This window comes from Chelonia mydas, chromosome 1 (assembly GCF_015237465.2).
Source record: "Chelonia mydas isolate rCheMyd1 chromosome 1, rCheMyd1.pri.v2, whole genome shotgun sequence".
Classification (NCBI taxonomy): domain Eukaryota; kingdom Metazoa; phylum Chordata; order Testudines; family Cheloniidae; genus Chelonia; species Chelonia mydas.
In genome coordinates, this window is record NC_057849.1 from 91,924,563 (window position 1) to 93,077,995 (window position 1,153,433).

At 41.6% G+C, this 1,153,433-nt stretch overlaps 1 protein-coding gene, 2 long non-coding RNA genes and 2 pseudogenes across 3 annotated transcripts; 3 read left to right on the forward strand and 2 right to left on the reverse strand.

The window, feature by feature from the left end:
* Positions 1-78,088: 78,088 nt before the first annotated feature.
* Positions 78,089-82,954, forward strand: LOC119565838. The gene is made up of 3 exons (XR_005224861.2): positions 78,089-78,256; positions 79,679-79,759; positions 81,036-82,954. It is a non-coding gene; the product is annotated as an uncharacterized LOC119565838 (long non-coding RNA).
* A 52,112-nt stretch (positions 82,955-135,066) lies between these two features.
* Positions 135,067-137,286, reverse strand: LOC102933811 (annotated as a pseudogene).
* Positions 137,287-145,295: 8,009 nt separating this feature from the next.
* Positions 145,296-690,808, forward strand: GPC5 (glypican 5). Its single transcript, XM_037913674.2, has 7 exons — positions 145,296-146,532; positions 187,081-187,242; positions 295,497-296,191; positions 338,087-338,217; positions 347,179-347,304; positions 492,681-492,801; positions 690,075-690,808. Exons 1-7 carry the CDS (start codon positions 146,379-146,381, stop codon positions 690,297-690,299), a joined length of 1,614 nt encoding a protein of 537 aa, XP_037769602.2. The 5' UTR covers positions 145,296-146,378; the 3' UTR covers positions 690,300-690,808.
* On the reverse strand, positions 574,082-574,188 carry LOC114020949 (annotated as a pseudogene).
* LOC122463640 lies at positions 621,615-641,717 on the forward strand. Its single transcript, XR_006287198.1, has 4 exons — positions 621,615-621,764; positions 635,695-635,701; positions 636,406-636,411; positions 641,703-641,717. It is a non-coding gene; the product is annotated as an uncharacterized LOC122463640 (long non-coding RNA).
* Positions 690,809-1,153,433: the final 462,625 nt, after the last annotated feature.

Below are 1,153,433 nucleotides of genomic sequence, written 5' to 3' on the forward strand. Positions count from 1 at the left end.
AGTTTGAAAATACTAGTTCTGTGATAGTCGCCATCATTGCAGAAATCAGTTTCTGACTGATCACAGATAGAGAGTTCCAAAAGGAAAATACCTATTATGTCAAACATTACGTATGGTGTCACATATGTTCTATTAAGGAATTCATAACTGGTCAGGTGAATTTCTCTGATTGTGAAAGCTTTTGAAATTTGAATCCCATAAACAATTTTAATTCATTACTGTGAACATTAATACTAAATCAGTTACATATATTCCCACCAGTTCATCCAGATATTGTCTGTTAGTCCAAATTAACCAATTGCATGAATTCAGTAGGCGTAACTAATCACTTTTACATCCAGGATAGAAAACCCCACAATCCATTTTGGAAAGTCTTTTTCACACTTATGCAGCTGACTGTGTTATAATCGTGGTCCCATATATTTGGCTAGTATTAGTAAATAGCTAGGAAATAAGAAAATTACTTGTAAATAAATTCTGAATTAGCTTGCTTTTAATTTCTCTATCCAACTTGTGGATATTAAATATTTCTCTGATTTGTAAATGATAATTCATTCTACACAACAGAGAATCTTACATAGGTTGTAAGAGATACATTAAAACTCGATCAACCAGTTTACATGACACAAAGAGTTCCAGCTCAGTCCCTGGTTTTCCCACTTGCTCCCTGTGGGGAAGAAATCTGTATCAGACATCCCTATACTCAGCTCAACTGTACTTGCTGGTGAATTGGGAGGGGTAGGGGGGAGGAAACAGAGAGGGTGGAATCAAAGCTCCATCTACTCCCTGCCCAATCCTTACATCTTTGCGGGGGAGTGAGGGAGAAGGGGTGTAACATGAAAACCTTTTAAAAACCTGAGTAAGCAACCACAGAGGCTGCTCTTCCCCCTTTGCTGTGACTAGTAACGCACCTTATCTTTGCACATGCATGTGAGGTGAGCCAGTCTTGCCCTAAATGATTTTACTCAAGGACAAAGCTCTTTTATGACTCATTGGGACAATAAGACTCAAAGTGACTATAGCCATTGACTGATAGAGGTCCCAGTTCTGCAAACACTTATGCAGGTGCTATGGGTTCAGTCCCAGTGAGGACAATAAAGACAATGGGACTACTAACATGTTAAATTAAGCATATGTAGGAAGCGTTTTTAGCATTGGCCCCAATAGTGAATTTCTTTAATACTCTGTGGTGATTTTAACCCCAGAAGTGTATTCATTTATTTTATTTGTATGCCTTTGATGCTCATCACAATAGTATGTAAATTAGGAGTCTGGAGTCTTTATATAGATTGCTTGTAGGGCCTGATGCAGAATCCAATAGAAGGGCTCTCCCTGACTTCAGGGGGTTTTGGATCAGGCCCTATGTTAACAATCCCTGCCAAGTTCGCTATCCCACATGAAAAATTATTTCCCTAAAAAGGATTCAGAACAATGAAACCCAGATGCGATTTTAAACAAAAATATTTCAAAAACACTAAAGGGTTTTTGTTTGTTTTTCCATAAGAGCAAATTTTTAAAAACTTAAAAGAACTTGTGTTGAAGAGCCCTTTCAGTTTTCCTCAGCTTAGCTAAAGCAGCAGATGGCAGCTATCTCTGCTCTTCTCCCAGGCCTGCTCTCTGTTTAGCTTCTCTCTGCTGTTCAAAGGAGCTCCACACTCTATACAAATTATTTCAGAAAAAAAAAGAATATTAAGGTGCTAGTTGAAAGAACTGCTTTCATGAAAAGCAGGAAGCTGCTCTGAGTTGTAAAAACAAGCTCTTTGTTGATTGAACAGGATAGGGGAGGGGGAAGAGCAGCGCTAGTTTTAGTGGCAACAGAATGTACCAGAATTTTAATAATATCACTATAGGCACTTACCAGTATTTCACAGTAAGCTTATACTGCAGTGTTATTGAAACACCAGAATCGTCAAAAACTATCAGAATTCTTTACTACATTCAGAACAGTAGGATCCCCTCACTTATTTGAGGAATAAAAAAATTCAGCTTGTTCATTTCTTATGCATAAATGGATATAAATTTTACCCTGGATATTTGTTTGATAAGAAAAAGAAATTCACTTCTCTCCTTTAGTATAAAGCTAATAAAGCTACTTATTTTTGAACATCCCATCAGAACTCAGCAAATAATATCATCTGCCCAAATTTGTGGCATTTCTTTTACAGAGTTTAAACTTTGGGTAGAGAGGTTTACTTGGTGAATTGAAATATTACCTCCTCAGGATCTCTTTCGTCAACTGGAATCAAAAGACATTTCTATGACTAGCTAACATTCATCTCACAAGCGTTATTTAACTTAGAATTTCCTTTCTTTTGTATTCATAAAAGTTCAACCATGAAGTTGTTTTTATGTATATTTTTATTTCACTCTCTTTTGTTGACGTACTTATACACTAGAGAAATTACTAAAGACAATGGGCCTGATTGTCCCTTACTTATTATTAATGTTTTTATTTCTGCTGTGTCTAAAAGCCCCAACCAAGATCAGAGCTCTGTTATGCTAGGCACTGTACATATCCATAACGAGAGGCAGTGCCTGCATCAAAGATCTTATGATCTAAATGGACAACCTGTGAGAAGGCAATGGAAGGGGAAACGTTTTTTCCATTGAAAAATTGAGTTTGATCAAAAATTAATTTTTTTCAAGGAAAAAAACTTTTCTGTAAAAATTTCAAAATGAAAAAATGTTGAAAAAAGTGATTTTTTTAAAAAAAATGTTGTTGTTTGTTTTGTTACAAAATAGTGTGGAGATTCCCATTTTCTTTCAAGGTTGTTTGTTTACTTTTTTTGAATGGGTAAAGTAGAGGAGAGGTTTAAAAAAAATAAAATTAAAGAAAGTGAGAAAATGAAAAATTCTCTCACTTATTTACTTTTTCCTACTGAAAAAAGAGATTTAGTGCATGGAAAACCAGGACATGACTCTGTAACACATTAGCTTGCTGCTCACTAACTGGCTTTGTGGACCCTGCTACCATACACTATTTTTAATGGCTTACATTTTAAAACTTTTTTCCACAAGAAAATTCTGGGGGACAAGGTGGGAGGGATTGGGGAAGGAATTTCTTTCTCATTATTTTTACTTTTTCCCCTTTTTATCCACTGGAAAGGTATTTTAAAATGTGTCAGACGAGCAAGTGTGTTTTTCTCCAGTTTCTCTAATTTTTTTTTAACTCCCCCCCCCCCTTTCTTCACTGGAAAAAAATGGAAGGAAATAAAGAATGAGAGAGGGAAGAAAAATCCTTAAAATCCTAAATAGAATATTTTGAAACCAAACAAAATCACATTGTTGCAAATTGTCAGAATTTTAATTTTGTTAATTTTTTCATCAAAATCCTCCCCCCCCCGCAAAAAAAAAAAAAAGGTAAAAGAGATAGGGATGCAGTACGTTCATCTGACTCACCATTCTGATTAAACCGGTCTTGTGTATTTGGTAACACTGATCACGGGGTACTTCTGATCAGACTGTATGAGCCAGAAGGAATCTAAGCAATTGCTTTACCATTCAATCACAGAAGTCAAAGATAGAAAACAACTTAATTATCACTCTCTCTGTATTTTCTCCATAAAATAATTGTTTAAAAGTGTTGAAACTTACAGGAAGGCTAAGACATGTCTGATAAGACATGTCTGAGCACCTGTGCATGGAGGTGTGATTCCCAGTGTGGGCTGACATCCACACGCTACCTTTGCGTGAGCCAGAGCCTGAAAACAGCAGTGTGATCTCTGCAGCACAGACAGTGGGGCAGGCTAGCTGCCTGAGTTCCATCCAAGCTGGCCCCCTGAGTATGTACCTGGGCAGTTAGCCTGAGCCAGGACCTGTGCTGACATGACCACACTTCTATTTTTAGGCACTAGCTCAAGCTGAGCCAGTGCATGTATGTCTACCCAAGCTGAGAATCACCTGTCCTCGCTGCTGTGGAGACATACCATTGGAAATAGTATACTTGGATGCCAGCACAGGTGTAGGAGCTGTAGAATGAGCAAAGGGCTAAGCTTCACAATACAAGGCCTCATCTTGACTAGAAAAGGAGGTTGTGACTGATATTGTGTTAGCTTATATATATATGTTACCACAGCTTCAATCCTAATTTTCCCCTAGTTTTAACATACATTAGCTGATCATGGTCAACCTTAGTGGGGAGCCTTGGGATGACAAAGACCTGCTAACATATTCAGAGCAGTTCAAAAGTATTAACCTCTTTCTACTTTAAGGTCAAAGTTCTGGTTAAAGTCATGGTAGCTAACCTGTGTTGGCTAACATACTGGCAACCATGATCTCTTTCCCAGTCAAGACCAGGCCTAAGAGATAGCCCTTTCCTGGAATGGGACATGGACTTGGCAGAGCAAAAAAACCCATCCATTTTCCATGACCTGAGTGAGAGAGAGTGAAAGGAAAAAACAAAAGTTGCTGACAAGGAATCTGACTGTAAGAATAATATTACAAAATTTTGATCTTTGTAACTAAGAGCACTGCTCCATTCCAGAGAACTTTATTAGTATTTTGTCTGGATGAGAATCAGTAAATGCTTTATTTTATATTATGTGCTCTTGTTTCTCCTCTCCCATTCTGTTTGAATACAACTGTAATTTGGATTTGTTTAGTAATCATGAAGAACAAAGAGTGCCCCAGAAAATGGCTATGCTCAGGGGAGGAAGGGAAAATAGATAGAATCCACCAATGGTTTTACACCAGCGATGTTAAACTCATGACCAGGGTCTCTGGAGGAGTTGCAGTATCTCCTCTTAGTTGGGCAACAGACAGCAGATGGAGTGGGGAGATGTGATGACATAAATTGAGTCCTCTAACCTTACTGGAGTTGGGTTATGGTGATCCACTGTTACAGACATGCAGTCTATGCCTGAGAAAGCAGCATTGTTTCGTATTGTACATCTACTAATCTTTTGCCCAGCCTAGTTTTAAATGTCCCAACATTTGAGTTTCCAATGCTTCCTTTGGGAGACTATTCCACAGTCTAATAAATTTCACTGTCAGGAATTTAAAGATTAATTTTGAGTATTTTCAGTTTAGAGTTTAATCTTTTGTACAGCTGTGCCTAAATTTGTATTCAACCTGCATTAGCTACTTGTTATCCAATGAGTGTGTTTCAGGGGTTTACTATGTTAGTATTTAAATCTTAAATAATAAATTACTATTCCATATAAAGGACCAACTGGGATTAGCAAGGCTGGAACTGCTGATTGTCTCTAAATACGGTATAATCTTGAACAAATGAAAGGAAACACATTTTCTCTCAAAGGCCTGTGTGACTCTCCCTCTCAGTATATGTCAGATTATATCTCTGATGTCCCTCTGGGTGAGTCTCAGTACTGTTTGCCTTCCTTTTGAGTTTTATGTGGTTTGGTGCAGGAGATGTTTTACTTGTTTTATCAAAGGATTGTGCATTTACACTACAGCTGGAATCTATTGTACTCTGCTGCCTTTCTTTTTTGTGGTTTATGTTTCATAATCCTATACCTGTCCAGAGTCCTTTAGAGATGAATGTCACACACCTACAAATTTGTCATTATTATTAAATTTACCATTTCTGCCCTTTCAATACCTTGATGACCAAAACTTTAAAATATACATAGTCTAAATGTGGCTTTCCTATTCCTTTAAATACATGGCTACAATAACTTCCTTCTTTTTATATTAGACACCTTTGTTCATCCACTCCAGGACTGAATGGTATTGCCCACTTTTTACTAACTGGCACCACCAGTACTGCCCACTTCCAGCCCCAATATTATATCAGGAAATTTCATCCCTATAGTGCATGATTATTTTCCAACACGTTGATACAAAGAGTAAACAAAATTTATTGTGTTATATGATTTTCCTGACAAATCAGAAAAGGAAGAGAAAGGAAAGTGAATGCCTTATGCCATTTGTTTTCTGCCCTGGCTTTGGACCCACTAGCCATTATAATCTGTAATGATAATAAAATTGGGGACTACAGAATTCAGGTAACTGATACAGAATCCATCATCACTTGTAGATCACTAGTTCAATTCTGATCCAAAGTCAATGAACAGATTCAAAACTGAGATGCACCCAAGCCATAAAACTAACATCTAGTTTGCCAGGGCTCAGAGCAAGACTTTCCATTCACCTTGTTTTAGAGATAAAGGCCAGCCACAAAGGCCAAATACAGATCCAAACTTCACTAAATTTAGGGGGAGTCAGTGAATCAGGGATTTGGTTCAGATCCATTTCTAGTCCAAATTTGGGGAATATAGGCTTATTAGGTGCCCTTGTTAAATATGTAACATCTGAGTGTTGTTCGTTAACAGTTTGATAGCCTGAGTAAAATGAATTTCTTAGTGTTAATCTACGTGTAGTTTAAACCAGCCTAAGAATGTCTTTTACCACGGTACCCTTGCTTAATTATTGTATCTATTTTGTGCATAATTAGAAGTTTAAATTTTCAGTGCTGTCAATCCAATCACTAAATTCATTCTAAAATACTAAACAGTCATAAAATTAGGAAAAAAAATCCTTAGAATCCATAACTCACATGATTTTAAATGCAGCAATTATTCTCTCATTACTGTCTTTTGCAACTAAATTGATTTTTTATCTTCTCCAAACGCTGCGTTTTGACTTTTTACTCGCTATTACATCTAAATGGAGTAAATCCAAAAATAGACTTTTGATAGGGAAATATCTCCCAGAATCCTTTGAGCTGTGAGAATTTAAATTGCTACCAATAGATGCTAATAAGTTTAACCACCTCAGGAATTACATTAAAGATATAACCAAAGACAATTTGGGTAAAGTCATTTAACAGGCAGCAGATGATATGCACAGATGGAATCTTCTGATTGTATCACACTGGGGACAGGTTAGATTTACCAAAAATAATTCAGACAGTTTTATATATCAGATGCTTCCATTAGCATTTCCCCTAAATGATACAAAGTCTGACAAGGTTTTTGTTTTGACATTTTTGATCAACATTTGTCCATCCAAGAAAAAAAAACTTTCCAATCAACTAAACATTTAATCTACCTTAATTAACACCTTCACTTTTGGACACTAATGCGTCACAGATAACTGGAGCAAACATATTGATTTAACTGTCCTCTCCCATTATTTTCTCAAGCATCTTCTCACCCCCACACCACATGCAAATAAACAGTGATTCTACCTTCAGTCAGTCTCAAATAAAATTAGCATTGGAAATTATGTAGCTTGAATATAACAGCAAAATAACTTTATTCGAAGTACAAGCTGCTACCCTTAGAGCACCTTAACATGAGCAGGCAAGGGGCTCCCTGGTATCTAGCAGTGATTCTCAGCTGGCCTGACCAGCTCAGTGAACCCAGCTCACTGTTGTCATAATCTGTATCAAAAAGGTGTCATGTAAGGGTTCAGATGCAAACTGGTATCATGCGGGTCATTATCAGTGTGTGGGCTATGTGCAGGTGATACATGAAAAATTATAAATATGTGCTGGAAATATGTTCTTAAAAGGTGTTTGCCAGGTAGGGGTTAAGGCAGCCCATCCTAGACAAAGGAATGTGGTTCTGCCTGCTTAAATGTGTCTCCAATGTGGATTGAGCAAGGAGAGACAATGGAAATACAGTAAAAGCTCTTTTATTTGGCACTTCACCAACCAGCAAGCTCTATAAACCAGCATTTCTGATCTGCACTGAAACTCCGGTGTATAGTACAGTTGGTGCGGGGTCAGCAGGGGGCTGGGGCATGGAAGGGGCTGTGGGGCATGAGTTCTGGGAAGGAGTTTGGGTCTGGGTGGGGGCTTGGGGCAGGAGGTTGGGCCGCAGAAGGGTCTCGGAGTGCCGGATGGGGGGGGTGCTCACCTCAGGCAGCTCCCCACAAGCAGCTCCCTGTTCCTGCTGTTGCTGGCGGAGGCGTGACCTGGTGGCTCTTCAGGCATGCTGCCTCCATCCTCCCTCCCCGAGCGCTGACTCTGTGGCTCCTAGCCCATTGGCCAGGAACTGTGGCCAATGGGAGCTGCAGGGAGTGGCACCTGCAGATGGAGTCAGCGTGCCCGGATGTTGCTCACCAGTGTTAACAGGCACAGGTTTATCCTGACCTTAATGATTGAGGAACTGAACCTGTATGTCATCATCTGAACTTGAATGGTCTCTTGCAACATGTCTTAACTCGTAATGCTCAACAATCTGTTCCACCTTTCATTTAGCTGTGACAGTCTGAGTACCTGAAGAAGACCTGAAGAAGAGCTCTGTATAAGCTTGAAAGCTTGTCTCTTTCACCAACAGAAGTTGGTCCAATAAAAGATATCTCCTCACCCACCTTGTCTCTCTAATATCCTGGGACCAATATGGCTACAACAACACTGCAAACATTGTCTGAACTGTCAGAGGAGTCCTGTTCCTGGAAAACTGGGGAATGTATCAATATTCATGCTTTTCTTGGTTTCTGCTTGTTGTTGGACTACCAATAAGCAAGTAATCGCAGGACATTTAGAGACTGTGATGTAATACCCTTGCTCTTCCCTGCTGATCCTCTGGAACTACTTTGCACACTGTATGATTCCCCATCTTCTTGGTAACAATGAGGATGTGCCTGTCCCAGTAGACTTTTAATTTTGTAACTCCTGCACAAACTGACAAATTCCAGACAGATACCCCATCTCCTCGGGAGAGAGTGGCACTGTGAGCTGTGTGATCATAGTAATCCTTGTTTCTGGCAGCTTGACTAAATCAAGAGCTTCTCTCATCTGTGCTTTCCACTTTTGCACATAATCACCATAGTTCTCCACTAATTCCTGATTTCCCATTAAATCCAGTACGTCAATTGGTAAGGAAAGGGCTCTTCCATACAAAAATGGAGAAAATCCTCATTTCGTTATGTATACAGTTATAAGCATATGTGATCTTGTTTAAGGACTCTTTCCAATGAGATTTCTGGTCTTCAGGGAGAGTTCTCAGTGTTTCTAGTAGAGTTCTACTAAATCGTTCAACTTGCCCATTTTCCTGGGGACGATATGGGGTTGTTCTCAACCCTGCAATCGGGCAGTACTACGGCAGCCTGTGGAACAGCTGGTTCTCAAATTTCTCATCTTGGTCATGATGAATTCATTTAGGGGATCCAAATTAAAAAAAAAATATTACAAATTTTGTCAGCTGCTGTTTTCTGAGATTTGGTTCTTGTGAGAGAAGCCTGTGCTTCTATAACAACCAGGTAAAGTGATCTATAACAACCAGGATATACTCATATTCCCACTGCTTTTCTCAAGATGAAGAAAATCAACTGACACTCGTTCAAACAGTTCTGTGGTACTGATAGCCTGTAACCAGGCTTTGGTATGTTGGTTTGGTCTCCTCTGTTTCAGGCATTGACAGACCTGAGTTACATAGTGCTCAATATCCTCCTTCATATGGGGCCAATAGAAATGGTCTCTAGCAAGGTGAATAATTCAGTCAGCACCTAAGAGGCCCACATTTTCATGGAATTCTGCATAGATTAGTCTGCAGTACTTTTCAGGTACTACCAACTGATTGTGAGTAGTGATTTTGCAATGAAGGACACCAACCTTATCAAAGTACCATTTTTTCCCACTCACACCACAAAGCAAACATCGGGTATAGACTCTGGCTTTTTCTTACTGGTGTCCTGGATCCTTTGTCTTTTGCTTCAAGAATTGCTTTTATTATCAGGTTATTTTACATAATTCTACCCAAGAGAGGGATCTAGGGGTTGAAGATGCACTTATTAGCTCATCTCCTTCCAACATGGCAGCATTCACAGTGATAGTTATCCAGAACACAAACCCTTCCTCAGGGGCCTGTGATGATTTTATTACAGCATTTACAACATCCATAGACATTTCCTCAGTACAGCCTTTCATAAATTTACCCATATAGAGAGAGGTATACTGGACAAAATATCAGCATCAACATTACATTTTCTAGGCCAGTATCTGACATTGAAATTAAAACTGGTCAACTCAGCTACCCAGTGGTGTCGAGTGGCATTCAGTCTGGCTGATGTAAGTACATATGTAAGTGGGTTATTATCTGCATAAACAATGAAGTATCACATGTAATATAAATAATCAACAAAATCGCTCTGTCATTTCCCATTTGAAAGCCAGAAACTCCAGTTTCCCAGAATGATAATTTATATCTTTTTTCTACATGAGAAAGGGTCGTAGCATCAGAGCGTATCACTCGTAACTTGCCCTCCTGCCAACACAGCTCCCAATCCATCAGAAGATGCAACTTTATGTAAAATGGATGGCAGGGAAGAATCCAGATAGGCTATCACGGGGGGAGTCCAAGCAACTTTTCTCATACTTTCTGATGGTCCTCAGGCCACATGACTGGCTGGCTAGCAGGCACTTGCCCTGCCCAATTCTTTTTCTGCTTTCTGCAAGACCCCTTTTCCCCCACTGTCAAGGTTCCTTCCCCACTCTGAACTCTAGGGTACAGATGTGGGGACCTGCATGAAAACCTCCTAAGCTTACTTTTACCGGCTTAGGTTAAAACTTCCCCAAGGTACAAATTAATTTTACCCTTTGCCCTTGGATTTCCACTGCCACCACCAAACTTTATCTGGGTTTACTGGGAAATGTAGTTTGGACACGTCTTTCCTCCAAAAATCCTCCCAACCCTTGCACCCCACTTCCTGGGGAAGGTTTGGTAAAAATCCTCACCAATTTGCATAGGTGACCACAGACCCAAACCCTTGGATCTTAGAACAATGAAAAAGCATTCAGTTTTCTTACAAGAAGACTTTTAATAAAAGTAAAGGAATCACCTCTGTAAAATCAGGATGGTAGATACCTTACAGGGTAATTAGGTTCAAAACATAGAGAATCCCTCTAGGCAAAACCTTAAGTTACAAAAAAGACACACAGACAGGAATAGTCATTCTGTTCAGCACAGTTCTTTTCTCAGCCATTTAAAGAAATCATAATCTAACACATACCTAGCTAGATTACTTACTAAAAGTTCTAAGACTCCATTCCTGTTCTGTCCCCGGCAAAAGCAGCATACAGACAGACATAGACCCTTTGTTTTTCTCCCTCCTCCCAGCTTTTGAAAGTATCTTGTCTCCTCATTGGTCATTTTGGTCAGGTGCCAGTGAGGTTACCTTTAGCTTCTTAACCCTTTACAGGTGAGAGGATTTTTCCTCTGGCCAGGAGGGATTTTAAAGGGGTTTACCCTTCCCTTTATATTTATGACACCCACACATGGCTTTACTAATGGCCTTATTGTTATGAGGTGGAAAGGATACCAGAAGTGGGTTTTGGATGCCCTGTTATGTCCTTAATGTACTCACAATAAAAATTTAGCAAGCCTAATACCTTCCACAGTTCACCCACATTGCAAGGCTTTTTCTCTTTCAATGCCTGTAGCAAAGATGTCAGCTGGGTCTATTTTATATACCCAGATATCACACATCCTCTTTCTAAGTCGCCCTTTTTAGCTTTTAGTTTGAAACCATATTTTTTTGAATTGCTGGAGGACTTCCTGACATGCTTGACATGTTCCAAGAAAGTTCTGCTACAGGCCAGGGTATCATCCAGACATGCGATACAATTCTTATCACTCACATCCTCAAGGCAGGAAGGTGGCAGGAGCATTCATAAGTCCAAAAAGATTATGAATCCATTCATACCAGGTTGTAATAAAGGTGACGAGAGGTCAACTCTCAGTGCCCATGAACCCTTGACAGGCCTTGCCCTGAGCTAGAACTGAGAATCATGATGTCTCATTCAAGCCATCTAACACATCCTGTAGACGAGGAAGAAGTTGATGATCTGGCATCCTCTTTTGATTCAGTCTCAGTAGTCAGGTCAGTTCAGTTGCATCCTTCTCTCAATAATAGGATCTCAAAATTCTCCTCAGCTTTGGTAATGTCATGGTACTGTTTCCTTCCACGTAGCTCTGAAGACTTGTTCCCAGACAAATTGCTTTAAAGCAATGGTGGGCAACTTGCAGCCCATTAGGGTAATCTGCCCACAGCTCCTAGTGGCTGCGGTTCACCGTTTCCAGCCAATGGGAGATGCGGGAAGCGGTGTCCAGCATGTCCCTGCAGCTTGCGCCACTTCCTGCAGCTCCCCATGGCCAGGAATGGCAAACCGCAGCCACTGGGAGCTGTGGGCGACCGTGCAAAGGTAAACAAACTGTCTGGTGGCCCGCCAGCAGATTACCCTGATGGACCACATACAGCCCGCAGACCGCAGGTTGCCCACCACTGATATAGAGGACATGCAAAGAGCAGACCAGGATAGACAGGGATGGCAAAGAATTGCTCATGCCCTAAGCATTGTCTAATAGCGCGGGAAGGGTTCAGAATCAGTGCCAGAGAGCCCAATTGTGGTAGATACCGTGTAAAATACACAAGAAGACACAAGACCTACCCCCAAAGAGTTTACAATTTAGGGTATGTCTACACTTCAAGCTGGAGGTGTAAATTCCAGCTTGAGGAGACATACCTACACTAGCTTGCTAAAAATAGAGTGTAATCACACTCTAGCAGCCCAAGTACATACCTATGGTCTTAGACAGGATCATATTCAGGGTGGCTAACCCCTCTCGCTGCTTGTTTCACCATGGCTTCACTCTATTTTTAGTGCACTACTTCAGTTAGAGCTAGTACAGGTGTATCTCCTCGAACTGGAATTTACACCTCCAGCTTGAAGTGTAGACATACCTTCAGGGTTTGTCTAGTCTACAAAAATTACCTGTGCCTGACAAAGGGTGTCAACTGCAAATGTAGACAGGGATAAAGTAGTTCAGTACCACTTCAGAAACCTGGTTAGAACATGTTTCAAGCAATTTTTCTTCAACTACACTCCAGTGCAACACTCCCTTTGTGAGCAACAGGTCTCTTTTTGTATAGTCAAACTCCAAATTTAAGATAAGACATGCCAAGATAAGGTGAGAAATAATGGGAAGGAATGGCAAATATAGCAGAAAAAGTGTGCAGAACTTGATGATTCCAAATAATGTTAAAGTACTGAGGTTTTGTTCTTTTTTTGTATTTCAGATTTAGTCAAATTATTTTTTGCCTATGATTTAGCCACAGGATTATATTATGTGAATGTGTGTGAACGTACAAAGTAAACTCGTAAGAATTAAAACTGCTTTATTATAATGTTGTATATTTCAATTCATAGAATCATTAGTTGACCTAAAAGTATTATTGTTATATATTAGACATGCAATTCTACAACATGAATTCATGTTCATTTTCACTCATTTTCTCACTTTTCCCATTGTACAGTATAATGGAAAAATATTCAGGCCCTGATTTACTACTGGATTTCTCCAGTTTTATGCCAATGTAACTTAATTCAAATAAATGAGCATCAACTGTAACTTAAAACTGCCCTCCCTTGGTAGAATCCCTTTTGTAAGTAACTACCCTACCTCAGAACGGCGTGAGGGCAAATTGAGTCCCATAAGTTTACATTTTTTCTGAATATTGAACGTTTTGCTATTTTTTGTTAGATATATTCATGCCTCTGTTCTTCTTTTCAGTCATTAACACAACACTATAGATACTTCAGAACTCTCAAGAATTTACATTACATTCCTTGCATTCTCATTTCACTTGCTTTGAGCCAGAGGCTTCCTTTTTAAAAGCCATAATATGCAGATTAGCATTCAGTTTAATGACTAAAACAGAAATCAATCACATTAAATGTTGGTGTGTGAAGAGTGTAATTGAAAGGTAATTTCTGTATACATGTCTTTTTATCACACTGAACAGTCTTCTGATTTCCTCTTTGCTTTATACCTAAAACATAGTAAGAGTTAAGTATGGGAAAAGAAAGGCTTGAGAATGATAATTAAACACAATGGAAAGACAATAAATTAGCAAATGCTCTCACTGTCTTTACCACACACAGAGAAAACATGTTTATTTGACTCAGGGCCTCATTCTATAGACCAAACAACTCTAGGAATATTCAGTAATCTTTTTGCTCAGTGTCACATAAACTGTCAAGAGGAATAGACAGTGCTGCACTGTGTCATTGCAGCTGGGTATGTGCTGGCTTTTTTAACCAAGTTTTTCTAACCAAGTTTCTTTGGGGATCTTTACATTTCAACTTAACTAAACTGAAGTACTGACATATTCCCGTTTATTCCATATTCCTTTCTGCTAATACAGTAGTTTTTACAATATCGTTATTATACTTTCCCTTGATAGCCACTAGTTTTCTTCACATTTAACTAATTGCTGTAACAATCAAATATGTTATGATCAAGTATTGTATTGGAAGACAGTGAAAATAGTATTATATTATTACATACTAGATTTCAAGAGAAGAGATGATGTTAGACATTTTCATTTAACATTTTCCCCCTCAGGTACTTCATAAAAATTTAACACACAGGCAAGTAAAAATAAAAAGTTGTTCCACACTTCAGTTTTCCCAGGAGACCTACAGGAAAACAACCTGATCTCAAATGAATGGTAAGGACATCCACTGGGGACAAGACTGTGCTACTTTTACTCAAACTGAATAGTAGTTTACGCTATAACTGGCTCCACTGTAGTGAGTGAAATTATTTGTGGAGTAAAACACTATTCAATGTGAGTAAGAGTATCTCAGTCTGGCCCTTATAAAGTTGTCAGATTATATAAGTGTCACACAGAAACAGTAGTGCACACAATGAAATATCAGAGTGGATGTGTGATAAACTCATTTTGTAGCATCAGAAAGGATAATCTGCAAAATTACTACATGGCTGCCTTTAAGGCACATTGTAACTGCCATTTACTTCAGTTGGGTCATATTTTATCATTGCATATTTTGCATTCTTTATTTTTGGAACTGCCTCTTCCTCTGCCTCCTCTGTTTCTCCTCATCTTTTTGACCAGTTGACCCCCCTTTTTGGTGGAGGTGTCTTGTTTTGAGTGCTATTGGGTTTCTTCATGTACCAGATTTATAGATTCTGTCGGCTTTTGTATTTTCGTTGGTTGTTTTTTTATTATGGATTTAGGGTCAAAGTTCAGAGTCTGGCCAAGTTGGCTTGGTGCAAGGCTTGGAGTGTGGGGGGTAAGGTTGTTTTGAGCCACTTTTTCACTGTATAGGGGCTCATTTATACATATGCTTTAAAATTGAGGTCTCTTTGTATCATTGTATTTAAAATAATACACACTGGAAGTTTGTATACTATATTCAATAAAGCACATGTACCAGGCTGGATTTCACTCCAGGGTCTGCACGGATTTCCACTTTCATATGCAGGAATAGCTCATGTAGAGGAATATGGGAGGGGGCCTATTTATGCAATTAAAGTGAAGTCTCAGTGATAGAAAAGCCAACAGCAGTCTTGTCTTCTCTCAGACTTTGTCTACATGGGGATGTTACATCACAGTAACTGTAGTTAGTTCACCTTAAGGTACCTTATGTCCAGAGCTGGTCTTACCATGAGGCGAATTGAGGAGACCTCAGGAGGTCATCTAGTCCAACCCCCTGCTCAAAGCAGGACCAATCCCCAACTAAATCATCCCAGCCAGGGCTTTCTCAAGCCTGACTTTAAAAAAATTTAAGGAAGGAGATTCCACCACCTCCCTAGGTAACCCCTTACAGTGTTTCACCACCCTCCTAGTGAAAAAGTTTTTCCTAATATCCAACCTAAACCTCCCCCACTGCAACTTGAGACCATTACTCCTCATTCTCTCATCTGCTACCACTGAGAACAATCTAGATCCACCCTCTTTGGAACCCCCTTTCAAGTAGTTGAAAGCAGCTGTCAGATCCCCCCTCATTCTTCTCTTCCGCAGACTAAACAATCCCAGTTCCCTCAGCCTCTCCTCATAAGTCATGTATTCAAGTCCCCTAATCGTTTTTGTTGCCCTCCGCTGGACGTTTTCCAATTTTTCCACATTCTTCTTGTGGTGTGGGACCCAAAACTGGACACAGTACTCCAGATGAGGCCTCACCAATGTTGAATAGAGGGGAACGATCACGTCCCTCGATCTGCTGGCAATGCCCCTACTTATACATCCCAAAATGCCATTGGCCTTCTTGGCAACAAGGGCACACTGTTGACTCATAGACGAAGTACCTAGCCCTAAAGGGCTCTGCTCTGATGACCTTTGGGGCTCATTCTTCTTGTCACCTGCCCAAACTCTGATCACAAAGCACTTTCAGTATACTGCCAGATCAATAATCCTATTAACAGAAGTAAAAAGAGTCAGCATCCATAGTCCAGAGCTGCAGAAAAGATTTCTTTGAAATAATTGGTTTCTTCCAGGAGATACGGTAGGTTCTTCAGGCCAGAATTTTTATGGAAATGAGGCAAGGGGCATAACTACCAGATGAAGCAGCAAAAGTTATTCTGTTTCAACATAGACAAGACAGACTCCTATATAACAGGATAGAATACCACACTCATCTTTGTTTACCTTAGTCCAAACTCCAACTGCTGAATCTCAATTCCTTGTCCCTCAGTATGCACACACTTGCTTCCAAAACCATGTTTCCATATCTTCATATACTGATGTATTCCCACCACTAAAACCCTGATTTTTGCCTCTAGCACTTCCTGGAATATGCAGTCAAGTCCTTCAATAGAATACTCGAAAAGGAGACAAACTAAAGAATGTATCAGGCTTAAAAATGCAAGGACAAGGAGGAAATACCAAGTTCTGAGCTTTCTTTTTTTCATTAGCACATTCCCCATAGCTCAGTTTCTAGATCAAGCTACTGTCCATGGGCAGAATATTATGAAAAATGTAACTTCATGTGTGCAAGATGGGATAGTTCTTTTCCTGGAAATATTTAATAAGAAATTCAGAGATACCACTCTCATGGTTCAGACTACAGACAAAAAGGAAAAAATTAGCACCCAAACTGAATGTGAAACAAAGCTTCAAGAGAAGTCCCACCAGCACAGACTAATCAGAAAGGTATTTTGATAGAAATGGACTGAGTTACAAGGTAAAAAGTCAGTGGGAAGTAAACAAGCAATCACAAAGGCCTTGAACCAGCAGTGAGTCTGTATGGGTGGACCCTTCACCTGCACGGAGCCCTGTTGATTATAATGGGGTTCAACATGGATACTGGGCTTATTGGCTTGTTGCCTTGTGTTCCCCCATCTATCCATCTGTCTGTCCACCTGTGGTCTCTTGTCTTGTACTTAGATTGTAAGTTCTTTAGGGCAGCCACCATCTTTTTGTTCTGTGTTTGTATAGAACTTTGCAAAATAGAATCTTAGTCTATGACAGAGGTGGGCAAACTACGGCCCGCAGAACATCCTGCCCGGCCTTGGAGCTCCCAGCCGGGGAGGCTAGCCCCCGGCCCCTCCCTTGCTGTTCCCCCTCCCCTGCAGCGACGCCGCTGCACTGTGACGCGACACCAGTGCTCTGGCCCACCACTCCTGCTGGCCAGCGTGGGTGGCGTGGCTGGCTCTGACAGGGCTGCGAGCTCCTGCTGCTCTGAGCAGCATGGTAAGGGGGCAGGGAGCAGGGGGTTGGATAAGGGGCAGAGGGTCCCGGGGGGCAGTCAGGGGACAGGGAGCAGGGGGCAGTTGGATGGGGCGGAGGTTCAGGGATGGGGAATGAGAGGGTTGGATAGGCATGGGAGTCCCAGGGGGCTTTCAGGGGGTGGGGGTGTGGATAGGGGTCGGGGCAGTCAGGGAGCAGGGGGGGTTGGATAGGGCGTGGGGTCCCAGGAGGTGGTTAGGGGTGGGGGGTCCCAGGAGGGGGCGGTCAGAGGGCGGAAAGTGGGAGGGGGCAGATAGAAAGCAGGGGCCAGGCTGTTTGGGGGGCACAGCCTTCCCCACCCGGTCCTCCATACAGTTTTGCAACCCCGATGTGGCCCTCAGGCCAAAAAGTTTGCCCGCCCCTGGTCTATGACTTCAACTGCTAGGATTACCACAAGACAAATAAATCATAATGATTAATCATAATATGCTGTACAGATAGGGTGACCACTTGTCCCTTTTTTCCTTGATTTATCCCTTAAGGTGACCACCCATCCCTTAAGATGTATTGAAATGTATTTAAAATTGTACTTATTGTCAGTTTTAACATTAAATTGATGCTTATGATATTGCATTGTATACCTGAGGGCAGTAGAAATGTATGCTTGAGAGAAAAATACATGATATGATAAGAGAAATGGTATTTCCCTAAAATGTCCCTTAAAATAAAACATTGTCCCTTATTTTTCCATGTGGGTTTCCCTTAATTTCCATCCAACAAAGTCGGTCACCCTACATACAGGCTCATTGCAGGAGCAGGGCCATAGAAAATGAACTATCTGAAATAAGACATTGTTAAATATTATGTATCATCTTCTGTAGAAGTATTAAACTGGTTGTTGGATTTTAACTGTTATAAAAAAGTATTTTTATATTATATTATATTTATTATGTACAGATTAGATTTAATGTTTCTACCTGATTAATTGTTATTATTCTTTACTTTGTGGTAGTTACATCTACCAACCCAAAGAACATTTTAAGAAAAAAACAAAAAAGGGTACACTTAAATACTTTCTGGAGACTGTCAAAAAATTGGTTGTTTGAAGGTTATTACAAAAAGACTCACAATATTTCTTGCAATATCATGCCATCTAGAGGAGAAAATGTGTGTTGCTTCAAAACAGAGAGCAAATATCTTACACGTTTTTAGTCATTATTTACAGTTACTGTTGGTTAAACTCTCAGAAAGATGCACCTGTGTTGCATACCTATCTGGGCATACAAACTCACAATGAACACAAACACAACACTAAAATGTGAAAACATACATGCACACATCCATGTATGTCTTAAGTAGTGCATGTAGCCCTTCTGCCGAAGGGAGCAGGAAAAAGGATTGGAGTGAAATATCTAGGGGTCCCTTTTGAAATTAACAACCACCACCAGCTCCAGCCTCTATCCAGAAACCTGAGTAAAACTACAAATCTTCCCTGGATGCCTTTCACAGACAGTACTTCCCCTCTCACAAGCAGTGAGGATGTATATGAAACAAGGAAAACTTTATTAAGGGGAAAGGGAATACAGAATTATTTTGGGAAAATGCTACAATTAACAATATATTTATTCCAAAAATAAGTAAAATACTGGCCCCCTGGAATTTTGAACAGAACTCCTTTGCCTCAATTTCCCCACCTGCCAGTGGGCACGTCCAATGAACAAATGTCTTTCCTCCCCTTTCCTTCCTGTTCACCCAACTCACAGTTCTCAGTGGTTAGTACCAGCCCATACTTTGGAATATACTCAGCCAGGTCCATTTTAGAAGTCTTGCCATATTTCCATGAAGAGATACCTTGCTGTAATCTCTGCACCACCTTTACCCATGCCTCTGCCTCTCACTGCGATGCTCACTGTGTGCTGTTGCCTCTGTGTCATCTCTCACCATAATGCTGTCTCTCAGCGTGCTGATGCCTGTAGCCACAATGCCAAGTCTGGATCCTCAAGTTCCTCACCTAGCTATAGTGATTACAACTCTAGCATGTGATCCAGGGTCAGCCATATGCATGTGCTATCAGGACTTTCAGACAATTGTATATGATATAGTGATATGTTTTCAAAAGGAAGAATCTTTTGCACACCCAAATATTGCAGTTGAATACCTAATTGAGTACATATAGTAATATTTTCAGAGGGTGGCACAAAGTAGTACTCAAATGACTGAATGTCTGAACAGACGCACAGAAATAAATGGGCAGTACCAGAGGCATGGCTATCCAGTTCTGCATACAATTAAATAAGGCAATAAACTGCATACATACATATAATCCAGGTACCTAAATGTGTGAATTATGAATTATTTACTCTGGCTGTGATCCAGAAAAGTATTTAAGCATGTGCTTCACTTTAAGCACTTTAGTAGTCCTGCTGAGTTCAATGGGGCTACTCAGGAGTTTAAAGTTAAACATGTGCTTAAGTGCTTTGCTGGATCAAAGCCTCTATTTGCAACCATTTTTCCTGACTCCTAGATAGAGTTACCTACAAGATATTTAGTTCTGAAATAATTTTGAAAGCATTTTCCTTTACTTGATTTACATTTCCCCTTTGTATTAAAGGTTTATAAGATTTTAAAAACAACCGCAAAAAGATACAACCAACTGCAACAGAATACTCCAGAAAACAGCAAATTACATGTAAAAGAAAAACAGTATGAGATCACTTTGAGCAACCTAACTCATTTCTAGCAAACCTAGTTACAATAAGTATTCTTTCCCTCAAATTATATCTTGCAGTCCAAGTAAATATAGGCTGACAAATCTGTGTATATAAGTCCTAGTTATCTCATGATCTTTTGTCACATATTGAAAAGTGAGAAAAGTGCTTTTACTAATTATACCAATATACAAAGAAAGGGTTCGAGTTGAGTTTAGGGTTGGGTTTTCAGGGAAACAAATATCTGAGTTATTGGTGTGGAAAAACAAACAACAAAGGAACTATCATGCTGAATAGAGTGATTGAGCATCCTGTTGCCTACAAAACATGCTTCAGAGGAAGGCACAAACACATATAGACTGAAACCATTGTGGGAAAATGAGGGCATCATGTACCTCCACAGCTTCTATTATCCTCACTGCCTCTCCCTCACTGAGGATACAGGACTCATTAATTTTCACTCCTGGTCCTTCTACCCAAAGTGCCTCACAAATTGTGCAGTTCTGTATCAGTGTGGCAGAGCGATACTACTATATAATTTTACTATTACTTAGAAAAGAGAGAAAAAACTTACATTCACAGATGGGTAAGGAGTGGGTCTGTATGGAGACTCAGCTGCTTCAAATGAACAAAAGCAGCAGTAGCCAAAACTCCTTCTGTGGAGCATTTCCTTGAAGTCTAGGTTATTGGACTTAAAAACCAGGACACCACACGAGTGTGGGTACGGGTCATTGGGCAGGACATTCAGAAAAAAACTGAATTCGGTAGCAGAAATACAGCCATGATTACAAACAAGAAAAACTCATTTTATTGTAAACATGACTGTGAGGTTCGGATGGTATCTAGAAACCTTGGCATTCCTAGTTTTCCAGGGCATCTGCTCACCTTAGGTACAGCAATTAATCTGTAAATAAGAAAAGGAGTACTTGTGGCACCTTAGAGACTAACCAATTTATTTGAGCATGAGCTTTCGTGAGCTACAGCTCACTTCATCGGATGCATACTGTGGAAGCTGCAGAAGACATTATATACACACAGAGACCATGAAACAATACCTCCTCCCACCCCACTCTCCTGCTGGTAATAGCTTATCTAAAGTGATCATCAAGTTGGGCCATTTCCAGCACAAATCCAGGTTTTCTCACCCTCCGCCCCCCCCCCCCACAAACTCACTCTCCTGCTGGTAATAGCCCATCCAAAGTGACCACTCTCTTCACAACGTGTATGATAATCAAGGTGGGCCATTTCCTGCACAAATCCAGGTTCTCTCACCCCCTCACCCCCCTCCAAAAACCACACACACAAACTCACTCTCCTGCTGGTAATAGCCTATGCAAAGTGACCACTCTCCCTACAATGTGCATGAAAATCAAGGTGGGCCATTTCCAGCACAAATCCAGGTTTTCTCACCACCACCCCCCCAAAACACACACAGAAACCCATTTCCAGCATAAATCCAAGTTTAACCAGAACGTCTGGGGGGGGGTAGGAAAAAACAAGGGGAAATAGGCTACCTTGCATAATGACTTAGCCACTCCCAGTCTCTATTTAAGCCTAAATTAATAGTATCCAATTTGCAAATGAATTCCAATTCAGCAGTTTCTCGCTGGACTCTGGATTTGAAGTTTTTTTGTTGTAAGATAGCGACCTTCATGTCTGTGATTGCGTGACCAGAGAGATTGAAGTGTTCTCCGACTGGTTTATGAGTGTTATAATTCTTGACATCTGATTTGTGTCCATTTATTCTTTTATGTAGAGACTGTCCAGTTTGACCAATGTACATGGCAGAGGGGCATTGCTGGCACATGATGGCATATATCACATTGGTGGATGTGCAGGTGAACGAGCCTCTGATAGTGTGGCTGATGTTATTAGGCCCTGTGATGGTGTCCTCTGAATAGATAAAATCCAGGAAAATTTCAACAAATAATTTATCAAAATCTCTAAATTTGTATAATTTCAAGCAGCTTTATTATTAATATTAGAGAAGGCAACAGAAGAAGGTAGGGGATCGATCTGCCCCCAGAAGGCATAGTAAGGGGTAGAAGATCAGAGCATGACATAAGGTACTGAAAGGTTGTTTTGGAGGCACAGTTTCTTGTGGGGTCTTACTGGGACTTTGTGATGTTGTGTATGAATGGAGAGCCTCCGGGATTGATGGAGGGCTCCATTCTTTGAAATAGTCATGGAAGTTATAGAACATTTTGAGGTTCCCCCAGTTGTTACAATTTGATGTATTTTTGCTCAGTTGGGGATAGCTTCCTACTTACTTTCATGTGCACTTATGTACTCAGATACTAGGCTAATGACAGTCATCTAAATACCCAGATGGATACACAAACAGAAACAGGCATTTTTGTTAATTCCTGGGGACAATTTATTATATGGTATACATATGTGTGGGCAATATTAAGAACTGGTTTTTAACATGCTTCAACATCAGTTTTGGAAATGCTGGAGTTCCCTAACTGCACAATTTTATGTATAATTTGGCAATCCAGTGGTTTATTAAATACTCTTAGACAGTGTATAGGCATGCTAAGTTGAGGACTTTTTGTCTTGTTTTTTATTCCCCTCACAGTCTTAGTAACAGGGAAGGAAGAATTATTTAAAGGGGGAAAGGACATAGTGGATCAGATCTTCAGCTGGTGTAGGTCAGTTAACAGCAGCTGAAGATCTACTCTTATTATTTTAACTTGATCATATCACTGGTAAGGAGGGGAAACATGGAAAAATGAATATTTATGTTGCTATAGGCTGTGAATTCAAGAGCAAAGATAGGGCTAGTTTAGGTTTTGAACTTCAGCATAACACAACTGATGTTTTGCCAAAACCAAATCACACTCATCTGAGCCTATCTGTAGCTAGTGTTTATAATCACTGCTTACAAAACATATAGTGAGACAAGGTCTCAGCCTCAAAGAGCTTAGACCAAGATTTTCAAAAGTACTTGTCAATTTTTAGGTATGTGATGGGGTGTACAGATGACAGTCGGGGCCAGAAGGGGTTAAAGGACAGTGCTGGATCCTAGGATCCTGGCCCCTTCAGCCCTGCAGAGTATGCTTCAACTGGAGAAAAGATTGAAAAATAACCCATCTCAGAAGGGGAGCGGGCAGCGAGAAGGACAGACGAAGGCTCCTGACAAGGGTGCTGGAGAAGCTTCCCTGAGTGAAAAAGACCATACGCTGAGCCTGGTTGGGGCTAACGGTTTGGTTGGTTTTTCTTTTTCTTTTCATCTTATATTGGATGAGAGGCTGGGGGGGAAAAACAGATGGTAGGAAGTGATCCAGGGTGGGTAACTCGGAGGGCATCTTAGGATGGAGCCTGGTGGAGTAGGCAGGCCTAGATTCTCCTATTACTGCCCCTACTACAAGAGAGACTCAAGCTGCCCACCCACCTCACTGCGCCTCTGATTAAAAGAGGCGCCTGGAGTACAAGACCTACTCACTGGGACCTGGAACTCAGTAAGCTAACTAGTAGGCCACCTAACTCAAACATATTCCCTGATCATGTAGATCATCATGTAATTTCCCTCTCCTTGTTCAAATCCCACTGTACTCCACAAACTCTGTCATAGGCTGGCTGCACCTTTAAGAAACGTGGGTTCAAAAGCCCTGATCCACAAAGGGACTTAGGTATTATAGAATGTAGGGTTAGAAGGGACTGCAAGGGTCAGATTAGGTGCCACACCCAGGTGTTATGATGTTGAGCATCACAATGCCTAACTTTTACGTGTCTAAAAAAAAAAATCACTGGGACAACACTGCAATCAACAAATCCTGAGTTAGGCACCTAAGCTACTTATAAAATGAATGGGGAGAGATAGGTACCTTAGAATACTATCCAGAAAGCCAGCATGCTAGGCAGGAAGCCACCTAAGCTAGCTAGGAGAAAGTGCCCTAAACCCTGCCCCTCACTCAGAGATAGGCACCTAAATCCAGGCTGCAGAGAAATACCTATCTCTGTTTACCAATCCATGAACAGTAACTCCTCTCTTGGAGTCAGGCAGCTTGGGCATCTAAGTTGTTTCATGCAGGAATGAGCTACATACTGGCCTCACTCGGCACAAAACAGCCAGAGGACACGGAAGTGGTTGTCGTACCATCCACCTCACAATTTTTAGCCAAGTGATTAGAGCATTCACCTGGGATGTGGGACATGCAAGGTCCAGTTTCCCTGCTCCAGTAGCTATTTGTCCACAGTGAAATAGCTTCAACAGAGGAACACCACCTCAGAATATCCCATAGCTAGTGAACAGAAGCCGCTAACACGAGAGTTTTACAAGGATGTTTAGAGGGGGACTGTTACGGGGGCTAGATACAAGTAACATTCTTTAAAACTTTTTTAAACTTAAAGCCTAAAACACACCCTGATAAAAACAAAACATCAACAAAGAAATGAGCTGCAGGAGTAAAAAGAGAATGCAGGCAGAAGTCCAGCAACAGAATGGGGGCTATCCAGGTTATTGCACTCAATGCCGCATGTATGATTACCTGCCCTATGGGGAGGTGGCATATGTGTGCATTCAGTGCAAGGAGCTCCTGGCTATCAGAGACCGTGGACAGGCTTTGAAGACCAGAGTGGCTGAGCTGGAGGAGCTAAGGGAGACAGAGAGGTACATAGATAAGACTTTCCGGGACACTGTAGAATGGTCAGACAGCTTCTGTACTGTTGAGGAGGATGAAAGTCTCAGGGAAGAAGAACATCCAACCTGAGCAGAGGGAAACGATCCGGTAATTGGGACCCTCCTTCCAGTTGATGTTGTGATATCCTCTCGCACTGAGGGGAGGGAACTCCAGGGGGAGGGAATTCCAGTTATTAGAAAGAGACAGGTATTAGTTATGGGCAATTTGATTATTAGAAATATAAATAGCTGGGTTTGCGATGACCCGGAGAATCGCATGGTGACTTGCCTGCCTGGTGTGAATGTTGAGGCTCTCTCGAGACATCTAGATAGACTTTTGTGTAGTACTGGGAGGGAGCCGGTGATAGTGGTACATGTAGGTACCAATAACATAGGGAAGGATAGGAGAGAGGTCCTGGAAGCCAAATTAGACTGCTAGGTAAGAGATTGAAGGCCAGGATTTCCATGGTAGCATTCTCTGAAATGCTTCCAGTTCGACACGCATGGTCTCAATGTGTGGATGAGACAATGGTATAGGAAGGAGGGGTATAGATTTATTAGGAACTGGAGAAACTTTTGGGAAAGAGGGAGCCTATACAGGAAGGATGGGCTGAGCCTTTCCCCACTTCCTACCCCACTGCCAGAGTCTTTCTTTGCTGTGGGGAAGGGCTCTAGCAATGGGGATCTGCTATAGCCTTTCTCCACTGCTGAAACCTTTCCCAGTTGCTGGAGTCTTTCACTCTGCAAGGGAAATACTCCATCAGAAGGGAGCTGCCCAAGGCTTTCCCCATTGCCTCCCCTTTGCCAGAGCCTTTCCCTGATGGGGGGGTCTTTTCTTGTGGTAAATACGTGTGTGGTACATAATCTTACACATACCCACGCCCTTCAGTGTCTTTACACTACTTACCTAAGATGTGCCTCACTGGCTATATTGCTTTTTATACCCGTGCTGGGGGGCTATGCAGGTATCTACTTCACATGCTTCTAAAAGAAGCATGCCGTGTAGACCTATCCTTAACTTGAAAACTTAGGCACTGAGTTTAGGCACCTACAGGGTTCAGTGGGAATTTTGTGGGTCACAGTGGAGCCTAAAACTGGGACTTAGGCACCTATTTCTGAGGTTCAGATGCTTATGTCCCTTTGTGGATTGGGACCAAAGAGCTTAAAGAGTTCAAGGAATCCCACTCCTGACTAAACAGGTGCCCAAGTTAGGCCTTATGAGGTGTGGGGAGACACCTGGAGTTTGAAAGATAAGAAGGCATGGTTTGTTAGTAGTACGGCTAAAGAGCCCTTGATTGGCCCTGGGAGGCAGCCTAGAGCCAGTGTTCCAGAAGAAGAAAGGAACTAAGCAAGCCTGGGTGAAGATCTTTCTTTGTCTTTTCTGTTGAATTTTTGGTAACTAAATCAGACCCTTTGAGAGAGATGGTTCTGTTAGACATATAGATATATACAGAAGTCTTGGTGCACTTGCTGTGTCTGAAGTAGGAGAAAGTGAGGCAGAGCTGCTGCATGGTCATCACGGATCACAAGAAGGTGCTCTGGAGTCAGTGACCCTTTAATACTCTCCAACAGTGACTCCTACTTCCACACCAATTTTCTAAATTAGTTATTTTAAACAACAACAACAGAATTAGCATGATGCATGTTGTGTAAAGTGAGCAAGCCCACAACTCCATCATCAAGGTTTTGGGTGTCTTGGGGTTCTAGACGTCTTTCTCCTCAATACTCTTAGACAAACTACACTCCATTGTCACCACTCCAGTACAGGCAGCTTCAAGGTCCCGATGATATTCCAGCCTTCTACTCCCACTAATTGAGGAGTAGAAGACTGCAACTGTGGCAAAGATCACCTTTTACCAGCTCCAGCTGTCATCTCCAGAAAGGACCCTGCTGCTATGATCTGTGTCTTTGTCACTTCAAGTGTCACTTAGAGTGAAACAGCCCCTAAGTAGGAGAGGCAAGTACATCATTCTGATATTCCAAACTGTCTGCTGACTCCTTCTTCACTCTCAAGTCAAAATTAAAGTCCTGTTACTAATCTACAAGATCCTAAATGAGTTAGGACCTTGTTTCCTGAAAACCACCTCATTTTTTACATAACTCCAAAAGATACAATGTAGTTGGATGGAAAAGCCCAGTTTTAGACTATTGGGCATTCAGAACAGGACATTTTCCATGCCAAGACATCAGTTGTTCAACTCCCTACCACAACAGGTAGCTTTATTATATCCATATAACAATGTGAAACCCACCCCCTGTCATTTTTTCAGTTTTTTAATTGGTTTCCTGTTAGTATTGCAGCAGGGTATTTTTGCTTCCATTTCATTTCAGGTTTTTCAGTAAAGAGCACCAGATACCTGCTAAGCTGTGGCTCTTGGTTTACAGTTGCATTGTAAACATTGGCTTTGAGCTACTTTCTTGACTGGCTGGAGAAAGATAACCAAAGCAGATGTCTTATTCCAAGGAGTGGAGGTCAGGACAGTATTTGTTCTACCTAAATACTCACCGTACAGTTTCCTGGTGTTCCAGGAATTTCTCATGGTAAATTGAGCCCTGGTCTACACCAGTGTGGGGGTCGACCTAAGATACGCAACTTCAGCTACGTGAATAGCATAGCTGAAGTCGGCGTATCTTAGGTCGACTTACCTGGCAATGAGGACGGCAGCGAATCGACTGCTGCCGCTCCTCCATCGACTCCACATCCGCCTCTCGCAAGCTGGAGTTCCAGAGTTGACGTTCAGGGATCGATTTATCATGTCTAGAGGAGATGCAATAAATCGATCCCCGATAGATCGATCACTACCCACCGATCCGGCAGGTAGTGAAGACCTGCCCTGAGATTGGACTGACTGGTAAACAGTCTACAATGAGATAACATCAAGACAGCATCTGCTTTAGATATCTCTCATTTGCTTTACTGCATATACAAATAAAAATCTGTTCCAAAATTGTTCAGATTATTATTAGTGTGAATTAAAGCCTCTTTCAGTTGATATTTTATCTTGCTGTAGTTCAGTAAGAATTTGGATAGGTTTGACAAAATGGCCGGTAACTATAGATGATTGCTGTCACTTTCAAAACATTTAGTTTCCATTTTTCCAAAACATAAAACAGCACATTTTCAAGCAAAAAAAAAATCACAAAGCATGCACATATCATCTTCTTAATATATAGTCTTACAAAAAATACAGACATAATTCCTACCAACTTTGCTTGTTTTTCCCCCAATGTGTCCCAGATATTTTCAAGTTCTTCTTATTTTAATTTAAGTCACCACGAGATTGGTGACTGCTCATATGGGGACTAATTTGGTATAAGGATTTAAGTATCTTACACTTTCACTTCATAAATGGAAATATGTTCATTCTAGCTGTGTGTCTGATTGTATATGTGTTTATATATAGATGAGAGATAGATATTCTTTTCACGTGAAGATACTTACACTGGAAAAACATTTCTGTTGTTCTCTTTGCCTTAACATTTTGTTTAGCTGTCATTAGGTACAAAGTAAATTATTTGGTATTTTCAAATAAGAAATTAAATGTAGAAGTAATTTGCTAGAATTACATACAAGAAAAAATCCTGGCTCATGACTGGCTGAAGATAGTCTTGGAGTGGAAAATTTCTACTAATTACCTCCTCAGTGGTCAGGAATGTGGAATTTTGGAGCAATAATAATGACACTATATAGGCAAAAGACTGCTGCATCATAGTTGGCTATAACTAACTGTAGTGAAACAAATTATTTGCCTCCTGTTTCCTTCTGGCTACCTAACTTTATCTCCTGTTTAAAGTGTTAGCCTAAAAGCAGGGCCGGCCCACAACATTTTGGCAGCTGAGGCGGGGAACTCAAAAGATGCCCCTACGCCCCCTCACTTGGGCCAAAACTTTGAAACGTCTCAATTCTGCCTTCTTCCTGTTCTACTCCTCTCATGATACTGTTCTGCTGCCTACCCCAATAAAGGAGAACAAACTTAAAATGCCTTGTTCAAAAATGTTAAGGAACACTTAGCTTTCAAACGCCTGAACAGCAAATGTAGCTTTTCTTGTCTGCATAGTAAACACTGGCATTTTTATCTGTTTGAATAATCAAAGTGGTGCTTTCCGTACCTTCCTGGTTGCAAAGATTTGAACTGCTTCCTGAAGGTCCACAGTCTGGGCCAGCTCATGCTCTATGGAGATGGTTGCAAGGCCGGTCAGCCTCTCCTGTGTCATTGTGGAGCATAGATGAGTTTTTATTAATTTCAGCTTGGAGAAGCTGCGTTCTCCACTGGCAACTGTTACAGGAAGTGTTAGAAGTATGCACAGAGCAATAAAAGCATTTGGAAAGAGGGTGGTCATCTTATTTGTGCACATATATTCCAGAACAGCCTTTGGAGTTGATCCTGCTGAAATGTATCTTGAAAGGGCTTTCAGTTCATCACCTAAATCACTCGCATCAATATCACACATGTCATCATGTGTCAACACTGTCTCTAGTGCACTGCATTGCTGGTGTAGGTCTTCTTCAGGTATAGTGAGAAGTTTTAGAATATCATACAACATCCCAAATATACTGCTGTGTTCCTTGAGCTGCATAAAACGTTCTTCAACTGACTGTATTGCACAATCTCGCACCTGGTTAAATAATTCAACTTTGAATTGTTGTTTGGGGTCTCTTATGGGATTATCCCGTGCCTTGTAATCAAAATGTCTTCTTCTTCAGTGACTCTTGTATTCTTGAATGGGTGGGTAAATAGCTTCAGTGTGAAGTTCCTCTGCCAACTTCTGTGCACTCTTCAGAACGTTTTGAAATCCCTCATCTGACCGGTAAGACTGTAGGTATGACTTTGCTTTGTCCAATTGTTCCATTACTTCAGGTATATCAAGGTCAACACCTTGGAGTCTCTTGCTTACAATATTTATTTCAAACAGTATGTCATGCCGCAACACTAAGCCACACAGAAATTTGAAGTTATGTATGTTTCTGGTGATTCCATTTCCCTCTGCCACTGTTCTCCCATGAACAGTTCCTGTCATAGCATTATCCTCCATAATGGCAACTATGGCATCATTTATCTTCCCAATTTGGTGTTTGACAGGCTTTATTGCTTCCACTCAACTTTACCATCGTGTGGTACTCAGTGGTTTCAGTGTCAGACAGGATGTTCCCAATGTTGCTTCAAAATTTGCCATCGATTTGTTGACTCAGAGAAAAATACATAGATACTTTGAATTACATTCAAAAATTCAGACGCCTCAATAGAAGCTGATGCTACATCACTGACCACCAAGTTCAATGAATGAGAACTGCCTGGGACAAAAAAAGCTCGGGGTTTAACTCTCGGATCCATGTCTGCACTCCTCTGTTCTTTCCTCTCATATTGGCACCATTATCGTAGCCCTGACCTCTCATGTCAGCTATTGCAATTCCCGTATCTATAAGAAGCACATTTGTCAGACCAGCTCCTGTAGTATCATCAGTATCAATAAATTCTAGAAAATGCTCTCTGACAGTCACCATTGCAGGGACATTTTCACTAGGTTCTGTTGTTTTTACAAAACACACCATTAAAGTCATTTGTTCCATATGGCTGATGTCAGGTGTGCAGTCCAAAATAACAGAGTAATATCTTGCTGACTTCAGATCTGCCACAATCTTCTGTTTGACTTTTGTTGCCAGTAACTGTATGATCTCATTTTGAATTGTTTTTTCAAGGTAGTGGTGTGTGTACATTTCTTGGGTGGTAACTCTTCTTAGATGCTCCTGGAGTACAGCATCAAACTCAGCCATCAGCTCCCTAATTTTAAGGAAGTTTCCATTGTTTGGCACATACAGCTGATCTGAAGTGCCACACAGTGCTAGGTTTTGGGTAGCAAGCATTCTCACAATGGTAACGAGCCTTTTCAGAACATTTTGCCAGTAAGGAGAGACTGATGCAATCTTCTCTTGAGGCTGATCCTCTGATCCTCTGATCAGCTGATCATCTGTGGTGGCCTTTAACCTTAGTCTCATCTCAAGCTCTTTCCACATATGGAATGCTCTCTGGTGATTTGCTGTCTTCTCATGGCATGCCAGATTTCTAGCCAGATTTTTCCAGTCCTTTGTTCCTGTAGAACCCAATGTGGCTGCAACATTAGACTGGAAGAGTGCCACAGAAACAGTATGCAGTATTCTGGGGTTTTGAGTACATAAGCCATGGCCTCTCCACTTTTGTCACCATTGGGGATTTCACACCAGTATTGTGTTGGATGGAAACTTCTATTTTCATTGTCTTTGGGGAACATGAAGTTTTTCACTTGCTGTGGCCCATGCAGTAGAAGGAAGTCCCTCAGGCTACTGCTCAAGTGGGTCCACAGTCCTGGATCATCTAGATTTAAGGAACTAAACTCAGCATCAGCTGTTTCCTGCGCCTCTACCACACTCTTCTCTGATCTACACTTTTCTGCAGGAATGTGCATGGTTACATCCATTTGAGATGGAGATATGGATGCTGTAGTAGCTGCCAGGTCACCTGCACTCTGACTAACTGGAAGATCAGGCATCTCCTCACCACTCACATCCTCACTGGGGCCAGAAGGCTCACCGTGAACATTTGTGTCTATGTATCTCAGGAGAGCTCCTTCCTGATTAGATAGAAAAGCTTCCTTTGCTTTCTTTCCTTTTCTGAATGCTGCCCCAGAGGGGCGTTTTCTTCTTTCACTCAGGACTACTGTTCTATGCCAGCTATAGTGGCTCTCAACACTCAGTTGAAGGGGATAAATAAGAAGGCTGGTATCAGGGCCTGAGTGAGGGAAGATATCAGCATCTTAAGGGCCTAACTGGCTCCTACTACTTCAGTTGACTGCCTGTTCTCCTCAAGTGGGTTCAGGGAAGCAGCAGGAAACTGGAAGCTCCCTGAGAAGCTGGTGTTAATCAGTCCAGGCTCCTGGGGGGGCTAGAGAGGTATAGAATCATAGAATATCAAGGTTGGAAGGGACCTCAGGAGGTCATCTAGTCCAACCCCCTGCTCAAAGCAGGACCAATCCCCAACTAAATCATCCCAGCCAGGGCTTTCTCAAGCCTGACCTTAAAAACCTCAAAGGAAGGAGATTCCACCACCTCCCTAGGTAATGCATTCCAGTGCTTCAGCACCCTCCTAGTGAAAAAGTTTTTCCTAATATCCAACCTAAACTTCCCCCACTGCAACTTGAGACCATTACTCCTTGTTCTGTCATCTGCTACCACAGAGAACAGTCTAGCTCCATCCTCTTTGAAACCCCCTTTCAGGTAGTTGAAAGCAGCTATCAAATCCCCTCTCATTCTTCTCTTCTACAGACTGAACAATCCCAGTTCCCTCAGCCTCTCCTCATAAGTCATGTGTTCCAGTCCGCTAATCGTTTTTGTTGCCCTCCGCTGGATACTTTTCAATTTTTCCACATCCAAAAGTGGGCACAGTACTCCAGATGAGGCCTCACCAATTTCGAATAGAAGGGAATGATCACATCCCTTGATCTGCTGGCAGTGTCCCTACTTATACAGCCCAAAATGCCATTAGCCTTCTTGGTAACAAGTGCACACTGTTGACTCATATCCAGCTTCTCATCCACTGTGGCCCTAGGTCTTTTTCTGCAGAACTGCTGCCTATCCATTCGGTCCCTAGTCGGTAGCAGTGCATGGGATTCTTCCGTCCTATGTGCAGGACTCTGCACTTGTTCTTGTTGAACCTCATCAGATTTCTGTTGGCCCAATCCTCTAATTTCTCTAGGTCCCTCTGTATCCTATCCCTACCCGCCAATGTATCTACCACTTCTCCCAGTTTAGTGTCATCTGCAAACTTGCTGAGGTTGCAGTCCACGCCATCCTCCAGATCATTAATGAAGATATTGAACAAAACTGGCCCTAGGACCAACTCTTGGAGCACTCCGCTTGATACCGGCTGCCAACTAGACATGGAGCCATTGATCACTACCCATTGAGCCCCACAATCTAGCCAGCTTTCTATCCACCTTATACATAAAAGATACATGAGACGCCTCCTCCTCTCTCTCCCTGCAGTTCCTGCTGCTTTCTGTTATTCCCTCTCACCTTTCTCCTGCCTGCCTGTTATGTCTCTTGTGCCCTCCTTCTTCCAGCACAGCACTCCACCATCTCTGTGCATCTAGAGCAGAGATATTACATATGCACCAGCAGCAGACACAATTTTGTACACTCTGGATCCTAGTGACACTCTCCCCATCCCCACAGCCTGACACCTGAGGCAGCTGCCTCAGTTCGCCTCATGGTAAGGCCAGCCCTGCCTAAAAGGGAAAATTGTTGCACTTTTGAGATTTCTTATCATAACAGAACAATGTAACTATCTATGGGTCTGCTCCTTTGAGCACTATTAGGCAACGTGCTTATTACCATGAATCCATGGAAGTCAAATCCAATAGAACTCTCATTCCTCACCATTTAACATTAGACTGGACTCCACAATATACTGTGGGAAGCAATCTTTTCCACTTCAAGTGTGCCTTATTTCATAAATTTGAACTTCAAATGTCACTCAGGTCCTATAATGAGACCTATTCTATTAACCATCTGTGTAATTGATATGTAAGTAGGTACATAGTGCATGGGAATCCAAATTTGATATTGATAGGAACAGTATAGAATTGAGAATACTGAACTATAAGAGGATTTAAACAGGCTGAAATCGTTCGCTAACAGGGTCACACCCATTGCCGACAGGCATTTGTCAGAATTGAAGGCACTATGCAAAACCTCTACCTGACAGTATGGATCTTCTAACAGTGGACAAATGGCACCATGAAAATTATGATCCCATTCTAGCAGAAACAGGCCTGGATACATGTTACTTAATGCCACCTAGTGGAATGGAGTTATTTAAGTGTTACCGTATCAAAGTATGAACTCACTACATCAAAACATGAAGCAGACATCTTATGCACAAAGCTTCACAGTCTCTGATTAAAACTAATGAGAAATTAGTTAATTAGTTTAAAAAAAGAAACTGAGCACTGTTGATCTTTTAAGGGCATGAGCAAGCCTACTATGTGGTCTCTATACTTACAAGCCCTGAAAAGGAGCTGTACCTGCCAGAGGCATCATCTAACTAGGCTGACAGCAAGACATGCTGGGAAAAGAGAAGCTAGATAAAAGGCACTCACTCAAGAGGAGGAAATGGCAGTAGCTTATGGGAAGGTTCTCCAGTGATCAGATAATGGAGAAGGACTGGTAGTGGTTCCCTGTGGGAAGGTAGCTGAGAGTGGAACCTGCAAGGGATTTGGCTGAAGAAGACCTGTGAGCAGGTAGATGTAAGAAGTGCACTACTGCCAACCCCAAGTGCTGAAAAAAATCATGAAAAATCGTGAATTGGGCTCTCCAAAATCATGTGATTGGCTCAAATAACATGAGATTTTAAAAAGCAATAAATGTTGGGTTCTCTTTATTTTCCTTCTGATGTTGACGTGTATGGGGTTCATATTTTCAAAATTTCCTCTGCAGCCGTAAGAGCTAGAAATTTCCTTTTTTGTTGTTGTTGTTTATTAATGAAAGCTGAGATTCTCAAATAATTTGATTCCAGAAGCTGAAACTGCAAGCTGCTCAAAGAATAAGGCCTTGTCTACACTAATGGGGTAAGTCAATATAAATTATGCTACTCCCGCTATGTGAATAACATAACTGGAGTCGACATAGCTTAAGTTGACTTACCCAGTGTCTTCACTGCGCTGTGTTGACAAGAGATGCTCTTCCGTCGACTTACCTTACTCTTCTCGGGGAGATGGAGTACTGGAGTTGACCACAGGTGCTCTGTTATCAATTTAGCAGGTCTTCATTAGACCATCTAAATCGACACCTGTTGATTGCAGCAGAGATGATCTCCCCGGGAGTGAAGACAAGCCCTTAGAGTAGCAGCTAGGGTTGCAAGGTGTCCAGGTTTTGACCGGAACGCTCAGTCAAAAAAAGACCCTGGTGGTGCTGACTGGGCCATTAAAAGTCCGGTCAGCGGTGCTGCAGGGCTAAGGCAGGCTAATCCCTACCTGTCCTGGGACCATACTGCACCCCAAAAGTGGCCAGCAGATCTGGCTTCTAGGCAGGAGGGCAACAGGGCTCCATGTGCTGCCCCTGCCCCCAGCACTGGCCCTGCACTCCCATTGCCTGGGAACTATGGCCAATGGAAGCTGGGGGCAGTGATGCCTGCAGGCAAGAGCTGCGAGCGGAGTCTCCTGGCCCCCCTGCCTAGGAGCCAGACCTGCTGGCCACTTCCGGGGCGCAGCACGGAGCCAGGACAGGTAAGGACTAGCCTGCCTTAGCCCCACTGTGATGCTGACTGGGAGCTGACTGAAGTAAGCCCATGCCCCAGCCCTGAGCCCCAACCCCTGCACCAGCCCTGATCCCACCCCGAAACTGGATCTCCCTCTTGTACCCCATGCTCCAGCCCAGTGAAAGTGAGTGAGGGTGGGGGAAATGTAGTGAGCAGGAAGCGAGGCCTTGGGAAAGGGGCGGGGCAGAGGGTAGGACATCAAGGAAGGGGCGGGGCTAGGATGTTTGGTTTTGTGTGATTAGAAAGTTGGCAACCCTAGTAGCAGCTCCAAGTAAAACAATAAATATTGTGAGACTTGTGAAAAAATTCTGACATTTGGCAACACTGAGTGACCTGGTAAAATGAACCAGTGCATTCTTGGATTTAGGGCACAATTCAGAGCCCAGGGCCAGGCTACAGTAGAGGGAGAGCCTGGGCTCTCTTAGATCATCCCCACCCCACCTTATCCTACCAGCTGCCACACAAAAGGGTAAGACATAGAAGAAAGCTGTGACCCTGGGCAAGTGAAGGTTGGCTTGAAGCCCTGGTAAATGGAGAAAGATCCCTGCAATCTTGGGCAAGCACTCTTGTGCTGTTGAGCCTGGGAGGAGTCAGACTGTTTAGCTGTGCATCAGTGGTGTAAGAGACGACCTAGTCTGGTTGATAAAGCAATGCTCTACAAGCTCATATTGTAACAACTTCTGTTGCATTTAGGGAACAAGGGAAAACAGGAAACCCCAAGATCTGTGTATACAGATGTAAGCAGAGTCAGGATGAGCTCCACCCTGACATCTGGTGGTGAGGTGTGGCAAGCTGTGGAAAAGAACTTCAGGGGCCGATCTCATTTGCATAGGCACACCCACCCCGCCTAGAATGAGGCCATAGCTGCCCAAATGGTCACTTTGGCTGCTGTGGGATCCCCAGTGTCTCTGTTATTGGGGCAGGAAGAATAAATTGTTATTACCCTGATTATGGGAACTGTTCTTGGAACTGTACTTGGCCTTTTGTTATGATGGAGGAACTCACGATCAACTAAGGAGCACTCGCTAGGCAAGGGTCATGGGTTCCAAAACTCTGTGAATTGAGAGAGGCTTAAGACAAGTATTAGTACCTGGTGGTGTGGGCCTCTTTGTGAGGGCCTGAAACACCAATTGCACCTCTGTCTCTCTCCACTGTGGAATGTCAGAGCTAATTTTTGGTCTATTAAGAGTCTTGCTACAGGTACTGTGCTGAATTCACTTTGGCCTTATGGTGCACCAGCCCTAAGGCTCCCACTACTATGAGCTGAGAGCTGAAATCACTGAGCACTGTGTCAAGTAGTGGGGAGCGGAAGATCTAGAGTGCAGTGGTGCTGTTCATGGATAGGCTGGCGGAGCGTTCGTGAGACGGCGAGCTGTGCAGAGTGGAGCTGTTCGTGAGACGGCGAGCTGTGCAGAGCGGAGTCGTTCGTGAGACGGCAGGGCGGAGCAGAGCCCTGTGGGGCAGTCAGCTTCAGGACAGGTAAGGTGCCCCTTACCTCTTTCCCCCCCACACAGGCACATTTTAGCCAGACTGGGGAGTAACACTCTGCATATGAACTTTTGAACTCTGGGGCTGGACTTTTTGGACTTTGGGTGATTTGTGGATTGCTGGACTCAAGAACCTGAGGGAAAGGATGTGGCCCAATTTGCTGGGGTGGGTCTTTGCTCATGGTTTGGTTAATGAACACCAGTTGTGGTGTTTCCCCAATTTAATGCTGATGTCGTTTACCTCATGTTATTAAAGATTCTCTGCTACACCAAGACTCTGTGCTTGCGAGAGGGGAAGTATTGCCTCTTTGAGGCGCCCAGGGGGTGTTAAGATTTTCCCAGGTCACTGGGTGGGGGCTCGAGCCAGTTTTGCATTTGCTTTGATGAGAGGGAACCCCTGTGTACTGAACCGGCCCTTGCTGCTATCAACTTGGCCTGGCAGAAGGGTTACACATAGAAATCAGACTCCATCTGAATCAGAATCACTTATTTTGTTTCTTCAATTCAGAAACTAGTTTTCTTCTAAATTTTATCCATACATTTCTACATAAAATAGGAGACATATCTTAGGTACTAGCATTAGGACAAGTTGGTGGCTTGCCAGTTGCCCCAGGAGTAAGGAGACATTCAACATTTATTTACCACCCTCTATCCATGTGTTTTTTGTGGGAAAGCAGCCTCTGCAGGGCCACTATTCCCCTTTCTGTGCAGGGGGTGGAGAGTGGGCAGGCAGAGGCAGGGTACAGGCAAAGCTTTGATTGCGTGCTGAAAAGTGAAGACAGACCAAATGGGACTGCAGTGTACGGTGAAGTCTGCTTAGTTGACTGAAAAAGAGAGCTTATAAAACTGTTGTATACAGAGAGTGATAGAGATGTTAGAAATGATTATTCCTTACAAGACAATTAGTAGATCCTTTGTTTACAGCTTCCATTTGTCAACTAGTCCAAAAGACAAACTTCTATTTTACAAAGGAACATACACGGTAGCAGTTATCTGTTTGCTGTCCAGGATCTTCAGAAAAGCGAAGAACTAGTGACAGCTGAAACAAAGTGAAGGAAGTGGAGAAAACTGCTCCTGTGAACTTCCTTAAAAAGCACTTCAGTGACACAACTGAATGGGAATTTTCTGTTACCATGTAGTATTTTATTCAACATGAGGCAGGATTTTAGGTAAACTGATTTCTGCCATTTGTTCTCAACTCTGATGTCACACTTTCTCCAGATTTCAAATGGGGGAAAGAAAACAAAACAAAAACTTGTAATGTGGAATTGATATACTGAATGTGCAAATATTTTTATAAAACCTTGATGTCTATTTACACTTTCACCTAAAAACACAGACTGAATATCAGCAATATGACAGAACTAAGGTAAGTACTGGAATTAGAAAGCATTTTACTAGCAGACCTAGAAAGCATACATCCACTCTGCAGTCTTACTGGAACACAAACTGCTTCCTCCTGCATCTGGTATTCATAAAAGCGCGGGACCTGGCAGCTCACTTTTATGTACAGAATTTTAAAGCAGCAGTACCCTATACACTATGTCCTCTGTTAAAGAAATTCAGGAGCCTTTTTTTGAAATAAATAAAACTCAGTCTTGCTCTTAACTTGGTTTTCGAACATTTAAAATGTAAAGTATTTCACTGCTGCAGATTTTTACTTAAAATATTTGTCTTTTAGATTATTGATTTCAGTGGAGTCATAGCAGCAAAAAATTTTGCCCATACTCTGATTTCAGTGGAGTCATGCCAGCACAAAATCTGGCATTATTACTAGTACTTAACTCATCAAGACAAATCCTTCATTGTTGGATCAATTAAAAAAAAAATCTTTGAATCTTAGATTCAGAAACTTTAACATCAGAAGGGACCATTGTGATCATCTAGTCTGACCTCCTGCACACAGGCCACAGAACCTCACCCACCCTCTCCTGTAACAGACTCCTAACCTCTGGCTGAGTTACTGAAGTCCTCAAATCAGGATTTAAAGACTTCAAGTTACAGAGAATCTACCATTTACATGAGTTTAAACCTGCAAGTGACCTGCATACCCCATGCTGCAGAAGAAGGCAAAAAAAAGGTGAAAATTCCCCCAGGTCTCTGCTATTCTGACCTGGGGGAAAATTCCTACCTGACCCCAAATATGGTGATCAATTAGACTCTGAGCATGTCAGGGAGACCCACAAGTCAGACACGTGGGAAAAAATTTACTGTAGTAACTCACTGCTCTCCCCATCTAATGTCCCGTCTCCCGCCTGCAGTCACAGATGGGCCACATGCCACTGAAGGCAGTATGATCAAACCATCTCCTCTATAAACTTAACAAGTTCTGTCTGAAGCCAGTTAGGTTTTTTGCCCCCACTGCTCCCCTTGGGAGGCTGTTCCAGAAATTCACTCCTCTGATGGATACAATACCTTTGTCCAATTTCAAGCCTAAACTTGATGATGGATTGTTTATATCCATTTGTTCTTGTGCCAACATTGGCCCTTAACTTAAAAAACTCCTCTCCCTCGTTAGTGTTTATCCCTCTGATGTATTGATAGAGAGCAATCATATCTCCCTTCAGCCTTGTTTGGGTAGGCTAAACAAGATAAGTATGGTAGGTATGGTAGGTTCTCCATTCCTCTGATCATCGTAGTAGCCCTTCTCTGCACCTGTTCCAGTTTGAATTCATCTTTCTTAAACATGGGAGATCAGAATTGCACACAGAGTCCAGATTGCACCAGTGCCTTGTACAAAGGTACTAACACTTCCCTATCTCTACTGGAAATATCTTTCCTGATGCATCCTAGGATTGCATTAGTCTTTTTCACAGCCACACCACATTGGCCTCTCATAGCCAACCTGTGATCAGCCAATACACTCAATCTTTATCCTCCTCTATCACTTCCAACTGATACATCCCCAGCTTATAGCACAAATTCATGTTATTAGTCCCTAAGTGTATGACCTTGCACTTTGCACTATTAAATTTCATCCCATTTCTATTACTCCAGTTTTCAAGGTCATCTGACTTTTCTTGTATGATATACTGATCCTCTTCTGTATTAGCAATTCTTCCCAACCTTGTGTCATCCGCAGATTTTATTAGCACGTTCCCACTTTTTGTGCAAAGGTCATTAATGAAAATGTTAAATAAGACCGGTTCCAAGATGGATCCCTCAGAAGTTCGATTAGTAACCTCTCTCGAGCCTGACAATTCACCTTTCAGCATGGCCCATTATAGTCCTCTGTCTAATCAATTCCTTATCCACCTTTCAATTCTCTTATTGATCCCCACATTCTCCAATTTAACTAATAATTTCCCATGTGGAACTGTGTCAAATGCCTCACTGAAATCCAGGTAGACTGGATCTACTGCATTTCCTTTGTCTAAAAAATCAGTTATCTTCTCAAAGAAAGAGATCAGGATGGTCTGCCATGATCTTCCTGTTTAAAAACCATCTTGTATTTTATCCCAATTTCTGTTTACCTTTATGTTTTTAACTACTTTCTATTTCAGAATTTGTACTAAAACCTAGTGTACTATTACTGGATCTGTAGTTTCACAGATCACTTTTTCTCCCTTTCTTAACAATAGCTACTATATTAACAATTTTCCAGTCATAGGATATGACTCTCAAGTTTACAGATTTATTAAAAATCCTTGCTATTGGGCTGGGCAATTTCATGTGCCAGTTCCTTTAATATTCTTGGATGGAGATTATCCAGGACTCTTAATTTGGTCTGTGAGAGGGCAAGAGCTCCCTGGATCCCCCCTCCCCTCCCACAGGTCCCACTTTCTGTTGTTTACCCTCACTTTTTCCCCAGTTGGCAGCATTTAGGGGAGCTATGAGGCAACCAACCATGGGAAGAGGGTTAGCTCCTCCTCTTCCCTTTCTCTTGCAAGGGAGGAGGATCTGGCTGGAAAGGGGGCCAGACTCTTCGACAGCCCCTGGGTATTTACCTCTATGAGCTTAGTCTCTCAGAGTTTATTGCCGTTTTGCAAGGTTTACCTTCTACCCCTGTTCCTCAAGCATATTGCTTTGTCAGTTAGGGTGGCTTCAGGAATGGCGTCTCTCACGGTTGTCTCCTCCTCAGCTGGCCTATCTCTATTACAAGCAGTCTCTGGGAGGAGGAGCCTTCTTCCTGTTCATCATCCCTTCCTGTTGCCCATGGTGACTGGGAACCGTCAGGAGCCAAGTTCCCAGCCACAGCAAGTGGTGAGATTGCCCCGCAATTCCCAGCCACTGCGGGCGGCAGGGGTGTCCTGCAGCTCCGGGCCGCCACAGGCAGCAGGGCCCCTGGGAGCGCCCAGCTGCTGCGGGCAGTGGGGGTGCCCCAGAGCTCAATGCCCCCATGAGCAGTGGGAGTGCCCCAAGCTCAGAGCCAGTGGGGAGGACCCCGCAGCTGCGAGCCAGGGCCCCCTGGGATGGTGTGGGGACGCTGCAGCTCCCCATTTTGTCCTGCATATTTTTAGTAAAAGTCACAGAGAGGTTACAGGCTTCAGTGAATTTTTCTTTATTGCCTGTCACCTGTCAGTGACTTTTACTAATAATATGCAGGACAAAATCTTAGTCATTTCTACTCCCATATCCTCATTTCCAATAGCTATCCTGCCACTACCCCTAAGCTCCTCATTACCCTTATAAAAAACTGAGGCAAAGTATTTGTTTAGGTGTTAGATCATGCCTACGTAATCTTATATCTCCATCCTATCCTCAGTGCTTAGCAGCCCCACTTCTTTCCTTGTTTCCTTTTTATTTATGTGGCTAAAGAATCTTTTACTATGGGTTTTAATTTCCTTTGCAAGGTCCAGCTCTGCTTGCCTTTTGACAGTTCTCACTTTTTCCCTACAATTTGTGACCTCCAAGAGGTAGCTTTCTTTGCTGAGCCATCCCATCTTCAGTTCCTTGTAGGCTTTCTGCTTCCCCTTAATAACCCTTTCGAGATGCTGTTGGTAAGTACCTGATACCCTCTTCTTTTAAAAGTGAAGCATCTGAAATCCATTTTTTGTTTGGGTCAGGAATAGGTCTGGCTCAGATATTTGTTCCTGTGTTGGTGCAAGGATCTGTTCTAGTACAAGTGAATGTTTTGTCTCAAACAGTTTTGTGGTCAGGCCTTAGGTTCCTTCTATTACAAGAACTTTCCACTTGGGAAAGCTGTGGTTTCTGTTTGATTAAGTGATGGAGGGGAAAACCAGAGCAAACCAAATTGCTGCTATCTTTCAAGCCTTGAAAAAACAGTAACTTCATTGGTTCACATTAACACAGTACATGCACAATAGAGAAACAAAGTGAGTGAGATAATATCTTTTATTGGAGCAACTATTGTTGGTGAAAGAGACAAGCTTTTGAGCTACATAAAGCTCTCCTTCAGCTCTCACAAGACTGTCCCTTTCACCAACAGAACTTGGTCCAATAAAAGATATTACTTCACCCACCTTGTCTCTCTAATATCGTGGGACCAATGCTGCTACTGTACAACCCTGCAATGCACAATAAAGATTAATTACTATGAGCTGCCACTGGGTGGCAGCATAAATGTGAAAGCACCATGCTATTGTAATGCTATATGCTGCAGTTTACTAGTATAGTCTAGGATCCTACATGCCCTCAATTCAAATGAAAGAAGGCTATTTGCAGGGCATTTTTCCCCGAGAAGACTTTCATTCCAGAATTTGCTTCCTCTTGGGTTTGCCAGAGCCCACATTTGTGAACCTTCCTGGCCCACTGAAAAGCCCATCTTTTTTCATAGCAATTTGCCAAAGATGCACATTCTCAGGAACTTGGGTTGCAGATCCTGGGGTTGGTTTAGTCAGAGTCTCAGGGTCTAGCAGGTCATATTTTCTTTTTTTCCCCTTTTCTTTTTTTGCTGGACAGTTGACAGTTGGATATTTAAAGAAAATTTTAAATGCTATACTAAGTGTGAGTTTTGTATGGTGTGTGGTGCCTAGAACCTGGAACAAGGACCTTGAAATAAATAAATAAAATATTTAGTATGAACTCAGATCTGAGCTTGTCACTCGTTGCACTTGTCATTGTACAGTTTCCATGTACACTGGCTCTCCTGACTGTAATACTCAGAGTGGTACATGCACATGAGCAGGGGCATGCACAAGAATTTAAATTAGACTGCTTTTGGAGGGGCACATTAAACACACACACATGTACACCCTATCAACACATGCACATACATATATCAAACCCTATCAACACATGCACATGCATCATATGCATAGAAATAAACAGCAGCACACTCACCATTTCAATGAAAATCCAAGCACTGTGGAGCCATCTGAATAAATGTATCCTCCGGCCCCGCTTCAGTGACAGGAAGAGAGAGTTCCTCTGGCCCTGGGGCCACTGCGGGGAGAAAAAGCAAGCTTGGGCCAGAGGAGTTCTGGGCCTCCGCCTATTATTGGGGGTGGGACCCTGCTTGTTCCCCTCCACCCCACATGGGAGGATAAACTTGTTATTAACATCCTCGCTTCTCAAAAGCGGAGCTGGTGAATGTTCTAGGCCTCTGAGTAGTGTGTTCCAGGCCCTACAATACTAACTATAGCTCAGTACCTGTTTTAGTGGTCTCCAACTGAATTGAAAGATATCCTGCGATATGGTTTCACACCCCAGACTGCACTACAGTTATGCATTTCTCTTCTCCTGTAAGTTACAGCGAGTTCCTGAGGAATAGTGAATTAGTTTTTGAGGAAATGACTGCACTTAGGTATTTGTCTGTCAAACAGAAAACATTTGCAAAATCAGCACTGTGCAGCACTTTCCATTTCCCCTTTTCTTAGCAAGTTAGATCCTCATGAGGTGCAAAAGTATTTTTATTAGATGCTTCATGGAGAAAAATCTGTTAAACCTGTCAAAATACACTCCTGTTGTTTGGTGTACACCAAATACTGACTTCATGATATTAACCTCTTAGGAACAAGGAACAATTACTTTCAAGAAATAATTATTAGAATGTTTTCCATCTATAAGAATACAAAACCAATTCAAACCAAAATCTTACATGTAAGGCCACTGATCACCCAAACTACCAAGAATGAATTGTATGTTTTTTCCTGTTTTACAGCTCTTTTTTTTTTTTTTTTTTTATAAAATTAAGATGATGGTGAGAAAGAAATCAAATACTTCCCTGAATTTATATAGTGTCTCTTGTCCTTGTGTATACTGTATGACGTACAAATTATGTAACACAACATTGTATTATATAACATAATTAACAGTGTTAATTACAAGCGCTTAATTTTTCATGGTTTCAGATTCCTGCACCAACAAGTCACCTGTGGCTGGGTGAATTAGGTATGTTTTCATTTGCTTTTCATGATGGGAAACAGTGTCAGCCTTTCCTTCATAAAGCTCTGTTTCCAAGATTTAAATGTTTACTTTGGATATATGTGATACCAGCCAGTGAACATTTCTGTCCCCAACTCTTTAAAAAATACACTAGTTGAACAGTTTCAATGCTTCGGGTTCTAAATTTTCCTTTGTAATGTTAATATTTCAAAAGAGCATATCTATGTAGAAATGTAGACCTGCAAACCCATAGTTGATAAGAAGTCCTTGGAGCTACTACTTGACTTACTCAGATGAGTAAGGGTTGCCAGGCCAGTCCTAAGTTTTTAATTTAATATTTGAATATATTTTCACATGGTTTAAAGTGGATTGATAACAGATTTTAAAAGATGATAAATCTTAATGATAAATTAGTTTTAGATCTGAAATTTAAAAAATCCCTACCTATAGTCAGTCAGTGATGTGTCATACTTACCAGCTATGGTGGCTGTGGTTTTGTGATGGTGTTGCAAGGGAAAAATCACACCCTGGCATACCTCAGGGAAATTTAACAAATATTCTGACACTGGTCAAAGTGAACGAGGATGCCTGGGGTGACAGCCTTGTTTTTGTCATGGCGTATTCACTGGTAGCAGGATCTTATATTGGCAATAAGTGGCATGTCTTACAAGGTGTATGCAGTACTTATGAGGAAGCGTACACAACGATTTTCTGTTGCCATGCAGCAACTTGTGTAGTTATTTATATGAGCCCAAAGTGGGTGTAAATCAACAAGGTTCAGAACAAAGGAAAACTGGGCCCAGTGGGTGTCAATTTACCTCAATATATCTTTTTTTAAAAGCTCTAAGGAATCAAAGGATTAACCAGCATACAGCACAACTCCAGGAGGTTAGATTTATTAGGAAAGGAACTGGGGAGGAAAAGGATTGGGTTAGTAAAGCCCATAATAAAACAACCATCAGATTATCAAGCAAATAATAAGACAGTTTGCACACTTCTCAAAACCACAGTCAGCCATCTGATAGTCATTTTGCAGCTTTTCCACTAACACTTCCAGTAATTACACATTTCTTGCTATGACAATTTACAAGAATTTGGCTTAAATAAGTGTGATCAACATGATGGGAATAGTCTTAATAGCAGAAATCATATCAGAGGGAGAAAGTAATAGCATGATGAAAGCTTCATAGAGGCAGATGTTTCACACAAATCATAAAACATACTAAAATCCTGAAATATGACTACCAGGTTATCGGCCTTCACTGAAACCTTTTCACAGCACTCTGAGTTTTTACCTGTTCATAAGGCTGAAGGCCCAAAAGATATAAGGACAGATCTATGATGGGACATGCTTCTGTCCCACTGGTGGAAAGCCTAACAAGCATTCCTGAACTCAAGCAGTCTCAATTAGACACACCTGCAGAACATGCTGCACCTGGAGAAGCAGAGCTTAAAATTGGAGACTGGCCAAAAATGTAGGGGGGGCGGGGCAGGGGAGCGTTTTTCCCAGGAGGAGGGAGACTGCCAGGCAGTGCCGGATTAATGCATAAGCTAACTAAGCTTCAGTTTAGGGCCTCACAATATGAGGGGCTTCTAAAAAAGAAAAAAAACTGTCTCCATTTCAAATTGTTTCAATGTTGTTGATAAATAAAGGAGATATGAGAAAAAGAAGATTCTCTCTAAATACAGACATTTTTGTTCAAATATAAAAAAAAAATAGACACATCTGGCTACACAAATACCCTTACCCTATCTTTACCCTTCACTAATTGTTCATTATTGACAGGTGGGAGGCCAGGGCTGAGGAAAAAAATGATAACTGTACTTGTAAAATTGGTATTTATATGAGTAAGTCTGCTATCCGTTGCCTAAGGCAGTGGTTCTCAAAGCTGGTCCGTCACTTGTTCAGGGAAAGCCCCTGGCACGCCGGACCGGTTTGTTTACCTGCCGCGTCTGCAGGTTCGGCCGATCGCAGCTCCCACTGGCCGTGGTTCGCCGCTCCAGGCCAATGTGGGCTGCGGGAAGCTGCGCAGGCCCAGGGATGTGCTGGCTGCCCTTCCCTCAGCCCCCACTGGCCTGGAGCGGCGAACCGCGGCAAGTGGAGCCGCGATCGGCCGAACCTGCGGACACGGCAGGTAAACAAACCGGTCCGGCGCGCCAGGGGCTTTCCCTGAACAAGCGGCGGACCAGCTTTGAGAACCACTGTCCTAAGGCAGTGTTTTGTTGTCCAGCTGCTACTGGTAAAATTCTGAGCATGCCTTCATAACTTATTTCAATAAATAAACTCACTGCCCATAAAATCGGGAAAAATGTGAGGTCGGAGATGGCAGTGTCGTGAAGCAATCTTGCCAAGCTCATACTCGTATGGGACTTGTCCTAGGAGTGACGTCATGTATAGCGTTCCCCTTCGCTGGTAATAGCTGGAAGGCCACCATCTTTTGTTTATGGTCCAGCACGCTCAGTCTTATAGTGCCTTCGCTCCCATTTTTCTTGGTTTTCTTAAGTGTTAGTGTGTTCTTTCTTCTTTTGATCTGTACATATGTACAATTGCGTATTTTAGTGCGCATGCCAATGTCTGCTTCATGCACTATCCATGCGTCACATGACTGAATTTGCCAGTGATTGTCTTATGGATTTGGGTTGAATGGATCTGGGGGAGGATAAATTTGTGTTGGCTTCCCTCCATCAGTTTGTTGTCACTCTGTTTGTCCAAGGTGTTTACTAGAGATTAATTAGTGTTCCTGGGGGAGACAGAGGATAGAGAAGCAAACGTGAAGAGAGACGTCCGCCTAGAAAAAAGACTGGGATTTTCTGTTTGGCAGGTTTGGAGCGCGCAAGATAATATTTTATTCTAGGTAGCATGCTATGTAAAAATTCTTATATAGACTTATAAATCACATATCTTATGCATATTACATTGTATTTTTATAGTATGGCAAAAAAAAATCCCAACAATTCATTGTTTCATAGTGAAATTAAATCAGAATAAACATTTGTAAATATATTTTACATATAGTCTAGATAAACTTTGTATTTCCCTAACAAAATTAATCAAACTTTTTTTTCATTTATTCATATGAAAAGGATAATTTTCCTTATTCATGGTGGTAAAAAAAAAATTATATGTCCTCTCTTGTTTTCCTGTGAGAACACAGACAAAATAGCACTAACTTTCACAGAAATATCCTGGTAAAATAACACAGGTTTCCGGCATATATATATTAATACAAATATTATTTGTTGTTATATAGATATATACATCTCAATATTTATAATATAAAATTAATTTTTTTTACTGTTTTTAAAGCGATTTTTCACCTTTTTTTTTAGTTTAATGGTAAACTGCTCAGGAGAAAGGTCATTTTTGCAACTGAAATATATCAAGAGGAACTGCGGACAACAATGCTGCTAGAAAAGCTATCTGCCCTAAGCATTCTGTGCATCAAAAGTGACAAACTCTGTAGCTTATCATTTGAGGACATCATCAATGACTTTGCTCTCCAAAAATCACGAATGGTATGGGGCCTCTTACACTTGACATAGTTTAGGGCCTCAGAATATCATAATCTGGCCCTGCTGCCAGAGACTGCTAGCAAACTGCAGTTGCAAGGGGAGTGCAGCCTATGGCAGTTGCTAACCCTTTCCTTTATCTCCCTGTTTGGGGCAGACTGGCAAGACAAGCTCAACGTGAGCGAAAGTTCTGAAGGGCTGCTTCATCCAGCAATCTCTGGGAAAGTGATGCTGGTGCCTAGATATAAAAGAACTGTAAATTGGGCTCTGAAAAGATTCCAGGAGTGAACTGAACTCCCACTGGGGACAGGAGGATTGCCCAGGAGTGGGGGATTCCCTGGGTGAACCAGGGACAAGAGACTCAAAGATACTAAGGCTGAGCCCAAGCTGAGAGTTGGCTGACTACAATGTGTTATACCTGTTACATTCTCCACATAAACATGATCCTGAAAGAATCTAGCACTAAGGAGAAAACTTTAAGTCAAGGAATTTGACTGACAAATATCTAGCTATACTGTACTTTCAATTTGGTCAAAAAAAGAAAAGAGGGACTCATGTAGTTTAAAAATAAAAGCTGCAGATGTAATTATGAACTGTTTCTTCTTATGGTTAGGAGTCTTTAAACACATAAAATAAAACCTTTGGAAAATGAGGAGTTCTGAAAATCAGAAGAATGCAAAAGAACAATGAAGAGGTTAGCAAATCATCGTAGACAAAAACTTCACTGTGTTTATACCACATCATTCAGAATAGAGTACTGTAATTAAAATACCTCAAAATAATTTGTTTTCCATACACAGAAGACAAAACATGCACTTTCAAGCTAGATTAATTGTATTTGTGCTCAATAAAAACAAAAGAACACATGATAATTTTCAGGAAGGGGAAAAACTTTGAGATTGGTTCTTAGACACCACAAGCAGAGGTACAAGCAGTATGCAATCTATACCAAACTCTACATCTCCTTTCAAACATACACAGCAACATCTCCCACTTTCTCAAAGCCTAAGCAAAATATAATTGTTGCTATATTCACTGGGAGGTCGGTAATATGACATCTAGTGGCCAATTGATGACATTGGTATGTTGGTTAATTAGCACAAAACACAGAGCCCAAAATCCACCAACACATAACAGAAGCACCACGTGAAGGTTGTCGTTTTGCTCCCTAAGCAAAATCAGCACCTGGAGGAAGAGAAGCTGGCTGAAGTGGAACCTAGGCAAGACTGAGTTGAGGTTTGTGGAAAGAGGGAAGTGCCTGGATGCCCAACTATACATCTTACATCAATGGCTAGCCAGAAGATAGCACCTCATTCTATCAGACACAGACCTAATCATGATAATACACATGTTCATGACCTCAGGCTTGCTTACTGCAACTCATTACTTCTAGGAATGAAATAACACACCCAAAGAAGTCTCCAACTAGTACAAAACACATAAACTACTGCAGCAGCTTGATACTTATGTGATACAGCATGGCCAGAGAGCAGCAGGAGAGTGTCAGAAGGCTTGATGCTTACGTGATACAGCATGGCCAGAGAGCAGCAGGAGAGTGTTAGAAGGGAGCCTTATTCCCTGTAGAGGGAAGAAAGTTTGCTATAAATTAATTAAAGCACCTGAAGCCAGTCACATGATAAAATGCCCCTGCTTCAATCAGACAAGAGGAGGAGTTGAAGCAGAGTGGATTGGTGTTGGAGCAGAGTGGATTGGCATTGGAGCAAAGAGCAGTTTGGAGGAGTTGAAACAGAGTGGATTGGTGTTGGAGGGAAGCAGAGGAGAGTTTGGAGAAGTGCTGTGGTGGGCTAAGAAGACCAAGGCCCTAGATAAAGGGACACCTGGTTTGTGCAGAGGGAAGGCAGGAAGCCCCACAAGCTGAAGGGCAGGAGAGGGAAGTAGCCCAGGGGAAGGAACCACTAGTTCTAGTGGTTTACTGCTATCCCTAGGGCCTCTGGGCTGGGACCCGGAGTAGAGGGCGGGCCCGGGTCCCTCCCTCTCCACTCCCCTCCTCTAGGACACTAGTGGGGCCGTTAATACCCCAGTTCAGGGGCAAGAAACAGTGCCCTGAAGCCCCCCCCACACCCAAGAACAGAAGGCGCAAGACCCATCATAGTAGTGCTGGCAGTTTGCCACACTTCCTTTGATGTTTTGTGCATCCCATTTAATAAGACACATTCTCTTTGATACTTGAATTTTTACAGTTGGAAGATCAATGCATGTGTTAGTTTGCTGATTTTGAGTTTGTTCCTCAGTGTGGTTTGATACTATATGTTCTCTCTAGCGAGAATGTCCCAGAGTTCAAGTAGAGTATTGATTTGTACTGAAAGCGGCTTTATAGTTATGGCCATGAGTGTACTCAGATGGTTTTTCACTACTGCAACATCACTGATTGCTTCTCATTCACAAATTCACATTATTCCTTGAGGCAATGACCTTGTACCTTTTCTGTGAGACACTGAGCACAACTTTGGGATTGTACCAATAAATAAATTATAATAGAGCTGTTTTCGGCACCGCGCCGCCTTGGTCACCACACTTGGACTCCTCAGCATCCAACTCTGAGGTGGACTCCTACGTTTCACTGAGGAGCCAGCACTGGGGGGCAGCGGCACGCTCAGAGACTGGACATGACGCAGACTTTTCCACCCATGCCATGGCCAGCTCAATGTCAGATGCCACCACAAATGCTGGCGCTATGGCCTTTCTGGACCCCACTGGCACCACGGCTGGCACCGAGTCGGGTGTGACAGAAGACAACCGGGACTGCTTTGATAAGCTGGATGGACAGGAGGGACCCACTCTAGCCCAGGCCTCCTCATCACCTTTGCCCAATGAGGCAGTGGCAGGAATCTCTTTGGGACCTCCCCCACCAGACAGCAGAGCCCACCTTGAACTCCTGAGGCGGGTGGCATAGAATCTGGGTATCCAGATGCATGAGGTCACCGAGGTGTCTGACCCGATGGTAGACATCTTATCACTGGTGGGCCTCAACAGGGTGGCACTTCCCCTGATTAAGACTATATAGGAAAATACTAAGGGTATGTTTTCACTACCCACCGGATCGGTGGGCAGGGATCGATTTATCGCGTCTCATCTAGACGTGATAACTGACCCCCGAGTGCTTTCCCATTGACTCCTGTATTCCAGCACTGCGAGAAGCACAGACAGAGTTGACGGGGGAGCAGCAGCAGTCGACTCACCGCGGTGGAGACACCACGGTAAGTCAATCTAAGTATGTCGACTTCAGCTATGTTATTCACGTAATTGAAGTTGCGTAACTTAGATAGATCCCCCCCCAGTGTAGACCAGGGCTAAGACCCTGTAGCAAACTCTGGCCTCCCTAACCCCCAGAGCGAAAGGGGTAGAGAGAAAATATTTCATGCCCTCCAAGGGTTACGAATTCCTTCTCATGTGCCCTACACCGGACTCGGTGGTGGCAGTGGTCAACAAGCGGGAGAGACAAGGGCAGCAGGGGCCCACCTCTCAGGCTAAGGACACGAAGAAGCTGGATCTCTTTGTGAGGAAGATATACTCCACCAGAGGGCTCCAGCTTCACATTGCAAATCAGCAGGCGATACTTAGCCGATACAAATTTTAAATCCTTGGACACAGTGTCCAAATTTACGGAGCTTGTCCCGGAGGACTCCAAGTCTGAATTCTTGGCCCTTGAGGGCAAGGCTGTGGCCAGGACACCGTTGCAGGCCGCGCTGGACCCGGCGGATGCAGCAACTCGCGCCATGCCCTCCGGAATTGTGATGTGCACTTGCTCCTGGCTGCAGGCCTCTGGCCTCCCCAGGGAGGTTCAACAAACTATACAGGACCACCCTTTGGAGGGATCCACTCTTCTCAGAGAAAATGGACTCGAAGCTGCATAGCTTAAGGGACGTCCGAGCCACTCTGAGATCTCTGGGGCTTCACACACCAGTCACCCAGTGTAGACATTTTAGGTCCCAGCCTACGCCCTGTTTGTATCAAGGTCAGCCTCGGCAGGACCATAATCGCAGAAGAGACAGGAACCAGAACCGGCGTCACCCCCCTAACAACCAGAGGTCAGGGTTGTCAAGTCAACCGCCAGGCCCTAGGCAGGCCTTTTGAAGATGCTCCTGGGGACGACAAACCAACCCAAGGACTGGATCTTTCTTTCCCCTTTTCGTCCCGTCTAGCCCATTTTTACTGGGTGTGGGCCCAAATTACCTTGGACTGTTGGGTTCTTCACATGGTAGAAATGGGATATGCCCTCCAATTCACTTTGACACCCCTCTACACCCTCCTTTCCCATTGCTCTTCAGGGACCCTTCTCATGAGCAGCTCCTTGTGCAAGAAGTACGGACCCTCCTGTTGGCAGGAGCTGTGAAGGAGGTTCCGCTGGAATTAAGAAACAAGGGATTTTACTCCCTGTATTTCCTAATACTGAAAGCAAAGGGGGACCTCAGACACATTATGGACCTGCGCAACCTCAACAGGTTCATGAAAAAACTAAAGTTTTGGATGGTGTCTTTGGCCGCCATTATCCCATCCCTAGATCCAGGAGATTGGTATGCCGCCCTCAAAAGATGCATACTTCCACATTTCCATAATCGCGCTCCACAGACGTTTTCTATGATTTCTAGTGAGTGGCACTCACTACCAATTCACAGTACTTCCATTTGGCACCTCGGGTATTCACCAAATGCATGTCAGTCATGGCCACCTTCCTGCAGAAAAGGCAAGTTCAGGTATTCCCATACCTTGACGACTGGTTAGTAAAGGGCCATTCCAGGACACAAGTGGAACAACAGATCAGCCTGATAAGATCCACATTCGACAGACTGGCTCTCCTGTTGGATGCACAAAAGTCAAGGCTTTCCCCCACTCAGAGAATAGAGTTCATAGGGGCAGTGTTAGACTCAAAGCAAGCCAGAGTTCCTACCTCAGTCCCGCTTTCAGGCTATGCACAACATTATACAAGATCTCAGAAGCTATCCCATGACTACGACAAGGAATTGCTTAAAACTCTTTGGGCATGTGGCACCTTGTGTGGTGCAACACGCGAGGTTCAGACTCAGACCTCTTCAGGCATGGCTAGCATCTGTTTATCCACCAAGCAGAGAGAGTCTGGACAAAGTGATCACGCTTCCACCCCAAGTTCTTGAGTCCCTTCAGTTGTGGCTCAGTCCCCAAAGGATGTGCGTAGGGGTTGCCTTCTCCAAACTGCGCCCCTCATTTTGTTTGGTCACCAATGCATCGGCAATGGGGTGGAGAGCACACCTCGGACAGCACAGAACTCAGGGCCTCTGGTCTCCAGCAGAGCTGCTGCTTCACATCAATGTCAGGGAGCTGAGAGCAGTTCGTCTGGCGTATCAGACCTTCTGGCCTCATCTGAAGGGCAGATGTGTTTATATAAAACATCAGTTTTATATAAAACAGACAGGGTGGAGAACCCTCCTCTCCCCTATGTCAGGAAGCCCTTAAGCTCTGGGATTTCTGCATAGCCCACTCGATACTCCTGGAGGCTTCCTAAATCCCCAGATCTCAGAACGAGCTAGCGGACCATCTCAGCAGATCTTTTCACAATCACAAGTGGTCCATTTGCCCAGACGTGGTAAACAACATCTTCCAATGGTGGGGAATTCCCCAGATCGACTCATTTGCCACAAGGAGCAACAGGAAGTGCCTACAATTCTTCTCTTTCCTGAATCACTGTCTGGACTCATTGGCAGACGCGTTTCTCCTTTCATGGAAGGACCACTGTCATAAATATAAAGGGAAGGGTAAACCCCTTTAAAATCCCTCCTGGCCAGAGGAAAAATCCTCTCACCTGTAAAGAGTTAAGAAGCTAAAGGTAACCTCGCTGGCACCTGACCAAAATGACCAATGAGGAGACAAGATACTTTCAAAAGCTGGGAGGAAGGAAAAAAACAAAGGGTCTGTGTCTGTCTGTATGCTGCTTTTGCCGGGGACAGAACAGGAATGGAGTCTTAGAATTTAGTAAGTAATCTAGCTAGGTATGTGTTAGATTATGATTTCTTTAAATGGCTGAGAAAATAGCTGTGCTGAATAGAATGAATATTCCTGTTTGTGTGTCTTTTTTGTAACTTAAGGTTTTGCCTAGAGGGATTCTCTGTTTTGAATCTAATTATCCTGTAAGGCATTTACCATCCTGATTTTACAGAGGTGATGCTGTTTTTTCTTCAATTAAAAGTCTTCTTGTAAGGAAACTGAATGCCTTTTCATTGTTCTAAGATCCAAGGGTTTGGGTCTGTGGACACCTATGCAAATTGGTGAGGATTTTTACCAAACCTTCCCCAGGAAGTGGGGTGCAAGGGTTGGGAGGATTTTGGGGGGAAAGACGTTTCCAAACTACGTTTTCTCAGGAACCCAGATAAAGTTTGGTGGTGGCAGTGGAAGTCCAAGGGCAAAGGGTAAAATAGTTTGTACCTTGGGGAAGTTTTAACCTAAGCTGGTAAAAGTAAGCTTAGGAGGTTTTCATGCAGGTCCCCACATCTATACCCTAGAGTTCAGAGTGGGGAAGGAACTTTGACAACCACCTCTTCTATGTCTTTCCTCCTATCCCGCTCGTTCACAAGGTCTTCCTCAAAATCCAGAGGGATGGAGCCTTGGTGATTCTGGTGGTACCAGCCTGGCCACGACAACATTGGTACACCATGCTGCTGGAGTTATCAGTGGATGCCCCAGTCACCCTGCTGTTGATTCCAGACCTGATCACTCAGAATCATGGCCAACTCCAGCATCCCAATCTCAAATCTCTCCACCTCACAGCTTGGAAACTGCATGGTTGAATCCACTAGAGCTCATATGCTTGGACCCCATTAGGGAGTGTTAGTATATAGATATTCAGGCCTGTCTGTAAAGGCCTATACTCTAAGAATTTAGGTGTATTCTTATCACTTGGCTAGTTATAGAGGTATAAAAGAAAGAATCAAAATCACTGTCTGCCGGTGTAAGGGCCTTCTCTTACTGTTACACTCTGAGGCCCTGTTCTTAGGCTAAGGCCTTTGGCTAAGCAGCAGAGGCAGCCATAAGCTGGGAAGAGAATTATCAGATCCTCACATTCCAGACTAGTCACATTGAAATAAGGTGCTATTGGGCTGTTAGGGATACAATCCTGTCCTGATAGTGCCTATTGCCTCCAGAGAAAGGGAAGTGCCTAGAAAATGTAAAAGGAAACTTAGTCTGATAGCATCCTGTCTGGCAAGAACTCACTTATCAATAGCTGGGATGTGAAATCCTCACTTCTGTATCGTTTTGTCATTATAGTTCCCACTCTGCTATTGTTTGTCTGTATAATCTCTGTCTGGTTCTGTGATTGTTTCTGTCTGCTGTATAATTAATTTTGCTGGACGTAAACTAATTAAGGTGGTGGGATATAATTGGTTAAATAATCATGTTACAATATGTTAGGAATGGTTAGTTAAATTTCAGTAAAATGATTGGTTAAGGTATAGCTAAGCAGAACTAAGCAGGAAGTGGGTATGTGTTGGGGGGGGGGGGAATGGGAACAGGGAATGGGGATGGGGAAATTGGAATCATGTTTAGCTAAGGGCAGGAATGGGAACAGGGCCACAGGTAAGGCTCTGTGGTGTCAGAGCTGGGAAGGGGGACACTAAGGAAGGAAACTGGAATCATGCTTGCTGGAAGTTCACCCCAATAAACATCGAATTGTTTGCACCTTTGGACCTCGGGTATTGTTGCTCTCTGTTCATGCGAGAAGGACCAGGGAAGTAAGTGGGTGAAGGAATAAGTCCCCGAACAGGGAGGTTCTTCTTGGCGGTTGAAAATCATTGACCAGGGCTACCTACTTAGCCAAGTGGAAGAGATTCTCGATTTGGTGCTCATAAAGCCATACCTCTTCGACACAATCTTCAATTCCCTTTATCTTGGACAACCTGCTAAAGTTGAAACAGCAGGGCTTGTCACTCTCGTTAATAAAGGTTCACCTGGCCACCATCTCGGTGCTTCACCGAGGAGAGGCAGGCTGCTCCATCTTCGCTAACCCAATGGTGCAGCATTTTCTTAAAGAACTAGACAAGCTATACCCTCAAGTTCATCAACTGACCCCAGCATGGGACCTTAATCTGGTAGTTTCAAGGCTGATGGGGTCTCTATTCGAGCCCTTAGTGACATGCTCACTGCTCTATTTGTCACGGAAAGTGGCATTTTTGGTCATGATAACTTCAGCTAGAAGGGTTTCTGAGCTCAAGGCCCTCACATCTGACCTTCCTTATACCATCTTTTACAAGGACAAGATGCAGCTTTGACCACACCTGGCATTCCTCCCAAAAATCGTCTCATACTTTCACGCGAATCAAGACATTTTTCTCCCAATCTTTTCCCCAAAGTCTCATGCTAACAGCCCGGAGCAAAGGCTCCACTTCCTGGATGTTCGGAGGGCATTGGGTTTTTATACTGAATGAACAAAGCTGTTTCACAAGTCGAACCAGCTCTTTATTGTGGTGGCAGACAGAATGGTCTCCTGGTGTCTTCCCAAAGGATATCATCGTGGATCACATCCTGTATCTGGGCATGCTATGACCTGGCGATGGTCCCTGCCCCTGTGCTGACGGCACATTCCACTAGTGCACAGGCTTCCTCAGCAGCCTTACTGGCCCAGGTCCAAATTCAGGAGATCTGTAGAGAGCAACCTGGTCCTCGGTCCACACATTCACTTCCCATTATGCTATTACCCAGCATGCCAAGGATGATGCAGCATTCAGCAAAACGGTGCTTCAATCAGTGATTCCATGAACTCCAACCTCGCCTCCTAGGTAAGACTTGCGAGTCACCTAATTGAAATCAACACGAGCAAGCACTCGAAGAAGAAAAATAGTTACATACCTCTCATAACTGTTGTTCTTCGAGATGAGTTGCTCTTATCCATTCCAAAACCACCCACCTTCCCCTCTGTCAGAGTAATCCAGCAAGAAGGCACTGGAGAGGCGGCAGGTCGGCAAGTCCCTATATATGGTGCCATGAAGGCGCGATTCCAGGGGGCGTCTGGGCTGGCCCAATAGGTACTGCTAGGGGAAAAACCTTCCAACGCCTGTGCACATGGTGTGCACACACCTAATTGGAATCAACATGAACACATCTCGAAGAACAACAGTTATGAGAGGCAGGGCTGTCCCTAGCTGTTCTAGAACCCTATGTAGCACACACCCCCAGCGGGGGGAGGGGGGATGTGTGGGGACCCAGGCCTCCGCGGGGGGGGAGGGGTCGGCCCTAGCCTCCGCGGGGGGTGGGGGGGGCAGGGCTAGCTTGGGAGACAGTGGGGAACCACCCCCTAGCACTCACCGGCGGTGCGGCTGGGTCACTGTACTTCCCGCCACCAGTGAGTACAGGCCAAGCCCTGCTGCACTCCTCAGGTACCCCAAATTTCCTGGTGCCCTACGCAGCTGCGTACTTTGCGTATGGGTAAGAATGGCCGTGATGAGAGGTAGGTAACCGTTTTTTTGGGCACAGTGATCCTGGAGGTTTGCAAGGCAATTAATACTGAGCTGTGCCCAGGCTTAAAACAATTGGAAATATTCCTGAAATAATTGAAGGGTTTGAATGGAAGGGCTTCCTAAACTGTACAGGTGTGACTTATGGGACAGACATGTACCTGTCCTATGCCCCGCATCTCAAGCGAGCAAATTATTTTAACAGGATCAGGCCATTGTTATGCAGGTCCTGGTGGACCTCCATGGCATATAGATGGACACTTATATTGGATACACTGGAAGGGTACATAATACCAGGGTGTTCCAAAATTCAGGTCTCTTTCAGTTTGGGCAAATGGTACGTTATTACCTTCCTCCTGTTAAAAAAAATAAAATAAAAATAAGCTTTTGGATCATTTTTATTTTTGTATGGGAGGGAGGCAATTATGCCTACTGTGATTTTAAGTGACTCAGGGAATCTTCTGCTGCACTGGTTGATGAAGGTCTAATCTGGACAAGAGGCAATTTAACTACACACTGAGCAAGTGCGGAAACGTTACAGCAAAGGCCATTTGTACATAAGACGTGCTTATTTGATCTGTATGGAGCACACACTGGGGCTGAATTGTGCATTTGAGCTGTTGTATAGTGCACTGAGGCGATTATCTAGTATTCAAAGGTAGTGCTTATGCATGTCCTGTCTTTTCACCTTTATTGAAATTCACTGACTAAAAGAGAGAGCAAGTAGATGCCCTAACTCAGCCCTGCTCTACACTAGGAGTTGAGATCGAATTTAGCAGCGTTAAATCGATTTAACCCTGCACCCGTCCACACACAAAGCCCTTTTTTCGACTTAAAGGGCTCTTAAAATCGATTTCCGTACTCCACCCCCGACAAGCAGATTAGCGCTGAAATCAGCCTTGCCGGGTCAAATTTGGGGTACTGTGGACGCAATTAGACAGTATTGGCCTCTGGGAGCTATCCCAGAGTGCTCCATTGTGACCGCTCTGGACAGTGCTCTTAACTCAGATGCACTGGCCAGGAAGACAGGAAAAGGCCCGCAAACTTTTGAATTTCAATTTCCTGTTTGGCCAGCAGGGCAAGCTGCAGGTGAGTGCAGAGGTGTCCATGCAGGAGTCCCAGAATTGCAAAAGAGCTCCAGCATGGACCGAACGGGAGGTACGGGATCTGATCGCTTTATGGGGAGACAAATCCGTGCTATCAGAACTCCGTTCCAGTTTTCAAAATGCCAAACCATTTGTCAAAACCTCCCAGGGCATGAAGGACACAGGTCATAACAGGGACCCGAAGCAGTGTCGCGTGAAACTGAAGGAGCTGAGGCAAGCCTAGCAGAAAACCAGAGAGGCAAATGGCCGCTCCAGGTCAGAGCCCCAAACATGCCACTTCTATGATGAACTGCATGCCGTTTTAGGGGATTCAGCCACCACTACCCCAACCCTGTGCTTTGACTCCTTCAATGGAGAGGGAGGCAACATGGAAGCAGGTTTGGGGAACGAGGAAGATGATGATGAAGAGGTTGTAGATAGTGCACAGCAAGCAAATGGAGAAACCGGTTTTCCCGACAGCCAGGAACTGTTTCTTACCCTGGACTTGGAGCCAGTACCCCCCGAACCCACTCAAGGATGCCTCCTGGACCCGCCAGGCAGACAAGGGACCTCCGGGGAGTGTACCTTTTTAAATAGTATACATGGTTTAAAAGCAAGCGTGTTTAATGATTAATTTGCCCTGGCATTCGCAGCCAGTACAGCTACTGGAAAAGTCTGTTAACATGTCTGGGGATGGAGCGGAAATCCTCCAGAGACATCTCCATAAAGCTCTCCTGGATGTACTCCCAAAGCCTTTGCAAAAGGTTTCTGGGGAGGGCAGCCTTATTCCATCCACCATGGTAGGACACTTTAGCATGCCAGGCCAGTAGCACATAGTCGGGAATCATTGCAGAACAAAGCATTGCAGCGTATGTTTGCTGGCATTCAAACAACATCCGTTCTTTATCTCTCTGCGTTATCCTGAGGAGAGGGATATCAATCATGGTCACCTGGTTGAAATAGGGTGCTTTTCTTAAGGGGACATTCAGAGGTGCCCATTCCTGCTGGGCTGTTTGCCTGAGGCCGAACAGAAATGTTCCCCGCTGTTAGCCACGGGGTGGGGGGAGGCAAAATGCGACCTTGTAATGAAAGCACATATGCTATGTATGTAATGTTAACAGCAAGGTTTACCGTGAAAGAGTGTACCCATTGTTTTATAAAAATGTGTCTTTTTAAATACCAGTGTTTCTTTTTTTTCCTCCACCAGCTGCATGGGTTTCAGGGATCACATCTTCTCCTTCCCAGAGACTAACAAAGATTAGACAGCAAAAAAAATGCACTCGCGATGAAATGTTCTCTGAGCTCATGCTGTCCTTCCACACTGACAGAGCACAGACAAATGCGTGGAGACAGACAATGTCAGAGTGCAAGAAAGCACAAAATGAACGCGAGGACAGGTGGCGGGCTGAAGAGAGGGCTGATGCTGATAGGTGGCGGCAGCATGACGAGAGGAAGCAGGATGCAATGCTGAGGCTGCTGGAGGATCAAACTAATATGCTCCAGCATATGGTTGAGCTGCAGGAAAGGCAGCAGGAGCACAGACCGCAGCTACAGCCTCTGTATAACTAACCGCCCTCCTCCAAGTTCTATAGCCTCCTCACCCAGCTGCCCAAGAACACAGTGGGTGGGCCTCTGGCCACCCAGCCACTCCACCCCAGAGGACTGCCCAAGCAACAGAAGGCTGGCATTCAATAAGTTTTAAACTTTTAAAGTGCTGTGTGGCCTTGTCCTTTCCTCCTCTTCCACCACTCCCGGGCTACCTTGGCAGTTATCCCCCTATTTGTATGATGAATTAATGAAGAATGCATGAATGTGAAGCAACAATGACTTTATTGCCTCTGCAAGTGATGATCGGAGGGGAGGGTGGTTACCCTACAGAGAAGTAGAGTGAACCGGGGGGAGGGTTCATCAAGGAGAAACAAATTGAACTTTCACACCGTAGCCTGGCCAGTCATGAAACTGGTTTTCAAAGCTTCTCTGATGCACACCGCGCCCTCCTGTGCTCTTCTAACCGCCCTGGTGTCTGGCTGCACGTAACCAGCGACCAGGCGATTTGCCTCAAGCTCCCACCCCGCCATAAACGTCTCCCCCTTACTCTCACAGATATTGTGGAGCGCACAGCAAGCAGTAATAACAGTGGGAATATTGGTTTCACTGAGGTCTAACCGAGTCAGTAAACTGCACCAACGACCCTTTAAACGTCCAAATGCACATTCTACCACCATTCTGCACTTGCTCAGCCTGTAGTTGAACAGCTCCTGACTACTGTCCAGGGTGCCTGTGTATGCCTTCATGAGCCATGGCATTACGGGGTAGGCTGGGTCCCCAAGGATAACTATAGGCATTTCAACATCCCCAACGGTTATTTTCTGGTCGGGGAATAAAGTCCCTTCCTGCAGCTTTTGAAACAGACCAGAGTTCCTGAAGACGCGAGCGTCATGTACCTTTCCCGGACATCCCACGTTGATGTTGGTGAAACGTCCCTTGTGATCCACCAGTGCTTGCAGCACTATTGAAAAGTATCCCTTGCAGTTTATGTACTCGCCGACTTGGTGCTCCGGTGCCAAGATAGGGATATGGGTTCCATCTATGGCCCCACCACAGTTAGGGAATCCCATTGCAGCAAAGCCATCCACTATGACCTGCACATTTCCCAGGGTCACTACCCTTGATATCAGTAGATCTTTGATTGCGTTGGCTACTTGCATCACAGCAGCCCCCACAGTAGATTTGCCCCCTCCAAATTGATTCCCAACTGACTGGTAGCTGTCTGGCGTTGCAAGCTTCCACAGGGCTATTGCCACTCGCTTCTCAACTGTGAGGGCTGCTCCCATCTTGGTATTCTTGTGCCTCAGGGCAGGGGAAAGCAAGTCACAAAGTTTCATGAAAGTGCCCTTACGCAGGCGAAAGTTTCACAGCCACTGAGAATCACCCCAGACCTGCAACACTATGCGGTCCCACCAGTCTGTGCTTGTTTCCCAGGCCCAGAATCGGCATTCCATGGCATGAACCTGCCCCATTAGCACCATGATGCCCACATTGCCAGGGCCCGTGCTTTGAGAGAAGTCTGTGTCCATGTCCTCATCATTCTTGTCACCATGCTGACGTCACCTACTCGCCCAGTTTCACTTTGCCAGGTTCTAGTGCTGCATATACAGCTGGATAATGTGCGTGGGTGTTTAATGTGCTCCTAATTGCCAAAATGATCTGAAGGGGCTCCATGCTTGCCGTGGTATGGCATCTGCACAGAAAAAAGACGTGGAACGATTGTCTGCCGTTGCTCTGACGGAGGGAGGTGCAACTGACTACATGGCTTACAGGGTTGGCTTACAGGGAATTAAAATCAACAAAGGGGGTGGCTTTACATCAAGGAGAAACAAAAACAACTGTCACACAGAATGGCCCCCTCAAGGATTGAACTCAAAACTGTGGGTTTAGTAGGCCAATGCTCAACCCAATGCTCAACCCACTGAGCTATCCCTCTCCCCGGTATTTCAGGCAGGACTGAATCTCCATTAAACTTTTCAAGGTGCCCCTGACAGAACTCACCAAAACGATTGTCGGCCGTTGATTTCACAGAGGGAGGGAGGGAGGGAGGGATGGGGAAACAAATGAATACAAAAAAAATCTGGTCTATTTCTTGTTTTGATCCACTCCATCTATCTTTTACATCTTTGGCTGACAGCAGACGATGCAGTAGGACTGCTAGCCATCCTCATCTCCTGGCTGCTCACCAGAAGACGGTGCAATAGGACTGCCGGCAGGACTAAAGAGAATGATTTGGTCGAGTCAGTCCTATTTCAGTCCTTGCACCCATGTCTGCCCAGGCACTCCTGACCGACCTTACTGAGGTGGCCAGGAGCACCTTGGACATGATGACGATGGTTATCAGGCCTATTGCACTGTCTGCTGCCACAAGGCAATGAGCTGCTGCTGTGTAGCAATGCAGTACCGCGTCTGCCAGCACCTAGGAGACGTAGGGTGACAGTGAGATGAGCGGGCTCCATGCTTGCCGTGGTATGGCGTCTGTACAGATAACTCAGGAAAAAGGGCACAAAACGATTGTCTGCCGTTGCTTTCATGGAGGGAGGGAGGGCCTGACGACATGTACCCAGAACGACCCACGACAATGTTTTTGCCCCGTTAGGCATTGGGATCTCAACCCAGAATTCCAATGGGCGGCGGAGACTGCGGGAACTGTGGGATAGCTACCCACAGTGCCATACTCCGGAAGTCGACGCTAGCCTCGGTACTGTGGAAGCACTCTGCCGAGTTAATACACTTAATGCACTTAGAGCATTTTGTGTGGGGACATACACAGTTGACTATATAAAAATGATTTCTAAAAAACCAACTTCTATTCAACCTAATCTCATAGTGTAGACATACCCTCAGTGAAAGTATGTGTAAACATAAGATAAAAACTTGTCACTTATCAGGACTGTACAAATCATTAGTGGATCTGATCTCTTTCTGGTGCATTAGATCAGATGTAGAGTTCAGCTGATAGTGATGCTTCATGGTTCATTGGCTGGCTCCTCCAGGAATCGTGCTGCCTACTTTGTAGCACATGGTAAATGGAGATGATTCCATGGGGTTCCTGGCTCTTCGGGATTCGCCCCATGGCACACAGTCTTGAATAGTTTCTCAAACACATCCATATAAAACTCCACATCTCACTCCCTCATCTCACAACCGTGGTGGAGATACTCTGAAAGCAGCTCCTCCTCAGTCTCCATCCTTTACATCTCCAGCTCTATGTGATTTTCTGATTGCTTGGAGCATGCCTTATGCACCTCTGTTATCAAGTCATCGCTGCTCCTCCGATGCTTTGTTGTCCAAATTCAGAATCCTGTCACCAACACTGACTGGTCTCCCAGTTGTCAGGCCATCCTTTGAGTCTTACACAGTTGCACTGGTTTCTGACAGACACACAGAAGGGAAAAAGTTGAGTGCCCTTGAATCAGAAAACCTTATTCTTGGTCTACGTAGCTGGAAGTAAAAAGAAAAAAAAAAACACATTTCAAAAGAATGCTATTACCTTTGCATTTTCATTTTGACTTCAAACTTCTGCCTGTTCAGAACTTTTCTAAAGGAGTTCTCCTAAAAGAAGAAATGGTGGCTTAATTTTACCTTCCAACTATCCAAAACAGTTTTTGGGAGGAGCTGGGGGTAGCCAGTTATTTGAAGACACAGCGGCAATGATGATGATGTTGCACCCTTTTCAGGATGCTGCAACCTTAAAAGGTGCTGTGCTGCTTCAAATACCAGAATGGAAGAAAGACCAGTTATTCTAGTCACAGGGGAAAAGAAATCTTTTCTTTAAGCCAAAGAGATCTTTCTGTGTCTTGTGACAGATGAACTGATTAGTGACTGGACAGGGATGGCAAGTTACAATGGTGGCAGAAGGAGGCTTGCCTACCAAGGAAGACTGCCTGGAATTTTTACTGAGTGAAAAATTCTATTTTAACTCTCCAGGTATAGACCAACATTAGATCAGTAAAAAACCAAATCTGCACTGGTGGCAGGGTGTCTTAACATATAGGTGGTCTGGGAGGGGAATGAGTGCCTTTAAGCATAGTTTTATTGCAATTTTATCTGGGATGTGGCCACAAACCTTTTTAATGGGGACTTGCTCACAGGAGGACCAACATGTCAGCGTACTGCATATACTGAAGGTCTGTAGAGGACCCATCCTACGAAGACTAAGTTCTGGAACCCTGTGATTCCCCATTTCCATGGAAGAATAGGAGTTGGTCCATAGCCTATCTGCCGTTAGGATTCTGTTCACCGATTTTTTAAAACTTTGTTACTACAAAACTAGAATCAATATTCTCTTTTTCATTTGTTTGTGGCAATTCAAGGTTTAGAGGAGGTGGAATTTGAACAGGAAGGTACTAAAACAAACAATCTACAAATCAATAATGTAGAGAGAATCAAAAAAGTTAAGTCCCAAACTGAAACACTATTGCAAACCCTAATTATTCAAAAATCTTGAATCAGTCCCAAAAGATCATGAGATTGACTCAAAATAAATGCTGGGTCCTGTTTATTTACCTTCTGCTATCAAGATTTGCAACCATGAGGGCTAAGACCTTACTTTTTTTTTTTTTTCCTTCAGTGAAAGCGGAGATTCTCACATAATCACAAGACTCCAGAGGCCATGTAAAAAAAACCCATCAAATATTGTCAGATTTGCAATAAAATCATGAGTTACCAACCCTGCATAAATTTCAAATTCCTTTTTTAAACTGTAATTCACAGTTTGAGAAATAGCTGATACATCAAATTCTAAACTGTATGCAAAACCCATACAGTTCCAGGAGGCAGAACTAAGACTATAAGAAGAAAATGCAAGAGTTAAGAAAATAAATTATGCAAATAATATGTTTTAGAAAATTAAGTGATGGAACAAAATATAGAAGACATGATAGAACTGAAGAGTTTCAGGATATCCATATAAACAGGATGAAGATGTCAGGAAAGGGGTCTTATCAATGTTAACAAAAAGGGCTTTGTTGACTAGGGGAAAGAGGACAAAGATAACAAGAAGATAACAAATAACAATTCAGTTTACAATATAGACTTTTAAGGTCACGATCTGTATTTAACTCCTGTGTTTGCAGAGAACTTAGCATTTATTTCTTCTGCAGACGATTTGATCTAAAACCATAGGAAAACAATTGCCACATCTTGGAATCAAGTGGAATAATCCAGAAGCGTGGGATAGTGGACTGTTTTCAGAGATCAAAATATTTGCATTAATGGAAAAAAATCTATAGTTTTTTAAATGTTAACTTCACTTACAGATATACTTATAGTTTGAGGAAGTTGACAAAAAATTACCCTCACATTCTAGGAAACAATTGTAACAAAAACGTAAGTGCAATATGAAATGTCTAGTATCTCTAAATCAAAACTTCGATATGCATATTAAATCAAACACAACTTCAACAACATTTATTTTGAGGATTTTGGTTTTCTGCATAATCACGGAGCAGATAGTTGAAAAAGTACTACCAACTTATCATCTCTGTTCTCAGAGAAGAATGGTTGAGCTGGACTTCCTTGCATGGGTAAAACTTTATAGTTTTTGCTACTTTTAATTGTGTAAAATATTATATTTCATAAAGGTCATGTGTAAAATACTAGAATTATTCACCATAGAAATTTGAACCTTGAGATCACCATTCAGTAGAAATAGAAACTTCTCAAGAAGTCTAATAAAATTTATAAAATCTTTATTATCTCTGAAGACACCACAACAGAACTTGTAAATTCAAAAAGCCATCTACACCAAGAACCACAATTCAAGCTCAAGTTACTTCTAAAGTACACTGCGTTTGTCAACATAGCTTGTAAACTGCATCAGATATATCAATCCAGTTGAAGAAATTCATAGGCTACTTTGGCAAAAACTTTTCAAAGGGTCTGCAGAGAATGTTTGGGTTTTTATGTCAAATTCTGCAAAGGAATGATTAGGTATCAATGAATATATGGAGAAATATTTGGACTTCCAAGCTCAGATACTGTATTACTTAACCACTTATATGAAATAGATACTTCACATGGTTTATCTAAAACAGGGGTTGGCAACCTTAGGCACGCAGCTCATCTGGGTAATCCACTAGCGGGCCACAAGACATTTTGTCTGGGTAATCCGCAGACACGGCCCTCCACAGCTCCCAGTGGGCACAGTTCACTGTTCCCGGCCAATGGGAGCTGATCTAAGTAGTTCTTTATATTTCCATCATGATATTTCACCAAAACTTGAAAAACTGAAGAGTTCCCAAACAAAATTTTTTGAAGTAGAGCAAAGTGTGTGTGTATAGTATTAAAAAAAAAATAAAGATTGTAAACTTTCTGGGGCAGAGACTGTCATTTTTACAGGTTGGTACAGTGCCTAACACAACAGGGACAGGACCTGATAGAAGATGAAGACTGTAGGCACTATAATAAAATACCTTAAACAAAAAGAACTCCTCTCAAACATTAGTTTGAAAAGCAAAGGCCAAATCTTCAGAGGTCTTGCACAATTCCCATTGAAATGAGGAGATTAGAAAGTTATGCTGGTTTAATTTAAGGTGTACATTTAAATTGATATAGTTATGTGCAAAATGCAGTGTAGATACACTTATTTCTGTTAAAGTATGGCTTGTTTATATTTGCTTAAGTCTTTGTATTAAGAACAATATTAAACAAAAATAAACAGCCTTTTTCCACTGTTTTAAGTATCCATTTTGAACCCTGTTTAACTTAACCCAGGGCAATTTCACTTCTTGTCAAGTCCTCCATTCCAGGTACTTGGCAAATGTTAAGCTCTCCTTAGGATTTGGTCAAAGGTATTTGAAGACTGGGAAATTCAGAATCAAGGTTCCACAAAATACCTTTACTCAGCTTCATCAATCCATTTCTGTATCCTGGACTATGATATAAACAAATTGATACAATTGATACAGATGTACCCAAAACCTATACCTCATACATTTGAGGTAGGAGCAAAAAAAGTCACCTATAAGGGGTGTGCACAACATATGCAATTGCCCAACAAAAATTCAGCAGCCACTCACAGACATTGGATAGCTGTATCCATTTCCCCCACTGAGCTGCTAACGTGGTCTCCAGCTGCAAAAGTACAATTCAGGTTAATATTAGGCAGGTAAGAAGCAGGTAGGAGCTTCAAGCAGTGATCCACATGTAATACAGCAGAGGTGGCCAACCTGAGCCTGAGAAGGAGCCAGAATTTACCAGAGAGCCACAGTAATACATCAGCTCCTCCCTCCCGCCCGCTCCCAGCAGCCCGACTGATCAGTGCCTTCCCCCTCCCTTCCTGCACCTCCCGATCAGCTGTTTTGTGGCATGCAGGAGGCTCTGGGGGAGGAGGGAGGAGGAGCGAGGGCACGGCAGGCTCAGGGGAGGGGGCAGGAAGGGTGGAGTGGGGGCAGGGTCTGTGGCAGAGCCAAGGGTTGAGCAGTGAGCACCCCCCGGCACATTGGAAAGTTGGCACCAGTAGCTCCAGCCCTGGGGTCGATGCCTATACAGGGAGCCACATATTAACTTCTGAAGAGCTGCATGTAGCTCCGGAGCCACAGGTTGGCCACCCCTGTAATACAGAGTCTAGCCCAGGCAACTAGACTCTAAATGTCATATGAGGTAAAACAGTGTGGGGTGGGTAAAAAAAAACGGATAACTTACTACAGTACCATTTTTAATTCATGATATGACCCTTCTCAGCAGCTCGGTCAGGAGTGACTATATGGTGTAAAAAAACACAAGTTTTCACATAGTATCCTCAGCATCTAATCAACCAACGTTCGTTTCTACCACAGCTCCACTACAAGTCACAAAACAATCTACCTCTGTGCTACAGACTAGAAACACCATTATTTCTCTCATTTTCGTCCTAGGGTTGGTCGAGGATTCATCACTCACCCACATCCAGATATCTAACTGGACACCATGCACTGTACAAATATAGGTCACAGACTACATAGCACTTGTTTCTGCAAAACAGGGTATACAAGTTATGCAATCTTCCTTGAGTCACACAGGAGAGAGTATAGGGTTGAGATGTGTAATTTTCGAAAGTGTCCTCTGATGTTCGATGCCTCTAAGTTTGGTTGCCCAACTGGAAATGCTTAGGGCCTGCTTTTTGATAGGCACTGAGCGCTTGCTCTGCTTCACACCTCTCAGGAGCCTATGGAATTATGGGAACTCAGTGCTTTGAAGGGCACCCAAAAAATTAAGTCACCCAAAAATCAGTGGACACAGCTAAATGTTTTAGCCATCATTGTGTGTTACTTTCTCATTGTTATCTTGAGAAAAGTAGTTGGAATATTTATCATAGACCTATATCCACACAGAGATGGATCACAACCTAGTGTATGTGGAAAGAGTTAAGGTGGTTTGTGAAAAGCTTCCTGTGAATACATCTAGATCAGTGGTTCCCAAACTAGGGGCGCCACTTGTTCAAGGAAAGCCCCTGGCAGGCTGGGCCAGTTTGTTTACCTGCCACATCCGCAGCTTTGGCCGATCGCGGCTCCCAGTGACCGTGGTTCACTGCTCTCAACCAATGGGAGCTGCAGGAAGCGGCACGGGCCAAGGGACATGCTGGCCACCACTTCCCGCAGCCCCCATTGGCCTGGAGCTGTGAACTGCGGCCAGTGGGAGCTGCGATCGGCCAAACCTGTGGACGCGGCAGGTAAACAAATAGGCCTGGCCCCCCAGGGGCTTTCCCGGAACAAGCGGCGCCCCTAGTTTGGGAACCACTGATCTAGAGAATCTGATGTTGGAGGGATGTCAGCAGAATTTTATGAGTGTTATGAAGATAAACTGAGGAAGTATAAATTTGAAACTCTTTTTTCATTCATACACTCTATCTCCTACAATGAAACAACATAACCATTTTGATTCCTAAACCCAGAAAATGTACATGATTTTCCATGGACAATTAGCTTTCCATCACACTCTAAAACAGAATACATTACTATTTTGCTTATCTTGCCAAACAGTTTGAGACAGAACATACTACAGAGAGCCTGCTCCTGCTGAGGTCAATAGGAATTTTACCACTGACTTCAATGGGAACAAGACAAGCCTAATTCATTTAAAAAAAAATCTTTATTAAAGGTATCTCTGATAATCAGAACTGATTGTGACTGGTGATTATAGTGATTTCTTAAAGGAGGATGAACTATTTTATTCCTTCCTCCTTATAAAAACGTTTTTTCCACCTATACAATTGTTTGGCTTTGGTCCTGTTTAAATAATAATATTATTTTCAAATAAAAGGACTTAAGTGTATTTGGGTTAATGAATATCCCTAATTTACTCTAATTTCTATGGAGGTTTTATGTTGTTTTTTTTAAAATACTCTTTAGTTATGTGATACTCTATTCTTAAAAATTAATGTATAGCAGCAAGTTTTCTTGTAAAAATGACTTTCAAACTGATGGTAGTTGTATTTAATTTTTTTTCTAAAGTTTCTGGGCCTCTCATTTGAAAAAAATGTGACCTGCTCTATGTAATCATTATTGGTTTTAACTTGTAATTTCCTAGTTAAGACCCAGGTAAAATATTTAAGGATAACAGTTAAAACAAACTTTATATGAAGCATAATTATTTTTTTTTTCTACCACAAATTAAACATCCTCAACTCTGGCTGAACTTTGTTAAATAAAATCAAAAATATATCTTTAGAATTACTTAATCAGCACTTCTTCAGCAATCTGTTCCATATACAATAGCCATAAATCAGTACACCTCTATTAAAGTGTAGTTTTACTTTGAATGGTGACTCTTGGGGGGGGGGGGTGTGGAGGGAAGAATCATAGAGTTACATGTTGTCAGTCAATGATGTTCATATCAGATTTGTTCAGTTTACAAGTTATTTTTATAAAAGTGACAGATTTGCAAACTTATCCTAGAATAATGGTTTCTGAAATTCACACTGTATTTTTGGTTCTTGCCTCATCATAAGTGAACGGATTTTGCAAATGGAATTTATTTAATAATTTTGTTGATGACTCTCCTGCAAAGTTCAAATCCCTTATGCACTTCAGACAGAGGGGATAACTTAACTCAGATTTTCCCCATCCCAGTTGAGTGCCCTAACCACAGATGTAAAGCTTATGAGGGTAGTGGCAGTGCCACTACCACCACCAGCCACTGTGAATGGCACCTTAATTCCGGGGGGAAATAAAATTTGGCTGAAGCTACTCAGCGAATTGTTGTGTTGAATTTACAAATAGTTCCAGTTCACCAAAAAATGCATATTTCAATGAATTTATTATTTGCCAAATAGTTGCCCAGCTCTCAGCAAGGCTGAATTAGGACACTTATGATTATTTGATACCATTCAAATAATACTGAAAATAAAAATTTTAAACTTATATGAGAAATTTAATACCATTAATTTTTTACCTTTGAATCAGTCAATTATATCAAAATAGTTAACAGTATGTTTAAAGAAGCAAAAGATTAAACATTGAATGGAGAGCCCAGTGCAGATCTTAAGTAGATACTCTTTCCTTTGTTAAATTTGTGAATGAAAATTGTGATTTGTTAGTTTTATTTTCAAACCATTTTATTTGTTGATTGCTTCAGAACAGTAATGGGTTGTGATTAAAACAATTCCAAAATCTGTATGTTCATTAATTCAGGAAACTCATATTTATAATCATTCCTGTCCTTTGCTACTTCCAGTTCAAATTAATGGACTGGGTTTTAGACAAAAATCACAAGGGTTTTATTCTATTCTGAAAAATCAATAGAATCCAGATTAAAACATCTACAAACTTAATTTTATGATAATTAGGCTGGGTTTCAAAAGTGATTTAGAGAGTGTCTGAATGACAGTAGAAACTGAAATTTGCTTTGCTTACATAGTAAGTTTACTGCTGAAGTTTAGTGGGACTCCCTTGCAGCACAGGTATTATGTCCTCTGGGCACGAATCTCTATTCAACAAGCAAGCTGCACTTGCTTCAGTTAAAGAAGTAGTCTTAAGAGGTAGCCCGATTAACGTGACCAGATGTCCCAATTTTATAGGGACAGTCCCGATTTTTGGATCTTTTTTCTTAATAGGCTCCTATTACCCACCCCCACCCCCGTCCTGATTTTTCACACTTGCTGTCTGGTCACCCTAAGCCCAATGTAGAGTGCATTATAGAAATCTAATCTAGAAATAACAAAGGGATGGAAAATTGGAGCAGGATCTGCATGTAAAAGAAATGGTGTCATTTGCCTCACCAAATAAAGACGGAAAATGTATTCTAAATTACTTACTTGCTTACATACTTCTAAATGACATTACCGTCTGTGACAAAAGGTAGTCATACTCGTTAATAAAAGGTGTTGACATTAGTAAATTCTTCTAGGTTTTCTCTGTTATCCACACATTATCTTGTTGAGCTTTAGCCAGAAAGTTCTTATGCAGACCCCAATCTCTAGCAGATATTGAATAATCCAGTATCCCAATGCTGCAAAATAGGTAGAGATGGAGACACAGAACTGGTTTCATCAGCATACTGAAGGCATCTAATCCAAAATATCCGTATTAACCCTCCCAGTGGCTTTGAATACACAGAGAAGGAAGAATAGGGGAGGAAGAGAGAAAACAGCCCCGACACAGACAAACAATTGTTCATCATAATTTGCTGTGAAGACACTCCAAAATTCTTCCACTTGCTCCTACTAAGGACTACAGGTATGTCAACAAGACCTCGTGAACAATGGTATCAAAGGTAGCTAACAAATATAATAAAACCTATATGGACAACTTATTCTCATCAGTTGCTAGGTGGGTATCAACAATCAGGGCCATGAAAATATTTTTAGAGCCATATCCAACTCTAAAACTGAGATCAAACAAATCAGAGGAGTCTGAAATTGCCAGAGTTCTTTTTGCCACCATCCCTTTCCAAGATTGGTATATATATTCAACACCACTTGGGTCCAAAAGTTGTCATGAGTTTCTGAGTCAGCCTAGAAGACTCTTCATTGAAGTCACCAAGAAATCTCAGCGTCAGTGATTCCAAAGACAGTGAAGAACCTGAAAAACGGAGACTTAAGATTCTCCAGTGAAGCATGGCACTTATCCCATCAAGGAGGGAAACTGCTTCCCATTGTTTTACATTAACTTTGGGGACTTACATATACACATATAATATAAACAGACTCTATAAAATGATGGGCAAAGTCACAACTGCACAGGGGTCTCCATTCCATAATTTGGCATAGTCATCATAAATTAAACAGTTTGAGCACTAGGAAGAGAGGACTTCTGTGTATCCCATACTGCAGCTGGCATGGCCACTCATGGTGAAATATGAACAGAGGGAACAAGCTGTCCTTTCTCAGGAAGAAATTTGTTAGGTTGGAAGTGGTAGGAGAGAACTGTAGAGCTCTCATGAACACATGAAAAGTGGAGGAAGTAACCAGATAGAGCACGACTCTCCCTTTGACTAACTCTATTCTGGGTCCAGCTGATGTAAAGTGAGTAGAAAACATTTGGGCAACATCCCTTTAGTAAGCAGAGGAATGGACTGTTGGATCAGAATTTGCCATTACAGTTAGTCTGAATAATGGAGAAGCAGTGGGACATGGGGGTCAGGGGGCAGCTGGGAGGCAGAGGTGCTTGGAGAGTATGAGCACCAACTGGAGGCCCCAGATCCCGGGAACAGGCAAGGCAGCGCATCAGCTTCTCCAGACTGGAACGGCAGAACCAAAGGGGAGTCTCACACTTGGGAACGAGGGGAGGGGAGGTTGGGAATGTGCAGCAAAGACGGCCACCTTCCGAAGCACAGCTGACACAGCGGGCCTGAGCAAAACGCCTCAGCCGTGTGCTCAGAGTGGCAAGAAGGCAAGTTAGTTATTTATTATTACATATCTGTCACCAGCAGAATCTTCCAACTCCTATGAGCCCATGCAGAAGCAACAGCGTGATGCCCGCCTACCTCTGCTCCAGGCAGCTGCCAGTGATTGGCCAAGGAAGGAGGCTGTAGTGTTGGCAGAGCTTCAAAAGGTATCAGCAGTGGCGGCACTGAGACCTTCAGCACATGAGCCACCAGGCGCATTGTGTCAAGTGCAATGTTTCATGCACTGACTGAAGATAGTCAGTGTCATTCTTGGCACAAAGGGCTCCACCTGAGTAGGGAGCTCAGACAGCTCGTGATACACAGCCTGAGATACACATCTAGGATTCATACTAGAGTTAGGGCATAGCCCCTGAGATTACCAGAAGGGATTTAGCTAGGACCTCAAACACACACTACCAGTTTATATACATAGATTTTATGCATATTATAAAATCCCTAAGTATGAACCCCATTCATTTACCCCCATGCAATACATCAGCCCTCCTCCAACTCCCTCAGCGTTCCTATTTCTCACACCAGTTCTTTTCTTTCTCTCCTTCATCTCTACAGTAAACTCCCTCTCCACCACCAATTCCCCCCCCCCATCTATTCATCATCCTTACCCCCAGTCTTTCAATTCATTCATTACCCACTCTTCCAATACATCAGTCCCAGTCCTTGCCACTTCTGGTACCAAACATTTATACTACGGTAGCAATCAAAGACCCCAAGACCATTGTGCTGGACACTGTACAAACCTTGCCAGAGGACAATCCCTGCCCTGAAGGGCTTACCATCTAAAAGCTCTCCTCCCTCCACCCCCTTAGTTCTTCTAGTCCTCCACCCAGCCTTTCTCCTACCCCTTAATCCCTTCCTACTTTTATCCTCCTCCTGCAGATCATTCTGTTTTCCTTCTCACCTCATCTCCTTGCTGAGAAGTCACAGTAGCTGTTGCCTCTCCTTCCTTTGCTTTCAGTGCTTCCTCCTCCAGTTGCTTCTAGACTGCTCATTAGATGGAGAGGAGCCGAGGGCAGAGAGAGTACTGACAAGCTGGCAGCCAAAGGTGGGGAGGGAGTTTCAGCCATCAACCGAACCAAGAAAGTAGATAAGGGTGGGTGCTCAAAAAAAAAGCTGGAGTTAGGCAACTATGGCTAGTGGTCACTCTGGTCAAAGCACCCTCCCTACTCCATGAAGCTGACCTCAAGTACCACCACCTGTGACAGCAGTAGCCTTCAAAAGTGCTTATAAAAATCCCAACCCCTTGAAAGCAACATTACTCATTCTTCCAACTCTCACTCTCCATTCTCCAAGAGCCTATATCATTAATAATTTCCTGCAGCTGCCTTTGACTCTATCAGCATTATTGAGGCAGCTGATTCTGGCAAGTGTGATGGGATAGGTAAAATGCTCATCATGCCCAGTTTCAGTAGTCGTTCCCCCCCGCCCCCCCGACCATCCTTTTCCTATATGTGACTTTCTACAGGGGAGCTACCTTGCACACCAGGGAAATGCTGCAGAAACAGCAGTCCCCACTTCTGAATGTCCCCTCCCTCCATCCACTTGCAGGCATCTGATAAATTTTCACCCGTTCTGCCCACAAAGGCTGAAAACAGAGGTGTAATCCTGGACTCAAAACTACCACACATCTAATTAAATTAACTAATATATCTGGGGTGAAGATTTCTACAGGCAGAAGTTAATGTGTACAGCCTATACAAACAGTGATTTCTAGAGAGGATTATGAATTTCATAACATTATAAATGATAGGAAATCAAATTAAGCATTGAAATGATAGTACTGAAAACTCCAAGAACAGTAATCAGATAGAGACACTCATCCTTCTGTGAGAGGTTCCTAAACCGCTTTATAGCTTATCTCCCTAAAGATTGCTTGTTCAATCGTAAAGTTAACATTTTTTAAATTATATTCAAATGTTCTTGAGTATGACACAAATATGAGGGAATTAAAGCCTTTATTGTAAAAATGGTATGACTGGGAAGTATATTTAAATCTCAGGCAGGGCATCCTCTTTACATATTTTTTCTCTTGTTGGTCAATTTTACTTTGTGCTCAGAAAACTAGAAGTACTCAATGAAATAATAATTAATAATCATTAAACTTTAAATAGCCAATACCATGTTCTGTTTTAGCCAAGCCCTCAGTAAATTTTTTTAAAATTTTATTTTAGCGGGAGCATGCAGCAACAACTAAAGCAGAGGTTGCCCAAGTGTTTCCATTCCAAAGGACCTTTTCCAGATCTTTCTCAAGCTTTCATCTTTCAAACCACAATGTCTTAGGTTTGTGGTCTCGCCCATGGGGTACAAATCTCTGAAGTTTGAACAAAAACTTTTTGGCCATTTTTGAGGGGGAAAACAGTGATTTTTCCCCCCTGAAGTTAGCATTATAGTAGCAACTAGAGGCTGCATCAGAAACCCCAGCGTGCTAGGCACTGTCTTTATTAAAAAGAAAAAAAACCTGACATCATTAAAAATGACATTGCTAACTCTTTTTGAACAATCCTCACACTGTTAGGAGAGGAACTTGAAATTTGATGAGGAGATAATGCCTCGACTGCCTGTGTCTTCTGGAGGTCCAATGATAATGTGTTTTGCTTTGGCTTACTTCATGGATGCTCATTAATTTTATTTTTTACTGATACCAACATCTGTATATCAACTACCTCTCAGTGCATGTGTTGTTGCATATGATATTGCATGAGGAATATGGAGTCCTCCTACATTCTGTATATTCTATTAAGTGTGCTTTTTCAGGTGATGGAGAGGACAGATGGTCCTCAGGTTAGGGTTCTAGCCTAGGTCTTAAGAGGCCTGCCTTCAGTTCCCTGCTCTGTAGCAGACTTCTTGTGTGACCATGTGCAACTCAATTAGACTCTCTATGCCTCAGTTCCTTATGTATAAAATAGAGATAATTCCTACTTCACGGGGGTGATTTGAGGATAAATATACTGAAGATTGTGGAAACACTCAGATATTATGGTAAAGGGGCTGCAAACATATCTAAAATAGGAAAGAGCTCCATAATACACAAAAAATATGCACCAGTACACAAATGCATACAAAAGAAGGCAATATTAACATTGCCTCCCTGTTTGTGCAGGACACAGCTGTCTAGCAAATAGTTCCACTTCAAAAAATGTCTTAGTTTTATCAGTATTTCTTCTAAAACATTAGGGGATTCCACTCAAAAACTACATTAGAAGGGTAAAGTGGTTCATTCAAGTCAGGAAATACCAAAAATAAGGTTACATGTGCCTGATCCAAATCCCATTGAATTAGGTGTGAATCAATCCACTGACTTCAGTAGGAATTGGCTCTGACCTCACTTGCATAACATCAGGCAAAACGGTTTTGCTCCCATATCAGGGACATATTTCTTCATGGATGGTGGCAAGGACACAAAAACCTACTTCCTAAATTCAAGATATGCTCTTTATTCCAAATGTCTTCTATTAGTTTTCAGTTATGTCCTGGGCTCTGTTTCCCAACCAGTGACTTAGCTATGGTGTGACTTTAATTTCCTTATTACTTAATGTAGCTCAGTTTTCAAGGAGATGATACTTATCTTTGTAAAAGTGATTTGAGATCTTTGGATGAAAGATGAGGGGTGAAATGCTGCTCCATTTAAAGCCAGGGGTGTTTGGAAACTGATTTTAGTGGGGCCAGAATTTCACTCACAGTATTAAGTGTATTAAGTATTTATAACTAACAAACATCCAAACATTCTAATACTGTGCCAGTTTCTCTTGGTATTATTATGGTTCTGATAAGTTGTTACAGTTTTCATTTTTAATAGCCACTTATCAGGTAAAACCTTCTAAAATAAGTTTGCATATTTGCCAGTAAATATATATTTAAGCAAAAAACCCCAACAACTATATAACACAGATGCTGGGAAATATTAACAAGCAACTTTTAGCATGGTGTAAAAATGCTAAAATTATTTCTTTGACTCTTTTTTTCCCCGAAGAGCTCAAACCTAGCAACACTATTTAAAATACATATACTTTTAAACAATTTAACAGCTAGTATACAAATACAGAACTGGACAAAGTATGCACAAACACACTTTTTTGCTATATGTCAAAGATGAATAAAATAACTAATAAACAAATATTATACTGCCAGCTAAATACATTATGGTAATATTGTATGATCATACAGAAAATGTAAGGTATTTTAGGTACAGAAATTGCACACTATATTTTGAGAAGGGAACATAAAGCTACTTTACCATATATTTCTGGTAGGTAGTAGAAGAATTTTCCTCTATAAAATATATTATTTTATAAAATACAAACTTCTACCCTATAAAATACACACTAAGAAATTGAAGCTCTTTTTTTCACCTTTTAGATCCAGAATATCCAGTTAAATAAAAGTATGTTAAATAAATACATATGTATGTCAATTTAACCATGTTTTGAGCACTGCCAATGATTTTCTAGGGTTTTTTAGTGCACAAGGATTATAAAAAAGCAAGAGAAATTATAAGAAAGCAATCCAAAAGTGTCATAGCAGGATTGCTAAACTTTTTTTAAAAAAATAATCATTAATATCTTCTTGGAGCTTTACTTTTACATAGCATCCTAGTTATAATCATGGTACTTTTTATCTCATCAACTTTTTGTTCCTGGAATCAAAAGTTGTCAAATTTCTATCATTCCTGGCCTTTGGTCCTACAAAGTGAGGAGGGAAAGTTTCCACTTAATGGTGGCTTCAGGAAGAAAAACATCTGTTAAATCAAAAGCATATTGTTATCAGAGTAGGGCAACAAGGGAGACTGTAGATTATCTGATAGGCTAACAGTCCCAATCAACTGTAATTTTTAGAAAGTTCCTAACAATTAAGCATGGGATTGAGAAGGGAGAGATTTCAGATGCTGATTTTAAAATGATCAAAATGCTAAAAGGAAAGGGATTAAATCTCCAGGGGTTTCCCACTCGGAGAATCACATCTTTTTTAAAAATCAAATGTTCAATATTTACTCCAAAATGAGTGTAAGGTGAAAGTTTAATAAAACAAGAGATTATTAATAACGTCTGCTCAGACACACGTTTTTCGACTATGTGTTTGTCGTATCTAATCATCGGCTTGTCCTGAATTATACGATAACGTAAATTAGCAAATGGTGCAAAACGGTTTGAGTGTCCAGCAGGGAGTAAACGGGGAATCAGCTAAATGACAGGAAAAATGAGACTAAGATGTTAGTACGGAGGGAGAGATGTATTTTGTTCGGGGGGAGAGATCCTTTCAATCACTTTATTTCTCGTGTATCCTCGTGTTTCGTATTTCGACAGCGTTGTATTTTAAAACTCCCACACTACTTAACTGCCTGACCCGGAGCAGACGGGATCCCCCCTTCCACAATGGGAGGAGAGCCATAGCAGGGAGCAGCCTCAGCCAGCGCACTAGCAAGCGGCAGCAGTTGTGCTGAGCCCTTGTGCGTGGACCATGTGCGGAGCTGGGGGGCAGGGCGGGACGGCACCCCTCGAGCAGTCCCCTAGCACTTAACAGCATCGCGCGAGCCCTCGGCGAACAAAAACCCGCCCAGGGCCCCTGCGGGGCGCGCACCGCCGCAAGCAGCCGCGGGAGGGGGGCACCGTGCACCGGCACCTCCCCCCGGCACCCACCGCCTGCACAGGCGGGATGCGCGGGGCGCAGCTCGGGCGGGCAGGGGGGATCCCGCGCCCCAGCGGGGAGCGCAGGGGGGAGGGGGGAGAAGAGAAAGTTTTTGTGGGCGGGGGGAGAGCGGGGCAGCCGGATCGTGGCGGGGGGGAGGGGGCGAGGCCGGTGATTGGGCGGCGCTCGGAAGCACTTTGTTTTTTATGCTAATGAGGGCGGAGCGGGGCTTGTGGATATTTACGTTGAGGCGGGAGCCGCCGCCCTTCATTCACCCACATGGTCCGCGAGCCCGGCCGCCAGCGGCGGACCTGCCTTCGCGCCGCTTCACCCCCCTCCCCCGCCCCTCGGCTGCGTCCCGCGCTGGGGGTGGGGGTGGCGGGACGCCCCGCGAGCGGAGCGGGGCGCCGAGCCCGGGGGAGGGGGAAGATGGTGGCGGCCGTTGACGGGTGAGTGGCGCGCCTGGCGCTGACGGGGAACCTGTTGTGCGCGGCGCCGGGGGGGGCAGCAGGGCGCATGGCAGCCGCGGCGCCGCCCGAGCTCTCGCACGGGGCGGGAGGGGCCGGGATGAGGGAGATTTGAAAAGCGAGTGCGCCGCGCTCGGCTGCCGCGCCTCCCCCAGCTCCCCGCCGCCGCCGCCCGCGCAGCCCCGAGCGGGCCGGGATCCAGCCGCGGAGGCCTGGCCGGGAAAGTTTGCGCTGCGGCCCGGCGGGCGCGGGGGAGAGCGGGCGGCCGGGGAACAAAGCAGCACGTGGGGCAGGGGCCGCCGCGGCCCTGCTCGCCGCCCACGCCGCGCCGGGACAGCGGGCCGAGCTGGGGAGGCCGCGGGTTGGGCGCGCTGGGCGCTCCCGGGCAGCAGGCAGCGCGGCGGGCTCCGAGCGCCTCCGGGCCGGGCCCCTCCGCATGGGCTTTTGTTCGCAGGAGGGGCGGGGGCGGCGGGCTCTGCTCCCCAGGCGGCCGCGGGGGGGAGGGGGCGGGGGCGACCGGCCCCCTCCTGCCCGGGTGGGACGCGGGCTCCGGGAGCCCCGCGCTGCAGCCGTTCCAGCCGCTCGCTCGGTTAATTACGAAATCGGCGGCAGCTGCGGGGCCTCGGCGGCGCCATGTTGCCGGGAAGGGAGGGGAGGCGGGCGGGGGACATGGCGGCGGCGGCTGCGTGCTGGGGCCGATTGTTCCCTGCTAGGCCCCGAGCCGCGTGTCGGGCAGCGGCGGCCCCACGAGCCGCGGGCTCCATCGCCCTCTGTCCCCCGCCCTCTCCGTCCTTCCCACTCCCCCCCGCGCGGCCCCAGAGAGCGGGCACCCGGGCCGTGTGGGTAGGCCGGGCCTGGAGCAGGCGGGGGCGTCCTGCCGTAGCCGAGCTGTGACCTCCCCGCGGCCGCCGACAGCGGCCCCTGGCGCCCACGCGGGGTACGGCCCGCCCTGTGTTCGCCGAGCACGTGCTGCGGGGTGCGGGCCCGGCCCGGGGGACTGCAGCACATGGCGCTGGGGCTCCGCGCCAGCCGGGCGCATCTGCCCTGGACCCCGGGATCTGCAGAGACACCCCGGGGCTGCGCGTGCTTCCCCACCGCCATTGCCCCGCGTGGAAAGGCCAGAACGGTGGTGGTCAGCTTGATGCAGCCTTACCCGATGTCTCCGGCGGTGGGAGCCGGACAAGAGCCCCCTTTTGCATTTAAACACATTGGGAACAGCCGGGGCGGTCATATACTGGGCTCGATGGCACAGGATCAAACCGCAGATGAATTTTAAAAAGAGAATGCTTATTATCTCTTTATCCTGGTAGAGATGGGCAGGAAAGCATTAATCGCTTAAGTTTTGTGGCTTTGTTTACAATTTCCACGAAAAGCAAACGCATTTTGATGTTCATATCTTTGCAGTATCAGGGCAGGCAACACTGAAAGGCTTTGGCTGTTGATTGATCCATGCAAGTTCTGCTGCAACATTTTTAGTTAAAAGGGGTAAGTTGTGAAATTGCATGCTACCTGTAGTTTGTAATATCTTTGAAATGTTTGTGACTAGTCTCACTTCGTTTAAGAGTATAATAAATTACACCATGAGCCAGAAGATGGATTTACAAGACATTACAATTCAGATGGTAGTGTTTGGAGTCCATTGTCTGATAAAAGGAAGAAAATTAGCTTAATTTCAAAGCTTTGGGTTTTTTATTTACTGTACTGCCTCCAGATTACATAAGAACTATTTATTGTGATGTTTTTCACCTGTTACTCTGCTGCTTGTTACTTGTCTAATGACAAAGTAAATCAGCCAACCTGAGGCTACTCCAATAATCCCTCTTCAATTTTTAACTGATGCTACTTCAGTGTTCTTCAGTTGAACAAGTAATAGAACTATTAAATTTTAGTTTCCATGCACAACTTCAAGAACAAAGTAGCCTACAGATATTAATTTGATAGGTGATGAGTATTCATACTGATATGAAGACTGTATTGTGACTTAATTATGATGTAGCATACTTTCTGACTTTAAATAGTTGAGTACCACTTTTATTGAATTGGAATAGTCTTTTAAAATCTGATCTTACTACTTCAGGAATGATTACCAGTTGAGACATGGCTGTGTTTGAGCAGTCTCTAGTACTGTACTGTTAACAGATTATAGTGGATATTTAGTTTTTATTTTTATTAGTAGCTCTGGCCATATAATAGATAATTCTCAGGTGTAATGCTGATTACTGTCTGTTGGCTAATCTCAAAGTCAAGATTTAAAACCACTAGGAAATCAATTCCTTTGAATTGAATGTCAGATAGTACATTGTAACTTCTTGTGCTTTGCATATTTGCTGTATTTACTGTTTCGGAGTACAGTTATAGCAGAGACATCCACTGAATTACTAAATTTGTTCTGTTTATGATTGCAGGCAAACATTTAATTTTCTCCTGTAAATTTAAACATTTAAAAATTAGACGGAACTTCATAATGTTTTTTTAAGTTCTTTGTATACATTTGATGGAATTGATAAAACTGGTGGTTGAGTTTGGAGAAGAGCAAAAATGTATTGATATTGCTTATACCCTGCCATCATCCCTCTCCTCCCCCCCCCCCCTCCTTGTTTGTTTTTTAACCCACTTGTTGGTCTGTAGTTTGGATTGATTTCTCTTTTTGTACTATGCTGAAGACTAATTCAATTGCTTTTAGGCTAGTTGGCACTGTCTTATTACGTATGACAATTATTCAGAATCTGATCAAAGCATTCATTTTGTTCTCCTCTTTCAGCAGGTGCAAATTAGACAACTTCTCTTGGGGAGCTACTGAACATCTGGTCATGTCAGGGTAATGTCAAAGTGCTTACAGTGCAGGTAGTGATATAAGAACCTACTGCAGTGAAGGCACTTGTAGCATTATATTGACAAGTGCCACGGGAGATCTTGCAGAACTGCAGTAATTTGCAAGGTACCATGTGGTATTAAGTGCTTTTTGTTCTAAGGTGCATCTAGTGCAGATAGTGAAGTAGATTAGCATCTACTGCCCTAAGTGCTCCTTCTGGCATAAGAAGTTATATCTTCATCCAGTCAATCAGGCTGATTAAGAATGTAGATGTTCCAGTAGCTGTCTGCTCTGCAGTCCTCTGTTAGTTTTGCATAGTTGCACTACAAGAAGAATGTAGTTGTGCAAATCTATGCAAAACTGATGGTGGCCTGTTACTGTCTACATCAAGAAAGCGAATTTTATTTACTGCTTATGTATTTTGGTGGTCTTGCTTTCATAGCAGTTCCTTCGGTTTAGTAAATATGACAGCTTCTGTAGTACTAAAGTGCTTATAGTGCAGGTAGTGTTCAGTAATCTACTGCATTATGAGCACTTAAAGTACTGCTAGCTGTAGAACTACAACTTCAGCATGCCTTCCTATCAGACTAACTTTTTTGTTTTGTTGAACACTGTTCTCTGGTTAGTTTTGCAGGTTTGCATCCAGCTGTATGATACTCTGCTGTGCAAATCCATGCAAAACTGACTGTGGCAGTGACAAGTCAGTGAATAAGTGAGGAAAGTTGTACCCCTTTCTACACAGGTTGGGATCAGTTGCAATGCTGTGTGTGTCTGTAGTATTGCACTTGTCCCGGCCTGTTGAGGTTGGTGGGGACAGAGGCTGCAACATCTTCAGTAGTTTGATTATTTTAGGAAGTGATACTGCATTTTTCCAGAAAATCCAAATACCTAATAACTTATTTTCTGAACTGTTCCATGTAAACTAATGTATGGCTGGACATCATATGCCACAGACATTTCTGTATTTGTAAATTCTTTGTGTATGTTTACTAAATTAATGTTCAATAACAGAGTCTCATTTTTCTTTTGTGGGTTCCTCCTGTTGTATTGAGTATTTGCTTACAGTTAATCCTCAGTAGCCATGCTAAAGGGAAATGGGTCAAAAAGCTTTTAGTTGTCAAAGATCTTTCATGCAAACTTTACTTAGCCTAGCCTGAGTCTGTAGCTGACACTAAAATTGCATAAAGAAGTCTGCATTTTGTCTTACGACAGGTTTTTAGTTCACTTCTAAAATTATTTTTAAGTCCTTAAAAACCTCTTTTCTAAATTGGCAATAGAATGAATATGTAATTCTAACTTAAAATTCCATGCAAAAATCTGTCAAAGGTTCCAGAATGACAAGTTTAAATCTGAAAGGCTAAATCTGTCCTTCAGTCATACTCTGGAATTTTTTGTTTGATCATACAACAAATGTCATGTATTATACACCTTTCTATAACCTTGCATTTGTGTGTCGTATCCCAGTTCTGTGATTGTGTTTCGGTCACATAAATACTAAGTAAACCATTAATACAGTACCTTTCATATGTAAAAGAATAACAAAAGTGCAGCATACCTAGGCCATCTAAAATACCATTATAATTAAATGCTTTATCCTTTTGAATTCTATCTAAGGAAGATGATTGGGTGAAAAAGTATATGGTAACTTGCTAATTGAAATAGACATATTATCTCTAAGGTAGGTAAGTCTCTCAATAGATTGACCCATTGCATGTTTCCCTAAACTTCACACAGTCCTGGTTGTGCAGTCCATCCTACCATTGCTCCAAGTTTGTTACTAATGTTTTTTTTTAAAGAAACAGCTTTAAAACAGTATTATCAAAGGCTTAAAGCTACAAGAATAAAGCCAATTTGTGTTCCAGTGTAAATACTTGTCATGTATGGCTATTTCAATTTGAAATTTTAGATCCTGGTTGTTCTGTTGAGGTCAAGAATCTGTAGGAAGTGGCTTTTTTCACTTTACCTTTGATCAAAAATAACAATTTACATTTTCACGCACTACCAATCCCTCCTCTTATCAAAAGATAAATAAAAAAACCTTCATGCACCCATCAAGCCTAGAAAATGACATACTCAAATATGAATATCTTGGATAGTGTTAAATGTAGTATTACTACAGCTATAATACACTTTGAAACTCAATGTAGTGTGTTTTTCCTACCATCTTCATAATTAACATTGCTATCAACCTCCTATCTCCTTACACAATTTACGAATTAAATATCTAACTGTTGTAGGCTGAATTAAAAGAAACCCCCAAAAACTGGAACTTCTTTGGCACATAAAAAACTTCGCAAATTCTTTAGTTATGTTGGAAATTAGGTAGTTTGAACTGGGCAGAAATATTGCAGGGAATGTTTATATGTAACTCAGTAGGGTCATTTAAAATGCCCATGTGTAACTTGCAAAAATGTGTTCTGTTTTTGAGTCTGAAGTGTGACTACAATTAGTATCTAAAGGAGCAAAACTTGTACCTGTGGAGTCTTAAATTGTTACCTGTTAGTGCATGTAGAATTTGTTGGGGAGCACCTGACCCTTAATTTGTTGGGGTAAAAGGAAATGCTCTGCTATTCTTATGTTTTCTGAAGTGTGTAGAATTGTAATTCAAGAATTAGTAGTTTAGATAGGTTTCAGAGTAGCAGCTGTGTTAGTCTGTATTCGCAAAAAGAAAAGGCGTACTTGTGGCACCTTAGAGACTAACCAATTTATTTGAGCATAAGCTTTCTTGAGCTACAGCTCATTTCATTGGATGCATTCGATGAAGTGAGCTGTAGCTCACGAAAGCTTATGCTCAAATAAATTGGTTAGTCTCTAAGGTGCCACAAGTACTCCTTTTCTTTTTAGTTTAGATAAGTAGACAAGACAACAATATTTTGTGATTCAGGAAGCAGCCACTTTACCTTGATAAACGTTGTCCCTCCCTTAAACCAGAGATTACTAGTTCTAACTGATGATCCCAAAATAGACTGTTCATGTAACTGGTGTGGAAATTAGAACCAATTCATTTGCTTTTTTTGCAGTAAAGCATAAAACATATTTGTGAGCCATAATTCAAATTATGGAGAAAATATGATTATAGCATATGTGTTCTCTTAAACACATGGGCAAATTGTGCCCTTAGTCACAGCGCAGTTTGTCTTAATTGTCTAATATAATTTTATTTCCAATACATTTTGAATTTGAGTTCTGTTTAATTATACAATTTACATCTACGTCAGATATTGTAATTTCATTCATGTTCTTCTTAAATGTGTTAATAATCAATAGTATTATTATGCCTACTGATACATGCTAAAAGGTTTGCATGGTTGCTGTACAATGACAATATTTGATTCATTGTCAGATGCAGGACTGCCTGTAATTTGTAGGCAATTTTAAAAGATTAGATTTCCAACTAACACCAAATGAAATAACTCCTTTGTTTTTCAAGACACATTTTGCAGTCTCAGAAATGTTTGGTCAGAAAAACAATTAAGTAGACAAGGTGTGTGAGGTAATATCTTTTATTGGACCACTTTGTGTTGGTGAGATGGACAAGCATTCAAGCTCTGTGTGGCTCAAACTTCTCTCACCCACACAAGTTGGTGCAGTAAAAGATAGTACCTCACACATCTTATCTCACTAATATCCTGGAACCAACATGGCTATAACTATGCTGCATACAACAATGTAAGATTAAGTCGTCAGTTGTAATCCTGCCTAATGCCCTTAACATGCTATAAAAATTTCGCAGCCCACCTGTGCCACAACTGTTTCTGCACATAAAAAACCAGGCTGGCATTAGGGGATAGCAAGCAGGGCAGTTGTCTGGAGCGCATGCCACAGGCATTCCCACATAGCTAAGCTGCTCAGACTTCGGCTTCAGGCCGATGTAGTGGGGCTCGAGGTGGGGCTTCGGCTTTCTGCCCTAGGCCTCAGTGAGTCTAGTGCTGGCCCTGCTTGGTGGACCCCCCTGAAACCTGGTCGCAGCCCACCAGAGGGCCTCGTACCCAAGAACTTCTGTCTGCTTGTGGTGAGGGAAGGTTGGGGTCTGAAGCAGGAGGTGGGTTCTGTTCAGCTGACGCCCAAAATCAGACCAGCTGAATTGGTCCTCAGTGCTTTCAGAGCAGAGGTTCAAAGGCCCAGAAAACTATCGGTTTTGTTTTTTAAATAAATTGACATCTTGGAGACATACCAAAACACAGCATAAGGTGCTTCTATTGATGCAATAAGTTCATGGGAGGACTTGTCCTCTGGCTGCTATGCATGCAACATAGGGCACAAACTTGATTCTTTTTTACAAAAAAGAATATTGCTAATTTGCTACAAAAACACTGGTACTTAACTTACTTAACTACCAGCTTTGGAAACTACCTTGCAAACTCAAACTATCATCTGAAAGTATGCTAGAAAGATTTTGCAGTTGGTTCTCACTAACACTGTGTGAATCTGAAAATCCAGCTCAGTTCTGTAGCTGTGGCTTTGCAGTGCTATCAGCCATAAAAAAGTACCAAAGCAACTTTCAAAAGGGTAAGTAGATATGATTGGTAGGTAGCAGGCTCATGAGTAAGAAAGTGCAACCTGCATAGGCAGTTAATGCTATAGAAACTTCCTCTATACAACATCTCAGAAGTCCTTTCTGTGCCTCTTACTATTGAAGTCGTCTTCCTGCCTCAAAATAAAGAAATACTCTCTAACTTGTTTTTCATAAAGGTCCAACTGTTCAGAATGGCTTGCTAGTTTGTGCTTTCTTTTTAGAACTCTTGTAATATATTTAATATATACTTTTCAGATATGAGAATAACGCTTCAGTTCTGAGGTTCCTGTTCAAAAATGGAAGTTGCTTCCTCCCCTCCCCCCCAAGTCATTTTATTGTTTCTGGTGGATTCAGAATAGATTGCTCATAGTTCCAGAACTTTTGTTACGTAGTACTTTAAACTGGATTCAGGCCATAGCTTAATGTATATCTGACACCAGTCACACAATGTGACATCTGCGTAAGCAATAATGCATAGTAGTCATATATAGTACTATATTGTCTGCTCCTAAATTTTTCAAGGATTTGGGTGAGAGCACAGCACTTAGGCAATGTCAATGGGATGCCTGAACAAAGATGAAGGCTATAATATGGCTATTACTGGACAACCTTACCACTTGTTTCTTCCTTCATCTTCCTCAACTTCTTCACTGCAGGAATTTCCAATTTCTTGTAGTGAGCTTGTCTCCAAATACCTTATCCTGTTGCCTCAATAAGATGATGAACAATGTCATAGTCAATACTGACCTCACTGTTCTCTAGGCATCAGAATCAATAGTGCAATGGGATGAAAGATGGGGTTGGAGTGTTTCTGCACCTTTGAGTGTCAGGCTGAAACATCACGTTGCTCACGGTTACCTCACACTTGGTGTCTTTAGCCTTGATGGCTCTCAGCTTTTAAAAAGAATTTAGATCTTTGTGCAAAATGAGACTGCATTGCAGGCCGAGTTTTAAGTCCTTCTGCTAAAGCATCTGGTACTTGCTACTGCCAATACTGGACTATAAGAACCAAACCAGTGGAACCATGATAGGGAACAGAAATCAAAAGATAATTGTCATTCAGGGTGCTCAGCATGTTGCAGGCTATGAGCATGTCACAGGAACAAGTTCCATAATATCTGTTGGGCTGTCGAGAGATTAAAAAAATTATTTGTGATTAATCATACTGTTAATAACAGATTACCATTTAAATATTTTAATGTTTTCTGCATTTTCAAATATATCGATTTCTATTACAATACAAAGTGTACGGTGCTCACTTTATTTTTATTACCAATATTTACACGTTAAAAAGCAAAAGTAGTATTTTTCAGTTCACCTAATAGAAGTACTGTAGTGCAGTCTCTTTATGTACAAAAAATAACTGCATTCAAAAATAAAACAATCTAAAATTTTAGAGCCTACAAGTCCACTCAGTCCTATTTGTTAAGCCAAACAAGTTTGTTTACATTTCCAAGAGATAATGCTGCCTGCTTCTTGTTCACAATGTTACCTGCAAGTGAGAACAGGCATTCATATGCCACTGATGTAGCTGGCATTGCAAGATATTTATATGCCAGATACGCTAAAGATTCATATGTCCCTTCATACTCCAACCACCATTCCAGAGGACAGGTTCTGCTCGATAACAATCCAAGGCAGTGTGGACTAATACATGTTCATTTTCATCATCTGAGTCAGATACCATCAGCAGAAGATTGATTTTCTTTTTGGGGGGGTTGGGTTCTGTAGTTTCTGCATCAGAGGGTTGCTCTTTATGACTTCTGAAAGCATGCTCCGCACCTCGTCCCTCTTAAATTTTGGAAGGCACTTCAGATTCTTAAACCTTGGGTTGAGTGCTGTAGCTATCTTTAGAAATTTCACATTGGTATCTTTGTGTTTTGTCAAATCTGTGAAAGTGTTCTTAAAATGCACATGTACTAGGTCATCATCTGTGACTGCTATAACATGAAATGCGGGTAAAACAGAACAGGAGCCATACAGTTCTCCCCCCCAAGGGGTTCGGTCACAAATTTAATTAATGCATTTTTTTTAATGAGTGTCATCCTCATGGAAGCATGTCCTCTGGAATGGTGACTGAAGCAAGAAGGGGCATATGACTATTTAGCACATTTGGCATGTAAATACCTTGCAGTGCTAGCTACAAAAGTCCCGGTCCTAGTGGCTTGAGTGCTGAGCACCCTTTTTTTTTTTTTTTTTTTTGTGCTTGAGCCCTGGTGCACCCATGGAGTTGGCACCTATGTTTGAAATGACTAGATGTCTATGTTGAATATGGTCCTTACCATCACATATTGACTCTCCTAACACATAACAATCTGTTTCTTAATGAAGCAACATAAACCAGCATTCTTTGAACTATTTCCTTTGTTAAACCATCAACTGAAAGAACAGATTCTATGGTTCATTGGGTACAAGGTTCTAGATAGGCACCCATCAGTCCCACCAAGAAGTTAAGAGAAGTACGGGACTCAGTGCTTGTGGTGTTCGGAGAATTATAGAGTTGTCATTTCCAGTTTCAGTAATTGGCTCTGCTAACATTAGAATTGTTCTGTTGCTGATGGTTTCCCCGATAGACTAGCACCATTGCTCTTTACATTTGTGCAGTGGGTTCTCTGGTCATCCTGTAGTGGGTACAGTTTTTTCCCTGAGTAAATACACTTTTGTCAAGAGCTGTCCAACAGTTCTTAATGCAGCTACTTCAAGCACTAAGGAAATTCTAAGACAGGTTAGTTCTTTGAGTGCTTGCTGATGTTGATTCCAAGTAGGCATGTGCATGCCGCATGCACAGTAGGTTTTTCCCCTAGTGGTATCCATCGTGTCACCTTAGGTGTCCCCTGGAGTCACGCCTCTTCAGTTCTTTCGTACTGCCAGTGACAGTTGTTGGAGCCAAGTGTGTCTCTTGCTTCAGCAAGTGTTTCCTCTAGTGATCGTAGTTTCTTCAACCGGTAAATAGTTTTTATTAGTTGTTGTAGTTAGTAGTTAGTTAGACTTGGGGGGGGGGGGTTCCCCCAGTTTCTCCCTCCCCCCAGCATTTGGGGTATGCCTTGATTCCTAGGTTTTAAACTGTGCAGGACGTGCCACAAGCCCATGCCAAAGGGCAATCCTCACGCCTGGTGCCTAAAGTGCCTGGGGGGGAGACATCTAACAGATCAGTGCAAAATCTGCAAACCGTTCTGTCTGAGAACTAAAAAGGAAAGGGACTTCAGGCTCAAACAACTCATAGAGGCAGTCTTCTGGCCTCAGGCCAGCAGGACTCAGCACCTAGCACCTCCATGTGGAGCACGCCAGCTTCCATTAGAAAAGAGACAGCACTGCGGAAGGACTCTATGCATAGAGTCCTTCAGCACCAGCATTCCCTGGCACAGAAACCCGGTGCGGCAACACAGCACCATTCGCACTCACTGGTGCCACCTGTATAAGAGGCATAAGAAGCACTGATACACCTACTGGTGGCTTGTGGGTGCTGAGCACCCTCTTTTTTCGGTGGCTGCTGAAGCCCTGAGCACTGGCTTGCTGTCACCTGCGGGGCTGAAGCCCCCAGTAGGGACGTCCCTCTACCTGTCTTATAATTTGGGCAGGCTTTCTAAGGAACACCAAAAGGTAAATCCATGACACACAGGCTATTCCTTGCACAGAGATTGCAAGATCCTGTGCCAAATAATGGGGAAACTAGAGCTTCTCAAAGAAAAGATTTGCCCCCCATCCCCCCAAAAAGAGCAAAATGACACATTTTCCCCTAACCTAATTCTCTGAAGTGGCTGAGCCATTTTGACTGAACATTTCCCTCTCTTTCACCATAAATTAATCAGCCTGAGGCAGACACCTGACATGGTAAACTTCAGTTCAGGGTTAGTTTGGCAATGTTATAAGCAACTAAACAGTCATGTAATGGCAAGCATTGAGCAGCCTCAGGAGGCAGTGCTACTAGCCCCACCGATTATATGTTACAGTAAACCTTTCTAAAGGTGGTTGTTGGAATGGTTTGGGGCATTAACATGAGGGAGTGAATTTAAGTAACAACTTTCTATCCAGTTATATAGCCATAAATTACAAGTACCTCTCAATCTATCTTTCCTTGATTCAAGGCAGTTTTTCATATCTTACTGAAAAGTTCAAGAATGCAACAACTCTGCAAGTGGGACTGTGGAGTTTAATACTTTAAAAGCTGTCCCACCAAAAAGCTGGGCTGAGTCTTCTGTTGGTAATGGCAACTTAAACTATCTAAAGTATGCATAAAGTTAAAAGATCCAAAGTTTACATTTAGAAAGAAATGAGTGCAGATTACTCTTCTGTTCCTCACCCTTAACATTATCTGTACGTTGATTACAAAAAATAAATTTGAACTAAACTAAATTTAAAAAGCATTGTTTATGAAACTTAATCACACTTCCCTTTACCCCAAATCTGTGTTTTGGGTGGGGCTTTTTTGGTTTGGTTTTTCCTACTCCAACAGTAACCTCTTTAGGGCCTTGACCCAGCAAAGCTCTTCAACAGTGTTTAACATTAAACGTAGAAGTAGTTGCACAGTAGTTTTGTAGGTTCTTGTGGGAAGATACAAGGCTCCGTGCATTTTCCACCATATGCTAGGTGAAGATGCAGATTCTGAAGCAAATACTTCGCTTTAAAAATAGTTATTGGGGATTTTTTTGTAATCAATATTCTTGAATTTTCTGTAATGTGATTAATTTAACACAAATATTAGATACACTATATCAGATCATGATACATAAAAAGGAAACTGCCCTTTGAACTGAATCTCTAACTAAAATAGGATGTTTCAAAAATTTCATTCTACATTGCAATTGCTGATTTTAGATTTCATTTCCCTAATTACTTTAATTCCAGTTTGCTTTTACTAGTCTTTGTATGTGTTAATGTGAGTTCATACTTTGTGTGTAAATATTTTGCGGTTACGTTCACTTTTGTTCTGTTATCTCAGAATTGCAGCTTGCTCTTCAATAAAATGCAGAATTGGCTTACTGGGTAAAAACAATTTAGTAAATGGACTTTTTTTGTAAGGAAGCTGCCTACCATACAGCTCTTTTGTTAGCCTTATGTTGCTGGGATCCATTTTAGTTGGAAAAATGGGAAGAGGAGAAACTAGAGTCCTGCTTAGTGGTAACATTTAACTCTTCTCCCATCCTTCCCTCCCCCCCAATTTTTTTTTTAAATTCAACTCAAATCTGAGAAGTTACAATAAAGACACATTGCTAAATTTACAACTAAAAAGCTGACTACCTATTTTTTTTTTTTCCCTTTAGCTATCAGATCTGAAAAATGCAACCTGGTATCTGAAAATTAAGCAGAGTATGAGGACTAATAAAAAAAAAAAAAAATACCCACCCCCAAGCAAAGTTGTGCTCTAATCTGCACCTGAGGAACCTCTTCTGTGGGGTTACACAAATGAAAAAGAGGGTAGAATTTGATCCAGTAGTTGTAATAGGTACAAGCCCAACAATAATCATTTCCTAGAGATATGTTTGCTTCTCGGGAATAAAAAGTAATACTTGTCACTAAAGCTCTCGGGTACTTTGAATACTCTTATTCCTATTTTTAGAGTAGAATACCACTTACCATAGGTGAGGAATTTTGTACCCTTCTCGCTAAAACTATTTTATCATTTAAACTACAGAACGTATTTTCCTTCCTGCAGGTACTTACTGTTCCTATGTTCTTTTTTTTCCCCCAATACAGAATTATTAATCTGAATATTTTTCAGCTCAGTCTAACTAATTTGAACAATCATACTCTCTAACATTGACTGTCAACTGGCAAATTAATCTCTGTTGGGATTCACTAAGGACCGGGACTCTTTCCCTTCAACTTCATATTTTACCCTAACTAAGGTCTAAAACGTGTTTACCCACAGGAGTGCATGTAAACCTACTGTGTTTCTCTAAGTCTGGTCGAAGGACCTGTATATGAGACAGAAAAAGTGTTGTGCGCTTCTAGAAGAGTACACCATTGAAATTCATAAAAGCCTGTTAAAATTGTACCTTTTTTCCAGAATCAGATAAAAATTGTGGAGGAGGGAAAGAGTGAGATTTGCATTATTGTTCTTTGAGTGATTTCTCATGTCCATTCCACAAAAGGTGTGCGTTCTCGCCACATGCACCAGTGCCAGAAATTTTTCCCCAACAGTACCCATAGGGGAGCACCCCTTGCGACCCATGGAGTGGCGCTGTCATGGTGCGTTCTCGCCACATGCACCAGTGCCGGAAATTTTTCCCCAACAGTACCCATAGGGGAGCACCCCTTGCGACCCATGGAGTGGCGCTGTCATGGTGCGTTCTAAGGAGCACTGCGCACTCCCCACACTCTCAGTTCCTTCTTGCCACCAATGAAGGTGCTTCGGAACTGCTGTGCTCCAGCTCTCTGCTGTAGCTTTCCCTGTTTGGACTGTTGTTTAGTTTGTAGTTAATTAGTACCGGTAGTTTAAAAAAAACAAAAATACCCAAAGTAGTATAGTTAGTATAGAAAAGTTAGCCCGGGTCGAGGCATGCTCTGGGCTTTAAGTCGTACAAAACTTATAAACTGCCTATGCCTGTAAGTGATCTGTGCACTGACTGTATATTCTGTCTGGGGGAAACCCACCTCAGCGACCCTCGCCTTCCTCTGCAGCTTGGGGCATGGGTCACTTGCTGGAGAATTCTCTGCACCTTGAAGTCTTTAAACCATGATGTGAGGACTTCAGTAGCTCAAACATAGGTGAGAAGTTTATTGTAGTAGTGGGTGGGTGAGATTCACTCCATGGCCTACATTGTGCAGGAGGTAAGGCTAGATGATCATAATGGTCCCTTCTGACCTTAATACCTATGAGTCTGAGACCGCTGCAAAATTTGCAGCACTTTTAAGCCTCTGACCAAGAAGGAGCGGGACATACAGCTCCGAGCCATATTGGTGGAGTCAGCCCTGACCCCAACACTGCTGCGCTGCTCCAAGTCTACACTGAGCACCACGGCATTGGTGTTCAGCGACCTGGCGGTGCTTTCCATCAGCTGGCACTGCTCCCCATCCATGAGACACTCTAAAAAGACGAAGAAGAGGTCTTCTCAGTCAAGGCACTGGGGCGAGACTATACCCGCATTGGGCAGCTCTCAATCCCCATCGACCTTGCAGCCTCCGACTCAAGTTGAACGGAGTAGCCCAGCCCACTCCAAGCCAGCCTCCCTGGACGCTGGTGGTCACATACAGGTCCGCTCCTGCGGGCGGCTTGAGACATAAAGTCTCTGCTGGTACTGGTTGCACCAACCCCAGCAGCTCCCTGGTCCAGAGGCAAGCTGGTGCTTGGACCGCCAGGGTCGCCGCCCGGACGGTACTGCTCACAGTCGAGGGAAGGTTCCTGACACCGTTCTCTGCACAGTGACCATCCCACTCGCAGCCCGCACCAGTCCCCGTCGATCCCCACCACGTTGTCTGGCTGGGTGCCGAGCAGCAGGGGATCCAGGCACCGCTCCATCTCAAGGGAGCACAGGCCTTGTGGTCTGCCAAGACTGGGACAGAAGGCACCGGAGATTGTTGACTCAGAGAACTCATCATAGCCCTTCGCGGTACCGACATAGACACCACTCACGCTCTCCGTCCCGGTCAAGGTCCCTGACACAGCACTGCTCCCGCAGCCACAGGCGTAGATTGCCAGCAACCGGCTGTTGTGGATCTGCCCGACACAGCCGTTCGCAGAGCAGCCATTACAGACGGTACTCCCACTCCTCCACACTGGGATCACGGTCTTGAGCTCAGCACCGCTTGCAAAGCCATCTCTTGTCCCCATCCAGGGATAGCGGTTGATCGTATGCCAGCCTGGTCTCTCTTTGGAGTTGACAGTCGGTGAGCCAGGTGAGTCTGGCGGGGCAGCCTGGTCCAACAGTGCCACAGCAGGTGCAGTGGCACCAGGCTCCCTGGCCAGTGTCCTTGTCCCAGTGGGTCCCATGGGCCCTGACGCAGCCCCTGGTGGAAGCTTGCTCAGTGGCTGGAGTCTCGGAAAGATTGTCTGCCTCCCTCTCTCAGCCCCCCAGGTAGGGGTCAGCAGAGTGCTCCTCCCCAGCCCCCGCACTCAGAAGGGAGCCAAGTGTTGGGATCTGTGGCCCCAGTGGGGACACAAGAGTACCACGCCCCCATCCTCATCATCCCCTGATGAGGCAATCACAGCACCTCCTCCTCCTGTCCCTCAGGAGGACACACAAGCCCCCCAAGAGCTTTTGAAAAGGGTGGCCTCAACCTACAGGCTTAGGACGTGGAGGAGCCTTCGGACTCCCTCTTTGATGTCCTCTTGGCTACAGTGCCGGCCAGGGTGGCTCTTCCCCTCCACGAAGGGGTGGTGAAGATCTCAAATGACCTGTGGCAGACCCCCAGCTTCCTTGCCCCCCATCTCTAAGTACGCCAAATGAAAGTATTTTGTGCCCTCCAAGGGGCATGAATATCTACCCACCCCGCCCCCAACTCCCTAGTGGTCAAGGGGGTCAGCTATAAGGAGCGTCAGGGCCAACCCACTCCTATCCCTAAGAATAAGGACTCGAGGAGGCTATACTTGTTCAGTATAGCCTCCTCGGGCTTCCAACTGAGGGTGGCAAACCATCAAGCCCTGCTGGGCAGATATCACTTTTATTTGTGGGGCTCAATGCTAAAGTTTGCAGAATCTCTCCAGGAGAGTGATAGGAGTATAAGGCCCTGGTAGAGGAGGGCACAGCTGCTGCCAGAGCAGCTCTTCAGGCAGCCTTGGACACTGCAGATATGGCTGCAAGAACTATGGCCTTGGTGGTGTCCATGAGAAGGGCATCGTGGCTCCTGCTGTCCGGGTTGTACAGCAAGGCACAGAGCTCCTTGCAGGACCTCCCCTTCGATGGCAAGGCCCTGTTCGCGGAACAAACACATGACGTTACACAGTCGTAAGGACTCTCGCATGACATTAAAGACTCTTGGTCTCTATATCCTGGCCTTGGCCAGGACCAAGTTCAAGCCACAGCAGGCCTGCAGCCAGGCCACCCACTGCAGATATGAGCCCCCTTATAAAAAATCAAGGGACTATAAGAAACGCCCATAGCAGCAGGCAGCCTGCATCCCAGCCTGGGCTCTCCAAAGGCAAGCAAGCTGGTAAGCACCAGATTTGATGGGACAACCAGGAGTGACTTACCAGTTTGTACCAGGAATCCACCCGACCTACCTTCTCCAACCGTATATGTTCTTTCCTCCCAGAGTGGTTGCTACTGATCTTGGACCAATGGGTCCTCAGCACCATCTCTTGGGGCTATACCCTCCAGTTTCTCTCTACCCCACTCTCCCTCCCCGTCCCTCTTCAGGAACCTTTCTCACGAGAACTTACTAGAGCAAGAGGTGAGGTGGCTCCTTTACTTAGGAGCAGTGGAGGTGGTGCCTGCAGAGTTCCAATACAAGGGATACTACTCCTGCTATTTCCTCATCCCAAATGCAAAACGGGGGCTCAGGCGCATCCTAGACCTACGAGGCCTGAACCAGTACATAGTAAAACTCAAGTTTCGTGTGGTTTCTCTAGCCTCCATCATCCCCTTCCTGGATCCAAAAGACTAGTATGCTGCCTTCGATCTCCAGGACGCATACTTCCACATTCACATATTCGAGGGCCACAGATGTTTCTTCCGCTTCATGGTAGGACAGAAACACTACCAGTTCACTGTCCTTCCGTTTGGCTTCTCAGTGGTATCCAGAGTTTTCACAAAGTATATGTCTGTGATAGCAGCCTACCTCAGACGTTGAGGTAGGGAAAAATCTGGACCCCGCCCCAACGACTGGCTAGTCAAAGGCAGCACTAGATCACAGGTACAGGACCACGTAATGCTTCTGTCCACGTGCGCCACACTGGGACTGCTGGTAAACAGCACCAAATCGACGTTGGTACTGGTGCAACAAATAGAGTTCATTGGCACAATTCTGGACGCGACACCAGCCAGAGCCTCCCTCCCACCAGACAGGCTTGAAATCTTGAGGGAGCTCATTGAGGTGGTTACGAGGTTTCCCGTGATGACCGCCAGGGTTTGCCTCCAACTCCTGGGTCATATGTCGGCATGCACGAATGTGGTTCGTCACGCCAGAGCAGGGTGCAGCCCCTTCAGCTCTGATTGGCCTCCATGTTCTCCCAGTCCAGGGACAGGCTGGACAAAGTCCTCACTGTGCCCAAACCCATGCTACCCTCCCTCTGTTGGTGGTCCACCCCAGGGAACATGCTCCAAGCGGTCCCATTCAGGAGCCACCCCCCGACTGTAGAGTTGGTGTCCTATGTGTCGGACATGGGTGGGGAGCCCATGTAGATCTCCAGACCCAAGGTCTGTGGTCCGCACCGGAACTAGCCCTGCACATAAATGTCAAGGAGCTTAGGGCGGTCTGTCTGGGCTGCGTGGCCTTTCGCTCGTGCCTTGCAGGCAGAATAGTGAGTGTTCTCACGGACAACACAGCCTCAATTTTCTCCATCAACAGCCAAGGCGGGGCTCGCTCCTCAGCCCTCTGCCAGGAAGCCCTCAGGCTGTGGGACTTTTGTATACCCCATGATATCAACTTGATATCAACATGATACCATCACTTATGGGGTGTCTGAAACTCTTAGGCATATTGGCTGAGTCGGGACTTCTCCTCTCAACATGAATGATCGCTGCACCTTGAGGTGGTGCACAGGATTTTCCAAACATGGGGCACTCCCCAAGTGGACCTCTTTGCGACCAGACAGAACCGCCAGTGCCCTCGGTTCTGCTCCAAGGGACACCTGGAGGGTGTCATTTCTGACATCTTTCTTCTGTCCTGGTCAGGTCAGCTTTTGTATGCCTTTCCCCCTGATTCCGCTGATCAGCAAGGTCCTGGACAAGATCAAGATGGACAGGGCTCGCATCCTTCTGATCACCTCGGCGTGGCCTAGATAGCACTGGTACAGGACTCTCATGAGCCTGTCAGTCACCCCCCGATGGCTGCTGCCAACCCACCCGGACCTTCTCTCTCAGGACCAAGGTCACCTCCTCCACCCCCAACCTAGCAGCACTCCACCTCACAGCGTGATTGCTCAATGGTTAGGCCAGGAGGAGAGGACATGCTCGGAGGGCGTCTAGTGTGTCCTCCTGGAGAGCAGGAAGCCCTCCACACGTCAGGCCTACCTGGCAAAATGATCTCAGTTTTCCTGGTGGGACACTGATCGGGGCGTCTCACCAGTGGCTACCCCAATCCATCTTATTCTGGATTACCTCCTTCATCTCAAAAAAAGAAAAGGAGTACTTGTGGCACCTTAGAGACTAACCAGTTTATTTGAGCATGAGCTTTCGTGAGCTACAGCTCACTTCATCGGATGCATAGCATATCGTGGAAACTGCAGAAGACCTACTTCTTCATCTCAGAACTCAAGGCCTAGCGCCTTCATCTGTCAAAGTGCATCTGGCAGCCATATTGGCCTTCCACCCACCAGTACAGGGCCACAGAGTATTTTCTCACGCCTGATTGGTCGATTCCTTCAGGGCTTGGATTGCCTCTTTCCTTATGTTAGGCCCCCTGGTCCCTCAGTGGGACCTGAACTTGGTTCTGGCCAAGCTGAGAGGACCTTTATTTGAGCTGCTTGCTACATGCTCTTGGTCCCACATCTCATGAAAAGTAGCCTTTCTTGTGGGGATCACATCCACTAGAAGGGTCTCGGCGCTCCAGGCCCTGACCTCCAAACCTCGGTACACAGTGTTTCATAAAGGTAAGGTTCAGCTCCACCTACACCTACACCCTTCGTTCCTCCCTAAGGTGGTCTCGCCTATCATATGGCCACTTAAGTCCACTGCTCTATTCTGAAAACAAATAAATTAGGTCTTCAATCTTGTGTTATGAGCTGAACATGTGTTTAACATTTCCCAGAGCAAGATTTTTTTCCATTACAAATAATTCCCCTGTCTGGGAAAAGTGCTTGCTGCTTCATTGAAGGGTCATCACAGAGCAATCTGGAGTCAGCATTATTGTCTCTCAACTGTTGACCCAGCCCCAGGGTACAACATTTTTTCCTACATGTAGGCATCAGCAAGGTTGGTGGATCTGCAGCTGTTCAAGCTTGGCACAGGGCTAAAGGAAGAGACTGTTGAAGAGGGGGTGCTTCTCTGAGAGCACAGGGGAAGACCATTGCCACATGTAAGCAGGTGCTGCAGGAGAGAGAGGGGTTGGAGGGACTCTGCCTTGTCTGAAATGCTGACATGCAGAAAAAGTGAGATCAGTCTAGGGGAGGGTGTATCACAGGACTCTTGTTGTTTTTCCAAATATCTCAACAAGTAAAGTGACTGTGGTTAAGAAATTCATTTACAAAGACTGTTCCTTGATTTCCTGTCAAAATAGAACTGGATGAATTCATGGAGGCTAAGTCCATTAATGGCTATTAGCCAGGATGGGTAAGGAATGGTGTCCCTAGCCTCTGTTTGTCAGTGGGTTGGAGGTGGATGACAGGAGAGAGATCATTGATCATTACCTGTTAGGTTCACTCCCTCTGGGGCACCTGGCATTGGCCACGATTGGTAGACAGGATACTGGGCTGGATAGACCTTTGGTCTGACCCAGTATGGTCATTCTTATGTTCTTACGTTATCTCTGAAGGGGTTAAATTAGAAACCAGCAAGGAATGATTTAGACAAGGTATCTTTGTCCAGGAATGTGCCCTAGAGACCCAAAGCTAGAAACAGTGACTAGACTCTACCAGAGCCAGTGGATTTAAAAATATTTGGAACTCAGTGATTTGGGTCCAAGTAGAAGAGACTGGTGTCTGGACAGTGTAGTACCAGCCCAGGTTGTAACAATGGCCATACAGCAGAAACATTATAGTAGTTTTGGCAAATATCCACACAGGACACCTAATAGAATTGTAGCTGTACAAGTGCATTCTGGGATTCCTGAAACATCTACTGCTTGTGTACAGCACTGTTACTGTAAGCAGATGCTTTGGGGTAACTTCTAAAGAGACTGTCCCACTGAAGAGAAGGTTATTGTGTTAAATATACAGCAAATAGTCCATAATTCCCCAGGGCCGGTCATTATTGCCAGCATAGATCACACCAAAGAACAGTAGTGTTTGCCTTTATTTGGGAACAGCAGACAGAACTGAAGAGAGAATATCTCAAGGATGGAGTTATGAAGAAGAGTAGACAGGATATTACCCTAAAACAATAACCTGTGGGCTGCCTGATTGGACATTAATGCTTATTGTAACAACTTTCTAGCTATGAGCTTTGCCCGATTAGAACCCTGGTTTTTGACAAAGCCTCAGTTTACTCAACGGTGGGATGTTACAGTACTGCCCTTTATCGCTTCAGGCAAAAATCACAAGGCACTACAAGGGTGCATCACAGACAGCTGAACGATACTACTTTCAAAAGCTCTGGCTCCAGGTGCATGGGCATAAACCTCAGTGTAATATAGATAGGGACCACACATCCTGAAAAACCTTCAGTTACAGGTAGGTAACCTCTCCTTTCTGGACATTTACATCAGCTGTCTGGCCAAAGTACATGGCTCTCAAGATATCTGATTAATATGTGAAGCAACAGAAAGGAGCACTATTTTCATAGAATGTTAGAAATTAACTGTGCCTATGGTGACTTCATCAATAGATGGACAAACTACTACTCTAGTCTATACAACCACCAGACAAATGGAGATCCTAGTGTCCTAGACAGCCCAGATTCAACAGGGGAGGATGACTTTCCAATACTGCATGAAGAAGTGGAGACAGCTGTCAAATCACTCAAGAACAAAGGCTACAGGTATTGCCAACATCCCAGCCCAGCTGATGAAATTTGGAGGAGAAATAGTAATAGATGTACTCACAAAGGTCTGCAACAAGATCTGGCAGACAGGTGAGTGGCCCTCCACGTGGACACAGTCACTAATCATTCTGCCAAAGAGACGCAACCTGAAGTTGTGTCAAAATTACCGGACCATAAGCCATCCCAGCAAAGTGATGTTGGAAGTCATATTGAACAGATCGAAGTCACAAAGGGAGAATATCCTCGCCGAAGAACAGGCTGGCTTTCATGCTGGAAGAAGTACCACAGAACAGATTTTCAACGTTCATGTTCTGTGTGAGAAGTACTTACAACACCAGCAGGACATCTACCATGTCTTTGTTGACTTCAAGAAGATGTTTGATGGAGTATGGCACAAAGCTCTGGGCAACCATGAAGTACAGTGTTGGTCATAAGCTTATTCTTATCATTAAGCAACTGTATGCCAAGGCCAGCAGTGCAGTTCTTGTCAATGGCACAATAAACAGTGGTTTTTGCACCACTGTTGGAGTCAGGCAAGGCTGCCTTCTTTCGCCCACACTGTTCAACATCTGCTTGGAGTGCATAATGACTGATGCCCTAGAAGATATATATGCACAATCAGTATTGGGGGGCGAAAAATCTCAAACCTTTGGTTCGCTGATGAAATTGACGGCCTGGCTGGCAACAAAGATGAACTTGCCAACCTTGTGAAACAATTGGATGGAACCTCCACAAAATACGGCATGGAAATCAGTGCAAAGAAAATCAAGTTGATGACAAACAAACATGACAGGATCAGGTCACACATCACTGTCAGTGGACAAGAGCAGGAGACAGTGAAATAGTTCAAGTATTTGGGGGCAGTCATCACTGATGAAGGATCCAAGGCAGAAATTCTGGCAAGAACTGCGCAAACAACAATTTGGAGGAATAAGAACATATCCCTGGAATCCAATCTGAAACTGCTGCATGCACGGGTCTTCTCCATTTTTCTGTATGCATGTGAGACATGGACCCTTATGGCAGAACTTGAACGGAAAATAGAGATAGTAGAGATAAAATACTTCCGTAAAATCCTGGGCATCTCCTATTTCGACCACATCACTAATGGAAAAGGTCTGTAACATCCTCACCCAATGCGCTGGGTCATATGAAGACCTCCTGATGACTGTGAAGATGCGCAAGCTGAAGTGGTAAGGCCATGTAACAAGATCTGGCCTATCCAAGATCATTTTCCAAGGGACAGTACAGGAGAAGAGGAGAGGTAGACAGAAAAAGAGATGTATTGACCACAGAAGAGTGAACTGGAATGGACTTCGGAGACTCAAGCACCGACACACAATCATCGGGGTGGAGGACAATTGGGTTTGATTCATCATCAGTAGTGGTGCCTCAGTGACCAATGCGGTTATGGGAATGATGATGGTGATCTTACTTATTCTTTGCGCTCTTCGCTACCTAAAATATAACCTTGTATACCTAACAAATATGTTGTTCCAACTCTATTTTGACAGGAGTTGAATGCTGGACAAATGAGTCTGGAATGCTGAAGGTGGAGTGAGAATGCCTTCCAAAGCAGAATGAAAATTATATTGATTACATCCTATGCTTTTTATGCGTGTTTTTGCGTGTCTTATCAAGCGAAGATTAAGGTTTTTCGCAAAAAGGAGAGGCAGAAAAAGCTATTGTATTTAATGCAGGAATCCGGCATCACTGCCATTGTCATGAAAGCTAATGAAACGCAAGGAATGCCCTCTGACAGTATTTTGTCATTGTGGCAGCACGGGGAGGAAAAACATTAACTGACATTGCTGCTGATATAGCCGCTGTAGGCAACAAATTAAGCAACATATTAATTGATTTTAGTCACCAACTTCCTAATAGGTTTCTTTATATTCTATTGTACTTGGATCTGGGGCAATGAGAGTGCTTTTATGACTACAAAGTAAGTTTTTGTATTTGCACTACAGCACTTCAAGTATGATGCAGTTTCCTCATCTCAACAATGAATGTTGTTAAGGAGCTGTGGTGTGTGCCTTGTTTTGCATTTTCAAACATCACGTGGTGGGGCAAGGATGCATCTCAAAAGCAACCAACACCACCTTTCAAGGTATTGGATACAGCATCTGTATCAGCGGGTGCTAGTTGGAAAATTGGGAAAAAATTACAATGAACTGTCTAAATGTTGCAAATGCAGACTGCAGCTGTTGAATATACAGTAGGCTTTCAATCCCATTGTCAAATACAGGCTCTAAAAATAATCATTAACAAAATACATTAATATAGAGGGTTGGTAATCACTGTATAGTTAAGGTTGTATTCAGCTTTGTAGTTAAAAGTAGAAGTAAGTTACTGTTTTCAGATTTTGTTTTCAAATTAGCTAACTCTTTGACTATAATAAATTGCCTCTTCTAAAAATTGGACCTTAACATTTTCAGATGCTATGAGTTTGTGCTCTATTTAATAACTATAGGCTGTGTCTAAACAAATCCTTATGTGTGTCTTCCACTATGATCTTTAAAGTATAGTTTTCAAAAAATTCTGCAGGATTAAAGAAAGCAGAAGAGAAGGGTAGTAAGAGTTCAGTTCTTTTTCAAGTGTCTATTATGTGTGTTTCAAATTAATTGCTACACTATTTCATATCTTAAATCAGGAAAGGGCCTTTTCCCTAACTGCTAATGCAACTGCCCCCATATTTTTACCTTGGAAAATGACTATTGAGGTGATCCAGGTACAGAGTCCTTACTGAGGAACACAAGGCCTAAAAGTAGAGAAGGAGTGGCTATAGAGCTGGTCAGCTCGTATATTAAATGAATTGCAAATAAACACAATGGATTACATTTTCTGTTGGCCAGAGAATTTAGCTTAGGGATTCTATTCTGCAGTCATTCTGGGGGTCACATTAGCTGTTACAAGTACTTAGACAGCCATTAGTTTATTCATGAAAATATTTGGTGAATTCTGGATGTAACAGAAGGATATGTCTGTATCAGTTTGAGCTCTGTTTTGTGTCTCCTAGTCTGTGTTAAACTGTCCATTTTGTATTGCGTTGAAATGCCATCTGGCCTTCACAAGGTCACTCTATTTTATACACTTCCCTGCTACAGAAGGATGCTTGATATTGCCCCCACATCCCTTGGCAGCCTGGTGTGGGGATCTGTCCCTGCCTCAATTTCCCCTATGGGCTATCAGTAAGTTTAAAGATTGCTTATATATAGTGAACAGTGTCCCATCCGGGATCTAGCTTGCTAGCTAACATTTAGTGTCCTAAATGGCAGGTTTGGGGGAAGAGTTCATACTAATCTGTCTTCCCCACGTGAGTCCATCCATCTTCTGTGTCCAGGGCTCTTAACCAGTAAGGCCGTCTTGACCTAGGACCGCCTCTGGGAAACGATATTCCTTCTCCGGACTCCGGATCCCTCAAGAGATCAACCCATTGCAGCTCTTTTTTGGAGCAGTGTGTAGTTCCTAATGACCTTAGACACCTCATTGAACTTGTTTGGTAAGGTCCTTTTGCTGGGACGGGGCTTCCTAGAGTTATACCACTTGTAGCCCTCTCAGAACCTGCTCCCTCCAGGAGCACCTATCCTCCTAGGTGAACTCTCTAACTAGCTCCCCAGGAGAAGTCCCTTTCCTCTTCTATACATTCTGGGGGCCTCCTGTAGGGGCCCTCATAGAACATATTAGACCAAGGTGTTCCTTAACTAATAGCTGCCTAGCCACCTAAGGTAATTAATACTTAGAGGTGGATCTGGCTGGCTTATTCTCTTTAGCAGAGCCAGTCACAGGTAGGGTGGTCCCTGACTCCCCTGAAAGGGCAGGCCACTGTGACACAGCATCAAACTTTGAATGACACTTAAAGACTGGCCCACCTCAGGAGAAAATGGTTTTCTTCATGAGGGACTTGCATAGATGAGAGTTGAAATTTTGCAGTCTGGGCACATGGCAAAGAGGGTCAGATACTGTATTTAAGGGGGGATGCTCCTATGACACTGCACCTCATATTCATAGTGATATGATTATGACATAATTATGATGCATTTTGTACAATGTATGTCGTGTCAGGTGTCGATGGGAAAGTTAAGTATCCTGTTTGCATTGTATCATTTTTAAGTATCTGAAATTATGAATATTGACTGTGTATCTGTATTGACATGTAGTCACACCTGTGTGATGCCCACTAGGCAAGATGCTTTCACACTAAATAGCTGGTTGTGAAGGGCCCATTCAGGGTAATGGACCATTAGGGGAAAACAATCAGCCTTAGGAGAAGCTTATCCCCGACCTGGTGAGCCTTCCTGAGAATGCTCCAAACAGCCTGTAAGTAATGGCTGCTATGACTCTGCAAGGGCATTGTGACCACATGACTATGGACTCCATTTTGGGTACCTGTGTTTTTACACAAGCTAGTTGGGGAACAGAATTTGGAACAAAGGGTTGCCGCCATATGCTAAAGCTATATAAGGCTGGGGGTGACGACATTGGTGGTTCACTCCCCACACAAGAGTTGCTCCTGGAAACACTGGGAAGAACAAAGACTGAACTGGGGGGAACTGCTGGACCTAGGCTAAAGGGATTTCTAGCTTGTGTATGAAAATCTAGGGACCCCAACCATGCAAAACAAGTGCAAACTTGTGCCTTGAGAAACTGCAAACCTGCTTCTATCATCAGTCAGGGTGAGAAACAGCTAATTCACATCAGTCTAATCTAGTAATGTTTAAGTTTAGTTTGTGGTTTTTTTGTTTGCTAGGTAGTCTGCCTTGATCTGTTTGCTGTCACTTAAAATCTACCTTTTGTATTTAATAAACTGGTTATATTTTTAAACCTAAACCTGTGTGTCTTTAAAGTGAAGTGTCTGGGGAAAAATCTCTGATTGGTTATCAGAAGTACATATTCCTCTCCACACTGAGGGAGGGGCAGACATATTAATGAGCTTACATTGTACATATCCCTGTGCAGTGCAAGACTATATAATTTTGGGTTTATATTCTAGAGGGGGGTATATTATTGCCAACCGCTGGCATGGGCTAAGAACTGATCTGCAAGATCTGACTAGAAACATACCTATTCCATAATGATATCCTGTTTACAGTTACACATTGAGACTGTTCAGTTAGCCAGCTTTTGATTCACTTAAGGGATGCTATGTCAATTTTATATCTTCTAGTTTTTTTAATCAAAATATTATGTGGGTATCAAGTCAAATTGCCTTACAGAAATCTATATATATTATACATCAACACTATTACCTTTATCAACCAACCTGTGTAGTCTCATCAAAAAAAAGATATGAAGTTAGTTTGACAGGATCTATTTTTCCATAACGCTATGTTGCTTTGTCATTAATTACATTACTCTCCTTTGTTACCTGAAAACAGACTCAGTTGGTCCAAGAGTAGCCCTTATCTGTTGCATTACTTGTGAGTTTTCCAAATGTTAGCCTTTAATCTGTTCCTGCAAGATGAAAGGAGGGGGAGAATTACCAGGGTTTAACCAAGGATCCTCCTATGCCCTTCAGTGAAACTCCCCAGAACAGACTAAAATCTGTTTACCCAGAGGAGACACAGATACAGCCTTCCCTCAAAGGTGACATCCAGGCTATACTTTAGTCTTTAGTTTAGTGTAACCAGTATGTCCTACTACAATTAATTTCTAAAACATAATTTAAAAAATAAATGTAGCTCCCTTAGCGCAGGTATACAAAATTAGAATACCTAAACCCTGTCATACAGTTTGAGAATGGCTTAAGTGAGTATGTTTCTGCACATGGTGATCATCATATGGAGGACACTGGAAGAGCAATCTTAATTGAAACCCTAAACTTTTATACATAATAGAAGCAGGTAACAATTCATTAACCAAACCACGCCTCTTGAACACAAAGCATACACATTCATTAACCCATATTTCTATACTATATTCTATACTAGTGGCTGACATGCTTACTCTCTTGTAGTTTTCTTTCCCTCTGCTCTGTCTTAAGGATCCTTCTGCTCTGTCTCAAGATCCTTTTCTGCTCTGTCCCAGCAGCCCACGGTTGCTGTCACTCTGCAGTTGCTTCTTCCTTCAGGTTTGTCTTCCTTGCTGCTTTTATGTTTCTTGGATCTTCTAACTTAACTGACTTATTTTTCAATCCTTATCATTAGCAATATGGTATCCTCCAATCAGAACAGGCCAAAAACTGTAAAAAAGGCTGTCAGGGTTCCCTCCCCACTCTGAACTCTAGGATACAGATGTGGGGACCCATCATGAAAGACCCCCTAAACTTATTTCTACCAGCTTAGGTTAAAACTTCCCCAAGGCACAAATCCTTCTTTGTCCTTGGATTGGGTACTGCTGCCACCACACAGTGATTTAGACAAGAATCAGGAAAGGACCACTTGGAATCCTATTACCCCCAAAATATCCCCTCATGCCCTACACCCCCTCCCTGGGAAGGCTTGAGAATAACCTACAACCAAATAGGTACACTAGATTCTTAAAAAAACAGAACTTTATTATAAAGAGAAAAAAAAACACCTCTGAAAAATCAGGGTGGAAGCTAACATTTACAGGGTAATCAGATTCAAAACACAGAGGATTCCCACTCTAGGTAAAACTTTAAAGTTACAAAAAAACAGGGATAAACCTCCCACTTAGCACAGGGAAAATTCACAAGTTGAAAACAAAAGGTAATCTAATGCACCCTGCCTTATTTACCTTAACTTTTGCATATTGAGACTCAGGTTAGAATGGTTTAAGTAGAAGGAGTTTTCCTGACCTGGTGCTTCTCTGCTTCCCAAAAGAATACCAAACAAAGCCCCCCCCGCCCCCCGATTTGAAAGTATCTTCTTTCCCCATTGGTCCTTTTGTCAGGTGCCAACCAGGTATTTGAGCTTCTTAACCCTTACAGGTGAGGAATTCTAGGCTACCATTAGCTGTATGGTTATGACAAAGGCAGAGCGCAAGCAGGCAAAAGTCAATCACCTTCAAACCTTCTCTGATTGGTCCATACTTATATAGACAAATCACAACTGCTAAATCTTGTCAATCCAAGCTGTTGCAGAATAAGTTTGAGTATTATAGGATGTTACTATTATGGTAAGGTGACCCTCACCTAGTTTTGGAGTGAGCATGCCTGACTGACCCCTCCCTGCAGTTTTGAAGTGACCTTTACCTGACTTCAGTCCACACCCTACCTACCAACACATCAGTCATAGGCTGAACTGCTTAGAACTGCCAAGTCACTGTCCTCTGTGTGCCAACATTGTACACACACTTACAATTACCAAGCTCTTAAACTATAACTAAAAGCACGTAATATTTCCTAGAAAAAGAAGTTGGATATATGTCAGTTTAGGATTCCAACTATTTCTTAAAGCGAGCATGTCCTGCCTCTTTCACATCGTTATTCTACCATCCTAGTGAAGTTAAGGGACATCATGCAACACAGTTCCTAAAATCCTGGTAGATACATTTGGTGTAGCCTCAGCGCACAACTAGCTTTGATCCGATAAATGCATTGGTTGGGGGAAGTGGCAGTTAAAAGATTTGCATTTCTGTTCCAGAGGACATTTTCCTAGGTTCTAGGGAACTTAGCTAGAATTGGTCATCATAGGGATGGAAATAAAATTCTAGTGGTGGTCATGTTGGTTTTTATATTATCATTGCATCAAAATAAACACTATGTTATTATCATTAAATGTGGGTCTGTATTGCCTATCTTACTATGGAAGGTACAAATGCTTATGGTTGTTTCCTGAAATTTGAAATAAAAAGGCATTTTTAAGAAAAAAAAAACTATAGAGTGACTACATTTTTAATGTGCTGGAATAATCTTTAAATATTTCAATTTCAAATGGGTTGCATGCCAGTTTTTTCGAGCGTTTTTACTTATGCACTTATTTTACAAATATTCCAAAAAATACATCAGTGAGAGTCACTTCAAAACCGCAGCTGAACATTTGAGATGTTTTTTCTGATAATTTTGTACTGTTTCAATATTAACCTTTTCTGGAACATAAATACACAAGGCCAACAACTAGCTGAATATAAAAGTGACCTTAGTTCCTTGTCCTTGTGGGGGCTGAGAAACTGATACAATAAACTACTGAATCTCTCTAGTTGCTTCAGACCTTTGGGAAATGTCATCTGTTTTCACAGCCGCACTTTATATCAATTGTTCTCCAATCACGGATTTAATGAAGCAGGATGTTATTACTAAAAATAAATAATTGTACCAGCTGTGAGTTGATGTTATAGCATGTCCTCACATGAGGTGTATAATGTTGGGCTAGTGCAGGAAGAGGTTAATAAAATGACCCAACAAGTATTAATCAGCTCTACTCTGTGACACCTTTCAGAAATGCTTTAGCAGGAAGGGAAAGATCAGGAGAGGAACATGAAATAAAAGGAAGGAAGCAGACAATAGACTCCCCCATGTGCCATGGTAAAGGGGTTCTTCCTTGTTTAGAAGGCCATGGATCCTAAGGGACTGAGTACAGAAGCTTGTCTATAAGAGAGTAGGAACAATGTGGCTTACCTTTTCTCATGAGACGGCTGAGCCTTCCTAAAGCAAGGGTAGACCTAGACATCAGCTGTGGACAACCCTTGTCTTCATAGACCTTAGACTTTAAGGTCAGAAGGGACCATTGTAATAGTCTAATCTGACCTCCTGCACAATGCAGGCCACAGAATCTCACCCACCTCTAACCTATCTCTGAGCTATTGAAGTCCGCAAATCATGGTTTAAAGACTTCAAGGTACAGAGAATCCTCCAGCAAGGGACCCGTGCCCCACGCTGCAGAGGAAGGTGAAAAACCCCCAGGGCCTCTGCCAATCTGCTCTGAAGGAAAATTCCTTTCCGATCCCAAATATGGTGATCAGCTAAACCCTGAGCATATGTGCAAGACTCACCAAGCCAGGACACCCAGGAAAGAATTCTCTGTAGTAACTCAGATCCCACCCCATCTAACATCCCATCACAGGCCATTTGGGTATATTTACCACTAATATTCAAAAGCTCAATTCATTGCCAAAATTAGGCTACCCCATCATACCATCCCCTCCATAAACTTATCAAACTTAGTCTTGAAGCCAGATATGTCTTTTGCCTCCACTGCTCCCCTTGGAAGGCTTTTCCAGAACTTCACTCCTCTAATGGTTAGAAACCTTCATCTAATTTCAAGTCTAAACTTCCTGATGGCCAGTTTATATCCATTTGTTCTTGTGTCCACATTAGCACTGAGATTAAATAATTCCTCTCCCTCCCTGGTATTTATCCCTCTGATATACTTATAGAGAGCAATCATATCTCCGCTCAGCCTTCTTTGGGTTAGGCTAAACAAGCCAAGCTCTTTGAATCTCCTTTCATAAAACAGGTTTTCCATTCCTCGGATCATCCTAGTAGCCCTTCTCTATACCTGTTCCAGTTTGAATTCATCCTTCTTAAACATGGGACACCAGAACTGCACGCAGTATTCCAGATGAGGTCTCACCAGTGCCTTGTATAATGGTACTCACATCTCCTTATCTCTACTGGAAATACCTCGCCTGATGCATCCCAAGACCACATTAGCTTTTTTCACAGCCATATCACATTGGCGGCTCATAGTCATCCTGTGATCAACCAATACTCCGAGGTCCTTCTCCTCCTCTGTTACTTCCAAGTAATGTGTCCCCAGTTTATAACAGAAATTCTTGTTACTAATCCCTAAATGCATGACCTTGCACTTTTCACTATTAAATTTCATCCTATTACTATTACTCTAGTTTACAAGGTCATCCAGATCTTCCTGTATGATATCCCGGTCCTTCTCTGTATTGGCAATACCTCCCAGCTTTGTGTCATCCGCAAACTTTATTAGCACACTCCCACTTTTTGTGCCAAGGTTAATAATAAAAAGATTAAATAAGATTGGTCCCAAAACCTATCCCTGAGGAACTCCACTGGTAACCTCCCTCCAGCCTGACAGTTCACCTTTCAGTATGACCCATTGTAGTCTCCCCTTTAACTAGTTCCTTATCCACCTTGCAGTTTTCATATTGATCCCCATCTTTTCCAATTTAACTAATAATTCCCTATGTGGAACCATATCAAATGCCTTACTGAAATCAAGGTAAACTAGATCAACTGCATTTCCTTTGTCTAAAAAATCTGTTATCTTCTCAAAGAAGAAGATCAGGTTTGTTTGGCATGATCGACCTTTTGTAAAACCATGTTGTATTTTGTCCCAATTACCATTGACCTCAAAGCCCTTAACTACTTTCTCCTTCAAATTTTTTTCCAAAACCTTGCATATTACAGATGTCAAACTAACAGGCCTGTAGTTACCCAGATCACTTTTTTTTCCCTTTTCTTGAAAATACGAACTATGTTAGCAATTCTCCAGTCATATGACAGGTTTCAGAGTAACAGCCATGTTAGTCTGTATTCGCAAAAAGAAAAGGAGTACTTGTGGCACCTTAGAGACTAACCAATTTATTTGAGCATGAGCTTTTGTGAGCTACAGCTCACTTCATCGGATGCATACTGTGGAAACTGCAGAAGACATTATATATACAGACACCATGAAACAATACCTCCTCCCACCCCACTCTCCTGCTGGTAATAGCTTATCTAAAGTGATCATCAAGTTGGGCCATTTCCAGCACAAATCCAGGTTTTCTCACCCTCCCCTCCCCCCCCACACACACAAACTCACTCTCTTGCTGGTAATAGCCCATCCAAAGTGACCACTCTCTTCACAATGTGTATGATAATCAAGGTGGGCCGTTTCCTGCAGAAATCCAGGTTTTCTCACCCCCTCACCCCCCTCCAAAAACCACACACACAAACTCACTCTCCTGCTGGTAATAGCCTATCCAAAGTGACCACTCTCCTTACAATGTGCATGAAAATCAAGGTGGGCCATTTCCAGCACAAATACGGGTTTTCTCACCCCCCCCTTCCCCCCCCCCCCCAAAAAAAAACACACACACACAAACTCACTCTCCTGCTGGTAATAGCTCATCCAAAGTGACCACTCTCCCTACAATGTGCATGATAATCAAGGTGGGCCATTTCCAGCACAAATCCAGGTTTTCTCACCCCCCCCCCCCCGACACAAACTCACTCTCCTGCTGGTAATAGCTCATCCAAACTGACCACTCTCCCCACAATGTGCATGACAATCAAGGTGGGCCATTTCCAGCATAAATCCAAGTTTAACCAGAACGTCTGGGGGGGGGGGGGAGGGGGGTAGGAAAACACAAGGGGAAATAGGCTACCTTGCATAATGACTTAGCCACTCCCAGTCTCTATTTAAGCCTAAATTAATAGTATCCAATTTGCAAATGAATTCCAATTCAGCAGTTTCTCGCTGGACTCTGGATTTGAAGTTTTTTTGTTGTAAGATAGCGACCTTCATGTCTCTGATTGCGTGATCAGAGAGACTGAAGTGTTCTCCGACTGGTTTATGAATGTTATAATTCTTGACATCTGATTTGTGTCCATTTATTCTTTTACGTAGAGACTGTCCAGTTTGACCAATGTACATGGCAGAGGGGCATTGCTGGCACATGATGGCATATATCACATTGGTGGATGTGCAGGTGAACGAGCCTCTGATAGTGTGGCTGATGTTATTAGGCCCTGTGATGGTGTCCCCTGAATAGATATGTGGGCACAGTTGGCAACGGGCTTTGTTGCAAGGATAGGTTCCTGGGTTAGTGGTTCTGTTGTGTGGTATGTGGTTGTTGGTGAGTATTCGCTTCAGGTTGGGGGGCTGTCTGTAGGCAAGGACTGGCCTGTCTCCCAAGATTTGTGAGAGTGTTGGGTCATCCTTCAGGATAGGTTGTAGATCCTTAATAATGCGTTGGAGGGGTTTTAGTTGGGGGCTGAAGGTGACGGCTAGTGGCGTTCTGTTATTTTCTTTGTTAGGCCTGTCCTGTAGTAGGTGACTTCTGGGAACTCTTCTGGCTCTATCAATCTGTTTCTTCACTTCCGCAGGTGGGTATTGTAGTTGTAAGAATGCTTGATAGAGATCCTGTAGGTGTTTGTCTCTGTCTGAGGGGTTGGAGCAAATGCGGTTGTATCGCATAGCTTGGCTGTAGACGATGGATCGTGTGGTGTGGTCAGGGTGAAAGCTGGAGGCATGTAGGTAGAAATAGCGGACAGTAGGTTTCCGGTATAGGGTGGTATTTATGTGACCATTGTTTACTAGCACTGTAGTGTCCAGGAAGTCCAGGAAGTGGATCTCTTGTGTGGACTGGACAAACTGGACAGTCTCTACCAGCAGGAGAGTGAGTTTGTGTGTGTGTGTTTTTCGGGGGGGAAAAAAAAGGGGAGGGGTGAGAAAACCCGTATTTGTGCCGGAAATGGCCCACCTTGATTTTCATGCACATTGTAAGGAGAGTGGTCACTTTGGATAGGCTATTACCAGCAGTGCAGGCCCTGGCCAGCTTCAGGTGCCGTCGACGCCCAAAGCCCTTCAAGCAGCTCAGGAAATTCTGACGCTCCTGGTGCCGCCCTCACCGGCTCTTGCGGTACCCTGGTCTCAGGGAAAATCCGCGTTGGGACCTATGCATATGTCCCTGCCTCAGCAGTACCATTCCCCACTGAGAGGAACGTCCTGCCAGCGTTTGCCCGCCGGCAGCTGTCACACCTCTGGATGGGAAAGGCAGGCTCGTTAGAGCACTCTTTGGTCCCCACACCAGGGGCACCGATCAAGGGACTCGAGGCATACCTCTCCACTAGATTGGTGCAGACCCTCTGAGGCATGCGCCACCTGGCAAGAACTCTGGGACTGGCCCTGACCATCTTCAAAGGCCTGGTACCGATCCCAGGACCAATCGGGCACCAGAGACCACCAATCGCCGGGCCGTCATTGCCTGTCTCCAAAAGGAAGGTAGTCTTACTCAGGACGATCCTCCCAGCAACTGGCTCCTAGTAACTCTCGGTCCCATTCGACATCCCAGTACTGGTCGAATAGCGCGAGGCATCGATCACAGGGTATCCGATACAGATCTGCTGAACGCCATTGGTGCCCGAGAACCCGACCAAGACAGTCTCGCTTGGACAAGTCGGCTTTGGGATGCAGTGAGTGGCACCGGTCGGACAAGAGCCACTGTTTAGCTGGATCCTGGTCACCCAGGACAGACCACTCCACTGGTACCTCCAGCTTGGAGTGAGGTTCCCTGACTGTGGGACAAGCCCCGATACTGATGGTGCTGACTACATCATCTGCACGGAAACCTGTTCCCTGGCCCAAAGTGCAGTGACTGGCGCCATGGTACCTGTGGAACCCTTGGGGGTTCACCTAGCCTTTGCAGGCTGCCTGATCGGTGTCGGGAGCCCCAGTATCCCATCCCCCTCCGGTACTGGAGACTTTGGGGGTAAGACCACGCAGGTCCAGGAGGACCCAGCGGAGCAAGCTGCTGGACCACCAATGGACATGGATGTTCCTGCGGCACCAGCATCAGCCTCCTCGTTGCCAGAGGAGGCTATCACAGGGCCCCCTCACTCAGTTCCTCAGAATGACATCAAAGTGCACCAGGAACTCTTGAAGAGGGTTGCTTCTAACCTGGGGCTTCAAGCAGAGGAATTGGAAGAGACCTTGGACTCTGTTTGACATCCCTTTCTCAGCTCCTGCCAGGATGGCTCTACACCTTCATGAAGGGGTTTCTAAGATCACTAATGCCCTGTGGCAGACCCCCTTTCTCTAAAAGGGCTGAATACAAGTACTTCGTGCCAACCAAAGGGCATGAGTACTTATACTCCCACCCATCCCCCAATTCTCTTGTGGTCGAGGCGGTTAACCACAAGGAGAGGCAGGGAGAACTCAGGGCCATCCCCAAAGATAAAGACTCAAGAAGGCTGGATCTTTTCAGACATAAGGTTTATTAATCTTCCAACCTTCAACTGAGAGTGGCCAACCACCAAGCCCTCCTTGGCTGATAGGACTTCAATATGTGGCAAGTCATGGCCAAGTTCAAAGGGTCGCTCCCCGAGGCTTCCAAGAAGGAGTTCCGAGCGATCCTCAATGAGGGCACAACCATTGCCAGGGCAGCTCTCCAGGTTGCATCAGACACTGCAGACTCTGCTGCCCGCACCTCTTGGCTGCTCCTCTTTGTGTCGTCCACTGAGGCTCAGCAGTCAATGCAGGACCTGCCCTTCGACGGTCAGGCCCTATTTGCGGTGCAAACAGACAGCAAATTGCATGACCTCAAGGACTCCTGCACCACCCTAAAAATCCTGGGTCTCTACGTTCCATCCCTGGCGCATAATGATTCAAACCGCAGCATCCACAGGGCCAGGGGAGTCAGCCTCGACAGACCCAGACTCATAAGTGAGCCAAGGGCTACAAGCACCACCCAAGCCACCCACCTCCACCCTCTGCCCGGTCAGGCTCAACATGTAATAAGCAGGGGTCCAAACAGTCGTTTTGAGGGTGCACCTGAGGGTGACTTACCAGACTATTCCCTGGATCCTTCCTCCCTTGTGTTCTCCAGTCGCCTTTCCCTCTTCCTCCTTGCCTGGATGGCTATAACCTCAGACCAATGGGGCCTCAGCATAGTGAAACAGGGTTATACCCTCCAGTTCCTTTCTACCCCCCACCCACCTGCCTTCCCCGTCCCTCTTCAGGGACCCCTCTCATGAGAGTCTCCTCACACAGAAGGTAAAGGGGTTACCCCAGCTGGGTGCAGTGGAAGAAATTCCTCTCAAGTACAGAAACAAGGGGTTCTATTCCAAGTACTTTTTAATCCCAAAGACTAAGGGTGGTCTATGGCCCATCCTAGACCTGAAAGACCTCAACAAGTAACTAAAGAAGTTAAGGCTCCACATGGTTTCCCTGGCTTCTATTATCCCTTCCCTGGATCTGGGAGACTGGTATGCTGCCCTCAGTTTGAAGGACGCATACATCCACATAGCTATCTTTCAAGGACACAGACGCTTCCTCCAGTTTATGGTGGGGCCCCACCACTACCAGTTTGTGGTCCTCCTGTTAGGCCTGGCGACAGCACAGAGAGTGTTTACCAAGTGCATGTTAGTGGTAGGGGCTTACCTTAGATGCTGGGGTATTCAAATCTACCCATACCTCGATGACTGGCTTGTCAAGGGCAGCTCCAGGTCTCAAGTCCAAAGGGATGTTGCGGTGCTTCAGGCCACGTGCCAGTCTCTGGGCCTACTGGTAAATGACAAAAAGTAGACATTAGTGCCAGCATAGAGGTCCTCAACTCAACCTGCGCAAGGGCATTCCTTCCATTGGAAAGGTTCCGCACATTGACTAACCTCATCGCAGAAGTCTGTGTTCCCTTTGACTACAGCCAGGGTCTGTCTGCGCCTCCTGGGTCACATGGCAGTGTGAAATTACGTGGTCCACCATGCCAGGCTCCGAATGTGACCCCTGAAAAAATGGCGGGGGACGGTCTATTCCCAGTCCAGAGACCCCCTTGAAAAGATAGTTACCATTCCCCAGGCGATACTTACCTCACTGCGATGGTGGTCTGACCGCAGGACAGTCCTGGAGGGCGTTCCATTCAACAACCCCCCTCACTCCATCGAGTTGGTGTCAGATGCCTCAGCCCTTGGCTGGGTTGTGCATCTCGGCAACCTCCACACACAAAGGATGTGGTCCCCAGAGAAGGTGAAGTTGCACATAAACGTCAAAGAGCTCAGAGCAGTCCGGCTGGTGTGCAGAGTCTTCCTGCCCCACCTGTCGGGCAAGGTGGCATGAGTCCTGACTGACAACACAGCCTCGATGTTCTACATCAATAGGCAAGGGGGGAGCGCGCTCGTTACTCTCTGTCAAGAGTCATTCCATCTATGGGACTTCTGCATGAGCCACAAGATCCACCTGGAAGCTTGTCACCTTCCTGGCGTCAGGAATATGCTGGCAGACCAACTCAGCAGGGACTTCTTCTCTCACCACGAGTGGTCACTCCATCTAGAGATCTGCATGATCTTCCAAAGGTCGGGAGCTCCCCAAGTGGACCTGTTTGCTACCAGACAAACAGGAAATGCCACTGGTTTTGCTCTTGGCAAGGTCTGAGCAAGGGCTCCCTCTCCATTGCCTTCCTCCTGTCATGGTCTGGGAGCCTGATGTACGCATTCCGCTCATCAGCAGGGTCCTGGCAAAGATCAAAAGAGACAAAGCGCAGGTTATTGTGATCACCCCAGCATGGCCTTGCCAACATTGGTTCGGCATGCTCATGAGCTTGTCAGTGGCCTCTCCCCGGCCCCTCCCCAACCGCCTGGACCTGCTGTCCCAGGATGACAGCTGGCTTCTACACTCCAACCTCAGGTCCCTCTAACTCTCGGTGTGGATGCTGCATGGCTGAACCCAGAGGAACGGACCTTTTTGGAGGGAGTCCAACAGGTCCTCCTGCGGAGAAGGAAGCCCTCAGCCAGACTGACTTACCTGGCCAAGTGGATGAGGTTTTCCCACTGGGCGTCCAAATGTGGCATCTCTCCCTCACGTTCTTCCATACAGGCTGTCCTGAACTACCTGCTCCATTTGAGGAACCAGGGCCTGGCCCACTCTTCCATTAGAGTGCTTCTAGCGGCCATCTCTGCTTTTCACTTGCCGATCCAAGGACAGGTGGTGTTTTCCCATGACATGACCGTCATATTCTTGAGTGGGTTCAAGAGACTCTTCCCTCAGGAAGGGACTCCTGTCCTGCAGTGGGATCTTAACTTGGTCCTCTCTAGGCTCACCAGCCCACCCTTTGAGCTGCTGGGTTCTTGCTCCCTCTCCCACCTGTCATGGATGGTAGTGTTCCTGGTGATGGTGATGTCAGCAAGACAGGTCTCTGAAATTAAAGCTCTGACCTCAGAACCTCCTTACACAGTCTTCTACAAAGATAGGTTCAGTTGTGGCCCCACTCAGCCTTCCTGCCAAAGGTGGTCTCCACCTTCCATATGAACCAGGACATCATCTTCCCGGTGTTCTGTCCCAAACTGCACAAGACCAGTGAGGGAAAGTATCTTCACGCCCTGGATGTACCAAGCCTTTCTGAAAATTGACTCAACTCTTCATTGCTACAGAGGATAGGATGAAGGGTCATCCTCAGTGTCCTCACAGAGGATTTCTAATTGGATTACCTCATGCTTAAGGACCTGTTATAACCTGGCGGGGGTTCCACTGCCACTGATTGTCAGAGCCCACTCAACGAGAACACGGGCATCTTCAGCAGCCTTCCTGGCACACATCCCTATCCAGGACATCTGTAGAGCCGCAATGTGGTCCTCTGTTCACACATTTACCGCTCATTATGCCATCACTTAGCAGGCCAGAGACAATGATGGGTTTGGCAGAGCTGTGTTGTAATCTACACATCTGTGAACTCCTACCCACCTCCAGGGGTACTGCTTTGGAGTCACCTAATATGGAATGGACATGAGCAAGCGCTTGAAGAAGAGACAGTTACCTTTTCTGTAACTGGTGTACTTCAAGATGTGTTGCTCTATGTCCATTCCACAACCCGCCCTCCTTCCCCACTGTTGGAGTTTCTGGCAAGGAAGAACTGAGGATGGGAAAGGGGAGGGGGCAGAAGCACCCCTTATACCACACCATGTGGATGCCACTCCAGAGGGTGCCAGAGCCGGTCCCCTATGGATACTTCTGAGGGAAAAACTTCCAGCACCGGTACATGTGGCAAGCACACACACCTAATATGGCATGGCCATGAGAAACATCTTGAAGAACACTAGTTATGGGAAGATAACTGTCTTTTATTTAAACCTGACATTTTTTGCAAACATTTTTTTTTACCAAATAGGTTTATTGAATAGGTAAATATTCTGGCTCTACAGAGCTTTGCTAAGCTGAATGGTTCTGCATAGTGGACAGCCACACATTGCCTTTATATGGCTACTGATGGAGTTTTGCCTATTGTGAAGCATTTGTAGCAGATTAATTTGCTTGAATCTGGACTAAGCTGGACAGCTTGCTAGATGTCTGCTGCTTACCAGTTTGACCTTCTGTTTGAGGGTGGGGAATGTGGCTGAAAGATCTGGCACAGGAACGCTGACAATATATGGAGCCATTTGGCTTTCTTGACTCCAGTCAATATTGCTTCAAGTCTGGTTATTGCAGCGAGACCACTTTAGTGAAATGGTTCCTCTCCTCCCAAGCAATAAATGAAGATAGTGGCTGAACTCATTTCTCTAGATATCTCAGCTGCTTTTGAGCATGATATGGTTGGCATAGCTGTGGCCTCTACCTGGAATAAGTGATGTGTAGAAAGAATAGTAAATATGGCAGGCGACCAGCTTGGCTTAACAGTGAAATCCTTGCTGCTCTTAAATACAAAAAGGAAGCTTACAAGAAGTGGAAGATTGGACAAATGACCAGGGAAGAGTATAAACGTATTGCTCAGGCTTGCAGGAGTGAAATCAGGAAGGCCAAATCACACCTGGAGTTGCAGCTAGCAAGAGATGTTAAGAGTAACAAGAAGGGTTTCTTCAGGTATGTTAGCAACAAGAAGAAAGTCAAGGAAAGTGTGGGCCCCTTACTGAATGAGGGAGGCAACCTAGTGACAGAGGATGTGGAAAAAGCTAATGTACTCAATGCTTTTTTTGCCTCTGTCTTCATGAACAAGGTCAGCTCCCAGACTACTGCACTGGGCAGCACAGCATGGGGAGGAGGTGACCAGCCCTCTGTGGAGAAAGAAGTGGTTCGGGACTATTTAGGAAAGCTGGACGAGCACAAGTCCGTGGGGCCGGATGCATTGCATCCGAGAGTGCTAAAGGAGTTGGTGGATGTGATTGCAGAGCCATTGGCCATTACCTTTGAAAACTCATGGCGATCGGGGGAGGTCCCAGACGACTGGAAAAAGGCTAATGTAGTGCCCGTCTTTAAAAAAGGGAAGAAGGAGGATCCTGGGACCTACAGGCCAGTCAGCCTCACCTCAGTCCCCAGAAAAATCATGGAGCAGGTCCTCAAGGAATCAATTCTGAAGCACTTAGAGGAGAGGAAAGTGATCAGGAACAGTCAGCATGGATTCACCAAGGGCAAGTCATGCCTGACTAATCTAATTGCCTTCTATGACGAGATAACTGGCTCTGTGGATGAAGGGAAAGCAGTGGATGTGTTGTTCCTTGACTTTAGCAAAGCTTTTGACATGGTCTCCCACAGTATTCTTGCCAGCAAGTTAAAGAACTATGGGCTGGATGAATGGACTATAAAGTGGATAGAAAGCTGGCTAGATTGTCGGGCTCAACGGTTAGTGATCAATGGCTCCATGTCTAATTGGCAGCCGGTATCAAGTGGAGTGCCCCAGAGGTCAGTCCTGGGGCTGGTTTTGTTCAATATCTTCATAAATGATCTGGAGGATGGTGTGGATTGCACCCTCAGCAAGTTTGCAGATAACACTACACTGGGAGGAGTGGTAGATACGCTGGAGGGTAGGGATAGGATACAGAGGGACCTAGACAAATTGGAGGATTGGGCCAAAAGAAATCTGATGAGGTTCAACAAGGACAAGTGCAGAGTCCTGCACTTAGGACAGAATAATCCAATGCACCGCTACAGACTAGGGACCGAATGGCTCGGCAGCAGTTCTGCAGAAAAGGACCTAGGGGTTACAGTGGACGAGAAGTTGGATATGAGTCAACAGTGTGCCCTTGTTGCCAAGAAGGCCAATGGCATTTTGGGCTGTATAAGTAGGGGCATTGCCAGCAGATCGAGGGACGTGATCGTTCCCCTCTATTTGACATTGGTGAGGCCTCATCTGGAGTACTGTGTCCAGTTTTGGGCCCCACACTACAAGAAGGATGTGGAAAAATTGGAAAGAGTCCAGCGGAGGGCAACAAAAATGATTAGGGGACTGGAACACATGACTTATGAGGAGAGGCTGAGGGAACTGGGATTGTTTAGTTTTCAGAAGAGAAGAATGAGGGGGGATTTGATAGCTGCTTTCAACTACCTGAAAGGGGGTTCCAAAGAGGATGGCTCTAGACTGTTCTCAGTGCTAGCAGATGACAGAACAAGGATTAATGGTCTCAAGTTGCAGTGGGGGAGATTTAGTTTGGATATTAGGAAAAACTTTTTCACTATGAGGGTGGTGAAACACTGGAATGCGTTACCTAGGGAGGTGGTGGAATCTCCTTCCCTAGAAGTTTTTAAGGACAGGCTTGACAAAGCCCTGGCTGGGATGACTTAGTTGGGGATTGGTCCTGCTTTGAGCAGGGGGTTGGACTAGATAACCTCTTGAGGTCCCTTCCAACGCTGATATTCTATGATTCTATATTCTATGTTGCTTTTGGGGTGGCTCCACTCCTTTGTTTGAGTGATCCACATGAGAATTTAAGGCAATTCCTTTTTGACCTGAAGGTTTTCTTGTGCAAGGTACTGGAGGCTGCTGTTCTTTTAGCCTCCTTGTTCAATATGACTATAAACCATTCGGGGATATGTGGGTGGTTGTTCAACGTAGAGAAGACAGAAGTGCTATTAGTAGCCAGACCTTGCTAGTTACCTGTAATTTACCTTTTTGTCTCTCAGTTGAGACTAGACTACTCCTAATGTGCTCTGCATACGTTTATTTCAGGTTCTAGATCCACAATAAGACTTAGGCACCTAAATCCCATAATAAGGCCTCACTGAGATTCTCAAAATCCCCACTCAACTGCTGCTGAACCATGTAGGTACCTAAATTTGCTTGCTGCCTAAATTTTTGCAGTATAAATTCCCTAGGTACCTATGTTTCTGCCTCCACACGTGCACGAGACAGCCCTGCACCAGGCAATTTCCCTAACTCCCTTGCAGAGCCTGATCCAGTAAGTACGCTCAGAACTCATCTACCAGATCAGATCTCTATAGGTGAGGACCACCTCTCTTCTAACTTTTAGCCCAGTGCTTAGAGTACTCACCTGGGCTGTAGGAGACCTGTGGTTCAAGTCCCCCCTCTGCCTGATCTGGAGAAGTAATTGAAGTGGGATCTGCCACATCTCAGGGGAGCGTTCTAGCCACTGGGCTATGGGATATTCAGAGGTGGGGTTCCTCAGTCTCGCCCCTTGAAGCTGTTGCACAGTGAATAAATAATTCTAAGAAGTCACTGGAGCAGGGAAATTGGATCCTGGTCTCCCACCTCCCGAGTACTCTAACCACTAGGCCACAGAATCATTCTTGCTCTTTTCTTTTCATCCTTCCCCCTTCCCCACCTCAGAATATCCCATAGCCCAGTGGCTAGAGCGCTCACCAAAATATGGCAGATTCCTCTTCAATTCCTTCTCCATGTCAGGCAAAGCAGGGACATGAACCAGGGCTCTCCCACATCCTAGATGAGTATGCTAACCACTAGGATAAAATTTAAGAGGAGCTCATCCTCCTCCATTCTCCCAATTATTTTGTGACAGGGTGTAGGCACCTAACACCGAGAGGATTTGCAACTGAAAATCCCAAACAGGGAGGTACCTATTCCTGAGAAAGGGGCAGGGCTTGGGATGCACCACTTGTCTTAGCACCTCCCATTGGCTATCTTAGGCAAGGAGCTGCTTAGTATGAAAGGAGCTGCTTCTGTGAATTCCATCTGAGGTGCCTCCCTCACTCCCTTCATTGTGTAGGGAGTCTAGGTGCCTAACTCAGGCTTTGTGAATCCCAGTGATTTTCTAAGTGTCTAAAAGTTAGGCATTTCCCTAGGTACCTATGTATGCTTAGAGTAACCACTACTATGTTCCTTTGTGAATTGAGCCCCAAGAGACTATTTGGAAATTGAAGCTAATACAAGATATGGTCACAGTGCTCAATAATCAGTGTGCCAATCAGAGTTCATGCTGTTTTGGTGCTCCATAAATTGCAATGATAACCCACCATCAACCTCAGCCTGGACCAGTCCACACAAGAGACCCACTTCCTAGACACTACAGTGCAAATAAGCGATGATCACGTAAACACCACCCTGTACCGGAAACCTACTGACTGCTATACTTACCTACATGCCTCCAGCTTTCATCCAGACCACATCACACAATCCATTGTCTACAGCCAAACTCTAAGATAAAACCATTTTTGCTCCAATCCTTCAGACAGAGAAACACTTACAGAGCCAGAAGGGTACCCAGAAGTCACCTACTACAGGACAGGCCCAACAAAAAAAGTAACAGAACGCCACTAGCCATCACCTATAGCCCCCAACTAAAACCTCTCCAGCGCATCATCAAGGATCTACAACCTATCCTGAAGGACGATCCCGCACTCACAGACCTTGGGAGACAGGCCAGCCCTCGCTTACAGACAGCCCCCAACCTGAAGCAAATACTCATCAGCAACTACACAGCACACAACAAAAACACTAACCCAGGAACCAATCCCTGAAACAGACCCCGTTGCAAACTCTGTCTGCATATCTATTCAAGGGACACCATCATAGGACCTGACCACATCAGCCACACCATCAGGGGCTCGTTCACCTGCACAATCACCAATGTGATATATGCCATCATGTACCAGCAATGCCCCTCAGCCGTCTACATTGGCCAAACTGGACAGTCTCTACGCAAAAGAATAAATGGACACAAATCAGATATCAAGAATTAGAACGTTCAAAAACAAGTAGGAGAACACTTCAGTCTCCATGGACACTCAATAGCAGACTTAAAAGTGACAATTCTTCAACCAAAAAAGAGAAATTGCAGAACTGGAATTAATTTGCAAACTGGACACCATCAAATTAGGCCTGAATAAAAACTAGGAGTGGATGAGTCACTACAAAAGCTAATTTCCCCCTGCTGATACTCACACCTTCTTGTCAACTGTTTGAAATGGGCCACCTTGATTACATTGGCCTCATTATCACCAAAAAAGTGATTTTTCCTCCCTTGGTATTCACCCCTCTTGTCAACTGATGAGAATAGTCCACTTCCACCTTAATTGAATTGGCTCGTTAGCACTGACCTCCCACTTGGTAAGCCAACTCCCATCTTTTCACGTACTGTGTATTTATACCTGCCTCTGTATTTTCCATTCCATGCATCTGATGAAGTGGGTTTTAGCCCATGAAAGCTTATGCCCAAATAAATTTGTTAGTCTAAGGTGCTGCAAGGACTCTGTTGTTTTCGTTACACTGTCTGTTGAAGCCAGACATGTCTGTTTCAACCTGCTGCATATATCCCAAAGGTGGGATTCAAAGGTATTTAGGCATCTAACTCCCATTAATTTCAGTGGGAGTTAGGTGCTTAAATACCTTTGTAAATCTCACCTGAAATAGGTAGAAAACTTTACTGCCTACCTCCAATTGGTACTACTCAGTTGAAATCAGTGAGAGCACTCAGATTCATAGCCCCTGTATATTTTAATTATGTAATGGTGACTAGAGCCATAGATAGGCACTGTGAGGAAATGGGGAAGGAAAAAAATGTGAAAGTAAAACATCTCATCATCATCTTGGATCTCAGAGACCCATTTGAAAAATTTCTAAACCTAAAAGAAGTCTGACTCCTTTAACAGAGGGAGAGTTAGAGAGAGCTGAATATAGAAAATATGTATTAATTAGTGTTCTTGTATCTGGAACATTTTCTTTAGACTGACCAATTTTCAATTGAATTTTATTCATACACATCAATAGCATTAATTACTTTCAAAAAATGTAAATACTTAGATTGTTCATAGAGTGGATCATGACGTGAAATATTCCATTACCCATGAATGGAGTACTGCAAATCAGTGAGGAATTTTCACCTTTAGGTTTGTAAGGGATATGCTGATATAAATAAGCAATCTAATAATTCATTATGAATTAATTGGTATTAAGGGGATACCGGTTTTGTACTACTATCAATAACTTCATATTTTCTGTTTTTCCATGTATCTAAATTGTGCATTCATTTTAGTTTAAATATAAGTGATAAATCAATTAATTTTGTCAACATAATCATTTGACTCTAATATACATGTATTTTTCAAATCTGAAAACTTGATTGTTTGATCATAAGAATAGATGTTAACATGGTCTCTAAACAACAAAGAGCAACAAACCCAGTGTTAACAGTTTATATGTATACTTTATTTGTCCCCTCAATACATTTTAGAATTTTGTTCGATATGTAATTTTTTTTTCTGTAAGTCATTATAGGATGGAAAAATTAGCTAGCTGTTGCCCAGTTTGAACAGTTGGTGGCTCCAGTGCTTTGCAGCTGGAACTGTGCATAATGCCAAAACACACAAGCTCAGTTTTATCTGTACTAGGTGTAGGGGGAAATTTGCACTTTGGAATTGCACAGGAGTTCATATCAAAAGCAAAACAAACATTTTAGAGCTGCATTTTTGAATTAACAAGTGTACTTTTAAAGCCAAGAACACACGTGCACATTTCACTAAGAAACTTGTGCAAAAAACAAACAAACAAACAAAAAAACACAACCAAAAAACAGCCCCACTACCTAAACTGCTTTTCAGAATTAAATATATTAATTTTCTAATTGCAAAACACAGGCTGTAGAACTGGTTCCTAACTTAGAAATTCATTTTAATTCAGCTATGACCCTGAGATGACATCTCTGCTTCCCTCTCTCCTTGCACAGATGGTTGGGGAAGGTCTAAGGTCTTGTCAACATTAGAAAGCTAATTTGGGATAAGATAGGGTGTGAAATTATAGTGTAATAGCTATTCCTGAATAACTGCATGTGTGGACACTCTTATTCTGGAATAAGAATGCTTTCTTTTAGTTTTCTATAATACATCAGAAAAAGGTGCTCTTATTCCAGAATAAGAGTGTCCATGCTGTAATATACTTGGACTCTGAAATTATGGGCTACAGCAAACAGAGCAAGAGAGACTTGAATTAAAAGTGTGAGATCAAACAGAAATGCTTGAGGAGAGACTGAGAACAGAAATGTTAATCTGTGGGACAAAAACGTAGCCCCTTACTCAGAGATGAGGAGATTGTTAGACCCTTGAATCCATAAGGCAGAACAACATAGAATTGTGAGAGTAAGGGAATCCCTGAGACAATAGCTGCTTAGGAATTTCATGTCGATGTTTTTTTGATGGAAAATGCAATTTCCACAATCACAATTCTCTGTGGGGAAAAGTTTTGGTTTTTTTTAAATGCCCAAACATTTCAGTTTTCTATTGAGAAAACTGAAACAAAATACTTTGGGTTGGATTGGGTTGACTCTAATCAAGACACTTCAGTTGAACAGAATTGAAAGGTTTTGAATCAGTCTGGTATTAACCTGATGTTTGCATTGTGCACCCCTTTTCCTCTATGGATTTTCTCCCTGGCTGCATCTTGCATGATGTGCTATATTCTCCTGTCTGGTTGAATTGCTGTGGTGCACATAGGAATCACATGGCCACAGTGCATTATAAGAAATGTAATCTGGCAGGGAGCCTAGCCTACAGAAGAGAGTGCGGAGCATGAGGTACTATGGCAGCTTAGGAGGACACAGATTATTGCCAAACTGACCTGAAAATAAATGTTTCAATTTGATCAAAAAGGTAGAAACAAAACATTTTGACTTTCTGTAACTGTAGTTATGCAAGACTCAGCCCTGCAGCACCTCCTGCTGGTCGTCCAGGGAATTAGCTCACCAGCCTCCAGAGCGCCCTCTGTCGGCTGGTGTATCGCCGGCCCCCGTGTCCCTCCTGGACCCCGGTGCTCCCTTCCCTTGGAGGCTCCCCCTGGCAGTACCCCCACAGTCTCCTGGTCTCCCCTCCCAGGGGAACCCCCAACCCCCACCTCACCTTACCATATGGCTACTGCCAGTCACCACTAGCCCCCATTCACTGGGGTGGACTGCAGTGTACAAGCCACTTATCACAGGCAAGGGGGGTTTGGACCTTCTGCCTCCACCTACCCTTGGGCTGCCCTGTTGCAATCCCAGTACCCTGTCTTGGGCCGTCTACCAGGCCTTCAGCCTGGGGCTTTTCCAGCCTGGAGCTTCCCAATTCCTCTGGCCTTCCCCAGCCCTGCTTCACTTCAGGTACCCTGGTACGCTTCCCAGCAGCCGGGCCCATCTCTCTCCACAGCTAGAGGAGACTCTGTCCAAGTGTCTGGCTCACAGCCCTTTTACAAGGACCAGCTGTGATCTGTTTGGGGTGTGGCCCCAGCTGTGCCTACTTCCCCAATCAGCCTGGGAGCTACCTGCCCCCAGCCACAGCCCTCTCCTGGGCTGTGTTAAGCCCCTCAAGGCCGGAGCAGGTGACCACACAGCTACAGTACACAACTGAGACTAAAACAAATTTGATATATCAGAATTTCCCATGAGACAATTTTTTTTTTTATAACCCTGCTCTACCTAAAAAATTCTCAGGCTGCTAGACAACTATCTTAATTAATATGCTGCCTTCTCTTCTCCCACCCATCTATTTTATTCAAATTACATGGATTAATGTCTTTATTGTATTTGTATTTAATGCAGAAGAATTTAGTACATGTGGATGCAATATATCTGGCATATTTCAACAGGCCAATATTCTTGAGGATGGTTTCAAACTGGTAATCTGGATTGTCTCCTAGTGCTATACTGGATTTCAACATATCCAAAGTGTACTTCCAATTAAAAATACACCTCTACCCTGATATAACGCGGTCCTCGGGAGCCCCCCAGGACTCCCACGCCCTATCCAACACCCCCGTTCCCTGTCCCCTGATCGCCCTACCACCAGAACCTCCGAACCATCCAACCCCCCCTGCTCCCTGTCCCCTGACTGCCCTCCCGCCCGAGTCCGTCAGCCCCTTATCCAACCCCTCTGCCCTGGCCCGGCACCCTTAATACGCCGCTCAGAGCAGCCTGCCAGAGCCAGACATGCTGACGCGCTGATCCATCGGAGCATACAGCCCCGCCCTCCAGAGCACTGCTTTACCGTGTTATAGCCGAATTCGTGTTATATTGGGTCGTGTTATATCGGGGTAGAAGTGTATAAAGATAAGTATCTCTGTTCAGTAGAAAAATATTTCGGAACAAATAATAATAGGCATTGCCGCTCTTTCATTTGCCCCAAACAGTGATTTGTTCATTTGGTGGATAACTTAAATATTTCCATTATGGTATAACTATTCCAAAATTTCATGCTTCAGGGCACTAAATTCCCTAATGATCAGGAAGGGACTATTGCTCTCTTTCCATGCTACCTCTTAACCCACTCAATGGACCACATTGCACAATTGGCCAACAAATATGTCCTGTAACTGATGCTTCATGTACAGTATGTGTACATTTTGAGCTGGTAAAAGCCCTGCTGCAACCACACTGACAATTTCTATGAAAAATGGACTTAGTAAATTCTTCTGCTAGATTTTACTAGCCAGCACGGGCCATGGCTCCAACTCATAGATAGGAGTTCCCACAGCATCACAGTTAAGCTTACTAAAATCCAGAAGATGTCTTTTGCTTCTCCTAATGTGGATCTCCTATCCTTAATTCAGCCAGCTGGACTGACCATGTTAATACCCTGCAATCGATTTTTTTTTTAAATAAAGTGAAGAAGTGGATATCTACCAACCAGAACAGTTTGTACCAGTCAGGCCATATAATTGAGGAGAGAAAACATTATTTACTTCCATCACAGCGATATAGTTCATCTTTTGACATAATTAGCTATATTTAGAGCATGACTATCACCACTGGCATTCTAACCTCCTCCTTCAAGCTTCACTGCTGCACAGCAGTTCTATACCAAAGTGACCACTGAGGCTGATATCAAGGAAGATGACACTTAGAATATGTTGTGACAGGGTCGGGCCAGATGGAGTAACAGAAGGCAGATATATTAGCCCCAGGCTATGTAGGTCCCTTTTCCCTGAGTAAGGTAACAGGGAAGGTTCCAGAACAGTCGGGAACCTTCTGGAGACAATTAAGACAGGCTGATTAGAACACCTGCAGCCAATCAAGAAGCTGCTAGAATCAATTAAGGCAGGCTAATCAGGGCACCTGGGTTTTAAAAAGGAGCTCACTTCAGTTTGTGGTGTGCGTGTGAGGAGCTGGGAGCAAGAGGTACTAGGAGCCGAGAGAGAGAACGCGGACTGAGGTGTACAAGCATTATCAGACACCAGGAGGAAGGTCCTATGGTGAGGATAAAGAAGGTGTTGGGAGGAGGCCATGGGGAAGTAGCCAATGGAGTTGTAGCTGTTGCACAGCTGTTCCGGGAGGCACTCTAGACAGCTGCATTTCACAGGACCCTGGGCTGGAACCTGGAGTAGAGGGGGGCCCAGATTCCCCCCAAATCCTCCCAACTCCTGGTCAGACACAGGAGGAGTCGACCTGGACTGTGGGTTCAGAAGCTGGATATGAGTCAACAGTGTGCCCTTGTTGCAAGAAGGCCAATGGCATTTTGGGGTGTGTAAGTAGGGGCATTGCCAGCAGATCGAGGGACGTGATCGTTCCCCTCTATTCAACACTGGTGAGGCCTCATCTGGAGTACTATGTCCAGTTTTGGGCCCCACACTACAAGAAGGATGTGGAAAAATTGGAGAGAGTCCAGCGAAGGGCAACAAAAATGATTAGGGGACTGGAACACATGACTTATGAGGAGAGGCTGAGGGAACTGGGATTGTTTAGTCTACGGAAGAGAAGAATGAGGGGGGATTTGATAGCTGCTTTTAACTGCCTGAAAGGTGGATCCAAAGAGGATGGATCTAGACTATTCTCAGTGCTAGCAGATGACAGGACAAGGAGTAATGGTCTCAAGTTGTAGTGGGGGAGATTTAGGTTGGATATTAGGAAAAACTTTTTCACTAGGAGGGTGGTGAAACACTGGAATGCGTCACCTAGGGAGGTGGTGGAATCCCCTTCCTTAGAAGTTTTTAAGGTCAGGATTGATTTAATTGGGATTGGTCCTGCTCTGGCAGGGGGTTGGACTAGATGGCCTCCAGAGGTCCCTTCCAACTCTGTTATTCTATGATTTTATGATTCTATGAAAAACGGCCAAGCTGAGGTCTGCCGTGAAGCTTCAAGGCAAGCAAATCCGCCAATAAGCGCAAGGTAGAGCAGGAACTTTGTCACAATGTTTACACTGTAAACAAACAAAAAAACCCAGAGCAACACATTTCAGAGCCCAGGTTGACTGAATCACCCGGACAATAAACCTTGGCAACCCTAACACCGGGCTGGAGAGGCTGTCTACTCAGCAAATTTGCTAGATTTGTACTCCACTGTTTACCTTAGGATTGCATAAAAGATAAATTTGCAATGATACAAGTTTGAAGTGAGGCACTTCCTACATTCACAACTAGAAAATTACCTTCCTGTCCTATTCCTGGTCAGGGAGCTTCCCCTCTTTGGATGTTTGTGTGAGAGAAATAGACAACCCCTCTGTCCCTGAAATTCAATACACATGAAAATGCTACAACTATACTAGTCACAGGCTAAAATAACTAGTTCACCTGGTTTACAGTGCAAGACATATGGTTCCTGTCTTACTGTGAAGATGGAAAGGTGTTCTTACATACTCTGTCTGCTAACTGTGGAACTTGAAATCTGGGCACACAGAAGTGTAATGCTGTAATACATACATCACTAACGTTCACTGAATCTATTGGGAGTAACAGGAGTACCAAATTTACATCAAAAGTTGTGAGCCATATTTACATATACAGCAAAAGCATGAATATACAGTACACACACACCCTAGCTACCTACTTAATACGCATTAGGACATCTGGGCTCCTTCTACTGGGAATGGCCACCTGCTGGATGATCTGGTACACTCACTACTATATTCACTAACAGAAAACTTATATTGGCATAGCTGTGTCTATCAGGGGTATGAAAAACTCACATCCCTGACCAATACAGAACCCCCAATGTAGATGAAGCTATGTCAACAGACGGGTGCTTCTGTCGACAAAGCTTACATTCGGGAGGTGATATACCTACACTAACAGAAAAACTCCTTCTATTAGCGTATGCTGTATCTACATTAGGAGGCTATGCCAGTATAGCTATGCCTGCAGAGGCTCTGTAGTGTAGACACAGCCCTAGTAGTGGTGAAACTTAAATCACCTCTAAATGAGTGAATTATTTTTCCACCTGTTTACAAAAGTAATCACTGAGATGGTGGGAATGGTGGTTTGTGTGTCTTTATGTGATCACTAGCTCTTATTTTTTGCCACCTATTTTCCAGAACATTTTTAAAAAAGTTATTTTAGACCCTTTCTTTTCTGTTTTTGGACAATGGTGCTGAGCCTGCTTACACCAGTCATGAATTTTGCCCATTATTCAAATCTCCTTCTCATTGAAACATCAACATCAGAGTTATTTCTGTGGCTTTTGGCGATGCTGAATTGAAACAGCAAAAGTGTTTTCTTGTTGCTTTCTGTATTTGTTTTCATCAGGTGTCAGAACCAGGATGAGGACTTAATTAGTTAATGAGAAACACATTTGCAGAAGATGGCAGTTTCTTTAATTATCTGTTCTAACTATAACATAGTTTTGTACAAATTAGAACTTATCTTGTCTTAGTCTCCTGTGTCAGTCACACCCTGTAAGGTAAAATACTTTAGATGTTCAATTTTGATAGTGTCTTAATCAAATAGGAATGAATTAAATGGCCTGGAAATGAGACACATGGTATACATCAAAAAGAAACAGGAATTATGAATGTTAACACCAGAATGTTGGAGGCTGTCTCCATGGAAACTGTATACCTGTTAAAGAAAAACACTTTTCAAAAAGTAAACATTTGATTTATTAGCCATGTTAACAACAAAATTGTTAAATTAATACATCCTTTCTGCAAATATTTATGTTAATATTACACATTACATTAATGTCTGAAATTATACAATTTTAGAACTCTTTTGAGGAATAAATCTCAGATTTTACAAGACCAGTGCAGAATGGGCTTTTAAAGATAATTTTTGTTAGAATAACAGCAGTGACCAGTGGGGATTCTCAAAGGCATAACTTTGAGCCACATGAACTCAGGGCTGGGGTGAAAAAGAAATCCCTTTCAGCTATGTGATCTCTTCAGGAAGGAATTTTCCTTCCAACCACATGAACTCTGATTGTGTATATGCTCAAATACTGAATCCTCCAGCCATATGTATTTCAACAAAAGACCCCACTGCACTTTATCAGGACTGGTTTTAACTTACAGGAAACTAACTAAAAATCTATGCAGATGCAAAATTTAGATTTGTGCTCATCCTAAAATCAAAACCAAAATAACCTAAAGGACAAAATTTACAATTTTGACTATTATAAGAACGGCCATACTGGGTCAGACCAAAGGTCCATCTAGCCCAGTGCCCTGTCTTCCAACAGTGGCCAATGCCAGGCGGCCCAGAGGGAATGAACAGAACAGGTAATCATTAAGAGATCCATCCCCTGTTGCCCATGCCCAGCTTCTGGCAAACAGAGGCTAGGGACACCATCCCTGCCCATCCTGGCTAATAGCCATTGATGGATCTATCCTCCATGAACTTATCTTTTTCTTTTTTGAACCCTGTTATAGTCTTGGCCTTCTCAACATCCTCTGGCAAAGAGTTCCACAGGTTGACTGTGTGTTGTGTGAAGAAATACTTCATTTTGTTTGTTTTAAACCTGCTGTCTATTAATTTCATTTGGTGACCCCTAGCTCGTGTGCTATGAGGAGTAAATAACACTTCCTTATTTATTTTCTCTATACCAGTCATGATTTTATAGACCTCAATCATATTCCTTCCTTAGTTGTCTCTTTTCCAAACTGAAAAATCTCAGTTTTAGTAATCTCTCCTCAGACAGAAGCTGTTCCATACCCCTAATCATTTTTGTTGCCCTTTTCCGAATCCTTTCCAATTCCAAAATATCTTTTTTGAGATGGGGTAACCACATCTGCATGCAGTATTCAAGATGTGGGCATACCATGAATTTATACAGAGGCAATATGATATTTTCTGTCTTATTATCTATCCCTTTCTTTATGATTCCCAACATTCTGTTCGCTTTTTTGACTGCTGCTGCACATTGAGTTGATGTTTTCAGAGAACTATCCACAATGATTCCAAGGTCTCTTTCTTGAGTGGTAACAGCTAATTTAGACCCCATCATTTTATGTGTATAGTTGGGATTATGTTTTCCAATGTGCATTCGTTTGCATTTATCAAGATTAAATTTCATCTGCCATTTTTGTGCCCAGTCACCCAGTTTTGAGAGATCCCTTTATAGCTCTTCACAATCTGCCTGGGATTTAACTATCTTGAGTAGTATTGTATCATCTGCAAATTTTGCCATCTCACTGTTTACCCCCTTTTCTGGATCATTTATGAATATGTTGAATAGGACTGGTCCCAGTACAGACCTCTGGGGGACACCACTATTTACCTCTCTCCATTCTGAAAACTGACCATTTATACCTACCCTTTGTTTTCTATCTTTTAACCAGTTACCAATCCATGAGAGGACTTTTCCTCTTATCCCATGGCATCTTACTTTGCTTAATAACTTCGGTGAGGGACCTTGTCAAAGGCTTTCTGAAAATCTAAGTACACTATATCCACTGGATTCCTCTTGTCCACATGCTTGTTGACCCCCTCAAAGAATTCCAGTAGATTGGTGAGGCATGATTTCCCTTTATAAAAACCATGTTGATTCTTCCCCAACAAATTATGTTCATCTATATGGCTGACAATATTGTTCTTTACGATAGTTTCAACCAGTGTGCCTGGTACTGAAGTCAGTCTTACCGGCCTGTAATTGCCGGGATCACCTCTGGAGCCCTTTTTAAAAATTGGCATCACATTAGCTATCGTCCAGTCATTTGGTACAGAAGCTGATTTAAATTTGAGTTCCTTCAGAACTCTTGGGTGAAAGCCATCTGGTTCTGGTGACTTATTACTGTTTAATTTATCAATTTCTTCCAAAACCGCCTCTAATTACACCTCAATCTGGGAGATTTCCTCAGATTTCTCAACTAAAAAGAATCGCTCAGGTTTGGGAATCTGCCTCACATCCTCCGCCGTGAAGTTCAATGCAAAGAATTCATTTAATTTCTCCGCAGTGGCCTTTTTCTTGAGTGCTTCTTTAGCATCTTGATCGTCCAGTGGCCCCACTGGTTGTTTAACAGGCTTCCTGCTTCTGCTGTACTTAGATTTTTTTTTTTTGCTATTACTTTGAGTCTTTGGCTAGCTGTTCTTCAAATTCTTTTTTGGCCATCTTAATTATATTTTTACACTTCATTTGCCAGGGTTTCTGTGCCTTTCCATTTTCCTCACTGGGATTTAACTTCCACTTTTTAAAGGATGCCTTTTTGCCTCTCACTGCTTCTTTTACTTTGTTGTTTAGCCACGGTGGCTCTTTTTCGGTTCTCTTATTATGTTTTTGAATTTGGGGTATACATTTAAGTTGAGCGTCTATTATGGTGTCTTTAAAAAGTTTCCATGAAACTTGCAGAGATTTCACTTTTGGAACTGTACCTTTTAATTTCTGTTTAACTAACCTCCTCATTTTTGTGAAGTTCCCCTTTCTGAAATTAAATGCTACAGTATTGGGCTTCTGTGGTGTTTCCCCCACCACAGGGATGGTAAATTTAATTATATTATGGTCACTATTACAAAGTGGTCCAGCTACCTCTTGGACCAGATCCTGTGCTCCACTTAGGACTAAATCAAGAATTGCCTCTCTTCTTGTGGGTTCCAGGACCAGCTGCTCCAAGAAGCAGTTATTTAAGGTGTCAAGAAACTTTATTTCTGCATCCTGTCCTCAGGTGACATGTACCCAGTCAATATGGGGATAATTGAAATCCCCCATTATTATTGAGGTTTTTTTTTATTTTAATAGCTTCTCTAATCTCCCTGAGCATTTCACAGTCACTATCACCATCCTGGTCAGCAATATATTCCTACTGCTATCTTCTTCTTGCTAGAGCATGGAATTACTATCCATACAGAATCTATGGTACAGTTTGGTTCATTTAAGATTTTTACTTCTTTTGATTCTACACTTTCTTTCACATATAGTGCACTCCCCCACCAGCATGACCTGTTCTGTCCTTCCGATATATTTTGTACCCTGGAATTACTGTGTCCCATTGATTATCCTCATTCTACCAAGTTTCTGTGATGCCTGTTATATCAATATTCTCATTTAATATGAGGCACTCTAGTTCACCCATCTTATTATTTAGACTTTTAGCATTAGTGTATAAGCTCTTTAAAAACTTACTTTTTAGCTGTCTGCCATTACATGATGCAATTGAATGGGACTCTTTTTCATTTGACTGTTTCTAATCAGATCCTACCTGTATTTTATCATTTTCCATCCTCTCCTCCTTACTAGGACATAGAGAATCTCCATTAATAGATCCTCCCCTTAGGGATGTCTCTGTCCGAATCACATACTCTTCTGCACCTGTCAGCTTTTCCCCGGCCCCTAGTTTAAAAGCTGCTCTACGACCTTTTAAAAGTTAAGTGCCAGCAATCTGGTTCCATTTTGGTTTAGGTGGAGCCCATCCTTCCTGAATAGGTTCCCTCTTTCCACAGTTCCTAATAAATCTAAACCCCTGCTCCCTACACCATTGTCTCATCCACTCATTGAGACCCTGCAGTTGTGCCTATCTACTTGACCCTGCATGTGGAACTGGAGCATCTCAGAGAATGCTACCATGGAGGTCTTGGACTTCAGAATTTACCTAGCAACCTAAATCTGGCATCCAGGATCTCTCTCCTATCCTTCCCTATGCAATAGGTACCTACATATACCACAACCAGCGGCTCCACCCCAGCACTACACATACATCTATCTAGATGTCTCGAGAGATCCACAACCTTCACACCAAGCAGGCAAGTCACCATGCAGTTCTCCTGGTCATCGCAAACCCAGCTGTCTATATTTCTAATGATCAAGTCCCCCATAATTATTACCTGTTTCTTCCTAATAACTGGAGTTCCCTCCCCCACAGAGGTATCCTGAGTGCGAGAGGATACTACAACATCATCTGGAAGGATGGTCCCTACTATGGGATCATTTCCCTCTGTTCCCATTGGATGTTCTCCTTCCCTGAGACTTTCATCCTCCTCAACAGCACAGAGGCTGTCAGACCGGGGTGGGACTGTTCTACGGTATCCCGGAAAGTCTCATCTATGTACCTCTCTGTCTCCCTTAGCTCCTCCAGTTCAGCCACTCTGGTCTCCAAAGCCCATACATGGTCTCTGAGGGCAAGGAGCTCCTTGCAGCGAATGCACATATACGCCACCCTCCCATAAGCATACATGCGGCACTGAGTGCAATAAACTGGGTAGCCCCCACTCAGTTGCTGGCCTTCCGCGTGCATTATCGTTTTACTCCTGAAGCTATTTCTTTTGTTGCTGTTTTGTTTTTATCAGGGTTTTTTTTTGGCTTTAAGTTTAAATAATGTTAAGTATATCTAATCCCGTTCCCCTCTCCCTTTAAACTCCTTCACAAAACTCCCCAGGCCACTAGGCTCAGCACAGTGATGAGCTGCCAAAATCTTAACAACCAGTTCCCTATAAAAATTTCTGATTTAAGGGATGTACCACAGTATGTATTTTTTGTACCTTTTTCCATAAGAAGTAGCAATGCATTGAGTCACTGGGAGTCATATTTAACAATAAAAAAATAAAAAAACATTTTAAATGTTTATTACAATAGAAACAAAGTACTGCTTTCTTAAATTAATTTAAAATACATTTGAAAAGAAGAAAATATAAAGGAGAAGTATGAGTAAGCAAACAATAATATTTAAGAATGAAATGCCTATTATTCTTGTATTTTAAAATATTACATGTGAACTACTTAAGTTATTAAAAATAAAAAGTGTAATATATTCATGTTGAAGTATACAATGCAACAAGCAATATTTTAAAGCATATTTAAGTACATTATTCATTACTAATTAGGTAGTAATTTCCAAATGGCTTCTTGATCTTCTCCATAATCTTTGGTGTTGGATACCTGAACTCTGGTATCTAATGTGGATCGATGACTTCTCATCCGTGCTTTAACATATGGTATTGGGTTCCAGGAACTTAGTGGTTTTCCCAACAAGTTGATGGTCATAAAGCTTGAGATATGTGTAATTGTTAAATTCGCCCTTTTATCACTACAAATAATATTCATCAACGAAAAAGCTCTTTCTGCTTCTGCAGAACTAATTGCAATTGTGTTCATAATTTGCTTTGCTTTCCTGATTGTTTCCGGATCAGGAAGATGTTTTGATTGAATGTTATTCTCTACATAGTCACGAAAATCATTTAAATCAACTACAAATTTTATGAATTTGTTTAATTCATGCTCTTTTTCTTCTTCTGATTTCCAAGGTAACCTGACTTCTTCAGTATTCCATGAAGTGGAATCCATAACATTGAATAATTCAACTATTTTAGGTGTATTACTAGAATGACCTAAATTATCTTCTTTATGTTTAATGTGATTTTCATTTAATAATCTTGCCTTCATTTTTTCAATAATGCATTCTATTACTTTGTCTCATGGCAGTGATTTAAACCTTACATTATCTTCAAACTCTATGCATTTAAAAGCATCACTTTCTATCATTTCATTAATTTTATTTGCATGTATACCAAAACTATCTTTTAATTGTATGAAAAAATCAATCATTCGTTTGATTAGCTTATCTGCCTTTGTTAAACTCAATTGTCTCGCTTGCAGTGCATTTGATAATAATGCAAGTTCATCCAAAATGTCAATCATTAATGCCAAGTCTTTTAAAAATTCTTTGTTTTTCAACCTTTTTTCCATGCCAGAAAATTTCTTATTTTTGGAAAAATAAATATAGAGAGCTGGATAAGCTCTCCAGACCGCTTTGACAGCTCTAAGGCTACAAGAAGCCCATTGTGGACCAAAAACACGGCCTATTTTGATGATTTCAATATATAGTTCTTCAGAAACTTGTTTAAGTTCAAACTGACTTTTATTTGACTGATGAAAAATTGCATAAATCTTGTCCAAAAAAATCTTGAAATGGGTTGTTTCATTGATATCATTTATAGCATCATCTAAAGCCAGTTGTAGCCGATGATTCAAACAATGCCAAATTATAATGTTTGGAAAATCGTGAATGAGTCTTGTAGCAACTCCAGATTTATGTCCAAGCATGGTGCTCGCGCCATCAGAACAAAATCCGATTTAAATTTCTCTTTAAATATTCTGTATCAAATCCTGTATCAGTTAACGAATGTCTCAAAACCATTATAAATATTTTCTGCTTTTTGTTTGATTCTAATTCCACTAAATCGAGAAAAATTGTTGGTGAAGAATCTTGTAAATTCTATGATTTTATAAGAATTACAAGCACAGTTTACTTGAAATTGTAGAAGCTTCATCAATAATAATACAAAATCTTTGCATTGTTTTCAATGATTTTACTAAAAAATTGTTTTCTTATTAATTCAGCAATATGCTCTACGATTCTGATGGCCGAAAATCGAGAATGTAGGTAGCCCCTAAATCGGTTTCATTCTTAATTTGTAGCTCTACTTCATCCTCCATATCTGACATTGGTTGGTTTCTTTTTACTAAGCTGTAAACTATGTTGAAAATTTTGCTGGTTATTGCAATATTTTTTTCAGTAACTTTTATCAATCACTGTAGTGAGAGGTTCTTTTTTAGATTCATTTAAAATATTTATAACTCTCAAATGAGAGCTTGATTCGAAATGTTCCCTCATTTTTTTTCTTAATCAAGCTTGCTGAACTTTTTTATCGGTTCCAGATGCTTTAATAGTACACTTCTGCCATTCTGAAGAAATGTGTAAAGATTTTCCTCAAGGACCCCAAAATGTGACATATTTGCACAATGGGAACAGCCAAGTTTTTTGCCTTCAATTATCAAGCCATTATATTTCTTTAAAAAATATTGTGCCTGCTCCGAAGTCCAACAATCGGGTACTACATTTGCACAGTCATGTAAATCTTCTTCCATTGCGGACACATTTTCAGATGATTCAACATTTAAGATATTTTCATCACCAAAATTATTGTCATTGGCGTTTTCAGTATTTAAATCATTATTTTCGCTACTAGAACTACAGACTGATGATTTTGTCATTTTAGTGGAAAACCAGTCACTAATGCTCTTCTGGCGTTTCATTATGAAGGGTAAATTATATTGAATAGAAAACTTTAATCTTCGAATAACAGTCCAGTTAGTATTACACACCGAAATATCACATGCAATTTACTAGAAACAAACAGACAGACTATGACTCACTGGTCATGTTGAATTGTATAGAAAACAGTTGAGCAAGTGCACGAATGAGGCAAGTGCAACCCCTGTTAATAAAATAATAAACGAGACGTTTGTCTCGCGTCAGGACAAACTTGGATGCGACCAAGTCGCAGCCTGCGACAACATTACATGCACACGCGCATAGCAACATAAATCTTGACCTATCCGTTGTAGAAACGGCTCTTTAATTGCTAGAATTCCATGTCCCTTTGCATTTGAAGTTTATTTTGTACACTGTATTACAAGTCTTCATTAATTTAAGGTTTCCCGTGCTAGTTATAAATTTTACATTTACATGAGCCCCCCACGGAACCCCAGAATGACAGCGGGCTAAGTGGGACCGATGGCTGGGACCCCATCTGGCAAGGGGCCAGCGGCCAGAACCCCAGTCTGGTGGTGGACTGAGTGGGGTGGTGGACAGAACCCCAGACTGGCAGCTGCTCACCCGCCGCCGGTCTGGGGTTCCGGCCGCTGCCTCCTATGAGCCGGGGTCCCAGCCGCCGGCCCTGCTCAGTTCCATTCACCCAGGCAGGCAGCGGGCTGAGTGGGGCAAATGGCTGGGACCCCAGCTGGCAAGGGGCCAGCAGCCAGAACTCCAGTCTGGCGGCAGGCTGAGCGGGGTGGCGGACAGAACCCCAGACCGGCAGCGGCTCACCCGGCGCGGGTCTGGGTTTCCGTCCCCCGGCTCCTGCCAGCTGGGGTCCTGGCCGCTGGCCCCGCTCAGTTCCGTTCACCCAGGCAGGCAGCGGGCTGAGTGGGGCCAGTGGACCCCGGCTGGCAGCAGCGTGCCAGTAAAAATCGGCTCGCCTGCCACCTTTGGCAGGTGTGCCGCAGGTTGCCGACCCCTCCCCTATTATTTTCTACACCATTTTATAAGATTAAGATTATTCATTTTAAGATCATTTTATAAATATTTGTTTTCCTAACAATTTTTAACATCCAGTTCTATAAACTGCTTCAAAAATTCAGCAACCGGTTCCCGGGAACCGGTGCGAACCGGCTCCAGCTCACCACTGGCTCAGCACACACATGGTCCCCCAAATAAACAGACCACGTGGTATATTTCAGTCTAGCAGCAAGCACACCACAAACACAGACACACACACTACTGACAACAAACTTAGCCTAAGGGTCACATAATCGCAATAATTGAACAAACAATGAAAATAGCCTGATTTTGAAATGTTTTATTCTAAATTTCCTCTTGGAGCATAAACTACCCTCAGGGTTGCCTATGAGGACCACATCTCTCCTAGGTTCCTTTCTCTCTAGTGAGTAACTCATATCTTCCTAATCCCTAGCTAGAGTTAATGAGCCACATCTGCCAAAAAACATTCATCAGATCTTCAGCAGCTTTATCTCTGATTTGAGTACCTTCTAATGGAGTGGATCAACATAGTAGACCTGCCATCCCTTTGCTCTGTTTACCTTGCAACTGCTTCCAGTAATCTGAACAAAATATAAATATTAAAGGAACATTCCCTTTCATTAAAAATCACACTTGTGTCTGAAAAACATTACCTACAATAGTTACAAGTAACAGGTTGATATTTTTTGGGTGGTGATGGTGGGGATTATTTTGTGCATTACAGAGCTTTGGCTATAGTCAGTAACCTTCTCTCTCTCCACGCCCACCAAAATCTCCAGTATCATCAGTAGTTCTGCTTCCCCTATCATTTTGTGAGTATTTCACTTGGCAACAGTTGAGACCTAAAGCATTATAAATAAGAAAATTGTTTTTGTAAAACCACAAAAAACAAAACAAAAAAATCCCAAAGGGATTCCAGGGTAGGGATAGGACCTGAAACTACTTTAAACCTTTTTTTTAAAACTGACTTATTTTTAAGTGGAGCATGTTCCTATTTTTTTGCTTTTAAAGGGCAAAGTAAACTTACATTTGAACTGTCTAGGTCCCATGTTTTCTCACTCTCTGAAGGTCTGTAGTCTTGTGTAACACTGTTATTCTGATGACCTAGATTTTTGATGGGATTCTGTACCAAGGAGAAAAAGCGAGGAACCAATATGTTTTATATCTCTTTGATTTAATTTTTGAGATGGTTTTTATTCTGCACAAGGAAGTGAGGGCAAATGTTTCTTTTTTGAAGTTTGTTTTTTAACTACATGACATAAACATTCATTTACTATTTACCGTTCTGTTTTCTTTTTAGTTATATAAGAAGTTATCAATATTTATTTCTTTTCTCATGTCTCAGTCCTGAATATAATCTATGGTATCTACAGAGTAACAGACCTTTGTAGTGCAGTGCCGCTCTTTCTTTTTTTCCTTAACATGAAGCAAGAATGAAGTGGAAAAGTATGAGTGAAGACTCAGTATACAAATGAAGAGTGCATTCTTAACAATTCTATAGTCAGATTTTAGTCTCCCTATTAAATTTTTCTCCCCATGTTCATTCTGACATAAACATGTGAGAATTCCCTCTTTTTATGTGTATAAATATACCATAATCTGCAAATAGGCACACAGCTTCTCCCTAATACTTTATTCACTTACAAAATTATCCTCTCACCCTGAAATCATGTGATGCACTGCTGTAAAATTGAGAGGAGAATTGGAACTAATATTTCAGTTGAGCCAAAATTAATAATTCTATCTCCAAGGCAAATTTATAAAGATGTTGTGGGGGATTTTAGATTAATTCAAAATCATTCTCAAATTCATATACTTAAACAATGGGTACTTGCAATACAATACATGTCACACATAAAACATGGTATTTTGTAGAAGTGATATCAGCACTTCTGATATCTCTGGGTTGCAGGAGATCTCTAAACTGTTGTATGGTAAAGATAGGTAAAAATAAAACAGAAGTTAAAAGCTAGTGAGCTATTCTGGGATTACTTACAAGCTTTTCTGTCAATGTCTACAAGTGGTGGTACAGCTAAAGTAGGATATAAACATCTGTATCCTCCCTCCTTCCCTCCCCTCCTCCCCAATTGCCACTTCATTGCCACAACTTCTTTTATCATTGTTCCCCTTTCTCAGTTGTCTGCCTTTTCACATGACTGGTGCAGCTGCTACACTTCTTAATTCCCCCTGGTACTTTTTTGTGGTGTCTGGCTATGCCTTTCTTGATTCCTAATATTTGCTACACCATCACTCCAGTTGCTGGCTAACACCTTACTTTTTCTGGCTTGGATGGAGAATCACTTTCCCCAAATGGTTTGCCTTAACGACATCCCTGTCTTCCAAAATGAGTTTCACTGATTTTAGAATGGATTTGCTCTACAGTTATGGCTTCCAGAGAGGGTATTACCAGATTTTTGGAGCAATTAAAGATGTTTTCGCTTCTGAACTAAAATGGTTTTTTGCTGTGCATAATTAAAACCTTTTACTCTAATACAGCGGTGCCCAAACATTTCTTCTCAGGCCACCCTTTATCAGTAGTGGAATGTGTCTGCACCCCCCTGCACTGGGAGCAGGGCCCGGGAGTAGGGACCAGTGGCTGAGAGCAGGGGCAGGGCCATGACCAGGAATAGAGTCAGGGGCTGGGGCCAGGGGTGAGGCTGGAGCTGAGCTGGATGGTGCTCCCACCCCTATGGGGGCTGGCCCAGCTCCCCCCACACCCCACTTGGACGTTCATCCATGCCCCCCTAGGGATGTGCATTCCACAGTTTGGGGACCACTGCTCTAATAGTTCACCCTTCTTTTCTTTATCCTCCTCCCCCTTTCTAATGGGTATAGACTTTTTACTTTGCTAATAGTCTTCTCTGTAAACTAAAGGAAGGGACAGAAGAGGTTTTTATATATTAAACTCAGTGCCCTGACTTAACCATAGTAGCAGAAGAAAGAGACATCCACTTCAACTGAAAGGCAACATTGTAAAAACTGATAAAAGGATATCCTTTTTAGATAATGCATGTAGAACTCACTGCCAGAAGACATCACTGAATCCAAGAATCTAGAAGATTCAAAAAAAGATTAGACATATATAGAGATGATGATGATATCCAGTGGTTAAGCCAGCCACTGACTGATAAGGGTTAGGAAGAAACATCATTTCTGGGTAGGTTATTGCATTTTGGCATTTCTTGCACCTTCCTGTGAAATATCTGTTACTGGCCACTATCAGACACAGGATACTAGACCAGATTGATCACTGATCTTGTTCAGTAAGCACCAATTGGATTAGAGGGGAAAGGAGTAGTGGTCTTCTTCCAAGCTACACTCACAAAATTATGTCACAAAATTGAGATGTTGGTCATAGGAGATTGTGCAGATGTTCAAAACGTGATCCTATGTGCTCTCAGGGTTGTGTTGGGCTCCTTGGTTGTGGCTTCTCGACTAGAGGGGTTTGAATACACCCATAGACTCTTCAGGCTTGTATTCCCTTCTGTAGGACTCATACCTGGTTGGATTCCTTGGGGCTGGATCCTTCTTGATTTAGGAGGGAAAAATATAAGAGGTGGTACTCTTCTAGGCCTGCCCATTCGTGGTGCCAAAATAAGTTGTCATTCACTAGATTGTGTAGATATTGATAATATAATACTGCGTCTTTCTTACGTGCAGTGAAATAACTAATAATACTGGCATTTTAATAGCATAACTGGTACCTGATGAATGGCACAGTTTGCATCTCTGAATTACTTTCACAGGTTCTACGAAGACTCAGGCAGAGAGTGCTGCCTCAGTTACACTCAGTTCACATTTCCAAGGCAGTCTTCACATCAACAATATCAAGATACTTAATTTTTGTTTTTAAATGAAAATTAAGATACTGGAATATAAGAAGGCAGTTTGGGAGAGGTGCTAGTATGCTGTACTATCATGTACTGTACCAGCAAAATTCAAGATCTGTTAGGAAGGCAATATGTATATTCCAACTGTGGGCCAAACTATACTCTTGGGAACTCTGAATGGAGGGAGACACAAACATGGAAGGGAGGCTAACCACCTATGTGGCAATGTGAATCCTTTCCTCTATGAAGAGCTTATCCTTAAACCTGAAGAGCAGTGAAACAGAAAGGAGGGGACAGGGTAGGGACCCAGGCAACCAGAAGAAGAAAGTTAAAACAACGCAAGGAGCTCCTCTGGTTCTACCAGCAGGTAATAGCTAGGGAGGCTATAGCAATGGACCTCCAAGGGAGTCATGCTGGCAGAGTGGAGAGGGTCCAGACTTTCTAAGGATGAGGTAATATCTAAAGCATTTGTACATCTTTGGAGTATGGGGAGAAATCCCTACTCCACCCAATGGAAGAACAGACAAAACTCTTTAAGGAGAAGGAACGTCACAAAGGCCCTCATTTGGGAATGTGATCAATACGTGCCTAACTGTAGGCATCTGAGTAGTTCCACTTAAATATGATTCCCCTCATGCTTAAAGTTAAGCACATGCTTTAAATACTGTGCTGAACTGAGGCTTCATCTCTACCTAGCCATGTAGTTCTTCAGTGTTGTCAAGGTTCCTTCCCCACTCTGAACACTAGGGTACAGATGTGGGGACCTGCATGAAAAACCTCCTAAGCTTATCTTTACCAGCTTAGGTCAAAACTTCCCCAAGGTACAAAATATTCCACCCTTTGTCCTTGGATTGGCCGCTACCACCACCAAACAAATACTGGTTACTGGGGAAGAGCTGTTTGGAAACGTCTTTCCCCCCAAAATACTTCCCAAAACCTTGCACCCCACTTCCTGGACAAGGTTTGGTAAAAAGCCTCACCAATTTGCCTAGGTGACTACAGACCCAGACCCTTGGATCTTAAGAACAATGAACAATCCTCCCAACACTTGCACCCCCCCTTTCCTGGGAAATGTTGGATAAAAAGCCTCACCAATTTGCATAGGTGACCACAGACCCAAACCCTTGGATCTGAGAACAATGAAAAAACATTCAGTTTTCTTACAAGAAGACTTTTAATAGAGATAGAAGTAAATAGAAGTAAAGAAATCACCTCTGTAAAAATCAGGATGGTAGATACTTTACAGGGTAATTAGATTCAAAACATAGAGAACCCCTCTAGGCAAAACCTTAAGTTACAAAAAAGATACACAGACAGAAATAGTTATTCTATTCAGCACAATTCTTTTCTCAGCCATTTAAAGAAATCATAATCTAACACATACCTAGCTAGATTACTTACTAAAAGTTCTAAGACTCCATTCCTGGTCTATCCCCGGCAAAAACAGCATATAGACAGACACACAAACCCTTTGTTTCTCTCCCTCCTCCCAGCTTTTGAAAGTATCTTGTCTCCTCATTGACCATTTTGGTCAGGTGCCAGCGAGGTTACCTTTAGCTTCTTAACCCTTTACAGGTGAGAGGAGTTTTTCCTCTGGCCAGGAGGGATTTTAAAGGGGTTTACCCTTCCCTTTATATTTATGACAAGTGTCCTGCAGCATGACATTATTTATCCTTAATGTAATGGATTATTCATTGTTTAAAGAGCAAAATATACTGTTTTTAGTGCATTTTATTTTTCCTCTCAATCTGACTCCAATTTACCACTTTCTTGCTTTTTTTCACTCATTCCTTTCTTCTACTTCTACTTCCAGCTTTTTATTTTACCCCATCTGTCTATTTTCCCTAAGAAATATCAAACATTTTTAGCTGACTGTAGTTCAAAACCAGAAAATTTATTCTGTGTACTCCTCCTTCATATATTTTCAGTTTTTTGATTAGGACAGAAATGTTTAGTAAATAGCTGTATCCCTAAAATTGCAGGCTTAGAATAAACTTTTCTCCTCTTCATTGCTGTGGTCGCTTTGTAAACAATGCATAACCTATTACATTTCTTATTCTGTAATCACAACAATATTGCAAGTTAAAATTGAGGTATTCTAGCCAAATCTTTGGGTAACCCTTGAACAATATCTCCCCATATTAGACTCTAATCAGTGCTATTAGTTCCTTGCTTTCATAAATACAAAATCTCTCTCAAAACTAGAGGTGCAGGGAAAGAAAAGCAATTGAAGACATGAAGGCTTTGAAAGAAATTCACCATTAAGGATGAAAGATGTCATACTGTAGGACACTGAAGAACTACATGGCTGAGTGCTGGCGGATATAAAGGAGGCTTCCCCTTTTTAAATATGAATTGTCTTATCTTTTTAACTTCCATTTTGATCTTATTTAGTGTCATAAAAATAAAGGGAAGTGTAACCACCTTTCTATATACTGTGCTATAAAATCCCTCCTGGCCAGAGGCAAAATCCTTTTACCTGTGAAGGGTTAAGAAGCACAGGTAACCTGGCTGGTACCTGACCCAAAATGACCAATGAGGGGACAAGAGACTTTCAAATCTGGAGGGGGGGGGGGAGGCTTTTGTCTGTCTGTGTGATACCTTTGCCAGGAACAGATGAAGGATGCAGGCCCTACACCTCCTTTAAAGTTGGTAAGTAATCTAGCTAGAAAATGTGTTAGGTTTTCTTTGTTTTGGCTTGTGAAATTCGCTGTGCTGGAGGAAATGTGTATTCCTGTTTTTGTGTCTTTTTGTAACTTAAGGTTTTGCCTAGAGGGATTCTCTGTGTTTTAAATCTGACTGCCTGTAAGATTATCTTCCATTCTGATCTTACAGAGTTGTTCTCTTATCTTTTTTTGTTCTTCTAATAAAGCTCTGTTTTTTTAATAATCTGATTGGGTTTTTTGGGTGTTAAAAATCCAAGGGTGGTTTGTGCTTATCTTGTTTATTTTCAAGCCTCCCCAGGAAAGGGGGTGTAAGGGCTTGGGGGGATATTTGGGGGAAAATAGGAACTCCAAGGGGTCCTTTCCCTGTTCTTTGTCTAAATCACTTTGTGGTGGCAGCATACTGTTCAAAGACAAGGCGAAATTTGTGCCTTGGGAAAGTTTTTAACCTAAGCTGGTAAAAATAAGCTTAGGGGGGTTTTCATGCCGGTCCCCACATCTGCACCCTAGAGTTCAGAGTGGGAAGGGAACCCTGTGAATCAGGGTTTAAAATAATGTATTTAATCATTCTCTGAACATTGAAATTTTGTGGGCATTTTCCTATTATCCCAGCTCCTGAGCAGAATCTGATTTTAAAAACGATCCTGTGTTCTATTTTAAACCAAAACCAACCATTTAAGCATATTTTTGTCTTTTTTGAACTGACTATAAATCTATGCTTACTACAAACAAGGAGGATAGAGGAAAATATTTTGTTTTTGTTTTTTTTTCAAATTCGTTTTCTTTGTGTATCTGACAGCATTGTGCTACACTGTCAACTCAGTGTAGGCAAACAGAAAAAAAAAAAAAAGACACCCCCCCCCTTTTTTTTTTTAAATAGAAAGTGCGATTTGTAAATCCATAGCAATTGTCAGGGATCTTGGAACTATTTTTTTTCTTTCTAAAGCCTTAGGAGATTTCAGGTTGAAGGTGTCCTGTGAAGGGTGCTCTACATCCCAGTCTATAGGCAAATCTTTTAATCCTGAAGCCCTGCAACGAACTCCAACTAATGAAGCTGCTTCCATCGCTACAGGTGCGGGTGGAAATTAGAGGGCAGGCTTAACTCCCAAAGCTACTCCGAGGTCTGTGAGGCGGCGTGGGAGTTGCACAGTACTGCAGCAATGAGGTTGTCTTGCTGGAGCAGGGCGTTTGGAGGGTGTTGCACCCTTATGCTGATGAGGTCAGTGGGGGGGCGGCGGTTTGCTGGGAAGGCGGGGCAGGCTGCAGTACTCTGGTTTCTTCTCTCTCCTGCAGCACAGAGGTGCCTGCTGTAGTAGCACCGGTCGGACCCGATGCGAAGTCGAACGTGCAGCCTGTCTGACAGAGGCAGGGACAGCGGGCGGTTCCCTCAGCATCCCCGCGGCGGCGGCGCCAGGTGAAAGTAGCTGTGAGAAATTCTCCCCACGCTTCCTGCTCCGGCTGCTGCGGGCAGCTGTGGCTGCAGGCTCCCGAGTGGCAGGTGTTGCTGCGTGGCAGGGGACGGGCGGCTGCGGGGCAGGGGGCTCTTGGGGCAGAGTTTGTACAGTTGGCTGGAGGCTGCTGCGCTGCCCGGAGATGGGAAGGCAGAGCCTGCGCTCGGGCATCCTCCTGTTGGCGGCCCTGGTGTCTCTAAAAGGCGAGAAGCTGCCAAGCTGCGAGGACGCTCGGAAAGTTTTCCAGCTGCTGCAGATCGGCCCAGCCAAGGGGCTTCCGGAGACCCCGCAGGCAGGTAAGAGCGGGCTCCTCTCCACAGGGCACCGCTGCAGGGCGTGCGCCGCCTTCCCCCGGGAGAGCCAGGGCTTGTGCACCCGGGGACGCAGCATTTCGGGGCAGTGTGAGGAGGGGCTGGCAGCGGGCGAGGGGTCTGAACTGCATGGGGCGGGGTATTGGGCTGGCCCCTTTTCGGCCCGAGTGGGCGACTCTGCCTTGGGTGGTGGGCGTCAGGCGCAGGCAGGGCTGTGCTCCGCGCCTAGCAGGGCGCTGGTTGATTGGAGAACGCAGAGTTAGCAAAGCCCAGACTCCCTCAAGCAACTTCCTGCGGGCGGGCGGGCTCCTTCCATAGCGCTGCTGTCCTTACCCCCAAGCCCGCCCGGCCGCTCTCTGGAGGTTTTCTTTCTGCACGGCGGCGTCTTGGCTGCGGGAGGCTGGGAACCGGAGGGCAAAGCCGTGCGGGCAGGAGCAATGGTACGGTAGCGGTCCTGGACGGATGGCTGGCTCCTCTCGTCCTTTCCTCGGGCAGGTGGCGCCACCTTCTTCTTGGGGAAATGCTGAGCGAGGGACTCCCATGCCCCAGCAAACCTGCTGCAGGTTTTGAAATGGTGTCACTACCTGTGGTTAGTCAGTGGGGCTAGTCTCAGGAGAAAACATGGGTGAACGGTAGCGGTCAGCCTTCCATATGGGCCCATTCCAGCCCAGGTTTGCCCAGCGTAACACTGCAGCGTGAATGGGGAGAGGGGTATGTAGGAGCTGACCCCTTGCTGCATCGGGGATGGAGAAAACAATGCCAAGGAGAAACTATAAACATGGAACTCCTGGGTTTGACACCAAATTAGGGTGACTGTATTTCCCAGACTGAAAACAGACCCCTTGTGGGGCTGGCCCATAGGGTGCCCCTTCTCTCCTCCTCCGCCGTATGTGGCTGGCCCTGTGGGGCACTGCCCCAGCGCTGCTCGCCTGACCTCCCCCCAACATTCCTCCATGCCTCCCTAGGGGGGCTGTGCCCGGAGATTTTTTTTGGGGCGGGGGACTGGGCATTTGTTCCCTTTGGAACAACTGATGATCAGGGACGTCCAGGACTAGACTTAAAAAGGGAACAAAATGGAACCAATAGTCACTCTGCACCAAATCCAAGTGAAGGGGCTTTTTCGTGGGAATGAGACTTTACAGGGCACCAGCAACTTGGAAGGAGGGGAAAGGAACAAGAGAACTCCTTACTCCCTGAAACATCCCTTACTGGGGATGGATGGTGAAATGCCGTGATTACATGGGGGATTTGGCCCAAATTCAGCCATCAGTAGCCAGCCACTGATATAACTGCACTACTGAATACACCCAGTGTAGACTGGGGAAAATCACTGTGAGCCATGACTTGAATCTGTGCAACTCAAGCAATTTCAGGGAGAATTAAGCTTTGTAAGTGCAAATAACAGGTAGTGGCTACCCAGCAATGGCTGTAGGTGGGGCAAATAAGTAAGGTGCTAGTTAACAGAGGTACCTGCAACTTTAAGTTAATATACTTGGTATTTGCATTACAAATGAAAATTCATGAGATTACTGTGATGAATTGAAATGACCCATCCTTGCAAATAAAAGTGGTGTGAGTATCTTTACTCAAGTGAATAGTTCCATTGATTTCAGTGGTACTACTCCCACAGGTAGAATTACTTACATATGCCAGTGTGTGCGGACTCAGGAACTTAGCCCTGGTCTACACTACGAGTTTAGGTCGAATTTAGCAGCATTAGGTAGATTTAACCCTGCACCCGTCCACATGACGAAGCTATTTTTGTCGACTTAAAGGGCTCTTAAAATAGATTTTGGTACTCCTCCCCAACAAGGGGATTAGCGCTAAAATTGACATTACTGAGTTGAATTTGGGGTAGTGTAGATGCAATTCAATGGTATTGGCCTCTGGGAGCTATCCCAGAGTGCTTCATTGTGACCACTCTGGACAGCACTGTCAAGGTTCCTCCCCCACTCTGAACTCTAGGGTACAGATGTGGGGACCTGCATGAAAACCTCCTAAGCTTACTTTTACCAGCTTAGGTTAAAACTTCCCCAAGGTACAAATTAATTTTATCCTTTGTCCTTGGAATATCCACTGCCACCACCAAACTCTAACTGGGTTTACTGGGAAACGTAGTTTGGACACGTCTTTCCCCGCAAAATCCTCCCAACCCTTGCACCCCACTTCCTGGGAATGGTTTGGTAAAAATCCTCACCAATTTGCATAGGTGACCACAGACCCAAACCCTTGGATCTGAGAACAATGAAAAAGCATTCAGTTTTCCTACAAGAAGACTTTTAATAGAAGTAGAAGTAAATAGATATAAAGGAATCACCTCTGTAAAATCAGGATGGTAGATACCTTACAGGGTAATTAGGTTCAAAACATAGAGAATCCCTCTAGGCAAAATCTTAAGTTACAAAAAAGACACACAGACAGGAATAGTCATTCTATTCAGCACAGTTCTTTTCTCAGCCATTTAAAGAAATCATAAGCTAACACATACCTAGCTAGATTACTTACTAAAAGTTCTAAGACTCCATTCCTGTTCTATCCCCGGCAAAGGCAGCATACAGACAGCCACAGACCCTTTGTTTCTCTCCCTCCTCCCAGCTTTTGAAAGAATCTTGTCTCCTCATTGGTCATTTTGGTCAGGTGCCAGCGAGGTTACCTTTAGCTTCTTAAACATTTACAGGTGAGAGGATTTTTCCTCTGGCCAGGAGGGATTTTAAAGGGGTTTACCCTTCCCTTTATATTTATGACAAGCACTTTCAACTCAGATGCACTAGTCAGGTACACAGGAAAAGCCTCGGGAGCTTTTGAATTTCATTTCCTGTTTGGCCAGCATGGCGAGCTCATCAGCACAGGTGACCATGCAGTCCCCCAAAAGTGGGGGGAACTGGATCTGATCGCTGTATGGGGAGATGAATCCGTGCTATCAGAACACCGTTCCAAAAGACGTAATGCCAATATATATGCCAAAATCTCCAAGGGCAGATGTGAGGTGTTTACAATGCTCACAACTGCAGCGGTGAGCGGAGCGGGCTCCCGCTTGCAGTGCTATGGCGTATGCGCGGGCAATCCAGGAAAAAGGGCGAGAAATGATTGTCTGCCATTGCTTTCACGGGGGGAGGGAGCAAGGGAATGGTCACTGACGACACGTACCCAAAACCACTGGCGGTTTCCTTGTCCATTATCTCAATTTTTTTTAATTAATAAAGAATGCATGGTTTCAAAACAATAGTTACTTGATTTTGAAGGGGGGAGGGTGGTTGGCTTACAGGAATTAAATCAACAAAGGGGGACGGGTTTGCATCAAGGAGAAACACACACAACTGTCACACCATAGCCTGGCCAGTCATGAAACTAGTTTTCAAAGTCTCTTGTGATACGCAGCGTGCCTTGCTGTGCTCTTCTAATCAGTGTCTGGCTGCTCAGAATCGGACGCCAGGCAATTTGCCTCAACCTCCCACCCCGCCATAAATGTCCCCCCCTTACTCTCTCAGATATTGTGGAGCACACAGCAAGCAGCAATAACAATGGGAATGTTGGTTGCGCTGGGGTCTGACCAACAATGCCAGCGAGCTTTTAAACGTCCAAAGGCACATTCTACCATCATTCTGCACTTGCTCAGCCTATAGTTGAACTGCTCCTTACTACTGTCCAGGCTTCATGAGCCATGGGAGCAAGGGGTAGGCTGGGGTAGGTGAAACTGCACGGTGCTGCCGGCTGGGAGAGCAGCCTGAGGCAGAAGCCTCCAGCTCGCAGGAGATCAGGATAGCAGAGTTGCAGCAGAAGCGGTGTGGACTTAGCAAAACGCCACTGATGAGGACGGCTAGCAGTCATACTGCACCATCTGCTGCAGAGTTGCAGCGGAAGCAGTGGAGCCGTTCACCATTGATGCGAAGGCGCCCAGGAGCTGCTGCTGTGTGGCCAAGGCAAAAGAGCAGGAGCCCTGGAGCTGTTTCATGTGGAATGTGCGCCTGCAAGACTTCTTCACCAGTGACAAAGGACAGGAATATGATACACCTAAAATCTAAAAAGACCTGCACATTTCCCAGAGTCACTACCCTTGATAACAGAATGTCAATGATTGCATTGGCTACTTGGATCACAGCAGCCCTCATAGTAGACTTGCCCACAACAGCAGTGGTGACGGTGAGCTGAGTGGGCTCCCGCCTGCAGTGCTATGGCATCTGTGCAGTTAACCTAGGAAAAAAGCCACGAAATGATTGTCTGCCGTTGCTTTCATGGAGGGAGGGAGAGAGGGAGGGGCGACTGACAACATGTACCCAAAACCACCCGCTGACAATGTTTTTGCCCCATCAGGCATTGGGAGCTCAACCCAGAATTCCAATGGGCAATGGAGACTGCGGGAACTGTGGGATAGCTACCCACAGTGCACTGCTTCGAAAGTCTACACTAGCCACGGTACTGTGGACGCACTCCGCCGATTTAATGCACTTAGTGGGGACGCGCGCAATCGACTGTATAAAACCGCTTCTGAAAAATCGACTTCTATAAAATCGACCTAATTTCATAGTGTAGACATACCCTTAGACATATGAAGATTGACCATCACGGGCACAGTCTCACAGGAAATGTTTTCTGTAAATGGGGAAGCTATGATTAAAAATTATCTTAAAACGGTGATAGTTTCTTCTTCTTCCCAGGCCTGGTCTACACCAGAAAGTTTTACCAGCATACTTATATCAGTTAAAGAGGAGTGTGTGTGGGAGGAATCACATCCTTAACTTACATTGCAATGCTGGCAAAAGCCCTACTGTAGTTATATTGGCAAAAAACTCTCCTTTTGCTGATGTAACTTATTCTGTTTGGGGAAGTAGTTTAAGACAGGGCCTAATAACATCAGCCACGCTATCAGAGCCTCGTTCACCTGCACATCCACCAATGTGATATATGCCATCATGTGCCAGCAATGCCCCTCTGCCATGTACATTGGTCAAAGTGGACAGTCTCTACGTAAAAGAATAAATGGACATAAATCAGATGTCAAGAATTATAACATTCATAAACCAGTCGGAGAACACTTCAATCTCTCTGGTCACGCAATCACAGACATGAAGGTCGCTATCTTACAACAAAAAAAACTTCAAATCCAGACTCCAGTGAGAAACTGCTGAATTGGAATTCATTTGCAAATTGGATACTATTAATTTAGGCTTAAATAGAGACTGGGAGTGGCTAAGTCATTATGCAAGGTAGCCTATTTCCCCTTGTTTTTTCCTACCCCCCCCCCCCCCCCCCGCCCCCCCAGACGTTCTGGTTAAACTTGGATTTATGCTGGAAATGGCCCACCTTGATTGTCATGCACGTTGTGGGGAGAGTGGTCAGTTTGGATGAGCTATTACCAGCAGGAGAGTGAGTTTGTGTGTGTGTGTGTGGGGGGGTTTGGAGGGGGGTGAGGGGGTGAGAGAACCTGGATTTGTGCTGGAAATGGCCCACCTTGATTATCATACACATTGTGAAGAGAGTGGTCACTTTGGATGGGCTATTACCAGCAGGAGAGTGAGTTTGTGTGTGGGGGGTCGGAGGGTGAGAAAACCTGGATTTGTGCTGGAAATGGCCCAACTTGACGATCACTTTAGATAAGCTATTACCAGCAGGAGAGTGGGGTGGGAGGAGGTACTGTTTCATGGTCTCTGTGTATATAATGTCTTCTGCAGTTTCCACAGTATGCATCCGATGAAGTGAGCTGTAGCTCACGAAAGCTCATGCTCAAATAAATTGGTTAGTCTCTAAGGTGCCACAAGTACTCCTTTTCTTTTTGCGAATACAGACTAACACGGCTGTTACTCTGAAACCAGTTTAAGATATAGTTATACTGTCAAAAGGACTCTCTTGCCTATGTTAACTGCATCTTTGCCAGGGGTATTTGCCAGTATAGTTCTTCAGGGGTATCTATATTGGCTAATGCTTTTAAGTGCAGGCAAGACCTAAGGGAACTTGTTTTCTCCTCCTTTACTGAGGAAATGAAGTTAGTGGTATGGTGTACCATAGACTTATGCCTAAAATCTCATTGTAATATTTAGTATTTTAATACTCAGATACAGATTGTTTGTAAACTATATTGATGGTAATATTAAGAATGGGCTAAGCCTGAAATATTTATGGAATTATAGTACTTTCATTTAAATCTTAGCTTCCTATGAAATGTGGAAACATAAGTCACATTCTTTAAATCTCATTAGACAGTAAAAATGTCCTTAGCTACAGATTGTATTGTCAGAATGTAATGATCAAAAAGTGGACAGATCATTTGGAAGGACGTATTAGAGATGGGCTTGAACCAAATCCTCAAAGCTGAACAACTCTCCCTCTGGGGGAATTTGGATCTAGATCCAAACCTTGTAGCTAGTGTGCATCTCTAGTGTTGCTTATTTAGTTAAATGTGAATAATGTCAGTTTTTTGAGATCTTATCAATTGTATTAAGTGATAGCTGTGGGTTGATATGTTGATAGGACAAAATGCCAAGAGAATAGAGACATAACTTTCACACTTTACACAGTGGGTTTTAGTCTTAATGTTGTAAGGTTCACTTTCTGGATAAGCAGTTAGGAATAGGCCTTTTGGTAAAGCTTTTCTGACAATATATAGAAATATGTTCAATATATATTGCTTATTAGCTGTGTATTTTACTGTTATTGAGAACATTTTGAAGCATGTTTCACTGGATATTCTAGTATTGCCAATAATAGCAGTTTACAAAGTTATGGTTCAGATAACCTTTTGGATTAAAAATATAATGTTGATTCTCAGACCAATGGAGAATATTTCTAGAGAGTGGGGAGGGATGCTTAAAGGACCCTGAGTTAAGGGGGGGAAATCTTTCAAACGTAATGCACTTGTCAAATGCTTTGTGTATTTGGGTAACTCGGATGAATTAATTTTAAAACTCCTAAGGTGCCTTAGGCATTGGGCCTAATCTTGCATATACTTAAGCATGTGTGCAATTTTACTCTTGCGAGAAATTCTCATTGGGGCCTAGTCTGTAATGAAAGACAGTGACATGTTTCAAAATAACGAAAGTAAGAATCTGACAACTGCATATTGGAGATTTATATACACACACATATTGGGACAATCTTGTATTGGGACAACTCATGTGAGTAGGGGTCATTTGCTGAGTAAGGATTGCAGAATTAGGCCTTGTATTTGGGGTGCCACACACTGAAAAAAATGCAGCTGTGCTCCTGCGGTACACTCAAAAACAATGTAATTCAGTAAGTGAGCCTCTTTCATCCCTGGTATAACTATGTTGTAGTCAGTGGAGTTACACCAAGGAAGAATTAGGGTCATTTTGTTCATTTCAGATCTGAGTGTGTGATCAGCGTGTTTTCCCCCTCTCTCCTTTTTAATAATATAAAAACCAAACAACCCTTCCATGAAAGAGAACTATACTGATGTAAATTTCACTAAGTTTACTTAGTCTCCTTAACTATGATTTGCTCAATGATGCATAAGTCTGTGTTCAATCATTGTGTATCATATAATAAAACACTTAAATACATATGTAAGGGGACTGTTGCCCCTTTACTAACAGTCAGTGGGGGTGTTTTGGTTGGCTAGCTCCCAGTACTAAAAGGGGAATGGTCTATAGGAAATCAGGACCCTGAGACTGACAGCCCCCAGGAACAATGGGGAGAGGCTAATGCTCCAGGTCAGCCTGAATGACAGGGCGGGCAGGCTAATCAGGGAGTCAGGAGGCCAGGGAGGTTCTGTCCTCCGTGTGAGCTGGATTTGCTTGGGTCAGACAGAGTGGAGCTGAGCTAAGGAGAAAGCAGGGGCCCAAGCTAAGCTGGGGAGCAGAGCTGGGCCAGATCCAGAGGGACCAGAAAAGCAGCCCAGAGAGAGCAGACCCTGGCCTGGGAGCAGAGCTGCAGCCCTAAGGCCAGAGGCACAGCCCAGAGAGAGCAGACTTGCCCTGGGAGGAGAGCTGCAACAACCAGAGGCAGAGGGGCCAGAGAAGCAGCCCAGGGAGCTGGAGGCAGAGCAGCAGCAGCAGTGCAGAGACAGAGTGGTGCAGCTGAGGCTGGAACAGTCTGGAGCTGGGTGTGGTGAGCAGCTGGGGAGAGCAAGGGGGACCCTGGGCAGCGGGCCCAGCACAGAGAGACGTCTTAGCCAAAGGGCTCTGCAGGCCAGGCTTGGATTGTAACCCTGACAGGGCGGGGGTGATACTGGGAAGAAGGGTCCAACCACTTAGAGCCAGAGAGCGTGTGGCTACCACCAGAGCAAGTGTCCAATCCACAGCATCCCTACAGCACAGCCAGGGCCTGAGAAGAAGGCCTGGGACTTACAAGGAACAGACTGTGAACTGCCCGGACATTCCAGAGACACTGTTTGTGATGTTCCCTGCCACAGAGCAGGTTGATGTGTTTCCTTTAACCTTTCCCATTTTTCCTTATTTTTTAAAATTTAATTATTGATTAAATAACTTGCATTTGCTTTAACTTGTATGTAATGGTCAGTGGGTCAGAGAAGTGCCCAGTGCAGAGAGAGTACCCTGGAGTGGGGACACCCTAGCCCCTGTCCCTAGGTGACCACAGCAGGGTGGGGGTCGAGCCCCCCAGAAATCCTGGGCCCAGCCTTGTTGGGGTTACGAGGACTCTGCCAGACAGGAGAGTGGAAGGGAAGTCCTCAAGGGCAGGGAGGCCACTGGGTAAAGGAAGTGGGAGCGAGGACTCAGATACTTTCGCTAGCCCACTTCACCGGGGTAGTGCAGAAGCCAGGAAAGTTCCCCACAAGAGTGGGACTATTCCCCTGCTTACACATAGCTCTCAGAACACTTCACATTTGCAGTCTGTGCTTGAACTCTTTGGCTATTTGCCTAATTTTCTTAATGGTAAAAGTGTTGTAATTGTATTATCTTATTTTTTCTGTAGTCTTAAAAGACCTTTCTTATGGTAGTTGAGGACTTCATACGATGATATACACTGAACTCAGTGTTAAGTGTAAAGAATAAGCACTCATTCCAGTTTCATACCAGCTGTCCCTGACCCCACCCACAAAATTTCCCCCAGCACTTCTTTATGTATTTTTAACAAAAATCACTTTTTAAATAGTTCAGTTACGAGTAACTGTAAACTAGATTCAACTCTGGTTCCCTGGTGCATGGTTCGAGGCTACAGTTGCAGAAGCATTTACTGTAATCCAGGTGCCTCCCTCTTGTGGAGAAAATGTTTCTGGTAGGGCAGGGAGACAGAAAACAAAATGGCAAATGCCTTCCAGGTTTAAAATGCTGAATTCTGTGGCATACTGAAAAGCTGCCATATTCCATGCTGCCATGGAATCACAAAGTCCAGGGAGTACTGACTGAGATGAATGGGGCAGTTCATATTTATTAGAGGTGTTGTTTCAAGCTCTCTGCAGAGTCACGCAGGAATCATTACATTGGTTATGCTCAGTTCACCTTCTGAAGGTTATCTGTGCAATCACAGATACAACTAAAAAAAGAGAGAACTGCTGAGATTGAACAATACAGTTATTCTGTGCCAAGTGGTGAATTCCATGGCAAACTCCTTTGCTACAGAACTGTGTAATATATGGGATGCTAATAGTAGACAAATGGATAAATGAGGCAGGCAATGTAAAGATATGTACTTGCAGTGATGCTGTTCAATCAGTAGAAGACTTTTTGTGGTATATGCAAAGCTCCAGAAAAGATGGAAGCCAGCTTGTTTTATGCCTATTGTGCAGGGTAGATTTTCATGATTTAAATCACTAGTCAAGAAGACTTGACTTAATCATGGATTTCTACATAGAAGTGCATTCTTGTTGATTGTGATAACCTTAATACATATTCTTCACAACTCAGATGTAAGTTTCATTTTTAGAAGGTACACACTAAACATTTTTAAAGTGATTTATTTTGAAAACTTTTCAGATTAGTTTTACAGCTCTATCAGAAAATGAATGATTGTTTGGTTATTTCATTTGCCAAAGGTAATTGAAGCAGATAGTTCACCTCCCAATGACTTCATAAATATCTCCAATTCAACAGGTTAATCATTAATATTTGGAGGATTTTCTTGACATGCTGTACTAGGAGGAGAACATCCAATGAAGTGACCTGTAGCTCACGAAAGCTTATGCTCAAATAAATGTGTTAGTCTCTAAGGTGCCACAAGTACTCCTTTTCTTATTACCAGACAGACATTTAAATTGTTTTATTTAACTAAAACAACAACATTATGTATTCTGGATTTTTTTCTTCAACAGCAAACATATAATATTTTAACAAAACAATGAATTATTGAATTTAGTTAAACATTCAAGTTTTTTAAATTCAGGTTTCTTTTTGTTAAAATTGTTTAACTAAAATAGTTTAAAAACCAAAACCAAAAATTAAATTGACTGTCAGCCAGGTCAACATTAGAAACTTAAAATATATTGGCTTCTGCAGCTAACTCAGTTGTTTTCACCTTCATTTTCCTGTTTGTTCATAATCTGGAAAAGAAAAACAAGCTTTCCTGCTTTTTCAGGTCCCAAATGATTTCTCAATTTGAAATGAATTAGTCCAAAGGAAGAAAATATTCTTTCTACATCGGCAGAAGAAGCTTCTGCTGTTAAAAGTGAGATTATTGCTTCAACAGTCTCTGAATCCAAGTGCTTAAGTTACTTCCACTAGTTCACTGGTGTGACTTTCTTTAAAACATCATCAGCAAACATATATTTCTTGAATGGTTCATCCTTAGCTCTGAGGTTTATTATAGTTGGCATTATGGAGGGATGGTTGCTGGATGTCCATGTCATAGCCAACTCCTCTTCTTCAGCAGTTAAGGTTTGACCTTGGTACCTAGTATTGAGAATGTTTGCAAGAAAATGAACTGGAGATAATGCTTGTCCCATTTGTTTTTTAATGCTTGTAATTTAACTCTGTCATTGCATATTTCTCTTTTTAAGATCTCACTCAGTTCCTTCCAAATTTCAACAGCATCACCAATAAAATAGCTATTTCCCTGCATTTTGTTCAAGGCTACAGGAATAGGCTTCAGGGTACTCAGCATGTGTTCAACATTGCTTTTAAGCCCAATGTTGAAAACTTTGACTGTGACAGTGCCATCTGTTTTTTTTTCACGATTTTGTTAAATAATTTCTTCTCATCTTGCATACATTTGCAGCATTGTTTGTGACCAAGCTGTGTACTAGACATTTGAATTTGTTTTACTGTTTGTTATAGCTTTTTCTGCTGCTACTTGTAAGTATTTTGCTGTGTGTGCATTTCCTGATGTATCAATTGTTTCTGTAAGGAAGACATTCCCTTCTTTTGTTGTCACACAAGCACGTACAACAGGATCATTGTGGACATTGCTCCATCCATCAAGACTCAGGTTAACAACTTTACCCTCTAGTAGTGCTCAATTTCTTTTGCACACTGCTCAATTTCTCTTTCACACACTTTATCCAGCAATTTGCCTGTGACATCTGCTCTGTTGGGTGGACTGTATTCTGGTCTTAATTTCTGAACCATGTTAATGAAGTGTGGGTTCTCAATTATGCAGAGAGGAGAATTTGTTGTATAAACAAGCCAGGCAATTTTTTCATCACCTCTTTTTCTAATCTGCTGGTTCTTATCACAAACTTATCTGTGGTTGTTTCTGGATGATGGAGATTTTTTTTCCTTTTTGCTATAGGTGATATAATACTGTGGCTATGTGACATACATGATGTGACTGAAACACTATCACTGGCAGATAACTCTGAAACTATAGAAAATGATGGTGACCTTGAAGGTGGATAGTCTTCGGAATCCTGTATGTTCAGGATGGATTCTCCTAAACAAAATAAGTCAATGCAGTTATTTAATTATTACCACCATATTGCTCATTTAGTATTACTCATTGCATTCTCTGACACTGAGTATTACTTTAAAGGTGAAACTGTTAAAGGAAGATCTTCCTATTTCAGCTATTTATTTTTTATCACAACTGCATCTAAAATGATAGTACCATAGAGTAACAACTATATTTTTTGCTCAAACATGAGAATTCAAGAATAGGTCAGAAGGAAGACAGGCAGTCCTTAAGAAAGAAGTATGAAATAAATAAAGTTTACTAACCTGAAGATCCTGCATGTTCAGACATGTTTCTTTCATCATCTTCAACACAGTTTCCTCCTGAGTAGGAATACTTCTCACGATGTTTTATTTGGGCAATCAGGCCTTGCATTTCTTTGTTGCACTGTTTGTATTTTGCACACTTGCCTGTTTTACCCACAGGTAGAGGAACTTCATTAATATATTCCCAAACTGGCTCTCTTTTACGGCCTGCTTCCATTATAGGTTTTCCCTTCTAGTGAGAGAATGGTATGGTAGATCTCAAATCAATGAAGGCTACACTCAGAAAGACCTGAAGACTTCTGGAATATGCTGCTCAAACAGTTTCACTTTTGTTTCTACTGCCTGTCCCTCCCTTCTCACATTTGTCTCCAGACTGCTTGTCCTTGTCCAGATCTATTCCGCCCCCAACAATCCTCTATTCACTGAACTTTTTGAAACTTTTATAGAGAGGTATGGGATTGACTCTGTGTACACAAATTTGCAGAGGGACGATAGGACTGAGGTCTGTTATTTCCCACCTCTAGATATTATTTTTGCTGTTAACAAGCGCGTTATCGCTGGAGACACAAATCCACAGTTTGAGAACTGCAAAACTAAGCATCTCTGATGGTATCTTCTAGACTGAGCACTGAGTCCCATATTGTAGATAGAAAGATTAACCTAAATAATCTATACAGAAGCCCCTGGAACCCCATAAAATTGGGTCCCTAATCCATGAACTATTGGAACTCATTTACAAAAGTTTTCTTAAACATTACATGAATCTATTGTCTCATACTATAGAATTAGAATTTATAATCCCTATTCAATGATGAGATATCTTTGAGCTGTAATGTATCTTAATTAAACTATCTTTAGGTTTTTTCCTTAAAAAGCATTTTATAAAAAAAAATTGATTTAAAAAAATTGATTTTTATCCACCCCTGCTATTGTATAAGGAGGACTGTTACTCCATATATAATGAAAAGTCTGAAGTAAACCTTTAAAAAGATGAGTTTGTTCCTTAATATAAAGAAATGATCCAGGGTGTTTCAGCTGTGATAGACCAGCAGAATGGCCTGTGTGGAAGCAACATTTGGCATATATTGTGGGGATTGCCACCAAGCTCAAAAAGGAGGAAGGTGGGTTTGATAGCAATGGAGCAGCTAGTGCTGAAGGGGAGTCTGTCCCTTTCTGGAAGCGAATAGTGCTCAGTGGAGTGGAGCTTAACCAGGCCAGGATGTTCTGAGCAGACTCTGTGGTCTCTGAATTTGGCTTAGAGGGACAAGTCACAAAGTAAGGTGAGCAGAATTTGGCCTCAGATATGCTATTTTCTCTTTCACTAATGGCTAAAGACCTGATTCTGCAAACTGTCAGATGAGTGGATCAAGTTATTGGGAATAAGGATTTGCAGGACTGAAGCCACGTATGAGAGTATGAATTCAACTCAAGGCCTTTAGTAAGTAAATACACCTAAAGCAAAAGAATAGTTAAAATTTCATTCTCAATAAAGCTGTGGCTCACTTAAGGCAACTTATTAATTAGCCCACTTTTACAGTGGGCTCATGTAGGTAGCTCTTCATTACGAAACTTATGGCAGGCCAAATTTGTGAATACTTCACACACAGGACCAGATTATTCCTCGTATTAGTGGTAGGACTTACCTAAAAAATCATTCTAAATGGGTTGCAGTCTAGAAGCCTTCAGAGCTCTGTATAAAAGAGATAGTGTTTTCCTTGGTTGTTACTGGAGCTAAAAAGTTTTTTCCACTATTCCATAATCAACATAATCTGCCACTGGTGTAAACCTCTTCTGGGGGAGAGAGGAGGCTCATATAAAAAATATGCAGACATTTTCTTGATATTGGTGAAACTGAAACAGAATGACCCTCTTTCTCTCTCTCTCTCACTGTCATGCACACACTTCTGCAATAAAACTGCTGTTAGTTCTACAGCCCTAGTTAAGAAACACATGTACAAATCCATGTAGTGGGTCTCAAACTATCACTCTATTCTTAGTCAATTGGGTTCTTTTGCATGTTGGATTCAGTTACTTTACTCCGGTCATTAAAAGCAGCTGTGTTTAATGAGCTGGAACAGAAATAGTCAATAAAATGAACTTTTATATGTATGTGATTAGCAGTCTTAAAGTAAAAACAATGTTCCCATAGGAGCTTGGAGTGATATCCATGTTAAAAAGATGCTATTTATTTTTTTAATGTTTAATATAAAAGTAAAGGAGTGATTGAAATGAGAATATCAGAGTCAGCTACAAACCACAGCCATAAACAAATACTTATTTTATTTTAGAACATTTCTGGGAGTTCTAATGATCTTTTTGTAATTGTAACATAAGGCTGGTCTATGTAAAATACCATGATTCCCTTCTCCCCCCCCTGGAAAAAGTGGAAGAAGGTTTCAAAACGTGAAGGTTTGACATTTATTTGAAATTATGCAGAATTATAACATGAATAGTTATAAGCTAGGGGTTCCCAAACTTGGTTTGTGGCTTGTTCAGGATAAGCCCCTGGCAGGCCGCGAGACACTCTATTTACCTGAGTGTCCACAGGTATGGCCGCTCGCAGCTCCCAGTGGCTGCGGTTCGCCGTTCCCGGCCAATGGGAGCTGCGGGAAGCAGTGGCTCGGCCCGGCCCGCTCTGCTTCCTGCAGCTCCCATTGGCCAGGAACAGCGAAATGCAGCCACTGGGAGCTGCGAGCAGCCATACCTGTGGACACTCAGGTAAATAGAGTGTCTCGCGGCCTGCCAGGGGCTTACCCTGAACAAGCCACAAACCAAGTTTGGGAACCCCTGTTAAAAGCTATTTCATTATGTACATATAATGTTTGTACCAATGATATATAATGCCTCCTGAACATGAAGCCTCAAAAGACAGGTATTTTACAGATAGGTACCTCATTTTACCTGATTTTATTTAAGAGGTGCTGAGTACCTGTTGAAATCAGTGGGTGCTGTAGGTGGTCAGTGCCTCTGAAAATCAGGCCACTATTGATATGACTAATGTCACATATCAAATCAGTGGCAGAGCTGGAAATAGAATCCATAGGTCCTAAGTTCTAGTCCCCTGATCTGACAACTGGACCACGCACTCCCAATCAAAAATTCTGATGCATTGCACAATAATTCCATTGAGTAAAATGGTGCTACTATGCAACACTTTCTTTCCCAAGTTACCTGACAACACTTTGTAGAGGTTCATCACTCTTGTGTTTTCAATTCCAAGCAGTGATAAAACCTTTAGATATAGATATACCTGTTGAGAACCGGAGACTAAGGAAGACAGTACTGAATACCAAGGAAGTGGTTTCCCAAGCAACAGAATCTTGGCAGAAGTTGTTACCTTATCAATCTGAATGTGTACGTGCTATGTTGGGATTTTACAGGTTTGTTTAATGTGTGCAGGGGAAACAGATAAAATATACTTCTTACTGGGCGTGTTAATGAAAATGATACTGTTTTTAGTGATGGGAATACTGGATACCAACTATATCAAATAATAAAATGTTGTTGCTTGCAGGTAAACAGGCCCTTTAGGGTACATCTACACCAACTCCAGCCTGAATAGTAATGTTAAAGCACCATCTGCACAATTATTTTTAACGCACTAACATGATCCCAACTAGCACATGTCTGTGGACCTGGGCTGGGGGGCTCACTCCCAGATGCAGTGAAGATACCCTGATGACTCAATATTTTTGTTAGACTTCTAAGGAAGCAGATAGAAAATTACTTTATTCAAAAATGTACAGTATATTTTTACAAGTTTTAGTGAATTTAGTGATTGGGAATGTCCCCAGTAGAAGGCCTCTGTAGAGAGAGGTCTGTTCCTTGTACTTTGCCTGTTTTAGGTGTAGGAATGCTGCCAATGCACTGGAGCAACCAACCAGTTCAGTCTTAAGTCATTGACCTGTATTGGGGGAAAAGCAACATATTTGCCAGTTCTGAGGATAATTTTTGACATGACACTTGATAATTAGGAACTGGACTGAAGCTGAATGTCAGATGTGCCTTTTGCTCATTACTGACTATATGGCTATATTTCAATGAGTGATGGTGGAATGGCTCTGTGTCCCTTTATTAATTCACAGAGCTATCTTATCTTACACATAAGTAAGAATGGACATACTATTGTGAGAAATTTAGGCAAACCTGCGGGCTGATTTCTTATCTCCCAGCATGAAGTTAAATGCTTTTCCAAGTTCACATTGGCTCAGAAAATATATTTTTGCACCCCTGGTAACCTCCCTTTCTCCCAAAAGAAAAAAGAAACTCAGGCCTTGAGTTTTCATCCCGTGTGTGTGTTCATAGCAGGCAATCTGCATCAAGTACAGGTGCCTCAGAAGCATTCTTATGTTGTTTTAAACTACCTGTTTAAGTTTGTCACTATCAGAGATCCAATTCAATGACTAATGGGAAAGCACTTAACTTGTGAATCTGTTATTCCCAATAGAGATCAAGATCAAAATTCCTTGGAATTGTTGGTATGTTGTGCTATTTTCCTCGCCCGTGCAACACAAGAACATTGCTATGTATAAGATGGCACTGACATTCCATCACCTCCTCTCACAGGACAAACTCCAGCCCTGTTAGATCAATCCAGCTAGCCACAAGTATCCATGAGATACTTTCAACAAATTTTAAAAAGAATACTGTTGTTATGACTTCATCTGCCTCTACGTTCATGTGTGTAGTCCTTAAGACTTTTTTTTTGTCCTTAACAGTGTAACTGGGTATTGTCTTTATCCAGGCTATGTCTGGGGTCTCCATAACAATGATTATACTGCTTCTTGACACTGCTTATACCTGGGTCACTTGTGATTCAGGTTATTCAAGATGCAAAATGTTCATCATGGAATTCCCTTCTCACGTTCTTTATCATCTGTCAAGTTTCCTTCCCCACTCTGAACTCTAGGGTACAGATGTGGGGACCTGCATGAAAACCTCCTACGCTTATTTTTACCAGCTTAGGTTAAAACTTCCCCAAGGTACAAACTATTTTACCTTTTGCCCTTGTACTTTATCGCTGCCACCACCAAGCGTCTAACAGATATATAACCGGGAAAGAGCTTGGAAATGTCTTTCCGCCAAAAAATCCTCCCCAAACCCTACAACCCCTTTCCTGGGGAAGGCTTGATAAAAATCCTCACTAATTTGCATAGGTGAACACAGACTCAAACCCTTGGATCTCAAGAACAATGAAAAAAGCGATCAGGCTCTTAAAAGAAGAATTTTAATTGAAGAAAAAGTAAAAAGAATCACCTCTGTAAAATCAGGATGGTAAATACCTTACAGGGTAATCAGATTCAAAACACAGAGAATCCCTCTAGGCAAAACCTTAAGTTACAAAAGGACACAAAAACAGGAATATCCATTCCATTCAGCACAGCTTATTTTCTCAGACATTTAAACAAATAGAATCTAACGCATATCTAGCTAGATTACTTACTAAGTTCTAAGACTCCATTCCTGTTCTGTTCCCAGCAAAAGCATCACACAGACAGAGAGAGCCTTTGTTTCTCCTCCCCTCCAGCTTTTGAAAGTATCTTGTCTCCTCATTGGTCATTTTGGTCAAGTGCCAGTGAGGTTATCCTAGCTTCTTAACCCTTTACAGGTGAGAGGATATTTCCTCTGGCCAGGAGGGATTTTAAAGGTGTTTACCCTTCCCTTTATATTTATGACACCATCTATGGTAGTATTTCCAGATGCTGGACTGGGATGTTCATCTTGTTCTTCCGCCTTCTTGAGATTTGTGGACTTTGCAGGAGAAGAAAGATCTAAATCAGAATTCTAGAGTTGAGAAGATAATTGTTCAGTCTCAAAGGCTTTCTTCCTTTGATTAAGACCAAAGATTCATCTGCTGAAGGGAGAGAGGATATCCATGTGCCTCCCTCCCAATGTCCAGGCAGATTCTTTGAAGAAAGTTTTCCTAAGATGGAAATGTATGTCTTAGGTCTCATTCTGGCATTACCTAACATGCAAAGGAAGTAAGTCCCAAGTAGGTCTCTCTACCCTCAAGGAGAACACCAGTTATCTCAGGTTTTGCTTCAGGATCAAACAAGATCCAATATCATTGGCAGACTCCCCTTTCTTGGAATGGAATCAGGAATTCCTCTACATGTTCCCTCTGATTATGTTGGTTTAGGAGATCTGTATACAGCCCCACCAGGATGGAGCCAAGATGTTGTTGTCTACAGACCTAACCAGATCTTGGCAGTTTTGTCTTCATCCTAGGTCTGATATTAGGACCACTTTGCAATTTAATGGATCTTTTGTCTTCAGACTGCGGTGAGAATATCCACCTTAGCCTGAATTTCCTTGAGTCAATACCCTGACTTCTGAATTGCTGAAGATGTTCTTCAAGAGTTTAGTGGGTAGGGCGACCAGATGACAAGAAAAAAATATCGGGACGCATGAGGGGGCATCCACAGGCTCAAACCCCCCTCATCCCCCCCCGCACCACCAGGTCCGGCTCTAGGTTTTTTGCTGCCCCAAGCGCAAAAAAAAAAAAAAAAGCCAGAGTGCCGCCGAAGCAAAATATCGGGACAAATGGTGTTCCGACTGTACATCAGTCGGGACGCGGGACAAACAACTAAATATGGGTCAGTACCGATTTTATCGGGACATCTGGCCACCCTATTAGTGGGTCCTACTGAAAAGCCAGAGCTTTTGACCAAAAAAACCTTTCTTGTATTTAACTTTGCTATTTATTATACTTTTGAACTTTAAGATCTGGTTTAAAGGTCTGCATGGGTTCTGATTTCAGAATCCACCCTCACATGTCCAGGTGCCAGTCCTCACTCACCTTACAAGACCCTAGTTTTTGGAAGGGTTGCTCAAGGTAATTAGTTTGCTTTGATGGCTGTGCCTATGAAAACTGCATTTCTTCTCAGGAATTCACTTGGTTTCGATGTGAGTATGACAGGGTGAAAATCTTGGTTTAGCTATCTCAGGGGTATGCCCTCTGGTGCATATCTCTCTCTCTCTCTCTCTGCTTTGGGGTTGAAGTATTGTTTGACAAAGCTCTTGGGACCTTGGACAAAGCTCTTGATATTGATCAGAGTATCATCTGTACTGTACACCTAAGAAGAAGACATTCCTTATAACCATAGCTACAGACTATGAATTTAATGAGATACAGGTCAAATGGCCACTTTCTCTATATATCCTAGTACATATCGGAAATGTGTCTCCATCTCCATTTCCTGTCTCAAGTAGCTCCATTTCCATCTTGTATAGGCCATTAGCCTATCTGTATTTCCCCAGTGCTTTTTTATGCTTTCGTTACAACTTGCCAGGTATTCATTCACCTGGAGATCTCAAAAGGTATTCAACTAATACAAGGCACTATTAGATGCCTTCATACTATTTTGCCATGTGAAAGTGAAAGCCAGTGCAACAAGTCTTTCTCTTAATTTCTTAATTCCATTCTTGTAAGGTTTTGGACAGATCAAGTGTGTCCTGCTGCAGCCATTACTGCTACTAAATGTAGCTTTTGTTGGTCAAATGTCTTATACATTTTAATTCTCTCTGTGTCCCTTTTTCTCTTATTCCTTATATGAATTTCAGTAGACATCCAGGATATTGTAAATAGTTTTGAAATATAAAAAATTCCCAAAGCACAAAAATGTGACTTAGCAGAGACAGGACTTTTATTATATTCTTACAGTTAAGATATTATTGACAAAATCCATACAAATTGGATACAACATAAAATTTATCTTCAGAAGAGGTCTGTGTAAGAAAATTATGAGAGGTATATTGTATTCACTTTGGTTTTTTTCATTAAGAAGTAGAGGGCAATATTGATAACGTGAGATTAGGTTGGGGAAAGGAAACGAACCAGCAAATTTCTTTAGAGGACTGAAAGCCACTACAAGAAGTACTAGTTATCCTTCATGAAGAGAATGAATATTCAGTGGAAACGTACATTAATATTTTTTACGACAGTCTTGTAAAATAAATTAGACATAAAATTCACAGTAAAATCCTGCAGGGAATGCCATAGAATCATCTTCCAGTCTTCTGGGATTGTCCCAAATTGAAAGGCTTCTGATCTGATGTTAGAAAATTAATACAATAATTATTTTAAGGCTATATTCTTGCCCCCACTCCCTTTTTATCACTGTGGTGTTCAAGGAATGTACTGACTTACTGAAATTAAATAAGATACCTGAGTAGAGCTCATGAGACTGCAGTTGCTAAAATGCATTTTATCCCTGTGGCTGTGAAAACAAATGCCATCTGTAAAAATGTGGTTGACTAGGATGAAATAATTAAGAAAAATTAAATGATTTAATACCTGTATTAGACTGACAACTGAACTATTTAATGAAACAAGAACCAAGTGTGATGAACTGATTTTTTTTTAAAAAAATCAATATTGTAAATATATATTAACCTTTTCCTGTGTTGCCTCAACTCTGCTGTATCTAATTTTCATATGTCTGACTAAAAAAAGTAATTTGTAGTGTCAATAACTGTTTCTTTAATAAAGAGGTAGTTATTAAAATTTTAGCTACTCCAGTTCAGCCATGCAAAGTGAGTGAGAGAGCTTTCCTTCAAGATGCTAGTAAAACACGTTGATTTATATTACACAGCAATGTGCGGTGTCAGTGAAACATGACCATATTTCATTTCTGATTGTGCCCTACACTAGTAATAGGGTTGAGTTAAAAGTAACTACCTTGCTTTGATATATTAAAATAGATATGTGCTCAGATGAAGGTCAAGGAAAGTGAAAATCAGGGTGGAAAGCCTGGTAGCTTGTTAAATATTCTGCAATGAAATCTAAAATGTTATACTTCAGGTCATATTGTGTACTTAGCTGTCAGTAACTTACACATTCTGGTGAATGCCGGAAGCTATTTAACTCTTTATAGCACAATAATATTTAAAACTTAGCACTTATGTTTTACAGATATGGATTAACTAAATCTCACAGCGACCCCTTGAAAAAATAAGTCTAATAGTCTCTGTTTAATAGATGATGGAAGGGGATGAAAGAGTCAGAGGCTTGCCCAATAGCCACACAGCAAGCGTTTATTCCTGTTCCCACTGAAGTCAGTGAGAAAACTATCATTCACTTCAGTGGAAGTAGTGTTAGGCTCTATATGTGGCACAATCAGGAGTAGAATTTAGGTGTTCCTTTTCCCTACTGATGTGCTCTGATAAGTAGGTGACACTGTCCCTTTACAACCAGGGACCAGGTCTTGAATGACCCCTAGTAAGGGTCATTTCACTAAAGTGGTGCTATACTGGATATCTATCAGTTACAAAGTCTTTCTAAACTTTGTGCTCTAATTCACCACAAGTTATTGGGTTTGATACAGGTATTACTACGTTTATGGCCTGCGTTATAAAAGAAGTCAGATTAGATCATAATGGTTCCGTCTGACCTTAAACTCTAAGAATAATTTGACAGCACAATAATTTATACACTTGAATAAGGGCTTATAGTATGGGTTAAAAGGAAAAGACTTAGCTGAATGCCTTTCAGGAGAGTATGTATGAGGACAGATATGCTCTAACACAATGGGTGGTTTAGGGTTCAGATTGCTGGTTCTGTGCCTTATAAAATAAAATGGGAGGGTCTAAACTCCAGTTATTGAAGGAGAAGAGACAAAGTTCAGTTAATTTTTATCCTAAAAACGGTCTATTTAAGTTCTTAATATTAACTCTTCAGACTCCTTCCTTGAATCATCTAAAGTAACTGCCTCTGAATAAGATGGGGTTGAAGTGTGTTCATCCCAATGTGCTCTGAAATCATTTTAGATTTAAAACCAATTCTAGCTCAAATCCTTTACAGTGGAAATGGCAAACATGGTATAGGTCTTAAATGGAAAAAAAAGCTACAAAGCTCATCCAGGACCATCTGCAAGTTAACAGTATACCTTGGTATATTTTTCTGTTTTAAAACTTTCTATATCATATTAGCTTAATTTTATTTCATATTAATATGCTAACTCATCTCCCCAGGTGCATCTCCTTTCATGAAGAAGAAAGTAGTTAAGGTCATTGAAGTCAATGGTAATTGGGACAAAATACAACATGGCTTTACAAAAGGTAGATCATGTCAAACCAACCTGATCTCCTTCTTTGAGAAGGTAACAGATTTTTTAGACAAAGGGAATGCAGTGGATCTAATTTACCTCAGTTTCAGTAAGGCATTTGATACGGTTCCACATGGAGGAGAATTAGCTAAATTGGAAAAGATTGGGGTCAATATGAAAATTGAAAGGTGGATAAGAACTGGTTAAAGGGGAGACTACAGCAGGTCACACTGAAAGGTGAACTGTCAGACTGGAAGGAGGTTACTAGTGGAGTTCCTCAGGGATCAGTTTTGGGACCAATCTTATTTAATCTTTTTTTTATTACTGACCTTGGCACAAAAAGCAGGAATGTGCTAATAAAGTTTGCTGATGACACAAAGCTGGGAGGTATTGTCAATACAGAGAAGGACTGGGATATCATAGAGGAAGATCTGGATGACCTTGTAAACTAGAGTAATAGTAATAGGATGAAATTTAATAGTGAAAAGTGCAAGGTCATGCATTTAGGGATTAGTAACAAATTCTGTTATAAACTGGGGATGCATTACTTGAAAGTAACAGAGGAGGAGAAGGACCTCGGAGAATTGGTTGATCACAGGATGACTATGAGCCGCCAATGAAAAAAGCGGTCTTGGGATGCATCAGGCGAGGTATTTCCAGTAGAGATAAGGAGGTGTGAGTACCATTATACAAGGCACTGGTGAGACCTCATCTGGAATACTGTGTGCAGTTCTGGTGTCCCATGTTTAAGAAGGATGAATTCAAACTGGAACAGGTACAGAGAAGGGCTACTAGGATGATCCGAGGAATGGAAAACCTGTTTTATGAAAGGAGATTCAAAGAGCTTGGCTTGTTTAGCCTCACCCAAAGAAGGCTGAGCGGAGATATGATTGCTCTCTATAAATATATCAGAGGGATAAATACTAGGGAGGGAGAGGAATTATTTAAGCTCAGTGCTAATGTGGACACAAGAACAAATGGATATAAACTAGCCAGCAGGAAGTTTAGACTTGAAATTAGATGAAGGTTTCTAACCATCAGAGGAGTGAAGTTTTGGAACAGCCTTCCAAGGGAAGCAGTGGGGGCAAAAGACATATCTGGCTTCAAGACAAAGCTTGATAAGTTTTTATGGAGGAGATGATATGAGGGGATAGCCTAATTTTGGCAATTAATTGATCTTCGACTATTAGCGGTAGATATGCCCAATGGCCTGTGAACTAGAATTTGGACAAGAATTACTTTTTGCTCCCCCTCTTTAGCACCTGGCATGTGCCTCTCCCTCTATCTCCCAAACAAGAGTATTATCACTGAGTGAACACCTGGCAAATCTCCAGAGAAAGAGGACAAGGGATAACATGGCTGCATCCCAGCAGAGGGAGAAAAAGTCAGAAGAGTAGAGGGAAGGTTTCTGTAAGCATGATGCAATAGAGACAGAAGGACAAGGAACTGTTTAGGGCCCTTAAGGCACAGCTGCTGGAGGTGATGGAAAGGAAGACAACCCGGTTGGAGAGCATACTGTAACTATATTATAGGATACCACGCCAATCTACCTATGTCCTACAGCTCTTTCCCTCTGGGAACTCTTCATACTGGGATATGCTCTTCACTTCACCAGCTCCAAGGGACAGGCCCTTTCCTCAACATTCCACACCACAAGACAAGGAGAACAGTGATGTGACACTACAGGCCATATTCTTCATAGAAATAGTGTTATGATATGAATATGGCATAACTAAGATATGTTTCATGCAAGATGGATCATGTGAGGTATCCTTGGAAAGGTTATGATGTACTATGATTATCCTATTTGTATGCATGCATAACTCTATACATGTGTTTAACTCTATTTCAAACATGTAGTATCTGTGTTGCTTTCTGCAAAGTTTTGAAGGGCTCTCTTAGAGGCTTAGTTTAAAAATTATTCTCAGATAAAAAGGGGGAAAAGGACAATTTATATTGGAACAATATTACCCTTATCAAAAATGTGAAATCAATGCATATTATAATAACAAACAGCTTTCAACATTTTCCGCTTTACCTATTCTCTGACATGAAATGAGATAATCTTATTTCTGCTTTTAATTTCTTCTGGCCATAGTGGACAACTCTAGAATGGTTTTTGTTTTTATCTTAATGTTTAATTTCAAAATATGGATAGTGTATTTTTTGTTAAAACAAGGTGAAATAAGACTGGGATTTTAACAGTTTAAAATTAACAGTGAAATATTCTTTGCCTTGCTGATAGCTCTTTTGTTATCTACCAGAAGGTATCTGGCTCATAGGTTGCACTGTAAATCTTTTTGAAAGTGTGAAGTTTTGACTTCATCCAATAGTGAACAGTTTATGTGTTTTGCATTAAAAACTTAGTGGCAAGGTACATTTCTGGAGGAAAGGAAAAAGCTGGTGCCAGCAAAAAAAATAAACCACATGATATGAGTTGATTAGAGTTGATTCTCAGTCTTAGTTATGTGAAATTGAATGTGGGTGAACACAATGAGAATGGATGCTGGGAATAGTCAGTAAAATAGCTTTGGAATTCATTGTGAGGGGTGGGATCCAAGGACTAATAGTGACATGCAGGGACCAGTTGGATACTCATCAGCTGAGTGACTTTTATTAGTAGTCAGATGCAGGTTTTTCTCCTATGGTATGAATGAAAAATAATGTGATTTTAAATGTGAGACCTTTGTTTTGCTTGAACAGTTTCAAACTGCCAGTTTAGGCAATTGCATGGCCGGCAGCATAAAATATCTAACAAATGAAGGTCAAATGAAACCCAGAGTTTCCATATTAAAATTCACAATTCATTTTAAACAGAGACTAGCAATTAAATAAAATATCTAATGAAACAGGACTTTCTCCCTCTTCAATATGGCCCCAATCCTCCACTGCGTTTTTGCTTTCCCCTGCGCTGCTGGTTCAAAGTGGTCCTAAACTGATGTAACTGGTCACGAGGCTCACCCCTTTATAAAGTCCCTGCACCCTGGCAATCTCTGGGTATTATAACAGTTCCTTGGAACCATTAGCAACTGGATTACTTTAGAGCAATATTCAAATTGTTATGACTTAGATCAGGCAGCCAGCCCAGATTTGGGGTTGGGGGGCTTAAAATCACATTTGCACACACCTCAGCCAAGCTGCCTCATATGTTACTTGGCCACATCTGAAAATCGGTGTCACTAAGTTTAAATCTAATATTATTTTCTGTGTTAGAAATCCTGGGTCCAGAAGTTAATGGCTGATTTGTTAAGTAATACCATGGGTTGATTTTTCCAGTGTTCCTTTCATCTCCCAAAGTACCTAGATTTGTACAGTAACTTTCTGAGACCTATGCTTCATGTCTGTTCCTCTGTGTTCCATATTGGAGTGGTGAGAGATATATCTGTGATGGGAAAGCAGGGAGGTACAAGATGCAGATAGAGTATAGAAAACTATTTTTGAGAGTAATGCAAGACAGAGTTACAGTAACTAGAGCATCTTCTAGAACAGAGTTTCTCAAACTGGGGTCCACGGACCCCTGAGGGGTCTTTGAGGGTACTCCAGGGGGTCTGTGAGTCATATCCGTTGCCGCTGGCCCCACTGATCAACTGCTCCCCCTCTCTCCCAATGCCTTCTGCACACCAGCTGTTCAGTGGCATGCAGGAGGTGCTGGGAGGGAGGGGGAGAAGTGGAGACGGGACGTGCTCAAGGGAGGGGGCAGAAAGAGGCAGGGAAGAAAAGGGGCAGGAGTAGAGTGGGGGCGGGAAAAGGTGGGGAAGGGGTGGGACCTTGGGGAAGGGGTGGAGTGGGGGTGGGTCCATGAAACATTTTAAATCAAAATGGGGGTCCTTGGGTTGCTAAAATTTGAGAGGTTTCAGAGTAGAAGCCGTGTTAGTCTGTATTCGCAAAAAGAAAAGGAGTACTTGTGGCACCGTAGAGATGAACAAATTTATTTGAGCATAAGCTTTCGTGAGCTACAGCTCACTTCATTGGATGCATTCAGTCCGATGAAGTGAGCTGTAGCTCACGAAAGCTTATGCTCAAATAAATTTGTTCGTCTCTAAAGTGCCACAAGAACTCCTTTTCTTTTTGTAAAATTTGAGAATCACTGTTCTAGAAATCTAGGAAGAAAATCTGCTGATTAATATTTATACCAAATTTGGAGTACACTAAACATTACAAAGTGGCATATTTCAAGTTTATCCTAATTAGCTTAATTGGTAAGGGAGTTGCTTAATTCTTTATAGGTGACCTGTTTCTCTTGGTGAGATGGGTTACCCAGTTTCCTACCGTAATGATTCAATCCCTGTCCACTAGGGGGTCTGTGTATTTAGTCTGTGTACTGTACTCAGTAGAACCTCAGAGTTATGAACACCTCGGGAATGGAGATTGTTCATAACTCTGAAATGTCCATAACGCTGAACAAAACATTATAGTTGTTCTTTCAAAAATGTACAGCTGAATATTGATTTAATACAGATTTGAAACTTTACTATGCAGAAGAAGAATGCTGCTTTTAACCGTCTTAATTTAAATTAAACAAGCACAGAAGCAGTTTTGTCAATTTTTTAAGAACTTTCCCTTTATTTTTTTAGTAGTTTACATTTAACATAATACTATACTGTATGTGCCTTTTTTGTGTGTCTCTGCCACTGCCTGAGTGCATACTTCCAGTTCCAAATGAGAGGCGTGGTTGACTGATCAGTTCATAACCCTGGTGTTCATAACTCTGAGGTTTTACTATATGTATAGAGCCTCTGCTAAGCCTTTCTGTGTGATTAATTCCTATTCAGAAAGAAAGATGGATCCTTTCTCTGAAGGAAAGGTTTAACTGTAATTTGCATATGGTGGGAGGCAATCCAGGATAAGGAGAATCCTTTGCCTGTGTGCACTTACCCTGTTCAGATTTTTATACAAGCCTTGCTGTGGCATTTGAACAACCTGCATGAAGTTAACCTGTGTACATTTGAGTTGGTTTCTCTTGATTTTGGAAAATATCAGCCAGGAAACATATGCAAAAGAAATTTTGTGTAAAAGATTTGTATTTTTTTTTTAAGAAAACACTGCTTTTGTAGGGTTCAGAGATTCCAAGGCCTAATCTGACCTCTTGTAAAACACAGGCCACAGAACTGCCCCAAAATAATTCCTAGAGCAGATCTTAGAAAAACATCCAATTTTGGTTTAAAAATTCTCAGTGATAGAAAATCCACAGTGACCCTTCATAAATTGTTCCAGTGTTCAGTTATCCTCACTGTTAAAAATTTACAGCTATATTTTGCCTGAATTTGCTTAGCTTCAATTTCTAACCATTGAGTCTTGTTATACTTTTCTCTGCTAGAATGAAGTCCATTATTAAATATTTGTTCCCCATTTAGATACTTATACTCACACCTTAGTCTAGTCACCCTTTTCCATCTCTTTTTTAAATTAAATAGATTGAGCTCTGTGAGATTATCACCATAAGGCATTTAATCATTCTCATGGCTCTTCTCTTAACCCTCTCCAATTTATCAACATTCTTCTTGAATTGTGGGCGCCAAAACTGGGTACAGTATTACAGCAGCAGTCGCAGCAGTGCCAAATACAGAGGTAAAATAACCTCTCTATTCCTATTCAAGATTCCGCTGCTTATGCATCCCAGGATTGCATTAACTCTTTTGGCCACAGCATCATATTGGGAGCTTGTGTTCAGCTGATTACCAACTACAAGTCTCAAATCTTTTTCAGAGTCACTGTTTCGTAGGATAGATTCCCCCATCCCGTAAGTTTGACCTAATTTACTGAATGCCTTCTGCCCCTGGGGTTGTCAAGAGGCCAAGTCATGAGATATTCATCTTGGAACTAATGACAGGCAAGAGATAAGTCTTCATGAGAGCAATACAAACTGCTTATGTAATGTATATTTATGTTATAAATATAACATTAAATACAAATGTTACAAAAATACATTAAAAGAACACTGCGATTCTTGCATATAAAACCCAACAGGGGACTTAACAGAAAAGTTTAACAAAATTGAAGAATTTTCTTTGAAGGGATCATTCCCAAACTTAATCTACCTTAAACATGATAAACTTGTCTTTAAATTTCCTTTTGCAGAATGAAAAATCCAGTAGCATCCCTCAAAAATGAAGGCTGCAATATTGCTAAAATCACAGGTTCTCTATGGAGTGATCCTCTGATAAATCTAGAGGACTGAGTTTGAATTTCATACATGAATGGATATTGTATCCCATCTCTTTACCTGCCTGCTCCATTCTTGACAATCGACATAGCACTGAAATTTACAAAAATCGTGGAAGGCAGGATTTGGGTATATTTCAGTAATTTGCTTGTTCACAAAAATTTGCAAGTAGGCAGAAAGAGGGGGCCATAAAATTGATATGTATTGTGATACAGCATGGCCAGAAGGCAGCAGGAGAGTGATATAGGAGAGATATGTAAGTCCCAGGATTAGGAGAAGCCTTATTCCCTGTAGAAGGAAGAAAGGTTTCTATAGATTAATTAAAAGCACCTGAAGCCAATTAGAGCACCTGAAGCTAGTCACCTGATAAAACCCCCTGCTTCAATCAGCCAGGGGAAGGAGTTGGAGCAGAGTGGTTTGGAGTTGGAGCAGAGAGCAGTTTGCCGCCGCCTATTTAGACGATATAGTCATCCATAGCCCTGACTGGGAAACGCACCTAGGGAAAGTAGAAGCGGTATTAGACACCCTGCGGAAAGCTGGCCTCACTGCCAACCCCCTCAAGTGTGTGATAGGACTAGCTGAGACCAGATACCTCGGGTATGTAGTAGGGAGAGGCTTGGTAAAACCCCAATGGAACAAAGTGGAGGCAATACAAGATTGTCCTCGGGCAGTCCGTAAAAAGCAAATCAGAGCATTTCTTGGGTTAGTAGGGTACTATCGGAGATTCATCCCTCATTTCACCACAAGAGCAGGGCCATTGACGGACCTGGTAAAGGCTCGGAGCCCCGAGATAGTAATATGGTCTGATGCAGCAGAGGAGCATTCGCAGATTTAAGGACAGCCCTTTGCTGCCATCCAGTACTCATAGCCCCAGACTTCAAGAAAGAATTTGTCCTACAAACTGATGCCTTGGAAGTAGGAATAGGAGCCATCCTTTCGCAGATGGTAGGGGAGGAGGAACCCCCGATCCTGTACCTCAGGCAGAAGCTCCTCCCCAGGGAACAAAAGTTCGCCGTTGTTGAAAAGGAATGTCTGGCGATAAAATGGGCCATGGAAACTCTCCGCTACTACCTACTGGGACGGCGATTTACCCTGGTGACAGACAACGCCCCGCTCCAGTGGATGCACAGAAACAAGGAGAAGAATGCAAGAGTGACTAGATGATTCCTATCTCTGCAACTCTTCCATTTCCGAGTACAGCATAGGCCAGAAACCAACATGGCAACGCAGATGGCTTGTCATGAAAGCGTTGCCTCTCATCCCAAGTAGCCCAACCCCATGGTGTTGAGCGGGGGCGGGGGGGGGGAGGATATGTGATACAGCATGGCCAGAAGGCAGCAGGAGAGTGATACAGGAGAGATATGTAAGTCCCAGGATGAGGAGAAGCCTTATTCCCTGTAGAGGGAAGAAAGGTTTCTATAGATTAATTAAAAGCACCTGAAGCCAATTAGAGCACCTGAAGCTAGTCACCTGATAAAACCCCCCTGCTTCAATCAGCCAGGGGAAGGAGTTGGAGCAGAGTGCAGTTTGGGGGAGTTGAAGGAGAGAAGAGTTTGGAGAAGTGCCATAGCTGGCTAGAAGACCAAGACCCTAGGTAAAGAGACACCCAGCTTGTGCAGAGAGAGAGAGGGCAGGAAGCTCCACAAGCTGAAGAGCAGGAGAGGGAAGTAGCCCAGCGGAAGGAAGCACTAGTTCAAGTGGTTTACCACTATCCCTAGGGCCCCTGGGCTGGGACACGGAGTAGAGGGCGGGCCCAGGTCCCTCCCTCTCCACTACCCTTCTCTGGGTTATTAGTGGGACAGTAGATACCCTAGTTCAGGGGCAGGACACCGCGCCCTGAAACCCCCCCCCCATAGAAGAGGAAGTTCAGGACCCAGTATGTTCACAATAGTAAATAAACTGTACTTGAAGTAGGTGTGCTGGTGATTGTTCACACAGCAGAGACACCCTTTTGTTGGATTTGTCAGCCATGAACGTGACTCTTAAAATACACAGAGAAAGGTTTCAGAGTAACCTTTACACCTTTCTCTGTAAAATACACAGAGAAAGGTGTGATCTCCAATGGCATTGTCACAACCCGGCCCAGTCCCCTTCTGAAACCCTATCTTGGGACAGGGCACTCTGTAGTCCAGTTACCCTAGCCCCTGAAAACTAATGTCTCAGACCTTCTGAGCCCCCTAGTTGCTCCCTGGGGATTCCACCTAGCTGTCTGTACTCTGGTTTCTTGTTGAAACCAATTTCATGGAAACATGGAATGAAAGCATGACACAGGCTTAGCAAAGAAATGTCTTAGACCTTGTCTACATTACAGGGAAAAGTCGATCTAAGCTACACAATTTGAGTTACTTGAATAGTGTAACTCAAGTTGACATAGCTTAGATCTACTTACCGCAGAGTCCACACTACGCGATGTCAATGGGAGACACTCTCCCATCGACTCCTCTTACTCTTCTTGATCCGGTGCAGTACAGGAGTCGATGGGAAAGCGGTCTATGGTTGATTTAGTGGGTCTTCACTAGACCCGCTAAATCGACCGCTGATGCATCGATTGCTGCACGTTGATCCCCCAGTAAGTGTAGACAAGCCCTTAACCAGAGTCACTTTACTCTTTAAAAGCATTAGACAGTTACAGATCTTTCTAAAATAACAGAAATCTTGAGATGCATCCTCCCCTAGACTGTGAGTCTTCTGTGAGTCTGAGGTCTGGTCCCTCCTGCCTTCTTTCTCTTCAGCCTGGTCTACTGGCATTTAGTGATGAATGGTCCTCCTTCTTAAAGAGCACCTCCCTTAAATACTGTGTCTTTCTCTTTTGTCACATGCCCAGGCTGATCAACGAACCATGCTGGAGTTCTTGTGTAAGACAATCAGTTTTTCTATGATGTTGGATCAGCAGTTGAAAGGCAATCTAAGTAGATGGCCCTAGATTGCTCTATGATGGTTTCTCAGTCATAGTCTTTCAACTAGTTGTCAAGAAACTTTTCTGGGTTGGGTAACTGTCTGGAATATATCATCATAATGACTTAGATGACGTTAGACTTAAGTTCAACATATAGCAGACAATGGAGTTCCTCAATCCAAATGGAGCTCACTATACAAAGTGAGGTCACAATTTGACCCAGACCTATCCTACTCTGTCACAGATGTAATAACCAGAGTCAAACTCATACCTAAACATTCAGCTGCTGGCTTCTTGGGTAGTCCATTTGCTGTCCTATTGGACCAAAATACTTCATTATGTCAGGTTTTTTGGGAAGAAGCACTCTTGCATTTCCTCATGTTACTTTTGGGAAAAAGTGCTGCACTAGGTTTAAAATCTTCCTCACTCTAGAGAGGTGACTTAGAAATGATTATGGCCTATATCCACACTGTAAATCTTTATGCTGAATTGTATACAGAACTATTTTATTAGTTTACACAAGTCATTCTGAATGTTATTGCCCTCTCCCTTTATACTGATTTCCCACTTCCTGATTTATGTCATTAGTATTTTAGTTTAAGACAGTTGGCCCTAATACTGAGAAGTGTGGAGTGACAGTGGTCAAGTCTTTCTATCCCAAACTGTTTCCACACTGTTTCAGATTCAGATACTCAAAAATTTATATTCCTCTAGTAGGATATTTCGTTTGTTCAAATAGGGCCCAATGCAACTCCCACTGAAGTCAATGGAAAGATTGCCATTGTTATAATGGCAATGTGATCAACAGTAGTGTCAAACCTTAGTATTTAAAAATCATGAGTCAGGTCCCCAGAAATCATGAGATTGGCTTAAGAAGGTTCTTTTTCTTTGCCTTCTGGCATTCGTGTCTTTGGGGTACACGCTGGTCGGGTTTTCAGGTTTTACTCTGCAACCGTGAAGGTTTGAAACTTTGGTCCAGATTCACAAAGATGTTTAGGTGCTAAGTATCAATGTTGGCTCCACTGTGATCCACAGAACTCCCACTGAACCCTATAGTTGCCTAAACTCTCTCACTGCCTATGTTTTCAGGGTAGAAGTTCCTTTGGTGCCTTTGTTTCTGCCTCTGGGCATGTGCGCTGCTGCCTAACTCTAGGTGTCCGGGCACCTACCTCCCACCTAAGATCCAGAGCCATGTACAAACTGGAGAAAGATAGGTATTGGCTGCCTAAGTCACGTGTAGGGCCTGGTCTGGCAGGCGTGCTTAGTGGCTGCATACCAGACCAGGTCCCATTCAAAATCTAGGAGGGGGAGGTGGTGCCCCCTTTATAACTTTTAGCCCAGTGGTTAGAGCACTCATCTGGGATCCTGGGAGATCCAGGTTCAATTCCCCCCATCTGATGGAGGGGGAGAAAAGATTTGAACAGGGTCGTCCCACCTCTCAGGAGAGTGCCCTAGCACGGAGCTTTGAGATATTTTGATATGAGGGTCTCTTAGTCTCACCTGTTGAAACTGTTCCACAGTGGATAAATAATGAACGAATGATTTGGAGCATGGGGACTAGACCCTGGGTCTCCCATCTCCTATGGAGTGCCCTAACCATTGGACTAGAGAGTCATTCTCTCTCCTTCCCACTCATGACTGTTCTACTGTGGATAAATACTTAAATAGTCATTGGGCCAAAGAGCAAGAGAGTAAGAATGACTGGCTAAAAGTTATAATGTGACATCACCTCCTTCTCTGGTTGTTTTGTGTGAAGTCTGGCAGGCCCCTAATTTATTCCCAAAAGCAACGCCTTAGTCACCTGAGTATAAATTAGCAGATTACCATTCCTGGGACACTAAGCAGAGATAGACACCTCCCTGCAGCCTGGACTTAGGTGCGTATCTTCAAGAGTGGGGTAGGGGGGCACACCCTTGTTGTCAACATTTCCCATTGGTTAGCTTAGATCGCTCCCTGACTAGCATGCTGGCTCTTGTGGCTCACATTCTTAGGGGGTCTGTCTTTTCCCATTCATTGTAGAAGGAGCCTCGGTGCTTAAAATCAGCTTTGTGGGTCGCAGTGCTGTTCCTGTGATTTTTTTCCTGAGGTCCCTAAAACGTGCCATGATGCTCACTGTAGCAAAGCCGAAGTCCCTTCTTGGATCCAACGTTAGACCAGGCCGATGAATTTTATCTTTTTGTTCTGTTTTATTGGGCATTACGCTGACAGGTCCAGGTATGGTGGTTGAGGTAAGAAATAAATATTGTCATGTCATCTTATTTTCCAAACATATAATCAACAGATTTCTTTAATTTTAAATTAAAAATTCTTTTTATTTAAAAAAAGACAAACTAACAAAGAGGAACAAATAACAAGAAAATACATTTTAAATAAATTTTGCATTGAATCTTGTCTTAATTACTCAAGCACAATGTTCCCACTTTTAGAAGGTCCCAGATCAGCATAATTATAAATGACTTATTAATTTGAATAATAAGCACAAGAACTTTGTTATTGTTAGATAAGATAATACTAACAAACTAACGTCCCATAGCAAAGAAAAATGGTAGTTAGGAGTGCAGTGGTGCAAACATTGTAAACATATTTTTCTCTTGTGTTTGTCAAGTACTTGACAGCTGGCATGCTGCAAACTAGGCCTCAACTCCTCTCCCATGGTGGTATTCGCTGAGTGATGTTTTTATTGAGAATTAAAAGAAAGAGAGTGAATGAAAACTATGCTCAGGATATGTGCATAAACCTGCCTGTTGTGATTAATTATTTTAAATTAGTGTAAATATTGCTGCAGGTCTGTTATTGCTCCAGTAATTTGTTTTTTGGTGGGTGGTATATTAGATAAGTTTGTTGCTTGCTATTTTAACAGTATGCTATTTTGTAAGGAATATTCTAAATTTTCAATCAGTTTAATTGTTAGCCACATGAAATGGTATTTATCACAACAGTATGTGTATGCAATGATAAGATTGAGGATTTAAAAGTGACAAAATTAAAAAAATTAGATTTCCATCAACAGTGTCAACTCGGAAATGCTCTGCATGAAGCATACTGTATGTAGAATTATGCCAAATGTATGTGTTTTAGATATGTTCACTGTAACAGAAATCATCCTTGGTGTGGGAATTGTAGCTTTTAAATGTCCTGATTTGAATGTTTTACAAACTTACTCCCAATCTAAACATTGCATTAGCATAGCTCTTAACATGGAATTTCTGGATTTAAAAGACTTGTGCATCCCTAATCCATCCTCCTGATCCATTCTACTTTTAGTCTGATCTCTCTTCCCAGCAACTTACTGATGCCCGCACCACTGTCGTGATATATGGAATCCCAATCCTTAAACAAGCGGCACTTATTTAAGAAACGAGTAACAACTACAGATATAAGCAAGCAGACTTCCACTTTGTTTGAGTTCCAACTTTGTCTTCCTTGTTTAATGTCCTAGGCAAGGTGGCCTGGGCTCAGGCGCTTGGGCTCAGGCGCTCATTCCCAGCCGCAGGCACCATAGGGCTTGGGAGAGGATGGTGTCAGGCCCACCCGTGGGTGGCACGGGCCGGGGGGGGGGGGGTCAGCTCTTGTGGGCAGCAGGGAGCTCGGGGATCAGCCCCATCCTCAGCCGTGGGGGACAGGATGTATGGGGCATAGAGGTGGGGGGAGGTCAACCTGGGCAGTGTGTGTGTGTGTGTGTGGCTCTGGCAAGCCCTGTGGGCAGCGGGGAGGGGTGCTCAGGCCCAGGTGAGCCCCAGCCGTCCTGTTTTTACTTTAGGAAATACAGTGCACAGAAACACTGAACACCCCTGCCCTGCCCTGACCCACCCCAATGCCCCGCCCCTTCTCTGAGGCCACACCCCCCACTTGCTCCATCTTCCCTCCCTTCCTCTGTTGCTCACTCTCCCCCACCCTCACTCACTTTCACTGGGCTGGGGCAGGGGGTTGGGGTGTGGGCTGGGGGTGCGGGCTCCGGGTTGGGCCAGAAATGAGGGGTTCAGGATGCGGGAGAGGGCTCCGGGCTGGGGCAGGAGGTTGGAGTGTGGGGATGGGGTGAGGATATTGGCTGGGGGTGTGGACTCTGAGGTAGGTCCAGGGATGAGGGGTCTGGGGCAAAGGAAGGGGTCTGGGGCAGGGAGTTGGCGTGTTGGGTGTGGGTGCGGGCTCCAGGAGGGAGTTTGGGGGCAGGAGGGGACTCCAGGCTCAGGGTGCGGGATCCCAGTGATGCTTACGATGGTTCCCGGGAAGCGGCCACCAGGTCCCTGCAGCCTGTAGATGAATGAGAAGCCAGGCCCCGCAGCTCTGATTGGTTGCAGTTCCTGGCCAGTTGAAGCTGTGGAGCCCTCCCTTGGGGCAGGGGCAGTGCATGGAGCCTCGCTGGCTGCTCATGGGTCTAGGGGCTGCTTTAGCCCTGGGCCCCAGCTGCATCACCAACTGGAGCCGACAGAGTCCCTTTTCAACCAAGCATTCCGGAGGCCTGGAAGCCTTATTACAAACACTACCAGAATTGTGACCTGCATAATGTAGTTTTGTTTTGGTTCTGTTGCTGACACCAGAGTGTCGGAGGGTGGGATGTTTTAAGTTTTCAGGTGGCAAGCAATCTAGGGAGGACCTGCTCAACAAAGTTATCAAACTTTGTATTCAGGGGTAGCAGAAATTGCATAGTTTAAAATAGATGACCTGAGTGAAGGGCCACCAAATCATCAGATGGTTTGAAGGCAAATATATCTTAAGCTGATGTCAGAAAATAATACTTGTAGGGTCTGAATACAGTAAGATTTTGGAAAAGATCAGCAATTCAGATTAACATTAGGAGACTAAAGGTTTGCTCTTCTGTTTGTGGGGAAAGGAAGGTTTTCAGCCTTTTGTAGATGTACTTGTCTGCATGTCTTAATCTTTCAGAAACCTGCTGCAAACATATTCTTTGGCATGTCACTTGCGTCAATCAGTTTTCAAAACCAAAAGTTACATTCTTCTCCTTTATGGTAATACACAAGAGAGTTTCAAAGTTGTGACTTCTGCATGCATCTGGGATGCTTATATCCTCTGGAACAGTGAGATGCACCTCTGCTTATGTCTGCAGGAGAGATTTAGTGTAGAACACATTTTATTGGTATGGCTCAATAGCTGGTTTTCTTTACATGGAGTCAGATGTTTCTCTTCATGGTGAAAATCTGAAAGACTGCACAGTATTACTGATTTCTGAAGGAAGTCCTCCAATGAACTGAATTAGTTCTGCCTAAAAACTGATGCCACTACAGTAGAACCTCAGAGTTATGAACTGACCAGTCAACTACAGACCTCATTTGTAACCGGAAGTACACAACTGGGCAGCGGCCGAGACAAAAAAAAAAAAAAAGGAAATACAGTACAGTACTGTGTTCTATGTAAACTACTAAAAAAAGAAAGGGAAAGCAGCATTTTTTTTCTGCATAGTAAAGTTTCAAAGCTGTATTAAGTCAATGTTCAGTTGTAAACTGTTGAAAGAACAACCATAATGTTTTGTTCAGAGTTATGAACATCTCTGAGTTACAACAACCTCCATTCCCAAGGTGTTCATAACTCTGAGGTTCTACTGTATATGATCCGAGGTGTGGAAAGGCTAAGATCCTGTTTAACCCCTCCTCCCCTCTACAATATTCAGTTTGTGAGTTAACATGTATCTTGTAAAAATGTTTATAACAACTGTAAGAGCCCATGCCATAAGGAAATGTGCAGTAAACTGTTCCAACCTCTCTGAGATCCATCCAGAATTTCCCCACACAATTTGCAGTAAACACAATAAAAAGCAAGGATAATTCTCCACAATATGTATTTGTCATGAGAATTAACAAATCACTCCCATCTGACAATGGATAAGCAAGTGGCAAGCTGTGACTTCTGTTAAACTGTTTTTGTTTTATTACCTCATCTTTCCAACCCGTCCCATTTGTCTTCTTCATCCAGCTGTTGCATCCTGTCCTTTATGTAGCTTGTGAGCTCTCTGGGGCAAGGATTGTCTCTTTTGTTATTTGTCTGAACATTACCTAGCACAGTGGGTCTCTGATCCTTGATTGGGGTTCCTATATGCAGCTATAATAATGATTCCCCTGGCGATGTCGGTACACTGGATCCATGCTGCTTGGGAATCCCCTTACCACAGCTACGGTCTCTGCTAAAGGTTGGGGGTTCCCCACTTTACAAGAAAAGTGACATAGGCTGTATTGTCTTTTTTGTGGGACTTCCATAGGAGTAGTTGGGGACAGAGTACAAGAGGCTTTATGGGGTTGCAGAGACAGCTGACTCTTTCCTTCTTCACAGAAGGGTTGAGATCCAGGCATGGAGGATGCCATCTGCAAATGTGAAGGCAAGAAGGCACATTGCATTGGGCCCAGAAATGACCAGACTGGCCCTGCAACAACCGCTTGAAAGGCTGTCTACTTGTGGCCAGTTTGGATAAAAAAAAAATAAAAAGGGGACAGTAGGCTCTTGCAAGTTGTTTCATGTTCTAAGTGACAGAAATTCTGAATGTGTGGCTTGAGGAAACCATGTATGCTTAGGCTCTAAAGTCTAAGGGCAACTGGAAAGGTGGCTGTTCTTGTTAGGAAATAATTGTTAATGGGGTCCAAGTGTACTTGATTAGTCTCTGAAGCAACAAGCAAAAAGATTTTTGTAGTTATAAGAGCTTCCCACCCCATCTTTACTGTTGGACTGTGTATCCCTGCCTCCATGAATCAAGTGATAGCACTGTTTATGCATGGCTGGAGTTCTAGACAATTTATGTATGCACTGGCCAATATCAGTGGTTGTGGGCACTTTTCTTTGTGAGGAGACTGAACCAGTTAAGATCATTGTTTTGTTTACCCTTTATCCAATGTAACATTAATTTGATTGGGGAAATGGGAACCAACTAAGCTGCATTTGGCTGTCTTCATTAATATTCTGGTACATAGTTTTAATATACATGCTTTAAAGCCTTTGTATAAAAATCTGCTGTTCCACTATGACTCCATGCACTTCAGCAGAGATATTCTTGATTTACACTGATGTAACTGAGAATAAATTTGACCTAGTGAAGTCATTCATTGCCCATCTTTCCAGAACACTCGGATATAATCCTCAATAGCTTAAATTGTTGTTAAATAGCTTTTTATGAAAAATACCATTTTAAACACCCTGATTTGAGACCTCTCATGAAATATTCATTGTATAAAGTGTATGCCTCCCTTCTCAAAATATTATTTACAGTATCTTGGATGGAATGATTTAACAGAGAGGATTAGAAATAGGATTTTAAAAGTAGCTAAAGGCATATAATATTATATAAATAAAATAAAGCTCTTGTAGATTCAATGCCAGGGGAATGAAAGGTGAATGAGAATGGGTAGCAGCGTGGTTAGAAGTCAAGAGTAAATGACATCAGGTTTTGTCAGTTTTATCCTGGGCAATTTCCCCATTTTCAGTCTTGCAGTCCTCATCCTATGGTTCTCTTCCATCTGTCACGAGGAGGCTCCAGCATGTAAACCTAGCAACAGAATTAGACTTTCAACCAGAGGGCAGATTTAAGAGGATTTCTCATGTAAATTCCTAAGAAATCTCTTGATACATATCAATAAAAGTTCTGTATTTGAGAACAGAATTTAACTCTTAGACAGACATTCTTAATAATGCTATGTTTAAAGTTATCACTTTTTTCTGGAAATGTTGATTTACCCATTTTTAGAAGAGAACATTTGGATACACTGCAGTTTTTTAATTATTAATTTCTTTCTTCTTAGATCTTTACACTTTTCATTGCTCTGTATTACTTTAGAAAGGGGAAAACATATAAGGTATTCAAATAAACAAGGTAAATAAAAATTCAACATGCATTTGTTTTTTGTGGAACAGGACCAGACATCTTTGAGAGCTTTGGGTAATGCTTTCACCTGTGTCAGGAGTGGCCAAACTTACTGACCCTCCGAACTGCATACAACAATCTTCAGAAATTTGATAGCCAGGGTGCACCTGCCAGGGCTTGGGGCTTCAGCCCCGTTCCTGCTGAAGCCCTGAGCTACAGCAGGCGTGATCCGTGGGGCTGAAGGCCCAAGACTCCCCCCTCCCCCTGTGCAGGGCAGAAGCCCCTACTCCGCCACCCTGCTTGGAAGGCAGAAGTCCCAAGCTCCCCACCACCAAGTTTGGTAGGTGAAGAATGGGGTGGAAGGGTTGGGGGTAGGGAGGGCTCTGAGAGCCGCACTTTAACTGTAAGAGAGACTTATGTGGCTTGTGAGCCACAGTTTGGCCACCCCTTACTTATGTCATGTTTGTTACAAAAGGGAAATTGACTAAGTGGCAGTTCTGCAGAAAAGGACCTGGGGATTACAGTGGACGAGAAACTGGATATGAATCAAGAGTGTACCCTTGTTGCCAAGAAGGCTAATGGCATTTTGGGCTGCATTAGTAGGAGCAGATTGAGGGAAGTGATTATTCCCCTCTATTTGGCACTGGTGAGGCCACCTCTGGAGTATTACCTCCAGTTTTGGGCCCCCCACTACAGAAAGGATGTGGACAAACTGGAGAGAGTCCAGTGGAGGGCAACAAAAATGATTAGGGGGCTGGGGTACGTAATTTATGAGGCAAGGCTGAGGGAACTGGGATTATTTCGTCTGCAGAAGAGAAGAGTGGGGGGAGGGGATTTGATAGCAGCCTTCAACTACCTGAAGGGGGGTTCCAAAGAGGATGAAGCTAGGCCAGTGGTAGGCAAATGGCCTGTTAGGGTAATCTGCTGGCAGGTCACGAGACAGTTTGTTTACATTGACCGTCTGCAAGCATGGCCACCCGCAGCTTTCAGTAGCCATGGTTCACCATTCCTGGCCAATGGGAGCTGCGGTAAGTGGCGGCCAGCCCATGCCACTTCCCGGAGCTCCCATTGTCCGGGAACGGTAAACCGTAGCCACTGGGAGCTGCAGGTGGCCGTGCCTGTGGACAATCAATGTAAACAAACTGTCTCATAACCTGCCAGTGGATTATCTTGACGGGCCGCAGGTTGCCCACCACTGAGCTAGGTTGTTCTCAGTGGTGGCAGATGACAGAACAAAGACCAATGGTCTCAAGTTGCAGTGGGGGAGGTCTAGGTTGGATATAAGGAAAAACTATTTCACTAGGAGGGTGGTGAAGCACTGGAATGGGTTACCTAGGGAGGTGGTGGAATCTCCGTCCTTAGAGGTTTTTAAGGCCTGGCTTGACAAAACCCTGGCTGGGATGATTTAATTGGGTTTGGTCCTGCTTTGAGCAGGGGCTTGGACTAGATGACCTCCTGAGGTGCCTTCCAACCCTGATCATCTTTGATTCTATGATCATGTATAGCACAATGCACTGTACACATAATGATAAATTTGGAAAATAAAAGTGTATTTCTTTCTCTAGGGGCTGATCTTCAAGTTTGTACATCCAAAAACCTAACGTGTTGTACCAAAAAGATGGAGGAGAGATACCAGATTGTAGTAAAGCAGGATATACAACAAGTGCTTCAGACATCAAGCTCTACTTTAAAGTTTTTAATATCTCATAATGCAGCTGCTTTTCAAGGTAAATCTTTCTACTGTACATTTTAAAGTTTATTCAAAAAGCATTTTCTTAACGTTATCATATGCTTAAACTGATCTGTGATAAGTTACCTATTTTAGTTCCTCTTAATACTTATTGTACTTTATCAAAAAGAGTATTTAATTGTGGAGGATGGGCTGTGTGTATTAATTGTGTGTGGCTGGTAACTAGTGACCTTTGAGAAAAATAAAGAAGTGGGTTTAATTAGGTGCTTTGTTTAGGACTTTACACCTTTGAATATCTAAAAAGTGTCATGATGAATTTCACTTTGATATGCATGCACACTGCAAAGCCCTCCCTCGGATCAATTAGTCCTTGGCAAGGTTGGTGGTATAGTAGCTTTTCAGCAGGTTCTCTCACCGCAACCCCTCCACACTGGTGAAGGGTCCTCTGCATAGGTTGATGTGGATGGCAGTTGGGGGCATGAAACTTAACTCACATTTAACTTGATTACAAGAATATGCCTATCTGCCCACACTGTATTCATGCTCCAGAACTATAAACCCTCACACCAAATTACCACTGTCATGGTTACGGGACTAGCTTCCCCTCTGTCCTTTTTCTGGTCTTTGAGTACATACCTCAGGTGTTAGGCCTCTTGTCCTCATCTGTTTTGGGGTGGTAATTGCTTTGCAAAAACCTTTGTTCGTCCAATGCTATGCTGTCTAAAGAGACAGGCAGCCATTTTGTGCTCCTTTCAGTGATGAATGTCACCAGAGGGGAGAAATGCACTGGGTGCTTTCTGATAGGACCTTTACTTTTGTCTCCTTTATTTTTCTTTTAATCAGAAATAAGTTATTCAAACTAAAAGTGTCTGTTTTCTCTTCGTGTATAGGAAAAAAACTCTTAAAATTGAATTAGCTGACTTGTAAGGAGCTTTTACTATTGAGGCTTTAAATAAACGATTAGTTGTATATTGAATTTCCTTTTTATAGAAGGAAGAATAGATTAATATATTCGAAGATCAGAAGGGACCATTGTGATCATCTAGTCTGACCTCCTGTATAACACAGGCCATAAAACTTCCCTAAAATGGTTCCTAGAATAAATCATTTAGAAAAAACATCCATTCTTGATTAGAAATTGTCAGTGACTGAGAATCCACCATGACTCTTGGTAAATTGTTCCATTGGTTAATTACTCTCACATTAAAAATGTATGCCTTATTGCCAGTCTGAGATTTTCTAGCTTCAACCTGCAGCCATTGAATTATTTTATACCTTTCTTTGCTAGATTGAAGAGACCATTATTAAATATTTGTTCCCCATGTAGATACTTACAGACTGTGATCAAGTCACACCTTACCTTTCTTTTTGTTAAGCTAAATAGATTGACCTCCATGAGTCTATCACTATAAGGCATGTTTTCTAATACTTCAATCATTCTCATGGCTCACTGTCTCCAGTTTATAAACATCTTTCTTGAATCGTGGGCACCAGAACTGGATGTTCCAGCAGCAGTCGCACCAGTGCCAAGTATAGAGGTAAAATAACCTCTCTACTCCTGCTCAAGATCCCCCTGTTTATGCATCCCAGGATCACATTAGCTTTTTTGATCACAGCGTCACACTGGCAGCTCATTTTCAGTTGATTATCCACCACAACCCCAAAATCTTTTTTCAGAGTCACCGCTTTCCAGGATACAGTCCCCATCCTGTATGTATGGCCTACATTCTTTGTTCCTAGATATATAAATTTATGTTTAGCCATATTAAAATGCTTATTGTTTGCTTGCGCCCAGTTTAACAAGCAATTGAGATTGCTCTGAATCAGTAACCTCTCTGCTTCATTATTTACCATTCTGCCAATTTTTGTGTCATCTGCCAATTTTATCAGTGATCATTTTATGTAAGTTTTCCCCAGGTCATTGATAAAAATGTTAAATAGCATAGGGCTAAGGAATGATCTTTGATGGATCCCACTGGAAACACACCCACTTGACTACTAAGTTTAGTAGCTTCTATTTAATATCCTCCAGCGATACTAGTGGAATAGAAAGATTGTTATCATCATGACCATATTATGAGACTATCTCATCTGTTATTTTTACCAAAGTACAAAACAGAAATGTTTATTGATCACTTCTGCCTTTTCTGCATTATTACTGAGAATTCTACCATTGTCATCTAGTAGTGGACAAAAATCATGGTCAGGATTCTTTTGGTTTCTACTATATTTAAAAACTCCTTAACTCTGCTCGCCAAAGAGTTCCTCCTTGTAGCCTTTTGCTTCCCTTACTTTTCTACAATTTTCTACAATTACTACCTTCTGATCGACATTCTTTATTATCAACTTTCCCTTTATTTTGTTTTTTGTTTTAAATTTATAGCACCTTCACTTCCCCTCAAACCCAGGTGAGAAGAAAATTCTGTAGCATGTGTAAGCTCTCAGCCAACTCTAGGTTTAAAACTTTATTTGACCTTAAAGAGATGACTTGTGGAAATGTGGGTGTTGAATGTACAATTGAGTTCAAAAGGAAAATCACCATCAGTGTTGCCCAAAATTTGAGGTGATTGCTAAATTCAAGTACGGTCATTACAGCCAGATATCCCGAAATAAACTTGTATGAATTCCAGATGTCCTAAAATGCTGTTCTTGATGTGTGTTTGGGTCTTTCAAGTCACAGAACACATAAGTGAATGCTGAAATATTCTCAAGGTCACGGTTTTCTCTTGCAATACCTGAAGTCAGTTCAGCTTTAGACCTTGGAGCAAGATTTTGGTGTATTACTTGCATCATCCCATACAAGAATTTTGAAATGTCCTTCTTAAAGATGTGATCATACATGTTGTATGATTATAATGTAGGTTCATTATGGGCAGCAGCAATGTAAACTTACCAGCACTATGCCACAGTGTGCTTCTTCCCTTGATGGGGCAGACCTCTCTTATTAGTGAGAAAGTAATTCAGGTTCTATGCCTATTCATTTCTTAGCTTTTCTGCTGAGACTATCCACAATAATTGCACTTAGTATCAATTGTAGCAGCTTTTTGTTTTAAAATACAAAACAACAAAGAGAGCCCCAGTTTTTCTATCACAGAAACAGGGAATGTTTGCTAGCAAACTGAGGGTTGCCCCTTATGCATTGTTTTAAACTTGCAAGTGGACAGACCCCAAACACTTTGATTTAATGTTTCCTCTGAACAATGGCAACCCTGATAGTCTCCCTAGTTCTGCACTTCAAAGTCAGCAGTGCATCTGTGTCCAAGTTTCTGGTGTTAATTTTTAAACTATGATCTTATTTTGAGCAAGTGCCACAAACCAAGTATTGTAATTTTTATTTTATTTAATAGGGTCACGTTGGCCCTGGTAGGGGTGCTTTCTCTGTGTGTCCCTGGGTGCCATGGTTATCCCAATGGAGGTTGGAGGAAAGTGGGCCCATGGCTTTGCTTGCCCCCACACCAACCCATGGAACCATTCAGATGCACTGGCAGGGAGTAGGGGCTTCACCACAGTAAAGGCTGTGGAGTTCTTGCACATCCGGGGTGGGGGTGGGAAGGTGGCATGATCCTTCCTCAAGCTTGCTCTGAAATGCTGCGCCAAGACTAGTATGGCCCTCGGTCTAACAGGTAAAATCTAGCCTATAATGTAGTTTTCAAGTGTTCGTTATTATAAAATCTCTGTATTTTAGAGAACAACATGTCACTTTAATTAGTACAAATTAGAACACTTGCATGCCTGCTCTTGGTAGAATGTTATAATTCCTTTCTTATGTGTAGTATGTTTCAGAATGTGTATTGTGACAAAACAAGCTATACATCTTAACCTCTTCTATTACCTCTAAGATAAGAATAAAATAATATTAACTAACATGGCAAGTGGGAAATGTTCAACAGGGAAGAAGAAATCACTTGTCCCTGAGGGAAAGTGATTGGAGAACTTAAGTTGTATGATAATGATTGGACTTCCACTTGTTCTACAAAATGGTTGATAACTTTGATTAATTACAAGTTATTTTCTTCAAATATAGCTAGTGCATGAATTTTCATGGAGATTTTAACTGTGAAGCAGTGCAGCAAACTGTTTTAGAGTTAGTGGGAATCGAAGAAATATAAGATGTAAATTTGAAACACAATCATTTTTATTGACTCAAAAACTGTTTTACTCTTTGCAAACACTTTCCTTTGTCTTCAGAGTAAACTGACAGTTTTCAGGCCAAATGAGTATTCCAAGCTAAAATTATGTGTAGTGGTTTGCGCTAAAATAGGACTTTATAAAAGAAGCTGACTGCCTCCTTAACTATGGTAAGGTCACCACTTGTCTATAATATCAGAAACAAGCAGTCTCAGAAATTAAGGTAATCCAGAGTTTTTCAGATAGCCAATTAAAATTAACATTGAAAGCATACATTAGTGGTACATGCTATGTCAGCACATCTGTTACAAAACTGCTGCGCGTGTGTGTGTAAAATTTGAACAGAAAGTGGCTTACCCACTTTTTTAAAATGAGAGTGAGAAAAGTGCTTCTCTCCCACACTTCTTGAAGGTATTTTTATAATAACTTGAACAGCTCTAGTGCTGAAAGGTTGGGCATAGAAAGTTGAAATACAGCATGTAAATAGTCTTTGAGGATAGTTGCCTTTTTAACTGTCATGATGAAAATTTATTTTGATTTCACCAGGTTAAGCCTCTGAAAAGTTCTTTGCACCTATGTGCTTGATTTGATTCAAGTTGTTAACAAATTAACTGATGTCCAAGTGCTAGTAGGCTGTACTGTGCATGTGCCTAGACCTCACTCAGTCTCCTTAGTTCCTCCAAAATGATTTCTAAATGATTCTGGGAACACTTGATGCTATTCTGTCACCAGCAGTATTCTTCCCCAGAAAGGCCTCTTGGCCTAAAGGAAAGAGAAGAATGGTTGGGTTCCAAGAGGTTCTGAATTCTACGCCCATATCTTTCACTACAGAATCTTTATTCTCAGCACTTCGGGCCCTCTTTTTAGTCAAATGAGGAAAATATTGTTTTCCTCATCCAGCTGTTTTATATATGGGTTAACTGAGGCCTATTGCAATATAATATAATATACATAAAAGAAAGACTGATTGAAGTTGCATGCTTGATATTGTATTGTATTATTTTAGAAATGTATATCATCATGTAATAAAATACTAGCATGATGCATATGCACAAGAGGGAAGAGTTAATATTGCAGACTTCATTCTGGTATTTCCTGACACATGCTCTTAACTAAGAAAATCTTAATGATCTTGTGATGCAATTTTTTTGAAAATATATTACACAGTATCATGATATTATGTTGCAAAATTATAATGACAAAATAGATCCAATGCCCACTTTAATCTAAGCAAGGAGGATTAAGTGGACTCACAGACATGTGCCATATTTGTTTGAGATTATAGTGCTATGAATGTGATGAAGTTGCAACCAAATAAATTAAATGAATTATGTGGACAAGAAAATATGTTGCAAACTTCTAAACTACTTTCTTTGGTAGCCTACTTGTACCATCAGGTACAACGAACATTTGTTCATTCCTGTTTAAAAAAAAAAAAAATCTGTGGTGGCAGTAATTCAAATGTTTTCAGTTTCAAAGATTTCTTAGAGGATGATTTGAAGACCAGAAAACTCTTTTCAGCAGGAGCTACCATTTCCTACTTCTGGTTTCAAGTGATACATTGCTTTATAGATAATTTGTAATATAGGGAGTCACTTCAAAGCAAAGGTTTATTTTTTTCCTTCTCTTTCTGGTCTGTAGTTCTTTATAGTGAAAACACAATAAAATATATACATAAATTAAATCCAAGCACTTGATGATTTCACATTTCCTTGACTACATGGATAAAATTATTCTGGTTCAGATTATAACAGCACAAAAACTAATGGGCTGATTCCCTGATCACCTTTAGGCTCCCCATCTTTTGGGGCTGTGCAGAGGACTTTCTGGCACCCAATTTTCTGCATGTTCCCTCTGGCGCTGGGAAGCAGAGAATAGCCATAGAATCATAGGATTAGAAGGGACTGCAAGGGTCATCTAGTCTAATCACCTGCCAAGATGCAGGATTTGTTGTGTCTATCCCATCTAAGACAGATGGCTATCCAGCCTCCTTTTGAAAACTTCCACTGAAAAGTTAAAAAGATGGAAGAGCAACCAAAATGATTCGTAGATGTGAAAATATTATTTAGAAAGAAGGATTAAGGGAATTAAAAGTGTTTAGCCTAAAGAAATCATGTTTTAAGTTTGACCTACAAATGCTACAAAAATGTTCATTTAATTGGGATAAAATAAAATTAAAATAGGGATAGTAAGATAGTGCTATACTGTGATAACATGGGACTGATATGACTCCTCTGATCTGGCTCCAGACTTCCATACTGCATCCACTTTTATAATCATAGATTCCAGTTTTGCAAACACCTGAGTATGTGCCTAATGTTATGCACATAAGAAATCCCATTGAAGTCAATGTGGGATTGTGGTCATAGAACATGGAGCTGCTAAAGCTGAATGTCATGACTTGGGAAAAACAAAGATAAGTAACAATGTGTGAAATTCATAATGACATGCAACAACATAGGTTTCAAATATTTTGTTACAGACATAAACAGGCTTATTTTTGCCCTAAATATTGCCCACGTTAAACATTTGCGAGCCAGTCAAATTTTCCAGCTCTAATGGAATTATATACGGCATTTTCAAGAGACAAGAGAACAGTTTGAGAAAGAAGTCTTCTTTCTATGCAAAATTGGACTTGAAATTGGCTGGTGCTTGTTGGGATTTTATTTTTCAGTGAAAACTATTTTCTTCTATCCAAAACATGCAAAAATCAACTTTTGTATGTGGAAGTTTTCAGTTAAAAAGTAGTCATTTTGACAAAACTTCAAATGAAGCAAAATTTAGAGGATCTGTAATTGTATGAAATAAAATGTAAACATTGCACAAAACTCCTTTGAGCAAAAATAATGAATTTTCCACTACTATAATTGACTTTGTGTGTGTTTAAAGTAAATAATTCAGAAGGAAGGAGGACTATATGTACTTAGTGGTGGTATAAAACAAAGAACAATGGGTGCAGAATAATAGAGGACAAATTCAGCTTGAAATTCTGGAAGTACCCTCTGATGGCAACCAGAAATGGTCAGCAAAGAGTCCACTTACCCTCCTTCTGTTCACATCTTTCCAGTTCACATGGAAAGTCACCAGCAGTACTGAATGAGACATAGTATTAGGGGCACATGATCAGTCCAAGTTGAATGGAAAGTTTGATATTTAAAACAGGGGCTAGTAGCAACTATTCCCCCAGGATTCATATCCCTTATGTCTTTTCCATGAATGAAGGGCTGTGAGGAAAGATGGGTCTTGTAGTATGACCAAAGTCAGCAAATCCGGGCTTTTGGAGAATTGTTGAAGGTAGTGACTTCCACAGTGATGATCCCATTGTTATTCCAGTTGACCATTAGCTCAGTCACTATAGCAGATTCCAGTCTGACGTGCTCTTTACTTTCATCATCTTGAATTCTCTCATTAAATCCAGGCTGTTGGGCCAGAATTTTCAAAAGAGGCCAATAACTTTTAGATACCTCAGGTTTTTTTTTTATTTCCCAATTTCAGCGATGTTAATCACACAGTTCCCAGTGACTTCTGAAAATCAGGTGCAATTGTCTCAAGCTGGGTATCCAAAAGTAATGGCTGCTTTTGAAAATTTGACCTTAGGAATCATACACTATGCTCTTGAGCACAGAACAACATTTGGTGGTAGTAAAGCCAGGAAGAGGACATTATATTTATGTGAGATTCTAAATTGTTCTGCCCTGTACATGTTGTTAGTTTTGTTTGTTTGTTTTAATTTGCTTGGCAAATTAAGTCCAGTATCCACTAGAGAATTTAAAAGGGAAGAACAGTATATTTGTAATGTGAAGGGTGTTAAGCCAGGTGTATATCATTAACACGTATTGTTTGAAACTTGCCTTTCTCATAAATTGAATTCTTCATTTACTTGCTCACCCTATGTACTTTTCCTGTCATAATTATAAAATTTATCTTACAGGTCTGACTTTCTTTTGACTCTTTGTTTTATTCCTGTGATGCTTTGTGTTTAATAGTAAACTAGTTCTCATACAATAGAGCAAAATAAATAATACTAGAGGGAAAGCTGTTCTATTCCTGTGTGATAAGCAAAGAAAGCATGATTTTATAACAGAATTTATATAGAGGCAATGTCTGTGACAGACATGGAGCTGATACATGTAATGTTATGAATTCTGCTGTGTAATAATTTTATGAACATTGTATGTTACCTGATTAGTGTCAGGGTTCCTTCCCCACTCTGAACTCTGGGGTACAGATGTGGGGACCCACATGAAAGACCCCCTAAACTTATTTCTACCAGCTTAGGTTAAAAATTTCCCCAGACACAAAATTCCTCGTATCTGGGATTCAGTATGTTGCCACCACCAAGCGATTTAACAAAGAATCAGGGAAGAGACCACGTGGAGATGCCTTCCCCCAAAATATCCCCCCATGCCCTACACCCCCTTTCCTGGGGAGGCTTGAGAATAACCAAGATGAGCACAGACCAGACTTGGGTTTTTTAGGACACTAAAAGCTCCAATCAGATTCTCAAAAAACAGAACATTATTAGAAGAACAAAAAAACCCCACAACTCTGTAAGATTAGAATGGAAGATAATCTCAGAGGTAGTCAGATTCAAAACATAGAAAATCCCTCTAGACAAAACCTTAAGTTACAAAAAGACACAAACAGGTATACACATTCCCTCCAGCACAGCAGATTTCACAAGTCAAAAACAAAAGAAAATCTAACACATATTCTAGCTAGATTACTTACTAACTCTATAGGAGTTGGATTGCTTGCTTTCTTGATCTGTCCCAGGCAGAGGTATCACACAGACAGAGAGACAAAGCCTCTCCCCCACACCCCTAGATTTGAAAGTATCTTGTCCCCTTATTGGTCATTTTGGTCAGGTGCCAGCCAGGTTACTTGAGCTTCTTAACCCTTTACAGGTAAGAGGATTATATAGCTCTGTATCAGAGCTTCTTAACACTTTCCCTTTATATTTATGACAGTTAGTGAGGGGGAAATGTTGTATATTGGGGTTAATGGAATATTTATTATATGCGTATAATGCTTGGATTCAATGGGCTCAGTATGGGAAGGTGAAACAATGGCTTTCCAGATTAGACCCAAGCAAGCACTTGAAAGACAAAGGCATCCTTCTAAATTCTAGGCAGAAGTGATGCAGCTGTTTTATCAGGCTGGAATGCTAGTGATCAAAAGGATTATAAATGTTAAAAAAGTCTTGATCCCTGCATAGGTGGGTGAGTCACCTGGGGCTATCCAGAGGGTGACTGGTAGGTGAAGGTAATATCTTTTATTGGACCAACTTCTGTTGGTGAGAGAAACTGTAGTCAAATCCAATAGCAAAACTACAGAAGTTATGATATTAGAGAAAGTTTTCTATATTCTGACTACTCAAGAAAATGTCAGTAAATCTAAAACTGGTTCCAACACAAAACATGATATCTAATGTCTCTGGTCCAGTGGTGGGCAGCCTGCGGCCCGCGGGCACTGGGAGCTGCGGGTGGCTGTGCAAATGTAAACAAACTGTCATGCAGCCCACCAGCGGATTACCCTGACGGGCCCCATGCAGGCCACAGGTTGCCCACCGCTGCTCTGGTCTGACCAACAGAAGTTGATTCAATAAAAGATGTTACCTCACCCACCTTGTCTCCCTAATATCCTGGTATTGACAGATACAACTACACTGCATATCCAGAGAGTGTCAGTGAACTCTTACAAGGAGACGTGCTGACAGAGAGAGGCTAGGCAGAAAAGTCTATAGGGAGCTAGTTCTACTAGGATCCCCACACAGGATAAGCACTTGATAAGCTAGACGTGTGTAATGCTTTTAATATATATTTTCTCTGAAATGTTTTTGTTCTAAACAAACAATACTTTCCTTTAAGAGGCGGGTTTGGTCACTGATTAGAGGCAATAGAACTTTAGGGTCTGAGCCTAAGTCAGACCCGCTGAGGAAATAGTAGTTAGTACCCGGGAACTACAACCCAGAACCCGGTTGAAGATTCACACGATTCCAACCTGAGCCATGTGATGGCTTGAGGCCCAAGATGTGGGAGGAGGTTGCACTCAACAAGACCAGAAGGGATGAGTGGTGCAGTTCACTGGGTAACTGTGATAAGTCTTTCATTAGATACCATGTTTAGGGTGAGAACTAGTTTTACATTTGCTGACACTTTCTTGAATAGTCAGAATATAGAAAACTTTCTCAAATATAATAACTTATGGAGTTTTATTATTGGATTTGACTGCAGTTTCTCTAATGTTTCCTTACATACTTTCTCTCTATTTTGGCTTTTCCATTAGCTTAAAATAGTACTATAAATCCAGTTCTCATTGTGTCCTCCACACACAAATCACCAAAGTTTTTCAAAATGTGGTGCACAGAGACATTGATTATGAATATATACTAGCTCAGAGGTGCTGACTTTCTAATGTGCCGGTGGGTGCTCGTCCCCACTCTGCCTCTTCCCACCCCTGCTCCCACCCTACCTCTTCCTGCCCCATTCTGCCCCCTTCCCTGAGTGCACCCCGCCCTCACTTCTCCCCTTCCCCCCCTCAGCACCTACTGCATGCCATGGTACAGCTCATTGCGTTGGGTGGGAGCGCTTGGGGGAGGGGGAGGAGCTGACTGGGGGGGCTGCTGGTGGGTACTGAACACCCACCATTTTTTTTCCATGAGTGCTCCAGCCTGGGAGCACACACACAGTCAGCACCTATGTACTAGCTTGCTCTGGTATCATATCACTGCTGTTCATGCTCCTCTCTATTAGCTCAGCTGGAGGGGTAGACATGACTGTATGGCATGATTGTAAAAGCCACCTTAGGATATTCTACCAAACCTTTCTATTTGACAAATCTTGCCCACCATATCCAGAATGTCACTCACAGTATCAATACCCTCCTACTCCCTTTTTAAAAAAGAAATAATTTAAAAATACCCACCCCAAGCAGAGCTTCTATAACCCAAAAGAGAAGAGCCAAAGATAACATAGTGTTTACTAGGGACTTTGCTGTTGCCAATCTATTTTATGTGGGCTGCATTGAGACACCATAGTGATAGGAGGCAGTACAAACCCCTAAAATAGACAGATATTACAGTCACTTAAATACTGTCTCCACTCCTGCCAGCCCAATTTCTTGTAAATATTTTAAAATATTTGTAGTGATGACATTTTTTATTTTATTTGGTGTCTCCATTCATCTCTGTGTTTTTTCTTATCTTCATGATTGTTAAAAATGAGCATGAATAAAATAAAAGCAGAGAGAAAACTGAAAAAAACCCAAACAAATATAATCACTATAAACTTCAAAAAATATTTTTTAAAATTAGGATTAATTATTCTAATATCTCCTTCTCTCTCTCTCTCTCTCCTTACTGCTAGTGCTAGTTAGGACTCTTTTGTGGTGAGAGCCACAAGAAAGACCTTGACCTTGCTGTGTGAAGCCCCATTGATTTCAGTGGACCTCTGCATAGGTAAACAGCTGCCTCTGTATGGATCATGGAGCAGGACTGGGACCTGAATTGAGGCTGGATTAGACATGTGATATGCAATGCTTCCATAAGGAAGTCATTACGTGCTCAACAACAAGACCTTCCAAAGCACTAGTAACATAGTTCAGTGATTATGGACTCAGGCTTTCCACTGTAATTCTTCTTGAGCTGAGACTGCTTTATCTCATTTCTTAAATTGATCTGATTGAAAGGGGACATGGCTTTGCAGCTGTAGGCTGTCCTAAAATGTTTTTAGAATCTAACATAAAAGCACACTTTTCCTTGGTATTTTTGGAGCTCTTTAAAGTGTATGCATTAACAGGTCTCTTTAGTCAATGAGAATTCCAGTCAAAACTAAACTGATCACACAGAATAGCTAATGGAGTGTTTAACTACATTTTCAGAAGGAAGCTTTGCTGCCAATGCAAAGGTTAAGTATCTGGTTTGCTTTCCAAACTTCTTACTAAGCTGTTACTCACCAAGAAAGCATTGTGGGAAATTGTCCTCCTCTCACAAGTGCCTTCCCTTCACACTTGTAGGTATATTAAAGTGAAAACTGAATTTTGATGGTATTTATTTTTGTTTAAAGTGTGTTCATGAAGAGCCAGTAAAGGTACTTTGCATTTAATAGCTTATAATTATGTTTTTGCTCTAATATTTCTTGTGGTTTGACAAAAATAAATGTCCTGAGAGCAGATTCTTAAAATGTTAAGAAAATATTTGCATTCAGTTTGTTTGCATATAATCACTTGAAAAATAGTATGAGGATAATCTAAAAGTCAGCACTTTGTCCTGCTATAGCTCTGAAATCTCTAAGCACAATAACTCAATAGGTCCTACATTATTATATTTTCTCCCATTAGAAAATGCAGGAGGAGATCTCAGAACATAGAGTGATTTTGTACAGGTTGCATGTGTCTCTTTTAAATATTCATAGATTCATAGGAAGGCTCAGTATTTTATCCAGTGCTTATGTTGGTACCGTGAAAAAGTGTAGCCTCTGAAATGTATAGACTTTATTCTTTGACTGTAATACTGGATGCTTAGATTTTTTTTTCTCTGACTGAGAGCATTTCATCCCACTCAACTCATACTTTGAGACTTAGTGTTCTTCTGGTGGTCTGCACGTGTTTCTGTCAAGGTCAAAAACAACTAACTAGCCAGGGGTATAACTAGGGCCTTGAAAACTGACTATTGCTTATTTATACCTCAGTCTAGCAAAGCTTTTAAGCATGCACATCACTTTAAGCACAGAAGTAGTCCAAGACAGTGAAACTTGCTTAAAGCAATGCATGTGTAAGCGGGGGAATAGTCCCGCTATTGTGGGGAACTTTCCTGGCTTCTGCACTACCCCGGTGAAGTGGGCTAGCGAAAGGATCTGAGTCCTCGCTTCCACTTCCTTTACCCAGTGGCCTCCCTGCCCTTGAGGACTTCCCTTCCACTCTCCTGTCTGGCAGAGTCCTCGTAACCCCAACAAGGCTGGGCCCAGGATTCCTGGGGGGCTCGACCCCCAACCCTGCTGTGGTCACCTAGGACAGGGGCTAGGGTGTCCCCACTCCGGGGTACTCTCTCTGCACTGGGCACTTCTCTGACCCACTGACCATTACATACAAGTTAAAGCAAAGGCAAGTTATTTAATCAACAATTAATTTTAAAAAGAATAAGGAAAAATGGGAAAGGTTAAGGAAACACATCAACCCGCTCTGTGGCAGGGAACATCACAAACGGTGTCTCTGGAATGTCAGGGCAGTTCACAGTCTGTTCCTTCTTCTCAGGCCCTGGCTGTGCTGTTGGGATGCTGTGGGTTGGACACTTGCTCTGGTGGTGGCCACATGCTCTCAGGCTCTAAGTGGTAGGACCCTTCTTCCCAGAGTTGCCCCCGCCCTGTCAGGGTTATGATCCAAGTTTGGCCTGCAGAGCCTGTTGGCTGAGGCGTCTCCCTGTGCTGAGCCCGCTGCCCAGGGTCCCCCTCGCTCTCCCCAGCTACTTACTGCACCCCGCTCTGGACTGCTCCAGCCCCAGCTGCACCACTCTGTCTCTGCTGCTCTGCCTCCAGCTCCCTGGTCTGCTTCTTTGGCCCCTCTGCCTCTGGTTGCTGCAGCTCTGCTCCCAGGGCAAGTCTGCTCTCTCTGGGCTGTGCCTCTGGCTTTGGGGCTGCAGCTCTGCTCCCAGGACAGGGTCTGCTCTCTCTGGGCTGCTTTTCTGGTCCCTCTGGATCTGGCCCAGCTCTGCTCCTCAGCTTAGCTTGGGCCTCTGCTTTCTCCTTAGCTCAGCCCCCTCTGTCTGACCCAGGCAAATCCAGCTCACATGGATGACGGGACCTCCCTGGCCTCCTGACGCTCTGATTAGCCTGCCCGCCTTGTCATTGAGACTGACCTGGAGCATTGCCCCCCCCACCCGCCATCGTTCCTGGGGACTATCAGTCTCAGGGTCCTGGTTTCCCATAGACCCTTCCCCTTTTAGTACTGGGAGCTAGCCAACCAAAACACCCCCACTGAATGTTAGTAAGGGGGCAACAGTCCCCTTACACATGTTTTAAGGCTTTAATATATTGGGGTTTTAACTAAGGAATATATATAATTGTATTATGAGTAAACTGCACTTGGAGCAGGTCAGGGCTGTCAATTTATTCATCTAAGAAAGCTGAGATATTTGTTGATATTTCTAAGCATGGGTTGCTTTATATGGTTGCAAAATGCTACAGAAAGCAGTATTTAATAGGAAGGAAAAGGAGATAAAGGACAAAAAGAGTTGGTCAATGCCCCATGTGGTAGGGAGGAAGAAAGGATGGCCCACTGTTTAGGGCACTAGCCTGGAATTTAGGAAACCCAGATTCAGTTCCCTGCTCTTCCACAGACTTTGTGTTTGACCTTGAGCAGGGTAATTACTCTCTTTGTGCTTCCGTTTCCCATCTGTAAAATGGGGATAATAGTACATCCTTACTACACAGGGGTGTTATAAGAATAAATAAAAAGAGTCAATTTACATTCAGTGAAGGAGAGAACTTGATGTGTTTTGCTGTTTCAAATGCTTTATGTGATTAACTTTAAAATGACTCTAATTTAATTGATGAAGTCATTTACCCATATTATAAATTAAAGATTTTGTAATAAAATGAAAGTAGGTTTAAAAAGCAGCATGTACAGTAATCGCATAATGACATATGGGTTAATTTGCATATTTATGGCACATGAAACTTTGTTTTATTGATTAAATATATACACTTTTATCAAGACAACAGACAGCAATGGTTTCAAAGAAATTATTATTTATGTTATCAATAATTCCTAAAATGAAACCTAAATAGTGGATTACGGTAAAATTTCTGAAATACACTCTAAAATTTCTGCTGAAGTACTTTTAAGGTGCATTAAAGCTGCATTGTGGTGAAACAAGATTTGACTGCTATGTAATTTAAAAATTTCTTGCAGCATTTAATGTCCCATTTGCACCCTAGGAGAACATAACACCTTAAAATTAAACACATACTTCAAATTAAAGATAATTTCTGGTTTAAATAAAGATAAAATACATATCCAGATTTAGGTGTGCTGAAGTCATTGCAGATTAGAGCCTCTGTTTGCCCACTCTCGCCTTAATTTATACCATTGAGTTTGTTTTACATAGTTTGTCACACTACAGCTGTCATGTGGGAATTGTGAGTCACAGACTCATTTAAACCAGGGACATGAAGGAAGGACATACATAAATCAAAAATCAGTGTGCCCCCCAGTTCCTTCTCTACAGCCTTTGGCCTGGAATGAAATCTGCAGCAGAGCCAGCTTCTCCCTTTTTCTCCATAGATAGGGCCTTATCTGTCAGTTTTAGTGTACTTTTAGTACTTTATTCTTCTTCTTTCCTCTATTTTTATATATATATATATAGAGAGAGAGAGAGAGAGAGAGAGAGAGAGAGAGAGAGTTTGTTTTTGCTATACCCTACACATTACTTCATAGCTTAAGTTTTCGTTTCCCTACTTCCTGACCTTCCCAATAGGGAAGCTTTTCCCCTCACTCTTATGCCTGAATCTCCTGGGTTTAAGAGGTGCTTCTCTTGCCGGGTCACCTTCTCAGTAATGGACGGACACCCAAAGTATATTCGCTATCTCGGAGCGGGACAAGTCCTACAAAAGTGTTCCCACTGCCATGACTTGACTGCCAGGGCTAGAAAAGACCCGGACATTTGGTTACAACTTCTCCTTATGGACAAATCACTGCATCCAGTATTGGACCCACGCCTGGGCTCTCCAGCTGTGCGGCTTTCACACTCTGCTAGGTCATTCGCTGATCCTCATTCCCTGTGGCCCTTTAAGAGAAAGTCATCTCTTTCCCATTCTGATGAGAAGAAATGGGCTCCCTCATCACTCTCTGAGGCACCGCCCGCCAGAATACATTCTCCTGTGAGGTCAGTCATCTCAACATCCTCGGACAGGGGACGTAGATCCAGGGCTCGTCCAAGTATCTCCAGTACTGGAACAAAACAATGATCTAAAGACCCTAACTGGGCAGACCTACAGTCCTCTGCACCATGTCTCAGCTCTAGAGACTGAGACAGACCAACTTCAGGTGTCATGGCGCTGACAAAACTATCGGCATCGGTGTCCTTTTCAGCACCGACGAAGCCGCTTTGTCTTTGTCAGTCCTCAATTTGGCATCCTCCACATACTGTAAACACAGGGCTGGGCTGGGTTGATGGATATTAAATGTTCTCAGTGTTGATTGAATCAGCTATTAGACCAGGGGTCTCAAACTCAAATGACCATGAGGACTAGTGCATTGGTCCGAGAGCCGCATCACTGACAAACCCCCCATCGCTGCCCCTGCCCCCACTCCACCCCTTCCATGAGCCCCGCCCCTGCCCCTCCTCTTTCCACTCCTTCCCTGCTCCCATTCCAACCACTTCCCTGAAGTCCTCACCCCAACTCCGCCCTCTCCCTTCCCCCAGGGGGTGCAGGAGGGGTGAGGGGTGTGGCAGGGGGCTCAGGGCAGGGTGTTGGGGTTTAGGGTGCAGGAAGGGTTCGGGGTGCAGCAGAGGGTCACAGTGCAGAGTGTGGCGGGGGCTCAAAGCATGGGGTTGGGGTGCAGGAGGGAGGTGCGGCAGGGGGCTCAGGGAAGGAAATTTGAAAGTGGACTGCACATCTATCTCGGGCAATTTGAATATAGAATTTAATAATTGTTATCTAAAATCCTCAATAAATTTTCACTTTATCTTATGCTGTCAGCTGTTGATGATTTGGCTAAACAACTAACCACAACAGATTAATGTTGAGCAGAATCAAAACCACTACAGAGAAAACTTTATTAAATAGAGAAATTATAAGACAACAGAAAGAACATCAATAACAACTATCAAGGAAAGCTAGACACGTACAAGAGAGACATTATATTACAAAGTTAATCATGTGTACTGTTGGTCTAATCTTGCCTTCAGCAGGCTGCCGCTTCCTGCAGCTCCCATTGGCCGGGAACGGCGAACTGCATCTGCTGGGAGCTGCGGGTGTCCGTGCAAATATAAAGAAACTGTCTGGCAGCTCACCAGCGCATTACCCTGATGGGCCGCGTGCAGCCCATGGGCCGCAGGTTGCCCACGACTGCTGTAGAACAAACTCATTAATCTCTCTCTCTAAGTGGTCTCAGTGCCACTAGATGGGACAGAGCACCACACCCAGGAGGTGTGTGGGTTACATTCACACAGTGGCATTTACTAATAGTTACAGATTTCTGAATGTACAACTTCTGGGTTGTGATCTTGACAGGTCTTGCAGGGCTGAGCTTTTACAGGGTTATTCTTCCCTTGCATAGGGATATTTTAGGAAAGTCCAGGTGCTGTAGGAAGTGGTGTTGGTGATTCATTTGCTGGCACCGTTCTCTCTGAGCTACTTTTGATCCACAGCCCCATTTATAATACTAGTATGTGACTCTAGACTCTGATTATCTGAAACCATATTCTGCATGGCCAGTTCATCCTCTTTGACATCACATTCGTACACCAGCCATGTACAGCTGGGACTTCATCACCAATAATAAATATATCCACGAGCTCATATATGAAATGGGTTAAAAAAGGAAATAGGAGTAAACATGTCCACTGGCCCTCGCAAATGAGTCATGTCCCTTCCTTGCAGTCTTTGGAGCAGCTAGAGCTGTAAATCAGGGACTGACTAGCCATAGATTCATAGAGATTAAGGTCTGAAGCGTCCATTAGATCATGTAGTCTGACCTGTATATCACAGGCAATAAAATTTCACAGAGTGACCCCTGTATTTGAACCCAATAACTTTGGTTTGACTAAAGCATGACTTGTTTTGGGCTAAAGCTTATGTTCCAAAAAGGGATCCAATCTTGATTTAAAGACATCAAGAGGTGGAGAATCCACTACTTCCTTGCGAAGTATGTTTCAGTGGTTAATCACCCTCTCTGTTAAAAATGTGTGCCTTATTTCTAGTTTGAAGTTGTCTGCTTTTAGCTTTCAGGCATTGGTTCTTGTTATGCCTTTCTCCAATCCAATTGTTTAAAGAGCCCTTTAGTAATCAGATTTTCTCCCTGTGAAAGTACTTACACATTGTAATCAAGTCATCTCACAATCTTCTTTTTGATAAGGTAAAACAGATTGACCTCTTCAAGTGTCTCACTGAAAGATATTTTCTCCAGCCCTCAAATAACTTTTCTTCACACTCTCTGATTTTTGCAACATCTGCTTAAAAATATGGACACCAGAACTGCACGCAGTATTCCAATATCAGTCTCACCAGTGCTTATACAGAACTAAAATCATCTCTTTTTTTCTACTCATTACTCCCCTGTTTATACATACAAGATTCATAATAGCCTTTTTGCCAGAGCATCGTGCTGGGAACTCATGTCGAGTTACTTGTCTAGTATGACCCTTAAGACCATTTTGGAGGCACTGCTTTCCAGGACACAGTCCCCCATTCTGTAGGTATGGCCTGCATTCCTTGTTCCTAGGCATACAACTTCGCTTTTGTTTATAACATATTTGGTTTGAATGTGCCCAGCTTATTAAGTGACCTAGATCACTCTGTATTTTATCTCTTATTGCCCTGCCCTCATCGCTATTTACTATTCCACCAATCCTTGTGTCATCCATAAATTTTAGCAGCAGTGATTTTATATGTACTTCTAGGTCATTAATGAGAATGTTGAACAGCTTTTGGCTTCATACTGGTCCCTGTGGAATCCCATTAGAAATACACCCATTTGATCATGATTCTCCACTGACGACTACTTTTTGAGATCTGTCAGTGAACCAGTTCTTAATCCATTGAATGAGTGCTTTAATGAAATTGTATAGAGCTTTTTTTTAATCAAAATGTCATGTAGTGCTAAGTCAAAGTATATTACATCAATACAGTTACCTTTATCAACCAACGTTGATCTCAAAGAATAAAATCAGGATTGTTTGACAAGACTTGTTTTTCATAAAATCATGTTGACTGGCATTAATTATATTCCTGTCCTTTAATTCTTTATCTGTTGAATCCCCTATCAGCTTTACCATTATTTTTCCTGGGATTGATGTCAGGTTAACTAGACTATACTTTCCCATGTCATCATATTTACCCTTTTTTGAATATTAACACAAAATTAACACTATTTCAGTCTTCTGGAATTTCCCTGATATTTTCCAGTTACAGGATGTTCATAGAAATTTGCTAACAGTCTGCCATTGAAGCTCAATGACCTTTGACACTTTGACCAACTCTTCAGCCTCCAGGGCCGATGACTTAATTAAAAACACCAAACATGAGGGCACAAAGGGGGTAAAGGTTCTTCTGCTGATTCTTTTGTCCCATCTTTTTTTAAAGGACCAAAGATCAATGAGGATTTGAGAGTAGAAGCTGTCCTCATAATTTTTGTTGGAGTGCCAGCAGGAAGTTAAATGTGTACAACAGGAAACATTGCTCCTTATATGTCTTCCACATTTCCGAGGATGACTTCCAAAGGCAAAAGCTCAGGTTTGACCCTGGATCCTGCCAGCCCTGGTGGTTCTAAACATTCAGTATAACTGCTGCTTGGAAACATCCCAGATAGGGGAAGGCTTTTCTACTTTCTACCAACCAAGGAGAAATCCACTGACAATAAACTGTCCTTGAGACCACAAAAAATAGTATATCATAGACCTGACAGACTCCAAGAAAACCATTTTATTAGGTCTGAACCACCAAAAATCTTCAGAAGTTAACTTGATTGCATAGAGCAGTGGAATATTTACTCCAAATTGTGAGGATTGAAGAGACTTCCCAACAAGAGTTTCTGTGGAGTGCACCTCATCTTCCATAAAGAAATCAAGAGGAATCATGGCAGTACGGGACATGAAGTCACTGAACAAAGCATAAAATAAGAGATTCAGGATGTGAATCCTGGTCTTGATCACCAAGAGGTTTAACTTTCCAAGACCTTATCTGGATGTACAAATGGGTGAATATTTTTCAGCAAATAGTAAATTCAGCAAAAAGTTAATTATGGGGGGCATCAAAACTATTCATGAATTCAGGTTGAATTTGGCAAATAGTTTAGATTAAAAAATAACTGGAAAAAATCAGAAATGTTGAAACTTTTCGGCATTTACTGTCAAAAATGGTTGTTTTGAATTGATATTTCACTTCAGTGAACAGAGAAAACAGAGAAAAAGCAGTTTGGTTTGAAATGAACCAGGTTTTTTTCAGATGTTTGTGTTCCACCATCAAACAGAAAAATAAATTATTTGCTCAGCTCTGCTTGGGTGCACTTGTGTAATTATAGGACTGTCACCGTGACATCGATCCCAGGCAAGATAATGAAGTGGCTGATACAGGACTTGATTAATGAAGAACTAAAGGAGGGTAATATAATTAATGCAATTCAACATGGGTTGATGGAAAATAGATCCTGTCAAACTAACTTCACATATACATAGATATTTAATGAGATTACAAGTTTGGTTGATAAAGGCAATAGTATACTTAGACTTAGACTTCTACAAAACTTTTGACTTGGCACTGCATGGCATTTTGATTAAAAACCTAGAATGATATAAAATTAACATGGCACACATCAAATTGAATTAAAAACTGGCTAACTAAATCTTAAATGTAAATGTAAATGGAGAATCGCCCTCAAGATTGTGCGTTTCCAATATGGTCCCCCAGGGAACCATTCTTGGCCCTATGCTATTTAACATTTTCTATCAATGACCTGGAAGAAAACATAACATCATCACTAATAAAGTCTGCAGCTGAGCGAAAAATCGGGGAAGTGATAAATGAAGAACATAGGTCACTGATTCAGAGCGATCCGAATCAGTTGTTAAACTGGTGCAAGCAAATAATGTGTTGTAATATAGCTAAACGTAAATGTATACATCTAGGAACAAAGAATGTAGGCCATACTTACCAGATGGGAGACACTTCATTCTCAGAAGCAGTGACTCTGAAACAGATTTTGGGGTCTAGGTGGATAATCAGCTGAACATGAGTTCCTAGTATGACACTGTGGCCAAAAGAGCTAATGTGATCCTGGGGTGTATAAACATGAGAATCTCAAGTAGGCCTAGAAAGATTATTTTACCTCTATATTTGGTATTGGTGTGACTGCTGCTGGAATACCAAGTCATTTCTGGTATCCCCAGTTCAAGAAGGATATTGATAAATTGGAGAGAGTTCAGAGAAGAGCCACAAAATAATTCAAGGGTTAGAAAACATGTCCTATAGTGCTAGACTCAAGGAGCTTAATCTGTTTAGTTTAACAAAAAGAAGGTTAAGGGATGACTTGATCACAGTCTGTAAGTACCTACATGTGGAACAAATATTTAATAATGGACTCTTCAATGTAGCAGAGAAATATATTATATGATCCAATGGCTGGAAGATGAAACTAGACTACTTCAACTGGAAATAAGGTGTACATTTTTAACAGTCAGAATAATTAACCATTGGAACAATTAACCAAACATCATGGTGGATTCTCCTTCACTGGCAATGTTTATATCAAGATTTGGATGTTTTTCTAAGAGATGTCCTCTTGGAATGAATTGGGGAAAGTTCTGTGGCCTGTGTTCTACAATGGTCCTTTCTGCCCTTGGTATCTATGAAAATCTGAACCTACTCATTCCAGCCCAGTTATTGAAGATCAGCCTTTGCTTCTCTGTACTACAATATGGAGCACTTTTTTTTCCAGTTCTCACCAGTTCCCAAACTATTTACAGAAATACTAATAAACTTCATAACCAAGCATTGCTCCCAGGAGATCAACTTGGCCAATGTACTAACCTGAGAGGCCTGCGGAGAGCCTTGAACTAAGAACTGTTAAGTTTTGAGGATCCATTGAGTAGATCTTGGGGGGACGATCGGGCAAAATGAACATGAGAAATTTATAAATAAATACTCTCCCTATTTGAAAATGTGCACTACTTTTATGGTTCTACAACTGGACCACATATTCTTTTGATGGAAGCAAATGGTTTTAAACAAGACATAAGTAGGACAAATTCTTTTACAGTATTGTATAAGGGGAAACGAAGGAAGAATGTGGTATGTTACTACATTATATTTAGCCAATATGTGCTATTTCTCTCTTCCCTCACCACAGAAGAGATCTTAAAGAAGTATTTTTGAAGGCAAACTGGATGATGGTTTTATTTATTACCATTTATTAGTGGTAAATAAAGTATTATGTTCACTTTCACTGTAGATGTATCTGTTTGGCTATGCTGTATGTGGCTTCACATGATGCTGCCTAGTATTTATTGTGTGTGATGTTTTACTGCAGCCAGAGTTCAGCTCCATTTAAAGAGAAACCTTTTACACTGAGGATACCTTTGAAAAAAAGGACAGTTCTATAGCCCAAGCAGCAGCTTCTCTTTCTGTAGTCCTTTAGCTTTTTCTTCATCTGTGTCTGGATAATTGACAGGTCATCCTCTGCTGTGGGAATCATTCAGTATGGAGAGAAGGAACCATAATCTTTCTCATGAATCTGCCTGTGACAGATACTTTGAGCCCTAGTATATTACTGTCTCACCTCCAAGACATAGCAGGGACTGACAGGAAAGCTCCAATTAGTCCTGTCAGTATTCTCAGGGGGTGTGATGGCGGACAACTGTACCTCTTCCTCCATAGTACTTACCTCTGACATCTCAGCCTTACAAGTCTCTCCCATTCTAACATTTTTGTGAAGCCGTTGGGAGAAACTGTGGTCCCAAATGTCTGTGGATGATACCCAGCTCTACATCTTCCTTATCTCAAATAGCACAGTATGCTTTCTAACCTGGATGAAAGGTTGATGCTGAATCCAGACACATTGGAGGTGATGCTGGTGAGAAGGCAGGGGTTGAAAGAGACTATATTGTAATATAACCCAACCCACTTCTTTCAAAATCTGAAAACACAATTATTATTGTTATTATTTCTTTTACAGTAAACCCAAGATGATTAATGAGTTTCCTCTTTCCCCCAGGCAGTCTTTGCCCAGCTGCCAAACCAAGGATCATATAGAAGTCAGGGATGTTGATGGTAGAGTTTGGGCATTTTGGGGAGGGGGAAGGTGAAGGAACATTGCCATCAGAGGTCACTGTGGTAATAGTTGTTGAGCAGATTCTTATCCTCCTTTCCTGAACTCTCCCTCATCAAGAGACTGAGCAGGGAGTCACAACAGGGACTGGGGAAAAGACAGAAAGACCCCTGTTGTATGCATTTCTTGTAGGCATTTCTTGTTTCCCCTTCCTTTGGCTTTCTCCCTTCAGATGGGATGCCCTGGATTGCCAAGATTACGTACTTCTCTGAAGGGAAAGGAGTATGCAAACCGGGCCCACAAAATTTTTCTTCAGATTGACAGGTGAGAAGGGAGACTTCCTACAGCTTTCTATACTCTGTCTTGGATGAAGCCAGAGGGGGAAGCAGAGGAGTGCGAGGTAAAGACCTCCTGCACACCTTGAAAGTGAAACTTGACATCCCTGTTCCCTGGATTTTCTCCTTATGGGGAGAGGGGAGGAAGAGAAGCACATCTTGGGTCCCACATCACATGGAGAAGTTGGGAAAAATAAATGCACCCACTATTTCCACCTCCATCCTATCAAGCATATTGAGAGAGATTGACTTGAAAGGGTAAAAGGTGGAGTTAAGAAGAAATATGGAACAGCGAGAAAGGGAGAACAATCATAAGAGGGGCCAAGTGGGGGAGAGGAAAGAGATGGAAAGAGAAGGTTCAGGGAAACTGGAGAGGAAGGCCAGCAACAAGAGAGACACCATTACTTACTGTGCCAGGACAGGCACTATAGCTTGAGGGGGCATGATTATTTACCGTTTATTGTAAAATGCAGTATGGAAGTTTCCCAAACTGCAAAGCAGATATTCTGGGATCAGCTGCAAAGACATGAAGACAGCATGGCCTGCAGTCAGCTAGCACCTGATGTCAGGATCTGCACATCTATTTAGTGTACATGCTATATTTTATTCACTTTTTCAAACTCCCATACTTTTTAATAAACTCTGGTTGTCTTCAGTGAGGGGAGGAGAGGGTCCATTATTTGTATGTATAAACAGGACGTCAACAAAAATATGATTATATTTTATATTGATAAATATTTCACTGCATTCAGCCTCACAGAGGTTTGAGTTGTTTCAGAGTCTGCATTCATGTTAAAATCCAGCTCTTTATTTCACTAATGTAGTGCAGAGGACTTGTTTGCATAATAATTAGTTTATTTAAAAACAAATTTCAATGCTCCCCCGCTTTGCCTCTTTGAGGTGAAACCAGGAGAACACTGCCACTGGGACCAGTTGCTTCTTGTAAAAAGAGAAATTATGTACCACTCGTTAAATATCCCCAGAGGGAGAGATTTAGCTAATAAAGTGCTTGAGCATGTAATTTATAAAGATGGGAGCTCTCTTGTTGAGTAACTATAGATTTAAAGGGTTTGTACAACATTTTTTGTAGTGTGGACTTTCATTAGATAAAACATGTTTCTCCTTCATGATACCAATTTATTACAGTCCGTTTTAGTTTCTGAATGGCTCTGTTTGCATTTGTTTGACTGATGACCTCCTCCCCTGCTTTCTCTCACAAACATACACTGCAGACAAAATAGTGGAGAAAGAAATAGGCTTTGCTTTTTATTTAATCTCAGATGATTCACCTGCCATAGGCTAGTTCTTGAAAATTCTAAAAAAGCAGAGCCAGCAATTGAACTACTGTTGTTGAGGACTTGGTAATTTATCTCACATATTGGTTCAAATCCTGAAAAGTTCTAGGAGTACTAACAACTCCCACCAATTTGTCAATGGGAGTAGTAGGTGCTGAGCACTTCTCAATATGTGACCCTTTGTAAATCTCATTTTAATGCAAATCTAGATATATCAGAATTGTATCCGTATACAGAATGTTAACTTCTTTAGCTACTTTATGTTGTTTTTATGTCACTATATTTTAGAGATTTATTTTTGTTTGCACTATTAACACATATTTTTTATGATCACGCAATCCAACAAGGTATCAGTATCAGCAGGAATTGACCCCAGATTACTTAATTTTTTGCAGCATTGTAAATGAGCATAAAACACATTTAAACAATTTGATACTGTACTTTCTAGACATTTCTATTTTTTTCCTCAGAAAAGATGGTGTAGAACATCATCTTATTTTTGTTCCGTAGATAGTAGCTCCAAGTCCACACCCAATACTAATGTGGGTATAGAGGATTGAGCAACAAAGGGAAAAATTTAGAAACCCTCAGCCATTTCTCAACACTTTAAATACAGAATAGGAAACTGAGTGTTGAAAAACACCTTAGAGTTGGGTAAATGTTTTCTTTCATTTCAGCCTGTTTGGGCTTGTACCATCTTAACTTAAATTTCCTCTTTTGGTTGAAAAAAGGAGAAGTCCAGCAAAATTCTGAATTTCACCTTATTTGCCTTCAGAATCATGTACAGCCATGAATTTCACATGACTTTCATGAAAAACCTAAATCAAAAAATTCATGAAGCTTAGTAAGGCTTTTGACAAACCTTGCCTATGTTTTGAGTTTGTAATACAACAATATGTGCATTGTGTGATTTCAGTTTTCATTGTGGTCTCTTCATATTTTCAATGCCAAATTAATGCAAACTTACACTGCTGTCTCCCTTATCGTACTGTTGTTACCAGCTTTGCCCATTACTTTGGGGTATGCTCATTTATTACGGTTACTCTTCTGGGGGTGAGGGGTTTCTCTTGTACTTCTATTAATGTATTACTTGAGCCACTTGTGTTCTCATATGGAGCTCTACTTCTCCCTGCTGCAAGTTCTCTCACAATGGAGCTATCCTGCAGGACATAGGTTCCCCAGGCCTGGGTTCTTCCAGCCCCAGAATCAGATGAACGAACACACACACATTAACAGAGCATGTCTGAGAGGATTGGGTTAATCGGCACTCCCAAGCTGACCCCTTATATATCCCTGGACTCAGTGGGCTGGGTCGAACAGCACCTCCAAGCTGTCACTCTCGTATGCCACGGGCACCACACCGGAATAGAGCACACCTGAGCAGACTGGGTCAAGCAGCACTTCCAAGCTGCCACCCTCATATGTCCCAGGTTTGGCACGTCTCTATCCCCACTTTCATGTTACAGTTGTTCTGGTAGAAACCCATTTGATGAGCAAACCCCACAGGATTTTTGGGTGCTGCAGGGATCTTTTAGCTTAGGTATGAGGAGCTTTGCTGCAGAGTGAATGAGGAAACCAAAAAAACACCCACGGGGGGGGGGGGGAGGGGGGAGAGAGAGAGAGAAGCAACCAGCTTAATCATTAGAGTTATTTATTGCCAGGTAATAACCATAGGGGAGCCAAACAAACAAAACAGTTATAATATTAAATCTAACTTAAACTCGATTATAAAAGTCAGGTTTTGAAAACTGTAACTGATCATACAAGTCAGGGTCACAAGGCTATACTTAGAGAGCAAGAGAGCTGGGTTCTCACCACTCCATGGAGCTTGAATTGATAGGGGGTCCAGGTGGTGGTAGTAGCTGAGGGTCCGGAGTGCTGGAGACAGGCAGAGCCCCGAGCACAATCAGTCAGGAGAAGATGAAGTCCCAATGGAACTTTGGATCCAGGCATCAGAACACTTACTTGAACATAGGTAGGGGTTTTTGTAGAGAAACAACAATGGTTCAAGGGAGAACACTAGATTTGTTTATGTGTAAACAAGGAAGTATACCAAAGTTGTTTTGTTCAGGCTAGACCAAGGGAGCTGATCATTCCTGGCTATGGGCAGTGTTCCTTGGAGGGAGCTCACAATGCAATTAGGGAGCGTCACTATTTTGGATACCAATAAAGGATTTGCAAAAAGAAAAGAAGTACTTGTGGCACCTTAGAGACTAACCAATTTATTTGAGTGTAAGCTTGCATCCGATGAAGTGCGCTGTAGCTCACGAAAGCTTATGCTCAAATAAATTGGTTAGTCTCTAAGTGCCACAAGTACTTCTTTTCTTTTTGCAAATACAGACTAACACGGCTGCTACTCTGAAATAAAGGATTTATTACTAAAGGATTTATCAGACTTGGTCTGATAACTACTGAGCTGTGTGTGTGTGCAGGCGTTGCGTTCATTAACATCTGGAGCAGAGATCCCAACTCATGCAGTGCTTCCCTGCTTTTCTAGTCCCAGAGTTCTGTGTGGTTCTTGCCTTGGAATCTCTGTTCTCTATTCTGTATGCTAATGGGGATGCCTCCTTGTCCCATCTTCAATGCAAATAAGGCTAGGGGAGTTTCCTTAATCCTGTCATCCTCATCCCAGGGGTTTAGGTGTGTCTTCCATGGCCTTTTCATTGCTTTTTGTAAGTCTTTCTTTGGTTGAAGCAGACACTGGGGGGGGGGGTAGGGGGGTGGAGGAGGGGAAGGGAAGGTCTTTTGTGAGTCAGATAAGCTGGGTACTGCACCCTGGTTTCCCAAGAACACAGAGTTGCTAGGTAACACTGTATGACCAAGTTACACCACTTTTTTGTTACAGCTGAATTTGACCGATTGCTCCCCTGCTGTTCTCTATTTGTGACAGGTGGTATTACAAATCTTTCTCTAAAGGTTTAGGGACAAATTCTCAAATGGCTTACCTTGGTGCAAATGATACACAACAAAGTTGGCTATGCAGACATCCATGGAAAAACAGGGTATGGAGGCATTCTGCATACACTCCACACCTGTGTAACTGCTTCTGTATGGCATGTCAGAGCAGTGTGTAAGCAAAGAATGGGGAAAGGAGGCTTGTTTTTTGAAAAAGGGACAAGATAATGAGGGAATAAGCAGTTTATAGATATTCTGAACTCCAGAAATGGTATAGAGGCCACATAGCTGGCCCATGTAACTTAATTTAGCTTTGCTGTACCCAAAAGGAGAAGAAGTAGTGTCACGGTCTCCAACATCAGTACATAGACCCAGGATGAGAATGTTTTTCATACTGTCAAGGTTCCCTCCCCACTCTGAACTCTGGGGTACAGATGTGGGGACCCGCATGAAAGACCCCCTAAGCTTATTTCTACCAGCTTAGGTTAAAACTTCCCCAAGACGGAAAATTCCTCGTATCTGGGATTCAGTATGCTGCCACCACTAAGCGATTTAACAAAGAATCAGGGAAGAGACCACTTGGAGACATCTTCCCCCAAAATATCCCCCCAAGTCTTACACCCCCCTTTCCTGGGGAGGCTTGAGAATAAGCAAGATGAGAACAGACCAGCCTTGGGTTTTTTAGGACATTAAAAAACTCAGATTCTCAAGAAACAGAACTTTATTAGAAGAACAGAAAACAAACAAAAAACAAACAAAAAAAACACCCGAACAACTCTATAAGATTAGAATGGAAGATAGTCTCACAGGCAGTCAGATTCAAAACATAAAGAATCCCACTAGGCAAAACCTTAAGTTACAAAAAGACAGAAAAACAGGGATACACATTTCCTCCAGCACAGCAAATTTCACAAGCCAAAAACAAAAGAAAATCTGACGCATTTTCTAGCTAGATTACTTACTAACTCTATAAGAGTTGGATTGCTTGCTTTCTTGATCTGTCCCCGGCAGATGCATCACACAGACAGAGAGACAAAGCCTTTCCTCCCCCCCACCCCCGATTTGAAAGTATCTTGTCCCCTTATTGGTCATTTTGGTCAGGTGCCAGCCAGGTTACTTGAGCTTCTTAACCCTTTACAGGTAAGAGGATTTTATAGCACTGTATCAGAGCGTCTTAACCCCTTCCCTTTATATTTATGACACATACCTATAGCCCCTAATAGTCAAGTTAGAGTATGTCTGCTCTGTGTGGGAATGGGGCAGAGATGCCCGTTAGACTGCACACACCCTTAAACAACACACATGGAAAGAGTACTTGCTCAGTTAAATACATCCACAAATTCATATCCCCATTGGTTCAGTGCTTTGTCAGTAGGAGCTGAGAAATGCCCACAGGTATGTAGGAATTGCCATAGTAAATCAGACCATCGGACCGTCTAGTCCACTGTCTTATTTCTGACAGTCGTTACAAGGTATTTCAGGGGAAGGTGCAAGAAACACAAGAGAACAGTTCTGGTACTAAAGCTTCGCTGTGGTTACGATGATAAACCTTCATTATGAGTGACCACATTATGGAGTGAGGCTGGAATGTACTGGCTTATTGCACGTGAGCATATCTTCCTGTAGGGGGGCTGCTCATGAGACTACAGAGCTCCCTGTTGTTTCACACCTAAAAGGGCTATCCTTTAGTTTAATTGGTTCCCTAAGATCCAGAGTTTGATCCCCACTGATGATAGTGGTATCTTTGTATACGCAGCTTCGCTTGTTCCGTTGCAAACTACTCACATCATCTTGGACAAGTTGCTTGTAGTTCAGTTTCCCCTTTTGTTCGATGAGTATGAACATACTTACCTACCTGATAGGCAGAGTGGAAATCATAGTTAGTTCATTGGTCAAATTCTACAGTCCTATTTTATTTCATTCGCGTTATTTCAGTTTTACACTAGTGTAATTGAGAACAGAATTTGACCCCACATTTATACTTTGAGTGTGTTCAGCACTGCTATTTATGCTCTTATATTATTATCTGAAATACTGTTCTTTCAGATTTGCTAATAGTATAACAAAAGCTGTGTTTTTGTTTTGTTGTAACGCTGCTAATCTCATGTGCTGGGATTTTCACCTACCACTACTCTGTTGTGTTCTGTTCATGGTGGTTGTTCATGGCTACCATTTGATTCACTGAGCCGCAACGGTCTGTTACACATCTTTTGCCACATTTGCTAGATTGCCCACTCTGGTTTGTAACTGTGTTTGTGAGGCCACTAGTGAATGGGATGCACCAGGAAACTGCTATGTCAGTTTTTTATGTCTTTTTTATTGGGCTAACATTTGTTGCTTATTATTCTGACATTTGCTGCCAGCTTTTAGATTTTATTGACAAATGAGTAATACTGACAATGTTGACTTCTCGGAGGCCAGTCAATTTGCAACAAGTTATACATAACCAGTCTATTTCTTTTATTTTGCATTTTCTTGGACACCTTTCTTAATGTTTGTACCATTGCCAGCTCTCTGATACTTTCCATCATCACATATGGCACACTGAATTCTGATTAAATCAGTGCCTTGAAGTTGTCTGCCTCTATTAGAACATTTGCACATCTACTAGTCTTGCATGGACATACACTGCTGAGAGCTACCTTTCTTGGAAGTCATTTAGCAAAGTTTCCACTGAGGAACATATTTTATGGCTCATTCCAACCCACTGACATCTTTTTTTCATATCTGAAATGAGAAGTTAGCCTTTACCCTTAGCTGTTACTCTTCTTGTCAAGTGTTTGGACACAAGACATTTATGTTTGCAAATAGCATGACAAAAGTAAGACACCCTTTTTTTGCCGGGGGGTGAGGGGGGGAGCGTTAATGCCTTGTCTTTGTTACTTCACAAAGCTATTCTAGCTCCTTGAGGGAAATTTAATCTTCTTTCTGTTACACCATTGCTAGATCATTTTCCTTTCTGACAGCTTAAATGCCCAAGCCTATAATGAGCTTACGTTGTCTGAAAAACACTCTGGTAGGCATTTCTTTCTGGGATTTCTAGTATGCCGTATTTATTTGTCAGATGAAAGATGGTTTAAAAACAAATCTGGTTGTAGGCTCACTGATGTCACTGATATTCTGATTATTCTTAAATGGCTTTTAAGTTTTTGGGTTATATCCAATACTCTAATTGCTTATACTTCCAGGAATCCCATTCATTTGGGGAATAATAGTTTTGTAAAGATCATAGATCAGGGGTGTGTGTGGGTGTGTATTTTGAATATCTGGGGAAAATTCTTTAAGATATTCAAAGTCATAGACCATTCATCTTTTAGAAAGGTTAATAAACACTTATTAATAACTTGCGCAGGCTTTCTCTAGAATTTACTGAAATATTATTATGCATGCCAGAAATGAGTAAACTGTGTAGTTTTGCTATTCATGAAGGCTCCTCTCATTCATGAATAAATGGAAACTCCAAAGAATAGCTAATAAAATGAATACATCAAAACAGAGGGGGGGAAATCTAGTCCTATATAAATAATGGACTAGGACACAGATAGTGTTGGCACAGAATGAAAGAGAGAGAGTGTGCTTACCATCATACATGCAAATCTTGACTCTTTTCCCCACACCTTGTTATGGGACAGGAATTTCAATGTGTTGGTGGACATGTAGGTATTGTGTTAATATATGTGTTTCAAAGAACCAGTAAAGACTAAATACAATGTATGTTCTAACACAAGTTTTCAATGTTAACAGGTCAAGAATTTTATTGCCATGCTTGGTCAAAGAGGTTATTTCCAAGACCTTTATTTTGTTTGAAAAATTCTCTGCCTGGGAGGGATACAGATGTATACACTGAATGAAATGAGTGATTGAGACATGGAACGAAAAGCTGAGAAGATCATTGGGAAGGGTGATTGTTACAAGATTTTGCTAGACACAGAAAGTTTGATTTGTTGTAGAAGAAAGGAACTCTCATTCAGATTGAAGACTGTTATTATTAGATTCCCCCTTTATAAGAGAAAACATAAGCCTAATTATGTGGTAGGTTTCTGAAGAGTCTACTGAATGAGGTGTGGCAGGGTCAAATTTTTATGGATATTGAAACTGTCTACCTGAGAATATAGCTTTCTGGAGCCAAATAGCTCCAAGTGGCAGAAATATAGGATTTTTGGAGCCAATGTTTTACATAAAACCTTTAATCCCAAATGATATTACTTATATGCAGCTATCACTAGGGTGCAAGGCAGCAGGAAAATGGTGTACAGTCCTTTAGACAATACCAGGGGAGGAAATGTTAGCTAAGGTGATAGGGTAAACTTTCACAAAAAGTGCCATGGAATCTTTAATGCTGGAGCAGAACAAACAGGACCTTGATTTTTTCATTAAGGTATGATGCTGTCTAATTAAAATATAATTATGCAAACCACTGCTATAGATGCTACCACTGCTATATAATTGCAGTAAATCTTATACAAAATATAACTCATGGCCAGAAAGGGTTAAGCAGCTTGCAGGCTGAATGACCCAGAGCCTACCTTTAAAGTCATGTTAGAAAGGTATGTGAATGGTAATTAGGGCCATTCATGGTAGATAGGCTAAAACTTTGAAATGCAAACCTATATTGTTAGAAGTTAGAAGTGATACTAATTGTTTGTATCTTTGATGCTAGCCATGTAAACAAACAGTTCCCGTCTGTCACTATAACTATAAATTCAGAGATCAAAAGGGAATATTAACATTTAGATGAATCTTGGGTGAAATAATGTCATTGTCTGTATGTCTCCTTGAAGTTTGTAATAGACTGCCTAATGGATAAATTGCCCTATGTTAATTTGTGTAACTAACTACTGGTGGTGTTTAGAAAGCAGAAGTTTACATCAAAACCTATTGTTTACCCAGGACTGTATGGTCAAGTGGCTGCTAGAAAACTGTATAAAATATTGTTGGGTCCTGATTCTGTCATCTCAGATCTGCTTGAGGTTTCATGCAGGGGAAGCCTAAACCACAAGGACTGAGATCCCAGTACTGACTGGACCGCCCTGAAATATAAACCTTGGACTATAACCTATGGACTATTTCTGAAAGAAGTCTTCGCAACTACAAAGCTCACCATCTTTGCTATGTATCTGAACCTCAAGAATTAAACTCATGTCTGTATGTATATTGATCTTTTAACCTTTTTAACTCTCTCTCTTTTCTTTTTAAATAAATTTTAGTTTAGTTAATAAGAATTGGCTGTAAGCGTGTATTTGGATATAATCTGGCATATTCATTAACCTGGGAGGTAGAGTCTGATCCTTTGGGATTGGTAAAACCTTTTCTTTTATATGATGAAATAAGATTTTCATATTTAACTTGGGTACCTGGATGGAGGTCTGAGGCTGGGTTACTTCAAGGGAACTGTGTTGTTGGCTTCTGGGCAACTAGTGAGGTAATAAAGAAGCTGTTTTATTCTGGCTTGGTAAATCTAAGTATTGAGAATATCCACCAGTTTTGGGGATTATCTGCCCCATTCTTTGCTGTTCACCCTAATTGAGTGACCTCATCTGGCCCCACTGGGATCCCAGTCACATAAGGTCTCATCAAATCCATATCACTGGACTTAAAGGTCTGTTGTTGTGAATAGTGAATAGCTCATTCAAGAACAACAGAGTTCTTGTGTCATTGTTTCTGCTCATAGTCTGCAGCACAATTGCCTTCTGTTGGAATTCATTCTGATATTATCAGACTGTTAAAACATATTCCTGTTTTTCAAAAGCTGACTGCTAATGTCTAGGTTGATGAGAATAATATACTTCACTGGGGAAATATATTTTGGACTACATAAAATAATATGTGAAAGATAATCGTCCTTGACTTTATACCAGACCAACTACCAGGATCTCCTGATAGAACCAAGAGCTGAGTCTATGAAATTTAAGTGAGGAACAAAGTACTTGTAATTTAATAATGACCCGGGACTTCTGAATGTAATACACTATATATTTATTGATTTGACCTTTCAAGTTCAGCCCTTGATAAAATGTCTTAAAAATGTAAACATTTTCTAAGGACATGGCTACACTAGAGAGTTTACAGCTGTAGTGTAGACATAACCTATGACTGTGTAAGTTAAATCTGGCCTAAGGCAACTCATTAACAAGAGCAATTTATATAGCCAACCTTGCATCACATGGCATCTGCTGTTATCTCTGCAATACAGAACACTTTCAGAAAACAAACACTTCACATCAAAGTGTAATGTGAACTTCTTCAATATTTTACATAGACACACTTATCAATCTACTGGAAAATGCTTCCCTTATCTGAATATTTTGTTTCTTTATGGTTTCCTTTGATCTCTCTTCTTTGTAGATGGATAAAACAATTGTCTTTGAATTAGATGTTTACCAAATGATTTATTCAATTGTATCAAGGAAAGGTCTAGGAACATGATGCTGACAGAGTGGGCTTTTGTTGTTGGGTGTTACCATAGCTCTTTCTAGAAGTTAGGGGCCCCATACAGGCTGACACTTGTCCAATAAGCCAGGCAAGGCCTGTGCCAATTCTCTAAGGCAGAGACTCAGAGGATGACCCTGGAATACTCACTGACATTTAGCTGAAATCCACATAATGTGTTTACAATATGCTTTAGTCATATTTATTTTTTGCATGTATCCCCCCAACACCTTTTTTTGTTTTTTGCCTCCCACAAATAAAATAACACTCTCTGTAACTTCGGGAGTAAGTGACCTCCTTCTAGACTATATTCCATGTACACCGTCAAAACCTGTGTTGTTTCAGCCTGTAATAGACTCAAGCACCTTATTCCTAGAGTGAGTGTGCCAGTTCAACAATGGTTCTAACTTCTGCTGGACTTAGGAATTAAAGTTCCAAATGAATTTCTTAAAAACATATGGACAACTACTCAGCCACTTGGACAGACACAAGCTAATTAAATTGACATTAGATCATAAAAGGTAGAAAGTATATAGATACTATAGAAGTAACCGTTAAAATGTCTTGAACTCCACCCAAAAAATAAAAGTGCTCATGGTCATATAACGCCATGAGAACTATACTGCTGCGTTCTGAAAACTGGCTGTGTATTTAAGTGTCTTCTTCAGCTAGTGAGGTCTTGACAGACATGATGATACTCAATGTGTAGTGTACCTCACCCAATGCAATAAATGCCCCAATAACAACCATGTGGGTGAAACTAGACAGTCACTACACTCTGGAATGAACTCACTAAGAAAAATTATAAAAGACAAAAATACCCTGTCACTTGTGGGTGAACTTTTTACAAAATGATCACTCCATATCCGATGTTTGAGTTCTCATTCATAAAGGACATACGCACAACACCCTCAAAAGATGAGCCTGGAAGCTTAAATTCGTAACTTTGCTAGACATTAAATATTATGGACTGAATAGGAACACTGGATTTATGGCTTATTATAACAATCTATATCCCACTAACAACCCTCCCCACTTTCCCGCCTATGAAGGGAGTGGTGTTAATGGGCCACTTCACTTTGAACCTTGTCCCTTGAAATATCTGTTAACTATGTATGCTAAACAATCTGTTCCATCTTGTATTTAGCTGTAACACTCTGAGTACCCTTTTCCCTGAAGAAGAGTTCTGTGTAAGCTTGAAAGCTTGTCTTTCACACCCACAGCAATTGGTCCAATAAAAGACATTAGCTCACCCACATTGTCTCATAAATATGACTGATATGTTCACAATAGGGCCCACATTTTCATGTCAAAAGGTGACATCTTCATATGTGTCGTTGCTCATAGAATGGTAGGAATGGAAAGAACCTCGAGAAGTCTTCTAGTCCAGTCCCCTGCACTCAAGGAAGGACTAAGTATTATCTAGACCATCCCTAACAGGTGTTTGTATAATCTGCTCTTAAAAATCCATGCTGACTGTTATTTATCACCTTATTATCCTCTAGGTGTTTACAAATTTATTGCTTAATTATTTGCTCCATTATCTTTCTGGGACTGAAGTTAAGATGATTGGTCTTTAATACCCTGGTTAGTCCTTATTCCCTCTTTTTATAGACTGACACTATATTTGCCCTTTTCCAGTCCTCTGGAATCTCTCTCATCTTCCATGGCTTTTCGAAGATAATTGCTGATGGCTCACATATCTCCTCTGTCAGCTCCTTGAGTATTCTAGGATGTAGTTCATCAGGTCCTAGGGATCTGAAGACATGTAATTTTTAACTTGTTCATGTTTAACTATAGGTTCGAGTCCAATCACTGTCTTAGTCAATGGGTCTCTTTCTCTTGACTTCAGTGGAAATGGAATCAGGCCCATATTATGAGGATGCCATAGTAGTTTCACACTTAAGACTCTGTTGAGATTTGTATTTTAATGCATGAATTAATGTCCTTTGCTATGAATGAATAATGTTGTGTAACCTCCCTACATTTATGGGACTCTCTTTTGGATTTTCTGAGAGTTTAGGAAATTTGTTAATTTGACTTATAATCATTTTATAAAGGACCCTTGAAGACTTTTTTAGTGTATACTACCTTATTTTTCTTTATACTCTTAAATTTTGAAATTAGAAAATTGGCTGTATGTTTTTTAGCAGAATTCATCGTATTTCAATACAAGCATTTCCAGATATGTTACACTGATCATTGAATGTTTTCATTGTTTTAATATTATTGTTACTACATGGATGGCACCAGAATCTCATCTTTAAAAAAAAAAGATTCTATCTTTCCCAGCTGTGATGAAAGCCTTGAAAATGTAAATAAGGTGGGTAAAATTCTGACCTCATTGACGTCAGCGTACCATTGATTTCAATGGTGCTGGGATTTTACCCAGTGTATCCAATGCAGTGTTATTTTTCTGGGTCCACAAAGATACTGAAACTAATAGCTTCAAAAGGTGTGAACTGCCTTATTCATCATAATTTGGTTGTAATCTAGATATCAGCACTAAATAGCAACACTGTCTAGATATCAGCACTAAATAGCAACACTGTCAGTTATTCCACTGCAGATCATTTTAGCAGACCTATTTTATTTTATTTTATTAATAGTGTAGGATTTTAATTTGGGTTTCCTGTTTTCCATTAGATATACAGCATCCCTGCAGAAATCTAATTCAGTCTAAATCCTTTCCCCCCTAAATGAATGTAAAAGAGATTTTCCTTTTAGGAAAGAGCTAGAAGGCTGCCATAAATCTGTAATGTTCTCCCTGTAAAAAACATTCTCTTTGCATTCTCTTTCAGAAAAGCTATTTTATCGATAGAAAGGATCATTTTTGTTAGCAGGGATCACATGCCAGATGTTGAATTTACAAAAATTGGAATGTAACAATTGCTCGGTGATCTGTGCAGTATCTGTTAATGCTCACAAAACTCTTGGCTTGGAAAAGCTTCACAAAACTCTTGGCTTGGAAAAGCTGAGATATTCTATTTGTTCTGTTTTCCCCCAGATCAATAACGAGTAAGAGAATTTCTGGAGGAATTTAGCTTTATTCTTTTACTCAGGTCTGCCAAGCAGCATACACCAGAGGATCTGCTGCTAAGCAGGCAGGATCTCATTTATTAGTATCTACTGGGAAAACACATAGTCTGTGGCTTCCAACAACATTTTTATATAAATGATTTAAGATGGAAAAAGCATTTTAGTAGCATATTTGAAAAAACAAAAATCAATTTTTCTGTTTTTATTAATAAATTAGGTATTCCATGAAACACCCTTGGTTATGGTAATGTAGAAAGTGTCTGAAGCCAACCAGGCTGTTATGAAATGGGAAAAAAAAAAGTAGAGATGCCATGACTGGTACTCTAAATTGAAGGGATTATTATTTTTTCTTTAAATTGCATACTTGGAAGAAGTGCATGGAAAAACGGTTATATCAATTTAATTAAATGTTAGTAATGTTTTCTATATACTATGTGGGAAATTTCAATGTCAATATAATGCAAAATTATACCTCTTGAGTAATGGGAGATAATCAGCTAAATTTATATTCACTCTTTTTCATATACATTTTTAAAGGACACTGCAGAAATATGGGACCAAATTTACTTACTTTAGCATTGTTAAAAATCTGATGAGGAATAAGATCAGGATTTTAAATGTAATCTGCATCAGATGGACACATGCCATAACTCACACTGTCAAAATATGGTCTCTCCCTGCTTTTCAGTGAAGATTTAATAGCAGAATGCTGTAGTGATATGCCATGCTACTAAGACTTCATTTATTTTACAAAACTTAGTATGGAATGTTTATTAGAACATTCTTCCTTATTAAATAAATAAAGCTAAGCTATACATGTCAAACAGTTGAACAAAGTACAATTGTGATGCATTATCCTTGATTTTCATTTGTTTACTTGCTAATCTGCAAAATTCTACTTATTCACATTAGGTTTTCTAGCCATTACTCTGAATTAGTGAGCTTCTATTGTATAACGTTAGTTGTCAAAGCTTGACTTCTCTGTCTATGTCAGAGGGCAATGGGTGCTGTGCAATGGTTTAAAAAAAAAAGCTGATAAATTAGGATGCAAATGGATTGCTCAGCTTGTGCCTTGACATGTTTTAGCATGTATATTTTTCATTATCCACTAAATAAATTGGTGCTTCACTTCACTGGCTATGTCCCATGTGCATACTCTATTTCAGTGGTTCCCAAACTTGTTCTGCCGCTTGTGCAGGGAAAGCCGCTGGGGGGCCGGGCCAGTTTGTTTACCTACTGCATCCGCAGGTTTGGCCGATCGCGGCTCCAGGTCAATGGGAGCTGCTGAAAGCGGTGACCAGTACTTCCCTTGGCCCGCGCCGCTTCCAGCAGCTCCCATTGGCCTGGAGCAGCGAACCACGGCCACTGGGAGCCGCGATTGGCCGAACCTGCGGACGTGGCAGGTAAACAAACCGGCCTGGCCCACCAGGGGCTTTCCCTGCACAAGTCGCGGAACAAGTCTGGGAACCACTGCTCTATTTGAATAACTAGTTTTGGTGTGTTGGGCAGATTTGTTTTATTTCGTGTTCCTCTGTTGTGCTTAATAATGGGCCACAACCTATTTATATACTGGGTGCCTCTCGATTATTTTCAGCATCAAGTCATGGTACTACAACTGAGCCTTAAGACTTCACTACAATATAGCCTAGAAAAATCATGCGTTATCTGCCAAGTGAGTGTTGTTTGGGCACCCATCATTTGTTCTTTTGTTTGCTTTCCCACTAAACCTTTCCTTTCCTCCCTGAGAAGCTAAGCTTAGAATTCCAAGATGTGGCCTTTTTACTTCCAGTTGAGGCATAGAGATTACTCCACAAGCATTAATAATTCTGCATAGGTGAAATTTACCCCTCAGCCTATGCTCCGCTTAAGTCCCAGTTAAACCCTATTTTAAGGACAAAGCCCTCTGTATAGGCAGAATGTGACTAGCTATGCCAGAAATCTTTTCAACATCAATCAGGTGGACTTTGTTTCCTCCAACTAGTATCTTGTTCACAGCCTGCCTGTAATAAAATGCTACCACACTTCATATACAATGAAAATTCTTGGAAAGCCTTACCATCAAAATTTGCATATTGTATTTTTCTTTAAAACTGTATTTTTAAACAGACAGGCTTAAGAAGTCATACTTTAATATTGCCCCGAAGTTTGTTGTTTCTTCCTCTGTGATGTATAAAATGCAAAACTTTCAAGTGGAATTTTTGATGAGCTGCATCTGATCAAAAGCTGTACTAGTGTGGCTGTTAGATCAGTTCTGTGTCTATTATGCTGATTTACTCTTCATCTCCTCCACATACTTGGCTCGCCAAATAAATGGTTGACCAGAATAGTGAAGTGCAAGATATTTTTTAATCTTCCTTGTGAGCATTGAACTATATGACTGATAAACAAGAGACCAACATGTTGCTTTTCTACATCTTCTAGATGTTGCAGAAGAATGTGTTTAGATGGCAGGGAAGGCTTATAAATCCAGCTAACTGCAAACTATTGAAGGTGGACAAGGAGTTGGGAGTGAGAATCACTGCTGAAGTAAAATACAACACGTGCATTCTATTTAATAAAAATATTTTCAGTGGGTGTAGTTTTAAAACCCAGACTAAATCAAAGTATAATCTGTATACAAGAAAGTAATAGAACATGCAAAAATGGTTTGTCACTTAATGCATGATGAACCCTAGCTCATAATTGCTGTAGCTTCACTGGCAGTAGAGATCTGTGTGGCTTGAAAGCTTGTCTCTTCATCACCTCAACAACCTTGTCGCTCCAACAATTACCTCTTTATTTTAAGAATTATGAAAAAATAATTGTGTGGCTCAATTATATTACATTTTTTAAATGAAAAATCAGCAGTGATTAAGAACAATTTGTGTCTGTTTGGAATTCCTTTTTAAAAAGTTCTTGAAGTCCAACATCCTCGTTCAGTGAGCTGTGGACTGGGAGATCCACTGGCATCTGAGAAAGTGGGAATTCATGTAGAGGAGAAGAGTTACTCTATCATTGCTACTGCAGACAGAGCTGGAATGGCTTCTGCCACTGTTCTACCCTCACTACTGTATGGAAAGACAACCAGGGTGGATACTTTGGCTTCACCTGACCTGTGTCATATATCCTAGAACCTGGTGCATGCCAATATGTATTAAGCTTCCTGTACACTCATAGGACATATAACCACTGCATGGGCTGTCCCAAAACATGCTTCCCTCTCTGTAATGAAGTTAACTTTTTTTAAAACTATGTATTAAGGGGAATTTTCTCCCTCCCTCCACCCCTGGAACTGACTGAAGCAGGATGAAGTTCTGTGTTTTATTTAAAATCACTAGAAGTGGATCCATGAAGTGCCTCTCTCCCCTGAACTAAGCAGGACTATGGAGCTGAAAAAGTTTGCACTAATCTGAAAGATTTTTGAACTTCCTCATGTAGTGTTAAACTTCTTTAGATGTATAAAATAACAAGAAGTGCCTATCTGAACACCTTAGGCACTTCAGACAAATACTTTAATATATAGTATGCTATTACTTTTAACATGTCTTTGTCCTACATGGGCAATATGCTTTAGATTTTCTGTTCTGTTGCTTAGGTTCTTCATATCATACCCTTCACTGTGGTACCTGAGCACCTTAATTAAACTCTTTTCTATTTTATTAACAGTATTTCTACATATTGAACAATTCATGTTAGTATTTGAAGCATAAGTTTAATACCAAGTAGACATGTCTTAAATTTGTTAATGAAAGACTAGGGGACAGGGATGAAATGCGTGCGTGTGCAGACACGTGCACAGGCTCAGTCTAATTGGAACAGTTGTTGGTCAAAGACTGATTTGGCAAAGAGACTGAAATAATCTGTTGCTAATAGAGATGGCCCATTCTGGAGAAATTTGAGGTATATCAGAGGAGCGTAACAAAAACTTCAGTGATGGTCCCCGTTCTGTTTTTGTTCTGTGGATAAACAAAAGATGTTCTGTTTCCAGGGATGTCAGTCTGGCATCTTTAATAAGGACTATTAGCACAGTTGGTTAAGAAAAATTGCTGGTAAAACAAATGAACAGCTTGCCAGTGGTGAGGATGTTAACATAAAATACATCTACTCCTCTTTAATTTGTGAAGAGATTAAAAACAAACAGGTATGGAATAAAATAAGGATGATCAGTTATTGTGACCTCTGGCTCTGAGCACTTGTCAATACTGCATGCAGAAAAAACTATGACTTCATTGTTTTTGATGGTTTTCTTTGTACATCTTAAGATATTGAACAAATGTATTACTTACAAAGTAATCACTACAAAACTGATCTCTTGCTGTATGGCTTTGGCAATTCTTGCAGTAGGGGTTTCTGTCAGTGGTAAGCGATTTATGAAACTAGAGTCTCATAGGCCAGGGTGCCAGCAAGGAATATATTTGCTTGCCCTGGCAGGCTGCATGCCAAAGGTTGCCAATCCCTGCTTTAGAATCTCCAGTCTTGCCATCCAGACAACTGGACTTTGTGATAAAAGGTCACTTAAACCAAGAACCACACCACATCAAGTTGCTCCTAGTCTCAAGAGACCAGTCATTTACCCCAGATCAATTGATACTCTAGATCTTACACAAAAGACAATGCTGGTAGCTAGTTCTATTGTAGACTAATTAAAAATTTATTAGCTAAGAAAAGAAAATGAGAGTTATTGAGAGGTTAAAGCAGGTAAAATATATACAGAGGTGAGTTGCAGTTTGTAATTCCAAATGGTAGCAGTGATGTAATCAACTGCCAGTTTCCCAAAAGTCTTTTTATAGTACCCAGATTGTCTCTGGGGATTTCCCCTTTGTATCTGGTACACTTCCCTGTAAGAGACCAAACAGTCCAGAGATCCTGGATTTTTTCTTGAATCTAATTTATAGCTTCTTCTCAAAGAAAACAAGCTGAGAGTGTTACTGCCCACATGGGCTATTCCTTTGATGAAGGAGACTGAGAAATGCATTTTGAGTCTTTGACCTCCGATCATCACACACAATGACCACTTGCTTTGAAATTAGCATTTTTCTGTTAAAGTTCTTCATTTGCATCCCACAAGGCTTATTTCTCATTTGATGGCTTGTTTGATGGGCTATTTAGTTACAGGGGTATACACAATGTAAACATTAGCTATTATGTTATAACAGGGTACAGATAAGTGATAACAATACAAGTAACATCACACTGATTTTCACAAAGTTGAAACACCAAATACATTCTTATACATTTAACAATCAATTTGATATATATTAATACACAAGTGAATTGACCTGGGCCTCTGGCATGAGCTAGCACCTGGTTTGCCAGTGTCACATCAATAAGTCTTATTAAAAATTTGTATGGGGATGGGGAAAGGGGCTTTGAAATTTATCATTCACTTTCTGTTGTGACTGTAAATCCAATGAAATATCTGTCTGTTTTATCATCTTGTCCCACATTGTTTCCATTCTTCCTGCTGCTCTGGTAATACCGGAGAATCACAGGTCCTGTATTTGCAATGCGCATGAGAACAGTATGAGCTGGGCAGGCTCCATGCCTGTGTCAGAGTTGGTGGACACTGACCAGTGCTGCATGGGTTTGCGTGATCTTTTTTTTTTAATTATGAAAAAAATATGTTTTGATATGGAGAATGTTGTATTCTGGGAACTTTACCTGGAGCTTCTAGAGATCCCCGGATGAGTTATTTGTTTCCTGCAACACATTGTGAAAACTTCCCAGAAGGCATTTTTCCAGCCTGCAGTGCACGGCACACTGGGTTACTACCTGTGGTGCACCACACTTTGCATCAACACAAGCACTCTTGGTGAGAACATGCGGTGTGGACATAAGCAGCCAAGTATGCACATGCAGAAGGAACAGATTAACTTTCGTAGCTGTGCGCCAGCGTAACTTGTGATGACCGAAGTATGTAATGTAGACATGGCCTCAGTGCTTGAACAGTGTTCTTTCTAGTTACATATTCTCCTTTTCTAACTTTTAGTGGCCTTGCCCCGTTGATTCACCATCTATCCATCCATCCTTCCATTCATTTTACCCACAATTTTCCTACTTCTTTCCTTTGTATGTTATATTTCAAAATAGAAATCACTAGCAGCTTGATCTACCTCCCACTGAAGTCAGTGAAAACCTTTCCTTTTGATAGTAGGCATGGGATCCAGACTTATAAGTCTATCCATCTCTCTCTAAGATAGGTTTTTTTTCTGAAATCTTAAATTGAGACTTAAATTGTAGTAACTGAGAGTAGAAGCTGACCCAAAATGTTTAGCGTTGCTCCTTAATAATCTCCCTCTTTTTTCGTTTTCAAATTGTGAACTTGATTAGAAACTGCTTCTCTTTAATTCTTTTATAATAGAATTGTTTTAATATTGCATTTTTGGCCATATTTATCATTTTAATATGTATATGTTCCTTGTTTTACTGGGCATTGATAAATGTACACATTTGATTTCTCCATTTTTTTCTCCATGCTTTGCGCATTCTCTCCCCCCCTCACACATATTTAAGATTCTGAAAAGCTGTCTGGAGTGCATTGACCTGCTGCAATATAGATATTTACAGATGTGTGGTCTTTTTATAAAGCAAAATGCTCAGAACCTCATGTTTACTTTCTCTATATAATCTTTAGACATACTGGGAAAGGAAGTGACATTTGCCGAAAATTCTTGAACTGCTGATCCACATTACAGTGATGGTAATATAAACCTGATGTCCTTCAACTAATGTGAGGTCACTCAGTGTGCAGCTTTAAGTTGTGTTTCGTAAAATAATAATGTGGAAGGAAAAAAAAGTAATGGAAGAAAAAGATTTTGTATATTCTCTAGCTATACACTGACAAAGATTTTCAGGAAAAGGCTTCATGATTCCACATTTTATAGGATCTTTGCCAACTCTTATCCAGGGTGGTAACTTGGCTGACGTGAGAAATGGTTAGTATTCATGGCCACCCTTTTAGAAAGTGACAGCTTTTTGTTTCCAGCAACAACTGTACTGTGGACAACTACATGTTTTAGTACATTCCACACTTTCCTTGTCTCTCTTCCTTCCCCTCTCTCACTTTCCAGACATTGAAAGTGAACCTAGAAGTAAACGATCAATCATAGCTACAGGGAACTTAGACAATTCTTTGTATAAAGAAGAGTATACTGTTTCTTTTGTGACTGGTCATACTGAACTGCAACCGTTTTTGGTGTAACAGTCATAGTCACCTGGCTTATGGAGCTTTTACACTAATACATTTATAGTACCAGTATTTTTATTTCTTGCATATGTAATCCAAAACTGTACCTTAAGCTACATTGTTTTGTTTGGGAGAGGAAGGCTGTAATTTTATTAGCATGTTTCATATAACAATTTCCTTTCCTGATAAGATTTTTAGTTTCTAAAAATATGTATTATACTTTGTAACACTTTTGTGTATTCAATTTCATTTTCCATTATATACTCCTAGGGGTATTCTGCATCACTGCACAATTCAGAATTTGTGAAGAAATTAATGTTATGCTCAGATGTTCCTTTCCCCCCACAGAAATGGGTTGCATAGTTGCTGGCCACCACTAGGGGTGCTGGACCTGGCAGAACTCAGCTTGCAAATAGAGGACACTGACATGGGGATGGGGAGGGAGCTGGAGGATTCCCAGAAACTGCAGTTCCTGGAATGTCCTGAAGGAAGGAGACGGCATACAGGAAACTCTGTACAAGCCTGCGATCCAGCATCAGACTGTTTCTCCCTCTGGACCCCTGGGCTCTTGGGGGTAGGGGCTCTGAATATCTGGGCGGGGGGGGCCTGTGGCTGGGCTCTAGGGGGATAAGGGATACGGGTGTCTGGCCCCCCTTCTGGCTCTGGGGGGCAAGGGGGCAGAGAAATGGGAACTGGGTTGTCCTAGGGGTTTCTTTAACTCTTTCCTCTGGGGGAATTTTTTTATGTCTGTATTGTTACAGACACAGTTGCTGATAGCTATTTTGAAATAAATTACCAAAATAATTGAAACTGGCATGATTATATAGTGTTACTGTGACAAATAGAATATGCAGAATTTTGCAGATTTTTAAAATATTGTGTGAATTTTTAATTTTTTGGCACAGAATTTTCAATTTTTTGGCACAGAATTCCTCCAGGAGTAATTATATTATGTGTAAATTTGATACATCCCTTTTTTTAAGTTACGTATAATATACTCCAAATATCTGTGGGTGAGGAGAAAATTTCAGCTGCACTAAAAAAAAAGTATCATAGATTAGAAAGTCATAGAAGTGTCATGCTTTCAAAGTTTGCTACAAGTTCATGCGGCACCTGTTTTTGATTCTCAAATATAATATCATATTTTATATAGCTCTCCTGCTGACCTCAGACCCCATGGAAACGGAGACATTTGTAGTTTTTGTGGTTTGTGCCACTGTAACACATTAGCATAATGATTCCTAATCCCAGAAACTGGAAACATCTGCTGGAAACATGTACAGCATATTGTCTGTGCTCGGCAGCAGAGCAGCCTTCAAAATATTGGCTGATTTTACGCCCCAGCCAGTCAGAAATAATTTCAGAAGGGTGCAGAAATAATTACCGTAGTGAAAAACTGAAACATTTAAACAAATTTAAAAAGTGAAGTACTTTTGTACTCTATTAAAAGGGAATTTACCATATGAAGTATTTGTTTTAGTCAGTAGCTTTATTGTAATGTCTTATTGCAAGAATAAAGCAAAAATAAGAGAATTATACCAAAAGCACTTTTCTACATTATTACAACACTGTCATTGCCATAATATGGTACTTGTGCACATATAAATATTTTACTTAAATACTAACTTAATGGCAAAACTGCCATTGACTTTGCCAGGGACCTTTCATTTCTTTCATTTCAATTAAAACAAAAGTTTGTCTTCAACTTCAGTATTTTTTAAGAACTATTTCAAGTTTCATTTAGTTCTTTTAAAATTCTTTGCAAAAATAATGTAGTAAACATTTCTTAGAAGACAAATTGTGAAAATAATGTAGAGAGGGAAAGTCACATGCATAATATGGACACAAGTTTATACATATTAAAAATAGTAAAAGCAGTAGAATCTGCTATAGCTAGAAATGAGTTCCTGCTTCCATTATAAAAAAAACACTTTTTCAGCTATGGATAGCTTTCTCAAACAAAAATCTCTGGGACTGAATTTTTCCATGCTTGGACTCAGCCTAGAAGTTAATATTTTAAAGAAAGCTTTAGCATAATTATGTTGATCCATTTTTGATGTATGTGAGAATACTGAAAATACATTTTCCCCATACATTCTGTTTTGGTTAGCCGTCCACAGCTGAAAATATTTTGATTTTTTTTACAAAGGAATTTGTGTCTTTAGGTTTCAGTACAACAATCTACACAATGAACAGACCTAGAGGACAACTCTTGTTTTAAAGAAGTTTTGGTTACTAATATTGAAGTTAACAAACTTTCAGGTTTTCATATGCATGTGCAGTAGATTTAGATTTACATTATTTTAGTCAGAACCTTAGAATGCAGGGCCACACTGGCAGGTCACTGTATCTGAGTCTTGTTCATGGAAATCTCTTAAACTCTGAAGGATTGAAGTGAAAGTCCGATGTAGTTCCACAATTCTGCAAGGATGATGTTGGTACTTTCATGGAGCTTGGCAGCCATAGTGACAGAAATCTCTATTCTGGTTTTGATTTTTCTTTTCCTCAAAAACAAACAAACTTGGAATAGCCCATGCAAAAGTGTGAACGTTATTATATTGAAATATGCGGATGTGATTAGCTGAGCTGTGTAATTCCATTTTCAAAAAGTGCATGCAAATACATTTTATAAGCCTTTCATGCTCAGAATCACTATTTGCATAGCATTAAAAGGCAGAGGGACACAAGGAGGTAGGTAGGGTTAGTTTGTTTTTTGCCTTTGGCAGCATTCTAACATTTAATAAATTAATGAATCTAAAATAATTTTGAGCTCCTCAGATGAAAAATTGTTTTACTAAATTTCACTCAAATATTTCTCCCATTTTTGGGGTGGCTTCATATCCATCATTTTTTTCTTTTTAATTAATTTTGGCAAAAGGGAAACTTTTGCATCAACATTGTGATGGTTCCACTACAAAGTTTACTTTCCTTGAAAATGGGCTCATTTCTGCTACTGTTCACAATATTTTGAGCAATTTTTTTTCAGTGAAAACGGGCCATTTGAATTTTTGACGGGATGTGAAAAAAAACATGCCTAGCAGTTTCACCTCTTGTTGTCAGTATTGGACAAGTCTCTTCTATGTACATGCTGTGCATTAGATTTTTAAGTGAAAGGTCTGTGGCCCATGCACATGATACATGTATGCACATAAACAAAAAAAATCTAGTACTTTGTGGGAGGGCATGACAGTTCGGGGATTCTGTCTATATTCAAGTTATGAATTCTAGTTGGATTTTATAAACTGTATCCTTATATGTTATGACTGTTTTTTACTGTGTATTGCCTCCTTGTGCTAAGGAGAAAGGATGGTGGTGCTGACATGTATATCCATCAATAGGCTGATTATTAAGGATATCAGCACCTGAATAGATCTTATTTGGGGAGAACAAAATAGTAACTGCCTCCTAGGAGAAACCACGTTTCTTCAAATCTCTGCAGGAAGCTTGTATTTGGAGAGTGGAAAATTCTCAGCAGCAGAAGAAAGGAACCAGGTGGTGGTGGTAGGATGTACAAACTTGAGGGACTCACAGAGCAGGAGAGAAGAAGCTTTGGGCTAGGAAGAGGAAGAGAGGGGTATGCTTTTGTAGGGGAGAGAGAGGTCTGTTTAACTGACAGACCAGCTGAGGAAGAAGAAAGCCAGCTGACGTACAGGAAGGGGAGAGAGTCCATGATTTGGAGGAGAAGCTGTGTGCAGGAGTGGGATTCTGATATCCTTTAGAGGACTCTCACTTAAGTCCAAAGGATGCTCAAAAGTGGTGAGGAAACTCAGGCAAAAAATACCTATAGGTAGAATATTGTTTTCCCTACATTTGAGTGTTTTTTGTGCTGAGTAAAGGGTAATTGTGCTTGGAAAGCATTGCAAAGACTGTGTCTTTTTGCTTTGCGGTCACATACCCCTGGAAAGGTGAACTGTAAACTCAGAGTGCCCAGAAGGTTGGAGCCCATCGAAAGAGTGTGCTGAAGCTGCAGTGGCCTCTTGGGAAGTCAGCACTGGTCCTCATGCCTGAGGAGCTAGGCTGCAACATCCCATTTCTATGAAGTGGTAACAGAGTGCCCAGAAAATGTGCCGGAGAGGTCAAGGGGAGAAAGTGCTACAGCCTCCTGAGATCCAGGATCTAGCGTATTTAGACCCAAACACAGCAGTCTGGTGCATGTCCAGCAGAGGGAGTTTCAACCAGAGCTGTGTGCAACAGAGGGAAACAGTTTTTGTTCTTAGAATCATAGTAGATTAGGGTTGGAAGAGACCTCAGGAGGTCATCCAATATCTAAACAAATACTTTGCCTCAGTCTTTAATAAGGCTAATGAGGATCTTAGGGATAATGGTAGCATGACAAATGGGAATGAGGACATGGAGGTAGATATTACCATATCTGAGGTACAAGCGAAACTCGAACATCTTAATGGGACTAAATCGGGGGGCCCAGATAATCTTCATCCAAGAATATTAAAGGAATTGGCACATGAAATTGCAAGCCCATTAGCAAGAATTTTTAATGAATCTGTAAACTCAGGGGTTGTACTGTATGATTGGAGAATTGCTCACATAGTTCCTATTTTTAAGGGGGAAAAAAAATGATCTGGGTAACTACAGACCTGTTAGTTTGACATCTGTAGTATGCAAGGTCTTGGAAAAAATTTTGAAGGAGAAAGTAGTTAAGGACATTGAGGTCAATTGTAAATGGGACAAAATACAACATGGTTTTACAAAAAGTAGATCATGCCAAACCAACCTGATCTCCTTCTTTGAGAAAGTAACAGATTTTTTAGACATAGGAAACACAGTGAATCTAATTTACCTAGATGTCAGTAAGGCATTTGATACTGTGCCACATGGGGAATTATTTGTTAAATTGGAAAAGATGGGGATCAATATGAAAATTGAAAGGTGGATAAGGAATTGGTTAAAAGGGACACTACAGCGGGTCATACTGAAAGGTGAATTGTCACGCTGGAAGGAGGTTACCAGTGGAGTTCCTCAGGGTTTGGTTTTGGGACCAATCTTATTCAATCTTTTTATTACTGACCTCGGCACAAAAAGTGGGAGTGTGCTAATAAAGTTTGCGGATGATACAAACCTGGGAGGTATTGCCAATTTAGAGAAGGACTGGGATATCATACAGGAGGATCTGGATGACCTTGTAAACTGGAGTAATAGTAATAGGATGAAATTTAATAGTGAGAAGTATAAGGTCATGCATTTAGGGATTAATAACAAGAATTTTAGTTATAAGCTGAGGATGCATCAATTAGAAGTAACAGAGGAGGAGAAGGACCTCGGAGTATTGGTTGATCACAGGATGACTATGAGTCGCCAGTGTGATATGGCCGTGAAAAAGGCTAATGCGGTCTTGGGAAGCATCAGGCGAGGTATTTCCAGTAGAGATAAGGAGGTGTGAGTACCATTATACAAGGCACTGGTGAGACCTCATCTGGAATACTGTGTGCAGTTCTGGTGTCCCATGTTTAAGAAGGATGAATTCAAACTGGAACAGGTACAGAGAAGGGCTACTAGGATGATCTGAGGAATGGAAAACCTGTCTTATGAAAGGAGACTCAAGGAGCTTGGCTTGTTTAGCCTAACCAAAAGAAGGTTGAGGGGCGATATGGTTGATTTCTATAAATATATCGGAGGGATAAATACCGGAGAGGGAGAGGAATTATTTAAGCTCAGTACTAATGTGGACACAAGAACAAATGGATATAACTGGTCATCGGGAAGTTTAGACTTGAAATTAGATGAAGGTTTCTAACCATTAGAGGAGTGAAGTTCTGGAATAGCCTTCCAAGGGAAGCAGTGGGGGCAAAAGACCTATCTGGCTTTAAGATTAAACTCGATAATTGTATGGAGGGGATGGTATGATGGGATAACATGATTTTGGTAATTAACTGATCTTTAAATATTCATAGTAAATAGGCCTGATGGGATGTTAGATGGGGTGGGATCTGAGTTACTACAGAGAATTCTTTCCTGGGTATCTGGCTGGTGAATCTTGCCCATATGCTCAGGGTTCAACTGATTGCCATATTTCGGGTCGGGAAGGAATTTTCCTCCAGAGCAGATTGGAAGAGGCCCTGGGGGTTTTTCACCTTCCTCTGTAGCATGGGGCACGGGTCACTTGCTGGAGGATTCTCTGCTCCTTGAAGTCTTTAAACCAGGATTTGAGGACTTCAAAAGCTCAGACACAGGTGAGAGGTTTATCGCAGGAGTGGGTGGGTGAGATTCTGTGGCCTGCATTGTGCAGGAGGTCAGACTAGATGATCATAATGGTCCCTTCTGACCTTAATATCTATGAATCTATGAATCTAGTCCAACCCCCTGCTCAGAGCAGGACCAACCCCAGCTAAATCATCCCAGCCAGGGCTTTGTCAAGCCTGGCCTTAAAAACCTTTAAGGATGGAGATTCCACCACCACCCAAGCTAACCCAAGCATGGGTTCATGTTCAAGCATGGATGAGCGAGATGCGGTGTTACTGAATATATTTTTGTATTGGTTGGCTTGTTTTGCTTCTGTAGTTAGTAATGTAAAAGTTAAAATATACATTTGCACATGAAGATCATGGGAAAGTTTTTGTTTGTTTGTTTGTTTTTTGTTCTGAAGTGGCTGTGTTTGCCACTGGCCGTTAGATCACCTCTCTGCTGCATGTGGTGCAAGTGACTTTCTGTGCTGGCTGTCACTTGGAATCTGTACGAAGACCTTTATTTTAGGGTACAGCAGAGACTACAGTTTCAGACATTCTGACACCCACAGCGCCCTTGTCATACCATTTATTTTTCCCTCTTCTCCCCTTAGAAAAACATTATAATAAATAAATAATTCTATAAGGCGTAACATACAAACACTGAATGGCCGCTTAAAAGAAAAAAATGCTGAAAATGGGAAGCAAACCAATGTGTGTGTGAATGTGTACATAATGGCTCTGTGTCACTGTCTTTCTCAGATACACATCTCTATTGTATTTTTCCAGACAGCCACTAGCTCTGTTGTCAGTTTCCATTGGAACAGAACAAATCCATAGGCTATGCTGAGAGCTTAACCAGACTTGTCAAGTTTCTCCACACTATACTAAGTTTAAACATATCAAACTTTGAGCAAAACTCAGTGGCTGCAGACTACAATGGAACATAGGACTTTTAAATTTTTTTTAACCAATGTGAGTTGAAACCTCTTCTACTGCTCAATGACTATATTTGTTGTTTGCAGGCAGTAGCTCTAGTGGATTGGTTAAAAGGGAATACATTTAAAGGACACCATTCCCTTTTGATGTTGGCTCCATAGATAGATAGTTGACCTTGGTGTAATGTGCTCTTCTCCTGGCTTGGCATACAAATCTCATTTCTGAGATCTATTATCCCACAGTAAAGAACACAACAGGAACTATTGCTCTCAAATGGTTTGAAAAGGAGTTGATGACAGTTGAAAATGACAAAATGAAATAAAGGGTCAGCAGAATCTGAAATATTGATAACATGACGGATAAAGCTTTATCCACCTATTTGAACAACTAGATGATTGGGCGTTATTTATCAGTAGCCAAATTATTGCCAAAACTGGCAATAACAATTAAACTTAGATACCATGCCTTTAGGGTCTTTTCCCTCTTGAAGTGCTTTTGTTTGACTTTGGCACTCTTTTTCCCCTTCTGTTCATTTTAATGATTTTTCTTGACTGTCAGATCCCTTTATCTTTATATCTTTAATTTTGAATAACAGCAAACAATATGATAGATACTTGATGGACAGGTGTTATCTCACAAAAGCTTGACAGCACTGTTACTGCTATGTCAGGAGCTCATCAGTGACATTGCAGGGGATGTGCATCAGTATTCTGCCTCTCTCATCTCATGGACAGTTTCATTTCCAAAAGAATACTTGGTGTGGTACACAAGAGTTTGAGTGATTTTATTTAACCCTTCAGACATTGCAGCTATCAGAAATATTATTTTAAAATAATATCACCAGCGTCTGAACTACAAAAGATATGAGGTTAGAATGTTGTGGCTTAGCATAGTCAGTCAAAGCCCTCCTTTTTACTTTCAGATATGTAAATGGATTAGTTCTAGAAATTGTTTTCAGTTTAAATGCTATGAATGAGCTTTTAACAATGCAGAAAGTTCTATAAATGGTACATGTACCTTGCAAATATCCTACAACTTTAAAATGAGAGCATTTTTTGGACTGGGTCATCTAGTCCATTCCCCTCCTCCTACCAAAATTGACAGATTTATTCTTAAACCATACAAAGTGTCATCAGTATTGACAACTCTAAGCACTCAAAAATCATGAGCTGGGTCTCAAAAATCATGAAATTAATAGAGAGTGCGGTTTTTTTTGTCTTCTGTTTCTGAGCCTTTAACGTGGTTCATATTTTCAAGCTTTCATCAGCAACCATTCTGGCTGGAAACCTGTTTCATTTTAAATGAAAGCTGAAATTCTCATACAATCACTTGATTTCATGAGCTGAGACTTTAAGTAGAACACAAAATATTGCAAGAATCACGATAAAAATCTTGAGAGTTGGCAACATTGTATCTTGGGTGCTGAGTATAGCTTTGACTAACTCCATGGTGATAGTGTAATGCTGACAGACCCCAGTTGTCAGCGGGCAGGATCAAACCTGGGACCTCAGTGCATGAGTCTCTACTGCATGAGTTAAAAGCCGATTGGCTGTTAGCTAAGGCTGTAGAGCAGACTCTTTTTTCTTTCTTCTCTCGCTCTCTCTCGTCTCGGTGCCAGTAGACGGAAAAGAACCACACCTAGAAGGTGTGTGGGTTAGAATAGCACAGCCTCCCTTGACATTGTGTCACATTACTTTTTTTTATATCATTTTTCAGATTGCACTTAAACTTTCCCTGCTGTATTTTTAGCCCATTACATGCTAGAGAGGAAAATATACAGTTCTTGAAATATTTGTTTTGGTTTTTTTTTTACATTTTTACTTATGTGACATTTACTATGGAACCATTGACTAAGCTGACTGACTGTCACTTGATAAATGTTTAATAGAAACTTTTATCCAGATATTGCTAAATATTTATGGGGACTCTGAAAGGTGACATGCTCCAAATAGCCTCCTTAACAAAAATGGCAGTGTTACCTTTCAAAACAAGACTCTGGTGTGGAAAAGACAAGGGCTGCTGTAGTTTTAGTTATCCTTCTTTATAATTCATGACTTACTGAATTTATACAACACCCACTGAAGAATCTGGATTTCCAACACACCTAATACTTCCTAGCTTCATTTCTTATCATTGTTCAGGCAGTTAAACAACGTATCTGTTGAAAGTACTGGAGCTGTATAAATGGCACATGTTACTGTATGGCTGGTTTCCCAGAGAGGAGCACACTATCAGTGTTGTCCCAAAAATAAAAGGAGTACTTGTGGCACCTTAGAGACTAACAAATTTATAAATTTGTACACAAGTACTCCTTTTCTTTTTGCGAATACAGACTAACATGGCTGCTACTCTGAGTGTTGTCCCAGTGCCTCTGTGTACGCTGTTGGTTAAATTCTGTCCTCTGTTGTGTGTATGTGTACAAATCAAAGTCAGATAGAGGGAGACACATATGTACATATGCAAAGACAGAATTCGGCCCATCTTGTTCAAATAGCTATTTAGTAATATTAAGGTAAGTTTTTTCATTAAATTTCCATCTAATCTGGCAGTTAGTCATCTTGGCCAGAGGCAGAATAGTAAATTGAATTTGTCAGTTGATGAGGTCAAGGGAAATGGGTTTGGTTTACTGCCAGTTGTTGACAGCACATGTTCATCTGTTTTTTGCTCTCCCCCCCCTCCCCCCATTCCGTCTGAAGATGCCTATATAATACAATAAAGAAAAACAACCTAATGAGAAGCCCTGTCTTGTGCTAATGTGGATTTCTCAGTGTATCTCATCTTCTTTGTGTCTCCTTTAGGACCACCCCACAAAAAGAACCATACAGGCAAATCCTCCCCATCAGTTTCAGTAAGGATCCATACAGGTGCAAGGGTCTGCCTGTGAGTGGTTCTTTTGCAGGATCAGGCACTTAGATTGTAAACTCTTCAGAGCAGATGGTTATTTTAATATTTATATGTTGTATGGGCTTGAGCATGTTGTCAAAGCTGAATGAACAGTAATAGGCAAAATACAAAAAATAAATAAATAATGTCTATATTTTAAGAAAAGATTTTATGCTCTACGGGAGATACAATGTGCAATGAAGTAAATATTTTGGGTTTAGAAAGTCTACCGCTCTGATTCACAAAGCACTTAAGCACTTGCCTTCAGTTTCATCTGTGCAACCCAAACGTTTTCAGTGGACAGTGAACGGAGGAATTTGATCATGAAGTTAGATGTATGGATAATTGTTCATGGATAATTTGTGAACCAAAATAGAAATTAATTTACTGTCTTGTATCTGCTGAGTGAGTTCTGCACTAGTAACAGGAGCACAATTGCACCCTTCCAGCACATTCTAGTCCCCTCTAGGAATAAGGACCATGAACTGGGTGAAATCCTGGTTCCACTAAGTAAATGGGGCCCAGGATTTCACCCTCTACATTTGATTTAACTCCACAGAGGGTACCACCTCTAGAATCTGCTTCTCTAGTTGCCCACCAGAAAATTGCAAGAGTGTTTTCCTGTTTTTAATTTAATTAATGTTTTAATTTTTGTTCTTGTTTTGAAGCTAAAGGTCCTACCTACCATTGTAATAGGTTCTGTAGAAACTTGTAAAACAAAATATATGGCCCAGCCCCTCCCTGCACCCAGCTCTGATCCAGTCCCACCCCAAGCCACATCCTTGGTTCCTGGCCCTGCACCTGGCCCAGTCCCCAGCCTCAACGTGGCTCTGCTCCCAGTCACGCACCAGCCCCCAGCCTCAGCCCCGGCCACTGCCCTGCTCCCAACCCCAGACTCACTCCCAGCTGTGGCCCCAGCCTCGGCCCCCTTACCCCTGGTCGCGTCCCCCATTCTCTCCATGAGCCATGTCCCTGCTCCTGGCTCCAGGAGGGTGGGGAGGGGGGGGGAGGAGGAAAGGATGCAACCCTCAAAAGTTTAGGGACTGCTGCTCTAATGCATACAGTTCCTTCGAGGCTGCCAAGTATGATAACAGTAGAGACAATCCCAAGATTTCTTAGTCTGGGCTGAAATGGAAAAAGATTGGGTAACTCAGGGATTTCTCATTTTTCTAAAGAAGCTGATATTTAGGATAAACTAATAACACCAGCATTTAGAGTTAGAAAGAAAAACCGGATTTCATATATGTTAAATTTTTTTTTTCTTTGATTGAAAGCTAAAGCTGAGCTTCCTTACTTCCTTCCTTACTTTATGACATTATGACATTATCCATATATAATATGGGATTTCACAGTACTAAAGGAGCTAATGTAATACATATACTGCCAAGCCCAGGTAAACCATTACACATTAAGGATAAGCTCTGAGACTTCATTTTGTATGTTTTTGCTTTTGTGTTGTCACATTCTTTTGGATGGCTTTTTGGATGTTGATTTGCATGTATTTTTGTCTGAATTAGTATAAATAGCTTCTCATTTACATATATTTTGCTTTACTTCTTTTATGTTAAGAAGATGAATCTATAATTCTTTATTCCACCCACCGCAACATATGTCTAATTGGCTGTGAGCATATTTCCTGTACGTTTTATCTTTATTTCATAAGTGGCTTTGGTTTATTCAACTCATTATTTTTATATTATAAACAATCATCCTGTTCTAAAATAATACCCAATTTACTTTAATGAGAAATGAAAATGTGGAAAAGAAAATTTAAGACTGTACTATATTTTTGTAATGTCAGAAAAAGAGAGTTCTAGCTTCTGATTACCAGTAACTACCCTTTTTATTACAATCCAGATGGAAGAATCTCTGTAATCAAATCTTGCAAAATATTTTTATACCCTTTCTAAATAATTCAGTGTGATAGAAAATTACCTTTAACTCTGCAACATGGTGCAAGAAAACAAAGATCAGAATTAGTTATTTAGTTCAGCTGAAAGCCTACTAAACTTTCCCTCACAATGAAATGCAGACCAAATTCTCTCTGTGAAACTGGTATAAAACTGAAGTAACACCATTGAAACAAATGGAGTTACTTCAGATTTTCTGTAGTGTAAATGAGAGAAGAATCTGGCCAGGTAATTTTAACCCATGTTTAATTACCTTTTAGAATTCTACAGAAATCTAATTTATAACAAATGTTAAGTAACATTTAGTTGTAAATGCTTCTGTTCTTTAAAAATGTGCATAGCTACTTGTTAATTTTTAATTCTACATTGTACTCAGAATTTTGCTCTGCTATACAGTGTGAATTAACAGCAACAATACATCCTGGATTGAAAATTGATCAGGGCTTGCTGCTAGACTGATTAACGCATAGGCCATCTATACTAGCCTTGGTTTTCAAAGAACATTGAGAGTTTGTACTTTTGTTTAAACACAGCTAGGCCAATTTCAGATCTATTTTGCTGGTGTTTGAGTCTAGGTCTACTACTCCTCATTTCCTGGCCTACAATATTAGCGGGGCCTAATATGAGGCTTCCTCTCAGTGGCATTGTCTGTGCTATAGAACCATAGAATCAATACAGATACCTCAGTTACAACACATACCCATTTTACAGTATTTATAATGTAGATGGTGCCTTTACTCTGTTTCTAAACCATATTAAAGCTCTAACACTTCAGTGACACTGTTAGATCTGGTATATCATCAAATGCTAACCACTAGAAGGTCTCATGTTCTATGGAAGCAGGAGAACCTGTATGGTCGATACTATTTATTTATTTATATTACCATAACACCTAGAAGCCCCAGTTATGCATTAGGACCCCATTATACTAGATGCTGTACAAACACAGAACAAAAAGATGATCCCTGCCTCAAAGAGCTTACAAAGAAGTCCTTAAGATTAAAGCAATTCTAAGAATTGTATTTATGTAAAATTTTGTCTGGAGTGTTTCCATTAAAATTCACATACAGATTTGTTAAACACATTTCAAGCTTTAATTCTCAAACAGCTGTAATGAGAGAGATCCAATAGTTCTGTCCCTCCTGGCCCCTTTATCAAAGGATATTTACAAACCTTATAAGATATTTATATAATTATTAACCCACTCTTCCTTACAGATAATTATATTCCTTTCCCAATTTCCTATTATAATCTGGACCTGCAACTAAATGAAATCATGTGTTATTCATCATCATTTGTTGTACAATACATAAAGGAATAGTTTCTGCAGGTACCTTTGCAAATTGTAACTGAGTAGGTAACTGGGAAAGATAAGAATTCAGTAGCAGGAGGAGGGATTAACAGGTCACTAGCAGAGGCAGAAACAGATCCCAGGTTTCCTGATTCCCAGTCTAGTTTTGTATCTACTACAACAAGCTGCCATGAAAAAAAATGTAAATAATTGTAAAGCTAAGAAAATGAATTTTGAAAGTAACAGACCTTTATAACTAATCTAATAAACTAATAATCATTGCTGCAGGATATCATTCTGACAATAGATGAACAAGATTTTTTTTTTTTAATTAAACGCTTGTATGGAAAAGAATCAATCTGCTCTTACAGTGGCTGGGATAAAAATTACAAAGGCTTCATGATAAAGTGACATCAGTTTATATCAGAAAGAAGTTTCTCCCATGTTACACAAGTGAACAAAGCATATTATGGAATTTTTTTTGCATTCCTCTGAATCATTCTCTAGAGACCAATGATAGAGACTGGGTACTGAGAATAGAAAGGCCATTATTCTTTTCTGATAGCTTTATTCCTATGTTCCTTTATTTGAAGGTAGACAGGCACTGGATGATTTTTACAATACTATTCTACCAGTGTTTGGCCTTGGGGCTAAGGCCCTGACTAATTTTAAGCATGAGTAGCACCATTGACTTCAGTGGAAGTACTCATACACTTAAAGTTAAATATATGCTTAAGTGCTCTGCTGGATCAGAGTCTAACTGAGCAAGAGTTGGAGGACTTGGCTGAATGGATTTGCTTCTATAGATGCTGAAACTGTTTAAAACATGCTGGAATTGTATTTTACCGTAACTAAAGTATAGATTATAGTATTGTTAAGCTACGGGACAAATGAATTAGGTTTGCCAAAACTTTGGCAAACTATATATTTAATTACCATGATTATTATTATTTTTATTATGGTAGCATTTAGGGTCCCCAACTCAGACTGGCAGTGAAATCCTGGCCCCACTGACGTCAGTGGCAAAACTCCTACTGACTTTAATGGAGCCAGGATTTCACACTGGTGCTCCATTGTGCTTGGCTCTGTACAAACACTTTCTGAGATATAGTTCCTGCCGCAAAAAATTTACAGTCTAAATAAACAAGACAAAGAGCGGGAAAGAAAACAGAAGCACAAGGCAGTGAAATGACTTTCCCAAGGTCACACAGGCAGTCCATGGCAGAACAAAGAACAAAACTCAGCTTTTCTGACTCACAGTATCCTATCGAATAGACCACACTACTTCTGATGTTATATTTTATTACCATTATTCTCAAGCAGATATTATTATGCCAGCAGATCCAGGGACGTGGTTGTTCCCCTCTATTCGACATTGGTGAGGCCTCATCTGGAGTACTGTGTCCAGTTTTGGGCCCCACACTACAAGAAGGATTTGGGAAAATTGGAAAAGTCCAGCGGAGGGCAACAACAATGATTAGGGGACTGGAACACATGACTTATGAGGAGAGGCTGAGGATACTGAGATTGTTTAGTCTGCGGAAGAGAAGAATGAGGGGGGATTTGATAGCTGCTTTCAACTACCTGAAAGGGGGTTCCAAAGAGGATGGATCTAGACTGTTCTCAGTGGTAGCAGATGACAGAACGAGGAGTAATGGTCTCAAGTTGCAGTGGGGGAGGTTTAGGTTGGATATTAGGAAAAGCTTTTTCACTAGGAGGGTGGTGAAACACTGGAATGCGTTACCTAGGGAGGTGGTGGAATCTCCTTCCTTAGAAGTTTTTAAGGTCAGGCTTGACAAAGCCCTGGCTGGGATGATTTAGATGGGGATTAGTCCTGCTTTGAGCAAGGGGTTGGACTAGATGACCTCCTGAGGTCTCTTCCAACCCTGATATTCTATGATTCTATGTATTACTTATCAACAGTTTGAGTATTTTGCAAAAAATATGTTAGGATTTCTTACTTCAAGTATTTAGGCATCTACTTCTTTTGAAATACTTTTTAATATATGAAAGAGTGATTGTTGCAGTAGAAATGTGGCTTGGTGTTTTGCGTGTCTTTGCAGTAGGATTTTCTCTAATCTTTCCTGTCGAATCTTGGATTAAACCTGTCATCCTCCATGTAGATCAGAAAAGGCATACTGGTGATACTTTGGAATCCCAAGGGTTTCTTTGCCTCTTTTGAATGATGTCAGGCTATTTTTCAGTTCTTTTGTTCTTGAGATTTTGTACTGATCATGGATTTTCTTGAATAAGCATTTGTCTAATACACAAGAGAGAGGAAAAAATTTCCATCGAGACAAGTAACCATGAGAATTACTAGGAGAGCTGATCAGGAATTCTCTGATGAAATGGATTTTTGTCAGAAAATGACAGTTCAGCAAAAACAGACCTTTTGGCAAGAAAGATAAGGTTTTGATGAAACTTTTGTTGAGAAAGATTTGTTCTCAAGTCCAAAATGGAATTTCGTGTGTGTGTGTGTGTGTGTGTGAGTGTGTGTGTGAGAGAGAGAGAGAGAGAGAGAGAGACCAAGCATTGCTTGGCAGTCAGGGCACAGACCATGGAGGAAGAAGTTCATATCCCTGATCTGATTTGGAGTAGGGGTCTGATTTGGAGTAGGGATTTGAACTCACACCTTCCCTAACCACTAGACCAGGGATGGGCAATCTTTGGCATGTGGTCCGTCAAGGAAGGCCGCTGGTGGGCCGGGACGGTTTGTTTACTGCAGTGATCGCAGCTCCCACTAGCCGCGGTTTGCCGCTCCAGGTCAATGGGGGCTGTGCGAAGTGGCGGCCAGCACATCCCTTGGCCCGCGTTGCTTCCCGCAGCCCCCACTGAGCTGGAACTTGCCATGCAAATGCAGCTCTGAGCTCCTGCAAGTTGTGCCAGGTCCAGTTCCAGGAACTTGAACTGGGAGTGGGGAGATTGTCTCTCCTGTGCCCTCAGTGTTCCCCATGCTAAACCCAGGCAGTGGGGAGGAGGAAGCTGCCTGAATCGAATGCAGAGGGGACAAAGCCTGATGTTCAAGGTGGATTGGGGGGAGTAAATTGGGACTGAGAGCCTTGAAATTGGCAGAAGTGGAGAAGGAAACTGGGACTGCCAGCTGGGGTGGAGGGGTGACTTTGACTGGCTGGGCAAAGAAACTGGGACAAGGAGTCAGGGTGCACACTGAAATTAGACATGGAGCTTTGGGCAGCGAGATTGGGATGGGGAACATGGGTGAGGGGGCAACTGGAGGCCAGGATAGGGAGAGAGAAAGATCTGATGAGGAGCCAGAAGGGAGGTAATGGGGCTGAGTGGGCAAGAAGATGGGGGACAAGGAATAGTGGAGGGATGGGACTGACTGGGCAAAGAGGGAGGATCTGGGAGTAGAGATGGGCACTGGCTACATGAGGAGAATAGGACTGGGACAATGAGCCAGGGGAGGGAAAGAGACAGGATTGTGACAGGATCAGGTTGAATGGAACAAAGCAGAAAAGGTTAAGCTTGGAGGAGAAGAGTCAGAAGGGTATGTGCCCACAGGAACATGCTCCCTTCCAGAGACGAGGGGTAAGGTTGAACCAGGAATCTTAATTTAGACATTTCTTACCTTCTGAGTGCTTGACTTTGCAATCTTAATCATGTGATTTTTAAATAGTTTGTGTGTGTAATTTAAGATTATATACAGAACTAGCATCAGTTAATAATTTAGGTTAGATTGTATCATTTTCTTCCCAATTATTTTCCCCTCCTTTTATTTTTCCTAAAAAGGACAGTTGGAAGAAGGAACAAGTAGCTTCCTAAAAATCCTCTGCTATAATGCACTAATTGATTCATAAATTGCTGCTCAGTAACACTTTTTTTGCAAAACTTTTATAATTCTTGTACATTTAAACCTGTCAGTACCATTCCAGTTTGGTAGGTAGTTTTGGAGCTAAAACCAAAGGGGGTAGATGAATGAGTTATTGCAAGAAGGATCCAAGGTGGTGAGAAATGAAAATCAGGAGATGCTAAAGAGCAGCGTTACTGACCCACTGAAATATCATGACAGGTTTCAGAGTAGCAGCTGTGTTAGTCTGTATCCGCAAAAAGAAAAGGAGGACTTGTGGCACCTTAGAGACTAACCAATTTATTTGAGCATAAGCTTTCGTGAGCTACAGCTCACTTCATCGGATGCATTCAGTGGAAAATACAGTGGGGAGATTTATATACACAGAGAACATGAAACAATGGGTGTTACCATACAAACTGTAACATCCGATGAAGTGAGCTGTAGCTCATGAAAGCTTATGCTCAAATAAGGTGCCACAAGTCCTCCTTTTCTTTTGACTGTAACGAGAGTGATTACTTAAGGTGAGCTATTACCAGCAGGAGAGCCGGGGGGGGGGGAGCGGGGAAACCTTTTGTAGTGATAAACAAGGTGGGCCATTTCCAGCAGTTGACAAGAAAGTCTGAGGAACAGTGGGGGGTGGAGGGGAGGGAATAGTTTTACTCTGCGTAATGACCCATCCACTCTCAGTCTCTGTTCAAGCCTAAGTTAATTGTATCCAGTTTGCAAATTAATTCCAATTCAGCAGTCTCTCCTTGGAGTCTGTTTTTGAAGTTTTTTTGTTTAGGAATTGCAACTTTTAGGTCTGTTATCGAGTGACCAGAGAGATTGAAGTGTTCTCCAACTGTTTTTTGAATGTTATAATTCTTGACGTCTGATTTGTGTCCATTTATTCTTTTACGTAGAGACTGTCCAGTTTGACCAATGTACATGGCATTGCTGGCACATGATGGCATATATCATATTGGTAGATGTGCAGGTGAACAAGCCTCTGATAATGTGGGTGATGTGATTAGGCCCTATGATGGTGTCCCCTGAATAGATATGTGGACACAGTTGGCAATGGGCTTTGTTGCAAGGATAGGTTCCTGGGTTAGTGGTTCTGTTGTGTGGTGTGTGGTTGCTCCAACCCCTCAGACAGAGACAAACACCTACAAGATCTCTATCAAGCATTCTTACAACTACAATACCCACCTGCTGAAGTGAAGAAACAGATTGACAGAGCCAGAAGAGTACCTAGAAGTCACCTACTACAGGACAGGCCCAACAAAGAAAATAACAGAACGCCACTAGCCATCACCTTCAGCCCCCAACTAAAACCTCTCCAATGCATCATCAAGGATCTACAACCTATCCTGAAGGATGACCCATCACTCTCACAGATCTTGGGAGACAGGCCAGTCCTTGCTTACAGACAGCCCCCAAACCTGAAGCAAATACTCACCAGCAATTGTGAATATAATTGTGTGTAATAATTTGGAATACATGTCAGAAGTTTTCCAAAATTACCTCCACCAACAAAATGAAAAAAAAAATCCATAATCCTATGCAAAATTGTGCGGAGCGTATTGTTTTTCCTAACTAAGCCTAAAATGACACAATCTGTTCCCTACTCTGTAATACCATAGAATGTAAGCAAAAACTAAGGGGGGAAAGAACGGTTTCTTTCTATGTACTTAAAGGCCTACAAAGAGGTCTAATGGCAAATAATTACATCTGGAAACATAATTTGTTGGTTGGGTAGCAAAGAACTGATTAATATAGAAATTAATTTAACATTAAATACAAGAAGCCTGTAGCATCATGGATTTATTTTGCTAATTTTCAGTATGTCCTATAGAATGGAAATTCTGTTTGTTAAATATTTTTTTCTTTTAAAAGGTCTTTTGGATTTGTAACAAATGAGTCAAAGCCTTGCTTAATTTTGCCTCTGCATTTGATAAGGTGCATTTTCAGTGCCAAGTGAAGGAGTTTAGACATACAATTACCACTAACACTAATCGGAATAACCTTTCTAATTGCTTGGAGCACTGAAATGGAAATCTAACCTAAAGAGATAATTAAGGAAACCTGGCCGAGGCAAGCAGGGGAAAAGGAAGGATATGTCACTTTCTTACTTCAGAGATTAGTCTTGACTACAATAGGAATTTTACCTGTGACAAGATGTGTGCAGGATGACAGCTGACTATTTATTCCTATGGGTGAATTCAGTTAAGTAATCATAAATGTTATCAAGGTACATTGTCAAAATTATTCAAATTATGTGGTTTTTACCTTCTTAGACATTGGACCTTTTGGGCTGTCATTCTACATCACTGATTTTTTTGTCACTTCTTTAGGAATATATAAAGAGTGTATTCTATCGAAGTACTGTATGCTATATATAAATTTTTCTCCTCCCTCAATAAAGTGATGTCACCTCATCTCTGTATATTTCACCTAGAGCCCAAATAAAGAAAAGAATAATCAATACTCTCATCTCCAAACATTGTTTCTCTTTGGCCATTTATATACTAACACCGAACGCTAGAGGATGTTCCATCTGAAGGAAGTAAGATGGAGGGAGTAGGGTCCATACTTGCTCTCGAGTCCCAGGCTAATACTTAGCATCTGATCTGAAAAAGTCAGGTTGCTATTGTAGTTTAATAATCAGACACACTTTTATCCAAAGGGGGAGGTTTATATTGGATATTAGGAAAAACTTTTTCACTAAGAGGGTGGTGAAACACTGGAATGCATTACCTAGGGAGGTGGTAGAATCTCCTTCCTTAGAAGTTTTTAAGGTCAGGCTTGACACAGCCCTGGCTGGGATGATTTAACTGGGACTTGGTCCTGCTTCGAGCAGGGGGTTGGACTAGATGACCTTCTGGGGTCCCTTCCAACCCTGATATTCTATGATTCTATGATCTTCTTTTTGCACTGTTAATGTACACACAAATGCAGGACGGTAATCATCCAGTGTAGAAGATAAAAGACATTTAGGTCCTGATCCAAAGCCCAATTAACTCAATGGGAGTCTGCTTTAACATCAGTGGCAGAAACTTTCAGTGTAGTTTTTCCATTAGCAAATACTGGATGTCATGCTATATGTATAAAGTTTGGAATGAAAAGGGAGAACTCTACAGTTTTTAAATTTTGCATTTTTAAAAAAATATGATATAAAACCGTGCATCTTTGGCCTCTCTACTGAGACTCTTAGTGCTGATAATTATGGTGGCAGTTTCTGAGCTGTGAAAATCCATCTTGCAGTGAATTGACTAAGACAAGTAGCTTACTCCCCCCCCCCCACCACAACCATGCTGATTTAACAAATACTGGTGTTTATTATCTGATACATTTCTTTCCTCTGGGAAGTTTAGAATGGTCAGTAAAAGCATTCACTGGGATTTAAAATTCACTTTTTAAATTTAACTGGTTTTATATATGTAAAATATTTCCGAAGGAAAGTGATAGATGTGAGAGAGAAAAAAAGTGATACTTGGGAAATATGATATATGACAGAATTTCTCATGACAGACATTTAACCTTGTTTGAGGAGTGCAACAAAGAGCAGTTATTCAAACCACAGTGAATTACACATTTCTATAAGATGTATCATTTGTATAGGCAAGGAAATACACAATTGTTTTGAATGCAAAGGGTATTTTCGTGCTTTTCTTTTTATCCTGTCTGATATAATATTACTGTAAAAATTCTGGCATCCTATTATCAAGCCTACAGAGTAGCAACTCTTAAATACTTCAGTTTCATCTTTGCAACTGAATGTTACCACAGTGTTCAGGGCATTCCCTATACTTCCCTATTGTTATAGAGATTACTGCATATAAAGTCATCTAATTATAAAGAGAATCATAGAATCATAGAATATCAGGGTTGGAAGGGCCCTCAGGAGGTCATCTAGTCCAACCCTCTGCTCAAAGCAGGACCAATCCCCAACTAAATCATCCCAGCCAGGGCTTTGTCAAGCCTGACCTTAAAAACTTCTCAGGAAGAAAATTCTACCACCTCCCTAGGTAACGCATTCCAGTGTTTCACCACCCTCCTAGTGAAAAAGCTTTTCCTAATATCCAACCTAAACTTCCCCCACTGCAACTTGAGACCATTACTCCTTGTTCCGTCATCTGCTACCACTGAGAACAGTCTAGAGCCATCCTCTTTGGAACCCCTTTTCAGGTAGTTGAAAGCAGCTATCAAAACTGGACACAGTACTCCAGATGAGGCCTCACCAATGTCGAATAGAGGGGAATGATCACGTCCCTCGATCTGCTGGCAATGCCCCTACTTATACAGCCAAAATGCCATTGGCCTTCTTGGCAACAAGGGTACACTGTTGACTCATATCCAGCTTCTCGTGGACTGTAACCCCAGGTGCTTTTGTGCAGAACTGCTGCCTAGCCATTTGGTCCCTAGTCTGTAGCGGTGCATGGGATTCTTCCATCCTAAGTGCAGGACTCTGCACTTGTCCTTGTTGAACCTTATCAGATTTCTTTTGGCCCAATCCTCTAATTTGTCTAGGGCCCTCTGTATCCTATCCCTACCCTCCAGCGTATCTACCTCTCCTCCCATTTTAGTGTCATCTGCAAATTGCTGAGGGTGCAATCCACACCATCCTCCAGATCATTTATGAAGATATTGAGCAAAATCGGCCCGAGGACCGATGCTTGGGGCACTCCACTTCATACCGGCTGCCAACTAGACTTGGAGCCATTGATCACTACCCGTTGAGCCTGACAATCTAGCCAACTTTCTATCCACCTTATAGTCCATTCATCCAGCCCATAGTTCTTTAACTTGCTGGCAAAAATACTGTGGGAGACAGTGTCAAAAGTTTTGCTAAAGTCAAGGAACAACACGTCCACTGCTTTCCCCTCATCCACAGAGCCAGTTATCTCATCATAGAAGGCAATTAGATTAGTCAGGCATGACTTGCTCTTGGTGAATCCATGCTGACTGTTCCTGATCACTTTCCTCTCCTCTAAGTGCTTCAGAATTGATTCCTTGAGGACCTGCTCCATGATTTTTCTGGGGACTGAGGTGAGGCTGACTGGCCTGTAGTTCCCCGGATCCTCCTTCTTCCCTTTTTTAACGATGGGCACTACATTAGCCTTTTTCCAGTCGTCCGGGACTTCCCCCGATCGCCAAGAGTTTTCAAAGATAATGGCCAATGGCTCTGCAATCACATCCGCCAATTCCTTTAGCACTCTTGGATGCAGCGCATCCGGCCCCATGCACTTGTGCTCCACCAGCTTTTCTAAATAATCCTGAACCACTTCTTTCTCCACAGAGGGCTCGTGACCTCCTCCCCATGCTGTGCTGCCCAGTGCAGCAGTCTGGGAACTGACCTTGTTCGTGAAGACAGAAGTAAAAAAAGCATTGAGTACATTAGCTTTTTCCACATCCTCTGACACTAGGTTGCCTCCCTCATTCAGTAAGGGGCCCACACTTTCCTTGACTTTCTTCTTGTTGCTAACATACCTGAAGAAACCCTTCTTGTTACTCTTAACATCTCTTGCTAGCTGCAATTCCAGGTGTGATTTGGCCTTCCTGATTTCACTCCTGCACGCCTGAGCAATATTTTTATCCTCTTCCCTGGTCATTTATCCAATCTTCCACCTCTTGTAAGCTTCTTTTTTGTGTTCAAGATCAGCAAGGATTTCACTGTTAAGCCAAGCTGGTCGCCTGCCATATTTACTATTCTTTCTACACATCAGGGTGGTTTGTCCCTGTAACCTCAATAAGGATTCTTTAAAATACAGCCAGCTCTCCTGGACTCCTTTCCCCTCATGTTATTCTCCCAGGGGATCCTGCCCATCAGTTCCCTGAATGAGTCAAAGTCTGCTTTTCTGAAGTCCAGGGTCCATATTCTGCTGCTCTCCTTTCTTCCCTGTGTCAGGATCCCGAACTCTACCATCTCATGGTCACTGCCTCCCAGGTTCCCATCCACTTTTGCTTCCCCTACTAATTCTTCCAAGTTTGTGAGCAGCAGGTCAAGAAGAGCTCTGCCCCTAGTTGGTTCCTCCAGTACTTGCACCAGCAAATTCTCCCCTACACTTTCCAAAAACTTCCTGGATTGTCTGTGCACCGCTGTATTGCTCTCCCAGCAGATATCAGGGTGATTGAAGTCTCCCATGAGAACCAGGGCCTGCGATCTAGTAACTTCCGTGAGTTGCCGGAAGAAAGCCTCGTCCACCTCATTCCCCTGGTCCGGTGGTCTATAGCAGACTCCCACGACGACATCACCCTTGTTGCTCACACTTCTAAACTTAATCCAGAGACTCTCAGGTTTTTCTGCAGTTTCATACCGGAGCTCTGAGCACTCATACTGCTCCCTTACATACAATGCAACTCCCCCACCTTTTCTGCCCTGCCTGTCCTTCCTGAACAGTTTATATCCATCCATGACAGTACTCCAGTCATGTGAGTTATTCCACCAAGTCTCTGTTATTCCAATCACATCATAATTCATAATTCCTTGACTGTGCCAGGACTTCCAGTTCTCCCAGAAGGGTTTTAAGGGAAACTTCTGTAATACAGTACCTGTGTTACCTTCTGTACTGGACATTCAACATGTAGCCCAGCTTCCTTGCAAAAGAATCAAGTGATGGAATGCTGCTTAAGTGTGTGGTTTCTCTCTCTCCCCTGTCACCCACCACGACTAGTGTCCAAGGTTTATATTTTATTGACATTTGACAGCCTTTTTATAATTAATTTTGAGTAAGTTAAGCATATGTTAGTTGTCATAAAAGTCATACTATTTGAGACTGAATAAAAAGAGAGTGAGCTAAATTAATCCCTAGTTTAATTCTAGATAGTTAAACTAAGGATAAATTTAGCCAAGTTCCTCAAGTTGTTTTTCTTACAAAGAACACTGTTCATCTCCTTGAACTTTTGGTTGGCTCAAGAATCTACGGATTTCTGTGATGGTGTCTAGCAATGTCTTTCTGAATTTGAATCAGACCAACATCACATTCTGAGGTTCTGTCACTTAACCCAGGTCTCAATGATTTCACCAGGTAGCATGGAACCTTCATGCCAGTGCAGTCTGTGTTGCCTTTCACTGTTCTCCCAGTTGTTTCTGAGATGGAAGTGTAATCTTCTGCCAGGTAGAGTTCGCAGCAGCGGGGGCTAGGTTCAACGTTCAGGGATTTCTCTCAACGGCAGAAAATAGAACTGACTTGAGCCCCCACCCATTAATCTGGGAAAACTAAACACCATCCTTGGGCATTTCTGAGGCAATATTTCCCCTCATGCATGCAATGAGTCTGTATAAAGCAAAATAAAACTTTTAATAAAAGGGAAAAGGGGACCTAACATTAATTTGGGAAAAGCCACAGCCATAATTCGAAAACATGTGACCATAGGCAAACACTCACACAACAGTGCATTGGGCAGTGTCCTTTCCTCAGTGTCTAACCTCGTAGTGTGAAACTCCAACAGACAAATGTCCCTTACCACACCACTCCCCCTTCCCTCTGTGGCACCCCACGCACAGTTGGTGGTCTTTGGTCAGTAAAGACCCAGAGTTCAGAGGTGCATTCAGTGGGGCCGGGGGTGGGGATGAATGGGGGACATTGAGCAATGCCTTGGAATTGGCTCACAGCTGCCACTGTCTTTCTGCTGCCTCAGGTCACCACTGCTGCCATCCCTTTGCCACTGCTGTCTCTCTGCTGCCACCTCTCTGCTGCTGCTTTCTACTGCTGCTGCAACATCACATTCTGAGGTTCTGTCACTTAACCCAGGTCTCAATGATTTCACCAGGTAGTATGGAACCTTCATGCCAGTGCAGTCTCTGTGTTGCCTTTCACTGTTCTCACATAAAGTCTAAAGCATAGCCCCTAGACTTGCTCAGAAATGAGAACAGCTCTAGGAATCACCCTACTGGAAACAAAGATTCTTAATTGAGTCTAATCAGCTCTATCGTTAAACTCTGGATTTGAGTCTACACCAGGTAGGAACACCTATTCCCACCCACTCTCATCTCTACTGGGATTTGGCTTCCCTACCCCCATCTTAGCAAGAGAGGTTCAGTTTAGGGTGACCCCCTCAGTCAGGGCCTGCTAAGCACAATTCTGCTGCCCTTTACTCATACAATCAGGATAACATTTCATTACCCCTGCATTCAAATACTAGAGTGATTTGTAATCCAAACCAGCCAAAAATTGATCATTTTGGCAAAGCAGCTCCATCATGCTATGCACCTAGGCAGAATAAACATGTCCGGGCAAAGTCTGAAGTCTTCCCCATCCCCTGCCCCCCAGTGAATTAGTAGATGACAGGGAGAGAGCTCATTCAGTCCCTGTTTACAGAAGAAGACAATATATGCCTCCTAGTTAGTATTTAACTGCATTAGAGTTTTATACTTAGTATGTGAAAGTAAGCAGCTTAGCTGAATATTTCTCACATACAATGTAGGCTTTACACAATGTTTTCTGTTCAGATAATTACCATTTCTACATCCCAGCATCTGCTATTTGATAAAGTAACTTAACTATGTATGTTTTTCCTAATACAGGTAGTAAATGTGAGATGTACTGTATTCCCTTACACCAGTATATATCAGGAGTAACTTCACTGACATTAATGGAGTGTAAGTGAGATCAGAATCAAGCACTTTATCCTTTAAAAATCAAAGTATGATTAAATACTAACAGAACAGAGAAGAGCAATAATAATTCTTGTGACCTCCCCCCCCCCCCCACAGTTTCTATGCTACAATCACAAGTGAGGGGGTAGCACCTAATCATCTATCCACCATCTAATCTGGAGAGTTATGCTGCCATTTGTGGAGAGAATTCTCCATACAAGGGATGTTCTCCATTGGTGCTCAGGCTCCTTTGAATTTACAGGCTGTTCCCCTGGTTCCCTCCATGCTGCCACAAACTCCTCTTCCTGCTCTTGTCTTGAGAAGATTAGGATGAAGCTCTACGAAGTTTAATTAGTAGCATGTTGTCAGCAAGTTTTACTTCTAACAGGTTTACCTGGGGAAGAGTAGCATGTAGTTTAGATATTTGTTAAGTGTGATAACATTAGGATAAAAAGAAAAGGAGTACTTGTGGCACCTTAGAGACTAACAAATTTATTTGAGCATAAGCTTTCGTGAGCTCACTGTTTTTTCAGGCATTTTGACATGACCATAGTGCAGAGACTATGGAAAGCCAGAAATATTCCCACTGATTACTCCTGGACTACTTATACGAGTAAGGGCTGCAGGATATGGCCTCAAATGTTTGTTACGATGATTCATTATGTCTCTCATTTTGTAGAAGTGAAATTAGGAGTGAAATCTTAGCATCACTGAAATCAATAAGAGTTTTGCTATTAACTTCAGTCATGCCAGTAGTTTACCCTAGACGATTAGGGGCTCCTTCCTCTGGCTTGTGCTCCAGCATTCAGAAAGGGGTTTGGATATCAGAATGTTCTGATGATATACCATCTTTTAAAAGGCTCTTCTATAGAATTTTCTTTTAAATACTGTTTGTGAAACTTTCAGCTGTCTGTTTTTGCAAAATCCTGTGTCCTTTTCAAGGTCATGCTAGAGATTTTCATGGTCTTATATATAATTCCTGATTCAAAGGGGAAGCATGACACAAAGAAATTGAAATAGTTTAACTTGACAATGGAAAAAATAGCCTGAGGATATAGCATTTAAAAAAGTAAGCAAAGTAACTTTTATAAAATCCCTTTCCCCCCCTCATGCATTTACAGTTCTGTGTTGAGATTATTTTAAGAGAAAATAGAGATTTTAGTATTTTATTCAGATAAAGAGAAGTTTTTACATGCATATCTTACAAGTGGAAAAAAAATCAAATCTAACATGAGGATGTGGCCTGAGTGCCCAAAAATATTCCAGCTGTAAGAATACACTTCAAAAGAGGAATATTGTGGAAACTATTGCTTACTTCCTAGACACAGCATATGTTTAAATCTGCAGAATTGAGGTTTAAATTAATTTGATGTTGCTTTTCATAATTTTTTATTGTTTATAGTACCTGTAACCAGTAACCTGTAATCACTATATGATTTCACATTTTATATGCTAAAAGATGCCTCCCACTTATATAGCCTGCTTGGAAAATGAACCATAATAGGACTAGCAATAAACCTGCAATGCTGTTAACTTTCCCATCAGTGAGCTGAAAGTACCTTTCATTGATTTATTTTTATTGTTGACTCAGCCTTTCCATGTCTTAATGTTTGCACTCCCATTTGTTTTTACTCCCAGCAAATGTTCTTTTTACACATCAGTGAAGAAAAGTTTCCATTCTTAGCACAGTCCTGTTGTTGTCCTGTTGTTTGTCCTGTTGTTGTCGTCTTTCTGTTTATGTTGAGCTCAGTAGTATCTAAATGTCTAACTAGGGACATTCAGAGGCAATGGACCGGATTCTGCTGTCAGTGACAAATGCTGAAGTCAATAGAATTACTTTGGATTCATACCAGTGTCACTGAAATCATAATCTTGCATAGAGTGGTGGCATTATCTAACATCATGAAGCTGCAATCCATGGAACTTTTTATTCTTCTCCCAAATCTCTCACTTTTCATTTTTACCTGTGTCAGTAGATAGTGATCTTGTAAGCTTCTGCATATTCCTCAACTAATGAGGGGGTCTCCTCAAAGTGTCTGTTGTTGATTTTTATTTAATTAGTTAGTATGTTTGTGGTTTTGGTTAATTTTTTTTGTATTGCTTGTGTCATAAATATAAAGGGAAGGGTAAACCCCTTTAAAATCCCTCCTGGCCAGAGAAAAAAAAAATCCTCTCACCTGTAAAGGGTTAAGAAGCTAAAGGTAACCTCACTGGCACCTGACCAAAATGACCAATGAGGAGACAAGATACTTTCAAAAGCTGGGAGGAGGGAGAGAAACAAAGGGTCTGTGGGTCTGTCTATATGCTGGTCTTTGCCGGGGATAGACCAGGAATGAAGTCTTAGAACTTTTAGTAAGTAATCTCGCTAGGTACGTGTTAGATTATGATTTCTTTAAATGGCTGAGAAAAGAATTGTGCTGAATAGAATAACTATTTCTGTCTGTGTATCTTTTTTGTAACTTAAGGTTTTGCCTAGAGGGGTTCTCTATGTTTTGAATCTAATTACCCTGTAAGGTATCTACCATCCTGATTTTACAGGGGGGATTTCTTTATTTCTATTTACTTCTATTTCTATTAAAAGTCTTCTTGTAAGAAAACTGAATGCTTTTTTCATTGTTCTCAGATCCAAGGGTTTGGGTCTGTGGTCACCTATGCAAATTGGTGAGGCTTTTTATCCAACATTTCCCTGGAAAGGGGGGGTGCAAGTGTTGGGAGAATTGTTCATCGTTCTTAAGATCCAAGGGTCTGGGTCTGTAGTCACCTAGGCAAATTGGTGAGGCTTTTTACCAAACCTTGTCCAGAAAGTGGCGTGCAAGGTTTTGGGAAGTATTTTGGGGGGAAAGACGTGTCCAAACAGCTCTTCCCCAGTAACCAGTCTTTGTTTGGTGGTGGTAGCGGCCAATCCAAGGACAAAGGGTGGAATATTTTGTACCTTGGGGAAGTTTTGACCTAAGCTGGTAAAGATAAGCTTAGGAGGTTTTTCATGCAGGTCCCCACATCTGTACCCTAGAGTTCAGAGTGGGGGAGGAACCTTGACAGCTTGTGAAATAAAACTGTTCAGACCAATGTGACTTCAAAAAGGGTCTGAGGGTAACAAACAAAAGTACAGTTAGTTAAGGCTTGTAGGGAAAAGATGAGGGAAGCAAAACGACAATGAGTAGAATAAAGTAGTTCTAGCTAAAGTGCTTAGGGTCAATAAAAATGCTTTTACAAGTATATTGGTGGAAAATGAATTTGAGAAATGGTAAGCTTATTGATATGAGAAGAGATTAGATTAATGCATCTAACCTGCCTAAGCAGCTGAAATACTTCAAAAATCAATCTTCTTACACAGAGAAATAAGGAAAGAAGCATGGACAGTTAGGTCTGTATTGGCACCTTGGACTCCACCAAGAGTGAGGGACAGTGTGTAGTTGCACTGCCTCAGGTACCTCTAGAGCAGTGGTTTCAACCTGCGGCCCAATCAGCACACAGCTATGGCTCATGCAACATCCTCAAGGTAGTATATGTATTGTGTGGATGCGGCCCACATAACACAGAGAGCTGCATATGCGTCCCACAATAGTAAATTGGTTGAGAACCACTGCTCTAGAGCAAGGACTAAATTATGGCTCTCAGAGTTGGTCCCTGCTTCCTCCTTACTCCGTGTGGGAAGTAACCTGCAACAACTCTTTTTCCAGGCATAACTCATTTCCTGCTCCACAGTTTCAACTGTAGTGGGTAACATGTTGTGGTAGAGCCAATGTTCCTCCCACTCCTTGCCTACCTGCGTCGCAAGGGAAGGGGCAGTTTAATTATGGCTACTTTCTCCGTGATGCTACCTCCGATCTTCATAGTCTGTTCTGAGTAAGGAAGGAAGCTACTTATGTCACTTTACTCCCCTGTGCAGGTGTGTAGCCAGCATCATGATCTGTCCCTTACAAAGTGTTTAAATCACGTTATATTTAGCATATAAGAGAAGTTTAGGTAAGAGAACTTGAAATATAAATATGAAATGACTGGGATGTATATCTTCCTACATGAAAAACTGATGTTAAGATTAATTTTAATTCAAGATCTTTAATAATCTTTAGGATGGGAGTATACTACCAAGCACAGAAACACTGAAGAGGGACCTAGAGAAGTTAATGTAGGTATAACAATAATCTGTAACAATGAGAAATTTGGAAAGTAGTCACAATCTTATTAAACTTGGTACAGGAACTTTGCCTTCTCTTCAACATAATCTTCCCCACAGTAATGCCATGAAGTTCTGTACTTCAGAAAACTTACAAATTTTTTTTCCATAATATTTTTGGAGAATCTTGATTTAAAATGCATGCCTTCCTTCCAGTAAGTGCTGGTAAAAGATCTGTCTTCAAAGTCTCCATTAATATTGTGGAATGTTTTTAGTGGGGTAAATACATGGTAAATCATTCTTATAAATTCAACTGCCTGGCTGAATTCTCCAGAGTGATTTATGGTGGTGAGAGGTTTACAAGAACGCATTGCTAGTTTTCCAAACATACGGCACACAGGGGAAAGAGCTAACTAAAGTAACACAGCAGTCACCTATGGGTTGAGCACAGTACATCACTAGTATATTTTTGCAGCAGCAAAGGCAAAAGGACTAATATTCCTTATCCAAAGATCTGTGGATGTTCCCTCTTCAGCAGATTCCAGTCACTTCCTTTTCTGCCCCCTGTGGGAGGTTGTCTGATAAACTGCAATGTGTGTGCTGATAAAATTAACCATTTCACAGACTCCTATTACCTCAAAGAACAGTTGCTTCTTGGGTTACTATAAATAGAACTGAATGACTGAAAAGCCTCCGAGCACTTGGTCTTTGTTAGCTTTCTTGATTATCACCAATTTCCTGAGAGTGAAATTACTTATAGGCTTTGCTGGGGTCCTCAGGTTATAAAACACCTGTACAGTAATTTATCATAAACCAATAAAGAAACACCAGAAATTAAAACAAATAAAAAAAACTTTGTAAATGCTCTTTAAAAAAGAGTGGGAAGAAGCTACCGTAATTAGATATTCTAGAAGCAAGGTGGTAGTTTGCGAGCTTTGGAAAGGATAAATTTCTGTGGCATTCATATTAACATCAGAGAGAAACATGTAAAACCCAGCTCCAAGCTGGGGCAAACTCAGAATGCAAATACACAACAAACAGCAACCTGGTCATCCCAAAGGTATTACGAACATAAACATTCTGGGGAAAAAAAACAGAGTGAAAACTTTTGTTGGGATTATTGTATTAATATACCATATGGAGTAAAAACCAACAACTCAAACCAGATGGATCTCCTCTGCAGAGGGATTGCATACCCCTAATGGTTCCTCAGCCTCATTAGGATTCAGTGGATGCCCCTGAGTCACCGATGAGTTGATTGTTTTAGAGTTTTGGGCACAGAACCAGAGGTTTGGAGGAGACAGAGCAGGGATTAGTTGTGCTCTATGGCACTGTCCTTGAAACCAGGCCATCCAATGTTCTGCCAGGAAATCCAGATAGGAGTTAATACAGTTTGAAACTACTTTAACTCCCTTTGGTGTGTCTTAGAGTTGCCTCTGAGCAGATGCGTATGACTGAGCTAATGGAAGCACACAACTCCTCTTGGTGGTGCAGTGGAGCAGTGGGGAGTGGTCAGTGCAGGTAGAAACACAGATCTCTCCACAACTGATCTGGTGAAACATGTCCCTTTCCTGTGTATTTCCTGAATTAATAGGTCTCTCCCTCTGTGAACTTCACAGCCCCCATCATACCTTTTTTATTTGACGGCATAGCAGGAAACTGGGGGAAGAGTCTCAAGAGGCTCTCTGGCCTCCTCTCACAGATTTCTCTGCTATCAGGTGACAAGCTGGGAAACAATATGTAGTATTGCCAACCCAAGCATTAAAAAATCATGAATCAACCCCCTGCAAGTCATGAAATTCATTTAACATTCATGGGATTTTAAGAAAAAAGGTTGTTAGACTTCATGAGCTTTAAGAAAACCACCAAATATCACAACTCTTGCAATAAAATCATGAGACTCATGAAAAAATCGTGAGAGTTGGCTGGGATTTTAACTTTTGCAGTCTTTTTCAAATAGTAGATTGGTAGCAGAAGAACACAGAACAGACAAATGTAGATCTGATTCTGATCTGTTGCATCAGTATAAATCTGGAGTAACTCACTTGACTCTAATGTTGTTACTTTGGTTTTATATTAGCATAACAGAGCAGAATCTGTCTCTAAATTCAGTCACTATCTTTTAGTTCTACTAGCCTTATTCACCTTGAGTAGTGCCTTTCACTATGAATAGTTTCATTGGTTTCAATGTGAATAAGGGAGTAGAACATGGCCCTTAAAGTTCAGGTTGGAAAGTTGTAATTATTTTGCTGCTGCATATGAGGTGGCATCTGATTAAATGTACTTCTGTCAGTAATTACATGAGGTGAGGTAATATTTTTTATTGGACCAACTTCAGTTGGTGAAAGAGACAAGCTGCCGAGCTACGCAGAACTCATCTTCAGGTCTGGAAAATTAAGCTCTGTGTAGCTTGAAAGCTTGTGTTATAAAAGATATTATCTCTTCCACTTTGAGTCTCTCATATCCTGGGACCAACATGGCTACAACATTGCATACAGGAGTTATATGATCAGTTTACAAAGAAGAGTTTTGCAGGCACACAAGGAAATCCTGGTCTGACCTATAATGGTGTTACATTTCCTTCAAAAACACTTTCGTTTTGAAATAAAGTGCTCAATGTAACATTTTCAGACAATACAAATAGTGTTGAATTTCTAAATCAAGGGTACTGTACTGGACGTTCTGGTTAATATTTGCCATTTAAAAATATGTCCTATATTCCATGTTGTTTCCTTTGAGTCTAGTTTTCTAATAAGGCACGTGGTGAAATGAGAACATTTTTTAATAATGAGGTTTAATATAGCAAAGAACCAAAGAAAAGTAACTGAAATCAGAAGTAATGATTAAAGTTTATAACATGGCTTTAAAACATATCAAAAGTAAAATCTTTGTCTTATAAAAATAGTTGTTATACTCTAGAACAGGGGTGGGCGAACTTTTTGGCCCAAGAGCCACATCTGGGTATGGAAATTGTATGGTGGGCCATGAATGCTCATGAAATGGGGGTTTGGTGTGGGAGGGGGTGAGGGCTCCAGCTGGGGGTGTGGGCTCTGGGGTGGGGCTGGGGATGAGGGGTTGGGGGTGCAGGAGGGTGCTCTGGGCTGAGACAGAGGGGTTCAGAGGGCAGGAGGGGATTAGGGCTGGGCCAGAGGGTTGGGGCCTGGGAGGGGGATCAGGGGTGCAGGCTGTGGGTGGCGCTTATCTCAAGCAGCTTCCAGAAGCAGTGGCATGTCCCCACTCCAGCGCCTACATGGAGGCATGGCCAGGGAGCTCTGTGCGCTGCCCCGTCTGCAGTTGCTGCCTCTGGAGATCCAATTAACCATGGTTCCCGGCCAATTGGAACTGTGGGGGCAGTGCTTGGGGTGGGGGAGGCTTGTGGAGCCCCCTGGCTGCCCCTATGTGTAGGAGGCAGAGGGGGCGACATGCCACTGTTTCTAGGAGCTGTGTGGAGCAGGGCAAGCCTCCAACCCCACTCCCTGGCTGGAGCAGGGCAAGCCACAGGCCATGGATCCCGCTCCTCGGTGGGAACTCGAGGGCCAGATTAAAATGTCTGGAGGGCTGCATGCGGTCCCCGGGCCACAGTTGGCCCACCCCTGCTCTAGAAAATAGCTACAATTACCAGGTAATATAGATTAAAGTAAGACATGTCTTACTTTATAGATTTGTCTTGATTGTTAAAAATTAAGCATATCATCATCATTAAAGGGAGAGTACAGAGGTTGGCATCCATAGCCTTGATTCTGGGAAGCGCTTAAGCGCTTGAAGTTCCCTTGACTTCAATGGGACTTATGCACAACTGAAAGATAAACACAGACTTGAGTGCTTTACCGATTTGGACCTTGAATGTAAACTGCTTTGGGGGTGGGTTGTATTTTACTGTATAATTGACAGCACCCAGCACAATTAGGTTCCGTCCTACATGGGGCTTTTGAGTGGTGCTGTAATATTTAATAACAATAATAAAAAAGTAAGTAATAGTAATAAATCCCTGCTCACCTGAATGATGAAAAAGTCATAATGACTTACTGTGAGGAAGGTGAGCAGAAGTTAATTTATAATGGTAAGGTTGGGAAAAGAAAGCACATTGCTGAGGCATAATGTAATAACAGTCATACATGTTTGTCAGATTGTGTCCTAAATATCAAACTGCTGAAATTTATAGTTACTGAATTTCATATCCTTTTAACATCCCTTTATGCTTGCATTTTAACACTTTTTAACATTTTCATCAAATTGTTGTATACATGCTCGGACAAAATTATCCATATTCACTTCAGCTTTAAGTCAGTTGAGGTCCACCAAGCTACACAAGAGATGAATGTGACCCAGTAGTGTTTTACCAAACTAATCCAGAGAAACTAATGCATATTCTGGATTAAAGGTCTTCAGAGCTTCAGTTTGAAGGCAAAGCTCTCTTTTACATTATTATAACATAGTTAATTTTTTAAAGAAAGCTCATAAAGTGTCTTAAATTATTATAGGGCTTTTTAGTAGTTAATGTGTGCAAAAGCATCATTAAGTCAATACATTTAATTAATTATGTGATACTGCAATTTAGAAATGATTTTTTTTTAAATCTCTCCTTCATAACAACTCTTTCTATTCAGGCTTCTGTTTCCCAATTTTAAGCCCAAACAGATTTTTAAGATCCATGCTAGGAGGTTTATGATGGAAACACTGATTTCACCATATCATTACAAATAGTGTTGCAAGAACAATACTTGGAAAGTCAAGTTCAAAACCATACCTCAGCCCTATTTGCTACTGAGTCTTGATAGAGGACCATGCTGTTTAAAAAAAATAGAAAAATTTATAGGTGTCAGTTTTCTCCTTTGTAACATTGTCTTTAAGAACTGCACCCGGTAAAGCTGTTTGTGTATACATGCATAATGTATTCGTGTACTTATTTTATAGGACCCACATTTGTTTTAGGTTCACAGAAGGTACAGAAAGACAAGGGACCCAGTTCATAACTGACATATGCAGATTTACCCACTCTCTATCCTTGTCTAAAGGAGTCTAAGGCCTGGTCTACACTGCAGTGGAGAGAGATTGAACTATCTAAGTTACACAACTTCAGCTACATGAATAATGTAAGCTGAAGTCAACGTACTTAGATCTACTCACCACGGTGTCTTCGCAGCGGTGAGTCGACTGCTGACGCTCCCCCGTCAACTGTGCCTGCACCTCTCGCCCGGGTGGAGTACCTGAGTTGACGGGAGAGTGCTCGGGGGTCAATTCATCGCGTCTAGACTATCCACAATAAATCGACCCCCGCTGGATCGATTGCTGCCCGCCAATCTGGCGGGTAGTATAGACATACCCTAAGTCAGTGTAATCAGCCACCAAAAGGAGTAAAAAAGTGTAAATTACAGTAGGCTGGAAACTACTTTACCTTTATTTTCTTAAACATTGTGGCTTCTCAGCATGTCATTTATACCAATTTAGACTCCCTTAGTCACAAAAAGAGCAAGTGTAAGTTGATCTAGTGATTTAAGTGAATATAAGGGAGTCTATCTACACCACCTTATGCATCACTTCTGAATTTTGTCCAAGACCACTACCTGAAAGAATTTACTTTCTAAAAATTAAGTATGACATGAGAAAGAATGATGAAGAACAGGGAATGGATGGGTGCAGAAGGACAAAGTTTACAGCAGTTATGTAGCCATGGGCTGAGCTGTATAAACCCTTAAGTGAATATGAGGATGTCAGGGTTCCTTCCCCACTCTGAACTCTGGGGTACAGATGTGGGACCCGCATGAAAGACCCCCTAAGCGTATTTCTACCAGTTTAGGTTAAAACTGCCCCAAGACACAAAATTCCTCCTCTCTGGGATTCAGTATGCTGCCACCACCAAGCGATTTAACAAAGAATCAGGGAAGAGACCACTTGGAGACGTCTTCCCCCAAAATATCCCCCCAAGCCTTACACCCCCCTTTCCTGGGGAGGCTTGAGAATAAGCAAGATGAGAACAGATCAGCCTTGGGTTTTTTAGGACATTAAAAAACTCAGATTCTCAAAAAACAGAACTTTGTTAGAACAAACAAACAAACAAACAAACAAACAAACAAACAAACAAACAAACAAACAAACAAACAAACAAACAAACAAACAAACAAACAAACAAACAAACTCTATAAGATTAGAATGGAAGATAATCTCACAGGCAGTCAGATTCAAAACATAGAGAATCCCTCTAGGCAAAACCTTAAGTTACAAAAAGACACAAAAACAGGGATACACATTCCCTCCAGCACAGCGTATTTCACAAGCCAAAAACAAAAGAAAATCTAACGCATTTTCTAGCTAGATTACTTACTAACTCTATAGGAGTTGGATTGCTTGCTTTCTTGATCTGTCCCTGGCAGATGCATCACACAGACAGAGAGACAAAGCCTTCCCCCCCCACCCCCGTCCATTTGAAAGTATCTTGTCCCCTTATTGGTCATTTTGGTCAGGGGCCAGCCAGGTTACTTGAGCTTCTTAACCCTTTATAAGTAAGAGGATTTTATAGTACTGTATCAGAGCTTCTTAACCCCTTCCCTTTATATTTATGACAGAGGAGTTCCAACTTTATGCAGAAAAAAAACCCCACAGCCAGAGTGAGGACTTGAGAAGCAAGGTGACAGGGATAGCAAAGGGGAGAATATGGACCTTACCTAGATAGACGGGTTTTCTTTTAATTCGTAAGCAGTCATTCTTTGGTATAAATTTTAGAATTTCTATTTTGTCTGTTCAATTTTTTATGCTTAAGGGCCTGATCTTGCAAATGATTTGCACACAGAGCTTCACTGAAGGCAATGGCACCTGCAGTGTTTGCAGGATTGCAAACTTTCTCCCTATTTCACACTTTTACAGTAGGCCTAGAGCTAATTGGTATTTTGACTGAATCAACGGAAGGATGATAATGTCAATGAATCAAACAAAATTATTCTCATTAGAATGTGAAATTCAAAAATCACGGCTTTCCAGAACAAATATTATTCAGAAAAAGTGTTCTCATTAAAACAAATTGCCCTCTCTGGCATAGTAAAATTCATCTAAAGAGAAACATCTGGCAGAATCATATAACTTACTGTAGCATAACATTTGAAATGAATAGAGTTGCTTTATTGTCACAAAGTGCTTTCTGGGTTTCTCCATATTTAAACTTATCAGTGTCTCACAGTATGTCAGTTACTCATATTTTACTAATTTTCTTTTAAGGTCACTGCATTCCACACATAACAAAATGTGAACAAATCCTGGAAGGTGGACTACATCAAAATAAAAGAAAGTTCAGGCGAGGCACATACTACTTTAACATTTGTATACAGTCGCACCCTTCATCCCAAAGGGCTTCTCAAAAGCCTTTATGTACAGAGACAGTACATTGCAGATGTTTCTGTGGCAGGAGAAAGGCTCACTACACAACAGTAAATGGCAGGGGAAAGATTGCCTGGAGACATGGAGCAAGCCTCTAATCAGATAAAAGGTGTTATGTGATATTTATTGTTCAAGGAGCTTAAGCCAATGTGTTCAAAAGTGGCCACTAGTTTTGGATGTCTCTGTTTTTGGATGTCCCCAATTAGTGTCCATTTTTGAATATTTGATTGCTTGTTATTAAGTTATCCAGTATCTTCATTTGAAGTATTCCTACACACTAAATTGAATGGAACTCAGTTTAATCTACTTCTGTTGGATTCTTATTATCTTTATTATTTATTGAATGCTGACATTGTGCTTCCTGAGATACTAGTATAGAGAAAAGAAAAGGAGTACTAGTGGCACCTTAGAGACTAACCAATTTATTTGAGCATAAGCTTTCGTGAGCTACAGCTCACTTCATCGGATGCATAAATTTGTTAGTCTCTAAGGTGCCATTAGTACTCCTTTTCTTTTTGCGAATATAGACTAACACGGCTGCTACTCTGAAACCTAGTATAGAGAAAGGTAGAGTCCCTGCAATTTGTTAGACATTGAAGATAGGAAAGGTCAACCCACTGAGTTCTGTACCTGTGCTTCTGGGAATTCTAGGTATTTCACACCTGAGGTTGCCACCCGCTCTGGTAACATGTGTATAGGACATGTTTTGGCTGCCATTTCTGATGTATTAGCAATTTTCTTTTGGTGCAGCAATGTGTTTGTTTCTGAGTCTGAGTGAAATGGATCAACCTGTCCTGTGGTGTTGTGTTTTAAGTTGGACAAATCTTATTTATTTAAAAGGAACATTTTGGTTGGCTGGGGCAGAGGGAAGAAAGCTTTCAGAAGGAGAAAAGTTGGCTGCATAAAGGAAATGGAAGGTGGGGGAGATTATTCACAGCAGTAATATTGTAAGGTAGGAGGAAAAATACAGTTGGAGATCAGCAAGGCCTTTTCCTCAAAAGTTATTATTCAGAACAAAGAAAAATAATTTATAATAATCAGAAAGCATATAGTAAAAGCTCCCCATCTTAGAGTTAATTCCAATTCTCCAAAACCCCAAACTTCCCCAACCTGTTTCCAAAGCCATTACTTTTAAGCACTGTCATCTGAACTGTTTGAATGACTGGCCGACTCTTATCAGATTAAGTAAAGAAACCTTTGCTGATATTCAGAAAACTTCCATGTAACAGGGTGGTACTCACTTCTCATGAGCACCCCCTTGTCTGAGTGCATGTGTCTGCAGTTTCTTTCTGGATTGCGGTGGAGTCTTCAGCAACTCAGCCCTTCCCCAGCCGAGTCATGCACTCTCTTTATGTGAGATAAAATCAGACCCCTTCCAGGGTACAAGTCCAACAGGGGGCCTCTCTCAGTGTCCTCTGTAAGGTCAGTTTATCTGTAGCCCTATCCCTAGGCTCAATCTGCCCAGCAGGGCCTATCCCAGTACCCTGGTTTGGGCTGTCTCTCAGCCCTTTCTGGGCACACTCCAATTGTACCTGCTCTTCAAGCAGTCCCAGCCCTAGTGTGGGACCACATATCCAAGGGTTCCCTCTCTGGAGACTCTTTACCTCTTTGTGGCTAGTGATGGGGACTCAGACCTGCCCTCTATTCTGGGCCCAGCCCAGGAGCCCAAAATGTAGCAGCCATGTGCCTTTAACTAAGCTGTTTGCTGCTACGATTTCCTGAGTCACTTCCCTGCAGCCCCAGAACATTCTTCACACTTACCTCAGGGCCTTGTCCTGGTTGAGTCCCAGGTGCCAGCCCAGAGCTCCTTCTTACTCCTACCAGCCTCTGCCAGCACTACTGTCTCCAAGGTCCTGTAGCTCCCTCAACCAGCCAGGCACACCATGCATTTTCCTCCAGCTGCAGCAAGGACCTGAATTCTGCTCTGCACTGCAGGTCCTTTTATATGGGCCGGCTGGGTTTGGATTGGCTTCTCCCTGCAGCCCCTCTCTGATTGGCTACATTCCATGGCTCCACACTAGACAGCTTGGAGGACCCTCTCCACTGCCCTTTTCTGGGGTGGGGTGTGGCAGGGCCATGAGTCCTCCAGCAGGAGGGGCCTTAGGGTCTGGTACATCCCTTCACATTCCACAAAAAAGTGAGACAATAACAGTTCTATTGTAGCTTGGTTATTACAGTACTTTTTGCGTTGCAAAATTAGTTATCTGGATGTGATAGGATACTGTAAAAATATATATACTTACACAACTGCCTTCTCTTTTGGGAGAAAGAATAAAGTAAAAATATTCTATTGTATTATATTAAGTAAATGTCTTATCTCATTAAACTTTCTAGCAATCAATCTGCAATGAGATATTTCAGCATTTATCATCTTACTTAAATTGATCATTCCTTTTCAAGTATGTTCAAAAATCCACTTCATTTCTGAACAAATTTGCATGAACCTAACAAGCTTCCTGTAATTTTGCAACTTCATATCATAAAACATTTCTTCAGTATAATCCTATATGCCAAGATTCTAAATAGCTTTTCATCAGATAAGCCCCTTTCCCTTGCTCCAGCTAGGTAAGACAGAAATGAATTTGTTTTTTCTCATGGTTGCTATTTATCAGGCTGCTCTATCCTCTTCAGCAAGCCTTGCAAGAAAACAAATAAGTATGATGTTGAGAAAGCAGCTGTGGTATATGAATTTGACAGCAAAAAACCACCACCACCACATCCGTCAAAAAGAGAAGATTTACTTCCACTGAGATACTATGGTTCAAGGCCATGCTAGTAGCTTGAATGCCAAATTAATAGGTATATATCTTCTAAACTTGAAAAGAAGAGTTTCATGTATTTTTGCATTAGAATCTTCAAATGTTTTGGAATATATTCTTGCCTCAAAGGCCTAAACTCTGCCTTCTCCCAGCAGTTCTCCCCTTACGAAGTGAATGTGTACTGTAAAAGAAGATTTGGGGTTTGGTCCTAACCCCACTGCATTCGGTAGAAAGACTTCCTTTAACTTCAGTGGAGTTTGGATAAGGCCCTAAACATGCATCTTTAATATAGCTGGCCATTGCTCCATGTACAGATTGCAATGCAGATTAGTCTTCCTGTATAAGCACAAATAACTTGTACAGGAATTTACGTGTGTGTAGGGGCTGTTGTCAAAAGTCACATTTGTGCAAAAGTTGCAGACCTCCCGACCACAGAGTTTCCAGTTCTGATCAGAAGAACCTGAGAAGTGGCTTCTCCAGTCTTTGGAGGTAGCCAGGAATAGGGTGGATTTTTTGCTAGGTGTTTTTACACAAGCTCCTGACTGAATTTGGCTTTATGTACATCCATAATATATCAACTAATGGGAGTTCTTTACAAGCTTAAAGTGGGGGGATAGATAACTTTTTATGTTTCTATGTATTTCAGTTAATTAAAAAAGCTAATTTTGTCAAATGATTAAACATTACATTTTAAGTAATTAGAGTACAAAGTGTAAGACACATACATGTTTAAAATAATGTACTCGTGTTTTCAGCAGATTGCTGGATATCTCTCAATGGCTATATCTATAGTATATCTGGACATCAAGAGAATGAGTGTATTAAGATGGAAGGAAATGAATAATGGAGAACACACATTTTTTAAAGAAATTTTCATTGTTGGGGGAAAAACAGAAGTGAGCTTTTACAGACCAGTATGTTATCTTCAAACAGCAACTATTGTTAGTATTCTGATTTGTCCTATGTATAAGAATTCTAGAAATAGAATTTTGTAAATCCAAGATGTTTCCTTTAAAACATTTTGCATATGTTGCACTGATTTTGGAAGAAAGACATTAGTTATTTTGGTTTGTGTTTTAAAAGAAGTTCAAAATAAGTAATAAATGGAAAAATTATAACAAAGTCGCTTAAATAAATATTCCAATGGGCCTACATAAGCAAAGTCTGTAATTGTTTTGGAATTTTCTTACAAGAAAAATAAACAAATCTATAAGAATTGTGGAAATCTAGCATGACAAAACATTTACCATACATTGATTAACTGATTGCATACACTATTGGCTCAAAATTTAGTTACCTTAGGCAAGATAATGATCTGGCATTTAAAATTCTGGATGTGTTGACTGACCAGTTCATTCAACCTCTGTCTGAGAATTGACTTACCTGTTTCATATATTTGTAAACATGACCAAATAGCAGTTGTACCTAATACTACAATTTACAATTTCTTATAATAACTAGCCATGTCAGCTTCTGCTAAAGTTGGTCTGGCTAGTCAGTGCAAAAAGAATGTTTAAGGGAAGGTCATGTCATATAAGCAATAGATTATTGAGGGAAGAATATACAGTTTGCACATGAAACTGCATTTTGATACTCAAAAAATGAAGACAAATTTACTGTTTGGTCAGTCAACTAACTTAGAGATCCAAGATGTTCTTTGACAAGCCACCGACACTAAATCAGTCTCTAGGATTTCCCAGAAAAGGAGGAACAGATAATTAGTGGCCACCTGTGAAAAGTTTGGTTTAAGTGACTTGTCCAGCATCATGTAGGTACTCTGTGGCAGAGGCAGGGATAGAATCCAGTTCTCTAGAGTAGCATTCAACTGTCTTTAACCATGAAACTCTCCCTTTTTCCTGAAATCCCCTGCCCTATTCACTGCACACCTTCCAACTTCTGCAACAAATGAGACAGAAGTCCTCCAGGCCTCTCCTTCAGTACTCACCCTTCATTAATTCCCAGAGCAGATTCATTCTATGTAGGGGTGATGTGGAGCAAGTAGTCGGTGACCCTGTAAAAAAGGACTGTATCATAATGTGTGTGCTCAAGTTTGCCAAATAAGGTTGTACAGGCAACCTTAATTCTGGCTTAATCCTAACTTTTGAGGTGATTGCCTTTGCAGCCTTAAACATGTTTTTAAAATTTACTTTCTGTGTGTAATTTCCTAACTTTAAAAAAAAAATCTATAAAAACAGAAATTCCATCATGTGGCATTATATTGGCTCCCACATAGTTCATCAGTAGAGTTGGAACCTTTAGTTCCACAACACAGACCTCTGCCTCTTGAGCTAAATTAGTAACTGATAATTCTAGCCTGACATCCTCTGTGTAGACCAGCACAAGAAGATAAATGAGAGCTATGCTTTGCTAGTGGGTTTTACAGATATTTGCTGACAGCAGAGAAATGGTGAGACTCAAGAATCTTGCGTTCCATTCCAGGCTCTGGAGGGTAGTGTGCTGTAGTGGGCACAGACTCTTCTGCTTGTTCCTGCAAGCTTGACCCCTTCTGCCCAGTCCCCTCCAACTTGTCACCTTATCAGTCCAGTCTCTTCCCCACGCTGGCTTCTCATCCCAATCCCCGATCGCCAAGCTTCTCGTCCCAGTCCCCTTGGCCAATCTGTCCTAGTTTCCCCTTCCAGGGTCCTCATATGATCTGCCTCTCCCCTCCTCGCCCCTGACACCCACTATTCCTCGCCAGGCTCCTCATCTCATCTCAGTCTCCCCCACACCTGCTCCCTGGCTTCACGTCCCACTCTCTTTGCCCAGCCAGTCCCAGTTCCCTTCTCCCCACTCCCTTCCAGCTCCCTCTCAGAGCTGTCTCTTTTTTCCTGCCCCCAGTTCCTAATACGAGTCCTCTGGTCTAGTCAGTCCCCCACCCCATCTTCCTCCTCAGTGTTGCCTTCCTCAGCAAACTGGCACCCAGCCCAACCAGGCTCAGCCTGCCCTCTCCAATACCCTCTCCTGGTTTCTGTCTCACCCTTCCTCCTCCTCAACTCCAGGTCACAGTCCCCCTCTTCCAAGTCTCACCAAATTCCTTGTCCAATCTACTCCTCTCCCTCTTCCAGATTTTGTCTCCTCTGTATTAGAATAAGACAGCTCCTTCCTCAACACATCCTGAGTACTAACAGGGGATCATTGGGAGCACAGGAGAGACAGGCTCCCAGTCTGGCTTGGAGCATCCATTACAAATAAAGTTCTTTGGAGCCCCCATAACCCTGAGGGGGAGCATGCTCAGTCACTATGTGGGGATGATACATGCCTAGTTTGCTCACACATAGAAGCAATGAAGGAATGCAGCATGTGCAGTCTGGTCAGCTTTAGGATTTGTAAGAGACTGGAACATGCTCACTGAGGACAAACTCTTTGGAGATTTTACCTAGCAAATGTCTACTGGGTATGTAAAAACTGTATTTTTTCAAAGGTTTGTAACTTGTCCAAATCTGGGTATGTGTGTCTTTTTTTATGGGGATGGCAAAAAGCACAGTTCTGACACACAAAAAATCCCATACCAAATTTCATATTCCTGCTCCAAAGCCCTCAAGTAAAAAGGTCTCCAAATATTTTTAACATGGGCAAACCAAATTTTATTTCCCCTCATCTCATTCTTGGAAACAGCTAAACTGTTTTGGCTGAAATTTTCCAAAAAAATGTCAATCTGAGGTAGACACTCAGCATGGAAAATTTCAGCCCAAATAGTGTAAGTCTGGCAATGTTATAAGCAATGGCTTATGATGGGAAGTGTCAGGCAACCTTAATAATAATCTATGCTACTAGCCCGATCTATAAAATTTCTAATCCCACATTACACACCTCATTAGGCTTCAGCTCACTACTGCACACCACACTTTCCACTCTTTTTAGCAATTATACAAATCCTAAGACCCTGCAAGTACATGTTCCTATGTGTAACTCTTGTGGGGTTGGTACCTGTCCAATTGCTGTTTCTTCCTCTGTCAGGCAGCGCAGTGTGTACTGAGCAAATAGACTAGTTTGATGAGAGATGCTGTGGCCCTCTCGTCCTCTGGGAAAATGAAAATGGATTGCTTGTTATCCCCTTTGCTCTTGTTCCATTTCCACTAAAGTAAGAATGAAGCCCCCACTTTAACAAGCAGAGAGGAGAGGGAAAGACAAAGGGAAGTACTCCTCCTTCTGTCACATTTTCTTTAGGCTGCTGGGAAGGATGGGATATGGAAGTCAGAAGAACAAGAACAGGTGACCAGGTGACCCAAGGGGAGGGGATTTGACAGATATATGATACTGCACAGTCATGTTAGACATGCATCAATATGCAATCATGGTTAGTTATATTAATGCAATACCTTATACAAAGATCATAAAACATTAATATTTATTTCTCTATACTAGTTCCTGGAAGCCCCACTGTGCTAAGTTCTGCACAAACTACATAATTTGCATACAATAGTAAGGAGCAGTCCCTGCCCCAAGGAGTTTACAATCTAAATAGACAAGAAAAACCATGTGTGGAATAAAAGAAGCATTATTATTCCCATTACACGGACCAAGAACTGAGGAATAGAAACATTTAGTGACTTAGCTATGGTTACACAGGGAATCTCTGACAAAAGCTGGGAACTGAACACAAAACACTTACGGTAAGTTCCATCGAGTGCCTTAACTGCAAGATCTTTGTTAACAGTCAGACCCAAAACCGCTCGATTTAAGAAAAAATACTGTTTGCTTAAAGAATAGAGGAAAAAACACACACAAATAAAGTCATTAGAACTCTCACCTAGCCACAGGCTGGGAAAAGCCCTGGCGCAAGAGACTACAAGGGATTGTCTATACGGTGAGTTTCAGAATAGCAGCCGTGTTAGTCTGTATTTGCAAAAAGAAAAGGAGTACTTGTGGCACCTTAGAGACTAACAAATTTATTTGAGCATAAGCTTTCTTGAGCTACAGCTCACTTCGTCAGATGCATGCAGTGGAAAATATAGTGGGGAGATTTTATATGCACAGAGAACATGAAACAATGGGTATTACTATACACACTGTAACGAGAGTGATCAGGTAAGGTGAGCTATTACCAGCAGGAGAGTGGGGGGAGGGGGCACCTTTTGTAGTGATAATCAAAGTGGTCCCTTTCCAGCAGTTGACAAGAATGTGTGAGGAACAGTCGGGGGGCGGGGAGGGGGAATAAACATGGGGAAATAGTTTCACTTTGTGTAATGACACATCCACTCCCAGTCTCTATTCAAGCCTAATGTAATGGTGTCCAGTTTGCAAATGAATTCCAATTCAGCAGTCTCTCACTGAATGCATCCGATGAAGTGAGCTATAGCTCATGAAAGTTTACGCTCAAATAAATTTGTTAGTCTCTAAGGTGCTACAAGTACTACTTTTCTTTTTGCGAATACAGACTAACATGGCTGCTACTCTGAAACCTGTCATTGGAGTCTGTTTTTGAAGTTCTTTTGTTGAAGAATTGCGACTTTTAGCTCTGTAATAGAGTGACCAGAGAGATTGAAGTGTTCTCCGACTGGTTTTTGAATGTTATAATTCTTGACATCTGATTTGTGTCCATTTATTCTTTTATGTAGAGACTGTCCGGTTTGGCCAATGTACATGGCAGAGGGGCATTCTCTCCTGCTGGTAATAGCTCATCTTACCTGATCACTGTTGTTACAATGTGTATGGTAACACCCATTGTTTCATGTTCTCTGTGTATATAAAATCTCCTCACTGTATTTTCCATTGAATGCATCCGATGAAGTGAGCTGTAGCTCACGAAAGCTTATGCTCAAATAGATTTGTTAGTCTCTAAGGTGCCATAAGTACTCCTTTTCTATATGGTGAGATAGTGCTTGGCAAGGTAGGGTGGGTATCTACATCACACTGGCTTGCCATGCACTGGAAGTTCTGTAGTGGGCTTTGACAAACTCCTGTTTCAAACAAGAGTATGTCAAAGTGCATTACAGAACTTCTAGTGTGCAGAAACAGGATCACATGGTGAATTAGCACACTAGCCTGCTGCACACACTACATTCACACCCTGGCTTGCTATGCACTAACTCACTGGGTAGACAAGCCCCATAACTTAGTTTCCAAGGTTACAAGCTGGTAACTGAACATTCTTTCCATTCTCAAAGCCTCTCATTTTCCTGATCCATGGTGCTCAAAGCTTCCTTGAAGCTAACAACCAGTCACTAAAAGTCCTTTCATGGCTATACCTATGCACCTGGGTTTAGTATCCTTCCTTTTAAAAAGGACACACATTCCTTTATCATGGGCAGAGGCAAGTGTCAAAATGTCATTAGCATATTGCAATATCACCTCATCCTTGATGCATGCTGACAGTTTTGCCAATACATAATTATTTACTTTTCCTGTAATGAACTTCTTTTGAAATATCCCAAGCTTTTTCAAATCTGCTTATTTTTTGTTGTCAGTTCAAAAGGTATCATGACCTTCTGCAATCCTCCATGGTGGTTTTCAGTATACAACTTTGTTCTAATCAAGTCATGAACATTTTAATCTTTTTTCTCAGCACAGGTGGTCTTTCTATATTTCCTTGAGATCACAGCCTCAACTTGCCCCATTTGTTATAACAATTCAAATTCAAAGAATATATAGCTATATGTCTCAGTTTTTGTTGTTTATCAGACAAACATTTTTCTTGGAGGTCATCCTGCCACAGCCATCATCCATAGCCTGCTGGGGGTAGCAAAACTTAGAGGACTATAGACATTTTCCATATAATTATCTATGAAAAGCCATGGAAGATGGGAGAGATTCTAGAGGACTGGGAAAGGGCAAATACAGTGCCAATCTATAACACGGGGAATAAGGACAACCCAGGGAATTACAGACCAATCACGTTAACTTGAGTACCTGGAAAGTTAATGGAGCAAATAATTAAGCAATCAATTTGCAGATACTTAGAAGATAATGAGGTGATAAGTAAGAGACAGCAAATCCTGTCAAATCAACCTAACAGCTTTCTTTGACAGGGTTCAAGCCTTGTGGATGGAGGTAAGCAGTAAATGTGGTATATCTTGACTTTAGTAAGGCTTTTAATACTGTCTTTCATGACTTTGTCATAAACGATCTAGGGAAATACAACCTAGATGGAGCTACTATAATGTGAGTGCATAACTGGTTGGAAAACCATTACCAGAGAGTAGTTATCCATGGTTCAGAGTTAAACTGGAAGGGCATATCAAGTGGGTCATGCAGGGATCAGTTCTGGGTCTAGTTCTCTTCAATATCTTCATCAATGATTTAGATAATGGCATAGAGAGTACACTTATAAAGTTTGCAGATGATACCAAGCTGGGAGGGGTTGCAGGTGCTTTGGAGGATAGGATTAAAATTCAAAATGATCTGGACAAACTGCAGAAATGATCGGAAGTAAAGAGAATCATAGAATCATAGAATATCAGGGTTGGAAGGCACCTCAGGAGGTCATCTAGTCCAACCCCCTGCTCAAAGCAGGACCAATCCCCAACTAAATCATCCCAGCCAGGGCTTTCTCAAGCCTGACCTTAAAAACTTCTAAGGAAGGAGATTTCACCACCTCCCGAGGTAACACATTCCAGTGTTTAACCTCCCTCCTAGTGAAAAAGCTTTTCCTAATATCCAACCTAAACTTCCCCCACTGCAACTTGAGACCATTACTCCTTGTTCTGTCATCTGCTACCACTGAGAACAGTCTAGTTCCATCCCCTTTGGAACCCCCTTTCAGGTAGTTGAAAGCAGCTATCAAATCCCCCCTCATTCTTCTCTTCCGCAGACTAAACAATCCCAGTTCCCTCAGCCTCTCCTCATAAGTCATGTGTTCCAATCCCCTAATCATTTTTGTTGCCCTCTGCAGGACATTTTCCAATTTTTCCACATCCTTCTTGTAGAGGATGAAATTCAATAAGGACAAATGAAAAGTACTCAACTTAGGAAGGCTTGGGAATATCTGCTGCTTCTTTACCCCAGAACTAATTGGGATACCGTGTGTGAAAATTACAATTCCATATAGAGTGTTTGTAACATCTCCTATTGCTCTGTGTCCTGTGCCATTGCTTACCTATCAGCAGGCATTGTTTTTCCATGAACATTTTGCCACAATCGATAATTTGAATGTTTAGGTACCACATTTCTTATCAGTTCCTGAGGTGTTGCTTAGCTGCCATCGTTATGTGTATAACACTAGAATATAAAATACCCACTGTTGCTGTTCTCCAGTCCCAGGAGGAATCAAAGTCTGCAGCAAGATTCTCTAACTCAGCTCTGTTGACAGCTCTAACAAATGAAGTAGCTTAGTCTGCAATTATTTGAACATCTTTCCTCTTGTGATGTAACTGATACTTTGTCTTTTCCTAGATGGAAGTAATACAGTAAAAGTAACCAAAATGAGAGTCAGCCTTTATCTCATTTACAGCTTTTCATTTTTTTCTTTAATAAACAATTAAACAAGAGCAAGGAGCCATTCATGAATACATAGTTAGATTTAACTTGCAATTCTGAGTGATTTTACATGTGAAGTATGGACATAGAGATACTAATATTTTGCTGTGAGATAACAAATATAATCCTCACTAATATGTTTCAAGAGCTTTAACAGTAATTCCTTTTGTTGTGAAAAATGTAGAAATGTCTACTTTTACTTGTCTATGGACTCATACCATTTTTCAAAGAGGCAGAAAACGATACTGCTAAATGCTTTGACTACTAAGTTATGCTGAAGATTACAAGTTAAATTTTCAAAAGTACCTAAGTGACTTAGGAGCCAAAGTCCTATTTTAAACAATGACTCTGGCACTTAGGGCTAGATTCACAAGATTTTAGGGGCCTAAATATCAGAATCAGACCCCATTGGGATTCACAAAATCCCTACTTAGCTGCAACTAAACCCTGTAGGCACCTAAACTTGCTTGGTGCCTAAATTTTTGTAGAAAAAGTTTCTTAGATGTTTATGTTTCTGCCTCTGAGCACATGTATGGCTGCCTTTCTCTACAGGTCTGGATGCCTAAGCCCCAGAGCAATGCATAAACTGGGAAAAGATAGGCATTCCCTTGCCTAACCTTCCTGCCCGGCCCAATCTCGTCAGTCGGTTCAGGATTTGCCTGCTGGATCGGGATCAGCAGGCGAGCTTATATAAAATAATGTGAAGGAAGATGATCTCTCTCATAACTTGCAACCCAGTGGTTAGCATGCTCACCTAGGATGTAGGAGACCCCGTATTTAATCCTCCCTCCACCAGGGAAGAAGGGATGTGCTACCACTCAAATGAGTGCTCTCACCATTGAGCTATTGGATAGTCTGATGAGGGGCTCCTTCAATCGTTCCTCTTGAAACTTTCTGCTTTGGATAACCAATGAAAGAGTCATAGTGCCAGAAAGAGAGTGAGCACAAGAGCATGAGAATGACTCTGTAGCCTGATGGTTAGAGCACTCATCAGGGAGGGGGGAGATCCCGGGAGCCAGTTCCCCTGCTCCAAAGACTGTTTAAAAATTATTTATCACAATAGAACAGCTTTAACGGAAGAGATTGAAGGAGCCTGACATCAGATTATCCAATAGTTCGGGGGTAAAGCACTTACCTCAGAAGTGTACAAATCCCTTCCCCCCTTCCTCCCCGTCTCATCAAGGGAAGACTTGAACCAGAGGTCTCCTACATCCCAGGTGAGTACCATAACCAATGGGCTAAAAGTTATGAAGGAGGTACTTCTGTCCCCTCCCCTGGCTTCTTGCAAAAATAGTGTAGGCACCTAACCCCAGGGGAGACTATGCAGCTAAGAATCCCAAGCGGAGGGAGGTGCTGAACTTCAAAGTAGGGTGGGGCTTAGGACACACCCTTGGCCTCGGCATCTTCTATTGGCTAGGTTAGCTCCAGAGCCACTTTGCATGCTGGCTTTTGGGAATCCCATTCTCTTCCTCATTCATTGTATAGGAAACCCAGGCATCTAATTTAGGCTTTGTTAATCCAAGTGATTTTCTAGGAGCCTACTTTCCTGTGTGAATTTAGCCCTTAGGAGTCTAAATCTCAGTGAAATTCAAGTATTAAAGTCTGAGTTAATCTCCAAAGCATCAAGAAACCCATTCTAAACTCCATAGTGCTTAGTGTGGAGGAACGGATGACACTGTATATCAGTTGCTGTTTACAGATCCCTAAAATATCTAGGCACAACAAAATAGGTTATTAAATGGCACTTTGAATTCTGTAGTTAACTGAGTTAGCAAGTGAGACTTCTCATGTGAATTAGAGCTACAGACCATGAGTAAGGGTTGCAAATTTGGACCCTTAATTATTGTAGCAAACAAATTAATAAACAGTACATTGTAATCATTTCTGTCTGATAAAGCAGGGATCTTTTAAAACATAGTTTTGCTTGGAGCAAATTTTAGTCATCTGTGAAAAATAGGGCTTTTATAATGGAAATGCAAACAGAGTCTGAACAAACCCAGCAGGCAGCACTCTAATAGAAAATTGTTTTACTGAACCTTTGCTTCCTACTTCTGTAACTAAGCTATAGTCAGTCCCTGGTTTTGTAGGCTTTAATAGTCTGCTGTGTGAGATATGTAGCTCAAGGTGAAGGTGAAGACACATGTACAGTTTCAAGGACCAAGCATTGACAAAAGTATATCATAAGTGAAACAATCTTAAAATATAATTTTCCTTACTAAATTACACCACATGAAGACTGTGTAGTTTGGAGGATTGAACAGGATCAGGAGTCCGGGTTGAGTTCCGGTCAGTTCTGGATCTGACGCTGACTGGCTCCATGGTCTTGCCCAAGTCATTCCATTTCCCTCTGCTTCAATTTCCCTGTAAAATCAGGATGATGTTATGCATATAAATGACATTTTCTCTAACAGTCATCCCATCCCTGGCTACCGATCATTTCCAATTAAACCTGCAGAAGGTAACACTTTGTAAAAGACAGTAATTTGTAATAATTTTCTTTTGTAATGGCATATATTGAAGTTGAGGCACCTGCTCTTGCTGGGCCACGCTGTGCCATCATTTTTTAGTCAGAACTCCTCATTGATTTTAATGGAAATTTCTAATTAAAAATTTAAGGTACCATATCCATTTTTCTTCCCAGATCCCTTTTGCATTTCTACATAAAAATGGCATTAATAGATATAAGTAAATGCTGTTTGATCTAAATTATATTACACACAAAAAGTACTGTTAAAAGAACATGAAGATTGCAAAGTCAAGCACTCAAAAGTTAGGAGATGCTAGCATTACGGTTGGGGCCCCTCCACTCCCATTTTTCTCCCCTGGAGAATGAAGTAAAAGGGTCAATCGTTCTTCCTGTTGGTAGTAATTTTTTATGTTATAGACAAGATTCATCCATGCTGCTGCAGGAAGTTGTAAATTGCATGTGATCTACTTGTTCCTCATGTCCCCGGACTTCAGGGGCAGGACACCATTTTACCCCCTTTCCCCCTCCCTTGTTGTATTCACAGGGGGAAGGCAGCTTTAATTTCAACAAGGGCTTTATCGGAGAAATGCTGGTTGAGTCTGTGTAAAAAGGGTTAACACACCTTCTGGTTGCCATGGCAATGCCTTTTCCTATACACACTTCTTCAGTGATGTATTTGCCACCTATGAATCTCCCAGTGAAGAGGAGGATTCAGCTGCTTTCTGCCACTTAAAGTCCTTGTTCGCTGGTTGTCTATCCACTACCTAGGTCCTGTGCATTAGATTCTGCCAGGTTTGGTCATTAGTTAACTAGGTTGTGTCTGGTCCTGTGACTGTTTTTGATATGACTGCTGATTGCTAGCTGGCAAAGACATTATGCTGTCCTGCTGACTTCTCTTTCTTTCCTATGGCAATTTGAAAAGCACATTAAAGATTAATATCCAAGTTTCTCATCCACTTTATGGCTTCCGGTGATGTGGAATGAATCAAGGCTGTTCCTCCAGAGAAGGATCTTAGAGCCCAGTGGTTCACTAGGAGTTCAAGAGTTTGGACATTCTCTCCCCATTTGCAAATCAGGCTGTCCTTCGTTTTCCATTTGTGTGGTAGGTAATTGCAACACCCACGTAAGGTTCTGCTGCAGTTCACTGTTATCTGGTATGGTGAAACCAGTTGGTTGATATGTAGGATCCATAATCAGGTCTTGATTCTTGACACTGCTGTTTCCCCACTATTTTTTCACAGTTTTGGGTGACAGTCCCATTTCGAGAGCTTTGGCCGCTAACCAGAGGTTCCCAGACTTAAGGCAGCATCTGAGGGGTGAAGGGTGTTGAGATCTTCTTAGATGGGCAAGTCGGTGTTCGTTATTGTGTGGTTCTATTCTTGAATTATTGCTGCTTCCCTTCAGAAGGATGATGGCAAAATATGTGGGAGGACGGGGAACCAGACTGTTGGTATTGGTTTCTGTACTCCTGTGACAATTCTCTTAGCAGTGTGCAATTCCATGTTGATGAGTTTTGTATGTAGGCTACATGACTTTACTGGTGCACAATATTCAGCTTCAGAGAAGATGAGACCAAAATGGCTGTCTGCAAAATGTGAGCATCTGGTCCCCAGCTGGTCCTGCAGGCTGTATCTATTTGATAGGGGAGATGGATAATACCTCTCTGCTGCTGGACAGATGACTAATGGCAGCACGCAGAACCAGTGCTAGACAAAGCAAGTACAGAGTTTTTTCCAAGAAATGGGTTTTACCAATGTTATTTCCATGTTTTCAACACACACACTTTAATGAAGAACTTTGCTGCAAAGTATTAATTTATGGTCATGGGCTAATATGGTAAGGCTTTGCTGAGATATAAAACACAATAAAAGGTGTGGCAAATTGAAATTTCATCTTTCTGTCAATGACTTGCTCTTGAGGGATCCTGTGAAATTAAGTTATTACCCACATGTTCCCAGGAAACATAGAATTATTAGAAAAATATTGTTTTGTGTTTTCTTTCATATATATTAATTTAAAGATAATTACTTTACTGCTGTTGAAGTGCACATTGAAGAGATGTGAAGTTAGCAATCACAATGTTAAATGTACCTAGTACTAGACAGGATGGATTTTCACTCACTTATGGCTGAATTCAGACCCAGTGTAAATGGTCACAAGTTTATTGACATCAGCTGAGTTGTGTTCACTTACACAAAGGCAGATTTTGGCCATAAATTCTCATTATGTTTTATCTTAAATGAGAAATAGAATTTATTTCTGAAAATCTCTAGGCTGTGTAAAGTTGAAACTATGGCAGACACGTGTCTCGTTGTATCCATTATAGTTTTGAAACAAATACGGGAAAAAACATATTAAACCAAGCCATAGATGCTACAAAACTTTAAAAACAATGACAGTTTAAAAAAAAGTTCCCTCATTAACTTTTGAAGACTATATATTTTATGAGTTCACAGCAGAAAGTTATTAATGATGTATGAAATATAAAATCCTGCATCAGAAGTTAATAGCACACTGTAGTGATTGTCTGTTATTGTATATTAGGTTCAGAGAGCACCAGGGAAACCCAGCAAGCATAGAGGATTCTTCTTTAAAAACAAATAAACAAAAGCGTTATATCTTCTTCTAAGGATTTTCTTTGCCCATTTTCATTATCTCCCAGCACCTTCTATTGCACATGCTATTTGTAGAGAAATATAACTCTAATATGAGTGTTGACAGGCCTGTGAATCAGCTCATTGGAGTGGTTTATGTTATGGTGCATTTTTGTGCAAAAATTAGGTGTGGGTGTCTTTTTTAATGTGAATGGAATTTCTGTGAGTGCTGTATTTTCCAGCTGATCCCTGCTGGTTCTTGCAAAGACATTTCCTTTTGTGGGTCATAAATGTCTAGTGACAACTTGCCTGTACCACACAGGAGGTTAATTTTTCGGAACTGCACAAAATAGTGAAAAAGCTGTCGTGTAAAAAAGTATGCTAAAACTCCTGTTGTGTGACATAAGTAACTTATGAAACCTGAAGAGTAATTCATTTTTTCAGAAAAATACTAAGCCCAATGTTCAGCTGCAGACAGCCAGTGCTCCATGCAGCTCAGGAGAAGTGGGGCAAAAGGTATCCACTGCAAGCCTGATCTCTTCTTTAGGTCTCCTTGTCACCAGATTGTAAATCAGAGCAGTTTGAGGCGTATTCTAATTTGCACTAGCTGCAACCCAGGACATAGGGGAACTCTGGCCACGCTCCAGCTTTCAGGAAGAGGGACACTGTAGTAGCTCATTTAAAATGCTTGGTTTAAATCTTAGATTGTAAGGGCCAGATGCTACTACCCTTATAGTAGTACTTTGCTCCGCATGTGAGTTCTCTTGAACTCAATGGACTATTTCCAAAGAATGTATTATGAACATGAGTAAGGGTATCAGTATCTGGCCCTAAAATGTTACTGTGAAAAGTAGCTAGACAATTTATTTTGTACAGCTATCATCAACATTTTCCATTGTTTCAGCCTTCTTGAGGCTACCTCAGCGTAGAAACATTCTTCATAATTTCAGTGATATATGGTATGACTATGGTAGTAAAACTGAATTTCTTATATTTTGTTTTTCATAACAGATTTAGAGAATCAGTTTTTTTTTTTCACTGACGGGTGCTATTTTTCTCCTGTAATTGGAAAGAGTGTAATGGTCTATATTATTACCCACCTCCTGAGAGCTTCTCCCTTGTCAAGTTAGAAACAGTGTATTTATTTACCTGTCTATATCTTGAAAGTACATGCTTCAAATTCATTTCTTGCTCTATTTAGCATTCCATAGTACAAGTACTATAAGATGTGGTATAAAACAATATGATTTTTGCTATCATCCATATTTTACAGCATATTGTACTTAAGTCAGTAACAATGAGACCTAGGCTAAAGCTCTGCAGAGAGGCAGATATTTAAACTCATTCTTGTATTGTTGCCTAATAATCATATCTGAATACAGGGCTAAATCTTGGTCCTGGCAGGCTCTTATATAGAACCAGTCCTATACCCTGTTTTTCAGATAAAAGCCCCACTGGCATGGATGTAAGTTTTGCCTGAACAAGAAATGCAAGAACTGCAGAAGAAGCAACCTCACCATTTTCTTTTCAAGTGCAAAAAAAAAATCATAATCTAATGAATATAAAACATCCCACACCAGACTACTGTGGAATTTAGAAGCCCCTGACCCAAAGTTGTGTCTTAAATATGGTAGACTCTCAAATGTCCTCGCTTAGTGTAGCAGATCTTAACAGGTATTAATTGTGATGACCCCACTGAAGCCTTTCTACATCTCTGTTTGTTTTCATATGTAATTACTATGCAAATTGATGGAGTTTGTTGAAATATCCTGGCACTTGCTCTTTGGGTGGAGTAACCTCATCATGCTCAGCCAATATACTGGGAAGCCTGTAATATGTCCAATGTTCAATTTATGCATTACAGAAATGACTCTGAGTAAATGTTAGATTTATTTCTTTATATCAACTACTAACATTTTTATTAAAAGTATGTTAATCTTGGTTATTGATACATTTAAATTGCACCACATTACGTTTGATGCCACTTTCACTTAACAATCCAAAAATTCTAGAAACAATTCAAGTCTATTAGTTTTCTGCCCTACCTAATTCTAGGGTGGATTGATTTAAATCAAAGTCATGTAAATCACCAGTTTTAATCATGATTTTAATCAGCAAGCAGGAAACTTTGATTTAAATAATTGTTTTTAACTGTGTTTTGCATTTGTATTGTTTAGTTACTTTCCTGAAGAAATGTTGATTCTCATTGGTTGCTAATCATTAAAATGTTGTTGCTTCTTTTGATTGCAGAAGAGGCTACCAGTGTCAAAAGCTGGTTTAACACTTCAACAAACTCTGGTTTCAGGTGCTTAGCTAATGACTTTCAGTAGTTCGCTCGTTTGACTTTCTTTAAAACTTGGCAGCAAATATGTACTGCTTAATATTATTTTTTATCTAATTTAATTGATTTTAAGAAATTATAATAATTTAAGCCTTATCATAGATTGTCAATTTTAATTTTAAATATTTTTCTTTAAAAATAAGCCTGTATTTAATTTAAATAATCCAATTTAAATAAAAAATCAGATTACAAAAAATCATTTTATCCCCCCACGAATTCCTCCCCATTTTGTTCAATTCTCCCAAACTTGTTTTCCAAAGATACCCTTGTTCACACAGCTGTGGTGGCCTGCATCCTCCTGTTATTATGTGAGTGGTACAAATGGCTCCTCTTTATCTAGGATGGGGAGAGAGAGTCTGGCAGATGCCCTGAATATTGGGAGAGGGTTGCTATGGTGGAAAGTGAACACAGCCTCCCCTACTCTGGGAAGCCTGTAATGAGTCAGAGCAGCCCCAAAGGGTAAGATATATGGCCACGAATTACACTGTCTCAGCATATTCCTTACTCAGGTTTCTATCTGTGGGTTAAAATGAAATGTAAAGCTGTCTTTCCCCTGCAGAAATCACAAGGGATTTATAATTTATTGTTTTATAGTAAGGTCAGTGGATGTCCAGTTTGATCAGAGGATCCATGTCAGTTTAATCATCATTCAGTGATAAGATCTGAGACAGTACAACTTCCACAAGTAAGATTACATAACTATTTATGCATATTATAAACCGTTAATCATTTAATATCCTTGAGTTTGTGTGTAAACTCATGTACCACTATTTATAACTCGTAATTCTTAAACAGTTTCCAATGTTCAGGAAGTTAAAATGGCAATTTAAATTTAATAATGGAATAATACAAACATTATGGCATTTAGGTATTTAGCAAGGCTGTTTGATTAATTCATCTGTGTTAGCAAAGATACTATTGCCTTTACTACATTTTCTTGAATTTACCCCTAATATTTTCCTCCCTCAATTATTATTTTCTATAATAAGATATATTAATTTTCTGATTGAGGAAAACAAATGTAGGGGCTGTTCTGTCATTACTCAGTAGTGTAGATCTTTGCGTGAATAATATTCAGCTAAGTTTTCAGTTTCAAAGATTTCAGTTTTTCTCCAGTTACTTCATTTTGGTAAGTAAACTGCATGTTCAATTGATGTTTGATATCTTGGCAAACAAAAACATCAAAGCAGGAGAAGTTACCAAGAGCATTCCAGATAAGGAAGGATCAGGTATGTGTCATTTGGGTCAATCTGTTAGTTCCTCCTGGTAAATTTCACTCCACAGAAATGTTGTGGTATATGCTAAATGAATAGTGTTCAACTGGATCAGTTTGAAGTGTATGTTAATGGAGATTAATTTTAGTGAATCCCATGGATTTTCTGCTGGCACTTATCCTTTAGATCCCTGTCTCATCTAACATTCACAGGCAATGCCTGAGTGAGTTAATTAGTTAAGATCATTTATGTGTCTTGGGAACAATATTCTTCTAACTCATCTTTGCTGCTATGATAAATGATATGGGGCTCAAATAACTAGATATAGCACCTCAATACTACTTCATGGCTGGGAATATTTATGCAGTTTAGGTTTTTTCCAAGAGTACTTTTCCTGTAACATGTATTTTAAAAATTCTAAATGCATTATTTTGGACAGATCTGGCATTTGTTACAGGCTTTTGTTTTCCTAAACTGCAAACCTGAGCTGAGATTTGTGTACTCAAAATTCCCTTTGACCAGTAGGAGTTATGTGTATGCCAGACATGCATGATTGGACCATATCTCTAGATGACAGCTTGATACCCAACATTATTTGGACTGTCCATAAGCAGAAGTAAAACACATTAGAGTACTCAGCAGCAAATGTCTCTAGTGAAACACAAGACTAAGGCTGTTCCATATGATCTGTTCAAGTTTCAAATACGAAAACATCAACAGCAGTATTTAGATATTAGAATTTTTTTAACACTCTTCTTTAAGGTTTGGTATTTGGGTTAGGTCTAATGGGTTAAGTCTGATTTTTTGGATACACTGTAAAGTCTTTTGTCAAAGGCTCAGAGTGTTCTTAATGGTTTCTGGGAGAGCTTAACCCAGTCTCTGTGGCTGTAACTTTCATTAGTTATATATTGGAGATTGGCTGAGTACTTATTCATTTGCTGCATACAATATTAGATGTTGGACTGGTGCCAAAGTTCAATACAATGTAACTGACTGCCCATTAGTAATAATGAAACTGGAATCTGTCAGGGCACCTTTGTGTAATATTAATTTTTTCCATTGTAAAGTCTGAGTATTTAGAGCATAGATCACTTTATTTAATAACAAGTGCAGTGGATTAAACTCTATTAAGCAAAAGAATGGGTAAGCTTTGAAAAAGGTGCAAGAATTGTGAGAAATGCAGTCATCATTTTAATGTGCTGTTCTACTAAACATAAAGATAAGAAATTTGCTCCAAAAATCTCCACCCCAAGATGTACAATTAGAAAGCACTTTCCTCCACCTATTGGAATGGGGATTAGAGGTCCACATATTTAAAGACTTTCATGTCCATTTAGGGCCCAATCCAACTTCCAGTGCAATCAATGTGAATTTTTCATGAAAGTTGGATTGGGCCCAGAAAGAGGAGCAGGGATGGTCTCGTCCCCATTTGTAAAAGTTTGTTTTATATATAAACAAGGCATAAATTGCTTCATATGAGCATATAATTTGTACTATTAATGATAAAACTGAAGGGATTATTTCTTACATTATGTTAAAAAAAAAAGTGCAAATGAGAGGTGGTGAAGTGATGTAGCAGTCCAGGACTCTGTTTTTGTAAGTATTTGTTTTTTGTTGCTTGTCAATAGCTTGTAGTTCTTGTATTTAGTTTTGTATCCAGTTTTAAAATCAATAAAGACATTTGTTTATAAAGCTATGCTTTGATTACTACTTTAAGAAGAGAGGAGAAACATGCTATTACAGTTTCTTTGTAATTCTTGCAATTGTAAGTAGCTCTCTGGGATAAACAAATTAAAAAGAATAAATGAGAGGTTACAATTATTGTAAAACAAATAATTGTAAAATGATAAACCAAAAATTCTTTTATGGTATATACTAATCACTTGTGTTACATTTGCAGATATTAACAAGAAAATAACTTATATTCATGTGTTAATATGACCAATCAATTCAAAATGAATTGAATTCACCATAATAAACAATAAAACAATTTACTGAATTACTTAGTTTTGTCCTGTTTATATTGTATGTTTTGTCTAGTCTTCTATTTTCTGTTGCTTCCTGGCACAGATATAAAATGAGAAATTGGAATGCTTTCCAACAGTTTAAACAGCTAATAAAATCACATTATAGATCTTTGTACTGAAGTTGAACAAATGTTCTTTAAATGATAGGTACAAATGTGAAAATCACAAAGTAAGTTCTTTTGAAAAAATACATTTAATAACTGTAAAAAGGCAGCTTTTCATGCTCATCTTTTTTGTATTAGTGATGGTTTTTATTTACATTTGGATTTATATGGACTATATACTCACCAGTTATTTTATGTGGGTGAGTAATTTCTGAAGATTGATGTAAATCAGAATGCAGAGTCTTATAAGATGCAGAACCCCATTACTATAAATCTGACATACTCACAGTATTGATCAGGAATAAATTGACTTAATTGTCATCTTGCTTCTGAAAGTGTCATGAACGACACAGATTGTCCTTGTGAAATATTCACAGGTACTGTTCCATATCACAGGTAAATGTAGGTCTTCTACTTCTTCATTCTTCAGGTGTCAGGTATTATCACATGCTTAGAAAAGGGCAGATGGTCAATAAGTCATGCAGGTTTGTGCGTTCATTCACTTGTGGATTGCAAGGGCACTAGAAATGTAATTCAGTCTTGAAAGTTTATTGTTTAGAACTACATTGTAAAAATCTATTGATTATCCATGTACAGCGTGATTTATTCTTTCAGCTAATGTTTCTGCTTTTAGCAATAGAGTACTTCAGCTTTGAATTGTCACAGACTTTTTATATTATGTATTTTACGGTTTTCATCTATGACAGCATAATAATGAAAAAATTGAAATGGGTCATAAAATGCCTGTTCATGTCATTCTAAAGAGGTTCCTATTACATTATCCTTTTAATTAACATTACCTACTGATATGAATTTTATCTGAAGTATTGGTAAGTTTTCTGTAAAAGACTGAGACTCTAAACTTTTGAAAAATAGCCACCTTCTCAGAAGACTTCAGTATATCTTATGGTTTGTTTTATTTAAACAGTCTGAAATAGGAATCAGCTTGATTTCCCCCTCCCCATCATTAGTGTGTCTGTTATGCACTTTAAATTTAAAGATCATAGTTCAGTGAGTGTAGGTAACATATATTAGTGTAGTTGAATGCATTTTTAGAGAGAGAGATGGGTATTATTCACATATAAAACTGAAGAGAAAAGGCAGCAGATGAAATTTCCTTCTGTCCCAAATAGGCATTTGTCTAGTTTTTATGGGAGGGTTAAGGAAAAAGGTAGAATTAACACATCTTTCCTTAGTCTTCTGGAGAATGATCAGAGAGATAAAGCTGACCAGAAATAGTAGACCTGTGCAACAATCAGACCTTAAATTAAGGGAAACTTGATGCATTTTTAATGGAAAAAGGAAGGTGGCTTGTACAATAATGTTCAGTTCATATGGAATGTATTAATACGTCTTCTCTGTAATCTTTTTTTTTTATTAAGGACTTGATCCAAGCCAACTGAAGTTTACAAAAATCTTTCCATTGACTTTAATGGACTTTGGACCAGGCTCCAAACCCCTTTATTCCTATACACAAATAATTAATTCTCAGGTGTGCTACAGACAATTTTGGGCTTCAGGTCCAATTTAGGCTGATTACTCAATTATTTATTGGGTTTTTATGCTGGTGAGTCACTGACTAAATTCAAAATACTGACAATAACTGTCAGACATAATTTGGCAAGATCTGATTCTTATAGTTTTTAATGTGCATGGTTTTACAACTATTGATTTGATCTGTATATTTCCCTTCTCTTTATTTTTAGGGAGAGACAATTTAAAAATAAATATGGTAAAAGAAAAATATAAATAAGGATTTGCCAGTTAAATTGAAATATATGGCGCAAATCAAGTTCCTTTCTAAGACCTTTATTTTGTGGCTACGTGAAATATTTAGTAACAAGATTCTAGCTTTCTTATTGAATAAAAACCCAATAATTTCAGATGTAAACATATAGTTAGTCACTCATAGCTAAAATGGGTTGTCTACTAACCTATGTTCTTACACTTCTGTACATTTTAGCCAAGGTTCCCATGGGTTTGTAAACTCCTCATTTGTATTCCCTGAACTGAGTTTTTTATACAGATCTGGAGGGTGGAGGGAAGACTACAACACACCAATGGTTTTTGTTTTGTTTAGTTTTGTTTTTGAAAGAACCAAGATTTCATCCTCCTGACCTGAAATCACAGAGCAATATGGGACTGAATAGTTTGTTTTAGAACTCGCAAGTGTTCATGTCCACTAATGCAAAAATGATACATTATATGGAAGGGTCACGGTAGAAACAGCAATAAGAAGCCAATCTCCTTATTTAAAACCTTAAAGGTTCTGTCCCCTAAAACATAGATCGATGAGGCTTATCATTTTACCCTATAAGTATTCAGATAATGGAGACTTCCTGTTCTGAAGGGTCAGATATTGTTGAAACTAGTATGGAGGTATGTTGTGTCCCTGAGCTATATGGCCTTGTGTGATTATATATACTGCTGTGTATGCAAGCATATTTCATTGGGTTGGCTAAGAATATGAACTAGCCAATAGAGAATATGATAGCTCTTTCCATTCTATAAATTGGCACCAGAGATTGGCAATGAGATTGCTCCCTCATTCCAGTATAGAGAAGCATGCTTTCTTCAATTCCCAAGGTTATTTGTTAGGCAGAGACATGGATGTGGTATTGCAATTAGAGGAATATAGACTGTATTTTGAAAAAGCAAATAAGAAAAAAGTCCAGTATCAAGTGTTCTAATTTCAATAATGGTTTCTTCTATGGTACTAATGGATTTTTTTCCTCATTGTTAAAGCAATTAAAACATAGTCAACACTTGTTCACCTGGCCCCAAGGCAGACCACTGTCTTCTGTAACATACCACTTTCCTAGTGTAAAGAGCTCTGGTATGGAGGGGGCAGAGTTATGATTGGTTGGGATACATAATGTTAGGTACAGGGAAAGATAGACCCTGGGCAGTTGACAGCTTGAAGCCTCCCACAGGGACAGTTATTCGGTGTGATGACTTGGAGTCATCAGTTTCAGAAATTATGTACTGTGCCGTTAGTGATGCCTGCGTAATAACTTTATTTATATACCACCCTTTTCCCAAAATGCTGAGGGTGCTGTACTGCAGAATAATTACAAATGCAATATAATAAAACATTCTAAACTGTCACCCTCTTAAGTTATAAATAGTTTAAAAAAATGAGTGGATCAAATTTTAGAAATGTGAAGACAGTGATTGAACAGGAATGTGATAAATAAAAAGTCAAGAGTGGCTATTCTAAACACCTGTGGGGAGAAATAAAACTTTAAGATGTTTTTTAAAGTGGGATAAAAATGAGGTGGATTTTGGGGGAAGGAAATTACGTGTTATAGGTCCCACTGCAGTAAAAACCTTGATTGCCTGCCAATGTCAGATATAGTGGCAAAATTCTAAGAACTGGGTAGTGTGTGAATACAGAAATCCGTCATTAAAAGGCTTAAGTAGAAGGCCCCAGAATTTGGAAAGCCAACTGTAAAGGGCTTTTGAAAGCAAGCATATCAGTTTAAAGTTAATCTGCCAGTTTCTAGGCAGTCAGTGTAAATCTTGCAAAGCAGCTCAAGACAGTGAGCAATTATGCCACTGTAGTCTGAACAAGTTGCAAAAAATAGCTCATAAAGAGAGAATTCACTAACTGAGTTTTGTGGTATGAGGGCATTTTTTGCTGTTCCAAATTTATCACAAGCTACATTCACTGACCAACAAAAAAGAAAAAAAACCCAAACCTTCTCATTAAGAAGGAGTTAAGATTGTCCAGTGGTATCTTGTGTCCTTCCAAACATCAAGTTCAGCAAAACTTGAAACTTTGAAAATCAGGAAAGAGAGTTAAGGTACATGTCTGTGCAACTTTAACTCTGTGTTAACAAAGTAGAAATCAGTGATGTAGAGTTAGGGTATTTAGTGTAATTTGCTTATTTACAAAATGTATACGACTTCTGTTCCATCGAACGGAGGTGGTTACAAACTGTACACACACTGTTCTCTTGCAGAAATCTTAAGGCATCACTGCCCTATCACCAGGAAGCAATTCTTAGCATCTAACTGCTTAAACACACTGCACTCTCTTCCAGTCACAGCCCATGGGCTTTTCACCTGGGAAACTCCTAGTCCAAGGCTCCTCACCTAGGTTCAAGTGTTTTGAAAGGTGGTGTGCGCATTAACCCTCCTTTTGTGAACCCACTAAACCTCAGAAAGGGTTTGACTTCCCATTCACAGGGAAATACTTTAACCTACATGATCTTCTTAGCTACTTTCAGAATTAGGTACTGCATGGGTATTTTAACTCATTTTATCCTGGGTACTTATACATCAGTAAGGCATAACATGCACAACATTAGCATTTGTTGCCATAGCAATCATCTTTTTGCTAGCATTGAGCCAGATTCTGCAAAGTTCTGAGTGCTCTCAATTCTCATTGACCGTTGCTATTGTTGGATTTATCAGCACAGTTTCAAAGTATGCTTCAGACGTATGTGATGCACCTGCTCTCTTTCAAAAAGAAGCCACATCTGTTTGCTCTGTAAAAGTTACATATTAATGAATAAAACAGAAGAGCTGTTTCAAGTGTTCATTGCCATCTTTAACACTCCATTCTAAATGTTAGAGACTTTATTTCATGATTTGAAGTGGAATGAGTGATAATATTTCACTTACATTACAAATTGTGAAAGGTCTATTGAATTAATGGAGTGGGTGATCTAATGTATCGAGACAGTTACTGTTGGTGTCTGATTTATTCTTGAAGTTAGTTACCATTCATTTGCCCTTTGCATTTGTTTGTAAAATACATTATATCAGAAAAGTTGGTTATTGTATATTTTAGTAGGATCCACAATGCGCTAGGTACTGTCAACACACTAAAAAAAGAAGGTTTATATGTGTTTAGAATGTATCTTCTTAAATTCTAGCCATTAATTGTTGCAATACAAAGATATCTATGATATAAGTGAAACACAAATTAAAGTAATATAATACTTGTTAGATTCTTAAGCTTTTGCTGAAATGTGTAATCCTTTTTTACTCTAAAATATTCACCTCTTTTTTTATTACAGAAACCTTTGAAATGCTTATCACAGAGGCTGAGAATTACACAAGCACGCTTTTCTGCAACACATACAGAAACATGGCTGTTGAGGCTGCTACAGCCGTTCAAGAGTTTTTTACGGATGTGGGACTCTTTGTATTTGGCATAGATATTAGTACAGAAGAACTGGTGAACAGATTTTTTGACACCCTGTTCCCACTAGTCTATAATCATCTGATTAATCCTGGTCTGACTGACATTTCACTGGAATATTCAGAATGCATTCGAATGTCACAACGAGATATCAGTCCTTTTGGTAATGTTCCAAAAATAGCCATGGGACAAATGGGGAGATCATTGTTATCCAGTCGTACTTTCTTACAGGCCCTCAATTTAGGGATTGAAGTGATCAATACAACAGATCATTTGCAGTTCTCTAAAGACTGTAGCAGAGTCTTACTACGAATGCAATATTGCCCCCACTGCCAAGGAATGCCTTTAAGTAAGCCATGTATGGGGTACTGCCTGAATGTAATTAGAGGCTGCTTGGCTAACATGGCAGAAATTGACCATCACTGGCGGAGATATATTCAGTCATTGGAAGAGTTATCCAGTGCAATGCATGGGACATATGACATTGAGCATGTACTTCTGAACTTTCACTCACTTGTTAATGATGCTCTGACACAAGCTAGGATCAATGGACCAAAAGTAATTGAACAGGTAAGCACCTATCTATTTTCTAACTTCCATGCTTATTGGAAACACAGCACATGGAAACTAACTTAGAAAACTGATGGATATTTGATGATTGTTATACTAATTAATACGTTTGTGTCCAAAAAGGGCATCATACAGCAAAACAGTTGTACAAAATTGTCAGTTTTTTCTTTAGTTATTCACATGACTTGCTATTTTCTCAAATACTATATTCACAACTATAGCAGAGTGAGGAGTCACCATATTTTAGCATTTGCAGATTTTTTTTTCAGGGTGAAAAGCTAGTTTTCCAGTTGTGGAATGAACTTTTAATGTTTACCAGAAACATCTAAACAGTTGAAGTGATAATGAAAAATGTTTCACACCCATGAAACCACAAGCTGATTTTTTAAAATCAGTTGTGTGAGAATTTCTTTACACAAATCAGTAGAAAACTCTATTTTACTTCTAGCTTTTTGTCATTTTGAACATTTAATTGTTATACTTTTCAGTGTAGTCACTGAATGGCCTTTACTGAGAATTCTACAACTGTTGAATAAACAAGAAAATCCTGAGTTCTGCTGAGTAAGAGTGAGTTCTGGGAAGGGTAATTAAGTTTGGTGTTTTAAAATACTAATAAGCAAAAACTAAATTTCTTGGTGAAAGCTAATTCCAGAGACTTTCTGCTTTTGTAAAAAATGCTAGGGGTTAGGCAAATGAGTGCCAGATTTGATTCATAATATTAAATGAATTGCTGGACTGGTGAGATGTTTATTACTCTATCACATACATTGTAACAGGTTTGGAAATCTCATGGACTTTATGCCATAATTGAAGCCCCTTATTTTCATGAACTAGAAATATAAGATCTCATGTCTAGTATATATCTAACTATAAAGATGACAAGTAATAAACATCCCTTCCCTCTAGATGCCAATGGTTTGTCTTCAACACCTATGGCCACAGGTAGATTTATTTGAATATTTTTTGTTATCATCAATGGAGTGAGGACATTTCAGGGGAAGAGTAACTTGCATGAGAAGCTAACTTAGCTGTAAACACATGAAAAGTGAAGAGTTTTTTTAATACCAGGGCATTAGTTAAAGCTAATGTAGCTGCAAATTTATGAGGCATATCTATGCCAACAAATGTTAACTCTTACTCTGTTTTACTTATTCCATAGTATGTTGTGTAAGTACACTTTCACCTATAACTTTCATGGGTGCTGCCATCATACTCTGGTCAACTATTATGGTGATGTGGGTAGCATAAGAACCTAGAATAGAAAGATGTTTATTTTTAGAGGGTGTGCAGAGCAATTTGTGTTTGGATGTGACTGTGGTATGGTGTGGTGTCACCTCAGGTGCCAGTAATAATGCTAGGACTATCACAAACTCCCTCTCACTTGGTTACCTGCTGCTGAACTGGCTTCTGCCCACAACAGAGCCTTATCTAATAGACTAGTGCCTGATTCTCCTGTTCACTTGCATGGAATAGAGGCAAGGGGCTTTTCTGGCACATCTAAAGAGGGAAATATAGTGGGCTGTTGTCATTGACTGCAGGTTGCTGTGCCCTAACTATTGGGCTGTCATTCCCAGATGTCACTGTAGGTATATTAGTACTACAAAGGGAAACTTTATGGGAAGTTGAGGCTATTCAGAGTCCTTGGAAGCACTGACTTACAAACCTGGCCCCACCAGGCACTATAGAAGGAACACAGATAATATGGCCAGTTGAATTAGTCCCTGAAGTACAACTGGAGGAAATATTACTTTGAAAGTGGTAGCTAGAACACATGTAGATTTCTGAGATGAGGTCAGTGGCTCCTACAGTTATGCTAGAGCTATCTTCATGATTCCCATCCGGCTCTCTCTGAAGTTAGACCCCCTGACTGGAGTCAGGCTCCTTCATTTTGGAAACAAATGGCTCTCAACATCTTTGGTCAAAATGAGTCATTGGACATCATCGAGAGGGGGTTCTCCATTGAGCTGTGGGAACAACTTTGTCCCATTTCTAATCTCAAACAGCCCATGGAAGTTATAGGACATAAATGAAATCATCCATCACCTACTTCAGATCTTAGCCATACAATTCTATCTCTAGCCTCAGTGAATTGGGAACAGACAGAGCAGAGCTCTATCTGAATAGATTCCTCAAAGAGGTTTATCTTCACACTCTCATTTTACTATCGCAAAGACAATTCCTCTATTTTTCTTGTGGTTGATAGCTCCCCCACTCCTCCCAACTTCAATCATCACCGTTACCCAGACATAGCCTCACTTACCTAAATTAATTTGGTCCCTGCCCACCTTTTCCCCTGCTCCCCATGACCATACAAAATATAGGAAGGTGAGAGTGATAGCAATACTGATGCCACTCTGGCTGAATAGTCTCTGGCTCTAATCTACCGTTGAAACTTTCGGTGTGTCTGTCTCTCAGAATAGGTCTGCAATTGCAAAAAGTCAGCTTTCCATCCAGCACCAGACTGGTTGAAAATGGATACTTAGAGGAAGTTATTACCTTTCTCATGGACCTTAAGAAGAAATGAACAAATACACTATGAACTTTACACCAGCCAGCAGAATAACTGCCATATTAAACAAGTTAAACACAGCCTTCAATTCCTCCATGAGAGCCTTAATGTGTATGCACAAGAGTTCAAGCAAAATAATCAAGACTCTGCAATATTATATATAAAATAAAAGGAAGTTTTAAATAAATTCCAGCATGAAATGTTTTTTTAGAGCAACAACCTTTACTCTAGCCTGACAAGCTCATAGAACACAACCTTGAAATCTCATTCTTCTCCTTACAATATTACCCAGATTGAACCACTGCAGGAGGTGTCATTATTTTTCCTATCCATTACAGAAGACTTCCTTATAGCTACTGTCTCCTGTCAGATGAATTTTTCATTTTCATTTTACTGATTAAGTCAGACAAGTAGTCCTCAAAACTGCCATAGCATTCACTCCCAAAATAAATTAAAGGTGTAGTCTTCATTCTATTAAACATCAAACTCCAGTCCTTAGGAGCAATGACAGTCTCAAGGCAGAGAAGTAATGCACTGAGATCTGCTAGGTGGCCACCTGGTCATCGATATATACATTCACCAAATTCTACATATTGGTTATCCAATCTTTAGCCAGTGCCTTTTTTATTAGCAGAAGTCTTTCCCACTGCTAAGTGCCCACAAGAAGAATGATATAGAGTGCATAATATTGTCCGTTGACTTGAGCTGTTAGCCAATAGTTATTGATAAGTTGTTTTCTTAAGGAGAAGAAATTAATTGAATCAGGTATTTATTTGGTGCCATCCTGTTTGTTATACACAAAGTCCTGTTTCTCTGAACACAGTAGGAACAAACAACAGGAGGCAGTTTCCTTGCTCACAATTTCCAAGCCTGCCTTTCCAGTCAGTCCTTTGTGTAAATGAAACTCTTTGTTGACTTCCTTCTGGGGCCACACTCACATTGCTTATCTGGCTTTCTGTTGGCTTTTCTGTTTGCTTTCTATTTCTGACACATACAGACACACACAGCTCCACCAATCAACGCCCTAGATTCTTCATTCTCCTTATTCTCTCTGAGTTAGTTCTTGCTCAGGCTTTCCAAGCTGATCCAATGCCTCGGGCAGTGGCTTCTGTTGTATCAGCTATCTTACTCCATAAAGGGACTTAATTGCTTCTTCCATTTAGCCTGAATGAAAATTGATTAGGATGCACATTGGCTTCAGTGCAGTCAGTGGTTGCCAAAGGGATCAAAGACACACTTGTGAGCAGCCACAAATACCCTCCAGCACAACAATAATATTGTGGATGTCCATATTTAGATGTTCTCCTTCCCACTGCTGTGAAAATCCCATTAAAATAAATCTGTGTGCCTGAGCACAGTGAAGAATAGGATAAGGTATCTGTGCTTAATTGAAAATGTCCTTAGTTCAACTAATAAGCTCCAGAGATCTGGCCCACATTGAAGATAAATATGTAATCAAGAATAGAGATGGATATGCACATCCAAATATTTGAGTTTCTTTCATTATGGGGAATGAATGCTCAGCACTAGGACATGCTTTTTTTTTCTCAAGGTATTATTTTAACAGAATCTGTAATTTAGGAAAGTACGATTGAATTAATCTCACTGTGGAACTTGTCTCAGTTGGAGAGAACTTCAGCAGGTGGGACGTGCCTCTGTTGCCAGTGACTGATAGAATTGGTTTTACCCCCAAACTCCAAGCACTTTGAAGTACGCATTGTAATGGATCTGTGGCACTTATTACTTGTATAAAGGACATTTTCAGATAATCACAGATGAATTTTCTTATTTAGATGTCAGTTCTGACATAAGTTTCCTAGTACAGTGTGTTGGCATGGTCCCCTTATGGTAAACACAATTACCATCAAATTTTCTTATGTTTTCCTGGTGACTCTTTTTATCACCCAATAGTGCCTAGCAACTCTAAAAAGGAGTCATTACTATCTATTGTAGTATTGCCCACTCTTACACTTTTATTACATGTCTCACTGTATTTAGTATTCTTGTGAAAGCCCCAGCTCTTGGACACAAATGAGTATACAAGAATATCAGCTTTCATGTAAAATAAATAAATAAAAGTTAGGCCAGGTCTATAGTACAGACTTATATGTGTATAACTACGTTGCTCAGGGGGTTGAAAAATCCACCCTCCCCAACGAGTGACATACCTTTACCGAACTAACCCCCGGTGTAGACAATGCTAGGTCAGCAGGAGAGTTCCTGTTGACATTGCTACCGCCTCTTGCAGAGGTGGATTAACTAAGCTGACAGGAGAAGCTTTCTCAGTGTAGGAATGTCTTCACTTAAGCGCTACAGTGGTGCAGCTGCGCCGATGCAATGTTTTCAAGCTTAGACCTGCCCTAAGATTCTAGCCCTCAGTGTTGCGAAGAAAAGCTTGCACATGTAATTGGAGTGTAAACTTAAAGGCTCAAAAAAATAAGACCTATAAAATTCAATCAATTTTTATATTTTAAAATTTTTTTTTTTTTTTTTTTGGTTCCACAGTCTAGTTTTTGAATGCCTGATATTGACAGTACTGCTGCTGTATTAAGGCCTTCTCAGATAGGACCAGTTCCAAAACCTAAAAATCAGTGGGAGTCTTTCCATTCACTTCATTGAGCTTTGGATCAGGTCTAGACTGTAATGCAGATCAGTGACAATAACCTGGCACAAATAGTCTCTCAAGGTTATAGTCTGGGTTTTTTTGGTCTTTAACACAATAGACTATGACTCTTTGAGATATAATGGTCTAGTAAATTAGTTCAGTTTTTGTAAATGTGGTTTATGTCTGTGGGTTAAATGGTCCAGTCAATTTTTGAATAGAAATAGTTAATTCAGATAGGCAATAAATGTTTCTACTCGTAAAATAATTCATTGGGTTTTACAGAGAAGGGGTCCTGAATCCTTTGGAAATTGGCTCATTAATATTAATTTTCAGAGTGACTCATGAGCTGTTTATCAAACTTTGATAAGCAGTTCATGCATCAGTGGTTCTAACAAATTCAGAATAAATGATTGTGAGTCAGCGAATAATGACTGTCTCATGCTCTCAAAGCAATCTCTGCAGAGTTAGAACAGAGTCTCTTTAGCAGTAACTGTGCTTTTAAGAAGTAAGGAGAAAAACAATACTGAAGGGCGAAATTTGGAAAAGTTTTATTATATGGATATGCTATACACAAATCATAATATAGATTCCAATATGTGCTCTGAGTATAATAATAAATATATATGTGTGTGTGTGCGCACGTGCGTGTGTACACGCATATGTGTATATATAAATGTACATTGTTTCTCTAGTATTCAGATGTGGTTTATATACATATATGAATGTATATTCAGACGCTAACATATTATATGTGGTACATGTTGCAATGCCTACTGTTAAGGTTCTCCATCATAAGACCCCATTTTCAGTTGCTTACAATTTTGCCAAATTGCAATTGGATGGGCTGAAATTTTCCATGTTGGGTGTCTACCTCTGGCTAACTTATTTTTGAAAAAAGAAAAGGAGTACTTGTGGCACCTTAGAGACTAACCAATTTATTTGAGCATAAGCTTTCGTGAGCTACAGCTCACTAAACCTGTTATTTTTGAAAGGTCATCTAAAACAGTTCAGCCATTTCCAAGAACGAGCTTAGGGGAAAATGTTTTTTCTCACCTCTCAAACCATTTTGTTGTGAAGCTCTAGTGCCTCCATGCTTTGGACCAATGGCTTGAAATTTGTCAGGAGGATTGCTTTGGTGACAGGGATGTGTCCCTGTGAAAATTTACCCTAGCTTGGCCAGGTTATAAACTTTTTAAAAATCTCAGTTTGCGCATGCTCAGAGGCTTGCTAGAGTTTGGCAGCTATATATGTTGAAGATTCCATCTGCACTGAGCATTCTGTGTCCCCCACAGCTCCTATACATAACCAGACTGCACATGCAACATCCTCACACAGTGACTGAACATGCCCCAGCCCAGAGGTGCAGGGGCTGACTAGCATTCTCCCTTTGATTGCTACTACTAGCTGCCCAGGTCCACTGTGCCACTGCATACCAAAACAGAGAGCAGGAAGAATGTCTCTTTAAATTCACCCTGCTGGCACCCAGGTAGCATGGAGGGGAAGGAGTGAAAAACCTGAGTCAAATGCAAAGGGGTAAGAAATGATGCAGTGCACCAGGAGAGGGGTTAGGAGCAGGAGCTGGCAGGAGTGGGGTAGGACAGGATGGCCAGAAGCAGAGCGGGGTCAGAAGATGCGAAGAGGGGCACCCTCTGCCTTGGAGCTACTCCCCGAGCCTCCTGCTTGCTGTGCAGGGGGGGGCAGAAAAGAGGGGTGCTAATGTCAGGGTGTCCCCCTCCCCTCTACTCCTGCCCCCCCACTTACCCCATCTCCACAGAGAAGTGGGGGGACACGACAGGGCACAGGACGGAGGGAGCTTGCTGGCAGCAGCTGCTGTCTCAACTTGCTCATCTACTTAAAAAGGTAATGTCCTTAGAGTGGAGTCAGCGTACTTAAAGAGGCAATGCACATCTCTCTCACACACACAGGGTGTATGTCTCTGTCTCTGTCTGCCATGCTGTCTCCCCTCCCTCCATTTGTGCTGCCTTGTAGAGTGTGAGGCTACATTAACAACAATGTGTTAACCTTTGAGGGCTCAACCAAGTGCTAGTTCATCATTTAGCAGTAAGGCATTCCCTGGAAAATATTCCACCTTCTGACTTCATCACCTCAACCACACTTCACAATCATCATTGCTGTGTACAGTATTAAATTGTTTGTTTAAAACTTATACTGTATGTATATATAATATAGTCTTTTGTCTGGTGAAAAAAATTTCCCTGGAACCTAACCCCCCCTATTTACATTAATTCTTATGGGGGAACTGGATTTGCTTAACATCTTTTCGCTTAAAGTTGCATTTTTCAGGAACATAACTATAGCGTTAAGCGAGGAGTTACTGTATAGTAATATGAGGTGGGATTTTCAAAAACAGTCAACTTTGGTCTAAATCTCTTCCAACTCCCTTTGACTTTGACTTCAATGGTATTATGGTTAGTCCAACACTGAATTCTTTTGAAAATCCCATCCATATTTTCTGAGAAATTCTTAAGCATCTTAACAGCAGCAAGAGTTCTAACCAATAAAATATTTGCTTAGAGCTGCAAGAAGATTTAAGTTCTCTTAAATAGTCTCCATCTGTGGATTTACAATTTATGTGAAGATTTGTTTTTACTGTCATTGATATTAAAAAGCTTCCTTGTGCCATTAAATGTTAGCAGAAAGAATGAGTTAATGGGCAATATAAGAATTTTATTTCTTTATTGATTATTATTACCCAAAATGACTAGCTATTAAACACATAGTTTGGATTGCCGTAACACATTGCACATAAAATTTAATATTTCATTGATTAGCCACAAAGAGTATAGCATGGTCACATGCAGTTAGGTTATAATGGAAGATTAGCAGTCTTGGTTCCCTCTGTCACTTGTCTGTTTTATAAAGATATTTTTATCAGGTCCTTTTTAGCCTAAATTTGTACAGCCTTATAGGCCATGCACACCCCAGAAGGCCAATTATAGTAGAAATGCACTGACCCAGCCAACTCAGGAGATCATTTATCAACAGGTTCAGGAGTTGGAAAGATGCTCTGAGAAAGGTGGGAAGAACTCATTTTTATGAGTCCAAATGGTATTTATGCCAGCAAGGTGGGATGGAATTGGAGCCTCCGCTCCTGGGAAGGAGCAGATTTGAATGTCAAGAAACGGCCAATATTAGCATTAGGCTTTGTAGATCCATATGTATCTGATTGTATGTATGGTTTTTAACAGATTACTGATTTTAGATGCCCAACCTGAGACACCTTAAAGGGATCTTATTTGTCAAAGTATTGCACACCCTCCTCTGGAAATCAGGCCCCTTTAAAGTACCTGAAACTGAGCACTAAGAAATGGAGTAATCCAAAATGATTAGTTATTTCTGGAAAATCTTGGCTTAAGTCATTTTTTTGTCTCCCACAGCCTACAAAATGGCCATAATTCCTTGGCACCCAGAAAGTACACATAGAATCATAGAATCATAGAATATCAGGGTTGGAAGGGACCCCAGGAGGTCATCCAGTCCAATCCCCCGCTCAAAGCAGGACCAATCCCCAATCAAATCATCCCAGCCAGGGCTTTGTCAAGCCTGACCTTAAAAACTTCCAAGGAAGGAGATTCTACCATAATATTATACACTAAACTGGGAGAAGTGGTAGATACACTGGTGGGTAGGGATAGGACACAGAGGGACCTAGACAAATTAGAGGATTGGGCCAAAAGAAATCGGATGCGGTTCAACAAGGACAAGTGCAGAGTCCTGCACTTAGGACGCAAGAATCCCATGCACTGCTACAGACTAGCGACCAGGTGGCTAGGCAGCAGTTTTGCAGAAAAGGACCTAGGTGTTACAGTGGATGAGAAGCTGGATATGAGTCAACAGTGTGCCCTTGTTGCCAAGAAGGCTAATGACATTTTGGGATGTATAAGTAGGGGCATTGCCAGCAGATTGAGGGACGTGATCATTCCCCTCTATTCGACATTGGTGAGGACTCTTCTGTGTCCAGTTTTGGGCCCCACACTACAAGAAGGATGTGGAAAAATTGGAAAGAGTCCAGTGGAGGGCAAGAAAAATGATTAAGGGTCTGGAGCACATGACTTATGAGGAGAGGCTGAGGGAACTGGGATTGTTTAGTCTGCAGAAGAGAAGAATGAGGGGGGATTTGATAGCTGCTTTCAACTACCTGAAAGGGGGTTCCAAAGAGGATGGCTCTAGACTGTTCTCAGTGGTAGCAGATGACAGAACAAGGAGTAATGGTCTCCAGTTGCAGTGGGGGAGGTTTAGGTTGGATATTAGGAAAAACTTTTTCACTAGGAAGATGGTGAAGCACTGGAATGCATTACCTAGGGAGGTGGTGGAATCTCCTTCCTTAGAGATTTTCAAGGTCAGGCTTGACAAAGCCCTGGCTGGGATGATTAATTGAGGATTGAGCAGGGGGTTGGACTACATGACCTCCTGAGGTCCCTTCCAACCCTGATATTCTATGATTCTACACAAGATAATCACTTAAATAGCAGGAGAAGTTAGTGGCAGATTCAGTGGTTTGTTAGCAAATGGCCTGATAAATAACCAAAGAAACCAAATAGTTCACTATAAAATATTTTTTTCTATGGGGGAAAATTCAAAATTGTATTCCCACATGTATGTCTATAATATCTACCCTCTCATCGTGTATAGTGAAATACTCAGAGTAGAAGGTCAGTAGAAGAAATGGATCATTGCTGAGATTCAGTGTCGAGCAAGCAATTTCACTGATATCAAGGGGCATCAAGGAGGATGCTTTTGTACCAGCTCTTTCTATAGAATCCAAGCTAGGTTCTCCGCAGATTCTAATGGTGCACTTGGGAAGAGTGACCTTGTTTTGGAACCAGGCTGAGTATTTTACCTAGTAAGAGTCAAGTGGGGCCTTTTCCTTTGTAAATAGTTCCCTTTTTCCTTAACTGTATGGTTTGACTTCCTCCTGCAATGGGTTTGGTGCAGTGCCACAAATATGGCAGCAATTGATCAAATCAGAAAAAGAGTGAAGGTAGGTAGTTAAACTACTCGATGGTTTGAATGAGGATTACAGCCAATGAACAAAATGAGTCAGCAAAGTCAAAAATGGCTCTTTCAGAAATCACAATCTGTTAATCTATTTCATTTTAAATATTCTCCACTCTTTTATAGAATCATAGGACTGGAAGGGACCTCAAGAGGTCATCTAGTCCAGTCCTGCACTCATGGCAGGACTAAATATTATCTAGACCATCCCTGACAGGTGTTTGTCTAACCTGCTCTTAAAAATCTCCAGTGATGGAGATTCCACAACCTCCCTAGGCAATTTATTCCAGTGTTTAACCACCCTGACTGTTAGGAAGTTTTTTCCTAATGTTCAACCTAAACTGCCCTTGCTTCAATTTAAGCCCATTGCTTCTTGTGCTATCCTCAGAGGTTAAGAAGAACAATTTTTCTCCCTTCTCCTTGTAACAACCTTTTATGTATTTGATAACAGTCCCCTCTCAGTCTTCTCTTTTCCATTCCAAACAAACCCAGTTTTTTCAATCTTCCCTCACAGGTGATGTTTTCTAGACCTTTAATCATTTTTGTTGCTCTTCTCTGCACTTTCTCCAATTTTTCCACATCTTTCCTGGAATGTGACACCCAGAACTGGACACAATACTCCATTTGAGGCCTAATCAGCGTGGAGTAGAGTGAAAGAACATGAGAATGTCTTGCTTACAACACTCCTGCTAAGACATCTCAGAATGATGTTTGCTTTTTTTGCAATAGTATTACACTGTTGACTCATATTTAGCTTATGGTCCACTAGGACCCCCAGATCCCTTTCCACAAAAAAATTGCCTGTTCCTAGGCAGTCATTTCCCATTTTGTATGTGTGCAACTGATTGTTCCTTCCTAAGTGGAGTACTTTCTGGTGGTGATAACTCAAATTATTCTCTGGAGAAAAAGCTTTTGACAGAATGGAATAACCTTTCCATTTTGTAACACTGGGGAAACAGAATATAGAAGCAGAGGGATAGGAGTTAAAATGAATGGCTGAATTTGGCTTGCTCCAAGCTACATTCAAAAGCACTTGAAATTGACACCTGGAAAGATGCCTTATTTTATTAAGAATACCCATTGTTTTTCATGGATATTGTAGAGTTTGTGTGCACTAAACAAATTAACGATGGTAGACATACACAAAAAGGTTCAGTCAAAACTGTAGTATTTTATTGGAATCTCTGGACTGTCAAGAATTATAAATTTCAAAGCAGTTCATCCCCCATCTCCCTTTTGTCTCTGATTTTTTTAAAAAAAAATATAAATGGGAATATAGCAGTGGAACCTTGTGAGAGGGTTGTGTCGTACAAATTCCTCTGACACGTTTAAAGTTAGGCAAGTATGTAAGTACATTGCTGAAAGGAGACTAAATTAATAGGGGTAGGGGAAGAGAATCACAACTCTCACATTTAAGATGTCATTCTTAGCAGAATCTGCACACCAATGAAGTTTAAGTAGACCCTTAGCACGGAATGTATGTGCTAGAGGAAGCTTTATTATAAGAATAATTATAGGCAATATATGATAATAAACCAAACTTTTAAATATGACCAAGCATAAGATTTAAGATATTATCAGATAATTTATTGTTTCAAAAATTATTAGTCATTTACAATAATTGAGGATCTTTCCCTAGTATATTCAGAAGAAATCGAGCCTCTTAAATTATGTTATCAAAGGATTCATTCTCTTAATCTGTGCAGCTTTTGTTCTTACCAGGGCTCCAATTTTTGATCTGTGATATATTCAAAGAATATTGGACAAATATTTTTCACACATTACTTTAAAAAAGAGAACCTTAAATACACAATTTCCAAATGATATGTCTTTCTTTCATTGTTAATTAAGCTTTTGATAAAGCGAAAGTAGCTTGGAAAAAGGTAAACCCTCTGTTTTGATAGTATTAAGGCCCAAATGTGTGGTCCATTTGAATACTACTAGGACCATGAAACAAAACGACAACGAGCCAGGCAAACAAAATGAAGGCTGATATGACATTACCAGTTTGCTATATTGTGGCTCAATGTGGCATTATACAATCCTTGAAATGAGACGCTAATGCAAGACTCCTATTTGTATCTGGTTATTGCAGATCATTTATGGGAAAAGTATCCTTAAAGGTGAGATCAAACATGTGAATCTCTTTTTGCCTACACACTGTTTAGTGAGCCAGAACAATAGGATCACAAGACCTTGATATGTAAAACTGTTTGTTGGCCTGGTGTACGGTGTTGGGACCATCAATCCAGATTCTCCAAGGAGGGATGCTGTCTCTTAATCCTGCCCCAACCCCCACCATGAATTGAGGCTGTTGGTGGAGGCACAGCATTCTGCTGTGGGTAAAAAGACTGGTTACAGCTAGTGTGTGTTCTTAGTAGTGGTCTGAGAAATTCCTGTACTTTCTGGAGAGATTAAATCTTTTAATAGAAACACCCAAACACAGAGAGAGAGAGAGAGAAAAAAAATTTGGCACTGTAAAGAGGCTCATATTACTTGAGCAGCATGGGGGCTTAAAAAGAGATCAGTGGAAAAATCCAAGGAGAAGACAGTACCACAGAGACTGGAACAGCTATCACAACCACCAGTGATGAAGTTCACAGGCAATCTGTAAGAGGGAGTGAGTGTTTTAAATGTTTCATGTTCTACATGAAAGCAGTAAGTCATTAAGCAGCCAGGTGATCAGAAGCTTTATTTCTTATCATCACAGGCATAAAAGTACTATAAGTGTATAAACTCTTTTCAGCTAGCCTCAGAGAATTTTGAAGCCTATGGAAGTTTTTGAAGCCAGAGGAAAAAAAGAAAAACTTATGATTGAGGCTTTCAAAGTGAGAATGCAAAAACTACTTGTCAACAAAAAACGTTTGTAACTGATCTAAGGAATAAAAGTCATTCTTTCAACTATAGAACTTTATGGGAATTGTTGAATAAGGATAAATAGCAGTAGGTTATACTATCATTTGGATAAGAGAAAACTTTTAATGGGAACCTGTTGACTCTGGAGCACATCCTGAAAATTTGCTAGACAACATACAAAACTGATCAATCAGCATAAGCAAATATTTGTTACAAGATATGTCATGGATGCAGCTGGCAAGAATGTTACACAAAATCAGCATGTGATGAAGAAAGTGAGTCAGAAGCCACAAAGAGGGGAACAAAGTATACAGACACAATGCATGTAAAGTTCAGCAGGTATGGACGGACATTCCTGCAGAAAGTACACAGTTTATGGACAAAAGTGGTATGTGTATAATATATATAATACATACACTTCATGGTGCATGTTTGTATAACAAAAAGTCAGGGACCAAACTTTTGTGGAAACTCAAACATGAAACTGCAGAATTACTAACTGTGATATGTAACTATAATTTAAATCAGTATCTGTACCAGATGTCACGTTAGCTATCCTCTAGTCACCAATTTGTACAAGAGGCTCCAGAGGCGATCTTGACAATGACAGGCTGCTAAGCCTAACTTCAGTAACAGACTGTAGTAAAGAACAGAATTATCAGACACATAGATGCACACGATTTGACGGGGAGGAGTCAACATGGCTTTTGTAAAGGTAAATCATGCCCCACCAATCTATTACAATTCTTTGAGGGCATCAGCAAACATGGACAAGGGTGATCCAGTGGATATAGTGTACTTAGACTTTCAGAAAACCTTTGGCAACATCCCTCACCAAAGGCTCTTAAGCAAAGTAAGTAGTCATGGGATAAGAGGGAAGGTCTTCTCCTGGATCAGTCAATGGTTAAAAGATAGAAAACAAAGAGTAGGACTAAATGGTCAGTTTTCAGAATGGAGAGAGGTAAATAGTTGTGTAGCCCAGGGGTCTGTACTGGGACCAGTCCTATCCAACATATTCATAAATAATTTGGAAAAAGGGTAAACAGTGAAGTGGCAAAATTTGCAGATGATACAAAATTACTCAAGATAGTTAAGTCCAAAGCAGACTGAAGAGTTCCAAAAGGATCTCACAAAACTGTGTCTGAGTAACAAAATGGCAGATAAAATTCAGTGTTAATAAATGCAAAGTAATGCACAATGGAAAACATAATCCCAACTATACAAACAAACTAGTGGGGTCTAAATAAGCTGTTACCACTCAGGAAAGATCTTGGAGTTACTGTGGATCATTCTCTGAAAACATCTGCACAATGTGAAGTGGCAGTCCCAAAAGCGAACAGAATGTTTGGAACTATTAAATCCATGGTTCTGCCCACACTTTGAATACTGTGAGCAGATTCAGTCACCCCATCTCAAAAAAGATATACTGGAATTGGAAAAGGTACAAAGAAGGGCAACAAAAATGATTAAGGATATGGAACAGCTTCCACATGAGGAGAGATTAAAAAGACTTGGACTTTTCATCTTGGAAAAGAGATGATTAAGAGGGGATATGACAGAGGTCTATAACATTTTGGCTGTTGTGGAGAAAGTGAATAAGGATGTGTTATATACTCCTTCACACAACACAAGAACCCAGGTCACTCAATGAAATTAATAGGCAGCAGGTTTCAAAGAAACATGAGGAAATGCTTCTTCATGCAACACACAGTCAATCTGTAGAATTAGTTGCCAGGGAATGTTGTGAAGACCAAAACTATAATGGGGTTCAAAGAAGAACTACATAATTTCAGGGAGGATAGGTCCATTAATAGTTATTAGCCCAGGTGATCAGGGATGCAACCTCATGGTTTGGGTGCCCCTAGCCTCTGACTGGCAGAAGCTCGGGGTGGACAACAGGGGATGGATCACTCGATAATTGCCTGTTCTGCTCGTTCCCTCTGAAGCACCTGCCATTACCCACTGTTGGAAGACAGGATATTGGGCTAGATAGACCTTTGGTCTGACCCAGTATGGCCATTCTTATGTTCATTGTTACAGATGGATAAAGGGATACCAATATTGGAGGATTCTTTCTTGAAACATTGCATTGTTAGAAAGCACTTACAGAAGCTGAATTACTACAAATGATATAGTAGACAACTTTCAACTCCAAAGAAATATAATACAAATAAAAATCTAGGGATCAATGCAGCCGCATCCAAAATTGCTGAGTAAGTCAATAATACTGACAGTAAAAAGTGATAGGAAAATTGATTTATAAGGCTTGTTCTTCGAGTAGTGTCCCTATGGGTGCTCCACTGTAAGTGCTCTTGCTTTCCTGGGCTGCTGACCAGAGAACTTTGGTAGCAGTGTCCATTAGGCCCACACATGCACTGTCTCTTCTCATACTCTGCCACAATTTTAGCCAGCGCATGCAGGCTAACCTCCCTCAGTTCCTTCTAAACTTCGCCTGACTAGAGATGGAGCCATTAGCAGTCTGTTTGTAATTGTTAGTTTCTTTAGCATTTCCAGTAGTTAGTTAGTCTCCTCAGCCTTAGTTGTAGTTTTTTTCTTTATTTTCTCTTAGCAGGAACAACAACAACAAAAAGACTATTTTTCCCCCTTTTTTGTCAGGGACGCTTTCGCCCAGCGGGATATGCCCAGCTCACTGGGCTTCAAGAAGTGCTTCTCCTGCAAAGAGGCCATCCCTGTGGCAGACAAGCACTCTCGTTGCATATGCTGCCCTCTCAGACAAGCACTCTTGTTGCATATGCTGCCTTGGGAAACGCCACATCCTCCAAAAGTGTGGTCTCTGCCAACAATGTAAACACAGGTCTCAAAAGGACAGGGAGCTGAGACAGAAGATCATCTTCATGGAGGCAGCGCTCCAACCCACCCTGGATCCTTGCCGAGAGTCATCTGGCAGGTGTGAGTCTTCCCCACAGCCCTCAACATTCAAGAACTGTGGGTCAAAAAAAAAATCAGCCACGGACGCCTCTTGTAAGTCTTCAAAATAAAAAAAGAGTGTTGCATCCCCAGAGCAAACCCCGAGCTAGCCATAAAAGATCTTTGGCATACTTGGTATTGTCAGTACTGTCAGCACCAAGACAATCCCAGTATGGTACCCACAGCTCACAAAGATCTGGAGTGATGCTCTTAAGGACCCGATGGGCAAAGGCACCGAGTCGACGGTACCAACAGACAAAGATAGGAGCCAGAAGTCCAGTAAGAAGATGCTGCTGGTACGCACTGTACTGTACACAATCATTGTTGCCCCATCTGGCACTGGAGCGGTTTTGATGCATGGCTAGAAAGGGTTAAATATCTTGCAAAATATATAGGCCACAGAAGACATGTGGAGAGGTAATATTATGTTTTTGTGTATTTACATATGTATGAGTAGAGTGGACAATGTAGTCAACTGTCCCTGTCTATGGTGTATTCTGATAATTCAGAGGTCAAAAGAACATCCTATCATGTAAATGAATTGCAAACATGGGATATCTCTGTATTCATCTCTCTTTGAAATGTACTGTGAATGGTGGAGGAACAAGCAAATGGCCTTATGTTAATTCGTATAGCTAAGCACTAGTGGTGGACCTCCTTCAAAGTCATCCTAATTACCTTTTGTTCCCTGAGGAATTTCAACTTGTCAAAAGACATGAAATTATATAAAAGATCCTTGGGTCCTGATTCTGTCATCTCAGATCTGCCCAGGCTTCAACGGGGGAAGTTTGAGTTGCAAGACTGAGGTCCCAGTTAAGCTGGTATGCCTGAATATGAGATTTGAACATTGGACTATGACCTATGAACTGAATTCTAAAGGAACTCTTTGCAGCTACAAAGCTCACCATCTCTGCTATGAATCTGTACCTCAATGAATTGAACTCATGTCTTTATGTATACTGGTATTTTAACCAGCACCAAATGAGATCCACCCACTATCATAGGGATTGAAAGCGGTTGGACGCTTTGGGAGGAAAGCCTATTAGTCAGCCACACTACAGTTTCAGATTGCCAGTTATCAAGGCTTAATGGCGAAATAACTGTGTTAACTATTCAAAATTTAACAACTTTATTGAGCAGCTCCCAGAGTCACAGCACAACTAGTTCCGAGTATCATCCAGAAAGGGCAGCTAGTAGCCAAAACAACACTACAGTCTGCCCTCAATGCAGCTGACACAGCAGCTTGGTCCACCTCCATGGCAGTGGTTATGTGACATGCATTGGGGTTACGCCTTTTGGGCTTCCCTAAAGAGGTGCAGTTGACTGTCAAAGACCTTCCCTTTGAAGGAACTAAGTTCTTTACAGAGAATATGGATGCATATCTATAGACCCTGAAGTATTCCAGGGCCACTCTCTGCTCATTAGGGATCTACATGGACAAAAGAGAAAATTTAGTTTGCAGCCCCAACATAAATCATGTACCTCTCAATAAAAGACTCAGCGCTTTTATGAACCTCAGAGAAAGAAATCTAGGTTCCACAAGCACAAACCATCAGGCCTACAGCCTTCCATGTCACTATCCTCCACCTCCAAACATCAATTTTGACGTGTTGGTCAAGGAGTTGACAGACCACTCCCCTCAACAGCTACAGCTGACCAACATATCCTACCCTTTTGGCTACTGTCTTACCAAGTTCCACAGCACCTGGGAATGCATAGCATCAGACCGATGCATCTTTGAAATTATTTGCAATGGGTATTGCATCCACTTTAGCTCCTTCCCCCATCCACAGCACCCTTCCCCATCCCTCTTCAGGGACCCTTCTCAGGAGAGTTTACTACCACAAGAAATAGATCACCTCCTTCTGTTAGGAGCCATAGAACCAGTACCTCAACATCTATGAGGCAAAGGTTTTTACTCTTGCTATTCCCTAATACCTAAGAGCTGTCAACAAGTTTGTCAAAGCTCTAAAATTCAAGATGGTCACTCTAGCAACGATTATTTCAACACTGGAACAGGGACGTTTCTGATTTGGTTTTTGGTCCTCAACCTTCAGGAGGTCTATTTTCATATCTCAATCCTATTGTCCCACAGACGATTCCTCAAATTTACCCTAAGACAAGACCACTATCAGTACAGGGTACTCCCCTTCAGGCTATCATCGGCTCTAAGAGTATTCTCCAAGGTTCTCTCAGTGGTGGCCTCACCTATGCTCTCATGGTATCATGATCTACCCCTCCCTGGATGATTGCTTCCTTATAGCTTGGTCCACAAGGCTTGCTGGGTTATCAAAACTGGAATGGAACTAGGCCTGGAATCAAAACTGGAATGGAACAACACCCAGAAATCAACCCTCACTCCCGTGCAATTCACAGGAGCCAACCTCAGCTTCTTATAGGCCAGAGCACTTGTACCTCAATGCAGGTTCCTCTTCTTGGCCACTCTCATAGAGACTGTACAAAACAGCCCCCAGTATCATCCAGACACTGCCTTCAACTTTTGGGGCATATGGGAGTAGGCACAGCAGTAGTACCACTTGCTACGCTTCGCATGCAGTATCTCCAGATGTGGTTCACCTCAGTTTACAGACCAAACAGACAGACTAGACAAACCTCTGTCATGACCCACCAAGGTCAAGATATCCCTGGACTGGTGGAAAAACCCAGCAAATGTTTGCAAAGGGATCCTCTTTTAGCAAACTTCCCCATTTCTCCTTCTCACTACTGATCCATCCATATGAGGCACGCATCTAAAAAACCTTACAACACAATGTAACTGGTCATTCATAGAGATATCCCTCCACATCAACCTCCTCAAGCTCAGGGCGATCAGAAGTATGTGCGCTGTGCACCCATTTCCTTCCACCGATCAAGGAAACACACATGAGAAGACAACATAGCATGTATGTATGACTCTGGCGAACAAAGTGTAAAAAAATAATTAGGAAGGCCAAAAAAGAATTTGAAGAACATAAGTGACTTGCCAGAAGATGTCAGATCATTAGATCGATCACTACCCGCCAATCTGGGTTGTTTTCCATGCCCATTTAAAGTAGGACAAGAAGTAGTAAATTTAATCTGGATCAAAGGAGATTTAGGTTAGTTATTAGGAAAAAAAATTCTAGCTATAAGAATAGTTAAAACTCAGATAGGTTTCCAAGGGAGGCTGGAAGGGTCATTGAAGGGTTCTAGGAACAGGTTAGACAAATGCCTGTTGGGATAGTCTAGGTATACTTAGTCCTGCCTCACAGAATGGTGCTAGATTAGATGACTTCTTGAGATCCCTTCCAACCCTAAATTTCTATGTTTCTATGATAATTCTGAAAAAAATATGGTCCAGTGAAATTCATGGACTTATTAGTCGTTTATAGGGTAAAGAGATGTGCGCTGAAATGCCTGTTAATAGGCAACAGGTGTGCAGCTTCAGATTTGCCTTTTTTATCATCTGTATTAAATGAGCTGCCCACTCTACTTCAGCAGTCTCCAGACCCAGAAATGCAGCTGTATTATTTTAGACCTACTTTATTCAGATAACTTAGTTATCCTCTCACCCACACAAGAAGTTTCCCAAAACAGCTGGAAACTCCTATGATCAGATCAATTAATAGACCCCAGAAATAGGTGAGAAAAAAACCCACAACTAATTATGGTATTTTGAAGAGAGGGAAATTAAATGAAAAGCAGAGAATAAACCCTATCCAAGACAATGCCTACAGTACAAAGGATGAAAGCCATGAGTGAAATTCGTGCTTAATCAGAGGCTCAGCACAAGACTTTTCAACCATTCAACATCTCCCACCGACAAAGCACTGTCCCACTGGCGCTTTTCATTGGTAAAACTTTTGTCGATCCAGATGTGTTTTTTTTCACATCCCTGACTGACAAAAGTTTTACAGACAAAAGTGAAGTGTAGACATAGCCTAAGATTGCACATTTTAAGTGGGTGACACCAGTGATAAAAGTTTTATAGCCAGGTTGCTGTTTTCAGTTCGACCCATACAACTCCACTGCATTTCACTAGGTTTGCACACATGTACCTGACTGGCTCTGTATTTGGAATTTAATAAACAATTCTATTGATGATGAACAAGAAAACATAGAATGAGCTCACTCCCTCATAGCTGTATTCAATGTGCAGAGCTAACAGGGCAGAAGTGAAGTGTATGTTAGCAACTGCAGTGAGAAGATATGACTGTCTAAATATACACGAGGAGAGGATCTGTGGAATAAGAAAGGTGTTTTTATATAATTACTTTTTAGAGTAGAACCTCATTGATGATACACTGAACATAAATGAAACCCTTAGCATATATTGAAGCAGCCTCTGAATGGGAGAGTTGGCAGGCTTCACAGGAACAGCCTTTGAACAGTTTGAATTGGCAGTGCTATATTCTGGCAGGAGGGAAACTTGGCTTAGTACATCAGGATTTCCCTTCACTTTTAAGCTATAAGAAAACATAAATCCCTCTCCTCCCCCATTTGGGAATAGAAGATTCAGAACATGAAACCATTTTTCTGCTCTGAGAGTAGCTGAGGTTTCAGCATACCAATAAGAGTCCCAACCAGACAAAACTATAGAAAGTAACAAAATGAATGAGAAACACTGAAGATTTTTTAATTAAAGAGCAGAAGACACAAATTAACCTTGTTAGGAAATTCATATTTAATAGACTATTTTATTTTATTTTATTTTATTTTATTCAATGACGGAAATTAAAGGTGATTAAAAGATAAGCAAAATGTGAGACCACATCACAGCAATATCACTGCTCATAGCGAACTTGTGATGTTGAATATGTGCTTTTAGTGTACAGAAGTTTTCAGTTCACAGTTACAGTACCTTTATCAAGCAGTACAGTTGGGTCTCATGAGCCTTATGGAAATGAAATCTAGGAAATTACTGTAAAACTAAAGAAAATATTCATACATGAAATCCTGTAAAAATATATCCTACTAGAATTCTAGAACCTACTTTTAAGACTCCTTCATATAAGGAAATACTGGAGAAAAGGAAACAACTACTCGAGTGTGCAGAACAAAGAAATTACAAGGAAAAATCAAGGTAAGTGGTATATCATTTTCCATATAAAAATAACTCTCCCTTTGTGTGAGACAAGGTGGGTGAGGTAATATCTTTTATTTCACCACCTTCTGTTGGTGAGAGAGACAAGTTTTGTGCTACACAATGCTTTTCCTCAGGTCTGAGAAAAGTACTTAGAGTATCACAGACCTTATCTACACCTCAATATAACCCACACCTGTGAGTGATGTAAGTTACACCTACCTAAGCACTGGTGTAGACAGCGCTATGTTGGCTGGAGAGCTCCTAGTGCAGATGCTCTAAGCCAATGGGAGAGACCTCTCCCATTGACTTAATTACTCCAGCTCCTGCAAACGGCAGTAGCTATGTCAGCAGGAGAAGTCCTCCCACTGATATAGCACTGTCCACACTGGCACTTAGGTCGGTGTAACTTATGTCTCTCGCAGGAGTTGGTGGTTTATTCACATCCCTGAGCAACATAATTTATACTGACCTGAGCTGTAGTGTCTACATAGACATAGTGTAGATGTAGCGTCAGATAAGTACAAGATCAAACAGTTTAGCATAAGTACTTAATACATATTCTAAGGGACCATTCAAGGTGAAGTGGGCCTGTTAACACCCCTGTAGTCATAGGAGAAAGAGTGGGGTTAGTGGGTAATAAGCTATAAGCTATAAATTCGGTGACTTTATTAAGACCATGATTTTTAGTGCCTACCAAAGTTGTGAATTTAAGCCCCCAGGCTCACAGGAAACCTGCACAACACTTTCAAAAGACGAGCCCAGGAGTTTAAATTCATAACTGTGCTAGACACTAAAAATCATGGCCTTAATAAAGACACTGGATTTATCGCTTATTGCAGCAATCTGTAACACACTAACTCCCTTTTTGTCCTGGACTGCAGAGGTGTTAATGGGCCACTTCCTTTTGAATAGTCCCTCTAGCGCTCCAGCCCCTGCAAGGGGAAGCTCTGATCCACATGCTGAAAAGCCCCAGAAATTCAGCATATCTTGTCCTTTCATAGGCAGGTTCATGTGATATTAAACAATGCTTCTGAATTTAAGTTTCCCTGAAGTGAAGGACTGAGGAGTCTGACTACATTGTGTTTGTTGCCACTAAGGACATGGCCTGTTTTCATTATGGGTGTCTGACACATTTGGTTAATCACTGCCCTAAGAGGAGGCAGGCTGCCTGGGGGAATGGTGACCTCATCCCTGGGAATGTGGGGGTTTCTAAGAGTAAAACACAGGGTAGGGTGGCTGTGGCAGAGGCTGGGTCCGAACAAGCTCCAGATGTCTCTGGGGATGTTGAGTCTTGGGGTTGTGCCCCCTTTACAACGCAGGGGAGATGGCATTACTGGTTGCAGCTATTGAGCCTACTGCAAAATGGATGCTGAGCCTCTTGCTGTGGAATCTGTGGCCTTGGCAGAGGATTCTGGCTTGCTGGCAAAGCCTCAAAGCAAAAAAAGGCCATTGAAGCTGGAGGGGACTCCAGTTTCTCAGGGTTCTGCAAAGCAGGCTAGTTTGGTCAGTGCAGTTGGAAGCACAATTTTGAGGGTGGTTCTTTGGTTGGGGATGTGGAGAATTCTCAGGTATTGCCCCCTCACTTCCAGAACCCCTCCAGCCTCTCTGAGGATCCCATCTCGAAGTTGGTATGAGGGATGATGAGGTCACAGAGTCTTTGGGTCTTGTACTCCCTGAGCGGGGATATACTCTCGATACTATTTCTGGTTTTCTATTGTAGGTTTCTGGTTGAGACTAAGGGGAAACACGGAGTAGAGATGGCAGATTGGTTTCCAGGCCTTAACCTGTTTTTGTGGTCTGCTCAGTACTAAGAGTTGTGTCTGTGTGTCTGAGATTGACAAACAGAAGCAGTACGGGTTGAAAAAATGGATGACTGGAGTGCATGTGTCTTTGACCAGTGGAAGTGTTAGGGGTTAACAGATATAGGAGAAGCTGGTGTTTTTGTTTTTGGAGATTTTTTCTTTGTCTTTTTTTTTTTTTCTGATGAGTATTGGTCTGATGGACAATTGTGTATGTGGATCTCTGAATGTAAATGTGTGCAGGTACATTAAAAAATGTATGGCTCTTCTTGAGTACCGGTCCCATAAAAAGGTGGAGGTTTCATTTTTGCAAGAGACTCACATAGATGCAGGCAACCAAATGGATTGGCTTGCTGATTGGACAGGGGTGTGTGTTGGGGTACCCGTCCTACACGAGTCCTGAAGGGGTTAAGGTAGCTAGCTGGGCCAGTTAACTTCCCAGGCTGCACCTGGAGGAGGAACCAAGGAGTAGGGATTAATTAGATGAGGTTTAGCTGGATGAGAACAGAAAGTGCCTGTATGAAGGTCAGTAACTAAGAGCAGCCAGGGGTTTCATGGAGGGAGTCTGCAGTCACTCCCTTGGAGAAGGGAGGTGTGCTGGGGGCTATAGAAGCAATTATCCTACAGTTACTCCCTGGGAGGAGAGAATTTAGTTTGGCAAACCTAGAGAGGGGTTTCAGAGTAGCAGCTCTGTTAGTCTGTATCCGTGAAAAGAAAAGGAGACTTGTGGCACCTTAGAGACTAACAAATTTATTACAGCATAAGCTTTCGTGAGCGACAACTCACTTCATTGGATGCATACAGTGGAAAATATAGTGGGGAGATTTTATATACACAGAGAACATGAAACAATGGGTGTTACCATACAGACTGTAACAAGAGTGATCAGGAAAGGTGAGCTACTACCAGCAGGAGGGTGGAGGGATTGGGGGTGACCTTTTGTAGTGATAATCAAGGTGGGTCATTTCCAGCACTTTACAAGAACAGTAGGAGGGGAAATAAACAAGGGGAAATAGTTTTACTTTGTGTAATGACACATCCACTCCCAGTCTTTATTCAAGCCTAAGTTAATAGTATCCAGTTTGCAAATTAATTCCAATTCAGCAGTCTCTCGTTGGAGTCTGTTTTTGAAGTTTTTTTGTTGAAGAATTGCCACTTTTAGGTCTGTAATCGAGTGACCAAAGAGTTTGAAGTGTTTTCCGACTGGTTTTTGAATGTTATAATTCTTGACGTCTGATTTGTGTCCATTTATTCTTTTATGTAGAGATTGTCCAGTTTGGCCAATGTACATGGCAGAGGGGCAGAGCCAGAAAGGTAGGAAGGGCTCAGAAAAAGTAGAAAGGCATGTGATAGTGTGGATCTTGAGTGCTGAAGTGAGGATCGCTGATCTGGAACCCAGAATAAAGGGCAGGCCAGGGTTCCCCTACCAGCCACTAAGGAAGTGGCACAGACCATGCAGTGGAGAGTGGATTGCCTGGGACAGTTTGCCCTGAAAAAATTTTATGGCCTGGAAGGGGAGGACCCCAGTGACCTGGAAGGAGCACCTGGGGTTGCAGAGATGGGTGGAGAGACCATCAGAGGAGGGTGCAACACCTAGAAGGAGCCAGTCCCTAGCGAATAGCAGGAGGTGCCCCTGGTGGTGAGTGAACCCCGTGATAGTGAGGTTTTTTTGGAGTCATGGGTCCACTGCAGGTCCAGTGTTTGCCATTTTTTGTGTGGACAAGGTGAACCCTGATTTGGTGGTTGTGTAGGAAGTTGTTCCAGGCCATTTATTGACAGTTTGAGCTACTTCTGAACGTTATCATCTTTTTAAAAAATTAATGTCTAGTCTCCTACTGGCAGGGAAGTTGGTGTGGTTTTTTTTAAAGTTTGGATTCTGATTGAACAAATTGTTTGACTAGTGTTTTAATTTTGGAGGGTGATTTTAATTGAACTCTTAATGAGAGATTGGATAGGAATCATCTGGAACTACATCTACTGTCTGCTCAGCAATGTACAACTCTTTTACAGGCATCTGACCTGACTGATGTGTGATGATATTTTCACCCGTATGCTCAGCAGTACACCTGGTTGAGTGCCAGTACTAGTTCTTTCTCACTGGTCTGCTTGGACCATTTTTATGATTTTACTCATCACTTGTTTCTTTTGCTTTCTAGTTGTATTGTCCCTACTGGGATTTCAGATCAAAGTTTGGTCTTATTTGTGTTGTTTCTTCCTTCCGTGCAAGACTATCTCCCATACTGGAATTTTAACACTTACCTTCTGCAAGATGTTCACTTTTTGGACTCTTTCAGTTATTTTGGGGGAGCCTTAGTCACCTCAAAGGATGTTTTCCCCTCTTTGAGGCAATGGTAGTAGGTGAGTAAAGTTAATATTAAATGTTTTTGTTAGCAATACATGCAACAGACAACCGTGGGTCTTCACCAGAGCACGGAGGAGTTAGAGTTGGAGATTTTAGAACTTGAAAAAGCCTTTCAGGGAAGTCATGATGCTGGGTTGTATGAGCTCTTGAAATATAAAAAACAGCTCTTATGGGACTTGTTGGATAGCAAAGTTCGGGGTGCAGTGGTTAAAGCCCAATTTCAGGGCCTTTCTCAAATGGATGTGCCTAATCAGTTTTTCTTTGGCCTGGCAAAGAAACATGCAGAATGGAAGATATTGGCAGTTTTAAGATGTCGTCAGGCCAAGTGCTTTCAGATCTTGTGGAGATTAGGCATTCTGCTGTGATTTTTTTTTCTCAGACCAGTATGTACCAGAGCCTGTGTTCATTTGAGACTCATCAGCTCCTTGTATGTCTTCCTAGGATCTGAATGTTGGATGGGGACAGACTTGAACAGGACCTGACAGTCAAAATTGACTTCTGCTCTAAATGGCTTTGCTCAAGGAAAGGCACTTGTTATTGATGGTTTTCCTATTGAGTTTTATAAGGCCTTTTGGATCCTTGCTACAGGTTTTTCAGGAAGGCATCAGAGAGAAGATATTGACACTCAGTTGTTGTTGAGCAGTTCTTACCCTGTCGCCTAAGAAGGCAGACATTGGGAAGGTGAAGAATTGGAGACGTGTGTACCTGCTTTGCTCCAACTATAAACTTTTTTCTAAGGTTGGCAAACAGACTGAAAACTGTGATTGATTTACTCATTCACCCTGATCAGACCATTGCATTCACAAATTTTCAATCATCTTTTCCTATTGCAGGGTGTAATTTTGGCCTCAAAAATGTTTAGTTTGCACATTGGGTTGATTTTCCTTGATCAAAAGAAGGCTTTTGATTGTGTAGATCATGGATTTGTTTTGCACTCTTTGTGCTTTTGGTTTGGACCCATGTTTGTCTCTTACATTCAGTTACTGTATTATGGAATCTATAGTCTACTTAAGGTGAATGCTGTTTTGAGCACCCTCTTTCCAATCTGTAAGGGAATCAGACAGGGTTGTTCCCTGTCTGGTTTACTGTATGTTCTTTCTATTGAGCCTCTGTTATGGATGTTGTGAAAGTGTCTTTCTGGCCTTTCTCTCCCTGTTCCAGCTTCTACTCTGGTGAAAGTCTCCAAATATGCTGACCATGTGACTATTTATTACTCATGATTGTATTGTCCAGGTTTTGACTGAATGTCAACACCTTTTGAGCAGACTTCTCAGCTTGCATAAATTTTTATTTTAAGTGGGATGAGCAACACACTTCTGCTGTGGTCTTGGGTGATCTCCGTCTCCCTGACTTTGCCTGGGGGGCTATTCTGGGGCCAAACTGTCTCTAAGGCACTGGGAATTATGCTGGGACCAGAGGATATTTTGGGTCAGAGTTGGGAAGGAGTTATTGAAAAGTTGGAGCGGAGATTGCAAAGGTGGAAGTGGCATTTGCCAGGACTCTTTTAAGGGTGGGTGTTAGCTGTTGATTAATTTCAATTAACTCACGTGATTAACTCAAAAAAATCATTTTAATCGCACTGTTAAATAATAAAATACAAATTGAAATGTATTAAATATTTTTGGATGTCTTTCTATATTTTCAAATATATTGATTTCAATTAAACACAGACTACAAAGTGTACAGTGCTCACTTTTTATTATTTTTTATTACAAATATTGCACTGTAAAAATGATAAACAAAAGAAATAGTGTTTTTCAATTCACCTCATACAAGTACTGTAGTGCAATCTCTTTATTGTGAAAGTGCAACTTACAAATGTACATTTTTTTGTTACGTAACTGCACTCAAAAACAGAACATTATAAAACTTTAGAGTGTACAAGTCCACTCAGTCCTACTTCTTGTTCAGTCAATCACTAAGAGAAACAAGTTTGTTTACATTTATGGGAGATAATGCTGCCCTCTTCTTATTTACAATCTCACCTGAAAGTGAGAACAGGCATTTGCTTGGTACTTTTGTGGCCGGCATTGCAATATATTTACGTACCAGATATGCTAAACATTCATATGCCCCTTCATGCTTTGGCCACCATTCCAGAGGACATGCTTCCATGCTGATAATGCTCATTTAAAAAATAATGCTTTAATTAAATTTGTGACTGAACTTCTTGGGGGAGAATTATTTGTCTCGTGCTCTGTTTTACCGATATTCTGACATACATTTCATGTTATAGCAGTCTCGGCTGATGATCCTGCACATGTTGTTCATTTTAAGAACACTTTTGCTGCAGATTTGATGAAATACAAAGAAGGTACAAATGTGAAGTTTCTAAAGATAGCTACAGCACTTGACCCAAGATTTAAGAATCTGAAGTCCCTTCCAAAATTTGAGAGAGGAGAGGTGTGGGGCATACCTTGAGAAGTCTTAAAAGAGCAACACTCTGATGTGGAAACTACAGAACCCAAACCACCAAAAAGAAAATCAACTTTCTGCTGGTGGCATCTGACTCAGATGATGAAAATGACAATGCATCGTTCCACTCTGCTTTGGATTGTTATCAAGCAGAACCCGTCATCAGCATGGATGCATGTCCTCTGGAATGGTGGCCAAAGCATGAAGGGGCATATGAATGTTTAGCGTTTCTGGCAAGTAAATACCTTGCAATGCCAAAAGAAGTAGGATAAGTGGACTTGTAGGCTCTAAAGTTTTACATTGTTTTATTTTTGAATATAGTTATTTTTGTACATAATTCTACATTTGTGAGTTCAACTTTCATGATAAAGAGATTGCACTACAGTACTTGTATGAGGTGAATTGACAAATACTATTTCGTTTGTGTTTTTACAGTGAAAATATTTGTAATAAAAATAAATATAAAGTTAGCACTTCATACTTTGTATTCTGTGTTGTAATTGAAATCAATATATTTGAAAATGTAGAAAAACATCCAAAATATTTGAACAAATGGTATTCTGTTATTGTTTAAAAGTGTGATTAATCGCGATAACATTTTTTAATTGCTTGACAGCCCTAGTTGTTAATAATTTAGTTGCTTCTATGTTGTGGCATAGGTGTATTGGTTTGCATCCCCCTTCACTCTTCACAGAAAAAGTTCAGAAGTTTCCTTTGGACTTTTCTGGGATGGCCATCATTGGCAGAGGCAGAATATTTTGTTTCTGCCCGTTGTGGAAGAAGGTTAAGGTCTCACTGATTTTTCTGAGCAGAATCGCTACTTTTCGGTTACAATCTCTCCAGCAGCTATTTGTGGATGAACCTGTTTCGTGGAAGCAACTCTTTGATTTTCTTCAGAAGGTAGCAGGTTTGGGTTTTGATCAGGAACTTTATTTGTTTGACCCTGGGTGCCTCATTTTTGAAGTTTATCTGGTTTTTATCAAAGACTTTTTAATGGTTGGAGATTTTTTTTAAGCTCTGGCCACAGGATAGGTGGCTGGAGTTCTCAGGGCTGCCTATGGAACCTTTTGTTTATAACCCTGCAGTGAGGATTCCTAGTCTTATTTCTAGGAGTCTTGTCTCTTCCTTTACTGCAACAGGTGTAATGAAACTGATTCATTTAATTGATTTTACTAATTTTATATTGGCCTCAGCAAATTTCTTGGCTTGGTTTTCATTCTGCTCACTGGGTTTCTCAGTTTTTATCAGAGGTAAAATCAGCCCTTCCTAGGGGCAAAATTGTCAGCCTAGACAGTTGCCTTCTTGAGTGAGCCATTCTTGATTATACCCATGTATCTATTTTCTTGCCTGTTGCTCCTGCTGTGGTTTGGGATGTTGACAAGCCTGGCAGCTTGCTTGCCTTCAGTGGATCTTCTTTACTTTTACTAGCTCAGGCCATAAGTCACTGTACATGCTTGTGGTAAAGATTTGTCATTTTCAAACACTGGTTGATTATCCTGATACAGTATGGAAGCCAGCTTCTGATAATGGACTCCAGTCAGCCAGCCAGCCTGGTAAACTGTACACAAGCCTCCGATTGCGAAAAGGATAGGTGATCTCCAGTGGAGAATTCTTCATTGGGCTATCTCTACAAATGTGTTTGTGCATCATTTGATTCTGGAGGTCTTCGTGTTGTGTCCTTTTTGTGACACAAAGGACACTGTTTTTCATCTGTTTCTTGTTTCAGGTTACAGCTGTTGTTTGTTTTAAGTCAGGCTATTTTTTGGTTATTGTCCTTTGATTTTTCTCCTTCTGTATTGTTACTGTTAACACAGATCTGTTTGTGAATCTATACTTATGCCTTGCAAACTTCATTCTGGGTCATGCAAAGATGGCCATTTTAAGAAATAGATGGTGTAAATTATTAGGTACTGGGGTTTCCAATATTCTTTGGGTTTTTTAGATGTTATAGTGGTTTTATGCCTTCATTTGATGTTAAGGTATTCTACTATTATAAGCAATTTGGATCAATTTATTCAGCAATTGCCTATTGGAAATGCATTTTGTACTATTCAGGGTGGGTCATTATTTTTGAATTTGTATTCTTGTTTTCACTGTTTCTGTACTGATTTTATTAAAAATGTTTTAAAAGTTAAAAAGTCTCTCATTCACACACCCATACACCTCCATAGTCTCTTTCTTCTTTACACGGTTTCTGTCCCTCACCTTCCCCACCTTCCCCTTTCCCCTGAGTTGGACTTGTAAAGAGAAGTTTATGTCGAATACTTTTTGTAAACACACAAACTGTAAAAGCATGGTCAGTATTTGCAAGTACTATTTAAATGCTGGTGCTCCCTCTTGTGGGCTTAACTAAAGAGAGAAAAGTTAGTTAACTAGATCCAAACACTGGGAAGTATTGCACTCCCTAGTATTAGCTCAGTTGGAGATTATTGCAAGTGTAAAAGAGCAGGAAATCTTGATTTCAGAAACCTTTGTTTTCAACAGTTAGGTGATCAAAAATGGCCAAGAACTTATACTAGTTAGCAATAGAGGAAAGATGCTATACAGTAATACTTCTACTCTCTAAAACTGATTGCAGTATTGATGTTATAGAAGGAACGTGTATGTTGGTTATCCTTCTCTCTCTCTCACCCATACATATTATGAAAATATTATGTATACATCTGGGCAACTCCATGAAGAATAAAGTGCATTGTGCCCTGGAAATAATTGTTGGGATTTTTTTGTTTGTATTTTTACAGGAAAGAATTGTGAATACTGAAAGGAAAATAGATGTTTCATAGGAAATATAGTTTGTGTGCAATGCTAGAAAGCAAATTAAAACTCAGTTCACCATAAACTTTTAAACAAATAAACACATTTCATCCAGCACTTCCCAGTTCCCTTTCTTGCTTTGTTTTCAGACTGTAGCAACCTCAAAAGTCAAATAATTCATGAGTATTTGGGTTTTTTTATTTCATTTACTGCAAAGCATGGTGGTGAGTTTGTAAAGTGGGAGATGGACCTGAGACCCACCAAACTCATCTCATCTAAAGGCTACTGAACAGCTTTTAATTCCTATGTGGAGCTGGACTCTCTTCAAACTAGTGGCCTACAGCTGAAAGACTCTGTAGGCTATTGGCAATATTCTAAGGTAGCCAGTACCCAATTAGTGCCAACTTAAAATAAGGTAACAGATAAATATAGTCCATATCAAAACACTATGTTAAAAAGAACAAAAAGCTTGCAAAGTCAAGCCAATATGCTTGCGAAGCAAAACTTAGGAAATGCTAGAAGAAAGGTTGCCTATAGAATCTCAATATTGCTCCCCTGCTGAAGCAGGGTTTAAACCCAACAGCTTCACATCCACAGCCCTTCTTCTCCTGGAACTAGAGGAGTAATTACTAAGGATATGTCTACACTACAAAATTAGGTCAAATTTTTAGAAAGCGATTTTATACAGTCGATTGTGTGTGTCCCCACTTAAAACCATTAAGTTGGCAGAGTGCGTCCACAGTACCGAGGCTAGTGTCGACTTCCAGAGCGTTGCACTGTGGGTAGCTATCCCACAGTTCCCGCAGTCTCCGCTGCCCATTGGAATTCTGGGTTGAGATCCCAATGCCTGATGGGGCAAAAAACATTGTCGCGGGTGGTTCTGGGTCTATGTCGTCAGGTCCCCATTTCCTCCCTCTCTCCGTGAAAGCAACAGCAGACAATTGTTTCACACCTTTTTCATGTGTTACCCATGCAGACGCCATACCACGGCAAGCATGGAGCCCACTCAGCTCACCGTCACCGTACATCTTCTGGGTGCTGGCAGACGTGGGACTGCATTGCTATACAGCAGCAGCTCATTGCCTTGTGGCAGCAGACAGTGCAGTACGACTGGTAGCCATCCTCGCCATCGCCTGGGTGCTCTGGCTGGCCTTGGTCAGGTCAGGGGTGCCTGGGCAGACATGGGTGCTCGTGGCGGACCTCAATAAAGTCTGTCGGGATGCCTGCACATTAATGGGAGTGACTCAGGTCATTCTCTTCTTTAAGTTTTGTCTAATGGAGATTTAGTTCTGCCTGGAATATTGGCAGAGGGATAGCTCTCCCAGCCAGCAGCACTGTCTGCTGCCAGCCTATCCCTCCCTCCCTCCATGAAAGCAATGGGCGACAATCGTTTCGTGCCTTTTTCCGTGCGGGTGCCATATTGCTGTCAGCATCATCATCCACCTGCCGTGTCCACTGCCACTCTGCTCTCCCTGCTCACACCATACCAAGGCAAGCATGGAGCCCGCTCAGATCACTGCGGCAGTTGTGACTGCTCTAAACACCACACGCTTTATCATGCAGTATATGCAGAACCAGCACCTGCAAAAGCAGGCACGGAGGCGACGGCAGCGCGGTGAGGAGAGTGATGAGGATATGGACACAGACTTCTCTCAAAGTATGGGCCCCAGCAATTTGGCCATCATGGTGGTAATGGGGCAGGCTCATGCCATGGAACGCTAATTCTGGGCCCGGGAAACAAGGGCAGACTGGTGGGACCGCAATGTTGCAGGTCTGGGACGATTCCCAATGGCTGCAAAACTTTCGTATGCATAAGGGCACTTTCATGGAACTTTGTGACTTGCTTTCCCCTGCCCTGAAGTGCCAGAATACCAAGATGAGAGCAGCCCTTACAGTTCACAAGTGAGTGGCAATGGCCCTCTGGAAGCTTGCAATGCCAGACAGCTACCGGTCAGTCGGGAATCAATTTGGAGTGGGCAAATCTACTGTGGGGGCTTCTGTGATGCAAGTAGCCAGCACGATCACTGAGCTGCTGCTATCAAGGGTAATGACTCTGGGAAATGTGCAGGTCATAGTGGATGGCTTTGCTGCAATGGGATTCCCTAACTGTGGTGGGGCGATAGACGGAACGCATATCCCTATCTTGGCACCGGAGCACCAAGGCAGCCAGTACATAAACTGAAAGGGGTACTTTTCAATCGTGCTGCAAGCACTAGTGGATCACAAGGGATGTTTCACCAACATCAACGTGGGATGGCTGGGAAAGGTACATGACACTCACATCTTTAGGAACTCTGGTCTGTGGGAATGGCTGCAGCAAGGGACTTACTTTCCAGATCAGAAAATAACTGTTGGGGATGTTGAAATGCCTATAGTTATCCTTGGAGACCCAGCCTAGCCCTTAAGGCCATGGCTCATGAAGCCGTACACAGGCAGCCTGGACAGTAGTCAAGAGCTGTTCAACTATAGGCTGAGCAAGTGCAGAATGGTGGTAGAATGTGCATTTGGACTTTTAAAAGCGTGCTGGTGCAGTTTACTGATTCGGTTATATGTCAGCGAAACCAATATTCCCCTTGTGGAGCACACAGCAAGCAGTAATAACAATCTGTGTGAGAGTAAGGGGGAGACGTTTATGGCAGGGTGGGAGGTTAAGGCAAATCGCCTGGCTGCTGATTACGCACAGCCAGACACCAGAGTGGTTAGAAGAGCACAGCAGGGTGCGTTGCGCATCAGAGAAGCTTTGAAAACCAGTTTCATGACTTGGCCAGACTACGGTGTGACACTTCTGTTTGTTTCTTAATGAAAACCCGCCCCCTTGGTTCACTCTATTTTCCTGTAAGCCAATCGCTCTCCCCTCCCCTCTTTGATCACCGCTTGCAGAGGCAATAAAGTAATTGTTGTTTCAAATTCATGCATTCTTTATTAATTCGTCACACAAATTGGGGGATAACTGCCAAGGTAGCCCGGGAGGGGTGGGGTAGGAGGGAAGTACCGAGTGGGGTGGGGGAAGACGGAAGGACAAGGCCACACTGCACTGCAAAACTTATTGAATGCCAGCTTTCTGTTGCCTGGACAGTCCTCTGGGGTGGAGTGGTTGGATGGCTGGAGACCCCCCCACCGCATTCTTGGGCATCTGGGTGAGGAGGCTATGGAACTAGGGGAGGAGGGTGGTAGGTTACACAGGGGCTGCAGCGCCGGTCTGTGCTCCTGCTGCCTTTCCTGCACTCAACCATACGCCGGAGCATATCAGTTTGATACTCCAGTAGCCTCAGCATTGCATCCTGCCTCCTCTCATCACGCTGATGTCACCTCTCCTCTCGCTCATCCCTCCTCTCCTCTCACTCATCCCTCCTGTCCTCGCGTTCATTTTGTGCTTTCCTGGACTCTGACATTGTCTCCCTCAACGCATTGTGCTGGGCTCTTTCAGCGTGGGATGCCTGCATGAGCTCAGAGAACATTTCATCGCAAGTGCTTTTTTTTTTCGGCTTCTAATCTTTGATAGCCTCTGGGACGGAGATGATAGGGGGAGAGTTGAAACATTTGCAGCTGCAGGAGGGAAAAAAGGGAGATTAGTCTTTAAAAAGAGACATTTTAGAGAACAATGGGTAGACTCATGGTGAACCAAGCTGTTAACATTACATAGCATGTGTGGTTTCTTTACAAGGTCGCATTTTGCCTCTTATATTGAGGGCCTGCTGGTATGGTGTGAGAGATCACACTGGCGGGCAGCAGAATTCAGCTTGCAGCAGCCATTGTAAGCCACAGTCTTTTGGCTTCTTTAACCTTCCTAACATGTGGGAATGGTTTCAAAGAGCAGCACCCTCATTTCACATACCAAGCACCCGTTGGGTTGGCCATTTAAAAGGAGGGCTGTGATTTTCGGGTTAACATGCAGCACAAACCCAACTAACCCTCCTCCCACCCCAATTCTCTGGGATGATCGCTTCACCCCTCCTCTCACCATGTGGCTAACAGCGGGGATGATTTCTGTTCAGCCACAGGCAAACAGCCCAGCAGGAACGGCCACCTCTGAATGTCCCCTTAATAAAATTCCCCTATTTAAACCAGGTGACCATGAATGATATCACTCTCTTGAGGATAACACAGAGAGATAAAGAATGGATGTTGCTTGAATGCCAGAAAACACCGGGACCATACGCTGCTATGCTTTTTTATGCAATGATTCCAGACTACGTGCTGCTGGACTGCCATGGTAAAGTATCCTGCCATGGAGGACAGAATAAGGCTGCCCTCCCCAGAAACCTTTTGCAAAGCTTTGGGAGTACATCCAGGAGAGCTTCATTGAGATGTCACTGGAGGATTTCGGCTCCATCCCCATACACGTTAACAGACTTTTCTAGTAGCTGTACTGGCCGCAAATGCATCCCAAGTCTTCAGGGCAAATTAATCATTAAACATGCTTGCTTTTAAATTTTGTATTATATTACAAAGGTATACTCACCAGAGGTCCCTTCTCTGCCTTCTAGGTCCAGGAGCCCACCTTTGGTGGGTTGGGAGGGTACTAGATCCAGGGTGAGAAACAGTTGCTGGCTGTTGGGGAAAACGGTTTCTACGCTTGCTTACTGTGCTTCAACCTCCTCCTCCTCATCTTCCTTGTCCACAAAATCTGCATCCTTGTTGTGTGAGAGTCCACTGACAGAGTCCACGCACAGGGCTGGGGTAGTTGTAGGGGCACCCCCTAGAATGGCATGCAGCTCATCATAGAAGCGGTATGTCTGGGGCTCTGATCCGGAGCGGCCGTTTGCATCTCTGGTTTTTTGGTAGGTTTGCCTGAGCTCCTTAAGTTTCACATGGCACTGCTGCAGGTCCCTGTTATAGCCTCTGTCCTTCATGCCCTTAGAGATTTTTAAAAATATTTTGGAATTTCATCTTTTGGAACGGAGTTCTAATAGCACGGATTTGTCTCCCCATACAGCAATCAGATCCAGTACCTCCCGTTCAGTTCATGCTGGAGCTCTTTTGCGATTCTGGGACTGCATGGTCACCTGCGCTGAAGAGCTCTGCATGGTCACCTGTGCTGATCAGCTCACCATGCTGGCCAAACAGGAAGTGAAATTCAAAAGTTTGCGGGGCTTTTCCTGTCTACCTGGCCAGTGCATCTGAGTTGAGAGTGCTGTCCAGAGCGGTCACAGTGGAGCACTCTGGGATAGCTCCCGGAGGCCAATACAGTCGAATTGTGTCAACACTACCCCAAATTCGACCCAGCGAGGTCGATTTCAGCGCTAATCCACTCTTTGGGGAGGAGTATAGAAACTGGTTTTAAGAACCCTTAAAGTCGGAAAAAATGGCTTCGTAGTGTGGACGGGTGCAGGGCTAAACCGATCTAACGCTGCTAAATCTGACCTAACCTCGTAGTATAGACCAGGGCTAATAGAAGTAGGCTGCTATCCTACTCCAATTCCAAGAGGAAGACAGAACTTTTTATGGGTTACACAACTATTTGTGATCCAAAAGGGGAATATTGAGTACCAGGATCCTTGGGTTCTATTTCTGGCAGAGTGGTGTAGTCTAGGGGCTGTGGTTACAGACAGTATTACCAAGCACATAGATTAGACACTTTTATTCTGAAATGCACTATGACAAGTGCATGCAATTTGGTTCAGCCATATTAGTTGCCTGGGTTCTTTTACCAGCTTTGCCTGAAATGACCTTGTACTGTCACTTATATGTAAATTGGAGGAATGGTACCTTCTTGCATCCTACGGTAAGGATGATGGACCTTAGTAAATATTAAGGGTTGTAAAATACTCACAACTTAACACAAATCAGTAGAAATGAAATTTAGGAATTGCCTGCCATAGCAGATCAGACCTATGGTTCATCTAGCCAGGTATCCCATCTCTGAGAGCAGTACCAGATGCTTCACAGCATAGTGCAAGAAACCCCACATTAGGCAGGTGAAACCAGTTCTGTTTATCTGCTGGCTCCCATCCCAGGGCATCTTTCCCTAGGCTTCAATGGCTCTCATCCTCCCCTAATACTATATACAGGCAGATCTGATATGAATCTATGTATATGGCAGCTCTATCTTCAACAAGACCTCTTCTAATTTTTATTTACTTAGCTACTATATTTGCTTACCAAGTATTTCCATCAGTCAATGAAATTCCTTTTGCTATTTGATTAGCACTCACCAGAAAGGTCTTGCTTGTTCATTTTATTCCAGTCCGTTTTACCCCATCCCCTATTTTTAAGGGACAATGGTAGTTTTCTTCTCATCTTCTTAAAGAGGCAATTCCACTTCTTTTTTTCTTGATTCTTTAAATTAAATCCAAACCAGTTCATACTTGGACAAAGTTTAAGTTTAACAATTTTAATGATAATCCTAATGTTCTAGCATCAGAAAATTATGCAATGGGATACACTTCCATTAGGTGAAATTAAAGACAGAATTTCTAATATTGTTGATGGAGAACTGCATACCTAATTATCCCTCCCACAGCACTGTAAATGTGAAGATTTGATATGCTTCAGTTTTTTATCAGTTGTAAATAACTGCCGATGTTTTATGGTATTACATGAAGCAGAATTAAACTACCATAAAGTTTGTGTGTGGTGCTAATTGCAATTTAACTGCATGGTCATTACAAGATATTTTAATTAACGCAATCATCATACTGTGGCATACAAACTGTGCCTAATAGCATGCTGAATATATGACAGTAGGGTTGACTGAACTGTGAGAATTGGAATTCTACCAATTTTTGAGATTTTCCCCCCACCCTAAATATTCTGCAGTATTTGTTTAAGCAAATTCAGTCCAAACACATGAAAACACTTATGGTTTTAATCTTGTTTAGTTTAATTTCTGTAGAAGATTTTATCCCTCTCCCTTCTTCCACATACCTGAGGTATTTTATTCCCTCTTTGAGATCTTTCCCCAGAGATTTGTAAATCCCTACACTCATCAGAGATCTTTCAGAGATCTAAATTCTGACTTTCCCCTCTCTATCAGAATACAGGGCTGGTTCTAGAGTCCCATTACTGGGTGGGGGTGGGGGCAAGTGGGAGTTTTTCAGCTTTTGGATGTTACTATTTAAAAAAACAAACAACATTCCAGGGGCTAGTTAGACTCCTGGAAAATATTGGATTATACGATTTAAAAAAATTAAAATGTAGCTACTGTGTCAGTATTTTGTTGTTTTGTATAACTTATATAAAGGATGAAGACTCTCCAATCTCCTGTTCCACTGCTTAAAATGGCATAACTTTATACATATTTTGGACTTTCTGATAATAATTTGGGGGTCCCTTGAAGATTTTTTGGGAAGGGGGAAAATATCTCCCCCATAACCTCCCCCCTCCCCCCAGTACCTAACCTGCCAGAATATGTTTAAGGAAAATGGAATGCAGGCCTTTTCATCTTAAAATCATATTACTTATTTGCAGAATAGGCTTCTGGAGACAAGATAATGCAGAATAGGCCTCTGGAGACATGAATTTTTCATTTGCACAACAGTTTAATGAAGTAACAGAGTGACAACAAGGAATGAGCTAGTGAGGAAAGGCAGTAGTAAATTCAGTGCACGTGTACAATTAATGGTTCAAAAATGACAGCCACCAGTGAACATTTAGAAAAGACAGATTGGATGCAGTGGACTGAATGATAGGAGTATGCAAGTCTGAGTTTCTCAGATATACCAAGAAAATAAGAAGAGTTAAATTTGTAGACAGAGTCTGGTAGCAAGACTAGGGTTGCCAGGCATCCGGTTTTGGACTGGAATGCCCGGTTGAAAAGGGATCATGGCGGCTCCGGTCAACACTGCTGACCGGGCTGTTAAAAGTCTGGTCAGCGGTGCAGCGGGGCTAAGGCAGGCTTCCTGCTTGGCCTGGCTCCGCACAGCTCCCGGAAGCAGCCGGCATGTCCCTGCAGCCTCTAGGTGGAGGGGCAATCAGGGAAATGCCGCGTGCTGCCCCCACTCCAGCACCAGCTCTGCAGCTTCCATTGGCTGGTAACCATGGCCAGTGGGAGCTGCCAAGGCGGCACCTGCAGGCACAGGCCGCGTGCAGAGCCCCTGGCTTCTCCACATAGCCACAGCGACATGCCAGCCACTTCCAGGAGCTGCGGGGAGCCAAGGCAGTCAGGGAGCCTGCCTTAGCCCCACTGCACTGCTGACTGGGAACTGCCTGAGGTAAGCACCGCCTGGCTGGAGCCTGTGTCCTGATCCCCCTCATGCACACCAACCCCTGCCCCAGCCCTGCATCCCCTCGCACACCCTTACACCCTCCCAGAGCCCACATTCCAACTCCCTGCCCCAGCCCTGCACCACCTCGCACACCCTTACAGCCTCCTAGAGCCCACACCCCTGCCCCAGCCCTGAGCCCCCATCCCAGAGCCTGCACCCCGCACCTCCTCCCACACCCCAACTCCCTGCCCCAGTCCTAAGCTCCCTCCTGCACTCCAAACCTCTTATTCCTGGACCCACCCCAGAGCCCACACCCCCCAGCCAGAGCCTGCACCCCCTCCCTTACCCCAACGCCCAGCCCTGAGCCTGCTCCCACACTCCAAACCCTCGGCCCCAGCCCAGAGCCCCCTCCTGGACCTGAAAACCCTCATCCCCAGCTTCACCCCAGAGCCTGCACCCCCAGTGGAGTCCTCAACCCCCTCCTGCACCCCAACTCCATGCTCCAGCCCAGAACCCCCTCTTGTACCCTGAAACCCTCATTTCTGGCCCCACCCGGGAGCCTCCACCCCCAGCCGGAGCCCTCACCCACTCCCACACCCCAGCCCCAACCCAGTGAGTGTGAGTGAAGGTGAGGGAGAATGAGTGATGGCGGGAGGGGGGATGGAGTGAGTGGGGGGCAGGGCCTTTGAGATGTGGCAGGGCAGGGACAGGGCGTTTGAGAAGGGGCTGGGCAGGGGTGTTTGGTTTTGTGCAATTATAAAGTTGGCAAACCTAAGCAGGACCTTGAGCATCAGAGACTGGAAGAAGCTACCTGTAGCTAAGAATATCATCAAATGGCATGCATGTTGCATAGCGCAGGTGCTCATCTCACAGAAGCAATGTACCAGCAGGTATTTAGGAGTTCGTCCACTCAGTGTTGAAAGTCAGTGGGGACTTAGGCTCCCAAGTCAGTTAGGCATTGCAACTTTGATCAGAGTGATGACTAAATACCTTTAAAAATCTGGACTTAAGAAACTTTCATAAGCACCAGTGAGGTTACTCTTTCAGCTGTGTGAGATACTATCATTAATATAAGTGAGTTGTTCAGCTTTTTTATTATTTATTGTTACTGATTATTGAATGCTGGCGTAATGCAGTAGGAACATTTTCTAGAATATGTCTATTTTCAGTTTTTATATCTATAAATTTTTTCCATCATTTTGAAATAAATTTGTTTCTAAAGTAGTCAGTTCATGTGGTATTTTTTTTTATTCTGTTTGTCTATGGTACAGTTAGGCAGTTGAGGATATATTTATTTTTTTAAAGGAATTTTTGAAGCCCAGAGTTTTTTTTCTAGTATGGCTACACATTTTCCATTAAAATATTTAATTTCTTGAAATATTGTATCTACCCTCCCTTCAGTCCTTCCTCTGAAAAATTAAAACACCAGGTCAGAAACTTTTAGCTGGGGTTCCAGGCATTACATTTTGAAATATTCTCTATAATAAATATTAACTATCATCCAGATCTGTCTAGTTGTGGGAATTAGTGGATGTTTTCCTAACTATTTGTTCTTCCCTTTCCACCCAGAGTATAATATGTTGAGGCTCTGTTGCTAGATCAACAAGTAGGCATGGATGTAGACACTATTCCTTTACCCTCTTTCAGAAATAAACGTAGCAGATATTTATTCATATATTTGCCACTAGATCTAAATGTAAAACATTTTTCCATTTTCTGTATTTGGATCCAAATCCTTATTTTTCCAGACATCTGGTTACTCAAAAATACAACTCGGTGTAGTTGAAGGCTTTTTCTGTGTCAGTGACAATGCTGATTCTTGCCTTTTAGACTGGGCTAAGTAAGTACAATTTACATAAGTCTTAGGTTTCTTTTTGATACACATTGGGGTGATAACCTGTCTGATCCTGGTGTATTAATATTTAATCACATATTCTTATCTGATTTCTAATTCTCTAGCAAATGTTATGCTCCTTTTAATATGGAAATCAGTCCATAAACCTCGAATCATGAGTGAGAGGAATAGTAGCTTGCAGCAGGTGTCAGCTCTCTATCTTATATTGCAGGCAAGGAACCCCCACCACAAACTTTTGCTTAAAATAGGGACCAGCTTCTCTTTTGAATATTTTATTACTTGTCACGGTAGTGTTTTGTGAGGAGTGGGGAAATTTGGATGTGTCCTAGCTATGGAAGTTGGATCCTGAGAAGTGGGGCTTCCTGTCCCCTTCCTTTCCTTCCCTCTTCTTTTATGAAATTGATTGTTTATAGGAACCATATTTCTAAAATAATTCACATATATTAGTCTTTCAGTAATACATTGGTACACACAAGGTACAGGACCATGAGTCTAATTAATATCTTGTCTAGGGTGTGACCCTTAGTTTGGAGCATCTCCTATTTAATACATATATATATTGCCATGATTTGTACCTCAGTGACTAATAGGAATAATGTAATATAATGGTGAACTGATAGCCTCTTTAATACAAAAGTTATAACATAGTGCCAAATATTACTAAAAGAAAATGTGGGTTCATATTATTATTTATTATATTTGTATTGCTGTAGTTGCCCTAGTCAAGGACCCCATTGTGCTAGGCACTGTACAAACACAGAACAAGCAAGCAAATACAAAAAAAAAAGATGGTCTTTACCCCAAGAAGTTTACAATCTAACTGTAAGTCAAGAGATAACAGATGGATAAAGATAGATGGTCAAGGACAATGAGACAATATTGGTCAGCATGATAGGCAGTTGTCTCAGCATATGTATTTATATCTGTTTGTCAGAGACAGATATGTAAGTTTCTTGGTATTAATAGAATTTATTATCTGAACTAGATGTAATTAAACTTACATTTTGCATGACAGCAATGCAAGTCTCCATTCTAATAACTGTTCAGAATGTGATATAGTAACTGCACTGAACATGCTACATTGATCCAATCATAAAGGAATCACTAAGCTTTTACACATTTTTACTTGATGTACATAAAGGAAAAATAAGATTAAGTTGCTGTCTCCAGCATTCAGCAGGTTCCTTAATTACTTTAACTATCTGTATAACACTGAAACTCCCAGATGTGAAGGTCTCTCGGGAAAACTGCAGTTAATTAAATACATATTGGCGAGTCCTGGCTTCTTGAGGACACTCTGGTATCTCATTCCTTCTTTGTGTCTCACCATTTGTATTTATAGTGGAAGCAGCTAACAACCTTGTTTGCTGAATTGGGTACATGAAATATGGATAGTAGGTTTGACCAGTCCCATACTCATCGAAACTCTGGCCAACCTTTCTAATATGGCCATGGGGTCTGGCCCTCATTCTTAATAAAATCAGAGTTAAAATCAAAGTTAAACTAAGAGGTAGGTTATTGTACTATTCTAAACTGGTGGCATTATTTATTTATTTTTCCCCATATGCCTTTTATTGTCTTTAGGTAAACAAGATATGTGGTCATCCTGTGAGAAAGCTGACACTGTCCCCCAGTTATTCTGATCAGAACAAAGATAATCAAGGGATGAAGATGTCTGCAAGAGACCATGAAGAAACACTGGCCAACAGAAGAAAGTAAGACATTAGTTTTACAGCCAGAAAGAAAGAAGAAAGTAAGCCATTAATTTTACAACAGAATAGATTGTATTCAATATAACGAAATGCATTAGTAGAGAATAAGAGATTGAAAAGAATGCAGCTTTACATTTCAATGGTACTACATGCTCTATTACATTTGTAAAATGTAGTCATTTTATAAGACCTAGATTTTTGTTTACTGAAATAATGGATGAATGGGCAGGGACATTTACTGTGGTTTAAAGCATTTAGAAGATTTGACAGTGCTTCTAAAACATCAGCTATATCTGGGTGGGTATTAATGTGTGTGTGTGTGAGAGAGAGAGAGAGCCTGCATAATATAGTTTAATTGGCATAGCAATGTGGATTACCAAATGTGTCAAAATGATTGTCCCTTTTAAAGTTCCTATTTAGCCTATTTGTATGATGAGGCTAGTGCTGAACTGATCAGAAATAGGAGAGGGAATGGGTTTGTTCTCACATACTCTCCTTTCTAGTGCACTAAATGCAATAACTGAGAACCTAGGGCTAAATCCAGAAGTCCTTACTCAGGCTAAAGTCCTATTTATGACTATGGGGCTTATGTGTACGTAACACTAAGTTAAAATAAAGTAGAGACTTCAGGATTTGACCCTTAATTATAACGGGTGCAGAATTATTACTCCTCTTCCTCCTGCAAAGAGTAGTATTGCAGTAGCACCTAGAGGCCACAGACAGGCTATCAAAGTATCATAGGAGGAGCCCCATTGTGCGTGGTTTTACACAAACACACACAAAAAAACCCCACAGCTCCTGCCCTAAAGAGCCTACAGTCTGTAAATGTAGCAGTAGGTAGGTGGACAACCCCTACTACTGGCTGTGTTGTCTTGTGGGTTCATAAGGAGGAGACAGCGTCTGGAGTCTAAGGAGTAAAGCTTTATTAGAACTAAATGGTTACATAAGACGAAGAAGAGCCATGTGGTCCTAGCTGCTTCCAACAAGTTCTCACAAGCATGTGCTCTGTTCTTAAATACTCTTAACACTGGCATGCATGCAGTGATGTTCCCCTCTGGTGTTATCTGGACCGGTGATCTGCTAGGTCACTCCAATCCTCGACTCTGGGAACCAGCCTTACCCTGTTCTGCTGTGAGAACCCCCACTCCCGGGCTGTTCATGCACAGTTCTGGCAAGTAAGCTGCTCCCAGCTACTTGCAGCCAAATGACACTAGCCAATATCACTTTAACGTGCCTTGTGTGGTCGCAGCACAGCACTGGGAGAGAGCTCTCCCAGCGCTCTAAAAAAACCATCTCCACGAGGGGCGTAGCTACCAGCGCTGGGAGTGCAGCTACCAGCACTGGTGCACTGTCTACACTGACACTTTATAGTGCTGAAACTTGCTGCACTCAGGGGGGTGTTTTTGCACACCCCAGAGCCAGAAAGTTGCAGCACAGTAAATTGCCAGTGTAGACAAGCCCAAGGCCTAACAGATTCTTTTGTTGCTGCCTAGGCCAGCATCCTTTGTTCCTGTGAGGCTGGGCTGGGTTTGTCCTATATTTGCCCCAATGAGTTGTGAACTGCCTCTCTGTTCTTGGAGAGTTTTTTGCCTGGGCTTGCTTTAAACCATGAGGATACATTTTCAGCCTCATAACTATATACATGAAATTATAATGTATAACATTACTGTAACAATTACTATAACAACCATGCTCAGTGCATCATGGGCCTTCCAGAGACATCAACATGACAAACTTTGCATTGGATTCCACACAATCATTTTATAAAGATTAACATGGGGGTGTAGGGGGTTCCCCAGAGGTACAGAGGGTCACACACACACACACACACACACACACACACACACACACACACGGAAAATAACCAGATTTTTTATTTCTTTTAGGAAGTGTCTGCTGAAGTCATAGGTGAATCTTTTACTTTGGCATCTTTTCCCTTTTCCCTCAGTTTGCCCTGAGAAAGGAAGTGGGAGCCAGTAGGAGGCGTTATTTCCATTTCTGGTTCCTGGAGAAGAGAAGGCACCTACAGGCTTAGCTGGCAGGCCAAGCTGCTGCCAGCCTCAAAGTGTTGTGGGTAGTGATGAGAGAAAGCAGAGCTTGAGGAGAAGGCCTTGCTGGTATTGTATTTTGTGTGAGGAGAAAGGGATGCAGAGCAACTGGCTGCTTCAGGTAGCATAGGATCCCCTCTACTGGCACCCTCTACTGCTTTTTGCAGGACATAGAGCAGATTGCAAGCAGCAACCTAATCATTCTCATTTTGTGTCTTGGGCAAGGCACACAATTCCTGGCTGTTTCCCCTAACAGTGACCCTAAGGGATACTACCGTATATTCCCTAGAATGTCATTTAAGCAAGGGCCAGTGAATTGAATGAGAGTTACTGGTTCTCACAACAATATCTGTATTATTGTATTGATAGAGAAGTAGGAAATGTAATTAAATTCTGATGCATTTCTCAACTCAAGCTAATTTTGTTGAGAACCTGTGCATTCTTTCAAGTGCTGAGATACCACAATGACAGGCACAGCTTAAGAACCTGAACTGAATAGAATAAAATAGGACTGTGGTAACTTTTCTTATAAGAGCCACCACTGTTACTTGACATAAGTCCACTATTTATTACCTGTTTTTTTTTAAAGCATTATTAACCTGTCAGGATTTTCTCTTTATGTGTGAACAGTCACCTAGTTTCTAACTCTAATTAGATTGGAAACTCTCAAATATTTCATCGTGTGCACCACAACTTAACAGAGATTGTCTTGCGGACCACCTTACTTCCCATCCGCTACCACGTGGACTACCTCCTATCATAGTCATGAGAATATAATATTCCCATGGCAATAACAGCAGTTGCTTACATGGAAATGTTATATCAGTAAAGTATATTTAAAAAACTGTTTTGCAGTTGCTCCCATCTCTGCAGGGAACTCCTGTTTCCTATCCTCCTGTGTACTTATGGCTACTTGTAGAGCAGCTGAGACAGTTCGTTTTCATTGTCTTCAGCTGCTTTTTGCAGACTTTGGCTGAGGGCTAGTATTATGGCTAGTATTGGATCAATGTCCTAGGTATCATTAATAACAGGTATTTTAAAATCTTTACTAGTTTTGTAGTTTCCTAACAGGTAGTTCAGAAATGGATCTTGAGATGAAATCTTACATTTAAAATGTGCATTGTTATCTCTGCTGAAATATTTCTTACTGTTAGCACTAGATAATAATTTAGACAGCTGATATCCAAGACAATATTTTCTAATAATCGGTGGCTGCAGGAATAAAGCAAATATTTCTGTGCTTTTGATACCGAATAATCCCGAGGTAAATAAAGCATAATTTACTAACCATAAAACTGAATATTAACATATTTTCTAAACAATTTGCTTTATATCTTTACCACTAACATGTATAGCAGCTACATGTTACAGAGTGGTGAGGGACGAAAACAGTCAAAAATGAACATTTCCACAGCTTTTTCAAATAAACAGATAAGCAAGGTCTGTAGCTTCTGCTAACTATGATTACACATTTGTGCTCAGCTGCCTATAACGATGTCTTGTCTAGAAAAAGATGATTCAAAAATTGACATTTAAACTCTATGCTCTTCTGCCTGTTTTGGTGAGACATCTAGAGAGGTTGAAATCCATTATTATTTCTGTATTAAGTGATGCTTTGACTCAGGACATATTTACTACTATGAAAAATTGTCCTTTCTCAACAACTTGTCAAAAATACACTAACATCTGTGTACATTTCCATTTCTGTATTGTGCATGGATTGATTGTGGTGCATTTGCTATTATATGACAATTACGTCAGTGAAGCCAGACGCTCACTGTGCTCTGGAATGAACTCACATAGAAGAATGATAAAGACAAAAACACCACATCACACGGGGGCGAACACTTTTGACAGAATGAAAAGTGTCTGACCTCTCAGTCCTCATGCTCAAAGGAATCCTACACAACACCTTCAAAAGATGAGTCTGGGATCTTATGCCAGGTCTACACTTCAGAATTAGTCAATGTAACTTAAGTTGACTTATCATAAACTGCTGTAATTAAATTGCTTGTGCATGTTCACACAACGCTCCTTGTGTCAGCAAAGCGCTTCCACAGATGGTGCTCTCACACCAACAAAGAGAGCAGTGCATCATAGGTAGCTATCCCAGTGTACAAATTGCCATCTTCCGCTGCTAGCAGTTCTGTGAATGTATCGCAGTACATCATGGGGGCGGGCTCACCATCCCATGATGCAATTTTTTCTGTCCCATTATTCTTTGGGATTCCAACTATGTTTTGTGCGGTTTTTCAGCTGTCCCTGTAAACTTTGTGCCTGTCATCTCTGCCTGAAAACATGGATCCTGTGCTGCTCTCCAGTCTTGTGATGAGCCTTATGAACACAACGCAGCTTATCCTGCAATATTTGATGAGCTGTGAATCTGTTCAGGAATCCATGGTCCCTGCCCTGCTGTGTGTCATGGAAAGAACATTTTAGATTGATGTTGGCATTCACAAAGCAGCTGCACATGGTGGACTGTCGCTGTTGGGCTCAGGGGTTCCAGAGTAGCCCTTCTGTTGCTTACTTCTGGATTCCCCAAATGTTAACCTATATTGTCTCTTTCTGCAAGGTGAAAGGTGGGGGCCCGCCCTAGTGAAATTGCCAAGATTTACCAGAGATTTCTCTATGCCTTTCAGGAAACCTTTTAGAACAGACTAGATCTGTTCTCCCTTGGGAGAAAATGGATACAGCCCTTTGCTCAAAAGATTGACACCAGGGCAGTTATTTTCCAAAACGAAGTGTTTTCTTTATTTAGTGTAATTAATCTTCCCTAGTACAGTTAATCTAAACCTGAATTAAAACATAAACATAAATCCCTTAGCACAGGTATACAAGTTAAAGTACCGAAGACTGTAATGTCATACAGTTGAAAAGGCTCAAGTGATTATGTTCTGCACATGTTGATCAGTCATATGTAGGACACAGACAGCAATCTTAATAAACTCTAAGCTTTATACATAGTAAGTAACATGAACATACTCACCACAGACACTCATCTTTATTATCCCAAGCATACACATTCATTAACCATATTTCTACTCTATGACTAGCATGCTTATTCTCTATAGTCTTCTTCCATCTGCTATGTCTTAAGGATCCCTTTCTGCTCTGTCCCAGCATCCCGTGGCTATTGCTGTCACTCTGTGGATGCCTCTGCTGCAGGTTCTGATTTCTTTGCTCTTTTAGGTTTCTTCTGATCTCTTCTGGGTCTTCTTCTCCTGCTCCTATCTTGACTAACTTTTGCCTGCCTGCTCTCTGCCTTATGTATAGTTTTTGGCCTGTTCTGATTGGCTTATTTTTCAATCCTAGTATTAGCATATCTATCCTCCAATCACCTTCAGACCACCTCCGATTGGTCCATACTTATAGACCAATCATTCCTGCTAAATCTATGGTGACCTTCACATGTTTTTGGACTGAGTATGCCTGACTAACCCTTCACAATGGAAAAGTGTGTGGCAATAGCTATGTGGAAGTTGGCAATTCCAGACTGCTACCAGTCAGTTGCAAATCAATTTGGAGTTGGGAAGTCTGCCATGAGCACTTACTGGAGCTCACCTTCCCTGCTTCAGGCACGCCAGAGCTGGACTGCTTGAAGTAGAGTCAAAAAGAGGTCCTGGCTTCTCATGCCACCGGATGTCCCTCTCGCCTATCCCCCATCCTTCTCCAACTCAACCTCCTCATCCACCACTTCATTCATGGGGTTGTCTCTGGGGCTACTGGAGACAGCAGCCAGTGAAGTATCCATGGGGCTTTTGGCCATGGAGGTGCCACTCCTTGTAAAAGTGGCATGTTTTCAGTGCCACACCAGAGTGAGAGTTGGCCTCCCTTATTTTCTGGTATACCTGCCTCAGCTCCTTGATCTTAGCACAGCACTGCTGCATGTCTCTTTTGTGCCCCTTCTCCTCCATGCCAAAAGCAATCTGCTTGTAGGTTTAATGGTCCTACAGCTGGATCAGAGCTGTGATTGCACAGACTCTTCTCCCCACAGACCCAATGGATCCAGCAGATTCAGAGTATTCCAGGTGGGAGCTCATTTGCTGTGGGAAGCTGCCATGGTCAGCTGGGAAGATTCTATGTGGCTTCTCCACACGGAGCAAACAGGAAGTAGAATTTCAAAAATTCCTGGGGCTTTAAAGGAGGAGTGCATGCCTCTGTAGCTGGCTGCAGGGCAGTGGAGTTGAAACTGCTGACTAGAGAGGTTATGATGGTCCTTGTGATACACCTAGAGGCCGCCTAGGGCAACATAAGTAAGTGCCGTGTCTACACTGACACTATGTTGCTCTAACTTCGTCGCAAAAAGCTCTATGCCGCTGGTCAAGGTGGTTTTATGATCTCAGCATAGCAGGGGAGTTAAATTGGTGGGAGGAACATTGCAGTGTGTACACCTCCATTGTTTTGTTGACAAAACTGTGTTGTGTAGGCAAGACCTAAAAGTAATAACTTTGCTAGACACTAAAAATCATGGTCTTAATAAACAGTTTCAGAGTAGCAACTGTGTTAGTCTGTATTCGCAAAAAGAAAAGGAGGACTTGTGGCACCTTAGAGACTAACCAATTTATTTGAGCATAAGCTTTCATGAGCTACAGCTCACTTCATTGGATGCATTCAGTGGAAAATACAGTGGGGAGATTTATATACCCAGAGAACATGGAACAATGGGTGTTACCATACACACTGTAACAAGAGAGTGATCACTTAAGGTGATCTATTACCAGTGGGGGGCGGGGGGAAACCTTTTGTAGTGATAATCAAGGTGGGCCATTTCCAGCAGTTGACAAGAATGTCTGAGGAACAGTGGAGCGTGGAGGGGGGGAATAAACATAGGGAAATAGTTTTACTTTGTGTAATGACCCATCCACTCCCAGTCTCTATTCAAGCCTAAGTTAATTGTATCCAGTTTGCAAATTAATTCCAATTCAGCAGTCTCTCATTGGAGTCTGTTTTTGAAGTTTTTTTGTTGAAGAATTGCAACTTTTTAGGTCTGTAATCAAGTGACCAAAGAGATTGAAGTATTCTCCAACTGGTTTTTGAACGTTATAATTCTTGACGTCTGATTTGTGTCCATTTATTCTTTTACGTAGAGACTGTCCAGTTTGACCAATGTACATGGCAGAGGGGCTTTGCTGGCACATGATGGCATATATCACATTGGTAGATGTGCAGATGAATGAGCCTCTGATAGTGTGGCTGATGTGATTAGGCCCTATGATGTTGTCCCCTGAATAGATATGTGGACACAGTTGGCAACGGGTTTTGTTGCAAGGATAGGTTCCTGGGTTAGTGGTTCTGTTGTGTGGTGTGTGGTTGCAGGTGAGTATTTGCTTCAGGTTGGGGGGCTGTCTGTAAGCAAGGACTGGCCTGTCTCCCAAGATCTGTGAGAGTGATGGGTAGTCCTTGAGGATAGGTTGTAGATCCTTGATGATGCATTGGAGAGGTTTTAGTTGGGGGCTGAATGTGATGGCTAGTGGCATTCTGTTATTTTCTGTGTTGGGCCTGTCCTGTAGTAGGTGACTTCTAGGTACTCTTCTGGCTCTGTCAGTCTGTTTCTTCACTTCAGCAGGTGGGTATTGTAGTTGTAAGAATGCTTGATAGAGATCTTCTAGGTGTTTGTCTCTGTCTGTGGGGTTGGAGCAAATGCTGTTGTATCGTAGAGTTTGGCTGTAGACAATGGATCGTGTGGTGTGGTGATTTCAACAATTTCCATCCCACCATCAACCTCAGCCTGGACCAGTCCACACAAGAGATCCACTTCCTGGACACTATGGTGCTAATATGCGATGGTCACATAAACACCACCCTATACCGGAAACCTACTGACCGCTATTCCTACCTACATGCCTCCAGCTTTCATCCAGACCGCACCACACGATAAGATATTATCTCATCCACCCTGTATCACTAGATAAAAATGTTGCTTTTTAAATGACTGACTGTTTAATTTCAAATGGATAGCACTTAATAGAACTTATTCTTCATACTCTTTTTAAGCATCATGTTGTCCAAGCATACAACATTTGTAGCATAATTTTGTCGGTCTCCAACCACCATGCAGAAGTTAACAGAGTGATGCTTGTTGGTTTGCAGGGCAGTGAGTATTGCACTGATGACTTTCTGCATATCTGTAGGTCACAGATAATCCTACATATTGTGAAATGTTGAATCATAATAAATACATATTTATATTTTCACAGCAGGTATAGGTCTTCCATTGAGAGATTTTCATTACACTAGCAAATAGTTTATAAAAATGAATATCATAGTCCAGGTACCAATTAAGTCCAGTAATTTAATAGGTATTTATTGTTTTATTTCAGTACAGAATCTGTCCCCAGTTCTAGGCACCTTGACAATTATTTAAAATGAATACATAAAATAATACTCCAACAGCATAATGTGCCACAAAAATTGAAATAAATTATCCAAACAGTAATTTAAACAGCCAAAAAATACCATCTCTACACTAAACCTGTCTTACCCAAAACTTCATCTGCCCCATGAACCACAACCAATAGATAGTCTTTGTATAATAGTTTGAAGTCAGTAAAGAGGTACTGGATATTCAGCACTTCTTAAAATCTGGCCACTTATGTAGATGGCTACGTATTGGAGTTAGGAGCTTACCTTTAGACATACATTTTTGGAAATATTAGCTTATTGGTACACATGTAGTGTTGCCTCCCATAGCAGTCATCTGTGATTTGGTTTGACTTTCACTGATTGAGTAGTCTTTCTTTCAAAGCAACTAATATATCTGAAAAGGATATTGATGAATTGATTAATAAATGAGAGCCAATAGAGTGACAAAAAGTGGCACATTCTTTGATTTCTTGTAACAATGTGGCAGTTTGATTGCTCATTTTTATTAATTGATCATGTTAATTATTTTACCTGTGTTTGTTTGTTTTGGTAGAGAATTTATGAACAGTCTACGGCTGTACAAGACATTCTATGGAGGTCTGGCTGATCAGCTGTGTATCAATGAGTTAGCAGCTGCTGATGGACTAGCATGTTGGAATGGTGAAGATGTTGTAAAAAGGTACTTTTTCATTCTGTGATCTATAAGAGCGCTTTTATATATTTTTCAGAGTTATTTTTTTCTCCAAAATTCTTTCCTGATGGAGTAACATTAAATATTATTCTCTCCCCCGCCCTCCCGCGCGCTGTTCGTCAGATGTTCTTGTTAACTGCTGGAAATGGCCCACCTTGATTATCACTACAAAAGGTCCCCCCGCCCCCCGCTCTCCTGCTGGTAATAGCTCACCTTACCTGATCACTCTCGTTACAGTGTGTATGATAACACCCATTGTTTCATGTTCTCTGTGTATATAAATCTCCCTACTATATTTTCCACTGAATGCATTCGATGAAGTGACTTGTAACTCACAAAAGCTTATGCTCAAATAAATTTGTTAGTCTCTAAGGTGCCACAAGTCCTCCTTTTCTTTTTATTAAATATTTGTACTTTGGTTAAGAACCATTGCTTCAGGAAAATCTTCCCCTCTATCAAGCTTAAAATACTAAAATCTGTCCACATCTGTTTTGAGAAAATACGAGGCTTAGTGGTCCTCCAACATTTTGAGCTCCCCATTTCTGAAGCTCACCTGGCTGGTACTTGTGTTGGCTATTGAGAAAAGGTAGGTTTAACATTTGCAAAATTAAGTCAGAGGCAGGGGAACAGGATTTTTGTTTGAGAATGTGAAAGTTCAAAGCTGGTATGTTTAAATGTTCCCTTTAGTATTAACAGCATGGCAACAAACTTCAGCCATTCCCTTCAGTATTAACAGCATGGCAACAAACTTCATTTAAAACTTTATCTGACTGTAAGGAATAAAATAATCCTTAATGAATGTGGTTTCTCATGAGAATGCTAAAAGTTAAGATACTAAGATAAACTGTTTTAAAGGTCAAACAAATAAATTATTGAACAGTGGCTTGGGAGCAGTCATTCACTAGCAATGTTACAGAACTGATCTTAGCAAACTACCAAGCTCCTGGAAGTAAATCTTTGGAACCAATATATTTCACAGTTCACAAAACAAAAGCATTTTGGATGACAAGAAGGTTTTTGGGAAGCTATAGTTAATTACTTGTGCTCTATTCTTTCAGTTCCCAAAACAGGCATAATTTTGAACAGAAATTATTGGGGGGACATTGGGGCTGTAGCACTAGCTAATTCATTATAACTATTATTTGTCAGTATCTTCTGTTTTTAATACCAAGCTGAGCTAGTACAAAGCGGAGTGACGTTATCTTTTTATCTCTATATCCAAAGTCTATATGTGATGTCTTGTTCAGGTCACCCAGAACGGTGTTACCACTCTTCTTCAGCAAGAGTGAGCTTTGCTGCTGCTAAGCTGCGTGTCAGCATCCTGACACATGTGCATGTCTGTCTTGCCAGCAAAGTCCTCAGGACTGTGACAGTCCCAACCTTGACTTGCAGGTAACAGTCAGTGAGCTCCAATTCCTGCGTTCCCCAGATATGTCTTTCTACAGTGTCCAGGCCTCTCACTGGATGCTCACAGACTTTATTAAGTTCTCTGCCCCCAAAGAGATGGAGGACTCACCAGCCTGTTAGCTCAGCTGAGGACATTACCCTTCAGTTTAATAACAGAGCACTGAGAAGGTTTTGTAATAAAACAAGCATAAGTTTATTAACAAAGGACAAATATTTAAGTAGTAATAAGTAAGAACAAAAGACACATATGTTTATCAGTAAAACAACACAAAACACACTTTCTAGTGACTAAAACTTAACTTCAGCAAGTTACAGGCTTTGTCTAAGCAGGTTTCTCATCTATAATCAGTTCCAGCTACTCTTCATTTTCAGGGCAAAAGGGTCCACTTTTTATGAGCTCAAAGGGCTCCCCACCTTTGTCCCTAGGTGATGGATGCCAAAATGGCTTTCTCTTTCTGCTTATATTTCCCAAAGTCTATTGTCTCTGTTTCAAGAGTCAGGAAGGCTTCTTGGGAGTGTGCAGGCACCATCCCCTGCTGTGAGTGTTCAATGATCTTCCCCCATATTTGTTTAGCTTGGTGGCTTCATTTACCTTACATGTACATATACTTTTCATTGTCTTCTGAGGTATTACCTGGTTCCGTTTACATTGGGCACACAGAAAAACAGGTGAAACAACATTCCTTTGTCTAAAACAGGCTGGACTGCCTGCTTGCAAAACACCTTTTAATTTCCAGCACACATCTATAATCCTTTGTAGAGCACCTGTATAAACATCATGCAACAGTAGTAATGACAAGTGTGTTATAAGTGTGCATATTATAATGGGCATGACACCTTTTAGATTTAGATTATGATAACAGTGTGTTGGTGCAGTGCGTGTGTCAGGCCTGATTTATGCATAACCTATGAGTTATGGTATGTCCTCTGCAAGTTTTCATTGAGGGGATCTCCCGCCCCCAGGTCACATTATTAGACAGTAGGAAGTCAGAGAGATAATTGATAATGTGGGGTGTACTCTACAGTACTTTCAGAGTAACAGCCGTGTTAGTCTGTATTCGTAAAAAGAAAAGGAGTACTTGTGGCACCTTAGAGACTAACCAGTTTATTTGAGCATGAGCTTTCGTGAGCTACAGCTCACTTCATCGGATGCATCCGATGAAGTGAGCTGTAGCTCACGAAAGCTCATGCTCAAATAAACTGGTTAGTCTCTAAGGTGCCACAAGTACTCCTTTTCTTTCTACAGTACTTGTATCTTTAAATATGTTGCAGAGGAGCATTAGGGGGAAGTCTAGAAGGTGAGGGTTGTCAACCTTACTTAATGGACAAAGAGGGTTGGTAGTGGATCCCAGGCCTTCCCATTCCACTAGGCTCTGGCCCAGGGCCTTGTAAGGGTTACCAAATATCCACTACCCAAAGGTGCCTTAAGGCTGCCTGCCTGGGCAACTTCCTACCACCCACTCTCTTGTCAAAATCTTGCAGTCTGTTGCAAAGTAGTGAGAGAAAAGGTACCAACTGAACCTTCAGCCCCCCTAGGCTTGGCAGGCTCTTCCTCTCCAGGAGAAGGTTTCTGCATTGCCCTTCCTCAGGAGTGATCAGGGTTGGCTCTTTCTCTGCCTTGTCTGGTTCCCTCTTAAGCTCTGCCTACAGCTGGAGCATGGTGTACAGGTGCAGCTGGAGGGTGTCACTCGGGCACAGAGTTGCTCCTTAATCCCTTCAGTTCTAGTGCTGGGTTTATACATCCTGTCACACACCCCTTTCTAGAAAACACACTCATGCTTAAGTTTACTTGCATGACTAGTCTCACTGCTCACAATGGGACTACTGTGCTTGCAGGATTGAAGCGTCAAAGCTCGTTGAAGTCAATTGGAGTTTTTCTCCCAAATCTTCACAAAAATCATCTTTGCTAGAATATAAATATTTGCCTTCTCTGTCTCAGGTTCCATCCCAACCCTGCCTCCTGTGTCTTTTGTCCTCCTCTTGCTCTTCAAAGGAAGTATAAGCGATTCAATCAAATTTATGAATGCGGATGTGAAATGAGAAATGTTATACTACTTAAAGATTTACCAGTGGCTGAATTTTGATGTCATTACTATATACTGCTTATTGTTTTACCCTTAGTATTACTTACACATCCCCCCCCCAAATGTAATCAAGTATTATAATACACATTTACTATTACTCTTTAAAATGAAATATGAATAGATCCTTTACTTTTTACACTGGATAAAACTCCCAATTAACTCCTGACTCAGAACCAGACCTGCCCTGCCTTTCTCTGACTCCTGGCAACCCGGCTCCAACCTCAGCTCTGATTCCTGACTCCAAGTCTGTCTCAACCCATGGTGCTAGCATTCGGACTCTGACCACTAGGCCTGACTTCCATTCTGACCTGGTCTGCTGACAGCATGTGTGTACACACATGCACACTTATCCACTGAAGTCAGTGGAGATGAACACTGCGGTTCAGGATGGAATCTGGCCTGGAGCTGTGGAGGAGCTAAGCTGGAGCAATGCTTGGAGAGATGAGCACAGGGAGGCAGAGAGTCTATGGGTGCGTGCGTTGAGCAGCCAGAAAGCTGCTGCTGATGGGGTTAAGACTGGCCTGTTGCCTTCCTCAACCTGATCCTATTATTTTTTTACAGTTTGGGACAAAAAAATTTTTAAGTACATCAGAAGCAGGAAGCCTGACAAACAATCAATGGGGCCACTGGACAATCAAGGTGCTAAAGGAGCACTCAAGGAAGTTAATGCCATTGCAGAGAAGCTAAATAAATTTTTTGCATTGGTTTTCACTGCCGAGGATATGAGAAAGATTCCCACACCTTACATATTCCTCTTAGGTGACAAATCTGAGGAACTGTCCCATATTGAGGTGTCAATAGTGGAGGTTTTGGAAAAAGGCTGAAGGAACTCAAATATGAAATTGCAGAACTACTAACCATGGCATGTAACCTATCACTTAAATCAGCTTCTGAACCAGTTGTCTGGAGGATAGCTAGTGTAACACAATTTTTTTAAAAAGGCTACCAGGTGATCCTGACAAGTACAGGCTGGTAAGTCTAACATCAGTACCAGGCAAATTGGTTGACACTATAGTAAAGAACAAAATTATCAGTCACACAGATGAACACAATTTGTAGAGGAAGAGTCAACATGGCTTTTGTGAAGGGAAATCATGTCCCACCAATCTATTAGAATACTTTTGAGGGGGTCAACAGACATGTGGACAAGGGTGAACCACTGGACTTGGACTTTCAGAAAGCCTTTGACAAAGTTCCTGAGCAGAGGCTCTTAAACAAAGTAAGCAGTCATGGGACAAAAAGGAAGGTCCTCTCATGGATTAGTCACTGGTTAAAAGATAAGAAGTTAAGGGTAGGAATAAATGGTCAATTTTCACAGTGGAGAGAGATGAATAGTGGGGTCCCCCAGGGATCTGTGTTGGGACCAGTGCTGCTTAACATATCCAGAAATGATCTGGAAGAAGGGGTAAACAGTGAGTTGGCAAAGTTTGCAGACAGTTAAGTCCAAAGCAGACCGGGAAGGGTTACAAAGGGATCTCACAAAACTTGGTGACTGGGCAACAAAATGGCAGCTGAAATTCATTGTTGATAAATGCAAAGTAATGCACATTGGAAAAGATAATCCCAATTACAAATACAAAATAATGGGGTCTAAATAAGCTGTTACCACTCAAGAAAGAGATCTTGGAGTCACTGTGGATCATTCTCTGAAAACATCTGCTCAATGTGCACTGTCAGTCAAAAAAGCTAACAAAGTTAGGAACCATTAGGGAAGGGATAGATAATAGAGTAAATATCATAATTCCACTAAATAAATCCATGGTATGCCCACACCTTGAGTACTGCATGCATTTCTGGCCATCCCATCTCAAAAAGATGTGTTTAAAGTTGGAAAAGGTACAGAGAAGGGCAACAAAAATGACTAGAGGTATGAAACAGCTTCCATATGAGAAGACATTAAAAAGACCAGGACTTTTCATCTTGGAAAAGAGATGTCTAAGGGGGGATATGATAGAGGTCTATAATCTATAAAATCATGAATGGTGTAGAGAAAGTGAATAAGGAATTGTTGTTATTTACACCTTCACATAACACAAGAAACAGGGGTCACCCAATTAAATTAATAGGCAGCAGGTTTAAAAAAAACATAAGGCAGTACTTCTTCACACAATGCACAGTCTATCTATGGAACTTCCTTGCCAGGGGATAATGTGAAGGCCAAAAATATAACTGCATTCAAAAATGAATTAGATAAGCTCATGGAGGATAGGGCCATCAATGGCTATTAGTAAAATAGGTTAGGGATTAGACCTCATGGTCTGGGTGTCCCTAGGCCTTTGACTGGCAGATGTTGGGACTGGAAAAAAGAAGATGGATCACTCAAAAATTGCCCTGTTCTGTTCATTCCCTCTGAAGTATCTGGCACTAGTCACTGTCGGAAGACAGGATACTGGGCTAGATAGACCATTGATCTGACCCAGTATGACCTTTCTTGTGTGTTTCTATAATATATAACAATTTGCTTGCTTCTAAAACTAAGAACCCAAAGCATGGTCAAGTAATTGTATCAAAAATGAAGAATGTTTCTTTTAAATCATAATGAAGGGAAGATAATAGGAATTCACCAGAGTGGTGGGGACTAGAAGAAAAAGAGGAAGAAAGATGACCAACAAAATGCTGGGATTTGTAGTCTTTTGCTTCTGCTCTGGTACACACTCAGGCCTGATGCCTTGTTTTTAGGTCTGTCAATCAATTCAAAAAATTAATCATGAGTTTAAAATAATTCATCATGTTTAATCACAGTTTTAAATTACACTGTTAAACAAGAATAGAATGCCAATTTAAATTTATTATAAATATTTTGGATGTTTTTCTACATTTTCAAATATATTGATTTAAATTACAATTCAGAATATAAAGTTTCAAGTGTTCACTTTATATTATTATTTTTATTACAAATATTTACTCTGTAAAAGATAAAAAAATAGTGCAATCTAGAAGTTGAAGCATGAAGGGGCATATGAATGTTTAGCATATCTAGCATGTAAACATCTTGCAGCGCCAGTTACAACAGTGCCATGCCAACACCTGTTCTCACTTTCAGGAGACATTGTAAATAAGAAGCAGGCAGAATTATCTCTGGTAAATGGAAACAAAAGAAGGAGGACTGAGTGGACTTGTAGGCTCTAAAGTTTTAAATTGTTTTGTTTTTGAGGGCAGTTATGTAACAAAAACAAATCTACGTTTGTAAGTTGCACTTTCACGCTTAAGAGATTGCACTACAGTAGTTGTCTGAGGTGAATTGAAAAATACTATTTCTTTTGTTTATCTTTCTTGCAGTGCAAATATTTATAACTGAAAATAAAAATATAAAGTGAGCACTGTACACTTTGTGTTCTGTGTTGTAATTTAAATCAATATATTTGAAACTGTAGAAAAAAATCCGAAAATATGTATAATAAATTTAAATTGGTATTCTGTTATTGTTTTATAGTGCCATTAAAACTGATGAATTGTGATTAATTTTTTAATCACGTTAATTTGTTTTGAGTTAGTCGCTTGAGTTAACTGCGATTAGTTGACAGCCCTACTCATTTTGTAAACTGTCTATTGTTTAGCGCCTTTGTTTTTTAATTAGATCCTTTATTTGTGGAGTGTTTTTCCCCTATACTCTACACCGCTGCAGAGACTGAAATGTGCCCCAGAATTTAGAATGTGTGTCCTGATAAACCAGGAGCTCTTGCTGTGGCATTTAGAGCTACTTGGCCATAAGTACATGGTACAAAGTATGCAAGACAGAAAATCTCTCACCTCCTTTGTATATAGTGAGGCAAGCAAAACTCATGTTTTTTTAACTCTGTTGCATAGTTCAAAATCAAACCCACCTAAAACAAATGATCATGCAGCACAGTAGATTATGCTATGTAGATGACTTGTGTATTCTTGCCGAGGTGAAATTCTCATAAAAGAAGTAGCATCCAACTGGATTCTATTTTGATATATAGGGAACTATTCAAGTAATGAATTTTCTATTACACTACCATGAGACCTTTTGCACAGCTTGTTTCTGAAACATTAAATGTTTCTGAAAGACAAGCATTTACCATATCCAACTGCTGCTATAACAGTACTAAATGAATTATTTAAGCAATATCTTGGGGTATGGCAGTCCTTCTCAAGGGGTCTTTGTAGTTGGAGTATTCACAGCAGCCTTGTATAAATGTTCACAGTTTACCAGTCATGACAGGCAGCTTTTGAGCAGAAATGATTGCACAGAAGTTTAACAACTGTAAGGCTCATATATGTTTGTAGGCACCTTAATACTTTTATGTTAGATATTCTGAAGATTTTCCTTTAATACAAATTGTGTATCAGATTCTGAGCTCCAGATTCTGATTGACTTCAGTGGAGTTACTCTGAATTTACACTAAGTTAGATTTACAATGGAGTTACAAAAAACTTCAAAAACAGACTCCAATGAGAGATGGCTGAATTGGAATTAATTTGCAAACTGGATACAATTAACTTAGTCTTGAATAAAGACTGGGAGTGGATGGGTCATTACACAAAGTAAAACTATTTCCCCATGTTTATTCCCCTCCCCGAGCCCCCACTGTTCCTCAGACGTTCTTGTCAACTGCTGGAAATGGCCCACCTTGATTATCACTACAAAAGGTTTCCCCCCCAGCCCACTCTCCTGCTGGTAATAGCTCACCTTAAGTGATCACTCTCGTTACAGTGTGTATGGTAACACCCACTGTTTCATGTTCTTTATGTATATAAATCTCCCCACTGTATTTTCCACTGAATGCATCCGATGAAGTGAGCTGTAGCTCACGAAAGCTTATGCTCAAATAAATTGGTTAGTCTCTAAGGTGCCACAAGTACTCCTCTTCTTTTTGTGAATACAGACTAACACGGCTGCTACTCTAAAACCTGCGGTATAACTGAGACCAGTATCTGGCCTGGCATGTTTTGTTCCTACATTTCCACTACAAACTACAGGGAGTAATTATCACTTTATTATTGTCAAACAGCAGGAATTTTAAAAGAAAGATGGTTTAAGTCTTATATGAAAGCCATGTATTTATTTTCTACATGAACTCAGCTCGTGAAACTTTGCAGTATATTATTCATTTCATAAGGAACCCCTTTGCTTGTTATTGTACAATTCTACTGTTGGTAGAAATTATTCTGGAAAATATTATATATACAGTATAGTAGTACTCTGATTCACTACAAATGGTCTATATAACTTAAAAGTAGTTGGTCAAAACAGATAATAGATAACGGTGAACCGCAGCCACTGGGAACTGTAGGCAGCCGTGCCTGTGGATGGTCAATGTAAACACTGTCTCGCAGCCCGCCAGAGGATTACCCTGATGGGCCGCAGGTTACCCACCACTGATCCAGACCATCTCTGACAGGTGTTTCTCTAACCTGATCTTAAAAACCTCCAATGATGGAGATTTAGTCAATTTGTTCAGTGTTTAACTACCCTGACAGTTAGGAAGTATTTCCTAATGTCCAATCTAAATCTCCCTTGCTGCAATTTAAGCCCATTGCCTCTTGTCCTATCCTCAGAGGTTAAGGAGATAATTTTTTCTCCCTCCTCCTTATAACAATCTTTTATGTACTTGAAAACTGTTATCATGTCCCCCCTCAGTTGTCTCTTTTCCAGACTAAACAAAAGCTATTTTTTCAATTTGTCCTCATAGGTCATGTTTTCTAAACCTTTAATTGTTTTTGTTACTCTCCAGTTTGTCTTTCCCCACTCATTGAGTAATGGGCCTACTCTGTCCTTATTTCCTCTTGTTTCTAATATATTTGTAGAATTTATTTATTCCCCTTGATATCTTTAGCTAGTTTAATCTTGTTTTGTGCCTTGGCCTTTCTAATTTTGTCCCTACATGCTTGTGTTTTTCTTTGTTTTCACCTTTGTAATTTGACCTGACTTCCACTTTTTGTAGGACTGTTTTTTTTAATTTCAGATCTTTGAAGATCTCCTTTTAAAGCCAAGGTCGTTTTTGTTGCCATGCTTGCTGTCTTTCCTGTTGTCAAGGTTTCTTCCCCACTCTGAACTCTAGGATACAGATGTGGGGACCTGCATGAAAGACCCTCTAAGCTTATTCTTACCAGCTTAGGTTAAAACTTTCCCAAGGTGCAAACGTTGCCTTGTCCTTGAACCGTATGCTGCCACCACCAAGCATGTTAAACAAAGAACAGGGAAAGAGACCACTTGGAGACATCTTCCCCCAAAATATCCCCCCAAGCCCTACACCCCTTTCCTGTGGAAGGCTTGATAAGAATCCTCACCAATTTGTACAGGTGAATACAGACCCAAACCCTTGGATCTTAAGAACAATGAAAAAATCAATCAGGTTCTTAAAAGAAGAATGTTAATTAAAGAAAAGGTAAAAGAATCACCTCTGTAAAATCAGAATGGTTAATACCTTACAGGGTAATCAGATTCAAAACATAGAGAATCCCTCTAGGCAAAACCTTAAAGTTACAGAAAACAGGAATAAACCTTAACACAGGGAAAATTCACATAAAACAAAAGATAAACTAATCCGCCTTGCCTGTCTTACCGATACTGGTTGCAATATTGGAGACTTGGATTAGGATGGGTTGGAGAAGATGGATTTCTGTCCGGCCTCTCTCAGTCCCAAGAGAGAACAAACACATAAGCAAAGAGCACAAACAAAAGCCTTTCCCCCACCCCAAGATTTGAAAGTATCTTGTCCCCTCATTGGCCATTTTGGGTCAGGTGCCTGCGGGGTTACCTTAGCTTCTTAACCCTTTACAGGTAAAAGGGTTTTGCCTCTGGCCAGGAGGGATTTTATAGCACTGTATACAGAAAGATGTTTACCCTTCCTTTTATATTTATGACACCCGTGAAGTGGGATAGTTTGTTATTGTGCCCTTAATAATGTCTCCTTGAAAAACTGCTAACTCTCTTGAACTCTTTTTCCTCTTAGACTTGCTTACCATGGGATCTTACCTACCAAATCACTGAGTTTGCTAAAGTCTGCCTTCTTGAAATCCATTATCTTTATTTTGCTGTTTTTCTAGCTCCTGTTTAAAAGCACAACATTGTTTAAATTCCTTCAGTGTCATAGTTGATTTTAATAAGAGGTTTCTTATTTTTGTTAGTAGCTCAGATTCTTCCTTCTGAAGTTCCTTTAGAATTCTAGAATGACTGGTGAATTTATTGCAATTTTAATTATCAGTGTGTTCCAAAATCTTCTATTTTGACACTTCAGTCTCACTTCAGTGCCCAGTCTTTCTTGCCTATGCAAGGATACTCAAGAAAATTAATCTAAATTAACTGAAGTCTAAATTTAAAGCAGATTAGTTAACAAATTAAACCCTGGGCACAGCTCTCATTCAGAATTAAAGTGGCCTTAGTTCACTTTAGTTTAATTCAATGAATTAAGCAAAACCAAATTTAGCATCCTCTGGGTTTGTCTGTGCTACCGAGCTTATTCTGGCATAGCTACGCCGGAATAGCCCTGTAGTGCAGACTCAGCATTTGCTAACAGTAGTGGTTTATCTGTCAGTGTAGGAACACCACCTCTTGGAACAACATTAGTTATGTCAGGGGCAGCACTCTTTCATCAACACAGCTGCATCTACGCCAAGGGCTGTGTCAATATAGCTATGTCAGTCAGAGGTGTGATTTTCTTATGCCGATATAACTTTCAGGCGTAGACCAAGCCTCTATAATGACAACTGATGCAGAGGAATCTTATAGCTTCCTTTCAACACCCAGAGATATGTTTTCACAAATCTTGTTGGGAATTTTCTGATGAAATGTGTTTTCACTGGAAAATGCTGAATCCTCAAAACCAAAATGCTTAGCAGAAACATTTCACTTTTGACAAATTTTTGCCAAAATACAGGCAGGGTTCTGATGGGCAAGAAAAATCAGTGGCAGAACAGAGGAAATTTTTCAAAGGTGTCTCTCTGAGGAGTCTGTTTTATTTTCAAAAGTGTGTCTGCACAAAGGGACTTAGGCATCAAAGTCCAACAGTTAGGTACCAGTGAGACCCTCAAAAACCCAGTTCAGCTGCTGCTTACCCCTGGAAGTGCCTAAGTTCCTTACATGCTGACATTTCCATTGGTGGACATGCACAAAACTGCATAAGTCCTGATGCTGCCAAGTTGCTTGCCACCCTGCCTTACACTTAAACCCTGGGAAGATTCTCAAACTAGGCACTCTCCTGCCTGTCTTCTCAACAGGGCCCAAGACAGCAGGTGTTCTCAGAGCTGTTCTAGTGGGTTGGATCTCAAACAGCTGGGGGTGACCAGACTGAGAAGCTGTCTGGAATGTGCATATAACTGAAAATAACAAATAGTTCGGTGATTAGGACACTCATCTGAAATGTGTGCATCCATGTTTTTAATCCCCAATCGTCCTGATTTGGAGCCAGGATTTGAATGCAAGTCTCCCATTGCCCAAATGGGTTCTTTAATCACCAGACTATTGGGTGTTCTGTAGTGGGGTCAATATCTCCTCTTGTGGCCGTTCCATTTTGTATGAAATAATTAAATATTCACTGGGCCAGAGAGAGCCTTATTCTATAGCCCGGAGATTAGGGCACTCCCTGTGATGTGGGAGTCTGAAGTTGAAGTCCCTGCTCCAGAATAGGAATTTGAAAACAATTCTTCCACATCCCATCTGAGCACTCTTAACTAGTGGGTCAAGGCACTTTCTGATTTTTCACAAGAAGCAGATGGCTTGGTTTAGCTCAAAGAGAGGGTTAGATTAACAGATTCCAAGGCCAGAAGGGACTATTGTGATCATCTAGTCTGACATCCTATGTAACATGGGACACAGAACTTCCCCAAAATAATTCCAAGAGCATATCTTTTAGAAAAGCATCCAATCTTGATTTAAAAATTGCCTATGATGGAGAATCCACCACAGCCATTGGTAAGTTGTTCCAAGGGATAATTACTCTCACTGTTAAAAATTTACACCTTATTTCCAGTCTGAATTTGTCTAGCTTCAACTTCCAGCCATTGAACTATATTATACATTTCTCTGCTAGACTGAAGAACACACTATCAAATATTTGTTAATCATGTAAGTACCTACAGACTGTAATCAAGTCACCTCATAACCTTCTTTTTAAGCCAAATAGATAGACTTTAGGAGCTCAATCATTATAAGGCATGTTTTCTAATCCTTTAATCATTCTTGTGGCTCTTTTTGAACCATCTTCAATTTATCAACATCCTTCTTTGCATTGTAGACACCAGAGCTGGACACAGTATTCCAGAAGCAGTTGCACCAGTGCCAGCTACAGAAGGCAAAATAACCACTCTATCTCTATTTGAGATTCCTGTGTTTATGCATCCCAGGATTGCATTAGACCTTTTGGCCACAGTGTTGCACTGGATGTTCAGATTATTATCCACCAAGACCCCAAATCTTTTTCAGAGTCACTGCTTCCCAAGATAGTGTCCCATAGTGTAAGTATGGCTTACAACTTCTGGAAAAGTAATATGGCAAAAAGGATAATTTCCAATAAGTTCTTGGACTGTATTGGGGACAGATTTTTGTTTCAGAATATGGAGGAAATAACCAGGAGATATGACAGTTCTCTGGATACCCAGGACTGTAAATCACCTTGTTTACTCACTGCCTCCAGTGAGAGGGAGGCTTGTTTATGTTTAGCTGAATCTCAGTTCCCTGACACCTCCAGCCTGTTATCCACCCAAACAATCTCTTCTGAGCTATGCCCGTCCTTACTTTGCCATGCAGGTTAACAATAGGTGAACCCAGACCTCGAACCATGTCATAAATATAAAGGGAAGGGTAAACACCTTTAAAATCCCTCCTGGCCAGAGGAAAAACCCTTTCACCTGTAAAGGGTTAAGAAGCTAGGATAACCCCCGGCACCTGACCAAAATGACCAATGAGGAGACAAGATACTTTCAAAAGCTGGGAGGAGGGAGAGAAACAAAGGGTCTCTGTCTGTCTATATGCTGCTTTTGTCGGGGATAGAATAGGAATGGAGTCTTAGAACTTTTAGTAAGTAATCTAGCTAGGTATGTGTTAGATTATGATTTCTTTAAATGGCTGAGAAAATAAGCTGTGCTGAATAGAATGGATATTCCTGTCTTTGTGGCTTTTTGTAACTGAAGGTTTTGCCTAGAGGGATTCTCTATGTTTTGAATCTAATTACCCTGTAAGGTATTTACCATCCTGATTTTACAGAGGTGATTCTTTTTACTGTTTCTTCTATTAAAATTCTTCTGTTAAGATCCTGATTGCTTTTTCATTGTTCTTAAGATCCAAGGGTTTGGGTCTGTGTTCACCTATGCAAATTGGTGAGGATTTTTATCAAACCTTCCCCAGGAAGGGGAGTGCAAGGTTTTGGTGAGGATTTTTGGGGGAAAGATGTTTCCAAACAATGCTTTCTCAAAAATAAACCCGGTTAGATGTTTGGTGGTGGCAGTGGAAGTCCAAGGGCAAAAGGTAAAATAGTTTGTACCTTGGGGAAGTGTTAACCTAAGCTGGTAAAAGTAAGGTTAGGAGGTTTTCATGCAGGTCCCCACATCTGTACCCTAGAGTTCAGAGTGGGGAAGGAACCTTGACAAAACCCTTTGAAGCATTCCCTGTGGTGTCAAGCCCCTTATCCACTGAACGCTCTCAGAAATACCAGATCTACTACCCCCAAGGGTACAGTGCACACACTGATCCTGAATGATTCAACTTAGGATCAGCTCCTTGTATAACACCACAGAAGTGAGCTAAATTTATAGTGACAATAAGAAAATTTATTATCAAAAGTTTGAGTTTGAAGAGATAGTGAGTAAGGATAATGGAAACAAAAGAGTTAGATACAAAACTTAAATCATAACACAATTTCTAGAGACTCAATTAACTTAACTTCTGTCTAAAGACATCTAACTCACCCCAAATGTCCTTTGCAGCGTTTCAACCAAGGTTGGTTGTGGTACCAATTTAATGAAAGTAATCATGCTGCCCCATTACTACCTAGGTGCAGGATAAAGGATTGTCTCCCTGCCTTCTATTTACATCCTCAGAGTTCACTGTCTGTCCTTTAGGACATAAACACCCCCTCCCAACAATAACTGTTTTTCCTGTGTCCCTGCTTCCTCCCTGTTGATTTCACATCCTGCTGCTGACTTTGTATGTAGTTGCGCAGCCATTACATTGGCTTACAATGCTTAATTTACCCACTGACAGATAGACAAGTGAATAAACATCTCTTGTCTGATAGAAAACCAGTTCATCAACTCTGCCTTGATACGGACTTTAAGTACAATTTCAGCATACATACATAACTCTTGACATAGTATCTGTAAATACATTTCACAATGATATTAATGACCAGCATGATCCTGACTTTCATTTAAGATCTTAGGTGGCATTCTTTGGTGAACTGGAATGTACTGATCAGAATATTCTTGTTAACCCCCTTTGCCAATTGGCATTTAGGGGTTCATAAGTCACAGGTGTCATGTTCTGGGGTGCAGAATCTAAGTAATCCTAAGTGCCTCAAAAGGCTCTTCTGCTGTTGTTCTCTTGGGTGTATGTCCCCAGCCAGCATACAAACCTGCACTGAGTGTTTGTGGGTTAAACAGCTCTGACTCAGCAATTCTGGTTCCAGCAGCCTGCTTGTTACACCACAACCACACTCCACTTACACATCTCAAGATGACCCCAACACACTCTCAGTCCCAGATTTTTTCAAAACTGTGTGCTCTGCAATGTCCAGCCCTCTCCTATGCCATTCAGAGAGATATTAAGGTTTGTTTGCTCCTCTAAAGAGACAAAAGCACACTACAGATCATTAGCCAGTTAGGCTAAATGCACCCGTCCCTTCAAACACAACCCTGAGTTGGTTCTCTGAAAAAATAAAACAAGTTTATTAACAAAAGGACATATGCTAGTGATACCAAGTAGAAGGATTAGAAAGGGTTACAAACAAACAAAAGTAAGAATATGCTTTCTAATTACTAAGACATAACAAGCTACAGTCTTTGTTCAAGGTTCCTATTAATATTCCATTTCTAGAGACTTCAAACTAGTTGGTTAAGGATCCATCTTTCTCGGCTTGCAAGAGCTCTGTTCCCTCGTGTCTGTCTAGTGATGGATGCCAAAGATGGCTTCTGTCCTTGCTTGTATTTTCCAAAATTCAATCATCTTGTTTCAAGAGGCAGGATGACCTTATGCAGTTCTTCCCTTCCTGTGGACTTCCCAGGCCCCGGCTGATTTACATGTAAATGGGACTTCCATTGTTTTTGGTCACATCTTGCTTAATTTAATTGGAGACAAGTAAATAGCTCCCTTCTCACCTGTCTGGGAGAAAACCTATATCTTCCTGTGTTTGGCAACAGACTTTAAAGCATAATGTCATTAAGGATCCATATTTCCTCATGCAGTGTTAATACATACATTTCACAATTATATTAATCACCAGCATGTCAATAGCTTTGAGAAAAGACATGGCTTGATATATTTTTATAATACAGTAATATTGTATACAATCAGTTGATTCAGTTACTTGTCATTTGAGGTTCAGACCCCCTGTCTTCATAGACCAGATAAAATTTTTCTCTCCTGGTGGAGTAAAGATGACAAGCTGTCTTTCCCCCTGCTTGATACCTTTGTTTATATGTAAATAAACCTTCATTATCTTCCAGACAGCCAGGCTGGACAGACAAACAAATACATTGCTTTCTCTAGGACAGATTGGGCTTTGCATTGCTTGACAAACACATTTTAAGAACATACTTCTAGCACGTATTCAAAACTTTTTGTACACACCCTGTGCATACATCATGCAAGAATATTAATGATTTGTGAGTTATTAGTTTTCCAGTGACATCTTACATGCCAGCTTTTTGATATAGATTATGACGTCAGTGAGTTGGCGTTTACTGAACTGGACAGACCAGCTAAAACTCACTACCAGATGCCAGTGAGCCCCTTTCCCTCTTGTATTGGGATGCTGCTAGAGTCACACCTCAGTCACAGGGGGATCAGCCATTTTAGACTTGGTTCTGACCAACAGGCAGGAATTGGTTGAGAAACTGATGGTAGAAGACAATTTGGATGAAAGTGATCATTATATGATAATTTTCATGATTCTAAGGAAAGGAAGGAAAGCAGCAGAATAAGGATAATGGACTCCAAAAAAACAGAAGGCTGAGGTATTTAGTGGCTATTTTGCTTCAGTCTTCATGAAAAAAGGTTAATGATGACTATATATTCAACACAGTTAATATTAACAAGGAGGAACAGAAGCCAAAATAGGGAAAGAACAGGCTAAAGAATATTTACATAAGTGAGCTCTATTTCAGTTGGCAGGGCCTGGTGACATTCACTCCACGATACTTACGGAGCTAGTTGAAGCAAGATTTGGAACCATTAGCAATTATGTTTGAGAACTCCAGGAGAGAAGATGGAAGGGAGAAGGGCAAACATAGTACCTATCTTTAAAAAAACAACAACGAGGAGTCCTTGTGGCACCCTAGAGACTAATACATTTATTTGGGCATAAGCTTTCTTGGGCTAGAAGCCACTTCATGAGATGCATCGTTCTAGCCCATGAAGGCTTATGCCCAAATAAATGTGTTAGTCTCTAAGGTGTCACAAGGACTCCTCATTGTTTTTGCTGATATAGACTAACACGGCTACCACTCTGAAACCTATCTTTAAAAAGGGGAACAAAGAGGGCATGGGAAATTATAGGCCCGTTAGTCTAACTTTGATACCTGGAAAAATACCGGAACAAATGATTAAGCAATCAATTTATAAGCACCGAGAGGATAACAGAGTTATTAGGAATAGCCAGCATGGATATATCAAGAACAAATCATGTCAAACAAACCTAATTTCCTTCTTTGATAGGCTTCCTGACCTAGTGGATGTGCGGGGAGGGGAAGCAGTAGATGTGTTATATGTTGATTTTCATAAGACTTTTGATACAGTCCCACATTATATTCTCATAAGAAAATTAAATAAATGTAGGTTAGATTAAATTACTATAAGATCAGTGCCAACTTGGTTGAAAGTCCATACTCAAAGAGTAATTATCAGTGGTTTGCTATCAAACTGGAAGGGTGTATCTAGTGGGGCCACACACGGGTCAGTTCTAGGTCCAATACTATTCAATACTTTCATTAATGACTTGGATAATGGAATGGACTGTATGCCTATAAAATCTGAAGCTGAGGGGGATTGCAAGCACTTTGGAAGACAGAATTATAATTCAGAATGACCTTGACAAATTGGAGAATTGGTCTGAAATTAACAAAATGAAATTAATCAAAGAAAAGTGCAAAGAACTTCATTTAGAAAGGAAAAATCAAATGCACAACTACAAAATAGGGAACAACTGCCTAGGCAATACTACTCCTGAAAAGGAGGTTATAATGGGTTACAAATTGAATATGTGCCATCAGTGTGATGCAGTTGGAAAAAAAGACTAAAGACTATTATTATTCCATAATACAGGTTTGTCATATATAAGACATAGGAGGTAATTGTCCCACTCTTCTCAGTACTGGTGAGGTCTCAGCTGGAGTACTGTGTCCAGTTCTGGGTGCATTTTAGGAAAGAGATGGACAAATTGGAGACAGTCCAAAGGAGAACAACAAAACTGATAAAAGGTTTAGAAAACCTGACCTAGGAAGAAAGGTTAAACAAATATTGGGCTTGTTTAGTCTTGAGAAAAGAAGACTGAAGGGTAATCTGATAAGTCTTCAAATATGTTAATGGCTGTTATAAAGAGGACTGTAACCAGTTGTTGTCTATGTCCAGTGAAGGTAAGATGAGAAGTAATGGGCTTAATCTGCAGCAAGGCAGGTTTTGAGGAGTGCCAGACTAGTAGGAAGTGATCCAGGGGAAAGCATAATTTAGGGTAACTCAATAACTGAGCTGGATGCTTTTCTAAACCTCTAGGGCCCTTGGTTGGGACCTGGTGGAGTGGGTGAGCTTGGGTCCCCCTATTCTTTCTCTTACCCCCACATCCACTCCTATGTATTTATAGAACCTTTAGGGCAGAAATTGGAGCATGCAGGATGACTGAGGCTGCAGCTGGGGCCCCCTGCAAGGCATCTAAGCCAGTAGAAATCCTAAAGCCATGACCTGACCACTAAAACTGCTGGTCATTGGACCTTCCCGCTACACCATCATAAAGCCAGCTGTGTTATCGGGGTAGATGGTATTTTTTTTTATTATTATATTAGCATTTTGTTTCATCTGAAATTATCTTATTGAAATGTTGCAAAGTTACAGATTTGAAAGACGAGGAAAATACTGGCTGAAACTAACCCCATCAGGAACAAAGGCTATAAATAAGTACATTCTACACTGGGAAAAGCAGCACCCATTCCCAACAAGTGGATGGTACTAACGCCCTGCAGTGTGGCTGGGATCCCATGGGTCCTGCAGGACCTGTTGCCATAATAATGGGAGCGGGATTAAAGAATAGTCCAGCACAGGCTCTAGAAGGTACTTCATAGAAATGGCGTGAAACTTGGCGCCCATTACCATATGCGTGTCATTCAAGTTAAAGGATATACTGCTCCTGTGCTGCACTTGGAGGTCTTGCATAATGTTGCATTCAGTGTTTTCCGAACAATTTCCTTGTCTAAGAAACTAGAGGAAAAAAAGTAGCAGTTCTTCATTTGTCCGTGCAGCCAAACAGATATTTTAGTATGTGTGATCATTAAGTTGTAAGTTTATTTCAAAGTACGCATGTTCTGGATCCCAGAGCTCACTGCCTTCTAAGGAGCATATAAAATTCAAAATGAAGAGCCCTGGGCTTCAGCAGAAATGTTTCCAAATCTTTTGGGCTTCTCCACTTCCATCTGAAATGGCTTTGTTCTTTATACTTAATGATGGTGAAAACTTAAGCGCTCTTGCCCCAGTGTTTCTCTGAAAGAATGCCCTGGTAGTATATTCTCCTCTATATCCTTCTTTCTTCTTTTTTTAGTACTGTTTCCTTTATATTTTCACTTTCCTACCCTTCTTTCATATTTTTTCTTTATCTTAGCACATCTCTCCACATCCTCTCTAGATTCTCCATGTTGACTTCCTTTTCCTTAGCTCCCCTTTCTCTGTCCCTCAATACTTTTCTCTTTGCACCCTCTGCTTCTTTGTTTTCACGCTAAGGAGTTACATTAATCACGAAATAGTACTGACAAAGTGGACTTCACCATTTTATTGTGCCTGCATTTTCCTCCAGTGGCCCTTGAAATAACTTTAGAAACCCTTTTAGGTCTGTTGACAAGTATACTAGAAAAGATCCTTTCTTGTACTAGAAGATTTTGATGAGAGAGTGTGTCGTCTACATTTTAAACAAATTGGAGACTTAAACAGTCTTTTCACTACAGGTCTCATTATCCTCTTAAATATGAATTCAACTAACCGTTTTCTCACAGAAAATGCAGGGCTTTTATCACAATGCACGTAAGGGTGAAATTTATCGTAATCAGCATTAGTTTCAGGCACAGCTAAAGGAGATTGTCGTTGACATTGCATAATCCTATTGAGGAGCAGTTAAACAACACAACAGGATTTTTTTTTCGGAGCTGACTATGCTAATATTTGTTTGAACCACATCCATTCTAATTAGATCATAATCATTCACTTTTTAGACCTGTTCTAAATTCTTTATTCACATATTCACCATGTTGCCTCTAGCAGCACAAACATAAGCAAAACTTTAGACAGTCATTAAATGTGGAGGGTTTTTTAGCCTTTCCTTTGAGAAGTTGTTTCCTAGTGTTGCTGCATCTTAGGTTGCCACCCAGTGGATATAAGTCCAAATTCCAGTTGTTAAAGATTCAGAAACAGAAGCAGAGCAAAATATGTGGGTAGCCTTTTGCAAGTGCCTGCTTTTATCACTTTCAGCAGCTTAAGTTAAATTTAAAGGACGGGCTAGCAATATTACAGAAATTTAAAATCAAATGTTCATTTTTGCCTGAACTTTCATTGTGTAGTTTTATTTTCAATCAACATATTATAAAAGTTTTATAATCTGATTCACCACTATGTTACTCCATCTACATCAGTATAAAACTGGAGTAACCTGGCAGTGAATTAGGCCACAAATTTATATTTTATTGTCTCGGGAAATTTACAAAAAATATTATTGTTGTTTTCTGTATACGTTGAAAATTAATATTTATGCTATAGAATGTTAAAAATGTCTCTCATAATTCAAACTCTTGAATTGGTAAATTCTGCTGCCCTTTATTACGTTTAAAACAAGATTGTTCACTACTTAGGGCAACATTCTCATTTCCAGTTTGCACTGCTGGATTCTCTTTCCAGTTCTGTACTAGTCCAAGGCATGAACTCACATAAGTGGCAGTAAGAGTTCTATTCACAGGACAAAAAAAAAAAAAGCCACCACCTTTCCTCTGGGAAGCCAGCCTTGCCACAGTCCGTCAGTACTTTAATATTTTCTATGCTGGACTATAGCACAGCAGTATGTATTTGCATGGGACTAACCATGCTTTTCATATCAGGGAATGAGTTTGGCCCCAATTTTTCATTGTATCTACCACCAATGGTAGCAACAAGAGTGCTAGTGGGAAGAGGACTTCAGGAAGTCACTGGGGTTTAACTACTGTATTATCTTACCTAGCTCAAAACAGGTCTGCACGACAGTACTTGAACACTGGTGTTGGCCAAAACCTTGTCCATATGGGCACTCCACCTTTTCTGCAATAGTGGGACTGCATCAGGGGTAACAATGTGGGAAAATTTAAGCTAAAAAGCTTTGTGTAGTCAGGGCCTCAGAAGCTTGACATAGACAAGAATGCTGTGCATGTTTTCTGAACAAAGTGGGTGTTATGTTCATAGTGTACAGAGAAAGAAGTTAGATAAAACATGAAATACTCTTGTGGGAAGGTTGCAACATAACACTACTTTATTTCTTAGAATTCAGAATGATAACACAAAAGAATTCTAAAACAGACTGAGATAAAGCAGACTGCTCCCTAAAAAACAGTGTGTCACAACTCAACCCACCTTACTCTGGGCTGACTCTCTGCAGACTGAAAAGGAGGACTTGTGGCACCTTAGAGACTAACACATTTATTTGAGCATAAGCTTTTGTGAGCTACAGCTCACTTCATCGGATGCATCCAGTGGACTCTGATTGCACATAGACACTTCCCTACAGAGCTCCCTAACCTGCAAGCGTGACCTGGAAGCCCCTTACAAATTAAAGTGATAGCTTGTAATAGTTTTCTGTACACCACTGTGGACTAGTGAGAGCATATTACAGCTACATTTCACAATAACTTTCTGTCAGCTTCTGGGTTAAATTCAAGATGCTGGTTACCAACTACAAGGTCATAAATGACACAGGGTTTGTCTACACTGCAATTAAAAACCTCTGGCTGGCATGTTCCAGCTGACTTGGGCTTGTGGGACTCAGGCTAAGAGGCTGTTCAGGTTTGGGCTGGAGCCTGGCCTCTAGGACCCTGTGAGGTTGGAGGGTCCAAGAGCATGGGTCGCAACCCAAGCTGGAACATCTGCCTCACAGTTAAATCGCCCCTCAGTCTGAGCTCTGTGAGACAGAGTCAGCCACCATGGGCCAGCTGTGGCTATCTAATGTTCTGAAGGCAGAGAGGTTTCAAAGCAGTGGAAAATTGCCAAAAGGCAGAACAAAAGAAGTAGATAACACCATCAGGAGTTTATAAAGGGATTTAAGGGAGGGAACTGGGGAATGAGCAATTTTGCACCAGATTAAGAGGAGAGAGGCTGCTGCAGGAGCAGGGTAGGCAAGGCGGTGGAGGACCCTGCCTAACTGCCAAAACACAGATGATCCCCCAGGAGACTCCCAAAGGAAGAGTGAGCTATTGAGAGACACTACATTTAGGATGTTTTATTGTTTTGTATGATCTGTACTCTCTTGTGCTTTACATGACTAAGGATAAAGGAGTATAAAGATGTTGGACAGTAAAAATTGTATGCACACTGATGCTTCACAATGGCCGCACATCCCTGAGAGAATCAAACTGTAAACAGGAAGCTTAACGTCTTTTGGGTAGAGTTCTGGGAGAGGGGTGTGTTTAAGTATGTGGGAGTCTGAAGAATCAGCGCTGTGCCCAGAAGGGCTAGGTGGCTGGAGAATGGGCTCCAGCACTTGAACGGCGTGCCAAATAGGTTGTCTGCACCCAGGAGTTGTGCTGGAGGGGCAGAGATTGGACTCCATTCAGGCTCCAGGGGCTCAAAATACCCATGGGATCCAGAGAGAGGAGCACTGGATTCTTCACACAGCAGTACTAATAAGTGGCCAAGAAGAGGACCTCACCAGCATCTGTGACAAAAAGATATCAGATTAGTCTGTCATGATCTACCTTTGATAAATCTGTGTTGTATTACATCATCAATTCCCTGTAGCTCCAGGAATTTACACACTTTTTCCTTCAAAATTTGTTCTAAAGACTTTCAAAGTTCTTAGGTCTGACTAACAGGTCTGTAATTGGCTGGATCACTTTTTCACCCTTGCTTAAATATAGGTGTTATGTTAGCTATTCTACAGTAAATTGGTACCAACCCTAACTAGACAGATTTATTAAAAGACATTGATAGCAGATTAGCAATCTCACGTACCAGTTTTTTGTATTTTGGGATGGAAATTATCCAATCTCCCCCCCACACACCCCAATTAGAGTGCATTAAGCTCTTTACATTTTTCTTCTTCCACTTCGGATGTGGTAATTTCCTTTTCTATACACTCATTTCTATCAGCCATCCTACCATCATGCCTATATTCCATATTATCACCCTAATGGAACACCAAGGCAAAGTGTTAATTTAGTTTTTGAGCCATAACTAAATTATTTTTGTCTTCTTCCTAGCCACACTACACAGCCACCCAACCTCAGCCTTCCTTATTGTCAGGCATAAGACCTTTTAGCTGCACCAGCTCAGTACTTCTGGTGCCCTAATGAGCTAGCTGGGATGCCTGCAGGCCAATTCTGAAGCTCAGCAGCAGCAGTAGCTCGCTGACTGCTCAGTGCATATGCCCACGGACTCCCTGCCTCCCTATGCCTGTCTCTCCAAGTCCTGCTTTGCTCCTCCACTGCTCCAGGCCAGATCCTGCCCTGTACTCAGCCTTGTTCCCATCCTGTTCCAGCCTTGCTCCTGCCTCCGAAGCAGCCCTGCTCCTGCCTTCCCTGACTCCTGGTAACCCGGCTTCAACTCTCAGCTGCGACTTCGATTCTGTCTCGACCCTTGGCTCTGGCATTTGGACTCCGACCACTAGGCCTGACTTCTGCTCTGACCTCTAAGCATGACTACCTACGACCCAGTCCACTGACACTTATTCTCTTTTTATTATACAACTAAAAAGCCTGTTTATTTTAATTTCCTTGGCTAGATCTAATTCAGCTTGAGTTTTAGCAAATCTCACTTTATTCCTACATTTTCTGACCTCCGATATTTTTGTACTAATCAATCTTTTTTTCCATTACTCAGGGTCTTCCTGATTACTCCTGATACAACTGGGCCTCTTCCTACAAGTTTTTTTTCCTCATGCTTGGTGTAAAAATAGCAGATAGTTTTTGTACACTTGATTTAAAGAAATTCCAAGCCTGCTCCACCTTCAAGTCCTTGAGCTCTTCAGTCTGGTTGACTTCTGCAACTAATTGCGTTAGTTTCCCAAAGTTTGATTACCTTGTTTTGATTATCCTTCCATTTAACTTATAGTGAATCAACTCATGATCATTTGATTGAAGGTTATTTTCTATGACCAGCTCTTCTATGATGTCCTCACCCAAACCCAAGTCTAAAATTCTATCACCTCTTGTTGGTTCACTGACTATTTGATAAAGAAAACTGTCATCTATCACATCCAGCAATAATCAGGCCATTATTACCATTAGTAGTAGTATTCATTGCCCAATCTATATCTGAAAAGTTAATGTCTCTCATTATGACACAATTCCCAGTAGTATTTATTGCTCTTAGAATGTTAAAGAGATCTCTATCCATGTCTGAGTCTGACCCTCGGAGTGTATAGCAGATCCCTAACACTATCCCTGCAGAACCTCTTTTACAATCATTCCCCAAAGGGATTTGGACCCAGACAGATTCTGTCTTATCCATATTATCACTTCTTATTTCTTCACAGTTTACCTCATCATTGATGTACAAGTTGGTACAATGCTACCCACTAATTTTATCTTAATTTTATTCTACTACTAACGCTAAACAATTCATATCCTTCCAATACCTGTATTCTAGTGATGAGTGCTATTCCATTTGTTTCTGTAATCTTTCCTGCACCAGTAGTTCCAGTTCTTCCATTTTATTATCCAGACTCCTTGAATTATGTACAAACATCTCAATTGTTTCCCTAGGACACTACCCAGTTTTCCAGCTGGATTAGTTATAGTCCTTTTACTAACTGTATTGCCTACCTGACTACTACCCCAGTCAACATAATTTATTCTCCTTGCTGTCCATATTCTAATCTTCTGGTGATCTTCTATCCCTTCATTTAGCAGAATTTCCTCTTCATGTGTTTGAAGCCAGGCATGGAACTCACAAAATCTTTCCCAACCTTCTCTCCTCGTCACCTAGTTTAAAACCCTTTTTATCAATTGTGCCCAACCTGATCCCAAAAGGTTAATACCCCAGTTACTCAAGTGGAGTCCATTAGTTGACAAGAGTCTTCTTTCTGTGAATGCATCTGAAAGGCCAATTAGCCCCAAACCTTCCTCATAATACCAATCCTCGATTCATTGGTTGATATTTATTATTTTGCCGCACCTTTATCCTCCTTTTCTGGAGACCAAAAGTATCCCACTGAAGATCACCAGAGCTTTCACTTGTTTAAGCGTCTTACTCAGTCTGCTGTAATTGTCTTTGATCCATGAATCTTTGCTGCCTGACAGGTTGGGCACTGCTAATTAGTGGATTTGTTCCCTGCTCCCACCAGTATCATTTTCAGTCCCATGCCAACATCGTATATCTTTGCTCCTGGCAGACAGCACACCGTTCTGTACCCCGTACTGTTCTGGTGACAGGCCTATTGACTCTTCTTTGTATAGAGTCCCCAGTCACATAGATCTGTCTTTTTCTGTTATCGGTATGAATCTATCTGATGTTCTTTCTTGCAGTCCCCCATGAATTATCTTTACTCTTCCTTAGGGTCTGCTCCCTGGCTAACTCCACTGTCTCTTCCATTAATGACTATTAGCCAGGATGGGTAAGGAATGGTGTTCCTAGCCTCTGTTTGTCAGAGGGTGGATATAGATGGCAGGAGAGAGATCACTTGATCATTACCTGTTAGGTTCACTCCCTCTGGGTAACCTGGCATTGGCCACTGTCAGTAGACAGGATACTGGGCTTGATGGACCTTTGGTCTGACCCAGTATGGCCATTCTTATGTTCTTATATTCTTCTCTAGGGACTGGCATCCCTTCTTTTCTTCCTCACCACCACATCTTCTCCCGGTTTGTCCTTCTCGTTCCCCAGTGCAACAAATGTGTTACACAACTCTATTTCACCTCCACAGGCTGGTCTCTTCATCTGTTTTATCTTTTTGGTCATGTTCTCCCATGGGTCTCCCTCCTCTACTGACATTGAGCACTCCAGGTGCTTTTGTTCAGCAGGTGACTGCAAATCTTTAATTGTCTGTACTATCTCTTCTCTCCTGTTTGAGTTATACCTTCAAATCCCCTTCTGAATTCCATCATTGTCTACAGCTATATCTCTGATCCTTGGCTCTTCCTAGCCATGAGCTCTATTAGGCAACATTTCATGCATAAGCAGTTTCCTTCAGATGCCTGGTCAAGAATTATATACATCACACAGCTTCTGCATCTGACCATCTTCTTTGTCTCCTCTCCTCCTTGGTTCATTTCTGGTGTTGCTTCAGTGGCCATTATCATCTTCTCTTCCTAATTCTTAGTCATAGAGAAAAACAGAGGAAAAACTTGCACAAATTCCCACTATAAACTCCCACAAAAACTCTGCTGTTAGCTGCTTGCATATTTTGGTGGACTATGCACAAACATTTAAGATTTAAGAAGCTGAAGTACCAGATACTTGTGCTGAGAATGGACCAGTGAAATATTATGGTTAATGTGAAGACTTGTAGATAATTATTTTAGACAGTTGCATGGTGAAAATCTTGTTAATGGTGAAACAAAATGCAGAAAAATGATTTTTCTCCAAATAGAATGGATGATATGTTGCTTCAGTGGGACAATCATCATGTTAAATTCACTTTATTGGAATGTTTCTCAGCCTTAATTGCTCTGTCACTTACAATTAGAGGTGCTAATGTAGCTGGGAAATGCTACAAATTGCTTGCGGCTTTTGCTCCCTGCTTACTCGCAGCCTGTTTCTCACAGAAAGAAATCAGGAGGAATGTTTTCTTGCTGAACCCGTGAGATATCGTGAGATATGAGCTGCTGTTCTGTAAACAATCTCGGATTTTTTTGTGCTGCACATTGTGGGATACCTATCCAAAGACAATGGAATCCCAACTATACATATAAAATGATGGGGTCTAAATTAGCTGTTACCACTCAAGAAAGAGACCTTGGAGTCATTGTGGATAGTTCTCTGAAAACATCAACTCAATGTGCAAAGACAGTCAAAAAAGCAAACAGAATGTTGGAAATCATTAGGAAAGGAATAGATAATAAGACATAAAAGATCATATTGCCTCTATATAAATCCGTGGTACGCTCACAACTTGAATACTGAGTGTAGATGTGATTGCCCCATCTCAAAAAAGATATATTGGAACTGGAAAAGGTTCAGGAAAAGGCCACAAAAATGATTAGGGATATGGAATGGCTGCAATATGAGGAGAGATTATTAGCACTGTGAGTTTTCAGCTTGGAAAAGAGACAACTAAGGAGGGATATGATTGAGGTCAATAAAATCCTGACTGGTGTGGAGAAAGTAAATGAGGAAGTGTTATTTATTCCTTTTCATAACCCAAGAACTAGGGCTCACCAAATGAAATTAATAGGCAGCATGTTTAAAACAAACAAAAAGAAGTATTTGTTCACACAATACACAGTCAACCTGTGGAACTCCTTGACAGAGTATGTTGTGAAGGCAAGAACTATAACAGGATTCAAAAAAGAACTAGATAAGTTCACGGAAGATAGGTCCATCAATAGCTATTAGCCAGGATGGACAGGGATGGTGTCCCTAGCCTCTGTTTGCCAGAAGCTGGGAATAGGTGACAGGAAGGATCACTTGATGATTATGCGTTCTGTTAATTTCCTCTGAAGTACCTGGCATTGACCACTGTTGAAAGACAGGATACTGGGCTAGATGGACCTTTGATCTGATCCAGTTTTGCCATCCTTATGTTCTTATGAATTCTGGGGCTTGGAGTTAAACTAAATAATTCCCAGGAATCTTCTTGTTTTATCCCAACAATTAAAGCCAAAGATCTTGCCTGATCTTTTGACTAACACAGACCATCAAATTTCTCTCAGTAATTCATGCATCAAATGTAATAACTTGAATTACAGCATATGGGTAATCTGACAGTCTCATGATTACATGAAGTTTTGCTTTCACTGTGCACTGAAAATATTTTTAATAGAAACAAAGCTGGACTTTTTCTTTTCTTTGGGTTACCCAAAAGACCATTGTGACATTACACTCCACATTCTTTATGGAAATATGCTTATGATATGGATATGGCATAACTGAGATATACTTTATGCAGGATGGCTCATGTATGATATCATTGGAAAGGTTATGACTTACTGAATGTGATTATCCAATTTGTATGCCTGTATCATTTCTGTATCTGAAGTTAGGAATATTGACTATGTATCTGTATTTCAAATGTGTTACTTTGGGTATCACCCCCAGCTAGCCCTTCATGAAAAAGCCTGACAGGGCTGATGGCCCATTAGCAAAGAGAGTGGACTGTGAAAGAGCTTAGTCTTCCTGTGGACACTCCATTTGGCCTGTGAGTAATGGCTGCCGCAGCCCTGCAGAGACATGGGTCCCAGTCTCCTGGTACTGGACCCCCTCCTCCTCTTTTGGAATGCCAGTGTTTTTCCACTGGAAGACAAAGGGTTCCCACCTTACAAAAGAGCTATATAAGGCAGGGCAGTGACATCACCATGACATCTGCCTCCCCACCCAAAGAGATACTGAAAAACACCTGGAAGCAAGTACTGAACTGGGGGAAGAAGTGTTGAGCCCAAGCTGGAAGGGCATCTAGCTTGTGAGTAATATCTGAGGTCTCAAGCTGCAGGCCAGTGCAGCTGCCTTTCAAGACTTTCTGCAATCTGGCTGTAACAATATGTAGGGTGAGAAATTACTATTTTTAACCAATCTCTTTAGTGAATCAAGCTCAGTTTACATGTTTTGTTTTATTTGCTTAGTAATCTGCTTTGTTCTGTTTGCTATCTCTATAACCACTTAAAATCTACCTTTCATAGTTAATACATTTATTTTGTTTATTATTAAACCCAGTTTATGTAATTTCTAACTGGGGGGGGGCAAGAAATCTTGCATATCTCTTTTCACATTGAGGAAGAGGGCAAATTTTGATGATCTTGTGCTGTGCAGATTTTTCTATACAGTGCAAGACAATATACCTTTGGGTCCACACTCCAAGGGAGGTGGGCACGTGAGTGCTGGGCCCAGGCTGGCAGAATGGACGGGCTCAGCGGTGTTAGGGGGCTTATTCCTTCACCCTCTCACTTCCCTGGTCCTTCTCACATGAATAGAGAGCAACAATACCCAAAGTCCAAAGGTGCAAACAATTCGATGTTTATTGGGGTGAACTTCCAGCAAACATGAGTCCAGTTTCCTTCCTTCGTGTCCCCCTTCCCAGCTCTGACACCACAGAGCCTTACCTGTGTCCCTGTTCCCATTTCTGCCCTTAGCAAAACATGATTCCAATTTCCCCACCCCCATTCCCCGTTCCCATTTCCCCCACCCACCCACTTCCTGATTGACTGCAGACTATCTAGTAAAACTTGAGTTCTGCTTAGCTATACCTTAACCGATCATTTTACTGACATTTAACTAACCAATCCTAACATATTGTAACATGATTATTTAACCAATTATATCGCACCACCTTAATTAGTTTACACCCAGCTAAATTAATTATACAACAGACAGAAACAATTACAGAACCAGACAGAGACCATGCAAATAAACAATAGCAAAGTGGGAACTATAATGGCAAAACAATGCAGAAGTGAGGATTTCACATCCCAGCTATTGATAAGTGAGTTCTTGCCAGACAGGATGCTATCAAACTAAGTTTCCTTTTACATTTTCTAGGCACTTCCCTTTCTCTGGAGGTGATAGGCAATATCACGACAGGATTGTATTCCTAACAGCCCAATAGCACCTTATTTCAATGTGACTAGTTTGGAATGTGAGGATGTGACCGTTCGCTTCCCAGCTTATGGCTGCCTCTGCTGTTAGCCAAAGGCCTTAGCCTAAGAACAGGGTTCCCACTCCAAAGTTTCCATTACCATTACAATGATATTTCGGAAAAGGTGTGTCAGAAAGGGTTATTTGAGAGACAGAATTCCTACCTGTAGGAAGGCCGGGCTCCCCACCCGACTGAGAGCTTGGTTGATCTCCATGTTGGGGAAGTGTTTCCATAAGATAATAGCTGTTTCTATTATATATTTTCTACTATTTATATAATGTAAACAAAGGTTCTGCGCCCATCTTTAGTGTAACTTGGCTGAAGTCAACATTCTGACAGAAACTTCTGGTACATTGTCAAATAACTAAAGATCAGAGACATCCTAAAACAGGCTTGTAAAAACTCAGCCAGCTCTACTGTGATAATCTTTTGCTAGAAGGCCCCATCCTCAAAGCTTCACTCCCAAGGGAGTTTTGCCTATATTAGCACTGCAAAGATTGAGCCAATAGAAAATAATTCTAGAATAACATCAACTACGTTATTTTATAAATTTATGCTTCATAGTACCAGACTGATCGGAACATTTATTTATTTTTAAAATTGTTAATTAGATCCTAAAGTGACACAATATAAAAAAAAATCAGGTTTTCCCTGAGAATCAAAAATCAAAGGTTTGTTGCCAAGAGTATTTCCTGATGTGACAGATTTATTTTTTATTTTTGAAGTGAGTTGAGTGTTCATGAAAAGAGACAGATTCATTTTCCTGGAAACTGAGGTCCTGTATTTATCAATAGAACATGTACAGCATTCAGAGAGCACTTGCAGTTCAAGATTTCTTAGCCTGTTCTACCAATGTGCCTCGTCTAGGAGGAAAAACATTAGCAGTGAGATGTTCAATGTCCATGCCCATTCAACCACTGGTTTCCTGCTGAGAGGGTAAATAATTAGGAAAAGTTACTATCAGTCAACATGGTAGTTTTTATATTGTGAACACATCTATCAGAGCTAGATTGACATTACCCTTTCCTTTCACATAGGCCACTGAACAAACATCTGGTAAATTAATGGCTTTTGGACACTGTTGACTCTGGACGGCATTCAGTTTGGTAAAAGAGGGAAAAGGCTTTCTAACCTTAATCCTAATCCTTTGAGCCATCCACTCTCTCTCTCTTCCCTGACTGTTTTAAAACCACACATCTATTTTTATTGCATTAATATTCAAACAGGAATCATACTGCTGATGTACTAGCTTGGGTTATCCTTCCAATAATATTTTCTAGAGGGCGTTGTCTTCAAATTGCCTAATTTTATTTCTGATTTAGTTTTAAGTTGCTCAGTTAGTTTGATCCTAATATTATACTACGAGGGTTATATCATTACTTTTCTTTGTAATTAAAGCTCCCTATTGAAATCAATGGGGAGTTGTGTTTAAAAATCAATGGCAGGATACTGTAGATTCATGCAGTTTGTGCTCAGTATTCTGACACTGAAGTTATGTTTATTTTTCTTTTTTCTTTTTGTGTGTATGTCATTTGTGATGATATTGCTGCCAGAAAGTACCAGAAACCAACAAGATCAGCATGTTCACATTAATGGGGGGAGGGTTAGCGTGTGAAGGCTAGAGCAAGAACTAGCTACTAGTTATATTGGTATCACTGACCAGTCTGAGAAACAAATGGTTCTTTAAGGCTTTTTATAGCTGTTTCTGGTGTAATTCCAGGATATGAGTGTCTATAATTGTGCTATTTAAGAATAACCCCTTCTTCCAGAAAGAAAAGGAGTACTTGTGGCACCTTAGAGACTAACCAATTTATTTGAGCATAAGCTTTCGTGAGCTACAGCTCACTTCATCGGATGCATACTGTGGAAAGTGTAGAAGATCTTTTATACACACAAAGCATGAAAAAATACTTCCCCCTCCCCACTCTCCTGCTGGCAATAGCTTATCTAAAGTCTAAATTATCTAAATTTTTCATGCTGTGTGTGTATAAAAGATCTTCTACACTTTCCACAGTATGCATCCGATGAAGTGAGCTGTAGCTCACGAAAGCTTAAATAAATTGGTTAGTCTCTAAGGTGCCACAAGTACTCCTTTTCTTTTTGCGAATACAGACTAACACGGCTGTTACTCTGAAACCCTTCTTCCAGGAGGCAGAGTTCCTCTTTGAGGTCCCTAGTATTCAGGGTGAGCACACCAGCTGTTACATCCTATCATGGGGCACAGATTACTTCCCCTGTTGCTCATTTCCCATTCTGTGTGCTCCTGCTAAAGAGGGTAAGGGTGAGTCTCAGCCATCTGCCCACCTCCCTTTGGAGTGTGTATTTTGGCAAAGAAGGATGGAGCAGTCCCCTACAATTTTGTTTGGCCCTTATGCAGTCCAGGAAAGGAGTTGGAGAAGACTTCCCCTCATGCCCCCCAGGAATTCCAATATTTTCAATAGTTCAATTTGTTGCAAGCTGCTTAATTATAAAGCTCATTGATTTTGCAAGGAGAAGAGCTGTTGCTATTTGTTTTAATCATAGACTTATCACAAGTATCACACATGCTATAAAGACATAAATGGTGTTATAAAAACATCTCACCACTATTTTATAAGGCATAAAGGAGATGGTAGATATTAAATGGTGAGTATGGAAAACTATGGCATAAGATAGTAACTTCCTACAGGATTTGGCCTGCATCTGTTCCCACTGAAATCTATGAAACATTTTTCCATTCACTTCCATGTCTGTTCAATGACACCCATACTGAGGAAACTACATTTGACTTTTGGCATTAGCATTTGCTGAAAAAATTATTGGAGACTAAAACTTTTTGAGAAGTGAAATCAGCAGAAAAATTATGCAATTTAAATGTCATTCTCCTTTAGAGAGAAACATTAGAAGTACTAATTTACATCAGGATACACCTTGAAGTGCTTCTAAATACTCACTATACATATTTAGAGGAGTTGAAGTTTATAAGTGAAAACTATTACCTTACAAATTGCATAAGTGACAAACAGTGGAATATTATGCCCAAGACCATGGGCTTGAGGGTATTTATATCCACTGAAGGTCACTTGGCAAGCACTAAGCAATAGTTTTATTTGTAACATGGGCCTTAAAAGATGCCTAATGGGCTCGGACACCCAGTTCCAATTAAAATTAATTTTGTGTCCAAACCCCTCAGGTGGCCTTGAAAAATTTTACTTTTGACTCTCATTCAATTCCTCTCAGCTTTCAAATGTCTCTTTATACTGAATATGCTGTAGTTCCTTCATTTTTGCCATTATTTTCATTTATTTATTAAGCCTCTCAGCTACTATGTATCTGTCTCTGATTTCAGCAAGCAAGCAATATTAAGCACTAGTTTAAAAAAATAGCAAGCAAAGTCAAAATGTAACTCATAATCCAAGTCCATTACTTAGTGCCCCAAACATTCTACTTAATGGTTTAAAAGATTGAATCTGAAAAAGAGTCCTGCAACTGGAGAAAAAAAAAAATGTGTTCTTATATCTCTTGGTGTGACTTCCCACAGGTGTGCGAAGTTATCTGGCTCAAATAATGAGAAACTGGAGACAAAGATCAATTTATTTCAAAATAACGACAAACTCAATATTTGAATAAAATAGAGTTTTGATTAACAGATGGAGATTGTCAGTACATACAAGTACATGTTGTCCTCACATTTTAGGATATAAAAATACATTCACATTACAAACAGGCAATTGGCTCCTGATATAGCCAAGGAAGGTCCTCCTACAAAGTATGTAAAAATAGGTTGGAAGAACCACAAAAGGAATTGTTAAGATGCAGTGGACATGCACAGCCGATCTATTTCCTTGTTAATATCTAGAAAGTATGGGAAAGGTTTTATGGAGGAATTAAAAATAATTTAATAAAAGCCAAGCAGACACTTAAATTATCCATATAGAAATACATAAACATTTAGAAAGGAGACCTGCTGGAGGGTTCCTCAAAACTTAGAAGTTATTGGAGCAACAGTGTAGAAATATGGGCTAGATTCACCACTCTGCCAACACAAAGCAGCTGTAAGCTAAGGAAGACTTACAGCTATTTTTCACTGCTGGAGAGGCACAGAGCATAGTGTTGAATCTGGCTCTAGATCTATGGAGAGAAGAGGTTTTCAAATGATGGGGTGCACCCCCCTAACGGTGCATGGATTAACATTCGGTGGGGGGTGGGGAGGATGGCGACTCCAGGGTGGCTCATGCTAGCCCCATGCAGCGAGGCCCAAGCCAGCCTCCATGGAGGGTGGGGAAGGAGCTTCTGAAGAAGCTTTGGCTGTACCATTGGTGAGAATCTGTATCTGAAACTTAGAAGTATGGGTAATTTAATTAAAGTTGTGTTAAGGGCTCTGTTAGATTTTTTTAGACTATCAAGCAGACTTTTGCATGTGTCTGTTTTTCTCTGGGTTGGGGGAGGCACAACCAAATATTGCAACTCAAAGGGAGGGCTCAGTTCAAAATGTTTGCTGATTTAGAGTGACTTAAACTTGCAATCCCATGTAGGGCCAGAGTTTTATGGTTACTGTCAGGAATACAACTGAACAGTAGATCACCCATGTTTTGTTTGAATGGCACTTATATTTGTAGAACACAATGGCTACGACAATCTTCACAACTGCATTCAATAGAATAGTGATCTCAGTTCATGCCACCCGTTATTCCTTTTGGAAGATACCTAGTATAAAATAAGCAGCCAGAGCATAGACTGTGAACAAATCTGGGCTTCTTTTTTTCAGTCATGTGAGGGCAGCATGCCAAACCAAGAATTGGGATAATGACTAACTTAAAGGGAATACAAATGGAAACTGTGTATAATACTGTGTACACACACAGTTAATTGAAAAGAAGTTAAAAGCAATTTGACTGTCTTCTAACATGATGTAGTGCCAAACCCTGCGCCTGAAGATCTTTCTCCCTCCCATGCAGAAAGAGGGCTCAGTTGTCTTGCAACAGCATTCTCTCCCTCTCCTTTACCCAGACCCAACAGACGGCTATATGAGGGCTCAAGAAGAGCATGATAATTGCCATATATGATCAAACCACTGGTCCATTTAATTCCATATCCTGTTTCTAATGCTGACCAGAAGCAGATGTTTCAGCGGAAGGTGCAAAAAGCTGTAGTGAACAGTTAGGAATGAATTTGCCCATACAGGAAACTTCTTCCCAGTCCCCATTAGTTGATGCCTCATGTTCTGAAGTTCTTCCAGTCAGGGATCTTGTGATTTAAATGGACTGATACAATTTTAGGAGCTGTAAAAATAATTATACAGTAATATTTAATATTACAAATATTATAATATAATATTTACTATGCACCATCTATAACTATATATACTTTTTTTGTCTTTGCTTCTACTCCTAGATAAATATTGTTCAAATGTGTAATTATAAAACATTAGGAAAACAGGAGGAAAATCACCAAGCAAAGATACACATGGAGGGAGAAAACTTCCATAATCTATTACAACAGAACTGCACCTCTTAGATCCAAAGACCAATGGTCCATCTAGTCGTGTACTCTAATTGTCTCATTGCTCAATGCTAGATGCTACAGACAAGAGCATAATTTTCTTTCTCTACCTCCCCCGCCATCATAGTGCATATACTGTAATGATTCAGTATTATACCATGGGAAATTTTCTTTCTGATCCCATCAAAAATGCAGCTTATATTTTGAAGTAGATACTTGTTGGTCCTTGTGCTCTTATCCTACTAAATTACACATTCCAAACTTATTCTTACAAATGTCTGTCATGAACATTTACTAAGCTTTTCCCTTCAGTAGTACCCATGACTACATAGAGGTGCAGTAACTGAGTGATTAAGGCACTTGACTACAGTCCTGAAAGTTGTGGGTTTGAGTGTTACTCGATCTCATACTGAAACACCACCTCCAGTTTACCCAGCTGCAAAATGGGTACCTGATCCATCAGGTTAGAGTAGTCAAAGGCAGTTGCACATGATGCCAGGCACTTCATTTCCTTTTGTGCTGTTGGCTATGAAACTGATATTCTTTAACTGTGTCAGCTGGATGAGCCATTGGCCTGGCAGGACTTTGATTTCTTCAGGTTAATTATATGTTGCATTCAGAGGCGGATTACGGTTTGTGGAGCCCTGGTCCAGAGCAAGTGGGGGCCCTTCCCACCCCTTCCGCCTGCAGTCTCCTTCCTGCTCACCCATCCCTCAGTGCTCCTGCTGGGGAAATGGAGTTGGGGCACAAGGGCTTCCCACCTCTGCCAGCTTGGCACTTCTGATGGGGAGTAGGCCCATTTTTCCGGGCCCCCCCAGGCATGGGCCCTGTTGGCCCAGTGGCTAATCCACCACTGGTGGTATTAAAAAAATCCTTTCATTCAGTTTAAATGTCTTACTTTTTTTTAAGATTATGTATACATTTATTGGGAGCTCTCCTACTTGTATCACTGGTCTAGCATGAAGTTCTTGCAAGCTGTTCTGGAGATACAAAGCACTATGAACCATAGGCGCTGACTCTGTGGGTGCTTCGGGGCTGGAGCACCCACGGGGAAAAATTACACTGACTGGTAGCCAAGCTCCCCTTCCCCGCTCCCCCTACTTCTCCCCCCATAGAGCGCACTGCGTGCCTGCTCTTCCACCGTCCTTCCAGCGTTTCCTGCCCGGGCACCGCCAAACATGTGTTTGGTGGCATTAGTATGCTCCTGGAGGGAGCGAGAGGAGCGGGAACATGGCGCGCTCAGGGGAGGAGGCAGGGAAGAGGCAGGGCCGAGATGGGGATTTGGGGAAGGAGTTGGGATGGGGCAGGGAGGGGGTGGAGTTGGGGCGGGGACCTTGGGGAAGGGGTTGGAATGGGCAGGGCAGGAGTGGGGCTGGGGGCAGAGTGGGGGTCGAGCGCCCAGAGGAAAGTGGGGAAGTCACGCCTATGCTATGAACTACAGTTTAGAACTAAGAACATTATCATTTTAAGTAACCAGACTAGTTAAGGGAATCCTTAAACATACAGTATGAAACATCAGTGATTTTGTTTTAAAACTTGCTGGCCATAGTCCTGAGCCCTCATCTTGTCTCTTCTGTTTGTGCGGGATAAGACATCTCCCATGCCTTATCCCGCACAGCAGCAGTGGACATCCGGCTCCCCAGACCTAGATCTGCAGTGATAAAGGACAGTTTCATAATTCCCCTCACTTCTGAGCACAGTGAAGGAGACCACACCCCAGTTTCTGAAGCTGCAGTATGCTCTGAGAAACTGTCAATTCTTGGAGAGCTTGCAGAGACTTGGAAAAAAATATATATATACATATATATATGTCCCCTGCTTCCCAGTGGAAATCACACCAGAAAGAGGTGTAGCAAATGTGCAGCCCATTGAGCAAACTGATTGGCTGAACATTCAAAGGTACTTTATAATGAATAAAAGAGGATGTAAAAGACAAGATACACAATCTCTTTTTAAAATACTTTCTTTAGATAACTGTTATCACATTTATTTCTCCCTATAATCAGCCATACATTCCCAGAAAGCAGGATCATATGTCCTCAAAATTCTCATATCTATAATTCATTTGGTATGTTAACTTTTTTTTATATTAGCTAGGTCACTTAGACCAGTCCTGTGTATTACTTTGAAATATTAGCGAGTTTTGAGTATTTGCTGACTTCTAGTGTTTAACAAATAGCATTTTTTTGACAAACATGCCAGCCTTGAAAAGAACACTTCATGTGATTTATTAAATATGTTACTTTTTAATTTAAGGAGAGGTCTTGTTCTTGTTTCCCATAAGAAAGAGTAAACTAGGTGGCTTTCCTCACAATTCATTGTTGCATTTATTATCACCATAGTTTAGGTGAGAGACAAATTTTCAGTTGTATTCCAGGGATGGGTACTGAACATACACTTTTGCGATCATATTTAACAGATCGTCTTAGTGAGCAAAGCAAGTTCAGTGTTCATGGAAATGAAGGACAAGAATAAATGGTTTTATAGTATGCTTCCATCAAGCAGGCAGATACCATGCAAGCATCATTTCACAGCTCTGCCAGTGCTCCTCAAATGACTGGCAACAACATAGTCCTTGGTTTTTCTAGAACAGAAATTGATCATGTAAAAACATTAATGTGTTTTTGTGCTGTGCAGAAGAAATCGAGGATAAAGCCCACAAATTATTGTTCACTTCTAACCAAAAAAGAAAATTAAACTCAAGCACCAGAGGAGAATGGCTAATGCACAAATACACTGTGATATTACCATGTTTGATTTGTTTTAATTTTAAATGATTCTTTTGTTCATCATATATTGGACTCCTATTTCAATGCAACTAGGTGACTGGCTGTCAGAGTTGCTGTCTGAATGGTTGTTTTTATGGTGCTGGGGTTATGCTGTAGCATTAATTACATGGTAGGGTCTTGTACAGGCACCTCTTTTTTATTTAAATCAAAGTAAATAAATACAGAATTCTCAATATGTGGGAACTAGTAACTGCCACAGAACCAAATCTCCCATTACAAAGTTGAAGCATATATTTTCCCATAAAATGAACCTTGCTGGACTAAAAATCTTTGGTTTACAGGGAGATTCCAGAATAGCCTACACAACTGGTCACCAGTTACACACACACACACACCACCTGATAACTATGCTATAGTTATATCTCAAAATAATTTAAATACCATTTTTATTGGTTTTATATTCATTTGCTTAGCTACTTAGTTCACACTCTTGCTTTTCCATGTTGCTTACAAAGGTGCACATATAAACAAATAGAGTGTTTTGCATATTACACTTTTCCCAGAGCAATCAGTTCCTCTTTTGCAAATCATGGGACATTCTTTCCAACAACTTTCATTTGAAATTCTAGTTTAGATGTTAGTAGCAAGACTTCTGGGGAGAGGGAGGCTTTGGAAAGCTGGGGCCCAATTTATCATTCCTCTGTCTCCCTCAGTGAACTCTACCAGTTTAGGGAGGCTATGAAAAGCCAGTTCCATCAGCTCTGTGTCACCTCCACAAGACAGCTGGGATTCAGGGGCCATTCTGGGCTGGGACTGGGATATGTTGTGGCTGGGCGGAGGAAGGAGATGCTGAGGCAGAAAGGGGCATGTCTCTGGTAGACCTGTGTTCCAGTGATTCTATGCCCGTGCAGTAGCCTATAGTGCCTTAAAATTTAGGGTAGCCCCTGAATCAGGGAGGCACAAGCCAATAGTGTCTGTACCAGTCCAGAGATGTATCTGGCTCTTGGTGTCTTCAGGAGGAGGATCATACTCATGCCCATCAGTCCATAGTAGTGGCATCTTCAGAAGGTGATCTGACAGTCTGTGCACCTGTTGATGCTGAGACTCTTAACTCCCGTTTAAGATTCAACCACATTGTCTGTCTATCAAAAATAACAATAATGCTGGAGAGTGTTCCTCAAACTGCACTGTGGGATTATGAAATCTCTCATCTCAGGAGATCCCACCTTTCCTCTCCCCCTGCAATATGATGAATCCTGGAAAGAATGGATGGAGAGGGGAATCTTGTAGAAGCAGATGGACATAGCTGCACTGTGCACTTGAGGACATCAATTGGAAAGTACCTTTATGCATTTTAATGAAGAATAGTAATGGGATCAATATTTTGATTGCTACCTTTCTATATACCCTAGGTGTATATATAGCACAATTCAGTCTGGTGTCCAAGTGCTGTATAACATTAAAGAGTGCAAAAACCCAGTACAAGAGAGTGCTTTCCTCTCTTCTTTCCTCTTGAGCAAAGGAGCATGACTATGTCTCTAATCTGTTTTGTTTCATTTTTTAAAAATGCCAGAAGGTTGAAAAAGTTGCTCCAGAACATAGGTGTGGACCATCTGAGAGTCTCTAGAAAATGCTATCAGAGTGCACATAAGGGGCTAGGGTGTGATGCGCCAGACATGGCAGGAGGCTTCCACACCCTCACTTTCTCCCAGGAAGAGAACAAATTAGGTAGGAGGGTTTTTTGAGGAGAGTCAGAGTTCACTGGGGTAGCCTCTGATGTTTGGATCATTTGTATAAATACACAAAATTAAATCTGAACTATAAATGGTGTGAGATTCATTGATTAATATGGGAAGGCCTGGAAAGTGAGACATTTCCTTTTTTCTTCCACCAGCTTCACTGCCTCTAATTTAATAACAAGTAAACCCTTTCTCAGAAACAGTTTAATGAAATAAAATCCCATAAAGGGCTCTTTTTAAATGCATTCTATTTTTATAAAGATTAAAATTCAGAGACTCCTTTATAAATAGTGCATATGTTGGTACTAAACCATATCCTTTCTTGTCTCAGTTGATGAAATCAAGCTATTAAAACCACAGAAACTTGGCACAACTCTTTTATACATCTTCTTATTGCCGTTTTACAAAGGTTATATAGACGGTGGTTTCAAATTTTGGCAGGGTTTGTTGGCACAATTATTTCACTTCTTAATTAAAGATACTCCTTAAAGCTCCGCTTTGTCTGAATTTTGCTGAACAAAATTCACAGTCATTTAGCAATGCTAGAGAAAATACTATTTTGTGCTTTTAATTCACTGCTGAAGAATAACAGCTATTAAAATAAAGAAAATAGGGTATAAGATGTCAGCCTGTATTCCTTTTCCATTTGCTGTTTTTCAAGATCCTCTTTTTTTCTTGTTGACATGCTTCCTCCTGAGACAGTGTTGGACCAGTGCATGGTGCTAGGTATTACTGTGCTCATATCTTTTGGATAAGATGTAAGGGCCTAAATCCCACAATGTGCTGAGCACTGCTGCCCAGTTCTTCAAAATACTTAAGCATATGCTTTTGTTTAAGCACGTGACTCCATTGACTCTAGCGAGACTACTTATATGCTTAACTTTAAATGCATGGCATACATGTTTTGCTAGATCAGGCAGGAGTGCTCATCATTTTTCAGAGTCAAGACCCAAGAGAGATGTCAGTCTGTTGTGGTCATGAAAACTTCTGGGACATGTTTCATAATAGAAGGGTGGTCAGTCCCAATCCTCCAGCCAAATGCCAGTGTAGTTAATTACATTCTGTCCGCTAACTACCTCCTCCAGTTTTAGCTGACAGGATCACACAGGTTACTTTCTGGGCAAGGCGTTACATGGAATATATGATTTTACTGAAATGAATGTGATGGATGTTATCACCCACGTTAACAGAAATTAATGGTACTGACTGTAGAACGTTGGATGTTATGTAAGAAAGGGAGTTTGATTCTTACCTTTAAAAAAGTATAGCTCTAGTCAATTTAATGGGATCTTTTGCCAAAATCTATGAGTAATGTTTCTTGTGATGAAAATGTATCCTGCCACCAGCATTAAAAATAGAATTATATGTAAAATACCATTATTGTGATGGTAAGTATTTTGAAATAGAAAGAAATAAAGGTTTGGTAAAATCACGTGACAAGAGTTAGGAAGAGGCTGGAGGATTTGACTTATAAGGAATGATTATGTGGAAAAAAGCTAAACATGGAGGGTTAGGCTAAGTTCCAAAGAAAGGGATGGGGGCAAACTGTGCTACATCAGTCAGTGTTTGAAGCGTGGAAGAAAAAATTAGGATAGTATAAGGAATACAACTAAGAATAATGGGATGAAATTTTTAAAAGGAAAGATTAAGATGAGTATTAGAATAATCTTCCTGCGAATGAAATGTGCTATGCTGAGAAATGGTCTTTTCCGTGAAGTAGCAAAAATGTCCTTATTTGGGATGTTTTAAAATTTGATTGAACAACAACAAAAGAAGTATGCAACAGAACAATCCAGATAATCTTCATCTTCTGTTATATCTTTTTATTTTTGAGTTACTTCCTCACTCTTAGAGCAGAATACATTTTTGCTCTATACAAAAATATATTAACTGATACCAGTGCTCGTCTCTTCAGAGTGCTTTGCAAAATTATTGTACTGAGGCATTTTTAGCTCAAAGGCTGTCAAATTAAATTCTACATTGAAAAGTGGTTCTTGGCCTAAAGAAAAGCATTTGAGATATACAAAAATTGTTACTTCAGATATTTCCCACTTAAAGCACAGTTATATGTTTCTAGACCTTTGTGAAAAGTACTCTTTGGGTAAGTTATTTCTCCAAGGTACCTTTTTGTTGCAGGTCATCAGTCAGTTTTGTGCTGACCTTTCCTTAATGAACCTTTTCAAAGCATCTTGGTAGTGAGAGTAACTTCTGTTGCAGATATGAGAGTATCCTGCAATATCCTCAACAAACCTTATTGAATTAAATTAAACCTTATTGAATTACATTTATCATCTTTGAAGTTCATTGTATTAAAAATGTTTATGTATATTGTGGGATTGTATAGCATTGTATTCTTTAGCAGGAAGACAGGGTTAATTCATTCTAAGGGAGATATTAGGAACTTCAAAGGACTTTCTGGGATAATACTTGTGAAGTGGATTCCCTAGCAAATACTTGGGGGTGAAGGGAACACAAATGCCCGACTTCAAATCCATCCTTTTGAAGCTACACCCTGGGGAAAGAAACTGATTGACCTGAAGTTTTCAGAAGCAGGTAACCAGTAGACAAAAACCTCCAAACTGTATAAAGGAGGGATTAATCTTTTCATGTGTGTGCTAGTTCTGATCTAAGGCTGTTACAAACTTGTGACCCCTTTGGAAGGAGTTTGAAGGAGTTACCTGCCAGAGCTGGTGTTAGAGACAGTTGGGGAGGTCTGTGCTTATTAGCAAGTGTGTACGTTCATGTATTCTTTTAAATACATTTTCTGCATAGTGTTTTTACCTTAAGAATAAAATACACTTGTACAGGAAGTGCGGGGTGGTAACTTATAACTGTAACAGCTATTCTGCATTCCATCTCTGAGGAGAGAAGTGAAACAGGCTTGCTTAGGCATACTCTTTTTTATTGGAAATAACACAATGAAGTTAGGAAACTCTTCAGTTTGGAAATACCACAGGCAGGAGGGAGAGGGATGCAAGTCTCCATCCAAGAAAGCCAATGAGCAGGGGGCCGAAAGCCTGAGAGTGGGTGCCCTTGCCGGACTGGTAAGGGGAAATACAGGTGCCATTGCCCTGAACTATGACAGCTTCCTGCATCTAAAACCACTCATCTGCAAATTTGCACATTTGATTTTCAGTTGACTATGTATGTCTTTATTAAAACATTCAAACTAGAATATTTTATGCACAAGAAGTTCTTCCTGGTTGATTATTATTCAATGCCTCCCTCAACCCTGTGATACTCCTCTACGTTTGAGAAAGCAGTATTCCTGTACTTCAGTGAAAAATGTCAGACCTACTGATTGTGGAAACAGCTGCTCAAATGCCTCTACAGAATTCTTTATAACTTTATCCAAAAACCAAAACAGATGTTCAGTTGGAATGAGAGTCATTTTCCTCCAAGCTCATTTTCTCTGCATAGAAAATAATTGTTCTTTTAAGAGTGTGTCCCTTACCTTTACATTTTTTACGTGCTTCTAGTCATCTTAGGGCTTAACTACACTTAAAACACTACAGTAGCACAGTTGCACTGCTGTAGCACTTCAGTGTAGACACTACTTACGCCAAAGGGAGGGATTCTCCCATCAGCGTAAGTAATCCACCTTGCCCAGAGGTGATAGCTAGGTTGATGGAAGATTTTTTATGTAGACCTAGTGCTGTCTAGATGGACTGAGGTTGTTTCAACTACGCTGCTCAGAGATGTGGATTTTTCAGACCCCTGATCGACATAGCTAAACTGACCTAATTTTCTAGTGTAGACTAGGCCTTAGATTTGAAACTCCTTTTTGATGGACCTTGTGCCTGTGCTGAGTCCCACTGACTGCACCTGCTTGGGGTTCAGGGCAGGATAGGCAGGCTCTGTCTTTTATTTGTTCTTTAAATCTGCTAGCACACTTTAAGCTCTGTATAATAATGATAATAATTAATAATGAATAGCTGGTCAACTAAAAGAAAAAATAGTGAAAATTTCATTTAAAATATCCTTTTTGATAAAACATTTTAAAAATATAAACTAGCTGTGTCAATAATCCTACTTGTTAAAGAAAGAGCAGTGAGTTAGACTCAAGCATATTGCAAGCAGATGCTATAAAACATGCGCCACAATTCTGTAAATGTGCTCAGTGCTGATCTGTGCTAATGTTTGTGTCTATTCCAATCCCAGTCCTTACCTCATGGGGGGAAAACATTATAAAATTGTTATATTTCCTGGTAGTTTTTATATGAACAGATACATAACACTGTATGTAAAAAGAGGACATTTGACTGTCATAATAGCCTAGAATATTACACAAAATGGAATAAAATTAGATTATCTTAACACTTCTAAGGATGAACCCTTACATAGTGTACAGGATTTGGGTAATATCCTTTTATGTTGTTCTGATCCTGAGTGACTCTCACTGTGTTCTGTATTTTAGAAACCAGCCAGTGCTGTGATATGTAGGTAGCTAGGACCTGCAAGTATTATCCAAAAGTTCAGCTATTTTTTTGTTTTGGGCCAGACTTCCCGGATTTTTTAAACCTGCAGACATTTTATGCTTTGACAGTCCTGCTGAATCTCTCTCAGAATTGGGTTGTATCCTTTTAAATAGTTGTGATCCCTCTATATGTTCACTCTGTTCTAGGTTCTAAAAGCCAGGCAGTGCTGTAGTATGTAGATTGCTAGTATGTAGATTGCTAAATTTTGAACATCTGTATATAGTTAATAAACATTGGTGTGTGTGGAGGAGAATAATTAGAATTGACTTTTTTCAAGGAGCTGAATCAGTTATGGTTTGGGAGACTTCTTCCCTCAAGAAGTCTAGACTGGTCATCTTGGGATGGCGCAGACTGCTTTTTAATAAAATATATTATTACCCACCATTTCCTTTCTGCAAAGGAGGAAAGAGGAGGGAAATTATCCTTAGGAAGCATGTACCTCACAATAGATGAGAAGAGAGAATATGTAGTCTCTTAAACAGGTCGGAAATAAACAAGGTGGACCTCTTGAACATAAACTTTTTTCTTCAGTGTATATTGTTTTCCTGTGATTTGAGAGGTTTATTGATTATAGATGATTTGTTTTTTTAAATATGAAAGATTAATTTATTTTGCTGGTCTTAGACTTGACAAAGAAAAAGAGGAAAATAAAAGTTTCACAGGTTAGTCTGCACATACCCGTGCACATTCTAAGAACACTGGCCACTTCACCCCTCATAAAATAGATTTAATCATAACTATAAAGAAAATATGTAAGAGCTTAAAATCATTATAAGCATTTTCCCTTAGTTGAGTCAGTGGTTATGATCTGCTGTGGAGACTATATTCTGTGTCCTACAGGAGTGTAGCGAAAAGTCCAGCCTACCTGCCAAAAAAATAAGTTGTAGGGCATGAACAAAGTCTGGTAAAGTATAGTCAATACTGTTAGGTAGGAAACCACCTAGGGTGACCAGATGTCCTGATTTGATAGGGACAGTCCCGATATTTGGGACTTTGTCTTACATAGGCGCCTATTACCCCCCCACCTCCTGTCCCGATTTTTCACACTTGCTGTCTGGTCACCCTAAAACCAGCTGTTTTATAGACCCTTGCTACAATGTGGAACAACTAGGAGAAAGGGTAGAGAAGTTGTTGGATCAGCCTTTCCTTTAAAGAAAATCATATGGATGCTTGCAATAAGGAATAAATAGGAAGCTTTCAAATTCCCACTCTCAAAAGTTCCACTTCTCAGGCATGCTTGAAGAAAAATGCTAGAGTCACGTGCAGGATTAGTGGAACCCCAGTCCCCAAGAAGGCCTTTAAGGCAATTTTCTGATGCTATAGATTTTCTCCCAGCTTTTACATTTTAGAGAGCCAGCATATGCAGGGGCCAAACTCATTTTCACTTCATGCTTGTACAAGATTTGAACTTGAGGTCTTCAAACACAAAAAGCCTGTGTTCAAACAGCAATTCACCTTTTCACTTTCTCAAAGGTAAGCACATGCAGATGTCTATAGTTTCAGCCACAATGGGTGAGAATTTTTTTTCTTTTTCTGTTCTTTTCTCTTTTTCGAAATCTTACTCTAAATACAGCACACAAAAGGGTTAAATTGTGTGTCCTAAAAGGATGTCTGTTCAGCTAGAAGGTTAGGAAGTGTACTACCTGAGTGATGGTGGCTAAGGTATTATGTCTTGGTGAGGAGCTGAAGAGAGATGGAAAGGAGAAAATGTAGCTACATCTCTGAAAATGAGTGACGGGATGGATCACTTGATGATTACCTGTTCTGTTCATTCCTTCTGGGGCACCTGGCATTGGCCACTGTCGGAAGACGGGATACTGGACTAGACGGACCTTTGGTGTGACCCAGTAGGGCCATTCTTATGTTTTTATGAAAAAGTGTGGCTGTCACTCCCCCTTGTTTAGTTATAGTAGTAATTTTTTATTCCTATTAGAAGGGCGGGGTGAATGCAGCCAAGTGTGAAGTGGATTTTGTTCCTCCTGTGCATTGCCAACATAATTGTTTACCAAGTTCTAATGTTACCTCTGTGGAAACCCACTGAAGTCAGTGGGATTGCAAAGGAGGGGTTAGTAAGGGCATAGTTTGAAGACCATAAGCTGATACACATACACCAAGGCTAAATTTGTCCTGCAGAACCTTTATTACTTGTAATGATGCATAAGCAGAAAAGATTCCAAATTTCAAGGAGACTGTAGAACTGTTAGTTCTGTATAAATGTGGTGATCCCTCCTCCCTTCCCCCTGTAACCTGATATATTTGCTATAGAAATCATCAAGGTGGCAAAATTGCCATAATGTTTTTACACGGTTACTTTTCAGACTGGAATCATTCTTATATTTAATTTAAAGGAGTGGTTAAATAGCCCATTCCTCATATCTCAGTGGTTGCAGTCAGACCTTAACGGTGATATAGGACTATATGTGCATGGCGATGCTACAGAGGTGAATTTAATTTAATCTGAATGTAAATAAATATAAACAAGCTACTTTAAAACAAAACTATCTTTACACTTCACACATGCATACAGCCTACGCCAATTTTTAAATACATGTGGAAACCTACCTACAAATAGCAATAGAAAAGTGGTTCTTAAACTTTTTTTCGTGGACCACTTGAAAATTGATGAGGGTCTCGGTGAACCACTTAATGATCTTTCCAAATGTTGTTTGTACCATTAGCTAACTATTGTAAAGCTATATTAAAAAACCCCGTAATAATAATTAATGTTTTTTGTTCTACAAATAAAAGCACACAACTCATATTTTAATATCAGTAGTCTTACCTTTCTAATGCAATGGATGTGCCCTCTCCCCCCTGCCGCAGCAGCCCCCAAGCTGGGGCTGGGAAGGAGGGGGGCTCTCCCCCCACTGCAGCAGCCCTGAAGATGGGGAAAGTCACTTCTTTCTCTGGCCGCCGCAGTCTGCACATCCCAAATTCCCCTCCATTCCCTCTTCTCACCACACTGCCCCCCCCCACTACCTCCTATTCCCCCCAAGGCCACCACCTCACATGTGCATCTTTTCCAGGGTCCAGGCACCTAATTAGTGGAGCCACGCCCATGCAGCTCCACTAATTATGTGGGTGGCCCTTCATTCTCTCGTGTGCAACACCCATGCACGCACCTTAGAGGGAACTATCTGCGGACCACCTGAATCAAACTTGCGGACCACTGGGGGTCTGCAGACCACAGTTTGAGAACCTTTGCAATAGAAGGATCCATTGAAATCAATTCAACAGATTTCTTTTCTCTTCGTAGGGAAGATAGAAGTTCTTATGGAATGTGTACATTTTATTCTGTTTTTTTGTTAGCTATAATGCTGTGATTTAAAAATAAACAAAATCCTCTGTTTTTGATACATGACTATTTGTTTCAATTTTTTTTAAAAAAAAATCACTTGGTTTCCTTTAAATCTGAAACTGAAATTTTAAAATAACCCAAGAACATCTGAATCATTGTTGAAAACAGTTTGCCAGTGCTTGAAAGAGAAACACCATGGACGAATTCAGTTCTGCATATACCTCTCTTGAATTTGTGCTTGTTTATACAAGGGGTGAATTTGGCCCTGTGTCTTCATTTCACTCTTCACCCATCATACTACTTGTCCAACTGCAGTATTCAGGATGGTGTATTTCTGGCAACTTTTTGCATGCTTAAGTGTTTTACTGCACTGAATTAGAGCATTGAATTGTACTTATTGTTGCATCTGATTAATACCACTTTTTATTAATTTTATTTATTGTGGTTTCATGTAAAAAGATAAAGGATGGAGTCCATGGGAAGGGTCTAAGTCAGTATTGGAGAGCTAACTGAAAAATCTGAGCCTGTTTTTATTATATATAAGGTGCACTCCAGTTCCCACTGACATCAACAGCAAATCTCATATTGTTTCCACTGGAGAAGCATCAGGCCCATAAATAGTAAAAGAAAGGTCACTAATAATAATATTGCATTTGTACGTATTTTAAAAAATTGAAAGATGTTAATGTTTTCAAACAACCAGCCTGTTGTTTTAAACCTCTTTTTAAAATTAAAAGGCTATAGTGTAATAGCAGTAAGACACTTCAGGGCATGTTTAGTGGATTATTAACAGGTCTCGGATGGTTGAAGGTACTTGGTCTGTTGCCTCATATCTCTGAACATACCCAAGACATGTATTAACAGAGCACCAAAACATACCCTGGGGTGTGCTAAAGAATGTATAGTAGTGTTGGGGGAACAAAATCAAATGCAGTATCGCTCCTCAGCCCAGATACTGCTCAAAGCTGTGTCGTGTACTTCTCACACACTCCAATTTGAAGCCTCAATGCTGATTTTACTCTTTGGAAAAAAGATGTAGCAAAGTATCCAGTGCACATAAATGACAAGTAGCTTAAGTGTAGGTGAGCTATCTGCACAAGGTGGTATGGTTTCCAAGAGATATCATTTGCTGCACAAAGTATACTTACTTTAGCATACCCTCAGATGTGACTGGTCCTATCAAATTATTCCCTAACAAACAAATTTTATTTTTCTTATCAGTTTCCTGCTTTTGTGTGTGCTTTCTATTTATTTTCTGTGTTATAGGCAAGCAAGCTCAGATGGTAAGAGGTGTGGAAAACACTTTTTGCAAAGTGAAACTAGCCATTTTATTACTTTAACTTGGAGAGTAAGAGAATAAAACAAAACAAAAGCTGTTTTTGTCCCATGCTGCAAATTTTGCTTACTGCAAATGTTTATTGGTAAAGACTGTGATGGGGTTTTCCCTTGACTTCAGCCCTGAAAGTGTTACAGAAGCTGAGAAGGGTCAGTTAGTGTGATAGGCTTAAGCAGGAGAAGCAACCCCTTATTTGAAGATAAAGCTCAGCTGAGCAGGTATGTGCTGGGCTAGGATAAATCCAGGAAGCTGGCAACAGAAATGGCTGTAGTGAGAAAGTCTGCTACTACCTTTTGTGTATTAAGGAGGGAACCCAGGGAAAGAGTAGGACCCCCGGAGCCTACTCCTGGGGGAGGGGCATATCCAGAAGAGAGAAGGGTGGAGAAGAAAGCATGTGGGAGGTGGAGTAAGAAGCAGCCCAGGGAGAGAGCAGCAAGGTTTCTCTGAGCAGACCTGCACTGCATGTTGCAGGGCCATTGGGCTGGAACCTAGGGTAGTGGGCAGGCCTGGGTTCCCCTACTAGTCACTGATGGAGTGGCATTGCCTGGGCAGGGGTTCCAGTGAGAATCTGTACCCTAGAAGGGGGGAACCACATCGTGACCTGGCCGGAGGGCCAAGTCATGAAAGTGAAGCTACGGCTCCTGGACTGAGAGAGGGGCTTCAGAATGAGAGAGAGGACAGTGGGTTGAGAAGCCACAAGGGGAGATGAGCTAATCCCCAGAACAGCCAGGAGGAGGTGCCACTTGCAGTGAAGGAGACAGGTCAATCAAAAGTAATATGTCGATAAAGAGTAGGAGGGTTATTCAATTTCACTTTGCTCTGTCATTGACTCTTCATAATGAATCCACATTCACTGTGACAACAGGGAAACTTTCACCAGGGAAAAGAGTTTGTGCAGACTTTGGAGGAACCCTACCTCCCTTCTTTCCTTCCTCCCCCTCCCCGCCCCGCACCTGCCATTGAATAAAAAACATTCTGAGGCAATCACACCTGATAATAAAGATACCAAAAATCTGCAAAAATCACTTCTGATATTAATAATGTAGGTCCTGACTTCCCACTGGCTTTCACCTTATGTAGTGCTAAGCGGGTAGAAAATGCTACCACTCTAATTTCCACAGGCTAGTTGCTTGCTCTGCGCAGGTGTAAATGACTACAAAAGGTGAAAAGCAGTGGAGGATCAAGCCTGTAAATATGAGTGTGCATTTAGAGCCCAATTTTCAGAAGTTCTGGCCACCCACAGATCCAGCTGAAGTAATTCAGCATCTCTGAAAATCAGCCTCCTAAAGTCATGGGATGAGATCCTGGACCCACTGAAGTCAGTGGAAGATTACCTCAAAATCAGCTGATCTAGAACCATCCAGTGAATCTAGATTCGGAAGCAGAGAAGTGATATAAGTAGAAAGGAGATGTCAGAGGGACAAAAGAAAGTCTAAAATGGGAGTTAAGGCCAGTTAGGAAAACAGGAAATGAAGGAGACGTCTTATGAGTGGTAAGGGAAGAGGGGGATATACAGATGCAGTGTAGTGGGTTGAGACTGAACTCAAACAAGTTGAGCATATGAGGGGAAAGCAGCAGCAGGAAGTAAAAATAAAGACACATATAGGAAAGAGAAAAACTTGATCTGTGATTGACAATTTTTTTATAGGATTCCCACTGTCTACTCAAACTGACGACGGACAATAAATGGGCTTACTTGCTCTGACACATACCTCCTCCAACCTTACTACACTCACCAAACATACATACACACACTTCTCAGGCTTTCTAATTTTAGATAGACAGATAGATCACAATTCAAGCAAGAATGCAGTTTCTGTCATCCTGCCTGCTGTTCCTTACTACACTCACCAAACATACATACACACACTTCTCAGGCTTTCTAATTTTAGATAGACAGATCACAATTCAAGCAAGAATGCAGTTTCTGTCATCCTGCCTGCTGTTCCTCAGATGTACTAAAAATACCCTATCATCTGAATGACAGCTGGCAATAAGAGTAGTCCTGGAGACAGACTTGATTACTTAGCTTCAGAAATAATAGTTTCTGTTTAGTCTTTCTCCATCTTCACTTCCAAGTGTCAGAATCAAAGATAACGAATCACTGACAGACTTTTGACTTGATGAGACTATGTTCGCCCTCTTTATTTCTCCTTCTCAGTCTTTCATTGGTGTACTTTCCTGCTTTTTTAGGGTACATCTACATTGTATGCTTCTTTCAATAGTATGTAGAATACATACCCACATAGCCCTTCACCCACAAGTATAAATAGCAATGAAGCGTAGCCATTCAGGAAAAGCTTAAGCAAATAGAGTAAAGACACGCCTGAAGAAGATGGGTATGTATCCTTCATGCTCTCTATTCACCCAAGCTGTGCCTCCCTGTCTTCACTGCTGTTTTGATTAGTGTAGTGCCCTGCTGCCTCCCATTTAGTGGAGCCTTTCCTCTATGCAGGAAAGGACTCCGGCAGCGGGGAAAGACTCTGACATGGACAAGGCAACAGAGAAAGGCTTGGGCAGCTATCCACTGTGGCAGGGAGTGGGCGGGGGTCAGCAGGGAAAGATGCTTTTCTCCCATTGATTTTCAGTAGGAGTTGGGCATGTAGCTATCTTAATCCCCTTTGAAAATACCAGCCTGTATAGTTAATGAGAACATCCACAGGTAGCTTGATAACATAGCTTGATATATGATAACAGTATGGCCAACTTTCCCAATTCTTTCACAGGTTGATGGGATTTGGTCTGGACTGGTGCCTAGTCTCACACTGATGCTAGATGTTCCAGCCCTCTAGCAAATTTGAGCCCTCTGATTGGTTTTCTACCTCCTGAGTCTGAACAACCAATCAAAGTTGCTGCAAGTAGAGCATCCCTCTCTGCCTCTCCTCAGAAACCCAAAGTCATTCTCATAAGACGGAGAGGGGAGGGGGAAGCTAAGGAGCCCAGCAGTTCAGTATGGCTCTTTCTAAGCAAGCCTACTTTATTCTTAAGTTAAAAAAAATTACAGAGAAAACATGTTTAATCAACTTTAAAAACCTACACACATGCTAATAAACTTACCAGAGATTACCCCACCTTTCACATGGGTTCTGGCAAGTGCAATCTTTTAATACCACACCCTAGCGACATCTTTGTGGTAACAAGTGCATCAGAGCTTCAGCTCAGAACAAGCACGCTGTAACGGGGTGGGAGTCACCACTTTGGCACCTCCTGCTGGCCATTCTGGGAATTAGCTCAGTCTTTTAACAGGGCACCCTCCTTCAGTGGTGTCTCACAGTTGTCACTTCTGCTCCAGACCGCGTTGCCTCAAAGATAGCGATGTCCACTTCAGGACACAGCCCTCCAGCCATGCCCCATTCCATTCTCCCCCCTTTCAGGGGAACAGCAGTCCTCTGTCCAGCCACTCGCTTCCATAGATAACTGCAGCCCAAGGTTCTAGCCACTTGCTTCAGTGGCAAAATGCAGCCCTTCACTGGTCACTCCCTTTAGTGGCAGGGGGGAGGGAAGACCCAGGCCCACCCAGTACTCTGGGTCCTGACTCAGGGACCCTCTAGACGGTAGCCACACGCTGTATCTCCTTCAACCCCGCCGTCAATTTCCCTGAGTCACTTCCACGTAGCCCTAGCACTCTCTCTGCCCCTGTATCAGGGCTTCAGTCTTTCAGTCAGTCAGGCTGGAGCTCCCTCTCACTCCCCTGACCCAACCCAGCCCAGCCCAGCACTACTCTGTCCAGAGTGCTGGCAGTACCCTCAACCCTTCAGGAACCCAGTCCCTTCTCCCTGGGCTCCCAAGAGGGAACTGTCCCATCTGCCCTGAAACTCTTGAGGGCCTGCTCTTCCCTGGTTGGCTGCTCTTTGCAGCCCCTCTGTTATTAGCTGTCAGCTGCGCAGCCTCCCCAGGGCTGCTTTTTACCCTTTCTTCACCAGTGTGGGGCAGATACCCCATTGCACATTATCATCACATGTTCAGTTCCCTGTTTATACAGTTCAGGGATGCTTGACCCGGAGTCTCCAGAAGCAGGTTAGTTAGTATACACAGAGTCTCTCTCCCCAGGGCATATATTCCAAAGGTTGGTTTTGGAGGGGGAAATTTGCATTTCCCTCACTTTAAGGTATTTCCTAAGGAAATTCACTTCACACAAACTGTTCCAAAAAGACATTTTGAACTTCCTCATATCTTCCTATGGCCATCCAACATCTTGATAGATGAAAGGGAACATGACAAAGCCAGTCAGTCAATGGTGCTTGACAGTAGTGTGGGAGAAGAGCCCAGTGTGCAAGCAGCAGACCTTCCAAGAGTGGCTATGGGTACACTCATCAGATGGAGGTTAGAGCACACTCTGCTTCCTGGCTTGCCTGAGGACCTCAGCCTGGACTTGGAGTCTTTTAAGCATGACCCTTGCAAGCACCTTGCTGATTAGGCTGCACAGAGATATTCCTCGGTAGTTGTTGAAGTCTGGTCTGTCCCCTTTATTTTTGTATAAAGCAATTATGTTTGCATCTTTCAGATCCTGGAGTATGTGGCTTTCTTCCCAGCAGGCACAGAGAAGTATGTGGATGTTGCTCGCAAGCTTTCTTCCCCCTGCCTTTAGGAACTACGGAGATATCTGATTGTTGCCTGCTGGTTTCCCAGATGTAATCTCTTTGATAGCCTTTGCTACATCTTCAGGAATTGGTGTGTGGTCCAGCTCCTGCATCATTGGAAGCTGGGGAATGGCAGCTAAGGCAATATCACAGATAATGGCGTCCTTTGAGTAGAGTTCTTAGTAGTGCTCAGTCCATTGGTCAAGTTGTTCTTGCCTGTCTGTCATGATGGTACCATCTTTCACTTTCAGGTTTGCAGTGTTTTCACAAATTGGACCAAGTTCTTCCTTGATTCCACCATAGGTACGATAAAGGTCTCCTCTTTCAAAATAGGTCTGAATCTTTTTGCATAGGTCTTGCTAATACTTCTAGGGACATGCTCTGATGGCTTTCTGGACTGCAGCCTTAGTCTTTTTGAACTTAAGAGTTCTGGACTTAGTTGGTTGGTGAAGTAAAGTTAGGTGAGATTGCGTTTTCTTTACGGTGTGTGGGAGCAGCAGATGTTCAGACACTTCAAAGCAGCCAGGTTGTTTTTAATTTGTTGTTCCAAAGACATCCTTGTCAGCAGCCAGTATATTGTTCTTGAAATTTTCCTGTAAATGTAAGATCACAGGGATCAAGTTGATCATTTTCAGAAACACGCTCAAGCACACATTGAAACTTTGCACAAGTGTCAGAGTCTTTCATGTTAGTGATGTTGAGGTGAGGTTTGCCTTTTGGCTTTGCATAAGGGATCTTTTTAGGGTGTAATTGAAGCTTGGCCCTGACAAGGGCATGATCACTGTGGCAATCCATGATATTCATTGCTTGAGCATGCAGTGTATTGTGAATGTTTCTGCAACGGATCAGGATGAGGTCCAGCTGATGCCAGTGTCCTGAGTGGGGGTGCCTCCATTTGACCTTGCTGCTGCTGCTGCCAGCAAAATAGGTATTCGAGACTATCATTTCTCAAGAGGTGCAAAGTTCAAGGACATGTTCACCATTTCCATTGAGGCTACCTGTGCCAATAATATGTCCCCAATGCTCCCAGTCCTTATTCACATGGGCACTGAAATCTCTAAAAAAAGCGACTCTCTTCCTTATGGGGATATTCTTGATGATTTGTTCCACTTAAGAATAGAACTCATCTTTTTGCTATTTGGAGTAGTCAAGTATTGGGCCATAGACGGACAGAACAGTCAGAGTTCGTATTCACATTCAATCACATGATCATCTCATTGATAAATACTGGACAGATACATGCACTGAGGACAGACTTCTTGACTGCACATCTGACACAGTTTATCCTTGGCTCATTTTCAGGTTTCCCAGACCAGCAGAAGTGGTAGTTTACTTCATCTAGTGATCCAATTTCCAAAAGTCTTGTCTCACTGAGGGCTGCAGTATCCCAGAGGCCAGACAATCATATCTTCCAGAGATTGCATTAATCTTGTCTTTCTGCTAAAGAAGGTCCATAAAATCTCACAATAGTACATAGACATTTGCATTTTTAATAAAATAAACTCCAAAAGTGTTAACCCTAATTCAATAAGGTTTAGCTTAATTCAGTCAAGTTTAATTCCATAAGGTCTGTTCCAGATATAACAGGATATTGTCAATCCATCACAGATATATATTTTTTAAAAATCACTCATTTTACAGGATGTTTTACTTAAGATATTAGTCTCTGGTCTTGCACTGGGAACAGGCAGACCCATGCAGCTGCCAAGAGTCCCATTGACTTTCTTTGCACCCCTCCTTGTGGGTACCAGGACCCACCCATGTGGTTTTCAGTGCACAACTAGGGCAGTGCTGGGGATCATATCATGGACTACAAGGCAATGCACTGAAAAATTATACAAATGCTCTTCTTTCAAAAACAAATTCTCACATTAGCCACACAGTGGAGCTACAACTAAATGAGTCAGAAGCTTTTAGAAATATCAGGCCCAGTTCCCTGAAAAAGTAGTATTTGATTCAGTAAATTAGCAAGTGTGTGGTTGCATAAATAAATTATCTTTTGATTTTGAGAGTTCCGTTTTTTATTGAAATATCTTGTGGTAATATCAAATGTTTTATTTATGTTTACTAACATAAGAATTTTCACATTAGAACAGGTTTCAGAGTAGCAGCCATGTTAGTCTGTATCCGCAAAAAGAACAGGAATACTTGTGGCACTTTAGAGACTAACAAATTTATTAGAGCATAAGCTTTCATGGGCTACAGCCCACTTCATCGGATGCATTAGAACGGTATGAGCCATATAGTTCTGAATCCTGACTCAAACAATAAAAAGTACTGTATGCTTCAGGAGAAAGTATATTATCTGGAATAGGGCAATATTATAGCTCTCCCTGTTTGTGATCACTTTATGCTCTGAAGCATGAGGATTGCAAGCCCTTGTTATTTTTATCGTACTTAGTGGAACTGCAGTTGCTGTTCTTATTTATTTAAACTTCTATTTTTTGTAAAGGAGAATTAAGCTATTTGCTTCAATAATATCCTGGGACAGATTTCCAGAACTACTGGCTTTTGTGTCAGTTTTACTTTATTTGAATATAAAAGCATTACCAATTTTAGTACTGTATACTGTAGGACTTTGAATGCCTGCACCAGCTTTAAAAAAAAAAGCCACTTCAATCCAAGAGGTAGATTGTTGTATGAAGTGGTAGCAGCTTGGAGAAAACCAGACCTTTTACGAAATGCCAGGTTTTTTCAAAAAGGTTCTCTTTTTGATCTGGAGAAAACACTTTGACTGATCAGACATGTTTCCTGAAGTCCTTGCCACAAGGACCATAAGGTGCAGCAACTTTAAACAATCCACCATGTGAGTGGGCTAGCTTGGCTTGCAGTGGCAAGTTTTCCAGAAGCTTCTGCAGGTATAGAGCTCCCAAACCATTGTAGGGCATTTCAATTCACTTTTGGGGGGAGGGGGGAGGAATAAGGAAGCTACTATGCTCTAGTATAGATAGGAGGGAGAGTAATATGCCTATCATTTTCCATTCTACTGGGCCAGATTCTTTCCTGGGGTGTGCACAGTGATTAAAGTAGACTGAAATAATGGGGGGAGATCTGACTGCCCTAGCCAAGGAGGTGGGAGAGCTGTCGAGAGTGTATTGCTTATCCAAGCCAGGTAGAGGAAAGGGCATTTCTCCCTCTGAGTTTAGCAAGCAGGTTTGAGCTGTCCTGCTGCCTGCTCCTCCTGACTCTAATGCTTATATGTGCACGTGACTCCCAGCTCGGGTATGTCTATGCTGCAGCTGGGAGTGAGTCTCCCAGACTGGGTAGACAGACTAGAGCTAGCATGCTCTAAACAGCAGTGCAGAATTTGCGGCTTGGGCAATAGTATGGGCTTTCAAGCCTACCTGACCCCTTAGGTCTCAGCTCTGGTAGTTAGTCTGGTAGTCAGAGCCACATGCATGGATTCAAGGGCCGATGTTAGAATGGAATGAGACTTGAGACATGGAACTGAAACTCCCCTAAGCATCTGACGTCCCTCCTTAATTTAATCAATATTGTAAATGTTCTGTATAATATATATGCATAAATTCAGTTGAAAGGATTTTAGATATAAAGTGTTGTGATTTGTCATTTAACTTCATTTATAAAAGTAAACGTTTACTGCATTTGGGTTTTAAGTAGCTAAAATGTTTTTTTTGTTTGTTTTTTATGTAATATTCCACATGCAAAATATAGTACAGTGTACCACAGAAAGTTATTTTCCCATGCAAAATCAAGTCAAAGTCTCTTTGGTTAATAGAGTAAAAAATACAAAGCCAACATAGAAATCAATCCACAGATCTATGGAAGTTGTTGACGTTACACTACAGCGTGGTAATTCAGAGCAATGCATGGGGAGTTAAATACACAACTTGCACTATTGTTAATTTGAGTCCTTTCATATCTTCCCACTGAGAATTTAGCCCTTTTCCCTTGTGGAGGCCAGACTGTGGTACAGCTAAATGTCTGAGACTTGAAAGGCATTTACATAGTATGACACAGAATGTCATCTATATTTGTATGTTTACTCTTCAGGCCTGATAGACTTAAATGTTTAATGTGAGAGGCATTTCTTCTGTCCTTAGAAGAAAATCACTTTGCTGCGTATGCCACTTCTTTCAACAGCGATCACCCCTTGTGTACTGGGAAAAACATTTTGTTTTAAATTACATATACACTGTTTGTAAACTTGGCTTTTAGTTACCTCTAGTGGTGCGGGGAAGCTTTTTGTTTTCCAAATTTACTTAGATGCTGCTGTTATGATTCCATTGACAGCCCTGTCACTTACTTCAAGTTCTAAGAACAGCTTTTCTACCTTGAGATTTTCATTAGCTTTTGTCTATCTGCCAGGCTTTCTGCTGTTGTAGCCTGGTGATGCAGGAGCAGTGTGTTCCACTGCCAGCTCAGAGACTCAAGATCAGAGGGAGAGAATCTCGAGACCCCACAATGGTGACATGTGAAACATTCTCTGTCTCTACATGTGTGTCTTGGAGAGCTGTGGGGATGGAGAAGAGCTATCTAGCTAAGGAAAGGCACTATATTTCATTGTAGAAGAAACTATTCAAAGGCAAAAGTAGGGAAGACAAGGAGGTATTATATTTCATAGTGGGAATGGAGAGAGTAGAAAGCATTGAATTAGTTTTGATATTTGTCTGGTTTCAATAGATGAAATTATTAATTTTTTGTATAACAGATCTTGGACAATAAAAGAGGTTCAATAGCATTTATTAAAGCTGAACCCCTGGAGTTACTGAGATGGCTGCCCATTGGGAGAAAAAAACCCAGAATAAATACACACACCAGGTCATTTACAAGAGAAGCAGGCTAAGACAACCAAACTATGTATGAGTATTCTCTTACCTATTCTGAAGAGTCTTAGGATGACTTCAGAATAGTATTGATTATAATTGTCCTTCCTTGTTAGTTGAAAGAATAACATTATATTGATATCAGTAACTTGTGTTCCTATGTAATCATGTAGAAATAATAATATACTATTATTATCCTATAAATAAAAGGATACTGTCAAGTCATTTTATCTTATATTTTCTTTTTTCTTACTTTCAATACTTTATTTCTTTAGATTTAAAACTCCTTCCCAAAGAATGCCTATCAAAGGCTCTGCACACACATTTTAAAAACACAGTAAAAAGGGAGGTTTTTTTGAAGCAGAACCAGTCAAAGCAGGAGCCCTTCTCTTCCCTTGCAGTCACATCTGGTATTAATCAGCAGTGGATTGGATTTAATTCCCACCTCCTATTGCCTCAGTCCTCCTCCAATGCTGACTTGAGAAGATGGGCTTTGCAGCATGCCTGGAAGGTCAACAAGACTGGCCTTTTTCAGATTGGGCTTGAAGGGAGCATTCTAAATGGAAGGTGGCCTTCTAAAGGGAAAAGGGAAAATGCTCTGTTTGCAGACCCTGCTCTTACAGACATGGGGATTGATCACACCCACTGATTACTATCGCAGTATGAACAGGGTAGAGAGCACTCTCTCTGACTGGTTCCAGGCTATTTAGGGCTTCATAAATCAAAACTAACACCTAAAACTAACGCCAAAAACACTAATGGAAGCTAAGAGACAAATCAAAGACCCTTGTTGAACTGACTTATGGTTTCCTTCATGATAGGTCTCTTTTTCTGTTTAGCTTGCATTGATTGTTCCTGCCCTTTGATATCCTTTTGGTCTTGTGTTGTTTTTGTTTAATGGAATTGAAATTAAAATACCTGGATCCTTTCATCCAAGACGATGCGTTGTGTGGATCAAAGTACAGTAAAATAGGATGTTGAATGTTGGAGAGTGGGCAATAGTGCCAAACTAACATAACGTGTATTTTAGGCTGTAGAAGACATCAGATGAATCACATTCATGAAAAGTCTTAGCCTACGGACTGCTGTAGGACTTGTGTTTTTGTTTTTTTTGTTGACAAGTAACTACTTGATATTCATTATTTGAACTGTGTGGGTTGGTCAAAATCATATAGTATTGCTTCTGTATTGGATGACTAAACAAAAACTTTTATAGGTTCCTCTGCTCTTGTGCATATTCATTCATGAACTAGTATATCTTCCTGAGTAAGAGATTCCCTTAATGTTTGTGTGAATAAAACCTTGCTTGTAGGAATGTTCAGACACCTAATAAAAGAGGGACGCAAAGGGAAATTCTGTTTGTTCTACTACCTCATCTTCCCAGTAACCCACAGCGCAGTTGTTTGTTTTTTATCTACCTGCTGTGTTCTGTCAGACACCTAGATGCTAAACTTCTTGGGGCCTGGATCATCTGTGTTATTTGTCTGAACTGTGCTTAGCACAACTTGGCCCTAATCCTTGATTGGGGTCGCTGGGTGTTACCTTAAAATAATAAATAAACACTGTTGAATCAAATTCTTTGTTTTGTTTTTCCATCCAGAAATTAATGGGTATGTATGTATTGATTGATTGATTTTGATAATCGCTTACCTGTGCTGCCAGGAAGGAGAGTTTCAGGGAGTAGGGCAGGCTCCACATGCAGCTCTTCTCAGATATGCAGGAACTGAGATTAGGAACTGAATTCTCTGCTAATGCTTGGGATCCATATGGTTTGGATGCTATACCTCCTGCCCCTCCAAAGCTGTCTACTTCTCCTTTGTCTGTCTCAATTCCCTCCCTCGCCCCAAGAAAGGGGATGATGTAGTTGTCTTTTGTTCTGCACTAGAACAAATGATTTTAAAATAACCTCTTCCAAGTGCACAGGAAGAAGGCATGCTACAGTACCTTGACAGGTTTCAGAGTAACAGCCGTGTTAGTCTGTATTCGTAAAAAGAAAAGGAGTACTTGTGGCACCTTAGAGACTAACCAGTTTATTTGAGCATGAGCTTTCGTGAGCTACAGCTCACTTCATCGGATGCATAGCATATCGTGGAAACTGCAGAAGACATTATATACACACAGAGACCATGAAACAAAACTTCCTCCCACCCCACTCTCCTGCTGGTAACAGCTTATCTAAAGTGATCATCAAGTAGGGCCATTTCCAGCACAAATCCAGGTTTTCTCACCCTTCCCCCCCTCCCCCCCCCCCCACACACACATACAAACTCACTCTCCTGCTGGTAATAGCCCATCCCTCTTTGAAACCTCTCTTTATAATGCGCATGATAATCAAGGTGGGTCATTTCCAGCACTAATCCAGGTTTTCTCACCCCCCCCCCACACCCCCCTCCAAAAACCACACACACAAACTCACTCTCCTGCTGGCAATAGCTCATCTTACAATGTGCACAGCAATCAAGGTGGGCCATTTCCAGCATAAATCCAAGTTTAACCAGAACGTCTTGGGGGGGGTTTGTAGGAAAAAAACAAGGGGAGATAGGCTACCTTGTTTTTTTCGTACAACCCCCCCCCCCAAGACATTCTGGTTAAACTTGGATTTATGCTGGAAATGGCCCACCTTGATTGCTGTGCACATTGTAAGATGAGCTATTGCCAGCAGGAGAGTGAGTTTGTGTGTGTGGTTTTTGGAGGGGGGTGTGTGGGGGGGGGTGAGAAAACCTGGATTAGTGCTGGAAATGACCCACCTTGATTATCATGCGCATTATAAAGAGAGGTTTCAAAGAGGGATGGGCTATTACCAGCAGGAGAGTGAGTTTGTATGTGTGTGTGTGGGGGGGGGGGGGAAGGGTGAGAAAACCTGGATTTGTGCTGGAAATGGCCCTACTTGATGATCACTTTAGATAAGCTGTTACCAGCAGGAGAGTGGGGTGGGAGGAAGTTTTGTTTCATGGTCTCTGTGTGTATATAATGTCTTCTGCAGTTTCCACGATATGCTATGCATCCGATGAAGTGAGCTGTAGCTCACGAAAGCTCATGCTCAAATAAACTGGTTAGTCTCTAAGGTGCCACAAGTACTCCTTTTCTTGCTACAGTACCTTGTTTGTGAGCCAGCTTCTTCAGTGATGTCAGCACAGGAAATATGCTTTTATGTTAACTGCTGCAGCTAGAGAAGCACAAAACATCTTTATTTGTAATTGCCCCTTAAGGATCGGCAATTTTTGAAAATATCACATTTATATTGCTGTAGGTTTAAAAATAAGTTCATTACTTAGAATGAGTAGCATTTGTACCTGCCTCGGGTTTTATATGGCATCTTTATTTGTGGGATCTGAGAGCCTTATGTCCTCATATTAATTTGTCCTCACAGTATCCCAGTGAGAGGACGGGAGGTGGTATCTCCATTTTACAAATGCAGAACTGACGCACAGAGAGATGAAGGGTTTTGCCCGAAGTCAAACAGAGAGCCTGAAGCAGAATTGTGAATTAAGTGCAGGTCTCCTGACTTCTAGGGCAGTGCCTTGACTACCAAATCATTTTTAATTCCAGCTTGTTACATCAGTTTTAAGGCAAATTAAATTTGTGTCTGAAAAGTTTGACAATGTCCTTTTTAAATAATTCACGGAAAGAAATATTGAGGGATGATGTCTGGGTTTTATCCGGCAGTTTTCAGGCATGAACTGAGCTGGAATATGAACTCTGATATAAATTGTATTATGATTGTTTTTGACACGCTCAATTTTGCCTTTTTAAGACAGTTGCATTCACATATCTACATCTGTAGTGTAAATACTCAGAATAATATTATTGCAGTGTCTAATCCACCTTCACTTCAATTAATCTTAAACAGATGCTGAGGGGCCAGATTTCCAAAAATATTTAGGCATCTCAAAATGAAGATAGGCACTATTCCCATTCAGTCTATTGAAAGCTGAAAGTTACGCACTTAACATGAACAGGTGTTTTTGAAAATCCCACTGCGGCCTTTCTTCATCTTGAGGTGCCTAAATACATTAGAAAATCTGGCCTTAAATTCAGTGCTGACTAGGGAAGGGATTACTCACATATGCAGAATTAAGTACATGCTTAAGTAGGGTTCACTGAATTGGGCAGAGGGAGGTTGGGAATTTGGATGTGCAGCATCTTGAAAAATGTGTATGCCTGAAAAATCATATTATACATGGTGTACTTTACTTTTTAAAAAGTAATTATGACTTTACCATACCTGAAATCATAGAATTATAGAAACAAAGAAGATTAGGGCTGGAAGAGACCTCAGGAGGTCATCTAGTCTAACCCCCTGCTCAAAGCAGGACCCACCTCAACTAAATCATCCCAGTCAGGGCTTTGTCAAGCCTGACGTTAAAAACCTCTTTGGATGGGGATTCCACTACCTCCCTAGGTAATCCATTCCAGTGCTTCACCACAATCCTAGTGAAATAGTTTTTCCTAATATCCAGCCTAGACCTCCTCCACTGCGACTTAAGACCAAACTAAAATTGGAATTCTTTTCTCAGTCCTGGACTCAGATATGTGATTAGTTTAAATTGTTGGCTGCAAAGGTATTTGTGAAATTTTTCCACTCTGTAAATGATAGCTAAAACCACCTTTTCCATCAAGAGGTAATTTTGCTCAGCTGGTGCTAAGGTTTTTGTTGTATATACTCTAGAGTAGAGTTGGTAAAAATTACCTGATGGAACATTTATCCATCATCAAAATCAAAATGTTTTGCAGAGTCTGTCCAGTTTCCATGAAGTTGGGACAGAACTCAGGCACCTCTTTCTGACTAAAATCTGCCTGGTTTCCCTCCACCTCACCTGCCTGGTTCCTTTACAGCCTGGGATCCCAGCTCTTCAGCACCCTGCCTTGTGGGCTAGTAGGATGCTCAGGGGCTGGAAGCCGTGGCTTTTAAGCTCCCGGGGTCTCCAACTCTGTTACATCTTGCTTGTAAATTTGCCATGGAGCAGGGCTTCCAGGGTCTGGGGCTTCATTCCCTTTTGCAGATAAATATTAAATTGTTGGTTTTCTTTCCACATTGGAATGAAAACCAATTTCAAAATATCCAAATCCTCCAACAAAAGGTAATTCTGTTTTGTGAACAGCAGTACTATAGAGTGCCCCTCCCCCCACTGATCAAAATAAACATCAAGGCTTCCAAATAAAAAAGGAGAATCATCTGTGGCAAGAGTTCTTGATTGCATGTATTTATTTTAATTTCCCCCACCACCCCTCCTACCCTTCCAGGATCAAAGCATACCCATTTTGTTTTGTTTTGTTTTTGTTTAAAAAACCCCACAGCCTATCTACTTGCATGTGACTTTTTTTGGTAATAGTTTTTCAGAGTATTTATCTCTAGACATGTTATGAGCCTGTTTTCTGTAGTATTTTGCAAGTCTGAAAGAAATAACTGAAACTTTTTCTCACTCTTTTTTTGGGGTGTGTGGGTGTGGAAGAGTTAAACAGCTTTCACTAAAGGTCCTTCAGAATTTAGAATCAAAGATATTCAACAGAGGATTTCATAAAACATATTCAGACTTTAACAGTATTGTTTCACATTCATCTAAATGGTTGGTAGTGTTCGAAATGTGTTTTTTTTTTCCAATTATTCAGTCTATATAACATCTAGCTTGAAGACCTTGAAGAAGCTTATTCACTCATGACTGGAACATAGCTGGTGCCAAAGCTACACTTACACAGCAATAATTTCCTATAATGATTTTAAACCTAATTGAATGTTCATGGTAAAGTGATCTCTCATAATAATATGCTTGGGAGATGTCCAGCTTTGAGAACTTAGGTCTCCCAGTCACTTGTGTATGTATCTGTTTTGGTGGAGTGTTCTGGTTATGGTCACTTCATAGCAGCTACATCACTCTATGGATATGTCTAGTTTTAGGATATGTGCAATTAATAGAGCTCGTTTGGAATAATCACCTCTCATTAAAATCTACTTTTGCAGCCACCTGACATTTTCTGGTATTTAGGTGCATTACTTTGCTTTCCAGGTAATCTGCATGTGTGGTACAATACCGGTTAATTGTGAAAGGTGATATTTTGATAGCAGTTTCTCCAGGTCATCTTTCATATTTAACTAGTATAGGCAGTTTCTGCCTAATAGGGCTGATCTTGATCCCTGGTTTAAATATTATTGGCAACCGTGGTCATTTGAGTGTCTTAAGTCACTGCCACATCTAGTTTTCCAGCCATAGGCACCGTTTAACCAGTAAAAGATTTAAACTTGGAATCTGGATCTGGAAGATATAGTTACTTAAACCTTCTCCTATATAATCACATAGGTAGCAAGAAGGCTATTGCATTTGTGTCCCGTTTCATAACCAAAGGTTGATTTTTCTGTTTCAACTTCAGTCAATTTCTGGATGTTCTTTTTGATTTTACAGTACTTGTGGTGCAAATGGACAATCCAGTGCTCTGTTCTGAATCCCTTTCTTCTGCAATTTGTTCTCTCTCTTGTCTAAATATAGAATACTTTTCAGTTTACTTTTTCATAAACTTTAGATTTCTCCTGTTTATTTTCTGTGATGTTTTTTCTTTCTGTTTGTCCAGTTAATGTGTCCAATCAGCTGACATTTGTGACATACTGAATTTTTACAAACATACATCATTTGAGTGACTTTGTTTACCTCAGTGAAAACATCCTAGTTGCTTTGAATTTATCTTGTGGGCTAGAACATTGAATAGCTTCTGACTTATTTGCTTGTTTCTTTACAGTCTGATGGTTGACAGCTATGTTCACATTTTCTTTCAGTGTAACACCTGCTCAGGCTAATACCCTTGATATTTCATACAAATATTAGTCACATGCACACCTGTCCAGAAAGTGTTTCCTGCAAAATTGTCCAAACTTGGAAAGTTTGCTATCTTTCTTAGCTGGGGGGAAGGGGGAAAGGGGAGAAATTACCCATATTTCCTCTGACTGAAATGTACATTATAAATGGGACTCTAAGAAATGACCAAATTTATTCATAATATTCAGATATGTAACATTTGGGAATAGTGATATTTAACTATATTATGGCCTAAGTATTGTCTTTGACTATATAGGTGCACTAAAGTGGGAGAGGTTGCAGTGAGCCCCTCCTTTCCAGAAGCTCACGGGTACAAGGATTAGTTATCCTCTGGATCACTGCACTGGGGGGAGCACAGGCCAGGAGTGGAACAGCAGTGTAAGCAACACCAAAAGAGAAACTGTTGCAGGTCAGGGTCATGCCCACTAACTCTCTGTGCCCTAACATGGCTATCTTACAGAGAATGTTCCCTACACCTATTGAATAAGATTAGCTCCCCTCATCGGTCCTCAGTTGGCTTTTGAGGTATTATACTTTACAAGGCATAATGTATTCAGGAGCTGCCTTATGGGACATGAGCCTCCATCCCATCTGGTTTGTAGGAGACTCAGTTGCTACCTATATATATTTACCCTTTGCACACACAGTTCTCCATACCCAAGCTGTAAGTGCAACCCCTGCTCCAGGAACCTTCTTATCCAGAGGCAGTGGGGTCAGTTGTAATAATTGGGCCTATAAACATACCATAATTGTAAGCTCAACTGTAAAAAGTTAGTGAAAATTTAATAAAATGTTACAATAACCTATAACAATAAATGCTGGTGGGAAAAGATACAAAAGGAAGACAGAGACTGAATTAGTCCAAACAAAAAGACCTACTAATAATGCAAGGACTATGTTAAAATATGCCTGATCAATACAGAAAGTGTGGGACAAAACATCAGCAAATGAAAATTGTTTTTTCATAAATCAGGTGGAAAAAATAAGGGGATGGGCTATTCCATTCCTCACTCTCTTTTGGAGTCCTCAAAAAGAAATGTTAAAGCGGGGGCGGGGGGGGGGGGGGGGGAGGGGAAGGGGATGGCTACCACAGTGCTGACTGACTAAAAGACAAGAGAAGGGGAAGGAGTGAGCTTCACTGGCATGGGTGCTACCTCCACAGTCTCCTGTGACCCCGGACCTTCTTCATCCTAATCCTGAGAGATGTTCCGACCAGACCAGGCCAGAGAGAGAGAGTAACCCAAATGACACCAGCTCCAACTAAATCGCACCCTCCCCTCGCCACACACCCTATGTGTTCTTTTTCTTCCCCATCCTATTTTTCTCTTTTCTATCACTCTCCTTTTTCCTTCTGTCTAATAAAAGTCTGGTTTAGTCAGCCAAAACTGTGTATTTTGCAACAGTGATGGAAGCTGTAACCAGAAAGAAGACGCTAAAAGCAATGCCCTAAACAGCTTGATGCTGGTACAAGTTTGCCAGGTCTCAGAATGGCTAAGACTGTGCGTTATGCCTGTGTTTGTCCCGCAGTGAGGTTCTAAGTGAGAGTCAACACCAGAGACAGCTTAATATATTCCAAGGCCAGAAGGAACTACTGTGATCATTTAGTCTGATGTCTTGATAACACAAGCCATAGAACTCCCCCAGCCCCCCCAAACAAACAGAAGCATTTTCTGTCTTTGCTATTCTTTTATCTCCCACTTTTGTATGTATCTGGTTTGTTTTGAAGGAAGCGGGATCAGTCGTCAGTAAAAACAGCACAATAACAGATCCAGCCCAGCTTAACTACCTTCTTCTTTTTTCCTCAAAAGTAATGTTACTGCTATCTTAAAAAAAACACAAAAAAACCACAAAGAAACCCAAAGCTGTCAAACAAGAGAGTTTTTTTCCCTTCTAAAGACTCTGCAGCTAAACGGAAATGAAACAAGGGGTCTTGTTAAAATAAAAGCTTTAGGTAATACTTTATATTTCAAATGTTGTAACTGTTATTTCATTCTTTTCTGTATCTTTAATAAATCATAAAATTATAGGACTGGAAGGAACCTCAGGAGGTCTTCTAGTCCAGTTCTCTGCACCCAAGGCAGGATTAAGTATTACCTAGACCATCCCTGACATGTGTTTTTCTAACCTCTTAAAAATCTCCAATGATGGAGATTCCACAACCTCCCTAGACTATTTATTCCAGTGCTTAACTACCCTGAGAGTTAGGAATTTTTTCCTAATGTTTAATTTAAAGTACCCTGGCTGCTGCTTCTTGTCCTATCCTCAGAGGTTAAGGAGAACACTTTTCTCCCTTCTCCTTGTAACAATCTTTTATGTATTTGAAAACTGTTATCATGTAGTCTCACAGTCTTCCCTTCTCCAGACTAAACAAACCCAATTTTTTCAACCTTCCCTCATAGGTCATGTATATCTGGAACATTAATAATTGTTGTTGATCTTCTCTGGACTGTTTCCAATTCTTCCACATCTTTCCTAAAATGTGGCACTAAGAACTGGACACAATATTCCAGCTGAGGTCTAATCACTGCAGAGTAGAACGGAAGAATTATTTCTCATGTCTTGCTTACAACACTCCTGCTAAAACATCCCAGAATGATGTTTGCTTTTTTTTTTTGCAATAGTGTTACACTGTTGATTTATATTTAGCTTGTGATCCACTGTGACCCCCAGATCCCTTTCGACAGTACTCCTTCCTAACACAGCCATTTCCCATTTTCTATGTGTACAACTGATTGTTCCTTCCCAAGTGGAGTACTTTGCATTTTTGAATTTCATCCTGTTTACTTCAGACCATTTCTCCAGTTTGTCCAGATAATTTTGAATTTTAATCCTATCCTCCAAAACACTTGCAAACCTTCCCAGCTTGGTATCATCTGCAAACTTCTTAAGTGTACTCTCTATGCCATTATCTAAATCACTGACAAAGATATTGAACAGAACTGGACCCAGAACCGATCCCTGAGGGACTCCACTCAATATGCCCTTCCAGCTTGAGAATGAACCACTTATAACTACTCTGTGGAACAGTTGTCCAACCAGATATACACCCACCTTATAGTGGCTCCATCTAGGTTGTATATCCCTAGTTTGTTTATGAGAAGGCCATGCAAGACAGTATCAAAATCCTTACTAAAATCAAGATATACCGCTTCAACCTCTTCCCCCTATCCACAAGGCTTATTACCCTGTCAAAGAAAGTTATTAGGTTGATTTGACACAATTTATTCTTGACAAATCCATGCTGACTGTTACTTATCACCTTATTATCTTCTAGGTGTTTGTAAATTGAATGCTTAATTATTTGCTCCATTCTCTTTCCGGGTACTGAAGTCAATCTGATGGGTTTGTAATTCCCCAGGTTGTCCTTATTCCCCTTTTTATAGATTGGCACTATACTTGCCCTTTTCCAGTCCTCTGGAATCTCTCCCATCTTCCACAAGTTTTCAAAGATAATTGCTAATGGCTCAGACCTTCTCAGTCAGCTCCTTGAGTATTCTAAGTTTTATTTCATCAGGCCCTGGTGACATGAAGATATCCAGCTTATCTAAGTAATTTTAAACTTGTTCTTTCACTATTTTAGCCTCTGATCCTACCTCATTTTCACTGGCATTCAAGTTAGATGTCCAATTGCTACTAAACTTTTTAATGAACACTGAAATTAAAGTAATTTAGCACTTCTGCCATTTCCACATTCTCTGTTATTGTTATTTCCTCCTCACTGAGTAACAGGTCTATCCTGTCCTTATTCTTCCTCTTGGTTCTAATGTATTTGTAGAATGTTTTCTTTTCCCCTTTATGTCTCTAGCTAATTTATTTAGTTTTGTGCTTTGGCCTTTCTAATTTTGTCCCTTCATATTTTTGTTGTTTGTTTATATCCATCCTTTGTAATTTGACCTAGTTTCCACATTTTGTATGACTCTTTTGAGTTTCAGATCATTGAAGCGCTCCTTGTTAAGCCATGGTGGTCTCTTGCCATGCTTCCTGTGTTTCTTCTGCTGTGGGGTAGTTTGCTCTTGTGCCCTTAATAATGTCTCTTTGAAAAAGAGCCAAAGCCCTTGAACTGTTTTTCTCCTTAGACTTGCTTCCCATGGGATCTTACCTACCAACTCCATGAATTCGCCAGTCTGCCTCTTTGAAATCGATTATCTTTATTGTGCTGTTTCCCCTCCTACTATTGCTTAGAATCATGAATGCTATCATTTCATGATCACTTTCACTCAAGCTGCCTTCCACTTTCAAATTCTCAACTCGTTCCTCCCTATTTGTCAAAATCAAATCTAGAACAGCCTCTCCCCTCATAGCTTTTTCCACCTTCTGAAATAAAAAAAATGTCTCCAATACATTCCAAGAACTTGTTGGATAATCTGTGCCCTGTTGTGTTTTCCAACACATATCGGGGTAGTTGATGTCCCCCATCACCACCAAGTCCTGTGCTTTGGATGATTTTCGTTAGTTTTTTAGTTAATAAAAGGTTTTGGTTTAAAATATTTTTAATAATGTGTTTGCCTTGGTACCAAGTAGGTTAAGTATACCAAAGCTTGTTTAAAACTGTTTATCATTGGTCAGTTACAGGGACATGTAAACACACCTTTAACTCTTTGGGCCCATATATTCCACATATATATAGCAAGTCCATCCCTCCCCCAGCTCTGTGGGATCAGGAGAAGATGAAACTTACATGGGGGAAGCCAGCCTGGCAGCCAAAAGATGGTGGTAACATACTACACCATGGTTTGGGAACCCTCTGGATAGTGATGGTATTCTTTTCCTTCTGCTGATTGACTGTTTATACCACATCCTTCCCTGCAGCTTCACTCCACTCCATTCTCCTATCTCCCATTTTTCCTGCCTTCCCACCCTATCTTTAGTGTTCATGGTTCCCTCCTCTTGTTTCCTAGTAATCTGTCCCTGCCTTCCATCCTCACTGCACCGTTGCCCCATTGTACATTTAATGTCTATATAACCAAAAAGAGTATGTGCCTTCCCCACCCCAAAAAGCATCGAACTAACCTATTAGCCAGCCTTCACTCTGGATATGCTTCTTGTGTTTGTAGAAGAGTGGACTGACCACTAACGTGACTCCTTGTGGCTGGGTATAGCATAGCAGCTTTCTACTACTAACTACTTTTCTAGCATCCCCTGCCAACTGGGGCTCCAGCCCTGTGGTGGTCCACCTGTTCCCACGACTTGGCCTTCCAGCCAGATCTTGTTTAAGTCCAACACTTCTGGGGAAAACTGAAAGACCTACAATATCTTCACAATAGGTCTTCAGCCCCAACTCTGGGCCCAGTGGTTCTTTCAGTCTTCTCCTCAAGCTCTGGATTGTCCTTATCCCCCTTACATCAGCAGCTTCACACCACCTTCCTAGTGGCTGGTAGGGGAACACAGGACCACCCTTTACACTAGGTTCCAACCCAGGATGAGCAGCCAAGGTCTGTTTTTCCAGACACCTTGCCACCACTTCCCTGGATTCCTTCCCACCATAGCTTTTCCCTTCAGGCCTTTCCCCTGCTCCTTTCTAGGCTCTTTAATAAGCATCTCCACCCATGGTTTCTCTCCAAAGCTCTGGTTCCTACCCTGCTGTCAGGGTCAGCCACAGGAGCTTTCTCCATTCCTGTGTTTTTCAGATATCTTCTCTCCCTAGTCTTCCTCTTCACCTTGCAAGAGCCATCTCATGATCCACAGGTCTCCCTACTACCAAAAGAGTGACTGCAGAGCTTTTCCCTCTTTCCATGCAACCTCTTTCTGCTCCATTATAGCCACTACCACCACTTCCCCGCCAGCTACGCGTTTATTTTTAATTAGGGCTAGCCCACCCTCAAGTGCAGCCAAGTGAGTTAACTGGTCTCCCAGACCCACATCAATCCTTTCACTGTCTCTTTTTAGATTGCATCTCTTTGTCCCTTTTTTGTCTGTATAGATTGTAACCTATTTTGGGCAAATACTGTCTCTTACATAGATGTTTGTACTGTGCGTAATACAATGGGACCTTGATCCTGATTGGTGCCTTTAGATGCTGCTGTTCTATAAATAATAATGTAGTCAAAATAATGACACTTAACTTACCAGTTTTTATTATTTGATTTATTTTAATTAAATACATAAATAAAAATATCCTTCTGTATTAGCTCCTACAGTAACTTCCCATTTGCTATTCAATTTACATCTGAAAAAGAGTACTAAACCAAACATTCTCTTGTTCCTATTAAGCTGCTCAGCAGAAACTAAACCAGACTTTATTCTTGGACCGCTCCTTTTCAAGAAAATAGATATCAGTCAACTCACGGACTCTTGAACTCACATAAAAGTCCCAAACAATTGGACAAACATTTTTCATACAGTTAACAGACTGAAATGCAAACTATAGGAATAACAGCTAAGATGCCCCAATTTCTTTTTTCTAAAGGTTTTAGTCTATTTAATTATCACAAGCTAACTTTGCTCCCCTTTCTGTTTCTCTCTTCATTGTCAATTATATGTTCACACAAAAAATATGATAACTTGGAGGTGTGGTTGCTGAAATAACGTTCCTTCCAACACACAGCCTCAAAACTAGGGGAATGAACAATCAAATCCATAGACTCCATTTTTCAAATACACATGCCCATTATCTGTCTCTCTTTGAAACATGCATTTCAACCTATCTGCACTAGAGATGGCATATCTCCTCTGTCAAGCTCACCAACGAATGCACATCCATATTGTGTAATGGAGACTGTTGCAGTTTTACTTGGTATGGCATTTCCAGAAGTAAAAACTAGCACTTTTTGCAACATGACATCTCTGTTGGACAAAAACAGTTGTGTGTGGTGGGCATCAGTGTTCCCTCTAATCTGTGCACCTGTGCAGCCACACAACAATCCATCAAGTGCTGTGCACTTGATTATTACAGCCGTGCAGGGCTGGTGGCCTGCCAAAGAGGGAACCGTGGACAGGGTTTGCCTGAGTCACACCTGACCTTCTGAGAGCCAGCTGGCTGACTGAGGTGGCAGGCAGACAGGTGAGCAGCAGCGTCTGGAGAGGGCAGAGGGACCTGAGCTGCAGTGGGGCAGTTGGACGACCAGCCCCTGGCCATGCTGCTCCAGACTGGGAGTGTCTGCCTGTCTGCTCTTTGGGGATGGGGGGGAAGAGGAAGGGAAGGCTGATGTCAGGGTGTCCCCCTGCAACTGCCCAGGTACCCAGTCTCCACTGAGCTGGGGTGATGGAACAAGGGGAAACTCTCGGTGCTGCCGCCTCTCTGGGTCTGGAGCTTCAGGCAGCTGCTTGTGTCTGAACAAGCCTTCAGGCTCCTGATCCTGAGTGCTTTCTTAGAGACATGTTTCAGAGTGGTAGCCGTGTTATCTGTATCAGCAAAAAGAACGAGGAGCACTTATGGCATCTTAGAGACTAACAAAATTATTTGAGCATAAGCTTTTGTGGGTCACTACATAAAGTAAAACTATTTCCCCATGCTTATTTTTCCCCACTACTGTTACTCACACCTTCTTGTCAACTGTGGGAAATGGGCCATCCTGATTATCACTACAAAAGGTTTTTTTTCTCCTGCTGATAATAGCTCACATTAACTGATCACTCTCGTTATAGTGGGTATGGCAACACCCATTTTTTCATGTTCTCTCTGTTTATATAGATCTTCCTACTGTATTTTCTACTGCATGCATTCGATGAAGTGGGTTTTAGCCCACAAAAGCTTATGCTCAAATAAACGTTTTAGTCTCTAAGGTGCCATAAGTACTCGTCGTTCTTTTTTCTTAGAGACAGTGCACTCACACACTCAGGCACTCAGACTCACACACACACCCCCTCTTTCTCTAATACACACACTCTCCCTTACACAGTCCCCTCAACACACTGAACACCATGGCTCCCTGCATCCAGGTCACTTTCCCTACTTAGGCTGTCCTGTGAGGTGAGCATCAGCACTTGTTAATCCCTTGTTTTCATATTCTTTCTTCTTCTTCCACACCTATGGTAACTTTTTAAAAAATAAATATTATATCTAGTTTTTTGTTTCTACTGGTAGCGCACATCTGCACCTTGATATTGATGCACATAACAAAATTCTTTCCGCACATGGATTGAAATAATTAGAGCTAACAGCATTAGGCACTGTAGATTTCGCCTCCCAAAAATCTAGCAAAGGTGAGGGGAGCTATCAAACAGCCTTGAGTGCCGTCCAAAGTGGAAAGTGTGAAAATTAAAATAAAACTATACTTTAGGCTGATCTTAAGTGGAGTTAAATGTGTATGAAAGGAAGCTTTCATGGAGTCTAATGAGTGGTGAATATAAGTGAGGTAGGAATATGCCCTGAACTTTCAGGGCGTATGATTGTGTTAATCTTCTCTGAATTTGCCAGATAAACTGGCAGTGCTCCTACCAGGACACTCTTATCTTGAAGATTTAAATGGTGTTAGTGTGTGGTTATTCTTAAGGCTATGATTTAGTCACGGGTATTTTTAGTTAAAGTCATGGAGAGGTCACGGGCAATAACCAAAATTCATGTCTGGTGACCTGTCCATGACTTTTACTAAAACTACCCCTAAGTAAATTTTAGGTGCTGGGGATGAGGCATGCACTTTCAAGGCACTGCTGCTCGAGGGGGGAGGCAGTTCTGGAGGACACTGCTGATCCAGGGTGGGGGGGGGGTGAGAAGAGACACACTCTGGGCCCTGCCACTGCTGCTCCTGGACTGCTGCTCCAGGGCAGCGTCCAGGGCCAGCTGCCTGGGGCTGCCTGAGCAGCAGCCCCAGCTGCTTGGGTGGCCCTGGGGTCAGTTGCACCAGCTGCTGCAGAAGTCAGAGAGGTCACAGAAATTCAAGGAATCCGTGACTTCCGTGGCCTCTGTGAAAGAGTCGCAGCCTTAGTTATTTTGCAGTTAGCCGAAGGCTTGGGTAGAATTCTCTCTAACGCCATGCTGAACTAACTGCTTCACATGCACTTCAGAGACCTTTTTGTTTTCCCGCTCATGCAGCTGAATTAAAACAGGTACTTTCTAGTTTGCCTGGGTGCTTGTCAATATTTCTACTCTAGACATAGCAAAAAAAATCAGAAATAGTAAAAGCTAGAGCATATGGCATCTCTCTCTCCCCCTCTTCCCTTTTCATTGTCCCTCCCTCCCCATTGTGCCAGATTAATCATTTGTGGTTTAGTTTGAAAGTGATGGTCCTGGGGTCCACAGGAATCACAACAAAGGCTGAGCAAATTCCAGGTTTTTAAAAGTGACATGAAGATTTCCAACAAGTTCTGTAGCTTGCTCGATTTGAGTAAATTGATCTAGGAAAAAAATTAAATCTTTGCAAATTGATATAGGGTTGATAAACCTAGCCCAAGGCCTCATCCAATAGCCACTGAAATCTATGAGAATGAGGGTTTTTTCACTCAGCTACAAAGGAGCTGGGTCAGGCCCACACTGACTAAACTGTTACTATGCTATTCACAAACACTGAAATAAAAATATTAATTAAGATCCAGTTGGGAATATTCACAGTTTGAAAGCTACATTTTGAAGTGAATTTACTCACATCTGTAGATGGCATCAATGTACTGTATGCAAGACACAGATAATAAATTATGCAGGTAAATCTTGCTTTCCCAACTCACATTACCAACATAATCAACTCTGAGAATTGAGAAAGTGCTCTACCATCCATAGTACCACCTTTTGGAAACAGAATGACAGATCAGCATGCAAAAAGAAATGCATTCTGTATTTTCTTCCAGATAAGCAAGGACTTGTTCTGTTCTGTTGGTCTCAGCATTTTTCAGAAACATTCTCTAGCAGACACCCAGAGAGAGAAGTTTGAAACTTACTGATTCTTCATGTTGCCTTAAAATAGTAAACTCTGATTCACAAAAGCCAAATACTGATTTGTTGCTCAAAACCAGAAGCTGCAAGAATGTGTATGTGTAGGGGAAGAAAAAGAAGATTATTCCTCCTCCCCCACAAGTTAATATATTTTATACTGATTATGATATAAATCAATACTACTTTTTTAAATGAAATATTAGAGGCTGGGGTTAAGGGGGAGTCCATCTCCTCTAGGCAGGCTCCAGTCTTTTTCAATGGTGGGTGTAAAATTTCAATGATAGAGCTTCACATCAAGTGGGAGCTAGTGATCACTGAGTTTCTGCACGTTAGACCCAAAGTACAACAGAAGGCAGCAAGCTTTAAAAACTACTGAAACATCCTGCTTAACCTCTCCAGGGCATTCAGCATGCAACCCTTAAAAGTTGTAACTTTTAAAAATAAATAAATAAATGTGCACTTCACCTTCAACATTTCTTGAATTGTGATAGCCACAGAATGAAATAAATACAAAGTCCAGTTTTCCTAAGGTTAAGGAACACATTTTTGAGAATCAAAAATCAACATGCTCTAAGAGTTCTGTCATTAACCAAATATTTGATGCTTCAAGGAAGGATTATTAGCAATGTTTGTTGTATGTGAGAATTGGGGTTGTGTACAGGTATGTTAGAGGATAAATGTATACCATAGAAAGAGATCATTGGTATCTTCTTATGCCACTCTAGAAACCATCCCCAACAATACTATATGGTTCTCAGGGCAGATATCATCCATGTTTTTTACAGGACTGAATACACTTAAGTCAATTTTTTTTTAATAATTAGGGTGGTTAAACATCAGAGCAAACTACCAAGGGAAGAGATGGATTTTCAATCTCTTGATGTCTGCAAATCAAGACTGGACGTCTTTCTGGAAGATATGCTTTTAGTTCAACATAGGTTAGGCATTAGTCAAACACAAGCTATTGGGCTCAATACAGCAGTAACGGGTTAAAATTCTTTGGCCTGTGTTACATAGGAGGTCAGATTAGATGATCTAATGGCCCCTTCTGGCCTTAAAATCTATGAATTTATTAAGCACTTATGGTGCTTTACCAATAATAAGTATCTGCTTTTCCTTTTGCCATAGCTTTATTCTCGTTTGTGTTATGCAGGGTAACCATTTTTCGACCATCAGATTTCACTCTTCTTAACAATATACCTTCTTGGTGAACAGACTTCCTTTTCTCTGTGTCTCTCACATCTGTGGGAGTCTACCGTGAAAATCCTACCTACCAAGTAAAATATAAAACCCATTTTCCACAAGAATCCCTCCTGGCCTCAGAATCTATGAATGTTAAAAAAAAGAGAGAGAGACCCTCATCCTGCCCCTTAAAACAAAGCAAAAGAACAACAAAAACCTTTTGGTGCGCTGCATGCCAGTTGCCAACATTAAAATAGGTTAGGACGAATATCCAGGAAAAAGAGAAATTAATCACTATAGTTAAGACTGTCCATCTCCAGCCACTCTCTAAACCCTATTTGTATGTTAATTACTGTTTTCCCCCTTGCAACTGCTTTTAAATACTGATACAATTACCAAGCAATTTGCTTTTCCCAGCGTTAACCAGTTACAAAGATTCTTCCCTCTACCTATCCAAAACCACATGATCGACGTTCATCTGGCTGGTCAGAAGCGCAGTCTTCTTTAAAACTGACCACATACTGAATTCTACTGTCTTGTCTCCTGTGGTTTTTATCTTCTCCAATTTTTGATCATTTTGATTAAATAAACCATGAAACAACCTAGTTAGCAAACATGGACTTCGGTTAGGAATCTTCAGTATTAAATGCTAGATGCACATGACATTGGTTTATGTCATATCAGTGGCTCTGAGAAAATAAAACAACATTTGGTGCTTTTTCAGGCAGTCATTTTTCAAGTAATTTCTTCAGATACTAAACACATTTTTTTATGTACTAACTGGGTAGTGTCACCTGTTCCTACTGAAGAGTTGGATTATGTTATTCCCTGTCCAGTTACAACTACTAGACAATACTCTCTAGTGCAGAAAATTTTCATTTGTCCTTCAGTGTAGCTTTTTGCTGAAAAAAATCTTGAAACATCTGAATCATTGGGATAACTTTAATCTAATCTGGTTTTTCCTTTACCTGACAGTTAAAATAAATGACTATAATCTAGTCAGTGCATAGCAGAAAGGAAATTCCTAATAGTCAGCACTTGCTGATTGAGTTGATATGTTGTAGACTCTCCTTACTTATTTTTAATTGTAGCTTGCAGATGTTCTGGAAGAATTTGAAAACAAGTACCATACCACCTGCTCTTGAGAACTGTAAATACTGTACCTGTTCAGTGTAGTGTACACAAATGCCTTGTGGCTTATACAGAACACCAGCTGTGCTCTATAAATTTATAACAAGTAATTTGGGGACAGAGATTGCAGCAATAATAAAATAAATAAATAAACAAATTCTATGTAATCCCTGTGTAGACACCTACACAGTGTTAAACACAAGTATTCTGTACACAAATTTTAGACATTATAGACAATAAGTAGTTGAGTGAGAACATCAATCTGTTTTAATTTGTTCATAGCCTTTAACTAACTTTCAGCTGGCAGAATGCTGTATATACTTGGAGCCCTCATTGAAGCTGGCTTGTCTAATCAATGTACTGAGGTTTTCAGTTCTTTCAGGTGCCATTTGGTGAAGTTCACAGGATACTTCCCAGTGCATGACTTTCCTCACATTTTTCACTGAACACTCATTTGCTAGGGTTCCCCTCTAGCAACTTTGTTCACATCTCACACTTCTTTTCTATAGCGTAAGAGAGTCAGGGGCTTCATTTGAGAGGAAAAAAGCTGATTTCATAGATTTCCTATTCCATATGATAGACTATAATACACCAAACAGAACTAAACAGGTTAGCTGATTGGAGATAGCCTGCTTTAACTAATGGGTGAGATTCTTAACTGGTGTAAGCTGGCATAGCTCTATGAAGTCAATGGAACTATGTTGATTTACACGAACTGAGAATATAGACATATAGATGGAAGCATCCATAAATATTAGCTCAGAGTTGATGGTGGTACATAGAAATTAATAAAAATAGTTGCACTAGTTGAATTTATTTGTTTAGAAATTCCATCTTGCCCCCTGACATTTATTCAAAATGCTGCTGCAAAGATCGTTTGTCTTGACTGTCACTTTAACCATGTCAGCCCCCTCTTTGTGTCACTTCATTGATTCCCCTTTCTCCATTGCATCAAACATACACTACTTGTCTTGACTTTCAAGGCTCTTCATGGTCTATCCCCACTCAACTTATTTCTGGTTCACTGGTGAGAGGTCCAGTCAGTCCATGATATCAACCTTCATTACCCACTTGTTAAATTTTCAAACAAGTCCCTTCATGCTTTTTCCCATGCATTTGGGAGGAGCTCCCTGTAAACTTCCACAAAGCCACATCATTGTCCTCCTTCAAGTCCTGTCTGCAACCTCTCTGTTACTGTGATGTCTACACAAGACTTGACATTGGTTAGAGGCAAGGTACTATCTTTTGACAGAACTTATCAGTGTCATCTTCTTACTGAGTAAATGCCAGATCCCATCTTGTCTCTCTAATATCCTGGCACAAACTTGTCAATGCACGGTAGCTGTAGCCATCCGCTAGGCAGTTGGTGTGCTCAGACCATAGCCTTTCATGCTGACCATTATAGTCTCCTTGTTTCCTTGTGCTTCCCCATCTGTCCTTCTGTATCCGCCCATTGTCCCTTGACTTACACATAGACCGTAAGCTCTAGGGACCCATCTTTTTGCTCTGTATGTGTACAGCACCTAGCAGAATGGGGTCCTCGTCCAACACTGGGGTTCATATGTGCTGTTGAAATACAAATTAATAATAGAAGTTCACAGTAGTGTTCACAGCAGAAAATATGACCATCTCCAGTGTCATTTATCATAAAATGCACCATAATCCCACTACTACTAATAGTTATATGAAAGCTGTAAGGAGCTAGTGATTTCACTCAGCTGAAGAGACCTCCTTAAAATTATAAATATTACCAATTAGATCAGAAAGAGGAAGTGGAAAGTAAAGTCACTGGAATGAGAAATCCAACAGTGATCCTATGATGGGAGTCAACAAAGCTGCTGAATCCTCAAGCTGAAACTAATAAGACTTAGCTGAGTCACAGCATCAGTCACTGACTTCACCATTAGAGAGCAGGACTGGACAGGGAAGCAGGTATCTCTGAAATCGGATCCTTAATATTGTAGGTTGGTCACCCAATAATTGATGCAAACAAAATCAATGGCTACTTCTGAAAATTTGGTTACAGGTGACTTGCCCATGGCCACAGAGCAAGACAAAATCAGAGCTGTTATTAGAACTGGGTTGGGGAATATAAACCCCACACTGGGTAACCCTGGCTAATATGGGCTCACGCGGTTCTGCCCTGCAGGAGCTGTCAAAATTAGAGGGGGCTATTCAAAGGGAGAAACCCCGCTCAGTTGGTGGCAGACCAACAAGGAGATCAGATCTCCAGTCCTTAGCTCCTGGAGTATGGCCTGGCTAAATGCAGGGATTCCTCAGCTGACCACTGCCTGGAAACCCCTCCCTCAAGGAAAGGAGGACCTGTTCTGGATCCACTTAGGATGGAACACTAGCCCGTGAACCTAGTCAGGGCCCATGGCTTTACATAAACACTCTGAGGGAAGAAGACTCCTACCCCACCTGTGGGATGTTTTGTCTGCGGTTACTAACAAACCCCACAAGGGGAAGACTATCCAGGGCTTAGCTGTAGGGTTGACACTTCTTAAGACCAGACTGACATGCTGAAACATCTGAACACTGTGGAGCAGAAGCCTGGGGAATGCTGGAACCCAGCTCAGGGACACCCTGACACAGGAACCCTGGTAACAACATGATGGAGAATGAGGGCAATCTTCCCACTCCAGAGAAGTGGGAGGATTGTCTGACCCAGACAGTTGAATGCTCGGCTTAAGGGCATGGGGTGGTAGGACAGTGGCAGTACGGATATAGAACATCTTCTAAAATGGGTTACTGAGAACCAGTAATAGTAACAGGTAGCCCAATAGCAGTAGAAGCAGCAACTCCTAGGCAGCCATTTGCTCCAGTAGGAAAAATTGGTCTGCGATTTAGAGACACAACGTCAGAAACAGCAGCCAAGGCTGGTCCAACAGGCATGGCCTTCATGCAGCCTCAGGGATCCCTGGGGTTTCCTCTCCAGGTGTGTAGGCCTGGGCCCAGCAGCTATGACTGTGCCAGTGAAACTCACTAAAATGGTCCCCAAGGATGACCCGGAGGCTTTCCTGTCAATATTCAAGTGAGGGATGACGGCCTCCCAGTGGCCTCCTGAGCAGTGGACCATCCCATTGGTCCCTTTCATGACAGGTCCCGCACAGACTGCGTACATAGGGCAGCGCAATACTACTCCCATGTGAAAGCAAGGATACTCAGCTACCTTGACATCATGAAGGAGACCTTCTGACATCAGTTCTGGAGTAAAAATACCACATGTGGTTGCCCAGAAATTGAGAGACGTGTGTTAGTGGTGCTTAAAGCTGGATACTCAGATTGGAGTTGAGGTGGCAGAGCCTCTCATGGTAGATCAGTTCACCCACATACCTCGGTCTGGGGATAGGAACTGCATGCTCTAACACTGGCCTGAGACTCTAGCTGATACAATTCAGTTGTTAGAAAACTACCTAACGGTCCTGTTCCACCCAGACTTTTCAGAAGAATTCATTTTGCAGACTGATGCCTCGAAAGTGGGACTATGGGCAGTTTTGTCTCAGGAAATAAACAGAGAAGCTGTTGGAAGCTGGTGTATTTGCTGATAGAAAAGGAAGGCCTGGTGGTGAAATGGACAGTGGACTCTCTCCGATATTACCTCCATGGAAATCTATTCAAACTGGTCACTGATCATGCCTTCCTAAGGTGGTTAAGTGCCATGAAAAAATATGAATCCTTGGTTTACGTGTTGTTATTGCTCTCTCCAGCCATAGACCTTCCAAGTACAGCAAAGATCTGAAAAGGCTCAGCAAAAAGCTGATTTCTTCTCCTACCCTCAAGGAATGGGGAGACCAGACAGCTGGTCCCAGTTCCTGCAGACACCATCCCAAGAGGGAGGGTGTGTGATGGGGTATACAAATCCCACACTGGGTAACACAGGTTAGTGAGATGATGTAGGCTCAGGTGGCCCTGCCATGCCATATCTGAGGGAGATGTCAGAATTGGAGGGAGGAGCTTAAAAAGGAAGAAACCCAGTTGAGTTGGTAGAAGACCAGTGAGGAGACCATATCTCCAGTCCTTAGCTTTTGGAGCAAGGGTTGGCTAAATGCAAGGACTCCTCAACGGACTGATGTCTGGTGACCCTTTCCTGAAGGAAGGGAGGACCTGTTGTGGAACCACTGATGATGGAATTATTCTTTGACACTAGCCCATGAGCCTAGTTGGGGTCCACGGCTTTATGGAAGCCCTCTGAGGGAAGAGGACACTACCCAAACCCCAGAAAGTGTGAACAATCTTCTGAGCCTCTGATGAGGACTGATGTACTGAAACACTCAGACACTGCTGAGAAGAGGCCCAGGTGAGGGCTGAGACCTGGCCTAGGGCCTAGTTGTCACCATGGCTTAGGAACCCTGGTAACAGCACCCAATACTCCATTGCTCCAAGTCAATAGACAACAAAATTTAAAATCCCTGAAAAGCTGAACAGATCTGGGATTTGATGATTATGGGTCTGAATCCTTTTTAAAAAAAAATTTAAGACTGTCTGAAACAGTCTTATACATAAGATAAAAAATAACCTACATTCCGTTCCATATGAACCTGTCTTCTGTTTGATCCCAGATGGCTTTCTTGCCTCTGGCATATAAATTGTTTCTGAAATACAGTAAGAAGGTATTTTCTTAGTCTGTTTCCAAAAACGAAGCATAACTTTTGCATTTATCACAATAAAGGGCTGTCACAATCTGGGATACAATCCAGACCAGTGAAGAGTTGTCTCACCTCTTACCCTGTAATCCTGAGTGTCTCACAATGCCTTGGTACTGTGACTCTCTGCCTGGGATGCCCATAGTCAAGCGTGCATTCTATTATCTATGTATTGGGCAGCCCTGGTCCAACACTTTGTATCCTGGAACCTACCTCGGATGCTACAGATTTCCACTGGTCTCCACCAGCCTTGGTTAACAACTGATAAGCTGAATCCACACTGTCCACAGTCCCAATTTTTCCCCAAAACATGTGTTCTGAACTGTCCAACTCTGACCTGGAACAACCAGAAGAATGTTAAAGTTCTTTGCTCCATTAAAGAGTCAATATTCCACAGATTGTTAATCTAGAGTTACCAAACAGTTCAGTTTAAACTCAGCACTGGATTGTTTTAATTAAAAATAAAATAGGTTTATTTAATCACAAAAGGAGGTATTTTAAGTGAGGACAAGTATAAGGCTTAAAGTCAGATATCTGGAAGAGAAATAAAGGTTAAACGCTTTCTAGAACTAAAAAGTAACAAGTAGATTGGTTCAAGGTAAAATCCTCACCACAGTTCTAGCAAGATGGCTGACCAAACTCCTGGGTCAGAATCTATCCACCAAAGTCAGAAGCCTGGTACTTTTAGTCTTCTTAGGTGAAAGATAGATAACTTGGGTTTCTTGGCCCCTCTCTTTTATAGTCCAATGAACTCTTTGAAATTGATTCTTCTGAAGGATACCTCCAGATAAGCCTATTTCCAGCTGTGAGATAGGCAACATGGAATCTGTCCTGAAGGAAGTTTCCTGCTTCTTCTTCCCTACTGGAGTTTTGTCTACCAAAATGCATTTTTTTTTTAGTTCCTGCATTTTTTTAGTTTTAGTGTATGCACACATGCTTGCTCAGGTTTCTCTGAAGAACTGACTGACCTTGCTTAGGTGCCTAACTCTAGGAGAGGGGTCACAGCTGTGAATACTGCATGAAGGGAAGTGCTCCCTCTAATTTGATGTTAGGCACCTAACTATATTTGAATTTCTCTTGGGTAGCTTAGGTGGCTCCCTACTTAGCTTTCAAGCTTCTATAAGCTTGGGGCACCTAACTCTCCCCATACAATGCATGGGGAGCCTTTACACTTGACTCAGGAGTGTGGATTCTGGTGGGTGACGGCGTATCTAGGAGTTAGGCAGTGCAATGACTAAGTCCCCTTTGTGGATATAGGGCCAGATTTTTAATGGTATTTAGGCAAATAATGTAATGTTCAAAACCATCTAGGTGTCTAATTCCCTCTGATTTCACTGGACACTTAAATACCTTTAAAGATCTGTCCCCTAGTCCTCGGGTGCTTGTGAAAATTACCCTTGAATTCAAATGACCCCTAGTTTTATTTTTGCAAAACCAAAACCATTTTAGTTTTTGCCCCTCTCCATTTAACAGCCAGGTTCCATTGGCATGTTCATTCATATGTATATACATGGTCTAGGTTTGTGATTCAGAGGTGCACCAAGGCAGTCAGCCCTACCTCACCAATCATGAAGACTTTTAAATAGTTAATACACATTGATTTAAATTGTCAGCTTAATATTTCAGAGAGAAGTTGCACGTTTTCTCTCTCTCCAGCTGTTGAGCTTAATTGCTTCAATGAAATATGGTGATGTAATGATAACATGAGGAAAGTTCCCAAGCATAATAGTCTGGTTCAGATAATATTGTGGTTGGTATGATCTGGTATCAAATTGCTTTTTTTCCCCTCTGTGATTGTTGCTAAGGAACAGGATCAAGTATAACAAAGCTGTGCTAATGGTATATGCTGATGAAATGTAATCTTGTTATATATTGAGAAGAAAAGAAGCTTTGCAGGTATTCCTGTCAGGATGACGTTCATTGTTTGAACATCTTCCTGATATGAACAGCTTTTTAATGTATTTGAACAGGTCAAAGTGCAGATTTACCAATGGAAAAGGTTACTGTACATCATAAAAATTAAAGGCCAGACAGAAACTGGTTTAAGGGTGAAGCTTAATGTGGAGTTTATACAGCATTTTGGAAATCAATTATTTCATCTGACAGTACTGTTTCAGCTATATGTAAGTGATACATTAGAGTGTAAATGCAGAACAGAGAGAGATCAACTCTTCTGTTTTAGCTCAACATTAATTACATCTATACCTACTGTAAGATCCCTTTACACTGCCAGTAAAGTGTAAAGGGGCCAGTGATGTAAATGAGAGTCAGGGTCTGTATTTTTTGTCAGGAAGAAGGTAGTGTCTTGATTCTCTTTACTTATTTTTGGAAGACTTTAGTGAAAAATATTCAAGAGGAGACATGGATAGCACAAAATATGATTACTTGTTGGGGAGACTTCTGCATATGCTTCCAGCATAGTATGCAAAAATAACCCTTGGAGTCTAACTTGCAATATTAAACAAGATCCATTTATTTTTTTTTAGTATCTCTTTAGGCCTGTGGGGTGACAAACCTCAGAGAATTCATTTTAGTAACTGCTTGTCTGCATACTGTTATAATATTAAAGTATTAATTCAGGAGAAGGCCAAGCATTTCAGAAACTCCCATCAGAGTTATACATGAAAAAGAACATTCTACAATGACAATGCTTTAAAATGGCTGTTCTAGGGAGGTGTTTGGCTATCTCTTCTGTGTGTAGTGTGAAATGGAGGATTTAATATCTGAAATAAAATGCACCAAGACATAGCACAATATTATACAAATTAACACTGTCTCAGATGAATAGGTAATGCGTTATTTAAGATATTTACAGTTTTGCTCACACTGTATAAATTATTTCAGGAGCTTATGAAAGACAGCCTGTAGAAACTTAGTAACAATTATTATGTAGAGGCAGTAGCTTCTTCATAATCAAGGCTTCAAACATCTCTTATTATAAAAATCCTTCTTTAATCTCCCTATAAACTGTTGGTTTGAAAAAGCCAGGTTTGGCTGTAAAATTGCCAGATTTACTGTGAATTAAAAAAAAAAGGTTTCAGAGTAGCAGCCATGTTAGTCTGTCTTCACAAAAAGAAAAGGAGGACTTGTGGCACCTTAGAGACTAACCAATTTATTTGAGCATAAGCTTCCATGAGCTAAAGCTCACTTCATCGGATGCATCAGATAAAGTGAGCTGTAGCTCACGAAAGCTTATGCTCAAATAAATTGGTTAGTCTCTAAGGTACCACAAGTCCTCCTTTTCTTTTTTTAAAAAAAAGATTCTATAAAGTTTCAAGAACATTAATCAGCTATATACAAACACATTTATGAGACATTCCACAAACCTTTGTACTGTGAGATGCTATATAAATGTAAAATTATTTTAATTTTTTAATTCAGTCTACTACCATATTTGGGGCTGTTTTGTGGTTGTGTCTAATATCACCTTCCCTTCTTAATTCCAGTTAAATGAGAAAGATTTTAGTATTCAGAGACAAATACATGCATTTTTGGCTTGGATAATTGTACATTTGTAAGCAATATTTAGAATAGGTGACTAGGGATTATGTGGCAAATTGCCAGCACTACTTTGATGGGTTTCATGCTTTCTCTTCTTGGGGAGGGTTCAGGGCACCATTTCTTGCCCCTGAACTGGGGTATTAACTGCCTAACTAGGATCCTAGAGGAGGGGAGTAGAAAGGGAGGGACCCAGGCCCACCCTCTACTCCGGGTCCCAGCCCAGGGGCCTAGGGATAGCAGTAAACCACTTGAGCTAGCAGTTCCTTCCCCTGGGCTACTTCCCTCTCCTGCCCTTCAGCTTGTGGGGCTTCCTGCCCTCCCTCTGCACAAACCAGGTGTCCCTTTACCTAGGGTCTTGGTCATCTTAGCCCACCACAGCACTTCTCCACACTCTCCTCTGCTTCCCTCCAAACTGCTCTCTACTCTAACATCAATCCACTCTGCTTCAACTCCTTCACTTGTCTGATTGAAGCAGGGGGGTTTTATCAGGTGACTGGCTTCAGGTGCTTTAATTGGCTTCAGGTGCTTTAATTAATCTATAGCTAACTTTCTTCCCTCTACAGGGAATAAGGCTCCCTTCTAACACTCTCCTGCTAAACCAGAGAGAGGAGGTTGGCCGATGGAGTTTCCTGTGACTGTGGGGCCGTTTTCCGATCCTCGGTCCGTTCACGTATCCGGGCGGAGTTCCTCTGGGCGGCGTCCACCGACTCCCTTGATGCTTTTGAGGAGCAGTGGGCGCTGTCCGAGGTTCTCTGCTCGGTGTCCCCGTCCGGTTCCCTTTGTTTTACCCTTTGATTGGGGGAGAGAGTAAGGGACCCCAGCCCCAGCCATTGCCGCTGCGGACACCACCACCTTAGAGGGGTCCTTTCACTTGTGGGTGCACGTGCCCCTCCCCCGGATTGTCCACCCCACAGCCTGCCCCTCTTGTTGGGTGCTTTCAAAGGAGGGAATTGTTGGTGACACTGGGCGTGGCGCCAGGTAACTCGAGGGAGTGGCAGACCTTGAGAGTCGATGAAGCCCCCTCGCTCTGGGCCACCAGGTAACTCAGAAGGGTGGAAGACCACGTGAGTCAAGGAAGCCCCCCGCCCTGGGCCCAGGCAAGCTTGAACACTTCCCTCCCCTGAAGCTAATGAGAAAACAATTGTGATTGGTTGCTGTGTTACACAGTGCATATGCTGTTGTTTTTGTTTGTAAGTATGTTATGCAAATAAAAACACCTTTTTTTGCTTAAAAAAAAACCCACTCTCCTGCTGCCCTCTGGCCATGCTGTATCACAGTTACTTCTGTTGCTAATAGAGCTGAGTAAATTTTTTTGGACTAATAATTTATTGGACAAAAAATGTGTTTTTTCCTCAAAACTATTCATGAATTTGACTTGAATTTGTCAAATAGTTGTAGCCATTTTTTTCTGGCTAGATTTACAAGGGCACTTTGGCACCATGCAGAAAATGGAGGGATGGGAGGAGGAGGTGGAACTTGCGTTAGCTATTGCAACTTATTTCATTCTGTATGCTGTGGACTATTCATGAGAAAAAGAGAAATATAGCAATAATGTTGTGAATTTATCACCCACTAGTTGTAGAGTTGCAAAATATTTATTTGTAAAGCATTGTGAAAGCTATTTTTGTTGCAAGTGATAATACATACAGACCAATCCATACATGAATTCTGAAAGAGTCTAAGAAAAGGGCTTCTTCACACAGATGAACTAAGATATTTAGCTGACAGGGTCATCACACATTTCTTATCAGAAAAATGGATTTTCTCTTAAGGGCTAGGAAATATTTTTTTAAAAATCCCAAAGTAGGCTGTAGCATTCAATAAATTGTGTCATAAATTGAATGGGAAGCAAATCTAACGATGCCTTGCAAATGTGAAGTGGGAATAGGGCTCCGTGACATCAAGCATGACAGATAAAAAAAAATGCCTTATTTTAGCAAAGAGGGCTCTTGAACTCTATGTAGAAAATTTAATAGTTATGTTTTACCTTCCCCACAGGAGTGTTGTGAAATTTCTTCATTAATTTTTGTGAAGTGCTTTGAGATCCTCAGATGGGAGGTGTTATAAAACTGAAAAGTGCATATTGAAAAGCAAGTGATTGTCATACTATAGAAAATTGAAATGCATCTGTTTCCAAAGTAAGTTGACTTCAGTGGGAATCAGTGAATCCCAGTAGGCGCCTATATGCAACTTTTGGCAGCTAATTACTTTTAAAAATTGCGCCTCTGGAAGTTTATTGCTGTCATAAGCATGTTAACATATTATTAAATGCAATCAGTAAATCATGCAGGCAAATTTTATAGTACAGTGCACAAGTGACACTTGTTAAACATTTCCATTATCTTCCTTTACATTAATGTTCTAATTTATTTTCCTTTGTACAACACGAGAGCACTTACTATGAAAACATTCTTACTTTGTCAAAAGAAATGTGCAAACTTGGTAATAATGGTTGAAAGATGAGAATCAAGTTCCTGAGATGAACCATGGAAATTTATTGGAATTTTGTCATTAACTTCCCTGGGAGCAGAACTAGATTGAAAGAGACTGATCTCATGAATTGCTGAGCATCTTCTACCCTCATTGACTTTAGCTGAAGGGCTCAACACCTTATTTAAATAAAGCACTGAGAGCCAAGTTCTGCTCCCATTGGAGGAAGTTTTGCCATTGACTTAGCTGGGCAAGAATCAGGTACCTTTACTTTGAATTGCAGTTTACCCCATGGGTAATGCCAATTACTTCAGTGGGTCTACTTATGGAGTAAATTGTTGTTCTGTGTGAGTAGGGGTATCAGAATGTGGTTCACTGGGAACAGAATGGGGTTGTATGGCTACAATAAACCCCATTTTTGTAATTAAATAGTAGAGCTACAGCTTGTATTTTAAATGCATGTTTTATACCAGTATGAATCTTTAATAGAGGGTGCTGACCTTTACTGCCCTCCTGTATTTACCTGGCAGTGATGTCCTAAGCATTGTGTGCTACTGAGTTCTTAGGATGATACTTGGTGTTTTAAAGTTACATAAGAATATATTCGGACTGAACCAATACATATAGTTATATATGCTTGCCATCTGTTTGTCTGTCTATTTAGGACTACTTAGTGTGCCACTGTGTCTGTTCAAGAACAAAGTTTTAATTATAAATTAAAAATAGTCGGCAAATTTTATTTAAAAAGTTTCATTATAAAGGGTTATTAAATATATATATATATATATATATATTATAATCATGTTATAAATATAAGTGACATGTTATGAGCACATCAGTAGAAGTTGTTACAGATGATTATTAGTGGAGCTGGTCAAAAAAAATTCTATTGCAAAGATTTTCCATTAGAATATGTCATTTATTGAAATCAAAATTTCTTCACAAATGTGTCAATTCTGATTAATTTTTTCTTTGGAAAAAATATAAAAACAAAGTATTTTAATAAGTTCAAAACATTCAGTTTTGTCCTTATTGGAACTCAGTGTTTCAAGTTTTCATTTCAAAATGGCCTTCTCATCTTCAAATTTATTGTATATTATAAATTATAATATAGAATAAAAAAGTTGAAATTTGAATTGTTTTTATGGAACTTTTTAATCTGAAATGATTTTTTTAATGTTAGTTTTGTGGGAAATTTTGAAATTCTTTGGTTTCGTTGCAATTCAGAATGAAAACAAATTTCAGAATCACAGAATTTCCTTCAGTACAGAAATTCTAATTCCCATACAGCTCTAGTTACCAGCAATCTATTGATTTACATTCTACACAATCTATAATAATTGATTAAACATTTAAAATCCCTTTATAAACTATTTATAAATTGAAAATTAATATAAAATATGACCAATTATAATTAGGATATTGTCATCATAAGACATTTATGAAACAAGCTGAATAACCATGGTAGATACGACTTCATTCAAAAGAGTGGAAAAAGTATCTTTTTTTTCTTGCCTGTGTTCAGCTAGAAAAGGATATAATCTTAAATTGCTGGAAAGAAAAGTTTAGATATTCTAGTACTAAGTTCTGACATTACTATGAAGGCCCTGTGTATGGCTGCTGCAAGCTGGCCCCAAATTCTGCCACAAAATCTCTGAATTTCTTCAGTACTGATGTACTGACGTATTTTAGTACTTTAATACTATTTCAAAAATTGAGATTTTTTTAAAATGAACTAAATATGAAAGTGAGCAATATAGTCAGTAAAGTACTCCTTGTGGGGTTTATTTTAATACTGAATTCAACTTATGTTATGCCTCTCCATAATTTTTAGTTTTTACTGTGTTGTACCATCTTCTTCTGAAAATGCTCATTGTATTGCAGACCTCATCAGTGGAAACTAAGGGTTTTGGCCGGCAAAAGGGGGCATACTAGAGTTTTTGATACTCATGGGAAGTGCTTTGGAATTGTAGGATAATCACATTAGCTGGGTATTTTGCTAGAATGATCAGCAGTGAAATAGCTGACAATGTTGACATTCTAATTGTCATATTTAGGGTTTGGTCTTAACTTACAATTGAAACAACTGTACATCCATACCACAACTGCTCTTTCAGGCTATTTGCAAAAAAATCACATCAGTTTATATGTCTGGATTTTTTTTTTTTCACAATAAGGGCTTGGAACATCATTTTACTTAAATTAAAGCTTAGATTGCATTTCTGCAGCAAGTGATGGATTCAATACAGATTTTTCAGCCATAGAATTATATTAGACATGGAGCCCTGATTATCAGTTGGGTGGTCATAAACAACGATGAGGGGATGGGCACAATCTACCACCTAGTTTGGATGGAATGGTACTACATACATGGAATATATACCTAGACATATTGATCATATAAGATACTTTTATAATGCCCAGAATGGTGTTAGATGATGCACAGACAGCATAAAATGTAAACTATAAGTATTTGGGGGCAAGGTCTTTGTTATTATGTAATACAATGAGAGATGGTGCCAAATAGTAGGTAGGAGTTGAGGTGAGGAAGAACAATGGTTACAGCAATAACGAAATGTGGTTACTCAGTTTAGGCATGTGCACATTGTGGTGGTTCAGTTAAAGAGTATTTTATATGTATAAAAATAAGGTAGATAAGGATATCGTGTATTCTTGACTCACATGTGAATCACTGTTTTGAAGCAGAATACAATAGGTTCACAAAGCCACGGTGGTGGTGAAATGTGAGGCCTTGAGATCTGGGAATATAATGGGCAAGGGGTAGGGAAATGGAAATCAGAGGGATTGTTTAGCTATAACAGGGATGCAAAGGAATCATGAGATTAGTAGGTGGAAAATGGGTCATTTAGTCAGGAAGCTGCTGTACTCCTCTATGACCCTAATTCCCATGTGCTCAGAAATTCAGACAGAGTTCCAAAGACGTCTTTTGTGATATCTCATTTAATGAATAGGTGGGAGAAGGACAGAAGATGCCTTTTCAATGCCATAGCTCATTGTGATCAAGGTTCCTGATGAAAGGTGGTTCAATTATTCTTTAAAGATTTAAAGAGTTCTCTGCAGGAGTTTGAAGTCAATAGAAATGTGGAAAATTAGAAGTCTGCTAAAGAGAGGAGGATTACAGACTACAAGTCCTTGATAAGGAACAGTTCAAAATGTGAAGTGACCCAGCAGGTTATAAAAATCCTCTTTTCTACTGTGCTTTTTACCTAGCTAATTAGGTATTAACTTACAATGTGACAGGGCAGAAGAGAAAGGGTATTGTGACTGATTTATTTTTGGATACATATATAGAGGCATAAAATCACTTAGGAGGAAGGCTATATACCTCTCTACACACTTCTGGTGAGATGCTACCTAGAACATTTTATTTGGTTTGAACACTTGGACACCAGAAAGACACAGACATACTGGGGCAAATTCAATTCAGTCATGACGAATAGGGTGCATGACAACAGACTACAGGTATCTGAAGGAATATAAAGAAAATGAAATTTTTAAAAGGAAACATCTTCCTTTTTTGAGATCTATTTTCCTAATATTTCTAGCAAATCTGTGGGAGCTTTATCCCCTAGGATACTTTATAATTAGTCTGGACAAAGAACAATAAACTATATTGAAGGGAACAGTCTTACACTGGCACAGGGAAACAGGCTGGATGACTTGGCATATGTTTCCTGGCTCTAACTTTTGAGAGTCTATTTTTTTATAGGTAAGGTGTTTGTTTGTTTGTTTGTTATTAAGGTTGAAATTGAGGGTTAATCCCCAGGAACTCTTTCAGTTGTGTGCTTTCAAGAGAGATCTGGCATAATGTAATGATCTTGATTGTAAAATGGTCACCATCTAGATTTCTGCCTGAGATATGAGATACAATAAAAGATAAGGCAAAACCCAATTATCTTCATGACCTCTATACAGTGTTCTTTATAAAGAATATCCAGGTAGTTTAATTTACACATGTGATTTCTATTGATCATCTAAATGGAAGGCCTGTGTTAAATATGCTGTTCAGGTGAAGATGTGCCACCTGGTTGATTTGCCAATAGGGCATTTTAAGTTAGAAATATCTTTTAGTTTTGGCAGTATCCCAGTTAATTGTTTCAGGTCTTAAAGGCCAACTTGATTCATAGTCTTAATCTTTTGATATTTGAAATAAAAAGCAGATGACTTCAGATATGCACAATTATCTACTGCCTTTAATAACACCTTAAGTTACTATAACAACAGGAAGAATATGGATGATTGACAGTATTGGGAACCTCTGCTATTAAAAGGAAAGGATGGTGTTTTGGAATGACTTTGCTTTGCCAGAATGAATCACTGAAATTTAATTTGGGGCTGGACAAATGTCCATTACCGTGTTTTTAGCAAGTAAAGTGGGCCTTCTGACTTGCACTGAATGTCCCTGAAATTGTGTCTTGCTGAAAGATACAGCTCTCATAAACATCCCTTAAATCTCCTGCCCCTTTACATAAAGGTCCAGGTGCTCTGAAGCATATGGTCAGTCTATATAATTCCAAAGCACTCAGTAAATAATGCTGCATTATAATTGACTGAAATATACCAGCATGTGGCTTGACAGTGACAAAAAAGATAATTTGTCCATTCTTTGGGACATGGTGTTGAGGACAAAGGGCATGTCTACACTACGGGTGCTACAGTGGCACAGCTACGGCGTTGCCTTTATGCTGCTGTAGCAACATAGTGTAGACATTTCCTATAGCGATGGAAGGTTTTTTTCTGTCAATGTAGGTATACCACCTCTCTGAGCTGTGGTAGCTAGGTCGATGGAAGAATTCTTCTGTCAGCCTAGCTGCATCTACACTGGATGTAAGGGCAGCTTAACTACAGTGCACAGGGGTGTGAATTTTTCACACTCCTGCATGCCATAGCTATGTCAACCTAACTTTTTAGTGTAAACTGGGCTAAATAGGTCTTGGAATACAAGGGCTGCTGTAACTATATAGTCCTCTTCAGTGTATGATGTTCTATTGCTGTTTCATAGAATCATAGAATCATAGAATATCAGGGTTGGAAGGGACCTCAGGAGGTCATCTAGTCCAACCCCCTGCTCAAAGCAGGACCAATCCCCAATCAAATCATCCCAGCCAAGGCTTTGTCAAGCCTGACCTTAAAAACTTCCAAGGAAGGAGATTCTACCACCTCCCTAGGTAATGCATTCCAGTGTTTCACCACCCTCTTAGTGAAAAAGTTTTTCCTAATATCCAACCTAAACCTCCCCCACTGCAACTTGAGACCATTACTCCTTGTCCTGTCCTCTTCTACCACTGAGAATAGTCTAGAACCATCCTCTCTGGAACCACCTCTCAGGTAGTTGAAAGCAGCTATCAAATCCCCCCTCATTCTTCTCTTCCGCAGACTAAACAATCCCAGTTCCCTCAGCCTCTCCTCATAAGTCATGTGTTCCAGACCCCTAATCATTTTTGTTGCCCTTCGCTGGACTCTCTCCAATTTATCCACGTCCTTCTTGTAGTGTGGGGCCCAAAACTGGACACAGTACTCCAGATGAGGCCTCACCAATGTCGAATAGAGGGGAACGATCACGTCCCTCGATCTGCTCGCTATGCCCCTACTTATACATCCCAAAATGCCATTGGCCTTCTTGGCAACAAGGGCACACTGCTGACTCATATCCAGCTTCTCGTCCACTGTAACCCATAGGTCCTTTTCCGCAGAACTGCTGCCGAGCCATTCGGTCCCTAGTCTGTAGCTGTGTATTGGGTTCTTCCGTCCTAAGTGCAGGACCCTGCACTTATCCTTATTGAATCGCATCAGGTTTCTTTTGGCCCAATCCTCCAATTTGTCTAGGTCCCTCTGTATCCTATCCCTGCCCTCCAGTGTATCTACCACTCCTCCCAGTTTAGTATCATCTGCAAATTTGCTGAGAGTGCAATCCACACCATCCTCCAGATCATTTATGAAGATATTGAACAAAACCAGCCCCAGGACCGACCCCTGGGGCACTCCACTTGACACCGGCTGCCAACTAGACATGGAGCCATTGATCACTACCCGTTGAGCCCGACAATCTAGCCAACTTTCTACCCACCTTATAGTGCATTCATCCAGCCCATACTTCTTTAACTTGCTGACAAGAATACTGTGGGAGACCGTGTCAAAAGCTTTGCTAAAGTCAAGAAACAATACATCCACTGCTTTCCCTTCATCCACAGAATCAGTAATCTCATCATAGAAGGCTATTAGATTAGTCAGGCATGACCTACCCTTGGTGAATCCATGCTGACTGTTCCTGATCACTTTCCTTTCGTGTAAGTGCTTCAGGATTGATTCCTTGAGGACCTGCTCCATGATTTTTCCGGGGACTGAGGTGAGGCTGTATTTTGTATTTGTATTATTTGTACAGCTATGGGCAGGTTAGCCTCCATGAACTATAAAACCATAAATACTGGCTGGGAAGTTATTATGGAAATTACCAAACAAACATTATGGAAACTGGGATTCTTCAGGGCTGCTATTGATTGTCAAAAATATTTGTCAAGCAATGTGTCCGCAACATTCAGGCTCTCACCTTTATTCTGCGAACTGGCAAGATTACAGAGAAACAGCTGCAGGAGGAGGAACAACAGCAGGAGGGTTCATAAAAGAACCCGTTTGGGGGTTATTTAGTCCCTGCACAGTGGCTCCAACCTATTAGCAATTGTGAAGAGGACTTGAAAGGAGAACATGAGAATAAGCAGAGCAATGGGAAACGTAAAACCAATGCTATTTGTGGGTGTGTTTAGAAATGACAAGGGATACAGAAATATCCTTTTTTAATTAGCTCCTTGGGTGTCTTTTCTTAGTCATACATTTTGTTAATTGATCTTAGATGTTCCTAGTTGGCATCAGTAAGGGCAGGTATATATACAGTGGAAATGTACATGTAATCTGGAGCCATGATTGTGGGAACCAAAGAAGCCTTAACCTTTAATGGCTTATATTTGCAAATCAGGGTATCCTTATTTATTGTGTAGCAGGTTGACATGGGGAACTGAGATTTGCTTGTTTGAAGGCTGTTTCTTGTAATAAAATGCACTGATAATTTTTCCTGTAAACAAAAAAAACAAAAACAACTTGTAGGACTGAAAGTTTGGGACACCTTGGAGCCACATATCCTCCCTTTCTTTTTAATAAATTTTAAATATTGCAATTTACAATATTTGTAGCACACACTTACAACAGTCTTCGTTGCTGGAATGCTTGAACTACCTAATGAACAGCAGTGTGAACGTTCTACTATTTACAACATTTTTGCTCACTAGGTCTGTTCACAGCAGCAGAATACACGTGTTTTTACTATCAAACACCCATTTTTCACGTCTCTTTTTAAAACCTGATGGTCATAGTACACCCAATATAGATAGGGAATGAACTATCCATTTTCATTTTATCCTTCTTATTCATTATTTATGCTCCTTAATCATTGTTATTCTTTTATTGAGTATTTAATTTGCATGTTGTATTATGAAAACCCATTATAATGAATGGGAAGAGATCACTGACTTAATGGGTTTTGGATCAGGCTCTCAGTGATGCAAGGATAAGTGCACAAGGTAAAGCAGTATAATACAAAATTTGAAATTTAGTGTGACTATTTTATTTATTTTTATTTTGCCATTTCATTTTAGCAGTTTTGAACCTGCTCTCTACAAAATCTTGAGGCCCCAAAAGATTTTCACAGAGCTTTTTTTGCAAAATCCACATCTATCTCGGAAATTTGTGAGGAAGAAGCAAGGTAGCCATCTTGAAAAATTTTAAATTGAATAGAGAAGACAAAGATAAAATAAGATGCACTAATAATTTTGATAATAAGATGCACTGGGGCGGGGGGAGACATGGATACGAGCCAGGGGCTGCTCTCAACCCCCCATCCTGGGCAGGTTGAGGGTCTGCCCAGGATTGGCGGGGTCTTTCGTGAATCACAATCTAATCATACTTTTTCTTGTGGATATTACTGACATTAGGAAAATGTATCTTTTTGTTCTTATGAAGATTTTTGGGCAGTTTCCTCAGGATGGTGGATGAAGAGGAGGGAGAGAGAGAGATTGAAAGAGAGAACAAAACTTTTAATGTAAAACTTAGAAAAAACTAGCAAAATTGAAATAATTTTAGAGGTTTTTTTAAGTTTATTTACATTAGGTAAAAAAAATTAGTGCAGGCTTTTTGCCCAACTTCAGTTAAAAGAAACACTGTAGAAAATTTAAAATTTGTAAGAAACTTTTAGGAACAAAATCTTAAAAACTATTACCTTATAAACATAAACTACAAAATCACACTGCATGTAAAATTAATGGCCCTTTCTTTCCAAATTCAGACTAAATGAAGCTTTGGCAGTATTTACTTCAGTGTACACACTGTGTAGTGTGTTGCATTTTACTAATCACTAGTCTGTTTTTAGGAATAAAACCTTTGCATATAAATACCATTACTAAGAAGTAGATTTTATTAAATGAAAAGGTTGAAACCTGAATGTAAATGGAAGGAACTCTATATTGTTTGTTTACATAATTTGTTTGGTTTGGTGGGAGTAAACATAGTTTATTGAACTTTGTTCTGTAGTTTGGGACTGTGTGAGTTTCATCTAGAGTTTTTGCTTCTATTTAGAACGTTGGTTTCCATTCAGCCCAGACATTAAACTACATTTTTTGTATAGATGGCAACTACTGATACAGTGGGCCATTTTTGCCTGAGAATTGAACTGAGACATATCTCTGACTTAAAGAATTTTTTTTCTCCATGGTCTGGAATTAATTACTGGCATAGTAGCATGGGTAACTGACTGTGACTGACAACCCTAGTATACAGCTAATGAATTAACAAAGGTATTTAGTTAGATACTACTTTGAATAATCTTGCAGAACATTTAAACACCACTTGACAAAACACAATTTTCTATGAAATACCATTTTCCTCTGTCACCTTTGTGATGTCTGTGCTCTTCAGCCTACAATAGTTTATGGATTTTTTTTATTAAAACATTTTATGTTATTTGAGGTTTATAATTCTCGGAAACTATCTTTCAACCAGCCAGTGGTCAGCTTAGAGATGCTGGAGTCAAACACATAAAGACATTTAAGAGGCCTAAACCGCAGAGAGCTGTTTCTAGGTCATAACATTTTATTGTGTACAATCAGAAAATGTGGTGTGGTTGGCAAACCCGACATTGGTTTTTGAAATTACTGTGCTACCAGTATGTTCCAATCAATGAGAACCTCTGAGCCATGAACTTTTACTGATTTGTATTCTCTAGGGTAACATAAATGGCCTTCCTTAAGTCTTCCAATTTCACGATCATTTTTTTTTTCTAAAACATGGCTGAAAGATGAATGACGTGTTTATTTATGCAGTTGCTCTGCTGTTGTCCAACTCCTCCGAAGCCTGAGACAAAAATAGATGTTACTCTAGGGAAAAGAATGTTATGATAATCACATTTTTATTTCTATAACCATAGATCAGGACACCTGTGCAGCCGTATCTCACTTCCTGGAAAATTGTAATATCACACTTTAAAAATGGAGCATTTGTTGAAATTTGTAACTTTTCTTTTGTAAACTGCATTTTTTTATTATTTTAAGTGTTTGTCAAAGAGTGACTAACTAAAACAAAATTCTGTTTATAGTGAAGTTTGTTTTTTTCTAAAATGAACTTTAAAAAGAGATTTCAATTTTACAGTAATTCATCCCATTCCATATGACTGTATGTAGTGTGGCCCAAGGCATCGAGGGATATCTCCCATAACAATCCATACCCTACAGTTTCCACACAGAAAGTATGGTAAGGCTACCATCTGAAAGCCCATTTCCAGGACATTTTGCTGTATACTCTAAATGCTGAAGTGGTTGCTTGATATTTCCTATTAAACTTTATTCTTTACAATCTGGTTTTTGTCATAATCAAAACAATGGAAATTTCTCTAAATACTAATTTGGATCTTGTAGCTCAGCAAGGGAACTAATTAAATTGTTTAAATTAGCATATCTGTTGAGATAAAGAAAGGAAGATCTTAAGGGGTTATTTATTTTAGGTATTTGTATGGTATTACCACAGAATCTGAGAACCTCACATCATTGGTATCTTTATCTTTGAGAACGGTGAAGCAGGGAAGTGCTGGGAGACAGATTAAATAATTTGCTCAAGATCACATGAGAAGTTTGTGGAAGAGCAGGGAATTGAACCCACATTTTCATAGTCTTCATAGTCTCAGTGGGCTGTCTTTTCTTTTGGATATGGGTTTAAATTCTTCCTCTGCAGCAGACTTTCTGTGTGGCCATAGGCAAATCACTCACTCTCTGTGCCAATCTGTAATTTTCTTTTACCCATTGTTTACCTTGCCCTTCCCCCAGAATTTATAGTCTCTTACTATGTTTATGTGCACCATCTAGCACAATAGGGCCCCAGTTTCATTTGGGCCTTTAGGCACTACTATAAAACAAATGATTAATAGTAATAATAAACTGTCTGATCAGAACTACTGTAGTATAACATATATCACACACTATACATAGGTTTCAGAGTGGTAGCCGTGTTAGTCTTTATCAGCAAAAAAGAACAAGGAGTACTTGTGGCACCCTAGAGCCTAACAAATGTATTTGAGTATAAGCTTTTGTGGGCTAAAACCCACTTCATCGGCTGCATGCAGTGGAAAATACAGTACGAAGATATATATATATATACACACACAGAGAGAATGTGAAAAAATGGGTGTTGCCATACACACTATAATGAGAGTGATCAACTGAGGTGAGCTATTATCAGCAGGAGAAAAAAATCTTTTGTAGTGATAATCAGAATGGCACTTTTCCAACAGTTGACAAGAAGGTGAGCGTAACAGTAGGGGGAGTGGAAATAAACATGAAAATAAGAAATAAAACTATTTCCCCATGCTTATTTCCCCACCCCCCACCCCCTACTGTTACGCTCACCTTCTTGTCAACTGTTGGAAATGGGCCATCCTGATTATCACTACAATTTTTTTTCTCCTGCTGATAATAGCTCATCTTAATTGATCACTCTCATTATAGTGTGTATGGCAACATCCATTTTTTCATGTTCTGTATATGTGTATAATCTTCCTACTGTATTTTTTACACTATACATAGTCCCTTATGGTGGCTTGCAGATTGAGTAACATGCTTGAACAGAAACTTAAATAAATGTAGATGTAAGTAAACTTGTATATGTAGGCATGATGCCATCACTAACGGGTGGTCAGAAGAAAAGAGATACTTGCATCTGATTAAAAGAAATTAAGATTTTTCTTTACTAGCGATACAGGGTTTCACCTTTTTTAAACCAATCTCAGTAAAAGTAATTTACAGGATTAAAAGGATACAATTAATTTAGGCTTGAATAGAGACTGGGAGTGGATGTGTCATTACAAAAAGTAAAACTATTTCCCCATGTTTATTTCCCCCACCCCACACTGCTCCTCAGACGTTCCTGTTAACTGCTGGAAATGGCCCACCTTGATTATCACTACAAAAGGTTTTCTCCCCCCCGCTCTCCTGCTGGTAATAGCTCATCTTAAGTGATCACTCTCCTTACAGTGTGTATGATAACACACATGTTTTCATTTTCTGTGTGTATATAAATCTCCTCACTGTATTTTCCACTGAATGCATCCGATGAAGTGAGCTGTAGCTCACGAAAGCTTATGCTCAAATAAATTGGTTAGTCTCTAAGGTGCCACAAGTACTCCTTTTCTTTTTGTGAATACAGACTAACACGGCTGCTACTCTGAAACCTAGGTTATTGTGTTATTGCTATATAAAATACCTTTAAGCTCTGTGGGCTGCAGCCCATCACTAGGGAGCTCTGCTTAAAAACTGGTGTTCCCTGGAGGCCCAGTGTTTGCTAGTTTAATTACCTTCTCCTCCAAGATGTAGTCAAGTACCTAACTCCACTCTGTTCTGTTCCAACATTTTATTGGACCCAAGTAAGCTTAGAGAAGCTATTTAAGATTTTCAGGGGAGGAACATTTATTAACTTACATACATACATTTTGAATAGTGCCACGTAGCTTTACACCACTATATCTGTCTGTCTGTGGATTTGTATAAGATTCTAATTTTGTGGATACTGTGAGCCCCTGTCCACAACGTTAAAACGTCAGAGGGGATTTTTATATATTTATCTTTATTTTCAGGTTTTTAAGGTAAAATACATGTTTTGTTTTGTAGATTGAGATTTGATGGAGTTAAATTGTCACAGGAAAGAATGAAGAAGTAATCAAAGACTGACGCCCCTTGAATATTAAAGAAATTTATTGGCAAAAGGTTTCTAATGTTTAAGAACAAAAAGTATCTTATAACCAATGAACGGATTTTGATTGGGTTTCCATTTGACTGGATTTCTTTAAGTTTCGCTCACAATATGCAGGGCTATTGATGGTGTATAATTAGGGCCCTACCAATTTCATGGTCCATTTTGGTTAATTTCCCTGTCATAGAATTTTAAAAACCATAAATTTCATGATTTTAGATATTTAAATCTGAAATTTCATGGTGTTGTAACTGTAGGGGTCCTGACCTAACTTGGAAGACAGCAGCGCAGAAGTAAGTGTGGCATGGAATGGTATTGCCACCCTCACTTCTGCTGGTGGGGTACTGCCTTCAGAGTTGGCGCCTGGCCAGCAGCCTCCACTCTCTAGCTACCTAGCTCTGAAAGCAGCACAGAAGTAAGAATGGCAAGACCACAACACCCTACAATAACACTGCGACTCCCCCCCATAGGCTTCTTTTGGGTCGGGACCCCCAGTTTAAGAAACGCTGGTCTCCCCCCGTGAAATCTGTATAGTATATGTTAAAAGTACACAAAAAGCCAGATTTCACGGGGGGAGACCAGATTTCATGGTCCGTGACGTGTTTTTCATGGCCAAAATTTGGTAGGGTCCCATGTATAACATATTCCTCCACTCAGACAATTAATTTTTGTTCCTTCCCAAAACTCCTTTATTGCAGGCCAGTTTCATTCTTGTTCTTGCACATCTTCTATTTTGTAACTTTCTGGATCAAGCGTAAATTTTTGAGAACTTCAGTATGTTTTTCCTTATTTGACGTGAGAAAAAATAGTCATACCTTTTATTTCCAGTGACCAGACTTGTACTTAAAACTAATAATAGAGAATGGGAAAACTGCACCTTTAGCCATCACAAGTGGCAGCATCAGTAGAAGTGTTATGAGAGAAGTCTCCTGATCTACACTCTGAAATTAACCAGCTTCCTCATGCACTACACATGCTGTAAATGAAGGCTGCTTCTTTATTATTGAATACCGAGATGTTAGTGTTCAATCACAATTGCGATTGAAATAGTGCTAATTCCTTTAATTATAGTTTGTGTTCTAAATATTAGTTTAATTGAGTATTATGTAGTTTGTGTACCCATCCTAATATACAGAAATCCATGAAATGAGAGTCGGGGGAAAATAGCATGTGTATCAATTATTTAAGCAATCACCTACACTATAGTTTCTCATGCTGCAGAAGTTTATAGTTAATTTTGCAAGTGTATTACAAATATTTTATAATTAAGTTTTGGTGAATTAGATTTGCAAATAAATGTACTTTAAAATGCACACAAAGGTTATAAAATTATAATTTAGCTTTTCAGTTTAAACTCATTAGTCAGAATTCCTCATTGATGTAATTCTTTAGAATTATTCCCAGGATGAATCTGGTACAAACTCAGTGGAAAATATCTTCTAATTTCTATGTCTGACTCACCGTTGATTTTTCCCCCCAAATATGAAAAACAGCAAAAATGGGAAGGCTAATTTAATACCAATAGGCATTTTTGAGCTCCTTTTGCACCACTTCTTGTCAATTCACCACAAGGAATAGCATGAGTAACCCGAGTGGTGAAAAACACAAGAAAGGAGATACTGAAAATTACTAGATATTTTCTTGTTAAACTCTGGAGCCCTTACCGAGAATGTGTTAAAATGTGCCACCCTGAACATACAAAATGGCTAAGGAAATAAAATCATTGCAAAAATAACTGAAAGGAAGGACTACCATTATATGTTATTCACAAAAGACTTCTCTAGAAAGTTCTCTTTTTGACACTTAGGTCATACTGAGGAATCAAGTAGGAGATACTATATTCCTTCAAAATAGTAATAGTCAAGTAGTCAAGCAGCTTCTAGGGCAGCGGTGGGCAACCTCTGACCTATGGGCCGCATGCGGCCCATCAGGGTAAGCTGATTGTGAGCCACAAGACATTTTGTGGATGTTGACCGTCTGCAGGCATAGCCCCCCGCAGCTCCCAGTGGCCGTGGTTTGCCGTTCCCGGCCAATTACTTCTTGTGTCTTGCTTACAACACTCCTGCTAATACATCCCAGAATGATGTTTGAGGTTTTTTGCAACAGTGTTACACCGTTGACTCATATTTAGCTCATATCCACTATAACCCCCATATCCCTTTCCACAATACTCCTTCCTAAGCAGTCATTTCTCATTTTGTATGTGTACAACTGATTCCTTCCTAAGTGGAGTATTTTGCATTTGTCCTTACTGAATTTCATCCTGTTTACTTCATACCATTTCTCTACTTTGCCATTTTGAATTTTAATCCTATCCTCCGAAGCACTTGCAACCCATCCCAGCTTGGTATCATCTGCAAATTTTATAAGTGTATTCTCTGTACCATTGTCTAAATCATTGATGAAGATATTGAACAGAACCAGAACTGATCCCTGCTGGTCCACACATGATATGCTCTTCCAGCTTGAGTGTGAACTATGGATAACTACTCTCTGGGAATGGTTTTCCAACCAGTTGTGCAGTCACCTTATAGTAGCTCTATCTAGGTTGTATTTCCCTAGTTTGTTTATGAGAAGGTCATGAGAGACAATATCAGAATCCTTACTAAATTCAAGGTACATCACATCTACCGTTTCCCCATATCCACAAGGCTTATTACCCATCAAAGAAAGCTACTAGGTTGATTTAACACAATTTGTTCTTGACAAATCCATGCTGACTGTTACTTATCACCTTATTATCCTCTAGGTGTTTGCAAATTAATTGCTTAATTATTTGGTCCATTCTCTTTCTGGGAACTGAAGTTAATCTGACTGTAATTCCCTGGATTGTCCTTATTTTCCTTTTTATAGATGGGCATGATATTTGCCCTTTTCCAGTCCTCTGGAATCTCTCCTGCCTTCCATGACTTTTCGAAGATAATCACTAATGGCTCAGATATCTCCTCAGTCAGCTTCTTGAGTATTGTAGGATGTATTTCATCGGGCCCTGGTAATTTGAAGACATCTAAATTGTCTAAGTAATTTGTAACTTGTTCTTTCCCTATTTTAGCCACTGGTACCTTATTTTCCTACCTTATTTCCTTATCCTACCTCATTTTCACTGGTAATTGCTATGTTAGATGTTCAATTGCTACAAACCTTTTTGGTGAAAACTGAAACAAAAAAGTCATTTAGCACTTTTGCCATTTCCACATTTTCTATTATTGTGTTTTCCCCCTGTGGCAGGGTGGAGTAGGCACAGAGGCCCCCTGCTGGAGGCCTTGTGGCCCTGCATCACCCTGCACCAGAATAGAGCAGCGAGAAGTCCTCCAGGCAGCCTAGAGTGCAGAAGAGTGGCCAATCAGAGGGGCTGCTGGAATGACCAATAAGGGGCCAGAAGGGCCAGTTAAAAGGCAGGCAGCAAGGAAGAGACTTCAGTTGCTGTGTGGAGCTTGCTGAGGGGCCAGGTGCCTGACTGGCTAGATGAGCAGCAGTCCATGGACAGCTCACCGCAGAGAGCTCACCAGGGAGAACTGAGCCCAGGGAAGGCTACCAAAGACCAGGTGCTTGGCTGGCTAGATAGAGTAGCAGCAGGATCATGAAAAGGTCAGTGTGGGCAGCCTGAGCCTGTGGGACTGAGCACGGAACCGGTCAAGACATGAGGAGGGTATTGAGACGGGCCCTGCTAGTCTGGTTGCAGACTGAGCCCATGAAGGGCTGCTTAAAAGGACACCAGCTGAAGGTACTGGCTGGGTGATTGAAGAAGGCAGTGCCTTGGAGAAGAAGCCTAAGAGCTACAGTCCCATACCAGTGCTGTGATCAGAACTCGGGACTGTATACTCCGGAATGGGGGACAGTGTGTGAGGCTTGGACAGAGGGCTGAGCTGCCAAAGACCAGTCGAGGAAAATGAGTGGCCTGGGGAGTGCTTGCAAGAGGCTGGCGCCATCCTGATGTAAGACCAAAAAAGAAAAGCAGGCTCATCTCTCACTGAGAGAAAGGGGACCATCTATGAGAGGTGGATGCCCTCTCCCCATGAAAAGAACTGTGATTACAGGTATATTGGACAGAGAAAAAGGGGCACTCATGAGAGCCAGGTGCTGAGCCTGTTATACCCCCTCATTCAATAATGGACCTACACCGTCCTTGATCATCTTTTTACTTCTAATGTATTTGTATAATGTTTTCTTGTTACCCTCTATGTCTTTTAGCTAGTTTAATCTCGTTTTGTGCCATAGGCTTTCTAATTCTGTCCCTACATATTTGTGTTTGGTTATACACCTCTACCCCAATATAATGCAGTCCGATATAACGCGAATTCGGATATAATGCAGTAAAGCAATGCTCCGGGGAGTGGGGCTGCTTTACCTCGTTATATCCGAATTCGTGTTACCGCAAGTGGTTCCTCTGCACCTCCCCCTTACTTGCTCGGGCCCCCGCACCCCAGCTCACCTCCACCTCCTCCCACGAGTATGCTGCCACTCTGCTTCTCTCCCCTCCCTCCCGGCTTGCTGTGCCAAACAGCTGATTCGCGGCAACGCTTGGAGGGAGAAAGGAAGGGGGGAGAAGCAGAGCAGCAGTGGCACACTCAGGGGAGGAGATGGAGCGGAGGTGAGCTGGGGGGGGGGGCGGGAAGGGCCACAGCAAGTAACCGAGGTGAGGGCGCAGAGGAACCACTCCGTGCTCCAGCTCACCTCCGCTCCGCCTCCTCCCCTGAGTGCACCGCCTCTCCGCTTCTCCCCCCGTCCTTTCTTCCTTCCAGGCTTTCCACGCCAAACAGCAAGCCTGGAAGGGAGGGAAAGAGCAGTGGAGCGGCAGCGGCATGCTCAGGGGAGGAGGCAGAGCGGAGATGAGCTGGGGCGGGGAGCGGTTCCTCTCCCTAACCCAATATAACGCAGTCTCACTTATAAGACGGTAAGATTTTTTGATTCCCGAGGACTGCATTATATCGCGGTAGAGGTGTAGTTATCCTTTGTAATTTGACCTAGTTTTCACTTTATTGTAGGATTCTTTTTTGAGTTTCAGATCATTGAAGATCTCCTGATTAAGCCAGGGTGGCATCTCACCATACTTCCTATCTTTCCTACGTAGTGGGATAGTTTACTCTTGTGCCCTTAATAACGTCTCTTTGAAAAGCTGCCAACTCTCTTAAATTGTTTTCCCCCTTAGACTTGCTTCCCATGGGATCTTATCTACCAACTCTGAGTTTGCCAAAGTCTACCTCCTTGAAATCTATTATCTTTATTGTGCTGCTTTCCCTCCTATTATTCCTTAGAATGATGAACTCTGTCATTTCATGATCTCTGTCACCCAAGCTGCCTTCCACTTTCAAATTCTCAACCTGTTCTTTCCTATTCGTCAAAGTCAAATATATAAAAGTCTCTCCCATAGTAGCTTTCTCCACCTCCTAAAATACAGTAAAAAAATGTCTCCAGTACATTCCAAGAACTTGTTGGATAGTCTGCCCTGCTATATTATTTTTCCAGCAGATGTCTGGGTAGTTCAAGTCCCCCATCACCACCAAGTCCTGTGCTACTAGTCCTCGGCAGTGTCTCTCTGCCACATTAAAGTTCTAATGGCCTAAAGTACCGAATGCTCTGAAGGCAATTATATCAATGGGAGTTAAAGGCTCTCTGCACTTTCCAGGAGATGCTCATCTTTTTGTAGGATCAGATCCTAATTAATTAATCCACCCAAATCACTTCCAGTTGAATTGTTCAAGTTTTTAGCATTATGGAGCTGAAAATCCTGCTATCATGCTCTGTTGGATTTGGTTCTCTATAGATTTAGCATGTTACATAGTGTAATAGCTGAGAGAAACCAGTGGAAACACAGATGCAAAGGGAGTATGGGAGGTCAATGGCTCAGGAAAGACAAACAGAAGTGCAGGGGAAGGATGGCTGGACAATAAGTCATTGTGGAAGTGAGGGATAACATTTATTTTAGTGAACATTGCCTCATAAGAAGTGTCCTCCAACCCAGCTCCTCAGCACCCAAACCCTTCCACACTCCCCTTCCTGGAGAGAAATAGCTCTAACCTGATCATGTCACCTCTGCAGTTTCCAAATACATCTGTACCTGACCTCATGACAAATCTCTCTCGCACTCACCCGCTCCCCTCTTGCTTTTGTTTTGGCCTTTGATACCACTACAAAAGAATATTTGGCTCTTGTATTGTTCATTGTGAGGAGTCCGTGACTGGAAGGGAACTACAAGGAAACACTAACCCTGAATGTTATATTCCGTATTTAAAAGAGACTCTGTGCCAAACCTGAAGTATAAATAACAACTATAAAGCTGATGTCATCTTTAGGAAGTAACCAACAAAGAGAAGCCAATATATAGTCATCGTGATGATGTGCTGCCTTGATTTAATTCGGGCCAAACCTCTCAGAAGAATTTTCACCTAGTTGGAACTTATTTAACAGTGGTGCCAGGAAGCCTCTCCAGGAAACATTGTTAAGAGCCTGATTCATGACTTTTATTTTGTCAAGGATTGGTGATGTCTCCTTCAGATTAAAAAGAAGTGCTGGCAGTTTTCCCACGACAGGAGGATGAAAGTTTGGAGTCCTCAGACAGTTAGGGCCAAATTCTCATTTCGCTACAGTGGTATAAATCTGAAGTAACTCCACTGAATCTATAACATTGATCATAAACATATTTTATTTTTCAGTTTTCTGTATCGATTCTCTGCCTATTTGATAAAGAGCTGTCAAATGATTCAGATACTTGGTGTACTGTATTTGTTTTTATCTGAATCTACTTTAAATGGCTTTTAAATGAGCACTCTTCTTCAGTCATTTTATATAAATTTAATAGCTCCACTTACATGTTTTCAGTGAAAATATTGGAAACTGATTGCAATAGTTTAATCTGCTGATGAGAGATGTGAGCTTCTTGTTTGCAATAACATAACATAATAGCAGCCAGTGACACAGAGAGGAAGGATGGCCCAGTAGCTAGGATACCTACTCTGGCCACATATTTCTTTTTTGCATAACCTTGGGGAAAATCACTTAATCTCTCTGTCTCTCTCCCCCCCCCCCCCAACTGTAAAATATGGATGATAGTACATTACAGAACTGTTGTGAGGTGATCAGATACTGCCGTGATTGGGGGTATACAAGTACTTTAGTTAGGGACTGATGGACTGAACTAGTTATTGCTAGTGAGGAAAAAACTTCAAGACACATTTTAGAAGTATATCAGTTTTTGTTCAATTAATATTTATCTCTTCTTTTGGTTCATTGAATTTGTGCCCTGAAAAGACAAGACATAATTTAGTTAAAATAAAACAGTAATTTAACTATTGGGCTTTTTCTCCATCCTCCAACTTCTGCATTTGGTTCTGAGGCATAAAGAGAAGATAAACTTCAGTGGCTTTTAAGACATCCATATTTATTGGTTTTGTTGAACAGCTTTGCTCCACTTTACATTATTGTTGCTATGTTCTTATGAAAAATCAGCACATAAGTCAGACAACATTTTATCACTGTTTGTCTATTATGTGCAAAACAGTGATTTTTAAGACAGTCTATTCACAATTTTGGCCCAGATCCTAAAGGTACTTAGGTATTGTTCTGCTCAGCGTTGCAACACCCAACCCCTAGATGGCCTGCCACCTAGTGGAATCCTCAGCCCTGATCCAGGCACCCAGGTTTTCCATACAAAGCCTGGGGAGAATTAGACACCTAAGAAAGGGATCCTCAGAAGTTAACAAGATGAGCGGTGAATTTCCTAAACTACCCAGGAGTGAAATGCAAAGAAGAAGAGCAGGGAGTGGAGAGGGGCTTAGGAACCTAACTGACTGACCTGATATGCCGGGCTGATGGGCCAGAGGTAGGCACCTCCCCTTGCTCAGGTTCCTCATCAGCAAACTTTCTCTTGGAGTTAAGCGGCTGACTGTCTTAGGTGCCTAGATAGATATTTTGTGGGTGGAAGGGCATGGGCTTTTTCTTTCCTCCTCACGTCTGACACCTGTCTCACACTTGTACTACGTTTCTGTATGCATCTGGCTGTCCTTTGTCCAGGTGCTGTGCTGATTCTCCATCTACCTATTGGTGGCCTGGATCCAGCCCTCCTGCAATCTAACACGTAGCATATTTCAGGCATGCTTAGAGCATGCTTACAGGATCAGGCCCCACTAATGAGGCAGGTGTTCCCTTTCCTCCTTTTGGGAATCCTGATTTGGGACTTCAGTTTGAGGTAGGGCTCTAAGCTACTCATTAGCTACGACGTGGCAATTTAGGCACCTGCAGGGTTAGGGAGCAACTGAGCAGTTTTGAAAATGTCAGTGGTGCCTAAATGGCTTTGAGTATCTGGGCATAGGCCATAAGAGTCTGCCTGCATGGAGCTCATCAGATTGAAAATTCTTTGGCATTAAGACCACAAAGTTAATCCTGAGAGTGCCATAAAATAAGTGGCATTAATATCCTTCCCTGTTAGTTAGTGCTCCAAGCATTATTAAGTGCCAGTTTGTTACTCAGCTCTGTTCTGAAAAACAAAGTATCCAAATCAAAGACCTAATATGTATTATATGAATGTGCCATAACTACTTTGACCTTGATATTCTTTATGTGAATAATTCATTCTGTTCCTTCTGCACTGGCTGGAAAAGACAAAATGGAGAGAAATATCTTGTAATAGTCATTCAAAATTAATTATGGAAGGATGAAAAGGTCAAAATAGTAGAACACATTCCTAAAATTTTGCCATGAGGTCTTTCACAGTCCTGTAACCATTATATTAGAATGAAAGTGCTATTCCCAAATTTTATAATAATTTTGACTGAAGACCCTTGGTATTCCTAAATGAAAATGCAAGACTCCAGACAATGCATCTACCTCAAAATAAAATTCCTGGCCATGAGGAGTATCTTATGCAATCGATTCTCATTTTCTGTGGAAACTGGTGAAGAAATAAGATACATCATTGTAAAAATGAGGCTTTATTTTAAGAACAGCACTATATCTTCAGTATATTGATTTTAATATTGTTGTATTAACAAGGGCCCTATTACCAGACTTGGGACTGATAATGCTGCTTAGAAAAAAATCAGCCCAAGGCATGACACCCCAGATTCTGACAGTTGGCCTTGGGATTATAGTCCATTCTCTTTTAGCTCTTTGGGACTATGTCAGTATGCAAAGGTATTACCATGACAGTCAGGGAAAGTGTGTGCAGGGGAGAAGGGTGAGGTTCTGATCAAGTTCTCAGAAGCATTGTCTTAAATGATGAGAGTAGAGTCAATAATTCACTAGCAGCTTAGAGAGAAAAGTTGGGTGAGGTAATATCTTTTATTGGACCAACTTCTGTTGGTGAGAGAGACAAACTTTGGAGCAGACACCGCTGTTTGATTGTCACAACCGACAATAGTGGCTCCTCAGGAAAATATGGTGGGAGACCCATAGCTCAAGGATCTTGACACTAAATCTTCATTCTTTTGTGAATCAGGACCTTAGAATGACTGACAGCTTGGATATACCACCCCATCTGTCAAGTGCTCCAGAGGAAGTCTCTGCAGAGGTCACAGCTTTCTCCTAACAGTTCTCCCTCTACTCATTTCACATTAGCCCAGTCCATCAATTTAGCCTAAAATAGTCAATCGGCCCTTAAATTTCTGGGTTTGCAGTCTTCCTTTATCTCCCTGTTGGTTTCTTAGAGGCCGCCTAGCATGGACTACTGCCCCTCTGGTATCCTAGACCTTTCTGCCTCCCCATCTCTTCCTCTGTTCTTCCTTTATCACTGAGATTGTGTTCCTTATTGTTCCCAGCTGTTGGGTGCATGCCTTAATGATTGGAAGTTCTGGCAGCTATGCTCGGTGTAGTCAGCATGTTTACCTGGGGAAGACTCTCCCCTCTGCTTACGCTCAGTATGAGGTTTTTAAATATAATTACATCATCCCAAGGCACTTATTTTGGTGGTGATGCAGAGGTGGGTAGTGTGGATAGGGAAGAGGCAGGAAAGGGAGGCTGGATAAAGTGCAGCCAGGCCTGCTCCTCCACAGAGTCCAGACTCCTCAACACTGAGGAATGGAGGTAGATTGTGGAGCTGGCATGACAATATTCTGTGCCACCAACACATTCAGGTTGCTCTCCACTTGCATAAGCTGAGAGACAGAACACTTCCATCAGAAAAATGCTGATGTGATGGAACCCAAGGATTCTGCGGCAATGTGTGGATTTTGTTAACACTTCTACAGAAACTGGGCTGCTTGGATCCCCAGCAGACCTCCTGTCAGCCTGCCTGCATCTCTGGGATCCCCTGTATCTGTGGCTCCCCAATAGCTCACCTTCCAGGCTGCCTGGCTCCCTGTAGAAGCAGGTTGGCTTTAAGGCAGTAGGGCAGTCCAACTCCCTGGGAACCATGGGTCCACTGTAACCTACCTGGCAGGCTGTGAGGGAGCTGGGGCTCCCCAGAATCCCAGGCTCCTTGGGCTGCTCTGCTCAGCTCTCTCCAGGCTGCTCTGGCTCCGCAGGATATTCAGCTCCCCAAGCTGCCTGTTTAGCAGGCAGGTTATCCAGCTTTCTGGGTAGCGGGCTTCCCAGGTTACCAAGCTGCCTGTTTGGCCTGCTGGCTTGCAAGCTGGCTGGGCAACTGTGATTAGGTGACCCAGAATTTTTCAGAAGTTTTTTCCATTTCAGTTCTTCTGAAATAGAATTTTTTGAAAATTTCCATTCCATGGAAAAATCTGAATTTCTGACATGTTTGTTCCAAGGCAGAACACTTTCAGAAATGTGAAACTTTTGGTAGGATGGAAATTCCAGTTCCCACAGAACTCTAGAGTAATGATTCATAGCTCTCACTGTGAAAATTAAAGCACATAATTAGACATTAACAAGAAATACTGAATGATTGCATATTATTTCATTAGCTCATTAATGTTAAATGCTTATTAACAAGAATCATATGTTCCTGAATATGTGAACATTTATCAATGAACCTTAAAGCGGTACCAAGTAAAGTTTACTGAATCTTGAAATAGAATGCCTGTTCTTATTATGATTCAGCTCTCTGGATTCCACAGACATCTGATTTATTCACATCAATAAAACCATGGCAGGGAGCTCCTTGTGATTATCATCACTTAGCTTCTCAAAACATTAGATGATGATATGTTCATTTTTAGCATTCTAGAAATTAGATAAAACAATGTTTTAAATTATGGCTACAAATATTTTCTTGAAATATGAAGAATGGCACTCATCAAGATTGTGTTGACGATAAGGTCATCTCTTTCAGTGATCTTGTACTTCTTGCATTAAAAAAAAATTGCTCCTAAGCTATGTTAATATTACTGAAACAGTATAAAGTTCAAAATTGTAAAACTGTTTATCTAATAGTATGAGATGATAGGGATGGAGAATGGTATTTGCCAGTGGCACCAACCAAATATTGTTAAGTGTACTTTGATCATCTGGAAGAATTACATTAAAAGGTTAGTAAAATCTTAACCTTTGTCACCTTCACTGTTCTTAGCTGATTCCAACTCCATTTAGATTTGCTCTCCTGGCTTTCAAAACACTCCATGAACTTGCTGCATCCTACTTATCTGATCTAATTTGCATCTGATCCTCCAATGGTAGCCTCCTCACGTCTTCTGCCCTCAAATCCATTCACTTAGGTGGCTGATCTGTTACTTGTGCTGTCCCATGTATATAGATATATGGGATGTGTCTCTTTAATTCACTTCCTTTTTAAGGGTCTCATCCAAAGACTGCTGAAGTCAATGAAAAGACTCCAACTGATTTCAATGGGCTCTGGATCAGGCCCCAAAATGTTCCTTTTGTTTTATGACTGATAAACCATTTTGCTAAACCCAGGGTTGTGAGTTCAATCCTTGAGGGGGCCGTTTGGGATCTGGGGAAAAAATTGGGACTGGTCCTGCTTTGAGCAGAGGGTTGGACTAGATGACCTCCTGAGGTCCCTTCCAATCCTATGATTCTATGATTTCTATGATTTGATTTCCCGTGGGGGGCCCCCCCCCGAGTCAATTTGTCTATTGTAGGTGATTATATGGCTCTCATTATTGTAGTGCCTCACAATCTTTAATGTATTTACCCTCACAATACCCCTGTGAAGTGGGGAAGTAAGATTATCCTTATTTTACAGATGAGGAGTTAAGCCGTGGAGGGCCATGATCCACAAGAGATACGGTGTGCCTAATTGTCTCTTTAGGCATCTCAGCCAACCATTTAGGTGACACTGATGTTCTTTAAACCACCACTCTGGCTCCATCCTAACCTCATAGGCACCTAAGTTTCTGCTAGGAGGTCTGTGCAAAACCACCTAACCACTGACTCCGCTCCACAGCAAATGAGCTGCTTGAATTCCTCAATGAAGCCAAAACCCTTGAAGTGAGAAACGTAAAGTAGGCATTCCCCCATCTATCTCATCAGCAGGGCCCTATCCCGTAGGCATTCTCAGAGCACACCTAAGGCCTGTCACAGAAGACAGCTGGGGTCAAGCATGCATTTGTGGGTGTCCCTAGTGTGGGAGATCCAGGTTCGTAATCCCTATTCTGCCTGTTTGGAGCAGGAACTTGAACCTGGGTTTCCCACATCAATATGCTAACAACCAGGCTATTGAGCATTCTTATATGGGTCTCCTTCAGTCTCTTTGGTTGAAACTGTTCCACTTTGTATAAATAACTATTAATTGGGCCAGAGAGAGACTGAGTCTGTAGCAAGTTTTTGAAGCAGATCAGGAGCTTTAAACCAGGTTTCCCACATCCCACGGGAGTGCCCTAATCATTTTACTATTGGCTGTAATGTTGCGGGGGAGTCTCTCTCTCATTTTTCATGATAAAGATTTGGTTGCTAGGGCATGGGTTATGTAAGTGGCTGCATTGGCTTAGGAGTCTAACTCCAGGAGAGATTTCAAAGCTGAGAATCCCAAGCAGAGGAATGGGGATCCCTCTGGTTCGTCAGCTTCGAGGAGAAGGCTTAGGCATGCCTCTGCATTTCACTCCTTATTATCTTAGGTGGCTCCCTGCTCAGCCCACTGTTTTCTGAGGATCCCTTTCTTAGTCCCTTAGGTTTCCCTCTGCATTGAGGGAATGTGGAGCCTGGGCTCCTAGCTTGGTCCAGATGATTCCACTGGGCTGCAGGTCATCTAGGGGTTAGGTGCTCTATGGTGAGCAGAGCAACGGCTAAGTATCTTTGAGGATTTAGCTCTAAGTGCTAGATTTTAAACATAACTAGATGCCTAACACCTATTGATTTCAGTGGGTAGTAGGCCCCTAAATACCTTCAAAAATCTGGCCCTATGTGACTTGCCTGAAGTCACAAAGGAAATTAGTGGCAAAGCAATTGCACCCTCATCTCCTGTGTCCCATTCCACTAGTCCATCTTTCTTCTTGCAAAGGGGTCTTTCCATTGATTTCCTTAGGCTTTGAATCTGGCCCTTACTCCTGCACACATTTTTAATTTAATTAGACTTAGATTTTCCAGAATGTCTGTAGATTTACCACAGCAAAGTTGAAACAGTGGGCCTTGTATCACTTTGCATTTGTATGTGAATTCCATTTTAATTTTGCCTCTTTTCTAGTCACTTATTCCATAGAGGGTTTAGTTCCTACCCTTCTGAGTTCCCTGCTTCTAAACTTTCTGCTATATTGTTAGGACAGAGTCTGTATGTACAGGCATTATGTCTCTTTTCAGAATACAAACTACATTTTATACTTTCAGACGTATAATACTTTCTGCAGGGTCTTTCCCCTGAAGCAAGGACAGTTCTGGTGACTCTCTGACCCCATTTTCTTCTTTTTCTTTTGGCAGCTTGTCCCATTGAGAAGATGGCCTATTTGATTTACATTACCCTTGCATCTCTTGTTACTTAACTGACATTAATTTCTATAACCAAGGCTATATCACAAGTGGAATTAAAAGTCAAATCTTTGGGAACAACACCTTCTAGATTCCCTTTTACATTGCATACTAAGTGGTCACTCAAAGCTTCACTCAGAACATCTCTGAACTTACACTAGGCAATAGACTCCCCTTCTTTTTGATCCCAATGGATGAAGTGTGAATCTTTCTTCTCATTATTAAGGTTTTTGTCCTGCAGCAGTCCATTATAATCTGTATAAATTGCTCATAAGATTTGTCCTTCAATTTGTCAGCAACCACCAAATATTTCAGCAAATGAAATACTTTCAGTCTGATTAGGAACAAAGGAAAGCTAATCTTTAAATCAGCTACATTGTTTTCAACCATACATTTAACGAAATGTTCCAGAAAAGATTGAAAGTTCCCGTTTGACTTCACACTCTCACTTTCTCAGGCATTCTGAGTGGGAAATGATGCAATATTTGCTTAAGTATTCTACTTTTTCCCTCTTTTTTTCCCCTTTTTTCTTTTTGATTTTCTTTCTCATCATCACTGCAATATGATCTTGAAAGGGAGCTAACAACAATAGACTCTGTTTAACAACCAGACTGAAAAAAAACCTCTTTATTAGGAGTTTGGGGTTTGATTCTCTATTTCCTGTAGTACAAGTAACCATTTCATTCCACACTAAAGAAAACAAGTGCATTGAAGTCATCCATTCATTTACAGCCAAAACAAAGCATAATTCAAAGTACTGAATGGAATTTAGAATACAGGCAGGAAAATGGTTGATTGTGGAGAAAATGAACTGGGGGGGAAAAATCTCCTAGGTACCCTCAACTACAATCAGTGCCTTTATAACATTTAATGTTAGCCAGTATGGAGTCCTTGGATCATAATTTTGTTCATATAAATGCACACACAATTCAAAGTACAACTTCTCTTTTAAAAAGTATAGACAAATTGCCATTCTGTCCTGTGCAGAAAAACTACTTTGGATGATGCAAGGACACTGTGCTCCACAAAATTGAAGTGTCATACAAAAATATTGAATGAAACATGCACAGACTGGTTTGCTAATCCCTAAATATGCGATCTATGTTGCCTTCTTATGGTATTCTGTATTTTTGGCATTGACAGTTATTCTCAAGTAAGTGCAGACTTGATCTCAGGAGCCTTAGCAACATTCACTGTACTTGCTGGCTCTGACTGCAACCCTTCACAGATCCATTGAGGGGGAATCAGGGCTTATAATTCTACATTTTAGTTTAGCCAATTGGCAGATACATATAATTTATTCTACAAATTACATCTTGATATCCACTACCAAAAACTGGATCCCCTACTCATTCAACCACTTTTCACAGGAATCTCAATCAATGCTTTAAGAGGACTATTAATGTGTTGTCCATTATAGTACCATAGAATATGTTAATGGGAAACACAGGAACTTTAATTAGAAAGGAATGGGAAACTTTTATTCAAAGCCTGACAGCTTAAATATATTAACTTTACTTGTCCCATCCCATTTAATATAAGGAAATCACATACTATTTAACAATATGTTTGTATTTGTTGTATGGCTAATAAAGTTTGAGAACAAAAATATACTTTTCAATAGGCTAGTTTCAGGATCTGTCAGTAGTAAAGTTTGTTAATATGCATGGAATCAAAGTCTGTGGTTTACATTTGGCAACAGTCCTTCACTCATCCCTGAGCTCTGATTGGCTACTGCAATTAGAACTCCTCAGCCATATCCCTCTACTTTTGAACATCACTCCACTCAAAACCAGTCTGCTTCATATCTTCTTCTTGTTACTCAGAGAGAGCCTATTTCCTCATGAAGAATATTCCCATTTTAAACTGACTTATATTAAATATCATGCATTACCCAGGTGGGGAAAGGGTCAAAAGTTGAGGCGGCCATATTTATCATTGGCATATGGCTCGAGAGATGAGGACCAAAACTAAACAGAAGTATTAATCACTGCACAGTTATTGACAGAATATGAAGTCTTAGAAAACATATAATTTCCCATAAGCTACCTGTGCTGTAATAATATTTGTCTTTAATTAGCTGAAAAAATGTCATCCCAGTATAATGCCAAATATGTTTAGAGTACAGGAATACTGTAGAATAACTGGCCCATAACTCTTTGCATGTTCCTCATATTTGCTATTCCCTGCACTCTGAGAAGTAGTCATGTTTTCACATTCTGTTATGCAAATCAGACACATGCACACAGCAGTCAAAATGCTGAGAGTTACAGTCCTGAGAAATAAAACACTTATGGGTCAATAACTCTGCAACATCCATTTTCTGAAAACTCTTTCAATATATTTACTATTATAAAAGCCTTGTGTAGTAGTGTCACTTGGGTCTGATTCTTCCTCTGACACAGATGTAAAGTAGCTGCATAATGTAAAACTGGTATAAGTGAGACAAGAGCAAGGCCCCATCCCCTCGTGGGAGTAATGTTAAATTTTCCAGGACTTCATACTGCTGAAAGCATGAATAGTTGATGCAATACAGTTTTTCTTATGGCAATCCAAACCCCTCGGTATTATTGTTAAACATTTGGGAAATATAAGCGTTTTAGCCTGAAAGAATCGGCCATTGGTCACATGTTATCAATTAAAAACTTCATTCAGATACCTTTAGGATAAACAGCCTTAGGTAAGCTAGGATGATGAATTGAGGCTAATGCTTCTGGGAGTGGTAGGCCACTTATGTTGATTTATTATTAATCAAGCATTCTTTTGTTATCTCGAAGTGTGTCCTGACACTACAAAAGCCATTAAAAAGTGGTCTCAGTATTATCTACGACAGGGAATTTCAGTGTTAAGAATAAGCAAAAAATGTCTATCAAACTACCTATGTCAGTGTGTTTGCTGAAATTGCATTTCACACTTGGCATTACACAGCAACTTATGTTGATTCCTTCATTTGACCTTTATTTGCTGAATGCCCTTCTTTTGTTTTTGTGGGTAATGATATTCAAGTTTATCATCTGCTTGATATTCCTTCACCATAACCTACCTATCATTTTGTGATAATATTTCATAAATTACCTCAGAAAAAAACCAAACCATTCAAATAATATAGCATGGATTGTGAGAGTGCCCATGCAATATGTGGTAGAGTTGATCCCACATGGCTATATGAGGACAGATATCGAACATGTCAGCAGCATTGTGTCAGGATCCAGTCCTGAATTTATCAGGTAATCTCCATGTCTCCAGGGGCTCCTTGGGTTGCCTGTATGCTGGAGCATCATGTTGAAGAAAATACGAGATGTCAGACTTGGGTCTCCAAGGCTTACTGTCCTAAATAATGGCATGGTTGCTTGACCTTTGTTTTTATGGCCTTTTTGCTTATTTCAAGAAAAAAAAAATATTTTTAATATCCTAGTCAGGAAGCAGACTGCCTTGTGTGAGACTAATTAGGCTTGACAATTTTATATCTTCAAGTTCTTTGTATTGTTTTCCCAGGATAATAGCTTTTTTCCCCAGCTATCCTCAGTAATTGTTAAAGTATTTGTTTATGGTAATTAATATATCTCAATTTCATTGCACTGTTAACTAAAGGTGCAGTAGAATTATTAAAGTTGTAAAAAGATTTAGAGAAGATTGTAAGAAGAATGAGATGATGTTTAGATTTGTAGTTGTCTGATGTTTAGTTACTTTCTAACACAGTAAAAATATTTTCTCAATGTTTAACATGTCATTTACCCAAATCACCTAGTTTAAGGGAACTAGTTGTCTCAAAGTTTTTTTCCTACAGTGGAGCCCACAATTACTAAAACACATTTTTAATGTGCATTGTAAATTTATATTATTTTCCTCTTGATTTCTTCTTTCCTTTGCAGCATAGGAACTCAAAGATTGCTAAGGTGAAGAGAAGGGAACTGTGTGGCCAATAAATTCCCCCTCTTTTTCTGAGATGACTGTATTAGATGTTTGACATATCTTGTTTTCACTAGCGCAAAGTCTAGATATTGACGGTACACTTCCATCACCCAGGGCCAATTGTCTTGCTCTTTGTGGGGCTCATTTTGCAAAGAGGCTTGCTTATTCTAGGTTATCCCGATCCTCTGCTGTGTATGAGCAGCTGCACCTCTGGCCAGAATTCAGGCATGTACTTCTGAGAAACATACATAGGGATAGCAAAGGACCTGTTGTAGCGGTTGTAATTAGTTGTCAAAACAACTAGTTTTTATGATACCTTTCTAATAAAAAGAATTCTTCAAATTCAGCTTCCCTGTTTGGATTGTCAAGCTGATAAAACTTAAGTGTAATTCCCCAAACTTTACCAAAAAGTGTGTGGAAATAATGTTGATCATAAGAATAAATAGCATTCTCTGTAAGAGTTGGTAAGGGAACAAACTCTAGCTTCTGGTGGTACATAGGTAGATTTTTTTAACAATTTGGTGGGCTAATATAGTTTATATCATTCAGAAAAAGAAATTGTACTAGGGAAGACCTAAAGCAAAGCCAACTGTTTCTTCTGAGACTTTTAATATAAACATAGTTTGAAACTAGGCAACTCTAATGAGCTATGCAGATCCAGTTAAATTGGTAACATTTGAAAATTGTCACAACTGTTTGCTTTTGCATTAGCATTACATGTGATTAGGATTTATTCACTGTGCCAGACAAAGAATGAATCCTCAAAGAATGAATTTTCAGCACCTTTGGAATATGCTGTTTCCTTCAATGACCTAGATAGTTATACTACTGCTTCAATAAAAGTTGCATTGTCTTTGTTTTTTAAAATTTCCTTAGGAGCACCGTTGTACAAATTGAGGTGATAATCTTAGGATTAATGGGCTCTCTTCGTGGTGGTTTTGGTTTTTTTTGGTTGTGTGTGTGTGTCTGTATTTGAGTGTGTCTAAGGGCTTGTCTTCACTATCTGGGAGATGGACACTACTGAAATGGATGCAGGGGGTGTTGATTTAGCAGGTCTAGTGAAGACCCACTAAATTGACAGCAGAGTACTCTCTGTTTGACTCCGGTATGCCAGCTCCCTGAGAAGAATAAGGTAAGTCGACAGATGACAGCGCAGTGAGTCTACAGTAAGTCGACCTAAACTACCTTGACTCCAGTTATGTTATTCACTTAGGGGTCATGTACATTTGGAAATTTGCCAAACTAGCTATTCCAGTATATTTTTTCTGGAATTATTTTCTGTATAACATTTCATGTGGACACTCTTATTCTGGACTAAGATTGCCTTTTCCTGATTTAGCTTAATCCGCTTCCAAATAAGAATATCCGCACAGGGTTTATACTCAAATAACTATTCCATAATAGGTTTCAGAGTGGTAGCCATGTTAGTCTGTATCAGCAAAAAGAACGAGGAGTACTTGTGGCACCTTAGAGACTAACAAATTTATCTGAGCAAAAGCTTTCTTGGGCTACAGCTCACTTCATCGGATGCATAGAATGGAACATATAGTAAGAAGATATACATACAGAGAACATGAAAAAAGTTTTCTCTTGCTGATAATAGCTCATCTTAATTAATTAGCCTCTTACTCCACCTTTTCATGTTCTCTCTGTGTGTGTGTATATATATATATATATATACACACACACACACATATATATATATACACATATATCTATATATATATACACATATATATACTTCTTACTATATGTTCCATTCTATGCAGCCAGTGAAGTGGGCTGTACCCCACGAAAGCTTATGCTCAAATACATTTGTTAGTCTCTAAAGTGCCACAAGTACTCCTGTGCTTTTTATTTTGTTTTTTTTTCTCCTTAATAGTGTTTCCTTTTTACACTGCTCGAATGAAAAATAAAAATAAGCTTGTTTCCTGCCCTGTCTGAGAGAATTGCCACCCGTCCCAGAGACATTTTGAAGACTTGCTAAGTTCTTTCTGTTTAAGAAAAAAAAATAGGAACTTTCTTCTGCATTCCAAATGCCTTGAGGGTGATAGTCCCCCCACCCCCACCTCCAGGGCATGTCCAGTTCCCTCCAGCATCAAGAGGTGCCTTTCCTGCAAGAAGTCAATTCCTGTAATGGACAGACACTCTCACTGTGTCTGGTGTCTGGGAAGTGCTCCCTCTGCTACCAGCTAAAGCCAAGGTCTCACAAGAACTGGGAGCTGAAGTTAAGGGGACATGGTGCTGACCTTGGATCATCCCCAGAGCCTTCAACTTCAAAGGGGGTAGAGTCACGGAAAAGGCCAGCAGATTCCCCCTGTAAAGGCTCTAGAAGAAGGGCTCCAAACCCCCAAATTGAGTCTTTGGCCAGCCAGAAGGTTTTCCCAGTGTGATTGGCCACCTTGCTACCAGCGGCTCCGAAGCATGGTACCCAGAAGCATCAGAGTGCCTCTGCTATGAGCTATGCCACACTACGTAGAGACGCCAGGGGCTGTCCAGAGCCCCTGAAACAGAGGAGGAAACTTTTGAGTAACAGGAGGAAAGGCTTGAAGGGGGAGCTACCCCTCTAGCAAACTTCTCCTTGTCTTTGCCAGATGAGTTTTCAATGCCCTTCCCCTCTCTATCACTAGTTGATGATTTCAGGAACTTCCAATACCTTACTAAGAGGGTGGTGGATGAGCTGCAGATTCCCCTACAAGAGCTGGCAGACACACATGACAAGCTGGTGGATATTCTGCACACCACCTCCTCATTCAGAGTTGCCCTCCCAATTAATGAGGTGATTCTAGATCCTGCCAAAATCATCTGGCAGACAACAGCTTCCATCACACCAACCTGCAAGATAGCCAACAAAAAAGTACTACATCCCTCCCAAAGAGGCAGACTTTGTGCTTCAACATCCACAACCCAACTCCATCACAGTGGATGTGGTTAATGCATGAGACAAGCAACATCATGCCAAGTTGACCCCGTATGATCGGGATTGGAAAAAGCTAGATCTCTTTGGAAAGAAGGTGTATTCGTCGGCCACATTGCAATTTAGAGTCATAAACTATGAACCTGTCATGGCCAAATATGATCTTATTAATTTGTGGGAAACTTAGTGTGTTTCTGGAACATTTATCAGAAATACAAAAGGAGCAGTTTCAGGCCAATGTCAGAGAGGGTCAGTTGTTAGCACAACAGTGCTACAGACAGCACTGGATGCAGCTGATACAGTGGTCTGCTTGGTTTCCATGGCGGTGGTAATGAGGCAGGCTTCTTGGCTACATCTTTCTGGGTTGCCCAAAGAGCTGCAGACGACAGTGGAAGATCTCCCCTTTGAAGGGCTTAAGCTGTTTGCGAAGAAGATAGACTTTTTTCTTCACACTTTGAAGGATTCCCAGATCACATTACACTTCCTGGGAATCTACTCTGTGCAACAGAAGAGAAGATTTAGCTCTCAGCCACAGCACAGGCTACGACCTCCTCAATACCAACTGTCTCAGCGCTGTTCCAAGCTACAGCGTAAGAGGCCCAGGGTTCAAAAATGGAAGCAGTTAGCACTCTAATCCAGAACTTCTCAGACTCCCTCATCGAAGCACTTTTTATGGGTTTGTCAAGGACCTGAACAATTACACCTTGCAACATCAACGGCCATCTACACACCTGTCATGCCCCTTCAGAAGTCAACTGGTCTTTTACAGCAGTTAGGAGATGGGTCTTGGAGATTATTTTGAAGGGTTACACCATTCAATTCACATCCCTTCCCATTCCCACCATTCTTCCCTATCCCTCTTCAGGGATCCATCTCATAATCTACTTTGCCAGGAATCTATTATTCTTACGGGCCATAGAACCACTTCCAGCATAATTTAGGAGCAATGGGGATTTACTCCTGTTACTTCCTTTTCACCATGGCAAAGGGAGCTTGCAGGCCCAGTCTAGATCTAAGGGCATTAAGCAAATATGTGAAGGTGCAGAAGTTCAAGATGGTAATGCTAGCAACCATTATTCCAGCTCTAGAGCAAGGAGATTGTTTTTCAACCCTTGACCGACAAGATGCCTATTTCCACATCTTGAAATGTCTGTCGCACAGGACATACCTATGATTTACCTTCAGGCAGGACTGTTATCTGTACAGGGTGCTCCCATTTGGGCCTTTTATCCACACCCAGGGTATTCTCCAAGGTTCTTTCTGTTGTAGTAACACACCTAAAAACACTGGGCATTGTGATCTACCCCTACCTAGACAACTCCTCCTCAGGGCTCCCTTGTTTCAAGCTACCCAGATGACCATGCACATATTTGTGCAGCAGGATCTCCAGCTCAACTTACAGAAATCAACACTGACCCTGATACAGTGACTGGAGTTTATCGGTGCCAACCTTGATGCAGTATAAGCAAGAGCATTCCTCCTGCTACACCCACTCACCACCCTTACAAGTCTCCGAGACAGTCCAGGCCATCCCTCAAACATCAGCCAGGAACTCTCTGCAGCTGCATATGGCAGCATGCACCTTTGTCATCCCAAATGCCTGGATGTTCTTGAGGTATCTTCAGCTGTGGCTTACTTCTCTCTATTCCCTGAACAGCAACAGTCTAACCAAACTACTATTACTGTGCTCTGCAGTAATGCAGTCCCTGGTGGGAAGACTGATCAAATATCCGTGCAGGCATTCTATTTGTGTAACCACCACCTATGCTGACTCTAACAACCAATGTTTCCCTAACAGTTTGGGGAGCTCTCCTACATGGCTGCAAGGTTCAAGACAAGTGGTCTTCCACAGAAGTGACCTTCCAGTCAATCTTTTGGAGCTAAGGGCCATCAGGAATGCCTGTGCACATTTTCTGCCTTTCATCAAGAACACCCACCCACAGGTCATAATGGACAATATGACCTGTATGTTTTACATAAATTGCCAGGGAGGCACCAGATCCCCCTCCCTCTTCATTGAAGCACTGAAACTTTGGAATTGGTGCATCCATCACAATGTGTTCGTCTCAGCTGTCTATCAGGGATACAGAACATGACAGCCGACAATCTCTGTTGGAACTTTTCTTATGGCCACAAATGGGAACTAAACTCAGAGGAGCTTTGAGACATATTCGCCTTTTGGGGAACCTTAACTACAGATCTCTTCACCACTTACCAGAACAAGAAATGTCATTGTTACTGCTCCAAGGCTGGCCTGGGGAAACATTCATCATTCCATAGGACAGGGACCTCTTGTATGCCTTTCCCCCATTTTCTCTTCTATCAGAGATCCTGTTGAAAATTTGATGAGACAAAGTGAGAGTTATTCTGATTGCCCCCTCCTGGCCAAGGCAAGTCTTGTTCCCTTACCTGACTCAGGTGGCAATATGTCCTCCAATTCCTCTTCAGCCCATTCCCCACCTGCTCTCTCAAAGCAACAGCCTGATCCTTCGCCCCAACTTGTGGGTCCTCTGTCTCCAGACTTGTCTCCTTCTTGGTTCCAAGGCTTAGAGTAGAATACTCTGATGAGGTGAAAGACCTGTTGCTGCTGCACAGCTGAAAGTCAGCCATTCAACTTACCTACAAAAATGGAAATGATTCCAAGTTTGGTGTCATTCTAAACACACAGATCCTACCTCCTCTTCCCTACCTCTAATTTTAGACTACATTTTAGACCTTAAGAAGTCAAAACTTTCCCAAGAAAGGGGAAAAAATTCATAGGCAGGAGTTGTAGACCAAGCTGGATGAGAAAGCATCTTAGAGAGGTAATTAAGAAAAAGCAAAAAGCATATAGGGAGTGGAAGAAGGGAGGGATCAGCAAGGAAAGCTACCTTATTGAGGTCAGAACATGTAGGGATAAAGTGAGACAGGCTAAAAGTCAAGTAGAGTTGGACCTTGCAAAGGGAATTAAAACCAATAGTAAAAGGTTCTATAGTCATATAAATAGGAAGAAAACAAAGAAAGAAGAAGTGGGACCGCTAAAAACTGAGGATGGAGTGGAGGTCAAGGATAATCTAGGCATGGCCCAATATCTAAACAAATACTTTGCCTCAGTCTTTAATAAGACTAAAGAGGATCTTAGGGATAATGGTAGCATGACAAATGGGAATGAGGATATGGAGGTAGGCATTACCATATTTGAGGTAGAAGCAAAACTCATACAGCTTAATGGTACTAAATCGGGGGGCCCAGATAATCTTCATCCAAGAATATTAAAAGAATTGGCACAAGAAATTGCAAGCCCATTAGCAAGAATTTTTAATGAATCTGTAAACTCAGGGGTTGTACCGTATGATTGGAGAATTGCTAACATAGTTCCTATTTTTAAGAAAGGGAAAAAAAGTGATCCGAGTAATTATAGGCCTGTTAGTTTGACATCTGTAGTATGCAAGGTCTTGGAAAAAATTTTGAAGGAGAAGGTAGTTAAGGACATTGAAGTCAATGGTAAATGGGACAAAATACAACATGGTTTTACAAAAGGTAGATCGTGCCAAACCAACCTGATCTCCTTCTTTGAGAAAGTAACAGATTTTTTAGACAAAGGAAACGCAGTGGATCTAATTTACCTAGATTTTAGTAAGGCGTTTGATACCGTGCCACATGGAGAATTATTAGTTAAATTGGATAAGATGGGCATCAATAGGAAAATTGAAAGGTGGATAGGGAATTGGTTAAAGGGGAGACTACAACGGGTCCTACTGAAAGGTGAACTGTCAAGCTGGAGGGAGGTTACCAGTGGAGTTCCTCAAGGATCAGTTTTGGGACCAATCTTATTTAATCTTTTTATTACTGACCTGGGCACAAAAAGTGGGAGTGTGCTAATAAAGTTTGCGGATGATACAAAGCTGGGAGGTATTGCTAATTTAGAGAAGGACTGGGATACCCTACAGGAGGATCTGGATGACCTTGTAAACTGGAGTAATAGGAATAGGATGAAATTTAATAGTGAGAAGTGTAAGGTCATGCATTTAGGGATTAATAACAAGAATTTTAGTTATAAGCTAGAGACGCATCAATTAGAAGTAACGGAGGAGGAAAAGGACCTTGGAGTATTGGTTGATCATAGGATGACTATGAGCTGCCAATGTGATATGGCTGTGAAAAAAGCTAATGTGGTCTTGGGATGCATCAGGAGAGGTATTTCCAGTAGGGATAAGGAGGTTTTAGTACCGTTATACAAGGCACTGGTGAGACCTCACCTGGAATACTGTGTGCAGTTCTGGTCTCCCATGTTTAAGAAGGATGAATTCAAACTGGAACAGGTACAGAGAAGGGCTACTAGGATGATCCGAGGAATGGAAAACTTGTCTTATGAAAGGAGACTCAGGGAGCTTGGCTTGTTTAGCCTAACTAAAAGAAGGTTGAGGGGAGATATGATTGCTCTCTATAAATATATCAGAGGTATAAATACCAGAGAGGGAGAGGAATTATTTAAACTCAGTACCAATGTGGACACAAGAACAAATGGATATAAACTGGCCACTAGGAAATTTAGATTAGAAATTAGACGAAGGTTTCTAACCATCAGAGGAGTGAAGTTTTGGAATAGCCTTCCGAGGGAAGCAGTGGGGGCAAAAGATCTATCTGGCTTTAAGATTAAACTCGATAAGTTTATGGAGGAGATGGTATGATGGGATAACATGGTTTTGGTAATTAAATATTCATGGTAAATAGGCCCAATGGCCTGTGATGGGTTATTAGATGGGATAAGATCCGAGTTACCCGGGAAAGAATTTTCTGTAGTATCTGGCTGATGAATCTTGCCCATATGCTCAGGGTTTAACTGATCGCCATATTTGGGGTCGGGAAGGAATTTTCCTCCAGGGCAGATTGGAAGGCCCTGGAGGTTTTTCGCCTTCCTCTGTAGCATGGGGCACGGGTCACTTGCTGGAGGATTCTCTGCTCCTTGAAGTCTTTAAACTACGATTTGAGGACTTCAATAGCACAGATATATGTGTGAGGTTTTTTTGTAGGAGTGGTGGGTGAAATTCTGTGGCCTGCGTTGTGCAGGAGGTCAGACTAGATGATCATAATGGTCCCTTCTGACCTAAATATCTATGAATCTATGGAAAAAAAACTCTTACTCAGCTCCCTTAAGGTACATCTAGCAGCCATAATGGCTTTCCACTGTCAGGTAGATGGATACTCAGTGTTTGCTCACCCACTGAAGCATAGATTCCGTATGGGCATTGGGAATCTCTTCCTGCATGTGAGACCACCTGCTCCAACGTGGGATTTAAACTACTACTCAGAACTTTGACTAGTCCTCCCTTTGAGGCCACGGCAACTTGCTCTCTCTTACACTTGTCCATGAAGACAGCATTTCTAATTGCTATCAGCTAGGCGCATAGGAGAAATAGCAGCCCTAAAGGCACATGCACCATTCCCGGTCTTTTTTAAAGACAAAGTAACTGGGAGGCCATATCTCAAGTTCCTCCTTAAAGTTGCCTCCACTTTCCATATGAATCAACAGATCCAACTTTCTGTTTTTTTTTCTTCCCACAAAACCACATCGTGACAACAGGTAGACGATTCTGCATATGCTAGATGTTAGAGTCCTAGCGTTCTACTTGGACTGGATTAAGGGCTTCAGGAAGTCCCATGCAGTCTTCCTTTCATTCGTGGAAAGATCCATGATATCGGCTCAGACTACCCAAATGGGTTTTGGGTTGCATTAATCACTCTTATCAAGGGTGCAACCTGTTGCCTTCATCCAGAATCCATACGCACTCCATGAGGTCAATTTCTACCTCAGTCACGTTCCTTAAAGATGTCCCTATCTCAGAAATCTGCAGAGCAGCAACTTGGGCCTCTGCCCACACTTTCACAGAACATTATGTGATTGCTGGAGGTTCAGACCCTGATGCCATCTTTGACTTCACAGTATTGTCTGTAGTAACAGACACCACTCCAAAGTTCCAGCCCTCCATGGGGAATACTGCTGTGAAGTCACCTACAGTGGAGCACCCAAAGGGACACTATTAAAAGAAGACGAAGTTACTCACCTTGTGCAATAACAATGGTTCTTTGAGATATATGTCCCTATGGGTGCTCCACAACTCGCCCTCTTCCGCTCTACTTTGGCGTTCTCCATAAGGGGCTCTGTGGTAGAGAAGGAACTGAAGTAGGTTCTCCTGCACTTTGCTAGATAGCCCAGAGGCATACCATGAGGGAGGGAGAGCGTATGCGGGCTCAGCAGACACTGCTACCTAAAATTTCCTATTAGAAGTGCAGGGGCACAGATATACCTAAAGTGGAGCACCAATAGGGACATACATCTCGAACCATTGTTACTGCACAACATTAGTAACTTCCTCTTCTTTTTAAAATTAGAAATTGGTTATATGTAAGGTTTATGGGAAATTACTTCTAATCTAAAGCAACAAACAAGACAGTTAATTTTCAGTCAGTTAGTTTTCATATTCTATATTTGTCCATAAATTTACTGAATGTGTTTGGAATCAGTTCATCCAAATTTATACCAGCTTACAGATCTGAAAAGATTCTATAATTGAAAAATTCTTGGTTTTCTTTAAAGCATGTTTTGGATTGGTAGGAAGCAGTTGAGGTGCTTAATTTGTATTTGGTGCTGAAAGCAATAAAATTATTGTTTTTGAAAATGGAATTAAAAATTTATTTTCTAAAGCTTAATTTGCATTAATATTGTTTTTAAAGTTAAAAATGCCTATAGAATGGCGAAAACACCTGTTTAAGCTCCTACCACTTTTGATGGTTATGGTGGTTCTTTGATTTATTCAGTTTGTTAATTAGAATTTGTACCATTAAACACTTTGATTTATTTGTTCCTGCATATGTTTACTTTTTATTAGTATTGAGGCAATTGTTAATTTCTTAATTAACCGTTACCTACAGTATGTAAGGGTCCAACAGTGATGAAGATGTTAAAAATGTCAGATGTGAAATAGTAATTATCAACAATCATAAAAGCAAATGAGCTGGACTAGAGCTTATTTGAAAAGTGTCCCAAGCTTGAAATAAACTGAAATTAAGTAGATGCACTATGCTGACATATTACACTTAAACACAGTAGAACTATATAAATACAGGTGCTTGCTATGTAACTTGTAAATTCTAACAGTCTAAATTATGAAGTAATTTAGAACTCAGTTGGACCGAAGAGCTGAACAAAACAAGTCTGCGTTTCCAAATCAGAACCTGAGAAAAGGAAAATCCCAATTTGTGAAAGAAAAGACCATATTGTAGTGTTTTGCTATCAAAATGAACTATTATGCTCCTTGCTATTCTGTAGCAGTGATAATAAGGGGAAATCTTTCATGTTACAGCAAATTTGAACAAATAGATCTTCCCCCCACCCATTATTATTTATTTATTTTTTCATTTGGCTACTCATTTATATTATCTTCTTTGGGTGGGATTCTCAAAAGAGCCTAAGGAAGTTAGGCATCCAACTTCCATTTAATTTGAATGGAAATTGGGTGCCTAATTCCGTTTGGTTCCTTTGAGAGATATCTCCAGTTAAACACAACAGCAAACGCCTTCTGCTTGATCCTTCAATGAAATCACAGGGATATCCTTATCTAGTGTAAATCAGTGCTGCTTAGTTGAAGTTAAATGAATATCAAATGCAACAAATGAAGTCAACAGAGCTACACTGATTCACAACAGATGAGGATCTGGCTCTAATCTTGTGTTTGATGTCAGTCTGTTGACAAAAATTATTGTAATGTCATCATACATTGAGACTTCACTGTAGGATAAAATACTACAGGAGGTCGCGCTCTCTCTCTCTCTCTCTTTTTCTCTGTGTGCTATAAAATAGCCCAAAGTTAGACTTCTTTGAGTGGCCTCTGCATATTTCCACTTGTGGAATCAAGTTATCTGAATCTTCTAGAGAGCAGTTTCCATTGGTGACACCCTCCCTCTCCATCCTAAGGCTATAAAAGGAGTGCCCCCAACTGGCCTTCATTCTGTTGAAGAATCAAAGGTGTAGCAAACTTGGATTGCAATGTTCTCAGTGCTTCTCTTGTTGCATTTTATCTTTCTCTCTTTTAGGGGCAAGTTTTATTTATAGGTAGATTTTTAGTCAAAATTTTAAAAGAAAATAAAGCAAGAGGAGATGACTATCCAACACAGTTTGTTCAGACTTGTGGGAGTAGGAAGTCTACCACACAATCCGACTAGTAGGGAAGACTCCTTGTGCCCAGTTGATGAATCATTACAACATGCATATTCAGTGTCGGAGACTCCAACAGATAAAGGAAGCTCTTCAGGCCTGGTCAATTAAGTCTGGCTGGTTGTAAATCCTGCACAGACTTAAGGATCTACTCACCATCAAGGTGCCTGGATCTTTCCATGTTGGACAGACCTGGTGTCAATAAAGGGTCTTTAACCTCTGGCTCAAGCTACTGAAGGATCTGGATCTGTACAGCCAGATCTGGATCCAGCAGCCAAGTACAGATCCAAGATTACTAAACCTGCATTTGGATTCAGCAGCCGAGTTCTGGGTTCATTAAATCCTCTTCTGGATCCAGCAGACAAGTATGAATCTGGGGCTGCAAAGCTGGGTTTTGGTAGTGAAGCATGAGGGACTGCGAAGGAGGGACTGTCAAACATGACCTCCAAAGAACGATCCAGTTGGCTGAGACCTGGCCAGCATGGCGATCTGATACTTTTGACAAGGGAGAGCCCCTTGATTAGATCAACCCAGGTTAATGGAGTCTGGTACTGAAGTTTCAATGCTCTGATCTTTAAAGAACTGTTTATCTTATTGATTTTGTGCCTAACACAGTGCCATGAGCAAATGGATCCAGTATAGAGGCCTTCATATCACTGGAAATGGACAAGTGCATTACAAGCATTTTCCTTTCCAAATTCCCCCATGTAGACAAGCCTTAAGGTTCCCAGTAACTCTATACCCTTTTGGAGTTCAAGAGCAATCAGACCACACTGATATGTTGCAACTGGAAGTACCAGCACTCCACTGAAGGTGGCAAGTCATAATGTTGCTTTAGCATTAGGAAAGGGACAGAGCCCTCATTGCTGACTAATTGTGAAATCCATTTGCTGCCCAAATTTGTTCCCAATTTGCAAGTCTGGGTTACCCTAGATAGGTGATTTTTGCATGACAGCGAGGACAAAATTGATACCTTTTAGCGAGAATAGCCCAGACCTGTTCCACAGTCACAACTGTAGGAACCTTATTTTTCTCCATTAGACATAAGAAGGAAATGAAGAGACCAACAGAACCCTTTGCCTATAGGGAGTTTGAGGTTTTTAAGTGATAGTCATGGTTGTTGATCAGGGCCCCACAGTAAGGTTCTAATAATGCTTTAAATTTTTCTTAAATAAGTCAGAGGGATATGTAGAGGTAGGACGGAAGGTTATATAGAGGCAGGCACCTTAGAATATAGAGGATATTATACAGGCAGAATATTAATTTTAATGTGTTAACCCTTCCCCACAGGCTCAGGGAGAGAGGATGCCCTCTCTTTACATCACTAACTATTGGAGAGAGTACAGGATTTTATATGTATCTTCTCTAGTTTTAATATTACTTGATACTTTTATACCTAGGTACTTTGAATCAGTTCACCTTTGGTAATTGTATTGAGAGAATGCCCCATTACTTGTCAGCTGGGAGATTACCAATAGTTCTCATTTTCCCAATGTATTTTGTAACCAAATATTAATCTGAATTTTTAAATTAGTGATGGGGGGCTGGAATTGTGGTTTCTGGCTTGGATCTATAAAAAAAAAAGGTCATTGTCTGCATATGATATCAATTTATACTCCATGGAACCCAGTTGTATGCATCAGATATCTGGATGAGCCTCCATAGCTATCGTCGGGGCTCAAGAGCCAAATCAAAAAGTAATGGAGACAATGGATACCATTGTCTAGTACCCCTAAGAAACTGAAGGTATCCAAGGTCACATTGCTAGTTGTAATGCAAGAGGCTGGGTGAAAATATAATAGTTGGATCTAGATTCAGGGGTCCAAATTCATATTTTTAGAGTGTAAAACATATTCCTCCAGTCCATCCTATCAATAGCCTTTTCTGTATCTGAGATTTATAATGGCTTGTGGTTCAGGGCTATTATATTTCACTGCTATAATTGTTAAAGGTTAAATTATTAAAGGTTAAAGGTTATCAAAGCCATGATGGCCTCTGACAAACCCAATTTGATTTGGGTATATGTTGGAGGCCAAAAACTTCTCCAGTATCATTGCCAGAACTTTTGCCAATATTTGGACATCACTATTAATAAATTAAGTTGGCCTTTAATTGGAACATACTGTGACATCACTTCCTGGTTTAGATGTAGCTGATGTTATGGCTTCCCTCAGTGTAGGAGGAAGAATGGTCTCTAGAAGTGACTCATTACACATTTCAAGCATCTGGTCATACAGGAGTTCAAGGAAGTGTCCCTAAAACTCACTGGGGAGGCCATCTGGCCTGGGAGCTTTGCCCACTTTCATATCCTTAATCGCCTCCATTAACTAATCCTCTCTTATGGTAGCATCAGGGTTTTCACACTGGGCTGTAGTAATTTGCGATAATATAATATTTTTGAAAAATTGATCCAAAACAACTGTTGGTGAGTTTGTCTAATCTGCATGGATCTTTATAGAAATTAAGGAACACTTTATTAACAGTTTAGGTGATGTACATAATTTTCTATGTTTTTCCAGATTGCTGTGATTTTACATTGAGGCCTTTTTTTTTTGAGGTTGTATTCCAGCAACTTGCCAGCTTTGACAACTGATTCTCAGAAATCCCTCTTGAGTTGAAATAGGCCAAATTGAGCCTGCACCAAGTGCAGCTTGTAAGTTCATATCTACAGTTGATCAGGGTTTTCAACAGATTTGGAGATGGGACTATGACATAAAACAAATCAAGCTCTTTTTCGCCATCATATTTTTTTTCCATGTTCCATCTTCTTGGCAGATGAAAATCTAATAATGCCTCCTCTCACTTAGGCCTTGAATGTCTCCTGTAATAGCCTGCTAGAAGATGTTGAGAATTCATTCATCTCCAGGAACAAGCCAATTTCTTTTTCAATTTAAAATTATGATATGTGGGTCTAATAAAAATGAACAATTAAATCCCCATCTATATGTCTGTTTCTTACCCAGATCTGTTGCTATTTGAAGAGTTACAGGGGAATGTTCAGAGACAGCACTTGTATCAATGGAGGGGCCAATTACAGAATTAACCAAGTCCCTGGAGATTAAAAAGAAATCTTTAGAAGAATAGGATGCATGTACTGGGGAAAAGTAAGAATAATCCCTATCCATTGGATGTATGAGCTGTCTTATCACATAGTTGTTAATGTGTAATTCTGGGTCCATTTTAGTTTTGGTTGGCTTATGATCCTGAAGGTGAGATTTGTCCTCAAGGCTCAAGCACTTCATTAAAATTCCCAGCAATCACAGTAGGAATATGCAGTTTTCCATATGATTTAGTTAAGAAAAAAACACCTATGAAAGGTTAAAGGATCATCATGGTTAGGTCCACACATATTAGCAACAATTCGTTCATATCCCTTAAATCTGCCCTGATCATCTGAAATTGACTGAGAGACTAAAGACACCGCTTTTCCTACCCAGTCACATTCTAATTTGGTGTAATCTGTGGTCAAGTCTCTTGCAAAAGCACTATGTCTGCTTTTGCTTTCTTTAATAATGAGTACACTTTTTTTCTTTTAATAACAGTGTTGTGGTCCTTTACCTTCCAGGAAATAAAATGGAGCTTCAGGACCATTTGGTTGTGTTAAGAATTATTTTTGTCATGTGTGATCTTACAGACAAGGATGATGAAATTTTTGTGTCATTTGCTCTATTGCATCCCATCCTGCTTCCCCCACTGACTCCAATAAGAAGGGGAGACTGTGGATAAAATGCTTCAACACCTACTCTACTGTTTTGGGGTTATCTTGCCAGATGCTCACCACTTACTGGATTTACAGGGAGTAGGGTAGTTGCAGGAGAATTGGGGAGAGGCATCAGCATTAGCTGAAGATGCCTGATACAAATCACAGTTATGTAAGGTGTAATTTTCCTGAGTGTTGCTGTCTAGAGTGAGGTGGGAAGGAGTAGGAAAACATGGGGATGATAAAGGAATTAGGAGAGGGCTCCAGAGAGGGGAAGGGAAGAACACAGAAAGACAGGTTAAAGCAAAAGGATAAAAACACATAGTACATACATAACTTGATCTATTGCCAAGTGTGAGTGGCTGTTTTCGTTGTATGGTATTGGACATAACAGGCCCACTCTATCCTGAGTAATGTTTACACCCTCACCACTTAAAAAGTAAATCACAATGAAAAAGCATCAGTGGTCAAACACTATAAAGAAAATTAAACCAATTGTAAGTCCCAGACATTGCGGACCAGGGAGACATACCAGGGAGCTCTGCCAATACACACTATTTAAGTTATAATTTTTAATAAGCGTCCTTATATTTCCCATACCACAAAGTAGTAACACATTGTAAGTTGATAGAAAGGGAGCACACACTCCACAGATGTGCTATTTCTTTACTTGGTATGTAATTGTAATAGTTTCAGTTTGCCAAACCGAACACCAGACCATTAGTAATACAGCTCAGTGCAGTAAGTGAGACGTGTGTTGTGGTGATTATTCTCCCAGAGCCCGTGCTTCCCAACCTTCTGAAAGCCTTTCCATTCAATTTCCCTTCCCCATATTAAGTAAACATATATCTGACAGGAGAGAAAACAAAGTGCTCCCACAAACTATTAATTTCAGCACCAACAAGCCAACAAACAATCCACTTCAGCAAGTGACTCTTCTATACAGATTTCATATTCCATGTTCATGTGCTCAGGATCTAAGCTTATAGAAGGTGATAGGGTGGGAAGGGGGTGAAGAAATTGAGAAGGGGACACAGAAGGAGGGGGAACAGTATGAGAAACAGGTTAGGGAAGTACAGGAGGGAGTAAGGGGTGCAGAGAGAGGAGGGAAGGCCTGGGGGGAGAGGAAGGCAGGGCTGGTGGGGAAAGGGACAAGAAGGAGCAGGTGAAGTAAGTGGTGACAGAGAGGGCAGAAATTACTGATCCATGTAGCTCAGCAACCTGCCTTGGTCCACTCCTCTACTCCATGGCCCATAGGGGGTACAGCTACATCACATAGCTCCTGTGCACCTTTCCACGATATCTTGAAGAGAGTAGAGCTGTCTCTTGCATTTCCAGCACATGGAATGTCAAGCTGCTGGACTTTGTGGACACCTGGCAGTGAAATGTAGTGACACAGCAGGGGTTGGCCATGGGCATGAGTGGAATTCAAGCAACAAGGAGCTGCACTGTCTCCCGTGATCTCTTTGGTATACATTGTTGCTGAGCTAGCACACTGACCTTGTGTAATCACAAACAAATAGTTCATATTGATCTGTTCAGTTAGGGATGGTCTAAATTTTGTCATTAACTCCTTAACACAAATACAGGAGCAAAGGCACTTAATATCGTTAATACACAATTTAAATAAACCCTTTCTGCAATCAGTTCACGCCTGTGAGATCAGGTTGGAGTGACGTGTTCCTGTAATGACCCTACTAGGGCACTTCACATTCAGTCATTTGATGAGAATTTATATTCATGTCCCCAAAGGTAATAAAATATAAGCATGGACCACAAGAAATAACCCAAATAAGTAAGTTAATCACATTCACTGGGTAAGTCCATACGTGCAAGCAAGGACAAACATAAAAAATTGGGAAGTAATCCTGATGTAAAACAGGCCAGGTATTCAGTTCACTGTAGGCTATTTAAAAAGCTTTCTGCTTCTTGTGGCTTTTGGCACAAACACACTTCTTCATCAATGCTGACATGGAACTGTACTGGAAACTTCATAAAATATATGGGCTTCCTCTGCTTGGCAAGTTCCCTGGATCTTCTAACGGCTGATCTCTGTTCAACCACATCTTTGGCAATCTTGACAAGATCATTATCTTATTTTGTGGCATACCCCCAAAACAGTTTTTTCCCCCTCATGGGTTAGCTACTTTATTTTTTTTTCTTTTTCAGTAAATCTGAAAAGTTTTATAATGAATGCACAAGGTTTGGCTTTTAATGACAGCTCGGGAGCAAAGAACCTATGAGCTTATTCTAAATCAAATTTAAAATCACTCGGCAGGCTGAGCACTTCTGAAGGGAACTGAGGAACGGATTCTAAGTGTTTGCCTTTCTCTGCTCCTTTAGGTACTCTGATAATTCTCAAAGTATTGTGACAAGACCTCCTCTCGAGGTCTGCCATTTCAGATTTAAGAGAGGATAAGTCCGTTAAACTTCTCTGCACCTGGCCAAAGAGCCCTTGTACCTGATCTTCCACTGATGATAGTCTTTCTCCCTTCTGCTTCATTCACCTGTGCTGTCAGCACTTGCAGAGAAGAGTTAATTGAGTAACAGTCATTATATTGTGACTGGTGTGTCCTTGATACACACAATAGACACATTAGGTTTCTCCAGCAGAGCCATCACAGATACAGTGCCCTCATTACCCATCTTATCCAGGGGGTTGGTGGGGCCTCCATTCTGCTTGTATTTTGGCTACTTGTAGATCCCACACATTCAAATATTTGCCTACTAGCATTCTAGAGATTTGGGGGTTCCTGTTCTTATATTGGGGGGGAGGGGCAAGTCTGGGGCCTGGACTCTGGAGGGAAATGGATACTAGCAGATGACTCTGGAGCTCAAGGGATCTACTCCTCTATGCTGTGCAGTGTCCCCTGGAGTCCACTAAAATTTTTAAATACATATACATTGACTAGTAATGGAATGTTTTTTATCTAGGTACTTTCCTAAGATGCTTGGAAGTACTACTTCTGAAACAATTTTTGTTTTTGTTGTTTGCCCTATTCTGCTAGAGTATTAGCACAGCGAGATTCATTTGAAATAGTTTTGCTGTTTCTAAATACTAGCATCAGTGAAACTAAAAAGCTTAACAAAAGACATTGCTCTTCTACACCTTATCTGAAATTCATCATGAATTTAACCAGTATTTGACACACTCACAAATAGACCTAAAAGTAGCCATTGATTCTGTTGATAGAGCTGTCTTGTGGAGGGTCCTATGTGGCATCGGTGTTCCCAACATTCTCCTGAGACTAATTCAAGATCTATGTGATGACTCAGGGGCATGGGTGCTTTGTGGTACTGGATTATGAGGATGATGTTGTCCTCTTTGGTCAGGACACAAACAGTCTCACAGATGCACTAGAGAGCTTTCAGCAAGAGGCAACTGCCCTTGGGATATCGGTTTCTTGAGCAAAAACAAAACAAAAAAAAGAGTGTAGGTGCAAAATTTGTGATATAAGACATCTGTGCTTCTGGACAGATTATGGAAGTACTGGATATCTTCATCGATATAGGCAGCAAACTGTCAAATGAATGCAGCCAACCGTAGACATCCAAAGGAGAACTGGTTTAGCAGTTTCAACCATGAAGGACTTGCATAAGGTCTGGAGCCAAAACAAGGTGAAACTATATAGAAAAGTATGAATTTACCAAACCTATATACTTCCAATTCTCATATATGGATCTGAAACATGGCCATTGCTTAAACAAGACATCAGAGGGCTGGAGTAATTTCATATGCATTTCTGGCAGTGACTATTGACAGTTTGACTTTATCAATAATAGGGATTATTGTATTGTATTATTGAGAACTGGTCTCCAGAGGACTGAAGTCATCTTTGGCAACCTCTGCCTGGCCCTTTTTGGTCATGTTGCCTGCCTCAGAGACAAAGTCCCCACACATTGAACTCTGAAGGTCAGACTTGCGGTCAGGAGGAGACATTGCCTCCTCATGATCTGTGATTAACCTGGCTGCACCAGATTAGTAAGAACCCCATGGAGCTCTTCTATGCCAGGAATAAAGATGTACACTTTGGTCATGGACACTCAGTGTTACAGACCTCTGCTGACTAAGCATACTGTTTTTGTTGTTTACATTCCAAAGTAAAACCATGAATTTTTAAACACTGTCCTTTTTTGTTTTTCACTAGATGGACAAACACTGTAAATAAAAATCAGAACCTAATTAACTATATCTAGTAAAAGAATATCCTAATTAAGAAAAACTACACCAGAAGTTTATCCAGTAGTGATCACCAATTTCAAAAATCTTAGCACTAAAGTAAAATTCATGGTTAGTTGTGTAACATCTTTGAAGAGTGGTGGGCCTGAAGCAAAAACTCATCACTTTTGGGGAATGAACTGTAGGGATGTTTGAATCTGGATCAAAACTTCATGTCTCAGATGCATCTTCAGTTGTAATGGGCCTCAGTTCCATCCATTTTACAGTGTTATAAGTCCATAGAGCTGGTGTAAGAGAGTGAAAATCAAGCCCAGTAGATGATGTATCTATATTTTGCTGTCATCACAGTGTAATTCAGAATGTAATATGAAGTGGTAAGGAAATACAGAGGTACAGTGGCAGCACATCTAAAATGTCTGATTCTTAAAAGAATTCACATACATTTTATAACCTTTCAAACTGAGTTCACCATGAAATAAGTGATAGCTAATAGGGTCTGACCTTACCTGCTAACCGGGTTATTGGTACAATCAAATGTAAGTACCTACCAGCTATTTTCATATCTACAATAGAGATTTATCAGAACTTTATATGAATATTCATATATTGAACTCTGAGAATTGGAAACTTGTTAATCATCATTTTAAAACATGTTTATATAATTCAGATGTGTCAGTGCTTGCTTTTTTCCAGTGTTGATGAAAATGAATAGTACTTGGGGACCAAGTCTGCCTGTTAAACCGATGTGATACATTACTATGCTTACACAAAAGAAATGAGCACAGATGGCAGGTCTACTATTTCTCTAACAAGAAATTTGTAACTCCCCCTGTCCCCCGGGATTCAACTGTGAGCCACATTTTTTCAAGTCAAGTTACCTCTGTGGGGCTCCTTAAAATGTTTTTTTTCCATTACTTGTACATTAGGAGTACAAGCAACGGAAAGTGATTAGTGCCTTATTACAATTTTATAATGAGAGAAGTCTCTCAACCAATAGTCTATGATTCAATTTTTTTTCCAACTTGAGGGGAACATATTTTGCATGTAAATGAAAGTCTACCATGATGAAGTTTTATGTACCATGGTAAGATTCCCAATAGCTCATTTACTTTTGACAGATCATTTATTCCACATTAAAAATGTCTGTAGATCTTAAATTTATAGACATTTGTTAATTAAATTGAATAATGTTTGAAAAATAAAAGAAGAATAAATAAGTCTATAATTTTTGCAAAGAAAAAAATGCCTTTTTTCATGAAACACAATGGTAAATATTATAGGGCAACGTTAAATTTTATAAACTTATCTTTAAGGCCAGTATCAATCAAACAATGCTTTATAGAATTGTCTCAGTAGGCACCCAGAGAAAGAAAGAAACAAAACATTTCAATGCACCTTGTAACTTATCAGTGTTTTTACTTACAAAAAGTCCAAGAATGAAAGGATAGTTTGTGTGCAAACCCACAACTTTCAAAAAAAGTTAATAGAACTTAAATATTCTAGGACTTCCACTGTGGGAAAGATTTTGTTCCATGGAGATCATTTTACTGCAACATGCTGTATAAATGAACATTTTTGAGTTCTGTGCTCCTGCATGTATCATTCAGCAATGTAGCAAAACATGAAAAAGGATCTTTCAGCACTTTGCACTGTGACCTGGCACACAAAGATAATTACACTTCATGTTGTCAAATCAGTAAAAAATACTTTCTTTGATAACCTGCCAAAACTGGATAATATCCTTTTCATTCAGTCCACATGAGTTTTGTTCTTTTATTTTTATTTCTCCGTGTTTAGAGTTATATCAGCACTGGAATATTGCCATCCATTTAGTAGAGTAATACAAATCCTGGTATGATAATCTGATTACCTTTACATACCAGTTGAAGAAGCCTTGAATTGTTTAAAATTCACACTGCTTCAAGTAACCTGCAACCTCAAAGGTACGGAATGTTTGTCTGGACTGGTGAGAAAAGAGGGTAGTGGCTCCTTTAAGGGTCTCTTCCCATGCGTCAGGGCTGGGAGTGAGAGGAAAGCATCACCTGGTAGGCTGGCCAGTGGGGCTCTGGTAAGCCATTGGCCTCTATGCATGTGGAGTGGGTCTGAGCCCCTCTGTTACTCCTGAATTAACAGAGGAGCCTGCAGGGACCCCCATGTGAGGTTGGAGGTCCCCAGGTGCCTCAAAGTAACCAGAAGGGTTCCAGCAAAGACTGTCTTGAAATCACTCTAGAGTAACAACAGAGGTAGCCAGGGCAGCAGTGGAGAACTCATGTAGAGGCTGGCAGCCTAGTGGCAGGACACACAGCAGACAGCAAGTGTCGATGTTTCCCCTAGTGGAAGTTTCTTCTTGGCTGGGGTGAGTGGGCTCGGGTGAGTGGGGGGCAAGGTGGTTGATTTTCTGGCTAAGCTCTTCCTTCCCCACCACAGAGTGAGAGCATGTGCAGGGCAGGGAGCAGCAGCGAGAGCCAGAGAGAAAAGCACTCTCTTGGCTTGTCTGCCCCCACTGCTGTGTGGTAGCAGGGTTTAGTTTGGATTTCGGAGGGCTGACAGTGGTGCTGGAACAGTTTTTATGGTGGGGGTGCTGAGAGCCATTGAACCAAACTGTATATGATGGAAACCACTTCAAGCTAGGGGGTGCAGCAGCACTACCAGTACCCCTAGTTCCAGCACCTATGTGGAGGGGTGATCCCGCAGGGCTCATAAAGGATTCAACAGCTTATCGTCCACTGTAACCCCGAGGTCAGTGGTCCCCAACCTTTCTATGGGAATAGCACATTCCTATTCCCAACAGACTGTGGCGGGCGCCAAACACCCTGCCGCCGAAATGCCGCCGAGAAGTGGCAGCGGAAAGAAGCCTCACTGCTGAAATCCCGCCGAGAAACAGCAACGCATTTCGGCGGGCGATTCTCAGGTGGCCGCGCTTGGTGGCGGCATTTTGGTGGTGCTGTGTCCTGCGGGCGCACACAACTGCCCTGGCGGGCACCATTGCACCCATAGGCACTGTGTTGGGGACCCCTGCCTTAGGTCCTTTTCTGCAGAACTGCTGCCTAGCCACTCGGTCCCTAGTCTGTAGCGGTGCATGGGATTCTTCCATCCTAAGTGCAGGACTCTGCACTTGTCCTTGTTGAACTGCATCCGATTTCTTTTGGCCCAATCCTCCAATTAGTCTAGGGCCCTCTGTATCCTATCCCTACTCTCCAGCGTATCTACCACTCCTCCCAGTTTAGTGTCATCTGCAAACTTGCTGAGGGTGCAATCCATGACATCTTCCAGGTCATTAATGAAGATATTGAACAAAACCGGCCCCAGGACCGACCCTTGGGGCACTCCTCTTGATACCAGCTGCCAACTAGACATGGAGCCATTGATCACTACCCGTTGAGCCCGACGATCTAGCCAGCTTTTTGTCTACCTTATAGTCTATTAATCCAGCCCATACTTCTTTAACTTGCTGGCAAGAATACTGTGGGAGACCATATCAAAAGCTTTGCTAAAGTCAAGGAATAACATGTCCACTACTTTCCCATCATCCACAGAGCCAGTTAGCTCATCATAGAAGGCAATTAGGTTAGTCAGGCATGACTTGCCCTTGGTGAATCCATGCTGACTGTTCCTGATCACTTTCCTCTCCTCTAAGGGCTTCAGAATTGATTCCTTGAGGACCTGCTCCATGATTTTTCCAGGGACTGAGGTGAGGCTGACTGGCATTGCAATGGTGGTAGTGGTGGTGGGGGGGGAAGAGATTCAACACGAACTTTGATTGTCAAGGTAGAAGAGAGAGAGGAGGGAAAAATAATTAATGGCTGGCAAGATGAGCCATAGTATTACAAGAGTGTGAGAAGGCTGGGATTGGCTCTGTTAAGGCAGTACAGTCTTAAATAATGTTGAGGCTTCTGGTGCCAGACCACTCTTTTTTCAAGGGGAAATGAGTTGCCTCAGAAAAGGAAACTTCAGTTCATGGTGATGTCAAAGAATGTATATTGTTGAGGTCCCCTGATGAATTGGGATCCCATTATATCAGGATTGGAATGGTTACATCCACAGCACAGCAATAGATGCCTAACAGTGTGTTAGCCCAAAACAGTGTAACTATGGTCTACACAGATCAGAAGATGGGCTGTCTGCAGATCACACCCCATCCTGCATCTATCATCGGGTGATTTATTAAGACAGAGGCAGAATAAGATGTAACACACAAATATTTATTATGCCACTAGTCAGTAAATTAGACAAGGACCCCCTTCAGACAATAAACAACATAAGCAAGACACACTCGGTTGTTAACAGTTACCAGAGCATGAAGCTCAGAGCCCTTAAACCCTCTTAACCTATGGATGTAAAACAGAGGAAAACCACAATGGGTATTACAATACCATATCCTGAAGATAGGGACACAATCACAAAAACTCAGGATACCGAAAGAGATAGTGGTGAAAATCAGGGGCACAGGACACCAAACTGGAACTCAGGAACTGGGTATTCTTCTCTCTCTGTACAGGTACTCTGGGCAGGTCTACTCCCTCTTGGGCAGATCTTCTCCCTCAGGAAGGTCTTCAGTGCTTGGCCATGCAGTCTCTGCTTGACCTCGTAGATCAGTGCAAGTATGCACTCACTAATAGTGTGTAGCAGTTGAGTGCAAGTATGTTAATAGAGACCAAGAATCCAAAGTCCTATGAGTCCTAGTCCCTCTGGGGCTCCTCGCAGCTAGCTGAACTGTGTGGGACATTGGCTGCCACTCAGATGGACAGCCCTGAGTGACAGACGTGCCACTCACGAAATAACCTGCAGTTGCTAGGCAGATTATGGCTGTCACATCACTCTAGTTGCCCTGACCTTTCCCCTCATTGATTTGAAAAAGGCTGAAAGGGCACTAAATCATCTGAGGAGAAGGGTATCCAAGATGGAGGCTTAGCTGTCCTTTTACAAATCCAAGATGGACATTACATAAAACAGATCAGAAACAGATTTTACCCAACAGGTGGTGGCCTCCAAATTCATACAAACATACTGGGGCCTCTGTCAGGAAAGATAATTCTGTGGTGTATCTGTGTGCTAAATGCTTCCTGTTTATGTTTTCCTTTGGGATGAAGTGTATGGGTCACCGGAGTTATGACTTTATGTGTGGGCATCATATAGTGCATTTAGCCCACAAGAGGGTGATCAGTTGCCCCTGGAAGTTTAGCAGAGAGGCTGCTCTGAGTGGCATAGATGGAGGTGCAATGGAAGGGTTCATGAGAGCCAATGTTGGGTCTGTGGGTGTTGGGCCCACAGGTAGGCTGCCAGTTCCACTGAAGGTTCACTTTCTTGCCAGTGGCAAGAAAGACCACTGATGCCCCTCTCATACATTTTGATTCCCAGGCAGAAGGCAGTAGACATGGTTGTTGTACACCTGGGTTGGATTTTGTAAAGGGACTAACATAATCATTAAGAAACAGAAATTTAGGGAAATTTCTGTTCAGAATCAGAATCCCCCCCCCCTTCCAGGAGTGACTGCAGACTGGTATGAAATGCTGCAGTGGAGGGTGTGGTGAGACCTCCCCATGTTGGCAATGGCATTTAGGTGTGCCAGAAGAGGTATGAATCAGGAGGTGGCTAAATCTGTACATGAATGGGGAGCATCAGTGATTACACACCAAAATACCTCATGCTATTTGGTATCCAACTTCTTTAGAGATGATGGGGTACACATCTCCAGCTGGAGAGTAGATATATTTTTGGCTGATGCTAGGGAAGGAATTAACTATCTGGGAACCCATCTGTCGGTGTTTGGAGAGGGTAGGGGGGAGAGAGAGACAGACAAGCTAGTTGCTGGCACCTCCTGGTGACAGGTGGCCAATCTAGGTACTCATTATAGATGGGGTCTAGTTACCCAATAAACTTGAATTGGTAGACTTAGGGGAAGGCATCCCCTAACACTGCCTGAGAATGGCTTTGGCCTTCCTAATGTCTGATACAGCAAGTTGACAGCCCTCTTCCCACATTCCCTTAAATCTCATGTGAGAAGAGGATGGTGGAGGTCCAGTAACAGGACCAGCTACAAGGTTTACGATATTGATAAAATAATTTATCCTGATATTCCCCCAAGTTTAGCAGCTGTGCTGCATACGTTACATGCATTCCATTAAACTGACTGTTTCAGATATTTTCCCCAGTACTTACTTGGGTACAAAGCACTGTCTGGTAGAAACCTAAATGCCATTGTGTAGAGAATATCAAACTTTTACAGTGTCTTTGATTTCCTTTTTGTAAAAAAGAAGAAGAAGAAGAAGAAATTCAAATACCACATTCCAATAGAACAGCTGTATGCCTTAATTCCCCTCGCTGTTCAACATTACCAATGCATGTAATTTTAATATTATATTTACCTACAATGAACTTGAACAAATACAAAAGAAATTGAAACCTGACGGAGTCCATACACAACTAATTCATGCAGAGCCAAATTCTGAAGGTCCTGAGTTCTCATTCAGTCCTTTCAATGTGAAACAAAATGAACCAGATTCATTAGGTGCAAATCAGCTGAGCCTTGGTCCTGCACCATTCAAATCACTTTGCCACTGACTTGCAGGATCAGTCAGCTCGAGCATACCACTGAATTTAGTCCAGTGTGCCCCTGTGTGAGTTCAGATTTTTTAATGTTTGCAGAAATCATAACTCACAGAAAAATATCCTAGTAGCTATTGAGTATAATATTTTCCATTATGAACAGAAAAGCAAGTTCCTTTCCCTTTTTGAGATTGAAAGAGGCCTCGGGGTCCCACTAGTACAAAGGTATTAAACTCATTCTCTGGAGAAAGTGAAATACCATTTTTAATTATGGTCCTTGGGCTGTGGTGTACATTTAGGAGTACACGTTGCCCTCCATCCACAGCACAGATGTCAATGGAATATTTGCACAAATATCAAGTATGGAACATGGCTTTGTATAGTAATTGAACTTTTAGTTGTTATAATTTATTATTTGTTCAGCACCTTACTGAGCATCATTCAATGGGAAAATATGCCCGCTTTTATCACTGCTATTTCTGCTCTTTCCCCCCTTTCTTCCTAATCTTCCTATCTCCACGTGAGGGATTATGGGCTTCAAACCCAGCCCCCTAGGTCCCAAGGCAATGTTCAGACACCACCTCACCCAAACTAGTAGAGAAGGGAGCTAGCAAAGCTCTAGCTCACAAAGGGCCCTGCTTAGGAATCTTCTGGTTGGCTAGGACACACTACCTAAGCCAGAAAGAAGCATGAGAATTATCTAACTAACTGGGTGAATCACTGGCTGTATGCTTCTATGGACCCAGTCTATTTTCCTGACTCCTGCCTTGTCTTGGTCCTGCATCCCACCTTATTCAGGTCCTTATTTAGGTCCTCTTTATCCCAGACCCCTGTCTGTTACCAGTTTCTCCTTTCCTGTCTTTCTCCAGGTACCTGCTCCTACGCCCAACCTCCATTTTGGACTTTAACCATCCATGCCCTTGTCCCTACAGATTGCTTGGACCACTACCAATATCTTCAAGTGGGCCCAGCCAAGAATGGACCCAGCGGAGTTCCCTATACCCCAAGAGGCATCAGCACTGCATGAGCAGATGATCTGTCTCCAGGGAGACAGCTGAGAATTGTGGGTCATTCCTGGTTCCTGCTTTCTTACCTTGCTCCAGGTGCCTGCTCATACACCCTACTGTTAATCCTGGCTGTGATCTTTGGCTTGGCACCTGACGTTGACCCCGGTTCTGACTCTAACCATCACACTCACACCCTGATCCCCAAACAGTTTCTTTCCATCTTCCCTCTCTTTGTACGTCGTCTGTTCTTTGCACCAATTCCCATGCTCCATGAGCTTCACTCGCAACCTGTCTTCCATTCCACCTGCCAAAGTGATCATCAGTTAAATAGTTACAGTTGACATTAAAGGATCCTCATCAGACTTTAGAGTTAATAATATCCCAATTATATCAACAACAGAAAGGGAATCCACACCCCTCAAAGCTATTGTTTCTGGCTGGCTGCAAATTCAGGCAAACAACACTACCTGTTCACGTACACTTCATATTTGGAAAGTTCTCTTTGAAACCAAGAGGACAAGAAATTATTTACAATGAAAACTGAGATTCTGCAGAATTTGAAAATGTCATGCTGACCCACCACATGCACATCTAGCAGGTGGAATTTGGGCATTTGACATCTCTGTGATAGAATGTCCACAGGATTCTTTTACTTTCCTTATTGATTAACAGCTGGCAGAATATTGCTGCGATAGAGATGTAGAGCAAGAGTCAATTCTCATGCACTTAAAATAAAAAGGTCACAGAATGTATAATGTTCATGCTTGTCCAGTCACAATTCTTATTTTCACATTTATTTTTCTTATTACAAACGGTTCAGAAATAACAAAAAAATAAAAAATCATATCACAACTTTGTAAAATATATCAATTTTACCATACAATGTAACTTTCTGGTAACAAAGCCTACATGAACAAAATAAACATGCAGTCATTAAAATGGAATGGCAATACCAATTGAGGTTGTGTCAGCTAGTATTTACAGGTAAATACATTATCTGAAGAAGTTACATCAGTTTACTAAAACATATTTCTTTGTTATATTAGCTACACCCACCATGTGGTTGGCAGTGGAATCAAAGCTCAGTCTGCGAATCCAGAAGTAAAAGTGAAAGGAACAGATCCTGTAATAAATCAAATTATTGATAAACTGAAACACATTATCCAGGTAAGATTTTTTGTGTATATGATATGTTAAAGCCATCACCAGGTAAATTAAGATAATCTTGGTGCTGAACAAATGTGAATTGCTGTACATTAGAACTGATTTGTTAATTCAAGTCAGAACTCAGTAATTGAGTATTCCCACCAGAAACTGTGTAAGTCCTGGCATAAAATATTTAAACCCCAATTATTAATAATGATTTAGTTAAAATCTTTGCATATGGTAGATGAGAGCTAGAAGTGAGAGTCTGTCAGCTGGGCCATCTGTACCTGTGAGCTGAGATTGCAACTCAGCATTGCAATAAGTGCAGGGATTCTAAGCATGAGTCTGATTCTCAGTTGGAGAATTTTAAACATGTTAATCACTGTGTAATATCATTAATAAGAAATGATGGTACACATTAAAAAACAAACAAACCACCATCCTGCTAAATTCCACCTCTTTCCAGACCTCAAGGTCTGGCTGTGAGATTTTCTACTTTACTGACAGCAGAGAAGGTTGGAAATGTTGGGAAATTTGCATAACACTTGCTACAGTATTTGATATGTATAATCTCATAACACATGTTTGGGTAAGCCCTTGAGATTTAAGCTTTTATATGGTCGTTATTTACATTTTGTGAAAGCAGAACTGTGGTGTTGTAATGTGTCCAAAAGATATTGCAGCTATAGAGGTATGCTAAGATTGCCTGAAATGCAGGGAGTTTTGCCACTGACTTTGGGACCAGGATTTCATCCATATTACTCAAGGTTTTGTAGCTGCAGTGGTATAAAGATTCAAGCTCAAATAAAATTAGTCCTTTCTTTCCATTAACAAAAAATTACCCTTTTTCTTGCCAACTGAAGCATGTTGTTATCTCTAGTCTTTTCTATTTTTTTCTTAAAATGGTGTGAAAGTAAGTACTATTTTGCCTCCAAAGGAATGCCAAGAATTAATTAAGCACTACAGATTACTCTCTGATGGAAAAAGGTTGCAGACAGTTATGTTTAAGCCTCAAGGCCTTTCATCTGTCAGGAGTGCCCTATTTTGATACTAAATGTGCCCTGTATAGCTTAATGTGTTAGGTTCTACCCTGAGGATCAGTCTGAAGGTCTAAAGTGGTTGGCAGGAACAATTCTATTATAATGCATTATGTTTCCAGTGCTTTCTCTTCCAATGCTTGCAAGAGCAGAGCAGATCTTGTATAGAAGGATTTAATAATTTACATAGCGCACAGACACTGCCTTTCTGTGAGACATCTTTCTTTTCTTGCAGCTATGAGTATGGAAATAGGGCTGGGGAATAAAGAAAATAGCAAATACTTTGGGGACTCAGGATTACAATATGTAACTATTTTTCACTAGATGAAAAGCCTGATGAACCTGCAGAGAAAGCTTCTTCTGTATCATTTACTGTGAATTAGGAAATCAAATACAAAAGACCATCTTTTTGTCCTATGTGATATAAAAAGGATGAGTCACTTTTTGAACTCATTTTGGACCAGCCTGAGAGATTAAACAAGGGAGATTTAATGGACTGGGCGGTACCTTCCAGTATAGAAAAGTCAGACCTTTGCATGCTGTAGTCCAGCACTGTTTCCAAGTTATGTTACTACAGTGGAGAAGCCTCATGGACTAATTTAGCATTAAAAACAAAAAAAGATACTTGATCTGGCTTTTAGAACTATGCATATGGAAATGCGTCCGTAAAAGGGATGAGTGTGTATATTTGTTCACCTAATCTAAACACACAACTACTATCATCATCACAATTGTGAACACAAATTGACAGTTTGATGCATAAATTCTCATTTGTGTGTGGAACTATTTCATGTATATCCATGTAGTCGCAATTGCGCATGCAAAAGAGATGCAGTTTTGCGTGTTCATTTGTGTGTTATGCAGTTCTGAAAATCAGGCCACTTGCTTTGTATCTATTGGAAGAAAGGGAATAGTTAGAATTTAAGATTGTAAAAGGTCCCCCCTTCCCCACTCTCCTGCTGGTAATAGCTCACCTTTCCTAGTCACTCTTGTTATAGTGTATATGGTAAACCCATTGTTTCATGTTCTCTGTGTATATAAAATCTCCCCACTATATTTTCCACTGCATGCATCCGATGAAGTGAGCTGTAGCTCACGAAAGCTTATGCTCTAATAAATTTGTTAGTCTCTAAGGTGCCACAAGTCCTCCTTTTCACTTCACCCTTAAAATCCATAAGGGTCAGAATATTAGTGAGGGCAATAGGGTAACACCACATATTTTTCTCTGCTTTCTCTACCTGATGGGTCAGAGGGTCAGACATGGAAGATATGTTCATTCCTTATGAAGCTTCTGCCATAGCATTTCCATACTGTGTCTAGTTGTTTCTAGTCAAGTCTAAAAGCCAGTCTAAAAGACATGAAGATCATGGTTTGAGTGTGCCATGTACAGTGTTTTCTTTCCTATAAGGCCCAGGAGAGCCACTACTAGCAAGACATTCCATTAATAGAAGTCCTGTGTAAACACAACCAAAGAGATCCTCATCTGTGATACACCAGATTTATGTGTAAGATCAGAATCCAGCAGTGTTAGTGCTGCTGGTACTGTTACTAAAAGACAAAGCTAAACTGAAACCAATAATGAGGCTATTAGCTGATGAAAGTTCAAAAGATAGGTGGGACTAAAAACAGTACCTATCATATTCCTTAGAGATATATTTTTTTATTATTTATGTTAGCCCTCATACTCCCAATCAGGGTCAGAGCCTCATCATGTACTGTGCTCCGTTCAAAAGTATTGAGAAAGTCACAGGAACATAGGATTTGGCATACTTAGGGCTGGATTAACCCATCTCTGGGCTGTAGGCAATCCCCCACCTCATATTCATACACCCTCAGGACTCTCCAACACTGTCGCCATAGACATGTTGAGTGATTGTGAGTGGGGGAAGATGACCTGTCAGGGCCTTCTCACTACTTAACCCCTGCTCAATTATTTCCTTTTCTACCGCCAAACAGTCTATCTTCTAACTTCCCAATCCAGATCCAGATCAGAATCCAGAACTGATTGTCCACCCCACAGTTTGTCCCTTTCTATCCGACCCCAACTCCTGTTAACCACCTGCCACCGCCCCCGCTGGGGCATCGGCAATGGAGGGCACCGGGGTCACCTCCACCGCTGCTATGCCCATCGCCTCCCCAGACTCTAGGGAAGCCCCTCCAGCCGGTGGGAAAGGCCAGGGCAAGAAGAAGGGGAAGGGCCCCTCTAAAACCACCGGGCCCTCCATTGCAGGGGCCACCCCCACTGCTGCGGCACCACCACTGACCACGGCGTCCTTCCCCGCTGCCCCCTCCACCGGCTCTGCGGGTGTCCCTCCCTCAGCCCCCAGGACGTATGCCCGGGCAGCGGCAGCCCCCCCGCCTGTCGCCTTGTCATCTCTCCCACCCATCGCCTCCACCACCATCAATAGCAGCCGGGGCCCCTTTCTCACCATGACAAGGAAGCACGGTGTCCGATGCCCCCTGGTGCCCGCCTCGCCCCACGTGGAGACCTACATGCGGGCGTTGGTGAGGGTGGTGGGGCCCTCGGCCATTGTGGCGGCCTCCAAAATGTACGGGAAGGTCGTCGTCTTCTTAGCATCAGAGGCTGCCACCCAGGAAGCTGTGGAGAGGGGCCTGGCAATGGGGGGGGGTGTTTGTCCCCCTAGAACCGCTAGAGGACTGGGCATCCGCCTGGTCCTGACCTCTGTCCCTCCTTTTCTCCCCAGTGCTGCCCTACTACCCGCCCTTTCCACCCTGGGGAAACCTGTTTCTGTTATCAGCCCTCTCCCGCTGGGCTGCAAAGACCCCACCCTCCATCACATTTTTTTCCTTCCGCCAGCAAGTGCAACTTTTATTGCTGGCGGCGGCGTGCGATGGAGTGGCGCTCAAAGGGTCCTTCCTAGTCCCCCACCAGGGGACCCGTTACCAGGTGTAGTTTTCCACGGGGGAAGCCCGGTGCTACCTCTGCCTGGTGTCAGGGCATGTCCAGAGGGACTGCCCCTTAGCCCGGCAAGGAGGGGCACCTGGGATCCCCGAGACCCGGCAGGACATCGGCCCTGTCATTGCCGATGCCCCTGGCCGCCCGGTACTCGAACCCACCCCCCCTCCTCTTCGGACCACCGCTACTCCCGCTCAGGCTCAAGGGGCACCTCCGCTACAATGCCCAGACGAGCGGGAGAGCCCCGCCCTCGCTGCTGACAATCTAGCGGGGCCTATGGAGGAGGGTGTGGCAGAGATACCACCAGGCATGGGAGAGAGCCTGCCCCAGGGAGAATCCTCCCTCCCTTATGCTGCCCCACCATTCCCCCCCTGAAGTCCCTGAGCCATCGCCTTTACCTCCTGACATGACCCCTGCTAACCAGCCCCCAGCTGGGCCCTGCTAACCAGCCATGGAGGGCTGGGCCCTAGTCTAGGGGAAGCAAGGCAAGCGGAAGGCTTGAGCTCCGCCTCATCTACCCGAGGCGGAGGCTCCCCGGAAGACCAGGAAGGGGGGCACCGATGCCGAACCTTCCGCTTTGTCCACGAGTGCGTCCCACCCACCGGTGTCAGCCGGGAAAGACGTTGCAGCACCGGAGGGTAGTGTCTCCCCTCCACAGGAGACTCTCTCCTCCGAGACCTTCGAGGAAGACCGTTCTGTTCTGATGCTCCCCGAAGCCCCCGTGAACCCCAAGACAACCGTAGTGGCAGGTGCTGGCAGGGAGAACGCCGGAGCGACAGAAAGTGTCCTCTCCTCCATGTTCGAAGAGATCGAGGCCTTAGATCTGACCCAGGGGGAGGACGACCTTTTACCAGCAAATCTCGATCTGGGCGACCTCACTCCACCCCTGTTTTCCCCATGCTCCCCTTAACTGTTGCTTCCGCTCCCACCTCTGAGGAGCCCCTGGACTCCTCCACCGACCCAGCCGCTGATGGCACCCCACTGATGACCACCGAGCCTGCTCAGGTGACAGCCAGCGCCACACAGCCGGGGCACGAGTCGCCAGGGGCACCCCCCATTGGTGCGGAGCAATCGACTTCCTTCCCAGGCGGGGGCCCTACAGAAGATAATCCACCTCCTGATGCTGTGGCCGCTAAATCCACCACAGAGCGCGTGCCCAGTGTTGCTGAGAGCTCCCTCCCCACCCCCTTAACCCTTGAGCCTGATCAGGAGGCGCCACCATCCAGCTGCTTGCCTCCCGAAACCCAGAACCTCGCCTCTGCCCCTGCCTCTACCCCTATCCAATTTACCTCCTGCAATATCATTGCCGCCCCCCAGGGCTGTCTCCTTCCCTTTCCCAACTGATGAACCCCAGGGAGAGGCCTTTGTGTTGTCCTGCCTCGACCCATTAGGAGCTGTTATTTTCCCTCCCTTGAGGCGGGCCTAGAAGCTCCAGCCCATCAGGCACCCCGTCGGGGGTCCGCACCCTGCTTGTCCGTTATAGTGGAACACAGGGCTGCACCAAGGGCCCCGCCGGGGAACAACTGGGAAACCATAACCCCACCCCCCATGAGATGCGAGGAGAGCTGCGGAAGTTTTTAGAGGATGTCCATGGCTCCCGCAACAAGGTACAGCTTGCTCTCCAGTGATGGGGGGATTTTTTTCAAATCCTCCAGGCCACAAGGGCCCTCATGGGGGAAGGTAAAGGGATGGGGAAGCAGGATGCTGTGGCCTACTGGCGGGTCCGCATCTTCCGTGACCAATTACTCACCTATGGGATGGGTCAAGGACTGTGGCGCAGCCTGCTGGGGGATGCGAGCGTCCCTGCCAGTGAGGATCCCCCCCGGCCCTCCCTATGACACCTCTCACCATCGCAACGTTGAACACCCAGGGTTGTAGGATGGCTCTCCACAGGTCCCAGGTGCTCTCCTTCCTTTGGGAGGGAGGGTACTCTATGATTTTCCTTCAGGAGACCCGCCGAAGACAGTTGGTGGCTGCAGTGGGGGAACAGGGTCTACTTTAGCCATTCCACGATTCGGCAGGCTGGAGTGGTGACCCTGTTCTCCCCCAACCTATGGCCCGAGGTGCTAGGGGTCGCCGAGGCCGTACTAGGTCGCCTGCTGCATCTTCGGGTCCGTATAGAGGGGCTAGTGGTTAACCTCGTTAACATCCATGCCCCGACATCGAGCCCGGAGCGGCTGCAATTCTATCAGCAGGCGTCCGCTTTCCTCGACACCTTAGATTTTCACGAGTGCCTGGTTCTGGGAGGGGATTTTAATACCACCCTCGAGGAGCGAGACCGCTCGGGGACCGAGCAGAGCCCGGCCGCCGTAGACACCCTCCGGTAGATAGTTGAACATCACTCCCTAGTGGACATCTGGCGTGACCACCACCCAGATGACACTTCCACGTTCACCTTTGTCCGGGTGGAAGCCCATCAGTCGAGCCACTCCCGGTTGGACCGCATTTATTTATCACGCTTCCATCTCTCCCACTCCTCCAGCATTCTGCTGGCCCCATTTTCTGACCATCACCTAGCCACCATGACAGCCTCCCTCTGTGCGGAGAGGCCAGGGCCGGCCTACTGGCATTTTAACAACAGCCTGTTGGAGGATGAGGGCTTCGCGTCATCCTTCCGGGAATTCTGGCTGGCCTGGTGAGGGCAGCGGCGTGCCTTTCCCTCGGCGCGGCGATGGTGGGACCTGGGGAAGGTGCGCGCCAGGCTTTTCTGCCGAGACTACACCCGGGGATCGCGGCTCCCACTTCTTCTATGCCCTGGAGAAAACGAGGGGGGCCAAGAAACACGTCACCTGCCTCCTGGCAGAAGACGGCACCCCCCTCACGGAACCGGCGGAGATGTGCAGGAGGGCCCAAGCCTTCTAAGCAAGTCTTTTCTCCCCGGATCCGACTGACCCTAGCGCTTGCAGAGTGCTTTGGGAGGAGCTCCCTACGGTCAGCATGAGCGACCGAGCCTGGCTAGAGTTGCCTCTCACTCTGGTCGAGTTCTCGAAAGCCCTCCGTCATGTGCCCACTAATAAGTCTCCAGGCATGGACGGGCTGACCGTGGAGTTCTACCATGTGTTTTGGGACGTCCTCGGCCCAGACCTAGTCACCATCTGGGCTGAGTCTCTGCAGAGTGGGGTCCTCCCTCTTTCGTGCAGGCAAGCTGTGCTCGCCTTATTGCCGAAGAAGGGGGACCTCCGTGATTTACAAAATTGGCGTCCCGTCTCACTCCTCAGCACGGACTACAAAATCGTAGCGAAAGCAATCTCGCTGCGGCTAGGGTCTGTGCTGACAGAAGTGATCCACCCAGACCAGACCTACACCATCCCGGACCACAGTATCTTTGATAACCTATTTCTGGTTCGGGACCTTTTGGAACTCGGGCGTAGAGACGGTCTATCATTCGCCTTCCTGTCCCTAGATCAGGAGAAGGCGTTCGATAGGGTGGACCACGGGTACCTCCTGAGCACTCTGCAGACATTTGGCTTCGGACCGCAGTTTGTGGGTTTTCTCCGGGTGCTGTATGCTTCCGCAGAGTGTCCGGTTAAGCTCAACTGGACCCTGACTGAACTGGTCAGCTTCGGGCGAGGAATACGGCAGGGGTGCCTCCTCTCGGGTCAGCTGTATGCTCTGGCGATCGAGCCCTTCCTCTGTCTCCTCCGCAGGAGGTTGACAGGGTTGGTGCTGCGGGAGCCGGAGCTGCGGCTGATCCTGTCGGCATATGCTGATGACATGCTCCTCGTGATTCAGGACCCCGGCGTCTTGGAGCAGGTGGAGGCTTGCCAGGCCATCTATTCAGCAGCCTCCTCCACCCGGGTCAACTGGGTTAAGAGCTCTGGCTTGGCAGTAGGAGACTGGCGGCAGGTGAGCTCCCTCCCACCCATGCTTCAGACCATCCGGTGGAGCGCAGGTCCCTTCTGGCATGCATACCTCTCCGCCGGAAAACTGGGAAAATTTAGAGGGCGGGGTTTTAGAGCGGCTCTGGAAATGGACAGGACTACTCTGATGTCTCTCCCTCCGAGGGAGAGCGCTGGTGCTTAATCAACTAGTCCTTTCCATGCTCTGGTACTAGCTCAACACCCTGGTCCCGGCCCCGGGTTTCCTGACCAATCTCTGGACATCGATTCTTGGGTTCTTTTGGTCAGGAACGCACTGGGCCCCTGTAGGGGTTCTTCATCTACCCCTGAAGGAAGGACGATGGGGCCTGAAGTGTCTACACACTCAGGTCCGTGTCTTCCGCCTCCAGGCCCTACAGAGGCTCCTCTATGGTGCAGGCAGTTCGGCGTGGAGCATACTAGTGCACGCCATCCTGCGCTGCATCCGAGGGCTCCAATATGACCAGCAGCTCTTTTATCTCTGTCCGGGAAGTCTTCCGCGAGACCTCTCCGGGCTGCCAGTCTTCTACCAGGATCTCCTCCGGACTTGGAAACTGTTTTTAATGACCAGGTCCGTGGCGGCCACAAATGGGGTAGATCTCCTCGCAGAGCCCCTACTACACAACCCCCAGCTCCGTGTGCAGGTGGCAGAGTCCTGCTCGGTGCGCCAGAGCTTGATCCTGACAGAAGTCACGAGAGTCAGAGACCTCCTGGACTATGACTGGGGAGACTGGCTGGATCCCCTGGTGCTCGCCCGGCGCATGGGGCTCTCCAGACCTCGCACCCCCCTGGCGCATACCTCAGGAGGCGAAGGCCGCTTTGCCGCCTGCTGCTCGAGCTTACCTCGACCGGGCCTGCTCGAGGGCACGCCCCGCCCACCCTCTACCCCAGGCCTGCCGGACCTTTTAATTGGACCCCTGCCCCGCAGACCCAATCGACCCCCTCACCCCTTCACCGCGAGCCGGCTGCATGAACTGCAGCCTGTACGCTTCCAAACTGCGCCAAGGAAACATCTATACACGCTTGTGCTCCACACCCTTCACGCCCTCACCCTAGTATCCCACCCCGACACAAAGTGGCGAGACCTTCTGCCACCTTTGGAGGGTGAGCAGCCCTGGTGGGCCAGCCTATATTCCACTTTGGTTCCGAGGCCCGTCAGGGACATCAGTTGGCGGCTCCTTCATGGACCTGTGAGCACGGGCACATACTTGGCGCGGTTCACCCCCGTCCCAGATACTTGTCCCTTTTGTGGTGTGAGGGAAACCCTGGCGCACATATATTTGGAGTGCGCCAGGCTGCAGCCCCTGTTCCAGCTCCTCACAAATCTCCTATTACGTTTTTGGTTGCATTTTTCCCCTCACCTTTTTATTTATGCACTCCCCATCCGTGGCCTCATAAAGTCATGGGATCTCCTAGTTAACCTCCTCCTGGCCCTGGCTAGAACGGCCATCTATAAAACCAGAGAGAGGAGGTTGGCCGTTGGAGTTTCCTGTGACTGTGGGGCCGTTTTCCGATCCTCGGTCTGTTCACGTACCGGGCGGAGTTCCTCTGGGCGGCGTCCACCGACTCCCTTGATGCTTTTGAGGAGCAGTGGGTGCTGTCCAAGGTTCTCTGCTCGGTGTCCCCATCCGAGTCCCTTTGTCTGACCCTTTGATTGGGGGAGAGAGTAAGGGACCCCAGCCCCAGCCATTGCTGCTGCGGACATCACCACCTTAGAGGGGTCTTTTCACACATGTGCACATGCCCCCCCCCCCCAGATTGTCCACCCCACAGCCTGCCCCTCTTGTTGGGTGCTTTCAGAGGAGGGAATTGTTGGTGACACTCGGGTGTGGCGCCAGGTAACTCGAGGGGGTGGAAGACCATGAGAGTCGATGAAGCCCCCCACTCTGGGACCAGGCAAGCTTGAACACTTCCCTCCCCTGAAGCTAATGAGAAAACAATTGTGATTGGTTGTTGTGTTACACATTGCATATGCTGCTGTTTTTACTTTGTAAGTGTGTTATGCAAATAAAAATATCTTTTGCTTAAAAAAAAAAATACTCTCCTATAGCCATCTGGCCCGACCCTGTCACAATATATGTATATCTTACTATATGTTCCATTCTATCCATCCAATGAAGTGGGCTGTAGCCCACGAAAGCTTATGCACTAATAAATTCGTTAGTCTCTACGGTGCCACAAGTACTCCTGTTTTTTTGCGGATACAGACTAACACAGCTTCTACTCTGAAACCTGTAATTAAAGATATATTAGCTAAGAAAAGGAAGTGAGAGTTATTGAGAGGTTAAAGCAGGTAAAATATATGTATATATAGGTGAGTCACAGTTTGTAATCCCAAATGGTAGCACAGAGGTAGCAGAGATGTAGTAATCTGGCTGTTTCCCAAAAGTCTCTCAGGGCTACTCAGAATAACCCTGGTGTTCTCCATCTTCTAGTTCAGTTATTCTGCCCTGTTAGAATCCAAACAGTCCAGAAATGAAGGATCTTTCCTTAACACCATATTTATAGCCTCTTCTGACAGAAAACAAGCTGACCATGTCTCTATCCATGTGAGCTTTTCCTTTGATGACAGTGAGTGAGGAATGCACTTTGAGTCTTTGACCTCAGTCACCACACACAATGGCCACTGGGTTTGTCAGCATCACACATTGTATCTCCTGAGGGTGTAAACGGGATGTTTCCTGGTACTGGGGAGATGCTACAGCCATGTGCCCCTTAAACACAAACCTACATGGTGCTATTGGCAAAGGTGCAGGATGTCTGCTGGGGCCATTCGCCTCCAAAGCCTGGTTTCATGGAAGGCAGGAAGAGCTAGCCCCATGCCTCTTGTTTCTGCTGCCATTGTGTTCATTTTTAAAACTGCATGTTTGTTTATTCTATGATTTACCACATTCAGCAAGTTTCAGTGGGACACCCAGTCATTATTGCAAATTAGCCAGGTTCCATTTTAATACATTTGTAAACATTGCTTGTATTTAAATAACAGCATGTGATTTTTTCAGTCATAGCCTTCAGATGGAAAACTCCATTCCTTCATTTATCTCTCTGTGCTTGATCATGCAGTTTGACCTTTGGCAAAACTTCCAGTGATATCAGTGGGAGTTTTGACATGAAACAGGATAAGGACCTCTAAGTTTAATAATAAATGCAATATAATTATAAATGTTTTTTTTTAAATAAATATAACTATAAATAAGGCTAACATTTGGACTTTTTTCTAACCTACATCCTTCCTCTTTCACTCACAAATCACTGCACAGTAAGAAAATGCACAAATCAGTGCTATGAGGAAATACTATCAAATCTTATCCATTTAGCTCAGATGGCAGTGCCACAGATAAGACAGCACTTTCTATGTATTTAGGTAAATAGTGGCACTACCAAGGTTTTACTTATCAAAAAATCATAGAATCATAGAATATCAGGGTTGGAAGGAACCTCAGGAGGTCATCTAGTCCAACCCCCTGCTCAAAGCAGGACCCATCCCCAACTAAATCATCCCAGCCAGGGCTTTGTCAAGCCTGACCTTAAAAACTTCAAAGGAAGGAGATTCCACCACCTCCCTAGGTAACGCATTCCAGTGTGTCACCACCCTCCTAGTGAAAAAGTTTTTCCTAATATCCAACTTAAACCTCCTCCACTGCAACTTGAGACCATTACTCCTTGTTCTGTCATCTGCTACCACTGAGAACAGTCTTGATCCATCCTCTTCGGAACCTCCTTTCAGGTAGTTGAAAGCAGCTATCAAATCCCCCCTCATTCTTCTCTTCCGCAGACTAAACAATCCCAGTTCCCTCAGCCTCTCCTCAAAAGTCATGTGTTCAAGTCCCCTAATCGTTTTTGTTGCTCTCCGCTGGATGCTTTCCAATTTTTCCACATCCTTCTTGTAGTGTGGGGCCCAGAACTGGACACAGTACTCCAGATGAGGCCTCACCAATGTCAAATAGAGGGGAATTATCACGTCCCTCGATCTGCTGGCAATGTCCCTACTTATACAACCCAAAATGCCATTGGCCTTCTTGGCAACAAGGGCACACTGTTGACTCATATCCAGCTTTTCATCCACTGTAACCCCTAGGTCCTTTTCTGCAGAACTGCTGCCTAGCCATTCGGTCCCTAGTCTGTTGCGGTGCATGGGATTCTTCCGTCTTAAGTGCAGGACTCTGCACTTGTCCTTGTTGAACCTCCTCCGATTTCTTTTGGCCCAGTCCTCTGATTTGTCTAGGTCCCTGTGTATCCTGTCCCTACCCCCCAGGGTATCTCTCTCTTCCCAGTTCAGTGTCATCTGCAAACTTGCTGAGGGTGCAATCCACGCAAACCCTCTAGATCCTTAATGAAGATGTTGAACAAAACCAGCCCCAGGACTGACCCTTGGGGCACTCTGCTTGATACCAGCTGCCAACTAGACATGGAGCCATTGATCACTATCCGTTGAGCCCGACGATCTAGCCAGCTTTCTATCCACCTTATAATCCATTCATCCAGCCCATACTTCTTTAACTTGCTGGCAAGAATACTGTGGGAGGCTGTATCAAAAGCTTTGCTAACACGTCCACTGCTTTCCCCTCATCCACAGAGCCAATTATCTCGTCATAGAAGGCAATTAGATTAGTCAGGCATGACTTGCCCTTGATGAATCCATGCTGACTGTTCCTGATCACTTTTCTCTTCTCTAAGTGCTTCAGAATTGATTCCTTGAGGACCTGCTCCATGATTTTTCCAGGGACTGAGGTGAGGCTGACTGGCCTGTAGTTCCCCGGATCCTCCTTCTTCCCTTTTTTAAAGATGGGCACTACATTAGCCTTTTTCCAGTTATCCGGGACCTCTCCCGATCGATCTGAGTTTTTAAAGATAATGGCCAATGGCTCTGAAATCACATCCGCCAACTCCTTATCCCACATGTACTCGCCACACAAGACCATTTTGCACTGAAATTTTTCTGGGTTTTTTTGCAAGTTACAGCTGTGTCAGATATTAGTATCCAGGTAACTGCTTTGTACTACTAGAAACAGCTTGTAGAGCTGGTAGCTACCCCTTCTAAAGAGTAGCTCTACTTGTCTAATGTTTGTAGAAATATGGAGAACAAATATTGTTTTCTCCTATTTAGATTAATTCTATTTTTACCCTTTACCACCTTCCCCCAACCAAAAAAATAAAAATAAAAACAATTGGAAAAAATGGAAAAGGGCTTCCCTATAGCTTAATATTCCCTGTAGCTTAATATTTCACCTGTAATACTGATGCCAAGACAAAGATGGGAGGGGTTCCAGCTCAGGCATTATGGAAGAGAATGGGTCTTATTCCTGAAAAGGAAAGAGAATCTCTTGGTGCTTCTAAATCTCACATCCATTTTTGTTTAAATCCATGGACCACAGAGTCAGGGATACAGAAGTGCTTCAGAACCTCAATTCTGCAGTTGGATCTGCAAGGCAGACCCTTACATCCATGAAGAACCTCATTAACTATGCTGGGGCTCTACGCAGGCCCAAGTGTTCGTCTCTGTGGATCTGACCACAGGATCTGGGCAGAAGATTGCAGCTCTATTAGAATCATAGAAATGTAGGGCTGGAGGGGACCTCAAGGTCATCTATTTCATTCCCCTGCACTGAAACTGGACTAAGTATACCTATACCATCCCTCATAGATGACTCGTGCCTCCCGATACTGGGTGGGGGGAGCAATCTAAAGGGGAGAACTTCTGCCCAGTGACACTCCTGCAGTGTGCCCAGCCCAGGGCCGCCGTGCTCTCCCCACCCGACCAGAGTTATCAGAGGGGTAGAGGTGGGTTTTTGTCCTTCTCCCACTGTGTCTCCACCCCGGAATGTTCAGCCCCTCTCCCTGACAGCCAGGCCCGGACAGGGGGTGGGATGGAGCTGCTTCTCATGCTGGCTGAAGCTGGCTGCTCCAGGTCACTGCTCTGTGCAGCGCAGCAGCTGCCTGAGCTGCCATCTGGGGAGGTGGTGGTGGCAGACTGCTTCCCACCCGGGCCCGGCTGCTGAGGACAAGTGCTGAGTAAGCCACAAATGTTCTGGGGAGAGGGAACTCTTGCTCGGTTGGCCTCTGTAGCCAGGCCTGAGTGGGGGCCAGCCCCACCACCTCCACAGCCGGGTTCTCACAGGCAGCCACCACGCTGATCAAAGCAGTGACACGGAGCAGCCGGTGTGAGAGGTGGCTGGTCCCATCCCCTCAACTCCCCGCCTGGGCCTGGATGCCAGGGACAGGGATCAACCATGCCAGGGGGCAGGCGCAGTGGAAGAAGGACAGAGCCTCTCTTCTTCCCCCCAGGCAAGCTAAGCAGAAATCTTGGGGGTGGGGGACTTGACCCTCCATGCCCCACTACATGTTGCCTATGCTATCCCTGCCACATGTTTGTTCTAACCTGTTTATAAAAACCTCTGATGACAGCGAGTCCACAACTTCACTTGGAAGCCTATTCCAGATCTGAACTACCTTTATAGCTAGAAAGTTATTCCTAATATCTAACCTCAATCTCCCTTGCTAAAAATTAATCCCATTACTTCTTGTCCCACCTTCAGTAGGCATGGAGAACAATTGATCACCACCCTCTTTTTAACAGCCCCTAACACATTTGAAGACTGTTCTCAGGTCTCTCCCCAGTCTTTTTTCCTCAATATTAAACATGCTCAGTTTTTCTTACTGTTCTTCATAGGCCAGGTTTTCTAAATCCTTTGTCATATGTGTTGCTCTCCTCTGGATTCTCTCCAATTTGTGCACATCTTTCTTAAAGTGTGGTGCCCAAAACCAACTAAGACCTTAGTGTCGAGAAGAGTGGGACAATTATTTCTGTTTACATATCACACTGCTGTTACTACACCCCAGAATATTATTTGCCTTTTTCACAACTGTATCACATTGCTGGCTCATATGCAATTTGTCATCCACTATCCTCAGTTCTTTTTCTGGGGTACTGCTGCCTAGCCAGTTGTTCCCCATTTTTTATTTGTTCATTTGATTTTTTTTTCCTTCCTAAGTGTACGACTTTATACTTCTCTTTATTGAATTTCCTCCTGTTGATTTCAGGCTAGTTCTCCAATTTGTCAGGGTCATTTTGAATTCTAATCTTGTCCTCCAAAGGGGTTGCAATCCCTCCCAATTTGATGTCAGCTGGAAACATTATAAGCATACTTTCCTCTCCATTATCCAAGTCATTAATGAAAATATTGAATAGTATTGGAACCAGGACAGGAACTAAATATGACCTCTCAGATTGAGAGTGAACCATTGATAACTATTGTTTCAGTATTTTTTCAACCAGTCATGCACCCACCTTGTAGTTATTTTAGTTAGACAACATTTCTTTAGTCGGTTTATGAGACTGCCATATGGGATTGTGTCAAAAGCCTTACTAAAATCAAAATATATTGCATCTATTACTTTTCCCCAATATACTAGGTCAGTAACCAAGTGAAAAAGGAAATTAGGCTGGTTTGTCATGATTTATACTTGACAAATCCATGTAGTCTATAACTTATCATCCTATTATCCTCCAGGTTTTTACAAATTGATTGGTTAATAACTTGTTCCAGAATCTTTCCAGCTATTGAAGTTAGGCTAACTGACCCATAATTCCCTGGGTCCTTTTTGCTTCCCTTTTTAAAATATGTGTGATATTTGCCCTTCTCCAACCCTCTAGTACCTCACTCATCCTCCATAAGTTATCGAAGAGAATTGCTAAAAGCTCTGAGATTGCTTCAGCTAGTTCCTTAAGTACTGACACTCCCTGGGTTACGCAAGACCCGATTTACGCAAATTCGCACTTACAGAAAAAGTTCCATAAGCTAGAAATAGGAGGTTTCAGAGTAACAGCCGTGTTAGTCTGTATTCACAAAAAGAAAAGGAGTACTTGTGGCACCTTAGAGACTAACCAATTTATTTGAGCATGAGCTTTCGTGAGCTACAGCTCACTTCATCGGATGCATGCTGTGGAAACTGCAGAAGACATTATATACACAGAGACTATGAAACAATACCTCCTCCCACCCCACTCTCCCGCTGGTAATAGCTTATCTAAAGTGATCATCAAGTTGGGCCATTTCCAGCACAAATCCAGGTTTTCTCACTCTCCGCCCCCCCCCCCCCCCCCCAAACTCACTCTCCTGCTTGTAATAGCCTATCCAAAGTGACCACTCTCCTTACAATGTGCATGAAAATCAAGGTGGGCCATTTCCAGCACAAATACAGGTTTTCTCACCCCCCCCCCCCTTTCCCAAAAAACACACACACACAAACTCACTCTCCTGCTGGATTTGTGCTGGAAATGGCCCAACTTGATGATCACTTTAGATAAGCTATTACCAGCGGGAGAGTGGGGTGGGAGGAGGTATTGTTTCATGGTCTCTGTGTATATAATGTCTTCTGCAGTTTCCACAGTATGCATCCGATGAAGTGAGCTGTAGCTCACGAAAGCTCATGCTCAAATAAATTGGTTAGTCTCTAAGGTGCCACAAGTACTCCTTTTCTTTTTAGAAATAGGAGGGTTTGTTTTGTTTTATTTTGTTTTACATAACTTTCAGGTATACATTTCCAACTTACACAAAATTTGAGTTATGCAAGGCTTTCTGGAATGGAATGATTGCGTAAGTCGGGGAGCGGCTGTACCCCAGATTGAATTTAGGTAACTTATCTAAATTTCTTTAATCAGTTCTTTTCCTAGTCTGGCTTGTGTTCCTTCCTTCTTGTTGTTGATATTGTATTAAGCATCTGGTTACAATTAACTTTTTTAGTGAAGACTGAAGCAAAATACACATTAAACACCTCAGCCTTCCTGGTTTCATCTGTTATTTGCTCTCCTTCCTGCTAAGTAGTGTACCTACACTTTCCTAATGTATTTATAGAATGTCTTTGTATTGCCTTTTGTATTTCTTGCTAGGTGTAACTCATTTTGTGTGTTAGCCTTTCTGAGTGTGTCCTTACATGCTTGCATTATTCTTTTGTACTCATACTTATTAATTTATCCATGTTTTCACTTTTTGTAGGGTTCCTTTTAGAATGTCAGGTCACTAAAGATTTTTTGATGCAGCTATATTGACCTCATTATTCTTCCTATCATTCCTTTGCATCAGGATAGTTTGATGTTGTGCCTTTGATATGGTCTTTTTGACAAAGTGTCATCTCTTCTGAACTCCCTTTTTTCCTTATAATTTCTTCCAATGGGACCTTACCTACCAATTCTCTGGGTTTCTTACAGATTGCTTTTAAGTCCATTGGCTTATTCTGCTGCTCTCATTCATTCTTTTCCTTAGCATCATGAAGCCTATCATTTCATAATAACTTTTACCAAAGTTTCCTTCCACATTGAGTCTTACAACCAATTCCTCCCTATTAGGCAGAATCAAGTCTAAAATGACTGCTCCCTTGCTTACTTCCTCCTTCTTCTGAAACAAAAAATTGTCCTCAACACATTCCAAGAATTTACTGGAAATTTTGTGTTTGGCTGTGTTACTTTTCCAACAGATACTTGGGGTAGGTAAAAGCCCCCATTACTTGTTTATACCTTGAGAAAACAGAACAAGTGTATGTTAAGAGCTCTTTTCCATGAGAGGCAACACCTTCTTGTTTGCTGCGTTTTAGCATAAATGGATGTGAGTTACCTCAGGCAATGTGATACAATGGAAGCAGTGCTAATTTTCTAACTCAGGGAACATAGCAGTGAAACAAGACTAGGATTTTTCTGGCATGCATGCTCTTTTCAACTGCTAAAGATTCTCCTTAAATTACTGTCTCTGGTTTTTAAGCCCTTGTAGACTCGAGAAACTGTCACTTGGCATATTTTCACCTTTTTAATTGGGTAACAAGTGGAGGAAGTAAAAGGGTATAGGGAATGCCTTTAATAATTTTGAATAGACAGGCAGTCGAACAATTGGTTTGTCTCAGAGTACATTCAAAAGAAGATTGCTTTATGGGTCATGTGGTATTGTGAATTACCTTCACAACTGGCCTTTCCACTTAGGAAATCAGTTGTCGGTGTAAAGCAGGGATTGGCAACCTTTGGCACGTGGCCCATCAGGGAAATCCACTGGTGGGCTGGGATAGTTTGTTTACATACAGCATCTGCAGGTTCAGCTGATCGCAGCTCCCACTGGCCGCGGTTTGCCATTCCAGGCCAATGGGGGTTGTGGGAAGCTGCATGGGTTGAGGGATGTGCTGGCCACTGCTTCCCGCAGCCCCCATTGGCCTGGAACAGCGAACTGCAGCCAGTGGGAGCTGCGATCGGCCGAACATATGGATGCTGCAGATAAACAAACCGTCCTGGCCCACCAGCGGATTTCCCTGAAAGGCTGCGTGCCAAAGGTTGCTGATCCCTTGTGTAAAGTCAACTGTGCCCATTTAGTATATAATCAACTGGAAATTGAGTTTAGGAATTCAGCTTGAAAGTGTCCTGACTAATGGGATTTAGGTTGGTCCAAAGGAAGTGTCCGTTTTTTATGATTGAAACACTGCACACTTTCTCATGTGGAATAATAATTGGACTTTACACACCCACATACCTGCACATGCCCAGTATTTTACAGTGCAGGTAGCATTACATAAGAACATAAGAAAGACCATGCTGGGTCAGACCAAAAGTCCATCGACCTCAGTATCCTGTCTTCTGACAGTGGCCAATGCCAGGTGCCCCAGGGGAAATGAACAGAACAGGTAACCATCAAGTGATCCATCCTCTGTCACCCATTCCCAGCTTCTGGCATACAGAGGCTAGGGACACCATCCCTGCCCATGCTGACTAATTGCCATTGATGGACCTATCCTCCATGAACTTATTTAGTTCTTTTTTGAACCCTGTTATAGTGCTTGCCTTCACAACATCTTCTGTCAAGGAGTTCCACAGGTTGACTGTGTGTTGTGTGAAAAATTACTTCCATTTGTTTGTTTTAAACCCGCTGCCTATTAATTTCATTTGATGACCCCTGGTTATTGGGTTATGAGAAGAAGTAAATAACACTTCCTTATCTACTTTCTTCACACCAGTCATGATTTTATAGACCTCTATCATATCCACCTTTAGTCGTCTCCTTTCCGAGGTGAAAAGTCTCAGTCTTATTAATCTCTCCTCATATGGAAGCTGTTCCATATACCTAATTATTTTTGTGGCCCTTTTCTGAACCTTTTCCAATTCTAATATTTCATTTTTGAGTATACGCCGTATTCAAGATGTGGGCATACCATGGATGTATATAGAGGCAATATGATATTTTCTGTCTAACTATCTATCCCTTTCTTAATGATTCCTAACGTTCTGTTGCTTTTTTGACTGCTGCTGCAGACTGAGTGGATGTTTTCAGAGAACTATCCACAATGACTCCAAGATCTCTCTCTTGAGTGGAACAGCTTATTTAGACCCCATCATTCATTATTCATGTTTTCTCTTGCAATCCCAGGCCACGTTGACAGTGAGCCAAAATGAGTATGAATGTTATTCCTATAACAATAAAATATCAGACTTATACTCCTAGCAGTTTTTCTTTGTATGATTTTAGTATTTACTTGTACTTATCATATTAGCTGTGATAAACTGTAAATCTGATAAGATTGTATTATGGTACAATGAATCTCGCTGAAAAAATAAGTTTTGGAACTGCCACAGCTCTTTTAGCAGCACAACTACTAAATACAATGGAATATATGAGTGCCTGGTAAGTGAATACATCTATAGTGATACCTGCTTGTGTCATTATTTAGTCAGTTGTCATTTTTCTTATAAAGCCTGGCTGTTTTTTAAACAATTCTTAATTGGGCTGAAATTTGTTACACAAGTTGTTAGTGTAGATATCCTTAAAATGTATTTAAACTATCTCAGTCAGGAATATTTTGTATGTCTTCAGTTACTTTGACTCACTGCTATTAAAAAACTGGCTTAGTTTGAAGCACTGAAATTTTCTTTTTATTTAAAGGAACAATTTAAGCCAAAAATCTTTACATTTATATTGAAATATAGGGTTAGTAGTGCTTACAGCTATTTATTTTTTTTAATGCAAGTGTTGTGTAAACTTGGATTCATGCTATAGCCCAGAATCTGCTATGTGCACCCATGCAAAGATCCCCCTTAGAAGTTCTTTATTAACAAACAAGTGGTAACACATATTTCTCTGTATTAAAGTAAAGTAATAAGGAACAACGGAACTTTCCCAAACTAGCATATTCTATTAATATATGTGTGGCTAGGAAGGCAGGTAAGGGTACCAAAAGGGACATAAATCAATTTAGTTAAAGCAGCAAGCTATGTCTGTAGTCAGAAGTGAAAATTAGGTTGTGGTTTTAACTGATTGGAATCTAATATATATTATGAAACTATCACATTGTTGACAGTCCCTGCTAAGAAAAGATCCAGCAATTAATTAGAAGGGCAGGATTAAGAGCATTTGTAGAGCTATGAAGAAAAGCTTCCTGCTCCTATTAATACTAACACATCAGTCATATACATCTGTCAGTTTCATGGGCAATATAGTCAAATTCACCACATTTAAACAAAATATAAATGAAAAACATTTTAAAAAGGGAGCAGAAATTGGAGTTGTAATGGGTGCCATTAAAATTTGAATGGCTACTGCACCTGTGCTGTTGTGGCATTCCGTATACTTATAATGAAAAATAATGCAAGCACTGTGTAAATTTAACTACTGTGGATGGTAAATTCCATTTTTGTGGTGTCCACTGTAAATAACAGTGCTGCTCAAAACCAAACAATGCATCATCGTAGCACAAAATCCTGGGGGGAAAAGAAAAAAAAAATACTGGTTATATTTGGCCTGATAGTAGAGCGTTGTTTGAAAATAGCTGCCCTGCATGGACTGAATTCCTGTCCAAAAACGTGTCAATTCATGTTCACCTGCTAAAAACTGGGCCTTGTTCTGTGCTGGTTATGGCCCTAATCAAGACCCCCCAGGAGCTGCTGTAAAGTATGCTGGATGGCTGGCCATAGCCCCAAAGAGCCCATCTGCCAGCTATTGTAATGTGAGTAGACTGTTCTGGCCACGTCCACTTCCCAAGCTCTACCTGAATGACTACAGAGGTGATGGAATATTTGCTAGGTACACTGGCTTTAAGCCTTCTGGCAAATCCTCCATATTGGGGGAATCCCTAGCAGGGTAGATCATACTGCTTTTCCCTCCTACAGAGCAGGTCATAGCATATGGCCTCAAGTGTGGAAAGTTTAGCATTGAAGGTGAAAGTTTCCAAAAAATATGTGTATTTGAAATGGGTTATGGCAGAAACTGTTATATAAAACTCACTTTGGTATCTTTCTGTATATCAGAATCCTGGCCTCATCTGAGGGAGCTATGCAGCAAGTGGGTGGGGGTTGGGACAGAGGCTGGAAGAGGGGGCAGATCAATAGAGAAAGTGCATGATTTGCAGAAGATTTTTTGTGAAGCCGCTTGATATTAGTGTTCAGAGTGGGCTGGGGAGGATGGGGGCGGGGATTACCTGTTTGATGCAGTTTAATTTTACAATTGAGAAACTACATGCAAGAATCTAAATATTTCATGGCAGACTAGGAAATATTTCTAAAGTTTAAGCTAAAGGTATTGTGTGGAGAAAAGGAGCTCTCCCCTCTGTTTATATGTGTGAATCACAGTTAAAAAAAATCAACAACCTGATAACTTTTCAGATTCTAAATTCCGTGTAAAATATGCACTTAAAAATAAACAAAATTTTGCCTTCATATAGCAAAAATTTGTTTTTTATTATGTATATAACAAATCATGATTTGGATAGTAATGAGGTTGAATAGATAGTAAAGAGATTTATATATTCTTTTTATAGGAGATCAGTTAATTAAAAAAAATCTATTTTTTAAACTTTGTCTGGAAATATATTACCAAACCAAGCCTGAAACTGCTTATTAAACATGTGGTAAGACCTCATTGAAGTTTATTAAAAAGAAAAGGAGTACTAGTGGCACCTTAGAGACTAACCAATTTATTTGAGCATAAGCTTTCGTGAGCTACAGCTCACTTCATCGGATGTAGCTCACGAAAGCTTATTCTCAAATAAATTGGTTAGTCTCTAAGGTGCCACTAGTACTCCTTTTCTTTTTGCTAATACACACTAACACGGCTGCTACTCTGAAACCTTTAAGTTTATTGTAATCCATGCAGTTTTTTTTAAATGAACTTCGAAGACCTTAAATTCTGTAAGTTAATTTGAATTTATATGTTAGCTCAAAAACAGAGAATTTACCAGCTCCACAATACTTGAAATTCCCTTTCTCAGACTGCTTCCTTACCATTCGTAATTGTCACCTGCAGTTCATTGGCGCCCTATTCCTTTAAGATGTGTATGAAATTCATCGTTGATAAGTGCAAAGTAATGCACATTGGAAAACATAATCCCAACTGTACATGCAAAATGATGGGATCTAAATTAACTGTTACTACTCAGAAAAGATATTGGGCCTACTATGGATATTTCCCTGAAAACATCTGTTCCATGTGCAGCGGCAGTCAGAAAAGCTAACCATATTAGGAACCACTAAGTAACGGGTAGATAAAACAGAAAATATAATGCCACTATATAAATCCATGGTATGCCCACACCTAGAATACTGCATGCAATTCTGGTTGCGCCACATATAAAAAAAGATATAATAGAATTGGTAAAGGTACAGAGAAGGGCGGAAAAAATGATTAAGGGTACAGAACAACTTCCATATGAAGAAAGATTAAAGAATGGGACTATTCAAAGAGATGACTAATCGGGAGGATATTATAGAATTCTATAAAATCATGAATGGTGTGGGGAAAGTGAATAAGGAAGTGTTATTTACCTCTTCACAAGAACCAGTGGTTACCCAATGAAATTAATAGGGAGCAGGTTTAAAACAAACATAAAGAAATACTACTTCACACAATGCACTGTCCACCTGTGAAACTTGTTGCCAAGGAATGTTGTGAAGGCCAAAACTATAACTTGGTTCTAAATAGAATTAGGTAAGTTCATGGAAGATAGGTCCATCAATGGGTATTAATCAAGATGGTCAGGGATGTAACCACATGCTCTGGGTGTTCTTAAACCTCAGATTTTCAAAAGCTGGGTCTAGATGGCAGGGGATGGATCACTTGATAATTGCCCTGTTCTGTTCATTCCCTCTGAAGCCTCTGGCACTGGCCACTGTCAGAAGACAGGATACAGGATTAGATGATCATCGGTCTGACCCAATATGATCATTCTTATTTTATGTTCTTGGAAAGACTCAGCCTCTCAGGCCATCTAGGACAGTGGTTCTCAATCGGGGTTCTCAATCAGAGGTTGTCGTGCTGGTAGAAAGGCGAAGGACGGCGAGGGAGCTGACCCGACCAGTTAAGGAAGAAGCAGCACCAAGTTAAACTAGCAGCACCAAGCCCTCAAGCTCGGGTGACTGGGCCACCAGGAGAACCCAGATGGAAAAAGAGAGGGGCTGAAGGCCCACCAGAAGCCACAAAGAGTCGGAGCACTGAGGGGGAAGAGTATCATGATGTTAGACTGCACAAACCAAGAGACTGGGGAATGCCTAGGGCTCCATACAGATGTTACGCCTGCAGGGAGTGGGGACATATAGCTGAACAGTGTCCCAATGCCGAGGAACCTATGCAGTGTAACCTGGGGAACTGGGCAGACCCATGCTCCCTAATCCACCTTGTGGGGGTCTCACTAACCCCACATATGTACACTAGACCAGTGAAGCTAAATGGGGTAGAGACCACAGCACTGGTTGATTCGGGGAGTGCTATCACGCTTGTCTCGGGGAAGCTCGTGAAGCATAGTCAACTGCTGTGGGCTAAGCGTACAGGGATAACATGCGTCCATGGGACAGTTGATTATTACTCCACCATCCCAGTAAAAATCGAGATTCAGGGGAACACTACTGAGGTAGCAGCAGGTGTAGTTCCTAAAGTCCCATACCCAGTGCTCATAGGGAGGGACTTCCCAGGGTTTGGAGACTTACTCCTGGTAGGGGAATTGGAGAAAGGGGGAAGCCCTGAAAGTAGTGAGGTATCCACAGTAGACTGTCAACCCCCAACCTTCTCTGAAATATCCCCAGATTTGTTCTCCACTCCCAGACAGTGTAGAAAGATGAAAAGGGAAAGAAGGGCAGCTAAGGCCTTGGGAACCCAAATACTGGCCCAAAGCCAGAGGGGTCGCTCTCGTAGGTAGGCAGACCTGAGCAGCTGAAAAGGAGGCCACCCAGGAGGGAGAAGTACCTGAGTCTGACCATACCCTAATGCCTCTGAACCAGTAGAGGCAACAAAGACTGGCCCCCTAGATCTCAGGCAGATTAGCCCCGGGAGGGGAAATTTTGGGACCAGGCTGAAGTCCCAAGGTACGACAACATTAGGAAGGAGGTGACTGAAATAGATGGGGTCACCGTGGAAGGGAAAATCCAGGGACCAGGACCTTACTTCATAATGAAGAAGAATCTCTTATACCGGGTTGCACCAGTACAGGGGCAGAAGGTACAGCAGATCCTAGTACCTCAAAAACACCAGAATGCTGTATTAAGTCTGGCCCATAGTCATCTTTTTGGGTGGCATTTGGGGGTAGAGAAGACCCTGGCACGGGTCCTGCAACGATTCTTCTGGCCCGGAGTACATGAAGAAGTGTGGAGGTACTGTGCGTCCTGCCCGGAGTGTCAGCTGCACTGTCCCCGTCCTCACTTGAGGGCACCTTTAGTACCCCTTCCCATCATAGACGTCCCCTTCGAGCAAATAGCCATGGATCTAGTGGGACCCCTGGAGAAGACAGCCTGGGGCCACCAATATATACTTGTCGTTCTGAACGATGCTACTCTCTACCCAGGAGCCGTCCCCCTGCGGAACATGGCCTCTAGAAAGATAGCTAAGAGTTGGTGGGGATCTTTGCCCGAGTGGGGCTACCAAAGGAGATATCAACAGACCAAGGGTTGTCCATTTATGTCGATGCTAATGAAGGACCTCTTTATGCTGCTCCATATACATACCCTGAGAACTTCAGTCTATCATCCGCAGACCGATGGGCTGGTAGAAAGGTTTAACCGAACCCTCAAGGCAATGATAAGGAAAGTGGTAAATTGAGACGGGAAGGATTGGGACACCCTACAACCCTACCTTATGTTTGCAATCCGGGAGGTACCTCAGGCCTCAACTGGGTTTTCCCCCTTTGAATTATTATACGGACACCACCCCCATGTCATACTAGATATTGCAAAAGAAATCTGGGAAGAGGAACCCAATGAAGGGAGAAATATAATTGACCATGTGTTACAGATGCGAGAACGGATAGCCCGGGTCACCCCTATTGTATGGGAACATTTGGAAAAGGCGCAGGAGGCCCAGCGAACCCATTACAATCACCAGGCAAAAGTCCGACAGTTCCAACCAGGGGATCGGGTGGTGGTGTTGGTACCCACGGCAGAAAGCAAGCTTTTGGCCCAATGGCAGGGGCCCTATGAGGTGGTTGAACCCATGGGGGAAGTAACCTACGGCAGCCAGGACACCGGAAACAAGAACAAATTGATCACATTAACCTCTTATAGCCTTGGCACCAACGAGAGGCATGTGTAGTGGCCCAGGAGACCCCGATCCAGGGAAAGAATATGCAGGAGCAGATCAGGATATCATAGAATCATAGAATATCAGGGTTGGAAGGGACCCCAGAAGGTCATCTAGTCCGACCCCCTGCTCGAAGCAGGACCAATTCCCAGTTAAATCATCCCAGCCAGGGCTTTGTCAAGCCTGACCTTAAAAACCTCTAAGGAAGGAGATTCTACCACCTCCCTAGGTAACGCATTCCAGTGTTTCACCACCCTCTTAGTGAAAAAGTTTTTCCTAATATCCAATCTAAACCTCCCCCATTTCAACTTGAGACCACTGATCTGATACCAAACCAGAAGAAGGAGATAACTGAGATGATCAGCCAATACCAGGATGTGTTTTCAACCAAACCTGGCTGGACCACCGAAGCATATCACCACATTATCACAGACCCTGGAGCACAGGTAACTTGAAGGCCCTATCGGGTCCCAGCGGCAAAAAGGGAGGAGATCAAGGCAGAGGTAAAAAGCATGTTGGAGCTGGGAGTCATGGAAGAGTCCCACAGTCAGTGGTCAAGCCCGATTGTGTTGGTGCCCAAACCTGATGGCACCACTAGGTTTTGTAATGACTTTCGCCGGCTGAATGAGATATCCAAATTCGATGCATACCCCATACCCCATATCGATGAGTTAGTTGACCGCCTGGGCAATGCCCGATTTTTGACCACCCTTGATTTAACAAAGGGATACTGGCAAATTCCCCTTGCCAAAGATGCGAAAGAAAAGACAGCATTCTCTACCCCAGAGGGTCTGTTTCAATATACTATTCTTCCTTTTGGACTGCATGGGGCACCTGCCACCTTCCAGCATCTTATGGACAAGCTCCTACAGCCCCATACCAGTTATGCAGTGGCATACCTGGATGATGTGATTATTCACACCCCCGACTGGGAAACCCACTTAGGAAAGGTGGAAGCGGTTCTGGACATGCTAAGACAAGCTGGCCTCACAGCCAACCCAGCCAAGTGTGCTATAGGGCTAGCCGAGGCTAAATACCTTGGCTACGTTGTAGGAAGGGGCATGGTCAAGCCCCAACTAAACAAACTAGAGGCTATCCAAAATTGGCCCTGGCCGAATCGGAAAAAGCAAGTCCGGGCATTTCTGGGTGGGTGGGGTACTACCAATGATTTATTCCCCATTTTGCTACAAGACCGAGTCCCCAACTGACCTGATAAAAGCCCGGGGTCCAGACATGGTGAAGTGGACAGATGCTACAGAGAAAGCATTCATGGATCTACAGACAGCCCTCTGCAGTAACCCCATGCTTATAGCCCCAGATGTCAACAAAGAAGTCATTTTACAAACAGATGCATATGAAGTGGTTTTGGGAGCTGTCCTATCGCAGATGGTCGGAGATGAAGAATACCCAATCCTCTACCTCAGCAGGAAACTCCTCCCGAGAGAGCAGAAGTATGCCGTGGTTGAAAGAGAGTGCCTAGCTGTGAAATGGGCCATGGAAACACTACATTTTTACCTTCTGGGATGATGGTTTACCCTTGTGACTGACTATGCACTCCTCCAGTGGATGCAGCGAAATAAAGAGAACGCAAGGGTGACCAGATGGTTTCTGTCCCTACAACCTTTCCAATTCACCATACAACACCGGGCTGGAAGCCACCATGGCAATGCAGATGGCTTGTCATGAGTACACTGACTGACGTCCCAAGTTGCCTAACCCCGTAGTGTTGAGCAGAGGGGGAGGATATGTGACAGGGTCGGGCCAGATGGCTAAAGGGGAGTAATAGAAGGCAGATATATTAGCCCCAGGCTAAGTAGGTCCCTTTTCCCTGGGTAAGGTAACAGGGAAGGTTCAGAACAATCAGGAACCTTCTGGAGACAATTAAGACAGACAGGCTGATTGGCTGCAGGTGTTCTAATCAAGAAGCTGCTAGAATCAATTAAGGCAGGCTAATCAGGGCACCTGGGTTTAAAGAGGAGCTCACTTCAGTTTGTGGTGCGTGTGAGGAGCTGGGAGCAAGAGGCGCTAGGAGCTAAGAGTGAGAACGCGGACTGTTGGAGGACTGAGGTGTACAAGCATTATCAAACACCAGGAGGAAGGTCCTGCGGTGAGGATAAAAAAGGTGTTGGGAGGAGGCCATGGGGAAGTAGCCCAGGGAGTTGTAGCTGTCGCACAGCTGTTCCAGGAGGCACTCTAGACAGCTGCATTCCACAGGGCCCTGGGCTGGAACCCGGAGTAGAGGGCGGGCCCGGGTTCCCCCCAAATCCTCCCAACTCATGGTTAGACACAGGAGGAGTCGACCTGGACCGTGGGTTCAGAAAAACGGCCAAGCTGAGGGTCTGCCGTGAAGCTCCAAGGTGAGCAAATCCGCCAATAAGCGCAAGGCCCACCAAGGTAGAGCAGGAACTTTGTCACAGTACTGAAAAAATACTAGAATGAGCTGAAAATAAATAAAAAAAATATTTTTGAAAATGTTTGTTAAAATTCTCATAAAATTTTCAACTTTTTGAGAAATTGTAATCAATATAGAAGTTGGTCAGAAAACAATAAGTATTTTTCCTGAAAATCTTTGAAGACATTGTCAAAATAATTTCACTGAAAATTTGTAAATATTTGACAAATGCCAACATAATAATATAAATATACGTATTGCCCTCTCAAAGAACAACATAAAGAGGAAATAAAACACAATGTGTGGATCATTAATATGTCAGGATCCTTTTTGTGTTTTGTTAGATAAAAAGTTGACAAATAGTGATTGTTATAAATAATTATAGAAACCTATAGCAATAAAAAGCTTAAAAATGTTATGTTTTCATTCCTTATTTATAACCTGTTGCACTACTGCTCAGGAGGAATTGTTTAAGGACAGAGAAAAACAGAAAAAAATGGTGCTTTCCTCAAACAAAACCTTGCCCATTTGAACAGATGCCACACAAAATAGATTGTACCTGTGACGTTGCACTCCATATGCTTTATGGAAATATGTTTATGAATATGACATAACTGGAATATGCTTTATGCTAAATACCCCTTGTATGGTGTCATTAGAAAGCTTGTAATCCACTAAGTGTGTTCATCCTATTTGTTTGCATGTATTATTTCTCTATCTGGAGTTAGGAGAATAAGATATAAACTTGTATCACTGATGTAATCATATTAAGTGGAGGCCATTAAAGGTGTTCCAGAAACGATCAGTTGTAAATGGCCTTAGTTACTTGAAAGCCTTCCTGTGTACATGTGGGCCAGCCAATGGGGAATGGAGATTAGGGGTCTTACAGTGATATGTGACCATGTCACCTGGTAATTAAATCCATCTTAAATCTGGTACTTTTCCATTTAGAAGGAGAGGTGGGGACCCAGAGAGACAAAAGATTCCTGCCTTGTGCCAAAGCTATAAAAGGGGGTGGAGCAGGACAAAGGGGGCTGCCAGTCATGAGAGAACCCCTGCTTACCACCTGGGATGTCTGCTGGAACTAACAAGGACTGTACCAGGGGAAAGGATTGAGCCCGGACTAGGAAGGGGTCTTGTCTGTGAAAGAAGCTTATTGGAACATCTCTGAGGGTGAGATATTACCTGTAATCAGCTTCTTAATGTATTAGTCTTAGACTTGTGTGTTTTTGCTTTGATTTGCTTGGTGACTTACTTCGTTCTGTCTATTATTCCTTGAAACCACTTAAATCCTACTTTTTATGCTTAATAAAATCACTTTTGTTTATTAATGAACCCAGAGTGATTAATAATAACAGGGGGAGCAAACAGCTGTGCATATCTCTCTATCAGTGTTATAGAGGGCAGACAATTTATGAGTTTACTCTGTATAAACTTTATACAACAGATTTATTTGGGGTTTGGATCCCATTGGGAGCTGGGTGTCTGGGTGCTGGAGAGATAACCTGCTGAGCTGTTTTCCGTTAAAGTCTGCAGCTTTGGGGGTGTGGCCTGGACCCTGGGTCTGTGTTGCAGCAGGTTAGCGTGTCTGGCTCAACAAGGCAGGGTTCTGGAAGTCCCAAACTGACAGGGAAAATGGGCTCAGAGGTAATTTCAGCACATTAGGTGACAGTCCCAAGGGAGTTTCTGTGATAAACCCATCACAGTACCGTTCTTTATAAAATGATTGTACCTCATCTTTCTTGCATGCTCTGCATTGCAGTGGCATCAGCTGATCACCATTCCACCTCTCAGTTATATGCTTTGATCATCTTAACAAGCTTTTTGTCATTTTAAATTAACACACTATTGATATGAATAGGAACCCTTCATAGCTCTGGAAGTTGCTGCTAAAGGCTGTATGCAGGCTGAGGCAGACAACATGGTATCCTATCTTCAACTATCAAAGCTGGAGACTTTTTTTGGAAGTGAAGGTAAAATTCTGGGTCAGAAGAAGGCATTTTCTGAAAAAAAACAGTACCAGTTACTTAGTTGCAACTTCATAGTTTAATACATTCATGTAAAGATTTATCAGCAACAAATCCTTCCAAATCATACAACTTGTACATTGCATTATATTTATTACCCTGTCTGCACCATGCTCCATCTTTTCCCTCTTGTTCATCTCATCCACCTGTTGTTTTTTGTCTTTTTAGACCGTAACCTCTTTGAGATAGGAACTGTCATTTATGATTAATGCATGCACAGTTGGGTATTGCCTTTAGATAATACTAAAATATAAACATTTATTAATAATAACTTTTTAAAAGCAGTATTATAAGGAATAATTAAATGAATTATTTTATGAATGGTGTAGCCACTTCTAGTCAAAAAAGGCATGCATTTAACTCATGATAACATATCTAATAGGGCACACATTTTGTCTGTCTTCAAAGAGAAATGAAAGAAACAAGTCTTTTGGTTAATCTCTTGCTGTGGTCAAACAGATTCTGGAGAATATATTTTAAAAATCAGATTATGGTTATACCTATAAGATACATATTTATGTGCATAAATTATCTGACTATAATCAAATCAATTTCCCCTTGCTTTTTAATTTTTATAATTTGTTTATAAGTGCTTTGGAAATAACATTACAAATATGATACTGTATCTTAATGAACAAAAGATCTTTAGATTTATGATCAAGTTTTAAGATAAATATACTATCTTTGATTCTTTGAGCAACATAGTCTGGCTACAGAGTTATTTTAAACTTTTCATAAGTGCTGTTCAGATTGTGTAATTTTTGTGAAACAAAAGTAATGGAAAAGATGCCAGCATGAAGTAACATTATATGTTTGTTTAACGGTGACTCAATTTGGAATATGAATTTGATTTAAATATTACAATAACTTGTTTCCCATTAAGAAAAATATCAAGCTGTATTCCACAGTTCTATTTTTTTATTAATGTAATTACACCCTGGTTTTAGGAAATCAGAGATTACAGATAATTTAAATGTTAACGTTGTAAAATATTTTTTCTAACTTTTTGGAATTTGGGAAATAATGGTTGAATAATTTTGAGGGGCATTTGGTGAAATCAACAAGATAATGACTTGCGCAAAAAGACAAAAAAAACTATTTAAAAAAAACATGAATATCTTCCCCTTTTCTGTTGAATGTTGTTGAGAGGCCATTGACAAGCCAATTTTATTCTAGTGTTTATTGCCTTGACAGAATAAATAATCCTATTTTATTGGTAAAATCAATAAACTTAGAATAGTCAGATTACTCCCCATATTCCACCAAAAGTAAAGCCAAATATAAGACAAAATCTTATTAAAAACTGGATTCCTGCTAATACTTTACCAAGCATCTAGATTTATTTTAACTTTTATTTAACTTTTATTGCTCTTTGGATATTTCACCACAATACTCATTATTGTACTCATTACAATACTCATTATTCATTATCATATTCACTGCACTGTTCATTACGGTAAATGGGAACACTTTACAAATAAGAAACTTCACAACTATAACAGTGCAAATTGTTGACTTTGAACCTCAAATGAATTTGAATCCAGTCTGAGTTCAAGTTTGAGTGGCATTTGAAGCAGTGGTTCAGTGGAAGTTTTTGTGCCCAAAAACTGCCCCTTAAAGCTTTCTGTCGGCTTGTTTCATTATCTAGATATCTGTGAACATTGCTTTGATTTATCAGGATTTGTGCTCAATCCAGAAATGCTATATGGTCTGATTTGTCTCTTAAACATAGGTCAGCAGTTGTTTGAAACTTCAGATGCTTTTAGGAGTTCTGTCTTTAATTTTTATTATTATTAATTATTATTATTATTATTATTATCCAAGGGTCATTTCCTGCTTTTTCAAAATACTTTAAATATAAATGCATATTTTCAAGAAGGAAAATACATCTATTTCTCTGCTTTCCCAGTACCTAGCTAGATTTAGGCCTGGTCTATGCTATGAATTTTCGTGGTATAGCTACGTCTCTCTGGGGTGTGAAAATCCACACCTCTGAGAGACTGACCTAATTTCCGGTGTAGACTGCGCAAGGTAAACAGAAGAATTCTTCCATCAACCTAGCTGCCACCTCTTGGATTGATACTTTGCCTACACCAATGGCAGAATCCCTCCTGTCGGTGTGGGAGTGACTTCATTACAGCACTACAGCAGGGCAGCTGCAGGGGTGCCACTGCACAGCTGTAGCATTTTAAGTGTAGACTTTGAATGTGAGTTTGTTATTTGAAGTGTAATTGGATAAGACAGAGCTGATGCTAGTTGGATGCGAGGAGGCATGCCCAAGTTTTGCCAATAAGGTTCACAATTTAGGGTTACTTCTGGATCCCCGGTCTCCCCTGGAGTCTCTGGTGGTTTTGGTGTCCAGATTTTTTTTAATCTACAGTTGGTACAATTAATATGAGGTTTTTTTAATTTCAGATTTACACATAACCTATATTACAGAATTACGATTTTCCTCAGCTTCCCTTACCATTCTGTCCAATTACTTACTACTCACTTTGCATCTTATGTTAAATTATGTTTTAATCTTTATGAAACAGGGACCATGTCTTCCTATAGTATGAATTTGTACACTTCCCCCCCTACCCCTGCCCTTTCTGATTCGGGCCTGTGGGTGCTATCACAATACAAAAATTAAAAGACTTTCTCTCACCCACTTATATATAAAATAAATCTTTTTGGGAGGAGGAGTAGGGAAATGGGCCTAGAAGCGAGGTTGAGTGTGTGATGGGGAAAATAATCAAGATGATTCCCTAAAATCCTCCAGTCACTACTGTGCATACTGATGTGATCATGGCAGACACAAGTGAACTAAAGGTAGTGATTTGGAAGAAAAAATATTATTTCAAAAGCTTACCCCAGAATGCTAAGGTTGTACTGCTCACATAAAGACCTTGCCAGTCATTCATGCCATTATGACCACCCAACTGCATTACTGTAATGCACTCTGTATTTATTTACACTTTGAAGACCACTTAGCAACTTCAGTTGATGTAGACTGTGAAGGCACTTTCTTAGGATGGCTGGCCATTGGGAATACTAATCCCATTTAGGTGTGATTCAAAAGATTAAATTTGATTCTAAGTGGCTGAGACTGTAATTATTTGCAATACCTTCCCTCTTTCCACATCTTGAGGAGATAGTTGAAATCAACTGAGTTGCTCTGGGGGGTCTAGTGACAGAGTAATAATGAGGATTGGTCCTCAACTCAACGGTGTGCGGCTTCCATTGATCCAACAAAGGCCAGTTGTCTAAGCTTCAGGACACATGGCAAATCCCATACAAGCTTTTTTGGCTAATGTGAATTAGCCATAATGCATTGCATTTTTAATGCTTTCTCCAATAATGGGTGCGGGGTATTACATCTGTGTCTGTTTTTATTACAGCAGTGGGTAGCTTTACGTTTAGGGAATGTTCTTGTAGCCATTTGTTGGCAGCATGTTTAGGTGCATTGTATTAATATAAATACATCCACAGGCTTAGGCAATGATCATGTGTCTCTATAAACTGAATTATTAATTCATTTAATAAAATGCAACATTTTCTGAACTGCAAATGTACATGTAGCAACCCTTGTGGGAGAGGCAGAATATCTAGAACCACCTTCAGAACAGGTCATTGGGATGTAATATTAATCAAAGCAGGAGAAACCTGCAGGGTCTCCCCACCCCCATGCCCAAACTTTCCAAGAAAGAAACTCATCTGGCTTGCAGTGTTTTAGTAGAACTTTAAAAAAAGAATTGTCCTGTAGAAGGTGCACAACCATTGACAGTGCTGCCTAGTGGTCAGGTGGTGGTTGGCAGGACATCTCACTGTTGAAACACAGTCTTGTCCTTTGGCGTTCCACTCCCCAGGGATTTTTAGCACAGGGGTTTTGAGGGCAGAGCCCCTGAACCGCCACAGTCTTTTCCAGCAGGCCTGTCCCCAGAGGAGAGGGCTATTGTTGTTTTACTGTCCTCTTGGAGTGGGTAGGGGAGTCCAGGTCCACCCTCTCCACTGGGCTTCAGTCCAGAGTCCAGTAGTGGGTAACTATATCCAATGCTTTAGAGCTAAGCTGCGGCCAACCCAGACCACTTCCTACCCCTGTCTCCTTCAGCTTCCCAGAATACCACACCAATAAAGTCTCTGACATGAACACTCTGTCCCTTGCTTCTCCCTTGTGGGAATGCACAGGTCCATGTGGCCAGGCCTGGGCAGCACTTTCCCCTCAGAGCAGCCGTCTGCTCCCCTCTACTGCCTGCCTCTGAACTCCTCTGCTCCCCTTTTTAAATCCCTGCCTCCAGCTTGTGCAGGCCCTGCATTGTGACTGGCTGGGGACCGTGTGGGCCCAGAGTTGTTCCTTAACCCTTTGCTCTCCGGTGTGGGATCTGTATTACCCCATCATAGTCATTTTTTTTTTCAGTAAAACAGCTATTTCTGCAGCAAGATATCAGGCATAGAGAGAAAAAAAAATACACTTTAAAACATCCTGGAAAATAATGTTATGCATTAAAAAGCACTAATATCTCCTCACTAAACAAACATTTTGTATACAATTCATATTTGTGTTAGCTGACTTCCATTTGTGTAGTCTGTACTAATATTTAGTACTGCTATTGTGGATTTTGTCCATAGATCTCAGTTCACTTTACAAAGGAGCATAAGCAGCAGCATCAACAGTTTCTTGACGGGGAACAGACACAGAAATTGAGTTGGCCAAATGACACAGAAGTCAGTGGCAGATTGGGGAGTAGAATCCAGGGAGAGGGTCTTGACTTTCACTTTGAAGCCTATCACTAGACTATGCTGCCAGCCTTTCATGACTTAGACTGGTATTCTGAGGAGTCCAGTTGAAAGAAAATTGTTAAATAGTAACTATGGCTTCTGTCTGGAAGAAAATCATGTGCTTGGCTGTTGGTCTGCAGATGATATTCTTTCTAGTCACTTCAGAAGGAACACTTGAGGGCTGTCTCAGAGAACTACTGTGGTAGAAAAATCAGAGGTCTCTGTGCACCAAGTAGCATACCCTTTACTTGACACAAGGCTGTCTGCTCTGTCCCAGCCAGAAGCTGTAAAAAATTGACAAGCTGTGTGGGCAGTGCATGCTCTGTGTTCCCATCAGAGATGGGACTAGAAAGGAATTTTCCAGTTCAAAAACAAGTTGATCTTTCCCTGGTGCTGCCAGAAGCCACCAATGTTTTCTGTAGGATTCAACACAATAATATTTATTTTAATTATATAAACATAAACAAAAAGCTTCTTAAATGAATACCTGATAATAGCATGAGTTAAGAGAATGAAATTTGAGTGCATCTTTATGAACATAACATAGACACGTGAGAAGGAATAGGTTTAATAACCTTATCTTTTTTCAACTAAGTTATTGTTCACAAAATGTTGAGGGACTGACATGCATGACGAAGTGAATTCATGCATAAAATACCCTATGCAATGTTTGTGCCCACACAACCTTGGGCTATAATCGTGTCAGATCTCATGAGCTAAGCTAAATTAGGTTTGGCCATTACTTATTGTTAATAACGGCACATACACCACTTTTCATCTTCATGGGTGCTTTAGTGACATTATCAAAATCCTTTCAGGGCTTAAGCCAACGTCTTAACTGTTAGGATGAGACTTTCATGTGGGCAGATTATCCCAACTCTGCCTGCTTTGGGATTTTTTCCCTCTTTCTCTGAAGTATCTGGTGCTGGCCTCTACTGGAGACATGATACTGGACTAGATGGACCACAGGTCTGATCCATTATTACAATTTCTATATTAATCTTAATATCTCTGTAACAATAGGTAGCTAAGTCTTGCTTGATGAGGAAACTGAGGCAGAAAGGTTAAGTAGTATGAGAAAGGCAAGCAGTGAGTCAGTGTCTGAACTGAGATTAGAACACAGGAATTCCCTGATCTCAGTCTTGTAACTGGAGCATGGACTCATCACTGGATGACCTCCTCATGGCCAGGCCTGGTTTACCAGCTCTCCTCCAACAGCTGCTCTGGTGGTCTACTTCTTCCTGCGTTTCAGCTTCTAACCAAGTAATTATTGAAGACCACACATTCCAGGGGTGACAAGACGTCCACAACCTTTTATCAGATCTTCAGCCCCAGGTAGGGTTGTTGCTTTTGAGACACAAATAAACCCCAGGCCATCCCTGAGCTGGGAAAGGGGAGAATAGAAGGGGAGAAGAAATTGGAGATGGTTCCCAGGAAGGAAAGCAGGGCCTCACTGATCAGGAACAGCTGGTATTATGGTGAAGCACAGGGCTCAGAGAAGCTTCTACCTTGAGCACTTTTTGCTGCCCTCAGTGGCTTGTTGGTCAGGAGGAAGCAGCACAGCTGCTGCTTAATGGCTCCTGCTGTGGAGCAGCTGAAAGTGAGGAGGGGCAGCAGCACCATGGAGGAGGAGGCAGAAAAGCCCAACTGACAAAAGCCAGGACTTCTAATATTGCAGGAAGACTTACTGATTTCCCAGGTCAGCTATCTCATAAAAGGGACAATCCTGGGTAAATCTGAACAGGTGGCAACCCTAGCCCTGACTCTGGGACCCCTGGTCCTCACTTCATTTCTTAGGGCTCTGTTATCCTTGACCCCTTCTCCAGTCTCATGCCACCAGACAAGTGGCTGGTAGGGGAACCCAGGTCTTTCTAGGATCCTGGATTCCAGCCCAGGATCTCTATAACTAGCAGCCAAGGACTGCTTCATCTATCTCCTTGCAGCTTCCCTCCAGGACTTCTTCCGTCTCAGCTTTGCTCAGGCCTTCTTCTCTGCAACCTCTCCAGTGTTGTTCAGATAATGGAAAAATGCCTTCTTAATGCCCAATTTCTCTGATATTTTTATTAAATAACAATGTAATTTTTGTTGCCTTAAGGTGTTTGAATTTCTCAGAAAGCTTTTCCCTTTCTTTATCAAAGCTCATAATCTCCATAAAAGGTGATCAATTGTTCCTGCTATGTTACAACATGCACATAGTGCATCTTTGTGTCTATTTATTTGAAAAAAGATATTTGTTTAAGCCACAATGGCCAGTTAGTACTCAAAACAAAATTATTTCATTTTTCCATTCCAGGCCCTGAAATATGTCATTATCTTCTGACTGGTAGGGGATGTTCAGGATCTGACTGGTCTGCTTCCTAGTGGAAGAGAAACCAGGGGTGTACAGTCTGTGTATATTTCAAGTGTAACTTGTTTTGTCTACAGACATATCCCAGTCCTGGAACAGAGGTGGTCAAACAGAATGCAGGACAATCCCTGCTTTCAGGAGTCTCAGCCCAGTTCCCAGAGAGCAAGAGTGCCTCAACAATTTATTCAAATAAAAGACCAAGGAAGAGAGCGAGCTCTCCTTCTGCTTGCACAGCTCCATCTCCAAGGGACACTGCTTCTATGCAGAATCTTACATGACAGAAAATAATAACAATGCCTTTCTGAGACTGAATATCTTCTCATATGCTAAGGGAAAGAACTTGGAAGATAATGTGCAACAGTGCCACCTAGCAACGTTTACCATCCTAATATTATGTGCCTTGTGCACATGTTTCTATTATTTCCAACAATTCTTTCTCTGAAGGTTTGTTTTAAACGTTTTGTTTCTTTGATGAGAGACAGCTACTAAAATAGTTGAAAAAAAAGGGACAATTTTTGCTTGCCTTTCTTGGACATATAGTCCCCAGGCTTTCTTAGGTGAACTTTGATCTCTAGGCTAAATTTCAGGAATGCTTTGATTCTTATAAGGTATCTCCACTTTTCAGCCACTCACAGTTACAGTCATTTAATCATTCACCACAGTGCAAATAGTCCATCAGGTCCTTAACAACAGAACAATGACAAGAAAAAAATAGAAATCCATATTATGGAAGAAGTCCTAAATCAACCCTCACTGATTAATTCCCTTTTTATTCACAAAGCCTAACTCATCCTGACTGAATCAATCAAAAAGCTATTACCTTCAAACTTGCAAGTGTTGCTTTCAAAATCAATAAAAACTGAGTTCATTTTTAAGATGCAATATATTACCAAAATAAAAATTCCCATTTACTTGAAATAAGAATTTATCAAAAAGCTTTGTAGTTGGCAAAATCATGTTGTTAGACTCTGTGCTTTGCACCATTTTATAATTTTCAACTCGTTGCCCATTTTCTTCTGTTTCATTTACTTTAATAATTAGATCACTATTGGTATCATTAATGTTTTTTTCCCTATGTCTGTGCAACAAGCAGCTTGCTTTATGATGTATGATTTCTCAGGAGCTCTTTCTGCCCTATATGAAACATTTTCACTCTATTTTTCTAATAAAGCCAAGGTGCAGTAGGTCCAGATTCTGTACAATATAATTAGTAAATACAACCTGAATTAATTTGTCTATTATTAATATTCTAGCACTTCGGAGCACCAGTCATGGACCAAGACCTCATTGTAGCACACATACAGAATAAAAAGACAGTCAGTTTCCAGTCATTTGACCTTCTGTCATTGTCTGATTGATTACGGAGCCCTCTAGCATCACATATGTTCTCCATATAGGTCCTTATAGACCAGGATCAAGTCATCTCTTGACATTCTCTTTGATAAACTACATAGATTGAGCTTCTCATATCTCTCATTGTAAGACTGGTTTTCCAGACCTCAGATAATTTGTGTAGATCTTTTTTGAACCCTTTATGTTTTTTTAAGATCCTTTTTAAGGTGTGGACACCAAAACTGGTCATGGTATGCCAGTAATAGTCAAATTAATGCCATATTCTGAGGAAATACCTCCTTCGTATTCATACTTGATGTTCCCTGATTATACATCCAAAGATTATATTAGCCCTCTTAGCCAGAGCATTATACTGGGAGCTTATGTTAGCTATTTATCCACCATGACTCCTATGTCTTTGTCACAGTCTGTTTACCAGGATAAGTACTCCATCCTGTAAATGAGACTTACATTTTTTGTTCCTGCATGCATGTAGCTGAATTAAAACATGTTTTAATCTATCCAGTCTTATATAAGTGACATCTCCTCATATTATTGTAATATGTCAGCATATGTTGTGTTATTATACAGTGGTTGTACCTTAATTCATTGCATTTTTAGATATTACTGGTTCTAGCAGTATTTTCCATTTAAGTACAGGGAATATCTCTCACCATGTAGTATCGTTTAAAGTCAAATGACCTTTTTCAGTGTGACCACTAAATAATGAAAGTAAATCTCTTGAATAAAAAATGTAATATTATAACCAACCAATTTCTAATTTTGAACTTTCATATATATTTTGGATGTCTTTTAGAAAATCCCTCTGAAGTCTGTGGAAGGACTCCCATTCACTTGAGTGCTTTGGATTAGAAACCTACTGGGCAAAACTAAGATTGGGTGGGTAGTGTAAGTCATAGAATCAAAGAATATCAGGGTTGGAAGGGACATCAGAAGGTCATCTAGTCCAACCCCCTGCTCAAAGCAGGACCAATCCCCAACTAAATCATCCCAGCCAGGGCTTTGTCAAGCCTGACTTTAAAAACTTCTAAGGAAGGAGATTCCACCACCTCCCTAGGTAACGCATTCCAGTGTGTCACCACCCTCCTAGTGAAAAAGTTTTTCCTAATATCCAACCTAATCCTCCCCCACTGCAACTTGAGACCATTACTCTTCGTTCTGTCATCTGCTACCACTGAGAACAGTCTAGATCCATCCTCTTTGGAACCCCCTTTCAAGTAGTTGAAAGCAACTGTCAAATCCCCCCTCATTCTTCTCTTCTGCAGACTAAACAATCCCAGTTCCCTCAGCCTCTCCTCATAAGTCATGTGTTCAAGTCCCCTAATCGTTTTTGTTGCCCTCCGCTCGACGTTTTCCAATTTTTCCACATTTCTTCTTGTGGTGTGGGACCCAAAACTGGACACAGTACTCCAGATGAGGCTTCACCAATGTTGAATAGAGGGGAACGATCACGTCCCTCAATCTGCTGGCAATGCCCCTACTTATACATCCCAAAATGCCATTGGCCTTCTTGGCAACAAGGCACACTGTTGACTCATATCCAGCTTCTCGTCCACTGTAACCTCTAGGTCCTTTTCTGCAGAACTGCTGCCGAGCCATCCGGTCCCTAGTCTGTAGCGGTGCATGGGATTCTTTTTTGCGTCCTAAGTGCAGGACTCTGCATTTGTCCTTGCTGAACCTCATCCGATTTCTTTTGGCCCAATCCTCTAATTTATCTAGGGCCCTCTGTATCCTATCCCTACCCTGCAGCGTATCTACCTCTCCTCCCAGTTTAATGTCATCTGCAAACTTGCTGAGGGTGCAATCCACACCATCCTCCAGATCATTAATGAAGATATTGAACAAAACCGGCCCAAGGACCCACCCTTGGGGCACTCCACTTGATACCGGCTGCCAACTAGACATGGAGCCATTGATCACTACCCATTGAGCCCAACAATCTAGCCTACATTATATGGATCTTGTAGCTTCCCCCTTTCCCTCTACACAAGTGTGAACACTGAAACCATACATTCAAAATATAATTCGTACCATTCTTCCCTTGTCCTAAAAGAAGGCTTGATTTGATTTGGTGTGATTTGGTTGTTTTTTTTTTTCCAAATCTCAGGCTTCTTAAATATGTTAGGAAAATAGGTGAATTGCATTGTTCAAGGCCTACTGTCCCTGTGGTTTTATATTTAGGTTGAATGAAAAAAGAGCCTGTGTGGGAAAAGTGCTCTTAAAGTGTTAGGTTTACAACCTTTCACTCAATGAGTTGTATTGTGTAGAATCAAAGTTTAGAACAGCTGCCTTGAACTCCCCAGCATGATGATATCCTTTGGGATGACATGCATAGCTACAATTGGCTTTGAGACTTGCAAGTAGCACTGCAATCCTAAACTCATGCCAATAAAATCTTTTATTTTATTGGCATGAGCATCATATATTGTATATATAGATGAACACACAAATATATCAAATTCACTCACACCAGTAGACACAAACACAAATGCCTGAAATATGATGCTACCTGTAAGGGGGCTTATTCCTTCACCCGCTTACTTCCCTGGTCCTTCTCGCATGAACAGAGAGCAACAATACCCGAAGTCCAAAGGTGCAAACAATTCAATGTTTATTGGGGTGAACTTCCAGCAAGCATGATTCCAGTTTCCTTCCTTAGTGTCCCCCTTCCCAGCTCTGACGCCACAGATCCTTACACCTGTGTCACTGTTCCCATTCCTGCCCTTAGCCAAACATGATTCCAATTTCCCCACCCCCATTCCCTGTTCCCATTTCCCCCTTTAGCAAAACATGATTCCATTTCCCCACCCCCATTCCTTGTTCCCCCACCCACCTACCTACCTACTTCCTGACTGACTGCAGACTATATAGTAAAACTTGAGTTCTGCTTAGCTATACCTTAACCAATCATTTTACTGAAATTTAGCTAACCAATCCTAACATATTGCAACATGATTATTTAACCAATTATATCCCACCACCTTAGTTTACACCCAGCAAAATTAATTATACAGCAGACAGAAATAATCACAGAACCAGACAGAGATTACACAGACAAACAATGGGGAAATGGGGACTACAGTGATAGAACAAACACAGAAATGAGGATTTCATATCCCAGCTATTGATAAGTGAGTTCTTGCCAGACAAGATGCTATCAAACTAAGTTTCCTTTTACATCTTCTAGGCACTTCCCTTTCTCTGGAGGTTATAGGCATTATCAGGACAGGATTGTATTCCTAAGAGCCCAATAGCACCTTATTTCAATGTGACTAGTTTGGAATGTGAAGATGTGACCAGTCACTTCCCAGCTTATGGCTGCCCCGTGCTTAGCCAAAGGCCTTAACCTAAGAACAGGGCCTCAGACTGTCACAGAAAGAGAAGGCTCTTACACCGGCAGACAGTGATTTTGATTCTTTTTTTTATGCCTCTATAACTAGCCAAGTGATAAGAATACACCTAAATTCTTAGAGTATAGCCCTTTACAGGCAGGCCTGAATATCTATATCCTAACACTACCTTATTTAAACGTCAGTGCAGTTTGTCACAATCATGTTAAAGATAGTCATCCATAGCAGAAATTACTCTTTCATCAACATCATTATTATTATAGTATAAAAGCCTGATTCTGCACACTTCCCTTATCCATGTGAATAATCCCAACAGGCTGAAATCTGACGCCCTTCCTTAATTCTTATTCAGTAAACATTTCATTAATATCAGTGGGTAAAAATCTGAATAAGAACCTCAGGATTTGACCTTTTGACTTCCATTACAGTACTTGCATGAATAAAGCTTTCCAAGATGAGGTGCAAAGTTATTTCTCTTTTTATTGGCTAGTGAGCAGAGGATGTAAGAGAGCACTGCTCTTTTCCATTAAGACTGCAGGTGCGCTTTTTTTTTTTGCGTTATAGATTGTAACTATAACTCCAAAAAAAAAAAAAACCTCAATTTTTTTTTTCAGTGTAAATATGTTCAAATATAGATGTATCTCAGGAGCCGTATAAACAATATGCATAGGTTGCTGTGTTATGCATTCAAATGATTTTACATGCATTGTAGTATAAAGAAACAAGCTGTGGGAGAAACAAAGTTGGGACCTAGGAACAAGCATATGTGCTGTTGATGACACAGCTCATCAAGGTGTTAAAGAAGGAAATGACAAGAATATGCACCAGATGGTTCATAGCTGTGTAAAGGCACAAATGAAACCCATGCAGCAGCAATTAGCTTGTCACCTTCTGCACTCCTGAACATAATTGATGAGCAAGACCATACTCTTAATGCCTTTGCAGTGCTTTAGGAAACTGTTATGTATGTAAATAAAACTATTCTTCCTACTCAATGAAAAGGACATCCAGCTTCCTCACTGTGGGCAGCTGAGAAGATGGATATTTTTATTCCCGCCGCCTTGCTCGAACATCCATGTTGCGTAATTTGTATTGCATCTTTCCCTTTATCCACAAAATTCGGGTAACTTGTACATTTATTGATAGGTTTTGTTTTTGTAATTCTTCACTTGTTCTTTTTGTATATAAAAATCATTTTAGTGGAGTTTGCTTCACTCCAAAAAGAGAGAACTGTGGGATTTGTATATCTTGGTGGCGATTTACTAAAGCTGTTGCAGGTTTCAGCTCGTTATGGACCAAAAGGATTATTGACTGAACTATGAAATGTGGAATAGTATTACACTGGGTCAGACAAGCAAGTAGTAAAATAGCATTATAATCTCTGTTTGGTATTCTATCCCTCTGTCAAAATAACCAAATAGCGCGCACGCGTGTGTGCGTGTGTGTGTGAGAGAGAGGGACTAATGGTTAATTGTTTTTTTAATTTATTTATAATGCAGAAGCCCTATCCCTAAACTGTATACGGCATGACAGGGAAGCTAGTCAGTTGCTTTTAAAAAGTGAAAATACCCTAACTGATTTTTTCTTCGCCTTTATGGCACTAACAACAGACGAATGATCACCTTCTATATTCTCCAAGGTATAATAGGAACCTTAACCTCTTCTCTGATGGGTCTGTTGCAGCCTCTTGTCAGTAGGTAGAATAGGACACCTTTCTTTGAAAGGCCAGCATTTTACTGAAATTTCATCATTTGAAATGTGCGTTTCAAATACTGGTGTTCATTCTCCTGTGATTTGTATTGTCCCAGGTATATATTTGGCACGTGGAACAGCATGGAATGGGTTAATTAAACTTAACTTTTCCAGATGTTCTCTTAACTTTCTTTAAAAAAAAAACTTTCCAAAAGTTTCAGTGTCAGCTTTCCATCACTGCACTTACGGTTTTTAAAAAAACATTTTTTTCCAGTAGGATTTTTTTTTCAGAAGGCCTCTAGTTTCTCCACTCCTAACAAAGCAGACCTTTAGACTACAGATGTCTCAGAGGAAGAAGATGCATTGTTATAAGACTGTCAGTCCTTCCAAAAGATTAGACTCTTAATCCAAGTGATTTTTTTTTGCTTAGTTTTGAACAGAAAATGTCTAGGGAACCAAATTTTCTTTCATGCCTACCCAGAAAATAGATCATGCCAATGAACGGGAAAACTTCACATAGATTTGCAGCATAAGCCAACATAGGTGATTTCTTTAATGACCCCTCTCCAAAGCTTTTACAAACCCATTAACTAAAACTTTCATACAACCACTGAAGTGTTGTTAGTCACTGCAAGTTTTGGTCAGCACTTTGGAGAAGTGGAGCTAATGCTGTATGTATATGCATCCTTTCTTTGGAGAAGAAAGGGAAGGAGTTAACTCATTTGTATGTAACCCATGTTTCTATAATGCAACTCTATGTCCCTCTCTAAAGGTAGAGATGGGTAAAATTTTATGGACAAATGGTTTATTTGCTGAAAAATGCAGCTTTGGGTTGAACAAACTATTCATGAATTCAACAGAACTTTGGCAGATGAATTTGGGGAAAAAATTGGGGGGCTAGATTCACAGGGGACTTAGGTGCCATTCACAAAACCACATGAGAAGGGGGTGCCTCCTGATGACCAGTGGTCAGGTCACTCACCAAACCCAAATCTGGGAGAACCAGATTCAAATCCCTGCTTTGGAGCAACGACTTGAATGAAGGTCTACCCTCTCCCAGGTACGTGCCCTAATGGTTGGGCTATTCAGTCATTGTCACTCTCTCTGCCTCAGTGACTATTGAAGTATTCAGCTTCAACAGGAGAGATTCAGAGAGGCTCACTCCAGAATACCCTATAGCCCACTAACTAGGGCACTCCCCAGAATGGGGAGACATAGGTTCAAGTCCCTGCTCTAGAGCAAGGATTCAAATCTGGCTCTCTTGTGTACGAGGTGAGTGACCTAACCACTGGGCTATTGGACATAAGGTGGGTGGGGGAGACACGACTCCTCTGCCTCATTTTTGTGAATCTAGCCCTTCATTTTCTCTAACCTTTTTTAATAAAAGCAATAATGCCCTAAATCAAAATATTTCATGGTGGGTTGAACAAAATATTTTGTTTGACCTAAATGGAAATTTTTCTCACTTTTTTGATTTGCCAAAAATTCTGTTTTGTTTCAACAGGAACTGATTCCCCCCCCCCCATTTTTCAAAACTGCTAGCAAACCAGAAAATCAGTTAATCACTCAACTGTGCCTGGAAGCTTGTGAGTCTGTTGCAGGCTTGAGCTAATGGACACATTGGAGAATTGGCGGGAAATCAAAAAGATGAACTTCAATAAAGACAAGTGCAAAGTACTTCATTTCGGAAGGAAATGTCAAATGCACAGCTGAGCCCCACTGCCACTGGAAAGGTGGGGAACTGACCCACTGCCCAACCCTTGCTGGAAGCTCCAGCAACCATCATCAAGGCTGTCCATCCAAGTCACTTTTTCACAGCAGACTTACTAGCTAGCAATAAATAAATTACAATGATTTGGACGTGTATATGTGCATATTTATTTGTTTTTTCCCAAAGATAATTAAGTATTTTAGGAAAAAAGTGTGAGAGTGGCCACCAGCAAGAGTTGTTTCATACACAGACTCGGTGCTTGCAAGTGAAGAATTATTGCCTATTAAAGGATCCGGTTTTGGAAGGTAGTGATCCCAAAAATTCTGAGTTGAGGGCTTGAGCCACTCGTGTTTGTTAATTTTAAGATTCCTAGCTACTAGAACCTGCCCTTTGTTGCTGCTGACAACATCTGGTAGAAAGGCTACAAACACATTGAAAAGCTAGATCCTTAACCTGATGAGGCTTCATTGAAGACTTCCATTTCTCTTCGCTGTCTACCAACTCTGTTGCATCTTATCAGTAACTCTTGAACGCTTCAAAAACTGCCTCTGGTTGAAAGAAAATTGGGGCTATTGAAGCTGCTTCTCCATTTATTCTGAGTTTTAATTCAGCCAGAGTGAATGGAGTTTCCCGTACACGTTTGGCTGTGTTACGGCAGCAGCTGCTCTCACAACTCGTGACAGAATCAGTATAAATTCCATGGGGTTCATATTTGGAAGGGAACTCTTTTAATTAAAAAGCTCAGCTTCTGCTGAAGTTGATGACATTAGTCATACTCACTTGGGAAAGCTGTTTTCTCAAAATGAGTAAGTTTTTTTCCAGCCTGCCTTAAAGGCTCTGCCCCTGAGATGTGCCATCTCACTGCAATTCAGTCACGTTGAAGTTTACACTGGTTCTTTTGGTGACTATTCAGTGTGGAAATCAAGGTTAATTAGAAACTTTAATAACATTATTACTATCCTTATTCTTCCTTGCCTCCAGCTTCCTTCACCTGATTTCTAAGCAAAACCAAGGTGACATTACGTTGACATAGCAGATTTTTTTTCTTTCAAGTGATCTGACACTGAATTGTTGATAGATGTGAATAATCTTCCCACAATGTTAGCTAGAGGAGAATGGGGAGAAAGTGGCTGATTGCAATATCTTCTTGTGTATTCGAGATATCTGTCTCTCCCTGCTTGATCAGAAATAACCTAATCTGTTTACCTCCAGGGCCCTCTGCAAAGTGTATTTCTTTACTCAAGCTTTTTCAGAGACAGCTTTTGAGAGCTGAGGTTGTGCGTGAGGGTGGGGATCCTTGTGGGAATTGTGTTGTTGGGGGGATTGTATTTTGCTGGCTGCTTGATGGTTGTTCTTAACTTATGTCAAAGCTGCCTAGAGTCTAAGAGAGAACTTCATATGCTCTTATAAATCAAAATAAATAAATTTTATGCACTTTTCATGTGTGTGGTGGGTGCATGTGCACACTTCAATGCCCCTCCCCCCAAGAAATAATACTCATCCCTATTTATTCTACAGACAGAATAGCATTTCACTTCCTAGTCTGATGCCTCTTGCCCTTTCAATTCTTTGTCTTTCCCAACTGTTCAAGTCTATTCTGACCTTTCTGCATTGTAGACTGTATATTTTCTCTTAGCTTTCTGCAGTGCATATAGCAAGTGGTATGATGCCACAATTCAGGGATGAGCTTTCAGGTTGCACACAGCAGGCCCCCCTAAGAGCGAGGCAAAAGTCTTATACCTTAGCCTATATTTTCTCATCCCTCCCACTAATGTGTTGGTAAATTACAGCCTGGAAAATCCCAGGTGTGGCTACATATCAGAAATTCTTTATGAATAGAGTATGCATTTTGCATCCTTTGGGGTGCAGGTGCTCTGTATATTTATATTTTGGTTTCCAGATCTAGAACAGATTTGAATTTATAGCAAGACTTGATGAAGTTTGGGCCACTTTTTAAGTTTTACTAAATGAGTTTGGCCATCTATATCTTTAAGTGATGTTTTTGTATCCTGGCTCCATTGTGACTCAGTACAGCTTCCTTGAAATTAGAGAATTTATAACAATTGGGAATATTCATATATAAATATATTTATTCCAATGCATTAGCAGCAGCAAAAGAACACATTTGGTTTGTGTGTAAGGGATTTTAGTCAAAGTAAATGAATTGAAGAGTTTTAATTCATTTGGGTTCAAATTCAAATTTAGGCCCGTCATACCTAACAAAAGAAAACCATCAATCATAAAGGAGCAGTCAGGCATGATATTAAACAGCTGAACTTGTCAAAATAATCACTATGTAGTTATGAAGTTGCGTTCAGTGCATCACAGCTTTGCAGTTATTGCCATTGTGTTTTATTTTCACTTGCTTTGACAAATTGATTTGTTTTTTCGGATACATTCATTATGAAATGCAACCCGTACTTAGACGGTTTTGCGACACTGAGTTACGGTGGTGTTAATTGTTTGACATTGCAAGTATTTGAATATTTGACTTTTTTTTTTTCTTTTCAAAAAAGCACTTTGGTAGAAGGACATTATTGTTATTTATTGCTACCTATTGCCACTAGATACATTTGTACAGCCATTTGTTCAGAGCTTACTGCATGCCTGTTGCAAAGCAGTATTTCTTTGAAGAATTTTCCTACAAAACAAAAGGTACAATTCTTACGTGTGCATATGAAACCCAGAGTTGACAACTGTATTTTATGAAAGTCAGCAGCTATACCAGAAGAGTTCATTTCCAGGTCATTCACTAGTTTTCTACATGTGACAGGAATGAACAATTGATATCTTAATGGTAAAAGATCAGACTGTAAAGTTCTCTTTGAAGTTTAAGAAAGAATTGCATAAACAGACAACCTTCGTTGTAAACCGTTTCATGAACAGTAAAAGGCGTTGTTTCAGTTCCAGTGTGTGTATTTTCCTGTCAATATAGTTGACAGCACGTTGTGCTCTGCCTAGGTAGAAGAAAGGAGGACTGATGTAATATTAATAAACAACTCAATTAAAGATAGGAACCTAATAATACTTGAATATTAATTGGGATCATACTAAAGGAACCATTATAAAACAGATATATAGACAAGACACCTTCCTTTGAATGTTCACTAGCACATTATTTTTGGACTATAAATTATTTATGTGGAACTGCTGCGTAGAGCCAGGACTTGTTTTTATCTTGAAGTCCTTGTTTTAAACCTGATCAACAAATGACATCTAAATTCACATTTCTCCCCTCAGCTTGACAGTCATGAAAGCACAGCCATCCTTAGGCAGACGTTTGCACTTGATAAGATGAATTAATGCATGGACCATTAGCTGAACTGTTGTGTAAGTCGTCAAAGATGCAAGTTGTTTAACAAATTGATATCTGTGCAGAAAACAAAAGACCAAAAGGGACTATGAAATGATGCAGTAGTTCTTACTGACAGTTGAGATCAACAAGACATGCTACATCTGGCAGTATATGAACAGAATGCCAATGGGGCACATTCCAAAATAAGCTTGAAACAAACTGATTGAATGAAACGGAACATAAATTAAAGCAACACATCCCTCCTTCCCTGACTCCCCAATGGGCTGAAATAGCATTTTTCCTGTCTAGTTTTGCATATTGATATAATATTAAAATGGAACCTTACCACTGCAGAAAAGCCTGCATTAGTCCTGCAACTTTTTTTTGTTGCTTATATAAACAGATGTGCACGCACTGTGTCAGATACCACCAACTAGCAAACATTTGCACAGCTTAAAAAAAACCCACTGCATATTTTTTAAGGATGGGTATGAAGTTGAAAGGCTGAGTGAAGGTAATTACAGGGACTCACCATAGGTAGAAGAGAGGAGGTGAATGGAGGGACTACAGTAGAGAGATGAATGAATGTGAAAGGCTGATAGCAGGGAATAGAAGGGGGAGAAGAAGGGAGAAAAGGGTGAGGAGATGGCTGAAAAAAGTATAGAAGAAAAATAAGCTGAAAATGTTAGTACATATTAAGTAGAAAGTAGACAGGGAGAATGGACACTGAACAAGATGGAAGATGCTGATATACAATAGGAAGAAAGAAATGGTGGAGCAAAGGAAAGGCAAACAGTGAAAGAGAAGGAGGAATCAAAAGCAAGGGAGATATAAGTTTTAAAACAAAGCTATTTAATCCAAAGACTGATGCCAAATATTCCAGTAAAATACAGAGTGTGTATCTACACACATTTTTTATTGTACCATTGCTACTTTGTGTACAGAGTTTAGAGCAGTGGTGGGCAACTTGTGGCCTGTGGGCCACATTTGGCCCATCAGGATAATCCGCTGGCCACCAGACAGTGTTTACATTGACTGTCCGCAGGCATGGCCACCCACAGATCCCAGTGACCATGGTTCGCCATTCCCAGCCAATGGGAACTGTGGGAAGCAACGTGGGCATCAAGGATGTGATAGCCGCTGCTTCCTGCAGCTCCCATTGGGAACAGTGATCCGTGGCCACTAGGAGCTGCAGGCGGCTCCACCTGTGGACAGTCAATGTAAACACTGCCTGGCGACCTGCCAGCGGATTATCCTGATGGGCCACAGGTTTCCCAACACTGGTTTAGAGATTTATGACGTCCTTCTGTATTTTCACTGCCCATCAGCAAAAATGCTTTAGCATGTGTTTAGCTTTACACATGTGAATAGCTGCTTTGACATCAATACTTAAAGTTAAGCACATGCTTAAGTGCTTTGCTGGATTTGGACCTAGCCCTTTCTCAGATTTTAGGGTTAATATTAAAAAATGTGCACATCTCAAGCATATTTTAAGCTTGATTCTTGTAGGCATGTTACATATGTTCATAGGAGACCTACGCTGCATGCAGTGTTGCACTTGAATCAGAACTTTGCAAAAATGGGTGGAGTAGACAGAGCTACAAATCAAAGCTTGAAAATTACTTGTCTGCAATTTTAGACCATTGAGGTCATTATGGGCCTGATCCAAACTTCACTGAAATCAGTCTTCTCATTGATTCCAATGGGTTTTGGATCAGATCCAGTGCCTGTCAAGCAATATATACTGGCTTTGGACTCACTCTTTTATGTTAATGTTTTCTTATCTCATTGGAATGAGCAGGTTTTTTCCTTGTCTTTACTGTAGTTTTAACCCTTTATTATTGATGATGGGACTGATTTTGTTCTCTGACGATGTTCCCACTAATGACAATAGGATTTTTACTATTGCCTTCAGTGGGAGCAGGATTGGACCCATTATATTTTTGATAGATCTTAAACATTTATTTATTTATTTGTAATAGGAAAAAATATTTTTGCATGAACAGATGTTTGGTAGGGTGTTTCTTTCCCTGTTTTCATAGTCATCAGATCAAATATAGAGGGAGATAAACCACTGGTTTCTAAGTAGTGCGACACAGAACTCAGAGTCTGGATGGGAGGGATGGCTAAGGCAGCTTTAAGCGTTCTGTCCTCCTGATTCTGGGCCATTCCTGGTATTGGAGAGGCTCCTACGATAATTTAGGCAGACCTGCCTAAGTCACAGGAGCCTTCCCAACCTGCCCTACAGGCTGTAATGCCGCAGAAATCTCCACAGGGCTGTGTACATCAGCCACACCCTCAACATTCGTTTAACACTCCACCTACACCAAACCTTTTTAGATTGTCCTTGGAGGGCAGACTTATGGCTGTTCTCTCCAGAGCCTGCACTAAGGGAATTTTTACCCAGCCATTAATGGGACTTTTATGCTTTTTACCCATTACATCAGCCCTGTCATTTTACTTTATGTAAAGGGGTCAGAGCAGGGGTGAAAATCTCACCTATAGTGCATTGTTGGATAGGTTTATCAATCCAGCAACCTAGTCAAAGACCTAGGAAACCTGCCATGTCTGTTTTCCCGCTCTCAGGTCCCAGATATCTCTGCCTAGGGATCTGCTCCCATTCGCACTGGAGTCAGTGGCAAAATTCTTACTAACTTCAAGGACAGCAACACCCATCTCCAAGTAAACATGTCAATAAGTAATAAAGTAGTTGGGATGAGGAGTTTCCTATTGCATTTGAAAAATAGGAGAAAAATTGTTTTCTCCTGAGAGGAAGCTTGTAGGCTTCCCAAATAAATGCACCAACGTATTCAGAAATGTTGGTCATGGCAAGCAGCTGACTTTCTATAACAAATACCTTAAAGAAATACACATGTGCTCTTTATCACTAAAACATTTCCATAGAAATTCTCAGTAGGGGAAAATGGAAAAAGACCGTAGTGTCAGATAGAATAATGCAGTTGTGAATGCATAAGTAATTTACAAAGGCTGCCCTACATCAGATAATAGCTGAACTATGTAGCAACATTAATTTTAATTTTTTAAAAAATCTTAACAATTAATAGATTTTTATATAGAATGCAAGTTAACTGGCTGAATGTTTCACTCAGTAACTGACGGAGGCTGTGCATTAGGATCTATATATCAAGAGTTAATTGTCAGTCTGCAAGTAAATGAGATAACAATCAGGCTTGCACAAAAATGATGCTGCCTTAAAAAACGCTTTCTAGGATAGCATAAATGAACTGGTAATCAGGCAGCAAGACGTTAGTGTTAAGGAATGAGCTCCCTGAAACAACCAGCTAACAGAATTTTAATAAGATCTTATCAGGGTCAATAAAAGAAAATCTACCACCAAAGTAATGAAATATGCTAGAGTGACTATGCCAATTCTTCCCATGCCTAGAGAAAAATCTATGGGATTTCTGCATATACTTTTGTCCTTTCTTTTACAAACCCAACTATGTTGCTTGGCTGATACTGGAGCAGGGATAATCATGAATTTTGCAGGGCAAAATTAGGACTCTCACCTCTCCAAAAAGATGGAATAGTTTGAAAAGATCGCAAGCACTGATAACAGTAGAAAGATCCACAACTTAAAAGGAATCCACTAACTATAGATTTTTTTTAAAAAAAAGAAGTGCTTTTGGTGACATCTGCAACATGGCAATTCCACAATCCCCTCAGGTTTTTTCCCCATAAGCCATCAGCATCATCTCTATCTAGCCTGAAATCAGACACAGCTTCAGCCAGGTAGTTCTCACACAAGCTCCAGTTGTCTAGAGATGAGGAAAGCAGAAATACTGTCCTAGGAGGACATTATGGAAGGGAGACATATAGAATCTGATTTCAGAGGTGCTGAGTGCCCACAGCTTCCACTGGCTTCATTTGGAGTTGTGGGATCTTAGCAAACCCATAGAGCTGAGTGTCATCCTAATGACATCAGCCTGTTAATGACACTAAACCTCATATCATCTCCCTGTCTCTTCTAGTATGTTGCTGTAATTCTAAATCACAGCAGTCCCCCTGAAAGCTTTACCCTCTATCCAGCTAATGTTGATGCTGCTGATAGTATTCTGTACCAGCCTATAGTTCTTGGGAAGTGGGTCAACTTTGTCAATGAATGAATTTGAATAATCTATATGCATCTTTTGTGACTGGAGTCCCAGGGGGCCAAACCGAGGTTACTCTGTTAGACCAAACTGCAAAGAATGGAGCAGACAATCCTCAAAGATGGTGGTCACTGCAGTATTTAAATCCACCAAGCTAGCCTTAAAACAACTTCTACAACACCTTACTGGTTACTCAAAAACCAAAACGCAGTTCCCTTAAAGCAACCCAGCCTTAGACCTCCACCCAGATACCCAAGTCAAATATGATGAGGATTACTGAAAATCTTATTCACCATAGAATAAAGTTCTACCAATCCCAAAAGATTACCTCCCAGATTAATAAATATTTCAGATCTTACACAAATACACACTTACAGCCAATTCTTATTATAAACTAAAATGTTTATTTTTAAAAAAGAAAAGAGAGTGTATTGGTTAAATGATCAGTATACATACAGACATGAGTACAGTTCTGAGATCAGATTAATAGGGATGGTAAGCTTTGTAGTTCCAAAGAGTTCTTACAGAATTAGTCCTTAGGTTATAGTCCAATGTTCATATTCAGGGTGATACAGATGGGACTGGAGATCTCAGTTTTATGATTCAAGCTTCCCCTGCATAAAGCATCAAGCAGATCTGAGATGAAAGGATCAGATCCCAAGAGTCTCTTATACAATTTTATATCAGCCTCTTGACCATGCAGTCCTTGGTGAACTACAGGCTTTAAAGTAACCTTCTATTTTCCAAACATCACCAGTCAGTTTACCACAAAATTTAAAAGAGCCATATAGACAATGATATTATTTAACCCAAGATTAATATAAATGTTAATATTTCCTTTTGATCTCTGAATCAATAGCTATAGTAATGAACAGGAACTGTCTATTTACATGGCTAACATCTAACAAGATAAAAGTAAACATACAATTAGTATTATCTCTAATTCTTTAACAGTACAGGTTTGCATTTCAAAGTTCTAGCCTATCAAGCACGGAATGGCCCTAATTACCATTAACATACTTTTCTAACATGCCTCTAAAGGTTGAATCTGGATTGTTTAGCCTGCAAGCTACTTAACCCTTTCTGGCTATGTGTCACAGCATCATAAGAATGTAAGAATGGCCATACTGGCTCAGACCAAATGTCCATCGAGCCCAGTATCCTGTCTTCTGACAGTGGACAGTGCTAGATACTTCAAAGGGAATGAACAGAGGAGGGCAATCAGCAAGTGAATTATCCCCTGTCATCCAGTCCCACCTTCTAATTAGAGCTTTAGGGACACCCGGAGCATGGGGTTGTATCTCTGATCATTTGGTTGACCTATCTTCCATGAACTTATCTAATTATTTTTTTAACCCAGTTATGCTTTTGACCTTCACAACATCCCCTGGCAATGAGTTACACAGGTGGACTGTGTGTTGTGTGAAGTAGTACTTCCTTAGGTTTATTCTAAAACTGCTACCTATTAATTTCTTTGGGTGACCCTTGGTTCTTGTATTATGTGAAGGGGTAAAAACACTTCCTTATTCACTATCTCCACACTATTCATGATTGTATAGACCTCTGTCATATCCCCCCTTAGTCATCTCTTTTCCATGCTGAACAGTGCCGTTCTTTTTAATCTCTCCTCATATGGAAGCTATTCCAGACCCCTAATCATTTCTGTTGCACTTCGCTGTACTTTTCCCAATTCAAATATACCATTTTTGAGATAGGATGAGCAGAACTTCCCACAGTATTTAAGGTGTGAGTGTATAATGGGTTTATATAGTGACATGCTATTTTTCTCTTATTATGTATTCTTTTCTAACAGTTCCTAATGTTCTGCTTGTTTTTTTTGACTGCCACTGCACATTGAGCAGATGTTTTCAGAGAACTATCCACAATGACTCCAAAATCTCATTCTTGAGTGATAACTGCTAATTTAGATCCCCCTCATTTTGTCTGTATAATTGGGATTATGTTTTCTAATGTGCGTTACTTGCATTTATCAACACTGAATTTCATCTGACACTTTATTGCCAGGCCATCCAGTTTTGTGGGATCCCTTTGTAATTCTTCGCAGTCTGCTTTGTACTTACCTATCTTGAGTAATTTTTGTATAGTCTGCAAACTTTGCCACTTTACTGTTTACCCCTTTTTCCAGATAATTGTCAAAGCCTTCTCAAAGGCTTTCTGAAAATCCAAGTACAGTATATCGAGTTGATCACCCTTGTTCACATGTTTGTTGACCTCCTCAAATAATTCTAATAGATTGGTGAGGCATGATTTCCCTTCACAAGAGCCATGTTGACTCTTCCCCAACTTATCACATCCATCCATATGTTTGATAATTCTGTTCTTGACTATAGTTAAAACCAGTTTGCTGGTACTAAAGTTAGGTTTACTGACCTAACTCTAGAGTTGCCTCTGGAGCCTTTTTTAAAAATCAGCATTACATTAGCTAACTGTCAGTCATCTGGTACAGAGGCCTATTTTAGCAATATGTTACATTCTAAAGTTAGTAGTTCTGCAATTTTCATATTTGAGTTTTCAAAACTCTTGTGTGAATACCATCTGGTCCTGGTGACTTATTACTGTTTAATTTATCAGTTTGTTCCAAAACCTCCTCTACTGACACCTCAATCTGGGACAGTTCCTCAGATCTGTCACCTAAAAAAAATGGCTCAGTTGTGGAAATCTTCCTCACATCCTCTGCAGTGAAGGCTGATGCAAAAAATTCATTTAGCGTCTCTACAATGGCCTTGTCTTCATGAGTGCTCCCTTAGCACCTCGGCTGTCCAGTGGCCTTCCTGATTATTTAGCAGGCTGTTTCTGATGTACTTAAACACAAGTTTGTTGTTAGTTTTTGGGTCTTTTGCTAGTTGTTGTTCAAATTCTTCTTTGGACTGCCTAATTATATTTTTACACTTGACTTGCCAGTTTATGCTCCTTTTTTATTTTGCTTCTAATTTTTAAAGGATGTCTTTTTGTCTCTAACAAACCGCTTTTACTCTGTTATTTAGCTGTAGTGGTGTTTTTTGATTTTGTTATTTTTTTATTATTATTAGACTTTTACATACAGTTTGAGCTTCTCTTATGGTGTTTTCAAAAAGTTTCCTTGCAGCTTGCAGGCATTTCACTCAAGTGACTGTTCTTATTAACTAGCTTCTTCATTTTTGTGTAGTTCTGTTTTTAGAAGTTAAATGCTACTGTGGTGGGTTTCTTTGGTATTTTTCCCTGTACAAGAATGTTAAATTAAATTACATTATGGTTGCTATTACATAGTGGTTCAGCTATCTTCAGCTCTTGACTAGATACTGTGAGCCACTTAGGACTTACTCAAGAATTGGCTCTTCCATTGTGGGTTCTAGGACTAGCTGCTCCAAAAAGTAGTCATTAATGATGTCTAGAAATTTTATCTCTGCATCCCATCCTGACATTTTTTTTTTAAATCTAACAGTGAGCCTTTTTGTGGATGCTTGAGGGGACTGACAAAAAGTGTTTATCTAATACAGTGATTTTTAACTAAAGATGGAAAAAAGAAGCTATGCTATGCTGGAAACTACGAGGATAGTTGGAAGTGATAACTTACAACAGAAAGTTGCCAGTTTAAAGGCTTCCAAAGTACAAATTTCACTATATTGGTTATACTTTTCATTTATGAGAACTGAGGCTTTGTTACCATCTCACACAGTGTTCCAGGTTGTCAAATGGTCACCCTTAACAGTTTTGTTATATGCTACATATGGTATAATTTACATATATAAATAAGTAATGATAGTAATGAAGCAAAACACTCCTGTAGCTGGTTCAGATCATTCTGCATATAATTAGGATGAAAACACAACTGATTTATTTTAACTGAATTATTATTGTTGGATATTTTTTTCATACTGACATAAAGCCAGTATCAATGGCTTTGGCTTTGAATCTTAAATACATTATTAAGACATTAATAATTATGTGCCAACGAAGTGCTGCTGTAAAGGAGATAAATATGAATATATCCCCTAGCCTGAGGATGTTACACTCTGAGGTATAAATATGTGATTAGTTATTATAAATATATAAAACATGAAATTATTTCCCTCAATAATTATTCTATGCCTCTTTTCTCTAATCACAGATACTGTATTCTTACATTTAAAATAATAAAAATCAGATGGAATCAGAATGTTAGTGCAGGGCACCTTATATTCAGATTTTAAAAAGTTAGCCAATAGGGTTCTAGCACTCCAAACACCTGATGTACTCCCCCTACTTGCATCTTTGAGGAGCAAATGGCATTCACAGATCGGTAGCCATTTGAGGGTCGTTGAAAAGATAATGAGCTAAATGAATCCCCCCAGTGTAACTATCAATTTCTTTGGGTTATTACAGCAGTGATTAATTTGCCTTTGGAGTTACAGCAGGATACTAAGAAGCAGGGACTCTTACCCCTTAAACTTTTTATAGCTACTGTAGTGGGGCGGTCATCCCGTTCCAGTTTGGAAGGGGTTAAAAACAGCCCTGGAGAGTCAATCAGGAGCAGGCTTAAGGCAGCCAGTCAGGTCCTGGCAGACCCAGTATAAGAAGGGCTCCCTTTTTCCCCAGGAGAGAGTCTTGCTCCAGCAGTGGAGCCAGAAGGACCTAGTTGCCTGGCAGAGACAGGGGTACCTTGGACAGAGCAGTACTGGGAAAGGATAGGCTGAGCAGGGGAGCTCTGGCCTGGCGACCTCCCAGGCTGAGGCCTTGCAGCAAAGGCCTGAGGAGGTAGTAGGGCTGCAGGGAGGCAGCCAGGCCAAGAAAAGGCAGCAGGTCCAACCCTCTTGCCAATGATGAGTGGCCATTTCAGATTGCCTTTTACCCCTGCGAGAAGGGGCTAGATCAGGGGTTCCCAAACTTGATTCATGGCTTGTTCAGGGTAAGCCCCTGGTGAGCCACGAGACGCTTTGTTTACCCGAGTGTCTGCAAGTATGGCTGCTCGCAGCTCCCAGCGGCTGCAGTTCACCGTTCCCAGTCAATGGGAGCTGCAGGAAGTAGTGGCGTGGCCCACACCGTTTCCCACAACTCCCATTGGTCGGGAACAGCGAACCACGGCCACTGGAAGCTGTGAGCGGCCATACCTGCAGACGCTCAGGTAAACAAAGCATCTCGTGGCTCACCAGGGGTTTACCCTGAACAAGCCGCGAACCAAGTTTGGGAACCCCTGGGTTAGATGACGACTGGCAGTAGCCACTGAGGCAAGGTGGGTGTAGGGTGTTGGGGTTCCCCTGAGAAGGGGAGACCCAGAGTGTGGAGACACTGCCGGGGGACAGCACCCTAAGGTGGTGGAAACAGGGCAGGTAACCAACGGCAAGAAACTGGTCAGAGGAGGGCACTCCTGAGCTGGATGAGCTAATTCTCAGACTGAACAGCAAGAGGCGCCGCAGCGGTGATTCGGCGTTGTGTTACACTGTGGATAAGTCACAAAGGCCTTGATTCAGGAATGCATTACTATTCAGGAGAGCATGTAAACATGTGCTTAACTTTAAAGTTAAACTTGTTCTTAAATGTTGTCGTGGATATGCCTTAAATTAAGTACTTTCCTGAACCAAGGTCATAATCTTTGTTAGTGTTTCACTGTCTGTAAAATGGGTATTGCAACATTCATCTGTGTCATACAGTTCTGACTGAATGTGCATTATAGAAGTCTTAAATCAAAAGTGTTATATACAGTCAAAGTACTGTCTCACTGTTATTAGTAATAGCAGTAGAATAAGGTACAGAATATTAAGGCAGCAGATTCAGTCAGGTGTCTCTGATAGGTATCAGACTATTCTCATGGTCTCAATTTAGAAGTCTCCTGACCATTTCCACACCATCTGTGGTGCTTTGGTGCCTTGGTGATGGGCATGGTATGAGAATCTAGATGGAGAGAGACATGGCACATCTTAGCATTACTAACAGAGGGATTTCCCCTGCTCTGTATTGTCATTCATTGGAACGTGGGCCTCCCCAATAGTATAGCCTTTTCATTCAAGAAGTTCCTTAACTTAGATGAGAAAATATTTAGAGATTTTATGCTTTTAAAATTTTAAATCAGCTCTGTTTGGGATAGCTGACAGCAATCCTTAACTAGGGATCTCTCAGATTTTATTGTACACTTGAGCCATTATTTCAGGAACGAGAAACGTGGGGTGACAAAGATTAATTCTGTTTTCCTCCTCCTCTCTCCTGCAGGTGAGATAATAATATTATGAGGGTTGTGTTCAATCCTGCTTTTCCTCAACCCTTCTGCAAAAGCCTCCTCTGCCTGTAGTAGGAGCCTCAAGCTGACTCTAATGATTTATTTAAAATAGAACACAAACTTAATGCAGGCATGTGAAGGCACTTTGCAGAACAAAGTTAGTTAGCACTAACAGCGGCCCTGTAGAATTGGAACATTTCTTTCAACTGGCAAATTCCAAATCAAGTGCTAATATGTTGGTTTTAAAGAGAACAATCTACATTTTTTTCAAGCTCTGTCTTCCCCCCTTTCTGATCCAAATGACCTTTTACAGGCTAGCAAATTTTTAAGCTATGAAATCTTTCCTCTCTTGCTTTTCATGACCTCTCTCTGCTTTGGAACTCTGCACCTATCCCCTTACATAAACACATGCAGGTGCCTACACCTTCACTTCCCAATCAACACTGCTAATGGAACTCAGCTATGTTACATTCAGACATGTCACTGGCATTACTCTCCTACCACTACTTTTACAAATTAGAAGAGCTTATCCCCGAAAGCCTGACAGGCTGGCTAGGGAATGAGTGACTTTCAGGTTTACACTGGTTTTCTCTCCCACCCCAGGAAGATTTTAAGGTACAACATAGGGATTTTGACCTGAGAGATGTCTAGTGATAACAGAAATTTAAATTTACACAGATTAAATGAATTTAAAATATTAATGAAATGCATGTTTTATCTTAAATAAAAACACCACAACTAAGAAGCAATTGAAGGCTGATAAAAATATATAAACCTGAAAAAATAACTTTAAACCAGAGAGCTATGTTTGGCCCCATAAACACTGATTAATTGTGAAAACATAAATCATAGAAAAAGCTATGAAAAATCCAAGGAACACCCAACTTCACAAAACACCACCTGTTTATTCAGGAAGCACAAAAGATTCAATTTGATCAGATCAAAAAGCACACTGAGGATGACACACAGGGTTCCCCAGGGACTTCACTCTGTTGGCTTTGAGAAAACTAGGCTTTTATTAAAGCTAAAATTTCCACAGCTAACTGCAGATTCAGCTACCTCTGGGCCACTTCCCAACTCCCCCTCAGGGTGTACCTGGCTCCATAGAGCATTGTCCTGGTCGTCGGGGAAGAAGGCCTCTGTCAGTAATTGCAGCTCCTCCATGCTTGGGTCTGTAAATGGCCCTGGTGGTCCTGGCCAGTCCTCGGCTCCCTCGGAGTCTGCAGCAGTATCCCAGCTCAGGAGCTCACAGGAGGCATCTGGCTCCTACAGCAGCTGCCTCCCAACTGAGTTCTCCAGCCCGTCTTTTGTACTTCCAGTCCCGCCCACTAACTTCTGGCGGGAGGGTTGAGCATGGCGTGGCTCCACCCACCAGGGTTCAATGAGGGGCTCCTCCCCCGCCAGGTCTGTGGGCGGCCAATCCGTCCCACTACAACCATGCATGCTGCAATTGAAAGGCACCATCTTTTAATGTCTTCTGAAGGATGTTACTCGTTACTGGCTGAATTATATGCCTCTTTATTTATCAATCAAAAGACAAACTCCTGCATTAATTGGGGCACAAAAGTAGCTGACCTCTGTAAATTACAATCACCTGGCTTTTGGAAAATATTTCATTTTGGCTATTTCAGACAGAAGGATTGAAGCAGCATTATCAAAACCACATGTTCATTTGAAAGCTGCATCAGACTCACTTGCTAGAAGAACATACACAAAACATTTGGGTGACTTAAATTCCAGCTTCAGATTATTAACTCTTTGGATAGCATAAATTAATGTTGTTGCACTGCATAGAACAATGGTAGACTTTCCTTGCCCATGCTATGCATGGAATGAAATTGCAGAACCACAGTGTTTTTCTAATCTTGGCCATAATTTGCTACTGGAATAGCTTGCAGTTTCTATATCTAATGGAAGTAGGGTTTTATATCATAGTAGCAGCTTGGACAGTAGAAGAGCTGCCTTCTTGTACATAAGATTATCTATCTCTTCAATCAGATGATAAAATGTAATGACATAAGGTGGCTATATTGTTGCAGTGTAACTAGGTGGTTTTGCTTCAAGATTCATTTTACTCAAGCAGGAAGCAAGGCATGTTGAATGGTAAACTGCATATTCAGCAATCAAGTTTTCAATAGATAATCTGTGCAACGTGTCATCATTGCCTCTTGGAAGTACTGTGTCCCTTAGATTGGTTGCTCTCTCACATGTTTCTGTTTTATGAAATTTCTTGTGTGTATTTTCTTAAGCAAGCAATGCAACAGGCTCAGTCTCTGCATGACACATTTGCTCTGGTGGCTACAGGTGAACATGATGTTCTCTGATCAGATTCAGAGTCTGTTTTCTTTCCTAGGTTCAGTACAGCTTTGACATGCTAAATTTGACTTGCTTGTGTATTTCTGAAAGCATCCCGGTGACTGAGTATTGGTGACACATCATCTAAACTAGACAACTCATCCAGTAGCTGCCAATACAATTAATCTCTCCTGGCTTCTGCTGCAAGCATCACAGACTTCTGTCTAGCACTGGTGGCTTTTTGCAGTTTTTCAGTCTTTTGATTTTTCTTGACAAATAACAAATTTTTCAGAGTTGTTGGAGAATCTTTTCTGTTTGACATAAGATTTTGATGGAGGCTTCTATCCTCCATGTCTTCATATACCGTAACTTCCCTGTAGAGGTAAAATTCCCAAAGAATATTGTGAACATTACCACCACCTCTACCACCATTTTTCATTTTGAACAAGTATACAGACTTCTTCTAAATTAGATATAAATTAATTAGTATCAAAACTGCCATTTTTGTTTGGTGAGCACTTTGATTTGAGCCCAGTATGAAGCTGTACATTGTCATCTATAATACTAATAATGACCTGTGCTTAGGTGTCACAGAATTAAAAATCTAGTTTCTGGAATATTTTCAATGGCTAGTACTGCATACATGGGCAATTACAAATTTAAACTTTCTATCAGGCAGACTAGATGGTCTATACACTACAGAGTATGGGGCACAAAATATACTGTTACTTGTGAACATCCTTCAGTCTGAGACTGATCTGGTCAGCAAATTTCAACTGAAGTTATAGAAAATTCACTTGTGAATTACTTTGATGATTACGAATATGCAAAGTGAAAACATTTATGTTAGTATATTGCAAAATGTGTAACTTCTCCATTTTTGCCACATGCTAAACAGCTTCATCATTTTTGGAAAAAAAATATTTGCCCATGAAAAATTAATAAAAATCACTTAATACATAGTCACTTGGTAGCTTTGACCAATAAATCCCATGTCAAGGTGTTGAAATGGACTTAAACAGTAAAGACTGTAGTCATAGTCATGTTGCAGCGTTTCTAGACCCGTGCAAAAAGTGACACTCTCATTTTGGGTACCATTGTTTCACCTCACCTCCTGGCTTATGGCATCACTTGACAAGTCTATATTATACCTAATCTAAACGTGCATAAAATAAGCTTTCAAACAATGTGGGTGTATGTAGAATGGATACATTAAACTCCAAAAATATGGCCCTTTTCTGGAGAGCTGCCGCACATCTTCTTCTGTAACATCCCACCCTGAGAGGTAACTGCTCTCTCATTATACTGGTCTGCAGGGCCGGCCTTAGGGAAAATGGAACCCTGGGTGAACTTGTATTTTGGTGCCCCTGGCCAAAATACAATATATTTTAGGTGTCTGGACACACATCTTCTGCCTTAGTCCTAGTACAATCCACAAACTGTGGGAAGATAGATGGAGGAGCACCTATCTCACCCATGGGACCTAATGGATCAGACACCACACAAAGTAGAGGAGGAGGAGATGGTGGTGCCAGGCTTATAACTTTTAACCCAGTAAACAGAACACTCACCAAGGTTTTGGTGACTCAGGTTCAATTCCCCCTTCTGCCTTAAGAGGGAAAAAGGATTTGAACAGGGGTGTCAAGGTTCCTTCCCCACTCTGAACTCTAGGGTACAGATGGGGGGACCTGCATGAAAGACCCCCTAAGCTTTTTCTTACCAGCTTAGGTTAAAACTTCCCCAAGGTACAAACTTTGCCTTGTCCTTGGACCCTATGGTGCCACCACCAAGCATGTTAAACAAAGAACAGGGAAAGAGCCCACTTGGAGACGTCTTCCCCCCAAAATATCCCCCCAAGCCCTACACCCCCATTCCTGGGGAAGGCTTGATAAAAATCCTCACCAATTTGCATAGGTGAACACGGACCCAAACCCTTGGATCTTAAGAACAATGAAAAAGCAATCAGGATCTTAACAGAAGAATTTTAATTAAAGAAAAGGTAAAAGAATCACCTCTGTAAAATCAGGATGGTAAATACCTTACAGGGTCATCAGATTCAAAACATAGAGAATCCCTCTAGGCAAAACCTTAAATTACAAAAAGACACAAAAATAGGAATATACATTCCATTCAGCACAGCTTATTTACCGGCCATTTAAACAAAAGGAAATCTAACGCATTTCTAGCTAGATTGCTTACTAACTTTTTACAGGAGTTCTGAAGAGCATTCCTGATCTGTTCCAGGCAAAAGCATCACACAGATAGACCCCCCCGGCTTTGTGTCCCCCCCATCCCCTCCCCCGGCTTTGAAAGTATCTTGTCTCCTCATTGGTCATTTTGGTCAGGTGCCAGCGAGGTTATCTTAGCTTCTTAACCCTTTACAAGTGAAAGGGTTTTGCCTCTGGCCAGGAGGGATTTTATAGTTCTGTATACAGAAAGGTGGTTACCCTTCCCTTTATATTTATGACAAGGGGTTTCCCTCTTCTCAGGAGAGTGCGCTAACCACTGGTCTATGGAGGTCTCTCATCTCACTTGTTGTAGCTATTCCATTTTGGATAAATAATTAAGGAGACAAGCACCACTGACAGAGCTAAGCTATCCAAAGGGGACAAAGAAGGAAAGGGTTGAAATGAAGTTGATGGCAGAAATTAATTTGGCCCTGGATGATCTATATGCAGTTGAAGAAAGTGTCAAGTCGCGGCCAATGGTAACAAATTCAAACAATTAACTCAAGATAAGGACAGGGTGGAGCTTAAAGATATTAATTAGTAGTCTTAGTTTGTTATAGGCAGAGCTGCCAGCTCTGCCTATAATGCTTTCAAATATATTTTAATTTGCTTATAACTTTGCCATACTATAACCATTTGGGCATAATTATTCCATGTTTGCTCTGTTCCTCATGCTTTTATTTAATTTATTTATTTATTGAAAGTTTTGGCAAAAATGGTTCATTCATTTCCAAGAGTATGTTTAGGGAAAATGAGTAAGTAGTTTAGCCAGTATTAACGTTAAAGGAGGGAGGGGAAGAGGATAGAAAAGGGCAGGGAGACAAAACCAGAAAACCTTTCCCTCCCCCCCTTCTCAAAATTGAAATATTTGGTAAAAAATTGAAGCAAAATATTTCTGAAAAGTTTCAAGAAATATTTTTCAACCAGCTCGACAAGAGAATATCTAATACAGTACTATTAGCATGATATGCTATTGGCCCTAGCCTGCTCCCATTGAGGTAAATGGCAAAATTCCTGTTAACTTCAATGAGATCAGGGTTGCTCTTTGCAGAATAATTTAACTCTAAATATCCAAAATAACAGTTATTTTGTAAATGGTTAATCTGATAGCAGTAACATGTCTAAGCTGTGAGTCTCTTGCACTGCTCAACATATCCATTATTAAAATTTGGATATGTTCATTTTTTACTCTTCTTGAAAGTCCTAATGGTTGGCTAATAAAAGGGCCATTTAATTTATTTTAATCCACTTTTTGTTCCACAGTTTGGACATAACAGAGAATCAGGGCTAATGTTGTGAGGTCATAGCTGTAATAAAGCTTTCCCTTTCCAGGGAAGACTGCTAGATCCTGTGTAAGGTCAGATGATGCATACTGAGAGATGTGTCCTTGGAAAGTGTATGGTGTGTCTAAGAGAAATTAGACTATTGGAATTCAATCCTTGCAGCAGCCACAAATTAATTTTACTTTAAGTTAGTCATAAAAAGTTATTGTTTTAATGAACCATACCCATCCATTAGAAGTATAACATTTATTTCAGGGTATTAAATGGATTTGAAGTACAATTAACTCCAAATTAGTTTGATGCTAAAGATAACTTTACATTCCAATTATTTTTTTTACAAATAACTTGGTGTATCACAATTGATTTCAACATTATAAGTCACCATGATTTCAAGGCTTTTTCCCTTAAATTTTGAACTGATCCCAAATAAGACTGCAGCATGCTCTATTTCACCCTCTTGCTTATTAAAGCTACAGGAGCTATGCCAAGACTGAACTTGGTCCAATGAATTTAATGAAAAACGCTCAAATGCTAATAGTGTCACAACACCTTAACAGTCATGTCAGACTGGGGCATCAGCATTGTCTGTCAAAGAACACTCAGCACTGAATATTCATCAAATAAGGACTAAAGTGTAATACAGTTTGCTTCATTAAAATAAAATATTCTCATTAAGGACTTGAATCAATCAGTTATCTCTTCTGAGAGTGAGTCCCTTTCCAAACAGCATGCCTGTCTGTGTATAAAGTACTCCCTGCAATGGTGATTGTGAAATGTGTAACAGTTGTCATACTTGCATCATTGCTTACTCTGTCACAAAATTATGTCAGTCATGCTCTACAGAAGTTTCCGTATAACTCATATGTACACAATACTTAAAGGGTTTATTTTCCCTTTGAAGTGTTTTGTTCAATGAATTTTTGTTGATGAAAAGGAGGATTGTTAGTGCTGTTGTTAAATTTTCAAGTAGCGGACTAGGAGTGTATTCCTTAAAGGCAGATCTCTGATATATCTCTGATATATAAAAATCAATTGGAAATAAGAGTATTATTGGAAGAAACACATCACAGAAATTGTACTGCCTGATTCTGGATTTAGGGCCAAACCATTGGCTTTGGTGACGCTTCTTTATATCACTCAGCCGCCACACTGACCCCTTCTGGTCTCCAGGGGAAATGAAGGAATATGGCCAGAGTTCATTGTGCTCCAGCAACCCCCAGCTGCCACAGCGACCTCTTGGGAACCACTGTAGACTGCTCCCAATTAATGTTGGGAGCTGAACTGACTTCATGCAGAACCCGGAATCATGAGAGCATAAATGTAGCTTAAAACCACCTTATCCCCTATGCCAAGCAGAATAGTGGGACACTTATACCTTTTTCTGTCTCTTCCCCGTCAGGCACTGCATCATAGCACAATGAGGTCCTGGCCTCTAAGTGCTACTGTAATACAAATAGCAAATAATAATAAAAGGGAAGGACTGGCTTCTGACTGTGCCCTGACCGTTTTCCCTGTTTGTGCTGGTCTCTGGTCAGTTGTACAGTATTAGAGACTTCAAGGGAGAAGACAGTGATTGAGGCAGGGAGAGGTCAAAAGAGACTCAGCCACAGGCCTCTTACCCAATCAGCATAAGAGTCGTTTTTGTAATTGAGACTTAGATCTTCAATGGTATTTTGGTGCTTAACTCCCATTGAGTATCTTTGAGATCCAACCAGCACCTAGTGGAAGACAGGGGTGCTAACCTACACTTAGACCAGCCTAATTAAAAGTAAAATTTGGCCCAGCACATCCAGTGATATTAATGGAGATGCTTCATGCAGAATACCTGTAGATTTAACAATGTTGATTAGGAAGCAATATTTTTCCTTCTGCTGTTAAATTAGAGTCTGTTGACAATCTCCTTCCTTTCCCAAGCACTTGGGAAACAACTGAAATGTTTTACCAACATAGTCGTTTTCATTTTGATCTCTAGTTTGCCATCTAGTGATTTTGATTTCCAACTATATATTCTGTTGCATGAAGGGAAGGGAGTTCTCTCTCCTCATTCCCCCACCATAATCTTGCTTTTGAAAAACCAATCCTAGATGCTTGCTGAAACTCTGGGTCCTGTTTTACTAAGATTTCTGGTTTGCTATGATCTTTCAGCTTTTGAAATAAAAATGTAATGAATAAAAGTGCTCATTAATCAATTAATGTATGAACTTCATAGGCTGTAGAGTCATGAATGATTAAATCTGCTAGGTTTTCATGAGCTGCTGACTAGTTAATCAACTATTTTTATCACGCAGTATTGTATAATATTGTAAGATGGCTTAGGTTGCAACACATTTTATTTTATTAAAATGGATTGAGTAATACTGCTTAATGAAGTATTAACAATTCACTTGTCCTCATTAGCCACTTTCTTGTGAAGGAGATAAGTGTAGTAGAGTATATTTTTATTTATAGTGCTGGATAATTATATACAAAGGCATACCTACCAAATCACGAGGATTGACTTTTGGTACATGCAATCCTTGTTCAATCTTGCCACCACTGAAGCAAATCTATCATTTTCTGTAACTGAACTTCCTTTCTATGAAATGGCCACTTTCTCTTTTTTTTCCTGTAAAGGAGAGAGCACATTATCACATCCCTTAATAGGCTTGCAAACTATGGCTATGGTCAACAGTGATTCATAAAACAAAAGTTAGGTCTTAGATTTTGCCCTTTCATGCCTACACTCCATACTGTTATTAAGCCCTATCATATTCTGTCTTGAGACAATGGCATATTTTCTACTGACTGCTATAATGGTGGAAGGATCTAGCCACCTGTTAACCAAGTTGCAGTATATTGAAACAACATGAGATGAAGTAGTTGATTAAGGGAATGCTACCAAACAATTCCTTTCTGCCTGTAATAATTAAAAAATAAAAACAAAACTCTGAAACAAAGGAATTAACTCAGTTTTCTACCTTTTGATTGCTTCATGTGTATAGTAAAAATGTTATAAAATTATTTGCTTATTAGGAGCACCTCTGAACTGAAGTTTTTTGGGGGAAAACAATTTGATTTATAGCCTGTGCTCCCATCAGAGACCTGATCCAAAACCCATTGAAATCAATTAAAGTATCTTAATTGACTTCAGTGGGATTTGAATCTAGTGATAGGTGCACAGTGACTGTTAAGAAACTTGTGATACAAGAATGGAAAAGATGGCACTGACAAAAATATGAGAGTTTTGATTTGCATAATTTAAGACAGTCTCAAGTGGGTGATCACCATAAGCCACACTGGTGCCAAATGTATCTCTAGGTACCAGTGATGATGTGAGCCCATAATTAGAAGACAATGATAGAATAAAGTGGCATCCCTAATAAGTGTTGTCAATGCTTGAGTTATAGAGTAACCATTGAGCGCATTGTTGCATACATATTTCTTATCTTCACATACTCAATGTGAATTAGGAAATACTGTACTCATTGAAAATGAAAAATGAACTATTCATATATTAAGTGCTTGCATACAATATGCAATGAATAAAATATTACATTACTTATCAGCATAAATATTATGGTCCTTAATTAGGATGATCATTCACTTTTATAAATTGGAAGAACTCTGACAAATTCATAATCTACAATACCACAATAAATTTTATTCTGTTGTTCACAATTACTCCCATTGATATGTATTTGAAAAGAAAAAGACCTCGTGGATATTATCTACTGGATTTACATCTCTTTTTACATGCTGCTTCTGAAGACATATTCCCTCCTATAGTGACCTTTCCCCACTTATTGAATTAAGAGATGGGGATAGAGTCCCATCTGTTGAAGGAAAATAGTCCCATTGGTGCCAGATTATGTTGCAAATGAAGGGGGAGATTCACCTGCGAAGATATAAATAGCTTATCATAAAAGAACGTTTATTCTTCATACTCTGTATTCTCAGTCCCAACTAAACGATCTACAGTATCGTGCACGACAATGTGGACCATTCTTTATACCCTCCACTCTTTTGTGAGGATGTACCAAAAGCAAAACGAAAAACCCTTAATTGTTAGCAAGAAAAATGTTGGTTTTGCCACAGGTATGAAATATTAAAACATCTTGTATTCATTTTGAATTTTTCCCATTTTATTCTGTGTCCTATAGCAGGATGGTTTTTGTTTGTTTCCCCATCATTTCCTAATAGTGTCTGTTGTGCGGAAGTGAAAGGTTTGAGTTCTTCACTGATATTATGTTACATATATGTATATTTTTACTGTACAGTTTCTATTATGTAATAATTTATTTTACCATCCTTTTTCAGATATAGCTTTTTGGTAATTTACTGAAATCCTGCATGTGTGCTGCTTATGATGACGTGAAATTGTGGTGTTTCACAAACACTGGCATTAAATCGTGTCATTTTATTTGAAGTTTATAATGATTTATATCACTTTAAAATATTAAACAACTTCACGAGGGCAGTACTGACATTCTCAAGATCAGCTGTCAATCACATTTGTATACTATAATCTCTCCACCAAGCAAGTTTCTTAAATATTCCTTTATTCATACAGTATGTACAGAAAAGTCAGTAGCCACTGATACAGATCTCAGTGCTCTAATTATCCTATTTTTATATGACTGGCATTCACTAAAATCTGAATGAGTGACCTAAAAGTTTCTTTCATGCAAAGTGCTGTTCTGGGGAATGAAACTACTGACCTTAAAAATTATCCAGTTTGTTCGTAATAACATATTTATGCAGTAGTATAGGCTGCCATGGACCCATGGCTCTGTCTCACTATTCTGTGAACTGGATGGCTGGTGAATACTGCACAGAGAAAAGTTCACAGTTTCTGTTTGTATCTTTATTGGCCTCCATAAAATCTGGGAGATAAATTACCGGGTTGTTTTTTGTTCGTTTGTTTTTTCCCGTTGTGAACATCACCATGTAAAAAAAGCAGAAAGCAGAGCTAGCAGATGTTTTACATGAAAATAATAATATCATATTTCTATTCATCTGTTAACTTTCTGTGTAAATAATATTCCCCTCAATATTCATATTCACTTATGAATAAGTATCCTGTCAGTGGGAGCAGTTCATTAAATTGCAAAAATGAGATGCTGACCAAAATGACTGAACTTTCTCTCTGTAGTAATTCACAGTTTGTCTTAAATCAAGGGATTGCCTCAATAATAATATCCTTGCTTGTTCTAAACTGTTCTCAGTGGTAGCAGATGACAGAACGAAGAGTAATGGTCTCAAGTTGCAGTGGGGGAGGTTTAGGTTGGATATTAGGAAAAACTATTTCACTAGGAGGGTAGTGAAGCACTGGAATGCGTTACCTAGGGAGGTGGTGGAATCTCCTTCCTTAGAGATTTTTAAGGTCAGGCTTGACAAAGCCCTGGTTGGGATGATTTAGTTGGTGATTGGTCCTGCTTTGAGCAGGGGGTTGGACTAGATGACTTCCTGAGGTCCCTTCCAACCCTGATATTCTATGATTCTATGATAACACATTACATAAATTACTCTACAGAGTGCAACCTAATGAAAAGAATACTAAGTAGCACATTTGAGGTAGCCATGCCTATCTGTTAAAAATCAACAGTAGGAGTGAAAATATTTCCAGCTATTACTAAAGATTTCTTTTAAGCAAAATTTGGTAATTTCAGTAGCAAGTAAGATTTCATAGTTAAGAAAACCTGATATGAAACTCATTAATTAGGTCAGACTAAGAAGTGTGGTCTGCCAGGGCCACCTAGAGTGGGGGAACAAAAGGGCCCATTTGAGAGCCCCCAAAACAAGAAGGCTACTCTGGCTGGCTCCCCAGTCTGGGTATTGCGACCTGGTGCATGGGATTGCAGCATCATTTAAATTGCCCAGCAGCCTCTCCATTGATGGTGGATGGATTGCTGGGTCAAAAGAGAGACACTGCAACCCCACCCACCAGGTCACATCATCCAGAGTAGGGAGCTGGTCCTAGTTCTTCAGGACAGGAGCCACATCTGGGGAGTGATCTCATACTCCAACACATGCATGCATGCCCACATCCACTTGCGTGCACGCCCACACACACACATGCCCACACACACAGGAGGCCTCCCCTCAGTGGTATTTTTTTTTTGAAAGCTGAGGGGCCTCAGTTAAGATTTTGCCCAAAAACCTCCATGTAGCCCTGATAGAGGCTGTGCATAATCTGTGTTTGTATCCCCTGCCAAATCCATTGCCGAATGTAAAGGTCAAAAAGGGTTGGGAACAAGTAAGTACTTTGCTGTCTCTCAGCAAGCAGTATTGACAGTCTCTGGAGGGAGTTATATCCAACCCTTCTTTGCTGGAGGGTGATCACTGTGACTGGGGTAAAGGTCTTGAATGAGGAAGAGTGAAAGATTAATGGATTCTTGAAGATGTGGTCTAGTGGAAGAAAATTTAATTGAAACACAGTTCAACACTGTCATATTTAACCTCAATTAACTTTGTGGCTGTTGACTCCTATATTAAGATAATGGGTAATACACTGTATGGCAGGAATTTCATTTTTCAAACCAACTCATGCTTAAGTAAAAAGCTAAAGTGGAGAAGATCAGAACCATTTAATATGTTAAGGATCTCAAAAAGGGGGTGAGCTGTGAAGTACTAAAACTTAGAGGTCTCAGAAAATTATGTATAGTAGTCAAGTTCTAGAGTGGACAGTGAGGAACTTCAGAGGAACCTACCCAAGCTAGCTGAATGGGCAATATGATGGCAGAAGAAATTCAGTGTTTATACATTCAAAATAATGCACATTGGAGGGAAAAAGCAGAAATATTCATATACCGTACAGGATTCTAAACTAACATCAACTCAGGAAAAGGACCTGAGCATCACTTTGGACACCTCAAACAAGACCTCTGCTTAATGCACAGCAGCAGTCAAAAAAAGCAAGCCTAACTGTGGTTGCATAAGGAATTGGATGGAGAATAATGTAGAGACTATTCTAATGATATTATACGAATCAATGGTTCTCCCTCATCTGGAATACTCTGCCGTACTGGTCTGTCATGTCAAAAAAGATATTGTAGGATTGGAGAGAGTTCAGAAAAAGGTGGCCAGGATGGCTAGGGAATGAAAAACTCTCATATGACGATAAATTGAAAAGTTGGGATTGTTTATCTTAGAAAAAAGATGAATACGTTGGAACATGTGTATGTAAAATAATGAATGGTATAGCAAAGGTGGATCAGGAATTTCTGTTCTCTCTGTCTTATAACACAATAAGGGGACAATCAGTGAAACTGAAAGGTAGCATATTTAAAAACTGATCAACATTTTTGTTCACACAGTGTAGAATTAAATTGTGGAACTCAGTGCCACACAATGAGGCTAAGAACTAAGAAAGATTCAAAGAGGTACTGGATATTTATATGGATGTCAATAATATCCAAAAGTTACACTAATTAATAATGATTACAATGTTTTTAGAAGGGTTACTAAACCTCATGCTTCAGGATTTAAACCAATCTCTTTATTTATTTCTTCTACTTCCTGTCAAGCATTTGGTGCTGACCAGGTTGGTGACATGATACTAGAGTATATGGATTATGAGTCTGATCCAGTAGGGCAAATCTTTTGTTCCTGTCTATCACTGACTCCTGAGTGGATCCTGTAGTCTTACTTGCTTACTCTGGTATAGTAAGAAAGACTTTTGAAAGTTGACAGTATGTGCAAATGAATCTTCAGTCTATTAATTCACCTTGGATTGCTTTAAACTTGTCCCAGTTTTGATCTCTTACATTTTCTTTTGCATTCATCGCTTAAGTAGGGTATCCATATGTGGCTGGAGGGTGCATATATGACCTTGTAAGCATAGGTATATATGATGCGTTCAAGACAGATGCATTAATTTTGCTATTGATTCCATGAATGGCTGTGAATATAATGTCTCCATTTCATCTAACAGGAAAAAAATTCAAATCCATATGCACAATCCGAACAAGACTTTCTGTTCTCTATAATTACCCATTGGATGCAAAAGGAAAATTGGAAAAGATTATCTGTCCTGTTGCTATTATGAATGAGCATAATCTCATTAAGAACCTTCAAAGATCTGTTTCTCAAGTCCATAAAAAAGTTTAAATTAGCTTTTGAGATTGAACTATTTGGAATTAGACTGTTCCATTATGCAAGACACTTGCCTTTTCAGAGGATGAGCAAATTGCAGTTTTCTGTGTTGGATTTTCAGGTGTACAATGAGCATTGCAATATAGCTCTGTAACATTTTGCCTGTTTATATCAGTTTAGGAACATTTGTCCTCAAATTATGTAATGCTAAGATGTTGAAGGTCAATTCATCCTCTATAATTTCTGAATATTTACATTACATTATTTAAAGTGAAATGCTCTGAAGGAATCAACGCCCAATAAGAGTATGCAGGGAACAGTAAAGAAAATATTAACTTTTAATTTTTCCACAATGGCTGCCATTTAAAACTACATAAGTTAGCATATCAACCCCCCTCCCCCTTTTTTTTTCAAGGAACCTATGGATCAAATTCTGTTCCCAATGAAGTCACTTGGAGTTTTAACACTTACTTCAGTGAAACTCGGGTTTGGCTGTGTGTGTAGTATTTATGGGGGGGATTGGGGGAAGAACTTAGTTCAAAATTCCTTGCAATTCTGTATAGAAACATTAGGTGGCAGAATTAAAGGTGAAAACATTTAATTAGTTAAATCAGTTCATGACCTTTCCTGAAGTCATTGCTTCAGAAGGATGGATGGCAGAGAATTAGCACCTTCCCCCTGCCCCTTCTTGAATCAGCCAACTAAGCAGCAGAGAGTTATTACCTGATGATTCTGCACATACACCAACCTACTTACATACTGGTAGTCTCTCTACTAACATTCTGCTGAGCTTGAATTCCCTTACAGAATCCTTTGGAAAGCGGGCCTAAAGCAATCACTGCATTTTTACAAGGCTTGAGGTTCACATTTCTTAGGAGCTACTCTGTTTGGGACAAATAATATGTATTTGTATGATGTACATATTGTACATTTGGTGTGCTTCTGTAGCATGATTTTAGAAGGCAGAGTGTTAATACTTTCTTTTCCATCCTCCCCCATGTCCAGTCAAACTTTTCTCAGCTAGCTAACTGCCTTGTATAATTTGAACAGTTTCCACCTGCATATACTACAAAGACCTTTGCTCTCCATCTCTGCTTCCCTCTGAGTTCTGCTCAGGAAAATTTCACAACCATTACAGTATTAGCTCTCTTCCAGATAGGTCAGGTCTGGCCTCTGTGTGGTTGATCTTAAAGAGTATTGTGTTTCTAACAACAAACAGCTGAAGTATTAATTTACTGTGTTTTATGTTTTTTTTTTTATGAAAGCAAATGGGCGGGGCTGGAGAAAAGAAAAACCCTTTAGCTCCTGCAGAAGACAAAACCTCCATCTAACCAAAACAAAGGGAATTCCTTCCTGAATGCAAATATCAGCTGGAAATCCTCCCATCCTATGAGTTCCATGTTAGCATCTGTAATGCAGGACAATATTTGTCTGGCTATATGATTCCTAGATTTTACAAAGGTCATTGACATATAGATTTTAAGGCTGGAAGGGACCTTTAACCTTACCCATTAATTTTGCATCAAGCCATAACTTCTATTTTGAGATATAGAACATAGTTACATATAACATATATTTTATAAAAATATCCAGTCTTGATTTTTTTGTGATGGGAAATACACCACATCTCTAAGTAATTTGTTCCAGTGGTTAGTTATCCTCACAAATGTGTGCCCTATGTCTACTGTGACTTTGTCTATCCACAGCTTCCCACAATTCAATCTCATTATACCTTTTGCTTGCAAGTTAAAGAGCTGCCTACTGTCAGAAATCCCTGTGTAAGTAGCTTTTCTCTTGGATAAACTAAATAGATTGAGCTTCTGGGGTCTTTTTTTGCTATAAAGCTTGTTTTCCATACATCAGCTCATTCTTGTAGCTCTTTTCTGAATCCTCTCTAATTATTAAATATCCTTTTGAAACATGGACACCAGAACAAGAAAAAGTATCCCAGTAATGGACTCACTAATGTGGTATACAGAGGTAATACCACTTCCCTACTCCTCTTTGATATTCCCTTGCTTATACATTTGAACATTGCATCTACCCCCTTATCCACAGCATTGCACTGGGAGCTCATGTTCAGCTGGTTATCTACTATTATCCTGAAATCCTTTTCAGTGTCACCACATTATATCTTGATTCTCACTACATTTTTTTATTCCTAGATTCATGACCTTGCATTTGGCTGTATTAAAATGCACATTGTTGAAATAAGCCCACATTATCAAGCAATCTAGGTTGGGATACATATCAGACCTGCTCCCCATCATTATAAAACCATCTATGTCTGTGCCATCTGCAGAATTTACCAGTGATGGTTTTATATTTTCTTTCAGATCTTTGACAAAGGGCAAAGAACAGATCCCTGCTCCACTGCACTAAGACCTCCAGTGGATGACTGTTTCCCATTTACAAATAGTTTTAGCAATCTATCAGTCTACTAGTTTTTAATCCATTGAATATGGGCTACACTGATTTTTGTATAGTATGTTTTATCAAAATAACATATTGCCTTACAGAAGACTATGTATATATTATGTCAACACAGTTACCTGTAGCAACCAAACTTGTAATCACATCAAAATCAATATCAAGTTTGTTTGACAAGACCTTTTTTTCCATAAAATCATGATGATTGACACTAATTATACTGCCATCCTTGGATTCTTTACTGATTGTGTCCCATACCAGCCTTTCAATGATTTTGCGTCTGATCAATGTCAAGCAAATAGTCCTCTACTTACCCATTTCATCTAATTTACACTTTATAAATATGAGCTTTTCACAGTCCTCTGGAACTTACACTGTTTGTTAAAAATTGATATTAGTGGGTTTAGAGAGCTCCTCAACGATTTTGTTTAACTAGACTTTGGTTCAGGTTATCTGGTCCTGGAGACTTTAAAATGTTTAAATGTAATAGTTGCTGTTTTACAAGTCACTGAGGGCATAGAAAGTAGTTCTTTATCACTTTAAGATATGAATATATCATCCTGCTTCTTTCCAAACACAGAAAAGAAATACTGTTGACTACTGACTATTTTGTTATTTCTGCATCACAATTGACAGTGTTGCCATCTTTATCTAATATTGGACAGACCCCGTTGCTAGAATTTCATTTGTTCCTGATATATTTAAAGAATTCCTTCTTATTCTTAACCATACTGGCCATAGAATTTTCAGTGATATCTTTAGCTTCCTTTATCAATTGCCTGCGTTTCCCAACTGCCAATTTATACTCATTGTTATCAGATTCCCCATGTTTCTATTTGTTATATATGCTGCTGACAGTCTCTGGCCATTGTACCACCATTGTCACAACTTAAGGTGACTGATGTATTTATTGCACTTTTCTCCAATCAATTTCTTTTCTAGAAATTAAGAATGAAAGATACTGGTTCCTTCTTATTTATCAGTTTTGATAGCTTTTACCCAAGTGCTACAAATGCAAAGGTTTTAGAATACATTGTCTGCTTGATAGATTAGAGAGATGATATGATAGAAAGTTGAGAAATAACTGGAATTAGGACTGATAGTGTAAGTATTTTTGGATTGCCTGAGCATCCACTATACTGCTACATCTTCTCCTTTCACAGGAATAAAAATACCGTATGCTGTTAACATTTATAGAGGCTGTTTGTTACAAAAAACTGTTATATCTAGTAAGAAAAATATTTCCCAAGGTTTGGATTTTCAAAAGTGCTTAAATCAAAGGGAGTTGTGCTCATAAATCAGTCAGGTGCTTTTGCAAAACCCACCCTCCCATTATTAATTGTAGACAGCTTGACCTTGTTTACCACAGATTTTTAAAAATAACTTTCTTCTCTGCATCCCTTTTAATGTAGTGAGAAACCATTTCGTTAAATGAAAAATACTGTTAATTTTCCAGGGCATAGCAACATATTTTTGAAATGTGTCCTCCTAAGCACAAATCGAGAACATTTCTTTTCATGTGAGCAGATGGTGTCAATGTTGGAGATTCTCTTCTCCAATTATTCCCTCTGTTTATTGTTCCATGTTGTGCCTCCTGTTTGTTAATCTAGGGGCTTCCCTCACAGTGGATTCCCAGGAACCATGGGGTTTGGAGGCCAGACTTTCTACCCCTTCCCCTTCCCCAGATCCTTCACATCACAAGGGGAGATCTCCTGGTAATTCTCCATGATCAATTTTGTAGGCCCCTATGCAAATGTCCCAGGGGTTCCTCTGTGGCAGATGATTGTTTAGCCCTCTGAAACCCAATTGCATAAGTCCCTGACCCTGTGAAAATGTATATCTGTACTTAAATTTACATGCTTGAGTAGTCCCATATAGTTAAATGGACTTATCACATGTAAAGTGTGTGCTCATGTTTCTATAGGGTAGGGGCTTAATTGTTTTGTCCTGCAATTATGTATTTCAGTCAGGACTGAGACCCAGTGCTGTAATGTACCTCACTTTATTTAGGCTATCAGGATTTGATGAAAATGAAGCTGTTTCTATCGAAAGGCCTTCTTGGGAAGTATCCTTTGTTCCCTGTCTGGTAGATAAAGCTAAGCTGGTATCAAAGTTGCTATATAAACAATTAAATGATACATGTTAATTACCAAATAATTAAGGATGCAACCTCAAGCATCTTTTTCATGCTGTTCCACAGCAACTGGAAAAGATTATGGGGTAATGGGACCCCTGCAAAGAAACTGAAGTCAATTCAGGTAAGGTTAACCTGACAACAAAGAGTCAAAACATGGTTTTAATTTATCTAAAATGTATGTGACCTTGAATAAGAATTTTCACTTAACATGGCTATCAGTACTTGAGGAATGATAGGTATCTCTAAGCTAGACTATTTAACTTAGTAACATTTGTCAAGGAGTGGACATTATCCTATGAGCTTTATTTTTAAAAAAATTCTGTTTAAATGCCATTAAATAGTATTTTTTGGATAGCTTCCAACCATTTAGCCCAAAACTTAACTAGAATGTGGGCACTAACTCATCAAGAATGTGGAAATATAATTTGGATTTTCGTTCTTTAAGAACAAGAGTGGAATTCATATTGTACCTTATGTCAGGTGGAGGACCCTTTACCAAAGCTGACAGCACTTTGAACAAAGATAAGATATTTTGATTGCAAACGAGTATGCAGAATTTGCAAGGAAATACATCAAGACTAGTCTTTCTGAAGTGAATACTTGGATTTGCATAAAAAGCCCCTTGCCCTTATGATTCTCTTTTTAAAGACATAATGCTAAAAGATACTGAGAGCCCTTTGAAAGCTGTTTAGTGAACTGAAGGTGCTCACCACCTTGGGACAGGAACTTATAGAATCATAGAATAATAGGGTAGAGGGGACCACAAGGGTCATTTAGGCTAAGCCCCTGCCAAGACGCATTTGTTGTGTGTGAATGTATTTGTTGTGTCTAAGCCTCCTTTTGAAAACCTCCAATAAAGGAGCTTCTACAACCTTCCGAGGCAGTCAGTTCCATTGTTCCCCTATTCTTACAGTTAGGAAGTTTTTCCTGAGATTTCATCTAAATATGCTATGCTGTAGTTTGAACCCACTGCCTCTTGTCCTGACCTCTGTGGCAAGAGAGAACAACTCTTGTTTTGCCCTTTGTGGCAAGAGAGATCACCAAGCAGGGCCCGGTTCTAAGTAACAAGTCCCCTTTTTGATTTTACTAGACTGGCCATAATAAAACAGTTCACTGTTAAAGCAATATAGAGTTTAATGTACATAATCTGTTAAAACTAACCTTTATAACATAAAGCAAAAAGCTGTTGTTTTCGACCATAAGAAAGTGTAGCTAGAAAGTCCTCGTCCTGCATTTCATCCAATGGAATTGGTTAGACTAATAATATCTTAAGTGACCCCATAGTCAATCACTTAGTTAGGGGCCAGGTTATCCAAAACAGAGCTGGTTGAAACCTGGAAATTCCAACATTTCGAAAATATTTTAGTTCTGGATCCCAAACAAAACTACACTTTCAAAATTTCCAGCACAAAGGAAATTCTAAAAAAAAAAAATTGGGGGAAAACTGAAACATTTTGATTAGATATTTTCCAAAATGAAACTGAGCAGCTGTCTGTCCTAACTCCAGGGAACTCCTCACCCTGTGCCTAGGGATTCAGGGGCGACAGCGAGGAGAGCCTGGAAGCCCTGAGAGCTCAAGGAAGGGCTACCAGGTTACTGGGGCTTTCCCAGAACCTTAGCTGCAGGCAGTGGCGGATTAGCCACTGGGCCAACAGGGCGTGTGCTCAGGGGCCCCGACCAATTGGGGGGTCCTGTAAAAATGGGTGTCCCCCATGCCCTGACCCACTCTGCCTGCCCAGCACTCCTGCTGGGGAAATGGGGTAAGTGCACGGGGACAAGGGGTGTCGGAGTAGACTGCAGGTGGAAGGGGTGGGGAGGGGCCCCAACTTGCTCTGGCCCAAGGCCCCACAAAACCATAATCTGCCTCTGGACGCAGGAAGTCCTGGGATCCCCAGCCCTAGGACAGCCTGCATAGCAGGGCTACTTCGAAGCTCTGGACCCTGGCAGCCTGGTCTCACTTGCAGCCCATTAGATGAACAGGCAGGAAACAATGCAGGTTTCTGATGGAACCTTACATATGTTTAGCAGATGTTTGGTGGATGTTTGTCAAAACAAAAATGTTTCCATAAACTATTTCAGTTTTGACCAACTGGCATTTTCTGACCAAAATATAAGTTTAGTAGGAAAATTCCCAACGAGTTTTAGTCATAAACAGGACAAATAATTTATTGAGCTGTGTCTAAATGCTACAGACCAAATTCCCATTGACTTCAGTAAGGGCGGGACAGAGGTCCACCAATCATGGGAATGACAGTAATTCACCATATTGTTATAAAGAAACAGCTTGTAGAGTCGTGGAAACTGCTTGCACTCATTTAATCCTGTGAGCAATTCCATGTTGATAAACCTTTTCACTAATTTCTCAGGCTGTTTTGTTCTTGAAGGACAGTGAATGAGCTATGCCATTAAGATGTACTAGTTAATAAAGGGAAACAATCCAAGATAGCTCTGTCTGTCTTATCAGGGAAAATTCAGTTTGCAGTTTGCTTTCTTCACTGGCTTGCTTTTCATGCCTTTGCATATTCTTTTCCTCAAACAGAATTAGCTATAAACAGTAAAAGAATGCTCTCCTCATCTGAGTATATACATTGGTTACATTAAATAATGTTACTTCTAGGGGGATTATGTGCCAAAATATTAAAGATTTATTTGTCAAAATAATGCACTATAATCACACCAGTTTCAGTTGTTCTGGTAATTTATTTAAACTACAATACAGAAAAAAAGTCACAATAACTATTTAGCATTTCCTAAGCACACGAAAGTTAAATTACAAACACTTTGTATTTAATACCCTGCATTGCCGTTATAATCCTGGATTTTCATTTAAATTACATTACAGAACACCAAACAGCAAAAAAAAAAAAAAAAAAAAAAGTAGAATGTCATTTTAAATTGCTCAGACTTTCACACATGAAAGTTATTCAGTTTTGCTAATCCGTTGTCCTGGACCTGGCTGGGTACTTTGGGAAGTGCTTGGTTCTGATTGTCCTGGCATTTTATTGACTGTTTGATAAATGTTTATTCATAGATTCATAGATATTAAGGTCAGAAGGGACCATTATGATCATCTAGTCTGACCTCCTGCACAATGCAGGCCCAGAATCTCACCCACCCACTCCTGCAATAAACCTCTCACCTATGTCTGAGCTACTGAAGTCCTCAAATCTGCTCTTCTCTGGACTCTCTCCAGTTTGTCCAGATCTTTCTTGAAGTGTGGTGCTCAGAATGAGACACAGTACTCCAGCTGAGGTCTCACCAGTGCCAAGTAAAGCCAGACAATTACCACCTTTGTCGTACATGCAACACTCCTGTTAATACACCCCAGAATGGTATTAGTGTTTTTTGCAACTGCCTCACATTGTTGGTTCATATTTAATTTGTGAGCTACTCTAACCCATAGATCTTTTTCAGCAGTACTGCTGCCTAGCCAGATATTCCTTATTTTGTAGTTGTGCGTTTGATTTTTTCCTTCCTAAGTGAAGTACTTTGCACTTGTCTTTATTGAATTTCATCTTGATTTCAGACGATTCTCCAATTTATCAAGGTCATTTTGAATTCTAATCCTGTCCTCCAAAGTGCTGGTAACTCCTCCTCATATGACAGTGAACAATTGATAATTACTCTTTGAGTAGAGTTTTTCAACCATTTATGCCCCCACCTTATAGTAATTTCATCTAGACCACATTTCAGTTCCCTGGTGAAAATAAGATTAGCTATCCTTACATGAGTTCCACCATCTTAGGCTAAACTTTCATGAGATTTTAGTCACATCCAAACCAGAAATGGAAAATAGGTTCCTTCCAGTTTGGAAGGATCCAAAATCAGATATGATCCCAAATCAAAACCACAGGAGTAGGCTCAGATCAAACTGACCCCACCCAAAGCTTGAATTGGTTGGATTTAAGACTGTATTTTTGACCTCTCTCAGATGTTCAGCGATTGACGGTTCTGGTGGTGGAGCAGTTGCCCACTGCCACCTCTTCTTCACTCTGTGCTTGCTGGAATACCAACTTCTAGTTTCATGCCTCAATTCAATGTTTTATTTGCCCTCAATGTCTTTTTTTTTATTGGGTAAGTAAAACAAATTCTGAGCTGTAATCTAACCCCCTTGTGCCAGTTTGGCAAAGGAAAAAAGTGAGAAAGCACATAGAGCTTCCTAGCTGATTCCCTTACTGTCATTTATAAGGCTTTACATGACTTTGGCAATGTAGGGATCTTAAAATTTTTACAGGTTTATGCTCCTGGGGGAACCGACTAAGAATTGGAACAGTTAACTAACGATAGGAACATTAACAATGTTAGATGCCACAAAGTAAGTGGCAATGCCTTAACCATATGCGTGTTGTAAAGGTCACTAGGACCTCTTCCATCCTTATCAAGGGGAGTACTAACCAGGCTGCTACATTTCTGCCTCAGAGAATGAGATCAATTAACTAGCAGGCAGGCTGCTACATTTCTGCCTCAGGGACAGAGCCTGCCTCCTGCATAATAAAAAGCCCTACCCCTCCACACAGGTCTCTCTTGCTTGTTGGTACACATGCATACTCATCCCCACCCTCTGACAGTGATCAACATCTCCCTGTAGGCATACATGCCCAGTCCCCCTCCCCCTGCAGTGATTAGTGTCTCTGAGGCTGCTCCAGGCATGTTAGAACAGACACGCTGCCCGGGCTGCTGGGGAAGAGGTACATGTCCCCCTGCAGATTTATTTTGCATTTTTCTGCATGGGGGGAAGAGAAAGATGCAGACCATATGAATTCTGAACCCCAACAGGGATGCAGAATTCTGTCAGGAATAGTAATGTTTTTCTATTGTTACATTTTCAACCTTAATTTTAAATACAGAGTTTGCCCTAAAAAGACTTCAAACACTTGAATACTTTAGATCAGCAAGCAAGAGCTAAATGACCCATGACAACCCTGAAGGTTTTGTTTCCAGATATTCTCAAAAAACTCAGCCAGATACCAGAAGGCGTGGGATGCCAAAATGAGAAAGACACAGAGAATCTGTGCTTCTGCCAGTAAGACACAGAGAATCATATGGTGTTGTAATTATCTTTGTCACTTCATCTCACAGCCAGGACAGCTCTCATTCTGACTTACTATTTCCCCATAGCTTTCACAAGTTCCAAAGGGCATGAGTCTAGTTTGCAGATGGTTGAGTGGGTTTGTCTCAGTGCGTCTACAACATTCATTTTGGACACTAAATAAAACTCATATAGGGAAAATGGTGCATAAGTTCCATCCTGCCTTGCTACTGCTACCATCACTCCAGAGAGACTGTTGCAGGTCTGATCTCCCGTGACGAAAGAAAAAGACTTGCATCTTTAGTTTAATCTATTTTGTTATCTTTTTAAGCAGCTGGGTCAAGTGTCTGTTTGCTATATTGCTTTTTAAAATTTAAAAACCAATAACCTGTGAACATATTCAGCATGCTCAATTAACAGAATTTCTAGATTATTTATTTCAAAATAGAATCCTCAGAAAAGGTGCCTCTCTTAGGCTGTAGGTATGTCTGCCAAAATCTAGAAAAACAGTCACAAGACAAGATTGAGCTACCAGTGCCTCTTTGGCCCCAACCTGGAAAATAATTAAAATAAAGTATTAGAATAAAAAGGAAACCAGTACTCTCCTTACCACATACCCCATCTCTTAGTGTTCCCATCCCCCAAAACCCTGGATAAGAAGAGAAGTTAACAGATTTGGGCTGTTTCCCACCAAGAGGGTAAAGACCCCTTACAGAGGACCCCTGTGAGCAGCTCCCTTTCTTTTATATCAGGATGGTTCCAGTTCAAGTGTTTCTACTGACTGCAGTTGTGGCAAAGGCCTCCATTGTTTCTTGGTATTTTAAGTCTTTGTAGTCACACTGGTTCCCCCAGCCCCCTCCAGTTCTGTATTCTCTTCAGTTTTAAGGGCTATTCTCTGAGGCCTTTCTAAAGATAATTTGTATAACTCTTTATGTATTTATTTGCCCACCTACCCACTCATTTCTTAATAGTCCACCCACATATTCACATACACAGTTTAACGGGGGATGAAATCTTGGCCCTGCTGAAATCAATGGCAGAACTTCCACTGACTACAGTAGGGCCAGGATTTGATTCATGGATTTTATTAAGAAAAGTGATGCAATGCATGACTTTTATGACCACCGTGACAAACATTTACCCTTTCCCATTATTATTAGTTGTCCACTCTCTTGAGTTCCAGAAATCATTTTCAAAGTTCTTAAGTGGAAAACATTTAAAATATTTTCCTTCTGTGGCAGTATCTATTAAAAACCTATGCACAAGAGATTTCATGCCATCCCAGTTATTCATTTACTTTATTCTTCCAGGTATAATTTGCATTGTAGTATTCAACAAGGGCTTTAATTCTGAAATAGTGCCATACTTTTTTGGGGAAAAAAAAGATTGCTAGCCATTCAATTAACTACTTTCAGGATGAGATTGCCTGGGCACGTTATGCTGTCAGTGCATGATTTGATATTGAGTTTCCATCTTACTTCATAAGATTTAACCTTATACCCTGTGCATATATCGTGCACCCACTGCAACAGAAGAGAAGTTAATGCTTTTATATATTTGATGTCTATGGGTGTAAAAAGTACAACTGCACACATTAGCATTTAATTTTCTCCAAACATCTGCCAGTTTAAGATCCCTTAGGATTTTATTTAATTTGTAAGTGAAAGCTGGAAGTCATTCTGCTTTCCCAGGTCTATCCTCCACTACCAGATTTCAATTAAAAATCTCCCCCATGGCATCCTTCACCTGCAAAAACAAAGCAAATATACTAACAGAAAAGGGACCTGCATCTGAATTAGACACATGCATGTCTACTTGGTGGATATATATTCAGCAGGGTAGGCAAACTGTCTCAGGCACTCAACCTTGCCTCCAGTGAAAATAAATCTCTTCACTCTACTTTCACTCATTGAATCAGCTAAAACAGTATTTTTTCTATTGGCTAAAACAGCTGTATCTTTTTTCTTTGAGCAATAGAAAGCTGCAAGACCTTGACCAATTTTATCCTCTGTATTTGTCAATCACATCTTTCAACCCGGGGGACAGGGGGACGAAGGGAAGGAGGGGGAAGAATGCCTGAGGGACATACTTTCGAACAAGAAAGTGCAGGACGTTCACTGGTTAGACATGTTTCTCCCCAAATATTGAGATTAAGGAAAATGTTGTTGTGACTATGAATGACAAAGAAAGAAAGAGAAACAAGTATGCCCCACGCACAAGAACTTGGGTGTTTAAAAAGGGCCAGTGGGGAGAAAAATTTAGACATAAAAATGATAATTCTGTGTTAAGTATTATTTATAACTCCAAACCCACAATTCTTTAATCATATAAGAAAGCTTCAGATAAAAAACATCCTGAGTAAGAGAGGAAGCGAAACTAGCAATTAAACATAAATATATAACAGATGGAAAAGATGGTGAATTTGGTAGCAATGAATACAAATCAGTAGTTAGGAAATGCAGACAATTGATAATTGAGGCTAAAGATGACAATGAATAATCTATGGTCAGTAGAGTTAAGGATAATTAGAAAGATTTTTTTTTAACTGTATCAGGAATAAACAAAATTAATGCAGAAAAAAGCATGAATATTCAATGACTATTGTTGTTCTGTGTTTGGAAAAAAGCAGCAGGATGTATTCAGACCTTAGTGTGGTAAGGAAATACTTTCTATTCCCTCAGTAACTAGGGAAGAAGTTGAACACTTTAAAAATCATCAGAGGAAGAGGAATAACTTGCACCCAAGAGTATTAAAATAAATGGTTGAGCTCTTTGAACCATTAATGTTGATTTTTAACAAATCTTTTAACATTGGGAAAGTTATACAGGACTTTTATGTTTTAGTAGGCTAAATCATATAACCTGGGTAACTGTACAACAGTTAGTGTGACATAAATCCCAGGCAAAATCATGGAAAGGTTGATATGGGACACAATTAGTAAAGAATTAAATATAGTTTTATGGAAAATAGGTGTTGTCAAATAAACTTGTAATCTCAACAAAAATTATATCAAGTTTGGTTGATAAAGGTAACTGTGTATATATATTATACTTAGACTTCTGTAAGGCAATGGACTTGCCTTTATCAGAATTGCAAGACTTCTGATAAAATAGTAGTACTATAAAAAATCTACATCAACTATCTATTTACATATTAAATATATTAGAAGCTGTTTAATGGTATCTGTGCATTCCCACCTGTGGAACATGGTCCTCATAGTATTGAGCTGCAAAACTGCCTTGAAAAGCCATGTCTGTTGGGGGGGTGCACAAGAGATCTCATATGTTAGTTACATCATTGTCCTATTCTGTACGAAGAAGTGCAACTCCTCAATGGTCCTGCTTTGAGCAGGGGGTTGGACTAGATGACCTCCTGAGGTCCCTTCCAACCCTGACATTCTATGATTCTAATGGCCTCAGTTCCTTCACCTGCACCACCAAGAGCGTGCAGAACCCATCCTTACACAAGTCCTTTCCATAGCCTAGCTTAAGATTTTTGTGTAAACAGTTAATTAGTATAGGATAGCTTAGTGTAGTTAGCCCTTTCCATGTACCAGGAGCTTTTGTCTCCTTATCAGGGCTACAAGAAGTGCACCTACTGCCAGGCCATCATACTGCAAACAGACATTCATGTCTGATGCCTTCTGTGTCTGGGCAAGATACACTCAATAACCCAATGTGCAGTTTGCCACACCTTCAGTCCCCAACACCAGCGGGAGACCCTTAACACTCCAGGCTCATCTGGCTTCTCATTGCCTACAGCCTAATGCTCTGACAGGCTAATTGGGTGGTACCAAGACTAGCCCTCCATGCTGAACCCCATGTTACATAGGAGCCAGGATGCACTCTGGCTTCAATTCCCCTTTCATCACAGGCTCAAGACTAGAATCTTCTTGGCCTTAAACTGGTAGCAAATTCCTCATCTGGTACCAGCTAAATCAAAAGCAGGACCAGAGATGGAAATAATCTCCTCCCCACCATTTGGCCTCAATAGCTTTAGTGATCATACAGGAAGTGCCTGTTATAGAGTGGGATATAATTATATTGAATGATGGAGTCTGTTTGACTGTTTATTGAAGGCCCTTCACTGACAGGAATCAAGTCTGCAGTCTGGGGGTGACTGACGTTCAAGGAGAATGTCTATGCTGCCATTAAAAACCTGTGGCTGGCCCATGCCAGCTAACTTGGGCTTACAGGCCTCAAGATAAGAGGCTGCTTAATTGTGGAGGAGACATTCAGGCTCAGGCTGGAGCCTGGACTGTAGGACCCTGCAAGGTGGTAGGGTCCCAGAGCTCGGGTTGCAATTTGAGCCCGAACGTCTAAACGTCAGTTAAACAGCTGCTTAGCCAAGCCTGAGTTAGCTGGCATGGGTTAACTGCAGGTGCCTACTTGAAGTGTAGACATACTCAATGACTCTTAAGTGCTGGCTCATCTACATGGAACTACAGATGTTCTTTTTTGGGTCCTGCCAAGGGGTGGGTCAAGTATGACCAGGTGATTTGGACCTTCACAGTTTGGACTCAAAGTTAGTGTACACTGGAAACTTACATCGGCATAACTATGTTGTTCAGGGATATGAACAAATCCACACCACTGAGTGACATAGTTAAACTAACCTAACGCCTTGTGTGAACATCACTAGGTTGATGAAATAATGCTTCTGTTTACCTAGCTACTGCTTCTCGGGGAGATGGATTACCTACACTGACTGGAGATCCTCTCCTACAGGCAAAGCTAGTGTCTAACACGGCTGTTACTCTGAAACCGGTACACTGAAGTAGTACAGTGGCACTTCTGCTGCTGTACCCCATAGCGTTTCAAGTGTAGACAAGCCCTGAGAATTTGGGCTGATGTCTGAGAGACAGGGGCCCTATTTAGGAGTGGATTCTGTGTGTGTGTGTGTGTGTGTGTGTATACAGGTGAGCAACACTGCATAAAATAAGGGCTTACAAGAGAAAGAGACAGCAGGAAGTGTTCTGCCCAAACTGAAACGTTAAAGAACTATGCACTGACAAGAAGGAATAAGTGGGGTCTAAGGAAGGGGAGAACAATTCAGGATTTTTGTTATTTTTTCAAGATCTGTAGCTCTCAAGTTCTTTAGGAGGAAAGTCAATGCAGTTAGGAAATTCCTTTGCTAATCCTGTGTTCCTTGCTTTCCTGCCACAGTGTTTCTGAAATAATTAAACTAGTAAGCCTGAGTGCCCATAGCTGCATTGGAGCTTTGAGGGAGCATGTGTAAGTAATTGTAGGGTTCAGAGAGTCTTAAACACCAGTTTGAAGTACTAGGGCAGCTCAACAGAGGGGTCCAATATCCCAGGGAATGGTGCCATACAAGAGGTCTGATCCCAGGAGTGTGCCCTACTGTCCCAAAGCTAGTAATGGTGATTTAAAAGTACCCAAACCCACTTGACTCACATCTGAGGTCAACAGCAGATTTTCTTTTTGTCTCTGAGCCCTCCCTTGTGGCTCAAGGCCAGCTATCTCATCAGGTGGACCATGGAAGCCTGGCTATAAGAAGGGATTGTGGGTGAGGGTCTTCTGTCAAAGCTACTAGTCACCCCACGGCATGCTTTTCCACTGCTTGACTCTGTTCTTGTACCAACTTCTCCTGTTCTGATCTGGAGCCATCTTGGAGTACCTTCAACCTATTTTGAGATGAATATGGAGAGTCCCCCTCTCCCCAACTTGACCTTGGAATACCAGACTTCTTCTCTTGCCTGAAATCCATATATCATGGAAGAATCTCATGCAGGGCCCTCTTCAGCTCCTCATGTGATCTTTCATACAGGACTCCATGAAGGTCATTTTGGAAGCTGTGAGACCAACTCCAGCTGTGAACTTGGCACTGACTTAGCCACCAGACCTTCCCCCTCAGCACTATATACCCTCACTAGCACATATTCCTCATTGGACACCAACACCATCTACCTTGCCAGCACCAGTACTTCAGACCTGAAGAAGGATCTGCCTGTATTTGAGGAACGGGATAAGACTCCATGAGAAGAACCAGATATGTTGAGGAATATACAGACGGCACTTCACCAGAAGATCAGATTAGTGCCTCATCTGTTTCCTTTCTGATGAACTGAGACTGTTGATGAACTGATGAACTGAGACTGATGAACAGCTATTGGTAAGAATGGCAAATACTGTCCAGATGTGAACAAGGGTCATGGCACCAGAGATCTCTGATTCCCTGTTTGACACATTACAGATGCAGATCACTGAGAAATTGGCTCTGCCTGTTGTCTCCAGCCTTCTCAACCCAGCCAAGAATATCTGGCCATCTCCTTTTCCTTTTCCAGCCATGTCCAAGAAAGCAGACACAATAAATCCCACATCTGCGAAAGGACATCATTTTTTACTACAGCATCCTTTGGCAAACTCCATGTTGGGCAACCCTAATTCTGACACCTGCTAATGTTTGAGTGCTTGATTTTGCAAACATTCTTTGAACATATTTTTTTTCTTTTACATTTAATTTCCTAAGATTTTTTTTAAAAAAGCAAAGTAAAAAACAGAAATTCCACCCTATGGAACCATACTGACCCCCACACTGGTCATTAACAGCTAACTGAGTAACTAGTGGCAGTATTAGACTGTCATCCTCTATGTGGAGGAGTAGCCTACTGCTGCCACCAGTTACTCAGTTAGCTTGGAGATGAGACAAACACCTTGCCAGATTGTTTCACAGATATTTGCAGCAGAGGAATGTTGAGACTGAAGAATCCTGGGTTCAATTCAAGATCCTGGAGGGAAACTGATCCCTTCAGTAGCAAGTCAAATGATGACACTGGGAATGGCAACCGTCAGAACTGATTTTCAGACTGTCAAGAAGAAAACCCCCTCTTATTGATGACCTTCTCCATTTCTCTGTTGTCAGCAAATCAGAGCTGCTGCTTCTGGATCTCTTCCCTGAGGAGCTGAGGGGAATTTTTGGATAAGGGAAGATGGAGAGGGAGCAGCTGATACCATTTTTTCAAGAGGGGAGGACGGAAAGAGCCTAGCAGCTTACGGTGCCTCTGCTTTCTTCTTCCCCCTTCCCTCTTGTGAAAAAGGAGTCAGCTCCTCTCTGTTCCTCCCTTTTCCCCCCTCCCTCATCCTGCAACACTGAGCCTAGAAATAGGGAGAATAGGATTGCAGCTGAAGCTGCCCCTCTCCCCAAGCCACTGGAGGTAAATACCTTTGGAGATGACCCACTAGGCCTGGAAGGGGATGACCTGAAGAGCCTCCAAAGCTGCCCCACAGACTGGAGGGATGACTGGAGGAGGAGCAGAGCTGTGCTGAAAGGCAAGGTGCAGATGTGAGGCTGGAGGGAGTGCAGAACTGATTATCTGAGGGCTGGGGAGAGGGGCGAAAGTTGATGTGGGACTAAGAGATACATAATGAATTGATGTAGGGATATAGGGGCACAAACCACATGATTCACTCTAACTTTGCAAGAATCGGCAACGCTAATTGTCATATACACATGGGGGTAAGAAAAGGGGTGTTCAAAATCAGAAGACAGACAAACCCACAATTTAATATTACTTCTTTTAAAACATTTCACAATTTTGAGACCAATCTCATGATATTCTGGGATATGACTCATGATTTTTGAATGCTAGGTGTTGGCAATAGTGCCCCTAGCCTGGAAAATTTCAGCTGGAATGAGTAATGTTTGGCAAAGTTATAAACAATTTTAAAAAGGATTTTATAAGGAAAGTGTTAGGCAACCTTAGCTATAGGTGTTGCTGCCAACTCCTCTTATAATAGTATTGGCACCTAGATAATATAGAGCTTGGTGCAGTATAAATGATAAATATAGGAGTTCTTTGTGTGTGGGAACTTGTATATTCTGCCTTATACTTTTGTTTTGAAGGTCATCGATTCTATCACGTAAATCAAGGGACATTTTTTTTTCATTGCCAAAACATCTGTTTGTTTCCTCCAGGTCCTACTGCCTACTTAGGACTATACAGCATCTCAGTGGACTAACAGAGAGAGAAAAAGCTCAGTAAATAAATATTTGGCTACTAGCTGCCTAATCAGTTTTCTACATAGCTCAGTAGATAGTCCTGTTATTTAGTTAAATTTCTTATACAAGATACTTAACAATTAAATGTATTCTTACTGTTTTCTTTAATGTTTGTCTGTGATAGCTGCCATAGCTGTCTTGAACTAAAGAGTCAAGGCTCTAGCTATGGCTGCAACAGACTTATGACCTCTGCAGATCAGGGAGACCGCTAATGCAAAATCACCAATGGTTTTATATACACACTATCTGATTCTCCTAGCTCCTCCTGTTTGTGAAGTAATTTCACCTAAAATCACTCTGGGGCTAAGTCGGTGTGTAAAGTTTTATAAATAAATAAATTTTAATTTAAAAGCTTCTCTAATTTTTCCCAGTTCCTGGCAGAATCATTTAGTCAATCATAAAACCTTTTCATTCAGCAAGTACTTGCATTTGGGCCAGGAGTTCTGGAGGATGGGCTACTTTCCCAAGATTGGCAGGATTACTTGCTGCTTTATTGAGTTCAACATGAATGGAGATTTCTCTGGATTCTTTTGTCTCTTATTTGGATCTGAGTGAAAATTTTGTCAGAGCAGAACTGCCTATAATAAATAACCCAACTCAACTTTTAGAAAACACTGCAAGAAAAGCTTTTGTGTTTTTGGTATGTTTACGGCTTGTCACAGCATGTGTCATTCTATCTATATTCCAGATACAGCAAAATACATGATAAGCTGCTCACTACACAAGTCACACTACAGGAAAACGCTTTGTTCTTTCCCCAACTTCTGCAAAGTTTGAACATGGAAAATGTTTACAGTCTGAATTTAAGAAATTTAAGAAATGATTCTTAAAGATACTTGACATTAACCATTTCCAAGATGACTGTGAAAGTGTCATATACAATCCTTAGTTTCTTTGCCAAGGCTAGAATCAATAGTGACAGGTGTCAAAACTGAAAAAAAATCTATTAGCTTGGGAAACATTTTAATGCTGGCAAAGAAAACAAAGTTGATCCTTATCATCCAAGTGCCAATTCAACATTCTGTCTTACAATGACAGATAAAAGAGAGTAGTGATAAATTTGTGGCCTTGATTATCTCCTCATAAAAAGTAGGTCCTTTATGGCTCATTAGTTCAGTAAAACACTACAGTGAATCATAAATCAGCAGTAGGGTTGTCGTTGTGTTTAGAAAGGACAGAGGCCAGCTGTTAAAATAGTACCCAGTATAGGGAGTTAAATAATTGGAGCTCTGATGCTTCTATTGAGAGACATCATTTATACTTGCAATGCAGAGCTGCGCTTGTCCAAAAAAAGCACACTGTAGCCTTCTGGGATTGCTATAAAAATATTTTTGCAATCTGAGGAAAAGTTTCCTATAAAAATGAATATGTAAGTGTCTATTTATCTGTGTTTCCTTTTATTACAGTATTCTCTAAGAGTGAAAGCCGTGTTAGTCTGTATTCGCAAAAAGAAAAGGAGTACTTGTGGCACCTTAGAGACTAACCAATTTATTTGAGCATAAGCTTTCGTGTGCTACAGCTCACTTCACATCCGATGAAGTGAGCTGTAGCTCATGAAAGCTTATGCTCAAATAAATTGGTTAGTCTCTTAGGTGCCACAAGTATTCCTTTTCTTTCTAAGAGTGAAGTTCACCCGTCGTTCAGAGCATCAGTGCAAAGCCCTTTGCACCACTTAACCCCACACAGGGGCTATGCTGAGTGAAGGATAGGCAGAGTTGCTACATGGCAGTACTTCTGCATGCCCTACATGCCATGGAAAGTAATGGCCCCAGATAGGCAGGGATATGGAGAGACTAACTGTGTACAGGCAAGCTAGGGGAAGGTTCACATCTGCATTTACACAGATCCAGTAGCTCCAACACCCTGTTTAATTGATGCAGAGGGACTGCTGTTGTAGCTCAAACTGAAATAACAGCCAGGGGAGAGCCTGTGCAGCATCCCTCTACTTAGGTGGATTTGAGTGTCAGTAGTAGGGTTGACTACTGGTCGAAAATGGCACCTAACAGTATCCAGTCAGAAACACTGACCAGACACCAAAAGTCCAGTTGCAGGAGCTGGGACAACATGTAGGGGGGACATGCGGGCACCAAGCACCACCCCAGATTGGCCTGCTGAGGCAGGGAGAGGGGCTCTGTCTTTCTCCCACTGCTGCTGCCGCCTCCCACAGCCAGGCTCTCTCTCTCGCTGGCAGTCACCATGCTGACTGGGCGGCTGGGCTCTCACACCGACCCAGAGCAGAGTGGCCAACAGGAGAAGTTGGTGGTCCTGCCCCTTCCACTCCCTGCCCAGGCCCGGCTGCCAGGGTCAGAGGCTGAGTGAGCCGGAAATGTGTCCGGGAGTGGAAGGGGCGGGACCATCAACTTCTCCTACTGTCTGCTGCGCTCTGGGTTAGTGTGAGAGCCTGACAGAGAACCTAGCTTTGGGAGGCTGCGGTGGCCAGGGACATGGGCTGATCATGCCAGGGGGACAGGTGCAGTAGGAAGAGAGAGCCTGCCCCCTGCAGGTAACTGGTGGAATGGGGACAGTGAGATGGTCCCCGGGCTGGGCGCAGGGTGTGGGGGGAGAGGAGTGAGCAGAGGGCAGGACCTTGAGGTAGGGGGTTGAGCAGGGGATGGAGCAGGGCTTGGGCTTCAGGGGGAGGGAGCAGAATAGGGTTGTCCACTTTCCAGAAACTGGAAGGTTGGCAACCCTAGTCAGTAGGTCTTTTCTTTTTTTCTTGATAATTCTTTTTTTTTTTTGGTGAGACTTTAGTATTTTTCGGTGTGAAACTTAAGTTTTATGTCATTGTGATGGTCTATGCCCCTAGGGTCAGTGCAGCCCTTAGATGCAGGGCAGCGTGGCCTAGCATCCAGAGTCTGTAAAGCAGCCCTTAGGTGCAGAGCAGCATGGCCTAGCGGCCAGAGTCTAGAGGGGTGGGGTGCCCACCAAGGGGTATGGCGGACCCAGTAGGGGGGCCCGGGCCCACCCGACTCTGCCGGGCCCCAACGCAGGGCCCTAACAGTGGCGTAGCAACTTGCCACTGACTCAGCGGGTGGGTCCCACTGAAACATGTTGGGGTTTCCCGGGTGGGAGGTACCACTCCATCACCCTCCCTGGGTCACTTCTTACCAGTGTCTGTGCTGGGGTCTCCCATGAGACATCGGATTCTCTGTGGTCAGCTGGGCTGGTCACCTCTGGTGGCTCCTGCAGTCGCCGGGGTTCAGGTGGGCCCAGGAAGATTCTGATTCCTAGCGCAGTCAGGGGTCCTTCCCCTGTGGCCTCAAGCCCAGAATGAGCTGGGCTTCCTTCCTTTATACTGCCCACTGGGATCCGGGACTCCCGCTGTCAATAATATGGGCTTAACCCTGTCTGGGCTAGTGCAGGGTAAGCAGACCCCATTACCGTCATCATATTACAACATCATTGATGTCAATATTTGGATATTAATATGAGGGGGGATTTGCTCTGAAATTGATTAATGTAAAAATGGAAAGTTTAGTGTTGACCTCCTCCTGCAAATGTTGACACTCACCACATGTCATTTTATGCATTTTAGAAGACTAATATCTCAGAAGAAAAAAATTATATCTCAAAAATAATTCTATCTGATATTTATTTGGAATTCAGTACTAGGATAATTTGCTATTGTCCGATTATTTGCCATCACTCTCGCACAGAAACAAATCTAAAAACATGCAAAAAAACTTCTATCAACAATATTTCAGAAAAACATGAGTTGGTTTCCCGTTGTCCTGAGCATTGGAAGCCTCCTGGCAACGGCCTCCATGTTCCCATGTCCATCCATCTCTTTCTCTAAATGAGTGATTATGGCTCATAATCTCCTCTTGATTGCTCACTTGGTCAGCAATCACTCCCAGGTTGAGGGAGCGGGGCACAAATCTCTTGCTGATCAGTCAGCACAGATTACTCCGAATGACTTGCAGATATTTCAGTGATGACAAGTTTTAGATTAATTAATTAATTAATTTAATTTACAAGAAATAATTTATGACAGAAACAGAGAACTAAGGCAGCAATAAGATAACCTGGTTGTATTCGCTCTATCTTTGCAACTGGTTCCTGTCTCTGTGTTTGAGTCAACAGGAAGTGGAACACTGCAGTGTTACAGAGGATGTGCAGCAATTATAAACGTCTTGTTGAAGCTCAGTACTTGATAGCACAGCCCTGTCTAAATATACTTTACTGAATCAAGAGGAAGTTCATTTAAAGAGGAAGTAGAAAGCGGTTATAGGGCACACCTTAAAATCAGAAGGATCTTTCCCACATCAGGAGCATGGCATGTCTGCTGTATATTTACCACACTATTCTGTCTTCCCAGATACATTTTCAGATTTGGAATTTGATTCCTTTGTCATATTGAAGGGCAATACAGTTTCACTGAAGAGAGACTAAATATCTAAGCTCCCAAGTTAATTTACTTTATATAGTGATAGTTCTTTGGTCTGCCAAGGTCCTTCAGCATCTCTGAAAGCTGCAGAATGTGTCCCTGTTTTATACACGTGTCCTGCCCCCTGCCCACTGAAGGCCCATTAATAAACAGAATCTTGTCTTCAATGGAAGAGGCCTGGGCACAAGTCATTCCAGAGCTCATCAGTGCTCTTCATAAGAAGATATCTTCCTGAGAAAATAAATCCTTGCTTTTGCTGTATCACCTTTACAGTGTGAGAACAGAAAAGGGCCTCAAGTCTCTTCCGGAATGTCTACACTGGAATTAGACACTTGTGGCTGGCCCACGCCAGCTGACTCTGGCTTGTGGGGCTTGTGCTAAGTGGCTGTTTAATTGCGGTGTAGACATTTGGGCTCTGATTCCAGCCCAAGCTCTGGACCCAACCAGTTGACAGGGTCCTAGAACCTGGGCTCCAGCCCGAGCCCAAATGTCTACAGTGCAATTAAACTAAGCCCCGTGAGTCAGAGTCAGCTGGTGCAGGCCAGCTGTAAGTGTCTAATAGCAGTGTAGACATACCCATAGACCCTCTACATTACAGCACTTTGTTCAAACTACTAGATTGCCAAGGCAGCTGATGACTTGCATTCACTAAATAGATTTGTGTTTATTCTACCATATCAGTAGGTTGTCTTTAAATTTAAATTTATCATTTCAAAATTGCATAGGAAAAGACCACTGTCCTATGCATGGCTTTCTTCAAGATCATGATTTGCTAATCTTAATTCTCCATTAAGCATTTTAAAAACAAGGTAATATTTTTACTTGAAAAACTACAACACTGAGGGGAATGTTGCTGGGTCATGAAACTTCTATTTTCCAAGGTCTTTTAAGTGATCACCCAGAGAAATAATTTTTGGCTTGATCTAATGCCTATTAATTTCAGTGCGTGGTCTTCTGTTGAGTTCTGTAATCTTTAAAAATATTGTAAAAGAAATGGAGGGGGATGTTGCACTAGAGGTCATACCCGGGGTATCATTGAAAGGCTTATCACAAAATAAAGAAATATTTAATATATATATTGTAAAACTGAATTTAGCAAAAAAGTTTGACAGTGTTAAAATATCAGAAGCAGGGGCTAATTAGTTAAAGAACTGAGTCTGAGCCAGGACTGTCTCCTGCTTTAGTAATTTGAGTCAATTTTATCTTTACTTTTTAAGAAGTCTGCAGGTCAAATCGAAGGAACAAATTATTTCCTGCTCCTTATTGTCTAATCTCTAATAAAATCTTGAGAGCTGAGCAATCAATAGAGGGTGATAGCCTCTTTGAAGATTCTCAAATGAGATTTCATAAGGATGATAGACTGCTTCACTGGTTAAGAAGAGGAAATCCTTTGACAGTATTAGAGAGCACTTGAAAAGTGTTGGGCATACCTTTCTGTATTTTACATTTTATGGTGGTACAACTTATGTTTAGACTTCCAGAAGAAACTATTTGTTGGAGCAGCATCAGACTATTGTTATTGTTAGACTAATTATTAAACAAGACAGTTTTTTAGCTCAATGAAGAAAATAAATTGAATTGGGGCTCTCTCTTATTTGGGGTCTTGTAGAAGTTAATGATACAAATATTATAATAAAAATTAGAATTGTATTTTGACTGGACTCAAATTTGATTTTTCAAAGTCAGTTCTTTGAACTCTTCAAAAATCTGATTACAAGTGGCTTGTACAGGGTATTTGTTGGTTACACTAATAGAGTATATAATAAACACTCCTTATAAATTTATTGTTTAACATTAGCTCTGTGGTGCAGGCACATTGGTGGGAAATCAGTCTGGAGGAAGATGGTTGCTCCTTATGCTAGCCATTAGCGCTAGGGGAGTTATCAGTAGATAGGTTGTTTTATTGTAGTATCTTGTAAACTCTGACAATGTTTAAATAATGCTAAAAAGGCTTTGTCAGTTGTTCACTATGTTTTTTTCTATCTTGTTCCTTTGGATCAGTGGGAGTGTTTTGCCTATTTATTCATTTCTGCTTTATTTTACATTTCCACTTCCATGAGGATTATTAAATATTTTTCTCATATGGGTCCTCAGTGTTGATGGCCTTTCTTTCTGTGACTGGTATAAATTTTCTCTTTTTATTATTCAAGACAAAAGAGAAAATAAAGGCAATAGGAAGTCCAGCTTTCTTTGTGTAGTGCATATTGTCTGTTGTAATTGTTCCTTCTGCAGCATCTGTATCTTCTGTAAAGTTATTTTAAAAGTAACATACATTTCAGTAAAATTTAAGTTAAAATGGGTGATACAATGGTAAGACTTGTAATAAAAAATTGTATATCATATAAATTCTATTTGCATGCATGCCCCAAGAAACAAGTTATTTTTAATCTTTTAAAATGGGATGAAAAACTTTAAAGAAAAATATAATATGCAGCTATGTTGACCCTTCCAGCACTGTTTATAAGTATTGTATGTTTGTACAACCTGTTAGGAGTTTTCCATCAATATGTTTTTTTTTTAAAGGGAAAATACATTTTCTGCAAAATTTAAATTTTCTGTGAGATGATTGATTTTGCAGTATTTTGAATTTTCCATCAGGAAAACCTAAATGAAATATTTCATTTTGAGTCAGATTGAATTCAAGTAAAAAATGTGATTTGCCAGACCATGGATTTTGTTTGTTTGTTTCTGTTCAGGTCAACATTAACCCATATCTCCCTGAACGACACAGTGCTTCGTGGGAGTAATAGCTTTGGTGCTTCATTCTCCTGTATAGGAAGGGCTCCCTGGGTGGACTATATTGTCCATGAGGCACTGTGGTCTCCCCTCTGAATCAGGCTTGTGCATCATGGGGGTCCTATGACCAAGGTGCTTCATGGGATAAATTGTCTGACTAAGGAGCCACAGAGGCACCTGAATAAATCCCATGATCCACTGTGGAAGCTAAGGCACATGCAGTTTAATATTGAACCAAGCTATGTATTTGGCATTGGTGCAACCGCTGCTTGAATACTCTGGCCAGTTATGTTTACATTTCAAGAAAGATGTTGGTAAACTGGAGAGCGTTCAGAGAAGAGCCATAAGGATGATTAAAGAATTAGAAAACATGCCATATAGTGATATGCTCAAGGAGATCAATCTATTCCGCTTAACAAAGATAAAGTTAAGGGGTGATTTGATCAGTCTGTAAATGCCAGCCGGGGAATAAAAAATTGATAATGCGCTCTTCAGTCTAGTAGACAAAAGATAACAAGATCCCATGGCTGGGAGTTGAAGCTGTACAAATTCACAAGCAGTTTTTGACAGTGAGGGTAATTAACCTTTGGCACAAATTACTAAGTGTTGTGGTGGATTCTCCATCACTGACTATTTTAAAGTCAAGATTGGATGTTTTTCTAAAAGATGTGCTGTAGTTCAAGCAAGAATTAATTCAGGGAAGTCCTATGGCCTGTTATGACAGGGTGCTGGGCAAGAAATGCTGACTCAGCCATCCTTCACACCAGCTCCCATTATGGGAAATAATTTGGAGCTGGCTAGAGAAAACCTGTGCCTAATGGGTGAATGGGAGACAGCTGCCCGCCCAATTAGCCTGGGGTTATATAAAAGCCTGTGAGGAAGGAAGCCAGGAGAGGGGAGTGGAAGCAGAGTGGTAGCTCTTCCCTCCTGGATGCAGACACTAGAACCCAAGCTGTGTATGGTTAAAAGGTGGTGGGAGAACAACCTGTAAATAAAAAGCACCAGTGGTTACTGAACCCCAGGGTGTTCAAGTGACCTTGTCACAGCAGGGGAAGGATCCAAGAGGAGCCCTGCAGTACCCTGCTACACCTGTGTTCTGCAGAAGGTCAAGCTAGGTGATCACAATGGTCCCTTCTAGCCTTAGAATCTATGGATCTATGAAATGAAGTGTCAAAATGTTTCATTTCAATTAAATATGTTAAATGTGTTGCCATTTCTGAAATAAAATCAGAACGTTTGGAATTTTGCATTCCACAATTTTGAAATTTTAACTTTTTGTCCTTCCTAACTACTGTCCTGCTGCCTATTAATGATTGTTAACTTTCCTGCCTTTAAGAAGTCCCTTTATTCAGCTTTTCACTAAATACTCCAAATGATCCAACATGACGTATTGTCCACTCATAATTAGATGTGATTCTAAAGGTTAAGGAAATTCTGACAACATAAATAGTTGCATTCCAGATTGCATAAGAACATAAGAATGGCTCTACTGGGTCAGACCAAAGGTCCATCTAGCTGGAGTATCCTGTCTTCCGACAGTGGCCAGTTCCAGGTGCCCCAGAGGGAATGAACAGAACAGGTAATCCTCAAGTGATCCATCTCCTGTCGCTCATTCCCAGCTTCTGGCAAACAGAGGCTAGGGACACCATTCCTGCCCATCCTAGCTAATAGCCATTGATGGACCTATCCTCCATTAATTTATCTAGTTCTTTTTTGAACCCTTTTATGGTCTTGGTCTTCACAACATCCTCTGGCAAGGAGTTCCACAGGTTGACTGTGCATTTTGTGAAGAAATACTTCCTTTTATTTGTTTTAAACCTTGTGCCTATTAGTTTCATTTGGTGACCGCTAGTTCTTGTGTTATGAGAAGTAGTAAACAACACTTCCTTATCTACTTTGTCTACACCAGTCATGATTTTATAGACGTCAGTCATATTTCCCCTTAGCCGTCTCTTTTCCAAGCTGAAAAGCCCCAGTCTTATTAATCTCTCCTCATATGGAAGCCGTTCCATACCCCTAATAATTTTTGTTGCCCTTTTCTGAACCTTTTCCAATTCCAATATATCTTTTTTGAGATGGGGCGACCACATCTGCACACAGTATTCAAGATGTGGGCATACCATGGATTTATATAGAGGCAACATTATATTTTCTGTTCTATTATCAAACCCTTTCTTAATTATTCCAAGCATTCTGTTCGTTTTTTTGACTGCCACTGCACATTAAGTGGATGTTTACAGAGAACTATCCACAATGGCTCCAAGATCTCTTTCTTGAGTGGTAACAGCTAATTTAGACCCCATCATTTTATATGTATGGTTGGGATTATGATTTCCAACATGCATTACTTTGTATTTATCAACATTAAATTTCATCTGCCATTTTGTTGCCCAGTCATCCAGTTTTAAGAGATCCTTTTGTCATAGGTGCCGACTCCATGGGTACTCCCAAAAAATTAGCGGATGCTCCGCACCCACTGGCAGCCAAGCTCCCAGCTCCTTGCCTCTTCTCCACCCCCACCCCCGAGCACGCTGTATCCCTACTCCTCCCCCTCCCTCCTTTTGCACTTCACGCCACTGCTGCCTAACAGCTGTTTGGTGATGCTTAGGACTTTCTGGGAGGGAGGGGGAGGAGCGGGAATGTGGCGCACTCAGGGGAGGAGGCAGAGAAGAGGCAGGGCAGGGGTGGGGACTTGGGGGAAGGAGGTGGAATGGGGATGCAGTGAAAGCGATGCAGGGGTGGGAAGAGGCGGGGCCAGGGGCAGGACAAGTATTGAGCACCCACCAGGCAGAGGGAAAGTCAGCGCCTATGTCTTTTGTAGCTCTTCACAGTCTGCCTGGGTCTTAAGCATGACATATTCTGCATCAAAGCACCAACCAAGCACCAAGTCTTTGTGAGCAAACATTGATTTAAAAAAATTCCAAATGTTTTTATGTTGAAAAGAGGGAAAAGTCCATTTTCCCGCATGGTTTACTGTGGCTTTTTTTAAAAACTTTGATTTATGAAAGGAAACATCAGGGGACTCAAGTAAATATATAAATAGATACAGCAGAGGTAGAGATGTGTGTGTAGCATCTACTTACTTTACTTTTTGGTTATTAAGAAAATAATCGCTAATGCTGTTTTTGAAACAGTGATGAGTAAAAGCTGAATTCACTAATGAGGTCTGCTATTATCTAATTAAATGCAATAGAGTTAAATGATTTCATGGCATTTATTTTAATTTCTTTTCCTAGTACAGAGGGAATTCAATTTTCTAACAAGTGTAAGCATTTAACTGAATGAGTCTATGGATCAGAGCAATGGGTTTCCATTTTGGGACTATGATTATGATGTAAACACAGAACGAGGGGAAAGAAATGAGTCTAAGCTAATAAGTACACAGTTAAAGCAAAATTAGTTTAGGTAATCCCAAAGCATTGCCTCCCTTTAAAAGGATATTTATAAGCACTAATTAAAGATTCTTCTTTGATTTCTCTTCAGGATAGCATGAAAACATACTGCTTTAGAGAGAGAATTGCTAATAGTGAAAATGCACACAAAACAATACAGTTCTGACAGTTGCTGTACACTGGCAAATTTTTATAAAATGCAATTTTTTACATCAAAACTCAATTTATAACTGAAATCTATTTTTGTGTTTGTTTTGTTTTTCTTGGGTAGCATGATGGTTGTGTAACATTTCTTTTACAATGATACAGTGCTGAGCCCCGCACCTTTAGGGTTGGAAATTTATAGCCCCAGGACCTCTGGGATTGCCATGTCAGTTATAAAAGTTAAAAAAAATATATTGCTTGACCTCTGGCACCTCTTTAATTACAAATTAAGCACTTTTGCTGAACTTTTCTTTTCCTCAAATTCATTCAGTGGTGCCACACAGTCCAATGGTACTGATTTTACAGTGGTAGCCATGGTGATTAACTTGAATGCTGAATAATGTATTCGTACTCAGTGAATGTGATAGGACGGACAGGCTTGTTAGTAAAGGCAAGAGATATAATTTTCACACAGAGAGAGGTAACTAGCAAGGCTGGATGAAAAAATATAGGACACATTTAATGGAATATTAATTTAAGTTTTAAATTTAAGTTTAAGTTTTAAATTTATGAGCGCATGGTAGTGTTTGTTTTAATTTCTGGTACTCTAAAAACACCAGGCTAGCTGCACAAAGGGGACTTAAACTAAGCATTGCAATACCTAACATTTAGATGCCTTGCTGCCTAGTGAAATCCACAACCCTGAATTAGGTGTCCAGGCTGCATATACAGTGCATGAGAGGTACATAAGAATGGGATCCACAAAAAGCCAGCAAGCTGATCAAGGAGCTGCCTAAACTAGCTAATAGAAAATGCTAAAATGAGGGGTGTGTCCTAAAATGTTCCACAGGAGAGATTGAGAGAGCCCTATTGGAATCCAGGAATACCCCAATGCCCAGTGGCTCAGGCAGTCACTTGAGTTGTGGAAGAACTGAGTTCTAATTTGTTCTCTGCATGAGGCAGAGGTGGGATTTGAATGTAGGTCTCTCACATCATGGCTAAGTGTGATAACCACTGGGTTAAAGGGGGTGGGAAAATACAATTATGGGGTAGAAACCCTCCAAACACAGTGAAGAAGTTAACGGAGCCTGAGAATGCTGGTCACCTTACTGATTGCACCTGGAGAGAGTGTGGTCAGGTGAAGGGGAAGGACTTAAAAAGAGGCAAGAGAGTCATTTGGAAAAGGAGACACAGGCGCTGACTTTCCAAAGTGCCAGAGAGTACTGGCTCTGACCCAGGCCCTTCCCCCACTCCACCCCTTCTGCCAGGCCCCACACCTGCTCTGCCTTTTCCCTCCCAGTTCTGCTCCCTCCCCACCTCACCCCTCCCCTGAGCACACTGTGTCCTCACTCCTCCCTGCTGTCTTGCAGTCTCCTGCACACTGCAAAACAGCTGTGTGTGCCTTTACAGACAGGCCTGAATATCTATATCCTAACAGTATGTGCCTGAGGTAAGCCTTGGGGAAGAGGTGGAGAACTGTCAGCTCTAGATTGTGTGGGTGGAGTGAAACTATGGACAGATGTGAGGACAACTGCATTATAGCTGAGGCTTGACTATGAGGGAGAAGAGTGGCCAGCAGGTTCAGAAGGATGGTTAACCTCACTGGGGCTGAGGATTTAGTTGTCTTTATATTTCTGTTGGACTAGTTAAAGGACTTTACCCGTGGAGGAGGGCACACTCTTGAATGTACCTTGGTTGAGGGTCAGGCCACTCCTATGGTTGGAATAGGCTAAAGAATGCAAGAGGTAAACTGCCACAATTGCTACAATGCCACATCCACCTATAAGGGGTGGTGTAGTGGAGTGGCCTCTTTCCTAAAGGTACTACCTCCTCTGTCTGTTTTTAGTGCAGGGGTTAGGCGTGCTCTGAACAAGCCTTTAGCGTTGTGGCTCACAGGCAAGATAGGCAGAAGAATACCTACTTGGCAGATCCCATTGTGGCTTAGACATGAGCTAGTTTCTGGTCTTCAGAACTGAAGCATTTTTTGCACATGCTTACCTGCAGAACTTAGGTGCTTAAGGGGCTTAAGTGCCTATAGGGTTTGCCAGCAGCTGAGCAGAGATTTTGAGGAGCTGAGTTTTGGACTTAGGCACATAAATCATTTTGTGGCTCTAGCCCACTAATTCTATTTTGCTTTTTACAATTATTATTTCTGGGCCTGACCCTCCTATTATCCTTGTTTTCCAAACAGAGCTAAAATCTACTTTTCAATCTGAAAGATATTGATAAATATAAGGAAAACAGAAACAAAAGGGTGGAAATGTGTAGTCTTGATAAGAGTATGTATCTCCGATGTAACATGTTTACTCCTGAGGGCATTCTGTGACCCAAAATTAAAAATTCTGCACCAAAAAATTAAAAACTCTGCACACAATATTTTAAAGTTCTGCAAGTTTTATTTGTCAATAAATAAATGTAGATACTCCAGCATGGCAGTGGGGAGGACAAGCCACTGGCTGCATGATGGTGGAAGATCACCCTGCAGCCCCCCCAAGCCCTGGGACACAGACTCAGCTGTGAGGCTGCACCTGACACAGCACAAGCCCTGGGACTGTCAGAAACACCATGGGGCCCTGCCCTTCTGTCACAGGTGTACCAAGTGTGGGGCAGGCAGGCTCAACCAGGCAGGATCCAAGTGTGAAGGGATCCAGGTGTGGGGTAAGAGGATTCTGTGTGGGACAATCTGGGTGCAGGCAGCTGAGGGGGGGGGTTTAGGTGTGGGGTGATTTGGATGCACAGAGGATTGTTGGAGGGGTTCCAGGTTCAGGGGCAATGAGGCTCTGTAGGGGCTTCCAGGTGAAGGTGGTTGGGGCTCAGTGGAGGGGTCTGGATGTGGGGGGCTCAGTGGGGGGGTTTGGGTGCTGGGAGAGTGGGGCTTGGTGGTGTGGGGGTCTGGGTGGAGCTAGTTGGAGATCAGTGTTGTGGGGGTCTGGATGTGGGGGCTCAGGGTGGTGCAGGGGGTGGGGAATCAGGGTGGGGGTTTGAGTGCAGGGAGCTCAGTGGGGGGTGGTCTGGATTCAGGGGTGAGCATCCAGAGCCAGGGGGTCTGGGTGCAGAGGGGCTCCAGATTCATGGGGTTGAGGTTCAGTGGGGTGGGGTTCGGGTACAGAGGGCTAGTGGGGTTTTGGATCTACCGGGTGAGGCTTTGCGGGGGTATCTGGGTAAGTGAGGTCTGGATGCATGGAGGTTGGGTGGATGATGGAGCAGCTCCCCGTACAGTGACCCCTCCCACCGAAGCGGGGAGGAAGCAGGGGAGGATGTGGAGGATGCCACTCCTTGCAGGGGAAGAGGAAGTCCCATCCTCTCCTGCCTCCAGCCCAGCCAGGACTAGAAGTTGATCCTGGCTCATGGTAGGAGCCACTGGCTGGAGTGTCCACAGCTCCATGGAGATTTACCTCTCTGCTGGCTGCTCTGGGTGCCTGAAACAACGTACCTGCGCTGCTAGGTGCGTGACTGGTCTTGCCGCTTTCCTTTGCTTCCCTGTCAGAAAGTCATTTTTCTGCGGGAAAGCAGAGAAAGCTGTGGAGGACATGAATTCTGTGCATGTGCAGTGGCACAGAATTCCCCCTAGAGAACATGTTGCATCAACTCTTCCTCACAAAATAGCAATTGTCCTAGCAGACAGTAGATTCCTATAAATTGTAAAGATGCCTACACATAAAATCATGATTGATACACACGTGGCTACAAACCCTACAGACTTCAGCACAAGTACTGTGCATTGAATGTCTGTACTATTAGACCATTCTCTCTCTCAAGTATAGCCTTATGGTTAAAGCACGGGACTATAATTTAGGAGATCTGGGTTTAACTCCTGGTGTCACCACAGACTTGCTGTGTGACCTCAGCCAACTAATTTATGTCTTGGAACCACAAATGTGTGTACTTAACTTTACATACATGAGTAGTCCCATAGAAGTCACTGGAATTACTCACGTACTTAGTGTTTATGGGATCTCTCTATGCTTTAGTTCATTATCTATAGAATGCTGATAATAATAGTTCCTTTATCTGTCTTGTCTATCTGGATTGTGAGTTCTTCAGGGCAGGGAAATTTTTACAGTGCATTTGGAAAGTCTCAAGTTCAATGGAGGCTCAACCATGGTTGTGGCTTTTAGGCACTACTATAAAACAGGCTTTTGATTTTATTTTTCCCAGCAAAAACAAGTGCATTATCTTGAAAAGGTTTATTCTCTGGAGCTATAATTTAAAGTCTTAAAAAAGTTAACTAGTTCATTTCCTTGCATCATGGCAGGACTTCAATGGAATCTCGTGGTGTGTCACTCTAACCCTAGAATGTCTGAGTTAGTGTCAGGCGATGCAAATAGCTACAAGCATGGCTGAGAGCTCTTTTTTTGCTTAGAGTATCAAGTTCCATTATCACTGGTCTTTGCTGTCTGTTAAAGTCCATTTTTTATGGTCTCAGCCATTTTGACTTTATGAATTACCTCCACGTGACAGCAAAGGCTTTCAAGTAGTGTCTCTTATTTTATGATGATATGCGTATAGACACAGATCTTCCAGTGCCTGCATCCACTTGGCTGGTTGAGGCAAGTTGCTGATTCCATATGTGTGTAAACTTATCATTTTAAAAACAAGGCAAAAACATCAGCAATCTCATCACAAGGTCTATAATTTAGCATTGAAGGATGCATATTATACACAGAATGAGTCTTTTTTTAATACCAGTCCTTGAAAGGGACACATCTGTAGTTAAAGTGCCTTTGAACACCACCGACTGTGCATTTCAGAAACGAAAATAAAAGCCCATGTTTCACAATGCCTCTCAACAATTCTGCCACTTTAAGCAATGCTTCCCTGATGGCTAGGCCATTTTCAATGGAGTGTGTGTGTAATTTTCTTTCAATGCACATACATCATGTCTAGGAACTCTAAGGAGAGTTCAGAGTGTGCTTTGGGGAAAGAATATGCATAATTTCTAAACTAAAAGAAGTCAGGGGAAAAAAATGTTGTCTGGTCTTGTTTCCTTTTTTTTTCCGGGGGTGGGGGGAGGAGGGGAAACCCTGCGAAGCATGTTACTAGGAAGTTCCATAAGATTCTCCAGGGTGTGTGTGTGTGTGTGTGGTCATTAATGCACATTTCCAATGGCTGAAGGCAGTAAGTTTTTGGCTTGTGCCTCATAGGGCAACTGAAGAATGTAATAATGACCCTGTAAAACATTCCCTGTTTTTACGCAATAAAACATATGTCCCAAGACTACATTTTATTCCTTGTAATCTATTTAAAACTATGCTTTTTCTTTTTAAGTGTTCACATTTTTACTAGGGTGGAATTTATACGCACATGCCTGACAACACCTAATTCAGCACAAGTCTATAAAAACGATTCCTTTTTATACCTCTTTTGCAACATCTTGGTTCTTAAGAACTGTATTATTAAGGTTGCTATAATTGCAGAGGTATTTTAGAGCATAAATTGTAACTAAATTCTGAGGCCTGTGGGAAAGACCTTACTGTGCAGAGGGGTGCGATGATCAGGGCATTTTGGTACGAATTATGGAATGACTCCTCTGCATGTTTCTTGTATGGATTTCCCAAAGAATCTTTCTCTGATCCTCCAAGAATTCTGACCCCCCTGTTTCCCACTTGGACTGCATGGGCTAATACTACAGCTTGTTGGGGAATTTTTTTAATAAACATTTTTTCCCTCTGGAAAATGCAAAACCAAAACTGTTTGTGGTAAAGTGTTGGTTTCTGGTAATTTCCCAAGTCATACATTTTTGAAAAACAGTTTTGAAATTGTCAGATGTCCTGTTTTTGTTTCCTGCTTCATGGGTTCCTGTAGCTTGAACTTCTGTACTGGTTGGTTATCACTGTTTTGATCCTTTCCCTGAACGGTTCAATTGCCCATGATATTTGGAGGCATTTCTCTATGGTTAGTCTATTTAGCTCAACCATCTCCCATTAAACTGGAATCACATCCACAAGCTAATCTTGCCTGTAGTTAGGGAATCTTTAATGTCTTCAGAGCTATATGGGGTTGCCAGAGTTCTCAGCTCTGCAGTGTAAGTATCTACTCCCTTTTCTGAATCTTGATTTTGGATAAAAATCAATCAATCAATCAATCCAGTATCTCTTAACTGTCTCATTCTGTCTGTGGTCACAATACTTGTCAGTTTATCAGCTTTTCTGGTGTTTTGGGCATTATTCCTGGCAACAATGTAAATAACGGTCTCACTTCTCGTCCTTTTTCTCAAATGAGATCATAAATAAGGTTTACCTTCATTTTCTTACCTTTATCCTCCAGGGCCAGCTCTGCATGCAGACTCTGTTCTTGCTTCTATGCTTGTGAGACTTTTTGTCTGGAAATCCAGCATTCCTGGTGGTCTGAGTTACTCCATGGTGCCTATTGGCTCTGTCTTTAGATGTTGATTTGTTTTCCTGTTAATCACATGCTTTTTCTTGCTGTGGGTCTCACTGTACTGACCACTGTAGATATGTTTCTTGTACCATATGCTGGATAATAACATGAAAGGACTCCATGCTTGTAAAACTAATCTGCCTCTGTATTAAGACCTAATTACAGAGATGCTGCAAGTATGCCCAGCACAGGCTGGCTCCCTGGTGCTTCCTCCAAACTCTTTTCTCCTGCAGCCTGTGCTGCTCCTTCCATGTTCCATATAGGTTGCTACAATATATTCTGTGTTTAAATATTTTAATCTAAAACAAACATGGTGCTTTTCATCTCCTTCTGTACTAAATGCTTGAAGTTTCTTTGCTGCTGGCTGGACAAACATCGCCACTACTCATCCACGACTACAGCGTGTTGTTTAGTGAAATTGATGGCAGAAACTTTCACACAGCTAACATTACAAGTAGTGGGTACAGAAAATGAAATAGATTGGAAGGGGGGACTTAGTGGCCCTCTTATGCACAGCAAGTCAGTGAAAAGGATGAAAGAAACAAACTTTTCAGGGCTGTCTGTAAAATGGGTGAAGGGGGGGAGTGACAAAAGGACATCATGGAAAATTTTTCAACTGCTTAGACAACTACAAACCTCCTTTATGAGTCTAAGAATGAAAAGATATACTCAAGGTACTTTTTGTTCTCTGTTATGACAGAAGCTGGATGTTTGCTATGTTTTACCAGTGTTGAATTTTTTTTATGGTTAAAAAATGTACGTGCATTTTATTTTTATTTATTTCTAAGCCAACAAAACTCTGATTCATGTCTTATAAACCAGAAACACTTGACCTTAAGGCTGAGTTTTCTTTATTGTTTCATTGCGAATGTCAGTTGAATTCAAAGGAATGCTTATCTTTTTTTTTGAACACAAATCAGTTAACTTCTATAAGAGGGAAGTTAAAGCAGATGCCGCTTGAGCTGACTCTAGTTTTAGTTAACTTTGAGTACAACTTGATGATCATTTCTCCCCTGATTCCAGAGTTCAGCTTATAATGGAATCCTCATTTAAGCAATTCTGGATTTGTGGATTAGATGGGCATGCTGGTCTAAAGTGAATGTTTTTAAAAGAGTTACTGACTGACCATTGGGATTGCTCAGACTTTTCCTTTCGCCTTATCCAGAACAGAATAGATACTTCTTGAATATAATTGGTTTGGACATCATATATATTGCTTTGCAGATCATGTACGGACCATTTGCTTATGTCCCTACCTTAAATACATTTCAAGCCTATCGGTTCAGGGTTTTCCCACTTATCTCAACTAGCCTTAAAACACAGTCTCCAACACACAGCCTGCCACACCCTTGTTTACAGTTTAACCTTACACTCAAATCAAGCTGTATGCAAGTTTACTTCTGCACAGCAAGACCTAGCCTGCACTGACTGAATTTTGTTAGTCATTTATTTACATATAAATAAAATTTTGTGTGTGTGTTCTTGAAAACTCATTTGAATGAGGAACTAGAAAAAAAGGTTTTGGATTTCCTTTTAGTGAGGCAATTCCATATGCCAGAAATATACAGGGGAATATCCGTGGAAATTTTCAATAGAACCTCCACAAATCCTATTAACTTGCAATGGTGCTTCTGTGCCTAAATCCCATAGGTGCTTTTGAAAACCCAACCTATTGTGTAATGTGGGTAAGATTTTAGAAAGCATTCAGTATTGGCTTAACTCTGCTCTCACTGAAATCAGTGGGAGCAGAGTTGGGCCAAAGATGAGTTTTTTTTGAAAATCCCACCCTTAGCTAGTTTGACCACCTTATTTATTTTTTTTGGTTGTCTAATTTTAAATATTTCTATCTTGTTTTGTGGAAACATGTTGCTCTTCTGAGTGGTAACAGCAAGACAGTGTACTCAGACTGTAATCAAACAGTGTATTTATGAAGTATTTTGTTTCCTACAGGTCTTGACCATTGTTTTTGTTTTGGCAAAATGTAAAAAGATAGAAATAACTCAGTTAAACTCAGGGCCCCAGATACTTACCCGGTGTAAATTGATGTCGCTCCACGGAAATTAGTGACTTATACCCACTAAAAATCTGTCCAGTATTCTTCCGTCAAAGTAATTTCTATATAACAGGAGTCTTCATGTTTAAGACAAAGTAACTTTCAAATTAATAATAATCTTTAATAACTTATTCTCTTTATTGGTACAATGCTCTCTAGGAATTGGATAAAGTGAAACTGCTGGGCTAAATTCCCTTATTTAGAACAGTATAACCACACTGAATTAAAGGAGGCTACATGGATGCTCACTTAAGGGCTGAATTAGATCCTGTGTTTGCTTGTAGATCCTTAGTGATCCCATAGAGATGGGAGATCAGGCATGGGAAATTTGTGAAGGAGACTTTAAAAAAAGAAAAAAAAGCCGACAGGTGTAGAGGAGCACATGGTTCACACAGAGACATTCCTTAGGGGAGGATTTTTTCATGGTGATTCTGTATATTCTGGTAAGGAAGAGAGAATGGAAGTTGATAAAATACGGGTAGAAACTGAAGAGAAACAGTCAAACGAAAGAGTCCTATTAATTACATCACATAATGTCTGACAGCTAAAAAGTGAAACATTTTATAAGTGCTTGTATACAAATGTTAGAACTCTAAATACTAAGATGGGTGAACATGAGTGCCTGGTATTAAATAAGGATATTGATATAATAGGCATCACAGAAACTTGGAATGATGATGATCGATGGGACACGGTATTACCAGGGTACAAAATGCATAGGAATGACAGAGTAAGTTGTGTTGGTGGGGGAATGGCATTACATGTGAAAGAAAGCAGAGAGTCAAATATAGTAAAAAATAATTTAATTAATCAAATTGTACCATAGTATCTCTATGGATAGAAATTTCATGCTTCTATAATAAGAATATAGCACTAGGGATATATGACTGACCATCTGACCAGGATGATTATGGTGACTGTGAAATGCTTTGGGAGATTAGAGAGGTATAAAAATAGAAAACTCAATAATGGTGATCTTGAACTATCCCCATATTGACTGGATAATGTCACTTCAGGGTGACATGCAGAGATAAAGTTTCTTCACATCATTAATGAGTGCTTCATGAAGCAGCTCATCCTGGAACCCACAAGAGGAGAGGCCATTCTTTATTTAGTCCTAATTGGAGCACAGGATCTGGTCCAAGAGGTGAATATAGCTGAACTGCTTGGTAACGGCAACCATAATATAATTAAATTTAACATCCTCATGGGAAAAACTGGGAAACTCAGAAAACTGGGTGCTTGGGCAACAAAATGGCAGATGAAATTCAGTGTTGATAAATGCAAAATTATGCACATTGGGAAACATAATCCCAAATATACATACAAAATGTTGGGGTCTAACTTAGCTGTTATCACCCAAGAAACAGATTTGGAGTCATTGTGGATAGTTCTCTGAAAACATCCACTCACTGTGCAGTGGGAGTCAAAAAAGCTAACAGAATATTGGGAATCATTAGATTAAACAGAAAATATCATATTGCCTCTATATAAATCTATGGTTTGCCCACATCTTGAATACTGTGTGTTGATGTGGTTGCCCCATATCAAAAAAGATACACTGAAATTGGAAAAGGTACAGAAAAGGGTGACAATAAAGACTAGGGGTATGGAACCGCTTCCATATGAGGAGAGATTAATAAGGCTGGGACTGTTCAGCTTGGAAAAGAGACCACTAAGAGGGGATACAATAGAGTTCTATAAAATCATGACTGATGTAGAGACAGTGAATAGGGAAGTGTTATTTACTCTTTCACATAACACAAAAACCAGGGGTCACACAATCTTCTTAGCTTATGCGTAACATGCCTCAGGTGGCATGTGACAAGGATTCATCACTGATTTTGGTCTGCTGGCTTAATCATTACCTTCCCCGGCTCAAGCTGGGTACTGACAGGGAGTGTGACGTGAATACTTATCCATGTCTCCATGAAATTTATAGGCAGTAGGTTTAAAACAAACAAAAGGAAATACTTGTTCACACAGTGGAATTCACTGCCAGAGGATGTTATAAAGACCAAAATATAATGGGGTTCAAAAAAGAATTAGATAAGTTAACGGAGGATAGATCCATCAATGGCTATTAGACAAGATAGTCTGGGATGCAACCCCATGCTCTAGGTGTTCTTAGCCTCTGATTTCCAGAAGCTGGGAATGGATGGTAAAGGATGGATCACTTGATGATTACCTGTTCTGTTCATTTCCTCTGGGGCACCTGGCATTGGCCACTGTCGGAAGTCAGGACACTGGGCCAGATGGACCATTGGTCTCACCCAGTATGGCCATTCCTATGACTTCTGACTGAAACAACAAAGCTAGCTGACAGCTTATAAATGGAGCTCTCAGCTTGGATGAGGATCTTTCCCCTCTGGCTAATCAAAGTGTACTCTAAAGTGTACTCTAAAGTTTCTGTAGACTCTGAGGGACTTCCATAGTGGAGAAAAGTGGGCAGGAAACACACAGGATTAGTTGAGTGGAAATCTTCCCTTGTGACCAGCTGTTGATCATCTACCCATGTCTTATAGTCCAGTGTGGCTTTCCTTAAGATTTACCAGGACCACCCATATACAAGAATAAGAAGCCATCATGTCCCTTATTCCTAGGTTCATCAAGGTCAGGTTTATTACAGGTTTGTTGAGAGCATTTGGTTCCTCTGACTTGTCAGGCTCATTCAGAGGCCACTAATTAATTCTTCAAAATACCCAGTGCAGGTGACTCTGTGTTGTCTGTACTATGGAATCATTTGTATCTAAAGACTTTCAGCTAAAGTGTGAGTGACAGATTCTCAGCTGGTGTAAATTGTCATAGCTCCATTATGGAACTGTGACAGATTACAGTAGTTGAAGATGTGCCCCTATAACTGTTTTAAGTGCTCATAATGAAATCAGGTGGTAGCTTTCATATGATTAAAGCTTATTTCCACAAACAGCTTGGACAAGTGAATAGGATGTATAATTTTTCCTAATGCCTAACATAGCATAATAATGTTAGTGTAACCACTAAACTAAATATGTAGATTTTTCTTCTGAATAAAAGTGATTATGTGTAATTGTGAAACATCTCTTTTAATACTGTTCATATGATGTTTGTGAACTTATTAATTAAACCCACAGAGTCTGACTCCCAGCCTTCTTTTGCTAAGGGGTTCTTGTACACTGCGCAAATTGTTTTTAAGGGAAATGTTGTCTAAGGTTTATTATTATGATTTATTATTATGATTGTTAACTGTCATTTCAAGAGGGAGAAAGAATGTTTTGTGGCCTGAAGAACAAACTGGGATTTCTATGTTTTTAATAACCTTTTATTTTTGCCAATAAAGAACTTGCTCAAGATACCAGACAGAAATATTCATGCAGAAGAAGTGCTATTTTAGCCTTCAGCGTAAAATAATAGACCAGATCTGCGCTAGTGTGTAGCATGCAGGCCACTTGTGACTTCCAGAGAACTCTGCATTATGGCCTCTGACCACCCTCTCTTCAAAATGCAGGTGTGGCCTGTGAAGTTTACAGGCCCTGCTATACAGTACCCTAGTGATAGAGCTGCAAAGCAGGGGATTACAACTCCCATCAGTCCCCTCCCTCTACACTTCCCTTTGGGACAACATGATAGATAGAGGGATGCTGGGGTCATCCCGTGGGGTCTTCCCACCTTTACCCAACCAGGAAACCTCTTTTATATTGTTGTTCTGGCCGCACCTAACGCCTAATGCATATGCAGGAGAGTTTCAATCCTGTTTCCCTTATCTGTATTTTCATACCCCAGGAATAATGTGGTTCCCCATTTTTCATAGTTTATTACTTAGTTCGTTTTATTCTTATTAGTATCTATGCACAACGTGTAATCTGTGATCAGGCCAGGACATTCCATTGCAGTCTAATTTCCATAACATCACCTACTGGCAAATCTTTTATAGTAATCTTGTGACCTTATTGGCATAGGGTTATTCCTAGGTCACCCACTCATGTCAAGCATTCTTAAGCCTATGACCTAGTATAACCAAGGTAAAATCTTACAGGCCTGAGTCTGTAGGCCTTGCATTCCAGCCATTCTTTATATACCTAATACACACTCATCTCTCCTAAATACTTGTCAATCTTATACTTCTCTAATCCTACAAGGATATGGGAGTGTGGACATCCTACAAGGATATGGGAGTATGGTCATGGGAAGGTGTTGAGGGAAGAGTCTTTCCAATTACTGAGAAGCAAAAGGATGAGGGTCCCTGCACGGGTGTATGTTATATGCTTCAGACTGATCACAGCCCTCCTATTTATCACTCCTATTCTTGCAAAGTATAGGATTTTCTGTTCTTTGTGTTATTTTAGTGAACTATGTGGAGGAAAGGTTGTTTTTGTTGTCATAGTGAGCCTCCCTATGACAAACTTTGAGAACCCCTGCTTTAGAGGCATGGGATCAAGCCCTTAAAGTAACCTATAGATTTTTCTGAGCATTCACGTATAACAACACTTTTTGTACTTAACCAAATAATCCATGAGATTGATACAAGCAGTTCCCATTAACTGTAGAAGAATTTTGATACCTGCATGGGAATTCTAATGTGTCTCTAGTTGCAGTGTTCATTTCCACTGCATTCTCTGTTTTGTTGAATGTGAACTTGGCTTCTGGTAGTAACCATACTTTAGTGTATAGGAATTTGGAAGTTTCTCTTTTAAATAGTTTGTGAGCCCTGTAATGACCCCACATGTCATGCTGTGGCTTCTGAAATGTTAGACTGACAGCTTGAATGTCTGGATAAACCTTTCCACTCATCCATTTGTGGCGGGATGGCAAGGTGCTAATGAAACATGTTCGATAGCATTTCTTCTGATAAACAGTAGAAACTTCAGTGCTGATGTGATTTCTTCATATTATGTTTGTTGTGCAAAGAACAAAAGACAAAAAAAGATATATTTGTTCCTTACACCACAAATCAGTTTCTCTCACAAACATTCATTGAAATTGTCTTTTGAAACAAGGTTTTCTAATACCTTTCTAATCTCAGTCGTATGCACTTCTCTTCCTGCAGGTCATGCTAAAAACAAACAAATACAAAAACCAAAAACGCTGCACCTTTTTGGTATTACCAAAATCTTTGGAGCTAAATGCTTTTGCAAAATCTCTATAAATTCTTTTAATAAAAGGGTGTTACCAGTGCTGTTAGATCATGAAATATACTGTTTCCCCCCCCATTACTGTAAGGAAGTGAAGTATCTCTCCCCTTGCCCTCACCATGAGCTATATTGTTAATAACAAAATACCGTTTCAGTCACTTGTCATAAATGGCCTGCATTTCTTATGATGTTTTGAAAGCCTCTATCATTTCAGTAAAAGTCATTGCTTTTTAACTCTTCTGATGCAATTAGTTTGAATATTTTCTTTCCTTCTGTGTTCTTTGTATTTAACTAAATATGAGAGCCCACACAGCTTCGTATTCAGCAAAGGTTTACAGGACTTCTTGACATTTCTATTTGTCTCTTTTTAGTGACCTACCACACAGTAGTCAAAGATTGTGGAAAGAGATGCTATGCAGGTCTGAGCTCTCTCTTTTTTTTTATTACTACAATCACAGATTTTATATCACAATAATACCAGTAGATAGCTTCAGTAACATACTAGCTAACACACTAGCTCTTATGATGATAGACAATCTCTAGGAAATCCTTTACCAAGTCAGCCTAATTTTATAAGGCTTTAATTAGGTGCTCTTATCTGTGCATGTTCAGGTATAGAGCCCCCCACCCATATAAAATGATTAAATAAGCATGCTATCTTATTTTCTTCAAAACTGTACAATTTTTCTTCCTCAGGGGAGTGTAATAAAATCCAGCTAGAAGTTTCTAGCTTCCCCTGTTTCTGAGTAAATGGGTGCAAACACCATAGAAACTTTTATAAGCCAAAATTTCCAATGTGTTTTAGCAGCTATCTTTAAGCTTTCAGGCTACTGCTGGGAACATCTGTCATTTAATGTGCTTTTTCTTCACTTGACACTTTCATGAGCAGAAGTTAAGAGACTGGGAATTCACAGCTAAATACCAATATGCTGAATACTGTGGCATGAACCGTCATCAAAATGATATTCTAATTTTTTAAACAAATGAAAGATATATCATAAAATGTTGAAATCAGGAATCTCTTGTATTTTCAGCAACACTGATATGAGTTGCTTTTCCACTAATTGCTATACCAAATTTAACAATATTTGCAATGAAAAGTAGCTATGAATCCCAAAGGCTTTGACCTCCATTGATTGTGTTTGATGCCACCATGTCAGATACTGCTTGATCTTTGGTACCAGTTTTCTGGGCAGTGAATATTCCAAGGGCAATGACTCTGACCATATGCTTTTAGATGATCAATAAGCTAAAATTTATTTTAACGATATAGTTTAGTTATTTTTCAAAGCCTTTTTTGTTAATGAGTTAATACCAAACATGCCTAAACCACTTATGTATCATACAACAGCGTGAAAAGAAATCTGAAAACAAGCAGGCCATTTTGATGTGGGATTCGGTGCTTAACCTCTAAGAGCACAGCACAGGAGTCATAGCCAGCTTCCTTTCCTTTTGGCTTTAAGCCCACCTTTGTGCCCTTCTGATTCTGGGCTCCTCCAGAAGCTGATGTGATCCTGACATAACTTACCCTATGTCTACACTTATGGTGGTGCATAGAGCACAGGCACTACATGTGTAGCTACATGCTGCAGTGAAAGGCAGGCTGAGTCCACACTTGTCGCCAAGGTGTGTTACTACACACAACAAGGAAAGGGTCCAGCAGTGGGACACTACACTGCCGAACATAGCAGTAGATGTGGGAGGCACTGCTTGGGTGTACAGAAAGATGTGTAGCGTATATACTCTGGGGCTTAAGAGTGTAGGGCATGCCCATCGCCTAAGCTATGCCTCACTGTCTACACTGATAATTATACCTATTAGCTGTGTGTGCAGTGTATGTGCACTACATCTGTACTTACAGTGGTGTGTACCCGTAAACAGGTCGGGGGTGGGGGAAGGGGGCTTCCTAAATTTTATGGTAGTCTGTCCCAAGTTGGCTCTAGGCAGCAGTGCTGCCCAGAATCTTGGCAGTTCTGTGTACTGTGGTCCTACTCTTAGCATGTCCCTCCTGGCCTTGACACACCCGCTTCTCCAGAGTTTGTGAAAGGGATTCTTGGAACACCCTTGCAAGTTGTCCTCTTCAGCTTTTACAGCCCCTTCATACTGTTCCCGTCCTGTGACCTGGCATGCAGGGACTCAAGTGGGTGAGAATCACACCTTTTTTTGTAATTATAGGTGGCCCAAATCCTGAGATCCTTACTCATTTTTATTTTCTTCTGCCTCAGTTCAGGAAAACTTCTCTAGCTTTCATTGGGAGTTTGCCTGAGAAAGATCTGAGTAAGTGCCACAGGATTTGGGCCATAAGAGCAAACATTCTACAAAGTGTGTGTGGATGGGGTGGGGGAGAGGGGAAATCACAGTAACTCTGTCATGTCTCATGAGATGTATGATGATTTTGATGTATTATTATGTGCGTATGGTGTCATCATCAATACAAATTGAGACACATTCACATTTCCCAAGAACTTGCCATTTAGGGACCTGATTCACTAGACTTATCTGGATATGGACCATCCATTGATTTTAAATGAGGTTTGTGTATGGATGGCTTAGAGGATTAGTCCTCAAGATAAACAGTACAGCCAATACATGGGGATACTGTTAAGATAAGGGATGGTGTAGGATCAGATATGTGTGTTTAGACACTTTCAAATGGCTAAAGTGGGACAGATCCTGCCCAGAGGGGGTGTGGAGAATAGTAGAGAAAGCCAGCCCCGTGTTCATCCTGCAACAGTGGCTTCTATGGCTCCTGTTCTCAGGGCTAGTTAGGCTCAGCTCCTTGCTCTGGGGATTGCGACCTGGCTCCTGGCACACAGGGTTGCAATGCTACTGACTCAAATTTGGGCTGTTCCAAACCTGAGCAGTGCTGCGACCCTGTGGCCAGGTTGCAATGCCCAGAGTAGGGAGCTGAGCCCAGTCAGCCCTATGGGGCAGGAGCTGCTTCTGTCCAGACTCATAAGGTTTTGTGAGTGAAAGCAGGACAGTCCTGGAAACCAAGGACTGTTGAGAGGTTGGTGAAGAGTAAAAAATAGGAAGGATTCCTGAAGAAGTGGGGTTGAGAAGTGATTTGCAAGAGCTTTGAGAGGCTTTCTCAGAAAGGAAAATCTATTTGCATGTTTTTGTTTCATGACAGAATCTTGCCAAGTTTATCTAATTCTACAATCGGAATTAGACCAATTAATTATGGTCTAATTAATTGGAGACCAATTATGCTTAATAGTTTAAAGTCCAATGTTTTAACATCAGACTCACAGTCTCAAATTGGGGGGGAGCAGGGGAAGGTTGTGGTACTCTTCCAAGCTCCACCCATAGGAGATACTGATAAAATGCACAGTGTGATCACATACACTCTTTGGTTTCAGAGTAGCAGCCATGTTAGTCTGTATTCGCAAAAAGAAAAGGAGTACTAGTGGCATCTTGGGCTTGGCTCTCCCTTGGTTGGGCTCATATGCCTTGCTGAGTCTCTTAAACTTGGCTTTCCTGCAGTGGGATGCAAATGTCCTGCTGAACTCTCCTAAGCTCCTGAGTTTGGATCTTTCCTGATGGGGACAGGGGCAGAAATAAATAGCTAGCACTCTCCTAAACCCCACCTTCTCATAGTGCTGTCACTGTGAATAGATTATGTAGATCTTCATAATAAGATCCTTCCTGTATTTCCTTCCATGCTTTGAGCAGCTAAATATTTTAAAATGTTGATATTTAAAGTATTATCAGTGGGATGACACTGAGTTAACACCCACTGAGACAAATGGGGCAGTTCATGTCTCTCTGCTCACTCAGGAAGGCTTCAGAGTAGCAGCCATGTTCGTCTGTATTCGCAAAAAGAAAAGGAGTACTTGTGCATCAGTTACAACTAGTTCACGTTTTGAAGGTTTTCTTTGCAATCACAACAGCTACAGGTTTACTTTTCATTGTCTTTTATCTTGTTTTAATGAAAGGGGAGACTTTGGAGAACAAGAAGGCTCCTTGGGAGGTCCCTGCTTTGAAGGCAGCTCTGTACAGATTCTTTGGGATCCAGCCTCAAACTGGGAGGCAGATAAGAAATATTTGAAGTGTCTTTACTGGCAAGACTTCCTGAATTAAATATGAAGAAAGTTTCTCCCACCCCCTTCCAGAAACAGAAGGATCATTTGGGAGTATGATATATCTGAAATTAACCTGAGATGATATATTTTGAAATATCCTCTGGGAATTGGTTTAACCAAGGGGTCAACCAAACCTCAAACAATCTTTCCAGAAAGGGAGGAGAGAAAAATCACACTATGATTTTTGTTATGTTGTTGTGGTTCTTTGCAATATAATTTGAGGAAACAGTTCTCCAGCTCTCAAGAGCTATACACAATTACCATAGTTTCAAAAACTAGTAAAAAGTGGGCTGGTTAGTCAGAAACATCCCTTTCCTTTCAGTAAATCTAGTTAATGACACTAGGTGAGGGGTTCAATTTGTCGGTACCTAAAAGTCCTACAAGAATACATATTCTGTCATCCGTTGTGTGCAATTCCTCTTAAAACTTATTTGCCTTTGCTACATCTTTCACAGCTTGTGCACTCTAGACAAAATTTAAGCATGATGTTTTCTTTAACTTGCATCCTTCTTTTATTGCATTTTCAGTTTGGCTATATTGCAGCCCCAAAGGAATCTTACAGTAGCTAAATGCCAATGTATTTTCAGGACAAAGGGACTGACTTTTGGATTATCAGTTACATAAATGAGAGTTTTTTTCACAGGCATTTCATGGGTACATGAACATAGGGTAAGTAAATCGAAATCCACCTGCTCAGGTAGTAATAATGAGACAGCTGAACACGATGACAGTTATTGAATGTTAAATGTGTGTTTTATTCTGAGCTCAATAAAAATGTCTGTAGAGTAGGGAACCACTCAATATGAAAGAACATTTTATTGTGTAAGCCTGGTTTTAAAAAAGCAGTGTAATCATGACAGAGACACAATTATTTGTCTTTTACAATGAGGTTTTTTTAAAAAAAATATATTCTTTTCTGTGAAAATTTGCTTCATTCAATTACTTGAATGATTGGCATATTTGGAGTGCTATAGCAACAGCATGTCTTTCTATGACTTGTCATTACACCTCCGCATGGACAGTGGATGTGAAGAAAAACCTTAGGTTAATTGTACTTAAATTCCAACATATTTGCTGAGCTTGCTGTTTTGAAGAAGATATAATAGACATCATTTATTTGTCATGTACAGCTTCAGGGATTGTGGACAGTGGATTTTTGTAAGGTCAGTGGTCTTGGTTTATCTAATGTCTCTGGTTTATCTAATGGTTCTGCTCTTCAGATAATTCACAAGGTTCTAGTGAAGAGAAAATGGCAGACCCTATTGCTTTGGGGATGTGATTTCTCTAAGAAACAGATGATAAATCATAATTATATAAAGCAAATAAGAACACAACATACTTATAGTCTGCATAAACATAATTATCAGTGCAGCATGGACCTATTGCATTTGTAAGATTAGAGCTAATCTGGATTTATTGCAGGAAGTGCAGTAAATCGATTTTGAAAATGTCAGGCCAAATCATTTCTGCCAAGCTATTAAACCTCATGTGCTATACAAAGAATCAGAAATTGATTTATAGTATTTATTTTAGACACCATTATTTGAAAACTTCATGAAAAGGAAAGCAAAGTGAACCATATATACAGGAGGGTTGTTTTTATATAGAGAGAGAGTATGTGTGTTTAGGTGGAAAAGTTGCAACCCAGGGCTGTGCTACATTTTCTGTGGAGCCCACACAATTCAGAGGTTCTGGGTGAATCCACAGCCAAACTCTTAGGGATGGGGCTGCAACAGGCCAGAAACAGTGCACCGCATCAGCAGCTCTGGTCTCTCACTTCTCTCTCTTGACACATTTTGGATCCTAAGGGATCACTCAGATTAGTCTACAGAGTCTGTCCCCTCTCTTACAGTAGGAGAGCCACATGCCCTAATTAACGTTATGGTGGGATCTCAGTGAGAGGGTCATCAAACATTCCTTCCCTAGGGAGCACTTCAGCTGCTTTTTCTTCATGAGGATATGATTGAACTCTGAAGGTTTTGGATGGAAGAAGGAGAATGTGTTTTTTCTTTCTTCCAGGCCTTAGCAGAAAATGGCCTACAAAGTCCAGACTTCGTGGTACATTTCCATATCCCCTTATCAGAAGAAGCTCTCATTAAATCAGGAAAATAATGTTTTGAGAACAAAGTTTTAAAAACCCTGCTGTTGGTGGTAGGGAAAAAAATGATAGTGATTGCAACTGAACTCTTTAAGTTTAGGTACAAATTACTCACACTTGAGGTCTTCCAGCTGGCTGAATATTTATCTCAGGCATTCACTCAGGTTTCATCATTAAAATATGGAGCATTAATTATTTGATAAGATAATCATTTTATAACTTTCCTCAGAATCCGTGACCATTGCCAAAAAGTCTTGATCTAATGCTCTGAGAAGCAAAAATTAAGCCAAACAATTCTAGGCACTCATTATTTAAAGAGAACTAAAATCACTGTTCCCTGACAAAGAGACACAAAGAAGAACTTTATGCATATGAATGAATCTCAGAAAATGTATTTGTTACCAGAATAAATAATAAAAACTCAACGTCTAACATAACTGTTAAATATACTGAATACCAATAGTGGGATACAGCAATCTGTTCCCGTGCAATTGCATTAACATGAATGGGAGTTATTTACATGCATTACAGGCCAATGTTCTCCAAAGAACTCATACGTTTTAGGTCATTTCTGCTTAAGTAGGCATCTAGAATGGTGCCTTTTATTTATTTAGATGGGGAGAGGCCGAGAAGAACATTAATTTCAGATGGCTTTAAGCAAATGTTAAAAATGTTAATATTCACAGACTTCCAAATATCTTTTGGCTAGTTGACATTTTCAAATAATAAGCTTTTCTTCTAACTGAATTACAGTATTGGACAGCAAGCAAAGGATATGTGAAATGAAATATGCCATTCAAATATAGAAAAGAACACAAAAACTGCTTGTAACCATTACAGGGAATAAAATATAAAATTTTGAAAGCCTCTGCTACTAAGCTGAATGTTCTGTTTGAGGCATTTTACATGGACTTGGTATATTTTATTTATGAGAAGTGCTTGGAAACTTTATTTCAGCAAAAAAAATCTCCAAGAATAATTTTTTTTCGGTTGAGGAAACTACTTTCTTAAATGAGGGAAAGATAGGGATTAAAATTCTCACAAAGTCCTTTTGCAAGCTGAACCTTAACAGCAGGCAGCTGTTGGGCTAACATGTGGAAGTACCGCTTTGGATTCAAGCTGGCAATCTGTTAATTCTGTTGCTTTATATCTGGTATGCCTGTAGCAATTACCCCAGTAGTATGAAAACTGAATGTGTATCTCCAAACTGTATGTGGTGGGATACAGAAGAAATCCACCACAGGAAGGATTAAATCTCTGAATAGTGTATTTATATGTCAATCATTGATCTAATCAACCACAACATGATGAACTCCCAAGTGATAATGCAGGTGAATGTTTAATTCAGATCTAAATTCAGTTTTATAACAGAAAACAGGTTTAGTAAATATATGTGTGAATTATACATCACAGATGCACAAGTATTCTTCACAACATGGATTTGCTAAGCAACTAAGCTTGTAAAAGTCACTTTTAGAAGTCCTGCATTGGAAATAATTGACATGGAAAAGTTAAATTTCCAGCCTTAGTATATCTTTCCCATAATACTGCTTCCTATGAAGGGAATGGAGAGGCATTATACTCCTCTCTCCATAGACATTGGTAGTAACAAGAGTGGTAAACTACTTCTAAGAACAACAAGTATTACTGTCATGTTATAAAGTACCTGAATCTTGACAGAGTATGTCCTGACAGCACAAATTTTGTTTCGCAAAGGATCTTCTGTTGTCGACATCCCAATATGTAAATATTTGCCCTTTCCTTTCAAGGGTACATAATCCTTTGTGGAAGAATCCTGTAGTAATTAATAAAATGAGAACCTTTCCATTGCATTTTTATTATTATTTAAATCTCCTACAGAATTATAGAGAAAGGTGCCTGCTATAGAATTCTATTGGATTTTAAAAAAAATCATAGAATTGAAGGTCTGGAAAGGACCTTGAGAGGTCATCTAATCCAGTCCCCTGCACTCAAGGCAGGACTAAATATTATCTAATAAAGTGGTTCCCAAACTTGTCCCCAAACTTCCGCCGCTTGTGCAGGGAAAGCCCCGGCAGGCCGGGCCGGTTTGTTTACCTGCTGTGTCCGCAGGTTCGGCCAATCGCGGCTCCCAGTGGCTGCGGTTCGCTGCTCCAGGCCAATGGGAGCGGCTGGAAGCAGCATGAGCCGAGGAACGTACTGGCCCCCGCTTCCAACAGCTCCCATTGGCCTGGAGCAGCGAACCGCAGCCACTGGGAGCCGCGATCGGCCGAACCCGCGGACACGGCCGGTAAACAAACCGGTCCGGCCGCCAGGGGCTTTCCCTGCACAAGCGGCGAAGCAAGTTTGGGAACCACTGATCTAATAAATTATAGAAAGAGAATAATAACCTATTACATTCTCTAACGTTCCGGAGAAATTTCTGTAAAATTCTATTTAGACTGTAAACTCTTGAGAGCAGAATTTTTTGTTACTAAGTGCATGTACACTGTCTAACACAATGGGACTTTGATCTTGGTTGGGCAACTAGGCATAATACAGATAATGAATGATAATAGACATACTGATTCAATACCTATTAAAGATCAAGAATGCTTGATCTTAAAGTGTATATGTGTGTGGAAGTTGTGACACTTTCAGGAATTTATTTTTGAAGGGTTTCATGTTGGTCTTATGAGACCTAAAATTTCCTCTCTTTCCTTGGCTCTCAGTAGTAGCTAATCATGTTAAATTTTTGTGATGTGCACAAATAGGGACCAGGATAAAGCCACCAAACAGATTATCACTGGTAACTGAAAGAAGATTTGAACCCCACTGACCAGAGGCTGGTGAATGAAACCACTTAGTTTACTTGCACTGATAAAAATATTTAGTGAGGGCCTGTAGCAGGCATATGAACAGTGAAATTGCCAATTTGTTTGTCTTTTTATTATCCTTTTTATTGCTGGTTTATGTTGGCTATTGATACATGAATGATACATTATCATCATTACAGCCTATCAGTCGTGTCATAAAAGTCTTTAACATATATAACTACTACAGTGAATGACAGCTTGTTATTATAAAGTTCCCCACGAAGGCTCCTGAACTGAGCTATTTCTGGGGCAGAATATTTTTGGGCAACGGGAGAACAGATAGAAACATATTATTGCAGTAATTTGTAGGACAGTAATGTGCAAATCTTAGAGAGAAGAAGATACTCTTACTCTTCTGTTCCCTGGTTATATCTACACCTTAAACACTACAGCTGCAGCTGTGCTGCTGTAGCATTTCAGTGTAGACTCTAACTACACTGATAGGAGGGGTTCTCCCATCAGCGTAGTTAATCTGCACCCTAGTAGGCACTAGCTAGGTTGTCGGAAGAATTCTTCCATCGACCTAGCACTGCCCAAACCAGGGGTTAGGTTGGCATAGCTACATCTCTTTGGGATGTGGATTTTCTCACACAACTAAGAGATGTAACTATGCCAGTGTAAATTCCCTATGTAGACCAGCCCTAAGCTAAAACAGAAAAAATGGACACTTTAAAGAAGACCAAAAATAGAAAAGAAGAACTGAAAATAGGTGTGATGCTGTATAAAAATGTCTAGTTACACTAATACAGTCACCATTGTTACAAAGTTGCAATAAATCTTATACAAAGTATGTCATATATGGTATCAATAGAAAAGTTATGAATCGCTAAGTATGATTATCTAGTTTATATGCCTGTATCATCTTTGTATCTGAAGTTATGAATATTTGCTATGTATTTGTATCTCAAACATATATTTTTGTTCTTGTGTGACACCTTCAAGATAGATTTACATAAGGGCAGACAAATATATGTTGCTGGCCCATTCTTGTTCTTTTTCTTTAATTTGTTCTTTTTCTTCTCTCTTCCCCCCCCCCCCCCCCCAACCCTTTTACAGTTTGGATTTCCTGAACTGAAGTGACTTTCATTTAAGCCTCAGAACATTCACTTTATGCATTGGTAGTGTGTATAATATATCAAAATGGCTCTTGGTATCTTTTTGCATTGTTCATATAAGGAGGCCCAGGGCCTAAATTTGCAGTACTTGTGTTTCCAAAACTCCCGCAGAGATCAGTGAGAGCTTTTGGTGTACAAGCAGAGGTGAAAGTAAGCCGGTATGCCGCGGGTACTGCCTACTGGCAAGAGCCGGCGCACCGTACTGGGGCAGCCCGGCTTCCACAGCGGGCAATTTAAAGGGCATGGGGCTCCCAGAAGTGTCTGGAGCCCCAGGCTCTTTAAATTGCCTCCAGAGCCCCACTGCTGGAACCCTGAGGTAGCGGCTGTGGGGCTCCGGCAGCTATTTAAACGGCCTGGGGCTCCCCTGCTTCTACCTCCCAGCCCTTTAAATAGCCGCCAGAGCCCTGCCACTGCTACTCCAGGGCTCCGGGGTCTATTTAAAGGACCTGGGCAGTAGAAGCAGGGGAGCCACAGGCCCTGAGGTAGCAGGGGCTCCAGGGGCTATTTAAAGGTCCAGGACTCCAGCTGCCTCTGCCACCCAGGTCCTTTAAATAGCTGGAGCCCAGCTGCTTCTCCAGGGCTCCGGCGGCTAATTAAAGGACCAGGGCAGTAGAAGCAGGGGAGCTCCGGACTGCTGCTGCTTCCCCGGTGTGGGAGGAGAAGGCGGGGTACTTACCTTACAGGGTGGGCTGGGGCTGGCTCTGACCCCCTCACCCCACCCCTTCTGCCCTAGGTCCTGCCCCTTCAGGGGGGAGCTGGCCCCAGCATACTGGAAAGTCACTCGACTTACTTTCAGCCCTGTGTACAAGGGATATACCCAAAACATTGGGGAAAAGAGTGAAGGACTCCTCTTCTTCACTGTGAAGTTGCTACAGAGCTACTTCACTATTGCTGGGGCTATCCTGAGGTTACAGCAGTCCCTGAGACTATAGTCAACTCTAATGCCTGCTATGAGAATGCACTCACTGTCTGAGTATATGTAAAAAGAACAGGAGTACTTGTGGCACCTTAGAGACTAACAAATTTATTAGAGCATAAGCTTTCGTGGGCTACAGCCCACTTCATCGGATGCATAGACTGGAACATATAGTAAGAAGAAATATATATACATACAGAGAAGTTGGAGGTTGCCATACAAACTGTGAGAGGCTAATTAGTTAAGATGAGCTATTATCAGCAGGAGAAAAAAAAACTTTTGTAGTGATAATCAGGATAGCCCATTTAGACAGTTGACAAGAAGGTGTGAGGATACTTAACTTTAGAGAAATAGATTCAATATGTGTAATGACCCAGCCACTCCCAGTCTCTATTCAAACCCAAGTTAATGGTATCTAGTTTGCATATTAATTCAAGCTCAGCAGTTTCTCATTGGAGTCTGTTTTTGAAGCTTTTCTGTTGCAAAGTTGCCATCCTTAAATCTTTTATTGAGTGGCCAGAGAGGTTGAAGTGTTCTCCTACTGGTTTTTGAATGTTATGATTCCTGATGTCAGATTTGTGTCCATTTATTCTTTCGCATAGAGACTGTCCAGTTTGGCCAATGTGCATGGCAGAGGGGCATTGCTGGCACATGATGGCATATATCACATTGGTAGATGTGCAGGTGAATGAGCCCCTGATGGTGTGGCTAATGTGATTAGGTCCTATGATGGTGTCACTTGAATAAATATGTGGACAGAGTTGGCAACGGGCTTTGTTGCAAGGATTGGTTCCTGGGTTAGTGTTTTTGTTGTGTGGTGTGTGGTTGCTGGAGAGTATTTGCTTCAGGTTGGGGGGCTGTCTGTGAGCAAGGACTGGTCTGTCTCCCAGTGAGAAACTGCTGAGCTTGAATTAATATGCAAACTAGATACCATTAACTTGGGTTTGAATAGAGACTGGGAGTGACTGGGTCATTACACATATTGAATCTATTTCCCTAAAGTTAAGTATTCTTACACCTTCTTGTCAACTGTCTAAATGGGCCATCTTGATTATCACTACAAAAGTTTTTTTCTCCTGCTGATAATAGCTCATCTTAACTAATTAGCCTCTCACAATTTGTATGGCAACTTCCAACTTATCTGTATGTATGTATATATTTCTTCTTACTGTATGTTCCATTCTATGCATCTGATGAAGTGGGCTGTAACCCGCAAAAGCTTATGCTCTAATAAATTTGTTAGTGTCTAAGGTGCCACAAGTACTCCTGTTCTTTTTGCGGACACAGACTAACACAGCTGCTACTCTGAAACCTGTGTGTATGTATCAGAGTAACAGCTGTGTTAGTCTGTATTCGCAAAAAGAAAAGGAGTACTTGTGGCACCTTAGAGACTAACCAATTTATTTGAGCGTAAGCTTTCGTGAGCTACAGCTCACTTCATCGGATGCATACTATGGAAAGTGTAGAAGATCTTTTTATATACACGTTTTTTCATGCTTTGTGTGTATATAAAAAGATCTTCTACACTTTCCACAGTATGCATCCGATGAAGTGAGCTGTAGCTCACGAAAGCTTATGCTCAAATAAATTTGTTAGTCTCTAAGGTGCCACAAGTACCCCTTTTCTTTTTGTGTGTATGTAGTTCGTTAATAGGGCTCCAGTAGATGGCACTCAAGAATATGTAGCATTGTTCTGGGGTTTGTAGGATCAATAAAACTTGTTTTTGTTGAGTACTGCAAATTGTCTTCCTCTGTGTAGTTCTTCAGAGATCTCACGCCCTTTGCATAGCATGCAGGAAGCCAGAGTAGAGCTGATTTTCTTCAAAGTAGTTGTGTGCCCTTGCATGGTCTCCCCCAAACCATACTCCCAGTTTCTGTAATAGAACTGTACTGGTTCTGCTGCCAGGAGACCCTCTTAGGAGAGCAGCAGGATTTACAACTTGATATATGTGTTGCATTGAATTAGCAAAGTCCTATCCCATGGTGTCATTATTTAGACGAGGCTGTTAAAAAGTTGGGTATTCAGTGAATATTTTCTCTTATTTGTCTGTTGCATTGTTAAAGAAGTTTTAAATGATAACATTTTGTTAAACCTTTTTCAATTGATTAAACATCTGATGCAGGATTTTTTCCTGAGGGGTTTTGTTTGTTTGCTTTTTATGTTTTTTATGTTCCAGTTGAGCTATTATAGCAAATTAGTCAGTTGAAAGCCTGCTTGGCTCCTTGCCATTTCTGTTTGTTTAGAGTACTGCATGTGTATATGTTATCTGTAAAAGTCTATGGAGACTAGAGCAATTTAGACAATAGGAGCCAAGCAAGAATGTTTGATTTTATTTTCCTTACACAAATACAATACACAACAATGCATATCTTTCCTCCAGTAGCAGCACCTAGTCAGAACTGACTGTAGTTAAGATTGTAAGACAGCGTTTTTTTCCATTATAACCCATATTCTCTCATTTATGGCTCTGTCATAAAAAAATGTTTAGGTTGACATTGGCATACAATTTCCTAATATCTTTAAACATTGGATTAACCTTTTTAACTATTCACGCAAAGTGACTGTGCAGTGTGCCAAAAGGTACACAGAATATGCACCTCTTGCAACCGTTTAAAGATGTATATATGCCTAAAATGGTGGTTGTGTGAAATATATGCATTTTAATGGGATACCAACCTTCATGCTTAAGAACATAAACCAATCACTAAGGGCCTGATCCAGCCACCATTGAAGTTAATGGAAAGACTCCAATTATATTTCATGGGACTTGGATCTCGCCCTATCTGGTCTATGAAGAAACTTCCTCTTAGTCATGTTTTTGCATAATGGTGTATTATTTTGCAATATTTGGTACTGCTGCAGACAGGATTCCTGACTACTTGAACCATTGGTCTGATTCAGAATGGCAATTCCTGTATTTATATGCACAGGAAACAGCATTGTGGAAATACACAATTTACTGGAAATGTCTTAGCATTAGGGCTGTCAAGCAATTAAAAAAATAATTGTAATTAATCGCACAATTAATCGCACTGTTAAACAATAATAGAATACTATTTATTTAAATATTGTTGATGTTTTCTACATTTTCAAATATATTGATTTCAGTTACAATACAGAATACAAAGTGTACAGTACTCACTTTATATTTATTTTTATTACACATATTTGCACTGTAAAAAACAAAATAAATAGCATTTTTCAATTCACCTAATACAAGTACTGTGGTGCAATCTCTTTATCATGAAAGTTGTACTTACAAACATAGAATTATGTTATGCAAAAATGCATTCAAAACCAAAATAATGTAAAACTTTAGAGCCTACAAGTCCACTCAGTCCTACTTCTTGTTCAGCCAATCACTCAAACAAGTTTGTTTACATTTGCAGGAGATAATGCTGCCCTCTTGTTTACAGTGTCACCTGAAAGTGAGAACAGGTGTTCGCATGGCACGTTGTAGCCAGTGTCACAAGATATGTATGTGCCAGATGTGCTAAAGATTAATATGTACCTTCATGAGGAGAGAGTCCAAAGAGCCAGATAATCCTGCTGTAAGAGTGCCAATGCCTGAGACGATGGGGCGACCAGGATTTCCAGGTTTATGGATCTTGGGTAACAGATAGAATACTCCTGGTCGGGGCTCTAAGAGTGTGTCTGTGTAGATTTGTTCCTGTTTGTTGAGCAGATGGTGTAGTTTCTTTTGGTACGCCTCAGTGGGATAGGTGGATAGTGGCCTGTAGAATGTGGTGTTGAGAGTTGCCTGGCAGTCTCCTGTTCATTATCCAACCTGTTCATGATGACTACGGCACCTCCTTTGTCAGCCCCTTTGATTATAATGTCAGAGTTGTTTCTGAGGCTGTGGATGGTATTGCGTTCTGTACGGCTTAGGTTATGGGGCAAGTGATGCTGTTTGTTCACAATTTCAGCCTGTGCACATCTGTGGAAGCATTCTATGTAGAAGTCGAGTCTGTCATTTCGATCATCAGGAAAAGTCCAGGCAGAATTCTTCTTCTTGTAGTGTTGGTAGGAGGGTTCCTGTGGGTCAGTGATCTGTTCAGTGGTGTGTTGAAAATATTCCTTGAGGCGGAGATAGTGAAAGTAGGCTTCCAGATCACCGCACAACTGTATCATGTGCATGATTCAAACTGTGATTAATCACAATTAATTTTTTTGAGTTAACCACATGAGTTAACTGCAATTAATCGACTGCTCTACTTAGAATCATAGAAACGTAGGACAGAAAGGGACCTCTAGAAATCATCTAGTCCAACCCCCAGCACTGAAGTGAGACCAAATATACTCAGACTATCCCTGACAGGTGTTTGTCTAACCTGTACTTAAATATCTCCAGTGATGGGGATTCCACAACCCTACCCTTGGAAGCCTATTTCAGTGCTTAACTAACTATACTTTATAGTAAGAAAGTTTTTACAAATGTCCAACCTTAATCTCCCTTGCTGCAGATTAACCATTTACTTTTTGTCCTACCTTCAGTGTACATGGCAAACAATTGATCACTCTCCTCTTTATAACAGCCTTTATCGTGTTTGAAGACTATATTTTTACAGTATGCCTACATTTTTGAAATGTTATTCTCTTCTAAGAAATAGCAGTGAGGGGGGGCATAGTGAGAGACAGATGGGAGGGTAGTGACAAAAGGGTGAATTCTGATTATTTTTAGAAGTTCAGTTTGATGTATAGTAGTTTTTCAAATGAGTTATAATCCATGGACATGAGAAGAAAATTAGTACTGTATACTGTGGTATCCTGTGAACCAAATTTGATTTATATAGGCTTAAGAAGGTTTACTATTGATTTCTAGATCAATGAAACTCCACTGAACTGTACAAAAATTATAACTTTTAAACTTTCACTTACAAGAAAACCAACAACATTCAGCTTCTTTCAGATAGCAGTGTGCAAGGAAGTTGGCCAGGTCTGACATCTGAGAACTGTAATTTGCAGAATTCTATGTTCTCTGATAAGTGAGGCCAAATTTTCCAACATGGGTACCTAAAGTTCAACTCTTAAAACCAATTTCAGTACCTAAGTACAAGTAACATCACTTTCAAAGGTGTTCAGTGCCCTCCAACTCACTTTGATTTCAGTGGGTTTCATGATGATGCAACACATGAAAATCAGGTTCTATATTTACATGACTACATAATGATGTAAAAGCCAAACTGTAGATACCTGTGTCTGAAAACTTGGCCTGTGTCTGCTAATGCACATTTGCTAATTCTCATGATGAAAAAATAATTCTCTTGGTACCGTATTTGGAGCTTTTCTTAAAGCCACACCTGCATAAATGTGAATAGAATCTAGCTCCTCTTAGTTGTAGAGAAAAAGTTTTAATATGTGAGCTCTGAGGGCTATGAGACCGGAAGGAAAACTAAATGAGAATTTCAAAAACAACAGCTTTTAGATTCATTCTTAAGCCAATCCACAATTTTGAAGGGGCCCAATGCCTGCTTTTTTTAAATGTGTGGGGTTGGCAGTTCTGCATTTGTGAGGGCAGAGTTTGGCATACTGTAGTCAATAGAGCAATGCTGATTTACACCATCTGATTATCTGACTTGCAGTACTTCGTCTGGGTGTGCAATGTTTAATGTACTGAAGTAGCTTAACTCCATTTTTGAGTTTTCTGATCACTTCATGATTTGGCATCAACCGTGGTAGACACGCTGAAATGTGACTCTCCTCTGGGATTCAATTTCATTAACAAAGCAAAATAAGCTAAATGGAAATATCTGCAGATTATTTTATAAAAGCTATTTTCAAAATCAATTCTTCCAAATGCCATTTCTGTAATAAAATGAGGCTCAGCAAAACTTCCAGTAAAGAAAATGGTGCACATATCTATTTCCTCTAGCAAAATAAGAATAATGCAGCAACGGCATCACATCACTATGAATTAAGATCCAGAATATGACATAAGAATATATCAAAGGCTGTTAAGATGATGCCACATACATATGCGCAGAGAAGTAAATTAATGCTTGATAATGGAAACCCTGCCTTGGGTGAATGCAAGGTGTATGGTACAATTAGGACTAGCTGTGTATTGGTCATTGCCAAGCCAAAAAAAAAAAAAATTGAAGATTGTGCACTATAATATAAATGTAATGCAGGAGCTAGCAGAAAAGTAATAGTAATTCTGCCTGGTGACCTTATATGACAGTGATTCCATTTCAAAATAAGCCTAAAGGGTAAATGTAAAGTGAATGTGATAATACTAAGATTGATTACATTGCTCTAAGTAGGGAGATTTAAATGGAAGAAATGCTCTTGAACTATCTGCTGATTTTCCTTCCTTCCTTCTTGCTAGTAGGACTTGCTTTCAGTTGCCATTTCATTTCTTATTTTGCTCAAGTGAAACAGTAAGAAATCTTCTTTAATTCAGGAATGCATGACCTCATCTCCTGCTGCAAAAAGGTTCCAGAGCTCAACTCCTACTCATTAAGAACACTGATTGATTGATTGTCCTTCCAACTATTACTGTACTAGTATTAGTCTTCAGGTAGGACAGCAGATTAAATTAATTAAAATTCACAGGAGTGCTTTCTGTTGTACAAGGCAGTTTTCTGCGCAAGCTGAATTAACAGACAAGATCTACTCTTCTATGCCTTTGAAGTTACTGGCAGTAAAATAAATAATCTACTTGATTATGGTGCTGGAAAAGCTATGGGATTGGTTAATGAAACATTTTTGTGTATTTAAGATGTTAGACTGATGTTTTTTCTAAACGGTGATCAATGTAGGATTATAGTAAGCCCATTGTTGAGGTATACGCTATAAAACCTTTAGAACCCTCAGGGACAAATGTACAATCAGAGGTGGATTGTGAGGAAGTTAATGGTTTAATTATAAGGACTATTTGAAGGTATGAAATAAGCTGTAATGTATGAAAATAAAATCCTGATTTATGGTTGCTTGACAAATTCCTAAACACATCATCATGAAGGTTACATTTTGTAATCTACATATAAAATGCTGAAACTCTACCAAACTGAAGCTGAGTATGGATGTGGTTTCTAATGGGAACATCAAAAATGAATATTTACTTGGCTAAAACAAATATAACTTTAACACAATTTCTGAAAACACATATCCAAAGGACTGGCACTTAGACTACAAGCACATACCGCCGACTTTAACCTAAATACAAATGTATTGCTCTGAAGTTACAGCAACAGCACCATTAGTGGCAAGTAAGTGGACCCTAGCTAAAATCAAGATGTAAAACCAAGTGCCTGGGTATGGAGTACTGAGGTAATATTTTATATAACTCTAATATGGTCCCCCTTTTTCCTGCACCTCATCTTACTTCTCTACTGAAGTGCAGGCCAAAGGTTTCAGCAGTTCTCAAACTGTGGGTTGGGATCCCAAAGTGGATCGTAACTCCATTTTAATTGGGTCACCACAGCTGGCCAGTGCTTGGGGTCAAAGCCCAAGCCCCAGAAGCTGGGGCTGAACGCTTCCAACCTGGGCAGCAGAGTTCAGGTTACAGGCCCCATTGCCTGGGGCTGATGCCCTGGGGCTTGGGCTTTGGCCCTCCCCTCCCAAGGCTCGGCGGGGCTCAGGCTTCAGTCTGCCCTCTTAAGGTCATGTAGTAATTTTTGTTGTCAGAAGGGTACAGCGGTGCAATGAAGTTTGAGAACACCTGGTACTAGCTTTTCAGGACTTAAAAAACAAAACAAAAACATTATGTGGAGTTAAACTGCTAACAGAGAATGCCTAACAATGTCTTAAGGAAATATGTTTATATAAAAAACATCTCCAACTAGCATTTGGAATACTTGTGTAAACTTTGCTTAAACTACTATTATGCAGTTAAATCCATTGGGGTTTTCCCAGACAAACTTTCGTGCCCTATTGCTGTTACATAAATTTCACTTGTAAGTTATGTCTTAATGCAGACACATACACACTCCTCACCTATCTTTTCCCTGAGATGACTTCTCAATCTCTGCAGTATGGCATCAAAAGTGTCTGTCATGTAAACTCCTCAGAGCCAGAGGAGAATGGCAGTCCCACAGTTCCTCTCCAAAGTCCTCAGATTCTCCTTAGCAAAACCAGCCCAAAGATCTTCATGGCCAGCAGTAATTCCAGTTTCAGAGTCAATAGTTGGCCATCTCCTTAGCTTCCAGTGAGACAATCTATAGTCTGGATCCATAGTGGAACAGGCTCTGGAATGAAGCTCTCATAGCAGAAATATCCTAGTCTTGCATCCAGTCACCAACTCCCCCTATTTATAACCTTTTCCCCACTGAGGATGGGCTCATCTCTTAGACAGTGGATATATGGAACCAGCTAGACAGCTTACCCTTAATGGAAACTCTCTGCACAGTTTCATAGACAGCTACTGAGCATCATCATCAGGACAAATCCAAGTGGGATATAGCTTCCTTGTAGAACAAGCATCACCCAGCTTGATCTGTAGCTAGATCTTGAGGTGCTCTGGCTGGATATTCAGTTTATAGTACAATAAGATTAACAATTATGGACAATAAGGCTTTAGTTAAGCACATTATTGCCAGCCATGTAGTGGCATTCCTTGGTAAACACACTTCTTAATTTCTTGGTCTTCCATCCAACTAATATGTCCATGCCAAGAAAGCTGCCAAAACCAAACCAGTGTTGATGGAAGCAGTTGCTGGGTTTGGCTACAAATATCCTCACTGATGATTTGTGTCCTGCCACTTAATATGGAGCAGCTGAAAAAGATAAGAATTGAAAACATCAATCCACCACTCTTCAGCCTTTCTTCGCTCCCATGTTTCATTGCTATAGTTGGTATAATTATGGTTCTATAGATCCACAGCTTCATAGCAGGCTTGTCACAACATCCCCACAGAGGTCACTGAAGTCCCCAAACATGGCAGCAGCTGCTGTTATACAAGTGTCCATATCTTTGGAGCATCCTCCAGCATTGTCTATGATTCTTCCTTATTACTTGACAGTTGCCACATGCTCAGAGTCCCATCTAGACAGGTTAACACTAAAATGGTTGTAATCTGGTACATGGCCAGAGATTTAATTTTACTTGGAGTAATGACCAGATTACTGCATGCTAGCTCCTGCCTAACCCGTGCAGCAATTCACCAAACTGACACTTTTTTTGTGAGGGCTCAATCTCAAAGCCGGGTGGTGTTCAGCTCAAAGCCATCGACAGCTGCCTCCTCAAGCTTATCCATCAACCAACTGATGGTGATATTGAGCAATGACGTGACTGCGACGGGTTGGATTACAGAAACCCCCTTGGGAACTGCCAATTGATATGTTGAGACTACTTCTGCCCCTGCTGTCTTGCCCTGGCAGCTTGGGACTTCAGTGCCCTGCCTGGTTTGAGCCAGACCCGCTAGCCTGCTGCAAACCCAGACCCAGGTCTGAACCATGTCCCCTAACAGCTGTAGGCTTAACTGAAAGCAGCGTAAGAAGTGTTCCTGTCTCTAACACTCAGATGCCCAACTCCCAATGGGGTCCAAACCCCAAATAAATCTGTTTTACCCTGTATAAAGCTTATGCAGGGTAAACTCATAAATTGTTCACCCTCTATAACACTGATAGAGAGATATGCACAGCTGTTTGCCCCCACCCCTAGGTGTTAATACATACTCTAGGTTAATTAATAAGTAAAAAGTGATTTTATTAAATACAGAAAGTAGGATTTAAGTGGTTGCAAGTAGTAACAGACAGAACAAAGTGAATTACCAAGCAAAATAAAATAGAACATGCAAGTTTATGTCTAATATAGTAAGAAAACTGAATACAGATAAAATCTCACCCTCAGAGATGGTTCAATAAGCTTCTATCACAAACTGTACACCTTCCTAGTTTGGGCACAATCCTTTCCCCGGTACAGTCCTTGTTCCAGCTCAGGTGGTAGCCTAGTATTTCTCATGATTGCAGCCCCCTTTGTTCTGTTCCACCCCCTTATATGGCTTTGGCAGAAGGCAGGAATCTTTTGTCTCTCTGGGTCCCGTCCCCCCTCTACCCCCTTCTAAATGGAAAAGCACCAGGTTTAAGATGGATTTCAGGACCAGGCGACATGGTCACATATCACTGTAAGATTCCAAGCCTTCATTCCTCCCAGCATGACTCACAGGAAGGCCTGCAAGCAAACAGAGCCATCCACAGTCAATTGTCCTGGTTAATGGGAACCATCAAGATTTCAAACCACCATTAATGATCCATACTTTGCATAATTACAATAGGCCCTCAGAGTTATATTTCATATTTCTAGTTTCAGGTACAAGAATGATACATACATACAAATAGAATGACCACACTTAGTAGATTACAAGCTTTGTAAGGATACCTTACAAGAGACCTTTTGCATGAAGCATATTCTAGTTACATTATATTCACACTCATTAGCATATTTTCCTAAAATCAGTGACTATGACTTAGGCCCAGTTTCTGCACAATTAAAGTTAATGGAAGCTTTGCCGTTGACTTTGGTGAGCATGGGAGCAAGCCCTAAAAGAGCATTTGCTTTCTTCAGAGATGGGGAATTTGGAGCAAGATAGGTCACTGTTGTGGCATTATTTAAAGCAACCCTATCCTCATGCTTCACACATTTCCAGAGGCAATACGTGCTTCAAAGAGAGGAAGGGAAGACTTCTGTGCCTTGCCTGGATTGCATCAAGTGCCCTTAGATTTTGACTGTATGTATGCCCCTTGAAGCCTATTTGTACAATGAGGAAGTCTAATGAAAATGATAACAATACTATATCCTGAATACACAACCTGTCTGTGAACATTTCATTTTTAATATTGCTGTCAATACTCATAATCAGGCTCAGGCTTCTAAATGCCCTTAGGACAACTAGATTCTCTGGATATCAGCCTAGCTGATATAAGGGCTTGATTGTGTGACCATTACAGTGAGTAGTACTATCTTCTTCCATGATTAGTTCCATTGTTTGCAGTGGTTTTTCTCATAGAATAGGGTGTTACTCAAGGCAGGTAAGGGTGGTAGAATTTGGCTCTGTGGTGACTTGTTTATTTACCCTCCTACCATTAGGTTATTTTTTATATATATTCATAGGTTTTAACGCCAGAAGAAACCATTTTGATCATCTAGTCAGACCTCCTGCATAATAGACTCTAGAAAGTCATTGAGTAATTCTTGTGTTGGGCCTATAACTTCTGGTTGAGCCGCAGCATGCCTTTGAGACATCTATTCTCATGTTGATTATGCATAATAGAAACCCATGGAACCTTTCTCTTTTTCCCCAGGAAATATTAAAATGCCATTTTCCTTACTGATCTCTATTTTACCCTCCAGAACAAGAGTTCTGATGACTCTCTTGTGGCATGTAATGCTGTCCATGTGGGCTACTTGGATGTTTTATATAACATCTAATGCTGAAATGGTTTCATATCTGCAAAAAATAAATTATTGTTGTAGCTGACTCTGGCTTTTGCGTAGTGAAATTTCACTGTTCCTAAAGGTAAAAGAATATGATGCAGTGGGAGAAATGCAGCTGCTTATCAATTTCTCCATAATACCAATTGGTTCTACTTTGGGGGAATTCTTACAGGGTTTTTGGCTTTTCCACAGATTTGTATTATACTCATTGTAGGAGGAGGAAAGCGTGTAAAATACCATATGCATCTGTTGTGAAGCAAAACGTGATCTGAGTGGAGTTTTTTTTACTGAAAATCAACTTCTTCCAAGTACTCAGTAGAATACCACCACTGGATTTTGTTCCCTTTAGTAAATTCACAAGCAGTTTGAACTTTAGCTGCCTTTTTCTCCCTTCTGCCCCAGCCCTTTTGCATGGTTGCAGCAGCTGTCCAAAGCAGTAAGTGAATGATTCTTTCTCAAGAACACATCTGGTAACTAGCACTGTACTAACAATGTTGTGCAGTACTGATTTTATGGTCAGTGGAGAGTACTATAAAAATTAGGGATTGTCAGATTGGTTTTGGGGTGGGGAGGGAGGAATATGTGAAGCAACTTCAACCTTGGCATTCATATCGGAACACAATCTAAAACTTTTTATCAAATTATGATGTTTGCACTTAAGAAAAGCAGGAACATATAAATCAGTTCTCAAAGTTACTGATATCTGACTGTACACCCCAAGAAGAAATAATATTCAAAGACAACTGCCTCTGGACTACTCCTTCATCCTTCCCACTCAGATACATTTCCTAAACCACTCAAAGCCAAGTTCAAACACACATGTTCTAGCTTGGTTTTGTCTATGCAAATACACTTTCCATTCAGAGATCCTCTCCTACCTATAATTCAAATGTCTGCAGGCCCAGTAATTGTCTTCATCTTATTGTCAGGAATCATATAATCTTCAGTATTAACCCACAACAATATGTAAGTCATTAGATTTTGTAGAGACAAGATGCATGAGAACATAAAATGGCCATGGTTCATCTAGCCCACTATCCTGTCTTCTGATAGTGGCCAATGCCAGGTGCCCCAGAGGGAATGAACAGAACAGATAATTACCAACGGATAGATCCCCTGTCGCCCAATCCCAGATTCTGGCAAATGAGGTAATATCTTTTACTGGATCAGCTTTTGTTAGACTGTGTGTTCCTCCAAATGTACACAAAGTACTGAGGATATCTGTGTCGGCATGCAGGTTGGGAAGCAGGAAAAGATGCAGCACATGGTCATTTTTATTTAGATAACTATAAAATATAAAATTATATGAAAATGCTGTTTTCCCCCCCTTTTCCCTCTCCTTACAGCTGAGTTGCTGTTTTGCTCCTCTTTCCCTACTTCTTTTTTCATTTCGAACTACTATGTCACTATTTTGTCTATAGTATCTTCTCTGGCTGTTGTTGCTTACCCCCAAACAACTATTGCTACTATGGAGCTGCCAGTGATTAAATACCATGTACATTACCTAAGTTTCTGACACATAACTTCATTTCTAAGAAGGTGTATTTTTTCAATTGGGTGAGATCATATCCACAAAATACAATGTTGTGGTGCCAACACAGCAGTGACTATAAATCCATATGAGGTTATAATTAATATAAAAAATCAGATGCACACAACTTTGATCTGTATTGGACAAATACATATCTTTGGTGATTATCTTTTTATCTTGTCTGGTCATTTCCATGTAGCTAAGATTTTGGCACCATTTTCCTTCTTAGATTCATATTTTAGGAATTGTTTCCTGAGTCATTTCATATTTCTTCCTACTGGTTAGAATGGGAGAAAGAGCAGTTAAGTATTTGACTATGTAAGGGAACGTTGGCAGGGCACACCCATCTTTTTGGTTTCATTCATCCCATATAAAAATGGCACTGTGTTCTTTTCTGCATGAAATATTCATGTCCTGCAAAAACTGAGAAGCATAAGAATACAATTTCCCTGTCAAAAATATGACAGGCCCCTACTCTGAAACTATATACTAATAATGAAGCACATGTCCTGGTCACATCGCATGTGAGCAACCTGACCATGACTGGTGCTATGCACAGCTCTCTATTACATTCTGTAATAATTTAATATAAAATTCATATAACTGGAAGGATTTTTATACATAATAAATATTCAAATGCGTTAGGCTTGAGGTTTTGTGAAAGTTCTGTTACGATTTAATAATGTTGTTGCTTCATATTTTAACAGGTTTTTAATTTATAAAAAAATTACCTTTTTAGTTTGATAAAATGTTAGCTAGTATTTCAGACTCTCTCATCCTCCTTACATACTCCCTTAAACTGAATAGGAGTATTGTTTGAGTGAGATGTGCAGGATCAGGCATATGGTTTTGTTGCTTAACAGCAAGTCATAAGAGCATCTTTAAAAATTCAAATTATATTATACAATGATTAATGTTTGATTAACCTCATCTGCCTTATAAAGCTGTCAGTTTGGAACAAGCCCTTATGGGTAGTGACTGACTTACAGTCCTTTTTCTCATCCTATCTGCAGTGACTTGAACATTATGCCCCATTTTTAATTTAGGTCCGGCAGTAGCATCGCTAGCTGTGATCCTTATGTGGACAATGGATGTAATCCTCATCCTGCAGCAGTCCTCCAAGATACCATCTCTCTTTCTCCACCTTTATAGTCCTTAGCTATATATAGAGGTCCTGAGCCACTGCAGGCACCAGTTTGAACCTTTCCATCTCATGGTGCTGTACTAGAACTCACTCTTGTGATCTCCACCTCCAACTAGTCCAGCAGTGACCTCCATCCATTCTCAGACGCTTCACCAATGACCACTCCACTAACATATTCACATAGAATGAGCTAAATTACTAGTGTTCTTTGCTTGGACTAAGCAATCTACAGGGGAAGGATGGAGGGGACACCTGGCTGAGTCCAGGTGGCTATGCTACCAGTGCAAGCCACAGAATATGAGGCTCCTTTCCAGACTAGCCTGCAACCGTCCCCCGCCCCATTGTAGGTTTCCTCACTGGCCTTTTCATTGGTCCCATAAATGGCCTTTTTTTCCTGATTAGATATAATCTCAACCTAAAGTGCAAATGCTCTGAACTCTGTTGTGATGCTGCTGATGAAGGGGGTGGGGTAGGAGGGAGAATGGAGACTGTCACAGGGTGAGAATGGAGACTGGATGCATGGGGTGCAATAACACCAGAGCCATGAAGACAAGGGACTATTACCACATTCCAGGATGTACAGCTCGGAATCATATTAGGCCTTTTCTGCCACCATATTGCATAAGTCTCATGTTTAACTTACTATTCACTATCACCTTTCCATCTTCCTCACCTCCTGTAAGTGTATATGTTAAATTATTGTTCCCTCAAGGGAGTATCAGCAGTACACTGCCTCCGCCTTGATATAATTGGCACTTTCCTGCAGTCAGAACTAGCTAATCTTGTCCCTAGTGTTTAATGTATATGCAAGAGTCTTTCCCCCATCCATTACAGGGGAAAAATAAAAGGAAAATTTAATATTGTATGATTATCAATATTAGATGGAAATTAAAGTTGCACCTCTTTTTTCCACAGTAACTTCAAAAGAATGATCTGAATAACAGATGTTAGTATTAGAGCACGTGCATGCATATACACACAACCCACCCATGTTAGTAGCCTTTAGGAGAAAAGAGTGAGAAGATAAAAGTAGTCCAGCAGACTGAGTCCTCAATCCTCCAGAGACTAGCATGTATGCTTAACCTTATGCCCTGTGAATACTTGTCCCACTGAAACCAATGGGCCTACTCACAATGTGTAAATTTAAACATAGGAGTAATTTTTGAAGGGTCCTGAGTTCCTAGACAGTGTCTTAAATGTTGTTAGTTCTTAGATCCCACAGCAGTTGTTGAACAATACTAAATACCTAATTAGATGTTCCCTATTCTTTGTATTTATTTACCATAAAGGAATATTTTAATTGTTTAAACTATTCTGAAATCAAAATCCCACATCCATTTTGCATTTTGTTTGCTCCACATTGAATCTATTCTATTTTTAAATCTACTGTATTTTCTTCCTTTTAAAATAAAAACAACAAATATGGAGAGCAGAACAGTGTTTCAGGTGCAGTTTCATGATTACTGTAAAGTAGCCCTCTAACCTCTCTTAGCCCTGGTCTACACTAGGACTTTAGGTCAAATTTAGCAGCGTTAAATCGATGTAAACCTGCACCCGTCCACACGATGAAGCCCTTCATTTCGACTTAAAGGGCTCTTAAAATCAATTTCCTTACTCCACCCCTGACAAGTGGATTAGCGCTTAAATCGGCCTTGCTGGGTCGAATTTGGGGTACTGTGGACACAATTCGACGGTATTGGCCTCCGGGAGCTATCCCAGAGTGCTCCGTTGTGACCGCTCTGGACAGCACTCTCAACTCAGATGCACTGGCCAGGTAGACAGGAAAAGAACCGCGAACTTTTGAATCTCATTTCCTGTTTGGCCAGCGTGGCAAGCTGCAGGTGACCATGCAGAGCTCATCAGCAGAGGTGACCATGATGGAATTCCAGAATCGCAAAAGAGCTCCAGCATGGACTAAACGGGAGGAACGGGAACTGATCGCTGTATGAGGAGAGGAATCCGTGCTATCAGAACTCCGTTCCAGTTTTCAAAATGCCAAAACCTTTGTCAAAATCTCCCAGGGCATGAAGGACAGAGGCCATAACAGGGACCTGAAGCAGTGCCGCGTGAAACTTAAGGGGCTGAGGCAAGCCTACCAGAAAACCAGAGAGGCGAACGGCCGCTCCGGGTCAGAGCCCTAAACATGCCCCTTCTATGATGAGCTGCATGCCATTTTAGGGGGTTCAGCCCCCTACCCCAGCCATGTTGTCTGACTCCTTCAATGGAGATGGAGGCAACACGGAAGCAGCTTTTGGGGATGAAGAAGATAATGATGATGAGGTTGTAGATAGCTCACAGCAAGCAAGCGGAGAAACCGGTTTTCCCGACAGCCAGGAACTGTTTCTCACCCTGGACCTGGAGCCAGTACCCCCCAAACCCACCCAACGCTGCCTCCTGGACCCGGCAGGCGGAGAAGGGACCTCCAGTGAGTGTACCTTTTAAAATACTATACCTGGTTTAAAAGCAAGCATGTGAAAGGATTAATTTGCCCTGGCATTCACGGCTCTCCTGGATGTACTCCCAAAGCCTTTGCAAATGGTTTCTGGGGAGGGCAGCCTTATTGCATCCTCCATGGTAGGACACTTTACCACTCCAGGCCAGTAACACGTACTCGGGAATCATTGTAAAACAAAGCATTGCAGTGTATGTTTGCTGGCGTTCAAACAACATCCATTCTTTATCTCTCTGTGTTATCCTCAGGAGAGTGAGATATCATTCATGGTCACCTGGTTGAAATAGGGTGCTTTTCTTCAGGGGACACTCAGAGGTGCCCGTTCCTGCTGGGCTGTTTGCCTGTGGCTGAACAGAAATGTTCCCCGCTGTTAGCCACGGGGAGGGGGGAGGGTTGAGGGGGTAGCCACGCGGTGGGGGGAGGCAAAATGCGACCTTGTAATGAAAGCACATGTGCTATGTATGTAATGTTAACAGCAAGGTTTACCCTGAAAGAGTGTAGCCACTCTTTTATAAAATGTGTCTTTTTAAATACCGCTGTCCCGTTTTTTTTCTCCACCAGCTGCATGTGTTTCAATGATCACAGGATCTTCTCCTTCCCAGAGGCTAGTGAAGATTAGAAAGAAAAAAAACACACTCGTGATGAAATGTTCTCTGAGCTCATGCTGTCCTCCCACACTGACAGAGCACAGACGAATGTGTGGAGGCAAATAATGTCAGAGAGCAGGAAAGCACAAAATGACCGGGAGGAGAAGTGGCGGGCTGAAGAGAGTAAGTGGAGGGCTGAAGACAGGGCTGAAGCTCAAATGTGGCGGCAGCATGATGAGAGGAGGCAGGATTCAATGCTGAGGCTGCTGGAGGATCAAACCGGTATGCTCCAGTGTATGGTTGAGCTGCAGCAAAGGCAGCTGGAGCACAGACTACCACTACAGCCCCTGTGTAACCAACCGCCCTCCTCCCCAAGTTCCATAGCCTCCACACCCAGATGCCCAAGAATGCGGTGGGGGGGCCTCCGGCCAACCTGCCACTCCACCACAGAGGATTGCCCAAAAAACAGAAGGCTGGCATTCAATAAATTTTAAAGTTGTAAACTTTTAAGGTGCTGTGTGGCATTTTCCTTCCCTCCTCCACCACCTCTCCTGGGCTACCTTGGTAGTCATCCCCCTATTTGTGTGATGAATGAATAAAGAATGCATGAAAGTGAAGCAACAATGACTTTATTGCCTCTGCAAGCGGTGATCGAAGGGAGGAGGGGAGGGTGGTTAGCTTACAGGGAAGTAGAGTGAACCAAGGGGCGGGGGGTTTCATCAAGGAGAAACAAAGAGAACTTTCACACCGTAACCTGTCCAGTCATGAAACTGGATTTCAAAGCTTCTCTGATGCGTACTGCGCCCTCCTGTGCTCTTCTAACCGCCCTGGTGTCTGGCTATGCGTAACCAGCAGCCAGGCGATTTGCCTCAACCTTCCACCCCGCCATAAACGTCTCCCCCTTACTCTCACAGATATTGTGGAGCGCACAGCAAGCAGTAATAACAGTGGGAATATTGGTTTCCCTGAGGTCTAAGCGAGTCAGTAAACTGTGCCAGCGCGCCTTTAAATTTCCAAATGCACATTCTACCACCATTCTGCACTTGCTCAGCCTGTAGTTGAACAGCTCCTGACTACTGTCCAGGCTGCCTGTGTATGGCTTCATGAGCCATGGCATTAAGGGCTAGGCTGGGTCCCCAAGGATACCTACAGGCATTTCAACATCCCCAACAGTTATTTTCTGGTCTGGGAATAAAGTCCCTTCCTGCAGCTTTTGAAACAGACCAGAGTTCCTGAAGATGTGTGGGTCATGTACCTTTCCCGGCCATCCCACGTTGATGTTGGTGAAACGTCCCTTGTGATCCACCAGAGCTTGCAGCATTATTGAAAAGTACCCCTTGCTGTTTATGTACTCGTCGGCTTGGTGCTCCGGTGCCAAGATAGGGATATGGGTTCCGTCTATGGCCCCACCACAGTTAGGGAATCCCATTGCAGGAAAGCCATCCACTATGACCTGCACATTTCCCAGGGTCACTACCCTTGATATCAGCAGATCTTTGATTGCGTGGGCTACTTGCATCACAGCAGCCCCCACAGTAGATTTGCCCACTCCAAATTGATTCCCAACTGACCGGTAGCTATCTGGCGTTGCAAGCTTCCACAGGGCTATTGCCACTCGCTTCTCAACTGTGAGGGCTGCTCTCATCTTGGTATTCATGCACTTCAGAGCAGGGGAAAGCAAGTCACAAAGTTCCATGAAAGTGCCCTTACGCATGCGAAATTTTTGCAGCCACTGGGAATCGTCCCAGACCTGCAACACTATGCGGTCCCACCAGTCTGTGCTTGTTTCCCGAGCCCAGAATCGGCGTTCCACAGCATGAACCTGCCCCATTAGCACCATGATGCATGCACTGGCAGGGCCCATGCTTTGAGAGAAATCTGTGTCCATGTCCTGATCACTCACGTGACCGCGCTGACGTCATCTCCTCGCCCGGTATCGCTCTGCCAGGTTCTGGTGCTGCATATACTGCTGGATAATGCGTGTTTAATGTGCTCCTAATTGCCAAAGTGAGCTGAGCGGCCTCCATGCTTGCCTTGGTATGGCGTCCGCACAGAAAAAAGGCGCGGAATGATTGTCTGCCGTTGCTCTGACGGAGGGAGGGGCGACTGACGACATGACTTAAAGGATTGGCTTACAGGGAATTAAAATCAACAAAGGGGGTGTCTTTACATCAATGAGTATTTCAGGCAGGACTTCACGGAGGGTTCCAATAAAAAATGGTGCACCTAAGTAATTGTTATTGGAACAAGCAGGTTGGTCTGGCCTCTGATTGATACATGGCTAGATTTACCTCGCTGCGCCTTCTCTGTGAGTGACTGCAGTGTGAGCTAGAGGAATGAGTCCCCTAGACGGGGCGGGGGGGGGGAAGCAAATGAGTACAAAACAAATCTGGTCTATTTCTTGTTTTGATCCACTCCATCTATCTTTTACATTTTTGGCTGGCAGCAGACGGTGCAGAAGGACTGCTAGCCATCCACGTCTCATGGCTGCTCGGCAGAAGACGGTGCAGTAGGACTGCTAGCCATCCTCATCTCTTGCCTGCCTGGCAGAAGATGGTACAGTAGGACTGCTAGCAATCCGTATCGCCTGCCTGCTCACCATAAGATGGTTCAATAGGACTGAGTGCAGGACTAAAGAGAATGACCTGGTCAAGTCACTCCAAATTTAGTCCCTGTGCCCATGTCTGCCCAGGTGCTCCTGGCCGACGTGGCCAGGAGCACCTCGGACATGACGATGACGGCTACCAGTCGTACTGTACCGTCTGCTGCCACAAGGCAATGGGTTGATGCTGCTGTGTAGCAATGCAGTACCACGTCTGCCAGCACCCAGGAGACATACAGTGACGGTTACCTGAGCGGGCTCCATGCTTGCCGTGGTATGGCGTCTGCACAGGTAACTCAAGAAAAAAGGCGCGAAATGATTGTCTGCCCTTGCTTTCACGGAGGGAGGGAGGGAACGGGGGCCTGACAATATGCACCCAGAACCACCCGCTGCAATGTTTTAGCTCCATCAGGCATTGGGATCTCAATCCAGAATTCCAATGGGCAGTGGAGACTGCGGGAACTGTAGGATAGCTACCCACAGTGCAACACTCCAGAAGTCGACTCTAGCCTAGGTACTGTGGAAGCACTCCGCCGAGTTAATGCACTTAGAGCATTTTCTGTGGGGACACACACACTGGAATATATAAAACCGATTTCTAAAAAACCGACTTCTATAAATTCGACCTAATTTCATAGTGTAGACATACCCTTAATTGGTTAGGGTTTTCTGTGTGTACATCTGTGATGGGAGAAACAGCAAACCCTTTTTCTTCCCAAAAACAACCCTCATGGACTGAAGCCATCATAGAATCATAGAATATCAGGGTTGGAAGGGACCTCAGGAGGTCATCTAGTCCAACCCCCTGCTCAAAGCAGGACCAATCCCCAATTAAATCATCCCAGCCAGGGCTTTGTCAAGCCTGACCTTAAAAACTTCTAAGGAAGGAGATTCTACCACCTCCCTAGGTAACATATTCCAGTGTTTCACCACCCTCCTAGTGAAAAAGTTTTTCCTAATATCCAACCTAAACCTCCCCCACTGCAACTTGAGACCATTACTCCTTGTCCTGTCCTCTTCTACCACTGAGAACAGTCTAGATCCATCCTCTTTGGAACCCCCTTTCAGGTAGTTGAAAGCAGCTATCAAATCCCCCCTCATTCTTCTCTTCTGCAGACTAAACAATCCTAGTTCCCTCAGCTTCTCCTCATAAGTCATAAGAATTCCCATTTCAATTTCTTTAATAAAGGCAGGTGTCATCAGCCTAACTCTTGGAATAGGAAATCTCCAAGGGAAACTTGAACTCAGGGGAGTTGACTGATCACACCTGAACCCTTTGAAAAACACAAAGGATAACTTTGCTACATTCCTAGTACAGGGGTTTCTAGGGTAAAGAAGGCAGTTTCTAGGGCAAAAGGACATTCAGAGGGAACATCTCTCCATTTCCCCAGGGAGTTCAGGGTGTCCATTTGGACAGATCTGGAAAGTAAGCCCTATGTGTTGGGTTTTGTCTTTATTCTGTTTGAATAGTCAGGAGCACTGGGCAGGACATTTTAGTCTAATTTCCTATGTTAGATATCTTAATCTAACAAATGAGTCATCTCTGAGAACGAGGCTTTCTTTTGCTCATTGCAGAGGATCCTTTCTTGGTTTCTAGTGTGGGACTAGATGTCAGGCCACAACAACCTAGAAAAAATTGAGCTTCTGAGCAGCATTGCATTATGAACTCCTACTCAATCTACTATTCACCATTTCCCATCTCCTCCCCCACACAAAAACTTCTCTCTTTATTTAGACTGCTTCTAAATAACATTCCCCCAGAGTATATCTGTCCTATAAGTCATTCATTCTTCCCTTGGTTGTTTACTTTAAACCTTATCTTATTTTGATCTAATCAATATCCAAATTATCTAGATCCTTAGGCTTTTACCAGAGTGCAACATTAGCATCTTGAAGTTAGCAAGACTGTAATATTTCCTACATTTAGGGCAAGTAATATCACATGCACATCAGAAAATTTAAGTATAATGAATGGCAAATATCAAGGTTTTAATGGCTTCCACTGCATAGCACTACTTAATACATAGTCTTTCCCATTAAAAGTCGACATTTGTCAACAGTTATCACACATTGGTATCTGAGATTTTCAATTTCCCCTTATATTTAGAATAGGAAATAAGTTTGTAGTAATCTTTTGGTAGCTGTTAACAAATACTGACCTTTAATTACACCAGTACATATTTTATTGTTTACTATGTCTTCACTACCCGCCGGATTGGCGGGCAGCGATCGATCTAGTGGGGATTGATTTATCGCGTCTAGTCTAGACGCGATAAATTGATCCCTGAGCGCTCTCCCGTCGACTCCTGTACTACAGTGCCGCAAGAGGCACAAGCGGAGTTGACGGGGGAGTGGCAGCAGTCGACTCACCGCGGTGGAGACACCATGGTAAGTCAATCTAAGTACGTCAACTTCAGCTACATTATTCACGTAGCTGAAGTTGCGTAACTTAGATCGATCTCCCCCGCCACCCCACAAGTGTAGACCAGGGCTATATCTTCTGGATTTGTGTCTCACAACAAAATTGATCGTTGTTAGACAATATCATATTTTTCAGAATGTTTTGTATTTATGCTAAGTTGTATAACTATGAAGTATATGTCCCAGAATACTTCGTACTCATGCTAATCTTTTTTGTCAAAACTTACTAGCAGGTGAACTATATGTACACTCTGTTGTTTGTGTATGCAGAACCAGTCAGAAGCAATGCCAAATACAACCAACCTTGCCTAGCACAGTGTTTACTTCTAGGGATATTTGGATAATTTAGTACAGATGGCTGATCTTCAAAATATGTAGAAAACTAGATAAGAAAAGGATGAAAGGTCCCACATCTGTGAAATCGTCTATCTGCTGTAATCAAGTGAGGTATAAATATGGGAAAAATTTAGCAAATTTGGAACAGAGTGAAAATGTAAGCTGCAAGCCTGTTCTCCAGCTTGTGTGAAGTATTAACACTCTCTGTATTGCAGTGATTTCTCTGTATAATAAACTGCTCGAGCTAAGTTATCTGATGTCTCATCAACAAAAGAATAGAACCCATTGGTATTAATATTCTGTTCGTTCTCCACCTTCAATAGAGGGAATAAAGTACAAGTGGCTAGGTTGTATTTTTATCCAGGTTTTTCAGCGAACAAAACAGTGATGTTTGGGGGATCATCCAGACCAGTAAGGAGTTCTCTCACCACCTGACTTGAAACTTTATATTGCGTAATGCTCTGTTGATATGGTTTAGAGCCCTGATACCAGTATCCAGCCCTCAAGCATAAAGGTCTCACACTAGATTCCACAAGCCTAGTTACTCCTTGTAGGGTGACCCAAAAGCTCTTCTGGTCCCAGTCTCCACAAATCCATCTAATCCAATTTCTTATCTGCCAGATACTTGGACTTTTCCCCTCTTGGTTCAACAGCCCGCAGTTGTCAGTTCACTTTGGGGGACACATTTCGCACAGTTTGCACACCAGAGACTGGTTTGGGGTAAACATAAACAAAATGTTTATTCAATAGAAAAATCAGATTCAGAAATGAAATAGTAAGGAAAAGCAAACACATACAGGTGTATGTGTGTGTGTGTGTGTGTGTGTGTGTGTGTAGCTCCAGACAAGAGGGCTTACAGTGAACTGGCCCTCATGTAGTGAAGCAGCTGAGAACCAGCCCAAAGCCCGGAAAGGATAGAACAGCCGACCGGTGATGCCCCAGGATGGAAACCAGGAGGAGCCCTGCGTCAGGGAGTAATCACTTGAGAAGGAAAAAACATAGCCAGATATAGTAGCACTGTTGCCCAGAGCTGCACAGGGCTGTGAGTACTTGGGCTTGTGGTTTTGCACTGAGAATAGGGAAGAAGGCTGTAACTAGCTAAGTGGGGAGATTGTCACTCTGTGTGGGTTTGCAGAGAGCAGCCGAAGAAGACACCAGAGGAGTTTCTTGGAGAAAGTTCACTGGCACAGAAGATGAGCAGGAGCACCCAAGACTCACTGCCAGACTGGAACTCTGCTTAGGATTCCTGAACTCTGAATGTAGATGCATTGCTCGGTGTCTACTCTTTCATTGTGGTACCACTGGGCCTGTGGCGCCTCGTGTTAGGTTTAACCCTGCTTTATTTCTCCCAGTCTCTTCTCCCTTTGCTTTTCTCCATTCATCCCTCTGTAAATAAATGTTCCCTTTTCCTGTATTCATTGTGCTATTCTGGTGTGTTTGAGTGTGTGTCTGTGTGTTTACGTTAGGGGGGTTGGAAAAGGTGCCCCTGTGGTGCAAGGGAGTTTCCCTGCTGAGTTCCTGCACATACTTATTCTTAGCTAGAGCCACCTGCAGAGCAGAATTCATCTTAGCCATGAGGGTGCAATAGTTACACATACATGCACGCACACACATGTGTATGCATACATTCATAACCATACCCTCTGTACATATCTCATGATGACCATCAAGTTCAGAACATTACAAGCATTCATGAAAGACCTTGCTTGACATATCTTTGTACACAATATCATTGCATGCACCCAGTTGATTCAATTGTGTTTTTTTAATTTGGGGTTCAGATACCCCCTGTTTTCCTGTGCAAGTGACTGGACCCTTATGGTCACACAAACCAGGGCTGAAACTAATTATTACTATTTTGGAGCACCCCGTAGTATGGTAGATGTTTCTGAGGAAGAAGGAAAGACTAATACTTGCCTAAAGAGCATACAATTTATGTTCAGACAGCACAAGTGAAGGTCATAGACAGAAAGACAAATCTAGAAGGTGTGAGGAAAGGGTTAAAAATCACATAGTTACTTGACAAGGCAATGGGAGGATATGTACAGGTCTTTTACTGCCCCCAAAGGAAACACTGCAGCTTTGCCATTCCCTTCCCAGTGGTCCTGTGGAGAAAACCCAGCTGAACCAGACAGAAGCCTATGTTTTGCTTTTAATGGACTATCTGGAAGACTTAGAGTCAGCTAAGGGAGGTACTCTGATCTGGAAGCTGATTAGATTGACTAGTTAGGCCTGCCTGTTTTAGCACCTGCAATAGGTTAAGCCTAATTAGGCTTATCTTAAAAACAGGTTGGCTCAGTCTCTTGAGAGATTTCAGAGTAGCAGCCTGTTAGTCTGTATTCGCAAAAAGAAAAGGAGTACTTGTGGCACCTTAGAGACTAACAAATTTATTTGAGCATAAGCTTTCGTGAGCTACAGCTCACTTCATCGGATGCATTTGATGAAGTGAGCTGTAGCTCACGAAAGCTTATGCTCAAATAAATTTGTTAGTCTCTAAGGTGCCACAAGTACTCCTTTTCTTTTGAGAGAGAGATAGAGAAGAAGTTATGCTGTTGAAAAGCCCGGCCTGAGTGTTCTGGGGAAATGTAAGTGCTATTTTGAGGATTGGCTTGAATATTTCACTTATATTTTGGCACCTGAGGACTATAAAACTGCATGTAAGGAATACACACTCACTTTTGCCATGTTCTGTGATTTTTTTTTGATTAAATCAGAATTCCCGAAATAAACACACACTCACACTGAGGTGTGTTTGTTTAAATATGAGCCTCTTTTGAGCTTTCTCTCCCTGGTTCTTGCACTGATGAGTATAGATGTTGGCACATTTATTAAACTAGGTTGTAGTGTGGGTTTTTTAAAATATCACTTAATGCTGCAGAGAAGAATTATTTAGGAGGGATTTGCATAATATGAAAGCAGTTTAGCCGAAGGTAGCAGTGTAGAAAAATCCTCAAAAGAAATGTTCGGTCAGTTAAATCTATTTTAAACATTTAAGAACACTTTAAAAATAATTACTTTTAAAATACACATGTGTGCACTTTAAGCCAGATTAATTCTTGATGTAATATAATAATTGTCAGTGCAATTACTCCAGTGATACCTTTGGCCCTATGTGTGTGTTCAATTATAGCTATTAACAACATTTCTATTAATCTATTTATTTTGGTGCCATTTTGTTGTCCTTACTGATGAAAGGTGTCTCAAAATGCTACCTGGCAACCTTGCTGTGGAGGAATGTAGAGAACTGTCCTGTTTGTATGTAGCCTATTGTGCTTGAAACGAACTTTACATAATTCTAATGTATTTTCCTGGATTGTCCATACTTACTGTATTGCTAAGGTATTAGTATGCATTTAGTGCTGTGTGTTAGAGAGTGCTTTAGAATCATTTAATGAGGTAGCCAAACAAACTGTTGTGTAATCTGTTAATATCTGCATTTGGACTATAATTAAGATACAGTGTTTGAAAATGCATATCTTATAGTTTTGTCTCATTAATTTCTGCTGATTACCACAAAACACTTTAAACTGTAATAGCTAAACAAAATAATTAAAATCATAAAATGAGCCCCTGGTGTCTATACTAGATGATCTAGGAGAATATAATTTACCTGGTTCTCTGATGTCCCTTGGTAGAAATATGTTAGCTGTAATATCTGGCCTTAATTTTGATATTCCTGACTTTTGCTACTAGCACGCTATGAATCAGAGAGATGATCTTATGGAAAAAACAAGGTTGTAACTCTTATTAATTAAATAATAGAAATGGTAACACGTGCAGGCAGATCATTCTTATCATGCTAAACTAAATTGCACCTCAAAAGCTTGTGGGAAAACTCCAATCTTTGCCACAGCTCTGGAACATATTAGCAGAGGTGGGCCATTCTGTCCAGCATGGCTGACTGTCTTAACCTGCATATTGGGAAAGACAATGGAAATGCAACAGTCTTTCACTTTGGTAAAAATAAGAACCCCCGTCCCCATTTTGAACCTGACTCTTCTCTATCTAGTGATCATAGATAACTCTGGCCATAAAAATCTATAAATCTGATAGCTGCCATTTGGTGTATTCTATGATGTGATGAGGCCTTTGTGTTCTATGCAGTGTGGAGTTTTCTTTTTCTGCCATGGAAGGATATGGACCATGAAAGTCAAATGCATTAAATAACGTTATGCATAGGTATAACAAGACACTGTGAGGTCTTCCTTGATATCTCCTCCCAAACACCCCAGGATGGGGGACCAAGTTAGGTATGATTATCTAATCATTTTTAATACAGCCATCACAGTGCTATCTAAACACCATATTAAAAATTTGAGACTCCTTTACAGTATGAAATATTGTACTCTTGATTGTCATAGGGCAGCTGCATTTATTTTGATCATCAGCCTTCATTATTTTGGGAAAGCGTCTCGAAAACATGGTGTCCATGCTCTGAACAGGGTTGGGCGTAAGGTCAGTTTGTTTTCATGCCTCCTCCTTTCCCCTTCCTACTGAGAATGCCTTGTGCTTTGGAGAGTTTCATCCTGGATGCAGCATCAATCCAACTGAACAGTTGTTCTGGTGGGTTGTGCATAGAGAGGTTTACAAGATATCCAGGTCCAGATCATATCTCATGAAGGACCTGAAAGAAAGATCAGGCCCGGACCTTAATCTGTATGCTGTAATGTACAGAGAGCCAGTGGAGTGTGCGCTCAGTGGCTTTTCCCACTGAATAAATGGGATATTAAGGCCTTCAACTTCAGCCCTAGAGAGAATGTTTCAATAGTCTTAGTCTGGAAAAGGCCTGGATTAGTGGCAGTTCCTATCTGAGAGAAACAGGAACAATCTCCTGGTCAGTTGGATGTGAAAGAATCTGTTTCTTTACCTGGATAGCAACAGTGGCTTTATTATTGCAACAATATGAGAATGTGGCAGGGCAGGGGTAAACTCCTTTAAGGCCCTGCCAAAATGCTGGCTGCAGCCTGCTCTCTGGCCAGGTGTAGAGATGCAGGTACTCAGCAGGGAGTCCAGCTGCAAGCCCTAATGAGGGCTGGCTCGGCGGAACATGCTGAGCTAAGTTGTGACAGCTGGGCTGAGGCACGAGAGGGCTATAAAAGCCCTGGGCAAACCTCAGTGAGGAGGCTAGCCTGGGAGGAGACAGGAGGGTGGTATCGCTGTCTCCTTACCAAAGAAGGAAGCCTCAAAAGCCAGGAGATCCTGGGGAGGGTCTGTGGGGCATTAACTGCTGGGGGATCTGGGAACTGCACGAACACTGTAAATAAAGACATTTGGGTGATCCCAAAAAAGAGGGCGTGGAAGATTCTTTATTATACGAGCCTAAACACAGGGTGCAGGCTCGAGGGAGAGAGCCTGCAGGAACCCTGTGACAGGGAAATATGTCTTTACATGTTATGAATTCTTACACTGAAAGCTCACCCAGCTTTTAAGAGTGTACTGAGTGGCCTACGAACAATTAACCACATCAAAAAGAAGCACCTCAGCAGGTCACTCAGAATATAAAAAGGAATGAATTCTGTGCAAGATTATGAACTGTGTGTGTATCTTTATCAAGCTGCAAACTCCATTTTGAAGGGGCAGCCTTTTGTAAAGAGATTTTTTTTTGTTAGATTTTAAGAAAAACTTCCTAACTGTAAGGATATTTAAGCACTGGAACAAATTACTTAGGGAGGTTGTGGAATCTGTCACTGAAAGTTTTTAAGAGGTTGTTAGACACACATATCAGGGATAGTCTAGATCAGTGGTTCTCAAACTAGGGCCGCTGCTTGTTCAGGGAAAGCCCCTGGCAGGCCAGGCCAGTTTGTTTACCTGCCGCGTCCACAGGTTGGGCTGATCGTGGCTCCCACTGGCCAATGGGGGCTGCAGGAAGGGCAGCCAGCACATCCCTCGGCCCGCGCCTCTTCCCGCAGCCCCCATTGGCCTGGAGCGGCGAACCGCAGCCAGTGGGAGCCGTGATCGGCCGAACCTGCGGACATGGCAGGTAAACAAACCGGCATGGCCCACCAGGGGCTTTCCCTGAATAAGCGGTGGCCCTAGTTTGAGAACCTCTAGTCTAGATAATACTTAGTCCTGTCTCGGTGTAGGGGACTGAACTAGATAACCTCTGAAGGTCCCTTCCAGTCCTACACTTGTCCTTGCATCGATGTTAGATGGAAATTCCAATTGGGGTAGTGATGATGACCTAACAATAGAGGGTTGTTAAAGCTGGATAGTCCTATATTTAAAAAGGAAGCTTCTTAGACAAAAGACTTGCCATGCCCAGAGTAACTGGTTTAGCAAAGATGAGATTGCCTAGCAAGAAAGTCCTTTGGTAGGACTCCATGATCATCTGTTCAGGGCACTCCCCTGGCAAGAGACCAGAGGGTTAAATAGAGCATCTCCTGCCCTTTATATTGTCAAGTTTCAGCCATTTTCACCAGCTTAAGAGGGAAGTTGCTGCAAGAGTCTCAGGGGACCCTGCTTACCTGAATGCAGATGGACCCCCAAGGGTAGGGGGAAATGTGTGTTGGGGGTTATTTTTGTATGGATGTGTGGCTTAAGTAAAGGGAAATAACGTTTTAACATGTAACACACCCACAGATGCTTTGTACCAACTGCCTCACGATCTCTCTTGAGAGAGTTAAACTGTAACCCAGAAGGCTCAAACCTTGGGATGGAGTTCTGGGAGAGCAGTTTTCAAGCTTTGGGGGATTCTCAGGGATCAGCACTGGTTGCAGGGGCTGGTCAGTTGGCCCATATGGTTGCAGCTGTCAGGAGGAAGTGTTGGACAGAGGGACTGAACTCCAAGAGAGTGCCTAGGGACCCCAAGATTGGGATAGTGCTTGGGATCTGTTCAGACTATGGAAGTTTAAAACACCCAGGGATCCAGAGGCTGTGATTTCCTTAGAAAAATCTGGTAAGAGGCCAACAAAGTGTGCTTGACCAGATCTGGGACAACTACTATTTTAGGAGCTTCAGGAAGCTGTGCATATTTATTTCAGGCAGTATGAGGGCATTGACCACATCTGCTGAAATGGAGATTTAAAGCTCGTGGTCCTCTGGTATTGGTGACACTTGAGCCGTCTGTAACATCTCACAACTTTTCCAAAGAGACTTGAGATAATGTTGAAGATGAGGAGACCTACTAATCTCTGCAGGACATAAAATAAGACCAGCCATACTGGGTCAGGCCAATGGTCCATTTTGCCCAGTATCCTGTCTGACCGTAGCCAATGCCAGGTGCTTCAGAGGGAATGAACAGAACAGGCAATCATTGAGTGATTCATCCCCTGTCATCCAATCCCAGCTTTTGGAAGAGAGGACTCAAGGACTCTGTGGAAGAGGAATAGTTGTCCATCGCAATTCTGTCAGTTGTCTGAGAGGAAGGTTGTTCATTACTGCATCATTCACTCCTGCTATATCCTATAAATAGGTCCAAAGCATCTGGTGACTGGCTGAAAGTGATATACTGTTACATCAGTAAGCACTGAGACTTGAATTCTGTCTGTGGTCAGAAGATCATCTAGTAGTGCTACTAGAATTGTCCTTATGCCAAGCCCCAGTGAGAAGAATGTAAGATGTTGAATATGGTCAGTGAGTGGGTGGTGATGAAATTTGCTGTCACCTTCTTGATAACCTTACCCAAAAATAGGAAGGTTGATGTCAGGGTAATAAATGAAGGCGGCTGTACCAGGGTTTTCTACTCTTCTTCTTTTGTATGGCTGGTGTAGAGCAGCAACTACAATTTCACCTGAAGCTGATCGAGCCTAATGGAGTAGCAGAATTTATTGCAGTAATGCCTCCCCCATATTTATAAATTGGGCAGTAGGTAGTGATATGTTCAATGGTCTGTCATGGGGAACCACACTCGCCCACTGGGGAGTCCTTGATTTTCCATTTCTGCATTAGATATCCGCACCTACCATGGTTGGTTTGAATTCAGTTCAGAGTTCCACAAGATGACTGTCGAAGGTCAAACCCAGGAACCTTCTGCATGGGATCTGCCACAAGGCCCTTATTAAGTCTTGTTTAGCCCAAGCTGCCTCCTGATCATAGCCTGACTGCATGAAGCTAAATGAATGTTCGCAGAAAGGCTTGCAGGACTTAAGATGTTGCGGGGCGGGAGGGGCATTGTCCTGGATTTGCTGAACTTCGCAGAATGTTGCAGCAGTTCGGCGTATCGGCAGGGGAGCGATGTTAGACAGGACAGGTAGCCATGGTGTTGGAGTTGACTTAAGGGTTCCTGTGATGCACTGCATCACTGAATTCAGCTCGGTATACACAAGTAGCATGTGGCTGCATCTGCTCCATACCGGTGCACAATATTCAGCTACTGAATATACAAGCGCTATTGTAGATGTTCACAACACTGATGCTGATGCACCCCAGGTAGTACCTGCTAGTTTCTGGATTATGTTGGCTCTTGTTTTTCATCTTTGTCCTCAGTTAATGTTTTCTCATTTTCCTGGAGGTCTGATATTTGGATTGTCATTGCATGATCATCGGCATATCCAAATTTTCCTGATTTAGTTGGAGGCATGCCACTTACGTAAACATTAGAAAGGGTTGGGGCAAGTACAGAGCCTTGTGGTAGCCTGTTTGATATGGGGTGAGCTGGTTTTATTACCCACCTACACCCATAGGTATCTGTTACTCAGCATGGCCCATAGCAGGCAAAGTGTTTGGTAGCAAGGCATAATTTTAGAAAGTTTCAGCATCAGGCTCTTAATCCATACAGTATCATACACAGATAACAGGTCAACAAATACTGTGCCAGTCTTTAATTTCTTTTTGATAGCCAGTCTCAGTGTAAGTTGTGAGTGCCAGAATTTGGTCACAACAACTACGTTTTGGCCAGGAGCCTGCCCATTTGACTGGGATAATTGGCTCACTAAAAGGGCATAGTCTTTTGCGGACAATATGTTCTAGAAGTTTATAGGTCGTACATAGTAGATAAATTGGCCTATAGCTTCCCGCTTCATCAGGGGCTTTCCAGGCTTTGGTATGGCAATTACCATTGCCTCACACCATATTTCAGGGATTAGTACTGTCCTTAAGGTAGCAGAGTACAATGTTGCTAGCCACTGGAGTCCTTTGGAGCTGAGATGGTAAAGATGGAATACCATCAGGGCCTGCAGCCTTCCCTTTTTCCATCACAACAAGTTGTTTTACTTCCTCAATGCTAACAGTGGAAGATTCTCCTTGAGGGGTTGCTGCAAGTGTTCGGTAAAGTTATTGATACACTTTTCTTGTGTGTTTATCAAGAGGTCCTTTTGTGCTCTCCACCAGTTTGGAGGCTATTGCGTTTGGCAGGATTTTTGGTGGTCTGTGGGATTACTGGGCCCAAGAATTTGTAGTAGTGTCCAGGCTTTATGACTTGAATGTGTAAAATCAAGGTTCTGCTGTGTTAAGAGAGTATAAGAGGGCTTTTATGGTAGGAGAGCTCCTGGTGTGATTGTATTGCCAGAGCAACTCCTGCGTCTCTCTCAGCCAGCAAGTCTTGTGCAGTGAGATCTTTGCCATCCGTTTCATTTGTTTTATAGTGCCACATAGTGTGGTGACTATTAAAATCACCTGCATAGATGTATGGAATAGGAGTGCTATTTTGGCCATCATGTGCTAGGGGCTTTATAGACACTGGTAATGTGGAGCTTCCCTACTTTGATAGATGTGGCAAATGTGGTCTCCTCTTTGGTTGATGGAATAACATTAAAATCTGCGATGGTGTCCTTGAAGTATATTGCTAAGCCATATTTAGGATGATAATGGCTAATCATTATGTTGTATCCATAGACATGGTAGCACCTAGCCTGTTGGTCGTTGCCAGAGTGGGTCTCTTGCAACATGAGGATACAGATGTTGGAAATCTTCAGCAAGTTTCCAAGGTACTTGCATTTTTCCCATGAGTCCTTAAACATTAAGTTGCAGGATTCTTATTCAGAGGCCTATTTGGCAGATTGTATGGCCCTGAGGAGGAACTTTAAGATTTGTTCAGTTGCTGCTCTGATAACTGGGAGATGGCTGAGCGATGTTCGGTTACTGAGTTTATGGAATTTGTTGTGAATTCTCACTTAACAGAGTGGGTCCCATGAAGGCTGCCATCTTGCACTCCAGGGTTTTCTGTTGACTTGCCCTATTAGCAGTTGTTGGGAACCTGCATGAAAATTTGGACTGATTCCTGTTAACTCACCATGGCTGGTATAGCTTGTTAGCCATATCCTCAATATTTGGGAGGTGAGAACAGAAGACTAGGGCTCATGGGAAAGCCTAGACCAAGTCCAGCTTACTAGAAAGCTTAAGCTGATACTTGCCTTATGATATTTCAACAGCTAGTAAAATAAACCACTCCAGGAAAAGAGCTGAGTTTGTGGTTTAATCCAAAACATGTAATGTGTGTTCTGTACCAGAGTGGGGGTAAGGACACTGTTGTTTATGGGTTTTTTCATTTCTCTTCTCTTACCCCCCACCCCCGCCCCCACCATGGAGATCTTGCTTATTTTGGCACAGTTGGGTGTGTGTGTTTTTTTGTTTGTTTGTTTAGTCTCTCCCAAGGAATACGAGACATGGTTCTGTTACACATGTAGTAGCATAGTAATCTTTCAAAACTTTTGTTGGACCTCACTTATATGATGGTACCAATATCACTTATGGAAGGTGGATGAGCACATCTGTTAGAATCTGATTAAAATATATTTCTAATTTACAAATTTGCTTTCCATTGTAATTGTCCAATATTCATGTAAAATGCATTGCTAGTAAATGCATTTGCCATAGTTTTCAGATTGCAAAGCTACAAGGGAATACATTTAAAAAATAGAAGTGTGCAAGGGGAAAAAACGTAACTTATATGCCGAACTCTATTGTGTAATTAATTGTTCTCCTTGGGGCTTTAAATCTGATAGTATACTATATCACTGGTAACTTTCCAGGTATCTGGTAAATTTTTTAGTGCACTGCTGATTGGTAGTGGGGAAACAGTATTTTGAGTCAACTTACCTTTGTGAAAACCCATTAATCTAATGATAATGTAAGAGCTAGTTTTTTGTTTTTGTGTATTTTGATATTGCTGCTTTTTAAAATTCAGTTCAATGAGCATTATACATGATGGATGTATATGTGAGAGAGGAAGGAGGTATGTATGTGCACGCTAGCTGGATGTCTGTCGAAATAGAAGGTGAACTTTGAAGACCTCTGTAGCTTTCTTCCTGTTGCACTATATACCTTTTCTCCTGATAGGGAGAGAATGGTTCTTCCATATCAGGATCAGCAGTTATTCATCCTTCATGTTTGCATAATCCAGAAATTCCTCAAAGCGGAAAGAATGCCAAATAATTATAATAAAGTACTGATGTAGAATAGTGCTTGCATTAAACTGTGGACACCAGCAAAGTTGGAAAGTTTGTGTTGAACTACATTGCTTCTCATATCCATCTGCCCTTTTATAATTAACTAGACAGCAAAAGCAAGTAGAAAGCATCTAGGGCTCTGAATTATTTTGCTCTTTATTTTCTTGAATTAGGGATAGCATGCCTAACTCAGTCACAAGCAGTGAAATAAAATAAGCTTTATCATGTCATTCCTAGCTTCTGAAATTGAAATATGTAGCATTTTATTCACCATGATTTATTGATCTTATACCATACCTGTGATTTTTATTTATTGGATATATTATTGTGTATTCAACTTTTTAAATGAATTTATTTAGATACTATAACTTGTAGAATGTAGTATTTTAACTTCTAATATTGGGATATGAAATGGGAGTTCTATTATATACTTATTTAACCATCAAGCACTTAGAGCACATCTACACTAATAACTGAGTTAATTGACTGCCAATTAACTGGAGTTGTTACACTTATGAAGACTAGTGTGGGTGAACACTCCAGGGGCTTGAGGAGTTTATCCTAGGCATCACCTCTTAAATCTTTTGTTGAGGGTGCATGTTGGCTTTTGGGGGGCAAAATTTGAGGCAAACTGGGCAATTTGGAGATATAAATATATAGTTGCTGTGCTTATATGTGGAAACTGGAGTCATTGCTTTGGGGGGGAGGGGTAATGTCATCTCTCCAAAATGGTGAGACCAAGACACTAGAAACTGTAATGATCAAAACCAAACTACAAAGAACACATACATTTTGGCACTTTCAAAGAAATGTTTATAATTGCTTGGAAGTCATTCAGTCACAAATTAGCAATGTCAGAAGTCTATTATGCTGCAGAAGTTGAGGTCAACTATTAACATGTGAACCTATGTAATGGTGCAATAGACTTGGGAAGTATGATGGAGTAGAGAAATGTCACAGTGGGCTATGGCAGCAAAGAGTTAATTGTTAAATGTCACAGTGGGCTATGGCAGCAGAGAGTTAATTTCTGCCCCAGAGATGGCTCTGCATAGCAACGCCTGGCAGAAGTGTCCAACCTAGAGGAAGCCTTGCAGGTGTAATTAATAATTAGGAAAGTTAAGGGGAGAAGGCAGGCGTTAAAATGGGACCTGTTCTGAAAGAAGCAGGATATGCTTCTTCTAACTTTACATGGTTTGGGGATTATGATGCCTGAAGAGTTCAGTGGTTTTGTGGAGGATCAAAGGCTTAGTACAGAAAAGTGGGAACAACTGAATTAATTCTCCAGAGCTAAAAAGCCTTGGTGTCTTGCACCATATGTAGGTCTGATTGTGGAGACTTGCAGGCTTTGGGATAGATTGTTCAGGCTTCCCTAAGGAAAGTGAAGACAGATATAGATGAGTGCTTTTTTTTTCTCCCTCTCTAATTGTCTCCAGTTGGATTGAGGGTAACATCAATGTGCCTTTGATTTAATTATTTATTTTGAACAAACAGGATTTTTTCTTCTCCACCCGGGAGGCACACGTAGTGTTTTTGCCGCCAGTCGTAGCCAGTTGGCTCTCTAGTGACATGACACCACACAAGAAATTTTTACAAGCACAGTTTAGATTATAGAGCTGCTCTTTCTAAGGCAAGGAAGGAATATGGCATACTGCACAAGCCAAGAATGCTTTGCAGCTAGCCATTGAACCAGCCAGTAAAATGAAGGTTGAAACAAACATCCCATTATGAGCCTGTTGTGGGTTTTTTAAACATTCTGTCTACCTTGGCAAACACAGCCAGTGTCACCGCTGTGATATTATGTCAAGGTAGACTTGTTTCTCCAAAGTAGAGCTGTGCAAATATTGAAAGAACGGTTCTGTGTATACTCACTTGAATTTTGTTAATAAACTGTGTGTGTGTCTCCTTCTTGTAGTTCTTTTTGACAAGACTATAGCCAACAATCTTGCTGGTAGGAATGTTAAGAATAGCAGCAAACTAGGAGAAAATATTGCAGCAAAATTCCAGTTCTCTCCCACACTACTGCAGTAAGAACTCTTTGTCATGAATGAGTGGCTCCCCAAGCAAGGGAAATGGGATAGGATGTCCTGCACATCTATTTTATACCTTACTCCTTTGCTATATTTTAAATATATTTACCTGATGTTCAGGAAGTCTTCCTACATGTAAGGCCCTATGTAACTGGCAAGATCACATAATTTATCCCAGTGGTTCTCAACCTATTTACCATTGTGGACCACATATGGAGCTCTCTGTGTTGTGTGGGCCACATCTACACAATATATCTACTACCTGTATGGCCCTGAGGATGTCACATGAGTTGCAGCTGTGTGCTGATTGTGCCACAAGCAGCCCACGGGTCATGGGTTAGGAACCACTGATCTATCCAATTATCATTGGTCTCATGCTTAATTGATTGTCATTCAGCAAATCGTGGTAATAGGTGCAAAGTTGGTTGCTGTCTGTGATCAGATCATGGCTGTCAGCAAACTTATTTCTTTGTTGTTGCAGATAAGCTTTAGAAATCTTATTTTGAATAACCCATTTTTATAATAACCTAATTGGGAAAGAATTGAACTTTTAAAAATTCACCCTTTCCCCTAAATGGGAAGCTCATTCTTAATGAAGAACAGAGCATCTGGACGTCATGTGGGATGCTGAATAAAATCAGAAAATCAAGGGAATGCTCAGTAATAGATCTTGTGAGACATTCTTTCAGATTAAAGGGAGCAATGAGTAGTTGAGGCTTGGATAATTGAAGTTGAAATGTATTTATCTCCAAGATCTATGTAGTAAATATTGGCAAAACTGACTATTTACATTTTGAAGTTTAATTAGTAGAGTAATGGGTCTTCACAAAATGATATACCCAATAAATTATTCATTCTAACTCTAAATTGCCCACGTATCCATCCTAGTTGATGTAGAGCTAATGAACTGTACCAAATAGCATGCAGTCTGGATGCTGTTCGAGGATTTGGAAGAAAAAAAAAATCTCTATGGGAAGAGGAAAAAACTATGGGGAAGAGAAAAAGAAGTGAAAAAACTTTTGAACTATCCTATTGCTTTATATAAAATGAAATAATAGACCATGTAACTGAACAGTGGGACACCAATGGAATATAGTAGCAGCAGGTTCTTCTTTGAGTGCTGGTCAGTATGTGTGTTCTACATGTGGGTACACATGTGCTTCATGTACCTGAGGCCAGAGAAATTATAGCTAATAGTGTCTGGTCTGTTCCTGCAGTTGCTTCCCTCATACTGACAGGTTTCAGAGTAACAGCCGTGTTAGTCTGTATTCGCAAAAAGAAAAGGAGTACTTGTGGCACCTTAGAGACTAACCAATTTATTTGCTCAAATAAATTGGTTAGTCTCTAAGGTGCCACAAGTACTCCTTTTCTTTTTCCCTCATACTCTGTAACAAGAATATAAGAGAGAGTGCAGACAGACACCTCTCCAGTTCCTTCTTCCCTCAGCATGATCTGAGTCAGAACCTCTGTGCCAGAACCCATCTCTCCAGTCTGACCCAGTCCTCCTCAGAGATGTTTCAACATGGGAAGAAAGCATCTAGAGAAGAAGGGGATGCATCTCTCCTACTTACTGCATCTACAAGTTGGAACATTCTTCCACTGGTAGACTATGAACATTTCTTCTCACTGGCCAAGCCCCATGTTCTAGATGAGCCTCTGCTTCCTCATAGGGAGGCCAACCCAGACAGAACCTCTAGACGGTCTTGAAGCCATCCTCCTCCCAGATGCAATTACCCAGGAGACCAATGGTACCCAATCCCTTGGGACCTTTCCCAACTGGTCGACCCTTCATATTGTCCCTACTGGAGTCTGTGGAATCCTTTATGCTAGACACCCTGGATTCATGCAGGAATTGCACTGGTCCTCTTCTCCTATCTGACACCAGCTAGCTCTGTCAAAGTATGCAGAGGAAGAAATCAGACTGGATCCACTGGTCCTAATGGTTCTGATGGGGGTGTGATCCTCCTCACCTGATGAGGGAATGGCTCTATTATCAACATTCCTGCCTGATGACCAAAGGCAGTAACAGGTGCTTTTGCAGGGGATGGTGACTGAGCCCCAGATCTCCCTCAAGGAGGTCTAAGGCATGCATCAGTCACTCCTAGACATCTTGCAAACATTCGCAAACTGGAGCCTCTTCACCTCATGACCTGATATTTGGATAAGCGTCAGACCTACAGCATTCATTTTTGGAAGCATTTCAAACTATTCTTAATCACACCAGAAAAGTCTGCACAAGAAAATGCTATCTGGCTAAATGGAGGCATTTCTCTACCTGGACAGGATAGAACCAGTCATCCCCAGAACCAGCAGGTATCTCTGCTGTTTTAAACTATCTCTTGTCCCTCAAGAAGCTAGGGCTTTCCATTAGCTTGCTGCAGGTCCACTTGTCAACAAATAGCACCATTCATCCTCCAATAGGAATTCTATTTATACTCAGACAACAATGTATGTATCCTGTACGGTCTTGTTAGAACCCTCCCACTGGTGTGAAACTATACCCTAATGGGACCTCAACCTCCTACTATCAGTACTTACCATACTACTCTTTGAACCACTGACTACATGTTCTGCCCAGCTTTCCATGAATGTTGCCACCTTAGCAATCACATTGGCCAGAAAGGTGATGAAACTGACCCACCTTAAACCACATTTAATAATGAGATAGTGGACCTTCATTTCCACTCGAAATTCATCCATAAGGTAATTTCCAGGATTCACATGAATCAGTCCACTTACTAGTATTCTTTCCAAATCCTCATACTTCCAATGAGGAGAGAAGATTGCACTCTCTCAAATTCAAACTGGTTTTGGCTTTCTAGCTGCAAAGATTAAATCAATTGGGAAAACCCCAATGTCACTTGTCATGAGGACAAGCATTAAGTGGATACCCAGCAGTGCAGCATTTTCTGTTATCCTTTGTCATGTTGTCCTCCTTTGGTCAGGGTGAGGACCCACTCCATGAGAGCACAAACAATTTCAATAGCCTATTTTTGAGAAGTATCTATACTGGACGTGTGTAAGGCAGCTACTTGGAGCTCCATCCATACCTTCACAAAACATGCCTTTAGGCCAGGCCTTTTCTGCAGACGCAGCTTGTTGGAAGAACAGCATTAAAGACATGTATACCTACTGCAGTGTGTGTGTGCACCAGTGCCAGTACTTGAAGACAAAAATGGAGGTTACCTACCTGTAACTGAATGTTCTGCAACAAGTGTGGTCCCTATCTGTATTTCACTACCTACCTTCCTTCCCCTCTGATTCAGAAGAGGAACTGGAACAGAAGCAGTACTTGTCTACACTGCCCCTTTTACCAATGGACATTATTTGCTAGAAATCTCTGGTGCATGGAGCACATACTTGCCCACATGTGGAATACAGATAGGACCATACATGTTGAGGAACCTCTAGATGTAAGTATCCTCCATTCTTCAAGCAGAGGGCTTCCTTCTGGGGGAAGCTAATACATATGCTTTGGGACTGTTGTACGGTATGTGTGGACTCTTCAATTTTTCCTGGCTTCCCTTCAGTGTTCAGGGGCTGCTCATCAGCCTTATATGGGGAGACTTGATTATACTGTTTAGTTGATATTAACTGAAAGATTTGAATATTCAGCTTCAGCTAGAAAGGTGGCAGACTCCAAAGTGTTAAGAAAAGTTTCACACTGTGTTTGTCTAGACTGTGGAGCTCATTGCTACAAGGACCTGATCTGAACTTTAAGTCCTGCACCCAATGTGGGGTAACTCAATGTCATAGAATATCAGGCTTGGAAGGGACCTCAGGAGGTCATCTAGTCCAACCCCCTGCTCAAAGCAGGACCAATCCCCAATTTTTGCCCCAGATCCCAAATGGCCCCCTCAAGGATTGAACTCACAACCCTGGGTTTAGTGGCCAATGCTCAAACCACTGAGCTATCCCTCCCTGTTTCATGGAAAGTGTGTCTTGTCAAACATATCTCTGTGTAGTAGTTTTGGACAAAATCACAGGTCTGGTTGATAAAGTCAACTATGTTATAGTATATGTGGATTTCTTCAAGGCACTTTTTACTTAGAACCATATGACACTTCAGTTTTAAAATAAAACAAATCCCTGCGTTATATGCAACTAACAAGACACATATTAGATGGATTAAATACTAGCTCACTGATAGATCTCAACATGTATTTAATATGGAGATATCAATGCATGGACCATTTTAACAGGGTCCTCCAGGATCTGGTTCTAGGTCGAACATTAGTTAATATTTTTAAGAACCATCTAGATGACAAAGTCATTGCTGATCAAGTTTGTAGATGGGGTAGTAAATAAGTAGGACAGGTAATTGATTTGAATCATTTGACTAAATGGTCATAATCCCAGAAAATATTTTTAATATAGCAAATGCAGAATAATACATCTGGGAATAAAGTCATGCTATACCTACAGGCTGGGAGATTGTCTTGGAAAGTAGTGACTCAGAGAAGCATTTAGGAGTCATTGTAGATAATCACCTGAACATGAGCACTCAGTGCAATCCTGTAGCAGAAAGGGCTAATGTGACCATTGGCTGTATAAAAAGGGAATGTCAAGTAGATGTAGGTAAGTGATTGTTGCCTTTGTACATAGCATGGGTAAGACTATTAGAGTACTGTATTCCACACTTCAAGAAGGATCTGAAAATATTGCAGAGAGTCTAAAGGAGGTCACACAAAATTATCCAAATGCTAGAAGACAAACCTCATGATCTGATGTTTAAGGAGCTCAACCTATTTAGCGTATGAAAGAGAAGGTTGAGCAGTAACTTGATCACTGTGTATAGATACTTACACATGGATAAGAGATGTAATAGAATGAAGAGCTCCCCCCACCCCATCACTATCAGATAAAAGCATAACAAGATCCAGTGGGTGGAATTTGAAGTTAGAGAAACTCAACATTGATATAAGATGCAGTTTCCTAGTAGTGCGGATGATTCATTGGGATGGCTTACTGGGGATACAGTAGACTCACCATCATTTTGAGCCTTCAAAATGAGATTATATATCCTTTCCTAAAATATATGCTTTAATCTATCTTCTGAGAGAAATTCCACAGTCTGAGAGTGCAGGGGGTTGACTGGATAGCTGTGGTGGTCCCTTCTGGCCTTGCAAATTGTGAATTTATTAATCCCCTCTTCATTTCCTTCCTTCATGGGCCATCGGGGATATCAGAAACCTCTGCATTCCCATGCTCATAATACTTGCATCTTTGCATTAAGACAATCACTAATCAAATATCATGCTTCTGGCCTTCAGTCAGTAATCTACAGAGGTCCGGATGGAACTTTTTCCCTGATGCACAATTGGTCAGATGTATTGGGTTTTTTGTTTTTGTGTATTTGGCTTTTTTTTTTTTTGTGGCCTTCCTCTGGAGCATCAGATAGGATGGACCAGTGCTTTAAGGTGGCACACAGAATACTCTGTTTATATGCTTGGCATCAAATTTCCAGATTTGGTGTCTGGAAGGAATTTTCTCCAGGTCAGAATGGAAGTGCCTCATTCAGTGCACCAAATGACCCAATAATAGTGTGGGTGAAATGAGACAATCCCTATGCTCTCCACTGAACTCACTGAATGATAATGACCAAAAAAAAATCACTCCATACCTGATCTCAGTCCTCATCCTCAAAGGAAACCTGAACAACACCTGCAAAAGAGGAGCTTAAATTCACAATTTTACTAGACACTAAAAATCATGGACTGCATAAAGACACTGGATTCATGGCTTATTACAACAATCTAACACTCCTTTGTCCTATGACTGCACAGGTGTTAACTACCCACTTCACCTTAATTGGTCTCTTGCAAGATGTGTTAACTCACTATGCTAAACAATCTGTTCCACCTTGCATTTAGCTGTGACACTCTGAATACCTTCCCCAGACCTGAAGAAGAGCTCTGTGTAAGCTCAAATCTTATCTCTTTCACAACAGAAATTGGTCCAATAAAAGATGTTATATCAAACACCTTACAGAAATCCTACCAGTGCACTGGTAGGATCTGCAGTGGTCATTAATCTCTTCTGCAGATTCCCAGTGTAGACATATTGCAATGGCATTACTGGTTTAATCTTTCCCACTCTTGTTACAGTATCACTTGCAACTTGATCCACTTCCCCATCCTTTTGTCGCTTTTATTATGTATTTTTATTGGCCCTCTTCCTGTAAATGGAACAGGCTCTTCAGTGGAAGGTCTTTAGGAAGTAGCAGATGCCTACATACTCAAGGTAAAACTGATTGCCAGAGATGGTCGAGAATTTTTCAACTTCTTTTTTTTTTCCCATGGGAAGATACCAGTTAGTTAAAATTGAAATTTATCATGGGGAAAGTATTGGTTTCAATAAGTTTTTTTTGACTCAAACATTTTGGAAAAACATTGAAATTTTCAAATTTTGTTTTGCTATTTTTGAAAAGAGAAATTCTGCTTTTCTGTTTCAAAATGATTTGTTTCAAAAATACTCTAAGCTAATTAGAATAAAGAAATTAAAAATGGTCAAAGGAGAAATGAAACACTCTGAACGATTGAAACACCAATATTTCAATTGACCTGAACCAATTTTTTTTCTTCAGATTTTTGTTGTCACTTTTCAGACTTTCAACTTTTCATCCCAATTTGGATGGGGAAAATTTTTTATGTATATCAAATTTTTGCAGGACAGGAAACCATTTTCTGCCTCCCTGCTGCTGCTGCAGCAGAACTCGTTACCCATAACTCATCTGTTACAGACCCTACCCTTGGGGAGATTGGCATGTGGCTCATCCCTCCTTCAATCCACCTTTTCACTGCTGCTGGAAAAGAGCCTTTACAAAGTAATGCTCCCTCTAGGGAAGGGAATTCAGGTCTATTGCACAGAGCTTTGAATTCTGTGTCTCATCTGCTGCATTTCTGCTGGGGTGGATATAAAAGAGTTCGGCTGCGTTGAGGACCTTTTGCACAGATTCAGGATTTAACATTGAGTTGATATGTGCAGCCAATTTATTTTGACTACACTTGCAGTTTAATATTAAATGTTCAAGAGACCAAATAACCAAGCTCAGTCAATCTATTGTCTATGGACAGAATAGCATGATACAGGAAAGAAAAGGTTAATAGCTGTAAATGGGGAATCATCCCTGAGCAGGTTTGTTTCCAATGGGGTCCCAAAAGGATCTGTTCTTGGTCCTACACTATATAACACCTTTATTGATGACTTGGAAGAAAACATAACATTGTCACTGATAAAGTTTGCAGATGACACACAAATTGGAGTGGTAAATAAGAGGACAAGTCACTGATTCAGAATGATCTGGATCTCTTTGTAAACTGGCTGCAAGCAAAAATGTCTTAATGTGGCTAAATGTATACATCTAGGAACAAAGAATGTAGATCATACTTGCAGAGTGGAAGAATCTATTCTTGGAAACTGGCTCTGCAAAAGATTTGAGTCATGGTGGATAATCAGCTAAACATGAGTTGCTGTACGATGCTGTGGCCAAAAGAGCTAATGCGGTCCTGGGATGCATAAGCAGGGCATTCTTGAGTAGGACTAGAGAGGTTTTTCAACTTCTGGATTTGGCATTGGTGTGACTGCTGCTGGAATGCTGTGTTCAAGTCTGCTGCCCACAATTACAGAAGGATCTTGATAAATTGAAGAGGGTTGAGATAAAAGCCATAAGAATGATTAAAGGGTTAGAAAACATGCATTATGAGAGACTCAAAGAGCTCACCTTAAAAAGATTAAGGGGTAGCTTCACTGCAATCTATAAGTACCTCAAAGGGGAACAAATATTTAACAATGGGATGCTCAATCTAGAAGAGAAGATTTACATGATCCAATGGCTGGAAGCTGAAGCTAGACACATTGACTGGAAGTAAGGCATACATTTTTAACAGTGAGTGTAAATCATTGGAACAACTGACCACAAGTGGATTATCCATCCCTGGTTATTTTAAATCAAGTTTGGATGCTTTTCTAGATCTGCTCTAGCAATTATTTTGGGGAAGTTCTGTGGCCTGTACTAGACAAGAGGTCAGAATAGATTATCATAATGGTCCCTTCTGGCCTTAGAATCTCCGAATCAATCCTTCCAGGAAGTAGGTTCTTGCAACCTTATTCAGTTCACCTTACATAGATCCCTTGTATTTATATGATGGTTGCTTTCTGAGAGGGGACTTGATTATTCTTCATATATGTTAAAGGCTGTTAAAAGAGGACAATGACCAATTGTCCTCATGTCCACCGAAGGTAATGGGCTTAGTAATGGTTAGTAATTATTACTAGTAGTAGTAAGTTAGTAAGTAGTAGTTATTACTTAGTAATAAGTAATGGGCTTAATCTGCAGTGAGAGATTTAAGTTAGATATTAGGAAAAGCTTTCTAATTGCAAGGCTAGTTAAGTTAGGAACATCCCTTCTAACCCTATGTTTCTATGATTCTAAGTTAGAAAGCACTTTATATATCACCTAAGATCCTACCCACCAGTTCATACCAATTCCTTAATTTATTGTTGAGGAGCTCTTACTTTTGTTTTGGATAGTAGGATCCTGGTGTGTGAAGATACCTCCAGAAGCTGTACCAGGGCAGAATATTAATGTATCTTATTTTCCTATCTACTTATGCCAAATGCTGAGTTGTCCTCTTCCAGTGTATGGGATATGCCAGTGAAAAAGAATGATCAAGTCTGTGGGAGAAACTATACAATTGAGTTGGCATAACTGCCAAACAGTCATACTTGCAATACTCATACCATATGCTTAATACATATTAATGTGGTATAAGTAACACATATAACACATTGTCTCTTAAATACTTTGGCTAAAATTTGTTTATCAGATGACTGCCTTGGAAAAAAGTTTTATCCAAAGCAATAAGTGCTTAGAGCAAAAAATAGAGGGGTAATTTAACTGCTATAAGTAGTCTTGGGCACTTATGGGGAAAATGGGTAACTTAAACAAAGTTAATTCAGTAAAAGAATCCAATTCAAAAAGGTTTGACATTCCATATTCATTCTTTCATTATAACCACCAATGCCTTTATATTTTATTACTTTGCCTTAAAAGGGAGGGGCTCAATAAAATTCTGTAGGAATTATGCTAAAATTTACAAGATTTACCATAAGGAGTATACCCAGCTTTAGTCCCCATGCTAATTGTGACTATGCAATAGAGGCCTTGGTTGTGCTAATAGCACTTTGCCTGTTGTGAAAGGGTGATCTGGTGTTGCACTGCCTCAGGAGAAGTACAGGAAACATTTTCTCCAAACTTTCCACTGCGTTACCTGGTATGATCTTTAAAGGTCAAGTAGCTTACTCCCCATGTCTTTGGGGGGGGGGGGTGCTTTCAGTAGAAGCATCTCTGTATTCCATCAAGTGTTATTCTGGAGGGAGACTTATTACCCTTTCCTCCTGCAGTACACAGTTATATATGAGCTAGCCATTATCACAGCCAACATATATTGGGCGAAATCCTGAAGTCCTGCTTATTTACATTTTACTAGAATTTTAAAAAAACCCTCTGTCCTTCTGCAGACAAACTGGTGTTGAAGTTTAGCTGCACAAATATCGAGAGGTGATTATCAATCTCCACCTCCCACTAGTGAGGGTTTGATCCATGGGGAGATTACTTGAATAAAACCTGTGAAAGGAGCTCCGATTTGACTCTCAGGAAGAAAAATATAGTCTACTTCCTCAAATGAGTTGTATACTGTTGGCATGAATGGATTTGCTGTCCTAGAAAAGGTTTCTTAAATTATATCCGATCATTTAAACATTTTAATGCCACAAGGTTTTCATATTAGTTCTGACTAATATGTTAATTATCAATATAGATGTATAGTATGCTACACCAAAATTAATAATGTATTACACATCTGAGTCAAGTATTCAATATTAGTATTGAAATTATTGCATGGACAACTCGTAGTATGTCTTGTTTGCTTTAAAAAATTATTGAACATTTAAATAACAAGATACAATGGGAAATAGGAACACCAGAAACAAACTCAAGATTTGCAATTGCTGCATTTATATATTAAAGTAGTGATGTATTTTTATGCATTAATCCTTGGTATCTTAATTATTCTAATTTATATATAATTTATAGTACAAATCCATGCTAAAATAGATGAATTGCAATAATGAAATTCTTGTCAGGTTGAATGCAGTACGAATTCTTTCGAATGCAACTGGAATTTATAACTGCATTTGTGATATATTATTCTCTGAGCAGCTAGGACTGGCACATGTGTAATTGGATTATGATAAATTGAAAAATTCACAAAGTGCATTAGAGCAAGTCTTATCTTTTTTTCTAAAATGTTTTCTTGATTTTTATGTTAAAGCACTTTAATGTAAAACTTCACATTTCCAATAAAAGATACATAGATGCATTAAATAAAAGTTCATAGTATTTTCCCAATTAAAATACAATGTGTGTGTGGGGGGAGAATATAATAGAATAAACATAAATCCTCTCAAAGGAATGTGAGAATTTGTTCTGTAAAAGATATAAAATGCTGACGCATCTGTTTTGATGTGGAATTGTTAGCATGCTGTATGTAAAATATTTCCCATATGAGGAAATGAGTACAAAGCTTACTGTTCCTCTTGAAAGATGCATAAAATTTGCCATAAAAATCTATAGTAATTGTAAGAAAAATGCATAAAACAGAATTATTTCCCTCTTATAACTGCAGTTAACAACAGAGAATCTTGTTAGAATACAAACCACTTATCTACAATAAAGGCTGGAGCAAGTCTTCCTTTGACTTTCTTCCCTTCCTACCTCTCTCCACCACTCCTATTCCAAAAGTTCTTGAAATCTCTTGGAATTTGGACGAGTACATCCTGTCACAAGATTTTTTCAGAAACATAAGTGTTCTGAGTGTCTTACAAATTTCTTAATGGCTGTATTTGTTGTAGATAAACTCTAGTGTCCCTTACTTTGGTGTGTTTTTTTTTTTAAAAATTATTACTAGAATTATTTTATCTGGAGAGTGACAACAATGTGTTAGGTACTGTCTCCCATCTCCTACTTAGCTTCCCAGGGAGACTAATTTCCTGCCCATGTAAACTTTCGATGTAAGAAGTCTTGCAACATAAGTGATATGTTCAAGGGCCCTTGTTAGCCAGGGTTCTTTCAACCTAAATGTCTTGGTAACTTTACTCTGTGAGGTGGTGTCAAGAAATAAATCAATAGAGACATGGACATCCAAACAATTGATGGCTGGTACAAACAACAGAAGAGTGCTTTCACTAAAAGCTCTATTTTATTTCATCTCAAGCACTTACACATGTCCTCAACAGGTTAGTGTAAAAACCTCCCGAATTCATATTTATCCAGGGTCTTGAAGATCTCAAGTGGATAATTGCAAGAGGCCAGTCTTCCATCTGCAGGGGAACTAGAAAGGTGTTCATTGAGCTCAGATTTCTTCCTTGTTAATATTACATAGCTTGCCCATCACAAAAACAACTTTGCGCCTGCTCAGCAAAATGTGGAGGTTTCCAGCCTGCCAGGTAGGGAATTTTCTATCAGTTAGCCAGCTGTATAGCAATAGTTAACTGTTGTCCAACTTTCCATCTTGTAAAAACCACCTGCTTTGGCAAAACAACCCAAGTCAGAGGGTCATGTTTACTCACTGAAGTCACTCACTTCACCCTCCCCTCTTGCTCTGCTAGTTGTGCTAAGGTTTCAGGAAGGCCTCCTTTTTAGCTGTTTTAATCAATAACACAACAATTGGTATTCCAACTGCTGCCAGTGGCTTAAACATGTTACTGGGCTCTGGGCTATCAAAAATCTGCTCCTACACCCCGACCCAACCTTTGAATCTTCATCATCACAGGGATCTGCTAGCCTTGCTGTGACGAAGTGGGACTGTTCATGTTTCCTCTGAAAACTGTAGGGATACCTCAGTTTCCCCTATGCATTTCTTAAGTCTCTAGGTGATGGAATAAGGGGGTGTAATTGTTGCAGAGCAAAGGGCTAGTGTACATAAATGGCTGATACTCTGTCTCCTGGCAATTGATGGCCTGGGCCCTTCCCCCCTGCAAGGTGATAGCTAAAGGTGTTGGAGAACCAAGGAATCAGGTGACCTCCTGCCCTGGAAAAGGGACAAAGCTCAGAGGAGGAGGGGCTGGAAAGTGAGTCAGTTTGGAGCTGGCTGGGGACATGGAGTGAAGTGCAGACGTGATTGTCTGGCTCACTGCCCCCCAAAATGGACGCGGCTGAGGGGTCCTGTTCTCTGTACCTACATGCTCTGTTTTAGACTGTGTTCCTGTCATCTAATAAACCTCTGTTTTACTGGCTGGCTAAGAGTCACGTCTGACTGCAAAGTTGGAGTGCAGGACCCTCTGGCTTCCCCAGGACCCCGCTGGGCAGACTCGCTGTGGGAAGCACATGGAGGGGCAGAGGATGCTGAATGCTCCAAGGTCAGACCCATGAAGGTGGCAGCCATGTGAGCGTCTTGCCCTGAAGACAGTCTGCTCACAGAGAGGAGGCTTCACCAGAGTCCTGACTGGCTTCGTAGGGAGCAGTTGCAGAGCATCGCCCAGGGACTCCATGACACTTGCTACTAATGCTAGATCAGAGCTGGAAGAAGTAAATTTAAACCGTACATATATGGTAGGTTGTTTTTTTTAATACACATCAACTATACCTGACAGCCCTCAACTTAGTTTTTTAACATTTTTAAGTACATATAGAAAGATACTATCACAGTTCAGGGAGACTGCACCTCTATTCCCTCTCTGTGGTCCACCAAAAGCATCTGCTCTAAGCTCCTTAGTCATCATCTCTTAGGTGGAAATGCATGTGTCTCTCCCTCTTGACCAGGATATTTCCATTCTGCACAGTCCTCTGACTGTACTGTGAAATCCCCAGCAAAACACAGACTGCCTAAGCAGGCCTGCTTTGCTTCTGTCCTCAGACTAACAGTGTAATTGTCACAGTTGTAGGTTACCACACAATTGTTTCTAAGCAAGCACTTTTATTCTTAATGTAAAAGCATTACAGAAAACATTAAAAGAACCTACATGCTTGCTAATAGCTTACCAGAGATCACCCCCTGACTCCAGCAAGGGATCTGGTTGGTTATTAGGACTTCAAACTCCATAAAGGGGTTTTTCCTGTAGTAAACAGTTCATAACAGGTTTTGCTTAGAAGTAATTTCCCCATGAGTTAGTCCCTCCTTTATCTGATTTGGGTCTCTGCAGAGATAGTGAATAGATAATCAGCCAGACAATGGGATTCTCTAAGGCACAGCTTGAAAAGGATGACTTGGGAGGTAACTTGAATTCTCTTCCCAAGTATTTCCAAGGAACCCCACTCCACTAAAAGTTCAATCTTTTCTGGTCCATTGTTTTAAGAGTCCTTTGAGGCACATAACACTTCCCAGTGTTTTTCTGTCTCCCACTTAAAAGAAGTTGCAAACCATCCTGCCATAGTACATAAACTTTTGCCATTTTAATGCAATTACCTCCTAAGATACTTTAACTTTCTTGAACTGGGCAACCTCATCCTTGACTACTGCTTGCTAGTCTGATCTATCTGTTGCTGACAATTCCCATCTGGCAACGTGAACGTTGCATTGTTCTCCTTCAGTGTGCCCTTGAAATGTTTATTCTGGCTGCCTCGTATGCATTTGCCTGCTTTCCGTTTGCCATACAGCAAGCTGCTTTGGCATTCTAGTGTCATCCATCCTCAATACGTGACCAGCCCAGTGTAACTATGAAGTGACAAGCATAACTTCAATCCCTATGGAGTGACTCTGTTCCAGAGCCTCATTACTGGTAATTTTATTCTGCTATTTGATGCAGAGCATGGCACACAGATGTTATAAATGGAACTTATGTAGAAGCTTAATGTGAATCCTGTATTAGGCCAAGGTTTCTCACCCATACAACACATTAGACAGCACAACCACTTTATGGACTTTTAACTTGGTTTGAAGCTTAATACCATGTTGTTGCCAGTCCTGGTATACTGATGGTGTAAAGGTCCTGTAGCTGTTCTCTGCATGTCTCCTGCATTTGAAAGCCTATGAATGGAACATCTGCTGCTCCTTACTTTGGCCAAAAACTGCATTGTGACTCCAGTAACACACGATTAGTGAAACTCCATAGCAGACAATCAAAGAATATTCTAATCAGAACCTTTCCAGACACAAAGATTGTGGTAACTATTGGACTTTTCAACTTTTTTCTTGTGTATGGTATCACTGGTTTCAATAAGGGGGGGGGGGGGCAATAATAATATGGACATGGCAGAGGTGCTTAATGACTTATTTGTTTCTGTTTTCACCAAGAAGGTTGGTGGTGCTTGGATGTCTAGCATAATGAAAGCCAGTGAAAATGAGGTAGGATCAGAGGCTACAATAGGGAAAGGGTAAGTTAAAATTTACTTAAACAAGTTGGATGTCTTCAAGTCACAAGGGCCTGATGAAATGCATCCTAGAATTCTCAAGGAGCTGACTGAGGAGCTATCTGAGCCATTAGCAATTATCTTTGACAAGTTTCAGAGTAACAGCCGTGTTAGTCTGTATTTGCAAAAAGAAAAGGAGTACTTGTGGCATCTTAGAGACTAACCAATTTATCTGAGCATGAACTTTCATGAGCTACAGTTGACTTCATCGGATGCATACTGTGGAAACTGCAGAAGACATTGTATACACAGAGACCATGAAACAATACCTCCTCCCACCCCACTCTCCTGCTGTTAATAGCTTATCTAAAGTGATCATCAAGTTGGGCCATTTCCAGCACAAATCCAGGTTTTCTTACCCTCCGCCCCCCCCCCCCCCAAACTCACTCTCGTGCTGTATTACCAGATGTTATACCAGCAGGAGAGTGAGTTGGGGGGGGGGCGGAGGGTGAGAAAACCTGGATTTGTGCTGGAAATGGCCCAACTTGATGATCACTTTAGATAAGCTATTACCAGCAGGAGAGTGGGGTGGGAGGAGGTATTGTTTCATGGTCTCTGTGTGTATATAATGTCTTCTGCAGTTTACACAGTATGCATCCGATGAAGTGAGCTGTAGCTCACGAAAGCTCATGCTCAAATAAATTGGTTAGTCTCTAAGGTGCCACAAGAACTCCTTATCTTTGACAAGTCATGGAAGACAGGAGATTCCAGAAGACTGGAAAATGGCACTATATTCACCCATCTATAAAAATGCAATAAGGACAACCTGGGGAATTACAGACCAGTCAGTTTAACTTCTGTACCTGGAAAGATAATGGCACATTCAATAAAGCAATCAATTTGCAAACATATAGAAGATAAGGTGATAAGTAAGTCAGGACAGATTTGTCAAGAACAAATAGTGTCAAAACAACCTGATATAGCTTTCTTTGACAGGGTAACAAGCCTTGTGCATAGGGGGAAGTAGTAGATGTGGTATATCTTGACTTTAGTAAGGATTTTGATACTGTCTTTCATGACCTTCTCATAAACTAGAGAGATGCAACCTACATGGAGCTACTAAAGGTGGGTGCATAACTGGTGAGAGAACCATTCCCAGAGAGTACTTTTCAGTTGTTCAGTCCTGCTATAAGGCTATAATGAGTGGAGTACCACAGGGTCCAGTTCTGTTCAATATCTTCCTCAATGATTTAGATAATGGCATAGAGTACACTTTAAAAGTTTGCAGATGATACCAAGTTGGGAGGGTTTGCAAGTGCTTTGGAGGATAGGATTAAAATTCAAAATGATCTGGACAAACTAGAGAAATGGTCTGAAGTAAATAAGAAGAAATTCAATAAGGACAAATGCAAAGTACTCCATTTAGGAAGGAACAATCAGTTGCACACATACAAAATGGGAAATGACTGCCTAGGAAGGAGTACTGTGGAAAGGAATCTGGGGGTCACAGTAGACCACAAGCTAAATGAGTCAAGAATGTAACACTGTGGCAAAAAGAGAACCTCATTCTGGGATTATTAGCTCCTGCTGTTGTAAGCAAGACATGAGAAGTAAGAATTAGTAAGCAAGATATGAGAATTCTGTCACTGTACTCCACATTGATTAGGCCTTAGCTGGAGTATTGTCCAGTTCTGAGTGCCACATTTCAGGAAAGATGTGGACAAATTGGAGAAAATCCAGAGAACAGCAACAATTTTTTTAATTTTTTTTTTTAAAGCTGGGAACAGGGAACCACAGCCAGTGGGAGCTATGGGGGGCTGTGCCTGTGGACGGTCGAAGTAAACAAAATGTATCATGGCCCGCTAGCGGATTACCCTGATGGGCCACGTGCCAAAGGTTGCCAACCCCTGGTTTAGGTATAGTTAGTCCTGCCATGAGTGCAGGGACTGGACTAGGTGACCTCTCAAGGTCCCTTCCAGTTTTGATTATATGAATGGTGCTCTTTTGAAATCTTGCAGTACATCTTTAGTACTCCATATATTGAGAAATAGTCCATGTAGTCCCCTCAGCAGGATCTCTCACCTATACTTGAGTATTTCTGCAGGAAGTCATCGGACCTGGGAGCCCTGCAGTTCTGCATGCTGCTCATTTTGGTGCTGACTTTGTGAGGGCACAGGGTTGCGTCCATGTTGACATTACCTTTGACTGATCCATTAATATTAGTGCTTTCTCTGTGATGTTCGATGGTGTGTTGAAAAGATTACTGAAATGCTGTTGCTGCTTCTGAAGGATTTCTTCTTTGTCAGAGATCAGCATTAGGCTGTCCTCAATCTTCAAAGGCACTGTAGTGGCACGTGTGGGATCATATATGCCTTTTTAAAGCAGCATAGAAGTCTTTGGTTTCACAACAGTAGGGGTAGCCCTGGGTTTCATCTGCCTTGCATTCCACCATTGATCTTGCATGTCTGTAAGCTTAGATTGGATGTCATAACACAGATTCCTATGTTATAACTGTGCTTACAGAGACATGGGATATAAGAATTTAATGTTGCATCTCATGTTTTGTAGTAAGTAGCTATTGCATTTCTAGATAATTCTTAACAAACAAATCTTTGACATTGTTTTGCCATACCCAAGATGGTCAGAGCAGCTTCATATACTGTTTCACAAAGTCTCCCACTCACTGTTTATATTAGCAGTAGTCATCAAGTCAGCAAGGTGCTGTAATATTACAGATCTGCGCTTGTGTAGCTTCATCTTGTAATCACTTTATTTTGAGCTCTCTGGTTTAGTTGATGACTTGCAACACACTGGTCAAATGATTAATAACAATTTGGAGCAGATGATGTGACTGGAAGAGGGCAAATTATAGTGCCAAAATATAAAAAGGGAAATAGACAACCCAGAGAATTACAGACCAGTCAGCTTAACTTGAGTCCCCAAAAGATAATGGAGCAAATAATTGAGCAATCAATTTGCAAGCCCCTAGAAGATAATAAGGTGACACTAACAGTCAAGAACAAATTGTGTTAAACCAACCCAATAGTTGTCTTTAACAGGGTAACAAGCCTTGTGGATGTGGGGGTCAAGTGGTAGATGTGGTTTATCTTGACTTTAGTAAGGCTTTGGATATTATCTCGCATTACCAAGCAAAATAAAATAAAACACGCAAGTCTATGCCTAATACAGTAAGAAACTGAATGCAGGTAAATACCACCCTCAGAGATGTTCCAATAAGCCTCTTTTTTACAGACTAGACTTCCTCCTAGTTTGGGTCCAGCAATCACTCACACTGCTGCAGTTACTGTCCTTTATTCCAGTTTCTTTCAGGCATCTCTTTGGGGTGGAGAGGCTATCTTTTGTGCCAGCTGAAGACAAAATGGAGGGGTCTCCCAGGGCTTTATATAGTCTCACTTGTGGTGGAAACCCCTCCATCCTTCCCCCTGTGTAGAATCACAGCTACAAGATGGAGTCTTGGAGTCGCATGGACAAGTCACATGTCCATGCATGACTTAGTTCTCTTCAGGAATGTTCCCAGGAAAGCTCAGATGTGGATTGGTGTCTATCAAGGTACATTGTTCACCAAGTACTTCCTTTTACTTGAATAACCCCTTCACACATGTTGATTGAATCTGCCTTAGTTGCTTTCTACAGCAAACACTTCAAATACAAGCATAGAGTCAATGCTCATAACTTCAGATATAAAAATGATACATGCATACGAATAGGATGAATACATGCAGTAGAATATAACCTTTGCAAATATATGTTGCATGGCATATCTAACATAAAACATTCCAGTTATGTCATATTTACATTCAAAAGCATATTTCTATAAAGCATTATAGGGTGCAACGACACAAAGTGGACTGGCCTAGATGACCTAATGGGGTTCTGTCTAGGCCCGTGCTTCTATGATGGTCCATCCAGCAGTCTGCCTGTACTTTTATTATAATAACTATATTAATGCTTAATAATATGTATACTTAGATGCTTGGAATATGTATTTTGGGCAGTATTATCAGCATAATATACGGTGTATGTTAGCCACCATATATTGGTCAACAAGAGTTAAGGCATATGCTGCCATGTGATGTTGCTGAACACCTTAATCCGTTTATTTCATCCATCATTAGTGTTTGAAGTACTCCTTGTTAGAGGTATAAAGGCTTCTATTGTTTGTTTTTAGTTTGGTATACATGAAAATTTAGGTGATCAGTCTACAAAGAGATAATTAGTAACAAATAATACACTTCAAAATGTCTAAGTACAGGAATATGCAGGCTAATGCCCATGGGATGTGCTGTTAGAGTTCTCTAACTTCTAGAATAATCAGTCTGTATATTCTATTGCCTATTTTTTCTCTCCCGAGAAGGAGATGATGCCTTCAAAGATTTCAAATAACGCGAACAATAAAATAATTAGGATAATGGAAACCCTGAGACGGAATATACATATAGAAAGGATTCAAAGGAGAGAGGTTATATATATATATATATATATATATATATATATATATATATATATATATATATATATATATATATATATAAACTTTTTGTGTGTGTGTGTGTATTTTGCTACACTAATACATCTGACCTTATAAATATTTATGCTGGGTTCAAAGCCATCTGTCAACAATTAAAGTATATGTCACATTTAATAACATAGTCTGCATAGATTAGGATTACTATAATTAGAGTATTGTGCGCACATTACAGCTGCAGGGTGGATGATCCAAGCTTTCCCAAGAATCTTAAAAGGCTGCTACTACTTGATATTATTCTGTAGGATATTACCTGATTGCATCTGAATAACTAATGTTGCAGGCACATGCATAGGCAGCGTTTTGAACATGAAGCCAACTTCTCTGAGAAGTTAACATTCTTATCACAACTGCAGAAAGCCTGCATGAGCTATCGATTCGTTCTATCAAACCCATTGTAAGAACGGCTCTGATTGTAAGTGGTCTACTTATATTATGTTTCGTGGAGAACAGGGTTTTTTAATGTGATGAGAAGAAAAAGAAACCTTAATGTTCTTAACGTTTTAGAAAAATAGGCATGGTGCATATTTAGACAGGAGTTGGCAACCAGCATCTCATTTAAAAGTAGTCTGGGGATGAAAAGGATTTAAAAGTTTAGCCTTTCCTACCTGATATGCAACATTTAATGCAAATCTTTTAGTGCACAACACACCTCTGGAGGAGGAACATGGATGTGAAGGACAGAGGAACAGGCTGCTGTTGATAGGAGAGGTAAATTGTGTGAAATGTTTGGCCTTGTTTTAACCTTGCCGAGATTTAATTCACCTTGTTCAAAGGGCTGGCACAGGGCCTTAGTACCACTGTATCCTCAAAAGCAGTGTTTAAGCGACCTTGTGCTGGACATCTGCATAAAGGTGAATAGAAAAGGAGTACTTGTGGCACCTTACACTAACACATTTATTTGAGCATAAGCTTTTGTGAGCTACAGCTCACTTCATCGGATGCATGCAGTGGAAAATACAGTGGGGAGATTTATATATACAGAGAACATGAAAAAATGGGTGTTACCATATACACTGTAACAAGAATGATCAGGTAAGGTGAGCTATTACCAGCAGAAGAGCAGGGGTGGGGAAACTTTAGTAGTGATAATCAAGGTGGGCCATGTCCAGCAGTTGACAAGAATGTGTGAGGAATGGGGCGGGGGAGGAGGGAATAAACATGGGGAAGTAGTTTTACTTTGTATAGTGACACATCCACTCCCAGTCTTTATTCAAGCCAAAGTTAATTGTATCCAGTTTGCAAATTAATTCCAATTCAGCAGTCTCTCGTTGGAGTCTGTTTTTGAAGTTTTTTTGTTGAAGAATTGCCACAGTGGTTCCCTTAACCCACCCAGCAATATTGTTAATCTATCCAACTATACTCTTAGCCCAGCAGAAGAATCTGTCCTATCTCGGGGACTCTCCTTCTGCCCCTCCACTCCCACGAACATGATACAGTTCTGTGGTGACCTAGAATCCTATTTTCAACATCTCCGACTCAAGGAATATTTCCAATACCTCTGAACAACATACTAACCCACAGAGACCTTCCTACCAAGACTACAAAAAGAAGGATTCTGGGTGGACTCCTCCTGAAGGTCAAAACAGACTGGACTTATACATAGAGTGCTTCTGCTGACATGCATGGGGTGAAATTGTGGAAAAGCAGCATCACTTGCCTCATAACCTCAGTCATGCAGAACACAATGCCATCCACAGCCTCAGAAACAACTCTGACACCATAATCAAAAAGGCTGACAAAGAAGGTGCTGTTGTCATCATGAATAGGTCAGAATATGAACAAGAGGCTGCTAGGCAGCACTCCAACACCACTTTCTACAAGCCATTACCCTCTAATCCCACTGAGGGTTACCAAAAGAAACTACACCATCTGCTCAAGAAACTCCCTGAAAAAGCACAGGAACAAATCCGCACAGACACACCCCTAGAACCTCAACTAGGGGTATTCTATCTGCTACCCAAGATCCATAAACCTGGAAATCTTGGACACTCCATCATCTCAGGCATTGGCACCGTGACAGCAGGATTGTCTGGCTATGTAGACTCCCTCCTCAGGCCCTACGCTACCAGCACTCCCAGCTATCTTCGAGACACCACTGACTTCCTGAGTAAACTACAATCCATCGGTGATCTTCCTGAAAACACCATCCTGGCCACTATGGATGTAGAACCCCTCTACACCAACGTTCCACACAAAGATGGAGTACAGTCCGTCAGGAACAGTATCCCCGATAATGTCACGGCAAACCTGGTGGCTGAACTTTGACTCTGTCCTCACCCATAACTATTGCACATTTGGGGACAATGTATACCTTCAAATCAGCGGCACTGCTATGGGTACCCGCATGGCCTCACAGTATGCCAACATTTTTATGGCTGACTTAGAACAACGCTTCCTCAGCTCTCGTCCCCTAACGCCCCACTCTACTTGCGCTATATTGATGACATCTTCATCATCTGGACCCATGGAAAAGAAGCCCTTGAGGAATTCCACCATGATTTCAACAATTTCCATCCCACCATTAACCTCAGCCTGGACCAGTCCACACAAGAGATCCACTTCCTGGACACTACGGTGCTAATAAGCAATGGTCACATAAACACCACCCTATACCAGAAACCTACTGACCGCTATGCCTACCTACATGCCTCCAGCTTTCATCCAGACCACACCACACGATCCATTGTCCTCTACGATGCAACCGCATTTGCTCCAACCCCTCAGACAGAGACAAACACCTACAAGCTCTCTATCAAGCATTCTTACAACTACAATACCCACCTGCTGAAGTGAAGAAACAGACTGACAGAGCCAGAAGAGTACCCAGAAGTCACCTACTACAGGACAGGCCCAACAAAGAAAATAACGGAAGGCCACTAGCCATCACCTTCAGCCCCCAACTAAAACCTCTCCAACGCATCATCAAGGATCTACAACCTATCCTGAAGGACGACCCATCTCTCTCACAGATCTTGGGAGACAGGCCAGTCCTTGCTTACAGACAGCCCCTCAACCTGAGGCAAATACTCACCAGCAACCACACACCACACAACAGAACCACTAATCCAGGAACCTATCCCTTGCCAACTGTGTCCACCTATCTATTCAGGTGACACCATCATAGGGCCTAATCACATCAGCCACACTATCAGAGGCTCATTCACCTGCACATCTACCAATGTGATATATGCCAGCAATGTCCCTCTGCCATGTACATTGGCCAAACTGGACAGTCTCTACATAAAAAAATTAATGGATACAAATCAGACGTCAAGAATTATAACATTCAAAAACCAGTTGGAGAACACTTCAATCTCTCTGGTCACTCGATTACAGACCTAAAAGTGGCAATTCTTCAACAAAAAAACCTTCAAAAACAGACTCCAACGAGAGACTGCTGAATTGGAATTAATTTGCAAACTGGATACAATTAACTTAGGCTTGAATAAAGACTGGGAGTGGATGGGTCATTACACAAAGTAAAACTATTTCCCCATATTTATATTTCTCCCTCCTCTCCCCCCCCTCTCCCCCCACTGTTCCTCACACGTTCTTGTCAACTGCTGGAAATGGCCCACCTTGATTATCACTACAAAAGAGTTCCCCCCCCCCGGCCCACTCTCCTGCTGGTAATAGCTCACCTTAATAGATCACCTAAGTGATCACTCTCGTTACAGTGTGTATGGTAACACCCCATTGTTTCATGTTCTCTGTGTATATAAATCTCCCCACTGTATTTTCCACTGAATGCATCCGATGAAGCGAGCTGTAGCTCACGAAACCTTATGCTCAGATAAATTGGTTAGTCTCTAAGGTGCCACAAGTCCTCCTTTTCTTTTTGCAGATACAGACTAACACGGCTGCTACTGGGAAACCTGTCAAAGGTGAATGACACCAAAGAATAGGCAGTATGTAGTACAATAATTCTAGACAACTGGTGACAATCATTACATAAAGCACCTTGGCTCAGATCTACAAAGATATTTAGGTTTCTAAACCCCTTAGGTGTTGAAGTCCCAGGTTCAGGCTCCACTGCAATCCACAAAACGCCTGCTCAGCTGCTACCTAACCCTGTAGGCACTTACATTTTTTTTGCTGTAAAATTTCCCTAGGTACCCAAGTTTCTGCCTTTGGTCATATACAGTGCTGCCTCACTCTCGCCGGAGTGCAATCGCCAAACCAGGGGAACATAGTACTCTTCCCGCTATCTTCCCCTTGGGTGCAATCTGCTAGGTGTACTCAGAGGCCAACTACTAGACCAGGTTCCATTCAAAATCTTCATGTGGTGGTGCCCCCTTAACTTTTAGCCCAGTGATTAGAGCGCTCACCTGCAAGATGGGAAATCCAGGGTCCAGTCTTCCTGCTCAATGACTTGAAGATGTTCCACTATGAATAAATTAACAGGAGAGATTGAGACACTGTGGTCATCAGAATATCTCCTAGCCCACTCTCATGAGGAGACAGTGTTCAAATCCTTCCTCCCCTTCCAGTACAATGGGGAATTGAACCTGGGCCTTGCACACCTTACATGAGTGCACTCACCGCATCCTTCTCCTCTGATCACTTTGTGTGGCGTGAGGTAGAAACCTAATTTATTTTCACAAACACCTGGCTCTGGGAGAGGGGTTCCTGATTGTAGATCACTAGCAGAATTAGGCATCTCCCTGCAGTCTGGATTTAGGTGCTGAATTCCATAAGAGGAGCAGGGTTTAGGACAGACCCCTCTTATTGGCATCTCTGATTATGTTAGGCAGCTCCCTGTCTAGTGTGCTGACTTTTGTGGATCACATTTTCAGTTGTCAGTCTCTCCCCATGCATGGCATAGGGAGAGTAGCTGCCTAACTTAAGCTTTGTGGATTGGGTAGTTGTACCAATGATTTTCTAAATGACTAAATGTTAGGTGTTGCAATGCTTAAGTCCCCTTGTGGATTCAGGTCCTCATGAATGCATTTGGTATACTGGGCCATGTATTAGCATGCCTAATCCTAATGAAGCCAGGTTACCACCACAGATGCCAACAAGTGTAAGTGTGTGTTTGTGTGTGTGTGTGTGTGTGTCTTTTTCGCACATGGTCAGCAGCAAAAAGGGCTGCACAAGCTCTTGTTATAAATTCGGGCCAGTGGTCTGTAATACAGGGCTATGGCACAGTATGAGGGATTTTGTTTAGTGAGGTAGAGGTAATCTCTACTCCAAGGAGTTTACCCTTTGGTAATTATTTTTGGATTTTTCTGGATTACCTCTATATCTGAGGGAATCTCTACAAAAGTAATCCTCCCCCTCCCAGTGTATTAATAGCAACACTGTTGTGGTTAGTGCAGGATAAATTAAAATTATCTTTTATTCTGGAGTAGAAACTAGTTCTATATCCAATTTTTTTTACTGGTGTGTTCTCCCAGATCATTTTACAGAGCAATTAAAATATTCTCTAATGAACAGGAAAAAGTGAGTAATTGTTGAGTGAACATTTGTATTTTTTTTTGTAAATGTCTATTAAAAATAATATAGGAGGCACTCGTGTGTGTGTGTGTATAGTCCACAAAATAATTTTTAGGTTGCATGGGTGGTGGTTTTCTTCATTGAGACATTTTATTTTTTTAGGGATCTTAAGTATATATAATTTTTGGGGGCTACTTATTCCTTCAGTGATTTTTTTTGCTAAGACCTCAGACTTTCTTTAGCGTCCAATAAATGGAATTTTAAGCAGTAGAGCGAGATGAAGTGTCACATTCTGTCTTTTGTTTTGCATCACTGATTTTTGTAATAGGTGTCCGCTATATATATTTGAACCTCTCATACTTTGCTGTGATAGGGCAAGTTTATAAATCCCTCACAGAAGCACTTGTTACATTTCATGCCCACTTAAACTGCACACTGTATAGTGCTTTATGTAAACTGCTGCTATCTTCTTGTCAGCCATCCGCAAGACCTAGATACTACAATGGTAGGCACTTTACACATGCAAAAGGATTAGAAAGATAGAGCATAGTTACTTAAGTGCAGGTCACAAGTCCCTCATGAGCCAAACATGCTGTCATGATTCTGTGGTGGTAAACATAATACAGCTATCTTGCAGGCAATCTTCCATCATCCGTTCAGAAGTCTTTGAAACCTGAGGCATCCCTCCAAAAAGGACATTAACTCTGTTCATGGACGCTTTTACCTGCTTATTCTTATTATGCTGCTGCTGACAACTGGCATATCTAAAAATGGCTCGTGGACCAAGTCCATCTTTCATGTGCCCAGTAATTGTTAGCCAGCCTTCACAGTGCACAAAGATCCTTCCTTTCCCTAGGCGAGAAAGCACTAGTATTTAAAGTCCTGGATAAGGAATTGACAGGATTTACTGATGTTCTTCTCTCACATTAATTTGTTGATTATTTTGCAGTATCTCCTGTATGTCAATATCACCTGCCTACTTTAACAGATGGATCCTAGAGAAATTTCCCTCAAGCAATATCATTTAACTGCTAACAGCATTATCAATATTCATCAGCTTCTTGGCATCTGTATAATGCCATAGAATGGCACACAGAATCTCTATCCGGGTCACTGCTGCTGCTTGTTGCCTGTCAAGTGTGAAAGGAGACAGCGACTGAATCATAACCAGCTTCCTTGCTACTTGTGACCTTTTTGCTTCTTATTGCAACATCATCCTACTCCCTTCCTTTCAGAAAATAAGGTGTTGGCACGGCATGTGAAACAGGGCATGCCTGCACTGTGAATTTCTCCTACACAGCTGCTGTGGAGATAAGAAATCAGCATTATGGCCTTTTTTTCAGGTCAGCATAGTCTTCCATTGTGTTAGCACCCAGGGACCCAGTGACTATATCAATTAGCACCAAAAGGAGTTGTCCCCCAGAAAAATCCTCCGTTCCAGTTTCTGGAACATCAGAATCTGTCTTCATATAGACAGCCAGACTGTGTGTTCTCTTGCCCTCCATTCCTGATTTCCTGCGTAAATTTGGATAATTGGTCATAGTTTTCTGTGGTGTAAGAACTGTCATCTTCAAATGGGCCAAAAATAAGGAATCCATACTGAAGTTGCTTCCTTTATCTAGCTATTCTCACCTTTAGTGGTACCTTTTTTTAATGTCTTTTTTTCCCTCCAGACAACAACTTGTACCACTGCTGTGTGTGAAATGCTCTGATGCCTCAACTGGAAGAGGGGAAAGAAGAAGGTGTGGGGGGGTGTTTTTCGTCTTTCTCAGGGTGCTGTGTTTCATTTATAAAACTATAAATGTGAGGCTTAATTATAATGTCAAAGAGATGGAAATGAATTCATTTCCCCAGCTATATGCAGAAGTTAGGAAGGATTTAATAAGGCACTCAGAGGGCTAAATTTAGGTATGCAGGCCTCAAACTGACTGAAATTCAATCAGTTCTTTGGCTGTATAGTCAAGAGGGGATTAAATAATTCCAGTGTCCCACATTTATATGATTAGTCACAACTCAATCAAATAACTAATATTAATGACACAAGAGCAACAGACTCTCAGGAGCAGTTTCCCTAAGACAAGGTTCTGTATAGCGTAACATATTAGACTTAAATTATGCAGTAAGGTCCTCAACTTCATGCAGTGTAGCTGAACAGAATTGTGAGGCAAAGAAAGAGTTAGGCTCCAATTCACGAGTGGGACTTTGGTCCAATAGTGTTCAGGAACTCCACATGGTACCTGTCACCTCTTCTGAGCCTTTAGAATGCCATGGTCTCTTTGACTACTAGTTGTCCCTGCTCCCTCTCTAATCTCTGCTGGATATATAGTCTCCCATTCTGTAGAATGTGTAAGGCTGCATGGTGGTGACATTTTAAGAGTTGCTTCATGCTGCCCCCTCAGCCAGCCTGGAGCGGGAAAGCGCAACCTCCCACCACCACATCTGAGAGGAGGTTTAGGAGGGCTCATGATTACTCTTTCCCCTACTGCTGCCTTCCTCATGCTGCCTCCCATTCTGCCCTTTTACGGGAACAGAGCAGTAGCAGGCACAGGGAATCTACTGAACTCCCCCCTCATGGAGAAACCACTGCACAAAAAGCCTGGTGAGAGGGAGAAAGGGTAAGAAGATACAATGATCAGTGCCATTTTCTATTGTAAAATATCTGGGAGGAAATGCAGATTTTTCTGACAGAGCTGATCCTTCCCTTTTTTGAGGTACTGAGAGAGACGCGTAGGGAGTTCCACTTCCTTCGCAAAAGGAGGCAAAGCTAGAAATTGACAGGCCTTTTCCGATACAAACCTTCCCAAACACAATCTCACCTTCTGCTATCATGTCCTAAGACTGACTGAGCCCCCAGGTAAACACCCAGCAACTACTCCCCCACACTCACCTACTGCTCCACTGATCCCAGCAGCTTGGTGTTCTACTGCTTGCACAATAGTTCCTGTGCCCCTAGCCCTGCTCAGCCTCTGAGTTCTGCTGCCTTCCTCTGATGTGTCTCCCAGGGCTGCTGTGGGAGCTCATTCTCACATCCATGGTGTGTAGCAAAACCCAGAAGAGGAAAGGAGGAGAAAGCTGCTACAATGCCCCTCGATATTCCGAGCCTCTGGAATATCTGTCTCACTGCCTTGGTAACTACACTCTTAGAAAAATGGAGTCAAAATAGCTTCAGATTCTCCTGGGCACAGGAAATATTCTCAGTCAATATAGGAACCAGACCCAATGCCATATGCAGGACTGTAAACCCCATGTGTTCAAAAATCACAAGATTGGCTTAAAAATCATGAGACTTTAAAAAATAAAATCAAAGTTCTTTTTATTTGCCTTCTGGATTCAGAGTCCTTTAACATGCACTGATCTTATGTTTATAAGGTTTTCTTAATGAGAAGGAGGGCCAGAAATGAACTTTGAATGAATATCTCAGCATTCATTTTAAATCTGTTTATCCAGGCAGATGGGGCTTTAACACGAACATCAAATATTGTGGAACTCATGATAAAATTGCTAGAGTTGCCATCACTGTGTTTCTTCAATTGTGTTGCAACTACCATCTAACTCTTGTGGTGGCCTTTTTATTAAGGCACAGGGAGTTTGCATTTAGTATTTAGATTACATAGCTCCAACAAAATAGACACCAGACCCTGCAGTGAACTGCTGCCTGCAGTCCCAGAGCCTGCCTTCCAAAATGAAGGATGATTTTTTTTATCTCAGCAGACATACCCATATTCTTACATACTAAGAGCAGCTGCTGCTCCACCCAATCCTGTTCAAAACTGAAATTCTGAGTTCAGTTTCCACAACATTTAAATTCGCCGAGAGAATGTACTGCATGGCAATTTGTCTTTGTGGAAGCACTATGAATTCAGTATAAGATATGAGTGTTAGGGTTTGTCTGCATAGCAAGTTGCTGAGTGCTAGTCACTCTCTGGGACTTTTACTGAATTGTAGTAGAGTCCACACAGCAAGTTAATGCATGGCAAACTTGTGTAAATTCAAACCTCTGCTTGCATGCAGTAACCTGTCGTTTCGACAAGCTTTTAGTTTTGTGGTGATTTCACATACCTCTAGTCTCAATCACATACTACTGACCATGGACTGATAATCTAGAAATGAAACCAAGAATTGCTGCTTTGTCCTAGTTTTCCATTTTCATTACAAGCTATGGTCATGAGAATGGATCTTATTTTGTGTAATATGTGATTTTAATGTATTCTGTCATGAGGAGAATTATATAAAAGGGAGTACATTACATATTCGGTTCAAGGGAGAAGTAAGCTGTAAAGTGCTGAAGTCTTCCTTTTGATTGGCATAATATGCCCCTTCCCTAGCAGATCAGTGAAGTAATAAACAAGCAAAGACACCAAAACAGTAATCAATTAAAATGTGCAGAATATCGAAAAGGTCAAAGCAGTTTAGCCATAATTAGATTATGTGAATAATCATTTTAACTGAAAAACAAAACAAAATAAACTTAGTTTATCTCTTGTCATAATTATTTAAAAGAAATATCCAAATTGAGGTTCATATTGATCTTTTCTGCATATACTCCTCTTCTGCAAGTTTGCTGCAGATCTTCTTATCAGCCTGAGGTACTCTTGTTCTTTGGATTATGTTTTTAGTTGATTTTGCTGTATAATCTTATTTACAAAATTAATTCAAATTAGGGTGTCCAGATGGCCTGATATTTGGGACTTTTTTTTTATATAGGCACCTATTACCCCCAACCCTCTGTCCTGATTTTTCACATTTGCTATCTGGTCACCCTAATTCAAATCGACTTAGAATTAAACACTGTCACATGGACTGAAAAGTGTCCAAAGGTCCATAAAGAAAGAGAAATAATTTGTCAAATTGGAGCGAGGTGTCTCTGGGAATATCACAGTAAGGTGACATGTTAATGAAATCTACTGTTACAAAGATCAGTGATGGCAAAGGGACTACAGAAGCAAATAAGGTGCTAATGCCTGAAGTTCCAAAACTCCCCATGGATTTCACCTAGAATTCAGAGCTAAATTTGCATAAATAGTTCTCATTTACTAGTTTTTTTTTGTTTATCATAGTTTTCTATAAGGGTACTGTTTAGAAAAGTGTTTTGTCCAAAGCTTTTTATAGATAGCTAGATATTTTAATTCTCAAGTTTTATTTATCATTGCAGTGTTCTTTCACTTAGTGTAGTGTCATTTTGCAAACTGTTAGCTGGATAAATTCTTAGCAGGATGTATGCACTGTGTATATTGTCAGCCTGCAAAGGGTTGAAAGAACACTATGAAGGTTTTCAAATATTTGCAACTTTTATTTGTACGGTGGCCTGTAGCTAACAGTTGAGGTCCTACTGTCCTAAGTGCTATAGACACCTGTAACTAGACAGTCCCTTGTCTAAAAAGCTCATATGGAAAGTACCCCCTGCTGAAAAGAGTGTGCAGTGCAGATGCAGCTATATTTAGTCTAGTTCTTCCCTTTCTCTCCTCCCCAATTCAGTCTTGCAACGTCACAGATATATTAAAGATAGGAGTCCAAATAAATTGATGTAGCTTCACTGAGTCATTAGAAACATATTGACATACCAGCTGAGGATCTGTCTTCTATTTATATGAATTTTATTCTTGCAATAAATTACCCTGGATATGCAGCTTTTATCACATGTGCACATTGTATCATACCAAACATGTATCAGTTTGGACTTGACTTGTCAGAACATATTTCACATAGAGTAGAAGTGCTGTTAGGTGGAAATTAGGGAATATCACTTCTGTATTTTTATTAAGCAGGGAAACAGGTTTTTGAGGCTATCACTTTCAGTAAAGTCAACGATCTTGCTAAATAATGGCCATTAAAGCTATAGCAAAAGGTAGCCTTGGAATGGGGAACTGCTTATTGCAAGTGTTAAGATATGAAAGTGGCTTGCGCCAACAGAAACTGATATTATTTAGCCAAATATCTCTAAGAGACCAAAAGGTATAATAAGACTGAAAAGGGGACACTGGCTGTTGTACAGAAGACAGATTTTTCTATCCTATTCCCCCTTCAATAGTACCTCTGGTGAAATATTACACTGGTGAAATACAGCTGTAACTTCACCTTGGTATAATAATGAGCTCTAACGCCTAGGAGATCTAAAGTATTCCAGTCTACAATGGAGGAAGATATTTGAAATCTGGGGGCTTTGACATTGAGCAGAAAGACATGATTGTCAGAAGCTGGTATTTTGACAGGATACCTGGTCAAGAGAGGGAGATAAAGGATGCATCTCTGATTACTCCTGCGGAGATTCTGCACAACTGTGCATGCACAGAATTACTGTTCCCCCATAGATTTCTTTGCTTCCCACAGAAAAATGACTTTCTGATGGGGAAGAAAAGGGAAGCCACAAGAGCAGTCATATGACCCTCCCCAGCAGTATGTTTCAGGTGCCCTAGGCAGCTGGTAGAGAGGTAAATCACTGTGGGGCACAGGGCGGGACTGGAAAAGTCTGGGCTGGCTCCTCCTATCTGCATCAGGCTCAGCTGCTAGTCCCAGCTGGGCAAGGGAGGGACAGGACTTCCTCTTCCCCTGCACAGCATCTGGGGCTGTGTCAGACCCACCCCAGATTTCTCCCCTGGCTGTAGGAAGCTCTGCAAACTGCCCCTTCCTGCACTTCTTGCACCCATCGTTCCTCAGCTGCAGGGGAGCTGCTCCCCTATCTGCTCAACCCAGTGCATCCAGACTCCCTCATACCCAGACCCTCCCACTGAGCATCACCCCCCAAACACACCCACAACCCGACAAGTCCCATCCCCCTGCATCGGGACCACTCCAACAAGCCACCTGGACCCCCACCCTACCAAGCCTCAACCAGCTGCACCTAGATCCGCACCCCACTGAGACCCACACCCCCATTGAGCCCCAACCACCTTCACCTGGACCCCCTTGCATAGTCCCATTACCATTGCACTCAGAACCCCCCAACAAGCCCCTGTTTATCCAGATCCACCACTGAGCCACCTGCACCCAAATTCATAGAATCATAGAATATCAGGGTTGGAAGGGACCTCAGGAGGTCAGCTAGTCCACCCCCCTGCTCAACGCAGGACCAATCCCCAACTAAATCATCCCAGCCAGGGCTTTGTCAAGCCTGATCTTAAAAACCCTCTAAGGAAGGAGATTCCACCACCTCCCTAGGTAACCCATTCCAGTGCTTCACCACTCTCCTAGTGAAAAAGTTTTTCCTAATATCCAACCTAAACCTCCCCCACTGCAACTTGAGACCATTACTCCTCATTCTGTCATCTGGCACCACTGAGAACAGTCTAGATCCATCCTCTTTGGAACCCCCTTTCAGATATTTGAAAGCAGCTATCAAATCCCCCTCATTCTTCTCTTCTGCAGACTAAATTCCCTCAGCCTCTCCTCATAAATCATGTGCTCCAGCCCCCTAATCATTTTTGTTGCCCTCTGCTGGACTCTTTCCAATTTTTCCACATCCTTCTTGTAGTGTGGGGCCCAAAACTGGATACAGTACTCCAGATGAGGCCTCACCAGTGCCAAATAGAGGGGAGTGATCATGTCCCTCGATCTGCTGGCAATGCTCATACTTGTACAGCCCAAAATGCCGTTAGCTTTCTTGGTAACAAGGGCACAGTGTTGACTCATATCCAGCTTCTCATCCACTGTAACCCCTAGGTCCTTTTCTGCAGAACTGCTGCCTAGCTGCTTGGTCCCTAGTCTGTAGCAGTGCAGATTGCCCCACATAGATTCCTCGCAACCCACACCTGGGTCCCCCCACACTAAGCCTCTCCACACTTGGATCCTGCCTTGGTGAGCCTGCCTGCCCACACCTGGTGCACCTGGCATGGAGGGTCAGGGCCCTGGGGTGTTTCTCATGCAGGCCCTGTCCTTGTGCTGTCAGGGTGGGTACAGCCTCACCGCTGAATTCATGTTCTGGGTAGGGGAGCTGTACAGTGATCTCCCAGCTCTGTGTAGCCAGTGACCTGTGCTCCCCAGGCTGGAGCCTCCACATTTATTTGATTTTTGCAGATTTTTTTAACTTGGCAAAGTTGCCTAAAATCTGATGTTGCCGAGCTGCTCTGCACCTAATGTTAATTGCATAATTTGGGGAACCCTGCCAATACCCTACTGAGCACTTAAGGGATGACCCTGTTGATTTAGGCACCCCCACTTTTTTTTTCACTCCCCCGGCCTCTGAGAGCTTTGGGAGTAAGGCACCTACACTTACCCATAGGGCTCAGGAAGAAACCTGGTTAATTTAAGTACCTGCCCTTTCCCTCAGGGCTCTATGGGTTTGCAGGACCTTTTTCCGGTGAAAAAGCCTTACATAGCTGTGCTTTAAACATCCATTTATTAGCAACACACACAATACATATGCCAAGTAAATCTATTATGCTTTATTAGCAACAGGACATTACCCCCACCCCCCCACCCCCAATGTTAGTGGTGAATTTCCTGAGTTTCACCCAAGGCTGGTCAAGACTAATTTAATATGGGAGTGAATTATGTCCCAGGCCTACACTAAGCTCTGGCAGGATTCTCAAACAAGGCATTCTTCTGCCAGCCATGCCTACAGGGCCTGATCTGATAGACATTAATAGTGCACACCTAAGCCACAGAAGATAATGAGGGTAGAACACTCACCTGGGAGGTGGGAGACCCAGTTTCAAATCCTCACTCTGCCTGATTTGGAGAAGGGACTAGAATCATGTTTCCTCCGGTCCAGTGCAGTGTCCTAACCCTTAGGTTATTATGTATTCTGGGATGAGTGTCTCTCTGGCTGAAGCTGTTCCATATTTGTTGGAGTTGGGATTTGAAACTGGGTCTCCCAGGTAACTCTATAACCTGGTAGCTAGTACATTCTTACTCCTTCTGGCTCTTATAGATTGTGATAATGTCACCCCTAGCCTTCTTTTTAATAAGCTAAATAGATTGAGGTCTTGAGTTTGTCACTATAAAGCATGTTTTCTAATCCTCCTTGTGGCTTTTCTCTGAGCCATCTCCAATTTATCAACATCCTTCTTGAAGTGTGGACACCAGTGCCAAATACAGAGGTTGTATTACCTCCCTAGTCATACTTGAGATTCCCCTGGCTATCTATCCAAGGATTGCATTAGCCCTCTCAGTGGCAGATCATGTTCAGCTGATTATTCACCAGGACCCCAAGTCTCTTTCAAAGTCACTGCATCCTGGGATAGTCTCCCATCCTGTAAGCATGACCTATATTCTTTGTTCCTAGTTGTATGACTTACGTTAAGCCGTAGTGAAATTCATATTGTTTGCTTATGTCCAGTTTACTAGATGATCTAGATCACTCTGTAGCAGTGATCTGCCCTCTTTGTTATTTACCAGTCCTTCAATCTTTGTGTCATGTGCAAACTTTATCAGAAATGATTGTTTTCTTCCAGGACACTGATTAAAAAAATTAAATAGCTATGGGAACAAGAAACAATCCCTGTGGGACCTCATCAGAAACATATCTGCTTGATGATGATGATTTCCCCATTTATAATTACAGTTTGAGACCTGTTAGCTAACTTTTAATCTACTTCAGTGTGCCACATTGATGTTGTATCAGTCTAGTTTCTTAATCAAAATGTCGTGTGGTACCAAGTCAAATGCCTTTCATAAATCTGAGTGTTTTACAATTAATTGTATTACATTATCAACCAAACTTGTAATCACAATAAAAAAGGTCTATTTTTCATAAACCCATATTTATTGGTATTAATTTTATTACCCTCTATTACTTCTTTATTAATCAAGAGCTATATCAACTGCTCCATTATCCAGCTGACAGGCCTATAAATTCCCCTTTTCCCTTTTTAAATATTGGCACAATAGCTTCTTCTAGTCCTCTGAAATTTCCCCAGTGTTCCAAGACTTATTAAAAATCAGCATTAATGGTCTAGAGACCTTCACTGCCAGCTCTTTTAAAATGCTTGGATACAAATTATCTGGGTAATTACTTACTACAAAAAGGATACGCCAAAGAGGCTAAGACACAATGTTCTGTTGCTTGTTTTCCAAGTTAAGTCAAGATCCTTTGACTTTCACATAATGGGAAGGTATTGTCATTACTGTCCAATTGTGGTATTCGTTAAGTGTATACAATCAGAAAATCTCCAATAATAAACTGCATTTCCTTTCCCCTTTACATTACAGCTTTATATAAAATATGCAGCAAAACAAAATAAACATAAAATGTCCCTAAAATTACGTTTACTTATAATCTCAGTAGTGAAATAAAACTAGCTTTTAAAAAGCACAAAGATCTTAACACTGAATAAAGAACTTCTTTTTTTAATTAGGACTGAGCCATGCTTTGCAGAGAACAACCAATGAGAGAGAGAGATGTGAATTTATGTCAAGGGGTGCATTTCTTCATTTTGTATAATTAAGCAAATAGCTTGAAGAGGAAACCAAAATAAAAAACGCTAAATTGTTCTTTCACTTCTTAATCACTACTATCTGCCATACATTCAAAGAAAAGTTTTGATAGGGTTGGAGAGCATTGTTTTGTTTTTTTTTCCAATGTCAAATTTATAGTTAAAGCAATTTCATAGGGACCCCTGGGTTCTCATGATTCAAATCCTAGGCTAGTGCTGTTCTGTAGGTGGAAAGATTAGAGAACTCAAAACATGTTTACTGTGGGCTAGTATTTAGATAACTAGGGAAAATATAAAGTCTTAATCCAATCCTGTTTTAAGATGGACACAGAGATCTAGGATGTAAAGGAGAAACACATCTCAAGCTGTGATCTTGTCAATCTCTCAAACTTAGCAGTGTTGAGCCTCGTCAATAACATACATAGAGGGGAGTTATACAAGGAAAACCCATCTGTGGCAGGATTTGTTGGTGATGGGGCAGCATGGGGTACTCATGCTGCTGAGTCAACATTGAACTTAATGTCCCAGGCATGACGTCATGGGGCACTGGTCTCGTAGAAGTGTGGTTGAAGTACTAAGTTCTTGTTCTCATTTAAGGGTCACATTACTTTTGGCAATAGTAATTTGAATCCAAAAATCTGATGCCTGGAACTATGAACCCTCCATCTTCGCCAAACAATTTTTAATATGCAAAATTTAGAGGCTGCTTTCAAAAATTTTACCCCAAGTGTGAACTGTTGAAACGATGAAGTAACTAATATATACCATAATTGCTTTAAGGGGAAAAAAATCTTGGACTGTTGTAATAAAGAATCCCAGGGACAGAGCCTCAGCTAGTGTAAACTGGTGCCACTTCATAGAAGTCAAGGTAACAGCACCAATTTACATTAGCAGATGCTCTGGCCCTGGTACTGTTCTATGAATTACTGTATGTAATTTCAGATAAAATAAGAAATTACAACTTAATCTGGAATATGTACTGATCTGAATCTTTTCGGAAGCTCAAGAAAGTGTAATGACATTTACATATACACTGAACTTTGGAGATAAAAGTGCTATGTGAATAAATACTACTAATTAATCACTAAACCACTATAAGTATTAATATTTACATTTTATATATGGGGAAGAGGCAGAGAGTCCAACTGACTTGGCCAGTCTGGTAGACCAGCAATTGAAGCTGAGGAAATCCGGGTTCTGAGCTCCGTCCCCATGATCAAATTTTAAAATATACACCTTTGGGCATCTCTGCAACCCCCAAAAAACCTGAAGTAGGCTGGCTAGAATCCAGAAACGTTCAGTAAATATAACAAGATTGCCTGATCTTGTCAGTCCAGCCACCTGATTTCCAGACTGGAGGTTTGGATATTAGAGAAGCATGTGAACTTTTGGAAGCTCGTCCAAACTAAATTTCTGAACCTTTTGAAGCTATCTCATATCTGTTGATGATTGGAATATTTTATTTTGTGCTTGCAGCGGTTGCAGGGCAAATCACTTCCTAAACATGAGAAGTGGGGTCTACTACAAACGGGCAGTGGTGGAAGTATGGATGAACAAGTCAGTGGAGACTGTGATGATGAGGATGGTTGCGGAGGATCAGGAAGCGGGGAAGTGAAGAGAATCCTGCAAATTACTGACTGTAAGTCCTATGATTCTACCTCCACTTATTTAAGTGTTTTTAAGAGTGAATTAGTGTATTAGCCTCTAAGGAATACTACTGGTCTACTTTTGGAGATGATTGTGGTAAATTTATCTAAGCAAAATAGTTGAGCTTCATGAAGTAGAACATGTACAAAATAAGACTGAAAATTATCTAAAGATAGGAATTATATCTACATGTTCATCTACATTGCAATGAACTTTATCCTAATCTGTATCTTCTTAATGTGACTGGTGTCTGTTGGCACACATTTGGTGTACTGCAAATCATGATACTTGTACAATGATGTTTTAATCCAACTAAATAGTGGTAGAATGTCTTGGACATGATGAATTACTGGTTTAACATAATAGATACAATTTTCAGTTGAATAGGGACATCTTTCAAATCTTCCCTAGAAACATGGGAGAAAACAATGTACAACCACATTGTGGTAAGTGGATTTGGCCATTACTATTCTATTAAATTGACTATAGCCAGTGACCACTCCTAAATAACCAGATACGGTAATGGCATGCTATTGAACCACAGGTATGTGGTGGTTTTGTGATCATGCTAAATCTTTCAAAACATTCAATACTAATGGAAAAGAAAATAATAAAATGGTTACTATAAAACCCCAAAGTGCTATTGGCTACCTCATGTTATACTTTTTATGTATTTTTAAATCTTCTTATAGACTTTTGAAATATAATTTTGCTAAGTATTTTAAGGAAGCGAGGTACCCACCACCCATTGAATTTCAATGGGATTTGGTCACCTAACTCCCTTTGGCACCTTTGAACATCCCAGCATCTAAAAATGAGTTGGAAATAAAATATTTAGAAAAAAAGTACTGTTTGAATTTTTTATATGCTACTTACTCCAAAAAGATACTTCATGACATCAGTTGAGTCTGAAAGTAATTTTACAAGATGACACTCTTATTCAAAGTATTACACTGTGGAGGGGCAACAGCAAGAACCAACCAACTCTACTGCAGTTGATGTATTTTTGTTTTCTGATGTACCAGTGATGTTGCTAAGACAGCCTGTTAGATGCTGTGAAGATGGATGGCGGTATCCTGATCTAACGAGCTGCTATTCGAACATTCTAGATTTGTTAGAGGAGAAGATCTTTATGCCCCAGTTCAGGAAAACATCAGCACTTAAACATATGCTTCAGTCACCTTGAACTGTAAGCATGCACAGTAGGATTTGAGCATGGTCTTAACTTAATACATATGCTTAAGTACCTTTGTGAATTGGCATGGAATTAAACATACACTAATCAGGGCCTTTGAATCCTCAGTGCCCCTTCATGTAGATGTGTGGGTAGAGCTTCTGGGATGCGAGAGAGAGAACCTCTGTTTCCCCAGCGATACAAAGAAAACAGTGCTGGTTTATAGAAATTTATCTTCTGAATCTATATAGTTACTGCAGTAACTAGAGACAAAACACAAAGGGCTCTATTTTTAGCCATAATGTAAGTAGGTGTCACTCAGTTGGCTTCAGCTGAGTGGCACCAGTTTATCCCAGGGCTGAATTTGATTCTGATGCTCCACAGAATTTTTTTTTTCTTCCTGCCTGAGGCTTTAATTTATAAATTAAATAATCTGTTTTATTGCGGTGGTCATAATTAGTGCTCTCTTAAATGCATGACATGAAATTTGAACACCTTTAAATTTTAGACTTGAGTTGACTACAGTCTGTGCTCATGAACCAGAGGTGATTTGTTAGACCTGGGTTTTCTTATGTTCTCAACATGGTTATTGGAGCTTGAGATCCACAAAGCTTTTGTGACTACTTTTTTTTGCTATACTTGCATTTGATCTGGATTTATGTCATATAGAACAACTCACATAATATTTTCTGATATAGCTACTTCCCCATTTTGGGTTCTTGTGATCCTGGGAGCACTGTGTAAACTAATATAAGCACAAAAGTCCACACTTGATCTGTGGACTCACAACAAGATTGAGAAGTTATCAGGGAGAGAGAACAGGTTAGTTTAACCCAACCCTTTCTGAGCCTCTGAACCCATGCAAGCTTATGACCATCAAATTCATGAATCTCTTTGGAAAAGTTTGGATCTCTGGAAACATTTCATTGTTTCTAGTAATTAACCCCTTCTTTGGGATTTTACACTTTTGTAGTGTATAAAAATACAATGCAAAACTTTCACTTATCAAGGTGACATGAATGACTTTTCAAAATAGATTACAGTTCTCAATTACTATAGAATTGGACATGAAGAACCAGACATCTATCAGAACCAACTGGGCATCCATCAGAGTTGGGCATTGGTTACATAGAATTTAGCAACTCTAGTAGAATATATATATATATATATATATATATATATATATATATATATATATATATATATATATATACATATATATATATAAAAAAAATCCACATGTACTACATATACCAATGGGCTGCCTACTAGCTACCTAGGATTTCACCGCTGTTAACATTTTCAATTTTTGAAAAGCAGGCAGGAAACCACCCAAGGCAGCATGCAGACATGATGTAGAGCAAGGAAAATGGTAAGATGGGTCATACTTCTCTTTCTGTCGGGTTTAATTTCCAGTCTTCATATATATTGATAAATGGATGAAATGAACTACAAAGCAGCTGAATGACAGAGTTTGAACTGAGGGACCTAATAGATGAAATACTGTAATATGAAGTAGGACTCTCGTGTTGCAGTTTTAAACACATTCTCTGCTTGCAGAGTAATTTTAAGCATCTATTTAATAACTATTTTAATCATTTTTTTTTTAGTAATTTAATCTCCCCTCACAGACTGCCATGTAAGGAAAGAGAAATTATTCTCTATTTTAAAATAGTGCCAAGATGCCCTCACTAAAAATCAGCAACACTGTGTAAGCTGCTGACAAACACATACTAAGAAACAGTCCCTGCCCTGAAAAGCTTACAATCTAAATAGACAAGGCAAACAAAATATGAGAGAATAGAAGATGGAATATCCTCATTTCACAGATCACTATGGGGGGGGGGGGGGAATAAGCATTTTACTCCTTATCATTCGTTTCTGAGGGCAAGTCAGTGCTTTCTGTATTACTACGTGTGCGTCTTTGTGCATGTATTTCTTCCAAGATAAAACTCTAATTTACTTACATCCCCAGAAATTGAAGATGACTTTATTTTCCACTTGATGTTACAGATGCAAGTGTATGGTGATGGACTTTAGAGTGTCTGTGAAGAGATCAAAGGCAAAAAATCTACTCAATTCAGAAATGAAAACATCTATCTTTATATCAGTGCTCACAGTATATACACCGAAGTAAAGAGCTTGACTTCCAGAAAGGGAGTCTGACGATTGTATTTGTAGGTCACTATTTATCTGGTCAGGCTAGTGGATAGCAGGGAGAATGGCATTAGAAAAGGTTGGGTGTTCTGCACTCCCAGATAAAAAGGAACTACGTTCCAAAGAAGACCCCATCTAAAACTTGGCTTTCAATTCATCCTACACTCTCTTGATCCCAAACATCGTATTCCTTATCCCTCCTCTCAGCTCCTTTCATCCTGCATCTTCTGTGCGAAACACCCTCCTTCCTCATCTTTAAATTGCTTCTGAAAACCCAGTGCTTCTGTGAAACCTCACTTAGTCCTTAGTGCACGGGGCCTAAGAGTGATATTGTACCTAGCAATTCTGGGCAATGGTTCTTGTTCCATCTTCCCTCTCACTCCTGGCTGATCTATCCATGGATGGGCACAATCTTATTCTAAATTAGACTGAGAATAGTTTTAAAATAGTGTGTTTAAAAACAAAACAAAAAAAAACTCCTGAAGATGGGGAGAACCATCATGAAGGGAGGAGAATAGTACTCTTGTCTGTGGCAGTGAGAGCAGGTTTGGAAGAGCCTTTCTTCTTCTCAGTGTGGCCTCTTATGTGTGGTGGTTGTCAGCCAATATTGCCATTTCTTGGAAGAGTCAGGATTGACCAATAGCAGCCCACCTCACAAAGGAATTAATTTAAATTTCTTTCCATAGTGGATTGTCACAGCAATGCTTCATAAAGTATCTTTTTAAAGGAAGGTGTTGACTAAAAACAGGGTGACTGGCTGGGATGCAAGAGGGAGGAAGACTGTTGCGATTACTAGTGGTACGATGGGAGGCAGCACAAAGATGCACATGACAAAAGCATTCTTATCTGTAAACTGGCTTTGGTGGATTTTTTTATTCCAATCTGGAAGTTCCACTAACTATATACCCACTGAGTGAGTGGAAATATGAAGGATAAGGTTTGTTCAATAAAGAGAGCCTGCAGTGCAACGCCTATTAACCCCATTGTGTGTAAGACTTGGGAATGACTGTTTAGTGAAAAAAAATCTGCTTGGCTCCCTAGTTAGAAAGCCAGCTGAAAAGTATCTGGGAGTGTATAGATACATGAGATTAAAACCCTTTGAACCCCAGCTGCAGTAAGAGCTGGGATGAATTTATACTTTCCAAAAATAGTTTACAATATTTTCTGCTTGTAAAGTCTAGTATGGATTTGCTGACAGTTGACATTGTTACTAGAAGTACATTTTCAATTGCTATTTATTTAGCAACACAGTTGATCCCAACAATATATTTTTCTTCAATTATATTAGAACAAGACAATGGTCCAGAAATTATACTTTATTATGCTAGTGTCTAGTGGCCTCAGTCAGAATTTAGGTCACAGCATGGTATGTAGTTCTTTATCCCTAATGTTACCCTGAAATTTAGGCTTTGGGGCACCCCTAGGCTAACCTGCCTATCATCCCCTTCATGTGCTCTTCCTGGGGAATGGGTCTCCCGGGTAACTCAGGAAACGCTTGAAGGACACGGATATAACCTTCTGAAAAAGTGATTGACGCAGGCAGTTGTCTTTCCAAAACAAAGTATCTTTTATTGATGTAACTAATAATCCCTATTACAGTATAATCTAGAAATAAAAATCAGACACATTCCTTATTACAAGTTAAAGAAGATCTAAACTACAATAGAATACAGTTTAAATGATTCCAAGTGATGCGCTCTATTACAGATCAGTCTGCAATAGATCGCTAACAGCCTTAACTTATATTTTAAGTTTTACATAAGAAAATTACATTTTACAACCTATTCATTCACACACTCTCTCTCTCGCTCTCTCTCATTTTTTCCCTCTTTGGAACTCTTCAACCCTCTCAGCAACTCTTCTGTCTTCTTGGTGAGCCCTTGGATCTCTCTTCTTGTTCCTTTCCAGCAGCTGTTCTTGCTAGCTCCCAACCGACTTCTTTGCCTGTGTGCACTCTCTCTCTCTTGCCTGTCTGCCTTATATACTGTTCTATCTATCAGATCTTTGCCTGGATATGTTTGCCGCTCAGATTACCTCATTCTTGGATATTCTCACTCACATTGTTTCTACTTCTGAGCCATGATTACTTTATCCGACCCCACTACACATGCTGCAGGCCATTTACTTTGTGGTCATACATCATTTTATGCAATTTTACTACTGGGAATGCTCCAAACTTGTGCTGAGCATGCTAATGAACTGCAGATTCCATTTTAGGGTGGACTGACTCCTGTTTATTCTGAATAGCAATTAGGCACACAAAATGGATAGATAATTTCTCTAGTATCACTAACCGCTTACTCCCTAATTAAGCAAGGCAGAAAAAAACCACCCAGGTTTGGATGTTTTTTAAAGCTACCACACTGCTAATGTAACACCGACAGACCCCTCTCATCACCACCTGGATGTTAGCCAATGCTGTAGAGTGTGTGTGTGTGTCTCTCTCTCTCTCCTCTCCCACTAGATGGGAGAGAACCCCACACCCAAGAGGTGTGTGGGTTACACCAACTGATCTCTCTCACTCCCATGGTACAGGTGCCCCAGCCACCATGTCAAGGTTCCCTCTGAACTCTGGGGTACAGATGTGGGGACCCACATGAAAGACTCCCTAAGCTTATTTTTACCAGCTTAGGTTAAAACTTCGCCAAGGCACAAATCCCTTGTCCTTGGATGTACGGTATGCTGCCACCACCAAGTGATTTAGACAAAGATTCAAGGAAAGGACCACTTGGAGTTCCTGTTTCCCCCAAAATATCCCCCCCAAGCTCCTACACCCCCTTTCCTGGGGAGGCTTGAGAATAATATCCTCACCAATTGGTACAAGTGAGCACAGACCAAATCCCAGGGTTTTAGGACACTAAACCCAATCAGATTCTTTAATAAAACAAAATTTTATATTAAGGGAAAAAAGTAAAAAGCACCTCTAAAATCAGGATGGAAGGTAATTTTACAGGGTAATCAGACTCAAAACAGAGGATTACCCTCTAGGCAAAACTTTAAAGTTACAAAAAACAGGGATAAACCTCCCTCTAAGCATAGGGAAAATTCACAAGCTAAAACAAGAGATACTATAATGCATTTCCTTGCTATTACTTACGATTCCTGTAATTTAGATGTATCGTTCAGTAGGAGCTGGATTACTTGCTTGGTCTCTCTCTGTCTTTGAGACCACACACAGGGAGCATAAAAACAAAGCTTTTCCCCACCCCGAGATTTGAAAGTATCTTCGTTTCCCATTGGTCTTTCTGGTCAGGTGCCAACTAGGTTAATTGAACTGATTAACCCCTTACAGGTAAGGGGATTCTGTACCTCTGGCCAAGAGGGATTTTATATTACTGCATACATAGAGGTTGTTACCGTTCCATTTATATTTGACACACCCTGTTACACAATTGCTGTCCCACTAGCTTTGCAGCCATCATCCTGCCAAAAAAAAAAAAGAAAAAAGAAAAAAAAAGTTGGTGTCCGTAAAGCTGTAGAAATCTAAAGGTAGTGGGAATAAGAAAAAAGTTACAGCCCACACAGGACTGCTATTGAGAATTAATTTTGTAACCCAACAAGGGATAATTATGTTGTGTGAAGAAATACTTCCTTTTATTTATTTTAAACCTGCTGCCTATTAATTTCATTTGGTGACCCCAAGTCCTTGAGAGAAAGAGAAAGAGTAAACATTTTATCTACTTGCTCTACACCAGTCATGATTTTATAGATCTCAGTCATATCTCCCCTTAGTCGTCTCTTTTCCAAGCTGAAAAGTCCCAGTCTTCTTACTCTCTTCTCATACTCTCTTCTCATTCCATACCCCTAATAATTTCTGTTACCCTTTTCTGAACCTTTTCCAATTCCAATATCTTTTCTGAGATGAGGCGACCACATCGGCACACAGTATTCAAGATGTGGGTGTACCAGGGATTTATATAGAGGCAACATGATATTTTCCATCCTATTATCTATCCCTTTCTTAATTATTCCCAGCATTCTGTTCGCTTTTTTTGACTGCCTCTGCACATTGAGTAGATGTTTTCAGAGAACTAGTCACAATGACCCCAAGATCTTTCTTGAGTGGTAACAGCGAATTTAGACCCCATCATTATATATATATATATATATATATATATATATAGTTGGGATTATGCTTCCCAATGTGCATTACTTTGCATTTATCAATTAAATTATCAATTTATCAATTATTAAATGTCATCTGCCATTTTGTTGCCCAGCCACCCAGTTTTGAGAGATCCTTTTGTAGCTCTTCGCAGTCTGCCTGGGTCTTAACTATCTTTAGTAATTTTGCATCATCTGCAAATTTTCCACCTCACTGTTTACCCCTTTTTCCAGATCATTTATGAATGTTGAATAGGACTGGTCCCAGTACAGACCCCTGAGGGACACCACTATTTACCTCTCTCCATTCTGAAAACTGACCATTTATACCTACCCTTTGTTTCCTATCTTTTTAACCAGTTACCAATCCATAAGAGCAACTTCCCTCTTATCCCGTGGCAGCTTACTTCGCATAAGAGCCTTTGGTGGGGGACCTTGTCAAAGGCTTTCTGAAAATCTAAGTATACTACATCAACTGGATCCCCTTGGTCCACATGCTTCTTAACGCCCTTCAAAGAATTCTAGTAGATTGGTGAGGCATGATTTCCCTTTACTAAAACCATGTTGACTCTTCCCCAACAAATTATGTTCAGCTATATGTCTGACAATATTGTTCTTAGAAGTGGCAAAGAGTCCTGTGGCACCTTATAGACAAACAGACGTATTGGAGCATAAGCTTTTGTGGGTGAATACCCACTTTGTTGGATGCATGTAGTAGACATTTCCAGAGGCAGGTATAACTATGCAAGTAAGAATCAGGCTAGGGATAACAAGGTTAGTTCAATCAAGGAGGATGAGGCCCTCTTCTAGCAGTTGGGATGTGAACACCCAAGGGAGGAGAAACTGCTTTTGTGGTTGGCTAGCCATTCACAGTCTTTGTTTAATCCTGAGCTGATGGTCTCAAATTTGCAAATGAACTGAAGCTCAGCAGTTTCTCTTTGAAGTCTGGTCCTGAAGTGTTTTTGCTGCAGGATGGCTACCTTTAAATCTGCTATTGTGTGTCCAGGGAGGTTGAAGTGTTCCGCTACACTGTTGGGCTGCTGTGGTGTTTTTTCTGTCACAGGGATGGTAAATTTAATTATATTATGGTCACTATTACCAAGTGGTCCAGCTATATTCACCTCTTGGACCAGATCCTATGCTCCATTTAGGACTAAATCAAGAATTGCCTCTCCTCTGGTGGGGTCCAGGACCAGCTGCTCCAAAAAGCAGTCATTTAAGGTGTCAAGAAGCTTTATCTCTGCATCCCATCCTGAGGTGAAATGTACCCAGTCAATATGGGGATAATTGAAATTCCTCATTATTATTATTATTATTAGTGAGGTTTTTTTATTTTAATAGCCTCTCTAATCTCCCTGAGCATTTCAGTCACTATCACCAGCCTGGTCAGGTGGTCAGTAATCTCCCTACAGCTATATTCTTCTTATTAGAGTGTGGAATTTCTATCCATAGAGATTCTAAGGTACAGTTTGATTCATTTATGATTTTTACTTCACTTGATTACTGACTTGATTTTTTACTGCACTTGACTTTGCTCTCACATATAATGCCACTCCCCCACCAGCACAACCTGTTCTGCCCTTCTGATATATTTTGTATTTTGTGTCCCATTAATTATCCTCATTCCACCAAGTTTCCGTGATGCCTATTATATCCATATCCTCATTTAATACGAGGCACTCTAGTTCACCCATCTTATTACTTAGACTTCTAGCATTGGTATATAAGCATGTAACAGGGCTCTCCGCAGCTCCTCTACAAACTCAGTCAGAGACGAACCCAAAGTACATGCACCAGTGCTCTTTTATTGTTCGCGCCCATCCCCACCACCTACTATTTACATATATTACAGACCAACACCCTGGGAGACTGCTAGCTTCCCCAGCCAGCAGGGATCTAGAGCCCCACACTCCTCCCCTTCCTGTCTCTCTCTCCCCTGCTTCCTTCCAGACAGCTTTATATAGCAAGCTGGGTACTTAGTCCTGCAGGTGCGTCTCCTCAGGTGATTTGGGCGTGGCCCCTCCTCCGGTGGGACCTTCCCTGCCTCAGTTTCCCACACACCCTCTTGTGGGTTTGGGGTCTCGCCGTGGGTACCACATCCATGGGACCCTCCGCGGGGTCTGGCCCTTCCTCTGAGGGGTCCAGGCCCATAAACTCCCCCAGGTAGACCCCCTGCAGTTCCACCCCCTGGTTTCTGTTTTCTAGGAGCTTTGTCAGTCTTGACAGACCTTGGCCCGTCCTTATCTCTCACAGCCTTCTGGCTCAGGTGGTATGCCCCCCTGTCCGGGGTACCCCCTCACTTCCTTCTTGGTGGTGGGCCCCAGTCCCTGCCCACCACCACCGGATATGGTAGCCCCTCGAAGACCCTCACCCGCTTCTACCTGAAGCGGCCCTTCACTTCCAGGAGTACCTGGGCCACCTGGCAAAACTTTGTCCTCATGTATGCAGCCAAGGGCTAATCTCGCCCCCCGCCCCCCCCCCGACCAGCCAATGCAGTTTTACCAATGCCTGCTGTACCAGCGTACAGCCGGATGCTGTGTCCAGCAGGCCAGCTTGGGGTTTTCTCCCCACCCTCATGGGGATGGTGATCAGGTTACTTCTCCCTGACCGCCTCTCTACCTGGGTCCACCCACAAAACTCGGCCCCCCCGCACTCCATCTCTGGGCAGTCCCGTTTTATATGTCCTGGTCTTCCACATTTCCAGCAGCTTATGAAGTGAGCTGTAGCTCACGAAAGCTTATGCTCAAATAAATTGGTTAGTCTCTAAGGTGCCACAAGTACTCCTTTTCTTTTAGCCTAGCCAGTTGCTCAGGTGTCCCTCAGGGCTCACCCTTCTTCCCTAGGGCCGCCCCGGAAAATGGTTTGGGCAGTCTCCTTCCCGGCTCCCTATCTTTCCAGGGCCGGTCCCTCAACCTCGATTGTATTCTTTGGTCCATCTAACCACTGCCTCCACAGTATCAGGCTAGTGTCGCCTCACCCAGACCCGTATGGCCTCAAGGAGGCTTTGTAGTAATTGTTCCAGGACTCAACTGTCCATAATCTCTGCCGTGGCATGCATCTCTGGCTTTAACCACCGGGTCGCCCAGTCCACTAGCTCTTGGTAAGGGCTTGCCAGCGAGCAGCCCAGAGTTTCTGCCAGTAGCGCCCGGCCGAGAGGCCCACCCGCTCTAGAATAGCGGCTCGTATGGTCTCATAGTCTTGGGCGTGCTCCTCACTCAGTGCCAGGTAGGCCACTTGAGCCTCTCCCACCAAGTACGGCGCGAGTCAGAGAGCCCAAGTTGTCTTCTCCCACCCGGCGCCTGTGGCCATCTGCTTGAATGTCCCCAGGAATGCTTCTGGGTCATCCGCCGGGCTCATTTTGCACAGTCCCCAGCCCGGGGGTCGGGTGCCCTTGCCCGTCGCAGGACTCACCACCCGCTGTAGGAGCTGTGCTTGTGCATTGGTCTGCTCCCTGATAAAGTCCTGCAGGCTCCGCTGCTGTTCTGCCTGCCAGGCCAGGAAGGCCTGCTTCTCCATCTGGTGGGGCAGCTGGATGGTTCGCAGAGCCTGCTGCATTTCCTCCTGCTGTTTTACCAGCCATTTTAGGGTGGTCTCCATGTCCAGGCTCGCCAACCACGTTCGCTGGCTCTAAATCCCGGACAAGCCCCCAAGTGTAACAGGGCCCTCCATGGCTCCTCTACAAACTCAGCTGGAGACCAACCCAAAGTACATGCACCAGTGCTCTTTTATTGTTCATGCCCGTCCCCACCACCTACTATTTACATATATTACAGACCAACACCCTGGGAGACTGCTAGCTCCGCCAGCCAGCAGGGACCTAGAGCCCCATGCTCCTCCCCTTCCTGTGTCTCTCCCCTGCTTCCTTCCAGCCAGCTTTCATAGAATCATAGAATCATAGAATATCAGGGTTGGAAGGGACCTCAGGAGGTCATTTAGTCCAATCCCCTGCTCAAAGCAGGACCGATCCCCGACTAAATCATCCCAGCCAGGGCTTTGTCAAGCCTGACCTTAAAAACTTCTAGGGAAGGAGATTCCACCACCTCCCTAGGTAACGCTTTCCAGTGTTTCACCACCCTTGTCATGAAAAAGTTTTTCCTAATATCCAACCTAAATCTCCCCCACTGCCACTTGAGACCATTACTCCTCGTTCTGTCATCTGCTACCACTGAGAACAGTCTAGAGCCATCCTCTTTGGAACCCCCTTTCAGGTAGTTGAAAGCAGCTATCAAATCTCCCCTCATTCTTCTCTTCTAAAGACTAAACATCCCCAGTTCCCTCAGCCTCTCCTCATAAGTCATGTGTTCCAGTCCCCTAATCATTTTTGTTGCCCTCCGCTGGACTCTTTCCAATTTTTCCACATCCTTCTTGTAGTGTGGGGCCCAAAACTGGACACAGTACTCCAGATGAGGCCTCACCAATGTCGAATAGAGGGGAACGATCACGTCCCTCGATCTGCTGGCAATGCCCCTACTTATACAGCCCAAAATGCCATTGGCCTTCTTGGCAACAAGGGCACACTGTTGACTCATATCCAACTTCTCGTCCACTGTAACCCCTAGGTCCTTTTCTGCAGAACTGCTGCCGAGCCATTCGGTCCCTAGTCTGTAGCGGTGCATTGGATTCTTCCGTCCTAAGTGCAGGACTCTGCACTTGTCCTTGCTGAACCTCATCAGATTTCTTTTGGCCCAATCCTCCAATTTGTCTAGGTCCCTCTGTATCCTATCCCTACCCTCCTTTATATAGCATGCTAGCTATTCAGGCCCACAGGTGCATCTCCTCAGGTGATTTGGGCATGGCCTCTCTGGCCAGCCCCAATTAATTCCCTTTTTAACCGGAGCTGGACTAACAGGGGCCTGGCTTGGCTCTCCTAGCCATCACCCTGTTACAAAGCACTTTAAAAACTTGTCTCCTTTTAGCTGTCTGCCATTACACAATATAATTGAATGGGACTCTTTTTTTTTTATTTGACTGTTTCTGATCAGACCTTGCCTGTATTTTATCATTTTCCATCCTCTCGTCCTCACTAGGACATAGAGATTCTCTATTTATAGATCCTCCCCTAAGGGATGTCCGAACCATGTGCTCCTCCACGCTTATCAGCTTTCCCCCAGTCCTTAACATTAAAAAGATCATAGAGCAGTTTTTAAAGTAAGTGCCAGCAATCTGGGTCCATTTTGGTTTACGTGGAGCCCATCCTTGCTATATAGGTTACCCCTTTCCCAAAAGTTTCCCCAGTTCCTAATAAATCAAAACCCCTCCACCATCATCTCATCCACACATTGAGACTCTGCTGTTCTGCCTGTCTAACTGGCACTGTGCGTGGAACTGGGAGCATCTGAGAGAATGCTACCATGGAGGTCCTGGACTTCAATCTCTTACCTAGCAGCCAAAATTTGGCCTCCAAGACCTCTCTCCTATCCTTCCCTATGTCACTGGTACCTTCATGTACCATGACCGCTGGCTCCTCCCCAGCACTACACATAAGTCTATCTAGATGTCTCGAGAGATCCACAACCTTCGCACAAGGCAGGCAAGTCACCATGCGGTTCTTCCGGTCCTCAGAAACCCAGCTATCTATGTTTCTAATGATCGAATCACCAATTACTAATACCTGTCTCTTTCTAAGTCTGGAGTTCCCTCCCCTGGAGAAGTATCCTCAGGGTGAAAGGTTATCACATCATCATCTGAATGGAGGGTCCAAACTATGGGATTGTTTCCCTCTGCTCCAGTCAGATGCTCTCCTTCCCTGGGACTTTCATCCTCCTCAACAGCACAGAGGCTGTCAGACTGGGGGTGGTACCTTTCTACTGTGTCCACGAAAGTCTCATCTATGTACCTCCGTCTCCTCAGCTCCTCCAGTTCAGCCACTCTGGTCTCCAAAGCCCATACACAGTCTGAGGGCCAGGAGCTTCTTGCACCAAATGCACACATATGCCACCTGCCCATAGGGCAGGTAATCATACATGCTGCATTGGGTGCAATAAACTGGGTAGGATAGGATCATGTTTCCCTTTTTCATAGGTATATCACATTGGTAGTTCCTAGCCCTCTTATGATTGACCCATACACCCTAGTGTCTTTCCTCTGTCATTTTTGAACAGATGAGCCCCAGGTTGTAGCAGAAATACTTATTCGACCCTAACCACATGACTTTGCACTTTGTATTAAATTTCATTTCATTTATTACTCCACTCTTCAAAATCATCCAGAGTTTACCATATAATATGCCAGTCTTCCTCTGCACTGCCTCCAAACTTTGTATCATCAGAAAATTTCATTAGGATGCTTCTGCTTTTTGTAACATGGTCAATACTAAAATTGAGTGACTGGTCCCAAAACCAGTGCTTGAGGAACTCCACTAGTAACCTCTCTCCATTCGGATAGTTCTACTTTTTAGCACAACCCATTGCCTTCTCCCCTTTAGCCAGTTTCTTATCCTTATAATTCTTGTACTAATCCCCACCTTTAATGTAACAATTTCCTATGTGGTACCATGTCACATGCTTTACTGATGTCCAAGTATATTAGATCCACTACATTTTTCTTGTCTGAAAAAATACTTTCTCAAAGAAGGATATCAAGTTAAGCCTGGGATGCTGTATATTTGGTTATTCGCGTGTCACCTTACATCCCCATTACTATTTGCCTCCATGAATTGAATTATTATTTCCTTCACAATTTGTTCTAAAGTTTGCATGCTAAACTAAAAAGGCTGTAATTGCCTGGATCACTTTCATTCCCTTTTTAAAATATAGGTATGATAACTATTCTCCAGACAAATGGTACTACTCTCTGGCTAGGCTGGTGGCCAGCAAGAATTACTGATTCTCTAATAGCTATTTGGCCATTCATTTGTCATTTAGTTAGAGAAGAGACAGAGAGGGATTGAGGTACTCTTGTGCTCTCCGCCCCCACACTGACTCAATGGGAAAATATATGGCACAAAGGGCATCTCCTCCTTCCTCACCTCTGTGCCACTTGGAGCAAAGGCCAGCCACAACATGAAGCCTTTTTCTCAGAGAGTCACTCTTAGTGCAAGTTAGTTTGCTTCGTGCTGCTTTCAGTAACTGTGGAGACTCCTTGACATATTCATAAAAGTCGGCACAAGACAAGTTTGGCTGCACCCATAACATAACTTTCATACCACAATGCTTTCACTTAATCCGTTCACTTCTTTGCTCCAAAGCTGAATCCATTAAGCTGAAAACCCTTTCACTGTATGCATTTGAAACTGGTATTTGAAACAGTGAAAGATAAGAGTTTAAAAATTTGTCTGTTTTTCATTTTGGGGTGTTTATTAAACACTTCCACCCATCTTTGATCAATTCTTTACTCCTTTGAAATTTACTCCTCTTAGTTGGTGTAAAACGAAGTAGCAATCATAGAGCTTGTTGAAATCAATCTCAAAGTGAAGAAACCAGCCAACCTATAAGTATCAAACCATTGCGCTTCATTGTCCAGTGAGAGAACTGATGTTTGTTTGAAAATTGATAACTTGCAAAATGGTATGATTTCAAGATGTGATGCATCTTGACAGTGCCTTATCTGCTTCCTCCTCAAATTGTCTTCTGTTCCATAGAGAGACATTGCACACAATAAACTAGACTGATTGTCCATAGAACTTGTCCTCTTTCCTTCTCTTTAGTTTAGAATGTAAACTTTTCATGGCACAGCCTATTTTTGTACAGTTGGCATGGTTGCATTCTAGCTTTTTTTAAAGTGCTTAATAAAGTGTCCCCAGTAGGTTATGTAGGAAGTAAACAGTACAAAGAGGAAGAGATTCTTGGCTCATTCTTCTTCCCTCTGAAGTGAAGTATGCCTTAATGCAGGCAAGCACTGATCTATTGCAGACTGAAGGGGAAGCCACCTTGTTGGCACATGGCACAGAAGTTCCTTATACTCAGTTTCTAAAAAGTGGAAAAAAATGAACAGAGATTGTCTTTTTAGTAGAAGAAGAGAACCAACTATGCACTTTCAGAATAAGACATTAAACGTCAGAACTCAAAGCTTTCATGGCATTTTTAACAGTTATGTTAAAACAGTTTAACAGTTTTCATGGCATTTGCATTCAACTGAATCATGCTGCCATTCAGTTGTTTCAGCTTCTGGTAAACTGACCTGTTTCCCAAACTTAACAGAGGGGTTATCAGGTATATAGCATGACACACAGCTTGTACTGAGCTGTTTTCTTTTATAACGTTTGAAATGTGGAGAGCAGTGGCATCAATTGTCTCATCATTACCGTGGTAAAAATCAAATAAGCCATTTTTAGTCCTTTCTGTCTTTGAAAAATAATGAACAGTTACACGGTAAAATGTATGTCCCTCATTTGAGGCATCTGTTGCAATCGAGGGGAAAAGTGTTAATTTAACTAAAAGTTCATTAACTAAAAGTTCCTGTGATTTCAGAGCCGAAATGTTCTCCGCAATGTTAGTTGCTTTTGTAAATCCATAATGCGCCTTTTAAAATTTATAATTCTGGTAAAAACTTTGGAAGCAATTTGACGACAATCTTGACTATAATCAATTATGAATCATTCATGCCAGAGTGAATTTCTTTTAATTCTGCTGCTGTCACTAGATTTTCCTGAATTGTGTCTGTTTTTGTGGGTTTTTTTTTTTAAAGCTGCAATTGGAGGTCTGTTTTTTCTCAGCATTTGGGTTTTGTACGTTCCACATGAATGGCACTGGCTCATCTCCCCTCATACTTAATGGAAAATGCTTGATACAAAACACATTCAGATGTGAATTCATCAACTTTGCAAAGACAGTTTTTATACTCAGGGTCCTTATACCAGTTGTCATAAATAAAATAGTACTTTTTTTCCTTCAGTCACAATGTTTTGAATAGACACTGTGAAAATCATTCATTTTGAAAAATGGATCTGCTACTGTCATAAATATAAAGGGAAGGGTAAACACCTTTAAAATCCCTCCTGGCCAGAGGAAAAACCCTTTCACCTGTAAAGGGTTAAGAAGCTAGGATAACCTCCCTGGCACCTGACTAAAATGACCAATGAGGAGACAAGATACTTTCAAAGCTGGAGGAGAGGGGGAAACAAAGGGTCTCTCTGTCTGTGTGATGCTTTTGCCAGGACCAGAGCAGGAATGCAGGTTAGAACTCCTGTAAAAAGTCAGTAAGCAATCTAGTTAGATATGGGTTAGATTCCGTTTTGTTTAAATGGCTGAGAAAATAAGTTGTGCTGAATGGAATGTATATTCCTGTTTTTGTGTCTTTTTGTAACTTTAGGTTTTCCCTAGAGGGTTTCTCTATGTTTTGAATCTGATTACCCCGTAAGGTATTTACCATCCTGATTTTACAAGAGGTGATTCTTTTACTTTTTCTTCAATTAAAATTCTTCTTTTAAGAACCTGATTGCTTTTTCATTGTTCTTAAGATCCAAGGGTTTGGGTCTGTGTTTACCTATGCAAATTGGTGAGGATTTTTATCAAGCCTTCCCCAGGAAAGGGGGTGTAGGGCTTGGGGGGATTTTGGGGGGAAAGACGTTTCCAAGCGGGCTCTTTCCCTGTTATATATTTGTTACACGCTTGGTGGTGGCAGCAATAAAGTCCAAGGGCAAAAGGTAAAATAGTTTGTACCTTGGGGAAGTTTTAACCTAAGCTGGTAAAAATAAGTTTAGGGGGTTTTCATGCAGGTCCCCACATCTGTACCCTAGAGTTCAGAGTGGGGAAGGAACCTTGATATGGAAACCCTTAAGGGCTTTTCCTCTGGCCAGGAGGGATTTTAAAGGTGTTTACTCTTCCCTTTATATTTATGACAGCTACTTCTGAAAGTGAAAAATGCTGTTATTATTCAAGAGACAGTTATTTGGTCACTGTGAGACCGCACTGACTTTATGGTAGCTTCATAACAAGTTGCACCACCAATGTGTCATAAAATGGTTGAGAAGGGCAAGCAAGTATTGTCTCAACACTTCTGACACCAGATGGACTAAAATTATCCTGGAATGTATGAAAGTAACAAGAAACTGATAAGATAAATTTGATTCACCAATCAATACTCACTTTGAGAATTTGCTACGATTTTTCTCGCAGATGTCTTGCAACAGTGTCCAGGAGATTAATCTTTAATTCCTGGAAATGCTAGGATAATCTTGGAGGGTTGACTACCCTATCATAACTTAATTTTCATGTTGACTGTTGCAGGTTTAATAGAAGGCAGCATATTGATGAAAATTACAAGATTTTAGATCACTTTAATGCCTCAGTACTAATTCCCTGAGTAAAGCCCATGTAACCCTAGATTTTTTTTTTTTTCAGCAAATGAGCCAACCTGACAGTAAAATACTGATCACGATTACTTAAGAACTGTAAATCTTACATGTTCATTAAAGGTAGAGATAGGTGTTACATTTTAGAAATGAATGCGAACTTAACACAAACAAAAACCTTAATGTTTGTTTCTCCTATCGCATAGTAGGTATCCATTAAGATGACTACTTCTTGCTGATGTCCTGCAATGAGCTCCATACATGCAGGCCCCTGTACACATGTAACAGGAGTGTGTGAGTGTGTGTGTGTGTGTGAGCTGAAATTTTGGCCGAGGTTTAGAGTGCTCAATACCTCACCCTAAACACCCAATACTACAGAGATTCAATCTCAAATCTTGGAATGGCATTTGGATATTTATCCAGAAGTTCAGATACTTGTCATCAATCCAAATTTCAGTTACTTTGGGCTCATTTAATTGACCCTCAGAAGCTGTCAAATGTAAAATTCTGATAACTTCACGTTTTCACTTGCTGCACAGATGGGTATTTAGTCTCAAACAAAAATGACATGTTTTCCATGGCTTTTATTACTTTACTTTACCAGCATCCTGATTGGTTAATAACTTTTGTTGGTTAATAATTAAATCAGTGTTTTAATGTGTGTTGCAAAGAGCCACAGGAGATGCACTGAAGAGCCACTTGACTCCTGAGCCTTTGTTTATCACTGCCTTAGTGTGTCACAAGCTAACTGATCTTTAAACTCTCATTTGTAGTTCAATGAGGGTGGGATTGGAATGGAAGTTAGCAAAGGTTTGAAGATTTACTTTGGGATTTTTGCCTGCTTCATATCTTTGCTGAATAGCTTTATTTATTTTAACTAAATGGGGCAATGTCCCCCAGTTGGTGACATTTTTCATATGTAATATATTTTATAATCTATTTTCAATGTATTACTCTTCTTTTCTCCTCCACTAATATACAACATAAAGGAAATATTTGCAAAAAATATTTTCATAGAATTTTCTAACATCTATATAGTTTGAAAAGCTATTCACATTGTAGTAATATTTGTGGAAAATATAGAATTTGAATATTTTAATGTTCTAGCAACATAATAGCAAAAAGAAAAGAAAAAAATAAATAAGAATGTTAGGGCATAGCTGTTAAACAGCACTTGTTTAATAGTACTTGTTTCTCTACTTTTCTCCAGGAGTATTTTTTACATTATTCAACACTAAAAAAAAGGAAGCTAACATTGATTATTTTTAATTTGCATGATAGAGGCATACCTTCAAGCTCTGGTCACCAATCATTTGTTACAGAAACATAAAGAAGTACAGCTACCGGCAAGTGCATTGCAAAAACATCAAAATGTATAAAATGCCTTCTAATTTAGCCTAAATAGACTCATTTGTTATACTTAGAAACAAGCATTTTGCCACGGACTGTGATGGTTCCATAGTCTTTTACAATTTTTTCCAATTCTATGTTCCATTCTATGTTTAGTTACAAACTGAAAGTCTAACAACTTAATGATCTGTTGCTCTTGGAAGATCTAGAACATAATATGGGCAATGTTAAAAATACACCAAAGGAAACACTTTAAGGCTTCTATATCTGCAACTGTTCCCCTGAAAGAATGGGTAGATATAAAATGTAGTTCATTAGCTGGATAGGTTTAAAATGTTTCATTTCTTTTTTATTAAGTAAGGCTGAACTGTATTTTTTGACCTATTCCTTCTTAAACTGATTGTACCCCTGACCAACTTTAAACTTATTCATGCTAAGTTCGCCGTTATGCCTTGTAAGTTTTTCCAGGCTTCACTGTATTCTTTAAATAAACTAAATGGTGTAGACTTTTGGGGGTTTCAGTACGGTCTGTGCAGGAATTTAAATTGGATTAATTTTACATTCGCATCTTTCACTACCAATAATTATGATTCCTCAGCTTTGAGTAATCGGTTTCTGAGTAAGTCATTTCAGGACATTATTTTCCTTTTTTTAGAAGGAGGAGTTGTATTGTTTAGATTCAATAGCTAGTTGTAAACTTGAGGAGTTTGATTTCTATGTACTTAAGAAAATCAACAGGGAACCTATATGCATGTTGTACAGCAACACTATGCCTAGATACCTGTAATACACACTAGGTTATCTATCCTTAGAAAATAATTCTGGGAAGGGTTCCTATAAGGGGTTCCTAACCTGGAGACTTAAGAAGCAACTTATATATTTTAAAGTCAGGAAAGTGGCAAACTTCTCGCTTTCGTCGACAACAAGGCATCTGGTTAAATGACAAAATAGGGAAAGAATAAGTTAAAAATTACTTAAACAATTTAGATGTCTTCAAGTCACCAGGGCCTGATGAAATATATCCTAGAATTCTCAAGGAGCTGACTAAGGAGATCTGAGCCATTAGCGATTATCTTTGAAAAGTCATGGAACATGGGAGAGATTCCAGAGGACTGGAAAAGTGACAATCCATAAAAAGGGACATAAAGACAATCCAGGGAATTACAGACCAGTCCAGCTTAATTTCAGTATCCAGAAAGATAATGGAGCAAATAATTAAGCAATCAATTTGCAAACACCTAGAAGATAATAAGGAGATAAGTAACAGTTGGCATCGATTTGTCAAGAACAAAACTTGTCAAACCAGCCTAATAGCGTTCTTTGACAAGGTAACAATCATTCTGGATAGGGGGGAAGTGGTAGACATGGTATGTCTTGACTTAAGTAAATCTTTTGATACTATATCACATGACCTCCTCATAAATGAAAGGAATACCACCTAGATGGAGCTAATATAAGGTGGGTGCATAACTTGTTGAAAACTGTTCCCAGAGAGTAGTTAGCAGTGGTTCACTGTCAAGCTGGAAGGGCATATCAAGTGAGGTCCTACAGGGATGAGTTCTAGATCCAGTTCTGTTCAATATCTTCATCAATGATGCAGATACTAGCATAGAGAATACACATAAACAGTTTGTGGATGATACCAAGCTGGGAGGGGTTGCAAGTGCTTTGGAGGATAGTATTAAAATTCAAAATGATCTGGAAAACTGGAGAAATGGTCTGAAGTAAATAGGATGAAATTCAGTAAGGACAAATGCAAAGTACTCCACTTCGGAAGGAACAATCAATTGCACATATACACAATGGGAAATGAGTGACTAGGAAGGAATACTGCAGAAAGGGATCTGGGAGTCATAGGGGATCACAAGCTAAATATGAATCAACAGTGTAACACTGTTGCAAATAATCAAACATAATTCTGGGATGTATTAGCAGAAGTGTTGTAAGCAAGACACGAGAAGTAATTCTTCCGCTCTGCTTCACGCTGATAAGGTCTCTACTGGAGTATTGTGTCCAATTCAGAGCACCACATTTCAGGAAAGATGTGGACAAATTGGAGAAAGTACAGAGAAGAGCAACAAAAATTATTAAAGGTCTAGAAAATGGGACTTAAGAGGGAAGATTGGGAAAAAAATTGGGTTTGTTTAGTCTGGAACAGAAGAGATTGAGAGGGGACATGCTAAGCGTTTTCAAGTACATAAAAGGTTGTTACAAGGAGGAGGGAGAAAAAATGTTCTCCTTAACTTCTGAGGATAGGACAAGAAGCAGTGGGTTTAAATTAAAGGAAGGGCAGTTTAGATTGGATGTTAGGAAAAACTTCCTAACTGTCAGTGTAGTTAAGCACTGCAATAATTAGCTGAGGAAGTTTGTGGATTTTCCATCATTTTGGACATTTTTAAGAGCAGGTTAGACAAACACCTGTCAGGGATGGTTGAGATAATACTTAGTTCTTCCATGAGTGCAGGGCACTGGACTCTGACCTCTCAAGGTCCCTTCCGGTCCTACAATCCTATAATTACTAGATCTTCTAAGGTGGAGCTTGAAGTGAATACATATGTAGTGTTTTGATGTAAGTAAAATTCACAACAGAAAACCTGACAAGCAGTTTTGACAGCTGCTTGCCTATTTAGCACACCGCTTCAATTTCACAGACAATGACAGCATTTTTTCCTGATCTCAAGAAGAAATTATGTAGGATAAAACCCCTAGTGTGTGCTGTCATCTTCTGTTGACTTTATTGTTTCCAAAACAACCACTTCTGAGGTCTTAAGGGGAAAATATGTCAATTGTTTGGCAGTAATAGTAAGAATGTAGCTGCTTGTTGCTCACTGCTGTAGTGTGTTCATCCCAGGGTGCTATTTACCATGCCTGTTTGCACCCTGATGTTTGCATTCTGGATTAGGAGATTAGTGGTCATGGCTAGTGGACTCCTGGAAAACAGCAGGGATAGCAGGTCATGCATAGGCCGAAGATGTGAGAGAAATGGGAAACAAACCACTAGTCTTTTCCACACACACCAAAATAAGTGTTATAACCAGGCTCAGGACCGTATTGTATGGACACTAATCTGTGGTGAGTGGACCCAACTGCTTGACCCATATGCTTTTAAGTATCTAATTATGATTTCCAGCTCTGGGTCTCTAGGGTGCAATCCCAGGCTCAGACCTCTTGTCTGGGCCATTCCTTTGGATGTGGGACTCAGAAGTTTTGGGGTCTACCATGGCAGGACTGCCGTTTCAGACCTGCTGACCTCCATAGTTGTTTACACACACTCTCCCACGGAGTTCCTTCTAATTGTCTATACTATGGCTTCTACTTGAACTGCGTTAGGGACAATGTGAGAGGGAAGCCGGAAAACACAGGCTTAATGAAGGAAAGTTTAAGTAAGGTCACTTTACTCTTAAGCATTCAAGTTTCAGAGTAGCAGCCATGTTAGTCTGTATTCGCAAAAAGAAAAGGAGTACTTGTGGCACCTTAGAGACTAACCAATTTATTTGAACATAAGCTTTCGTGAGCTACAGCTCACTTCATAGGATGCATAAAGTGGAAAATACAGTGAGGAGATTTATATACACACACACCATGAAAAAATGGGTGTTTATCACACACATTGTAAGGAGAATGATCACTTAAGATGAGCTATTACCAGCAGGAGAGTGGGGTGGGGGGAGAGAAAACCTTTTGAAGTGATAATCAAGGTGGGCCATTTCCAGCACATTTCCAGGAGTTAACAAGAACGTCTGAGGAACAGGGGGGCGGGAGGGGGAAGGAATAAACAAGGGCAAATAGTTTTACTTTGTATAATGACTCAACCACTCCCAGTCTCTATTCAAGCCTAAGTTAATTGTATCCAATTTGCAAATTGATTCCAATTCAGCAGTCTCTCGTTGGAGTCTGTTTTTGAAGTTTTTTTGTTGAAGAATAGTCACTTTTAGATCAGAAATCGAGTGACCAGAGAGATTGAAGTGTTCTCCGACTGGTTTATGAATGTTATAATTCTTGACATCTGATTTGTGTCCATTTATTCTTTTACGTAGAGACCGTCCAGTTTGACCAATGTACATGGCAGAAGGGCATTGCTGGCACATGATGGCATATATCACATTGGTAGATGTGCAGGTGAACGAGCCTCTGATAGTGTGGCTGATGTGATTAGGCCCTATGATGGTGTCCCCTGAAGAGATATGTGGGCACAGTTGGCAACGGGCTTTGTTGCAAGGATAGGCTCCTGGGTTAGTGGTTCTGTTGTGTGGTGTGTGGTTGCTGATGAGTATTTGCTTCAGGTTGGGGGGCTGTCTGTAAGCAAGGACTGGCCTGTCTCCCAAGATTTGTGAGAGCGATAGGTCATCCTTCAGGATAAATTGTAGATCCTTGATGATGCGTCGGAGAGGTTTTAGTTGGGGCCTGAAGGTGACGGCTAGTGGCGTTCTGTTATTTTCTTTGTTGGGCCTGTCCTGTAGTAGGTGACTTCTGGGTACTCTTCTGGCTCTATCAATCTGTTTCTTCACTTCAGCAGGTGGGCATTGTAGTTGTAAGAATCCTTGATAGAGATCTTTTAGGTGTTTGTCTCTGTCTGAGGGTTGGAGCAAATGCGGTTGTATCGTAGAGCTTGGCTGTAGACAATGGATCGTGTGGTGTTGTCTGGGTGAAAGCTGGAGGCATGTAGGTAGGAATAGCGGTCAGCAGGTTTCCGGTCGAGGGTGGTGTTTATGTGACCATCGCTTATTAGTACTGTAGTGTCCAGGAAGTGGATCTCTTGTGTGGACTGGTCCAGGCTGAGGTTGATGGTGGGATAGAAATTGTTGAAATCATGGTGGAATTCCTCAAGGGCTTCTTTTCCATGGGTCCAGATGATGAAGATGTCATCAATATAGTGCAAGTAGAGTAGGGGCATTAGGGGACGAGAGCTGCCGGTAATACCTCATCTTAAGTGATCACTCTCCTTACAATGTGTATGATAAACACCCATTTTTTCATGGTGTGTGTGTATATAAATCTCCTCACTGTATTTTCCACTTTATGCATCCAATGAAGTGAGCTGTAGCTCACGAAAGCTTATGCTCAAATAAATTGGTTAGTCTCTAAGGTGCCACAAGTCCTCCTTTTCTTTTTGCGAATACAGACTAACACGGCTGCTACTCTGAAACCTGTCATTATGCAAGGCACTGCATTTAGCCGTATGGAGTGGAAATCTATCAACTTCATGAAGAAACTCATACAGATACAGACAGACATCATCTTCCTTTCCAAATGCAAACAGATGGACATCATACCAAAAGGACTGAAGGTAAAAAATCCATTACAATCTACATACCACACAGACAATGCTCACAGCTTGTGCCACACGCTCTCAAAGAAACTGTGGAACCACCTGATCAACATCCTCTACAGCAAATAGGGAAAGATTAAAAATGAGCTGTCAAAACTGGATACTCTCATAAAAAACCAACCTTCCACACAAACTTCCTCGTGGCTGGACTTTACTAAAACTAGACAAAAGAAAAGGGACACTAAATTATCTAAACTACTACATGCCACAAGGGGCCACAGCAATGGTTCCCTTAACCCACCCAGCAATATTGTTAATCTATCCAACTATACTCTTAGCCCAGCAGAAGAATCTGTCCTATCTCGGGGCCTCTCCTTCTGCCCCTCCACTCCCACGAACATGATACAGTTCTGTGGTAACCTAGAATCCTATTTTCGACGTCTCCAACTCAAGGAATATTTCCAACACATCTCTGAACAACATACTAATCTACAGAGACCTTCCTACCAACACTACAAAAAGAAGGATTCTAGGTGGACTCCTCCTGAAGGTCGAAACAGCAAAAACTGGACTTCCACATAGAGTGCTTCCGCTGATGTGCACGGGCTGAAATTGTGGAAAAGCGACATCACTTGCCCCATAACCTCAGCCGTGCAGAACACAATGCCATCCACAGCCTCAGAAACAACTCTGACATCATAATCAAAAAGGCTGACGAAGGAGGTGCTGTTGTCATCATGAATAGGTCCGAATATGAACAAGAGGCTGCTCGGCAGCTCTCCAACACCACTTTCTACAAGCCATTACCCTCTGATCCCACTGAGGGTTACCAAAAGAAACTACAGCATTTGCTCAAGAAACTCCCTGAAAAAGCACAAGAACAAATCTGCACAGATACACCCCTGGAACCCTGACCTGGGGTATTCTATCTGCTATCCAAGATCCATAAACCTGGAAATCCTGGGCGCCCCATCATCTCAGGCATTGGTACCCTGACAGCAGGATTGTCTGGCTATATAGACTCCCTCCTCAGGCCCTACGCTACCAGCACTCCCAGCTATCTTCGAGACACCACTGACTTCCTAAGGAAACTACAATCCATCGGTGATCTTCCTGAAAACACCATCCTGGCCACTATGGATGTAGAACCCCTCTACACCAACATTCCACACAAAGATGGACTACAAGCTGTCAGGAACATTATCCCCGATAATGTCACGGCAAACCTGGTGGCTGAACTTTGTGACTTTGTCCTCACCCATAACTATTTCACATTTGGGGACAAAGCATACCTTCAAATCAGCGGCACTGCTATGGGTACCCAGTAAGCCAACACAGTATGCCAACATTTTTATGGCTGACTTAGAACAACGCTTCCTCAGCTCTCGTCCCCTAATGCCCCTACTCTACTTGTGCTATATTGATGACATCTTCATCATCTGGACCCATGGAAAAGAAGCCCTTGAGGAATTCCACCATGATTTCAACAATTTCCATCCCACCATCAACCTCAGCCTGGACCAGTCCACACAAGAGATCCACTTCCTGGACACTACAGTACTAATAAGCGATGGTCACATAAACACCACCCTATACCGGAAACCTACTGACCGCTATTCCTACCTACATGCCTCCAGCTTTCACCCAGACCACACCACACAATCCATTGTCTACAGCCAATCTCTACGATACAACCGCATTTGCTCCAACCCCTCAGACAGAGACGAACACCTACAAGATCTCTATCAAGCACTCTTACAACTACAATACCCACCTGCTGAAGTGAAGAAACAGATTGACAGAGCCAGAAGAGTACCCAGAAGTCACCTAGTACAGGACAGGCCCAACAAAGAAAATAACAGAACACCACTAGCCGTCACCTTCAGGCCCCAACTAAAACCTCTCCAACACATTATCAAGGATCTACAACCTATCCTGAAGTACGACCCATTGCTCTCACAAATCTTGGGAGACAGGCCAGTCCTTGCTTATAGACAGCCCCCCAACCTGAAGCAAATACTCACCAGCAACCACACACCACACAACAGAACCACTAACCCAGGAGCCTATCCTTGCAACAAAGCCCGTTGCCAACTGTGCCCACATATCTCTTCAGGGGACACCATCATAGGGCCTAATCACATCAGCCACACTATCAGAGGCTCGTTCACCTGCACATCTACCAATGTGATATATGCCATCATGTGCCAGCAATGCCCTTCTGCCATGTACATTGGTCAAACTGGACGGTCTCTACGTAAAAGAATAAATGGACACAAATCAGATGTCAAGAATTATAACATTCATAAACCAGTCGGAGAACACTTCAATCTCTCTGGTCACTCGATTTCTGATCTAAAAGTGACTATTCTTCAACAAAAAAACTTCAAAAACAGACTCCAACGAGAGACTGCTGAATTGGAATCAATTTGCAAATTGGATACAATTAACTTAGGCTTGAATAGAGACTGGGAGTGGTTGAGTCATTATACAAAGTAAAACTATTTGCCCTTGTTTATTCCTTCCCCCTCCCGCCCCCCTGTTCCTCAGACGTTCTTGTTAACTCCTGGAAATGTGCTGGAAATGGCCCACCTTGATTATCACTTCAAAAGGTTTTCTCTCCCCCCACCCCACTCTCCTGCTGGTAATAGCTCATCTTAAGTGATCATTCTCCTTACAATGTGTGTGATAAACACCCATTTTTTCATGGTGTGTGTGTATATAAATCTCCTCACTGTATTTTCCACTTTATGCGTCCGATGAAGTGAGCTGTAGCTCACGAAAGCTTATGCTCAAATAAATTGGTTAGTCTCTAAGGTGCCACAAGTACTCCTTTTCTTTTTAAGCATTCAAGAATTACAAATCTTTGAAAACAAACAGTTCTGTGATACACCCTCCCCTACTCTGATTTCACCCATTGTGTAGGTCTGAGGTTTCAGTGTTCAGTCTGAATAAAGTCATGGAAGATTAGGGTTTGAAGAGACCTTAGGAGGTCATTTAGTCCAACCCCATGTTCAAAGCAGGACCAACCCCAACTAAATCATCCCATATGTATAAGGGTAGGGGTGTGCGTGTGTGTGTGTGTGTATAAGTAAAATATATATAAGCTAAGCTGCCCTGCCCTGCCAGGAAAGGTGCTTATCTGGAATGATATGTAATAACCTTCTTTAGGCAAACAGACATGTTCAGCACAGAACACAAAATGGCAGTCCCAATTTGATACTGATGTACCTCATTTTGTCACAATCAGTACCAGGTTTGAGTGATGTGAGGCAATGTTGAGGGAGAGGGATTGTGTGGGAAAGAAGGACCATAGGGATTTCTAGTCTCCTCGGACCATTCCCACACATGGTTCCTGGCTGCCTCTTTAGTGTATTGTATTTGATGGCTTGGCACAAACTCAAGCTTATTGTAGTAAATACTGAACTTCTGATTCACCACCACCACCACCCTGCCTAGGGTGACCAGTCATCCTGATAAAATTGGGACTGTCCTGATTTTTAGTTCTTTATCCCACGTCCCAACCGATGCACCGTCGGGATGCCATTTGTCCCAATATTGCAGCTTTGGCCGCTCCGATGGTTGTTTTTTGTTGTTGTTGTTTTTTGCTTCCCCCATGTGTGCCAATATTTTGTCCATTTCATCTGGTCACCCTAACCCTGCCCAGCCGTGTCCACTTTCCTTCCTTCTCTGTTTTTGAAAATGTCACCACATTCATGGTCTCTCAGGTTCTCAATGATAGGGTTATTTTTGTATCCTTCCTCCCCTTTGGCCCATACATCCAGATTATTACCAAGTCCTGTAACTTCTTTTTCTGTAACATTTCGAAACCTCAACCTTCCCCTTATGCCTGAATGGCTAAAAGTCTTGTTAATAATTTGGTTATCTAAAACTTTGATTGCTATGTTCTCCTTTTACTTCCTGACCTCCAACTGTCTAAAATGCAGTAGCCAAAATTATCTTATCCACTAATCTTTCATCCCCCCCCGCTTCAAATCAAGTTCAAACTTCTCATCCTCTTTCAATGCCCTACATAAATTTGCTCAAGCCTATATCTCATTTCCTCATCCCCTTCACTCCACCACATTTCTCTACTTGATGTTCTCTTCATGTTTTGTTCTGTTTTTTTCCCCCTCCCATTTCTGACTTTGCTTCTACTTCCATACTGCCCTCTATGCATGGAACAACCTCCTGGTCCAAATCTGCTAGCCTTCTAGTTTCTCTCCATTTGTTCCTAGCTACTCTTTTTTCCATTTGCTAGTGAGCAATGCAAACAAATAATTTAGATCTGAATTTCTGGCTTGGCCCACCTCTAGTCTCGCCTAATAAAAACTAAATCAAATGTCATGAAAGGCCAACATTTTACTTGTGTGTGCACAACTCTATTGCCTTAGGTGGACTTCCAAAATCGTCTCAGGTCAATGGGAATGAACTTGACATACACCAGCTATAAATTTGGCCCATGGAGATGCAAGGCCAAATAGTTGATTACCAATCCTTTGAATCATCAAATTATCTTATCAATTTGGATGAAATACACCTCTTCCACATCAAGGCACAGTAAATGGATTCTGTTGGGAAGGTGAAATCTTCTATTTAATCCCAAATTAGAACCATCAGAGTGTGACAGTAGTATAGACACTAATTTCGGCCTTGGCCTGAGGTAATGGGGACAGTCATTCCCTGCCCCTTCAGCAGGCTTGGGTCCGCTGGATCTCTGTAAACATGGATCATTTTCCCCACTCTTTCCACTGGCAACCCTTCTTCAGTATGTAGGCTGTACATGCCCATTTCTCTTGTGCAGCCCTAAAATGGCATTTTAATATATGGAGAGTGTGACACAGAGGCCCATTCATGTTTCACTACTCTGTCAGAACTCTTGTCAAGCCTGACATACTCATTACACCTAACCATCACCATGCCTCAGTGGGTCACAGCTGAAGATGCCAAATTCAGGACAAACTGCTGAGAAACATGGCAGACTACACCAGTTTGGGGTGGATTTAATGATAGACTAACAAAGCCAGCAACAAAAGTAAATTTCTGTCTGACCACACTGGTTAACAGGAAGTAAAAAATACAGTCTCCTTAGGCTGAGCCTGAGCCCTTGTCTCACCATCCAGACACTAGACTCTATGATGAGTGGTTACTGAAAAACAATTTACTCAGATATGGGGTCCTTCTAATCTCAAGAGATCAGCCACGTAGCTAGGTCAATATACAAGTCAGATCTTACCCAATAATCATGCTGATGCCAATCATTTAATAAAACTTAAAAAGGTTAATAATGAAAGCAACGAATAGAGATAATAATGATTAATAGATCATATACATACAAATAATTGCAACATCCTGATATCAGGTTTGTGGCAGTGATAGAATAAACTGCTGTCTTGTAAAGTCTCTCTGGTAACTTCCAAAAGATTGGAATGTTCTCAATCTATAGTTCAAAATGTTCCTTTTAGTTGTGTAACTTTAGCGCCCTCGTGGCCAAGATGGAGTCTGCTCTGCAGGCAGCTCTGGCCAAGAGACGGTGCACGCAGAAATGCAGCAGGAAAAATTCCTTCCACCCCAGGGGCACCTGTTCCAAACCTCCCAGAGTGAACACACACACCCACAGGAAAAGTACAGTGGATATAACAAAGGGAGATATTTATTTACAGAGGGAAGAGAGGAGAAAAACAACCAGGGGAAGTATAGGGGGAGCAGTAGAACAGGGTTGCATCCAAACCAAGACCCCACAGGCCCAGTGGTAGCACACTCTGAAAGGGCAGACACTGAGCAATGTGTCTGCACACAGAGTTCAGAGTCCTGAGCAAAGTTCCAGTTTAATGGTGAGTTTTGGGTGCTCCTGGTCATCTTCGGTGCCAGTGAACTTTCCCCAACAAACCCCTCTGGTGCCCTCTTCTGCCACTCTTTGCAAAGCCACACAGAGTGGCAGCCTCCCTCCTTATTCCCAGTGCAGAGTCACAAGCCCCAGTACTCACAGCCCCATGCAGCTCTGGGCGGCAGTGATACTGGGTCTAGCTCTGGCTTGTCCTTCTTGGGCAATTCCTCCCTGACACAGTGCTCCTCCTGGCTCCTGTCCTGGGGTGTCCCTGATCAGCTGCCCTGTCCCTCCCAGGCTTCAGGCAGGTTCTCTCTGCTTCACTTTGTTCAGGGCCTCCAGACTGCAGCCCCTCTCTCCCCCGGAGCTCCAGAGCCAGACCCCCAAGTTTCCCTCCTTTCTCTCATGGCTCCTCCTCCCCACTAGGAAAAAGATTTAAAGGGGCCATGCTCTCTAAACCCCAATGGGTTACAGTTATAAATCCAAAGTCCAGAGAATCAGGGCAGGAAAGAGGCAAAATGGAGATATCTCAGGGGTCTTTTATAACCTCTGTCATGTGCCTGGAAATTTACTGTCTTCATTTGTGGAAAGTTATTGGACTAAGATGGAGTCCAGGGTCACATGAGCACATCACACGTCCTTACATGGCTTGATGATCACACAGGGAGCTATTGCAAATATTCTTGCTGAGACATCCACAGGAAGAGCTATCTGGATGGAAAAAGTTTCTTCAATGGCCCATTGTGAGAGTTGTATCTCCCTGTTGGGGCATCACTACATAATTGTCTGGCCTTAATGTAAATGTTACCTGGTGGGTGTTACAACACATACAGAAGATGCCAGCATATAGCAAATATTTATAATTTCAGATACAAAAATGATACATGGATATAAACAGAATAATCCTTCGCAAATCATAACTTTTCCTTGCATGACACATTGTACAAGATTTTTTACATTTGTATAATGGTAGCAAGATCAATGATAAAAGTGGCCATATTCAATCATACATCATCATACTAACACACTGTTGTCATGATCGATACCCAAAAGATGGCATGTAATATATCATTAGTAACCTTGTGTGATGTATGTATCAGATGTGCAAAAAGAATTATAAATGTGTGCTAGAATTATGTTCTTAAAATGTGAGTTTGGCAAGCAATGCATAAAGCACAGTCTGCCATTGCTTGTCTGACCAGCCTGTTCATTAGGCAGAGACAATGAAGGTTCATCTACATATAAGGTAAACAAAGCCATCAAACTAACAAGGGGAGGCGGTAACAATTCAACTATCACAAGCAGGGGAGGAACCAGCATGAAATCTTCACCAGACCACATGGCATCTCTTTCCAATAGGAGAAGAGGAACTGTATCTGAGAATACATTTCAGTGATTTACTAAGCTAAAAAGACACAGGGGGTCTGAACCTCATGTGATAAGCAATTGACTCAAATGATTGTATAATATTGCTGTAGTATAAGTGTATTGACTAAATTTTTATGAATTACAGCAGTGATTAATATAATTGTGAAATGTACACATTAACACTATATGAGGAATTATAGAAACTCACTGATAACAATGCTTTAAAGTCTATGATCAAACACAGCCTGTTTCTATGTATTGCCAATGTAGATTAAGCAGCATGGAATCAAAACAGTGGAAGCCCCACTTACATATGAATCAGCAGGGGGTTGGGAGGTCAAACAGGTAGGAAAGACCAGTTGGAAGCCTTCCTGTCTCTTGTTACAAGGTCAACGAATGTTGGGAGATAAATGCAAAAAGCCATTTTGTTGTCTATCACTTGAGATGAAGTCTCTGGAGAAACTTGCTAAGGCAAAGATTGTAACTTACTGAAGTTAAGTTTTAGTCTTAGAAGCATATTTTTACTTTTGTTTGCTTGTAACCATTTCTGTTTACTCATTATACTTACTATCACTTACACCTTTGACCTTTTTGTTTAATAAACTTGTTTTACTTTTACTATAAACCTATTCAGTACTGTGATTGAAATTAGAATGGTTGTTAACCCCAATTAAATTAATGAATTGCTGTTACTGTCTCTTAAATGGATCTGTGGCAAATTGCCAGCACTACATCGATAGGTCTCACGTTTTCTCTTTTTGCGGAGGGTTCAGGGCACCGTTTCTCACCCCTGAACTGGGGTATTAACTGCCCCACTAGTGTCCTAGAGGAGGAGAGTGGAGAGGGAGGGATCTGGGCCCACCCTCTACACCGGGTCCCAGCCCAGGGGCCCTAGGGATAGCGGTAAATCACTTGAACTACCAGTTCCTTCCCCTGAGCTACTTCCCTCTCCTGCCCTTCAGCTTGTAGGGCTTCCTGCCCTCCCTCTGCACAAACCAGGTGTCCCTTTACCTAGGGTCTTGGTCATCTTAGCCCACCACAGCACTTCTCCAAACTCTCCTCTGCTTCCCTCCAAACTGCTCTCTACTCTAACATCAATCCACTCTGCTTCGACTCCTTCCCTTGTCAGATTGAAGCAGAGGGGTTTTATCAGCTCTAATTGGCTTCAGGTGCTTTAATTTTTCTATAGCAAACTTTCTTCCCTCTACAGGGAATAAGGCTCCCTTCTAACACTCTCCTGCTGCTCTCTGGCCATGCTTTATCACAGAACTTAATAAAGTTCTGAGAGTGTTACAGTCCAGGAGGACTAGGCACTACAGATCAGATGGTTTTGGAGAAATTTGGGGACTGGGAGGGTGTCTGTAAAACGTAACTGGGTGGTAGAAGCCAGGGTGTGACCAGATGGCTTGTAAGGCTGGCTGTTAGTGTCAGGGCTGTGAGCTACAGCAGCATAGCATGTAAGGCATTCAGAGTTGCAGGACAGGCAGTGGCACTACCTCTTACCATTCTGGGTTGAATCCCAAAGTGTCAGAGGTTTTTTTTTTCTTTCTCACACTCAATATGAGTGATGTATGTGGAGGGAGAACATGTGTAAAGCTCTACAGGGCTCCAGGGAAAAACACACAGCTTCTGGCCTTATTTTATTGTCAGCAACTATAGGAAATATTTCAGAGACGCAAAGGTGCTGTCCTGAGAGTCCCACAACTAAGGAAAAATATGCAAGTTTTTATAATTTAGATCCTACAATCTCTGCAGTACATGGTTACTTTAACAAATAGTATTTTATATTTGCTAGCACAATAATTGCCATCCCAAAATGAAAAATAAAACTCTAGACTGCTGTGTATGCCTTAGTTGGAGTACATTTTTATGTTTTATAGAAGAAAACTACAATAAATCATAGCAAAATTTCCATTTTACCAAAATGTTATGCAGTTGTTTACTGAAATGATGGTCCAATTAAACTTGACCATGCTTAATGATGATTAAACAAAGAGCGTGTTGCAGTAAGTCAGACCTATTAATAAAACTGTGTTGCAGAGGGAATAGTTAAGAATTACACAGTTTAAACAGTGAATAGTGACAGTATAAACTTGCAATATAGTTTAACTCAGATTGTAAATGCTTTTGCTATGAAACACTAACAGAAAATTCAGTGATTCAGCTAATGAAAAATATTCAGAGGAAAATGTAATGAACCCATAATGCCAAATTAAACTAAGTTTAAATATAAGGATTGTATCAGTGATGTTCCCCGATTCAAGCCTGCAACCTGGGTGCCATCTTTGACTCCTCCTTACTCTCCCTTGCCCCACATATATAGCCAAATCCATGTACAAATCCTGTCACTTTTCCATAATATACCTTAAAATCCAGCCTTTTCTATCTGCCTAGGAAACTGAAAATCATTTGTGCCCTGATTCCCCATATTCATTCTTGCAACCCCTTCTTTTGTGGTCCAGTTCCATTCCATCCCTCAAGAATCCATTCAGAATTCAACCACTAAGGTAATCTTCTTTGCTTGTCCACTCTCACAGTGAGCCCCCAACCCCTTTCCATAACTCTACATCTCCCCCTTTTGACCACAGTTTTCTTGTCCTTATCTTTAATATCCTTTGTATTTCTGCCTTTCTCTACTTATCTCCTTTTGTATCTTAGCCAGATGAAGGGAAATGATTCTATTAATGCCAGGTTAACACTCACCTCTGCTTCTCCAATAAACATCTTTGCACGGCTCCAAGCTTCTCTGGGCTGGGTTCTGGAACTGAGAAGGGAACTTGTTAGTCCTGTGCTCTCTGACTCCCCCTGTTGGTGGTTGGGTACTGTGGCAGAAGAAGCAGTCTGATTTGAAAGCAAAAGGATCAAACGCTGGACCAGGGAGTCTGAAACTGGGAGAGGAGGGAAGAGAAACTGAGTGATTTGGACTGGGGCAGTGACTAGGATTCAGTGAAGGAAAATGCTCAGATTGCATAAGGAGTTGGGGGGGACGGGAGCTGGGAGTGGCTCAACAAGGATACTGGAATGAGGGGGGCAGGAAACAGAACTGGCAAGGTAACAAGGAGCTGGAGTGCACAGAATAACTGAGACTGGCTGGGCAGAGACTGGGAAAAGAAGCCATTATGATTCCCCTAGGACCTCTTGTGAAGAGCATTGGGTTATAAAGACTCTCCACAGGTCTTAAGTAGTGTGGAAGCTATGCACACCAGGCTCAATTTCATCCCTGGAGAATGCCCTATGGGTTAATTCAATGACACTTGTAAAACAAACCAATGTGAGCAAAGAGGAATCATCGGGCCAGTTAACAGCCCTCTCTCTAAAATGTATAGAGACAAACTAGAATGTGACAATAGCTTTTAGGACAAACAGTGAGGTTAAAAAAAATCTAAGTGATGAAAGATGATGCCTACACATCCAGTGAACTGATACTTGTAGTCACACATTCAGACCATTAGCAGCAAAAGGAGGTGCCTCTTTAAGGTAATATTTCTAGGAAAAGCTGTTCAGCAAAACTAAATTGAGATAACCACGTTAATCGTGTATGAAATCTTCCAGAAGTATTAGAGATTTGAAACATCTCCAGTTTGCTAAATGTCAGCTGATTAAAAGCACACGTGCTGTAGTGTTTATGATATTTCAAAAATGTATGTAGATGATGGAATCAGAAGCAGTAAAAGGTTATGTGCACTTTTTCAGTGAATTAGGCCCTGACTCTGCAAAGACTTACACATATGGTTACCTTTTGTGCAGGTTGAGTAGTCTCCTTGACTAAACTCAGTTGAGATCAACCATTCTATGGACAATGCACAAAGTTAAATGTGTGTAAGTCTTTACAGGGTCAGGGCCTTACATGGCAAGGAATTTTTAACACTTTGACAGTTATTTCACTAAATACCTTTTAGCAAGTTACTGAGCATATTGGTCTGTGATGTTTGTTTTTTATTTGTCAGATACAAAATGTGTTAATCAAAATGAGCCTGTAAGCAGGTTCCCCCTCTAGCCCTGGAAACCCTGGCTGGTAAGGCCCCCTGGAGATTAAACATCCCCCACACTCCACCAGGGTACTTTCACCAAGTATCTGTGTTATGATTTCTTGCCTTATGCTCCAGGTACAATGCAATGTAACAGCAGATAGAAGGGGCCTTCTTCTTCCTCCTTGGCTCAGTCTTTTGTACTGTTCCCTTTCTTCTCTGAGCTATCCAGCTGGTGAGCTAATTACCTCATTAACTTATCAGGCTCCCTCCAAGTGCAAGTGATCCCCACTAAACCTTCCAAACCCAGTAAGACCACTTAACTCCTTCTGCTCTAGCTCTCTGGTGCTCTGCAGGTTCTAAGTGACCTGGGTACTGGCTCCCCAAAGGGGATCTACTTATAGCTGCTAATAGCACCCTGTCACAGCGTCTGTACTGTGATATGCGGAGCATTCCACTTCTAGATCACTGGTTGAAACCTAGCCGTGGTCAGCATTTAAAAGCTGGTACTGTCCATCCTGTGTGAAATTTTTTTGATAGTTTCAGTCCAGCTCGCTGTAGACAGCTCCCAAACTATTACTCTCAGGCCTGGTCTACACTAGGGCAGGTGATCGATCTAAGTTATGCAACTTCAGCTACATGAATAACGTAGCTGAAGTTGACGTACTTAGACCTATTCACCACGGTGAGTCGACTGCTGTCACTCCCCCATTGACTCTGCCTGTGCCTCTCCTGGGACTGGAGTACAGGAGTCAACAGGAAAGTGCTCAGGGGGTGATTTATCGCATCTAGACTAGATGCAATAAATCGACCCCCGCTGAATCGATCGCTGCCCGCCAGTCCGGCGGGTAGTACAGACATACCCTCAGTGATTTCACATCATGAAAAGTACTATCATAATTCATAATCTATTTGGCAGTCTCACAGAGAAGGCAGAAATTCAGTAGAAAATGAATCAAACTACTTGACTTTGTTCTTAAAACCAGACCTGAGGCACAGTGGCCCATAATCCTATTCCCATTGAAATCAATTTCTGAACTATCCTTGTCTGTGCAGCGGGGCAAGATAGTTTGTGCTGCTTTACCTCTTTGATAGAGAGAGAGAGAGAGAGATTTATGATAAATCTGTGAACTCAATAAATTTCTCAGGAGACGTAAACCATTTTTTCCAGTAAAAATATCAGATATGATACACAGTTCATTAATTACATCTCTCATTGTGTATCAACTTTATGCTAAAAAATCCATAAATACTACCTTATTTTACTATGCAGCTGATCCCAAATCTCGATCATAAACTATAATTAAATATTTTCTCTGAGAGATTTTGCTCCTACATGAAAGAATAATCAGAACATTTGTTTTGATCTATTCTAATGTGTCTCTCCCCCTCAGTCCTACTTCCCAGAACCATTTTGTTTGGTGTTTTGTTTGTTTGTTTGTTTGTTTTTCCCTTCTGTCTTTCCTCCTCTTTTTCCAGTTAGCTGCAGTCTCTCATCTTGTGGCAACCAATAAAGTTATAATTTGCACACACATTGTTTAGATTACCTATTATATGTAGAAGAGGTGGTTTTGATATGGAATTTACATTTAGCTATTATGTCTAAATGACTATCAACTGGAATTTTAATATGTGAAAATTAATTATTTTAATGTTTAAATATAATTGTAAAGAAATAGCAGCTGCTGTTTGTTTCATGTCTGTACCTTGTGATTTGTTTGCTAACTCATTCTCACACTGTCAATGTTTGGTGTGGTTTTTTTTCGCAAAGAGAAGGCAATTAATTCTTCTGTATGCCAGAAGGTGCCACTGCAGCACTCACTGACAAACAGCAAAGACTGATTGCAGGAGAGAGAGGTTGCAGTATGAATATTACCAGGTCCGACATTTGACTGACTGCCACTTAGCATGTATTACTATAAAAGGCAAAGATTTTGCAAAATAACTTACTGGAATTAGAATGAGATTTTGCAATACTTTTATTGCAATAGAAATGATCAGGTGTTGGGAATTAAAGGAAATAATTATTTTATAGTATACTTTCATTCACTGAACACAAAGTGCTTTCCAATGTAGTTATTTATCTGAAGACCCATGTAACAAATGTCAATATAAATATAAATACTCGTTATCTCCCAGAAGGGATCCCTGGGAAGGGCTTTTCCCCCCACTTGCTGCTACACTTCCCCTCGGTATAGATCACTTTATTTTAAAATGTCTCCCAAGGTCATAGTTTCATTTCTTGAACATAGTTATAAGTAGAGAGGTGTTACATGCATCTATTGCACTGTCATTATTATTTGTTTTTCTCTTTAAAGAAGGTGGTAGAGTGAGTAGTCCGTCACTAGATTTAGAAACGACTCTTCTTCCTAGGTATCAAACAGGGCAGCTGAAAAACAGTTCCCAAACAAATCTCTGTGAAAAACTGATTATTTTTTATGATTATTATTTTGGGAGAAGTTTGGAGATTTTACCTTTTGGCAGCAATGCTACTTGCTGGTGACAGAGGAGAAGTAGGAGGAAGGTGACTGTGCAGACACTGACAGCCAGAAAAGGCCCAATTGTATTTCTTTCTAGATAAATCAATAAGAGGAAGAAGCTTCACTAAAAGCACATCTTTTGAACAAGCTCTCTATTAATTAATTGTTAGCCCCAGGAGATAAAGTGATGCCTAAACAAGGAAGAAAGCAAAGCAGTGAATACTAGAAGTAAACTGGGATGGGGGGGGGGATGTGGTTTCTACTGAGTTGTTGTAATTTAATAACATACCCTAAAATCCCAGTGTCACCAAAAAGACTACAAGAACATATTCTTCACCTTTAAGGTGCGCAGGTCTTCTGGCTGCAGTTTTTTTTTTCAACAACGCAAAAATGGCAAGGATGATGTAAGATATTAATAGCAAGTAGTATGTAATACAAATTTTGTGTCTAAATATATTCTCATGGAAAAACGAAGGGCTATGTCTTCAAGGGAGATGGAAGATGTAATTTCCAGCTCAAGGAGATATGCCTGTGCTAGGTCTGATTGAGCTGGTGCACGAAAAAATCCAGTGTAGCCACAGCTACAGAAGTGGGAGAGGAAGGAGAGCTACAAATGTGATCCTGTCCAAGATTCTAGGTACATACGTAGGGTAGCTAGCTCCTCCGTCTGCTCATGCCACCATGGCTATACTTTTTTATTTATTTATTTATTTATATTTTTAAGCACACTAACTCAATCAGACCCAGTGCAGGTATGTCTCTTCAAGCTGGAAACTATATCTTATTGCTCCAGTGTAGATATACCCCTTAGTTTCTTCTTGAATATATTTAGTCACAGAATTGGTATTATTCACCACTTGCTACTAATACATTGCATCATCCTCACGGTTTATCTATTGTTAAAAACATGTGTGCATCTTAAATGTAAGGAATATGTTCTTTTAGTCTTCTTGGTGAAGGACTACAGCACAAATGTCACTAAAGCACCTTCTGGCACAAAGGTAGACATATCCCAAGTCTAAGTTACTTCCTCAGTGAGGCTTTATGCCTTAAGGTTAATAGGTTTTATGATCTAACATTTAGAGCTCATGAAAAACAGTTTGGAGCTTTAGCTCTTGTGACATCAGACTATCATGAAATTTCCAGGGCATTCTTATTTCAGCCTTGTCAGAAATATCTCCAAATTTTCTGCACTTATGACTCATAGATAGACTCATAGATATTAAGGTCAGAAGGGACCATTATGATCTTCTAGTCTGATCTCCTGCACAATGCAAGCCACAGAATCTCACCCACCCGCTCCTGCAATAAACCTCTCACCTATGTCTGAGCTATTGAAGTCCTCAAATCACGGTTTAAAGACTTCAAGGTGCAGAGAATCCTCCAGCAAGTGACCCGGGCCCCATGCTGCAGAGGAAGGCGAAAAACCCCCAGGGCCTCTTCCAATCTGCCCTGGAGGAAAATTCCTTCGCAACTCCAAATATGGCAATCAGCTGAACCCTGAGCATGTGGGCAAGATTCACCAGCCAGATGCCCAGGAAAGAATTCTCTGTAGTAACTGAGATCCCACCCCATCTAACATCCCATCATAGGCCATTGGGCCTATTTACCATGAATAGTTAAAGATCAATTAATTGCCAAAATCTTGTTATCCCATCATACCATCTTCTCCAGAAACTTATTGAGTTTAATCTTGAAGCCAGATAGGTCTTTTGCCCCCATTGCTTCCCTTGGAAGGCTATTCCAGAACTTCACTCCTCTGATGGTTAGAAACCTTTATCTAATTTCAAGTCTAAACTTCCCGATGGCCAGTTTATATCCATTTGTTCTTGTGTCCACATTGGTACTGAGCTTAAATAATTCCTCTCCCTCTCTGGTATTTATTCCTCTGATATATTTATAGAGAGCAATCATATCTGCCCTCAACCTTCTTTTGGTTAGGCTAAACAAGCCAAGCTACTTGAGTCTCTTTTCATAAGACAGGTTTTCCATTCCTCAGATCATCCTAGTAGCCCTTCTCTGCACCTGTTCCAGTTTAAATTCATCCTTCTTAATCATGGGAGACCAGAACTGCACACAGTATTCCAGATGAGGTCTCACCAGTGCCTTGTATAATGGTACTCACATCTCCTTATCTCTACTGGAAATACCTCGCCTGATGCTTCCCAAGACTGCATTAGCCTTTTTCACTGCCATATCACATTAGCGGCTCATAGTCATCCTGTGATCAACCAATACTCCAAGGTCCTTCTCCTCCTCCATTACTTCTAATTGATGCGTCCCTAGCTTATAACTAAAATTCTTGTTGTTAATCCCTAAATGCATGACCTTACACTTCTCACTATTAAATTTCATACTATTACTCCAGTTTACAAGGTCATCCAGATCCTCCTGTATGATATCCCAGTCCTTCTCTAAATTGGCAATACCTCCCAGGTTTGTATCATCCACAAACTTTATTAGCACACTCCCACTTTTTGTGCCGAGGTCAGTAATAAAAAGATTAAATAAGATTGGTCCCAAAACCGATCCCTGAGGAACTCCACTGGTAACCTCCCTCCAGTCTGACAGTTCACCTTTCAGTATGACCCGCTGTAGTCTCCCTTTTAACCAATTCCTTATCCACCTTTCAATTTTCATATTGATCCCCATCTTTTCCAATTTAACTAATAATTCCCCATGTGGCACAGTATCAAACGCCTTACTGAAATCTAGGTAAATTAGATCCACTGCATTTCCTTTGTCTAAAAAAATCTGTTACTTTCTCAAAGAAGGAGATCAGGTTGGTTTGGCAAGATCTACTTTTTGTAAAACCATGTTGTATTTTGTCCCATTTACAATTGACCTCAATGTCCTTAACTACTTTCTCCTTCAAAATTTTTTCCAAGACCTTGCATACTACAGATGTCAAACTAACAGACCTGTAGTTACCCGGATCACCTTTTTTTTCCTTTCTTAAAAATAGGAACTATGTTAACAAATCTCCAGTCATACAGTACAACCCCTGAGTTTACAGCTTCATTAAAAATTCTTGCTAATGGGCTTGCAATTTCATGTGCCAATTCCTTTAATATTCTTGGATGAAGATTATCTGGGCCCCCCAATTTAGTCCCATTAAACTGTTCGAGTTTTGCTTCTACCTCAGATATGGTAATATCTACCTCCATATCCTCATCCCCATTTGTCATGCTACCTTTATCCCTAAGATCCTCATTAAAGACTGAGGCAAAGGATTTGTTTAGATATTGGGCCACGCCTAGATTATCCTTAACCTCCACTCCATCCTCAGTGTTTAGCGGTCCCACTTCTTCTTTCTTTGTTTTCTTCTTATTTATATGGCTATAGAACCTTTTACTATTGGTTTTAATTCCCTTTGCAAGGTCCAACTCTACTTGACTTTTAGCCTTTCTCACTTTATCCCTACATGTTCTGACCTCAATAAGGTAGCTTTCTTTGCTGATCCCTCCCATCTTCCACTCCCTGTATGCTTTCTGCTTTTCCTTAATCACCTCTCTGAGATGCTTGCTCATCCAGTTTGGTCTACAACTCCTCCCTATGAATTTTTTCCCCCTTTCTTGGGATGCAGGATTCCGATAGCTTCTGCAGCTTTGATTTGAAGTAATCCCAGGCCTTCTCTGCCTTTAGATCCATACATTCTTCAGTCCAATCCACTCCCCTAACTAATTTCCTTAATTTTTGAAAGTCAGCCCTTTTGAAATCAAAAACCCTAGTCTCAGATTTATTTTTGTTTATCCTTCCATTCAGTTTGAACTGAATTAGCTCATGATCACTTGAACCAAGGTTGTCCCCTACAACCATTTCTTCTATGAGGTCCTCACTACTCACCAAAACCAAATCTAAAATGGCATCCCCTCTAGTTGGTTCAGAAACTACTTGATGAAGGAATCCATCTAGGAAAATCTGAGCCCTATTATTATTACTAGCACTCTGGGAAGTTAAAGTCTCCCATGACCACGCAATTTCCTTTAGTATTTACTTTATTAAAAACATTAAAGAGGTCTCTATCCATATCCAAATCATATCCCAGCAATCTGTAGCACACCCCAAGTACTATCACAGGGGAGGCTATAGTAGTTTTCTTCCCCAATGTGATTTTTGCCCAGACGGACTCTGTCTTATCCATTCCATCACTTCTTATATCTTTACAGTCTACCTCATCCTTGATATACAATGCTACTCCACCGCCTTTACCTTTATTTCTGTCTTCCCTAAACAGCACATACCCTTATATACCCTCAATAGCTGTAGTCCAGTCATGACTACTATTCCACCATGTTTCTGTTATCCCTATAATATAAAATCAAACCAAAAGTGATGATAAAACTTTGAAAGTCCTACGAATGTAACAAGCCAATTCCTGTTTTTTTAGAAGCCAATTTTTCAAAATAACTCTAATATCTTTAGTTTCAATACTACAATGATTGTATCAGAGTTCAGAAGCTTACTTATAAAAACATGGTCTCCAGGCCTGAATTTTCAGAAGTAGTCTGAGAAAAGCAACTCCCATTGACACATGGGAGTGGAGAGTGCTTTGCACCGCTGAAAATTAGGCCCCTTTGTTTGACCTTCATCAAACACTTTTTGACTGGCTGATCATTCAGTCCCCTTCTACAGATTAGTGAGGCAGTAAATAGGGAAGAACTACAATAGATTTCTAATCAAGTGAGACATAATATATGCAGAATTATAACTTTGATACACTATTTTTGTGCCAAAGAATTTAACTGGAACCGACAAATGGCACCACTTTTAATGCACTTAAGAAAACTGGTTGTTACAGAAATGGGAAATTGTCTGATAAGATTGTAATCCTATTGTCTTTCTGAGATGCTGCACTCTCCAGCCTTGCCTTAAGAACTGTATAGAGTTTTCAATTTATAATCAATTTTCTCTTCTTTCCTAGCAGTTCACTCTCTCTCTCTTCTTGGATTACCAATCTATCCTATCCCCTCACCAATTATTCTATTTTTGGGAATACTGAATACATATTGCTAAATACAAGACTGGTTATTAAAAGATAAAAATCCTAGTACAAATGAGAGGTGAAATTTTTGGACAAGACTTTTTTCATGGGAAAATACTGATTCAGGTGATCAAACATTTTGTCAGGGCTTTTTTTGTTGTTGAAAATCTGCTCTCCAAAAAAATCTGAAAAAGTCAAAGATTTCATTTCAACATTTTCTAAACTAAACCTTTTCAGTTTTGTTTCAAATTTTGCTTAAATTTTCTTGTCTGCTTTAAATGATTGAAAAAATACCTCAAACAAAACTAAACATTTTGTTTCAGGATGAACATTTTGTTTGACCTGAAATGCATTTTCTGACTTCTTCATTGTGCCAAAAAACCCTCCCAACAACCTGTGACAGGGCATGTACGCCCCGCACTGGGACTGCGGGGGTTAACCCCTCACTGTGGGCTGAGGAAGCCATGTCCCCACGGCCCTACTGGGCATGTTCGAACTGCAACACCAGTATAAGAGGGAACAACCTGGCTCAGTCTGGGCTGACTGCCATAGGGGAAGGAGGTATGCCGCCAGCTCCTGCACTTCATGATGTGGAGGCCAGCCAGATGACAGCACCCCTCAACCCCAAGGCTCTGGATGCTACCAAGGGAGAAGAAACCGGGGGAACTAGGAAGCCAGAAGATGCAGAGAAGCTGGTAGGAAATAACCCAGGGAGTCTTTGCAGGGAGTTGGTTGGACAGCCTGAGGCTAGCTCGGAGTGTTTTGACCAGATCCCCACTGAGCTGGTGGCAGGCAACCCTGCCACCGACAGGGCCCTGGGTTGGGACCCTGTGGAGAGGGAGGGCCCAGGTTCCCCTATCCTGGCTGCTGCCCACCCTGGGGTAGCAGCCCATCCTGACAGTGACTGACTCTGGCCGCTAGGCCATACAGCCCCAAGCCAGGGCTGGGGGGCAGTTATTGACTCTGGCCGCTAGGCCGCACAGCCCTGAGCCGGGGGTGCGCAGGCACAACTGCTGGCCTATCAAGATTCGTGCCCTGCCCCAGGAGGGAACGGGCTATTCCTGACCCACGACACAATCCCCAAACAAAACTTAGTTTTAGGTTGGCCCAAAACACTTTTATTTTTTTTTTTATTTGGCCACTGAACTGAAGAATCAGTGATTTGCATAGCTCAATTACAAATGTGCCAACAGAAATGACCTTTCTGCTCACGTTCTTTAGTGCACCCCAACATTCTACCGGTGATACTAGAACGTCTAAACATGAAACCTACACAATCTGAGATTTAGGGTCCTCTCTCTCAACTGAATAACGTTGGCTGAGAAATAACATCTGTTTTTGGTTTTTTCTTACTGTCAAACCCCAGAGATGGGGTGCTGGGGATAAGATAAAAATAGAAGCCAGAGTGGAATTCTGGTGTTTCAACCAGAATTTCTCACCGGGTTACTGAGAAAATCAGACAGCCGCTGCAGAAAGAGAGGTGGGGCCATATCCCAAACCTTCCCTGTACTTGTGGATGTTCAGTTTAGCTGCAGCCACTGTACTAGCAGACAGGAGAGTCTGTGCTCCCAAATGAGATTATGCCTACCCCCCACTTATGCACTCTTTCCCACCTATGCTCACTCATACAGAGCTGGCAGCAGCCTGGCCCCGTGGTAGAAGAGTGAGGAAACCCATAGAATTACTTCTTTTATTAATGTATTGAAAGTGTTAATACATTATTCTATTTCCACCTTCAAGTACATGTCCCATGTTTGCTGGTCACAATATTCAGCACTGCTTAATTTGCTAAGTGCTTCATCATGTCTCCTGCCTTTTTGTTTAACCTCCCCCTCCTCCCTTGCAAAAAAACCTCCAACGAACCAAACCCAAACAAAACTATGAAGCACCAGCTATCAATAATCTCTGGAGGCTGGATACTATGTGAGTTTTTGGTGATTATTTTTTTTCTGGATCACTGATCTGGTATTCCATAGTTTATAGGCCTGTGGCTTACACAAAGGGCAAGTGACATGGCCAATGAAAAATATGGTACTCTGCACATCCATTAGAATTTTGAACATGTTTGTTTCTACTGCATTGTTTTTCATCTTCATGTTTATCTGTTCACTTGCGGTGAAACATTTAGTCATAACTGTGCCCATTTCTCCTCTCTGTTCTGTCTTTGACAGATAGCACTGATGTATAGTGTGAAAAAATGCTGAGATTAGTTACAAGGGAAATAAACTGTTCAGCATACACAATCTTCCCCTGAAGGAATCAGTCCAGCTGTTTCACAATTAGCAAATACTTTTAAAGAAATGTAGTGTTGCAAAGAAGAAAGAACCCAAAACAGTTATTTTTGACTTTTATAGCTAGTTCTCCATTTGAATTAGAAGAGTATTTCTTATTGAGGACTATAATGGTTAATATAAACCCTTCAGGCTCCTGTGCTGACACAATTACCAGTTATAGAATTAGAGGCAGAGCACCAGCAGCTGCTTCATCAAGACCCTGAAAGTGAGATTAATGTGGCTGAAGACCAACAGAAAAAATACAAAAATACCATATTTTATCAAACTTTCTCTCTTGCCTCATCCAAATAAATTACAACTGTCACCTCATGTAATGTAGACACAGGAAATAAGCAGATTACACACTTCAACAAATGGCCACGTGAATCCATTTTAATGCAGACCAGTCTTTTTAGCAATATTCGAACCTTCAAGATTACATTCTAAGTCACACAGTTTGATTCCCAAAGGTGTACAGTAATAAGAACAGAATTTTTCTGCATGTGTTCATCCTTACCCACCCCATTTCTTACTAAAATATGCTGGGACCAATCTACTTTAGAATACTCCATAGAATACTCAGGCGTAACATGCTGGTTACTTTTTACAGAAGAATCCTCCCTACCTGACTGCCTCTATAAATGAAACTGTGTGTGTATATGAGTAGATCTCAGTTGAAAACTACAGATAAAAACCAAGGGGTATTCGCACCATTGTGTGTAGAGTCCTCTGGTTAAGAAAAACTTTAAGTAGTACCCCATTAAGGAGAATGGCCAAAGGTGTCACTATACAGCTTGACATTAGGGTTGTGCTTGGTCAATATTTGAATGATTCCTCCAAGAGCTATGCTGAACATTCAGACCATGTCCCTTGTTGTTCATTTGGCTGTCTGTCTCCAAAGAGCTAAAATGTCAATGAAAGCTAAACATTCTTTTAGGAAATGGATTTATGTTACCTTGTGCTGTGATACTATCCTATCTCAGTCTACGCTGGGCCAGACTAGGACAGTACTAGGAACAGATCTCCTAGAAACACATAGATCAGCGGTTCTCAAACTGTGGGTTGGGACCCCAAAGTGGGTCACAACCCCATTTTATGGGGTTGCCAGGGCTGGCTTAAACTTCCTGGGGCCCGAAGCCTGAGCCCCACTACCCAGGGTCGAAGCCTGAGGGCTTCAGCCCTGGGTCGTGGGGCACACGTTACAGGTTCCCTACCTGGGTCTGAAGCCCTTGGGCTTTGGCCCCCCATCTCAGGGCAGTGGCGCTCAGGCTTTGCCCCCGCCCCTCCCCAGGGTGGCGGGGTCAGGCGGTCTCAGTCTTCGGCTTCAGTCCCCGCTCTCCTGAGGTTGTGTAGTAATTTTTGTTGTCAGAAGGGGGATCATGGTGCAATGAAGTTTGAGAACCCCTGACCTAGAAGGTTCAGTTAGCGGCATTGGTGAGTTAGTAGGTGGCATTGTTCCCTGTCCATCATCTTACATAGTTTGAAAGTGCACGGTGCTGCTAGAAATGCTTTCTGCTGGAGGAGACAAGCCAAATTCCTGAGTACAGTTGCATAACATTTGCATTTTCTGTTTTTTTTAAACTTTTCACAATATTTTGCCTAACTTTGCATTCCCATGCCAAGTTTGCTATATTACTAACTTTCATTAAATGGTACATGCCCCATGGTCCGTTCAGGTTTGTACTGGGGCTGCTGCACAGACTACACTGCTATTTTTAGCATGCTAGCTTGAGCAGAGCTAGCATGGGTCCCTTCTGGCTCAAACATAGATGTTCCCATAGAGACTATCTACAGTTCCAGTAAGATTTTTAAAAAATATATACATATTCACCATGTTGACAAAGCAGGGATTACAGAATATACAAATCCACTCCCTTCCCTCTGTTCAGACAGTCAAAACACAAAACAAACAAAAACCAAAACACTAGCAAATCTCTGTGAAGAGATTAAGGTTGAAAGAAACAGTGATGGAAACATGCTAACTGCTACTTTTGTTCCTGGTATACATCAAAACAATGAGGAAGGAATGAGGACTCAGTCTGCCTTATTCCATCTTTGGAGTGACAACTTATCCGTGTAGTTCTCTTGTTTGTTAACTGAATACTTGGCAACATTCCATACATTGCAGAGCATGACCACTTGACTTGAACCAGTTGTGTTTGAACACCCTTTTGAACTGTTTTTACTCGCATTGAAAGTGACTTAATGCAGCGTTCTTTAGCAGATTAATTCTTAATATCAAATTTTGCTGACTTATTCAAGCCACCTGTTTTTGTTCCTTTAACAACTCAGTCCAATAAAAATAGAAATAAGTAAGCCACTAAAGGTTTTATTGAAAATGTAAATGATGATTTGTTGTAGTTATTCTTTTAACATCAGTTTTTACGCCTGAAGCATGGTAACTTCTTGACTTGGGGCTTTTGCAGCATGGACACAATAATACACTCTGATAAATTAAAGGCAGTCTTCCATAATAGCCTTACCCAATTGTATTGCTTTTACACATGGAAGCAATCGCTATGATATTAGTGATTTCTTCGTCGTTCAAGCCAAATAACCCCTGCCCTGATCTAGAATGAATTTTATGATGGTTTTGAAGTCAAAGGTTGAACATAAGAGTTACATGTATTCCTGTTTGCTTTGAAATAAATGGCAAAACTTTTTGGGGGATTAGATTTATCTGTGTAGGAGCGGGGGAAGCAAATTGTATGCCTTTGTGCTTCCAGGCAGCCGTGCAAGGGGGGGATTCACTTCAGGAGAAAGCAAATGGCTAGTCTGTAATGTTGTCTGGTGAAAGAAAGGGATTTGCTATTCTATTCTGAATAGGTTCTTATACTCTGTCCAACACCTAGTATCTGAGTGGCTGAGCAGTAGTGCATTAAACAATGTGACTACCACCTTTTCACTTCTTCCCCTGGGGAGAGGATGAAAACTAATATGTATGTGCAGGGGAATATTTTGTTTGGGAATGTTATTTATAATAATATATGCATACAACATATAGCTCTGTGTGTGTGTGCATGTGCACACATTAGAGAAGGCAGGGTCAAAGAAATGTGCCTTGCACTTAGAGTGGAAGGTGGTGAGGTTTGTGATGGTCCATAGTTGCTGTGGCAGGAAGGTGACCCCTAGCTTGATCACTCTATACTGATTTCTGAATGTTGATCTAGGGCCTTGAGCAGAGACATAAGTCTGGGTTTTTTCCCCAGATTTCAAAACTGCCTCCTTGAGATCACTCCCTGTTGCTCATCAAAGATGTTTATCCTACAGATATTTCTTTCTGAGAACAAACGGGAAAGGGATGTGCTGTCCTTGGAGGAAACTATACCAGAAAGATTGTTTGTTTGACAATGGCCAGTGTGGAACTCGGCAGTTAGGCTTATGTTGCTACTTATTGTGGAAGTGGTCATGGGGAGGTACATTGTCGAAAAAGTACATGATGCTATTGTTTTCAGGGCCTAGGAACAAGGTTCCCAAAGCAGGGTAGGTTAGTGAGTGATCAAGTTGGAACTGTGTGTTTCCAGCTGGTCTAATTTCTACCAACATATCAAGGCAAGCTGGAAGATATAATTTCATAGGGTTTTTTTTTAAAGGACAAAAGAAACCATTAGATCATCTGTCTGCCCTCCTGTATATCTCAAGCCAATAGATTTCTTCCAATAACTCAACAGACTTTTCAGAACTTGGCTGCAAAAAATTAAAGTTGAATTTCAAAGCATCGGAGATTATTATGAGTTGAAGGGCTGGTTTGTAAGTTGTCACCTACTCTAGAACTTCTTTGTGAAGGAGAAAAAGGTAATGGCAACATTGGCCATATCTCACAAATGCAGATGAAAATCACACTTGCATTCCATACAGACAAAGATCACTTGAAAATATACTTTTATGAATGAAGTGCTGCCAGTCATGCTATTAGCCTGTTCCTCGCTGGATCCCAGCAAGCCAAGAACTGTCGTGCTGCTTATAAAACAGAAGGAATGCATACCTTCCGCATGAATGTAAAATGTCCTAGGGCAAAAATGAGACTAGAGCAACAATAACAATAATACTGTTAGCACAGGAAACAGAAAAATGTTAATGATCTGTGCTAGAGGCATTTGTTTAGCAGACTTTATTCTATTCAGTATGAAGAAAATCCTCAAAAACAGTTTGCTGTTCATGATATCAGACATATCCATAGAAACATTGCATCAGTATTCGATTTTAAATCTATTTGGATTCTTTAATTTTTATGCTCAGACATTGGAGGTTTCCACAAATTTGCACATGCCATGTGTTAAACTAACACTCCATATAGGACAGAGTAAGAGTTAATCCTATCCTTTCCCTCATGAATCATTTCAATAAACACAACATTCAAGAAAATTGTAAAGTGTGTATGGACAACTCAAGAATAAAAGAGGCTAAATCTGTACAAATCAGCTAAACTCTAATCACTACAACTCTTTACTTAGTAATTTATTTTGAGTGGCCTGAAAGGGGCATATATTAGAGCTCCATATTTCTATTAAGAAATAACATTTTTTCTTCGTGCCATCGTTCACTTTTTTCTTGACTTCTCACAGACCCATCTGTTTCAAAGACTGTGATACCCTTTCCTTTGCTCCTACAACTCTCTCTGCTCTACCACATCTGTCTGTCCATCCAGAAGTATGTCAAGTAGGTCTCTGCATTAGACCTCTGTTTTTTTTTTCTTTAATCTTTTCTTTCTGCTAAAAAAAATCATCATATGTGCAATGCTGCATTGGGAAAAGTACAGAACTGTACTGTCCCAGCATGAGCACCCAGACACCGTCAAGTGAGCATCAGGAGTATGCTTGCTACTACACCACTGTCTAGAGTGCAGCATATTTCCTTCTCAAGGAGAAATTATTTCCTTCTCAAGGACTGTAATTATGCCTGGTCCTTATATAGGAGGTGCATTGTGGAGAGGCTGTTTATAATAACCCCTGGGTACAATCTAACTCTTCTTTGATTCTTGCTTTTTCGGCCACGGTTCCCTCTTGTTCCCTCAAGTACAATTAGATACCATCAGGAACAATCCTCCACTGCACTAGGTGATACGTCTTTTCCACTTTATGTTCTATGAATCCTCTAGTTCTCCTTCAAAGTCCAAATCCCCTGTATTTTTGAATGTCCTCACCTCATCCCCATCCCTTTCTCATTCTTCCTCTCCCCCAGCTCTCTTCATAGAAGAAATTCTTTAAATGCATTAGGAGCAAGTGAGAGACGAAGGAAAGTGTAGGTACTTTACTTAGTGGAAGGAGAGCTAGTAACTGATGACATCGAGACAACTCAGGTGTTTAATCCCTGTCTTCCTTTTGTCTTCACTAAAAAAGTTGTTGATGACCAGAAACTCAACACTGTTGATATTAACAACCACAGGGAAGAAATGCAAGCCAAAATAGGGAAAGACTGGGTTAAAGAATATTTAGATATGTTAGACATATTCAAGTCAGCAGGGCAAGATTAAATTAATCGTAGAGTATTTAAGGAACTAGCTAAAGCAATCTCAGAGCCATAAGCAATTATCTTTGAGACCTGCTGGATGACGAGTGAGGTCCCAAAAGACTGGAGAAGGACAAATATAATAGCTGTCTTTAAAAAGGGGACAAAAGAGGATCCAAGGAACTGTAGACCATTCACCCCAGCCTCAATATCTGAAGAAATACTGGAGCAAATTATTAAACAATCAATCTGTAACCATCTGGAGGATAATAGGGTTATAAAGAATAGTTAGCATGGATTTGTCAAGAACAAATCATGCCAAACCAACTTAATTTCCTTCTTTGATAGGATTACTGACCTAGTGGACAGGGGGAAGCATTAGATGTGAGATACCTGTATTTTAGTAAGGCTTTAGACACAGTTCCGCATGACATTCTCATAAGCAAACTAGGGAAATGTGGTCTAGATGAATTTTCTATAAGATGGGTGCAGAACTTGTTGAAAGACTGTACTTTCAATTATCAAGTAATTATTGATAATTATCAAGTAATTATCAATGATTTGCTGTCAGATTGGGAGGGTGTATCAGGTGGGATCCCACAGAGGTCAGTCCTGTGTCACTATTTTCATTAATGACTTGGATAATGGAACAGAGAGTGTGCTTATAAAATTTGAAGATAACATCAAGCTGGGAGGGGTTGCAAGCACTTTGGAGGACAGGTTTAAAATTTAAATGATGTTGACAAAGTGGAGAATTGGTTTGAATTCAACAAGATGAAATTCAATAAATACAAGTGAAAAGTACTTCTCTTAGGAAGGAAAAATCAATTGCACATCTACAAAATGGAGAATAATTTTCTAGATGGTAGTAATGCTCAAAAGGATCTGAAGGTTGTAGTGGATCACAAATTGAATATGATGTCAATATGATGTAGCTTCAAAAAAGGCTAATATGATTCTGGAGTGTTGTATGTAAGACATGGAAGGTAATTGTCCTGCTTTACTCTGAACTACTGAGGCCCCGACTGGAATCTGCATCCAGTTCTGGACACCACACTTTAGGAAAGATGTGGACAAATTGGAAAGCAACAAAAATGATTAAATTGGAGAGCAACAAAAATGATTCAAAGGCTTTGAAAAAGTGACCTATGAGGAAAGGTTGAAAAAAACTGAGCATGTTTAGTCTTGAGAAAAGAATACTGAGGGGTGACCTGACAAGTCTTCCAATATCTTAAGGGCTGTTATAAAGAGGATGGTGATCAATTGTTCTCCATGTCCACTGAAGGTAGGACAAGAAGTAATGGGATTAATCTGCAGCAAGGGAGATTTAGTTTAGATATTAGGAGACATCTTCTAACTGTGCAAATAGTTAAGCTCCAGAATAGGTTTCCAAGGGAGGTTGTGGGGTCCCCATCATTGGAAGCTTTTAAAAACAAATTGAACAAACACCTGTCAAGGATGGTCTAGGTTTACTTGGTCCTGCCAAAGAGCAAGCGGCTAGATTTCATGATTTCTTGAGGTTCCTTTCTACATTTCTATGATTCTTTAGCTCCTTTCTCTGCCAGCCTCTTTCTCTACTTCCAAGCCACCTACCACCAATCTCTACTTTTTAATTCCAATTAATTCTTCCTAATGCAAATAGCTATCAGTAGGCATTGAAGGATTAGATTGTTATCAGTAAATGTCTATTTCATCAAAATTGGTGACAAAAATATTTCCACTGATGATCAAAATGTACAGATTGGCAAAGTAGGGGTATCGCTGCTTCAGAGAATATTAGAGTTTGATTTAAGGATATTTACTTTATATATTTTGACATGATGTTCATAATTGGTAGTTTTAACAGTTATAAAGCTTTAACATTTTGATTCTCAATAACTACTGGCAACTACTGTCATTAAATGGCTAACCCTCCCCCCCCCCACATTGTCTGACACTCCCTAATTTCCTGTAACTGTGGAAAATTTAAATGATTAAACAGTTTTACATTCTTTATGGATGCAAACCAAGTACAATATTTTTGACGGTATAATATTTTTGGTTTGTTGAAATGCTTCCAGGTAGAGCCTCTTAGCCCTGGTCTACACTAGGAGTTTAGGTCGAATTTAGCAGCGTTAAATTGATGTAAACCTGCACCCATCCACACGATGAAGCCCTTTATTTCGACTTAAAGGGCTCTTAAAATCGATTTCCTTACTCCACCCCTGACAAATGGATTAGCGCTTAAATTGGCCTTGCCGGGTCGAATTTTGGGTACTGTGGACACAATTAGACGGTATTGGCCTTCGGGAGCTATCCCAGAGTGCTCCATTGTGACCGCTCTGGACAGCACTCTCAACTCAGATGCACTGGCCAGGTAGACAGGAAAAGGCCCGCGAACTTTTGAATTTCAATTTCCTGTTTGGCCAGTGTGGCAAGCTGCAGGTGACCATGCAGAGCTCATCAGCAGAGGTGAGCATGATAGAGTCCCAGAATTGCAAAAGAGCTCCAGCATGGACTGAACGGGAGGTATGGGATCTGATCGTTGTATGGGGAGAGGAATCCATGCTATCAGAACTTCGTTCCAGTTTTCGAAATGCCAAAACATTTGTCAAAATCTCCCAGGGCATGAAGGACAGAGGCCATAACAGGGACCCGAAGCAGTGCCGCGTGAAACTTAAGGAGCTGAGGCAAGCCTACCAGAAAACCAGAGAGGCAAACGGCCGCTCCGAGTCAGAGCCCCAAACGTGCCGCTTCTATGATGAGCTGCATGCCCTTTTAGGGGGTTCAGCCACCACTACCCCAGCCATGTTGTTTGATTCCTTCAATGGAGATGGAGGCAACAAGGAAGCAGGTTTTGGGAATGAGGAAGATGATGATGATGATGAGGTTGTAGATAGCTCACAGCAAGCAAGCAGAGAAACCGGTTTTCCCGACAGCCAGGAACTGTTTTTCACCCTGGACCTGGAGCCAATACCCCCCAAACCCACCCAAGGCTGCCTCCTGGACCCAGCAGGCGGAGAAGGGACCTCCAGTGAGTGTACCTTTTAAAATACTATACATGGTTTAAAAGCAAGCATGTGTAATGATTAATTTGCCCTGGCATTCGCGGCTCTCCTGGATGTACTCCCAAAGCATTTGCAAATGGTTTCTGGGGAGGGCAGCCTTATTGCGTCCTCCATGGTAGGACACTTTACCACTCCAGGCCAGTAGCAGGTACTCGGGAATCATTGCACAACAAAGCATTGCAGTGTATGTTTGCTGGAGTTCAAACAACATTCATTCTTTATCTCTCTGTGTTATCCTCAGGAGAGTGATATCATTCATGGTCACCTGGTTGAAATAGGGTGCTTTTCTTCAGGGGACACTCAGAGGTGCCCGTTCCTGCTGGGCTGTTTGCCTGTGGCTGAACAGAAATGTTCCCTGCTGTTAGCCATGGGGAGGGGGAAGGGGTGAGGGGTTAGCCATGCGGTGGGGGGAGGCAAAATGCGACCTTGTAACAAAAGCACATGTGCTATGTATGTAATGTTAACAGCAAGGTTTACCGTGAAAGAGTGTACCCATTGTTCTATAAAATGTGTCTTTTTAAATACCACTGTCCCTTTTTTTTTTCTCCACCAGCTGCATGTGTTTCAGTGATCACAGGATCTTCTCCTTCCCAGAGGCTAATGAAGATTAGAAAGAGAAAAAAACGCACTTATGATGAAATGTTCTCTGAGCTCATGCTGTCCGCCCACACTGACAGAGCAAAAACGAATGCATGGAGGAAGACAATGTCAGAGTGCAGGAAAGCACAAAATGACCGGGAAGAGAGGTGGCGGGCTGAAGAGAGTAAATGGCGGGATGGAGACAGGGCTGAAGCTCAAATGTGGCGGCAGCGTGATGAGAGGAGGCAGGATTCAATGCTGAGGCTGCTGGAGGATCAAACCAATATGCTCCAGTGTATGGTTGAGCTGCAGCAAAGGCAGCTGGAGACAGACTGCCTCTACAGCCCCTGTGTAACCAACCACCCTCCTCCCCAAGTTCCATAGCCTCTTCACCCTGACACCCAAGAACGTGGTGGGGGGGCCTCTGGCCACCCAGTAACTCCACCACAGAGGATTGCCCAAAAAACAGAAGGCTGGCATTCAATAAGTTTTAAAGTTGTAAACTTTTAAAGTGCTGTGTGGCATTTTCCTTCCCTCCTCCACCACCCCTCCTGGGCTACCTTGGTAGTCATCCCCCTATTTGTAAAAAGAAAAGGAGTACTTGTGGCACCTTAGAGACTAACCAATTTATTTGAGCATAAGCTTTCGTGAGCTACAGCTCACTTCATCGGATGCATAAAGTGAAAAATACAGTGAGGAGATTTATATACATTCAGAACATGAAAAAATGGGTGTTTATCATGTACACTGTAAGGAGAGTGATCACTTAAGATGAGCTATTACCAGCAGGAGAGTGGGGGGGAGGAAGAAAACCTTTTGTAGTGATAATCAAGGTGGGCTATTTCCAGCAGTTAACAAGAACGTCTGAGCAATGGGGGGGGGAATAAACAGGGGGAAATAGTTTTACTTTGTGTAATGACTCAACCACTCCCAGTCTCTATTCAAGCCTAAGTTAATTGTATCCAGATTGCAAATTAATTCCAATTCAGCAGTCTCTCATTGGAGTCTGTTTTTGAAGTTTTTTTTGTTGAAGAATAGCCACTTTTAGATCAGAAATCGAGTGACCAGAGGAATTGAAGTGTTCTCCGACTGGTTTATGAATGTTATAATTCTTGACATCTGATTTGTGTCCATTTATTCTTTTATGTAGAGACTGTCCAGTTTGACCAATGCACATGGCAGAGGGGCATTGCTGGCACATGATGGCATATATCACATTGGTAGATGTGCAGGTGAACGAGCCTCTGATAGTGTGGCTGATGTGATTAGGCCCTATGATGGTGTCCCCTGAATAGATATGTGGACACAGTTGGCAACGGGCTTTGTTGCAAGGATAGGTTCCTGGGTTAGTGGTTCTGTTGTGTGGTGTGTGGTTGCTGGTGAGTATTTGCTTCAGGTTGGGGGGCTGTCTGTAAGCAAGGACTGGCCTGACTCCCAAGATTTGTGAGAGCGATGGGTTGTCCTTCAGGATAGGTTGTAGATCCTTGATGATGTGTTGGAGAGGTTTTAGCTGGGGGCTGAAGGTGACGGCTAGTGGCGTTCTGTTATTTTCTTTGTTGGGCCTGTCCTGTAGTAAGTTACTTCTGGGTACTCTTCTGGCTCTGTCAATCTGTTTCTTCACTTCAGCAGGTGGGTATTGTAGTTGTAAGAATGCTTGATAGAGATCTTGTAGGCGTTTGTCTCTGAGGGGTTGGAGCAAATGCGGTTGTATCGTAGAGCTTGGCTGTAGACAGTGGATCGTGTGGTGTGGTTTGGGTGAAAGCTGGAGGCATATAGGTAGGAATAGCGGTCAGTAGGTTTCCGGTCTAGGGTGGTGTTTATGTGACCATTGCTTATTAGCACCGTAGTGTCCAGGAAGTGGATCTCTTGTGTGGACTGGACCAGGCTGAGGTTGATGGTGGGATGGAAATTGTTGAAATCATGGTGGAATTCCTCAAGGGCTTCTTTTCCATGGGTCCAGAGGATGAAGATGTCATCAATATAGTGCAAGTAGAGTAGGGGCATTAGGGGACGAGAGCTGAGAAAGCGTTGTTCTAAGTCTGCCATAAAAATGTTGGCATACTGTGGGGCCATGTGGGTACCCATAGCAGTGCCGCTGATTTGAAGGTATACTTTGTCCCCAAATGTGAAATAGTTATGGGTGAGGACAAAGTCACAAAGTTCAGCCACCAGGTTTGCCATGACATCATCGGGGATAATGTTCCTGACGGCTTGTACTCCATCTTTGTGTGGAATGTTGGTGTAGAGGGCTTCTACATCCATAGTGGCCAGAATGGTGTTTTCAGGAAGATCACCGATGGATTGTAGTTTCCTCAGGAAGTCAGTGGTGTCTCGAAGATAGCTGGGAGTGCTGGTAGCGTAGGACCTGAGGAGGGAGTCTATGAATGAATAAAGAATGCATGAATGTGAAGCAACAATGATTTTATTGCCTCTGCAAGTGGTGATCGAAGGGAGGAGGGGAGGGTAGTTAGCTTTTGGGGAATTAGAGTGAACCAAGGGATGGGGGGTTTCATCAAGGAGAAACAAACAGAACTTTCACACCATAGCCTGTCCAGTCATGAAACTGGTTTTCAAAGCTTCTCTGATGTGCATTGCGCCCTCCTGTGCTCTTCTAACCGCCCTGGTGGCTGGCTGCGCGTAACCAGCAGCCAGGCAATTTGCCTCAATCTCCCACCCCGCCATAAACGTCTCCCCCTTACTCTCACAGATATTGTGAAGCGCACAGCAAGCAGTAATAACAGTGGGAATATTGGTTTCGCTGAGGTCCAGCCAAGTCAGTAAACTGCGCCAGCATGCTTTTAAACGTCCAAATGCACATTCTACCACCATTCTGCACTTGCTCAGCTTGTAGTTGAACAGCTCCTGACTACTGTCCAGGCTGCCTGTGTATGGCTTCATGAGCCACGGCATTCAGGGGTAGGCTGGGTCCCCAAGATAACTATAGGCATTTCAACATCCCCAACGGTTATTTTCTGGTCTGGGAATAAAGTCCCTTCCTGCAGCTTTTGAAACAGACCAGAGTTCCTGAAGATGCGAGTGTCATGTACCTTTCCCAGCCATCCCACGTTGATGTTGGTGAAATGTCCCTTGTGATCCACCAGAACTTGCAGCACTATTGAAAAGTACCCCTTGCGGTTTATGTACTCGCCAGCTTGGTGCTCCGGTGCCAAGATAGGGATATGGGTTCCGTCTATGGCCCCAGCACAGTTAGGGAATCCCATTGCAGCAAAGCCATCCACTATGACCTGCACATTTCCCAGGGTCACTACCCTTGATATCAGCAGATCTTTGATTGCATGGGCTACTTGCATCACAGCATCCCCCATAGTACATTTGCCCACTCCAAATTGATTCCCAACTGACCGGTAGCTGTCTGGCGTTGCAAGCTTCCATAGGGCTATTGCCACTCGCTTCTCAGCTGTGAGGGCTGCTCTCATCTTGGTATTCATGCACTTCAGGGCAGGGAAAGCAAGTCACAAAGTTCCATGAAAGTGCCCTTATGCATGCGGAAGTTTCGCAGCCACTGGAATCGTCTCAGACCTGCAACACTATGTTGTCCCATCAGTCTGTGCTTGTTTCCTGAGCCCAGAATCAGCGTTCCACAGCATGAACCTGCCCCATTAGCACCATGATGTCTGCATTGGCGGGGCCCATGATTTCAGAGAAATCTGTGTCCATGTCCTCATCACTCACTTCACTGCGCTGACGTCGCCTACTCGTCCGGTATCGCTTTGCCAGGTTCTGGTGCTGCATATACTGCTGGATAATGCGTGTGGTGTTTAATGCGCTCCTAATTGCCAAAGTGAGCTGAGCGGGCTCCATGCTTGCCGTGGTATGGCGTCCACACAGAAAAAAGGCACGGAACGATTGTCTGCTGTTGCTCTGACGGAGGGAGGGGCGACTGATGATATGGCTTACAGGGTTGGCTTACAGGGAATTAAAATCAACAAAGGCGGTGGCTTTACATCAAGGAGTATTTCAGGCAGGACTGCACGGAGGGTTCCAATAAGAAATGGTGCACCTAAGTAATTGTTCTTATTGGAACAAGCAGGTTTGTCTGGCCTCTGATTGATACGTGGCTAGATTTACCTCACTGCACCTTCTCTGTGAGTGACTGCAGTGTGACCTAGAGGAATGCGTCCCCTAGATGGGGGGCCAGCACCCAGGAGACATACAGTGACCGTGAGCTGAGCGGGCTCCATGCTTGCCGTGGTATGGCATCTGCACAGGTAACTCAGGAAAAAAGGAGCGAAATGATTGTCTGCCGTTGCTTTCACAGTGGGAGGGCCCGATTACATGTACCCAGAACCACCTGCTACAATGTTTTTTACCCCATCAGGCACTGGGATCTCAGCCTAGAATTCCAATGGGCAGTGGAGACTGCGGGAACTGTGGGATAGCTACCCACAGTGCAACACTCCAGAAGTCGACGCTTGCCTCGGTACGGTGGAAGCACTCCGCCAAGTTAATGCACGTTATGCACTTAGAGCATTTTCTGTGGGGACACACACAATCGAATATATAAAAACGATTTCTAAAAAAAACGACTTCCATAAATTCGACCTAATTTTGTAGTGTAGACATACCCTCTGACAGGAAACAAACTTTACTGATGTATAAGCAATAAAGTCTAGAAAAAATGGGACCATGGCTAACTATTATATCTCCAAGATGCAACAATATATATGTTTAGTTACACACATAAGTCTCTCTGTAAAAGCACCATCTGGTGTCCTCTAATAATTTTCTAAAGTGATGGCATGGCATAATTACGTCATCTTGGAGCAATGCAAAGTCAAAAAATGTAAAGAGGGTGCTTTCACATAACCTTTCAGAAGGGTTGTTTCTTGGCAACAAAGCTCAATGAGTTCAAAAATTTGTTTCCTATTCTAGACTTTCGGCTGCACATCTCAAATATACTGAATGCAAGGAGTTTAAAATAATATATCCTTGTATGCTGGTTAAAACCCCTTTGACAAGCCTCCAAATGCCAGAGAAAAGAATCAGTCCGAGAGGCAGCAAAAACCCATTTAATTGTGTGGAAAAAGGACAGATTCCACTTCCTTTCTTCAGTTATGTTTACAGATGTGTCCCTACATCAATTCATTATGTATCCATAACATAAGGAAAGCAAATCTTCAGATTCATTAAGCTAATGAAGTCCTGAATATATCCCAGACTGGGCAGATGCCAAGTGAGGAGTCTTTCTAAAATATCGGAACTCCAGAGAAGAACATGAGGATTGGCTTCTACATAAAAGAAAATAACTTAATTTTAAAATTAAATAATGATGTAAGCCAAAGTGGATTCCTAGGACTTATGAATGTCAAAGGTGTAATCATTCACATAATTAGAAAACTGTGCCTCATTCCTTTTCTCAATTGGAATAAGACATAATCGCCTAGTTGTTCATTGTGTAACTTTTGAAAACAAGCACATTACATAGCATCATACTATCAGGCCTTCTCTGTTTCCTACTAGAGGCATCTGTGCCCTGACACCCATGCTCATGGAAAATCCACTTGGACTGGGCTTCCAACAAGACAGTCCGCCAGAGGCCTAGAACAACTAGGAGGAAACACTGACCAATCGGGAGTCAGCAGGTCTGTTAAGAAGGTTTGCCTCCTTCTTTTCAGCATCTGACTGGGTGAACAGGAGCTCTAGCTCTGCCTCCATGTAAGCCCAAAACCCTAGGGCTGGGTCAGAGTCTTGCATTTAAGTGCTGCAGCCTTTGAGATTTGTTTCTTTATTTAAACAGGACACACCCAAATTCTGGGTTTATTTTATTATCTAACTGTTCAGAAACTGATGCAGAGCTTATGGCATGGGCCACCCTGTTTCAGGCTGGAGAAAAAAAACTTGTGGAGTAAGCCAGAGATCACCTGTAGTACCACATTTGGTCACATAGGAGGTGCTTCTGAGCAGCCCCATCTGCCACACACAGCGTATTTTGTTTTTTAAGTGAGCATTAAAAAATACATTGGAGGATGCTGTCAGGATCCCAACACATGCAGTGAGGACCAAGGGTCAGGGCAGGGGCAAACATAAAGCAGGGAGTAGCACATAATCAGTTTCCAGGCCAGGGTCAATACCAAGGGTCAGCATCTGAGTCAGGTGGTGAAGTCCAAATCAAGCTTAGGTCAAAGCAGGAGTTCAGGAGTAAGGAATGGTTAGGGCAGATACATCCACATTGTTGCTGGACATTTCCTGGAATCCCCCTTAGGTTTCTATACGGCAGGGAGCCAATCAGGAGCCAGGGGACTGCTATCTGTGAGACCCCTTGATGTGGAATGTCCCAAGGTTTGTGTCTGCAGCAGCTGCTAGGTGGCAACATGGAGAGGTCAACTCCCTGGTGGCTCTGCGGGCCTGGATTCTAGACCCATGAAACCTTATAGATGTAATAGGAGATGGAATTCTGTATGGACAAGATCAGGCTTTTCATATACAAATTCAGCATTAGAGCATTTTTCACATGTTCACTAAAGGAGACATTTTTTCTCCTCTTTCCCCTGCTCTCCCACCCCCCTTTTTTCTTCTTCTTCATTTGGATGAAGTGAGAAAACTGTGTGCTGAATTCCAGTTTCTACTCTATAATTCTTTGCGTAAAAATAAAGCTCCTACTATAGTCCCAGTCCTAAAGCCCTTGCTGAAGCAAAACTTTCATAATCATTTTGGGGCCTGGACTGTCTTTGTTTGGTGCCTTGATCTGGAGACGTCTTAAAATGCCTATGCTCATTGCTCCATTGTGGTAGGTAGTTCACAAACATAAAACCAAAGTAATTTCCTGCCCCACAGAGGTACAATCTAAATAGGGACAAGAAAGTTCTATGGATGTAGAACATATTGGAGCAGGGAAGGGATGGGTGGTGGGGAAAAGAAAGCTGACAGGAATAGCTAATACATGCAATCCTGTATTTCAGAGTGTACCGCTTGAAGGTTATTGGGTGGTTTTGTTTTTGTTTTGATTTGTTTTGTTTAAATGAGTGATCAGATGACATTACTGAATCACCAATAAGGCGCTTGGGTCTATTGCTCACATGACTGGAGGATTTCTGCCAGCTGTCCAGTATTTTTGTTGGCTTCTATTCTAAATCTCCCACAAAAAGGGTTTTACCTTGGAGTTAAGGTTGTGAAAAGTACCTAAACTGCCTTAGGGGAGCCCAAGCCCTATTAACTTTCAATGGACTTTTGCTCATAAATCACTTAAACCCAAATTTTTAAAGCTATTTTGGGGATTGCAACACCTAACATCTCCTCTTTAAAAGGGATTTAGGCACTTTGGCATTTAGGCACAGCAGTGCCTAAATACCATTAAATATCTGACCCTTAGGCAAAATTTAATTCTACCTGAAGTCTTTAATGACTGAGATGATCATAAGGCAATAAACAGAAAACTGCCCAGTAGATTCCCATTAGTACTATTTGTTCGGTAATTGATATGATATTGGCCTCGTTTGAGGTTCAAACAAGATCTTTGTTCTTGTTCATGTCAATGGCAAAACTGTTGGTGACTTTAGTGCTTCCAGATTGAGCCATGTATCCAATGTCCACTGAAGTCAGTGGGAATGTTTCTGTTGACTAGATACTTCCAGTATTTTGCCGTGTTCAGAGAAAATAATTCAGGATCTCGGGGTGCCTCATAGCTACAGATTGTTTAGAGGCCCCCTGAAGGATTTGTTAAATGGAATTACTAAAATAAAAACCATCAAAAATGTTATTGTACTCACAAACTAATTGACAAATATCTGCTAGGAAGGGCCCGATCCTGCAGCCTTACTCATATGACTAATCCTATTGAAATCAGACCCTTGTGCCTACCCATAACACTGACTGCAGAGTCTGGCCTGAAAGTGGTTAACTACTTCCTTGAAAGTTGAACAGTATAAACTTTTATTTTCATGGATGGGCTGTTTTTCTGCAAAAAGAGGCTATTCATTTGCTCATGCTCATTTGTCTGGTTGACTACATTTTAGTTTTAATGATCTAATAGGGTGCCTAAAATCTTGGAATAGGTCTTTTTAATTTAAACATTAAAATTAAATGTGTGTGTATATATATATACAACCAAGGTTTTTATGAATTATGTTGGCTGTAAGCAAAATAATCATTCTTTGTCAACTACTTGTTTAAAAAAAAAATGGGGCTGCAATCTCAGGGCTTCTCTCCGTGTGTCACGTGGGGCAGTTTTGTTGTGATTTGATTATAATGTGTGCCTGCTGTGTTTTTACAAATCTATATTAAACTGTTTTCTAGTTTACTGTATATATCAGTGGTAATATAAATCTGAGCTTATCTTCTTAAGGTCACACTTGACTTTTGCAGACTTACAATATCTAGTTAGAGAGAGTAAAGAAAATGAATATCTGGCAAGGGGTACAGTAAGATGGGTCTGCTGCAGTCAGACATTTTTTAATAGATTGGCAGCATCAATCCACTTATTCTCTAGAATGTTCTAGATTCAACCTGGCAACAGCGTCACTGGGGATATGTTTCCTTTTCCCCCACAAGATCACAATTATAGAAAAGTCTGCCTCACAGACAAGGTGCTGCTGCTGTTATAATGGAATGTGCTACCCGGAAGTTCTTCACTTTTAACCAAGGGAATGGGTGATCTGAGCAAACCACATTTTAAAAGTAAACTTCTCGCATTAATGGGGAATATAAAAGCCAAACCTATCCGCTGTTCAGACTGTATTAAACATAGCTATGCAGTCGGGGTTACGTATATTGCTGTGAACCTGTGTGTGTGTGTGCGTGTGCATATATGCCATTGCCCTGTACTGGATAGACTCAGAACTGCTCAGGTATGTGTCATAGGCCCTCTACTGCTAACAACTAAAGGAAATTTTATAGCTCAGGTGATAGGTGCTTGAGGAACATGAAGATGTGAGGTTTTTGTCCTTGTTCTGGTGGTGAATTTTCATATCGTCATGAGGTCTGATCAAAAACTCATTTAAATCAGTATCTTTCTGTAGACATGCCCTTAGTAAAGATAATAATGTTAATAGGAACTCATGACTTTTGGCCGAAGACCTAAATAACTTCTTAGAACAATGGCTCTGATACCTTTTGTGAAGTGCATTATATAACTGTGTGTTCTTACTCTACCATATTGTGGAAACAGTTATGCTTGCCAGTCCTCCTATTATTAACATCTAAAGAGCCTCTGGAGAGTTGCTAACTGTTCATGAAAATTTTCTCAAGTTTTCTTTCCCTTCACAGCCAAACTGAAGAGTGTCATCTCTTACTACATTCATGCTGAAAAACTTGCAGTGTAAGTATACTGAAAGAAGTTTAATAATATCTTGAATCTCTTTGTTTTGTGTTGTGCAATAATTAATGCACACTTTCTTCACAGGTATTTTGTGGTAATATATTATAGCTGCATGTAAGAACCCTACGCTCTAAAGTTGTGTATAGTCTGTGTATTCCAATAAGGACACATTTCACAACAGTTTAATAAACCAAATTCCATTTGTGTTCCATTTCTTATTCCTACGATGCTAGTCTACATTCAGTGCCCAAAACGGGGTGTACAGGTGGTACAAGAATAGAAATTTCTAATGCCATTGACAAGCACATTTCCTGTTGCCTCACAAGGACAAACTAGACAGTATTTCTGCAAATGCAGATGGATGTGTTCAGTCTCTTAGGGGTTTTTACACAGTTGCCCTGTAGATTACCTGCAGGCTATTTACTGTCTAAAACAGGTCCTCAAAGAAAACAGCTGCTTCACATTTTAGACTTGATACCCAGAGGACACAATGAAATGAAACTGACATTCTATGAATAACATACATTAATTGACCTATGAAAGAAAAGAAAAAAAACAATTAAACCTCCATGTTTATTTTTCAGGAGGTTTTGATTTGTTTTCATATTTATTTTTATTCTTTTTTTGTTGGCCTCTAGTGTAGCTCTGTTTGTATAAAAACAATACATCATGTTCTCCTAGTGTCGAGAGAAAACTTCATGTTAATAACAAGTATTGCTAAGCAGGATTTTATATGTGTTTCCTATTCAGAAATTTACTTTCCTGCTGTTATCCTCCCTGTTTATCAAACCACAGGGAGTAACTTCTTCCAACTAGCAAGTAGGGAGGTGGAAGAGCCCAAACAAGCAGCATTATACAATATAGCTTGCTTTTTGTTGTTGTTGTTGCTCAGTGTCCAGCAATTGCAGTCTGCCAGCTTTCACTCTAATCTTAGAATATGAGAAACTGTGTGTGTGTGGGGTGGCGGGGTGGGAGAGGAGGTCAGGGGGATTGCTTTAATGTAGTTTGATTTGCAAGCCTTGCCTGTTCCTTGTAAGTACAGAGTGGGGGCACAGCTTAATGTATTCTAGGTAATAAACAAACTAGGGAAATACAACCTAGATGGAACTAAAATAAGGTGGGATCATATCTGGTTGGAAAATCATTCCCAGAGAGAAGTTATCAGTGGATCACAGTCATGCTGGAAGGGCATAATGAGTGGAGTCCCGCAGGGATTGGTTCTGGGTCTGGTTCTGTTCAATAATCCGGTTCTTCATCAATGATTTATAATGGCATAGAGAGTACACTTATAAAGTTTACAGACAATAACAAGCTGGGGGGGGGGGTTGCAAGTGTTTTGGAGGATAGGATTAAAATTCAAAATGATCTGACAAAGTGGAGAAATGATCCAGAAGTAAACAGGATGAAATTCAATAATGCAAGGTACTCCACTTGGGAAGGAACAATCAGTTGCACACATAGAAAATGGGAAATGAGTGCCTAGGAGGGAGTACTGCAAAAAGGGATCTGGGGGGTCATAGCTAAATATGAGTCAACAGTGTAACACTGTTGCCAAAAAAGCAAACATTATTCTGGGATGTATTAGCAGGAGTATTGTAAGCAAGACACAAGAAGTCATTCTTCCACTCTACTCCCCACTGATTAGACCTCAACTGGAGTATTGTGTCCAGTTCTGGGAGCCACATTTCAGGAAAGATGTGGACAGATGGGAGAAAGTCCAGAGAAGAGCAACACAAATGATTAAAGGTCTAGAAAACATGACCTATGAGGGAAGATTGAAAAAATTGGGTTTGTTTAGTCTGGAGAAGAGAAGACTGAGAGGGGACATAACAGTTTTCAGGTACATAAAAGGTTGTTACAAGGGGGAGGGAGGAAAAATTGTTCTTAACTTCTGAGGATAGGACAAGAAGCAATGGGCTTAAATTGCAGCAAACGAGATTTAGGTTGGATATTAGGAAACACTTCCTAACTGTCGGAGTGGTTAAGCACAGGAATACATTGCCTAGGGAGGTTGTGGAATCTCCATCGTTGGGGATTTTTAAGAGCAGGTTGGACAAACACCTGTCAGGGATGGTTTAGATAATATTTAATCCTGCCTTGAGTATAGGAGTCTGGACTAGATGACCTCTCGAGGTCCTTCCAGTTCTATGATTCTTAATTGCTCTAAGGGATGGCTTGAAGTCCATTTTTTCCTCTGTATTCTACAAATGTTGCAAATTCCCTCCTCAGAACTACTGAAGTCTCAGCTCCTAGTCTAGGAAATCTTCCCCTGCTGGGCCTTGGAACCAAACATCCTCACGTCCAAAAGTGAAATGCAAATATCCATTGGCTTTTAATATTGGGGGCACTGATATAGTTACTTGACCCATAAGCCACAAGTGCATGAATGTTGTTCTTGGTGTAATCTTTGATGTTAACCTCAGTAACCAAGCAGCACTTAGTGAAACTCAGGAATACAGGAAGATATCATTAATAGAGCTGGGTGGAAAAAATCTGATGAAACGGCTTTTTTCATTGGAATTTGTCAATTCATCAAAATCTAAACCTTTTGCGGAGATGATTCTATGTCGACAATATTCTGAGTTCGAATGGAATCCTACCTGCCAGGCAGATTTTAAAATCTCTCTGGATTCCTGCCAGCTCACCCATCTGGCTCCTCAGAAGCCTTCCTGGTGGGTTACTGGGCAGCCCAGGCTTCGAGGCCCTGGCTCTTTGGCAGCCTGGGTTTCCCAGAGTCCCTGTCTCTGAGGTACCCTGGCAGGCTGACAGTGTTGGAATTGAGAAGTCAGGGCTTCCAAGAATTTTGGCTCTAGAGTAGCATGCTATGATGACTGCCTTGGAGTTGGGGACCCCAAGATTTCTATTCCTGGGGCTCTATTTTCTTTCACAGAGAATTTCGAGAGTTTTGGTTCCATATCAGAACTAAACCAAATTTTCAAATATCGAACTCCTTCATGGAACAGAATGACCTTTTCTGCCACGCTCTAATAATTGAATATATAGATGAGTAAATTAAAAAGGAAACACTTTATTTACCAGATAGTTAGATCAAGAGACATTCTGTTACTCAGCTGAAACAGCTTTGAAACCTTGTATCAGTGGGAATGCAGGGATTAGAAATCAAATAATAAATTTCCTGAATATTGTTACTGTTGGTCAGTGTTCTGCTTCTGGCTGTTTGGGAACACTGCTCTGAGTCTTATGGACTTACTAACCAACTGGTGTCTCTATTTAGACTGTTGTTCGTCCATTTCAATGTCCATTTCAATGTCATTTGTACTCAGGGTAGCTCTGATGGAAGAAGCTATTCAATAAATAAGTTTAGCAAAGTATCTTCATGATAGAAAAAAACAGAAAGTTCTATAATATAAAGTAAAAATTCCCCTTAAAAATTGTTTCTATTTTGTCACAGAGAGGATTGGAGATCCAGGGGATCTTTAAAAGTGGCAGAGAGTTCTGTGGCACCTTATAGACTAACAGACATATTGGAGCATAAGCTTTTGTGGGTGAATACCCACTTCATCGGATGCATGTAGAGGAAATTTCCAGAAGCAGGTATAAATATGCAAGCAAGAATCAGGCTAGGGATAACAAGGTTAGTTCAATCAGGGAGGATGAGGCCCTGTTCTAGCAGTTGGAGTGTGAACACCCAAGGGAGGAGAAACTGCTTTTGTAGTTGGCTAGCCATTCACAGTCTTTGTTTAATCCTGAGCTGATGAAATGAACTGAACTTTGCAAATGAACTGAAGCTCAGCAGTTTCTCTTTGAAGTCTGGTCCTGAAGTGTTTTTGCTGCAGGATGGCTACCTTTAAATCTGCTATTGTGTGTCCAGGGAGGTTGAAGTGTTCTCCTACATGTTTTTGTAGATTGCCATTCCTAATATCTGATTTGTGTCTATTTATCCTTTTACGTAGGGACTGTCCAGTTTGGCCAATGTACATAGCAGAGGAGCATTGCTGGCACATGATGGCGTAGATTACATTGGTGGACATGCAGATGAATGAACCGGTGATGGTGTGACTGATCTGGTTAGGTCCTATGATGGTGTCACTGGTGTAGATATGTGGGCAGAGTTGGCATTGAGGTTTGTTGCATGGATTGGTTCCTGAGTTAGAGTTACTATGGTGCAGTGTGTAGTTGCTGGTGAAAATATGCTTCAGGTTAGCGGGTTGTCCGTGGGCAAGGACTGGCCTGTGAAAATGAGGGATCATTGTCCAGGATGGGTTGTAGATCACTGATGATGCGTTGGAGAGGTTTAGGTGAGGACTGTATGTGATGGCTAATGGAGTTCTGTTGGTTTCTTTCTTGGGCTTGTCTTGCAGCAGGAGGCTCCTGGGTACACGCCTGGTTATGTTGACCTGTTTCTTTATTTCCTCGTGTGGGTATCGTAGTTTTGAGAATGCTTGGTGACGATTTTGTAGGTGTTGGTCTCTGTCTGAGGGTTTGGAGCAAATGCGGTTGTACCTCAGCGCTTGGCTGTAGACAATGGATCGTGTGGTGTGTCCAGGATGGAAGCTGGAAGCATGAAGGTAACCATAGCGGTCGGTGGGTTTTTAGTATTTGTTTGTTTGTTTCTTAATGCAAAAGGAGCAGCAGGTGGCTGCTGTGTTCTGATTGGAATGTCAAACTTTTTGAATGATATTCTATAAGTTAGAATTGGTCAGTGATGTGCTGCCAACATTTCAATAAAATTTTCCCTCTGTTAGTGATGCACATGACACATTCCTTAAAAAAAAAAAAATGAAGGAAACCTCCTCCATCTGAAAATCCCAATAAGAAAACAATCCTCCAATTCCATACACGTCTCCCCTCCACCCCCAAATTCAACAATTATATACTTTTCTCATCCCAAAGTTTGTCATTGCTTCCATCCCCACCCCATTCAATCTACTATGCTCCCTTCTTGCAAGCACTTCATGAAGGCTACTTTTAGGATGGCAGGTATATTGTCCGACAGCCACTGGCTGTGTGATAGTTTGGTTAGGTGGGGAATGGTACCTGTCTAGTAATAGTCTGGATGCAGAATGGGTTCCCTTGGTTGATGATGTGAGTGGATCTCACCTGACTGTTGGCAGTTTTGCATAGCCATTGTGGAGGCTGGGAAAAAGGTACTCACCTGACTGGTGTGAAGCGTTGGGGTGGTTTCCTCAGCATGGTGGTGGAGGGCCAGGGGAAAATAAGGTTTACTTTCCCTAGCTCTTCAATCCAGAGACTAAGGTAGGCTTTCGCAGGTAGAGAGTTGGCTGCCAGACTCAAACTCAGTACAACATGAATAGGGCCTCATCCCCTTCTCCTTGTCCTGGTACAGTGACAAAGAAGAGGGATGGTTGTGGCATGTGCTCCTAATGACACCTGTGGGGTTGCAGAAGAAGTACCTTTTGCAGCACCTGTTGTGGCCAAAGCTGTGTGTGAGGCACTGCAGTTGCCTGTCGGTTGGCCTTAATATTTCCAGATGGTCCTGTGACTCATTCATTTATTTGCCACCTCCCATTCTCCACTGCAACTGATTATGGTCTACCTTTATCACATTCTTATAGAAAGGGATGGCCTTAGGAAGTGTAACCCAAATCAACCAACTCATTTTATATAAGAAACATGTGGGGCGGCAGAAAAAAAGGGGAAATATACTTAGTGGAGCTCTGCTGCTGTTTCCTTTTAATCCTAGCTAACAGTTAGTATTGTCAGGAAGCGGGGCCTGCAGCAGAGCCAGTCTCCAGGCCACCTAATGAGTGCAGCTGGCCAGCAGTAGGCTACCTGATTGGCTATGCCTACTGATTGGTCGAAAGAGCCAGCAGACTGGCTCTTAAGCCCAGCAGTAATTCAGTGGCTGCTCAAAGCATTCATCTGTCACTCTGATCTTGCCTCATGTTGCTTCAGGTAACTCAGTCCTGACCCTTGGCTCTGACTTCTCACTTTATACCTGGCATTGGCTTCTTATTACTGGCCACCATCCTGCTCTAACCAGTAGGTAGGACTATTCAAGTCCCAGTCACTGACAAGTATTGCTTTACAGTGATTTACCCTGATTTATGTTTTCAAGACTATATTGGCAAGGAAAAAGCTGAAAACTTACTTAGGCCCATGTTGTAGCAACCAGGCAAGGTACTAACAACCAACAGGACTTTATTTTTAGAGTGGAAACCTCTTTACCAAGCTGCTGCTGCACCCTCGGTAGCTCTCACTCCGCCTCCTCAACTTCTCCCCTTCCTGCTTCCTGTCCTTTCAGACTCCCAACAGCCAGTGCTCCCAGTTCTAATAATTAAAAGCAGCATCTAAACACCACATTACCTCCTCTCTTAAGAAACTCTCCCAATTAAAATAAACATTGTTGTTTTAACCACAGGAACAAATATGAAACAAGACACTGTACTGTTGGCAGAAATATTACACTGAAAACACTGTAGATACTATGTAACATAGTCTCTAGTCCGGACAGGTGGTTGTCTGGGTCTCACAGGCCGTCTCTCAAGCCCTGTGCAATGTCTTGTTGTGTTGATACTATGGTGAAGTCATCCAGTGCAGACTGGGTGTTTGCATAATCTCCTCTTGGTGCACAGGCAGGTGCAAGATAAGAAGCATTCCATACCCGCCCATCAGAAAGTCGATAGGTGTAAGGTCCCTTCTTCTCTATGATTTTAAGAGGAGCTGTGAATTTATGGTCCCCTTTGCATAAAATTCCAGGTTTTCGTATTCTAACGAAGGAACCACACTCAAACTTTGGTCCCTTAGCACCCCGCTGCTTGTCTGTGAAAGCCTTATGCTTTGCTTGGTTCTGTTCAACTGTTTTTCTCACATCATCCTCAGCTGGGGCCTCAGGTCGTGCCTTTAACAATCCAGCAATGTTCAGTTTAGTATTCATCTGTTTCCCATGCAGTAACTCTGTGGGTGATCTTTGCGTTCTGGCATGTTGTATAGCCCGGTATGCTTGCAAGAAATCAGTAATGAAGGTTATCCACAATCGCCCTTCCAGTTTAGCCATTTGAAAACTCTCTTTCTCTTTCAAACTTCTGTTAAACTGTTCGATTTCCCCATTGGCCTGAGGGTAATATAGGTATGACCTTCTGTGTAAAATGTTCCTCTCTGCTAGAAAAGTTTCAAACTCCAGGGAAGTAAATTGACTACCATTTTTTGAAACCAGTTCTTTGGGGTTACCTTCCCTGCTAAAAACTGAAGAGAGGAACATAATTACTGTAGCAGAAGAGATTTGCGATGTAAACGCCACCTCAGGCCATTTACTGAAATAGTCTATTAAAGTTATGGCATAACGGCAGTCACTTGGAGCAGTATCAAAGGTTCCTACAATGTCAATCGCCACTTTTTGCCATGCAGATTCAGGAAGAGGAACAGGCTGTAATGGAGGGGTACATGTCACTGCTGTCTTATTATGCATTTGGCAAGTGACACAGGATTTTATGAGTGCTTCAGTTTGAGAGTCCATCCCTGGCCACCAATAAAGATCCCATAGTCGTCATTTGGTTCTGACAATTCCTTGATGAGTATTGTGTGCCAGGTGTATGAGTTTTGACTGTAATTCTTCTGGCACCAGGAGCTGGTGTGTACCTCGTAGCGCACAGCCATCGAGCAAAGAAAGTTCATCTCGAACTCTAAAATAAGGCAGCAAAACTGGGTCAAGGTTTTTAGGGTTACTGGGCCATCTCTTTGTCAGAAATTCCCATAGATTTTTGTTGAATTGGACACGCTGAACAAGCAGCTTGAAATTGTTCTTTTGTAACTGCAGTAAGAGTGCTTGTAATAAGTGCAACTACTACATCCTCATCCTCCGGTGTGCCATCTGGTGAAGGCAAAGGCAGGCGAGAAAGGCAATCAGCGACCACATTTTGGTTTCCAGGCTTATATTCCAGTTCATAATTGAAAGAGAGTAGTCTTGCAGACCATTTAGCAATACGGTATCGTGCTCTTCCCAGTCCTTTTGTGGTGAGCAACATCATCAAAGGGCTGTGGTCTGTGCACAACTTGAACATGCACCCCACAGGTAAGTTCTCCATTTTTCAGTTGCCCAGACACAAGCAAGTGCTTCTTTTTCGACTGTAGAATATTTCCTCTCAGCGTTACTTAGTGTCCTTGAAGCAAATGCAACAGTCCTCTCTGTGTTGTCCTCATGAAGTTGTGTGAGGACAGCCCCAAGTCCATAATCAGAAGCGTCAGTAGTTACAATTGTGGGCAATGCAGGAGTGAATAGTGCAAGTACTGGACTATGCACAATCAAGTCTTTCACCATTTCGAAACTAGCTTGTGAATCCACTGTCCACGGTAAGGTTGAACTTCTGCATAGTAATTCTTGTAACGGTTCAATGACAGAAGCATAATTGGGAATGAATTTTGCATATCAGGAGGTAAGACCCAAGAAGGATGGTAAGGTTTGCAAATCTGTTGGAGGAGGAGCATTTGAAATTGCCAGGATATGATCTGGATCAGGTTTTAGTCCAGCCTGTGAAATTGAATGCCCCAGAAAGGAGAGTTCAATTTGTCTAAATTTGCATTTGGACCTATTGAGCTTGAGGCCTGCTTTGCTGATGCAATTTAGTACAGGCTGCAGGTTATTGTCATGCTCCTCAGAAGTATTTCTAAATGTGATAATATCATCCAGATAGCTCTGAACTCCATGTTGATTCTTCAGAATCAATGACATCATGTTTTGGAAGGCTGTTGGAGCAGATGCGAAACCGTAGGGAACACGTTTAAAATGAAATAGTCCCTCATGTGTAATAAATGCTGTGAGGTCTCTGCTATCTTCATGCAACATAACCTGGTAGTATGCACTCTGCAAATCAAGAGTAGAAAACATCTTTGCTCCACGGAGTTCTGCAAATACTTTTTCTATGTGAGGAAGAGGATGGCTGTCAATCACAATAGATTTATTTGGCTCCCTTAAGTCCACACAAAGGCAAATGCCTCCACCCTTCTTCTGCGTCACTACTATAAGTGAAACCAATTCCAAGGAGTCAATCTCTTCAATAATATCCTTTTGAACAAGTTTTCTAAGTTCCTCTTAAAGACCTTCCCTGACTGAAAATGGTAAGCACCGTAACTTCTGTCATACAGGCATCACATTATTCCACATTTTAACTTTATGCAGAAACCCAAAAGCACAGACGAGTTTCTCCTCAACCTGGTGTTGGGTCCCAGCTGAAACTGTTGTGTGTACTGCAAGAGTGCTTTCCTGAGGAAGATCAATTCGTCCATTAACTACCCTGAGATTTAAAGCAGCCAATAAATCTCTGCCAAGGATAGGACAATGGATAATGTAGAACTCTGTAGATACACAGTAATCACCAAAAGTAACTATTGCTGGCAGGCAGCCATGTACTGGAATATAGTTTTTCTAATAGCACACCAAGTGAAGCTTGGGTTCAGTAGGAGGCACATCTTTAAAGTAATGCAAATAGCTGGAATCAGGTAGTATAGATACTGCTGAGCCAGTGTCCAACATTAGCTGAATAGAGTGTGATTTGCCTCAGGGTATGGCGGAAATGTTTACAGTGCACTTTATTCGTTCTGGAATATGTGCAGTTGTGATTTTGTCCACACTCAGTACAGTAACATCTGGTATTGTAACTGCATGCACCTGTTGATTGAACTGGCTGCTGCAACATACTTTAGCAAAATACCCAATCTTTTTGCAATGATTGCACTACTTTTACTGGATATCCTGTGCAGCTTGCAAGGTGTTGTGAGGATCCACAGCGAAAGCATGCTTTTACTGTATTTTGAATTTGCTGATTCAGTGGTTTTCCACTAGTTTTCCTCTTGTAATCGTTTGTCTGCAGCGATAGTGAACTTTTCTGCAAAGGAGTCACAGCCTGGACTGTGCATCCTGTATCCATGCTCATTATTTTGGCTTCAGCTGAAGCTGACTCAATCTGAGTAGCAATGGTTATTGCTGTTTCTAGTGTAAGTTGTGGTTCTAGAAGTAACCATTCTCTTACACAAAGCATGGTTGTTTTCTCAATGAACTGGTCTCTAATCATCTCATCTGCCATATGCCATCTCATCCCAAAGTCACAAGTTACAATCAGACTCCTCAGGGAAGCAATATACTGCATTATAGTCTCCCCTGTTTTCTGCTCACACTGGCGAAATCTGTAGCAATTAGCTACTACATTCACTTTTGGCACAAAAAAGTTCTTTCATGCAGTGAGTGCAGTCTCATATTTATCATCTGCAAGTGTAAAATATACACTGCTCTTCTGCTCCAAGGCAATGGATTAGCAGAGCACGCTTTCTTATTTCAGAAATCTCTGTAGCACTGATTGCAAGCAGATAAGTCTCAAACATATGGATCCAGGCAGTAAAAGCAATTGGAGGCTCACCTGGGCTTTGCAGAAAGGGCGCAGGTGGGTTCAGAGGCAGAAGATCCATCCTCATCTCCAAAATGTTGTAGCAACCAGGCAAGGTACGAACAAACTACAAGAGGAATTTATTTTTAGAGTGGAAACCTCTTTACCAAGCTGCTTCTGCACCCTCGGTAGCTCTCACTCCGCCTCCTCAACTCCCGCCCCACCATTCCTGTTTTCTGTCCTTTCAGACTCCCAACAGCCAGTGCTCCCAGTTCTAATAGTTACAAGCAGCATCTAAACAACATAGCCCCCGCATCCCCCATCTCCCCCCCCCGACAAAAAAAAAGAAAAAACACACACCAGAAAATGAGATTCTTTTCCATGGATCTCCATTTGTTTCTGCTGACATGATCTCCCTTCAGTGCTGATCTTGAGAGCAGGTCCCCACGAGCTAGTCCAGTACTTTAGTCTGTGTATTTCCCTGAGGAAAAGTCTGATAGCTTTTAGTAGGTTTTACAGAAAGTTGATGGCTTTATACAAATTACTCAAAAAATCTATGCTATTAAATAGAGATGGTCACCTCTCCATGTGTATCTTGAACCATCCTGTATAATTCTACCTTAGTGGTATTTACTAGTGAGGTGGTTCATACAAACAACATAGTAGAAACATCTTTTCTGAACACTCCCTATTGTGCTCAGTTGGTGTGCTCTGTTCTTGCTCAGACTTTCCTTCTCTGCTGTTGTCTGCTACCAGTGCATTACTATCTTCTTGATATTCTCATTTGTGCACCCTGTATAATGTGCCTTCACATCACTCAACACTACCGTGTCTATATCCCTATTCTGTCTACTCCAGCAGTATTGTGCCTCTGTACCAACAATACAGGTACCTGAAACAACAGAGAGCAAAACACAGACTAATATAATACTAAATGCATAATAAAATACTCTTCTCTTTTTTTTTTAATGTTTTTGTGCAGCATCCTGTCTATCTCCTTGTAGTAGTGTCAAGAAGGTATGGCAATGCAAGACTCAGTGTGACTTGATCTCAGCCAGCTGGTGCAGGGCCTTGTTTGTTGTGCTTTTCTCTGAGTGTTCACTCTGTCCTAGTGGGTTCTGCTCTTGACTGGAGTCTGGTAGCAAGTATTAAATAACTTTGATCTGTCTGTGTAATGCTTGTGTGCTAACACTGCACTTCTGCAGCCAGGGCTGTGCTATCTTCTTGCCACCTTGTAGCCAAAAGCACCTGCTGTCCAGAGCTCTCACTAAAGCTGTGTTGTGCTGCCTGTAGTGAATGGCATAATCAAGGGATCAGCAACCTTTGGCTCGCGGCTCATCATGGAAATCCGCTGGCGTGCCGGAACGGTTTGTTTACCTGCAGCATCCGCAGGTTTGGCCAATTGCAGCTTCCTCTGGCCAGGGTTCGCCATTCCAGGCCAATGGGGACTGCAGGAAGGGGCGGCCAGCACATCCCTCTGCCTGCCAGCAGATTTCCCTGATGGGCTGCATGCCAAAGGTTGCCGATCCCTGGCACAATCCTTCACCAGAGAAAGGAATATTTAATGTTATAGTGGTTGCACTGCTGGACAGTGATGTCTGAGGAATGATGCATACTAGTTGGTTGATATAATGGATGTCAGAGGGTCTCCTTAAGGGTACTACTTTTAGTTATAGGCTGTACACAGTGAAATAACTTCTGCCCTTCTCATTTTAAGACTTTATACCATACACAATAAAAAAAAAGACTGTCTTCCTTGTTCCTGGGATATGTGGTCTTATATAAGAATCTTTGAACAGTTGAGTGGCCAGCAGAGGATGGTGCAGAGTACAGAACATGCACTTTTGATCTGGCCCTTATTTCTGTGAATTTCTTACCTCTGACACTGAAGATCCAGTAGTTGCATAGCTTATTCCATGATGAGTTTGGGTTCAGTGCTTTCTTTGTTTGTCCATAAAAGCATATAGAATAAAGACACTCTCTTTATTGCTTTCAATAGCAAACATAACTGGAGGTAACTGTGAGCCATGTGAGTCAAAAACTTACTTGCTCTTTTTGAAATAATGTAATTTTCTTTTTTGGAAATTCATATTCATTGGTCTATTCGTAAGCAGTGATCATACCTGTGTCAGCACTGCCCAAGAAATGCTCAATATTTGGCAGAATTAGACCTCTGATATCTTCTGTAGATAAGTTTCTTTGGTTCATTGTCTTGCATGCCATCAAGTGCAGGAACTGGGTCTGTTTTGTAGACAGATTGTGACCTTTTGCTGACAGACTGCATAAATGGTAAAACATTATATTAGTAATTTTTCTTTCCCAGTCTTAATCTTATGTTATAGTAGTAGCAAAGAAAGTGACATTCTATTTACATATGTGACTTTTATCTTGACTGTGTCCTTTTAACTTTGTATTTTGTAACTTCTGGTGATTTAGGTCACAACCTGAACATTGTTTCTAGGGCTGTTTTGTGGCATTTCTTTTTCTGTGGCTGTTAGACTGTCGTTTTTTAATGCAATATTTAAAATGGAAGATTATAAAATATCTTTTAATTGGAAACATCTGAGGGCAAGGACTGTCCTTTCTTGAATATCTGGAAAGTTCTTCGTACAATGTGGATACTATCTTAAACAAATAATCAATAATAATACAGGGTTGGATTGTGGTTGTAAAGTCACTTGCTGCTTGGAAAGTAGTGCAGTGGGCCTTTAGTAGCTATGATTGATATATAAGGATTAAGTGTGCCTGCAGAGATCAAAGGTTCTTGTGGGGCATACAGAGGTAATTTTAAATTCTTCTTCGAGTAGTGTCCCCATGGGTGCTCTTCTTCAGATGTGCTTGCGCCTTTGATGAGAGATTTTTGGTAGCCATGCCCATTTAGCCTACTCATGCAACCAACATCCTTGTGCTCCATGCTGAGGCGATATGGGGTTGCCTGGGAGAACTGCCCTCAGTTCCTTCTCACTGCCTTTGGGCAGTGACTTTCTACTGTGTCCTTGTTCACCCTAATATTCTGTAATTAGTTAGCATGTAGATACCTATATTCTAGCATCTATAGTTGTTGGAGCAGTTGTTCCCTCTTTTCTTTTCTTTTCCTTTAATGATCTATATATATCTAGATATATTATTACCAGATGTCGTTAGGATTTAAGAGCTTTCCCCTTCTATGAATCATTGTTGTCATATCGCTTGGGAATGCCATTCTCCCCAGGATTGAGAAGGTGCTTCTCTTGCCATGAGGCAATTCCTATCAGTGATGGCCATTTCCAGTGCCGCCAGTGTTTGGGGGATACATATCTCCCCCACAAGTGCAAGATCTGCACTCCTTTAAAAGGTAGATCACCAAAATAGGGAAGTCAAGTTTAAACTCCTATGATGGTGCAAGCTTTATAACCAGCTTTGGATCCAGGGGTGGATGACCCTCTGTATATAGTACCACCAGTGCCCTGTCCATATGAAGATCTTGGTCACCGGAGATGCCTAGAGATGTAGGTGGTACTGTGACACAGAGTACTTCTAAGGTACTGAAGTCCTCAAATAGACACGTAAATCTCAGTCACTGACACATAAGAAGACTACAGAGACCACAGGTCCCAAGGGGAGTTCCATGCAAGCTCTGAGTGATGCTGGTACTGCAAAGGCAAAGAAGAGTCTATCGTCTAAGACAGATTCAGTACCGAGTTTTGGTACCTGTACCCAGAGCTGCAGACACACAGGTGAAAAGAGTTCTATGCCCTCCCTAAACAGCATTCTGTACTTCCTTCCTTTGGAGTCTGTGGCAGAGGACTCTTCAGACTCTCAAATATCAGTGTAGGATTCTCCTGTCTATTCTAGGACACATTTCTCTCCCTGCTAGACAGACATAATGCAGGAAGCTAGACTTCAGTTGACACTCTCCTGACAGGAACACTGATGGAGGCCATTTGGCCTCTCTCAGTGGCCTTGCTGAGATTGTGAGCATTCTATCAACAATTTAAAATGAAGTTGTTGCACCACAGGAGGGAGCAGAACAGGGCCCACCTCCTGTACCATTACCTGTGCCAGAGGAGAAGGCTTTTGAGGACCAGGAAGCAAAGACAGATACGGAGATGACTCCTCTTATAAATATTTATTTCCTCCTTATAAACTGATGAAGGTGTGATGCCTGTACCATCTTCTGTGGTGGATGACTTCAAGCAGGTTCAAGAACTGATGATGTCAATTTCAGATTCTGACTCCCACAGAAGAGGTTCAAGAGTCCCACCAAAAACTTCTATATATTTTGCACACCTCAACATCTATAAGGATCACCATTCCAGTTAGTGAAGCTCTTATGGAGCCAGCTAAGGCTGTATGGCAAACCCTAGCTACCATACCACCCACCTGCCAGAGACTGGATACAAAAATGTCCCTGGAATCAGAATTTCTATTTTCACACCCAGCTCCAAATTCCCTAGTAATGGAGGCTGTTAATGCACAAGGCAGACAAAATAGCTCAAAGTTCATTCAGTACAGTAAGGACCACAAAAGACTAGAACTTTCTGGTCATAAATCGTACTCTTTAGCATACAGTTCAGAATATCAAGCCATGAGACACTTATGGCCAAATACAACTATTAAAACTACAATACATTTAATTAGTTTATTGAGAACTTGCCAGAAGAATAACATGAAAAATGTAAGGACATTGTACAAAAGTGGCAGCTCCTGGCAAAGACATCACTCCAGGCCTTCTTGGATGCAGTAGATATGACCATTGCATTTGGACATAGACCATGCTGTTATAAGAAGAGCATCTTGGCTACAGTTGTCTGGCTTCTCAAGACAGGTCCAGAATATAAGACCTCCGCTTTGATGATCACAAACTCTTTGTAGACTTGACGGATGCATCTCTCCACACTTCAGAGAGCCACACTGCAATTTTTAGGGATTTATAATCCTGTAAATAAGAGGTGATTTAGTAGGTCTCAGATGGTACAAAGAGCATGCCCAGCCCCATATTCAACTGATTATAAACATCTGCACTCGTGGCCAAGAGACCAAGATATTTTAAGAAGAAAACTCCTTTGGCTACAGCTATATCTTCTCAGCCATCTACATCCTCCAAGCCACAGTTTTGATGGTATGGTCAAGAGCCTGAACCATCCAACTGACGGGGTTGCAGCTGCAGCCACTACTCCTCCCTCCTTTTGGATGCCATGTCTCCTATTTTCAGGAGCATCAGACAAATGGGGTTTGGAAGCCATAAAGTCTGGTTACACTATCCATTTGCTCCTTTTGGCTTTTCTTCTGCCCCCAGGGTAATCTCAAAGATTTTGGTGGTGGTTGAACCCACCTACATGGTCTAAGTGTAATTGTTTTCCCAAATCTGGATGATTCGTTGATTGGGGCAGATTGTATCAGGAAGTCTTGGTGACAGTAAAGATAATGTGTTCTATGTTTCGCAGCCTGGGACTTAAATCAACCTCAAAAAGTCTGGGTTTTTTTCTTTCGCCAATATAGTGTCTAGACTTCACAGAAGCTTTTCTGCATACAGTGACAGGCAGAACGTGCCTCCCTTCCAGCAGATTTATTGCACTAACAACTTTCATCTCAAGGATTCAGGGCAGACCTCAAGTAACAGTATTAGACTCTCTTCAGCTTCTGGGATACATGTCAGCTTGCGTCTTTGTAGTGCAACATGCAAGATTACATCTCTGAGGTCGACAGTGTGGCTTTGAAATGTTTACAAACCAAGCAAGCACAGCCTCAACAAATTACTGTCTGTCCTGTCCCAACCCCCAATGAGTTCTACAGTCACTCAACTGGTGTAAGGACCTGACCAAGACCTGTGGAAGTGTCCCATTCTTTCAGAATCCCCCTCCCATTGTGATAACATCAGATTTTTTACTTTTAGGTTGGGGGCGGGGTATATGTTGGACGTCTCAAGGTGCAGGACAAATGGTCACTACAAGAGTAGTTTCTCCACATCAATCTTTTGGAATTTAAAGCAATCAGAAATGCTTATCTACATTTTCTACCTCTAATCACATCCAAGTCAGTAAAGATAATGGCAGGCAACATGGCATGCATATTTTACATCAACTATCAAGGAGGCACACATTCCTGATCTCTTTGTGCCAAGGCGGTAAAACCCTCTGGAATTGGTAGATAGCCAGCTGGAAAGTTATTTTAGCTTTGTACCTCCCAGGTATTAAGAACACTATGGCAGATGACCTCACCAGACATTTTCTTTTTAAATTCCCAGTGGGAACTGGACCTTGAGTCCTCCACATGGTATTCTTTGCTTGGGGATTCCTGGAGGTCAATCTGTTTGCCATGGCAGCCATGGCAAAATGTATATGGTATTGCTCCAGAGGGAGTCTTGGTCCCCAATCCCTTGGCAGAGACAACATATGGAGGGGTTCCGACATGCTCCTACAGATTTCTACAAGTGCTAACTACCTTTGCAGAATTTGCTCTCCTTAGCCTGCTGGGGTGGGCAGTCCTCTGTGCTTCTCACACTGCATCCCCTGTCATGTTGCCAGCTCACTCAGCCCCTCTTCCCAGCAGCCAGAACTGGACAGTGAGCAGAGGAAGTGGGACACAGCCACTTCTCCTGCTGGGTAAGGGTCTTTCTATGAGTTCCATTAGGGTACACTTAATGGCAATAACAACTTTTCCACATACCCATTGGGGAGTTTTTGCTCTTCACTCACCCAATGAATGCAAGATTCCTAAGAGGTTTCTTGATTTTCTCCCCTATTCCTACCTAGCACCTCAACCTAGTCCTTAATTGCCTTATGTAACATGGTTTTGAGCCACTAGATATTTGTTCTTTATTAGATTTATCTATGCAGACAGACTTTCTGGTATCAGAGTAGCAGCCGTGTTAGTTTGTATTAACAAAAAGAAAAGGAGTACTTGTGGCACCTTAGAGACTAACAAATTTATTTGAGCATAAAGTTTCGTGAGCTACAGCTCACTTCATCAGATGCATTCAGTGGAAAATACTGTGGGGAGATTTATATACATAGAGAATATGGTAACACCCATTGTTTCATGTTCTCTGTGTATATAAATCTCACCACTGTATTTTCCACTGAATGCATCCAATGAAGTGAGCTGTAGCTCATGAAAGCTTATGCTCAAATAAAAAGGACTTTCTGGTAGTTATCACTTCTGCCTGACAGGCTGAAGAATTACAGGCTTCAATGGCAGACCCCCCACTTACAGTGTTCACCAGAGAGAACGTGTTGCTGTGGGCTCATCCAAGATTTTTACCTAAGATTTTGTCCTCAGAATTTCATATTAATCAAACCATTCATCTCCCAGATTGTCGACAACAGAATTCCAGGAATTTCCCTACCTTGGATATTCAAATAACAAAACTTTTATGTGCCAGCAATGCCCCTCTGCCATGTACATTGGTCAAACTGGACAGTCTCTACGTAAAAGAATAAATGGACACAAATCAGATGTCAAGAATTACAACATTCATAAACCAGTCGGAGAACACTTCAATCTCTCTGGTCACACAATCAGAGACATGAAGGTCGCTATCTTACAACAAAAAAACTTCAAATCCAGATTCCAGCAAGAAACTGCTGAATTGGAATTCATTTGCAAATTGGATACTATTAATTTAGGCTTAAATAGAGACTGGGAGTGGCTAAGTCATTATGCAAGGTAGCCTATTTCCCCTTGTTTTTTCCTACCCCCCGCCCCAGACGTTCTGGTTAAACTTGGATTTATGCTGGAAATGGCCCACCTTGATTGTCATGCACATTGTGGGGAGAGTGGTCAGTTTGGATGAGCTATTGCCAGCAGGAGAGTGAGTTTGTGTGTGGGGGAGGGAGGGTGAGAAAACCTGGATTTGTGCTGGAAATGGCCCACCTTGATTATCATGCACATTGTAGGGAGAGTGGTCACTTTGGATGAGCTATTACCAGCAGGAGAGTGAGTTTGTGTGTGTATGGGGGTGGGTGGGGGGTTAGAAAACCTGGATTTGTGCTGGAAACGGCCCACCTTGATTATCATGCACATTGTAGGGAGAGTGGTCACTTTGGATAGGCTATTACCAGCAGGAGAGTGAGTTTGTGTGTGTGGTTTTTGGAGGGGGCTGAGGGGGTGAGAGAACCTGGATTTGTGCAGGAAATGGCCCACCTTGATTATCATACACATTGTAAGGAGAGTGGTCACTTTGGATGAGCTATTACCAGCAGGAGAGTGAGTTTGTGTGTGTATAGGGGTGGGAGGGTGAGAAAACCTGGATTTGTGCTGGAAATGGCCCACCTTGATTATCATGCACATTGTAGGGAGAGTGGTCACTTTGGATAAGCTATTATCAGCAGGAGAGTGAGTTTGTGTGTGTGTGTGTGTTTTTGAAAAAAAGCGGGGGGGTGAGAAAACCTGTATTTGTGCTAGAAATGGCCCACCTTGATTTTCATGCACGTTGTAAGGAGAGTGGTCACTTTGGATAGGCTATTACCAGCAGGAGAGTGAGTTTGTGTGTGTGGTTTTTGGAGGGGGGTGAGGGGGTGAGAGAACCCGGATTTGTGCAGGAAATGGCACACCTTGATTATCATACACATTGTGAAGAGAGTGGTCACTTTGGATGGGCTATTACCAGCAAGAGAGTGAGTTTGTGTGGGGGGGGGGCGGAGGGTGAGAAAACCTGGATTTGTGCTCAAAATGGCCCAACTTGATGATCACTTTAGATAAGCTATTACCAGCAGGAGAGTGAGGTGGGAGGAGGTATTGTTTCATGGTCTCTGTGTATGTAATGTCTTCTGCAGTTTCCACAGTATGCATCCGATGAAGTGAGCTGTAGCTCACGAAAGCTCATGCTCAAATAAATTGGTTAGTCTCTAAGGTGCCACAAGTACTCCTTTTCTTTTTGCAAAACTTTTATATATATGAGATAGGAAAGGTAGTTGTCTCCAAGCACCATATGTATGAAAGTAATGATAAATCTCTCTTACGATTCAGTAAAGGCACTGGCACGTTTTAATGACAAATTTGTGAGAATAAATTATAAGAACAGTCATACTGGGTCAGACGAAAGTTCCACCTAGACCAATATCCTGTCTTCTGACAGTGGCCAATGCGAGGTGCCCCAGAGGGAATGAACAGAACAGGTAATCATCAAGTGATCCATGTCCTGTTGCCCATTCCCAGCTTCTGGCAACAGAGGCTAGGGACACCATTCTGCCCAGCCTGGCTAATAGCCATTGATAGGCCTATCCTCCATGAATTTATCTAGTCCTTTTTGAACCTTGTTGTAGTCGATATATATAATCCTATTTATCTCATTAATATTTTAGCATCAAAATTGAGGTTTCTCATCATGTTCATATCCATTTTGGAAGGCAGGGTTCTGGACTATAGACTGGGTTTGGCTGCAGTTTACAGCAGGTTCCAGTTGCTGTGTGTTGTAATGTTTTAATAATTCTTAAATACAAGCTCACTGTGCCTTAAGAATAACAAGGAACACAGAGGTACACAGCCCTAAAAGGATCTCCCTCAGTGTCACCAGGAGAATGGGGGAAGTGCGGTCACTACAGGACACTTTGTGTGTTTGTTGGGATTCCCTCTGAGACTTTCCCATTCAGCTTATCCAGAACATCTCATCCAGTTCTGGAAGATCACTTTATCCGTCTCTCTGGGTTCCAAGAAACTCAGACTCCAACATATCACTCAGGTTACTTTATTAGGTATGTAACAGTTCTTCATGGGCAGCGTGTATTGTAGGCTGGGGGAGGCTAAGCCACCCCAAACAGCCCCCCATGGCCCCGTCCATGTTCAGCCTCAAGGCCCCCTCCTGCTTGCCACTTCCCCCTTTGCCCCAGCCCAGGCAGGCTGTTCCTCTTCCAGGAAGTGGGCTGGGGCTGGGGATAGGGTGGCCAGGACTTGGGGTGGCTGGGGCTACCCAGCAATGTGCGGTCCATGGGCGCTGGGGCTGCATGGTGTTCCAGGTGCGGGGGCACTAGGGCAGCCCAGGGAAGGAGAGGGGGGACTCGTGGCTGTGGGGGTCGCTCTGGGTTCCAGCGGGGGAAGGAGGTGGGAGGGGTCTCAGGCAGAAGAGGTGGGCCGGGCTGGGGGGTAGCCTCCCCGAGCCCACAGTTAGCTGTCCATGCAGCTCTTTGCTCACACTGGCCAGGCCCAGATGCGAGGGGCTTCGGAACAGGGTGATGCCACAATTCTAATTCATGTTATGTATCACACAGCTTCTATCTATCTATCTATCTATCTATCTATCTATCTTCCCTAGCTACTAACATCTATACTTTTTTTGTTTGTAAAGATCAATCACTTTTCATGTTGCGTATGGGCCAATCACTTGGCAGATTTTGTAAGGCAAGCTTATCTGGTCAGTGTGTTTCTGCCTTCTTTGTTTACTCTGAACATAACCACAATAGTTAATTTAGTTAACTTCTTCCTCCCTTATTTACTTGAAACTAACTATTGTGAATATATTTAAACAATTAATTGTTCAGGCATCTCTTGTCTTAACTTGGGCCTGCTTATGTCTGCTAAGCCAGCCCTACATTCTGCTCCTTTTCATTTTCTCATACATTAGTATTTGTTTTATTTGCATAATATTTCTCTTTCTGTGTTTTTTCAATTTTATTATCCAGCAACACATGCCTATGACAACAACAGTTATATGAGCTCCCATTAAGACTAAAACTTCAAGTACACACAAAGGGGTGCAAGATTACCTCCTCTGTTATGGCCCACCAGGGTGTTTACACAGCCTGTACACTATGTTCCCTCTAAGCCACGTGACTGCCTAAGAATCAATCAAGTGCCGTGCACATCTGGGGACTTTTGTTCAGGTGCCCATCCCCCTACACCTCTGCAGCTGTGGTGCTCCTACCGTCTGCCTTGGAGCCCCTGGCCAGCTGCTCCCAGGACCCTCCTGCTTGCTGTCCAGAGCGGGGGGAGGTGGCACTGATATCAGGGAGTCCCCCTCCCCCTGCCGCCCCCCCCTGCCCAGGTACCCTATCTCTGCAGAGTGGGGGGGGCAGTGCTCAGGAGTGGGATGGAGGTGCTGGCAGCTGCTGTCTGAATGAGCCTTTAGGCTGGTGAGTGCCTCTGTGCTTAAAGAGACAGCACACAGTCCCTCATACACTTCCCCAGCAGCCAGGAGACACACACTCTGTCTCTGTCTCTCGTGCACACACACACTGTTTCTTTCTCACTCGCCTCCCAACATATACTTGTGTTATTGTTGTTAGCTCTTGGTACTTTCTGCAATGCACATACATTCACTGTAATTTTATTCTTTCAAAGTGCTGTTATTTTAGTTTTTGGAATGGTCTATGCATTTCATAATTTTATTTCTCTTGTATATGATTTAATTTTTTGAGTAGTGTGTTCTAAAATGCCTAACCTCTCCTGGCTGGAGTAATTATTCCTATGGTAATTTTTAAAAAAATATATATTATATCTAGGTTTTTTGTTTCTACTGGTGGCACACATCCGCACATTACCTCAGTATTGGTGCTCATAACAAAATTCATAAGAACATAAGAATGGCCATACTGGATCAAGCCAATTGCTTCTATGTTTCTCTTTACTAAATTGGTTGTGTTTAATGGAAGAGAAAGGCATAGGTACAGAGTCACTAATGATTCCCATTCAGTGTTGTCCATCACTTCCTCCTTCACGTTCTCCACCATCTGTGTAGTTGGCCACAGGGCATGGGTTCAAATCTGAATCAGAGAGGTGAGTTTTAGACAAAATCCATCCAGGTACCCCTCACATGGTGTTGTCCCAACTGAAAAAATGGTGGTATTCCAGCGTGCACATGGTGTCACCAAGCCATACTACAACTTTCACTCTCTTCTTGATGACTAGTTGGGCCCAATTCACAGAAACAGCTAGTTCTTTGGCAACATGCATCATTTATCTCTACACCATCCCTTGTTGGCAACCCTAGGATAGTGTTATCTATGTTCCATTCTCAATAGTACACATACTCTCAACGTATACTAACTACACCTGTACCTCTGGGAATAGAAATCATGACTGGCACAGTCCCATCAATAATTTCATGTGGTGCCCAAGGCCCAGGACCTTCTAGCTTTTAAAATGTTCGTCCTCAGTACTATAAATTCCCTTTTCCAGCAGTGTAGTCCAGATCAGTGTGCTGTTTAACAATCTCAACCATTCCCCCCACTTCATTTCTTCTTTCCCCTGTGTTAAATGCATAACAAGTTTAGTACCCATATGTGCTGCAATTAGTTGCTTGAGAAACATTATTATTATTCAGTGAATCAATCACACTATTTCCACATGTATTAATCCATTTCAAAGTTTGTACAATGGAGTACATTTTATTAATAGACAGTACCTCCTGCTGTGGTGTTAGGTTACTGATCCCACCTCCTCTTCTGATTGCTTTTCCAAACCCATCAGCTAAAGAGTTATGTCTAAGCTTCAACCCTTCCATGTCCACAGAATTCCATTGTGAAGCCTCACCTCCTTCTCTACCCAATATAGTTGTCAAAGTATCTCTCTTCTTCAAAGTATTTTTAAGTCCTTGGTGTATGCCTCCCCCTGGCTTCTGCCATAATCTGATCTGGGATATATTATTATTGGTAAACCATTTCTTATACAGGGCCAAGGAGTTCCCAGGCAATCTGTATTTTGTAAAATCCAAAATAAGCAGGAGGTATATACACTGTATATCTTTTACCACTATTTCATGGGTGGGGTGTATAAAAATGCCATTTTCTGGCCATGGAGTGGTCACTGGACCTAAAGGAAGAATATAAAGTTTAGGGAGGTCTATGGTAGAGGTAATCATTTCAGGCTGGGGCATGGGATGTTGTGTATCATATGTTACTTACCACCAAAACAGCTCGGTTTATTTAGATATATGGCTGCTAACTATCCTGGGCCTCCTGGAGTATAACTGTTTTGCCTTAGAAAAACGTCAGGCTTATTTATATATCAAAGAATTTGAATTCTTTGATATATAAATACATCTGAGGTTTCCCTTTCACTGATATTTTCCTGGGATGTATTCTACAGCCATAAATTCTCAAACCGTACAACCACTTTTCCAGTCATCCATTGATTGGTAGCCCACAGCTACCATCCATATGCACTCCTTGTAGTTCTCCACCTGCTACAGATAGCACTCCAGTGTCCGAACAAGACAAATTTCCCAGAAAGGTTGGTTGATCCCCTTTAGCCCTGGATGGTAGGTTGTAGATCTTTTTCCTGCCCTTTCTCACTGTATATCTGGGGCCTGTTGTACTTCTGTGGTTTTGGGACTGGGGAATCACTGACTGGAGTGTCTCAAGAGTTTGGGACCATCTCTACATCCTTCACATCAGGGGATACAGATTGTAGGCCTCCACCATGTCATGGTTGCAAATGTGCAAGACAAAAGCATTTCTTGCTTCTTTCCTTATCTACCTTTTTATGCTTTAAGATGACTTGCATGAACCCAGCTGTGTCCCCTATTGTCCAATTCCAGTGAGTACACTGAGGGGCCACAGCACAAAGTACAGGCCATAGCCAATTTGCCTTCAGGAATGGATAGTATGGGGCCTGATCCTGCACCATCCCTTTGGATCCTACTTGATGTTCGGTTATTGAACCATGCCTTGGTCTTCTGTACTTCCGTGTCCTCTGTTGCCACCGCACTCTTTTGCACCTGTAAATTTTGCTTCAGCATGTCCTGTACGCAAGCCTCTGACAAGGCTGCCAGAGCCAGATGGCCTGGTACAGGATTAATCATATTCCACCACAGTCTCATTAGTCTCCCATCAGGACCTCCTATGGGGAAAACCCCATGAATCTACATTCTCCAGCTCTGATGCACATTAAGTGGCAATATTTCATCCCAATTACGACCTGTGCTGTTCACTCCCTTCCTGAGTTCAGTTTTAATGATGCTCTTCATTTTCTCCCACTTGCCCCACTGCTCCCGGATGATAAGCAATGTGGAATTACTGATCAATGTCCAACTGTGTGCATACTTCCTTAACCACTGATTCAACAAATCCACTACCATTGTTTGAATCAATTATTTTAGGAATCCTGCACCTACTGAACAAATTATATACACCAATTGTCTAGCTGTTGTCAATGCAGTCCCATTTTAGTTGAGAATGCTTTCACCCAGTATCAGAATGAGTCTACTGCAGCTAATCCATATTTGTTCCCTTGGGAGGTTAGGGGTAGTTCTCCATTGTGATCAGTTTGGATCCTTTCCCAGCGTTCCCGGGAGCCTCACTCATGAGTGCCCCTCTGCGTTTTCTCTTTGCTGGATTATATCTAGCACAAGTAAAGCAAGAGTTAAGATGTTCGTTCCAATCCTGCTCCCATCTGGGTTGCTATCCTATTTTTCTCAACCTTTCCTGGGCATCCTTTTGTTTAGAGTGACCACCCATAGTTGATCCATGTACCCAGGCTAAGAGATCCTACCACATCTTTCTTTGTACTACCCAAACCAAACCATCTTCTGACTTTATGCACTAGAGCCCCTGCTCTATTACTATCTCCTGACCATCCACCTTTAATTCCAGGCTTTGAGCTTGCTTCCATCATGGACCTAACTCTGAATCCTGCTGTTGGATGCTCTGCAATCGCTCTGTGTAAAGATAGCTGCTGGCCTCTGGTGACCACTGCCACTGTAATGGCTTTTCAGTAATTCTCCATGGCCAGGGAAGACTGGTTATTACTCAATCTTTGGCTGCCAAATCTGCTGCCTGATTTCCTTTTATCAACAGACCTTTCTTTCCTTTTGCTCAGATTTTTACCATATCTACTCTATCAAAATGTTTAGTCATCTTAGCCAGCATTTGCTACATAGTACTGAATTTGATTTCTCTTCCATCCATATCCCAATACTTGTTCTGAGTCCACCAGGTCAGAATCAGGACAGCTGCCTTGGACACCAGTCTGAGTCAGAGTATAGTAAGCTTAGAGCAGGACCCTTTTTCTTCCATCAGTATACTGATAACTGATATTAGTTCTGCATACTGAGCTGACTTACTCCCACAGTTATTCTGCAAAGTATTTACTATCACTCCATCTTTTAGCTTCACTGCTCCAAAACCTTTCTTCCCTTAGCCCCTAACTACTTTCATCCATATACCATATATCCTTCTCCATCTATCTAAGCTTGTTAGCATTTAGTTCTTTAAATATTGGCTGTTGAGTGCTAGCTGGGCTAACTTCACATTCATGGGGCATTCTATGTATGCAGAATCCTGCCACCCATTCCTTTGGTTCTTTTAGTTGTACTGCCCACATTTTCTCCCTGCAATGCCAGAGTATATTCTCTCATTGCTAACCTGTCCAGCTGATACTTTTCCCTCCAGCAGTACCTTCAGAGAGGTATGGTGACTGGCATGAATACTTTCTGTCCTCCTGCCAGATATGTGTGTTTAATAATTGCCCAATATGCAGTCAGCACAATTCTCTCACACCAATTGTACTTAAATTTCACACTTTGCAATAGTTAGGAAGCAAATGTCTCAGCTGATCCTGATTTCCATATTTCTGTATGAACACCACTCCTATGGTATTTGGAGTTACTACAGGATACATACAAAATGGTTACTTTTATCTGGGCCTGCATGCCTCCAAAACTATTTCAGCTTAACCACTGTTTGTGTGCTATTCCTGCCAATCCCAATGGGGGGCCCTCACCAACTCATACAAAGGATTAGTGGCTTCTGAATAAAGTGGGGAGAATTCCGTACAAAATCCAGTGATTCCTAAAAGGGTGTTAATCCCTCCTTATCAGTAGGGGATTGGTAATTTCAAAATTAATTCAGGTCTATGATCAATACTCCATCCTTCCTCACATACAGTTATTCTTAAAATTGTAACCTTTTCCCTGAGCGAAGTGCTTTTCTGCTTTTAATCTTTAACCCTGCCTGCTGCAGGTCCTATCTGTGTTCCTTCTCAGTGGGGGACTGCACCAATATATCATCCACATACTGAATGAGCCTGTCAGGATGAGAAAAATCCTTAAGACTGTTTCATATGTGCATGAAAAATAGCTGGATAGTCTGTTTATCCCTGGGGTAACACAATCCACACGTACTGCACTCCTTCCCAGGTGAATGCTATTCTATACAGACACTCTGGGGCCAGAGGCAACATCCAGAAAGCATTACTAGTAACCAATTCTGAAAACCACTTCATTTTAGGAAATACGTTTACAATTATTTCAGGATAAGCTGCTATTTAGGAGCCATAGATTTTTGCCTTGCCATTTACACTTCTATAAGTCTATAGTTAATCTCCACCTGCCTCTGACATTTTCACTGGCCAAGCTGGAGAATTACACACTGAGGACATGGGCTTTATCATTCCTCATTCCAACAATACCTCATCTACCTCCTGTATTGGCCCGATAGACTCCTTAGGCACTGGGTTTTGTATTTTTGGGTGGGGGAATCCTCCCCTTCTAATAATATGGGTATCCATTTGACCACAGTTCAGTTAAGATGTAGCTCACCTCCCAATATGCTCCTTTTACCTCTAGGACCCATCCTGGTGTGTCCTCAGTTTATTGAATAGATACAGTCTGTTTTTTCCTTTAGTGACCCAACCACCGCTACCATGGGCATAACCTCCCCTTGCTCTGCACTCCAGAGAGCCATGTTTGCCAAGTTCACTACTAGCCACATTGCCACCAACACTTGAACTCTCAGAATATCTTCCTTTGACTACACTACCATATCATACCGGCTTTCTCAATTCCCTAGCCATATTACCTGTTTTTTTACTTGTACCCCCCAATAATTTCCCAGTGACTCCCTGAATTCTTCCCTTTTTATCTTCCACCTCTAAGTGCCCTGTCTTTGTTATTGCTGCCCCACTGTCTATTTGCATGTCTTGCCCTGGTACCCACCCCCACAGTGGTTTTTACCATGGGACATCCCCAGTTGTCCTGTGAAAGGGGCATTACAAAGGATAGCTGAGTTGTCAAAAGGGTATCCATGTCCTCTGGCTTTCCTGATCTTCTTCGTACCCTCCAAATCCTTGTTCTCTGCCCAGACCCTCCTCTTCCCCAAGGTTCCCCATCTCTAGGGCCAAAATCTAAAACCCTTGGCCTCTGCTGACACTGTTTTTGTAGTTAGCCCCTGCTATGCTATCTGGAGTGGTTCACGACTGTGAATGCCAACCTCAGGGCAGACAGTCAAGAAGCAGAGTAAAAATTCTCCCAAATGATCGTACGTTCTAGAAGTAGATTTCACCAATCCAGCAATAAGGGTGAATTCCGAAAGCACTATAACAGTCTTATCATGGAGTCACAGACAGTCCTCTTGGGCATTCTGTCGATCTTGCCACCCAAGCAAGCTGGACTTTGTGATAGATGGTCGCTTTACACCAAAAATCACAACAATATTCAAATTACTTCCAGTCCCAAAGGACCAGTAACTTACCCTAGGTTAACTGTACTCAGGTCTCAAACCAAAGACAATGCTGGTAGCCAGTCCTGTAACAAACTAACTAAATGCTTATTAAGAAATCCAAATAAGAGTTATTTACAAGGTTAAAGCAGGTAAGCATACACACACAAGTTAGTCAGGTTTCAAAAGGTAATAGAAACTTCTATAGTAAGCAAACTCCATATGTCCTTTAAGGCTAACACTGCCAAAAGAGATGGGGTCTCCTTCCTTATCCTTAGAAATTCTTGCCCCTCACAATTCAAGGAGCATAGGAATAATTAGTTCTCCTTAACAAGTATTTTTATTCCCTTCCCCCAGCATTCAAGCTATGATGGGATGAGCCTTGGGCACATACCCTCTTCGGGGCTGTGGGGGAAGCAATCAGCAACATTTTTTGTCCACCAGTGTTCGTCTGATTGTAGACTGTCTTTCCTTGCGGAAGAGATAATCTCTTGTGGTGATCTAGTATGTAACAAAATAGAACGGGAGTACTTGTGGCACCTTAGAGACTAACAAAATTTATTTGAGCATAAGCTTTCATGGGCTACAGCCCACTTCATCGGATACATAGAATGCAACATATAGTAAGAAGATATATATGTACATACAGAGAAGGTGGAAGTTGCCATACAAACTGTGAGAGGCTAATTAATTAAGATGAGCTATTATCAGCAGGAGAAAAAAACTTTTGTAGTGATAATCAAGATGACCCATTTAGACAGTTGACAAGAAGGTGTGAGGATACTTAACTTAGGGAAATAGATTCAATATGTGTAATGACCCAGCCACTCCCAGTCTCCATTCAAACCCAAGGTAATGGTATCTAGTTTGCATATTAATTCAAGCTCAGCAGTTTCTCCTTGGAGTCTGTTTTTGAAGCTTTTCCATTGCAAATATTTAACATTTGGTAGTGCTTCTCCTCTGACTGTGGGGGATTTACTGTCTTAGCAAACACTTTTATAGTTACAGAGCAAACATTTAAACATTACCTTATAACATGGGACACAGATATTATAAGTAGGATTAATATGTGCCGCATTCTGAGAATTCCATAAAGTCTAAAAACTGAACACATTCTTATAACTCTAATATCTATTTTAATAATACTAACCAGTAAGCCAGACTGATTTCCAGCTATGCATTTATCAGCATTCAGGGGACTTGGCTTGAGCTGGCACCTGGTCTGCCAGAGTCACAACCCTCACCAATGCTCGCCTCTTGTTTAACATATTATTGGGACTAGGGGCAAACTGTAAAATGTGCTCCTTACATTCGAAGGGCAATATAACGAGTAACAATTGATATGAACTAGGTCTCCCCTTGTTAGTCTATTGAGCACATTTTGCTCTCACACCACCAAAGGAGGTGATCTGCAATTTCACTTAACCCTCCTTCAGGAGGAGCTTTAAGACAAACATCTCCACCTGAGCCATTCTTAAATCATACAAGGGAACAAGTCTCAGTAGTGATCCTCTTGTTGTTGTCCTCTCCCTTCCTTCCACCTTAACAACAATACGAGCCTGGGGTGCAAACACCAACCCCCAGGATACATTTCTCAACTCAGACAATGGGTAACTCATTTTAGCATTCCCATAAGCAGGTGGGGCAATAGGAACCTGAATAGTCACGGGTGCACAGTTACATCCCTTAGCTATTCTGTGAACCGGGGAAAACCCTCCAGAATCCTGCCTCCGGTCATTTTGACATCTCCACGGTTGGTCTTGTAGACTTGCCACTTGATCTATAAGCTGATCCTGTGAAAAAATCAGGAAAGAACAACTCTCACTCTGTTTCAAAAATGTCTCATTGCACTGCACAGCATGAACCTTATGTAATTCTCTTTCAGTTCACATTTCTCCCTCTTCAGCTTACTTTGTCAGATCTCTAGTTTCCTTATGCAGGGTCCCAATTCCTAAAATTAGTCCCATAACAACAAGATTTTCTGTTTCTTCTCTTTACATGTTTTATCCAATGGTATTTTTGGAGTTTCTTTTCCACCTGGACCCAGTTTCCAGCTAAGACCTCCCTGAGGGATAAATAGGGTTCTTTCTTGGACTCAACCCTCTTCTTTCATGCTGTGACAGGATCAGGCCAGATGGCTATAAGAGAGTAATTTTTTTTTGAACCAAAAGATGTTTTTATTTGCATAACACACTTACAAAGTAAAAACAGAAGCATATGCAATGTGTAACACAGCAACCAATCACAATTGTTTTCTCATTAGCTTCAGGGGAGGGAAGTGTTCAAGCTTGCCTGGGCCCAGAGCGGGGGGCTTCCTCGACTCTCGTGGTCTTCCACCCTTCTGAGTTAACTGGTGGCCCAGAGTGAGGGGGCTTCATCGACTCTCAAGGTCTGCCACCGCCTCGAGTTATCTGGCGCCACGCCCAGTGTCACCAACAATTCCCTCCTCTGAAAGCACCCAACAAGAGGGGCAGGCTGTGGGGTGGACAATCCGGGGGGGGGGGCACATGCACCCACGTGTGAAAGGACCCCTCTAAGGTGGTGGTGTCCGCAGCAGCAATGGCTGGGGCTGGGATCCCTTACTCTCTCCCCCAATCAAAGGGTCAGACAAAGGGACCCAGATGGGGACACCGAGCAGAGAACCTCGGACAGCACCCACCGCTCCTCAAAAGCGTCAAGGGAGTCGGTGGACGCCGCCCAGAGGAACTCCGCCCAGATACGTGAACTCCGCCCGGATACAGCCCCACAGTCACAGGAAACTCCATCAGCCAACCTCCTCTCTCTGGTTTTATAGATGGCCATTTTAGCCAGGGCCAGGAGGAGGTTAACTAGGAGATCCCGCGACTTTGTGAGGCCACGGATGGGGAGTGCATAAATAAAAAGGTGAGGGGAAAAATGCAACCAAAAACATAATAGGAGATTTGTGAGGAGCTGGAACAGGGGCTGCAGTCTGGTGCACTCCAAATATACGTGCACCAGGGTTTCCCTCACACCACAAAAGGGACAAGTATCTGGGACGGGGGTGAACCGCGCCAAGTACGTGCCCATACTCACAGCTCTGTGAAGGAGCTGCCAACTGATGTCCCCGACGGGCCTCGGAACCAAGGTGGAATATAGGCTGGCCCACCAGGGCTGCTCACCCTCCAAAGGTGGCAGAAGGTCTCACCACTTTGTGTCGGGGCGGGACACTAGGGTGAGGGCGTGAAGGGTGTGGAGCACGAGCGTGTATAGATGTTTCCTTGGCACAGTTTGGAAGCGTACTGGCTGCAGTTCATGCAGCCGGCTCGCAGTGAAGGGGTGAGGGAGTCGATTCGGTCTGCGGGTCAGGGGTCCAATTAAAAGGTCCGGTGGGCCTGGGGTAGAGGGTGGGCGGGGCATGCCCTCGAGCAGGACCTGGTCGAGGTAAGCTCAAGCAGCGGGCCGCAAAGCGGCCTTCACCTCCTGAAGTATGCGCCGGGGGGGTATGAGGTCTAGAGAGCCCCATGCGCTGGGCGAGCATCAGGGGATCCAGCCAGTCTTCCCGGTTGAAGTCCAGGAGGTCTCCGACTCTCGTGACTTCTGCCAGGATCAAGCTCTGGTGCACCGAGCGGGACTCCGCCCCCTGCACACGGATCTGGGGGTTGTGTAGCAGGGGCTCCGGGAGGAGATCTACCCCCTCGGTGGCCGCCACGGACCTGGTCATTAAAAACAGTTTCCAAGTCTGGAGGAGGTCCTCATAGAAGACCGGCAGCCCAGAGAGGTCTCGCGGAAGACCTCCCAGATGGAGATAAAAGAGCCACCGGTCATATCAGAGCCCTCGGATGTGGCACAGGATGGCGTGCGCCAGTGTGCTCCACGCCGAACTGCCTGCACCATTGAGGAGCCTCTGTAGGGCCTGGAGGTGGAAGACACGGACCTGAGTGTGTAGACACTTCAGGCCCTGTCCTCCTTCCTTCGGGGGTAGATGAAGAACCCCAACAGGGGCCCAGTACGTTCCTGACCAAAAGAACCCCAGAATCGATGTCCAGAGGTTGGTCAGGAAACCCAGGGCCGGGACCAGGGTGTTGAGCCGGTACCAGAGCATGGAAAGGACTAGTTGATTAAGCACCAACGCTCTCCCTCAGAGGGAAAGACATCGGAGTAGTCCTGTCCATTTCCGGAGCCGCTCTATCACCCTGCCCTCTAAATTTTCCCAGTTTTCTGACGGAGAGGGATGCGTGGCAGAAAGGTAAACGCCGAGGTAGAGCAGTGGACCCGCGCTCCACCGGATGGTCTGAAGCGTGGGTGGGAGGGAGCTCGCCTGCCGCCAGTCTCCTACCGCCAAGCCAGAGCTCTTGACCTACTTGACCCTTGCGGAGGAGGCTGCCAAATAGATGGCCTGGCAAGCCTCCACCCGTGCCAAGTCGCCGGGGTCCTGGATCATGAGGAGCACGTCATCAGCATACGCTGACAGGACCAGCTGCTCCGGCTCCCGCAGCACCAACCCTGTCAACCTCCTGCAGAGGAGACGGAGGAAGGGCTCAATCACCAGAGCATACAGCTGGCCCGAGAGGGGGCACCCCTGCCGTACTCCTCGTCCGAAGCTGACCAGTTAGATCAGGGTCCAGTTGAGCTTAACCAGACACTCTGCGGAAGGGTACAGCACCCGGAGAAAACCCACAAACTGGGGTCTGAAGCCAAACGTCTGCAGAGTGCTCAGGAGGTACCCATGGTCCACCCTATCCAATGCCTTCTCCTGATCTAGGGACAGGATGGCGAATGACAGACCTTCTCTACGCCCGAGTTCCAAAAGGTCCCGAACCAGAAATAGGTTATCAAAGATACTGCCATCCGGGACGGTGTAGGTCTGGTCTGTGTGGATCACGTCCGTCAGCACAGACCCCGAGCCACAGCAAGATTGCTTTCACTACTATTTTGTAGTCCGTGCTGAGGAGCAAGACGGGATGCCAATTTCGTAAATCGCGGCGGTCCCCCTTCTTCGGGAATAAGGCGAGCACAGCTCGCCTGCACGAAAGAGGGAGGACCCTGCTCTGCAGAGACTCGGCCCAGACGGTGACAAGGTCTGGGCCGAGGATGTCCCAAAACACGCGGTAGAACTCTATGGTCAGCCCGTCCATGCCTGGAGACTCATTAGTGGGCATACGATGGAGGGCTTCCGAGAACTCGGCCAGAGTGAGAGGCAACTCTAGCTGGTCTCGGTCGTTCGTGCTGACCATAGGGAGCTCCTCCCAAAGCACTCTGCAAGCGCTAGAGTCAGTCGGATCCGGGGAGAAAAGACTTGTGTAGAAGGCTCAGGCCCTCCCGCACATCTCCACCGGTTCTGTGAGGGGGGTGCCGTCTTCTGCCAGGAGGCAGGTGACATGTTTCTTGGCCCCCGTCATTTTCTCCAGGGCATAGAAGAAGCGGGAGCCGCGATCCATCTCCCGAAGGAGGCAGATGCGGGATCGAACAAAGGTGCCCTGGGCCCGATGGTCCTCTAGGGCCCGGAGCTCCTCCCGCTTCTCCCGGGACGCTCCGCAGAGGAGCGGGTCTTCAGGACTGGCAGCCAAACGGCTCTCCAGCTCTAAGACCTCCCGTTCCAACTGCTCTATCGCCGCATTTCTCCGTCAGCTGGTGCCCCGGGTGTAGTCACGGCAGAAAAGCCGGGCGCGCACCTTCTCTAAGTCCCACCGTCGCCGCGCCAAGGGAAAGGCATGCTGCTGCCCTCACCAGGCCAGCCAGAATTCCCGGAAGGACGTCACGAAGCCCTCATCCTCCAACAGGCTGTTGTTAAAATGCCAATAGGCTGGCCCCAGCCTCTCCGCACAGAGGGAGGCTGTCACGGTGGCTAGGTGATGGTCAGAAAATGGGGCCAGCCGAATGCTGGAGGAGTGGGCTCGCGAGAGATGGAAGCGTGATAAATAAATGCGGTCCAACCGGGAGTGGCTCGACCGATGGGCTTCCACCCGGACAAATGTGAACGTGGAAGTGTCATCTGGGTGGTGGTCACACCAGATGTCCACTAGGGAGTGATGTTCAACTATCTCCCCGAGGGTGTCCACGGCGGCCGGGCTCTGCTTGGTCCGCGAGCGGTCTCGCTCCTCGAGGGTGGTATTAAAATCCCCTCCCAGGACCAGGCCCTCATGAAAATCTAAGGTGCCGAGGCAGGCGGACGCCTGCTGATAGAATTGCAGCCGCTCTGGGCCCGATGTCGGGGCATAGACGTTAACGAGGTTAACCACGAGCCCCTCTATACGGACCCGGAGATGCAGCAGGTGACCCAGCATGGCCTCGGTGACTCCTAGCACCTCGGGCCATAGGTCGGGGGAGAACAGGGTCGCCACTCCAGCCTGCCGAATTGTGGAATGGCTAAAGTAGACCCTGTCCCTCGACTCCAGCCGCCAACTGTTTTCGGCGATCGGATCCGTATGGGTCTCCTGCAGGAAAATCATAGAGTACCCTCCCTCCCGAAGGAAGGAGAGCACCTGGGACCTGCAAAGAGCCATCCTACAACCCTGGGTGTTCAATGTTGCGATGGTGAGAGGTGTCATGGCGGGGGGGGTCGGGGGGAATCCTCACTGGCAGGGATGTTCGCATCCCCCAGCAGGCCACGCAACAGTCCTTGACCCATCCCGTAGGTGAGTAATTGGTCACGGAAGATGCGGACCCGCCAGTAGGCCGCAGCATCCTGCTTCCCCGTCCCTTTACCTTCCCCCATGAGGGCCCTTGTGGCCCGGAGGATTTGAAAAAAATCCCCCCATCGCTGGAGAGCAAGCTGTACCTTGTTGCGGGAGCCACGGACATCCTCTAAAAACTTCTGCAGCTCTCCTCGCATCTCATGGGGGGGTGGGGTTACGGTTTCCCGGTTGTTCCCCGGCGGGGCCCTTGGTGCAGCCCTGTGGTCCACTAAAACGGGCAAGCAGGGTGCGGACCCCCAACAGGGTGCCTGATGAGCTGGAGCTTCTAGGCCCGCCTCAAGCCCTGGGGCAATAGGGGGCAGTGGAGGGAAAATAGCAGCCCCTAATGGGTCGGGGCAGGAGAATGCAAAGGCCACTCCCTGGGGGTCATCAATTGGAAAAGGGAAGGAGACAGCCCCGGGGGCGGCGATAACATTGCAGGAGGTAAACTGGATAGGGGTAGGGGCAGGGGCAGGGGCAGAGGCGAGGTTCTGGGTTTCGGGAGGCAAGCAGCTGGATGGTGGTGCCTCCTGATCAGACTCGAGGGTTAAGGGGGTGGGGAGGGAGCTCTCCATGATACCGGGCGCGGGCTCTATGGTCGATTTAGCGGCCACAGCATCAGGAGGTGGATTATCTTCTGTTGGGTCCCCACCCGGGAAGGAAGTCGATTGCTCCGCACCAAAGGGGGGTGCCCCTGGCGACTTGTGTCCCGGCCGCATGGCGCCGGCTCTCACCTGAGCAGGCTCAGTGGTCGTCAGTGGGGTGCCATCAGCGGCTGGGTTGATGGAGGAGTCCAGGGGCTCCTCGGAGGTGGGAGCAGAAGCAGCAGTTAGGGGGAGGGAGCATGGGGAAAAGAGGGGTGGAGTGAGGTCGCCCAAATTGAGGTTTGCTGGCAAAAGGTCGTCCTCCCCCTGGGCGACCGGGGTCAGATCTAGGGCCTCGATCTCCTCGAACATGGAGGAGAGGACACTTTCTGTCGCCCCGGGGTTCTCCCCGCTGGCACCTGCCATGACCTCGGGGTTCATGGGGGCTTCGGGTAGTGTCAGGACAGAAGGGGCTTCCTCAAGGGTCTCGGAGGAGAGGGTCTCCCGTAGAGGGGAGACACTAACTTCTGGTGCTACCACGTCTTTCCCAGCTGACACCGGTGGGTGGGATGCACTTGTGGGCAAAGCGGAAGGTTTGGCATCGGTGCCCCCCTTCCTGGTCTTCCGGGGGGCCTCCGCCTCGGGTAAATGAGGCAGAGCTCGAGCCTTCCGCTTGCCTCGCTTCCCCTGGACTAGGGCTCAGCCCTCCATGGCATCATCTGGGGGCTGGTTAGCAGGGGTCATGTCAGGGGGTAAAGGCGATGGCTCAGGGACTTGCGGGGGGATGGTGGGGCAGCATAAGGGAGGGAGGATTCTCCCTGGGGCAGGCTCTCTCCCATGCCTGGTGGTATCCCTGCCACACCCTCCTCCATAGGCCCCGCCAGATTGTCAGCAGCAAGGGCGGGGCTCTCCCGCTCATCTGGGCATTGTAGGGGAGGTGCCCCTTGGGCCTGAGCGGGAGAAGTGGTGGTCTGAAGAGGGGGGGGGGGCGGGTTTGGGTATTGGGTGGCCAGGGGTGTCGGCAATGATGGGGCCGATGTCCTGCCGGGTCTCGGGGAACCCACGTGCCCCTCGTTGCCGGGCTAAGGGGCAGTCCCTCCGGACGTGCCCTGACGCCCGGCAGAGGTAGCACCGGGCTTCCCCAATGGAGAAATACACCCGGTAATGGGTCCCCTGGTGGGGGATTAGGAAGGACCCCTCGAGCGCCTCTCCGTTGCGCCGCTGACGGCAGTAGAAGCTGCACTTGCCGGTGGAAGGAAAAGATGTGATGGAGGGTGGGGTCCTTGCAGCCCAACGGGAGAGGACTGATGACAGAAACAGGTTTCCCCAGGGTGGAAAGGGTGGGTACCAGGGCAGCATTGGGGAGAATAGGAGGGAGAGATGTCAGGACCAGGCGGACACCCAGGTCCTCTAGCGGCTCTAGGGAGACAAACAGCCCCCCCCACCGCCAGGCCCCTCTCCACTGCCTCCTCGGTGGCAGCCTCCGATGCTAAGAAGAAGACGACCTTCCCATACATTTTGGAGGCCGCCACAATGGCTGAGGGCTCCACCACCCTCGCCAACGCCCGCACGTAGGTCTCCACGTGGGGCGAGGCGGGCACCAGGAGGCATCGGACGCCGTGCTTCCTTGTCATGGTGGGGAAGGGGCCCCGGCCGCTGTTGATGGTGGCGGAGGCGGTGGGTGGGAGAGATGACGAGGTGGCAGGCGGGTGGGCTGCCGCCACCCGGGCATATGTCCTGGGGGGTGAAGGAGGGACACCCACACAGCTGGTGGAGGGGGCAGCAGGGAGGGACACCGTGGTCAGTGGCAGGGCCGCAGCAGTGGGGGTGGCCCCTGCCACGGAGGGCCTGGTTGTTTTAGCGGGGTCCTTCCCCTTCTTCTTGCCCTGGCCTTTCCTGCCGGCTGGGGGGGGCTCCCCTAGAGTCTGGGGAGGCAGTGGGCATGGCAACGGCAGAGGTCACCCCAGTGCCCTCCACTGCCGATGCCCCAGCAGGGGCGGTGGCAGGTGGTTAACAGGAGTTGGGGTCAGGTAAAAAGGGACAGGCTGTGGGATGGGCAGTTCGGGGCGGGGCACATGAACCACTGCACGCTTGTCCAGAGAGTTCTGTTTGGTTGGCTGGTGCTTCTGGCGCACCTGGTGGAATCAGGGCAAGCAGCTAAGTCCAGAGGCAGATGTTAAACAGCCAGCAATGATGATGGAGGGGGCAGTAATGAGGATAGTAGTGTGGGGGTTGAGAGGACACAGATGGATCGGGGGGCAGCTCCGTGCCACACCCCCTGTGTCCCTACAAACACAGTCACGTCACAGTCAAGGCCTCCCCCCACACGAGAGCACAGTTCAAAAGTTACTCAGTCTTGGGCCCCCTCCACGGCGATTTGTAGATTCCCCGGGTGGTGTTCCTCCAGTAGACAGCTTTTGCTCTGTCTGTTCCGGGTCGCAGCTGCAACATTCCAGGGATGCTGGAACGGATGATGAGAAATTCTCTCAACCGTAGATGGGTCCGCAGACAAACAGCAAGCGGCTGGGTCTGGAGGCTGGGTCCCTCCACTCCCCCCCTCCGGGGAGCGGGCTGGTAGGCCCCCCCTCTCTCGGGGGGGTGGTTTCAGCTGGAGCGGCAGCAGCGTCCGAGGGCGGGGGGGGGCGGGGGGTAACAGCTGGCCGGCAGCCGGCCAGCATTCTAGCAACTGCAGAGAAAGAAAAAAAAAAACAACAAAAAGAAAAGAAAGCGGGGAGAGCATCTGGCCCGGTCGGGGGGGAAGCCGAAAGCAGGGGCAAAAAGCAAGGACGCCCAGGCCAGAGGGCAGCAGCAGGAGAGCAGGCTAAGTAGGTCCCTTTTCCCTGGGTAAGGTAACAGGGAAGGTTTATACCTCTCCTGAGAGTGCCCGGCAAGATGGGCACGGCTGTGGGGTGGGCGGTTTGGGGGTGGGGGAGGTAGACACCCATGTATTATAGGACCCCTCCTAGATGACAGTAATGATGGTATCCACAGCGGAAACGGTTGGGGCTGGCGTCTCTCGCTCTTCCCCTCAATCAAAGGGTCAGACGGAGGGAACCGGACGGGGTCACCGAGCAGAGAACCCCGGACAGCGCCCACCGCTCCTCGAAGGCGTCAAGAGAGTTGGTGGACGCCGCCCAGAGGAACTCCGCCCGGATACGTGAATGTACTGAGGATCGGAAAAAGGCCCTACAATCACAGGACGTTTCATGGGCCAACCTCCTCTCTCTGGTTTTAAAAATGGCTGTTTTAGCCAAGGCTAGGAGGAGGTTAACCAGGAGATCCCGCGATTTTGTGGGGCCATGGATGGGGAGTGTATAGATAAAGAGGTGGGGGGAAAATGAAGCCAAAAGCGCAATAGAATATTTGTGAGGAGCCAGAAAAGGGGCTGCAATCTGGCACACTCTAAATGTACATGTGCCAGGGTTTCCCTCACATTACAAAAAGGGCAAGTATCCGGGATGGGGGTAAACCGTGTCAAAAACACGCCCGTGCTCACAGCTCCGTGAAGGAGCCGCCAACTGATGTCCCCAACAGGCCTCGGGACCAAGGTGGAGTACAGGCTGGCCCACTGAGGTTGCTCACCCTCCAAAGGTGGCAGGAGGTCCAGCCACTTTGTATCGGGGCGGGACACCAGGGTGTGGGCGTGAAGGGTGTGAAGCGTGAGTGTATATAAATATTCCCGTGGTGCAATTTGAAAACTGACCAGCTGCAGTTCATGCAGCTGGCTTGCAGTGAAAGGGTGAGGGGTTTGTTGGGATCGGCAGGGTAGGGGCCCAATGGAAAGGTTCGGCGGGCCTGGGGTAGAGGATGGGCAGGGTGCGCCCTTGCGCAAGGCTCGGTTGACATAAGCCCGAGCAGCGGGGGTCAAGGCGGCCTTCACCTCCTGAAGTACGCGCCGGGGGGTACGAGGGCTGGAGAGCCCCATGTGCCGAGCGAGCATCAGGGGATCAAGCCAGTCTCTCCGGTCGTAGTCCAGGAGGTCTCCGACCCTCGTGACTTCCGCCAGGACCAACCTCTGGCGCACCGAGTGGGACTCCGCCACCTGCACACGGAGTTGGGGATTGTGTAGCAGGGGCTCCGTGAGGAGATCTGCTCCCACGGTGGCCGCCACGGACCTGGTCGTTAGAAACAGTTTCCAGGTCCGGAGGAGGTCCTGGTAGAAGATCAGCAGCCCGGAGAGGTCTCGCAGAAAACCTCTCGGACAAAGATAAAAGAGCTGCCGGTCGTATCGGAGCCCTTGGAAGCAGCGCAGGAAGGCGTGCACCAATATGCTCCAAGTCGAACTACCTGCACTGTAAAGGAGCCTCTGAAGGGCCTGGAGGCGGAAAACGCGGACCTGAGTGTACAGACACTTCAGGCCCTGCCCTCCTTCCTTCAGGGGTAAATGAAGAACTCCAACAGGGGCCCAGTGCATTCCTGACCAAAAGAACTCTAGAATCAATCTCCGGAGGTGGGTCAGGAAACCCGGGGCCGGGGCCAGGGTGTTGAGCCGGTACCAGAGTGTGGACAGGACTAGTTGGTTAAGCACCAGTGCTCTCCCTTGGAGGGAGAGACATCGGAGTAGCCTCATCCATTTCCGGATCCGCTCTATCACCCCGCCCTCTAAATTTTGCCAGTTCTCTGGCGGGGAAGGGTGCGTGGCGGAAAGGTAAACGCCGAGATAGAGCAGTGGACCTGCGCTCCACCGGATGGTCTGAAGCGCGGGTGGGAGGGAGCTTACCTGCCGCCAGTCCCCCACCGCCAAGCCAGAGCTCTTGACCCAGTTGACTCGGGCGGAGGAGGCTGCCGAATAGATGGCCTGGCATGCCTCCACTAGCGCCAAGTCGCCCGGGTCCTGGACCACGAGGAGTATGTCATCGGCGTACGCCAACAGGACCAGCCGCATCTCCGGCTCCCGCAGCACCAACCCTGTCAACCTCCTGCAGAGGAGACAGAGGAAAGGCTTGATCGCCAGAGCGTACAGCTGGCCCGAGAGGGGGCACCCCTGCCGCACTCCTCGCCCGAAGCTGACGGGTTCAGTCAGGGTCCAGTTGAGCCTAACCAAACACTCCGCAGAGGCATACAGCACCCGGAGAAAACTCACAAACTGAGGTCCGAATCCAAACGCCTGCAGAGTGCTCAGGAGGTACCCATGGTCTACTCTATCGAACGCCTTCTCCTGATCAAGAGACAGGAGGGCGAACGACAGACCATCTCTCTGCCCGAGTTCCAAAAGGTCTCGGACTAGAAATAGGTTGTCAAAAATTCTGTGACCCGGGACAGTATAGGTCTGGTCTGGGTGTATCATGTCCGCCATCACGGACCCTAGCCGCAGCGAGATTGCTTTCGCTACGATTTTGTAATCCGTGCTAAGGAGTGAGACGGGATGCCAGTTTCATAAATCGCAGAGGTCCCCCTTCTTCGGCAACAAGGAGAGCACCACTCGCCTGCACGACAGAGGGAGGACCCCGCCCTGCAAGGACTCAGCCCAGACAGTGACTAGATCTGGGCCGAGGATGTCCCAAAACACGTGGTAAAACTCCACGGTCAGCCCGTCCATGCCCGGAGATTTATTGGTGGACATGCGACGGAGGGCTTCCGAGAACTTGGCCAGGGTGAGAGGCAGCTCTAGCCGGTCTCGGTCGCCCACGCTGACCATGGGGAATTCCTCCCAGAGCACCCCGCAAGCGCCAGGATCGGTCGGATCCGGGGAGAAAAGGCTTGTGTAGAAGTCACGGGCCCTCCCACACATCTCCTCCGGATCCGTGAGGGGGGTGCCGTCTTCCACTAGAAGGCAGGTGACGCGTTTCTTAGCCCCCCCCCATTTTCTCCAGGGCATAGAAGAAGCGGGAGCCACGGTCCATCTCCCGAAGGAGGCGGATGTGGGACTGGACGAAGGCACCTCGGGCCCAGTGGTCCTTGAGGGCCCGAAGCTCCTCCCGCTTCTCCCAGCACGCTCCGCAGAGGGATGGGTCCTCGGGGTTGGCGGCCAGGCGCCTCTCCATCTCTAAAACCTCCCGTTCCAACTGCTCTATCGCCGCATTTCTCCGTCGGCTGGTGCCCCGAGTGTAGTCACGGCGGAAGAGCTTGGCGCGTACCTTCCCTAGATCCCACCATCGCCGCACCGAGGGAAAGGCACGCCACTGCTCTCGCCAGGCCAGCCAAAACTCCTGGAAGGACGTCACGAAACTCTCGTCCTCCAACAGGCTGTTGTTAAAGTGCCAATAGGCCGGCCCCGGTCTCTCTGCACGGAGGGAGACTGTTATGGTGACTAAATGATGGTCGGAGAAAGGGGCCGGCCGAATGGTGGAGGAGTGGGCCTGTGAAAGATGGAAACGGGATAAGTAAATACGGTCCAACCGAGAGTGGTGTGACCGATGGGCCTCCACCCGGACAAAAGTGAACGTGGAAGTGTCATCTGGGTGATGGTCACCCCAGACGTCCACTAGGGAGTGATGTTCGACTATTCCTCGGAGAATGTTCGCGGCGGCTGGGCTCGGCTCGGCCCCTGAGCGGTCCTGTTCCTCGAGGGTGGTGTTAAAGTCCCCTCCCAGGACCAGGCACTCGTGTGAATCTAGGGTGCCAAGAAAGTCGGACACCCACTGGTAGAATTGTGGCCGCTTTGGGCTTGTTTGCGGGGCATAGATGTTAACAAGATTGACCACGAGCCCCTCCATACGGACTTGAAGGTGCAGCAGGTGGCCGGCACGACCTCAGTGACCCCAGCACCTCGGGCCGTAGGGTGGGGGAGAACAGGGTCACCACTCCAGCTTGCCAAGTCGTGAAGTGGCTAAAGTATACCCTGTCCCCCCACTCCAGCCGCCACCTGTCCTCGACGGTCGGGTCCGTATGGGTCTCCTGCAGGAAAGCTACAGAGTACCCCCCTTCCCGAAGGTAAGAGAGTACCTGGGACCTGCGGAGAGCCATCCTACAGCCCCTGGTATTCAAGGTTGCAATAATAAGAGGCGTCATGCGGAGGGCTGGGGGGGTGGGGGTTTCTCATTGGTGGGGGTATTCGTGGCCCCCAGCTGGTTGCGCAGCAACCCGTGACCCATCCTGTGGATGAGTAGATCTTTCCGGAAGCCGCGGGCCCGCTCGTAGGCCGCAGCACCGTGCTTTCCTTGCCCTCTGCCCTCCTTTATAGGGGCTCTTGTGGCCTGAAGAATTTAATCAAAGTCCCCCCATAGCTGGAGAGCCAGCTGTACCCTATTGCGGGCACGACGGGTGTGTTCTAAGAACTTCCGTAGTGCATGCCGCAGCTCATGGGGGGGTGGGGTTACGATTTCCGGGGTATTCCCTGGTGGGGCTCTTAATACAGCCTCGTGGTCCGCTAAGGTGGATAGGCAGGGTGCGGACCACCGACGGGGCATCTGACAGGCTGGGGTTATTAAATCCATTTCATGCCTTGGGGTGGAAGGGGATGGCGGGGGAAAAATTGCAACTCCTAATGGGTCGCGACTAGAAAGTGCAAAGACTGCTCCCTGGGGGGAATCTGCAAAAGGAGGGAAAAAAATAACCCCAGGGGCGGCAATAGCATTGCAGGAGGAGGTAAACTGGGCAGGGAGAGGGGTGGGGGCAGGGGCAGAGGTAAGGCTCTGGGGTTCAGGAGGAAAGCAGCTAAAGGAAGGTGCCTCCTGAGCAGAGTCAAGGGTTAAGGGGTAAGGGAGGGGGCTCCCAGTGATGCTCGGCGCTGGCTCCGTGGTGGTCTTGGCGGCCATGGCATCAGGTGGTGGAGCACCTTCTGCAGGGTGCTCGCCCAGGAAGGCAATTAGGGGGAGGGAGCATGGGGAAAGGGGGGCTGGGGTGAGGTTGCCCAGCTCGAGGCCAGCGAGCAGTAGATCATCCTCTCCGTGGGTGACCGGAGTCAAATCTAGGGCCTCAATCTCCGCATATACAGAGGAGAGGCCAACTCCTGCTACCCCGGGGGCCTCTCCTCTAGGGCCCGCCTCAATGGTCGCCTCGGTGTTCGCGGGGGGTTCGGGTGGTATCCGGGCAGAAGGGGCGTCCTCAGGGGTCTCGGAGGGGAGGGTCTCCCGTGGAGGGGGGATTCTGCCCTCCAATGCCAGTCTGTCTTCCCCTCCCAACACCAGCGGATGGATCTCACTCGTGGCCGAAGTGGAAGGCTCAAAATCAGTGCCTCCCTTCCTGGTCTTCCGGGGGGCTTCCATGTCAGATGGATGCAGCGGAGCTCGAGCCTTCCGCTTGCCTCGCTTCCCCTGGACTAGGGTCCAGCCCTCCATAGCGTCGTCTGGGGGTTGGTTAGCAGGGGTCGTGTCAGGGGGCGGAGGCGATGGTTCAGGGGCTTGGGGGGGTAGCGGTGAGGCAGCATGAGGGGTGGGGGGTTCTCCCTGGGGCGGGCCCTCTCCTGTACCCGATGATATCTTTGCCACACCCTCCTCCATAGGCTCTGCCGAAATGGTAATAGCAAGGGTGGGACTCCCTTGCTTGCCTGGGCATTGTAGGGAAGGTGTCTCTTGGGCCCAGACGGGAGCAGCGATGGGTCGAGTAGGAGGAGGGTTGGTTTCAGGTGCCGGACGGCCAGGGGCGTCAGCAATGACGGAGCCGATGTCCTGCCGGGTCTCGGGGGTCTCGGGTGCCCCTCCTCCCCGGACCAAAGGGCAGTCTCTGCGGACTTGCCCCGCTGAGCGGCAGAGGTAGCACCGGGCCTCTCCAGTGGAGTAAAAAATCCGATAGCGGGCTCCCTGGTAGGGGACTAGGAAGGACCTCTTGAGCACCTCTCCGTCACGCGCCCCCGCCAGCGGTAGAAGCTGCACTTGCCAGCGGAACGAAAGGACGTGACGGAGGGTGGGGTCCTTGCAGCGCAACGGGAGAGGGCTGATGACAGAGACAAGTTTCCCTAGGGCGGAGAGAGCGGGTAACAGGGCAGCATTGGTTAAAAAGGGAGGAACGGAGGTGAGGACGAGGCGAACGCCCAGGTCTTCTAGCGGCTCTAGGGGGACGAACACCTCCCCCACCGCCAGGCCCCTCTCCACCGCCTTCTGGGCGGCAGCCTCCGAAGCTAAGAAAAAAACGACCTTCCCATACATCTTGGAGGCCGCCACAATAGCCGTGGGTCCTACCACCTTCGCCAATGCTGTACGTATGTCTCCACGTGGGGCGAGGCGGGCACCAGGAGGCAACGGACATCGTGCCTCCTGGTCAAGGTGGGGAAAGGGCCCCGGCCGCTGGTGATGGTAGCGGAGGCAGTGGGTGGGCGAGATGACGAGGCGGCAGGAAGGGGGGAGCCTGCCACCGCCCGGGCATACGTCCTGGGGGCCGGGGAAGGGACATTCGCAGAGCTGGTGGAGGGAAACGCAGGGAGGGGCGCCAAGGTCGATGACGAGGCCACAGCTGTGGGGGCAGCCCCTGCCATGGAGGGCCTAGATGTTTTAGCGGGGCCCTTTCTTTTCTTCCTGCCCTGGCCTTTCTGGCCAGCTGGGGCGGGGGTTCCTAGAATCTGGGGGGGCGGTGGGCGCAGCAGTGGCAGTAATCGCCCCGGTGCCTCCTGCTGCCGGTGCCCCAGCGGGGGCGGTGGCAAGTATTTTAACAAAGGTGGGGGCCTTGGGGGTTGGGCGGGGGGGAGGTGGGGGAGGGACAGCCGATATTGTTAGAGGGGCCTCGCCCCTCTCATTCCCCGCCATTGTGAGCAGGGAGAGACGGGGAGACACTGGAAGGAGGAGGGGGGAGGGGGAAGCAGATTGACTGCTCCTCCCTGCTGGGCTGCAGGCGGGGGGTGGGGGGAATGCCAAATGGGTTGGACTGGGAGGGGGGGAATAACCGAAATCGGGGTCCGGTGATAGGAGCAAGCTGTGGAATAAGCAGTCCGAGGGGGGGGGTGTAGACCCACGCACGTTTGTCCAAAGAGACTCGTTTGGTCGGCTGTTATGTCCGGTCCGAAAGGCAAAGTTCAAAGCAAACAGCTGGATCCGAAGGCAGATGGCAGGTTGCCAGCAGGGACGGACGGCGGGGGGGCTGTGCCGGTTGTAGTAATGGTGGGGGAGTGGGGGGCACCGATGGATCGGGGGGCAGCTCAGTGCCACACCCCCTGTGCCGCCACAAACGCAATTAAAACACAGTCAAACTCCCCCCCACGGGAGTATAATTCAAAAAATTACTCAGTCTTACGGCCCCCTTCACGATGATTTGTAGTTTCCCTGGGTGATTTCTTCTCCAGCTTGTTGGCTGTGTACCAAGGCTTCCGGCAGGCCGAGATAAGAAAGGAATTCCAAACAGACAGCAAAACGGCTGGGTCTGGGGGCTTCCACTCCCCCCTCTGGATAGCAAAATCAGCAATCTTCCCCCCCCTCCTCCTGGGATTTCAGCTGAGGCAAATAGCTGCGCCCGAAAGCAGGCGTGGGAGGGGCGGGTGCTAGCGGCAAGCTGGAGGCCGACCAGCACGTAAACGGCAACAAGAAAAAACAACAAAAAATCAAAACAAAGCAAAAAAGCGTCTGGCCCGGTCGGGGGGGGGGAAACTAATGCAGGGTCCAAAAGTAAGAAAAATCCGGGCCAGGGGGCTTTAGGAAAGAAAGGAAAGCAGATAGCTCAGGAGCGAGCGAAGAACGATTCCGCCTCCTAACAGGGGCGGTTCCAGAACAATCAGGAACCTTCTTGAGACAATTAAGACAGGCTAATTAGAACACCTGCAGCCAATCAAGAAGCTGCTAGAATCAATTAAGACAGGCTAATCAGGGCAACTGGGTTTTAAAAAGGAGCTCACTTCAGTTTGTGGTGTGCGTGTGAGGAGCTGGGAGCAAGAGGCGCTAGGAGCTGAGAGTGAGAATGCGGATTGTTGGAGGACTGAGGAGTACAAGCATTATCAGACACCAGGAAGAAGGTCCTATGGTGAGGATAAAGAAGGTGTTGGAGGAGGCCATGGGGAAGTAGCCCAGGGAGTTGTAGCTGTCGCACAGCTGTTCCAGGCGGCACTCGAGACAGCTGCATTCCACAGGGCCCTGGGCTGGAACCCGGAGTAGAGGGCGGGCCCGGGTTCCCTCCAAATCCTCCCAACTCCTGGTCAGACACAGGAGGAGTCGACCTGGACTGTGAATTCAGAAAAACAGTCAAGCTAAGGGCTGTCATGAAGCTCCAAGGTGCGCAAATCCATCAATAAGCGCAAGACCCACCAAGGTAGAGCAGGAACTTTGTCACAATGCATAGAAACCTCTTCACATTTAAGTCCTTCTAACAATGCCATTAGGTTTCCTCACCAAGAAAACTATTAATGTAATAATACCTATACATTACCTGCTCAGTTTGACTACAGCTAGTTAGTACTCAGGTTACTTTATTAGATGTGTAACAGCTCTTTGCCCATGCTGACCGGGCCCAGATGTGTAGGGGGTTTAGGTAGAGGGCGATGCCACAGTTCCAATTAATGCCATACACCGTATAGTTTATATACATTTCCTAGCTGCTAACATATATATGTCTTACACGTAAGGAGCAATCACTTTGCAGATTGCATAAGGCAAGCTTATCAATTCAGGGTGTTTCTGCCTACTTTGTTTACTATAAGCATACCCAAAATAGTTAGTTGTTTCAGTGATTACTTGTTCAGGCATGTTTTATCTTAATTTGGGCTTGCACATGTTAGCTTAGGCAGCCATGATTCACCACATTTAAGGTCATGGTGTGTTAGTTGGAGGGAATGGGGCTATTGCCTGCCTTGTCTCCTTGTGATAATTTCCCCACACGTTACTATCACTATGCTAGAGATTCCCTAAACTTACCTATTCAGTCTGCTGTATGACCCTCAGGACTGGGATTGTGTCTGGCTCCTATGGAGACAATCATTCACTGAAATGCTTCCGTTGAGTGCTCAACTGTATTTAGCATGTTGTACAGTGTTAGTACCTTATTTGTCCTATAAAGCATCACATCTCTATCTGAAACTTTACTTTGTTTTTCATCTTATTTCATGGATAATTGAACAAAAGACTGGAATAGCAACTTCAGAGCTGTTACAGTCAACCTTCACAATGTGACCTTTGTGCACGTGGTCAACAGGCTAAAAATAATTGCTAAATATTTTATGACATAAATTAATAGAGTAGAAAACCATGTTTTATCCACAGTATCCAGAAAACTGATTTTTTTTTTAACCATAATATCCTGGATAACTGCAGGAAGTTGTGGTTGCTTCTTTTGTTTCCCAAAATCCCATTAGTGAATCTTAATGAAAATGTTCCTTTAAAAAACTAAATGAAAACAAAAAAGACAAAACCACCAACCCAAATCAAAGTTATTTGTTCGTCAAAAGAGAACAAAATATCTCTTAAGCCACCAAGTTTATATTTCCTCATTTTTTATTCAAAATTAAAAACTGAACAAACAGATTTTTCTTTCATATTTAAGTACTTGCATGACTAGGCTTTGTGTGCTGAGTTTCAGCCCAGAGCACATTTACCATTGAGTTATTAAACCCTTGAAAACAGGGGTTATAATAGAAATGCTGACACAACCTTAACTACCGCCATGTGAACAGCTTCATTATAATGTTATTTATGATGAAACCCTCTAAACGAGTGCCTGATAAAGAAATCTGATAAAGTTAGTCGACCAAGGACTGTTGACCAAGGCTACAAATTTTATGTATTTGCAGATTGAAATAACTACTTTGCTTAAGCTATGACCTTCCTTTCTATTATTTTCTGATAATTACTTTTCTAATCTTTGACCTTCCTGTATGTTTTGGCCATGAACATGTTGCTGTCCAGTACATTGTATTGTCTTAGGAGACAAAAATCTGCTTCCTTGGTCAGTATAACATCTTGTGGCTCTGTAGTTCTTGCCTCTGTACAATATCTGTGGAAAACATTCCATACATAATTATTTGACTAACCTAAGGGAGTTGATGTCATAGTTTTAAAGACTATCAGCATGAGATATGCTTTAATATTATTTTAGGTGACATTTCATCCCAATTTGACTGCTGTTTCATCTTCTTTATTTTTATTGGTAATGGTTTCTTTGCACAAGAGTGGCTTTTTCATCTTGCACTCCAGATAAAGGCTAACAATGGGGGCTAGTCTCACTGCGCACTTAAGAATTATGAAAATTACTCTGTTTGGTTTTACAGTTGTTTAAAAACATTCCTCTAGATCCTGGTTCATGCTACAATACTCCTTTGGCGTGTTAAACCTAATTTTTTTTTTACAGTGCTTCTCTAAACCAAGCTTCTCTCCACATGTTGTGATTTCTTTCTTCTCCTTAGATCTACTTCTGTACAGCTGCTTATACCTCTTGTTTTTACTGGGAAACATGCTTTCCACTTTATCCGTCAATAGTTGCTGGTTTTAAAGGGATACACTCAAAGCCAGGAGATCTAAAATTACACAACATGCACAGGGCCAGCTTTGTTTTGGAGGGGGGAAGTGTGCTTGTGCATGCTGGCCTTCTGTCTGCTTGCTCTATATTGTTGTAAGTAGGCAGGTTGTTGACATTTCCTGGGATGCTACTGAAGGAATATTGTACATTTTAGTATTCCTGCTGTTCACAAGAGATGAGCAGAAATGGAGAGCCCCATTTTCAAAACTGGCACCTAAGTGAGGTGTCCAAATTCCAGATTTGGGTTCAGTTCACCATTTAAGTCTTCTGTGATGATGTGAATGCCCACAATAGAGAATTTGGATATTCTGTCTTCAGAGTCCACAAGCTTCAGTCATAGACCAGAAGGATGCTTGGCCTGTACCGGAGGTAAAAATTGAATGAATATCCTGCTCTCTTTTCTCCATCCCATTTCTCTCCTTTCCTCTCCCTGGTCCTGTCAGCAGTGGTGCATCTTTTTCTGATGCCCAGAGCTTTCTGATCTCTGTGACACATATTGCCAAAGAGAGTTGTTACACAAACTATTTCTCTCACCAGTTTTTGGCTATGCCCTCCAGCCATGTGTTTCAAAATATAAGTAAGGAATGCTGATGATCAGAGAGACTGACTGCAGAAAAAGATACAGACAGGTGATGTGGAGCACTCTTACAATGCTGCAGAGATCGTGGGAGATATATATACATGTGTGTATGCACATATACAGATAGATTAGGGTTGCCAACTTTCTAATTGCACGAAACCAAACATTCTCTGTCCGCCCTCTGCCCCACCCATTCCCCAAGGCCCCACCCTTTCAATGAGCCCCACCCCCCTGCACTAACTACAGCCCTCCTTCCTCCGTCACTCACTCTCTCCCATTCACTTTCAGTGGGCTGGAGCACAGGATTGGGGTATGGGAGGGAGGTGAGGGCTCTGGGTGGGGCTGGGGATGAGTGGCTTGGGTTTCAGAAGGTGGCTCTGGGCTGTGACCAAGGGGTTTGGAGTGCAGGAGTGGGATCAGGGCTGGGGCACGGGGTTGAGATGTAGGAGGGGATACAGATGTGAGATTGTGGGCTGTGGGGTGGGGCTGGTGATGAGGAGTTTGGTACCATGCAGAGCCACCTGGCTGCACCTCTGCCTAGGGGGCTCCAGGCTGTAGCCAAGGGGTTTGGAGTCGGCTCAGGGCTGGGGCAGGGGGTTGAGATGCGGGTGGGTGCAAGCTATGGCTTGGGGTGTGGGCTCTGGGGGGGAGCAGGGCTGAGGGGGTTGGACTGCAGGAGGGGGCTCAGGGCTGGGGCAGGGGGCAGCCAGCATGCCTGGCCCCAAGGCAGAGGTGCAGCCAGGTGGCTCTGCATGGTGCATGCTGCCCACAAGCACCACCCCCGCAGCTCTCATTGGCCATGGTTCCTGACCAATGGGAGGTGCAGAGCTGGTATTGGGGACAGGGCAGCATGCAGATCTTCCCTGATCGCCCCTGTGCCAAGGGGCCAGACGCGCCAGCTGCTTTTGTGAGTGGCACAAAGCTAGGGCAGGCAGGAAGCCTGCCTTAGCCCCACTGTGCCACGGACCAGAAGCTGCCTGAGGTAAGCACTGCGAGGCCAGAACCTGCACCCTGAACCCCCGGCCCCAGCTTGGAACCCCCTCCCAGACCCTGCACCCCAACCTCCTACTCCAGCCCTGAGCCCCCTTCTGGAGCCTGCACCCCTCATCCCTGGCCCTACCCCAGAGCCCACAGTTCCAGCGCCCATAGTCCCAGCTGGAGCCTGCCCGCCCCACTCAAAACCCCTCGGCCCCAGCCCCAGCCCCACCCCAGAGCCCACAGCCCTAGCTGGAGCCCTCACCCCCTCCTGCACCCTAACCCCCTGCCCCAGTCCAGTGAAAGTGAGTGTGGAAGAGCGTGCGACTGAGGCAGGGGGCTGGAGTGAGTGGCAGCAGGGCAGGGCCTCAGGAAAGGGTGTGGCAGGGGTGGGGCAAGGGTGTTCGGTTTTGTGCAATTAGAAAGTTGACAACTCTACCTGGCTTGCTGTACTCTAATTTGCTATGTAGACAAACCCTGTATTTCTAAGGCACCTATTGCCTTGCTGTCTTAGAGCCAGAGATGGCTGGCAGCTGTTCCCCATTTGTCACCTTGTTGTTTTCCTCTCTCCTCTTGCTTCTCCCATGACCACCATCCTTGGAGCTTTCTCACTCATCATGCCCCTTGTCACAATCAGTCTATTTCCTTCCTTTTCCAAGGCTGCATCTCTCCCTTGTTTTTCCCTGTATATACACAGCTGTTTCTTACCTTCTCTCCTCTGCTTCACTTTGTGTCTATTTCTCTTCCTCTGGTTACTTCTCTTCAGTCTCAGCATCCATGTTATCAGGCTGTTTCCCTCTGTTTCCACTTCCCAGCCTAACATGCTGTCCTGAAAGCTATTTAGTTGGCTTTAAAGAGAAACCTACAAAGAGCTAATGAATGTTCCCATACCTGCTTGCTGGCTTTACATGGTGCTTTTACCCAATCGAAGCAAACCTTACAAATAATGAAAAACATCATTTAGTAAGATTCATTTTTGAAATGCTGCTTTTCAGATATCCATGTGGACAAGGGAAGCAGCAAGGGAGGGGAAACAGCTTGGAAAAGTGGTCTGAATGCTTGAAGTTCCCGGTTATGACAGGAGTCTTAGCAATACAGAACTAAGTGTGGAAATCAGAACCAATACTGAAATAGTCACACAGAGTCTTCCAAATACGGTACCTTGGATTTTGTGTTTTGCCTGTTTCCAAGGAGAATAGTTGTATTTATCATGATCTTGCAGTCCTCAGTTTGGAAAGCTGATACCTCATTCAGGTCTGAGTAGAAACTTTTCTATGGGATAGGTTAACCTTAACTGTCAACCATGACTATCAACCAATATGAGGAATTATTTCTTATTTTAATTTACTGGTGCAGATGCCATCTGTGAGAACTGGATTCCTGCCTAGTCACTAACTGCTTTCCTTACACGTGTTTAAAATGGAACACAATAAAAAAGCCCACCATTATTATTTCTACAATCCCACTAGTATATTTTCTTCTGAGATTAAGTTAAACAAACTGTATCTAAAATACTTCAGCACAGGTTTGTGAACTATAAAACAAGTACAAAATTATTTTGATGCTATATTACCATATTTGCATATTCATGTAGTAAATGTAAATGTCTCATATTTGTTAGAAATACTATTAATCTTAATTTTACACAGGAAAGTAGTGATGGTTGGTTGTTAACGCAAATAATTTCTATAGGGGCCATCCAACAGTCTCCTTCTTTTCAGAATCCTTCTTCCATCAAAAATGGACTAGATCTGAACAACAGAATTTGACTTTTTTGGAACTTTTTGTGGTCACATTTCAAAACAATCTCTTCAAAATCAGTCATGGTCATGTTGAAACAATCTGTAGCCACATATATACAGATACCACAAACATTAGTTATTCTCCTGCATGCACATCAGGAATAGAATTAGTTACTATTTGATTCAAACATAAACCCTTCTATATCTGGTGAATTAAAGCAGCAGTGTTCTGTGTAATTTAGCAAGTGAAGGAGGTTCACATAATATAAGTTTATAGCATATAAATCAAACAGTAGGGGCCTGTGATCACCAACACATAAGTGAATATGTTGTGTTCAGATATTTCCAATGTGGCATGTGTTTGGATGGGAGGAAGCTGAAAGAAAGATTCATGGTGTAAAGTGAATTTCAAGGGTGTTAAAAAATTGCACAAAAAGTAGTAGCTAATAAGCAAATAGAATATAGGAGGTAGGGGAGATATGAAAAGGGAAATGGGCAAAGAAATAAATAAAGGAGAAGGGGAATGGGAAGGAGGCAAAGAAGGAATTGAGGAGGAGGAAAACTGAGACCTTGAAAAGGAGCATGGTAAAGAGGGTGGAAAAACCTATAAATGAGTTGATGAAGGAAAGGAAGAGGGAACAATTTGACTTTGAAAGAAGGTCAGACTTTCAAAGTGGACACCTAGTTTGTGGGCACTTAGTTTAAAGATGTGCCTGCATGAGCTGTATGTGCAGAGCCCATGTTTGTCCATTCAGATCAGGTAATTGCATGCTCAGGAGGGTATTTATGTCATACTTACTGACTTCCATGCACAAATGGTGAATTTTTTACACAGCGGGTGCCATGTTGTTTTGGTAATTGGCTGTATTTTACTGAAATTATTAGTTTACTAGTTGCATAATACAGTGGCTTTTAATTTTGTTTTGAATCATTTCCTATTTTGCTCTTGAGACCTGTGTTGCTCAATAAGGGACATTGGCCATGCATGTGTGTAATCCCTTCATGTTTAATTAGAACTATCCCTCCTTCATTCCGACTACAATTACAGCAATTAATTTTGGAACAAAAACAAATTATAAAAGAGAAAAAGAAATGTAAGAAGAAAAACAAACAACTTTTAGATGAACTCTTCCTCTCTTTGTTAATCAGGCTCCTTTGTTTGCCTTCTCTTCTGTGAGAGCTGCTGCTTCATTGGATCCTGAAGAACTGGGAAATTCCATTCACTCTTCATGTGCACTGATTTCATTTCCTGAGCACCAATGCTAGGCAGTTATTAAAGTTCTTTAGTTTATCGTTTCCAGAAACACTAGCTTAAATTAGTCTTTCCATTTAAATGATACATTGCCAGTATAGATGTCTACCTAGATAGTCTGTTATAATTAATTTATTTCAATATTACCTAGAGCCCCAATCTGGATTGAGACTCCATTGTGCTGGTTGACATACAAACACAAAATTAAATCCCCTAAAGATCTCTCATACTAACTTAAGGCAAGAGGCAACAGTCAGCATCACAAAAAAAAAGGAATGAATGGGGTAGGGAAGGCAAAGGTAAGATAATGGTAGTGCACATAGTTACATGGACTAGCTGTGTGCCCAAGTAGGAGGTTTCAAATTGCATTTTGTTCTGTTTTTGTTTTTTAAAATCAGAATAAACAAGAAATTAAATCACTAGGCTTTGAATATTTGGGGAAGTATTTATAGTTCAAAATGGTCTCTACAATGTAACTCTACTTTCCCTTACAATATTTAATTATTCCCCCAATAAAAATACCTTATAGGGAGTGTTTTAAACAAGTATCTTCTCTGAATATACTACAGTCCAATCTGTGACTATTCACTGTGCCAGGCAGGTGAGAAAAAAAGGAAATTAGAGTTAATGAACACTGAGAATGTTCATAGTGGATGAGCATGAAGTTATTTAACACCGGTATTACTTTACTGATGAGGTACTGGGGAAATTCACTTTGTTCAGTGGCCTCTAAATGTCTTGTTTTCAACCTGTGATGAGGTAGTATAATTCCTTTTCTCAAAATAAGATGATGCCACTGCTTTTTTTCGTTTGTTTTTGGAAAACCATTATAAAATGAAATAAAATAACAGACTCTTTGACAAAGGTGAAGTTGAATAAAGATATAAATTAGAGATGGAAAAGATATACAGTATTGGGTCATCTAGTCTATCCCCTTGCCAATGCTGAGATGTTCGATACAATAATGTGATTTCTATCCTTCTCATCAGAAACCATCTTACAATCAAATTTCATTGTGTACAATTCTGCCAGTCTTACTAACACGGAGCAGTATTTTCTCCACAAATAATCCTACAAAAAACAGTGTAAGCATTTGCAGAGTTAGATGCTACTCAGAATAAGTGAGAGCGGCAAAATCTGTATTTAAGAATTCTCTATGATTGAGAATCTACCATGACTCTTGATAAATTTGTTCCAATGGTTAATTACTCACTGTTAAACATTTACATCTTATTTGCAGTCAGAATTTGCCTAGCTTAAGCTTCCAAGCCATTCGATTGTGCCATACCATTCTCTGCTAGGCTGAAGAGCTCAATATTAAATATTTGTTCTCCATCATGGGTAATGGGTATCATAGGCTGGGGGAGGCGGTGCCTCCCCAGTCAGTCAGGTGTGGCTCCGCCCATGCTCAGCCCCCCGGTCCCTTCTGCTGCTTCCCCTGTGCAGTGGCCCTGGCTTATGCTGGGGCTGTGCGGCCTGCCCTCCTGGTGCCCCGGGGTTGTGGGGGGGGAACTGGGGCCACCCTCCCGGAGCTCTGGGACTGGGGGCACTAGCCTGGGGCAGGGGCTGGCGGCCATGGTGGAGGGATTCTGGGGTCTGCTAGTAGAAGACCCAGAGTGGGTGGGGCATCGGGTGGAAGGGGTGGGGTGGAGTGCTAGCCTTCCCCAGCCGGCGTTTCTCATGCTGCCTATGTTCCCTATGTAGTTACTTAGACTGTAGTAAAGTTACTGCTTCTCTTTCTTAAATTAAATAGACTCAAAGAGTTCAATCACTATAAGGCATGTTTTCTAATCCTTTAATCATTTTTGTGGTTCTTCTCTGGACGCTCTCCAATTTATCAACATCTTTCTGGAATTGTGGCACCAGAACTGGACACAACATTCCAGCAGTAGTCGCACCAGTGCCAAATCCAACAAAAGAATAACCTCTCTACTGCTAGTCAAGAATTGCCTGTGTATGCATCACAGTCGGAGCTCATATTCAGCTGATTATCCACCATGATCCCCAAATCTTTTTCAGTCAGTGCTTCCCAGATAGAGTCCCTCATGCTGTAAATATGGCCTATAACTATTCCTAGATGTATACATTTACACTTAGCCATATTAAAACACACATTGTTTGTTTGTTTTCTTGCACCCAGTTTAGCAAGTGATCCAGACTGTTCAGAATCAGTGACCTATCATCTTCATTATTCTGTTATCTGCAAATCTTATCAGTGAAGGGGCAGGCCAGCATCATTTCCCCTCTTTGCACCTTTACCTGAATTGGTGGATTCAGTGGAATCAGTGCTGTGTTTCTAAAGGTCATATGTTCACAATCTGTGACTGACCCATTGTTTGGGGCAAAATCCAATATGGTTATGCATGATGAAATATCTATTTTACATTAAAATATGTTAAAAGAATGTTGAGTTTGCAAAGGGATGTCATAAGATTGCCAATGCTCTTCAGATTAAATAAAGATCTGATTCTGATACCCTTAGTTATGTTGAATTGTAACCTATAACACACACACACACACAGTCTCACTGAAATCAATGAGATTATTCCATGGGGTAAATTGTGACATGGTTATTCACATTGAATAACACCTCACTCCTCAAGTAATTCCACTGATTTCAATAGGACTTCTCCTGGTGTAAAGTAGTAGTCAGCATGAGGAAGCATATTGCAACCTGACAAAACACAAGTAAGAGAATCAGAAATTCAATTGAGGTTTCCAGATATCTGCACATCTGCTTCTGGAAGAAGTGAGGTGCTAAGGAAATTTCTTGAGTGTTTTGTCTTCTTTTGTTTTCATTCAGTAAATCAAATTTCTTGAAGTGTTTCATAAGGCTAAGATAGAATGTTACTGGCTCTTTTTGACCTGATGGCTTATGTATTGAGTGTATAAATACAGTGCAAACATTGATGAATTCAGAGATAAATGTTAACATTTTATTTCAGACTTCAGAACATGTGGCTACTTGGTCCACTGTGGTCAGTCAAATCCATGTCGCATCTGCACAGCTTCATCTATAAGAAATCCTTATGAATTTTAACAACTTATTGACATTCTGCATGAAAATGATTGAACTTTTTCACTCTTTAGAATATTGAAAGGCTCTGGACCATTTTTGGAATCAATGGTTCTTTCAAACAGTGTAGATTTGTGCTGTAACAAAGCACTTCAAACCATGAACTTGTGTTTCTCTCTCTATTCTTTTTTCTCTACTCTTCCATAAAAATCTTTAAAAAAAAATCAAATAGGTATTTGTCAAGGTTCCTTCCCCACTCTGAACTCTAGGGTACAGATGTGGGGACCTGTATGAAAACCTCCTAAGCTTACTTTTACCAGCTTAGGTTAAAACTTCCCCAAGGTACAAATTAATTTTACCCTTTGCCCTTGGATTTCCACTGCCACCACCAAACTTTATCTGGGCTTACTGGGAAACATAGTTTGGACACGTCTTCCCCCCAAAATCCTCCCAACCCTTGCACCCCACTTCCTGGGGAAGGTTTGGTAAAAATCCTCAGCAATTTGCATAGGTGACCACAGACCCAAACCCTTGGATCTTAGAACAATGAAAAAGCATTCAGTTTTCTTACAAGAAGACTTTTAATAGAAGTAAAGGAATCACCTCTGTAAAATCAGGGTGGTAGATACCTTACAGGGTAATTAGATTCAAAACATAGAGAATCCCTCTAGGAAAAACCTTAAGTTACAAAAAAGACACACAGACAGGAATAGTCATTCTATTCAGCACAGCTCTTTTCTCAGCCATTTAAAGAAATCATAATCTAACACATACCTAGCTAGATTACTTATTAAAAGTTCTAAGACTCCATTCCTGTTCTGTTCCCGGCAAAAGCAGCATACAGACAGACACAGACCCTTTGTTTTTCTCCCTCCTTCCAGCTTTTGAAAGTATCTTGTCTCCTCATTGGTCATTTTGGTCAGGTGCCAGCGAGGTTACCTTTCGCTTCTTAACCCTTTACAGGTGAGAGGATTTTTCCTCTGGCCAGGAGGGATTTTAAAGGGGTTTACCCTTCCCTTTATATTTATGACAGTATTAGTACAAATTGAGTGGCAGGAGGGAGAGAGTATTCTCAGAGAAAGACCCTGTTTGCAGCAGAGAATGAATTTTTGCGCCAATTTATAAACTCCTGAAAATAGGAGTTTATTATGGAAACACTGACACAATAACTATAGTGAATGGAGCAGATATAACAATAAAGGAAACAGAGGAAAAGTCATAAGTCCGTTCAGTCCATCAAGGACTTTCTCTTCTAGGGTCTGATCCTTTGAAGTGTTGAGTGTTCTAAACTCTCATTTAATTGAAATTATTTTAAGGTGCTCGATGCCATAGGAAGTTCTTGGAACCTTTCGGATTGGGTCCTTAATGCCAGTTTTCCCTAAGGACAACATCCAATTGCTTTTAAATGACCACACTGTCTGCCTCAGCAACTTTACACAGTGGACCATTTATAATATTTATCAGACTCTGAGTGAATGTGTTAAGTATTTGATTTTCCATGTTAAGACTAAGGCAGGCCAGACATACAGTAATGGCAGCCCTGAGAGTGTTTCCCCTACTCAACTGCTTGATGGCTGGCATCACCTCTTAGTTAGTTCAGATCAAGGAGGCGGCAATGTGGCAATACTATGATCTGTCACCAGAAGGGAGTGAAAATATTGGTCTTGTGTGGGTTTCCCCCCCATCCCCTTGCTCTGTATGAGGAATCTGTGAAGGGGAATCCCTTGCTGTGAAAGCAGACCTGGAGGGAAGAAAAAGAGAGAGAGAGAGAGAGATCTTGCATCTGTCCTTTCACTGCCTGTGAGAAGAGAAGAGAGCAGGTCAAAAGACTGGCTGTCACCCTGTGATCCCTAGCCGATGTCTACACTGCAGCTGGGAGTAAGCCTCCCAGTCTGGGTAGACAGAGACATGCGAGTGGGGATCAAGCTTGCACACTAAAAATAGCAGCGTGGATGTTGTGGCTCGGGCTCTCAAGTCTACAGGCGTGGCTGGGCTTAAGATCTTGAGCTCCAGCCTGAGCTGAAATGTGCACACTATTGCTTTCGGTGCATTAGCTTGAGCCCCTTTACTGCGAGTCTATCTTCATGGGCCGGGAGTCTCATTGCCAGCTCCAGTGCAGACATACCACACATCTTAATCAGTAGGGATAGCTCAGTGCTTGGGAATATCTTTTATTGCACATCAGTGGGCTCTGAGATCTGCAAGAGAGCTTGCACAGCTGACTACCACTTAGGAAAGGGTGATGATTTTTTCTCCAGACCTAGCAGAATAGTGTGTGTAGGGAAAAAGGTTTTCCTCCTATCTCCTTTCCCTTCCCTGCACTTGACTGATTAGCTCTTTGGGGCAGGGTGTGGTGGGGAAATTGAGCCTATTGGGCTTCAAGTCAAACACTGGATTCTAATGCAGCTTTTGGTGATGGTTTCTGAAATTGCTGAAGGCTCCCATTGAGAGAAAACATATGCATAGCAGAGAATGCTAAACTCTAGATCAGTGGTTCTCAACCTATGTACTACATGTATGGCCCTGAGAATTCAGGCAGGATGGTGTGCGTTTAATTCCATCAAGGATATCCTCAAAGAAAAAATCGACAAGACCACATGTACAAATATCTTAAATTCGACAGTGCTGCCAGCCATTGGTATGGCAGTGAAACGTGGGCACTGACGAAGAGAGAAGAACAGTGGCTGTCGGTAGCTGAAAGGGCAATGGAACGAGCTATGTTGGGAATTTGCCTTTTGGATCGCATCCCAAATGAAATGATCATAGAATGCAGCAGTGTGAAAGATATTGTCATGGAAAGCAGATATACCAAGATGTGATGGGCGGTTCACGGACAATACGTGGACCATAATCATTGCTGAGTGGTACCCATGAGAACAGAAAAGACCACCCGGTCAGCCTCCAAGAAGATGGGAAGATGACATTGTTAAACGTTTCGAACGAACATGGAGAAGAAAGGCAAGAGTGTGAGAAGAATGGCAGACATGTTTTGATTGGTGCAGTCTTAACGACAGCTGAAGACTGATCGATCCAGGTGATGGCCCTGAGGATGTCACATGGGCCACAGGTCTGTGCTAATTGGGCTGCAAGTGGGTCGTGGCCCTGTTTTAATGGGGTCACCTGGGCTGGCATTAACTTGCTGGGGCCTGGGGCTGAAGACAAAGTAAGAACCCCACTGCCCAGGGCTGAAGCCAAAACCTGAAGGCTTCAGTCCTGGGTGGCAGGACTCATGTTACAGCCCCCCTGCCCAAGGCTGAAGCTCTCAAGCTTTGGCTTCACCCCACAGGTGGCAGGGCTCAGACTCTGGGTTTGGCCCTCCTGCCCAGGGCAGTGAGGATCAGGCTTCAGTCCCCCTGCCTGGGATCGTATAGTAATTTATGTTGTCAGTAGGGGCGTCATGATGCAATGAAGTATAAGAAACCCTGCTCTAGTGAACTACTGGCAATTACCTAGCAGGTCATTACCAAAGCCATGTGAATGCTGCATTTCTGATTTGCAGGGTTCATGGGTCAGTTCTTATGAAATTGAACTCTGAGTTTCACTTCACGTTATGTGTGTAAATGGATCCCCAAGCTTGGCCAAACCTTCTAGATATTGTCTGGATTTTTTCAAAACTACCATTTCTTCTGTAAACTCTGGTCCTAGGTCCATGAAAACTAATATCATTTTCAGCAAAATCTAGCTTGTAAACCTGGCTCAAGTTTCTGGTTTGCAATGAAAATGGAAACCAGGCACTCTTTATTTTGTTAAGAAGGTTTCAAGCAGTTCTGCTTGGGACCCACAGACTAGAATTCTTCTGGGATCAAACAGATGACATCTGTGTCTATTTTCCCTCAAAGAAGCTGCATCTATATTTTATTGTCACTTGTGTCAATTAACAAAATAAAAACATGTTCAACATACCAAAAAACTCCCTTAAAACTGTGTATTTTTGCACTTTAGAAAAATAAGAAGTAAAAGTATACATAAGTGCCTCAGCAATAAAACCTCAAACGTCTTTAAACATACCAATTCAGATCTGTTATTTCTAATTCCTTAGTGATAGACTGAGCTAAAGGAGTGTCATACTGTGGGACTTTTATTCATTTCTCAGACTTTTCCATTTCTCTTATTTAGTTAAATTCTTGCTAGTAAATGGTACCACTCTGAAAGCCTGAAAACCAGAGTAACAAGCTCCATGCACTCTGTAGGCAGTGCAAGCTTCACCCCTCCCACGACTTCATCAGTTTGTCCATACCTTGAACTAGGAAAGGACCATCTTAAAGGTTTTAAGAAAATTGTCTCCCCCTGCCCTTGCAGTTCTTGGCATCTCAGCTGAGGCTGTGTGACACACCAGGGTACAATCCAGGCTAATGGATAGCTGTGTCACCCTTGGCCTCTAACCTGGGGTACCCTTTACAATGCCTTGCTGCTGTAGCCTCCAGCTTGGATGCTCAAAAACAGTCTCCGGTATTCAAGTCACCCCAAAGTCCTTCAGCCACCCAGCTACACCTTGGTTCTTACCCAGGGCCAGCTCCAGGCACCAGCGAACCAAGCAGGTACCTGGGGTGGCAAATGTAAAGGGGCGGCAGTCCGCCCTCAGCAGCGGCGGGAATTTGGCGGCCGCTCCATCTGAACGCGTTTCGCACTCGGCAGCAATTCGGCGGCGGGGACGCAACTCTTCTTCTGTCACTGGCGGCGATTTGGGGGCTGCACCATCATTCCGCCTCCATGTTCGGCGGCAAGGTTTTTTGTTTTGTTTTTTTTGCCACTTGGGGCGGCAAAAACACTGGAGCTGGCCCTGCTCTTACCAGCCTTGGTTAGACTGGAGAGTGACCCCAACACCCCCACCCCCCATCTTAAGATTTCCCCCCAGAAATGTATGTCCTGTACTGCCCAGTCCTGTCCTGGACAATATAAGTTTATATAAAGTCTGTTATTTCTTTAATAGAAATAACATGCACATAACTTGCCGCCCCAGTGGAGTTTCCAAGACACTTCAATCTTAAACACATTGGATTAGATAAAACAAGTGTATTAACTATATAAAGAGCGATATTTTAAGTGAATACAATTAATGAGGAATAAAAGTCAGAAATGGTTAGAAGAAAATAAAGTTAAAATGCAACTGCTACCCAATGTTCCCTATAATTTTTTCCATTCATGTACAGAATAAATGTTATGTGAAGTGAAGTACGTGTGGATGTGCGCCACCAATAGAAAGAAAAAAACCCTAGATATAATATATTTTTTAAAAGTTATCATAGGGATAATTACTCCAGCCCAGACAGGTTAGGCATTTTAGAACTCACTACTCAAAGAATTAAATTTAAGCATAAAAGAAAAATTATGAAATGCACAGACCAGTCAAAACACTAAAGTAACACACTTTGAAAGAATAAAATTACAGAGAATATATGTGCATTGCAGGTAGTACCAAGAAGTAACAACAATAATAATACAAGTATGTGTTGGGAGGTGAATGTGAAATAGACAGTGTGTGACACAGACACTGGTGTGCATGTGTGTTTGTGTGTGTGTGTGTGAGAGAGAGAGAGAGAGACTGACTGACTGACTGTGAGCTGGCTGCTAGGGAAGTCTCAGAGACTGTGCGCTATCACTTTAAGAAAGGCACTCACTCACTGCCCAGATGCTTGAGTCATTCAGACCGCAGCAGCTCTGAGTCCTGAGACAGGCTTTTCCCCCACCCCTGCTCTATGGAGGTGGGATACAGAGGAGGGGGACACCCTGACATCAGCACTTCCCTCCTGCCCCCCCCGCCCCCTCCCCACTCTGCACAGCCAGCCGGAGGGTCCCAGGAGCAACTGCAGGAGCAACATGGCTGCAAAGCAGTGCAGGGCGGGGAACCAGAACACATGCTGACGGATGTGCATGGCTCTGCTAATCAACTGTGCAGCACTTGACTCACTCCTGGGCGGCTGCTCAACCACGCAGCTTAAGAGGGAACACAGCTGGTACCTAACTACAAAGTATATCTGATTCCAGCAAAGTTTCTCGCCATATGCTTTCAGCAGTCTTATTGACCAAACTTCTTCGGTCAGGACCCGTTCTCCCTCTAATCCAATGAATTCTTGTCACTTGTCACTTGTCAATACATCCCCTCTCCTCCTTCCTGCTCATTACATGGACAGGTGCTGTCCATGTAATGAGCAGGAAGGAGGAGAGGGGATGTATTGGGGTTTTTGTCCCCCCTTTTTATAGTGTCAGTCACTCTCTTGAAACACATTTCAAGCTGAGATTCAGGAGACACGGTCTATGGGGAATGATGTTCCCTGCTGCTTTTCCCCTCACCTGTTTGAGTGCCCTTTGTTTCCCTTCCTGCTTGATAACTCTGTTTGCTACATAAATACAAATAAAGCAGAGCCCACTGTCCTTTGTTTGAGACAGATCTGTTTGCCAACATCAGTTTGGAACATGTGTTAAGAACACCATATAGTGAATTTTATAACTCCACATACAATCTTGCCACGCACATTTTATCAGGACAATAATGACCAGCAAATTATGAGTTTTCAAATGATATCTCACAAGGCATACTTTGTACAATGATTATTATAAGTGTGTAGGGTGTGGACTCAGAAGTACACTCTGTTACAGATTGCCAATAAGGATGGCTCTTTTTATAATAGGAGCGTCTGCCGACTAGGGCCTAGATTGCCCGGATTCCTCTCTTCTCCTCACTTTTTACTACCCCTGCAACTTCCAGTACAGTGAGTGCTGCAGCGGTGGTGACACCAGGAGCCCACCACAAATGTCGGCAGAGAGAAATGGTGATTTGTAACAGTTTATCTTCTCAGAAACTGAACATAATTTGATGGGACAAAAATGGGACTTCTAAAGCCTGGGTATGTTTCCCCTGCTGAATATCAAAGGCCTGCTGCAGATAGTGTAGGTGTAAGATTTCTCTTAAAAGGTTGCAAACGTGTTAAATACAGGGATGGCTTCCAGCTCCATGTATAATATGGCGGTAAACTCTGAAAAGGTTATTATAATTTATTTTTTACTTTTTCTGTAGGAAAAAAAGAACCTCTTCATCAAACTGAAGAAAATACATACCTCTGGCTCTGTTATGTTAAATTGTTTTTTAGAAGGCAATAAGCGAGAAATGTTTTAATATCATTCCCTATGGGGTACGTAGCTTAAAACAGTTATATTTTTCTTTTCTGTACAATGCCCCTTTAAAGTTATAGTTTATGAAAGCAGGCAAATATTTTAGAGGATTTATTTATTCATTGACTTATCTATATAGCTCTATGTATTAAATAGGAAGCAAACCGTAAATCTTTTGTGCTCAAAAAATAAAAAGTTGCCGATTATAAGAAAATATGGGGGTCCAATGCTTTGTCAGCTATTACATACTAGTCTTAAAACCCTCCAAAAGTACTCTTTTCTTTTATAAATCAACATTTGGTGCATCATTTGTGAAATCTAGTCAGAGCTTTGTTGAATGTGTTTCAACTTTTGAACAGAACTTCTAATTAATTAAGATTAATTAATATAAAAATCATAGGAGATTTCGTACACTAATCTTTTCATTAAATGCTGTGACTAAGAGTCTTCCAATGCCTGGTGTATAATCCATACTCTGGGATAATGATGTGCTGTGCCTGTCTCTTTCATTTTTATTTATTTATTTATTTGCCCCTGTGCTTTGCTGTCCTGAATCTTCTAGTAAATTCTATTGTATCCGTTGAAACCAAAGATATGAAGAAATATTTAAATTTGTAATAATTATGTGACTTCTCATGGTACTCATACATCAGTGTAGAGAACAAAACAAGCATAATTGTCAATATGACTTTGGCACTCTTACCTGTTCTTTAATAATTTTATATAATAGGAGCAATAAATGTCAAATACTATTTTAAGCTTCTTAGGAGTCCATTTAAACAATAAGTTACGATGGGGGAGTGTTACGAGGCAGGGCTTCTCCACAGCTCCCAAAAACAGCTTGCTACACTCACTGTTGTTTAGTCAGTTTACTAGCAACGCTCAAACAAAAAATTCCTTGGCTCACCCTTTAGATTTTAGACTGTCACTGCCTCTCTCCCCAGTGGACTCTGTCATTCCTACAGCTCCTGCTTCTTCGTGCTCTATTCTCCTTCACTAGGTTGTTCTCTGACCCTTTTTAGCCCCACCCATCCCCTTAATTGTCCCAACTGGAAGCACTTGCTCTTGACAGGGGAGATGGACCTACTTCCGTTTCCCCGCCCCCCCCCCCGCTTTTTAAAAAAAAATTAAGCATTAAAATGTCATTTTTATAAGAAACCAGCAATAGTGAAATCCTGATGGTAATTATTGTTAAAGGGACAGCTTTCAAGATATGTTAATTTTAAGGTCTAACACTCGACACTGTCTCTTTACTCTACATAACTTTATGGATAAAGAGAATGATGTAAACATTTATCACTGTCTCCATATTCAGGCTGGCACCTTCAGTTATGCATGAGCAACTGCAGCTTTCATTTCTTTCATTCGAAAAGCTTCCTCATATAATGATTGTTTAATTTGTGAAATGATACATTCTGTTCTCAGTCTTGTTTTAGCTATATGAAACTAATTAATTTTAGAGTTTGCCAAATATAGGTAGGTGTAGATGTAACATAAACTAATAAAAGTAATGAAGGAGTGACTGGTTTTGTTTATGATGGCTTATGGCAGGTCATTTTCCTGGAGTCAAAAAGACTTAATATACAGTGTATGTAATAATAAATAAATCCATTTGAAGTAAAGATGAATATTGGATCAGAAGTCAAACTTGAAAGGGGCTGGATTTACACAATGTGGTACAGTGCTATTGTCATTGCAAATGTTGAGTAGAGGAGTTCTCTCGCTTTCTTACCTCCCTTATAACTCATGTAATCTTGTATAGTCTCACATAAATAATGACAATATAGCTGTATACTGAAATACAGTACAATTTCTAATTAGAACAAAAAATAATTTTCTGTCACTATTATCATACACCTCCACTCAGCGTTAGAGGTATAGGATAACTAGAAAATTGAAAAGAGAAACTAGATAAACAAAGGGGAAAGCTTTTAGAGTTGTTTAGATTAAATACTACTGAAACCCACCCAAGCACATTCACCGCCCACCTGTGGTTGTTTCTTTTAACCCAACACCCCCAAATCCCCAAACACACAAGCAGGAAGTCATGTGTAAATACCAGCACTATAGTGTTTGTTCATTACTGTGATTTTACAGCATATTCCATTTCCATTCTACAGCCTGACTCCATTATCCACTCGATTCCAGTGATTACTAAAGCTAAGTTCATACACAGCAGAATGAGGTGGAAGAACAACTGAATGAAATTACATATAAGTGTCTATCCTTTAGAGACTTATGTACAAGCTTCACTTTCAGTTAAGGGCTGCACATTCTCTATACAATTTTAAAGACAGGAATTATGTAAGGAGACATAGGATTATGTTGTGAGCCTAAACTTGAATAAAAGTCTATATCCCACAACATATTGTCATCAAAAAGTAAGTGAAGAAACAATAACTATAGTGCTTGCAGCCAATACATAGCATTCATTGGCTTTAACTGGATTTATTTGGGCAAGCTGTTCAATTGTTATGTTTCATTTTGGTTAAACATCTAGAGGTTGCAAATATCTGGGCATAAACATTCAAAAATGTTACTGTTAGGATTGACTTGCTATCAAACATGGAAAAGATCATTCAACATCTTTGGTGAATTAGGAATGCTGGGGAAATGTCTGGTTAGTGAATAACTTTGGGTTCAGCTGCTTTTCCAATCTTATATAATAATTCTATCTATAAAGTAATTTGGCTATTTGTTCTCATTATAGGGTATGTAATATTTTAGGACCATTTTCTTTAAACTACTTTTTTCCATTTTGTAACTGAATCTGCTTTAATAAATTTTGGCTGGAAATCTTTTGAGAATAGGCTTGTTTATGAGTTATACAGGACTCTGGTTCCACGGGAGTTTTTCTTCAGTTGATTTTGGGCCTGGCTGACACTCAGAAATGTGAAGCTGTTCTGTATTAAGCATTGATCCATTGGTACTGATGTGGATTCATACCCTGTAATCTGAGAGGATAGAGAAAGTAATAGTAATAGGATAAGAAGGTGGAGAGAGGCAACTGAGAAAAATGTTTTGGAGGCCAAAGGGATGAAAGAGGATAGTTTGGTTTTGTGTGTGTGGGGGGGAGCAAATACTGAACAATTTAAAAACTATATTTTACATAACAAAAAAATTGAAGGAAAACGTTGAAAAAGAGGGAGAAAAACAGTACCGCAATTTGTACACCATAATGGAAGAAAGATAGTGAAGGAAAAGAGAAACAAGTTTCAAAACACCCTAACACAGACCCCCAATTCTGCTGTACATTCTTGTAATGTTCATTTCAAGCTTCTGTGTGCATCTACTGGGAAATATATAACTGCGTGATGGAGCACTGGGTTTGTGGTGTCCTTGAGCCTCATTGATTCTTAATCTACACTTTATTTATAGGTGTGCAAAAATGAGGAGGGAGGGAAAATCTAATTTATTTTATACAGAGAATAATGTTGGTTTGTATTTTATCTGCACCAATGTGCCCATCACTACATGGTATGGTAAATTAGGAATAACAATAGTTTTTATAACTGCTTCTGTCTAACATCTTGAACAATGATTGCATATAATGGGAACATTTGTTTTGAAGAAGCAAATGACAAACACTTACAGTTCAGGTACAATGTATTGGCCACAATAAATTAAAAGGAGATTTCTACTCCATTCTGTAGCAGAATTAATTCACTTTGCAGTGAAAGGAGTAGAGGTGGTTCTTGTTCTTTGTGATGGAAACTTTATCACTACAGTGCAGAAACTACCAAAAAATTGTGTTGCTTAAATAAGGTTTGATATAAAATATAGTGTCACCTTCAAAGCTACATAAGTTCTAAATACCAAGGGCCAAATCAGAACTGATAGGGCAAAAGGTGAAAGCTCCATATCTCTTCTCTTGGAAGTTCCCTACAGATTAGTCAGGGTTGGTTTTTTTTTTTTTGTGGGGGGGGGGAGTTGTGGTCCATCTGCATGGAGGACTGGTCCCTTGATAGTACCATCAATCTTCCCTACACATTGTGACAGGGTCAGGCCAGATGGCTACAAAAGAGTGGTCGAAGGAAGATACATTAGTTCCAGGTTAAGCAGGTCCCTCTTCCCCTGGGTAAAATAACAGGGACTATCCCAGAACACTCAGGAACTTTCTAGAACTAATTAAGGCAGGCAGGCTAATTAGGACACCTGTAGCCAATTGGGAAGCTGCTAGAATTAATTAAGGCTAATCAGGGCACCTGGTTTAAAAAGGCTCTCACTCCAGTTAGTGAGGTGTGTGCAAGGAGCTGAGAGTGAAAGGGCATGCTGCTGGAGGAATGAGGAGTACAAATGCTATCTGGCATCAGGAGGAAGGTCCTGTGGTGAGGATACAGAAGGTGTTGGGAGGAGGCCATGGGGAAGTAGCCCAGGGAGTTGTAGCTGTCACAGAGGTGTTACACAAAACACTATAGACAGCTGTGATCCACAGGGCCCTGGGCTGGAACCTGGAGTAGAGGGTGGGCCCAGGTTCCCCCCATTCTCCCAACTCCCTATTGGATACAGGAGAAGTTGACTTGGACTGTGGGTCCCACCAGTGGGGAAAGTCCCTGGCCTGTCCCCCGACCCACTAGGTGGACCAGCAGAGACTGTGGGGATTGTTCTCCTTCCTTTTCCCCATGCTGGCCAGTGATGAGGTTATCTGAGTGAATGGTAGATTTGATCCACTAAAGTGGCCAAACTGAGGGCTACTGTGAATCTCTGAGGCGAGCAAAATCCGCCAATAAGTGCAGGACCCACCAAGGTAGAGGAGGAATTTTGTCACAACATAGAATAAGGATTCCCACAGGAACAGCCATCCCATTGATCCCCCCTCCCCCCACCCAGAACCACACCCATGTTTCTTTGTTGCAAAGAGCAGTGATCCCCTGGTTTTGCCCAACACTCTGCCCACAGAACAAGACAGGCTGGTTTTAAGTCAGATAGTCCTGTTTTTGCAAGGTTTGTCCTTGTCCAGTAAAACCAGATGTAGTTTTGTCCAGTATTGTCATGGATGCACAAAGTAAGCCATTTTGCAGCATGCACTGCTCTGTCCCCACTGGCACAGTGCACGCAAGGTCACAATGAGGAGGTACGCTCTGCAAAATGGCATCCTCAATGCGGCATAACCTCACATGCACTTTGCAAGCAAGGTCACACCGGCAGGGTTGGGGTCATATAGGTAGGTGTGGGCCCGAGCCATTCTGGAAGTCCTGTGTTCTGGGGCTGTGTCACTGGCCACCCCATGCAGAGCCCCCAACTCTATTGGTCTAATGAGGGACTGCTGAACCTTATTGGTGGGAGGGAGGAGTGATATTGCAGTTTAGGCTCCTGTAACCTGCCTACTCTTATGTTTTGGCCAGTATTTGTATATGATTCATCCTATAAATTGAGAGACCCCAACTTAGTAAGATTTTTGGTGAGATGATATTCAGCTAATATGACAAAAGAGCTCGTGAATAAGCATGTTGTGGTGACCTGTTGTGTTTTGATGGATTAGTTTCCAGTCGAATTTACTTAACGTAGTATGATTTTTTTCTGTTGTGTTGACAGCATGGACTGTTCCCTGTGCTGTATCCCATTAAATGGTCCTCAGTATCCCTCCCCTTCCCTAATGCACATGCATTGAGACCTGGAGAAACATGCTCAAATAACATAAGCAACAAATACAGTATATGGGATAAGAAGTGTTTGGCAGAGAATCCAGGAGTGCTGTCATTTTTGACTACTCAGGTAATACATTGTAAAGAGCTAAGAACTCATCACTTTAGGTCACAAAGAAACTTCAGTGGTTGATAAATGGTATGTCATCTGGAAATATCTGCTTATAAAGGTGAAAATGTAAAATGAGTTTGAGGAGACCATTCCTTCACTCTGCCTGAAGGGAAAACTGGAAAGAGAACAATAACCAACAAATAAAGCAAGGGTCTTTGAAGCAGTAACAGGAGTATGTGGTGAGAAAAAATAGCTAGTTCCCTCTGGGAAGCATAAGGAGTGTTATCCTAGGGCCTGTGAAGTCAATGGCAAAACTCCCATTGACTTCCCTGCAGCCAGGATTTCACCCAGCAGCGTGAGCAGCATACAAATAAAAAAAAACGTTAGTTTACCTGTATATAGAACATGTTTTTGATAGGGAAGACTTCAAAAACTTCATACAACATATAGAAAACAGTTCACTTTTTCTTGAAGTGAAGGCACCAAGAGAAAGGTGGCAACTGTGTAGCAGTGTGCAGCAGCTTTGGTCAGAAAGTGCAAGGGGTATTTCAGTAAGCTGACTGTAACTATAATTTGGTTGGGACACCAGTGTATATGCAAAAAGGGCCTGAACATCCCTAATGACCACAATTGATTGGAAGGATATTACATCTTATCTGAAAGATATATCTTGTAATGGCACAGTGTCTCCTAACACCATAAGATACACTGGTATCCATTATTGATTTCAGAGGGAAAAGTGTGATCTACTAATTCAGCAACATCTCTTCCTCTAGCATCATGTATTTAATATGGAAAAACTGTGATATGTTTTGTTTTTTGTATTTTCTAAAATTATTTTTCTAAAATTCTGTCTTGTGCAAAGACCATAGCTTTCTTGTCTTGAGAGATACTACCACCAATAAAGGAGCCTCTAATGTGCTCTTTTGTGGAATGTTTGCCTTAATCAAAATCATTCACACTGAAAGTGTGTGTGTGTTTGTGTGTGTGTAGGTGTGTGTTTTCTTTGCATAGGGAAAAAAATGCAATCCTGAGGTTTTCTTGGAAGTTTCCCAGCCAAGAGACCAGTTAAAAAAATAAATAAGAGTGTAGGGAAGAGGACAAATGAATATTAGGAAGCTTTTTTCCCCCATAAAAAAGATTACTACAGATGCATTGTTGAAAAAATATGAAGGTTGTACTAACAAATTATATGTAGGCATGGTTAACTGGAAAAGTAGCCCTTGAGTTATGGAAGACAATGATTAAATTTGTCAGACAAATATTTAAACCATCCTTTACTGAATCCTAAATAATGTGTTGGATAGGAATGGAGTATTAATGAAAGATTTATAGTAAAGTTAAAGCTGTTATGTCTTAATGAATGGTAAATGCATTTATAATAAAATACATTCCTGAAGACCAGCAGTGCCAGGATTCCAGATGAATTAGAATAAATTCAGTACTCCCTGCAATATATTATTCTTTCATTAAAGAAGGAAGTCACCAGAAATTACAAAAATAAATAAATAAAAACACTGCTCATTGAGATAATGTCACAGCAGCAAAGTTTTCAATACATTTGAAGAATTATAGTCTAGATGCTTAACTTCAACTTCAAGCTGGAAAAAAACCCTGAAATTATGCCAAGGAGATACATGTGTGATTTCAAAAGCTACAAAATGGAGAATATCTGACAGTAGGGTTAACTTTGAGCAAAACAAAATTAGATTTTTTGACTAAGAATAGTATACATAAAAGGAAATACTGTATAAACATGCTGAGACCTTTGAAATTAATTAGAGAAGGGGTCAGTGAGAGGAAGGAAGGGTCCATTGTCTAGGGTCTAGCCTGGGCCTTGGGAGATCCAAGGGCATTTCCTGTTTCGACCACAGACTTCTGTTTTGATATTGGAGAGTCACTGAGATGCCTCTCTCTCCATTTAGGTACCTAAATCCCTTTAAAATTCTTGACCTAATTCCACCATGTAGATGCACATACATTTTCTCTCTCTAAGCCCTGCTCCCTGCCCCTCTCTTTAGCATTTCATTCCTGGCTAGCTTAGGTGGCCTCCTGCTCAGCTGTCCAGCTTCTGAAAACCCCTTCCTTCAGTGCTTAACTAGGTCCATACACTCCATAGGAAGCCTAAGTGGCACAGAACTGCCTAACTCCTTCAAGGGTGAAAATTCCACAAGGGGTTTGGCATTGCTCCAGTCTGCTGAGGCATGCCTAGATCCCTCTAGAAATCTGGGTCTTAGCGGCTCTGTCTCAATTCCCCATATGTCTGGAACACATGACTTATGAGGAGAGGCTGAGGGAACTGGGATTGTTTAGTCTGCAGAAGAGAAGAATGAGGGGGGATTTGATAGCTGCTTTCAACTACCTGAGAGGTGGTTCCAAAGAGGATGGTTCTAGACTATTCTCAGTGGTAGAAGAGGACAGGACAAGGAGTAATGGTCTCAAGTTGCAGCGCGGGAGGTTTAGGTTGGATATTAGGAAAAACTTTTTCACTAGGAGGGTGGTGAAACACTGGAATGCGTTACCTAGGGAGGTCGTAGAATCTCCTTCCTTAGAAGTTTTAAGATCAGGTTTGACAAAGCCCTGGCTGGGATGATTTAATTGGGGATTGGTCCTGCTTTGAGCAGGGGGTTGGACTAGATGACCTCCTGAGGTCCCTTCCAAACCTGATATTCTATGATTCTATGTGAAAGGAGGATAGTACTTCCCAGCTTCTCAGGGGGTGTTCTGAGAGGAAATGCATTATAGATGGGGTGGCACTCAGATACTACAGTCTTGGGGATTAAATAAGTACCTAAAATAGATAGATGGATGTGCTCTTGCCTTGGTTTATATTGTTATATTCCAATATCTGGTTTTATATACAACATCTACCATGGATATACAGCATCTACCATGCCAAAGAAGGCAAGGTGCTTTACTGTGTGTGTGTAGAATATATATAACACTGCATGAGCCAACCTGTACTGAGCTCAGTGTTCAACAGTGTAGGCAGGAGAAACTTTGATATACCTTACAATGTAAGAGAAAGTGAGTAAGAAACAAGAGTGCCTGAATTGCTGGCTGTTTGAAGGGTACAGAAGGAAGTTTGTTCTACTTTGTGCTACTTTTGGAAATGTCTAGCTAGAATTTGAGTATTAATATAATACTACTCCCCATTTAAATTTTTGCCCAGTTTTTGATGCTTACTATGGTATCCTTATAAACTATTGAAATACTAGCCCTGAATGAATGGCTATACTGAACTAGATATTATAATAAGCCATTGTTTTCTGTGTGATCAACTGTATGTGCATCTCTATAGGCCTTTATGATACACAGTTGGCCTTCTCACAGTCCTACCTTCGTGGCCCTACCTGTGGACCTATACGGCACAGGATGGTTTATCATTACAGGTGACAGTCAAACCTCCACCCGCCTCTGTAAGACCTGTATAGTACAAAGCAGATATTTATGGCATGTATACCTTTCAGATATACAACTCCACAAACCCCCCTTGTGGGGTTATATAATACTAGATACTCTATATTTGAGAAGTTGTAATTTACTGCTGCTATTATTTGGCGACTTGGAAATTGAAATGTAATTATTTTTTAAATTTGAAGAATGATCCACTTAGCTGTGTTTCCCCTCCACTATTTTATTAATGGTTGTTCTTATGGATATAGTAGTGTAAATCTTAATTGAATAATATATTCTGGAAGCTTACATGTAAGGTCTCTAAGAAAGGAGAAAATCACAAAAGAGGAAGTTGCCCCTGATATATAACATCAGCCAACTCATTAAGGAAGGAGTTGTATTGCTAATAATTCCTCAATTGTTGCTGTTACATCCAGTGTCACAAAAAAAGCTCTTGAAGATGTCCCTTACAAAGGCTAACTTGAGAAAACCAGATGTATTACTGAATGTCTGCTTTTCTTTACTTAATGAACTGTTAAAACACTAAGAGCTGCTATACATTAAACAGAAACTAACCACTGAGTATTGTGGCAGTACCTTTTCCTATTCATTTTCTGCTAAAAACAATTGGTGACTGCTGCAGAGATGGTCACTTCTAGTTCCCTGGTACTACTATGTGCTATAGAAGCCTGAAACTGTGAATAAAGGTAGATCTGTCCTGAAAATTGTCTGGCAGTTGAATGGTTCTTTCTTGCAAACTTTGCCTGCAGCTAAAATACTCACAAAACATCATTACAGATGGTATTAGGTATTTCACTCTGGCCCATTTCTGTTTGGGGCCCCAGAAAAAAGTGAAATTGTATTTAATTTCTGATTGACTGTTGAATAAGATTGCCTAGATGAAACACTTCTGTCAAACACCTTCCTAAGTACATAGTACCCCAGAGGTTACAAATCCTCATAAATTCCTCATTCAGCTGTAGTTTACTTCAAATATAATTCTGTAGTTATTAAATATTTATTCAACTTGAGTACCATTTCAAAATTAAAGATGTAATGTTGTTTTTCCTTCTGAGGAAGAAACTGAATTACAACTATATTTCCCTCTGCCTCAGCTGGAAATACTTGGTTTAATGTTTAAAAATAATATATAATGTTAAGGACTGTTTCAAGAAAAATAACCACATGTAATTAAAATAAACTTTTTATTCTTTGAAAAAATAAACCATAACCCTAACTGACAGTTTTTCCAGTGGCAGTTCTGAAGGTATATTTATTTTGTTCCAACAATAAGGGGTGGGGTCTTTTTTGTACTTAAATATTTGAAAGTGAATCTGCAACCATTAACTTTTCTGGGTGAACGAATGGCAACAATTTTGATTATACTTCAGTATGGGCATTGAGTCAATGGAATTCTTTATATATACATTTTTACTTGAAAATATGTAGTTACTTTAAGTCGAAAAATATGGGGTCTTCATTGCCGTCTCAATCAAGTGCTAACCAGTTGGCTGAATTTCACTTTTTAAACATTATATTTGACAGGTACTACTGATTCAAAGGATGTTACAGTGTATTCCAAATGTGTGTTTGCATAGAATATGGTAGAATGACACTTTTAAATATTAATTAGCTGTTCAAACATGTTGTGTATCTGGTGTGTGGTCGGAAGTGAAAACAAATGGCACATCAGCTTTTAAGATAGATTGAGAGGGTCACATAAATCAGCTTGTTCCTATGTCTGCCCTGGGAGTTACACCAATGTCTCACTTTTTAAGACCAGATTTGCATTTTGGAACCTATGATAGTTTATATTGGCACACTAAAATATCTATAAACTGTTACAAAAATTACATGAAGGGTGTAGCAAAATTCCTACCTCAAGACCACATTTTTAAACTCCTTTTCTCCAGGCATGCATTTTGGAGCCACTGCCAGTAATTCAGGTCTCTTAGGGTCCAATCCAGTTCTCATTAAGATCAATGGAAAGGCTCACTCTGACTTCAATGGAAGTGGGATCAGGCCCAATGTGGCTATGATCTCTGATCTGTGGGTGCACATAATGGCACAAATAGCACAATGGTCTATATTTCAGGCACAAATAGTGTAGCAATTTTGCACCCACAAAATGTGTAGGCCTGATAAGGAAGGTTTGAAACTTTGGTCTAAATATTTGAAACTGAATCTTACATTTAGCACAATAAAGCAATTTAAAAGAGGCATACCCAAACATCATGGATGCCTCATAAACATACTTAACAAATATAAATTCTCTCACTCTGACATCTGTAGGTAGCATTAGTAATAAATCTTCAAATAAACATGATACTACCAGATGTATATTGGATAATACATTTATAATGTAAAAATCAAAATAAGATATTGAAATAGTAAATACGATGATGAAATGTTTTCTTCAAATAATCCTGTTGTCAAGATTAATGAATATGTAACAGGAGGTAGAGCACAGAACTTGCCCTGAAAATTAAAGCACAGATTATTCTAATTTTATGCCTGGTAATGCAGCTTGATACAGATGACCAAATGTCTAGTGGCAAAGCTGAAAATGAATGATTGTTTCCTTACAAAATTCGTCAACTGACAGATTCTATACAAAGCACTTCAGATCCTGAAAGCTCATGTCCTGTCATATTAAAACTACCTACTCCACCTAAGCAAAGAGGGATGTTGAAATATGCTAAACTTTATCTCATGGTGCTTCATTTTACCAAGCATGGCTGAGGTTTTCACTAAAATAACTTATTAAAGCAGATGTGTATTCCCATTTAAATTTATTTTTCTACTCATGGAGTAGATTAAAGGTCAGATTGGTCACTACCCATTCACTGTGTTACTGAATGAAGAAGGGAAGAACTCACCCCACAGAGGGAAGTATACCTAAATATAGAGTAAGAATTGACAGGCTCTCTCTATGAATCCATCTTCATCTTGGAGGCAGTGAGAGTTGAGTGTAAATCATTCATTTTCAGCAGGATTTGGCCTAAAGTTTGCAATGAAGAAGCTGCTCTTCCCAAATGGGTTAAAGCATTTTCTAGACAGTTAAAATGACATAGTTGAATGTCTGAGAGCATTCTGCCCAAACCCACTGAGAATTCTGTTCTAGACACATTTTTCTCACAATTACTTTCAGAACAATTTTTCCCTCCCTTTTCATCCACTTTCCTTTCCCATCATTAGTCAGAAGATGAACAATATTGGAAAAGTGTAAGCAGTTTTCATGCTCTTTGAATTTGAAATGAGACAACAATGGGGCTTATAATAGTTGTGTAACTGTTACCTTTAGACTTTGGTGAAACTACTAGTTTTTGCTTCATGGGTAGATGATGGTTTAATGATAGTTCACAGATTTAATGTGTGATGATATCTCACCATTTCCCTCTCCTCCCACAAAGAACACAGATTTACAGATCATCACTGAAAACAAAAAACTGAGTTAAAGCAGCGGGGCTCTGTAGCTTAGTGAGTGAAGAAGGATCGTGTGTATGTACACTGGTATTATGTATTTCACCACTAGAAGCCCATGATCACATACACATGAGTACATTGTACTGAGATATTTCCGATATGGTACATGCATACACAGAAGAATTGTGGAAGAAAAATAGGGGTTAAAAAGTGAACACAAAGCACTTTAGTAAAAATGACCAGAAGCCACAGGGTCTAATGAGTGCGCAGGTCGCAGGGGAGGTGTTTCAGGTCTGCCTTTTAATTGTGCATGTGCTTACATTTCCCTGCTCTAGTTATCAGCAGATTGCTTGCTTAAGGTCAAATTTTCAAAAGGCCCTAAGCGACTTTGGAACCTAAGCTCCATTAGTCAAGACAGTGAGTTCAACGGTGGCCCAGAAGCAATCACCCAAAGTTCAGATTTAAGTGTTTAATGAAACTGTGATTCTTTTTGGTTAGTAAATATTATTCAGTAAAAAGGGCATTTTAAAGAGTAAATTGATGTGTCTTCATTTTACTACACTCTATTTTTGTGAATATGATAATTACAGTTTTGGCATTGACCCTGTTACTCAATTATATACAATATGGGGAAAAACCTTTGACTTTTTAAAATCAAATATCAGTATTGTTAAAATACAGTGTCTGACTTTCTCCCATTAGCTCTTAGAAGATCTTCACTGGATGCATGTTGTACATGTCAGTGCAGTCACAAGGAATAGCTTTAAACTATCCCTCAACCCCCACCCACTGCCTTTCTTGCTTATTACTCATTTAATAGAACTATGGTTTGACTGCATGTATACAGCTTATTCTACTCCTTTGGCACATTACTTTTCCATTCTATTTGTAATCATATCTTCAGAATGGGAAATAAATGTTATGGTGTGGCAGGGAGGTGTAATATTCAGGGCAGAATTTTTTTGGTCATAAATTATTTTGAACATTATTCCCCATATGAATGGACTTAATCCATTGCAATACAATCAAGTACTATATCTAAAGATAGCATAATGCTGAAACTATAGTGATGTCCTTGAGCAGAACAGTTAAAGGTAATCTCTGTACATCACTCCATGTGCTTTGCTTAAGATATAGCGATTTTGTTAATTGTTAAACACAAATTCTAAAAGGCTATGTGTTAATTTTACACAATGTAGCATTAAAATGATTCATATTTTACATTCTATTTATATTAGCCTCATGTTGCTCTGAGATAGGTGTTCTTGATTAAAGTAAAAGAACATGGAAAATACTAAAGTAAAATGTATTCACACCTAACAGACAGAGCTTCAGTATACCAACCCCACTGATGCCAAACCGAGAAACACAATATGTATCTCCAATGTGTCAGTGTTTGTTCTATTTCCATATGGCATATAATTTGAGACAGTTTATTATGTCAAAAGTATTTTTGGACTAATTATATCCTTTATGGCCCCAAAACCACCCAGGTAATTGGTAAACAAAAATATCCAACATTTCGTATATATTTGCCTACTTTAGACAGGGTCACAGCTTTCTTTTTTGCTGTTTGGTTAAAAGAATTATTGTTCAAATGGAAAGCTTTTTTCTTATAGATTTTTTTCACTTTTTCCTACTACTACAAGTCATCAACTTGTAATATATCACAGCTGTCCTTATAATGAAAGAAAACATCATGATGCAGCAGAACTCAGTCAATTCAATTATGTAGACAATATAGTGAAATTATTTTTGATGGAAATGCACCCCCTGAAACTGCCTGTTAGAGCAATCAACAATTAGATACTGTGGAAGAAGTGATTAAAATGCTGTTTGTTGAAACAGTTTACCTCTGAAGTCTGGCAGGAGGATCATCCCTTGCGGAAGGATTTAAAACCTTGAAGTTCCTCCCAATACAATAATGATGCAGATTAATAGGTCAAGGCTACATAAGGGCCCAATCCAACTCCTGTTAAAGGAAATGGAAAGATTCTGAAAAGACCTCAAAAGGGAGTTGGATCAAGCTGTAAACAAACACTATTACCCTGATAGGCTCCGTGGGCCAAGACACACAGTGAGAAGCAAGGAAGGATTGAGATAGATTTCAAGAAAATGATGTGTCAGTACAGACTAGGCTTCTGCTACACTATTGTTTTAAGCACCATGTTGTGTACCTTGCTGCAAGCAGTTGTAACAGACAGAGATTAAAATGTCAATGGAGTGGCTATGAGAGCCTGTCTTTACGAGCACTCCTACTCTATTTACCAGCACTGACACTGCGCCAGTGGTAGGAATGCTGTGGTATTTAAAGAAAAAAAAATTAAAACAAGTATAGAAAAGGCCCCAGGCCAGAAAGTAAAATCTGTCTGTGCTCAGTGAGGTGGAATAGTGTGTGTGTGTGCATAATGGGGTAAACATACCCACATTAAGAGTAGTGGAAACAATAATATACCTTACTAGGTGGCTCAAAGAGATTCTTTCCTGCTGCAGGCATTGTGCAGTACTAGCTCTTTGTGGCTACTTGTGTTGTATCCAGCAATTGAGAGAAGAGTTTCCTTTGCTAATAAGAAGCAAAGGCTTCCCTTAAAAAAACAAACCTACTCAAAATTCACCCATTCACCTCAGCACAGTAACAATTCTCTGCTGGAGTTCAGATCTTCCTGAGTGCTTCAGAATCATCACTGTCGTGTTATTTTTACCACTTGTTTTGCTTATGCTGTGTGATAATTTTATGCAATTTCTTTCACAAATAAAAGTGATCACTAGCATAATACTGCAATCATGTACAGTAGGTAGTTCAGGGTTGAGAACTGCTTGACTGGTTTAAACATTAGACTGGATATCTATCCTTTCTATTGCATAATAGTGGGTATTCTGTTGCTGCAGAATGTTTTCCATGGTGTTCATCTATAGTGCAGAAAAAGTATACAAGCAGTTCTCTCTAGCATTGCATTGTTTCTGTTCTGAGGGTTTGTTTGCCCATGAACGATGATACGTCATGAAAAGAATGACATTTTCCTGGTACTGAAGAGTGGAGTTACCATGAATTGGAAGAAACTCAATTCCTGGTGTTTGACTTGCATTTAGCCCACATACCATTGGTGTTATTCACTATATGTGATTAATATCTACAAGATATGGTTAAAATATATATCTCTGGGACCCTTGATCTTTTTTGTTTTCTTTCTTTTTTTTTTAAATCAGGATGTTAGTAGTACTTGCATATGTGTGCATTTTACAAGGCCTGCTGGAACATTATCTCATTAGCAGCTAAAAATGTCTCATAGGAGATTGTGAACAATTTTCAGCAAACATATTTTTTTGAAAATTAATTAAAGTCAAAACCTTTTAAATAATATAAAGTTAGAAAAACTCAGTGAATTTTACTCTTTTTACGTATACTGCTTCACATTTGGCAGGAGACTACAGGTGCACATGACCACCTGGTGCATTATATTTGACAGGTACTACTGAGTGATTCAGAAAAAAAATGGACTAAAACCAGCACTTCATTTCCAAATCCATTTGAATTTCAGAACTGAGGGAGAAATTTGGGTTCAAATCCACTATTCTGGATACCACTCCCATTGAGTTTTGACTCCAGGTCAGATCAAAATCAGCAAGGGGCCTATTTTCTGGTTTCCATCTGCAAGCACTTGAAATCTTTGCAAAACCGAGATGGTGGAAATCTTGCAAGAATAGTGATATGACTATCATTTGGGGCTCAATTTCAGGAAGAAAACTCATAATTTGGTGCCTTTTCATGTGAACTCGAGACTTGATGTATCCTCAAATGGACTCTTAATCTGGTATGAATCCAGGTCCTGACACCACCATTTTCAAATTAAATTATTTTACTGAATTTTCACATTTAATTGTTAGAATGGAAAATATTTTCCCCCAGTTGATTTAGAACCCTCCTCAAAACTAATGATGTGTGGCTGATGTGATCAGGTCCTATGATGGTGTCCCTTGAATAGATAAGTGGACAGAGTTGGCATCGGGCTTTGTTGCAAGGATAGGTTCCTGGGTTAGTGTTTTTGTTGTGTGGTGAGCATGGTTGCCAACTCTGTCCACATATCTATTCAAGGGACATCATCATTGGACCTAATCACATCAGCCACAACATCAGAGGCTCATTCACCTGCACATCTACCAATGTGATATATGCCATCTTGTGCCAGCAATGCCCATCTGCCATGAACATTGGCCAAACCGGACAGTCTCTACGCAAAAGAATAAATGGACACAAATCAGACGTCAAGAATTATAACATTCAAAAAATAGTCAGAGAACACTTCAACCTCCCTGGTCACTCAATTACAGACCTAAAAGTCACAATTCTTCAACAAAAAAAACTGCAGAACTGGAATTAATTTGCAAAATTAATTTGCAAACTGAACACCATTAAATTAGGCTTGAATAAAGACTGGAGTGGATGGGTCATTACACAAAGTAAAAACTATTTCCCCATCCCTAATTTTTCCCCTACTGTTACGCCTACCTTCTTGTCAGCTGTCTGAAATGAGCCATCCTGATTATCACTACAAAAGTTTTTTTCTCTCTCCTACTGATAATAGCCCACCTTACTTGAATAGTCTTGTTACCGTTGGTATGGCAACACCCATTTTTTCGCGTTCTCTGTGTGTGTGTGTGTCTATATATATCTATATCATAGAATCACAGAATCATAGAATCATAGAATATCAGGGTTGGAAGGGACCTCAGGAGGTCATCTAGTCCAACCCCCTGCTCAAAGCAGGACCAATCCCCAATCAAATCATCCCAGCCAAGGCTTTGTCAAGCCTGACCTTAAAAACTTCCAAGGAAGGAGATTCTACCCCCTCCCTAGGTAACGCATTCCAGTGTTTCACCACCCTCCTAGTGAAAAAGTTTTTCCTAATATCCAACCTAAACCTCCCCCACTGCAACTTGAGACCATTACTCCTTGTCCTGTCCTCTTCTACCACTGAGAATAGTCTAGAACCATCCTCTCTGGAACCACCTCTCAGGTAGTTGAAAGCAGCTATCAAATCCCCCCTCATTCTTCTCTTCTGCAGACTAAACAATCCCAGTTTCCTCAGCCTCTCCTCATAAGTCATGTGTTCCAGACCCCTAATCATTTTTGTTGCCCTTCGCTGGACTCTCTCCAATTTATCCACATCCTTCTTGTAGTGTGGGGCCCAAAACTGGACACAGTACTCCAGATGAGGCCTCACCAATGTCGAATAGAGGGGAATGATCACGTCCCTCGATCTGCTCGCTATGCCCCTACTTATACATCCCAAAATGCCATTGGCCTTCTTGGCAACAAGGGCACACTGCTGACTCATATCCAGCTTCTCGTCCACTGTCACCCCTAGGTCCTTTTCCGCAGAACTGCTGCCTAGCCATTTGGTCCCTAGTCTGTAGCTGTGCATTGGGTTCTTCCGTCCTAAGTGCAGGACCCTGCACTTATCCTTATTGAACCGCATCAGGTTTCTTTTGGCCCAATCCTCCAATTTGTCTAGGTCCCTCTGTATCCTATCCCTGCCCTCCAGCGTATCTACCACTCCTCCCAGTTTAGTATCATCTGCAAATTTGCTGAGAGTGCAATCCACACCATCCTCCAGATCATTTATGAAGATATTGAACAAAACCGGCCCCAGGACCGACCCCTGGGGCACTCCACTTGACACCGGCTGCCAACTAGACATGGAGCCATTGATCACTACCCGTTGAGCCTGACAATCTAGCCAACTTTCTACCCACCTTATAGTGCATTCATCCAGCCCATACTTCTTTAACTTGCTGACAAGAATACTGTGGGAGACCGTGTCAAAAGCTTTGCTAAAGTCAAGAAACAATACATCCACTGCTTTCCCTTCATCCACAGAATCAGTAATCTCATCATAGAAGGCTATTAGATTAGTCAGGCATGACCTACCCTTGGTGAATCCATGCTGACTGTTCCTGATCACTTTCCTCTCGTGTAAGTGCTTCAGGATTGATTCCTTGAGGACCTGCTCCATGATTTTTCCAGGGACTGAGGTGAGGCTGGCCTGTAGTTCCCAGGATCCTCCTTCTTCCCTTTTTTAAAGATTGGCACTACATTAGCCTTTTTCCAGTCATCTGGGACTTCCCCCGTTCGCCACGAGTTTTCAAAGATAATGGCCAATGGCTCTGCAATCACATCCGCCAATTCCTTTAGCACTCTCGGATGCAACTCGTCCGGCTCCATGGACTTGTGCACGTCCAGCTTTTCTAAATAGTCCCTAACCACCTCTTTTTCCACAGAGGGCTGGCCATCTACTCCCCATGTTGTGATGCCCAGCACAGCAGTCTGGGAGCTGTCCTTGTTAGTGAAGACAGAGGCAAAAAAAGCATTGAGCACATTAGCTTTTTCCACATCCTCTGTCACTAGGTTGCCTCCCTCATTCAGTAAGGGGCCCACACTTTCCTTGGCTTTCTTCTTGTTGCCAACATACCTGAAGAAACCCTTCTTGTTACTCTTGACATCTCTTGCTAGCTGCAGTTCCAGGTGCGATTTGGCCCTCCTGATTTCATTCCTACATGCCCGAGCAATATTTTTATACTCTTCCCTGGTCATATGTCCAACCTTCCACTTCTTGTAAGCTTCTTTTTTATGTTTAAGATCCGCTAGGATTTCACCGTTAAGCCAAGCTGGTTGCCTGCCATATTTACTATTCTTTCGACTCATCGGGATGGTTTGTCCCTGTAACCTCAACAGGGATTCCTTGAAATACAGCCAGCTCTCCTGGACTCCTTTCCCCTTCATGTTAGTCCCCCAGGGGATCCTACCCATCCGCTCCCTGAGGGAGTCGAAGTCTGCTTTCCTGAAGTCCAGGGTCCGTATCGTGCTGCTTACCTTTCTTCCCTGCGTCAGGATCCTGAACTCAACCAACTCATGGTCGCTGCCTCCCAGATTCCCGTCCACTTTTGCTTCCCCCACTAATTCTTCCCTGTTTGTGAGCAGCAGGTCAAGAAAAGCTTCCCCCCTAGTTGGCTCATCTAGCACTTGCACCAGGAAATTGTCCCCTACGCTTTCCAAAAACTTCCTGGATTGTCTATGCACCGCTGTATTGCTCTCCCAGCAAATATCAGGAAAATTAAAGTCACCCATGAGAACCAGGGCGTGCGATCTAGTAGCTTCTGCGAGTTGCCGGAAGAAAGCCTCATCCACCTCATCCCCCTGGTCCGGTGGTCAATAGCAGACTCCCACCACTACATCACTCATATCTATATCTTCCTCCTGTATTTTCCACTGTATGCATCTGATGAAGTGGGCTTTAGCGCACGGAAGCTTATGCCCAAATAAATTTTAGCCTCTAAGGTGCCACAAGGACTCCTGGTTCTTTTTGCTGATACAGACTAACACGGCTACCACTCTGAAACTCCTCAAAAGTATTACATAATAAACATAGAGGTATCTGTTATTCAAGACACGATTTGAAGGAGGAGAAGCCAGTTGAGGGAGTTTGCCTGGAAACCATCTGAGAGGAGCTATGGTGAGTGCTGCATTAGAGGGCTGTGTTGTGAGCTGGTGGGGTGAATATCGGAGTGTCTGTCTGCTGTGACCATTTATTTGACTGGTGCTAGTTGCAGGGACTGTTTGAATGTGTGTGTGTTTGTTTGAAAAGTGTGAATTGGGAATTTGTTTCAGGTGGGCCTTGAGTGGTTGATTGGAGGAAAGGTTTTGAGCTGGAGCAACTGCTTCGAGCCAGCAGCCTTATAAAAAAGCAGCCAGTTGTGAACCGAAGGAGCTGCCAACAGAGGGAGTTTGCCTGGGAGTTGACCTGAGGGAGTTCCCACAGAGTTTTTGCCTTTCAGGCTTCTATGAGAAGTAAATACAACACCTGAAGAGGCTCTTAGAAGGAAGGCAATATGTATAGTGAGCAATCAGCTGTTGTGACCTGCACAGGGTGTGCCATGTTTGTCTTTCTCCCAGAGGATAGAAGTGACTTAGTCTGTACAAAGTGAAAGCTGGTCTCCATATTGGAAGAGAAGGTTAAAGAACTAGAGACCCAAGTCTCAACCCTGCATTGCATCAGAGAAAATGAAGACTTTCTAGATTGGAGTCAGCATTTGGTACTGCAGGCACAGCATGCTGAAGAATCAGAGAGGGCAGTGCAGAATGGGGAAGAAAACTGGCAGTATGTGACCTCCAGAAGAAGAAAGGGGAGAACCCATGTACCCCCAGTGCAGATAGAGGTAAGAAACTGTTTTCAGGCTCTCTGCACAGGTACTATGGTGGAGAATGGTTTGGAAAAGTCATCTGAGGGAAGGGATCAGAAGGAGACCCCTTCGACCAGAAGGCATCAGATGCATTTTCTTAGGCATAGGGATTCTATGATGGCCACTCCCAAGAGGAGGAGATGGGTGGTGGTGGTGGTGGTGGTCAGGACTCCCTCCTAAGGGGGACGGAGTCATACATCTGCTGTCCAGACTGGGAAACTCGAAGTGTGCTACTTGCCTGGAGCTAGAATTCAGGATGTGACTGAGTGTCTGCCGAGACTGATCAAAACCTCAGACTGCTACCCTTTCCGTCTTTTCCATATGGGCACCGATTACACTGCCAAGAATGACCTTGAGTGGGTCACTGCAGACTATGTGGCTCTGGGAAGAAGGATAAAGGAGTTTCATGCGCAAGTGGTGTTCTCGTCCATCCTCCCTGTTGAAGGAAAAGCCCCTGGTAGGGACCATCGAATTGTGGAGGTAAATGTGTTGTTACACAGGTGGTGTCAGAAAGAGGGCTTTGGATTCTTCCATGATGGGATGTTGTTCCAGGAAGAAGGATTGCTAGGAAGAGATGGGATCCACCTAACAAAGAGAGGGAAAAGCATCTTCGCAGGCAGGCTTGCTAACCTCGTGAGGAGGGCTTTCAACTAGGTTCACCAGGGGATGGAATCCTAAGCCCTGACATAAATGGGGAAGTGAGATACCAGGAGGAAACACAAGGAGGATGGTGCAAAAGGGAAAGCCTCCTGATTCATATTTAGAAAGCAGGGCAATCAGCTAGTTATCTTAGGTGTCTGTATATGAACGCAAGAAGCCTGGGAAACAAGCAGGAAGAATTGGAAGTCCTGACACAGTCAAGGAACTATGATGTGACTGGAATAACAGAGATTTTTGTCACATGACTGGAGCACTGTCATGGATGGGTATAAGCTGTTCAGGAAGGACAGGAGGGGAGAAAAGGTGGAGGAGTTGCACTGAATGTAAGAGAGCAGTATGATTGCTCAGAGCTCCAGTATGAAACTGGAGAAAAGCCTGTTGAGAGTCTTTGGGTTAAGTTTAGAGGCGAGAGTAACAAGGGTGATGTTGTGGTGGGCATCTGCTATAGACTTCCGGCCAGGAGGATGAGGTAGATGAGGCTTTCTTCAGACAACTAACAGAAGTTTGCAGATCACAGGCCCTAGTTCTCATGGGGGACTTCAGTGTCCCTGACAACTGCTGGGAGAGCAATACAGCAGTGGACAAACAATCCAGGAAGTTTTTGGAGAGTGTCAAGGACAACATCCTGGTGCTGGAGGAACCAACTAAGGGCCCTGCTCCTCTTGACCTGCTGTTCACAAACAGGGAAGAATTGGTCGGGGAAGTAGAAGTGGGTAGCAACCTGGGCAGCAGCGATCATGAGATGGTTGAGTTCAGGATCCTGACAAAAGGAAGAAAGGAGAGCGGCAGAATATGGACTTCAGAAAAGCAGACTTTGACTCCCTCAGGGAACTGGTGGACAGGGTCCCCTGGGAGGCTAATATGAGGGGGAAAGGAGTCCAGCTGGCTGTATTTTAAAAAAGCCTTATTGCGGGTGCAGGAACAAACCATCCTGATGTGCAGAAAGAATAGCAAATATGGTAGGCGACCCGCTTGGCTTAACAGAGACATCTTTGGTGAGCTTAAGCACAAAAAGGAAACTTACAAGAAGTGGAAACCTGGACATATGACTTGAGAGGATTATAAAAATATTGCTCAAGCATGCAGGGGTGTAATCAGGAAGGCCAAAGCACAACTGGAGTTGCAGGTAGCAAGGGATGTGAAGGATAACAAGAAGGGATTCTACAGGTATGTTAGCAACAAGAAGTAGTTCAGGGAAAGTGTGGAACTCTTACTGAATGGGGGAGGCAACCTAGTGTCAGACGATGTCAAAAAAGCTGAAGTACTCAATGCTTTTTTTGCCTCTGTTCACAGACAAAGTCAGTTCCCATGATGCTGCACTGGTCAGCACAGTATGGGGAGGAGGTGAGCAGCCCTCAGTGGTGAAAGAACAGGTTAAGGACTATTTAGAGAAGCTGGACATGCACAAGTTCCTGGGGCCAGATGCAATGCATCTGAGGGTGCTGAGGGACTTTGCTGATGTGATTGCAGAGCCATTGTCCGTTATCTTTGAAAACTCGTGGTGACTGCGGGAGGTCACGGACAATAGGAAAAAGGCAAATACAGTGCCCATCTTTAAAAAAGGTAAGGAAGAGAATTCTGGGAACTACAAACCTGTCAGCCTCACCTCGGTTCCCAGAAAAATCATGGAGCAGGTCCTAAAGGAATTCATTTTGAAGCACTTGGAGGACAGGAAGGTAATCAGGAATGGATTCACCAAGGGCAAGTCATGCCTGACCAACCTGATTGCCTTCTATGATGAGATAACTGGCTCTGCGGTTATGGGGAAAGTGGTGGACGTGATATACCTTGACTTTAGCAAAGCTTTTGATACCGTCTCCCACAGTATTCTTGCCAGCAAGTTCATGAATTGGATGAATGGACTATAAGGTGGATAAAAAGCTGGCTAGGTCATCAAGCTCAACAAGTAGTGATCAATGGCTCAATGTCTAGTTGACAGCTGGTATCGAGTGGAGTACCCCACGGGTCAGTCCAGGGGCTGTTTTTGTGCAACATCTTCATTAATGATCTGGATGGCATGGATTGCACTCTCAGCAAGTTCATGGTTGACACTAAGCTGGGAGGAGAGTAGACACAGTGGAGGGTAGGGATAGGGTCCAGAGTGACCTAGCAAATTGGAGGATTGAGCCAAAAGAAATCTGATGAGGTTTAACAAGGACAAGTGCAGAGTCCTGCAATTAGGACACAATAATCCCATTGCATTGCTACAGGCTGCAGACCAACTGGCTAACTGGCAGTTCTGCAGAAAAGGACGTGGGGATTACAGTAGACGAGAAGCTGGATCTGAATCAGCAGTGTGCCCTTGTTGCCAAGAAGGCTAATGGCATATTGGGTTGTATAAGTAGGGGCATTGCCAGCAGATCGAGGGACGTGATAATTCCCCTCTATTTGACATTGGTGAGGCCTCATCTGGAGTACTGTGTCCAGTTCTGGGCCCCACACTACAAGAAGGATATGGAAAAATTGGAAAGCATCCAGCGGAGAGCAACAAAAACGATTAGGGGACTTGAACACATGACTTTTGAGGAGAGGCTGAGGGAACTGGGATTGTTTAGTCTGCAGAAGAGAAGAATGAGGGGGGATTTGATAGCTGCTTTCAACTACCTGAAGGGGGGGTTCCAAAGAGGATGGAGCTAGGCTGTTCTCAGTGGTGGCAGATGACAGAACAAGGAGCAGTGGTCTCAAGTTGCAGTAGGGGATGTCTAGTTTGGATATTAGGAAACACTATTTCACTAGGAGAGTGGTGAAGCACTGGAATGGGTTACCTAGGGAAGTGGTGGAATCTCCATCCTTAGAGGTTTTTAAGGTCAGGCTTGACAAAGCCCTGCCTGGGATGATTTAGTTGGGGTTGGTCCTGCTTTGAGCAGGGGGTCGGACTAGATGACCTCCTGAGGTCTCTTCCAACTCTTATGATTCTATGATTCTATGATTTGGAATAGGAATAGGCGAGGCAGGAGCCATGCACAAGAAGACAGCACTCGGTTTCTACTGGTGGAAAATGACTTGAATATTTATTTCTGTACATATGAAGTTAAGTTATTCCTCTGAAATAACTGAGGAAATCTCAAAGCAACTAGTGCAAATGATTCCATAAATGTTGTTAATAATCCATACAGAGTTTATCTAAACCTAATTTTTCATGACACTGCTTTTAGTGCATATGTGCTTCTACATCCAAAGATAAATAAAACCGTTTAAGCAAAACAACAGATATACCAAGTAATGTGTATTGGTTAACTCCTGAAAAGGTTTGAAAACATCAAATTCTCAAATATCATGACCTGACTTTAATGAGCCAGTAATAAACTGACATTTGCAATACCTTTTTTCTGTAATAACATATCATGTGCAAAGATCCCCTAGTGCAATGTAGCTGCTTATCTCTAAAGGAGAAAATATAAGTAGTAAAAGTACATGGGATGTTAATAACAGGTCCAGGTCCAGCAGAGCTTTTATCAGTCTTTTTAGAAAATGAACTGAGAAATGCTGTCAACTTGATTGGGAAAAAAAGGAGAAGAGGAATAGATCCATATGGGAGACATCAGTCAGACTGGAGAGGGCTGGCCTATATGAAGGTTGTTCACAAGGTTACCTGCTCCAACGCAATGTAACACTGGAATTTGCATGTCAAAGCTTTATTCTTTTTTAACATCGTGTCACAGAAATTGTTGGCCCTGGGGTTTAAATTTCACAGGTGTCTAAGCTCATTTAAAAATTGAAGTGCAATAATCAGTGATCCACAGCGTGTCTTGTCTTATTCTGGATTTTTGCAGCAAATGCTTCATGGTGACTGTTTTGTTGACACACCAGATTTTTAACTCTTAATTTTTTTCCCCATTCTAGCATCTCTGTAGTATTTATTTGAAGGTTAGAACATAAAGTTTATTTTTTCTCTGAGATTTTATTTTTATAAAAAGGTTTTTAATTTTTTTTGGATAACAACAACAAAACTATCTGGTCCATTATAATATCCCAGGCATTTTATTGAGCTAAAATGTTCTTTGTAAGGATTTTAACTTTTTTCCTGTGTACCGCAACTTAAGATGCCTAGCCTGAAAGGTGCTGTTTCAGTGCAAAAGCTATTTAGTTGTCTGTTACCATTTTGCTGGTTGTAATGCCTTTGTATTGCATTGCATTAGAAGACTATAGAATATTATTGATCTAATTGATTAATATAGTTTAATTTTATCTATATATTGTATATTTAGATTTATATAGCAGACATGAAAGTGCCTATTATATGCTCTCCCTTGACAAAAAATTTTAATGAACACAGTATCAAATTACAAATCCAGAAGCAAACTTCACTCACATTGCTAAGACTAACCACCACTAGGGGTAACTGCAGCTTCCCCACAGTAGATCAGTAAACAACTAAAAGGTTACTCTTACAACCCTTCTTCATGCCCTCCCCACCCGAGCAAATTAGAAGGGTTTGGCTAATTTCCCTGAAGGTCAACACATTCTGGCTCTTTTGGCTGACATAGGCGTGAGTTCCACAGCTGAGGGCCTCTGACAGAAAATGTCCCTTCAGCAGCCCTTCGACTCTTAAATCAATGTAGAAGTCCAGTTTGAGAACTGGTTGCAGCTGTAGTGACATTTCATGGGGAAGAGATGGCCTCACAAGCAGGGAGTTTCCAAGCCATACTGGTATTTAAAGGTCAGAACCTAAAACTGGCTGTTGGGAAGTTTAGACTTGAAATTAGACAAAGGTTTCTAACTATCAGAGGAGTGAAGTTCTGGAATAGCCTTCCAAGGGAAGCAGTGGGGGCAAAAGACCTATCTGGCTTCAAGATTAAACTCAATAAGTTTATGGAGGAGATGGTATGATGGGATAACATGATTTTGGCAATTAATCGATCTTTAACTATTCATGGTAAATAGGCCCAATGGCCTCTGATGGGATGTGGGATCTGAGTTACTACAGAGAATTCTTTCCTGGGTATCTGGCTGGTGAATCTTCCCCACATGCTCAGGATTCATCTGATCGCCATATTTGGGGTCAAGAAGGAATTTTCCTTCAGGGCAGATTGGAAGAGGCCATGGGGAGTTTTCGCCTTCCTCTGTAGCATGGGGCACAGGTCACTTGCTGGAGGATTCTCTGCACTTTGAAGTCTTTAAACCATGATTTGAGGACTTCAATAGCTCAGACATAGGTGGGAGGCTTATTGCAGGAGTGGGTGGGTGGGATTCTATGGCCTGCATTATGCAGGAGGTCAGACTAGATCATAATGGTCCCTTCTGATCTTAATATCTATGAGTCTATCCCAAAATACGAGTACAGATAATAGAGTGCTACAGTAATGTGCTCAGCCAGGGAGCTTCAGTTTCTGAAGTGTTTGGATAGGGTGCCTTGCATATTGGTGTATTCTGTATTTGGCAAGCAGAAGATTTAAAAAAAACCAAAAAGCTGTGAAAATTGACTTTGCACACTCCAAATGGAAATGTTAAGATGGATGCTTGGGGGTACATGGATGAACCATGCTCAGAATGAACAAATTAGGGGAAGGTAGTACTTGGGATGGGGTGTTCACCAATACCCACCCTGAATGGGGTTATAGGCAGCACCTAGTAGAGAGTGTGACTTGATTTAAAATAACTAGTGGCTGATAAAGCCTGGCTAGGGGGGAAGCTGGCTAAAGTAGAAAGCCAGGATGTTTGCAGCAGGAAGGGGACTAAAAATACCCCTGTATTAATGAAAAAAGAGGAAGATGAGTTTTTGAATTGTGCCCTGGCTTTGAGATAACATACTTCAGGGCCTGGATAGGACTAATGAAGTGCTTTTGCTTAGCATACTAACTGACAATTGTGGCTTAAACAAAAATCATTTTTTTTAACAGACACAAAGATGGTCTACGTGCACTCTGTAAAGTGGAAGAAACAATTGATCCCTTTTTCGATGTGTAAGGGCTTTGGTTTAAAAAAAAAAGGACACACTTTCTGAGAAATTCAAATGTCTTCAGATAACAAAAATATTGTTTAGTAAAAACATCAGGGAAATAGAGTATTATTTCAAATGCATTGTTACAGTACCTGAAAGAATGAGACTGGAGCAAGAGACTATAAACCACTAAGTACTAAGGAATTACAGTCGGTGGTGGCTATAGACTATTCAGTCAAGTCTGCTTTGCCAGAAAAAGGAAATTAAGGGGGCTGAAGTGTGGAACTCGACAGTCTCTCTCTGGACTTAGAGAGGGAAAAGGAGGAAACCCCGGAAGAGATCCTGGGATCCTGGCTCTGAAGGAAGGGTTTACACAGAAGGGTGGAGAAGAGAGCCTGTGGGAGGTAGAGTAGGAAGCAGCTCAGAGAAAGAGCAGTGAGGTTAGAGACTGTGCAGACCTTAGCTGCTGCTTGGAGGATCTCTGGCCTAGATCCTGGATAAACGGTTGGGTCTGGGTTCCTCTGCCAGCTGCAGGGAAGTGGCACAGAAAATGCCAGCTGGTCAGTGGAGCGTACCCCAGAAGGTGCACATAGTCCACCAAAACTAAATGGATGGATGTAATTTAAAAGGATTGGACTGGCTGAAGAATTTCCAAGGAACTACGTCAAGGCAGACAGGAAAAGAGAAGGAGGACTCGAAGAGCCAACCCCATATAGATGGAACCAAGGCTAGAAGAAGAAAAAAGACAGTCTTTTAGTAGGTCTTGTTCATGCCCTAGGCAACATATGATAGTGTGGGGAACGTTCAGATTCAGAAGGTGCATGCCTAACTTGAAGCATATGAGCAGTCCCACTGACTTCAGTGGGATTATTGTATTTAAACATAGGCCTAAGTAGCTTGTTGGCTCAGGCCTTAGTTACTTTCATATTGTACTTGCCAAATATGATTAATTTATTATCCCCAATGCAGTAAAAATACAAGAAGTCCCACCTTATCTACCAGCATCTGATTAGCCCCATCAGATTGGGGCTTGTTGGAGTTAGTACTTTTTGTTTCCTGTCTGTGTTGCTAGTTGGTAGTCAGTCAAATAATCTTGTTAGATCAATAGAACTGTACTAAATTAAAATATTGATTTAAAGGAACACTGAGAAGAATTGTATTTGCTCCTGGTTTTAAGTTAAATTAAAGGAGAGAGAGAAGAGGGGAGTGAAGGAAAAAAAAGGACACTGCTAGAATTTTTCTAGCTCATATTTTCTATAGTCAATATATTGTTTACCCCATCCTTACATGTAGACACATGTATCTTACATAATGCAAGTCCTCACATTAAAAAGAAAAAAAGGAAATTGCAATAGTATTACATAGAGGGCCCTACTATCCATTTTTTGAACACTCAGTATGTTTACTGACTTTATTAGGAGTTCTGGGATTGCAAGGTGTACAGGATTATGTCTAAAGGGCAGTTTTTGAAACACTGCTTCCATCCGGTGTATCTGAAATTATGTGTCCATGACACCTGTGTGGTGCCGAGTGCTCTGAACTCCTGCTGAGGTTAGTGAAAGCAGAGGGCTTCTTTGCAACATGTGGGATGTGCTCAGCAAGTCACAGAATCGGGCCCTAAATACACAAGACAAGATAATTCCACTATTTGCTGTGGAAAGATTTGTTTTGGAAAGGGAATCTCTAGAGATTAATGGGATTTTAAGTGGAAATCTAGTGCAGTGTGGATTTCTTATTAAAATAGTAGCCTTTTCATGGTGTAATCACCAATAAATTAATAAATGTAAAAAATAAAAGGAAGGGAGCACAGGAATAGTGTAGGATATCCCTACAAGCCTCCTCCTATTCCCTGGGACTTCACTGGGAGCTGGATTCAGTCCCACTATAGAAAGTTGTCAAATAGTTCAACAAGGACAAATTGCTGTGACAGAAGTTTACACGTCATGGTGCCGTGATTAGAATAGATGTACTCGGTTTAAATATCTGATGGTTAGAATAAGAATTCTATGGCCTGCTTATGAAGCAAAAATGATTGATTTCATAGTTCTGAAGACTAAATAAAAAAGAAAGAAAAAGATGCCTTTTTGAAACCAATATAGCACATGTGCAACAGGTTTGAGCCAGGAGTTAACACTAGAATTTTATTTTTGTTTGCATGTTTGTTTTATAAATAGTTAAGGGAACAACTGAGAATACCTTTTATTCACTATTCAGTGGGTAAATAATAGTTGTACTAAAATCCATATAGACTTTTTTTGTAAATGCTTATTCCCCTGTGTCAATATGTGGACCAATGGCAGTACATGGCAAACTGTTATAAGAAATGCCCAGATCACAATAACGTGACATTTCTCCTGTGTGTTTAAGAGAGTTTTTAAATTCTAAGTGAGAAAAACAAACATGTAAAATAATGGAAATAACCACTTGGCACTAAATAAATACACAGCAGCTCATAAACTTTGGTTCAGGTATGTTGAAAAAGTTGGCAGTGTTTCCCACTTTTCTTTTCATGCACTGTAATATATATTTCTGCAGAGATATGTTTTAAAGGACACATATCAGCACTTCAAAGCAAATGAGAGTATGGTAAACCTTAGGATAGCTTAATCAATGTCTGAAGTAATGAAAATCTCTTGACAGCAGCTGATTTGCTTAGAAGCAAGCCTCCAGTGTTTCATTAGGTATTCACAGAAAGGTGAAACAGTGTACTGATTATCCAGACCTCCGAAATAGGCTTGACTTTGAATAACTGTGGCAATTAGTATTCATATTTATAAAATATGGTTTCTGAAGATATTTGTGAAATGTGAGTATTCACTTTTTTATATAAAAGACAATATTCCTATTGTTAATATTCTATTCATGAAGAGAAAAATGGAGGGGAAAATACTATTATTGTAAAGCACCTAAGTATACTGCACTTCACTTATGATTGATTCCAAAATGCAGGCTTCTGTTTTCTATCAGTGTGGAAGTCATTGCCAAACTAAAATATCATGTTCTTTCCAAATATTAGAAAACAGTTTTGGAAAGAGACTTTCTGTGCCAAACAGACCCTATAATTAGAGATATCCACAGGAAATTTCGCTCCAGTATGTCTGAAGTTACGCGCACATAGCATTATTTTAACAAAAAGAATACTAATCATGATAAATTTTGTTTGTGAAGATTACTGCAGAACATAGGGCATCTGTCTAAGTAATGCATACAAGACACATATACAATGAAGTAACTTTAAAGCAGTGTATTGTGGGTGTAGTGCTATAGTACTAGCTGGGAATCAGTAGCGTAATTACGGTATGTATTTTGTTTGCTAAACAGCTGAATAAATATGCTGTGTCTGTGCGGCCTTTCTTATACTTAAATAATGATGAAAGTCAGTAAAAAGACCAGACTTAACCCTGTATAGATTGCTATGAGCAGTATATGTTAAGATGTTGAATGTGTTTGTGTAGTCACTCACACACATAAGAATATAACGGCCATACTGGATCAGACCAATTGTTCATCTCGCCCAGTATCCTGTCTTCTGACAGTGGCCGATGCCACACATGCATTAATGAACATATATACCTATATAAAAGTATACACAAACTTATTTATGCGTTATGCCCTTGGACTGCCAAACATGAATGGATTTCTGAGATGGCACATGTAATTTATTATAGTTTTGTCTCTTAGATGGCCAATAATTTTTGGTTCCACAAACTTTAAATGCATCGGACTGTGCAAAACATTTGACTTCTTCTCCTTTAATTAACAGTAATACCAGAAGACTGTGACGAAAACATAGCCATATATTATTCCATTGGAAACAGTTTCTCTCCACTTCCTCATGCATACTTACCTCACAATCACAATACTATGTTTAAAATGGAGACATGATTTTTAAAATATAGTTCATTCCTGTTTTCAACTATTCATAACTGTGGTCAAAACATAAAATAAAATAAACCCTCTTATCATGCCAGGCAAAGCTGGTGTCATGCTTGATGTCAATTTGCAAGTGAATGTTTGACAAATTTAATGAATTTGGGGTTGGTTACTTTGAGTAAAATGGAGATTATTTTTCTTAAGGAACTCACCATTAGACCAGTAATAAAATATTTTTGTGGCTGTGGTGTATGTACTATATCCATGTAATTGTTAAGATTTTGGGTTTTTTTGTGTACTGCAGCTTTAAAGGTCTGAGTTTGATTGCCTGCTGGATGCAATCAACATGGATTTAATTCAGATTGTGTCTGTAATAGAGGGAAAATGGTATTCTCTCATGATCCACTTGGGCAGGCTGTGCTTGTACAGGGAAAACCACTAGGAGAGATCCCAGTAGCAATAGTTGCTTTTGAAACGTGTAACATCAACAGTCAGGTTATTTTCCCCTTCCCAACACAGCAGTTGGATCCTTGTAGGCAGAGCCTCAGACCCATATGGAGCCCACTTGGGTCCTTGGTATGTTACATGTTCAAATAGCCCATTAACCCTAAACTGAAGAAAACAGAGATGGATTTTTATTATTATTTATTATTAAAGTCTGGTGAAAGATGCTTGGTTAACATCAGCTGGAGACTGAGATCTGGTAGCTACAGAACAGGTGCTGCGTAAACAGTAACTATGCAAGTTCCCCACCACCTCCACCACCCGTGTGCCCAACATTGGCATCAAAGGTGAGAGGGTAATTGAATCATCATTCTGATTCAACCTCTGGCTTCTTTACTAAACAGCAAACAAAGGAAGAACTCCTGCTGTGATGGCTTTTGGTAACTGCTGACTTGGGCTAGAGTTGAATCCGTGACCTAAAAGAGAAGGGTTCTGTGCTGATGCTGTTGTGCTAGGGTCAGTGGGGTGATCAAACACAGGTCTTAAATGAAGCACAAATTTACATATCCTGCTAGTATGGGGTATTTTCTTATGGGGGGTCCTATACTCAAAATGGCAGCAACTAATTCCTCTCTTTCTCACTTGAGCTCTTTTGACTGTTGGTGAAACATAAACAAAACCTTCCTTATGGCACCTTGTTTTAACAGTGCTAATAAAATATTGGCACAGACAGCTTCTGTCCACTTAGGCCATGTATATACTGCATACCTCTTGCAGCAGTGCAGTGGTAAATAAGCCATTGGGCCAAAGGAGTCCATGCTCAGGGGCCCTGGCCAATTGGGGATCCCCGGAAAAATGGCTGCGCCTGTGCCCCAACCTGCTCCGCCAGCCTGGTGCTCCTGCTGGGGAGTGGGGTCGGGGAGTAGGGTGGGGAAGCCCCCACACCCCAACCCCATTCCCTGGCAGGAGTGCTGGGCGGGGGGGGGGACTGCAGGTGGAAGGGGTGGGGAGGGACCCACACTTGCTCTGGCCCAGGGCCCCACAAACCCCTAATCTGCCCTCTGCAGTAGTGTGTGGAGTATGTGTAGCTACACACAGCCATGAAAAACAGGCTGCATCTGCACTGTGTAATGTAACTACAAGCGTCAGTGAAACCCGGGCGGTGGGAGCTGGCAGAGCCTTTCCCAGCTGCCTGCCCACGGCCAGAGCCTTTATCAACTGCCAGAGTCTTTCACGGTGGCGGGAAAGACTCCGGTAGCTCCCCAGTGAAGGAGCCTTTCCCCATTGCTAGAGTCTTTCTCTGTGGCGGGGAAAGACTCCAGCAGCGCGGAGGCAATGAGATGCTACACTGTTAAAAATAGCAGTGTAGATGGAGAGGCACTGCTTGGGTGAGTAGAGAGCCCTCTAGGTATATACTGGGGTACATACAGGGGTCACAAGTGTCTTTTTATTCTACTTACCCTAAGTAGTACCCCATTATTTACACAGCTGTATACCCATCGTGGGGGGTGGGGTCATGTGGTGTGTGTAATGCTGAAAGCAGTGAACACTGTAGACATATCCATTATGTAAGCGGGGAAATAGTCCCGCTATTGTGGGGAACTTTCCTGGCTTCTGCACTACCCCGGTGAAGTGGGCTAGCGAAAGGATCTGAGTCCTCACTCCCACTTCCTTTACCCAGTGGCCTCCCTGCCCTTGAGGACTCCCCTTCCACTCTCCTGTCTGGAAGAGTCCTCGTAATCCCAACAAGGCTACGCCCAGGATTCCTGGGGGGCTCGACCCCCAACCCTGCTTGCTCACCTAGGACAGGGGCTAGGGTGTCCCCACTCTGGGGTACTCTCTCTGACTGGGCACTTCTCTGACCCACTGACCATTACATACAAGTTAAAGCAAATGCAAGTTATTTAATCAACAATTAATTTTAAGAAGAATAAGAAAAATGGGAAAGGAAACACATCAACCCGCTCTGTGGCAGGGAACTTCACAAACAGTGTCTCTGGAATGTCAGGGCAGTTCATAGTCTGTTCCTTGTAAGTCCCAGGCCCTGGCTTTGCTGCAGGGATGCTGTGGGTTGGACGCTTGCTCTGGTGGTGGCCACACGCTCTCAGGCTCTAAGTGGTAGGACCCTTCTTCTCAGTGTCGCCCCGCCCTGTTGGGGTTATGATCCAAGCCTGGCCTGCAGCGCCTCTTGGCTGAGGGGTCTCCCTGTGCTGGGCCCACCGCCCACGGTCCCCCTCACTCTCCCTAGCTGCTCCCCGCAACCAGCTCCGGACCACTCCAGCCCCAGCTCCACCACTCTGTCTCTGCACTGCTGCTCCAGCTCCCTGGGCTGCTTCTTTGGCCCCTCTGCCTCTGGTTGCTGCAGCTCTGCTCCCAGGACAGATCTGCTCTGCAGGCTGCTTCTGTGACTCTGCTCCCAGCACTGACCTGCTTCCGGGGCTGCTTTTCTGGCCCCTCTGGCTCTGGTTGCTGCAGCTCTCCTCCCAGGGCAAGTCTGCTCTCTCTGGGCTGTGCCTCTGGCTTTGGGGCTGCAGCTCTGCTCCCAGGACAGGGGCTGCTCTCTCTGGGCTGCTTTTCTGGTCCCTCTGGATCTGGCCCAGCTCTGCTCCCCAGCTTAGCTTGGGCCCCTGCTTTCTCCTTAGCTCGGCCCCACTCTGTCTGACCCAGGCAAATCCAGCTCACACGGAGGACAGGACCTCCCTGGCCTCCTGACTCCCTGATTAGCCTGCCCGCCCTGTCGTTCAGGCTGACCTGGAGCATTGGCCTCTCCCCATTGTTCCTGGGGACTGGCAGTCTCAGGGTCCTGATTCCCCATCAACCCTTCCCCCTTTTTAGTACTGGGAGCTAACAACTAAAACACCCCCACTGAATGTTAGTAAGGGGGCAACAGTCCCCTTACATTCAGGAGATCATAACCCCAGGTTTAATTATGCACCTGCAGCAGCAGCACCTTCCCCGCCGGCCAGAACCAGGACCTTAGATCTTCCACAGGTGTAACTCCTCCTCTGAGCTAACAGTGGGCATAAATTCCTTCAGGTTCTTTAAGGAAATAAGATGTCTTGTAGACACACTATCAGCAATAGAAGATTTAAAGGTACCCCCTTCCCACTCTTAATGCTATATAAAGGGTTGTTGGTAGTTTTCCCTAAAACAAAAGATATCCAAACATAAAGTATACAAACCTTGAAGTCTGCGTGGAAGTCATGGCAGCCTGCAGGAAACTTTCTTCCACAGCTTCAGCGGACATACACAGCCCCAAATGACGCTAGATCACAGCTCTATGTCTTTAATAACGAGTTCTAAAGTTGAGTAGGGAGCAAAATGCATTATTTATTAGTAGAATATAGGAATGATTCGCATAACCATTCACCAGTCTTCTGAGCTATCTAGTTTTCTAGCTGATTTAGACACCGTACTATTGTACATTGTACTAATACATATTATTGAACTTGCAGGATTCTGCATGTTTTGACAAAGCTACACTGCAGTTTACTGTAACTTTCTCTTCTCTTCCCATCAACCAGTCTTGTATACAGGTCTACATACTGGCAATGTTTCATAAACCTTTGATCTTTGGGATTAGCTTCTTGTCAGATACGTTACCAAAAGCTTTGCTGAAATAAAGGCAGATTACATCTACTACTTTATTTTGCCTTCATCTTGCTTTTAAAGCACTTTTTATGAAAAATCCTGTGACAATTGTTTTTTTTTTTTCCTGTTGGCCTTTATGCACTTTACCCTTTTCCCAGATCTTATCCCTAATTAAATTTTCTAGTATTTTATCAGGAATTCGTAGGTTTCTAATTACCTGCTTTTAGAATATCACACTTTTTTCAGCCCTTAGATACTCTCTTTTGTCAGTCACATAAAATAAAAGCAAATTCCTGCTTATTCCTTTAGAATCCTGCCATGCATCCCATTGGGATCCAGGGGCTTCCTCCAATTTATCTTCTCTAATACACCTATATCATTCTGCATATAATTCAGAAACACTTCCACTGTCCTATTTCTTGCAGCCCTCCCTGTTTATTTCGTGAGAGATTTACCACGTGACTATGCTTATGACAAAATTACATTTTTAATAGTTTGGATGTCAGTACCCGAAAAATCCTTATTAGCGTACAGAATGTCAGTCTGGAAAGGATGGAGCTTCAAAAAGCAGTTTTGGAAAACACCGTTTTAAGGCATTCAGTCTAAGTCAGCTCCTCTGATATGAGCTAATATTCTAAGGCTGCATGCTCTTTGAACAGATTAGTTTGGTGCGTGAAAATATTGAGTTGAGAGATGCCCTCTCTCTTCTTTGTAAGTGGTTTCTGGGTCCACTGGAACCATGTGATACATCAGGAGTTATTTAAATTCTTTGTGTTTAAAGGTTTATTTGTGGGAAATCTCAGCCCTCATGATTTCTGTGAACTGCTTGTGATACACTTCTTCTTAGAAGCAAACTACTCCAAGATGGTTGAGTTGCCAAAAAAGCTAGCATTTTAAGACTGGAGGTGGAGGGTTATGTTCAGATTATATTTTATGCCCAGTTAAAGCTGGAGACTGAAGTTCAGTACACAAGTGTTGCTATCTCTTATTTAATCTGTGCTTCCTGATGTGACCATACCCTAGAGAGTAAATTTGAGCTTTGTGTCAGTTAAGGCCATTAATATAATGTGTTAGATAATAGATAACTGCGCCATGCGATATTTTTGTCCTTATACACATGCACATTACAAAAAAATTACTGTAAAACAGGCAAGTCAATGGAAATACTTCAATTTGTATTTGTATAAATTTCAATGTATAAATATTGGATAAAAGTATCCTAAGCATACTGTGCAGATTCTAAGAGACAACATGGGAGAAAAATCTAAGCTCTTAACCATCAATATATACGCATGTTCTTGTATGTTTAAAATCTCCTTTCTTTCCCTTTTTCAGATGACATTAATTAATACATTCATTTTTGCTGTCAATGTATGTTTTATATGACTTCAGCTGATGTGTTTATTTCATATTGAATGTTATTGTTAGTTTATAGTACCTCAGAAATGTCCAGTTCACTCATAGAAATGCTGAGTACCATAGCTCCCCTATAGTATCAGTTACTTCTAAATTGGAAGTAATGACAACTATAGGCCATTATCCTCACAAAAGTTGGGAGTTTTCTTTCAGGAAGTGCTCTTATGTTTGAGGTAGTTGGCTACTCAAAATACTTGACCTACCTGATAGCTACTCAGCAACTGGAGATCAGCAAGCTTTTCTGAATGGGTTAGGTCCTTACCTATTCAGCATTCAGTCTTCCCTTTTATCATATGTGTAGATTATTCATTAAATTCTTTAAAGCCTTTTTTTTTTATAAAAGCTGTAATTGAACCTACTAAAAGTATACATGTTTTTTATTCCTGGCACATTCTTTACTGTATTGCTTCCTATTACAAAGTAAGTTATAGTGAAATTGACTTTTTGTCTGCTTAATAAATATTGATGTATTGAATGTAGCCAAGTATCACTCTGAATGATCCATCTTTAAAGGTAGCGTCATTATGCAGGGAGATCACTATTTATTTATTTCTCATTCTTCTTTCCTCTTTTGAGAAGAATCACTATGTAAATATTGAGCACATTCATGAAATGATAAAACACAAGAATGTTGTGGGTATTTTGATCACTCATTTAAAATAAGGAAGTCCATACATCTGACAACCTCATGTGGAGACAAAATTTTCCATATTCTACCTAAAGTGTTGGATACTTTTAATGTTCTTTGCAGACTCAAATATTTCCGATGCACTAGAGGAAGCAACTGAGGGCCTAATTCTGATCTTGCTTAAATTAGTGTACATCCTGTAATACTTCAATTTGAAATCTGTGGAATTACACCAGTGTAAAATAGGTGTGAGATCAGAATCATAGTATTAATTACCAGTAGATTAGTACAATTGGGTGTGATGCAATTCCCAATGCTTGACAGTGTTGGGTTTAAAAACAAACAACAAAAGACTTTGTCTACCCCTTAAACTACACCCAAGCTACCCTTTTTTTTTTTTTTAAGGTTTCAAAAACTTTGATTCATGCACCTCTGCTCTCTTCAGGCTTAGTCAGGTCTAGAGAACAGAAGAACCAGAATTTTTATAATGGAGTATGTTTTACAATGCAACTCTCCTTTTACTTTTGCAAGTGCAATGAAATAAAACAAAATAAAATCCATCCTAAATAAAACACCAAATCTGAGCAAAGTAGTTTTATTATTTTTTTCTTGGCATATTTTGACTATAACTTTGTGAGTTGTAATAAAGTGAAAGTTAACTTTTAAATTTCTTCTTTGCTTTACTATTATTAAGACATCAAAGTATTCTGAAATAAATGAAAACATATGTACAGTTTGGCCACAGTAAACTATTTCTGGTTTGCAATAGCTGCCACTTAAGGTTAGTTTCTTGCTTCATTCACTGCTATTGAGCAAAAGAATGAATAAATTTCTTCATACATTTTCCAGTAATATAAAACAAAAAAAAGACATGATGTCGTTTTCCATTTTCTGCATTCTGAATGCATTAATCTTATATTTAGTTTCCAAATCCTGCTCATTTTATCAGAGAAGACTTATTAATATGTCCTTGGCCTGAGTATAGGGGAAGAGATGCTTATTGAAAAGGCCTGGAGTATCATCTAATAGGAAATGTGAAGACTTGGTATTTTGACATAAAATTTTACCTCTGCTGTAGAATTTTACAATAGAATTGCAAAAACCTATTGAAAGCATGTTCTTTTCTCCTATCTGTACAGGTTTTAGAACCATTTTTGAGTCTTATTATAGAACTCAACTGGTTTAATCCTTTTTAAATTGTACAGGACTTTTCCTTAAATCTCACCGCACATCCCCAAACAAAGAAAACCTTTCCCCATTTTACGATGTACTGTGCCCCATGGAACAACCTTCTGGAAGTGGCTAGCAGCAGCTGCATTAGAAAGGATTGCATATATTATTCCAGGCATATCGTCACCATCTTTTCATGTTACTTAGCCATTCCAGACCAAATTTTCAGTGGGTAGAATTTCACTTGTATACATACACACACAGAGGTGTGTACATTTCATGGCTATATTTTTTTGCACATCCAGAGAGGAAGAATTGTTCAGCGATTAGGATCGTACTCTCTGACTTGGGAAATCTGGTTCAGTTCCTGCTCTGTCACAGACATCCTGCATGATCCTGGACAAGTCATTTAGCTTTCCTATCTTAGTTCTCCAACTGTAAATGGAGGTCAACAGAAGTTGATTTTTTTTGTTATTACAATGTTGCTTGTACAGATTAAGGTACTGTATTCTTTTTTTCATGATGAAAGAAGCTCCTGTTGGCTTACTGCATGATTTACTACTCAGTTTAAACTTAGCAAATGGCTTTCCATAGTGCCTTGATTCTCATATACAACTCACAATTTATTAAATGGCAAGACACAGGATTTAATGGCCTTTTAATGTTTTGGGGACTTTTTTTCATATTATCCATAATGAAAAAAAATGGACCACAGCAGTTTGATTAGAGGGATTTCTTCCTTTAATCAGAACAGCAGTGCTTCAATATACTTCATTGCAGTATACGAGTATATATAAAGGGGGTGGGGGGGAAGTGTGACAATTGTTATGCTATCTGGAGTAGCTCACAACTGAGAGGGCTGACCTCAGGGAAGACTGTCAGAAAACAGGGCAGACACCCCAAACTGATAATATGTTCTATAATTAGATTTCACCAAGCCTGTGACAAATGCGAACTCCTGGATCACTATACCAGTCTTACCATGGAGTCACAGACAGTACCCTTAGACTCTCCAGTCTATCTTGACACCCAAACTGGACTTTGTGATAAAAGGTCACTACTTCCAGTCCCAAGAGACCAGTCACTTACTCCAGATCAATTGGTACTCTAGATCTTACACCAAAGAGAACACTGACAGACAATTTTATAGTAAAGTAACCAAAGGTTTATTAGCTTTGAAAAGGAAGTGAGTTATTGAGAGGTTAAAGCAAATAAAATATATACACAGGTGAGTCACATTTTATAATTCCAAGTGGTGGAAGTGATGTTATAAACTGCCAGTTTCCCAAAAAGTCTTCCCCAGGTTGTCTTTGGGGATCACCACTGTGTATCTGGTACACTTTCCTGTAAGAGTCCAAACAGTCCAGAGATGCAGGAACTTTCCTTGTATCCAAACTTACAGCTTCTTCTCACAGAAAACAGGCTACACACTTGGGCTTTTCGTTTGATGTTTGAAAGTGAGGAATGCATTTTGAGTCTTTGACTGCCAAGCATCATACATAATGACCACTTGCTTTGAAATTAGCACTTTAATAGAAAAGTTCTTCATTTGCATTCCACAAGGCTTCTTTCTCATTTGACGGTTATTTAGGTACAGGGGTATACAACAATGTAAATGTTTGCTACTACATTATAATGGGATACAGATAAGTGAAAACAGTGCAAGTAACATACCAGTAGTTTTCATGAAGTTTAAACAACAGTACACTCTTCTACACCTAATCACTTTGATCTATACTAAATACAAATGAATTGGTCTAGGGCTCTGGTGTGAGCTGGCACCTGATCTGCCAGCGTCACAATGATGTTCTTACTAGTACCAAACCACAAACCATGCAAGTTGATTAGGCTATACCTACTGTGTGACTTTCTCCATGTGAAACTGAATAATAGACATTAGAGATGGAAAAAGCATACAGCATCTAGTCCATCCCCCTGCCCATGAAACATTTCTAACTGTACAACATTTTCCAGCATTGTGTCAAGTCTAGTTTTAAATACTTCAATCAATGTGTCTATTTGCTACCACACTGAACTGCACTCATGTCAAATTTACTGCCCACTATGACACCTAGATCTCTTGGTATGACTGGGGGGAGGGATAGTTCAGTGGTTTGAGCATTGGCCTGCTAAATCCAGGGTTGTGAGTTCAATCGTTGAGGGGGCCATTTAGGGATCTGGGCCAAAAATTGGGGATTGGCCCTGCTTTGAGCAGGGGGTTGGACTAGATGACCTCCTGAGGTCCCTTCCAACCCTGATATTCTATGACCGCTTTCCATGTTTTCCTTTTTCACTAATATTTGTTTTGGATTTGCATATTTTCCAGTCTGACTGTGATATTCTTTGCTGGTTTGTTTTATAGCGGTTTTCTGCCTTTATTTTTAATCTCTTCGGGTCCTATTACAGTTTTTCACCTCATTGGTGCCTACCATTCCTAATTTACTCAGGTGTGAATTTACTAATTTTACTGCTTATTTCCACTCCCAGATATTTCTTAACTAGCAGTGTTCACAACAAAACTTTGTAAAACTTTTGTAACTAAACCAGGAACAATTTACCTGGGTTGAATTTTTATTATAATCTCAATATTCTGGCCATTTTTGCTGAGATTCACAAGACTGTGCTAAACTTTGAGCAAGTGGGAGGAGGAGTTTTGAGAACTAATTTATGGTTGGAAAACTCATAAACTTACGAGTTTGCCTAGTTTCAAAAACAGGCAAAATTGGCTCTGCTGAACTTTACTAAATTTAAAGGGAAACTCAGCTATGCATGAAAATATACAAACCAAAACAACATTTGCACAAATCCATGGTAATTCAGCGTAAAATAATATGATAGACTTTAAGTGTGTAATGGTAAGGATAGTCCATTGTTTTTTAAATAATGGACTATATAAGAAAAGGTATTGTTTTAAGATGAAGTACACAAATTTGTATTTCTCTTACACTAAACATTTAAAGTTTAAAACAGATTTGAAGACCATCTTAAATTTAATCTCCATCTACTCTAACTCATTCAATAAAAGGCTAGCAAATATCTTCCTTCTTAAGGCCATAGCTGCTTGTATACTCGTTTGATGGACTGTTTAATTGTTTCTAACCTGGAGTTAAAAATTAGAGACCACCTTCCTCTCCTCCCCTACCCCCTCATTCAACATGTGATCCAAATACACACACACACACACACACAACATCTTTACTACAAATTGTATGCTTTTTTTTTTGTCAACAGTATTTTTTTAAAACTTGTCTCACCCACCCACCCAGCTAAAAAGTCCATCCACCTATTTTAAGGGGGTAAGGCAATTATGAAACAAATGATCCTGGATGTAATTAATATAAGAATCCAAGTTATCTGTATTGTTAGTGTTTATTATAACCCCAGGAATGCTTGTACTGCATATGCTTGTTTTCTCGCTAAATGCAGCCACTTTCTTGTATCTGGAAGGCATATGTATACAAAAAGAAGCTGTATGCATTTCCCTATAGCTGACATGAATATAAGGGCTGTGTATGTTAAAAATTGATTATGCTTGTCTCTTTATCATTTTGATGTTCTACTCTCCAGCCAGGAATACCTCCACCCCTGCTTCATTCCACCCACCCTGCCAATTTCTCCTCTATCAGTTTGAGTTACAGTTCTTCTCTAGCAGATGAAAACACACAGCTTTCATTCCAATCTAATTAGTTGCATTTTGCTCTTCAGCAGAAAAACCTTCTTCCAAGACAGGACTGTAGAGAGTGAGTGAACTTGATTACATGTAGATTACCGTCTGGTTCAGTTAGACTTTGCTTTTGTTAGAACTCAAAGTGATGCCTTCCAGCTATGAGATAAATGCAAAGCTGTCTTATCATGATATTGTTTTCCTCCTGCATGCTGGTCACAGCAAAAGGGGCTGTTAAAAGAACATCTCTTCTAATATAGTGAACCATTTAGCATGTGCCTTTTCTAGATAGCTTTAAAAAAAAGTTATTGTGTTAGGGAATGAACTAATTACATACATGAATTTAAGTAATTCAATGCTAGCAAATATATACTGTACAGTAATTCACCCTTTTGTTTCAGTACATCTTTGTGAAACATACTGTAGGTAAACTGCGTACAGGGAGTGGTCTCTAACTTTTCCTTTTTTAATGCAGCCTAGTAATTTGTGTTATTTTTAATTGTATGGTTTGACTTTGTTGATTTAGTGAAGAGGCTATGGAAATGTAGTCATTACATAGCTGATCTCTTTCCCCGTAAGTGTTTTATATTAGGCTACTAATGAGTTCCAGTTTGACTGCAGCAGGAAGCCTCATTCGGACATATTGACCCTTGATAAGTGCAAAAACACATTGTCTAGAAACTCTCTTGAATCAAAGTGGAGGCCTCCTCATCCAGCCAGCAGCCAAATAACGATATCTGATCAGCAGCCAGCACACCCTGCGGCGACTATATTCGCCAACTAAACTTAAATGTCTGAGCCCATTTTTCAGTACTCTAGAGACTAAAAACCCACATGTAGAACTTCAGATTAGATTAATCATTTTAAATGTAATGAGAGTGTAAAGTGTTTTTCTTTATTTGTTTGTTTTATTTTTTCTTCTCTGAACCTACAGGGAATTAGAAAGATCCCTTAAGATCAGGTTACACAATCACAGATTTGGTGCACTGTGGGAATTTCTGGTAATCTTACGTGACCATTTTCTTCTATCAGTGTCAAGCAGGGGTGAAAGTAACTCCAAAGACTTACCGGTACCGGGGCCAGGCCTGGCTCCGGCCCCGGAAGGGGCGGGGCCTTGGGCGGAAGGGGCGGAGCTGCAGGGTCAGCCTCCCACAGCCAGCCCTTCCACACCGCCTGGCCCGTGCTGCCTGGGGCTCCAGCGGTGATTTAAAAGCGCCCGGGGCAGCTGCTCCCTTTCCCCTGTGTCGGCGGCCGGGGGGGCAGGCAAAAGGGGCAGGGCCGTTAAAGCGCTGCCGTGGCAGCGGTTTAAGGAGGTCCTTTGCCGCGGCAGCACTTTAACATCGCTGCCCCTTTTGCAACCCGCCATCGGCGGCCCTCCCAGTAGGATCTGCCACGACAGCGCTTTAATGTGGGCTGCAGACGGGCCTGTGGCGGCTTCTTACCCTTACGCCATACCGGCCCTTACCGGCTCACTTTCACCCCTGGTGTCAAGCTCTGAGAGCATTTGTGCAGTAAATTATACTTTAAAACCCTTCTCATGTATGATTAACTGAATAGATAGGGAGTGGAACTCTGGTTTGTGGGTATATGTTTCAGCAGTTTAAAAGCTACCATCATTTAAATCAATCCATTACCAACCAAATTAGATTTAAACATAAAAGGTTAAACTTGAAGGGCTGAATTCAGCAGAGTTGTTTTGTGCCTGCTTGCACTAGTAGTTCATTTGGCCGAAAGATTGAGAAATGAATAAACAGTTCCTTTACTTTCACATTGTTAAGAATGAGTCCTGGATAAAGTAGCGTCCAAAACATAATTAGTACCCCGAGCAAAACAACGGGTGAGTAAAAGCACTCAAGTGCCTTTTGCTCTCATTGTAATAAATTGTTTGTTACTGACTATAACTTGCCATCTAATTCTCTAGTGTGACACAAGCATTTGTTTAAAAAGCCATTTTATGTTAGTTCCACTGTTGTCTTTCAAATCAGCATGGCTTTCCCCACAATATTATTTCATACACCTTATGTATTTTTCATGAAAATACATTTCAGTTGTTCATTGTTTTAGGTGTATACATCAGGACGTGATGGCAATTCAGATTCTATTGATACATTTTGATTCAAATCTGCAATACCAACAAACAGTGTCCGGTGCTTATTTGATATAGGATGCATTTTAGCATGAAGAGAGCTCTTCGCTCTACAGTGACAGTGCTGTTAAAAGGAGCTCCAAGAGGCTGATCCTGCAAAGTGCTGAACTACCTCAACTCTACTGCTGCTATCAATAGGAGTAGAGGTTGCTTGGCACTTTCCATGATTGTACCCTGAGCTAACTATATGAGGGACTTGATTTTCAAAACCCATGCCCGCCCAGGGCTGTGTACAAAATGCACATGTAATTGCATGCCTGCCATGTTTGTGCAGTTACTGCAGCTGCTTTCACATATCAGCTGTTTGTATGTTCAAGTGGCTGATGTGACAGTGATACCTGATTTGTGCACACAATTATGGTAACTGTGCATATAAACTAGGTCTGCAATTCCACGTAACTGATTTCAAACAATTGGGGCCCACATGAGTAAAAATCACGTATTCTCAAATTGAATTATAAACATCTTCAGTTTTTTGCCAAGTAATTATCATACCTCTTAATAATCTACATACTCTGTATGTGTTTATTGCATGCTGCCTATTTAGCATGTATCTGTAGTAGCGGGGATAACTGATACTGTAACTCATGCAGAATATTTTAATTTCTAGTGATCAGATTTCAGATTTGCTTTTGTCACTAATACAGCATTGTAGCTTTAAAACTCCAGCTGTCCTGTAGGAAGAAAATGTCTTTTCCTTATTAGGAACCCAGTGTTCTCCAGCTATACCAAAATAAGATGGGAGACACTTCATATAGTTCTAATCAGGCCCCAACTTTATTATTAGATGTCTGGGACTACCCAGTAGATAAAAGTGTACAGTGCAGGTAACCCCTGTTCATTGAATATCTACCTGCCCCCTTCCTTTTCTGTCCAGGCCCCCCAGCCAACACATTGCTTCGACCTTACCATCCACCCCCCTGGAATGAGGATTAAGGTGGGCTATAAGAAAGGGGGTTGGCTCCCTGCCATACCGGTTATAGGAGGCATGAATCCCTCCCCATCCTGTTCTACTCTTTCAACCAACACCTCCTTCTTAAGTCCTTTACCAAGCCATTTAGCTGGTCACTGTACACCTTCCCTATGGCGTACCTGCACTGGACATCCACCCCACACTTACATAAGGAGATGTGATCATCAAAGCCCAATTCCCTTCACCCCTCACCATAACAAAGCCCACCCTGTACCCACTGGGTGAAAGGCAAAAAACCCTCACTCCACCTAGGCCAATCTGGTAGTGAGGGAAAAATTCCTTCCCAGTCTCCCTAGAAAGGAGCCTCTAGCCCAATGCCGACAGCAGATGCTGACCAAACCTTATATTTTGCCACCTCAAGGGGAGGAAGGATAGGTACTGCTCCGCCTGGTCTGGGAAAAAGGGGCTTCTCACACCTGGGCTTGTTCCTTTTCAGCTCCCCAGCCCTTCTGGTCCCAGGGGATGACTCACTCCTCCTTTTGCAGCAGCTTTTGAGGCTTCCCTCCCTGCAACCTCCACGCCCATTAAGCACTGTTTCCTCTCCCTTGGCAAGCTGGACAACAGCCTCCCCCACCCCCCCACGCTTAAAGTTGCAGTGCAGTCATCATTAATTGGAATTCACCCTGCAGATTAAGAATCCTCCTCAATCACAGGCAAAGTTTTAAGGCTCCAGTTTTACATATGTGACCTTTGAACATATAAAGCAGTGTTTTAGTGCAAAGTATTATTAAGTAAAATAAATTTATGATAACCTAAAAATAGACACTGGTAACATCTAGCTGTGTCACAAAACCATAACTTAATCTGATACTATTTAAATCTCAGCTCAGGAAGGGCAATAAAGCACCTTTTGTAGTCCTGGGCAAGTTGAGATCAATGTGCATTGGCAATGTCTGAATGTTTCTTTTCACAATACCTGTCCATATAGTGACTGTCTTCCATTTTCACAAGGTTTGTGAAAAATCATAACCCATGGCTTTGTGCTAGCTACATAAAAATATTGTAGTAGCTGGAAATACTACATCCACGGGGAGTGTTTTAAAGTTGGTAGCAAGTTTTATTATTTTTTGCACTGAGAAAGTGTAAAAGGAGATATTTTGCACTCTGCTATATTGTTCAACGCACACTATGCAAGCCTTTTGAAATATGCACCTAGTTTTCAGTCTGTGATGGGAACGGTAGATCCAGAACATGTTGAAGAATTTGATGATGTAATTACTTAAACTCCCTACCGCAACAGCTGCTAACCCCTGTTGTCAATGGCAGCTGGCAGAGAAAGCAGCGCGCACCAGGTAAGAGCTGGCTGGGAAAATGGAAATTTTAATGAAAAAAAAATCCCTATTGTCTCATTACAACATTTTAAAATATAAATTTTGACCAGTTATACTGCAGAACTTCTCCTGAACTCCCACTGTAGCAAAGCAGAATCACTCTGAGTGGCCAGGCCTACCTGCACGACTTTTGTGACCCGCCCCCACGACACCCAGCATTTTTCCAGGATTGGCCATCAGTTAGAAGCCACAAGCAGGACCCCCATTTCCACTTAACAATACTTTTAAGACCTATCAACCTATGGTATTAACGCAGCTCTCAGGATCAAACTCTCTCCTGTGGCTGAAGGATCATGGGTTATCTCTAATTCCCTACTCTTCTGAGCTGTTCACTCTCTCCCTTCCTGGCCTCTTACTTGTAACTGTCCACCATACCTCTCACCTTCCTTATCTCCCATGCTACCTCTGTCTTCTTTTCTTTCACCCCTTCTTGTATCCTCCTTCCCCTCTAACTTTGTCTTCATCTCCCCTTCCCCACTTCACTTTTTTCCTCCCACAAACTCCACCTTTTCCTCATCAATTCATCTACCTGCGTAAGTCTTTAATTCCTTATCTTTTTTTATGTAGACCCTAAGAAGCATTCACAGGAAAACAAAGCTACCACATATTCTTGTTGTTCAACCTTCATTGTCGTTGGCATGCTATCTCCTCTGCCACCTGTCATGTTCTGTGATTTTTATGGGCCCTGGGATTATCAGCACACTTATCTGATTCAACTGGTGAAAATATTTTGTAAATTATGTTCCATATTATGACCAAATTGTATGCAGTACTATATACGGCACTATTTATGCTTTCACAGTCTTTTCCAAATTTGGTTTGTGCCATTTGGTTTCATCTGTGTTGTTTTAATGTGGCTAAATGAACTCCAATAGATATTATTGAATGTTTTTGATTGCGGGTCTTCTGTCACTACCCTTTTCCCGACTCTTGAATGTCCAACTCCTTAAATACAGAATACCTTCTTTTCATGACACTTTCACGGGACAAAGATAGTTTCATAATCTGATAACTATTGTAAGCTCTACTGAAACATTCACTTTTGGGAGATGTATTTAGTACCATATAATCACATATTATATTCTACCACAATCTCCATGGAATTTTATATTTCCATTAAATATACTTTTCTATATGTTCAGGTTATTGTAGGAGTGGCACAACAAGCTTTGCCAATTCTCGCAGCACAGTAGAAATATAGTGCTCTCATGAATATACACATTCTGAATTGAGGAGAGTGAAAATTATAACTGTTTGAGGCCTATGTGAAATGAGTTGGTTCATGTCCAGTTCCTAGTGGGTTGCTGTACACCTCACAGAAACCACTGGAACAAATTGTCAACTTTGTTGGCAGCCTCAGTAGAGGAGCGAAGAATTGAATACACATGGAGAGTGTACTTCCCTTTCACCCTTTGAAATGCTCTCTTCAGGTCAAAGAGGAGGCACATTAGCACAGCAGTAGGAAGAAGCTTAGATTGCTTGTGTTGTATTGTGTTCTTTTGGCTAAATAGAGGACTTCAGTCTTGAGTTCTGAAAAACTGAAAAATGTGTCACTTGTAAAAGGAATTTTTAAAAAATACAAAATTTGTGTTCTCATACTTCTACTTTTGTCTTTCAGTCTTTTAAAATTAGCATGATAATAGTCCATGTCATTATGCTTTCCATTATTTTGCAAGTTTCTTCTGTATTTCATTTGGCTTTTGTGATGTTTTTAAACAGCACTTCTTTTTTCCTGCGCTGTGGGAACTTCCTTATTTTTCTTCCTTTGTTATTATTCAGTCCTCCCACTAGCATTAATGTTTTCCCCCCAAGTTAAATCATTTTTGAGTGTTTACAAACTACAGATACTGAAGGAAGAGCAAGTCATGGATTTCTAATAAAAAACGCAAGAGTAGGTTACATAGCAATACATATTCACAGCTGTTTAATTAAATAAGGAGGTCATTTCTTGTTTAAGCAATTATGCTCTGATATCTGGATACAGAGAAATGGCTTTACCCTGTTTTACCCTGTATAAATTGTCTCAAAATAATGTTGCAAGAGTAGATTTTATATTCTATTACTTTTATTAATCTGCGCTCTCTTGCACTTATCAGCTCCAGTATTAGGTCCTGATCTGCATGCATAACTAAACAACAGGAGTAACTCTGCTGACTTCAAAATTACTGTAATGGGGTCTACAAATCCTGCACTGAGCATAGACAGAAGGGAGAGAACAACCTCTCCTGTTTACAGGAAAGCAGCTTGACTACACACCCTCTGCAGTTGCCATAGCAGCCAGTAATGGAAGCAGACACAGCAGCTGCAACCAAAAGAGGAAACAAGGTCTTCTATAAAGTGGAGAGCACAGAGACAGAACATGGGGTGGAGGTAGCAGAAAGGCCTGGAACAGCAAAGGGGCAACACCCCTGCACCCGGCTGCCTCCACAAACACAGCCAAGAGATTGAAGTAGGCTGCTAGACTCAATTAGAGGTGAGGGTCCAAGAACTGCCCTGACTGGGGGCAAACTACAGTCAGGAACAGCAAGGACCCCTCAAAAGGCCACACCAGGAACCAGTGACAGTTACACACATGCACTACTCTTTGCAGGATTGAGGCTTTAATGGAAGAACGGACACAATAGTTTAGCTTCTGTATATTTTTGAGATTGTTGCTACATTCATAGAATCATAGAATCATAGAATAGAATCATAGAATATCAGGGTTGGAAGGGACCCCAGAAGGTCATCTAGTCCAACCCCCTGCTCAAAGCAGGACCAAGTCCCAGTTAAATCATCCCAGCCAGGGCTTTGTCAAGCCTGACCTTAAAAACCTCTAAGGAAGGAGATTCTACCACCTCCCTAGGTAACGCATTCCAGTGTTTCACCACCCTCTTAGTGAAAAAGTTTTTCCTAATATCCAATCTAAACCTCCCCCATTGCAACTTGAGACCATTACTCCTCGTTCTGTCATCTGCTACCATTGAGAACAGTCTAGAGCCATCCTCTTTGGAACCCCCTTTCAGGTAGTTGAAAGCAGCTATCAAATCCCCCCCTCGTTCTTCTCTTCTGCAGACTAAACAATCCCAGCTCCCTCAGCCTCTCCTCATAAGTCATGTGCTCTAGACCCCTAATCATTTTTGTTGCCCTTCGCTGGACTCTTTCCAATTTATCCACATCCTTCTTGTAGTGTGGGGCCCAAAACTGGACACAGTACTCCAGATGAGGCCTCACCAGTGTCGAATAGAGGGGAACGATCACGTCCCTCGATCTGCTCGCTATGCCCCTACTTATACATCCCAAAATGCCATTGGCCTTCTTGGCAACAAGGGCACACTGCTGACTCATATCCAGCTTCTCGTCTACTGTCACCCCTAGGTCCTTTTCCTCAGAACTGCTGCCTAGCCATTCGGTCCCTAGTCTGTAGCGGTGCATTGGATTCTTCCATCCTAAGTGCAGGACCCTGCACTTATCCTTATTGAACCTCATCAGATTTCTTTTGGCCCAATCCTCCAATTTGTCTAGGTCCTTCTGTATCCTATCCCTCCCCTCCAGCGTATCTACCACTCCTCCCAGTTTAGTATCATCCGCAAATTTGCTGAGAGAGCAATCCACACCATCCTCCAGATCATTTATGAAGATATTGAACAAAACCGGCCCCAGGACCGACCCCTGGGGCACTCCACTTGACACTGGCTGCCAACTAGACATGGAGCCATTGATCACTACCCGTTGAGCCCAACAATCTAGCCAGCTTTCTACCCACCTTATAGTGCATTCATCCAGCCCATACTTCCTTAACTTGCTGACAAGAATGCTGTGGGTGGAAAGGGACAGTAAAGCAGGACACAAGTAGAAAAACCCCAGGCTGACAAATGCCAGAATTTCATAGACCAGATTTGTGCATTTTTTCAACAGCATATTGACTGATGTGATGCAAAATATTGAAAGTTTGGTTATGTTATGATTTTTTTCTGCAGATTTAAAAAGAACCGAACAGAACTAGGGTGAAGTAGGCTAACTGTAGCTGCATTACCCAGCCCCTATGCACGTTAGAGGCGCATAGGAGGACCTCTAACTTGTGACACTCATGTAAGGGCCTTCAAAAAACTTATTCCAGAGGAGAATTAGGCATAATGAATCTCTAGAGGCTCTGCTATGCCCCCCTCTCTTTACGTCTTGCCCATGCCACACAACTGGAACACCCTGAATATATCTTTCCTCTCCTTGTGCTTGAGGCAGATTACTGTCTGGCATAGGAGGCAGAAGAGCTGTCTGTGTCAACTTTCTGCTTGCAGAGGACTGCCTTGAGGAGGAGGAATTCTCCACTCACCATCTTCAGCCATTTTGAGACCACTCTGTGACAGAGATTACATATATTGCACCCTATGTATTGATATTTTCTGTTTCTGTTGGCAAAACTCAGTACAGAATGCATGTTATACTCTGAAGGCAGAATATAAATAAATATTCACTAATTTGAGGCAGTACACCTTGAATATTTGTCACAGGTAACTTTTCCATATAGTGTATATGTTAATAATTGATAGACTATTAAAATATTGTATCACTGTTCTTTCCTTCCTCCTCCTCCTCCTGAAATTTTAAACTTGAAAATTTGTTTAAAGGTTTATGATGTCTTTTCATATCACCTTTAAATTTTTCTCACTTCATCCCGTGTTTATAAACCTATTATGTTAGCCAAATGAAGATATGGGTTTCACAAAGACTGAAGTGGTCAAAATGGTGTTCCTTATAAACTTGTGAATTAAGTAAATAACTTCAGTTTTCAAAAGTGATTACTAAAAGTGGTGTAGTGAATAGTAATCCTTAATTACTGGGTGCCCAATTTTCGACACCTGATTTTCAGAGGGTAGGCAGCATTTCTGATAATTGGGCCTCTTGAACACATCTCAGGCTGGGACCCAAAAATCGTTAGTCGCTTTTGAACATGTAAGCCAATATGTTTCTTATTATAACAAAGTTTGTGTAACTTTGGGTATACAGCTGTTGTTGGCTATATCAGCAAGTTTAGAGGAAATATAATTATCTTTTGGACAGTTTCTTTATTTTTGTATGAAGTAGTTCTTTGATCATTGGAGTACTAATCCCTTTAATATAAAGCTTTTCACATAAGAGTAAACATACTTTAATTTTTTTTATTTTATTTTTTCATTTGAGAGCTAACCAGATGGATTACTTAGAGTCTGGCTATGGATATTTAGTTAACTGCCCCAAACATATGATGTAGTATGGGCTATTGAAATATAAATCAGACTGTGGATTTCAAGTCTGTAATTACTCATGTCCGGCATAGCACTCACCTTGATCATTCTGAAGCCCCCAAAATGGAAGAAGAAGGGAGGTCATGAATAGTTCTATAAAAGTTGTGTGTGGGGAAGATCTTGAAATAATCTATTTGATAGGGTTAGGTGTTGTTCTCTCAATACCACAAGGTCTTAGTTGTCAAGCCTGGAGAAAATTTTCAAAGAACGAAATCACCATGATGTCCTATTTGGTAATGCAGACATTGTGTGGTGAGGCCCTCAGCACCTGAAACAGAAGTAACACTATAATTTTCTAAAAATATGTTCTTGTAGTTTTTATAAAATCTACCCTTCTCTGTAATAGAACTTTCCCATAGCTTGAACTAGTCGCCTAACTAGTTTTTAAAACAAGTTTTGTGGATGCTCCATTTTTATTTGTTTCCTGTGCTTTATGAGATTGGCCTTGTACATAGTGTTAAATTCAATAATTTTCTTGACTCAATCTTATATCAAATTATTTAAAATAGTCTTCTCTTAGAGTATCTCTGTATGTTGCTTAAGTGAAGACAATTCTATTATGAACAAAGCTATTCGTATCCCATTAGCTGGGAAGACAGCTGAGTATTTGGACCACAGGCTAGGAGCCTAACGAAAGTCTTGTTTCCTTCATGTCACATGGCAGGGAGTCTGTCACAGCCAGTTCCCTGAGAGGTCAGGCCTAGTGGGTGGAGATGGAGGTGGGCAAAATGGCTGGAACCAAGGGGTCAGAGCCAGGAACCAGGGCTGGGGTCCAAAACCAGGAACCAAAGCAAGATGAAGGGGTAGAGTCTGTCATAGCAACTGGCCCAAGGTCCACCTAGTTGCACAGTCAGCTTCCTGGTGTCTCCTGCAGGCTTAAGTAATGTGTTATTGCAGTTATTCAGGGCCAGGTTTTAATCCCACGGGTCCTCACAGTCTATATCAGTTGTGTGTAACCTTAGGTTTCCCACAGAACTTCAGGCTATAAAAGTTGTGTGTGTCATATAAGTAAGCGCTGAGGAGATGTAATACCCCAGTTATCAGGAAGATAAGTCTGAGAGATTTGCATGTAAACCCCCTTACAAAGATGAAGAGACACCCTTTAGTTTTTAGCTCTTTTAATTGCGTCCACTAGCCAAACTGATTGCTGGCATAATGTAAGAAAGGTACTTCTTCTTAGCATATGCACAACGTGCCTCAGGTGGCACATGATCAGGATTCATCACCGAATTTAGTCCACTGGTTGGATCATTAGCTTATGCATTTAGCAGCCCTGTCACTCTCATACAGTCACCAGGGTTCTTACCCTGCGCTCTTTTTTCCTGAAGGATGATATTAATAGGAATCCTGGATTTTCCCAGTAATTTCTACTTACATCCTATTATATTTGTTGCCCTGCTTTTCCCACCCAGCCCATCTCATCCATCTAGATCATCTTTTAGATGGCAAACTCTTTGGGGCACGGCTGACACATTATGTTTATACAACACCTTGCACAATAGGCACTACAACAATGTGAATGTTAAATTTCACTTTAAAGCAACCATTAATGCTGCCCTGTGAATTGGGCAATGAAATGGTAATGTGTTCTGTACCCTTCTGGAGTCAGATGACATCACCTCCTGAAAATGCTTAAACTACTTGTCTCTTAGGAAGCAGGAGTCTCAATTGCTTCTCAATATGAGCTGTATCTAAATCACTGTGCATTAGGGGCCTGATTCTCATTTACAGTAAGGTCTTTAACCATACTTTACTACTGTATGAACCTTAAAATGGCAGAGTGATGTAAAGTGGCCTTAGTGGTCCACAATGTCTAGAACTGCTTCACAACTGCTTTTTTTCAGATATATTACTTTAATAATAGCTAAATCCAACCACCTAAGAAACTGCAAGATAAAGTTTAATCTCCAGAATCTGAGCCTAAAAGTTCTTAAATATGTGAGAACCCAACACTATCAATCTTGGAAAATCAACTTCTGTGGCTGTTGTATGCATGCAAAGAAGTCATTTTTCCCCAATACACTGGGATGACTGTCTTCATCGCAAAGAGTAGGATTGACCCCTAAGTGAGAATTTGAGTGAATTTGTTTTTCCTTTCTTTACAGCCTATTTAAAAGGATTACTATAATCTGTATGAAATAACCATGTTACAGGACATTTCTAAAACGTAAAAATTTTGTGTTTAATACTGTAACTTTATTTTGTGAAGCCTGCTGTTTGGGAGTTCTAAGAAATTTCTACATTTGAGGAGATTTTTTTTTCTGAACCTTTTGAAAATAGGTACATAAAACATTAAGAGGCATAAAATAAAATTCTTGAGAAATTGACTTTTGAAACCAATGTATTTATTTGTAAGTGGGTTTTATCTACTGATTTCTAGAAACTATTTTTTTCAAGCTACTAAGAAATATGCTATGAGGGCATACTGATAACTCTCAGTATAGGGATTTAATTAATATACGTGTCTCTAGTTAAAACCTGTCTCCTCAGTAAAAGTATACAACTAGGGCTGGTTGGAAAATAGGTGCTTTTCCTGCAGAAAATTATAATAAAAATAATTTTAAAAATCCTTTCTATTTCAGTTTTCCAGAGGAAAAAAAAATCTTATCTATCAAACCACCAAAACTGAAATTTTTCAGCCAGAAAGCACATGTTCAATGAAAACACTGTTTTGTCTAAAAAACAATTTTGACGGAAAATTTTCTATCATCCCATATGTAACTTTTCAAAGACTTTGACCATTTGTTCCACATAACATTTGCTTCAAAAATATATCATAATCCAGTCCTTTGGCATATCCTGATTAAGGCCCTGATTCAACAAAGTACTTATGCACACTCCTGACTCAGCATGTGAGTAATCCCATTCCTATTCAGCAACACCCTTTTGCTTGTGTTGATATCCCATTGACTTCAATAGGGCTATTCACATGTCTAAAGTTGTGAATGAGGAGTTCCTATGGCACAATAAGGCATATGATATTTTTGCCATTTTTAAATTTTGTAAATGCATAATGAAAAAAAATGACATTGAGAATTAATTCTATTATTCACTCTCCTATAATCTATGTAAAATTTTAAAAAATGTGACTGATAATTTCTTAGGATAGATTTCTTGAGCTTTGAAACACTCATGGTAATTTATAAAACCAGCAGTAAGCAGTATGGTAACTATGGAATAAAACATAGTACCACTGCTATGTATTCTCTTTTGATGTTATGACACTATCCTAAGTGAACATATGATCTTGTGCTAAGTAAATGTATGATCTGAGATCACACATCAAATACAGACTTTGTCAAACAAACTCTTGTTTCCCTCAGCCTGCCTATGCCCATCTCCTGTACTGTCTAATGGAAGGTACATCCATCTACTCACACACAAGCATAGGTTTAATACTGTTTATTAGCAGGACTTTGGCATGTGAGAAATAGTAGATGATCCTTCAATTAAAGTCTATACAGTCATGGCACAAATGTACAGGGTTAACAATTTGCAACCTTAATTTGGTAATTCTTGACTTCTCACAGTTTAATGCATTATCTTAACCTTCTAATAAATTATTTCTTTCCTGTCAAATTATACCGCCGTACAATAAGGGTTAGTCTTAATATCATGTAAGAAAGTGAAGAATCACAGTGATAGCAAATGGAGGGCATTTTTGGCCATGATTCCTAGTGGCTGCTGTTCTAAAATGTTAATGAAAACTAAAAGCTTAGAAACAATATTGTGGATAGATCAATTAAGGTCTTTAAAAATACCTGAACGCTATCTGGATGAAGGATGACAAAAACACACCTCATTAGCGTCCAGTACACTTCAGAACAACACTAAGCTAAAAAAAATGCAGTACTGTATGTACATCTTGAGCTAAATACCAGAAGAGAGAGATAAATGTAATACACTACCAAGCACACCGAGTGAAAGGAATCTTTAAAAATAGCAGTTGCTTTCTACGCAAAGAAGCAGGGAACGAATCTTTCCTAAGCTTTATATTTAGAGCCAATGAGCAAAATCCACACTTCTTTCCACTTGGGCTATGGCTACACTGGTGCGCAATACTTGGTTACTTGACTGTATGCATGACTGCACATGCTCCCTATATCTATGCCATATGCCCACATATGATGTGCTGGATGTGGATATACAGCTGTGTATATGCATATACCTGACTCCACACTTACGCTGTTATGCAGTGCTACAGCCCCCATTACAGGAGCAGTATCAGGGGGTTCTGTGCATCACAGGGAGCCACTTCGGAGCCCATTTTGCTGTGTGTCTCCTCCACCTTCACACATTTGCCGATGGCAGTTCCCAATCACGTCTCCCTCCTGCTAAGTTGGGTAGAAGACATGGAGCAATGGGAGAGTCCTTCTCCTTATTGTGGGACAAATGTTTATGTGGTAGAGTAGGTGATCGGTGAGATGCTGGATGGAATTTTGATGAACTTTTTCACACATCAAAGTCAACTGACCTTAGGGGTCCATGACAATTCATTCAACTCCCTTGGTATAGATGTGGTGCACACGTATTGCCACAGCATGCTATGGACAGACCATCATTTGTGGTTCAGGAGCACCAGCATGTTGTGGTGGGATCATGGCATTTTGGATATCTGGGATGGCCAGCAATATCTTCAGAACTTCTGAAGCAGGAAACTAGACTTTCATGGAACTGTGTGAGGAGCTTGCACCAATCTCCAGCATCAAAACACCTGATTCAGAGAACCTAGACCGGTGCAGAATTAGGTGGCTATTGCCTGTGGAAGTGGGCAACACCAGACAGCTCTAGGTCTGTTCCAAGCCACTTTGGGGTTGGAAAGTCACTGTCAGGGTCATGCTTGTGCAGTCTGTGAGGCAATTAAAACTGTGATCTATCCATGGATGACTGTTCTAAGTAAAAGTCCGGAAATAATAGCTGAATTTCAGAGGATGGGATTTCTGAACTGTGCAGGGGCCACTGATGGCACCCATATCCCAGCACTGTGTCCATCAAAAGAGGCAAGTGACATATGAACTGAAAAGGCTACTGTTCACTCATTCTGCAAGGCTTGGTGGAGCATAGAGACAGATTTGTGACTACAAATGTGGAAAACACTCATGACACCAGGGAGGTTTATGATGCTGAGGAGATTGGGATTGAAGGAAGAAGAAGGTACTTTATTCCTGTGATGGGTGTTCACCCCACACTTGCCCTGAAAGGGTTGAGGCAGCCTGAGAAGGGAGGTAACTAATCCAACAGGCCACTGCTGAGGGGAATCAGGTGGCTAAGTAATCCCCTGACTGCAGGAGGAAGCTCAGCTCAGGAGAAACGAGCTGGGCTGCGACTATAAAGGCAGAAAATTGGCAGCAGAAAGGGGGGCTGCTAGGAAAGTCTGCAGTCACTCTCTTGGAGACAGGAGGTGTGTTTGGGCCGGCAAACCCCGAGAGAGGAAGCCAGGAAGGTAGGCCAGCCAGTGCTCAGGGAAAGGCAGTAAGGTCTAGAAGGGAACAGGCCTAGACTGCTGGCTGGAGGGTCCCTGAGACAGAACCCAGCATAGAGCACAGGGCTGGGTTCCCTTGCCAGCTACTGAGGGAGTGGTACTATGAGGCAGTGAATAGGAAGACTGCCTAGGACTGCTGGTGAGGAAAGACTTTGACACCCCGGAAGGGGAAAATAGGCATAATGACTGTGCTGGAGAGCTGAGTCACAGAGAGGCAGCATCAGCCTGTGGAGTGTGTGAGAGAGAGGAAGAGAGATGGCATGGAACCATGGGAAGGGGTGAGCTATTCCCCAGAAAGACCAGGAGGCGGCACCATCCTAGCAGTGTGTGGACCGCACCATCACAGGTCCAGAGAAACATGATGCTCTACAGTGTGTCTGTACCAACTGTTGTTTTGCCCTTGGTAGGCTGAAATCTTATTGGTGTTAGTATACATCCATCTGGATATCAATGTGGCAGAAACCATTCATGCAATTGTCACTGGCTGCATGCTCTATAATGTTTGTGAGGAAAAAGCAGAGTGCTTCCATCCTGAATGGGCCAAATTTTGTGTAGACAACTGGATCTCACTCATGTGCACACTGGTCCTGGTTCACAGGGAAGGGAAATCAGGGTTGCCATATGTGCACGCATCTTGGTACAGCAAAGAGGCAGAGAATGATATCTACCTGTGCCAAGGGACGCATTCACACCCTGTGCAGCTGCTGGAAAAGCCTGAGGGAACATTGGCACATACTTGTGGGACTACATAGTTCTGTGAGTATTTTCTTTCCCTGTAGCCAGAGGTCCTTAGCCATTCATTCCTATGACAATTCACACACTACAGGGCATTTCCACTGGATTGTCACAATGGGGTATGGGTTTCTGCTGTGGAGATTGTAATGAGCTCATTGTGCAGTGCTTTGGTCTTCACTATTCACACTTGTTTACAAACCGCTACAGACACCTCCTGACAGAACAAGGAGTAATGGTCTCAAGTTGCAGTGGGGGAGGTTTAGGTTGGATATTAGGAAAAACTTTTTCACTTGGAGGGTGGTGAAGCACTGGAATGCACTGCCTAGGGAGGTGGTGGAATATCCTTCCTTTGAGGTTTTTAAGGTCAGGCTTGACAAAGCCATGGTTGGGATGATTTAGTTGGGGATTGGTCTTGCTTTGAGCAGGGGGTTGGACTAGATGACCTCCTGAGGTCCCTTCCAACCCTGATATTCTGTGATTCTGTGGTCTCTTGGAGTTTGGTCCTTGGGCTCAGCAGCATCCTGGGCAGCATGTGACAGAAAAGGAGGAGGAGGTGGCGGTTCAGACAGATATAGGAGGTGGACCTCAACCCCATTCAACCTCTAGTTCTATTATCCTATCCATTCCCTAAGCCATGCCTCCTGCTTCATGAACCAGTTTGTCAGTGTCTCTTCTTGGTGAAGAGCCCAATTCTCCCATGCCCTGAGGAATTCAAACAGTGCCTGGCTCTTCCTATTCATGCCAAGCAGCAGATCCTACAGGGGCCTTCTATCTCTGCCTCTGTGGTCCCTGGGAGATGCTCCTACCCTCATTGCATAATGGTTTCCCTTTCAGGAGATGACAGTCCTGCCAATTCGGAGAGAAGAGTACCATTATGTATTTTTTCCTTTGCAAGATGTTGAGAAATCCCCCCCACCAATAACATAACTTTGCTGTGGAAGGCCACAATTTTTATGCTTCTCAGCATTCAAGGAATGTGCCTGTTAGACTATCCTTGGTTCTCAGACAATTTTTGAAGCCCATGAGGAAGGAGCAGAGGCTAATAATGGTAAGATACACATACTAATTTTTAAAAAAATTTAAATGTTCATAGTGTGTCGAGCAGGGAGTGGCAATTCCTTCTGGGACTCTGTTACCATTTTGAAATTTCTTCTTTAAAGACTACCCAACATTTGGAGAACATAACTGTTTTCAAGATACCAGAATGGAACAGTGAAGTGGTATTCCAGTCCTGCAGAGAAGATCTAATAATCTGTGCTAGAGAGATGTTTCTGCTAATGGTAACCCTCTAAATATTGCTGAAGGGAGAGGTTTGGTCAGCTATGAAGGTAAACCAAGCAGATTTGCACTGCCATTGAACCTAAACACCTAGCTTGAGTTTCTGCTACACCAGAAATTTGTTGAAATATGCTTACAGTACTGGGAGGCAATTTGACTGGAAATAGATTATATTCTCAGCTAGCATATGGAGTTTCTGTGCAAAGGGATATGTAAACCATGAAAACCACCTAGCCCCCCACCTCCCTCCACATACACCCCAGCATTGCCAAAAAATCCTGCCTCTGGTTCTGCCTCTCAACAATTTAATAAACAGTGCAAGAAAGAGACACACCAAGATTTATTTGGTTCTCTGAAGTTTCAGAACAGCACCCCAAGCACCTCGCCTCTCCACAATCAAGGAACACAGCTTTGTGTTTATTCAACTGCCAGAATATATCCTTCTCCCACCCCAATTTCCCCCAGACGGTGTAGCAGGGAGAGAGCATGCAGGGAGATGCAGGAAATCAGGGCCAAGGCCAGTAAAACTTTGTAATTGCCCAAAGGAGAAAGTGACTAACTTTTCCTCAAACAACTGAAGTTTTCCCTTACCCTTTCCAGATCTAACACACACCCATACACCCCGTTGTGTGCTGCCCCTGTTTGTAAGGGGACAGCAAATCAGGGGATGGTGGAAGCAATGAAACGCTGTAATCGTCCAAAGAATTAAAGACTTCAGCGTACTAATTTTAGAGAGCCAACTATACATTTTCTACTACCGTTGCATCCCCAAGCTCAACCTTTCTAAACTCACCTCATCCCTTCACCCAGTCCTCATTGCTACCTGAATACTGGCTGAGAAATGCATGGACATAGAGGCACAATGATTGTTCATTAATAATCTGTTTTTCAGACATAACTTCTGCCAAATGTCTAATAATAGTTTATCAGAACTCCATAAAAACATTGATTTATAGCCATGTCTTGCTCGGGGACTATTTATTGGTTGAAGAGTGAGGGCGGGCTTAAAATCAGGAATGTAGCACTAGAGCAAGTGGGGAAAGTGGAGCGGAGGCTGGAGAGTCAGCTTTGTGAACATGGACCGCTAACAGGGAGATTCGAGAGGGAGTTCTCCGGGTGCAGGAGGAGCAAATACAGGACTCTTGGGGACCATGTGCTGTGGCAGGCAGTTGGAAGCTGTGAGAGTCTAAACAAAGTTTGAAATCTAGAAGCCTCGTTCATTGGCTGAGGCTTAGTCAGGGGGTGGGGCTATCAAGAAGGCCAGGGCTTTATCAGGCAGTGAGCAAGCGACCAGGGAGCTTTGCGACCAGGGACCACTAACAGGGAGTTTCGAGAGGGAGTTGGGAAGGGGGCAAGGTACACTTGCCATTCTTTAAAATCTTTAAACAAAACTATAATCAAAACTTCTTGATTTAAACAAAAATCCTATCACTAACCTAGGTAGCTGTAGGAGAAATGCAGGCAGAAGCCCAGCAGCAGAGTGGGGGCTATCCTGTTTATTGCACTCAGTGTAGCATGTAAGATTACCTGCCCTTCCTCCTGATGTCTGATAATGCTTGTACTTCTCAGTCTTCCAATAGTACGCCTTCTCACTCTCAGCTTCTTGCGCCTCTTGCTCCCAGCTCCTCGCACGCATGCCACAAACTGAAGGGAGCGCCTTTTTAAACCCAGGTGCCCTGATTAGCCTGCCTTAATTGATTCTAGCAGCTTCTTGATTGGCTGCAGGTGTTCTAATCAGCCTGTCTGCCTTAATTGTTTCCAGAAAGTTCCTGATTGTTCTGGAACCTTCCTCGTTACTTTACCCAGGGAAAAGAGACCTACTTAACCTGGGGCTAATATATCTGCCTTCTATTACTCTCCTGTAGCCATCTGGCCTGACCCTGTCACACAGGGTTTAAAAGAGAACTGGATAAATTCATGGAGGTTAAGTCCATTAATGGCTATTAGCCAGGATGGGTAAGGAATGGTGTCCCTAGCCTTTATTTGTCAGAGGATGGAGATGGATGGCAGGAGAAAGATCACTAGGTCATTACCTGTTAGGTTCACTCCCTCTGGGGCACCTGGCATTGGCCACTGTTGGTAGACAAGATACTGGGCTGGATAGACCTTTGGTCTGACCCAGTATGGCCATTCTTATGTTCTTATTGTAACTTACTAGCATCAGTTTCTGGTTCATGCCACATCTCAGAGTCCTCAAGTTCATCAGGGGAGGTTTTCTTGAGGTGCAGAATCACGTTCTCCAGGTTTTCTGGGGCATCCTCCAAGGGCCGTGCTGCCTCCTCGCCCTGCCCCTCATCAGCATTCGGTCATACAATAAGGCCAGCAGCATTGAAGAAGAGCTCATGAGCAGTGGCAGATTAGCCCGCTGGGCCAATAGGGCCAGTGCCCCTGCACCTCGACCCACTCCCCACACTGCTGGGAATGGGGGTCGGAGTGTGGGGGCTTGCTTTGCTCCACCTGCCTGGTAGGAGTTCCGCCTGCCCGGTAGGGCAAGCCCCTGTACCCTGACCCCGCTCCCCGGCAGGAGTGCTAGGCGGATGCAGGAAGCCCCTGCGCCCTGACCCAGCTCCCCAGCAGGATGGGGCAAGCCCACACACCCCAACCCTATTTCTCCAGCAGGAGCAGTGGGGGGCCAGAGGGGACTACAGGCAGAAGAGTTGGGGAAGGGCCACCACTTGCTCTGGCCCAGGGCCCCACAAACCCCTAATACACTTCTGGTCATGAGCCACTCCAGGCTCTGTACTAGGAGCCCTTGAAAATACCTGGTCCAGCTTGTTATGAAAGAGGCGTATACAGCGACCCTTCCCAGAGCAACTGTAGGAGTCTTTGGCCTCTTGTACAGAAGACTAAAATGCTTTGTGTGTTCCTGGCACTGGACTTGAGTCTACTCAGTGCCTGCCTATTCCAGCCTCCAGGAAATGTCCTGGTACAGATGAATGTTCCTGCCATTCCAGGAGATGTCGTGGAGGATGTCATACTCTAACCACACATCTCTCGGCACCTAGATGTGGTCTGCAGGCCAGGAGGCTCCTCTCCAAGCAGGGCCCATGTTCAGCTGTATTGATTAATAGGGTGCATCAGAAAGCTGTTCTGATGTGGTCAGTGCAGCTCTCTACTAGCAGTGAAAATGGGGAGAGAGCATAGGAACCTTTCTAGATTGGGTAAGGGGTAGGGAGAAAAGGGTTTGGTGCATTGTGGGACTGTGTGTGTGTGTGTACGTGGAGGACTATTGAAGCTTGAGATCTATTGTCCACACCTAAAGCCAAAGCACGTGTCTACAGTCAAGTACAGAGCAAGTAAGCTCATGTGACTGAGGGGTATGAGTATTTGCACACCTTGGCCTGTGACAGTGTGCTGTGTGGACAGGGGTAATGGGTGTGCACCAGGTCTCGTGTTTCAATAGTCCTCCTCCCCTAATCACACAATGAACTGAACCTTTCTTCCTAACCCTTACGCAATCTAGAAAGGAGACGTCACCATTCTTTCTGGCTAACGCACCTCCTGAGCACCACGCGTTGCTGTCTAGCTTCATTGTTTTACTTGCACCAAGAGTGGGAGCTCTGCCAGCGCTATCCTGAAAACTGATCCATAGTCAAGGCAGTTGTCATGTGGCTTCCTGGCAGACTGCATTTCCCATGTAATATCCTATAATAGCTATCTCCCTGCCTGCAAGTGCACAATGACATCTCCAATTAGAGAGTCCCACTAGTGTCTCTCTCAGGTGCGCCATGAAATATCTCAACTCCCTCATTCTTAAAAACAGTCTTGAGACTTTCTCAGTGTGACTCCATGCATTGGCCTGCGAAGATTAACACCACTATGGCAAGTTTCTTTCCCCTTCTTCAGAACTGAAAGCAGCACTTCTGCCAGTGCTGTGAATAATGCATCAAGATTGGATCTCCTACCTAAGAACCTCAGCATCTTGTCAAAATGTAAATTTCTGCAGGCAATGTATTTTCTATGATTTCATAATCCGCTCTACTCAAGACTGCAATCCCAAACCAGGCAGAGCTCAAAACCACACCTGCAATGCCCATGGTATTTCATTAAAGGTATCCTGCTGAGCAAAGTATTGTTGAAATGTCTTGTGATTGTGATCTGAGGGAGTACTGTGTCTCCAGGGCTATCATGAGTCAACTGTGCCATAGTCTAAAATTGCAAGGAAAGGAAGAAAATGGAGGAATAAGAACTAGAGAAGGAAGAGTGCTTTTGCTCTTCAGAGTGTATTTTTGATTATTCCTGTACATATCTGTTAAGAGTCTAACATGGGAACCTGAGTATAAATTCAGTGAATATATTTGCCCTGTGACATGGATGTTTCATAGCAGTGCAGTGAGGTCTTTGTCCTTCAGTGGACACAACAAGGCTGTAACTATGATGATGATTTAATAGAGGGCTGAAGCCATTCATCTTCTGCCCAGGAATAAGACACACATCCCTTTGGGGTTTTGTGAACAAGGAAGAAAGCTAGAACCTAATCAGAAAGGGTGAGGGGAGATGCATAAGGCATTCAGCATTTAAGGTAGCTAAATCATGTTCATCCAAGCGTTAACTTTCAGTACTTATATTTGAATTGCATGAAAACTTGTTGGTTTTTGTTTTGTTTTGGTTTGTTTTTTTACAACACTCAAGTATTTTATGTGCTTTACAGAACAAGGAAAAAGATGTTATCTCTACGTGAAGAGTTTAGTCTAGTTTTAGGTGAGATGCAAGTAGAAGGGGAAAAAACAAACAAGTAATTCATTTTAAGCATGTGTGGATCTTGTTGTTGGTTCTTGTATGATTTTTTAACTGATTTCTCTCTGCAGTATGCCAGAAGTGAGCTTTTAGAAGAGATTTAACTTCGGAGACTAGAATATCTTGGTGAACAGATTTAAGAAGTAGAACAGAAGAAGTTAGAGAGATCAGATTGGGAGAATGAAATAAAGCAAATTAGTGAGTTTTGGGGACCACGTTAAGTCAGAGATGTAGTTTGAGACTAAAAAGCTTATGGCTATGTTCTTCTACTTGAGTTGTAGAGTAATAGGGATCCAGGGGAAGTATTCAAAGTATGGAAATGGTATGGTTAAAAATAGGAAAGTTACGTTTTTCAAATAGCTAATCAACGTTACTGTTTAATGCGACTCATAAAAGGGGTAAGGAACTTAAAACGTTTTGAGATTTTGGCAGTTATAGTTGCTTAATTAAATGAATAATTATATCACATTAAATTATTCAAAATAACATGCACATAGCATTGTGTCACTGATGCCTGTTAATAAAAAAGGATATTTGTCATGGGTGCAGTGGAAGTGCATAAAACAGTTGTTGTTATGTGCAGCTGCAGTCTGAAAAGGGGCATGGTAATTTTATAACCTTTAAGTTTAACTCGAAGCTGTAATTCACTTTTAAGATTTGATCAGTATCATGTACTGTACATTAGGAAATAGAAACAGCATATGTGATAAATGAGGTCAAGTATCACAGTGAGGCAAACTGGAGGGGTGATCCTGTAATGTTTATTTTAACCTTGCTTCAAATCAGACAAATGATTCTCTTGAGTAAATTAGATCATTTCCACAAATTAGATTAAGTGCATGCTCAAGTAGTTTCTATATATAAACATATGTCCTACTAAAACAAATAGATACATGATAATCTGGTAACTGTTTCTGAAAACAAAAAAAGTAGTATTAATTATTTATATAGTACCCAAAATTGGGTTAGGCACTTGTGTTAAGAAAATTATAAAGGAGGGAAGTGATTGAATCACCAAAGGGACTGGTAATGGGATAGTGTGCCGCCTTCTGCTTCTAGGTCATTGCATGAAATCAAGTCCAGGTTGGCAGTGGTTAGGAATGGGAAACTAATTTATGTCTAAAGAGAATGCACCTTAATCTGTGCTAACTCATGAACTGAAACATAAGATTTGTTTGTTTAGGAACTTTTAGGAGGCAAGCATGGAGTTCAGTTCCTCTTCTTCAGGAGCAAGGAGGGGCATGACCCAGTAGTGTTTCCCCTGGGCCCAACTGCTGCAGCCTCTTTACCTTCGTAGCACACTGGGAGTTCCCCAATGTATTGCCCCCCCTCTTTTGAAATACCAGAGTGAAATACCAGAGATTTGTACTCTAAAGGAGAACTTGCTGGATCATAGCTTTTAGCGGCCGATGATGGAGTGAAGGGTGTGTATGTCTGGCCACTCTTTGAAGGAAGAGTGAGAAAAGGAAAAAGCTGCATCCGAAGAGGAGATTACAAAGGTGCTTGAAAAGTCTGAGTGTTATGGGCCTGGTCCAAAGCCCATTGAGGTCACTGGAAAAACTCGTATTGACCTTAATGGGCTTTGGAGCAGGCCTTTAATGAGCTGGATAGAGCTAGAAGGTCAGAAAGGCCTACTGTGGAGCCTCAGAATACTCAGAGTTTTGGGTGAGTGAGCTTCCATATTTCTAGGTCCTTATATGAACAATACATTGTTTGAGGTGCACCCACCATAAGTAGTGACAGCTGTTCCATGACTAATGTGAAATGAGATAAGTACCTTAGTTCAGTACATAGTAGACAAGAATCAACATCAAAACGTCGCCACTGTGTGTGTTCCAATACAGTATGTGATAATTAAACCTCTTTTGATGGTTTTTAGTTCAGAGGCTAAGGCTCAAATGGACAAATAAACTACAATGGTCCTCTATAATGGAGGTGCCACCTCTAGGTTACGTATGAGGCTTACTGGCAGAGCCCCATTGGTCTGCTTGCCTCTTTTCCCTTCCTAGCTCTCTCTTTTTTGTTGCTTACTTACAGTCCTTAACAGTGAAATTCTCCAACGTAATGCTTTGCAGTCATCAGAGAGCTAGGCTCTATTTCAGACTCTGCTACTAGTTCACCTTGTGACCTTGGGACAGGTACTTAACCCTTCTCTGTTCCTCAGTTTAGTCCTCTCTACTCGTTATCTCCCACACAAGTGTTGTAATGCTTAGAGTTTGCAAAGCATTCTAAAAAAGAGTAGTGCAAAGAACAGTCTATTATTGTTTTGAGTATTGCATATCTACTTTAAGCTTTTAAATATAATAAAAAATGTTTAGGATTTGCAGTCTCTTCTTTCAGCCTCTTTTAACAGGAAGAAAACATTTTTCTATTTCTTCATAACTAGATAGCTCTGGCAAAATGCCAGTCTATCAGAAAGGGTATAGTGTGGAAACACCACTCAGACACTTCTTGCCAAGTGATGCTTTACTAACATTTTGATCAATATGTCTGCCTCTTCATCCCAGGAGCCAAGAAAGGTAGGAAACTGCTAATTGGTGATTCAGTTTAGAAGATCACATAAAAGTAGCTTTGCTATAGGGAAATGAGCACTTTGTGTTTGATTATTGGTAAGTGCTAGAGATCTGCTTTCTCAAACCAGACTCCAGAGATTTTTTTTTTCAGACTAGTACTAGGTGGTTTTCATAGGTTTTTCTTATATTCTGTTGCTTATGATACTAAAGAGTTTGAATTCTCTAGCAGCTCTAAAGATCCTTTTCTCATATGAAAGCCCCATGGATACACATTGAACCATAGCTCTAAATTTACATACATTCCCTCCAGTAGTGCTGCTGATGTATATTTGTTATAGATTTGGTAACTGGTTTAGATAAAAACCATTAATGCAAAACACCATTAAGCATTGTGCATAAAGTTGCTCCTTAGTTTATTGAATATACATTTTTATTTAATTTACTTACACTAGCCCTTAGTCCATAAGCTAATCTTTTACTCTTACTGCACTAAACATAAATCACACTTTTGGAATTAAAATTGGAGATGTCTGATGACATAACATACTGCTTGAAAATTTGAATTGAGCAAGAATATAGCTTTCATAGGGCTATTATTTTAATCCATTTTCATGAAATGGTTATATATACCTAGAGGTCTGGGAAATTCAGTTTTTCTGCACAATTTCAAATCATATGTGTTTCGCATCCCCTAAATGTTGCTTTTGAGGTTTACTCAAAACCAAATCAAAAACTCAAATTAAAATTCAGGCTGTCCAGTTTCCCCGGTATTGCGCTGAGACAAGTAAAACCACAGATTGTGCATGGTTTTGGTGCTAAATCGTAAATCAATCCAAGTTTGTTCAAAAGAATTATTAGCATTTGGAAACCTTTGGTTGGAGTTTCTGGCTTGTAACTCAACCCAAAACCAAACACCTTTCATGTGGTTTGTGGTTTTGTTGTGAACATTTTACATAGCTCTAAATATATCATGAGAAAGGTTCTATGTAAACACCAACTGAATTTGTTTAATTATTTTATGTATAGTGAAATGTGGTCAATTTTGTGTTTTCCTCTTTAAATGTCATGTTCATTTTCAGGGGGAAACAATTAGAGCTGGCAACACTATAGAAGTAGTACTTTTATTGTTAAACTAAACAAACCAGGGATGAGAAATCTTTCTTGTGAGAAAAGAACAATCTATACCCCATGTAATATAATATCAGATGGACACAGACAGACACCACTTAGTACAAATCAGGCTTATTTTTACCATTAATAAGACAGTAAGATTATAGATTTGTTTCCCATCATAATTATCAGATTAACTGAATACTTTGCTGTAATTTAGTAGAATAACGTTTCACTCAGAGAAATTGATTCAGACATGTCTCCAATACTTACCCAAGAGGTCTTTGCAACCCCACATCTGTTAATCACGCTTTGGCTCTCAACTAGAAACAATGGGCCAAATCTGGCTCACTTTTCTCATGTAAGTGGTTCTAATGACTTCATTAGGACAAGAAACCCAAGCAGGATTTGATCTTTACTGTAAAATAAATTCTCCAGCCTACAACATGCAGAGTTTTAGGAGACTGTGAAATGAAATGTGCAAATTTAACTTTGAACATTGTTTTGCATTTAGGCTTTGTTTTTCATTGCCATATGGTCTAGTTTTTAGAAGGATGAAAACCTGGCTGTAGCACATCAACTTAAATTGGATTAAGTTTAGTTCATCAGAAGTCTTTGGCCTAGCTTGTTTTGCTTCCATCTGTAGCTCTCTTTAACCTACACTTGAATATGTATTTCACATTTTTGGCATTGTCAAGACATAGTCTTATGAATGATGCTTAAGCAGGCTGCACTTAACCTAATCTTGTAGCCCTTAATGCTTTGTTTCATTGCTTGGCATTTAAAACAGATGGTGAATCTTTAATTAGCATAATTTCCCACCAGAAAATGCCCTTGATTATATGGAATTGTAAAATTCTGAGCTTTTCCCCTCTCTCACGCTCATCTGACTATCAACAGAGATTAGATTAGCTAATGTGAGAATTAAAATTACCGAGTTTTGGCTCTATTTAATTTACTAGGCAGATGATTTATTTGATTTATTTTTAATATAGCCTGAAATTTCAAAGGAAGGTCAGTTAAGAGTTTCTTGGAGTCACAGCTTTTTAGGGTTTATTTTCTTTACCTTAGTTTTACCCATACCTTGTTTGATGAAGGTATGGGTAACGTTTGGACAGTCAAGCCCCAATTCATAAGAACTCTGAGGCATGTGCTTAAAGTTAAGTGGTCTCCTGAACAGGGATGCTTTCTTGAATTCAGGCCGTAGTAAGGTAGGGCATCTGATATCTCTTTTGCTAGAAAAATAATGGTAAACGTAACCATTATGAATGACATACGACTCAACAGATAGGTCATTAGTTAGGTAAATGGAGAATATTTATTTTCTTTGGATACTTACATACTATAATAAAAGAGTGCTGATCTAATGCTCTGAACATACTTGTCAGTCTTTAAAAATACAATAAATAAATAGAATAGTCAATTTTCCCAACTAAAATTAAATTACTCAGTGATAATATAAATCTAATAAAAAATCCCCATTATTAAATATTTTAAGCTCCTCCAGCCATTACTTTTCACTCAAGTCTTTTACCTCCCTTTCGACCCTAAGAGTTTGTGACATCCTGTTACATCTGGACTATGTAATTCCCAGGAGTCCTCATGTATTTGTTTATTTCTCTCATCTTCACTATTGCCATTGACCTTAGCCCAGAAAGTTAAATCTAACAATTTCATCCATAGATTTACAGGCATTTCTCCCATAGCTACCTGCATCACTCAATGGTGTTGTAATACTCGCACCACATGCAGTTCTCAGAGTGTGGGCTTGGATTGGCTCTGCGTGTTTAAGTGCAGATTTAGAAGCTGAATTGAAGGCTTGGCATCCATAATCTATAAAGTCATGCCCTAGACAGCATCATCAGTGTATTCTTATCTGCACCCCAAGTGTTCCCATCAATACTTTTAAGCAGATTCATCCTATTTTTACATTTAGTCTTGATATTACCCATATGATCTTTCCATGTTTGTTTGTTTTGAACATAGCTCTTAAAAATATAAAATTTTGAACTACTGGAATTTTCTCCGCATAGAGATGCAAGTTCCATTTTTCCTTTTTGTGAAGTTCATTCCCTTTGTTAACATAAGAGCGGCCATACTGGATCAGACCAAAAGTCCATCTAGCCCAATATCCTGTCTTCCGACAGTGGCCAATGCGAGGTGCCCAAGAGGGAATGAACAGAACAGGTAATCATCAAGTGATCCATCCCCTGTTGCCCAGTCCCAGCTTCTGGCAAACAGAGGCTAGGGACACCATCCCTGCTGTGCCCGCAAGGGCGGGGGGGAGATACCAGTGAAAGGATGACACTCAGGCCTGAGAATAGTAAGCTACGCTTTACTGAAGGAAGAACTTACTCGCCAATCTGCGCGGGGAGCCCCTAGGACACGCGGAGGGGCTGCAGGGGACTCTGGCCGTTCGGGACAGCTGACCAGGCAGGACTGCGCCGGGGAGGGAGTCCTCTGCGGTGCTATATTATCTGTGCTTATCTCGTGGTCACATAAGGTCAACAGCTGGTTACATTCTTACATGTGTGATTTATGCTTGTTATATAAACTGACTTTTTTATAGGCAAAAAATATGCTGAACTATGCTAAGATATCTTTTGGCAGGGTCTGTCGGACAAAGTTCATTGAAACTGCCTGCATCCTCTGCTTACATCCAGTCATGTACTCAGTCCACCACTTAGCTCCTTGCCAATCTTCCTCAACCTTGCCCCTACACCTGCCCATCCTGGATAATAGCCATTGGTGGACCTATCCTCCATGTATTTATCTAGTTCTTATTTGAACCCTGTTATAGTCTTGGCCTTCACAACCTCCTCTGGCAAAAAGTTGCACAGGTTGACTGTGCATTGTGTGAAAAAATGCTTCCTTTTGTTTGTTTTAAACCTGCTGCCTATTAATTTAATTGGTGACCCCTAGTTTTTGTAAAGGAGTAAATAGTACTTCCCTGTTTTAGCAAGTGAGAACTTAAATACCCAAGCATCTCCCCATTTTGACATCCCCCTGAGCTGTGGAAAGTACTAATGAGGCACTGTCTTAATTCTTCTATGGTTTGACCCATACAGCATGGTCTTCCACGAATAGGGTAATACTTACTCTTGCCAATACACTCTCTGGGAGATTATTAATCATGCTATTAAGCAAGGTAGAGCTGATAACAATCCCATGTGGAGTGCCATGACTAAGTTTATAAATATTCAGCAAAGCTGTCCCCACCCTGACTTTTGTGGTTTTATTACTTAAGGAGTTTCTTATTCACCAGAACATTCTTCTTCTTATTCCAGTTGCAGATAGTTTATACAGCAAGCCTTCCCTCTATAGCATGTCATATGTTTTTTTTCTTTGTCCAAAAAGACAGTGATCATAAGCTCTCTGTTCTTCTTGCTTTTCTATGTTTCCATTTCTAATCCTACAACTGTGCATCATCTTTTCCTTAAACCACTTTCATATAAACTTTGTATACAGTTTATAATTTCATTTTCCCCCAGTATGCTACTAATATCTCCTTTATCATTCTTTCCATAATTTGGTCCTCACGTGATGTGAGGGCAATAGGTCTATACATATCAGGTCTTATGCGTAATTTACCAGGTCTTCTTAATGGTATAACCACCGATTTCTTCTATTTTACTGCTAATATGCCTTGTTGCCATATACTATTATATAATTTCAATAAAACCATTAAACTCCTTTCTGGTAGGTGCTTAATCATTGTATTACGTATGATATCTTTACTTGGGACTGTATTTTTATGTTTGTCTATAGGTTTTTTGAGGTTTTTTTAGCTGGAATTTTCATTCAGTACATTATCTTTACTTTCTACCCAGCCATTTAAGAGCTCACAATTTTCTTCAGCAAACGTTCTTTGTTCACAAAATTCTTTATTTTGTGTATCACAACTGACTTTTTGGAACTCTTTTCCTAAAATTTCTGCTTTTTTCCAAGTTAGACTTATATCACTTACTATAAGACCAGGTATAAATTTATTTTTACTCTGTATTCCATTCATTCTTTTAACTTGTTATATGTCTCTGAAATCTTGGAATCTTTGTTCATTTTCCTGTACTACTTTATCCAACTCTTTCTGTGCCTTTTTAATAACTTTCCGTGCCACTGCTTTACATATTTTATAGTTCATTAAGTCCTTGCTATTCATGTACTTTTTACTTGTTTGTATGCCTTCTTTCTTTCTTTAGTTGCTGCTTTACAATTTTCATTCCACCAGGGAATTGAATTACTGAATTTGTGGCAATTCCATATGTTACATTTAGCAAGGTTGGCAGCTGCTACAACTCTCTTTATCATATCCTGAAATTTCTCTAAATTTTCACGTAAACAATTGGAACTTAGATACTCATTGCACTTCCTCTTAAAGTGTCCTCAATTTGCTTTTCTAAGGTTTGAGGTTGGGATTCCTTCAGCATTATCAACATTGAACAGTATATTAATTGGCCTTTATATACAGTTAATATAGGGAAGTGGTAAGAAGGGTCCTTTCTGCTCTCAACTGCTGTTTATAGTCCTCTCCAAGCCCTTCCCCAGCTGGGCTTAAACCTGGCCCACTTTTCAGATGTAGCCTGCTATGTTAATTGGCCAGTCAGGACCATATTTACCCATTTAGAGCCTGTGTGGGGTACATACTCCATCATAGTTACACACTGTTCCCACACATTGTGTTTTGTAAAAATATGTCACCCTTACAAAGCTAGCATATGCCCATGAATATTTTCCTTATGGTTGAGTTGGTGAACTAAAATAAATAAATGTTGCCATCTTAGTGGGAGAAGGGAAATATTACAATTGATATATTACAATTAAGATTTGATTGTAAATTATTTTTTCAGCAGCAGAATCCCTTTGTTCAACATAATTATATTTAGGTGTGTAGCACAGACATCAGAATCAACACTCTGCTTCCTTTTGGTTTCCAGTTCCGTATCTGTTCAAGACAATTTATAGTAGTTGCAAAATTTTACAATGAATAGTTAGTCCCTGAGACCTATCAAGAAATGACTGGGGCTGGTTTCATGGCCCAGCAAGCTCATTCCTGCTTCTCTGCAGTCCCTGCATACTGATTGATGCAGTTTGGGGGATATTTGCCGTGAGTGTGTTTATTATTGTATATTCCTTCTTTTCACATGAACTGATCATACTTATTTCTTCATGTAATCTTATCCAACATTTAGCATGACATCGTTTTAAAATACTGTATCTTTTAGAAAATGCACGTTTAAAAAATCCAGTTACATTAGCTGGCAAAGTATCACATTTTGGAAAATTATCTAAATTCACTTACTTTTATATTTGATAGATCAACACTAATTCATGTTTGATACAGAGTAGAATTAACGCTGAGAGAAGAATAAGCATATATGAGCCCTACCTCTTTAAACTCTGATGCAAAGCAGACAGTGAACTGGAGTCAACTTCACATCTTCACCAGGACAATTAATATGAACAAATATATCATCTTTACTAGAAAACAATGAGCAGACAGCTGGGAGTTGAGGATGCTTATTAGGAAACGAGATTTGAGGTGTACAGAAGAAACAGAAACTTAAACTAATTATTCAAAACAGTACTTGCAATAGTGAATGACTCTGAAAACCATGTATACAATGTACATGACATAATCCTGATCACAACCCTCATGTACCAGGCACTGCAAAGCAGAGCGGATCAGGAATTTTTCAGCTAAGCATTTTTCAATGAATTTTGAAATTTATCAAAATTTGTCAGAACAAAACCATGTTGCAGGAAGGTACCAGTTTCAACAAAGTTTTGTCAGGGGAGGTGTCTCAAGTCCAGGATAGAATTTTTGGTGAAAATTAGAGAGAGAGAGAGAGAGAGAGAGAGAGATGCATGGCACAATACCAAATTGAGATGCAGGTGACTCAGGATCATGTTTCTGCTCTGTCTACTTCAGACCAGGGACTTGAACCTAGGTTTCCCCTATCTCAGGAGAGTGTCCTAGCCATCAGGACACTGGCTGTTCTAGGGTGGGTCTTGCATGTTCTCTTCCTCTCGTCCACTTGTTTTTCATGAAAAAGCCCCAAAACTTCAAAATGTCCCAGGTTCATTCTAATATGAAACAGTACAATTCCTGAAATCTTGAAAAGTTTCATGGGACAGGAAACTTATTTTCCCACCCACCTCTACAGCAGATGTAGACAAGACCGCTCCCCTGAAAAACTTACAATCTAAGAATACAAGCAACATTCAGAAGATGGGTATATGGCAGTGGGATACAGGAGGTAGAGTGAGACAATCAAATGTGTATTGTGACAAAGTTCCTGCTCTACCTTGGTGGGTCATGCGCTTATTGGCGGATTTGCTCCCTTTGGAGCTTCACGGCAGCCCTCAGCTTGGCCGTTTTTCTGAATTCACAGTCCAGGTCGACTCCTCCTGTGTCTGACCAGGAGTTGGGAGGATTTGGGGGGAACTTGGGCCTGCCCTCTACTCCGGGTTCCAGCCCAGGGCCCTGTGGAATGCAGCTGTCTCGAGTGCCGCCTGGAACAGCTGTGCGACAGCTACAACTCCCTGGGCTACTTCCCCATGGCCTCCTCGCAACACCTTCTTTATCCTCACCATAGGACCTTCCTCCTGGTGTCTGATAATGCTTGTACAGCTCAGTCCTCCAACAGTCCACGTTCTCACTCTCAGCTCCTAGTGCTTCTTGCTCCCAGCTCCTCACACGCACACCACAAACTGAAGTGAGCTCCTTTTTAAAACCCAGGTGCCCTGATTAGCCTGCCTTAATTGATTCTAGCAGCTTCTTGATTGTCTGTAGGTGTTCTAATCAGCCTGTCTTAATTGTCTCCAGAAGGTTCCTGATTGTTCTGAACCTTCCCTGTTACCTTACCCAGGGAAAAGGGACCTACTTAGCCTGGGGCTAATCTGCCTTCTATTACTCTCCTATAGCCATCTGGCCTGACCCTGTCACAGTATGTAGATTTTTAAAATTTATTTACATAAATAAAATATCAACTTTTCCCCGCTCCTCCACCTTGTCATTAGACTTTACTGCTGTGCCTTTTCTCTTTTCCTCTCATACGTATGTGAAAATGGCCATACTGGGTCAGACAATGGTCCAGCTAGCCCAGTATTCTGTATTTTGACAGTGGCCAATGCCAGATGCTTCACAGGGAATGATCAGAACAGGGCAATTATTGACTGATCCATCCCCTGTCATCCTCTCCCAGCTTCTGTCATTCAGAGGCTAGGGACACCAAGGACATGGGCTTGCATCTCTGACCCTCTTGGCTAATACCATTAATGGATCTATCTTCCAGGAACTTATCTAATTCTTTTTTGAACCCAGTTATAGTTTTGGACATTACAACATCCCCTGGCAATGAGTTCCACAGGCTGACTGCACTGTATGAAGAAGTACTTCCTTTTGTTTGTTTTAAACCTGATGCCTACTAATTTAATCAGGTGACCCCTGTTCTTGTGTTATGTGAAGGGATAAATAACACTGCCATATTCTCCTTCTCCAAACCACTCATGATTTAATAGACTTCTATCATATCCACCGTTAGGCATCCCTCTTCCAAGCTGAAAAGTCCCAGTCTTTTTAATCTCTCCTCATGTGGAATCTATTCCATACCCCTAATCATTTTTGTTGCCCTTATGTATAATTTTTCCATTTCTAATACATATATTTTTGAGATGAAGTGACAAGAACTGCATGCAGTATTAAAGGTGTGGACATACCATGGATTTATATAGTGGCATTATGATATTTACTGACTTCTTATTTATCCCTTTCCTATAGTTCCTAACATTCTGTTAGCTTTTTTAACTGCTGCTGCATATTGAGTGGATGTTTCCAGGGAACTATGCACAATGACTCCAAGATCTCGTCCTTGAGTGGTGACAGCTAATTTAGATCCCATCATTTTGATTTTATAGTTGGGATTATGTTTTTTTAATGTGCATTACTTTGTATTTATCAACATTGAATTTCATCTGCCATTTTGTTACCCAGTTTTGTGAGATCCCTTTGTAACGCCACGCAGTCTGCTTTGGACTTAACTATCCTGAGTAATTTTGTATCGTCTGCAAATGTTGCCATCTCACCATTCACCCCTTCTTCCAGATCATTTATGAATATGTTAAATAGCCCGGGTCCCAGTACAGCTCCTTGGGGGGACATACTATTTAGCCCTCTCCATTCTGAAAATTGAACATTTATGTCCACCCTATGTTTCCCATCTTCTAACCAGTTACTCACCTTGAGAGGATGTTCCCTCTTATTACATGACTGCATACTTTGCATAAGAGCCTTTGGTGAGGGACCTTGTCAAAGGCTTTCTGAAAGTCCAAGTACACTATATTGACTGGATCATCCCATCCACTTATTTGTTGTTCTAATAGATTGGTGAAACATGATTTCCCTTTATAAAAGCCTCCACAAATCTTGTTCATCTATGTGTCCGACACTTCTGCTCTTTAATTGCTCACTTTAATCAATTTGCCTGGTCCTGAAGTTAGGTTTACTGGCCTGTAATTGCTAGGATTGCTTCTAAAGCTTTTTTTAAAAATTGGTTTCACATTAGCTATCCTCCAATCATTTGGTACAGAAGCTGATTTAAGTGATAGGTTACATGCCACAATTAGTAGTTCTGCAATTTCATATTTGAGTTCTTTCAGAACTCCTGGGTGAATACCATCTGGTCCTGGTGACTTATTACTGTTGTCAGTTTGTTGCAAAGCAAATCCCAGATCATTTTGGGTTAATTATGTGTTTGGTAACAATCTGTTTTCCTTTTTGCATCAGCCCTTGAATATCATGAAGTCTGAAATTTGGCTTCTTAGATTCGTTTCGCAAGCCCTGGGCTCTCATATTTCTTTGAGCAGATAAAAGAGCAAAAGAACTTTGAGTAGTGTCATGAATGACTCAGGTCCAACATCAAAGGAGAATACCATGAGATTAGGATGTTAAGATTAGATTATCATAAAAATGGGTTAATTCTGTAACATTTTTCATTCTCATTACAATCTTTAGCGCAAAAAGAATCTTCCTCTTGAATGTATTTCTCATTTTATTGTAGTCACAAGGATGAAAAAAGGTTATCATTTTCTCTGTTCTTGTTGCAATCTTTTTTGTCATGAAGATGGATTAGTTTGATGCCATTTGTCAGTCTAATAATAATCTTTGCACTGGAATAAAAATGAGTCTGTGTGTGCAGAATAAAGGCATAGCAGACATTGAAGTTCGCTGATGATAGAATTTCGCCATAGGAATATATCAGCATTTTTTCTTGCCAATTCTTTCATTCATCTCCTGAGTGAACAATTTTTGTCATTCTATCTACTACAGTGACACTCTGAAGATGATGTGAAAATACAGCTAATAACTTATTTCCTTTATAAAATGTGATATGAAACTGGTTACTCTTCTAATCCAGTAATCAATAACTGGTAGTGGATAGTACAGATTTAACTTTCTTCTATTTTTTCCCCAATTTGGTCAGAGAGTTTACTGATTTTTTTTTTTTTTTAAATGTGAATCCAGTTCTTGTGAGAGGTGCCAGATTGATCTGGAGAGATCACTATTAAGATTTACAAAGTGGCTCATTCTTTAGGACTATTTGGTCTTTGATGTCTCTGGTATGCAAAAGGTCACAGGAATCTCCTGGGTCTGATATCTACATATTAATCTATCAAAGAATGTTACGTAAGGTCTGTAATGAAAGCCTGTCTCACCCTGGTCAGTATACTCATTGTGAAGTGTATGTGTCTGAAAAATATGTAAAGAGTTATGTATTTATATTAAAAATTATGTTCTCTAGGTCTGTGAGGTAAAACAGGTCATCAACAGTAATGCAGGGGGTAAGAGACACTTATCTCTCTCTGGCTGGTAATTTGCAAATTAAGTATTGTATGGTTCACACATTTACAGTCTGAGCAAACGTTAATCAATAGACACCTGGGCTGTAAGAAAAAAATAGCAGGGATTTTCCTGTGTAGGTATAAAACAACGAATTTTTTAAAACTACATCTGGGGTGTAAATGAACCCCCCATGTATTCATTTTATGAGAAGGGATCTCAGCCAAACTGGTTGATAACTTTGCAGAAATTACTTGGAGTAAATTATCTGGTAGGAGATAGGGGAATTCCTTGTCAGTTAAGTTTGTGTTTATTATATTTTGTTCTATATGTAATCATTTGTCTTAAATATTTTCACTCTCTATCACTTAAATCTCTGCCCTTTGATTGTTAACTTGTTCTTGTTTTCACTGTATACATATGAGTGCTGTGTGTTAAGTAAAGTGTGATCCTGCATTGAATCTTCCAAGCCCGGTGCATACCATTTGTTTGGAATAGCAGATCTGTGAGTGTCCAGTGGAACAGGGGCTCAGAACTCTGGAGGGACGCTCGGAGGTTACTGTATACATATGAGTGCTGTGTGTTAAGTAAAGTGTGATCCTGCATTGAATCTTCCAAGCCCGGTGCATACCATTTGTTTGGAATAGCAGATCTGTGAGTGTCCAGTGGAACAGGGGCTCAGAACTCGGAGGGACGCTACAGAGTGTGGCTTGTGGAGGCGTGGAAGTTAATGCTTGTGTTGCCAGAGGCTGGTGGTTTCAGGAAGATGATCCACAGCAGGCACAGATAAGATGTCCTGACACTAAAGGCAGGTTGTGGCAAGATCCTTCATAAGCCTGGGTACCCTTGGGAAACATCACACCAGCAAAAGATGCCAATTTTTAAATTTAATTTATTGGGGATGTGAGATAGACATTTATCTAGTGGAGGCACTGATAACACTATACTTTTCCCAGAAAGGCCAATACTCAGCCTTCAGGTACAAAAAAGAAATTTCAGACACATCTGACTTGGATAAGTTTGAAGCAATAACCTAGATGTTGTATATCATTGCCATCCACATTGTCAGGAATCAGGACTTGCAGACAAGCCAGTCTGGGAGCAACTGAACGAGCAGAGCTGGCCTATAGTAGGCTGCCTGATTGGTGGGAACTGTCAGCAGACCAGCTCTTAAGTCCAGGAGCAGCAGTAGCAGTTCGTTGGCTGCTCAAAGCATATCCCCTTGATTGTGTAAATTCTTGTTCCTGCCTTTTTTCCATCCTTGCTCTTGCCTTATTCCTACCTGGGACTCAGCCTTATCACACTCCAGCTAACCCAACTCTGGCCCTCAGCTCCAATTCCTGACTTTGGCTTCTGCCATCTTGCCTCTGGCTCTGACCCTGAGCTTCTATTCCTGGATAACGACTCCTGCCCCAACCACTAGACATGACCGCCCATATCCCAGTCACCTGCAGATGCGATCAATCGAGTCCACTTCATCAATGGGTTTTATTATTTATAGTTATTTGTATTATGGGTTCTAGAGGTCAGGACCAAAGACACTATTTTACTAAGCACTGTACAAGTACAGGGTTAAGATAATCACTGCACTAAAGAGTGTACAGCCTAATAAACATAAAAGCTATAGATGTAATAAACTTTGGGAGGATGAGGGAAATGATAGTCGGAATATGTGTTTACATATGCCAGGCATCTACACACCTAAGTAGTTTTGAGCTTGATATATATTATTTTGTAATAATTAATATTTAAAGAAGATGAATATCACAGGTCCCTACTGGCCATTTGCCTAGCCAATATCAGTTGGCAGTTTACCATGTTTAACACAGACAAAGTGACTCTTGAAAGGGAAATGAGAAGCCAGAGTATCTGTGATAGATGGAGAAGTGATAATGACAAAAGGGAAAACAGGTAGATTCTTGCTAATTTTCTCTTTGAAAAAGTCAGCAGTGTCCTGTGTGAGGACAGAAGCGGGTAAGAACAGCTCAAAGAAGTAGCTACAGGTGGAAAACATACATCTGGGAGTGCAGGAATGCAAGTCAGTAGCAAAGAGGTGCTGCTGAAACAGGGACAGGGCAGAACTGAAGGAGGAGAGAACACCATTTGAAGTGGAGGAAGTTGGTTTGGTCTTGCGATTTTTCTCCAGATGTTCACAGCAGCATGGGAGTAGGAGCAGAAGAAGTAGATGTTATGGGTGGGTCAGGGATGAGAGTTGGTGGGATAGACTTTTTAAGGGGAGAGAGGGATGAAGGAGTCAAGGGTGCTAAAAAGGATGGAGTGGAATGAATCAATAACTTAGTCAATAGAAAAGGAGGCAGAGAGTATTGAGAGTGGCGTAGAAGCATAGGCAGTGATGGACTGGAAGCTACAGAAAAGATGTTTTGGGGACAGGTTCTAGTGACAGTTTGACAATGTTGGAGTACATGAGGAAGTGGTCAGAGAGTAAACTCAGCAATGGGTAGATCAGAGTGTGTGCAGTGTTTTATAAAGACAAGGTTAAATGAATGGCCATTTTGTTCAATGGAAGAGTTGACCCACAGCTGAAAGTCTAACAAGGCAGTGAGGGCGAGGAGCCGAAACAGTCAGATGGACTGTCAACCTAGAAATTGAAATGAATTTGACGAAAGGAGGAAGAAGAACAGCACCAATATTGCACAGGGAGGAAGGAAGGGATACTGAAGGGCATGGAGTTTGGTTGATGGGAAGGAGTAGACGACTCGAGATTAAGCTGCAGAGGGGTAGTATAAGGAGCATGGTGGCTTAGACTGCAGAGACCTGAGTGGGTAGTAAGTCACTTAAATATGAAGTAACTGAGCAGCAAATTAATTAAATATTCAGTAATCAAATGAACAAAGAGTTAATTAAATAAGCTGAAATGGAATGAGAAGCTAGTAACTGAATATGCAGAAAACAGGGATGGCAACCACTGAGATCAGAGACCCCGTTCTCACCCGAATGCAGGTACGGCTACTATGTGCAGCCCCTGCACAGCTGCTCAAGTGGGTGGGGCTTCCTACTCACCCCTCCATCCTTATGTGTCCACATGCGGACCATTCATAGTCTTGTGTAACACTATGTGCAACTAGAGCTGGGCAAATAACTGATTTTTTTTGTTTGATGAGAGTTCCCAACAATTGAAAAACAAATTAACTTTCTCCTGAACTGAACTGGAAAATGCAGACAAATTTTGGTGAATCAAGAAAGTCCATCTTGGGTTGAACAAACTGTGTCATTCGATGATTGACCCAAAATATGTTGTTTCCAGACATTTTTAAAGGGCTAAATTTATGAAATGGCTTGAGGAGGAGATGGGCATGCTTCTCACCGTACAACTTTTAGCCCAGTGGTCACAGCACTCACCTGGGATGTGGGAGACCTAGGTTCAAATTTCTGCATTAAAGCAGGGATTTGAATCTAAGTCTTTTCTCCCACCAGGTACGTGCCCTAACCACCAAGCTATACGCTATTTTACAGTATTGCAGCTATTCTACTTTATCTACATTTTTTGCATAGTCATTAGGCCAGAGAGCACGTGTACATGTGGAATGACTATACAGCCTGGTGGTTAGTGCAGTTGGGGGCACCCAAATTCAAGTGCCAGCTCTAACAAATATTTAAGTATTTATACAATCTGGAACAGCTTCAACAGAAGCAACTGAGAGAAATCCACCCTGGGATAAGCTATAGGTTGAGGGTTAGGGCATTCATCTGGGAGGGAGGCAATGAGAGCTAAGTTCAAATCCTGTCTCCAGAGTGGGGATTTGAACCTCAGTTACCCACATCCTGAGATCATCCACTGGACAATGTGTCAAAAATCGTAAGGTGGATGGTTCTTCCCTCCAATTGCAAATCCAGCCTGAATTCTTTCCCCTCCCAGCTAAAACCATTTGGCAAATTCACAAATAGTTTCAGGTGAACTGAAACTGCATTTTTGGCAAATACACTATTTGTCTCAAAAAATTTTGCTCAGCTCTGTGTGGAACACCGATTTACCATTCTGTGTATCATTTGTATTGAAAAGTGGCCTTCAAAATGTAAGCAGAAGTGAGGCGATATTTAAAAAAAAAAGTTTCCCTTCTGTTGGAATGCTTCCTTTCACACTTACCTTCAGAAATATAACTGTACTTTTTCACTTTAGGAAGCAGATGAGTATCATGTCCATTGACAATGAAATTACTGCAGTCTGGCATTTGCTTTTTTAAAAAAAGGTTTTGTAGGTTGCTTTAATTTGGTCTATGTGCAGTATATTGCAGTCTGAGATTCCATGTTCACTATGCATAACTTTTTGACCTGTGAAAATGTTGTTATAATAACATATTGCAAAACCTCTTGAAATAATTCTAACATCTTTGTGCCATTAGAATTTATCTGTTATACCCCTGTGCTGATAAATGTTAAAGCTTGTTATAAAGATAGCACTCAGGCTTCCTTCTCTGAAGTATCTGGACAGATACATGCTGCATTATAATGCTACTTCTGAGATTTCAATTCCAAGCCAAGGCCACCAGCATTTACAGCTACTGCTGTTCTGTTAAATATATGTCAGTGAAAGATACTGATGATTGTTTTGTTTTTTTTCATATGTCTTGTACATGCTGTGCTATATCAAAGATGAAATTTCAGTTGAAAATCAGCACAAACTCTATTTTTGATACTGAAAATCTTATCTTTCATATAGACATAGGTCTTTCAAGAATGTGCTATTAGAATGCATACTGTGATGCTTTAATTGAAAAGTAGTGTAGGTAGATAACTGTGCAGATTAAAGGCCCATAGATGACGTGTGCCAATTCTGCATGAAAAAATGAAGACCTTGTACTAAGATGGGGATGAAATCAGTTCTGATAAAATAAGAGCAGACTCAGAACTTTCCCCTTAACTCCCACATGAAATTAGAACCTGTAACTTCTAAGTCAAGCTGTGGGTGTAAGTTTATTGCTAGTGCTTCTGAACAGACTGTGTTTGCTTTTAGTTTGTTGACAACTACTTTGTGTATTAAAGGGAGTTTAAGAGGACTGTCTTATCACATTTCCACCTGTAAAATTTCAACAGGCTCATCCCAAGTTCTGTCTCATCATATTCTTCATATATACAATATGTGGAGATATAAATATCAGAGAAGAGTTTAAAGAGAGAGAGAGAGAGAAAGAAAAGGAAAAAAAAAGAAAAAAGGATGCATTCCAAGCTTCGGAAAACAAGTTATCAACAAGCAGTGACCATAATCAGCTCAGTACAGTGATAGTCATATCCACTGCTATTTTCTTGGTACTACGGTTATACTAATGCTCAGTAGAATGCTTTCTGTATTCAGCTGCAGACTGCAGGAGCAAACTAGCTAAGTGTGGCGGTGGTGTCGGGGATTGTTGCAGATACTGAGATTGCAGTTTCTTGGGGAAAAATATTATTTTTATTTTTAAATTTATCCTCTTCTACTTTCCCCCGAATAAGGAGCTGACTGTTCCTCTCCCCTCACCTGCCGCCTTCTCAGGACAGCAGTAAGGATGTTGGGATATCTGCCCAGTGAGGAAAGAATTGGGTGGAAAGAAAGCTGTCTCTCTCTCTGGGACAAAATGGAGAGAATCCATGTGAGTGAGAGGCAAGAACTGGTGGGTTTGAAGGGTTGAGGAGGATGGGCGATCTGTTGTGCTCTCTCTTCACTGCAGCAGCTCTTTTGTGGGACTAGTGGGAGTGAGACTGCTTACAGTAAAAGGTTTGTGGTACTGTGATTCACGATTCAGCAATAGGATTTCTGTTAGCACTGTGCTGTGATTTTTTTTTAAAAGATGAGATCTCTGAACTTTAGAATGGTTTGGATCTGGCTCTGTCCTTCATAATGGAAAACTCCAGATCTCAAAGTTGGATCATCCCAAAGCTATGGAGAAGTCTGAGGTCTAATGGGGCCAAATAGGGTTTTAATCCAAATTATAAAATCATCTTAGAGTCTGGAGTGCTGCATCACTGCACACACACGTCCATTTCACTTTGTCACATGTTTACCCTGCAAAGGATACCTGGACCATTTGCAAAGTGTTTGGTTTTGTGAATATATTTAGAAATCTCTTAGGTTATCTGAACCTAGTCTTCCTAATATAAGCTTGTTCTGTCTGGGTCTATGAGGTGGGTCTTTAGTATGTAACATGAGTATCTTGCTTAGAATTTTATTGTAGGGGATCTCTATTGTTCCATTGTCTATGAAAGCATCACAAAAATAACTAGTCATGGCTTTACACTAAAAAAAAATAAGTAAGAAACTAAAATGGATGCTACTACATATGGTGTTCAGTATGCCTGTTGTATACATGAAACCCTATTCTCTTAGGAGCTAGTTATAACTATGCTCTTGTACACACATGTGTGCATTGGAAATATTTTGAACTCACTAAGTCTATTTTTGTGGATAAAGGTACTCGTGAAAAAGTGCATACTTGACGGGTCTGAAGTTAAAACACAACATGCTGAAAAAAGGTAACGGACATTGAGGAGAGGGGAACATAAAGGAGAAAATGTCTTACAGTGAGAGACTCACTCTGCTTAGCTTTTCAAAAAAAAGATTGAGAAATGACTTGATTACAGTGTATAAGTACTGTCACGAAGAAAAAATGTTGGATAACAAATGACTCGTTAGCCTAAGGAGAAACATATAACAAGAACCAATGGCTGGAAGTTCAAGCCAGACAAATTCAAATTAGAAAAACGTACACATTTTTACAAGTGAGGGTGATTTAATCACTAAAACAAACTACCAAGGGAAGTGATGGATTCTCCATCTCTTGAGGTTTTCAGATCAAGACCTGTGTTTTACAGGTCAGACTAAATGATGTAATGGTTCCTTTTGGCCTTAAACTCTATGAATCTCTCAAGATCATGTAACATTGTGAAACTAATCCAACCTTACAATGTTCAATAATGTGGTTCCATTTCTATCTGAGAATGAATTATAATTAAGCATATATATGTAATTTCATTGTAGTGTGGCAAAGTAGTACAATATAACATTTCTTTTAAAAGTATTTAATAAGGTCCAGATTCTGATACACTTTCTTATGAGTACTCCCACTGAAATCAATGGGACTACTTAAACATGAGTTAGGAGATCAGAATTTGGACTTTTGACTAGTTTTTTTTAACTGAAGTTTTTATTTTACTTTTAAAGTTTCAGAGAAATAAATACCATTTGCAATAACTGAGCCTTCTTCATAAAAAGTGCTTGAGGGAAAAGGTTTAAAAAATATCTAAATGACCAAAAGATAGGAATTAATCTGAATAAAGCCGGTTAGTTTTTGAAAAATGCAAGTAAATTGAATGTTCTATTTGCATAACTGCATTGAATAGCAGCATAGCACTTTGAGATGCTAATACCACCTAAAAGAAAAGGAGTACTTGTGGCACCTTAGAGACTAACCAATTTATTTGAGCATAAGCTTTCGTGAGCTACAGCTCACTTCATCGGATGCATACCACCTAGTGCACCCATAGCATCCGTTAGCACCCTTTATCCTATAATGCCAAACAGTGCTTCACTATCATTAATATCGGTGGCCAAATCTTTAGAAGTCTGTTGCATATTAGAATAGCTAAAAAAATTAATGTCATTTCCAAGTGAGTCTTGTCGCTTTTTGGTTGAAAAAAGTTGACAATTTAAAAAAGGGTGGGAGAAAAATGCTTTCTTGCTCCAGCCAAAGTAATTTCCTTTGTATAAGGTATGTGCTTAAATTGTGGTGTATTGTAAAAAAAGCAACAAAACACCTCTCTCAACCAGTTTTTATTATAACAGTTAAAACCATGTGATTTTATCCAGAAAGATTGTTCCTCCCTTTCTCTAATAAATATTCTGGTTCAGTAAACACAAATTTGCAGTTCATGATTCACAGAATTTCCAAGGGAGGGAGAAGAGAGGTACCTTTCAAAATTTCACATCCCTCCCCAAAGGACAGACTAAACTCAAATCAATCAAAAATGCATTAAAAGCATTCTCCAAGATAGGAAAATTCACAGGAGCATTCAAAGAATATAAAACATCAGAGCAGGCCCTCTGACATTTCAACCTACATCAGATCTTGTTCAGTGTAAACAAGACCTGATGTAAGTCAAAACAGTGGAGATTCTACTTTTAATAAGTTGAGTAAAAAAGGGTGTTTTCTTTGAATACTGTGTGGAATTTTCTCTTCTCTCTTTGTGTGCTCTCAATGCACTTTTTTATATTTTGCCCATACATTATATGGGCTTTTCATATTCACTACAAAACTCTGCTGGCATTTTACTAATATTCAACCTCTTCAAAGCAGTAGTAAGAACCCCCTCGTCTCCTGTTTATTAATGTAAGAATGCCTTCTCTAATCATTTTGCCCCTTTTCCACAGAGAGCAAAGCACAGCGTAGCATCTAACAGTGAGTATGTGTCAGTCCTTTTATCTTGCCTGGACCACATATAAATATCTATACACAAATGTGTCAGATTGCTATTTTTAATAATGAAGCAGCAAAAAGAACATACACTCTCCAGTAAACCTGTAAGCCCATAAGCCAATTTGCTCTAGAGCTGGCCCTGAGAATCACAGAGTATAACAGGTCTACTTATCTGAGTCTAGTAAATATTTGTTTATCAAAGATAAATTATAGACATGTGATTTCTGACAACAGATGTGCTACATTTCAGAAACAATTCCCCATGGGATTTTTTTCAATGCATTCAGCCTAACAAGAATCTTCATACAAACATAACTTTCTACCTGTGGCAATAGAAAGGATATTGATAAAAAGAATCCCCATATTGTCTTTCTCAACTGCTATTTGTGAGTATAATACAAAGGCCAGATACCTTTAATTCACAAATCTAAGACATAGATGTATGAGATTTTTTTAAAAAAAATCAAATGAAATTTTAATTATGTTACTGTAAGTCAATTAATTTAAAACATTCTTAATTAAAATTTGGTTGGTTGAGTTGTGCAAGTGGGAAGTCAATTTTTCAACTGCTTTTGAAACTGATTTTTCCACTGAGACTATAGTAATTCTGCTGTGTATCATGAAAATCTTGAGCAGTGCTGCAGTTTGATGTGGTCAAACGGAGTGGTATAGAATGAAATGGAACATTTTAAAGGATGCTGTGGTTCAGTAAAACAGAAAAATATATGGCTAAACTTCAGACTGTCTGAAAAGTGTGTGAGAAAACACTGATCAGGAAAACAATCAATTATATAGATGAGTTCAGCTTTAAAAAAGCATATAGTGGATTTTGTTTTAAACAATTCAACTTTGCAATTTACTTTTAAAGAAAGCAACAAGTATTTATCAAGCAGTATATTATTATAATTTCTGGCAACTATTCAAGTAGGGAAAACTTAGCTGAGATTGAATCCCTTTAATAAGCACCATTGCTATCTACAGTCATGTAATTAGGGACACATAAAGAAGGCCACCACAAGGCCTGTGCACATGTTAAGACCTCAAAATTGGCCCTCCTTTGTTTAATTCAGACAACAAGGGCCTGATCCACTATTCATTGAAGTCAATAGGAATCTTTCTTTTGATTTCACTGGGTATCTTTCAAAATTTGCATCAAACTCCAAGCCTGTAAAATAGTTTTTAAGCCAACGCATGGTGCCTAATTTTTATTTATTTTATTTTTGATAGTGGAATCAGTGGATATAACAGATATAAAGACCATAACCAAGAAAGAGTTTCTAGGAACACAGAGTAACCTGGAAATGAATGGTCCTACAGTATGCTAGCTTGCTTCTCAGTACACAAGTCCATTGGCCATTGTGGGGTTTTCTGAAACTGATCATATTTTCAGAGGGTTTTTCAAAGAATCTGACTCTGAGGAAAGCTTCGCCTCTTTCACCCACAATTGGTTATATATGGCTGTGTCATAGGATAGCTGGCTCTGGAGGGGTCAGGCACCCAGCCTACCAGTGACAGGCTCTAGCTAAGGAGAATGAGTCAGCCTAGATCCACCTGTGGATAGTTAATTGCCTAAGTAGCTGGGTGGCAGTTAATTAGGTAAGGAGCTCCTGGGCCTAATAAAGGTTTATGAGGGGTCAGTCAGGAGGCTAGAACAGAGGGAGTTCCTCAGGGGAGTTGGTTAGACAGCTACTCTCAGCGTTGTGTCCCTAGAGAGCAGAGGCTCACAGAGAAAAGGAAGAGGCCCTGAGAGAAGGAGCTCTGAGGCAAGGCCCAGAGCAGCCCAGGAGAATGAATTGGATGGGGCACCTCCTGGAGACTTACTAGGAACTAGCTCAGCAACTAGTGACACGTTGTCAGGGAAAGACTGGCATCCTGCTGAGGTCCAAACTCCAGGCAGGAAGTTCAGCTTGAGAGTACCCAGTGGCTACAGGGGTGAGACATCAGAATGATTAATCCAAGGGCAGAGTTTCTGGTGGAGTAGCTAACTAAAACTTTCATTTGTGTTGTCCTTTTCTGTTAGATAAATGAGACCCTCTGAAGGGTCTTGCCTGGACTTGTTTATGCATCTGATGAAGGGAAATTCACAAAGGGGCTCACCTACAGTGCCATGCCTGACCATTGTGGGGGGTGGGAGGGTGCCAGGGTGATCTCCACACCATTACAAGCTGTTAAGGAGTAGTTTGAATTGGCAATTACCTCTCAGGGGTAAACTGATGGAACTTTACACTCCTTTAGGCTCATCTAATAAGAATTGTTCTGTGTGGCATGTGGGGGGAATAGCTGCTAGCAAAAGACCAGACACGTGGGAGCATATTGGAAGTGGCCAGAACCAGGATGTTGGTACCCAAAGCATTGTTTCCACCTGTGCGTAGGGCTGCTGCTGCCTTTAATTGTGCATATAATGTGTGTACATTAGATAATGAAAGCACGTATGTTGCCTAGAGGATATTTACTAAGTACAAGACAATAGGTAAAAGTATTCAGTTCACTGACCATACAAATGACAATCTTCTTTTAATGTGTATAGAACTTCATTGCTCCAAATTCCTACCTGCCAAAGATGATATTTTGGTTCCCAGGGGAGGTATTAAATTCTGATATTTTCTTATGTGAGTCTTATGTAGAAAATAGTGTGGTGTACTAGACGACAAAACTTCCAGCTGTTATGCAGTAACTTATCAGGTCCATACACTTAAAATTACTACTTTTGACAGAACTGGGTGATATTCAATTTTCTAGTTCCATGAATAAGACCTAATAGCTATCGCAGTCAACTGCAAAGTATGTATTAACCATCTGTTCCATGGTCGTAGTTTAAAGATTATAAAATGTAAGAAGATTATAAATAAAGATAGATCAATAATATTTAATAAGTGATAAGGCACATAAAATAAGTAACACAGAAATTATGTTATAACTTACCCCTTTAGATTTCTTACATACTCAATGTTATGTGACCAATGCAGCAACAATTTTGGTGGTATATATGGTATTAACAACTGTAGCAAGACCAATGGAGATTGGAATTATTCCTTGTATATCTAACTACATATACACATAAGTGTTATTGACATTAACGGCAGTTATGCATGCATATATAAAGAAGAACATCAGTATTAGATATTTCAACAGCAGAAAGTATCCTATAGACAGGTTTGCTACTGTAGACACCATTAGTCTAAAAATCATTCCTTGTACCTAAATATATTTTTTGTCTACTGTTGTTACAATTTAAACCTAAGTTTACTTGGAGCAGATATAGATCACAAAGACAAAAGGAGTGTGTGTGTGTGTACATATTTATTGTTTACTTTGTCCATTTGATAGCACTAAATTTTTATAAACATCATATATATACCCAGAGCATAATAGAAGCACATTCTAATAAATCATTAGAAATACAAACAATTAGCATGAGGAAGCCCACTGTATATTATTGAATTTTGCACATTTTTGCAGAAATGAATCATCACAATTTTAAAAAAGAAAGGACACTCCATTATAAGATTTACTTTATTTATGTAACAATTATAGCTTTAATTATTTGATACTTCATATTGTACCATTAATTTTACTGTAATTTTAGTAATTAAGGCCACACTATAATATCTCCTGTTGCATTCTTGCTAAGACATGGAGCAAGACAACCATTTTTGTGCCCATTATAAGGTGTTCAGTTTCGCAAGGATTTGCTGTATGTTTAGTTTTTTTGTCAGCCCTCCCAAGTCCCCTTGCCCCTTCCTCTCCCCCAGATAACTTTTCCCAGTTGCCATTGTTAGGAATGGAAAATGGATTGTTAAATAAATGTCAATTGAAGATAAATCTGGTGAGCTCCCATTGTTGTAAGCACAAGAAGAGTGTGTAAAGAATGTGTAAATCAAAATCCAAAAGCCTGTTGTTACTCAAACCATCACACTGACATGAAAGTCACTTGTGATGTGATTGCAGTATAATACTTCACAATAAACTTACCAATTAAACAACTGCTCACACACTTTCAGCAGTTCTGATTGGGATTTTCTCCATCAGGTTGGTCACTGTGGCTAGATTTATGCTACAGAAATCAACATCTCTGTCACTGGGTTTCCAATACCAGCATGATGTGTAGAGTAGGCACAGTCCTCTTGCTACAAAGATTAAGTGTTACTGGAAAGTATGGCACTGTCTAGTGTTAAGCTTCAGCAGAAAGTTACCGTACAAAATGAATGATACTCTGCAGTCTTGCACTTCCTGTTGGCTCTCTGACTTTCTTATTTCCAGAAACCCAAATGATTTGCATAGTCTGAGATACAGAACACAGCCAGGCTAGATTACTGCAGTGTCAACATGCTTATGTCATCAACTCAAACTATGCTTTGTTGTTAGTTGATAAACTAAAATTAGACTGGTTAAACTCCCTTTGTAAGAAACCCTTTGTAAGAAAGGAATGTTCATTCCCCACTTGAAGGGGCATTGTTCATACCTCAGTCATGGTTACAGCAGTAGCTGCACCTCTGACCTTCTCTGAGTGCACTCCAACCGCTGTCACACCTTTACCTTTCTGGGATGTAATCACTTGATTCTCCCACTCCCTGACCCTGTGAAACAGTACTCTGCGTAACAACCTTAGCCTGAAAGTCTGATTAGGTTCACCTGCAGTACTTCTCCAGAATCTGTAACATGGGGTCAATACAGTGACCAAAGAGCCTTCTTAAAACCAGAGTGTTGTCTCATCTTAACAGTAGAAGCCAAGCATAACATAATAGAAAAAGGATTTTAAAATAAGAATAATGTCTAGATGAATGTCTATCTTTCTTAAAACCTACACTTCTGTGGTAGGTGACTAGAACAGCCTAGCTTCCTCTAGCAGGGATCTGCGTGTGTCCATTCCCCCTGCTCCCTAAAGAGAGAGAATCACTTTCTATCCGGCTAGAATTCGTTTGTGTTCTTAATTTTCGAGGCTTGGACCTTACTGCTTAAAACCAATTTAGTGAGCTCCACAAGAGGTCAAGCTAGCCTACTCTTGGCCAGTTGCTCTCCTGTTGTCTTGTAAAAAACCCTGAGTGTTTTGTGAAGACTCTCTTATTTGGAGTTATTGCTTTCCTGTTTATTTCTCAGTAGCCCTGTTTGATTTAACCCAATGTAGTCATACAGTAAACATCCTAATAACCAGGACACATACAGTATTTATACATTTTTATAGCGCAGCTCCAAGTCCGGCGCAATCTTTATACCACATGATGGACACAATTAGGCTTTGTCCATAAGCACTGCCATAAACAGCAGGTGAGAGTGACTTGGCAACAGCCATGTTTGACAAATGGTGCCTAGTAAAGCGTGAGAGGTGTAGTAGATACATCTACAGGTTGTTTCTCCACTACAGTCTTCACATTTGTTATACTAAATCATTGTTTCCCAAACTTGGGATGCCGCTTGTGCAGGGAAAGCCCCTGGTGAGCCGGGCCAGTTTGTTTACCTGCCACATCCGCAGGTTCGGCCAATTGCGGCTCCCACTGGCCGCAGTTCGCCGATCCAGGCCAATGGGGGCTGCGGGAAGCAGCGGCCGGTACGTCCTTCAGCCCGCGCCACTTCCTGCAGCCCCCATTGGCCTGGAGCAGCGAACCGCAGCCGCTGGTTCCCACAAGTCTGGGAAACACTGTTTTAAAAGATTGCAGGGATGTTGTTCCAAGGCTGCGGAGAGGCAGATTAGAATTAAATAGAATCTCTATAACGACAGATAACCTATAGTTGTGATGGTGTTACATATTTGAGAACAGGAAGTAATGGATGTAAAAAAATAATCTTTAATTTTCACAAGTTCCATCCCTGTGTTGCTTTTTCATAAGCCCCATTTTATATTTCTGTATGTGCTAACCAGGCTTGTGAGACAGAGTTAATCTGAACTTTTTTTTTCCTATTTTTTTTTAGCACAAACAAATGGGATGAAACATGTGGTTCACCTGAAGTAAAACTCAGTGGGCAAGCTTGTTGGTTTTGCCTTGAAAATTAATCCCTTTGCTCTTTCTTTCCAGGTAGCTTGTGACAGCTATTCTGTAGTTTGTTTTTATTTTTTACTTACCCTTTATTGTACGAGACAAGTTCCATTTGAGGTGGAAAAATGTTATAAAACTATTAAAACTTAAAATCAAAAAGAATTGAATTACAACTCTAGCTTGTGTGATGTATCTACCCAATTATGTGTGAGGCTGTAACTGGTAATGGTGGCCATAGATACAAGATCCCCCTGCTTTGCTCTTCATCAGATTCCAAAGTAGTCTGAATATTTTTCCCTCTCCACCCACATCTTGCCATTTGCACATATGATTCATAGTCCTAAACTGTCAAAGAATTGCTTGGCTAAAACCCAGACCGAGAAGCCAATAAGCTTCGTAGTCTGAATGAAAATTGACTCTGCCTACCAATGCTAACTTTAATTATATGAAGACAAAAAGCCAGTTGAATTCTTTTACTTCTTTCTCCAAGTTTCCATGCCAGCTCCATTTTGGAAAGGAAAGGGCTCCTAGTATGCTCTCAGAGCTGCTGCACCACAATGGCTCAGATAACTGTGTTGGATCTTTTTATTCCTGAGAAAGTCAGAGCAATTAGCACAGGGCAAAACATCAGACCATATGGGTAAAGTGTCAACTACCCAAAGGAAGTAACTAGCTATTCCTAACAAGGGGCTTCCCTTCATCATCCAGGATCAGCCAAGAAGTAATATATCAGAGCCGCTTTAGTTCTTGAGCTACTGGTTGCTTATGTTATTTTTCTTTGTCCCTATACTTAATTTTTCCCATAGCTACTGTACAAATCTGGAGCCTAGACACATCTCAGCTTTCACTGTCATAAACACAAACTGAAGTTTTTACTAGAACTAAATCCAGCTTTTTCTTCATTCATTATAAAGGCAGGAAAGTGGTAAGCAATTCTGCCTCCAAAAGCAAAATTGCAAGCAAATAGGATCAAATCAATATTGCAAAAGGTGATGTAAAGCAACACAGCAATCATATGGAAATCCAAGAGAAACGGAAAAGTAACATTGGTCAAGTACCTAACAAGAAGTGATGGAGTGGGAGATGGGCTTGAAACAAGCCCCTATTTCAACTCAAAACCTAACATATATAAACTTGGTACTGATTTTGAGAATGAAAAAGTGCATTTATTATTTGGCAGACTGGGAGTATGATAGACGAATTGTGGGCCTATAAAGGAGGTATAAAATGTCACTGTAAAGGTTGTATTTATCCACAGTTCTCCAAAGAAACATAAATACTATCCTTTAATATTGTCAAAAGTCGATTTAGGACCAGATCCAATTCCTACTAAAGTCAATACAAAACCCTCCCAAAACAAACAAACCCACTGACTTTGAATAGGACATTTTATTATTGAATAACTTAATCCAGTTATTAGAATTAAAAATAGTCTGGCTTGTGAGGACTTATTATCTTCAGTTAAATGATTTGGCACATATTTCATGTTTTTTGGGCAAAGCTAACACTGTATTACAAGCTATACCCTGTAGAAAAAAGATGGATAAACGAGTAGCTGATGTGTGTCACACTTGGCAGTAATTTTCCTTTTCCTCCTATGAAAAAATAATTTTTGCTGGCTCTGATTACCTCTGCGTGCCATGTGACTTGTACTACAAACTTTAGTGTATTTCAATGTTGTTTGGAGACGTGGTTTGAGGTTGGTTTTAACATATGTTTGGTGAAGTTGCTTGAAGCTGTGAGTTTGTAAACAGATAGCTTTTTCTTTTGGGAAATAATCTTACTATGCCATGCTGAGTTTGGTACATGGAAAGTGGGTAAAATGTAAGATCAAATTCTGTGAACTGTTCCTGTCCAGAAATTATACCTGTACTGGTAAAAATAGGGTGGTGCAATAGGCATGTGGATCCTACTGCAAAATATATAGTAGATTTTAGTACCCTGTGGGAGGTCTGACTGTAACTGTAAAACTTTTCAGTCTTGTTACCAACGGCTGTTAGCCTCTGAAGGATATTATATTTAGCAGAAGAGAAGTTCTTGAGATAAAGTTTGAAGAATCCTTGACTTTGCTCAGTCTCCTGTCCTAGGTTTTCATTCAGTCAGTTCAGAACTCACTTAAATTGTGTAAGCAATCATTTAGGATCCATATTCTGAAAGTTTAACCATGCTGAAAGCAAGTGTGGGTTGATCTACATTCTTGCCTATGATCAACATTATTGTAATTGTTTAATTTGTATTGTGGTGGACTGGAACCCCATTTTGTAAGTTGGTTTATAAAGACAGAGTAAGATGGGGTCCCTGCCCCACAAAGCCTTAGCCCAGGTTTACTCTACAGACCTATATACCCGAGTGATGGAGCTAACCCCCTGTGGAAGTAGCGCTATATCGATGGGAGAACCTCTCCTGTCGACATAGCTGCTGCCTCTCAAGGAGGTGGATGAACTGCCCCAATGAGAGAAGCATGGGCAGTGGGTGAACCACGGGCTAAGGGAGGTTAGCCCCTGGCCTGGCCTGCCCCTTTTTCCCAAGGTCCTGCCCCTCCCGCCGGAGCCCAGTGCCACTGTGCCGATGTAGCTTTTTAATTGTAGACCTGCCCTTAAACCTAAAATAGGGAACAACAAGTGAGTGTGTCAAAGAATCAGAGAGAATAGGGAGGGAGGTAAAGTGTAAGAGCAATATGAATATGAGATTATATAGGGGAGCTACATGCATATCTTGAGAATTCCAAATATTTTTAAGGCTGAAATTTCCAAAAGTCACTAGTGATTTGAGGTGCCACAAACTTTCTTTGCAAAACTTGAGATCATTTATAGGGTATTTTTAGAAGTTGGCTGTGGACTTTTTTTTTTTAAATCAGGCCTCTTTCAGATGTTTCAAGTTGAGTATCTGAAAAACCAAGGCTTTCAAAATCATTATCCACTTTTGCAAGCTTATACCATGAGGTTTTTAAATAATAATAATGAATAATGGATGACACCACATACTGGTTCTCTTTACATGTCTCCTTTTCTTCCAGATGCTAACTAACAACCATCTTGCTGAATGACAACTGACCTAGTATTTATTCTGAGACAATACAAATATCAGCAAAATGTTTTTCCTGTTTCAAAGATTACACGTCTCACACCAATGTGGGGATTATGTTGTCCCATGTTTCGGTTACTGCAAATTACCAGCTGTCGTAATCTTCTACCCTTAGTCCCATCTACACGGGGTTGGCTCTTAAAGTCCTTATCTATTCCAGTCTGTCTTTAAGCAGCTCTTCAGAAACTCTGCAGCTAATTATATCCTTTTGTATGACATCCCTCCATCTAGTTTTGGGTGTTCCAACCCTTCTCTGATCTTCCACTTCTAAATCTAACATCTCTTCTAATCTTCGTTTCACGCCCAAACCATCAATGTCTGGATTCCCTCGGTTTTTCTTTAATTGGTACCACCCCTAATTTGTTTGTTTGTTTTGAACATGATACATCCTTTTATCTCCAAAGATCCATTTTAACTGTATTCAAGATCTGCTCCTGTTTCTTCCTCAGTGCCCACATTTTGGAGCCATATGAAAGTGAAGGCCTAACTACCACCTTGTAGATTTACTTTTCAGTTTGATAGGCCTTCTCCTATCACAGGTCACTCCGCTTACTTGTTTCCATTTAGTCCATGCCTTTCCTGTTCTGCTTATAAATTCATCACTGAATTCACCATTATCCTGTACTATCAAACCTAGATACTTGAACTTCTGGTAGTGGCTGGCTCCCCAGACCTACAGTCTTGCGGTCTCCCTTCAAGGTATCAGCAAATCTATAAACTATATACTCTGTTTTATTTCTGCTGATTTTCATGCTATTTCTTTCAAGTATTCAACCCATCTCTCTAAATATTCTTCCACTTTCTCTCCCCCATAAGCACTGCATAATCTGCAAAAGGCATGCAGCCGTGTGCCACTCTGGGTGTTTTCTTCAAATGGCATACAGCTGGTATTTTGCACTTAATGTGTGGAAATAGTGCAGATTCTTACTTTGATACATCAGAGTTATTGATAATAAAACAGGTACCACTGTTGAACCACACAAGCCCTTCTAATAATCACTTTCCTGCTGACACCACAATATATCAGGGCACCAGGACCATCTGGGTCCTACCACTTGAAAGAGGAGAAAACAAAGAAAAAAATAAGTGGTGCAAAAAGTAAGTGAAGGGGTATAGGTGGGGCTTGTTTCCTTCCTTCTGGCACTGAACAAGCATTGCCAAACAGTGTAATTTCATTATAAGTATTTGTAATTGAGAAGCCTACAGAACAGGATAGGATGACTTGAGAGAGAAAAAGGAGTGAGGGCAAGAAATACACCAGCCCAATGATGAGAAGGAGAAGTCAGGTTGGAGGTTCAGGCAAGGCACTCTATTCTGTCCCCCACTTACAGTTAAAATGTAAGCCTCTTTGGGCTTTTGATATATTAATATCTGCATTAAAAGTTGAGAATATGGGGCTAAATCCCCAAACAAGGGGCAACAACAGACCGAAAGACAGAGTGTGACTCCAAGATTTGCTTCTTGGTTTCTCCATTGCTGTTAGAGGTGGGTGAGGCAAGTATGTTGTGCACAGTGTATATCCACAAGCTCGCTAGTGTAGCACACTTGTACCCACATGCCTGGGGTGTGAGATGTAACAGCCCTGTGGAGACAGCATACACTCATCACCTTGTGCAGTTAACCATAATATGGGTAGCCCACACAGGGATGAAAGTAGTGTGGGTTACATCTACACCTGCTGTGCCCATTCAAACTGATCTTATGTTTTGGTCCATAAAAGGTATAAATGGCTGTAATTTGAAAAGAGGGTTTCTATAGATAAGAGAGGAGATGTATTTGAACTCACTTTAAGAGTTCATGTTTCAGGTACCACTACCATCACTGGAACTAGTGATGATTGTCCTATGTTACTTTGGTCATGAATAATAAAGTGCCTACATCTGTAACATGTATGCATGTGTCCTGGTCCTCCTTGCTCCTGCTGGCATGACTAAATGTGATCATAAATGGCTTCAAACAAAAATTAAAATACAGAGGAAGGAGTGGTGCAGTAATTACAAGTGTTATGTTGCAAGTGATATGTATTAAAATATCCTGATTTAATTAACTTGTGTAGAAGGGCAAAAGGATTATATTATATTACCCAAGCAATCAACCACAGAAATTGCAACTTACAAATGATTCTTACTAACTATTGTTTAATCATTCTCACAACAGAGACTCAGTGCTATAGCAATTTTTATTGGTATTTTTTTTCCCAGGGCTGGCCTTACCATGAGGCGAACTGAGGCGGCCGCCTCAAGTGCCAGACTGTGCAGGGGGCACCACTAGGACCCAGAGTGTAGAAAATTGTGTCTGCTGCTGTTGCATATATATTCTCTCTGCTCTAGATGCACAGAGAGGATGGAGTGCTGTGCTGGAGGAAGAAGGGCACAAGAGACATAACAGGCAGGCAGGAGAAAAGGTGAGAGGGAATAACAGAAAGCAGCAGGAGCTGCAGGGAGAGAGAGGAGGAGGAGGAGCCTTGTATGTACCTCTGGCACCCCTAGGAGCCTGGACTGATTTAACACCAGCTTCTCAGGGAGCTTCCTTTCCTGCTGCTTCCCTGAACGCATTTGAGGAGAACAGGCGTGTAGTAGGAGCCAGTTAGGCCCTTAAGATGCTGATATCTTCCCTCACTCAGGCCCTGCTGCTGGCCTGCTTATTTGTCCTCTTCAACTGAGTGTTGAGAGCCACTATAGCTGGCACAGAACAGCAGTCATGAGTGAAAGAAGAAAATGCCTCTCTGGGGCAGCATTCAGAAAAAGAAAGAAAGCAAAGGAAGCTTTTCTATCTGAGCAGGAAGGAGCTCTCTTGCGATACATAGACACAGATGTTCATGGTGAGTCTTCCGGCCCCATGAGGATGTGAGTGGTGAGGAGATGCCTGATCTTTCAGTTAGTCAGAGGTCAGGTGACCTGGCAGCTACTGCAGCATCCACATCTCCATCTCAAATGGATGTAACCATGCACATTCCTGAAGAAAAGTGTAGATCAGAGAAGAGTGTGGTGGAGGAGCAAGAAACAGCTGCTGCTGAGTTTAGTTCCTTAAATCTAGATGATCCAGGACTGTGAACCCACTTGAGCAGTAGCCTGAGGGACGTCCTTCTACTGCAAAGGCCACAGCAAGTGAAAAACTTCATGTTCCCCAGAGACAATGAAAATAGAAGTTTCCATCCAACACATTACTGGCGTGAAGTCCCCAATGGTGACAAAGTGGAGAGGCCATGGCTTATATACTCAATTACCCAGAATGCTGCATACTATTTTTGTTGCAAACTCTTCCAGTCTAATGTTCCAGCCACACTGGATTCTACAGGAACAAAGGACTGGAAAAATCTGGCTAGAAATCTGGCATGCCATGAGAAGGCAGCAAATCACCAGAGAGCATTCCATAGGTGGAAAGAGCTTGAGATGAGACTAAGGTTAAAGGCCACCATAGATGATCAGCCTCAAGAGAAGTTTGCATCAGAGTCTCTTTACTGGCAAAATGTTCTGAAAAGGCTCATTGCCATTGTAAGAATGCTTGCTACCCAACACCTAGCACTGTGTGGCACTTCAGATCAGCTGTATGTGCCAAACAATGGAAACTTCCTTAAAATTGGGGAGGTGATGGCTGAGTTTGATGTTGTACTCCAGGAGCATCTAAGAAGAGTCACTACCCAAGAAATGTATACACACCACTACCTTGGAAAAAACAATTCAAAATGAGATCATACGGTTACTGGCAACAAAAGTTAAACAGAAGATTGTGGCAGATCTGAAGTCAGTAAGATATTACTCTGTTATTCTGGACTGCACACCTGACATCAGCCATACAGAACAAATTACTTTAATGGTACGTTTTGTAACAACAACAGAACCTAGTGAAAATGTCCCTGCAATGGTGGCAGTCAGAGAGCATTTTCTAGAATTTATTGACATTGATGGTACTACAGGAGGTGGTATGACAAATGTGCTTCTTAAAAAGCTGGACGATATGGGAATTGCGATAGCTGGCATGAGAGGTCAGGGCTACGATAATGGTGCCAACATGAGAGGAAAGAACAGAGGAATGCAGACACGGATCCGAGAGTTAAACCCTCAAGCTTTTGTTGTCCCATGCAGTTCTCATTCATTGAATTTGGTGGTCACTGATGCAGCACCAGCTTCTAGTGAGGCTGCTGAATTTTTTACTGTAATTCAAAGCATCTATGTATTTTTCTCTGCATCAACTCATGGATGGCAAATTTTGAAACAACATCTGGGAACATCCTCCCTGACACTGAAACCACTGAGTGCCACATGATGGGAAAGTCGAGTGGAGGTGATAAAGCCCATCAAACACCAAATTGGGATGATAGATGATGCCATAGTTGCCATTATGGAAGATAATGCTATGACAGGAATTGTTCGTGGGAGAACAGTGGCAGAGGGAAATGGAATCACCAGAAACATACATAACTTCACATTTCTGTGTGGCTTAGTGTTGTGGCATGACATACTGTTTGAAATAAATGTTGTAAGCAAGAGACTCCAAGGTGTTGACCTTGATATATCTGGAGCAATGGAAGAACTGGACAAAGCAAAATCATACCTCCAGTCTTACCGGTCAGATGAGGGATTTCAAAATGTTCTGAAGAGTACACAGAAGTTGGCAGAGGAACTTCACACTGAAGCTATTTTCGCACCCATTCAAAAATACGAGAGTCACCGAAGAAGAAGACATTTTGATTAGAGGCATGGGATAATCCCATAAGAGACCCCAAAGAACAATTCAAAGTTGAATTCTTTAACCAGGTGCTAGATTGTGCAATACAGTCAGTTGAAGAACGTTTCATGCAGCTCAAGGAACACAGCAGTATATTTGGGATCTTGTATGATATTCCAAAACTCCTCACTATACCTGAAGAAGACTGACACCAGCAATGCAGGGCACTAGAGACAGTGTTGACACATGATGACATGCGCAATATTGATGCGAGTGATTTAGGTGATGAACTGAAAGCCCTTTCAAAATACATTTCAGCAGAATCCACTTCAAAGGCTCTTCTGGAATGTATGTGCAGAAATAAGATGACCACTCTCTTTCCAAATGCTTTTGTTGCTCTGCGCATACTTCTAACACTTCCTGTAACAGTGCCAGTGGAGAATGCAGCTTCTCCAAGCTGAAGTTAATAAAAACACATCTATGCTCCACAATGACACAGGAGATGCTGGTCAGCCTTGCAACCATCTCAATAGAGCATGAGTTGGCCCAGACCTTCAGAAAGCAGTTCAAATCTTTGCAACCAAGAAGGCACAAAAAGCACCACTTTGATTATTCAAACAGATAAAAATGCCAGCGTTTACTATGCAGACAAGAAAAGTTACATTTGCTGTTCAGGCGTTTGAAAGTTAAGTGTTACTTAAAATTTATGAACAAGGCATTTTAAGTTGTTATTGGGGTAGGTAGCAGAGCAGTACCATGGGAGGAGTAGAACAGGAAGAAGGCAGAATTTAGACATTTCAAAGTTTTGGCCCAAGGGAGGGGGCATCATTTGAGCTCCCTGCCTCGGGTGCCAAAATGTTGTGGGCCGGCCCTGTTTTTTCCCCAGCCCTGCCTCACTGGTAAGGTCAGCTGTCTTCCTGGCTTTTGATGGAATTCCACTTTCACCCAACATATAACACCCTAACATCAGAAACTTGATCTCACTGTGCTGTGAATTCCACTTGTGGAGCTATATAAAAAAGAGTTTCAGACTGAAATCTAATTCTAGAGGGTTGCATGCTGCCATATATATATGTGCTGATCTACTATTCAATCTGTTTTTACCATGATTACAAAAAACTACTCTAAGAATATTACTTTTGCATTACTATTGTTGGAAACAAAAATTCTCCGCTCCTTTCCCCAGCGTGCTATATCGAAAGCAGTCTAGGGCTTCTATTTATCCAACTCGTGTCTGATCCTGTAGTTCTTACCCAGACAACTTCCATTGACTGTGATAAGAGTTTTGCCTGAGTAAGAACTGTAACAACAGAGGTCATAGAATCTATAGGCTGTTTGACATTGTCCTATAATAATTATGTTACTGTGTTCTTTGATAAACACAACTAATCTTCTTCAGAGTTTAATGGTTCTGGTTTGTTCTAAAGTAAATGTGTTTTCACATCTTGATTAATTAGTGTCATTATGATTTAGCTGCCCTGATTAAACGTCTATTTAAATACTACATGTTAAAGCTTTAATATCTTTCTTTTTTATTTACAAATCTATTAACCCTTTGACTGGCCGACCTCATGGTACCATAGATTAAATTAGCACACTACTATAGATTGACAGTCATTAATATAAAAGTCATTTTTGGAGGCTATGCACACTAAAAATTAAAGTTATCTGTCCTAGGTATGTCTGTGGCACCTAGATACCATTGTATCTAGGTGCCAATCATACTATATTATTTATGTGGAGATTCTTATCTCCAAAGCTATTTGCAAACATTAATATAATTTTCTTGGGTGCAGGTACTCATTAGGGCACCCATTTATAGGTGCAACTTGGAATTTGTGCATACACAAGATTTTTAATTATTTAATAGTGGTTTTCCACCAACTGCCCTGAGCTCTGTGAGTCTCCTGCACTCCAAGAGGAGCAGGATTGCACCATTAATATAGGGATCTATGCACAATCAGTATTGTTAAAAGCAGTCAGGGACACAAAAGGTGCTAAGTGCAAATGCAGTTGGCTCAGAGGTATATCTAAGTCAAGGGGTACAGATTAAGGTACTCCAGAAGTATTGATTAGTCTGGCTGCAAGGTGAACACACTGAAAACTAAACAGAATACAGCACCCACACCCTATAATTAAACAATTGATTATGGGTGAACAGGCAAGACTAAGAAAGCAAGATTTTTTTAAGTAAGGGTTTTGGAAAGACTGGGAATGAGGACAGGCATTTGGCAGGATGACTCATACAGATGTGTTGGAGGAGCAGTGGACAGAAGCAGTGGTTATGGACAGAGGGTTGGAAGAACACCTCGTGGATACTGCACCCAACAATGGTGAATTTCTGTATAGTGAGCCATCTTAGGGGAAGTGTGTGTCCTCCTATCAGTGCCAGCAATGAACTTTCTGGTCCTCCAATAGGCTCAAATTATTTAGGAGTGCAGGGGTTCCTGAAGACAACTTTTATTAATATGCATTTATAATTGGTCATTGTAAATATGATTATGATTCTTCTGCCCATTGAAGCAGTCTTATGATTTCTCAGTATTTTAAAAATATCACATTGTTGCTGTCTTAAAACACTTGTTAACAATTCAACTAAAACTCAAACATAAAAATATTTGTTCCAAGAGGCATATTTTCCATATCGGGGAAAGGATGCACAGGGTTGTGCTTTTGTACTGCTATTCCCTCTGTTAAATAAGTTACTCCCATTCAGTTTTTTGACAAACAATTATAGAACTTTAAACATGCTACTGGGTAGCACATACATTTTACTGTGGCAAGCAATAAACAGAATCAGTTCATACGATTTTCTTTTGAAATAAAAACCTTCCTTATAACTGCTGTAAAACTGAATGAAAATAGTACACAAATAAGAGAGATGTTTTCTAGTCTTGGCAAATATGCTACTGAATATTCCAACCATCGACCAAGCAATGGGAAATATTTTTGGAGCCAGTCCCTTGCTGCATAGTTTCTACATAGAAGCTTATGAGTGAAGGACAAGGGAAAATATAAACAACCAAACCAAAAATGGCAATGTCATTCTGAGTTGCACTAAAGGGTACTTATGCATATAAACTCTGACTAATTCTTTTCTTGAAATCAATACAATTCCTACCTCCTGAGGCGCTGAACTTTAGGAGAATTGTCTTTATTCAAGTATAATAAATTTGAGCCCTAACAGAGAGAATCCTACATTAGTCAATGACAATGGAAAAGTGGCAAAGTAGGTGGTTGGTTTTTTTTAATGGGAAAAAATAGTGAAAACCAGTGCTATATTTTATTAACTTTACCAAATGTAATTGTCTTTAGATGTTTTATTATTTTATTTATTTACTTCTATCTTATATGCACTTTGGCAAATTATTGTATGTATCCCAGGTAAAATAAATACCCTAATGTGTGTATTTCTCAGTTTTATTGAAACAAAGGAAGTAGTTTATGTGCTAGTCACTTATGAACCAGATAATTCAATGAATACTTATACAGCTTTGCTACCTTCTAAAAGAATCATACCTTGACTTTGTCTACAAATTAGTGCACATTCAAGTGACCCATGTGCACACAACAAAATGTGTAGTGTACCTACGGGCCAATTAATACATATTCTATAGTCCAATTTGAAAATATATTAAATTGATTGAGTTCTGAGTTAGGGCAGACTAACGTTTGTGTGCACATACTGTTCATTCCCACTAGTTCATCAGACTGCCAACTGCTATCCTACACTGCTTTGTATGGTGTAAAGACTGACCTGTCTGTTTACCTGTGATGCCCTGTGTGGCGCTGTGTCCATGTTGACCAGATGTCACGTCACCACTTAAATGCTGGTGCGAAGCTAAAATTGGTCTGTTTGCTCCTGGAACTACATAACTCAGAACTTCCTCAGTGTGAGTACCACTGTTGTACAATGCCTTGTGTAGAATTTATGTAGGCTAAGAGAAAACAGTTGAATTTGTGTCTTTCTGTTGGTGTTGTATCTAGTCACTCTTTTCTCTCATATGTTGATGTAGTCTTGGGTCTACTTTATTCATTTCTTTTTTTACTGTATCTCTTCTTTTCTACTGGGCAAGCTTGGGAAGAATGTGTCTTCACTTCATTGTCTTTCTCATGTCCCAGGGAGCTAGATAAGTATTGGCTAGTGGTGGTGGGGAATTTTTTTATCATCCTTGGGGAATTGTTTCTAGGAGATTTATAGTACTTTACGTTTCTACTAGTGTGAGGATAATCTTCACTATAAACATATCTTCTGTTTCGTATCTAGTTCAGAACAGTCAGATCATCTCCCAAAACGGTGTAAATATGCTTAGCACAAAGTAATAAGGGATGGTATCATTTTCCCAGGCTGCGCCCTCCTACATGGATAATGGAACTTAGAAGTGGCTACATGGGTTAAATCCCTACCATGCTCCCAAATCCCTCCAGTTCTGCAGGCATAGCCATTGCATCTTCTAATAAATTTTCACCTGGTCTTTTAGTTCCCTCTTGAAATTCACAATTCTGATGTTTTTATCAACATTTTGAATTTCAATGAACAAATGTTTGCAGGTATTTTAGCCTGTTCTTTAACCACTTCCACTCCTGGTACATCTTTGGTACTATACATCTTGGAGTGTTCACTAGGGCCCAGCTCCTGTGTCCACTGAAGTTTATAGTAAAAATGCCATTGACTTCAGTAGTGCAGGATCAGAGTAACAGTTTACCTCAAAAATGACCAGTTCAAATTATTATTCATTTCAATATTGTATAAAGTTTCCAAAGTTTAATACAGCTTTATAAATCAGATGCCCATTAGCTATTTATTACTAACATTAATGAATTCCTCTTTACTACATCCCCTCTGTGGAAGTGGTCTCACTTCGCAAATGAGAAATTAAATCACAGATACTAGTGGTCTTATTTCAAGATGCTGAGCACTTGCAATTTCCCATTGAGATCTATGACAATGTGAGAACATCACTCAGGAAGTCCGTGGCAGAGGTCGGAACTGAATACAGGTTTCTTGAGTCCTATACTAGTATCCTTTCCCTCTGGTTAGAGCCACTTGATAAAACCATATAAATCCTAAACAGACTTTTTGTAATTTTAACATTGTGAGCAGCTGAAAAAAAATAAAATTAGTGTAATGATTCCACTTTGATTTCTATTCTGATGCTTCCCATTTTTGGTAATCTATGCAAATCCTTCACATTCTAATTATAGTATATATCAGAAGTAATTTCATAATAGCCATCTAGACTAAGCTGTATTATCAAAATCTAAAATTTAGTAGAACCCTTGCACGTTTCAGTACAACCCCATCTGTCCCCAGGATGTCTGTGAACCTGACCCTTGCTATTCCAATAATTAATTAGAATTCTGTATAATGGACTCCCAATTTAAACCAGTGTAGTGTTTTCCTTGATAATACTTACAGGAAGTACAAGTAGTCAGCTTGAAGATTCAGACAGCTGCCAATAAAACACCAATCAATAAGCTTTATTTGGATCCAAGTTCTCTGCCAATGACTTGAAGAAATTTTCAGTTTCAAACTTTGCCACTAAATAAGGTATCTGATCTTCTTCAAGCACCTTTAAGATTGCCAAAATGGCTAGGGCAAACCTTTTCCTTCTCTCACCTCCTTCAAAGCACCTGCAGAGGCTCTCCTCTTGTATAGCCTACCATCCAAATTATACAGAAAAAAGACACATTTCTCTCTACAGATCTAAGGATTTTTTTTCCAGTTCCAACTTGTAGGATAAGTTGTTTTTCTTTTAAATGAGTCAGTCTGACTAATAAGCTGTTTTGTATGTAGTTGTGTAAAGGACACAAGTTGTCCTAGCTCTCATTTTTCTGATGTTTCATGCTTCTAGGACCTCTGATTTGTTTTTCAAAGTATAAGATTCACTCTTAGCCCTGAAAGAATATTCTTGTTTTTAATCTTCTCTTTCAAAAGCCTTATTTCTTTTCTATATTTCTCAGATGATGTGAAATATGGAAGTCTGTCATCTCTCACAGTTATATTCTCTTTAGTTGTATTCACTCTCGCTTACAGGTTGCTGTTTTGCTTAGGGTCAAATGCTGTAGTCCTTCCTTTCCTAGTCTTCATTATGGTCAAACTCTCATGGCCTTTATTGGGACTTTCTGCCTAAATATGGATATCAGTCTTTGGCCCTTAGAGTGTTCCTGCTGCTGAAAATATATTTGCCACATGGGAATCAATAGGATACATTCACACTGTCGGTAATCTGTTGCACCCATTCTGACAATGAGTTTTTGTTTGAGGACCCACAGAGCAGAAATGCACTCTGCCATGATTATTGGTACTGATTGTCAGTAAAGAGGGGGAGACAGTTTCTTTCAGCCTCTTTCCTTATGTTGCTTTGGTTCTTGTTTCTGATGGTTTGGCCATTAATTACACAAGCTTCTGGTCCTAATTTTTTAGTTATGTTTCACCAGTGAACTATTAAAAATATCAATTGCTTAGAAATAGGCCCAAATCTGTACAAAACAATTTAAGTGTGTGGTGGGTTTTTTTGGGAGGGAGAGAGACATGAGAGTGGTAAGTAGCTTCAGAATCTGAACCTGTATCTGAATTTTCTAGTGGGCTTCTACCTCCGTCATTGGAAAAACAAAAATCCCAGATCCAGAGACCTTTCATTTAAGCGGTGGATAACTAGATCCATGTTCACGTTTTGTATCTCAGACTGATTTCTAACATTAAGGGGTTTCCCTGGATGCTTTAAATACTTGGGTGATGGCTACCATCTTGTGATCACACCAGGGATTGAACTGGGGAACCTCCAGAGCTAAAAGCATGAGGTGCTACAGTTCTGTAGGTGGAAGCTATAACAACTCATCTTTTCAGGGGAGGGGGAGCTCAGAGAGAGACCTAAGCACACACTTGTCGCTAGTGCTTACCTTAATAGTGCCTACTGTCCCTCCCTCTCCTTCTTTCTGCTGCAAGCTGACATGAAAATGACAAAGGTAAAAATGAGCAGAACTAAATAAAATAAAGGTGCAATTCAAGGTCTGGGCACCTGGTGTTCGTGATTTTGGGCATCTATATACAAATGCCATCTACCAGAAAGCACACACCATATACTATATACGTCTTTAATGCTTACAGCATAGCATTATTACTAAACAAAAGAGCTTGCTCCACATGACAGGTATCAATCTTCATTACTGAAATAAAAAAAACAAACAGTTGCAACAAACACTAATTTTTCAGAGTCTTGTTCAGAGTAAGGAAACAGTTTCATACCATGCATCAAACAGAGTTAAGAGTTAAGGAAAATCTAAAATTGCAATTGCAACATTTGCAATTGTAGCTAGACAGTAACTGAGTCCATTATCTTTTCTTTCACAACAGTTTGTTTAACTTTTTTTTGAGAATTTGCTTTTAAAATACTTACAGTTGTGCACTGCCAATCAGAGAATAATTGTTCTTACCTATACTCATATCCAGAGGTAGCTCACTGCAAATTTTTAGTGTCTGAATCTGTCACCTTCGATCACTCTCATTATAGTGTGTATGGCAACACCCATTTTTTCATGTTCTCTGTGTGTGTGTGTGTGTGTATATATATATATATATATATATATATATCTTCCTACTGTATTTTTCACTGCATGCATCCAGTGAAGTGAGCTGTAGCTCATGAAAGCTTATGCTCAAATAAATGTGTTAGTCTCTAAGGTGCCACAAGTACTCCTTTTCTTTTTGCTGATACAGACTAACACAGCTACCACTATGAAACCTGTCATCTATGAAAGTCATCCAGGTATGAACCATCCCACTTTCTCTGTCTCTGCCCAACAGGTCAGCTTCATAACTTTTATGTTCTCTCTCTTTCACCTCCTCTCCCTTCCCTACTCTCCCAACCACACAACACACAAATCCCTGGTGTTTTTTCCCCTTCCATTAGCCCCAAGCCTTTCACGATACTAGACTCCTCTTCTGGGACTTGGCCATCTGCAGTTCCAGCTCTTGGAGACGGTAGCTACTGCTTAGCTTGGGAGCCATTGCCCATTTTCCCCCTCCTCAGAGCAGAACTCAAGGACTTACTCAAGGTTCTTCATGGTGTCCAAAACACTGGAGGATTATCCTATCCTGGGTTTACCAACTTTTCAATCTGTTCATGAAGAAATCCAAATATATGTTGGAGACTTTTGCCATATTATTCAGATATCCCTGTAAACTTCTCTGTGTTTGATGGTCCTGAAATAAATCTAATCTGTGCATACCATCCACCTAGCCTTTCACAGATTATTTCATTTTCTCACACAACTCCACTTACAATAGGTGGCTCCATTCCTTTGGCTTGTTAGTTCTAGGGCTTTTCCAAGCCTATGGTGATAGTGTGTTTGTAGTGGACATCAGAAAGGAAAAGAGCCACATTTTTGACTCCCTAGGTGATTTCATCAAGGAGTTTGTAGGCATATCTGTTTATAATTCTTTAAACTCTGGGTTTATTGAAAAACTGGGGAAAATATTCCCTTCTTCCCTCTCAGTAGCTAGTCCATCTGCAGTCCCACTTTGTCATGAGTCACAGTCACCTCCTCCAGTGGTTTGAGCATTGGCCTGCTAAACCCAGGGTTGTGAGTTCAATCCTTGAGGGGGCCATTTAGGGATCTGGGGCAAAAATTGGGGATTGGTCCTGCTTCAAGCAGGGGGTTGGACTAGATGACCTCCTGAGGTCCCTTCCAACCCTAACCTTCTATGATTCTATGATTAAGCTGAGTTCATCAGAAATAAAGCCCTGTGTATTGCACCTTAGCAAAAAATCAGTCTATTGGAAATCATAGTAATGGGGCTGGCAATCTTACACTTTCTTCCCTATGTAGCTCCCAACTTGAAAACAATAAAATGCAAGAACCAATTACAGCGCCATCTGTATATCAGCAGGTCAGCCCCAGAAGGATCTCCCTCAGGAGCAAAAGAATTCATGTCCTGTCCAAGAAGGAACCAGTCTGTCTGCTCATCAAGGCAACATAGAATATAGCAGTAACAGAATGTGCAGGCAGATTCTGAAGTGAACGTATATAATGATCACAGCCCCTAGGAAGTAAGCAGCAGGGAGACTTCTGTAATACTTGCTTATAGAAATCAATGGATTTAGAACTGGTGCACACATTTATTGAAAGAAAGAAGAGGGCAAACATGAGGGTGCTCAATAACCATCTCAGAGGGATGCAGAAAAGGATTTGAAAATACCCCAGCTGGTTCCTGTAGCTGGTAATGGGAAATCAGGTGTCGAGAAGGAATTCACTGTATATTCTCAGGACCTCAACTTGGTTATCTGGAGTTGTTGTCAATTCTTGTGCATTAACTGTGATTTCAGATGCCTTCTCCTGATCACTACAAATGCAGCTTGGTGGGATGAACTGTAACAGTACGTGTTTCAACAATGCAGCTGAAACTGTTTTAGTCCTTTTATCCTTCAGTGTCTGTGCCACCACATACTTTGTTGGATGCTGTCATACACTACCAGCAAATAACAATTTCCAGACGGTGCTTTTGGGAGTAGGCCTTCCAAGTCAATCTGTATGAACAACCAGGGCTTAAGATGTTAAAGGAGTTCTGCCTCTTCTTGTTGGTGATTTCCCTTTCTTGAACCAGTCCTTAATATCTGCAGCCATGCCCAGCCAAAATAATCTGTCAGATACCCAGCTCAGTGTCTTTTCATACCTCAGATGGCCTACTGCCTTGTTATCATGGAGTACTTTTCTCTGTAAGCTTTCTGGCAAGACATCTGTCATGACCTGCCCCTTCCTGGATGCACACCTTAATCACCATTGGTGTCTCTGGTCACTAGTGCAGCTTCCCCCACACCCTTTACTCTTCTTCTCAAGACACCTTCTTGAAAGCATCAGGTGATCTTGGCCGCTTTCTTTAACTCTATTTCAAGGGCCCTGCAGATCTCTTAAAAAAAACACCAATTGACTGTGGCTCCAACTTCTGGGTTTGACAAAACACTAAACTTTTATTTAACCTGAGTAAACATAACACAACAAAACAGTGATCTGTAACCTTCAGTCTTCATACTCTAATAGGGATAGCCTAAGCTTGTACGAGCCCAGCAGTGCTTCCTCTCCCCAGGAGCCAACCGAGAATCCTTCACATTCAACCCCCAATATTTCCAAACAAGCAGTATGTGTGGAGCTTCCATCCAAGCCTGTCTCCGTGCAAGTTTTCCTTGGTTTTGTCCCATAACATACCACAATATACAGTTTCACTCAATATTTATCTTCTGACAGCATCTCATATCAAACAATTTTCAAATCAACATAGTCCCTTCTCCACACCCTCATATAACAGCAAGTGGGTAGCTGGATCATAATAATTGTTGCTGAACTGTGTTTACCCTTCCAAGTCTGGATGTCTCTTGGGAGATCTCAGAGTCATTACATTGTTCCTGACAGATGTTGTCACAAGATCAGGTTGTCTCTTCTCATTGCCCTCACCTGCCTCAGAGCATCCACAACCGTATGTTGTGTTCCATGTTTATGGTGAACTGTAAATGTATATTTGGAGAGTTTCTGAATCCATCTCAACAGGGTGTCCTCCATTTTGTTTCATAAGGAGCCACAGCAGGGCACTGTGGCCTCACTGAATTTGGTACCTAGTAAATATGGACAAGAGCCCTTGAGGGCCTCCATGATAGTCAGATGTTCCAATTCTGTAACCAAATACTTGGTTTCCCTCTCATTTAATTTGCACCCTCCAAAAGCTACCAGTCTACCAAACTCAATTACAAATCTGACAGCAGCCTTTGAAGCATCCATAGGTTAACAAGAGTGGACTGATTGTGTCCAAAAATTTAAGCACAGCATACTTTAGAAGTCCTTTCTTCAGTGACTCAAATGCTTTTTGGTGTTCTTCCATCCAGAGAAAGTCACTGTTAGCTTGTATAATGGCAGCTGCACTCGAGCAAGGGTTGCAAACTTGCAAACACCAAACAGTCTTCTCAATGCACACAAATCACTATGCCTCCTGGTTTGCCATTCCTTCTGGTATTTCAAAAGGGCCAGTCTCCCTCATAGAGGTCAAATATTCATGTAACTGTCTGTAAGGTCCACAGTCTGCACTTGGAAGTTGTTGGTAAAAAAGCCTTGTCATCACCATCCCAAAACACTGTTGGTACTGAGCTGTTTTCACACTGCTCGTTCACAGAGGACAATAGCTCACAGTCTGCCGGGTGCTTATCGATTCCAGTCTCAGCTGCATGACCGGTAAGTTTCTTCTCAGGCCAAAATGATGTTGCAATTCTGAAGGCACTACCACAGCTGTAATACATGCTTATACAACTCAAAGGATTTGTTGTACACTTCAAGTAATAACTCCAGCACCTCAGGCAGCTTAATTTCCTTCTAGCCCCGTCCTGAACCAAGACAACAGTATCAAAACAAGACAGCTTAATACTAAGATAAAGATACAGCACCATCCATTGGTGGAGATGCTCTTTGTGCCCCGCTTATAATTCTTATGGGAAAATAAACAGCCCCAATATGATACAGTAGGCTTTTCCATACTTTCCACAAACAATGGGTAGACTTACTAGAATCTTGCTAAGATCCTTCAGAATTCTTAGTTTTAGATATTATCTTTTTGCTCCTGTCATGTTAAATGCAGATAAATAAAATATTATTTTATAAGATGTTGACAGTACTCAATCAAAAATAATTCATAATGCTCAAACATCTTTATATTTCCCATGAACTGAACTGGAAATGTGATATAGTTACAGGAAATGTGAACTTTACATGATCAGAATTTCAAACAAAAATGTGAACAAAAACCTGAAGGTGGTTTAATGATTTGATACAGAGACTAATTAGCATCAAAATCATGTTTCTGAATATTCAGTATCATTAATGTTAGAGCAATTGCCACAGTGCTGCTATTCTTATGTAAAAAAGTCTTGTAGATTAAATAAAAAATGACAGTCATTCTATAGGGGATTTTTTTGAGCCATCTCATAGAGTTCTATAGAAAGAATATAATTTTTTAAATAATTCTTCTATTATAGTTTAACAAACGTATAGCAATTTGCAATGTTCTATTAAATTCTATAGGGTATTTCCAAAAGGGCATAGTGTAATAAATACGTACAGCACAACTGTAACACCAACACAACTTAAATATATGGAAGATTATTAAAAGTTTGTTGTGAGACAGGTGTTATGTACTATGCTTTCAACTGAATAATGTCAGGCCTAACCTGTGTACACAGTTCCTATGATTTCTTGTTTTAGATTACTGTAAAATTCAATAGTTTATTTATACCATTACAGTCCCACTATAATTCCTCTTATCTCATTGACATTTAAATTACCTTGGATTATGCTACTTACTTGTTAAATTCCTACAAGTGGCAGGGTATTTAACATGTTAGGGCAATGGATTAATCATTAAATACCTTGGAAAAATATCAAGGGTCATGTAAACTGATTTTCCTAGATGAATTGCAAGTCTTGTTCTATGGAAGCTAAGTGAACTGGATTTCTCTCACTTTTTTTTTCTTTTAAAGAAAAACTGTATGGTGTGAATGAAAACTTACATGGATACGATGTGATAACAGAACTTGGCAGACATTCCCATGTATGCTGAGGAAGGACAAATAAATGTGTGTGTAGGTTTCTGTGTTAAATAGGATGTCACTTGGGAGAGAAAGGGGCATATCAAGCTATCCAAAGCAAACATGTACTGAAGTATTTGAACCATTTATAGTTGAATTATTCAGAAAATACTGTGATTTTTCATTATAGATTAATAGATTGGAAGACCAGAAGGGACCACTGTGATCATCTTGTCTGACCTCCTATATAAGACAAGCTGTAGAATTTCCTGTCACAATCTGGGTCCAGACACTCTAATGTGAGAACAGGAAGTCTAAACCCCAATGAATAAACCATTGAATCAACTGGTTATATACAATGTTGTTGGGTTTAAATATATGTGAGGTAAGGTTTTTTATGTAAGTATGTAATATTCTGAACTTGGGCATTAGGATATATATATATGGGCTGTCAAGCAATTAAAAAAATTAATCATGTGATTAATCGCTCTGTTAATAATAGACTACCATTTATTTAAATATCTTTGGATGTTTTCTACATTTTCAAATATACTGATTTAAATTACAACACAGAATACAAAGTGTACAGTGCTCACTTTATATTTTTTATTACAAATATTTGCACTGTAAAAAACAAAATTGTATTTTTCAATTCACCTAATACAAGTGCTGTAGTGCCATCTCTTTATAAGGAAAGTTGAACTTACAAATGTAGAATTATGTACAAAAAATAACTGCATTCTAAAATAAAACAACTTCAAACTTTAGAACCTACAAGTCTACTCAGTCCTACTTCAGCCAATTGCTCAGACTGACAAGTTTGGTTACAATTTGCAGGAGATAATGCTGCCCACGTCTTGTTTACAATGTCACCTGAAAGTGAGAACAGGCCTTCACATGGCACTGTTGTAGCTGGCATTGCAAGATATTTATGTGCCAGATGTGCTAAACATTCATATGTCCTTTCATGCTTCAACCACCATTTCAGAATATATGAGTCTATGCTGTTGATGGGTTCTGCTCGATAACAATCTGAAGCAATGCAGACCGACGCACATTCATTTTCATCATCTGAGTCAGACGCCACAAGCAGAAGGTTGATTTTCTTTTATGGTGGTTCGGGTTCTGTAGTTTCCACATCAAGAGTGTTGCTCTTTTAAGACATCTGAAAGCATTCTCCACACCTCATCCCTCTCAGATTTTGGAAGGCACTTCAGATTCTTAAACTTTGGGTCGAGTGCTGTATCTATCCTTAGAAATCTCACATTGGTACCTTCTTTGTGTTTTGTCAAATCTGCTGTGAAAGTGTTCTTCAAACGAACATGTGCTGGGTCATCATCCGAGACTGCTATAACATATATGGCAGAATGCAGGTAAGGAGAGAAAGTTCCAACAGTGCAGCCAGAATGTTTGTGACTTGAGAATGAGTTTAGGGACCCTGAGCTTGGGGGCAGTGGGCTGGACTTTCTCCAGGCTCCAGGAGTTTGAAACACGCAGGGGATCCAGAGCACAGAGGTTTGGATTCCCCTTACAGCAGTCCTAGTGAGGGGCCAGGACGGGGCTCTCACTAGAACCTGCAATACCATGTGTCAGGGTTCCTTCCCCACTCTGAACTTGGGGGTACAGATGTGGGGACCTGCATGAAAACCCCCCGAAGCTTATTCTTACCATCTTAGGTTAAAAACTTCCCCAAGGTATAAACTTTGCCTTGTCCTTGAACAGTATGCTGTCACCACCAAGCGTTTTAAACAAAGAACAGGGAAAAAGACCACTTGGAGATGTCTTCCCCCAAAATGTCCCCCCAAGCTCTACACACCCCCTTTCCTGGGGAGGCTTGAGAATAATATCCTAACCAATAGGTTACAAAATCATCAAAGACCCAACCCCCTGGATCTTGGAACAATGGAAAAATCAGTCCGGTTCTTAAAAGAAGGATTTTATTTAAAAAAAAAAAGAAAGGTAAAAATCATTTCTGTAAAATCAGGATGACAAATACTTTACAGGGTATTCAGATTCAAAACACAGAGGATCCCCCTCTGGGCAAAACCTTAAAGTTACAGAAAACAGGAATAAACCTCCCTCTTAACACAGGGAAAATTCACATAAAACAAAAGATAAACTAATCTGCTTTGCCTGGTTTACCTATACTGGTTGTAATATTGGAGACTTGGATTAGGATGGGTTAGAGAAGATGGATTTCTGTCTGGCCTCTCTCAGTCCCAAGAGAGAACAACCACGTAAACAAAAAGCACAAACAAAAGCCTTCCCCCGTCCCCCAAGATTTGAAAGTATCTTGTCCCCTTATAGGTCCTTTGGGTCAGGTGCCAGTCAGGTTAGCTGAGCTTCTTAACCCTTTACAGGTAACAGGATGTTGCCTCTGGCCAGGAGGGATTTTATAGCACTGTATACAGAAAGGTGGTTACCCTTCCCTTTATATTTATGACACCATGTGTTCTTTCTTCTGGAAAAGATTAGATTATGTAGCTTCTTAAATGCTCATGGCCTTTAGAGCAAGGCCAACAAGTCTACGGATAAGTAAGAATGGAAGCTGAATGCAGATGCTGGTGGTTTGACTGCTAAATTCTGGCATGGCTCTACAATCTTGCTTGGCTCAGATACTGAAAGGGATAACAGTTTTCTTCCTTCCTCCCAGCAATCCAGTAAAAGCTTTTGGACCTGCTCCAAGCCCACCTCAACCCTTTCTCATCCTCAGCAGCTGAATCTGTGATTCCTTACATATTGTCATGTGTAGCAAAAGGGTCATCAAGGAGTGATAACACCTTCAGAGTCCACCTACCTGAGCAACTTCTGGGAATCCAGTGAAGTACTGAGCTGCAGCTTGTTTGGGAAGTTGGCGGTCAGCTTTGAAATTTAAGCTTTCAGCAGAGAAGGTCAAGGGGCCAGATTTTTAAAGGTACTTAGGTGCACAGTGGAACTTTTAAAAACTCCTAGATACCAATCTCCCATTGAGATACATGGGAGTTAAGTGCCTATCTACATCTTTAGGAAGTAAATGCTGTCAGAAATCTACCCCATGAGCTCTTTGAGGCTAAAGGAAGTCCTCTCAAAACAAACATCATTTCCCTACACTATTAACTCCTCAACCTGTCCCTACATTCAGCTTTTGTTTTGTAAATTTCTGTCTGACTCTCACACCCATGCCTTCTGCTTCCCATAGTATGTTTTCCTGCTGGGTTACATTGCCCTGGTAAGCAGGAACTCTCATAGGAGTGGCACAGAGGATTAGGATTTAAAGAGGGCTAGTAGAGGAGCCAAGGATCACAGGTCATTTGCTTGAGATCACCCTCCCCTTCTGGTCTTCTGTGGGTTTAAGCCCTGTGGAATCTGAAGAGCCAGTCCATCTCCCCTATCATACTAGCGTAACCATTCCCACATTTGATCAAGCTGCTGTAAAGCCCCTGTGTACAGGAATAAGAGCCCTGTATACCCTGCACTCCCGGGATGCAGTTTCCCTGCTGCTGGATGCAATTAACTTGCATTGATATCAATGGGACTTAGTCATATCCTGAAGCAGGAGAATCAGGCTCCAGAATCGGGACTTGGTCCACATTTTATTACAGAATACAACATGGAAGATAACCAAGGAATTTGAGGGTGACATGAAAAAAAGCTCAACATTGGCCTAATGTTGCCAAACTAACTTTGCCAAATGCCCATTAGCCTACCTCTCCTCCCAATAATGTTAACAGTGAACATTGAAAATGTCACATTAAAAACTCATTAAAATACTGTTTTCATTTTCGTTTGGAGAAATCACAATTTAAAAAAGATAACAATGCCTTTTATAGTACTGTAGGAAAACCACCAAACCCTTCCCCCCTTCCAAATATGAAAATGAAAATAAAATATTTTTATCAAATACAAACTGTGAAAATAAGGAATATTTACCCAGCTGGGCTGGTCTACAGCCTTTGACAGCCAAATTCTCACCTGATTCTAATAAAGATGAATATCTTTAACAGATGAACCCAAAGAAAATTACAGGAAAGAGGTTCATATAAATCATTTAGGACTTTATTACACTCAAAGGACAGTGGAAACAGATGAGGTCGGAAAAAAATGCAGGAATTTAAATTTTAGATCATTTCTCTAATAGAAGGCCCTATGATACTGATTGTTGCCAAAAGCAGAAGTTTTCTGCCAAGCCCATAAATGTTTGTTTCTCTTTCCCCACGTGATATTATACTTTGAATACTTTAGCTTCTTAGGCATTACGTCTTGACTTGTGACATGACCAGTTTATGATACAGTGAATTCAAATATGCAAAGTACACCTGTAAGGCCCTAAATACAGGAATCTGCTATCGCTCAGCAAATTGCTCTGAAGTACTGGGTAGAATTAGTGGGGGAAGCAAAAGTGGATGGGAATCTGGGAGGCAGTGACCATGAGTTGGTTGAGTTCAGGATCCTGACGCAGGGAAGAAAGGTAAGCAGCAGGATACGGACCCTGGACTTCAGGAAAGCAGACTTCGACTCCCTCAGGGAACAGATGGCCAGGATCCCCTGGGGGACTAACATGAAGGGGAAGGGAGTCCAGGAGAGCTGGCTGTATTTCAAGGAATCCCTGTTGAGGTTACAGGGACAAACCATCCCGATGAGTCGAAAGAATAGTAAATATGGCAGGCGACCAGCTTGGCTTAATGGTGAAATCCTAGCGGATCTTAAACATTAAAAAGAAGCTTACAAGAAGTGGAAGGTTGGACATATGACCAGGGAAGAGTATAAAAATATTGCTCGGGCATGTAGGAAAGATATCAGGAGGGCCAAATCGCACCTGGAGCTGCAGCTAGCAAGAGATGTCAAGAGTAACAAGAAGGGTTTCTTCAGGTATGTTGGCAACAAGAAGAAAGCCAAGGAAAGTGTGGGCCCCTTACTGAATGAGGGAGGCAACCTAGTGACAGAGGATGTGGAAAAAGCTAATGTACTCAATGCTTTTTTTGCCTCTGTTTTCACTAACAAGGTCAGCTCCCAGACTGCTGCGCTGGGCATCACAAAATGGGGAAGAGATGGCCAGCCCTCTGTGGAGATAGAGGTGGTTAGGGACTATTTAGAAAAGCTGGATGTGCACAAGTCCATGGGGCCGGACGAGTTGCATCCGAGAGCGCTGAAGGAATTGGCGGCTGTGATTGCAGAGCCCTTGGCCATTATCTTTGAAAACTCGTGGCGAATGGGGGAAGTCCCGGATGACTGGAAAAAGGCTAATGTAGTGCCAATCTTTAAAAAAGGGAAGAAGGAGGATCCTGGGAACTACAGGCCAGTCAGCCTCACCTCAGTCCCTGGAAAAATCATGGAGTAGGTCCTCAAGGAATCAATCCTGAAGCACTTGCATGAGAGGAAAGTGATCAGGAACAGTCAGCATGGATTCACCAAGGGAAGGTCATGCCTGACTAATCTAATCGCCTTTTATGATGAGATTACTGGTTCTGTGGATGAAGGGAAAGCAGTGGATGTATTGTTTCTTGACTTTAGCAAAGCTTTTGACACGGTCTCCCACAGTATTCTTGTCAGCAAGTTAAGGAAGTATGGGCTGGATGAATGCACTATAAGGTGGGTAGAAAACTGTCTAGATTGTCGGGCTCAACGGGTAGTGATCAATGGCTCCATGTCTAGTTGGCAGCCGGTGTCAAGTGGAGTGCCCCAGGGGTCGGTCCTGGGGCCGGTTTTGTTCAATATCTTCATAAATGATCTGGAGGATGGTGTGGATTGCACTCTCAGCAAATTTGCGGATGATACTAAACTGGGAGGAGTGGTAGATACGCTGGATGGGAGGGATAGGATACAGAAGGACCTAGACAAATTGGAGGATTGGGCCAAAAGAAACCTGATGCGGTTCAATAAGGATAAGTGCAGGGTCCTGCACTTAGGATGGAAGAATCCAATGCACCGCTACAGACTAGGGACCGAATGGCTAGGCAGCAGTTCTGCGGAAAAGGACCTAGGGGTGACAGTAGACGAGAAGCTGGATATGAGTCAGCAGTGTGCCCTTGTTGCCAAGAAGGCCAATGGCATTTTGGGATGTATAAGTAGGGGCATAGCGAGCAGATCGAGGGACGTGATCGTTCCCCTCTATTCGACACTGGTGAGGCCTCATCTGGAGTACTGTGTCCAGTTTTGGGCCCCACACTACAAGAAGGATGTGAATAAATTGGAGAGAGTCCAGCGAAGGGCAACAAAAATGATTAGGGGTCTAGAGCACATGACTTATGAGGAGAGGCTGAGGGAGCTGGGATTGTTTAGTCTGCAGAAGAGAAGAATGAGGGGGGATTTGATAGCTGCTTTCAACTACCTGAAAGGGGGTTCCAAAGAGGATGGCTCTAGACTGTTCTCAATGGTAGCAGATGACAGAACGAGGAGTAATGGTCTCAAGTTGCAATGGGGGAGGTTTAGATTGGATATTAGGGAAAACTTTTTCACTAAGAGGGTGGTGAAACACTGGAATGCGTTACCTAGGGAGGTGGTAGAATCTCCTTCCTTAGAGGTTTTTAAGGTCAGGCTTGACAAAGCCCTGGCTGGGATGATTTAACTGGGAATTGGTCCTGCTTCGAGCAGGGGGTTGGACTAGATGACCTTCTGGGGTCCCTTCCAACCCTGATATTCTATGATTCTATGATACTGGGTATTAGATATTCTTGGCCTAGAAAACTCAAACCATGCTTATGGGCCCACCAATACATGGCCTCCATCCCCGTTCAACATAGTTCCTTTCCTGACAGTTGTCTTTTCAGAATGAGCCATCCCTGCCTCAGAACACTCCTAATCACTAGTCAAGCCTTAAGAACACTAGTCTCCCTGAATAGGCCCCCATTCCCAAACCTTTGCTGAAAAATTTATATGCCTCCTTTGTGGTGCTTTCACTGAGTGATCAGTTGGCAAGGAGTGGGGAGAGGGGAGCTTTCTCTGGAGACAGCCACAAGAGGGATTTGGGGGGGGGGTGGCTGAGCCCTGGCACCTCTAGGCTTGGCAGTTCATAGTCGCCTGCATCTCTGGGCTTCCTGCATGAGTTATGAATGTAAAAAATTGCTTGAGCCCTGGCAACTCTTTCTTTACAAATTAAGCACTGAGGGGGTGGGAAGTGCGTTTTACAGTATGTACAGTAGATTCCGCTTATTAGCAACTCCTTGGTTGCCTGCAAAAAGTTGCCATTACCCAGCAGTTGCTAAAAAAAGGAAGGCAGAATTGCCAGGCAGCATCCAGGAAAGGAAGATCTGGGACGTGCCTTCCCTGTCTGCAGCCCTGCAAACCTACCTGTGGGTAGGGTACCAGTGGGAAGGAGGGGTGGCAGCCTAGAATTGCTGGGGTTTTCTATAGGGAGTGGAGATTTTGGAGGCCCGCACTCTACCTCTCCCTGTGCTCTCCAGGGATTGGGGCTCAGTGCATCCCAGCACTTCCTTCCCTGGGTGCAGCCACCCAGCAGGGCACAGCCTGGAGAGTTACCATGTAGCTCCAGCATATGGGCTTCAGCTCACCTCACTGCTAGTGCCCTGCCACAGCCTCCCCTCCCAGCCCACAGTCCCTTTCCTCCTATGCGGTCCTGTGTGCAGGTGGGTTTGCAGGGCTGCAGACAAGGAAGCCAAACCCCAGCATTTCCTTCCTTGGCTGCAGCCTCAGAGGTAGGATTTTTCTTCTAAATATGTTGCTATATTTGCTGTTCTTTCTGTACATCAGGATGGTTTGTTCCTGCACCCTCAATAAGGCCTCTTTAAAATACAGCCAGCTCTTCTGGACTCCTTTCCCCCTCATATTAGCCTCTCTGGGGATCCAGTCCATTATTGCAGCTTGGGACACCCCAACATTCAACCTGTTCACCACAAGAAACAAGTAAAGCTGGCTGGTTTTGCTCCTGAGGGAGTCACTATCTGGGCTCCTTGATTGACCAGAGCTTTTCACCAGAGCTGGGAATTGGCACTCCTGTATGCTTTTCCTCCAATTCTGATCATCCCATAGTTAATGGTCAAGCTGAAATTGAATCATGCCAACCTTATTCTCATTGCTTCAGCATGGCGGAGACAACACTGGTTCTCTGAAATCTTCATGTTAGTGTTTCAGCCTCCCATTCATCCCAGCCTCCCAACTCAGCATCACAATCAGGTTTTCAATCCAGCCTTCAGCTCTCTGCATCTCACAGTGTGGATGCTGCATGGATAGATGAGATTAAATCTTGCTTAATATTAAGGCAGACCTGGGGATCGAGCACCCCACAACACACTGGAAAGTTGGTGCCTGTGATTCAAGAAATACTGCTAAATAAAGGAAAGCATTCAACTATGGGCACTTACCTAGCTAAGTGGAAGCATTTTTCCATATGGTTTTGTTAAAAAGATGAATCTTGTTATTCAGTCCCAACTTCCAGTCAGAGGTGTAGGGACACCCAGAACATGCAGACCTGACTATCTTGGCTAATAATCATTGATGGACCTATCCTTCATGAACTTCTTATTTTTATTTTTGACCCCAATTATACTTTTGGTCTTTACAACATCCCCTTTCAACTAGTTCCACAGGTTGACTCTGCACTGTGTGAGGTACTTCCTTATATTTTTTTTAAGCCTGCTGCCTATTAATTTCACAGGGTGACCCTTGATACGAAGGGGTCAATAATACTTCCCTTTTAACTTGTTCCACACCATTCATGATTTTATAAACCTTTATCATATTCCCCTGAGTCGTCTCTTTGTGAAGCTGAATAGTTCCAGTTTTTTAAATCTCTCCTCATATGGAAGCTGTTCTATAACCATAAACATTTGTGTTGCCCTTCTCTGTACCCTTTCCAATTCTAATATATCTTTTTTTAAGATGAAGTAACCAGAACTGCATATAGTATTTAAAGTGTGGGCATACAGTAGATTTATATAGTGGAATTATGGTATTTTCTTACTATTTATCCCTTTCCTAATGGTTCCTAACACTCTGTTTGCTTTTTTGACTGCCACGGCACACGGAGCAGTTGTTTTCTGTTTCCATGACGGCTCCAAGATCTTTCTTGAGTGGTAACAGCTAATTTAGATTCCATAATTTTGTAGGTATAGTTGGGATTGTTTTCTTATGTGCATTTCTTTTCACTTATCAACTTTGAATTTGGACTTAACTTTGTGGAGAAATTTTATATATTCCACAAATTTTGCTGCCTTGCTGTTTGCCCCCTTTTTTTCAGATAATTTGTGAATATATTGATAAGCACTGGTTCCCGTACAAATACTTGGAACACCCTGCTTTTTACCTCTTTCCATTCTGAAAACTGACCATTTATTCCTACCTGTTTCTTATCTTATGACCAGCTACTGATCTATGAAAGGACCTTCCCTCTTATCCCATGATGCTTACTTTGCTTAAGAGACTTTGGTGTGGGACCTTGTCAGAGGCTTTCTGAAAGTGCAAGTACACTATATCAACTCTATCACCCTTGTTAACATGCTTGTTGACCCTGTCAAAGAATTCTAATAGGTTGGTGAGCCATGATTTCCCTTTACAAAAGATACATTGACTCTTCCCCAACACATTGTGTTCATCTATGTGTCTAATAATTCTGTTCTTTGCTATAATTTCAACCAGTTTTGCTGTTACTGAAGTTAGACTTACTAGCCTGCAGTTGCCAAGATCACCTCTGGGGCCTTTTTTTAAAAAAAATAAATCAATGTTACATTAGCTATTCCCCAGACAGCTGGTACAGATGCTGGTTTAAATGATAGGTAACATACCACAGTTAGTAGTTCTGCAATTTCATAACTGAGTTGCTTCAGAACTCTTGTGTGAATACCATCTGGTCCTGGTGAATTATTATTGTTTAATTTATCAATTTGTTTAAAAACGTCCTCAAATCTGGGACAGTTCCTCTGATTTGTCACCGAAAAAGAGTGGCTTAGGTGTGGGACTCTGCAGTGAAGACTATTGCAAATAATTCATTTAGCTTCTCCACAATGGCCTTGTCTTCCCTGAATGCTCTTTTAGTACCTTGGTTCTTAAGTGGCCCCAGTGATTGTTTGGTAGGCTTCCTGCTTCTGATGTACTTACAAAGTTTTTGCTGTTAATTTTTGTGGCTTTTGCTGGTTGCTCGTCAAATTCTTCTTTGGCTTGCCTAATTATACTTTTACACTTGACTTTCCAGAGTCTATACTCTTTTCTGTTTTCCTCAGTGGAATTTGATTTCCAGTTTTTAAAGGATGCCTTTTTACCTCTAACCAATGTTTTGGACTTTTTTGGTCCTCTTACTGTTTTTGGGGGTGTGATGTTGGGTGCATACATGTATATGGTATTTTAAAATAGTTGCCATGTAGATTTCAGGGATTTCACTCTTGTGATTGTTCCTTTTAATTTCCATTTAACTACTTTCCTCATTTGAGTAGTTCCCCATTTTGACATTAAATGCTACTGTGGTGGGTTTCTTTGTTATTTTCTCCCCTAGGCGGATGTTAAATTTAATACATTACGGTCACCATTACTGAATGGTTCAGCTATACTTACCTCTTGGATCAGATCCTGCTCACCAATTCGGACTAAATCAAGAATTGCCTCTCCACTTGTGGGTTCCAGGAATAGCAGCTCCAAGAAGCAGTCATTAATGGGGTCTTGAAATTTTATCTCTGCATCCTGTCCTGAGGTGACATGTACCAGTCAGTATGCGGATAGTTGATATTCCCCATTACAACTGGTTTGTCTGTTTGTGTAGCCTCTCTAATTCCATTGGGCTTTTCACAATCACCATCACTAGCCTGGTCAGGTAGTGAGTAGTATATTCTTACTGCTATACTCTTATTATTCATACATGGAATTTCTAGCCATAGAGATTCTATGGTACAGCTTGATTCATTTAAGATTATTACTATATTTAACTTTACAATTTCTTTCATGTATAATGCCACTTCCCCGCCAGTGCAACCTATTCCGTCATTCCTATATACTTTGCATCCTGGCATACCATATCCACATCATTCTACCAACTTTTTGTGATGCCTATTGTATCAATATCCTCATTTAATACCAGGCATTCAAGTTAACCCATTTTAGTACTTTGAATTCTAAGCATTTGTATACAAGCATTTATAAAATTTGTCAGTATTTAGCTCTCTGCCCTCATACAGTTTAATTGAATGGGGACTCTTTTTTGTTTGACTGTTTGTCTTCAGTTCCTACCTGTACTTTATCAACTTCTATCCTCTCATCTTAAGTAGGATATAAAGTATCACTTTTAATCCTCCTCTACCGATGTCTGAGTCCAAACCATGTGCTTTTCTGCACCTGTTGGCTTTTCCCCAACACTTAGTTTAAAAACTTCACTTTTTAACTTCACATGCCAGCAATCTGGTTCTGTTTTGGTTTTCATCCTGGCTGTATTTGCTCCTTCTTTCGCAAAGGCTCCCCAGTTCCTAATAAACCTAAATCCTCCCCGCCCCACCCCACCAACACCATTGCCTTATCCAAGCACTGAAACCCAACAGTTCTGCCTGTCTAACTGGCCGTGTGCATCGAACTGGAAGCATTTCAGAGAATTCTAACTTGGAGATCCTGGACTTTAATTTCTTATCTAACAGCCTAAATTGGGCGTCCGGGACCTCTCTCCTTCCTTTTCCCTATGTCACTGGTTTCTACAGGTACCGCAACCACCGGCTCCTCCCCAGCACTAAACATATGTTTATCTAGATGTCTCAGGAGGTCTGCAACCTTCACATCCAGCAGGCAATTCACCACATGGTTCTCCCAGTCATCACAAACCCATCTATCTATATGTCTAATAATCGAATCCCCCGCTACTGCTACCTGTCTCTTCCTAATAACTGGGGGTATTCTCAGTTCAAAAGAATACCATGGCATTATCTGGAAGGAGGTTCCCATCTATGCATCATTTCCCTTCATTGCAACTTGATATTCACCTTTCTTGAGACTTTCATTCTCCATCCACAGAGGCCATCAGACTGGGAGTTGGACCGCTCTACTGAGTTCCTGAGTTGTCTGTGTACTGTGTTTCTCCCTTAGCTCTTCCAGTTCAGCCACTGAGTCTCTGTGGGCCATGAGTTGCTTACATTGAATGTTCATATATGCAACCTACCCACAAGGCAGGTAATCATATATGCTGCATTCAGTGCAATAAACTGGATAACTCTCTCTTCATGATGCCTGGTTCTTCCTCCCTCCCCTCTATTGTGAGGGACTGTTCTTCTGTATTGTAAATATACTTTTGAGGAGAGGAGGATGTGTCAGCAGGTCTCTTCAGTGCAGTGAAAGCCAGACTTTGTGTCCACCTGATGCAGGCAGCCAATGAAAGACGTGGGAGGAACTCGTGCGTCTAACCTGGAAATGGGCAGTGGCTTTCTAAAAGCAGCATGCCCGTGTAGATGGGCAGTAGAAAAGCAAATTGGGACTGGGTAGATGGGAGTGGAATCTGGGCTACAGAGCTGTGAGCAAATGGGAGTGGGAATTAATCCAGGTCTTCCTTTCATTCTCCTTGAAACTGATCCCTCTGTGCAGCTGCAGCTATGGTGCGGGTGCATGAGAAGTATTAGGGTATTCTATTCTGACAGCACATGTTTCACCAAGGAGAGAATAACCCTTGTCAACAGCCTCATCATAGGGATGGGGTCAGAAGCTATTGCTCTGACTATTGAGCAACCTCATACCCCATGCTAGCTTCCCTAGAAAGCACTGGGTGGGGGCAGAGAGGGATCTGTCTTCCCTCCACATGCAACTAAAGCCATGCTGCTGTGAATGTGCTGGCATCTGAACAGTAGTGGGGGTGAGGAAGAGAATCTCAGTGGGTGGGGTGGGTTTGTTTCTTCAGTGGAGGTGGGGTAACTGGATGGCTCTTTACTACTTGCATGACATCCCCCTGTGATGAAGCGGAGCCTGTTCATCAATAATCAGTATTTTTTTGTAATGTAGATGTTACTGCTAACCCTCAGCTATTACTGAGAATAGAGCAACTCAGCTGGGACCTTCTCTTCTCCCTTAGGAGCTGATGCGCCACGAGCTTGCTATCCAAAGAGAATCACACTTGTCTAGTGGAGAACCTGTGATTCCTAGTGTAGGGCCTGCTCAGCCCCTCCCCACCCCCTGTTCTCACTCAGGGGTAGGGACTGTTTTTCCCCATTTGCTCCCTACATGCTAGGCTATTGTACAAGCAAGGCTCACACAACGTGTGTGTATTCGTGTAGCTGCCTGACATTCCTCTGCATAGCAGCCATCTGCAAGGGAGGAACTTGCTTTTCTAAGAAACCTTTTTAACCTGCTGCTGGACTTCTGCCTGTATTATTTCTACTTTTGCAGGGTTTTGTGAATTTATTCTCTGTTTTTTTGGAGAAGGTTATTGGACTAAGTTTTAGAGTATGTTTTTAGGTGTATCTGGCTCTTATGCGCCCTCTCTAAATTCCCACACAAAACTCCCACTTGCTGCTTTCATTCAGTAGCTCCTCTGGTTGTTTAGGAGCTGGCATATTAACCCCCTCTTCTCCCTGAGTTATCCCTGACCCCTTGTCAAGGGATCCTAAATGGATTAGGGATTAAAGGATAATAGGTTAGAGCCTCATTAATGAGCTCAGCACACAGACCCCTGAACAGAACACACTGTAAATAGGCACATGGCAAGCAAGCGCACAACATAAATGACAAACATATCCCAAAGGTCATGTAGTCGCTCCTCCTTCACCTGGAAAACTCATTTACAGAACTCCCCTGTTAGCTGCTCCGGTTCACATATGTTCCATTCATAATTCATTTCTCCAAGCCTACACTGAGGCTGTATTACAGCTTCCATTGAAACTACCAAATCCTGCCTGTCATGGGGCACAGACTCACCCGGCGGTACCTCTTGCTGGTCATCTCCGGGAATTAGCGTCCAGCCTCCGGAGCGCCTCCTTCAGGCCGGTGTCTCGCCACCCCTGGCCCTCATGTCCCTCCCAGACCCCGGTGCCCTTGTCTTTGGTGCTGCCCCCTGGCAGTACCCCCACCATTCTGGGTCTCCCCCTCCCAGGGGAACCCCCACCTCACCTCAGTCTTAGGCTACTGCCAGACACCAACTAGCCCCTGCCCTCTGGGGCAGACTGCAGTATAAGACACTCATCACAGGTGAGGGGGGTTTGGACCTGCTGCCTCTGCCTCCCCGTGGCTGCCCCTGCAACCCCCGTACCTAATAGGCCTTCCTAGGCCTGCAGCCTGGGGCTTTCCTAGGCCGGAGCTCCCTGGCTCTCTTGGCCTTCCCCAGCCCTGCTCCCAATCTATGTATTTTCTCAGCTCTTCCAGCTAGGTCCCTCTCTCTCCAAGCTAGAGAGAGTCTCTACTGAACTTCTGGCTCAAAGCCTTTATAGAGCCAGCTGGGCCCTGATTGGGGCATGGCCCTCAGCTGCTGCCACTTCCCTGAATCAGCCAGGGTTTTGCTTCCTTCCCCAGCCCCATCCCTCTTCAGGGCTTTTCCAACCCCTTCAGGGCTGGAGCGGGTGCTCACTCCGCTACACTGCCCGAAAGAGGTATCTCCAGGTAGTAAATCACTTCATTCATCAATTCTGAGTGCCTAAAACCTGTTGTCTTGCTTGAGAAAGATGGGAGGGGTTCATAGTAATGTGGTAAAATGATCTGAGTCCTTTCTGGAGGGATACACCCAATGAAGAGTGATGGGAGCTTCCACCATCATGAGACCCTCACTTGTGGAATCCCACAAGAAACAATTCTCTCTCCCATCCTATTCAACATCTACAAGCAACCACTTGGTGAACTGGCCATAGAACATGGGTTCACGATGTGCAGATGAGACACAGTTCTACATATTCTTTACTACATTCGCCCACATCTCTATCACCAAGATGGCCCCATGCTTGATAAGATCAGCTCATGGATGGAGAACAGCTGGCTGAAGCTGAACCCAAGAAAAACATAGGTGATTCTAGTGAACTTTTATTTAGAAGAATTTGCAGCCAGGTGCAGTCTCCTGTGTTTGTAGGCACACACCTACAACTCGTCTATTTATTCCTTAGTATAGGAGTGCTCCTGGATTCCTCACTGACGCTAAGGTGCATAGCAGCATCTGCAGGTAATGCTTTCTGCCATCACCGATTGGCTAGGAGACTGCATCCCAACCTGTGGAACAACAAACTGGCTTCAGTTATTCATTCCTTCATCACCTCTCAGCTGGACGACAGTAATGCAAAGTCTGGACATGAAGTCTTCAGTGCTTAGGAAACTCCAACTAGTACAGAATGCTGCAGACTTCTGTGTGCACATCAGCCTGTCCCCACTTTCTACGCTGGCATGTTGTACACTGTCAAGTTCAAGGTCTGAGTCTTTAACTTCAAGTTTCTCGAAGGCCTGAGCCCAGTGTGTTTAAAAGATTGACTAAAGCGCTGGATGGTCAGCAATTTCTCTCCTCTGGCACACTGGAAAACTTTATAATTAAATAAAGCTCATCTATGCAGAAGACAGAACTTTCTTGGGGGCTGATCCAAGACTGTGGGATGAGCTCCAGGAACAAAGAATGATCAAAAACCACACCAACTTCAACTCCAAGTGCAATGTTGAAAGCAAAACCAAAACCAAACCTAAAACCCTACCAAAACAAAGATTGCACATGCTTCTTCTCCAGGGAGAGGATGAGAAAACAAACACCACATGCTAGATGTGTAGTCATGTCACTTAATGCACTGCTGGTAGGCATTTAGATACAATGATAAATGCTGTATAAGAAAGTATATAGAGTAGAAAAAAATGCTTTTCCCATAAATAGTTTAAATCAAATTCAAATAAATATTTGTGAATACTTTCTGATATGTATGGTTTCTTTTTCTATCTGCTGGTTACTTATGATGTACCCTTTATGTATCTTAAGAAATTAGAGTAACAGCCGTGTTAGTCTGTATTCGTAAAAAGAAAAGGAGTACTTGTGGCACCTTAGAGACTAACCAGTTTATTTGAGCATGAGCTTTCGTGAGCTACAGCTCACTTCATCGGATGCATATGCTATGCATCCGATGAAGTGAGCTGTAGCTCACGAAAGCTCATGCTCAAATAAACTGGTTAGTCTCTAAGGTGCCACAAGTACTCCTTTTCTTCTTAAGAAATTAGTAATATTTGAAGTACGGGAAAAAATAACATCTCTAGTCAGAAATATAATTTGATCACATCTAGGGAATACTTTTCCATTCAGGATACAAGTATCTCAACCTATTACTGAAGTGGTAATTCATGCTATGCTTACTTCCAGATTTTAATATTATAGCCCTTTATTTTATGCACTTCCTGATGAAGTTCTCCACCAATTACCATTTGTACATAAAGCTTTGGTCGGGGTTCTTACCAACTACAGGTGTGTGAAATATATTAAATAGTGAATTGAATCTTTTTATTGCAGTTTGTATTCTATTTTAGCATCCATTGTATAAACTCAGGGCCCAGACTTGTAACTGCCTCTCTGTAGTCAACCCTCTGTACCCATGTGCATACCTGGATTCAGTGGGGCTCCATGCAGGGCAGCGGTCTGCCTGAGCAGAGTGACTTGGAAGACCCAGGCACCCTCTTGATATTTTCATAATTGTTATAATTTTAATTGATTTAAAATTCCTTTGTTTTCACCCTGTGACTCTGACTGCAGATTTTAAACCTAAGCTAAACTGGTTTTAAAGGACTTTATTAAGACTTTTACCTGCCCATTTTAGGGGAAAAGTTTTATGATGCATGCCTGAAACTTTCCCTTACATGCTTTAAATATTATTCCAGACAAACTATCTTCTTTTTAGCATTTTAACGATGGCATGTCTCATCATGGAAGCATGATCAATAACATATTTGTAAAAAAAAGCATATAATGGTTTCAGTGGTTAAACTGAAACATGCTGGCTTTTTTTGACACCGCTTTAAGTTTCTTTGAGTTTAATGGTAAAGAATAATCAGTGCAGTTCTTAAAGACTGAATGTTGGTTCTATGTACAGTCCATCAAGATGGATTAAATTATTATTAATTATATTGCAGTAGCACCTGGGGAACTCCATCATAGACCAGGACCCCAGTGTGCTATGCTCAGTTATGGCAAAGTGGAATAAGAGAAATTCATGGAGAGTGGGAGATGAAACATTAGGATTAGTTCTTTCCAGTTATCCTGATCTAACCTGATCTATCTACCACTGGACAGAAGCTTGCATCAATCCTCACCAGTATCCAAGGTGATGGTGTTATTGTTAATTATTTATATTACAGTAGCACTTAGATGCCTATGCCAACATTAAGTCCTGTTGCATTAGGCACTATACAAAGACATGGAGAATGATGGTCCCTGAAGAGATCTGTGAGTGGAAGACAGGATGTATTATTATCCCCATTTTGTAGATGGAGAGCTGAAGCATTTAGCCCAAAGTCACATGGGAACTATTTGTTATACCTGAGAACTGAACCCAGATATGTTGAGTAAGTCTCTAGTACCTTAGCCAGAAGACCATCTTCTCTTCAGGTCACCTTTATTTCTCGTACCTAAGTATTAACCAGTGTTGTAAGTGTACTTGCTTCTAAAAGCTTTTGTCAATTTGGTCGCAGCTGGAGAATGAGTTCAATTTTCTCTTCGTAGTCTCCAGTTAACACTGAATCATATGAAGAAGCACCATTGTATTTGGTATGTCTAACAATTTCTGCTTGAAAGAGGCCTGGATACGAAAGGCAAAGGTAATATGAATACTTACAGTGCCTCAGTGCCCTTTGGTTGAAGTCAATGCTGTTGAGTGTTAATCCCTCACTTTTATGAGTGTTCCATCCACACAGTTTAGAAAAAAAAATTACAGGTTAAACTAAAATTAAGAAATAATAATTAAAGGTTAAAGCAATCACTTTGAGTTACTGCATACATAATTCCCTGAACTTCCTTTAGCTTCCCTGTTATGGATATGTTGTAGCTATGGCAATTAATCAGATACACTGCCAAATTAATCTTACTTGCATAATTTTGACATTATAGTTTGTACAAATAAATTTTGGTTATTCTTTCTTTCTTTCTTTGTTTCTTAGGCTTTTATATGCTGTGTGTAACCTAAGTATCTAAGCACTTTACAGAATTAATTATGAAAGAAGCAGTTTGAGACATTTTCATTGAATTGTCACAGTAATTCTTTTTAGTGAATTAAGAGGTTTAAATTATGGCCCAAATAGTATATATATATTGTTTAGTGAAATAGTCTCCGTTTTCATCTAACCAGATAGCTCGCCATTTCACTGATATTTATTCTACCACTTTATTGTGACACACTATAACTGTACTAGTTCACCCAGCCACTCTTGTCAGTGAAATGGTCTGGAAAGAAGAACAACAGAGATGTTCATCCATTGAAGCAATATTAGCATGAGATACTTGATTTGTCAAAGTGTTCATTTCATTTGAACTTCATTTGAACTGTGTCTGTGTGGTTCTTAGTATTTTATGACAAAAAAAAGTAATTGCTTGCAGTGTATTGGGCTTGCCTTTGAAATAATACCACAAGACTATTGACAAAAGGCTCGACTAACAGCAAAGCTGAGATTAGGCGCTGAGGGCTATTGTCTTGCTATAGTCCCAAAGCTATGTGAAATGTCAGTTAATTGAAAATGGTAATTATCCCACATAACAACATAAACTGTTTCATTCCAGGAAATGTGCTGCTCTTAAATTAATAGCTATCGATCCTGTGCCATTTCATGATTCTTCTCCATCCCTTTCTCAAATTATCCATCCATCCATCCTTGGGACAAAATCTACTTCACCACTTTTATTGACTAAAGTTTAATGAGTGACCTGGCCTTCCTGTTTAGATAAACTGTAATAGGTCTATCCATCTGAATACTTGTCAACCAGGCTGAGCTATGTAACCTTCAGGGCACGTTCAGCTTTTTACTATTAATGCTTTAAAATGAAAACACTTAAGTAATAGTGTCTGGTGATTACATATTTATTACAGACTAATGTGGTGAATTCTAACTAATCACTACAGCTGGCCAAATACTTTAAAACAGTGCTAGCAAATATTTGTTTGAATTCCAAACAGGGGTTTCCTTCCATCATGCTTGTGCCTCTTTTTGATTTCTTATGAGGAAACGAATGTGTTTTTGCAAAGAAATATTACGTTAATGTTACTTGGGTAACCAATAAACTGTGATGAGGGTGAAATTCACTATTATGCAAAGGGCCGTCACATGGACATCTGTACCATGTAAACCCTATTCTGAAGGTTTATGTGGGATTGAAAAGATGCAGATCTTGTGCTGTTCCACTTCATGAAGGTGAATTGTATAGTGGAAGTGAAGAGTTCATGAAGAGCTGAACTTGATTGCATAAACTGTTCAAACAACTGTATATTACAATTGTATTGTAATTAATAAAAATCCAGGCATGGTCAGAGAAAATACATGAATAGAAATGGGCTAATTTAATGAAATTATTTACAATGAATAATTCAACCATCTCTTCATATACATGACAGGACTGAATAGGAGAGAAGTACTATATTCAAAATGCTCACTTTACTGCTAATATGCTTGCTGCCCTTTCAACCAAATTGCTGTTTTAAAAATTGGTTTTTATTCAAGCTGCCAAATTTCCATGGTCAAGTTTAAACATAAAAAGTTGTGGAAGAAGAAATATAAGAAACACAATTGCTTTGTATTTATTATATTTATGAGGTGGTCAATGGCTGATCCAGAAAAAAAGCTCCTTGGATCGCATGCCATGTCCAACCTCTAGGCATTTTAACAATTAATTATTTTTGTTGGAATTTACTGCAAAATCTACCAATTGCCACAGAAATTTCCTTTAGAATCTCAGTTGCCTTTCTTTATAAATAAAATAATCATATGTGGACCAGGTTGCTGACCTGCAGCTGTTATATTCTCTTGTTCTTATTTATTAAAGGATACATTTACATTCCAAATGGAAGAGTGGGGTCTGATTAAATTATCCTTGAGCAAAGATAATATAAAATCAATTAAAATTATATTACAGAATAACACATACAATTTGATTTTGATATAACATGCTTAGTGCTCAGTATTAATCTCCTAAAAAAGTTAAGGGCTGAGAGAAGATTTTTAAGATAAAATTTTCAGAAACAGGATCACTCAGTAGCTCAGACAGAGGGTAAAAGGGTCCCAGACATATGGGTTAGAATAAATGAAAAAGCAGCCTACTACTATAGTGAGGGCACAAAAAAGGTGACAAAAGATCTGGCTCTGGAATGCCTCATACCTTGTGTAATCATCTGTGTGAAGTGAGGTTATGTGTAATGCTAGCATTCTGACTTGTTAGCATTTTACATACCTTTTACTTTCACTTGAGAATCACATCCTAGAGTGTGCAATGAATGAGCAGGAGAGTGAATGGATATGAGCAGCACAGAAATTTTGAATTGCATATGGAGGTGAATAATTCCCTTTCCAAGAGCAAAAATTAACCTTTAATGCTGTTTTGCAACTCCATCTGAATCCATATCCTATTCAAGAACATGACCTCACTCATAATTCATCTCACTGGTTAAAAATTACCAAATCTTGTTTCAAATTATTAAAATTTCAGCCTCATCTCTCCTGTGTCACTTTATGTTCAAATTACTTAATCAAGAAGCAAGTGGTATTTACTCAGAGCTTTTGGAAATTCAACCCATTTATGCAAATCTGTACAGCTTTGTGACTCAATTCGGATTATTTGAAAATATTTAAATATGTTAGCACAATTTGACATGTAATGCACTCATTAATAAGCCTTAAAGATCAAAGTCATTTAAAGCCTTTGGAGTTTATCTCTTTAAAGCCTATATTAGACACTAAAGGATGGCCTTTTCACAATGTCTAATTTCACATTAAACTATCATAAAAATAACATCAATTATAAAGATGAAGATTACAGATGTAGATTATAGCTAAAAAATTAAACTGCTAAGCAAATATATGAGATGGTAGTAGTAACTTAATTAAAAGAAACTGCATACTTATTACAGCAGAACAATAAGGGAAAAGTGGCAATCCACACACAAAAGTTAGTAACAAAAACATGAAGCGTTAAGCCAAAGTATGTAAGAGTAGCATGAAATAGATTGGCTTGTAGAAGTAAAATTTATGCCAGCGTTAAGCATCAGCACTGTAATGGCTGCCAGGAATTAAGAATATGTTGCGTTTTGAGTGCTTGGTAGTTTATAGAGGAATTACCAATTACTCAAATACTGAATCTTAACAGGAATGACTTTGTAACTTATTTCTCCCTACAGCTAGCCTGGCAGTGACTACTTAGCATCAGCCTTCAGTAGCCGACTATTCTAATTTGATAGAAGCCACCCTTTCCCCATTTCTTTAAATTAAGCCCTGGTCTACACTAGGACTTTAGGTCGAATTTAGCAGCGTTAAATCGATGTAAACCTGCACCCGTCCACACGATGAAGCCCTTTTTTTCGACTTAAAGGGCTCTTAAAATCGATTTCCTTACTCCACCCCTGACAAATGGATTAGAGCTTAAATCGGCCTTGCCGGGTCAAATTTGGGGTACTGTGGACACAATTCGATGGTATTGGCCTCCGGGAGCTATCCCAGAGTGCTCCATTGTGACCGCTCTAGACAGCACTCTCAACTCAGATGCACTGGCCAGGTAGACAGGAAAAGATCCGCGAACTTTTGAATCTCATTTCCTGTTTGGCCAGCATGGCAAGCTGCAGGTGACCATGCAGAGCTCATCAGCAGAGGTGACCATGCAGAGCTCATCAGCAGAGGGGACCATGATGGCGTCCCAGAATTGCAAAAGAGCTCCAGCATGGACTGAACGGGATGTATGGGATCTGATCGCTGTATGGGGAGAGGAATCCGTGCTATCAGAACTCCGTTCCAGTTTTCGAAATGCCAAAACCTTTGTCAAAATCTCCCAGGGCATGAAGGACAGAGGCCATAGCAGGGACCCGAAGCAGTGCCACGTGAAACTTAAGGAGCTGAGGCAAGCCTACCAGAAAACCAGAGAGGCGAACGGCCGCTCCGGGTCAGAGCCCCAAACATGCCGCTTCTATGATGAGCTGCATGCCATTTTAGGGGGTTCAGCCACCACTACCCCAGACGTGTTGTTTGACTCCTTCAATGGAGATGGAGGGAACACGGAAGCAGGTTTTGGGGACGAAGAAGATGATGATGATGATGATGAGGGTGTAGATAGCTCACAGCAAGCAAGCAAGCAGAGAAACCGGTTTTCCCGACAGCCAGGAACTGTTTCTCACCCTGGACCTGGAGCCAGTACCCCCCGAACCCACCCAACGCTGCCTCCTGGACCCGGCAGGCAGAGAAGGGACCTCCGGTGAGTGTACCTTTTAAAATACTATACATGGGGTAAAAGCAAGCATGTGAAAGGATTAATTTGCCCTGGCATTCGCGGCTCTCCTGGATGTACTCCCAAAGCCTTTGCAAAAGGTTTCTGGGGAGGGCAGCCTTATTGCGTCCTCCATGGTAGGACACTTTACCACTCCAGGCCAGTAACACGTACTTGGGAATCGTTGTACAACAAAGCATTGTAGTGTATGTTTGCTGGCGTTCAAACAACATCCGTTCTTTATCTCTCTGTGTTATCCTCAGGAAAGTGAGATATCATTCATGGTCACCTGGTTGAAATAGGGTGCTTTTCTTCAGGGGACACTCAGAGGTTCCCGTTCCTGCTGGGCTGTTTGCCTGTGGCTGAACAGAAATGTTCCCCACTGTTAGCCACGGGGAGAGGGGAGGGTTGAGGGGGTAGCCACGTGGTGGGGGGAGGCAAAATGCGACCTTGTAACGAAAGCACATGTGCTATGTATGTAATGTTAACAGCAAGGTTTACCCTGAAAGAGTGTAGCCACTGTTTTATAAAATGTGTCTTTTTAAATACCGCTATCCCTTTTTTTTCCACCAGCTGCATGTGTTTCAATGATCACAGGATCTTCTCCTTCCCAGAGGCTAGTGAAAATTAGAAAGAAAAAAAAATGCACTCATGATGAAAAGTTCTCTGTCCTCCCACACTGACAGAGCACAGACGAATGCATGGAGGCAAACAATGTCAGAGTGCAGGAAAGCACAAAATGACCGGGAGGAGAGGTGGCGGGCTGAAGAGAGTAAGTGGCGGGCTGAAGAGAGTAAGTGGCGGGCTGAAGATAGGGCTGAAGCTCAAATGTGGTGGCAGCGTGATGAGAGGAGGCAGGATTCAATGCTGAGGCTGCTGGAGGATCAAACCAGTATGCTCCAGTGTATGGTTGAGCTGCAGGAAAGGCAGCTGGAGCACAGACTGCCACTACAGCCCCTGTGTAACCAACCACCCTCCTCCTCAAGTTCCATAGCCTCCTCACCCAGACGCCCAAGAACGTGGTGGGGGGGCTTCCGGCCAACCAGCCACTCCACCACAGAGGATTGCCCAAAAAACAGAAGGCTGGCATTCAATAAATTTTAAAGTTGTAAACTTTTAAAGTGCTGTGTGGCATTTTCCTTCCCTCCTCCACCACCCCTCCTGGGCTACTTTGGTAGTCATCCCCCTATTTGTGTGATGAATGAATAAAGAATGCATGAATGTGAAGCAACAATGACTTTATTGCCTCTGCAAGCGGTGATTGAAGGGAGGAGGGGAGCATGGTGAGCTTACAGGGAAGTAGAGTGAACCAAGGGGCAGGGGGTTTCATCAAGGAGAAACAAAGAGAACTTTCACACCGTAGCTTGTCCAGTCATGAAACTGGATTTCAAAGCTTCTCTGATGCGTACCGCGCCCTCCTGTGCTCTTCTAACCGCCCTGGTGTCTGGCTGCGCGTAACCAGCAGCCAGGCGATTTGCTTCAACCTCCCACCCCGCCATAAACGTCTCCCCTTTACTCTCACAGATATTGTGGAGCGCACAGCAAGCAGTAATAACAGTGGGAATATTGGTTTCGCTGAGGTCTAAGCAAGTCAGTGAACTGCGCCAGCGCGCCTTTAAACGTCCAAATGTGCATTCTACCACCATTCTGCACTTGCTCAGCTTGTAGTTGAACAGCTCCTGACTACTGTCCAGACTACCTGTGTACGGCTTCATGAGCAATGGCATTAAGGGTAGGCTGGGTCCCCAGGGATAACTATAGGCATTTCAACATCCCCAGTGGTTATTTTCTGGTCTGGGAATAAAGTCCCTTCCTGCAGCTTTTGAAACAGACCAGAGTTCCTGAAGATGCGAGCGTCATGTACCTTTCCCGGCCATCCCACGTTGATGTTGGTGAAATGTCCCTTGTGATCCACCAGAGCATGCAGCACTATTGAAAAGTACCCCTTGCGGTTTATGTACTCGCCGGCTTGGTGCTCCGGTGCCAAGATAGGGATATGGGTTCCATCTATGGCCCCACCACAGTTAGGGAATCCCATTGCAGCAAAGCCATCCACTGTGACCTGCACATTTCCCAGGGTCACTACCCTTGATATCAGCAGATCTTTGATTGCGTGAGCTACTTGCATCACAGCAGCCCCCACAGTAGATTTGCCCACTCCAAATTGATTCCCAACTGACCGGTAGCTGTCTGGCGTTGCAAGCTTCCACAGGGCTATCGCCACTCGCTTCTCAACTGTGAGGGCTGCTCTCATCTTGGTATTCATGCGCTTCGGGGCAGGGGAAAGCAAGTCACAAAGTTCCATGAAAGTGCCCTTACACATGTGAAAGTTTCGCAGCCACTGGGAATCGTCCCAGACCTGCAACTCTATGTGGTCCCACCAGTCTGTGCTTGTTTCCCGAGCCCAGAATCGGCGTTCCACAGCATGAACCTGCCCCATTAGCACCATGATGCATGCATTGGCAGGGCCCATGCTTTGAGAGAAATCTGTGTCCATGTCCTGATCACTCACGTGACCGCGCTGACGTCATCTCCTCGCCCGGTATCGCTCTGCCAGGTTCTGATGCTGCATATACTGCTGAATAATGCGTGTGGTGTTTAATGTGCTCCTAATTGCCAAAGTGAGCTGAGCAGCCTCCATGCTTGCCTTGGTATGGCGTCCGCACAGAAAAAAGGCGCGGAACGATTGTCTGCCGTTGCTCTGACGGAGGGAGGGGTGACTGACGACACGGCTTACAGGGTTGGCTTACAGGGAATTAAAATCAACAAAGGGGGTGGCTTTACATCAATGAGTATTTCAGGCAGGACTTCACGGAGGGTTCCAATAAGAAATGGTGCACCTAAGTAATTGTTCTTATTGGAACAAGCAGGTTGGTCTGGCCCCTGATTGATACATGGCTAGATTTACCTCGCTGCACCTTCTCTGTGAGTGACTGCAGTGTGGCCTAGAGGAATGAGTCCCCTAGACGGGGGGCGGGGGGGGGAGAGGGGGGAAGCAAATGAGTACAAAACAAATCTTGTCTATTTCTTGTTTTGATCCACTCCATCTATCTTCTAAATCTTTGGCTGGCAGCAGACGGTGCAGAAGGGCTGCAAGCCATCCACATCTCATGGCTGCTCTGCAGAAGATGGTGCAGTAGGACTGCTAGCCATCCTCATCTCTTGCCTGCCTGGCAGAAGATGGTACAGTAGGACTGCTAGCAATCCGTATCGCCTGCCTGCTCACCATAAGATGGTTCAATAGGACTGACTGCAGGACTAAAGAGAATGACCTGGTCAAGTCACTTCTAATGTACTCCCTGCACCCATGTCTGCCCAGGCGCTCCTGGCCTATGCGGCAACAAAAATGATTAGGGGTCTAGAACACATGACTTATGAGGAGAGGCTGAGGGAGCTGGGATTGTTTAGTCTACAGAAGAGAAGAATGAGGGGGGATTTGATAGCTGTTTCAACTACCTGAAAGGGGGTTCCAAAGAGGATGGCTCTAGACTGTTCTCAATGGTAGCAGATGACAGAACGAGGAGTAATGGTCTCAAGTTGCAGTGGGGGAGGTTTAGATTGGATATTAGGAAAAACTTTTTCACTAAGAGGGTGGTGAAACACTGGAATGCGTTACCTAGGGAGGTGGTAGAATCTCCTTCCTTAGAGGTTTTTAAGGTCAGGCTTGACAAAGCCCTAGCTGGGATGATTTAACTGGGACTTGGTCCTGCTTCGAGCAGGGGGTTGGACTAGATGACCTTCTGAGGTCCCTTCCAACCCTGATATTCTATGATTCTATGATGATGACGGCTACCAGTCGTACTGTACCGTCTGCTGCCACAAGGCAAGGGGTTGCTGCTCCTGTGTAGCAATGCAGTACCACGTCTGCCAGCACCCAGGAGACATAGGGTGACGGTTACCTGAGCGGGCTCCATGCTTGCCATGGTATGGCGTCTGCACAGGTAACTCAAGAAAAAAGGCGTGAAACGATTGTCTGCTGCTGCTTTCACGGAGGGAGGGAGGGAACGGGGGCCTGACGATATGTACCCAGAACCACCCGCGACAATGTTTTAGCCCCATCAGGCATTGGGATCTCAACCCAGAATTCCAATGGGCAGAGGAGACTGCGGGAACTGTGGCTACCCACAGTGCAATACTCCGGAAGTCAACACTTGCCTCGGTACTGTGGAAGCACTCCGCCGAGTTAATGCACTTAATGCACTTAGAGCATTTTCTGTGGGGACACACACACTCGAATATATAAAAACGATTTCTAAAAAAACGACTTCTATAAATTCGACCTAATTTCGTAGTGTAGACATACCCTAAGACACAGAACTACATCAAAGCTTGTTCTCTTAGATGACATTTACCCTGCACAGAAGGCCAGCATGGGGATTGTGCACTATTTAAATCCCATTTAAACTCTTCTTTTTTATTTCATTTATTCTATATACCATGCAGTCACAATTTTGCAAAAGAAAACTAGCTTTCCAACTAATTCAGCATAACATCTAAATTTAAAGATAATACTGAACAATTCTCACCCTTGAAACTGACGCGACAATGCTTATAATCAATAAAAATTATCACAGCTGCAACTTATTCCCTCTGTATCTGTCACCTCCCTTGGAACCCATCACTTAAGTACATCCCTTTACAGGACTTCATTTTAACATGTACATAACTTTGTGCATGCACTTAATTCCTGAATGAAGTCAATGAGACTTAAGCATGTGCTGGAATTCTGAAGCAAGTGAGGAGAATACGTCTACTGCACCATCCCTTCAGACAATACCACTTGTGTCCGCCTCTACCACCAGCCAGTGCCACCTTCCTGACTTACATTAACATACAAACCTCAGGTATCCTTGATTCATGCCAGTGTTGGTCAAGTGAAATAAATGTTTTAGGGACATTCAGATGTCTAATCCTAGGATGTTTAAATGTACATTTTTTTGGATAAACATTGTTATAATTATTTAAAATCCAACTTAAATTGAAACCAAATTTTACACTATTGGGGTGGGATCCACAGAGGTATTTAGGCACCGATAACCCAGATTTAGGCACCTAAGTTCCAATTTTATGTTCCACTGTGATCCAAAAAACTCTTGTCAAATTCTGTAGGCCCCTAAACCCTTTAAGTGGCCATGTTTTCAGGGTACAAGCTCCTTAGGCCTATTTTTCTGCCACACTGCTGCCTCCCTCTAGGAAACGGTATTGCCCACCTCATAACTTTTAGCCCAGTGGTTAGAGCACTCACTTTGTATGCGGGAGAACCAGGTTCAATTCCCCCCTCTCTGCTAGAGGGGGAGAAAATATCTGAAGAGGGAGGGTCTCTGACCTTTCAAGAGCATGTTCTATCCAGTGGGCTATGTGCTATGGGCTCTTCTGATGTGGGACTCCTTCAACTCCTTTCCTGTTGAAGTTGTAGCACTGTGCTTAAATAATGAAAGGGTGAGAGGATGCAGGGTCTTTCATCTCCCAGGTCAGTGCCCTAGCCATTGACCTACAGAGTCAATTCATTCATTCCTTCTCTCTCTGGCCCAATGACCACATAAGTGTTTACCACAGTGGAACAGCTTTTGAAGGAGAGATTGAGGGAATCCCTACTATCACAATATCCTATAGCTTAGTGTTTAGAGGTGAGACTCTAACCACCAGGCTATAAGGTGGCCACCAGCACCACAGCCTCTTCCTCCTCCAGCCATTGTGTGTGGAGTGAGGCAGGAGCCTAATTTATTCCCACAAGAAATGCTTGAGATGCCTCAGCTGCCTGACTTCAGGTGTCTGTTCCCATTCATGGATCACTAAGCAACGATAGGTGCCTCCCTGCACCCCGGACTTTGGTGGCTATTTCCAACAAAGGGCTGGGACTTAGCCTCTGTCATCAGCACCTTTCATTGGATAGCTTAGATGGCTCATTGCTTAGCCTGACTAGCTGTAGGGAATAAGTTGGTGAGGGTAATTAGATCCCAGTTATGCAAACAGTTGTGTACACACTTAGCATAGCTTTCTTAATATGACCCCTTTCTCTTTTAGGACTTATGCATTTCCCTATCACTAATAAATAGAGAGATTATTTGATAACATTTATTCTTCGTAGGTTCTTATGCCACCCTCATCACCATGATATTGTGAGTGCACTAATGGAAAGCACAAAGTGATGTGACATACTTAAAGGGTACATAGCAAAGGAACACTCCTTTAAAGCATCAGTCCCAACTGTTTGCTTTGTCTGCTACATCTGCTCCCATCTTTGCCCCTACTTCTGTGCCAGCTCCTAGTCTTGAAATGGCCATTAATGTATACAAAGATCTTTCCTTACCATCTTCAAAAGAGCCCTGCATAACCCATCTGTTCCATGATGTTTCAGCTAACTAACAATACAAATTATACTATTAAACTTTTCTACATTTCCCAGCTATCTTGGTTTGGGGTAATTTTAGTCAGCTTTGTCTGTCTATATGGCTGTCTGTTTAGTTTCTTATATGACACTCATCTCTTGAAAATTGCCTTTATAGCAGATATATTTAATGACATTTGTTTCAGATACTAGCAGTTTGCAAATTCCAGAGCTCCAAAAGAATCCTGATAATTCTCAAAATTATACCCTGGAAAATGTCAAATGAAATGAACAAAGACTACAGCTCGTGAGCTACAGCAATAATTTGTCCCTCAGAATGGTAATTTACCATCCCTTTTCATAAGGGTTGATTCTGTAGTTGTTGTGAATACAAAATATCCATTGACTTAAAATATCCATTACTTAAATGAGTTACCCATGTTTGAATGGAGCAATATACAGATAATAAATAACTGAAAATGGAGAGAGCGGGTGGAATGGAGTGAGTATAAGGCCACAGAAGTAGGGTTGAGAAAATCCATAGAGAATTCTGAAAACCAATCGGAATATTTTGAGTTGGATTTGTAGATGAATGAGACAACAGTGAATTTATCTAAGGATAGTGTTGATTATGTAACACAGAATAATGAGAATTAATGATAGGACTCATCAGTCCTGAGTTATATGGCATATGCAACATACCTGTTGCCACTGAAAACTCACATTTTGGAAGCAACCTACTCTCAGATAAACTTGTTTGTCTCATCAGTCTGTATTATTCATCACCATTATTTTGCTTGGAATTCTGAAATGCGTGTGCTTTTTCAGTACTAAGTAAAAAGGCCCAATTTTCCAAACTACTTTATATTCTAAGTGTCATCTTATTGCGAGAATTAGATTTATGCTGCTGTATACGATGACGGAATATTAAGTAGATTCCATTCAAAGCCTACTTCAGAACCACTTCATTTCCAAAATATCACTGAGGCATAAGTTAATTAAATTACATAAATTCCAGGCAGTGACAGGAAAAGTAATATTTGATATAAATAGCTGTGCATTCTTACTGAAACCCCTATTAAAAAAAGTGTGGTGATATATCATCAGTGTAATTAACAGTCTTTCCATAAGTCCAAGGGGAAGACATATCACAAGTAGGTTAACTATTCCTAGGCTTGTAAAGTAGGATCATTGTTGTTGCTTGCTAATACTCCTGTAGGGCAGAGCTCATTCATAAGCCAGACAGGAAAATTTAATGATGTACAATCTAATGTTAATCATGCATATACTTATGGTTAACAGTAAAGAATTTGTCATAGGTGGCAGTCTGCCACAGGTATTTAATGTCACATGATTCATTGTTATGACTTGAAGCTCCCAAGTGTATGCAGCTAAAAATAATTCTACTTTCTACAAGTGTCCTCTAGGGTAGCGTGACTGTGTAGATGAATCTGCACAAGATAGCGGGTAGCAATTGACTCTAGTTAAACATCATCTGTGAGCTAATTTTCAACAGTGAAAAAGTAACGATGGCCAAATTCATCATTAGGAAGTGTTTTCTTTATCATGAATTAATTTTTAAAATGAATAATTTTTTCCTACTAATCATATCCAAATTTAAGTAGTTTCTAGATTTAACATAATTAATGTATAATTAATCTCAAAAGGTCCAATCGTGGAAACTTTAGAAACACATGAAAATTATCTGAGCCTCTTGGGCCAGATTCTCAAATGAGTTCAGCTCCCATTATCTTCCATTTAGGCACTGTGATGGGGCAAGGACAGATGGCTATAGTAAAGTAATGGGAGACAGATATATTAGCCACAGGCTAAACAAATCCCTGTTACCAGAATAAGCAAAATGGCAGCTGCTCCAGGTCAATTAAGACACCTGGGACCAATTAAGAACTTTCCAGAAGGCAGGGAGGACAGCTAGGTTGATTGGGACATCTGAAGCCAATCAGGGGCTGGCTGAAATTAGTTAAAAGCCTCCCAGTTAGTCAGGTGGGTGTGCATGTCAGGAACTGTAGGAGGAAATTGTGCTGTTGGAGAGACTGAGCAGTATACACCATATCAGGCACAGGGAAGGAGCCCTGAGGTAAGGATGAAGTGGATCTTGAGGAAGTGGGAGCTGCTGTGGGAAAGTAGCCCAGGGAATTGTGCGCTTCCTGTTTCTAAAAAGTCAGCTACCATAGCTGATACTATTAGGGTCCCTGGGCTGGAGCCCGGAGTAGAGGGCCGGCCTGGGCTTCCCCCTTTGCCCCATTGATTAATCACTGAGACTGGGAGACAACAGAGACTGTGGGAGGGAGGATAGCTTCTCCTCACTTCCCTCGCTGGCTTATGATGAAAATGGCTCAGTAGGCTGTGACCCTTGTCTCGAGAGAGAGAAGGGCTACATGGAGAGTCACAGTGAGTCTCTGAGGCTAGCAAAATCTGCCAGGAAACGCGGGACCCACGGAGACAAGGACAGAGCTTTGTCACTGCACCTAAATTAACCTGGCAGGTTTTCGTAGGAGTTTCAAATCCAACAGCTCCCTATGAAAACAATGGGCTGAGTGCTCCTGAAAATGTTACCTAATTGTGAGTGCTGAGCACTCTTGAAAATCTGCCCCTTTGGGAGTTTAGTATTGATCTGTAACATTCATGACAACAGGTTTACTTGTATAATTTCTAGCACAATCTGTTACTTGCAGCCTTGGTTGGAAATTAGTAGTGCAACAATAGGAATACCTGAAAATAATGGGGAAAAGAAAGTTAAACTTTTACAAACTTGTTTTTTTTTTTTTAATTTGGGCATGATCACATTGGGTTGATTGGTTTGACCAGCCAGTAAGGACAGGGCTCAACTATGTTATAACAATGTTTTAAACCTAGGGTGGAACTCAGTTGATCTAATATAGTTTGGCACAATCCATGCTGGCCAGTAAAACTGACAGTGTATTTTATGGTCAAACCTGATGTTTTAGATTCATTTATTTGGCCAGTGTAGACAAGTGTGTCTTTTGTAACATAAGACTAAACAAGCATGCAGAAATGTTCAAAAGCTTGTGTAAGTGCCAGTGGCCCAAGCAGAGCTCCAGTTGGGGCTCAGCACATATTTGGCTATGCAGGGGATTTTTCAAAAAGGGTTGTTAGTCCCATGTCCCTTAACCATCCCCTGGGCAGCTGCTATTTGCAAAACTGCAGTAAAATTTCAGGTCCAATGTTGAAGGTGGAAATGGTCCCAAAAGAGAGAAACAGGTCAAATTCAGAGCCTCTTCGTCTTGAAAGCATATTTTTTTATATAATGTGTAAAATGGATGTATTTAAAAGATCTTTCAGATTGTCAAGAGTTGTCAGATAGTTTGCATGATATCATCTTTTGTGTAATTGATTTCACTTTGATGAATAAAATACTGGTTATAGATTGTTCTACAGTTTGTTTGATATTAGGGTAACTTAAGCCATGCTTCCACTGCCTGTGCTTCCACAGCTACACTGAAGCTAGCATGAGTACATGTACATGAGCAGGGGAATCACACCCCAGCTTGTAGTGTAGACATAGCTTTAGAGTTAGGATAGATAGACCCTGGGACCAGCTCTGAAAGAGCTTTGTCTGAAATGGGGGGTGAGGGAAAAACAAACACTCTCTGGCTTTTATTAATCAAGGTGATCGTGTGATACTGATGTCTATGAGGTTGGACATGTTACTTCCAAGTTTTGACAAATTGTAGTAATTTTTAAAAAATTAAGAAAATAGCCCTTTTAGGTCTAGAGCTGCATGTGACCTTTTTTTTAAAAACGGAACCATGATTAATTATCTTAATAAATATGTAGAACAGGAGAGCTGGAAAGGTTACACGTTAAATCACTGTTTGCCTCTAAATACAAATAGTTCTTTGTACTGTTGGGTATTTAGTGTTGATTGATGCATGAATATTTGCCAATAATTCCACAAACCAGATCCAAAAGCCACAAAATGCTAACATCCATTGCCTGCCGGTAAATGGATTTGGAGACACTGAGGGCAGTGTGCCGTTATTTAGCCAAGGGAAGATCCAGAAAGTATTTTAACTCAGTCAGCCTGATGTGAGAATATAGAAGAAGCAGAACAAAATAAAAAAACTGAATAAAAATTAAAGGCTAAGGCAAAAGGATAAAAGTCCTGACCGGGTTGGCTTTCACAGTTTCTATATGATAAAAATGTCCCCCAACCACAGGTCTGTTACTCAGTTACTATTGTAGAACTTGTTCTTTATTATAAAATCTTGGACATTTTGTGCTGGAGAAGCTGTCTCTGTTTAGTGCAACTCTTCCAGCAGTGTTTGACTAAAACAGCCTGGTGAAGTAAATGACTGTGTTAAGTGTAGGTCGGGGTAGCCAACCTGTGGCTCCGGAGCCACATGCAGCTCTTCAGAAGTTAATATGCGGCTCCTTGTATAGGCACTAACTCTGCGGCTGGAGCTACAGGTGTCAACTTTCCAGTGTGTCGTGGGGTGCTCACTGCTCAACCCCTGGATCTGCCACAGGCCCTGCCCCCACTTCACCCCTTCCCGCCCCCTTCCCTGAGCCTGCTGTGCCCTTGCTCCTCCCCCGCATCCCTCCAGAGCCTCCCGCACACCATGAAACTGCTTATCCAGAAGTGGGGGGAGGGAGGGCGAGGCGCTGATTGGCGGGGCTGCCAGGGGGCGGGAGGCACTGGGAGGAGCTCATGGGGGGCTGCTGACGTATTACTGTGGCTCTTTGGCAATGTACATTCTGGCTCCTTCTCAGGCTCAGGTTGGCCACCCTGGTAGGTCTAGAGTATTTTTGACCTAAACAGTGTTTGTGATGTATTTAGACTAGGATTTACAAATGCGTTAGCTACCTCAAATTAAAACAGGAGCAAAACCTCTACTATATATGCCTTAGAAATTCTCTTTAGCTTCAGTAACTGTATTTGTATCTGGTAAGTTATGGGAGACTTTCAGGTATAGCCAGCAGCGAGAAAGGGGAGGGAACCCTAATGGCTTAGTGTGGAGCATACAAGCTTTTTTGTGGTCCTGAAAAACCTAGAATCTGGAAAACACCACAAACATCAGATAAATATTTTTTAAAACTGTGCAAATTTATAGAATTTAATCTATAACATTAATGGGAAGCTTTGAGGGGTGCAAACTATTTAAGTGGAAATGACCTCTGTCTTTCTCATTCACAAATATACTCTATCAAATTCTTCATCCATGTGCAAAGCCTGAGTACCTATGCATGTGCTTCCTAGGGGCATAGAATTATAGAATCCCTCCTAGCTTCAGACATCAGAGCATCACCATAGCCATAGCAAGGCTACTGCAGCAGCTTCTGCACTCCTCCCTCAGCGGGGTTTTGGCAAGTGGATCCACTGATATGCTTTTGGCTTTGCCCTTCCTCAAAACTAATCTTTCTGGTGTCGCATAGAGCATCACTGCACAGCTCTGTTTCATGGCTTATGTCGTATATGAAGTTTTCCCTGTGCAGGCTTTACATGGCCTGAACCCCTCATCCCCTGTGATGATTCCACTGTGCTTTAGACTCTCTTCACCTAATAAAAGCAGTCTTTGCACACAGGAAGCAAACTGCTAAATTGCCGTACTTCAAATATGTACCTACGCTTCACTAATCTTTGTATTACGTATTTTTAGCTTACCCTGTAGGTATGTAGAGGACTTAATTTTGTGCTCTACAATAAATGTATGGGTAAATTACAGAAATACCACTTTTTATGTATAAAGGAATACATGAAGAATAACACTTTCTCTCACTTCTGATAACATAAAATAAAAACCTGAAATGTAATTAGCAATGAGCATAATGGTAAGGACAATATAGATTTCTCTTGTTGGTACACCAAATATGACTTGTTCCAGTATGATTCTTACAAGAGTTGAAGGAAGAGATTGTGTTCAGATGACTGGAAAGAAAATACTATAACTTATATATTTTACACACACACTTACTTTGTTATATATGAGGGATTGGCAACCTTTGGCACGCAGCCTGCTAGGGCTTGACTGGGCCGGTTTGTTTACCTACCGCATTTGCAGGTTCGGCCGATCACAGTTGCCACTGGCCACGATTCGCTGCTCCACACCAATGGGGGCTGCGGGAAGCAGCGGCCAGCACATCCCTCGGCCTGCGCCACTTCTCATTGGCCTGGAGCGGTGAACTGCGGCCAGTGGGAATTGCAATCAGCCGAACCTGTGGACATGACAGGTAAACAAACTGGCCCGGCCCGCCAAGGGGGCTTACACTTGAGGGCCACTTGTCAAAGGTTGTTGATCCCTGTTATATATGTACTCCGTGTGTGGGTGTGATTTTATTAATAAAATTACTTTTTAATTGGTTGGTTGACAGATGCTCTAATATTGGAGGGGAAAAGGGAAAATTTTAGTTAGAACAGACCTTGGGACCAGTTCTCAAAGGGTTACTTCTGAAGGCCTCAGATAACAAATCTTTGAAACACCCAAGAAAATGTCCTGGTTTTATATCACTTTCTAATAAATTCCTAGAACTGGAACAGATTTTTAGCAGAGATTGTCCAATTGACCTAATAGTTCTGGCTTGCTGTTTTAAACATTTTCTTCCCATTGCAGATACTGTAATTTGCCACAAAATGCGCATCCTGTGATTATAGCATCAAGAGGTTTAGTCGTTACATTTTTAAAATTCTTTGAGAACAAAATCAATCTAAGATGATCCTCTATTATCAGGAAGCAATACTATTCTCTTCATTCTACTGAGTTTATACATGCCTGTTCTGTTTGTGAAGGATTTAATATGCTTGGCTAAACTGGCTCAGATCAAATAAAAACTGGTTTAAATTTTAACCAAACTGAGCCTGGAATTTTGCTTCCTCTTTGAATAAGCTCAGATAAGAGCTTCTTCCTTGTAGACTTTTCTCAATGGACTGACTTCTTTTTAGATTCTGTCCCCTTCTTCTTTCTCAGCCTACATGTTTTAAATGGAAACCTAGTAGGTTTGGCAGCCACTCTGTTGTACAGCCTTTCATCCCAACCAACCCAACCCAATGGGACCAGACTATCAGGGTCAGGTTGGGTATGACACTCCTGGGTTGGGTAGTCTCTAAACTTCTATCCCGGGCTGCTCCACCATTCTGTGATGTGCCAGTCGCATTCCCATTGTGCAGTCAGTGCAAGTCTAGGTCATTAGCTAATGGAACACTGTTTTGTAACTGCAGCCAAGTATGATTAGTGTGGTTAATTTTATTCCAGGATTTAATAATGTTTGGCTTCTATTTTCTGTAAACAATGAAAAAAGTCTTGTCTGTTCAGCTTCCACTGAATGATATACATCATTTTAGAAAGCAGAGTCTGTCTGCTCTCCCTGCACAGCAGCTTTCTATTGGGAAAATGCAATCACTTCTTGTACTAGGAGCAGTGTGAGAATAGCATCAACTCCAGAGTTGTGCCTCGTGGATGAAAGGACTAAGATGTCTTTTTGTTCATGTAATCCATGTTTCACATGTTTGTGGTATTTGTTGTTGTTAGCCCTCAGAGATCATATGACTTAGAGACATTACATATACATATAGTTTTTGTTATTGGAAGTGTGCAAGCTGTCTTTGCTAACAGCATGTCTGCAACAGGCCACCAGAAAACCTCCTGTCACATTGAAGAGCACAGTAAATTGTTGTGACATATTATATGACTAAACAGACTATATCTGAAGAAATGCTAATGTTTCCATGATGTGATGTTTACTATTGTGGCATAATTTGCACATCAAAGAGTCTCTGGAGCACTTGAACCCCTGAACTGTAGCTGAAATGGAGGATATTGTATAATGATTATTAGTTAGCAACTGCTAGTCATCTTAAACTTAACCAGAATTGAGGTGTTATTGTCATCCTATTAAATGTTTACATCTTTTTTCAGTATGCTGTTGTAAACAAGTCTCAAGGGAAGTTCCATGTTTTCTAAGGCTGTGTATGAAAGAGAGCAAGGGCCAAGCAATTAATCTGATTGCTAATTCTAATGATAAACATTTCTGTAAATTAAGGAGAATACCTTAAATTCTGCACGTTCTAATACTTGAACAATTAAAAATGGCTATAACATTGTAGTGCTACATATCCATTTATAAAATTATAGAATCAGGTCAGAATCCAGCATAAGATGGAGACACATGAACATGGGGAGAATCTTTTTTTATTGTGGAGAATAAATACTACTTATCTAAATGTTATACCCAAATAACAACTTCATAAATATTATATATTGACCTTAAAAAATTCAGATCACATATTCTGTTTGTTGATCATGCTATTCAAAACTATTTTATGGGATGAGAAAAGCCCAGGGATGACACTTAAATAGCAACCATCTCCCACCTGTCTGAGATTCTCAGCCTATCATATCCCCACCTGTGCAATTTAGTTTAAGATAAGTCATGAGGTAGCAGTTAGAAATAGTTGGAACTTGTTAGAATTTAAGATCCCAACACCAGAATATCCGGACAAATTATTGACCGCTTTTCAAAAGGCAAGACTCCACAAATCCCATCACACAATTGAAAATCAACCTATTTTGATTCTAGAAGGTGTCCCTTGTAACTGAATACCATCAGGATACTTTTTCTCTTGTGGCAAGAGAGGGTAGGATATGGTACCTGTATAATACTAGGGCTGTCAAGCGATTAAAAAAATTAATCATACGATTAATCGCATGGTTAAACAGTAACAGAGTACCATTTATTTAAATATTTTTGATGTTTTCTATATTTTCAAATATATTTATTTCAATTATAACACAGAATATGTGTATTTGTGTAAGTCTCACTTATATTTATTTTTATTACGTATATTTGCACTGTAAAAACAAAAGAAATTGTATTTTTCAATTCATCTAATACAAGTACTGTAGTGCAATCTCTTTATCATGAATGTTGAACTTATAAATGTAGACGTATGTACAAAAAACATACATTCAAAAATAAAACAATGTAAAACTTGAGAGCAGTGTTGGCCACTGGGAGCTGCGGGAGGGGCATGCCTGCAGACGGTCAATGTCCGCAAAATGTCTCGCAGCCCACAATCAGCTTACCCTGATGGGCCGCATGCGGGCCCATCACTGCTTTAGAACCTTCAAGTCCACTCACTCCTATTTCTTGTTCAGCCAATCGCTCAGACAAACAAGTTTGTTTACATTTACAGGAGATGATGTTTCTTGTTTACAATGTCACCTGAAAGCGAGAAGAGACTTTCGCAAGGCACTGTTGTAGCCGGCATTGCAAGATATTTTCATGCCAGATGCGCTAAAGATTCATATATCCCTTCGTCTTCAACCACCATTCCAGAGGACATGCATCCATGGTTATGATGGGTTCTGCCTGATAACGATCCAAAGCAGTGCAGATTGATGCATGCTCACTTTCATCATCTGAGTCAGATGCCACCAGCAGAAGACTGATTTTCTTTTTTGATGGTTCGGGTTCTGTAGTTTCTGTATCAGTTTTGCTCTTTTAAGACTTCTGAAAGCATGCTTCACACCTCGTCCCTCTCAGAAGGCACTTCAAATTTTTAAACCTGGGGTCAAGTGCTGTAGCTATCTTTAGAAATCTCACATTGGTACCTTCTTTGCATTTTGTCAAATCTGCAGCGAAAGTGTTCTTAAAATGAACATGTGCTGAGTCATCATCCGAGACCACTATAACATGAAATATATGGTAGAATGTGGATAAAATAGAGCCGGAAACATACAATTCTCTCCCAAGGAGTTCAGTCAAAAATTTAATTGACACATTATTTTTTTAATGAACGTCATCAGCATGGAAGCATGTCCTCTGGAATGGTGGCCAAAGCATGAAAGGGCATATGAATGTTTAGCATATCTGGCACGTAAATGCCTTGCAATCCAGCTACAAAAGTCCCATGTGAAGGCTGTTCTCACTTTCAGGTAACATTGTAAACAAGACGTGGGCAGCATTATCTCCTACGAATTGTAACCAAACTTGTTTGTCTGAGCGATTGGCTGAACGAGAAGTAGGACTGAGTGGACTTGTAGGCTCTAAAGTTTTACATTGTTTTGTTTTTGTGTGCAGTTATGTGACAAAAAAATCTACATTTGTAAATTATACTTTCATGATAAAGAGATTGCACTATAGTACTTGTATGAGGGGAATTGGAAAATACATTTTCTTTTATCGTTTTTTACAGTGCAAATATTTGTCACAAAAAATTAAGTGAGCACTGTAAACTTTTTATTATGTGTTGTAATTAAAATCAATGTATTTGAAAAATGTAGAAAAAAATCTAAAAATTTAATACATTTCAATTCATATTCCATTGTTTAAGAATGTGATTAAAACTGCAATTAATCACGATTAATTTTGTTACTTGCGATTAATTTTTTGAGGTAAATTGCGTAAGTTAACTGTGATTAATCCACAGCCCTTATAATTACTAACTTAATGGCACACAACAGCATCAAAGCCTTTAATACACTTCAGCAGGGGAAAACTAACTGGCAAAATAAATAACCAAGGAACAATGATCCCACAATTGACTTCTTTTGTCTGCTTTATGTAAGCCCTATGTTTTGCATTATATTATGTGCTTGCAGATGTGTAAGAGTGGGAACTTCCCCTTTTGTTCCTCCCACATGAGCTGGTTATAGTGAGCTCCACTGGCATTCAGGGAGCAGAATAACTGCACTAGATTGAACAAGGTTGGAAGAGGAGAGATTTTACTTTCTTCACTGCTGCAGTGGTTTTTCTGGAGATGGCTTTCTGTAAGATTAGGTTAATGGGGCAATGATGCCCTTGTTCAAATTGTTATGGCTCAGCTACTTCCTATACTTTCCTTTTCCATTGTCAAGGCATTCAGTGAACTTAGAATTCATCTTTGTTTACAAAATAGAGACAAGAAACAGATAAACAGAACACGGTCTAAGAGCAACTGTAACTGAGGTTAGCCTGTTGATTTTGGATGTGGTGTATAAGTTGCTATCAGCATATCCCTGGGCATAAAGAAAGCCTCTACTGGCAGAGGAGGAAAAAGCAGTCCACAAAACCAGTGGTGCCTATTTGGTGCCATGGTCCACGCTAGTATGGATGGTTGCGGTATAGTGATCCAATTTTACAAATAGTACCATTTTAAGTGAAAGTTTAGAGGTTACAGAATATTGCAGAAAAGAACAAAAATTATGTCAAGAACTTAAAATGCAGGCTCTGTGATTTTTTTCAAAGTACATTATTCTCCATCCCTGATGTTAAGGCAAGGTATAGATTCCTTTCTGTATTTGCTATTTATTTTTTCTTTTTGCATGTTTTTGAGGTATATGTAATAGGGGTGTCCATTAATCGCAGTTAACACGATTAACTCAAATAAATTAATTACACTGTTAAACAACAGAATACCAATTGAAATTTATTAAATATTTTTGGACATTTTTCAACATTTTCAAATATATCTTTTTCAATTGTACACTTTGTATTCTGTGTTGTAGTGCTCACTTTATGTTATTTTATGACAAATATTTGCACTGTAAAAATGATAAACGAAATAAATAGTATTTTTCAATTTGCCTCACACAAGTACTGTAATTCAATCTCTTTATCATGAAAGTACAACTTACAAATGTATTTTTTGTTACATAACTGCACTCTGAAACAAAACAATGTACAACTTTAGTGCCTACCAGTCCACTCAGTCCTACTTCTTGTTCAGTCACTCACTCAGACGAACAAGTTTGTTTACATTTATGGGAGATAATGCTGCCCACTTCTTAATTACAGTGCCACCTGAAAGTGAGAACAGGCATTTGCATGGTATTGTTGTAGCTGTCATCACAAGATATTTATGTGCCAGATGAGCTAAATATTCATATGCCTCACATGCTTCGGCTTCACATTCCAGAGGACATGTTTCCATGCTGAAGATGCTCATTTTAAAAAAAAAATGCATTAATTAAATTTGTGACTGATCTGCTTGGTGGAGAATTGTGTCCTGCTGTTTTACCTGCATTCTGCCATATATTTCATGTTATAGCAATCTCGGATGATGACCCAACATTTTAAGAACACTTTCACTGCAGATCTGACAAAATGCAAAGAAGATACCAATGTTAAATTTCTAAAGATAGATACAGCACTCGAGCCAAGATTTAAGAATCTGAAATGTGTTGCAAAATCTGAGAGATGAGGTGCTGAGCCTGCTTTCAGAATTCTTAAAAGAGCAACACTCTGATGCAGAAACTACTGAACCCAAATCACCAAAAAAGAAAATCAGCCTTCTGGTGGTGGCATCTAACTCAGATGATGAAAATGAACATACGTTGTTCCACACTGCTTTGGATCATTATCGAGCAGAACCCGTCTCCAGCATAGATGCATGTCCTCTGCAATGGTGGTTGAAGCATGAAGGGACAGATGAATCTTTAGTGCATTTGGCATAAATATCTTGTGACGCCAGCTACAACAGTGTCATGTGAACACCTGTTCTCACTTTCAGGTGACATTGTAAACAAGAAACAGGCAGCATTATCTTCTGCAAATGTAAACAAACTTGTTTGTCTGAGCGAGTGGCTGAACAAGAAGTAGGACTGAGAGGACTTGTAGGCGCTAAAGTTTTACATTGTTTTATTGAATGCAGGTCTCTTTTTTGTACATAATTCTACATTTGTAAGTTCAACTTTCATGATAAAGAGAGTACACTACAGTATTTGAATTGAAAAATACAATTTATTTAGTTTTTTTTACAGTGCAAATATTTGTAATAAAAATAAATATAAAGTGAGCACTGTACACTTTGTATTCTGTGTTGTATTTGAAATCAATATATTTGAAAATGTGGAAAACATCCAAAATATTTAAATAAATGTATTCTATCATTGTTTAACAGTGCAATTAATCACAATTAATTTTTTTAATCTCTTCACAGCTCTAATATTTAAATGAAATGCTCACAATCTCCTGTATGCAAACAATCCCAGCAACAAAATGCTATACTCCTGAATGTGACTAGTGAGAATGTATACTGTAGAGCAGGGGTGGGCAAAATTTTTGGCCCGAGGGCCACATATGGGAATAGAAATTGTATGGTTGGCCAAGAATGCTCACAAAATTGGGGTTGGGGTGTGGGAAGGGATGAGGGCTCTGGTTGGGGGTGCAGGCTCCAGGGTGGGGCCAGAAATGAGGAGTTCAGGGTGTGGGAGAAGGCTCCGTGCTGGGGCAGGTGAGGGTGTGAGGGCTCCAGCTGGGGTTGCAGGCTCTGGGGTGGGGCTGGGGATGAGGCGTTTGGGTGTAAGAGGGTTCTCTGGGCTCGGATCGAGGGGTTTGGAGGGCGAGGGGGGGTCAGGGCTGGGGCAGGGGGTTGGGGCATCGGGGGAGGCTCAGAGGTGCATGCTCTGGGAAGCTCTTACCTCAAGTGGCTCCCGGAAGCAGCGGCATGGCCCCCCTCCAGCTCCTATGCATAGGGGTAGCCAAGGGGAAATATATTGATTTCAAATACAACACAGAATACAAAGTGTACAGTGCTCACTGAGGAACACTCCTGGTACTGGACTGCGCTGGCTCTTGGAATACTTTGACTCTTCATAGGTTCTGAAGAGGGCTCCTAGATCTCATGATATCAAGATCTTCCTCTTAGTCCCACTCCTGTACTGATTGGCATGGGTCTGAGAAGAGTACAGGCAGAGATTGGGATTCCTGAGACAGATATAGCTGGGGCCCAGTATAATACCCGTCACTTCAGTGACCCTATTGAATGCTCTGGGGAATGACTCCAGCATCCAGATCTACATCACTGATACCTCGCATGGGTAGATCCCTCAGCAGAGAGCTTTCTCCTGCTGGTATTGGGAAGCCAGTGACAGTACCGATCAGCCTTTGAACTCTCAAGAACAGAATTTTGCCTCAACCTACTCTGGAGCCATAGCCTGCCCTCGTGCCTCAGTAATAGCCTTGGGAGCTCTCTCCTCTGACTGCTCTTCAGGCATTCTCATCACCTGATGAGGCCCTGATACTAGAGGGGCCCTCTCTGGTACCAGATGACTTTAAGGCATACCAGGAGTGCCTCAGAAGAACGGCAGCTTCTCTGGACATTCAGGTGTAGCTAGCAGATGAAAATACCCACAAAAAGATTGATATTCTCCATCCCAATGCAGCAGGAAAGGTAGCCCTCCCTATAATCGAGGCCATTATACATCCCGCCAAAACATTGTAGCAGGGATGGTGAGGTGGAGCTGCCTGAGCCCAGAGCAGCTTCTTAACCCTTGCTGTCGAGGATGGATATTCTATACCCAGTCACACTTTGTTATGCTGATTATTTTCTGATTTTTGATTCTTATGCTTGATTCCAACATTGTGATGAGAAACTGGGAATGTGTTTTGTTAATTTATAAAATGAGACAGTATTTCCCTATGCTCCTTTTTGTTTTCTAATTCAGGTTAGTTATTCTGAGTGTAGTCTCCTAAATTTTACTTGGAAATTTGACCTATGCAAAATCCACATGCTCTCCATTCACACTATGTTGTGTAATGACCTTTGCTTTTTCAATGATTCAGCATTTACTTTTGAGCCTCATGTTTCAAATATGTTGAATTTGCCTTTTACCAGCTTAAAATGTGATTAACATGCATATTTACATTATGGGCTATGACAGTGCTGAAAAGTCAACTGTTCTATATGTCCATGAGAAATGTTGTGTTGTTAAGCAGACACAAAAATGTAAAACTGTGTTCTAATAATATTACCTCCTTATTTTAAAACTAATGCTTGGGATTTTAATGGTGCAGCTTCAGCTGGAGTTGGTGGAAAATTAATATATATTAAACCAAGGAAATTCAAAGTTCAGACTGTAAAACTTTGTCTGCCCACCATTTTATGGTTTTGGTCAACAAGTAATGGAAGCTCTTATAGTAACAATAGTGGCCTAATTGTCTTTGTCAGATCAAGTGTTGTGACTACAAAGGGAAGGGAAGACTGTTTCACTAAAAATCCAGACATTCCCAGGATCTGCAAAGATAGATGTTGAGTCAGGTGCAGTACAGTGTGGTTACTGATTCCAGATCTATTGCTTGCGAGAGAGAAAAAACATAAAATGTTTGTTTTTTACTTTGAATTTCATTTTCTCCTCTCATGCATCTGGGCCAGCTCTCTGATCTCATTTCAAAAATATGTATGAGTGATGAGGGTCAACATGGGTTTCAGTTATTGGTAAGGCTCTTTACTGGCTTGAATTAGAATTAAAGCTCAGGGGGAGAATTTGAGGGAAGGAACAGCTGCACTTGTACAGTAGGTGAACCCAGCCCTGACCCCCGAGGCAGGAAAGAGCAAGAGAATGGGGTGAGAGAGCTGAAAGACAAACTGCAAAGAGGAATAAAGGAGAGATGTTACAAAAATAAATAGCACAGCTGACTCATGGTGGTATTGTTTTTCCTTGTTTTGCAGGAACAGTAATCTGTCTATAGGGACATTTTTGAAAGCAATTGTAGAGCACTGCCTGCATTGCTGCCTTTGGCCTGACCTTTTCCTTCGTTTTTGTCATTTGTATTGGCATTGCCATTGCCATGGCAGGTTTGCTGTTTGCTGCTGTGGTTGCTCTGGCTGATAGCAACCTCTTGACGCTGATATGTGTGTTTCTCTCTGCTTTACAGGGGCAGGTTCTTTATTATATTATAAACCAAGGCATATAGCAATATTCATATAACTATATGATACTCTTATGATGCCAGGTAGAGATTATCCAGAGGGAGACTTCAACATCCAACACAGCAGCAGCAGCAGCAGCTCCAGAATTTCTCAACATTAATAATAATAATAATAATAATAATTAATAATTTAGTAATAAGAAATAACTGTAATTGAGCACTTACACCATCTTCTGCCAAGCACTTTAAATCTCATTGTGTAGCTTTATAAAATAAATTAGTAATTAAAAAATAATAGGTGCCTCCTGTGAAAGAAGATAGATGGCAAATAGAAGTATCTTCATATTTAAGAGCAGCGGTGGGCAACCTGCGGCCCGTGGGCCACTTGCGGCCCATCAGGGTAATCGGATTGAGGGCTGTGAGACATTTTGCGGACATTGACCATCTGCAGGCATGACCCCCTGCAACTCCCAGTGGCCGCGGTTCACTGTTCCCAGCCAATGGGAACTGTGGGAGGTGGCAGCCAGCATGTCCCTGCAGCTCACTGCTTCCCACAGCTCCCATTGGCTGGGAACAGCAAACCACAGCCACTGGGAGCTGTGGGGTGGGGAAGTGTGCCAGTGGACGGTCAACATCAGCAAAATGTCTCGCGGCCCACAATCAGATTAGAAGGATCAATGACAGATTTTGTGTTACAATTCGTCTCCTGAATCTGACTCTGGAGTTCTCCCATGCCTGAATCAAGGCACTGAGAACTGAACTTGCATTTTTCTCATGACAGTGCAGAGCATTGGGTCAGTCCCACTGTACTCCAGTATATATTTCTGTGGTTTTAGGATATATTCTTGAAACTTATTATTAGGAAAACACTCCAGCTAATACAAAAAGCAGCTGTGAACACACCACCTTGTTGCTCCTTTTACATTCCTGCTAAGGTCATCTCTTCCTGTTGTCTTTTCACCCTTGCACTCTTTTTTTTTCGGCTAAAAGAGTAGTCTTTCTTTTGTCTGCTATCATTAGGTTCACTTCTACTGGATCTTACACTGATGTCTGATAAAATGTAAGAAAACAACCAGAAGTGAAGGAATTTAAAGGAACCCCATTTGCCTTTACAATTCAACACCCCCTCTCAAAGTAAATTCATGCTTATACATATCTATAGTTCTTGTTGATGGAACATAAGGACTGTATTCTGAGACCTTTACTTATGTGGAATAGTACTTTACTTGACAAGCAGTCCTACTGAAGTCACTGTTGAAGTCAATGGGACTATTTGTGGAGTTAAGATACTAGTCAGCATGTGTAAGAGTAACAGAATCTGACCCTGTGGAAGCTGTAATAGGCCAATTTGTTTTTAAGCTATGAAAAAGATCCTACTAATTACGATAAAAATATTTAAACTGTCTTCTTACCTTTTTTTTAAAGCAAACCTTGACTTTGAATGGTCAGGAGGCATCAGGTGATTATGTAATTCCTCATAATATCACACTAATATTGTGCTATATTGATGCAAGTGATGCTTCAGAAAGACAGACCGACAGCTGAAAGTCACTTCAGTAATGCTGCTTTTAAATGGTTTAGCATTTAAATGAAAATCTTCATCAATAATACTGATTAATCTACCAATGTTAGCAAGCTATATCATTTTTCTACTTCTACTTTTGGGGAGAAATGGAGCTGATGCTGAAACCTTGACATATCTTTGATCATGGCAATATGCAACTTGTGCAGTTTTCACTCTGGCTCTTTTTATATTTCTTATTTAGAAATTTTCATTCTTCTGAGTGCTTTGCAATTAGTACTTCAATGTGAACTGTTCCTCTTCTGGAATCTCCACATTATGACTACAGTGAATGTTATATGCAGTGTTATTGTAGCTGTGTGGGTCTCAGGGCATCGGAGAGACAGGGTGAGGTAATATCTTTCACTGGACCAACTTCTGTTGGTGAGAGAAACAAGCTTTCAAGCTTACACACAGCTCTTCTTCAGGTCTTCAGGATATTAGAGAGACAAGGATGAGGTAATATCTTTTATTGGACCAACTTCAGTTAGTGAGAGACCTGAAGAAGAGCTTTGTGTAAGCTCAAAAACTTGTCTCTCTCTCCAACAGAAGCTGGTCCAATAAAAAATATTATTTCACTTATGTCTCTCTACGGTGAATGTTGTTTGTAGCAAAGGCTCCAACAAAAGTCAAAGGACTCCTATTTCTTTCTCCCTAGGTCTGCTGAACCAATTTGTCTGAAGACTCTGAGAGTGAGAGAAAAATCTAAAAGCATGAAAAGACTAATAAGTCAATATTTCCCCTTTGAGTAATGTCAATCAGTTTGATTGAAATAGATCCTGTTTGTTTGATAAGCAAAGTATTTCACACTGTGAATGACCTGAGCAACTCTTCTCATGCGTCCTCGTTATCTGAGAATACCTGGTGTGTTGACTTAGTATTGCCTATTTAATTGGTATATTCATATTACGCAATCTGTTTCTGCAAGATAGTTGAGAAGAAAATACTATTTTGTTCCATTTTGAGAAAATGCACAATAGGAAAAGCTGCTCATGTTAAAATTATTAGATAGGTAAATCAGGTAAACTTTGTGGTAAATTAAAGATATATTGACATTCTCACTTATTGGTGGTTTACAAAAATCGATAATACTTAAGTATGGGAAAAGTGATGGAATTCTCATAATTCTCCCTGTCCCAGCCAAATATGGTCTCCTCTTCTTTCTTACCATCTTTTGTCTATCTTTTTTTTCCTAATGTGAGCTGCTTTTTAAATATATATATATATATATATATATATATATTAACATTTCTAAAGAAAAAATGTAACATCAAATTATGAGGTGTATTCTACTTTAGTGGTGCCAAAGAGCCATCCTATAGACTGGATCCAGCTTTTCACATATATTTTGTGTTCTGCATGACATTCAAATTCTGAACAATCTAACTTTCATTTAAAAAAATGTTTTAGTAAGAAATAAAAGATGTTAATCCTCAGTTAGGCACCTAAATAAATTATTATGAATACTACTATTATGGACATAGATGGTAGTGAATTGATAGAGCTGTTTTCTTAAATTGACTTAAAATTGGGCATGTATTCCTCATTTTGCTGTAAAAAGTAGGTGGCCATTTGGTGTGAAAATTCACACAGGCTTAGTTTTTATGCCCTTTACATTTCTATGTAGTTTGGTTTGGTTTTCTCATTGTAAATGTTTAATATCAAGCCTTTGAAATTGAGCGTTGGCTGAAATTGTCCTTTGGCAGTCCTGCTTTACACTGTCAATAGATCTCTCTTAAAAATCATTGTGTCTCTGCACAAAACTTGATTGAGAGGTGGCTGTTGGGGAGAACTGGTGCAACAGGGAGGGTTTTTTGTTGTTTTTTTAATGTTGGTTTTAAAGCTTTTTTTTTTTTGCTCTTATTCACATTGTAACAGAAAGTTTGTGTTGTGTACGCAAGCCTGAAAGTGGGAGCAGGGCAACACAAACTTATACCTTACTGTTACCATATGCCACAGCTCACACACTTACCTTACCTCTGCTCCATGGATGCCAGCCATCTAGTACATTTAAACATTTTTCACCATAAAATTCATTAGCAAACTACCTTCTCCCAAAATGACCAACTGCTACTCTAACCTCTACGCTGTTAGGGCTTGTCTTCACTACCGGGGTAAGTCGACCTAAGTTATGCTACTCCAGGTACGTGTATAATGTAGCTAGTGTTGACGTAATTTAGGTCAACCTATCCCGGTGTCTTTGCAACCCACACACCTCCTGGGTGTAGTGTTGTCTCTCATCTAGTAGCACCGAGACCACAGAGAGAGAGAGAGAGAGAGAGAGAGAGAGAGAGAGAGAGAGAGAGAGAGAGAGAGAGAGAGATTAATGAGTCTGCTCTACAGCTTTAGCTAAGTGCCATATGGCTTTTAGCTCATGTAGTAGAGGCTCGGGCACTAAGCTCTCAAGGTCCGAGGTTCAATCCCGCCCACCAACAACAGGGGTCTGTCAGTATTATGTCTTCACTGCGCTGCATCGATGGGAGACGCTCTCCGGTCAACTTACTTTTTACTCTTGTCAGGGAGCTGGAGTACCAGAGTTGAAAGGAGAGTGCTCTGCCATTGATTTAGCAGGTCTTCACTTGACCCACTAAATCAACACCCGCTGCATCGATTGCAGCAGCGTCGATCTCCCCGGTAGTGAAGACAAGCCCCTAGTGTTAGGGAAAATATAATCTGGTAACGTGGTGTGTCCAGAAGGCTGAAATAGGGGCAGAAGTAAGGTTGTTGTCTCTGGTCTGTGGTGCACATGAATTGTGCTAATAATAAGGTGTGTGCTTGTCAGTGGAGGAGTAAAGAATTTGTATTGTTAGATGGCTTAGCTGTTTATTTCCTTGTTTTTGTGGGTTTGTGTCAGGCATGTTGTATGAGTAGCACTCCTAACTGCTTCACAACTGAATGCTTTGTGTATTTTATTATTTGTATTGCCTAAAGACCTCAACAGACATGATGCCCCATTGTGCTAGACATTGTACAAAGATACATTATAATACTATCCCTAAAGACATTTTTCTGTTTAGACCCCCAAACAATAATAGACACACAACATACAAACAATGTAAAAAAGCAAGACTTGTTGTTTAAAGAAACCCCAGAAAATTCCACTACATTGCGCTGCTACATCCCACATTGTATAGCTGTTTTCAAGCCTGCTTCACCATTGATGACCCAGTATTCTCTCCTTTCTACTTAACCCTTCCCAAGGAAGGATAAATCGTTACAACCACCACCACCACTTGATTGGACATCTTCAGCTATTCAGCCACCATAATGCCTGGCCCCTTCAGTCCATTCACTGCTAACTTGTTTCCCTATGATGATGCCTGTCATGCAGCTGTACCAGATATGGACTGGCTAAAGAGCTTACATATACAGACGAGATGTGTTCATCATAAAATCCTGTAATACTCCAACGGGTATGGCTAAAGTTAGCTTTAAATAAGTTATTTTATACACATCACCACCTAGTGGCTGAACAGTATGATACAGTTTAGCATTCCATTACATGTCCTCCTCTACATGCCTACCATTTACAAAATATACACTATCAGGCTATCTTTGAAGTTCAGTACAGATCAATCTGTTAAGTGTCTCTGAATCATACTGTAATAACTTGGTCATCTGACTGTCCATTAGTCACAATCACAGGTTGTGGTCAGTCTGGAACTCTTGAGTCTTCTTATTCTGCATTCACCATCTGTAGAGGTTTCTCTTTTGATTGTTCCTCAGAAAGAACAAACTATAGATGTCGATGGTTTCTGTTGAACTCTCCACTATCGGTCTCGATCACATATGATCTGGGCACTGAATTCTTTTTCTTTACAACAGCTGGAGCTGTGCATTCCTTTCTCCATCCAATTTGACACGAGCATGGTCACCAGGTTCTAGACCTGGCAGGTCTCTGAGTGACATCTGTTGTTAAAAGTGTTCATAAGCTCTTTAGCCTTTTTATCTGGTTTCTCTAATCTTTTCATGTCTGGCCACTTTGGAAATAGATTATTTTCCAAAGTTGAAATAGTAGTTCTGAATTGTCTTCCCATCAGGAGTTGTGTTGGACTATGTCCAGTACCTGGTACTGGTGTTGCTCTGTCACTCAGAAGAGCAAGAAATGGATCTTCCTGCTGTAGGATTTCATGTCTGTCAGTATAGCTCTGTTGGCATTGCCATTCACTTGTGGGTAGAGTGGCTGCTAGTAATATGATCAGAATCATATTTCATTTGGATTTACTTAAATTTTGCTGCATTGAATTGTAGTCCATCATCTGTCATTAGATTTTCTGGAATGCTGAAGCGAGCAAAAGTGCACTTCACTTTTTCGATAATACTGTGACATGTTATTTCTTTCATGTATATTATTTCTATATACCCAGAAGAATAGTCCATGATGACCAGGCAATGATGTTCTCTGAATTTGCATCAATCTGCAGCTAGTCTCTTCCAAGGTCTGTCTGGTAGAGGTGTTATTAAAAGTTCTTTGTGTTGATCTGTTAGTTCTGCAATGTTCACATGCAGATACTTTATTCTTTGTCCTTTCTGATGCCCGATCACCAAATTGTCTGTGTTGGCCCATTCTTGGTATTTAGTTAATCCTTGATGGCCTTCATAGATGAGTTTTAGGATTTCTCTTCCCATTTTATTTGGAATTATGATGCAATTGATTTTAATCATGAGTTTATTGACTTCCTTTATTTTCCAGGCACCACAAAGTAGTCTCTTGTGACTTTCTTAGTGGCCACTAGATACTTGGGCTAGCCTCCCGTAATGTAACTTAGAACTTCCTGAAGTTGCATGTCTGTTGAGGTTGCTTTTTTGTAGCTGGAGTAGTCTATTTTCTGACACTGGTCTCTGTGTCCACAGCATCACTGTATTCCTTTATGTCATCTTCGAGATCAAGGGTAGTTGAGGGTGATGCTGGCCTCTGTGACAGACTATCCGCTACTATCAGATTCTTCCCAGGAGAATATTTACCAATTGGGTTAAATCACATTAACATTGGTAATAGATGTTGGAATTTCAGCGGTGCTGGATCAAGGTCTTTTCCACTGATGAGAGTTACAAGTTGTTTGTGGTCTGTTATCAGTATAAATTAATCCAGTCCACACAGATATTTGTAAAAGTTCTCACATACCCATACACTTGCCATGCACTCCTTTTCAATCTGTGCATATTGTGTTTCTGCTTCTCTGAGTGTGCAAGAGCAAAATGCAACTGTCTTCCACTCAGAACCATGTTGTTGCAACAATACACCACCTAGGTCACAGCTGCTTGCATCTGTACTGATCATTGTGGCTTTGTTCACATCGCAGTATTTGAGAACTGGAGCTGTTGAGATCATTTTGTTTTACCTTTTTGAAGGCAATTTCTTGATTTTGCTCCCATAGTCAAGATCTGTTGGACTTTACAGTTCATTCAATGGTTTTGCCATTGTAGAAAGCTCTTGTAGATATCAACCAAGGTAATTTACCATCCCCAGTATAAGGCTCAGTTCTGGTACATTAGTTGGTGCATTCAATTCTTGAATTGCTTTTGCTTTCTCAGAGATAGCACTGATTCCACCTTTGTGTAATGTCTGTCCCAAAAACTTGATTTGGGATAGGCAGAAAACCTATTTGTCCTTGTTTTGCTTTGGTACAGACTGATTGATGGAAGAATACAACAAAACCCTCAATGAAGTCCTAAGACTAATCAAAGATCCATACATCAAAATATCATGCATGAAAACTACAGCTTCATTTATGTTTGTTAACAGTTCTGCCATCTTTCTTTGGAAAATTACAGGTGTACTGGTAATTCCAAAAGGTTATCTTCAAAAGCAAAATCTCCTAACATTTCTGATAAATGTAGTCAATTTAGCACTTTTTTTTTGGTTAAAGGGATTTTCCAGAATCTGCTCAAGGCATCCAGCTTGTATAAATACTGTGGCTCCTTTCACTTTGGGGAGAAAGTCTTCCAGTGTTGGAAGGATATAGTTTTCTCTCACAGCTGCTTGATAAAGCCTTCTAAGATACACAAAATTTTTCCATTTTCTTTATAACTCTTGCCATTGGGGCACACCATGCTATTGGCTCACACATTTTCTTGACTATGCCAATCCACTCCATTCTTTTTAACTCAGTTTCCACTTTATGAGGTAATGGAATATGAATCCTGTGAGGTGGATGTACACTGTATGGGTCAGCATTGTCTCTGAACGTTATTTGTACTGGATCTCCTTTCAAAAGTCCAATATCACCAAATATTCCATTGAGTTCTTCCACCTTTCTCATTAGGCCCATCATGGCTGTTACACTGTGGCTGAGAAGGATCTTGGTCTGTGGCCCTTTGAACACATACACTCTGAATTAATGCATTGATTTTGTCTTTATAAATTGTTTTTTGGTGAATTGGCCCATGCAGTTCGGAATACCTCCAGGGCTAGTCAGAGCTATGTCAGGTGACTTCAGTTCTGGGAGGGGTTGAGGGTTATTTTAAGTCCCTTCTTAGATGACTGTGATGTTAGCTCCTGAGTCACCTTTAAAGTCATAGTCTTCCCACAAATACGCAATTTCAGTCTCCACGCAGGGTCTGTGTCATCACAACCGATAGATCCCAGAAACAATGGCTCTCGATTGTATCTAATATGAGTCATCACCCTGACTGCTTTGGTGCAGCAAACAGCTGCAAAATGTCCATATTTCAGACATTTATGACACTGTGTAATAAATCTCTGCATCATCTCTTAGAATATTAATTTTTTCCATACTTTGTGCATGTATGCTAGAATTTAGCCCTCTAAACCTAAGGGTTCTTTCTCCTTGCCTCAGGGTTTTTATGATAATGTCTTTTAACACTCAAGTATCGGTTTACAGTTTTTAAGTTAACTTCAGGTTTTCAAAGTTTGTCAAGTTTCTCTAGTAGCTGCTGTGAAAGGTTTTTATCTGTTAACCCAAGAACCAGCCTGTCTCTGATATTTTCATGTTTTGGATTCCAAATTCACAGTTTTCAGCCAGTGTATACACAACTCTTATAAAATATTCAACATATTCGCCCATTCTCAAATTCTCTGGTGAAATCATGCTCTTTCATAAGCCACATTTCTCTGAGGTATAGAGTATGCACCAGACAGACAGAACCCTTTCATAGTAATATTTGTAACTGTCTTCAATAAAATCAAAGGATTAAAAAAATACTGTTTCCCCATATCTAAATTAAAGAAGATACCTGTATATTTCCAGTTTCTTTGTGGCGTTAGTTTCCAATTCCAAATCTTGCAAACTGCTTCCAGTCTGTCCATTGTGAAGGTTTGTCAAGACTGAAGTTCTCTGGGGCATTGAAGATTGGCATGTTGATGAGATACTGCAACCTTTGTTGCTGTTCCTTCTGTCAGCAACCTCTGTTGCTGTTTTCTTTCTGTTTCTATTCTTAGTTTACTTCTGGCACCATGCTATGTCCTTGTACCAGATATGGACTGGCTACAGAGCTTGCTTATACACACCAGATGTGTTCATCATAAAATCTTTTAATGTTCTGCCAGGTATGGGTAAGGTTAGCTTTAAATGAGTTATTTTACACACTTTGCCACCTAGTGGCTGAACAGTATACTACAGTTTAATGTTCCATTACAATGCCTGTTGAGGCAGTATCTCTGTCAAAGCTCCTGCCTCCACCAGAGCTCCCTATGTTTTGGGCAGAAGCCAGCATTACTTTGCTGCTACTTCATTTCATCCAGCCCCAGTTGCTTTCCCTCTCATTTAGGGTGCATCAGCACTGCAGACAAGAGCATGGTTCCCTGCCTGAGTAGACAGACATGCACTAGTTCTTCTCTAGCTAGTGCGCTAACAATAGCAGTATAGCAGGGGGTAACACAGGCAGCATCCTGGGTTAGCTGTCTGAATAAAATCTGCCTGGAACCCCGACTACACGGCTATTTTAGCATGCTAGATGAAGCCAAGCTAGTTCTTCTCTGTCTACTCAAGCTGGGAAGCACGCTCCCAGCTGCAGTGTAGACATGACCATGAATTTTCAAAGGTAGGTTCTGCTACGTTCCAAGCACTTCTGAAACTCGGGCTAGTTATTTGTCTAATACTGTAACTCCTCCCTTAATGTTGTAGTTATGTTCCTGAAAAATGCGACTCTAAGCGAAACGATGTTAAGTGAATCCAATTGCCCCATAAGAATTAATGTAAATGGGGGGAGGGGTTAGGTTCCAGGGAAATTTTTTTCACCAGACAAAAAACTATATTATATATATACACACAGTATACGTTTTAAACAATTTAATACTGTACACAGCAATGATTGTGAAGCTTAGTTGAGGTGGTGAAGTCAGAGGGTGGAAGAGGGTGGGATATTTCCCAGGGAATGCGTTGCTGCTAAATGATGAACTAGCATTCGGCTGAGCCCTCAAGGGTTAACACATTGTTAATGTAGCCTCACTCTCTACAAGGCAGCACAAATGGAGGGAGGGGAGACAGTCTGGCAGACAGAGACAGAGACACACACCCTGTGCGTGGGAGAGAGAGAGACGTGCATTGCCCCTTTAAGTACGCTGACCCCACTCTATGTACATTGCCTTTAAAAAGATCAGGAAGTTGAGACGGGAGCTGCGGCCAACAAGCTCTCTCCATCCTAAGCCCTGTCCTGTCCCCACCCTGCTCTGTATGGAGAAAGGGGTATGCAGAGGGCAGGAGTAGGGGGGTAGGGGGACACCCTGGCATTAGCCCCCCTCCCCTGCACAGCAAGCAGGAGGTTCCCGGGAGCAGCTCCAAGGCAGAGGGCAGGAACAGCACATGGCAGTGGGGGGAGGGACGGCTGAACTGCCTGGCAATTGATAGCCTGCTGGGCAGCTGCTGCACAGGGAACTTAGGGGAGCGGGGAGCTGATAGGGGGCTGCCAGCCCACCCTGGTTCCAAGCCCTCACCAGCTAGCTGCAACGGGCTGCTCTTCCTGCAAGCAGTGGACAAAGCAGGAGGCTGCTAAACAACGTTATAAGGGAGCATTGTGCAACTTGAAACGAGCATGTTCCCTAATTGATCAGCAACGTAACAATGTTAACCGGGATGACTTTAAGTGAGGAATTACTGTAATGGACTAATTTTATGCACCCACATTTAAAATGATGGCCAAATTCTATCCTGGATTCCTGGATATTTGTACTAGCCTCCCTTAACAAGACTTGGGTGTTCTGCCATGGATGGAAGGTAGTATAGTATGTACACTAAATTTATACTGTGTCATAGACCATAATTTAAAATGTTATTCAATCTCCCCGCCCCCCGAAGAAGTTGACAACCTCTGGTTTTAGCTACTTTTCTATATGGTTCAGTTCAATTAAAATGACTTTAACAGAAGTGGATTCAACAACTCTGTACAATAATTGTCTAACCATTATTAATTCCTTTAGTATTTCTTGTGATAACATTATCCTTGATGACTCATATGGTATTAATGTGAATGTCATGAGTACTTTGATAGTATTTCCAGTGTAATTCCATATTAATTAAATGGACTGTGTTGTTATGAATACCCTGATATACAAAACATTCCAGTGTGTTTGAAAATATTATAATCTTCCCCACAGTGAACAAATCCCTTATTGTTCAGGAAAATCACCAGGCAGCAAAGGCCATTTTAAAGGACATATGTCAATGGAAAGTGAACATTCATAAACTCATCTATCCTCTGTTTACTGATTGCATGCTCTTTCTTCAGACTGGAAGATCTTTGGGGTAGGTATTTTGTTCTTTACTGTCTTATACTATTTGTAAATGGGGGAGGGATAGATCAGTGGTTTGAGCATTGGCCTGCTAAAGCCAGGGTTGTGAGCTCAATCCTTGAGGGGGCCATTTAGGGATCTGGGGCAAAAATTGGGGATTGGCTCTGCTTTGAGCAGGGGGTTGGACTAGATGACCTCCAGAGGTCCCTTCCAACCCTGATATTCTATGAAATCACCATGTCCAATTACAATACTATTTACTTAATAACTGTATTATAAAAAGGAAAGCTCTATGAGCCCAAATTGTGCTGTCATGTGAGTTGTCCCACTGACTTCACTTGGCTTATTACTGAATGTGAATAGGAATAGCAGAATCTCAGGTCCTTGTTGATTTTAAGTCTATCCTTTATTTAGTACAGCAAGCAATTGTCTTTCTCAGGCAGCTGGAGTGCTGAGAGCACTGCCTGTCAGGCTGACCAATATTATCTCATTGTTTCCTTGTACTCCCCCTATCTGTTATCTGGATATCTGTCTATATGCATCCGTTGTATCTAGTCTTATATTAGATTGTAAACTCTTTGGGGCAGGGAATGACTTTTTGTTCTATCTTTGTAGAGTGCCTAGCACAATGTGATCCTGATATGTAACTAGAGTTCCCAGGCACTATAGAAATACAATTTTATAAAAATAATAATTTATAAAATGTTTACATATGAATCAGAGAGAAACTCTTTTCCGTTAGTGTCATAAATATAAAGGGAAGGGTAACCACCTTTCTGTATACAGTGCTATAAAATCCCTCCTGGCCAGAGGCAAAATCCTTTCACCTTTAAAGGGTTAAGAAGCTAAGGTAACCTCGCTGGCAACTGACCCAAAATGACCAATGACGGGACAAGATACTTTCAAATCTCTAGGTGGGAGGAAGGCTTTTGTCTGTCTGTGTGATACCTTTTCCGGGAACAGATCAAGGATGCAAGCCCTCCAACTCCTGTAAAGTTAGTAAGTAATCTAGCTAGAAAATGTATTAGGTTTTCTTTGTTTTGGCTTGTAAATTTGCTGTGCTGGAGGAAATGTGTATTCCTGTTTTTGTGTCTATTTTCAGAGTAACAGTCGTGTTAGTCTATATTCGCAAAAAGAAAAGGAGTACTTGTGGCACCTTAGAGACTAACCAATTTATTTGAGCATAAACTTTCGTGAGCTACGGCTCACTTCATCGGATGCATACTGTGGAAAGTGTAGAAGATCTTTTTATATACACACAAAGCATGAAAAAATACCTCCTCCCACCCCACTCTCCTGCTGGTAATAGCTTATCTAAAGTGATCACTCTCCTTACAATGTGTATGATAATCAAGTTGGGCCATTTCCAGCACAAATCCAGGTTTTCTCACATCCCCCCCCCCCACACACAAACCCACTCTCCTGCTGGTAATAGCTTATCTAAAGTGACCACTCTCCTTACAATGTGTATGATAATCAAGGTGGGCCATTTCCAGCACAAATCCAGGGTTTAACAAGAACGTCTGGGGGGGGGGGGGGTGGTAGGAAAAAACAAGGGGAAATAGGTTACCTTGCATAATGACTTAGCCACTCCCAGTCTCTATTCAAGCCTAAGTTAATTGTATCAAATTTGCAAATAAATTCCAATTCAACAGTTTCTCGCTGGAGTCTGGATTTGAAGTTTTTTTGTTGTAATATAGCAACTTTCATGTCTGTAATCGCGTGACCAGAGAGATTGAAGTGTTCTCCGACTGGTTTATGAATGTTATAATTCTTGACATCTGATTTGTGTCCATTTATTCTTTTACGTAGAGACTGTCCAGTTTGACCAATGTACATGGCAGAGGGACATTGCTGGCACATGATGGCATATATCACATTGGTGGATGTGCAGGTGAACGAGCCTCTGATAGTGTGGCTGATGTTATTAGGCCCTATGATGGTGTCCCCTGAATAGATATGTGGGCACAGTTGGCAACGGGCTTTGTTGCAAGGATAGGTTCCTGGGTTAGTGGTTCTGTTGTGTGGTATGTGGTTGCTGGTGAGTATTTGCTTCAGGTTGGGGGGCTGTCTGTAGGCAAGGACCGGCCTGTCTCCCAAGATTTGTGAGACTGTTGGGTCATCCTTCAGGATAGGTTGTAGATCCTTAATAATGCGTTGGAGGGGTTTTAGTTGGGGGCTGAAGGTGACGGCTAGTGGCGTTCTGTTATTTTCTTTGTTAGACCTGTCCTGTAGTAGGTGACTTCTGGGAACTCTTCTGGCTCTATCAATCTGTTTCTTCACTTCCACAGGTGGGTATTGTAGTTGTAAGAATGCTTGATAGAGATCTTGTAGGTGTTTGTCTCTGTCTGAGGGGTTGGAGCAAGTGCGGTTGTATCGCAGAGCTTGGCTGTAGACGATGGATCGTGTGGTGTGGTCAGGGTGAAAGCTGAAGGCATGTAGGTAGGAATAGCGGTCAGTAGGTTTCCGGTATAGGGTGGTGTTTATGTGACCATCGTTTATTAGCACTGTAGTGTCCAGGAAGTGGATCTCTTGTGTGGACTGGACCAGGCTGAGGTTGATGGTGGGATGGAAATTGTTGAAATCATGGTGGAATTCCTCAAGGGCTTCTTTTCCATGGGTCCAGATGATGAAGATGTCATCAATATAGCGCAAGTAGAGTAGGGGCATTAGGGGACGAGAGCTGAGGAAGCATTGTTCTAAGTCAGCCGTAAAAATGTTGGCATACTGTGGGGCCATGCGGGTACCCATAGCAGTGCCGCTGGTTTGAAGGTATACATTGTCCCCAAATGTGAAATAGTTATGGGTAAGGACAAAGTCACAAAGTTCAGCCACCAGGTTAGCCATGACATTATCGGGGATAGTGTTCCTGACGGCTTGTAGTCCATCTTTGTGTGGAATGTTGGTGTAGAGGGCTTCTACATCCATAGTGGCCAGGATGGTGTTATCAGGAAGATCACCGATGGATTGTAGTTTCCTCAGGAAGTCAGTGGTGTCTCGAAGGTAGCTGGGAGTGCTGATAGCGTAGGGCCTGAGGAGGGAGTCTACATAGCCAGACAATCCTGCTGTCAGGGTGCCAATGCCTGAGATGATGGGGCACCCAGGATTTCCAGGTTTATGGATCTTGGGTAGTACATAGAATATCCCAGGTCCAGGTTCCAGGGGTGTGTCTGTGTGGATTTGATCTTGTGCTTTTTCAGGGAGTTTCTTGAGCAAATGCTGTAGTTTCTTTTGGTAACTCTCAGTGGGATCAGAGGGTAATGGCTTGTAGAAAGTGGTGTTGGAGAGCTGCCGAGCAGCCTCTTGTTCATATTCCGACCTATTCATGATGACAACAGCACCTCCTTTGTCAGCCTTTTTGATTATGATGTCAGAGTTGTTTCTGAGGCTGTGGATGGCATTGTGTTCCGCACGGCTGAGGTTATGGGGCAAGTGATGCTGCTTTTCCACAATTTCAGCCCGTGCACATCGGCGGAAGCACTCTATGTAGAAGTCCAGTCTGCTGTTTCGACCTTCAGGAGGAGTCCACCTAGAATCCTTCTTTTTGTAGTGTTGGTAGGGAGGTCTCTGTGGATTAGTATGTTGTTCAGAGGTATGTTGGAAATATTCCTTGAGTCGGAGACGTCGAAAATAGGATTCTAGGTCACCATAGAACTGTATCATGTTCGTGGGGGTGGAGGGGCAGAAGGAGAGGCCCCGAGATAGGACAGCTGCTTCTGCTGGGCTGAGAGTATAGTTGGGTAGGTTAACAATATTGCTGGGTGGGTTGAGGGAACCATTGCTGTGGCCCCTTGTGGCATGTAGTAGTTTAGAAAGTTTAGTGTCCTTTTCCTTTTGTAGAGAAGCAAAGTGTGTGTTGTAAATGGCTTGTCTAGTTTTAGTAAAGTCCAGCCACGAGGAAGTTTGTGTAGAAGGTTGTTTTTTTATGAGAGTATCCATTTTTGAGAGCTCATTCTTAATCTTTCCCTATTTGCTGTAGAGGATGTTGATCAGGTGATTCCGCAGTTTCTTTGAGAGCGTGTGGCACAAGCTGTCAGCATAGTCTGTGTGGTATGTAGATTGTAATGGATTTTTTACCTTCAGTCCTTTTGGTACGATGTCCATCTGTTTGCATTTGGAAAGGAAGATGATGTCTGTCTGTATCTGTACAAGTTTTTTCATGCAGTTGATAGATTTCCACTCCATACGGCTAAATGCAGTGCCTTGCATAATGACAGGTTTCAGAGTAACAGCCGTGTTAGTCTGTATTCGCAAAAAGAAAAGGAGTACTTGTGGCACCTTAGAGACTAACCAATTTATTTGAGCATAAGCTTTCATGAGCTACAGCTCACTTCATCAGATGCATACTGTGGAAAGTGTAGAAGATCTTTTTATATACACACAAAGCATGAAAAAATACCTCCTCCCACCCCACTCTCCTGCTGGTAATAGCTTATCTAAAGTGATCACTCTCCTTACAATGTATATGATAATCAAGTTGGGCCATTTCCAGCACAAATCCAGGTTTTCTCTATTACCAGCAGGAGAGTGGGTTTGTGGGGGGGGGGGGGAAGGGGTGTATCTAAGGTGCCACAAGTACTCCTTTTCTTTTTGTGTCTTTTTGTAACTTAAGGTTTTGCCTAGAGGGATTCTCTGTGTTTTGAATCTGACTGCCTGTGATATTATCTTCCATTCTAATCTTACAGAGTGGTTTTTTTTAATCTTTGTTTTGTTCTTCTAATAAAGTTCTGTTTTTTAAGAATCTGACCGGGTTCTTAAGGTCCTAAGAAACCCAAGCTGGTCTGTGCTCTACTTGCTTATTCTCAAGCCTCCCCAGGAAAGGGAGTGAAAGGGCTTGGAGGGATTGCTGGGGGAAGAGGAACTCCAAGTGGTCCTTTTCCCTGGTTCTTTGTTAAAAAGCTTGGTGGTGGCAGCATACCCTAGTCCAGGGGCAAAGATTTTATGCCTTGGGGAAGTTTTTAACCTAAGCTGGTAGAAATAAGCTTAGGAAGTCTTTCATGTGGGTCCCCACATCTGTACTCCAGAGTTCAGAATGGGGAAGGAACCTTGACAGTTAGTGTAGTGAATTTTCTGATAACATAGCACATTCTTTTCAGAGCCAATGGAAACTGATACTAAAAGACATTCACTTGGATGTTAGAAAATCTTAAAGACCATCTAAAAGGAAAACAGGAGTAGACTTGAAATAGTTCAAATGTTATTTGAAATATAGTGACTGCCACTTTAGCAGATAAATAGGAAATCATAGGAGAGCTGTTTTCCCTTTGGCATTAATGAGAGTTGTATGTGCACATCAAGGGAAAAGCAGATGCCTAATATGCAGGTAGTAAAGGGTCTTCAGTGACCTAGATAAAAGAAATCTTAAAAATTCAGATTTTCTTATTCAAAAAGAAATTTACATTTTGGCTAGGTCTAAGCAAGGAAAATTTCAGAGGAAAATAGAATTTGGTGTGGGGGCAAGTTATAAACGAGTTTAGGAACAGGGTTATAACTGAAACTGTGTTGCAAGTTTTGCTGTAGCACTTACTACCAAACAAGGGCTTGATCCACAGCCCACTGTGGGAAGCTTTCCTTTGACCACAGTGGGCACTGAATCAGAGCCCGTGTGTTACAATTATAAAACAAACCCCTGAAAATTATTCAAATTCAGATTTAGTTCTGGGACAAAATTTCAGCTTTATAGGATTATAGTAGTTAAAAAAAAATACATCCACCTTCCCATTCCTTCTTTAAAAAGTTACTGGTATCATAATCAGAAAACCCAGACTGCTTTTTTTCAAGAAAGATAAACAAAATCTTGAGGCCACAGGATGTTTGCTCTTCTGCATTGTTCTAAAACCTAGGGCATATCAACATCGATACTTACTGCGCAGCAAGTTGGGATATACCTCTACAGCTCTCCAGTGAGCTGTGAAGTGGTTGTCCAGGTGGACCTGTTGACGATGCACACTAAAAGTTCCCTAGTATGCTTTGCAGTAGGTCAAAGCACTGGAGAAATTTCAATATGCATCAGCAGGGTCCACATGGTCACTTATTGTGTGGCTTGCTGGAGAGCTGTAGCTTTACACCTCAGCTTGCCATGCAGTAAATATACATGTAGACATGCACCTAAACCTCTACAAAAATAAGGTCAAAGAATGTGCAAATAATTGTTCAGCTCTTTCGTATATAAGTAGGGTACCATACTGGGTGCAGTATAATGCTGCTCTGCTTAAGTAGCTACATCAAGAGGTTTATTGTACCTCAAGAAGATTTAATGTCTCCCAGAGCTCCCATTTATGCAGGACGAATGTTTCTGCTTTGATACCTCCTCAAGGGCACAGTACTATTGTATTAAGTACTATTGCAATAACACCTAGAAGCTCCACTTACAAACCAGAATCCCATTGTATTAGGCACTGTTCAAATACAGAACACAAAGATGGCCCTGCCCCAAAGAGCTTACAATCAAAAGACAAGACAAGAGGCAGTCTAAGGGCTTGTCTACACTGGTAATTTACAGCGCTGCAACTTTCTCACTCAAAAAAAAAAAACCCCTGAGCACAGCAAGTATTGGCACTGTAAAGCACCAGTGTAGACAAGCCCTTAGACTGCCTCTGGTCTTGTCTTTTGTTCTGTATTTGAAGTGCACTGGGAGCTACGCCCCTTGTGGAGGTGGGATCTTTTTAGAGCGCTGAGAGAGCTCTCTCCCAGCGCTCTGCTGAGACCACACAAGCCACGTTAAAGCACTGCCGCAGCAGCGTTTTAGCATTGCCAGTGTATACTAGCCCTAAGGATAAGACAGACAGATGGACAGAGAATCACAAGGGAACAATGAAATGGTATCATTTAGCATGATGGTCTGTGGTCTCAGCACTCAAGCTGCCTAATAGTTATCAAGTGATTTTGTAGGCATCATGATAGAGGAGAATTTTAAGGAGTGATTTGAAGGAGGATAATGAGGTAGCTTTGAAGATGTCTGTGGGGAGCTCCTCCTGGGCATGAATGGCAGCATAGGCCAAAGGGCAAGGATGTGTGTTTGAAGATTTAATAAGTGGAGAATGAAGACCGACATCATTGCCTAATAAGAGACAGGATTCAACAGTTCAATAATGTAAGAGAGATTATAGGTAGCATAGAGATAGGCCATAAGGGCTTTGAAAGTGAAGACAAGTAGCTTATAGGAAAAAGGAGGAGTTGGGAGAAAGGGAAAGAATTGTAAGAAGAGAAGGGAGAAGAGAAGATGAGCAGAGAAGAGGGAGAAGGTCAGGTCATAGTTTGTCCATTTTCTCTTTGAAGAAATGGAGATCCCCATGCAGACAGAGAAGAGACGGCAGGAATTGAGGGAAACTGGAATTGGAGGCATCACTTATGATGGAGAACTAGAGTTGTTAGCTAGGAAGATGGCAGAACTGAATGAGGAGAGAATGAGTTTATAATAGAGTAAGTCAGCCTGGTGGTGGGAGTGTGACTCTAGTAAACTCAGTACCAGCTCTGGCCAAGGCCATAGGTGTTAGCTAACAATTGACCAACCCAAACCAGCTCACCTGTATGTTAGTTTTGTTCAAAATAGGTATTAGTCTTATAAGAATATATTTAGTAGTTAGACTCTATGAAATGCTTGTAAGTAGCTTCATGCAATAATCTGACTTGTCATGTCCATATTCCATGCTATAAGGAAATATGTACATTTTGCTTTATGACTTTGAAAATATTTTCTCTGAACTTGTGAACCCAGGTGCAGAAATCGTTCCCACATAGCCCACGAAAGCTTATGCCCAAATAAATTTGTAAAATAAAGCAGAGATACCCAGGGTCAACCTGGGTTCAGTCTGAAAGACATTTTGAACAGACAGATTACTACATCTCTATCACCTTTAGGAACCATAAATGGTAATTCATTCGTGTGTATATGTTTGCTTGCTTTAATCTGTAAATAACTCCTATTTCTTTTTCCTAGTTAATAAGCCTTTAGATAGCTTATTACAGGACTGGCTATAGGTGTTGTCTTTGGTGTAAGATCTAGGGTGCCAATTGATCTGGGTAAGTGACTGGGCTCAGGAATAGAAGCAACCTGAATATTTTGTGGATTTTAGTGTAAGTAACCATTTGTCACTAAGATAGGCTTGCCTGAGTGGCAAGATAGACTAGAGAGCCCAAGGGGACTGTCTGTGACTCCACAGTAAGACTAGTACAGTGATCCAGGAGTTCATATTTCTTACTAGGTTGGTGAACTCTAATTATAGAACATATCACCAGTTGGGGTGTCTTCCCTCTTTCTGACAGTCTGCCTTGAGCTAGACACTCATGGTCATAAGCTACTCCAGACAGCATGACGGGAAATTCTACCAGAGATGCTCCTCAGTGTTAAAGTAGTAGAGGAGGAAGTGCATGTTGGGAGTGAGCCAGGGCTGAGGTTGCCAGAATGGACCTTGTGATGGGGCAAAAGAGTGAAGGGTGGAGGACAGTGAAGTATGGAGGGAACACCACTCTGGAAGAAAGGGCAGGGAGGAAGGGGATAAGAACAGACAAGAAGTTATTAATATTAACTGGAAACCATGCAATGACCAGGTGATAGGGCAAGAGGGAGGGGGAAGATGGACAATGCTGAAAGAGGCCAGGTGACTGCCGGAGTGGGGGAACTCAGCAAAGAGGGATCAGAGAGAGATAAGTGCTTGGTGAAGACTAAGCTGAGGGAACGGCCCTTTTGATGAGTGGGAGAATTGAATCACAGCTGCAGGTTGAATGAAGATGTAAGGACAAGGGGTAAGATGGGCAATAAACATGTACATCAAAGTCACTGCTAGTGAGGAGAGGAAAAGGGATTTAAAAGCAGAGAGGAAGGCTGATGGGAAGGAGTTGGGTGGATGGTAGATGATGGCAGAGAGGAGAGAACAGTTAGATGCATTAATGTTCAATAAAGGAGAAAAAGTGGGAGGGGTCTAGAAGTAGCAAGTATGGGAGAGAAGTCCAATACCCACACCACAATCTGACTCAGTGCAGTGCAGGGAGTGTGAGAGAAAGAGAGATCTCTGTAAGAGAGGGTAGCTGCGGAGGTAGTGTCAAATGAAGGAATCCAGGCCTTTCTGAGAGCCAGGTGATGGAGAGATCAAGATATGAAGAGGTAATGGATGGCTGAGGTCTTTTTTAGAGATGGAATGGACATTCAAAGACAATGAGAAGTGAGGAGGGAGGGGGATGGGCATGAGGTTAGGAATGGTGGCATGAAGGTGGATAGGGACGGGTGTGGGAGAGTTGGAAGGATGGCCAGGTTTGGGGCAAATGTCACCAGAGGGGAAGATGCTGCTGTGGGAACTGAATTTGTGCTGTCAGGAGGAGAGGAAGATCAGGTGGAGAAGGTAAGAGAACAAGCTAGCACTGGTGGGAACTGTATAATGGTGAGGGTAACAAGGAAGGGGAAATGGAAACAATAGGCAGAAGAGGGGGATGGAAGAAGGAGGTAGGCGGTAGATGCTACAATGCAGAAGAGGGCTGTGATGAGAGCCATAGGTTTATGGACATGATTAAAAATAAATTCAGCAATGGATCAATAAATGTGAACCAATAAGATGAACAACAATGAGCCAATAAGATACCAGTCCCATGAGCCATGAGGTGAGCTAGTTACCTCAGCAGACAGGCCCACAAAGAGGGTAGTTGCAGTGAGCAGATGAGTGAGGCAGTGGCAGTGGTGAGGAGGAGTAGTTGTGAAGTACTCAGGGGGCAGTTTAGTATTCACAGGAGCTTGGTGATGGCAGAAGCCACAGAGGGAGTTGGATGGAGCTGAAAACCCAGCATCAGAAGGCAGGCGCAGATGGTGGCAGAGAAGTGAGGGAATATTAGAAGAGCCCAATTTTGAAGAATATTAAACAAACAAATCACCAGAGTTTGAAAAAGGCTGTAAAGGTACAGGTCACATGCTAAGCATTGGGCTGCACTGTCCAATCCTGGGAAAGATGAAGAAGATGGAGGTTGGACTTGGGCACTTTGAGGATCTGGGAAGGGGGGCAGATGATGGGGACCAGGATAGGAATGTCTCACCAGCGCTTGTAGATGACCGCCCAGCTAGGCAGCTGGAATGCATTGTTTCACCCTGGGAGGGATATAATGGAGGCAACAGCATGTCCTTGCATCTTTCTATCTGATTTGGGGTGGCTAACACCCCAGGGACTGCTTGCAGAGAGGCAGAGAGCAATCCCTACGCTTGATAACGTTGATGACTAACGTGTTTGCAGGGTGTCCTTTCCTCCACCTGTGTCCCCATGCAGCACTTTGTCTTGATTGGTCCCTTAATTTATGTTGTATAATAGAAGACTAGACTTGCCAAAACTGAAGTAGTGCAGAGTCTCAGAAGTCATTTCTTTTAGCAAAACCTACACTACATTCCATATTTGTTTTCCAAATGACATTCTGCTGATACTTCTATTTTCTAATACAGAAATTTTCAGTCTAAAATTTCTCATTTAATTTTGCTCCTCATTTGAGTTATTAACATGGGCTTCATTTGAGCAGCAACTGACTTGCTACTTAAATCCCTTTTATTAAAGACTGCTTATAACCACCTTTTTGGAGTAATTTTCAGCACCTGTTCTTAGGAAGGAAGGGCCAGTGTCTTTCACCTATTGATGCAGGTAATATTTGAAAACTGTAAAAGAAGAGCAGAATCAGAGTATCTGATAAAGCACAGGCAGAAGCAGGCTTCATAAAATAATATTTATAGCTCTAGCATTACAGAATTTATAGCATGTAGTTCCTATCATTCCCAGGGAGATTTAAATCCACTTTTGCAAATATTCCAAGGACTGTAAAACAGAGCTTCTCAGTAGAGGTTATTCATTGCTTATGAGTAACCATAAATAAAAAAAAATGTTTCAAAAAGATTCATGTCAGGAATATAATGATTTTGAATCATTGAATATAATGATAATATATTTCTCTATTGGACTTGGTGAATGGCTCATTAAAAAAAACAGGGAAAATGAACATAAATTATCCTTCATAGGTCTGAATTGCTCACACCCAACCTCAATGCAATCTGGATCTCCCAGAGCACCAAAGAACAAACCTAGATACTTTACAGGTACACGGAATACAAAATGTAAATGAAAAATGGCGAGCTTATTTTTAATCAAGTAAGTTTTATGCAGCCTTTTTAGAAGTTAACAGTCTTCCCAATGATGCTAACAAATAACTGAAAGTGAACAAATAGTAGTCTCACAATGAATGCACGACAATTAAAATGCTAAGTACAGAAAATGAAAGAAGAATCCCAACGATAAAACATTTTATTTTATAGCCATATGACTGTCCCCATCACAGGGAGGATCTATCCCATTCTGCAATGATGATATGTCTTTAACTCATGGGCCTTCTCATCCCCAAAAACCAGCCTGTACCTACATTTCAGTGGGATAATAAGGCACCTTTACATTTGTGTTTGGGTTGTTGTTATAGCTTTGTTGGTCCCAGAATATTAGAGAGACAAGGTGAGGTAATAGCTTTTATTGGACTAACTTTTGTTGGTGAGAGAGACAAGCTTTTGAGCTACACAGAGCTCTTTCTCAGGTCTGGGAAAGGTGCTCAGGGTGTCACAGCTGAGCAGATAGATTAGCATAAGTAGTTAGCACATATTCTAAGGGACCATTCCAGGTGAAGTGGCCCGTTAACATAAGACTGTGGCTTTTATTGTCTAGCAAAGTTATGAATTTAGGCACCCAGACTTGTCTTTGAAAGTATTGTGCAGGCTTCCTTTGAGGATGAGAACTGATAGGTCAGATACAGAATAATCACTTTGTGAAAAATATTCACCCACAGGTGGTAGGGTATTTTTGTCTTTTATCATTTTCCCATGTGGGTACATCCGAGAGTGTAGTGATTGTCTGGTTTCACCCACATAGTAGTTGTTGGGGCATTTAGTGCATTGGATGACTTCTCTGTGATGTCAGTGTGCCATGAAGAATGGTGTGAAGGATGATATCAGAACCTAATCCCTTACAACTGACCCGACCATGCATGTACCTGGCTTTGATTTGCCATGCTGTTTGTGAGCCCTTCTTAACTGATTTCAAGCAGGCCAGGGTCAATGTGCAGTCACCCTTCACATCTGGGGCCAACAAGAAGATCCCATGTGTGGCTGTGGCCAAAGACAGACAATGCCACACATCACTGACAACTGCCCTGGTGTGAGGGCTCTGCAATTTGCTGATGAGGCTGCCGCAAATTCTGCATCCAGTAAGAATGAAAGTATGGCCATACTAGGTCAGACTGATGGTCCATCTAGCCTAGTATCTTGTCTTCCGACAGTGGCCAGTGCCAGGTGCTTCAGAGAGAATGAACAGACTGGTTATCAAGTGATCCATCCCCTGTTGCCCATTCCCAGCTTCTGGCAAACAGGGGATGGACTCCATCCCTTCCCTTCCTGGCTACTACCCATTGATGGACCTATCCTCCGTGAATGTATCTAGTTCTCTTTTGAACCCTGTTATAGTCTTGGCCTTCACAACATCCTCTGGCAAAGAGTTTCACAGGTTGACTGTGTGTGTGTGAAGAAATACTTCCTTTTTTTGTTTTAAAATTTCTGCCTATTAATTTCATTTGGTGACCCCTAGTTCTTGTGTTATGAGAAGGAGTAAATAAAACTTCCTTAATTACTTTTTCCACACCAGTTGTGGTTTTGTAGACCTCTATCATATCCTCCCTTAGTCGTCTGTTTTCCAAGCTGAAAAGTCCCAGTCTTATTAATCTCTCCTCATATGGAAGCTGTTCCATACCCCTAATTATTTGTGTTGCCCACTTCTGAATCTTTTCCAGTTCCAATACATTTTTTTTTAAGATGGGTCAACTGGATCAGCACACGGTATTCAAGATGCAGCCGTATTATGGATTTATATAGAGGCAATATATTTTTTGTCTTATTATCAATCCCTTTCCTAATGATTCCCAACATTCTGGTCACTTTTTTGACTGCCGCTGCGCATTGAGTGGATGTTTTCAGAGAACTGTCCACAGTAACTCCAAGATCCCTTTCTTGAGTGGTAACAGCTAATTTAGACCCCATCATTTTATGTGTATAGTTGGGATTATGTTTTCCAATGTGCATTACTTTGCATTTATCAACATTGAATTTCATCTGCCATTTTGTAGCCCAGTCACCAAGTTTTGTGAGATCCCTTTGTAACTCCACGCAGTCTGCTTTGGACTTAACTATCTTAAATGGTTTTGTATCATCTGCAAATTTTGCCACCTCACTGTTTAACCTTTTTTTTCCAGATCATTTATGAATAGGTTGAACAGTATGGGTCCTAGTACAGACCTAGTGCTATTTACCTCTCTCCACTCTGGAAACTGACCATTTATTCCTACTCTTTGTTTCCTATCTTTTAATCAGTTACTGATCCGTGAAAGGACCTTCCCATGACAGCTTACTTTGCTTAAGAGCCTTTGGTGAGGGACCTTGTCAAAGGCTTTCTGAAAATCTAAGTACACTGTATCCACTTGATCAACCTTGTCCACATGCTTGTTCTTCCCCTTCAAAGAATTCTACTAGATTGGTGAGACATGATTTCCCTTTGCAAAGTATGTTGACTCTTCCCCAGTAAATCATATCCATCTATGTGTCTGACAATTCTATTCTTTAGTATAGTTTCAACCAATTTGCCTGGTGCTGAAGTGAGGCTTACCAGCCTGTAATTGCTGGGTTCACCTCTGAAGCCTGTTTTTAAAAATTCGCTTCACATTAGCTATCCTGCAGTCATCTGGTACAGAAGCTGATTTAAATGTTAGGTTATATACCACAGTTATTAATTCTGCATTTTCACATTTGAGTCCCTTCAGAACTCTTGGGTGAATACTATCTGGTCCTCGGTGACTTATTACTATTTAATTTATCAATTTGTTCCAAAACCTCCTCTAATGACACCTCAATCTGGGACAGTTCCTCAGATTTGTCACCTAAAAAGAATAGCTCTAGTTTGGGAATCTCCCTCACATCCTCAGCCATGAAGGCCCATGCAAAGAATTAATTTCGTTTCTCCACAATGGCTTTATTTTCCTGAGTGCTCCTTTAGCATCTTGATCATCCAGTGACCCGACGGTTTAGCAGGCTTCCTGCTTCTGATATACTTAAATATTTTTTTTTGCTGTTACTTTTTGAGTCTAGCTGTTCTTCATATTCTTTCTTGGCCTTCCTAATCATATTTTTACACTTCACTTCCCACAGTTTATGCTTTCTATTTTCCTCAAAAGGATTTAACTTCCACTTTTTAAAGGATACCGTTTTGCCTCTAACTGCTTCTTTAACTTTGTTATTTAGCCATGGTGGGACTTTTTTTGTTTCTCTTACTGTGTTTTTTTTAATTCGGAGTATACATTTAAATGACCCTCCATTATAGTGAAAAAGTTTCCATGAAGCTTGCAGAAGATTAGTTTAAAATAAATGCATGTTCCTGTGCAGCCTGTTTCCCTACCTATCATAGAATCATAGAATCATAGAATATCAGGGTTGGAAGGGACCTCAGGAGGTCATCTAGTCCAACCCCCTGCTCAAGGCAGGACCAATCCCCGACTAAATCATCCCAGGCAGGGCTTTGTCAAGCCTGACCTTAAAAACTTCTAGGGAAGGAGATTCCACCACCTCCCTAGGTAACGCATTCCAGTGTTTCACCACCCTCGTAGTGAAAAAGTTTTTCCTAATATCCAACCTAAATCTCCCCCACTGCAACTTGAGACCATTACTCCTTGTTCTGTCATCTGCTACCACTGAGAACAGTCTAGAACCATCCTCTTTGGAACCCCCTTTCAGGTAGTTGAAAGCAGCTATCAAATCCCCCCTCATTCTTCTCTTCTGCAGACTAAACATCCCCAGTTCCCTCAGCCTCTCCTCATAAGTCATGTGTTCCAGTCCCCTAATCATTTTTGTTGCCCTCCGCTGGACTCTTTCCAATTTTTCCACATCCTTCTTGTAGTGTGGGGCCCAAAACTGGCCACAGTACTCCAGATGAGGCCTCACCAATGTCGAATAGAGGGGAACGATCACGTCCCTCGATCTGCTGGCAATGCCCCTACTTATACAGCCCAAAATGCCGTTGGCCTTCTTGGCAACAAAGGCACACTGTTGACTCATATCCAGCTTCTCGTCCACTGTAACCCCTAGGTCCTTTTCGGCAGAAATGCTGCCGAGCCATTTGGTCCCTAGTCTGTAGCGGTGCATTGGATTCTTCCGTCCTAAGTGCAGGACTCTGCACTTGTCCTTTTTGAACCTCATCAGATTTATTTTGGCCCAATCCTCTAATTTGCCTACGTCCCTCTGTATCCTATCCCTACCCTCCAGCGTATCTACCACTCCTCCCAGTTTAGTGTCATCTGCAAACTTGCTGAGGATGCAATCCACACCATCCTCCAGATCATTTATGAAGATATTGAACAAAACCGGCCCCAGGACCGACCCTTGGGGCACTCCACTTGATACCGGCTGCCAACTAGACATGGAGTCATTGATCACTACCCATTGAGCTCGACAATCTAGCCAGCTTTCTATCCCCCTTATAGTCCATTCATCCAGCCCATACTTCTTTAAGTTGCTGGCAAGAATACTGTGAGAGACTGTGTCAAAAGCTTTGCTAAAGTCAAGGAACAACACGTCCACCTCTTTCCCTTCATCCACAGAGCCAGTTATCTCGTCATAGAAGGCAATTAGATTAGTCAGGCATGACTTGCCCTTGGTGAATCCATGCTGACTGTTCCTGATCACTTTCCTCTCCTCTAAGTGCTTCAGAATTGATTCCTTGAGGACCTGCTCCATGATTTTTCCAGGGACTGAGGTGAGGCTGACTGGCCTGTAGTTCCCAGGATCCTCCTTCTTCCCTTTTTTAAAGATGGGCACTACATTAGCCTTTTTCCAGTCATCTGGGACCTCCCCCGATCACCATGAGTTTTCAAAGATAATGGCCAATGGCTCTGCAATCACATCCGCCAACCCCTTTAGCACTCTCAGATGCAACGCATCCGGCCCCATGGACTTGTGCACATCCAGCTTTTCTAAATAGTCCTTAACCTGTTCTTTCTCCACAGAGGGCTGGTCACCTCCTCCCCATGCTGTGCTGCCCAGTGCAGTAGTCTGGGAGCTGACCTTGTTCGTGAAGACAGAGGCAAAAAAAGCATTGAGTACATTAGCTTTTTCCACATCCTCTGTCACGAGGTTGCCTCCCTCATTCAGTAAGGGGCCCACACTTTCCTTGACTTTCTTCTTGTTGCTAACATACCTGAAGAAACCCTTCTTGTTACTCTTAACATCTCTTGCTAGCTGCAATTCCAGGTGTGATTTGGCCTTACTGATTTCACTCCTGCAAGCCCGAGCAATATTTTTATATTCATCCCTGGTCATTTGTCCAATCTTCCACTTCTTGTAAGCTTCTTTTTTGTATTTAAGAGCAGCAAGGATTTCACTGTTAAGCCAAGCTGGTCGCCTGCCATATTAACTATTCTTTCTACACATCGGGATGGTTTGTCCCCGTAACCCCAATAAGGATTCTTTAAAATACAGCCAGCTGTCCTGGACTCCTTTCCCCCTCATGTTATTCTCCCAGGGGATCTTGCCCATCAGTTCCCTGAGGGAGTCAAAGTCTGCTTTTCTGAAGTCCAGGGTCTGTATTCTGGTACTCTCCTTTCTTCCTTGTGTTAGGATCCTGAACTCGACCATTTCATGGTCACTGGCTCCCAGGTTCCCATCCACTTTTGCTTCCCCTACTAATTCTTCCCGGTTTGTGAGCAGCAGGTGAAGAAGAGCTCTGTCCCTAGTTGGTTCCTCCAGCACTTGCACCAGGAGATTGTCCCCTACATTTTCCAAAAACTTCCTGGATTGCCTGTGCACCGCTGTATTGCTCTCCCAGCAGATATCAGGGTGATTGAAGTCTCCCATGAGAACCAGGGCCTGCGATCTATTAACTTCTGCGAGTTGCCGGAAAAAAGCCTCGTCCACCTCATCCCCCTGGTCCGGTGGTCTATAGTAGACTCCCACTACGACATCACCCTTGTTGCTCACACTTCTAAACTTAATCCAGAGACTCTCAGGTTTTTCTGCAGTTTCATACTTGAGCTCTGAGCAGTCATACTGCTCTCTTATATACAATGCAACTCCCCCACCTTTTCTGCCCTTCCGGTCATTCCTGAACAGCTTATATCCATCCATGGCAGTACTCCAGTCATGTGAGTTATCCCACCAAGTCTCTGTTATTCCAATCACATCATAATTCCTTGATTGTGCCAGGACTTCCAGTTCTCTCTGCCTGTTTCCCAGGCTTTGTGCATTTGTATATAGGCACTTGAGGTAACCTGCTGATCGCCCCTCTTTCTCAGTATGAGTCAGGAGCCCTCCCCTCTCACGCGCTCCTGCTCTTGCCTCCTCCCGGTATCCCACTTCCCCACTTACCTCAGGTGAACCTAGTTTAAAGCCCTCCTCACTAGGTTAGCCAGCCTGCTTGCGAAGATGTTCGTCCCTCTCTTCGTTAGGTGGAACCCGTCTCTGCCTAGCACTCCTCCTTCTTGGAACACCATCCCATGGTCGAAGAATCCAAAGCCTTCTCTCCGACACCACCTGCGTAGCCATTCGTTGACTTCCATGATTCGACGGTCTCTACCCAGGCCTTTTCCTTCCACGGGGAGGATGGACGAGAACACCACTTGCACCTCAAACTCCTTTATCCTTCTTCCCAGAGCCACGTAGTCCACAGTGATCCGCTCAAGGTCATTCTTGGCAGTATCATTGGTGCCCACGTGAAGAAGCAGGAAGGGGTAGCGATCTGAGGGCTTGATGAGTCTCGGCAGTCTCTCCGTCACATCGCGAATCTTAGCTCCTGGCAAGCAGCAGACTTCTCGGTTTTCCCGGTCAGGGCGGCAGATAGATGACTCAGTCCCCCTGAGGAGAGAGTCCCCGACCACCACCACCCGCCTCCTTCTCTTGGGAGTGGTGGTCGTGGAACCCGCAACCCTAGGACAGTGCATCCCATGCCTTCCAATCGGCGGAGTCTCTTTCTGCTCCCTTCCCTCAGACGTATCATCTGGTCCACTCTCCGCATTAGTACCTGTGGAGAGAACATGAAAAAGGTTATTAACCTGTATCTGCCCTGCTGGTACATGGATGTTCCCCTTTTTTCTTCTGGAGGTCACATGATGCCAAATTTCTTCACCATCCTTCTGTCCCCGATGTGCAGCCTGCTCTGAATCTTCAGAACCTTGTGCCCGTAGAAGCCTATCCTGACATCCGTCCAGGAAATCTTCAGTTTCTCTTATGCAACGCAAGGTCGATACCTGTTGCTCCAGACCTTGAACCTTCTCTTCCAGTATGGAGACCAGCTTGCACTTTATACAGACAAAGTCGCATCTGTCCTGTGGAAGAAAGACAAACAGCACATCCAGTGCAGGTCACAACAGCTGAACACCCCCCATCCATATTATCTTCCTTCTATGAGCTTCCTCAGGAGTTGTAGTAATTACTCAGAGAATCCGGCAAGATGTAAGCCTCAGTGGGCTCTCCCCAGACGAACTCCCAGGCAAACTCCTTTTGTTAGCTGCTGTGCTGTTTGCTGCTCAGCTGGTTCGCAACTGAATTTACAGCCAGTAATTTACAGCAAATTTACAGCAATTTTACAGCAAACTCTTCATTTACAGCAATTTCACATACCCTCCATTACAACAATGGTTTTTGTGTAGAGTAAATTTAAAAAAAATGAAACTCTTCTCTTAAAAAAAAACCACTCAAGGGGGCAACATAAATTAGTGGTTTAATAGAGGTGGCCTTCTAATGAAGATGAAGCAGAATGGTACTGAATGTGCTTAGGGATGACATCTTAATAAGAGTGAACTCTTGTACAAGATTCAGGGTATGTACCAACTTCTGAAATGTTGGTAATATAAGAAGTTTGGCTTTGCTCCATTTTGTCCTTGTGAGGAAAGGCTAGTAATCTCAGAGGATGGCATGTGTAGAAATATCTGACAGACTTCAGGTAGTGCTCTATGTTATTTTCCTATATTCACAAGAATCTTGTTCCCATGTATTAAAGTGATATTTGGACAGGGAACAAACATAGAATCTGAGTTACCTTACGTGGCTCACTTTACTGCCTCATGGCTGGGAGTCATTAGAATATAGTGCCTGGGTTTCATGAATTCTGATGCATCCTAGTGGCATAAATAAAGATTAAAACCCATACTAGTAATGTCAGCTAATAGTTTCTCCTGTCACTCAATTTGTGCAGGCCTGTATTTTTCTGGAGCAGAAGGTCCTAAGTCGTCCCCACTATGCATGCCCAAATATGCTGTAGGATATACACATGTTGTGAAATATGTGACACTAGGGACAGATAGAAAAGCACTGGGAGATGGTGGTTCCTTTCAGATGGGATGCTTTACAGGAATAGGGAGTATGAGGCAGCGGAAGTATGAGTTGAAAGGAGCTGGAGTTGACTTAGAGCCATAATTGGGGGCAGTTTGTCTAAAATGAACACTTAGTTAAGAAATACTAGTTGGGCAGTTTGATTAGTCCACCTTTTAACATAGCTGCATCCAGTGAACTGGTGAACATCTCTGGTGACCCCTCTGCACCCCCCCCCCACACACACACTCCCTTTTTGTTTCCATCTAGTATGTGTAACATAGCCTTATTGTATGCGAGTTCAGATGAATCCCTACAGTAAATGCAGCCCAGACCCTAATTCTAAATTTAACTGGTAATCACAAAATCAGTAAAAAAGATGAGGCTTCATTGTAAGGTTACCTTTAAACATTGATTCCCTCAGGATAAAATCCATGTTTTTGACAGAGCTCTGTCCAGTTTTTTCCTTCATTCGCTATGGAACAACATTATTTTTTCTGCCAGTAAAGGTCTGGGTTGGTAATCGAGATACTATATTTGAAAGCAGAGGCCATCCAGGGAGAGAGGGAGGGAATGATAATAGAGCCTATTTTTCATTAAGACACTTTAAGGTTTAGTCTTCAGTAAGAACCTTATTTAAATTGAAAGATTTTTGGTTCCTTCCTATGGGAGTCATAAGTGACCTGTAAATGGAGAGTATTACAAATGAGAAGATGTGGGAGCTTCAAAACTACCAAGGTTGGTTAGTACAAAGGGTACAAAAGATTTCTTTTATCCTGCAAATTAGACATTAAACATGAATAACCCCCACACTGCAAGAAAAATGATAGTAAATGAAACATAAAATTTCATTCTATTCATTTTATTGCTAGAACCAGTTTAATAAAATTCCCAACCTCACTCACAAACCCTGTTTTAACTACATACCTTATACAGTCCTGGAAGCTAAAACATAACTAATACCACGTTCTTGCTATTTGATTGCTTTTGCCTGCTGGAAATGCATATCGGTGTCTGGAGTGCCAACTGCTGAAGCTGGATCTCGGTCTGATCTGTCCAAAAGCCAGGTCATGTTGCACCAGGGGCAATGTCAAGTTGTGGCAAAGAACTTGTAGGGCTTTTACAATATCTCCCTGTCCTCTGTGTGCTATGGGGGCAACCCATCTTTATGCCTGACTGAGTTCAGTGCAGGGATCAAGGTGGCAGTGCAAAGATGACTTTAGGGTTTCCCCCATGCTATGGCTCCTAGGTAGCCCCCAGTACAGGCTGTAAGAGTCTGAAGACTTCCCTAACTTACATGCCATTGCACCAACTGGGAATAGCCAGAATGTGGGAATGCCGTGGCTACATCACCTCCATTCTTGTCTTTTATACCCTGCCAGCAAACTCCCTGCACTGGGAATAGGTATCTATAAGGGACAGAGTAGGCCGTACCAGCTATGGATCCCCATAAATGTCAGGGGGACTACCTAGTTAAACTGGCTTCACAGACCCTTAGTACTCCCACAGCTAGCATAAAGGGGCTACTACCCACTGATAAATTCCACCCTGCTTTCTGCTTAACTATCTCCCCTCCCCCCACTCTTATGAATTACTACTAACCTTAAAATACGTTAATCCTGACTACATATTCCCTGAGAGGAGAGGATAGATCCTCTTGGAGGCCATTTTCTGTATGTATTAATGAAAAAAAAAATACCCTCTAGCAAGAGAATGGGCCCAAAGGAAAACTCTACATCAAAACAACCCCAAAGTCTGGGACCATCAATCTAGATCAGTGGTGGGCAACCTGCGGCCCATCAGGGTAATCTGCTGGCAGGCCACCAGGCAGTTTGTTTACATTTGCCTGGCAGTCCACAGCTAGCAGTGGCCGTGGTTCGCCATTCCCTGCCAATGGGAGCTGCGGGAAATGGCGCCGACCACAGGGACATGCTGGCTACCACTTCCCAAAGCTCCCATTGGCCAGGAACGGCAAACCGCGGCCACTGGGAGCTGTGGGCGGCCATGCAAATGTAAACAAACTGTCTGGCAGCCCGCCAGCAGATTACCCTGACAGGCTGTGTGTGGCCCATGGGCCGCAGGTTGCCCACCACTGATCTAGATACAAACTTTACCACTCACCAATATTTTAATAATGACCTGAATCAACAACAGACCCAAACAGGTTCCAACATTGGAAAAGTTTGTATCAGATCTGGATCTGAACTTTGTGGCTTGGGCTCATTTTTCTTTTCTCCCAGAGGTGGGGTGGTGTGCTGGGCCTCTGACTGAGTGGACGGAGATAGGTGGAGAGACTCTAATTGAGGTGGGGCTAAATGCCCTGTGTGAAGTAGAATGTTCCAGGCCAGGTGTCACCTCTTCAATAGCCTATCTTAGCTGTACTTTCAGGCTGTTAGCCAGAGGTATTTTGCGCCACAGAACCCTTTAAAAAATCTTTTATTTCTGATAGATGTTAATACATTCTTTCTGCCATCCCCACTAAAGTTGCCAACCCTCCAGGATTGTCCTGGAGTCTCCAGGAACTAAACATTAATTTTTAATTCATGATTATGTCATGTGATGAAACATCCAGGAATACATCCAACCAAACTTGGCAACCCTAATCCCCACCCCGCAGATGTCAGAGGATGCATTCAGTGAAACATTGTTTCCTGGCTTAACTATGAAATCTTCAATGATCGGAAACTCAAAAAAAGAGTCCTACAAAAAATGGAAACTAGGTCAAATTCCCAAAGGATGAATATGAGCAAACAACAAAAGTATGTAAGGACAAAATTAGAAAGGCCAAGGCACAAAATAAGATTAAACTAGCTAGAGACCTAAAGGAGAAAAAGAAAATATTCTACAAATGCATTAGAAGCAAGAGGAAGACTATGGACAGGGTAGGCCCATTACTTAATGAAGGCGGAAAAACAATAATAGAAAATGTGGAAATGGCAGAAGTGTTAAATGACTTTTTTGTTTCAGTTTTCACCAAAAAGGTTAGGAGCAATTGAACATCGAACATAGTGAATTCCAGTGAAAATGAGGTACAGTCAGAGGCTAAAATAGGGAAAGAACAAGTGAAAAAATTACGTAGACAAGTTAGATATCTTCATGGTGCCAGGGTTTGATTAAATGCATCCTAGAATACTCAAGGAGCTGACTGATGAGATATCTGAGCCATGAGCAATTATCTTTGAAAAGTCATGGAAGACGGGAGTGATTCCAGAGGACTGGAAAAGGGCAAATATGGTGCCAATCTATAAAAAGGGAAATAAGGACAACCCAGAGAATTACAGACCAGTCAGCTTAACTTCAGTACCCTGAAATATAATGGAGCAAGTAATTAAGCAATCAGTTGGCAGACACCTAGAAGATAATAAGGTGATAAGTAACAGTCAGAATGGATTTGTCAAGAACAAATCATGTCAAACCAACCTAATAGCTATATTTGACAGGTTAACAAGCCTTGTGGATGGGGGCAAGAGGTAGATGTGGTATATCTTGACTTTAGCAAGGGTTTTGATACTGTTTTGCATGACCGCCTTATAAACAAACTAAGCAAAAAGATGGAGCTACTATAAGATGGGTGCATAACTGGTTAGAAAACCATTCCCAGAGAGCAGTTACCAGTGGTTCACAGTCAAGCTGGAAGGGCAAATCAAGTGGGGGTCCCACAGGGATGAGTTCTGAGTCTGGTTCTGTTCAATATCTTCATGAATGATTTAGATAATGGCATAGAGAGTGCACTTATAAAGTTTGTGGACAATACCAAGCTGGGAGAGTTTGAAAGTGCTTTGGAGGATAGGATTAAAATTCAAAATGATCTGGAGAAACCTAATTAAGTATGATGAAGTTCAATAAAGACAAATGCAAAGTACTCCACTTAGGAAGTAACAATCGGTTGTATGCATGCAAAATAGGAAATGACTGCCTAGGAAGGAACACTATTCACACAGTTAAGACAGGATACTGGGCTAGATGGACCTTTTGTCTGACCCAGTATTGCCATTCTTTATGTTCTTGTGTGATCCACTATGCCCCCCAGATCCCTTTCTGCAGTGCAACACTATTGCAAAAAAAAAGCAAACATCATTCTGGGATGTATTAGCAGGAGTGTTGTAAGAAAGACACAAGAATTCTTCCATTCTACTCCGCGCTGATTAGGCCTCTGCTGGAATATTATGGGTTCTGGGTGCCACATTTCAGGAAAGATGTGGACAAATTGGAGAAAGTCAAGAGAAGAGCGACAAAAATTATTAACGGTCTAGAAAACATGACGTATGAGGGAAGATTGGAAAAAATGTGGTTTTAGTTCAGAACTGAGGAGACTGAGAGGGGACATGATAACAGTTTTAAAATACATAAAAGGTTGTTTGGAGGAGGAGGGAGAAAAATTGTTCTTGTTAACCTCTGAGGATAGGACAAAAAGCAATGGGCTTAAATTGCAGCAAGTGTGGTTTAGTTTGGACACTAGGAAAATCTTCCAACCTGTCAGGGTTGTGAAGCACTGGAATAAATTGCTTAGGGAGGTTGTGGAATCTCCATCACTGGAGAATTTTTAAGAGCAGGTTAGACAAACACTGATCAGGGATGGTCTAAATCAGTAGTGGGCAACCTACAGCCTGTGGGCCACACATGGCCCATCAGGGTAATCTGCTGGAGGGCCACCAGACAGTGTCTACATTGACCATCAACAGGCACAGCTGCCTGCAGCTCCCAGTGGCCATGGTTTGCTGTTCCCAGCCAATGGGAGCTGCGAGAAGTGGCGAGGGCCAGAACGATGTGCTAGCCGCTGCTTCCCGAACTCCCATTGGCCGAGAACAGCAAACCATGGCCACTGGGAGCTGCGGGCGGACATGCCTGCAGATGGTCAATATAAACACTGTCTGGCGGCCTGCCAGCGGATTACCCGGATGGGCTGCATGCAGCCTGTGGACCGCAGGTTGCCCACTGCTGGTCTACATAAACTTAGTACTGACATGAGTGCAGGGGACTGGACTAGATGACCTGCCAAGGTCCCTTCCAGTCCTACGATTCTGTGATTCAATGATTGTTTGGATAGCCATTAGCAGGCAGAGTCTGTGATGCCACATGTGGGGTAAGGTTTGAGTTAGATGTTGCATTCTGTAGCTTCAATATGAGAAGTATCCTTTTAAAATAAGATGCATTTTGTGCTGCTGCATACTCCTTCTTAACTTACAGTACTTCATAAGTCAGATTCAATAATAATTAGCTCTATTAAAATAACATAAGTTATAGTAATGACCTCCAATGTTATAAAATATCCTAGTATTTTTAAAGCAGCTATATAGACCATTAACCTTTGGGTATCTCTAGGTTGGTACCATAACATAGGTGTTAATTGCTGCAATTAGAGATAGAAAATGCTGTTTGGTCATCTACTTCATGAATGTGCCAGATGCCTCCCTAAAGTACATTTTCTAGTGCTTCGCCTAGTCTAGTTTTAAATGTCCTTAGCAATTAGGCTTCTGCTACTTCCCTTCAGAGACTATGCCACAATATAATAGATTTCACTATCAGGAAGTTTTCCTTTATTCAGTCTTGTGAGGATATTTCATCTCCTCAGACATAAGAGAAAGGGAAAACATAGGAGCTACAAAGTTCTCACCCAGAAAGGAGGGAGGTGCAGAAGTCAGATGTAAAACAGCTGGTAGGAACAGGAACAGCCAAAGCAGGCATTGCTGCACAGGTGGGTAAAATGAGGCCCAGCCAGGGCCCACTCTTCCCCCTTCCCCTCCCCCTTACCCCCCCCCCGCATTGCTTCCCGGACACAGATCTGTGCAGGGTAGACCCCACGCACATTCTGGGGTCACTAGGACCCAGGTGGTATCTCCCCTTCACCCACCGTATGGCTTGGGGGAGAACTGAGAGAGCAACCAGCCAGAGACTCCAGCAGGCAGGCTCAGGAGCAGCCAAAGCAGGGACCTCTGGATACTCCAGTAAAAACTGTTAACATATCTCTGACTTTCTCTTCCCTCTGCTGACTGTTTGCTCCAACGCTCCCCATCCCTCAGTCTCTCCACCTTAGCTTCTTTCCACACCTGCCCCTCTTCCCCTCTCTCACATAAGATGTGATATATCTTGACTTTAGCAAAGCTTTTGATATGGTCTCCCACAGTATTCTTGCCAGCAAGTGAGAAAAGTATGGATTAGATGAATGGACTATAAGGTGGATAGAAAGATGGCTAGATTATCGGGCTCAACGGGTAGTGATCAATGGCTCCATGTCTAGTTGGCAGCCAGTATCAAGTGGAGTGCCTCAGGGGTCGGTCCTGGGGCTGGTTTTGTTCAACACCTTTATCAATGATCTGAATGATAGGATTAATTGCACCCTCAGCAAGTTCACAGATGACACTAAACTGGGAAGAGAGGAAGATATGCTGGAGGGTAGGGATAGGGTCCAGAGTGACCTAGACAAATTAGAGGATTGGTCCAAAAGAAATCTGTTGAGGTTCAACAAGGAGAAGTGCAGAGTCCTGCACTTAGGAAGGAAGAATCCCATGCACTGCTACAGGCTGGGGACCGACTGGGTAAGCAGCAATTCTGCAGAAAAGGAACTGGGGATTACAGTGGATGAGAACCTGGATATGAGTCAGCACGGTGCCCTCGTTGCCGCAAAGACAAACAGCATATCGGGCTGTATTAGTAGGAGCATTGCCAGCAGATTGAGGGAAGTGATTATTCCCCTCTATTCGACACTGGTGAGGCCACACCTGGAGTATTGCATCCAGTTTTGGTCTCCCCACTACAGAAAGGATGTGGACAAATTGGATAGAATTCAGCAGAGAGCAGTGAAAATGATTAGGGGGCTGGGGCACATGACTTATGAGGAGAGGTTGAGGGAACTGGGCTTCTTTAGTCTGCAGAAAAGAAGAGCGAGGGGGGATTTGATAGCAGCCTTCAACTACCTGAGTGTGGGTTCCAAAGAGGATGGAGCTCAGCTGTTCTTGGTGGGGGCAGATGACAGAACAAGGAGCAATAGTCTCAAGTTGCAGTGGGGAAGGTCTAGGTTGGATATCAGGAAACACTATTTGACTAGGAGGGTGGTGAAGCACTGGAAAGGGTTACCTAGGGAAGTGGTGGAATCTCCATCCTTCGAGGTTTTTAAGGCCTGGCTTGACAAAGTCTTGGCTGGGGTGATTTAGTTGGTGTTGTTCCTGCTTTGAGCAGGGGGTTGGTCTAGATGACCTCCTGAGGTCTCTTCCAACCCTAATGTTCTATGATTCTATGATTCCACTCTTCTCCTGTTGTGGCCCCATCAGCCTTTTCCCTTTATTTTTCATTTAGCTAATGGAACTAACATGAGGTTTGCTGCCATCACATTGTTCACTCTGCTTGTGTGTTCCACCTCTTCCTCCCTTCATGTCTGCCTTGTCTATGCAGACAATGTTATCTTTTTGTTTTCTTGTACTCCCCCATTTGTCTATATCTGTTTGTTGTCTCTTGTTGTATACTTTGATTGCAAGCCTCTTGAGGTAGGGTCTGTGGTTATGTTCTGTTTATGTGGTGCCTGGCACAATTGGGTTTTGGTCCATGACTGGGGCTCATAGGCTCTACAGTAATACACATAATAATAAAATATACCCTTTAGGTATATTGTTTCTCTGGGATTTAAAGGCTCTGCTACCATGAAAGCTTGCTGCGAAAGGATGAACCCAAGCAGGAAAGTTAAATTGTGACTCTTGTGACCCAGTCACCTTTCAACACACATTTCCCTTTTGGTCCTGTTGGCATCTCCCCATGTGCAAACCACGGTAGCCTTTTGCAACACGCTCCCCTCACTGAGCACAAATCTGCCCCTGTCTTTGATTTGACTTTAACTGAGTTGTTTGTGTAGGTACCATTACTCATTCAGGGCTGCCTACATTTGAAATGCTACAGCAGCACAGCTGCAGTGCTTCTGTGTAGCCACTATCTGTGCTGAGAGGGGTTTTCCCATTGGCGTAGGTAATCCACCTTCCTGAGAGGCTGTGGCTAAGTTAACATAAAGATTCTTCTGTGGGCCTGGCACTCTCTACATGGGGGGTTAGATCACCTTAACTACATTGCTCACAGGTGTGGATTTTTCATACCCCTGAGTAACGTAGCAGGGCCATCCTAACTTTTTAGTGTAGACCAGACCTTAGTATCTTTCTTTTGAGGATGCAAAGGTCTTTTCTACCTGGAGATGAACTGTTGAAACACCCACACAACAGCAGAATTCCTTAAAATAATATTAACATCCATGGCAATATATTAAAAAAAACCAGGTGGTTTGCTTAGCATATCTAAGTTGATACTTCTTATAAGCTAAACTAGATACAGCATTCTCAGCTTAGTCACCGAAAAGGAAAGAAAAATCTTTAATGATCAAAGAGCAAGTCCTGGCTCTGAACTCTCCTGTGACAGTTCCCACCCTGTGTTATCCAGAGAGGAATGGAGAGAGGGAGAGAGCTGCTCCCTCCATGTATTTATTCACTCTCTTTTTCAAGCTTTACCTAACCCCACCTAATATTGTAATAAATTCTCCCCAACCCCAGATCTGGCTAACCCCAGGAGATCGATCACCTCCAGTATAATGTGAGTTTTCCTGTTTGCAGGCCTGAAACATAAAACTACCTGACCTATCAAGTTCATTGGTTTCTGATGGGCCAGCCCTTTGTTCTTGGGGAAAGTAATTCCATCTGACTGGGTGGAGTTTTTTCTACAACTATAAGTCACATCTCTTGGTTAGAAAATATTAATTTGACAGACTGTAGTCAGGCTGTCATAAACAGCCAGCTCTTAGGGAACTGTCTACCGATCAGGTAAAAAGACAGTTTGAGATTTCTCAGAGATGAAGCTTAATGTTGAGATAATATTTCTGTTCTCCTACAATATCATATTTATGGTTTTTTATCCAGATATTTCTATACATCAATTGCTTTCTGTGCCTCACCACCACCTCATAAGACTAAATTTTCCTTTTTATCCCACTGATTTTTAGGTGTACAGTATGTATCTCTATCACCCAGAATAATTCTACTTCTTTCTTAGTGTTCTTCTTGGAAGTATTTGTAGGTACTGAGCCAAAGTCAACACTAAAATAAGCCCACTGAAGTTACAAAGAGATAAATTTGACCCATTATATCCAAATTTCCACATTTTCTCCTGTCCTTCCTGTTGCTTATGGTTGCCTTTGGTACTGAAGACATATTCATATGTGAAAGATAATTCCACAGACATCAATTATTTTACTATTTTATGACAGAGTGAGAATGAGTTTCCACTTGAAACATGGTTACAGTAAGCTGTAGTAACCTCAGCTGTCTCAATCTGTCGCTAAATACAGCAGGAAAAATCCTCACATCTTAAATTACATTTCCAGTGGATATTTACTAAATTAAATTAGTCCTTTAAAATGTCACATCTGTTGGAGAATTTTGTTGTTAAATTAGCTTTGCAATTGCATTTCCAGTATGCTGGATATGTGTGACACATTGGTTCTCAGAATAACAGGTTTTTTTCCTCCTATTGCAGGGCTGCTAAATGTTAATATGGACTCTTAGAACAAGATAAACATGACTTGCCTTTTCAGAATTTCTTTATTAGGCTTTTATAAATGAATCACCATTTTTATGTAGCCCCTAAATACCTCATGCAAGTCAGTTTATTTCTTATAGTTATTTAAAAAAAAGAGAGAGACTAGTGGCTAGAAATAAAGAAGCCTGATTTACACTCACTGGTAATATTTTATTTAAGATGCATCAGTTGTTGCTGAATTACATTAGAATGTTTCTAGATATATGTAAGACACTGGATAAATAACCAATGTGGTGACACCATTCATTTTACTGTTTAAAGGAACTGTCTTTGAATGAGCAAAGAAAGAATAATAATAATTAAAAACTCTATTTAATAAAGCTTTTGTCATTTAAAGTCACATAATTTCTTTCCGATTTGTTATCTTGCATTGACATTTTATTTTTCATAGGGTGTACACTACTACCAATACAAATAATAAGAATTTGTCAAATGATAGGCTACTACATTTTCTCCTTTAATAAAATGCCCCTGAAGCAAAAAGTTCCCAATCCATCTAGTGAATGATAAAGATCAGTCCAGCAATACATATCATTTTTTTATTAAACTAGGCAATCAATAAGAGGTGGACCTACCTACTTTGAGTAATTGTGTATATTTCTAAATATGGGAGTAGTCATATGCTCATAGTCATTGATATGTAACACTTAAATTGCCCTTTATAATTTCAACTGTTATAACAACATCTAATTGATGAATCCTCATTATACATCCATTTGGTAAGTAAATGTTGTTCCAATTTTACTAGTGGTGAAAGAGTTTAAGTGAGATGCCAAAGGCCACAAAGAGGCTTATCCAGCACCCACTGACGTCATTGGAAAACTGGTATTGATTTTGAGGGGCTTTGAATCAAGCTCACAGGGAACCAGTGGTGGAACCAGGACTGGAACTTGAGTTAATTGTTCTTCTGGAACAGATAGCAGCAACACTGAAAGAAATAGTTATCAAAGTATGTCACTGTGTTGGTCAATGTTGACTAAGTGAAACTGGCTGAGTAGAAAAGCTTTCAGATGTGATAATTCTTATAGTGCTGTTGGAAAAGATTCTGACCTTAAGAGCCTGACATACTTCCCAAGTGGAAAGAAGACCACCTTTCACCTTAGCCTGATGACTATTCAGGGAGTCAGTGGCTGTGCCTGATGATCACTCATGACCAAAGCTGCCGAACTGAGGTAGAAGGGCAACAGGCCTTCCTTGTAAGGACAGAACACCTGGTACAGTTGAAAGGGAATATTTTTAAACACAGCAGGTGAGATTCTGTGCTGAGCCTCTTAGGGGCACACCTACTGGGATGGGGAATATTGTGGCTTTAAGCTGCCTTTGCACTTTCTGGTTCTAGGCTGCTCTGGGGACCGGAGAGGACACTGGCATAATTTAGACACCTTGGGGCCTAAGTTATTGCAGCATCCTGGAATACCCTGTGTTGGCCCTAAAACTCCGCATCACTGCATGCTGTGATCATGCCCCTAACACACCTCTCCCATACCTAGCATGGCCCCTTTTCGGGGTCATCAGGTGTCATCTTTATGGCTGTCTTTCACTGCATAAGGGGACTCCAGATCAGGGTGATGATCATTCCTTTACTGATGATGATTCCTTTACTGATTTCCATCCCCCCACGCCCCATACTTTGCATAAAAATTCTAACCTAGGTAGAGAGAGCTCCTGTGAAATTTCAGGGGGATTGGATTCTCTTTGGAGAAAGATTTTTTTTGTAATAAATGTATATATGTCTTTCTTCATGTTGCTTTATCTCTATCTTCTGTGCACAAGACACTGAAAGTTCTCTTAATAAACTGAAAGATTCTCTATAAACAAATCTGCCCATGGAATAAAACAGTCACAGTGAATACAAAGCTCTCTGACATTCAGAGCTCCTTTTGTCATAGAATCTATCACTGAAGACAACCATGCGTGTCTCCAGTTCTTTTATAGTCCAGCTGCATATGCACTCTGTGATCTAATGCACTAAACCACAAAATTGAGCAGCTTTTCCTTTTAATGTTTAAACTTTGAAACAGCTGTTTGTTTATTCGGGCTATAATCTTTAAAATTTCCTGCAGCCTTCAACTCTTATCAGGCAGGACATTGACCATCTCCCTATCCTCTGTGCTGCTGGAATCCCAATATTGCTCATGTGGTTGACCCTAGCTCCATCTCTGTCTCAATGCGAGGGAAGGTTGGATGCACTGGAGGATTGAGGAAAGCTCATTAAATTGAGGAGAACACACACATTTCTTCAGACAGGTTATTGAATCCTTAATAACAAAAAGGCTCATGGTTTAATATAATTGGTTTAATCATATTTGGGTCTATTTGCTGTAATAGCTCTGTAATAAATAGATAATCACTAGTTATGCTCAGTGAACAAATCTTATATGCATTTATTTTTCAAATGTTCACATTTTATGGTACCACTTAAAGGTCTGTGACAAATTCTCTTACTATGCCAAAAATCAGTTTTACACCATTTCTGTTAATTAGATTCAGCTGCTGATCCTTGATCGACTAGACTTTTGATATTATCCTAATTTTGTCACTTTACCATCTAAGATGTGATTCTTTCTTTTTATAATACAAGATCTGTTAAGAGTGTGTGGAAAACAAAATTTAAATACTGATAGATTTCCCATGCAGACTCATGGCTTATGACAAATGTCTACTAATCATAAACAGCAAACATTTCTCTGAATATAACAGACAGTCATATTATACTCCATGGGCAATTTCATCCCAGTTGCAGATACAAGATATCCTATCAGGACTGCTGGGAGTTAATAAAATGTGGCCATTAGTGTGAAATAGCTGGAACTAAAGAACAGTCCAAGCAGAGTTATGATTTAATCTTCCTGAAAGCTAAGGAGATTTTTCTATTCATCATTTCTATATGTGCGTGAAATTTGACAGCATTACTTGCTAAATCAATAGGAATTACACCATCACTGAAACAGTAGCATGGATAGACTGGGTGGAAAACTTTTCACTTCCCAAACAATTTTGAGGTAAGAGACCATTCATTGGCTTTAAAAAGAAAACAGTAAATCTTTTAAACAGCGAAGATTGTTCCAACCTGAATTCAAATGCATTCATCATTGGGGTCAATGTTACCCACTACCCCTTTGTGGAGCCTAGAACATTTCAGTATCACTTTTTATATAAATGGCTGCATTCCCTGCAGCTTCTGGCTCCCATATATAGAGACAAATCCTTGATGGTCCATTATATCCTGCTTTTTACAAAAAAAACACCACCACATTTTTAAGGGAAAGACTATTTTATCCCCTGCCCCCAGTGAAAAAAAATAGTCTTTAAACCTCGGCACAAAAATGGTCTTTATACACTCACCTTTTACTTCACGTCCCAGCAGCCATGAGTGTTGCTTGAAGTTTTTGGAAACTTTTGTTTAAACAAGTCTTTAAACACTTGTTGAAACAAATTTCACTATGGCTTCTGTGTCTACTGCAAGGGACTACAATACCACCATAGTCTTGAAGGGGCTCCAGCACGGCCACCTATTAGCTTCCCAGGGAGCCAAGATTCAAATAATAGGAAATGGTAGAACTGGGTCTGTGGACAAAAGTGAAGACAAACTTATTTAGAGGAGGTTTGTCAATTATTTTTTTCTCCAAGTTGGGAGATATAGTGAGATCCAGTTAGGTTATTCCTAAGGGTTCTGAGTATTTAGACCTTGAAACTGCTCCCAAAGCTTTTAATGGTGCAGGATCGGTACCTTACGCAGTTTTTCGATGGTACTGAGAGACAGATGCTGATCTTTACCTACAAAATCTGCCTTTGCCATGAGATACCTTCGCATTTTGTGGTTTTTGAGAATCTAGTGGAAGTCAGAGCTTTGTGTTGTTTTTGCCAAGAATAGCAATTCTTTCCCCCACACACTCTAATACCACAGCTTAAAATCATTACAGAAAATAATAAAAGTAAGGAAATGCACAGATAAAGGTGATGCCTATGCAATGCTGACCACTACATCATTTCAACACCCTGTTAATCTACTGCAACTACCTTCTTAGTAACTCACATTGACAAAAATCCAATATTACTATTTTTTGCAGATTTACAATCTTTTCTTGAGATAGAGACCTAGATAATGATTTAAAATAATTAAACACAATTTTAATTTGCTCCTGCCCTTTTAAAACTCCTAGTGCCCTTTAAGCAGTTTTATACTGACCCTTTGAGGTATTTAATTTTAGAAATTATAGCATATAATACTCCCTCCATCTTTTTAATCAAATTATATAGGATAATCAATATAATTGCTATCAGCTAAATGCACAAACACTTGTCATGCTGGGTTTCTTTCACGTTTTCTCTAACACTCTTAATAATTGTAATGCAATTTCTGTGTTTGACTATGATCATTCAAAACAATATCCCAGTATCTCTTTTGTTTATCGTTTCCACCTGATTTGTGTGATTGGAAGTCTGTGAGCTTTTCTGCAAAGTTTAAAACTGATATTGTTTTTCATATCTCAATTATTTTGTGTCTCTAGTAAGGCTATGAATAACATCAGAACCCTGGTGTGTCACAGATAGGGGTTTCAGTTTAGTTAAAAACTTGGCAAACTCTTATCTGCTAGAATATCAGGAAATGACGTTAGAAACCAGATCCCTTGCAGTATTAGCAGATTCTACAAAATTCCACAATAGGATACAAACACATATAAACATCTGGACAAAATTAAGAATGTGAAACAATTGAGGCCACAATGGTCTTTTTTTCCTATTGTCACACACTGTGCTGAGCACAGTTTTAAAGATACTGAACTTTAGTCACATTATGTTAGCATACCCACATCATTTGACGGTGAAGTATGAAAGATCCACCTTCTAGAAAAAATTTCTAAACCTTCTCAGTGATAAAAATAGATCATCTGAGACTGACAAGAAATACTGACTGGCTTTTGTTAATTTAGCTGCATATCTTTCAGAAACTGAATACTTACAATGGATTTTCCGTGTATTGAGAGAACGATTCTGATTTTGTTTTGGTGTAGGGGCAAGGTACTCTCCTAGGGCTGAGTAGCACAGGTTTATAGGTGGAAACGTTGCACAAAGCTCACTAGGGCCAGCGTATGCAGTGCTGAGCCCTCAGCATATATCAGAGAGGACTGAGGACTACTCTAATTTAGGATTATTCATGGCCCTTATTCAGGGGGCCTGAAATACAGCTGTGAATCAGAACTGTGTCTAGGTGTCAGGCCTCAGACCAGTTCCTCTCATTAATCCCCCCTACACTGGCAGAGGAAGGGTGCCAAAGAAGCCTTTATGCCTTCTTCCACAGGAGTGTTCCTTCTGGTGCTGTACACTGTGGCTCTATGGCAAATTTCCACCTGCCGTGTGGCACCAAGTAGCCACATGACAAAGGAGGATTTGGGCCTGTTGGTTTTAGATCTATATTTAATATGCACAGAGAGGGCAAAGCAAATGTGGCATTATATTAATTAGTAATGTACTCACCAATTTTATGAGCAGATCTGCTTAGCCGTGAAAGGAAAACACAGTATAAAATTAAATGGACGCTTGGACACATGCTGGCTTTTTGCTGTTGAATTTGGAATTATTTTTGGCACACTGCATCTCACAACTGCAAGTATGGAATTCAGTAAATGCAGATTAAGACCATGAGCAACAATACATTTCCCAAATGAATCTCTAAATTATTGAACGTGCAGACGAATGATTTGCAGCCTTGATTAGAGAATTGTTAATCAACCCCATATTAGTATGGAGGTCAAAAACCAATTAAAACAGTGTGACTGGAATATATAATTTGGAAGCTATTAAATGCATAGTTTATTAAAGAAAAAGGTATGTTGATGGGGTGCCTAAACATTCATTCTTTCTCTATATACTAGATACAGGATGACAGTTTGGGGAGCAATAAACCTGCACGTTAGCTATCAATTACTAGATTTAGCAAACGAGAAATAGTCTGATGAAAAGCGGATTGAGGCCTTGACAAATATTTGAATGTCAGGATGATTTATTTAAAATACTATTGTTGGAGCCACAGCTCTGGCTTTTATTTTTGTATCCTCCAGATAAATAAACGATGTATAGTGTTTTTAGTCAGGCTTTGAAGTTCAGTCTGTTCTGGCAAGGCAGTGGCACTTCACAAATAGTAAAATTACAATTTTTGCTGTAACTTATCCTTCTAAACCATTTCTTTATCAGAGAGGCTTGCAAAACAAATGAGTAGTTGTATCTCCACTAACTGTAAAGTTTTGCAAAACTGTGCCATCGAGACAATAAGGGAACAGAGCAGCAACTCTGGCATTTCAAAATGCACAAAAACAAAGATGGAAATGAAATATTTTATCGGATTTTTATCAACGAAGAAATATGGCTACCACGTCACTTTATCCCCTCTGTAGTTTTTATCTTCAATAGGGATAAACATAATTTCACTGTATGAGAAGCCTGTAAAAAAAAGGAGGCTTTGGTGTGTGTGTGTGTGTGTGTGTGTGTAAAATACATATAATATGTATATAAGACGCATATAAGAACTATAGTAGGCAGAATACTTTTTAAACATTTGCTTCTCCAACCTGGTAACCTTTTGAAAGACATTTTAATTTCCAAGGAGAAAAAACATGTTTGGTACAAGGAGAAGGATGCTACAGATGAAACATTCTCATGAGCTGCAAGCTCAAAAAGAGTTAGAGAGAAATCTAAATTGACAAATCCCTTAAGGGAGGGGGACACCGTTGAAGAGATTGTCATGCAAGGAGGATATTCAGTAAACAGGATTATCTATAATGAGATAATCCTCTGATGTGTTCAAGCTGTGAAGAGATAGTTTGAAAGAATATTAAGGAAACCCTGTGTGCATTGGAAGGATTACAGGGTGCAGTTTGGGTCATGTCTCTTTCCAGGATAATATATTTATTTCTTCTTTCATAAAAACCTAGTAAGGAGGCGGTGGCCGTGATGTCTTCTGAGGGATGCACAGTGACAATAAATATATCACATCTCAAGGAAACTTCTGTGTTGACAGTTAACGATGCTGTCAGGAAGAGGAATACTGCATGAAAAAAAACCCCTGGAAGCAGATGTTTGCTATGACATATTTAACTTTATAAGCTGTGCTGTTCTTGGCACAATTTTATTTATTTATATACTTACAAATATGTTCTTAATGCATAGACTCAGGGAACATTATAAGCATAAATGATCACAATACTGTGGGAGTCTTCTTAAAGTCTTTATTACTGAGATTTCAAACAGTTTGGAGAATAAGTTAGAACTGCAGAGTATGGAAACCCTAATTGCATAGTTTCTGAGGAAATGGCGGTGATATTTTAGGCCATGATCCTGAAAATCATTCCATGTGATGTTTTACCCACCATGGAATGAACTCGAAACCAAATCAGCTTCAGGACATCCACAAGTAATACTAATTGTAGTAATAATAAGATAGTGCTTTCCATCTTAAAGCATTTTGCAAACTTCAATTAATCAAACGTCACAACAACAATTCTGTGAGGCAGGTAAGTGTTATTATATCCATCATTCTGCCAATGGAGAAATGGTGGCACAAAGAGATAAGTAACTCAGGAAATCTGGGATGGCTGGGAACAGAACCCAGCTTCTGGCTTTCAGTCATCTATTTTAAACACTACGCAATGCTCTTTAACTAGGGTTGCTAGGAAAAAAGGTGATTTACCTTTTAGTATGTGTTTGTGGGTGATGTGAAACTTTACCCAGTGACTGTTCCATCATATGGATACCATTCGATACCATTCGAGCCAAATCTTGTCCTCACCACAAGGCAGAAAGATCTTAAACAAATCAGAACTACTGTGAGAGACTGAACATAATCTAGAGGAGCTCCCTCAGGATACATCTACACAGCGAGTGGAAACCTGCAGCAGTGAATCTCAGAGTGTGTGTCTACAGAATCAGGCTCATGCTAAGCACTAAAAATAGCTGTGTAGACTGTCAGGCTTGGGCTGGAGCTCAGGTTCTGAAGCCTAGCTTGGAGGTGGGAAGGGTGGTCTTGACAGTCCAACTTCCAGTCCGAGCTGCACCATCTACAGCTGTTTTTAGCACCACAGGGCAAGCCCATAGACCCACACTCTGGGACTTACTGCCTCAGGCTGAGTAGATGTATGCTCAGTGTGAGTGCTGTGGGGAGGCTGAGGAGAGGAAAGTTCACAGAGTAATTGGCCAAGTCTCCTCCCCCATAAAGTATAAGCTGACCTGTCCATGATTTGGTGACATCAGGATACAATAAATCATAGAATCATAGAAGATTAGGGTTGGAAAAGACCTCAGGAGGTCACCTAGTCCAACCCCCTGCTCAAATCAGGACCAACCCCAACTAAATCATCAGGTGCCAGCGAGGTTATCTTTAGCTTCGTAACCCTTTACAGGTGAAAGGGTTTTTTCCTCTGGCCAGGAGGGATTTAAAGGTGGTTAGCCTTCCCTTTATTTTTATGACAGGGTCTCTCAGGCCTTCTCTACCCCTGATGGAGGTATTGACGCACTGAGACCTCCTGCTCAAGATAAATCCACTCAGACCAGATTACCAACGAAACAGTCTTCCTAATGTCTAGAAGGGCCTGGAGGAAATATGGACCAATCAAGAGCCAGCATGCCAGTTAAGCTTGCCTGCTTCTTTTCAGGGCAGTATAGGGTGAGACTGGGAAAAAAGCGGAGCTCCTCAGTGATAACCCAGCACCCCAAGGCCAGGGTAAGGGCTTGCCTTCAGGCATTGCTGATAGATGTTTGCCTTGGAATTTTGTGGTGTTTGTTTATTTAAAGGTGCAGACTGCCAGAGTTTGAGTTTGTATGCAGTGTAGTTGTAGCCACATCTGTCCCAGGATATTAGAGAGAAGGTGGATGAGTTAATATCTTTTATTGGACCAAATTCTGTTGGTGAGAGAGACAAGTTTTTTCAGTCACAAAAGGCTCTTCAGGTCTGGGAAAGGTATTCTGATGCTACATCTACACTACCATGGGATCGACGCTGCTGCTGCAATCAATGCAATGGGGGTCAATTTAGCGGGTCTAGTGAAGACCTGTTAAATAGATGGCAGAGTGCTCTCTGATCGAATCCAACTGGGAACGAGAGGAGTAAGGTAAGTCAACAGGAGAGTGTCTTCCATTGACCCAGCATGGTGTAGACACCACAGTAAGTTGATCTAAGCTACATCGACTCCAGCTAAGTTATTCATGTAGCTGGAGTAGCGTAACTTAGGTTGACTTACCTCTCTATTGTAGACATAGCCTGAGTGTCATAGCTAAATGCAAGATGGAACAGATTGTTTAGCATAAGAAGTTGGCACATATTCTAAGGGATCAGCCTGGGAGCTTAAATTTATAATTCTGATAGACACTAAAAATTATGGACTGACTAGAGACACTGGATTTATGGTTTATTACAACAAATTTGTAACCCACTAATCCCCTGTTTTGTCCTATGACTGAAGAGGTGTTAACAGACCACTCTACCTTGAATGGTCCCCTTAGAATATATGCTTTGTTATGGTTACTTTGCTTCATATAGATTGATTTCAAGCTTATGGGCACAACTGGTGTATTGACGCAGAGAGTGCCTGTAGTACCTTGCTTGAGAGTGTTACGGAGAAGTCCCACATGTGAACATTGTCCTGACTCACTTAATTTACTCACATGGCTATCCTACTTCTAGCTTCCTTAACATCTGCTTTATTCAGCAGACATAGCTCTCTGCATCCATGAATCTGTGAAATAGCTTTGTAAGATCGCTAACCAACTTCAGAAGTCAGCATTCAATTCTGCTACCACAAACCGAAAATGCATGAAAGATGGTGGAAGCAATGCAGAGCCAGCAATGTTCACTTAGCTAGATAAACTTAGTTTGGCCTCAGTCTACCAAAATGACCATGAACTAAAAAGAGCATGGAGATTAGGCCAGCTAGTGTAATGGACCTGAACTGTAGCAATCTCAGTAAAGAATTATGTACTCCTGCTAATTCAACCAGCTTTCATGCATGAAAATACCAAACTGAGACATAGGCTGTTGAACTTCAGATGTTTATTGAAGTCACTGATAAGAGAAAACAAATTCTGATTCCTTACAATGCACTAATGCTCAAAAATATTAACGTTCAGTATAAAGTAACCTTACTGGATCACTTGCTGCAATTCAGTTTTTCATTGGAAACATAACCATACAAACCCATATAACATTCTGTAGCTTTAAATTAGAATTAACATTAAGATGTGCTTGTCCACTTATTGTATGCTTTGTAGTTTTCAAAGGGCAATCCGTTGTTATAAAGAAAGTACCTTTCCAAAGTCAGTTCATTCATTTACCAAGTATTTTCACACCTCTTCTGAAGAGCGCTATCAGTAACACTGTGCAGTGAATCAGATGGCTCAAATTTGCATAATGAAGCCATAGAATACTATATCCTCCTCCCCACAAGATGGGGAGAACTGGGCCCTGGCACATCTTAGCTCCAATATGCGGTGTGGTATTAGGACTTCCTGTTGTACACAGGATGAAAATGATACAGAAGATTTTTGTAGTGCCCAGGATTGGGCCAAGAGTGATGGTGCTTATTGCTCTAGTCTCTGCTACACACTTGGAAAATTCATATCTTTGCGTGTGGCTCATGTACATGTACAAACCCAAAAGGTCAGGTATACGTCTGGAACATGGCAATGATGTAAATTTAATAGCTTAGCTTCACCTATGTCACCTTGGGATATTGTTTGCAGCAGCATCCCCTCTCCTCACAGTATTATGTGAACTCCCAGATCTCAGTACAACGTTATTCTGCTGACTCTGAGCCTTGTATTTACTGCATTAGAGTACCAGTTAGGCAAAGTTCTGTTTAATTGCACAGTAATTATGAAGCCGGGTTTTGTTATACTAACTCTGAAAGAATAATAAACAAGCGCAGGTGGCTAAGCCACAGTTTTGCCCAGCTTGTTTAATGTGCAACATTATTCAGGATACATAACCAAATGCTGTTAATTTAACATTATAATTAAATTCAAAAACCTGTTTAATTGTGGGTTAAAATAAGAATTCATACTAAAAATTACAGAAAGTCAGGAAATTTGAAGGTTAAGGTTCATAAAGTGATGTTAATTTAGGATGTAATGGATGCGTTGTATACTTTCTGTGTGAGTTACGGGACAAATTCTACAATGAACAGTGATATTATATAGGTTTTATAAACAGAGTACATTAAGACCCTGCAGCCTGCAATGACCTCTGTCTCTCTCTCTAGTCCAGGACTACACCTTTCAAGATGGAGGCTGACTTTTGCTCTCTGCAGTCAGACCTCTCATCCTTACACAATGACAGCAGCTCCAGGCACAATCCAATAGAAGCCTTTATTCACATGTAGTATTTTATAGAAACCAATGGGAGTACTCACAATGATAAAGTTACCTGTTGCAGGATTAGTTGACATGAACTTGCCCTGATTAATTTGTCTTTAGGAGTTCTGCAATGGGATCTTTTCGTGGCTTTTAAGGATGTATTATTTTGAGTCTTCTTTCATTTCCAAAACAATTTATTTTAGTATTTTGATACTTTCATGTTAAACAAAGCTTTACTATTAATCTGGAAGCTTCTATTAATATATTAAATTTATAGGAATTCACCATTCAGTATTTAAGCTAAAGATACAGCCATCTTTTGCTGTCTAGTATTTTGTGAGCATAAAAAACAATAAATTATTTTGGGGAAAGGGTCAAGATCCTTCTTCTTTTGTCAAAATACCCTTGTATCCAGAGTAGAATCTCCCAGTCCTGTTTAGTAATAAAGCCAGCCTGTTTAGCAGGTGGCAGTTTATTTGCTCAGATATTTCCTGAGATGCTCAGGAGCACTAAGTTGTGGGGAGTTGTTTGAAAGGAGAAAGTGCTTCAAAGAGCTGGTCAAGATGTTGTCTCACCTTTCACTGAAGGTGCATAGCTTCTATTCACCAAAGTGGGACAAAGCTTCGGGGTTCTGTCTGACCACACGCTAAGCTTGGATGATCGGGTAGCAACAGTTTGCTAGTTGCATGTGTAGAAAGCTGGATGCAGGGCTAAGCAAACATGGTCTGGCCTCAGAAACATTTAAAATGAATAAAAATGCCCTACAGAGGGCTGTGCTCTGATGCAGCTGAAATGTTGAAAGGCTTGACAGCAGTTCCAATATACAGTTTGGTGCGCTAATTTGCGTGTCAGTACCCAGGATGCTCCTTTATATCCAATTTATTATTGGATTCCTTTTCAGAAGTGCTGAAAATAAATAAGTACAGTTCTTCAATGATTGCTCAGCACCTCTGTAAGCCAGGCTGTATTTATTAAGTACTAACTGTGCTCAAGAAGCAGAAGAATATTTAATCGTTGGCCCATACCAGGGCCAATTTAAAGAATTTCTTGGCCCTATGAACTGTGAAAATTGGGGTCTCCCCATCTTCCTTAAGGGACCTGAGGAACCAGACCCCTCCCAGAAGCCCCCTTACACTTATGTGGCTCTGGTCACTGGGACCATCTGGTGAGTCCCAGCTGCCTAGGGAGCAAAACCTACCTGTACAGCTGCCCACAGTGTGAAACCTGAGCACTGCTCTGACCCCCTTGTGCCAAGTTACGGTGCCACTCAGTGAAATTTCATTCCTCCTCCCCCCTCATGAGTCACGACAGGGAGGCACCTGGGCCAAACCTGTTCAAAACCCAAATATGTTTGTCACCTCTTAGAGGCAGAAAAAAATATCCACTGCCCCTCCCCACTAGCATGACCCTCCTCTTCCCTTGCCACTCTGGCCCTCCTCTTCCCCTTCCAGACATCTCCCCCCCCCCCGGCTCCGCCCCAGCTTGACTCTCTCCTTTTTTCCCCATCCCAGGCATATTCACCACCAGCCTGTCCCCCACCGGCTTATAAGCCCCTACACCCACCCCCTCAATCAAGGAGTCTCAGTCCAGAGAGTCTTTTCTTGTCCTTCCCTGAAGATGACTTGCAGGAAGTCCTGCTCTTTTGTGCTGAGAGGAGCAGGAGCCTTAGCCGCTGCATTGGCACGTTGAGGGCCCACTGCAAGGACTATACCTGGGTGCTGCACCAGTAGCACTCCCAGATGTGACTTGAGCCTCCCAGTAGATGCAATTTGCTGAGCTGTTTTCTCACTTTAACTTACAAGTTACTTGTAAGTTACAAATGGATGGGGTGGGGGAGGGAACAACCTCGCACATTGCAATCAGCATTGTGGGAGAAAAAATGGCCAGATAATACCCTAGGCCCAAACCTGGTTGGACGGTCCCCTTAAGATTGGGGGCCCTGCGAAAGTGCAGAGTGTACATGGCTTAAAGTGGGCCTGCCCCTTACAATCTAAGGCCCTGATCCTGCAAATTGTAATGAGCAGAGCAGATAGCACCTCCACCAACAGGTGGTGCTGTATCTTTATCTTAGCATTAAGTTGTCTTTTTTTGATGCTGTGTTGGTTTGGAGGAAGTTAAGTCCTGCTTGTGTGTGCTGGAATTGTTACTTGGATTGTTCAATAAATCCTTTGTTTTCTATAAGTGCATATTACAAACATTTGCACACATACATAACTTTCTGTACACAAGTAGCCCTGTTGAAGCAAATGGAGCTATTCACCTGTGTAAGTGTTGAAGGATCAGGGTCAAAATAGATATTGGATAGCTATTTTATAACAGGGCTTATCTCTAAGCTTTGAGAACAAATTGACAGGTTCATCCTGGCTTATATGTCCACAGAATCTATCACTCTGTGTTCTGCAGTATGCTTTTCAAATCATTTCCAACAAGATGTGTAAAAGGTTAACAGTGTGCTTATTTTAACTTTTCAAATTATAATGAATAAATGGCATTTCCACTGTATTCATTGTGATTTGAAAGCAGATAATTAATGAATAGTTTAAGTGATAATTACCTCATTTCAATATTTACAGAAAACTGGCACTTCATCATCATCAAAGTACATTGAGAATGGTCTTATTATCTACACAAGTGCCAGGTTTCTATAAATATTGAAATTTGGTAATTATCTCTAGCACCATTTCTTTCTTACCTGCTTTAATATTTGAACAAATGGAAATGCCATTTAGTCATTAAAATCCCCCAACCATCTACCTGGTATCTTTTTAATGATTCTGGCCAAAGTGAGGTAAATTGCCAAGTATGGTCAATGGAAATAAAATTAAATACTCCATTTGTATGTGTTATTTGGAGAACTCGCTTTCCTACATCTTTTGGGGTTTTTTTTGCAAAAACTGCGATATATGAAACTTTTGTTTAATTCCTAAAGCTTGTAACATTGATGTAAAAATTTCTCCCACAAACTCCGCCCCCCATTATCAAAATCTATTATTTCAGGGGTACCATATCTACACACCAGTTCATTAAAAAACTTCTTAGCTACCACCTTGGTGCTGTTAGTTTTAGTGGGAAATGCTTCCACCCATCCTGAAAAAGAATCAATTATTACTAACAAATACTGAAATCCTTCTTTACTTCTTGGTAATTTATCAATAAAATCAATATGGACCCTATGCCAGAGCCCGAGCCTTTGTTGGTGCATCATGGGTTGCCAGTGGGGCGGTCGTGCTTTATCCTGTGCACACCGATTGCAATTCCTTACCCATATTCTAACATCATCTTCCATATTTCTCCATTCTGCCACTTGTCTTAACCTATTTAAAGGTCCCTTTATCCCTTCATGCATAAACTGATGGGCTACGTTAATCAGTTCTTGTCTTTCCACTTTTCCTGGAATTCAGTGATTTACAGTGACATCTGTTGGCTCAGGGGCCTCAGTGGAGGTGCTTTTAGCTTGACTTCTAGTTACAACTGCTATACTCTGTTGTCGGGCTATTGTATCTACCCGACTGCTCCAAATGGCTTCCTTGCTTGTTCCCTTGCTGTGGGCTTTTACATGCCTGATTTTCAATTGGTTAGGATTCTCTGTTACCCACTGATAAATCCATTTCCATTCATCTAGGTATGCAATATCTTTGCCATCCGCTGCCCTCCACTTATTTCTTTTCCAGTCCTGCATCCAGAACTGAATTCCCTTTACACAAAAGTCGCTATCAGCGTAAATATACACTGGTCATGGGGAATGCTCATATTGTTTTAGAACCTGATAAATTGCATGTAATTCAGCCTGTTGGGCTGACCGATGGTCCAGCTGACCCTGCATAACTTTTTTATCTAAACTGATAGCTGCATACCTTACCCACTTTTTCCCATTTATCACCATTACACTTCCATCAGTGAACCAAATGTGCTTCTCTTGCCCTACCGTATCCAGTTCCTCCAGTGGGGCTGCTTCTACTAAAGCAACTCTTTGCTCCAGAGTGATCTCTGGACAGTCATGTCAGTTTCCTTTCTCAATTAAAGCATGTGTTAGCATGTCTGGTTTAGATACTGTTTCTGTGGTCACCCCTCTATTAATTAATATCAGACGCCATTGTGCCATTCGGGTATTAGAGACTTTCCCTCCCATCAGTTTTCCTGACAATATGTATTTAGTGGAGTGTGAGCGCTCTGAATAGTGATTGGAGCTATTCCTGTGAGTGGCTCAAAAGATTGCACTGCCCAGACTGCTGCTAGGCATTCGCGTTCACAGGGATCAACATTGATCTCAGCTCTTTTTAACTTCCTGGATTCATATGCTACTGGAACCAGTTTTCCCTCCTCCTTATTCTGTAGTAGTGTAGCAGCCAAGGCTGTATTGTTGGCAGCCAGGCAAATGACAAAAGGCTGTGATTCATCAGGGAAGCGCAGTGCTGGAGCTGTGAAAACCTTTTGCTTTAAGAGCCTTAAATCATCCTCCTCCTCCTCTCCCCACTCCCATTTGGCTTTTTTCTTTAATAATCACCACAAGGGGTCAGTTATTTCAGCATCCGGGAGAAGCTGGAGTGGTGTTGATGATGTGGGTGCACTGGAGGTTCACAGGCTACTCCCTTATGGGTATTTTGTAACTTTGTAGGTTCTCTAACCAAGACAGAGGTGGATGCCCCATCCCACTGCATTCTGCTGGCTCCGAACTGCATCAAAGTTCGCCAGGCCAGTCGGCGGATCTCATTATCAGTTATCTCTCTCTCTTTCCCGCCCCCCCCCATTCTGTTTAGCGGCATCGGCCTGATATTGCCAGAAGTCTGGGTATACTCCGTCCCTCTGCCGACCCCTATTCCCTCGCCCTCAGGAACGACCCCTTGCATATTCCCCCCGGTTCACAACAATCCCTTTTGTACCACTCTCATTTGCATATGTAACTGCTGGTTCTATTGCTGCCACATAAGAGACCCTTTCTTTCTTTATAGTGGGTCATGGTCCAGAGTGAGTGGTTATTTGCTGGCCCAATCCCTTTACTTCCCTTAGGTTAGCAGGGTGATTTATCCTGCCACACTGCAAGTTTACCAGAGTAATATAGGGCCAAGGAGGCAGCGCAGACCCTTAAGGATTGGACACTGAATGCTAACTCATCTATTGGGGTGGCACAATTGATTACCACCAGGCCAGCCATTATTTGCATCAAGGCCCATCGAGTTAAATAATTCTCAGGGTCCTCATTAGGCTCCTGGGTGGAGGCTACAGCTTGTGCTATAAAGTTACACCTGCCTATTTTTTTCCCCAAATGTTGCCATCAGAGCCAGGAGGCCATCCTTACTGGCGACTGTTATCCTATCCAGGGTGGCTCTAATCTCCAGGGCCGCACATACCCCCATGAGTCGGTAGACTTCTGTGGTAGTTAGCCCTTCCCTTCCTGCCAGGAAGACTGCGTTGGTGCACCATCTAGAAAAGGTTTCCCGGTTCAGGGTCCCCAAATAATCAGCCATTGCTTTTAAATCAGTAGCTGACACTGGGATTGTGGTAACGGTTGTGCTCCCCTCACCATCTACGGGGGTGGTTACTGTGCGTCGCTCGATAGCTGCTACCAGGGCTATGGGAGTGGGGGTGCACTCGCTGTGTAAACATTCATGCAGATTACCCCAAATATCTCCCTCCCAGGTTTCCCTGGGGTCCCATATTCCTTCCTCCCAGTCCAGTCTTTCCCTGGACTGTGTTTGAGCCTATTCTCCTGCTGTAACTGCTGCAGCCTGACGGGTTGCGAAGCCTAGCTTCTGCTTAAGCTGCCTGATAATTGATTCGCAGCAATTATGGCTTGCAGGAGCTCTGCCCTGTTCTAACGTTAGTTTCTTTACCATGCCCTGTAGGACCTGGTTTTCTCTTACAACTGTGTCCTTTTCTTCTACCTGTTCTAATAATCCCTTTTCTTTTGTTTTCAGTTCCCTTATAGTATCTTTCAGTACGTCTAAATGGTCATGGACCCCCGTAGCCATTATTTTCAGGTTCTCTGCCTGTTGCTCACTGGTGCTGAGCTTTTCACGCAGTACAGTGTTATCTGCTTGGCAATTGGCCAGCCAGAGGAACGCCTCAGTACAGGCCTCCCACAATAGCCAGAGTGCAGCCTAATCCCTTTTTACTCAGTTTGAAGGTTTATAAATCAATAAATATTTTACCAATTTGTCCTCTAAATCGGCTATGGTGTGGACGTCAGCTATTGCTTGTTCTGTCCATGGGCTGTGGCCAAATTTCTGCAGGATTTGTTTAAAAGGAGTGACTTCTTGCACACATGGCAGCTTTTTTAGTTCTGCCTGAGTATTGTCCTTAGGGGACTCTTGTCGCCTGAACATTGTGTTTTAAGATGTTTGGTTGTTCTTTCTAATAACTTTAATTAAGATCTTATGTTTGCCCATGCCAGTGCCGGGGCTTATGATTTTAACCCACTCTGGGCCAGAGGGAGAAACGCTAAGTCCCCCTCTGTATTGCTCGGCCTTCTACCACCAAGGGTTCATACACCAAATATAAAAATCCGTCCCAGGATCAGAGCAAGAAACACTAAGTTCTCCTCTTAAGCTCAGTCTTGCTACGGCTGAGGTGTATGCAGCTAGGATTTTTCAGTTTGGAGCGAGGATCTCTAAGTTCTCCTCCTATTGCCTGGCCTTGCTACGACCGGGGGTATACCCACCTCCAGTTATTTCCCCCCAGCAGGCCGGGGTGGACAGAGGGATGCTAAACCTCTCCCTTTTTCTCAGCCCTGCTACGACAGAGGGTGTGAATACCTTTTAATCATAAAAATTCTCAATTCATAAGATACCAACAGTGAATAAAATATTAATCACAACTGGTTCCCTCTTTACTGCCCGGTATCTCTATGACCGGGAGTGTGCACACCTGAATGATCCATCACCTTTAAGTATATGGTATACCTTTTTAGCAGTATTGTCAATAATTACAGCGTATATTCTTCCCCCTTTCGCAATTCTCCACCAAAAATGTTATGCTATACAAAGCACACAGGATCTTTTATAAGAGAGAAGGCAAATATGCCACATTTATTGAAAATACATTAATTAGCATATGCTTTTCAGTAACACACACATACACACAGTCCTGCCAGTCGATGTTATAATTACCAGTCCAGAGTCTGGATCAATCTAGTGGCCAGCCAGATTGGTCGCAGAGGGGAGTGGGGTTTGTCGGTCACAATCCGATGCTCCTGGACTAGTGGCAAGACGAACCCAAAATCCCATGGCAAAGCAGCCTGCTCTTATAGTTCTTTTTCTCTGTTGAAGTCTATGGATTTTGGTGTGTCAATTTGTGACAGGTTACTCCTTAATTGGTGTATCTTTTGATGTACACATTCCAAAACACCTCCGAGAGGGTCATCCTGTATTTGTCTTTAGGGGTGCCAGCCTTTACCTCAGGATCGTCAAATTTGCCTTCCCTCAGTCATGGATGTGCATTGATGACTCTCTGGCATCGATAAGTCTCCTTAGGCGTCTTTGCCCCTCCTTTCTTGACCATCTGGTTAACGATGGCCTTCACACCTTATATTTTCCTGAGGCATGCATTCCTCATTCACACATTCTCTCACAGAGAAGACAGAAGTTAAACTTCACTAAATCTTGTGGTCAAAAACAGTTTACACTGTGGCTCAGGCCTTCAACATTCCTTTAATCTAATTAGCATAGACACAATACAAAATTCTGTCTCTTATTAACTAAACTTTATAACAGGTCCTAATTGTAATGCATGTGGGAAACAGGATCCCAGTCTCAGACGGCCATTCCTTTCTGTTATTCAAAAAGGGTGGCTGCCAGAATGAAATCAAAGTTTACATCAATTCTTATAGTACAATTATAAAATTTAGCTCTTACACAATCACCTTCTCCATCATTTGATCCCACCTGCTTTGCCAACTACCAATCCATCTCTCTCCTTCCATTTGCCTCCCAACTTCTGAAGTATGTAGCCTGCTCCCTCCACCTTGACTTTCTCTCCTGGATTCCCCTACAGTCTGGTTTTTGTATCCTCTTAATCACTGAAACCACTTCTGCAAGGGTCACGAATGGACTCTTCTTGGTCAAATCTAAAGACCTTTGCTCCATTCTCACTGTCTTTTTACACCATCCACTCTATCCTCCCAGTTTTCTTTAGTCATCTTGGACCTTCTGTTCTCCTTGTATTTCTGCGACTGTATATGCTCCTGATTCTCCTCCTCTTATTTCTTTTAGTATCTCTTATTTTGGCTGTCTCCACCTTTCTTCCATTCTCCATATGAAAAATCTTCAGTGATCACTCCTTAGCCATTTCATCTTTTCCCTTTACTCTGCCCAAGGTTGACCTCATTTGCTCTCATATAAAGCTTTAATTATCATGTTTATCCTGATAGCTTACAAATCAGTCTCACTACTCATAATCTTGTCCCTGATTTTTGTCCTTAGGGGACATCTCTGCTTCCCTCTCTGACATCTCTTCCTTGAAACTTCTGGCTTAAACTGTGACTGATCATGGCAAAAACAAAAGAGCTCTTTCTATTCTCTCTCAAGCTTTCCCCTCTCCTTTCCTTTCCATCTCTACAACTATAAAATTCCTCCATCACTCAAGCTCCCAAAATTGGTGTTACTCTCCTTTGCTCACCACCCTTCTCCATGCCATATCCAAATTCGTGATTGAATCCTGTCAACTTTTCCCCTACAAAAACTCTAAACTCTCTTTTCCTTTCCATCCCAATGGCGAAAACCTTTGTTTTGCCCTTGTTTAACTCTTGTCTAAATTGTTGCAACTTCTTCTACACTGTACTTCCCGATTCTTATGTTATTCCCTATAGGGATTAATAACAAGAATTTTTCTTATAAACTGGGGATGTATCACTTGGAAGTAACAGAGGAGGAGAAGGACCTCAGAATATTCATTGATCACAGGATGACTATGAGTCGCCAATGTGATATGGCTATGAAAAAAGCTAATGCGGTCTTGGGATGCATCAGGCGAGGTATTTCCAGTAGAGATAAGGAGGTGTTAGTACCGTTATACAAGGCACTGGTGAGACATCATCTGGAATATTGTGTGCAGTTCTGGTATCCCATGTTTAAGAAGGATGAATTCAAACTGGAAGAGGTACAGAGAAGGGCTACTAGATGATCCAAGGAATGGAAAACATGTCTTATGAAAGGAGACTCAAAGAGCTTGGCTTGTTTAGCCTAACCAAAAGAAGGCTGAGGGGAGATATGATTGCTCGCTATAAATATATCAGAGGGATAAATACTAGGGAGGGAGAGGAATTATTTAAGCTCAGTACCAATGTGGACACAAGAACAAATGGATATAAACTGGCCATCAGGAAGTTTAGACTTGAAATTAGACAAAGGTTTCTAACCATATAAACATGGGGAAATAATTCCCCCCCTCCACCCCCCCACTGTTCCTCAGATGTTCTTGTCAACTGCTGGAAATGGCCCACCTTGTTTATCACTACAAAAGGTTTTTTCCCCCCTGCTCTCCTGCTGGTAATAGCTCACCTTAAGTGATCATTCTGGTTACAGTGTGTATGGTAACACCCATTGTTTCATGTCCTCTATGTATATAAATCTCCCCACTGTATTTTCCACTGAATGCATCTGATGAAGTGAGCTGTAGCTCACGAAAGCTTATGCTCAAATAAATTTGTTAGTCTCTAAGGTGCCACAAGTCCTCCTTTTCTTTTTGCGAATACAGACTAACATGGCTGCTACTCTGAAACCTCTCATGTAATAGTAATCTAATTAATACCACCCTTGCTTTTTCCCCTCTTTTCTTTCTCCCACTCTTATCTCCATACCATCTTCATATGGGTATGGCATAAGCTTCCTCCACCTCAAACCTGAAATGCCGTAAGGAATGAACCCAGAATACAATATTGAAAATTAAAAACTATTATGCATCTCCACTGCTTGGATTTCCATAGGTTTTTTTTTTTCTTAACTGTTGTCTTGGTTTCTCTTCTTACATTGTAAATTGCTGTGAATAAGTGTTTCAATGCGATAGGTTCTCTGCAATGGTGAGCACACTGTTGGTGCACCAACAAATAATAACTAATAATAACAATCTACAATTAGAAAAGAAAATTCAGTTAAGACACCTTTCAAATACTTTTTTTCTCTAACAAGAAAAACATCACATGCAATAGAAACATACAAAGGGATCTTGATTTTCTGTTTCTAGCTGCAAACTGCACATATAATAAAAGGAATGTACTGTGGTCACAGCAGTGTGTCTGATACTAAAATACTGCCACAAAACAAAATGTGCAGTGATTAGGGTCTGACAAAGTAACATTGATCCACCCATCTCCAGAACCTGAGGAGCTTCAGACCCAGCAAGACAAATGTGCACTTGCAGTATTTATTATGTCTTCCAATTAAACAGAGCAACAAAGGCAAAAAACCCATAACTGCTAAGTTACACAGTTGGTCCAACCTGTCCTAAGAGATACAAAAGTATGGAGTGTTTTTCCCACAGTGCTATTAATATATGAGAACTTCTCATGCAAAGAAGAACTAGAAATAAGAATCTTGGCTCCCCATTCACTGCCTTTTGTTTCTTATTCTTCTGTTGAAGGAAGGCTGGAAACTAAAGCACATTTCCCCAGATGCCCTAGTTACACACTGTACAATACAGAAAATGACCACTGGTGTCAGTTCCTCTAAAGTTTTCCAACAGGCTATGGGCAAAGTAACAAACCCCCTTACCCTATTCAGTGGCCTTTCTTTAACTAAGCTGCAAGTGAGGGAAATCCTGATTAAGCAAAAGATAAATTGACAGGATTGAAGTGATATGTAAAATCAAGAGTAGGAGTACGAATTATTAATGGCAATCATAAGTGTATAATGTTAAAGAGTCTCATCACTATTGCAAATTACAAAGACATGTAAATCACTTCTTTAAAATTATTTTGAACATATGCAACAATTAACCAAGCCTTGGCAGTTTAATGCAGTGCAAGACTGAAAGAATCGGCAATGTATGAAAAGAGTGGAAATTGGAATTTGTCAGACATCCCCTTGTTTGCCCTCTCCAAACTTCTACTTAGTTGAAACAAGGAGACTAAGAAAAGCAGTGTTTTCCTCACAATCAGTTCTACTCCTCCAATCTTCTTTCCTTTTTCACTTTGGAAACCACGGAGAAGCATGGTAAGCTTACATCCCACCTGCAGTAGGCTCCTACCTGGGAAAGGGACAATGCTTGTCTCAGACCACCTTGTTATATAATCTCCTCAGTCTTGACACCAGTAAGGTAGTCTCTACTAGTGATGGACTTCTAGCCACAATCTTTTCTGCTGAAGGGCAGCATGATGCTACATCCTGGCTATTAGAAGTTCAGTGAAGTACATTGTGAGTCACAAACATATAATATTTTATAATTCATGTTCATTACATGTTGAAATTCTCTATCACCCTTTATCTGAGGATATCAAAGTGCTTTACAAGCATTGCAATTTAAGTATTTTTATTGTTTTGGTGAGGCTGGGTGATTTGTCCAGCAATAGAAACTATCATGACTCAAGAGAATGTGCGTTGTATGAAGAAATCAAATATCTCAAGATCTAGATTCCAACATATTACCTTCTTTTGAGTGTTCCTAGCAGGCAGAATTTGAGTCATAGCATGCTTCCCACAATAAATATATATATTAAAAATTCACAAGTACAGTAAGATCCTGTATTACAAATAATTGAAAATACTATTAAAATTTCCATGGTGCATCATATTCTCTAATAAATGAAACTAGTTCCAAATAATTCCTCTCTTTTTAAAGGCAATGGGCCAAAATAATTCTTGCTTTAGTCTGGAAGACAATTAAGCTAAACCAGGAATGAGTTTGTTCCAGTATTTTCAAGGGTTGCCTGTCACAGTGTTATGAAAAGGTAATTGATTTATAAACATGCATAACTTACAACAGATTTACAGCAGAGAATAATTTTAACATATTAACCACTGCTAATGCATTCCCTTTATTTAAGAGATGCATATTTCATTATAAATGACTTATTAAATAGGGAGATGGCATTTATGTCTGCCTTTATTTCATTGTGACTGGGTTGTAGATTAGTTTTAAGTAGTCAACAATCACTACACCTTTCCTTACTTTGTTTTCAGCCATGCCTGATTCACTACAAGTAGCTTCTAAAATGTACTGAAGCCATTTGTAATGAACTGTGCAGTCTGAAAATATTGAAATTTACATGTATTCACCATGGATGAAGACATGTTCATCAATCGTAAGTGCTTCATAGATGTTTATAATTGTAATTTTTAAATTTTCTAATTTTGTGAATATTTATACAGCCTTATGATAGCCATTTTCTCTTTAGCCTCAGAGTTAGCATGATGCAATGGATAGGGACAGAGTTGGGAGACGAAATTTTGATTCACTGCCTGGCTTTGACTCACTTAGCTTGTGCCTCAGTTCCCTCATGTGTTCAATGGGGCTAATAATGGTCAATCATTGTTGAGATCCACTTACCTAAAGGCAATGTGGTGTTTATTATTATGAGACTCTGGTATTGCTCAACAGCTTTCTCTATTCCTTTATGAGTGTTTCAGATTTGGTTATTTTTTAATTATCACAGCGGTGGCTCAAACAAAACGTTAGTACATTTTCTCTTGTATACATTTTAATGTGCTGAAAATGGGACCAGGGCTACATTAGTAGATTTGAATGATTTGCAGAGCAAAGCAACCGGTAATCTTAATTTATTATAGATTCTAAGCAGGCCCAATTGATATTTTGAGCTGCAATTTCAACAGATAGCCTTTTTTGACTCAGCCAGGAATATAAAAGTTAACAGAATATTGGGAATCATTAAGAAAGGGATAGATAAGAAGGCAAAAAATATCATATTGCCTCAAGATAAATCCATGGTACGCCCACATCTTGAATACTGCATACAGATGTGGTCGCCCCATCTCAAAAAAAGATATATTGGAATTGGGAAAGCTTCAGAAAGGGCAACAAAAAAGATGATGAGTATGGAACAGCTTCCATATGAGGAGAGATTAATAAGGCAGGGACTTTTCAGCTTGGAAAAGAGATGACTAAGGGGGGATAAGAAAGAGGTTGATAAAATCATAACTGATATTGAGAAAGTAAATAAGGAAGTGTTGTTTACTCCTTCTCAGAACACCAGGACTAGGGGTCACCAAATGAAAATAGGCAGCGTGTTTAAAACAAGCAAAAGGAAGTATTTCTTCACACAATGCACAGTCAACCTGTGGAACGCTTTGCCAGAGGATGTTGTGAAGGCCAAGACTATAACGGGGTTCAAAAGAGAACTAGATAAATTCACGGAGGAAAAGTCCATCAATGGGTATTAGCTATGATGGGCAGGGATGGAGTCCCTAGCCTCTATTTGCCAGAATCTGGGAATGGGTCACTTTGTGATTATCTGTTCTGTTCATTGCCTCTGAAGCACCTGTCATTGGCCACAGTCAGAACACAGGATACTGGGCTAGATGGACCTTTGGTCTGACCCAGTGTGGGTATTCTTATGTTCTTATGAGAGTCCCCACGCCCTTGTGAATGGTCACCAGGCTGTTATAACTGGACCCAGCCTTTGAATCCCATGTGTTTCCAAGCCCAGATACCGTCTCCAGCTCTGGCCAATCAGGCACACTCTTGGGGTCCAGACCCCATGTCTAGCACTCTGTTCTTGGGATGTGGAATGCTCCAGAAGGCCCAAGACCAGTGCTGAATGCCCCAAGTCTCCTCAGGAGCCTATGCATCCTCTCATCTTCGTGGACACTCCAGTGTATAGTATAACTCTATGTCAGGGATCGGCAACCTTTGGCATGCAGCCCACCAGGGTAAGCCCCCTGGTGGGCGGGTCAGTTTGTTTACCTGCTGCATCCTCAGGTTTGGCCGATCTCAGCTCTCACTGGCTGCGGTTCACTGTTCCAGGCCAATGGGGACTGCGGGAAGCGATGGTCAGCACATCCCTCGGCCTGCGCCGCTTCCCACAACCCCCGTTAGCCTGGAGCGGTGAACCATGGCCAGTGAGAGCTGCAATCAGCCGAACCTGCTAATGCAGCAAGTAAACAAACCAGCCTGGCCCAACAGGGGGCTTACCCTGGTGGGCTGCGTACTGAAGGTTGTCGATCCCTGCTCTATGTGGTAGATAAAGTAAGGAACACACAGGCTTTGAAAGAGATGTACTTGTCTATGAAAAAACAACAAAAACCTGAACGCAACCCTCACCCTCCAGAGTTCTCACTACTCCTTGGAGTCCTTTGAGGTTTGGTCAGTGTCCTTCATGAGGGCCCAGTCTCTCCTGCCCTTGCTTCTGCAGCTGGCTGTAGGATGGGTCCTCTTGCTAGACAGCCTGTTTCTTTTTTAAAACAGTGTGACACACCTTTTTTTCTTTCTTTCCTTCTACTGGGGGGTGGGGTGTTTGTGTGTTTCCATTCGCCAACCTCCCATGGATATAGAAGGTAGTTAACAGTACATGGATCTGCCAGTAGCCCCCATTGTCCCACTAGAGAAAGGCTATTCAGTTGTTGATGGTCCTTGCATCTCTCTCATATGCAGGGTCAGAGGCCTAGGAACCAGATCCCTCCCACCCCAACACAGGTGAGGGATGAAGCAGTCCAATATGACAGCTACAGTATACAGTGAAGAACATAATCAAGTTACATTCAAAATGGAGGTCGACACATGTCATGGTTTCCACAATATCAGGCTGAGGGGACAGACATAATTCCAGAACAATCACAGTAACCAATACGGGTTGTATTTCCTGATACTCTCCAAAAAAACTTGCAAATTGCCATGGAGATATTGCTGATTACACAAATCAGTGACAGGGTAAATGACCTTGTAACTGATTTGTTGAGACTCTGCAGCGTATATGAATTTGGGTGCCCCATCTGAAAGTGGAGCATGAATGAGAATAGTTATATTGACAGCTAACCTTATTGATGTGGATCCCTGTTACTCTTAACATTGGGCCAATGGTTAGAGCTTAGATCAGTGAGACTGACAGCTCTGGACTGTCACTAGATCCTTTCCTTGTTGTTGGTTTGCTGGAATGGTGTCACACCTTGGTTGTTGCAATTGAGATTAGATAGAGTGTACTTGGCTTCTTTACCACTCCCTCCTCCCGCAATGTTATTGCATCTTCACTCTCCCAGTTTCCTAGTGTATAACATTGTTGATGAACACTCTAGGTTGAGACTAGCAGGGTTATCCACAAATGAGAACAGCTGATGTGACTGAATGTGGGGCTAGGGATATTTTTGTTTTATAAACAGACACACATTTATTCCTTAGAGTAGGTGTGAAAACTATAGGAATGAGTGAATTTGTAGGTAATATTTGAAGGGACTGGAATGAGGCCTGTTTTGCAAGATGTTGTGTAATGTGGAAGGAGGGGATTAGGGGACTAAAGTTTTTCTGGTCTTTTCTTTAAATGCATTCACTTTCTTCTTCCTCCCTTTCTGGTGTCTGCATAGCTGTTCCTCGTGGTGGATTTTGGAGAGTGGATACTGCAGACAGTGGGGCTAGGTCTCCAATAGTGGTTAGATGTTTCAAAAAAATATACGTGAGAAAGAACTTTAACTGTGAAAGTGACTCATGGAGCCTGATCTTAAAGGTTTCCCTCATGTCTGGATAGGGGATAGCAGCAGCTAATTCAGTGGTAGAACTGCTGCTTCACTGCAGGAGACTCAGGAGCCAGAAGGGGAGTGAGAAGTGGTGTAGATTCTGGCTGTAGCTTCTTGTGCTGTTAGACCTAACTCATGAGGAGGGATAGCCTACGAATGTGCTGCTGGAAATCAAAAATGCTGGTATGTCATACCACTAAATGTCCTGGCTTAGTTGAACCCTGAAAAATGTTGGCTATGTTTTGTTCTCCCACTATGAAATGATCTAATCACAAAGCAACATCGATTAGCACTGTTTGCTAGGAGACAAGAATTCAGGGCCAGACTCCTTTTGACCTTTAGATGGAGACAAATAGCACAACAATGAAGATAATTTTAGTTCCGAGTGGAATAGAGGGTATATAGATTTCCAGAGGTCACTGCTTAGCTTATTTACTAGATATCAAATGGCAATCAGGTGAAACCTCAAAAAAAAATGGGTGAGAGGCAGTAACATCCCCTATCTTTTCTTCTTGAGATCCTGTCAAAGACTGGGGCAAAGGACAGAGCAGTTGTTGAGCTCAAGGACTTTTGTCGTCTGGGTTTTTTGTTTGATTTTAACTTTCTGTGCTACAGGCTAAGTGGCATGAGGGTGGGGGGGAGTCACATACACCTGGAGCCACTATGTATCTTTCATTCCCTATAGGGTGGCCACAGCCACAGAATGGGAAGTGCTAATGGGATTCCTTTTAGTGAAATTATGGACAGCTACCATAATTCTAAAATAAACTCTTTCTAATCAAGGTATGGGCTAACCAATTAACCAGCCACTCAGTTAAGTATATAGATTATAAAAAAAAAAAAAGCTAGTTACAAGAAAAATACAAAACTGAGAATAGAATAATATAAATCTTTTTCCGTATCATGACATTTAAATAAGAGAAGAGTTGGTGAATCATATTAATCTGAGACAATTTAACTAAAACAGTTTGGCTAAAATCAAACAACATTCAAACTATACAATTAAAATAAGGGTAATTAGTTTTCCCTCCCAATTTCCCCTTTTTATAGTTAACACAGCCAGAGCTTCCCTGTTGGAGGGTTAACAATATTACTAACCTGCTGCAAAATGCTTCAGAGTTAGGGAAAAACAGCCTGCTTTCTGCTTCTGTGGCTCAGCTTCTCCCAACCCTAGCTGGAGGAACCAAATAGGGGCAGAGCTCTTCTTGATCTGCTGCTCACAAACTGGGAAGAATTAGTAGGGGAAGCTAAAGTGGATAAGTGGATGGGAACCTGGGAGGCAGTGACCATGAGATGATCAAGTTCAGGATCCTGACACAGGGAAGAAAGGAGAGCAGCAGAATGCGGACCCTGGACTTCAGAAAAGCAGACTTTGACTCCCTCAGGGAACTGATGGGCAGGATCCCCTGGGAGAATAACATGAGGGGGAAAGGAATCCAGGAGAGCTGGCTGTATTTTAAAGAATCTTTATTGAGGTTACAGGGACAAACCATCCCGATATGTAGAAAGAATAGTAAATATGGCAGGCGACCAGCTTGGCTTAACAGTGAAATCCTTGCTGATCTTGAACACAAAAAAGAAGCTTACAAGAAGTGGAAGACTGGACAAATGACCAGGGAAGAGTATAAAAATATTGCTAGGGCATGCAGGAGTGAAATCAGGAAGGCCAAATGACACCTGGAGTTGCAGCTAGCAAGAGATGTTAAGAGTAACAAGAAGGGTTTCTTCAGGTATGTTAGCAACAAGAAGAAAGTCAAGGAAAGTGTGGGCCCCTTACTGAATGAGGGAGGCAACCTCGTGACAGAGGATGTGGAAAAAGCCAATGTACTCAATGTTTTTTTTTTTGCCTCCGTCTTCACGAACAAGGTCAGCTCCCAGACTACTGCACTGGGCAGCACAGCATGGGGAGGAGGTGACCAGCCTTCTGTGGAGAAAGAAGTGGTTTGGGAATATTTAGAAAAGCTGGACGAGCGCAAGTCCATGGGGCCGGATGCGCTGCATCCGAGAGTGCTAAAGGAGTTGGTGGATGTGATTGCAGAGCCATTGGCCATTATCTTTGAAAACTCATGGCGATCGGGGGAGGTAACAGATGACTGGAAAAAGGCTAATGTAGTGCCCATCTTTAAAAAAGGGAAGAAGGAGGATCCTGGGAACTACAGGCCAGTCAGCCTCACCTCATTCCCTGGAAAAATCATGGAGCAGGTCCTCAAGGAATCAATTCTGAAGCACTTAGAGGAGAGGAAAGTGATCAGGAACAGTCAGCATGGATTCACCAAGGGCAAGTCATTATTGACTAATCTAATTGTCTTCTATGATGAGATAACTGGCTCTGTGGATGAGGGGAAAGCGGTGGACGTGTTGTTCCTTGACTTTAGCAAAGCTTTTGACACGGTCTTCCACAGTATTCTTGCCAGCAACTTAAAGATGTATGGGCTGGATGAATGGACGATAAGGTGGATAGAAAGCTGGCTAGATTGTTGGGCTCAACGGGTAGTGATCAATGGCTCCATGTCTAGCTGGTAGCTGGTATCAAGTGGAGTACCCCAAGGGTCGGTCCTCGGCCGGTTTTATTCAATATCTTCATAAATGATCTGGAGGATGGTGTGGATTGCACCCTCAGCAAGTTTGCAGATGACACTAAACTGAGAGGAGAGGTAGATACGCTGGAGGGTAGGGATAGGATACAGAGGGACCTAGACAAATTAGAGGATTGGACCAAAAGAAATCTGGTGAGGTTCAACAAGGACAAGTGCAGAGTCCTGCACTTAGGACGGAAGAACCCCATGCACCGCTACAGACTAGGGATCAAATGGCTCGGCAGCAGTTCTGCAGAAAAGGACCAAGGGGTTACAGTGGACGAGAAGCTGGATATGAGTCAACAGTGTGCCCTTTTTGCCAAGAAGGCCAATGGCATTTTGGGATGTATACGTAGGGGCATTGCCAGCAGATCGAGGGACGTGATCTTTCCCCTGTATTCAACATTGGTGAGGCCTCATCTGGAGTACTGTGTCCAGTTTTGGGCCCCACACTACAAGAAGGATGTGGAAAAATTGGAAAGAGTCCAGCGGAGGGCAACAAAAATGATTAGGGGACTGGAACACATGACTTATGAGGAGAGGCTGAGGGAACTGGGATTGTTTAGTCTGCGGAAGAGAAGAATGAGGGGGGGATTTGATAGCTGCTCTCAACTACCTGAAAGGGGGTTCCAAAGAGGATGGCTCTAGACTGTTCTCAGTGGTAGCTGATGACAGAACAAGGAGTAATGGTCTCAAGTTGCAGTGGGGGAGGTTTAGGTTGGATATTAGGAAAAACTTTTTCACTAGGAGGGTGGTGAAACACTGGAATGCGTTACCTAGGAAGGTGGTGGAATCTCCTTCCTTAGATATTTTTCAGGGAGGCTTGACAAAGCCCTGGCTGGGATGATTTAGTTGGGGATTGGTCCTGCCTTGAGCAGGGGGTTGGACCAGATGACCTCCTGAGGTCCCTTCCAACCCTGATATTCTATGATTCTATGAACCCACACAGGGCACATGGTCCTGTGCAAAGCAGCTGCCCTAACTACCACACCCAAGTTCAGAAATTTCTGAGTGTAGTGCTAATTGTGCATCTGCCTAGCACAACTCACTATTACCCCTCTAGATCTCTTAAAGAGATATCTTCCTATTGGAAACGTGAGTTACACATGTTTTTGTAGGATAGGGGACTGTTTCTGACTGTGGACCAACCCAGGTCAAAGGAAGATGGCTTGGAGAAGGCATGAGCTGCAGGAGAAGGATCCTAGATATCCCAGAAGATTCTGGTCTACCCCCCATAGAATTCTACAGGATAGTGAAGAAACAGAGGCAGGGAAATGTGTGTAGAGTTGTATTATTTTTTATCTAGATCTGTATATCTTTTGTGCTATGTAAGGTAAAGAGTAGTTGTGTTTAGAAACCTTTGCAAAGTCTACATGCTAGTTTGCTTTCACTGTCACATGTCTCTGAAGAGGTGAACTAGAAACCCAGAGTATCCACTGTGACGTTACACCCCATATTCTTCATAGCAATATTATGATATGAATATGACATAATGAAGATGTTTTATGCAAGATGGGTCATGTGAAATATCGATTTACTGAATGTGATTATCCAATTTGTATGCATGTATCATTTCTGTATCTAAAGTTAGGAATATTGACTTTGTAACAATTACAACTGTGCGCGTACTTAGGAAACACCCACCAGACAGCAGGCCATCAGCCTTGATGGGCCATTAGGAAGAAACAATAAGACTTTGAAGCTACTAATATCTCTCCTTCCTGAGAAGCATCCTGGGACATTGCTTTGACACTACAAGGTCAGGTGGTCACGCCACCTGGTACTAAACACCATCTTGGACTTCTAATGATTTTCCACTAAAAGGAGAGGGAGGTCAAGAGTAGAAAACAAAAGGTTCCCACTTTATGTACATTCTATTTAAGGCTGGGGAGTAAGTTGATCTTTGTTCACTCTTCATTGAATCCCCACCCAGGATGACAGCTGGAAAGATCTAAAAAACAAAGACATGGTGGGGGGGGAGTTAAGCCCAGACTGGAAAGGGGATCTTGTCTGTGAATATGGTGTCTGAAGATTTAAGCAGCAAGCTATGTAACTAACCTTGAAGAATTTCTGCAACCAGCCCCAAAGCAATATTTAGGGTGAGAAATTACTTCTTGAAACCAGTCTCTTTAAGATCTTAAACTTAGTATGCATGTTTTTTTTATTTGCTTAGTAATCTGCTTTGTTCTGTTTGCTATCCCTTATAATAACTTAAAGTCTGCCTTTTGTAGTTAATAAACTAGTTTTTGTGTATTATAAAACCCAGTTTGTGCAATTTATAAGTGGGGGAGGAGGGGGAGAAGTTGTGCGTATCTTCCTCCACATTGAGAGAGGGAGCGAATTTATGAGCTTACGTTGTATAGTTTTCTCTACAGCACAAGACAATATTATTTTGGGTGTACTTTCCAGAGGGGAGCTGCACTTGAGTGCTTGGCAATTTCCTAGCTGAGTCTTCCCATAGAGACCTGTTTGTAGACTCTGTGTGACTCTACAACTGGTACATCTACCTGTGTGTGTATGCTGCCGGAGGCTGGAGAGCCTAATTCAGTAGTGTCAAAACAGGGAGAGGGAGCTCTGGCTAGTGGAGCAGTCAGGCTCAGTGAAACCCCAGTATATCAGGTGGCATCCCAGACAGGAGATCCAGTGCTGCAACCTACTCAGACCAAGAGACGCTTCAGAACATATGGGCCCAGGGTGTGAGAGCCAAACGCAGCAGTCTGGTGAGTGTCTTGCCAGGGCTGCATGTAACAGTGTGCAAGCCAGCTGCAGAAAAGTATAGTGAATTTGACAGTGAATTAGAGTATGAGGGATATGAGAGTAAGTGCATCAGTCTTTGAAACTTGTGTAGGGGTGGCTCATGCTTGCAAACAAACAAGCTCATAAAAGTATTACAACTGGAACATTTTATTATTAAAATGCCATAAAATCATACTGAATCTTCACAGTTTTACCCACATGTCCCCATGGGCATCTTGCAGGATGAATAAAAACAGCTAGGAATCAAATATAATTGTGGCTACAATAAATGAGCTAAACAAACAGCCCTAAAGATAGCTTCCGCACACCACTGTACCATCTTTTTATTAACTATATGTACAGCCTCAAGATGCTTTGTCAAAAAAACAAAAAGAACGTTTGCATTTTCCCATAAAACTTATAACACACGACTCAGCCTCCCAATCCTTTGCCTTATCTCCATGTACAGCAAAGGCTTACTTGTCCCCCCAGCTGAGCCTTTCACTGCGACCTGATGCTCTCTTGATCACCCCCAAAAGATTCTTCTGTTTATCCTGCTTTGCAGAGGCAAGTGGAAGGATTTTTTTCATGCAATACCTTTTAAGTGGTTTAGTTTTACCCTTTACTATTGATCCTATGGTTTAAATCCATTAGGAGGGTGTGAACAGACACTTTGTTCTTTGCTTAGTAAAATCCACTTTAGAAAAGGTAAGGCCATAATATTCAGTCTTTGTCTACATTCCTGTTATTTCTCAGTGATATCTTGGGCCAGTAAAGAAAGTTCAATAGTCCTCAATGTTTTCTCTTTATATTTTCACTAAACTTTTAAATACAAATATGATTTTATTTCAGATTTTTTCCTAATGTTCTATACCACATTTTTCCTAAAAATGTACAGTGTTTTAAGGCTCACTCTACATTCCTTGCATAGTCAAAACACCCATTGGACTCAATGGGAATTCTGTAGCATTGGTCCCTTCTGTATAGTACAATGTATCTGAAAACAGCTGTGATATGATATAATAATGCTTGACACATGTATAATAATAATATCCAGCTTTTATACAATGCTTTTCATCAGGAGATTTCAAAGCACTTTACAAAGGAGATCAGTATCATTATCCCCATTTTACAGATGGGGAAACCTTTTGTCTGAGGATCACAAGTAATTTACAGAAGTTCAGTCTTACAAAATCCAAATATGTATTAATGATCCCTTTTTGCAGTTGGGTAAATTGAGACAGACACCCAGTCTTGCAATTTAATCCACATAGACCATGAGGATTGGAATGGTTGTAGCCTTTTACACCTACTTTCTGCAGGCATGACTGACTACAGGTGGTGCAAGACACAGAAGAATCAATCCCAGCTAATGTGCAAAGCACTTTATGGACAAATAAAAGGATAGTTTCCTGTCTTGAGTATTTTAGAAGCTGTAATAGACATGAACAGGAAGGGATGACAGTAAACAACAAATAGGGAGTAGGGTAAGAGGGGAGAAAAAATCATGAGACAGGGTGAGTTTAATATTATATATACTTGGTTTTATTTGCATTTTTTAATATCTGTAAATAAACGTAATGAGGTTTGTGTGCAGTGTCTGGAATGAAGGTGAGGGTGATGGAAGACTGACAGTTTATGACACTGGTATTGGCACCAACAAAGCACATACTTTGCACACTGCTGGAGTTGCTAATTGCTGACTTTCCACCTAACTTGAATATGCAAGGGCAGCACCTTAACTCTCCATGAAGCTGACAAAGATCAATGGAACCATTTTTACATGACCACAGTGCTGCAAGCTGTTTCACCTGCCTGCACCTTCTTGTTGTTTACACCTGCTCCTGTGTGAGTGCCAAAGAAATCTTCTGAAATGATACATGCATTTACTGCGTGGAGAAGTTGTGGAACAGCCCAGGCTAAGGGAGTACAAGGAAATATCAATACCCATAGCAGCAGTGAAAAATGTTAGTTCACTGTTTCCACATTCAATGGAGTATATAGATGTGTTTTGCTCTTAATATATCAGCAGTGAAACTGTTAAAGGGAAATCAGTCTGCATCTGTAGCAGGAGATACCAATCTCTATGATGAAAAACGTATAGATATGAAAGCTGTTAAATGTATTTAAAACAGCTGTAAACTGTGGCAAAGCTATCTGAGGAAAAAATCCTGTTCTTTATCTAAGATGTCAATTACCTAGTCTTCTGAAGTTTTAAAATTAACCTATTCTACAAGGGATTTCCTGCCCTGTAGAGTAAATTTCACTGAATTAATTTTAGTTCCTGTAATAAAAGACTAACACTCCCTTCTTGCAGGATTGGAGGAATTAGCAGTCTCCTTCACTGTAGTATCTGTACTCTCCATATATCTACAATGCTGGCACTGGCTCTGTGACACACTGAAGGATCTGGATAAATGTTGTAACCATTATACAGTTCACATTGTATTGGGGCATGGAGATACAGAAATTTCTGAAGGCTTCTTTAATGGCATTTATCTTTCCCACTATTGAGAACAGATCTATTGCAATTAAAAAAAAAAAACCCCAACAACCTAAAATCCTTTATAGGTAACATACATACATGAAGAATCTAGTAAATGAGACTAAGGACTAGATTCACAAAAAGACGTAGATGCCTAAGTCCAAAATTTAAGTGCCACTGAGCGCCTCAAAACACCTGCTAAACTGTTGCCTAATTCTGGAGGTGCCTAAAATTCCTCAGTGCCTAAATTTCCATTGTAAACTGTGTCCAAATTTTTACTTCTGGGCACACATGCTTGTGCCTCAGTCTAGATTCCTGGGTGCTTGTCCCACGCCTAAACCCCAGTGGAATCCTCAAACCAGGAGAAATGAGGCATTTCCCCCAATCAGATGTCCAAGCATACCTGATTCAACCCAAACTGGTTTTTTGAGGGGAGCAGAAGGTGCTCTCCCTTATAACCTTTAGCCCAGTGGTTAGGGCACACCCATGAGAGGAAGAAGACCTTAGTTCAAATCCTCCTTCTGTCTGATGAAGAGAAGGGGTTTGAAAATAGGTTTTCCACCTCAGGTGAGTGCCCTAACCACTAGACTGTAAAGTCATTTTCACTCTTTCTGTGGCCCTGTGCATATTCAATTATTTTGACACAGTGGAATAGTTTCAACAGGAGAGACTCAGTGCCCCACAACAGAATAGCCCATAATCCAGTGGTTAGGAAACTCAACTGAGCTGGAATATCCATGTTCAAATCTGTTCTATTTATCAGGCTTAATCTAACTAAAAGAAGCCTGAGGGGAGATATGATTGCTCTCTATAAATATATCAGAGGGATAAATACCAGGGAGGGAGAAGAATTATTTAAGCTCAGTACCAATGTGGACACAAGAACAAATGGATATAAACTGGCCACCAGGAAATTTAGACTTGAAATTAGACGAAGGTTTCTAACCATCAGAGGAGTGAAATTCTGGAACAGCCTTCCAAGGGAAGCAGTGGGGGGAAAATGACATATCTGGCTTCAAGACAAAGCTTGATAAGTTTATGGAGGAGATGATATGATGGGATAGCCTAATTTTGGCAATGAATTGATCTTCGACTACTAGCGGTAGATATGCCCAATGGCCGGTGATGGGATGTTAGATGGGGTGGGATCTGAGTTACTACAGAGAATTCTTTCCTGGGTGTCTGACCGGTGAGTCTTGCCCACATGCTCAGGGTTTAGCTGATCGCCAAATTTGAGGTCAGGAAGGAATTTTCCTCCAGGGCAGATTGGCAGAGTCCCTGGGGTTTTTCGCCTTCCTCTGCAGTGTGGGGCACGGGTCACTTGCTGGAGGATTCTCTGTACCTTGAAGTCTTTAAACCATGATTTGCGGACTTCAGGAGCTCAGACATAAGTTAGGGGTTTGTCACAGGAGTAGGTGGGTGAGATTCCATGGCCTGCATTGCGCAGGAGATCAGACTAGATGATCATAATGGTCCCTTCTGACATTAAAGTCTATGATTCTATGATCAGGCACAGAGTGGAAATTGAACCAGGGTCTCCTGCACCTTGGAAGAGTGTCCTAACCATTGGACTCAAAATGATAAGGGAGGCTGCTTTTTTCCTTTCCCCTACCAGTTTGTGCAGAGTTAGACATATGCAAGAGGGTTAGGGTGTCTGACTCTAGGAGAGGGACTCCCAGCTGAGACTCCCAAGCAGAGGTAGGCACCTCCCTCCAGTCTAGGCTTGGGGCCTAACTCCCTGAGAGTCAGGGTTTAGGACCTACCGCTCTCCTTAGCAGCTGCAATTGTCTAGCTTAGGTGGCTCCCTGCCTAGCATGCTGGCTTTTGTGAATCACATTCTCAGGCATCTATCTATTCCTTTCAGAGTAACAGCCGTGTTAGTCTGTATCCGCAAAAAGAAAAGGAGTATTTGTGGCACCTTAGAGACTAACAAATTTATTTGAGCATAAGCTTCCGTGAGCTACAGCTCACTTCATCGGATGCATTCAGTGGAAAATGCAGTGGGGAGATTTTATATACACACAGAACATGAAAACATTTCCAGCAGTTAGTTAATTAATTTGCAAACTGGACACCATTAAATTAGGCTTGAATAAAGACTGGGAGTGGATGTGTCATTACACAAATTAAAACTATTTCCCCATGTTTATTTGCCCCCCCCCCCCCAACTGTTCCTCACATGCTCTTGTCAACTGCTGGAATTGGCCCACCTTGATTATCACTAAAAAAGTTTTTTTTTCTCTCCTGCTGGTAATAGCTCACCTTACCTGATCACTCTTGCTACAGTGTGTATGGTAACACCCATTGTTTCATGTTCTCTGTGTATATAAAATCTCCCCACTGTATTTTCCACTGCATGCATCTGATGAAGTGAGCTGTAGCTCAAGAAAGCTTATGCTCAAATAAATTGGTTAGTCTCTAAGGTGCCACAAGTACTCCTTTTCTATCTATTCCTGTGCATGATATCCGGAGCCTAGGCACTTAACTCAGGCTTTATGGATTCCACTGGGTGGCTAAGGACCTTAGAATTAGACATTGCAATGTCTTAATCCTTTGTGGATTTGGGCCTAAATCCAAAGCACAGCTGAGTATTTGTTATTTCTCACTTTATTCTCTTCTCTTCCTCAGATTTACTTTTATAACACCTTTGTCCATAGCACTGGTGTGAGAGGCTGATAATTCAGGCCACTCTCCAATTATAGACAGTTATTTTTAACTAATGCAGGAATCAAAAACCATATCAGCACTTTTTCAGGGATCAAATGTATTAGGTTACCCTCCCAAATTTGGTATGTGAGGGGTTACTAGGTATTGTAATTGCAGCCTCTCTCTATTCTGTTAATACTGTCAGTTTCTGTTGAGCCAAATCAATACTGACAGCTAGCCAGATGCTTCTTGTGCCAGTCAGCAGAACTTTGGTCCCTTAAGAGCATCTGGATAAGTGGACATTTTTGAAGCGAACTCTGTAGCCAACCTTGTTTTCTAAAAATAATGTCATAAGTCACTGAAGAAAGGTCATTTGGTTATTTCAGTAACAGGCCCATTACTCTTTTTTTTTAAAATGTGGAGAACCAGATGTGGCTATTGACTACCAAGTCAATTTATATTGGGGGTAATTAGTAGCTACACACAGTTTTCTGAAGAGTTAGAACATTTAAATTATGTTTATTACACCCGGTGCAACTCCATTGACTGTACTGAAGCTGTATGAAGTGTAAGCCAGCACAGAGCGTATTTGTCTCAGAGTTTGTTCTGGGAGATTACAACATCAATTTTTAATTTTGAGGTCTTTGGGGGATGGACTCTATCTGCATGTGTAGCTGGATGGCACATAGCATCTTTTGAGTATTATTGCACTATAATTAACAAACAATAGGGTTTATTTTTCACTAACTGAAGCAGTTAGTACAGTACAGTACTCTCTACAGTAGATAATGCCACTTCAGTGCATCAACTTAGAGGAAAAAGTGAACTGTATTCTGACAACCGTATTCTCACTACATACAAGCATACAATGTTCTTGAATGGCATTGGAAGTTTCAAGGGCCAAAAAAAGAGCCCCTGCCTTTTAAAAGTTATACATATGATTGTTTTTTCTCCATAAAATACAGTATAATTTGTATTTACTTTTTTAAAATACATTACAATAACCAGAGCCTAAATATGGACTGATTACTTTGTTTTTATTTCTTCTATTTGTTTCACTCTTCTAGCTTGACATGTAGCATAATCTGAAAATATTTCTACTCAACCAACTGGAAAGTTTCTTGATAGTAGGACTTCAGATCCCTAATATTTAACAGAAGATACTAATATATTCATAATCAAAGTTGTGTGTTTCTGTATTTTGTTGATCAAAGTGTAATTGCATAATTTTGGATGTCAGTATATGTGCTGAAACATATTTGTAGTTTTGCAAGACAGCCACATAGACCACAATCATTAACATAATTTGCTATATGACCAAATAGCTAGTGTTAGCAATTTAAATTCAAACACCTGAAATCCAGATGTTTGATGTAATTGTCCTTTTGCTGAGCAGTAGAATCTGTTGTAGGAGAGAGTGGTGACTTAGGTTTATGCCTACACTGTAGCACTTACAGCAACGTAGCTGCACCTATGCAGCTGCACGGCTGCAAGCTCTCTGATGTAGCCACTCTAAGCCGATGGGAGAAAGCTCTGCTGTCGACTTAATTAATCCACCCCCGAAGAGTGGCAGCAGCTATGTCAGCAGGAGAAGCTATGTCTCTTTTGGACTCTCCTGTTTCTTCCCTTTTCTCTTCCTTAGCACCTGGTCTTTTTTTCCTGGACAAACCCTCTAGTGCGGAACTGCTCACATTGGACCACAATATCTCAAAAGGTAGTTTGGGTGTTGATCTTCCTTTTGTGGAGCATATCCTGGACACTCCTCAATCAAACGAGGAGAGTATTTTAACCTGCAGAATCCCCTTAATAGCTGGTTGGTGGTTAAAAAACGGTGTAACGCAGACTTTTACTGAAGAGTTTCATCCTCAGTACTTGTACATTCATATAGCGTCTTTTGCGATAAATATTTTGGTTTGTGCAACATCAGAACCTCCCAATAACTCACTGTGGGTGTATAATATGAGTATAATTGATACATTCGATCAATCACAAAATATTAAAGGTATTGGATAAGTTTGATGCCAGTTCAAGTGTGCTTACCTCTGCAACCATCTACCTGAAGTCAAAGAATTACGCATTTAGGGTGTAATTCTCTCCACCCTCATGTAGCATGATTATTAGGGCTCTATACAGACGGAGGACCAAGTGGTTAGGGAAGTGAAATCCAAAACCCCAACTAAGGGCTTGGGTGTGAGGATGCTGTGTTCCCCTCCCCCACTCCCAGGCCACTATTCCAGATTGTGGGTACATTGGAGCCATCAGATCTGTGTAAGTGAAGTCTGGATTATGCCCTGGGTCCTCCCTACCTCTTGTGGTTGTATTTAGAGGAGACTCTTTTCATGATGCTTCAGCAGTAAAAAGGAAGTCCTTGAAGGCCATTTCACCAATGGAGCTTAAGATCGTAACTGTAGTGGCCAGCTATGCCATACTCTTGGGCCAATTTATTTCTTATCTGTTTTCCAGAAAAATGTTGAGTATCTGTAACTCCGACTGAAATGAAATGCGAGTTGAGGAGTCTCAGCATTTCTCAGGAGGAGCTCAGCACCTCACTGGCATAGAACCACAGGACTGGAAGGGACCTCGCAAGGTCATCTAGTCCAGTCCCCTGCACTCATGGCAGGACTAAATGTTATCTAGACCAGCGTTTCCCAAATTTTTTTGGCCATGGAACACCTGGTATATATTTACGGAACACTTATAATATTAGTTTGTAGTTGTTGGTTTTCAAACAAAAAATTGCGTTATTTACGCTCAAATATATTTTATAAAACAAAGCAAAAATACAAATTTAATATAACTTGAACTAACAATTTCTAACCAGAAAGCGCACATAAAGTAGTACAAAAATCAAGGGCAAGACCCTTTTTTTTTACGATTCTTTCACGGAACACCTGTTCACATCGTGCAGAACACCAGTGTTCCGCGGAACACAGTTTGGGAAACACTGATCTAGACCATTCCTCAGGTCTAGATGGACAGGTGTTTGTCTAACCTGCTCTTAAAAATCTCCAGTGATGGAGATTGCACGACATCCTTAGTCAATTTATTCCAGTGCTTTACCATTCTGACAGTTAGAAAGTTTTTCCTAATGTCCAACCTAAACCTCCCTTGCTGCAATTTAAGCCCATTGCTTCTTGTGCTATCCTCAGAGGTTAAGAAGAACAATTTTCCTCCCTCCTCCTTGTAACAAACCTTTATGTACTTGAAAACTGTTATGTCTCCTCTAAGGCCTTGGCTACACTTGAAGATTGGAGTGCATTAAATCAGCCCTGGGCGCCCTAACTCCTCAGGTGTCCACACTGGCAAAGCACTTAGAGCACCTGGACTCTGCAGCTGGAGCGCTCCTGGTAATCCACCTCCACGAGAAGCGTAGAGCTTGCTGAAATGCCTGGGTGTCAGTGTGGACGACGTGTTGCATTACTGTGCTGTGATTGGCCTCCGGTTATGTCCCATAATCCCTTGAAGTCAAGTAGCCACTCTTGTCATTGTTTTGAGCTCAGCTGCAGGCATGGGGATATCCCCTTTCAAAGCTCCATTTCTGACAGCCGACATGCTTATCTGCTCCAGGACAAAGTAAACAATTACTGTGGAATGCTGCTGCTGCCAAGGCAGGCATGTATGCTAGGGGTGGAGGGTGGGGGAGGCTGATGTCGGGGTTTCCCCCTGATGCTGTCTCAACTTACAAGACAGCATGCTGACACATGCTCTGCCCCCCAAAACACACTGTCTCTCCCCCTACATACACACAACACACTCCCTGTCACAGTGCACACACATACCCCCATTTGAAAAGTATGCTGCAACCACTTGCACACTGGGATAGCTACCGCAATGCACTGCTCTCTGTGGCATTGCAAGAGCTGCTAATGTGGCCACGCCACAGCGCTTGCAGCTGACAGTGTAAACATACAGCAGCGCTTTCCCTGTTGCTGTCACCGAGGGCTGGTTTAACTCCTAGCGCTCCACATCTGCAAGTGTAGCCATGCCCTCAGACTTCTCTTTTCCAGACTAAATAAACCCATTTTTTTTTCAATCTTCCCTCATAGGTAATGTTTTCTAGACCTTTAAACATTGTTGTTGCTCTTCCTTGGACTTTGTCCACATCTTTCCTGAAATGTGGCACCCAAAACTGGACACAATCATAGAATCACAGAATGTCAGGATTGGAAGGGACCTCAGGAGGCCATCTAGTCCAATCCCCTGCTCAAAGCAGGACCAATCCCCAACTAAATCATCCCAGCCAGGGCTTTGTCAAGCCTGACCTTAAATACTCCAGTTGAGACCTAATCAGTGTGGAGTAGAGTGGAAGAATTACTTCTTGTGTCTTGCTTACAACATTCCTGCTATTACATCCCAGAATGATGTTTGGTTTTTTGGCAGCAGCGTTACACTTGTTACCCTGTCAAATAAAACTATATTAGGTTGGTTTGACTCGATTTGTTCTTGACAAATCCATGCTGACTGTTACTTATCACCTTATTGTCTTCTAGATGTTTGCAAATTGATTACTTAATTATTTGCTCCATAATCTTTCCAGGTACAGAAGTTAAGCTGACTGGTCTGTATTTCCCAAGGTTGTCCTCATTTCCCTTTTTATAGATAGGCACTATATTTGCCCTTTTCCAGTCTTCTTGAATCTCTCCCATCTTCCATGATGTTGCAAAGATAATTGCTAATGGCTCAGATATCCCCTCATCAGGCCCTGGTGCCTTGAAGACATCTAACTTGTCAAAGTAAGTTTTATCTTGTTCTTTCCTTATTTTAGCCTCTGATCCTAACTAATTTTCACTGGTATTCACTTTGTTAGACATCCAATCACCACCAACCTTCTTGGAGAAAACCAAAACAAAGAAGTCATTAAGCACCTCTGGCATTTCCACGTTATTATTGTTTTTACTCCCTCATTGAGTAACGAGCCTTTCCTGTCCTTGGTCTTTCTCTTGCTTCTAGTGCATTTATAGAATGTTTTCTTGTTACCCTTTATGTCTCTAGCTAGTTTGATATTATTTTGTGCCTGGACCTTTCTAATTTTATCTCTACATATTTGTGTTATTTGTTCATATTCATCCTTTGTAATTTGACTTAGTTTCCACTTTTTGTAGGATTTTTTTTTCAGTTTCAGATCATTGAAGTTCTCCTAGTTAAGCCAAGGTGGTCTCTTGCTTTCTTTCCTAAGCAGTGGGATAGTTTGCTCTTGTGCCCTTAATAATGTCTCTTTGAAAAACTGCCAACTGTCTTCAATTGTTTTTCCCTTTAGACTTGTGTGATCCTGTCCCTGTTTGATCCATAGAGTTCCATAGAACTGGGATAGACAGACAGTAGCTCAAAAAACACTTCTACAAATGGGAATCACCAAGGGATTGCTTTCTTTTACAGCCCACATAGAATTTGTTTAGGTTAAGTCCAAAATGGATCTTACTAACAGATAACTGCAAAACAAACATATCAAAAGAAACTCTATTTTCACAGTATTAAAGCGTATAAAAGCTTAGAATAAGTAAAAAAAACAGGACTGTGACAGGAAGGCAGTCTCTCTCTAGGTTAACTTGTCAACGCAGTATGCTTGGCAATATACGCAAATCTCAATGAAATATATGGTTACCCCTGTTCCCCTTGAAAATGTCCACAAGTGTTTAATTTTCTTTCATCTTACTTTAGCTATTGTTCACATGCCAGCTAACACATGTCTTCAATTCCCCCCCTCTTTAGTCACAGGGCTTATGAAAACATTGGGGAAATGTCCCTAGACTATTGCAATCCTGTTGGAAAAGCTGGATAATATTAAATTTTGCAGCACACTACAGTAGAATTTTCATATTTGGGGAATCCCATTGGTTTGCATATATTTTTCAATTAAGTGCCTGTCCTGATTAAGTCTAAAAATATTTAACATGCAATTAAATACAAGGCAGAATGAAAGCATAAGAGTAAAAATGATATTCACTGCATTTTGTATTTATTTCTCCTAGTAAATAAAAATAGAAATTGGAGGTTAGAGTTTACATTTATTTACAAATGTCTACTCACTATTTAACACATTGGTGCCATTCAAATGCATTTCCAGTAAGTGTGATTTTGTTATTTATATCAGAACTGAGTAGCAGTTATTGCCCTTCAGTTAAGGTTAGTGAAATTGGTTACTGGAGAAATATTCCAGTTAAATGGGTTTCCTGATTAATGTGCAGTTTTTCTCACTGCCAAGATCAGTGTGTACTAGCCCATGGGGATTCAGGAGGCCTGGGTTCTATTCCTAACTCTGCCTGGGGTAAATCACTTCACCTGCCTGTACCTCACTTTCCTCATTTGTAAAATGGAGATAATGATACATTTGTAATATGTTTTGAGATCACTATATATGTGCTAGATATTATTGTTTATTAAGTGGCCAATGCCTTTTTATCAACTATTTTTGTAAAAATAATTTAATCTGTGTTAATTTGGGATGTTTAGGAGCCCTTACTGACCCTCTGCATTTTCGCATGTAGAAGCCCTGCTCATACTTAGATTTGTTTTATTGGGGCAGTGCCTAAGTCAGTAGCAGCTGCCTGAAGAGATTATAATTTGCTGCTCCAATGTATGGGAGTTGGAGGGAGGGAACACTAGTACCTTGCTCCCACTCAGAGCATTTGGGACATCTTGGTGTGGAGGCTGAGGAGAGTAACCCATATCCAAGAGAACTGGCACTGGGGAGGGTTGCTACTCCCTGAAATATGCAGATCAGCTGGAGTGGAGTAACTAGCCAGAATCCTGTGCCCACATCCAAGCGAGTCATCTAGGGGTGGGCAGGAGCACTTGTAGTATTGTAGAAATCTGAGGTAGCCTGTGGGATGGGGGACAAGGATTAAAGGCAGTTCCATGCTCATTGTAAAAGGTCCACTCAGCTCCTCTGCAATGCTTCTACCTCCTACCTTGCCCTCCCAGCTGTATACTTCTGGGGGAGTTATCATCATCCAGGGTGACCCAGATGCTTTGTAGGAGTATGTTTTCCCTGTTACCAGCTGACCTTCTAGTCTCTTCAGTCTGCTGTTCTCAAAGACTAGCAACAAACAGCCTCAGCATGAGGTGCTATTGGCCCCAGCCCTGATGAGGAGTATACCACTTACATTAATAATAATTAGTGCTTATATAGCACATCTTGTCCGTAGATCTCAAAATGCTTTACAGAATTGTGTGAATATCATTAGCTCCATTTTACAGCAGCACAAAGTTATGTGGTTTGCTCAAGATTACAGACTAAGCTAGTGGCAGAGAAGGGGATAGAAAGTAGGTGTGTTTCTGTCTTATTTGTGCACTAACTTTCCTGAACAGGAAGCAGGCTTCTACCTGTGTGTATATTTTGCCTTCTATGTGCGTTTGTATTTTAAAGACCAAGATTTACCCCAAGATTAATCTATTCATCTTGATTCTCACTTTACAAAAAGAGAAGATCAATTTTAAAAAAAAGAGTCCAAGAGTCTCTTTATGCATATCCCGATGGCCTCTGAAAATTTGAAAGAGAAGCAACATGCAAGTGAAAAATAAATTTGATGCCATTTTTTAAAAAAATTCCACAATTACCATTGTTAGGATTCTGTGACCTTCTGTTTAATATTCTTGTGTCTCAAACTACTCATAGAAGAGTTGAGAAATAACCAGCAAATAACGATTTTATTAATTTTAAAGATAACAGTTAAAATGCAGACTTCTATTCAATTAGGCATTAAAAACACTGTGAGTTCTCCATAACTAAATGAGGAAAGCACCTTTTCTAGTAATGTTTTGCGTGCTGCTCATATGAATGCCTTATGTTAGTTCATGAGGTTTACACAGTATACACAGTCATTAATAAACCCCAGCTATTGATTTAAAAAAAAAAAATTTGTGCCTCCAGATGAAAGAAGACAAATAGAAAATATTATGGAAAATATGATTCAAACAAAGGTAAATAGGTTAAAGCTACATGAAAATAAATCAGTTTTTAAATAGAATAACTGTTTCCAGTTCCTCTTTGTAGACTATTCAATAAACTTTTCTTAGAAAAGTGAAACAGATTTACAAAACTGATTAGTAACAGAAAACTGCAGCTGCATTCTGTATTGGCATAAATTTATTCCTTTTGTTTTAACTCATGATGTAACTTGAGTTTAACCTGGATTAACAAAAGGTCTGTCAGCAACAGAAGAATGAAATCCATGTGTCAACTCTGCAGAAAATAAATTAAGATGCAGTGCTTCACTGAATGTTTTAAAAACACAATTGCGGAACCAAAGAATGCAGAAAAATTAAGGAAGGCCACTGAGTTTCTCCCCACTTTCCTACACCCAGGAAATTCACTGAAATTTCATTTCATAGCATTAGTCAGGTGTAAGAGAGGGCAGATTTTGGCTCTGTATGTCTCAGTTAAAGGTAGAAAAATACTTGTGTGGGGATGGGAGAGGTATGGAAATACTCATTCAATTTTTTGTTAATAAATTTGCCTGGCTTGCATTCACACCCTCTTTGTCTCCACATTTCAGTCATCAGTGTTTCTCTGGATGTGACTCCCAGGTGGGTCACTCACTAGCTGAACTAAAATAAAAATCTGCAGAATCCCATGGTCACTTGCTGTAGCAGGACCTAAAGGAACAATTTTCTCTCTGTCTCTTTACCTCTTGTTCCCACCATCCCCTCACCCTGCCATCCCTGACCAAATCATCCTGGAATTGTGCCTCTTCCTCCTGCCCCTACCCATACAGTGCTCAGCTCTGGGGCAGGGAAAGTAACATTGTTAGGGTATGTCTACACTGTCATCGAGGTGTGATTTCAGCTTGGGTAGACGTTGGATGGGGAATCTAACAGAGCATGGCTCCCACCCTTTCCAGCACTGCCCACTCATGGAATTGGGACCATGTAAAAATAGGGGTTCTTTTTCACTAGCTTTAATCTACCTAGCACTGCTAAAATTAGCAGTGAATCCACAGTGGCTTCAGCATGACCTGTACAATGTAGCCAGAACCCTGGGTACATACTCGTATTGTTAGCATACACTGAAGCCTCTGTCTCCACAGCTTTACTGCTACTTTTAGCCATGCTACATAGATTAAGGCTAGTGAAAAAGAACCCCTATTTTTATGTGGTCCCAATTCCATGAATGGACAGTGCTGGAAAGGGTGGGAGCCATGCTCTGTTCGATTCCCCATCCACTCCCCAACTCACATAGCAAACTAGATCAACTTTCTTTTTGTGACTTCCCCCACTATGCTATGCTAGTTCATTTCCACTCCCTCCTGAGCTTGGCTGTGAGCACAGCTGCGGTATAAAGAGTCCCTGACAATGTGGCTCCTATAGGAGTTGGCAGAAGCTGTACTATCCGGGGCCCAGGAGTGTGGCAGGCAGCAATGCAAAGGACCCAAAATCTTCAGAGGTTTTAGGTCTGGACCTTCTGGTCACCTTAATAGGGGAAAAACTATTCTCCCTATCCCTCAATATGGGTCTGATCCAAAACACTCTGATGTCAGTTAGAGTCTTTCCATAGATTTCAGTGCCTTTGCATGAAGCCCTAGAAGAAATGCAAGAAAATTCTTTGAGTTGAAACTTAGAATTTCCACTTTTCTGCACAGCAATAACTTGTACAGCAGAGAATGGGCCACAAGTCAGGATTTTCTTTTACGAAGACCTGCCTTTGAAATCATTTCCCTTTAGCCTTCGGCTTTGTTCTTTGCATTTTTTTTCTACTTCAGTAGAAACAGTAATAAATATTTTTGTAAAAAGTTCAAGAGATTTATTCCTATGCTGCTGGGAAAAAATGCTGGACCTCCACCCCTGAGAGCTCCGCTCTTTGCCCTTTGAACACTGATTACTGTCCCTCCTTAACTACTTACTATCACTGATATAAATGAAACTTTGAATTGAATCAAATCAGCCTGTGAGCCATTGGAACTCATCTCCTTCTTTAGGCTGATACCATGTGTATGTATTACAAATTCAATTAAGAGACAAAATTAGACACAATAAGGACCCAATTTTCTCTTTTTCCAAAAGTTTAATTATAACAAAACCACAACAGTAAACGCAATGTTTCATTCCAACAGACACTTTATAATAGTTCTGTTGCTGTCGTATTTGCAACAAGTAGATATGAAATTCAATTGAATTTGTGGCTCAGACTGAACGTATTTGTACACATAATTGCAAATTTTCAGCAAGGTTTGTAATAACGATGGCCATTTCACACTGTGTAACTTTATTTTTTTTTCCTCAGTAAGTAACTCAAGTTATCCAAGAATATTTGGAGGACAGAGTTCGCTGTCCATCTAGCACTGACTTACCATGTCATTTGGATTTTATGAAAAAGCTTATTAAACAAAAAATTGTGGTGAGATTTTTCAGAGCTATTGAGATGTGTTGTAAGATTAAATCCTCTTTTCTTTGATAAGGCTCCTAGCATAGTCCCATTTCCTGAGCTAGAACCATTGGCTGTATATTTCCTTACCTAGAATGTTATCAATACAGGGGACCTGATTCACCACTACATTACTCCAGATTTATGTCTGCATAAATCCATTGATCTCAGTTGCGTTATACCAGTGTAAACCTGGAGTAACAGCGGAATCAATTAGGCTCACAGTTATGATTAGCTCGTTAGTGACACTACACATAGTTGAAAGCAAATTATGTTTTGTTAATGAAAGTGATGTTTAGCCTCTGTGTGGTGCCCATTTTAGGTCTAGATACCAATACTTAAATATGGTTGTCCTAAAATCATTGGTAATTTGAAAGATTAATTGAAAATGTTCCAAAGTTGTGGTGGTTGATTTTTTTTAATTTACCATCTTACATCACTTGAGTTCTTTTTATAGATTCCTTATAGTTAGATATTAATTGTTTTTGCAGAGGAGTATATGAAAAGATTAATGGGTTGTGACTCAGTAACTAGTGAGGCTTCAAGCAAAACCATTTATTTATTCATAACACACTTATCTTTGATTTTCCTCAGAAAAAACGGTTATCTAAGGTGAAAGCATGCATTGACTTGTGATGGTAATAATAAACATTTGCAACAATACTATCTGGATTTCCAATAACTAATATGCATATTATAATTGTTGAGGAAAACATAAAGGTAGCAAAAGCACGAAATGACTTAATGCTAGCCATAGTGGTCAAGGTGAAAAGGGTCATTTGTAAATATATCAATGGAAAATGAATCACTAAGGAGAAAGCAGATCTAGTAAATGGGGACAAGGCAATGACTGAATGGTGATTCAAAATAGCTGACATGCTATTTCCATTTTAAAATCTTCTTCAAAAAGGAAAGTGTAGACCAGTAGTAATGGCTAATTAGTAAGGTAAGAAAACCCTGTAAAAATAACTTGACGAAGGACAGTAAGGGATAGGGGAAATTTGAACCTATGCAAATCAACCCGTTCAGATTACATGCTTTCCAGGATATTAATGAAACTAGTAAATAGACAAGAGAAGATTTTCAAAGGCACAAAGGGCAGGTGGATACCATGCTCCTACTGAAAGTCGGTGGGAGCTGGGAGCCTAACCTCTCTTCATGTCTTTGGCAATTCCCACCCCCCCTCGCCATACACACTGAACTATGGACAATTATTTCTGAAGAGTCCATAAGGGGACAGTACTAGAACACTGGAAGAAAACAGATGCAGTACGGATTGAAAAAGAAGGGGGAAAAAGTGACCCTGGCAATTAGAGTCCCATAAGTTTGACTTCTATCCCTAGTAAAAATGAAGCAGATATTGTAAGAGAAGAATCAAAGACATCTTAAGGGTAATAGTCCTGATCAGTAGGCAGCATGGGTTTATGAAGAGTCACTTTGCCAAGTATACTTGATTCCACTGGGGTTTTTTTGCACAAAATTACTGAATAAGGAGTTCTTAGTTTATAAAAAGGGATTCACCCATCCCAAATACTGGGGAAAAACAAACACCATCTGTGACATGGTGTGTCTGAGGTGGCCCTCATTGAAAATGCCAAAGTCAGGGCAGGCTGCAAAAGGTAGAGCAGATTCACCCAGAACTGGTAGTTAACACAGAAGTTAGATTCACCAACCACTCACAAACTGTGTTCCCGATCCCACACATTGGTTATCAAGAAGCTAAAAAAGAAATCACATATTTCCCTTTATTGCATTCCAGTTCTCTGGTTCCCAATCAGTACATAGGTCCAATACAGTGTGAAGTCATTTTAAACCTCTGGTCATTGTACAAAATGTTCTTCTGACCCCAAAGGGCCAGCCACATTATCAGGCCAATATTAGTTTGGATCTTACCCAAATTACCATGCTGCCAGCCAATCCTTTAGCACCTAAAACTAAAAATTTATTATGAAAGAAAGAAAGAAAGAAAGAAAGAAAGAAAGAAAGAAAGAAAGAAAGAAAGAACAAACAACAAGAGCATTGTTAAATGGTCAAGCAATCGATACATAAATAAGACTATAAAGTCTTATAGCAGGTTCTTAGCAGTGTTGGTGAGTTTGCTGGATGAAAGTCCCTCTAGAACACATCCACAGCTTGAATGGGTCATTAAGGCCTTTGTTCAGAGCTTCATTTTGTAGAAAAGTTACTCCAGAGGTAAGAAACAGGAACGAAGACAAAAATGAGACAGTGCAGCTGTCTTTTATACCTTTTGCCACGTGGCTTGTACTTCCTTTGTCCCAAATACAAGCTTCATAGCACATAGCATGGAAAAGCCTTAGATTTCTGTCCATAGGCATGCCCCTACATGTCTTGCTGACTCATACAAACATATAAACAAGATTATCATACTTAACATTTTCACTGATGCCTTACATGGCATACCTGGTCAGATTCCTTGCAATTTTATAAAATCAACAATATCAGCAAGTGTATCCCATATTCCGTACAGTGTCACACAATCAAAATTCCCAGCTTGGCTTTGGATTTTTTCATTCTGTTTCATTTCTTTTATTTATGAGGGCCTAGGTGATTGTCAGAAACAGAAGCAATAAATATATGTGAAATAAATGAGCTTTAACCAATGGAAAATATTTGTTCTTAATTTTTTGCTGCTTATTTCAATGGGTGCAGAATTGGTTCTCAGATTGTGCACCTTTCAGCCACATCCAAAAGAGAACTCTTCATGAACATATCTGTCTGTCTGTTGCTTTGCTGCAATAATTGCTCTCATATAGCACTTTTCATCAGTAGATTTCAAAGAGTTTTTAAAAGGAGCTCAGTATCAGCATCATTGTATCAGTGTGTAGGAAGGTTGTGCTGCATTTGTGTACTGCCCGGGACCTAAGGTAATCTAGGGATCTGTGTATGGAGAAGGGGCAGGTCGTGACATCAGTCTTTTCCTAATACTGTCATAAGTCCCACTCTGAAGCCACCAAAAAGTCAACCTGCATTAAATGCTCTCAGGCCTCTTGACATATTATGGTACCACCGCCTGAGGAAGCGAGACTGGAGCAACCCCAGTGGAGAAAATTTGGGTGGTATGGTTCCAACAGAGCAGGGTGGGCAAACTTTTTGGCCTAAGGACCACATTGGGGTTCCGAAACTGCATGAAGGCCCGGGTAGGGAAGGTTTTGCCTCCCCAAACAGCCTGGTCTCCACCCCCTCCCACTCCCTCCCCCTGACTGGCCCCCTCAGAACCACCGACCCATCCAACCTCCCCTGCTCCTTGTCCTCTCCCAGGACTCCCTGCCCCTAACCATCCCCTGGGACCCCACCCCCTATCCAAGCACCCCCCCGCTCCCTGTCCCCTGACAGGCCCCCAGGGACTCCCACGCCTATCCAACCACCCCGTGCTCCCTGTCCCCTGACTGTCCCCTGGGATCCCCTGTCTCTTATCCAACCCCCCTGTTCCCCGCCCCCTTACCATGCTGCTCAGAGCACCAGGCCTGATAGCTACAGCGTGCAGCAGGAGCCAGCCATGCCACTGCGCAGTGTAGAGCACCGGGGCAGGCCAGTGGCTCTCGCAGCTGCACCGCCTGGCAGGAGCTCGCAGCCCCTCCACCCAGATTGCTGGTGGCACGGCGAGCTGAGGCTGCAGGGGTCAGGGGACAGCGGGGAGGGGCCGGGGCTAGCCTCTCTGGCCAGGAGCTCAAGGGCTGGGCAGGAGGGTCCCACGGGCCACAGTTTGCCTACCTCTGCAATAGAGCCATGCTGCCCAGGAGCTAGAAGGGATAGCCTCAATAGCACAGGGACTCCGGGCATATAGCTCTGGCTTTTCTGCAGATCTTCCAAAATATAAGGAAGAAAGGATCTCGATAAGGAGAATAAAAATGATTAGAGACATGGAAAAAGTTCCATGGCAGGAAAGATTGGACATATTATAAGTATTTAGTTTAGAGAAGAGGAGAAGAAAGGATATGATACAGGTTTGTATAATATAGAGAAGATGGTGTCGATTCCATTTTACCTATTCTCATTGTATACGGGTCAGTACTGGGACCTGTGCTGTTCAACATATTCATAAATGATCTGGAAAAGGGGGTAAACAATGAGGTGGAAAAATTTGCAGACGATACAAAACTACTCAATCATCATCCTCGGCGATCCTTCGAGGTTGAGGATGATCTCTTTCACAGGTTTTATTTTTCCTGGGTCCTTCGGTGGTTGAGGAGTCTGAACCTTGAGTCACAGCTCATTGGCAGACATTGCAGGTGGTGTTGGAAGTCAGGGTTGGGCCATGATTGCTGCACGACAGTTGTCTGTCCTTTCTTTTCTGGCTTTTTTCTTCAACCAGGACAAGGTGATTTTCCTCAAAAGTGGACGTTCCCTCTCTGACAAGTCTTCGCTACTTATCCCTATCCTGAGCTGCTGTCTCCCAGTGTGTGATGTCGATACCACATGTCTTGATGTTTATCTTGAGGGTGTCTTTACAGTGTTTCTTTTGGCCTCCCCATTTCCCTTCTCCTTTGGTGAGTTGGGCATACAGCAGTTTTTTGGTAAGCGTACATCAGGCATGTGCACACAGTGCCTGCTCCACCTCAGCTGGTGCTGGATAATCAGGCCCTCAACACTGAAGATGTTGGCCTCTGTGAGGTCACTGACATTAGTGTAATGATCCTCCCACTTTATGTTGAGGATCTTCTGAAGAAAGTGCTGGTGCTGGTGTTGCAGGTTTTTCAGGTGTCTTCTGTAGGTCACCCAAGTCCCACAGCCACAGAGGAGAGTTGAGATTGCTACCGCTTTATAAACTAAAAGTCTAGTATGTGTTCTGAGGTTGTGATTGTTGAACACCCGGTGAGACAGTCTGCCAAAGGCAAGTCTGGCATAGCAAATTCTGCACTGAATCTCAACGTCTATGTCTGCCCTCTGTGAGAGATGGCTGCCGAGATTTACAAAGATTTCTACATTTTCTAGTTCTTCTTTGTCAATGTAGACCTTCCTTGCTGGGTCTGATGATTGACCGGGGACTGGCTCATGGAGAACTTTGGTTTTGCTGATGTTCAGAGTTAGCCATAGGCTTTTGTAAGCTTCAGAGAAGCAATTAAGGGCTATTTGTAGATCCTCCTTTCAGGGTGCAACTACAGCACAGTCATCTGTGTACTGGAGTTCAGTTATTGTTTCTGATATTACTTTAGTTCTGGCACGGACATGAGAAAAGTTGAAGAGGTTGCTGTCAATCTGATATTGGATGCCAATGCTTCCAATGGTCTTGGGTTAATGTTTTCAAAGCTGCTAAGAAAACGGAGAAAAGGGTAGGTGCCAGTACACATCCTTGTTTTACGCCAGTTCTGATGACAAAGGGCTCAGAGGTAGAGCCACTGCACAGGATGGAGGCAGTCATCTGGTCATAGAGGAGTCTTACAATGGTGCTAACTTTCTTGAGCAGCCAAACTTTGACATGATTTTCCACAGAGCCTCACAGTTGACAGAGTCAAAGGCTTTGGTCAGATCGATAAATGACATATACAACTCCTGGTGTTGTTCTTGACATTTTTCCTGGATCTGCCTGTCTATGAAAACCATGTCAGTTGTGCCTCGTGATGGTCTGAAGCCACATTGGGACTCTGGAAGTACGTCCTCTGCAAAAGGGAGCAGGCGATTCAGTAAGATTCCAGTAAGAATCTTCCCAGTAATGGAGAGGAGGGCAATGCCTTGACAGTTGCCACAGTCGACCTTTTCTCCCTTTTTTAAAATGGTGATGATGTTAGCATTACGTAAGTCAACAGGGATTTCTTCAGTGTGCCAGATTTTGAGGAGCAGCAAGTGAAGCTTGTTAGTCAGTGTTTCTCCCCCCCACTTCCAGTACTTCAGCTGGTATGCCATCAGGGCCTCGTGCTTTATTGTTCTTCATTTGTTTAATTTCTTTGCAGACCTCCTCAGGTGTTGATGGGTTGCCAAGAGTTTCCCAGATTGGGTGCTGAGAGAGAGAGTGTCGTCAGTCACAATCGATTCTCTATTTAGAGTCTTTTGGTGGTGTTCCTTCCAGGGCTCTTTGATGGATTTGCTATATTTAAGAAGGGTGCTACCATCTTTGGATGTCAGAGATGTGAGGCCACATAAGCTTAGTCCATAAAGGGTCTTTGTCTCACAAAAAAAGCTCTGCATATCATGTCTGTCAGTGAATGTTTGGATTTCTTTTGCTTTGTCCTCCCACCATTTGTTTTTGATTTCTCGGCTCCTCCTTTGAACTTCAGCTTTGAGCTGGTGGAAAGAACTCTGCTTCTGACTGGATAGTGGTTGGTTTTCCCAGTTGCAGAAAGCTTTTCTCTTCTGGTCCAAAAGGGCTGTAATTTCAATGTTGTTATTGTCAGACCAGTCCTGATGGCGGTGGGTAACAAAGCCAATGGATTCCTCGCAAACCTCATGGAAGGTCTGTTTTAGGGCTTCCCAGTCTTCTTCGACACTTGCATTGTCATTTCCAGGAGTGCATATGGCCAGTTTTTCACTGAGGAGTGTTTGGAAGTTCTCCTGGTGCACTGGGGATTGAAGTCTTTGGATGTTGTATTGTTGTCTGATTTTGATTGCTTTCTATGTTTCGGTGCAATCCTGATGGACATGACTGACCTCACCAGTGTGGTGGTCAGTCCAGCAATCATCAGCTCCTCTCATGACACTGGTGATTTGGACGTCTCATAGATCCTGTTTTCTTACAATGACATAGTCTTGGCCCGTGGGACCACATCCAGCCCACGGGACCGTCCTGCCTAGCCCCTGAGCTCCTGGCCCGGGAGGCTAGTCCCCAGCCCCTCCCCCACTGACTCCCTCCCCCATAGTTACGCCACCGCGCGGGCAGCGCTCTGGGCAGTGGGGCTTCCTGTTCATGCAGGGCAGCGCGGCAGCGTGTCTAGCTCCAGCCAGGCAGCGCGGCGGCCAGATATGCTGCTCTGAGCGTCATGGTAAGGGGGCTGGGGCCAGGGGTTTGGATAAGGGGCAGGGTGTTCTGGGGGGCAGTCAGGGGACAGGGGGTTTGGATGGGTGGAGATTTGGGGGGTCAGTCAGGGAACGGGGAGAGGGGGAGTTAGATGGGGTGGGGTCCCGGGGGTGATTAGGGGCAGGGGTCCTGGGAGGGGGTGGTCGGGGGGGGTTGAATGGGTCAGGGGTTTTGAGGGGGACAGGCGGGGGGGAAGTGGGAGGGGGCAGATAAGGGGCAGGCAGGGGGGGAAGTGGGAGGGGGCAGATAAGGGGCAGGGGCCAGGCTGTTTGGGGAGGCACAGGCTTCCCTACCTGGCCCTCCATACCGTTTCGCACCCCGGGCCCTGAGCAGAAAAGTTTGCCCACCCCTGGTTTAGGAGGTGTCACTGTTTTGAGCAGGGGTGTTACCAAGTTGTTTTGTGCTTGTTGCTTTGTCTGAAGATTGTGTCTGTGATCACAAGGTCGTGCTCTGCACATTTGCTGAGTAGAAGGATGCAATTGGAATTGGTCTTGCCCACTCCTTCCTTCCCAAAGGTACTACTCCATAATTAGAATATAGAATATACTCAATATAGTTAAGTCCAAAGCAGACTACGAAGAGTTATGAAGGGATCTCACTAAACTGGATGACTAGACAACAAAATGGCAGATGAAATTCAATGTTGATAAATGCAAAGTAATGCATATTGGACATGCCTATTGGAAAACATATGGGAGTGCAGGGGTGATGAAATGTTGTTATCCTTGTGGTATGAATAAAGGCCAACAGAACTGTCCCCTCTGCAGTGTTTAAAGATAGAGCTTCTTAGGCTGGATTGAGAGAGTCACTGTTTCTGCTCAGTGATTATCAGAACTGAATCACTGATAAGTCGATCTAGGGCAGAGGTGGGCAAACTATGGCTTGCGGGCCACATCCAGGCCACGGGTCCCTCCTACCCGGCCCCTGAGCTTCTGGTCCAGGAGGGTAGGCCCCATCCGCCCCCCACTGTTTCCCCTCCCCCACAGCCTCAGCTCACTGCGCCACTAGCGCAATGCTCTGGGCGGCGGGGCTGCGAGCTCTTGCTGGGCCGGCAGCGGCAGAGCCGCGGCCTGACCCGGTGCTCTGTGCTGTGCGGTGGCGTGGCTGGCTCCAGCCGGGCGGCACGGCTGCCTGTCCTGGTGCTCTGGGCGGCACGGCTGTAGCGTCTCCAGCCGCCGGTGCTCCAGGCAGCGCGGTAAGGGGCAGGGTGGGTTGGATAGAGCGCAGGGGCGGGGGTGTGGATAGGTGTCGGGGTGGTCAGAGGGCAGGGAACAAGGGGGGTTGAATGGGGGCAGAGGTCCCGGGGGGGCAGTCAGGAAGGAGAGGGGGGTTGGATGGGGTGGCAGAGGGCAGTCAGGGGCAGGGGTTCTGGGGGCAGTCAGGGGACAGGGAGAAGGGGTGGCTGGATGGGGCAGGGTCCCAGAGGGGCAGTTAGGAATGAGAGGAGGGGTTGCATGGGGTAGCAGGGGGCACTCAGGGGCAGGGGGCCCGGGGGCAGTCAGGGGACAGGGAGCATGGATGCGGCAGGAGTCCCGGGGGCGGGGGGGGCATCAGGGGACAGGGAACAGGGGGGGTTGGATGGGGCAGGAGTCCCAGGGAGGCTGTCAGGGGTGTGAGAAGCAAGGGAGTTCATAAAGGGACGGGGTCCAGGCCACACCTGGCTGTTTGGGGAGGCACAGCCTCCCCTAACCGGCCCTTCATACAATTTCGGAATCCCGATGTGGCCCTCAGGCCAAAAAGTTTGCCCGCCCCTGGTCTAGGGTCTACACCTTAGACCTGATGTAGGGACAGGGTGAAGTGAAAGATGCTGCAAAGGCTGTGCTGGCAGTGAGGTTGCCTCCTGCCCAGTGAAAGCACTAAGCACTGAAATCACTAAAAACCTCGGGTAAGCGGTGGCATCTCAGAACATGGGGTCACAGAAGTGGCTGTGAGCATCCAGCAGCAGCAGCAGAGAGAAGCAGCAGCAGCAAGTGACCAGTGGCAACAGAGAAGAGCAGCAGCAAACGGTCAGTTGCAAAGGTGCACAGTGATCACAGAGACATTGCTCAGAAACTGTCCCCTTTTGTAAGGTGGGAGGTGAACCCCTCTGAACACTCCTCTGAACTCTGCAACTTTGCTAACCAAGGACAGTCAACTGTGAGTGGGATGCAGTAGAGGGACAGAACAGTGATGTGTTAAAAAGGACACTGGCCAGGGCACTGTGGAGTCAGGTTTGCCTATGGTTGCATGCTTTTGAATGTTTTTGTGGTGTTTTCCCAAACTAATGTGTGGTTCTGTTTTCCATTTAATGAACGTTCTCTGTGGTTATACGCAGACTCAGTGCTTGGGAGTTGGGCAAGTATTTGCCTCTTAGAGGTGCACAGGGTTGATGTTAAATTTTCCCAGATTATCAGGTTGGTGGTTGAGCCAGTTCGGTTTTGTATTGATGAAGAACCCTTGGATACTGAAATCAGCCCTTGCTGCTGCTGACTCCACCTGGCAGAAGAGTTACATCATCATACTAGTACAAGTAGCCAATTAAATTAAAAGGCAGCGCATGTAAAGTAATACTGTTTTACACAACAAATACTTAACCTGAGGCAGTGAGCACCACAGGTTGTCAGGTGAAGGTCTTATCAGGATTCAAAAAAAGGACTACGTGTTTTCGTGAATAATGAAAACATCCACTATTGTGTTAGAAGGTATTAAAAATGAACAAGGGATACAAATCCTCATTCTTCTCAGCATAAGTCAATTTCTTATTGCCTGTGGCAAGCCAGGAATTTTCCTGATGGGCAGGTGATTCCACAGGGGAGCGTTCTGGAGTTTCTTACATGTTCCTCTGAAGTTTCTGATATGGGCCAATGTTGGACATAGGTTACTGGACTAGATCCACAATTGGTATGATCATTATGATAATTCTTATACTCCTGCATCTGCAACGCCTGGGAGCAATTGAATCTTCAAAAAAATTAGCCTGATTCTACTATCACACCATTTTTGTTGTAACTCTGACTTAATTGAAGTAACTCCTGATTTATTCCAGTACGAATGGAGAATCCTGATGATCAATTGTATCTAATGCTGTAATTGAACTAAACTCCTCTTAGTAAGTCCAGAAAGTAATGCCTGGATGTACCTTTCAGTCACAGTGGTGAAGTCTCTCATTATATATGTACTACTGCCCTCACCAATTCTTTATCTTACTCTTGTTCATTTCTTGTTCAAAAGTATTTCAGAAATCTTGCCAAATCCAAAAACCTTAGCTGGAATACGAAAACAGTTGGTTGTCAAAGGGCGAATTGGTTTGCGTAATGAACTTTTGAGAAGGATATTGAAGCAATCACAGCATGCCAAAAACATTTGTGTAGAGACATAAACAGTTTAAAAGAAGGATTTTTCCAAACAGTGAATTAAGGCTGAGGCCAACAATAAGGAAATAAAGAAAACAGCTGGTATGAGAAAATTATTTCATTACTTAGGCTTGTTGGTTTTTATGGTAACTTGAATTTAAAGTAAAGTGTTCCTCTTGTGGGGGGCTAGTCCTGCATCTCTAACACATGTGTATAGTACTGTTGGTTTTTATGGTAATGATAAAAGGTGTAACTGAGTTTTGACATTAAACCCTTATTTATCTGAAAGGTCCAATTGAAATGAATTACTTGTGTAACTAAATGGGTGGAGGAGTGGGCCCATAAAGGCTAAATTAATTCTCACATTGGAAGAACCATTCACCTGTGATAAAGTAGCTCTTCGCTGGATGATAAATCACTTTCCAGTCTTCAAATCAGAGTTGCTGTAAGAGTCAACTATCCTCTTGTCACTTGCACTGCCTGATATATTGTACAGTATGTTTACAAAAGGTGATTTGTAAGAACTAGATTGAAAGATTAGAGTATGAGAAAAATAGAATTTTGCTGACTAGAATGACTTGTACAAGTCTAGTTTGTTTTAAGTTTCTGATTACAGTAATCCAGTGGTTCCCAAACTTGTTCCGCTTGTGCAGGGAAAGCCCCTGGCGGGCCGGGCCAGTTTGTTTACCTGCTGCGTCTGCAGGTTCGGCCGATCGCGTCTCCCAGTGGCCACGGCTCGCTGCTCCAGGCCAATGGAAGCTGCTGCAAGCAGCGTGGGCCGAGGGACATACTGGCCGCTGCTTCCAGCAGCTCCCATTGGCCTGGAGCAGCGAGCCGTGGCCACTGGGAGCCACATTCGGCCGAACTTGCGGACGCAGCAGGTAAACAAACCAGCCCGGCCCGCCAGGGGCTTTCCATGCACAAGTGGCGGAACAAGTTTGGGAACCACTGCAGTAATCTATCAATCTAGTCAAGTCCATTCTCCTGTGAGCTTTGGTCCTCTTTTAGTGCTGGGTCATTCCATCTTAGACTAGTTGGGACCCTGATCCAACTTTGGGCCACTGACCATGTGAGGCATCTGATTGTGGGGCACATGATCAGCTCCGCTACCAATCTCTTCTCCATTTCCACCATACCATGCTGTTTCCTGGGTGCAATATGCTTGTCCATGTGCCAGGACCAACCTCTGATGACAGTGCCAGCAATTTTGCCTTTTAACCAGGCGCAGGAAGTGGAAATAAAATTCCTTTTTTGAGCCAGTTCCTTTTTGTGCAGTTTTCCATGTACAATGCTACATTTTTAGAAGTGTTTTAAAGAATTAAGTGACATTTCAGACATGAAAAAGTTATTCAGCCCATCAAGGGGCCAGACCTGCATAGTGCAGAACTCTTCCTGGGAACTGCTTGGTTCTGGCAACACCCGTTTACATTGGTTGGAGTTAAGTGTGTTCAACACCTCATAGAAAGCCCTCTGCTTTTCTCAGGAGTGGGACCTTCAGCCTTTTCTCTTGCATTGCATGATAATGTCCCATAAAGGTTGCTCTTAATTTCTATCTTGACATTTTTTTGGGGGTCTTTACTGCATATTTGATTGCCCGGTTAGGTGTATGAAATCCCTGGGACATGGAAATATCAATTAAAAGGTGACCCATTAATGTTTTAATTTTTAAAAAATGAAATAAAATCACCTGCTTTATTATCTCAAGCAAGGAGAAAAGAAATATGTCTGGGGTTGAGAAATACATAATTACCTTTTAAATACAAAATCATAATCTCTCTCTGATACGTGAAGAGCCTGAACTGCAGAACAGTCCCTGTCTTCTTCCAAACTGAAAGACAGCACAAACTCTGTGAACCCAGAGTGAGACGTGGGGAAAGCAGCACTAAGCCATGCAGCTCTAGAGTTTTTAAATCCACTCCTTGTGCTGTTTTGGGTTTGTGCTTCATTGTCATTTGAAAAAAAAAGAATTGATCCTGTAAGATACTAATACAGTTGAGTAGATCTTTGCAAATAATTCATTTTTCAGTTTGCTGGCTGAACTGAAAAATAGAACAAAAAATTGGATTGACCCAAAATAACAATTTTTCAGTTTTCTCAGCAAAACAAAATACCAAAAAACAAAAAGTTTTGGGTCACTTGAAATGTTTCATTCAATGAGAAATGTTTCATTTTAGTTTTCGGCATTTTTATCTGTTTTATTTGTTTGTTTGGTTGGTTGGTTATTTTGGTTTTGTTTTTTAAGCAAAGGAAATTTGGAAATGTCATTCAGAAAGGAAGAGATTGTGCCTCCCTTATAATCAAGCTCCCACTGGTTAAATGCTTGCAGCTCCCAACCTGAAAAATAGGAAGAAATAGGAGAGTTTTACAGAAGCGGAGAGTGAGCAAAAATACCACTTTTCAGCTGAGTTGCCGTGAGCAGAGGACTTCCTGTAAGGGCAACATATTTGCATTACATGTTTGGTCTGTTTGCCTATTATACTCCTTATAGCAATGTTCGTAGCCGCCATGTTTCTGAAATCCAGATTCTGCTCTGTTACACAAATATAACTAAAGGCACAATCTAATCCACAGAGCCCCCAGCTTTTCAAAAATCAGACCTAAATGTCTTTTTTATTTTGTTGCATTTTAACATAGCTTACCTTTTTATTTTCATATGTATTCTGCTTATGAATCCAAATTTGTAGTCAAGCACTCTTGCAAACTTTCACTTGGGGGTATTGTAATGTAATGTTATTGATTTATTTTGTGTTGCTGTCAATGAATAATAAAGTGAGAGAGCAAATTGATGTCCATTGCTACCTTAACACTTAACAGCACATAGGAAAAGTAATAAGCAGGTTGTCATTTACTATGAAAAATATGTATTCATTTAAAAGAAAAACAACTTTAAACTAGAAAAATGCACAGCGAACAGATAGATTCTGCATTTTTCTTTCTTACTATTTTGTTTTCCTTGGTCAAACCATTGGTCAAGACACATTCTTTCCTCTGTTTGGGCTTGATCAAAAACCCAGTGAAGTGAATAGAAAGACTCCCAGTGAGCTTTGGATCAAGACCTTTTGTCAAAAACTTTTATTCTCTGTTAGGTATTTATATATCCCCCATTCCCAAACTGTCTGAGTGCCTCCAGTCTTTAACCTGTAATCCTCACAGAACCACTGTGAGGTAGGTCAGTGGTATTGCCCCCATTTTACATAAGGAGAACCGAGGCACAGAGATACTGAGCGACTTGTCCAAGGAAGTCTGTGGCAGAGTAGATAATTGAATCATAGTCTCTCAACTCCCAGGCTGTTCCCAACAGAGGTAACAACTCCCTTGTCACTGCAATTTCTTTGCTTTATATACTGTATGGTTTACATTCAGTTTTTCTATTTGTGTGTGATGCGTTGGAGCCTGATCCTGCCACTCTTATTTATGTGAGCTGTCAATTCCATTGACTACATTTGGAGTATGTGCATGGATAAAGGGTATTTTTGTGTGTGTTAAGGGTTGAAGGATTTGTCCCTTTGTAAGCAAAATCTATTTTACTTTTGTCTACACTGAGTTTAATCATCCAAGTGTGTCACACTTTAGAAAGTAGCTCCAAACTTTTCAAGTATTGTTTTTGTTGGGCTGGATTTAAGACTCTTTCCAGTTTTGTTGTATTTGTTTTTATATACAATACATTCACAAATAGATATATGTATGTAGTGTTTACACTGATAAAAATGCTTAAAGCTGGGAATCAAACAGAGACCCCAAGACATCTTGTTTAATGCTTAAGACCAGCTTGCTTTTGTAAGTTTTCTGTGGGGTTTTTTTTAATAGTATAAACACATGAGACCAAAAGGTATTTCCAGCCAAATAGACAATGTTCCAAGAAACTAGAGCTCTAACGGAATCTTCTAGTTTACTTGGCAAATATATTATGTTAGTGAAAGTCCCTGTGACAGGAAACTGCTGGGTGTGTGTGTCTGTGTTTTATGGGGGAGAAAACAGAGATAGCCAAGCAGCAGGATTCTGGCCTCATTCCATGGTAAAAGCAGGAGGTGTTTCTGGGACTGTCTGGATGATTTGCTCAAGGTGTTTGCTAGAAATGGCTTCTGTCTTCCCCGTATATTGCTTCACTGAACATTTACCATATGTATTTGTCAGGATGATTATTTTGAGCTTTCGCAGTACAGCATGAGTTCTTTCATAAGACTACTGTCCCTAGGTCTCCAAAGCAGATGGTGCCGTTTTATTCAAAGTTCTGTGTTTCTGGACTATCACCAGACTTCTTTTGCATTAAATAACAAGTATTACTTCAAAACACATGTTTGGGAAAGAGGGGTAGGGAAGAAGAAGAAGGCATCCACCCCAAAATGTTACAAATTTTCTAGCTAATGGTGAGCGTGAAATTCTCTGTGCCAAGAAAATGGACAAATAAATAAGTCAAGGGTACTGTGTGCACAGTATGAGCTACATCTAAAGGTCCAGCGCAACAGAGAGTATGTTTGGCTGAGTTACTCTTTCTCCCTTTCGCTTTCCTAATTTAATACAAAGAGGGTCAGTCTAAAACCACATGTGATGCAATGTTCCATTTTGAGTGTTTTGCAGAGTAGAAAAGAAACTGATTCCTGCTCTGAAGGTTTTCTTAATGAAAGGTTGGCCACTTGTAAATTCCAAACATTTCTCTCTGCTGTAGAAGCAATGGTTACCTGGAAGCAGTAGATTTCTGTTAAGAAAAAAACAATAGAAATGATTAAAAGTGGCTGGAGGAATAGCTTTTAATAAAGGATTAAAATAACTAAATGTGCTTAGCTAGGCCAGATGATAATTTAAAAGGGGATATGATGAATATGTGCAAGTCTTGGAAATGGTTCGGAAATCAAAAAGGGGTAAATATTGTTAAGGATGGTACAGAACTGGTAAAAGTGTGAGTAATCAGATGAAATGAAACAAATGAAATCTTATGCTTAATTTTAGGAATGTTTTCCTAATGGTAACATCTACTAGCACAATGAAGTTTCTTAAGGAAAGTGGTGGAAGTCCCATCAACTGGATAACTTTAAATTGGACTGAGCAAAACAAGAGCAAATACACTGTAGGAAAAAATCCTGCACTAGCTGAGTGGAATGGACAAGATGACCCAATATAAGAGTTGTTCAAAATTAATTAAATAAATGAATAAATTCTTCCCTGGCAAATTGGGATTTCATCAAGCATTAAATGTTTTGTAGGAAAATAATTAATTTTTAGCAATTTTTCATTTTTGGGTGGGGGGGGGACAAAAAATCATATATTTTTAAAAAAATTTTCCTCTCAAATTGTGATTAAAAACCCCACTTTGCTAATAAAGCAAGTAGGGAAACATTTTAATTTTTTGCCACTGGCAAATTATGAAATATTTTTGGAATTGAGATTTTTTTTTTCATTTTTCTCTTACATTTAAAGATCTTGTTTTTATTTCAGTTACTTTTGAGTGGGACTAGAGGGGAAAAAAGTAGAAAAGTGAAAGAAAAATAGTGATGAAACAACCTGTAGTTTATCAGATGCAATATCAGTCTTCAGCAAAGTGGCAGTGCAATATTTGTGAGGGGGAAAAAGGCCTTGTATTATTATTATTTCCTTACTATTTGTATTGCTGTAGCACATAGACATCCCAGTCATGGACTAGTGCTCCAGCATGCTAGGTGCTGTACATTTAATAAGAAATGTCTATCATCGGTTCCACAGTATAATGTATTTATTTTTAATTTGTATGGGTTGTTTAGAGCCTTGTGAGTTTTGTACCAATGAAACGCAGGATGGAGATTCTACAGGAATTCAGTACATGGGAGTCACTGAGGTGAACAATTTACTCTGATGAACTGAGTGCTGTGAGCATGGGACTCGGCAAGATTGATGCACCTGCACAGCACTAATTAGATCCTAAAAGGGGAAAACACATATCCTCAACCGGTGTAGACCTACATTGTGGACATTTAATCCCACCCATTCCTCTAAACCAAAGACACATCCTGCCACCCCTCTCTCCACTGTCATATATGGCATTGGAATTGCTGGGGAGGAGCTGGAGCCTCTGCTGCTGCCCCAGCACAGGGGTTGAAGTCTTCCTTAGTGAGTGATAACTAGAGAGAGAATATAAGCCAGGCTGCCCATAAAAAGAGGGGCTCACAACTCCCAAGCAGAGCTGTGAGATGGCAAAGATCAGACTTTTGCCCTCTGCATGGAATTTAACAGTTACTTTAGGAAGAACTGCATATGCAGAGCCACTTTCTGGATCAGGCATTGGACTTACATCTAAATAAAAGGCTTGCCCTCCCAGTCTGCTCTTCATGGTCCACTGTACCCAGAGCTACATAGGTCCCTGTGGAGCAATGCTGCTATTGGATGCTCCCCATGGCTGTACAGTAGGTGTTACCGAAGGGTGTCTGCTGTAGCTGTAATGGTGCTTTTGGCAGTATTAACTCCCATGTGGCTTTCCAAGAGGAAATATTTAGGGTCCTGAGAGGAACATGTGACAGAATGCAGTTGCTCCTGTACAGAAGCTCCTGAAGATTCAGTGAGCCCTGGGAGGTGGAATAGACTTCCAAGGAAGCTTTCCCTTTTGAAATCTGCTCCCTTCATTCCCTGGACTTAGGGCTCCTTTTGCTCTTGTATCCACAGCTTTACTTCCCTCTAAGCTGTGTAACTCAGGGAAGCATGCACTCTTTGTCCTTAACTCCTTCCTTTGGTATATAAACTCACTGTGTTCAGGTTACCTCAGCACCACGAGGACTTGACCAGATAAGCAATGGATAAATTACAGATTTAATTATAAATGCTTGCTTTAATAGGCTTAAGGCAAACTTTTGGGAGCATATGCTTAGCTCAATGTGCAGAGCTATAGATCTACAACCCCCATTAGCAGTAATGAGGGGCAGCTAAACATCATGAATTCTGTTCAGAAGATACTCCTGAAGTCACCAGATTTAGTTTATTTAGTTGAATGTAACACCTTTATGTCATTTATAGGTTTGGCTCATTAGTCATCAGGGTTGCTATACAGAATAGAGCAAAATTTTTTGTAAAATGTAATTTTCACAAATTGTCCCCATTACCATATGCATTTTGGGAGAGTGGCTAGATTTTATTAACAATGAATTATCTTGAGCTTCCATTAAATTATTCTCTGGGGCATGACACTGATAATGCCATATGCTGTGTCCTCCCCACCACCACCCCTTTTTTTTAATTCAGGCTGCATGAGTGTATGCAGCGAAGTCTCATTAATTTAATTAATGGATCGTAAGGCTACCGCACCATGAATTAACATGAATTACTCTGTGAAGAGAGACTACATTAATTCTGGGGAGGAAGAAGCCCGTCAATGACCTCCAGTCACCTGAATAGAATGAGCTGTGGTAACTAACAGACCAAACAAAATAATTTACTGCATCTATGACTTCAACATGCCATTGAACAATGGCTAGAAGTCTGTGCTGCTTTTTAATGGAGATTTCAGGAGATGGAGATTTGCTGATGTACCTAATTGCATTTCAGCCAACACAATCCTTGGGGAAATATTTATGTATGCTTCAGTTTCCTCACCTATAAAATGGGGATGATGATTCTTAAAAACTTTGTCAAGCACATTGTAGTGAAAGATGCTATATACATGGAAATTAACTGTCATTCCTTGTTAACCACATGCTAAGGCACTACATGCAAGGATAGAGTTTTAAAGGTGCCTAAAGGTGCAAGTAAACACCAGAGGGATTTTCAAAAGCACCTAGGTGCCTAACTCCCATTGACTTCATTCTTCAGCTAATGGGCCAAATTGTCTGCTGATGTTAATTCCATTTCCTCAGTCCCCTTCTGGATAGTTTTGGTTCTGGGTGGTCCTCTAAAGGCGAGAGGGTCTCTGAGGCTGTGATTACACTAACATTGGTGCAGCTCCAGCTCTGGTAGAAATTATGGGAGTGCTGGTTTAGAGTGATCACAGGTGTTCTTACCTCTGTGACATTTAACTGTGCCCGGAGCAGCTTGAGCGATGCTCTCACCGGTACTACCACAGTCTGCCCTGAGTCATTGCAAAGCTGACAGAAAGAATGTTGCCTAAAATTATAAGGCCTTAGAGAGTTAACTAGCTTCTCACACTCTAAGACAGTGTCTCCATAGGAGAGCTGGGTCACTGTAGGAAAGCTAAAAGAAAAGGAGTACTTGTGGCACTTTAGAGACTAACTATTTATTTGAGCATGAGCTTTCGTGAGCTACAGCTCACTTCATCGGATGCATGCAAGGAAAGCTCTTGCTGCTCCAAGCCTTGCTTTACCTCTTCAAGAGAAAAAAGGAGCGTTTCATTCTCTGTAGCTTTAATTGTTCACTAGAGAGTGGAGAATGAAGCCCTCCATTTACCTGTTGAATAGATAACTGGAAATACCTAATTCTCCACAGTGAAATTTGTGGGGAGGGAAGCACGCTTTTTTAACCTTTCTGTGTTTGGGTCAGTTCATTGCTTTTTTGACTACATATAACAACAATGACATTTGGAATCCTGCTGCCATTTCATAGTTGCATATAAAATAACGAAGTTTCCTTATGGCATGTGGTGATCTGTGTGTAATAAATCAGATGAATATGAGCCATTTTTAATGAAAATATAGTTTAGTGGCTTCCCCCAACCAATTTTGTTTAAAACTTACAAATTAGAGATGTGATCTGAAGATTTGATATCAGAAAAATAAATAGGCAAGTTTATATAACAGATCAATTCATATGAATTTCTTTCTAGCATTGTGGCTGTGCTGGTTTTAAATCTGAAAGGTGATTTCATCCTAAACCTCAAAACTTCTGTTTTCACTTGCCTACTGTTTTCTCAGAAAATATCCTTCGGATTGAAATTTCTCATGGTTAGTCTTATTCCAGCAGTGATATATATTTATTTAATTAATTAATTTTTGGGAAGGAGAGGGGAAGAGGACAGGGGAAATTTCATGTATAATCTTTTACATTTATCTGAATGTGCCTAAAATACAAGGTTGCACTGTTAATATTTTTAAATTGTTTGTAATTTGGGTGACTCAATGAAGACCTTAGAACTCTCTCTCACAATTGCCTCCATAGCTTCTTCAGTTGTGGTCGCTTAGTCCTGCTACAACCTGCCTGAGCTCATTGGGAAGGCCCCTACCTGTTCATAGCTAAGTGCCTCTTAAAAACTCCCTTCTCTTTTACTGCCTACAGTGAATCTAGTTCACTTTTATATAAAAGATCCCTATTTGTAGTTCCCTTTCCCCTAACATTTGCACCTAGAACAGTGATTTTCAGACCTCAGTGAATCACGAGCCAAATTAACAATCAATATTACCCAAAAGAGTCACAGCAGTAGCTGGCTATAGTATTATATATTCATATGTAAACAGCATGACAGGAAAATATTTAGTGTGTTTATCTATCTATCTATCTAAATTCTCACAGTAAAATAAGTTAACTTAGTTCACATTGATAACTTAATTGGTTAGTAACAGAGTAAAAGCATCCTGATTGGTTAATAACGTAGACTGATTAATAATTAAATCAAACAGTGTTTTAATATTATATGTTGCAAAGAGCCACCGGACCCACCTTAAAGAGTCACTTGCAGCTCCCAAGCCTTAGTCTTAATGTCACTGCCCTGAATCTGTGCTCCTGGGTGCGTAGTCCATCCCTCCTGAATGTCCGGAAAGTCTTCATAGGAACTACTTTTTCTTTTTTTCAAAGATGTTCATTAGGATGCTCTATACAAAGTCCTGAATGAGGACTAAAATGTCTTTGCCTTATCTCGAGAGATTTTTTTTTAGAAATTAAGTTTTGGAGGCTTTAAAATAGCTCATTATGACTGCATGGGACATAATTTTTTTTTAATTTCAGAAAGATGTATAGAAGTGCATTTCTCTAATTGCACATGCAGTTTTTATGCATGTCCAGTCATTCAAATTAAATCATGAGACGGTATTTACATTTACAATAATTCAATAACAGCCTTTGGATTATATGTGAGACTATAGGGAGTATCATGTGGCGAATGTATTATGGGCTAAATTGTGGTTTTGTCACAAGCCTTGAGTATGACAGCACATTGCCCTAGAAACAGCCCTAATCATAACGCTAATTGCATCACAAACTCAAATAACGTGTAAGAGGATTTTAGTGTTACTATTTCTGATTCCCTTTATTGGCTGATGTAGTCCCTTAAGGTATGGATGGGCTTTAGCCAAAATGTGTATGGTACTGGTGCCAAGCATGGTGGTTCTTTTTTACAGAAAAAAAGCAGATGCTCCATTAAGTCTATATCTGAAAAGCATCAGAAATTTCAACTAGAGCAGGATGCAGTTGTCTGCTTATTAGCGGTGTTTCGTACAGGAAGAATTATAAATTATATAAAACCCTTCAATGTTGTGGGGCTTTCGGAGTGCTATTGAGGTTGTATCACCAGAATAATGATATACTGGGATCCAGGCACATATGGCAAAACCTGGCTCTGTGCGATCTCTGAAAGGGGGCAGGGAAGGGTCATCCTGGAAACTTGACACCAGGGCAGTGAGGGCACACAAACAGACTGATCTGTAATGGTCAACCTGCAAAATGCTGTGGGATAGCTGCTAGGAGAATGCACAAAGTGGTGCACAACAATTGTGCTCATATGAGCAAAACACTGAACTCACTCAGTTCAGTGCAAACCTAGATCACTTTGCAAGAGCACTCCAGAGTTCCTAATAAATGCAGAATTAGTGCACAGTGATGGGTTGTGTCATGTGTACGCAAGCGTTTTCAAACCGGATTAACTCGATTTGATTTAAAACCCTGTGTAGACAAGAGACTCTTCTGTCTTCCTGCTGTATGTCAAGAGCTGTGATCATCTGGGACATTCAAAGTGACAGTCCCTATATTTAATTTAAATGTCAGGGGTCTGGTGTCAGGTTATTCTTAGGGCAGGGCATAAGCAATACATTTTCCTTGTTGATACAACAGAGCTCAAGTGTGTTGAACTTCTGGGTTGGCTGCAATGTCTATATATTCACTCACACTTTTTTCAGATGGAGTGAGTTGAGTAGGAATATTTCTGGTAGATTAGGGATTCATTTAGTGTATTTTTTTCTTATTTTGTTCATCTAAATTATTATGATGAATGTTTTTAAATCTTTTTGCTTGTGTACCTAGAAAAAGGTTTTTCTTCCTCCTTTTTCTCTCACCTATTGCTTGACGTAGAAGCATATAATGTTTATCAGAGTGTGAAATGTCCTTCATGATACCTGCTGAGCTATTTTAGTTCCACTGTCCTGTTTAAGCTTTAAAAAAAAAAAAAAAAAAACCCAAGAAGCAGCAGACACTTTGCAAAGGGCTCTGGAAAATCCCTGTGCAGTCTCAGTCTCTTACCACTAAATTCTCAGTGCCTGCAGGGTTTTAGTTGTGCATCTCCCATTAAAGTAAATTGGAGTGGTGTGATCAAAACCCCACAGACTGCTTTGCAAGTTTACCCCTACGTGTTTTTCTGACCTGCAGTTCATGGCATGGCTTTATGTTTTGTGAATAACTTGTTAAACACAAATAGCAATTACCCCTTTTGTCACTTGTGAAACTACTCAGTTCCAGGTACTATAATTAGCGGTTCTCTGTTTGAGGCCTGATTTGTATTGATAAACAAAATTAAATGTACTTGTATGGCTCCTCCCTTAGTCATAATAACATCTTAATAGTTAAGCAGGAGCACACTTGGGCTGTGCCAAAATTGAGAGTTTTACAAGTCTGGCTCCTGATTGATCCAGTTACCAGAGCTGTAGAATGTCAGTAAATGCCTGGACAGATGCAGCTAGTGACCAAATCACCTTTTTTTTCTGGGTTCACTTTGCTCTTTTCTATGATCTTCCTTCAACCTAATGGTTATATTGGTCATCTCATAATATAACTACTCTCTTGCCTCTGGTATCTCAGTAAAAATAGTAAATTCCTTCGGGTTCGAGAAGAGAGCAAAATGTTTCAAGGTGAACAGGGACTGCTTGAAACCTTGTGCATGAAACTCAATCTCCTTCCCGTGCCAGTATTCTTTCTTTTCCAATAATCTGTTTCCCCTGCTGTTTTTCCAGCTGCTCTGGAACAGCTTGGCAGGCAACAGAGCAAGAGGAACAGCAGAGACTGGGAAAAATATATAGATTTGCCATAGGACAATGTGGAGAAGGCATGTTCCGCAGTATATCTGTGACACAGATCCATACTTAAGAACAATTAAATCAATGAGACTATAGGAAGGAAAGATAATAAAATAATGCAGAAGGGACTGAGGATTTTTCCCCAACAAATTTTGAAAAAAAAAACAAAAAAACCCTGCTTTTTCCTGTATTTTAGAAGATTGTAGATTGATATTTTTGGCAAAAAAAAATATTGGAAGCCTATTTGCTACTTAGTTAGAATTCTAAATTAAGTTATCAATGGCAAAACCAGCTTTCATTATAAAAATGCTAGCAAACCAAAAAGTCCTGTGTTCCAGTAAAATATTTTGGCTGCATAGTTAAAATCACAAAATCAGGTAATGCTAAAATTAAGGTTTCAAAGGCAACATTAATTTGTATACCGCTCTAAATACAATTCATCCTGATATCAGCCTGCACTTTTCCAGTGAAAAATAGATTAGTGTTTAGATGTTTTAACATCTTGTGCATCAACTTCTGCTACTCCTTTGCTTTCTTCCACCCTTTTGATAACATATAGATCCACAGATGAAATCTCTTCCAAATCCACAGATGAAAAATTGACATCAGTGGCAAAATTCTCCTTCACCTTAACGAGGGCACCCCCCTCCCATCCCCGCAGTCATCAACACATCATCTTCTCTTCAGGCTCATTTCTTGTATATTAATCTCCTTGGATATGTCAGCACTACAGCTGGGAGGGTAGACAGATGTGCTAACTCTGCTCAAGCTAGCATACTAAACGCAGCATTGTAGCCGGTGGTAGCATGGGCAGCAGCTTGGGCTAGCATCTTGAGTACAAACCCACCTGCATCCCCTGCCTACGTACTAGAGTGGCTATCCCAATCCACTGTCCATGCTACCCCTGACTAGGCTGCTATTTTAGTGCACTAGCTTGAGCAGAGTTAGCATGTGTCTATCTACCCGCATTGGGCAGCACGCTTCCAGATGCGGTGTAGACATACTCTTGGAGGCAGGATCTGTTTCTGTTTTCAGCACATTGTCACAATATCCCTAGTTTATATTTGTTACATATTTACTGTAGTCCTGCAGAATAAATGCCAGCAAATGTACACATGTGCAAGAGTAAATCTATTAAGGTGGCTATGGCTGTTCTCCACTGAGTTTTGCTCATGGTTTTTTGATCCCTCTGTAGCACTTGTCTCAGAGAACGAAGCAAACATTTAATTTCATCAAGCTGTTTTGAGCATCAAGCCACCATGAGGAATCTCTTAGAATGCAGCAAACAGCATCATATTTAAATGCCATAAAATAACTAAATATCCCTTGGTCAACTATATTGTTTGTTGACCAGGCCCTAAAACTCTCTTTGAAAGCAGTGTAGTCCACTGAATAAGTTAAGCATATTACTGAAAGTTAAGAGTTCTGAGTACCAGCTCTGTTTTTGACTTGCTGTATAAAGTTGGGCATGTCTTTGAACCACTCTCCTCAGTTTTCCTGTCAACAAAAATAAAGTGATCATGTTATTCTTAGTTATACATGCCTATAATGCCATGCAAGAACTATGAAAAATGCTGTGTAAATGGTAAGTTTTATTTTTTTCCGAGAAAGAAACAATGACTGATGGATTTGGCACCAGATGAATTACAAAATTTTTAAATTTATAATAGCTTAGATCAATGTACAGACTAATTCCTTTTGAAACCTCTGTGACAGTTCCAGTGCTAAATCATTAAATTTAGGGTAGTTGAGCATGTTACATTCATCGTAGTTTGCGAAACAACTGCATAACAGAACTTGGCCAGCTCAGCCCTGCGTTGCTGGCAATCACTAATGTGTTGACCTTAGTTCAGAAAAAGATTCTGACTCCCATGAACTGGGTCTCTAGAAGGAAGGCCAGCAGCTATATGTCACTCCCCAAACAAACTTTGTTGGCTGATCTGTGGAGTACAACTGGGATGAATCTTTGAGGAATTTTTCTGCCTGTTGCCCATCTCCTAAAATAGGAAAAGTAGGAAATTATAAAGCTTTGCATTTCTGGGTTTGATTCTACCCTCTCACCAATGGGAATCAGGAGTAACCCCACTAACATCAATTGCAAGAGGGAGGAGAATGAATCTTTTAAGCATCCTGAATACTGAGCATCCATCTTGAGCGTTTAGCCTCATACCATCAAAAAGATAAGGAATTGTTACCACCATTTTCCAGAAGAGGAAATAGGCACAAAAGGCCTGATATTCAACCTCATTGTGACTTGTGTGGGCATTTACACCGTGGGTGGTTGTTTAAATCTGCAAAATGAGTTCAAAGTGAGTGGAAAATAATACCATATAAGTAAAGTGTATTTTACAACCACTTTTCACAGGCATAAATAACTGTCACAGTGCAAGGCAGTGGAGAGTTGGGTCCAAAGTGGCTTGCCTAATGCCCTGCAGAAAAAAGGCAGAACCAGGGGTAGAGCCCCAGGGTGAAATCCTGGCCCTTCTGAAGTCAATGTGAGTTTTACCACTGACTTCAATGGGGCCAACATTTCACTCCAGGTGTCCTTTTATCTGCACCTTAACTATAAGACCATCCTTTTCTCAAGCAAAGGAATGAAACAAAAAGAAAATGTCAGTGTTCCGAGACATAAAAGGAGTGTGCCAGTCTGGAATTCTCCCTACAACCAGCATAGAAAGGCAAAAATGTGATTACATTTGTTAATGGTAAACTAAGAGGCATTGCGTGTTTTATTTCCATGTTAGTATAGTTGAGATATTCCAGAGTGCCTGGGGAAGCCATAAACACACAGAATAGGATTTTAGATACCAAAAACACACTAAAGGCTATTCACAGCATGCAAGTAAGTTGTGAATACTTGATTTCCTTTTTTTCAAGTGGCTGTCCAGGTACAACCTTGAAAAACTATATTTTAAAAAGCATTAATTGTGCTCCATTGTGAACTATCATCTGAGGCCCAGAAAAAGCCTAAATTGGACTATATGAATTATTCATGAAATCCCATTTAATATGAACACTGCTCTATTTGAGTATTAAGTGCTTTTGAACAGTATCATAGAAGGTGAACACTTACTGACAAGAGAGCATCAGAAATCATGACCTGGCATTTGCGAAATTCAGGCCCTAAAGAATCAAAAGGACATACTTGAGGGAAGCAATAGGAGTACATGTGAAAATAGACTCTGCTAATAAGGTCATACAAATGTTTGCATAACTTTTTGCAGTCCAAATCCATTCACTAGAATTTAAGGCTTTTATAACCCTCTATACATATTATGAGCTCACCAAATTTACCCACCATAAATTTCATATTAATGCTTTAAGCAAGACTTTGTCAAAGCTACCTTTCTAAGTATTCATAGAGACTTGTTGTAGATACTTCTGTTCTTATTTGGCAGCATTTTGCATACACTTTGCAGTGGTATATAAATAATTAGACAAGAAAAAGAGCAATGGAGAATCAGGCCCATGATCTTCATATTTTTTTCACACATTGGTCCAGCAGCATACACTGGGAGAACGTCTTCATTTCCATGTAGCAGATGAGGGCTTTGCAGTGCTTCAGACCTTTAGCATCCAGGCTTTTCGTGGAGGCGCTATTTGGATGCAAATTGTGTTGTCAGATGTCTGTCATACTAATTTTACATTCCTTAACAAACAATTCACCAAGCATCATTGATGGCTCAAACTGGCTCATGCCCTGTCTTTCTAGTCAGAGGCATAAATCAGTTCATGCATCCAGCTAGTGTGTCTCTGAGGGAAAAAAGCAGAAAAAAGCCAGGTCAAGAAAAAGCAATGGGTAAGGCACTATGGTCAGATTCTTGTGGCTTCTGGTCATCACAGCAAAAATAGTATTTTAAAAGTCCATAGTAACATCATGGCCAGTTGGGAGAGTGTAGGTTTATTGTCTGAAATGAGACTGTGGAACTTTCTTAAAGATATTTTAATGTATTTAGTCTATGAGTCTAAACTACAATACAACCATTAGACATCCTTAATTCACCATACTGAAAATTGGCCTGCAGAAATAGCTTTATATATTGTGCAGAGAGTGACTGCCTCCAGCTGCCCTTGAAGTCTGTAGGCAAAGAGGAAAAGTTATCAAGAGAAGAAGGTTACATAACAACTAAAACAAGTGTAGTCGTAGTAGGATTACGTCCAGAAAGGAGTAGCAGTGGCGTATTAACATCTGTGTTCACGATGTTTTATACTGCATATTCTTAAAGATATGAAATACATATTGTTTTTCTTTACAAATCGTGAATATATTTTAGCAGAAACCTGAGAATAAATGTAACTGGGGCAGAGATCTTCATTTACAATGTGAAGGACATGGTCACTATTTAACATTTCATAATTAATGACATTTCGTATTAAACTGACATTTAAAGACTTCCTTGTTTATAAATTATAACCAAGTCTAGGCAGTCAAAGATGAAGGTCTTATGGGGGTCCAAAAAGCAAAATTAAACAGATTATAAACAGGTGAAAAATATATGCAAAATAATACTGTACTTAATGTGATTACTATTATGGCAGGAAAAAATGACAGAATATCCTTCCTTGGCTCAGCTCTGCCTTGGCTCAGCTCTCATTCATATAGTGAACAAAGCCAAAATAAGGCAGTAGCCTAAAGTCATTCACTTAGCTGCCTCTTGTATAAATATTAAACCCTTGCTGTGTGTGTTAATAGGATATACTATAGATATTCACTATTGAGAAGACACCTATATCACATTGAAAGGAAGTGTCTTTCTTTAGGAACTTTCAATTTTGAGTTTCATTCACAAATTGCTAACAATCAGGAATTAAATCTGAATGTTTAGGATGTACGCTGGTTCATCCTGTGGTTGTCATTATGAAGAAAGTGTCCAGTTCCACCCTCTGAAGATCTGCTTTGACTGGATCAAATTGCCCGGGCCAAAGATCTAGCCCACACTAAGTCCTCCTTATGCTGCTCCAGAGGCACAAAATGGACTTAAAGCAACCCAAAAGGTTCAGCTGGACATTCTCTTGTCATAGGGAGTCCCTCAATGGCACTAAGGTGGAATATCCAGCTTTACAACATCCTTTTCCACTTTTCTGTCTACACCAGGTGCACTCCAGAGTGGGCTGGGGCAAGAGGTGGTGTGACCAGAGTGCCAAGCACAGTTCTTTGGTTGCTCTAACCAGCCAATTGGCAACTCAAGGTCCAGGTGAGAGAAAAGTGGCTTTGGACTGCTTTTGCCTCCTTTGCCCTTCAGCTTACTGAGTATGAGTTCGGTGCATCTGAGAATTGTGTTCTCTATATTTAAATACTCCAAATTTATCTCCTCCTTCTTGAGGCCGATATTGGCCAGGTGCCAATGCTATTAAACGTGAAAGATTTCTCCACCTAGAAAGAATTTTCAGAAGTGTGTTGGGATTTCCTGTCATCCCACTTCATATTTGCAGATAAGAGTGTCATCTTTAGGACTTGAGAAAGAAATTCTCAGATATAGCCTCTACTCTGCTACAGTAAGTGGGTGTTGCAGCCTCCCTAAAGTTTTATTTACAAGCTAATCTTCTTCCTGTTATTTAAGGGAATCTCTGTAATAGAACTGAGTGATATTTGGAATTTCTGTCACACAGGAAATTCCAATATTTTCCCATTTATATTTGTCCAAAATCAGGATGAAAGTTACTATACCCAATTTTTTGCCAAACAAAACACTCTGAAAAATTTTGATTCAGAAATGTTGAAATGAAATGTTTCAAAAATTTTGAATTGAAACAAAGCATTTCAGCATTCCTGCATGGAAATGTTTCCTTCCAGTTTGTAGAACTGACCCAAAATGCTTTGTTTCCAGCCAGGTCAATATTAAACTGCAATTTTCTATTGTACCTCATGGGATTTGTAGCTTGAGAGCATTATGCCTCCATTCTGCCCTGTGGGCCAGGCTCCCAGGCCACACCACATCTCCCCTTATGTACCATGAGACATAGAACTTCCATGATGCACCATGCAGCTTGGTCAGAAGGGGGTCCACATTCCGTTATGGGAGATGTAGTGCAGCAAGGAAGCCCAGCCCTTATAAGAAAAAGGGAGACCAAACTAAAACACTCATGGGACAATGAGAAATGCTATTTATTGTTGATCCAATTCAAATATAAATGTTTTGTGTCAGTTCAACAAAACAAAATATTCTGATTTGGGTAAAATGACCAAAATTGAAATGTTTCTTTTAGGTTTTCCCAATGGAAAATCTAAATTTTTCAGCAAAATTTAGATTTTCCTATGGAAAATTTTGATTTTTGTAAAACTACATTTTCCATCAGAAAATCAATAAATCATCCACTGGACGTTTTATTGTCAGACACCTATCTCTGAACATTTCCAATCATAGCAGTGTATGAAATAACCTGTTTCATTCTATAGTTTACAATTAAAAATTAGGATATCACTGATGGCAACAATCTGAGGCCATATCTAATGCCAAAATAAAGTCTGGCTCAGGACACTGGTTGTGCACATTATGACTGGCCAGTTTAACTTTTTTGGTGTCACACCTTTGCACCAATGGCAGTGGACCATAGCCGTGATCTCTCTGATGAAACATGCTCAAAAACTCCTAAGTTACGAAGGAGGAATACAAATAATGAAGGAATGGTGGTAGTAAGGTTTGAGGAGAGGCAGTTGTGGAAGAGGTTTGAGATAGAGGGGATAAAAGAGAAAAATGAACAGTTTGAAACAGCATTCTTCCACTCAAAGTGACAAGATTCCATTTCATAAAAGTTTGTGATTCCTCTAACTGCTTTTTATACTTTCTCTCTCTGATGTAAAAATGAAACTGGTAACTGCTCAGTGGTGAAATGTTATATAAAGTGCTGAAAAGGCAGCTAGGTTTCTGTGGCATAGGAGAGGGATGATAGAGTCCAAGTACACCAGATCATTAAAATAGGAAAAGGAGTTAAAATTTAAAAATAAAAACATTATGTGGGCTCAAAATAATGAGGAGGATTGATTGACTTGTAAGGTAACTCCCTTCTCTTCATGTATCAGTATATTTATGCCTGCATCTGTAATTTTTACTCCATGCATCTGAAGAATTGGGCTTTTTACCCACAGAAGCTTATGCCCAAATAAATCTGTCTTTAAGGTGCCACTGGACGCCTTTAAGGTGCCACCGGACTGGTCGTTTTTGTGGATACAGACTAACACGGCTACCCCTCTGATACTTGAAGGATGATTGATGTGTTTCTATTTTCTCATCGGTTTACTAGGCTCTACTTTTCATTGTGGAAGGATACTTTTTGAAAAGAAATTCAGAATATTTTTAAGGGAAGCATTAAAAATCACATGTAAAATGAAGGAGCCACATTCAGATACCAACCCAAAACCACTGCATGGTATACATTAGTAAGCTATGATGCACTTCTGGGGTGGTTAATCATAGAAATATAGGGATGGAAGGAACCTTGAGAGATCATCTGGACCAGCTCCTCATCCTGAGGCAGGAACAAATATACCCAGACCCTCCCTGACTGTTGATCATATGAAGCCAAAGGACTGCACCTGAGCCATTCACCAATAGCCTACTAGTATACACATTCTTGTGGCTTACTGGTACATGGCTAAATATTATATATAAGGATATTTTGTTATACTTTGTGTCAGATCATTAATAACCTGCAATTATCGGTAATAACATGTAATCACACTTTATTTTTAAAGAAGTTAGAAATAAAAGTATTTAATACTTTTTCTAGTTTAAAAGCTATTAAATTTAAAACAGTGTATAGCTATCAAACAAAAATGAACAGGGATATTATGTATCTATCAATAATAATAATAATACTTATATGCTGATATTAAAATCATAGTACAACAGTTTTGGTTATCCAGTGAGAATGAATCATAGAATCATAGACTATCAGGGTTGGAAGGGACCTCGGGAGGTCATCTAGTCCAACCCCCTGCTCAAAGCAGGACCGATCTCCAATTAAATCATCCCAGCCAGGGCTTTGTCAAGCCTGACCTTAAAAACTTCTAGGGAAGGAGATTCCACCACCTCCCTAGATAACGCATTCCAGTGTTTCACCACCCTCCTAGAGAAAAAGTTTTTCCTAATATCCAACCTAAATCTCCCCCACTGCAACTTGAGACCATTACTCCTTGTTCTGTCATCTGCTACCACTGAGAACAGTCTAGAGCCATCCTCTTTGGAACCCCCTTTCACGTAGTTGAAAGTAGCTATCAAATCCCCCCTCATTCTTCTCTTCCGTAGACTAAACATCCCCAGTTCCCTCAGCCTTTCCTCATAACTCATGTGTTCCAGTCCCCTAATCATTTTTGTTGCCCTCCGCTGGACTCTCTCCAATTTTTCCACATCCTTCTTGTAGTGTAGGGCCTAAAACTGGACACAGTACTACAGATGAGGCCTCACCAGTGTCGAATAGAGGGGAACAATCACGTCCCTCGATCTGCTGGCAATGCCCCTACTTATACATCCCAAAATGCCATTGGCCTTCTTGGCAACAAGGGCACACTGTTGACTCATAACCAACTTCTCGTCCACTGTAACCCCTAGGTCCTTTTCTGCAGAACTGCTGCCAAGCCATTCGGTCCCTAGTCTGTAGCAGTGCATGGGATTCTTCCGTCCTAAGTGCAGGACTCTGCATTTGTCCTTGCTGAACCTCATCAGATTACTTTTGGCCCAATCCTCCAATTTGTCTAGGTCCCTCTGTATCCTGTCCCTACCCTCCAGCGTATCTACCTCTCCTCCCAGTTTAGTGTCATCTGCAAACTTGCTGAGGGTGCAATCCACACCATCCTCCAGATCATTTATGAAGATATTGAATAAAACCTCCGACCTTTGGGACACTCCACTTGATACCGGCTGCCAACTAGACATGGAGCCATTGATCACTATCCATTGAGCCCGACAATCTAGCCAACTTTCTATCCACCTTATCGTCCATTCATCCAGCCCATACTTCTTTAACTTGCTGGCAAGAATACTGTGGGAGACAGTGTCAAAAGCTTTGCTAAAGTCAAGGAACAACACGTCCACTGCTTTCCCTTCATCCACAGAACCAGTTATCTCGTCATAGAAGGCAATTAGATTAGTCAGGCATGACTTGCCCTTCGTGAATCCATGCTGACTCTTCCTGATCACTTTCCTCTCCTCTAAGTGCTTCAGGATTGATTCCTTGAGGACATGCTCCATGATTTTTCCAGGGAATGAGGTGAGGCTGACTGGCCTGTAGTTCCCAGGATCCTCCTTCTTCCCTTTTTTAAAGATGGGCACTACATTAGCCTTTTTCCAGTCATCTGTTACCTCCCCCGATCGCCATGAGTTTTCAAAGATAATGGCCAATGGCTCTGCAATCACATCCACCAACTCCTTTAGCACTCTCGGATGCAGCGCATCCGGCCCCATGGACTTGCGCTCGTCCAGCTTTTCTAAATATTCCCGAACCACTTCTTTCTCCACAGAAGGCTGGTCACCTCCTCCCCATGCTGTGCTGCCCAGTGCAGTAGTCTGGGAGCTGACCTTCTGATTTTACAGAAGACTCTAAAACGAGTTTAGTTAAAGAAGGAATCCATATGATCACAGATACTGGGAAATGGATCTAATCAGATATATTTGTTGGCAGCTTTTATTTCAGATTGTCAAAGGACATCACACATACACTATAAACAGGAATCACCTGAACCAACAAAATGGTGGTCTCCTACTGTGGAACCCATAAGTCCTCTCAGATAATTTTATTGGTCAGTTGTCAGCTCCTTAGCTTTTTGGTGGAAAGCCAAACATGAAAAGAAACACTCTAAACACTCTTTAGAGTGCTCATTGAAAGAACCAAAAAACATACTTTAAAGAGTCATGAAATGACACTGTTCTAAACTAAATTTGTTTGATTAGGGAAAATCTTGAATTTTGCTCCGCACCTGCAACTTCCATTGCTCAGTACCTCTTGGGATTTTCATTCTACTAGCAGGTGCTCACTATCTCTTGGGATTTTCATTCCACGAGTAACATGAAAATGCTTAATAACACTGACAGTGATATTCACTGTTTAAGTCTATATTGGATGTTCCTATTAAGCTCATTCACCATTTATTTCTTCTGGATGGTTATTATCTACCTAGTAATGCATTTAAATATAAAGTATTATTGCTTTAGTACTTTATCACACAATCAATTGTTTATTTTAGTCCTCTTGCTAAAGTTTAAAGAACAATCTATCAATATACGTACCTAGGGTGGTTAAAAGATTCCAATGCATTAAGCCTCCAGTCCAGCAAAGCATTTAAGCACATGCATAAATTTAAGCGTATGAGTAGTCCCAATGAGGTCAATGCTGGATCAGGACCTTTAACAATGGAATAATACCAGAAGACTTAGCTCATGAGATGTCTGTTAGTTCTTTTGAAAATTGAGGCTAGGGATTAAAATTATAGGAGCAGTTGCTAAAATTTTGATGCCTGCTTTGAACTCTAAAAAAACCCACTTCTGTCAAAATCCAAAGTGTAAGGCAAAAGCCAGACATTCTTGTAGAAGCACAGAATATGAAAATCTGCTGTTTCAGTGCCCTTATCACTTCCATATTTTCAACAATTTCTTATAATTCAAGAATACATAGAAAGATATCAATAATCAATAAAAATGGGAGGGGGGCAGGATGAGTGCTGAACCCTAATTAATATTTTTAGAGTGCTTTCTTATTTCCTTATCCAGAAGCTTTTTTTTAACATGCTGACTGCAAAAATGCACAGAAATGTCTGTTTCTCAGACCAAATAATGCTTGTTATTCTGTTCTTGACGCTGACCCAGCAACCAGTGACCTGTTTGAGAACCTGTGCTGACAAGCTCCACAGGTGTCCAGGCTTAATGTTGCTCTGGAGTGCTTTTAATAGATAAGTGTACTCTATCTGTTCTGGCAAAGAAAAATAGGGCAGGCAATCAGACAACCATCTTCTCTAACCTGAGTGGAATACTTAACATGCGTCAAGGGTAAAAAAAAAACAGTCTTCCCTATAAAATGCCATTGGAAGAGCTCTCTCTCTCTCTCTGTCTATATTACATAGAAATATAATTTCAATGAAGCAGAAACTTCTTTGTTTAGTAAACTGAACAGAGCATAATATGCTACATGCTGTAGCCAATAAAACATCTATCAGGATTTGTAAGAATATCTAATATATATATATATATATATATATATTGGGAGGAGGATAAGTTTTGACGTGAAGGGCAAGTACCTTGCACTTTCTTGAGGCATCAGTGGTTCCCTAAAAGTGAAAAATCTGATGATATTTTCCATATTCACAGTAGGAAAAATAAATAAATAAATAAATAGATAGATAGATAAAACACGCACACACACACACACACACTGATTTTATTTCTTTTTATCATACTAGGGGAGTTTTATTCCCTTTTTATTGCTGATGGCAATATACTGCAAGATGATCCTGTTGTGCTCTGCAAATTCCCTGCTACTCATTTCTCTTTTTCTTTCTGTTGATTTACACACAAGTAAACACATTTGAAAATGTAGTACAACAGATTTCCCCCCCCCCCCCTTCATTTGTCAGGTGTTTTGGGTCATTAATATAAGGCCGGAGTCCCATTCAGTTATCTCACCCACTTTAAAGCCTGCCATGTAACTTTCCAGATCTATTGCTAATACTATCATTTTAAGAAAGGATTGGGAAGAATGGTCTGATGGCTCATTGGATAGAGAAGTTCTGGGCATTCCTGAATTACACGAGAGACTGAGTGAGAGTTTAAAAGCCATTTCAGAGGCATAACTCCTTGGGCAAATGGAGCTGAAAGCACCATGAAGGTGATACTGTTAGGGGACTGGGGAAGCATGAGTATTTGTGTCTTCTCATCCTTTAGCAATTGCAGTCTCATAAGGCTTTTGATTGACTCCCCCCCGCCCCGCCCCATTGAAACCCAAGGGGCATCCTAGGAAGTGTCCAGGCTACAGTGCAGATCTTCTTTCGCTGTCCAGCTCATTCCTGCTTTGCTGCTCATGAACTTCTCGCTTTGACCTTGATTTGATTTGGAACTCGCCTCCTGACCTGGACCCTGATCCTTGTTATTGACCCTAGCCTGGAACTTGACTACAAGCTCCCCACTAATCTCGGCCTCAGGTTTGACTCTGCTTTGACCATTCGTCCTGATTAGGGTGACCAGATCTCCCATTTTTATAGGGACAGTCCCGTTTTTGGGGACTTTTTCTTATATAGGTGCCTATTACTCCCCCACCCCAGTCCCATTTTTTCACAGTTGCTATCTGGTCACCCTAGTCCTGACTATCCTTGTCATGATCCTGATACAGGTTAGATGAGAGAGAAGAATTTGTAAATAGAACGGGTCTAACTTTCAAAATCTGAAAAGTTTTAATTTTTTCCTTCCTCCCCCTTTTTCAGGAGCAAAAAGAAAAAAAAAATAGGTGAAGAAACAAGGAAAAGGGAGAGACAGATGGAAAGTCATAAAAACTGAGCCCTACCAAAATCCAACAAACAAAATTTGTTCCTTTTCAAAAATTTTCACAAGAAACCTTTACAGTTTTTGAACTAGCTGTAGCCATAAGCAACACCAGTTCTTTTGGACACTGCACTGTATTTTGCCCAGTTTTCCTATAAAAATTGTATACTAGAATCCAACTGTTCCAGGGACAGTACTCCATTCACTGTTCTCTTCATATGACATATACTTCAGGTATAGCGATGCATAATGGATAATCGTTGTTCTCTTGAGAGACCTTTCAGAGAGTTGTCATACCACACGTCTCTTAACATTGAAAACAATGACTTGCAGTTACTCAGTACCATGCAAGGCACAGTGGTCAAATCCTGTGTAAATATTGCACAGTGCACTAATGGGACAAAAACCCTGATGCAATTTCTATAGCTTTTAAGTAAACAGAGAAGCCTGCCTATGTGCCCACCATGTGAAAGAATGATGAAAGTTTGTATGAAGTGTAAAGAGGAAGGGAAAGGTGTCATTAGTTTGCTCACACTGTGCAGTTTATTCAGCCAGCTTGGTTCTACTGTACATGTTAATTGTCTCTGTTTCTTTGCCTCCCTCCCTTGTGTTTTTCAGTCTAGTTTTAAGCTGTCCCTTGTTGCATGTCCATTTCCATAACTGTTAGATTTTAGGTCAACGTGAGGTCAAACTTCTGTATACATTGCCTGGGATCAAACTATACACCATATGGCTAAAACAATGTGCTGGATGATAATTAAGGAGGAGCACATCACACATCCCACTCCTTTTTTTCCCCTTTCTGTTCAATTAGGGATACTAAGATAGTTTTAATCAGGGCTAAATTTTGGGCTGCTGCATTTTGGGGGGGATAAAAAGATGGGGGGGGGGCGGATTTGAGGCATGAACTGCCAAAGTGATGAATCCAAACTAAAGCAGTAGGGCTAAATTCTTCCCTGGTTTATAGCACATGCACCCCAAGTCATAATTTTGCCAAAGTGTATCTTCCTAATAGAAACATATACCGTATAATCACAAGCAATGGCTCTAATTTAGTTTAAGAATTGGGTTGAGATATTATTGAGTGATGTGACCTGATGGTGTGATAAGTTATAGAAGACAATTTAACACCCATGCTCTCGTTGCCGTACGAGTTTAAAGTTGCCAAAATAATGAGTTATTAGTGTTTTCTTTGGGGAAGTGGGTGGGACAGAAATGGTGTTGAAATCATATCCTTTTTTGTGAGTCTCTTTCCTCGTTAGTCAAGAAAGTTTATCATAACAATACTTAGAGAAAGAAGGCAGCTGTCACTGTCAATTTATCTTTAAACAAACTTCTACTAGGCAATCAAATGACTTGCTGTGTCTAGGTATGGTGAGTGATGCTGCTCAGTAATTCTGTTTGTTATATTTTCATGTCTTAGTCCTTTTTATTATTTAAATGATAATATAGCATCAAGGCTACACAGGAACACACCAGTTACTGCCAGTCTAAGAAAAGTAAACTAAAGTTCATTGTTGATGGGTAAAACAGATTAAGACCAGGGAAGACAAATACATAATTAAACAGTTTTAAAGATACACTAGACCACCCAATCGGGTGTACTATGTACTAGATCTGAGCCTTGCCCTATGCATTTGAAAAAGTGGGTCTTAGTATGCCATACTTCCACTAAGAAGAAGTTTAGCAGTACAATATATTTCAATGGCAGAATTATCAAAGAACCAGTTTCTGATATCCTTACACACATTGCAATTACAGATTACTTTGGAATTAGTCCCACTGAAAATCAGCTGCATGCCTTTTAGTAGATGGTCCTAAAACAGACCAGCTTTGTCTGGATTGTGCGTTTGCTTTAGAGATAGATCTTGTTGTTCATCGAATTAGTATCTTTTCCTTTGTTTCTGGTTGTACCATTGCTATATCTGCTAAACTCCTACAGTTCTGACATTACATTTTTAAAAAATATGTCTATGACAGATAGTGTATTAGACACTTCTAACAGTCTCACATATTCCTGTACAGTGTAAACCTTCTGCACTGAGTGTGCCTACTCAAAGAACTCCCATCTTGTGTTTCAGCATTTTTTTTAGCTGCCTATCTTCTCCTCAAGGGAAATCGATCTCCTTTATGATTTTGATTTGCAGAGGTTCTGCATTGTTTTGTTTTTTTCACTTCCCTTTTAAATTTCCCCAGCGTTTTCTTTACTACCTTACTGGTTTTAATGGTACATAGGTCCAACTTGAAATTACATATGAGCTTTGCTACAGATTTTCTGTTTTTCAGCCAACATATTATTTTCAGCTTTACTTCAACAGACTGCAGAGTTCTTCTCCTATTCAAATCAAAAGATCAGAGGATAAAGGGATTTCTTTTTCACTTGACAGAATCCATTTCAGGATGCAAAACATAGAACTTAGTATTAGTTGAACATACTAAAACCATGCAGCATATTGTGAAAACCCCTTCAATGTTTTGAGAAAGGAGGGGAAAGGACTGAGTTGCAGTTAAGCAAGTAGGATATCAGTGGATAAAAGACATGACTGAAAAGAAGAGCAGAATGAAGAGGTTTCTGTGCTATTTCTCTGTGTCACAAACTCTGCTGCAGCTACTCCTTATGTGCTAGGAGCGGGGACTCAAAAGATGGAGTGCATGCACATGCGCACACACACACTTCTTTGTGACCATGCTCTGCGGGCTGGTAAGAAAACGAACCAGGGTTGTGACTTCTGTCCTTCCTCCTCACCTCCTTGTTTGGAATACTGCTTCTTCTATGAGGGAATGGGAAGGAGAAAGCAGGAGTCTATTGAATTCAGTAACTGCCATTATGAGCAGTCCCTGCGGAGCCATGCAGTGTGGGAGGCAGTTGCGCTTATTACTCATTATTCTACTGGGCCTGCTCAAGTAATGGGTTGGGAAGATGCTGAGGTATGTATGTATTATGTATTACATTCCTCTTTTCCCCACACCTCTTCTTAGCTCTTTGCTGAAGCATAGGCCAGAGTTCTGTCTTTTCAGGACTTTTCAGAAAAGAATACAAAATTAAACCTCAGGGCTATTCTATGTAAAACCCAGGTAAATGGGTGTTAATAGTTCCACAGTTTCTTAGTAAACGTTTAATGCACAGAGAAAACATTGTAAATAGTATAAACCAGGGGTTTCCCAAACTTGGTTCACGGCTTGTTCAGGGTAAGCCCCTGGCAGGCCTCAAGATGCTTTGTTTACCTGAGCATCCGCAGGTACGGCCACTCACAGCTCCCAGTGGCCGAGGTTCACCGTTCCCGGCAAATGGGAGCTGCAAACGGCCATACCTGTGGACACTCAGGTAAACAAAGCGTCTAGCTGCTCACCAGGGGCTTACCCTGAACAAGCCACAAACCAAGTTTGGGAACCCCTGGTATAAACCATTATAAAAAGTATTTGGAATATTATGAATAACTTTTAAGCACATAAATTATTAGGCAGTAAATCTATTAGTTTTCCTTGTACAGGCTTCTCCCCTTTTTTTGCTGTTACATATATGTAAAAGTGAGACTGCAACATACTGTTTAGACTTCTGTACACACACAAACATTTCCCTCTAATCTTCTGTCAGCGATGATTTTCCAGTCTTTATCAGGTGGCTATAACATGTAGTTTGTGTCACTTAGACTCTTTAGAGCAGGGATTGGCATGCGGACCGTCAGGGAAGTGCACTGGTGGGACGGGATGTTTTGTTTACCTGCACCGTCCGCAGGTTTGGCCGATCTCAGCTCCCACTGGCCACGGTTCACTGTGTTAGGCCAATGGGGGCTGCGGGAAGCGGCGCAGGCCGAGGGATGTGTTGGAACCTTTGCTGATCACTCATACGGATCTGTGCTAATCATTCATAAATGATTTGGAAAAGGGGGTCAACAGTGAAGTGGCAAAATTTGCAGGCAATACAAAATTACTTAAGATAGGAAAGTCCAAAGCTGACTGTAAAGATTTACAAAGGGATCTCACTAAACTGAGTGACTGTGTAACAAATGGCAGATGAAATTCAATTTTGATAAGTGCAACGTAATGCCCATTGGAAAAAAATAATACCAACTACACACACCAAATGATGGGGTCTAACTTAACTGTTCCAGCTCAAGAAAGAGATCAAGAAGGAGTCATTGTGGATAGGTCTCAGAGAACAACGGCACAATGTGCAGCGGCTGTCAAAAAGCGAACAGCAGGTAAGGCCCCATTAGGAAAGGGACAGATAATTAGACAGAAACTATGCCATTGTACACCCACATCTTGAATACCTTGTGCAGGTCTGGTTGCACTATCTCCAAACACGTGTATTAAGATTTGTAAAAGTGCAGAGAAGGGCAACCAGAATTATTAGGGATATGAAAAAGCTTCCATATGAGGAGAGATTAAAAAGACTAGGACTGTTTAGCTTTGAAAAGAGATGACTAAGGAGTGCTATGATTGAGGTCTATATAGTCATGAATGTTGTGGAGAAAGAGAATAGGACAGTGTTATTTACCTCTTCAGATAACAAAGAGCCAGTGGGTCACACATTGAACTGAATAGGCAGAAGATTTAAAACAAACCAAAGGAAGTACCGTATATACTTGTTCATTAGCCCATTCGTTTATAAGCCGACCCCCCCCAAGATGGATAGGTAAAAATAGTAAAAACTGTATGACCCTTTCATAAGCCGACCCTATATTTCAGGGGTTGGCAAACTTTAGCTCCCGGCCCATCAGGGTAAGCCGCTGGCGGGTTGGGACATTTTGTTTACATGAAATGTCTGCAGGCATGGAGCCCCTCAGCTCCCTGTGGCCGTGGTTCACTGTTCCCAGCCGATGGAAGCTGCGGGAAGTGACGCACCTTTTCCCGCAGCTCCCATTGGCTGGGAACGGCGAACCATGGCCATAGGGAATTGAGGGGCTCCATGCCTACAGATGCTCCAGGTAAACAAAACGACAATGTATTAAATGATTTCACAGAGTTTAAAATCATGAAATTTTGGTGTAGACCCGTTTATAAGCCGACCCCCGTTCATTGATGTGTCACGTTTTTACCAAAAATATTCAGCTTATGAAGGAGTATATATGGTACTTCTTCACACAATACACCATCAGCATGTGGAACTCATTGCCTGAGGATGTTGTGAAGGTGAAAAGTACAGCTGGGTTCAAAAAAGTATTAGATATGTTCGTTAGATATGGAGGATAGGTTCATCAATGGCTATTAGCGAAAATTTTCATGGTTGCAACCCCATGCTCTGGGTATCCCTAAACCTCCAACTTCCAGAAGCTGGGATGGGAGAACCATGCATGGATCTCTCAAAATTGCTCTGTTCCAATCATTATCTCTGAACCATCTGACTCTGACCCCTGTCACAATGCACAATATTCGGCTACATGGACCATTGGTCTCATCCAGTATGGTCGTTCTTATGTTATCCATATAGAACAGGTAGTGGGACCAGCCCTCACAGCACAGGAAGAGCCCACCACCAGCCCAGTGGCCATTTTAGAACCTGTGGGGATTCCCCCTGGTTTATACATCATACACAAGGCATTCCTGTGGCAACAAACAGTTCAGGGGAACCTTACTAGACAGCTAGTGGAGGAGGAGGAGCCTCAGCCTACACTGGCCTCTTTATCCTTCTCTCCTGATAAGACAGTCTCTGCAAGGGGCAGCTCACCCCTCACCCCCACCCCTATGATTATAAGGCTTTTTGAGAGCTATTGAAGGTGTACTCAAGCTTGGGGATCCAGGTGGAGAAGGTTAAGGAGTCCTCCCATTGCCTTTTTATTATTTTGGCCACCACCGGGCCATCATGAGTGGCCATAACTATAAATGAGGCAATTATGGACACCATTAAGTCTCTCTGGCAGTCCCTTTGTCCCTTCCTACCACTTCTAAAAGGGATGAATGTAAATGTTATGTTCCCAGTGGCCAATGAATGCGAACAACAGGGCCAACGGGGGGCGGATGGGCAAATCATAGGATGCAAAAAACCTAGATCTATTTGGAATAAAAGTTTATTCTACTGGGTGGGGGTTGCCACAGTCAGGATTGCCAACCAACAGCCTCTTATGGGCTATTTTGATCTTAACGTTTGAGACTCCATATTAAAGTTTAGGGAAGTGTTGTTGGAGAACAATAGGCAATAGTTCTCTTTAGTTCAGGGGTGGCCAACCTGTGGCTCTTCAGAAGTTAATATGTGGATCCTTATATAGGCACTGACTACGGGGCTGGAGCTACAGGTGCCAACTTTCCAATGTGCTGGGGGGTGCTCACTGCTCAATCCCTGGCTCTGCCACAGGCCCTGCCTCCACTCCACCCCTTCCCACCCCATCCCATGAGCCTGCCATGCCCTCGCTCCCTCCCTCCCCCCAGAGCCTCCTGCATGCCACGAAACAGCTGACCGGGAGGGACGGGGAGAGGCTGCCAGTGGGCGGGAGGTGCTGGGAGCAGGGTGGGGAAGCTGATGGGGGGCTGCTGACCTATTACTGTGGCTTTTGACAATGTACATTGGTAAATTCTGGCTCCTTCTCAGGCTCAGGTTCACCACCCCTGCTTTAGCTGTTAAGGGGAAATCTGTACCAAGAACTTTGCTGCAGGCTGCACTGGATGCGGTGAACTCAGTGGCTAGGACCATGACTTCTGTTGTGGCCATGCACAGGAGTTCTGAGCTACAGTCCTTGGGCCTTCTACAAGAAATTCAACAGACATAACAAGACCTACCCTTTCAAGGGTCTTCACTGTTTTCAGAGAAAACAGTCTCTAAGCTCCATAGTTTGAAGGACTCTAGGGAAACTTTAAAGACTTTCAGGTTATATACTCTGTCTCTGTCCAGAAAACATTTTCCATTCAGCGCAGACCACTGTTATGCTGCCCCTGCTCCTCATCAGGAACTACAGAAAAAGAAGATTAGGCTTATAGGCCTTGTCTACACTACCGCGGTAAGTCGACCTAAGTTATGCTATTCCAGCTATGTTATTCACATAGCTGGAGTCAACATAGTTTAGGTTGACTTACTGTGATGTCTATTCCACACTGCCTTGATGGGAGACACTCTCCTGTCGACTTACCTTACTCCTTTCGTTCCGGTGGAGTACCGGAGTCAACCGGAGAGTGCTCTGCAGTCAATTTACCGGGTCTTCGCTTGACCGGCTAAATTGACCCCGCTCCCGCCCCCCCTCTCCCCCCAGCTGCATCAGTCGCAGTAAGTGTAGACATGGCCCTAGACACAGACCACCTCCTTCTTCTGCCTCTACATCAATGACTGCTCCATCTAGACACCCAAGGCTGCTAAACAGGTATTTTGGTGGGTTGTTTGAGGATGCCATACCAGTTTCCAGGATACCAGATGCCATCTTCCCCATATTTGTAAGCCACCTTTCCCACTTCCTCAGTGCTTGGTCCTGGATTACCTCAGACCAATGGATCTCAAGTACTGTGAAAGTGGGATAAAACCTCCAATTTGTTTATACATCTCTCTGCGAACCTCCCTCCCTGTCTCCAATCTGGGACCACTTTCATGATGAGTTCCTCCTCCAAGAGGTTCAATCTCTCCTTCAGGTAGGAGCCATAAAGGAACTTCCACACTATCTCAGAGGGAAGGGGTTCTGTTTCCATTATTTCCTAATTCTGAAAGCAAAGGGAGGTCTCAGACCAATTTTAGACTATACCACATCAGCAGATACCTCAGAAGGATAAAGTTTGCATGGTCACCTTGGTTTCCATTATTCCCTTCCTGGATACTGGTATGCTGCCCTCAATTTAAAAGATGACTACTTTCATGTGGCAATTTATCAAAGTCACAGAAAGTATCTCAGATTCCTCGTGAGGCACTTTCATTACCAGTTCATCATGCTGCCTTTTGGCCTCAGGTTTTCACAAAATGTATGACAGTGGTAGCTGCCAGTTCAGGTGTCAGGTGCTGTACAGTGTGTCTCATCCAGTCAACTTTTGAAGCTATAGGTCTACTAATCAACTTGGACAAGTCTACCATTTGTCCAATTCAGAGGATAGAGTTTATAGGAGCAGTATTGGACTCTGCTCAGGACAGAGCTGTTCTTTCTGGACACGAGAGTCCAAACAGTTTGATCTCTTGCAGATCTCAAGGCTCACCAAGTCACAACAACTTGAAACTGTATGAGACTCCTGGGGTGCATGGCTTCATTCACAGAACAATTTAGCAGACCGCCTAAACAGATAATTTACAAGTCACGATAAGTGGTCGCTCCATTCAGATGTAGCCAGATACATTTTCTAGCAGTGAGGGAATCCCCAAGTAGACCTGTCTGCAGGCAAAATCAACAGGAAATGCCATCCATTTTGCTCCCTACGAGATCACAATTTGATTCCATCACAGATGCTTTTTTGCTACTCTGGTTGAATGAGGTCTGTTCGGCTTTTCCCCCAATCCCACTCCCACACAGAGTACTGCTAATACCTGAGTTATTCTCATAGCCCCAGCATGACCCTGACAGCACTGGTTCTCCACTCTACTGGATCTATCAGAGAAAACTCCAGTTTCACTTCCATTGGACCCAGAGCCGGACCCAGACTAATCTCCTCAGCTCATGATCAACTGCACCACCCAAACCTTTGGGTGCTTCATTTAACAGTCTGGAATGTTCCATGGCTATATCCTAGAGATGGGTCTTGCTCAGATTAAGTTCATGACATCTTGTTAAATAATAGAAAGTCCTCTATCAGGTCCACTTACATGCCAAAGTGGAAGTGTTTTTCCCAATGGACTCATCAATCTGGAGGTTTGCAAAAGCAGTCCTCAATCCAGCATATCCTGGACTACCTATTGCACCTAAAACAGCAAGAGTTAGCAGTTGCTTCTATCAAGGTCCACTTGGCAGCAATATCAGCTTTCTCTCCTCATGTGGACAACCACTTTATATTTCCTAACCATGTGACAGTCAGATTTTTGAAGGCTCTGGAATGGTTGTACCCTTAAATAAGGGAACCTTCCCTCCTCCAGGGACTTGAACCTAGTTTTTCAAGGCTCAGGGGCCTCTGTTTGAGCCTCTAGGAAAGTGCTTCTTGCTGCACCTGTCACTGAAGGTGACATCACTTCAGTCAGGAGGGTGACTGAGCTTCATGATCTGATCTCTGAACTGCCTTATGCAATTTTCTTTAGATTCTTTAAAGTATGCTTGCACCCATCATCCGAGATTTCTCTCCAAAGTGGTTTCTAATGTTCATGTTAACCAGTCAATTCACTTACCTATGTTTAACCCCCAAACCACATGCCAATAGAGAGGAGCCATGCTTGCACACCTTAGATGTTAGAAGAGTTGTGTCATTCTGCACAGACAAAACTAAACAGTTCAGTTTGTCAACCCAACTTTTTGGGCCCTCACAGGCAGAATGATGGGTCTCCCAATCTCTTTGCAAAGAATTTAGTCTAACCTCCTCCACTGGTGCATGTTATCATCTGGCAGGCATTTTCCCACCAGGCAAAATAACAATACATTGCAAGATTGCAAGTGACCTCAGTGGCATTCCTTGCACAAGTTCCTATCAAGGAAATTTGTCAAGCAGCAACTTGGTCTTCATTTCACCCCTTCACATTCCATTATGCCATCACTCAGTGCTCTAGAGACAAAGCTACATTTGGACAAATTGTACTCCATTCTGTGTGCACATGAACTGCAATCCGTCCTCCTACTTTATTGCTTGTGGGTTATCAAGAGTGAAAATTACTTTTACAATCATTTGAAGAAGAAAAAAACATTTATTAGCCTTCTGTAACTGTTATTCTTCAAGATGTATTGCATATGTCCATTCCACAACATGCCTTCCTACTCTGTATCTGAGTTGTCTAAGGGGGCTCTGGGTTGGCTGTGCCCTTTATACTGGCACACAGTGGCACGTGGCAGCAGAGGGTGCTCAAGCCACACTGATGGGTACCACTGAGGGAATGACTGTGTGCAGGGCACGCACACATCCAGGGTGGAATGGATATGTGCAACACATCTCAAAGAACAGCAGTTACAGAAGGTTAGTAACTGTGGATTTTTTTACAAACCTCATGCCTCCACCCTTCCCTGCCAGTCAGAACCACAAAGGTCTCCAATAAGATTCCTGAAAGAAATTTGCTCTCCCAGAGTCCTTCCATAGATTTTTTTCATGAGACCAAATGGCCTGGCCCCTTGCTACTTAGGTCTGAATTAAAAATTTATAAATATATGTAGTGGTTTTATGAAGTATTACATTATTTGCAGTTTTGTAGAAACATTAGCATATTGACTGCAAATCTCCCACCATAATTTAATTATACACAAGAGCAGCATATTCTTTTCTATCTCTTCCCATTTTAGTTAAAGTTGTACTGTTCCAGTTCTACTAGAAACTATAATTTCAGAGATTTCAGTCACTCAGCTGTAAAATTTCTCTCAAGGCAAAACTTCGGCATACATACAATGGGTCAGCCAAGCAGCCAGTGTTAAAATGGAGAGGGGGTTATAGGTTTTTGTACCATTCCTCTCTTCTCACTGCTGCTAACTGAAATATACCAGAGTATTCCCAACCCTAAGCATCATAAAAATCCTGAGTCAGTCCCACAAAACAATGTGATTTTAAAAATAAATAGTAGATATGGGATCTATTTTATTTCCCTTCTCATTTTTGAGCCATTAGGGTTCATGTTTTCAAGCTTTTTTTCTGCAACCAGGATGGCTAGATCCTTTCTTTAATTAAACTGGAATTTTCATAAACTCAAATAATTTCAGGAACTGGGGCTTTAAGAAAAACAGCAAAGATCACTAGACTCCCAGTAAAATTGTGACAGTTGGCAACCCTAAAATCACCTTTTGGAGAAGACGGTGCATGCCATCATTTTCTTCCTCCTGCTTTTCAAGTGCTGCAAAGAGTTAATTTTAGACTGTAAAACTACGAGTTATTTGGCAGAGAATATAAAAGATAGAGGTTGACGTTCTTCTTAATTCTTCATTATTGACCATTAATCCAGCATATGGTTCAAGCATGTTAAATATTTAAAAAACTGGGAAAGTCAATATATAGACTATAAATATTAGTTTTCTGCAATTTCAATATTTTAATATTAATGTTCTATAGCTTTCCTTCATAATAGTTAACTAACGAATCCACCTCTCTTTGGCCACTGTGCAAACTTTTCTCTGTACTGTCTTTCAGTACAGCATTCTAAATTCCTTGCTGGACCCAGACTAGCAGGAGACTAGTCTGTAAAAGGAAGCTTACTGGAACACCTCTGAGGGTGAGGTTTTATCTGTATTCAGTTTTCTTACTGTATTAGGCATAGACTTGCATGTTTTATTTTATTTTGTTTGGTAATTTACTTTGTTCTCTCTATTACTACTTGGAACCACTTAAATCCTACTTTCCATATTTAATAAAATCACTTTTTACTTATTATTTAACCCTAGGGTGACCAGAGGGCAAGTGTGAAAAATCGGGACGGGGTGGGCGGTAATAGGTGCCTATATAAGAAAAAGCCCCCAAAATCGGGACTGTCCCTATAAAATCGGGACATCTGGTCACCCTATTTAACCCAGAGTATGTATTAATACCTGGCGGGGCAAACAGCTGTGCATATCTCTCTATCAGTGTTATAGAGGGTGAACAATTTATGAGTTTACCCTGTATAAGATTTTTACAGGGTAAAACGGATTTACTGGGGGTTTGGACCCCATTGGGAGTTGGGCATCTGAGTGTTAGAGACAGGGACAATTTCTTAAGCTGCTTTCAGTTAAGCCTGCAGTTTGTGAGACGTGGTTCAGACTGGGTCTTTGTTTGTAGCCGGCCAGCATATCTGGCACAATCAGGCAGGGTTCTGGAGCCCCAAGCTGGCAGGGAAGGCAGGGGCAGAAGTAGTCTTGGCACATCAGTGGGTAGCCCCAAGAGGGTTTCTGTTATCCAAACCTTTACAGGTATGACCAAGGGAAGGCAGGAATTCTCATCTACTGGAACAACTTTTTGGGCTATAGACAATTAGTGCAACTAAGCCATCAAACTGCTCCAGGTTGCACAGGGGACCAGCCTGATACAGATCAGCCCAAGAACAGGGTGGCTAAGGCCCTCCCACAGATGAGCTACATGAGGACTCATCTGCAGCTCAGGATCTTGGACATTTGGGTTGTCCGTACCCTTTAAATTTGCATCGAGTGAAGGAACTGTCACCGTGGAAAAGAGCCCTAGTGCCACAAATGTCTCTATCACCAATAAGGAGCGTTACTGGCTTAAACACTGATTTTTATGTATTTATTTTTTATTTTCATCAAACCTATGGAGGAAACAAAGCCTAAAATGGTTGCTTTAGTATAATGAGTTTAATCCTATAGGATCATAGGAAAAACGAAAAATCTTTAGATAAAAATAATGTAATAGAATGGAAGGGATTCATTTTAAGTGGATATAAAAACAGAATTCTTAATACTATCAGCAGGACTAGTGATTAAAGCCTTCTGTTTTTCAAGAACCAAATACAGGTAAAACTATATTCAAGTGATTAAGGAAAGTAAAGCATCAGATTCGAACTGAAAGGAGCAGCCATCAGTCTAGGTCTCTAAAACAGGAAGGACCTCTGATGTCTCTTGGTTTCTAGCCTCTGATCTAAACTTCCTAAGGATCTCTTCCTGCAAAGTGGGACAAAAAGATAACTTCATCTGAGCTCAAAGAAAGGGGTCAGACATCTGTATAAAAGGAAGAAAATACTATGGCCCCAATGCTTTATTGTTTTGCCCTGCTCCAGTGCCATAAACAGCAAGGAAGCCAGATTAACCACACCATTCTGGAGTCCCCTTACCTTACCCCTTACCTTACTGGCTGGATGGTATACAGCCAATGTAGTGGATCTTCATCATGCTTTTGGCACCAGCATAAAGATTCTATGTTCTGGCAATCCCTGACTGCCTTCAGTTGCGCAGGTGTCTATGTCAGGTCCGAATCAGGTTATGGGCATAAAGGTGGCTTAATGTTACCATTGCAGTCCTTCCCTTCTGAAATAGATTGAGTGCCGCTCTGACATGCCCCGATTCTGGCCTTAGGTATAATTCTGATACCTTTGAAACTGACATAAAGCTTAAAGTAATGTCCCATATCTTGTTTTTTCTGGGATAATATCACTTTTTCATATGATGTCTTTGTGTCTCTGGAATGTTCTGGTTTTTCATTTCTTTGATAAAAATGATTTTTTTTTTAAATTTCAAAATGCCCAAGATGTGCTTCTCTACCACGTAGAATTAGCTCTATGTTTACTGGGAACAAACAGGCCTGTGGAACAAGTGTTGAGTTGTATGTTCATGCACAGATTTTGCTTTTGTATTTCTTTGTAATATTTGCTTAGAATGACCCACTTTTGCAGAGTAGTTGCTAATGTAATGCCCATCTGGAAAAAGGAGGAGCTGGGAAACCATAGACCAGTCAGCCTGACTTCATTACCTAAGAAGCTTCTAGAGCAGTAGTAGGCAACCTGCAGCCTGTCAGGGTAATCCACTGGTGGGCCATGAGACAGTTTGTTTACATTAACTGTCCACAGGCACGACCGACCGTAGCTCCCAATGGTGGTGGTTCGCCGTTCCCAGACAATGGGAGCTCCGGGAAGCGGCAAGGGCTGCAGGTACGTGCTGGCCGCCGCTTCCCACAGCTCCCATTGTCCGGGAACAGTGAACCACAGCCACTGGGAACTGCAGGCGGCCATGCCTTCAGACCGTCAATGTAAAAATACTGTCTTGTGACCCACTAGCGGATTACCCTGTGTGTGCGGTGGGCCGCAGGTTGCTCACCACTGTTCTAGAGCAATGTATAAAACATTCAATTTGCAATTACCTGGAGGATGAAGGGGTGATCACCAGTAGACTACATGTATTTACCAAGAACAAATCATACCAAACCAGTTTGATTTCCATCTTTGACAGGGTAACTGATTTGGTGGATAGGGGGAATGCAGTGGTCATAATATATTTGGACTTCAGCAGGTAAAACTAAAATGCAGAGGTATCTAGATAAATTGGAGAGCCAGGCTATAAACAACAAAATGAAATGAAATGAAGACAAGGTACTATAACTTAGGATAGAAAAATCAGATGCACAAATACAGAATGGAGAAAAACTGGCTTGGCAGGAGCACTGCTGAGAAGGATCTAGGCGCTGGGATGGATCATAGCCTTAACATGTCAGCAATGTGGTGCTGTTGCAAAAAAAAAAAAAAAAAAAAAGAAAATGCAATTTTAGGTTGCATTAATAGAGGCATGGGAGATGATATACCACTCCACTTGGCACTGGTTAGGCCTCAGCTGGAATACTGTGTTCAATTTTGGTCACCACTGTATAGAAAGGATGTGGAAAAACTGGAAAGGCTCCAGAGGTGAGTGACAAAGATGATCAAAGGGATGGACTGCAAGCCACATGAGCAAAGGCTGATGAAACTGGATATGTTTAGTTTGGAAAGAGGAGATGTGGGGGGGGGGGTATGATAACCCTCTTCAGATACATGAAAGGCTGCCACAAAAAAGATGAAGAAAAGTTGTTCTCTTTTGCCACAGAGGCAAATGGTTCAAACTACATCATATCAGGTTTAGATTAAATATCAAGAAAAACTTCTTAACTGCAAGAACAGTAGCACAGGGAAACAGTCTGCCTAGTATGGTTGTGGAAGCTTCTTAACTGGAGGATTTCAAAAGAAGGCTTGTGCTAGTCACTTTCACATTGTAACTGCCTCCACATTCCTTACAAACAAATCTGGTCTCTGCAATTTGTGTACCCTTGTATCCTGTTTTGATGCCTTAATATACATGTTAGTTCTTTCATTTTCTCATATCACATTAATTTGAGAATCAGTTTTCTCTAGCCCTGTAAATATCCATTGTTCTTTTCAAAATCTAATCCATTTTGTAACAACTTTGTGTTGACCTCATATTCAACTATACTACAAATAATTTATTTTCTGATTGGTCCATCTGCTAATGGTTCAAATTCACACAATTTATCTGTAATTTATAAATCTGCAATATAATGGTCAGCAGTCTCATCTGGCAGCTACTTTCTTGTAAAGAAAATGTTTCTTTCCCAAGTGATGTTCCTGCATGCATGACAATATTTGTGATATTTTTGTATTATTTTATCTAGCAGTTTGCTGTCTCCCTCTTGTTCTGCTGGATTATATTTTAGATCTCCAAGGCTTCTGAGTCTGCCCCCTTTGTTATTGTGGAGGATTTCACACTCCTAGTTCTCTCTGCAATAGAATTTCAGGACAATTTGGAGGCTCTGCAACCACCTCCTCTAGTTCTTTGCCAGGTTCTCTTCCAAAGTGAGGGAGTAATTTGCTTTGTTTTTGACAAAAAATGAGTTTTCTTTTGACACTCTATAATATGGGTGTGACACACAGAAGAGTCAGTTTTTATTGACTAAGCTCTAGAGACGTATTGTGGGTCAAGGTTACAAAGGTAAATATATCTCCAACATGGCAGAGGACTCAAGTGGCTGCTGTCACATGGAGGAGGGGAAATAAAAATATTAGTGAGCACTATAAATAAACGAAAGGCCTTCTCTCCTCAGATGCACTCACAAATGATTCCCACTAATATCAGTGGGAGCCACACAAGTATGCATCTGAAGGCACAATTTGCCCAAAGAAAAATACCTTACTGTGTCAGTTTAAGGAGAGAGTGTAAAAGTTAATTTTGAATTTCACAAGATTTACCAGTTTGTCACCATCTCTATATTATGTAAATAGAGCTTTCTGTTTTGTCAAATGTCTATTTCATTGAATTCAGCTGAAATCAACTGAGGTTATTTTCAGACTATCCTAACAACAACTCTTCTTTAACAGGAATGCATTTGCAAAGTCACAGAATAATTATACCGGAGATTTTTGCAAAACTGTACAAATCTTTAGCCTCCTCGTGCCAGCTTGATTAGTCAGTAGGATTAGTTAGTCAAGTAACTAAGAACCAATATTGGCATAAAAACATGTAGGGGAACAACTAAACCCTCAGATAAGAAGCTTTTAGGTATTCTGTATTCTCCCTCATTTCCTACCTCCCGCAGGTTAGCTTCGATCGCGTGTGTGAAGTAGCTGACTCCACAGGTAATTAGGCCAGTGTTCCATGGTATTTAAGCCTGTTTTCCATGTGTATGAGAGACAAGGGGGGTGAGATAATATCTTTTATTGGACCAATTTCTCTTAGTGAGAAAGATAAGCTTTCGAGCCACACAGAGCTTGCCCACCTTGTCTCTCTACTATCCTGGGACTAACACAGCTACACCTACACTTCCTTGTATATGCTCAGCCACATGTGCAGTCTTTCCCTCGGCCTGCTTTCCAAGCTCCCTCATCTTCCCACTACAACTCTAAGTGCAAGGTATGTCTCTGACTTGCCTTCTCTAACATAAACACATAGTAGTATGAACATTTTTAAAAAAACAGCAAACATCCCCTAAAACACCCCTACCAAAACACAATATTACACCGCAATATTACTTCTAACCCTGGGGGAAGGCTGACAAAGAATGAATCACATGTAACTCGGGCTGTCAATTAATCGCAGTTAACTCGTGATTAACTCAAAAAAAATAATCACACTGTTAAACAATAGAATACCAACTGAAATTATTTAAATATTTTTGGATGTTTTTCTATATTTTCAAATATATTGATTTCTGTTATAACACAGAATACAAAGCATACAGTGATCACTTTAGCTTATTATTTCTGATTACAAATATTTGCACTGTAAAAATGATAAACAAAGTAAATAGTATTTTAATTCAGTTCATCTCATACAAGTACTGTAGTGAAATCTCTTTATCGTGAAAGTGTTGCTTACAAATGTAGATTTTTTTGTTACATAACTGCACTCAAAAACAAAACAGTGTAAAACTTTAGAGCCTACAAGTCCATTCAGTCCTACTTCTCGTTCAGCCAATTGCCAAGATGAATATGTTTGTTTACATTTATGGGAGATACTGCTGTCTGCTTCTTATTTACATTGTCACCTGAAAGTGAGAGCACACGTTCTCATGACACTTTTTTAGATGGCGTTGCAAGGTATTTACGTCCCAGATATGCTAAACATTTGTATGTACCTTCATGCTTCAGCCACCATTCCAGGGGACATGCTTCCACGCTGATGATGTTCACTAAAAAATAATGCATTAATTAAATTTGTGACTGAACTCCTTCGGGGAAAATTGTATGACTCCTGCTCTTTTTTACCTGCATTCTACCATATATTTAATGTTATAGCAGTCTCAGATGATGACCCAGCACATGTTCATTTTAAGAACGCTTTCACAGCAGATTTGAATAAACACAAAGGAGGTACCAATGTCAGATTTCTAAAGATAGCTACAGTACTGGAACCAAGCTTTAAGAATCTGAAGTGCCGTCCAAAATCTGAGAGGGACGAGATGCTTTCAGAAGTCTTAAAAGAGCAACACTCAGATGTGGAAACTACAGAACCCAAACCACCAAAAAAGAAAATCAACCATCTGCTGGTGACATCTGACTCAATGATGAAAATGAACATGCGTCGGTCCACTCTGGATCATTATCAAGCAGAATCCGTCATCAGCATGGGTGCATATCCTCTAGGATGGTGGCTGCAGCATGAAGGGACATAGGAATCTTTAGCACATCTGGCACGTAAATATCTTGTGACACCAGCTATAACAGTGCCGTGGAAATGCCTGTTCTCACTTTCAGGTGACATTGTAAACAAAAAAAACCAGAGGACAGTAAAACAGAGGGGGTTTGTCCGGGAACCGTCTGAGAGGAGCTGCAGTGAGTGCTGCATTAGAAATCAACGTTTGGTACTGCAGGCACAGCATGCTGAAGAACCTGAGAGGGCAGTACAGAATGGGGAAGAAAATTGACAGTATTTGACCTCTAGAAGAAGAAAGATGAGAGCCCATGTACCCCCAATACAGATAGAGGTAAGAAACCGTTTTCAGGCTATCTGCACAGGTACTACAGCAGAGAATGGTTTGGAAGAGTCATCTGAGTGAAGGGATCAGAAGGAGACCTCATGGACCAGAAGGCATGGGATGCATTGTCCTAGGGATCGAGATTCCATAACCACCACTCCCAAGGGGAGGAGATGGATGGTGGTAGTCAGGGACTCCCTCCTAAGGGGGATGGAGTCATCCATCTGCTGTCCAGACCAGGAAACTCGAGAAAACTGCTGCTTGCCTGCACCTAGAATTCAGGATGTGACGGAGTCTCTCCCAAGACTGATCAAGCCTTTGGACCACTATCCCTTCCTACTTCTCCACATGGGCACCAATGACATTGCCAAGAATGACCTTGAGCGGGTCACTGCAGACTACGTGGCTCTGGGAAGAAGGATAAAGGAGCTTGAGGTGCAAGTTGTGTTCTCATCCATTCTCTCTGTTGAAGGAAAAGGCCCAGGTAGGGACCATTGAATAGTGGAGGTAAATGCATGGTTACACAGCTGGTGTTAGAGAGAGGGCTTTGGATTCTTCAACCATGGAATGTTGTTCCTGGAAGAAGGATTGCTAGGAAGAGATGGAATCCACCTAACAAAGAGAGGGAAGATCATCTTCGCAGGCAGGCTTGCTAACCTAGTGAGGAGGGCTTTAAACTAGGTTCACCGGGGGATGGTGACCTAAGCCCAGAAGTAAGTGGAGAAGTGGGATACCTTGAGGAAACACAAGGAGGAGGGTGCAGCAGGGGCGGCCTCCTGATTCATACTGACAAAGTAGGGCAATCGACTAGTTATCTTAAGTTCCTGTACAAGAACACAAGAATTGGAATTCCTGGCACAGTCAAGGAACTATGATGTGATTGGAATAACAGAGATTTGGTGGGGTAACTCACATGACTGGAGCACTGTCATGGATGGGTATAAACTGTTCAGGAAGGACAGGAGGGGGAGAAAAGGTGGAGGAGTTGCACTGTATGTAAGTGATCGGTATGATTGCTCAGAGCTCCAATATGAAACTGGAGAAAAGCCTGTTGAGAGTCTTTGAATTAAGTTTAGAGGCGAGAGCAACCAGGGTGATGTCCTGGTGGGTGTCTGCTATAGACCACCAGACCAGGAGGATGAAGTAGATGAGGCTTTCTTCAGACAATTAACAGAAGTTTCCATATCACAGACCCTGATTCTCATGGGGGACTTCAATCACCCTGACATCTGCTGGGAGAGCAATACAGCAGTGCACAGACAATCCAGGAAGTTTTTGTAGATTGTTGGGGACAACTTCCTGGTGCAAGTGCTGGAGGAAACAACTAGGGGCCATTCTCCTCTTGAACTGCTGCTTACAAACAGGAAAGAATTGGTAGGGGAAGTAGAGGTGGGTGGCAACCTGGGCAACAGTGACCATGAAATGGTCAAGTTCAGGATCCAGACAAAAGGAAAAAGGGAGAGCAGCAGAATATGTACCCGGGACATCAGAAAAGCAGACTTTGACTCCTTCAGGGAACTGATGGACAGGATCCCCTGGGGGACTAATATGAGGGGGAAAGAAGTCCAGGAGAGCTGGCTGTATTTTAAAGAAGCCTCATTGAGGGCGCTGGAACAAACCATCCCAATGTGCAGAAAGAATAGCAAATATGGCAGGCGACCAGCTTGGTTTAACAGAAAAATCTTCAGTGACCTTAAATACAAAAAGAAAGCTTATAAGAAGTGGACACTTGGACAGATAACTAGGGAGGAGTATAAACATATTACTCGAGCATGCAGGAGTATAATCAGGAAGGCCAAAACACAACTGGAGTTGCAGCTAGCAAGGGATGTGAAGGGTAACAAGAAGGGATTCTACAGGTATGTTAGCAACAAGAAGAATGTCAGGGAAAGTGTGGGACCCTTACTGAATGGAGAGGCAACCTAGTGACAGACAATGTGGAAAAAGCTGAAGTACTCAATGCTTTTTTTGCCTCGGTCTTCACAGACAAAGTCAGCTTCCAGACTGCTGCACTGGACAGCACAGTATGGGGAGGAGGTTAGCAGCCATCTGTGGTTAAAGAACAGGTTAAGGACTATGTAGAAAAGCTGGACATGCTCAAGTACATGGGGCCGGATGCAATGCATCCGAGGGTGCTGAGGGAGTTGGCTGATGTGTTTGCAGAGCCATTGGCCATTATCTTCGAAAACTTGTGGTGATTGGGGGAGGTCCCGGATGATTGTGAAAAGGCAAATATAGTGCCCATCTTTTAAAAAGGGAAGAAGGAGAATGCAGAGAACTACAGACTCACCTCAGTCCCTGGAAAAATCATGGAGCAGGTCCTCAAGGAATCCATTTTGAAGCAGTTGGAGGAGAGGAAGGTGATCAGGAACAGTCAACATGGATTCACCAAGGGCAAGTCATGCCTGACCAACCTGATTGCCTTCTATGATGAGAAAACTGGCTCTGTGGATATGGGAAAGCTGTAGACGTTATATATCTTGACTTTAGCAAAGCTTTTGATACCCACAGTATGCTTGCCAGTAAGTTTAAAAAGTATGGATTGGATGAATGGACTACAAGGAGGACAGAAAGCTGCCTACATCATTGGGCTCAACAGGTAGTGATCAACGGTTCAATGTCTAGTTGGCAGCCAGTATCAAGTGGAGTGCCCCAGGGGTCGGTCCTAGGGCTGGTTTTGTTCAACATCTTCATTAATGATCTGGATGATCTGATGGATTGCATCCTCAGCAAACTCCTGGATTACACTAATCCGGGAGGAGAGGTAGATATGCTGGAGGGTGGGGAAAAGGTCCAAAGTGACCTAGACAAACTGGAAGATTGGGCTAAAAGAAATCTCATGAGGTTCAATAAGGACAAGTGCAAAGTCCTGCACTTAAGCCAGAAGAATCCCATGCACTGCTACAGGTTGGGGATCAACTGGCTAAGCGGCAGTTCTGCAGAAAAGAACCTGGGGATTACAGTGGATGAGAAGCTGGATATGAATCAACAGTGTGCCCTTGTTGACAAGAAGGTTAACGGCATATTGGGCCTCATTAGTAGGAGCACTGCCAGCAGATGGAGGGAAGTGATTAATTCCCCTCTATTCAGTCCTGGTGAGGCCACATTTGGAATATTGCGTCCAGTTTTGGGGCCCCCATTACCAAAAGGATGTGTACAAATTGAAGAGAGTCCAGCAGAGGGAAACAAAAATGCTTAGGGGGCTGGGGCACATAACTTATGAGGAGAGGCTGAGGGAACTGGAGTTATTTTGTCTGCAGAGGGGAAGCATGAGGAGTGATTAACAACAGCCTTCCGCTACTTGAAGGGTTGTTCCAAAGAGGATGGAGCTAGGCTTTTCTCAGTGGGGGCAGATGACAGAACAAGGAGCAGTGGTCTTGAGTCACAGTGGGGGAGGTCTAGGTTAGATATTAGGAAAAACTATTTCAGTAGGAGGATGGTGAAGCACTGGAATGGGTTACCTAGGGAGGTGGTGGAATCTCCATCCTAAGAGGTTTTTAAGGCCTGACTTGACAAAGCCCTGGCTGGGATGATTTAGTTGTGGTTGGTCCTGTCTTGAACAGGGGGTTGAACTAGATGACCTCCAGAGGTCTCTTTCAACCCTAATCTTCTATGATTCTATGACAAGAAGCAGGCATCATTATCTCCTTCAAATTGTAATCAAACTTGTCTGTCTGAGTCATTGGCTGAAGTAGGACTGAGTGGACTTGTAGGTTCTAAAGTTTTACCTTGTTTTATTTTTGAATACAGTTTTTTGGTAGGTAATTCTACATTTGTAAGTTCAACTTTCACAAGAAAGAGATTGCACAACAGTACTTGTATGAGGTGAATTGAAAAATACTATTTCTTTTGTTTTTTACAGTGCAGATATTTGTAATCAAAAATAAATATAATTTTAGAACTGTACACTTTCTATTCTGTGTCGTAATTAAAATCAATATATTTGAAAATGTAGAAAACATCCAAAAGTATTTAAATAAATGGTATTCTATTATTGTTTAAGAGTGCGATTAATCGCAATTAATTTTTTAATCTCTTGACAGCCCTACATGTAACAGATACTAATCAGATCTCTGGCATAATTGGAAGTTGTACAGGCACTCTGATGATAAGGGTATATGTGAACCTCAGTGGAGGTGAGCTGAGCTGGTAAAATTGACTGATGGAACAAGACCTGGCTGCAGCCAAGGTGGTGGAGGTGGCTTTGTGGAAGTGAATCTACTAGCTACATATCAAGGTGGTACTTAGTGGTATGGACTTTAGTAGAGTGCTGCAGACTGGCTGAGGAGTGCAGCCTTCATCACTGACCCTAATTGGGCTTGTAAATGAGGTTTAGGTGGATGGGACTGGTTTTGGACAAATAATAATTGGGACTGTGGGACTGTCCATACCTGTGATATGCTGTTTTGGTTTTTACTAATTTTATTTTTTATGTAATTGAATGCTTATCTTGGTCTCCCTACTAGAAGGTATTTGCAGTTCACATTTCCAACGACTCCTCAATGCTTGTCGGAGGGGAAGAAAGCTATAAAGGTGACAAGGGGGGTTCCTAATGCCTGGGCGTGGATAAGGTTTTAGCTGGGGCTTGAACCAATCACTTTGTTTATTTTAACTGGACCCACTAGACATCATTAAAACCTGGCCCTTACTACTTCTACAGCACTAGTACACATAGGTGCTGACTCTGTGGGAAAAAATAGTGAAAAAATGGTGGGTGCTGAGCATCAACCGGCAGCCCCCATCAGCACCTTGCCCCCCCCTCAGCACTTCCTGCCCACCAGCAGGCCCCACCGGTCAGAGCTTCCTCCTCCCTTCCTGAGCCTCCCACTCACCATGAACAGCTGTTTTGTGGTATGCAGGAGGCTTTGAGGGATGGGGAGGAGCACTCAGGTGAGGAGTGGAACTGGGCAGGAAGAGGTGGGGTGGGGGTGAGGCCTTTGGGAAAGGGGTGCAGTGGGGGCAGGACCTGGGTCAGAGCTGGGGGTCGAGCACCTCCCGGCACTTTGGAAAGTCAGCACCTGTGCTAATATATCAAAGTATTCAGGAGGCAAATGGCTTCCTTTGAAGTTGACACCAGTTACCTCAGGTACAGGCAAACAAAGGATTTTCTGAGCTGTTTATTTTTTTTCCCTCTAATCTAAGTGCATCACTTCTAGGATGCATTTATTCTACAATAGCCCAAGGATAAAGACCGTCTGCTCCAAAATCAAGCATTAGTTTCTGATAGAACTTTGAATAAAAGCACCAAAACCATTGTACTCAGTTTCTCAGCCTTGTAAAGATAGTGTGATGGAGCTTTGATCCTGATACTTAACTCTCCCAATTTGCCTGCCTATTTTCATTCAAAAAATCAAATGCAGTTATCAGGCAAATCCAAAACAGCTTTTCATCTAGAATTTAGGAAACAGCTCAATCTGCATCTAAAAGCATACCTAAACCATACCGTTTGTTCCTATTATTAAGGCAGATACTGAATTATGCAACAAGTTCCCATCGAGCAATTACATTTTAATCATTTGCCTGCAAACACACCCCTATAGATGATTTATTTCCAAAGCTAGGAACTGTGCATACATATATCTTAACTTGAGAAATTGCTCAGCTTCACCAGATACATTGCCTTTCAGGGATGGCTGTACAGGACTAGGAAAACAGTCACTGAGAGTTAAACTCACTTTTTTCTTTTATAGCAAATTTTAAACACAGCTGAACCCCTCTAAGACTGCATTTCCATTTGGCCAGTCTCAGCTTTGTTTCTTAAATTATAAGCTCTGTGAATAATTTTTATTTTTGTTGTATGGTTTGTGGGGTTTACTGTACAGTTTATAATCTCCCATTGAGTTTCCCCACTAGACAGAAATCCCATCCTCAATTGCCTCTATGCTTCACTAATGCTCACTCAAACTAATGGGTTTTGCAACATGTTTAGTAGGTCAACAGATGCAGGCTATTTCAGGCCCTGATTAGTGCAGTATTCCAAAGGAAGGGTGAATGCTCTGCCAGCAGCCCCCAAACCACACCTTTTGTAATAGGTAGGTTCAAACTCAAGGTCCTCTGCTTAACATGACAGTGGCACAAGGGGAAAGCAGCAGTCTCTCAAGTAGGCAGGTCCCAATTTAGGGATGTATAGTTCAAAACCAACAACTGGAAATCCACTGAGAAACTAACTGACAGCCAGTGTAGATCATGGAGCTCTAATATCCTGCCACTGAGAGGAAACACTTAATATGCAGGCTGCTGCATTTTGTACTGGTTTAAGCCTCTGGATAGATTTCTGTGCAACATCATGTAGCCTCAAATTGGAATGTGAAACAATCTGCCTGAAAGGATACATTTACTATAACTTCTTATAAGCATTTAAATGAATAGAAAAAAATGTTTAATATGCTGGAAAGATCGGTGTTGTGCTTTGCATGTCTATGCAGCTTTCTTCCCACCAGGATTCAGGACGTGGACTTTACAGCCTGCAGCCTGTTTTATTAAACTCTATAAAAGTAAATGGATAAAGAAATTCTATAACTTGGATTATAGGATGAGTTCTAGTCTTCTCTAAAAGCTCAATACTTTTTGTGCCTTTTGCAGAAAAAAAAATGGAATTGTTTGCCTTGATTATTGTAATGTCTAACTGTAAAAAAAGAGTGCACTAGGACCTTGGGGAAATAATTGTGCCCAGAACATTCTATTATATTGAGTGCTGTGAGGAATTATAAGCTGCATCATAACAACTTTTGTTCTTTCTTCCTAAAATAAAGTCTCTTTATATTGTTGTTTTGTCAAATAATACAACATAAACTGGACTTTCTTGTACAGTCGGTTACAGTACCTAGAGGACCAGAACCTTAGCTGTTGTAAATTGGCCTAGCTCCTTTGAAGTCAATCGAAATAGGCCAGTTTACACTCAAGGTCTTTGGATTATCTTCATTTTTTAAATCCTATTAATGTCAGAAAAACAAGCCAAGCAAGAATGGCTGAGTAGGTAATATTACCAACTCACACAATTTTATCATGAGTCTTATCAGATCAGGTGTTTTTCTTAAAGCACCAGCTGCTGGGATCAACATATTACATGAGAATCTCCACTTCGAAGTTTCTAGGTCTCATGGTTGCAGAGAAAAGCATCAAAATGTGAAGGAAGTGTACCCACCAGAAAGGCTCAGAAACCAGAAGGCAACTAAAAAGGTCCCCCCCCATTTATTACATTTTTTAAAAAATCTCATGATTTTAAGCCAATTTTATCATTTTTAGTGCCCTCTCATGATTTTGAGCATTTGAGGTTGACAGTACTAGCTGAGTTTAAAGTTGTGAATATTTGAAATTTTGATGTTAAATAGAAAACTGAGACATATGGCATAACAAATGAGAGAGACATATATTGGAGCTCAGAGGGTAAGAGGAGTGGCTGAAATGGACACTAAGGTAGAATTACATGGTTATTCAGTTTTATTGTGTTCATGTATTAAGAAATTAAGTAGTATATGTACACAGTGTTACTCCTGGGGGAATTCTGGGCCACTGGGCAATGCAGAATTTTGCAGAAATTAACGTTGTGCACGCAGAATTTCCTTCCCCCCACAGAAATGGGCTGCAGTACTGCTAGCTGCCATTTAGGGCTGATGGACGCATCAGAGTCCAGCTCACACATAGAAGACAGTGCCAGGGAGAGGGGGAGGGAGCAAGAGAGTTCCTGGCAGCTGCAGTTCCCAGCATGCTGAGGGAAGAAGAGGGAAGTGCGCAGGAAATTCCGTGCAAGCCTGGGACCGAGCATTAGGCTGTTTTTTCCTCAGGATCCCTGGGGTCTGGAGGAAGGAGGGAGATGGGTGTTTGGGCAAGGGGGAGAGCCGTTGCTGGGCTCTGAGGGAGAGGGGGTGTGGGTATCTGTGCAGGGCGGGGGCACGCCTGGGCTCTGGGAGCGAGGGGGTGTGGGTATCTTGGCCGGAGAGGCCCCATGGCTGGGCTCTGCGGGAGGAAGGGGATTTGGGTGTATTGGATGCAGGGGGGCATGGCTCGGTTCTAGGGAGGAGGGCCCCTCAATTGAGCTCTGGGGGGAAGGGGTCAGAGAAACAAGAACTGGGTTGTCATAAGGGTTTCTTTAACTGTCTACTCCTGGGAGAATTTTTGTGTGTCTGTATTGTTACAGACATACTTGCTGACAGGTATTTTGAAATAATTACCAAAATAATTGAAACTGGCATAATTATGTAGTCTTATTTTGACAAATAAAATTTGCAGAGTTTTGCAGAATTTTAAAATATTGTGTACAGATTTTTTTTTTATTTTTTGGCGCAGAATTTTTAATTTTTGGTGCAGAAGCCCCCCAGTATGAACACTATACAGTTTGGTTTACTGGTTTAAATGAATTTTGCAAAACTTATTAAGCCATGGGAAATTATGGGGAGAGGTTTGCTAATTAATGTTTGTATAGTTCTTTGAATCTTTAAAGTGCTAAATATTTTATCATTTTGAAAATGTGTACATTTTATTTTACTTCCTCTCAAAGGAATTTTGTCTGATCTATGCACAGGACTAATAGTTAGGCATGATATTTTTCACTGGATTACTCTTCAAGGTGGTAGATAAAGTCTGAGGGTTTTATGAACGGTTGCTGAGTTTATGAACAGTTTGGGTTTCATGGACAGCCTCTAGCCTCAGATGCAACACTGAGTATCTCTCATTTACATCTGTGCTTCTGTTACTGAATTAGTGATGTGTTTTTATATCCATGGAAATGCAAAAATACACCACAGATGAGAATACAGTTCTGGATCTTTCACAGACCTATGTTGCTGAGTTTTTAAGCGTATTTATGTTCTAGTGCTCTAGTTTTTGCTGCTGTTCTCTTGCTCATTAGGGTTTTCATTCTTGAATACAATACTGCCTTTTTAATGTGAACTGTATACTGGGCCACTGTGGTCTAGTTTGTGAATCATTATTTTCTACATCTCAGTTTACACCAATCTTGTAGTAGGTCCCTGCTTCACCTTCTAATATTCTGGGACTTTCCAATTTTTCATTCGTTATTGTGATGAAGTGATGCTCTCTCTGTACAAATTTATGAATTTCATGTGAGATTACAAACTCTGTGCATTTATGTAAAGCTACATAATGTCCATTTTGAATATGCAGCTTTTTGCCTTTTCTGTGGACTGTTGCCTCCATGTTGGGCAGAGATTCCAAAATCTGATGCCAAACAGATGACAAAAGAGACTTGTTGAAGTTAAGTGCTCTTCCATTGAAATGTAATTGCTCTAGACAATAGATTAGCTTCCACCCAGAGGAACTGGTATGTCAGGGGAGGGGTCACCATTGCAATGAAGTTACCTGGCAAGAGTTTGTGCTGTGATGGGGAAGCTGGAAAATGTATCACCGGATGGATGGGAATTAAAGGTTTTCAAAGGGCAGATGCTCAAGTCCACGAGGGAGAAGCAACCAAGCATGTAACACCTCGAGACACAGATGGTCCCCAAGGACTAACAAGGAAAGAGTGAGCTAGTGAGGGACATTATGGTGTAAGATGTTTATTGTTTCATATGATCTATTTTGGATAATTAAGTATAAAAGAGCTAAGGTGTTAGACTTTGGGGAAAATATCTCTCTCTGTGTTAAATGATTCATAACTATTGCATGCCTCCATAGACAGTTAAACTGTAAACCAGAAGCTTCACATCTTTTTGGTGGGGTTCTGCCCTGGGAGATGGTGTGTTTACATACAAGGGAGCCTGAAGAGTCACCATTGTGCCCAGGGACTAAGCAGCTGGACATGGGGTACCAGCTCTCAGAAGGGGTGCAAGATATAAAGTATGTGCACTGAGCCCTGGTCTACACTACAAACGTATGTTGGTATAACTACATCCATACCCCTGAACTATGCAGTGATACAGACAGTGGTGAGCCGGAGCCAGTTAGCACCGTTTCACTGGAACTGGTTGTTAAATTTAGAAGCCCTTTTAGAACCGGTTGTCCCTCGGGGGACAACCGGTTCTAAAAGGGCTTCTAAATTTAACAACCGGCCAAAAGTAGCACCTTAGGCACCGACTCCATGGGTGCTCTGGGGCTGGAGCACCCATGGGGAAAATTTGGTGGGGGCAGAGCACCCACCAGCAGCTCCCCGCCCCGCGCCACACCTGGCCCCAGCTCACCTCCTGTCCGCTTCTGCCCCTGAGTTACGCTCCTCCCCGCTCTGCTTCTCCCCCCCGCCCTGCTTCCCACGGATCAGCTGTTTGCACGGGAAGCCTGGGAGGGCTGAGAAGCAAGCAGCGGCTTCACACTCAGGCCCAAGGAGGCGGAGGCGGAGCGGAGGTGAGCTGGGGCATGAGGAGGGCCGCCCATGCTGCAGCAGGTAACCCAGGAGGGGCACAGCGGAACCACTCCCCGCCCCAGCTCGCCTCCGCCTCCCTGGGCCTGAGCACGAAGCCGCTGCTTGCTTCTCAGCCCTCCCAGGATTCCCGCGCAAACAGCTGATCCACGGAAAGTGGGGCGGGGGCGAGAAGCAGAGCAGGGCGGAGCATAACTCAGGGGCGGAAGCGGAGCGGAGGTAAGCTGGGGCCAGGTGTGGCACGGGGCAGGGAGCTGCCAGTGAGTGCTCTGCACGCACCAAATTTTCCCCGTGGGTGCTCCAGCCTCAGAGCACCCATGGAGTCGGCGCCTAAGGTGCCATTTTTGATGTGATCAATGGGGGAGTGGCCTCTCCCCCTGCTCCCCCCCCCCAGCTTTGCTACCCTGCCCCTAGGAGCCAGAGAGACCTGCCGGATGCTTCCCAAGAGCCGCCCCAGGTAAGCACCACTGGGACTCCCTACCTCGCCTCCCGGCAGGTCCCTCTGGCTCTTAGGGGCGGGGCATGGTGGGCAGCCACTACGGTGGCCCACGAGACCCTCCTGCCCGGTTCTGGGGGCAGTCAGGGGACAGAGGAGGGGGGTGGATGGGGCATGGGTCCCGCGGGGCGGACGCGGGCAAAGGCCACGACCCCCTCCTGGGGTGAGGAGGGAACCAGTTGTTAAGATTTTGGCAGCTCACCACTGGATACGGACCAAACTTCTGGTGTAGATAGCACTATGTTATCAACAGGAGAGCTTTGCCTGTCGATATACTGACTCTGGGGGACGTGGAGTACCTACGCTGACAGGAGAAGCTCTCCAGTTGGCATAGATAGCGTCTTCACTAAGTGCTACAGCACTGTAAATGTAGACAAGCACTGAGAGTGTGCCTAATGACCGCAAGATTGGGGCAGTGACTGGGCTCTGTTCAGGCTCTGTGAGCTTAAAATAACAAAGGGAACCAGGGACACAAAGTTTTGGATTCCCAAGCAATCCAGTTGGGTTGCTGGAAGGAGGTGCTGGGAGAGATCTGTGACAGCTGTCTTTGACTCTTTACCAAGAGTTACTAATTACTTGCCACAGTGATTCATTCTACATAATTTTCTGACTACCGCAAACTCTGCATTTCATTGTCCTACCAATTCCATTGAAAATAAACAAAAAATGAAACTAAAGGAACATTAAGGTTACATAGTTACACACTCAAAGGTAAAAAGAAAAGGCCATAAATGAAGTTATTTGAGCAACCTTACCTCTGCCTCTTATGCATATGCATTTCAATGCAGTTTTAAGTACACGATCACTTACTATTTCTAAGTTAACGTATTATTTTCTTTTTTAAAATTATTTAATTAATAAATGCTGGTCAGATGGTCAGATACTGTAGTCATAAGAATCATATGAGTAACTACTCAGATAGAAAAAAATTACCTGCATCCAAAGCCAGCTGAAATTTAGTCATTGTATCAGGGAAGTCACATAGATATATGCAATTGACTTAAACCAAAAATCGAACAAAATATCATTATTTTTGATCCACTGTCAAGTTGGAAAGTGGTGTTCTCTGAGATCCTATGGGTATCCATCTGGGTCCAATATCATTCAATAATTTTATTAATGGCTTTAGGGATGGAGTGCGGAGTATGTTAATTAAATTATGGATGATATGAAGTTGAGCAGAACTACAAATACTTTAGAAGCTAGAACCAAAACACAGGGTAATTTTGAGAAATTGGAGACACAGATTAAACTTGATTCAGTAAGACAAATCTATGTGCATTGCCCTATGAAACTCTGTAATATTAGCTCTATTTTAAGAAAATGAAAATATGCTGCAAAGCGGTTCAGGGAGTTTCTGAACTCACTGACTCAATGAGAGTTTCGCAAATGACTTCAGTGGGGGCAAGATGTCACAAGATGAGCAGTACTTTACCATGCAGTATCCTCAATTCATGTACGAGTGGGAGAATTGGGCTTTAAGACAATAATTTATAATACATCACACCAAAATTTCTACAGCAAGAGTGTTTATATCAAATGATGACCCTGTTTGAGGAACGTAGTTTAGTTGTAGCCAGGTCAGTCTCAGGATAATAGAGAGACAAGGTGGGTGAGATAAAATCTTTTATTGGACCAGCTTCTGTTATCTCTCTTCCAAGCAGAAGCTGGTCCAATAAAAGACATTATCTCACCCACCTTGTCGCATGGTTTGAGGAAGGCACTTAAACACATGCATAACTAAGTATGTGCTAAATCCCAGTCCTTTCCTGAATCAGGGCCTGTATTAGGAGATGAATTTAAATTTTCATAATCTCAACCGTTGCTTGAAAGAAGAACCATAGTTTTAGTTTCCATTCCCCAGTGGACGAATAGTCCTTTGCAATCTTTTGAGGTATTCCAATTACAGTGTACAGACTTTTCTTGAAAGTGTCAGACACAGCAGAAATAACTTGTATTTTGATACAGCTCATCCTATTTTGCTTACTCATATAATTTAAATTTCAAATATATTTTAATATAGGAAAGGAATTTGCTCCCCAGATTAGCCCTTGTATAGTTTCTATTGTAATGAATGCAGATTTTCTTTTAAATGAATGAATTATAAACCTGTGTACATAGCTAGGTGTTATAATGGAAATGCTTAAACCTTCTTAACTATGGCATTGAGAACAGTAATGCTATAATTTACTGTAGCAGTAAACACCTAATCAATATGAGCTCATTAAACACAAAAGCATCAGTTTAATCAGGGGAATCTACATGTTTCAACAGTAAATTGAAGGTCTTGTCCATCAATGTCTAGTTCAATTATTATGCTGACATTGACAAGTAACAATGCATTTTGTTAAAAGATACTGGTGTGCAACCTAATGTGGAGGTCATCTGTCATTTTAAAAACATGATCAATATCATCCATAAGCAGTGCTCAGACTCATTTAAGAAGGAACAAAGGAATAGGTCAATAAATGCCCCAGTGAGTTGCATATGATTTTCTGCAATTCTATATTTTTGTTAGCTTAAAAGAGCTTATTGTAAAAATAGTTAAATATAAGTATTTGCACTCTGGTATATTCTCCTACTAAAATATTTTAACACATTCATAACTTCTTTTAACAAAATTCATGGGGTGATGAACCGTTTTTATTTCTAAACCCTTGGAAAGTACAGATTGCTTTCAGACACACCCTAACACTCTGAGTATAATTGTGTCTTTGATCCATTTTGCAGTAGAGAAAAAATAAATAAAAAAACAACACAATTTTTCTGCTTTTATGTTTAAAAACACTAATCTACCATGTCGTGGTTGATGTTTAAAATAAGGTGAAAAATATTCTTGTTTGACTTCCTGCACCCCCAAAATTGTTTCCTGTTAAATGTAGTTAATAAAAGAAATAATTCTAGTTTTTTCTGTTGAAAAAGTAAATTGCAGTACTTCGTGATAAATGAATTTTACTGTTCCTTTTGTGACAGGGAAAGATATCAACTGACACAATGATGATTAAAGGCTAACTTTGCTTGTGTGATGATCATCCACTAAGAAAGCTGCTCCCTATATGCATTCAAATCTACAAATGCAGATTTTAAACTCCTATACAATGCTTTTGAAAGAATGGCAATCTTCTTTAAGGTTTGTCTTGATTAGGCGTTAGAGGTGTGTTATTAGAAAGTGTAAGCTAACACCTTCTAAATAAATATATTATACAAGTCTAGTGTAGGCAAGACACTGTAGACTAACAAATGCTAAGCCGATCTAGTTGAAGCCTATGGTAGAGTTTAGTCTTCAACTCAACAAACTAAGATGTGTTAAAAATATGCATTGCCATGTCTGCACTAAATAAGGTGACCATATTTCCCAAAGGGAAAACGGGACACCCTGAGGGGCTGGCCTGAGCCGCTTTGCTGAGCCCTGCTCCTCCTTTGCCCCATACATGGAGCTGGCCTCTGCCCTGTTCCCCAGCCCACATGGAGCTAATCCAAGTCATTGACGCAAGTCCTGCATCCCCCACACACAAGGCTCTCGTCCAAGTCCAAACTGCTCCCCGCGTGAGGCTGGCATCACTGCTCGCCAGAATCCTGCCTGCTCCCCTCCCAGCCAACGCAGCTGGTGTCACTGCTTGCAGGAGCCCTGTCCCCCTCCCCCTTCAGGGATGGCATTGCCACCCCTCTCCAACCCTCCTGCACATTCCTCTGAGCACACCATACTTTTTTGAGAAAAGTGGGCATTTGTCCCATTTTCTCTTGCCAACTGATCATCAGTTGGTAAGAGCAAATAGGACAAATTCCCACTTTTGCCAAAAAAGTAAGGACAGCTAGGACAGGGCTTAAAAAAGGGACTGTCCCAGCCAAAACAGGATGTATAGTCACCCTAACACTAAACTTTTAGAATATGTTACTTAGAATGAGTTTGATAACACTTTTAAACTGACATTTCAATTCTAGACAAGTCAAACCCTAAAGCAGAGTCTCAGAAATATCACATAGAAATTTAAAATATCTACTGGTAGACCTGAATTCAATGTTCCCATAGTGATATAGGCTTTGGAAGGTTAATTGGAGATTCCCATCACTAACAACTGTTATACTAGAATAACTATTCTAGTCTAGGGCTGAAGCCAGGGCTATGCACTCCCCTTGCCATTCAAGATAGAATGTCCCATTAACACTAATGCAGTCATAGGACAAAAAGAGGGTGTTAGTGGGTTATAAATAATTCATAAATCCAATGTCTCTGTTCAGTCCATGATTTTTGGTGTCTAGTAGAGTAATGAATTTAAGACACCAGGCTCATCTTTTGAAAGTGTTGTGCAGGTTTCCTTTGAGGATGAGGACTGATAGGTCAGATACAGAGCAATCTTTTCTGTGAAAAGTGTTCACCCACAAGTGATAGGGTGCTTTTGTCTTTTATCATTTTCCTGTGTTAGTTCATTTGAGAGTGCAGTGATTGCCCGTTGTTATCTCCATTTACTGCATTAAATGAGGCATTTAGTGCACTGGATGAGGCATACCACGTATTGTGATAGGCATGTGTCCAGAAATTCTTTTTCAAGGTTGCCCATGAAGAGGTTGTCATATTGGAGAGTTTAAATTCTTTACTCTGCTAGACATTAAAAATCGTGGACTGAACAGAGACTTTGGATTTATGGAGTATTTCAACATTCTGTAACCCAATAACCCCCCTTTTCTTCTATAACTACAGGACTATTAATGGGACACTCTACCTTGAATGGTCCCTTACTATATGTGCTAACTACTTATGCAAAACAATTTGTTACATCTTGCATTTTCCTGTGACATTGGGAGTACCTTTTCCAGACCCAGAGAAGAGCTCTGTGTGGCTCAAAATCTTGTCTCTCTCATCAACAGAAGTTAAACCAGATTTTGACAGCAATAGCTTGTTCTGCAAGTTAGTGAGAATATTTTCTTCATTTCAGTTTATTCAACTAATTCAGTTCAATGACTAGTTTAAAGTTCAGAAACCAATTGGGAGTTGGAAAAGCAGGAAAGCTTGTTTTCCTCTTTCACTGTAAGAAAAAATTGGGTGTAAAAGAATGAGATCTACTAGTTCTAAAATCTTGAAGGACATGGTGACCAGAAAAAATCAATACAATTTGCTAACTATAGTCACTACCCTTTGTTTAATAAATCATCTGTTTTGCATTTAAAACTATCTTTTATAAACTGTTTGGTTATGTATCCAGAACATTTAAGGTAATTTTATTCAATAATAATAATAATATTAGATGCTGTTTTGCACATTTTTAATTGATTTGAATTTCCACCCAAATAGAGCTTGACACAAATCACAGGTAAACAATTAATCATCTAGTAAATAAATGCATCACTCACCATTTTATAACATAAAATTTTTAAAATTAAAAACCAGAATAAATGTAAGTTAAGCTATATAATTGCTTAAATAAATATGTAAATATAATGTATCTCCAGGTTAGCAAAAAGTAGCACCAGCTTTAGTGTTAAAGCTATTTTAGTTGCAAATCGATATAGAATCATAGAATATCAGAGTTGGAAGGGACCTCTGGAGGTCATCTAGTCCAACCCTCTACCCAGAGCAGGACCAATCCCCAACTAAATCATCCCAGCCAGGGCTTTGTCAAGCCTAACCTTAAAAACTTCTAAGGAAGGGGATTCCACCACCTCCCTAGGTAACACATTCCAGTGTTTCACCACCCTCCTAGTGAAAATGTTTTTCCTAATATCCAGCCTAAATCTCCCCCACTGCAACTTGAGACCATTACTACTTGTCCTGTCATCTGCTATCACTGAGAATAGTCTAGATCCATCCTCTTTGGATCCACCTTTCAGGTAGTTAAAAGCAGCTATCAAATCCCCCCTCATTCTTCTCTTCTGCAGACTAAACAATCCCAGTTCCCTCAGCCTCTCCTCATAAGTCATGTGTTCCAGACCCCTAATCATTTTTCTTGCCCTTCGCTGGACTCTCTCCAATTTTTCCACATCCTTCTTGTAGTGTGGGGCCCAAAACTGGACACAGTACTCCAGATGAGGCCTCACCAATGTCGAATAGAGGGGAACGATCACATCCCTTGATCGGCTGGCAATTCCCCTACTTATACATCCCAAAATGCCATTGGCCTTCTTGGCAACAAGGGCACACTGTTGACTCATATCCAGCTTCTCGTCCACTGTCACCCCTAGGTCCTTCTCTGCAGAACTGCTGCCGAGCCATTCAGTCCCTAGTCTGTAGCGGTGCATTGGATTCTTCCATCCTAAGTGCAGGACTCTGCACTTGTCCTTGTTGAACCTCATCAGATTTCTTTTGGACCAATCCTCCAATTTGTCTAGGTCCCTCTGTATCCTATCCCTACCCTCCAGCATATCTACCACTCCTCCCAGTTTAGTGTCATCCGCAAACTTGCTGAGGGTGCAATCCACACCATCCTCCAGAGCATTTATGAAGATATTGAACAAAACCGGCCCCAGGACCAACCCTTGGGGCACTCTGCTAGATATCGGCTGCCAACTAGACATGGAGCCATTGATCACTAACATGGAGCCATGTTTTAGTGGTGTCTAAGCAATGAGAATCAACTAAAAAGTACACATGCAAAACACATTTAAATTAGATGATTTAAATCAAGGTTCTCTGACTGCTAATTTAAATCAACTCACCCTGCTGAGCACCCACTCTCTGAATATCAGACCCCTTTAAGGATTCTCAAGTTAGGCACCCCAAATCACTAGTCACATATGAAAATGTTGTCCAGTGAGGATGACTTTTTTTCACACTGTACAAAAGTGGACTAACTGTAGTTCAGCACAGATAGCAAGACACTACTCCTTCCCTGAAAAGCTTACAGTCTAAGGCTGTATGTTATGCAAAGAAAATAAATGGTAGGAAGGTGATGTGATAAGAAGTATAAGATCATACAAGTACTTAGTTGCTCCTGGATAAGGCTAAGATTTAGTCATGGGCATTTTTAGTAAAAGTCATGGACAGGTCATGGGCAATAAACAAAAATTCATGGTCCCATGACCTGTCCATGACTTGCACTATATACCCATGACTAAATCTTTGGTGTTCTGGGGAACTCCGGGGGTGCACCTGCTGCTCTGTAGGGTGGTCTCTGGGTCACCCACTGGTGCTCAGGGTGGGGGCTCCAGGGTGCTTGGGGGAGAGGGGTGGCATGGGAGAGAGGGGTGGCATGGGACCATGGCAGGGGTCGGCCTGGGACCGTCGCCGCTGCTAATGGTCGGAGACATTCCCTGCAGCCTGGGACAGCAGCAGCTGCTGCTACCAGGGGGCGGCCCAGGACTGCCGCTGTTGTGGGTGGGGGGAAGGTGCAGCTGGCACCAGGGCTGCCCGAGCAGATCAGGCGGGTCAGCTGCACCTGCTGGCTGCAGAAGTCACGGAGGTCCCAGAAAGTCACAGAATCCATGACCTCCATGACAGACTCACAGCCTTACTCATGGGTACCACATTGGTTGCAGATTCATTGTAATTATTAAATATTATTGACTCATTGTGGGCATTGTGAAAGAAATTAGTCTTATGAAGGGATTAGATGAGGAGAGGATAGACGCTTGGAAGACCAGAAAAGACCGAGGGGTAGATTTTCTGCTGAGTCAACTTCGGAGGCACAATGCCAGTGTCATCACCAGATTATCTGCCTCAGGTCTGACCTAGGGGCTTCTCTAATTTGCGCCAACTGGCTATAGTCACCTAGGGAACATAGACCAACTGGGGCTAGCTAGTTTTAGGAGGTCACCACAAGGTTTCCTTCAAATGTTCCCATTAGTTGAAGTGGGGCACAGTTGTCCCCAGGGAAGACCAGATGGGCTGAGCTCAGACTTTCCAGATCTCAGGGAAGCCACCAAAGACACAGGGCTGCCAAATGGAAGCCCTGTTCCTCTCCACTGTCTCAGAGGTCCTGTGTTCTCCTTCAGGGCCTGAATAGCACTGGTCAAACAAAGTTTTTCCCCCTCTTCTACTACCTATGGGAGCTTTTTGAACTAGGCAATGCCCTGTGGATTGGGAAGGCAGAAAGTCTACTGTCAGTGCCTGAAAATAGGATATAGAGGGTGACCTTCAAGTCAGCGGGACTGCTATGGTACCCACATAGCCCCACAGTATGCCAACATTTTTATTGCTGACTTAGAACAACGCTTCCTCAGCTCTCGTCCCCTAACGCCCCTACTCTACTTGCGCTACATTGATGACATCTTCATCATCTGGACCCATGGGAAGGAGGCCCTTGAGCAATTCCACCATGATTTCAACAATTTCCACCCCATCATCAGCCTAAGACTGGACCACTCCACACAAGAGATCCACTTCCTGGACACTACAGTGCTAATAAGCGATGGTCACATAAACACCACCCTATACCAGAAACCTACTGACAGCTATATTTACCTACATGCCTCCAGCTTTCATCCAGACCACATCACATGATCTGTTGTCTACAGCCAAGCTCTACGATACAACTGCATTTGCTCCGATCCCTCAGACACAGACAAACACCTACAGGATCTCTAACAAGCATTCTTAAAACTACAATACCCACCTGCTGAAGGGAAGAAACAGATTGACAGAGCCAGAAGGGTACCCAAAAGTCACCTACTGCAAGACAGGCCCAACAAAGAAAGTAACAGAATGCCACTAGCCGTCACCTACAGCCCCCAACTAAAAACTCTCCAGCTCACCATCGAGGATCTACAACCTATCCTGAAAGATGATCCCTCACTCTCACAGACCTTGGGAGACAGACCAGTCCTCTCTTACAGACAGCTACCCAACCTAAACCAAATACTCACTAGCAAATACACACCACACAACAAAAACACCAACCCAGGAACCAAACCCTGCAACAAACACCAGTGCCAACTTTGTCCACATATCTATTCAAGGGACACCATCATAGGACCTAACCACATCAGCCGCACCATCAGGGCTCATTCACCTGAACATCTACCAATGTGACATATGCCTTCATGTGCCAGCAATGCCCCTCTGCCATGTACATTGGCCAAACCGGACAGTCTCTATGCAAAAGAATAAATGGACACAAATCTGACATCAGGGATTATAACATTCAAAAACCAGTAGGAGAACACTTCAGTCTCCCTAGTCACTCAATAACAGACGTAAAAGTGGCAATTCTTCAACAAAAAAACTTCAAAACCAGACTCCAACGTGAAACTGAAGAACTGGAATTAATTTACAAACTGGACACCATCACATTAGGCCTGAATAAAGACTGGGAGTGGTTAGGTCATTACAAAACCTAAACCTAATTTCCCCCATACTAATTTCCCCCTACTGTTACTCACACCTTCTTGTCAACCTTCTCGTCAACTGTTTGAAATGGGACACTCTCATTACCACGACAAAAGATATTTTTCCTCCCTTGGTATCCTACTGTTAATTGAATTATGACCTCACACTTGGTAAGGCAACTCCCATCTTTTCATGTATTTATACCTGCTCCTGTATTTTCCACTCTAGGCATCTGATGAAGTGGGTTCTAGCCCATGAAAGCTTATGCCCAAATAAATTTGTTAGTCTCTAAGGTGCCACAAAGACTCCGCTTTGTTTTTGCTGATACAGACTAACATGGCTACCACTTTGAAACCTCTCTCCTGAGAGGCATTATGCTACACACACCTGAAGAGGACAAAAGCACATAAAGGGTGTCTCTTGGATATGGAAGTGGGAATTTCTTTAGGAAGTTGGGTGGGGTAATTTTTTTTTAAATTCATGTCAACCTGAAACTCCCTGTAAATCTGCAGGGATTGGGCCAATGCCAAACCATGTGACAAACCTCACTGGGATTATTCAGCACTACCTGTGAGCTTTATTTCCCATACTGCATGTGAGCAGTTATTGTGCAGTAGCTGGTGCCTATGACATCTTTGTAAATATCCAGCAATAGATTGTTACATGGTTTGGACGTGTATCTTACTAATAGTCACATTTCAAAAATTCTTTTTTAAGGGATGATGTCCCTGTCTCCATTCTATGAGATCTCCTTAATTAACTGTGAGTAACTCACAATAATTTAATTCGCTCTAGGAAGACACAAAATTATTCCAGCCTGGGCATCTAACATCCCTTATTGAAACTAGAAGTGGTACCAACATGCCTTTCTCAAAAGAGCAAGAGCAGAACGCAGAATTAGCCAGTCCAAATGGAAGTTTGTAATTCTCCTAGCTCTAGCGAGAGTTATATTCTTTGCTGTTCATATGCACACTTGGAATAAGAAGTGAGAGATCCACTGTCTTGTATGGGAGAACATATAATTTTGTTCACCAAGTAGGCAAACCTGAAAGCCATTTTCATTTTTGGATCAGATGCATTATCTCCCAATTCAGTGGAAAACTTATAACCTTATCTTGGGAAGCCTTTAAATATTCAATTAGATGTTTCTATAGCTTCTTCTTTCTTCAGATGACTAAAGCAGTGTTATTCAATTTGTTACTTAATAAGCTTTCTCCATTTCTGCTTAATAAAAATGCACCCATTTTGACTGAAAAATAGCTACCGCTGTTAGTGTATAATATAAAAATCCATATACACATTTTCACCTCAGAAAGCTTGTCAGCTCAGATAGTGGCTTTCCCAGATGAAAAGATATGATAAACAAGATTGTGTTTCCTAAAGCAGGGCAATCTAACCAAGACATTGAAGCAGTACCTCAACCATAGACCTACCCACTTCAATTGTCTTCAGCCAGTCAGAATTCTAGAGATCAAATAAACTGTGCAGGCAAAAATATGTGTCCAAGGGAAGGTGGGGAGGGGGACACTTTTAGTGCAACTCATGCTATGTTTTGTTATTGCAAACTGTTACTTATCCAATGCTTGTTAGAAGAAGAAGGAGCAGGTTGACCCAGAGGCGGATATGAGTACGGGCTTCTTTATTGCGATACTTGTTTCCCTGGACCCAATTGTCCAGTAAGAACTGAATTAGTTACAGCACGTTCTTTTTGTTTGTTAGTATGTACATGCCTATGTTTGTTACAACACCCCAAAAACCCTTATTAAGTAATAAAAACACCCATTTTGTTAGTAAATCCACCCTAGTTATTGTGCGCAGCATTACACGTATCACACAGGCATTTTACCTTGAAAATATATTTATTTGCAACACTTTGTTGCCACAAATCTCCCTGGTCAGCAATTCTCAGGGGAGGGAGGAAGGAAGGGGCCATGAGCAATTCTCAGGAGAGGTAGGAAGGGGCCATAAACCAGGGCTTGTTTATGTAGCTGGGAAAGGAAGGGGGGAGGAGAAGATAACATTTCTTTTATCTTTTTTCACACAAAGGGCATTATTCAACAGTTCCTTTTTTTATGCAGCTGCATTCTTATTAATTCTTACAAGCAACAGGGAAGGGCAAAATATGGCAACTTATTTATTAAGCAAAGAACTACAGCCTTCTTATTCCTTTGTCCCCTAATGCCATGTCAACACATTAGCAGCTTCCCAGGTCTCGACTTAACCCCTACATATCCCAACAAGGCTATTTTAGCATTCTGAAATATTTAGGAACTCACATTTCCCTACAGTTTCTAGCATCTATCCCTGCTTCATTTTTTCTCAGGCGTATCTAGCGTGTAAAATATATTGACAAATTACACAGTTAACCATGCTTTCTGGAAAGCTGATGAGCTTTCCCCAAAACACTAGCCAATCTATTCATGAATTCAGTATCAAGGAGTCATGGAACTAAGCTCATTCTCCAAATTTGAATACTTTATTCATAAATAAAATAGCATTATAAAGAGAGAGAGAGTAATGTGTTTTGTGGTTTTGGTTTATTAGAACTCCAGGTGGCACAGTGTAGCCATCTTCAAATACATTTAATCAGGGTGCTACATTGAGTAATGTGCACTGTGCATGAGAGAAACCAGTTATAACTTTGTAAAAGGTGTTAATCCAGTCATGAGTTTTCTGGTGGTAAGCACACCAGTTGTTACCATTGTTATGAAAACATTGTTGTCACCCCTTTCTGGACCCAGCTTAATTTTTAAACTGTTAAAATGAATACCTACCATACAGGATGCTACGTGCATCATTATGCACATGTAGTAAACAACATACTCATGAGAGCTGTCACCTGGGTGCTTGGAGCCTGATTCTCTTCTCATGGGCACTAACGGAAATCAAGAGTCTCTCCACCTAAACCATGCAGTTATTCTGGTGTAAGTTATTAGCCTGGAGCCCTTCCTGTGCTAAGAACCACACAGTTCAGGAGGGGAAGTGGGGGATTTGTGGGGGGAGGGGAATTTACTATTCAGGGAGCAGGTTACAATCACCAGTTCTCAATCTCCTCTGGCCGCAGCCCGTTCAAAAGTTAGAGCGGTTTAAGGGTAATTTATACCATGTACCCCCTGTTGGCCAACTACAGTCATAGTCTACCACTTTAAGCTATCTCAGCAGTACTACTGGCTGGAACAGGGAAAGAGAATCTGGCCTGTTATATTCAGCACCTTAAAGTTTGCTAGGCATTTTACAGAATAAATAAACCAAATCCCTGCCAGGAAATATTGTAATCTCAACATGGAAGTGAGTGAGTATGACAGAGAGAGAAAGGTAAGGAGAAAATATGAGGAAGGACAACAGATAATAGTATCACATGGTAGTGACTTACAGCATATGCATATCTGCATGGTTCATTTAAATTTACATATCATGTGTATATGTTAAGTGTGTATGTTTGCATGTGTGTGTGATAGTTAATGCAATAGGGAAATATATAGAAGTGAGTTGTTTAGGGTAGATTTCACTAAAAGAGAGTGGTGTTAGTTCTGAGCAGGGTTTTGTATTGGTGTGTGTATGTGTAGCAAGTAAGGTCTGGAGTACAGCTGCAAATGGTGACTGCTCAGTATTTTTTCTTTTTGTAATGTTTAGGCTAACTTATGAAGCACCATTGTACCAAATCGCAAGACTAAAGTGTGTTACTGAAGTGTAAACCAAAAAGATATACATCCTTTTGTAACAGAAAATTTCATGGCAACTGTAACTATAGTTACTATCAATACAATACCTCCATAATATATACTTTCTAATACTGTATGTTTAACTTATTGTGCCCCTCCTTTAACAATGGAGAAATAAAACATAGTGAGATAAATAATGTTTATGCAGCCTGAGAGAAAATCCTGTAGTTAGCTTTAACTTATTTAGTGTTCCAGCTTGTTTCATATGGACATTCAGTGGACTAGCACTAAGGGACTGACTCTACACCAGCGAAGTCAATGGAAATACTCGTGTTTAAAGTTAAGCACATATTTAATGTGCTAACGATGAAATAATGTTCATAGTGATGAAATATGTGAAACCTCCAGTGCCTGCTGCTAAGTTATTTCATGCAGCTGTTTTGGATATAAACAGAACCTGTAGTTTATAGGATTGACTAGTATAGTAATTCCCCCACTACCACCACCCATTTCGTCTCAAATTGGACCATCTACATAATCATGCACTTTCTCAGTTTCCTTTTAGCAATAATTTTTAATAGATCTCTTCTCCAAAAACGTTTTAAAAGTGAAATTTCTGTTTGAAACTCCCCACTCAACCACCAATTAAAACAAATAAATACATAAAATCTCACCTGAGAATAAAATGAGAAATTCTAGGCTAAAATGATTGTTTTGTTTTGAGAAAGGTTGATGGGGCTGGAAGTTGAAAATATTACTCAGAATGGAAACAGGTCTGGCAGTTACCAAGTAACTTTAAGGTTCTTCCTCCTTTTTCTCTGGCAAAAATTTGTATATATTAGTCTTCACGTTAACTGTGTTCTTGACCTGTAGTATCTTTTTGTCCTCTATTCTGTGATCTGCTTCTAGTACCTGACATCCAGTGCTGTGTGATCATTTCCCAACTTCCCAAAGCAATTTCCATTTTAAGCATATTTCTTGACCATTGATGTTATTTTACAAAACTACTTTCATGTTTTGTCTTTGATTTGCAAGGAGATTTCTTCTTTGCAGGTATTTTTCTGCCTCTTTTAAGCCCTAATGAAATATCACCCTGGCCTTTTATTAATTGAAAGCATTAATAGCTTGGCAAACTGATCAGAAGTGCCCATTTTATACATTTGCTATAAATGCTTACTCCATTGTGGGGATAACTTACTAATTAAATTGGGATTCTGCTCTGCTTGTTGGATGCTCAGTTGAGGGGTAATCAGTAATAAACAGAATAATGATAGCACAAGCAAAATGGGTCAGCAACACCAGTATGAATTCCTCTGTTTGGATCTCATCCTGTAATGTGCTGTATACTCTCAGTTCCCACTGAAACCAAAAGAAATTGAACATATTCAATATCTTTCTGGGTTGGGCCCATTCTATATTGTTACTACCATTCTCAATGTACAGTATTATAGGTACTGCAGAATCTTTAAGTATTTAGGGCGATATTTCCCATGCCAGATTTCTGCCTCAGGCTGAATCTTTTTTAAAAGTTTCAGCTACAATTGTTCAGCCATTTCTGAGAATGAGACTAGGGGAAAATATGCCATTTTGCCCACGTTTAAAAACAATTTTTACAAGCATGTTGAGATGCTATAGCACCTTCAGGCTTTGGAGGAGGGATTTAAACTTTGGCAAGGGTTTCTCTTACCCATTGGCCAAACTGTGAAGCATGAAGACAACTGATAGACATTGCAAAGGGACTGGTGATGGAAGGTGCAATGCTTAAATGAGATGACAGCCTGTTTATAACCAAAAGGTGGGGCAGAATTATCTATTTCTAAGCATGTTATGGCAAGTGTCTTCAAGAGGATCCGGGGGTCCATGAAAGAAACTGGGACCCCCCCCCAAATACCCCTCCCCACTCTCAATATGGTCAGTAAAACTCAGGAGTAAAGATTCTCCACCCACACCTCACCTACAGTGTCTCTGTTACTGCAGGATCTTCAATGGAAGTGTCCTTGCCTCTGTCTCTTCTACCTGATCAGTGTGAAACAATGGATAATTTACATATTTCACACCCAGGGTCAACTCGGGATGCCCTTCATAATTAAAACATTGAATTAAGAGATTTCCCCATCTCAGCAGGGAGACTAACCTTTACCATAGAGGTTGCAAAATATATAGTAGTCTAGGCTTGCCATGAGACGTATAACCCCCTCTCCAGGTAGGTGAAAAGTGGGGCCATCCTCTTAAACCTCCCTGTCACAAGAAGGGAAGTTCCGGTCACCCTCCACTTTTAGCCTGGCAGTTTGTAGCAGTTATCAGCTCTCACCGTGAGGAAGTGGCTTTCCTCAATTAAGGGTTCCCACCAGCTCTGGGCTAGGCCCTCTGGGAGGGTGTTGGAGTGGTCAGGTCTGAGGTCCATATATGTTCCACGTAGCTTTCACTTCAACCTCCCTCACCAATCAGCTTCAACACTTACTCCCTTGGACTTCTTTTAGGGGGCTAACCACTCTCCCCTCAGACCTGCTAGTTGACCATGAGCCAGAGAGTTGCCCACAGAGGTGCAGGGCAAAACTGTCTGGCAGCACTGAAGGAAACCCTCTCTGCTGGCCTCTGCCACATGGGAGGAGGGGAGGATTGAGTGATCTGGAAGAGGGATGTCTGGCCTGCTCTGCACTCTGGCACAAAAAAAGGGTCTCATCCTGCATCTGTGTACAAACTCAGCCAGAGTGTGCAGCTGTTTATCCCCCACTGCCAGGGGAACCTAAGCCAGCACACAATCCTAATTAATGATCCTTGAGGATCTTCTGTAGAAATATTGATATGCCTTTCACTCCATTCCAGGTGCCTTAGGGAATGTCCTCAGACATCTGCAGACTCCTATGCCCAGAATGATGGTAAATGGGGAAGAGCAAATTGTTACCTGCTTTGAAATGTTAACAGTTTCCATCACCTGGCCAGGAAGTGGCGCGGGCCAAGGGACATACTGGCTACCAATTCCCGCAGCCCCCATTGGCCGGTCATAGCGAACCGCGGCCAGTGGGAGCCGTTATCGGCCAAACCTGTGGACGCGGCAGGTAAACAAACCGGCCCGGCCAGCCAGGGGCTTTCCCAGAACAAGCGGCGTCGCAAGTTTGGGAAACACTGCCATAGAGACAAAGAGCTAGCTCTTTCCCCTGTTACTGTGACTTGGACATCAAAGGACTAAGTCATTTATAGTACATAGTGTGGCCACTCCCCAAACGCTTGCTCTAAGTGGCCAGGCACAGCTGTCTATCAGACATGCCAAACCCACAAAAAACCGCAGAAATTGGGCTTGTTTTTGGCTTAATTGGTTTGTGAGTTGCTTGCTGTCTAGTTTTTGACTTGTTGCTTGTTTGGCTTGTAGCTTGTTACTTGCTGTACCTTGTTGCTTCTTTTTTTTTTTTGACCGGCTCCCGGCAAGCAGGGGCAAGGGTGGGGCAAACAGGGGCAAGGGGGGAGAGAGTCAGCGGTGCACAGCAGGCCCACCACAGTCCCAGACTGCATCCCATGGGGGGATCTAGTCACATAGAGTGGTGGGGTTCTTAGGGATTGGCCTGTTATGGCTTTGTTTTGAAATAGGATTAGCTTGATTTTTGGCTTATTGTGAAAGTCGGGATGCTTATTTACCGCGTGAGAGTTGGCAACTGTTCTGTCTATCCTCCATAAGGGGGTATGCCCTATCCCTCCCCCATTATTGTCAACCTGTCAACACAGCACCTAGTCCCAGTGAGAATCCTCCATCTGTTACCCTCTTGGGGAAAGTAAATGTTTTTTTTTATTCCACTGAACATAACCCTTGCCCAGTAGTTGTATTTGCCATATATCTGCTGAGAGAACATGGTGTGTGACTAAATTCAACGGTTTATAGTTACTGATTCCAATACTAATATCAGTGGTGTTGTTTTCAATTGAAACTGATTTCATTCTCCCTGTTGGAAGTTCAATAAAACGGTTCTGCCAGATGTCTCCCATGGGCTTGGACTTTCCTGGGGTCCGTCCACTGCATTCTCCCCAGGTCGTCTGACAACTTTGAGCGGGAAGAGGATAGCTCTCCTCTGGCTGTAAACTCCTGTAATCTAATTGCTGTTTCATGCAGAAGAGGAACATTGTCCAGTCTTGCTGTGAGATGTAGCAGCTTAGAAGGATATTAGCAGATGTGGTCAGTTCCCAACAGAGCCTTAAGCAACTCCCTCTGAACCAGACTGTAAGGGACCTATGAATCCACAACCCACTCTGTTCCTATCCCCCCTCCAACCTCTTAGACACACCCAAAGCTCCTCAGTACGATGCAATCCCTCCAAGTCAAACTCCCCAAGACCTTCAAAGCCCCACTTTTCCCTCTGAACCAGAGCCACTAGAACACTTGTGTAATTTCTTTGTAATCCCTTGTATTGTTTTTCTGGCCTCCCACCACAATGAAAAATATCCCAGAATGCATGAAGTTCACAGCAGCATCTCTCAAGTTCTTGGAAATGGCACAAATCTTCATAGCTCCACTGATTTAGGCATTTCTCTGAAATTGTCCTTTCCTTTTGCACCCTGGCTCTCTCCTACCCCTCCGCATGCTCACATGTGTGTGCACATACACACATACACACACTTGTTCTTCACACAAAGTACTTATCTGTTCCCAAAGACTACTCTGGTCTCCTCTTCTTTTTCTTCCATGATGCCTATTAAATCTCTTTTTCATAAGTTTTTCATTTTTCTCTCTCTATCTCTCCTTCTGACTTTCCCGTGTGTCTGAGTATGGCCATAAGGCTCTGCATTCAGCTGCTCTGCTGAACTGCTGAATCCCTTCTGGAAGTGCAGGCTAGGCTTTATCAGCCACCACCCAGATACTGTACTGCACTGACTTCACCGTGCTGGGCTTTGGGGTGAAAAGGAGACAGCCCTGCTGTCTTTTTCCTTTCTCTGGGATTTAGCCATAAGTAAATAGTGTGAATAGGGACCAAATTAGTGTTCTCTGAGTCTCCCTTTCCCGTCTGGTTTGAGCGGGTATTCCCTAACCATGGAATGGGGAAGACGATATCTATGAATAAAAAGGTTTAAAAATTCATGCTGTTTTACTGTACAATTTGCCAGATGCATTATGATGTTCCAGATCTGGGATCAAAGGGGCAGTTCATGCTACTGGTTTTAGATGCTCTTGTTGGGGTAGACGGATTGGACTCAATTCTTCTTCCTTTAACATTGGCATAAAACATAAATAATTCTACGGAAGTGCATGAGATTACACTGGTATAAAATTTGTGTGAAGGAACAATCAAGCTCATAATGTTTATCTGAATCTAAAATTTTGTGGCAGCTAGTTTGTGACAATGTCAGACACCTTTATTGTATGTGGTATAAGGGCACTTTTGTTGCCCATTTGTCTATATTTGACTGAAGCAAGCAACATCTCCCACAAATGTTCATGAGCTGAGCCATATATTTGTAGAGTCCAAATCTTTGGAAAAGGGATGAGTTAGGCTTTCCCTGAACAAGCGGTATACCATCCATAAACATTAACCTTTCTGACCAGTTGCTACTTCCTTTGCTTTGCCAGTGGGAAAAGAAATGTTGACTGGCTTAATGCAAACAGTAGAAAGTTTGAGAAGGACAAAACACAAATGGTGGGCCAATCAATACCACGAGAATGAAGCAAAAATCCTGCCAAAGCTGACAGAAGGTAGTTAAGTCTTCACAATCTGAAAGTGAATCCAGTCATAGTCTTTTTAATTTGACGTCTCTTAATTTAAAATGCCACTTGAAAATGTGATGCTGAAATAAAGGTATTATATTACAAGATTCACCGGCTGCATAAGTGATTTGTACAATATACTCTGGAAACTCTCTACTGATAAAAGACAGTATTTCTCTAAATATACCACCTGTATAGGAGTCTCACTGCTAGATATGAGCTCTTTGGAATGAGATTCGCAGACCAGCCTTTGCTCTTTATATTTATGGACCTCTGAGGCTAGTGGTAGCAGGCCAGTGTGTGAATCAGGTCCCTAGGCTGTAATCACTTACCAACCCTTGCTGGCTGTAAGCACCATCCTCTGAATATTCTTGTCAGTGCCTATCTGACTGCAGTTGTTGGAGAAGCTCTCTGTGTTGCTACTGCATTGCCCAAGCTCTCCTTTCCCACTGGCAAAGCAAAGGGAGTAGCGACTGGTCAGAAAGGTTAATGTTTATGGATGGTATGGTTTTAAAGGACAAATCTTTCATCTTTAGGACAGTATCCTTTGAAAACCACACAGGATATACTAAAGCTTCTATCCTCCAATACAGTGTTTCCCAAACTTGGGATACCGCTTGTTCAGGGAAAGCCCCTGATGGGCCAGGCTGGTTTGTTTACCTGCTGCGTCCGCAGGTTCGGCCGATCGCGGCTGCCACTGGCCGTGGTTCACTGCTCCAGGCCAATGGGGGCTGCGGGAAGCGGCGCGTGCCGAGGGACGTACCGGCCGCTGGACTACTTAAAGACCAAAGCCCAGGGAGGGCTAGAGAAAGACACCACTAGAGAGGTACTAAGATAGGCCCCAGTGGACTGTATACTCTGGAAGGGGTTTGTGCTGGTTAACATGTTGACAGTATGACTCAGCTGGAGCACTGTGTCACTGACAAACCCATCTGCGAACCACCGAAAGGAGTCACCAGAATTAAAGAATGCAGATATGCCCAACCAGAAGGGGGCACTTGTGAGAGGTGGGTGCCAACTCTGTTACAATGTCACACCACTATTTAAACAGCAAGAGTGTTTATATTGAAATATGACTCTTGAGGAAAGGAGTGTAGTTGTTGCTATTGTCAGTCCCAAGATATTAGAGAGACAAGTGAGCGAGGTGATATCTTTTATTGGACCAATTTCTGTTTGGGAGAGAGAGATGCTTTTGAGCTTACACTGAGATCTTCTTCAGGTCACCTGAAACTTGTCTCTTTAGAGATGCAAAAGACTATCCAGTCCTTGTCCCTGCTGATGTGAAGAACAGTATGGGACTTTACCAGACTAGTTTTCAATGTCTCTAGGGATGGGACTTTCACCATGTCCCTCCAGAGACTATTCCCAGTGTAAAGTATCATAGTGTCAGGAAGCTTTACGTGACATCAAGCCCAAATTTTCCTATCAGACCATCACTTCTAATTTTATACCCTGGTACCACTCTAAATAATTCTCCCCCCATAGTGTTGACATACTTGTGAATGGTTAACATTTGTTCCTCAAGGTATCTCTTAGCCAAACTACACATATACGGTTCTCTTAATCTTTCCTCATAAATCAATCCCTCCAGGCGCCTCATCATTTTAATGTTTGTTCTTTGATTTCTGTCTAGTTTGTCTAAACATTTCTGGTAACTAAATGCTTGGCAACTGAAGACAGATTCTAAGTATTGTCACACTGGTTTATATAGACAGGAACTATTACTTCCGTGCTCAGTTTTATGAGGTTTCTGCATTGGCTTTTGTGGTACCTATATCTCATTGCAAACTCCATCTTACTTGCCTTTCCTATTTTTCCAAAACTCTTGTCTGCATCACTGCTCTCCAAATTTTGCCATCACATTGGAAATCCTCATTTGGATTATTTCTCCTGTAATTATTATCTTGCACTTTATCAAAATGAATCTAACGTTGATTTCTGTCCATATTTCTAGCATCTCTAAATCCCTCTTTATTATTTCTCTGTCCTCACTAGTGTAATGATACATGAGGCAACTCTAATTCCTCTGCCTGCACTGATGTACCCAGCTGGATGGTGTTACAGAAGGCAGGTACATTTTGGCATCCTCTGTCTGATCATTTGCATACAGCCTATACAACTGTTTGGCTACAGAGGAATGAATAATAAATACATATGCACACATTAATATAAACAAGAGGGAGGATTTGGAAATCACTTTCCCCCTTGGTTCTAAAAAGCCCAAATCTTATGACCTTCAGTGATTATTGCAAAACAACTATTTTTCCTAGTTATTTGAAAACAATGTGTATATTTAATTGTAATTCTAGGGGTAGGGAACTATTTGGAAGATTGCATGATTTGGGCTAGGTTAACTTAAAAGTGCAAATGCAACAATTTAAGATATGTCAAGGCCTCCTAGACCATAAGAATGGATGACGTTTAAACACTTCCATAAATATAAATAAATAAATGTAAACAATTATTACAGGTCAAATTTTACAATGGATGTCTGATGAGAAAATCCTTATCAGTTAAACCCTTTCACTGTTCATTTAATAAACTGATGAATGCACTAAACTCTTACAGACATGTTCTGTTACCCCTTCTTTACTCCTCAAGAAGTCCCTTTACGGTGTGAATTCATGTAAACATAATTGATTACTTTGTTCTTGTGGAAATTAGAATGGAAGGGGACAGAAGTGCTCCCAAGATTTTTTTTTTTTTTAGTTTTATACTGTCCAGTAATCTGTGACTCATGGAACATGTAAATAAGGGTGCTTAACAGAAATAATTCTCCAGTATAAAAGAGCATGTAGGAATTCTAGGACTATTTTTAGATGGAATGTCTGTATGTTCAGTTCAATTGTTGCTGGATTGTTCTACTGTCCCTCTTGAAGGAAAGTGGTGTTAAAGGTCCTACCCAGTGCAGTAACACCTATAGCTGATAACAGTGTGATCGCTGTGATCTCACTTAAACTGACTGGGTGATGGCTGGCTAATGGTGAAAGAGAGGATAGGTGCTAGGTTGGATTCATATACTAAATGAAAATAGAGTGAACAAAATCACCTGCAAATTCAGGACATTTGGGGAACATTATTATCAGTTTCCCCTTCTTATAAGGTAGCTTATTGTGCTGTGAGGTTGGTTATTTATAAGAGAAGGTGTGGATTCCAGCAAATCCATGCATTCAGTGGAGCTACACTGATCAACACCCCCTGAATTTCAGGCCCACAATTACCTTTTGACTAATTACTTAGGATCAGATTATGCCTCCTAGATCTGTTTGCAATGAATTCTGCCCCTGGTACAATGGTCCAGGAGATATGTAGGCTCCAACGGCACTATGCCATTCGTTTTCCTAAACCATGTGGAGTATCTTCCATGTGGACAGGGATTCACAGCTGCGGAGGGAACAGAAGTGGATGAGCAGGAGCAGGGCAGAGGGATAGGTTGTGGATCTCTGCCCCCCTCCTCCAAACCCTATGGGAACGCTAAGAAGTTCCTGCAGTTTAAGGATGCATTAACTTATCTACCACTCCCTGTGTGTGCAGAAGCAGCTCTTTATGGGTCTTCTGTAGACAGCTGCTGGCAGAGGGGACCTGGCGCAACCTGTGAGTCCCAGGGCTCAGGAAGTCCTGGAGTTGGTATGGAAGCACAGAGCCTCTGAGTATGTGGCCATGACTTCCTGGTATCCATAGAAATCTCAGTGGATCGGTGAGTTCTGACTGTGGATAAGGATAGGGGGGATTTATCTTTCCCTTCAAACAATTTTGGGGAAAACTAGTGAAATTGTTGTTCTTCTCTTGTCCTCCCCTTCAGCTGCTAGTCTAACAGGAGTGGATGATCTGGGCCTTACTAATTATTTCTAAGTAACATTAAGCGATGCTCAAAGCAGTTGCATGCCGTTAGTACAATAATTAAACAGAGGCAGTGACAACACTCTCCATTTTCTTATTAATAGGCATGTTGTTGAGTAGTGCAAAACAGGAGATCAGTATCTTTCTTTTCACATTATACTGAGGACAGGTTTTTAATTGTTGCCTACACTAATTGTCTTTGTTCCTAGGGCAAATCATTGTTTCATCTTGTGGGGACATTTCAGAAACACCTATCATTAACATAATTTTTATAGATGTCAGCATCTTGCACTATACCATGTGTGAAGGCTGAGATGCAAAAGGCATCCCATGGGTAGCAGAAAAGTACATTCTTTCTGGTGCCTCTGCCCTTGCTATCCATCTTGTTTAGATGCGTGTTCTCATACTGTGAGACTGGTCTCCCTGGGGCAGAAGCTGACCTCTTCCTAGGAAGGCAGAAGCAAGTCGTTTATTTAAAATGAAATGAAAAGAATGTCTTTTTCTTTCATGTGGGAGTGTTTTCACTTAGGACATAGCAAAAACAGAGGCATCTACTGAATTTCTTTGAAATAAAATAAAAAACCAAAACAGACGCCTCATAGATCTGCTGTTGCCGAGTGGTAAGTGGAAACTGATAGATTGGCAAGAAAAAAAATTAAACTGCTCTTTCCACATGTTTAAACTAATCTTTCAAAATGAACCATTTATTTCAATATTTTTATGTGGGAAACTTCCCAATGGTGCCTCTCTTTTAGATATGTTTACATTATGGTAAGACGCCCACACATTCTTTCAGTAATTCATTACATAAACAGGGGAATACTGAGTACAAGTGAAGAGGTTATTTTACCTATGTATTTGGCAGTGTTGTGACCACTACTGTAATACTGTGACCAGTTCTTATGTCCGCAAGAAAGATGTTGATAAATTGGAGAGGATGCAGAGAAGAGTTACGAGAATGATTAAAGGATTAGAAAACATGCTTTATAGTGACTGGAGTCTTTGAGTCTATCTTAACAAAGAAGGCTGAAGGGTGACTTCATTCTTTAAGTACTTATATGGGAAACAATTATTTAATAATGGTCTTCAGTCTAACAGAGAAAGGTGTAACATGATCCAATGGCTGGAAGTTGAAGCTAGACACATTCAGGAAATAAGGTATACATTTTTAATTGTGAGAGTAATTAACCATTGGAACAACTGACCAAGGGCCATGGTGGATTCTCCATCACTGATCATTTTAAAATCAAGTTTAGATGTTTTTCTAAAAGATCTGCGTTAGGAACTATTGTGGGGACATTTTATGGCTGTTATACAGGTCAGACTAGATTATCACAATTTGCCCTTCTAGCATTGGAATCTGAATTTAAGGAGCAGGCTTTGGTGCCAGATTTTGGAAAACTTTGCATTATCAGATAAGGTGCTTCCTACCTGTCACAGGATGGTTTTCTGTCATCTTTTTTCATCCTTCTAATTCCATGCTGGCAGGTTTCCCTTTAACACTTTTACATTGTATGGGCTAGATTGTGACTTGAATTAAATGCTTACACAGGAGTATAGGGTAGATTCTTACTCCCTCTTATGTCTCTGTATAGCTAGCACTCAGAAGTCGTCATGTGTTTTCTAGTGCGAATGCCATTTGTTGTTGCTAAGTGTTTGTTTTACACAGAACTGGATGAAATGTCAGGGCTGTAGTTTCCAGTGCCCTGTCTCTTTCGAGTTTGGAACTTTCCTGAAAGGTCAGAAGGACACAGCTCTGGTGAGCAAGATGTGGCTGCAGCAGAGTTGAAAACTCCTGGAAAAACACACCAGCAGTGGACTCTTGCGAGCTGTGAATATTGGCTATTTGATCATACGCACGATGTGTATGTTGGGTCTGGGTATGCTAGAATAAGCTTCTCTTCTCCCCTCTCCCCCAAGTGAAGCAAGTGACATAGGGAGGGACAGGGAGTAGACAAAGGTTTGGTTTTTGCTCCTCCATTACACCAACCATGTCAGGCAAGCAGCAAGTTATTTCCCTTACTTCTCCCATACCAAAGCGGAGGAAATACATGCCTTGGAAGCATATCTTGAAAACACAGTGCCTCTCATGGCTACTGCTGTGGTGGTGCAAATTACACACTGTCTCTCACTAAGTGCTATATCTCAAGGCACAATTTAGCCTTACTGTATCTGTACATTTGTTATTTAAAGATTATGGATTTGTCCTAGCAAAATGTTTTTGATTGCAGCTTGCTCTTTGTTTTCTATTCTTATTGATGTTACCTTCACGGTTGTGTGAATGAATTCAAGGGAAAGACCGAGGGCATACGTCAGCTCTTAACTTTAGCTGCATTTGAGTAAGAACAGGCATTTTTATTAATGATGTGCACTCATGTAGAATGGCATGACATGCGATACCTTTGATACTGTTGGTAATGTGAATGGGTAAAGTGATATATAAAAATAGATCCTCTATAGCATAATTGCTTTATAAAGTTGGCTAAAATAATTTACACCTTTCTGTAAGAGAAAGGGAATTATTTCAAGCCTTTATCCAAAGACTCTCTTGAAGTGTGACAAGCCTATGGACGAGTCTTTCTTTTACATTTTTCTGTATTTGGAATATCTGGGCTGTAAACGGTAGCGTATCCTTGAATGACAGGAATCATGTTGGGGTTAGTCTAAAGTACTGATATTCCTTACTCTCAGCATTCTGCCCGACCATGCTTTGTTAACATGCTGACAAAGCCATGCATTATGGGAAATACATACTCATTGAGAGTTACATTTCAGCTCTGCTTCACAGCATGTAATGCTGTTAAGGACAGTGATTATATACTGGAAAACAAAAAATTAGTTACAGCATTGAAAACTGATTATGTAATTGTTAAAGTAGTGTCTATACTTACTAGAGCTAAATTGTATTTGATTCATAAAGGCAGGCAATACTTTCAACTAATCTCTCCCATATCATATAATGGGCAAAATTAGAATTGGTATCCCATTATATACCTCTACTAAGCATGACATTCTAGAAATACTGAATCCCATCACTCTATCATTAGTAAAAGTATAGAGATGAGCACAAATAAAAATGCTAACATCCCTTATTTAAGAAATGTAGGAGGTCCAAATCAGGATTTCACTCACTTTCTTAAAGCAGCTTCTCCTTTCACTCTGATGTAAATTTCCTTTCCACTTGGCATGGAAGCACAAGCTATCTCTTAAACTGATTTCTCCCAAAATATTACAAACTGAAATGGCTACATTGGGAAAATTTCAAAGTAAACTAAAAAAACACTGGTAACCAGAAATCATCCTGGTAATACTCCCCTTTTCATATAACCCTCACAGATTTCTGGGCTGTTTTTGTTTAAATTGAAGATCTTCCAGTCTATCCATTTGTGTATGTAATCTTTTGGGAGAAATCAGTTTAAAAAAACATTTTGTTTCAAAGTACCCTGTCTACTCTCCGCACGCACACACACACTGAGTCACTTATTCTCTGAAATGTGTAATTTTTTTATGATGGAGGATCTTAATATCTTAACGTCTTAATATCTCTCTTAGCTATGCAACTCATTGTAGCATCTGGAAAAAATAATATGCATTGAGCAATACAAAGATGTATTTACATCTAGTAGACTCATTAGTCAATAAGGTAAATATTATTTTTAAAAGGCTGCCTATAATTTTGAAAATTTTGATCCTTAAGCCATATAGAGAGACATCCTATCACAGAGGATGGAGAGGGAAATCCTTTAACATGAATCTTAACACATTATTTTAAAAGCCTTTAAACTACCTTTAAATTTTTTAATCTTTTAAAACTTTTGCCTGTTTAAATAACATTCAGGTTTTGAGGCAAAATGACAGAAGCCAGTTTAATCAATTACCTTCATTCCATAAATTGCACTGTTCTCTCTTTATGTTTTTACCATCCAGTCAATGATACAAGCTAAGTTTGAATATACTCCTCTAAGGTTTGCAGTAAAATAAGTCTCTTTATTTTCTTATACAGTTCTTGTCTAGTTCATTTCAAGTAAAATATCAGGTGACATATAGGAAATCCATAATCATGCATCAGCACACAATAGAATTAAGGCACTAGACACATTAGATTCTGCATGCTTTACTCAGATTAAACTCATTTACTTCAGACGGAGTTTGAAAGTAGGGAGTATGGAATCTAGCCCCAGTAATGTATTTCAATATACTAGAGCTTGGGAGGAGTGTGTCAGCCTTAACTTTGAATTTCCTGTGAGTTTTGTGTTACAAACTTAAAATTGTTTCAAAATAATGTTATGCATTTAATTTTCTGCAATATTTTTCCCATTCCTTTTTATCTTTTTCTATATCATGACTTGCATGAAGGAAGAAGTGTTAGGCCACTATAAAAAAAAAAAGAACTTTTGATCCCTTACAGCACAAAGAACTCGAGCTCCTGGAGGAGCTAAAAGTGCATTTAATCTGTCAGACTGTACAATTCCGCAAAGAAAATCATTATTTGTATAGCATAATTGAAAGTCATATTTCATTCCACAAAGTTTTTCTATAAGCACAGTAATTCATAGTCTATCTTCTGAAGGAGACTACCTAATTCTCTTGTATGTGCTTTTAGAGTTTGCTGGATTAGAAAGGGGATGCAGCCTCAGTAGGTAAATTAGAAGAAAAATGCTTCTAACGCTATTTGTGTACAGTACTTTCTAAAATGCTTACTACACTCAAAATGTTGCTTGTACACCACATCACCTATCATGCAACATTAGTCACAGACTGTTAACATTTTTCCTTCAGGGTACCAAAGGTCAAAGAAACAATCACCTACAGCAAGAACTTAAGTATTTGAAAAGTGATTTATAAATAAAAGATTATATAATATGATACAGGTGTCATTTAACCTATATTTAAATGCATTCTTCTCAGTCACAAATTCCCCAGTTTCTAAAGTACACAACTGTAGATGGCTCTTAGCCTGTAATTTGTTGACAGAGTCCTTGGTAGCAACATGAGACCTCCAGAACTGACTCTGGGATGTGTGTGTAATAAGATTTCTGGGAATATTTACCTCACAGTTTGCAGTATATAGTTTGTTGTACCAGCAAAGCCTACTTTGTCCCCTTTGAAATGTACTAACTATAAATGCAACTATGGAAATACACATTGATAACTAATAGCAGAGAATGTAAATGATGATATTTTGAACCAGTGTCTTTCTCTAATGCACTTGTTAATATTGCAGCCTAGCACGGTGGCAGTAACCAAACCTATCTGGCTCATCTTCCAATTATTTAATTCCTTATACTTCATATTTTATACTCAGAATACATTAGCTGTCAATGCATCCTTTTCTCAAAATGTATAGTACCGGTAATGTACATTTTTCAAAGAAGCTACTTTGTCTTTGTACTATATCAATTTCTTATTGTAATAATAGTTTCATCTATGAATGGTGTTCTAATAAAAAATACATAGAACCTGCAAGTGTGCTGGGTGCTTCACTGAAAGCAAGGTGAGATTCTGCACATATGCTGGTGGTTCTGCATAAATTATAGGCAAGATGGTCTTACCTTCTCTATCTAAGAAAGGAATGAGAGATGTGGATGTATGATTATGCAGTTTCTCAGGTGATGAATACATGTTCTGTAGAAGCTGGCTTGGAGGCTGACAAATCAGTTTCTGGAGGGCACTGAAAACATCTCGAGGGCGGGGGAGTAGCATAAAAGAAGGCATGGAGATTCCTGTGAGGTAAGACCAAGTATGGCCATTCTTATATCCTTGCAAACCTTCCCAGAAGGCTCTCTCTACATCATATACCAAATGTTCACCAACTTCTAGTGTTTGCATTTCACTTGATTTCTATTTTTTTTTCTTCTAGGAAAAGACTAAATCCAATGTTGCTGACTGACTCAGAAGGTGGTCATTGGCAACAGGGACCTGTAAATAAACTAGATTCCCAAATTCAGTATTGTGTATGAAAACGCTTCCCTTCTCAAGTGAAAACATTTCCAGCTGTGTGTGTTTGGCTTGGTGTCCCCTTGAACCATTTTTGATTGGTAGGAGGAGTGCTTTCCAGGACTGTTTTTGTTGTTTTGCTTTTATACATCCCTTCCAGCACCGTGATGGGACTGACATAGTTTCCCAAAAAAATCAGCCTCTCTCCTAGGCAATCTGTAGCCTGTATTTAAAATTGAATCGATTGTTCTATGTTAAACTACTGTGTTAAAGTGCCCCTGGCAAGTGAATTCAGCTCCTGTGGTGCTAGAGTTTTCAGATCGATAAGATGGAAGATATGCTTCACAAGTCTTTTACATTTTGAAACTCTTTGGAGCACACCAAGAATGAATACAGTGACCTCACACACAGTTACAAATCAAAAAATCTTGCTGTTATAAGTTATACTCACATACACAAATACGCAACCTGAAAGAGCCAAGCACTAG

What these genes read in the sequence shown, in the direction of transcription:
- GPC5 (XM_037913674.2), top strand. Translation starts at nt 146,379, where the DNA reads ATGGGAAGGCAGAGCCTGCGCTCGGGCATCCTCCTGTTGGCGGCCCTG. An exon ending in ACACTGGCCAACAGAAGAAA is followed by an intron (nt 338,218 to 347,178) that starts GTAAGACATTAG and finishes TTGTTTTGGTAG; the next exon opens with AGAATTTATGAACAGTCTAC. An exon ending in GGTGAAGATGTTGTAAAAAG is followed by an intron (nt 347,305 to 492,680) that starts GTACTTTTTCAT and finishes TTGTTATATTAG; the next exon opens with CTACACCCACCATGTGGTTG.